The 1,103,688-nt window shown below is 38.7% G+C and overlaps 14 protein-coding genes and 3 long non-coding RNA genes across 59 annotated transcripts; 13 read left to right on the plus strand and 4 right to left on the minus strand.

The window, feature by feature from the left end:
* Positions 1–9,038: 9,038 nt before the first annotated feature.
* On the minus strand, positions 9,039–101,453 carry LOC117002548 (sarcolemma associated protein). Of its 23 annotated transcripts, none has more exons than XM_033071781.2 (23): positions 100,369–101,453; positions 69,527–69,674; positions 63,945–64,017; positions 63,098–63,134; positions 61,623–61,685; positions 60,527–60,622; positions 60,197–60,268; positions 59,394–59,534; positions 58,617–58,754; positions 57,233–57,401; positions 57,097–57,147; positions 56,529–56,579; positions 53,162–53,224; positions 47,582–47,638; positions 44,136–44,219; positions 43,813–43,872; positions 39,597–39,719; positions 38,972–39,046; positions 34,848–35,168; positions 33,906–34,023; positions 33,420–33,591; positions 31,882–32,016; positions 9,039–15,581 (listed from the first exon to the last, which is right to left on the minus strand). In XM_033071781.2, exons 1-23 carry the CDS (start codon positions 100,564–100,566, stop codon positions 15,501–15,503), a joined length of 2,526 nt encoding a protein of 841 aa, XP_032927672.1. In that variant the 5' UTR covers positions 100,567–101,453; the 3' UTR covers positions 9,039–15,500. The 23 variants fall into 23 exon arrangements, with proteins under 23 accessions (XP_032927672.1, XP_032927670.1, XP_032927673.1 ...); XM_033071779.2 differs by lacking the exon at positions 9,039–15,581 and adding an exon at positions 25,388–27,324 and having other exon boundaries at positions 100,369–101,452; XM_033071780.2 differs by lacking the exon at positions 9,039–15,581 and adding an exon at positions 28,342–28,431 and having other exon boundaries at positions 100,369–101,452.
* A 567-nt stretch (positions 101,454–102,020) lies between these two features.
* LOC117002388 lies at positions 102,021–106,201 on the plus strand. Its single transcript, XR_004419271.1, has 2 exons — positions 102,021–102,126; positions 102,676–106,201. It is a non-coding gene; the product is annotated as an uncharacterized LOC117002388 (long non-coding RNA).
* A 2,682-nt stretch (positions 106,202–108,883) lies between these two features.
* Positions 108,884–131,080, plus strand: DENND6A (DENN domain containing 6A). Of its 2 annotated transcripts, none has more exons than XM_033071429.2 (20): positions 108,884–109,084; positions 111,922–111,960; positions 112,066–112,108; positions 114,713–114,825; positions 115,798–115,878; positions 116,255–116,360; positions 117,467–117,546; positions 118,983–119,045; positions 119,659–119,714; positions 120,050–120,172; positions 120,764–120,859; positions 122,837–122,931; positions 124,664–124,729; positions 124,821–124,885; positions 125,523–125,612; positions 126,302–126,355; positions 126,433–126,542; positions 127,102–127,204; positions 128,654–128,728; positions 129,207–131,080. In XM_033071429.2, the coding sequence occupies exons 1-20, from the start codon at positions 108,884–108,886 to the stop codon at positions 129,336–129,338; spliced, it is 1,791 nt and encodes a 596-aa protein (XP_032927320.1). In that variant the 3' UTR covers positions 129,339–131,080. The 2 variants fall into 2 exon arrangements, with proteins under 2 accessions (XP_032927320.1, XP_032927321.1); XM_033071430.2 differs by lacking the exon at positions 108,884–109,084 and adding an exon at positions 109,227–109,271.
* Positions 131,081–132,648: 1,568 nt separating this feature from the next.
* Positions 132,649–143,599, plus strand: ARF4 (ADP ribosylation factor 4). Its single transcript, XM_033071876.2, has 6 exons — positions 132,649–132,936; positions 138,934–139,014; positions 139,498–139,607; positions 140,753–140,824; positions 141,335–141,460; positions 142,331–143,599. The coding sequence occupies exons 1-6, from the start codon at positions 132,870–132,872 to the stop codon at positions 142,415–142,417; spliced, it is 543 nt and encodes a 180-aa protein (XP_032927767.1). The 5' UTR covers positions 132,649–132,869; the 3' UTR covers positions 142,418–143,599.
* A 5,287-nt stretch (positions 143,600–148,886) lies between these two features.
* On the minus strand, positions 148,887–153,485 carry PDE12 (phosphodiesterase 12). Its single transcript, XM_033071971.1, has 3 exons — positions 152,247–153,485; positions 151,130–151,208; positions 148,887–150,459 (listed from the first exon to the last, which is right to left on the minus strand). Exons 1-3 carry the CDS (start codon positions 153,483–153,485, stop codon positions 150,017–150,019), a joined length of 1,761 nt encoding a protein of 586 aa, XP_032927862.1. The 3' UTR covers positions 148,887–150,016.
* Positions 153,486–154,048: 563 nt separating this feature from the next.
* DNAH12 (dynein axonemal heavy chain 12) lies at positions 154,049–214,278 on the plus strand. Its single transcript, XM_033071221.2, has 74 exons — positions 154,049–154,394; positions 155,098–155,261; positions 155,475–155,565; positions 155,828–155,854; positions 156,783–156,972; positions 157,799–157,877; positions 158,713–158,871; positions 159,549–159,744; positions 161,091–161,279; positions 162,086–162,236; positions 162,345–162,436; positions 162,695–162,873; positions 164,115–164,250; positions 165,002–165,127; positions 167,639–167,773; positions 168,622–168,815; positions 169,797–169,998; positions 170,533–170,718; positions 171,072–171,272; positions 172,312–172,506; positions 172,716–172,837; positions 172,961–173,243; positions 173,767–173,886; positions 174,269–174,425; positions 174,803–174,975; positions 176,254–176,406; positions 176,818–177,057; positions 177,534–177,779; positions 177,989–178,108; positions 178,834–178,943; positions 179,574–179,757; positions 180,485–180,625; positions 181,543–181,626; positions 181,710–181,898; positions 182,532–182,651; positions 183,426–183,614; positions 184,271–184,422; positions 185,120–185,258; positions 185,346–185,512; positions 186,562–186,817; positions 186,998–187,297; positions 187,997–188,175; positions 189,690–189,882; positions 189,971–190,132; positions 191,437–191,631; positions 192,420–192,553; positions 192,784–192,946; positions 193,372–193,452; positions 194,546–194,722; positions 195,089–195,220; positions 195,657–195,746; positions 196,734–196,874; positions 197,008–197,249; positions 197,592–197,739; positions 198,661–198,806; positions 199,198–199,412; positions 200,307–200,499; positions 201,333–201,525; positions 201,953–202,125; positions 202,616–202,756; positions 203,846–204,004; positions 204,962–205,106; positions 205,927–206,077; positions 206,329–206,582; positions 207,121–207,261; positions 207,994–208,131; positions 208,987–209,220; positions 209,594–209,779; positions 210,303–210,406; positions 211,431–211,635; positions 211,805–211,942; positions 212,416–212,507; positions 212,812–212,879; positions 213,725–214,278. The coding sequence occupies exons 2-74, from the start codon at positions 155,098–155,100 to the stop codon at positions 213,913–213,915; spliced, it is 11,841 nt and encodes a 3,946-aa protein (XP_032927112.1). The 5' UTR covers positions 154,049–154,394; the 3' UTR covers positions 213,916–214,278.
* A 352-nt stretch (positions 214,279–214,630) lies between these two features.
* On the plus strand, positions 214,631–225,055 carry ASB14 (ankyrin repeat and SOCS box containing 14). Of its 2 annotated transcripts, XM_033071223.2 has the most exons (9): positions 214,631–215,887; positions 216,415–216,470; positions 216,844–216,975; positions 217,072–217,230; positions 218,937–219,182; positions 219,846–220,017; positions 220,923–221,466; positions 222,672–222,825; positions 222,920–225,055. In XM_033071223.2, the coding sequence occupies exons 1-9, from the start codon at positions 215,760–215,762 to the stop codon at positions 223,111–223,113; spliced, it is 1,785 nt and encodes a 594-aa protein (XP_032927114.1). In that variant the 5' UTR covers positions 214,631–215,759; the 3' UTR covers positions 223,114–225,055. The 2 variants fall into 2 exon arrangements, with proteins under 2 accessions (XP_032927114.1, XP_032927115.1); XM_033071224.2 differs by lacking the exons at positions 214,631–215,887; positions 216,415–216,470; positions 216,844–216,975; positions 217,072–217,230 and having other exon boundaries at positions 219,099–219,182; positions 219,846–219,922.
* On the minus strand, positions 223,995–249,312 carry APPL1 (adaptor protein, phosphotyrosine interacting with PH domain and leucine zipper 1). Its single transcript, XM_033071222.2, has 22 exons — positions 249,200–249,312; positions 245,049–245,147; positions 244,467–244,526; positions 243,689–243,760; positions 242,834–242,921; positions 241,184–241,225; positions 240,440–240,498; positions 239,827–239,973; positions 238,526–238,608; positions 238,266–238,424; positions 237,341–237,529; positions 236,817–236,859; positions 236,130–236,186; positions 235,508–235,599; positions 234,756–234,938; positions 232,303–232,352; positions 231,746–231,920; positions 231,607–231,643; positions 230,138–230,284; positions 229,885–229,935; positions 229,443–229,532; positions 223,995–229,263 (listed from the first exon to the last, which is right to left on the minus strand). The coding sequence occupies exons 1-22, from the start codon at positions 249,251–249,253 to the stop codon at positions 229,114–229,116; spliced, it is 2,127 nt and encodes a 708-aa protein (XP_032927113.1). The 5' UTR covers positions 249,254–249,312; the 3' UTR covers positions 223,995–229,113.
* Positions 249,313–249,474: 162 nt separating this feature from the next.
* Positions 249,475–255,936, plus strand: HESX1 (HESX homeobox 1). Of its 2 annotated transcripts, none has more exons than XM_033071700.2 (6): positions 249,475–249,560; positions 251,321–251,422; positions 253,637–253,912; positions 254,020–254,225; positions 254,524–254,625; positions 255,573–255,775. In XM_033071700.2, exons 3-6 carry the CDS (start codon positions 253,699–253,701, stop codon positions 255,669–255,671), a joined length of 621 nt encoding a protein of 206 aa, XP_032927591.1. In that variant the 5' UTR covers positions 249,475–249,560; positions 251,321–251,422; positions 253,637–253,698; the 3' UTR covers positions 255,672–255,775. The 2 variants fall into 2 exon arrangements, with proteins under 2 accessions (XP_032927591.1, XP_032927588.1); XM_033071697.1 differs by having other exon boundaries at positions 249,476–249,560; positions 251,318–251,422; positions 255,573–255,936.
* Positions 255,937–268,387: 12,451 nt separating this feature from the next.
* Positions 268,388–311,000, plus strand: IL17RD (interleukin 17 receptor D). The gene is made up of 13 exons (XM_033072007.1): positions 268,388–268,514; positions 291,305–291,362; positions 294,548–294,673; positions 296,486–296,604; positions 297,265–297,385; positions 298,401–298,445; positions 298,540–298,691; positions 299,062–299,127; positions 299,990–300,044; positions 300,968–301,078; positions 302,726–302,910; positions 304,612–305,548; positions 307,766–311,000. The coding sequence occupies exons 1-13, from the start codon at positions 268,392–268,394 to the stop codon at positions 307,879–307,881; spliced, it is 2,214 nt and encodes a 737-aa protein (XP_032927898.1). The 5' UTR covers positions 268,388–268,391; the 3' UTR covers positions 307,882–311,000.
* A 4,411-nt stretch (positions 311,001–315,411) lies between these two features.
* ARHGEF3 (Rho guanine nucleotide exchange factor 3) lies at positions 315,412–425,554 on the plus strand. Its single transcript, XM_033071856.1, is given in 18 exon segments — positions 315,412–315,479; positions 315,481–315,572; positions 315,575–315,666; positions 315,669–315,743; positions 315,746–315,809; positions 315,812–315,944; positions 327,466–327,561; positions 350,595–350,661; positions 372,178–372,240; positions 410,098–410,205; positions 414,996–415,166; positions 416,898–416,960; positions 417,188–417,284; positions 417,382–417,458; positions 418,796–419,053; positions 419,219–419,389; positions 420,445–420,631; positions 422,887–425,554. Coding segments are annotated over 18 exon segments (2,223 nt in total). The 3' UTR covers positions 423,228–425,554.
* Positions 425,555–431,482: 5,928 nt separating this feature from the next.
* Positions 431,483–456,054, plus strand: TASOR (transcription activation suppressor). 2 transcript variants are annotated; one of them, XM_033071204.1, is made up of 23 exons: positions 431,483–431,976; positions 437,990–438,135; positions 439,142–439,234; positions 440,074–440,146; positions 441,143–441,234; positions 441,649–441,807; positions 442,831–442,958; positions 443,623–443,654; positions 444,281–444,386; positions 444,801–444,904; positions 445,015–445,118; positions 445,343–445,415; positions 445,551–445,625; positions 445,997–446,713; positions 448,259–448,689; positions 449,572–449,710; positions 450,562–451,487; positions 452,157–452,279; positions 452,852–453,011; positions 453,584–453,692; positions 453,846–454,024; positions 454,111–454,269; positions 454,911–456,054. In XM_033071204.1, exons 1-23 carry the CDS (start codon positions 431,586–431,588, stop codon positions 455,471–455,473), a joined length of 5,082 nt encoding a protein of 1,693 aa, XP_032927095.1. In that variant the 5' UTR covers positions 431,483–431,585; the 3' UTR covers positions 455,474–456,054. The 2 variants fall into 2 exon arrangements, with proteins under 2 accessions (XP_032927095.1, XP_032927096.1); XM_033071205.1 differs by having other exon boundaries at positions 454,633–455,460.
* Positions 456,055–457,068: 1,014 nt separating this feature from the next.
* On the minus strand, positions 457,069–476,429 carry CCDC66 (coiled-coil domain containing 66). 3 transcript variants are annotated; one of them, XM_033071209.2, is made up of 18 exons: positions 476,254–476,429; positions 474,656–474,678; positions 473,392–473,806; positions 472,473–472,608; positions 472,226–472,329; positions 471,272–471,390; positions 470,351–470,527; positions 469,450–469,581; positions 467,958–468,208; positions 467,503–467,587; positions 466,555–466,716; positions 465,000–465,147; positions 464,451–464,573; positions 463,470–463,948; positions 462,502–462,539; positions 462,019–462,251; positions 461,480–461,607; positions 457,069–457,471 (listed from the first exon to the last, which is right to left on the minus strand). In XM_033071209.2, exons 2-18 carry the CDS (start codon positions 474,659–474,661, stop codon positions 457,391–457,393), a joined length of 2,817 nt encoding a protein of 938 aa, XP_032927100.1. In that variant the 5' UTR covers positions 474,662–474,678; positions 476,254–476,429; the 3' UTR covers positions 457,069–457,390. The 3 variants fall into 3 exon arrangements, with proteins under 3 accessions (XP_032927100.1, XP_032927099.1, XP_032927098.1); XM_033071208.1 differs by having other exon boundaries at positions 464,451–464,531; positions 474,656–476,327; XM_033071207.2 differs by having other exon boundaries at positions 464,451–464,534; positions 474,656–476,327.
* Positions 476,430–479,522: 3,093 nt separating this feature from the next.
* Positions 479,523–484,435, plus strand: LOC117002682. The gene is made up of 3 exons (XR_004419335.1): positions 479,523–480,559; positions 482,736–482,816; positions 483,858–484,435. It is a non-coding gene; the product is annotated as an uncharacterized LOC117002682 (long non-coding RNA).
* Positions 484,436–485,615: 1,180 nt separating this feature from the next.
* On the plus strand, positions 485,616–493,609 carry LOC117002683. The gene is made up of 2 exons (XR_004419336.1): positions 485,616–485,669; positions 489,163–493,609. It is a non-coding gene; the product is annotated as an uncharacterized LOC117002683 (long non-coding RNA).
* Positions 493,610–498,409: 4,800 nt separating this feature from the next.
* On the plus strand, positions 498,410–912,045 carry ERC2 (ELKS/RAB6-interacting/CAST family member 2). 11 transcript variants are annotated; one of them, XR_004419293.2, is made up of 22 exons: positions 498,411–498,748; positions 511,407–512,202; positions 548,531–548,554; positions 549,160–549,576; positions 579,558–579,632; positions 587,037–587,192; positions 592,068–592,235; positions 616,834–617,001; positions 638,876–639,013; positions 643,647–643,787; positions 644,337–644,477; positions 647,898–647,933; positions 652,940–652,969; positions 653,831–654,024; positions 658,905–658,916; positions 670,252–670,387; positions 708,898–709,058; positions 774,848–774,995; positions 788,181–788,312; positions 802,297–802,362; positions 853,296–853,486; positions 909,057–912,045. XR_004419293.2 is itself a non-coding variant. In XM_033071602.2 (21 exons), the coding sequence occupies exons 2-20, from the start codon at positions 511,552–511,554 to the stop codon at positions 802,321–802,323; spliced, it is 2,955 nt and encodes a 984-aa protein (XP_032927493.1). In that variant the 5' UTR covers positions 498,410–498,748; positions 511,407–511,551; the 3' UTR covers positions 802,324–802,362; positions 909,057–912,045. The 11 variants fall into 11 exon arrangements, 1 of the variants encoding a protein (XP_032927493.1); XR_004419294.2 differs by lacking the exon at positions 658,905–658,916 and having other exon boundaries at positions 498,410–498,748; XR_004419295.2 differs by lacking the exon at positions 652,940–652,969 and having other exon boundaries at positions 498,410–498,748; positions 653,822–654,024.
* A 14,116-nt stretch (positions 912,046–926,161) lies between these two features.
* On the plus strand, positions 926,162–940,506 carry WNT5A (Wnt family member 5A). Of its 5 annotated transcripts, none has more exons than XM_033071941.2 (5): positions 926,162–926,632; positions 929,749–929,882; positions 931,014–931,279; positions 935,905–936,197; positions 937,671–940,506. In XM_033071941.2, the coding sequence occupies exons 1-5, from the start codon at positions 926,627–926,629 to the stop codon at positions 938,127–938,129; spliced, it is 1,158 nt and encodes a 385-aa protein (XP_032927832.1). In that variant the 5' UTR covers positions 926,162–926,626; the 3' UTR covers positions 938,130–940,506. The 5 variants fall into 5 exon arrangements, with proteins under 5 accessions (XP_032927832.1, XP_032927836.1, XP_032927834.1 ...); XM_033071945.1 differs by lacking the exon at positions 926,162–926,632 and adding an exon at positions 928,865–928,951; XM_033071943.1 differs by lacking the exon at positions 926,162–926,632 and adding an exon at positions 928,980–929,067.
* The last annotated feature ends 163,182 nt before the right edge of the window (positions 940,507–1,103,688 follow it).

A 1,103,688-nucleotide genomic window follows, 5' to 3' on the forward strand; every position in this document is an offset into this window, starting at 1 on the left:
CAGTGACAAAAGCCATAGCACCCAGCATGCCTTCCCAGCCATCCAAAGGGACAAATCACCAGGGAACCATGTGATGTCACCTACATCAGGTGCTGCCTGGCCCCAAGAGATGCTCCAGATCCCTCATGGCTCTTACTGAGCAGCCACAGGCTGTCTCTGGGGTGCCCTCAGGAGTGGGGCTCCCCCACTGCATTTCTACTAATGACTTTTCAGAGCTCCTTTCTTAATGTATCCCACGGCGTCCTTTCCCCCCTCTAGGATTATTGCTTCTCCTGACGGATTTTTGGCCAGTCAGCAGAGGGGTTCCTGGCTGTGCCAGCAGCCCTCAGGAAAGACTAGAGCTGAGGCAGGGGAACTCGTAAGCTGCACTCATTGCAAAGCACATTCCTGTGGGTTGTTGTTAAGAAGATAATAAAAATTGCTGTTTTCTTTCTCCCCACACGTTAGCATTTGGAAGAGTTCATACTTCCTACGAGTAACACTGACTTATTCTCCGTGACACGGAAGAATAAATCAAATGCAATTACCAGAAGACCGGCATTTCTGTAATCGAGAGCCTCATCTCTGGCCAGAAAGTACCTTGGGGGAATCGAGTTCTAGTGACTGGGAGGCCAGTGAAGAGCAATTTGAGCTTTTCTGACTGAAATGTGGTGATTGCACTTCCATTCGCCTGGGCAGAAACTACCATTTAGCAGCCTGGCAACCTCCTTCAAACATCATCCCAAGAGCATTTCATTTTAAAAAAAGACTCAATTTTTAAGGAAATATATCTTCTGATTTCTTTCTAAGGAAAAATGTAAAATGCCATAAGGGTTGAGGATATTCTTGCAGTGAAGGGAACAGAATACTACTTTGGTTTTATCTTTACAGGATTTTTTCTGCTTGTTTTTCTTTTAACAGTGTTAAGTAAGTCTTGCTTCTTCACCAGAAATTATGGCTTTTGATTTAGCCATGCTTTCTGAACAAGAGAATTATATTGTGTAAAATGATTACATTACAATGTAAAATATATAGAAATGCTTATGCATCCTTAGGTCAAACAATACCACTTTATTATGCAAAATAAACGTTCAGATTACTGACACTTTATCTTTGAACCAGAGAGTCGGCTATGGTTCAATAAACTGAAGATCTGAAGCGAGACAACCGAAGGGAGACAACTTAGCACAACAGGCTGTCGCTGATACTACTTAGAATCAGACCACATTGTTTTCAGTTCAAGGGGGAAAAAACCCCAATTTCCACTTATATAAAAATATTCCATTGTTTAAAACCAATAAAATGACATCAGCTGCTTTTTTTTTAGTATTTATTGGTAAATCTCTGACCATCATCAGAGGACACGATTAAATAATGCAGCTGTCATTCCTTCTTCATCAGGGAGAAATAAACTCACAGTGTCGTCCCTCGCTGCATGCAAGGGACTCCAAAACTATGCTTTTCCCAAACTTTCGGTATCTGCTGACTCGGTGTCCCAAACGGCGAGAAATCACAATTCCCCAGCCAGTGTCGGGACAAGCTCACTTTGAGCAACTCCTCTTCTGAAAGCAGAACAGGCTCAGCTGTCCGGGCTCTCCCCCCATCCCCGGACCCTCACTCGCTGCCCTGGCCCCGCAGCCCCAGCCCGGGGTCCCGGGCAGGTCCCACATTGCCCAGCCCCGCCGCCCCTCGCACCTACCGTCCGCTGCTCCTGCCGATGGATGGATGGATGGATGGACGGACGGAACTGCGGGCTGGGCTGCGAGCTGCTGCTGTCCCAGCAGCGGGAGGTCACCAGGCTGCTGCTCTGATCTTCAGTGCGCTTTCCATCTGAAAAGTTTAACTCCTTCACGCCCTGAAAGGCACCATATCAGCAGATGCTGCGGCACTGTGCTCATCCCCTGCCGGGGACTCTGGGCACAGCCTTGTTCCAGGCTGCCGAGAACAAGGACACGCACCTGAGACAAACCAGGATATGGGGGGTCGGCAGGGGCAGTTTTGCTCTGAGACTGGGGGGTGAATGTGATGCAAAGAAATCCTCGATGAGATATTTCTCTTAACAACGTACACGCCTAAGCCCTATTCTGAAGCCTCCTGGATTCCCACACATTCTTGTGGCTGCCAAATCCCTGCCGGGGACCCCAGGGGCTTACACTTGGGAAGGGAAGGGGAAAACCTTTGACAGCAATTCTTGCTCTGTCTCACCAAGCCCCTGGGAAATTGAAGGGGTGGAAATTTCTTCTGGCGGAGAGGAGATATCCAGATCTGAAAGGGCACACTGGGAAGGGGCCCCAGAAATTCCCAGCCCCATCCGTGCTGCCAGGAAACCCCAGTGAACCCTAGCCTGGCCATGCCCACTCCGGGCCACCCATGTCTCTACTTGCTTTGATCAGAGAGGGGTTCCTGGTGATGGAATTTTGTGGTCCAGCTCCAGACGCCTGTGCAAGAGCATGGGTAAGAAGTTGTCTCTGCTTTGCCCTCCCAGCCTACTGAATTTCCAGCTCTCTGCACACCAGCCCTAGACCCTGTATGTGGTACTACCAAAATGTATAGGACACAGTAGGGGCAGCCATCAGGAACTCCAACTGCTGCTTTTCCCAGCAAGATGTTTAAAATGGTTACGTGATGATGTCAACCCTGACCTCCATGTTCCTCTTGCACTCCTCTGCTGTGTGACTGTTGAGCAATGGAAACACTTTCTGGATTCAAGGCACTGAGTCCCATCCCCCATCCCTGGCTGTGGGCTCACTCTCACCCTCAGCCACCTCACTATCCTCTGCAGCCTGTTGGAAGTTTTAAGCTCCTGTCCCCTGCCTAGAAACTAAGCTAAATCTGTCTTCTTTAAACACCACTTGCTAGGCATAAAATCATGGCTCAGTACAAAAGCCCACTCTTGCTGCCACACACAGGCTCCCTTCTTGCCCAGCTTTGGTGGCACACACAGGACGGGGACAGGTGTGAACTTACCATCCTCCTCCAAAGGAGGACGTGCCAGGCAGGCAGGCTGCAGAACGTCACAGGAAAAGCCACACATGGCAGGGACAGGAGCATTTCATGGGGTCAGCAGGAAGGCAGCAGGTCAAAGCTGTGTTGGAGGTTTCTACCCAGGGTGTTGCAGTGCCCCAGGTGCATTGGCACTTGCCATGCTGAGCCCAGCTGCTGCCCACCCCTGCACAACCTCTGTGTCTTTTCCAGTGCACCAGCCCATGCACCCACAGGAACCCATAGGGGTTCTCATTACTAGCGCAAAATGCTCACAGCAAACAACCAACACAAGGCTCCTGTAACCCACGGCTCCGCTGCCAGCACGTCCCACCCTGCACCCTGTGGCTGGGCTTCACCTGTGAGCTCCCAGGCACAGGCTTTGCTGAGACCCTTAAGTCAATCCAGTGCATTTTAGCCCAATATAAATGACATGACCCTCAGCCGGTCCCTCCAGAGGGGCTGCACCTGACAGAGTCTCTTCCTGTCCCAAAGGTGGTTCCCAAAGGACCATCCTGCATACCACAGCCAGACCCCTTCAGCTCCCAGGCACTGTGAGTTATGCAAAAGTTTTGTCCCCAGTAACAGCAGCCTGAGTGAGGGAGAGGGAGGGGAGAGGTGCCCCCTTGCCCTTTGTCTGCAGAGCAGGAGGCTGTGGCTGCAGTGCTGTAATTCCAGGAGACACGTGGCATCTCTGAGGCTGCACCACTGATGGGGCACGAGATGGTGGCTGACACATAATCCCCATGCAGACACCCTTAAGGGGCTGCAGCAGCCTTTCATTCATTCCTGAGATCAGCAAAAACCAACATTAAAGATAATTTTCCAAACCTTGCTCTGGAGGGAGGACAGCTTTGGGGCTTTTGATTTCAGGTACGAAAAATGTAATTACGGATAATGATGCCTCTTGCTGTAACCTAAGCAAAAAACCTTTCTGTGTTTCATGGCTGGTCCCTGTGCCCTAAAGTAAAAGAGGGTTTCTGCTTTCATTACAAAACATATTTGTATTTCAATCTGTAAGGCCTTCTCATCTGGGAGCTCTCTAGTGGCCAGCAGTCTCTCCTGCATCTGGTGTTACTTAGCCAGCAATTTTTTTTTCTGTGTTGCCTAGAGGCCAGAAGTACTCCCCAAAAGGCAAAACACAGGTTAAAATTGTTTAGAGAACAAAACCCTGTTAGAACATTTTATTGGAGCCCGGGGAAATTACTTCTAAAATACATACACATAATATTAGCAGCAATAATAGAGTTTTTAAAAGTTCACTGTAAAAATAATGATGTTTCAGATGGGAGCCAGCATTTCAAACCCATCTGCATGGAGATGACATCAGACACACAGCTTATATTTCCACTTTTGGTGGTGTGAAAGAAAATACACTGCTACACGTACTTACCTTGAGCTGGTGTGTTTGCTTAACTTGGACAGTTTGGTTGGGCTTAACTGCTTGAACTCAGAAAGCTTCACTTTCACAGAAAGCAAAACCTGGTGTTTTTTCCCCACTTACAGGCTTCTCAGCTTGTATCAAAACCACCCTTCTCAATCCTCACTGGGTTCTGCCACTATGACACTTAAATCCACTCTTCTACTTAAATTATTATGAGGTGACAAATCAAGGACGTGGTGAATGCCAGACCTGTTGCACAGACATCTCACCGTGTTACACTGCAGATGTTTGGGCTCACCTGGCTGACATCAACCTTCCACCTCCCCCGACAGCTCAGGAGGGGTGGCAGTGCCAGGGTGGGCACTGCGGAGCCGCACCCTGCCCTCCCCTGGGGCAAGGCAGCTCCAGCACTCCAGCAGTGTCAGGTAGGCAGCTGCATTAAACGCTGGCGACTTCCCAGCTGAAAATAGAGAGGGTGGGTTATTCCAGGCGCATCTCTTGTGAGCAGGAGCCAGGTCTCATTTCTCACTGCCCGTGAGCTGGAGCCCAGTGTCCTGCGGGCAGTTGTGGGGACAGTTCAGGGAGGTGCAGTCCCCGCTGGTTTAGACCCTGCCTAGGATGCACATTATACATTGCTTTTAACTAGGGATACTTGCCACTGATGGCATTTTCTGCTGGCAATGGAAACTCCTGAGGTTTCCACATCATCTTAAAAAAAGGGCAAAAATTCTAAGTGATAAGAACAGAACAATGAAATCTGAGTAAACAGCACTAATGGATGTTTCCTAATTCCTTAAGCTCCCTCCTATGTTTATAAATGAAAGAGAAACATCCAGAGGTTTCTAGTATGAGATCTCATTTCTTTTTTAATCAGAAATGCCTTGAATACTTCTTAGTTTCTGTTTTCAGATGTTGCCTTCTCACAGAAATGACCACCTAAAGCATTAATCTTTTTTATTAAAAATACATATTTTCATTTTATAATTACATTGGGATTTCATTCTTGTTCCAATTCTATGCTTTCTTTTTTTTTGACATCGATACAAGCATTTTTCTAAACTTAAAGAAACTCTTCTCAGAGGGGGATGGAGATATGAAATATTTTTAAGATGTAGTTTTCTTTGATTTCCAAAGAATTTGATTCCAGTGCTAGAAAGCTGAAGAAAATAATCCCAGTGAGAAGAATAACCAAGAGCCAGGTTTTCCCTAAGGCTCCAAGACCCTTTCAAGTTGGTCTGAAAACCTCATTGTTAATCAAAATAATTGCATGAGAACCAATCAGGAAATCCTGAAACATTCAGAATGAAACCTTGTCATTACAAATTCACCATCATGGCTAAAAAACAGATTATCTCTGTCAAAAGCTGTGGGAAAGTTTGCTTTGTAGCAGTAGGGGCAGAAGTAAATATTTGCCCAATCTATTTTGTTTATCCTAAAAACACATATACATGTACAGAGTTTCAATTAAACACTATTTTCTTTTTCCCCATGTGTACATCATTTGAACTGCCCATGTGAGGAGCTTTTAAAGCATCTCTCCCAGGAGTCAGGGAGATGGCTCCGTGCCAGAGCCTTACTCAGACCATTACGCCATGGCAGCGCAGGTCGGATTGCTTTGAATTTTAAGCCTCATTTCTTTGGCCTCACCTCTGAGTCCACTTAAACATAGCTGGCCTCTTGCTGTAATTTAAAGCAATCTAAAGCAGATGCACAAAGTGCCACTGAAAACATCTCCACAGACGTGTTGGTTTTGCTGGTAAATGCCACAACTTGCCAAGGTGATCATGGGGAGCAGGTGCAGGAGGAAGGGGTTCAGGTGTGGGTGAATCTGTTTCACCAACATGCACATTCCCCAAGTTACTGTATTCAAACCACTCAAGAAATTGCATGTTTCCTTGAGGAAGAGTGCTGCTGGGGATGTCTGAGCTGGTGGAAGAGCTTGAGGGGACACTGGGACAGACCACAAGTTCAAAACAGCTGTTTTACTGCTCATGAGCCCCTCTTGTACCTACCCCAGAACCCTCCATGCTGACACCACTTTTGCAGGGACATGGTCAGAAATACAGATGTGAAATATCTCTGGTCAGGGTTGTCCTTTGCAACAGCTGTTTGTAAAATTAGTTTCAAAACACTTTGTTTTAAAAATTAGGTCCAAACTTATAAACATACCATTTAAAAATGCAGTCATAAAAATTTTAAAAAGGCAAATAATAAAAGGAAAAAAATTCCAGCCAGTTGTTGAACCCTCTGAATCCTTTTTCCTCTGGCAACAGTGTTCAAATAGGTGAACAGGGAAGAAAAACAAAGGCTGGAGAAAAAACAAATGGTCACCACATTTGAAAACACCTGCTGGAAGTGACTGCAGCAAAAAATCATTCAGAACATTTTGGAAAATACCTGAATGATGCCCATAATCCACCTCTGCTGCTGAGGGGGCTTCGGGCACTGCACCCTGGGACCCCACTGGAGCATCCACTGGCATGCTGATCCCACTGGCATCACATGAAAGTGCAACAATCCTCTGTGAGGTATTAAGATAATTTCAAAGTCTCTTCTTGCATGAAACAACTCACAGCAGAACAAAAGTACGGCTTATTTTGTCCAGATTTAGCAAGTCTTAGATCTTTGTCATCTCAGGGGATCAGGGTCCTGGTGCTTCTCCCACCCAAGTCATTGGGAATGCTGCCACAGGCTCCAGACAGCAACCAGACCTTTTCCTACAGGCTGTTGAGCTGACACCTCTTCATTTCCCAGTGCCTGTGTCAGCAGTAGATTTACCTGAGCTGGAGCAGAGATTTACCAGGGCTGGACAGTCTCCAGCAGAGCAGTGGGACAGAGTCCAGCCTGCACAGGTCAGCGATGATGCTCAGTCATGATGGCTGCGGGTCCCTCTGAGCTCAGCCCCCAGACCTGCTGCTAAACAAACCTGTGCCAGGATCCCTGTGCTGCAGGATGAGCTGGAGGGGGCATCTGCATGTCCTCAGCCCTCCAGGCCTGAACCTGTGGTTGGAGCCATGGGTGAGCAGTGCAGGTGAGAGATGTGTCCTAGAAATGAAAAATCTGGCATTTTGGCCCTGCTCTACAGCTCTCCCTCCAGGTCCTTGCAGTGCAGTGAGGGGTTGTCTCACCCCAGAGTCCTGCAGCCAGGCCTGCACACAAATTTGCATGTAAGCACCACCCCTTCCAAGTGAGGAAGACAACTGGTTTGACACCATGCTCTATTTCAGAGTAAGACCTAGTTGCAGCTACAGGCTGGTTCCCTGCATGGCTGGATTTAATTTTCAACCCATTTCTGTCGGATGCAGCAACAAATGTTTGTAACATGATGGAAACAGAGACATCCCTTGTGCATCCCCTACCAGGACCATCACTTCTGGTGTCCTGAGGTTGTCCTGTATAGGACAGGAGCTGGACTCCATAAATCCCTTCCAGGTCATGATGTTCAATGATCCTATGACCAGAAGCACTTCCAACTGCCCACCCTTCTGTGCTGCAGTACCTCACTGCCATCACAGGTCACTGCTGGTGACCCATCTAAATCCAACCTCACCTCTGATGAACTCCACATACACGGGTCTGCCCCAGGTGAACAGGCAGAGCAGGCACTGCTGCCAAACAGGCACTTTTGTCATCCCAGCCCTTGGAAAAAATGGAGAAACCCAAAGCAAGTCAAGGACACCTTAAAAGAGGAACAGAAAACAATGGGGGGAGCAATGCTGGGAGGGAAAGAAGCCAAGGAGCAGGATTACAGCTGAATAACATGTGCAGTGTAATTAATCTCGATTAGTTTTTATTTTATAGCATTAGCAGCCCGCAGTGGCAGCGGGTCCCGCGGGTTCCCAGCCCGAGCAGGGCCGGATCCCGGGAGAGCTCCGGGAGCGCAGGAAGCGGGGCCGGTGACTCACGGCTGCGAGACTAATGAACCAATTCCGGCACTCCGGCCCTTTCCACGGCCCCTGCCATTCATCTTCGGGCTAAAAAGCGCGGCAGTCGCTCAAGAGGGAAGTTCCCAGCGAGCAGAAGGATTTGTGCCGGGAGCCGCCGGGGTTTTGGGGAGGGAAGGGAGGGGAGGGGAGGCTGCGTGCTCGGGCTGCGGCTCCTCGGGGATCTCGTCCTGCTGCCGGGCAGCTCACTAACACGGCTTTGTGCCCGTAAAAGGCTCCCCCTGGCATTTTTTGGCAGATTCCAATTTCTGCAATAGCAAGTTGCCCATCTGAAGTGCTCACAGCCATCCTCACCTTCCTCCCAGCCTCCCCCCAACTCAAACTCTGGAGAGTTGGGGATTTGCTTTCCCTGGGTTACAAATTGCTGCACGCTGTCCCACTACCAACAGGCACTACTCCTAAAGGGCCCAAACGCTAGATGTGCCTGGAGATTATTAGAGCTTTCCCAACTTCGAAAAAGTGAAGCACAGTTAAAAATTGTTTCTTTAAAACTCCTGAGACAGAAGAGCTGCAAATGCCACAAACAGCAGGAGAGCAGGGATGGTGCAGACAGGCTGTCCTGGAGAGCCATGCGCGACAGAATTTGATCTGCGCTCCCCTTTCCATCCAGGACAGTCTGTATTTAACATTGTATCATCATGTGGAAAACACCTAATAATTCCAGGGAGGCAGAGACCTGCAACCAGAGCCTTGGGGAATGGGACAACCACCGCAGTTGGGGACTGGGGGTCCAGTTACCACACAGCTACTTTACTCCATCCTTTGTCTTTATTTTATATTTGTATTTCTTCAATATAATAGAATACAACTTATTTTACATAATGTATACAAACTATATCACAGTGCTTTACAGAGCAAAGCATGAATTACATGGTGAAATCTGGGAGAAAATTGGTAATGTCCTCTGCTTTGGCAAGCCCCTTCTTTTCTCCCTATTCCAGACCTCCCAGGATACCCTCAATCTAGTGGGAAGCTCCCACCTGACTAATGACTGGCCCCAGGGCGAATTTGGCTCATCACCAGTGTGCTCTCCTCTCTCCAGAGCCCTGGCAGGGCTGGTATCCCAAACAGTTGTCACATTAAACCCCCTTGTTCTTATCTCCTGTTTCTCACAAGATGAGCAGCAGCTCTTTCTTTTAAGCAACATAATTACTCTCAAAGTAATTACTGGAAACTGAGGGAAACCCCCATCATTCTTTTCTCCCAGGATGAGCTGTTTTTTCCAGAACACATGGATGGCCCCAGATAAACCACTGGGTTTGGCAATGTTGTTTGCTGCATCTATGAAAGCAGTAAATCCATCACAACTCCACAGTACCAGAGCCAGCGTGGGATGCAGACCTGGCTCCTCCCACAGTCTCTTTGTAGCTGCTTTATGAACACAGCAAGGAAAAAGCACTCACAACCATCATTCACTGTATTACAGGATACTGTAAATTACACTGGATTGATGGCTGCCAGGTGTCTGAGACCTAGGAATGAGAGTACTCCCAATGGGAAATGGGAAGTCGTGGAAGCTGGGAGAGAGTGGGATTGTGGGCAACAGGAGCTGAGGGTCACACACACAACAGAGAAATGGCAAGGACAGACAGAGGGAGACTGACCTGAATGCCAGATGGAAAGTTTTCAGAGGGATCCCCGAAGTGATCCCTGTAGGAATCCTGAACACACCACACACCTCTGTGAATACACACACATAGCAACAGAAGGAAGGTGCTGGCTATGGCTTCCCTCAGGGCCTGAGCTACTGCAGAACATCACATTGTGAAACAGGGCACTGTTTTAACACATACTTTTAATGAGTAATAAGAATAATAAACCACCCATTTTCCATTCTCTAATCTAATGGAATAAATGTAGAAATTCCCAGCATTTGTACAACAATGTCATGTCCAGAATGATCAGGATCCCTTTCTGCAACAGTAAAATGGAACACACCCATGGAGAGCTGATGACAATGGGCAGAAAAAGAGCAAAGGCAGACACGTAGGAGTAAGTTTTCCTACAACACTTAAAATAGAAACATAGGTCAAATATACATTTGATGAGTAGGAAAAAGTGAACAAGAAACCAAAGTTTTCCTAACTTCAGAGTCCACTTCCTCTCCTAATCCCTTTAATACCAGAGCCACATCAATGAATCAGAATTTGACCTAAAAGCTTTGCAGCAGGAGAATTAGCCAAATGCTTGAATTAAATATTGCTTATAAAAATCTATTTCCTTAACAGCAAATTTTCCAACTGGGAAAAGAGTTTGAGGCCCACGTGCTTTCTAAGTTTGGAGAATTAGACACGTCTCTCTTAAATCCCATCCCTCATAATGTGGAAAAGATACAGCTTTACACATCAAATTATTTTCCAGGAGAAACTCGGCAGGATATTTACTTAAGCAGGAGGATTTTCTACATCTAAATGATTCTTGAACAACCTCTCCGTTTCTGAGCACACATCCTGTAGTCACTGAAACCACTTTGAGTATGACGGGACTCTGCTTGCCCTGGTGGCTGTTTGGCATTCCAGGATTTCCCCCTGACCAGGAGCTCGTGCATCTGCTGGGGCTGTCCTGGGCCCAGTGGCCAAAGGACAAACCCACCTTGGCTTGACTGCAAGGTCAAGTGCTACCGTGAGGTCACTCCAGCAGAAAAAAGAAATATCTCAGACTCTGCCCACATAACTGCACTTTTCAAGAAAGTCCCAGTAGAACCAGGCCAAAAAAACTCCATGTCCCTCTCAATTTTATAATGCCTTGATATGATGTAGTTCTAATCTCTGGAGCAGAGCAGCCATGGCTTGTGGAGCACACACGAATGAATCCTGTGCAATGGCCTCGCTTACTAAATAAACACACTGGCACAGGCAGGGGAACCACAGCCTACAAAGCTTTCCAGAAGTGAGTAAGACTTAGGGGATAGGACTGGGTCCTACCTGACTAACTTTGATTAAATCACTGGAGGGACACAAGCTTTTATCTCTACTCATCAAGTTTAGGCATGATGCACAAGTGAAAAAGATGGGAACTGTAATCTCAAACAGTAAAATAACAAAATGTTTATTAAATGAGTACTGAATGGTCCATGTGAAGCTTCTTTTCCAGAGAAGGATATGACTATGATTAAAAAACATTTAAAGCCTAAATAGGACTTTGGTTACTATGCTAAGGTCCTATTTTTATAGTGCATCAATCATCACTCTTGGCTCAGCTTTGAGCTGCAGCCATTTTTCAGACTATGGAAAGGAAGTTGTATCTTCCCAAGCAAGTGGAAGACCATCAGATTTAACTAACGATGGAAGCTTTGCCTGTGGGAAATATAATTCAAGTTTCCAAACTGGTGGCACAACTGGAATATCTAAGTAATGGTGTGAGTGTTTTCTTGGACTAGCTTTAAGATTACTACATAAAAGGAAACACTTTGATGTTCTGGCAAAAATCGGAACTGGTGGTTTTATATCCTGCTGGGCCTTTCAGAAGCCATGGGCATAGATTTAGAACAGCAATTAGGTCAAGCTTTTCTGTTGTTCCCAAGAAATGTAAAAACATTTTTTGAGAATTCTTCCTTAACAAGAGAGAAAGAGGAGGCAGCTCTCCCTGCATCACTCTTGGCTTTGTGTGCTCTGGGTCCCACTCCTACACACAGGCACACAGCAAACCTGGGGACTGGCAGCGAGCCCCTCGCTGGGTCTGTGCACACACACACAGACTCCTCCTGCCTCTCCTCACCCTGCCGTGCTCCAGCCACGGGAATGTGTCCTGGGAGCTTCTCTGGACTTCTGTCTGGGCCTCATGTTCTTGCCATGGTTCCAGGCAAGATGACAACACAGACCTTCCCAAACTCCCCCAGCACTGAAGGCACTCTATTCAACACTTTTCCTGCACACAAGATTCCTGCTTGCCATATCCCACTCCCTCCACAGAGGGGTTAAGACACATACAGCAAACTTCATCCACAAGTTATTTTGGTGAGTGAACAAGAGCCAGAGGGCAAGACACAATAAAAAGGGGCAAAATACCAAAAATCCAGCATGGCACCAGTTACCTTAGATTAGTCTTTTTGCTTTACTTCCCTTGCTTTAATTGGATCAGTATTTTTTAATGAAATATTTATCATGTCTTACCAATGAAAACACTACTCATTTTTTTGCAGCAAAGTAAGTGGCACCACAAAGCATAATTTCCTAGGATCTCATGCCCATGGCATGCTAAATCTCACTGATTCCTGTTCTAGGTGTGCAAACAGAGAAGGACACAGAAGATCCTAATAAATATCCACAAAACAGCTGTTCCTCAGAAAGTGCTATAAGTAGATATATGGAGCACTGAGATAGTCTGGCAAAAATAAATTGTATCCTAAGGCAGTGATGCTTCAAACATGTGCTGAAACCCATAAAAATAAGTTAAAGACTGTGTTGACAGACAGGATGAAGGAAAAATCTGTTTCTGGGATTAGTAGCTACAAAAGGTCTTCCAGATCCTGGAGTAATCATAGGATGAAATTTCCAGATGGCTCACCAGGATCTTAGTAAGACCAGGGAAGAAACACACATCCCTAAAGTTACCAGGCACAGCAAATCTTCTGGATAAATGGTATCTCAAGGATACTCCTGAGAATCGTCACAGGATGGTGGCACCCAAAATCTTCTCCAAAAGAAGATCAGCTTCTCCAAAACTGGTCCAAATCTCCTCACCTTCCTGGAAGCAGAGGAGTGAAAGCTGCTTCCTGCCCTGCATGTCAGCCAGGACACCAGCCCTTAGCCCTGGGCAGACCCACACCAGGGAGGGGCACACTGAGGACCTGTTTGGGGCACTGCTGTGATTTGGCCCCAGTGAGGAGCTGGTGCCTGTTTGTGAGATGCCCCAAACCATCTCACTTCTGCCCTGACACCAGCTGGGACCACCTGCTTTTATAAAGCTGTGGTTTTGAGAGGAGGGTGAAGACACTTGGTAAGCTCAGAACAAAGCACAAAGTGCCATCAGGGAGTTACCCCTCCCACAGGGAGCTGGGAAGATAGAACACCTTCAGATGTGATCTTCCTCAGGTTTAGGTGTGACACTCAGGCATCAGAGGAAGTGAAACCTGGCAGGAGCCACAAAAAGCAAGTTGGTGACTCCCCCACAGCAGCTCAGCAGCACTGGAGCCTCTCCCAGAGCCAGCCCAGGCTCCAGGAGTGCTCCCTCCACTCCAGCCTGGCAGCACTGCCAGGGGCAACAGCAAAAGGCAAATACCAGATGGGAGAATCAGGAATCTGACCCAAAGGTTTGCTGAGCCAGCCCTGGCTTAAAGCCAAGGAAAACTGGCACTAGCTACTTCACAAGGAAGGTTGGGGAAATGCTGTTCTGCCCCTGGTATAATTCAACATTTGCCTTCATTCACAGAGGAAACAATTCAGAGAGGACAGAGGTTCTCCAGTTTAGGACATGACTGGAGCACAGTGGGCCATGGCACCTCCCAATGGCCAAGAGCACTTAACCCCAGCCTGTGCCCAGGCATAAGGCCAAGTTTGAAAGCAAATTCACTGGAAACAATGACTAATGCTTGCTAAACACTTACTAATTTTTAAACAAACAAAGCAAGCAAGCAAGCAAGCAACCCAAAGAACTTTCAGCCTTCTGTCCCTGCCTGACCAGCACAGATGGAGTCACTTCCTGACAGCAAGAAGAGGCACAGAGACATGTCCCTGCAGCAAGGCAGGTGCTAGGAAATGGGGAGTTCTTGTCTACTTTGCTCATGGTAATTCACTATAGGAGCAATTCTTTTCAGTAAATATGGCATAGAAAATCCAGGTGAGGAGAAACCAGGGATTTCTCTCTCCAGCAGGCAGGTCCATGTGCTGCTGCATGTGTGCAGCTGGCACAGAGGTGGAGCCTGCTAATGTGCAACCATCCCCTTTGGAGAGAGTGACTTCCCATTCAGGTACAAAACAGATGCAGGAACCCAGCCTGGCCAGTGCTCTTGGCTGCTCACAGGATGTCTTTAAGGGCTGAATGAGAAGCTGTAGAGCAGATGTTCACCCTTGGCAGAGACTCAGCCATACTGTGGTGTATGGTTTTGCTTTCTCAGCTCTGGCCAGAAAGGATGCACATTTCCTCCACACTGTGTGGTGGAGAAGAGACTGAACCTGGCTGTGGTGGTATTTTCTAACAGACATCAGCAAAGCTCCCAGTAGGAAACAGAGTGCTTTACTGGCAGTTCAGCAATGCCCTGAACACCATGCCCTGGATGACTAACACTAAATTCTGGGAACAAGGCAGCCTTTACCATCACTGGATGGGTCAGGCATCACTTACAAAAGGCTTTTGGAGGAGTGCAAAAGCAGATTGCTGGAGAAAGCTGAAAGGGGACAAAAAAGCCAGCTCTGCTGCTCTTCCCACTCCCCAGCAGGCTGCAAGCACCAATCTTCAAACAGTTTAAAAGGAAAAAAAAAGTTGATTGATTTTTGCTAATACATTACAATTTGAACTGGAGTAAAGTCAGATTCACAGAACTTATCTGACTCAGGATACAGCACCTTTCTTAAATATACACACTTGAAGATGAATCACACTTGTCTCATAAGGACACTTCCTAAAATTTGCTCTCGTGTAACTGTTTAGGGCTCCCGTTCTGCAACAGAAGATGATGTCACTTTATGTTTACATAAATAAAGGCTGTGATGCTCAGATCAGATCTAGGAAACCAGTCTCTTTCCTTTTAAAGTTATTAACCACGTCTACTTTCTTACAAGGTTGAGGAGTATAAGAACTGGCCAGGGCATAAATAGAAGCACAGACAAAAAAAATGTGCAGAAGTGACCCAAATCACATACTTGACACCGATTTCTTTTGTTCTTAAAAAACTGGCCATGTTAAAAGTGATGTAGCGCTCATTGTTCTCACTCTGTCCACAGTAGGGAGATTAAACTTCTGCACAGGACAGTTGCAACTGAAAAATATTGCCATTACACTGAGCACAAATAGCTTTTTCTTGAACATTGAGCATGCACGTGGCCTCCCCTCTCCCCCCAGCTTACATTTTATGAGATTTTTGACAGTCAGAGAAAACTCTCCTTCCATATGTTCAGGATGTTAAGATTTCAACCTCCTTGCAGCAGAAAATAAAGTCATCTTCTTTGTAATGCCACAGCACTGAGCACACACAGAGCACTGAAACAGTAACGCATGAACTGATCTCTGCCATTGCGGAAAACTGCAGGGATCCGGAGCAGGTCTTGTTCCTGTCATGTCTGCAGATGCTCTGTTAAGGACTCCAGGGACATAGAGCAATTACTAGGGTTTGTTTCTGCTTTCCAGGAGCAGTTCTGTTTAGGAGAGAATAGAAAGGGATTATTTTTACCTTATAGCTTGGACTTACAGGGTGTGAACTGAATTTTTCTTCCCACAGAGACATCATGTAACAACTCTTCCAATGCCCTGTAATGGGGCTGTTCCTTCTCAGCAGTGCCCAAAAGCCCAAGGGCTAATGAGGGTGACGGGCAGGGCCCAATTAGCAGCACAGGCATAGGGACAGTTGCATTTAGGCCACACACTGAGTCAAAAAGGTTTTTTTCCTTTTGCTTTGGGGGCTTTGTTGGTTTGTGGTTTTTTTTTTTTTTTTGCTTTGAGTCTAGAAAGTTGACATCTGCTTCTGGTAAAATTAACAAACTATTTTATTTGTCTGTAAATGTAAATTGAAACAGTACTCAGAACTGCATTGTCTGGGTCTGCAGGATTGAAGGAAGTATTGATGAAGCATTTTCTACTGGCATGTGTATAGAGAAAAAAACATTCAAGTGAAGATAATTTTTTCCATATATATTATGTACATTATTATATACAAGTGAGAATTAGACAAAACAAAACTAGAACAAAGATTCTTTTAAGTTTTAAAAGGATCTTTGTCTCTCAGCCATAGGGATGGCTCAAGCCAAGCTCTGTGGATGAGGCAACACATGAGGCAACAGATGCATCAAAGGCATGTCACTCCTAGTACACAGTTCAGCCAAGGCAGGACTGACCACGCAGGGACTGGCACCAACACCACTCTTGCTACAGCAGAACACATGTTCCCAGCTCTTACCTTCTCCTGATGCAGCCAGGCTCAGGTGCACCCTCCACTGTGCCCTGCACAAGTCCTGGCTCTTGGGCCAGCAGAGCTGCTTTCACCAGGGGCTCTGCCCACCCTGCAGGGGCACTGTGCCCCCATGGTAGCTGCATTCTGCAACGTGATCTTCACCAAATCCTATCCCACCACGTTTCCAGCAGCTGTGACTGCCCAAGGACTTTGCTTCATGGACACCTTAGTGACCAGAAGGGCTTCTCCAGTTCAAATCCTCTGGTAGCTATGTTATTGTTCACCTGCTTAATGCTGCAAATACAGCTCCAGGTCACCTCCCTGCTGCAAAAAGCAGGAGAAATCTTCTGCATTCAGGGCAAGGGAAGCCCATAGACCTGGCTCTGATGTGGTGGTGAAGGTGCTGGCCCTGCAGGGGTGACAGGAAGCCTCAGGTCACAGCAGACCCACGGGTCAATGCCAGGAAGGGGATAAGAATGGAGCAGGCTTCCCAGGAGGTTCAGGCACAGGGCAGGAAGGCAGATATTGCCTGTGAGGCCCCTCTCTTGCACAGTGCATTAACATTAACAGCACCTTCCCTCTCACTGCTCCCAGGATCACACAGGGCAGCTCCCCCTGCCCTGGCAGCAGCTGGGGCTCTCCACCACCACGCTGGCTCAGGGAGGCAGGCAGCACACAGCAGAGGATGGGATGCTCTTTCAAGGCTGGAAGAGTAGAGTACTTTTTCCCTCTGTGGTAAAACCCAGGAACATCCTTCCCAGACCCATTTGACCCTTTCCTTCCTGATGTGCCCCCTATCCCATGCCTCTCCCTTCCTTGTGGGAACATTCCCCAAAACTCGCTGTTTTCTCCTTATTTCCTTCCTCTCAAGACACCTGGAATTTCCTCCTGCAGGCTCCTGCCACCCCTCATGGTGATTCAGGCCAGGTCAGGCTTCCCAGGCCACAGGTTTATTGTCCAGGAAACCAAAACAACCAAACATCCAGCATGGGGCTGCTGGGGCAACATGCTCGGAGACAGCACAGCTACCAGGGCCTTTATGTACTGAGAATGACAAATAATTTATTTCAGCAAAACTACCCTGACATATTTGAGGAAAAACAGAAGCAGCAACTATCAGCCAGGACACCCCCAAGAAGGCTGTAGGGGAAGTATTTTCCACCACAAAACATGTTTTGAAATGTGATTTGACATCTCAAGCTGTTAGTAGAAGCTCCGTGCTTAAACAAGTCAGTTTTGTAATGCAGCACAGAAACAAAAGAAAAAAATCCTCGCCAGCTTCAACGCCAGTTTAAAAGTCATTAGGAGGCAGCCAACATATTTGGGGAAGATTTTTAAACTCCCTCTTTCAAACTAAGATGCCTCCGCAGAGACCTGTGCACACAGTACACATCACAAATTGCAACTCCAGCCTCACCCTTCTAATGCACTGAATTTCAAAAGCTTAAAATACCCTCATCTAAATCTCTATCCCATTAAAACTGCATTGAGAAGCACAAAGCTTCATCCCACTAAAAGAGGATGTATAGATAAGTGAAGTTTCACATTCTGCTACACCAGCTTGTTTCTGCTGCATGATCATTAGATTCAGGAAAGCATGCAAACACAGTTTTGCTGGTCCATTGAATGTGCACTGTAAAACAGAAGTTGGATAAATACCTTTAATCACAGAGTATTCTGAGTTGGAAGGGACCCACAAGGGTCATTGAGTCCAACTCCTGAATGACCCATATAGGGATCAAACCCAGAACCCTGGTGTAACCAGCACCTGCTCTGACCAGCTGAGCTGATCTGTCCCAGAATCATTGCACAGTTTGGACTGAAAGGGACCTTAAAGAACATTTAATTTCAATCCCGTGCCATGGGCAGGGACACCTGCCATTAGACCAGGTTGCTCAAAGCCCCATCCAGCCTGGCCTCGAACACTTCCAGGGATGGGACATCCCAGTTTCTCTGGAAGGGCCAGAGCCTTACCACCCTCACAGGGAAGAATTTATTCCCAATATCCAACCTAAATCCACCTGTTAACAGATGGACTCCAGCTGAAAGGCAACCCCACAAGGCAGACCACAGCACACTGAGATGCAAGAGCCAGACCCTGATGGGCATTCACAGCCTCCCCAGATGGGTACTGCCAGCTGTTGGTTCAGCTCTCTCCCCCTCTGCACACTGCAGACACTGGAACCCACATCACAGCAAACCACAAACACAGGGCTCAGCCTGAGCTGCCTTTGGACAGGTGAGATACCTGCATGCACGACTTGGGCAGCCACAGGTTGTGAAAGCACTGGCCCCTCTCACCCTTCAAGGGGCATGTTTTTATGGCTTTTCAGCTTTCATTAGTGAGAAGCAGGAAGAGTGAAGTGGTGTCCCCAGGCAGTGTTAACAGGATGTGACTGCCCTGAGTCATCATCCTCTTTCTCCTGAAGCGCAGATGGCTGCTCACACCTGGATCACAAACACCTATGGCCACACTCATCAGGACAAACCCACTGCTTCCCAAGTTTGCACTTCAGAGGCTGCAGGAAGCAACCTTCACATTACACAGAACTTTATCTTTTCAGAGTATCTTCAAAACCAAAAGGACTGAAGAACTCCAAAATGTGCTCAAAATCTAAAGAATAATACAGCAATTTTCTGATTAAGTGTCTGAGCTAGCAGGGTCACACTGAGGTCTTACTTAAGTCCAAGAAATTAAAATATTAAGACACACAGCTGCAGAATATGACTAAATATGCAATTATTGTTCTCTATTTTACAATTGAAAACTCACCATGTTTGAATAGTCTCCAGTGAAATGTATTTCATGGGAACTGGAAACAATTTGCATTAAATGAACCAAATGAACACCACTGTTGAGTCCACGTGCACATCAGCAGAACTGAGGCGCTCAGCTGAGAATTATCTCTGCCAGTACTGTGGTTCTTCTTCCATCCTGACAAACTTTACAACAAAGGGTTCCCTGACACATTTCCCTGCCCATTTAAGGTAGTCATTCAGTAGCAGGGACATTTCACAGACTCACATTCCAAGCAGATGCAACATCCTACACATCTGACAAAGCAATTCCTTTCTCACCAAAGAAACATCTCAGAAGTGCTCATTCAGATGGAATTATTCCAGTATTTGTTTTTCAATTACTGGAAGAAACATCAGTGTGGGGTAAATAATTTTTTACCACTCTCTAGATTTCAAATGAGATACACCCAACACATTTTTTGGTATTTGTCTGCTAAGCATCCTTCTTAACAGGGATATAGATGTGCTAAGGTACACCCTCAGTCACTGCAAAGGCAATCATGTAAAATAATAATAGGGGAGCTTGTTAATAATTTATTTTTGGCTAGGACATAATTCTTCTAAAGAAGAATTGCAGTTCAGAGAAGTCTGCAGGGGAAGGATGTCCTATTGCTGCAACACGTAGCACAGCACACCAACACCTGGCCAACCCAAGGCTGGAAGTGCAATTAAAAAATGACTCTGAGGTTGCTGCGGGCTGTGTCTTTGCTTATGTGCCACTGCAATAATTACGAAGTGGGGAAAAAAAAGAGCAATAAATGTCTCTTACAATGGCCAGCTACATTTGGATTCCTGTCAGGTTCTGCAACAGAAAAACTGCCAGCCAGCTGTGCCTGCTACACTTACAACAGAAACACCAAATGCCTTGAATATCACACCTACTGAGCCTGGAATATTGACACTGAACCTTTAAAAACGAGCAGACTTTATCACCACCTTTAGCTGCAGCATTACTCAGAAATAAACTCATTTAGGGTTTAAGGAAGAGCACTCTGTACTGGTGTTGGGAGACAGGAGCTCAAGACAAATTTGTAACACACTAAGTGCTACCAGCAATGTCCCATGAACAGCAGCAGATCTATTTATCACGTTTTTAGATTCCCCCCACAACCATCTACTGCATCTGGAAGAATGTTTTAATGCTAACCCTTTCACTTTTTAAATTGAAAAACAGAAGAGACAAGTTACCTGGGTCTTACACCAGGACTTACTGCTGGCCTGGAGTGAATCCATGTATACTTAAGCTGCACCCTGGGGTGGGTCCAAACCACACAGTCTCCAAACAAGGAGGAGACTCTCCTTCCTCAAACTCGCTGAAAACTATGTGAGTGACTCATTGAATGTCCTTCTCTTGAGTCAGCACTGAAACAGAGCTCCAGAATTCTCTCTGATTTACAGTGGAGATAAAAGACTGTAGGAGTGTTGGTTGTCTTAAAGGACAGTCAGTGACTGATGCCCTGAGGATGTCTCACCACTAAACCCATTACACACACCGAGCCTGCATTCCTACCCCGTGCTCCAGCCCTTCTCTCCCTGGGTTCAGACCTGTTGGAGCCCAGCTTTACCACGTCACACAGAGGAGGGAAGGTCATGTGGCTGCTAATCCCATTGGTACAAGTAAGCAGGTAAATGGATTCCAACTTTGAAATCAGTTTAATCAATTCATTAATTAGTAACTTGTCTTCTATCGTAGTAAAGAGTGTAGCAGGTTCAGAAGTTGTGGAGTGTTGAAATTTGGAGTTAGGCTGAAGGAAAGACTATGTACAATACAAATCAGCTTTCTGTTGTGATGTAAATTTATTCTCATAATTTTTACCATTTATTCATCCCAAAAGACATATTGCATATTTGGAACATTTTTAAAGTATGAGCCACTGTATTCAAGACAAGAAGTAGTTTTGTCACATCAAAACTGATGACATACCCAATAAAATTATTTTCCAGAGCAAGAACTCCTTACAAGAAATATAAATAGAATATAAACTTCATAAATGATCTAGCATGAAAAGATTAAAATAGCAAATTCATTCCATACTGAAGGCAATACTTTACCATAGTGTGTGCAGGGTGTTTCTAAAAAAAAAAAAAAAAAAAAAATATCCATGTCCCAACAATGGGTACTGAAATAAATACAGGTAAGCTTTTGGTTACATTTTATTCCAGTAGAACAGAATGAATTGATTACTTCAGTCCTTTGTCTCAATTTACTGACTAATATGATCAGGTAATAAAACATTGCTTTTAGTTTAACCCAGGCTTTGGATTGTTCATCAGAATGATGAAGGGATGACACACTTTGGCAGCACATCAGCATTTTCAATATCACACCTGACATAACACAGAAATTACCTCTCCCTGCCAACATCTCCATTCCCACAGCTGAGAACCACTTACCCAAGAATCTCAATTACATCCCCACTCTCTCTCATGGCTGCTAAACACCAGTGACCACGTCCTGGTCCACCACATGCAAGCGCAATCCCAGAACAGCACGGACACACATCCACATCCCTCGGTGCTGAGACACAACCAGCTCTGGGAATGATGCTCACTGAGCACACTGAGAAATCCAGTCAAGTGAACAACCTCCAATTTGAAATGCTTGGAGAGGGAAGTGGCAGTAATGTGCAAACAACATGATAGGGCTGAGGGAAGAGAGTGAAATGTCTGATCCTCAGAAAGGACTGGCTTTGCTCCACTCTAAGATGCAAGCAAATCATAGAACAATCTATGGGAAGCGGTCAGCAAAAAATTCAAGAATGTAGAATAATTAGTACCGTCAAAGTATTTAGAAAATAAAATTCCCCTTTTCAAAGTTTCTTAAAAATGGGTTCTATTAGTGTTATTAAACCAAGACTTCCCTAAATCATGACATTCCAATAAAAGTGATGGTTACTCAACTATCACTGTTAACTAATAATGCAGGTTACAGAACAGCTGTCAGTTTGTAAAAACTAAGTGAAAGAATTATTCTATGAATATTTTCCCTATTGTGCTTTAGGGATCAGTTTTTCTCTCACTACTGTTCAAAAGTGTGTGATCAATAGTCTAGAATAAAGCTTCAGGATCATCCCTATAAAACCTGAAGAGAAAAAACCCCTTCAGTGCTGTGCTGAACAGTCATGGGACCAGGCTGCTGCTTGGACCTGCCGCCTACAGTGGTTTTTACCAAACAATATTGCAAATTCAGATACCACAGGGTGCACCTCATACTGGGGTGATGTGAGGAGTACAGTGATTTGATTGACAAAGTTAAAATCTAGAAGCTAGAAGTCAGTGAATCCCCCTAAAATAGATAATCAAACAAGAATACCAGAGCAGGATATAAAGCTTGTTGTCTATTCATATGATCCTAAGATCATATGAATGTAATGTAATAACTGTAAGGACATATTCTATTCTGGCATCTACTCTTCAAAAGAGAACATTAGGAAAATTAAAAATTGTTTAAAAAGCTGACAACAAAAACGAGAGGGATGAAGAAAAATTCAATCCATTCATATAAAGTAGGATTGGAAGGTATGATCATGCTATGTCAAATCCCTGGATCACAACAACATTTGCAGCAGAACAATCTCCATGAGAGATGTACTGGAGTTCAATTTTTGGAAGCCAAAATAAGATGAACTCGGACACAGGGTTGGGGATTGGTTTGGGGTTTTTTTTTGAGGGAACAGGAGTTGCTCATGTATATTACCTACAGAGGTGACAGATATTTTATCTGAAGTTCTTAAAGCAAGAAATATTTTTTCTAACAAATGCTGAACTTCTTGACATTCTCCTGTTGCTGAAATCACACAGAAGTTTTATGACTGTGATATCCAGATTAGTGATGAGTCCCCTTACCTTTACAAATGGGAACTTGAGCCTGTAATGTCCCTTCCCATCAAAACCTGTGTTTCAATTGCTGATTTACCTTCCACTGCTGGGAGTCAGACACTGGTTTAAGCAAGAATGGCTGCAGCCCCTCTCTTCCAGGCAGAAGAACTTGGCTCTGTTGGACAAACCTCTGCTCACTTTCAACAACTTGGTACACAGTAAAAACCCAGGAAAGCCAGAAAAGAATCCCCTATACTGCAGCCCAATTCCCCACCAGAGAAAAAAGAGGAATTCTGTATTCATAAGCATGTGCAAAGAGGGACTGGGATGAGCAAATCAGCTGGATGTGGGGAATTCAATGCAGCTGTTTGCAGGAAGCAATCATCCCTTCAAACAGACCCAGAGGTATATGCAAGAGAGAAGGAAAGAATATGGCTTCTAATTCTGTTATATGATCAGTTCCTATTATTAATGGAGACTCAAAATTTTGAGACAGTTGCTAACGAAACACTAATGATGGATGAACAGCCAGAGGGGAGAAAAAGGCCCCTGGTGAAACCTGGCCAGCCCCACTCGCAGAGCCAGTGCAAAGGACAGTGGCTTCCCAAAAGCCATAGTGGTGACCTGGTGTTTTAAAGCACTCAGATGCTGCTGGTGGAATGAATTTGGCAGTGGATTTGTCACGGAAAAAAGATTCAAGCTGAAGAAATGATTCTTGCAAGTGGCAGAACCCTATGGATTAAGGCAGGAGACATTCAAAATCTTACATAAAGCACACAGAAAACTGGAACAAGTAACATACTTCAGAAGACTTGGTTAGAAAAATAACTTAGGGATATACCCCAAAAATACATGCACAGGTGATTGATTACCTTTGCTTCAGCTATCAGTCATCTGATACTAATTCTCACTGTTTTATGAGAACTTTTGCAATATATTGTGCAGGCTCATAATTCTCCATTTAGCACCAAAAAATCCAGACATTCTGCAAAAAGGATGAGGCAAAGACTCTGGAAGAACGCATTTAATTCAGCTATAAGGAACAGGAAAATCACACTGTATTTTTCACATATTTATGTTTTTAAATAAAAGGCCTGCTATTGTAGTCCTCACATATGTAAATTCTTTTAGAATTTAAAGAAGATGCCGCACTCAAGACATCAGGACAAATCTGAAAAAGTGTTCAGATATGCTAAGGTTTATACTAAATCTTCCAAATTGAACTAGCAATTGATAAAACTACTCTCTGACCAACTTTGCTACTATGAGGAACCTTTTTCAAACCTCAAACTTCAGTGCAAGCTCAGAGCACTTGTTTTACAAGTGGAGCATCTCACACATGTGAAAAGCTGCTTGATGTAGTAACTCCAAGGCTTAGCTAATGAAGTCTGACAAGAGAAAGAACCTAAACATGAATGCAAAAGAGCACACATATTTACCATTAAAAAAAAAGCAATAAAACCCAGAAAGATTTGTGCAAGGAGTCCTTACAAAATAACTCCACTTGGTGTTTTAGTATAAAAGCACTGAAGAACAGCAGCCTCCCAGTTACCCAACCCTTCTCCAAAGGATTCTCACAACAGAAGAGTGAACTGTGCATTTTAGCTCATTCCTCATCATTTTGAGCATGCAAATGTCAAGAACCCCTGGAAAAGGCACTGTATTGGGGAACCACAGGTATACTTGTAAGCACAAACCCCCATGCAATGTGTACTATGCACCTGTGCGTATAAATATGGGTACATGCACGTAATGAAATTAGAAATGTTTCCCCTTTAATATGGCCATGTTGGGCCTCAAACTGCAGCTCTCTGATGCCCTAAAGATTTCTGAAAACAGAACATTTGTCTTTAATACAAGGGCAAAATTAAGCCCCGGGCAGAACTGGTGTGGTGCAGGGTTCCCCAGCTGCCCCCCCAGCAGGGAGGGACCCCCAGCCCCACCAGGCTCCATCTCCTGCTACCACCTCCACAGCTACCAGCAGGGAGGAGGGAAGGGAACCCACTGCAAAGGAAACAGTAGCTGAAAGAGGGACGAACAGGGAGTTTGAGAGGCTGGAAGGTGAGGAGGCAGCATCAGGTTCCCTTCCCCCAGCAGGGCTCTCCTCTATTGCCCAGGATCTGCAGGCACTGCTCCTCCATCTCACCATCCCTGCCATGGGCACATCCACCCTGCAGCTTGGAACACCTTCTCCTCCTCCATGGCAATGTGCTTCCATGACTCTCTCCTACCCCACTTTCTTCTGAAAATCATACAGAGGGACCAGCTAGACCAAAACTTAAAACCAACACAAATATGAAATAAAAGGTAAAAAAAGTCTTTTGTTCTTACTGGACATGCTGCAGACATTGTGCCTAGTAACTGTGGCAATATCTAGTGCAAAAGAAACTTAGCATGAATCTCTTGTTTTCAAATGACATTCAACTCAAACATGCATAGGGAGAGTAAAGTTATTTTATTAAATCATGCACATCACGTGTGTTAGTGCAAATAGTTTAATCTGTACTCCAGAAATTCTATTGTATTTTTATATCTTTACAAAATAGATTTAAAACAATTAATTACTTAAAAAAATGTAATTCTGAAGTTAAGCATTTCAGAACAATATTTGCAATAACCTATATACAAGAGGTACTAAGTACCACTGGCATACGAGTGTTCTGTGGTTGGGTGGCTTCCTGCAACTGAAAAGGATGAAAACGATGAAATGAATGAACTAAATGACAATAGTTACTTTCTACAAGTCACTTGTGGACTATTTTCTCCAACTAATAATCCTCCCATTAGCAAATCCCATGTAACTTGAGATAGAACCTTTAATTAAAGGACAATGACCCTTAAAACCTCACAAAGTAAATTATATACTAAATTTCTATTTAAATATTTAAACTATCTGTCGATTGCCATAACATTCTTTAAAGCCAATTGAATTGCTGAGATTACCTCCCTCTTGAAGTTTCCTGTAGTAGAGCCATTTTACTTTACCATTATTTAACATATTAAGTCTTCAATAAACTTTTTTGACAGAACTGTTGAGCTGAACAAGACAACTACTGTCTACATTTAATTCAGTACTAACTACAGTGATTCCCACCAAAAGTCAGCAAATAGCAATAGTTATAGTACTTAATTAAGGAAAATAAACTTTGTAATGGGGACCACTGCATCATACTTACAGCCATGTGATAAGGAGCCACAAAATGTTACTACCAAATTAAAATCATCTTCACCTGACAATACTTGATCAGGTATGATTCCAATTTGGTAGTATTTTATGTATCTAGATTTTTCTCAGCTGATCACAGACGTACTGTAGCAGTTCTCTTAATAAAGTTACGTCCACAAAAGCTTATTCTAAAGAGCTTCTCCAGCTCAAGTCAGAAAGTATCAAATGACTGAAAAAATAAACTGATACATGTGATACGTGAGAAGGTATTCATACTTTTAAAGAACGTATCTCTTTAAATATATGAAATTTAATAAATTACATTCAAACTAAAGTTAATGTAAGTTGAATCAATGTACTATGTCCATCAAATGACCAGGTACTTGCTCCCAGAAACACCTTAGTTCACTCAAAACACACATGCTTACACTCGCACACGCGCACACTAAATACTTTAGGCTGGTCTTCACCATCAGTATCTCTATCTCATTAAGGCTGGACATGAATTGTGTTTATTCCCAAAACCCATTTATAAAGCAATCCTTATGAAAGATAAATATGCTTCCTTCGAAAGGCGTGGTAAGAGAAGTTTTCTTAAGTCTTGTTCCCAACAGCTCAGTGACTAACAGCAAGTAAAATGATATACTAGTTTAAAAAAAAATAGATCATACTGAAAGGCACTGAGCACACTGCATCTGTTTCCCAAGTATCTGCAAGGTTACTTGGCTTGGATGTCCAAATCAGTATTTTCCTCTTAAAGTCTAGCAATCAGATTCTAAAGTCAGTGTCCACAACCCTAGCCATTATAAATAATTTGGTACCAAGAAGCCTGCTTTAGGCCACCGTTATAGTATCCAGAATCCCAACACACTAATTTAAAACTTGCATGAAGTTGTAAGCAAAAATATTGCTCACAGTATGATGAATCACAATTTTATTCCCTCTTTATAGACAGATACATTTTATACAATTTAAAGCAAATGACCCTACTGCTGTTCTCACGCAGAGCTGTGCTGTATTAAGAGGTAAAAAGGAAGAGAATTAATCTGTTTTCCCTCAGTATATGAATGTTGCCAGCTTCTAAAGGGAGGACGGTGTATGGATTCAACAACAGTTCTCATGGAGAAGCTCTGGTTAGGCCTGGGTACAGCACCACGGCTGTTACAGCAACCAAAGCTGCCATCACAGGCATCCAAGGCCATTGTCTCTGTGTGGAGAGAAAAAAGAAATCAATATCATATTTGCTCTAATTCATACTAATCAGTTTACCTCGTGGTTCCTGCAAGTCCTGAGTACCTGTTGATAGGCATCACTACAAAGTTACCCACGAGCCCTGCTGCAGGCTAGTCCTGGCTTGGAGCACCACAGAAAGCTCGTTCCTCTAGCACAGGCAGCTCCACAGCTCTTGGGGACTGAGGATCGTCTGCAGGACTTTGGGCAGCTCCGTATTTCCAGGTCTGCTACTGCACACACCTCGGAGAAATCTGCCACTGAACATGCCAAGGCTTGAGATGTTTAAAACATCACTCAAGCCAAGTCAAGGCTAGACAGAGGTTTATGCACATCTTTAACTTTTGACCATTTAAATCCAGATCTGTGACTTAGTTTGTAGCAGATCCTAACAACACCATTTTTAACAGACTGTCACAACATTGCATGACAACAATGGCATTTTAAGAGGAGGACACACTGAGAGACAAGAGAAAATGCAAGCTGAGAGTTCAGAATACAAACCAACCACCTATTTCTTGTCTTTTTTTTCCATCTTTCCATCAGCAATAGTGAGAAAAATTAAAGTGTTTAGAGCCAGAGAGGAATTTCTTAGTCCATAGATAGGAACCAAAGCTTGTTGAGTTTTATTATTAGAGGCAAACTCTTCATTTTTCAGTTAATGAAGTAATTAAGTTTTCTTACAAACCCTAGCATTGCAGCATGGTGCAAAAAGCAGCCCATTTGCTAAAGACAAACTGAGACCGAGTTAAAGAGGCACGTTCGAGCACCAGTTAGAACAAAATTAATTGTTAGAATTAAAGAAATCACAGAGATGTTAAATGATTAGTGGATTGCTCAGCTTGTCAGTGTCAACAGAATGGCATATTAAATGAAGGGTTTGCTTCAGGTAAAGAAATACCTGTGAGCATTTCACCATGCACTATTTGATACAGAAATGGCACAAACAGGTGAGAGGGACAAACATACATTGACTGAACAGTAGTGCTTGTACCTTTCGCTACCACAATGGGCCGTAACACCAATACAGGAAAGCCAGGATTAGGCCGATGAATACGGCTGGGACGGGTTGTAATATGGAAGGCTAAAGAAGGGAAGGGATATTAAAAATCACTTTGTGCTATAAATCAATCAGGTAAAGATGATTTAGAGAGGGGAAAATAAGTCAGTAAGTTTTGTTTTAATTGAAATGTATTAAAGACATCTAATACATTACAGCATTATCTAATCTGGTATACAAAGTTAGTACACCATTCTACTCAAATGAACAGGGATGTTTAAAAATAAAGGGAAGTAAGCAGAAAATGTTCCAAGAAACCTCTTGTCACAACTTGGAATTTAGCACTTGAAAACAATATGAATGTTAAAACTGATTTGCCTGTATCTTATTTATAGTTGGTTTTAGTTTTTCTAAGTAAGAGGAAATCCTATTTGGATTTCTTGAGACAGAGTCACAACAAATATTGGATTTTTCAGCTATTTCTTCATTCCTTACTAGTTAGCCTTTTCCATTTTCCATCACCAGCCTCCGGAAAAATCTTTTTCCTCCATTAGTGAATCAATTACAGCTATGTCCACAGGCAAACCCAGCAGTTCAGACATTTCCGTGAGATTGTAACATGACTGTACAATCCACACCCAGCTACTAAAAAGCAGAGAAGCACATTTCTATCAGAGATACCACAAAGCTCAGCATCTCTGCCAGGTCAGCAGCCTTGTGACCAAATGCAATTCCAAAAATTGATCAAATGCTGCAGTTGAGCCAAACCAGCAGCTGGCAGACTGCAGGGTTCATCCAGCTTATGGCCTCCTCAGAACCATCCACACTTTTTCTCAGCTATGTTCTATTCATGGAAGCTACTGCACATTCTCGATGGAACAGCCTCTATCTGTGGTATGTAAAATTAAAAGCAAAAATGGACCCAAATGCTTTTTAAGCTGTCCTTGGAAGACATCTGCTTTCGCTGTATCCTACTCTATATATTTGTGCACACACAAAGACACACAGAGGTTAAGGTCAAGCCATGCCAAATATTTTTAAATCTGTTTGTGCTGAAGCTACCTTGATTTCGTTCAGTCAGATAAATAAACAAATGATAAATTTGTGCTTAACTTTTCTAAAACATTGTGATTAGTAAGTAAAATCTCATCCTGTTATGAATTTGTAGGAATCACTTATTCATAGAACCTCCAATATGGTTCAAAAATATTAGAAGGTATTCTAGTCTTGTTCAATTAATTTTTTTTTCAATCAAGGCAAGTACTTAACAGAAAAATTGTGTAACTATTGAAGACTCTTCCATGCAAGATTATTTTTGTGTCACAGGTGCCACGAATCACAGTGCCACCTTCCCACAGAAAGCCTGTTGGCAGAAATAATCACAGCAGTGTTCAAAAAAGTGCCAGAGATTTAAATCAACCAGAGCAGCTGATGTTCTCAAACCATTCACATCATTAAATCTGTTGTGTAAAGCGCATCAGGAAGTAACCAGTGAGTACAAGCATGCAAACAAGTAGTACACCACACCACTAAGCATTTAAAAAATATAGCACTGCAATCTTTTGTAAAAGTGAAACTTAAATATTAAAACTTAATATTTAAATGATATCCCAAATGGAGTACAGAAGCATTGTCTTTTCTAAGATTTGATGGTTCACTGAACAAGTTAATAGATTTTTTTTGTAAGTTATACACATTCTTGGCAAATGAAACTAATGATAAATATCCGTCACATTCAATGAGATCACCTCCAAATTATTAGATTTCCCCCTCACAAACTTATCAATGTATAATAAATCTCCCTATTGTCAAGGAGCATTTAACTAGGTGCTTCAACAAAACTGTGCATCTTTTATTAGAATATGAGGGTATGCAAACTCAGACACACGTGGGCTGCAAAAAGGAACAAATCCCACAGTGGGAAGTCACTTTCTGTCCTCAGAAATGAAGTAGCAGATAATGATTCCAGCATAAGGGGGCAATGGTACTTGAAAAATTTGACCTTGGAACTCAGCCCAGTATCCATGATGTTTGAAACAATCCCCAAGATGGAAATGTTTTACATTACTGCCTGTGAGTAATGTTTGGTGAGCAGTGAGTTTGCCCTTATATGGAGGATGCTCTTCATCACACCCTGACCTCCGGGTTTCAACTGTCACAATTAACTCCTCTTTTGCAAGAAGATTTTGGCAACTGCTGTGGTTTCTGGTTTCATTTAAATACTCACCTCTAATTGTCCCTAAAACTTCCTTTTAGTTTTCCCACTTTGATCAGGTGTTCCAATTTCCTTGACAATATTTCAACCCTTTACTATTTCTCCTTTTCCACTGATCATTCTGATTCTACGGTTAATGTTTTTAACAGAGCAGAAAATCATACATTCACATTTCTTTATTTAGTGTGATCTCTTCTATTAAAATGGGGTGGAGTTTTAGTCTGGTTGTTTTTGACTTCTGCTTTAAGTAAGTCAAGTAAATCAGGATTATCTGAGCACTGCAGAACAACTCTAAACAAGAATCAGGTTTCAAGAGAATTATGAGATCATATTCCTGAAAATACGGCTGAAAAAAGTGAGAAAGGCTTTGAATTCTTTACATCTTTGACAGCTCCACGATGTTCAAGGTTTATATTCAAGAATTAATTATGGCAAGGATATTCACACAAACTTTAGGCAACCAGCAGTCAGCTGATTTAGAGGATGGGACCTGTAAAACTTCCTTGGTAGTCAGAGAAACAGTTTGCTGAAGTCTGTTACAGAGCATTCATTATCCTCCTGTTTTGTACTGTGCATTACAGGAGCTGCTCACCCTGCACTGGCTACAGAGGCAGCACAGGAAGACAAAACCAGCCCTCTCAGGGTAAGGGACCTAAACCAAGGCTATGACCACCTTATGATGCGTCTGCCACACCCTTAATGTTTGGAAGATTTCAGAATCTCATTAAAATAAAAAGTTGCCTCTAGCTGGGAACTCAGTTCTAATGATACAACCTCACAAATAAACTGAAAACCAGAAAACACTATTTTCATTAGTGAATAGAAAGGACAGTTCAACTGTACTGTTTAAAGCATGAGCCCATGAGAAATAACCATGGTTAAGAAGCATAAGCAAGAGTAAGGAGGGAACAACCATTGTAATAAATACTAATAAAATGAGAGCAGCTTGAAACGGTTTACTTAGTTCATTTGGATACAGGTTTGTCAGCTTTTACCCCTGTATCATTCTTTGAAATCAGAAATTTTTACTTAGTTCTGGTTCACTAGTATTTAAGCCACGTTTCCAAGAGGGCAGGTATCTAAGGACATACTTAAAACTGTCAAGCAACTGTAAATTTAACTTTCATGCGGAATTGTAACAGTGTAATGATCTGCAAATCTGCACAAGCAGGACCAGAATGGAATTTGGCATAATATGGTACACAGCTTTTGTTTTTTTAAAAGTCTCTCCTTTTCTATTTGACTCTTCCATACTCTCTCAATCAACAGGATTGCCAGTGTCATAACATGACTTCCCCACACATTTGGTACAGACTTACATTGTTTCCTTTTTCTTGTAGCAGCTTCAGGTTTTCTTTACATTGTTTGAGCTCTTCAGTCAGTGACTGGTTTTGTTGTTCAGCCACCTCATACTTGGCCTTCAGCTCGGAGAGCACAGTCTGTGTTCTTTCATACTAAAGACAAAGAGAGAACAATCTGTGGACCCCTGGACACCCAGCACATGCTGACATCTGCTTAGCACACAGCTCCCTTGTCTGTCATCTGCCTAGACTAACTTGCTTTGCATCAGTGCACTCTCTTCATAAAAGTAGGGTAGGATTTAGATTTCCATTTTTTCTAAATTTTTTGCCCAGTTTGGCAGGGCTGCGACTACTAAACCCAAGGAATTACAAAGTAAATGTAAAGCCTTAATTAATCTCTCATACCAATTTTTCATGATCATATTGGAAAGGACTGTAAAAACTACAAGGATGAAACAAGAAACTGAGGAACAAGCAGTCCTTTACATTTCAATAGTGGTCTTACATCTAGGTTGCAGTTTACATACCTACACCCCTCTAATAGGTGCAAAATTCAGCACTGTATGAAGTGAATCAAAACCTCTTCCCACACAGCAAACTGAAATGTAAGAGCAAGGTAGGCATTAAAGAAATATTATGCCTTGTTACTGTCATGCCATAATCTCAGTGTGGGTCAAGTACAAACAGTACTGGGTGAACGTGACATGCTCCTACAGCATGGGTAGTTTTTCCTTTTTAAACTCACATTCCATTTTTTCTGTTCCAGCAGTCCTTCTGACTGGGCTTAGGAAGGACAGAGCCAATGACTTTCAGTACTGGCCTTCACCACAAATTTCAAAGATGAGGCATCTTTACAAATACTCATCTGATTACAAAACAGATTAAGACAACTGGGATTTTCAGATTCTGAGAACTGTAAGGAATGTGACACGGATGAATTAACCACAGAGCAAACAAAAGGACTTCAAAAGAAACTAAGAGCAGCGACTGGGGCAACATTCAAAATGCTCATAGGAGGAAGCAAGTAAGTGTTGGAGACTATGGTCTTCTTCCAGACAGCCTTTAGAGGCCAGGCAGATGAAATACATGCCCAGAATGTTGGCTCTTCCTTATGCACTTACAAATCCACTAAGATAAAAGGAGATCTTTGTAAAGAATATGTAGCCCCATTGCCAAATAAAAACGTTCAAATCTAACAGGAAAGATTTGAGTGTACAAAAAAAAAAATTAACTTTGACTCATAACAGCTAAAGAAACTCTGGACTATGATGTTCAGAAAGATTCTGAATCATGATTTACCTGTCTGAACATTTTGGAAGTAACTTCACTACAGTAGTGCACCTAAGTAAAGTTTAGGAAGTTCTCAAAGAACATGTGTACTTACTAGAAGTCTTACTTTTTAGATTTGACTCCCAGTTTATATTTTTTTAGCTACCATTTAAACTGCTTGCAATAAACATATTAAAAAATCTTTACTAGAAAACTTTCCCTTTTCTTTTAGTTTAAAAATGTCATTGGGTCTTATATTCTTGCAAAATGGAAATATTTCATGTTACCTCTTTCTGAAAATCTTTTGCTTGACTCTCAGCTTCACTGAGTTGTGTTTTTAGACTGGCTGCATCCCGTTGATGTTTTTCTCTCAAAGATCCCATCTGATTTTCAAGTTCCTTTCGAGACATTTCAAGAACACTTATATCGCTGGTTAGTGCTAAACTCTGTTTCTGAGAGCTGAAAAACAAAATCCAATTGATTCCTTAAGCATTTCAAATTTACACAAACAGTCACTTTTCAGCCTTGACAGCTGAACACATCGTTTTTTATATGTAAATATCAGCTTAGAGCAATCACAGAAGTACAGACGTCATTATCTCCCTATACAGACTGCTGACACAAAAGGCTGGTCATGGTCTTGCCTTTAAACACATGTCCACAGCTAGCTGTGCATAGTTAACATTCAGTATCTCTCATGGGAAGAAAAACCACCACCACTAAAACTCTTCAGGCTGCTCTGATATCTCCTAGACAAACCATTGTGCCCTTACCTAGAAAGCTCCTTCTCTTGTCGCTGAAGTTCAGATGCAAGTGAAGTATTTTCCTGCCTCAGTTTAACACATTCAGCTTCCAGAGCAATCCACTCTGCCTTCAACTTTTCAAGTTCAGCTGAAAAGAAAAAGTTAATTCAATTAAGTAAAATTATTTCATTACTGCTTCAAGGAACACCTTGAATAAACGGAGGAAAGGTGGCATCAGTTGCAAATTTCAAATACACTAGTTTGTAATCATGTCACATGAATTCTCTCATGAGTACCAGTAAAACATTACACTATGTTCTAATGTTATGAGGTTTATGATCCAGTGCCAGGCAAGTCACTTTTTTCATTAAAGTTTTTTCTAAGGTACAGAGAAGTAGAAAACAGTCTTTTTATGGGTCAACTCTAGTAAGAGTTGGGTCAACTCTACTATACTCTAGTATACTAGAAAGAGTGGTAGAAAAGTATATTTGAAGAAAATAATTTCCAAGGCTTGAAAATAGCAAGAGAATCATTAGACACCATGCCTCCGTTACAAGGGAAAGAATGTTTAAAGAATAATCTTTGGTTAAGCTTTGGTAGAATTAAAATGTCAGAAGTTCCCACTTAATGGGCTTAAACTATAGGGAAGTTAGACAAGTCCTCTTGGAAATTCTTTGGCAGTATGAATCCCTCAAAGTGTAAAAGTTTTCAATCTTTTCTAAGTGGAATTAGACTTGGTTTATTGATATCAAAGAGTACCTAAGTTAATTTAGGCATAATTGACAGTAACTGTTTAATGAAGCATGCAAAACATCTTTTCTAACACCACAAGCCTGGGTATACACACAAACACACACACATGTGTGTATAATGACTAACGGGACAGACTAACAGTGATTTGAGTAAGTGGCATTCACCACAGAGAGCAGATCTCTGCTAGCCATGCTCTGTGACACCTTTCCAAACAAATACCTTTTAGGCGAGAGGCCTCCTCCTGCTGCTGCTGCTCACACTGCTGGCACTTGAGTTGATAGCTGGCTTTCAGATTGACAACCTCTTGTTCATAATCTGAGGCATCTTTCCTCCACCGTTCAAGCTCCGCTCGCACCGTCTGCAGCTCGGTTTGCAATGTAGAAATATCTGTGTCTCGTTCTGATGCTGCCTTTTCTGCTACTTTTTGAAGCGACAGAATCTCATTTTGAGCACTGACTAGTTCATTTCGAGTGCTTGAAATTTCATTCTCCTTTTCCTTGCGAAGAGTCTCAATTTCTTCTTGCAACCTTCGCAACTGAACTGGAAATCAGACATTCATGTTAATACGTTTTCAAACTGTATTTGCAAAAAACCTAAAAACCTTACCCCCCTTTCTCAACATGTTGATATTTAACAGGTCTAAAGAATGCAACTGAAAAAATGTATTTATCTTGTCAAATGCTGTACCCTTAAAGAGGCAAATATGTGGTCATGTAATACGGAGGGTCAAAAGAAACAAATATTTTGTCTGGACAAAGTTTTCTTACACAAGGTTGTGCTGTGTATGTGATACCAAAGCAACTTTCCAAAATCTGAAAACAAGATTTAGATCCAACATCACTCTAAGCAAAACAAGTATTAAGAGGACAAGGACACTGGGGCTTTCAGGGACAGGCTTTTAAGAGGAAAGCAAGAAAACTTCTGTCATACGCCAAACATTTGCAAGGTTACATTGGAAATGGTTCCCTGTTCAGCAGTTAGCTTGTGATGTCTATAAATATTTGAGACACAGAATAATTTCTACTCTGTTCTCAACATGCAGTAGAGGAAATACACATTATTTCTTCGCAAAAAGCATTTTTCAAAGCACAAGATGAATTTTAAATTGAAAGAGACAGCTGCACCATGTATACTGAGCTATAAGAAGGTCCTTTATCATTTACAGCTTACTGTAAATGTACAGCAGCCACACACAAGGCTACTTGACATTTCTGCATGAAGCAAACCTTATAAATTATTCCAATCTAAAACCCTTTCTTTACTAAAGACATCTCTCAGCACAATTTTTCATAAACACATATGCAAATGGAATCCAGTGCAAACAGTTAAAAAAACGTACAATACAGAGGGAAGGGAAGCATGAAAGAACAAAAGAACTACAGTTATAACACTGATGGGAGTAAAGTATTTAATTTGCTGCTGTTCTATTTCATTTCTTTAAACAAATATATTCCACTGATTTCAACATTCAAATAAGCAATTTTTAAATTAATGAAGAATTACTGTGAGAAGAAAAGGTAAAATTCTTAAGACCACTCAAAAAACTAATGTAAGATACAGCAGAGGGTCAGAATTATAGATTTAAAGTTGTACGTTTCAGAACCAGAGGGCAAAACAAGGACAGTGAAAAGCATGGGGAGGATAACCAAGGCTGAGTAGCCTTTCTAGGTTACTTGCATTTATTTTTGTCATCTCAATCCATTATAGAACATGACAGGAAGAATGTGAGTGAGCCTTGCTGTAAACTGATAGAGCATCAGAGCTAGTCAAAAGAGACTTGCACCTCCATGACAAATATACTTGATGTTTTTCAGTAGCTACATATGCAGAAATACAGAAATAATTCACACTGGCACAACCTAGAAACCTTGTTGATTTAACTTAGTTGATATGCAATGAAGAAGAAAAATTCACCTTTTTTGTGCCCTCCTCTAAATAGGCTCCAGCAAGACATTTATCTCATTAAATACACTAAAGAACCTACGAATTACCCAATTCTCCCCTTTGAAGGAAAAAGACAATGGGAAAAAATATGGTAGTTATTATACATTGTAATACCTAAAGAGCTATTATAGACAATAGTAAATTAATTGCATGGCAATTCCATGTAAGATGAAACAGTCTATCTGTTCCATAATAAAAACATTTGCAGCATGATGGATTTTGAAATATATACGAACAAAATGAGGCTTACTATGACCTCATTTGAAAATAATTTCTACAGGCTTATACCAATAAAAAGCAAATGAAGCAGTGGATGAGAAACAACCTGAAAGGCAACACATGATGCATCAACAACTGCCTTTCCATGTATCCTAATATCAGAAGCCTTGAACCTACCAAAATAATATCCACTAAAACACAAAGAACTACAACTTGCTAATACAGCAGGTGCCTGAGCAAAGGAATGCAAACCGTATCTTCCTGACAGTATTTTCTTCATCAAGCCAAGCTAAACTCCTGCTTCTTGGTGCAAAGAAATCTTTTTTTTATCCTGTGTATGTTGTTGATGAACAACTCTCCCTTCAGATGTTCATGCCTGAAAACAAGCAGAGTCTTGGACTGAAAATCCAAAGACACACACGAGTTCTAAGTTAAGTGCAGTTGTAGAAATAACTTACACAGGAAAGTGACTACTAGCAATATGGGAATGGTTTCTGAAGCTCTGGATATAATTTGAGAGGACAATTAAAAAGAAAACTTCCATTACATCTCTCATTTACGTAAGCCATTACCTCATCTAAGCTGAATGCTTTGTTTATTCCATTTTTTTAAAATAAGGAACAACAAGTGACTTGAGTTTCCTTGCTCTACCTATGTGTTCATCTAATGAACCTGACAGGTAGAGACACAACCTCAGTTGTTTCTCTTCTCTACCACAATCAAAGCCAAACAACACTGACTGGCTTAAAACATTGATTCCCTGAAAATACTTCTAGAAATGTTACTTCATGAAGCTGCCAGGTTTTTTTTTTCTCCTCTGTAGTTCACAGGGCCTGCCAAGGAAGAATCCTGAAAACTTTTCCCTAAGGGTGAGATGTGTCACACCCTAAAAGTTTGGGAAGCAGCAAAGCATACAGTGAACATCAGAACATTTTGAACTACAACAGAGAGAGGAGGAAACATTCTCAAGACCTCTCTTGAGAAGGATCCAGAAAACAAAAAAAGTACTGAATTGAGAAGAGGAATCCTACAATTAAGTTTGGCTCTGTCAAGTTCTTACTTTCATTCTCTCTTTTTTGGCGGAAAAAAATTTTCTTTGTGTGTAGAAATAACTACCAAATACTTTCTATTTTTGTTACAGCATTTACCACTTGGAGAATATTCTCTACTAGCGAGATAACACTGAAAATTAAATTGCTCCTCTCATTCTGAAGATGAGCATTCTTTACGCTTCTTTTTCTTACAAGAGCAATGGCAGAAAATGCAGATTCTTTGCTGACAGTCACATAAACCAGAGTTATTACAGAAGTTTTTCAGTGTAGCTAGTATATGACAAGTACCACATTATCCAAAAAACTATTGCCCAGAAAACAATTTCTAGGGCTATTTTGACTTCCTAACAAAGTTGGCACTGTCAGTCCACCTGCCTCTCTGCTCATCTGCCTTCCAGACAATTTTGGGTCCAAAGCAAATGATATGCTGACAAAGATCCCAAGGGATGAAGCTCCTGAGTTTTGTAACAATCAATGGCTGAGTAGCTCTTCAAACTAATGCTTGCTCTAAGGAAATCACAATGTAATATAACATTTTTTGACCTTAAGGCTGGACAGACTGACAGACTCTTGATCAATGAGCTCACTCGTGCATGGATGAGAAGTTAAAATGATACAGAACACGTGACTCAAGTTATGTAAATCATGGGATTACATCCTGTTGTACACATTTTTGAAAAGAGCATGATTGATTATATGAATTTTCAAAAAGGCATGGACAGGGTTTCTGTTGCAGCAACTTTACTGTATGCTCTGATGCTGGATGTGGATCTGGATGAAAAAATTCTTTAAGAGATCCTATAATAAAGCAAAGAGACTGAGTTGCACAAAAACACCTAAAGCTTCTGAGTGCTTTGAAGGTAGTCACAGTAAGAATTCCCAGATCATTAAAACTGAGAAAGACTAAAGGGAGGTGAAGAGGGAGATTACATCTTTTATATTTTCCAAGTTACTATTAGAACCATAGGAATTGAAAGGAAACATTCCACAACATTCAAAGATAGGGTGAAAGAAATCAGATTGAAAACATACACTCAACTAAACATTTTTCTTCATTAGTGTCTATGATGCCACAGTAACAGTCAAAACTATATAGTTTCCCTAAAGAGTGGGGGAAAAAATTCTTACCTTGCAGAGCATTTATTTGCTTGTTGGATTCTTCAACTTGCACCCGATATGCTTTTCTCTCTTCTTCCAAGAGAGCTACAAATAAAAGTGAAAAGTGCCCAAGAGTTTTTGTTAGTAACATGTATTTCACCTGCGTAATTAATTTTAGTCACAACCTCTCCTTAAATGAAAAGATTAAACAAACATATTACTTCAGGAAGTTATCAAAGGTAGTAACTGTGTAAGTAGTTTAATAGAAGTTAATACTAAGACATCATTCCATTATTGTGGTAGTATTACAATTAATTTGAAATTGATATAATCTGTTGCCTGACCTGAAAACTGGTGTGGGAGAAAGGAAGAAAAAAAGACCGTAAATATAACCTCTAAAGAACACTGAACAATATGCAATTAAACTGGACTACACTATTTCCTCTCAAGAACAGAGCTACATAGCTGATAGGATGATCTAACAAAGACCTACAGCTGAAGACATCCAATCACTTTCATTATCTGACTGAAATAAGGATGAAACAGAGTTCAAGTATGTATTCAATACTATGAAAACATGTTGGTTTATCTTGAACTACCTGCTATATACAATTGCAATGAATACCCTACAGAACCAAGTTGATCTGGGTCTCACCTTGAAGTTCAAAGCATTTTTGTTTACTTGTCCTAGCTAGCTCTTGGGCTTCAATCAGATCCTTGTGCAGTTGCTGAATTTCTTGCTTAGCCCCAGACTCTGATTGTGCACCCTGCAATTCATCTGATAAAAGAACATTTTCTTTGAATCATAAATTTGTACAACAGCTTAATTTGCACTACTATGTGATGATTGGCAACGTTTTACTCAAATCTTCCAATGTTAGTTAAACTCAAATTGGATTAGGCAAATATTAGCAAAAATATTAATATACTTTTTAAAGTGTAAAACATATGCAAACTTTAAAACATTCATTATACATAACATGCAATATGAAACAGAAATTAACAAGAAAGAATTAGAGAGTTTTAAAAAACACTGTATAAACTGGCAAGGAGTTCTGGGTTGACAAAACAAGGAACAACAAGCCTGAGACAATCCTTGACTGTGTTCACAACTTGTCTCTTTTTAAAGGAAGCTGCTCTAAGCCTGTCTCTGCACAGGCTCAGGCAAGAGCTGCTATTCCATGCTTCACTACTGCCACCCACCCACACATCCTCAGGCTCAACCTCCCAGCTCCCTCTGGAGACCAACAAAGACAGGAAAAAATTTAGGGACATTGCCTAAAAGAAAATTAAGAAAAAGAAGAAAATTCAAGCTTCCTTATTTCATTCAGTGGCCTTAGTGAACACTAAGATAAATATTGCACTTGATTTTTAAAAAAATTATATCTTAAAATATTAGGTATATCTTTAAACTCTAAATAAGACCATTTGCTCTTCCCCATAAGTTTTGTATTAGCCAAAATGCCTATTAAATGCCTCTCAGGCTTATAAGAGATTACTTGCAGCCACAGACAAATGAAATACTTTCACAGCTGAAGTTCTGGAGGAATTTAAAAGAGGAAAACTAAGTATTTGTTACTAAGAGCAGTGTCCTCTAATGGGCACACATTTAGAAATCAGATGCAGAACACTCCAGCCTGCATGCATCTGCAAAGCCAGGAACAGCAAACTCTCATTTACTAGATTTTCCTTAAGCAGTGTCTGTACACAAACTGATCTTCCAGTAGGCACAAACAGCACTAATAAACTCTATACAGAGAGAGATAAACTTGATATAAAGCTAGTTTGGTGAGCAAGGTAAAGGAAGGAAATTGGTGAAAGAATTCCAGCTGTGTATCATGGGAGCAAACAGATCAGAAAAGGTTACACAGTTACCTGGTCAATAAACCTCTCCAACTATAGACCACATGGATTTAAGATGAAGGCTTAGAAAAAATATTGCTTTGGTTTGCTGGACCTTTCATAAATAAGGTAAAAATAAAAAGAAACTATAACTTAGCTCACCATTATACTTTTGACATTCACATTTAGCTGTATAGGTTATCAATGAAGTAATTAATGATTTTTTTTCTTGTTCTCTTAATTAAGAAAATTATTTAGCAAATCATGCTAAAGTCTTCATACTACATGTCTCTAAGGGGCTGTTTTTCCTGCTCTCAGTAATGAACTGGTGGGTTTGAGCAGAGCTGAGAACATACATGTACTTTTAGACTTTTTCAGAACAAAATTATGAGAGCAGAAAGAACAGAGAGGACTACATATTTCATCCAAACACTTTGTTTTATGGTTTATTAGTTCTGAATCCAAGTTTCTCTTTACTGAACATGTTTTGTTCTTAGTTTCTCATGGAAAAAGATTTAGGGCAATTAGACTTTCAACCCTCCTTAATGAGACTTTTCAGAAGAAATGGATGAGGAAGTTGACAAATTATGCTCAAATCACGCCTGATAAAGAAGTAGTGTCCCAAATCCAACAACAGACACCCTAAATGAACTTTATGGTGGCATTGTTTTCCAGTCAATGAAAGCACACATCATAGAAGACAGTACTGCTTCAAAAGAGATGAGAGGCTCAATTTTAAGGGACAACAATCTGTTTAGCAAAGGCACAATCAAGATAAACTCTTTCCTACATCAACACAAAAGGGGAATTTCCATGTGCCTGATATGCTTGTAAATCAAAAGCCAAGAAATATAAGCATAAGAAAATAGTAGCTTCTGAAAATTAAATGTCTTGCACTTCAAAGCAAATATAATTTTTGTGTTAATTCTAGTTTTAAAGAGTACTTTTTCAAGTAGGATTGCCCTATAAAAAAAACCAACAAACTACTAAATATCATCATGCTTAGAATCAGTTCCCTTTAGATTTTTTTTTTGGCTTCATAAGATCCACATGAAAAAAACTGTATCTCATATTTAAAATAAAGTATCTGGTTATTCTGACATAAAACAATGGCTCCCAAACTTTCTGAGCCAACAGACCACTGCTGATTTTCAAAATTTCTTATGTAAATTACCACTATTCAGCAAACCCTCAGCTGAAAACATTTCCTACTAAGATTCCATGGATCAGTCTTGTAATTACTATGAAAACACAGGGATGTTGGTAAGAAGATTACCAAACTTCCAATGACATTTATTGCTCCTTTCCATCTGTTTAACATTTACCTGCCTCTTAGTTTGCAATAGGTAGTCACAAACAGTATTTAAACAGAAGTGCCCAGGGAACTGTAATGAATGGTTAATAAAGTAATTTACCTTGTGTGGGAAAAAACAAAGCCAACTAATCTGTCACAGCTTCCCCCCTTCCCCTCCTTGCCAGATTCTGACTTGTAGAAACTTGAATCAAATCCTGAATGCTCTCAAAAATTTTGATGGCAAGGGCTTGGAGGAAACTACAGTAATCAGAAGTCTCATAATTTTCTTGTTCTATTAATTTGTTTTGTGAATTTCAACAAGACCCTGTTTCTGCATTCCAAACAGCTGCCAGATCAAAAATGTCCTCACTCTTCCTTAATTATATGGCTGCATAACAAGTCCACTTGAAAATCTTTCTGAAGCAAATAAGATCCTTTTAAGGGCAGAATCAGGCACATGAAGTAGCCCTCTGAAAAAAAATCTCAAACAAAACTGTGGCTTTATATGCTCTTCACAAAAATTAAAAGGGCAAATGATTCATTGCACAGATATTTCTTAATGATTTAGTGAGAACAAAATAGGAATACCCATAAACAGCTTCAAGAGGAAGAAAGAAAAGTTGTTGCCAACCTCAGTTTTATAACCAAAAATAAGACCACTATAATCACTATAAACAGCATTATGAAGTTCTACCTTCTAGCATAGAAGGTCACTAAACATACTTGTTATTAGTTGCAGATATTAGAGCAAACCCCTAATGGAACATGTCCGGTATCTCAAACATTCCTTTCCAAACTGCTTTGCTGAACTGATGTCCACTGGGAAATATCAAACTCAATTTTATACATGTTGCCAAACAGCAAAAGCAATTTGTGCAATTTTTGGAAGCCTTTCCGTTATAAAATTAGGGAGTGTAAACAATTGCAGAGAAAAGCTCTTTTACAGGTCTCCTACGCTCCGTTATGGTTTCCTTCCTTTCTGAATCACAAAGAACTGTGACATTCTTTTACTTGTGATCCCCACAGGAGCATAATTTTACAGATCTTATCAAGTGTCCAATTGTTAAAGAAGCATAAAATGATTTTCAATAGGCTAAATGTAATAATTAATTAATATGCCAAAAAACTTCAGCAAATGAACATGTAACTATCAGCTTGCTAATTAAGTATATGCCTTCGATGTAAAACCAATAAAAATTTTACTTTTATAGCAATGAAGCTCAAAGCTAAGCCTCAATAATCATTCCAAATACAGTTATGACACAAACTTCCAATCTCAATTGTGTTAAAAAGAAAATCAAAAATCTTGTTTTGATTAATCCATCAGCTGCAATCTAACAGAAGCATTTCTGACAGTGATGGAAGCTATGCAAGTAAAATTTGACAATGCTTGAAAAATATCAGTGATGGAAGAATCCCTCCTCTCCACACTATAATCTTAAATGTGTGCTGACTCTACTTCTCAAGTCAAAGTTATAACATGTAAATTCCTAGAACAGGATTGGTGAGTACAGAGATTCCCTTTATACACAGATTATTTCTATAGCAACACTCAAAAGTGTGCTTTTATATCATCCAAAAGCGTCATGACTGATTTTTAACTCTTCCATACTGCATGATTAACATCTTTGAATTCCAGCATTCTATTTTAATGCACATTTCATAAAAACCAGTTAGATAAAAAGATTATGTATGCAGATAATGCATCTAAAGTTGCAAAAGTAAATTTGTTTACCTTTTAGAAGAGCTACTTTGACAATAGGTTCATTTAGATCTTGGTCATCCATTTGAGCATCTAAAAAAAAAACCGACACCCTTCAGAGAGCAGGCAGACTGCAGACAGTTCCCATACACACATTCTTTATACAGAGAGAACATTTCATATCCCTCTCCATTTACAAGAGTCAAATTATGAAGCCACAAAATAGACAATACTCAAGCTCAAAGCTTGTCTCTAACTCTGCATAATACACTCCATTCCTTTAAGAAAATGCTCATGATTACCTAGATTTAATTCAAACTAGTTAGAGGTTCCAGACATGTCAGTTAAACTCTTACCTGTAGTGTCGTCGCTGCTTTTTTCCTTGCTTGGGCTGAGGGTGTCGGACAAATCGTTCGATTCTTTGACTCGTGCTTGGTTCTCTGCAAGAGACAAGGAAAAGCAACTACAATCAATAAATGCTTTGTTCATAATTTCTCCTGTACAGCAAACTACTGCTAAATGTCAGTGGAAAACAACTTGGTTCAAGAAACAGTTAAAAACCTGCTGGGTGCTTATTTCTTTGCAAGTCTGGGCTAAAATGGATTCCGCATCCCTGGAGTCATTAACCCAGCCTAGCCTCTAATAAGGGATGCAATTGCCTCGTGCACAGCTTGAACTTGGGTTAATGCTGTGCTCCTGCCAGCTGGAACTGTGGAAAAGCTGATTCAATCAGCAAACAAATAAGAAAAGAAAACTAGAACAATGCAGATACTGTAGCAATTCAGAAAGAAACCGATGTTGAGAATAAAACTGGGTTTCAGTGTTTTGGACAAACAAAATAATAAGTCTTGTACACACTGCACTGTTCAAAAGAAGTGTGGTGTGAACCATTAAAGAATCACAGCAATATAAATTAATACACTAGTTTCCAGAAAGAATTTTCGGATTAAATTGTATTGAAAGAAGCAGTGTATGTCATTTCCACAAAAAAACTACCTTGTGTAATATCTGTTAATATATATTCAGCACTTTATTTCATGCAGCTTAGTGAAGCCACACAGTTGATTTTTTTTTTATTTGCTAGATTTTTTTGTTGTTTGGGATTTTTCCCCAGTTCTAGATTTTTAGTGGAGACCACATATTTTCAAAATAAGTGGATTTAATTACACCAGTGCATCTTCATCCCACACAGAATCACCTCTGACTCAAAGTCTAAATATCATATGTGACTGAAATACATTTTAAATTTTTTTTAAAATAACAATTATGGTTTAGTTTTGATGGGTCCATGAAAAAAAGACACACTATCTCTGGTGTGTGCTAACCCAGCAGGTCTGTTAGCAAGGAACTGCCACCAACATGCAGGTGAGGTTATGCAAAAGGAAACCTTGATTGGCTGCCTATTGAGAGCCTTGCTTTGACAGCACTGCTGCCCACCTGCAGATTAACAGAGGTCTCCTCTGAGACAAGTTCCAGGTAGAGATAATTTAAGAAAAGGGGTCAATACAGCATTCCCAACACACAGACTTCTACCATCCATGGAGAAAAGCACAGTGAACACAAATAACTTCAGCACATAGAAAAAATGGGCATGCAACAATGAAGTACCAGCACACAGGAAGAAAAGAAGCACATCAATAAATAAATTGTGTTATACAACAGGGTTAGCGTATGAAAATAAGTAAAAACCAAGGGAATTGTAAGACATCTTTTCAAATAAGAAGAGAATACACAGAACTAACTTCCCCCAAAACAAAGGAAGAAGAAACTGGAGACAACCTGTGCAGCTACATAAGGAAATCAACACGACAGAACACGGTCAGGTTAACAGAAAAAACCTCTGAAGTTTTCTTAATCTAACATGAAAAGTTGTCTATAACTCAGTGCTAGACTAACATCCACTTGTACATGAAACAGAAGGCAGCAAGTACAAACAAAGCGGCTGATGAAGAGCAAGACTCTTCCCATCCTAATGCAACCGAAATCACTGAAGAAGAAGGGGAAAAGCACCTGTACAGTTAAAGCACACTAGAGGTTCAGACCTGGCAGATATTCCAAACACAACTCCCATTTTAGCAGACTTCAAAATTCATAATGATTGCTGTAGTTAAAAACTTAATCTTTGGCAGAGGATGGTTCTTCGCTAAAAAAGAACCTTTCCTTTCTTATTTTTAGTAATAAGGTTTTTAAACTACTATCTAAAGGTGTTATGAATCAAAATATTTTACATTACCGTATAGAACCAAGCTCACAGAGTTGTCACCAAAACTGTAATAATTACTAAACCAAGTAACATGTTATTTTTTAAACTATTAAAAAAAGTATAACCTAAAAGCCTCACCCATGTCACTTTTGTTAGTGGCCGATCCAGAAGCACTAAGCTGAGCAAGGTCCATATCCAACTAACTTTACCATATCTGGGCATCCATGGAAATACTGCTTTCCTGCTCTGTGCAAAATGGGAGGAACAGTGCAAGTTCCAGCCACTGAATTAATTCTCTCTCCCACAGCACCCCCTTATATATTCCCCTCCCACCCACCCTTGGTACATCAGCTTTTTCCCCCCTCCTGTCCTCCCCCTCTCTGAAACAAGGCACAAAAGATGAGGCACCAGAGGAAAGATGCACCAGTTCTACAAGTAAAACAGCAGAAGACAGAAATTATTAGAAACCTACTTCCTATTCTGGAACCAGAGTCATAAGCACAAAACTCTTTCCTGTACTATATTATATCACAGCAGTTGTTCCTATTTCCCATAATAAAACTGAGCTGAATAAATATAGCCAAAGTGATAAAGTATATTAAAATGTGTTGACATCATTCTTGATGAGTTAGAATATATTACCAAACACTAAAAATAGCTCAGAGCTTTGCAATGGAAGGGGCATGCAAGTGTTACGTTACAGTTATTGTATGCATTCTTTTGCCAAATATGGCACCTTGTCTATAGCTTCCTCACATACAGAAAGGAGTTAAAGGTGCCATTCCATGCATTAAAGGAAGAGAAGATAAACTAAAATGTCTCAAACACTGGACCTTTTAACAAACAAATCTTTATTCAACACAACAACACTTTGTAGAAGGACAGAGGGTAAAGAACGGAGGTAGAATATCCAGACATCAATAAAAAGCTGCAAGAGAAGTGAGCCTGCAAGTCCAAACAATCTTACATTATTAGACACTTGAGAAATATTGACCTGCACACTTGCTAGCAATCCTGACCTTGGCATTGTAAGGTAAGGATGACTGTTCCTTGACTTAGCTCCTTTAATTTAACTTGGTTTATACATTAGAGAAAAGAGTTAGAGAGGTGCAGATATATTTTACTTGTAAAAGACACATTTAGGAGGTTAATATTTATTTTAAAGTTATGAGAGTGTAAGATAGAAAATAGTCAAATTAAAATACACTTTTATTTAAAATTTAAAATGACACCAAACATGATTTCTATGTGGTCTTATAACAAAACCAAAATCCCATTTAGAATTCATGCAGGCACTAAAGCTTGAATTGAATTTATAAAAATTACTTTCTTTAAAAAAATGCATATTCAAGTAAGAACTCAGTCAATATTGAGACTAGCACTTCATGCACTCAACCTTCAAAAATGGTTTCTATTACACCTTTTTAGCCTACAATAGTATTTGGAGTAGAGTTCAGCAAACAACTTCCCTCCCCTTTACTAAACTTCTCCTCAAATGCATATTCAATCAAAACTCAAACTGCTGGCTTAACACAGAACATGCACTGAGTGACAGAAAAAGCATGCTTCAAAAACAGTTAAATAATCCAGAAGTCTAACCTTTCAATAGCTTTGTTTCTTCCACTTTGGTTAGATGTCCTTCATCTATGATCTTGTCTGCCAAACAAAATAAGTGTTACTTTCCAAGCTCAAATTTTCCCTGCACGCATCTACGTAGAGTACATTCCATGACCAAATTAAAAGCTGGTAATATTACTTCCTACTCAGGCTTGAACAAAAACTTTATTCTGGCACTGAGTAATGAAACAGAGCACACAAGCCTACCAGAACTTTGTGATACAGTGCATAATTATTTCTCCTTATTAACTTACATAATGCTGCAGTTCGCTAATGAGTATTTCGGAAAATTAATTTTATGTACTTAAAAAACATCTAATCAGAAGCAACAAATAATTCACACATTTCTCAAGTTTAGTTACCAAAAGAGGAATTAGAAGAGCTGGTTGCATGTAATAGACATCCACCCAACACAGCAGAAATCTAGAAATGAACCACAGTAAAACAGCAATAGAGAAGTCCCCTCGACATCAACATGGCTTTTAACAGTGCCTGTGAAAGGCACACAGAAACTGCCTTCCTTTGTTTAAACCTTTCAAGAGAGCTGCACAAACCTCCAAAAAACTAGGAATGCATTACATTCAGGTTCATGAAAAATGGAGCTTTTATACAAAGTCTACTTTAGGGAAGTCTACTCATGTATGTGAGGTACACAAAAACCTTTGAAGTGGAATTTGAGACTCGATTGCTAACTTCATCCTAACTCCTGCTAGGACATGAAGGTAAACAAGAACACCAAGGGAAGAACAGGATTGGATTAATCAAAGACACAAAAAAAAACTACTGAAGAGTTTATTTCTTTTTGTAGATGAAATTTCATTATTTCTAATTGCTTAAGAAGCGATGCCAACAGAGAAGTATGGAGATCACATCCTTGATTTCTGTGGAGTAGATTTTGCAGTTTAGTCCATGTTGAAAGCTGTCAGCCCCTGAAACATCAGGCTTGAAGCTGCCCCTGCCTCCCCTCCATGCTCTCCCTGTCAGATCCCTGACAGGAAATGCAGTTTGCTGGATTCTTCATGTGCTGCCAACAGGTAACTGAGACACAGAGAAGGCAGAATGAACAGCACAAACAAGAGTTCAGACTAAAGATGCTGGTTGACAGTAAATCCTCTTCAAATTAAAAAAAACCAAACAAACAAACAACCAGCCAAACCAATTAACCAACCAAAAAACCCCCACAAAAAACTTCAGCCAGCATTTCCAGCTTCAAGTATCTCTGAAGATTAACTTGTCCCTCTACTCTCTGATAGTATGTTGCTATAACTGTGACAATCCAAGGGCAGATGCAGGACAAGATCTGCTAGGAGATATCTTTTACAATCCTAGACGGTAGACAAGCCTTCAGACAAAAAGCCCTGAAGTCTGAAGAAGGGTTTTCATGGCCAAAAGGTTGTCCTTCATTCTGCCCTCCCTCACACAGATAAACCAGTCTAAAAGAGATGTTCTCTCCACCTACTTTTATCTACAAATATTATCCTGCAGTAGTGTAACATTTTACTAATACTGCTTCAGAAACACATGGAACAGCACACTGGATTATCAGATCTGGCTTTAGGTCTCAAGTAACTGTAGGGGATCACTCATCATCCAAGTTCAGAACAGCCTCGAGTTCCTCAGAGCTCATGAGAATGACTGTGCCTAGACTGAGGAGGGAATCAAGTTACTGCAGCCACAAGTCAGGAGTTCAAGTGATAACATGAGTCCTCTTCCATTTTAAAACAAAATAAATCTAAACAAAAGTCTTTGTATATCATTATTCCAGGACTCAGCTGTAGCTGGAAGAGGGGTGGAAAGGAAGGCAGCAAGAAAAAAGTTGAGGAATTCTCCCTGTAGATCTGAATAAAACAGCTGAACACAAAAACATCTTTTGCTTCATTTGAAGGGGTAACACCTCAATCATGCTGGACTGCTAGCTTAAAATAAGCTTCTATAATCAGCTTATAGAGGAAAATTTAGCATTGTGAATTGATGGATCTTTTAGCTTACACAATTCAGTAACTGCTAAACCCTGAATAATCGCAATACAAAACAGAAACTACCCTTCTTGAAACAGATGTTTTCCAAACTGAAACTTCTGCAGCATTTCTTTACACTCCATTTCCATGACTAAAAGAAACTGCAGGCATGGTTTTTTTTGTTGTTTTTTAATTTCCATGGTGGCTTGTCTGTTTTCTTGTGTCCATTACCGATTTCACCATTTGTACAAAGGTATCTCCTTGGCACTGTTTCTTCAGCCAAGACCCTGAACAGCAGCACAGATGAGCCTCTGCCCAGCCTCACCCAAAGCTGGCACAGCCAGTGCTCAGCACTTGGTGACTGACACCTCTGCTAACTTTCAGAACAAGAATGTTTCAAGAATGTGTTTCAAGAATGCTACCGCTAATATATGGTATAAGCCAACAAAAACCAGTTTATTTCAGCATGCTGGTATTTAGGTAATACACAGAAAACTGGATGTTGGTATCACCAAACTCCATAGAATCTTATTCTTAACTGTTACCACCCAAGTCACTAAAAATGGTAGCATCCAGACAACAGTGAGAAAGAAAAGCCAGAGATGTCTTCTTTAGAACACCTCTTCATAAACCTGATTTGTTTAAAAATCAATTAGTGTTTTCCTTGAATCAATACATGCAATTTTGCTACCAAAATACAAATTAGGGTGAGGATCCTAGCTTTAATTTCTGGCACAAAAGAACTTTGGCTTTCATGTTGTCCAGTCCCTACTTAGCAGAAAGCAAAGAGGTACCTATAACTAATGTTTTTACTGACACAATGTGCTGCGAAGTTAAGTTTTCAGTTTGTCCTTAAGATAATTCATATTTCCTTTTGCAGCCTAAAGCCAGGTTCCCTTTAGGTTTTCAGGCATTTCCTGTCTTTTCAATTTAATAAATCCATTTCAGATTTAGGTTGCCTATCACTATGTGCAATATAATAACTAAGATCTGCTAATATTACAATTATCACTTAAGTAACATGGCCCCTCTAAATTTGTATTTTGGCATCAAAATAGTCTTTGAAGTAGGTAAGGTTTGAAAATCAATAAAAAAAACCTGTCCCTCAAGGCACAAATTTTCAACCATCTGAAAAAAGTGATACTAAACAGTTTTAATTTACTTGATATCTGCAGGTCAAAGGAAAAGTCAAAAATTATTCAATCCATCCCAAAACTACTATTAATAAATTCACAAAAATCGGCTTGGTGAAAAGAAAGAAGTTGACTTGCATTTAACATTAAATGCAAAAATCACAAAGTAAGGGAAAAAATAAGGACACAAATAAAGAAGGGTTAGACTGGAGTGAAAGACAGGAAGCTAGCAGGGTAACAAATCTCACTTTGATCTATACATCATCACATTTTTACCAATAATGTAGATCATGTACTGATCAAAAAGAAGCACCATGACTTCTGCTCTTGATATCACTGATTTTGACCAGTGTTTACTAAAAAAAAAAGGCCATGGAATGAGCAACAAGTGAACTGGATGTAATGATCATAAAGTAAGAGACTTCCCAGATCATTCAGAGCCAGATTTCATAACACTTCACAGATGTTAGAGATCAGGACACATTACTGGATGATATTGTGAGTGCACTGTGCTTAAAAATGAAAATAATTACATAAGATCTTTAAAAATCTACAGAAGCTGGATTTTACAAACTGTCTGGTTTCTGGGATTTTTATTATATCATTATTGCTTAAGTAACAAACCTGCTCCTCTGTCAGTACTTAAACCTCTGGGTGAAACCCCAACATACTACCACATGATGAACTATATATTCTTGCTCTGTATTGCCAGTCTTTATGATATTGTTCTACACTATTTGCTGTGTGCCTTAAAACTTGACTTCCTGATAATCACTGGAACTGTAATTTTTCTCCCCAAGAGTTGCCAACTCTTGATGCCACACAGAGCAAAGAACAGGAGTAGGACTGAAGGGTAGCATTTACATATGAAAGGAAAAGAATAGATCCTACAGCTTGCAGTTTTTAAGCTCGTGATATTGTGAGGCCTAAATATATTTGAATATGGAAAAGGTAAATTTTTGGTCCAAGAAAAAAATAACAGTCAATGATTTGGATTTTTTTTCTTGATGTGAGAGTAAAAATTTAGACTGTCACAAAAAATGCAAAACACTGAACTCCTTTGAAATCATTCATTCCTTGAAAAGTGAAGCAGTGGAGGCCTTGCAGTTTTCAATGTCTTGAGAAAGGGTAAGCATAAATCCACCGATCTTAATTTTACTCTTAGAACATTTTACTAGATCCCATTGATCACTTTTCCTTCTCAACAGTGACAGGACTGGTCACATTTAGCTTGCAGAAGTGATACTAACCTAAGTTTTGCAAAAATAAATTAAGCTAACATTCAAACAATGAAAACAAGCAACCAATTTGTATTTGAACATCACACAGTGTGCTCTTCATGTTCTAGAAGAAAAAAGTTTACTCAAGTTTTTAACTTCATTTTTATGCACTGAAAAAAGAAGATTCATACAAGATCTTCGCAAAATTTAGAATTATTTTAAACTGCAGCCCAACAGACAACAGCTACCAGTCATTAATTTTTAATAAGCATTTTTCAAATAGAAGTTTAAATTTTCTTAGACAAACATCAGCAGCATCACGTCATTTGGTTTATGGCACCGCAATCTGGATCACAAGCAGTAAAATCAAAGTCTGCTACACTTCCTCATGAAAGTTTGAGAGGAAAGAGTCCAATGGGCATCATGTCAAAAATGCTCCTGTCTTATTTCTGCTTCTAAATGCTTCTCTGCTCAATTTTAGGTACATCATTTCTATAAACTCTGAAGTAAAAAAAAAAAAAAAAAAAAAGTAGGCTTTCTTGAAGTTTAATAGCACTTTGCTTCTCTGCATTCTTATGATATTTTTCTTTCAGTAGGCAGAAAGTATTAACATCTTCAGTTTTTCCTTAATATAGATGTGCAGACAGTGCTGTTTCATTACTCATTTTCAAAAGCATTTGCTTTGAAAAACACGTTTCACATTCCAGAATAACACATCTATCTAAAGACTGGTATTGCAATTCTCTGCTTTTTTTAAAAACAGTCTCTTGTATTTCCATATACAAACTATGGACTTGTTTTCCCTTCTGTTCTTTTGTTACAACTAATTTGGAGAATGTGTAAGGCCATTAATTACCAGATAAATTATAGATATGTGAAAAGGGACCTCATTCTCTAGCCTTCTGCTGCCTGTGATGTTTGATTAAAATGACAGGTTTCAACTTAGCTTGTAACAGGTGAAGAATTACACTCAGTTTTCAACACCATGTGGCAATACCACCACCCTTTTGTTGGTCAGGGCACAAAAATGGATGAACTCTGAAGACAATGTGACCATCACTTTGCAAGAGCAAAGATACCCTGTTACTGCTTCTACCACACATCTGCTTAACACCACAGTGCCACAACTCTACACTTAGAAAATTTCTGCTACTACGGAAATATTAAATAGTAGTGACAAATTCTGGTTTCATCCACCTTTTCTGTGTTTTCTGTTGTTTTTAAAGCAAATGTGAACACTCTTGTACTCACTCTGACATTCTATGAACTGATGAATAAAAGTGCAGTCCCCTCCACTCTTTGAAAGAAAGTGCTCTAGTAGAGAAAGAAACACTTCAGTTTACATCTTCTTATCATTTTCAAATTGATGCAACAAAAAATTTGAAAGGCATATTAACAATATTTGTCAGTGTATTCACAATGGACTTTTGAATCAAATCTCAGTTAATATGCAAGCAGACAAGACAAAATTGAAATGATGTCTGAGTGATACTAGGAAATAGATTACGCTTCTAAACTGATCAGAAGAAAGGACTTCAGCTGCATTTTCAAAAGAAACATGTTTTTAACCTATATTCTTCAGCATTTTTATTAGCTTCAAACAGGTATTTTCAAAGTTTTTCATTAATCTTCATGTTGATTCTTTATATCTAACACTCTATTTTAAAAGTGCTGTTAAACATATGCCTATACTTTTAAAACTGTTTCACTTTGAAAAGACAGTTCTGCAGCAGAGTTCCTAAAACTGGGCTCCATTCCCAGGTTTACTCAAGTCCTTGTTCAGCTCCCAGCTCCATCACAATCCTGAATCTCTTTGAGGTGCAAGCATTTCCTTTCTGAAGAACCTCAAAAATCCTTCAACCAAGAGTCCAGCAGTGGGAAAAGGTTGCCATTAGTACAAACCTGCATAACATGGTACATTCTAACCAAATTGTTCAATCATTAGCTCTGACATCAGAAGCTCAACTGCAATACTAAGCTTTGCTATATTTCAAAGTTACTCTAAAAAGTAAACTTTTTTTTAGCCCATAAGGACAGAGCTTTTAAAAAACAGCACCATGGCTGTAAAATTAATTTTCTATATTTAAACTCCCATTTTTTTTCTTTTCATTTTTACCTGGTCATCTAAGTGACTATACACAAATTTCTTGTATCTTTCTTTATGTAATATATGGCTCACAAAATTTAAAAATGAAAGCCAGGTGTAGTGCAACACACTGAGAAAAATAGCACTTTTTGAAACAACTTAGTTCTACAGAATTTTTATCAGGGGCTTACTGTACAAACAAGTTCCTCTTTTCTGCACCAGGTTTTCTGTATGTCCAATCTGCTACAGCCACAGAAAAAGTAATGTAAAACTATTTTTCTTGTCATGGTCAGGTAGTGTGCCTGTGCACACACTTTCAGAGAAAGAGAGACAAAAGGAATTTTTTAAAGCATACTGATTTTACATGGGTTTTACAGTTTTCCTCTTTCATTATCAAAGTTGCTCAATCCACATTATATACCCCAAATTCTTAGCTCTTCTAAAATAATGCAAAACTACACAGGAAAAAAAAACCCAAAAAAGTCCAAACATGCCACCAAAAAACCAAAAAGCAAACAAAAACCTCCCCAAAACAAAAACAACAACCCAAAAGCAAACCTCCCAAAAAAAACCCCCACAAGAAGCCCAGCAGGAACTGCTTCCTGCTGCTTTTATGAGAACAAAATCCAAAATTTGGCAGAGTAAATAACTGCCCATCTGTCATCCAAGGGCTACCTAAGAGACTGGAAGATGCAAAAAGGCACAGACTGTCATGAAGAGAACACAAGGTAGCAAGCTGTAAAATGCCAGAGAGATGGGGATGGGTCAGGTATGGCAGAGATGCAGAAAAATGTACTATGACAGAATAATGAAAAACTACACTAAAATATAGACCAATGAAATAGCATGGTATGTTCATGACAAAAAAGGTGATAGATTGTATAATCACACAGAAAGAGAACTTGAATGAACAGTTACATGTTGTATGTACTCAAAGTAAAATAACCTGGCACACAGCTTCCTAAAACTTCCAGGTTTAAGCACAAGTTCCACTATTACTCACAGGATGGAAGAATCTACCTTGTCATGCATCAATTCAGATGGCACTGACTCTTGTACAACTCAAAATAAATCCCAAAGGGATTGTGTCTTCACCTTTCACCAAAAAAGTGAGTTTCAGTGATATAATGAGATTTGTTAAAATCACAGAATGATTTTTAAATGGGCAATTTTAAAGTCTGGACTTGTAAAAGGTATCAGTATTTTAAAATCTCACATGACGTTCCTACCAACAATTTAAAAACAAACAAAAATGTTTCTTTAAGAAAAGTCAAATCTAGTATGATGGTAAAAATTTTTCCTCTATAAAATTTGTATTTGAATTTAGAGCTCAACAGTTTTTACCAAATGTTTCAAATTAGTTCAAGTTTAAAAAAGAAGAAAGCAGATCTACCATTCTATTAAATATCTAATTAATATACAAATATCTAAAATTACTCACCAGCAAGATGGATCAATCTATACAAAAATAAAATCTCATGGCAGTGAAGAGAAGTGGGAACAAACATTGAATGTCCTGCTTGCTAACCTCAGTATGCACCACAGCTAAGTGCCTAAAATGTAAGACACTTAGGAGCAACCAGTACTCTTAGTTTAGGGCAGGTTTTGGTACAGTTCCTGTAGGTGTTTAAAAGATCTCTCCTCCTGCTCCCAATCAGGACCAGCCATGAGGTTATGTCATGATTAACTTTTGATTTTGCTATTGCTCTCCTTAGTTAAGAACCTCTTAATCTACAAATATGCATATGAAGCATTAAAATTTTGTTTCAAAAATATAAATACAGGAATCCTTAAATACTGTGAATATTGGTTAAAACCATGAGTTCTCTATATATGTCCCCAAACCTTCAAAACACCATTCTTCAGATTGTAGAAGCAAGCTACATCAAGGAAAAAAGTTAACATGAGAAGATAAATCTATCTCAGCCAATTAAACAATTTGGAATTGTAACTTGGTATATGTGATATTGGACAATTTCACTCAAAAAACTTTAAGACACATGAGTTAAAATATTTGGTTTTAACAGGCCTTTAAAAAACCCTATCACTTAGTTCAATCTGTATTAATTCCTGTTTCACATCAAGATACTCCTGAATTTTAAAATGTTAGTTTCCACTGTTTATAAATTTTATATACTCACATTTTTCATATTAAGCTATTAAAACAAACCAGGTTTTGCTGACTTTTCTCAGCATACCCCACTTTACTAGAAATACACTGCATGTCTATGTCTTGCAAGGGAAAATTAAAAGAAAAAATAAGCAATGAGTTCTCCACTTTCTTGTGCCACAACCCTGCAAACAAAAAAAAACCCAACAAAAACAGACAACCTCCAAGTGGTTTTGCTGTATTTTACAGAACTTTTAAAAAACACTGTGACTGGAAGTAAAACCAAAAAAAAATGCTGGCCAGGAGTGGACAAATGAATTTGTAAAGAGAAAAAATTCCACGCAAAACTTCAGAGAACATTTTGAATTTGTTCATTTTCAAACATCAGCCATAAAACAAAAGGTAGCCTTCAGATACACTACCTTTCTCTGTGCTCCCATTAATTTTAGGTATGAAGTCGTCAACTTGTATGCCTAGGATTAAGAAAGGGCATTATTTTTGGAATCAAGAAAAATGGTTTGGGTTTTGTTTCTTTATAAACACAGCATTTTGAAATGCACCTGGCCGTCCATACCACCTCCTCACAAGTACCTGATCAGACAAACCAAGTTTGATGTGCTTCCTACTACAGATCATGTTGCCGTTTGTTCAAACGCCTAAGAGGTTATTAACTCCAAAGAATTCATGCTTATTACATACATACACAAGAATATATATTTATATAAAATATTTTAAATCCAGCTCAAAGGCGCCTCCAAGGCTCGGGCCGGAGCGAACACCCGCAGCAGCAGCGCCCTCTGCCGGCCCTGCCCCGACACGCACCCACCAGTCCGGGAGCGCTCCCTGCCGGGCTAACCGGGACCAGGACTGGAGCCAGGACCGGAGCCAGGACTCTTCTGCCACACACCGAGATCGCAACATTATCACAGCCAAAGTAACGGAACAGCAAACCAGAAAACCAGCTCGAAATAAGAAATGGATCATACCTACCTAAGCTGTTGTGTTCTTTAAGAGTTTTCTCTTGAAGGTGTTCTAACCGTACTGCAAACAGAAGTCCAAGAAAAAGGTATTTCACAGATTAAAAGAAAAACAAATAATCCAAGCTTTTTCCCCGCTATTGACTAACCTTGTAAAGCAGTCAGTCGCTCATTGGTGAAGTCATTATCAGCCTGCAAAGCTTCTATTTTTGCCTGAAGCTCTTGCTCTCTTTCTTCCATTTCATCTATTTTATGCTGCAATTCCTTTTTCTCAGCCAGCCCTTTTTGTTGGATTTCTTCTTGTCTTCCTTCTGCTACCTGCTCAAAAAGATTTTGAAAAATCCCCCAAAAATCAAAATTAACATGTGGAAGAATAGATCTTCTTCATTTTTATGTAACTAAATGTACATAAGTAACTTTCTTTGATAATCAGATAAAGAAAATAAAAAAAAAAGCAAAATCTATTACCTTTACACAAATTCTACTTCAAGTAGACTGCAAAATCTCAGAATACCTTAGCTTTTTGACTGAGCAACATAAATTTCACAGTAACAGTAAAGGGCCCTAGAACTAAGAAATGCCCAAATTCTCCAACATCTCAATTCAACCAAAACCCAAGAACCCTTCTGAACTGAATGTACACTGCACAGACCACGTTGATTCAAAGTCACACTTGTTTCCTTGCTGGATCTCAAGAACTTGGGTAATAAGTTTTAGTTTTGATCCTTCTGGGTAATCTCATTATCACCAGTGATCCACCCATTACTGGGAAACCAACTGCCTTAAGACCATCAATTTAACATTATAATTTGGAAAGAAAAATTTCTCTGAGGTAGTGAACTAGGAACCTATGTTCCAATTCCAGTATTTATCCAGGATAAATGCAAAAACTGTCTCAGGTCTCCAGAGATAACACCACCATCTTCCTCCTCCACAACTCCTACTTATCTTGATTGGAGGCTCTCAGAGAACAGGTTTTATGATAAAGTGACTATTCTGTTCTCCAGCATAAAGTACCTTAAATATTCATATACTTAGATATTTAGTTTGATAACAAACTTGATAGCAAGATGGAAGATGAGCCATATTATTACAATATGGACTATTAATGTTTGTTGTAACTGCACAAAGAGGCAACATGAAATGGAAATTTATTTCTAATTCTAGTTTTTATTCCACTTATCTTTCTGATGATTACCTTGAAAGCTATTAGTCTTGGACATATCCAGGACTAATCCATAACTGGATATGATGTTTTATACTACACATCATTTTATACTATAATATACTTCAGCCCCAAAAATATGGTAACTTTCAAAGTGAATGAAGAGGCAACCTTTTTAGGAAGGAACTCAACTGATGACAGTTTCAACTACATCAAAACTGAGCTTAGAGAATATGTAGATAATATGCATCTTTCTATTGTTAACTGCTGTTTAACCAGTTTCTTTTTTTATTTGCTGTATTAGAAATTAAACTGTATTTGTTCCATTTATCACAGTTATATTTTAAGTCAGATTAAATTGCCATTACCTTTAGCTTGTCAGAAAGATCTTTAATTTCATTTACAGCTCCATTGTACTTATTAGCTAATTCCCTTAATTCTTCCTGAGTCCGCTCATTCATTTCTTTCAGATGTGTACATTCATCTTCTGTATTACTTAAACTCCGCTGTAAGACAGAATTATTATGCAATAAATAATAACAACAGACAATAAACTACCAAACACTGTAGATGATCTACTTTTTTCAAGCAGTATTTATGCACAGGATGCCAGTTAGTCTTGTGAGACTTCTTGACCAAAGGACTACAGCAAATAATGATAAAGGAAAAGAAAATAGAAAAATGCAAGATATTTATGGGGGCAGAAATCTTGCTTCAAAAGAGTGCCTAACACTTTAACTGTGAAAGCTCATTCTAAAAGATCCTTTTTGAAGCATACTTTGTACAAGTGGTTAAGTGTATGCTCCCATAAATGCTGCAGTTTAAACAAGGTCTTACAGCATTTTTTTTTAAATGCGTGCATGTTATTTTCCCTGTGTATGTGCCACACACAGTAACTTCTGTAAGACAGCATCATGAATTAGGAAAGGGAGGGAGAAAAGGGAAGAGCTGAAAGAATAGTTTCTCATTAATGGTTTAACAATTTAGTCCTGTCCAGTAGGAGAAATAAACACTACTACTTAATATCCTACAAGTGTAGGAGCACAACACATACTGACACATTACAGCAACAAAGCAGGGATCTAAACAGAACTAATTACAACTATTCCAGCACTTCCAGAGGACCAGGCATGAAACTTCAGTACCTCCACTTCAGACAATTTTCTGACCACTTCAATTTTCTCCTGAAGGACCCGCCTCAGGGACTCTTTGGCTGTTGTTTCATAGTTGTGTTTGTCTTCCTGTAATGCTATAAGCTCTTTTCGTATACTGTCTTCTGTTTGATTCTGCACATGCAAAACAATTCAAGAACAGAATAATTACTGTTTTGCTCATTAAATAAATTAGATTGTGAGAAAACCTGTTCTATTAAAAAATGTTTAACAATTTCCGATAGAGGAGAAAATGTTATGCACAAATCAGTGATCAAAGATTCTTGATATGACTGGGTATAAAAAGTTACTTTTTGAAGTGTATGTATGGCAGCACACATTCAGTGGTGAGTTTTGATCCCAGGAAAATTACGGTGCTTTTTTTGCTAAGACAACATCAAGCCCAGGGAACATAGAACTGGACAAACCAGATCCCAGAACAAAGACCTTAAACAGAACCTGCAGAAAAAGTTCTTATAATACAGGTAGTTGAGAGAAAATAGAAACAAAATAAAAATTAAAATCCAAGGCAGGCATAGTGGCCTAAACAACAACAAGGGTAGCACATACTCTAAGTATCAGATAGGACATGGGCAATGAAAACAGCAGCCAGTTATTGAGATGCCTTGAAATACAGAGCAGGTGTACAGTTTTTGTTCTACTCACATTATCAAAGCTGCATAACCTCATTTTGCAAAGTTTACGTTCCAAATGCTTTCCCACTAGCTGCTTTCAAAACACTTGAAAAGAGTTGCCTTTCAGATTTCCTAATATTTGACTTTATGTGAACTACTTACCTTTGAACAAGCCTGTAATTGATTTCCCATAACCTCTAGTCTTGATAGCAGCCTGTCTTCATCTATTAAAGCCTAGAAGAAAAAAAGAATCACCTTAAAATTACTACACACTTAATGTAGTGCCAGTAGAGTTCTGCTTTAGACCTGAATTTTGTTGGAGTACTTACTGCTAATACCTATTTCAAAGGTACATAACCATTAAATTCATTAAACATTTTAGAGCATCTCCATAAAGTTTTTATTATTTCTGCTGCTTTCTCCCTCATTAACAGCTAAAATTTCTATGGCAGTGCATAGTTCAGTCCATAAGGAAAGGAAGCCTGCACATACCTGCCAACTAGTATCTGAAGCCTCTTGTGTGACAGCAAGTAATCGCTGAAGGGTTGCCAGCTTCTGTTCCAACATTTGTTCCCGATGTAAGGCTTCCTGTGAAGAGAGCATGGCACCAGTCAGTTCAGCTAGAACAACTCAGGAAATCAGGAGCAACAGAAGAGATCCCAAAATACAATAAAAAAAAGGAAATGTGAGTAGAAAACACTGTTGACTTGTTCAAAACCATAATAAGCCCATTCCATTTTATCCATCTACAAATTTATTTGGATAGTTTAATTAGAAAATGCTGTCCTACAACCTCAGGTTCCTAAACCCTTCATTTTTCATGCTATGTTGCATATGCTGAGAACACACTCTTATTCTTCCTGACTTAAAGACACTTTGTCTTGTCAATAATTTAAGTAACAAAACTGTAGACACCAAAAGACAGCTTGGCAGCTTCCATGCAATGAGTTGTTTGTCCTCAAATGAGGTCACAGAAGAGAAATGCCAAGCAAGAACTACTATTTTTGTTTGATTTTTGATTTATGAGAGGAAGATAGAAGAGCATTTTTGTTAACTCCAGGATATGGAGGGTGAACAGATTGGTGAGTGAATATGTATTTGGCTTCCAAAGAAAGAGCATCTGCATGAGCTCCTTCCTGCTATGTCAGCAAATACATATAAAGATAGTATCTATCTCAAAAGTCTTGATGTGAACAAATAAAAATTGCCATTATCACATAAAACCAGGCAGTAGAACTTATACACAGTAAAACCTAGATAGAATTCACCAGCAAAAAAGCTTTCATTTTTTCCCCAGAAAGCTGATTTTATCACTTTAGTAAACTAAAGATTTTACTTTTATCTATTAGCACAGAGTTTAATGTGCTGGCATTGAGAAGTCTTATTTTGTGACATGAAATCTTGGGAAAAGCACACCTATTAAACTGACACAGAAGCAGGCACAGAAAGGCTGGTGACGCCAGTGAGGAAGAGGAGCTCTCAGCACCCTCCCTTCCTTTGTAGTTTCCAATAGATACAAGCCACAGGATAAGATTTGTTTTGAACAAAAATACTCAGCCAAACTAAATGCCCTTAAAAGAAAACTTACTTGTAGATACTGTGAAAGCTGAAACAATTCCTGAGAATACATACTGGGAGTGTTAGCAGCAACCTGAAAAAGAAGATAAGTAAGAATCAGAATGGTTTTGGATTTTTCATTATATACAAATAATGCAAAATTCACTTAAATCTAGTCACAAAGGGAAACTTCAGATTATCCAGTAATAGCATTTTGCTTCATTTCTTGTTCTGTTACTATTTATGCTTTTTTTAATCATAGAACTTCCAAGCTCAGGGCTTGGGCCCCACTGTGTTTCTGCACAAGTTGTTGAACCACCAATACAACAAGATTAAAGCTTTTGGTACAGTTGAGACTAAACTGACAAAAAAGAAACAAGGGGCACAAAGGCAAAGCCATTAAATTAAGGACAAACACAAATTGTGGGCTTCCAACGCAGTATCATCACACATATTACGATTGCATGCTTCCTGCTGACCTACAAGTGATCATCATCATCTCCCTTTATAAGTATCTATTTCAGAATTAAGTATTATCTTTGAAAATAACAAACTGTTCTTCACTTGGAGAGAAGTGGGGGGTTGTTCTGTGGGTTTAGTTTATTTTAGCCAATCTATTTATTTATTAATTCTTGTAGGCTTCCTACACTGAAATAATTTTTAACTATTTTCCCACAGTTACATTTGTAGTCCCTCCTCAGGATTTCTACCCTAGCCCTGGATCCAAGCCACACATATAGTCTTGAAATCTCAAACACGGTCTCTAAACTCCTCAAGCTGCTGGTTTCACAAATAAGTTTTCAGAGTTTCTTGAAATTTTGTTCTTTGAGGATAAAACTCCAATTTGAACCTATTTGAGTTAATCCTTCATTTCAGAGACTAGAAAATAATCAATTCCTAATCACTTTTCTCAAAAGAATATCTATTAACAGCTTTTGTACAAGTCTCCCACATTACCAAAACTGAGTTTAAGAATTACACTTAACAATACTGACTCCATGACTCTACAGTGAGCAACTCTGGCTACACAAGAGAGGCAGAGAGGTTTGGTCTCAGCCTTCCTTGGGACCACAACAGCGCTTTCCAGACTGTGCAGAGCAGCTTCTCCTCCACAGGAAATGTGATACAAAGAAAACAGACCTCATCCTCACACCAAATCATGAGCTATTCTTGGGTCCCACAGAACATCAAGTATTAAATCAGGCAAGATCTGTTATTCTGTCAACTTGTACCTGGAAATTAGCCATCTTGACACCAATGGTTTTGTTCCAATGCTGTGTTTCAGGTGCCACAATATAAAAAGTCAACTTACCTTCAAATATACACCATAATACTGCATTACTCCTCTACCTTAAATGTCACTCAAAATATTAAACCAGATAAAAACTGCCAGTGGACAGTTACTGAATGTTACTGAACAGAATTCATTATTTTTTTTATCTTTATAACAATTCTGAAAACAGCATGTGTCTGAATAAGGCATAGACCAGCAAACTACTGAATTACCTTGTCAACAGGACTTGGTAATGGAGCATGGATAACACTAAAAAAAAAAGTGGACACAAAATAAATGTTGTACTTGACATTTTCATCAAAACTAAAAGTATAACACCATACATTTTTACTATTTCTTATTTGGACATTAAATTATATGGAAAATCTTCTATAGTAATTTACTTTTACATATTTTCCCACAAGCAAGCAAGATACCCTAAAATTTTACACAAGTAGTTCTGAATACTAATGATAAAAGAATATTTAAATAAGCACTAAACCCCACAAAATTGTTGATAATAAAAGATGACTAAAATTATGCCATTTGTGGTTAGCACTCAGTGCAAACAAAATGTTAAAGTTTTTGTTTTCTACTACTCTCGGAAAATTTCTCAAAAATGGGCATATACACAGAAAACACTGTCAATATTAATCTGAGTTTCCATTAGTTTCAATTCAGTCAAGTCTATGTGCATTTAAAAGAGTCAAAATAATAATCACAAATAAACAAAGAGGGCAGGAGAATCTGCTTATTTGCTTTCTTTTTCTCTATATACTTCTGTTTCCAACATCCATTTCAGCAGAGTAAACCATGGTCAAAAAAGTCCGACTACATATTAATTTTTTTTCTTCTTTTAGAGAACTTCTTTATTCTTCATAGTTGTCTTAATTACTAAAAACAACAAGCAATTGGGTTTTTTTTTTTCTCATAATGCCTGCAAAAGATCCATGCACTCAGTTACTCTCTTTGCAGGATCACAGGAAAATAAACTGCTCCCATGATAATTTGACATAATATCCATCCAATCCTCATGATACAGTAGCTGAATTTTGGTACAAAATTGGTACACATTCTTACTCTGATCGCAATCGAGCTTCCATTCCATCTGGAAGGAACAGTTTGATTGTGGAGACTATACATCCATGGGTAACTGAAAAGAAACAAATACTAAGTCATCATGATCCATTACTACTTAAAATTAAGTTCAGTGCTTAATGTTATAGTAACCAAGGAAGTTTTGAGACAAGCAAAGAGGAGGAGACATGAACACCTTCAAGCACCACGGGTCTGCCTTCTCAAACCTCCTCTGGAGAAAGGAAACTCCATCATTACAGACTTGGAGAGGTTATGCTGTGTACTCAGTCCTGCCTGTGCAGCAGCTCCAGTTCCAACTCTTCCATGTGCAGCAATACCTGAAACTTGTCTTTACTGCAAGTTAAAAAAGTGAATGTTTTGATGATAAAAATGAGTGAAGAGGAATGCATCTTACCTGCACCAGGTAACGGGAATGCAGAGATACAAACAAAATAATGAGCTCTTTTTGCCTTTTTGACAAGATTCTGACAAGCATATCCAGGGACTTAAAAGGTAACACATTAAATTTGTGCCACTTACACTTACTTCAAGATCTGGAACTTGCCAAGCGATAGAAAATGCAATATTTGATTCATACATCAAGTTCAAACTTTCTACACAATGTTCCAAAAAATGTTACAGCTACCATTTTCAAAGTCTTTGCAAACAGTCAAATTATGTGTGTCTTGGTTGATTTTTTTCCCCTGCATGGTTCTATGAATTGGGAAGTAAAAATTATTTCCAGATACACGGAAGGACAGCTGTACATTGTTCCCAAAGCACTGCCACAAGTGAGATACAAATGAGTGTGAGGTCACCTATCATGGACCACCATACCTCTAGCACCCATTAACATACAAACAGCTGCTCTTCTTTCTCAGTTATTAATATCAGTAAAACAGTTAATCTGGCTTTGAAAAAAAGGGCAATGGGCGTTTTAGGACACTGGTAATACTCCAGGGAAATAAGACAGGTCTTTAAGGAAGCTACCTCAATAGAATCTAAAAATACAGGAGAAATGATCCAACCAAGACAATCTGGTTTTAACCTTTATTTAGCAAATGCTTCGGAAATGTATTCTTCTGGCTAGAGCAGCTTGTTTTTTCAAGCTGACCTGGTAAAGTATTGAATTTACATGCCAGAGCAGAATAGATTAAACTGAAGGGTTTGGGGGTCTTGATTTGTAATGGAATAAATGCAGTTTGCAAAAACATTTTAAAATACATTAGCAATATTAGCTGTACCCTGTAATACAGAGCTTTCGTATTGTAAAATTCTTTCTTTAAGAGGAAATCAGTGATTTTAATACGAAAACATCAGCATATCTGACATTAAATATCAACAGACAGCTTTACCTTTGGGTCACATATCAGGTAGGTCTGCTGTAAGATTACATAATTCTGAAGTTTTTCTGTCAACAGCTAGACTGAAAAATCTCCTAAAATCTGCAGGAGCTTTATTTCTGCCCAAATGAAGATATAATGGGCATCTAGAAAAAGGTCTCAAATAGTGACTGGGAAAAGGTACCAAGCATTTTGACAAACTTATACAATTAAAATAGTAAGAAAGGAAACAATGTCCAAACTGCAGTACGACCTTTAGCCACCAGTTCATTGAAATTGGAAAAATAAGGAGAAAACCCGAGGTAAAGCAACATAGAAAACACAAACACAGTACTGACTGCACGGAACAGCAGCAACGGTTTAAATTCAGGTCTATAGAATTTGTTTAGAGGAATTAACAAGACAAGGCAGTAAAGCAAGCCCTGGTTTGCCCACGGAGCCGAGGCACCCCCAGTCCCCGCAGCTCACCCCGCTCTCCATCGCACTCACCTCGGACCGCCGCTCCCGCGCGGCATGGCGCGCCGCCGCCGCCAGGGGGCGCCCCAGCGCCTGCCACCGCGCCCGCCGGGCCCGCCCCGCCCGCGCGCGCCCCGGAGCGGGAACGGCCGCGCCACAGAGCCCGCTCCGGCCATGGTGACAAACAACAGGCCCACAGCCCCTGCTGCCTCCATGGTGTCCAACAACCGCCCCACAGCCCCTGCTGCCTCCATGGTGTCAAACAACCGCCCCACAGAGCCCGCTCCGGCCATGGTGTCAAACAACCGCCCCACAGAGCCCGCTCCGGCCATGGTGTCAAACAACCGCCCCACAGAGCCCGCTCCGGCCATGGTGTCAAACAACCGCCCCACAGAGCCCGCTCCGGCCATGGTGACAAACAACAGCCCCGCAGAGCCCGCTCCGGCCATGGTGTCAAATAGCCACCCCACAGCCCCTTCTCCCTCCACAGCCCCTGCTCTCTCCATGGTGTCAAACAGCTGCCCCAGAGCCCCTGCTGCCTCCATGGTGTCAAACATCTGCCTCACATTCACAGCTCTCTCCACAGAGTAAAACCCTGCTCCTGTCCCACACTTGAGCCACAAACTTGCTGGTCCCCTCCAAAACACAGAGCTGCCCCACATCTCACAGCTCCAAAACCCCTGAGACCTGCCCTGAGCCCCGACAGGTTCTGCTGCACTAGAACACAATGGGAACACAAAAATCATTTCTGTTTGTCTCAGTTTTGGCTTCCTAGACAAACAATTTGCCAATGATGATCTCGTTTCTATTTTCACTCATTAATGTGGTATCCAGCCCTGAGGAGCCCTCCACATCCCTCGGGGATCTGTGCACTGCCCTACAGCACACACTGGGCTCCCCACTTGCATGACCTCCCTCAAACATGCCATGACAGAACAGATGTATGAGAGACTCTAAACCTGACTGGAAAAAAATGCATAAACTGCTCTTGAACTAAATTATGTTGGTATTCTTTGACCTTGCTTTGCAATGCTGCTGCTCCTTTCCATACAGAGCAGTATCACCAGTTATCTTGGAAAGCCCTGGCATGAGCAGGAAATTTAGAAAGTGCTAAAAGAATATAAACCATTGTAATTGGAAAAAGAAGTAGAAAGAAGAGAAGAGCACAGTAAGATGTTAATAGGTAAGTATCGTATTAAGGAGGGGAAATGGCTAGGCCCTGTGCTTGTCAGTAATACAGCAAGTGGACAAATAAGGAAGCAGGAGGGATGCAAACACTTCTCCAGGACCTGTTACTGACTCTGACTCAGTAATTGGTGCTCATACCTGATAACCTGAAAAATCACATACTGAACATGCCACTATTTTAATGAGCCAAATCCAGATCACATTTGCAAGCAAATTACTTACTAAAACACAGCCTGAACAATAAAATAAATATATTCTAGCAATACCGACAAAATTCAGAATTTACATAGGCAAATAGACTCGTTCTGTCGTCATTACCTTATAATTACACACAGTAGATTGCTGAAATGACTTGTGCAAGTAAGGTATTATGTAAATACCAGAGTGCAAAGTGCTTTTAAAGAGAATCACCAATTTAAAAACTACTTTCCTGTTTCATGACTGGTTTAGATTAACAGTAACATCTAAGACTACTGAAAGGAACTGGTGAAAACCCCATGTTTATATGCATTCCAACAGCATTCATAGGCAAACACCTCGTGATGATACAATCTTCATTCTCTGCTTGGGGGAGCAGGGAGGGAGGAAAGCAAACTTGTATCCTCTTTCTCATTAGCGACCTCAACATATTCATGAGCAACCCGAGCACGGCTTCCATGTCCAAAGCCAGAGAAAAGGACAAGGAAGAGTGCATAATCTGATCACTCATTACACAAATGCCAGGTCACAAGCATTTGTGTAATGTATCGTGCTTTGTGAAACTAACATAAAACCACAGCTAATAACTACTACTGGCAAAAGTTCATGGCAAGAATTTGCTTACTATGAACTTTGCGCAAATGTTTCCATGAACTAACTGCAATGTGCTGATAAAAACTAGTCAAATCCAATTTTTCTTCCAAGTAAATGCTAGAATAAAATTTGTTTTAGTCTAAATACACTTGAAGAAATTCAGCTTCTCTTAGCAAGGACAGCATCTCATCAAATGAACAGTTCCAAGTTCATTATGTGGTGCAGTGTATTCCTTTGATTTCTTTCATGTATACTGCTAGTATTCATAAATGTTTGCAATTACTTCACAAGGAAACATTTTAAATAACTCCCAGGCAATTTCAGCTAGGCATCCTGGAGTTGAATCTTTGCAAGATCATTTCTGAGAAGAGTAAAAGAAGTGATGAGACCTCCACCACAGTAAATCATCCAAAAATCCTAAAGCTTCAAAAACTCTCCATGACAAAGTACCATCACCACCATTACTAAACAGTGTTTTCTTTAAAGACAATCATTAACCTTCCTCAGATACTTCAGTTCTGAGAATTACAACACTGTCTGGCTAAAAACAAAATTCATGATTAACAGAGCAGGTGCCATCATGTTTTGCTCACTTCATGCACTTGAAGAAATTCTCCAGTTGTACTATGATTTGGTTTGTTGGGCTTCAGAGGGATTGGTTTGCAAGAGGTTTGTTTTGATGGACATTTCATTTATTTGCTTGTTTTAAAGAACTTTATCATCAGCCTTCCAATTTAATATTATTCTTTCATTCTTCTCTAATAACACTTCTCTTTAAAGGTAAGCTCTATAAAGGTCTTGTTCAGAAAAGTAGTAAAGGGGTAATGGCAGTTGACATTTTATTGCCAAATCTGTGTAGTACTGAGTAGGTAGGATTCTACAGAAAGCAGCAGACCCATTAGGGAACTTTAAAAAGTCTTGACAAAACTGATTACAATCTGATAATCCCCATACAGACCAGTCTCCAGAAAGATAAAGAAATGGTTCCTGAACTACTATACAATTTCAAAAGAAAAGAGAGAGGCTGCGTTTTAATTAATACAGATACAGAGTTATTGCCATAATACAAGATCTCCTGAGCATGCATACCAGGAAGAAGACAGCAAGAAAAACCAAACAAAAAGGTTATCATCTCATTTGTCAGCTAGCAACTTTTTTCTATTCTCATTTTAAAGTACCTGCAGAAATCAAAATGAGTAGTCATCACAGAAATAGTGGGTATTCTGAAAGAATTAAGCTGGCCTGTTTCAAACCTACAATGACTACTTGATCAAGAAATTCAGGTTCATACCTCTGCCACACTATTAGCTTTGAACCTTAGGGTTCAAAGGGCTTGAAAGAAAGGTAATTGTAATAATAAAATCCAAACACAAAAAGCCCAACACAGTACACACACACATGCTTGTGTTGCACTTTTTAAATTGCTGTGGGTCAATTTAAGTAAGGCAATAGACGAACATGTGGCCCCAGCTGAGCCTCCTTTTCCAGACCTACACTTCCCCTGCATACAGTAGCAGCCACGCAGCCAGGGAAGAAGGCAGGCTATGGAAACAACCCAGAACAGTCCATCTGGGCGCGTAGGGGTAGAAACAGAGTCTGTGTTTTCAACAGACAAGTTTCTTGATCAGGTACCACATGGGCACAGGGCTCACTGCCAGCACAAAGGAGGGAAGAAATAACAAAAATCAAAACAAAACTATTTTCTTACAATGGGAATGTCATTTAGTTTTAAATACTGGATTGCAACAAGATGTTCAAAATAAATATACTTGAAAAGAAACAAAAAAAAAAGTTCCATACCCTTACCTTTCCGCGTGTTCTCCGTCACATCTACACCAAACTGGATGATGTCACCTGACATAATTTCACATGGTGGGCTTTCCTCAGATCCTCTACTCAGTCTCTGACTATTAATGAAGGTACCATTACTACTTTTAGTGTCTTGAAGATAGAACTGTAAAAAACAAACAAAACGAACCGTAAAATATCTGGGAAAAGTAAGACAAGAAATAGAAGCACAAGTAAAATTTTATTTATATAAAATTCATTTCTAGAAGATAACAAATGTATCAAACTCTAAACACCCTCATTAAGATGAAACACCTTCCCATTATCAAGAAGTATTTGTATTTGATTTGGAGCTAACATATGATTGAATTCTAGCACATACACTATGTAAAGAATTGGTACAAAGTGTACCAGAACTACTGCTTGTAGTAGAGGATCATGTCATTAGCCACAACACCTTTTGTCACACACATGTAACAATTCATATTTAAGTTGGTCAATACACAAAAAATTCTAACTGCTCATACACTTAAGGTAACAGTATTGCATGACAAACACGCTGCAGGGAAGGCTACTGAAGGCACAAGGAAAACCTCTGGCAGAAGACTGAATCCAGAAATTGCAATTAAAGACCATGGTGAAACTGAAAGGAAATCAGGATGCTTTTACTTCTCAGCAACATTAGTTTACATCATTAACTTAATTTCAAGAACTTGTGTAAATACTCCTCTGTAGAGCTGATTAAACATTAATAGCAACTTACTGAATCTGAAACTGCTTTTATGACACAAGACTTGTAGCGAAAACTGCTGCATCTAAGAGATTACAAATGAATCACTAGCAGAAGACCAGAGAGACTGGCTAACAACCTGAGCAGTGACAGCATGAAAGAGGGGACCAGAATGTTACTGACAGCCAGGTGTAACTACTGGAATGAGTCAATCTCACTCCTCGAAGATAACAAGAGCTACTACAGGAACCTGCTGGAATGGCAGAAATCACTGGCTTCCTGCACTCATAAAGAATCTCATCGAGTCCTAAAGCAGGCGTAAAGATGGAGGAAAAGATGTTGTGTTCAGAGAACTGAACGTATTCCCATTTTTTCTTACAAAAGCAATTGACCTTTGTGTTTTACCAGCATTCCATGCAAAATTTCCCATGCTTTTAATTGCCTCTATTATCCCATGCCTCAAAAAACCTCATACATAGCTCAAAACCATAGTGTTGAGGGGAAAGATGGGTTTTGAATGGAGTGAGAGCACAGCACCAGGGCTCCTCAGATCTTCTACTGGAAAATGACTCCAAGTGTATGATACGGATCTTATATGGCCTAACACAGTGGCCCTAAGCACAGAGCTGGAATTCCATTGTGTCCAGCACACAGGACTCAGTAATCAAGGGGAATGTCAGCACAGGAAAGCTCAGGTAGGTGTTTGAAATTAAATGCAGTATGTGAAAAGAATGAAATGCAGTATGCGAAAAACTTCCCTCCCCACAACAGATACGCCTTAAATCTTCAATTGAAGGAAAAGAAAACAGTAATCAGTCATAAGGTGATATAGATGAAGGTAAACATAAATTATGGATAGTTCAAGAAATTATGACTACATTGACTGTATTAATAATCAAATGTACTCTAAATAATACCCTCCATGGTATGGAAGGGTACCTATTAACATACTAGTATATAATATAGTTTTTGTAAGTTATATGCTTAAAAGCCAATCAAATTAATTAGCTTGTTAATTTAATAGTCTGAAAGTACCGAACCCTCTCATGGTTCAGTGCAGAGGTAATTATTCCTTGCTTCCTGTTTGTTTTGAATTAGTTTTCTTCTTAATTTGAAAATTCTTATGTTACAAAAAAGTGAGTCACAGGCAAGGAGAAACAAACATGCTTCTGCTTATTTGCTCTTCCCCACCCTTTTCTTCTCTCTGCATATCTGCCTCTTATCCCTCCCAACATTTTGATCAATCATTGCCCCTTGTAACCACATTTTTGCAGCATCTGCAAATGGGAGTCAGACAAGACAGCACAAGGAAATGCAGGACAGTGACCACATAAGAACTGCAACTGAACATCAGCCATACAAAACTTGTATCAGCAAACACAAAATTCAAACTGCAAAAGGATATTTATAAACAAATGTCCGCAGAAAATACACATTACATTTAATATTATGTAACCGATGTCCACTTAAGTGCATACTACTGAATTGTATCACATAAATTTTAGAAAAGTGATGCTCTTCAAGTCTTTTCACTCTGTTTGTAAATACTCTTCTTCCTGCATCTAGTAAAGCAGCAATACCAGCCACATGTTAATAGCTCATGTCTAAGGAAGGGAAAACACACTGCCTTCAAATTTTGCTATAAAGGATTCAGTTATCTTCAACGTAGCCATTCCCTAGGAGCCCACTGAGCCAGTTCTTTTCAGGAAATTCAGATGTTACTTCCATGCCGGTTTTCACCAGTTCAAATGATCTTTCTTGAAAGTCAATCTCTCCATCCTTTTGTATAGTTACTAAAGCTATCTTCAGGAAATAAAATCAAGTGCAAGCTCTGAAACAAATGTGTCTATAGATTAACTAGTACTTGTGGTAGTATTCTGATTTTTCATGTACTATTTAATTATGTGGTAAGCACAGTGGGTTCTCTGATTCCCAAACCAACATATTTTACACAGCAGCTGTGTAAGACAGCACCTTCTGTGAACCAGCACCATTTGTCCTTCCTGCTCCCAGCACAGCCCGAGCTCAGGCAGCAGTGCCAGCTCACAGAGCAGCCATGAATCCTGCCCTTCCCAGCTCTCACTGCCAAGCTGTGCCACTACCTTGTCATTTGGACTGGCTCAGGTGCTTGTTTAGTCACTGCAAACCAGTTTCGAGCTGATGTAAGGTAAACGAGGAGGCGCTTAAGCCAGTGCTGCCAGAAAAAATGGCAGCATATACTTGGCCTAATTATACTTGTTTTCGTAATTCATTCTCCAGAGCAAAGTTTTGTACCTCATATTAACTCCAAGTCCAATCTAAAGCAGAGAGCAGCTCACACACGTTCAAAACAACCTCGGCTTTTGAGGACTGTTAAAGTATTACCACATCCTTAATTCAAGGCATAGCTGTATATATTGCTCCAGTGCTGGTTTCCCCTCCTTTCTTAAAAAATACCAAGGTAACACACAAAGTATTCAAGAAACTTACACTCCATTATCATAACAGCTCAGACAAAAAAAAAAAAATCCTAGCCTGCATTTCTTCTTTAGTAATTTATTGTTCATATTCCCTCCCACCTACATGCCATCAATAAGATCAGTTAACTGCAGACACCTTACCAAACTGTTTCCACAAAATTTGAGGAAGATATTACTCTAAAGTAAAACTTGCAGTTCATCAGTACGCACAAACTTCTCCAGTACAGTCCATCTTCCTTAGAAACTCTATTATAGGAGTTTCAAAAAACTACAGATTTTTGTTTCTCTGTTTTGCAAGGAATTATGTACTTATTTCACAAATTTAGTATTTATAATATTTGAAGTTATTGTTCAGTTTTGCAAATGGAACAAATGTACCTGCTCTACTCTGACCTACGGTGTATAAAAATCACATTCCTTCTTCTAGGTCAATGTCTCAGAAGAGCATCAACAACCTGCTAAATCAGTTCATGTGTTATTGTCACGCACTTAGATACCACTATGATTTTCCCCCTATAAAAAGTTCCTAGTATTTTCTTATTAGAGAAATAGAAGATTCTTCTATAGTGATCCCAAACCACAATACATCAAAATTAGGCACATAAAGTATGTTAATTCTAACTGATGTTAGGAAGTTGCAAATTGCCATGCTCCAGGAAGACAGATTTAACCTAACGTATGGAATGTAGGTTATCTGTTGTCCTCAAAGTAATAAAACCAACTAGCAATAACAAACCCATTCTGTTTAATGATCACTATTGTAACATCTTCCAGGAGGCAGGTTGAAGAGAACTCCTTAATTAGCCTGACAAGTGAGAAAACCATGAAGTGTTTTCTTTCCCAAGCCATATGCAGGCCTGACACAGGATGAGACACTTCTGAAGGATCTCACAGAAGACAAAATATGGGCTCAAAGACATACAGAAAATCTTGAAAAGAAAGTAGCAGACTTCTTCAGTGATTTGAATACCTGGATTTAATTACAGAAGAACTACAGGAAGAAAGAAGTGACCAGCTTTTCAATACTAATATTTGCTATTACTATGTACAGCCATCCTTTGCCATTTTAACAGCACATTACTGCTACTCCATCTAACCCAGCTTGAAACTGCAATTCAGGGCAATTATTCTGAGAATTACACTGAGGAGAATTGCTGGAAAACTGAGGCAGTTTGTCCACAGAGATGAGAGATTAAGTATGTGAAGGGGAACAACTTCTACTTCAAAAAATGCAGGAAGAAGAAACCATCACATAATCAAACCTATCTCAGCCTCATTCCATAGCTGAATTAATAATTAAGTATCAAAATGTAGGCTATTGCCTTTTACACAAAGTAAAAAATTTCTATATTTTATTTATTAAATAAATTTTCACTGCCTAAACAACTAATGTAGAAAAAGAACCCCAACTTCAGAATCTCCTAGTTGACCATTCTTTTTTCTCACTTCTTATTTCCTTTATGAAAGAAGTACACACAACTCCCATGAGCTTCAGGGTCCTGTTACACCTTTGTGGCTTTAGCTTGAACCAGAAAGATTTAAATTATTTTGTCAAATTATGAACTATAACCAGTAAGGAGATGGCAGCTTCATTTCTGCCATGGTTAGTGCTACAAAGAGGCGGCAGGGCTGCTGCCAGAGCAGTTAAATCATAAAATGTTGCAGTTAATGATGAAAGATTCTTCCCCTACTCACACTAAATCACTAACAATTAATGCAGGCATTATAAATGCACCCCCTGAGTACTAAAGCTAATACTCAAAAGCAGCAAATTTCTAGGGATCTAGAAATTGGAATACTTGCCCTGGAGTAATATTTCACTAAGCAGTAATGCTTCTGAGTTCATTTACTCATTGCATGCTGAGAATTCTACCAGGAAACAAAGTACACTGTGCACAAGTCCAACTGTGCAAAGCCAAAGGCTTTAAAACAATATATACCAGGGTCAAATCAACATGGTCAACATTTGTCACACTGGGGATATAAATGATTTTCTCTCACATTGTTACAAAATTTTTTTATCTCATTTGAAGTCGTAACACTGACAATCTTTACATTTTGGTAGTAGCACTCTGCTAGCAGTACACTGTGCAAACCATACTGAATCCCAGGTCAGTCCTTAGGTTGTGAGATAGAGAAGTTCAAATGCTAAATTATCTCCAGAGCCAATTGATTGAGTTGCTCATTCTGGTCTGCTTAGACAGATCCTAAATTCCTTTCCTCTCACTTGCCTAACTCCACCCACCTATCAAGGAAGTAGAAGTATTTGTCTCCATAAGCAAGCCTAATTCACAGGGTGGAGTACCTCAAGCAAAATTGCTTTTCTATTTAGTTTTCTTTCTTAAACACATAGATCTTATTTATTTAGTAAGCTCTTTGCTTACTAAACCCCTGCTCCTTCAACTCCGAAACAAAACTAGTCCATTAGTTTTTGAGTTCTTATGAAAATTCCTTTTAAAAATTATTCTAACTACCCCAGGCAGGCACGCACTATGAAACTAAAAGCAACCAGCTGTGTAGAAAGGGAATTTCCAGTCAGATTGAACTGAGTGAAGGAGTGGCAGTTGGCTTCTCAGGGACTGTAAGTATTGGGTTTCTTAAGTGAAACAAAACTTGCTAGTAGTTTTCAGTAACTTTTCTAAAAAATAATAAACTTTACCAGTTTTTCTATGCAGTAATAATACTAAAAAATAAGGATAAAAAAATTAACATTCTTTGATATAGCACTGGACAAACAAAGTCACTGTGTTTTTAACTCAAAGTGTAAGCCTAATGTAAATCCAGCTACACTGATGAGAAAAGGTTAAAATCTTCAGCTATCCCCAGGAATCCAGTGCTATCCTTCCAAACTTGCCAGTAGTTGAAAGGGGTAGAGGGGAAAGGAGACAGCAGGGAATATGCTCTTCTGCTGACCAAGTTGTTCCTATATCTGTTTACACCTTGAGGGTTTGTTGTCTGTACTGCCAGGACAACCCTGCTGGTTGCTCATACCTGTTGTCAAGCAAAATAAACTGTGCCAGTAAAAGCAGCTTTGTGCCAGCATAACTGAGCCTGGGTATAAACACAGTTTGGCCTTTTCAGATGTATTATTTGAGGTGCTATAAAATATTAATCCCTGTGTTCCTTGCCATGTCCTGGTTGTTCAAGTGCTTTGAAGTTCACTATAGGCCTAACTTTGTGTGAGTGGTCAGCAGACCTTGCCTGAAAAGGACACAGGGACTATGAGAGGGGAAGATGGATGGATTTGTGGGGAGGAAGAAGAAGCAGCACCTTAGGTAGGCAGAAAGACAACACCCAGCACTGAGACACCAACAGATTAACTGTGCATAAAATGTGTTTGGCTTCAAACTGAGTTGCTCTAGTCCCTTCCTCAAGAGCAAAATGTCACCTTTGTCAACAGAACAAAGCAAACACATTCAAGTTGTACCCGTGAACATTTCAGCACAGACTTTCTGTGACATATGACTTTGCAATGCTTATTTTAACTGCTGAGTTTTACAGCTCCACTTACATCTATCAGAACTTTAAATTCTGGCACATTAAAATCCTTAACAAAAAACACAAAAAAGTATGTTTGCAGACTTAATACCATCTCCTATGTGTTGTGCCCATTTAAGCATTGCATTTACTTTCTAAATCACTATTCAAACCACACATTTGCTTACTCCTCTGAAGGTGAAAAGCTCAGGACTCAGGGTTACTATTAGTCAATAGCTCTAGATTATTCTTCAAGTAGTTATAGATAATCAACATCCAAAAATTCAGAAAGAGGATATCAGACCTTTATTTTACAATGATTTTTGATTTGTATTAGAAAGTGGTCTTTATTAACAGAAAGGCTACTAAAAATGTTAAGCAATTCTTTCTAATCATTCACTTTTACAACTAGCTACATGGAGCTTAAAAATGCTATTTAAATGGTTTGAGCTATTTTTATTAAATATAATTCTCAAGCAGTATTGTTGCATTTTTCCAAGTAATGAATACTTCAGAGAATGACACAAGATGGCTAAAAGTTTAAGACCTCAAACTATATCACAATCCAAGTTCTCTAGTTTAAAGCAAAAGCAAAAACTCATGTTCACAATTCAAAATTTCTGCATGTACAGGATAATGAGGAGAAAAATCTCTACTGTTGTGTCCAAAAGTTTGTGTGATTATGTACTGCTGCCTTCAATTTTAACCCATAGCCTCCCACAGCTTCCACAGTCACTACACCATTTCAGACTGGTTTCTTCAACTCTCATGTGGTAATGGACAAAAGGAATGAGGCAGCTGGACCAGGATGGTGGTGGGTTGTCTGCTCCTTAGCCACCAAAGAAAGCAGCAAAATTGGTTGGAAGGCAGGGACAGCTGAAAACCCAGTGCAGTTTCAGAACTACTACCACTTTCAGTTTGCTTAACTTGGTTGGTATGTAACGATGACCTGAGCTAAAAATGAGCAAACTTTACAAGCTGATTCCAAAGGCACACACTCACACCTCCCACAGCAGCAGCATCAGTCAAGAACAGAATGGCAGAGAGCAGGCTGCATTTATAGTGTCAACCACCTGACTTCTGTCAATTGTAGTATGTCAGAATAAGTACATAAATTACATAAATACTTATAAGTACAGTTCACCACCAGAATCTGAAGTTCTGAGTATTAGGAGACAATTGTCTCAAGCTGAATTAAGAAAATTAAGGAAACCATGACCTATATCATCCTTGCTTTCATAAAAGACATGTTTTTTCATCAAATGTAGTTCTGGGTTTCCTCAGTCTAAGAGAAACATGAAGCCCCTGGAACAGGTCCAGCAGAGGTTACAAGGAGGATTAAGGGAGTGGAGTCTCTCTTATGAGGACAGGTTGAGGGAGTTGGGACTGTGCTGCCTCAAGAAGGGACAACTGAGAAGGGAACCAATGACAGACACCAATGTCTATCAGTATCTGCTGTCAGAGGATAGAGCTGGGCTCCAATCTGTGGTAGCAAGCAATGGGACATGAGAAAACAGGCAGAAACTGGTGCCCAGGAAGTTCCACCTGAATATGAGGAAGAAGTTCTTTACTCTGCAGTAACTGCACACTGGAACAGGTTGCCCAGAGAGGTTGTGGAGTCTCCTTCACTGGAGATATTCCAGAACCATCTGGACACAATCCTGTGCCACAAGGTCTCAGATGACCCTGCTTGATCAGGGAGACTGGGCCAGATGACCCACTGTGGTCCCTTCCAATCTGAACCACGTGAAAATGTAAGTAAGTAAACAAATTGCATTACAATTCCTGAATCCCTCAATATCAGTCAGTGCAAAACTGTATGAACATCACTAACAAGTCATGGTCCCTACCATGCTGTAAGGCCTCCTCAAAATTCTACAGTAAGAACACTCTGGTAGAAGATTCATGATGAAGGATGTGAGCAGAAGCAATCCCAGGCACAATACAAAATATTCGTTCCTCTCCTAAATAAAATTTTCTGCAGGAAACACAAGGTGTGGAAGGAAGTGACTGCAAAAGGTAGAAGTTGCTCATGTACCTGAGTGCCAATCTATCCCTAGATTATTCAAATAATCCAAAAAGGCATTCACTGTCAAAAGAAGAATGACAAGATAGATACTCACCAAAAACTTCAAGATTAAATGTTTTACCACAAAATGTGACACCACCATACAAAAATAGATCCCTCTCTACACATCAGTGTCACTAGTTTTGATGCAAAAGCTATTTTTAAAAAGAAGAGATGTAGAGGAAGAGTTCTAATTTACAAGTAATTTGGTTTATATATAGCTGACTGACTTGCTACAGTGAGACATCTGTCACCATAGTTACTAATTACTACTCTTCACAGTGTCTCTTTTACCTAACATTTGTCCTCACAGTTCACAAAAATTTCTGAGTATCAGCCTTCTGCTACAAGTGCTGGATGGTTTCAGGATAACTAGAAGAATTTTATATTTATTCTCTTCTCAGCAGAATGAAAGTCTGTCCCTTCATATACATCATGCTTTAAAACTTTTGTACATGAATCACAAAAGAGATGAAGGATATTAACACTTTCAAAAAAGATGCAAGTCCATTCTGAATATAGACAAAGCACCAAAGTTTCCTACAAAAAAGTTACCCAACTCAGTACTAGTTATATACAGTATTCTTTGGGAAACTGAGTGAAAATTCTCAAGTGCTACTTTAATTCCATCCTGAAAATGCTGAGAGAATTTTAAGGCACATCATTGCTTTAACTGCAAAGCTGAAATACACCAACAATAAAGTACAATCAACAGAAAGCTTCCCAAGAAATGATTACTCACATCATCCCAAAATGCTCAAACTGACTCATTAGAATACTAAAACAACATAGATTTATTTTGTCTTACTGCTGCTATAGATGACAGTATCTTACATAAATCCAGAGACTTCACAAGAACTTTTTCTGCTCCATATTAAAACACTGACTTGTGCAATGTACTCCTAAAAACAGTAAAAAGTAGATAAAACCAGGTTTTTAGAAGGATATTGTAGTTCTTGCAAAGAAGTTTTTTGCTTTATTTCATTCAAGAGCTCAGCCTCTTGTAACACAAGACATTTGAACAGCTACATATCATATCACTGTGACACCAGTGATTACTTTGTATAATTTATCTCAACTTCTATCACCACATCAGACATGGACCCTGGGGAAAACATATGGCCAAGGTGACTTCCCGAGGTTTCACTTAATGCTACTGTGTTCTCTACATTAATCAATTACAGAAATAACCTGCAACTTAATGCAGCATTAAAATACAGAAATAAAACACCCTAATAGGCCATTACCCAAAAATCCAGGCCTCTTCAGGCTAATTACCTCTAAGTACAAAATATTACTGAAATACTCATCAATCCTGATGCCCTTATGGGAGTACTTTCCTACAAAACTAGACTGAAAGCTAAACACTACGATTTACTCTAATAAAGGCAATTAAAGTTTGCAACATGGCACACTCAAACTCTGCAATAAGTGAACTTGCTCTCAACATGTACAAATTCCTAAAGACTGTATTTGTAGGACACATGCATCCAGATAAAATTAGCTCTGCAAAGAGCAGGTACTCATACACAATCTTAATTTCTTTTCAAATACATGTTTCATACATGTTTCTAAAGGTTTGTAATGTATTTTTTCAATTTACTCTCACCTTTAGGAGGCAAAAGCACTCAAATATTCTGCACTAGTAAAGACCACTAAGACTATTCAGAAAACAAAAATTTTAATTCTTAAATTCACATTCATAAAATGGTTAAACTTGATAGCCCACATTCTTTAGCCAACCTAATGAAGCACAAGACCAAAATAAAGAATGGTTTTGTCTCTGATTACTGCAATGTAAAGTATGACAAAGAGGGAGGCTTGTCATGTTTGGACAGAGCTTTACCCTAATTTAAGAGCAGAGGTAAGGAATAAATCTCTCCTGGTCTTTAGATTTTAACTGACCTTATTAGAATCTTCCATAAACAAAACTAAAATCTCTCTAACACCCACTAAAGAAACCAAATTAATTGTTTTTATGGTAAAACATTGAAGAATAACCAGAAATTACAGAAAAAGCAATCTTGAAATACTATCAGCATCTGTCAGTAAATACTCAGAATGAGAAATACAACACCAACATTATCCATTGTTTCTCCTTTCTCAAAAATCTTGAGCTAATGAGGTCACTAAATAACTAGCAAAAAATTAATTGAAAGGGGAAATTTCCTTAAGAAAATTGCACTATTCAACTTCCATCAGCAAAGAATTACATTTTCATTTGCAAGCAAATTGGAGAAAACCCACAACAGAAGCCAGGATTACCAGATACTCTGCCAGAAGAGATGAACTACTTATACCAAAGCAGGTTAGAAGGCAGCTCCTTAGTTTATCAGGAAACTCCAACTTCCCAACGTAACCCCAGACATTTCAAGGCAGGTGCAGAACTGCAAAAGCTTCTTAATTGTCTTGCTACTCACTGCTAAGTTACTATATTAGTTAATCTTTACATCAAATCTCCTGTACTCCTGGCACAGAAGAATCTCTTCTCTCAGGCTGACTTTTCAACTGCTTAGAGAGTAAAGGGAGTTGTTGAAACTATTTCAAGCTATTTCTCATTTCTACTCGCTCCACACAAGGCGCTGTGTTTACCTACTATCATTAGTTCCATACCGCTGCTGGTTTATGGCACAGAAAACTCCCAGCGATCACACACTCAGATAAAGACAGACCACATCAGATTTCACAGACACCTCCAAATGCAATGCAGCAGTGGTTCGGTATTCTCTCTCTATATGTAAAATCTCTCAAAATAGCCTGAAAAATTTAGGAAAGTTTCTCCCTTTTATTAAGGGACATATTCCATCTGAAAGGACTTGTCTAATATCACTACAGTATTTTTTTTTAAACAAACATCTGCAGACAGCCCCGTTGATTCACCTCTCCTTTCCACAAAGCAATGTTTGCTTGCTTTCTGCCACCATCTGCTCCTGAACTATGAATTCACAGAGCACAAGTGTCACAAGGAAAATAATATTCAGCACATTGCTAAACTACAGCTAAAATGCCTATGGTGAGAATAAACTTAAAGCTACTGCGATATAAATTCAAGGCAGACAATAAAGATGCAGAAGTACAAGTCCTAACTGAAGGGAACTGCCTTAGTACAAATAGCACTGCACTAATTTTAATCATGTCAAACAAGGTATTTTTGTAAGAGGTCCAAACCACAAATATTACCCAAATAGAGTGTAGTGAGAACTCACTACACAGTTCCTCATACTGAAAACAACAGGTCACCAGAACAATACACTCTTTACTTTTACAAAGGCTTTTTTGCATCAGGGACAGACCAAAACTTGAAAAAAATTATTACTAAATTTAATTTATTTTCATTCTGTGTTTTGAACTTCAGCATTCCACGCAGAGAGCAAATGCAATTAACTGGAAACCAAACACCTAAAGAGATGGGTGCGGCTCCATCCAAAGATGGAAAATTCATTTTCCAGCACAGAGGAGAAATCTGACAATTGGGATTTCAATATTTGTACTCAAGGCTCGGCCAAGCCATACCTCCAACAAAGTGAGAGCAAAAATACCCCGGGAGGAGGCTGTAGTTATTTGCAAAGAATTCCTGGATCAGGACTTTCAAAGCAAGTAGTAATTACACACTGATATTCAGAACAAAGGCAGATTTATTCTGGTGCTCCTCTGAGATCAACAATTTCACAATAAAGAAAAAGATTATTTCTTTTAAATTTAAGAAATCCACACATGGAGATAGGTCAGCCAGCAATGGGAGAGAATATATGAACTGATTTTTGATAGGCAATCTTACAGAATATTGATCAGTCATTTCTTTAGATGTGTCCTACTGGCTTCAAAATAAGGGTAGCCTTCTCAAAGTTCATGTCAGAACCACCCCAGCAGAGTAATGGGCAGAGGGCAGATAAGGTGTTCAAGGATCTGGTAATTACACTACCAAACATGGTGACTCATGATTCATACATCTTAGTCAAGGGCAAAAATCACATACAAGGTACATTGGATTTACAGATTAGAGAGGTTGCTAATATGGCAAAACCAGCCAAGGTACAGCTTTCCACACAGACAGACACAGCTATTTTCCATCAGAGTCATCAAGGATGTTACACTGGTAACACCTGTGCCCATAGATATGTTAGACAAGCTAAAAATAAAAAACAACACACACACAAAACAACAGATAACCCAAATCTCCATCTCTTAGTCAATGGAAATGCACCCAGAACACATAAGTGCCAATCTGCCAGTGGGCATTAGGAGCAGGGGAACTGCAAAGTGCTGCTGGCAATCCCACACCCTTTCAGCTGAAAAGCCTGAGGGAGTGGTTGTCCACACCCCTGAAAAGTCATTATCAAGCTTCACAATTTTTTGTACTAATCGTGCCATATTTTCCCCTAGAACACAGACAAAAAATTTCAAAGTACAAAAAGAACGTCTTTCTTCTTGCATCAGAGGTTCTAGATTGTCAGTACAAGGAGAAATAGCCTCCCTCGATGATTTAATTCTTTCAACCACCGTAAGATCTTTTTTCCAAGTCCCTTCCCTAAGAATGAAAATGCCTTTTCTGTTCCCTATTTAAAGTTGAGCTGCAGCCACTAGAGGGCAAGGCCACAATGCACAACACACTGTCTGGGCTGGGTAATGCAAAACCAATGCCACAAAACATAGCAGAAACTACAGCTGAAGACTGTTTATACTAGGAAGATTTGGTTGTTCAAGGCTTTTTTTAATATTGAATTTTCCATTAATTATAGGACTATACCCACATATTCTGTGAGCTACCTAAAATATTAATTCCATCTTTACAGTCTAAAACCTCTCAGACAAGCTACTTCTACACTTGAACATCCACATTAACAATTCTCATGCTTCTCAAATTTTAAAATTAGGTTTCTCAACTTCAGCGTCCCTGGATACTGAAATTATGCAAGTTACTGGTATTTTACCCAGAATAAGTAAGCATAGGTAAAAACCAGAATGCTGCCAAAGGCTTTTCCCACTAAATATAAAAATTGAACTTCCTAATCAGTGGTAAAAAGTATCTAGCTAGAAACTGGCCATATGCTGCAAAAGAACCAGAATTAACATGCAGATTTTTTGTGTCTAGCCAGCATTTTCAAAAATTGCTATTCTGAGAACACTTAAACTTTTTCTGTACAAAGATAGCCCTTTGCTGAAATGTATTCTTGACACTTAATATATTAAATTCTGCTACAATTCATTATCTATGTTTTTAGAAGAACAGAAAACAAGGTCCAGAAACTAAAGCAAACTAAAGGAGAATGAGTCATTTACTAACAGAAAAAAACCCCAACTGACAGAAGGACATACACTAGAAGCTCAAAACAAAAACATTTAAAGAATTATTTCAAAATCTATAGTCCAAACAAAACATGGAAGAAAGTTCAGCAAGCTTGTCATTAAAAATGATGACACTTAATAACAGTGGCAATGCACTGGTACTGTGCATGAAATCAGTCCCATCTACACTGGCTCATCTACTCCATGGAAAAAAAACATCTGTACTATGTATCACCAAAACAGATGAGCCCTCAAATTAAGTTCACATAACATTCAAACTGCACTCCCAGTACAAACACAGCCTTCCCACAAAAAACATGTCTGCTGTTAAGTAATAAGCTTTGACATACCAAGAGGTTTGTCATCCAAGCTTAAATTTAATACAGCTGTAGACAAGATTACACTTTGATTAAAGGAGAATCAGCAAGACTTTTACACTACCTATAATTAGTCTACTATTCGTACAAAGTTTTAATAAACTTTAATTAGAATTAGATGCTATCCAAAGCTTGTTTCAAAGGAAAATAGGTTGGGCCACTGGCAATTGGCAGCATTAGGAGCAACATGGTTAAACACAAGTTTGAGAAACATGTGAGTCCCTACTTCTTTCAAATTTTTTGGAAAAAGATTTTCTTCTACAGTCAAGTAGTATACTTAAGTCTTAAGCAAATACTAGACATACCAAACACAGTACATGATGCAGGTTGGTAGAAGGTTTCATTGAATTATTACAGCTTTCAACTATTTCATAAAAGAAAAAAAAATTTAAATCCCGAACAACTCTGTGACAGTTTTGTTAGATGAATTTAAGTGTTTACCAGAGAAAACACTTGAAAACTTTGCCCAGCCAGCCTTAAAACAATTAAGATGTTATTGTTATAATAGAAACAGAATGTGAAATCTGTATATAGATCAGTAACAGCTCTCCTGATTGCTTATACACAAATTCATGTGAATATCTACTGAAGTTACAAAATCTAAGAGATACAGGAAACAAGTAAAGGGCAAGGCCCTCTCACATGAAAGTACCTTTCCACATAGCTCTGGTGAGTAGGCAGGAATTAGTCTGCCTACCACAGACTTAGAAGTAAGCTAGTCCTTCTACTTGATCTTAAAATTACCTCCTGACAGTAGCTCCTCGGGGCTGAGGAAGCAGCTGTATTTCAGACATTCTTAGCTGACAGACTGCAGCAGGAAAGCACCGTGAGCACAACCTCAAACCTTTACAGATCTCTTGGCTTCGCTTTCCTTGACTGCACTCAATCTCCCATCTAGGTTTCCAGGGAACTGTCAGGAGTCAGCTCTCTGCTTTCTTCTCTCTGTATTTCAAACAGTTCTCATCCCACCAAGTTCCCCCATTCACACCAGGTCTATGCTGGCAGCAGTAACATTTCACAGAAATTAATGAAATACCCTGTGCAGTCCACAGCTGCTGTGCTCTCCCTAACATCCGCTTCAAGAGTTGCACCACAGGACACCTCCAGCTTTCTCCCTGTTTATATGTTCTGGTTTCTTTTGGAAAGACAAAACCCTCAGAAACACGTGGTGGAATTGAGTGTAGACCAGTCCCCTCCCAGCACGCAACAGCAACACGTGCAAAGCACACAAGGGACTGGAAAAACATCACGGAGTGTCCTGTACTCTTTCAACATTCAACAAGGTACCTTAAAAACAAAGGGGTGCTAAACTTCTGAGTTTAAAGTATATTATTTAATTCTTAACAAGATCTCACGGGACAAACAAAGTGCACTTTTAGTACATTTATTTCAGGGCTTGCTTCTCTGTCTCTAAAAATTAGTTCAAGTCAGATAAAATAAACATGTGCTCTTAATAAAGGTGCCTCATTTACCTTGTTACATTATACTTTTCACACTTAATTCAAAACTGGACAACTTGAGTAGCTTATCTACCTTCTGACTGCACAAACTGGATGGACTTGCCAACTTCCAGACTCAGCAGCTGAGTGTCTCCAGCCTTCCAATACCATCCACTCATCCAGTGCCAAGCAGAACTAATGCAAAGCACGACACACTATCATCAACCACCACCCAGCAGCTCTCTGCCACCTGTTTCTCAACCTCAGTGTTTCTTAACAGGCACATCAGGAACGTTGATGTTTTCTTCACTTCCCTTTGAAAGATCTAGCTTGAAAACTTGAATACCAGAAACAGCAAAGTAGTAAACAAAATTGTGTAAACCATATCAACAGTTCGGAATAACAAAACAGAAAAATCCCAAGAGAACTCACACAGCTATTATTCTAAAAGAAAACAAAGTAAGCATGTAAAATCAACTGAAGTTAAGTCTTTATTCCTAACTATTCTATGAATACCTAAGCATTTCGAATAAACTAATTTTCAAATATAATTTTTTAAATTTCAGAAGGTCCTTCTAGATTTTATCAGTCACTCATGTATACAATAACCAATGTGCAAATTATTAATGCATTTGTCACATATTACTTTAAGAGAAAATGAATAATCATTTAGAGAAAGTAAGTCACTTGACAGTAATATTCCACAATAAATTACAATAGAAGTATTCTTGCCGTAGACTTTTTGATAGAATGCAAAACATTTACTTCTTTGCCAGTTAGACAAGAAAAATTCCAAAACTTCATGCAGGATCAGCTAACACTTTTCATTCTCTCATTCCTCTCTTTCTAAAAGCTTACCAGCTGTGTGTGATTGACCAAGATTTTGGTCAGTGACCCTGAAAAAAGTGTCTAGGGTGAGTCAGTGAGTCCACTGGAACCTCAACATCACTTGAACTGCAATACGTTACTGGTCATCCTCTCTCAGATTTATGTGCTGCATTACAACTAAAAATTCAATGCATATTGAAAGGGTTCAGTCCCTAAGCAATGAAAAAAAAACCACCAACAAGAAAAAACTCAAACAGAAATAAAATTTCAAAAAGCAAAAAAGCCAAAACAAACAAAAATCCACCAAGAAGACAGTCACAAAGTCTCTTTAGTCAACCATATAATGAACTTAAGAGAAAACCAATTGCCATTAATTTTAAAAGAAAACTACTAGAGCTTTTGCATTCTTCAGAAGTTATCATTGTCAGTTCTAGGATAAAAACATTTATCTAAGTATCAACCAAAATGCAAACTGAATTAGTAGATTTCACGAAGCAACATATTCATAACTATATTAAGTATTATACAAACTATTTTAGCTATGACAGAAGCACATAAAGGACAAGTATTTCCACACTGCTATTTCAACTTAAACCAAAACCACTAGTGAACTCTAACAGGGAATGCTCTCATTAGCAAGTCACAATTAAAAACAGGTGAAGTGCTCAACAGCAAGTGTCTGAAATGTGGCAGAGAGACAGCACACTCCTCACTATGAATAGTCTTACATAAAGAGCTGAAACTATTTTTCCTAAAATCTTTCATGGAAGATGACCCATTTTCCAAGTACATGACTAGTTCAATAAAAATATCTGTCTGCTCTGGCAATACTTTACTTCAGTACAAATACAGCTCCTTACAACTGCAATTCCTGCACTGCTCATAACAATGGCTCTTTTCAACATGCCAAGAATATTTTAATAGAACCTGAGCAATTAAGCTGAGAGAAGTAAGCATTTTTTAAAATTAAATCCTGTAACAACATAACACAGAAAAAGGTCAATAAAAAGTTTTGTTACCTTAAATGATAATTGTAATGTTTATGATCATTTTTCAATAGCGCAGAACTCTGCTCTTTAAAGATCTGTGCTTAAAGGTACAAGTACATTTAAAAAGGAGAAGTAGCAATACATGTTTCCTGTTGGTTTTTTTTTTTTGTTTTTTTTTTAAAAGGGCAACTTGCAATCCAGAGTGTGCAATTGTGACTTCAATTGCTATTCAGTTTCAATATTCCCTTCTGCATCACTGGATCCACTTGTAACACTGATCCCCTTGTCTCCATCCCAGGCAAGCTCCCTGGAATCTTCAGTGCTCTTCTCACCCAATTGTTTGTACTCAGTACAGCCTCAGTGCTGGTATGAAGTTCACCTCAATAGTTCTCCAAACTGGCTATACAGATGTGCTACCTGCCCTCACACATCTGGGTACCTGAAGGCGACATTCCATGGCTACCAGGCTCAAACCAGAGAACAGCTGATTGTTTGTATTTAGAAAGAATGAGAAGCAGAAAAGTTTCTTCCAGCCTTTCATTGCACTCCCCTTTCCCCTGATTTTCCTCTCTTTAGTCCCTAAATCAACTTATGGCTGCTCCATCACCATACATACTCAAAGCCACTTGGACATGAGAGGAAGGCAAGGTGCACAAAGCCGGAATTTTACCACTGTTTATACATTGCAGAAAGAGACAGTACCAAGAGGAAGGCTACAGTTGGGATTACTGATTACTGGGATTACAGTGGGGACGCATTGTGAAAAAGAGGTAACTCTTTAAAATCTGCAAATCTTTTCATGCCAAAGACTGGAAGAAAGACAGCACCAACATTACAGAGGACAGACAAGGAAGCTGAAGTCTATTTGTTTTAAGAGTGGCCCAAGTGTGAGAATTAACATGAGAAGAATAGGATGGACTGGTTATGCAGAACAGCTCCCCTGGCATTTAACAACTGGTTTAGAAATATTCTGTGCACCCATAACCTTTTCTACCAGAGAGTTGTTCTTATTTCTTCCGTTTTGTCAAATACCTTCCTAAGAATCAGTATTTTGCAGAAACATTTAATATTACACCTTCTCAACTAGAAAAAATAAAGGGAAATTTAATTCCAACCTGAAGTATCACATTTTCTAATGGTAATACACATACATTAAAAATAAAAGGAAGTTATTACCTAGCAATTGACAAAAACACAATACAGAGAGGAACTCCCTGCTAAAGAGGCTTTAGACCTGGAGAAGATCAATTAATTGAAACAAGAACACACTACTCCATGCTGGGGTTCACTGTGCTTTTTTGCTGCCTATTCCATTTCACTCTTCCTGTTCAATTAGGCTACTGCCCTAATGGTAACAAGAGCATCATGCTCTAAGTAAGTGTTACCACCAACATTTTCAGAAACATGTAGGTTCAGTGACCTTGGATTTTCAAAAGTACATTTTCACTGCACAATGTAAGCTGGCAAGATTTTGTTCTATGCTATTTGCTTCAGTTGTTCTGTCAAAGGCACTAGAAAGTACAGAGGAACACAATTTGATAGTGTAGAAAGTACCTTTTAAATTGGAACAAAATCCTGTAAAAGAATAGAACTGAAAAGCAAGAGGTCTCTCTGAACTGCAGTTCTGAATTTTGCAGCAAATAACAAAGATTCTGTATTCCACCACAGTCTTCAACATGCAATTTCTCATTAGCACTACGGGAAGATAAAAGCTATGCAGGCTTTGTGCTATGGGACATCTTTAACAGCTCCAACCAAGCAGAAAAATACCTGTGAACACATTTATAAAGAACAGTCATCCATGCCTCTTCTCCAGAATCTAACATTCTAATATTTGTTATTTAAATGATAATGTTCTCAAAACTTGTAAGTTTGGTTCATACACTGCCAGCATGTTAAACAAATACGTAAATTATCATAATTCAGACATTTAAATGATAATACCCTTACTATGCCTCAAGTGTAGGCAGGTATCTAAGTGTTTTACACTGTAAACAAGCCACATTTAACTGAATTTACCACTTGTGATTATATAAAATAAATATACAAGACATTCCTCTCATCATAATCCTTCTTCAAGCAAGGTCATAGAGCTCTTTCCAAAGGCTTGTTTATCAAAGCAGATAAACTTTCTCCTCTCTCTTTTAAGATGCCAGCAAACAACACTCATACTTCAAAGGCTGCATTAAAAAGGCAAGTGTAGCTCATACTCTTTCAAATACAATACATGAGGGAAAAAAGGAGCTCACCTCCACCAGCCTAAGCCTACACAGCCTATGGGTAACCCAAAAGAATCCTGCAAAGATGGCCCTCAGACCTGCTCATGGACCTACTGATAAAAGTGCACTCCTGACAGCTGTTTGAGAAAACCTAGTGTACCTAACATCTATCTGATTTTATAGTGATTTATTGTTGGTGTGCTTTTCTTCCACTGAAATGGGACATTTCATCAAGAATTGTTAAAAGCACTTACAGAAATTCTTCTGCTTGGAATATAATAATAATAACAACTACTACTATCACTACTATGCTAGTACTTAATGAGCACAATGGAGTTAAAAAATACCAACAAAGTAACAATGATGGGGGGAAAAAACCCCAAACAACTGGAAGATGCCCCATCCCTGGAACTGCTCAAGGCCACATTGGATGGCACTCTGAGCAACCCGGTCTGTGGGAGGTGTCCCTGCCCACAGCAAGGGTGTTGGAATTAGATGATCTTTAAGGTCCTTTCCAACCCAAACCATTCTGTGATTCTCTGATCAGTAGCAGGTTGGCCCTGTCCATTCACTGTATCATCTCTAGCTTTATGGAAAGGAAACCCCAGAGCAGGAGTTATATGGGTCCAAAGTAACAAAAAACACTGAGCTGAATTTTTTATATTTGACTCAGTACACTCCCTAAAATCCTTTTCCATGTCCTAGCAATTATACTGTCACTGCCAATATTAAAATGAAAAAATTGGCTCCTTGCTATGTTACAAAAGATTTGTTTTTCTTGTGACTTTTTTTTACATTATTTGTAAATTCAAGCAGAACTTTCCAAAAGTCACAGCTTATTTTCAGATAGAAGAGACTGTACCTAGAAAGCTGATCTGCCTCAAATGCAAATTTTGAAATAAAAATGCATGTTGACTGTGTCTGTAAACACAGCTAAACCTCAAGGCTAAAACATTTTCTGTCCATATATGATCACAAATTCACATTTTTAAATCCTGTCTCTATAATTGTCCCATGAAAAAGAACACTTGAGACACCTCAACATAAATGTAGCAGTTGAAAAAAAATTACCTCTTCCAAATGTCTACAAGTATAACCAAACACTCATTATTTCTTAAATCCTTCGATTGTGAAGTTTTGGCCTGGACAAGACAGAATTGTCTGCATTGAGCTTTGCTCACCTGTATAATAACTGTCTGAAGCAATATTGAAAGCAGAATGGTTTAACATACTTTCTAGATTTGAGGCATAACACCAGCAAGCAGATCCAGTCACTGAAATAATGTTACAAGATTATAGGTACCCTAACATTAGACTCAAAACTACATTTTCATAAAAGGATATAAGGATGTTACAAAGCAATTATTTACACAACAGCAATTATAAAAGAAGATGCATATAGCAAGTTTAAACCATAACACACATCAAAGAGAGTACAAGTTACAGATCTCAAAATAAATAGTAGTCATGAAGATCCTTTAGTATTAGTTTATAAAACTCAGATCATCATCTAAAATTGATCCAGCAAGACTTATCCTGGGAAGGCTCAGCACTAAGCTGCGTGGGAAAGGAAGGAAGGAAAATGAGCACACTTACATTTGATAACCAGGGGAGACCAAAAAAATCCCTCTTACCTGCACATCTGCATATAAAATTGTTCAACTGCAGGCACATTTACACTGCCTGTGAAGCAGGCAAAATGCCAGAACAGAGTGACCTCAGGAGCCCCCAGGAATGCAGTCTGGATGTCCCAGAGTGGCTCAGAGAAAGGACAATGGTGTTGGTGCCGTGTTCTGCCTACCTAACCCTTCCCAAGCCCACTTCTGGGGTCAGGGAAGGTCAATCTGCAGCTAAAGTGTAGATCTGCATTAAATTGATCAGGAAGCAATATGCTGCAACAGGATGGGTGTACAATCTGTGCTGATCTCAGTCAGTGAGGCAGTGTGTACAGAGATTCAAAATCAAAACACGCATTTTGAAAGGAAGGTCGTCCTTGTGTGCTGATGCAATGCATTTGTTCAAGTACAAAAACCTCCAGAAATATTTTTTGTCTGTTTATGTGGAAGTTAGAAATTATCTAAACACAGCACACAAACTTTTAACTTTCTAATTAAGAGTCATTCATAAATGTAACCAAAGATCAGAATGACGCCACAGGTAAAGAGCATTCAACTAGATTTACAACATTCACATGCCTTTCTGTGTTATAGGTAACATATTACTAATATAAATAGCAGCCTATCACTTCTTTCCTTAATTACACAGGAAGGGCTCTGTTCACAGACCAAAGCACTGGTCTTCACTGTCACTGACAATATCTAAATACCTACCAAAGCTCTGCTTAAGCAGTGCAACCAGCAGCTTTACCTAATGTCAAATAGCTACAGAGACTGCAAAAACAAATATACCCTTCCACAACAATTTGTATTCCTGGTTTTCTCTTACAAGTACTGGAATATGCAATCTATGAAAAGTCCTCAAAGAGGAAGACCAAAAAGAAAAAATTTCCCCTCTGAGCTCTAAAACAGGAAGTAGTGGTTGGCAGCTACAAGTGAAAGTGTTAAATTATTTCCACCCTTATGGAATTAGAAGTGGAACTAGCAACATTCTTATGAGTGCTTCTTTTCCTCCAGAAATTCTTTTAAAATTTACCTGACACGTTTTGGTGGCAATTTTAAGTTACACTATAGAAGAAGTACTCCAAGTAATCACAATACTAAATTCCAACTATACATACATACACTGGAAGGTAGAAACATAACTTAAAACAGCAACACAGGCTAATCTTCCAGGTAATATGCCTGACACTGACCTCAGAATCCCTACCAGGAAATACGCTTAATTCTGCACACAAAATCCTCCACCAAGTCCACGAGCAACCTCAACCTGCTGTGGACCAGCATATTGGACTGGACAACACCAAGCTTAGTTATCCTCCACCAGTTCATCCATGCCATAGGATTTCCTGTCCTTGTTCACAGTATTGTAACTTCCCTCAAAGTAGATACCACTCTCATTACTTAATGATCTAAAGTTCTGGAATCCATAGAAACAAAAAAAAAATTTCAAACTTATTCTTTGCCCCTTAAAAGTATGTGTTAATATTGACATAACCTTAAAAATCCTCTGGCATCCAGCAAGAGGAATCCCTGTAATGTAAGAAAACAAGGAGTTACCTACAGAGATCACTTGGCTGCAGAATGGATTCTTTCACTATCAGATAAAAAAACAAAGCTTAATTTCTTAATAACAGTGTTCAAAACATGAAGAATTACAAAAAATTCATTATGCCTCCTGAAAGCTTTCAAATTCTTCAAGCACCTGGAAACAGTAGATATAAGTGCAAGACCCAGTAAGGCCAGAATAAAATCACAAGTAATACTACAGAAACTGATTTGCAATTCTATTGCCTGTAATTTCTGGCATAACTATCACAGTTAACAAGGAAAAAAAGAAAGAGAATGACAGTTAATTGTGCCATGAGTTACTGGGAAAGGTCACCAGGATATTAAAAGGCAAAAAAAGGCAGGCAAGGCTAAATGTTCAGCTTTGCAGAACCAAGAGATCTGGCTTCTAACCTATATAATTAAGCATTAATTATGGGGTGGGGTTTAAAAAGTAAAAAAACCACTTAGGGAACATTGATACTATGGCAAAGACTAAATTTTAGACAAATCAGAGTTTAAATTTCATCTCATACAACTTCTAAAAAAGGAAGAACTTTGGAAAAGTTCCATTTAAGAGCAAAAACTCCCATATCAGATAAGACTAATGACATATGCAGATAGCAGCAGTCAGTACCAAATGTCTTCAGAAGAACTTGCTGTACCAATATCTATCTGGCCCAATGCAGAGCTTTTCATCCTGCATTTGAAAAATAATATTTCTATTCCTTCCTTTAAAAAGGGTATTGCTCAATACATGGTTACAAGCACCCATAACTTTTCTATCTTAAGTTCTTGCATTTATTTTATTTTTATGGAAGAAATACTACAAGTGTAATTATGAGAATATGAGAATTATGGGCACTAAACTTAATTCTTAGGTTTCTATTCAATACTCTCTTAACACAACAGCAAAATATCACCCTTCTGTTCTTACACAGTTTTTGTATGTTTTCTGTATTGAAGAGTTGCTGTAATAAATATTTTCAAAACATTTGAATTATCATTTGAAAACTAAAACTAAACAAGATATTTCTACTGGGAAAAAACTTACTTTAACAGTAGCACAATACTGTCAGTAATTTTTGTACTTAGTTACAAGTCTCCTATTTTACACTATCAGAACATTTGCAATTGAGCCCATCTCACTGTCAATTCTTTGGTCTTTCCAACAGTTGGTTAATGTTGTTTTCTAACTTAAAAGTTCTATGAATAGCATCTATTTCCCTTAACTACACATCACAGTTCAACTGTCAATAATGTAATGTTCCTTAGTTCTGCAAAGATCTTATAAATTGCTCATGCCCTAAACTACCCTTGACCAATCCCTGTACTTTTTATGTTTATCTTTTACAAAAGTAAAAAAAAATTTAAAAAAACAAAAAAACGCCAAAATAAAACAAAAGGTCAAACTCCTGCTAGCATTTTCTGTGTTTTTCCACTCAACTACAGTGTTACTACAGGATTTTGGACTTTCTATTATAAGCCTGCTGGAAATTCATCATTTATTTATACTTTCTCAAGACTGAAATAAACTCTAAGGCTTTGCTCAATTACACACAAGTCTGGTACAACACAACAGGAAAATTGTATCCAATTAATTGTCTGGCTCCAGCACCATGATTTTCCTTTTCAAGGAGGAAACTGTTCTGGGTCTCTGGCAGAGAGATATGTCTTCTTGTAAGATGATTCAGTCCAACCCATCTCTCTGCCTGATGTTCCTACTCCTAGAGCAGACTGAAAAAATACTTGCCTAAATTCAACAAAAATGTGACAATGCTTAGCCTTCTTCCAACAATTCTGCCACAAGCAGAAACGTTTCTGGAAAGACAGACAAGTTGGGAATATTAATGCATGGCCACAGCAAGATCTAACAAAATTCAGAGCTCTTGGATAATCCAAACTCTCAGCAAGTGAGCAACATTAACAGGAAGCAAGTATTGATGTGATTCAAAAGAAAATCCAGAGACAACAAATAGTCATATAATTTAGCAGCAGTAGACTGTAAAATTGCTAGCTATAGGGAGGGAGACAGCATTCTCCCTTCCTTTTCACTGTCCTGGTTCCACACTTGCTTATCTATTAAAAGAAATGACAAAACCCAAAACACAACAAAACAGCTGAGTATGTATCGATGCATTTTGCAGAATTCTAGCTGGATCAGACTCAAATCAACATAACCAAAGTAGCACAGTGACACAGACACTCCTCACCCACATGGCCCTTTACAGCATACATAAATTTACATAAATTCAATTACTTTCATTAGATAAATAAGGAAATGAAGCGGTCACATTTACTAAGAAAAATGAGAAGATAAAGACAAATCAAAGTATTTTTCCAGTGCCATGTAAATCCACCAGCAAACAATCCCTAGATTGCCCAACTAAGATATAAAAAAGTAAAAATCAGGAACATTTTTATATAATCAAAGTGTAGGGAAGCATTTATAAGCCTGGGACCAGAAGCAAACCCAAACCATCCCATAAGAGATCGAAGGAAAACACATTTATTGGCCTTCATTCCACTTAAGTAACCTGATTCATTTGAGGTTTGTAAAAATTCATTGCAAATACAAAAGGGATTTTTGTTTGTTTTTAAAGCCTAATCAATGTGTTGGTGTTCCTGGCTCAGGATAGATGCAGCATGACTGCAATGGATCAGTTCCAAGAATTACAGTATTAACTCTGCAGCAGTGGCTCTAGATGGTATCTCTGCAGGGAAATCCTTGTCAGCACTGACTTACCTCTACTATAAATGGCTGCCTGCACCTCTACACTGGCTCCCAAAACTATGATGCCCAAGTTTGTCTAAAGCAAGAGCTCCCTACCCCACACATGATCATATCAGTAAAAAATTGGATGGTTCATTCAGGGTGAAAAGCACTTACATAAAGTTATTAACAGGTGTATGTAAGGGCTGCCTGGCATCACCCTCTTACCAGAAGCACCTAAGCACTGCAGTTTCACCTTAGTGCATTACAACAAATCCCAGGTCAGTCCCCCAAGGCACTTGGAAGATAGTGTCTCCACTGCAAATTGTAAGCGTACAGCAACATCAAGAGCACTGAAAAATAAAACATCTGTTCATCTCTCAGACAACAATCCTAACAGAAAGTTGAAAAGATGTAAGAGGAAAAAAATAAATAACAGACATGGTATCTATCAAAATAAGTGCTACTGATACATGGGAAACTAAACATCCTTTACATAGATCAACACTTAAAAGGCCAGAGTATTACCCAGGAGTCTCTACTGGAAGCAGCAGGAAAATCTCCCAGCAAAACCCTGCAATTCCAAATACCATTTTTCATATCCCTTAGTTTTTTAAGATAAATTTACCAAAATACTTCTGAACAAACAGAACATCCAAAGAAAATGTTCTGTGCTTTCCTGAAACATGCCAAGTTCTTGATATCCACAAAACATTTTATGTAATGTTAACTATTTCCTCTTTACTAATTTTGTTTGCTTTCTTTCACATCAATTTATTTTCATCCATAGTACAATACAGCAAAAAACATAATCTCTCAATTCCTGTTTCTCAATGTATTTCTTGCATTAGTGGTCCAAAATTAGATGAGGTATGCTAGACAGGGTCTAATAAACTGCAAGGGTCTCCTCCTTTCCAAGAGCAGCCTCTATGCTTTTCCTGAGGCTCCTGTCTGCCCGTTCACTCAGCACAGCCAGGTCCCTGTGGACAAAAACCCTACCCTTGAGCAGATCAACTCACCCCCAGCACTTCAACACTCAAATCTGGTGTCATCCCAAACAGGACCAGAGAAAACTTCACTGTGTCCTTCAGAGCACGTTAAACTGGCTGTACCTCTGGGCTGGTTGCTTTGAGTTGTTGGGGTTTGGTAAGATGGGTTTGGTTTGGGGGTTTTCTTCTTGGATTTTTAGTTGGTTCTTTTGGGGTTTGGTTTTTGAGGGTTTTATTATGGGAAGTGGAATCTGTTTTGTGTTTGTTTTCTTTAAGCATTTTGCAGTATTTTTATCTCACATATTTTAAGTCTAGAAGCCACAATGCACAACTTTAATGGACTTCATTTACTATTACAGGAACTATGGATTTCAATATACTAGTTAGCATTTCTGTCACCAAAATATGAATGTCCCCAATTCAATTTGCACCCACTTGGAATTAAATTAAAACTATAGCATTAGCTACCATTAACACCGCAACTTTTGCCCACACTTTTTTTCCCAGTTATTAAAATCACCGATTCTTTGGAGTGTTTTTTATCAAAGAAAATATTTTATTTTTCACAGTTTCTCATAGCCTTTGGTAAACTGTGGCAATGAACTCCCTATAAAAGGAATTATAATAGCAACTCACAACAATCTCAGGCACCGAATAAGTCCAGATTTTGAAAACCTGGATATCTGTTCGGAAGCTTCAGGTTTCTACCAAAAGCTTCGACAACATCTGTCAAAAACATTTCAGCCTGGAAGTCACATACAAATTCTCAAAGGTCTTCCACTTGCTTATTTTTAGAAATGTAAACAAAACCCAAAAAAACAAGTTTAAGATTATTACAGTTACACAATTTTTAAGAGTTTCTTCTCATAGGCAGTGATTTGAGCTGAACAAACACATTTAGATTTTCTGAACTATAGCCCACTTTTTCTTTTACTTTGATTCACACGTTTTGGAACACTCTATGCTCAGCACAACATCATCTTCCTACATATCTAGTGAGTCACTTTTTCAGGCACCTCTAAAAAAACCCAGATTCATTAACTTGCAACTACTAAAAAAAATAAAATCAAAATGAATTCTAATTACAATATTCTAGAGTTATCACTGCATGAAAAATTCACTAGTTAACTAGGAGTTATTACGCTGTATCTCTATAAACACAGGCAGGATTGCACTGGTTGTGTATAAAAATATTACTATGCACAGAAAAAGTACAGATAATCACACCACCACCTCCTTCCACCTTTATCATACACATATTTAGGCTTACATACTATGTTTAAAATATTTTAAAGAGCAAATCCAACTTTAAGTACCTTCTTTTAATTGCTACATATTGGTAATCTTAAAAACTCGTTCTATTTTCATCCTTAATAAGGCTGGTGTTACACAGACATTATCTCCTGGGCAAATAACTTTTTCTATGCATAATTAAAGTGTCTTTATACAAAGTAAACATTTATGTCTTTCAACGAAGTAACATGTTATCTTCAGCTTAGTCTACTTATAGCAACATATTTCAGTTTATACTTTCCTGTGCCTTAGGAAAAAACTTCTGTACTACTTTCCCTGGCACAGCTTACTGATGCTCCCTGTCCTCAGGATCTACCCCTATTTACAGATAATACTGACAAAATTGTTTACAGACTATGTAGTAAACAGGATCACTCACATGATTGACTAAACAAAATAAAACTCCAAGCCCTCAAAAAAAAAAAAAAAAAGTACTAGAATGTAACTGAAAGGCAGCTCAAGAGGCAGCACAGAGACTGGACTGAGTGACTGGTAATGCCTGAAATTGATATTGCCAAAGTCCACATCTTATGAAGCTGTAGTTCCAGATCATTCATTAACTATTTTGAAATGTCTGAAGGTTTTTCTCAATATTAAATTAGCATTTGAATATCTTTTATCTTTCAAAAAACCCAGAATCTATAAACGTCCTATATATAAGCTTCTAAGAAATGTTTACAAATACTCTGACAAAGAGAATTTGCGCAGGTTTAAATATAGGTCATTGATAGGATAATGACAATTTCCTAAATGAGATGTGCTTATTAGCAGTTATGTAAACAATGATAATAGATGCTCCCGCATGCAAATGTTCTGGTATAGCTTTATGGTTTTGTTTGTACTTTGAAAGTACCACAAAATTTTTTTAAGTAGCTCTTGTGATTCAAGATCAAGCCTGTATTTATCAGTATCTTCTACCTGCCTTTTCACAGCAGCATTTGATACCTATTATCTCTAATGGTGTGTTTCCCCCTCTCTGCCAACTCTCACAATTTACCATTTGGATACTCAACCAGATGAAAAGCCAGCTCATATAACCAACAACAAGCACAGAATCTGAAATTCTCCACACTGCTATACTCATGCTTTAAACCTTTTACAACACCACATCTACCATGCAATAGGAGTGGATTCCAGGACATGATCCCAAACTCATTCTTTAGTTGTTTACCATGGCTACAGATGCCCACCTTGGCAATTTTCATCAGAATTCTGTCAAATTTTCACATGATGCTATCTCAAGAACTATCAAATATAATCCTCTTTCTTACTGCTATTACTAAGTTGCTACTTTAAAATAGGTAAATGAGTAAGCACATTAGAGAAGTCAAAGCTAACTAAAACTTAAAAACAAACAAAAAGCCCATACTGATGGTTTTTGAAGCTTGTCTATCAGTTAGCAGACTGCTCAGACTTGCTCAACACTCAATGTTTTGTCAAATGAACCATCTTGAATATGACAATTTGTAACCATAATAGAGCACATGGGGGTATTAAAATCTTATTAAGTCATAAGAAATGTTGATAAAAAGCTATATGCATAATACTTTCTAATTCAAAAACAGCACAATAAATTGGAACATTTTACTTACTTTGTTGTGTCAAACAAGAAAGGTTAAAGACTAAACTTAAAGAATTTCAAGCACTTAAGTTTTATAGAATCCAAGAATGCACATCACACACTCAATAGAGCCAAAGCAAGATGGTTAATGAAACATTTAATACAGATAGCAGTTTGCACAATTACCTGCAGGTAACTTGAAAGCCATGCCATAATCCAGCCTTAAGAAATTAAATGCTTGTCTTGTCCCATCATGTCCAAGTATTGCATAACATAGGATAGTTAACAATGGAAGGTTTAAGAACTTTGACTGCCTTGTACTGCTCCTCATGCTGTGTCATACTACAGAAAAAAATCTGCCTGAATTACAGACCATATTATTCTTAAAATCCAGAGCTACACTGACTGCATTTCATAGAAGGACTTGGTGTGAAGCTAAAAACCAGCTGATGTAGAACATGTTAAGTTCTAGACCTTAACATGGATATATCTGGAAAAAAAATTACAGTGCTGAGCAACTGTAGCCTGCCCTTTGTTAATTTTTCGCTGGATATTTAAAATTAACTTGACATTCATTAAGTAAAACAACTTTACTTGTCCCAGTTCAATCCCTAGTGGACAAAACATGCACTACAGGACCCGTCAATTTTGCTTAACAAGACTGCCAGACTTGTGAGGGGAGCAGTTAAGAACACAGGTTGTATTTTAAAGCCATTTTCGCTAACAATGAGACTATATCATGAATGCCACCCATTACACTCCTATTGCCAGTAATAAACCTTCTATTGGAACCAAACAAAATACTCCACAAAATTTCAAAAGCACAAGTAGGAAGAGTGCCAAACAAGCACAGTATCTTTTTAAAACCAATTTTTCAACGCTCCTCATGACCAATTTTCATACATCAATAAAGCAGTAATTTCTCTGCACGCGAAAAAATACTATTACACCACTGTATTGATACAATGTCCTTTCACATTTGAATGACTCACCTCAGAATCACCTACTTCCAGTAATAAATAAGACACATGCAAGCCTTTCAGTACTCTAAGCATTTTCAAGTGGTAATTTTATATACTTTTCATAAGATTCAAAGTTTCTGCTCAGTAAGAAATTACCAACTTACCTGGAAAGTTACCACTTTAAAACAAACCTTACTCCTGCCCTACACAACCACATCTATTACAGCGAACCCAGAGTGATGCGCAATCTACAGGGACTCGCTAAAACAAATGTGCAGTTTCAGTGTTTTTAAATAAACACCTTACCTTGCCTGTCTTGTGATCAAACCAGACAAGAGCATGGTTCCTGGACAGCACCTTGCAGTCAAACGTGGCATTGTTCTGGGCTGGCCGGCAGCGAGCCACGGAGCGGCCGATCTTGACAGGCTCGTCCAGGTAGACATGACGCTCCTGAAACGGATGGGAGTTCGGGCGGCAAGTGAAGATGGCCAAGGCTGAAGGCATCGAGGACAGATTGTGGTTGCCACACCAACCAGATATGAAGAGAGCCTCTTCTGATGCAGACTGTCCTCCACAATTTTTAAAACACCTCCACAGCAACTTAAAGCAGGGCAAATATTATCGTTTGAGAGGCCTAACAACTCATTGTTTCAGTGTGTAAACTAATTCTGGCAATAATCCAGTGAAAAAATCCCATTATGTCTTTTAATAATATCAGCAGTGGCCCAAAATAAGTCTAAAACGTACAACTTTCAATTCATCCTCCTCTGGAAGAATAGGAATAAGCATCTGATTCCTTCAGAGAGAAGCAAAGGCCCCGTGAAAGAAGGATACAATGTCTTAAATCCAAGTAGATGAGTCATACAAGTACTTTTGTTTGTAACCTCAACTGCCTTCTTTCCCCCCCCACCTTCCGTAAACAACACTGACCAAAAGTCTGACCAATGCAACATGGAAGCAAGGAAGGTTTAGGGAAGGGGAATGAAGGAGGAAGATCAGCGTCCTCTCACACACGGAACAGATCAGGAACTGGAAGGTGAATACAAAGCCCTCGCTCCACAACAGAGACCTATTGGTTCACCCAGCAATCCGCATTTCACCATCTTCGTGTGTTAAACCCCAGTAGAATAGGTGGTCCTCGATTTACGACGGAGCGCGAGAGCTACACTGTTTTTCTCCCCTACACCAGATAGAGCTGAACTGGTCTACAGCTTCTGGGAGCCGCTCAGATAAGGAACTTGATAAGGCATGGAGAGGCTCCCAACTCGCCTTCTCCCAGGGACAAACCAACGCGTGGGAAGGGCTCCTGGGGCCGGCCTGCGAGGTGCCCTGACAGGTCGCTCCCCGGCGGTGGCTCCGGCTGGCGGCGGGCTCGGTGCGCGTCCCTCGGCGGCGGCTCCGCAGGGGCGGCCAGCGGGGAAGGGGCTGCCCCGGCAAGTGCCCGCCAGGAGCCCCCGGCGCGGGGCGCGGCGGCGGCGGCTCCGCTCAGCCCCTCCGCAGGTGGCTGCGCATGAGGCGGGCCCGCTGCGCACCCCCGCGCTCTCCGCCCGCCCAGCGCGGCTCCGCTGCCCCGGCGGCGGGAGAGGCCTGGCGGCCGGGCCCGGGCGCTCCCGCTCGGTCGCTCTGCCGCTCTGCCGCTCAGGCGGCCACCAGCCGCGGGAAGTTTCCTCCAACCTGCGGGGCCCAAAACAAACCGGGTCAGGCGCGTCCCTCAACGCGTCCCCCCGCGTCTCCTCGGCCCCGCGGGCGGCACGGGGTGCGCCCCGCTCCCCCTTACCTTGCGCGCAGCCGCCGCCATAGCGCCTGGAGCCCTTCCCGGTGTGGCCGCGGCGGCGGGGCCGGGGCAGGGCGGGGCCGGGGACGGGCAGCGTGCGCACCGGCGGGCCTCGCGCATGCGCCGTGCGCACGGTGAGGCTGCGGCACGGGCCGGCCCCGCCCCGCTCCGGGCGCGCGGGGAGGGGGCGGCCGGAGAGGCCGTGAGGGGAGAGGGGCGAGGGGCTGGCTGCTGCTCCTCCTCCTGCAAGGGCACGGCTGGGACGTGTTAGCACGGGGCAGGTCGCTGAGGTGAGTGAGCCCCGGCCCCGTGCCCTTGTTTGCCCTCGCTGTTTTCCGCTCTAGGAGGGAGGGGGCGAGCGGGGCCGTCAGTCCTTATAAATAAGAGCGAGGGAATGGCCTGAAACTGTGTTAGGGGAGGTTTAAGTTGGATTTCAGGAGAAGACTTTTTCACCCAGAGGGTGGTCGAGCACTGGAATAGGCTTCCCAGAGAAGTGGTCCTGGCCCCGAGACTGCCAGTTCAGTTGGACACCGCTCTCAGGCACACGCTGGGATTGCCGGGGCACCCTGTGCAGGCCCTGCAGTTGGACTCGATGATCTGATTCCAACTCACAATATTCTGTGGTTCTGTGAAAGTCCGGAGCTCAGCTGGGATGGCACACATTCTCAGCAGAGCTTGCATGAGAAACTGCAGGAGTCTCCTGAACATCCTCCTGCTTTCCCTGTGCACGTCTGTCTGGTCGTTTTATACGCCACATTAAAAACCTAGGAGCCGCAGTGTGGTTTGATGTGTCCTGGGGCCGGAGCAATGCTGGCCATGTCTGCCGTGTCTTGTTGCAGGCTGGCAGCTGGACCAGGGGGACTCTTGGAGCAGCGGCTGCAGGGGCAGGAGTGAGGTGGGGTCACTGGTGCTGTGTCTCCTTTCACTACACCGTGGAGCATCATCCAAGGTCATATTTTTGCCTGTTTTCTAAAAGCCGAGGAAAGGTCACTTGTCAAGGTCATATGGTAGGCTGGTGCCGAACGAGTCTCTCCAGTTCAAATACATTTTTAATTCCGTCATTCCCTGTAAAGCAAACAAATGGAAATTGTTGCTATAAGATAGATGTTGGGGTCATGCCAGCACTATAATTACCTTGTGACAGGGTGTTAGGATTAGGGATATGGGAGCTGGCAGCCCTGGAGGACAGGAGTGGAGCTGGGCCAGGCACTTCAGCAGCTGATGAGGGGAAAAGCAGCGATCAAGGTAAGGCAGAGCAGTGTATGAGACAAAGCATGACTGGTGCGTCCTTAGTTGTAACACAGTAAAATCTCAGGGCTGTCTTCATTTTTTTTCCCTTTCTTTTTGACTGCGCTGTGATTTGGGGAAGGGAGGTTGATTTCTAACAGACTAGTTTTCTTCCAACAATCCAGTGAGAAAAATACAGCAAAACCAAGCTGTAGCATTTGTGTTTGAAACAGAGAAATGAAATCCAAGATTAAAGACAAGTCTGATTTTGTGAAGACAAAAACAAACAACTCATAGGTGGAATGTTTAGAACTGCTTGTCTGTAGTTTTAATTCTCCTGGCAGGGAAAAAAAATATCTGGCACATCACTTCATGGCTTTCATCAGCTTATGAGATTGCATTACTCTGATAAATATAATTTGCTTTTAATAATTTTTTTAATAAGTGGCAATTCAGTGTGGCTGTTGTTAACAGCACACAAGGTACCATAACTAATCAAAGCGAGAAGGAAAGGTATAAAATGAAAATGTAGAAAGTGAGAATAAATTTAGGGAATGAGTTGCAAAAGTAGAAATAATTGAGAGCACTTTGGAATTTCAAAGTGTAAAAAATGGGGAAAAAGGGTACTACAGGTGTTGGATGAGAGCACTTTTTATATTTTTGTGCGCAGTTTAATGGAGGAAGAGATCTAAAATTAGAGATGAAAAAGATCCAGTTAATGGAAAAATTGCCATCTATAGGGCCTAAGGGAATCAGGTAAAATGATAAACTGAGCAGTGGATACTTTTTTCTGATGTTCTAAGTATTTATAATAACATAATAATAAGTGTGTAATTTAAACTGTAAGCCACTGGCATATTATGTTTTCTTGAACCCTTCTCCATTCCCTGGAGAAATCCCACTCTGACAGTCCCATGGGGAAGCCATGGTATGTGCCAGCTGCCTTTCTAGTTCTCTTTGGCACTGCTGAATGGCTCATGTAACAACTGTGCTGTACCCACCGCTCATCGAGGACATCAATTCGACCCTTCCTTCTCTGCATGAGTGCCAGCTCTCAGTGGAGCTGCGTGGGTGTAGTTATCCCTCAGGCTTTTTAACTCCTATTTCAAATTGCCTGATGAGTTCAGAAGTTATCAGGGGCAGAGTCATAGGTTGAGATGAAAATACAGAAAGCAGCTGCATTCTGAAATGAGGATACCATTTTTGTATGGGTATTTGATGAGGTGTCTGCTGCTTACCAAAAAGTGTTTATCCCAGAAGTGTGGAAAGCAACAGGTGGATGAGGAGTTCTGCGTGAAGTGCTCACTGCTGTGCTGTGCACAGAGGAGGAGGAGGAGAAAGAGGAGGAGGGAGGAAGTGTCAGCTCCTGCTTCGTTTCTGCGAACGCTGTCACACGCTGAAACACGCAGAGCTCCTCGCAGCCATGTTAGGTAAGGGCAGCAGAAGCCAACTGTGTCCATCCTTTTTCTGGGCAGGAAGTCCATGAGGATATTATAATAGCCATCATAGCTGAGGGCAGAAAGAGCCCACTCCAGGCCATATTGGATAAGGGAAAAAGGAGCAGGGGACTGTTACTGTCACATTTGTCCCCTAAAGAGCTGGTGGCTGTTTCAGGAGATGAAATGCAGCTGAGATAGTTCATGTGCATACCTGAAAAACATCTGGATTTTGGCTTGAGTGTGTCAAAGTCTTAAAGATTGGATGAAAAATGAGATCTTTTGCTGAAGGAAGCCTATCATGAATTCTGAACTGTAACTGACTCAGAAAGAAAAACACAGAGCAGCATTATAGGCAACTCAGTGCCAGATTTCTGACTACTGTGCAATGGTCATCTAAAAGCTTCCAAAATAATTAATATATTTCACTGTGCTTCCAGTGCAGAGGTATGAACCAGTTGCTTAGTGGGAGATGCTGATTCCAGAGCAATTGTTACACTTGAAATGACTGAGGCATGCTGTATTGCAAAAATTCAATTTCTAGTGTAAAATTTAAGATGCAAACTGAAAATGAAAGCAGAATAAACAGGTAAGGAGAAAGTTGGAGATGCAGTTTTCTACTGAGTTTTCATCCCTGAAACTCGTTCATCAACAATTTATCCAATCAGTTTTGTACTGATTTTCAGAAATACAACCAATTTCTTGTATAATAGCCATACCACCTTTCAAATATGGCAGTCTAAGAAGGCATTTACTGCTCTGTAGAGCAGCAAGGAAACGTAAACCAAGGTTTGAACTGTTACTTGCATCCTTATTTATCTTTTGCAAAACAAACTTGCTTCAGAAGTAGCTTCTAAAACATTCTGAACCAAGCTGTCAAAAAGTAAGGAAGTCTTTCAGAGAAGTTTTCTCCAGTGTTAAAAGATTGATTCTAATTATCACCTCAGATTTAGTGAAGGGGTTACACTTTTTTATTTTAGTACTATTATTGTTCTTTAGTTTCAGTCTTATTTTCTGTTCGTGATCTTCTAACTCTCTGACTGGTTATGTAAAGAACAATTGCATTATCTTTCAGCATTAATTTTGAAGGAATAAGCAACTCTACCAGTTTAATCCTCTCTTGTCAAGTAGGTTCTCCATTTATTCCGTTTTCTTTCAGATCCTTCCCTGCACCTATTTCTGGTTTGCATTAAAAAAAGATACTTGTATCCAGTGTACAAATGAGTGTCTTACAACATAACATTTACATTAATGTAATATATGTAATAATCATATATTGAATGTACTATTCAATTTACATTATGTAATAAATATGAATGTTTTATACAGTTATTTAGAAGATATTATTTATTATGTGCCATATATCCTATCTGTGTATATATACAATGTACATTGCATAGTCTGTTGATAATACATGTATTTGCTATATATACATTATTATAATTAACATGCATACCATGAATACATGTTATGCTAATATATAGCTGATTTTACATGCAGTGTTTTTTCATTTCAAATTAAATCAGGAAAGTTGAAATAACTGACATTTTCACTGCTTTATCATTTTAGCCAACTCTTGTTTGCTTTTCTATTAATATATCAAGTTTCCAGTCAGTATTAATATTGACTTTTTGAAATGGTTGATGTTTTCTGTGGCTGTTTGAAAAATGGAAATGATGCTTTAACAATAATTATGACTTTTTTATGTGTGTGCTTATTTTTTTAATTTATTAGATCAAATATAATTTTCAAATACAAATAAAATACTGCTTTAAACTGAAATCTCAAAGCGGGGGATGGAGGGGAGGATGAGATGAGCAGATGATGTTTATGCAGTTCTTTGGTGTTACTCTGTGGATGTGAGCAGTCTGCACAGTCACTCCCTGCTGAAGCTGATGGAACCTGGCCAGCCAGCAGCCAACACAACATTTGCTGCTACCTGATAGAAACCATCCTGCTGAGAGATGCAGGACAGAGCCGTGGAGATCACAGCTGTGGGAGCAAGATAGAGCATGGAAGAAAGCAAGGCAGGCTCATCACTGAGCAGTTGGGGATCTTTAGAACCCAGCTGTCCCACATGGGCATTTTCTTGTTTTTATTCCTGCAACTGATATCACAGGGCATGCTTTTTCTAGAAGTCTTTCTTGTCCAAACCCTTCCAGATATTAACAGATGGCTGTATTTCTGCAAAACAAGGCAGGGTTCCTGGAGATTAGTAAGGACACATTCCATATGCAGAGCCCTAGTGTTTTATGGGGCTTTATTGCAAGTTGTAGAAAAATGCTCTCAGTAGCTTCCCAGCTCTGAAGTCTTTTGTCCTGCATTGATACTTCTTGTGGAAGAACACAGTCTCAGATGTTTCTAAATGTTACAATACATGCAGAGATACTTTCCTTTCTCAACTGAAGAAGATAATCACATTTTATCAAAACTAAAATGTGTTTAAAATGACCTAGGTGAAAATCTTTCTGAAACAGTGTTTCCCTAGTTATTGGGAACATCTCCAGTAGGTAAGAATCCTTTCTTCTGTAGTTTATCAGAGATTGTGTGTCTATTCTCTTAACTTTCTCTTACTGAAAGATTATTTGTTAAGCATCCAGTGGAATCAATTTACTGTTTAATAAAATGAGCAGAGCATATCATTCTTACTAAGCACTTTATTACTGTAATTTCACATAGATACACATATACTTTTAATTCCCATGAAAACTTAAAAATAGGGACCAGCAAAAACTAGAAGGACATGTGTGATGATAATAGCTAGAAATTTTGGTTTGCCCATGACACCAAGAATATAAACAAGGAAAGGCTTATAAAAAGCAGACATGGAATATTTTCTTAAACCAAGTGATAAAAGCTTTTGGCCCAGCCATTTCAGTTCTTAAATGGAATCAGCAAATTAAATTCCACTGAGTTGAATTGTGCTGAGTTGAACTTGATAAAGCTCAGTCTTAGTCATGTCTTTTTTTTAGAGAGTAATCTTTTACAGAATTCAGGAGTTAACTGCTTGAAAAATCTGTGAGTCTTGCGTGGTATCACTGTAAAATACTGGAGCAGCTGGAGACAGCAAGAACCTTCCCACAGAGCCCTGCCCGAGGCTGCACACTGCAGAACCCCACTCCTATCTCAGTTTCTATCTAACATTCACTTTGTTACTGATGGTTTATGATAACTGAAGGCTGCTGTATCTCAAATTATTACCACGATAATTTTGCGTGTTATAATTTTGCCTGAGTTATGTTTGTTCATCTTTTGTCTAGAAAATTACTCCAATGATCAAAGCATACTTTAATTTCTAGTAGTTTGCTTTTGATAGATAAACAAATGTTGTTAATGGCCCTTAAGGAAACAGTGTGTCTAAGGAGTCATACATTTTGTTTTAAGTATGTAAAGATGTATTCTCTTGGTTTTAATATTTACAACTCCTCTTCTGGAGACAAAATAGCATGTAGTGAGTCAGGTAGCAGCCCATCTGTACCTACTGCTGCTGGTGAAGCTGTTCTAGTAGTAGTCAACAAAAATCTAGTATGAATAATTAAAACAGGTCAGGAGTTTGGGGGATGCATGCATAATATATATATATTATTTTGTTTTTAATTAAGTAGCTATTTAGCACTTTTAACTCTACAAAATGTTTCATAATGCAATATAAATAGCTGTTGGACTGTGCTAAAAGAATATTTGAAAGCTCTTACATTATTAAAGAGCTTGGGCTTTGGCTAAGGCACGAAAAGAGGGTTTAAGAGATTTGGATGCTTTTTTTATTATCCCAGTTTCCTGTGAGGGTGAAGCTGTCCAGCCATCAGCCAGAGGGGCTTTTCCGTCTCTCTCCTGTGCCATGCTCAGCGCTGCACAGGATGGAAACACGCCTGGTAATTACTCTGCGGCCGCATCGGCCCGCAGCAGGTGCTGTCACTGACCTGTCAAAGAGGAAAAGAAAGCTGAGTGATCCGCTGCCTGCAGAGCGCCCTGCTAAGCACCGCCGGGGCGGGCTCGCCGGGGCCGGTGCGGTGTGTGCAGCCCCGGCAGAGGAGCCGCTTTCCCGGCCCGCCCAGCCCCGCCCGCCCGGTGTCCCCGGGGCCGGATGCGGTGTGCGCAGCCCCGGCAGAGGAGCCGCTTTGCCGGCCCGCCCAGCCCCGCCCGCCCGGTACCCTCTGGAGGGACCGGGCCGGGCCGACAGCACCGCATCGCGGCGCTTCCCCGGCGGGCCGCGGGGGGGCGCTCCCTCCCTGCCGGCGGTACCCACCCCCCCGCGCTCCCCGCAGGATTGGTTTGGCCTCCCCTCGGTGCCCGCCTGGCCCCGCCCACTCGGTGCGGCTCCGGGGGGAGCGGGCGGAGCCACGCGAGTCACCTGACTCCGCGCGGCGGGGCCGGGGTCGGGGCCATGTCGCGGCGGGAGCGGGGCCCGGAGCCGGGACCAGGGCCGGAGCCGGGCGGTGCCGAGGCGGCTGCGGAGGATGCGGAGCCTGCGGAACCAGAGAGTCCCGACCAGTGCCTGTCGCTGCTGCCCTGGGACCGCTTCTCAGCCTGGCTGCACTGCGTGTGCGTGGTGGGCTTCGACCTGGAGCTGGGCCAGGCCGTGGAGGTACGTGCGGCGGCGGGCGGGGGCAGCGCTCGCTTGCGGGCTGCGGCGGGGCCCCGCCGGAATCGGGCGCTTCCTCTGGCCCCGGTGTTGCACAGAGGCGGGGGAAGCTCGGCCGTGCTTGAGGAAGCGTGGTTGTGCGGAGCTCCAGAGCGGGTCGATGCCGTGGGGAACCGGCTCGGCTGTCCGGGTGAGGCTGGTGGGTTTTAGGCAGCTCTTCTCATGGTGCTGCTTGTGCTGTCACTGGGCACTTTTAATTGGTTTGCATCGCGTCCCGGGATGTGCATGAAGTACATCGTTGGCTTTCTTTGTATACGAATAGTGCTGATTCCTCTGGCATCTAGGTGTTTAAAAGTGTTATACTAAGGAGAATATGCCTAATCTTCCTAATTAACAGCGTTTTCTAGGTGGCTGAGGTGTGCTATAGGTTTGAAGCGTTTTCCCTCTGCACAAGCTGGATGCAGTGTCACAGCTACAGCTGCGACTCCCAGCTGTGCCCTCTGTGCAACAGGCAGGGACAGCTGTGGCACTGCTTTGGGAATGCAGGGACAGGGACAGCTGTGGCACTGCTTTGGGAATGCAGGGACAGGGACAGCTGTGGCACTGCTTTGGGAGTGCAGAGACAGCTGTGGCACTGCTTTGGGAATGCAGGGACAGGGACAGCTGTGGCACTGCTTTGGGAATGCAGGGACAGGGACAGCTGTGGCACTGCTTTGGGAGTGCAGAGACAGCTGTGGCACTGCTTTGGGAATGCAGGGACAGGGACAGCTGTGGCACTGCTTTGGGAGTGCAGGGACAGGGTCAGCTGTGGCATTGCTTTGGGAGTGCAGGGAGAGGGACAGCTGTGGCACTGCTTTGGGAGTGCAGGGACAGCTGTAGCACTGCTTTGGGAGTGCAGGGACAGGGACAGCTGTGGCACTGCTTTGGGAGTGCAGGGATAGGAGCAGCTGTGGCACTACTGTGGCACGGGCAGCTCACAGTGCTGGGAAATGGAGAGAATTACCATTCACATCAGTTTCACATCCTGTTTCACCCTGTTCATGTGACTGTGCAGCAAACTCTTGGTCTGCAGGGAGTGTCTTTTTCTTTCTCTTGGCTTAAAGGGGTGCCAGCATACGTGCGTGGCAGGCTGGTCTCAAATTCAACCAATCCTGCTATTCTAATATGTAAAACACGTAACTGTTTGCCACAGCAAAATGCAGATAAAACCCCAGCATACTGTGCTAATTATTTGAGTTCTCTTCCCTTGATATTATAGAGTGGTGTTAACAACAAAGACAAGTGTTTCTGTATAACCTGTGACTCAGGCAGCTGTTGTGGCTGAGGGAAGCACAGCCTCTGTCCTGAATGCAGACTCCTCAGTTGACAGTCATGTTAATTTTACTGGGTGTGTGAAATGAGACTTTAAATGTCTACAGAGCTAAGCCCTGCTATTTTTTGTTTTTTTTTTCCAGCATGTAGCTGCAGGAAGAATAATTAGCTTCAGTTTATACAGGAATTCTGGGAAGAAACACCTGCTAGTGAGGAGAACGTGTATGAATTCAAGTCTGTATGCCAATCTTCTGACTAAATGTGGATAATTTCAGCATCATTCAGCTACTGAAAGAGTTACATTTAGTGTACAGCTGCTTAGCATAAGATAGCACAGGAAAGTATTAGGAGTTGAAAAGAGATGGTGATGGGTTTACTGCTTGCAGGATGCAGGTGTTCCACTCGTGTCTGCTTTCAGCTTCAGTTGCACTAATAATTTCTTTAACAGTTGGGCATCATTTGATAGGAAACTGAGGGGGAAAATCACTGGGGATTTTATGGCTGAAGGACAGAAAGGTGTTCAGTCAGACATCAGCCAGTGGGTGTATTTGTTGTTTTCTATAGAGAAGGATAGTGTTATCTTTTTAGGAGATAAATTTACTTACATTTAGTAGAACAAGATTAAATGAGATAATGGGATGTTAGTTATATGGTAAGATGAGGACTCTGCATGAAGCTACTGTTCCTGCATTGAACTTCTGCTCTTCAACTAGGTCCCATCTTTGGAAGCCCTGAAATCTTCTTTAAAACATAATCTTAGAATTTATGTCAAATTTCCTCTGCTTATAAGCTAACCACCCATTTCAGGAGTTTTGGAGAGGGCTGTTTTGAGGGCCTTTTTAGGTGAAATTTAGATGTCTGAGGTTTGTCCTCTTTCCTGTTTCTTCTATTGCCACTTGCTTGCATAATCACATCCTTTTTGTACATCCTTTTTTTTTTTTGTACATCCTTTTTTTTTTTTTAATAGTGGTTTTATTATGCATCTTATGTTGCGTTGCATCGTTTTTGTTTTCTGTGTTGTGAAAACTTATTACGTGATCTGGTTTTTTTTCTGCAAGTACAAAAAGCCATGACTTAGAGTTTATTCCTTGAGCTTTCACAGTTGTCATTAGGGACTAATGTTCATCCTCCAAGAGCTGGTAATTGCAAGAGTTGAGACAATCATGTGTGTTTGCTTTAAATGTAATAATCTACTGCATTTTGCATGTACAAGTTAAATCTGAAGGATGTAATCTTGCTCTCCTTTGAGACCTTTTGCACCAAAAATCTCAAGTACTCTGAATATACCTTCTTTAATGAACGTATGTGGTCTCTGTCTGGCATCCAAAATACCTTGTAAACATGGGTGATCAAGAAAGCTTAAAAGTATATGAAGATAGGAACTGAGACATAATATTAATGGCTTACAATTGAAAATATTCTAAAGCTAGGAAGGTATTTGAGGGTTGTATTGTTAACATATTTGATGGAAACTTATTGCTTATACCCAACTTATTTTCAAATAAAATAATACTGTTTTTTTCCTGTAGGTGATATATCCTCCACATTCCAAACTCACAGATAAAGAGGTAAGTCATAGTTGCTATATATAATTTGGTTTTAGTTTAGGAAATGTATAAATATATTATATCTCAGGAAATATAACAGCTCTCTTTTTTTTCCTTACCCTTTAGAAAACCAATATTTGCTATTTGTCTTTTCCAGATTCTAATTCGGGTAAGTGCTTTCTTCACTCTGTAGCTGTCTATTGTTGAACTAAACTGTGTTAAAAAAGAATTTGACAGGATGTATTCTGGGCTTTAGATCAAATATGTATTTATATATCTTAATTATTATTGCAATACAGAAATGTTGCAGCTGAGGTTAAATATAAAACTGCAACTCTCTGCATTGCAGTAAGGTCTGAGGATTCTGCTCTGGTTTATGTAATTGTGTAGGACCTTCCAGATGACATTTGTGCAGACATTTCAGAATACTTGGCAAGTAAAGAATGAACATCTTAATCTTGCTCTTTGAACAAAATAATAGTATTGTCACTGTAGAGAGGAGAGTAGGCACAGAATTTGAAGGATTTAACAAAGCAAATGGAAGTATATGGAACCTTCTTGTCATAAAGGACTAAATGCATATTTTCTAAGTCCATAACAGTGAAACTGACTTTTAAATTGAAAAGCATTTAGAAAGAACAGCTGTGAAGGGAAAACCTCAGCTGTCTTCTCCATTCTTGCTGTGCCTGTATCTGTGTGTGGTTTGTTAAATTATTCTTGAATCTAAACTTCTGCGCTTCTGCTGCCAAAGAGAAATTGGGACATGTGGCTGATGGGTTGGACCACCTGCAAAAAGAAATGGCAGAAGTTCAGATACTTATTTTCACAATTATTTTTATACAAAAGTAAAAGCATGCAGGACCAGCATTGTGCTTGTAACTGCACTGACTCTGTGCTTTTGGATGTTCTGCAGTATGACAGCTTGGATGGAGGGTAATGCAGATGTGTGCTTGTAATGTGTGTGGGCTCTCTCTTATGTAATTTTACAAAGTACTTTGGCTAGTTTTTCTCCTTTGTCTAAGTGTCACTAAAATTAAGATATCTTTTCTGTTCTTGCTATTCTGTGTGTAAATAGAGGCACAGTTTCTTTCTGATACTGAAATTCGATTTAACTGTATCTTCTGATTACTCTCATTGTTAATGGCTGTAATTGTCTTCAGTCTTCAAAAGGTATCTTGGAGGCACAAAATCATGTATTGGGAACAAAGGTTGCTTTCTTAAAAATATTTGGTGTATTTTTTCAAATAAGAGTGTAGTAAAGTTGCTCCAGGCAGAGTAGGTATATGTGAGGAGATTTTACTATCAGCAGGGAAAACTTCCACTTTTTTGTTTTTTATAATGTCCCTATTAAGAACTGTTGGTTCTTGATCATTCTTGGTAGGCTTAAGTTTCAAATGATGTACAGGGAATAACCTATGTAAAACCTGCCTTCCACAAGGCTGGAAGTGAATCCCATCTGTTAGGATTTATTTTTTCATCATAGGCCCTAGCATAAAAAGAAAAGCTTTATGTAATATAGCAGTGAAGAAAGTTAGCTTACATCCATCCCAGGTTTTCATGGCTCAAAAGGTTAATTCAACTTTTTTCTCTTATTACTACAAAGAGATATTATTTCAGTTCTTGTAGCTGTGAATTTAGAGGAGAAGATTGATTTAATCAGCTACTAGATCACAACACTTGTTATGGTTTCAAATAATGCTTTTGCCTTCTCTGCATGGATAGTTAAAGAAAGAATAGACAATCTTTTCTGGAAGAGCTTATTAAATAAGAAGACATCATATTCTGAATGATATTTCAACATAACAATGATTAAGGGTAATTTAGGTCTTCTATGTGTAGTTTTTTATAATAGTTCCTGAGGATTATTTTCCTTTGGATGAACGGAATGAGCTTTGGAAAGTTGAAGCAAAAATTTAGTGCTGTGTTATTGGCATGTGCTGTGTTTTTTCTTAAAATGGCATCTGTATTGCTGAGCACTTGTTCTCTGCTTGGATTGAATGGTCCCATCACACCATGTTTTGCTACTTTTGGTTTTGTCTTGGTGCATTGAGGGTTTGACTGCAGCTTCAAGGGGTTCTGAGACTCAGCTCTGGTGATGTCAGTGTTACTCTGACTGAGGGGTTGGGCTGTCTGTGCTTGTAGCAACAGAATGTGTGTGACTGAAAGAGAAAAGGAAATGGAGCTTTGACGTCTGGTGAAACCGTTCCCTGGAGAATTAGTTACATTTTTCTTTAAGGAATTTGTTTTGATAGAAATGAAGGAAAACTTCACTCCTTGGGGATATTACTGAAGTCCTATTCAATTGCACTCAGTTTTCAGCAATTAGCTTTGCAGCTTTCAAAATTATGAATCCTAAGTGGAGTTACAGATCAACATAATGCACTCCTACAGTGTGACTTCTGTATGGTGTCAAAAAAAGAGGCAAGGTGCAGCCATGTGGCAGAGGAATGATGTAGCTAAGATGATCAAAGCAATGCAGGCCTGCCAATGAAATGGGTAATGCCAGTAGGAGAACAGCCATTTGAGCTGTTTGAGGACCTGGTAGTTACTGTGATGCAGTGACTTTTTCTTCCTTCTTGCAGACAGTATATTTACTGTTGCCAAAGATGCCAAATTTTTCACTTATAAAATTATAAATACATAAATGTTCACAAGAGAAATGCAAGATAAATTAATCAAAACTCTGATGCACCTTTGTAAGTAAGGGCTCATGTTAAACAAGGCTCAAACTCAGAATACTGTCTGTTTCTCGTTTGTCTCTTCCCCCATGTAGGTTGTCTTGGGGACACACAATTCTGTTTTAGATTCCGACGGTCTCCTGGAAGGAAAGTCTCATTGTGTTGTTTTCTGGACCAATTGGATAGAGATCTACCAGTTTACTTAAAGGTTGGAAATGAGAGAAAATGAAGTTAAATTTCTTTTGGGTAATTTTAATTTGTGGGTCTTCACCTTTAAATATAACATTTGAAAAGAAAAATCTCTGAACTGGATGTTCTGGAAGTCAAAACTCATGTTGTAGCATGTTACTAGAAGAAGAAGAGGAAGTAGTTTCATTAACTGTCCTTTGTTTTATTAGTATGGATTTTGGATTACAAGGAATCAAATTGAAGCCCAGATCTGTTTCATTATTGATTATAAACCTATAGAGCAAATTATAAGAACCATTACTGTTGTGGAAATATGAAGTGCTTTATAACTTCATTAAAAAAATTCCAAATATTTTGTACTGTCTCAGTTTCCGCTCTTCACTTTTTGAAGATGGAACAGTTACCTAAAAGAGATAGTGGCCAAAAGTTGTTCTCATCATGTCCATAAGGGAGTATTGAGGTCTCTGGGAGCCTGATTCTCAAACTCAATTTAGTTCTGTTTATGTGGCAAATTCCTGCTTGCAGGAAGGATGAAGCTGATGTCTTGTCTTTGAAATGTGAGAGCCTACTTCCTTAATATTCCAAGAATCTTTTGTAAAACTAATACATTGAAAGACTAGGTTTTATCTCTTCAAGTCAGGGCTTTGAGGCTTTTAACTGCGAAAATCTTTTTAGTGCTACTTTGCAGAATTATAAAGTTGATTTATTGCTCGAGAAATTATTTCTGTTTTTGGTTTCACAGTGCCTCAGGAGAATGTAGATAGAAAATTAGTAAAGCTAGAAAGCACAGCTGTTTCCCCGTGCTGATGTTTTCTCTTTGAAGTGCTTACGAAAAAAGATAATGCTAATAAACACAGTAATCCTTCTAGTTTATTGTATCTAATCAACTTTGGAGCTCACAGGGGAATAGGCTTTTAAACTTTATGTTGAATACTTCAAAAAGGAGGGCAGTAACAGGTGATTGTATTGAATTTTTTCCTTTCTTTTGCAGAAAGATTCAGCATATTACTATGGCTATGTGTATTTCAGACAAGTTCGAGACAAATCCTTAAAAAGAGGCTATTTCCAGAAGGTAATTTCAGTTCTTTTAAGGAACTACTAATTTGGAAATTAATTATTTTTCAGTGACTCAGAGGAACAGGAAAACTTGTCTTGCTCTCTAACTGAATTAGTTGTTAATTTGTAGTAAATTGGTCAAATTTTGCATCAGCTATGCTATGTTCCAGCTCTGCTGTCAGAAGAGACAGTTTTGTGTCTGTGTTTAAAAACAAAAAGTTGGGAAGTTTTGGGAGTAGTTTGTAGTACAAATTCATAGTTTGCCTGTAGTCAGATGTGTGGTTGGCTTGCATGTGTGAGAAAAGTCCCACTTGGTGTTGCCTGACACTAACAGGTGCAGTAGAACTGAGGGAGTGTTGAACTCAAATGTGTTCTGTTGCTCTTCATTCCAGTCGCTGGTCCTCATCAGCAAGCTGCCTTATGTCCATCTCTTTCGTACCATGCTTAAGCAAATAGCACCAGAATATTTTGAAAAAAGTGAAGCTTTCCTGGAAGCAGGTAAAGGTCCTATAATGTTAGACTCTTAAACTACCACATACTTATTCTGGAGAAATAAACTGCCCTGTCATGTTCTAGTTTGTGGTTTTGTCATCTTGCAGAGTAGAGGGTTGAAATTTTAGCAAACTGGCTTGACTTCTAGATTATTGAATAGAGGGAATTGAGTTCTGGATCTTCCCTGGGAGAGTTTGAGGTCCCTCCTGAAGCACTTCTAGGTTTGTGTGTGTTTCAGAACCAGCTGTTGAGCACAAGGAGCTGATGGCAATCCTTAGTTTGCACTCTTCACCACCCAAGTCCTTTTGGGCAGTCTGACAACTTTTGCTAAGCAGCTGTACAAATGCCATCTTACTTGAGGTTTGGTTTTTTTGCATGTGTGATTTGTTTGTTTTTTGACCAAATGGAAAAAGTGACAGAGTTGCACTGGTAACAGGTGCCTCAGCCTTACTGGCAGAGCTGAAAGAGCTGCAGAAAGACAAATAGAAAAGTTACTTAGTCTTTGCCTGGAAGAGTTCTGTTTTGGGTACTGTGCCTGCCCCATACAACTTTCACGTTTTTGTGTTTTCACTGAGCAACGATTTATGTAAACCATGAAAGAATTGCATTTTTCAATCACCCATTTTCTTGAGAAGTTGTGTTACGAGCAAAAGAAGCTTTGCAGAAACTATGAGAATTATGTATTATATTCATAATGGTTTACAAGAAAATGCTGGAAAGCTTTCTAGCCAAGCTACAAACCAGCCTTTTCCGTAACTGCTGGTGTTCATTGGTTCTGCAGTAGCCAGTATGTGTAAATGGAGGCATTATTTTCAAATTGTTTTAGTGTATACTTTGATGGTTTCTCAGATAAAATTTCTTCAACTAGTTTTAAGTTTCATTGCTACAAAAAATGGAAGACCAGAGAACATTCTTTTCTTGAAATGAAAATGTTTATAGTTCTAATGGAATAATACATAATGTCTAAAAGGCTGTAAAACTTGATTAGTGTGATCGAGAGACAGGTAGAACTGCTGTGGACTATTGGCACTAATTTGAAGTTGCAGTGTGCACAAAGGTGACTCTGTGATCATGGTTTATAGCTTGCAGAAACTGTTGTATTTTTCTTTCAGTTTGTAGTGACATTGATCACTGGCCACCACCAGTTCCAGGGAAAGTTCTGCAGTTGCCTATTATGGGTCTTATAATGAAGGTAAGGACTCCTGCACTTGTTCTTCTCTGAGGATGTTTTCCCCGCTTTTTACTGTACAGTTCCTCACTGCCTTGTGCCTTGTTTTTGTTGTCTTATTCTTCCAAACAGGACTAGATGTTTACAGCACTCAAGAGTGAAGGTCTGGGAGATCTTGATTAGGTGCTTGATTGAGGGAAGGAGGGGAGGATCTTTTATGGTGCTTAGGTTAATATTTAATTTTAGTAGCTACAAAAAAGTGACGTTTCAATACAACTACTAGTTGCAGAGTCTGTATTATCCCTCTGGAATTTGCATTCTAGGAGACTTTAGTACCAATTATGTCTGTCAAATCAAACATAAAGTAGCACTTGAAAATACTGAGAATGAAATTCCAGTCAAGCCAATTAAATATATTGATGAAAATCATTCTCATTCCTGGAAGTTGACAAGTAAAGATCTTTTTTGTCCTGCACACCAGAAATAATTGTTTGTGCTGTTTATATTTTTCAATATGCTATTTATATTTTTCAAAATGCTATTAAAGAAGTTGTAAGTAGTGCTTAGGGAAGAACTGTAAAGTTTAAACAGTGGTTAAGAACTGGGCCTCTGGGAGTTGTATCACTTTGATAATCCATATGAAATGCAATTAAATGGATTTGGCAAAATCGGAGGTTACAGCCAGAAGTACCCACTCAGCAGGTACTGTCAAGTTTATGGAAAGACGTGTGCATCATCAGGGAGAGAAAGAGGGTTGTGAAGCTATTCTAAAAGCAGAAATTTAATAAAATGGTGCTGGGTGATAAGGAGTGTCAGATGTGTCTTGTTTGGGTATTGTCTGCATTTATCTCATCAATAAGTCTTAACCATGAAAACTGAAATTGCATTACTAAACTGAGTAAAGCCATAATTACTGCCCAGTGATATTGTCCCTGGGTTTTTTACACTGCTTGGGCAATTTTAAGTGTTGTGTGTAAATCACATTCATTTGTGCATACCAGCTTCTAGGATGATTAAATTTCTAGTACTCAAGACTTAGAGATGCAAACTGTGAAGGCAGAGAAGTATACTTATGTTCAGACTATTTGGATTATGCCTCACTTGCCAGAATATCTTGATGTTTTAGGAGAGAATTTTTTCTAAAAGTAATTCTGGACCATCTTAAACCCCCAAGACCTTATTTCAGATCATTCTTTCCAACATTTAGAGATATTTTAACTGAAATTACAGTAACAGTTTTGACTTACTTTACCGATAGTCTCTTTTTAAGCTGAAGTATTATTTTCATATTCTATTATTCACAGCAATTTGAAATAATGTAGGTGGAAGTTTTGTAGAGTAAATAAGCATCATGCTGCAGTATATCCTCTCAAAGGATTATAGATTGTCTCTGAGTAAATATGTGAAGTCTCTGCTGGATTCAATACAAGGGAAAATAAATCTTTCTTTTTCTTTCCAAGTTGCGGATTCCAACATATCGTGACAAGCCTGGAACAACACCGATAGTACAGAATATGCACCAGGTAGTGATTAGATACTGATATTGTATATAGCTTCCAACAGAGCTAGAGATCTGCTTCTTTAAACTTGTTAGAAAAGGTTGGTAGCAAACCATCATACACTGTGATAATAGTGAAATCCACAATCTTTGAAACTTTGAATGGAACAGTCCAGATTTGGATTATTCATAGGAAGGCTATTCTAACCCAGTTACCCTGAGCAGGGAGAGATATTCCAGGTCCTGGAAGAAGATAGCTGGCTGACAAAATTAGTGACCTGAACATCCTTTTAATGTTTGGATATCTGGGGTTTTTTTGAGGTTGAATCCAGAATTGAAAGTCTCAAGCCATAGAAGATGTTTATAAAACAAATTTGTCTGTGTCTTCATGTGCAGTTATTCAAAACAGCTTCAGTATTTTCTTTATTTTCTGGACTGAAAGCCACTTGTCTGTAGGTGTGGGGGGTGTATCATCTCCACACAAAGATAGTTGTGGAGATAATGTACTATATACTACAGCAGTACATAAATTATTAGACTATATACTGTCTACTGTCTGTAAGCATTTAAGGGAAACCATTTCATTTAATACCTAGGTGTTCTGATGACTAAAAACCAAGCATTGCGATGTCTTTTAGGCAGATGCTCAGATCTCCATGGCTTTACCGACTGTTCATGAAGTAGATCTTTTCAGGTAGGAGTTTGGACTGATTAGTTGTGAACTCACACGTGTTTTTTGATTTATGAAAGTTCCTTAACATGTCTCATGGCTTGTAAGCTAACATTTATCAGTGTTGGTTTTAATGTTCTTTTTCTGTAAAGTTTGCTAAAACACAGTTGGGACAATATACAGGCTGAAACTGCAATAAATAAGCAAGTTCATTAAATGCTCCATTTTCGAAAAGTATTTTATATTTTTCAAATTACTGTTAAAATACTATCACAAACTTTTTTTAATGCCTTTATTAACCAGAAGAGATATGCATTTTATTATGTCAAATGTATTAAAACACCTCAATCTGGTTTTAGGTGTTTCTGTCCAGTGTTCTTTCACATTCAGATGCTTTGGGAGCTGGTGCTACTGGGAGAACCACTTGTTGTGATGGCACCATCACCAGCAGAGTCTTCAGAAACTGTGTTGGCCCTTGTTAGGTAAATGTAGTAGAGCTTTCTAACTAGGATTGAGGGGGTCAGTGTAAGATTCCAGCTGAGTGGACATTCATTTGATCCAAGTGTGACAAAACATGACAAATTTTAGATTCCTTGTGTTGGTGCCTTGGGTTTTAGCTTTTATATTTTTCAGAATCTCTGCTGCTTAGTGTGTAACTCTGAAACTTCATATTAGGTGTTAGTAAGTTCACTTCACAGGGTAGTTAGACAAAACAATCCCTTTCTAGCTAGAGAATCAAGGACAACCGGTACCCAAAAAGCAGAAACAATGGGGAGGGAAAGGGAGAAAGCCAGGGGGCTGAGACTTCATAGCCTGGGGCTATGGTTGGATAATTGACCCCAATATGCAGATGAACCAAAACTTATAAAAGAGTAAAAACTCTTTAGGGATCCATCTTGGGTTTGATTTGTGTGTAGCCCCAGCCAGGCTCTTGCACTGTCCAGGGTGTATCCTTTCCTGTTTTATTCCTCTGTCTAGTCTCTGTTCCGGGTCAGTCTTTCCAGGCAACAGTGTCTTTCATGAAAGTTTGCACTGAATACATAAACCAAGCTTATCCTTCTTGTACCTTGCAGCTGTATTTCACCACTGAAGTACTGCAGTGATTTCAGGCCATACTTCACCATCCATGACAGTGAATTCAAAGAATACACAACTCGCACACAAGCCCCGTAAGTAAATTGAACTCTCTGGAGAAGATGTTGCATAAATTTGTATTAAAATACTCTTTATAACTATTCTGGATTTCTGTCATTAGAGAAGTAGGTCTAGACTTTTTGGTTTTGGTAAGATTTATCTTGCAGAGTGCAGTAATTAGCTGATTTAAGTTTTCATTCCAGTTAGATAGAACAAAGTTACAAAGCAATGCCATAATTAAACTAGGTTTGAGTTTCATAGGATACTTCTCTACAGAATAAGTCAAACAGCAAGTGTGAAACCATGCAAAGTTCTTGCTTTTCCATAAGGGTTTGTCTGTGCAACAAGAGTAGCTCCTTGGGAAATTCTGCGGTAATTGATTTAATTTTTAATTAACTGCTAAAGAAAGTGACTTGTAGAATTCAACATCCATACAGCTATTTTGTAAAGCTAAGTCAGCTGGTGTCCTAGTTAAGATGATTTAAAAATAAAATATCTCTTCATTACATTTCTTAGATTATTAATGTAAATAAGTCCAAAATTAAGCTCATGTTTTCAAGGGTGTGAATGTCCAAAATCAGTGATGTTTGAAACTGCTGTAAGGACACATTTTTCCTCCTTTGTTTTTTTAAAATCCTAATCTTATTTTGAGAGCATACACCTCCAGTACTTCTTAATATATGTATTATCTAAATGCAGCTTGGGAATGGAGTGCATGTGTTAGATTTACTGATCTTTTAACAGATAAATGTCTTCTAATGTCCGAACAGGCAGAGGTTGTTGATTTGGGTTTTTTATTTGCTTTGTTGTGTTTTTTACTGTAGCTTTCCTCTCGAGGGATGTACTGCCAGACATAGAGCAGTGGAGAAACACAAACATAGGCAACTGTGTTCCATGGGAATGGCTATGTAGTATGTAATTTAGTTTCTAGAAATAATTCCAGGAAGAATTTGGTTAAACTTTAGTAACCCATGTTTCAAAATTCCATTCACTCCTCTGTAGCAAAATAGAAAGGTTGGTCAATATGTGGATTATATTTGAAATAGAGCTGAAATTGCCCTGACTTAGGGAAAACAAGAAGTTGGAATGATTGGAAATATGTTTTTAAAACCATGGCTTGAAGAAGGTGAAGAATCCAAATGCTGCAGATTCTCTGTATTTTATTATCTTTAGTAAGAGGGGAGCAAGGGAACTTACGGGTAGTGTACTGAAAGTGTTGCATTTTGGGATTTTTAAGACCAGTCTAACAAAATGATGATAACCTATTTTTAAGATAGCAGTTTCAGTGAGGCTTATTGCTATATTCCTTAGCTGATGTTCGACTGTAAAATGGATGACAACCACTGTATTGAAAAACATGTTCATATCTCATCCTATCAGTGCTGTAAGTCCCATGCTGTAGCAGCAGCACTGTGCTCTTGCTGCCTTTTGTTCCCTTTGTGCCCCTGTGCACCCCCCAAGCCAGATGCCAAGCACAGAGCAGGCAGAAAAATCCGGCAGTGTGTGAGCTGGGGTACAGTGCTCTTAATGTGCTTGTGCTGCATCACTTGATAACTGCTGCTTAAAGCAAGTGGGATATTAAGTGTCTCGTTTTCTTAATGACATTCACATTCAAGTACTGTTATAATCAAACCTTGAAAAGTAGCAATTTGTTTTTCAAATATGGGTCAGATTCCCACTCATAAAAAAAACCCAAACAACAAACCAACACATCACAAAACCCCAACAGCAGCTACTGAGCTCTTCTCACCAAGTGGGCAGAATTTAGCCAAGTCTAAGCAGATTACTTCATTTTTATTCTTCACTGTTGTTTGTACTTTAAGATGCCTCTGTCTTATTTTCTAAAACATTGAAACTTTGCTAAACATTTGCGCTCTCATGTGCAATTTAAAATGTAACTTTTAAATACCAAAGGAAAATAATTTCAAGTTAAGAATTTAAGTTGACCTTTTGTATTTGTTGAGGCAGAAGCTCTTGATGTCATATTTTAAGCACTGCTATTACTTTTCTAGGCCATCTGTTATTCTAGGGGTGACAAATCCCTTTTTTGCTAAAACACTTCAGCACTGGCCTCACATTATCCGAATTGGAGATATCAAACTTCCAGGTAAAATAAAAGTATTTTCTACAATCCTATGCAAAGGGATCTAACTGTGTGCTTATTTATGTACAAACATATTTAATTATGTTCCATTTAGTTTAATGCTAACTAAATGTTCATGGTTGTAAATCTGTCAAGTGAAATTAGAATCTTGACTGCTCTGTCTTGTCTTTTTCAAATCTAGTGTCTTAAATGCACATGGTAGTAATACTCATTAGTAATAATGTTGTGCCTTTCAGAGAGTCCTGATTTTGTATCTCTACCAATAAGATATTAAAATAAGACATACTATATTACTGATGTTAATTTTAGTGAGTAGAATACAATAAATCGGTCGCAGCCAGCACAGAATATAGGACCCATGTGAAAGCTACATTTGAATGTTACAGTAATCCATGTGAAAGCTACATTTTAATGTTACAGTAATCTAAAAAGTTGTTGACAGTATTTTGATAATATATTTCTAATCTGGCAATATTCCAGTAATTATTAATTGTTCAGTCTGGATGATTTCCTTACATGATTGAGTAGAATTTTCATGTAATGTTTGGATAATGTGTCAATTGCCACTGCTCTAATTATTGTATGAAATTCCTGAATGTAGCTGTTTGCTGCTACAGGTTCACTAAGCTGTTTTGACAGTGGGAAGGCATAAACATTGCAATTAAGATAAAACACCATTAAATTAATTTTTGTAGAAGAAGTTAATTTTAACTTCTGAGTACAGTGAATTAATTAGGACTACATACGGTGTTGAGTATAATTAGGCAAGGTTTTGCTTTCCTTTAAAGTGCCATGTCTGTCTATGGTCAGAATACCTGTGGGGGCTTAGGGTAGTGTGGGGAAGAGTTACTTTGTTGCTGTATAGCTAATGTTTGGAAAGTGGAAAGTGGAATCTTAAATTCTGAAAAGTCATTTAAACAGGTGGCCTTCAAATCTGATATGCAGTTTCAAGTATGAAATTCTAGTTTTGATGTAGCTATGGGAAATGCTTAGGAAGTTGTAGAGATCTATCTGTCTGACCTGTTTTTAAAAATTTATATTTTGTTTCTTTAGGAACAAAGAGAGGGTTCTGATTATTTTTGTTGGGTTTTTCTTTCTTTGTTTTTCCCATACCCTGCAGTTCCAAAAGCAATTTAACTGTTACTGAGTATCCAAATAGATTTAGAAGGTTCTGCTAAGGCTGCAAGACTGTGAACAGGATTTAGGGTCTTCTAGTTGGAGTAGGATAAATTGGAAAACAAAACAAAAGCCCTTAGTATGGCCTATGAAAAAAGAGACTTAAATTCATTTTCTTACAACATTTAATCCTTGGCTACTATTTTATTTTCTTCTACACAATTTTTAGTTATGCCAAGGTACCAAAGATTTGTTCCCAAAAGCATTTCTACTAAGGAGAGCAAGGAAAATAGAATAAAAATATGAAATTAAGAAAACAGTTATTCTTTGCTATATATCTGTATGTTACTTGGCTGCTTAGATTCAAAAGCTCATCTTTTGGCTGGTCTTGTTTGTGAGGTTTTTTGGTTCACTTTTTGCTTGTTTGGGTTTTTATTAGTTTTCAGGTTGTTTGTTTTTTTTCAACAAGGAATACTTATATGAAGTGAAAAGTCTATTTGCTCTTATCATGTGTTTGCTGAGTGTTTCTGGATATATATTTGGATTCTTGTCAATGTTTCTAATGTTTCTTACAATATTAGATAGTCTTCAAGTAAGGTGGCTTTATATGTTTTCACAGGTGAAGTTCCAAAGCAGGTGAAAGTGAAAAAACTGAAGAACCTAAAAACTTTGGACTCCAAACCTGGTAATAACTTCAGAGTTAAATGGACAGTGTTTTAATTTTAAAAGGCATACCTCGTTTCTCCTTTTGGCTATATGCTGCCTTTTTTCTTTAGGTGTTTATACCTCTTACAAGCCATACTTGAACAAAGATGAAGAAATCGTTAAGCAGTTGCAAAAGGTAATGGTGTAGATCACTTCTTAATGGCAGCTGGTTTGTGTATTTTGTGTACTGTTCTACAATGGTTTCATACAAAGCTGCACTTTGTGCAATCCAAATAAAACTGGATTCTGGTTTCTTTGCCCCATTCATAACAAAATAGTTGTATATGCACCCTCATTATAGAAGGGCTGCTGCCTTGTTAGCAGCTTCTATAACCATACGAATGGTGGACCTCAATAAGTTAGCTTAATAATTTAGAGAATTAAAGGTATTTTATCTGTTAATCTGTTGAGGTTTTCCATCCTCTGCCACCCCCACTCTGATCTCTTTGGTCTAAAAGTTTCACACATGAGGTGTGTAAGAATCAGCTTCCAGATTTTAACTGATTTGCAAACACTTCTTTATAGAAACATTTCTTTCTTAAGTTTCTTTACATGGAAAAAAAATCAGTAATTGCAAAGACAAATATCTGTACAAAAGAACTTGATGCTATTGCTTTCCTTCCCTGGTTCAGGGTAGGAAGTGCTGTGTGTGGGCACATGGTAAATGAATACAGATTCATAATAAATATTCATAAAAAGTAAACCCACCACAACTCCCTACATACTTTGGAGTAACAGACTGACTGTGTTTTGTTGTTTTGGGTTTTTTTAAGGGAGTACAACAGAAACGCCCTACAGAAGCACAGAGTGTGATACTTCGGCGCTATTTCTTGGAATTGACGGAAAGTTTCATTATTCCATTGGTGAGTTCTTAGACTAATGGGGTTTTTACACAAGTAATGAGGAGCAGTTTTTCTGGAGTTACCCAAAGTCCAGTAGCTCTCCAGTGTACCCCTGGAATCAAGCCTGAGGCCAGCACTGGGCCCAGGTGTTGAGGCACAGCTGCCTCCTGCTGTCACACCTGACACTTGGTCCCACTCCCTGTGCCTCGGACCCCTTGGGGCTCTGGCCATGCCTGTGCCAAGCCTTGCTAGAGCAGAGATGGCCACAGCTCAGACACTCTTCTGTCTGAGGTTAGTTCTAACTAATGTTTGGGTAAGGGACTCTGAAAATCTCTTCCAAACACTTGATACAAAGTGTGATTACTGTTTGGAATCACGCAGGGTACCAAGGTACCTGTGGACTGTTTGCAAAGAAAAGAGAGCATGTTTACCAGTGGCTTAAGTTCAGGATATAGATATTCTATGTGTGCATTTGCTTCCTGTCCTTTGCCTCGTGTCCTTCTTGAACTTTACTGGCTTAAAGTTCTGGGGTTGGGAAGTACAGTCTGTATAAGATAAGCTCCTTCTTGTCTTCTCATGTGGCACAACCCCACCCTGTACCAACACTGGGAGAGAAAATGCTGTGGTCACAAGCAATAAGTAAACACACATGTGGACTGCGTATCTTTCATACTGGTTATGCAAACAACCTTTCCTTTTCCTTTCCCCAGGAACGTTATGTGGCAAGCCTAATGCCTTTGCAGAAATGCATATCACCCTGGAAGGTAAGGAAGTATAATTTGAATGAGCTGGAAATTGGTAATTAGAGAAATTAAGGTCTGCTATTTTTTTATTCCCGTAGAGTCCACCACAGCTGAGGCAGTTTTGCCAAGATGACTTCATGAAAACATTGGAAAAAGCAGGACCACAGCTCACCTCAGGTTTAAAAGGAGATTGGATAGGACTTTACAGGTAATTTCTTTCATCAGCATAAAAAATTTTATGAATTAAAACAGATCAGTAATATTAATGATTTTTTTTCTGTGGAAACTTAGAATCAGGATTGATTTGAAGAAAACTTTCTTTTAGAATATATGCTTTAATAGAAATTGATAGTGCTAAGCATACTTTACTTGCTTAAATCTCTTTCTCTGCTAATGTTACAGGTTTTTGTAGATCAGTATTTTTTGTGGTTTGTGGGTTTTTTCTGGTTCTAGTTTGATTCCTCCTTCCAATCAAACATGAAAATTAGGCTATTTCAAACTGAGCCTTGATTTCCTTTTTCCTAAAATTCCCTAAATTTATTGTGTTTCAGACACTTGTTCTTTACGTTTTTTTCTCAATCCTTGTTTTAATTAATAGAAAAACCTGTTAATCTCTACTTAGGAATATTAAATCTTTTAGAAAGTATATAGAGAAAGGGTTCTAATATCTTACTCAATCTCATATATAATTACCTGTGATGATGTAGAAAACACTTACTAAATTTTACTTAAATTATAAAGTGTATTTTTCTTTGGTGTTTTACCAGGCATTTTTTGAAATCACCAAACTTTGATGGTTGGTTTAGGAGCCGGCAGAAAGAAATGACACAGAAGTTAGAGGCCCTTCATTTAGAAGCACTCTGTAATGAGGTTAGAAAAATGTATGCTTACAATTATATTTATCATCTTGTAATAAAAATACATTCTCCCACAAGTCAGTTGTACTCCTGTTTTCATAGGTCCTGTGTGAAATTGTTGCCAGTTTTGTGAATCCTGATCTAGAAAAACATGATTTTGGTAAACAAGTACAAGCTAGAACTAACACAGCAAGAGAACAATATAAAGTACAGTTCACTTGTCATAACAACTATCATCGTTTGTAAAACGTACCTTTAGTACTTTTTGTTTTGTTGTGTATTTTAAAATAGAGTACACACACACACACACCCCTCCAAGAAAAGCTTTTCCCTCTTACTTGACAATCTTACTCTATTTAGCTTCCATCCTTGGCATCCTTGACAACATATTTTCAGTTACGATATAGTTAGTGGCTTTAAAGGTAAAAATTCAGTGAATTTGACATTCTAATTGACAGCTAATTCGATATATTTAGTAAATAAGCCTACAACTGATCCATAGTAATGAAAAGCTTAGAAGCAAGGTCTGTTTATTGCCACATCACTATTCTGATGTTGTAAGATCTGTTCCTTAATTAAGAAGCTGAAGTAGGTATCAATATAATTTGAGTTGGACCAACTGATAGAGAAAGGAATTGCAAGAGGAGAACATGTTGTACAGCCAGAGAGGGAATAATAAGAACAAAACCAAAGTAAGGCAACACCACAGCTTTAAAACAAACAAAATTGTTCTGGTTATTTCTCAAAAGCCATTTGTTTTTATCATTTGCCTTGTCAATTCCTAGACAGTACAAATGTAGCAAATCCAAACAGATTATTCAAATAGAGCAGACCAATTTGCAGGTCAGTTATACAACTTAGACTCTATCCAACTGTATTTGACATTAACTTAAAAGGAAATGTGTTACAAATTTATTACCGATTCTGCTCCTTTATTTTTTTCCTTTTGATCTACAAAAGATACGTTTCTTTGTACATGAACAAATTTCTTTCACAGGTGAGTCAAAAGGGGGTAGGGGAGCAGAACTTCCATAAGAAAATTCACTTGGCTGTATCTTTCTGGTTATCAGCTGTGATCTCCTTTAATGCCCTAGAAACAGTAAACACTGCCCTGAACTACTTTAATACTGCATTGTGCTGGCAGTTCTAATCATTCACTGCCATTTGGCATTGTAGATCTCTTTCTCAAACTAAGCCTGTTTGGCAGGATTTTTTCCTCCTTAATTTATTTGTATTGTGTTTGTGTGCAAGTTTGCTGTTATGTGAAGTACTGAGCAAACGTGCAAATAAAGCAGATTTTGCAGTTTACAGTAAAGATAGTGCATTAATAAAATCAGGTTAGCAAATGGCATAAGAATAAGTAAAATATCTATTCTGAATATTAGGTATAGATTAAGACCTCTTTTAAAAATTTCATATGTAACCAGAAATAATTCAATGCCTAATTTTTTTTTTATTTTAGAACTTAGTTTTCTGGAGTCAGAAGCATACTGAGGTAGAAACAGTGGATCTTGTCTTAAAGTTAAAAAATAAACTGGTAAGTAACTGAATTGAATGTGACTTAGCTACATGAAAGCATTATATAGTTGGTTTTGCAAGTATGTAAAGGAACATATGCTTCATGATCTGGGTAGTTTAAAGAGTCAGTCATTCATTCAGGCTTTAAAAACAAAAACAGTCAATTTCAGCCATGCCTGAAAAGTTATTTGGCTTCCCACTGTCATCTGGCTGTGCTGGAAGCATTGTATTGCTGGGGTTTTTTTTAATTAGTTTGAACTCTTTCACTGATCTGAATCCTCAGGGAAGAAGAAAACCAAATTTTGTTGTCATTTCTGAAAGTCCAAATCAGTGTTGTTCTCACTGTTGTGTCGTTGCTGAGGAAACCTGCTGTTGTCCAAATTCCTACTCAGTCAGCAAATGGGAAATTAATTTTCCAGATTTTCTAGTACATGACTGATATTTCATAAGGTAAATTGCATTTTTAGTACAAACCATGTTTTCTGGTACCTTTGCAGTTGCAGGCTGACAGAGAACATCTTCCTGTGAAAACTGACACACTGAAAAAGCTGCAGACACACATCAATGATATCATACTGGCACTGCCAGATGACTTACAGGACATCTTGCTCAAAACTGGCACAACATGATTTCTACTGGGCTTTTTTGGTGCCAAAAACCAAAAGGCAAGTAGTCTCACAGAAGACAGTGGCTTACCAAGATTGGAACAGAGCTCTAAACCAGTACATTAACACTACAAATGGACTGTACTAATAGTGTAGCTCACTACATAATTTTCACTGTTTTTTCCTCTTCAATACCAATGCAACTAAAGGGATTATTGTGTCTAATACTTTTTGAAATAAGTGCTCTTAAAGAATAACCTGTGGGCACATGAAGCTGTGCCACAGTATAGGACTACAGTGCAGTGCTGGCATTGCAGAATGTTTTCCAATTGGTGCTGCTAAACCAGTCCTACTCAGGGGTAGGCAATATTGATCCTGTACTGTCCTGTTGATGTAGTATCTGATTCTTTTCCTTTGTTTTTTACTTGTAGTTTTTAGCTAGTGGTAAGTCCAACTGACATATTGGTGATTTGGCCAGAATGCCTTATATTTAAGGTATTTTTCTGGTAAATCACAGCTTTTAAAACTGTTTCAGGAACAACTGAAATTATCAGATCCATTCTTAACTTTTTGCATTTCTCCTTCTTACTATCTTTACAAAATGATACTGATTTAGCATCTTTAAAGAAGAGAAGGCAGCTGACAAAAATTTCCTGAAGAGAAGTCTCTTCCACCCACTATCAGTTATCAGGGTGCTCTTATATGCCTTAAAGTAATAATATACTAATTTGTGGTTTTAAACTGCTGATATCCAGGATTTCAACTGGATCACTCATATAAATGTAAGCATGCAGTGTTCATCACAGGAAATAAACACTGTGGTGTTCTGATAGGGACTTGAAAATCGGTGATTTTAATACAGTTAGCTGATACAGTCTGTTTCAGTTGGAGATCATACCAGTCAGCTCCTGTTATAATTTTAAACTTTATTATTTTTAGCTTACCCAGTCAAGTGTTTGAGGAGGTGATGAGGCTGGAGAGAGGAAATGCTGGCTTCAGCTGAAAAAAGCCTCTGGACAGGTCAGACTAGCAAAAAAAATGGTTGTAGCATAAAATTAGGCTCAGTATGTGCATACAGCAGATATGCATAAAGACTAATTTCCTCTTGCATATTAAGCAACAAGAATGGGATGTTGTATCTTCTTGAACAAGTTTCAGTGGTATATAAGAACTCAGCTGCTCCACATGCGGTGTTGTACTTTGACCAGTTTCAAGTAGAGTAAACATAATGCTATAGTGTACACACAGCATATACTTTTATATGTCAAGTGGATCACAGTTATTAAAAAAAAAACCCAACCACTCTGCTTTTAAGTGCTTGGATAGAATTTTTTTAAATCTTATGACATAATCCTGCTATAAGAATATGCTTTTGTATAACAAATATTTCATACCATCTTTCTAAAAATGTCTTATTTAGATACAAAGTGTCACAACAGTATTTTTATGAAAATAATGTATTTTAATACTGTTATGTTTTGTATACAATTACTCATGACCAAAAGTTTAATGTATCTATTATGTTACTGAAACTATACCACTTCAGCATTAATTGCTAACTTGCAAATTTTTTTTTGCACGCCCTGATGAAAAGCATTTCTAATCCAGAAATTGTTAAGTGGCCATTCATATCCTAAATTATCTTAACTATTTAACATGGAGCACTGTTGTTTCTTGGAACCATGTAAACTGGTAACAACTATGCTAACTAGCACATGACTGCAAAAATGTATTTTTTTAAACAAAAATAAAGTGTTTGATTTTTATTTTTTTCCTTTGGAAGTTATGTGACTTAGATGATGGGTGTGTTTGGTTTGCTTGGTTTTTCCCCTCTCTGTGTAAGCAAAGCTGTTCAGCTTGTGAAGATTGCTGCTTGATGAAGCTGCAGCCCTGAGCTGACCAGAAGTGTGATGGAGTGCTATTGTATTTTGATTGTGCATCATGATTGGAATGACAGAGCTACAGGATCCTCAGCAAAGCAAATGCCAGGGCCTGGATTCTAAAGCAAGTGTTTGTTAGATTGTACTCAAAGAACTGAAATAGTGAAAGTTGTCAATTAACAACCCAGATACACTAAGAATAGACCAGCTTTGAGATCCAGAAAGTAACTACCCTCCAGCATAGGGAAGCTTAACTTTCCTAGCCTCAAAAAAGAAGTGTAAATACTGAATGCTCTGAACAGAAGATAGGTAAATACTGGAAACCTAGAACTGGACTCCTTAGATTACTGCTTCCTGATAGTTTTCATGGTTGACCAGGATCATATTAACATCTTAGGCACAAACTAGATTTAAGGTATGATTTATGTATTTTATAAAAATACAACTTTGTCTTAATTTACACCAGGTTTTAGGTTTAGAAGAACATAATTTAGAATTAGAATAAGGTTTTCAACATGATACCTACGAACTGTTGTGGATGCCCTATCCCTGGAAGTGTTCAAGGTGGGGGTGGACAGGGCATTGAGTACCTAGTCTAGTGGAAGGTCCTTGTCCATGGCAGGGGGATGGAATGAGATGATCCAACCCTTCCACTGCCCAAACCGTTTTGTGAATCTATGAACAGAACAGCCACAATTGTCTGGCTTAGCAGTCAGATGTTAGGATCTGGTTCAGGACTACCATAATAAAGGTAATTAACAATATTTTTCTTGAGTAAAGGGTGAGTAAATACCTTCTGTTAATAGAACGTTGACCCCAGCTGGTTCAGTTTTACTCTGCTATTATGTCCCTGTGCCTGGTGCTCCCTGCCCAGAGAGCGAGAGCTGTGCTGCAGCTCGGGGCCTCTGGGGAGGGTCAGGGCGGGGTGAGAACATAGCCCTGCTGTGACCGGCTGCCTAATAATTACTGTAGTACTGGATATATATTATATATATATAATTAATAGTAGTACAGTAATATGTTACAATGCTGCCTTTTGCTTTGTTTCAGTTTGGTTTTTAGAGGGTTGGCGGGGGTTGTTTTGGGGGCTTTTTGATTAAGTGTCCTTGCCGCTGTTGGGGTGCATTTTCAGGATCGGTTTCACCAGTCTCTCCCTGCGTGCCGGGAGCCGGAGCTGTTTCCATCCCCCGCCCGCCCGGCGGCTGCGAGCGGAGCGTTACCGGGGCTGCCACCTGTCCCCGCGGCCAGGGCGGGGCCCGCGCGCCCGGCGTGCACCGCGCGACCCGGAAGCTGCGCGGGGCGGGTGGGCGCGCCCGCCTACATCCCCCGGCGTGCCCCGCGGCGGCGGCAAATGAGCGCGGGGCGCAGAGCTGCGCAGCGCATCCCGGGAGCCGTAGTCCCCGCCTCGCCGGGGCCGTGTGGCGGAGGGCGGTGCCGCGGCCGAGGGATGTGGCGAGCGTGACGTGATCGTGTCCGCGTTGGAGCCGGGGCGGCCGCGGCGAGCGTGACGTGGCAGAGACCGAGCGAGGTCCCCGGTCACAGAGCACCCGCCGCCGCCGCCGGGCTCCCCTCGCTCGCGGAGGGATCCGTGCGCGCACACCGGCCGGGCCGCGCTCCCTCCCGCCCTCCTTCCCTCAGCGCTCCCCCGCCGCCGCCCAGCGCCGCCGAAGCCGCCATGGGCCTCACCATCTCCTCGCTCTTCTCGCGCCTCTTCGGCAAGAAGCAGATGCGCATCCTTATGGGTGAGGAGCACCGCGGAGCCCGGACCGGCCGGGGCCGTGCAGCCGAGTCCCGCCGGACGGGGGAGGGGAGGCCGCGGGCCGGGCCGCGGGTCACGGCGGGGGAATAGCCCAGTCCCGGGCTGCGGACACCGCGCCGTGTCCGTCCCATAGGCTGGGGGGGGCGTTGGGAGGGCGGCGGGGAGGGGAGGGGGTGCGGATCGGGCTGTATTTGCCCTTTCTTTTCTCCCGCCGTGTGCCCGTTCCCCTCCCTGCCTCGCCCGCCGCCCCCCGGTCCCGCCGGGCACGGCGAGGCCGAGCCCCATTCCCGCACCTTCGCCGGGCCGCGGCGGAACAAAGATGGAATTGCGGCCGGGCAGGGCCGGTGTCCCCGGGCGAGCGAGCCCCGCGCCCCGGCCGTGCCCTCCTGCCCCGGCACTGCGGCTCCGCGAGCAGGATGTGACAAAGCCTGGTGTGTGCAACACCAGGGGCGTAAGAACTGCCGTATAATGGCCGATTTTCGGCAGCTGTAGGGAGCTATAGTGTCTGTATCCTGGCTCTTGTGAAAGGGCGTTTCGGTATAGCCTCTCTGGGCATTAGTTTTGTGCCTCGTGTACAAGCCGATAAAACCCTCTAGGCAGCTCTTACCGTGCTTGCTCAGTCTTACTGTGTCGTTCTCCACCTCCCCCCCACCCATCCCCAATAATTATTTGTTTTTAATATCCATTTATTTTGAAGTTATCTGTTCCCTTGATACGGACAGTGTAGGAGTTGAAGCCAGTGGTTCTTGAAGATTCTCACTTTCAGATTATAGTTCAAAAGGTCAAAGCCAGCACATACTGCCTTGGTATTTCCTCCTCCGCTTTGAGTTCTTCCCTGCCTTCTTCCACCCACTTACCCACCCCTGCAAGCTTTATGTACAAACAGTTCTTCGCCTCTAAATTTTTCTCAGATTCTGTTACCAAAGTGAATGGAATTTGGTTCATGGCCGTTGGCTGTAGTAGCTTGTCCTAAGGAACTAAATAAAATGCTCATTTGGGTATAGCCAGCAAGGGGAGTGGGTTCTAACTGTGAAACGTCTTGGCACACACCTATCCCTAATGCTGCCTAGATATGCACAGCAGACACAGTAGTGAAGCTTTTTAAAATTATAGTCTCTCAGGTTCTCCCTGTATTCTGTGGTGGCAAAGTTCTTTATTGCATACCCAGTAATTTTTATTGTGTCTTATCTGTTTGAAATTAGAGACACTCATCCGTTTCAAAATAATCAGAGTGCATAATTTTCATCTTCAAGACAACTTAGTACATGTGTTGGTTTCAAGGGGGTGATTTGGTTGTCTCCCTAACAGCCAGACTCTTCATATGACTCTTAATGAATGAAGTCAAGTCTTCAAGTGAGTTTGACTGTAGGATGTAGGATGAAACAGTGTCTGTGGTATTTGTAGTTCTGTTACTTTTTGCAAAGTACTGAAAACAGGAAAGTGATGTCATCCAGATCAAAACTGCTTGCAAGGCTCTTCACTGGTAGGAAATCAGGTCATATTTAGGTTACAGGTATTTAGGTTACATATTTAGGCTTTGGAAGGTGCACTTTCTAGCAGTTAGCTCAAATGAGTTTATATTTCTTAACAAATTTTAAGACTTGTATTAAAATGCAGGGCTGGATCAGGGCACAGGATAGCAATGTATTTTTTAGGTACTATAGGAGAGTAGAACTTGGGGTTTGTTGTGGTGAGAGTGTGTTATGGGACACAAACTGGATGTTTAGAAACAGAATGTTGCATTGAATGTGACATAATTGGTGTATAACTGTAACACTAAAATTAATCTCTTCTTAGCATTCTACATCGTATATCAGCACTTTGAGGAGAGATGTCTGAATGAATACTGGGTTAGAATTAGAACTTTTCCTCAGGGTTATAATGTTTAGTGTATGGCTTAAAATTGGGGCTGTACAAGCCTAGACATTTAAATTTCCGTATGTAGAACATCAATTAAGAAATAACTTTATGGGGTAAAGTACTTAGGGGAAAAATATGATGTGAATTTATATCTACAGATAGTTAATTTATAATTCTTCCTTGTCACAGCTTTCTTCTGTTTCTGCAGACTTGAAGATAAATTATAATTAATTTAGCTCCTAAAACAGACTTTGTGTTATTGAGTTCTGCAGAATTTAAGTATTTCTCATCAGGGACCATTACCAACAGCACTCACTTCTTTTTTGTGTTCTCAAATTCCATTTATGGTAAGAAGTGGCTATTTAATGTTATACTGTTACTGAAACTTTGTTTTTTGAAAATACAAACTTGTGTAAGTAAGTATTTTTCAAAGATATTCGGCTACTATTTGGAAGAAATGCATGAAAAGAAGATTCACAGATTTTCTTTATAAATTGGCATAACATAAGGGAAAAGAAAGAACTGTGGGATAGGACTGAATGTCTGAAAGTCATATTAGGTGACTGGGGCATTAAGAGCAGAAACACTGAGTCCTAACCCTACATGTGAAACTACTCTGTGAATCTCTTCACTGATGTTTTTTGTCCTTGAAAAAAAGATACCATTTCACTGTGCACTTTTCAGTGTCATAATTTGGTGTTCTGTGTCTTGGTGTAGTTGTGCGAGTGTTAAGTGACATATTAACTACTCAGGAGCTTCAAATGCTGAGGTAATTATTTAATACATTGGGTGGAAAATGTCAGATTCTTTGGGAATTGTGTCGCTGTAACAGATAATAGTCATTTAGCTGTTTTTTATTTGGGCAGGTGTTGTTTTAGACAACTCTTGGTTTGCATACTGTTGGCTTTCTGTAGTTTTTTTGCAATTATGTGCTGTGATAACAGAGGCAACTTGATATTCAGCCACCAGTGATCAGAGTAGGAAGTTAATGAAGGATGTGATGTGTGAGGAATGATGTTTCTAGGGACAAGTGAACTAGAAGCTTGAGATTTAGAAACACAACTGACAGACTGTGAATAAAACACTCTTTACGAGGAGTAAAGGGCTTAGAACCACAGTGATTTTAGCAGAGCCTGAAAGCACTGTAGATCTTTTTTCTTCAGCTAGAGGAAGAGGGTGTTTGATTCAGTTTAAAGGTGAATAGTTGCAAGTACAGGTCTGTGCTTCCCATTTGTACTTTATTGTCATCTTGGTGCTTTGCAGTACAGTTGCTTAACCTTATACCCTTCATTGAGTCTCTTACATCTTGGTCTTGACAATGGTCAGTCAGACAGTAGAATCAGTGAACATGTAGAATTGGAGATTCACTTTGGGGATTTCAGATGTGGCTTTTGATCTTGGTGAAGTTTGTGGTGTGGCAGCAGCTCATAGGTTTACATCTAGTGTTCCAGTTCAAATGTAAACACGTGTATTCTTGGATCTCTAAAAGCAATAGTTACACTTCCTACCAGCTCAAAAGATTAAATGTGATTTAGTGCTCTGAAATTTTTTTAAAGGGTGGTAAATTGCAAATTGGAGTAAGAAATATGAATGGAGGCTATGCTTTTCATTACTTGCTTCTTTAGATTTCATAACATTTGCAGTTTGGCCAGAAGAGGCAGTTTTTGCAAATAGGTTCACAGGGGTTTGCATAAGGTCCTTCCCTCAGTTAAGCTTCTGCCTCAAGTGTGAGGAGGAAAACACGTACCCATGCAAAAGTGCAAAGTCCAACAGCTTAATCAAGAGTTGTGGGTAAGAGTGGATTTAAGCAAAGTCTGGGCTTTGTGTGCTCACATAGGCACTGTAACCTTCTACCAGCACCTCTGAGGTGCACAAGTGTAGAGCAGGTAACTGGGGCAATATTTTTGTAATATAAAAAGTAGTTTGAAAATCTTGACTAGTTTCTAATTTCTTAACTCTGAGTCATGTCTTCAAATGGATCTTGATACCCTGTGTACATTCTTTGGAATAAGATTAGCTTTTTTTTAATCTGTGTTAGTATAACCCTCAGATACACTCAAACAGTTTGTGTAGACAATGGCATCTTTCTTACAGTGTTAATTTTAACAGCTCTTGTTATATTGATAATGTAATTTTTTTGGTGGGGAGCAATAAGAGAAGAGTTTTTAGTAGTTGTAACTCTAATTGGTTCACTAAATTATCTTACTATTTACTGGGAAAAACCCTATCATACATGTACAGGCATTGTATGTTCTTATGAAGATCTATGCATCCAGCAAGTGCTCACTTGAGGCTGAGTTGTGTGAAAATAGTGTTGGGCTTCAAGCATTGGGCTGTTAAAAACCCTGATTTTCAGCACAGGTGGAGTTTTTGAGGGTTCTGAAGTCAGCTTAGAGGGTTTTGTAAGGTGACCTGACACTTAACTGGTGTGGGGAAAATTGTGGCATTTACAGGTTTCATGACTTGAAGGTTCTTGTGTGACTTCTGCTGCACTGTGACTTTCTTTGTTGATGCTTGTTTGTGGTTCTTGAAGGAGACCAACACTTAAATAATAGCAAACTCAAACCCCTTAAATTTAATTTTGAGCGTTTTGGGAGTGAAGGAGCTTTGGTTTTGATGGTAGATTGCCACCCCACCTCCTTTCTTTCATGCTGGCATGACATTAAGAATTAAAGAAACTTTTTTTTCCCTATTACATGCAATGACATTACCAAAGAAACTGCATTGGTATGTTTAATCCTGTTCACATTATTAGCATATAGGACAATTATAGATACAGTTCTTTAAATTAGTTTGCTGCAACAGCAGTTTGTGTCTTGACAAGAAGGAGGTTTTTCAAGAGTTTGGTTTCATTCTGAAGGAGCAGGTAACTTTGAATCCTGTGGTTTTTTGCAGTGCTGAGGAAACAGTTGTATTATTCATAGGCAAGTCACCAAACCACTTAAAACTTAATATATTGCAGTTGCAGAGTAGGAAGTTAACTCAGAATGCTTAAGAATGTGTGTTATTCTCATAAAATGAGGATAGCATTTGGTTTCTTGCGAAAGTATTAATTAATTCATTTGATAGGGTTTTTTTTTTTTTGCTTAGGCAAAATGTTACTGGTGAAAAATAGACGTTTTGTGCTGTGGTGTTTAGTACCTGCCGCTTATGGAAGTGCCTGTGTGCTAGGTGCTGAGTTCTAATTTAAAGAATTCCATTTTGAGATACATTTATGTGCTCTAAAGTGCTTAACAATAAGCAGTTTCACAAACAGTTTTAGAAAATTACAGCGTATGCTTGCAGTGTTGGTGATATGTCTAAAAAATGTCTTTTAGGCTTCATTTTATTTCTGAAGGATCCCATTTTTACTACATAGCTTACATTGAAAAACAGCAAGCTTAAGCTTTGTTTTAGAAACAGAAGAGCAAATTTAAGAAGGTGTTCTGTAATAACCAACAGTCATTAGGAGGAGACTCCTAATGGAAGCATCCTAGTGGATCTTACTGTGTGGAAATGACATCCTGAAGAAGACCCACAACCCTTGTAGTATATGTGAAGGGATGATGAGAGATTCATGGTGTATGTGCTTTTGTCAGTGCTAAAGAAATGTTTTAGCCAAGGGAGGAGAGGCTGGAATAAGGGACAAGAAGTATCTTCCATGTATAGTGCCAGCTTCAGTTGGTCCACGTGTCTGAAGCTGAGCTTTGCAGGAGGTTTGAGTAAGTGAGGCCTTCCCCAGCTTAGTGAAATAACAAATGTGTTACCAGTTAGAAACTGTGTGCTGCTTGTAGATTGTTGCTTTTTAAATCTTCCTGATTTACACAGAAGAGACTTGCAGTGTGAATGATAAAGCTTAATTAACACAAATACTAAGGAAGATTACTGGAAGCTTGTGACCCTGTAGGTTGTGAATGGCAGTGTCTTAGTGAGCTTGTTTTCTTCATGACTTGTTCTTTCTCACTGCTGGTAGAGGAGATGGGGAAAAACATACAGTGGTTTATCAGCAATGAGTTGAGAGTGCTTAAAAAGCTTTTCTCAGTAAAAAATCCCTAGTATTCTGCATGTAAAATGTCATGTTTTTAAATTAGCAGGTTGCAGTTCAGTTTGTGAACTAAAGCAAATTTTCTCTTCCTTCTAGTTGGTTTGGATGCTGCTGGTAAGACAACCATTCTTTATAAACTGAAACTAGGAGAAATTGTCACCACAATTCCCACTATTGGTAAGTTCACCAGTTCTTACATCTTTATTCTTGTTATTCTAAATGTGACAGACCTCTGAAGGGTGCAGGGATTTTCTATATTTGTGGTTAGAACAAGAATCAAGACAAAGATGAACTGTCTGGTACTGCCATAGCATAACTCAGACCAAAGAGACATCCAGACCAGAATCCAGCTACTGTCTGTGGCCAGTAGCAGATGCTCAGGAGGACAGGAACCAAATCAGTAGCACCACTTCCCCCACACACCAGGAGCCTCACAGTTCATGGCTGAAAGATTTGCTCAGCCACTTGGACTTGGATTTAAGTGATTCATGGTTTTTCCCCCCTTCAGTCAATTTTCTTCCTGATTTACCAGTTCAGTATTGATAAGCCATTTTATACATGCTTGGGAGAAGTGTCCCTTAGGAAGTATCTAACATGATTAGAATTATGTTTTAACACTAGAATTAACTATTTGTAATTACTAAACTCCTTCATTTTTAGGTTTTAATGTGGAGACGGTAGAATATAAAAACATTTGCTTCACAGTTTGGGATGTTGGTGGTCAAGATAAAATTAGACCCCTTTGGAGGCATTATTTCCAAAACACACAGGTAAGAGTGCTCATATGGCGATAGTTAAAGACCTACTTTGGAAAGCCTATTTTGTGTTTTGTAGAGTCCATATGGAAAGTTCTTTTCTTTCTTTCAGAAAGGCTCTGCACTACTTCCTGCAGCTTCTGAGGGTACCCAGATTTTATTCTAGTTGAAGCTAGTTTGTTTCCCTGAAGGCGTCAAACCTAGTTGTGAGTGTAGCCTCTCAGGGATCAAGTCCTTTGGGATCTACCAGTGTTCTGTAATGTGCCAGAGCAACTGGTTTGTTGTGAGGACCTCTTAAAATATACAGCTTGTACTACGCTAAATCAATGTTTTTAATAAGCTGAGCATCTAAAATATGGTAAAATCTTGTTACCAGTTGATTGAAAAGTGGCAGCTTCACACTGACGTGACTGCAGTCAGTTTTTGGGACATAAATGTGATACCTTTGGTTCACAAGTAGTGAGGTAACTTTTCTTATTAGTATCAGAAAACTTCTGGACTGAGTTTGTTTGTGATTTTTTTTGTGTTGAATAAAGAATTGTTTCCATATTTGTGTGCAACATGATGCATATGATTGGTGCAGAAAAATACAAAGGTCTGGATTGACAAAAGGGACCTTGCACCACCATACTGTTGGGAATAGAGTAATACTTAATTTCAGTTCCTTATTACTGTCCTGTTACTAAATACTTCTAAAAGATACTTCTCTTTCCTTGAAGAGAAGGATAAAAGCAAAGTTTTCAGATTGAAAGGTTAAGATTAAATTGTGTCAGAAGAACACTTGGATAGCTGAGATGCCATTAGAAGTTTGATACAAATTTTTTTTTTAACAAATTCAGGTATTACTTTAAGGGTGTGGGGTTTTTCAGTGAAATATGAGATGGTGAAGCACTTGTGATTTTCAATACAGTGAGTGAAAGGGGAGGGGAAGGGTTAGTTTATGTAATTTTGCTGCCTTTTTTCCCCCTAACTTTATTTTGAAATTGAGACTTAGGTAGTTGTTCAGACACACATAATGCATTGTTTAAACAGAAATTTCTATTAAATTTGTCCCCTTTCTTAGGTAAGCAATCACAATATTCAATATGAGTATTTGGGTGGTTTTAAAATAGTGCTGCACATTTACAGTGGCTTTTTCAATTCTACTTAACTTTCTACAGGGCCTCATTTTTGTGGTAGACAGCAATGACAGAGAGAGAATCCAGGAAGCAGCAGAAGAGCTGCAGAAAATGGTAAATATCAATATCTTCTGAAATATCATTGTTAGACTGACTTAGACTATTTTTGAATGTTTGTCAGGCTCCCTAAGAAATTTAGGATTTAAAAGTTTTAGGGAGTCTGTACGGTGCATGTTGAATTCATCAGGTAATTCTCGGTCACATAGTATTCCGAGTTGTAATTTCCACTCCACAGAGAACTAATAATGAGTCAGAACCTTTCATTCATGAAACCTTGATAGAAATGCAGCAAAAAAAGAATTTTGGGAGAACAGATTGGTGCTAGAGAATATTTCATTAGCAAGGTGCCCATAAATTTAAACTTTTCAAATTGAAAGGCTTCCTTAATTGCAGGAGTTCTGTTGTATACTAGTTAAATTTCACTCAATACTTGTTAGTGACTTCAGGAGCAAGAATGAAAATGTTTACAACCCTTCAATCAGTATTTTGATTTTTTTAGTGCTTGTTGTAGTAACTGACTGACTTAACTGAGGCCATTTAATAACATGCCTGTTTTTTTGTTAGCTTCAGGAGGATGAGCTGCGAGATGCAGTGCTGCTTCTGTTCGCAAACAAACAGGATCTGCCAAATGCCATGGCAATCAGTGAAATGACAGATAAACTAGGCCTTCAGTCTCTGCGTAACAGAACTGTAAGTGCTCAGCTTTCTGACTGATAACTCTTCTCCCTGTCTTATATATCATAAAGTTCCTTTAAGGGAAAGGGTGTTTTTTATCTCTTTCTGTAGAAAGATGTACACACCTGCTGTTAAACTTTATAGTGCATAATTCAGGTCCTTGTTCAAAATGAGTGATTTAGAAATATAATCCAGTTCATTCAGCTTTTAGAGGTGTTTCATTTATCACCTTTTTCTGAAAACATTCAAACACTCCAGCATGTCATTGAAATACAGACATCCAGCATTTCACAAAGTATGTGATGTGTTTTCCTGTTTTCTCAGTATTCTGGGAGAACAAATGCATTCTGCATTCCCACCTCCAGGAGGAAATTACGTAGCTTCTGAAGCATTAGATTCTATCTGCTGAAGCTTTAGGGACACAGGTTTGCTTCACATTAACCTTCCCACCTTTTGTAATCTGAGTGTCTGTGTTGACACACTAAGATCCTGACCATAGAAGCAGTTTCAGAGGTCTATTCATGTAGATAATTCCATATTCACTTCCTGAAGAGCAGTCTTTTAGAGACAGGAAGTAGTTTTCAGCATGTAAACCAAATATAAATTCTGTATTTGTTTCTTGATCCCTTAAACTATGTTGTGGCCTTTACTAGGCTGACACTTGAGTTTCTGGATAGTGTCTGAACCTCCTCTACACTACATGTACTAATGAAAAATTTTAAAAATACCATTTGTTCAGTCTTGACTCTACTGCACAATAGAGCATTTGAAGAACACTGTTATAACACGCAGTGTTATAACACACTAAAGAGTGTCACATACTATCTTAACTTAGCTTGCATTTTGTCAGTATTGAAATTTAATTTTTGTGTTCTGCATTAACAGTGGTATGTCCAGGCTACCTGTGCTACGCAAGGAACTGGTCTGTATGAGGGACTTGACTGGCTGTCAAATGAACTCTCAAAACGCTAATTCCAACTGGATGACTCTTTCACCAGGGACATGTTTGATATAAGTGGTCTAGGCTTGTTACAACAAAATTAGTTTGCATCTTGGTTATTACAGTATCTGGAACTGATATTTGGGCAGGATATTACAGCGTTTCAACTTGTTTCGTTGCCAATTATTGTTTACCGAGCTACATGTTGCAAAGGTAGCAATATGCTTGGGTAAAAATCTCCTTAACTTGGAAAAAAGTGTATCTTCTGATTTTATTCCCCTTGTTAGCCTAAATGCCTGAATATAGTTATTGTGACATCTTTAAGATCTGTTTTGAATACTCTTTGAGCCCCAATAAATTAATGTTTTAATTTTTTTTCTCCCTGCTACTCTTAGTTTACTGATGCCCTGTTTCATTCCTCAGACAGTCTGCTGATTTAAAAATGTAGCATTCCGTATATATTTATTTCTCTCCCTTGCCAAAAAGATTTCCTAATACTGCTTGTTCCAAGCCAAGGAAATACTCTAAAACACTATACAAATCTACTGCACTGAGGAACATTTTATTAATCCTTGGGTTCTGTCAGCCCAACTTGCCTTTGTGTGAATTGGATTTGATGGGTAGAATAGTTCTGTGCTGGTTGCGAAGAGCTCATGTTGAGGTTGTTTTTAATATTCAGCAGATTGTCTTCCTTTATATTGTATCTTTTTTTTTTATGTTGCATGTTGCTTTTTGGTATCAGCCTGACTATTTTTGCCCAGTGTATAATAGTTCTGCTGAAGTTTTACTGTTTGTTGGTGAACATATCTTCATAAGGAAATTTTGGAAAATTCATCAAACTCAATGGATTAGTTTCTTCATAACCCACTTGGAATTATTCCTAATAAAATGATAAAATGTATAGTTCTGTGTATGCTCTTCTTGATTCCTGAAATATTTGAATGCAAATTATCACTTATTCTTTCACCATATACTGAGCTTTCCTACAGCTTGAATATGAACACCAGTCTCAGATTTTCACTTGTTTGGAGCTGTGTAGAGTGGGACATGGAAGGGAGGCAACCAAGTTGTATACAGTGCAGTAGAGTAGCTGTCATCGGGGCTTACTTAATTCTGTAATGTCTTTTGAAGTTGTAAATCTAAAATTCTTTCAAGATGTCCAGATATGAAAATACTAACAGTTAAAAATTGTAATAAAACAAATTTGAACTGCCTGGAAAGCATGCATGTCTGTTTAATAGTTTCATCTACATGTCAAAACCTACATGGGTCCCAGCAGGAGAGTTACACATTCTGTTGATGGCTAGCTGGGAAGGTAACCTGGGTGATTTTATGGGGATGTAGCAAATATTATAATAATGCTGATAATTGCCCCCAAAAATCATCTCTAATACAACTGCTACTGTCTGTTCTCAGTTCTGTCCCCTTACACCTTTGTAGTTCAAAAGGCATAAATTAGTATGTGTTTTGAGGTTGCTACTAAGGTAGTTTAGAATCTATTTTTCTCTTGCCTGTCTGCTGTATAAAAGCACATACTGCTCGATCCTCCATTTAAAATGTGCTGTCCTATTGATTGGATGTCTTTAGGAGCCCAAAGCACGATTCTCATGCAGTTTCAGGCTAAGTGCTTCTTATTTTCCACCCAGGTCTGGTTACCCTTGTGACAAGAAATCCCAGTGACAAGGTCTGGTAAATTCAAGCTAGTTTTGGTTCAGAACACGTTCCTGGGCATCTTCTGCTGTAAGTGAGGTTTAAGTTCTTAGGGGGTGCTGTTACTGTGAGCTAAGCAGGGAACATTCCAGAGTTTTTGAATATAGTCCTTAAATGTCTTCAATGTGTAACAGAAACCCAGGAGACAGTGTAAGGTGAGAATGGTTTTGCCTGAGCCTTTAATGAATTGCTGATTACTTATTAATCAAAGCTGATACACCCATGCATTTGATCAGTAGCTGTTTATGTGCACATTTCTAGCAATGCAGTTCCTTAAATTAAACCTTAAAAGGTACACCTTGTTCAGAAGAGACAGCTTGTCCCTAATACAAGTTGGTTTTTGTAGTCCCAGTAGGTTAAAATAAACAATGCTTGTTACACAATTAGAGGCAGTCTTTAAATGAAACAGTAGATATTTAAATTAGGCTTTTTACCATGAAGGAAACATTCTGCTTGGTAGAGATTTAATTATTTAAATGAATAAGTGTTCAGGTTTAGGTGAGGTCTGTTAATCCACTGTGCTTTTCAGTTGCAGCATCTGTATACAAAGCTCATATTTCAGAGTTATCATGTTTGGGTTTTTGCATCAGTAGGTGTAATTCTGCCATAAAATGAATAATTTCTCAAAGTCAGAGAGTAATGAAGATCTTGAGCCTCATTGAAGAGTGATGGGGTCTGCATGAGGGTTGAGGCTACAGTTTGCACTGACATGCAGAAGGACAAAGTCAATGTTGTCTGTCAGTAACAATGTAACATACAGCCCTCTTCCTCACAGGAAGATGAATTTCCCATGAACATGCCATTTTCTCAAGTCTGCTAAGAGTTTAGGTACTAACATGGTTTGTCATTTCCCTATCAGAAGTCCAATACCTGAACCGAGCTGCTGTCCCTGAAGTTCAAAATCTTGAACATGCATGAGACTGCTAAAAATGTGTTCCTCATTCACTGTAGTGATAGGAAATCCTGAGTTCCAATGGCTGAAATTTGTATACATTAACTTCTATATTTAAACAAATAGGTAAGTTCTACTGCACTGGGGAGTTAACCAAGTGATATTTGTGTACAGGAGGCTTTATTTCATGTGTCAGATGGCCAGCTTAACTATAGAGAGCAAAATATTGAAAAATGAGTGGATTTTCTTTTACTTGACCATGGTGACACAATTTATTTCTCAAATATCAAGTACCTGCATGATTCTTTTTTTTTTCGTTGCTTACAAATTGCACAACGGGTTGTGTAAAACATTAGGTTTTGCCAGTAATGAAAATTCAGAGCCCAGTTATTAGTCACTTGTTAGTCTATGAAATCCTTCTACAAAGATCTGAACAAAGGCAGTTTGAGTGCAATAAGATGAAACTTTGCACATCACCAAGGGTCTTTCCCACTCTTTTCAAGAATGGACACTTAAGAAATTACATTCCATATGCTGCCATTGGATTTATGAATAAAGCTGAGCTGCCTAAACTGAAATATTTAAGGCCTTTCCTCTTACTGAGTCGGAAGACTTGAAACAATTTTCTTTCTGTTCCAAGAATACGAGAAACAAGGCTACTATGCAATTGATTTGACATGTTGAAAGCTCTGATGCCTCAGCATGCTGGATATTTTTCTCCTTTGTTTTTTCATACAATTTTTTTCCTCCCTTTTCTTCATCCTTCTCTCAATCATATTTGGCATCCTTGCTTCTTTATATCATCATACAGAGGTACTTAATGCTTGAATTATACCTTTCAAAAATAGCAATGACACAAGAGATGTGTGAGAATTCAAGTAATGTCACAGGAGGAGAAGAGACCCCTTTGTCTGGTGCAGATATGGTCAGGGGAAAGAATAATACGAGTTGCAAGTTGCCAGACCAGTCTGAAGGATCTGGCAGAACTTGGTAGATTTTGTATGTATCAAATACACAGGTAAATATTTCACAATACCCAGAGCCTAAAAATGAGCCAAGTCTGATGCCTCCAGAAGGTGAGTGTTCTGAGTGCCTTTAGTTCTGTAATATTCTTGTGAGTGATGAGCTTGTCCACAGCAGGAGCCACTGTGAAAGAAGAAACTTCTCCCTCCTGAGACAGCAGCCAGGCATGAGGCAGCACTGTCTCTCTTAAGTTTAATGAAGCAGAGATGGGAAATTCAAGTAGAAGACAGATTATCCTTAACAGGTGGTCTGGGAAAGTAGAGTAACAAAAACAAAGAAATCCCACACACATTTACAAAAATGCAAAAAAAATCCTACCCAGCTTTTTGTTGTGAAGGACATGGAGCTTTCCAGTTGCTGGATGAGGAACAATTACAGGTGAGTTTAGGTTTATGAAATGAAATGGAGACAAGTTGAATGGGACTTGTACAAATGTAGGTTCTGGATGTGATTTAGAGATGGAGAATTAATTGCTGGGCAAGGTCCAGAGGTGGAGGGGGAGCCAAAATGGGACTCAAAATCAACATGTGTGCAGTAGGAAGCACCATCTGGTACCTTACACAGATGCAAATACAGCTTGGGAGCATGGGGGCTCTGGGCCAAAGGTATACCTAAGGGTTCTTTTACCCGAAAAAACTCAGGTGTTTTTTGAACTGTACCTTTCCTGATCTAGACCTTAGTGCTGCATTCTCATTCCAGACATGCAAAAGGTTCCTGACACATTGCTGCTATGAGCAGTCAGCCTCTGCTGCTGCAGTTTCCTAATTAAACGGAGGATACTGAGTCTGGAGATCCCCCAACATCAGCTCACGGGGCTGAATTTCTCCTAAACATAGTCAAGGATTATCTGCCACGTGCAAAGGCCTGTTGCAGTGATTTGTTTGTCCTCACCACTTGCTTCCTGCAGATTCCAGCTTCCCTGTGCACTCCCTCTCCCCGGTCCGCAGGGAGCCAGAGGCAGCAGCCCAAGTGCCAGCATAGCAAGCAGGAGGGAGCTGCTGTTTCTCGGAAGGGAGGCAGAGCACCAGGCAAGTTTGTTCTCTGAGCAGCTCCATCTTCTGGTTCCAGAAACAAGTTACAGATTTTTAACGTTTTGGGTTTGAAAAAGACAAAGTAACCCAGTTGTAATGGATTGGTACTTAAAAATGAGGAAAAGAAAGTTCTTTGAGTTGTAAGGGTGGCTCAGCCTACGTAAGTAATACAACTTTACTTCCAAACTTCACAATTTGATCTTACTGTTCTAAGTGACTGAGACATTTCTCTTGCCAGCCCACAAGCCTGCATTACTCAGTGGAGTTTGGTTTCTTCCCCCTCATTTTTTTTTCAGAGCTGGCAATTTGTAGGCCTCTATTTCTGACTCAGCTGTAACACAGTCATTTTCAGTGTTGTCCCTGGTGTTGATACTGAATTTTTTTCTTGAACAGATATTCCAATTAGTTTTTCTGCCCTTTAAGATGCTATATGCAAATGTTACATCTTCAGGTATGTGTTTCCCCATTTACTAAATTAGTAAAAATTGTTTGCCCAGATAGGGGGTTTACAGCTTTCATTCCATTTGCAAGATTTTCTCCTCACACCTGTATCTTTAAGTTAAGAATCAGCGGTACTTTTATTATTAATTTTGCAGTCTAGGAGAGTACAGACATCAACTCATCCAAGACTGAATTACATGTTATTTCTTAATTAGACTACCAAAAATCTAGTCAAAGATTCACCCAAATTATTTAGGGTCCAATTTTTCAGGCAGAGTCTATCACTAGTGCAGTGATCTACCATTCTTCATTGCCACTTTTATTGCCACATTGCATTTTGCTTCCCTTTTGTATCCAAAGGTGCTTAGCTACCATATGGCTTAGCTAGAGTGCTGACTTAACAAAACCAGAAATGTGAGGGTTTGCATATAGCCTGGAGAAGCTGTTGGAATAAATGAGCACCATTTCATTGAGGTCTTATGTTTTGAGGTGGATCTGCTGGAGCAGGTTAAGGTCTTGCTTCAAGCTTTTATCACCTCTTTCCACCCACCTCCAAGCCTGTATCTGTTTTTTGAGCACAAATGGCTTTAAGGTGACTAAGTTCAGGACATAGAGATCCACAAAAATGGTAATACAAGCAAGAGAACTAAAGGCCCTGTGTTTTTAACAGGATCACGTCCCTGTTTTAGTTTGGTGTGGCATGAACAGAAATAAGGAGACAACTCACAGGTGGTAGAGCAGATCAGGTAAGAGAATTTGGTATAAGAGGGAAGGTTAACTGCCTATGTTGCTGAAAAGAAGCTGCTTTCAAAGGACATTTACATGAGCTCTTTAGTAACACAGGCTTCTACAGACTCAGAAGAGTGGAATTTGTCCGTTTCCCTTTATCTGTGGGCAGAGTTGGTAATGAAATACTGGATGGTTCATGAGATTTGTCTTCTCACATGATGCTGTTTGAGACACATTTGGAGATTTATGGGCCTGTATCTTCTCAGCCTTGTATGATCTCTGAAGGTAAACCTCCCTTGAGGGCTTTGCTACTGCAGCTGCCAGCATCATGTTAGATGCCCAGACACTACAGCAGCAAAACACAGTACTAACTGCACTGGAAATAACAGAAAAGAGCAGGTATGTAAAGGTTCTGCACACCACAGCCCTTCACAGCATATCAAGTACTATGGCAAGAGACAGCACCAGCAACCCTCAGAAATATCCCACCTGAAAGTGGCTTCCTGGTTTGAGTAGTGTTTAAAGAGTTGAGTGAATCCCAGGTACAGCTACAGAGCATCAGAATCAGGGGAGTGAGCAGGTGTGCAAGTAGACAGTACACAGCTTTTATCAACCCAGGCAGACTTGTTCTGCCATGAAAGACACCAGTAACTAGAAAAAAACCCAAAACTGACAGACAATTGATACATAGAGTTTTATTAGGTGAAAGAGGACGATCTAATGAATGGTTTCCAAATGCTTTTTGTTTTGTATGGACTAAAGATGCAGGGCAAGGAGCTTGTTAAATGACTCAACCCACTCCAACACATTCAGTGAGGGTATGGGTAAAATACACTTCCCTGCATCCTACAAAATAGGGAAAACTGTACCTAAAAACACTTAAAAATTCAGGCTGTCTTTGTATGCAAGAGAGGAACAAAATACAGCCATTGTGATAAAGGTTTGCAAGTCACTTGTGTTTCTTTGAAAAGATTTAGGCACAGATAACTAATGCACCACACTGTTCTGTATCTCCCCCCACCTGAAAACAGATGATATTGATAAATATCCCTCCCATCCAAAGCTGGCTGTCCTAAACTCCAGTATCTTTTGCTGCTGATGACTCAAACCAGGAGCATATGTTCAAAGCAGATGCTGTTTCTTCAGGTAGTCCAATTTCACAAGGTGTTAACATCCTCATTACTCATGGGCAGACAGATTGCTTCCAAATTAATTACAGCTTGAATTTAACATGGTTGACTATTGACAGAAAAGCTATTCACTGATAATTAAGAACATCTTCTCAGAAGTTGGTAGGTACAAGTACATTGTTCATACAACTTACTAGAAGTTGTGCTGCAGTAATGTTAAGTGAATAAGACAATTTACAAACTTAAATTCTCATTACATTAATTCAAATGGAGTCAGCTGAATCCATTTGGGTTTGGGTTCTGTGTTTATTTCTGAATTAAACAGGGTTCAACTTGTACAGTCTTACAAATACTTTTAAATTCCCATTTTTTAAACAAAATAACTTTTAATCCTTTAAAAATGCCACTAAAAAGGTATATGATAATCCAATTTTCAAAACCCTGTCTTCAATATATCTTTTCCCATTAGCATATAAAAAAGGGGGAAATTGTCATGCAAATATTCTGTGTTTGTGACAATATTCAGTAGAGCCATTAAACATATCAACTCTTCATTAATCATTTTGGCTTTCCTTTTGGTAGCATACGAGTCAAGGTCTAACCTCAGTTCCTCAGCAGTACATTAAATTCAATTTCTTGTTCGAAAACCTCCAAAAGCACCATGCCAGAACTAGTCTATTTCCACTTCAAGTCACATATTAGTGCTATATGATCAGAAGGATGTGAAACACTTGGCAAAGCCTGATGGGTTGTTATTTCTTCATGACTTGGCAATGGGATAACTTGTTCAACCTCTAGAGCATTTCTGTCAATGAAAATGTAGTCCAGACATCCATGAAACCCACCGACATAGTTTGTATAAGCAGGTTCTCCACAAGCACTTAGCAGTTTGAAAGGATGGCTTAGAGACATACTGCACCTTTCTTCCTCCCCATTAGAGACCCAGTCCTCGTGATCTTCAGCAATGCCACCACTGCTGATGAAACTGTAAGTTCCTGATGAGGGTGTGCTATTAAAATCTCCACAGAATATGACTGGGATATTGGGATACAAGTCACAGGCTACATGCTTGATGTGAGACATGGCTACAGCAATTTGGATCAGACGGATGTTCCCACCTAAGGACATAAAGAATTATTTCAAATAATGCAAAACAGGGATACTCATTTAAGCATATATAGCTCTGAAACAGCAATCCTGAATTTTAGAATAGTTTTCATTAATGAAGAAACCTTTATAGTTTGTGACTATGAAAGTTTTTTAGTGACTTAAACTCACCCATGCAAGAATTCTGAAGCTTTAACACCCATATACAGCAGTTTTCCATTTCATGGCAACCATCTTAATATTCCCCAAAAGGCACAGAACCAAAAGAAAACTAGCTGAGAAGAGAAGAATCTCTCTTAACAGTTTCTGCAGCCCAATCTGGTTGCCCTCCTGGCAGTACCCTGGAAATGCTCCATGTTCAACAGGCCTGGGAAAACACAAGCACACACAAAGCCTGCCCTCTCTATTTTATGGCCTGCTTTTTGGGTGAATTATGTGTAATGTGACTTGCCTTACTTTCAGCTGGATTCTACTGACTCCCAGGCACACTAGAAAAATAAATATATAAATGGACCTAGGAATCTGGCTTGATTTCATCTAGATAAGGAGTAAGGCAGGAAACCCTCAGTTCCACAAGAAAAGGCTATAGCTGCAAAAGAATGGTGGGAAATCTATTCCCAATGAAGAGGAAAAACCTTTCAAAACCCAGTTACCCTACATGCAAGAATGTGCCAAAATTACCTTTGGGGTGCCAGTATAGGTGGGTGTTTGCTACACAAAGCTTCCTGGAAGGATCAGTTGTAGACTGAAGTACTGAAACCTTTAAGAGAAAAAGCAGCCTTTGTTCAAGTCTTAAATAGAGAGGTTATATATTTTAAAATGCATTATTTAGCTTATGCCTTTGTGGAAATCCAGTTCAATGAATCTGATGCTTATAACCCAATAAACTCAATTTAGGAGTTGTACTTTTCATTAATCTTCCTTAGAAGGTCTGGGTATCAGCCAAAATACTACCACTACATCATTTAACAAACATTCTTTTGAATATGTCTGGTTTGGCCATATTTCTCCACAAGATAGAGTTCAGGTTGTACCATTCTGAAATACTTTTATTTATTCACTCTCTGCAACAGAGCTGGAGCTGCATCTCTGTTTTTAGCAAGCAAATGTAGCATTCCATAATTGTTAAATTGAACAAAAATTTGGAGATTATTTCTGTTATCACGGAAATCCTGTTAGTCCTACTCAGTTCAAGAGCAGGAAGCTTTCACCAGTGTTTCTGCAATTCCTGACACAGCCTTCTACCTTACACACTTGTACTTGCACAACAGCTCCATGGGCAGACTTCTGACATCAGGAAGCTCACACACCTGTCCAACCTTATTTGTCTCCCTCCTGTCACTTGCTAAAAGAGGTATTATAAAGCATACTCAACTCACTTAATTAAAATTGATTTATAAGATGTAAGTTTTATAAAATATATTCTGACATATAAAAGTAAGTAGTGAAAAACTGGCTACCAATACCACCAGCCAGGAATCACTACTTGGCCCAGAATCTCAACAGCTGTAATTTAAAAGCAAAATAATATTGCCTATTATAGTAAATCAAATTTTGGTAATTCCATATATGCAATTCAGTAAGATCTTAATGTTTTGTTCTTGTTCTTAAGTTGATCTTCTGCTCTATCCATACCCCAGCTAACAGAGAACATAGTTCCATGTTTCACTCTTAATCCCCTCACCTCCCTTCTGCTTCTTGAGGCTCAACAACGCTGGCCCGGCTGCACCTGGAGACAGTGCGAGGAGAAAGGGGAAAAAAAGAGGGGAAAGAGAAGAAGGCATGTGAAAGCTGGTACCTGCAGCACAGATGATCTCTGCAGCACCTTCTCCTGCACCAGGGGGTACTTGGCCAGCTGCTCACACAGCTCCTTGTGCAGCGGCTCTGACAGCAGGGCTTCGCTGAAAGCGATATCGTGCTGGCTGAGGAGACTGAACTTGTCCCTGCGATAGAAAGTGGCCAGGCCTTCGTGCTGCTTCTCCTTAATCTTGAACAGCCCCTCCAGTCCAAAAGCATCTAGCGCCGGGGCCAAGCTGTCCAGGAAGACAGATTTATCCACCTCTTGCAAGCAGATGAGGTCGGCGCTGTAGCCCGCCAGCTCCTTCTTGAGCAGGTTCTGGCGGTAGTCGATCTCCAGGGCGTAGGGAGCGCAGTAGGGGTAGAGCACAGTGCGGGAGAACTCCGTCTGCGCGTACGTGTCGGCCAGGATGTTGTAGGAGACGGCGCGCACGGAGCCGTGGCCGCAAACCTTCTTGGTGTACAGGTGCCGGGAGTCGAAGGTGCAGGCGCCGGGCCCGGCCTCCACGGGGCCGCTGCTTTCTACCTCGTGGGCCGGGCCGTAGCGCTGCTCCCCGTCCCCGGGCGTGCAGCGCAGCTTCAGCCGCAGCCCCACCAGCGCGTTGGACGGCGTGAACACGCGCTCGGCCACCGCCGTCTCCACCCAGGCCTCCCCAGCCGCCTCCCCGCCGCCCGCGGGGCGCTGCTCGCGGAACCAGCGGAACAGGCAGTGCTGCGGCGCGGCGAACTCGGCGCTCACCTTGGGGCACACGGGGAAGCCGGCGAGGAGCGAGCGCGGCAGGCGGAGCTCGGTGAGCGCGGGCGGGTTGCGTTCCACGCGGTACCGCGCTTCCCCGATGTGCAGCACGGCGCCGTCCTGCCAGGCAGCCGCGTTCGGCACCTCCTCCGCCACCGCCGCTCCGTCGCGGGAGAACAGCCGCACGTCCGGCACCGCCGCCTCGCCCTCCGCGCCGCCCTCCGCCCGCGCCTTCTTGCTCTTCTTGCCCGCCTTGCCGTGGCCCTTAGCGGCGTTGGTGGCGATGCGCGCCAGCGCCCGCCCCAGCGGCTCCGCCTGGTCGCGCTGCATGTGCCGAGCACTGCCGTCGGGCAGCACGAACCGCAGGCTCAGCTTGGGCTCGGACGGCACGCACCGCACCACGGCGCGCTCCATGGTGGCGGGCGGGCGGCCGCCACCGCCGTGTGGAGGTGCGGCGGAGGAGCCGCGGAGGCTCCGGAGGGCGGAGCGGAGCCGACGCCACATGGACCCGGCAGCGCTGCGGCTTCCGCGGGGCGCGGCCGGAACCGCCGGGCGGGGCGGGGCTGCGCCGTCACCGGGCGCGACGGGGCGGGGCAACGGGCGGGGCGGGGCTGGCGTCACGTCAGCGCGCGCGCTCCAACGGGCGTGCTGCGGGAGAGGCGGGGAGGGGGCGGGCGCGCGCCGCTGGCCGTGAGGCAGCGCCACCTCCCGGTGCCCCGTGCCCCGCTCCGGGCTGTGCTCTCGCTCCGGACTGTGCTCGCTCCGGTGCTCTTGCTCCGGTGCCCGCGCCCCTCGCCCTGCCGTTAACCCGCCGGCACGGTGTGAGTCAGGCCCACCGGAGAAGCAGCGGGTTCCGTTCCCTCAGCAGCGAAACCCCCTCCCCTCAGCGCAGCTTCCTGGCCAACAGCTGTGCGCGGCGCGCGCTGCTCTCCCTCATAACGGCCCGGTGCAAATTGCTGATGGATAAATCGTTTAACGTCAAGGGTTTGTGTTGTGTGCGTGAGAAAACATTTCATGTCTGGGTTGAGACGTCACGCTGAATAATCCCGGGCAGGGAGAGCCACGCTAGGAAGGTGCCCAGGACTTTGGAAAACACACAAAATTCCCTCCCGCTGCTCTTGCCATCCCTGCGTGTGGGGCTCTGCCCACACAGACACGAAATCAGGGTTTCAAACCTCTTTTGTCAAGTGTGGGCGAGTGTGTAGTAAATCCGTGGAGTTCCTTAAAATTTCCATTTATAGTTGTGCAAAAAGCAGAAGCCCAGCAACAGCCACCTGATGCTTGAGGGCATTATATTTACAATTTTTCAAGCATTCTTGCTGTGATCTGCTTGGTACAGGCAGAGGCTGGAGCAGGGGGACTTTCTGACTCTCTCGGGTTGTACCAACCCTGTGGCAGACCGGGCCGGTCAAGGTAAGGTTTTATTATTTTTTTTTTCTTTTTTCCACTGCTCTGGGCCGGGGAGAGCCCCGCCCTCAGCTCCGGGGTAACCGCGCGGTTGTCCCGAGCCGGGCCCCGCGCTGGGCGAGCTGAGGGCGAGGGGCTGAGGGGCGCCGGCAAAAGGCGCTGCTGGCCCGGCCGCCCGTAACTGAGCTCGGTGTCCTTTGGTGCATCCACCACCGCCCAATGTGGTGCCTTTTTAGGACGTACCACTGATTTAGGAGGTGGCTTTGGCTTTCTGCTCCCCTGTGGGAAGCTGTTGAAGTGCAGTGGTGAGTTTGTGCATCATGTTTCCAGGCAACCCGACCATCAGTCTTTCGAATAGCTCTACTCAGGCGATTAAGCAGCTATAGAAGGGTGGTCTTTTAGTTGAGCCATAGCCCAGTCACAGAACACAAATTTGTTAGGTATTTTTTCCTTTCTTCCTTTTTTTTTTTTTTTTTTTTCCTAACGGCAAGCTCTGGATGTACGTGCTCTCCCTAGAACTTCTTTGCCATTTTATCATATAAACTGTTCTCTTCTTTGAAAGCTCAACTGTCATACCTAAGCTGTGTCATACCTAAACTGAGGTGACTTCATTTTAAGCCTTATGTCCTTTCAACTTAATAGATGCATGTGTTAAACTCCTTTCTGGATGGGATTGTGTTCTTGAATTCTGGTTTTGTTATGGTTTTAGATGGAGCACTCAGATGAAGCAACTTCCAGTAAACGGACTTTGAGAACTTTGTTTCGTCCTGCTGCTTTACCTCCACCAGTGATATCTGAAACTTCACCATCACAGAAGAAATTATTGGCATACCACAGAAACAAGGAGCAGCAAGAGATAATTAACAAGTTACTGTGAGTTTCACACAGTTCAAGACATGTTGAAATTCAAGTGAAAAAGACATTCGACAGTAACGGTGTTTGTTTAATATAATTATAGTGAGATTTAGTAGTGATCAAGGAGTTGGTAATGATGAAAAAAGAGGTTTCATCAATTTAAATGTTAGCATTATTTTTACTATATTATTTGTAGTTTTTCTGCACTTCTGATGCTGTGGTTTACTTTAGAATTGATCGAGCTCTTGAAGTCTATTACATAACCATGGAAGAAACAGATAAGAGAGATGCTGCACCTCCTATCACAGAACTGCATTCCACTGTGAGAAAGTATTTCTTTATTAAGTCTTGCTCATTAAGTTCTTTGTTATTAGGACATGTATTTTCCTTCTTAGAATTTACTTCAAGATACTTACTTTGCTCTCAGTAATTCATAAATATATTTATATACTCAGGTAATCCAATTGAAATGTATACCTGTATATCTACAGAAAGTCTTTGTTTAGGAATAATATTTACTAAATTTTATATTTCCAGTGTTTTTGTTCTTCATATATAACAATTTTCCGTTTCTTTTTATACAGATGGATGATAAAGAAGACCAACTAAGAGTGAGTTAAATTCTTACATTTGCTTTTTTTTGGACTAGAGAGTGAATGGCCCCTATTCAGAGAAGCTGAGTTTGTCATGCAGAATTATTGTTACTAAACAGAGAAAGTAGTCTTGGTGGGGGAAAATTGAATAGGAGCAAAATAGGAATCTGGTTTTGTGGTCCTGTAGAGGGAAAGTATTTTTCTGTTTTAAAAAGTGTGCCTATCAGTAATTAATTTACTTTGGAAAAAGCCTAACAGGCTTCATAATTTTTTCAGCTGAGGTCATAGATTGTACCTTAGCCTGTAGGAAAAGTTGTCTTTGACATTGTTCCCTTAGTTTGAAGAACATGCACTAAACTTCAAATTTGTGTATAGCTTTTAAAGTAAGACTTCATCTCTGGGAGCCAGTTGAAACTCAAATTAGTATTGAAATAGTTATATTAAGTAGCCTAAGGTAGCATCACTTTTGCCTGGCTATTTTTAGGTAAACTCATTCTGTAGACGGTAGAGATTTTATAATAAAACTGTCAATCACAAGCAGAAATACCTTTCTTTTTGGCCAAGACCCAGTCCTTTTATGCAGGATGTTTGTCCACACTTTTTGACAGATAAATGTTTGTCCAAAGAATAATAATCTTAACCTTGAAGTATTTTATTGTTAGCCACAAACTTCAGCAGAGAACCAAGGAAAATGTCACACTGACAAGTACAATATTTTATATTTAAACATTAAGACAGAAAGACCATGTCATCAACCACAGAGCAGCTTTTAGGGTATTAGTCAGTGAATACTGAAAATATTAGATTAAATACCCTGCCCTTGAGGAAATTAAGAAATTTATTTTGAAATTAAGAAATTATGAATAAAAAGAGACTTTTGCCAAGCCTAACACAAAAATACATACATAGGTAGTTATTAGACCTCTGAAAAATCTTGTCCTTTCAGGCAGACTACCTCTTTTTGAAGAAATGTGTGCAGAGTAATCCAATGATTCCCCTCCAGCAGCAGTGGCTGAGGTCCATGCTTGCCATGGTGCCACAGCCACTTATGGAGGGCAAAGAGAGAGAGCTGCTCACTGAAGAACTTTTAAAGGAGGTAGTAAGAGATTATGAAACAAGCATGAAAAGATGTGTGTGTAAGTACTACAAATTACTCAGCACTTACATTAATGTTAGTATATATATTATAAGATCCATATTCTGCTGAAAATAATTTTTCTGGTTTGTTCTTTCAGCCAGGTGGGATCTTTGTAATTAACTAATTAACTACTGATTTAGCTTCTCCTGCCTCATCAAATATGTGTAGGCCATAATGTTTAAGGCAAAATTTGCTTTCTTAAATTTGAAACAGTAAAAAGTTAACCAGCTCAAAGTACAGTTCAAGCAGAGATAAAGACAGCTGCAGACCTCATGTCAAAAAGGTTGATTGCTGATGATGTTATCTCATTATGTCTTTAACCTATTTAGTTAATTTGAAGCAAGAATGTATTGCTGTTTACTGTTAAAGAAAGGAGAAACTTTTAATGTACTAGTCATTCTTTCTCCCTTGTCAGGAACAGCAGTTTTTTAAAGCTGTTGATTCACAAATGCATTCATGAGTTTTCTCATGGTGCTTTTGTTGAATGAGGATGCTCACAATAAAAATAGGCAAAGATAATTACTGTTTTCAGATATCACCCGTACAGCTCACTTAAATTTTAAAACCTTTTGAAAAGAATAATGAACTGGAATTTTGGAAGTGCTTTCCCTTGAAATCATGTATTAATTTATTTACATTATTTACATTTGTAATAACTAGAGTCTGAAATTGAGCCCAGTTTTGCTAATATTTTAGTGAATGACTGATCTTTTTAAAAATGTAGATTAAAAAGTAAACAATTGGACTAACTTATTTGTAATGTCATCAATGGCATTGAGTATGGCCTAATTTTCTTCTAATGTTCATGCATCTTTTTTTCTTAGTGAGAAGAGTTCTTATTAAACCAGACATAAGAGAACTTGATGCCTTGGAAGACGAGGCACCTTTGCCTTCATTACCTCTGTGAGTGGATTAAGTAGCAAATAACCCACTGCCAAAACAGCTGAGTTGCACGAAGGGCCATCTCTGTTGAGCTGTGTGGACAGAGTCGCAGCACAAGATTAATTCTGGAGCCCCTTACTGGCACATTTTTAAATCTCTAGAGAATCTTGCATTTCAACATCCTTGAGTGCTATACAAAGTTTTAGCACTGACAGTGTTTTACTACTGTTGTTGCAGTTACGTAGAGCAGCACTCATGAGCATGAATTAAACCTGGCTCTGAGTGCCCAGGCACTAAAGTCACAGTGCAACTGCTTCTGGAATGAACTGTGTGTGCATGGAGTAGTTTTCTGGCAGATAGCAGCATTGTACCATGCTTTGACATCTCCATGTAGTGCCAAGGTTTTATGTGATTTGGGTTTTGAGATGAAACCTTGAGACTGAAGGCAAGTCTATTATGCCCTCCCACCATGGAGTATGAGTTCAGGTAGATAGAATAGAAATACTCAAATTGCATGATTTGCTGATGCATCAGAGTGTGTGCTATCAAAATCTATTGATAAATACTTCCTAATGGTAATTGGTGAAGTTACAAGTTTACATTGAATGGGCTGCTGTAAAAGGAGGTGATCTTAAAATACCATGGAGAATAAAGCATGTTTTATCAGAGTATCTTTATGACTTCCACGGCATGGTAGTAAGAACATGTGTGGCATTTAATAACTGTTCACACTAGAAAACAATCTTTTGAATATTACCTTTTATATATAAGTACTTTATTCAAGTAGTGCTTGAGCTCTTAATATTTGTTTGTTTATTTGTTTTGGTTGGTTTTTTTAATGGTTTTTCTTTTTTAGAGGCCTGGATTTTTCTTGTACGTGGAGTAACAGTTATATCAAAGCAAAAAAACGAATTACTTCCGCATTATGTATTCTTCACCCCACAATGAAAACTCTGCTGGATTTTGGTTATACAGCATTCTTTAACTTTCTTGTAGTAGATTTCTCTGGTTCCAGGTAAAGTCTGTTCTGCTGGATTATTGACCCATATAGATTTTCAAAACTGGCAAAGATGAGCTTGTTCAGTTCTATTATTTATCATAGAAAATTTCTTTGATGCACCCTTTTAATGTACTGTGATTAAGTTACTCTGTGTTATGACATGACTTTTCTTCTTTCTGTTACATATTTTATTGTTGTTATTAAGTTGTTGGTAATATCAGACCTTTTTATTTAAATTTTACCTTTAATTCTGTAAATTTCTCCCCATTATTCACTTATTCTTAATGCTTAATTCCCATAGAAATCTGTTTAAAGCAGTATTTGAAAAATCAACTTCTAGCAGTATTATCATCTGTAGGGAATTCTATGCTAACCCTGAAGATCAGACTTCTTGCTGGTTTTTACCAGTAGAATATTCTGTTTAATCTTGGAACTTTAAATTTTCATAGTTTTCAAAAAGAAAATTTTCAAAATATTTTTCCTCGTTATGTTTTCTGGAAATTTTTCTATAAATCCTGGAGTTTGAGGCAGGCTTTTTCTTTCCTTTTAGTCTACTGAAGCAATGCATAAGTTCCCACTGTTCTTTCTGCCAAAGACTGGATTTGCAATACAAAAGTTTCTATTGTTGCCTTACTCCATGTTTGGTTCATTTAAATTTTGTTTGCAAAGTTGCCTGTAACTTTCTTTTCTAGATTGAAAGGACCAGTTGACTATAAATCTTTTAAAACTGATGCAACTCTAAGCTGTTCCAGAGCAGAAAATGAGATAATGAGTACATGGTACCAAAGAGTTTTTGGTCTCTTTAGTCAGCCAGAGGCCTTGGATGGTGTCAAGTTGGATCAACTTGAGTCTTTTTGTAACTGTGTGGCTGTGCTTATATCTAATCAGGTAAATATCTTTCTTCCCTGTGATAAACTTAATGGGATTAAAACATTACTTGCTTTGTAGAAAAATAGTGGGACAGTAGTCTAATCAAATAATAGTACAGTAATTTCACGATTATAAGCCGCACCATTTTGATTAAAATTTTGGTCCGAACCCAAAGTGTGGCTTATAATCAGGTGCAGCTTATATATGGACAAAGAACGAAAAGTTGCTGTTTTAATTTGGAGGACAGGTGTCTGCTGAGAAAGGCAGGAACTTCTCTTTGAAATGGAGAATGTAAACCCCCTCCCTCCAAATTATTACAATTTTGAAATCAAGGGACTTTCAGGCAAAAATGTGGGAATTAGGAATAACAGTTATTTTCTAGGGAAATTAAAATAGAAATACAGTACTACAAAGAAACAAACTGCAAACCCTGACACAGTCAGAGTACAACCTGACACCCTGTCAGGCAGGGTGTTGGCAGCAGTCCCATTAAATGGTGGCTGCATCCTCCTGCAGTGACAGATGTGGCTCAGCTGGAGCAGTGCTCCTGTACAAGGTGCAGTTTCCCTCTGGAGCTCCAGTGGTGATGTGGAGATATCCGGTTTTCCTTTGGAGTCCAGTGGAGAAAGGGGCTCCCTTAGTGTCCCAAAACCTCTGTTTTTATCTTGGTAAGAAATGTTGGGCTCTTCCCCCTGGCTGGAGCAACTTCCAATGGGATGCAGTAATTTTATCAGTCACACAGTGGGACTCAATGGCCATTGACAGAAAATGACGCCCTGGAGGAAGGATGGGTTGTGAAAAGATAAAGAACAATGCCCTGCCTGGTTTCAGTGGATGGCCCATTAGCAGAATATCTGCCATTGAGATAAGGATCACTGCCCCCACCCTCAACAGATGGTGATGGAACAGATACCTTTCATCACACTCTGTATTGTAATGTGCGGCTTATAATCAGGTGCGGCTTATGTATGGACAAAGAATGAAAAGTTACTGACACCCGGAAGTGCGGCTTATAGTCAGTGTGGCTTATAATTGTGAAATTACTGTAATTGGAAAAAAAAATAGAGGAAAATGCTTTTAAGTTATTTCATTTCTACATACATGTATTTGTAATAGGCTCACTTTTGTTGCAAAAATAAATGCATGGATTTTACTGAACTGTTTACTTGTTATTAGTTTTTATTATTTAAGAGTTGGGACTAATAACCACTGGAGTTATTAGAAAAATTTACACTGCTTCAGTTATCCATCAATTGAGCTGCAAGTACAAAAATGAATGAAAATCCTGCCTGGCTTAACTGGATGAATGGAAAATAGGTGGGGCCTTTTTTATGTCAACTAGTAGGTGATCTATTATTCCTTAGGTGAAGGAATTACTGCAAAGAACGACTGAAGCTTTTGTGAAACTTTTTGATCCTGAAGACAGAAGTCGTCTGCCTTTATTTAAGATGGACTTGACTCTTGATGAAAATAGAATGGAGTTTTTTCCAAGCTTACAAGACTTAGAAGAAACAATTTTGTTTGTAGTAGATTGTATAGGACAGACTCTTCAGGTGTGCTTTTGTCTTTATTTGAATTTGTAATTGTTAAGATGTTCAGTATGTGAAAATACCTGTGATTTAGGGGTCTGACTACCCTGGAAATAGGATCAGAATGCAACTTTTGTTTATTTTCCACAATCATTCTACAGGTCACATCATGAATTTTGATGCTCAGCAGCACTCTAGGCTCTGAAGTAACTTTGTAATTCCTTGTATATAAAAAATTGGTGCACCTGCTATTGATTGCTTTTGTCTGCTCTTTGGATCTGCAATTATAATAATAACATTTTTAATTATATGTATGATGATTTACAATAAATTTGCATTGAAGTTAAGACCTCCAGTGAAAGACAAGGAAAATTAGAGCTGATATTCCTTCTCTTTCTAAGAGAAAGAAAATACTTAAATCTCTAAAAACTAATATATACAACATCAAAAGATTGATGTCTTGGGAACCTGTCTATGTCCAGGGAAGAGAGCCTTTCTGGGGGCTTTAGATGTGAACTGAGTATTGGTCACTAGTCACATGTGATGGTACTTTCTGAGAGGTGTTTTGGGGTTGGTTTTCTGTATTTGCATATATGATATTTAATTTTATGCAAGGTTGGATAATTTTTTTTCCTTTACATATTTCCTGATCAACTTTTTGCTTTGGGAAAAGTCATTCTATGTGTGTATAAAGCATGTGAACTTGGTCATGGTTAGGGTCTCATACTTTTGTGATAGTGTCTTCTGCAGATTGCAACTTACTTTTAAAGTATATGTATCCTTGCACTGCTTTTTAAAATGTAAATAATCAACACTTGCACTACTCTTAGAATGTACAAACAGTACATGCTTGGCTAACGGGAGGCACTGAAACTGTGGATACTGAGCTTCCTGCTCACACTGCGCAATGGGCCAAATCCATGCTGCAAAAATCTATCACAGAGAACTTGGAAGGCCCAAAGGAACATTTTAAAGGCTATGGTAAGTGATAGAAGAGTGTGTAAATAGCTGTGTCTCCTATGTGTAATAAGTAACTTCTGTGTGACATATGCATTTTAGTAATATAAATACGTTGTAATTGAATTGTAGTTGAAAGGTATGGCTGGCTTGTAGATGGAACTGCAGAGGAACGGATAAACAGATTTGAAGCAGAACAACCCAGTTTTGATGAATACACTACTGTAAGTTTTAATTCTACACTTCATAAATAATTTTTACTATACATACAGCAATAATGAAAAGGTAACAGAGAATAACAGGTGCTTAACCTTTAGCTAAAAATATATGGACTACCTACAATGTAACTGATTTTTTTCCTCTAAAAATTTATGGTAAATAGAAGAAAATATTACTTATTTTCTTCTATGTCTAATACTTACTCATGTAGCCAAGTATTTAAACAACAACTCTGAAGTGTAAAGTCTGATGTTTTTCTGAAGTTGATAGGTGAATTTTTCACTGTCAAGAAGGAAATCATGAGTTTACCAGAGGTGATTTATTTCCCTATGGTCTGTTTGAATTGTGAGGATTTAAAGCAAAGTTTGGCTAATTGTGCAAACAACTTTGCAAAAATGCTAATGGAGAAAATATTTACAGATTTCAGAAAGGAAAATGAAAGGTAAGTAGAATTTTTTCTACTTGTGAATGCTCTATGTGTTAAATGCATAGTAGAAACATGTAGATGAAATGCAAATATACCATACTTTGTTTATTGAAAGTTCTTGGCTTACTAATGATATAATGCACTTTACACCTGTTGTATTTTTCTCCTGGTTTAGAACATACTAGTATAGATTTGGATAATGGAGGAGCTAAAAGATCAAAGATCTTTATTACTGTTCTGGATTTTTAAGTGTGAGTTACAGTATTACTGCCCTGTCAAAGAAAAGGCTAGTTAGACTCTTATTACCTGATAAGTACCTCAATAGGGCTGCTCTCAAGCCATTCCTCCCTATTTGTGTTTGTTCTGGGTGTTACTCCATCCTGGGCGCAGAATCTGGCATTTCAACTCATTTTCTTCCATCCCTTTAATCACAGTCAAATGTTTAATTCTACAAGGTGTCCCATCCTTCAATGGAGTTAGCAGCACTTCACAGTTGTGTGATGAGCAAACTTGCTGATGGTGCATTCAGCTCTTGCATCCAAATCATTGAGAAATACATTGAACAGAACTAGCCCAGAAGTGAATCCTGAGGAACACTGCTGCTAACAGTCACGAGCCATTTGTAAAGAGTTTGCTACAACCCTTTGAGCTCTGCACTTCACCATTTCTTCACCCAGCACATCATAAACATACTCATCCCACACCTGAATAACTCATCTAGAAGGATTCTGTGAAGAATAGTATCAAAAGCCTTATTAAAACTGACAAAAACTCTTTACCACCTTCCCTTTATTCTCTACATGGGTGAACTTACAGGATATCAATTTAGTTAAACAGGACATTAATTTGCAGGTATGGATTAAATAATGAGGAAAGTCCTACTATATTTTTTAGTTAACATGAACAATTATGGCCAAGTTTTATAGTGATTCCATATTGCCAGTGACAGAATATTTACTAGGGAAGTGCTTATGTAATGATAGTTTGAAAGTTGTTTTTGTAACAAGAGGTTACTAAAACATTTATTTCAGAAGAATACCCCAAAATCCAAACAAAGCAATTATTGCAAGTCAGAAACCAATATTTGTCCTGACTGACTTGGTCATATTGCTCTTCTAGTTTCATAAATAATGCAATTTGTAAGGGGAGAATACTTAAGGAAGTAATTTGAATTTTTAATTACATTAAAGCTGAGCTTGAAGCCAATCAAACAAAAATCTTTAAATGTTGGTATTTTATGTAAAATAAAACTATAGGATATGCAGTGAATTTGAAGCCATTAAGGAATGTGCATTAAAAGTTCCCGAGTCAACAGAAGAAATGGTAGAAATAATAGATTACATAAAGAGAGTCAAAACCAAAGATTTTCCGGACCTGGTGCAAAGGAGCAAGGTAAAAGACTATCCTTTAATTCTTGATCTTTTATTAGATATGCTGGCCTATACAAATAGAGAATTCATTAGAGTGCAGACTTTTTTCTGACAGTGTGAATAAACTCAGTGTTACTTTAGACAGAATTGGGAAGCCCAACTTTTTCTTTGCTATATGCCTTTGCTTCTTGTTCCCATTCCTGTGTGTTCTGCAATCTGTGAGGAAATGCAACTTTTAATAAATCAGTTTATTGTTTGTGCCTGGAGACTTCAGGACTGCTTGAAGATCTATTTGTGAAAGTGTAACAGACAAGTATAAAGAACATTTTATGTGTAAAAGCAGTCAACAGACTTTGAACACATGAGAAACAACTTACTCTTTGAGCAGAATATAGGTGATGTTACATTAGGAGTAGTTTGTATGTGTGTGAATATCTATCAGATATTTTGTTATGGTAATAGGTCTATAAATAGAACATTTTATGTTTATATCTGCAGAAATTCTATTTTGTATATTTTCAATAACATTAGGATTTCTGTATATGGATTCACAGAACACAGGAATCATTTAGAGAACAAAGCTTATGATCAGGGCAGGGATTTGAAAAATGTTACACATATTTTTTGACTGTTAATATTCAATTGGCTGAGGGAACTCTGAATTCTGAAAAGTTCACGAAATGTAGATTTTTGTCTTTGTAGATAATATTGTCCTACCCTATATTTTAAACAGACCTATCATACCTGAAGTTTTGTGAAATCTCTCTTTGTAGGAGTGCTCTCGGCAAATGAGTTACTTGATAGATATTTTTCCATTTACTCCTGAAGACATGAAACTAAATACTACAACAATATTATGGCCAAAGAAGATTACCCTCATTTTTAAAGAGCATGATAGTGTAAGAACATTTTCTTAGTTTATGGTATATTTTGGCTTGTTAGACTTCTCACTTTACTTGAGCTATTTTTTTCCTCAGCCGGCAAAATGTATATACATATATAACGTGAACCATACTAATTTAGACATAATTGAAAAACATATTTCCAGATTTTTGTAACAAAAGTGGGCTTTTTGTAGCTAAGTTTTAAAACTGTCACTGTAACTTAAAAGCTTCAGCAAATCTTATTATCCTAATATGGTTGTGGTCAGTACTAGGTAATACATAGACAAATGAAAATTCACTGCACTCCTCTTGTCTAGTACTGAAAATATAACTGTCAGGCCCTTAAAAAGACTGAGTGACTGAACAGGAAGTACAGTAGTTTCACGAATACAAGCCGCACGGATTATAAGCCGCACCCCCGGTGCCTCGACAATGTTGCTGTCTTTGTCAATAGATAAGCCGCACCCCGAATATTAGCCGCACTTTCGTTCGTGCGCAGCTTTCACAAATTGGCCAATTAGTAACAGGATCGCGGCATAGCGGGCTTTACTGGCTCGGGGCGGGGCCAGGCAGGCTCGGCCCGCTCATGGTTGCCGACGAGGTCGGGTAGCCCAGCTCAGCGCCACGGCTCGGCGGGGCTGGCCGGGTGGTGCTGCCGCCGCCGCCGGGCTCGCTGGCCCCCCTCTCCCGTCAGCACCGCCCCGCTGCCGCGTTCCCTAGCCCCGCCCGCGGGCTCGCCGGCCGCGGCGCGGCGCGTTCCCCAGCCCCGCCGGTGGGCTCGCCGGCCGCGGCGCGGCGCGTTCCCCAGCCCCGCCGGCGGGCTCGCCGGCCGCGGCGCGTTCCCTAGCCCCGCCGGCGGGCTCGCCGGCCGCGGCGCGCCGCGTTCCCTAGCCCCGCCGGCGGGCTCGCCGGCCGCGGCGCGCCGCGTTCCCTAGCCCCGCCGCCGGGCTCGCCGGCCGCCCCCTCCCGTCTGCACCGCCGCCGCGTTTCCTCGCCCTGGCCGGCACTGCAGGCCCCCGCACCGCCGGGCTCCCCCACGCTGCTGGCCCCGATTCTGCTGGGCTTCCCCCGCTGCCAGGCAGCCCCACCCGCCGGCCTTCCTGCTTCTGCCATGCTCCCCTGCACTGCTAGCCCCAGTTCTCCCGGGCTCCCCTGCCCTGCTGGCTCAGGCTCTGCCGCCCTCCCTGCCCCGCCCTGCTGGCTCAGGCTCAGCCGCCCGCCCCCCACACTGCTGGCCCCGCCTCTGCCAGGCTTTCCCACCTCAGCCGGGGCCGGCCGGGCTCCAGCTTGGCTTGGGGCTGCCGCGGGCTCTCACTTCCGTGTTGGCAGCTTTTAGAATTTTGTTAATAGATTAGCCGCCCCGGAATATTAGCCGCACTTCCGGGTTTCCACCAAAATTTTGGTCAAATTGGTGCGGCTTGTATTCGTGAAATTACTGTAATTTAGTTTAACTGGTATCAGTAAAAGAACAGTGGGAACAATGTTTTCTTAGCAATCATTAATAGAAAATATGCAACATCTCATTTTCTCTGTGTGACTGTAGATTACTTTTCTTCCACCATCTGTATTCGTTTTGCTTAGCGTGCTTTTTCTCTGTCTATGACACAGTAAGTCAAGCCTTTTAGTGTTCTTGCCTCTCTGTAGTAATTTAGAATAGATTTAATAAGATCTTCTAAAATTTTTGTAGAATTAATATTTAACATTTGTTAAAAATCTGTTTCTTTTAAATATTACAAGTAAGGATTTCTCCTTTACTAAGTTTTGTTTAGATACTAAGGTGTAGTAAATATACCTCTGACTGAAAAGAAACCCAGCTTGAGAGACTATGACTATAAAATACTTCGTTTGCATGTTATCCTCATGCAAACCAAGTTTTCTTTTAATCCCAAAAATAAATCAGTAAAATTAATTTTCTACTTCTATGCAGAGAGTCCATGATGCTTATTCTAACTCCTTTTCATGAAAATGGTTGTACAGAGTAAATCCCACTACTTAGTGGGAATCCCTCAACAGTGGGACTCTGTAGCTGGCTGTCAAGTGACTTGCATTGTACTAGAGGTGGAGACAAGTTTTGCATTAAGTTTTCATGAATCTGTATATTTGCATTCTCAGAAATGAGTCTGTTCTTATTCTAATGCAAAAGGAAAAGATTTTTTCCTCCTTTGGTGAAATTCTGTTTGTCTGCTTCACAAATTTTGCATGGCAGTAGGTGTCCTTGTCTTAGGAGATCTCTCTCTTGATTTTTGTTGATTTTTTTTTTTTTGTTTGGTACCTTAAAACAAACCCTTGAGTGTGCAGACCCAGTGCTTTAAGGTGGTCTTATGTTCTAGAATTTCCACCTTTTACAACCACAGGTACATGTGGGATAACATTAGTTTTCAACAACTTGTAGGTGTCCTTTTTGGCAGTAAAATACTGAATCCAAAAAATACTGTTTAGATAGTACTATGTATGCTAATCATTGAAAGAACTTACAACCACCTTTGCACTGCTTTTTTGACATGAAACAAATTAATTATTTTGTAGCTGATCGAACAGTCTAAAGCTGAAAGAGAGCAAGAAGTGCAACAGAAGTATAATAACCTGCATGTTGAATTGGACAGGCTATATGATTCTGTGACAGAATTAGAAGAATACTCACAGCTGGATTGCATGCAACAGGTTTGATTAATAGTATAAAATCAGTAGAAATGTTTAATGTGTTTAATACACAGGAATCATGGGGAAAAATTGTAATTAAAAGTAATCAATTTAAAACATGTATTATCCTCTCGCCACAGTGAACAAGCTCGGTCCGCCTCCCATTTTTGTTTTTCCTTGGCAATTGACATTTTATTTAGAGGAAAGTTTGCTATAAAGTTGTGCTTGAATTAGCTGATAGGTAACAATAATAACAGTTCAGAATGAGTGTTTGCACCCACGAAAATCATTTGTTCGTTTTCCCTTTTCACCTCAAATCAATTAATGCAAAACCAGCATAGGTAGCAATTTGATATTTTTTTCATACAAACCTCAAAACTTCATTGTTATGATAGTGAAGAGCAGGCCACTGACTCCAAAACTTTGTGAATTTCTAGCAGTATTTTTTCGTTTTCAGAGCATATATTGTGCTTTAATTGGAGGATATTGCATAGTAAGAAATGTTGATTTTTTTAAAAAGCAAAACACCTCAAAATATGAAACAGAAATCCTAAACTAATAAACTCCAGTTACCAATATGATATGCCACGTACATAAAAAAGTGAGTGCCTGCCTCCTGGAACAGTGAATTTTAAAGCACAAACATTTTGAAAATACTTTAAAGTTCAGTAATGATAAGCAATTTTAGTTTTCATAACGTTCATCTGGATTCTTCACAGTTTGTGAACTCATCAATAAGCAGACAAGTTTTTAAGTCTTGTTTTCTAAAATTTTAATGTGAAAGCTTATATTTTGATCTCTTATTTTGATAGCTCTTTTGATAGCTTTTAATTTGGTTTTCTCAAGAACATACTATTATTTGATTTCAGTATGTGACTGACGTGAGGAATTTACAGAAAGCGATACAGGACACTGATGAAACACTAGCTGCTCTTAATAACGAAGAGACTCTGCTCGGGTGGAAACCAAGTGAATTCCCAGTCCTCAACAACTTAAAAACTGGGATAGAACCATTCCAGAAACTCTTTAATCTTATACTGAAATGGCAGCGAACAGAAAAAAGGTAATTCAGCTCTAAATGCTGTAGGAGGAAGAGTGAGAAAAATGTTTGTCCTGGTCTTATTCACGTCAGATATAGAATGTGGATTGGTTTTCTTGTTAACGTGTGTTACTAGTAAGCAAAGTAAAAGGCTAATATAACATATGTATGGGGCATGCTGTTTTAAATTCAGCTAGTAAAAATGTTCATTTGTTTTTATTTTTAAAATGTAATTGTGGAATCATTTGCCTTCCTAAGCTGAAAGGGACCTATAAAGATCTCGAAGTCCAAGTCCTGGTGTTGCACAGGACAGTCCCAAGAATCACACCACATGCCTGAGAGCACGGGAGGATGTATCAGACTGGGTTCTAATTGTATTGGTCATGCTGGTGGAGCCTGTAATAAGACAAGCTCTGTGAAAGAAATGTATTAAGAAGAAAAATTGTGTATGAGTCATTTTGTGTTCCAGAAAAGGAAGAAGTTCAACTAAAGAGCTCATCATCTGTATGTAGCCAAAACTGGTTTTAACCTAGCAGATGTCCAAAATGGTGGGTTCAAATGATTGTGTTTTTGTCTGGTGATTAGATCATACCACAGAAAATTGTACTCTGTGTATAAATTAAGAGAGATTTTTGTAATTTCATGCCTTCTTCAGAAGTTACAATGTGCTATGGCTGGAAATGTGGGGGTTTTGAAAATACAAGATGAAATGTGTTTTTAAATGTTGTATGTTGGTCTCTGTCTAGAGTTTAACTTAAATATTTGTCCATTCATGCAGTTACTCTTTCAGTATGTGACTGACTTAAGAGAATTACACAAATACACAGAAGAAAGTGGTTGAGCCACTTGTAGTTGGGCATTAGGATTTTGCAAAGAATAACAATAATATGGAAGAAGAGCTTTACTTTAATTTAAATAGTGATTCATGTGTTGCAAAACAAAGTGATAATTATTTGTGGGCTATATTTGTTATTCTGCTTTGTAACCTTATGGGTTTTTTTTCAGATGGATGGATGGGACCTTTTTGGAACTGGATGGGGAAAGCATGGAGGCTGAGATTGATGAATTTTACAGAGAGATGTACAAACTGTTAAGACTCTTCCAACAAAAGCAGAAAAAAGCCCTAACAGTGCGACAGAAAGGTGTAATGGGTAATCCAACTCTTACAATGTGCTCTTCAGTTCTGGATCAAATTAAAGAATTTAAGGTGAGAAAACTTGAGGACTATTGATATCTGATACTGAGGGACAAATGCTAAATTCAGGGCTCAGTATATGTAGATGGCACAGTGTCAGATACAGAGAGACGGTTCTAAATCCTGATTTCAAGGTTGTACTATTCCATTCATTTTAATAAAATTGGATTTTAAATTTCGTTCCATAGTTTTTTGGAATTGTAATGAGTGAACACATACAGGAGAAAAGTCATTTTTGAATGCAGAAAAACATTTAAGAATGTATTTGGGAATTTTGAAATGGGACTCTGTTATGTTAATAGAAGCAAAATTTAGCATCACTAAAAAATTATGCTTAATAATTTTTTATATTTCTTTCTTCAGTAGTTGATATAATTATCTAGAAATTAAATGGATAACTTAATGGAACCATCTATACTTTTTGGAGAAGATTTTCATGTCTTCAGCTACTGTAGAAGAATTTTAAATTCACATGAAAAATTACTGAAAAATTAAGAAATAATGTAAATTATGATATTTGCCTTATAAATGTATTTTCTGAATTAGGAACATATTCCCACTGTGACTGTCTTCTGTAACCCTGGCATGCGAGAACGTCACTGGCAGCAGATGTCAGCTATAGTAGGACATGATATAACACCAGATGCTGGAACTACCTTGAGAAAAGTTTTAAAGCAGAATCTATCCTCTTACTTGGAACAGTTTTCAACAATAAGTGTAGCTGCAAGCAAGGTGAGCACAGAGATTTGATAGTGACAAATACGACATCAGGTCTCTTAGTGAATACTTTTATGACTCATTAGCATTATTTGTCTTTGCCACCAAACCTCTTCTGTTGCATAATAGCACTTTGGCCCATTATATGTTAATAATGAGTGTAAGCATTTCTATCTCATGTGACATCAGTATTTCGCAAGTGTGCTGCTTTCAGTGTGCAGGAAAAGGATATGCTGAGGAAATATAATAAGTAGTTAATTTGTGCTAGGGCAAAATAGTTTATTCAGTTAGATATGATTATATATTGAATTAGAGAGTTGGAAAAAAACAATTCAGTGACTAGACCAAGCTATTTTCTTTTTAAATAGGAATTTTCCTTGGAGAAAGCAATGCGTACCATGATGGACACCTGGGATTCAATTTCCTTCAACACAAATGTGTATCGTGAGACTGGTGTTCATATTCTGTCTTCAGTGGATGATATTCAGGCTCTTCTTGATGATCAGATTATGAAAACTCAGACAATGAGAGGATCACCTTTCATTAAACCATTTGACAGCGAAATAAGGGTACAATGAATACCTTTTCAACCCTTTTTGTTTGTAGGATAACTGTGGTGCAATAGTATACTGATTGTATTACGGCTTTATTATTTGAATTGTTAATGAAATGCTTTCATTTTTCAGCAAGAATCTTTTGAGTTTGTAAGAGTTACCTTATTTCTGTTTTGGAATTCTCTCTTCCATTTAGATTCAAATGCAACCAAGAGACATGATTACTTTTTCTTGTATTTTGGAAAATCACTATTTCCATTTGCCTTGCTTCTTAATAATTGGAAATAATGTTTCTCTTATTGCTAATAAGAACATTTATTTATTTATTGAGTTTTGAACTCAAATTTTGAACTACAGTATTTTCCTCAGAGAAAAGAAACAACTTGATGGCTGGGAGAATATTTTTTAATCAGGCCTCAGAACAATGATGGCAGTACTTTATACCTGATTTTGAATTTCAGGGCTAGTTGTGTTAACACCTGGGTATTGGCAGGAGAGAAGCTGGTGGAATTGCTTTGCAGTTATCCTCCCTAGTTCCTTGTTGGTTTATGTGGGAAATGCTCAGGCTCAAGCAGGCTCAGTGAACATACAGTTTACAGGCAACCTGCTCCAGTGGTATCTGCTATTGTCCTTAGGAACAGGATGCTGGACTTGTTGGATCTCTCCTATGAGCTGAGGTGGCTTTTCTGGTATTGTGTCCCTGCTGCCATTCTGCTACAAGAACCTTTGCTGTGGGGAGATGAAACAGAATTTATCGCTGGTAGCCTCCTGGCTATTGCTTAACAATTAAGTTGTTAAAAGTTCATAGCACTAAAGTGATAAATGCATTTTGGAAAATTTATTTCCAAGTAAGTAAAAATTTCTGAGCTTCTTCGGCCATTTTTATATGTGGAAGAACTTATACTCCTAAATATTTTTCTTTCATTTTGTTTATGGTAGACATTTTTCTCTTTGGGAACTGGAATACTGCAATGTCTGCCTTTACTGAATTTGTTGTCTCTAATACTATTTGCTTGGAAATGTCAAGTTTAACATTACTTAAACTTTTATTAAGGAATGGGAAAGCCGCTTGATTCAAATTCAGGAGAATATTGATGAGTGGCTGAAAGTGCAGGTACAGTGGCTGTATTTGGAACCCATCTTTTCTTCTGAGGATATTATGCAACAGATGCCAGAAGAGGGGCGGCAGTTTCAGATAGTGGATAGACTGTGGAGAGAAGTTATGGAGTTTTGTGCCGAAGACCCGAAGGTAAGGGAGATATCCATTACTAACAGGAACTTCTCTTGCCATTTTTTTGGATGGAGGGAATGCTTAGTTTTCAGAATATGTACAGTGAACTACAATTTCAGTTCCCTAGGCTTTCTAGAAACAAAGTAATTTTGTTCCTTATTTGATTAATTTCTACTGTTTTGAATCCTCATTCATAGCTGACAGTTTGCACACGTTTGTTGTTACAGGTTCTTGCTGCTACTTCCTTTCCAGGATTAAAAGAGAAGCTTCAGACTTGTAATGAGCTTCTTGACAAAATCATGAAAGGGCTTAATGCTTACCTTGAAAAGAAACGTCTCTTCTTTCCCCGGTATGGTGAGCTTTGGTTATTTAAAACCCGCAGATTCTGAATAGGGCTTTTTTTGCTGTGAATAAGATCAGTCTTAATAACAGCTTGATAATACAGTTGTATTTTTTTGCCTAATTTTTTTAGCTTCTTTTTCTTGTCTAATGATGAAATGTTGGAGATCCTGTCAGAGACCAAGGATCCTCTTAGAGTTCAACCTCATTTGAAGAAGTGTTTTGAAGGCATTGCTAAGCTGGACTTCCTTCGCAATTTGGATATTAAAGGAATGTATAGTTCTGAAGGCGAGCGTGTGCAACTGATTTCAAACATTTCTACTTCTGAAGCTCGAGGTGCAGTGGAGAAGTGGTTAATTCAAGTAGAAGATATTATGCTGAAGACTGTACATGATGTAATTGCCAGATCAAGAGCGGTATGGGATTTGTGATAATTTAAGAACCGAAGCGCCTGCCTTTCTTTTATGTCTTTCTCTTGGCTTTCTAAAATTCTTCCTCAACACAGGAGTTGATGAAGTTGTGTGGTCAGGACCAAGTTAACATGACTTGTATTTACAGACCAGTAATATACATTGGAGTTTAGTTTGAATAAGATGCAAGTAATTTTCCTATGACACTGAATATAAATTCGTCTGAAAGTTTCACAGTAGTACTATTTTACAGGATTTATCACCTGATGTAATAGTTCAGGTTTCTTATGAATTAGAAATAGAACACTTGTAATATGCTTGCTTCCTTCTGAAAGAAAATCATTAGACAGAAAAGGTTTCTTTAAACGTAAGGGGAAAAGAGCATTTAAAACTCCATTTGGACATTGCAAATAGGAAAACAGTATTCTTTTGCAAGGAATGTTAATAGGATTACATTATAAGCTTCCATATTACACTGTGATATATGTTCCCAGACACTATGTTTGTATGATGTACATAACTCTTTCAGGCATATCTAGAGACTGAGAGAAAGCGCTGGGTTCTGGAGTGGCCTGGCCAAGTAGTGTTGTGTGTGTCTCAAATGTACTGGACAAGTGAGGTACATGAAGCTCTTCACCATGGACCCAAGGTACTGTGTCGTGCATAATAAAAAAAAAAAAATCTTAGTGTTTCATGTCAGCTGATGTGTTTTGCTTAATCAAACAGTTTTTTGCATTTAAAATAAAATTTGAAAAATGATTAGCATGTGTGTTTGACATGAATTAATGTACATGAATTTATGTACAGTGATTTGTACCTTTTGTTCAAATACTTGAATATTTTTTTAGAGCAACCATAGCTTTGTAACATAAATTCCTAACTGTGGATAAGAGAGAAGTTGATGCAAAACCCTGAAAATATAAGAGTAGCTTAATAAGCATCCTCTGTTAAGATACCTAGTCAACATTAAGAGTTCTGGAACCTTTGAAGCCGTGATATAACCAGTGTCCAAATTTCCTTTTGTCTCCTAGGGCTTAAAGGATTATTATGATACACTTCAGCTTCAACTTAATGATATTGTAGAGCTGGTAAGAGGAAAACTGTCAAAACAAACCAGGATTACACTGGGTGCCTTGGTTACTATTGATGTTCATGCTAGAGATGTCATCAAGGAAATGATTGGAAGTGGTAATTCTATTTGAAGACATTTTTCTTAACACATAGTTAATGAAAAATCATTAACCAATCAGATTTTACTGCCTAAAACAATACAGTACTAAGATGAGTTTGTGAGTACAGTATTTTCATGACCATAAGGCACACCAGATAATAAGGCACACCTCCAGGAGTCAGCAAATTTCACAGCTTTGTACATTATATAAGGCGCACTTCCAGGTTCAGACCAAAATTTCAGTCAAAAGGGTGCACCTTACAGTCGTGAAATTACTGTATTTGGCTCAAGCATCAGCATTAGTAATTTCAAAGCTGTTTTAAATTTAATCATAATACAAAATCCAGCTATCTACAACATCTCTTATGATTGCTGTCAACTCTTTGTTTGCCAGGTGTGCAGAGTGAAACAGACTTTCAGTGGCTCGCACAGCTGCGCTATTATTGGCAGAATGAGAATGTTCGCGTGTGCATCATTAACTGCAATGTGAAATATGCCTACGAGTACCTCGGGAACTCCCCACGCCTGGTGATCACTCCTCTCACAGACAGGTGTTACCGCACCCTGGTATGAGCTGCCTCACATTGCATTTACTGTGCTGTGCTATTGCTTGCACCCTTCAGTGCAGCCATCCTTTTAGGGCTTACGGTTTTTGTCAGACTGCTATTTCTGCTAGAATGAGGTTTGTAATTTTTGCAGAACATTAAACATGAAAATCACTCATAACAGCAAATCTGGATAGCCCAGCCACCTGACTGATATATTAGTGTGTTCTGTTGTGGTTGTGGTTTTTTAAAGCACACAGGAAAAACAGACAATACTTGATTACTGTACAGATTATGAGAACGCAGAGTGCTTTTCTGGTGTTCTGTGGCTGCTGAATTAATTGGAGAAGGATTCACTTGTGATCACACTGTTCCTAAGACTAGTATAAGTTTGACAATTTTTTAGTATCCCTGCTCTTGGCAGAGGTGTTTATTATTGTACTGGTTTATCCTCAGCTAACCTGGCAACTGAAAGTTAGCAAAGTCATCTCAGATACAGCTTTTATCATTATCAGTTACTGCAGTTTCTTTGCTGGAGTACAATTTCAAGTTTTGCTAGGCACCCATGGTGTGGCTGTACCTGATGCTTGGTATCTGTTTGTCAGAACATCAAAGTGCACTGATCTGAGAGGGTGATGCAGCTGGTAATCTGTTTCAGTTTTAGGCTCACAAACCTGGAATCAGAGCCTGGCATTCTGGCAAATAGAAGTCTTGTCCTTTGCCCAGGTTCTTAATAAATTATTCCCAGAACTTTTCAGTCCATACAGATATGGCTCTGTATCTGTGGATTGGACTGTTTGTTTAAAGTCTGCAGCTTTTTTGTTTTCAGTCAGATTTCCTCCTACTTTAATGGAATATTGGAGAGAATATGGAGTGGTCAATGGAAGGCACATGAAAGGGGGATGGTGTGGGAAAGAAGAAGAAGAGGAAAAAAGTATATTAATGGACAAAGAGAGAGAGAAAAGAATAGCAACAAGTAACTGCAACAAATTAAACTTGAAAGGTGTATCTATAAATGAGAACTGAAAGATTTGGTATAATGAAGTTTGAGTAACCAATAATGGTCATGATGATAATGAAACTAAACCCTCTGTTAGGGTCAAAATGAAATTCTCTTGCACATTTTTCCCAGCTGGAAGTACATTCCAGATTCTTTTTAATTAGTAAAACCATACCTTTTATGTTAGATAAAATAAGTGTATGAAACTATCAAGTGCAATTTAATTTTACCATTTTCATTCAGAAGAATTTCATATGAATGAAATACAAATAATTTCTGTAAACTATTTCTGTACTTTAGATTGGAGCCTTTTATTTAAACCTTGGTGGTGCCCCAGAGGGTCCAGCAGGAACAGGTAAAACAGAGACCACCAAAGATTTGGCTAAAGCTCTCGCTGTTCAGTGTGTTGTCTTTAACTGCTCTGATGGCCTTGATTACCTGGCAATGGGAAAGGTAAATAGAAAAGAAATATACGTTGTATTTTATTTTTAGCATGAAAATTGGAGGATCCCTATTTTGCAGACACAAATAACGGTGGCACCTGTGGTCTGCTACCCTTGCATGCTGTTCTCTTCATGTTTCATTTCTGTGTTTTATAAAAACCTATTAGGTTGTTAATTAAAACATAAAAGAAACAAGAGTTTATGGGATTGAGATCTGATTTAGCTTGCTTTTGATTTAAAAACTTTGTTCATCAATAAATCACTGAAGTTTAGACCAGTGATCTATGGTCTAAAGAGGTTTAAGCATTATTATTGTAATTGTAATTTCTAAATCTAATTAAACTTCCAACTTTATTGTCTTGTTTTCTTTTGAATTTAAGGCTCTGTTAGCAACATTGTTGGTTTCTTTCTTCATTTGCAGTTTTTCAAGGGTTTGGCTTCATCAGGTGCCTGGACATGTTTTGATGAATTCAATCGCATTGAACTGGAAGTGCTGTCTGTAGTGGCACAGCAGATCCTTTGCATCCAAAGAGCCATACAAATAAAGCTAGAAACATTTATTTTTGAAGGAACTGAGCTGAAGCTTAATCCCAACTGTTTTATAGCAATTACTATGAATCCAGGTTATGCAGGACGTTCTGAACTTCCAGATAATCTGAAGGTAAAATAATGGGCTAGATGGGTCTGTGACCTATTTTGGCCAGATGTGCTGTTCCCATGAGGAGGCTTTGCCAACTGAAAGCAGAGATGGTGGAGCATGAGGAGCACAACAACTGCACATTGCTGAAAGAAAGGAAGTGCACCTGCTATGGACCACTTTTTCCTTTCTTACTGCTGGATGTATCTGTGCAAGGGACATACTGCATTCTTGCATTCTTGAGACAGTGCTGAGGGAACAGAACTGGGGGGGACAGTGTCTTTTCTGCATTGCATTGTATGTTAAGATGCATATTTGTGGTAGCTCTCTTAGGTTAACTTCCTAGGCAGTCATAAGCTGCAAATATTGAAAATTCTAAATCTGTTGATAATTCTATCTAAAAATTGATAGTTTTATGGTGGGTTGAATACTGTAAAAGTTCAGAATTGCTTTCCATTCCTAATGAATGTTTAAAGCTATTTTTTGGGTATGTATTTCAGGTTCTTTTCCGAACGGTAGCCATGATGGTTCCAAACTATGCTCTGATAGCTGAAATTTCCCTCTATTCATATGGATTTTTGAATGCTAAGTCACTGTCAGTGAAGATAGTCATGACCTACAGGCTTTGTTCAGAACAGCTTTCCTCTCAGTATCACTATGACTATGGCATGCGGGCAGTCAAAGCTGTGCTGGTGGCTGCAGGGAATCTAAAGTTAAAATTTCCCACAGAAGATGAAGATATATTGGTGAGTTCCTGAGGGAATATTTTCATAGATAAAATACAATGCTGCATTTTCCAGGGCTGTGCTGATGATTGCACAGTTGGGCTTAATTTCTTATCAAAGGCCCCATTTAATGAATTCATCTTTGTTATATACTAGGTTATTTTAACTGCTGAACACCTTATGCTCTGTCTCTTAATGAGAACGCTAAAATGCGTGTTTTTTTCTTCTAGCTTCTTAGATCAATTAAAGATGTGAATGAGCCCAAATTTTTGTCACATGATATACCTCTGTTCATGGGTATAACCAGTGATTTATTTCCTGGAATCAAGCTTCCTGAGGCAGACTACAATGTAAGTACTCTTCTGATTTTTCTTTGGTCATGACCACTGTTGATTGTTTTGTGGTGATTTGGTTTTTAATCAGGTGCAATTAATGCAGTGACGTATTTCAAGATAAGCAAAATTGCTGAAGGCTTGCAATTAAACTTTTTAGCAAAGGGGATTCTTTTATGTGTTCTGAATGTAGTCCACATCTGAGTTGCCTAACATTCAGAAGGGTTGTGCATTACAGATTGGGAATTGACCTGCACATTTACCAAGTTTTAGGCTTTATGTTTTCTTTCCTAATTTTGGGACATAATTAAGTGACATTAAGGTTTGTGCTTGTATTTTATTTTTGGCAACACTTGAAGCAATCTTTGTAGGAGAATGTTTGCAAAGGATGAGTATGTTGGAAAAACCAAACTGGATTAGCTTTTAAGTTTTCAGTAAATAGTACAATCTTGAAAAAAGTGCATAGTTGCATAGTTCCATAGTTCTGAAGCCCGCTGCTGGTTTCCTGAGGGTGATTTGCCTTCTCCTCAAGATAAAAAAATCGTACTTAAATACTATTCTGACACATGAAGTACAGAAGTGGGAATTTTTTCCTCCAGGAAGTTTGCTATATTCTGGCTAATACTGTTTCAGTTATTAATTAATTTGAAACCATTTCTGATGAGTATAAATTCTTCTATTGTCGTGCAGAACAGTAATTTAAATTGTAGCAAGAATAAGATTATGATTTGTTTTGATTTTAGGATTTTCTGGAATGTTGCAATGAATGTTGCACTCAACATAATGTCCAACCGGTACAAACTTTTGTGCAGAAAATTATACAGACATATGAAATGATGATTGTTAGACATGGGTAAGTTCTTATCACTACACTATCTGTTGTAATTCTGACTTGTACTGTGGCATTTCTTTATATGAAGTTATAGAAGGTTTTGAGGGTGGCATAATATTCCTCTTTGTTCCAGTCAGTTTTGGAACAGTTGATTACCGATACTGCTTTTGCATGTTCCAGAATTCTTGTGATTTATGTCTGAGGAATTGTACTCTTCCTGATATCAGAAGCACTTGCATATGATTTCAGGTTCTGTTATCATTATGTTGAAAACTTAAGATGGTAAAAGCTTATTTGTATTAAAATATTAGTTGTCAGATCTGTGCCATTTTATTCTTAGCTTTTATTACAGAATAGCAACCGTGTGGAGGAAATATATACAATATGACATTAGCCATATGATGGTTAATATTCAGCTCATTAATTACTATTCTCCATAAGATTGTGCAATCAGTTTGCATGTGCAAATAAACTGGGTTGTGGAAAAGAATTTTTTTTATATTCAAAGAAAATTCACTTGCTTCACTTTTTGAAAATCAGGTGAAAATTAACTTTAAGCATATGTTTGAAACTACTGCCCCTCATGTGATCTGTAAAAGTCAAAATTATAAGGCAGATTTATTAATAGCAGTATTTTTTCCCATCTAACAGCTTCATGCTGGTGGGGGAGCCATTTTCTGGGAAGACCAAAGTTCTGCATGTGCTGGCAGATACGCTGTCTCTTATGAAAAAACGTGGTTATGGTGAAGAAGAAAAAGTGATTTATAGAACTGTGAATCCAAAATCAATCACTATGGGCCAGCTTTTTGGGCAGTTTGATCTGATATCCCATGAGGTAATGTATGTTTAAAAAATAATGTTTCCTGTATATTATGTTTCTGTTATTATGGATAGTAAACTCTTGAATTCATAATTTTATGACTTTAAACACAGATGAGAAGACAATTGTAAATTTGACTTTAACTAACACTTTTGTGGCCTGTTTTTAATCAGGATATAAAATACTATGTGTATATGCAGTTATATAGGTTTAAATATGCAAAAAAAAAAAAGCAATACCGTTTTGAAGGTCACTGACCTCTTCAAGTTGCATCCATGATAGGAAATCATAGCAAACATAATTGTATTAATTTTTCCATCTGTTCCTAACTAGCATAATCGAAGTAATGCAAAAACTCTCTAGAAAAATCTATGAACTTATAGGCTCCCAAGTGTGAAACAGGTTTGAGGAAGGAATGATACGAAGTAGTAAATGTGAAATAGTGCAACTTAGGGTGACTCTGGAGAGAAACAGATGAAAGACAGGGAAGAAACACATGTAAGTTTCAGTAAATTAAATTCCTGGTCTTTTTTGTATTTTTTCAAGTGCTTTTTTTTCTTTAATTTACTGTTTTAAGACACTCAGTGCAGCTCCAAAGTTACTTGCTGCTCTCTGCAGCACAAGAGGAGAACAGTTAAAAGTGAGGGATAATGGAAAGCAAAGGGAAGGGTTTCTGTGGCTGGCAGCTCAGGCTGTGCTGTGTTCTTTGTCTCACTCCCCATGGCCACGTCCTCCCCATCAGTGGACAGACGGGGTTGTTGCTACGACCTTCAGGGAATTTGCGTTGTCCGAGACCCCCGAGCGCAAGTGGGTCATCTTCGATGGCCCCATCGATACCCTGTGGATAGAGAGCATGAACACGGTTCTGGATGACAACAAAAAGGTACCAGTCAGGGGAAAAAATGCCTGAATAAAATTGTGACCTTTTGAAAATATTCTTCTACATATAAAACCACAAGTACAAACTGCAGTGCCTGACTTTTGAAAAGAGCAAGTGCAAGATGATGCTGGTGACAAGTTGTGAGCTTTTTTTTTTTTTGGTGCATTTTGATTGGTTTGGTTTTTTGGTTGGTTTGTTTGTTTGTATTGGAATTATAATCACAATATTAACTCATTGCTGAAAACATGAATTATGTAGTATTTCCTTAATGCTATAATGTAGTTTTTGAACATAAATAATTGATGTTTAAATGTCAGAAATTACAATTAATTATGTATGATAAGCTCCATTATTTCTAAGACTACACAAACTTAGACACTTAATATTTCAAGACAATCCCAAGACACAAAGGGTTGCATTTTTAAAATAATGACTTCTGAAGTCAAAATTGTAAAACCGCTTTTGTAAATGGGTCCTATTTATCTCAAAGCAAATATAAAAATTAGAGACAATACGTGAACTTTTAAGTTCTGGATGATAATGTGTCAAAATATTCAAACTGGACTTTCTTTAGTACAAAAGGATAGTGTGTCTCCAGCTGGAATGATTCAGTATTAGCAGCAAAAGCCGCAGATATCTTTTGTCGTCTTGCTGTCTTTTCTTTGTCCTGTCTTATGCAAGATCAATTGTAATGAACCTACTGGTAGGTTACTATGGAGTACTATGTTTTAAGTCAAGAATTTAACTAAAGCTTGATAAGAATCTATTGCTACAAGTGGTTAAGCATTTTATGTAATTGCCCTTACCTTTGCTTTTATTTGGCTTTGCCAATTTTCATATAGAACTCCCCTGTGATAAGAAGTGTAATTTAATACTAATTTTTTTTTTCTGATCTTGCATATTATTTTTTCTCTTTCAAGCTTTGTTTGATGAGTGGGGAAGTCATCCAAATGTCCCCTCAGATGACTCTTATTTTTGAAACGATGGACCTTTCTCAGGCATCAGTAAGTTTTGTATTTAATGAAGGTATTAAACAAAATTCAGTCTATTAAATGCACAAAGAAATGAGTTTACAATTTTTCCTTAGCCTGCTACGGTCAGTCGTTGTGGCATGATTTATTTGGAACCTTCTCAACTGGGCTGGAGACCAATTGTTACCTCTTGGCTGACTAAACTGCCTGAACCTCTGAACTCAGAGGAACATCAAGATCTTCTGCAGGGACTTTTTAATTGGTTGGTGCCACCAGCATTAAGAGTCCGTCAGAAACAGTGCAAGGTATTTTTTTGTCATTTTTTCCTGCAGTAGTTAGTGGCCATTTCAAATCTGTTACCCTTGGTGATTGTTCTCTCATGACAAGCATAGATAGAATGAATTTGGGGCTCCTAGGACCAGTTTGAAGAGTTAAAATAAAAATGTCAGCTAAGGCTTGAAATTTGATCATAGATTTCCTCTTCTTATTTTCAAAAGTAAAGTAAGTATTTAAAACACTGATTAAAAATTCTTCCCAAGAGATTTTTTTGTACATTTTTTCTTTAAAGATGTCATGTTGTATAAGGAAGTATTTTTTAAGTTTTAGGGGAAATGTGTACTTCCTTGCAAGCTCAGTGTGACAGTGCTTAGAATTTTGCTCGTGCTTTGCTGTAGTTACTTCTGTGGGTTTGGTTTGGTTTAGGGTGCTTCATTGTAGTGTTTCACATGGTAGCCATGAACATGGTTAACAAGCTAAAAGTCTTGACATTTCCATGCCTGAGGATGGCAAATGATATTTTGAGTAAAAGTCAGTATAAACCTTGCCTCCTAGTATGTGTTCATAATTAGGTAGTGATCTAATTGTTTCAGTATTTTGTCTCCTAAAGATAAATTTACAGGACACATAAAGTATAACATCCAACCTTTTGACTCTCTTAGGAACTGGTGCCTACAGGTGAGATCAATGTTGTAGTAGCTCTCACACGGATTTTTGAAATGTTGATCTGTCCAGCTGTGCAAGAAGATCCCACCAACAAAAGCCTCCGTGCCTGGATTATGGTTGGTTTTTTAACATGGAATGAAATATATATATTTTTTTCTATATGCTAGTTTTCTAAACAGTTTTACTAATCCAAATAACTCTAGTTTGTGAATAAGAGACATGTGAAACAATTTTACTACCTCCTTGCTCTCTCTCCCCATACTCTGGAAGTACCCAGATGAAGTGGAATTCTTACAAGTGACAAATATGATTTAAAATTTTACTCTTTTTCCAATTAAATGGGATAGTGTTTTACTAAATGCTTTTTAATTAACCAAGAAGTTAGCTAAAGCAAAGGGTCTTCTTTCTCTTAAAGGAAATAAATATTCATGCAACACTGATTGTCTCTATGTCTGAGCAAAATCTCTATGTAAGAGGATTTTCTGACAGTTATATTAGTTGGATCCTCTGTCTGACCTTATATTATTATTCTTAGGAAAAACTGAAGAAAATAGAATATGAAAGTAGTTATTTAAAATTAAATTAGAGAATTCCTAGATCTTGGTTTGTCATTAGAACTCTTCTCAGGCTTTGTCATGTGACGTACTGCTATATGTAGTGGCCTTTATTTTTTGTTTTCTCTCTCTCTCTTTTTCTGTCCTTGAGTAAGATTGTGTGCTCTGTCTACAGTCAGATTTCTAAATCTTTTTAGGCTAGGGATATTCAAGGGCAATTGCTGACATCTCTCTACTTAACAATGTTTTTTAGAATTATGTTTGTTAATCAGACTGTACAATGTTCATGTAATGTGACAATTTATGAGACAGTTACTATGTTTTTTCCCTTTGCAGGGATGTTTTACTTTTGCCACAATCTGGTCCATTGGTGGAACTTGTGATGGTGACAGCAGGACAATTTTTGATAATTTCTTGAGGGAAACTTTGTCTGGGAAATCTGAAACAAATCCTTTACCAGAGAATTTGGGCAAGTGGGAGTGTCCCTTAGAAGAGAAAGGCTTGGTTTATGACTATGTGTATGAGGTAAGATTGGCTTCTGCATCAACTGAATAGATTCTTACAGCCCTAAGAGAAGGAAAGTGCAACCAGCTGGATATTTTAACTTTACAAAGCCTGTTGCATGTTTTAGGTTGTTGGTTGGATTAAATCCCACAATACATTTTTCATTTCTTTTTCAAATACCAGTGTACTAACCAATTTTTTAATAAGATACTAAGGTGTACATTTAATTTATATTCCTAATATGGCCACTGTTTCTTTATTTTGTAAGCCAAGCTTTGTTGACAGATTCAAATCTGCTTTTGTATAGAAGGAATAATGTGAACTGTTCAGAAGGAAAGCAGAATATTAAGCCCATAGGTAGTTTGTGTTACAATTTTCATATATAGTGCCTATTAGACTTCTTTCTTCTCTTGTTTTTTTGTTGTGGTTTTCTGTGTATGTGGGTTTTTTGTTTGCTTTCACTGAACAAAGTTTTTAAGAAAAGAAAGGAGTCTAAGTTTACATATGTACTTTAATTCTTAATTAGTGAGGCAAAGCAAACTAAATGTGTAAACTTTTGAAGTATCAAATATTAATTCATTTATTAAAATCCATTACTTTAATTTTTAAGTGAAGTAGTAGAGAAAACCCTTCATATGTATAACACCCTTCTGTTCTACATGTGTGTTTCTTCCTAGCTCAAAGGCAAAGTAGGTTGGATTCACTGGAATGAATTTATTGAACCAATTAGTTACAGTGATAAAAATGTGAAGATTCAAGATATTATAGTCCCAACTATGGATACAGTTCGCTATACCTATTTGCTAGACCTGTTCATTACCCATGGAAAGTAAGTTGCTTCACTACAAATTTCTGAAGTGAAATTTGATCATAGGTAGAAATATCTCTTATTCTTTCCTTTGAGTTCATTGTTTTTATCAAACCCTCAGCTTATTTGACCTTTTAAAACAGACATTTGATACAAAAAAACTTGCCCAGAAGTTTTAGTTTTTTTGTGAAACCTTATTACAGTCTTAACTTTAGTATTTGCAGTCTGATGGTGCTCTTAGGAGAGCCCAAAAATTGTTGCACCCTCTTTCTACTTTGGCAATTAAATACCTATTTTAGGATTTTTTTTTGAGTAATCCTATCAAAACTAGTTGTATTAGCCATGGTATGATCATGTAAGAGAATGAAATACAACTAGCCTCAGGTTCCAAGGCTGAAAGCTTTATGGAGTTTGAATTAATGAAAAACTATCAGAAGAAATTTAACTCCCCAGTGTGTTCATATACTCCAACACCAGTAGAACGAGGGAATGAAAAATGTTTATTTCTCTTCCTATTTTCTTGATGGTGGAAGCAAACTAAAATTATAAGAGGGTTTAATTAATGCCTTAGATCAGTTTTGTTTCTTCTTTAGGCAAGTAATGTTTTTAGAGGTAGAAGAAGAAGGGCAAGTTAGTAAAACCTTTGACTTCTAGCTGCTTTTAGTTTACAATGTTAGGTTTCTGCAGTCTGTGTGCCTTGTTTTTTTTCTTTGTGAAGACCACTTCTTCTAGTGGGACCAACAGGAACTGGGAAATCTGTGTATGTCAAGGACAAGTTAATGAACAACTTGGAAAAGGAGCGCTACTTCCCCTTCTTCATTAATTTTTCGGCTCGAACCAGTGCCAATCAGACTCAGGTTAGTAGAACAGATAATTTTGATCTCAGGGAGATTGTGGGCATGAGTATGTAATCTGTGTTCTGAATGATCCTGTTGGCATTGCAGAACATTATCATGGCCAGGCTGGACAAGAGGCGCAAAGGAGTTTTTGGCCCTCCAATGGGAAAAAAGTGCATTATTTTTGTAGATGATATGAATATGCCAGCTTTGGAGAAGTATGGAGCACAGCCTCCTATAGAACTTCTAAGACAGTTCTTTGACCATGGATTTTGGTAATTATTTGGAATTATTTTAATGCTGTGTTTGCTGTTACACTTATTTATTCCCTTGAATTTTATTTTAAAAACTTTTTTGAAGTGGTTTGTAAATGTTAAGGTACATTTAATTTATATAAAAATGCATTATTTAAAGTTGAAGCAACATGTATCTTATTCTTTAAGGACTTCTCAGTTTGGGAAATTCATGATCAAATTAATTTTGAGTGTTTTAGAATGTTCTATTGCTGAACTTCGACAGAGTTAGTATACATTAAATAAAATTATTCATTTATGACTTTATTATTTAAATTTTATTTTCCAGTGCAGTTTCTTGTTCTTTTTCTTTCTCTTCCTCCTCAGAGTGAGTTGGCAGTTTTCTGTACATATCTATATATGTGCAGTTATATAAAACTTCTGATTTTATTTCTTATGTTGGTTTCCCTTATTACCCATGTTTCTATTAGTCGCTAATTTTTTTTTAACAAGATCTCAAAATGTTTTTTTAAATTCACAGTGAAATCAGATCTGATAATAGGCATGAAATAAAATAAATTCCAAGTCTTCCCTGCTTTCGAGGTTTTTGGCTTTGCTTCTATTGGAAGATTGGAACAGGTGTTTTCCTGAGTCTGGATCATTCTGTGATTCCAGACTCTCCTCAAGTACAGCGATTTTTGTGATTCCAGGCACTGCTCAAATATCTGTTGTTCTTGAATAGAGATAATAATATATCTTGACAAGTTACAGTTTTAATACTCAAAATTTCATGTTGGGTTTTACAGAATGCAATTTAAACAAATAATCTTTCTTTCGGGCCCGAAAATGACATGTAGAGATTAACTGGTACACAATTAAAGGACTAGTTGGTTTTTTTGGTTTTTTTTAGGGAAGAGGGGTTGTTTGTTTTTAAAAAGATAAAATGTATAGATATATTTATTACATAATACCTACTATGTTTTTATATATTTTAAAATACTTTTGTTATGTGTGCAAAGAGTGGTCTGTCATATAGATGTTGTAATGTGTTCTATCTGTATTTAAGTGTCACATGGCATTTCATTTTGAAGGTATGATTTTAAGGACACCTCTAAAATCACCCTTGTTGATGTCCAGTTACTGGCTGCTATGGGGCCTCCAGGGGGTGGGAGGAATCCCGTCACCCCTCGGTTCCTGAGACACTTCAACATTTGCACCATCAACTCTTTCAGTGATGAAACAATGATCCGCATCTTCTCTACTGTAGTAGCTCTTTACCTAAGGATTAATGAGTTTTCTCTTGAATTCTACACAACTGGAAATCAAATTGTCACTGCCACTTTAGAGGTAAGAGGCAAATACCTTACTGGAAGTTTCCTTCAATTTGTTCCTTTGGCTCTACAATAATGTAGTGTAGAAAGTTGTATATTTTTTTTTGAGAAATAACATTTTAGAAGGCATTTAGGAATGATGATAATTATACAGTCAGTCTTACTTTTTAATTTTGTTCTCTGTTGTTATCTGAAGGTTTATAAGGAAGCCATCAAAAACCTTTTGCCCACACCAACCAAATCTCATTATACCTTCAACCTGCGTGACTTTTCCCGGGTTATCCATGGCTGTTTGCTCATTAAGAAAAGTGCAGTTGAAAACAAGCATGTGATGATTCGGCTGTTTGTACACGAGGTGTTTCGTGTCTTCTATGACCGCCTGGTGGAAGATGAGGACAGAGCCTGGTTGTTCAATCTAGTGAAAGAAATTGTGAGAGAACATTTCAAAGAAGCGTTTGATAAAGTCTTTGCACACCTGAAGGAAGGAAAATCACCTGTGAGTATCATGTTTAACCTGTTGCAAAATAGTTTTATTGCAAAATTTAAGACACGAATGTTAATATAGGTGAAATTTTGATTCAAATGCACATGAAAGCTTGAGTTGAATTTGGCAAAATGTCTTCATGAGGAAAAAATGTGAAAATGAAAATTGTTTAGGAGGATTTAACTGTTGTACATAAGCATCCTTTTTTAAAAATATTACATTTAAAATGTGAGTAGCCTTACTGCGTTTCCTTAAAAGAAATTTGTACATCTGCATCCTGTGGTTGTTATTAAAATTTAGCATCCCAAATTCTGTATAGTTGTGTTATATTTTATGCCTTGTCTTCCTTTTTTGTTGTTTTTTTTATGGTGTTTGTAATTTCTTTCATGTATAGAAGAAATAACTTTGTGGTCTTAGTTGTTCATTTCATAATATACATATGTATGAATTTGGTGTAATCTGAAGGTCATGATTATAAGACTGTTAGTGACTATTTGAGCCAATTGTTTTCCAAGAACAAATTAAGAATAAGTTCAATGTAGGAAACATAATTTTGAGAGGGTTGTTGTCTGTGGGTCAAAATATTTGGAGTGCTTATTCTTGTGTCTGGGGTATTTGTCTAAATTCTCCTTTATTTTCTAAAATTCCAATGAGGAATACATTCATTAAATATTAAACTTGACTTCATAATTTGTCAACTATTTGCCATAGGTAACAGAAGAAAACATGAGAAGTTTGTGTTTTGGTGACTACATGGTTCCAGAACTTGAGGGAGATGAAAGACTTTATGTTGAGGTTCCGAGTATTGAGGAGTTCAGTGATATTGTGGAGCAGTGTCTGGATGAATATAATCAAACCCAGAAAACAAGAATGAACCTTGTTGTTTTCAGGTGCTTATGATCTGTTGTATAAAGAGCTTTAAGCAGTAGTTAGTAATTCAGTATATTCAATTTTTTGGACTGTGGTTTTTTGTATGTCTCCTCCCTTTTATGCATCCTTAAAAGGGTTGGTGGTGTTACACCATGTTGAATGGAAGTAAACCGATTTTCCCTTATACTTCTCTTTTTCCTATCTGGAAGTAAATAATGAGAAGCTTTTCTCCTAAGGGGTTTTGAATATTTTCCTTAGTAGTTTTGGAAATGTGCACTGGATCAGGTAGGTACTGTACTTCTCCTTGGCCTCTGTCACTGGATGTCACTGGAGTTTCATTCCCCAAGGACAAGCACCCCGAGAGGAAGATGTTCACCATCATAGCTGTCTGTCTGCTCTGCTGTTATGTAGCACAGCCATGCACCCAGCTGGTGCTGCAGCTAATCCTGTAAAATTTTAGGTTCTGCAGGCCCTTGATCATGCAGAGCTACAACTGAGAGAGATTAGGAGGTCAAACTCTTTCCTCCTCCCTACTGCTAGAGATTACCACCTCTTCATATTTGCCAGGGTGACTTGACACGTAGATACTTTGTGAAGGTGATTAGGGTTACTTTACACAGTTCTAATAGCAGCTTATTTTAGTCTGGGTCATTTTGCCAAACTGGATTTCGGAGTGCCTGTATGTATAGCTAGGCTCTCAGTTTGAAGAGCTGGCAGCCTCTGATCAGTGTAGAAGCAATATTGCAGTGACCTCACTGTACAGCAGCCAGGAGAGCACATTTGACTGTAACCTTAGAGTTCAATCTCATGGATAACATCTGAATTTGTTTCTTTCATTTTTCTAATCAGTAAAAATAAACAAAAATTTATCTTTCTTGAAATGTTTGAAAGTTTTTTTGAGACTACTTACAGTGACTGCTTGGCATGCTTTAATTACCCCATGCCCTGTGCTTAAGCAGGTGATCTCCTATAAGCCTTGCTTCATATTCTGAGACAAATCATACCTGAGTTTTAACAAGGACTCTCAGTGATGTGCAGATACTGCTTCTGAGGATGTTCCAATGTCAATTCCACATATAAGTTATAAAACACTGTCAGCAGTAGAGAAAAGGGGGATGTTTGTTGATATAAACCATGTCTCCCAGTGATTGCTTTAAAAAGATACTTAAATTGCTATTCTTCAAGAAAGTTAAAATTGGTAATACTGCTGTTATTTTGAAGTAAAGAATTAATGTATTTCTTTTCCTTTAACACATTTATCCTTATAGTGCTCCTGTTCTTACCTCTCCATGTTCTTTCTAGCAATTTGTAGTAATTTAGCTAAATACTGATGTTAATATAATAGATGACTTTTAAGTTTTGCCTTATTTTGTGGTTCATGCCCACTCTTCCTTCCTCTTCCTCTCTACCCCACCCCAGCTTGCATTCAGGAATTTGTTTTGGAGATGCTCCTCCTTGATTTCTCACAGATTTATAGGTGCATAGATGTACATGTATTCCTGCTCTTCTGCTAATGAGCACGTTCCCAATGCAGGTACATGCTGGAACATTTGTCTCGGTTAAGCCGCATTCTGAAGCAGTCGGGGGGGAATGCTCTGCTGGTCGGAATGGGAGGAAGCGGGCGGCAGTCTCTGACCCGCCTGGCAGCCTTCATGGCAAGAATGTGTGTCTTTCAACCAGAGATTTCTAAGACCTATGGTACAAATGAGTGGAGAGAAGATCTGAAAGTGAGTGTTAATAACCTGTCTACATTTTGACTTAATTTTGAGGAAGGGTGTTTTGGAATGTACAATTTTAACTGTCTTGCTTTTTCAGAGACTTCTGAGAAGTGCAGGTGTTAAAGGCTTGAAAACTGTGTTTCTGATCACAGACACACAAATTAAAGAAGAAAGCTTTTTAGAAGATATTGACAGTGTCCTCAACACAGGGGAGGTTCCCAATATTTTTGCAGCAGATGAAAAACAAGAAATCCTAGAGGTATCTTTAGAAGCTCTCTTTAATTTTGCCTCCCTTTTAATCTACTTGGTCAGTTCAGTGTGAAATGTGGCTTTTGGACATTTGCACTTAATTCTGTGACTTCTTTTTGAGACCTTTGATAAATCAGCTTAGTAAACTTATGAAGTAGTTCATGCCAACTATATGCTTTAATTTTGACCTAGCACTCTGCTCACAAACGCATTATGTTGTGCATGTGGAGATCTTGTGTTGTTCACAATTACTGTGTGACCATATTCATTTTTGTAGTGTATTGTGTAGGACAAGATTGTGATTCATAATGTTTTCATTGATCAGTGAAGTGCAAAGATGTGACATTTTTATTGGAACACATGGCCTGCCTTTGTCAATAGACTCCTACTGTCTGGGGCTGTAGGGCATTGTCAGATAGAATTTCATATTCAGACATAAGGTGGGCAAAGGTGCTGCATGAATTTAGGTTCAGAAGTAGAGATGCAATGTATTCAGGCAAAAAACCAAAATTAACTAAATTCAGACTTGGATTTTCACAATAGCAGTCCCAATTTGGGAGGAAGAGGCATCAATATTTGCATACATCAAGTTGGAAACTTAATGTTAGCAAACAATATTTGGAACTGTATACCGCGCTGTCTTCCTATCTCAGTGATGTTTTTACTAAATTAACTTGGTGTGCTTCTAATTGACTTTCAAAGTGGTTCTTAGTATACACACAAAAGTTTATTGCAATATCTGTAACACTTGATAGGTGTTACTACTGGTTTTTCTTGCACTTAAGTTATGGAGCATGTTGATACCTGGATTCATGTATCTTTCAAAGAAGTTAGATTATAATTCTTGTAATATTGTTCTATTACTATTTCATTCTTGCTAGGTGTAGCACGACAATATTAAAATAATATGACTCTTTTCCAGTTTTGCAGTTTGTGTGAATGTATTCATTGGGTGTATGCTGGAACTAGGTAACTATCCACAATGTTCCAGCTGGAGCAAAGTTGGTTTTTACTCATTTAAATCTGTTCCCTCCAAAGAATTCTTCTTTTACTCTATTGTCATAATCTTCTCTCAGTTGCTCAGAGCAGCAGATGATCATTTCTGGAATGAGTTTTCAGGGTCAGAGATAAGTAGTGCAATCCTGTTCTCAGACAGTATTTACTACTTGCTCTGGTTTTCTACTTTATTTTGCCTATTTCCACTAAAAAGATTAATTTCCTGGTGATGCTACCATTAATAGGATTGCTATAGGACTTCAGATGTGCTTAATGAGAATTTATGTTACATTTTTTATGGTATGTATTATTCCTAAGGGTGTTCGTGCAGCAGTTCAGGCTGGTAATAAAGGTGAAGAACTCAGTCCCTTGGCCTTGTATGCACTTTTTGTGAACTTGTGCAAAGAAAATCTCCATATTGTGGTGGCATTCAGCCCGATTGGAGATGCTTTCCGCAATCGTCTGAGACAGTTTCCTTCACTCATCAACTGCTGTACTATTGATTGGTTCCAGGTATGGGAAAATATGTATATTATTTCCTAAAAAAACTACTTAGGTTCTATAACACTCTATTTCTAAGCGGCATCAGATTTTCTTCTGTATTCCTTGTAGAAGTACTCCCTGTTTTTCAAAATTCTAAAATTGCATAAGCCTTTTCTGTAATGTTTTGGGACTTCTTTGGTGTGTGATCTCAACAGTTCTACATCTAAATAAAGTTAAATTTTGTTGCTACACATTTCTGAAGTATGAGTAGTCTTAGTTTGATGATGGCAATTTTAATTTTATTACATAATGTGTATGTTTTAAAGGACTAGAGAAATCATTTCACTGTGACTGTAAAATGGTCTTACTTGTGGCTGCCTATTACATCCATTGTAGCAATGACTAGCAAATACAAATCCTGTTGTTCATCAGTAGATCTTTTATCGCAGAATAAAACTTGGAGAAACAGTATTGATGTAAGCAGTATTGCTCTCAATAAAGCCCAGTTAACTCTGTAGCTTGGCCCAGTGCTGATGTCAGTTTTTCTGCCAAAGGATGAACAGATGCAGTACATTTTGGATGGAGTGTTAATGTGTATCTTTGAGCTAGAAGATCAACCAGGAGCTGCCAGAAAAGATTGCATAGGTAGTGACCTTGCTGCCTGAGCTAACCAACCGTTTTATTAGCTCATTATTCTTGAGACACAGCTGGGACTAGTGTATCATTCTGGTAATTTGAATGGTAAAAACTGATTTTTACATTTGAAGATTGACAACAGTTGAATTTTACAAATTCTTTCCTCTTGATTTCTCCCTCAGCCATGGCCTGAAGATGCCCTCGAACGTGTGGCTAGTAAATTCTTAGAAACACTTCAACTCTCAGACACTGAGCGTCAAGGAGTTGTGCCCATCTGTAAATACTTTCATACTTCAGTTTTGTCACTCTCTGAAAGGTCAGTCTGTGGCTTTTGCAAACAATCATAAGGTATTGCGTGATTGAGTTTCAGTGCTACTCATTTATATGTTAAAAGTTAAGACAACTATTTGCCTTCATAATAATTATATAAAATTGTTGAAATTGTTATTGCTTATCCGTTACATAACTTTGCTAATGATAAACTAAAAAAGAATATCAAAAAGTAAATTAAAATTTAAAGTTTTTTTTTTTTTACTTTTTGAATAGGTTTTTACGAAGTCTGGGACGCTATAATTATGTTACTCCTACTTCTTATCTTGAGCTTATTGCTGCATTTCAGAGACTCCTTACTGAGAAAAGAGACAGTGTAATGAAAACCAAGAAGAAATATGTGAATGGGCTAGATAAATTAGCTTTTGCTGAGTCACAGGTCAGTTACAACAAATATGGAAGTGAAAATAGAAAATATTTGTCAAATGCAGGTCTTTTTCTGGAGAAGTCAGTCAAAATTGGTACTTCAAATTTTATTTAGCTCAATCTTCAACAGTAAAACTAGCAAATGCTTTTTGCCTTTTCTTTCCTACAATCGCAGAACTTGTGCTAGAGCCCCACATCTCTAAGCATATGTTGTTAAGTAGTATATGAACAGAACTGTCATGACTGTGAACATAGTTCTTAAAATTAGACATTGTACATAGGAGATAAAAAGAAATCTTGGAAATATTTTGATAGAAGGATCTAAGCATTGTTTCAATCAGTAATTTAGTCAATAGGTAAAATCTAGGTCTTAAAGAAATTGTTGGAAATTGTGCTTGACCCTTGTGGATCCCACCTGATTCTTTTGTATATGCATAGGTTGGTAGGATGAAAGAGGAATTAATTGAGCTGCAGCCCAAACTGGAACAGGCTAAAGTGGAAAATGCAAGCATGATGAAGGTAGATATGCAAATATAGGTTTGTGGCTTTTAATGTTACCATGTGTCTTCATTAATGTTGGACTTTCAGAAAGTAAGAGTTTAATTGAGGTTTTTGAGCTCACTTCTTGTTTAAAAATGTTTCCAGTATTCTAGAACAGAAAGAAAATTTCATTCTTTATATAAAATACATTCTCTGGATATACAGTTGTTGCCTAAGTTCTATGCTGAAGGATGTTAGAGGAACTTTCATGCTAATAGTGATTAAATCAGATTTCCCGAGTTGATTCACAAACATTGTGAAAACCTCAAATAGTTTTTTCATATGACTAGGTATGACTAAACACACAGGAATAGTTTTACAGTCTGTCTTTGCATACACAGAGATTATACGCTTGATTTATCCAAGGATCCTAAACCCTAAAGCTCCTATTTAGAAACTAAATAGGATTCTAAAGATGTTAATTTCATGGGAATTTAGTGATTTAGAATCAAAAATCTCGAGTGGTTTGAAAATTCCAGTATATGAAAATGCATGCATACTTATCTAGTATGTGACTGTTGCATCACAAAAAAAGCATTATTTAATTGACATATTATGCACTTGTTTCTGATTCCTGCAGAGGACAAAAAGCTTTTTACAGATACAGTGGTATTTCTTCTACCTCTAAGAAAACTCAATGTCACTCCCTTAGACCTGCAGAGGGGGTTGGATAAAGGCTTGACTTATCTCTGAAAAGAAAATAAATTTCAATAGTCAATGTTACAGACTGTGAAGCTAAAACTCCCTGTTAAAGCTCATCCATTTTAGTTACAGCATGATGTACAAACATGAGGAGCTTCTTGTCTCCTGAACTTCAAACATATTTTGAATAGCTGTTGTTGAGAATAATCTGATATCATGCAGTTTATCTACTGTTAAAACTCCATGATGGTGTTGCAATATGCTAAGAAATTATTCCCTTAACGTAAATTGAATTAATGTTAACATAATAAAAAACTTCAATGTTCACTTTATATTTTACAGTATTCCATAAATTCTGTAGTAGGTAATTTCAGTTTATTTGATCATTCGTGGTACAATATAAATAAAGCACACTCATGGCCTTTCCTAGATTATAGAAGTAGAATCTGCCGAAGTAGAAGAAAAAAGAAAAATTGTAAAAGTGGATGAAGAAATAGCTACAGCAAAAGCTGATGAGGCTCAGGCACTGAAAAATGAATGTGAGAGTGACCTGGCAGAGGCATTACCTGTCATGGAGGCTGCAATTGCTGCTCTTGACACTTTGAAGGCAAGCTGATCTAAATTTCAGGATTTGAAAGTGTTATTTAACTCTCTAAAACAAAATAGGAATTTAGAAGAATGTGAGATATCTTAGATGACACAGTAGTTTATCAAAAATATTCTGACCTGGAATATTTAAAATGTAATTTTATTTAATTATTAGTTAACAGTTTATTAGCATTTATTTAATTTTTATTTTCTCTGCATAGAGGTTATTGGTAGATATTGTTAATTGTTATGGTAACATTGTGTCATCCCTTCTTAAAGTCCTGTATTACCTCTATTTGTAATGGTGTTATAATTCTTCTTTTTTCTATCAGTTTATTTATTGAGTACTGAGAAAGGCATATTACTAAATTTTTTTTTGTTTTAGCCTTCTGATATAGCAGTTGTCAAAACAATGAAAAATCCTCCATCTGGTGTCAAACTTGTCATGGCTGCTGTCTGTGTCATAAGAGAAAAAAAACCTGAAAGAATTCCAGATCCTTCAGGATCTGGAGGCAAGGTAAAATGGTAGACAATAGTAATAAAAGTAGTAATTAAAAATGTAATTCATGTTCTTTTCAACTTATCCAATAAACAAGACAAACCAAGGTCCATTAAAAGTAGGCAAGTACTTATAGCCTCTACCCAGGATTTTACTGAAAACTTTCAGAATTCCTTATTTTCTAAATTTTCTAATGCACCAGATTTAATTGGCTTTACACATTTCTTGGGAATAGATAATACATAAGTTCCCTGAGACACTGTTTACTTTTTGGCTTAAAGTATGATTGGAAGGAAATGTTTGATGTGACAGATTTTATGCTTTGTTGGCATCACAAGGATATACCGGGTTATCAGCATTAAATATTCATGAGCTTTAATTAAATTAGGTTTGTAATTTTTTGTATGTGTATTTTTTTAAAGCCTGAAAAGGTATTTCCTACTGTGTTTTGTAGATTTTGGATTATTGGACTGCAAGCCAGAAAATGCTTGGCAACATTAATTTCTTAAAGGATTTGAAAGCCTGTTCCGAGAAACCTATTCCAGTAAGGCTTTTTCAGTAATTTTTGTTATGTTGACACTTTCTTTCAGGGAAAAAAATGAAATTAGAAAATACTTTATTGGAGACATGATTTTTCCAAATCGATCAGTTTCTTCTGAGCCTGTGTCCTTTTAGCCTCATTTCACATACTCTGTTTTGGGAGTTGATAAGGGTTTTTTGGTGTAACCAATGGATATTTGATCCATGTCCAGCTTTCCCATGACTTTTTGTTTTGCTAGTTTTACTAGATCAACTATTCAGCATTATAAACTTCTTTTTATAATTGACTGCCCATTTCTACTTTTCTTAACATCTTTTTCTAATTGTATTATTTTGATTAAATGAATTAATGAACGAATGACAGAATGGGTGATATTTTGTTGGTTATACTGGCAGTTATACAATAAATGCAGAAATGTACTAGCTGTATAACCTTTCAAATATGATAATTTCTCCCAAAGGTCTTGCTATCCAAGAGTGTGATACTTGCCCTTTGCTACATTAATTGGAAATTGAATGTGCTTTGTCCTTTATAGAATATGCTTTGCCCTTTATGAAACTGATCCCCAAAAGTAGGCACAAGCAATTATATTTTGTATTACATTAGGAGAAATGCATTTTTGTAATTATCCCCAAAACTGTGTATTGAGAAAAAGGTAGCAAATAATGGAATTGGTGTGTTTTACACAAAGGGCAATGTAAATTAAGGCTTCTATGTGACTGTAGTGCTCCTAGCATTTATGGAGCTGCCACATGGAAGATGCAACAAATGCATGAGTAGAACGGATAAGGACAGGATTAGAATGAAAACAGGAAAAGACTATGAAACATGATAGGAAGATCAAAACAATCACATGAGCAGTGATTTCTACAACAATTAATACAGAATAGTTCTTTTTTATTTCGTTGTGTAGAGAAATGGCAATGAATCTGTGCAATTTTGAAGTGTCGGCCATGAGATCTGATGAGTTCTAATGCTTTTGTTATCCAGGAAGCTGTAATGCAAAAGATTCGGACTGAGTACCTGACTAATCCAGAGTTTGATCCACAAGTGGTGGCTAAAGCTTCCTCAGCAGCAGAGGGTTTGTGCAAATGGATTAAGGGAATGGAAGTCTTTCACAGGGTATCGAAGGTGAGGTTTTGATCCTTGCCCCTTGGTGCTGTGGGATCTTCCTTTGCTCCGTGTATTCACCCTGGGTTTGCAGTTAATAATAAAGTAACAAAAACTTACCAAAAGCATTTGTGTATTGGTTGTAATTCAATAGGAGATTGAACCCAAAAAAGAACGTTTAAAAGTGGCAGAGGAGTCCTTGGCAATCACAATGGAACTGTTGAATCAGAAGAGAGGAGAACTTGCGGCTGTTGAAGGCCGTTTGGCTGCTTTGGAGAAAACCTTTGCTGAAAAGACAGAAGAAAAGGCTCGTTTAGAATTCCAGGTTGATCTGTGTGCTAAAAAACTGGAACGAGCAGAGAAGTTGATTGGAGGCCTTGGTGGAGAAAAAACAAGGTCAGGTTCAAGTTCAACTGTCAGATTAAAACAGCCACTGTAGAAATAGAACTTGAAATAAAACCCTTGAAAACTTTTAATGCTGTATTTTTATCTGAGGACTGTAACATTAAAGAATGTCTTACACCTTGAAATATTTCTAATTGTTTGTAACATAAAAATATAGGGAGCAACACTGGGAGAATTGTAGAGGAAGTCTCTTCAAAATGAGAATAGAATACATTAATGAAGTTTTCATATTTTTTACCTATTCATACCTGAGATGAACAAAACTAAGTTGATTTTTAACATCAATATCATTAATATGGAGGCTTCACCATGACTTTTTTCTGCTTGTCATAGATGGAATCAGGCTGCATGCGATCTTCAAGAGGAATATGATAATCTGACAGGAGATACTTTAATATCAGCTGGTGTAATAGCATATCTGGGAGCTTTTACTGCTGGATTTCGACAAGAATGTACCAAAGACTGGAGTAAACTCTGCGAGGTTAGAAGGTTATCTTAGAGTTAAACTAATGGTTTGGCTTTTTGAGGCTACTGCAAAAGGCTTCAAAAATCCATTGTAATTTATTTTATGTTAGTCTAGTAAACCTCATGGGTAAACCAATGGGATCAGTTCTGCTGATCCAATACTTTGTAGATTTGAATTTAACTAAATCAGTGAATTTACTCCATACTTAAGCTTTACTCCACAATAGCATATCAGAAACTAGAGACCATCATTGATTTTGTAAGGCTTGATTGTTACTGAAGTAAAATCTCATGTTTTCTATATTTTGCCTTTAAATGAAAGAATTAAATTTAAAATGCAGTTATGTGTAATGTAAAACATTCTAGAACTTACACCATCAAATATTTGTATGTTAATTGGATGGTTGATTTTGTGGTTTACAAAGGGACACTTCCAACAAACTTATATGAATGCCGTAATTAATAAATCAAGTGATTTGGAATAACTTTAAAATGCCTTAAACAGTAACAAATCAGCACTATATTGCTGTACTGAGTTAATGAAAGATATAATTAGGTATTTCCAGCTGTGTATGAATTTCTTAAGTCATAACTTTATGTAACAAACCTCCTACATTATGAATGTACCAAAAATCTGACAAATCTTACAAAATACGAAGAGAGTAAATATAAAAAATATAAAGATATACAAATATACAAAATATAAATAAATATACAAAATATAAAAGAGAGTATATTTAGTGGGGAAATGTAGTTAATTATTGAAATTATAGTTTTATTTTCCCCAGGAGTTTTACTTGTACGTTACCTATTTCAGTCTCTTAAACCAAAATGCATGTTGTCATTTTTGGATTGAAGTGGCATTTAATAAAGGTCTGAAGAAACACAGAATAATGAAAAGTGTTTATTTTGTTGGTTTTTTCCCTCCCTCTTTCAGGAGAAAGAAATCCCTTGTTCTGAGACTTTCTCTTTGAGCAAGAATCTTGGTGACCCAGTGAAAATAAGAGCCTGGAATATTGCTGGTTTGCCAACTGATGTATTTTCTATAGACAATGGGGTCATTGTTGACAATTCAAGACGTTGGTAGGTGACAGAAACGTTTAATTTTCAGATCCAAACAAGTTCCTACTTTTAAAAAAAGAGTATATCTGGAAACAATGGAGCTTCTGCAGAGCAATGTAATTGAAAAAAGGAGTGGAATCTTTGTATTCCACTGGGGAGGTGGAACAATATTTCACAAGAATTCTGCATTCTGGTTATTTTATGAAAAATGTTAAAAATCGTTTGCAACTTTTAAAGCTATTTCTATTACTTTTCAAATTATCTCAAAACACTTGTGCATCCATTATTCACTGATACCTTAAAATAATGTCATTAAATTCTATCACTTCTTCTTGAGAGTCTGATACAGAAAATAGTTTAAAAATTTGAAAAATGTCTGCAAGCACCGAGGAAAGTGTCCTGTGTTTTCTAGGCCATTAATGATTGATCCTCAAGGTCAAGCAAATAAATGGATCAAGAATTTTGAGAAGGACAACCGTCTGAATGTTATCAAGATCAGTGACACAGATTATATGAGAACTGTGGAGAACTGCATTCAGTTTGGGACTCCCCTGCTGCTAGAAAATGTTGGAGAAGAACTAGACCCATCTCTTGAACCTTTGCTGCTTAAACAGACATTTAAACAAGGTACAGCGGAATTAGTTTAGAACCCTGAAGGAGAGAACATTAATGTTCAGTTTCTAATCTCTGGCATCACCTGATGTTTTTCATATTGCTCTCTTCTTGCCTTAATTCTGCCTCTGGTAAGAGAGGGGTAATTGCACACCAGCCTGAAGTTTTACTTTTTAATAAATGTCATTCCTGCCTATCATGATAACAGTTTCATGTGAAAGCCTTCACATATAGGAGACTAAAGAAATTCTGTGAAGGAAACAATGTCAATGAAATTGTTTTGCTTGTTCCTTTTCATATGTTTTAGTTTTATAATAATATTTGCTAAATTTTACAGAAATCAAGATACACTGTCAAGGCATTTTGCTTAAGGCACAGTTTACACTGTACTTAGCAAATAGCTTTGAATTTGGTTTCAACTTCTCCTTCTGTTAGATGACAGAAAGAAAAATATGCTTTCCTTCCTTCTTACCTAGTTTGTCTTTACTGGTTTTCATGTCCAGAATTAAAAAACAAAAGGAAAGTAAAGCTCAAACACTTTTTTTTTTTACTTTGTGGTTTCCTCTTTCAGACAAGTAATTCAAGGAAAGAGTAGTGTGTAAGAAGACAATATTTGGGAATAATTCCACAGCTCTCTGTTGCCATCTCTAGTTCTTTTGTATGCAAATTGGAAGTACAGTAGTAATTGAATTGACTTGATTTCATGTGCTAAGAGTGAAAAGTTGCCCTATTGAAGTCTGTGAGAATTTTTCAGACTATCAGATATATTTACGTATTCATTTTATCTTCTCAGAAAATTTATCTTTGATTAGAAGTTTGCTTTTTTTTTTTTTTTGAATGATAGAAGTATTTTTTATGTGAATAAATGGAGTAGATATATTTTCTTAATGTTTCTCTTTTAAACTTTAGGAGGTATGGAGTGTATCAGGCTTGGTGAGAACATTATTGAGTATTCCAGTGATTTCAAGTTTTTTATTACCACAAAACTAAGAAATCCACACTATTTGCCTGAACTTGCTACAAAAGTTTTATTACTCAATTTTATGATAACACCAGAGGGACTTGAAGACCAGCTGCTAGGTATTGTTGTAGCAGAAGAAAGGTAGGTCTCTATGATTAACAGCCATTAAAGATTTTTATGGCATAATTCCAGGGAAATGAGAAATTAATTTATTGTATAGAAAAGTGGATGTTGCATGGTGTAAATGTTGCCCAGTATCAGCTTCAAATTAAAATGTCATTATTTAAAAGATTTATTAGGCAAGTGTTAGGGGTAAGTATCCACAAGTTAATTGAAATAGCAGGTGTGAATACATTGTTTTTTCATGGCAATTTTTTCCTGGAATATTCCTTGAATGCTAGAAAGCTATGTAAATATTATTTGAAGTTTAAATCATTACTGTTATGTTTTCAGTGTGACTGAACTACCAGAAAAAGGTGCAGAACTAAGAGGATTTCATTTAAATTTTGTATAATTTAAATGTGAAGTCCCTCTGAAATTGATTATGGATCATATCTGATACCACATTCAGAGAAGTGGTATCTGGGCTGGACAGACATGTCTGTGCAGTTGGGGTAAACTGTTTGCTAATGGAAGTGTTTCCAGCTGTAAAGTGGCTCTGCATATCACATGGTGGGGTTTTTTTTCAGGCAGCAGGGATGCAATAAAGGAAAAGCAGGATGAACTGCCATTTGTAAAATGCTTGGATGTTAAAGATTAGACCATCATTTCCACATAATGAGTTGAGGTCATGCAAAGAAATTTGTACTCACCAGTATAAATAGATGATAAACAGCAAAAACCTGCTTAAACTGGAACGAATAATCACAAATAACTTCCTGTAGGAAGAGGGAGTAATTTTCATGGGCTTCTTTTGCAGCCAGTGCGAAATGAGCATTGACTAATTTTTGAGTTTTTGTGGTTTTCTTCATTAGGCCAGATTTAGAAGAGGAAAGAAATGCTCTCATTGTTCAGTCAGCAGCCAATAAAAAGAATCTACAAGAAATTGAGAAGAAAATTTTAGAAACTTTAGAGTCATCTGAAGGTGATATTCTGGAAGATGAGACTGCCATCCAGGTCTTGGATTCTGCCAAAGTCATGGCTAATGAGATCACAAGAAAACAGCAGGTAAGGAGCATCTATGTGTGCTTTCTTCAGTAGTACTGAGAAATTAGATGTCAAAATTTGCAGCCAGCAGGAGGTCTCTGATTTGGATGCATAGCACAAGGAGCAAATTCTATACTTGTGAAATGGGAAGAAAAATAAAATTGGATCTGTTCTAGAATCTTCACTGGTAGTTTATTCAGTCTTTAAAATGTTTTGAAGTATGTCTATCTGTAGTGCAGGTAAGTAGATCGGGCAGTACTGAGGTAGAGCCAAGTGCTCATTTTACCTACTGGGGTGGTGCCTGCCGGAGCAGAGGAGTTGCTTACTCTGGTGTTACAGTGCTGTATGGAACCATTTAGGAAGTGTTATTAAGTAGCAGTATTTTTGTAGAATGTGAAGAGTATTAGACTATGAGAAGCTGTTGTTTCTCCCTGGCGTGGATGTGCAGATTGCAGAGAAGACGGAGCTGAAGATCGCGGAGTCGCGGGAGGCGTACCGGCCTGTGGCACAGCACTCGGCCGTGCTGTTCTTCAGCATCGCTGACCTGGCCAATATTGACCCCATGTACCAGTACTCCCTCAGCTGGTTTGTCAACCTCTACATCAGCTCCATTCATGACAGGTAAACAGGGCCTGTCTGCAGAAAAGAAGGGTGTTTCATTCTCTTCTTATAAATAGTTTTCTCCATTTGGAAATAATTTACCTCCTTAAATTCAGACTTTTGAAGGAAAATAGGATTCATTAATTAATTAATTGCTCTTTTTAGTTATTGTTAAATTATGAACTGTTGGCTTGTGCTATATTTAAGAATTTTTAAAATGTTACTTAGTGTGAAGTCAGGTTCTGAAATAGGCTCCGTTTTGAAGACTCAGTGCCACCACTTAACTGTGGCAAATTGATTTCAGCTTATTATTTTGCTTGGGACTTCAAAAAGTGCTGCATTCTTTTAAAAAGACAGGGAGTATACTAGAAATTTTGGGGGAACTGATACCTAAGTCCCTTGTAGAGCCTGTAGATCTAATATAAATCCTCCAATAATAGATGAGTTTTCTTAACGGATTGTCTATGTTATTGAATTTGAAGTCTCACTTTATCACTTCTTTTCTTTTTAGCAATAAATCCAAAATTTTGAAGAAGCGACTTCAGTATCTAAATGACCACTTCACCTACAATCTGTACTGCCAAGTCTGTCGTTCACTGTTTGAAACAGACAAACTGCTCTTCTCGTTTTTGCTGTGCTGTAATCTGCTCATGTAAGCTCATTTTTATGAAGTCTCTGACTAATAGAAACTAATGATTTTATCATGGAAACAAGTACTGATGAGAGAGAATGTTCTTGTGCACATTGATAATTATGCCTTTGGAGTAAGGTCATGAATACTTTGGGCTTTCTAAGATGTGTAATATTAACCAATGGAAGAGTACGTGAGTGCATGTATCACTACTACAGGACACGTTACGAAAAAAAAGTGTGCCCATTAGTCAATGCTTTTGTCAATGATAAATCTATCTTTAAAGGATCTGGGTAGTGTTGCATAGCATCCTTATGTCTAAAACAATTGTATTTATTTAAGAAAACATTTTAGAATGAAAACTTAAGCAGTAATGTGTAATGCCAACAGCTTCTAGTTTTTTGTCTTTTTTTTTTTCTCTGTCTGCTACTCTTTTGCATAACATCCTGAGATCTCAGATGCAGTCTTTTCCTTTCCACCAACTTTTTAGTTTTATCTTCCTAATTTTGCGTGATACATCATGAAAGGAATAATATGTTCAAAATTGTGCAACCATAATGTGCGTACTTAATTAATTAATGGATGGGCCAATTTGTAAGGGTACTGTAATTGCAGAACACATTATTTTCTGCAAAGCCTGTAAAAATCAGGAATAATTGCACTTAAAAAATATTATATGTATATCTATATATAAATATATATCGGTATTAGGAATGAGTTCTTCACCAGAAACTTTGTCAAACCCTGGTGCAGGCTGCTCAGGGCAGTGGTGGAGTCACCACCCCTGCAGGTGTGTAAAAACTGTGTAGATGTGGCACTGAGGGACATGGGTTAGTTATAGCTTGACAATGCTGGGTTAATGGTTGGACTTGATCTCAAAGGTCTTTTTCAACCTAAACGATTAATTGATTCTAAGACTCACCTCTTGAAACCCTTACTTTAGTCTTAATCAGACATTTTTATCATGCAGTTTTTTAATAATATAGCTGATCTCCGCTCTTACTGCAGTAGAAGCATTCTTAATGGGCAGTGAAGTGTAATTAATTTAAAACTACTGTTTATATTAACGAAATTTTATCTCAATTACTGATTTTATTTTTTTTTATATAGGGCTAATAATGAAATAGAACATCAAGAGTTTATGTTCTTACTAACTGGAGGTGTGGGCCTCAAGAATGAGCACAAGAATCCAGATCCATCTTGGCTATCAGATAAGAGCTGGGATGAATTATGTCGTGCAAGTGAATTCCCAGCTCTGAGAAGACTGAGGTATGGTAAAATACTGATGTGAATTGGCCTGAATTGGTTTTCTGGACCAATATATATGTAACAAGCTGAAAGAAATGTTTGCTGTGTTTTCCATATCAGTGCTAGAATGCAAGTGGGATGAAACCAGCCCCCTTTTTTCATTATGTTTGCTTCACTTACTCCTATCAGTCAGATCACTAATTATAATATTATTTAATAAAAGTATTTTTTCTAAATTATTTGAGGCAGTGCCTAAATAAACTTTTCTTTTGAAATATCTTCATGGTAGAGAAACAGTGTTGTAAGGGTTCAGTGTAAGCCAGAGATGGTACATGTAGCTGAATTCCACTGCAGTTCTGGGGAAGGAGTTTTTCTAGTAAACTCCTGAATTCAGTACAGTTTCACCCTGGGTTTAAATAGAATTTAACATCAAGTTCTGGAGACAGCATAGCTGTATGAGACTTCCATAAGTTAGCTGACTGATTGCAAATATTTAGAGCATCTGTATCTGAGTTCAGTAACACTGCTTTCTTAGAAGTTCTTTGAGGTTGTTTTGTGTTTCAGCCCCTTTGGAGTTTTAGTGATGATGAGACCCCATTGCCAAGGACATACTCTGCATGTTGTGTGAAGGAAAATAATTTTTGTTCCCTAGTTGAATTTCCTGGTAATTTTCTTCAGTCAAAGTGTGCTGTTTCCCTGAAATAGCGGAGGCAGAAAATTCACCCAGACCTATGAAGGTCCAAGCAGCACTGGCTGGAGGAACAGACAGAATTTATTGTCAAGGTAGAACCTTTCAGGTGGAGCCTCTCCTCAGCAGCATGGTGGAATGATACTTTTCACCTTTCAGCATGGAGAAGCTCAACTATGGGATTATTTTCTGATGTAGATAAGAAGTGTGACAATATAATGTAATTTGCCTTTGATAAACGTAAGAAAAAGACTCCAAGTATTCATAGTACTTGTGTTTTCTTTCTCTAGGATTCATGTCTCTGCAAATATAGGTGAATGGCAAAAAATGTACGATAGCAAAGAGCCCCACAACTTCCCATTACCAGATGAGTGGAATAATACATTATCTGAATTACAGAAGATGATCGTTCTTCGGTGCTTAAGACCAGACAAGGTAAAATGATCTGTTATGGCATGTTTGCAGACTGTGCCATACCTTGTAGCATAGTTTGCCCTTCCTGTTCCAGTAATTAATCTGTTCTTCATCATATTTATTAAGAAAGTAAATGCTGTTTTTATTTTTCAAGTGACCAATATAAACACCACAAGCATCAGCCGAAATCTTTCTTTCTGATGTGATTTAATGAATCTTTTGGAGGATTCTCATTGTTCTAGCTCTCTTGAAGTATTTTTTCATGGAGTATTTTTTCCTGGTGCACTCAATATACCTGAGAACAGGTTATCTAATACCATGTGCTTTCATGCAAATGACTGTAAAGGCAAAAAGAAATAAATTGTGTTGATTTGAATGACCAAGATGAACTTTCAAGAAATTCTGCCTTTGGTGCACTTAACAAATTGTATTACATATTCTTTAGGAGCTATCAGTGTTAGAATTTTAGGCACATTGCATTTACTCCCTTGAATTAATTAAAAATAATTACATTAATATTTCCTATGGGAGAATGTGCTTGCCTCCACATCAGGAAAAGCCTGAAACAAAGTCTTAATGTTATTTAATATTATTTATATGAGCTATGTTATTCTGTATTTTCTAAAAACATTATTATTCCTCTTGTAAGGAAAATTTAAGGAGGAAGGTATCAAAAAGAGGTGAAACCTCTGCTTCTGGATTATTCTGCAAGACTGGTCTCAAATCTCTGCAAATCAGAGACGTTTCTGCAGGCTTGGGAATTTGGCATGAAGACAGTGTCAGATGTGCAGTTATGTCTGTGTTAATGGTTTGTATTTGCTTTTTTTTTTTTTTTTACCAGATTGGTCCAGCTATAACAATATTTGTTACTGAGAAACTGGGGAAGAAATTTGTAGAGCCACCACCATTTGATCTAGCAAAAAGTTACTTAGACTCAACTGCTACAGTCCCTTTAATATTTGTGCTATCTCCAGGAGCAGATCCTATGTCTAGTAAGTATACACAGAAAGTGAAAATAGGGACCTCAAATTCCCCTTCAATACACAGGGAGGATTATTTTGCACTTTCTGCAAGTAGATTTGAGTGTATTATGTCAGACTGGTGGAATTCTGTGCCCTTTCAAAATGGGAATTTGTATGTACATGTAAGCAAAATAATAATGGAAGTTTTTAAATTTTATTTTTTTCCTGACATAACCTCTTTTTAATGTATGAGTGCTAAAATCTTATGCTTTCTGTTCAAGGCCTCCTCAAATTGGCAAATGACAGAGAGATGGTAGGAGATAAGTTTCAGTCCATCTCATTAGGACAAGGACAAGGACCAATAGCTACAAAAATGATTCAAACAGGAATGGAAGAAGGAACATGGGTTTGTTTACAAAATTGTCATTTAGCTGTCTCCTGGATGCCAATGCTGGAAAAAATATGTGAGGAGCTTGACAGTGAAAAATGTCACCCAGAATTCAGACTTTGGCTTACAAGTTACCCTTCACCAAAGGTATATGCATGGTACCAATAATCTCTGTCTAGGGAAAGGGAAAGTTGATGGCATTTTTAGGGGATTTTTGTATACCTGAATGGACTGATAATACAAAACTTCTCTGAAATCCAATGAAGCTTTGAAGAAATAATTTAACAAAGAAAGGACATTTAAAAATAATTATAAACATTAATTATTGAACTTCTTTTCTAATATTTTGATACTGTGATGTGCAATATTTTGTGTATTGCTCAATGGAATAACAATCTGTAAGCATATATGATTAAGAAGGTTTTTTTGGCTCTCACATAAATTCAAAAATTTATTGATTGTGAAGTGTTGAATACCAAGAGAATGTTTTAAAATACAGGTTTGTTATGTACAGCAGAGTCTTAGTTTCTTGATGCCTTGGAGAATTTTTTATAAGCTGTTGCCCTTTAAAATATAATTTCTTGCAGATAGTTGTTTATGTAAAAAAACCAGAATAATAGTATATTGTTAATATAGGATCTGTTCCACTCTTTCTGAATGCCCTTTTGCTCTTTTTTTTTTCTAGTTTCCAGTAACCATTCTGCAGAATGGAGTGAAGATGACAAATGAACCTCCTACTGGTCTCCGTTTAAACCTACTTCAGTCATTTCTTTCTGATCCTATTTCTGATCCTGAATTCTTTGCTGGATGCCCTGGAAAGGAGCTGGTAATGTGCCTATCCCTTGAGTGAATAATTATAAGCTAAAATTTTTACTGTGGTTGTGATTTTAGGTTTTGCAGTGATAAATATCATTAGTTAGGAATTACCTCTGCCAGGTAATTTTGTGTAGCAATATTTTAAATGGTTTCTTAGGCTTTATTAAATCACTTACCTGCTACACACACATAGTTAACAGTGTACATGGACTCTGAACATTGATTAGAAGGGCATGTCTGTCATTACTGAGATGATAAGCACTAAGGAGACTTTCTCTTGCTACCAGGGACCAAATACTGCAGTGCCCATAAATCTTATTGATACCTGGTGAACAATTTAGCTAATTATTAGCTGTGAGGGAAGTGAAAAACAGTGGGATCAGAGATATGAGTTATCAATATACATAGGCGTGACTGCACCTAAGGACTTGCTTTAAAAATACATTTGTATCTTTTCTAATGAACCTTAAAAATAAATATCTGGTGCTATTGGAATTATGAAGTCAGTTGCCCTATACATTAAAGAATATCATGGTACTTGAGGAACTGGCTAAATGTGCTTGCATATGGGGCACTGTGTGTGTACTTGTTCCCAAGCCAAAAACCACAAGGTACTTAGTGGTGGCTTGGATTTATACCTGAGTGGGAAGTGATAATCCAAGGCTGCTCACTACACAAGTTACTCACTACCATGAGCTTATAGGCTAGTTAATAATACATTTTTCTTTTGTTTTTCTCAAAGATATGGGAGAAACTACTGTTTGGAGTTTGTTTCTTCCATGCTCTTGTTCAGGAGAGAAGGAAGTTTGGGCCCCTTGGTTGGAATATACCCTATGGATTTAATGAATCTGACTTGAGAATCAGTATCAGACAACTGCAGGTAAAATCACTGATTACCTCCTAAACTCTGATGTTGCAAAGCTCAGCTGGGAGTCACAAGGAGCAATACACTGAAGTTACCTCAAATGTTCATAGATATTCAGGACTTCAGCTGTAAAGGCAAGGAATGTCAATCATGTTATAAATACTTTCGAAATTACAAATTATATAAAAAGTTCAGATTTCTACAGACATATGGAATGTAATGAATATATATGTGTATTATAAAAGTTAAATTTATTATGTACAAGAGCTCACTGTTTAAGTAGCACATATCAATGACCTATTAGGGTGGTTAGTAGGAGGAATTTTTTTACATGTGTCTTGGTAGTTAACAAAACCTCAGATTATTCTCCTTCCCCAAGAGGAGACAGTGAACAGTACTTGACCTTGAACCTTTTATAGGCACTCTGTAGGAAAGTCAGGAGAGTTAAAACTGAATTACAGAAATTGAGGCTGAAGATTAGAAAAAGTTACCAAGAAATTAATGAATGTGATTGGAGGAAGATTAAAAGATAAATAAAGTGAAACACATTTTTATTTCTGGTGCAGGAAAGTGTCCATCTTCAAAGTCTGAACTGGATAAACCATCCACTGGTGAATAATTCAGGAATTACTTGGATTATTAAGTAATTTTGGTATTTGTAAGAGTCTCTTACTTTTAACTTGTCTTGATTTTAAACAATAATTTTTACCTGAAAATAAGATTTCAAAATTTGGATTTCCAGCACCAAGGAAGAAAACTCCATAAGCTGCAGTTCACCCATGCTGTGGCTTCCAGCCTTTTATCTGTTAGGTCATGCTGTTGTTTAGCAGATACTGCAAGTCTCTAGAGTTGCTCTTCTTTCTGTTTCAGTTATTCATCAATGAGTACAACCATGTTCCTTTTGAAGCTGTCTCTTACCTGACTGGTGAGTGTAACTATGGAGGTCGAGTGACAGATGACTGGGACAGACGTTTGCTGCTGACAATGCTTGATGACTTCTATAACCCAGATATAATTGAAAATCCTCGGTACACTTTCTCTCCCAGTGGCAACTACTATGCTCCACCCAAAGGCACATATGAGGAATACATTGAGTTTATTAAGGTAAAAAGTAGCAACAAGATTTTGCACTGTTACACTGATGTGCTAAGAAAGCAATGCTTCAAGGTTTAAAGAGGTAGTTTTACAGCACAGTTCCTTGTGTGCTCTGTTTTTTGCCTGGTGTCCTTGTATGATCCTTGTCATGATTTCAAATATTTTGGAGAGGGAATTAGTGAGTAGATAGGAGGATGTGTAGCATAGATAATTGATTGCATTCCTTGGAAATTACTTTCTGTATGAGAGGTGGTGGCTCTATCAGCAGTAATTGTGTCTGCAGTTGAAGTCAGTGATAGTTTTTCATTCAACTTCTTAAAGAAACCTTGGGTCAGATTCCTCCTGCTTCATGTCACCCAAACATTTTTTTATTTTATCCTAGAATCTTCCCTTTACTCAGCACCCAGAGGTATTTGGCTTGCATGAAAATGTGGATATTGCAAAAGATCTTCAGCAAACTAAGACCATCTTTGAATCTCTGCTTTTAACACAAGGAGGAGGCACTCAGGGAACTTCTGGGGGTGGTGACAGCACTCTTTATGCAATTGCAGATGATATTCTCAGCAAGGTATTGTATTATACAAATGACTTCAATTTATCTTTTTACAAAGCAGAATTTCTTTAACTAGAATCTTCACTGTAAAGTAGATTTCATGTTGAAAGAAAAGCATTCTGAAAGGAGTTTAGTGAAATGTGAAAGTAAGAATTTGTGTGGCTGTAACAGACCACAACTATATTTCAGTTGAAAGAAATTTTATTAAACAGGCAGAAGACAGGAGAAAGAGAGAAAACAGAGCAAACAGAATGTGAAAGAACATTTGATTAATTCACATGAACAAATTTTAAATTAATAAATAGAAGCATATTCATAACTTTTCATTATATTAAAAATGTTAGGTGTTTTTCAAGAAAATTAACATTCAAATCCCTCAAATTTTTGTTTAGATTGAACTACTGAATCCTGTATTGTTGAGATACTAATCAGAACGTTTAGTGATTTCTATTGCCCTGCAAATTTTCACATTTGCATACCTTTAATGTATAATCATAGTGATATATGGAATTATTTCCAAATGTGTTGTCCTTTACAGCTTCCAAAGGATTTTGACATTGAAAGTTGCCTAATTAAATATCCTGTGAGATATGAAGAAAGTATGAACACTGTGCTTGTGCAAGAAATGGAAAGATTTAACCAGTAAGAATGTTCTAATTTATTAAATTTACCAGAAATCATTCCATTTGCAGAAAAATATTTCTTGCAAATCATATTCTGCAAGCTCTATGTTGTGTGAAATGTTTTTTTTCTTCCCTTCTAATTGCCTGCAGTGATATCTGCAGTCCTAACACCCTTGCTTCTTGTGGAGGGTCAGAGTGTAGGATAGATGCAGGAAAAATGAAGTGGCAAAATTAAGTGAAAGAGAAAAGAAGGGAATATGAGGAAGTACTGGGAAAAGAGAATGCAAGCTGTATTTTTTTTTTTAACTTCCCTTTCCATTTTGCCATCTTTACCTTCATTGTATTTTATTTTCCTCATATTTCTGACCTGTAAAGGAGTTAGAGACTCTACATACACAGTTATAGTTTATGAAATGTTTTCTGTTATGGAGATATTTTTGTTTGTTTCTTAATTTTCTCATGTGCTTCTGTTTGCTTTTTTTTTTTAAACTGCATTTATTTTTCTCTTTGGGTCCTCAATCTCCTTTTTGACTTTTTCCTAATTTTCTTTCTTATTTTCACCTGCCTCTCCATTCCTTCTTTCTGGTTTTTCTCTGTCCTCCTTCTTTCCTATTTGTCTCTTTTTATCTCCTGCTTAATTTTCTCCCAAGTGCTCTCTGGCCTTAAGTCTCCAGGTTATCATTACTGTACACCCTAGCCACCTCTTTTTTCGCAATCTAAACCTTTTTCCTTCATCTAGTATATAGTGACTACATTTGGAGTTCCAAATTTGCCCTCCTGCCAAACAATTCAGGATATCAGAGATAACAAAATAATTTATTACTGCTCCTAGTCTTAAATAAATCTGCACTAATGCACAAATGCATGACTTTACAGATGTGGTTTACTGTGCAGATATCTATACGGATTTAAAAAGCTATAAAAGTTCTATAGATGCCTCCATAATCCACTTATTTTGCTTTTTTTCCAGTGACATAGTCATGTTTAACAAATCATGCAGAATGTGTGAAAATTGTTTTTTGGTTTTGTTTTTTTAATTCTAGTTTAATCCGAACTATTCGCATTACTCTAATTAACCTGAAGAAAGCCATTAAAGGACTGGTTGTTATGGATGCTGCCCTGGAGGCTCTGTCTGGCAGTCTCCTTGTTGGAAAAGTTCCTGAGAAGTGGGCAGAGCATTCATACCCAAGTCTAAAACCATTGGGGAGCTATATTGTGGATTTGCTAGCAAGGCTGAAGTTTTTACAGGTAATGTACAAGGGGCAGTGCTGCCAGTTGTTCAGTCCACTTTCCCATATAATTTGTGTTTATTGGGAAAGAAGTGAAAGGCTTTGTTTAGATTTTCTGAGTACAATTATGTAGAAAATAGAGAGTATGGGATTCCTAATTGTTCACTGTACTGCTTTCCTCTCTCCAGGACTGGTATGAATTAGGGAAGCCTGCTGTTTTTTGGCTGTCAGGATTCTATTTTACTCAAGCTTTCCTAACTGGAGCCATGCAAAACTATGCTAGGAAGCACAGGATCCCTATTGACCTTCTAGGATATGAATTTGAGGTATGGATAAACTATAAATTAGTATTTTATTAATCTGAGTCCTGATGTTGTGGTGAGATGTAGTAAATAAATCCTAACTGGAAGATTCATTTTGCAACTGACTGCAGTCTGAAGATACATATTTGATAAGACTGGCAGGCTAAATAACCTCTGTAGAAGTGGTATTCTCAAAGTGATTAAAAGTAATTCTCTCACTGGACCTAGAACTCCACTCAAGAAAACATCTTATCCAGTGTATATTTTTCTGTGTGATTAAAGGCTCATTTTATAACCTACAGCAAAGATAATGAGCAAACCCAGAGAACAGCAGAGAAGTCTGCTGTCTCTACAGATATGTATAAAAATAGCATTGAAAGGAAGGGTTACTGTATTACACTCAGTTTGGTTTGCTCTGAAAATTGGCAGTTGGCATAGTAACTCAAAAAGCGAAGAGCTGTGAGAGTTTAATGACTTGCAACACTTCTTTCCTGCAGGTTATTCCTCAGGATACTGCTGATACTGCTCCAGAGGACGGTGTTTACATCCATGGATTATTTTTAGATGGAGCTCGCTGGGACAGGACCAAGTCAGTAGCCAAGTGTTTTACTGTGCTTCTGGAAAGCTTTTTGTAGTGCTCAAACAAGACTGGTTTAAATTATTTAAGTGATACTTTTCATATTATTGAAATAACACACCAAATTAAGTACTCTTTCATGCATGGAAAATGGGGGGAAAAAACCGATCAGACAAGCAAGTAGCAACCAAAAAACCCACCCAGCCCACCACACCCCTGAAACCACAATTACTTTGCATATGTGGCACTGTGTGTGCACTTGTTCCCAAGATAAAAACCCTTTCTCCAAAAAAAAAAAATCCCTTTCTCTTTCCAGGGGAATGTTAACTGAGCAGTATCCCAAAGTGCTCTTTGATGCCATGCCGATCATTTGGATAAAGCCTAGTGAGTATGATTTCTCCTGATGTGTGAGCTGTTCAACAAGAAATTGAAACAGTGGTTTCCTTTTTTTACTGAAGATCACTGGGGAGAATTTTGACTGACTTACAGAGGCTGTTTTACCTTATGTGATTTAGCAGGGTTTGCTCAGGTTATTTTAAGCTCTGTGATAGCTGTCTTTCCTACTAGTAAGTTAATTTTCACAAGTTTTATTTTCTTTGATTGAGAGGAGTAAATCCCTGTTTTTATTTATGTACAAAATCAGGACTCAGTACTGCAACTGCTGCAACTTAAGTGTTAGCAATAGGCAATATTAAAATTTACCACTTTTTCTGCTTGTACCTTTTCTTGAGGTTGGATGAATTTGTTCATACCTGCATGATTTTATGCTTTGCACAAGTTCCGTGCAAGCAGTTGGGGCATACAAAGAGTTCCTGCAGAGTTCTGTTCTTGGATCTCAAATGATTTGAATTGCAATTAGGTTCTCTGACAACCAGACCAGAATTCTTGTAGAGCTGTGAAAAACTCATGGATAAGCTATGTATTAACTAGGTAACTATTCAAATTTTAATGTGTCTTTGAGTATTACAAAGCTGGTAGAATCACAGGAAGGCATCAAGTCCTGAAAATAAATTTAGCTAAATTAGTTGGATTTAAGAACAAAACAAACCACACAAGAAAACACAACAAGAAGCAGCTGGATAGTTTTATTCTGTTGCTCAGAAAAAAAATTTTGTATATTTATTGACCTTTAAAGATATTACTGTAAATACTTTACATATACATGTAGATTATGTTTCTACTAATAGATCTGCTGAATGTAATGCATTATTTTGGGGTTTTTTTTGAAGCTGTAAAATCAGACATAAAGAAGTCTTCTGCCTATGTTTGCCCCCTGTACAAGACAAGCGAGCGCAAAGGGGTCCTGTCCACCACTGGGCATTCCACAAACTTCGTCATCGCTTTGAGGCTCAACACAGACCAGCCAGTCCAGCACTGGATCAAGAGAGGTGTAGCCTTGCTGTGCCAGCTGGATGACTGACTGCAGACAGCTCACATACAGACTTCACAACATCTTGTTCTCTTTGCTGGCTTACAGAGGAAGTGGGATTTAGTGTATAAAAGAAACATCTGGAGGTTTCTGTGTTGTAAGAAGGCATACAAATACTTTCTCACCCCCAGGCTTTTATATTAAGTGTGTATTATTAATATGACCATCTTTACAATCTGTAAGCAGTACAACTAGGATTTTAGCCCTTGGTGATATTATTAAAATGTGGACATCTTTTTTGTGCATTAGTTGAATATCACAAAATGTATTTTCATGGGAAATGAAAGTAGTCTGCGCTTTGAGAGAAACATTACAGGTAATAAACTTGATTCTGCACTTTTGTTTTCTTTAAAAATAATATAAAAACATTACTCAAGCATTTTTTCTACATCTCCTCTAGCAAAGAACTGTTTCCACCTTGCATTCGGATACAGGCATAATCTGTTCTGTGTATGGATCCCTCTATGAAGTACAGTAGGACTAACTGAAGCACATAAAGGTCTCACTCCATCCTACCATCACTATTACAACTGGGCATCTGTATCTCTCCTTTCCCTGCTTATTGGGTGTTGAACCAGTGTCTGTCTTTCTGAAACTGCTTTTCTCTTTAAAAATTCTATTTTTCAATTGCTTTTCTATTTATATTAATGAGAATTATGATGAAGCAATCAGGAACAAGTAATAATTTTAATAGATGTTTTACTTGATTATTTGCTTGGTTTTGTTTACTTTTATTGTTTCAGTTTTTGGGTTTTTTTTCTGCTGTCTTACTCTTAAGCAAGCTCCTAAAACCACCTTCAGTTTGCTCTCCTAGGACTAGCACTACAGAATTTCCTTGTTATAATGTTACACTTACTGTTATAGTTCTGAAATTCTTATTCCCAAAATCAGAAGTATTTTTACAAGGAAACTGGGCTTATAATTCCTTCTGTTGTTGGCACCACTTATCAGGTTAGATTATTAAACATAACTGACGTGTGTGAGAGAAACGTGGAGAAAGTCCCAGAGGATCTTATGATCGGGTATTTATAGTGAGCTATTAATGGACATGGGCTCTGCAGAGATTATTTACAATCCTGAAAATGTCACTTTCAGCTTAATAATCACTTCTTCAAAGGCTGAGATTTTTCCCTCTTCCAGAAGGTGAGGAAACCCAGTATATTTTCCAAATTTTATAGGAAAATTAGTAGTATTTTTAGGAGAGAAAGTAGTCTAGACATAAAATATTTATGTACTCACTGAGCCATGGTAGAATCAACTACTAACAGTTTCATGCTGTGTATGTTGCTAATATATTTCTCTTTTTTGCTACATATGCAGTTACAGAGCAAGGCTTTGCAATCTCACATTAGGTGGATCAGGTAACAAATTAAATTATGCAGATTTGCTGTGAATTACTGCTGCCCAACTTTAAGATGTTTCTAGAATTATTCCAAGCTTTGTAGCTGGCATGTTGACAACTTCCTTAAATTTCCTGTGCTCATTCATTGTGCAAAGTTATTTATTAGCTTTCAGTTTTATTTATTAATTTTATTTTACCGTGCCCTATAGTTTTGTTTTGTTTTTTCAGGCTATCTTTCTTGAAAGACAGAAGTAGGAGTTTTGATAAGGTGAAACAGATGAGAATTTTGAGCCTAACAGAACATCTGAGAACTTGAATATGCCAAGAACAGCATGACTGCTTAAGCATATAACAGTGTAGTCATTTATTTTGATACTGACACAGTGATTGCTATTTTTATTACTCCAGATCTAACCTGAAGATTTAACGTGTCTGCTTCTAATTAAAAAGCAGTGTTTCCCTACAGAAGTGATCCATGTTGTGCTGATTTGCCATGAATAATTCTGTGTATATGATTGATGGTGATTCTGATGAGGAGATCTCTACCCAGCGAGCTATTCAGGAAAGCTTACAAGATAGGCATAAATTTGAAACAAGTGGCAGTGCAACAGAGGTTGAAAGGTAATAAGTTATTATTTCTATTTTGTGTGTTTTCCTGGCATTATTGTAAGCATTTAGTAGACCTTATTTTCCTTTGTAACTCCATATGTTGTATTGTGCTGACCTTGTCTCATGGATACTGGAAAGCACTGGTAGCTCACTTGTTCTGAATTCTCCCTGAAAAAGTATATGTGTTTTCTGGAAAATATGAAATGTATGAAACTTTCAGGTGATGTTTTACATCAATAGGTAAATGAGTATAAAGCTTTGTGAGGAAGATCAGTAGATGATGTAAAAGTAGATTGGTATGGGAGGTTCCCTTCATTTTAGCATTTAATTGTTGGCCTTTGTGTGAAGAATTCAGTATTTAGTGTCAGGGAAAGACCAACAAAAAAAGTGTTTCAATGTGTTAAACCCTCACAAAACTAGTGTAACTTAAGAGAACTTTAACATATTGTCTAAATTAGAGTATTTAAAGTAAGATATAATTATATCCTTAGCTTCACATGAATTTTTATTTCTCTCTTATTCTTGTTCTGTTTATGCAGTTTGCAGTATACCACAAGTAAAGAACATGGGCAGATCATTGCAGCAATTCGGACAGTTAAGTGCAAATCCACCACACTAAGCCTACACCCCTGGGAATGGCTGAGCAATGCCTACGTTTTAGGGGTTTAGTCACCTGATTTAAGTGCAGCTTTTCTTTGTATAATCTTGGGAGAAGTAAGGAAACTAAAAACAAGACATCCAAAAGCTAACTTATTAGATGGGATCATGGAAATGGGATGGGTTCAAGTGTCATCCCTTTCAGAAATTCCAGTTCTTCATCTCCTAACTAAAAGTAGGGGAGAACTCCCAGCCTTTCTTTTAAAATGGGCAAGATACACTGGTGGGATAAACAGCATTCAACGTATTCGTTGCCTGAATTTTGTCTTATGATGAATAATGGGATATGTGTCTGTGTTAAAATATCACAGGCCAAGAGGAGGCCTTGAAGAAGCTGGTGAGGCACAGTTCTGCTTTTGAAGAAGCAGATCAGCAAGGCTGGCTTCCTGTGCATGAAGCTGCAGCACAGCTAAATAAGAACATCCTTGAAATAACTTTAAAAGGTACAAAGTCCTTCTAGTTTTCCACCAAAAAGTTTTCCAAAGTAAAGTTTGATGAATCGTTCAACTTCAAACATGTTCTGTTTTTCTGTATTTCAGCCTCCCGTGACATTACGTGGGAACAATCCACCCTGGAAGGGGAAACACCTCTCTTGGTGGCAGTAAGAAATTGTTTTGTGGACAATGTCCAGTTTCTCCTGCTCAATGGCTGCAATCCCAATATTAAAAATGAAGAGGGAGATTCTCCTTTAGTTATAGGTGAATACTGTTTTTAGGGGTGGAGAGATGAGGGAATGAGGTGAGGATATAGTTATATATTTTAGGTTTCAATGTTACATATTTGACTTCAATGCCTAAAATATTTTGCTATAAGAAGAAAAAAAAAATCAATCTGAGCACTGAATGTGTCTGTCCCTGTCTGTTTTTGTCAGATGATAATTAGCTTTCTCCATAAAGTGCAGAATGTCATCCTCTGCTTTCCTTGGCATCATTTCTGCAGTGGTGCCAGGCAGTGAGTCCTTCTGCTTCTTCATGCTATTACTGCCCTTCATGTCTTCAGGCATAGAACTTTGACATTTTCTGCCCACATGATATCTCCTTCATTGCATCAGCCTTTTTCTCCAAAACCCATAGTAATTGGTTTTAATTATCCAAAATTATAGCAAATCAACCTGATTTATCTGCAGTATGTAGAGTGCTAAGCAGTGTTTGTCCCTATTTAGACATTGCCAGCATAAATCCAGGGATGACAAATGAAGAAGACAGGCTGACATTCTGAGTTCACTTCTCTTTAATATTTTGTAATTTAGGAATAAGGTCCCATACCTGCTAGAGTCCTAGTATAGTCTCATACCCACATTCTTTGTGTGAATGTCGCTTTAATTTGGTCATGCACAAGAACTGCAATTCATGATATCTAAAGAACTGTATTTTGCCAAAATGTTTTTTAAAAGTGTTCTGTGTTCATTTCCTTTGCTTCCCTCAGTCTGGGCTATGATGCCTTCATTCTTACTGAATCCTACACAAAAAAGGGAAAGTGTCTTCTCATTATCTAAATTCTAACGGAGCATTCTTGAGTTTCTTGGATGATCGCATACATTGGAAGGGTGGATTCTTTTTCCAAGCTATTGTTAAAGGAGGAGATAAAGGCTTACTGATCACGTGTAGGACCCTCAGTCCATCCTTGTAAAATGCCTGCAGCTTCAAGTCAGGGCTATCTGCTTAAAAAAATGTATGGAACTCCTAGATACTTTTGAAGTGCACTACAATAAAATGCACCATCCCCCAAGAAGGGGATGCATTTATTTGAAGTAGCTGTGTAGGTTACTGCAGACACACAGTTTCTGTCACAGAATGCTGTCACTGGTGTTTAAGCAGCTGTGGTGCATGGAGCTGCTCAGCATAATCTGTCGGGCTGAAGGACACTCACTATGCTGCACAGCCTGGCAGATCAAAGAGAGAGGGAGGGAAGGGTGTTGCCTGATCATTCCATCCACTGGAGCTAATGCAAATTTCTGTTTTAAGATCCTTGCTGACTTAAGAGTTCAGGCTAATTAAACTAAGAAGGCATATGAAAGAGTCATTATAACCTTTGTTTCATATTGTGGCAATGCTCGTGGAGATTAAACGGAGTTCTGGTGGCAGCTCCTGAACACCAAGACCTTGGGTGTGGTCTCCATCTAGTGGCAAAGAAAGCTGTGTTCTGTTCCATTACCAAATCCAACAAAGAGGGAAAAAAAAATCTACAGAAGAGATTACTACGAAATTATTCATTTATACTTACTGCTGTCCTGGAAGCAAAGAACAGATCTGTTGATGAGTTAAACCTTTCCGTGTAGGGTGACATTTCTCACTGCATAAATAGCACTGCCAGGAACAGCTTTCCTGGGCTGTAACAGCAGCCATGGTGCACAGAATAGCCTGGAATAAGAATCCTGCCTGATGCTTTGCTTGTTGTCCTACAGCAATTAAACTGGATTCCTATGACATCGCCTCCTTGTTGCTGCGATGTGGTGCCAGAGTGAATTTGCGTTGTGTCCATGAGAGAACTGCTCTGCATGAGGCAGCCAGACTGGGCAGGAAGGATCTGGTGCAGCTTCTCCTGGATGCTGGAGCAGATCCTGACCCCCGCAGTGGATATGGGCTCACACCTTTAGCACTGGCTGCACAGATGGGACATACAGAAATTATGGAGCTCTTACTGCAAAAAGGTGAGACTTTATTATATAGGACTTTATAGGAAGAGAAGGCTTCAAATATGCCTTCAAGAACAGCAGAAGTAACTCACCTTACTAGAGAAAATTAAATGCCATCTTCACTGGGGTTTTTTGTGGTATAGTGAAGGCCTGATAAATATAAATTTGTATAATATTAATATATTAATAATATTTTTATTTATTAACATATTTTTTAATAATATAATTACTTTTTAAAAATAGTCTGTTCTCATGTGGACAAGTCACCCTAGGGTACACTTGACAAGATATTTATTGTGGGGAATTTTACATGATAGTTCAGCAACACTGGAACTGGATTGCATGAACTATTTGTATACTGGGTGCTCTCATATTTACAGTTACACCTGCCTGGACTTGGTAAAGTAAAATAATTGAAATGCATTGTTTGTAAAGCAATTGTGCTGGTGCAGTTTTAAGAACAATTCTTACTGTGTTTAAAGCAATTTGGACCTTCTTGTTCCCAGGATTACATAAACACATCTAAAATCAAGGATCCAACATGAAGATTTATGCCCACAGTGGTTCTGTTTGGTGGAAGATAGAATTAAAATACCATATCACTGGGGGGTTGGAGATATTAATTACGGCTGGATATTTACAGTGACTACTGTGAAAATCTTTGCTGCTTCTCTGCAGGTGCAGATGTTCTTTCACAGGCAAAGGATTGTGCTTCTATATTGTTTGAAGCAGCAGGAGGAGGAAATCCAGATTCTGTGAGTCTTTTACTAGAATATGGGGCTGATGCCAATGTACCAAAGCACTCGGGTCATTTGCCAATCCACAGAGCTGCATATAGAGGACACTTTCTGTGAGTTAATATACTTAAAATTTAAATAATAGTGACACCAGAAATATTAATTTCACTAATTTTACCTTATTCAAATCAGGCAGAAAATCTGTAGTTTTGTACAAGGAATTATTTTTGACTATATAAATATGTATGTTCTCTGTCTGAATATAAGAGACCAGTCAGGATAACACCTTCATGATTTTAGGAGGTATATCTTAATCCCTATGGTATTTCCCCATTTGTCCTAAGTAGTAACACTGTTCAGTCTGATGCTGAGGTTCTTGGGACGTTGTCACTCTCTTTGGGTCAATGTGTCATCTCCCCCATCACAGAAATGTGAATGGTGAATATACTAAATAGACAAATAGAGTATAAGGGCTATCCCTGTATTAAAGAGAGTAAGACTACTGGAAGATATTTATTCTGAAATCACAACAAACAAATGAGAAACAAGCACCTGAGTATTCTTAATTTATGTATTAATATTTTCTGTGTATTAATTTTTATATTTAAACTAAGATGTATATATTGCATTATAGATTATATGTATTCATGTTATAGTACATATTTTGTTAATTCCCTGATCCCCATAGGTTAAGCAATGGCACTGTGCTTTCAACATTCAGGAATAATTTCTATTGGGAAGGAATCATTAATTCCTATAGCAAGGAATGGGTTGTTCATGAATAATACTATAATATAATAATATTTTATGTGTAGTAGGTGGAAAGTCAGTATCCATTGCTGGCTAACAGTTTCATTGTTAGCAATTCAAGTCAATGCATGCCATGGTACTGATTTGGTATATTAAGACTATTCTGATAGCCATGGTGAATTCTGAAGCCCAACAACACAGAGAAATTCAAAGATAGGTGAACCAAAATGTTTAAGATTCTGAGATGCTTCTGTTTTTAATTTTTCAGAGCTCTAAAATATTTAGTTCCAGTGACTGATTTTGCTGCTATTAAGGAAAGTGGCATAAGTCCAGTTCACTCAGCAGCAGCAGGAGCACATCCTCAGTGCCTTGAGTTTCTCCTCCAGTCGGGTTTTGATGCCAATTTTATGCTGGCTCAGAGAGTTCGCAAAGGCTACGACGACCACCGGAAATCAGCCCTGTACTTCGCTGTTTCCAACGGGGATATCTGCTCGGTACAGCTGCTGCTGAACGCCGGAGCCCTGACTAACCAGGATCCCATCAACTGCCTCCAGATAGCCTTGAGGATGGGCAACTACGAGTTAATGAATCTGCTGCTCCGCCACGGCGCCAACGTCAACTACTTCTGCCGCGTGAACACCACGCACTTCCCCTCAGCTCTGCAGTACGCCCTCAAGGACGAGGTCATGCTGAGGATGCTGCTGAACTACGGCTACGACGTGCAGCGCTGCTTCGACTGCCCACTGGGCAGCGGGGCCCACACCCAGTACGTGACCGACGGCTGGACCTCCACCGTTATCAAAGACACCATGGTAAGTGTCACACGGCTTCGGGTGCTGTCCTGCTACCAGTCCTAAAACTACAGTAATTTCACGATTACAAGCCGCACCTGATTATAAGCCACAGGTCCGGGTGTTGGCAATGTTTAGGTCTTGGTCCATATATAAGCCGCACCCGATTATAAGCTGCACTTTTGTTCGCAGAGAGGATGCTTGCACAACTTTCATAAAGTTGCCAATTAGTAACAGAATTGCAGGATCGCGGAGTTTACTGGCTTGGCTCGGGGCCATGTGGGCTTGGATAGGCCCCGCCGGCGCCCCACCAGGGCTGCGTGGGCTCGGATCAGGGCCACGCAGGCTTAGATTGGCCCTGCTTTTCCCCTGCCGGGGCCAGGCGGGCTCCGGCTTGGCTCGGGGCCGTGCGGGCTTGCACTTCTGGGTTCGGACCAAAATTTTAGTCAAAATGGTGTGGCTTATAATGGTGAAATTACTGTAAATTGAAAGGGGCTTAACGCACTGCCAGAAAAAGTAGCTTTGAAGACAATTTACACATAAAGAGAGGAGTAGACAAGCCTTTAAAATTAAATAGAGGTTGTTAAAAAGCCTGGTTCATGACAGCAAATGATTGTAAACAGTAATTTTGAATTGTGAAAATATAGCTGATGACGTGCTATTGATCAGTATGGAACTGGCTCTCAGTATGGAAGGGCAGTGCTGTCCATGCTGTGAAGGCACAGATTTGCAGGCTGGCTCTCTGCATTGTCCTGTACCAGAACACCAAGACTGGAAGCTGTTGAAAGGACCCCTGGAGCTGGTAGGATAAGCACTGAGCAGAAATTAGGAAACCTGAAGAACTTCCTGGAGACACTCATCAGTGTCATTGTTTCACAGTTTGTAAAGTCCATTTGAACCTAATAAATCCTTCTTTAACCTAAAGATAAGGAGATGATGCATGCACTGGGCTGGTGGATTTCCCTATTAAGCACCTGAGACACAAGTGTAAACTCCACTTAGAGGGGGAGCCCTTCTTTTTAAGCACCAAGTCCCCAAAATACACAGCTGCTTAAGTTTATGTTTGGATCTAGTACAAAATAACCATCTGTCAGATTTTTAGATTGTACTAGTGAGGCTTAGGCAAGCTGTGGCAACCTCTAAAACCCTGCTTCAGTAAGTTAATTGTTCTTATCCTCAGAGACAGAAGTAATTTACTGCAGTATTGAATGTTTTGTTTCTCTCAGTTCTGTGAAGTGATAACCTTGTCCTGGCTGAAGCACGTGTCTGGGAAAGTAGTGCGAATCATGTTGGATTACGTCGATCATGTTAAGATTTGCTGGAAGCTCGAAGCAGTTCTCAAAGAACAGGAACTCTGGCCAGACATCCATTACATTTTATGTAAGTATCTGTTTACATTTTTAATGAAAACAAGCTGGTTTGGCATTGGGGACTTTTTGGTTGGTGGCATTTAAATTTTGCTTCTCCTTTCTAGCAAATCCTCGCCCTCTGAAGCACCTTTGCCGTCTGAGGATCCGGGCATGCATGGGACGGCTGCGTCTCCGCTGTCCTGTCTTCATGACCTTCCTTCCACTGCCAAACTGCTTAAAAGACTACATCCTGTACAAGGAATATGATCTTTATGGACAGGAGAACTTCACAGGGATTTACAACCTCAACTGTGCATAAGTATTAGTCCTGTACTTTGAAGGGAATGTAATGTGGATAAGACTGTTACGCTTCTTTCTTTTGGGATTTTCTCTCCTCTGTGTATTAAGGAATGCCAGTGCTCTTCCCTCAGCCCCTGAAGAAAATGGCAAGTACCCCAAAAAGTAAGTATTGGTGATCCCATTCTAAGGATCTCCTGGACTATGACCTATCTGGACATTATTCCAACAGTATTTTTAAATGCCTAGTGTGACGAGTTAAGGAAGTATAAAATACAAGGCTGCAGGCCTTGTGTTATGGTCAGGGTAAAGCCTGACATATCTGATACCACTACCCCCATTCCAGGGTTAAACTCAGGGTTTAGTTAAAGGTCAGGGATTTGATTAAAACCAGGAAGGGATGTAATTTTTTCTTGTACTTCTTCCCTTCTCTTGACAATAAGTAGTTCTTATTTGTGAAGTCCTACAGTGACGTTCTGGAGAGCAGCTTAAGTAATTCTTCTCTTTACCCAATAAAGCAATCCCCCATTCTAGACAATGAAATGGGATCAAGCTTGAGAAACCTCTGCTTATCACAGCAGGTAATGTGACATACCAATGTTTCAAGCAGGTGGCACTGCTGAAAGCTGTGTTAGTTCTGCAGCTCCTTCTCAGGTACTTGGATGTCTCATCCACCATGAACTTGGACTATTCTCTCTAGTACTGGGTTTTCCTTACACAGTGGTGTCCAAAGCCATGCTTGCAATTTTTGGAGTTTCTCTCTATAGAGGTGGAGCTTAAACTTTTGGAACCTTGTCATTTTAGGAAGTCTACAGCAGTCTTAGACCTACAGCATGCCTGATCCCACTAAAAATACTGCAAATATCAGTTCCTATTTTAGAAGAAAAGAACTTCATCAACACATTTGGCATTAGTAGTATTTATTCCTTCATAATCAAGTAAGCATAGATGTTTTTTACTAGTTATACATGCATCTTTATCACAGAAGTTACATAATTCAAAAATCTGCTTTTCCCCAGAAAAATCTACAAACCTTATAAAATACAAATTTAACCATAATGTGGTTATGGCCCATGGTTTTTTACATGGTGTTTATCCCATAACTAACTCAGCCTGTGAAGATATGTCCAGTGCCCATGGTAGTGGTTGTGCTGGTAGAGCCTCTGCACCCAGTTTGTTTTGCAGAGCCCTCACTGCCCCATCTCCCTGCACCACCATGGGCCCTGCCCAGCCAGCTGCCACAGCTCCTGCTCACCTTCTGATTGTTGCAAAAATAAGTTTAGAGCATTCCCAAGTGTAACAACTTCCTCTGAGGTTATCTGGCTCATACTATAAAAATTAAGAGAACTGAGCTACACTTGACAATGGAGGGTTATACCTGTGTGTCAGAAATGGAAGGGAATACATCCTGTAACCAATAATGGTACTTCCTGAAAGTCAGTGTGATGAAGAATGCAGGAAGCTTTTGCATCAATACAAGTCCCACTTAGAAAGTTACTGTAATTAAGCTTTTATTTAAAATATAAAATGCTGACTGGAGCCCTGCACAATAGGGTTACTATCCATGTTTCCAAGATTAAGACACAACAATTAGAGTTGACATAAATATGCCATTGGTTGTTCTTAATACAGCTATTCAGAGAAAATGTGCAAGTCAGTCTCAAACACTGCAAAAATCACTTACACTTCACCAGAACAGGACCAATCCAGAACACCATCATAAGAATTTGACCACTGCACTCTTATAAAAATGACCAGAAAGATTGTACAAAATCCTCGGCTTGCAATATAAACTTCATTAGGAATACAAGTGCATTCACAATGATACACTGACTTACTTGTGTCATGACAACTTAGATACCACAGTGGCAGGGAAAAAAATGTCAACTTAGTGCTTACTTAAAACAAAAAGCCTTGGGGACTAATTACCTGGCAAGAATTTCTGCATTATAGAGCAAGAGAAAGAATATAAAGTATCAGCTTTTGCTGTTACACTAGACAATATCTCTACTAAATTCACTAAGCAGTGGCAGTTTTCTTTCTCTAGGTGAACTACTTCCTAAATAAGAGACTATATTGTAGCATAGTTTTCACCATTGGCTTGTCCGAAATGCTGTGCAACTAATTAATCAGAATTTACCTCTGTTTTAAGCATAGACAGAATTTACCTTAAACAGTCAAGTTTATTTCTTTATATCCATGTACATCAATTACAGCTTCAAAAATTGCATCAGCTGTTTCACAATTTTCAGCTCTGGGTTTACATCCATGTACAGAGAAAATCTGACAGCCCTCTAGAAGGGGAATGTTTCTTAACTCTGAAATATTACTTTACTGTTAGACAGTAAATTGTCTTGATACAATTTCAAACTCAAACAGATTAAGGAAGTAAGACTGTGACATGCACTGACTTTTCACCACCTGATCATATCCAGTTAGATATGTTTAAGTAGTACATAACTTTGACCTTGTCCTCATGCCATTACATACATAAAGAATGTATGTAGCTTGAAACAGCTGACAGCAAGACTGGCTTGGTCTGTAGATCTGCACAGTGTAACAAGCTTCATATCCTCTTACTTAAGGGATAAAAGTTTGGCAGTAATTATGAAGCTGCAATTAGCAACATAACAAGTTAGTCCTGAACAACACTGCCAATTCAGTACCTACATTAAGTCACTTGAAAATCATGGACTTGAAAGAATATTTTCAGGAGTGACTGAAGTCATAGTAGACACACATGAAGCAAATTATAGATTGAAAGATCAGTTTGTGAATAGAAGGCAATAGGAAATAATAAATGAATTTATTTAATATCCTGTAAATTAGGAAAGGAAACCATCCAGTATTTTAGTTACAATAATAAAATACTCCAGTGGTAAAATCCTACCACAGCAGTTCCCAGCAGACCATGAGGTGTTCCCACTAAAAGTTATATACTCTCAAGGAAAATATCAAGCATCATTCTGATATTTTTTTTAACACAGCTGTTTTCTAGTGAAGTAGTTCTAAACCTTATAGGAAAAAAGGTACCAAATAGCTTTTCCTTTTGGGAAGAAGGGCATGGAGAAAACCTCAGCAGCTGTTTTTGCCTTGAGATAGTTCTAATTACAACCTGTGTGATCCTGCCTAGGCAAAGCTCAGTAATTCTCACCCCTGCTAACACAATCACCATTCCTGACTTCCCCAGCTCTGCTGACATGCTCTTTACTCTTGCAGCTTTCATCATCATCGTCCCACATGCTTGCTCATTTTACACTAATGAAACTCCCCTGAATAAGCAAACAAACAACCCCTACCTTTCATTCATGTATATCAAACTTCTAGTGGTTAAGATGTGAGAATCATCCAAAGTAAGTAAAATGTAATTCCTACTCTGTTTTAGAGAACTATATGTAATGGCATAAATGGAAAGTCTGAAAAGCAAATGGAATAATTACATTATTTATTGCTAAATTAAAAAAAAAATCCCATTTGACAGTAAATTCACCTGCCAACTTTATTAGCCTTTCCTCCTCATCTCTGCAGGTTTATAGCTACATGAGTAATGGTAGTTTTTGAGAAAAATACAGTAATTCCATTTTCTGACATTTCTTCAATAAGGCTAATGCAAAACAGGCTCCACATCAGAACTGCTTTTTCGCAAGAGTGCTTGTCTATTATCTGTCCTCCCTCTAGAGCCTGAGCTACTCAGGTCCAGTGCTTAACACAATCAGTCCTTCTCTGACAAGCTGAGGACTGGATTCTAGACACAGAGATCACTGGGTTCAGAGGCTCCCTGTGCTGTTTCCAAACTGCTTCATCCTCAGTAAATACTTGAGATAGATACAAGACATAGTAACTTTGACCTACCCTGTGATATGATTTGATAGAAAACAAGTATCAGTAAAGAAAAACAAACAAACACAAACAAACAAACATGAACTGGAATAATTTGCACAACAAACTGCCTTGCCACTCTCTTGTAAGCCTTGATTTAAGCACAAAAAGGGAAAAAAAATGGATTTGGTGCCTCTCTGTACATTTTTGTTGACAGTAATAAAAACAGTCTCTTAAAAATGGGAACTGAGAATGGAAGCCTAGATATGAAATTAAGATGCCACTGTCTTTTAAAAGAAGCCTCATGTTGGTGTGGTCCATCTGGCACTGCCAGCCAAATCCAGCCACAGGGCAATACTGTGTGACTTAACTGGGCAACAGCAAAAGCAGATCTTTCTACAAGTGCCTGGCTACTCTGGGGATGAAAAACACACTGGAACAGGACCTGGTAACTAATTCAGGAAGAGAACCTGGTGGCTTTCTGTTCCTCAGCCTCTCCCACTCCTTTTCAAGGCAGAGCCCTTTGGTGGCTGCTCAAGCTCCTGCCCAGGCTCTGGTGCAACCTCTGCCCAGAGCTTCTGCAGCTCCAGCTACCTCTGCTCCTGCCCAGGGCTGCAAGGGCAGGCACTGCTGCCCTTCTCTCCTGCGACAGGAGCTGAGGCCACCAACTCCTGCACACAAAGTCACATGTCCAGCACCAAGGGCAGGAGGAGGTTGCCAGCTTTGGCCAATGTAGGGCACTCCCATGAGTTAGAAGAGCCCTCTGTGCATACAGCCATCCAGAAGACATGACCTGAGATTCCTCACTTACTTTATCAGCACTGAGCAACTCCAGCTACAAAGGGCTGGACCACCACCAGCTGCTGAGGAGATACTCTGAAATTGCTTCCATTCCTGAACACCAGAAATGCCCTGCAATGATCTGTAAATCACTCATAATTGTTATATTATAACTTGGAATATAAGTATATTCTTTTCTCTCTACCTATCCTCTTATTTTCATGCCACTATTAGAGACCTATCTTCTGTTTTCTCTGGATTTTAATATTTATAGTCATTAGTGCAAAAATAAATATTTCTCCTCAAACAAGATTTCTCTTCTGGATCAAAAGGTGAATGCACATCTAATACTATACAAAATAAATATTACACAGGGTATGGAATATGGAGTGCAGATTACAAGCTGTAAACAGACACCACTTTGAAAAATGCTTTCCAGAATTGACTCTAGGATGTAGGATTAGTGTCATCTCTTACTTCAGAACTGGTAAATTCTGTTCACAAAATCATAGAAGAGCCTCAACTGATTTTCAGTAGATCTAGTGTACTAGCAGCAAGGCATTTACATATGCAGAAGATTTTTCATATGATGGAATTCAAGATGTTCCTGCAACTCTAAGCATGTTTTATAAAAATGAACTCAAAGGTTTATAGCTTTTTATTCCAAGTACTGAGCAAAAACCAAGAACGTGGCACTTGTGCTACAAGGCTATATACATTACTCTTATAATTTGAGATTATGCAGTAAAGTTCAACTGCATCTCACCAGTGCTTATCTAGGTCTGACAGTATCTTTTTCTCCTGCTGAAAGAAGATTTTGGTGTTGTATTCACAAAAAAAAGAAAAAAAATTGGGACAGTATCATACCGTGCAAAATGAAACAAAAAAGATCTTTTGTTTAGAACTATTGCACATCTCAGTGATGTTAATGGGGATCCTTCTTTCTAAATCTAAGAACAGGTATGTGCAACAAACTGGGTAAAGATTAGCACTGTCTTATTTGGACATCCACTTTTGTTTGCAGCAAGGTGTTCTCCATACTGCAGTTTAAAAAACAAATTTCAGTGGTACTGTGGAAAGCCAATGAGTTTTCAGTTTTGCTTCCAAAGCAGTCAATTGCACAGAGTTATGTGGGGAAAACCCCCACATTTTTTTACATACTGCAGAGAAGCCTTGAGAAAACATAAGTTTGTAATAAACATGGTAGCATCACAATGCTTCATCTGGCATACAAGAGAAATTATACTGACAGGAAATGGAAATCACTTAACTGAGAAAGAAGAATCAAGGTGGAATAGGGTCTATATATTGTGAAGTCTTTTCTGTAATGTGACAGACCCTCCACCTACATTTCACCTCTTGTAGAACTTGTGCCATTTCACCAGATAGATTCATGATTCCAATTTTAATGAAGCAGGCCACGTTAGGCTTCAGATTCTCTCTTCTTCTTTCCATCTTCTCCTAAATCACTGTCTTCTGACTGGCTGCTGCTAAGGACTACAAACTGTCCTTCTGTGCTGCTCTGGTTGGATCTGCTGGAAGCTGCTATCAACCGGCTCTGCTCCTCCAAGTCCTAATTTGGCAAGGGGGATGGGAAATCAGAAAAAGAGTATTACCCACAAAGCCATCTGCAATGGACACAGGACACCATTGTTATTCTAAATGATCTCTCAATACTATCAGCTTTGGACAAAACTGCAAAAGAAAGTAAGTAGAAAAAACCTAATATTAAGAAATAATGATAAAAGGTACCTTCTCAATTTGCTTTTGTTTATTCAGTTCTTTTTGCTGTTTCTCTTTGACTCTATCTATTTCTTTCTGCTTTTCTGAGGCTTTTCGATCCTAAAGGGCAAAAATGTAAAGAAGTCAGTAACAATAGCATGAGATGTTTGAGACACTACTGATTGATATGAACTTGCTCAAGACTGTGACATCACTGTTTTGATTATTTTGCTTTTAAAGGACTGGTATGGTTGTTAAAAGTAGCAAAATGAATCCTATATTGAATATTGTTCTACAGTAGGTATTGCTCAGTCTTTTCATTTGAATTTAAATTCTAGGAAAAAAATCCCTTAAAATACACAACAGCATTGCTACATCTAGAAGCATCTTGCAGAATACAATCTATTACACATATTAAGTGTACCCCCTTCCTTCTACACCCAAGCATCCTTTGCCCCAAAAAGATTCTTACCAGTTCTGCATGAAAAGCTATCTGTTTGGCCAGTCCAACAGAGTCACAAATCTAAATGTAAAACAGATAGGAAATTATGAAAAAGACCTTTAAATTTAAGCCAGCATCCCAAATTAGATACAACAGCATATTAAAGCATTGGCAGGCACTTAAAATGACAGGTTTAACTTTTTCAGTACATAAAAAATGCCTTAGAGAGCTTGACTTGGAATCCATATTCACAACTGATACAAGTCACAACCATCACCAATACCTTTTCCCCTTCATTATTTGATTCAAATATGTAGCAGATGGAAGTCTGGCGGCTCTCCACTCTCCCTCCTGAGGTTCTAAGCACAAATCCAAACAGGCGCTTATTCTCCTGGTGTGTAGCATACAGCACTACATTGGGCAAAGGAAACTGCCAAAAGGATCAGATACGGAGAGATTAAAACTGATTCCAAATACTTGCCACACGAGGTTTCAATACACTGCACATTAATTAATGCATAAACACAGCACAAGAAGTTACCTGACCAATGGAATTACAAAACACAGATTAGACAGCAAGGACAAAATGATTTCAAAGACAAGCAAATGTCAAAAAACACACTCCATGTAAGAAAAAGGGGCCACATTTGCAGTGTCAGTCAGTCATCTTTCTAAAAGTGGACACACCCCTGCTTTATTTTGTTTTAATCATTCATTACAGTTCAATTTGTGACTAAGCTTTCAATATTTAGTTCCATGTAAAGGCACTGCTTCTCAAAAACCTTCACTGCAATTAGCTCAGCTCTCCTAATTATATAAGCAAGAAAAAAAATCCCAACCCATACAAATCACATACCCTCATTAGTTTGTTACAAGAAAACTGTTTTGCATTCTTATTCCTAAAAGAGGCTGGATTTCCAAATCTTTTTAAGACTCATCAAACAATAAACTTAAAAATTCTGAGAGTCCCTACCACAGCTGCTATAAACTGACAGGATGAGTTTTCCCTAGGATTAGATGTTTGCATTTAGCATATGGGACACACCCTCAGTTGATGCACCTCACCTGTAAAAGGTGACAGCTTTGGAGCATTAACTTAATGTCAAACTTTAAATATCCAGATATTTTTCCATGCTCAAGATTTTCTTTTATTAAAAGGAAAGCAATTCAGAGCCTCCAAAACCCAATGTTTTAAAAAACACAGAAAAATTAAGTGACAGACCATAAACTGTGCATAAAAAGGGCAAAAGTTTTGAAATATGAAGAATAAAGACTGCTATTACTAAAGAATTAAATTGGTCTTATTTGATAGACTAACAAGATCTTTATAAAAAATGCACTTGAAAGGAGTAAGTAACACAAGAAATTAAACCAGAAACCATTCAATACCCTTAAGGCAATTATGCATTAAAAACAGAACCCCAAAACAAAACAGAGAAACCCAAAAGCAAACAAACCCTCTTGGACTTCAGAACTAATGTGACTCCATCACTAATGTTGTCTCTTTGCTATTTTACCCTCTCAGATCACAGGGGTAAGGGAGTCTCAAAAGCCAATTTCACCTATTGAAATCACTCTCCTAAACCTGATTTGCAAGTGTTTCTAAATGTCTGCACTGGTCTCCTCATAGCACTGGAAATTTGGCTGGAATCCTCATGCTATCAGGGATTTTTGCTATCATCTAATAATAATATTTTTAAAGTAAAAGAATTACATTGCTGTGTATTTATCTTAAAATGGAAAATTACTTACTCGTAGTCTTGTAACTTGTGTCTGTGGATCAATTAACCTAAAAATTTGTTTTTAAAGACAAACCAGAAAGTAAATTTTACCAAAGTGAAAGAAGATAATTCTGTAAATAAACATCAGTAGAAGTCAGAAGCAGACTTACTTTAAACAGTCACAAGTGACTAACAAGTGTGATTCTGTCATCCTGAAAACGTTATGGATGGCACGAGCTGCGAGTATTTGACGCATTGTTTCATAAACAACATCTGGGCTTTCATCAGACTTCACTTCCATAGAGCCAAGAAATCTTACAATAAATAACTGATGAAGAATTGAATCTAAGAAAAAAGAAAAGTATTGAAAAAAAACAAACTCCATTTTGGAATTTACATTCAAAATCAAAGGTTTACTGCAGTCAGGAAAACTTCAGACTCTTCCTAACTTGGAAAGAGATTGCTCCTACTTTAGCAATTAGAGGTGCAGTTAGTACGCAGCACATCATAAATCTTTTCATTTGTTTAATAAATAACCAAAGATGCAATGAATCATTTTTACAGCAGATTTTCAGACAGATTTAATTTGACTTATCAAATACCTTGCAATGTAATTAAGCATTTTAAAACTGGCGTCAAATTAGAAGAGAGAAGCTAGAAATGAAAACAGAACTATAATTGGCAGAAATTATTTTCATTTTACACTGAAATTAAACTTTTGTTTTACCTTCTGTTTCAGGTTTTGAGCCTCCAGATTCACCAAAAGGATTTGTGCGTCTATTAAGAAATGAAAACATTAAACAGGAGTCAGATTTTGGGAACCATTCATGGGTAGTGCAGCACTCTCATGCTGTGTCAAATACCAACATGTAATGAGTTCACAAACTTGTAATCTGGAGGAATAATGTATCATGAATCATAAGGAGAAGCAGTTTTATCAGGAGTGAGACATAACTTGCTGTATTTGAGGACCCACATTATGGGGAAAACACCAGATATTATTGTCCTATTGCTGCCACAGAAAGTTTCGCTCACATTTTGTTCTTTTTTTATATTTGAATTAAGCCCCCAAAAAATCTTTGGTAATGTTTGAAAAGGTGTAGTTTTAGGGGATGAAATTTCACAGAGCAGCTTCAGGAAGCACAGCCAAAAACCAGCCCCTTTCAGTACTCCATAGGAGCACCCACTTCTCATCACTGTCAAGGTGTTGAATTACTTACTCAAGAGAAGCCCTGGGTTTGTTTCAAATGCAGCTTTTTCAAAACATCACTGGGGTTTTACTCCTAGAGGGTCAAGAGAAATGTGGCTATTTCTGGCTCTCAGAGACAATTACTATCAGTTACAGAGAAAAGTGAAAATACTCTAGGCTTCCAAGTCTGCCTTTTTCAAAATCAGTAAAGAAATGAGCACAGGAAATGGGGATACTTTATTTAAAACTGTAGAGGAAATTACCTGTTCTCTTTGGCTGATTGGTAGCTGAAAAGCTATTGGCAAGGGTTCAATATAGTTCAAATTAGGTTTTTTTATGGGATTAATGAAAGTGTCACCTCGAGAATTACTGTTCTAAAAACAAATTTCAGAACTATGAGAAAAAAAATTGTTCAGTCATACATACTGACTGCCAGTTTATTTTATCAATTATCAGAAATGTTTCAACTAAATGATGTCTGGTTTAAAGTAATAAAATTTTTCTAAATTGAAGCCAAGATGGCATTGCTACCATGTTTAGATAACATGGACTCAATCAAGAACCATCCCATTAAATGCTGACCTGTGTAATTAGAGTAAAAGCAAATTCTTTCCACTGGCATCTTCTATTGCTCAGAACTTTTCTTGTCATTTAATATTAAACTGGAACAGTAAATGCAAACATCTCACAGATCTCTCAAAAGGCAAAAATAAAATTTAAATATATGCCATCAGTATCAGAAACCAAGAAAAGTGCTTATTTTTTAATAACAAACATGTTACCTATCTGTACAAACACTGCAGTTCTTCGTTGAAGGTGATGTTTAATTGAAAATACTGAGCTCAACTCTGTAACTTCTGCTATGAAAATTATTATTTTCTAGTCTAGAATTAAAACTGATGACATCACAGAATATTCTAGGTTGGAAGGGACCCCCAAGGATCGAGTCCAACTCTCCAGTGAATAGCCCATAAAGGGACTGAATCCACAGCTTTGGTGTTATTGGCACCCTGCTCTGACCAACTGGGCTAGACCTGGCTACCACAGGAATTCAGCTAAGTCTTAAAACTTTCCACTTCCTGCAATACAGTTCAAGTGTATTTTAAATCAGTGTATTCTGAAGGATCTAGTTGGCCACCTGCTTATCCTGCTATACCAAACAACAACAAAAAGAAAATTGTTGAAAAAAGAAAAAAAAGAACTGTGTATATATAATTTCAACTCTTACATCTGTGAGATGCAATTCAAAATTCAAATATTTTCCTAGAGGCGGGGGATATAACACATTTTTGTGACAAGAGTCACTTAAATTAGTTTTCATCTCTTTGGCTGTTTTTGTTGTTCTTAAGAGCAGCTAGATCTGCAACTACATTTTCTTAATATCTGAGTTCTATAGATATAGCTCTAGAAATGCAGTGATGGTTTACATCTCCCACTCAAATATAATAACAAGTAGGAGAAAATGTTTTTATGTTTTGGATGAACTCTTAGATGATTTAACTTGTCTGTATGTGAAATTACTCTAGAAGCCTAGACCATTTTCACTCACCTTTCAGCTTAAGAGGAGTGTCATCGTATGCCATCATCACCTGGAGTTAGGGCTACCAAATTTCTCTTGAGTTTCCAAGAGGAAATAACCCAAGCTGCTGGGTGAGCAAGCAATAGGAAAGGAAAATACTTTGTGAAACCAAAAGTTTAAAATAAATCAATAAATAAAAGCATAGGCTATTAAAACAAGAAAAGCTGCTGCAAAATAGAAAACTACACCTTGACTCTAGTGATGTAACTAAGCCTTTTTTTTTAAATTCCATTTAACAGTTTAACAAATTGTTTTGCTTCACTGGCCACTGCAAAATTTGTGACATCAGTCAGGGAAAAGGCTACGTGTGTGCTGGAGCTGCATCTTAAATGTGGTCTTCTTGTTTGTTTTTTTTAATTAGTGGCATTAACTTCAGGGATTTTTTTTTTTTCCTTTTCTCTGCATTTCCTACCTGCCCGATTGCCCTGATGATTTTGCTTGGCCAGGCAGATCTTCACTGACTGGAGATATTATGTCAAATTGGATGGGAGTATCAGGGGCAACAAGGGAATCCAAGGAAAGTGCTGAGAGAGCTGTTGAGTCAGATCCCAGTGACCCTGTGCTGCTGGTACGAGCTGCAGGAGGACGAGATTGTCTACAACAAAACCAAAATGGCAAAGTTAGGCTATGTGAATTCAGGTTGGTTGATAATGCATTAAACCATAGGGGACACAAATACAATATTCCAGAACTTAGATGTAAAACAAAACAAAAACTAAAAACCTGAAGATTGGGGTATAGCAAACAAATCTATGCACCTACTCAAATTTAAGTTAAAGTTACTGCTTCCATTAATAATTGCATCAGATTGTATTGACATCAATATATAACCACATAATAAGTATAATACAATCTGAGGTCTTCTTCCAGGAGGTTGGACACATGAAGAAAAATCTCATTATGAAATCATACAACAAAACAGATATGATGAAACCAACCAGAGTGTCCACCAGCTGGCATTGGGATTACTTGTAACAATGGATGCTCAACAGTGCTTCAGCAGTGAAAGGTGTGTTCAGGAAATTTTCCTCTGGTTTAGCAAAGATTTAGTTCTGATCACAGAAAGCTCTGTAGGTTTGTTAGGCTTTTTTTTCCCCTTGGAACCTTAGCCAGGATTTTCTTTTTATATGTGCACCTCAAATGGCCTCTGGTTGCTTCACTTACACAGCTGGCCTCATGCTCTCGTGCCTCTGCTGAAAGGAAGGAGAAGGGGTGACAGCCTCCAGAGCTGACTGGTTCACACGGGCAGCAATTTCCTGCAGCAGAGATGGGGAAAAAATTACTGAAAACATTTCTCTCAAACTTTCAGGTTTCATTTATATGCAATTGGGAGATGTTATAAACTCAACCCTTAATGAGAATCTTGCATTCTTAAATTTTTGACAACATGCCTGCAGCATTTTCTTCTAACTTTTCTTCAAACACATATCCTGATGTTAACTTTCTCAATTTAAATGAACACGTTGGCCTTACAAAACTGCCCATGTTAATAAATGGCAGCAATAGACAAAAACTCCAATGATAACTCTGGCAAAATAAGCAAATGTAGCCAGGAAAATCAAAAGAAAAATCTCATTCAAGAAATGCAGCCCTCAGCTGTGAACTATAACCCATGAAGACACACTTGATATATAGATACATGATCGGTTATAAAACAGCTTTTATTGGGCCAATTCCCCTAATTTATTAAGCAAAAATCATTATCCAAGTTTGTATCAAGATGAATTTACTCTATAAATATAAATGTTAGTATCTTACTGATAACTATAAATTTTAGTAAAGTTACCTCTGGGTTTTCACTTAGATATATCTGCTTAGAGATGTTGTTTATGGTGCATATCCACTGAAAAAGAGGAAGAAAAAATAAAAATTAATTTGCCAGGTTTTCTAAACAAATTTGATTGAATACCTGAGTTGCTAGTTTCAGCACTTTTTCTACTTTCTTTGTAAATTCAGGAAGCCAAATATTCTGCACACCCAGCTTGTCATTAAATTCACTGCCACCTGCCTACTGCACCTTGCTCTTTAAGATTATATGCACAAAAATTATTTTAGTCATACTAAAACTAATCTAAAGAAAGGTTAACTCACAAGTCTAAAGAATTTTTAGAAAACCTCATCAGTATTCTCTGTTCTTCCTTTATTCTGTGCTGCAGATTACATTGTTTCCTTAAGACATTATAAAAATTAAATTTGGTTTTTGTGGAATTTGCTCATTTCTTACATCTCCAAGCTAGAATCTGCTTTCTCTCTCTGCTCTGGTAAACCATTTGCTCCTGTTCCAGGCTTTTCAACTTTTATCTGAAGGAGGAAGCTAACAGGAACACTAAGATAAACAAGGTGTTACTAACAAAGGTAATTTATTAATAAGTAGAAACAGAAAAAATATGCAGTATCCAGCTATGGTTAGGAATGTATTCTTTCTGTGCAGCAGAAAATCACTAGGCTCCATGTACACCTCCTATAAGCTTACCTCTTCATAATCTTTTTTACTTTCTGCCTGTAAGATTGAAGACCTGAAAGAGGAAAATGCAAAACACAGTTTTGTGTATTTAAAATGCCTCACAAATAGTCAGCCAAGAAATTACATTTTCATATTTACATACTGAACAAGTTATGAAAGACTGAAGATTGTGTTTGTGCTGAGTGCACTCAACATTTAATTAGGATGGGGAAGAATCTATGCTTTCATTTCAACAGGAAACAGAAGAGCACCACAATTCTAATTGTGTCCATGTAATACTTAACTATTCACAAAATGCAATAATATGTCATTGTCAACTGATTATCATAGTCTTGTTCTGAAATACTACTCAGCTACATTCGAGTTTATAAACAAAAATCCAGTTAACACAATTAAAAGGATATCCCAAATTTTGCTTCTAAATGTGCACAAAATCTGTCAAGCTAACATCTGGCCAAAGGCAGACCATCTTTCTTTTTTTAATTAGTGAGTTCAGTATTTCTTACAAGAAACAGCAATGTAAGGCCACTCACTTTTTGCCATCAAAAGATGTTATCTGAAAACAATATCGTCTGTCCTCACAGTCCACAGCCATCACAGAGCAATTGTCTATGTCCATGACAAGTCCCCCAGCCACATCACCTCTTGCCTGGCTCATCAGATTTCCACCTTGAGTGAAGTAAAACTGTCTCTCCCAACTGGAAGACACCAGCCCTGTCTTACTAAAAGATAAAAAGAAATCCTCAGTTAGCCTCCCTATAATATTAGCTGCAATTGTGTTCTAATACAGAAATTCATGCCTCATACAGTAAGTAGTTTACTTAGACTGTTGCTGTAAAAGTAATCAACTATTTTTTTAATTCCTTGGAACTTATTATATAAATTACAGTAAAAAAATCTAAATGTTACCACTTATTTTTAACAGTTCTGAAAAACAGCTGTTGGACTTCCTTAGAGGCATAGCTCCCTCCTGTGGACGAAGAGCCACTGCTGCATAGAATCCAGAAGCTCTTTCCAAGGGTATTTTGGTTAACTGTGCTTTGCCTTGTTTAGATCAAAATGATGATGTTTTATTAGTAACTTGAATCCCAAAGATTTAACAGTCACTTCCAGAACAATCCTGATAGATGCAATGTTGTTATTTCCCAGTTAGGATACAGAGAAATTACACTCTCAAACCTTTTTATTTTTTAAACTGTGAAAATTCAGGCAAAATTAGACAAATCAGAATAATTATACTTTGTACCTGAATGACATTTTGTCAGTGTAATAATGAATTTAATACTAATTAGGTGAAGAAGTCCAAAGAAACAAACAGAATAGCTCTTACATAATTTATTCAACTAAATTTATATAAAATCAGCATAGCTAACATCTAAAAAAACCCCTTCAGCTTATTTGGCTTTCCTTTCCCAAAATTAAATACTCTGGAATTTTTAAATAACAAGTTACTCTTACTTTCTTGCATTGAGATAGCCAGCTTTCCGTGTTAGATTCCTATGAGCAGGAAATTTTGTAGGATCAGGATCAGGCAAATACAGTGGATCACTGGCTACTTCCAAGTCTTCTATAGTTTGTTGCATGTTTTCTACTTCACAATCCATTTCCCTGCGAACACTAAGATAAAAAATGTGCTATTAATAAAGATAATTTATTAATATGTAGAATTAGAAAAAATAATCTTGGTCAAATTTCAAAATTCAATTAAGCCAACTTACTTCTGTACACTTGTGCCAATATTGGTCAAAAATTCTTCCAGTTGCTCAGTAAGATTTTCTGAACCCATTTTAAAAAAGCTTATCTTTAAAAAAAAATAGGAGGAAAAGGGAGAATTTAGTCATTAGTAAAACACTAACAATTAACAGATGAAGTCATAGGAAGTTAAAGTTTCTCAGAGAAATCTCTTCTCATCCCTCTTTCCCACCAAAGCCTCTCACAAAAAGCAGCAGGATGTGTGTTTGTGGCTGCAGGTGAAGGCTGTTGCTGGCACTGCAATGGGATTTGTGATCAGGTCATAACAGAGCTGCCTGGGGGAAATGCAGAAACACACAGGAACTGCCCTGGAAAAGCTCCCAAGGTCTCTCTGTCCTCCTTTAAGCCCAGCATTCTGCTAACTGTTCTTTTGGGGGGGTTATTTGGGGCTCATAGGAGAGGATGATTTGTCCAGGGCCATCCACAGGGAACCAGCAATATGGATTTTAAGCACAGGGTGCTCCATAATGGACCAGAAAATCTGTCACAGCTAAATTGAGATTAGCTGTGAGAAATCTCAGAACAGGAAGCCCCGGGACACGGCCCTGCCCTTCCGTTTCTTAGATTCAGCAAAAAGCTCCACCTAAGCAACAGGTTACACTTACTTTACTGCACAAAACATGCAGAACTTGGCTCTTACATACAAGCTGCAAAGTTTCAAAAGAAAGCAAGAGTTCTTGCCTTTGGAAAGCTTTCAGACAGTGTGCAGAAGTTACTTTCTACTCAGGTCACTGCAGCAGTGCCAGATGCTGGAAAGCTTGACTTGCAAAAAAACCCAAAGCCCATGCTTAATGACATACTTCCAAAAATACAAATTAAGTCTGTCCAAATAACTTTATGATGTTGTATTTTCTGTTGCACCCGTCCTCAAGTAAACCAATCATGAACTTATTAAGCAAAACCAAACCAGAATGTTTTTTAGCATTCTGGCTCTTCCACAGCCTTAACTGAAAACAGTATTTATGTGGCTTTTGATGGTCATCTCATTTCAGAGTAGTTGCCATAGCAATGAGTTTAACTATCCCCATGTTACTTGCTGAGAAGGTTCACTTGATTCCTGCAGTGAGTGGGCAATCAGTGGTGCTAACTGATGATGCTGTCAGGGCAGCAGCTGCAGAAACTCAAAGAAGTGGATGGGTGGGGTCTTGTTCTCAATTTCTTTCCTTAGACTACAGAAGAGGGCTTGCAATGCTTTTCAGTACATCAACCCTTATTAAGTACTTTTATATCTTCTTTCAGACCTACAGCTTTCAGAATCTGAAATTACCTGAGCTTGCATGTATCCTAGCAAGGGTTCCAGCAGAGAAATTTTCTTTTTGTACTGGAGAGTATTTAATGCACAGAAATAATGCATCATAGTCTGATGCTGTTTTTTCCTTGAAGTATATACATCTTCTGTGACTTCAGCCTTGATCTGAAGAGACACAGACAAGGGGAGGGGAAAAAAGGATGTGCTTGAGACTTGGCATTGATCACATGCCCTTTGGACAGCATTATTGCCAGCATGGAAAAACCCACAGAACAGTCATGTTCTACCCTCTATCACCAGCTGCTACATATTTTACTTTGCAATTCTGCTTCTCTAATTTAAACATGAGATATGTGAAAAACAAATACAGCTTTCTTTTTTACCTGGAAAGTGTGTTATTTCTTCACAAAAACAAACTGAATATGGAATCACAATATTATTCCTAAAGCATTATCAGTGTTACAAGACAAGCATGTATTGGAGAAACCTGCTCTTCAGTCTAGACTGCTAAAACATAAACTATCAAATGTCACACAGAATCTGCCATACACTGTGTTCCATCATAAACATATATAAGATGTAAATTATTTCTTCTCTAAAAATCTTTATATTAAGATTTTGTTTTACAAACCTTTTCATTTTCCTTTCTTTTTGACAACCGACTGTATCTGGTAATGGCAGCATCATGGTCTAAGCAATCAAGAGAAAATTTAAGATTATTTTCATAAATCAATGACTTATGAAACAGAGCAGAAAACCTTTTAAATCACAATGCTACACACAGCTGAATGCAAAGTTCTGTCATATTAACACCTTGAGGAATTGGTCTTGTCTGTTTACAATCTGTTCATTGCAACAATAATTGGGCTGAAGAAAAATTCTAAGGAGATGCAAATATTGCCAAATTGCTATAAAATCCCTAAACATCAAGTATTTTTCAAAGAAGAATGTCCATCAAGTAGAGAACTCTTACGTTATGAAAACTTGTATCTAATCTTTTTTGCTTCTATAGCAAAAAATTCATTTTAGGAAGGTAAATTTTTTTTATTGATCTTGGTCCTGACTTTAGGAAGCAAGCTAGCACCTTGCTCTTTTTGTAATTTTGGTGGCATAATCATACATTATTTAATGATCATATATACACTTAAAGTGTTGTAAAGATACCCTTTCAATTTCCCTTAATGCTTCAGCATAAAAAGCAGGGATTTACAAGTGAACCAGGGAAAGTTGAGTGCCTAAGTCTCACTCAGAATAATAATGCCTTAATTAGTTACTTTAAGCCTACAGGCTTAACTCCACTAGTTAAGTACAAATAGTAATCTACAATAATACTGTTGTCCTGTAATATTGATAAGATTAAGTACTTTACACTTACCATTGCTTGCAATTTGGAAAACTTCTTTTAGAGTTAATATCTCTAAAAAAACAACACATCACAATTTAAATAAGTTGTTATTAATGTAACAGTCATATATTACACTTCCTCATGTAATGTTTCACTACTGAGCAACTGAAGGTAACACCTTGTAGCATAATGAGCTACCAGCACAGGCACTACACGGCTCCTGCCTGGGTCTGAGGATCAATAAAAAAACCCCAAAAAAACCAAAACAAAAAACCCCCAAAACCCACAAAAAACAACAACAAAACCAAACAAACAAACAAAAAAATAAAAACAAAAAACCCCAAACAACAAAACAGTACTATAGTACTGTAAGGAGGAATTTCTTTCTGAAAGTCTTTGAAAGTCATCATCAATACAAATATCACATGTAGTTCCAATCTAGGTTCTGGTTTGAGCTGGGGAGATGGAAGCACAGGAGATGGGAAGTATCAAAGCCCAGAACACACTGGGACTTCTAGCAATTATCAACTGAGTTCCAGCTGGTTATTGTCTCACTGTGTCAGGAACTGGAACCGGCACAACACCTTACACCTGTTCTGATCTTGGTTGTGGTTTGTGCCATATTACAATACAAACCAGTAGAGAGCCATGGGCAACTTTATGGTAAAGCAAATACAAGAAAACTGTCCTGTGAAGTCCATGAAGAGTGTAGGGTCATTACAACCTACAACAGCTGGTGGCTAAATCTTCCAGTGAGAAAATTTAATTTGTGATTATTGCCTCAGGGATGCCTCTTCAGTGAATACTAACAGGAGATTTTTCAGGTCCTCAGAAGTACTATCAGCCTTGGGATAGTACTTTGTTCAAAAAAACCCCCAAACAAACCATAATGTTTTCAACCCATAATTTTGCTGCAATCTATTGCCAAAGAAGTATTTTCCAAGATTCATGAAGAGTTATAAGACTTAGGAAAGAGTTGTAATTTTTATTTCATTTTAGACTTCAGATATTCATATCTTGGGTCTACCCACTCCAGAATGTTCACAATAGGGATATTCAAGTTACTTGGGGTTTAACTTTTGTAATTTCTACTTGGAAGCCCATTTGCCACAGCAGTCTGTAATGCATACGTGCTGTAATTACACATTAGATGTTATTTTAAACCAGGCACAATTATTACAGAAAATAAGAAGCTGGAAGCACCTTATGTCTGCACATAAGAAGCCACCTGTACTACCAGCAGGGTTGAATAACCCCATTGCTAAATCTTAATATAGTAAGTACTACAACTTTGGCACTTTGCCTTTGGAGCTTAGTCCAGCAATTATATTGATGTTAAGATCTGATATACAAATCTTTCCTGAAAATGCAAATTATCTGAAAATTATTACTTCCTAACATTTTCGAGTAGCTGCTAATTCTTCATCTTGAATAGAGGATAAGTGCTTCCCTAATAGAAGTAATATTTTTCTTGAAACAGTAATAATGTTAAGTTCAACTGTAATACTCTCATGAATAAAAATAACTTACTTTTCTTTTAAAATGGGGAGATACATACTTTTGAGAGCTGAAAAATAAGTGGTGTATTCTATTTAGTGAAACAAGAGCTATGAATATTAAATGCTATTTTTTTATTGTTGCTGCTGTTGATAAAAAACAGTATTTGGTCAAGTCCTCTACCTTTGAGATCCCTTTCTTTAAACTGGGTAATAGGAAACATCATTGCATCCGCAAGCTGAGTTGAAAGTACTGCATGGCAAGAGCTGAGCTGAAAAAGACAAAAGAAGAAAAATCTCAGGAAAGCAGTGCTGAGACCAAATCAAATCACAATAGGTAGATATCAATGTCACTCACAGATGACATGTACAACTCAAACACATTTTTGAATGTTCCTTTTTTTGCAGCTACTTCTTTCTAGGTTCCAGATCTCATCATCAGCTTTCTACAGAAAACCTTTAGAGTTTAGGTTTTTGTCTCAACTTTTCTAAGTTACTGGATCATGTCCAAAAACGGCCTCATTCATCCTGACTAGTCAGTTTATTTCTCCAGTTTCTCTCCAGCTACATCACAGCCCATCTTTCACAGCTCACAGAGATAGAACAAAATGTGATCCTCCTCCTAAAATGCTGTTTAAGTGAGGAGAGGGATCATGGCAAAAATCCTGATTCAGCTCTTAATGGTGCTCAGTTGTGTGTCCTATGAGGCAATGTCTGAGAGAGACAGCAGGAGGGCCCTCCGTCAGTCAGGTACCTGAAATTAGGCAATACAGATACCCTCAGGTACACAGTGCTAACTGCCACTGTGTAATGGTTTTGTAATTAAACCACATTTTTTCTCAGCAGTGTGTCCTCATTTTGCTGAATTCATTCTTTATCTTAAAGTTACATAACTTTAAATAGATGCTGCAATATACAATTAATTGTTACCTTGTTGACAAATGAATGCCATTTCTGTACTTCCTGGCTTAAAAAAGGAGTAATTAGGCAGTTGTAGTCTGTACCTGACAGCATTAGCAAAGCACATACAAGCACTTACCTCATCAATCACTTTTGCAAATTGCTGCAGAGTGGAAGTCATGACTTCATCATCTCCCCCGAGCGGAAAACGCTGAAAAGCCAAAAGGCAAAAAGAGTTATACTGTTTGCAGTGTTTATTGCCAGTGAGTATATCAGGTATTTCATTATTTTAAAATATTACATAATTAAGATACACTGAAGCAGTTCAACTCATTAGGTGGAAAAGGAGGATAGGGAGCAGCAGCCTCTTAGAAGAAGCAAATTTTTGTTTTTAACATTTTTAACCTCAGAAAAGGGAACCCAGCAGCAAAGCTACAAACAGAGAACCCTTCATAGTACAAGTTAGAAGGGAAGGAAAATATGGATTCCACAGTCAGTACTTTCAGAGATGGAATTATGCTCACAGAGTAAATTATGGTTGTCATTTGGAGATTGAAATGCATTCTGTTCTCTTTGTGACATTGATATTTAAGTACTTACAGGTAAACAGGTTTATAAAGTAAAAACAAAACAGCACTATTCCAAGCAATTCTCAAAAAAAACTAATCCCAAAGTAAAATATTTCAGAAGTTATTAATATTCTTCATGGTAAGAGGAACTTCATTCTGGTTTAGTTGGAAGAACTAGAATAAACACAGTAGATTCTTCTGGCAACAATCTGAACCACCAACCACAGCAGTTAATTTTATCTAGACCAAATCTAAATACATTCTACACTGTGCTCAGGGAGATAAAAGACTATGAAAATATACAGTCCTGACCCTGACCACACACAGATAACATGATTTATGCAGTACCTGTTTCTCATATTCCTTCAGAAGCTTTGATGTCAGATGAGTTGCTGCACTTAATTCATTCTGATAAAAAGAAACATGAAAATCAATAACAAGTCTAATAGTTGAAGTATATATAAATTAAAAATACAGTCATAATCTCAAATTTTTAGAAAAACATACAAAACAGATTCTGTTTCTGGCATAAAAGTGGAGCTATTTCTGGATGACTGAAACATGAATATATTGTGGGTAAAAAAATAACCTCCCACTTGATACAGACTATTATACACACTGAGATGATCTTAGTGTGTTCAACGTTTTAGAAACACTTGGGAAATACATTGGAGTTACTTGGAGAACAGATAACATCGTTTCACTTCCCATAAGAAATTCTGTTGCAAAAAGAATCACAAGGAGTTAGTCTTTACCACTTCCTAACATACAGAAAAACCAGCATTCATTCTTACTTTATTTCCCTTCTATGTTTAAAGCATATGGAAGTTAAAGAAAAGCATACTGCTCATCATAATGTCAAAAAAAGCAAGAAACATGAAATGTGCTTCCAAAGCTTTGTAATTCATTCAAGAATTTCATTAACACTACCTGAGCATCATATATTCTGTGCATGGCTTGAAACAACTGATTGATGTAATTGGATATTGCAGCAGCATCTTCTTCAAATACTCCCAGCAAAGAGCGGGTCTGTAACAGCCAAACAGCCAAAACATGAACATGACAAGTTAGAAGAGAAGAATTTAAATATAATGGAATTTGAGACTTAAATAGCATTATCTCAGGTTTCATTACTGAAAATTTTATAAACCTTCCAATATTGTTTAAAGGAATGCTACCTGTTGCATGCCAAAGAATGTTAAAAATATCCAAGCTCAGCCTCTCTCCAGGTTAATGTGTTTTCAGAAAGGAAAGGACCAAGGGAGATGGACAATTGTTAAATGTTGAAAATGTGGGCAGCTACTGGGCTATGGTACATCCCTAAGGAGTAGGGTAAAGACCACTGGTATTAAACAGCTTGCCAGGTACACACATTTCCTCTGCAGTGAGATCCAAATAAAGGCTGTGACTATCCCACACTGTCCAACCTGAACACAGGCAATTGCTGGTTGTGCTTGGACCTATAATTTACCCGTGGAATAAGCATCAATTCTGTGATCAAAAGGTTGAGGAACTATACCAAACCAAAACTAACAATACAACCTGTATCTGATTGTCCTCAACACAGATGTTTCTCACCACTGAAAGGGAGTGAAAAGATCTGTCCTTCAGTCCTTACCCCAGCTTGTCAGCCTGTCTGTTCTTTAGCTGGTGTCACCCACAAGCCTGAGGACTCCTGTGTCCAACTGCACTGCCTGCATCACTGATGGTGCTTAACAACATCCACCTCAAAAATCAACCTCTTACCACTGGCCGCCTATTAGACTAAAACACTGGGCTCCATCTGTAAGCCCAACTATCCAGCCAGTTTTTCCACTCAGGTCAGTCCATACCTCTCCCTTTTGGCCAGAAGAATGTTGCCAGACCGTGTCAGAGTCCTTGCATAAGTCAGGGTGACTGACATCCCCTGCTCTCCCTTCTGCCCAAAGGACTGACTCGATAAGAAGGCAGTCAGGTTGCTCAGGTGTAATTTGCCTGTAAGCTGAAATGAGATGCTGACTGCATGTTCTTGCACCCTTTTTGCACTTGGAAGCAAGGTTATTCCTCACCAGGAGGATTCTGAATGGCTTCCTTCCACCAAGAGAAAAATCTCAAGGGGGCAAAAGCAGAGGATGTACCAGTAACTCTGCACAGGCTACACTGGCTGTTCTTAAAACATTGCTTGGGATGCTTGGCTGCAGAAGCAGGAGCAACGCTTGCAAGAGCCACAAAGGAAGTACTCTAGCAATGTTTTAGCAAAAGGACTCTCCTTTGTTTCTAGGTTTACACTAAAATTAATGTCCAGACAGAAAACTCAAAGAATCATAAGCACATAATTGTTTTTTTCCCCAAACTATGATTATTAAACACTTGAAATTGGAAATTCTATTTTTCAGTCTTCCCTAGGCTGTCTTGGAAATACTGAAGTCTTTAGTCCATCTCCCCTTGAAGCATGAAGGTATTTTTCATCTATTTCTGATTTTTTGCTTTTAATGATAATCAGTACATATTAAACCAATACAAATTATATTATTTACAATTCTGTTGATGCAAAATTCCTTTATCTAAGTTGCATTAGATGCCTAGCTGTATCACAACTACTGTCATGCTATATAATGTCTAAAAGATATTTAAATATTAAAAATATAATCAAACCACTTAATCAACAACAAATAGCTTTAATGCTGGTTCTGGTTTATAAAACAAGTTGACAGAGGTGGAGGAGAACTCAAATCTTTGCCAGGTGTGGCAACATGTGTCATCCTAACAGCCTTGACTCTCCCATTAAAGCAGACATACACGCAAGAATGCAAAAGAAAAAATTACATGGTGCTATAACCATTGAATTATATAGTCATGACCTTTAAACCTGAACATAAATAAACCTGAGCTTGCCATTTTAAGGGAGCACTAAGTATGGTTTCTGGATTATACTTTAAAACTGAACATTTTCAAAAACTTTCTATGTTTTATTTTAAAAATGTCAGTTATTGATGTTTAGCTGTCAAAATAATATCATATGATACTGATGGAAAGAAATTAACCTGAAACTGTAAGTTATGGCAGACTTCTGCTTAGCAGAAAGTTAGAGGAATTGCTTACTTATGTTTCTAGTAAAATTCTGCATCATTTTGCACGTTCTTCAGGATTCTTTCTACCTGAGTTTGTGAGCAAGCAAATGGGAAAGGACCGGGGAGAGGCTGCATGAAGAAACCCCAGGTTAGAAGGCAGTGTTAAGCCTTCTGTGTCATCAGATGGAAGGCACTGCAAGTGACAGGAGACAGAGCCTGTGCCACCAGTCTCTTGGCTTTTTGTGCAAGGCTTTGGGAATGCAAATCACTGCGAGCAGAAACTCTCTAAATACACACTGAGCAGGTGTGCAATATATGTCCTAAGTTAATACGTAAATTGCTCTGTTTTGCATAGCAAAAGACCGGGTAAACTTGGAGCTTGGGTTAGGCCTGACAAGCACAGTGGTTAGATTTTTACCCTGTGACAACAGGAAATGAACGGGTTTGGACATTTCTGAGAAGCTTTTCCTTCCCTCAGACACAGAATAAGTTTGATACAACGTTTATGTATCTACAGTCAGCGTGTGAAACACGAATTCCGGTGCAGCACTAAACAACGACCCATGAGCTTTTCAATATTCCAGCATCAGTGTATCAAAGTCATGGCAATTCCTTCAAGCAACATTTCCACTGCACTGATAATGTAACAAATGGACCAACCTAACAGAAAACCGAGTCCTTACTACAGGACCTGGCTACCAGAGTTCTCGTGAAATATTAACCTGACTGAAAGAGGTAAAGACAATTTATTGGCAAGTCCAATTATTTAAGCATCCCAAATCGCGATGAATTAGGCTTTGCTGGTCTGTATCACAACCTCACATGGAAGATTCTAGAATTAAAATTACATTCCACTAAGTAACATTTTTTCATGTGTTTCCCAAATGTCCTCAGATGATCCTAAGTTCATGTTGCATTTGATATTTCCTATAAATACGAATAGTTCTGCCTTCCTTATTCTAAGAACAGACCTTCAAGAAATAATTTTAAAATCAGTATTATTATAAGACTTTAAAAATGCTTTCCTCTTCATGAGATGACAGCAGGTTTGGCCCCTGGACCAGAACTCACATTACAGGCCAGATCTCATCTCACATCCAGCATTTGAGCTATTTGGGGCACTGTCCTTTGGAAAACAATGATTACTTTTCTGCATGGCCTTCTCTTGCCTTTCTTAAGTAGCCCTTCCACTTGATATAGAATTGTTAAAATGACTGTCATTTTAGGCGCTAAATTTCCCTTTTTAGCAAGTAAAAGTTTCTTTTCCTATGACCAATGAATTAAAACTACCAATGCACATACTATTGCAATTAGGACATCCTGCTCACTACGTAGACCATGCATGAGAACAAGGATCTGAATTCGAAAGGCTGCCATAAAAGAAAATACACTGCAAACTTTTTATCCACATCTAAGAAGCACAGTTCAAGGACTTGCTGTTGCTGCTGGCAGCAAGAGAAACCAGAGCAATTGAATAATTTCCTACTTTAGAAAGAAACTCCAGTGCACTACAGAGCATCACTGACACAGATCAGCAGCAGCAAGGGAAGAACCGGAGCAAGGAGAGGCCTCCGGGCACCATGTGCCTCCGCATTAACCTCACCCAGCACCTGCCTTCCATACGGGTCTACCGAACCCCAATGCACCTTTGTGAAAAACAAAGAGGAACAATCCTTTTGAGAAGGCAACACGGGTTTCGTGGTCACGAGGTGTCCGAAGCCGAGCCCGGGTGCGAAGGCGGGGGTGGGGAGCAGGGAGCGGGGCCGGCACTGCCCTGACGGAGCTGCCGCAGCACCGGGCCCGGCCCGCGGCCCCGCAGCGCTCCCGAGCTCCGGCCGGGCGTTCGCAGGGCACGGCCGGGGCGGAAAGCCCAAGCCGAGACTGTCGGAGCCCCGCGGGGCCACGCAGGCAGCATCCCGCTCCCTTACGGCCACCGCCGCGGCTCTCCCGGGGCCGGGAGCGACAGGGAAGCAGCGCTGGGCCCGGCAGCAGGGGCTGGACCAGATACAGCCTCCGCCGGGGCTGTCTCACCTGCGGGCTGTCCTCCAGCGTCTCCTCGATGGGCAGTTTGTCAATGCCGGGCATGGCGGCGGCCGCGCTGAGCCTCCGCGGCTCCGGAGCTCCCCCGCGCCGGCCCGGCCGGACCCGACCCGCACCCACCCGCCCGCCGCGCGCCGGACGTCCCGCCCCCCGAGCCAGCCTCCCCATTGGCCCGCCCGCTCCCTCTGCCGCGCTGCCATTGGCCGGCGGGCCCGCCCGTTCGCGCGCAGGCGCGGGGGCTGAGGGCGGGGTCTGTGGCGCGGCCCCTCAGAGCGGAGGCTCCGACGGCGTCCGTGGAGCGGCTCCGTGTGGGGAGCGGAGCGGAGGCAGTCGGGGTCCTGTCCCTGCTGAGGTGACTGCCCAGCTCATGGGTGTCAAGCAAAGTGTCCTCCCAGCCCTGTCTGCCTGTGCTCCGGGGGTTGCTGTCCTCTCCTCACAATTACCGTGGGGGCCGCTCCACAGCGGGGGAGGCCTGTTGGGTCCCTGCCGCTATGGAGCATCTTTGGCACTCTTCCCATGTTATGTGGAGCATCGCTTTTGGCAAGTCTCCTCTTATCCCTTCCATGTGGAGGCCACTCACTTTTGTTGTGCTTGCAGTGAGAGGACAAGGGGCCATAAACTGAGACAGGAGAGATTAGATATTAGAAGATAGTATCTCTGTTCTGTTAGACTGATTAAGTGTGGTGCTATAGGTTGGTGGCAAATTTAGAATGCTTAGAACTACTGTGAGGGCTCACTGGAGTCAAAACAGATCGGTGGTTGGACTTGTGAACTGGTTCAGCTCTGAAATGGCTTAGAATTGTAGAATCCCAAAGATTAGAGAAGACCTCTAAGATCAGTGAGCCTGTGTTGTGTTCACCACTAAACCATGTGCCCGAGTGCCACATCCTCACATCTTCTGAACGCTTCCAGGAGTGGTGATTGTCAGTGCCTGACCACCTTGTAAAGAAACTTTTCCCAATATCCAATCTAAATCTTTCCTGGCACAACTTGAGGCTGTTTCCTCATGTCCTGTCACTTGTTAACTGGGAGAAGAGTCTGGCCCCCACCTAGCTGCAATCTCCCCACCTCCTTACAGCTAGTTTTAGAGAGCAAGACTTGGTAGACTTGACGATATTTGCCTTTTTGGGACCAGATTAATTCAGTGTAAAGCCAGATTAGAAAGTATGTAAAGTTATTCAGCAGAGCAAATGATTAATGATTGTGCAATCTTGCTGTGGAGACCATTCTTTATGTTGTATCAGGTTATGATTTACCTTTAAAAACGGATTAAGGACAGGGCTGGTGTGTTAAATTGCAAACAAAGATTTTTGAGGTGGCTTTTTTTTGTTAGTTTGGGTTTTTTGTTGGGTGGTGATTTTGTTTTGTTTTGTTCTTTTATTGTTGCATTCTTTTGTTTTTCCCTGTAGGGAGTGGTGAAGACATTTCCAAGTTAATGCTGTTCAGTCAATTAATTTACCAGCTCAGCTGGTGACTCACCTGACTGAAACAAGTCACAGCACCTCTCCCTTCCCCTGTCAGTAAGGGTAATAATTCAGGGTTATCTTGCGAAGTATTTTAAAGACTAAGTCTTGTATGTGCAACCACATGACAGGACATTAACATTGGTTCATGACCTATAAATGTATGTGCTTTCTGGTTGTGAGACAGTTAACTTGTGACCAAGCTTTACAGCAATGTCCTGTAAAAAACTACTCTGTTTTGTACCGTAAGATCATTTTCCCGGTGGAATTCAGGAAGGTAGTAACTTTACCTGGATTGGATTTAGTTAGCTTTGTGTATTTGCAGCTGTAAGTGGCATCCAAAAGTTTTACTTGACCTACAAATTTGACTGCAACAAATGTGATAGTAATGAATTGAAGAATCCCTCTGCATCCTCTGCTGTGGTTTTAGTGTTATGCTGTTTTCAGCACTGTAGACCTTTTGTGAGTATGTGAGGTGTTTTTTGTTGCTTGGGCTTTTTGATTTGTGGGGTTGGTTTTTTACTTTGGTTTGGGGATTTTTGGGGGGGGTGTTGGTTTTTGTTTGTTTTGATTTTGTTGTTTTTCTCCAAAATATCTACTAAGAGGCCTTTAAAATGTGGGGAATTAACACTTGGCCCTTTGTCAGCAGGGAGAAGAGCAGTGAACAGATCTTTAGAGAATTCCAGATGTGTGCCCTTTTGGAGAGAACATTTTGCCTCTGCTGGAGGGTAGAAGAAGCTGTGTGGATAAGGTAGGCTTTATTTGCAGTGTGTCCCACTTTTTAGCACACTGTTTCTCATACTTTTACTAGTGGCAGCCTTGGATTAACTTTGAATTTACCTGCATTCACTCAATCTTCCTGTGTCAAAATAGTTTTTACTTCAACCAAGAAATAGCTAACTGCTTTTGTTTTGTGACAATTTGTGTTACCATTTTGAGGTATTCTTGTGTTAAAAAACCTGGGAATTTTGAACTTGGCTTTGAATATAACACTTGTTATTCATGTTAAAAACATATTTGAAAGAGAGCTTTATGCAACATGACTTCTGAGGTGGTGAAATACTGCTGGGTAAAGAGGTTGTGGGAAAAGTGAGGTGAAAATTTTTTGAGTGTGATAAGTAATCAAGAAAGATAACATATATCATTTATAGCTTTTTCTAAAAGCTGAAAAAAACTATTGCCCAGGCTCTAGTGGAAGTTGACCCAGCAGTGGAGTAGCAATGGGTGAGAAGAGCAAAAGGCAGCAAGAGTTGGAACTGGGGCTCAGACCAAAGCTCCCAAGAGCTCTGGGTGTGGTCTCCTGAGCTGGGGTAAACAGCCCTTGGAGTTTCCCAAATCTGAAGAACCAGAGCTTCTTCTACTAAAGAGATGAGCTCCACTGTCCCTGGGCAAAAACCAGTGGTGCAAAGTCTGAAAGGGAGATTAGTTTGCTGCCTCACCAAGTATGTGGTGCTGTAAGAGGATTGGATTTGCATATCCAAGGAGCAGTGAGTTTTCCTATTATTGATTACTTAGGATTCCCAGCTTAATGTTTGCTGTGTTGCTCTAATTGCCCCTACCAAGGTATTTAGTTAAAAGTCTACAGGTAATTTCAAATGGGTTGCAAGGTAGTATTGGCTAAAACAATGAAATACAGTTCTCAAGAGAAGGCTTCAGGTCTATAAATGGTGACTGGAGCTCATCTTGCAAGAGAACATTGCAGGTGGATGCATGCTGCTTCAAGATCTATTGATATGCGTGAGAAGTGTCCTTGGTAAGGTCACTTCTGGATTTGTCACTCTTTTAGTAGTTTAGTTTGACAACAATCTTACTGTACAACACAGAGTCAGGCCAGTAGGAGGGGTAACTTTTCCTTCTGATATTAAAATATTGTTTACATTTTTGCCTGTTGTTTTTGGACAAATCTTGATTTTATAGTGTCTCTGCAGAAATTCCTCCTTTTCTTGTCCTGAACCAAAAGCTGGGTTTGAGCATGTGATGTAAACTGCTGTGTGACTGACAGATGAACTTGAATATAAAAATTTTATAGTTGATTTTTCCTTTATAAGGGATGCAATCAGAATTCCATCAGATTTCGGACCCCATTACAAGGCCTTTATCTCCTTTCTTCCCATTACTCCATTTTTTTGTGATTCTAAGTGTTGGCTCTGTAGGATTTAAATATACTTCTGTTTGCTATAAACCTTCAAGGAGGGAGAGACATCTACAAGAAAAAGGATGCTTTTAAACCTGTAAATTTGAGTGTACTGCTTCTATTACTTGAATTTTTGCTTTTCTGTAGTGAAGAATTATCAGGAAATTTCACATCTGGTATGTTTCAAAAAGGCTGCAACAAAGTTATTTTAATAAGAAAAATGAATGCATGAATTATTTAAAATAGTTGGTGCAACTGTTCCTATTAACTAATCCAGGCACTTGGAAGGCAATTACACTGAGCTTTGACAACACTGCCAACCCACTGCACAGTGCCTTATGCCAAAAGCTATTGTTGTTTTATTGACCACGTTCACCATTACATATGCATATGAAAAAACAGAGGCATTTTCATCGGGATTACCCTAATAGCATTAAGAGATTATTTTTTAAATTTCCTTGGAAGGAAATTCACTTAAATGAGATTACTTATTACTTGACTGGTTTCCTATCATGCTTCTATGTTTAGGTAAGTGGAGTCCATTAGAGTATAAAGTTTTTTAAAAAACTGATTTTATACATTAATGATTTCAAATAAAAGAGAAGTACTATATTTGTGCACAGCTTCTTTTGAGAAAGTTAAGTCGATGCTCTGGTTAGGAGAGATAACACTTTTTGTCCCCCTTGGTGGCCCCCCTAGTGTCACCATTAGTTGCTAATTACTTGCAAACAAATAAACAATTAACTCCTCGTGCCTCTTGGTGGGAGAGTTTTCATTGACATGCTAAAACTTTCTAATAAAAGATTTTAATTAATGACGTTGCAAATCCAGCCCCCTTGTCAACATAGCTATAAGGAGGGCTTGTGGAGAAATGCAAGTCCAGTGCCCCTGCTATGCTGGCTGAGGGGGAAGGCATGGCTGGCCCCTCGCTGTGTGCTGCCACCACAGCGGCCTCTCCGGATCTGCACAAGGTGCCCGGCTTTGGAGAGAGTAAAACCACTCAGTGCTCGTTTTCAATCGAGAGTATATTGGGACTGGAGCAGAAAAAAGATGGCATTCCAGCTGGGAAACCTCACAGACCCTGGATGGATGCATGCACCAGCTTGGGTAAGTCAGCCTATTCCGTAACCTCTTAAGCTTTTACCTTTTAAAAATACTGGCATGTTTCTGCAGCAAATCAGTAAATTGAAGCTCTCCTTTCTTGCTCTTTCTAGTTTTAGGTGATGACAGTAATCCCCATCTGCAAATCCCTGTTGTTTGCTATGAAAATCCATTATTTCATGGTAGAAGTGATCCAGTGCAAGAGGAAAAAGTTTTGAAATGTGAAAAATATTTTTCAGTCACGGAAAGGCTGTCTTTCAAACGAGAATTGAGCTGGTACAGGGGTAGAAGACCAAGAACTGCATTCACTAGGAACCAGGTAGGACTTTCCTTAGCATTTAACAAATGAGTAACAATGAGTTCAGTGAAATGTTAGAAGAAACCTCTAACAGTTGGTAAATTCAGTGTAATGTACCACTACAGAGAGAAATGTAATCAGGAACTAGTGTAAATTAACAGGAATGTTGCTAATTTCAGTGTTTATGCATGGAATCAGAATTGTGCAAACACTGATCAGAAGTCTGTTGAACAAACTAAGCTGCTGTTTTATTTATTTTATATATTACTGCTATGAACATAGTGATAACTATTCAACAAGTGTGTTTTAATCTCCTCAGATTGAAGTCTTGGAAAATGTTTTTAAAATGAACTCCTACCCCGGCATTGATATTAGAGAAGAGTTAGCTCGCAAATTAGATTTAGATGAAGACAGGATCCAGGTAATTAAAATTTTATTTGAACTTTTCTTTAATTCCAGTTATATATATGCTCTGGTTATATACATAAGTAGTTTGATAGCAGCAATGAGAATGTTAATACTCTCAATTTAAATCAATGTATATACATGAAACATGCCTTCCATGATTTGTGAAATGGAAACCATTGCATTCCTTCTGAAATCTAAAGCCTTCCATAGCACTGATGAGGTATTAATCATTATAGTATTTCCACAATATCTGCTCTTTTAATCTCTAAATATTATGTACAGAACTTGATCATTTCCTTAAAATAATTTTTATATTTTGTTTGTCACCATATTTGAAAAATAAATTTGAAATAGGTGTGGACATAATTTCTGTGACTGCTTGCATATTTTGTGAGATTGCCAGCAGAGCACAGATGCGTTAAACCAGGGTTTGAACCTATGTCTTTTATCTGGCCAAAAGCAAAATCTGTTCAGGGATGTTAATTACTGATTTACAAGAGGTTCAGTGTGATAAGAAGCATACTGTAAACATGGGAATTGGGCTTCGCTTCATTGTTGATCAGGCTTTTATTGCAAGTATTATATTGGGCTTGATGGGAAACTTGATGCTGCAAACAGTTAAGCAGCTGAAGAAATAGCACCATAAGATATGTGTGGATTCCAGATGTTCAGGATCTGATTCTGTCCCTGAATTTATTGCCAGTTTTTATATTAATTACAGTGGAGCTATTTCACTTTCCAGGTAACCTGGGGATATTATTTTCTTTGTCTGTGGTGTTAAAATTACAGGTAACAGGTAGCTACATGCTGTCATCTGCAGATTTTAAATTTATATTGAAATTGCAAACTGCTGTCATCACACTAAATATTGTCATGCTGTTTGAATACTTCTAAGTTTTAAATATTATTCTGCTTCCACTGCTGTATTTTTGAAAAGCATCCCTTCTCTTTCCATTTTAGATCTGGTTCCAGAACCGTCGTGCAAAGCTGAAAAGATCACACAGAGAATCTCAGTTTCTAATGGTGAAAAATACTTTCACCTCCAACCTGCTAGAGTAGAAGGAAGGATGGCTTGCTGTTACAGTACTAGTACAGAAAATGAAGAATTATTCATAACCTGTATTAAGTAATGATATAGTAATTATGATTTTATGCCCAGATTTGAAAGTTTATTATAATTTTCATTCAAATAAACTGTACATACTTGAAGTATTATTATAATCTACTTTTTGTGGAAGAAGTGAGCTTTTCCTATATATTTGAGTAAGTATTTTCAGAGATTTTGATATATTTTTGCAGTTTAAAGCAAAACAAACCCTAGGTTGCACAAGAATTTCAGCTCCTATGAATTACTGCAGATGACTGGACAAAGCTTTATGGTTTTAGAAGAAGTCTGTTTCAAGTCTGAAATAAACCACATGCAAAATAGATTTTACTACTGGAAACAGTTCGTCACATTGGAGTTTAAGTAGCTTATTTATAAAGAATATGATGTTTTCATAAAGAACATAATTTTTAGGAAAAGGTGTTGCCAATCAAAGGACTGATATTCAACTGACTTCAATTTTAACAATTGCTCAGTTAAAAGAAGCTGACAATTATAATATTTTCATTTAATTGTAATTAATTTAGGTTATTCGACTATTTAATTCTTTAACTTGGTTATCTCCTCTCTAGTCAGTATGAGTGTTCCAGTTATGGAATTTGTGCTATTATCTTTTAATGACAGAATGTCATTTCATGGGATCAGATCAGTGGGGACCAGACCAGATATCCAGATCCTGCCATTAATTTTAGGATGTTGAATTCATTTTTATCAAACAGTACATGAAAATTAATTATCCTCATAATTGATATTGAGCCTGAAGTAAGGAGAGCCATATACAAAAGAAACCCACCCAACTCTTCATGGCCACAATGCAGAGAAACATTGTAAGTACAGGTTTATGCTGTTCCTTGTTCAGCAGAGCTCTGAGCACAGCCCTCAAGTGCTGGTGACCTTGAGTGAGGCTCCAGCCTGTGTTTGTGTTGCTAGACATAAACCCTACATTATCTAATGAACAATGTATTGCTCTTGCTTTCTTCATGCTTGTATCCATATCTGTTGTCCAATAGCATGAAAGGTAAGTTGAGAAAATGGGTGATAGAAAAAAAAATCATTTTATGTAGTCTCATACTAGGAAAAGCTAAAGGGAGGGATGATCTGACAGTCCTCACTTAGTATTTTGAATTATAGTTTGAGCTATAAGAGTTTAACTAAAAAACATTTCTATATTTTCTGAAAAATATCACTGAACAACTGTGTTACTTTAGAACTGGGTGACAGATATTGGCCCTTCCATGTTTTTGACTTCATTGGCTCATCGCCTTCACTTTTATGCAGAATCCTTAAAATCTTGAATTGTTTGACTTTGATCCTGGAAATTTTATTTTAATATGGAAATAACAAACTTTTATCTGATATTGAAACATTATTTTTTGTGCTTTATTGGATTTAGGAAATAACATTCCTGACTGAATTCTGTTGTATCCTGCATTCCAAAATACTTAGGAGAACCACAAGTAAAGCAGTTTAAATGGAGCCAGATCCATTAGGAATAGTTTTTAGAGAAACTGAAATCTCAGTTCAGATACCTGCCAAATCTGGTTAAGGCAAAGGCAGTATTGGGAATGCATTCTTTAATTTTGTTTTTCTTCACACCTCAAAACATGTATTGCCCATAGTTTAACCTTATTGCAGGTAATCTGAAACTATTGTCTAGTTTGCTTCTGGAAACAAAGTTTCCAACACAACAGATTAGACTAATCTGTATAGATTGATTGCTTAAGAACCTTACTCTATTATCTGGCAAGTACCTAAATACACCTAATGTCTGCTATAATGAAACTTGTCTCAAGTGATGGAAGTCTGACAGGGCAATTTAAGAGAAACAGTAGAATAGTAGCAGAATAATAATAGCACCAGTCCTGGTATCCTGCTCTCCATTAGCGAATGTTACCAGCAGGATCTTTAGTGTGAGGTGCTAGGAGTGTCTCGCACTGTGCTAAGGGGGAAAGAATTTAAAAACAGAGTTGCATTATTTGCTTCATTTGGCTTAGTTTGTTCTTCCCAGAGTAAAGGAATCAGGAAGTCAAAAAAGCACCTCTCACTTTACATTTATACCTACTTTGACCAGCATGGGTTTAAATTGTGCCCATCACTTTTTCAAATACAGCTGAATTTTTTTCCACCTTGAAAAGCATTAGTCTGGACTTCACAGGGTCCTTGTCCTGTCGTTGCTGGCAATGTGCAGGGCTCCCTTGGCAATGTATGTGACAGTTCTATTCCTGAGCAGGAGCAGCCCTGGGGGAGGCTGTCGGCAGAGGCCACCCTGAATGCTGGAATCCAGTCCTGCATGCTTTGCCTTGCAGTGTTTCTGTTTGTGTCTCTGCCCTTCAGAACACAGAAAAATCTCAGTCTTTTGTTCTAGTTCTGGCTTAAGCTCATGAAGCTGCAACCTTTGCTTCCAGCCATGTGTCCTTGCTGTGGCTCCAGTGATCATTTGACCCTTGGGATAAGCTGATAACGTTGACTAAGATGGTGAAAACTGTTCTAGCAAAGATCCCTCTCAATATGATCAAGCTGTCATTCACACAGTTTAGGCTTGATACTGGGCCTCTGACTGTAGTGGGGCCTAAATACTCTACTAGTGTTTTCCTGAGATAGGTTTACTACCTGTGACCCTAAATGGGATGCTGGGCTGCATAATAATTTGTTTTGAATTTATGTTCTTCTCTTAATTACTGTCTCCATATTAATTTTTTCTAACTATAAATTTCAGCAATGCCCAGTGTTGTCCAATAAAGCTGAGCTATGCCTATGGTCTGAAAGCAGATTGACAGTAATTTATACCAAATAGGCAATGCTCCCCAAGTTCTGTTGTGATGTTACTTGAAGCATACATAACAGCACTCTTTGAAGCTTCAATGTTAGCATCAAAAGCCCAGGTTTAAACAGCATTCATTGAATTGTCATTTAACTTCGAATTTGCAATTATTTAGTTTGGCAAGTCTGTGCTTATAAATAGCAAACCAGCACACCAGTAAACTACGTGTTATGATTTTTCTTTTTTTTGTGTGTGTATGCATCTATATTTTTCTACTTATTCAGTTTTATATTGGAAATACTTCTGAAGAGGTGAAACCTGTGAGTTTTATAGTTGTATGTAAGAAGATTAACACTGCTTAAAGTGTTATTAAAAGGAAATGTGGTTTTGAAAATAATCCAGCATTTTTTAGGCAACTAGATTTTAACAGAAACCTTGCATAAAAGCAGTGTAAAATAATTTGCAAATGCCTTCAGTTCATCTAACATGAAAATTAGCTAATCTTAAATGATTGAGATAAACTCTTAGGTTTAGCTAACAATCATAAAATCAAAGCTTCATAGAAATTGGTTGTAAACCAACTTTTTTTATTCCTAGGATTGATTTAGTTTTCCTATTAATTGTTAGGTTGATGATCTTCGTCCCTTTATTTTAAAGGACTTAATACGTATTTATATGGGAAATGTAAGGTATTTTATTTTCAAAAATACTTTGGAGCTATAGTGATTGAATTTAATTATTATTTCATGTCCTGTTATTCGTGTAATGGATTAATTTTGAATCAAAATCACATTCTGTTATTTTATATGAGCGATTTAGAATATCTTATGTATGTATTTGATAATGAAAGAGTAAAAAGCCAAAGTAATAATAATCATGATATGAGGGGAGTTGGGGCTGTTCAGCCTCTAAGGGGGCATAAGGATCCCACCTGATTGCTTCAAAAAGGGAGTTCTTGTGATCACAGTGGGCAATCGGGATTGTTGGTGGGGGAAAGGAATCCAGGGCTGCTGGAGAGCCTTTAGTTGTAGATTCTTTTGTGGGGGAATAGTGCCTGGACTTGTGTGACATAAGAGAAAAGGGCTATACAGGAAATATGGAAACCAGTCTGTCTATTTTGGGCACCCAAAGTTGATATTGGTGGGACCAGCAGTATTTTCAGAATTCCAGGAAGAGTGAAGTGTTGCTTTGCATGGCACACTGAAGTTTTGCTTTCTTAGATTGACAAGCAAGTTGGGAAATTAATCCTGTACTTGCTGAGTCTAGAAACAGCAATAATTTGGATTTCTTCTAATACCTGTTTTTTTTTGCAGGACACTGTTTATTAAGCAAGGAGGTATGAACATGATCAAAAATGTTTAAGGATATACTGGCTTTGGTGTAGCTAGGTGTAATTGCCAATGACTTTCATACCCCTGGATGTGTTTTATATTTGATCACATGGATCTGCTGTGGGACTGGTATTAGAGTGACACAATAAGTACTGCATTGCTTGTGCCTTTAAAAAGTAAAAAGAAAAAAAGAGAGTAAAAGGATAGATTTTGTGTGGTTTTATCCATGTTGTGAATCAGTGGGTGTAAAGTTCAGCATCCTGAGCAGACAGAATATGTTGTGGAATCTCACAGGTGCAAGTAGTGCTTTTGATATTAAATTTCAAGCAGAATCATCTGGCTTGGGGTGTTGTAAGGATGTGTATGTGTGACCAGTAAAACTGGTACAACACCTAGACTGAAAGGGAAGTAAGTATTCCTTCTTCCTGCATTTATATTCCAGGATTTTTTTCTTCTAGCTCCTAAACCTGATTTTCCTCTGCCACTAGGATGGCATGAGAACACCTTGAGTGTAGTCTGTTACTCTTTTCCTTAACCTTGTGCAATTTGGAGCTAAAAGGACAGATGTAGGCAGGTGGTATATGATAGTCCCCTTCATTAACAATTATCTATGTCATTAACCTTGTTATTAATCACTATAAAGTATTGGGACTTTGCAATTTTTAAACTGCTTATGTTTCAAACTCATTATCTCATTGTGACCTTTAAAAAAAAAATCCATAACCTTGCATCAACTCCATTATTGTACATTCTTTTTCTCTGATCCTTCCTTGCTCTTAGAACTGAGTTTTTATTTTACCAGTCCTTGACATTTTACTACTTCTAAGGTTTTAAGTGCCTGACCACAATTTCAAGATTCTTGTCTAAAGGGGAATTCTCTTGTCTGTACAACCAAATTATGTTTTATATATGAAATTAAAATGGAAAAATATATTTTAATGATAGATTTCATACTTTTCATCTTTAGAATTTTATTGTATGTATCATAGTAATACTTCAAAATATATTTGAATTCAATTTCTATGAATGATGCCATGTTAAGGAAATTAAGAAAAGAGCAGATAAAGTGTTCTGCACGATTTCTTTGGCTTTTCCATATGAAAACAGGCTTTAAAATCATAAATTCTGAGCAGTTTTAGTCTGCATTTGACCTGCCCAGAAAAGTGCTGGGCTGCTTCTGCCCTCTCGTGGCTGGATTTGGAACTGACAGCGCAGGAGCTCTGCGGATTTCATTGCGGGGGATGCCCGCAGGGGATTGACTGATCCTTCCAATTACACAACATTTGTCACCGAATTTATGTTCTGCACTTATACAAATGCTCCATGTCAGGCCTGATTTTCCAAAGCTCTGAGTTCTGAACATTGGACAGAACTTAGTGATGGGTGGGTGCTTAATATTTTTGAGACTCCTAACAGGCAACCTTTTAAAATCTTGCCTGTAAATGAATTTAGGCTGCTGTTGTGACTGTATGTCTGTAAGACTGCCCAGCATTGTCAGTTTATGGTAAGAGAATATTTTCACATTCCAGAAAGGAATTCTCAGGAAGAATTTCTTCACAGAAAGGGTTGTTAAACATTGGAACAGGCTGCCCAGGGAGATGCTGGAATTGCCATCCGTGGACATGCTCAAGAAACCACTGGATGTGGTATTTGGTGCAATGTCTGCTTCATAGTCAAAGGTTGGTCTCGGTCTTAGAGATCTTTTCTAAGCTAAATGATTCTGTGAAAGCTTTTGACAAATTTTTCTGCAGTTCTAAAATAACCCTACTCATTCTGGTGTAAAACTTAGAACGACTTCTGGTACAATATCTACTTATATAATTCGTCTGTAATAATGAATACAGTGTTGTCAATGCAAATATCTGCCAGGCAGAAACACTTACTGCCATCAGATTTTCATGTTTCATTGCTTCATCACATTAGAAGGTTAAGAAATGACTTTGTGCTGTTTAAATACTGTGCATTTCTTAACCATTCTTAGTGCTTTTCAAAGCATTCAGTCAGACCAAAATATTTAAAAATATTTAAAAATATGATAGTACCCATCCATCATGATTCAAATATTTGTAGGATTCTCTAACGTCAGAGTTGCATCTCATTGTGTGCTATGGGATGTGGCTATCTGACAATATTCCTGCAATTTGTTCTAATTCATTTTGGCAGAGAAAGGAAATCACAGGGAACCATTCTCAGGAGGCATTAGCACTGCCCTCAGAATGCTGAGACCTCTGAAAAATATAAGTTGGTTACAGGAAAATCTTTTCTTAGGTATGTTTTTGTTTAAATTAAAAAGACTGATCCAGTCTTTTCCTTCTTTCCTCTGTAAACACATGGTCCTGGGCAGTTAATTTTATCAAAATTTATGGTTTAGAAGGATTGGTATTTTAAGTGGTTGTTACTACTATTATCTAATTAGAAAGAAATAATATTAATCTATTGTAACTTACCATATTAACAAGCTATAACTTTCCATGGAGTCTTAACAAATCTTGTTCACTGCATTTCAGTCTGTTATTATCTGCATATTTATCTTACTCTTTCCAAAAATAAGCAGCTAACTCAATCCTGATATCCAACTGCTTCAAATTTGTGTTTTAAAATAATATGCCAGACTGGTTTTCCTAGCCCAATCACGTAGAATTACTGTGCATTCTTTCAAAAATCTATTGTAAAGTGTTTTAAAATCACACTGGAATATTTTGGGGAATATCTATCATATAAACAAAAAAACCCCCAATTTCCATATGCATCCAGCCTTTGTATTTTCTTTTGTTTGTGTATTTCCCTTTGTGGGAGTAGAATGAGGTGCTATTGACAAAGGGCTTTCCAGTTTTCTTCCACACTGGTTGCACAATAGTCAGACTTTTTAAAATTCTTCCAGTCATGTCTCTATTGTTCTGCAGTGGTATCTGTTACAAGTGTCTATGCATTTTAATTGCAAAAAATTTCAGAACATTTTCTTTAACCTTAATTACCCTTAGCTTTTGGCCTCAAATAACAAATGATGTCATCCCAAAGTGCTTGAGCAAATAGCTCTCCCTCAGTTAAATGGGAAAGGGTTTAAGGCAGGTTATGCTCAGTGAGGGGTCCCTTAGTGTGCTAGGATTAATTTTGCAGACATTGCCACAGGATGCTGTTGAATTGCACAATAGGCTGTTAAATCAGGTTAGGGTTGTTCTCCCTCCCCTGGATTTCCCTGCAGAAGGAAAATGACAGGCTGTCTGCATGGCAAGCATTGTGCTGCAGTAAGAAAGGCTTGAGAGTAGAATTAAATCTGGAAACTTTTGTAAAGACATTACTTCATTATAATTTCTGGCATTTATTCAAACTGCATTGTGAGGATCTTGGTTTGCATTTTTGATAGCTGTTCGAGATAAAATTTCTATATTGCAGAAATACATTATTTTAAAATGGAACATTACAAATTATTCACTTGGTGTTAAAAAATATAACATAGATAACTTTGGGGATACAGTTGTTAGTTCAGAATAATTTTAGTTCAACAGAATTTTTATTGAAAAATGACTCATCCGTGCAATTTTAAATTTTCTTTGCATCGTAAATCTATTTTTCTTTAAAAGTGCAGTTTCATATTACACTTAATCCAGTGTAACAGAAGACTGCTGCTGAAAGATGCAGTCCTGCCCTGCTCCCTCAGAATCAACATGTGGCCACAGGGTGAGTCACTTTGGTGTGCTTTTGGAGCAGAAAGGAGTGTGCTTGGTGGCACATCACTAAGTTGAATAATCTTAGAGAACCTCCTTAATTATATTCATGTGAATAAACAGATACAAAACTAAAGAGAAATACAGAAAGTTGACATTTGACTGCAAACATTTTCTTACAGTAGAAGAAGGAGGCCTCTATACAATATAAGGAGCTGTGAGGTCTGGGGAGGGGTAACATTATATGAAGATTTGCATCCATGGATCACTGACAAATTGTTAATTTGATGGTAATCAGAAGTAATTTTCATATAATAGCTGTTTGGTTTAGTTCAGTCATTTCCTTTTCACTGTAACATACTCCTACATCTGATGCTGACTTGAGCCTCTAGGAATATAGGATTTAAACTTCTCTGGTCATTAAGTGCAATTTCCTGTAGAAGAGATTAAGTCATCCAGAAAGGTCACAAGACCATTCACTCCCTTCTCTCTGAACTCTACAAGTCTCAAAACATCCCCAAATATCTGGAGACAGACTTGAGATTTTTGAGAAAAGTCTCAAACGTGACACTGTGACAAAAAAAGTGAGCAGGAGAGAAACATCCCTGCTGGAACACTCTGTGGGATTCTGGAAGGTCTGGCTTAGTCAACAGGGAGGACTGGATGCTCAGTTTCAGGACCTGTTGCAAAGCATCTGGATATAGAAATAGTGGCTGCCAGTGAAGTGGAATTCATGCATCTAATCCCACTTTCCCATCTGGACACAGCAGCAGCTACTCCAGAAGTGCCAATAAATGTGTGGCTGCAGCGGGAGGCAGCTGGCTGCCAGGACAGTCTGCTGGGTGCTCTTTGCCATCCTGAGAGAGATGCAGAAACTGGAGTGGAATTGCTCTGGAGGCTTGCACCCACTGGTACTATCTGGGTGACCTTAGCAAGTAGAGTATGTCTCTAAGAAAGCAGCAAATTAAAACCAAAGAATGCTACACACAGGGGCCTTGCCCTGTTTTACTGAGGTGCAGTCTTTCCTGACTCCAAATCTAATTATTGGTTTAGCCCTGAGCATGTGTGCAAGACATAAAAGCAGGAATCTTTATGACTTGGTGCTTAAGTTTCCCCATCTATAAAATGAGGCTGTTAATACAGATTTCTCAAAGAAAACTCTTTGTTTCATGAGTTTTTGTCACATTTCTCAAGGCATAATGATTTAACAGTTGCCTTGAACAAGATGGGTATTCATAACAATTGATAGATTTGATTCAAATTTCATTTCAATTTTATGGCTTGAGGCTGCTTTCTTATCAGTTGTTAACCTTTCACTTGAGCCTGGCCAAATCATTTGAAACTGTGGCATTGTTGTAGTACAGAATATTCCATGGAAATAGAACTTTTGTGACCCTGATACAGGTGGGAATTTTCATGCCCTTTCTGGGAATGTCCGCATCCATTTCACACTTGTTAGTTTTGTTCTTAAGGTTTGATCCTGGAAGATTCCTCTACTTTATGCTCGGTGCTCATCCCATAGATAAACCTTCCCCGTGGAACTGGGACAATTGCAAAAGATGTGATTTTTCTGTCTTCAGGTATGTGCCAGATGAAGTTTCAAAAGGGCCTCACATTGAGGGATTTCTGTACTGGGATCTCTTTTAGCGCATTGCCTGCTTGGTTCACAGCATCTCATCCTCATTTCCTAACAGTGGGCAGTGTGTGTCTGTAAAAGGAGTTATTGATTTATTGCAATATTGCAATAGTCATGATTGTCTGACTTAGCTGAATACTCTGCAAAATGCCCCAAATTGAGCTGTTGGAATGGTTTCTTTTGCAGTCAAGGTCAGTCTCTCTTGGAGAGAATTCACTGCTAGAAATGTGAACTATGGATGGAGCATAGAGCTTCCAAGTCCAAGAATTAATTTTTGCTGAGCAATAGAAAGATTTCATAGGGAATTTTTAAGCATATTGTCATAAATTTTTGGTACATGAGTTTTCATGTTTTCATAGGAATTGCTGAATTCTCATCCATCTGGGAACAGCTGCTCAGAAAGGGGAAAAAAAAGATTTTAGCTTTAAGCAAGAAGAGAGAGTGGCAACCAAAACCAGCTGTAGAATGCAGGATATTGATACCCATGACTTTTGGATATTATGCATTCTATACTACTCAGAAACAAGAGACTCTTGTAAAAGGACAAAAGAGCCCATAGACAAGCAGAGTCCCCACAGCCACTTTTGCCCTTCTATGAGCTTGCAGCAGTTGGAGACTCCAGTTAGAAGCATTAACTGCAGTCATTTGATTCCTGTCTCTCCACTACTGTTTTGTGGAAATTATTCTAAATGGATCCAAAGCAATGCAATACTTCTGTATTCAGCCAGTGCACTCACAGGTTCAATTGGACATGGTGGCAGTGTGGAGGAGTTGTTTTTCAGATGTGTCATTTTGTTATTAGGTTAGGCTGAACTGTTGGGAAGGAAGTATCAATCTGGTTTTGTCAGGTGGCATTTTTGCTTTGTGCTGCTAGGTTTGAGGTGTCAGTAAATATGACCAATCATTTTGCTGCTTTTTGGATACTGCCAGTGTAACCAGTGGCAGCTGTGAGTTCTTCAGTTATTCTGCTACCAAGGCATTGGCACTATTTGTTGTGTGTCTGTTTTTATTAAAAATATTATAGGCTAATGCATCAATAACTCAGATAATGGTAATTATGTCCTCACTTAAAAATTACAACTTCTCCAGCAATCTAGATCTCAATTAATAGAAAAAGCCAAACCGTTTTCCTCATGGTTTAGAAGATTTAATTGCAGATCAATGGCATTATGTTCAACAGGGAATCCTTGCTTGTCATAGGTAGTTACGGGAAGCAGAGGTGTTTAATGCCCTGTAAATGAACTGTACATACATCTTTCTTTCTTTAGTCATGATGCTGTGGTATTTTATGTCTTCTGTAATTCATTCAAACATAAAAGGACTAGTTATTTACAGTTTTTATGCAGCCTGACTCGGTTTAAAATAAAAATGCTCATATAGTTTTCAAGCCTGTTAGATCACTCCTGAGTAATGCAAGGAGAAAGTAAAGCAGTAATACCCAGACAGAAGTGTGTGGTGTGCAGTGAGAAAATGTGCTAAACTTCCATTCTGGCCTGGATGTACTTGAGCATCAAAAACATCTCATCATAAAATCAGCGGAATTCCACCTAGAGACTTAAAAGTACCTTTTTCAGAATTCCAGCCTGCAGGGGCAATGGAGATCAAAAGTAAGAACCTTTTGATCCCAGAGCTGCAAACAACTATGGCCTAATCTCAAACTTTTGCTTAAAAAAAAAAGTTTAATGTAAAAAAAGTAATTACTGTTCATGTCACAATGAAGGGCTATAGCCATCCTAAAGTCACAAACCTGTTTTCAAAGGTAACTGTGAGTGCCAGGGCTGTGATCCATCAACTTAAACAAGCAGTTTAAGAAAGCTTTATTGTATTATTTTCATCACTAGTCACAAAGGATGGAAAACCTATGATAGGTGTAAAACCAACAGTAGTTAAAAATTACCAGTTGGTCATGTTTCCTTTCAACTGATTGCCTTAGTGGTGGTTTTATATACTTATATATATAAGTATGTATATATACTTTATATACTTAATATTTTAATCCAAACTGTAATGTCTTTTATAAAATACTGATGTGTTTGTCTGTTCCATTAGGATGATTTATTTTGTCCAGGATCAATCACAGCAAACAGAATGTACTAAAAATGTTTTCAAAATAACTGGAGTTAAGTAATACATAAAAGTGATGTGTGACAAGGCCCTGGGCTGTCTCATCTAAAACTGAACTTAGGGCTACTTTGAGCAGAGGGTTAGCCTAGTGATCCCTGAGGTCTCTTCCAAGCTGAATCATCCTGTGCCTTCAGAGGAACCTTGGGCTGCTCTGTCTCTTGTATGGCTTTGAGGCAAAGGGCTGGAAGTCGATGTAACTTACTGGTATATTAGACCACCTTGCATTTGATATTTATCAGAAATGTAATTTATTTTATTTAAAAAAAACCTGTTTTCATCAAAGCATATAATATCAGAATTAATTCCAGTTGAAAAAGCTGAAATATTTATTGCCCCATATGACTTCCTTTGCATTTTTTGCAGTTGAAAATTTTATTATAGTATGTTCTTGCAGCTTGTCTTCCTTAGTTAGAGTAATTAAAGAGTAGCTGTGGGAGTTGGTGGTGTTTAGCCTGGAGAAAAGGAGGCTTAGAGTTGAACTTACCACCCTCTACAGCTACCTGAAAGGAGGTTGGAGACCCTGGGGTCTCTTCTCCCAGGCTTGAACAGGACAAGGAGATACAGACTTAAACTGTGCCAGGGGAGGTTGAGGTTGGACATTATGAGGAATTTCTTCACAGTAAGGGTGATTAGACTTCGGAATGGACTGCCCAGGGGGATGGAGGAATCACTGTCCCTTGAAAGTCTTTAAGGAAAGATTGGACATGGCACTTGATGATCCCAGCGTTGTTTTCCAACCTGATGATTCTGTGATTCTGTAATGCATGAAATCATGTCAAAGATCTATGACTGATCTTCCTTGCAGTGTACTGAGTGGATCAGGAATGTGGCACCGCACCGTGGAACGAAGATGGGAATTCGGCCAGGTGCTGGCTTTGACCCCCCTTTACTTGCAGGAAAGCAGCAGCAACAGCCCGCCGCTGTCCCGGGAAGGGAGCAAGGCAGCCGGAGGGGATTCCGCTCCCTCCCATTGTTGCCGTTTGCCAGGGCTGGAGCGGGGCGGGGGCGGCGGGGCCGGGGCTGGGGCGAACCCCCCGCCCCCGGGCCGGGCGCGCATGCACACACAGGCACACACAGGCACAGTCAGACACGGGGCAGAGGCTCAGAGCCGCACACCGGCACTGCCGGCCCTGCCCGCCGCGGGCTCGCTGCGGACCATGGCCCCGGGGCTGCAGCTCGGCCCCTCGCTCCTCGCCCTCGCCGCCTGTGCCGGCGCTGCCCGGCTCGCTGCCGGAGCAGCCGGCGGCAGGAGGGGCCCGGCCGAGGCGTGCGCAGGGAGGGTGAGTACAGCAGAGCCGAGCCGAGCCGAGCGAACGAGCCGGGCCAGCGGGAGATGCGCGGGTTCCGCGGGGCTCTGCAGCCGCTCCGGGCGTGCGGCAGGGAGGGACAGAGGGAGGGAGCGGCTGCCCTGGGGACACTTCTGCAACAAATAACTCTGCCCTGGGGCTCTGCATCTGGAAGTTAATTGCGGCCGGGAGAGAGGGTGGCATTTCCCGGCCAGGGATATTTATTGGTTTCTCGCCGAGGGGGGAGGCAGCTCGTAGCCGGCGAGTGTGAAGAAGTCACTCAACAGGTCCTTTACCAGCAGCGCTCTGCACTTCCCCGAGCCGACCTGCATAAAAGCGATCGCTGCGGCTTTGTTATTTTAATGATTCGAGGCCGGCTTGGGGTTTTAGCTCCGGGCCTGATCATTATACAGAGGATGTAGGAAATTTACGGGAGGGGGAAGAGGGGAGGAAGGTGATAAACGTTTTGTTACTGCTCCCTGCCTTTTGTTCCCAGTTCTGGTGTGTTTTACCGACAGACTTTTCTCGATTGCTTCTCGTATTCTTTCTAATTTTTTAAAAAATCGTACTTTTAGTAACTTTTGAGTTGTGTATTTTGGTTTGTTCCTTCCCTTTCTGCTGATGTCTGGTTACAGGTTTAGTTGAAGCGTGGTGATCCGGGAGCACTGGAGGGAACACAACTGACTTTCATTGATTTTGCTTTTTGTTAGACTGTCACTAAGGATTTTCTTGGTTTCAGATCAGGTCCTTTGAGAACGTTGCTGAAACACAGAGTTCAGAAGTTTGTAGGGCATAGTTTAGAAAGGCGAAAGCATCGGGAAATATGTGAAAGAAGAGTGTGTAAAAACCAACTTCAAACCCTGATAAAGGTTAAGATCTAAACCTTTGTGTTGGATGGAACAGTTACAGGTTTAGATTCCCCTATTAGGTCTTTTTAACAGAATTAGCAATAAAATATTTTGTCTCAGTACGTCTGTTGTGTGTTTCACCAGACGTGGGCAGGGTACTCCACAGGCTCATCACGCCACTGCATATTTGTGTCAAATTTTGCATCTTCTATTAAGTAAATTATCACTATTACAAGTCAGAGTGCTTGACTTGTAATGGACTTGAATTAAAGTATATTGACGTTTATAGAAATATGCAGATGCAGTTTGTTCTGGATTTGTTTTTTTACTTACATAATTAATGTCAATGTGTGTGTTAAACAGGAATCTACCACAATATAATTCTTTTTATTCAATCAGTATTCAATGATTTTGACTGACTTTTAGATCAGCAAAACGTACACTCTTTCCAATTAGCATAACTCCCCTTTGTCTTTATTGCTCACAGCTAATGTACCATTTTAACTTATGCAATATTTGTATGAGTTTCTGGTTTTATTGTATTTTCAGCTTCAAGTTCAGACTTCTCTAGCCAATTTATGAGATACCTTGTCTTATTGTGTAGTTGTAATTTTGTGGTCTGATTTTGTAATACCACCCTTGCAGATGATTGCCTCCGTAATGCAGGCAGGGCAGCATTTATTAGAGTAATGACTGCAGGATGGTCCCATTGTCTCAGTTTTGTGGTATTTATCTTGTGCTGCATGTAAGTTTTGAGTAGACTTGACATACTATTAAATGACTGATGGCCCCTCTAACACATTGTCTGCTCTGGAGCAGGGCTGCCTTTGAAGTAGTACTCTGTAGGAAGTAAAGAGACTATTTGCTCTATTAAAATTCCTTGGTATTTCCTCTGTTTAACCACAGGCCACTTCCCCTCTGCCGCTCTAAACACTGCAGGGACACTGACTGATTGAAAAGACACAAGCCCTAAGTAATTGTATCCTATTCAAATAGTTATTCTTATTGCAGGTTATTTATAAGTAGTCTCTAATTAATGTATGTTAAGGGCGTGAATAAATCTTAACATTTTATATAGAGAAAGTAAAAACCTCTACTTTGCATTAAATGAAGTGGTTGAATTGAGGTAATTCTCAAGGGCATAAATAATCTAAAAATATATAATTTAACTTTTTATTTCTCCTTAAACCATTAAAATGTAGCTAGCTGGGTTTGTATATGCATTTAGATACATGCACACTGGGTATTTTCTTCCACTAAAATTGTAAATGTGGGTTGCATTTCTCTATGGTGAATCTTTTTTTCATCATTTGTTATTTTTGGGAATCTGTGTTCCATTTTTCTCCATAGACACTGAGGTAATGCACATACATGCACAAGTAATGTACAAGTTTCTTTCACTGTGCAAAATACAGTTTTAAGTACCCTCAATATTTTGTAGCAGTAAAAAAGTGACTTAATGAGAATATATTACTGGACTATAGTTATAAGAATTTGATGGGGAAGTATTTGTTGACTTTATTCACAACTCCTGAAATTATTAATACCTAATGTTTTCAAAACTAAAAACTAAATCACATTCTAGATGTGATTTTTTGTTCGTTTTACAACCTCCATCACAAAATACATTTATAACCTGTATTATTCATCTTCTCTGGTAGTACACTGGCATTTGTCTTGCAAACTCTACGTGTATCTAGCAGGAAGGCAGTTAATACCAGGTCAAGTAACTTAATATTGCTGTGGCTAAGAATTATCAGATTTCAGTGGGTTCAGGATTGTAGAATTTGGATTGATTTTGCTTGATGTAGGATTCCTTTCATTGATGTTTAATAGAAATTTTGATGTATTCCAACACTTAATAATATTTCACATTAAAGTAGAATAATATTGCAAAGTAATTTTCCATATGGATGATCTTAGGACCTCATATGCATACCTTTATCCAGAAAAAAGGTCGTTCAGAGAAGGGCCTGTTTTAATCCAGAATAAGTGTGTCCACATGGGGAGCTATTCTGGAAAAATAGTCCCTGAAGTCTTCTCTGTGCACCTCATGGCTTGTTTATAGCCTGAGAAGACAGACCTGTGATATAAGGATGATTTGAATGTATTTCAGATTCATTTATTCGGTGTTAAACACAAGAGCAACTGCACTCTCAAGTTGTTTTGTAGATTCTGATGGGACTACACACATGAGTAATTTTTTTCATATGTTTAATTCCTCTGAAGTTCCTGGCACTGAACCATGTTCAGTATAAAGCTTAAATGTAATGTGGCTATGATGAGGAAGAATAAATAATCCAGCATTTTACCAGCCCTCCCCTCCTTGTCAGCAGAGTTGTACCTTCCTTTGCTCTGCTGAGCAAAGCTTCTCAGGCAGACTGGGGGGCTCTGTTCCCGTGCATTCTCCCTCAAACTCCCTGTGTCCCCTTCTATGCTCTTTATGTAAGGAACTTTCTAATTCCTTTCCACTTCAGAGCAGGGACACTGAAGCTTTCCTACTGTTCCACTTATTGGCAGCTCTGCCTGCCTCATTATTGCTTAGGCTCATGCTGCTCTGTCCCTACATTTATCTCCTCAAGCATACCAAAGTAGACTTGTGCTGCTCCACAGTTTGGAATCTGCCAGGCACAGAGCTAGGCCATACAGAAATATTTTTCCCAGCTATGGACATGTTTTGGCAACTTTATTTTGGAGGAAAAACACCCTGTAAAATGGTAAGAAATTACCAAAGTTGAAATTCCTCCCTTCTATTTTGTGTTTTTTTCCAACAGTTAAAAATCTCAGATTTTCACTTGCAGAGTATTTAAAAATTTTAGAAGGTACTAGGCAGAAGACAGACCTAAGATGGAGCATGGAGGAAGGTGTTAATGTTTTCCATCAGGGTGTACTTTAATCTACAGACAGTTCCAGGGCTGCTTTAAAGCTCTGCAGACCAGATGCCAGCAGTTCACTATCTGTCATTTTTTTTTGAATTTATAGAATCAGTAGATTGCTCTCCCTGGTATCCAGAACAATGTGATAGCATTTCAGAATTGATGAGATTTGTCACTTAAAGCTTCCCGAGTTCTGTGATTAGATACAATGCAACATGTTGAGTGCAAGGCTTTGCAAGCATGGTCAGTCATGCAGGCTGGCATCTGTATCCCTTTCCTTTAGCTTAGAGTTTGGCTTCAGGGTCCCTCCAGGGCTTGTTTTGGGCTTCTCTTTTGAATTTAATTTATTGAGTAATGCAGCAGAGAATGACACCCTATTCCTACTCTAGTGTCAAAAGGTGTTGCCTATTAAATGAATTTTTAAATGCACAAAGTAGCACAAATATGTTCATGTTTGAAGGTGCAGATGACTGTTTCCTCAGGAACTGTGAGGCTGTGCAGTTCAATGCTGTGGTTTTAGAATGAGCATTCAAATACATGACCTGGAGGAAAAAATATGGAAACATATGTTTATGTAATAGAAACGAACTCTCAGTATTAACAATGAAATGGTGCATTTCCAACAAAATTGTGTGTTTCCTTATGAGTTTCCCTGAAACTGGGCAATCTGAATATGATGGTAATTCATCAGCTGGTGACCTAACAGGGTTTCTGCATTGAAGTCACCTGGGACTGTTACAGATTTGATTGATTTCCTCTCTAAAGTATCCCTTACTTTAGATGCTGAACTCCACCCCCTGCCTTACTTCCCCTCAAAATCTGCTTTTGAGTAAGTACAAGTGAAGAAACTGCTGTATCAGACTTGTTAATTTAGAATCTTGAGACATTCATTTAAGAACAAGTTCTGCTTTAACAATACTTTATAGTCCACTAGTGAAAGGATGTTAAGCTGTCGTGATTAGATGATACTAGCTTTTTTTTAGTTAATTATTTGTTAATGTTTATAAAACATGGATGTTACTTAAAACTGCAACATTTAAAGGGTGTTTAATAAGGACCGGCTGTCTTTTCCAGCAGATCAGTCTAAAGATGATGAAACAAAGCTTTGATGTGAACTTGCCTGCTTAATTATGCTCAAAGGCTGAATTTTACCATAAATTTAGCATGTGTTTTTAGTAGCAAACAAGAGGCGTGTGAAGTATTACTGCAGAACTGTTAAGATGAATAACATTTTTAGTTTTTAAAGGTAAAAATTTATTCAAGTATATTGCTTTGATTTTATATTTACTGCTACCAGTATAATGAGGTGTATTTGAAATACATTTTTTCTAAAAGTTTAGGTTTGTGCTGATGTTCCTATAGCAGTTTTTCCATTGTTGTTTTTTTATATTTAAAAATTAGTATTATGTATTAATGCATCACACCTAGGAAAAACCACATAAAAGTAGTGTGAGTTACATAAATGCTTATTTTTATATCCTTATCTCTATATGAATTATAAAAAAGGATTGAATGAAAGCATAAGTTACATTAACCTAAAATAGTCTTAGGTCAGTATACTTAATTTTAGGTTATGGTAATGTGAGGCTATTTAAGGGTCAAAGTTTAAGTGCAGACTTGAAAAAGGATTTTACTCTTTCATGCATATATTATTTTATAATTATTTCACTGTCCTATTTGTCCTTCCAAGCTCTCCTGAAAAGGAGTGGCACATCCTGACACCCAATATTTCTATGTGATTTTATCATAAAAACTTGGACCAGATATATACTTAGTAGTAAATACTGCATATGCCAGTAATGGATAGGTTCATTGCAATATTCACACAGCAGAAACACAGACAACCAAACCGGAGTATAAATGTGTATTTTAACATGCTTCTCCTTGTTTCTCTTAGTAAATTGTACTGTCAGTGTCATGTCTGAGACACCATTTATGGATTTTAAAGGTACATTGTTCTACTGTCAACTCTCATCTCTGAATGGTAGAGTCCAAGAGTGTGAGGAAAATAAAGTGTGCAGGTTGGGATTTGTTCTCCCAAAGTTTGATTTGATTTTTAAAAATACTTAAAGCTTGGATTAGAGTTTTATCAGGCATCAGCACATGTTCCAGGAGATACTGTATTCCCTGAAATTCTTTCACTTGAAGGATGTTACAATATTATGTCACTATTGGCTTTGAAGAATTGTTCCAGATATTTTATTTTTATTAGTCTTCCTTGTGCTGTTATTCAGCAAGACAGTAAATCTGCTTTTGAGGCACATCAGTCATACTCCAATGAGCCCAAATAAATGTGAGAGGTAGCTTTGTCCTAGGAGATTCCATGCTACATCAGGTATCACACCTGAAAGCATAAACTCTGAGATGTGTGTTCTGGTTGATTGAGGAGAACCAGAGCTGTGTGTCCATGACTAATCTGAATCAAATTTGTACCTCCTGGTGCTCAGCACACAGAGGTGCCTGTGCAGTGCTGCCCTGTGTGCACCTGGTGCACCTTTTGAGTCTCTCCCAGGCCTCCTCCTCCTCCTCCTCCTCCTCCTCCTCCTCCATGCTGCAGAGCTCAGCAGTGCTGAGGGCACTGCAGGCTCTTGGAGAGCAGTGCTGCTGAAATCTTCTCTTCTCCAGCCTTTGTATTCAGAGGATCTCACAGAGAGGAAGCAGAGCTGGGTCTGTGCTGAGCCCTGGGCTCACAGGACAATGAGGGGCTCCTGAGGAGCTTGTGGAGTTCAAAGGGCTCCAGCTAAATGTGTGTACTGGGCCATGATGGCTGTGAAGGCTGGGTTTTACAGCTGGACAACATCAATCAGACCTTGAGGCTGCTGCCTGGAGGACATGATCTGCAGATCGGCTTGGAGCTGCACATTCTGGGCTTTAGGTTTCCAAATGATTGATCTGTAATGATCTCTCCATATGGTCCTTTATCTCACAAAATTGTGTGCAATAACCATTTCTATGCCCCCTGTTATAAGGCCCTGCTGGATTTTCCTCTTGGTTGGTGGGCAGACTTGGATTTTAATTTCTGACCTTGCCTATGTTCTTCACTCTTATATCAGTGGGAGTGACTAGGTATTTCTGATCTTACTTCTGACTACATTCAAATCCAACCAAGCAATCAATGACTTCCCTGACTTTTTTTGTATACGGCTGTGGGAAAATTCCTGGTTGGCTGGCTATGAATTAATGAAAATCCTTAGAATGCTTCACTAATGATAGCTCCTGTGGCTTTAAAAATGCTATTCCCTTTTTTAATTTGAGAGAGGTCACAGAGGTTTACAGAAACTAAGAAAAGAAAACATCTGGTTGTGCTCTGTAGATGACTGCTTTTGTGTGAAGAAAAGTTATGGCATCGCCTCAGCATCAAACACGTTCAAGGTGATCCTTTCTAAGAACCCTTTGCAAGAGCCCTCTTTGCTCAAACTGGGTTTTCTAATTAACTTTGCTTTGTATTTTCAAATGGAGGATTTTAGTTCTTCATGGGAATCCCAAACTCATTGTTGCTTAAAGTTCACCCTACCTTTATAAAATTTACTTTCCTGAGTTTTGTATTAAGAGCATAACAATATTTCCATATGTTTTCTAATATTTTCCTTTAAAAGCTATGGAACTCCAAGAGGAACATGCTGCTGGGTTGGATTGTGGTATTCATGAAAGGAAATCTGTTCTGTGTTTGCTTATCTATACTGAAGTTTCAGTTATTTGTATGTAAAATACTGAAGATTAATCTGATTTGTGAAAGTCTTCTTTTTAAAACTGAATTATGCAGACTGAAAGAATTTTATTCCCCCAAATAATGCAGGTTAAAATTATGTGTGAAGTTAATGTAACTCATAGAAAAGCATAATATGAGTATGTTCAGGTCCAAAGAGTTAATCTTCTAAATTATTTAAATTATAAGTTATCAGCTGCTCAGGTAAACATCTGTAATTCCAGGTGTGACTAGCCTGGAATCAGAAAGCATTAAAAAATGCAACTTTAGAAACCTACAATAATCACATATTCTTTTTATATTATACAGTGATTTAAGCAAACTCCAAGCAGGCCTCTGTCATCTGCTTGTGGAAACAACACCTCAATGTGTTTTCCTTTCAAACATGGAAAACTAAGGGATTTCTTTCTGGTTTTATTGGGCTATTTTGTTTAAAGAGCTAAAGCCCTGCTTATTAAAATCAGTGGCAGCACTTTGGCTTCTGTTTTGATGGTGTTTTCTTTCATTCTTCAGACGGCTTGATGCTGTGTCCACTGAGCTGCTGGGTGTGACTTCATTGAGCTGGGTAGTGCAAGCCTGTCCTGGCTGCTGCTTTGTGTCCGTGGGGATGTTACTGCTTGGTGATGGAGGTCCCAAATCCCCAGTGCACATCCCCTCCCCTGTGCATCCCATGTGGGGAGAGTTTGGGTGATGTCCTCAGCAGGGCAGTGTGCACAGAACCCCCCTGATGAGGAGCCAGGAGCTGAGCAGCAGGAGCAGGACTGGGGGCACAGCTGGCACACAGCTGGGCAGTGGCTGGCAGGGCAGTATCTGCTGCCTAGGCTTTGTTGATTATTGCTGTCTTCAGTCTCACTGAATGTTGCATTGGTGTGTCCTGGAACAATCCATGTGGTGTGTTCTTGTGGAGTGGGGACTGTGCTGTGAAGTTGTATCTTTGTTTATCCCACAGGAATAACTTCCTTGATTCCAACCTTAATGATTCTGTGATTTTTTAACCCCCTCAGATGAACCAGAGTAACTTTGGTTACAGCTGCCCAGTCACTGAAGAATTCCATCCTTTTCCTCTGTCTGAGCTATTAAGGTGCCAGTCTGTGTCTTGTCTCACAGCCCTTGTAAAGCCTTGCCTGCTCTGCTTCCTACTCCTGCAGTTTCTATGGGAATCAGTTTTATCTGCCTGTATGGGCTTGCCCTCAGTTGTAGGCAGTAGTAACAAAATGAGGATGGAAGTCAACTGGCAAATTGTGCAATTTTTGCTGAACATAGAGGGTGCTCTGTCTGGATGAGCTTTAAATGTGGTGTGGGAAGGGGCATTGCTCAACCACACACCTTCTTGGCCAAGTTTCCAAGCTTGGCCTTGAAGTTTGAGAGACACAGGGTATAAGTGGGTGATTTAAACTTCACTCTGTAAGTGTGAGCAGACCCTTAAAAGGAGTGGGATTCTGAAAAAGAATCGAGTGCCCTAACTCCTATTAACTTTCAATAGGATTTGTTCTCTTTTGTGACTTAGGGGTGTAGATATGTTTTATATTGATTCAGCAGTGAAGCTGGTTAGTGAAATTCTCACTTCCATCTGTTTCCTTCCACTTTGGTCTTTGCCCTTCCCTCCCCACCTGATTTAATGCGCCTATTTGTGAGCTGCAATATAAATCACATTTTTTTAAGCAGTTTGAATTGAAAGTATCTCTATTTTTTTTGTTTTGTTTGTTTTTTCCCCTTTTCACAACTGCAGTAAGTTCAATGGCATGGATAAAATGAGGTCCTCATGCATTTATGTTAAGTGTATGTTCAGAACTGGTGAACTATAGCATGGAGGCAGAGGAACTGGACAGGGGAGTCAGGAAATCCCCAGGCTAATTTTGTGTTTAAGCCCAGTGTTCCATGTAGCTATTCAGATGCTTTTAACATTCCCACCCTTAAGTTGTGTTAATTTTGATACTCTTAAAGGTATCTCATCAAAAGAGTTTGAGCTTAGTATAATGAACATATAAATTATTCAACATTTTTCATGGATTGTTTTTTAACAGTGAGTTTTTCACAAGCAAGAAGATGATAATGTTTCAGAAATCACTTCAGCATCTGTTGAAATGCAGCCAGCTCTGTGGTGGAATACAGAGCTCGTGGTAACGCTATCCAACCCTTCCTGCCAGGAAATGAAGAGTAGTGTGTTCATTTGTAACCCAAGGGGGGCACTTCACCATCCAGCCTAGAGTTTGTGAATGCAATTTGGTCATCTTACCACTGACATTACAGAAGGACCCAGTGGGTCTTATTAACTCTGTTTCTTATCTTCCTCTAAAGACAGCATCCCTTATTAATACAGTGTCTATGAGCAAATTTGTGTGGTTAGGGAGTACAGTTAAGGATTATTCCCCATTATAAGGAACTTTCATTTTGTTTACTCTGTCAAAATTTTATCTGAGATCTCCTGGTACTGTTCACAAAGCAAGTGTTAACAACCCCAAAAGGAGAAAAGGCCAGATGTACAGCCTGATCCTTCACTCATGAGAGAATATCTAGGGGTTTGCTCTTTCTGTTGTTTAATACAAGAAGTTTAGCTAAGATACTTTTCAAAGAACCACTAAAATGATCTGTTGCATAGTTACAACTCTACTTTATTGTTTAATTCTCTGCTTTGAGCAAATTATGTTGGTGGTTTAATAATTAGCTAAATTTACCTTCTGACAGGAGGACTAGGTTAAGTATGAAAAGAGTTAAAATAAGAAACAGAGAAAACAAACACCTAACTCAACCAGACCCTTAACAGGTGAAAAGTTATTTTTCCATGCTTCTTTAGAACATCAAAGGAAACAAAACCTTTATCTTTTATTCATTAGCTAGGAATAATGCAAGTTGGGATAGCTTAGGTTTCTCCTTATAGCTGCATTTGTAAGAGTAATTCACTAATCATGCCATTCACTTTTGGGGTTCTTTTTCATTAAAGACCACTGGCCGTGAAATGTCATGCAGAGGTTTGAAAATGGGACATTCAGCTCACTAAAGAATGAGCTGCAATGACAGAAGTTTCTTTTTATTACTTTCTGGCAGTAAATGTAGGAATCAAAGCCACAAATAAGTGATAGAATAACATCCAATGTCATCTAACAATGCTGGTAGCTGTGGATGATGATTGCTCAGTGTTTGCATTTGGTTTACAACTTTTAGTTATTGTTTGTTATATTCCATTTACCACTGAAGCTTCAGGATGCAAACTCCAGTAGTTTATCTGTGTGCTTGTCTGTGGCAAGCTGACTTGGATTTCTAGGTGTGATTCCTCCCTCTCCTCCCACTCCAGTTAGGTTTGACTGCAACAAAAAATATTTGTTTCCATGTTTATATTTTACAGTTATATCCAAGTAGTATTCCTGTTAAAATCTATAATTTCTACTAGAAGTGAAACTTGATGATCTTTGGATCTACTTCTCAATTCACTACAATAATGTGATTGTATTTTTTATGTTCCTGTTCAGTGTTTTAGGATTAACTATATACATGTTCAGTTTAATGTTGATAGAAAGAAGTCAAGTGAAAGTTTGTGAGAAACACAGATTCAATTAAATTTTTTAATCTGTGTATTTAAATGCTGTCTTAAAACTGACATTACATTCTGACTTCTTAAATAAGACGAATGCCAGAAGACAACTTGTTCATTTTCATTCTGTAAAGAGACTTCATTTCTTAGAAGTGACTACTTCCTGCAGAAAAAGATCAGTTAGTGTGCATGGATCTTTAAAATAAAAGGTTAAACAAATAGGGTAAATGCTTTTCCAGGCATTTTTAAATTCAGATGAAATTTTGTCATAATTCGATCAAAGTCACATAACCTGTGGCTCTGTTTTTGTTACACATGCTGATGGTCTGTGGATAACATTACATTTTTTCAGCATGAAACTGAACACTTCAAATCCCTAAAGCAGGCTCAAATTTATGGTTAATAAAAGAATATATTGTACTGGATGTCATCTGTTATATCACTCTGGGAACAGAAACTGGCAGTGAGTGGACAGGAAATATTTCCATTTCAAATCACTTCAGTCTATGGTCTAGGGTGAAAGTGTCTGATTTCAGGAAAATCACTGTGAATATCCATGTAATAGAAATATTTAAGAAGAGTATAAGCTTTTTCAAATATGTTTTTTTGCTTTATAGTATTTTATGGGCAGATACTGCTTATTAATGTTGCATATTTTCTTTATTTCAGTCTTGATCCCTTACCCTTTTCAGGGCAGGAGGAGTAGTAGAAATGTATTCAGGTACCTCTGTGTGCCAAGTAAGCAGCAATTTGATGAGTTGCTGTGCAGAACCAAACTGCTTCAAAGTCTCAGAGCTTTGTAATTGGTTGGGGTTTTAAGAGTTAAGAATTTTTAAGAGTTAAAAACTGCTTTGTGTTGGTTGGGTTCTTCCAACTCAATGCATTTCTTCAGGTTGTCTCCTCTTCAAGTGTATTATAAGGTGTGAAATGCATGGACTGTAACTTTATTAATGGAAACTTCAAGCAGTCAGGTTGAAATTTTTGTATGTTTTTCATGTGTTAAGTAGTACTTGCATAGCTCTATGTTTTTGAAGTATTTAAAGCATTTCAAATAATTACATTTTAAATGAACATGTTTGTCCAGGGAACATGAAAAACAGCAGAAAAAAAGATTTATATTTTTATCTTTATCATGTATGAACATCCTGAAATACTCAGCCATACATCAGGTAAATTATTTAAGTGTGTGGCATTTTTTCCAGCTTAGCAGGAACACGAAATAGGAAGCAGGCCTTAATAGAGTGAAGATTTATTACTTAATTTGGGCAGTTTTGCAAAGTTTTATTATCTGAGGTGTAGGCTAAAAATAATTAAGTAAATCTGTATGTAAAAACAAAGCACTTATACCTTTTGGGGACAAGAAAAGATTAAATCTGAGGATTCATTGTGGCACCTGTTAGTTATTACTGTGAATATCATTGAAGGGCATGAACTGAGAGCTGTCTCTAGTGTGCTGTGCTTACTTGAGCAGCTCATGTGCTTGATTGCAGGAATCTAAAAGGTTTTTTTTTAATTTCTGTGTTTTTATTATTTTCGTGAGATGGGTGAAATGACAGTTTCTGATACCCTCCTTTCAGGTTCCTCTGACTTGTAAGGGCAGTGTGGAATGAGTCTGGATCTTATTGGTGCTGCTTGTGTGGAAACCAGAAGTATTTCTTTAGTGCAGCACAGCAGGGGTGTTTTTCCTGAGGCTAAATTGACTTTGTACCTTTCCTGCATCTTGTCAGAGTAACCATGGCAGAACAGACCCATATGCCAAGCCTGCATTTGTACCTCAGACATTTGATTTTTAAGGTTCTTGTAATTTTTCCCATTGTATGATTTCCTATGATTGTTATTTATTAGTGAGTATTGAAATTTATAATTTCAAAAAAAATGATTTGAATGAAAAATTAAATGTTCTCAAGATACAGCTTTTCTTTGCCATGTTTTTTTTTGTTTGATTGATTTTGTTTGGTTTTTTTTTTTTTTTTTTTTTTTTTTGTATTTTTTTTTGGTCAGATAATTCAATTTTAACCAATAATGCAAGAACAAAGAGTGTCCCAAGGTTCTAGAAAAAGATTTAGAATGAAAATCTTGCAAGAGCTTTAACAGTAGTTAAGCAAATGGCACCAATGAAGTAATTTAAAGCCCAAGCAGTTTGTGGTACAGGTTGTGTCAGTGTTTTAGCAGATATCACATTTCATGTCAAGTGCTGTATTAATTAGTCTGAAAAGGGCAGTTGTGAACTGGCCATGTACCATGCAGATACCATGTGTAACCTTTGCTTTGGCCAACTTTCAAAAGCACTTAACATGAAATACTCAGGGAAAAATGGATCTCTTAAAGTGTTTAACCTGACCAAGTGTATTATAAATGGGTTATCCACAGGGTGTGATTTTCAGTAGTGGAAACTGAATGCAGTCAGACTGGAGTTTCAGTACCATTTCAAACCTTAAAGCTCTCTTTTCAATATTGTGTCTAAATTCCCTTTTATAGTAGTTAAACACTGCTTGGGACTTGATAGCACAGAATGCCTGAAGAGTTTGCCAGTACAGATATACTTAAAACACACATATTTCCCTGATTTTTTTTCCAGCAGTAAGATTCAGCAATACTTAATGCTTTTTGAATTCAAGTACTGAAGATAGATGAGCACACAGGAAACTTGGAATATAGTCTGTTTTCTCTTCATCATTTTTTTCATTGTGAGAAGCCTCAGCAATCCTGAAGGGAGAACCTATTCAGTGTGAAGGAGTGGTTGAACCACACACTGAACTTTATTCAAGGTTGGCAGTTCTCAGAAACATTCTCATGAATGTTTCCTCAGAAAACTGTGGTTTGGATGATTTTATTTTGTTGTGTTCAAATTCCTGATGTTGATTCTTTGGTGGAGCTTTTCCTACTTGCCTGTAAGTGGGGGAACTCCGGTTTGCCTGTAGAGATGGGAGGGTATAGTTGGAATATTTTATTATTATTTCTTTCAAGTGTCCTTCAGGTGAGCAAGAAGTGTTTGTGTAGCTTTGTGTATGTTTCTGACACTTCCAAATAGATTTTTTTGGCTGCAGATACGATGGCTGTACTCCGTAGAGGGCAACCAAGGGTGTAAAAATTCCTATGCAGCCAAAGCTTTAAATCTGCAGCCACCAAATGTATCTGCCTGTGTCTCTGAAGTTCAGCCATGTACATCAGTGCACAGCAAGCACTGGATCTTCTAATCCTCTCTGTTCAGTGTGTTACTGCTTCAGCTGTGGAGTAACTTTCATCTCCTCTGGACCTGGACTAGACAGAGGCTTTGAGAAGGAATTATTTCCTAAAAGTGCATAGTTCAGCAGTAAGAATCTCTCTTGGCAGAGATTTTGGGGAGGTGGGAGTAACAAAGTGTAGCAGCAGAAGAACCAAAGGCTGTGTGCAGCCCAGCTGAAGGAAAGGCAGCACAACTAAGGGTGGGTCTGCCTGCAGGGAGCAGCTTCTGCAGCTTGTCCATTAACTGGGGGCAGGGAAGAAAGGGAGCAGTACTTGATTTCTTCCTAGGATTTGTAGGGAAAGGTGACTGGTTTTATTAGCACAGTTGATGTACAAGAACTTTCACTTCTTAACCGAAAGTAATTTTAGTCATTGTGTTTGACACAATGGCCCCTCACTTTTTCTGGCTTGTTTTTTTCTGCTCATCCACAGTAAAAAAGTCTGGGACAGTCCTCATGCTGGTGTGTTCTGAAACTGCAGCAATCTGCCCCTCACTTCTGATAAACATGTGTATGGAATAAATACAGCACTTCTTGTGTCCCTCCTGATAGTGAACTTAGCTATTTCTTTTCATTGCTACTGAGTAGATGCCTATCGCATTTCAAATCCTGGCTTCTCATTGCCCAAGACTTTTTAAGTTCTGTAGCTCACAAGGATGGGAACTTTGGGAGTGTTATTTTAAGGAAAGTTGTTTTTTTCTTTCATCTCCTGTAAAAACAAATTTCATGTGAAGTATTAAAAACACTATTGGTGGAATGGTAAATGATTCTTTAAACCTAGAACATGGGGGTTTGGCAAGTAAATCATTGGTTATTCCTGGACTAGAACCATACTGCTTGTGAATTCAGTTTTAAACTCTCATGGATGAGTGTGTGTTTCTAAATAGTTGTGTGTTTCTAAATCCCTAAGAATAGGTTTTTGTGTCAAAAATAATTGTGTTATTTCAGAGGGAGGGATTAAGATGGAAGAATCCCAAATCCTATGTACTTTAAAAGTTTTATGGGTTCTGTGGCACTTTAATCAGTGCAGTTATTGCTAAATTACCTAGCCACCATATCCTCCTGAGCCAAGGCTTTGGTCTATTTATATGTTGGTCCTACAAAACCAATGTACATTAATATTCTTTGCAGTCATGGTCTCTTGTGAATATGTAGTGCTTTCTGTAATTGTGCCTGTATGTTTCATTCATGTAAGTAAGAACTAAAGAGAACTTTCTAAGAACATGAATTTCATATTTTCTGAGAACAAACTCTCAAAGAATTTCTGCACTTTGGCATTATATCGAGAAATGAAGAGTAAAAAACCCATCCTGAATTAGTCATAATTGTGAATTGTGCTCTGGCTGAAGCTTGAAACTGAACCTATGAAGTCAGTGCTAGTTACTTTTACAGATTTTCTATTCCTTTGGATGAAACCTGAAATCAAATGAAGATCTTATGCTAGGAGTTTCCAGATTGAAAGGTAGGAATCTGGCAGCAAAACGTTGTTAGGGAACCATTTATGGTTTTGGAAATAAACTGCTTTAGTTGTTTTCCAGGTGCCATTGCTTTTGCTCAGCTTTAAAGGCAAAGGCTTTCTTTTTGGATCTGTCTCACTTGGAAGTCTGTACTTGGAAGATTTAGAAGAAGCAGCAAACTTTTACGTGCATAAAATCTTGAAAGATACAATTCATAACTCTGAAGTATTTGTCTTTGCTTTCTTTTCTCCCCTGATGTTCTATCCTCTGAAAGCTACATAATTTCTTAATGTGATAAGCAAAATGAATGAATGTACATGTCTGTATATATGATATACATGTTAATATAAATCACATATACCCATTGATCTATTATGCTTCAGTCACTTCTTGAAGCCTTTTCTTGTTTTCTGTGTTTGAACATCTTTATGAGACGAAGACTGTGCCTCTCAGCTTATGTGCACAGTAAGTGCACAGTCAATAAAATGAATGAAAATAGATTGTTTAATTGTTTCATGAGTGGGCTAGTTTGGAAGTGTTTGGGCATAAGCTAAAATTCAGTGCTCATGCAATCATTCCAGTCAGTCTGAGGAACCTTGTGGGCTTGCTGAGGTTGTGGATAACTTCCTACCAGAAGAAAGATACTCTTTGAGAGGAACAGTCAACTTGTTGATTTGACAGTATGCTATGCAGTATACCTCCACTACAGTTTCATTAATTTCTTCTCCATTATTTCAGATATGTGTTATTCTGTTTGTTGTTTAGAGCACAAGTCAGTGTTTCTCAAACTAATTTGTTCTTGGGTCCCCCTGAAAGCAGCTTTACCATTTGTAGCCCCTTCCTTCCCAGTCCTAATCACTGCTCCTGCACCTGTCTTGGCATTGCTTTTTCTCCCCCTTCCCCAACACCTCGACTTTTCTCGGAATTCTCCTGCCAGGGGTCATGTCCCACAGTTAAGAGAATGCTGCTTTGGCTACAGACTTTTGGCTTTTGTCCAAATATCTTTAGACCAGCACATTTCAGTATTGTTTGTGGGAATGGACTGTGTTTGAAAATATTTATTCTGTTAACTTCTGGGGGCTTTTTGTTTGTTTTTAGAAAGCTTTTAATTTATCAAACATTATCTGCAAAATAATATTGGAAAAAATAAACTGTGTCAGTGCAAACAATAGAAAACTTCTTAGGCAAACTTTCAAATTGCATGAGAGAAATCAGAGCTGATACTGCCCATTCTGTGCATGCTTTGCTGCATTAAATTCCTGAGTTTGACTCAGAGATTTAAGATTTTCATGTAGGTGATGAACAGTGTAGATAAAACTTGCTTCCTTTGCTGTTAAGTTGTCCCCCTAAGAACTGCCTGCTCCTTAAAGAAACCAGTTCCCGTAATTTCAGTGAACAACTGGATGTGAAGAGTTGTGCTGTAAATACTTCAGAGTTACAATGGTTTCTCATTTCTCTGTCACACAGACTGGTGCCTTTTTAAAGTAGAAACTGAACCAGGCAGGAATGGGGCATAATGAAAAGGTATTTTGACCGGTTTGATTTGGTAGTTTTCTGTTTTCTTTTGTTGAGATGGGATATGCTATGGCTCATGCTCTTCAGCCTGTGTGTTTCACCTTAAAAATCCCCAAAGACCCCATGAAATGAGTATCCATGAATACCTTTCAGGACAACCTCCTTCCCTGGTGGGATTTAAGCCAGCAGCTGCTCAATTCAATATTTTTTCTTGATAGGAGGATGTTGAGAAAACCACGTCTAGTTAAAATGGCAGAAGGATTGTTCAGACAAAATGTAATTACAAAATGTAGGAAGTCAACCATAAAACCATGGATAATGTCATTGAGATGTAATGATCACAAAATGTCAGGACAATTCAAGGGGAGTATGAATTCCTTGTCTTTGGTTCAGAAAAATAAGTATTATATCATCTTCCAAGTAAATTTTATCTCACAGATTCTTACTTAAAATAGCTTTTTTTTGGTTATACCTGGATTATAGCTCACTTTGCAATATGATGTTATATAATTTAATATCTCACTCTGGGACTTCTATACAGTCCTGGTTTTGAATTTCTTACTTCTTAGAAGGTTTTGACTGTTGGTTAAATCAGTTAACACACTTTTTAAAAAAGGCTACTATGGATGCTTCACATGTGTTTCCAAGTCATAGGGCTGAAATTGGGGTAAAAAGCTGTGTTCTGGGAGATGGAGAAGGAATATGCTAAATGTGAACATGCCTGACAGTTTTAAAACAAAGGGATGATGCCTCTGCTCACCAGGCATCTGCTCCCTGAAAGGCTGAGCTGTGCTGAGAAAATCAAAGCTTCAGGAATGTTCCTGTCAAATGAGGGTTCTTCCAGATCAGAGGAAGGGCCTGATTGATCTACCAGACAATCTAAGGGACAGTTGTGCACACATAATGTGCTAACACTGGGAGATAAACCACTGAATTTTCACAAGCAACATGGAAGAGAAACTGGGATCTTTGTACATGACAGGCTGTTATTGATGTGTTAGGGAGGAACCAGCTCCTGTGACAGGATAATCAGGGATTTTGGGGCTCTCTCTACAAGAAAACTTGCTGGAGTGTGTCCAGAGATGGACAAGGAAGGTGGTGGAGGGGCTGGAGCACAAGTCTGATGAGGAGAAGCTGAGGGAACTGGGGGTGTTTAACCTTCCAAAAAGGAGGCCCAGGGGAGACCTTATCACTACAACACCTGAAAGGAGAGTGTAGCCAGGTGGGGATCAGTCTCTTCTCCCAGAGAACAAGTGACACAGGACCAGAGGAAACGGGCTGAAGTTATGCCAGGGAAGTTTTTGTTTGAGTATTAGGATAATTTCTGAGCCAAAAGAGTTGTCAGTCATTGGCCCAGGTCAGTGGTGGAGGCACATCCCTGGGGGCATTTGAAAGATGTGCAGCTGTGGCACTGAGTGACCCAGGCTAATGGTACCTTGGCAGTGCTGGGTTGGTGGCTAGACTCAATGATCTAAAAGTATTTTCCAGCCTAAATGTTTCTATTATTCTAAGATGTTCCTTCATGCTCAAAAGTGATGGTTTTCTTTCCCAGCCAATATATAATTTACAATGAAGTAAAAGCAGTGCTTTGCCTTTCATGTCTCAGGTCGAATTTGAGGTGCTCTGAAGACACCTTCAGCTCCTCTGCAGCTGAACTTGTGAGCAGTGGCTCTAGAGGTGAAGCAGTGAAGCACTAAATAGCCACCAACAAAGAACCAACCAAAATCTGTGAGCTTCTTGTAAATTGTGTTGCTTACATAAAAACAAATACAAAAGATGCCAGCTTAGGTTAAAACCAACCTAATTAGAAGAGTCTAGATTCCTCTTTAAAATATGAAATAGGCACCAAGAAGTCTGTTGCTCCATTAATTAATTTTAATTCACTTAAATTAAAACTTCTTCAGTGTCACTGAGATGTTTTTTAAAATGCTAGTCCCATAATTTGTGCATGTAGTGCAGGAATATATGTATATATATATATCTGTAGAGGTAAATCTGAACAAAATTCATGGTTGCAGTTGTCAGTCACATGAAGTTTGTAAGTAGTAACATCACAAGCCCATCCACCCAGGGCTTAGAATTCATTCTGCAGTCAATGGAGTACACACAATTTATATAGCAAACATCAATATGGATTATATATTTTTTTATATTCTCTTGAAAGCAATTAAAAATCAAGGCATCTAAATAATACAGATAATTCGTCATTTTACTGATGATTCTAGAAATAGAAAATGTTTTTACTTGGTTGAAAACATCAATAAAGCTTCAAAACAAGAAGAGCAGATGTCAAATACAAAGCCCTTGTTTTTCTGAGCAATGAGTATGATAAACATTGATTATTCATCTTGATGCTAAAGTTCAAAAACAATTGTCCCTTCAGTTTGCCTCCTGGGAGTGTGAAATTAGGACCATGTGTGCGTTGATGAACAACATATGAAAGATGAATCATGATTACTGTTTTGGTCTGCTGCACAAGGCTGTGCTTGAGGGGTAGTGATTTCCTACCTCCTCTACCAGATTGCTGTAATTAGTGCTAGCATCTCTCTCTGTTTCCCAGTATTTATGTTCAAGTGGCTGCCTGACAGTCACAGATATAAATTGGCCTTCTTGAATGAGTGTGTTTGCTCAACAGAGGAATGTTAGAGTGTATTTCAGTATTGTTTGGAATAAGGATTAGTTATGGAACTATTTTGAAATCACCCATCCATTTCTATCACCAATGCTATCTCTGGCAGGAATTGCCAGAGAGAAAAAATAGATGTTTCTTACAAATATGAAATATTTTATGTTCTATATCAAATACTATGTTCTATAAAGAACATAAAAACAAGAGGGAAAAGTTCAATAAAATCAAACAGAGTTTTCATTTCATCCAGTTGTATTTAGTTTATGACTCTGGCGGAAGACATTAGTTAAATTTAACTTCTCTTGGAGGGGCACAATTAGTTCCTGTAGTTACAAATTTCATTTTAGCTTTATTTCTGGGTGTGTTATCCTAACTTTGTTCCTTTCTGGCCTGGTAATGGGTGAAACAGTTGTCATAAGTGCATTTCATTACTATAAATGGGGGTTGGGTATAAGAAAAATATAAACAAAGAGGTTAACGTCATCTAATAGCCTTTGTCTTTTATTAATTTTTGTGCTCTTTCATGTTGAATGATGTATGTTTAAAATGAAATGCTTTGAACATCCAAATGAGCTGTTCATTCTTCGGGAGATGATGTGTATTGGTCTTATTTAGATCTGTGCTCACTTAGGATATCTGGGGATTTTAACCCTAATTATTCAGGCTGTTTGTATGGATTGAGGAACAGATCCACCATTGGTCTCTGTGATTTGAGGTGTGATATGTGATGGAGATCCTTCCTGGCTTGCTTGCCCAATATAGATGCAAGATTTGGATTTTAGCTTATGTTTTTTGTGGGGTTCTGTGCTTTGAGTTGACATAATGTGACATTTAATGTGGCTGATGCCTCCTCTGCTCCCCCAGCTTTTTGACAAATAAGGTTATTTGTAATTTAGTATGTGTGCATTTCAACTTTGGTTATCTATTCAAAGATCAGTGGTCTAGAGTTGTTCAGAAAAGATGTTTTGGCTGTTTTCTTTGCTTTTATTTCTTCTCAGTCCACATGTATAGAAGTATGTAGACCACAGGGATTTTGTAGGCAAAGGTCCAGGACACAAAACTTCCTTTCTAGTAAAGTTCAAAATAAATTAAACTCAACAAATGTTCCTGGTTAATTAATGATAGAATCACAGAGTGGTTTGGGTTGGAAGGAACCTTCAAGTTTATCTAATTCCAACCCCCTGCCATGGCAGGGACAATTAGCTAAGAATTCAGAGCCCTGAGGCCATAACATTGGTATTTATAGTTTTGAAGTAAGATACTCTCAACAAGTTCTCTTAGCTATTAGCTACCTAAATAGCACAATTGCTTTTAATTCAAAACCAAGGGAGTGCTTCCTGGAAGAATATATTTATAAACTCACAGCAAAGTACTTGAGGGATGCATACTACAGCTGAGCATAATGAAATTATCTGAGTAGCTTACATGTTTTAACTTACAACTAATATAGCAATCATTTAGTTCAATACTTTGGGGTGACCCTAATTCTCTCACTAATTATTGCAGCTTTTTTGTACCTTTTCTACACTTGGGAGCAAATTTTTGCCACTAGTAGGTCTTATGTGCTGCATAAGTTCAGCAGAGTTTGGCTTATGTCTTTGTTTCTAAATTATCAATGCTTGTGGTATATTTATTTATGCTTATACTGTTACATACTTTATGTCACCACAATCCCTGTAGAAATACAATTAAAGGAGAACTGTTGCTTTTTTATTTTAATAGAGCATATAAAAATCCTATCTAATAAATTAAAATACATGTGCTAGTTTTCTGTGGAGTTTGGTGAAATTTATATCTCCCAAAACTTCAGCTCTAGGACAAAAGGAAGACAAGTATCAATTGATTTGATAGTTAAACTCCCTTTATAAAAAGTCAGTAGTTGCTTTTTTGTGATTTTTTTAAATCAAATAAATCATGTCTTTGTTTTGCTGTAAGTTATATGATACTTAATAAAGATTAGATAAACAGAAAGTGAGTCAGACTAAAACAGCTATTTATAGAGAAATTACAACTCAGAAGAAAAACTCCTTCCTGTTTCAGGAAGCTTTTTTGTTTAACAGCTGGTTCAATGCCAAACTAAATCCAACTTAAACAATTAAAAGCCACCTAAGAAGAAAGTGAGATGACAAATTCAACTTGTAACAATACTATCAAAGTCTAAATTGCTTTCAACCTTTGGAAGTGTTTTAGTTCTTTTTTTAACTAGACAACTCCTACCTTGTTTTCCTTTGTACATACCTGGGTCTGTGGAGGGACCACAGGGAGTGCTCAGGAATGGTCCTGACAACATCTGATTGCTGCTGCAGGCTTTGTGTGCTGATGGTTTTTGCTGTTTGCATTGCAGCAGTGAACCCAGATACAATTCTTTTATAAATGGGTGGTATTTTTTTAAAGCTAATGGTAAATATGATGTATTTTGCCTTTCAGGGAATTATATTGTATCATAAGAATCAATATTCCAGTTTTCAGCTTTGTGTCTTGTGTGGGTGATGTTACATTTTGTGCTTCAAAACAATTTCAGTGCTTCAAAACAATTTCAGTGCTTCCTGAAGGGGAAAGTGTTGCATGTCTGAGGGCCAAAGTTCTTTTCTATAAGTAGAGAAGAGACACCAGACTCATCAGCCTGGATTTCTCCCTGGCAGAGCAATTCTCTGGTTGGTCTTCAGTTTGCAGTATCTGCCTTAATAGTATTTGATAAAAGAAAAGGATGTCTGAGGTAGCATAATGGGTTTCTGCAATGTCACTCTCTTGGAACTTCTGATACTCTTTTTCACAGCTGTGGAGCCTCTCCCTCTCCTCTCTTAAATCAAGGTATGTTTTTTGCACATACACAATTCACCTAGATGGCAGAAGTTGGGAATGTCACATCATTTTCTTCAAAAAAAAAAAGCTTCTATGATTCCCATCTACTGAGCAGATCATACTGCTTCAATCATAATCTCATGCCTTCATGCAAATACTACATTCAGACTTTCCTTTCTCTTTGTTTTTTCTCTACAGGGGCTGTCATCAGTCACAAAGAACAATGGACTATTCAACATCACCTTTAAATATGACAGTAAGTTGAAAATCTGCACTATATTCACAGCAATCAAGGATTCCATCACAGTTGTCAATATATAGCAACATGTCTCTAAGAGTGGCATGAGCTCTTCAATATTGACATAATTATCAAATCTAGAAATTTGTGTCTGCTGGATCTGGTAGATCATCTTCTGTGTCTCACTGATAATAAAACTCTCTAACAATTTGTAGTAGTTTCTCTTTCAGGTTGGCCAGTATTTGACTGGAACATTATAGAAAATTATTTTGTTCTGTGAAAAATATATTCACTGAAAGGTTCAGTATACATGAAGACATAGGAAAGGATTATTTTGAGCTTAATGCAGCTTTTCTCTGATGTGTAATTTTGGGTGAAAATGACATAATTTGTGTAGAAAATGTGTAGATTGTATTTTATACAGGTAACATATTTTAAAAAATTGTCTTTACAAGGATTAATATTGAATATGAATATTGAATAGCATCTTGTGATTTAGTTGAATCAGTGGGAACTTTTCATTAGCTCCAGTCTTCAAGGCCCAGGCCAATGGAGCACTGCTGTGTGTGTTAGCAGTGCAGATGGTTTCAGAGCTGTAGCAGATGTGTGTTCTGCAGCTAAACTGAGAACAAAGTAATCTCTGGCATAGTAACTGAGATAAACAGGTTGCAGCAATAACACTTCAGACCTCTTCAAACATCTGCTAAATGGCTTTATCTTATTGTTGGGGTGTGTTTTAGACGTTTTATCATCTTTCCTGTCTAGCTACCAAAGCAGGACTGCTACCTACATTAAGAATTTACCTTTATGTGGCCATCATCAGTATAAACTCAATGTACAGTCAAGACAAGGTCCTAATTTAGATCAAAATGATGTTTGTTTTAATGCCAGTGCAAGTCATAGGTGTTTTTTTTCTGCCTCTCCAAAGAAATTACCTCATATGCAGAATGTAGGTAAAGTTTCATCATTGAGAGCATGCATCAGGAAACGTAACAATAGTGATTTGTTTCATTCTGATCAGCCTTTTGTTCCCTGTTTTTATATTACCTGAATTTGCAATCCTTCACTGTGATATTTTTTTGGTTAATTTTTAAATCTAATTTGATCTTAATATTTTAAATTAGCAAATTTTAAGTGTGTCAGATTGTACAAGATGTAGGTGGTCACTACGAAAGAAGTATGATTTTTTCTTTTTATTTACATAAAGAAAATCAGGAAATGGTACCAATCAGAACAGAGATCCCCAAGTTTAGTTAACACAATGAGTCTGTTTAAATCCCAGTATGTGTCATGTTTTTTCCATTAATTCTGGCACTAGAAACTGTGTTTAAGCAATGAGAAGTATTAATTCACAATTCTACTGGCACTGTGTGCTTCCTGGGCAAAGGAGTTATTTGAGTTCTGCAGGACTAGGAAAAGAGTTTACTGATATGAAGACTAAAGAGCTCACATGGTATGGAAATATGTATTTGCCTTTAATAAACCAGCACAAAAGAGAATTTGGCTTGCTGGCTGTGGTTTAAAGGCTCTTATTTTGCCACACAACAGCTCTAGGAAAATGTTTAATGATGCTAAATTAGTTGGTTAAATTATTTATTCAGGTGAAAAAGAAATGTCTGTATTTTTTAGTATGTCACTTGTATTCAAGTAAAAGAAGTTATTTCCTAAAAAGTGTGATTTTTCCATGCTGTTTTCTTCCTAAAACTGTTGTTCTGTATAACTGTGAATCAGTGACTTGCAGTCAAACTTCAGGGGTTTGTCCTATATTCCATTTTGGCAAATTGTCATTTGACCATAAAATTCTAGTAACCAGGATCCAAAATCTTGGGCTTGCTATTAATTGGATCCAGACATAGCAAAAACCAGTTACTTCAAACTTTCCATTGAAAGAGATCCTCTCTCCTCCTAAGAGGAAGTTCATGCTGTCACTGAGTGCACTCATAGCAACTGAATTCTACAAACACTGGAGTCCCAACCAACCTCCCAGCTTTTGTAAAAGGCAGAGTTGTACAGTGTTACATTCTTATGTCTGTGACAGTTAATGAAAAGACCTCTTGCCATGGTTATTCAAAGTAAAAAGCTATTTTCTATGTCTCCTTTACAGTTAATAATTTTTCTTTCCTTGCCTTCAAGATCACACCTCTGAATTAAATTCAAATTTCCTGTACTGGCATATCGTGGCACTTGATTTTTCATGTTTCTTTTCTACAAGCTCTATATAGATGAGTATATAGCATATAAATGATCTCAGTTTTTTTTTGATTAATCATCAGTCAGTAATATACAATCTACTGATCATTTTCTGGATTTTGTTGGTTTCACTAGTTCAGAAATAGAATGTTTGTTTTTACACACCCATCTTCATGTATACTGTGCTCCAGAACTAGTGACTTCCCTGCCTGCTACTTCTCTTCCTGCCACAAAATATGAGCCTAAATATTGTAAAGCTTTAAAAGTTATAACATGTAGGGTTGTTTTCTTCATTTGAAAACAAAAAGACATTGTAAAGTTCAACAACAAACTCAGCAATCTTTTGTTTATATTTTGTTTTCTTAATTAAAGCTAAAGCTGTGGTGCTGTAGTTTTAGGGAATACACTGTATTTTGTGAGGATAGCAAGGCAAAGCCAGTCCTGAGTGACTCCAGAGGCACTGAAGTGGTCTGTAGGCATGTGGCTGCAGAATGGAAGGCAGAGAGGAGATGGATTTAAGCAGTAGGGTCTCTGTGGTCAGGATCAAGCAGTATTGTGGTTAAAAAGCCTTTCTTGAGCAGTTCTCAAGCTTCACGTGGTTTATTGTTCTCATATGTGCCTGATCATTCACCAGCATTCTCTTGCTTTGAGCACTGTACATGAACAAAATTAATGTCAGTCTTCATATTATTTTGAACAACTACAAGGAAAAAAAAAGGGATTTGGGAATCCCAGTACATGTGATGTGGTACAGGTTATACTGGTGGTATAAACTGGTAATATCCTTGGGAATCCTGTGAACTGTGGGTTGGCAGCCAGTAAAAGTGGTTGTGCTCAATGATTTGTGAGGTTTTGTGAGTTTTTGGGTCTTGAGACAAAAACTGCATCTAGATTTGCTGTGTAGTGCTTATGGAAAATAATGCACTGGTACTTTTACTCAGTCTTGAACACGTTAGGGAGTTTATGTCAGCTACAATGTTTTTATTGAAGTGTTTATTTGTCCATATTTTTAGACTGCACTCCTTACTTGAGTTCAGTGGGAAGACATGTGATTGGAGATGTGCAGAACATCACTATCAGTCAGTTTGCATGCCAGGAACAGGTGGCTGTGATGATCCTTTGGACAGCAAATACCATTGGTAAGTTCTGGAGGGAAATGGACTCATTGATCATGGGTTTGGTAATAACTTCCTGCTCATAGGTATCAAATAATTAAATTATGCTTGGAATCATTGATGCAAATTGCCTAAGAAGAAAGGAATTCTTAACACCTTTGCAAAGCTCCTATTTTTTCTGGCTTGTTTCAAAAACACCCTTAAAACTAGGATGTTCTCTGCAGCCATACTCTGCTTTCTTCTGTTCCAGTTTACTGAATTCCTGCTCTTCAGAACTGTGCAGCTGGTTTCATTTTCTGCCCTAAGGCTTTGGTGCATTTCAGTGGCATTGATTGTGTTTAGTTCCTGATAAACTTAAAGGTTCTTTAAGATGCAGTTTGTCTTACAGGTGGAAAACATCATCTAATCACAACTATACAAACTTTAATGTGTTTCCTTGCCAGGTCTGGTGATTAGGAGTATTCCTTAATTGCTTCAATGTCACTGGAAGTATCTTGTTGCCCACTAGAGCAGTAGTGTCCAAAACTGAGGATGTGCATAAATGCATATTGACTGATAAACTTATTTCTGGGCTTTAAAAGAATATGTGAAAATTCCTCTGAATTCTGCAGACCTGTGCAGTTGAAGGCATTTGGTAATCTTCAGCTGCAGGCTGGATGAATCAAACATCCATGGGAAACAAAGGCTGGTGTTCTTGTAATCAGCAGAGGTTAATCCTTTGGACAGTTTGAGGACAGAGCTGCTGCTCAGCCATCTCGGGTAACATGGAACTGGACACCTTCTCTTTCAGGGGCTTCCTGTAGGGACAAACAGTGCTTTTGTTCCACAGAATGCTAAGAACATAATTGGCAACACTTTATCTTCTACAAAATTAAAAAACATTAATCAAAACACACAATCCCGTGAAACTAGTAAACCAGAGGAGGTGGTGGAAAATGTGGAAATTATACATTTGGGATTTTATTTTTTGGATTGACAAGCATAGCATAAACTGAAATGAGTCCATTTTGATTTATGTAGATTGCAAAAGCTATGTCACTGATACATTGATCTGTAATGCTGTAGAAGAGATGCAATTAGATGGAGTAGTGAGAGTTCAAGAGCTGTGCAGTGCCTTTGATACCTGAGCCACAAAATTGTCACAGGGTAAAACTGGCATTTTCCTGGGTGTTCACATCCCTGTGACTCAGTTTAGTTATATCATGAAGTAATTCTGTGATGAGAACATTGTAAAGACACTGTGCTAACTTGTAGTAGAGTAACTTGAACAGAATGGGTGTAGTTCTGGCAGCAGTTATGAATAACTGGAACTATACACGCACTGGAATAAATTCCATTCCATTTAAGTCAAGTTTTCTGTTAGCCCTTACTGTACTACAGCTAAAGAAGTTGTTAACAATTGTTACCATTTTAATCTGGTAGTCTCATAGATGATGGTAAAATTTATAAAGGACTATTTCTATAATTTTCCAGCAAAAATATTATATTTGATTGTTAAAATGGAAATGTGTAATTACTATTTCTGAAGGTGAAGAAGGTACTGGTAACTTACATTGCAGTAGTAATCTGGAAGCCCCAGATGAGACGTGGGCCCCTCTGTTCCAAGCATTACACAAGTATACAGTGATTTTAGCCTTTGCCAAAGACTGAGTTCTAGATAGGCAAGATGGAATATGCAGAACTGACAGACAACAACAGGTATTAAATACAAACATATTTCATATAACTGATAAGCTTTATTTTTAGAGACAAATGAAATATATTCAAATTACATAAAATGCTACATTATGCATTTTGAAATATTAATCTTCTGTTTAAATTCCCTGCTGTTTGTAGGGATTGAGTACCTGAAGGGATTTCGAGTAATACTTGAGGAGTTAAAATCAGAGGGAAGACAATGCCAGCAGATGGTTTTAAAAGATCCAAAGCAACTCAGCCCCAGTTTTAAACGAACTGTAAGTGCTTTGCTTCAAAGAAAGTTTCAGTGTTGTTTGACTGTGTGAGTAGTCTTGAAAGTGTTTATCATCCTAGAATGGTTTGGGTCATTAAAGATCATCCAGTTCCAAGCCATCTGCCAAGGGCAGGGACACCTGCCGCTATCCCAGGTTGTTCCAAGCTGCATCCAAGCTGGTCTGGAGCACTTGGAGGGGTGTTCACAGCTCCCAGCTTCTCTGTGCAGCCTGTGCCAGGACCTCACTTCCTTCACACTGAACAATTTCTTCCCAGTATCTTATCTAACCCTACCCTCTTTCAGTTTGAAGCCATTCCTCCTTGTCCTATTGCTCCATGCCCTTGTGGAAAAGTTGATTGGTTCCCAAAAGTATTATTGGTGAAATTAATGATAGTTGTTGCTTTAGAGACAGATCTTGTTCCTTTTGATAGAAACTTTCCTGAAGTTGGGAACTGTCATTTTGGTGACTGGAGTATAGATGCACGTCTGTAATAGTCTACATCCAGCCATGAATTGAGATTCCTCATGTCAGTTTGGAATAGAGGGGTAGAGGAACGATTCTTAATTTCAGCCTTTGATTGCAAAATTGTGAGCTTGTTTTGAAAAATACTTTCAGCTGTGATAGTTGATTTTAAAAGATGTTGCAATCTTGTCTTTTTTGTAGGGAGTGGAGTCCCAGGCCTTTGTAAACTTGAAGTTTGAAACAGATTACTTTGTAAAGATTGTTCCTTTTCCTTCCATCAAAAATGAAAGTAATTATCACCCATTTTTCTTCCGAACTAGATGTAAGTATTGCATACAATATAATGTACCATATAATGCAGTCTTGTATTTTATATGGTATTGCATGTCCTCTCTTCAGTGGGCCTCCCCTTCATGTTTTGGTTCTCCCAACAAAGGAATGTCACGGATGATGATGTTGGATGACTCTGGGTTATGTAGTCACTGACACTGTTGTGGGAGGAAGATCTGGGTGTCAAGCAGAAAGAATTTGCATGCCATAGATAAATCTGTGGTGTGTGATCATAAGTGTCAGGCAACAACCAGAAGAAAAGTCTCAGGTAGGCCTGAGATTATCTCAGGTTTGCCTAGAGCAGGCTTGTTCCCATGGTTCTCAGTTAACTCGTGGAGATGGTTTGGTCCTCTCTGGACAGGGTGAAAAAGGGCAGGTTGTTTTTTGCTCTTGAGATTACAATTTAAAAGCAACTATCTAAAGACAGATGTAGAGGAGGACATCTAAAATTAGATAGCAGCAGATCAAGCTGAATTTCTCACAATTACTTAGCAATTCTCACTGGAGGTAGAGAGAAGAAATTTGAATAAGTTCTTAGTCCTTACACAGTGTGGTGAGAAACTGCAAGTACCCTTTGATGTGAACTGCTGATATTTGTCCTGCTAAGGGCTTTTTCCCCTGTAAAACTTGCTTAAGCTATTTTCAAGTCTGTCTGTTAATGCAGACCACTGTACCATTGGTGGTAGTGCTCAGCATACTTACTTGTTCTGAGTAAATTTATTCAAGACTAGTTTTAACTTCCTCTCCTGATGTGCTGTGCTTGGCATTATCCTTTTTGTCTCACTAAAAAATGTGATATTCAAATTAATGGATCTGTGTTTATCATATTAAGATGAGAAGGGACTTGAAATCATAACAAAGGAGTTAAATTTGCAAAATGTATTTAGTCCAGGCATATTAGAGTCAGGGAAATTATGAACTCCCTATTTCTGCCCTTGTTCTTTTCCTGTTTAAATAGCACAGCAGTTTGATACTGTATAATTAATAATTTTTCTGTATATTTGTAGCATGTGAATTGCTACTACAGCCAGAAAACCTTGTCTGCAAACCTTGTAAGTAAAATATAATATTTTTATATATTAATCTTTCAAAAAGTTACTGTACTTGAAGAGTCATTTTGTGATACATTAATATCTCCTCTGACAGACTGGAAGCCACGAAATGTGAATGTTACCCAGCAAGGTTTTAACATGCAAGTGTCCTTTGATCATGCACCTCACAATTTTGGATTTAGGTACTACTTTCTTCACTACAAACTGAAGCATGAAGGGCTGTTCAAGCAAAAGACCTGCAAACAGGTACGTGGCTCTTAAAAGCACAAAACCTATTAACATAAGGTATTCTAAGGTTTTCTAGAAACTTGAAAAACTTAGTATAAAATAGTATCAGTTTTAAAATTGTAAAGCTGTTTGGAACTATTAATGTAAATAACAATTGTGCTGTGATAGCACTCATCAGTCAGAAGCAGGCTTGAGGACTCCCTTGGACCTGGACAACACAAATTAGTTCTGAGGCAGACAATTGTGTAGGTGAATGGGCAGACTTAGTTTTGCTGGTTTAAGGTGTGGTAATGCAAGAGTGCACTGGCTGTTTCTAAATCAATGTGAATTCTTTATTAGGTTTTAAAAGTATGTGAATTGCTTGCAAAGTATTCTTTCTTTGATGCAGGAGCAGAACACAGACACTACAAGTTGTGTTCTTCAGAATGTGTCTCCAGGGGATTATATCATTGAGGTGAGATTTCTGAACAGTCTTTTGTATTCACCTAAGTGAATATGTTAATGGGAAAATGGAGTAAAATTCAAATATTTCAAACCACACTGGTAGAATTGAACTTGAGGTACCCCTACTGAAGTAACTTGGGCAAGTAAATTTTCTAGAATGATGCCTTTTCTGGGCTTACCTAGAAACAGAGGCCAGACAAAGTTAGAAGAATAAAAGTGGATACATTTAATGGAGAGCCTTCTGGTATATTATGGGCAGATGAAACTCCCCAGGGGTTTACACCCAAAATGGATGATGGTCATGAGTTTTTTCAGACAGATATAAATTTGGTCCATTTACATATCAGGAGTTAATCCTCCAATTACAGCTTCAGGGAATGAAGTCCTATTCCCCCAGTTTGCTCCTCCCCAATTCACTTTTGTTTATACTTTTCAGGGCCTGAGGCTGTAGGGTGTCCTTGAGTTACAGACCCAGAGGGATTGTTTTGTCTAACCAAAATGTGAAGATGGTTAACTAGCACTTTATATGGAGTTGAGAGTTGTGCACTAATGCAGCACAGGATTTGAAAAATACAAAAGATAAAATATTAAGGCATCAGGATGTTCTTGACCTGTCCATAGCTTTGCTTCCCCAAGTGTACAGCACTCTGATCTGTGACTTAAACTGAAGTTGTGAGCCTGCATAATTCCTGGACTTTGATTTTATTTTTTTTAATTGGAATTTTGTTACTTGGTCCATTTATATTATACTAGTTTGTGCTGCTCATTAGTTTTAACTATTTGAACAGTAACTTTCTTCACATTTGGTCATAAAAGCTGTTACAGTTATTTTCATATTGCAGAAAATAAAATTAATCTTTTATTTTTCCAAGCTGGTTGATGACACTAATACAACAAGGAAAACAATGCACTATGCACTAAAACCAGGTATGAATTCTATTTTTAAGCAATATACTATATTTACTGTATTAATTTAGATTCAGTTTTAATTATGTTGGAAATAAGTCTCTACTTGACCTTTTTCTGTTTACCATAATCTAGACTATTGAGATAATTGTGCTGTGTTTTTTTGACCTAATGAAAAAATGCTAGAGATGCACACTCGAGCATGCACATCTCTGTACATTTATATTTAGTGGAGTTTAGATCAATCCATCATTGGAAATCTTTGTGGGAAATTGGCTTTTGTTGTATATGTGGATATGAGGAATGATAACCTTAATTGCCTCTAACTGAGAGTGCAATGGTGTGGAGACAGTGTAAGGAAACTGTGGGAGCAGCCTAAACACATCCCGTGGGTCTTCCAGCCCTGGTACCAAAGTGAGCAGTCTGGAGAACCTGTCAGGTGAATGCTTCCCATGCCTATGGCTCAGACCTGTTTTTGAGAGCTAAACAGGGATTTCAGAGTGTAGCTGCAGCCTCAAAACAGCTACAGATGGAGGCAGTGGATACAATGCACTGACTCCTAATGCACATTGCTGAGGGTGATCTCTGCAAGAAGGCAATTCTTTCTAAGTGCCAAGTTCTGCACCCTGGAACCAAAACATGTCAGGTCAAATGACCACTGCACATCTCATCAAAATTATTTGCCCACAGGGCTGGTGTGAGTTACAGCTCTTGTTACTTGTGAGAGTCACTCTGATGCTGTGGCATTGGGGCAACCACCATAAAACCTAATTTGAAATGGAGCAGAGCACAGCACGATATTTGAGCCTACTGTATCTTCAGCAATTACCTGATAATAGAGTACTGCAGCAGTTCTGCATTCCCACTGTGAAGATTTGTTTAGATAATTGTAGTGCAGCTTATTTGCTGTGCTACATTTGCTAACCATTCTTTCTTTTTGCAAGTGCACTCCCCATGGGCTGGCCCAATTAGAGCCATTGCCATCACTGTCCCTTTGGTTGTCATCTCTGCTTTTGCCACACTTTTCACCGTGATGTGCCGCAAGAAACAGCAAGGTAAGAGGCTTCATTCAGAACAAAGTTCCATTGAAAAATAGGCTTTTGCAACCAAAGCAGTCTTAATTGGTTAACTGCAGGAATGTCTTTATCTGAAAAGCTTTCTTTTCTATTTCTCTGTCTTTCCTCCCCTCAGCTTTTTTTGTATTGAAACTTGTAGCAAATTCTTAATCAGTGTTTGATGATAACTGGTTGCCTAGACAGTATTGTGTCACAGATCAAGACTTCACTGTAGAAAGAACAAAAGCAATATTAGAAAATACTTTTTATTTCATGTTTCTTTTTCTTTAAGAAAGTACTACTTGACCATGTGGATTACAAACAGATTTGTAAATGGATATGTTTTAAGCATTCCCTTATTTTACTAAGAAATATCCAATTCATATTTATTTTAGATCAGAAGGAAAGTAAAGCCATGTGATGCCAATATAATTCACAGTGCTGTCTGGAATTATGTCTGTCTATACTATCTATAGCTGCTATTCCAGATTTGCTCACTTTCCTGGAAGTTGCCTTTACATGTTATTCTAAACCATCTTCCTAAATTTACTCTTAAGTCCTGCTTGCAGATGTTTTTAGATTCCATCCCTCCTTACTGACTTCTCCTCTGTATCCAGGAGCTGGCAAGCAGCACTTGATACTTTTAAATGTTAAAAATACCTTGCCTTTTTATATTGAATTTAGAGAATCATGTGGTTTCATGAATTATGGAAAAAGAGATTACTTCTCCAAACCTCACATATCTGTGTTATCCACCTGAATTTTGGCACTGAGATATACTGCAAGTGCTATATGCCAGCTGGGTTAAATCTTTTACCTACTGGTCTTCTGTAGTTATCCCTTTGCTCACAGCTAGCACAGTTCCAGCAAAAAACCCAGACAAATCACTGAGGATTTGTTCCAGAATAGTTATTCCTGATGAATTTTTCTGAATTGAATCCCTAGATGGATATTTGTATTTTGAAATACTCATACTTTATTCCAAATTAGCTTAATCAGCTGTAGAACTAGATTGAATTAGTCTGGCATAAGGCCAGACTTTCATGTTTCAGCATAAAAGCATCTATGCAAGGAAGGAAACACTAATAGCTATTTTGATTTAAATGAATCATATCTTAATTCAAATTAATGTCAGATTAATGTCCAAACATGGGTATGTATATACACACTAGAGAAATCTTGTATGAAATCCTGAAGGAGTCTGTGGACCTGGAGTTTAATATTCTTACCTGGCTTATGTTGTGGTTGGGTTTTTTTTAACAAGAGACTTTGTTAGACAGGAAACTCTTGAAGATGATCCATCTTCAGGCTTATAGCATTTGAACAGAGATTTCAAGACTGTTGAAGCTGAATAGAAGTGAAACAACCTCATTCTATCTATAAAATAAAGCTTCCTTGTTTTTTCTGAGTTGGACAGAAATTACTGCATATTTAACTTTGAGAGTGTATTCCACATGCAGCAGCTCTTACACTGGATAAATAGAGTGTGTGCAACTTTTCTTTTTCAGGGTGGAAAGGAGAGGAAAATTTTAGGAAAAAAACCCCAAACATTACTGTATGCATTGGTAAAAAACCTACAAAAGTAATAAAAACTCCAAAACAAAGTCAAGCTTTGTAATGTGAACTCTCTTTTCTCTTGCACTTTAGAAAATATATATTCCCATCTAGATGAGGAGAGCTCAGAATCTTCAGCATATGCTGCAGGTCTCCATGTGGAAAGACTTCGTCCCCGGCCAAAAGTGTTCATCTGCTATTCCAGTAAAGATTGCCAGAAACACATTAATGTCATCCAGTGCTTTGCTTATTTTCTTCAGGACTTTTGTGGCTGTGAGGTAAACTCAACATTTTATATGTAAACAACTTTTCCTTAATTGAAACAGCACTCCCAGAATTCTGTGCTTGAAAAGTAGATATTTCAGTCACCCCTCTCCACAGAGGTAACTGTTGTTATTTTTCTAAATATTGGCAGTATGAATTTTCTTTACTTGAGGGAATGAAGAGATCTTATCCAGTGTAAAAAAACCAAAACAACCTAAACCAACAGAATAGTGGAAGTTCATTATTTCAGGACTTTCATTCAGCCATGTTTAGCGTGCTTTGAATTATGTGCTTTTTCTGTTCAGTAGGTTGTACACATTTATAGGCAGCAGCCACAAAGAGGTATTGTTGTCTACCTGATAGAATTTAGTATTCCTGAAGTGTGTTTTGTATTGTAATTTAAAAGAAGTTGAATCTATCAAGACTTCTACTCATAGAGCAAAAACTGCATTATTAGGATTACTTGTTGACAGCATGTACTGAATTGATTTTTATTTTTTTGTTTCCCTTCTGTTCCATTAATACCTTAAAATCAGCAACTCTTTTTACTTTCTTGTTTTTGTTTGAAAGATATGAGACATTTGGATTGCTGCTTTGGATGAGCAGGCTTAGAATCTCACACTGCTGTCTGAAATAGAATCAATATGTGGTAAATGTTTCAGTTTTCAGCTGGAAAAAGGCAGGATAATTTCTGGTCTCTTTGTGCTGCATTTTTCCTCCCACCCCCGGGATATGAGTGGGATGAGCTGGAGCTGGGTTTCATTACAGCAACTCTGCTCTCTGCTGACCAAACACAGAAACACAGCCAAGGCCTCGTGTTTGGTGTGGATGGTCACAACTTTTTAATCTGTTTAAAACAGTTCAGGATCAATTATTTTATAAGTAACTTACTTGAAACCCCTTTTAAAGATGTACTTTAGTCCTTCACTGCTCCTCTTTGGAATAGTGTTGAGAGGAGCTCTTACTGCTCTAACCATGGAATATATGGTCTCAGTCATCAAAGAAGATTGTATAATTGGTTTTGATGTTGTTTATTATGCAAGTTTTTACATCTGTTTTTTCCTCTTATCCTACTACTCATTCCTCCTGTGAGATAAAGCATTGTGCCCCTCATCTTGGTGTACACAAGCATTTCAGGTCATGCAGAACGGCCAGAAAGCCTGACAAAGTAGAAAATAACTCCTAGGATAAACTTTTCAGAGCTTTCTCATCAGATAAAAGTGCTGCTGTTTTGCATCCTAACTGGAAGGTCTTGATATTATAGGCACTAATTATGTTTCTATCTAGATATGAAAATTCTTGGCATCACACTTCATCAATATGCAAGGATGATAAGTGAATGTGGCACTTAGGGGCACACTTTGGTGGCAGACTTGGCAGGGGTGGGTGAATGGTTGGACTTGACCTTAAAGGTCTTTTTCAATCTAAACAATCCTGTGATTCTGTTACTTCTGCTACATTCAGCACACTATGGACCCAGACATACAATGGTAAATTATCTGAGACAAGCACAATTGTTTATTGTGGATTGATGATACCAATTTGATTACATAAGTTAATTGTAATTTACTTGATTTAGCCACATTTTCTATGTTGTTTTTATTCCCCAAGAAATATTGCTGTGTATCAAATCCATAGTGCTTTTTTTTCAGGAGCCACTTGGGTTTATAATATATAAAACATAATACCAACCAGGTTTTTTCTTTCTTTTCTAGGTGGCTTTAGATTTGTGGGAAGATCTGAAAAACTGTAAAGAAAATCAGAAAGAGTGGCTTATTAAAAACATAAATGAGTCCCAGTTTATCATCATTGTGTGTTCCAAAGGAATGAAATACTTTGTTGAAAAAAAGACCTGGAAGCACAGAGGAGTAACCAAAGATGCAGGAAAAGGAGAACCCTTTCTCTTTGCTGTGTTCACTGTTGCAGAGAAGCTTCGTCAGGCAAAGCAGAATTCAGCTGAGCTCTGCAAGTTCATTGCAGTCTACTTTGATTACTCCTGTGAGGGAGACATCCCTGCTATTCTGGATCTAAGCACAAAATACAAGCTCATGGACCATCTCCCCCAGCTCTATTCACACTTACACTCCAGAGATCTTACTGTGCAGGATTCAGAGGTGTTTCCTGTTAACATTAGTAAAAGGAATTATTTCAGGAGCAAATCTGGGAGGTCCCTTTATGTTGCTATTTGCAATATGCATCAGTTCATTGATCAGGAACCAGATTGGTTTGAGAAACAATTTATTCCCTTCCCTCCACCTTCTTTACACTACTCGGAGCCTGTCATGGAAAAATTTGATTCAGGCTTGGTTTTAAATGACTTGGTGAATAAACAGGTGATGGATGGTGATTTTTACCTGAAAACAGATCTAAATATTTCAGTGGGGAATTCAGACTCTCACTGTATAATTCAGCACTTAAACCATGGAGAAGATGTAGAAACTCAGGACATTCAGGGTGGTGGCAGCTCTGTCCTTCAGCCATTGTTACATGTTGTTAAAGCTTCAAATCTGAAAGACATGCCTCGAGATTCTGGAATCTATGATTCATCTGTTCCTTCATCTGAATTATCTTTGCCATTAATGGAAGGACTCTTGACAGACCAAATGGAAACGTCTTCCATTACAGGAAGTGTTTCTTCATCTTCAGGTTTAGGTAAGATACTGAGGTGTTTCTAAACTTATATTCAGTTACTGTGGATATTTCTGCCATCTCAAAATAGGTAAGATAATATGTGAGCAGCCATATAGAAGGCTGCAGAGAATGGTAAACATTATATAAAGATGGTAAAACAGGTAGAATAACTTCAGAAAAATGAATCTTTTTCTAAACTTACAGTGCATGGAAGAAATCTTAGCTAGGTAGGATTTCACTAAAATTCTATTAATAAGTCACTGCTCATTAATTGACCTATTCTTGGAGAGATAGCTTCTTCCTTAAAGGGGCTCCTTGGCAGCTGGCATTTCAGCTGACAGCTGTACTGTAATCAAGAGGATAAAATGGGGAAGCATTCTCACAGACAGCCATAAATCTAAACCTGACATCCTATTTTGCTCCAGCACATACTGGAACCTTTAGGGGTATTGTCTGTACTGTGGTTAACTCAAGTTTCAGAATGACATCAGGCTTCTCACCAGATACAGGGCTGGGGAATGAACAAATGGGTTTCAGTGGAGTAATTTAAATGCTTGGAAGACACTCTCCAGAATAGATACCCAGCTCAGGCTGTATAAAAAAGCTGGTCTGACCTTACTAGTTTACAGGATATTGAACTGGCATCACAACTACCTCAGTGTGGAATGTTCCAGCAATTGTATTGATATGATAAAACTGCTCGTTGCTGAGCTTTTCCTTAAGCAGCTCCAACAGGTGAATATTGCATTTTGATGGTTGTGTACTTTTCTGCTTTATGGAATGAGTGTTGACAGTGCATTAACTAGACTATTCTTTTGGGTAAATGATTTTTTTATTCTTATTAAGATTATTTATAACTAATTTTGATGCCAGAATTATCTTGGAGGAAGAGAATACAAATGCTGATTCGCAGATATAGCACCTATATTTATCAGCTAGATAGTCTGTATGACTAAATAGTTAAAACCTGAAAATACTTCAGGTGAAAAAAATACAGATTTACTGAATTAATTAAGCCACAACTACTCTGTTTTCAAAATTAAAACTATATTTTTTAGTTTCCTACCATCCTCTTACTTAGCCTTTTCTCACATTTGTGGGAAAAATTACAGATGATCTCTGTAAAGGTTCTAGTGAAAGTAGGATGCTAGTTTGAAATGTATGGCCTCCCTGTAAGAATGCTTTGCCAGTGTCCCCCTCCTGATTCAATTTCTGAGCTGTCAGCTGGGTATCCCAGCTGCAAGGAGGCACTGGAAGAAAGAGGCAGTCTTTCCAGTAATTAATTCTCAAGTCACATACCCCCTAGTTAATATGCTTCAGCTGTAGAGGTTAAACATTAGAGCTCTTGCTGATAGAGTTGGATCTTAACACTGATGTTCCAATGTCTTAAGAAACCACAGTAATTTCTGCCATTTTCCCATTTACTGGCCTCTTCCTGGCTGAGTCTCCCCCAGACCTCCCTCACCCAAAGCACTCCTGATGAGGTACAGGGTACAGAGGAGACAGAATCTGGAAGTGAGCATCATCTGACTTTTAGAGTGCAAACTCATTAAATTTCTCTAGTGTCCCAGATATACAAGGCATTTATAGCCCTAATATTTATATGCATGCTAATGAGAGAGTAAATAGAATTTTTTAGATTTTATTCTTGTCCTGAGAGATAGACATGTTCAAATTACTGCTCTGAATTCAGTCTACATTTCAGATTTTTACTTATTTTACCTGTAACTTGATCAGAACAGATGTCAATGAAAATGTAAATAAATAAATAAATGTCATGCCTCTGACATTTAGCATCTCAAAAGAAGATATTTCCTTTTTTCCTTAAAGAACAGTTTGATATAATCTTTTGAATAAAAATCCTAAATCACATATTTTATAATCCTTTCTATCTTTCAGTGCAGTTCCTGAGCAGACTACTGGTCTGCAAAGTAAAGATTCTCAAAGAGATCATCATATTTAGCATCCTCAACTGGAGTTCAAACCAGTTTAATTTTGAGGAAGTACCAACAACCAAACCTTTACTAGGTCCATTCACTAATAAGGTCTTCCCTAAGAATTCCTGTCTGGGAAGAAAATCAGGATTTATCTCTAGATAATGTTTTGCTGAGCCTTAGGAGTGTATGACAAGGTGCAGAGGCATTTCATAAGTTTTCTTTGCATTGTTTTTGAAATGTTGATTGAGTACAAAAATCACTGTTTTGATTAATAAGCGTCATTTTTTTTTCCCTTTTCCAGGGGAAGAAGAACCTCCTGTAATGACTGCTACAAAGTTCTTAGTGCCTGGAATATGTAAAGCAGAACTTCATTGCCACATCCACACTGACGAACTGCAGGCAATTGCTCCTTTATAATACGTTACAAAGTTGTTGTGCATTGCCACTTTATCAACAGCCTCTGTTTGTGCTTAAACTACCACACTGTCTCAGCACCAAATCTACTTGAAGGAACAAACAGCCCCTGAAAAAGATCTGTTATTCCATTTTTTGTGGCCAGTAAACTTGAATCTGTTGGTCTTTTTATAAAAACTCTTTCATGATTTGAAAAATGTAGCATGGAAAAATAGAAGAGCATACATTTAAAATTAGTCCTGTTATAATTTAAATGTCATGATATTACACTGTTTACAGATGCCATAATCAAAATTTACTATTTTTTACTAGGAATAACTTTGCAACTGGACATAAGATAGCTTGGAACATTAAGTCTTAGTAAATTTTGTAGTCCAGCCTTTAGTTTTAAGTGCTGATGTACTTGATGGCAGGAGTGTTTTAGTGAATAAGAACAGGACTTTTTTCAGACGCAAGATAAAATGCCAAAGGTGAGATCAAGAAATTCTCCATCAGAAGAAATAATTTTCCTTTCAAAAGAAAATTATTTGAAAAGAAATTTCTTGGAGCTCTCTTCCTCAGTCTCCTTTTCCCAGCTGTTAATGTGTCTCAGTATTTAATTTCAGTACTTGTCTCCCCCTTCTGAATTACTGTCCCGACTCTCCTCCGCAGTCTGGCTGTGGTGACTCACAAACAGCCCCAGACTGAGGCTGAAGGATCAATCCCAAAATAGACAGAAATACAGATCCTCTATATTCTGAATGATACCATGGAAACAAAGTTTCCTATTTTCTTCCTGAAGGGCTAATATAAAGAATAAAGAGATGGGAGAAGGGAGACCATATTTTATATTGAAGATATTCTAGGTTTGTTCAACCATGGGAGGAGTATGGGGGACATGGTGCTACAAAACCTCCTGGGGTAAAACAAGCAGTTAACAGGCAGGAATACTTTGTCTTAAGCCAAGCAGTAAACAGAAACCAGTGAGTTATTTTGTAGTTTACACTACTTATCATCACTTAGTGATTGTGTACTGTCACTAGTGTTATATTAAGGAAAAATGCAAAAACTACCACTGGCCATGTTTATCTGCTGGCACAGAGCACACATGTCCTGTTTCCTGCAGTGACCAGGTGGGTGAATCTTCATCCAAAATGTCCATCCATCTTTTCTGAAGTTAAACACATCTATGTAACTGCAATTCCAGACACTGTTACAGTAAGCATGGGAACAGCAAATACTAAAGGACCTCTTACCAATGTGCCTTTGCTCATTCTGGTCACAGAGTCAAATTCTGTCTCATTTAACCTGTACTCACATTCCACTAGCAGGAGGTTACTTTAAAGAGAATTAAGGGAGAACTCAAATACCTCAAATATTCTCTTAGTTTTAATAGATGAGAATTAGACATTGTTAACTGTTACATTTTATTATCCATTTTAATAGCATGAAATAGAACTATTAAGTGATGATTTTGGCTGAGTAACTGTAAAGCTCACGGGTTGTTTTCTTGGGTTGTTTTTGTTTCGTTTTGGGTTTCTTTGTGTCAGTTTATATTTAATCATTGAAATTTCCAAATTTGAGATTGTTATCACAGATGGAGTAAGAAAGTGCTGTAACAATCATTTGTGCATAACTGTTAATGGCAGAACTCTGACATGCTTTGCAATTGTAATATGGAATTCTGTGATTATTTGGATCAGCATGTGTTGGGTCTGGAAGGCCTTGTCCGTTAATGAAATGTTCCTTATCCTCTCTGCTTTCTGAATTTCAAAGAAGACTACCTGGAAAACTTCAAAACTTGCAATATCCAAGTTCAGGTAATTTTACACACATAGTAAATCTTATGTGCCTTTGATGATTTTTTTAAGGCTGTGCCTTGGGCCTTATTGAAGGCAAAATTCTCTGTGTTTTTCCATTGCATGAAAGTCAGACTAGGCAGAATCATTTAGAGGTAAAAACTCCTCCACTAAATCCAGCTATGAGGGATATTGATTTGGTGCAATTCTTGTTATTTTGCTGGAGAAAGGATTTGGATTGAATAAGACAAGGCAGAAAGGTGACACAATCTGTGTGCTGAAGATCTGCTGTGCATAGAAATGCCAAAGCTGCACAACATGAGAAGGAAGAGGAGGAGGCAATTTCTTAGCAGTGAGCTGGTGAAGGTAATGCTGCTTTCATCAATGGCAAGTCCCAGCTTACTTACTGTTATTTAATGCTGGGCTTAACATTGGGAATATTTCCTTGTCCCATTAAATTCAGTGGCAGAGTTGGTATAATGAAATGAAATGAAGTTTTAATCTGAGCTCTAAGAAAGCTGAGTGTTGAAAAGGGATGAAGGCAGTTGCACAAAGAATCACTTGTCATTAGTGTTTTGGTTTTTTTTTAATTTGTTCAAAATTTGCTGTACAATCTTGCAAAACTTATTTGTTAATTATGAAAAGTCTATGCAGATGACAGTCAAATCTAGGCATGGGAGGGAAGAAAAATTCCTTTAATCCTTCTTATCTTAAGGTGGAAGCAGCATATTGTATTTACTCAGAAGAAAGACAATATAATTAAGTGAAAATGTAGATTAGGATGGCCCACACCTAAAGTTTACAAAAGTAAGAGAAATAATACTTATCTAACTTTAGTATAGCTTTTTTACAAAGCCACAGTTCTTAAAACAGTTAGATACTGTGTATATTGAGATGCTGGAAGGACATAGTACTGAATTGGCAAAAGTTCTTTATGCTGGGAATAGCAGCAAAAATCCTTGTAGAAATTATATTTTTAAAGATATGTTAACACACATACTAGAGGTCAGCTTACTACTGTTTTCAAGTGTTAATAAATTCTAAATATCATATTAATGGTGAAAGGTTCCCGTTAATTTCTGCTACACTCAAGTGTGTGGACATTGGAAATTTTATATTGTATTTTCTGGGAGAGTGAAAAAAAATTGGAAAGCTGAAGGCTCAAGATGTGAAAGCATGTTCAGCATTTTGAGTGAGGAGTACAGTTGCTGCCATAATTTGTACCTGTCCAGGGCCTCATCAACTGTTGGAAATAGAATGCACCTGACATTTGCAGAAATAATGTTTTATCATACTTTAATTTAGAAGTTAAATACCAAAATAAAATATTTTTGTTCCATTTCACTCATTGAGCTTTTCTTACACTATTAAAAAGAAATAGCTGAAAAGTGCAGTGGTTTTATCCTGCACACTTTGAGTGCAGTTCCACACAACACACAAGCAGCCAGACCTGCTAACTGCTGTTCATGCCCTAGAGCTCAGAGGGAAGCAGCTGGTTTGATGGGGCTTTAGTATAGTCAAGCAACTCTAAGGAATTTTAACTTCTGAAACTTCTGTATGGGATGGCCTGGTTTGGATTTGATTTTATTTTTTAATAAAATTGTGTTAATATGATTTTATGTAATCGTTTTCCTGTATCCTCCCTGAAGGTCTCCTAGTAGCAGTACATGGTGTTCTGCATGCCGAGTGAAACTATCCATGTCCACAAAACTGTAATAACCTGGCCTGGATTCATTTTGTCAAACAGGATGTGATAAATACTGAAGATTTATATGTGGATTTTTTTTTCATCCAGCTGATTTCAAAGCACTGTTCCAGTCAGTGAACCCTGCAAATTGTAATTTTAGGGTAAGCCTTGAAACCACTCTGATTCCTTATGTTGCTCAGGTGAATGAAGGGAACCTGGTTATATAATGCTAGATATAATAATTTATAATATAATAGACTTAATAGTTATAATAGCAAAAATCCATGCAAGAAGAAATCAGCATCTAAAGAATTTTCTTTATCAGGTAATAAAAAGATTTAAAGCTGTAACAGTCAAAAATCAACCTTTCTTCCAGACTCTCCAGGTGGAGTCACAGGCCTTGGCAATAGGTGGCAGATTGAAGTAGCTGAGTGAGTGGATGGAATGCTACCCTGTCAGGCTGTTGATTTAGTTGGAATTCTAACTATTTAGTTGCTACTGGTGTGCAAATAGATCTGCTTCAAGAGAGGCAGTCTTGTTGATTATACAAGTCAGGTAAGTTTGTTTCAGGGCAGTCCATCAATTTGGCATTTTTTCTCCACAGGGTAAGTGTGTGTCTGTGGTTTCACTTAATTCTAAACTCTCTGACACATCTACTTCTTGTGCAAATTCTGTATTAACCCTTTAACTGTAAATCAACATCAAATGGCTCACAAAACTTACTCTGAATTTTTGTAATATCCAGCCAGGTTTATGAGGAGATTTTACTCAACCTAAAATACTTTGTTATTGATAATCATGATGCATTTTCCTAGGAACACAACATTGCTTCCATTTCTTTGTTACATTTCTTAGTAGACATAAGACCCTGGATTATACCAAGGACTTGGGAAACTGATATAGTATTTTTTTCCATTTTAAACTAAATTAACCTTTAGAGGCTGTCTTTCATTGGAATATTGACTACTTCCAATAACTACAAACCAGGAGTTCTTAATTACCTTTGACACTACAGTAAAAATGCAGATCAAACCTAAAAACAGAAGTCATCTTCTTCATGGTTAAAAAAAAAAGGATTCTAACTCAATTAGAGAAGACCAAACTTGTCAAATTGAATGCCTTGTATAGTAAAAGGAAAAACTAAACACTTGGAGAATGGGCTTGTTTATTTATTTTTTACATTGTTGCCAAACTAAGTTTTGTTTTAAAGAAAAAAGTTCCCAGAAGGATTTTGCATTGAGGAAACCAGTGCCAGGAATATTTTCAGGGCAGCAAGTTACTGTTTGACAAAAAATAATTTCTGGTGCGAGCTGCAGAACTATAATCATGATATAAAAGTGTTTTTGGCAACATTCTTTAGGCCTTTCCAGAAGGCAGTGACCACACCCTTTTTAGTAATGCTTTATTTCTCAGGTGATTCAACCAATCTCAATGGGTCTGGTTATGAAATCAGATCCTAATGATGGGAGTGGAACATAGATCAGACAGTTTTTTGTTTATAAGTGACAACTAGTCACACACAGGCCATGAGCAAGTGTTACTGTCCTCATGTTACATGAGAACTGGGTAGGAACTAAATAAAGTATAAGGAAATAGATCACTTGGGAACAGAGGTGGGCTGGTGTCAGCTGAAGGCAGAAAAGGGATTCATGTCTTGTGCTTGAGCCATAATGGTGATTCTTTGAGCAGTCTGTGACCTGTCAGTGTGTTTGGATAGAGATTATTGTTGCAGCTTTGGCATTTTGCAGTAACTTGTGTAATGGAACCACAGGGCGCTGGTTCATGTCCCAGAGTTCTGCAGCAAATCATCTGCTGATGGAGCATGGTGGGGAGCAGAGAGTGGCACAGCAGGAACTGCAGGAGAAGGAAGTGTTGGATTTGGGGCAGATGTTAAGTGATGTTTCATTTCCTTTCCAGCATCCCCCAGAGACCTCTGAGGTGTGAGGTCCCTCGGGGCAGACTCTGCAGGGACCTGTTTCAGCCCCAGAGCACTCCTTGGTGCTGTTCCTCTGGAAGTGCATTGCTTGATGAGAACCTGGTTTGCAAGAATGACTCCTTTATAATTTTGATGAAAATCTAGAGCGATTTAATTGCTGTCAGTTACATCATACTTATTTCAAAATAATTAAAAGTGAGAATAGAATTAGACCTACTTGTCTTTAGCAATGTCTAACAGAGGGGATGTAGCCATAAAGCTGTGAGTCACCAACAGAAAGGAAACTGGCTGCTCTTTATTGCAGCTTTTGCAAACATGCCAAGGTGTGTTTAGGTGTTAGGAAGGAAGTCACCATCTCTTTGCTGGAGAGTTGGACAGTGCTCAGCTGCTGAGGGTGGAGTGGGAATGCCACTCCTGACAGTGAATCAGGAAAACAGGGCAGGATTTGTGTTTCTGAACTTCCCTCTCTTTGCTTAAACTGCCTTCAAACCTGAGAATACTGAAATGCCACTACATTTATTTGAGTATTCATATGTTTACCCTTGAATTTGCTTACTAAACATTTTTTAAAAGTATAACAGTCAGGTATCACTGTTTTTAAGATAATGTTTTGAACCAAAGTTACAATACATTTAACAGTTAAATTTTATATTTTGCATACTAAAGAAAATTCCGTGCTTGTTACGATTTTAAAATGCCAAATAAACAACAATTACAAATTACATTATATAATGGATAGTCTTTAAACCCAGGAAAAGCAAATTAGTAATTACTGAAAACTGTTCACTACTCCCTGGACAATGCTTTTAGTTGATGTGTTTGAATAGATTTCACTTTGTTATATAATTATAAATGTTACATCAACTATTGTTCATTCCCTGTGTGCATAAGTAAGTGGAAATTTTGTGGGCACACAGAATACTCTAAAAGTTAAAGGTCTCTAAACAGACCCTCTCTTTCCATTTCCTGATAATGAATATCAAATTGCTTTAAAATGGGTCTGGAACTGCTGCTTTCCATGAAAGATGAAGAAGTCCTGGGTAAAAAATGGACATGCACTTCCAGCCTGTGCATCCCTGCTTTTGTAACAGGCACTGCCAAAGCAGGGGGTGGGATGTTTGTTTTCCACTTACCTTGGCTGCAGCTATGACAAAGGCTCAGTGTTTCAGGAACCCATCAGAAGTTATCAGATTGAGCAGCCTCACACATTTCTCCCTTCTGCCAAGCTATATCCATGCTGCTGGGAGCTGAGGTTTTGCCCATAACCTAGTGTTGCTTAAATAAATCCCTGACTTTGCCATGGGGCTAGAGAAGTGCCAAGACCTCACACACCTGTGTAATTTATGTGAATTGCTACTTCAAGAGCAGAAAAAAATTCCTTCTGTAAACTACAATGTAAAACTATTATGGCATCTTCCAGTAAAACTATTATGGCTATTATCCAGTTGAATTGTCCCTACTTTAAAAATAATTCACCTCAAGAACCAGTTTCTTTAAATATGATTTTAATTCCAGAATGTTTTTATACAGTGTGGAGTTTAGAGATTACTTTAGTATTCCAGCCTGAAGAAATGACATGGAATTAGCTTTACTTAAAGCAAGGTTTGATGTCCATGTCTGTTCCATACCACTCCTATCCTCAGCAATTAGAAACAACTGAGAGATGAAATCTCCTTGCAAGATGTTGATTTAGAAAGTAAGGCCAAACTATAGTTAGTTATTCTGCTAGTGTTTCTGGTGTCTGGGCTACAAAATGTGATGACTTTCTTTATTATTGTTTTTCTGTTGGTTGTTTCTATTGTTATTTTATGTTGGCAAAGGCTACTACTGTGAGAGACCTACCACCCACATTTAATTTGGATTTGTATTTAAGTGATGTGTTAGTATTTATTATTATTATACTGACTTCGGTCACAGAAAATAAGATGATCTTTCCCAGCACAGTACAAACACAGACTAGAAACAGTCCCTCATCTAAAGTGCCCATCATCTATCTGCATCTTCACATCTGTACATTTTTCCAGGTCAGCAGGACTTTTGAGTGTATTTCCATATTACTGTTTTGTCCAAAACACACACGCCTGTTACCATCTGTACATTTCTTGTCACTATTTCCCCAAATTTTTAACCTAATGGGACCTCCTCCTGGTCGATTGCTGTTAGTCTCGTTTGAGACTCTGAGCATGGGGCGCTGTCCTTTGGCTCTCTGGTCGGTGCTGAGCTGTTCCCAGCCCTAGCCTGGTTCCTTCACCTTCCCCGGGCAGGGGCAGGGGCCGGCCGGGGCTGCCCAGGCAGTGCTGTGGGCCCGGGATGAGCCGAGCAGAGGGGACCCGGAGAGGAAGGGAAGGACAGGATACAGCCAGGAGCAGCTTGGAGCCGGGGAAGGGCGGAGAGCCGGGCGGGGCGGGCGGAGAGCCGGGCGGGGCGGGCGGAGAGGGGCGGGCGGCGGGGCGAGGCGAACACACCCGCAGCCTCCCACAGCCACAGCCACATCCCCTCCCTCCGCCTGCCCTGACAGCCGCCCGGAGCCCCGCACCGCCTCCCGCCCCTGCCGCCGGCTCCCCGTGCCCACCCTCCGTCCCTTCCTGCTGCCGCCGGACCGGGGCGGCCGCTCCGCCAGCTGCATGCCCGGAGCGGAGCGGGAGCGGGAGCAGGACGGCGCCAGGTGAGTGCTGCCCCTCGGGGCGGGCAGGTGGGCGCTGCCCAGGACAGGCTCGGCTTTGCAGCGGCAGTGGCGGAGCTGAGCGGGGCTGAGCTCCGCAGGGACCCGCCGCGCCTGACGGGACTCGGCACGGAGCGGTAGCGGCGGTGCCACGGCGGGTCGGGAGGGGATTCCCCCCGGCTCCTGCCGGGCGGAACGGGGCTCTTCTCCAGCTCCGCGCCCCGCTCCGCGCAGCCCCGCGCAGGGGAGGCCGCGGCTCCCGCTGCCCAGGCCGGTGCGGGACGCGCGGGCTCCGCTCGTGCCCCGTGAGGGGCCCTGAGGGGGCGGCGCCGGCGGGCGCTCGACCCGCTGCCTCTCGGGTGCCTTGACTAGTTTACGCTTTTGAAGAACTTGTAGCGTTTGTTTAGTGGCAAATCTTACCGGAGCCCCGGTTCGGAGGGCAGGGCCGCGGTGGGCGCAGCTGGCCGCCTCCTTTGAGCCCCGGGGGGCTGTCACGGGCCGGCTGTGCCGCCGCTGCTGTTTGCCTTGGCGGGGCCCGGAGCCGGCTCTCGGCCCTTCCCTCCGCCCGCACGGCCCCCGCCTCGGGGAACGAGGTGAGGGAGGTTCCGGCCGAAAGGAAAGTGCAAAAAAAACAAACAGGGAGCGCAGTGAGTTGCGTGTGGAGCGAGGCTCCGCAGCCCGCGGTGCGCTGGGTGGGAGCAGCGGAGCCGGCCCGGGCTCTGCGGCTCGCAGGTGAGCACACGGTGCGGGGTCAGTGCGCTGCCGCTCATCTCAGGGCGACAGCTGGGATCTACTGCCGAGCCATGGACGTACATGCAACAAAGTCAACTCTGGTAATTTTGTTTTAAAGTTAGTTTTTATATAGTTCTTAAATCTTATGATTTGTAGAAACGTTTATGTATGCCTTTTCCATATATACCTACATTTATCAATGCAATTTCTGGTTAAATGTTATCCTTTAGTACATTTTCATGGTTAAGGGGCAGAGGAAATTCCTTCATCCTCAAGCACTTGCTATGCAATTACTTTGGTTGCACACTTAGTTCTGTAGCAAGTTGTGAGATGAATATTGTAGCTGTGCAGAATTTGAGTTCAGAGTAGGAGAACCCATGGGGTTTGGAAACAAATGGAGGTAAGTGTTTATTGCAGAATTAGGTAGTAGAGTGTGTGAAACAGAGCTGCCCTGGTGAAGATGAAGTAAGGGAATTCACGGGTATATGAATTCAGTCCTTCTATTGAAGATTTTCACGTGTACGATGATACCTGTTCTCAGTACATATTTGTTAGGCAGATGCAGTAAATAGAACGTGCCGTTGTTTTGAACAGAGGTGCCATTCAGGTTCCGTGGGAGCGGTGTGTATGGCTCGCAGTGTGACACAGCCCCGTGACCCGTGCTGTAACACTCAGTATCATTCCCTGCACATTCTCGCAGACCTCCGCTCCCTTTTGAATAGCTCACTTCTTCTCAGCACTGGTTTAGTGTAGACAGTTGTTCTGGCGTGATTCCAAGTTGTGGGAGTCGTATGTGCACATAATTTGGAGGTGTATTATGTGGAGTTGCTTCCAGCAAGTGTCCAGTGAGACCACATGGCCTTAAACAAATCTGTTTTGTTTTGCTGCTCATGAATTGAAGTGGGTGATACCTGCTTCTGCTCGGGAGTTTGTGTAATACCTTCATGTTGACTCAGGAGCTTTTTCCTGTGTTAAAGAGCTCATGAGTGTTTCTATTTTCCTGTCTTAAATGTTTTGCATTAAGTGTTAAAGAATATTAACCTGACCTCTTAAATCTTGTTTATCCTGGAGTTTTATTAGTGTATTTTCAGTGGTTTAGGTTTTTGAACAATCTCCTTTGAGGAAAGTATTTTCTTGTGGCTTTTTTTTTTTTTTTAGGAGCATCTGCCTTCTGCTACAAATGCCATAATGAATGCGTTTGAAATCCTCTTGGAGTGCTTTGTGGGTGCTGTATTTCATTAAAGACAATAACATACACAGTTATACTCAGTGTATGAGTGAGAGCTGTGTTTGGAGAAATAATTTGTTGCTGTTTTCTTCCTGTGAAATATGGAGGGAAACTGGCTAGTGATGTGTTTGTGGAATACTGTTGTGTTTAACTCAACTAACTGCTTTAAGCGTCTTTGCTTTGTTACCAGAGTGTGCCTCTCAATTTGTGGGGGTGTGTTGTGGATTCCAGTTGTTCGGGTCATATGAAATCTGGAACTGACAAATGGCTGAGGTCTTGCATAAGTCTTTGAGACTATGTCACATTTCTGTAGTGTAGCAGCTAAAAAATTGGAAGATAAAGGGCTCGGTAAATACACTCCAGTAATGTGCGATTATCACGCACTTCGGGCTCTGCTTTGGACTCTAACAGCTATAAAATAACTATTCTGCAATAAATGGTTATTCAGAGCGTGGCTGCGGTGGTCTCCACCCCCAAATGTAACACGGGGGATGTGCAAACACGCACACCTTGTTCTGTCCCGTGCCAGCCGGGGCAGAACGTGCAGGGATGTGCTCAGGTACGAAATGGGGGCAATGATTAACCCGCAGGGGCTCGGGAGCAGCTGAAAGCGTTCCTGGCCCAAGGATCGGGCTGCTAATACCTGAACACAGGGGATGTGTACATTCATTTATTTCCTAATCGCGTGCTGGTGAGCGGCCTGAGGCGAGGCTGTGCCGTGCCCTGAGGAGCTCATTTGCAGCAATGAGTGTCTCACTGCTTGAAGGCATGGCCAGTAGTAAAATGGGGCAATTCCCTCCAAAAGATTGTTTAAACTGGACAAGAAGCAGAAGCTTTATGTTCTTGGCAGTGAAAGGGGGTTTTGTGTTAAATCGTTATATATACAATCAGAAATGTAACTAGAAAGGTGCCCCATGCTATTGTTTTTACATTTTCCCTTTCTGTAGAGCTAATTACTCTCACAGTCCTCTAGTTGCCCTCATAGCTCTGCAGGTGGAATCAATGTGTGGTACAACTTGCATTCAAAAAAGTTTATTGGCTTTTACACTACTGAAGCTTGCATAAACTTGGAAAGAATTATCTGGACTTGTGTGGTTTCTGTAGAACAAGAACAGCTACTCTGCTGGTATCATCTCTGAGATGTTTAAATTGTTAAAGAGAAGTGCATCTTTTTTTAGTTTATTTTAAACACTTCATCATTTCTTCTAAATTATTTTTCAATGTTGTACCCACTAGAAGATTATGTCCATTACATAATACAGTGTGTACTGTATTAGGAATCCTACTGTTTTAATTTTAAATAAAACGTGTGCTCATGTACTGTTCCTTCAGAAGGCTTTGTCTGCACTATCACCTATTTCCTGATGATGACAACCAGCTGTTTGGACAGAGTGTATTTTGGGGGTGACTGACTCCTTCTGCTTGTTATGGCCTTTACTTGGGAGAGGTTAAGGGCATGTGGGAATTGCAGCACCAGCACATGGTATGGATGCTGCAGTGATGGGATGTCCCAGGCCTGGCATCCCCCTGCAAACTGTGAGGCTCTTAGGTGAGGATGAGCCCTAAAATGCTTTACCTGTAGAAGTAGGTGCCTTCAAAATTAACATTTGTTGGTGCTCCATAGATAATTAATAGCCAAGGAAAAATCTTGCTCAAGTGAGTTGATTGTTGAAGGGGTGATCTTGCAGACTTTCCCATGTAGGCTGGATTCTGACTGTGCTTAGCAATTGCAGGTGAAAAGCTGTGAAGACTGAATTTTAGGGCAATACAACCCTTTGTCTGCCTTTCAATGTATTAAGTAACCAAGAATATAAAGGCAAGACAAACTTGACAAACTTCTATTAAGTGTATTAAACTGTGCATAAATCCTGAATGAAATAATCGTGGTTATTAAGACAGTATATTGAAAACATCATTTTAATTTTAGGCAGATAAAATTTTAACCTGCTACCATTTCTTGGCAGTGCTGATTCTGATAAAGGGAAAACTGTGTTGTGTTTGTCTCAACTGTGGTGGTATTTCTTTTGGTTTTCATTTGTTCTTAATGTATTTTTGTTGAGGACAAACCTCTTTATTATGAGGGAAGCAGGAATATGCTGAAAGGATGAGAAGAATAAGAAGGAAAGGGACAGCGGTTGCATTAGTTGTATACTGGGCATGCATGCTCAATCTCATTTTTCTTTTTTATTTGTTTTTTTTCTGAGTCTGCCTTCAGCATGAAAAAGATTTAATTTCAGTGTTAGTTTTAGAAAATAGATCTTTTTTGTTTAGTAAATTGTTCCTTACATTGACTTAGCTTTGCATAGCCCTTTCAATATTCTTTACAGAAACAGCAAAAAGATACTTCTGGAAATAATTTTCCTCTAGATAAAATCTAGATTTTAAAAAAGCATAGAAAAAATATTTGTGGTTTATTGTTGCAACTTTTGAGTAGATACTTAGTGCTTGCTTTCAAATACAGACATTTGAGGAGGATAGAGTTAAATAAATCTCAAGTTGCTGGTTGTATGAGTCACTAAATTGAGAACATAAATACTCATATTCTTTGGAAAGGACCTCTCAACATTGTTTTCCTGCACAGTGTCAATTGCAAAACACAATACAGTGTTTAGCTTAAAACCAGTTGTATTTGTATTTGAAATCACAGTTTACGATAAAAGTCAGATAATCTTTTGCATGTTAAACTGACCAAAGGCTACCATTAAGTCTCCAGTGAAAGCTGCATTATTATACTGTTGTGTTTTGTTTGCTTGCTTTGCTGAAAAGAAATAAAAACTTAGAAAGGGTTAAAGGGTAAAGAAATGGGCAGTGCTGGAGAAATCTCTCTGCATGCTGATAGAAGGGGCAGGTTGTTTTGTTTGCTGTCTGGTGCTGAAGCCAGAGACTTGAAATAGGAACATCTGGATCTTTTAGTCCAGGCAGAAACAGATTTGTCTCAGGATGACAAAAAAACTTCCTGATATCTATGTCTGTTGAATAGAGTGTAGTACTTAGTGTTCTCTGTATTCTGTTTAAACTGTGTATTTCATTTTGTGTGTATCTTCTGCATTCTAAACCTTCTCTTTAAAATGCTTCGTTGAAGTCCTTGCAAATGTTTCATAATGTTAAATTTTGTCCAAATCACATGAGAGGTTTGGTTGCATGTTTTAAGATACAAGAGTACTGAAGCCTTAAATTCTTTTTTTATTGATTTGGCAACCAACTACCATGCCTAAAAGCGACCACAAAGCTCACAAACATTCCTATTGTACCTGCACTGCTCAAGTTTGACTTGAAACCACTGGCAACTCCTGATAACTGCAGATTGGAGAGTGTGGATGAGTCCTTGCTCCTCTTTTCATGGCAGTGATGGACAGTATTATACAATATGCTGACATTCAAGACACACTAAACCAGCATTCTCAATCCTTTTTTGTTCTTTCTTGAGCAATAACCTGCTTAGGAAAATCAGTGTTTATATTTTGGGAGTAGAACGTGTGTATGTGCCTGCCTGTGATGTCCCTGATGTTGCTGTCTTACCACATAAATGTATTTAAATGGTTCTGAAAGCTGTCTGAGATGTAACCCTCTCCTCTCTTTGATGGGAAATTCTCCAGGAGCTTTCATTGATGGTAAGGTTTGATGGATTAAAATGTAATTGGTTGCCTTCCATTTCTTTCGGTATATTTTAGGGAAAAGAGCTAAGGCTCAGTTGACCAAAGTACTGGTTCTGTTCTCAGTGTTGATTGGGTTGTATTTCTCCAGCATGGAGCACTCTTTCATGTCAGTGCTCTGGCTTCGGCCTGGAATGAACTTTTATCTATTTATTTATTTCATAGTTGTCTTTAACCTTTTAATACACTTTGTGCTGAGAATAAATACAACATTCATGCTATCTGAGAACTAAATATTGTCTTTTCTGTATGCTGGATAGACTGCCTTACTGTCTATAGCAACTGTGTGTATGAGAGAGGGAGGCAAACTCAACACTTGCTGTGAAACAGGATCATGCCCTTACTTGAAAGCTGCTTCTGTCACCTTGAAGAGTCCTGACAGATTCACCAAAATCTGCAGCATCTGTGGCTCTTTGAACTGCTCCCTCCAAATATATCTTTGTATCTATGCTTCTGTAAAGTACCTATATAAAATTTAACTGCACTTCTGAAGAGGATAGAAGACATACATTTCTAATAGATGCCTTCAGAACAGGAATAAAAACTCTCAAAAATGGATGTTTGAAAAGGTTCTCAAAACATAATTCTTTAGAGCATCAGATGCATTTTTAAAGACTCCAAGAGGGTAAGTAATAATATGCCACATGTGTTCATTGAGGTCAAAATTTGAAATAACCATGGTCTATGTGAAACCAAATATGCTGCATGGATGACTTGGATTAAAGTAGTCATTAAAAGTCAGCACTGGTTGTTACTTTGAAATATTCTTCACGAGCTTCTTGAGTTTTCACCTGATTTCACTGAAGTACACTATAGTGATATAAAAATATTTTGCAATTGCCGTATCTGAGAGTCTTAGAAGAAACAATTTGAAGAAAAGATTGTTTTTAGAATTCGTTGTTATTCAGTTAAATAGTGAAGTTTGGTTTAAAGTTTAAATGTGCCCTTTAACTGTTTGCCTAAGGCGGCAGCTGGTTGGGAGCTGAGTGCTCTCGATATGGGAGATACTTGTGTTTGCTGACTTGGGGTGTGGAAACGTGGCTTTCAGAAAGTAGTGCAAGGGTGAATACATGTATGTTCCTTTACTTAGAAATAGCAGATTTCAGGCAGTAAGAAAATGGGAATGGCCTCTTTAGAGATGTTACACCTCACCTGCTAACTGGTCATCAGCTCTTCAGGCTTTGTGAGCATAAAGACATTTGCTTCAGAGAATGATGGTGGCTAACACATCTTTTTCTTTGCAGTAGATGCACGTTATTGCCCATTACATAGCTACTGCCTTCTTTTTCATTAAAAATAATAATAGTTTCTGCATTGAGGATTCTTAGAGTTCAGAAAAGATTTTTTCCCCTCATGATTTTCTTATCAACTAAGTATAACAAGATACTATTTCAACAATGCAAAGCATTTTAGTGAGGGAGAAGAAGTGTGGGAACATGTTTCATCAGAAGATATTAATTATTTTTGCTTTAACTGTAGTGAACAGCTGTTGAATGATATGTTATTTTTTTAACTACAGCTACTGTGACTATCTTGTCTAGAGATACAAATAGGGCGTGGAGGGAAAGGCAAAAAATATTTTTAGCCTGAGGATCAAAGTGTATCTACACTTAGTAACACAAGGGGAGGGGGGAAAAAAAAAGGCAGAGGAGAAAATGGGCTTTGTGTAGGGAATCAGTTTTAACAAGATTGGCTAATACTTCCCCCATTCTTCCAGGTATAAGTCAGGTTTGAGCCTGTGGGGTGTTGTGACTTCAGTACTTTTCTTGAACCGTCTCATATTTTTCTGTTCAAGCAATCCTGCGTAGTTGTTCTGTGCAGGTGTTTGGGGCTTGAGTGCTGTGCTATACTAGAGCCTTTCTCCCAGCTTTTTGTCCACTTAAGGGCAATTTTAAATCCCCGAATTAAATACAAATGAATAAAAGATACTTAAATATAACACTTGTCAGTATTTGAGCTAGTGGCTTACCACTGCTAGGCTTTTCTCTGCCATTATGAGGTGTAAGAATCTAAGGCGGTTGGGCTGACAAGGCTTCAGATAAACAGAGTTAATATTTTTAAAGGAAACCTAGAAGAGATATGAGAATTTTAGGGTTCATGTTTCCCTCTGAGGACTCTAGTGTTAAGCAACCTATACTTGATCATAGAAGACTAAGTATTCTGAATTTCAGATGTCATCAAAAGCAGTAAGGATGTTTCTTCAAGTTTCCTCGGTAAGACAGAGAGAGTAGTGCTAAACTTGGTTGCTATAAATAAACTGTCTGGTGTTGTTTCCCTATGTTTTGTTCTGCAGTTGCATTTTGCCCACTTCCTGCTGTTACAGCACAGCACGATCTCCAGGACAGCACCTAATTCTAGAGCATGTCCCTTATCTGGAACAGGCAAGGTTCAGTGTGCAGAGGCTGAGGAACAGAATGCATCTGAGCAGTCTCTTAAATTAATATTCATTGACTTGTCTTGGCATCTGGCTCCAAGTTATTAAGAGGGAAGATGATAGATTTATTTTCCTCCTTCAAGTTTCATCATGAACCCTGCCTATGCCGTAAAGTTCAAGTCCAAACAAGAGTTGGATGGTGATACAGAAAGAGGCACCTGTGAACAGCATTTTTTCTATGAACATTGTTCTTTTGCTTCTTGAGTTGCATTTTGTTTTCTAAGATGTTGCAGTAACTGGAGGCTGATTTCTGATGATAGTGGTAGTATTCTGATTGTGTGCATATATATTTTAAACATATGAAAAATTTTTCTTTGCTAGTTTTAGCTTTCATTTTGTGTGGCTCAATTCAAATATGAACAATATTTTTTTAGCGATTATAAGCCTTACAATTTTCTGTCTACAAAAAGGAAGAATTTTAGTTTTATTTTAGACCTACTGAAGCAGTATGTGTTCACTAATAAATATGTCCATAAAATATTCTAAATGCTTGAAAAAATAGATTTGCCTTGTAAATATTTATTTATTTATTTATTACCTTTAAAAAAATTTTATTCTCAAGAAAGGGTCTTAAGGGAACTCTGTGACACATATATAAGGAGAGAATCTACAGGCTGAGAATTTTTCTCTGAAATGACTTTCAAGTAAGAGAAGTAGTGGTAATATTTGGTATCCCTGGCTTTGTAAAGTGTTGACAGATTTCAATTTTCCGTCTACCATTTAGAAACTAGAAAACTTTTAGTGTTCTGACAAGGCCATAAAACTTGTCAGCATTGTGGGGATCAGCTGTTTAATTGCCTGTTGCTCCTGGTAGAGAGTGAACAAGGCCTGTGCAGACCTGTTGAGAGGCACAGTGTGACAGGAGTGTGTCCCCAGAGCTTGCCTGACTCACTGCTGCCCACCCTCCCAAGTGTGGCTGGGGACAGCTGCTGGCGGGCAGTGCTGCCACACCCTGACAGTGCCATCCATCACCACAGACTCACCAAGCAGTGAGGTTTGGGGGAAGCTGATGGAGGCAGCTCATACAGACTGAGACAGACAAAAGCCACTCAAGGTGCACGGTGTGCTGCTGCTGCTCTCAGATATCAGGCTGGGAGTGTGAGGGAGTTGAGGAGTTTGACAAGATGTATTCCTCTGAATTACTTTATGTGGTTTTCTTTTGCAGAGCATCTCAGAACAGAAATTAAGTTAATGCCATATTTAATTTATTTTCTGTTAGATCTGTGTCATTTATTTTCACCAATTGTTCATAGAAAAGAATAACACAGTAACTTTTTATCACTTCTGGCCTCTGCTTTTGCTCTAGTTTGAGTGTGGAAATCTCAGTGCACAGACATGTGTGGAGTGTTGGCTTGGATATTTCCAAGGGTGGGGAGGAGAGTGCTGAAAACAACTTGGGGTTTTTGCTTTTTTTTCACTCATGCATTGAACAGTTGTACTGCTCGAGTACCAGCTCACAAGAAAACAGTGGGAGTTGTACCTTCTTTTTTGCTGGAATGGCAACCTTGTGGTTTTGTAAATCAGAATCTTTGACCTTGCAACTTTGAGAGTTAATGAACTGCTTCTAACCTTGCCCTGGACCTTTGATCTTACTGGTACGGGTGACTTGTAAGAGGAGGTAAAACTCTTGTTGGCATAACTTGTGTGATCATTGAGGAATCTGGGCTTCCCCAGGTTAGGAAATTGCCTCCTCAAAAAGGGGCACTTTGCAGAAGATGTTAGGTGTGGATTCTTGCAATATTGCTTTAACATGTATTTAAGAAAAACTCTTTTCTTCCTGTGCTGTTACAGACTAGAGAGGCAAGTAATAATTAAGTTTTCAGCACATGTTGCTGCTGAGCCACTTTTAGAATTTAGAAGTTTTTTGTGTGGATTTGTTTGGTGGGGTTTTTGTATTGTTGATTTGGTTTGAGGTTTTTTGTTTTTTTCTTTTTTTTTTTTTTTCTTTGTGGCATTTTTGTTTCTTTTTTCTTACTTTTCATTCATACTTGAGAATCAGGAGTAAATTTGAGGTCAGGCACAGATCCAAAAAAAGTTCAGATGGCTGAGTGTCTGTCCCTGCCCTCACAGAGGTGAGGCTTTTGTTGTTTTTCAATTCAGAATAGTTTTTTGGATCCTTTAAACAAGATTTCAAGCCAGAAATAGACTTTTATCCCTTTCTATTATGTGGGATGTTTAAAAAATGCAAGATTAAGGATCTGTTCTTACAAATCCATTCTGTTTGCTCTGAAGGGTCAGTGCCACAGGCTCTTGCTCACAGCAAGGGGCAGGCAAAAACAAGACATTAATGTCAGTAAGGAACAAACTTTGGTGCTGGCCCTGGGACTTCTCCCTGATAAAGACAGCTTTGCCAGGACTGTTTATCCACTCTTGCAGGGGCAGACTCTTGAAACCAAGATGAACATTCTCTTCAGAGCATTTACTTTGTGCAGGTTGGCCTTATCTACCTGCCAGTGATGGGCTGTGTGCACTGTACTCAGCTTTTCATGCTGTCCCTGAAATCTGTCAAGATAGATTTTGACCCAGGTTTCACACAGGTTAAACCACCTTTTTAGTGGTTCTTTGTACCTGCTTAAAAACAGGAAGGGTTTTATTATCTTGACAAGCACAGCCTATTTTCTGGTTATATACTAGCAGGTATTAATTAATATACAGTTGAGTCTGATTTCTGTAAACCAGGTATCAAATCAAGTCGAATAAGATGACTGAGAACTAAAAAGATCCTCCTCCCATTAAAAAATTTGGAGTGGGTAGGGAAGCTATAGGACTCAGAAGTTTCAGGTTAACATTGTAGATCCTGTTATTAAAAAATTATTACTGTTTCATGGTGGAATTAACTTGCGTTATGTAGAGTCTTCATTTCTTCTTGCCATGCAAGTCATTGCCTGGAAACTTATTTGGCCATATGGACCTTTTGTAAGTGGTGTGACTTGGGAATTGCTATTGCAATTAGAACATGTCTGTGCTCTTTTAGAGAGGGACTTCAGCCATGAATTAACTGTTATTTTCTGCAAATTGGCAAAGTATGATCTCCAGTTATTAAAACATGCTGAAGAACTTCTGTAAATCTTTACATGTTAGAAATTGAATTTTTCTCCCCCATGTTGTGTGTGTGGATCATCCCACAGCAGTGCTGGCTGTGGCTGCTGCTCCAAATTAACAGAACTGCCATGATGCACAGCCCTGGATACAGGCTTGCTGACATCAACTCTCTTGGCATGTGTTCAGAAAAGTAAACAGAAGACAATCAGTGTTGGGTTTGGCATAACTAGCAACTCCATAAAACTGCCAAATCCTTCTCAGTGAATTCATCCAATTAATCACATTGATGTAGGACATTTACTTAAATGAGTAAAACATACTCTATTTGGTCTTTAAAAGTTCTTGTCTTAAAGTTTCCATCTTCTACTTAATTAGTAACCACAATTTTTACTTAAATCACATTTTTTCTTGTTTTTTGATGTTGCTCTTTTGTAGAAAAAAAATGAATTCTGAAAGCTCAGCCCTTACCATGAGTAGCCCTGCCATAATAAACCAGTGTGCCAGAGGAGGAATGGAACAAGAAAAAGCTTGGTAAGTTTTACTTCTAATTTTCTAAGAGGTTAGTAGACAGCAGTACTGGGAGATGTAGTTTGAAAATTAAGTAAAATAATTATTTATTATAACTGATTCATTAAGTCTGCATTATTTAACAGTAGAGAAGGGAAAAAATGAAATTTTTAATTTTGGTTTTGAGTTTTTAGCAGATGACACAGTACAGGGTGTCATGGGGGATGGGCTGTGGAAAAACTCCTTCAGTTCACTTCAGCAGTGCAGCAGTTGTGCTCAGGGAATCTTTCACATATGACAAATGTTTTAATCTCCCAATGCTGCTGCAGTGCTGGGCCATGCTGGGACCAGGACTTTGTGCTGTGAGGCTCCTGAGATTCCTGCCCTGGGAGATATTACCAAGTCAATAGTTTCTACTTTGTGTATAAGAAAAAAATTTACTCTGTGCTGGAGGAAAAAAGCAATTGCAATGTTAAATGGTAGATGTGGACAAATGCTTACACTTCTTAACAATTTTTTTGGTGAAAATTGCCATAGCCCATGCAATTTGTGTTTTCATGAAGGGAACAGGGTGTTGAAAAGGCTTTGAGACTATTCCACCTGGTTTAATGAGAGCCTTTTTTTTGAGAGCCTGCTGGTTTTTACTTGCTGTTGCTTGCTAGGGTTTTTTTCCATTATTTATTTATCGTGTGGCAAACAACCAGTAAATTCATGACTGGAAACATGACATCCATATGGACAAAAACCTACCTTACATTGTTTTTGTAGTCTGAGAAATGCTCTTGAAAAGCTAAAGATTTAAAGAAATATTAGCAAATTAATGTTCTGTCTCCTGTTGCATGCTTGTCAAGAAATCTAGATCTTTTTTTGGCTTTGGTTTTTTTGTAATATTAAATTAACAGCATCATACTGAAAGTAGTTTCTTTTAAACATTTCTTCTGGAACATTCTAACAAAATCTTTGCATGAAAGGGCAGGATGAGGAAAAGCTGTGGGCTTTCCTCCTGACTCACCAGTCTACTGAGGGGTGGGAAATTGAAACAAACACTTTTTTGTTTGATGTCTTTGCGGGTTTTTATATTGTGCTTGTGACATTGATCTGGAGACATTTTTGTTTAATATCTTTATCAATGATCTGCATGAGGGGATGGAGGGCAGCCTCAGCAGATTGCACTCCAAGTTAGATGAGAGTGTTGATCTGCTGGAGAGTGAGAGGGCTGTGCAGAGGGATCTGGACAGGCTGGGTCAGTGAGCTGAGACCAGTGGTGTGAGGTCCAACAAGGTAAAGGTGGATCCTGCCTTTGGGCCACAGCCCCCTGCATCTCCAGGCTGGGGGCAGAGTGGCTGGAAAGCTGCCCATTGGAAAAGGATCTGGGGATGTTGGTTGACAGCAGCTGAACATGAGCCAGCGTGTGCCCAGGTGGCCAAGAAGGCCAGTGGCATCCTGGCTGTGTCAGCAGCAGTGTGGCCAGCAGGACCAGGGCAGTGATTGTCCCTGTGTCCTGGGCACTGCTGAGGCCACAGCTCAAATCCTGGGTTCAGTTTTGGGCCCCTCACTGCACAAAAGACACTGAGGGGCTGCAGTGTGTCCAGAGAAGAGAACAGAGCTGGGGAAGGGGCTGGAGCACAAGGCTGATGAGGAGCAGCTGAGGGCATTGAGATTGTTTAACCTGGAGAAAAGGAGGCTCAGGGAGGACTTTATCAATAGCAGAGTGATGCATGTCTGGTTAGGTTTCTAAAATACTGTTTTTTTTGTTCTGGGGCTCTGTGAATACTACAGCTGAATGAACATTATTTTTCTCAGCCTCATAAAGGTCAATGGTGCAGTGCCTTACAACATTGTTCATTCATTGCTGTTTATTCATTGTCTGATTCTTGGAACTTATTTACATTCTGATGGTTCTGGTTTATTTTCATGAAAATGTGAATATCGGTATGGACTGATGTTAGTCATAGGAAGATTAGAAATGTCTATTGTTAAAAGTATACAGTGGCAGGGTAATGTATTCAATTAAGTTGAAAGGGTTCACAGAGAAAAGCCCTGAGCAAGACCTTATCTAGCATTTAAACATCACTTAAGATGCGTGTAAAAGGCTTTGATGTTGCATAAGGCCCCCTAGAAACAGAAGGGAGAGTAAATAATTGACTGAACCCCAGTTACCTTGTACAACCATTAACCAAATCTACCATTCTGGTTCAGTGTTTCACATCTGCATAGTTTGGTGCATCCACCAGATGAAAAAGTGATTGAATTTTCAAACTTGCAATGCTTCACTTGGTTCCGTTGCTTTTTTCCCTCCCAACATACATAAACAAGATTGCAGCAGCAGAAGAGTGCTGGTAGTAGCAGCAGTGTGAGTGCTGTGAATGTCTGATAACTGCAGGGTACCATGGCAGAATTCATGTGTGAACCAAATTAAGCTGCTCTTGATAAGCAGGAAGGTGGATGGTCATAACATCAGCAGTATCAGCTGTCTAGCTGGTGTGGAAGAGTGCTGAACAATAAAGGCTTGAGAGCCTTGAATTGGCAGATTTTCACTTTCTTAATGTTGAAAATTGCAAGAAAGAACTACAGATAAGGGAGCAAGTGGGAACTGTGTCAATTCATCCACACTTTCTGTGAAAGAAGCTGGCTGGCACATTATTTCTCAAAACAAATGTGCAGGAGGACTGGAAATTTTCCAGGTGTTGTTATTGTGTGTGGATTTTAAAACATGCTTCCTCTAGGCTGGAGGAAATCTTGCTAGTCACTCCTTCATCGTGCTACTTAGGATTAAGTCAGGAAGTATTTAATCCTTTTAAAACTAATAATTGAAATTTGGGTTCTGGATGTCTCATGACAGTGTTTTTGGTGCCTTGGCTTTCTATTTCTGTCTCCAAATACTCTGCCATGTTCCTTATGAAGTATGCAGTGTTCTGCTGTTTCTATGACAAAGTTTTCATCACTCTTAAACTAAATTTCTCTGAATACTGTCCATGTTATGAATAAAAAAAATCTATAAATTTAAAACTAGCCAAACAAGCACTGTTACATGTGGACTCCAGTGCATTCTGACTCTGTACATGATTTGGCTTAAACTGAGTTTGAGGACAGAAACTTCTTAAAATCTTTTGGTTTTTTCTCATTTTTGTTTTATGCTGTAACAGATTGTTTTTGTTTCAGCTTTCCTTTCTAATCTGAGACTGCTGACTTTGTGGGGAAGGGAAGCTATTGAAACTCCAGTCCACAGAGTGAGAAGGAAGACATGCTTAGATACTGAATTTAGATATTCCAAAAAGTAATTTGAAACCCAGCTCCATCATTGCATACATTGAAAGAGAACAGCTTACTGTCATATCTTAGCATGCACATGTCTGGAAGTTCTTTGATATAGAAAAGTAATTGTTCTGGAATATTGTACACCAGAATAATTTGTATTTGTATTTCATTTGTACAGATTTGTGTTATTTGGAGTACTTTTTTGGTGTGTTTTTTTGTTTTTTAAAAATAAGTTTATCTTTTTAAGAATGAAATAGAAATAACAGGGTCAACTGAGATTAAGACAATACTTGAACTGACATCCACGTGACTGAGGAAAAGCAACATAGGAAAGCAATGGTGAGCAGCTGAAAATCTGCATCTTCATTTAATGCAGAGCAATGAAGTTACCACATAGATCTTACCTTAATGCTTGTGTTTTTAATCACACAGCTCTTCTTCCTCAGTGAGGATCAGAACAGAGCTCAGTTGCTGCTTTCTGTACCTCAGGGACAGACAAGTGCACGAGATGACTCGTAGCTTGTGTGGGAAGTAAGGTTTCGTGACAGTAAATCATCATGACTCTGTTGCAGCTTTTGCCAGCTGCTAGTTGATGAAGGAAGAATTATGTGTCTGGAATTACAGTAAGAAGAGAAACAAGTTTCACAACTTTTCCCTGTTTCTCCTATATCCTTGTTTAATCAGTAGAAATGAGTCATCCTGAAGAACTGAATTAAACTGCATCTAATCAAGTGCAGTTTAACTGCAGATGTTTGATTACAAAAGGCACATACATGTTTGGGGAATACAAGGTTACAGTGTGTGCAAAAAGGAAGCCCTATAAATTATAGATTAACATTTCAGATAGCTGGATAAAATTAATCTTATCTTCACGAGGCCTTGAATTGGTTGCTTTCTAGTAATGTCTTATTACAAAGAGAGAACATGCTTTTCTTGAAAAACCAAAGAATATTCAGGATAGTTAGCATAAAATGACAATTATAACCAACTACATTTAATAAAGCAGATAAATATTTACTGTGTATATAGAAAACCGCTTCTATCTTACCTCACTTTCCTAGTTTATTTAAAGTACTTCTCTGTCCATAAAAGGAGTAGCAGAATTGAATATTGTTACAAGGGAATCACTTGCATTGGGACTTGCAGCCTGAGACCAGTCCCTTAAAGGAAGTGGATGAAGATCCAGGAGAGTGACGTAGGGCATGGAGAGGGTGACTCATGAGCACACCCACAAACACTGAGAGATGGCAGTGTGCTGAAATGGTTAAAGTAAGTGCACTCACCCACTGCTGACTTTGCCTCATGCACACATGAAATGAGCTTTGTAGCTGAAGAAAATATGCCCCAGAGGCAAGTACAAGTTTAAACATATGTTCAATCCTCATGTATTACAAAACTAAGTATGGATTGCATTTCCTTATCCTGGATGAGATCAAAACCCTCTTGATTCTGCCTTGGGAAGGAGAAGCGCTGGGGCTGCCCCCGGCCCGAGCCCACGAGGTGGCAGCCTTGCTTCGGGTGAGATGTGCCTGTTCCCTCTCTGCTCTGCTCCTTCCCACCCGCCCTTGCCTTTTTTCTGGGATCACAAGAAGACACAGCAGCAGAGCTGAATTACTAATTGCTTGTTTAAAAAACACCTTAGTAAGCTAAGGCTGCTTTTTTTGTTGTTGTTGTTGTTGTTTTTTTTTTTTTTTTTTTTTTTTAAGATCATTGCTCACTAGATTCCTGGATAAAACTGCAATCTGTGCATGTGATTACTTTGTCTCTGGGTCATACTGCAAAAAATTTTTACTGATAGTGTGCCGTCTTAAAACATTTGCTGCATACTTGGTTATGACTCCATTGGCTCTACCTGTTTTTTCAGTGTTACATGTCTTCATTATAGCTGTTAGCTGAGGGAGGGAATTACAACAAACATTTCTGAAATACATGGTTGCTTCCTGTTGAATGTCAAGAAATTTTTATCCAAGTAAAAGGTAATGACATCTTTAGCCTGCCCTCAATGGTATTTTGTTTATGAACATGTATTAGTGCATGGGATGATGACATAGCTTTTGTACTCTGAGAAATAAATTGTGCATATAGAGGGAGTGAAATACATTTCTTTATTAAATAGCTGAGGAATGTCTTAAAACTGAAACTTTTACTTACTTTGATGTAGGAAAGGACTGTAAAAATCTGTCAGTCCATATGTTTTTAAAAATATCTTCTTGTGTTCTTCCATATGAGATATCCGGTGAAATCTAAAAAGTAAGTTTACTGAAAAATGTCACTTTGGACTGTATGAGTAACTCTCTTGGCTGGGACAGGAATCACTGGTACTGAGAAGCTCAATCTATATAGCTTTAAATAAGGAACCTGACTTTCGCATTTTGGTATGTTAATTTTTTTTCACTTTCTTTCATTCCTTCCCACCCTGGAATTAAAGAAGTGCATGCTGTCAGGATGATAAATGACACAGGTGATTAGGCTTGGATCACCCATGTTAATAACTAATATTATGGAAGGAGACCTCACCATGCCTAGCTCAGGTTTTGGTCAGTTGTAAACTGAAATTATGATTATAGAGGATGAAAACATCTCCTTCAGTGCTGTCTTGCAAATATCAAGTAAATGACTTTGCATAGTGTAGAGCAAGAATGAAATTTGTCATCTTAGTTCTTATTCATGCTACAGAGCCTCATTTTCTCATTCAGATATGCAGCATCTTGATGTATTTTCCTTCTCTACTATCTTCTCAAAAAAAAAAAAAAAAAAAAAAAAAAACCCAAACAAAAAACCAAGAATTGCAGAAATAGTAAAAATTTCTTGTTTAAAAATATGAAACATGTTAGCAAGCCAAGTAAAGGAAAACACTGCCTTCCCTCCTTCATAGTTGTCATGGCTTAACCCCTAACTAATGACAATGATAATGTCACCAGAAGTTGGGAATAAAACTCTCTAGCACTGTAATTTCAGTGTTAGGGAGAGGCATTATTTTTATTTTAGGTGCTAAATGTGAGAAGGGATATTTCTGCCTAACCCACTAGCTAACACACTAATTTGAATCTATGTAGCTTATACATATTCATTACATTCCCCAAGACTCATACATACATGCTAAACATTCACACAAATTGTTTTGCATATTCAAACAGCTTCTTGGAGCTTATTTACATTAGAGTAGGCATCTTTAGAGGGTCTCTGGTGGTCATTTGGGGAACATTGCATTCCTCAAATTATCCTTTTTTGGTCACAGGCCTCCAAAAAAAATTTCTTTTCTTTGAATGCACCCCAGCAGTGGTCTGGCCAAGATGCAACTTCTTATCAGCATTGCTCAGGCCTGCGGTGTTTAGGGCTGCTGTAACCACTGGCACACATTTCTGCAGGACTAAGCACTGTCCTGCTTTAGTTAGAGCTAAAGGAATTCACAAGATTCAAACACTATTTGTTACAATGAAAGCTTTTCCCAGCAAGAGTAGTGATTGGAATGAAGGGGCAGAGAAACAAGCCATGCACAGGATGGTGGCTCACCCTGCACAGCCTTGGCCCCCTCAGCTCCCTCTTACGCTGGCCATGGCCTCCTGACTTAGGGAATATCGCTGTGGGCAGCACCACCCAGCTGCCCTGGCCATCTCCATCCCAGTTTCTTGTGCAGCTCCTCACTGGCTGAGCAGGGGACAGTGAGTGTGATTCTGCTAACCATTCTGAAACATCTTGATTCTCTGAGTTGGTGCATGTGTCTATATGAAGTGGGACTTTTTTTAAATGTAAAAACCCCCCAAGACCTAGTATGAAGTGGGACTTTTTTTAAATGTAAAAATCCCCCAAAACCCAGTGATCTACCACTGATAACCATCTGTTTCCTGTATGATTACCCTACTTCTCTTTCTAAAGATTCTTGTCCTTGGTCATAATTCCTTTTCACTAAGACTCCAGAATCTGCCCTTATAAGCAGGCTGTTATTACTTTATACATTTGTTCAGCATGTATTACAGTTTAGTTTCTAGCTAATACTCTAATGCTGATAGGAAGACTTTTTCTGTTCCCCAGCCCCACCCCCAAAAAAATAGCCCAAAAAAGTTCTTCGATATGCTTAGTTCAATTCACTGGCTGTAGAGGGAGCTGGTGATAGTTTTTAAGGAGCACAAATGGTGCTTCTTTGGGAATATTTATATATTGCAGTATTTGGAAACAAGATTAGAAACAGAAGGCTGATTTGTAATTTGATTTTTTTCTTAATGTGGGAGGGAAGACTGGAGGGTATGTGAACTGGTTACATTAACTGCGTTTTCCTGTGGGCCTGAAAATTTCAATAGGTAAGTGTTTTAAGAGAGTGATTTGAATATGAATCTTTCAAACTGAATACACTTTGTTCACAAGCAAATCTCTGGGACACAAAAGATAACTTTTCGGTATTAGGCTGTCATTCCATTTCCTTAAAACTGCACAAGGAAATTCCTTAGCAGACTCATTTCTTTTGATGTGGAAAGAGAAAACGGGTGTGAATAGGAATATTAAGCTCATTATGACCAGAAACTCACTAAAAATGTGACTAAAAACAACTTGCAAATATTTCAGAATATCCTCTTGTGTTAATTAGTGTGAAGAACTCATGTTTTTCTTTCCTGACTTTGAACTTAATTATTGTAAGAAGCATAAATTAAAAATTAACCTCATGTAGTGTCAGGAAGAGAGGTGATTTGTTGGCACTTTTTCTGTCATGTTTTGTACTCGGTGGTGAGGGCCAGAAGCTGACTTTATTTTATGGGCTGTCCAGTTAGCTATGTCTTCATTTTAATCAATGGATTCTATAATTATGTTTTTAAAAAGTGAATTGAATTGCTACTATGCTTCTGAGTGTGAAGAACATTTTGTTTCAAAGACTCGTTAATGGTTGCAAATTGCACTAAAAAGGAGGAGCTCTCAGTTTTTCTCTCTTGGGGTCTCCCCAGCCCCACTCTGCACAGAGCAGTAAGATAAACGAGGCTCTATTTTGAAAGCTATATAATGTGTTTCTATTCCACAGATTAAATGCAAGTGGTATGTGACTCCTTAAAAAAAGGAGAGAAGTTGCACTCAATTTTTACGAAACTGATGTCTCTGCAGTTTCATTAGATACATTCACTTCTGACACTTCATAATCCATTATTTATTACTACACCGAGCTAGATCTGGCAGGTTGTACCCGGGCATGCTTAGGCTTGTTTCCCTCCCTCTCAGATCTGCTGTTCTCTAACAGGGAAGTCAGACGAAGTCAAATACAAATCAGCAAGGGATTTGTATCAAAGTGCAGACAGGGAAAGTCATGATATGCTTTCATTGTATCTGCCCTGGCATATAGCACCTTCTCTGTCCCATCCATCAGACTTCATAAGTTTGGATTTTTTTTTTTCTTCCCCCGGATATTCTCCTTTATCTAAACTAGCAACTGACCTAAAGAACTCTTTCATCTTCTTCCCCTAATCTCCATACAGAGAAAGCAGGGGAGAAAAGATAGGATTTAGAGGGTTGAATTAGTTTATCATTAAACACTGACAGTTATTTGATGACCTACTGGTTTATTATTCCTAAAATAACAAAATGGTAATAAAGTCCTCCATCTCTGCTCCGATGTTTCCATTGTCCTGCTGGAGCAGGAGAGCAGCGAGGCCGCCAGGCTTTGGAATTGCTGCTGTTCACAGTAACTGTGCCCTGCTGAGGGTGCTCCTCACCTGCACCTACCCACCTTGGCTTGGTAACTTTATTAAATATGTCATGGTTTAATTCCATTTAAACCGTAACCAAAGTTCTGCCATGTATTGGTGTTTGTCTTTTGTTTTGAAGGACTTGATATTACAATAGTTGGTTTTGTGGTAGTTTTTTAGCATCTATATCAAGGAATTGAAAGGGTAAATTCTTTACACCAGAACCATTTCTTCATTTCCTCTCTGAAGGTTATATATGTCTGGTTTTGCTCCTTGTGCATGTATGTTGTGTGGGTACAGCTGTACTTTTCTGACCAGCAGTGTCCTTCAGGTCTGTAGGTGTGCTTTGCAGAGCTTCCTCTTGTCAGGTTCAGCATGTTTCTTTTGCAGCTCCTAAACAGCCTGTTTGCAAGAAGATAACTGTGAAATGTCCCCTGACTCTGTACACTTAATTTGGAAAAATTGTATGTGCTGATTTTGTAGTCATAAACAGAATAGTGATTTCTTATGTTCCTCTACCGATGTGTAATTTCATGTGACTGAAGCAGCTGTCCCTGTCTCCCTGAGGAACAGGCCACGAAGGTACAGCTGGTTGTTTTTCTCATAAAGGAGGATGGAATTATGATTTTCTCTTACCACGCTCCTGCCTCAGGCCTTTCGGCAACTGATTCCTACCTACAGAAACACATAATTGTTGCAAAGGGCAGGTGGGAAGATTGACCAAAGACTTGAGAACTGGTAAAAACTTGTTTTGGATTCCGAATCTCTGGCATCCTTATTTATAGGAAATGGTCTTTTGTTAAATCCCATCAAAGTTCCTGAGTATTATTTCCTTGCCAATTTCAAGTCAAACTATTTTAATTGGTGATTAAAATAATATTTTTTGCCCGGTAAGGAATCTGTGACTCTCTTGCCAAGATATTGGTAGTCCTCAAAACTGTCTCATCCATCACCAGGACACAGGATTTAGCATTTTGCCTCGGCTGGGTGAATAGATGAGGATAGTTTGTAGCCTGGTGAAGCAACAAGTGGTGTTTCCCTTGAGGAAATGCTGTTTTCTCAACCTAACCCAGCAGTTTAGAAATTGCTCAGGTAAACAACACTGTGGTGCTGCAGAGCAAGATTTGGGATCAGTGTGGATGCCGGCTGTCTTGCTTTGTTACAGATTTAATCAAGAGGAAATTTGAACAAAGCACGTGAGTTTCTTTTGTTTACAGTGCTAATTTGTGTAGGAAAACAAGCTCAGTTATTCAAGAGCCTGTATTTATTTAAATGTGAAATATCTAAAATTTCAGCTTCTTCACACAGTACTTCTTACTGTTTTGAGATTTCTGTAAGAACAAAAAGGTTTTTGTGTGAAGCTGTTGTAAAAATGTAGTTACACCCACTTTTTATTATGTGTTAATTGTCTATTAGGCTTTGTAATTGGTGTGCAAAGATTGACACTCCTGATACCAGAGCATGCTTACAATAAATGTCTGCTATGGTAATTTAATGCCTTAATGGCTTTTTAGCAATCAGTTACATCTCAAATGCACTATAGGGCAATTTTTTTTGTTAACTGTGCCTTTTGCTCACAGTAGAACTCAATTACAAGTGTACTGCAATTCTGTTTGCAGTTCACTAAAGCAAAGATGTAACTGCTTTGATCTGGTTTCCGTTTAAAGATAACTTGAAAATACTGTGATGCATATTTTCTGCAATTTTTTTGCAGTGCAATTGAGTTTAATGACCATCTTAAAGCTCTTGGTTTACATGTCAGAGACAGTGTTAAGGTTTGTCTTTGTGGATAAGATTTAATATTTGAGATTTTCACTTGCTAGTAAGTTTAAATATTTCTCTCTTGAGAAGATGCACCCCGGTTTTACGAACTTGGGCAAGAAATAATTTCATTTTTCCCCACATAGGGTGATTGATTCATTATAACTTTAAAGAACAGGCTTTTCCCCCTGTTCCATAGATTTACTTGAAGAATACAAGTTAGGACACATTTTGAGTTTCAAGATTCAACCAAGTAACCCTCCAAACTTTTATCTTTCTCCATAGGACATCAAGGGACATAACAGCTCAGAGTTCTGAAACCATTTTCTTTGCTTTTCAAAGGACCTCAGCAAGTGAGACTTGCAGAAAGGTGTGTGTGTGGTTTGGAGAGAGGCTGGTTTCCTCAGGAAATGACATGTGACTTTGCTCTTAGTCTTGCCAGCAACTTTTGAACTCATTGCCTAGTTTCGTTTTTCAGAAGATGTAAAAAATAGCAGAGCAAATGGACCTCAGTTGAACATAACAATGGTTGAGGTGAGAGGTCCCAGTTAGTACTGGTGTGGTGAGGGAGGCCCCCAGTGTGGCCATTCTCATCCTTGGTGAAGAACAGCAGCACAGGTGTTGCCCTGAGCTGCCCACAGCCCTGTCATGGCAGGGGTGACACAGGGGGTGAGTGCTGAGGTGTGGGACACGACCTGGGGGTTGCTGCCACTGGAGAACCTTCCTCAGCTGCCCCAGCACAGTCTGTCTGCAGCAGAGGTGGGGTTTGCTGTCACCACGTGTGCGCAGTGTTAAACCTCTGATCTCTGGTCGTGGCTGAGATCATGAGGTCACACCTCACCCCGTGCCATGCATTGGGTGCAAGTGCTGCTTCACCTCATTCTGTGCCACCTCGGCCTCATGGAAGTGAGAAAGCAGCTTTTACCTTCTATCCCCACTTCAGCTGGAGGTGGGGAGAGTGTCAGCTGATCTCTTCACCTCAGTTGTTCTTAAAACACTGTTTTTGATACATTTGGAAATATAAAATGCTGTCCTGAAAGCAGTGTTTTATTAATCATGAGATACAGTGTAAGTGATTGGAAAAAATGTAAGAGCTTGACTCCAGAAACGTACTTGACATATTTAAAAGGAGCAGGATCACTCACCTAGGCTACCAACAGTAGTTCTGGTATGCATGACCATAAAGGAAACATTAAATACTTTTGCATCATCACTGATCAAATCAACATCTGTTTGATTTCTTCCCCTGTGGTTTGACTCTTCAGCTGCTGTAGTGACTGGGGATATTGCCCTTATGTTCCAGTGCTTTCTGTATAGAGACTGAAATAGCCTGCTCCTTTGTGTTTGTGATTGGGGAGCTTTTCAGTTTTTGTAATGAAATATTACAGTGTGTGTCTCTATCAGCAAGAGTGAGAACAAACACAAATGTGCTCTAATTTAAAGGTGTGGCATTAAAAGCTTCAGAGGAAATGTAACAGAGGAGAGTGTCTAGGAAAAAAAACCCATGATGGAAATGAAGAGCTAAACCTGTGCACAGATGTGCAAGTGCTAATTTCCTCCATTGGTGGCTGATCACTGTTCTGCTTTACAGCAAAATCCCATTTCCTGCCTCACTTCTTGTGTTAATGCCTGGTTTTGCAGGCATTGTAATCAAGAAGGAAAAGAAACAGCATAAGAGTCTGAGTATGTTCCACAAAAATAATAAAAAATATATACTTATATATGCATCTTGGAAAAAAACTAGTTCCAGATATCTCCTACTGATAAATGCACTTTTTAAGGAATGTTCTTTGACCTGGGACAAAACATATAAACAATTTAAGAGCCATCACTGCTATAACGTTATTTTAAAATAAAAGATTGTGTACTTATAAGAAAATTATTTTAACAAGGTTTCCTGTATGCCCTTGTCTTGGGCTGAAATTAATGTAGTTAGGTTTTCTTATCTTTCAATATAAATACACTAACTTGTTGCTGGCAAAAGTAGATCTAAGTGAACATTTGCTGTCCTGAGTGGATATTTTGAATGGAGCTTTAATGGTACCACGGTTTCAACAGGTTTGACTCCATTGCATTCAGGGTTACCATAGTAATTACTATGGCAACAGTGATGCAGAAAATGTTCCTAGGGGAACCCAGCTGTGAATGATAACTAACTGAAAACATTTTGTTTTTGCATCTCAGGTTAAAAGTCCCTTCAGTGAAAGTATGGTGGGTTTGCTTAATAGGAAGTCATTCTCTTGCTTAAAAACCCACATATGTTCACAGGTGTCTGGTTTCAGAGCAGAAACACTTTTTCAATGCATTGCTGAAGTATCATCCCAAAGACCCATGAAATGTTAGAAACATTAGGTGTAAAATTTGGCACCAGCTTCAAATGTTTTATATTGCAAAGAAACTTCTTAAGCCAAATTTGTGGTATAAAATCTGCTTAGGAAATAAAACTTAGTTTTATCTTGAAGAATTATGTCAATCTTATATATATGACTTATACTGTTAATAAAAACTGCCTTGGTTGCCTTCTGACCTCACTGTGCAACAAAGGTCAGGATCATGCAAGTCACATGATTGAGGTCAGTATTTGTTGACTTCAGTGTCTATTTATAAATTACTTTCAAAAACTCTTCTGCTTTTTTCAGAAATAAATTTGTCAGCGCTAAAGAAAATGTCCTGAAACTGGTTGTTGTTAAATCTAGTTCTCCTTGTACTTGTAAACTAACCTTGTTTATATTTATTTCACTTTCATTCAGAACAAAGGAGAAACCAGTCTGGTGTTTATGATATGAATAAACTTTGAAACTTGAAAGCATTTCAGGGTTTGATTTGGTAGCTTCACTGTCATGGAGCTACAGAAAATACTTATGGTACTCAGGGGATTTGTGGCCGCAAGGAAAAGTTCTAATGAGTTATATTAAAAAAGGGAAACTAAATTAGTAAATACTTACAAGACTCTGGTAATTATTTTTGAGATCTACAAAAATATGTTAAAGCTGAATATGAATGAAGAGCACTTTGTTAAGTATAAGGGGAAAACAGTTTTCTAAGCCCTGAGGTCTGATAGTTGCTCTTAGTTATTTATGCAACTTAAAAGGAATTGCTGTGCAGATGGAAATGTGATGAAATGGAGGTGAAATCACTATTTATTTGAGCCCCTGTGGTGTACAATCTGCTAGTAATGCAGGTGAAAGTCCTACAAGCAAAAATGTCTCTGCAAATCTAAATGCTACGTATTTGATCTTGAGGACTTGTATCTATATATCACATACTGATACTGCATGCACTTCAGATGTTTCAGCTCTGAGTCTCTTAAATATTTTGTTGCATTTATTGTACTTACTGGTCTTGATAATCTAATAGATCATAAGTGTTCTCTCCCAGATTTTGTTGGATGCTTGTCTTTAAAACAACACTCAAAGGAAAAAGATAAAGTACTGTGATTTGGGATTTAAAAAAAAATTCTAAGTAAAATCTCTAGAAATGGCAAAAGGTTGAAAAAGTTGAAACTTTATCCATCAGGCTTGATGTAAATATTCAACTTCCCATGGAAGGTTTTGTTATTGATAATGTGATAAGGGCAAGAGGAAATGACCTCACGCTGCATCAAGGGAGGTTCAGGTTAGACATCAGGAGGAATTTTTTCACTGAAAGGGTGGTTGGGCATTGGAATGGGCTGCCCAGGCATGGGGTGGAGTCACCATCCCTGCAGGAGTTCAAGAAACAGCTGGATGTGACACTTAATGCTATGGTTTGGTTCACATGGTGCTGATCAGTGAAAGGTTGGACTTGATCTTGGAGGTATTTTGCAGCCTTAATGATTGTATTAGTCTATGAATTCCTGATATTCTCCCCACTTCTTAATATTCTGTTTTTTGTGTAACTGACAATGGTCAAAGTGTGGGACAATTTCTGTTGTCCATGTTTTAGTTATGCCATCATAAAATGCTTGTGTTCTGAGCAGGGCCCCAGGATGCTGCAGAATTTAATCTTTGGTGAGATTTTTATGTCCAAGTTATTGACCTGTATGTGACAAAGTAGCTAAGTGGAATTTGCCATGACAGCCTCCAATCCTTTTGCCATGCTGCAGGGCAGAACTAATGGAGGCAGAAAATTGTGGTATAACTGGACTTTTCAAGAGAGGTAGTTACTGCATGCTGAAGATAAGTTATGGGCATGGCTGTCCACTTGGCAAAGTTTAGTTTGTTAGCTCTGGTGGTGACAGGCCTGTTACAATCTCAAGATAAAGCATTCTGGTCTGTCTGCATACAGATTGCAGGAGTGGTTCTTGCCACTCAGTGTAAAGCCCTTCAAGCAAGAACAGTCTCAGTGAAACATGATGCTGAAAGTTAGTCCTTTATAACTGATCACATTTAATGAAAACAGATTTCCTTCCTTTTGTGACTGGCTTAGTGCCATATCCTTGAGAACAAGGTGTGAAAGTATCACACAGTTCTCTTGAAACAGTATGCAGGAGTGTTTTACTTTTCAACACAGAAAAGTCTCTAAATTGACTATAATGATCCTATGTAACGTCTTAGTTACAAATCTACATTTTTTTGCCTTTTCAGGTGAAATGCAAGCTGTAATACAGAAAAATATGAAGTTGCAAATGAAGGATAAGGAACCAGCAATAGAAAAGTTTTAAAATCCTGTATAGGATTGACTTGCCTCCAGATGTTACTTGGTTTAAATACTGTTGCCTATTACTGTTCAGTCCTTCTGATCTTCTGAATGCTTGTTAGTGAATCGCAGCTCCACAGGAACTCAAGTTTACCTTCAGAAAGAGCCACATGAGATGCAACCAAACAGAAAGGGCTTTAAGAACACACCCATTTCCTTTATGAAGAACACGATGTGATGGCACTTGAATGGATTTTGAGGGTCTTGGTAGGTTCTCTATGATAGAGATGAAAATACTGTTTGGGTGGATTTTGAACAGCTAAGAAATCCCTTGTTTGATTTCTCTGTGTGAAAGCCTTTTTTTTTTTTCTGTCTACCCAGCAAGTATCCAGTCTTGCTAACCTAAGTGGATTTCCCAGCCTTAGGTTCTAGTTAGAAAACAAAATGAAGAACTTGTTGTCTTTCCTTGAGCATGAGTGTTGTGAGGCTTTGGCCCTGAGGCTTGGCTTTTTCTGGCTCTGACGATGGGGGCAGTTAAGCCTTACCATCAGATCTTATTTTTTCATGGACCACAGCATCCTCTCTGGCTGTTGGGTGGAAATGAGCAAACATTTCTTTTGAGTGAGCAGTTGTTCTCCCTGTAAAGAATTCAGTCTCTGAGATGCACTAGTGGGGTGAGGTAATGGCTAAAAGTTAACAAGTGTTATTGCTGTTTTCTCTTCCGAATATAATTGAAACAATACAGGAATATTTTTAGGCTGCATAGTTAAAATAAGGCTGTGAATTATCTCTCTCAACCTTTTATAATATTTCTGAAACGATGATATTTTGTTATAGAAACATAATACAGGATTCTGTTCGCATCCTCCCCAGCATTAATGCAGCTGTACCTCTGTCAAACAGCAGAAAAATCTGGGCTGGCCAGAGTCAGGGATTTCTCTTTCAGATGTGACCAGAGTTCATGTATAACAATGGGGATACTTTTATAGTCCTGCATACTGATGGCATTTGTTGCAGCAACCTGCAATGATTAGAAATGAAGAAATAACTTATAGTTAAAGCTTTAAATCAAACTTGTTATTCTTCAGAAGGTGAAATGTTACATCATTTGTTATATCTGAGTTTTAGATTGAAAAGTGCTTCGGTTGACCTTCAGATTTTTTTTCATCTTTCATAAGGATGTTTTTAATTTTTTCAGAAAACCAATAAATACAGAAATGAAAAAAAACCCAAACATTTTGTACCTTCTTTGGGCTGTGCTAGTGATGGGATGTTTTATGGTAGGGTGCACTGATTGGCACTATAAATAAACATGTTGTGCAGAAGGCATGGGAAAAGAGTAGGTGTGTGACAGTTCACTGCTACGTGTACCTGCTTTGTCTCTAGAGCCACATTCACAGGGACTGGTTTTCTTTCTTAATGCATTTGTGCCAGTTCATGACAGTAGGACAGTAAAAGATTATGCTCACATTCAGGAAGGCAGCACAGCAGCTGAAAATCAGTCATCTGTTTACTCCTTGGTATTTTTGTTTTTCTCAAGATACAAAGTGTTCAGTCTTGCTCAGCTGAGTACCTCCCCACCCCCAGTTACCCTTTTGTGATGTGCTCCTGTCTGCAGGATGAGGCCCTGGCAAACCAAACACGCACCCAATCTTAGAGTTACTTTGCCTTTAGCAAGAAAAGCCCATCAAGTAAATTCTCTCTATGAACTTAAATATTTTCTGAGCAAAATTCTGTTGGGTTAGATTTACTTTACACTTCTGGAAAAAAATGGAATTTTCCACAGTCTCAGTATAGTGTCAAAATGCACAGGCCTAGGATAAAAGAGAAATAGTATTTGAGATTGCAAGTGGATGAGTCAATGGTTTTTGTTAAGTGGGTCAAAACATGAGCTTTTTTTCTGCTTTTAAAATCAATACCAAAGATACATTATTATTACCTGTGATTTAAATATCTGAGAAAATCAGTACTCAAAACTACTGTTCAAAGCTAAAATGCTCTTGCATTCACCAGGTAAACCACTTGGACATTTTTTGTGCGTGGAATTTTGCATCACAAGTATTCCAATGTGTTAAAATACATGTGCTTTTGTGACCTCTGTTTTAGTGTACATGTTTGGTAGACAGATGACATCACAAAGAACAGATCTGAGCAGCAAGTACTATTTAGTATTTAACAATATCTTTGTAAAATATTCATGGCTTAGTAACAACCTTTGTTTCTGCAGATTGAAAAGAATTTTTACTTAGCACAGTTTTTCTCCAAATGGTTTGAGCTTTCCTTTTATTATCTGAGTATTCATGTAGATTTGCAAAAGGGCTTTTATCTTTGAACGGATGTAGCAGCTGAATATTTTAAACAAAACATGCACAGTTTGGATATTCATATCTTAGAAATGCTCTTGTAGTCAGTGATTCTGTGTGCAGATAGAATGGAAGATCAGATGAAGATGTGAAAGTTGCATTAAGATAAACTGCCATAAACTGGTCACTTAACTCATCATGCTTCAAGGCAGATAAAACCTTGTTAGCAAATGTAATAGAAACTTTTCAACATTCAGTCTGTATTTTAGTTTTTAGATTCCTTTATACACTTTTACCTACCAATTGTCATTATATAACTAATCTACAGCTAAGTAAAGGTTGCAGAAAAATGCTCCACTGATTTATTATGAGGCATGTTCATTTAGTGTGTAAAAATGTTTTTATAATATGTGCATAGTGTGTGTGTGATGGAACCTAAACAGAAAACCCTGTTCATCTTAAGGACAAAAATATTTTATTTCCTAGGCTGCAAAATAGTGGTAGAAGCATCTTGGTCCAAGAAAGTGCCAGTGCACAGAGGGTATTATCAGTGTCAGAAGTTCCTGTAGTAGTTAAAGTTTTGTTTGGTAAAATCCTAAATTATTCTCATTGAACTGCAGGATCACTAGCAACTAGCAGGTAAGCAAGTCATTCCCTGGTAAAGGTTGCAAAGGGTCTAAGATAATTTGAAATACTAAGGTGTGAAGCTTCTATTTCCTGGCTTATCTTGCCAGTGCTGGAGCTGAAAGGTGAAATGGAGGATACACAGTTGGAACTTGCTGATGAGGAGGAGCAGTTTGGCACTCGGAGGGATGGGCTCACTGCTTAGTTTCTCCAGGGCTGGCCTCTCCAAGGGACAGGTCCCCACTTGTCCTTTCTTCCCAGTGGAGGGACTTGGTTTCAGTTTTCACTCCCAAGGTGAGCTTTCCATAGCAATCCCAAGCCAAGCTCAGCTGGAGGGTTTGGTGACCCCTCCCTCCCACGGTCTGAAGAGTTCCTTTACATCGCCACTTTTTATTCTTTCATTCGTGACACTGTGGTGCTTAGGAGAAAATGTTTTGGTGCTTTTTAGCAAAATGGAAAGAGATCCATGTGTAAGTAAGTCAAATGTTAGAAATTACATCTCTGAAACTCTTGTTGTAAGCAATTTTAGGGAGGAACTCCTCCTCTCTTTATCTCTGTGATCTCCCCATGGTCTAGTCTGTGATAACCTATTTGGTTATCCTTACAACAGTATCTGAGTAATGTATTTTAGATTTATGTGCCTCTGAAAGTCAGGTCTGCTCATTGCTTTTAATGCCTATTAATAATGCCTCTTTTTTTCTACAAGCTAATGTTTTATTTTGTTCTATCTGTTACCTACTTATGCCAATGATGTTTTTTATTATTGGACTTGTAAATTCTTTTTTTTTTTTACAAAACTAAGTGCATCTAATACACTCTTGGACCAGTATCCCTCCTACCAAAGTGTAATATCTGTTGGCTGTTTCAAAAATAGGATTCTTTGGTAGCTTTGTTTTAAAAATATCAATTAACTGTTTAGTATTTTAATAATTTTGTAACAGAGGCTGTTTCTTAATTAACTTATATCCTGCTGCCCTTCAGAAAGGATTTATCCAGTAAACAGGATGATCTGAAGTAACAGTACTAATGTGTTGGAGAAAAAAAAAAAGAGCAAAACAAAGCTGCAATACTTTGTTTCTTTTTCACTACAGTTCCATTGGTGTTGATAGTGTGAAGACCAAGTACAGTAATTTCACGAATACAAGCCGCACCAATTTGACTAAGATTTTGCTCCTAAACCGGAAATGCGGCTAATAATCAGGAGCGGCTAATACAACCTCAGAAGTGCCTGCCAGAGTGCTGAGCCGAGCAGCTGCAAAGTCGGCATTTTGCGATTGTTACAAATCGCTACTTTGTTGCACCGCGGGTGGAGCCTGGCTCCCTGCAGGCAGCACGGGGGGCGGGGAGAGAGGCGGGAGAGCTCTCTTTCCTCCTCTGCCACAGCCCAGGGGAGAGACGGGGGGGGGGGGGGCCCGGCGCCGCCATTGCCGCAGCCCGGGGAGGAGAGGGGGGACCCGGGCCGGCCCTACCGCGGCCCGGGGAGGAGGGGGGGGAAGCCGGCGCCGCCATTGCTGCGGCCCAGGGAGGGGGGGGGGGAAGCCGGCGCCGCCATTGCTGCGGCCCAGGGAGGGGGGGGGAAGCGCGCGCCGCCATTGCTGTGGCCTGGGGAGCCGACGGGAGCCCCGCGCAGCCATTGCTGTGGCTCGGGGAGCCGACGGGGTGCTTTGTCCCCGCCCGCCGCCGCTGCGGCAGGAGCGGGGAAACTCCGTCCCTGCCCGCCGCCGGCGCCACGGGCGCGGGAAAGCTCCGTCCCCGCCGGCCGCCGCTGCCGTAGGAGCAGGGGAAGCTCCGTCCCTGCCTGCCACCGCAGGGCAGCGCCGACCCGGGGTGACTGAGCCCAGTGGCAGCGGCGGCCGGCCCCGAGCTGCAGCACCGTGCTGGCCCACCTGGCCCCGTCAGCGGCCCCTAGCGGGCCGAGCCTGCACAGCCTTAGCTCAGCCAGTAAACCCCGCCCTCCCGCCGTTCTGTTAATAATTGCACGCGGGTCCTCGCTGCGAACGACAGAGCGGCTTATATTCGTGTGCGGCTTATCTATGGACAAAAACCAAAATATTTGCCAACACCCAGAGATGCGGCTTATAGTCAGTGCGGCTTGTATTCGTGAATTTACTGTACCTTGAAGATACTGAAGGACCAAACTGAAAACTAATTGCTTTTGATAGAACTGAATTTTGTCACTCGAGGTGCATTGGAGAATCAGAGCTTTTATGTTACTTCATTTTGGTTTAGGGGTGTTAAGCTGAAAAATGTTGGTTCAGAATGATGATCATAAACAATTTACAAATATGTTTAATCTAGATCATTGCTAGCTATGGGAACAGCAAGATTTCTGGAACAGTCTTTCAGGAAAATGGTGGGATAGTTCTTCTGCAGTTTTAATGTCTTGGTATGTTTGAGATGGGCTGTATGAAGTGCTTGCTTGTAAAGGGAAAGTTGACTTGAAACATTCACTGTGTTCCAGACTTCAAATGCCCCTGATAGAGTAGAAAATTGGGAAGTAATCATCAGGCCAGATGCATGAAAGTGAAAGTTTTTAAAGAAACTATTTAGGGTAGCACATGGGGTGCTAAATGAGTCTAATGCATCATTCTGGTTTTAGAAGAGTACTGCACACATTGGGTGGAAAAAACTATTTTTGAAGAATTTTGTTATACTCTTGTTGTATTAAATCAGGTCAGCAAGTCATGGAGGAACATACAGTGATCTCCCTATGTTTCCCTGCCTTTTTAGTAAACTCCATTAGACTGCTGCTTGTAAGACCCTTTAATAGCACCACAGTAGCATTAAAAAGAAGAGTTAGCACACCATTGTGAATGAAGGGGAGATTGATTCTCACCAAAATGAAGTAAGGCTCTTGATTGATAAGAGGGAAGAGGATACCTATTATGAAAACTGGCAAAATGTGAATTTGTTTGCTCTTTATAAAGACTGGCTGTTTTTGTGTAGTCTGGGTTGCTGTCAGTGAATGGCAAAGTTACAGATTGATGATAACAATTGCTTAGTCATCCTTCTTCTGCTGGATGGACTTCAGTTGAGTGTACATGGATGATACGACAAATTTATTGCTTATTACAGAGTTCTCAATTCTCATTGCAGAATGATTGTGGGGATAAATAACTTTTAATTACATCATTCATCTCCCTTGAAATATTGTCTAAACTGTCATAAAATATGTTTTACTGAAGTTGAAATGTCTTTTGCTTCCCCTACATTCATCTTAATTAGTATAGAACTACTGCAGTTCTTAAAGTGGGACAATACATACATGAACAGCATTAAAATATAAGATAAAAATGATGAAATGTAAGTTCAAACTTTTTTTTGTTTAAGTTACTAGGGAGCACAACTTTATAGAAAGCTCACACAACTTTCTCAAAAACCTGACTAGTTCCAGTATGAGATCATTGTGACTAAAAAGGTGCAAAACACCATTAGGACAATTGATAATCTGTGCAACTCGCTCTTGTTAATCAGATTTTTCTCTTTTTGTAATGCACTTACTATTGCAGTGAGACTTTTGGGTTAGAAATTCAATTCCAAAATATTTTCACTTGGAAACCTGTAGTAGGTGGGAGAGTCTTTAACACTAAAATCTGTCATGTGTGCTACCTTGTGCTCTTTAATGACTTTACCAATGCACTTCAATATTAGTATTTTTGCAGGCTGGTGCAGTGAAAAACTGAGAAGATTTGCATCTCAACCTTTTCTGTTACAAAAATTAATTGTAATTATTATAATTTTTTGCATTATGCTGGCATCTAAAATGTTTGCTGTGATCACAGTTCTATGATGTGTTTTAATGAACATGAAAATAAAAACGTGCATACACCAAATATTTTTCACCAAAAAAGAGAAGACAGAAAAAAAAGTGCTATCCTGACTCTAAGAAAAAAAATTTGGAATATGGTTTGTTGGAGTCCTTCAGGAACTATAAGCAGCAGGAAGAACTTCTGTGCTAGTTCAATGCTTTAAATTAAGTATTTCTCATGTTATTGTTGGATGGTGTGATTTGACAAGTAGCCATTTAATTTGCTATTCTTTACCAAGTTTTTGTGTTCCTGTTACTATTTGTGGTCGCTTCTCTAACGTGTCTAATTGCATGGTTGGGGTTGCAGCTTGCTCAGCACTTGGGTCCTGCTGCCAAACCATGTGTTGGTCTGGTCAGCTCCAGCAGGTCACCCCAGCTTTGATCTGACTTCATGTGTAAAATCTCAGCAATGTTTGCCTACCTTTGTCAACTAATTGAAGATCTTACTGGTGAAAAGCACTCATTAAGAGAGAAGTGGGCCATGTTATGGTTACTTTTCAGAAATAATTGTACTGTGTTAGTTATAGGGTAGGAGAAAGATTTTTTGGAAGGAGTAAGGACAGAAGTCAGCTTCCAGTTTTTAGTGTCACACGAGAGGCTGGCTGGCTGTAAGTTGCTTTTTGGAGCTTTGTGTAGCTCCACTGTCAGGATTAAAGACTCTGAAATGTCCCCTCCTGTCCAGCTGCACCATCTTGCATCATGTGGCATAATTGCAGCTTCATAGACTGGGTCAGGGTTGTCCCTGCTGAAAACCAGTGGGAGGAATAAGTTACTGTCAGACATCGAGTCAGGGCATCTCTGAAAGCTTGAGAGGCTGCCATGTCCCTTAGTGCTCAATCTGAATTAAAACATGTAACTGCACTGAAGACAGAAACCTGTCAGAGGTACAGCCAAGGAGGCCTAAGTGTCTTAGTACCTGAAGCATGTGTTTTTCTTTTCTCCCTCCATTGTCATTCTGTTACTGAGATAAAAGATATGGCAGCTGAAAATGTAAACACTTTTCTTTGTCTCATCTTGCAGGCCGAAACAGCAGCAACAGAATAATTTTTCCTTGTTTCCTTCCACCAAGGGCTGGAATTTCAGAGGGGTAAGTTCGTGTTGTTTTGTTAAGGGTATAAAATTCTGTCCTGTTGCATTCTGTTGCATGTAACTTTGTAGTTAAACCATGATCTATTGGGACTAAAATCATGGAACAATTAGACTTATATTTTGTACCCTCCTAAAAGGCTTTCTAAAAATGCCAGCTTTTAAAATTTTTTTAAATTTGATTAGTTTTATTGTTCTTAGGAGTGCAGGACATAATCACATTCTACATTAACCTACTTTGAATTAAGAAAAAAATTGGATGTGTTTTCATATCTGAAAATAAATAATAAAAACTGGACTGATACTGTTTTATTCTAATATAGATATTTGTAAAGTTATTGCAAGTTTGTGTATGTGAACTTTGCAGAAGTACAGTTAAATCATAACAAAAATTACATGTTTCTTACAAGATGGGAAGGAATAGGTTTTATTTCTATTTACCTGACTGAGTAAGGAAATATGGAAGTATGTGTGTTCCCACAGAAACTGACTGAAAGCATGAAAAAGCAATGCAGGTGACACTGAGAATCTTTATATTTGCTGGTGGTATCAGGAGCTTTTATTCTTGTCCTCTTCAGGTTTCAGACGTAGCTTCTTAGTCGGTTAATTTGTTCAGAGAATCTGCCATATTATCCCCTCTCTGTCCCATATGGTCTGTGAGCCCTTCTGCACCATTTGGTGTAAAACTGACTGTGATGGTGGTGTCGCAATGGCAGTGGTATCTTTGCCATGTATGTAAGCACTGGAGCCTGGGAGGAGTCCAAAAGAAGTCAATGCATGTTGTACCTAAGTCATACTAATCGTTTGGTTAAAGGAAAGGCTTTTCTGCCTTGCAAACTTCTTTTGGTATAATGAACACTGAATTACCATTACCTGTAATGTAGACTGACTTGTGCTTGGGAGACCATATACATTTGTTTTATCTGAGCTTCTTCCAACAAAATAGTTAAGTAGACAGACATTACTTAAATGCTTTGCTGAAAGAGTTATGGCATTGACAGATTTACTGTCTGTGAACAACACTGATCTGTGTTGTTCATAATATGGTAAACTTCATTAAAACAAAAAAAAATTTTTACTGATTTTCACATTCTAATTCAGTGTTTTAAATAGAGCATCCACTATTGTTTACTGTGAGCTTTTTATTGTCATTATTCTTGTGTTACACCAGGGATGAAGTTGTCAGTGACACTGAGTAAATAGTTCCTTCACAGCAGCATGGTCAAGAGTGTAAGCAAAATACCAACAACCTCTAAGCTGTAGATTAATAATACATTTGAGAGCCAGTTTAAAAATTAAATTGATTCTAGTGTTTCCCCCAGTTCTTTCCCAGCTATGCTGGAAAAGTAATTGAGGAGGAAGGTGGGTATGAAAATAGTGGGAAGAGTATTGTAGATGTGAGCTGTAGCTGAAGAAACAGTGATCCCAAGTTCAGAGCAGTAGCTCACTGAAGTCAAGACATAGGGCTGGTTTCATAGTGGCAGCATGAGGTCTGTGATCCTGTGTGGTGCAGGTGGAGTGAACTGTACACAAAAGATGGAAAACTGGGGAGTAAAATCCCTCAGAATCAAGGACCTGGAAGGAGATAGGAATAGTAGTGTTAGAGAAAACAGGCAACATATTAATGCATCTTCAAACTGCTTCCTTCACATGTAGAAATGAAGATCTGTTGCAGGTGTCTGCCACCTTATTTTTAAGGAAACTTTTGAGACAATAACACAGATGTCAAGTTCTACAGCTGTTATAATTCATACAGTGCATAGTAGGCAGTTGCAGTTAATTGTTTGACATAAATGTCTTCATCAAGGGAAGGACCTGTATGAGTTGTTCACTTGATCTGACTTGGTGCTGAAACCAACATAGCTGAGCACTGGAAAAGAGAGCTAAGTGTCTGTTGATACTTGCATTGTGTGAGCATTAACTTCATTTTGATGGATGGAAAAATTGTGTTATGAAAAGCCCAATGAGCAGACTTGAAGTCACATAGGTTTTCATAAAGATGGTGAAAGATAATAGGCTGGCTTTGATGTCCTTTCTCAGACAGGACTAAAACCTTACTGGCTGTAATAACTAGGTTAATGTTGACAGTGGAGTAAAGCCACAGCTGAGTATAACAAACACAACTCTGAAGCTGACTTGGTTTTTTTAACTTCTATTTCTATTATTACAGACTGTAACACAGGATCATTTCAACAGTCACAAAAAATAATAAAGTGATTAGCACAGGATTGCAACACTGTGTTCATCTGCCTGTCCTTGCTTTGCAGTCAGTTCACTCAGTTTAAATGTCTCTATAACATGCTGATGAAAGGAAACCTGGAACACGCACCAACATAAACCTCAGAGTAAGATAAGGAAGGCCCGGATGCTACACATTTACCAAAGAAACTCCTCTGCACTTCTTTTCCTTACTTACATTTATCAGAAGAAGCTGATCTCCATTTTGAGCAACTCTTTTGAGCTCCATGGTTAGAGATCACATTTAACTCTCTCAGTGGGGATTTTCATATATGATATAATGTTTGTCATTTTTAGGCAGTGGTAGCAGTGACTTCCAGAATTTTGGGCAGTGTTTAGATATCAGTGGGGAGAAAGGAGCTTCTCAATTTTTTTTTACTGAATAAATCAAACCTGGTTAAGATTAAATTTAGACTTAAAGTTACTGAGCAGCAAAATCTTTTTGCTATAAGTTCCTCCTGCACACACGGAAAGCAACAGGTTAATTTGGGTTTTGAAGAGATTTTTATAGTCAGGTGTCCAACAAATAGACTATTATAAAGGGAAAGTATTTATAGTGACAACTGTCATTCCAGAGGAAGAAACTCAGAACCTTTGAAGATAAGAATATCCCACACTGGAGGAAAGACCAGAACACAGGAGATTGTGTTAGATGTGGTACTTAAAATAGGAGAGGAATGAAGCAAAATCCTATCCTGGGTATAGGATTGGAGAAGGAAGGAGGGATAGTCAGGGTGGAGAAAGCAAAGAACTGTAAAAGAATTGTGGGTGAAAATGAATAAAATATGGAAATGGAGGAAAGCCAGTGAGTATAAAAGCAGAGACATGGAAGTACAAAGTGGAGGCAGAAATCTGTAGAGCACTGCAGCCTTATCAGCTGGGCCTTTGAAAGTGCTGGCCCTCAGATGATAAGATGATGTGGGTGTGGAACTTGGTAAAGAGAAGAAGCACAAATATCTGAAGGTTTAGGGCAGTTCAGAGTCAGGTCAGTAATGAATATAAACAAAATACTAGCACAGATATTAGTATTTATTTTATTTTTGCTTTATCTTCTGATTACCACTAACTCTCACTGTACTTCTCATCTCCATGCCACTCTTTCCATAAAAGCTTGATGTAGGCAAGTGGCTTTCCTCTGCATCACTGTTTGATGCTTATAAGTAAGAGAGAGCAGGTCAGTATGCTGCTCTGGGTGTCTGTGGAAATAATGTGTTATGTTGCTATGCAGCTTTGTTTCACAAAGCATTCCATCAAATGAGGATTACATTTGTTCAGTCATCCATACACAATTAGAAGATGTGAGGAGTAAAGCTTCTGTGGTTTTTCGGTAGTTATGATACAGTGTTGAGTTATATGCTTGTATGCTATTTTTTACCACACTAAGAGTAGTCAGTTTTATAAATAAGGAAGTTCTGAATTCAAGAAGAATAAGAATCTCTCTTGAGAGTTAGAGATTTCAGCTGCTTTATCTGTCTCCCTTCCTGCTCCCTTAAAAACACCCACTGTGTTTATGCCAGTAGGATAAAGTAGACTTAGATATGCAAATGGAAGTCTTCAAATTATTGTTTAAAAAAAAACAAGCTACATTTGCAGAAGTAGTGGTACACAGTGCTATGATGACACTGGAGGTAACTATGAAGAAACTGCCAGTCAATCAAAAGCAGTTGCCTGATTAGTGAAGAATATTGGGCTGTAGGCAGAACTGAAGAGGGTGCTGGTTTTATCTGCACTTGTCTCTGATATGCCTCTCCACTGTTCCACTGAGAGAGCATAATTTCCTGCATGCTTTAAGCAGACATCTGAACCATTATGATGGTTTCTTTATTTCCTCCCTACCACACACAATAAATTTGGCTGAAGATCTTCAGAGCTAAAAATAAACAGTGAAATCTAAACCAAAATTTTGTACTTGAAATAGTTTGAGGGATGTGTTTAGTGTGCAATTGCCTGAAGATTGAAGATAATTTATTGCAATGAGGCTTCTTCCTCTTCCTTCTTTCTTGTTTCCTTTCTAGTTTTGCAAAAGCATCTAACTGAGCTGCAGATGTGGTCACCTATGAGGAAGGCTGATCTAATTTATGAGAAATCTGTCACAAAAAAAGTGTTAAATATGCTGAAAGTCAATTTTAGACATGTAAGTGGTTTCTGTGCTAGTTTTGCTGCACACATGTTTGTGGGGGAAAAGGTGTCTGTCATGCCAAATGAGAAGGATTCCACACTTTTCAGACAGTATTTGGAAAACAATGTGTTTTTGTACAGACTGACACACTTCAGTTATCCCTTTCAGGATGCACAAATCTCAACAGGATAAAATTATCTGAGAGTGAAATTAAATTTTATCCTGGGTTTAAAATGATTAATAATTAATGAATTGAATAAATTATGTAATTATTTGCTACCATAGAAAGCACCTCTGTACCTCTTCAGGAATCTGTGTGGTTTTACTTTTTTTCTGTATTCACTGATAGTTGTTTGCCTAGGCAATGATGTAACCTCGAACAGAAACTTATTAGAAATGGTGTCACACAGGCCTATTTTCATCCTTGTTGAAACAAAGTTATGCACTACTGGCTCTGAATCAAATGTGCTTAAATACCATAATCTCTTGGTATGTCCAGTATGGTTGTAAATCACAAGGTATCATACACATTGAAAAAACACGTGTGGTTTTCTGTTAGTTCAATATACTCCTAAGCACAATTTAAGCAGCTTCCTCAGTGGAGGATGCTTATTTTGTCATTGACAGCATGTTTTTATAAGTGATTACTTTGTGTACTCACAGCATAGCTGGGAGTGGAATAATTGTACCTGTTGTGACACAGCAGTCAGGAGTCAATTCCTTCCTGTGCCATAGGAGACTCTGAGCAGGGGAGTCCAGCTGGGACCCCTGCTCCCCATGGCTGCTCTCCTCCCTTTGCAGAGTGTCCTATGTCTTCTAACCTGCAGCAGGTTAAAGATTGTGAGTACTTCATCCCTGACCCATCTTCTCCCCCTTTGTCTTTGAACAGAAGAATTCCATATTCCTTTTCTGCTTTCCAACAGATGATGAATTCCTGTGTGCCACTCACTCCTTTTAGATCTCTTCCTGTTTTCTCACAGTGGCTTCAAGCTCTTCTGTTTCAGAGTTTGTCTCAGCCCTTCTTTTACTGCCTGACTCTACTCAGACTTGCCTTTAGTCTGCCTCTGTGGAGGAGCTGTTGAGCTGCTGTCCAGCACTGACCTTTCCTGGGCTGGGATGGCCCTGATATCTGATATTACAAATGGTAAGAGGCAATTCTGTAAGTCCCTTCTTGCGGTTCTTTCTTGGGAGTGCTGCAGGAGCAGGGAAACTTTATTTCACATCATTGATAGCAGCAATATAAGGAGCATTAAAAATATCCTTCCACGACACAATTTCTGGTTCAGAAGACAGGAGCTTATAAATGGTAGCAACTATTCATGCTGGACATGGATTTTTGTTTTAAGGGTTGAGTTTGATGTCTCCCTGCTTAATCTATGGGCGGAGTTTTAAATGGTTTAGCTTGTTATTGGTTTTGGTTTTGAACGAACCATTGGAACTGTTGTTGGTTAGTCACAAGACTAATTTCTCTTGGAACAGCAAGGTTTATATTGGCAAACTAAATAGAGATGTTATCAGAAATTCATTGTGTGGCATTTGCGTAACTGGATAGCAGTCAATTCCATGTGCAGTTTCAAAACACATCAGAATCATTGTATTCCTAATGTATACACTGAATTCAGAAACAAATTCAGAGTGACCAGTTAGACAATTGTGAAGAATTAAAAAATGTATTATTCCAAAGCCATGTGCTGAGTCAGCATGGTTTAATCACCGTATCTTCTGCCCACAGTGTGTGATGCAAGATTAGTCATGTCACACTAGAATTTGAAATTCCAGCCAAACATGGTTTGTTGATATGTTGGTTCTTAGGCCTTTGATAAATGGCCATATTTCTTTGTAGGGTCAATGGGTACTGTAAGTTACAAGGTTCTCTGTAAACAGTAGTGTGGCAACAATCATGAATGTGCTGGAGTGACAGCTGTGAGTTGTTTATAAATCAGTTACAAAGGAGAGTGATGCTGGCTGGCCTGTAGACTTCAACATGCCAAGATTCCAATAGCTGGGGACTCAGGTATACAAATCTGTGCATGTTTTAGGAGCTATTACTGCTCATGCTACCTAGGGAGTGCTGTACTGCTTGGGAGTTTCCAGGGACTTCATTAACTCAGTTCAGTAACTTTCAGGGCTTTTACATGTGAAGTAATCTATGAGTTAAGTACACAGCCATTAAACTGTTCATGTAGTTTACAGAGGTGCTTCCAAGTTAATTGGAATTCCAAGTTAATTCCAAGGTAATTCCAAGTTAACATGGCAGTTATAGAAAATGCACTTTAGATTCTATGTTTCTTGGGGCAAGAATATTGAGGCCCTTATAGAGCACTTGGCTAAGGCATTCCTGAAAAGACCTCCACAGACTTGGACATCTGCAAGACTTTTCACTCATGACTTTAGTTGTAAAGGCTCAGTTATTCAATTAATACCCTGAAGTTTTCTGATAATGGAAATAGTGTGATATTTCCTATTTGCAAGGGTTTTGTATAATTTAATCTTTTCAAACAATGGAATTTAAAAAAAAAGTACTTCATACAGTCATCTGATACTGTTGTAGGGTTTTGTTTTATGGATCTTTGTATTAAGTTTATTTTTGCTCTGGGTGTGGTTTATTATTTATAGTAGAAATATTCTGTATATGCTATAAACCTTCCATGCCAGCTATTTTGCACATACAAACAATACTGAGCTAGAAGCAGCATGTGATAAAGCAGATCCAATTGTGATTCTCTTAGGCTAGGTTGGATGTTCTGTTTTAGAGCAGATTTCCTGTCTTTAATCATACATTGGGTGTTACCTTGTACTCCTGCTGTCATTTACTGTTCTTTTCTTTGTTCAGCAGCAGATGAACTTGACCCCTGTTCAGTTTAAATCAAACTCTGCCCATTTCTCTTTGTTTCCCCCCTCTCCACCAGTGGCTGCTCTTTGAGAACATGTGATATGAAATTACTATTTCCTATGACTTTATTTCAGAAACTTATAATGGTTAACTGAGTGATGCTCTTGTCCAGCTGAATTTGGTGCCACTCAGTCTGAGAAACCAACATTTTAGAAGCAATTTTGAGCAATACATTGGTATTTTATTAATGCTACACTTTCATATTAGCAATTTCATTTTCAGTTGTCTAGTGCAAATGAAGGGCTGCACACATGGGCTTGAACTGCTGTTGTGTTCGGTTGTGCTAGTTGTGGTGCTTGCAGGAGAACTTGGTGTTACTACAACAAAGATACATTATTAACATGACTTTTCATTTTCCCCAAATTGTTGTGATGGTCTGTTGTCTAATCTCTTAATGCTTGTACTGTGAAAACTCACTGATCTTCTAAGTTGATTGTAAGAGATTTCAGTTTGGTAGTGGTTAGGTATTATTATTTTAAACTGTGGATTAAATAATTAAAAAAAAAGTGAATGGATGGACTACACATTTGGAAAAGGTTTCAAAAGTATATCCAAAGACAGTTGGGAAATCCTCCATACTGGAGGTTTTATTCTAACATCTCCCTCTCCATTTCCAGTCCCTCTGCAGTTCCACAGGTTCTAATTTAGTTTGTCAAGTTGTACATTTGGCAGAAAGCTAAACAAAATCCTTTTAAGGACCAGGAGAGAAGGAAAACCTCCTGAAAAGTTCAGAACTTCTGAAACAGCTTATAAACAGTCCTGGAGCTGATGGGAAAAGCAAAGGAAGTTTGAGTTCTTGGCTGGAAGAAGCATTTTGAGTAAGTTTGTTGGTTTCTCCATGAGGACTCACATTCATTCTAAACACAGAGGTGCTTTCCAGATTTGGTCAAACATCTCAGTTGTAGAATGAATCCTAATAATTTCTAAACATAAGAACAAGATTCTTCTTGAGAGGTGATGCTGTGGTTAGAGCGTACTCAGCAGTTAAAAATTATGGCTATCTTTTAAAATGCGACACAAGTGCTTAACATGAACAATATGATGATGACTTCTATTTATTACAGTCTGGAAACAAATTTTGTTATTATAGTAGCAACCAGAAAATAAGGTCTCAGTTTTGCTGGATATTACATAAACATAGTAATAAACATTTTTTTTCTCCAAAGAATTTACAATCTAAGCATCTGTAAGAACATACTGTAACATTTCTTTACCAATACTAAATTAAATTTTAAAGTAAATTCAGATCTCTTGAGGCTCTTAAATTTCATTAATGATGACATTTTTGTAATTCCTGGGTTCTGTTATGTGTGTTGAAACGGGATATTCCATTCTAATGGAAGATGAATATAATGTGTTATATATACAGTCTATAAATTCAGTGTATATAATATGATCCTGACATGATTTGAAGTAATCTTCTTAGGATATGTAAAATGTACACTTAAAAATATTTATTATGTAGGTTTTGGTACAAAAATTGTACACAGGTTGTGTCTGTCTCTTTCTAGATTGTGGTTGCTTGTAAAGCTTTCCAGAGGGAGTTAAATTTAGCGTTCTTAAAACACTCATAACACACAATGAGAAAACAGTTTCAATCTATTTCTGTGTCAGCAGGCTCCCTGCTGAATTTGCAAAACTTAGTTCTTTTCCAAGCACTGTTTTCAGTTGTTCACAACCTTAATTATCCTCAGAAGTAGCAGTCAACAATCCCTGTGTCCTCCCAGACCCTTCCAGTCCAAAGCAGAGCTGTAGCCTTGTGCAGAGCTCAGGAAATGAGGGCAGTTGTACTGATCCTGAGGTTAGATTGTGTGTCCTGTTGCAAGGAGACTGGGAGGAGATGGGGGGGAGCTGCAGTGCTTCCTCAGCCTCCTCAGCTGGGCAGTGCCTGCTGCACTTTGGTGTCGCACTTGCTTCTGGGCTACTGAAGTCCTAGGAGCAAAAATAAAAACTGTTCTCTTCTGCATGCCTTCAGCAAATCATGGCAATCTTTTTCTGGGAAGCGTTATCTTAGAGTTACCCAGATCTTTATCTCTGGAAGAATACATGAGATACTATAAACTCTGTGGTTTGTACTATGGGAGATGGGATGGGCAAATTTGGATATCTTGCAGGGAATTTAATACCAGTGAGCATCTCTTCCAGCCTGTGGAAGGAGCCAGGTCAAACCTCACAGCACTTGGGATGTGTGTGTTCCTCTTAGTGCAGTAAAAATCCTGGTTGCAGCATAGGATACTGCCCTGGAAGAAGGATTTTTATGTATTTATTTTTCTGTTTGTAATATCTGTAATTTTAAGAACTCTAGAGAAGAAAGCAACGGTGAATCTGCTTAGGTAGCTTTGCTTGCATTTTACTGTGATTTTTGACACAGCAGCTGGAACCTGTGTGCTGTCTGAATAAAGACTTGTCATGTGCTGCTGGTTACAGACATTTGACAGGCTTCAGCCTTACGCCACCACAGTGCTTTGGGTGTTTTACAAGTGAGAATACTAAGGCAGGAAACTTTCAGAGACATAGTGTTGTCAGATTTATTTATTTTAATTAAAAAAAAGAAAAAGAATAGCTGGTGTTCATTCTTTCTTCTTGAAAACTGTAGTTACAGCAATATTTAATTCACTTTACTTGGAGCTTTGTGGATTTTTTGGCTGTTTATTTGATCTTGTGTTCGTGGTACTGTCTTGTTTCATTTTATGTTTTGTTGGACTGGGCAGATCTGCTGTAACTGCACAAGGACCAAAGGAGCACCTTTCATATATTTACATATTTAGAGTTTGTCAGTTCTGATTTCTGGACATCATTCTTGTGATGGAGTTGCTGTCTGGAATCTAGATAGGATGTTTTAGATTTCCTTCCTTGGTACTTGTGTGGCTGTCTACAGTATAAGTAAGTTCTAGCTGTACTTTCTTTCAGGTGGATGCCCTTGATGCTGCTGTCAACAAAGTGCAGAGTACCTTGGAGGTGATTCATGTGCAACTGCAGGGAAAAAACAGAATGTTTTCTTCCCTCAGACCTTAGAAAGGTTTTGCAATCCCATTAATTTCTGTTGATTGATAGAGGCAGAGGGCCAGATTATTTTAAATGTTGTTTATTAGATTGATGAGAGAAAACCTGACATAAAGCTGAAATCTGTGGTATTTGGCTTTAGGCTTCTTAAATTCTGATGGCTGCTGAGGCAGGTGGTTATAGGTGGCCTGAGGAGTAGTGCAAGTGCAAATATAAAGAAGCATAGCAAGTCTTTACATGTTGTGGTCTCCAGGAAGTGGAATACAGAAATCCACGTGTTACCAGGAAATCTAATTGAAAAATGCCTGCCTACCTAACTTCATCTTTGGTGCAATTAAAGAGCTATGGATATCATAACATTTATTGCACTCCTATATTTGATCCTGGGTCAGGTGTTACCAAATTCTGATAGCAGAGGATTAGGATTTTCTGTATGGGGTAAAAGATTATTTCAGAAATAATTTTAATCTAAGTTAGTAAAGAGAGACTAAAGAATACTTGTAAAATATTGCAGGCTTATATATAGAATTTATATGTATTCCCTTCAAAAAATATACTATATTCTGCTGGAAGGGTCTGAAAAGAAGGTGGCTAGGTTGAGTTTTACCTCACTTTTGGGCATGGAAGACAGGCCAGACAGTAGCATTCACCAAGAGCGATGTACTGCAGTAATTTTTAAAGTACTGGGCTAAAATGTCTGTTTTTCTCAGAGATCTTTCAGTCAGTATTTTCTGTTGTAGAGATATTGTGGCTCCTCTTCTCAAAGGAACTGGTTACTCACTGGTATCAGTTTCACCTTTTATCTTCTTCCAAGCTCAGCAGATTTTTTTTGTTCTGAAGAAACACTGCACCACCTCACTAAGGACTTGTTTTCTTTAAAGATGAAGTTAGAATTGCTGTTATCTTGCTACCCAAATTTAAATTTATCTTGCCAGTCTTGCCCACTGGAAGAATGCAGAATTCTGCTGATAGCAAAACCAGGTCTGTGTAGATCTGAGCAAGTCACAAAAGACTGAACAGGATAGGGGCAGATCAAGAATGAGGTGTAATTTTTTCTTTCTAGTTATATTGAACTATTAGGGATGAAATCAAGTCTGCACTTGTCCTTACATGCAAAATTGTCCTTCATTTCTACCATTATGCCTCTGTTAATTTAAGAACTCCTGCTTAACATATCCCATAACTTCTCAAATACTTAAAAAAAATCTGTGAAATAAATATTTGCAAGTTCTGCCCAGCATCTACCAGCTGTTTTGTTTGCTGAGACATCTGCTTTCGGACATAGTTGTCTGCCCTTGAGTTTAAAGCCCATTGCTGCTGTTGAAGAAGTGCACAGATGGGAGATGAGCTGTTTCAGTTACTGAGGCTCAAAATTCCCAAACACCTACCTGTTGTTTTAGAAACCTCTTAGTGATATCTTTACCCTCACCACACTGGTGCTATTCACTTATGAGCTGTTTGTCAAACACTTTTGTCTGTTTAAAATATTATTGTGAACCAGCATGTGAGAGAAAAGCCATGACAGACACAGCAGTACAGATCAGCTTCTGACACTTGCAGTGCTCTGCATGACAGGAAGCGAGAGCACACTGTGTGGCTGCCTGGGGAGGAGTTCCTGCTGAAAGCTGAAGGACAGACATAGGGACTCCTTTGTAGCAAAGACTTTGCAGTGTCACACTGAAAATTAAGAAACCTCCTAAAATCTGGGCACGATACAAAATAACTCATGGTGTGGTGCTGCTTATTTGTGCATCATCAGGTAAGCGTGAATCAGGATTGTGTAACTTTTTATTGCTTGTGTGTAAGTTGGAATTGCACAGGTACTCCTTCCAAGCATGCTAGGATCTAAGATTGGGTATTGATTGAACCAAAATGTTGCTTGGCAGGAATGTTTCCTTATGTAAGGAAGGAAATTTGCTAAAGGTTGAGGTAACGTACTCTGCTATTCCCAGTGGGATGGAGGATGGTTTAGTTTTCTCTCTGTACTTTTTGTTACTGCAGGGTGATGGGTTTAGCTCTTTGTTTCTGTTCATCTGTCATACCCATGAAAACATCTCTGCCTCAGTCTCCTAGCTTGAAAATGGGAATTTTAGCTGGATCTAGGGCTTAAAGGGGAATATTTGTAGCAATATGCATTGTTGTCTCCATTGTCAAAGTGAAAACTGTAACACACACATACAACTTACAGTGTATTTACACTGCAGAATGATTCTACTCTGCAGCATGTGGATGTGGTATCACCTGGAAAATTGAGTGTTGTTATGGACACTGCACTTTGGAGAGATGTGGACAGAAAAATAGCAAGGTTGATAATAACAGTAGAAGATACAACCTTTAAGGGAGGTTTAAAAGATTCAATTCATTTTGTGTATAGAAAAACAAGACAATGTAAGATGTGAGTATAGGTTGATCTCTGAGTGTGTGTGAACAATTGTGAAGTGGACACTTGTTCTTTGTATTTGCCAAGTGTAGCACAGGAGTAAATGGGTTTTTTCATAGCAAGGGAGATTCAGGTTAGAGATTTTGGGGATAAATGCCTCCCGATTGTCAGGTTCATCAAGAGTAAAAGTATAGAATTAGAATCTGTCATTTCAAACTGCTGTATAAAACTTTCCTGTCCTACATGTTGCAGTGGTTAGCATTTAGTATTTGGTTGTTCTTAATGATTTGTGTTGAGCTTTGATTTTGGACTGTTAGTATGTGAATAAGGGTAGGCCATTAGGGACACCAGTGAACAGATGTGATCTCAGATTTTGCAGCTCCAGCCCCAGTTTACAGCATCATTTCTTGGAAAAGCAGAGGGCATCCTCCCATTTAGGAATCCAAGTTATTTCAAAATATTTGTGTATCTCAAAACTGTGCTTTGAAGTTCTTAGAAATATGTGATCAAGGCAGGGGGCTGTAGAGTGAGGCAAATCAGGGATATGAAAACTTTATGGCTCTACAACACCTGGAAGGAGATATTAGCCAGGTGGGGGTTGGGCTCTTCTCCCAGGTGTAACAAGTGATAGGACAAGAGGAAGCAGCCTCAAGTTGTACCTGGGAAGGTTTAGATTGGATATTAAGGAAAATTTCTTCACTAAAGGCACTGTCAAGCACTGGAATGAGCTGCCTAGGTCAGTGGTGGAATCACCATCCCTGGAGGTGTTTAAAAGCCGTGCAGTTGTGGTACTGAGGGACATGAGTTAGGGGTAGCTTGGCAGCACTGGGTTAATGGTTGGACTTGGTGATCTTAGAGGGATTTTCCAGCCTAAGCGATTCTGTGACTTGAAGAGCCTGTGTGCCCTGCAAGTGCACAAAAACTTTAAGGATAGTGTTGGAGCATTAAAACACCCCAACTTTGATTATTCTTACTTTTGCAACCAATCCTATGCTAAACTCCCTCAGCACAAACATACAAGGCCAGGAGCTGAAAATTCATCACCTCAGCTTGTCGAAGACTAAGGAATCCAGGGATTGTTTGCATGCTGACTGGTTGTATTTCTCGGAGACATAAAGAACTGGATCTGACAGATCCCAGCTGAAAAGTGTTTGGATAAGAACAGAAGCTGAATCTAAATAGTATATGGACTCTTTTATATTGCATCTTCTTTTTTATTTATATACTAGGTGAGTTTAGAATCATTAGATATTGTGTTAATTAGAAGCATAAATTTATGTAGGAGCATTCAAATCTGGCTGAGAAAGGATTCTTGTGCAACAAAAAACTCCTCTGGAAAAGAAAGAAATCTAACTTATATAGCTGAATTTGGTTTGGACTTTGCTGTAAAATTTGCAAAACTTTCAGTGTATTTAATTGTTCTAGATTCCAGTTACTGGTCCTTTCCTCTGTCTTCCAAAAAGGGGAAGGAAGAAGGTTAAATAAAGACAGAGTAAATAGCAGTCCTCAAACAAAGCTGTGCTAATCCTTGTCCTTACAGCATCCCGTACATGCACACCCATTTCCTGTTGTTAATGTTAAACACATTGAATGTAACTTTCATTTCATTGTTCACTTCAGTGTTTCTTTTGCATTACATTGACTGGAAAATCTCCAATCCATCACAACAGGCAGTGCAGAAGCAGAGCCTGCTGGCTGTGACAGGGGAGGCTGCCAAGGAGCTGCCATTTTGGCCAGCAGGGATGTGATGACTCTTGGAAGTGCTTGAGAAGTGTGAAAGTCATCAGTGGCAGAGATGACCTCACCTCAATTGCAGTTTTTGCTGTGCTATAACAGAGCAGTCTGTTTTTTCATTTGTTTGCTTTCTTTGGAATATCAGGAAGATGCAAGTTCTGTTCCTAACACCAGAATCCAGGCTTCTGCCAGCTGAGTGAGTGCAAGGTGGGAAGATGGTCTGTCAGTTTTGTGTCCCAAGCTCCTCAGTGCAGTGGGGTCATCTCTGGCCATTTCTCCTTGAAAGCACTAATGTTCTTTATTTGTGTCACTTTGGAGAAGATGAAACCTGGAATGTCTCTGGTATTCCAAACAGTAGAGGGCAGTGGAAATACACATGGAAACCAGTTTTATTGTAACACCAAAGAAGTTTTGGTTACAAGTTCCTTTTGCCAACGTAACATAAAAATCTGAGATACTGGAATGCAGGGTAGCAGGTTCTGGACTTTGAAAAAAGAACAAAAATGTTAAATTCACTATTCTGAGATTATGTCTCAGAAAACATATATAGTGCATTATTCAGCTGAAAAAAGCATCATACTCTGGGGAAAACTTGTTTTAAGATGTTTTTATCTCCCTATGCCTCAAACTCTTGTCAGTGGTGCAGCCACAGAAGTGGGAGATGAGTAAGGAGGCTCACTGGTATTGGCAGGAAGGTGAGTGACAGGCTGTGGTAAAGCAAAGGAGGGCTGGCCTTTAAACATGGTGGAAGAGCCATCTCTTTCTGAAAAGGCTTGAACTCTAGTGAATGATTTGTCACTTTTTAAATGAAATTGTAATTGCTTGTCTCAGATCCAAGCTCTATATTCAACAGGAAATGCAGATATTTCTTGCTGAGGACTGCAGACAGAGCTGTTTGTGTGATTAATATGTCACATTCTCCTGCTATAGAGACTTTACAGAATTGTGCATTGTGTATATATATATATATATACGCATATATATATATATTTATTTTTTTTTTTGGTGTCATCTCTGCCTGTATTTCGTTTTAGATGCTTGAATGCCAATGTAACAGGAGTGTGATGTGATGGAAAGTGTGTAATCCTGTGTAAGGTTACCCTTTTTTTCAGTATCATTCTGGCTTGAAGCTGGGTAATGCAACACCACTGCTGTCTCTTCTAGTTCTCTTCTGAACTCTGCTGGGTGGGTTTATAGCCCATCACCTGTGGCAGGAAATGTTAAATTAGTGGTTGTTCAACTAACCTTATCAGAAGGTTTTTAATCTCTTGCCTAGTAATTAAACTGGATCCAAGGCATATTTCACTAGCTGAGTAATACCACCAGGTAAGAAAAGTGCTGAAGTTTTTAGACATTCCTCTTGTATTAACAAGACTAAACTGAAACGTTTTAACTTCTCTGTTTGCTGGCTGTGTCATCTGTTTAACTTTTGGGAACATTTTAAATTAACCAGGAGAATTGAAACATTGAAGCAGTCCAGTTTGTAGTTTTTTCCTCGTCCTAACCCTTCTTGCATTCCTCTTAACGTCTTTTGTCCTGTTTGTGCCTCATCATTGGACTCTGTCCTGAGACCTCCATACTCTGCTGTAACTAACTGGGAGCTTTATAATTTTGAGGGCATTTGGATGTGATTTGAAATAGAAGTAGTGAAAACTTGAAACAGATTTTATCACTCCGGAGCAACAGCAGATGGAATTTTTGGAGTCATGAAAAGAATAAATATGGTCTTAGCAAGTGGTGCTTCTCAGGGATTTTTAAAGAGAGATCAGTGTGTTGGTTGGATGGGTGTGGATGCACTGACAAATGCAAAGAAAAAAGAATGAGAATTGTGGTGCCTGATTATTCTTTTGAGCTTACCAGCTTCTGTACATGTTAGAGATGTAAGAATTAGAAGGGTGCTTAGAATTGCACATCTGTCTTTGAGTATACACATGTGAATGTTGCTGCTAAAAAATATTTGCATATAAAGAGAATTTATAAGCTAACCAGATTTAAAAAAAACCAACAAAGGTTGTATAAAAACAGTGTTATTAGAAATTCACATGGAAGTCTGGATTATTGTTGTGATTTTATGTCTTTCTGTAAAGAAATGATGTTGTGCTCCTGCCTTTTCTGAGCTGCTTCAACACTGGCTGTGATTCCTGGGGCATAAGGCCATCATCAGACTTTGGGTGGGAAGGTTCCTTGGAGATGTAGAGGTGTTCTCAGCTGGCTCAGGAGATACTGATTACTTTTTCAAATTAAAAGGAAAAAAAATAATGCAATATTGCTGCTTTTCATGCATACATAATCCACCCTCTGAGGTGTACGTTGAACCTGGCCTGTGATGTTTGACTTTTTATTAAGTATTTGATAAATTTTCTCCTGTCCTTCCACATTAATCCCTTTTGATTTTATTTTTGCTCTACCTGATCTCTTTATATTGTTTTTCTTCGGGTAGTTTTGGTTTTTAATTTAGTCTGACACAGATATTGTCCCTGATAACAGTGTACCATAGACTAGAGAGGAGCCTTTTTCTCAACAGTAAAAAGGATACAAAACTTTGTTAGCTAAATGGTATTCCCTTTTCTGTATTATTGCAAATTGCAAATGTGAATGTATATACACTTGTTATATGCATATATATATATTTTTATATGTTTGTGTATGTGTGTATATAGGCACTTCTACTTATTTACATTTATTTAAATCATATAACTCCATTATTTACCAAGTTAGGTTCTTCCAATTAACAGTATTGAAGTGTGTTCTGGTGTATGTTCTGAAAAGACTGTTTAAAAAAATATTTTCATATGTAAACAATCTGAAATACAGACTAATTGGATGGTTTCTAATTTGTCTTTGTTTTGGACTTTTTGTTTTGGGGGCATGGGGAAAGTCTGTTTCGTTAGAATGGATTTCTGTACGAAAAAAGGTCTCAAAGTTGTTCAGTGTTCAGTTCTGACATGAGTCTGACTAAGAAAGTCCAAGGGTATGATGTGCCTATGCAAACACATTATCTTGAACTGTTATTTATTTTGATACCAGTCTGTGTGCAGACACATTTCTAAGCATTTGGAATGGAGAGATGATTTAACAAAAGTCAGTAATTCTCTTGAAAAGCATTTCCTTCCCCATCACAGGATGGGTTTTGTCAAGCTATTTTTGTGCATCTTTGCATTTCATCTCCCAGGTGGTAACGTATAAATCTGTTGTATTGATAATTAAAACCCTGTGATGGAGACTATGTTAATCCAGCCTTCCTTATAACAATGTCTTATTGCTCTAATTCCTTTAATGAAAGCATTACTTTAATAGATAATTGGATATCTTACCTTCTCATCTCCTGGAGATAATTATGGAAAGCAACTCTTTCCTGCTATGGTAAGACCAGGAAGTCTCTTGTCTCTGTAACTGTGGATACAGGCACAGCCTTTTGGGCAACAATATCACAAACATTAGGATTCAAAATTAGGATGCAGCAAGCTTTTTCAGCCTAGAGGTTCAGGAGCAGGTAATGCACCTGTGTGGTCAGTCAGAAAACAGATACATTTCTGATCAGAACATGTTCTTGCTACAATTTTCATGCAGGTGTGTACCCATTTTTTAATGTCTCTAAATTCTGTGCAAAAAATAGAGTTATCGAAGTGTTCCAAGCTTTCCTGCTTTCCCAGCAAGGCAAACATTATCATAATATTTTTCAAAATGGTTTGATTCACGTACATACAGATTCTAATACAGAGAATCTCTGTGGTGAGATGGCATTTGTCCATTGCTCCTAGCCCAGTGTGGAGTTACCATGGTGTTCTGTACTCGGTGTGTCACACAATGCTGCAGTGGGACATTCTTATGTCAGAGTGTGCTGGGATGGGGAGGGAGCAGGGCTGCAGTGAGGACAGAGCCTGCCTTGCTGTGGGACACTGGCTGCTACACCAGGCTGAGCTTCTGGGCTGCTTTGTTGGGAGGTTTGTGTTGCTTCATGTGCCATATGAGTTAGAACATAAAATGAAGAGCAACAATCAAGGGGTGATTTTGTGGGATGTGGCAGATTTGGGGGTCAGTTGCATTGTGCTATGGCAGCTGAGACAGGACTTGTAACCCCTTTGGGAAAAGATCTTCACAAAGAGCAGGGATTAGTTTAATGAACACCTTATGCTCCCTGCACAATATCCACTGCAATCTTTGCTTCTAATCCACTTACTATAGGCAAAGAAATTTATCTGTGATCTGGCAGCTCAATTATTGGATTTTTTTTTTTGCCATGGATTTCTACCTCCCCCTTATACAATGGTAATAGCACTTGAAACTCTCAGAAATATTAAATAATTAATCTTGCTTGCAGTGGTTAATATTTAACAATTTCTGTATGAAATGACTGGTGTTGCATAGCCACTGAGGCTAACAGAGGACATAAGGAGTGTAATATTTGCAAGTTTCCAGATAACGTTCTTTTCAGTAGCTTTTATATTACATATGTATTACTTTTCCATAAGTGGAAGATCTAAAATAAAGTGAGGAATGGTCCTTTGATTAGCACAGTGTAGTATGAGGTAGAGCAAGAGATCCATTTTGTGGAGGCTGTCCCAGATTTAATCTATAATTGTTTTTCCTACACTTTACTCATCTCTTAATTTCTTTTGGTCTCTACATCAAAATTGATAGTGATCTGTTCCTCAGGAGTGTGTTGAAGTTTAGTTATATGACCAAAGAGGTTGCCTCTGAATAAAATGTATTTTAATTCCTGCTGACTCCATTTGGGCTGTGTTGTACCTGAATAGCCTTGCCATGGATGCTCATCCTCCTGGCCACTGCTTTGCCCATGATACCTCTGTGGTTTGGACCCAGACACCTGCTTTGAATGCAGCAGTTAGAAGCCCACACATAGTTGTGTAACTTTCCCTCTGCAGTAAAACAATGTCCTGCCTCATTCAAGTTCACTTTAATCCTGCAGCCTTGCCTAGTACAATTGTACTTCTTCTTATGTCATTTATGGTCTCAATCTGCTTTCATGGGAATTGGCCCGTGTTGGAACTGCCACCTTCTGTGTTAATCTGTAGCCATGTGACTGCAGTAAGAATCTTCTAACTGGTTGTTTAACAAAGGAGCTGCCTATTTGTTGTGTGTGTGGTCATTTGTCACACTTCATTAGCAGTGAAATCGAGCCTAAGATGTCAGGCTTAAAGCAGCACCATCCCAAGCTCTGGATGCAGTTGCATCCTGTCCATCCATGCGCTAGAAGCATCAGTTAATAGAGACTCAGGTGCACCAGACCCATGCACTACTTTAATTTATCCTTCTCTTGTAGAAATTCCAAATCCAAAAGCCCTTCCTTTTTAGTTAACCTGTGTCCACTGTGTAGGAGAGCTGGTACTTTTCAGTTTTAAAATTTCTTTTTGTGAAGTAAAGACTCGGTATAGACTTAAGTAGAATCAATATATGATTTTTTGAGTGTAACTAAAGGATGCATGCATTTGGGTCCCTAGAATGCTAATTAGGTTTGAAGAACAGTTGCAACATATTCACTAGAATCTTAAGAGATGTTACCCTCTGGGCAAAGTACTGACCTGACAGATCTCATCCCTGTTTTGCGTTTTTCACAGCAAATTCATGTTTGCTAGCCCTAGAATAGTAATTCAGATTAGTTTGTCCTGTGATGAAAAGATCAAACTTTACAAAAGACTGATACAGGATAAGCAAACATAGTATTATTTGAGGTATTTCTGTTCATAGCTCAGTGTGGTCTGGTCCAGAAATTTCTATGTTCTAGTCAGTCCTTTAACTTGTTGCTAATACTTCATACTGTAACAGTAAAGGGGATTTGGTTGTGCTTAGCCTGAGGGTGTAGAATTACTTTCCATAAAACACTTCTCACTGTGGTGATAGAACTCATGGTCCAGTTTCTGGATAATAATGATGTTAAAACACAGCTGTTGCTGACTTTGAAATTATTGTTTTAAAAAAGTATCAGAAGATATTTTCTGAAAAAAACCCCAAATTTGTATTTTAATGAGTCAAAGATCTGCTGAAAACTAGTGAGTAAACATAAAAGGTTTCAACACCAATTTAGTTTTAAAGGAGTATGAAATCAAAACTTCTGGATTTTGTGATAAATATTCCTTATCTTCTTTGATCAAAGAAAGAGTTCTCAGAATCCATGTGTTTGACCTAGTAGATTTGAAGTTGTTTCACTGGCTTCCCAAGAGCTGGGAGCATGGACACTGGGGATAGAGGGATACAATTCTTCCATGTTTGTTTTTTTTTAATAAAAGATACCTTAATTGTGTTCAGCTTCTGCCTTTCAGCTGAGCTTTGGGCATCCCATAAGCTGTGAACTCTGTATGGCATCTGTCTGGGGTTTTTGGTCTCTAAATTGCTCATCATTGACTTCTGTAGACTGGGAACTAAATCCCAGCTAAAATTAGCATGTCTACTTATCTCTGGTTGACTGTGGAAGAAAACACAGCTGGATAAATAAGAATCATGTATTCTGTGACTTCTTTTGTTTCCTGAATCTTCCTGGCCTGGTAGAAAATGCAGAGCTCGGTTAAATGACATTTCATACTTATTTGAAGTGCATGAAGGTTAATCTTGTGGTGAACCTGTGAAACAACATGAGGGAGGGCTTGCCATCTGCAAACCCAAAACCTGAATGTGGAGCAGAATGCAATCACTGACATGGAGAGTGAAACCCTAACATATGCTAATGTAATTCCTGCAGTACATTTCACCTTTTATCCTCACCTTTTATACTGACTGTCTGGGGATAGGACTTGATTGCTGAAGGTAGCCTTTGAAAAATCTGAAGTATAGGCTTTCAGCACAAAATATGAGTTTCTCTTCCTGACAGTCTCATTAGTCACAAAAGTTTGTATCAAATGCCAAAGTACAGTTTCCGGCATGGAATAATTACTTATGCTTTTAGTTGGAACTAAGTTTCTTAATTGAAGTGAACCTATCTGAGCAGAAAAGGAAGAGAATTTAATGCACTATGTGCCAACAGGTAGCTTTTCAACTTGTGAAAAGAGAGTTTATATTCACATACAGTAAATTAAATATATATACACATATATTTATGTGTATGACATCATGATGTGTACTTGTTTTGGGATCAAGTCAATGGCAGTTGGGACTGTTCATCAAAACTGAGCTTTCTTTTCATTTTGCTTTGTAGAAAAAGCGGAAAAAGAGTACTCAAGATGAAGACACAATCAGTATCTGCAGCCTGGATACAAGTGTGAGTAACTTAATTTCCTTTTTTGCCCTCCCTCTCTACCCCCTTAAACTAAAATATGGCTGTTAAGAGTATTCTGAAATAAGCCTGATCCATCTTCTCAGCTGTGTTGTTTTCATACATAACATGAATAGCTTGTTATGAAAAAAATGTGTGTTATATTACTGCTGTCATTTTCTGTATTAAACCTTTAAAAGAAAAATGAAGTCATAATAACAATAAAGCGTTGAATCTCTTATTAGTATATAATTAACATGATAAAAGGGCTTTGTGAATGCAGGATTTAAATACAGACCTTTTACACTGTTGAATGGGTGTATGAGAAATGCCATTTCAGTTGTCAGTGGTCGTTAATGCAAGCTGTAGGAACCAAACTCTCTGTTGATTATGGTGGATGTTGAATCAAAGTATTAATGAGGGTAATTATGCAGTAAACTGCAATGTGTGTTGTTTTTCCTGTAAACTTGTGACACAAAGATACACTTGAAGTTATCATTTCAAATCCATGGAACTAAAATAGAGGTAGGAAAATCTGCCATTCCTCCTGTTCAGCATTTTCATCAATATTAGCAGTATTCTATTTACAGCCAGCTGCTGAACCAGTTTTCCTTTTCTGCAGACTTCTCACATAGTACAGACAGAAAAAGTAATGGAAGAAAGGTGAATAAACAAAGCTTGTTTTAACAGTTTTATTTATTAGCAAGTGTCAAACCTAGTGCTGTGGTTTCTTTAATAATCAGATGTTAATTTTGGTTTGAAGTATACCTGTTCTTTGAAGCATTAATTACATTAAAGGGCTCACCTGCCTGCATGGCTGCAGACAAAGGCAAGCTCTTGCAGGCACTTAAATGAGCTGGGTAGAATCCAACACTATTCTGGAAATCATAAAGCCACAGTAGCCTGACCTTGTCTGTGAGCTAATGCTTTAATGTTAGTTCATCCCATCAGACCTTACGTTGGGCCCAACTTCAAAGGAATTTTTATTCCTTTAAAGGAGCTTTAAAGGAATTGTTGTTCTTTGGGGAAAATTGGAAATTGTTGACTATTATTATTTTGGACAAATTGATTGTTTTTGGATGCTTAACTCTGATCTGGGATGGAAAATGCTGTGTTTAACTACTTTTATGTTTCTGGAAAAGGTGTATTTTATTCTTCTATTAGTAAGACAATTAGGTAAAATTCCCTTGTGTAGAACCTTATACTGCTGTAGAATTACCTGGATGAATATACTTTCTCCTTTGGCTAATAGCTAGAGATTTAAATACTGCTTGAAGGGGAGTTTCTGCTGAGAGAAGAACCCCTGGAGGAGTGTGATCTAATGTGATCTTAGCTCTGAGTTTGCCCCACGGAAATGCAGACAGAGCTCTGAGCACAGTGAGGTTTGTGGTTTACTGATGAGCAATAGATACAGCAGCAATAATAGCAACGTCCTTCATTTGCAGTTATTAAATACCACTTACAATTTATAAAATATTACTTTTTTGGTGCTACTTTTCTTTGTAACCATTATTATTGCCAAGACAAACATGAATTGGAGAAGAGATAAAGTAATTTATCAACTAAATGTTGATCTGTAAGACAGCAACTAATAAAACTATTGAATTGGGATTTTCATTAAAAGGTTTGTAAATCCCTACTTTAGAGGGATCTTACCAATAAAATGAGTGAAGGGCTGTTAAGAAACGATTCCACTGTCATCAGTGCAGAACTTCACTGTTTAAATTAAATGCATGCTGGAGTCTGTACTGAAAAATAGAGGTGAGAAATGAATGGGTTTGAATCTTTCCTTACAGTGCTTCACAATCACTCAGATCAACAGGGTGTGGAATATCCCATAAGGAAATAAAGAGTATGCATTATATCTTGAAGAATGATCAGTTTATTTAAATGTACAATTTATATGAATACTAGTTGATTTATCTGTTTTTGCTTGAGATAACTTCAAGCCTGTCACACCTTTTTTCAGTTACCAGGAAGTGCTGATTGATTATTGCTGTACAGACTATATTGTCTCTTGTGTCTTTGAAACTTTCTTTGCCCTGAACTCTTCTACATTGCAATACTACAGGTTCCTGTTCAGCATGTGGTCCAAACTGTGCCCTCAGCACTGACAGGACTTGCTGTTAAGGCCAGTTTACCTCTGTGACAGGAGACTTAAACTGTCATGGTGACTGACTTGGAGAGGGTAGGTGCCTTTGATTAAGAAAATGAACCTGGCATGTGAATTCAGAGCAACACCCTCAGGTTTTTTAACTTCAGGTGATGGTTCAAGTGTGTCCATCAAAACTTGGTGCTGTTGACATTAAAACAAGTTGGGCAGGAAGAGTTTACATTTTCTCATGAGTTATGTTCCTGCCCATTAGGTCATCATCCCCTCAAGTAAAGGAGGATTATTACCTTTCTGGGCCTCCTGGACACAGTAAATAAACTTCTAGTTTTCCTTTCATGTCATATTTTCCTTATGATTAATGATTAAGACATGAGGATGCAACTGGACTGAATACCAAGTGTCTTGTGTGATTAGAAAATATTGGAGGGTCTTCTAATTGCACTGTGGAATGTGTAGCACAAAAGGGATGGCTGGAATCCAGCAGTCCATGATTGAATACTCACCTGTAGAGGCATTTTGTTCTCTGTGTGTGCTTAAATGCTATTTGTATTGAGTATAGATGTGTCTTTTTGTTTTTTGGGTTTTGATTTTAGAGATCCATAGTTGACATTATAGATAATTCAAGATTTCTGTTACAAGGCATAGAGTTGGCCCTTTCATTTTCATGTTTGTGATGGCATATTTCAAAAAGATGGAAAATGTCAAAAATAACCAGTTCATACCTCACAGAACCCAGCTGTGGTGGTGTTATGTAAGGTCACTTCTCCTTTCTCTCTTGTTCTCCACTCCTCACATACACATAACTTATTCCCAGAAATGGAGAGGGGGCTGAACAAAGAGGTGAGGAGAAGTACCTAGAATAATTAAAAGTTTGGAACAGCTTCTGATTTAGAAAAACAGTCAAACATACTGGAACTTTATATAATCTGAAATCAAATATCCTGGGAACAAATTGGCACATGATCAGTTCCATGAGAAGTGGTCTGTGTAAGGTTATTTCTTCTCTTGGGACTTTGGGCACAAAATAAAGCTGTTTGTGGGTTCCCACTAAAGCCAAAGTGATGCCAGTGGCACAATTCTGGCACAGGGTGTTGTGGATACCAGAGGTTTTGCAGGAGTTGCAACAACAAATAGGGTAAATTCATGGAAGAAATATCCATCAAGAGCTATTAGACTGAGTGAAGCCACCCATCTGAGGACACTCTTGAAGCTGCATATTTCTGAGTCTGGGAGAGCAAAGATGTGTCTGTCACTAGCTGTTTACTCTGCTTTCACACACTTCCTTGGACAGCTTTTTTTTCACCATTGCTAGGGAAATGGTGCTGGCCTGAGATCCATCCTTATCCTGTCATGGCCATTCTCAGGAGCCATTGATTAGCCCAATGCAGTACCTCTGTTTCTTCCAAGCAATGGCAGTTTTGAAATTAATGAGGGCTCTATGTTTAGAGTCTTTGGATTATACCATAATGTAAATAATTAAATGTTCAGGTTCCTTTGTCTAGCAACTCTCTCACGCCCTTGAAAAGATGTGCCAAATTGTTCATATGTATATCTTCAATGAATGTTTTTATTTTCCAGGCCTTAGTATATGAAAATTTGAATGTGTGTGTTCCCTATTATGAATTTAGATTTTCACTGGGATAACAATAGATCATTACATTTTTACAGATTATTAATCTCTCAAACCATGTAGTAAAATTGGTTATTTTTTATTGAGTATTGTATTTATTTAACAAATCAGTGTATTAGGCTTTCCTGTTCAGCACACTGTCTGGTTTGCATGAGATGAACGACTCCTGGTCTGTCAGTTCTCCAGCTCCCTGAGCTGCTGATGTGAAAAGCTCTTGGTGCATTTGCTCTGCACTGGTTCCACAGGCATCACCTCAGGGCTGTGCCTTGGTTTTGTGTTGGCAGTGGAAAGATCTGTACTGTCCAGTTTGTGTAAATGTGTCTGCTGGTCATCTTTGTCCAGGAGAGGGTGGGGGACTGACAAATAAAGAGGTTGTTAACTATTCAATGACTGGATTGCTTCATACCTTGGAAAGCAACGTCCATATGGGTCTCCTGCCAATTACATCATGATGTGTCTACAGTCCTTTTACAAAAATAGATTTAATTTTTTTTCCTATGACTGACCATTGCCAGACATACCTGTCTTTTCCAAGGGAATAAGTCATACTGACAGAATTTCCTTTCACAGGAAACACTGCTTGGAGCTTTGCTGACTCAGGACAAGGACTGGTAACCTAAGCATATTAAGTGATCTTTGTATTTGTTTAGTGATCTGCACTGGTGTTGATGCTTCAGGAGTTGATAAACTGGCTTATTAAACTGACTGGTTGGACTTGGCTCATTTTATTGCCAGCTTAAAGAAGTGGATTTGCAAATCTCCTCAATGTCAAATAGTTTGTGATAACTTGTGACAGATGTGGCCAGCAGACTGTGAGGGCTGAGTGCATGAACATACAAGGCCACAGCAGTTGGAAGTTTATTTAAAGGGAAATGTCTGCAATATCTCACATGGCTCTGTTCATGTTGGCCTCCACTGGGAGACTTAACTCAGTCAATGGACTTCAGTCTGTCCAGTTAACTCAGCCAGTGGTGCTCCATGCTTGTGCTCTTAAAATGGTGATAGCTTCTTGATCTGTGAGTGCATATTGACTTACAGACATTATGTAATTAATCTGGCTAACATGAACTTCAGATTTTATTGGTATCCCTTTAAGGGCTGGGGAACTGGGGCAGGTTAACTGAGCTTGAAAGATCATAGAGGGCAGTGTACTTTTTGTATTTAAAACACCCCCATCAGCTCTGCTCTGAATTCCCCCTGTTGCAGACATTCTCTCCTTATTTAAATTCTGAGCAGCTTCTGCATTATTTCTGGCTGTGCTTTTGCTTCTTGTTGCTGCTGTGACTTTTGCTCTTTCCTCATAACCCAACTTTGAAATGTGGTTCTTCATTCAGTGCAACCTTCTGATGAACCTGGTGCAGCACTGGAGGGTTGTGCTCCTTACTCAGGCACAGGCAGCTCGTTCATTAGCTGTATTCTATAGCTATTAGATATAGTTAATACATCACACTGAGAAAAGTCATGGTGAATACTGTTATCTGAGGATTATTGCATGGAGCACTCAGCAATGCATTTTTAATGGCCATTGTAAGAGGGGTAACTGCATAGTTGAAATCTTGTAATAGTGATGATACTGTGTGCCTCATATGTCTGAGTTCTATAAAATCATAAGGAACTCGGGAGATATCCAGAACAAAAAGCTGGCAAAGCCTAATACCAGACTAGGACTTTTCAGAATAAAATTGTGCCTGAGCAGAATTCCATCCAGAAAAAGAATCGGGACAGTGGTGTGCAGCTCTACTCTGCAATTGGTTGTATGCAGATTTGTTGTAAACTCGTGGAAGTTGCTGTTGTCATTATGTTGAGAAGGAACATACAACAAATACATGGTGAACAAGACATATAAAACAGTTTCATAAAGAAGTTAAAATTTCAAAAGAGCTATTTATTTTTGTTATATGGAACAGTTATCATTACTGAAAATTAAGCTCTGCCAAACAGTCACCATTGAGTGAACTGGAAATGTCTTATTGCTCATCTGTCTACTTGCAAGTTAATGAAATATGTGCCAGTATAAAATACAAACAAAAAGGTACCCAGACTTAAGCTACATTTGCATTCACTAGACCAGAGTTCATTAATTTTGATTGCTTTTAGTGCAAAGTGATCATTTATTATGTATTTAATAGTCAATATAACTGAAACATTATTTGACCTAATTAAACTTAATTATAAATTCAATTACATTTGATTGCTAAGGTATGGCAAGCTAGCTTTATAAGCTTAGGGAGGATTACTTCCACATCAGCTTATCAGAGTCAAGATAATTAAAATATATATTGTATCTGGGTCTTTTATTTCTATAAACTCTGCTCTGTGGCATGTTTGTAGTATAAAAGGTCTTCAGCTTGCCCAGAAAGATGTATACAATATGTTTGAATTATTCATGATCTTTGAATATTGCTATGCAGCAGGGTGGTCAGTGCTCATCTGGATTCAGACTTCATTATCCAGTGACTATTCTTAATCCATTATTAATCCCTCATATGATTGTCATAGACTACACTGTCTGCTGCTGGCATTTTTTGGAGTCATGTTCTGTGTCTCAAGGCTCTGTTTTGTTGTTCTCTTGCTGTTTCTCATTAGATAAGGCCTACAAATGCTCTACTGGAAAAATGTATACATTTCTGGTCAGGCTGCATTTTTCTCTCTCAGCATTGTAGTATGATCTCACAGTTCCTGTGTGGTTATGCAATTACTCTTCATTTACACGATCAACTTCTCAGAATTTGGCTAATTGTTCCAGTAAATCTCATGGATTATTTTGGTGAAGACAGCAAATGTGTGATGAGCTTTGATATTTTCAGTGTAAATCTGCCTGTACAAATATACCAAACCTTTGGAAACACACACTGAACATTCTTGAAACATACTTGGGAACCGAGGAAGAAAATATATCTCTTGTACATATTCACCCGGTTTCTAGAAATTGAAGCTGGTCTGTAGATACCATAAATAAAGTATGGTCATTAAAACTTTTGCATGGTTTAGCTCAAACTCTAACAGTATCTTACTGTGACTTGCTGGCACCTATCTGTCTGCTCCTATTTAAATTCTTATGCAAGGCATTGTTTGATACAGCATCATCAATTTCTTGTATATGCTGTTTCCTTCGTGTAGAGACTTTTTATTTGTACAATTCTTGACATTCTGTAGTTTCTGAGTGGGAAGTAAAGCCACAAAATGGTTTTGTAAGGGGACTTGTTGGTTTCCAGAAAATGGTTTTTCTTCAAATTCTTTTCTTCTTGCTGAGGCATGCTCTGCTACTGTTCTGAAACTGAAATATGTATAACTGTGGAGCAAGTAAAGTGTGATAAAACCACAAACCTGATGGTTTTCAGACACTGCAAAACTATCCCTTATACTTTTGCCATGGGGTTCAGGTTTTGATCAGATCTTAGGTTATGATAAAATCTTGGGAACTTTGGAAGATTTCTGATATAAATCTGGAAACAGGTTATATCAATTCTTAGATGAGGTGTATATTGGTGAGATGCCAATTTTTTTCTTCCCTTGGCTGTACCAAGAAAAGAAAAGGAGCTAAGGTTTTCCAAATCAGAAAAGTTTCATCAGAAACATCCACTCAGTCTGTGGACTTAGTTCCCAACAGCAGCAAATGACCTCAGTGAGAAATATATGAGATGAAAGATAACTTTATCCTCAGAAATATGAAGATTTTGTAATTCTTATGATATTTGCATGTAACACTGTTTATCTTTCTGATTTAGTCAAAAGTAGAGTACATAAGTCTATGTCTTATTTCAAAGAATTGCTTTGTATAGTAATAGCAGTGTAATTTATGATATTCTACCCTAACAGAAAATGGCAATTGAAGTTTGAATTCAGTTTAAATTACTTTTGGGTTACAGAAACAGGCTTGACATTTGCTCATTTTCCACATGGCAAATTGGGAGATTTGTGAACTGAAATTAGCTGGATCTTATTGGCAGCTATGAAGTTGGATATCTGTTAAGCAAGGATGTGATGGTTTGTTTGATGAAGATTTGCAGAGGAGGTTTTCGTAATAAAATTGAATAAAGTAATGAATTATTGTAATTTGGTTTATTTAGAGGTCAAAATAAAAACTGATATTAGTTCTATAGAGATAAATATTATATAATGCCATACGTTTTCTAAAATTAAGTTTTATACATAATTATTGGTAACTGTATTTTATATTGAATTTATTATATGGACTGTGCAGATAATTTGCAAGAAAAATTAAGGCATCATGTAAGCAATGTACTGTGTGTGACCTGGAGCCAGAGTTGAGGTTTTTCAAGTTATGTTAAGCTTGTGACTGAAGCAGTCTATCTGTATTTATTCTATGGAAGAGAAAGGATGGCCCATTCATCCTCAAATAATATCCACTGGGAGTGTTTGACATAGTCCAGTGCTTACTGAAGTCTCAAGTGGAAGCCAGGTCAGGATTACATTGAATTAGCATGGCTGTGCAGTTATAGTCCATAAATTTCTGCAATGCCAGCTGTATTTTAGTTGTACCTCTAGAAGTGACCAACCATAACAGGAAATTAAGTTTGTACATAAATACACCAGGATGCCTCTGTACATTATAGCATTAGGACAGGCCTTGTGGGGGCATTGTCCCATCCATCTCCTGGTGGTTGAATTAAATGATAATGAAATTACGCATTACACATAGTTTTGCATGGTCTTTTGTAGAAACTTCTACTACTCCTGCATGCAGTCCAGCCTAGAGCTTCTCTCTCTGCTGTTAACAGGGTTTCCTAGTCACAAACCAGTTTAAGGCACTGTCTTACACCACATGTGAGCATTCAGAGCAGTATTAAATCTCCTGAAGGGGGTCCTGTATTCTCCTTTTTTCTATAGCCAGGACCTACAGATAACCAGTTCTTTCAGACAATGCCTTTTCCTTAGGCAGGTCAGAGGAGGTATTTTTGTTTCAGGTAATATGAAGTTAAAGTAGTTTATCAATATATTGACTTTCATGAAATAATAGATAACATCTACCTCTGTCTTTTGAAGAAACCTCTTCTACTAGGCTTTGTGTTTTTTAAAACAAGCTGCGTCTTAGCAGGAAAATCATTATCAAATAATTTCTTCAGCAAGAGCTTAGCAACAAGAAAAACAAAGACAAGCTTATTGTTTAAAATTTTCTAGTAGGTACTTCCTAATTTTAGCTGGTGAAAGTATTTTTTTTTTAAAAAAAAAAGATAAGAAGTTTCACTCAGATATTTGTGGTTAGGTTACATGGTCATTTGGACTTGTTTTTATTCCCTCATGAGTGTTAGGTTTTCTGTGTACCCTTCAGTGGATCGCTGGACTTCTCTCTTGATCAGATCCTTACCTGAAAAATGCAACAAATATGTGTTTGTTTTCCTAACCTGCTTTGAGACCAAAGTGCAGAAATTCCTGGAGGAGTGTTCTGTACTGCCAGTGACTGCAGTTGGAAGGGTACATCCCAAAGCAGGCTGTCACCCAAGGTCTCTCCAGTGCACAACAGTGTGGGGAGACATAAGCAGGTGAATCTTATAACAGAGAAGTGTAACATGATTTGTCATAGAAGTTTCATACTTTTCTCTGGGGTAATCTTAGAATGCTGTGGTAATGCCACAATAATCCTAGAAAATTATCTCTGTGTAGCAGTGATTTTTAAAATTAATTTGGCAGCCTTTAGGTCCTCTTATCTTTTTGGGAAAATATTTTATTCTTTTTTCTATCATTCTGTAATTACTGTAAATCTGTAATCAGGACAGCTGAAGAGTATCTGCTTACAGCTGCTGGCTCTGTTATGCATCTGCACCCTGTTCCCTTTCCATGGTGTGGGAAGCAGCCAGGAGGGGAAAGCCCCCAGCAAATAAAAGGGATTCTAAATGCTCTAAGAATATTTTACAAAAAACCATAATATGTTATTTTTTACAAGTGTATGAATGTGTTTGTCAATAGAACATTAGCATGTCACCTCTACTGCTGATGAACAAAACTGCAGAAAAAGGAGAACTAAAACTTGCAGAGTAATACTCCTGGGGGTTAAGATTTACCCACTAACATACATTACATTTACACTAACATGGATTTAACACTGACGTACAGAAGTCTGAACCAAGAGTGTTTTGTAAAGTTGTCCCACCTGGATGAGGACAGAGCATCTCTAGTGGTAACTTATGAGATACTTACATTTATTTGGACTTCTTCATTTACATGATTAATATAAAAATTAGAAAAAAAAATTCTTGTTAGCCTGTAAGGTTCATTCATGCAATTCTGCATTTGCAGGATAAAATGTAAATCTGCTGCTATATTAGAAGACTTTTGATTTACTTCTTCTATACTCTCTTCTGTCTTATCTGCTACATCAGCCATTAGTTGGATTAAAAGGTCTGTTTTTTAATTGATCTGTTAATTATTAAGGCAATGTTTATAACAATCTAGCTGGTATTTTTTACCGCTGTTCTCAAATAAACCAGTGCTGAAAGGATTTGACTTTGTCTTGGGAAATGTTCAGACTTTCATCTACTATTCTTGTACATAAAATACATTATTTAAACTGTATATATTTGCTTTGTACTTGTGGTAGAGGTTGCTTTTTGAGTTTTGCTTGCCTCTCAGAGCTTAATCCCTTCATGGAGGAGGGATTCACTTGATTTATCTCAGTAATCTGGCTTCTTTAGTGAACATTTCATAGAATTGGAAACCAAACCACAATCCTTTTTAAAGTTCTCCTTCCTGGAATGTAGGCAGTTTAGCTGCCAGAGATATTCCTTTGTATTACTTAGAATTTTGTGCCAGGTTCTTTTAAAGATGCTTAGGTAGTGATGAATGCATTAATCTGCATAGAATTGTTAAAGGTGCTGAAGCATTAAATTTCCAAACTTGACTGTAGGTAACTTAATACATGTAAATATCTGTTGCTGTGTGCTTAGTGGTTCTACTCAATTTTAACTCACTGTGAGAATGTAATTGACTTTTGATTTGATTTTCTAAGAATGTAATTCAGAAGACAGCAACAGTCCACTCGTCTGGCTTTTCTTTAGCATATTGATTAAAAACACTATGAATTTTTGTGTATTTCTTCTTAAAACTTCTAATTTGAGATTTTTCCCTTCCAAATTACCTTACTCTACTGAATCATGTTTATAAAGAAATGTACATTTGTCATCCTTGTGTTCAGAACTAACTTGATCTTAATATATGCAGTGCACTTACCTGGTGAGGCATCAGGTAAGTGCTCAGATACAGCCTGAGTGACTTATCCACTTGATAAACAACACAAAGCATTATGGTGCTGTTGTGAATATTTATCCTGTATCATTTGCCTATTACTGAAATAAATTTCTAGTTTATGATGGTTTAGTTTTACAATTCTGTGGATAAACAACTGATTATTAAAGCTTTAAATAATACATATTACATAACATAAGAATGTGTTCCTGCTGGTGTAGCTGGTGGCTGTGTAGGGACCCTGGTAATTACAGACAGTGTCCAGAGCAAGCAGTGAATTACAATTCACCTGCTTAAGGCCAAAGTTCTAATTCTGTGGTTTTGCTTTTCAGTGTTTGAGGTGAGTTCTTCAATGAAATGTAAAGTCTGGCTATGTGTTATTTGACCTTTAATGAATCTTTCAAGAGATCTCAGTGGCTTTGTTGTAACTTTGAATTATGAGACAGGCAGTGGCAAGGTAGGATAGTTGGGGCTTAGATAAGCTTGTTCAAGATCTTTTGTGTTCTTGTCATAGCAGTTACTCTTCTGCAAAGGTTAGTGAAGACCTTTCAAAGTAAATGAAACTAATTGTACACTGCCAGACCTTCAATAATGAGCAAAACAATTGTAAGCCCTTAGCTGGAGGGAGGGAAGCTGGCAGTGAATTTCTTCTTCCTGTGAAATTAATGGAATTTCTTCCAGAAACTGTTGATTTCATCTGAGGAGTAGGAATCTAGATTGTGTGAAAATATTAACAAAGACAAGTTGCAAGTTGAAATAGGCACATGGTCTTATTTATTGCTTATAGGTATCTTTGTATCAGGTCTTTCATCTTCTAAATTAGATATTTTTTGTCTAATGTATATCTGTTGTTGGATCCAGAGGTGGTCAGGGATGTATATGTGATGGGATGTGAAGGATGAGACTTTGTAGGGGCAAACTGTGTGAACTGAGTTTGTCATGAGAGCAAAAGCATTCTTGGAGAGACTACACGAGTGTTTGTTATACTATTCACTAATTACCCATTAATTAAAGTTCTGGAAGTATTTATAGGTAGTACAGAGTAGTTGAAGTTTTTCTTACTTCTTCTGAAAGCTCCATAGCTGCTTCCTAATTAAGACAAAAGAGTCAACTTTGAGGAGTAAAGCTGAGAGTTGTCAGAGCATTATTGTATTGGAATATGCTGTTTACACTATGTTATTTATTGTATGCATTGTGTTATTTTTGGGAGATTTCTTGTTTTATGTTCTTGTGTTTCTTGCTTGTCAGTTGTGCTTCTTTTGTGGCTTTTTTTCTCTTGTACCATCACTTAGAATAGCACAGTGACTTCCTGCACTCTGGGTGAAATGTGCTCTGAATTCAAGCAGTTTGCATGTTTTGATGTTTGGAGATATTTTTGCTTTTAGACTAGCACCTCATCTGAATAAGCAGCTTTTTGTGCTCTTTTCTGTTCACATGAAGTTTTTAACACTTATGATAATGGTAATGAGCTTGGTGCTCATATCTATGTGGTATTGGCCAAGGAAGTGATGTGGAGGCTGGGTTTGACATTGCCTGAAGTTAAAAGTGGGTTTGTGGTTACAGAACATATTTCTCCTGAACGTCATGTATCACTTACCTATTCTCTGGTTTGGTTTTGTTGCTTATAAAATGCTGATGAGCTTATTTTTCTGTAGTGGTACTAAGAAAATTTATTCATCAAACTTAAAGGAATATGGAAATGTTAGTGAAATGGAAAGAACTATTCTTATATTCATTTATGATGTAATTGAGCTCGGTCTGGTAGCAGAATTTCAGGACCTGCTGTGGTTGAGACAGTCTTTTGATGGAGGATGCATAACTGTGGAATAAGCAAGTAAAAGCAGTGCCAGGAAGTACTTCAGTATAAATTTGTTAAAATCAGATTACTGCATGAAGTCAATGCAATGGTTTCCTGTCATGCAGTAAGAAGGAAAAAAAAAACCCCAAAACCAAAACGATAAGAGCCCTCAGAGCACAGCTAAGTGTGCTGACTGATCTCTGCCAGAATACTTTCTAGCCAGCACCTGTATCAAATTCTCACCTGAACTATTCTGCACATAGGCTTTAAAAATGTCATTTACAGAAGTTCCAAAATACACTGTCTGGTCTGAGACAGCTAATATTTGCTACCCAATTTTTGCCATTTTCATTTATCATTCCTCTACCCTGTTTTTTAAAATCCAGTGATTTTTCTAAATGGAATCTTGGGTCATGGGTAGAATTAGGTGCCTAACTGGTAGCTTTTGCCTAACTCTTCAGGAAGTTAAGATAGTTTGCCTCAGGAAAAATAATTTTACCTGTGGCATCCAGGCAGGGAGACTTTTTCTTTCCTGTGTCTGGGATATGACATGACATGATATAAATGAATGTTGCCTTCCATCAAATGAAATTCCTTGTTTCCAAAATAATTTTTTTAGCAGCAATAGTAAAGCTGTACTCTGATTTTTACTGTTATCATCTTTTAGTGGTTTTTATTTACATTAGCAGAAAATATACATAAGTTCAACATATTAATAATTTTTCATCCATTATTAAGCAACAATGTATCTCTTGCTGGATATATTTTCTCACATTTGTCACTTCTTACTGATCTTTAAAAATAACTTCCTCTTTATGGTATTCATTTAAGTAGGCCAAAAGCCCTCTACAAGTGAGAGATATGGATTAGGACATTTTATAAATTATTTCTCAAGATGAAACCGACCACAAAGTAAATACACAAGTGTTGGATGGATTTACTGGTAAAGCTCTCATCTTCTAGTTTCCTTTTAGTGACCTTAGTTTAAGAAGCAAAGAATTGGTGCGTTCAGCAGCATTCAGGGTTTTTTTGTAACCTGATGTGTGAGGTCATTCCAAAAGGAAAACCTATATGCAATTGGGAAAGGGAGAGTTGATCAAGTCTTTATAAAACAGTTGCCATGGTATATGTAGGAACAGCTACTCTGGTAATGAAACTGTGACAGGTTTCATTTTGCCTTGCATCACTTTCCACTTCTTAGTGGAAACTCCAAAAAATTGAGTTGGAATTTCCCATTGGGTAAAGAAAAAGGAAATGGAAGAAGGAACAAACTGTTAGTGTCAACATTAAAATCTTTTGTCTGTTAAAGGATCATCAGAAAAGCTAAAATGTTGAAGCTCTTCCATGTGGAAGCTTCGATCTGGAAAAAGTAGGTCTTACCCCTGGGGATTATAACAGCTAATGTAGGAACCCTTTATTGTTCTCAGATTACTGTCATTTCCTGATATGGAAACAGTTTAAGCCAGCCAAGCTTGCACTTGTGAGTTTGGAATGGCATTACCTGAAAACTGCTTCAATGGCTTCTTTCTCTTTGATAGAATTGATAACTGCTTGAACTGATGTTTATGTACAGCAGAACTGAATCAACAGCAACTCTGTGAAGCTGCAAATGGTTACAAGTTACCACTCTTAGGTTCTGGGAGGTATTTATGTAATGTAGCTGCAAATTTACAGAAATCATTTGTGCTGATTTGTTTAGGTACATCATTTATGAAGGAATCAGCTGCTGCTTTGCAAGTACTCTGTCAGGGCAGCTAAAGCAGAACCTAGTACTAAAAATGTAAAATCTGCTGTTACTTAACAACAAAAATAAATGGAAGGAAATGCTCCAAAAATAACACGGGATTTTTTTTCTCTATACCCCTCCAAAGATTATTCTTTAAAATACAGAAGTTAAATATGTGACTTCATCTGTGGGAAGGTGGCTTGTGCTGGGCACTAAGAGCTGAACAAGAAGAAAGGTTACAGAAATGACATTCCTGTCATGAGTGGATGAATCCAGGGAGTTGACACATTCCTGACCCTGGCTTTCCAGCTGAATTAGTAGTTGAAATGCTGATACAGTGCACTGAGAGGTTCCAGCTGAGACTACTTGGAACAGCCACACGAACCGTATGGCTTTAGACAGAATACTTAAAATAATTCTGAGACAAAAAAGGCTGGAAATGGCAAAGGCTATTGTTTATTAGGTAAGACTACTATTCTCACTGTACCTGCTTCAGGTAACAGCTTAGCAGCAGACTGAGACCCAGATGGTACCAGTGACTGCCAGAGGCACCATTGTGTCTTTGTTAATCGGCATTTGCCTTTCCTGTTTTACCTCTCCATGTTTTGTAGCAATAAAAGGGTATTAAAGCAAACAGCAGTGTTTTTCAATACTGCTTGCAGCGCTTAATTGTGTGCTGCATTCAAGTGTGTGCTGGTTCCACTTCATTAATTAATTCCAGGCTGCCAATTACAGGAGGCAGCTGAAATACAAACCTCTTCTCTGTGCTGACACCTCCCCTCCCCGTCAGGTGTGACAGCTAAAGCCCTGCTGGCTCCGTTCAACAGGAAGAAGTAACACTTTGGGATTTAATTAAGACAAGGTGTCTTTGAAGTTTCTTCCCCATCCTCCTCATCCTCCAGTTGTTTCCTGATGCATTTTTGGGGCCAACTTTAGCAAGTTTAGGAAGGAACAGGTTTGGAAAACAGATGCATGCTTCCTGAAAAGAACCATTAGAAACTTCCAGCCAGTTTCACAAACAAGACATAATCTCAACCTATAAGAACTGAATACAGTAAAGAAGAAACTGTGGTCATAGTTATTGAAATTCATTCACATTGAATTGGAAAAATATTCAACAAAATGATTGTATAAGAATCTTAAAAATTATGATCAAAGTATTATCCCTTTTTTTACTGCTGAGTACTGGAGGAGGATGTGTGGGGGAGTGAGTATTGAGTTTCATTCAATCCCATTATTTTATTTTCTTCTTTTTCCAATGTGAACTGTTCAGACACTTTGTGAGCATTGGTCACTCACAAACACAGCTGCTACAGTTAGTCTGAAAAAGTGGTCCTGGGATTAGGGATGGCAGACAACACTGTCTCGGAGATCACCTTAATGGTTCTTGTGGCCACATGGAAGAAAAAAATTATAAAAAATTCCTAATTACAAGCCTCAAGTTGTTGGTAAGCACACTACTTGCTTAATCTTGTTGTCCATGATCCCTAAAATTTGGGGATTACCAGTACAAAATCTGTAACTTTTCTTTGCAAAGAATGTCTGGTTCCTGAGCCACTTGCCTGCTAATTGTGCTGACAGAGATAAGTGTGCATGGGTATTTTGTGGTCAGAAGCAAAACTGGATTTGTGCTATATGTTTCTGTAAGGTTAGAGAGAGGGTGAGAAACACAGGACTGTATTTCTGATGTCATTTTTCAGCCTGTGATTTGGGGACATCATGTTGAGTTGAATAGGAAGTCATAGTGAAAGCTGCTCATCTCCTAACACCAGAGTTAGAATCAGGATTAAAGATTCCCCTCTTTCTATTTTCTCTTTTTTCAAGGGATATCTCTCTTTGCAGTAATTGGTTCATTGGGTTCATGTCTGTTACTGTTATTTTAGAAAATTTGCAGTATTTCACTCAAAACTGCTTTCTCATAATCTGGATAGAAATGTAAAAATTGGCTAACAGGATTTTTGATTGCCTTGGACCTTGCAGAGGATAGGGGCATATTATAATTCTGACAGAAATGTTGGGTCAGCAGATGACTGATTTAGACATTTGTACTGCTCAAATGCTGCAGATTTTGAGAGCAAGGCAAGGACTAAAAAAATCCAAACCTGTACACCATAAACAAAGCAACCTTCCCTCCTTGAGCCATTGTACATTGGGGTAATAATATCAGAATCAGAACTCTATTGTAGATACACTGTAGGTAAGTAAATGTATAACTCAGGACAGAAAAAAAGGTGCTAGTAGGGTAGGTAGCAATTGTAAAACAAGTGCAAAGCATTAGACTGTGCCTCCCATAAGATCTGTTGTCCAGTTATGGTATCTTTCCCATATGTGCAAGTAATACCAGACTGGTGATTTAGTTTCATAGAGATCAGGCAGGCTGGTCATGTTCAAAAAGGTCTTTGTAGCTTCTTATTTCAGCTGCTGGGCTTATTCATGTGATGTGGTTAATATATCCTGCAATGACACGTTTTAATGCACATCTGCTGTTAGATAGCACGTACTGAAACAAATGGCACTTCCTGAGCTAACAAAAGAGATGGATTCTTACTGTGGCAAAACTGCAATCATTTGGATAGATATCCTTTATTTTAATAAAAATACCAGATCTAGAGGAAGCAATTAGGAACAGAAGCAAGTAGTTTCTAAGTATTTGTACAAAAACAAATCCACCGAATTCCAGAGAACAGTATGTAATAACATACCTGTGTTTCTACTGCAGATATGAGGTGCATTCCAATCTTTATTGTACAGCTATGCTTTTATGAAATTGTCCTTTCAGCCTTTCAGTTTGGATTTATCAGTGCAATTGCTGGACATTTCATAGGACTTAACCCTTTTTCTTTGTGGCTTATCATTGCAGCTCCCTTGGGTAGTGTTGAATACTCAGTCTGTGCTCTCTTCCTGGGTCCTGTTTTGTTTTAGGGAGGAATGGAGGAGTGAATTCAAGGGGAGCTGGCAGAGCACACTGAGAACACCTGAACCATGTGTGACAATGTGCTTGAAGTACAACACAAGGATTAACATTTTTCCTTCTGCTTTATTGCAACGTGTTCACATGCCAGCAGTCTGTTCCACTTTTTTGTCCCGCTTGTTTGCTGCTTGCTTTATGCTTTTCATTATTTACCTATCATACCCAGAATAAGACAAGTATACAGGCAGTGAAATGTTATCATGTTTCTAATGGATAATTATTAATCAAAATAAAAATGAAGGTCCTGTATCCTGCAGCCTGGAAAAACATGGGCTTTACTCCAGCTGACAATTTTACTTCCCTTTTCCTCTTTCAACTTTTATAGGTGGCAAAATATTTTTGCTTCAGTCAAAATTAGCAGTTCTGGATGGTTCAAAGTTTTTCTGTTTTTTATTACAGAAAATGGTTCTTTGTTAAAGTGCTTGCAAGCCCATTTCCTGCAGCTAATTTCATTTCTTTCATCCTGAGAAGTTTTAGATAACCTTGTTCTCTTCTGCAGTAGCCTAGAACTCATACAAAAACTCATTTTGACAGATGAAAAGTGAAATAAGATTCCTTGGGAGGGATTTTGTTTTCTTAAAATGCAAGATCATTTCCATGTCTACTTAAACTGCTGCTTGTGTGCAGGATTGAAGGTCATGTTAAGGAAAAGGACTGTCTCTGGGAATTTCATTCTGGGTTGCTAGTGGGGTGTTCATGGTACGGAGCCTTCAACACTAAATTGGTTCTACCCATCAGTTATGGAATGCATATTGCCTCAGATACAAGAATTCATTTAATGTGACAATGCCTTCTCTTCTAAAATTCTTTTGCTGTGTTCTTGAATGACATCAAACTCACCTGAGAAGTTGGGCTTTTTATATACCTTGTATCTAATTTTGTATATTATTTGCCATTTTCCTAGGTAGTCACTTTGATTATTTTGTGCTCCTCTTTGCATTGCTCTAATGACTTCTATTGCGCATCAAACAGAAACTACAAAGGCTTTTGAAAGGATAGATAAATTATTTATCCCAATCCCACAAACCTGCCATTCAGACCTGTTTCTGTCTGGTCTAGAATAACAACCTTCATTCTCAACTTGATTTTATTTTTTTTTTTTATTTGTGTGCTTTTCTCCTGCTATACACCCCCATATTATCAGAAGAATCTTTCCCAAAAGTTGTATGTTGGTCAGAACAAACTTGCCAGCTGCTCTTGAGCTCCGAGAGCAGTGCCTTGCATTAAAAGTATATGGGTTCTCTGTTCTCCCACTATATTCTCTGTTTAACATGCATTCTTAGAACAAAGTAATTTTAGGGCTATGGTTGATATTTAAGTCTCCTCATGTTGTTCTATGGTCGTTTATATTAACACTTCACTATTTACTAGGGTAGGAGTTTTATTGAGTTCATGGTTTTGTGGGGATTTGAAGATACAGTATTTGAAATCCATGTAATTTAACACCAATGCCAATTATATAATAAAATCAGAATGTTTGCTAAAACATCTTGCTTTTGTGTTCAGTCAATTGCTATGTTTTCAAGATTATTAGATACGAGAACTATGTTCTGATGCAGTTTTGAGTTTTCTTAGCTTTTAAAGTAGTAAACAATATTTTCTCTGTGATGGTTGGAATTACTTTTTCATGTTTTTCCAACTATTGACTCCCTCTGCTATCTTGGGAACTAAATGAACTGTGACCATTAGTCACCTGTCCAAAATTCACAGTTGAACAAGAATGGAAACAGAACACTTGTGGTGTGTTGTGGTTGCAGATTTCATAATGAAGATCACATAAAAGCAGGATGAACTTGATCAGTGCCAGATAGTTTGTGGTTAACAACTTGATCAGAGAGGAGACAGCCTTCAGAAAATACAGCTGGCTTTTTAAAATCAGGAATATATTCAGGAAAATGGTTTCTTATTTATATTTCTGTATCAATTAAAACTTTTTATAGTAACTACTGTACCATGGGATGGGATTACATCATTATATTTACACTTGGGAAAACAGTTATTTTGTAACTTTAAAGAAAACCTTTTTTATTCCCGGCAATGGTTTCTCAATTCCCTAATCCTTGATAAAGGGATATGAAAACAAAGAAGTTCTGTCCTAGTGAAAGTTGTTGTCTGTTTGAAGATGTTATATCCCATTTCAGCTGTCCTGTAAAGATTAGTCACATTGTTACTTCATGCCACATCATCTTTAAGGGTGCAGGTCTGCAGTGCAGTTGAACTGGGAGTAGAGCAGTTCTATCAGTTATTGAAGCATTACCAGCTTTTGCAAGGACACTTCTTTTTGAAGTTATAACATTGTTTGCCTCCCTGCTCTTAGGGAGAGAATGTGGGTAACAGAAAGATGATTTCATTTCTTGTGTTCATTTTTGTCTGATGTGTTTGTACAGTAGGTCATGGCATACAGGAATTGAATAACATTTCTAAAGATATTCCACTGTAGTGGGCCATTATATTGTATTTTGCATAGCCACTGTAACAATGTGGATTGTGAGGCATTGAGTGATCCAAGGAATTGTGTTCAGGACCAAATGTGGAGGTTTTCTGCACTGGGTGGTCAGTCAGTATTGCAGTGTGGAAAAAAAGACCTCTCAGGTTCAAGGCTGCTTCACTGTAGTGGAGATCTCAGACTCTGTTTGTAAAGCACTTTGTAGTCTCACTGTGTTTCTTGACTTTCACCACTCTTTCCCATAGATGTCTTGTAATCTATGTCAAACAATTATTATTTGCTTAACTTTGGGTCTAGAAACACTGCTGGCACATCCTTGGCTATGGTCTAGAAAAGGGTACATGAGTTATAATTTTCATGCTTCTGATTTAATTTCCTAGATTTGTTAGACTTTCATAAGGCACCTCTAAACTTCTAGTGCCGCATGGTGATGTTAATTTGCAAATTTTTCTGCGAACTTCTGCAATTAATGTGTTGTGGGGGGCTGTGCTGGGTTAACAGCTGGATGTGATGATCTTAAAGGTCTTTTCCAACCTTAATTCTATTGCTCAGGAGAACATCAAATCAGTCTCAAGGTTTGTGTTCTAAATGTTTATTCAAGAAGCACAAATGTTCTAATATTAAGATAGTCAAATTGGCAAAAATGACTGACTAGATGAGTAACAGTGCACAGTTGTTATGGAAACTAATAGGTGGGTTTGTTTTTAAAAATAAATAAATAAGGCTTCTGATCCAAATCTCTCATCCAAAAAAATGAAATGACGGCAGTACTCTTTGGGTATGACTTCATGAAACAAGCTGAGCTGACAGTTTAGAACTACTAGGAGTGAAAAACCAGCATTTTCCCTGTCTGTCCTGTCCTTTTTTGTACCTGAGAGCCTTCTCACCATTTATCTTCAGTGAGTTCTGGTGCTTTTCTCATGCCACAGTAACTTGTTCAGCTTATGAAAACAGCAGACAAGAGATCTGGCAAAAGAAAGTAGTTTTGGACTGCTGGCTTACCTGTGTGAGGAGATGAATGTTAGAGTTGCAATGAGGTGACAGGGAAGGGCTACAGAGAGAGGGTACAGTGCCAGTGGAAGAGCAGGAAGAGAGGGAGCAAGAGGAATCTGAGTAGAGAGGAAAGTGAGGTTTATACTTTTATGAGTGGCAAATTGTCCATCTCGCCCATACAGTAAAATCTTATTCTTTGTCAGCACTTGGGACTCAGAGTGCAGCACAGAAAGCTGTGTCAATCTGAACACACAGAAATGTAAAATATGGTTTGAAGTTTGTATAGTTAGGTAAGAGGTGAATAGGAAAAGACAACTCAAAAGACCCAAGGCTGATGCTTTCTTGTTAGTTTTATTTCTGACCTGAAAAGGACCTCTGTAGCTGAAAGCTCTTCTTTTGTTGTTTGTTTGGGGTTTTTTGGGTCTTTTTTGCTTATTTGTGTTTGGAATTTTTTGTAGGCTTTGGTTTGGGTTTTGGTTTTTTTCCTTCCCCAGTTATGTAATTTGTCTAAAAAACCCTAGAAACCCCAAACTTTGCTTTATTTGTTGCACTTGGAGGGGATGGTTGCAAGAACAAACCAAATGGCATTTGGCCAGTATTGTCTCTCAGTTATGGAGAGGGCAAATTCTGGTTGCTTCTGAATAATACAGAATTTTCTTCTAGCTCTTATCTGGGCATACATACATATATAAGTAGAATATACATGCATACATACATGTATGTGATAAATTGCAAAGTACTATCCACTCTGAGGACTAATATTACAAAGTTACTCACATAATACAAATGTTATTGTACTAAAATGTAATCAAAACAAAAAATAGACCACTACTTTGATGTCTTGCTAAACATTTTATATTAGGGTTAATGATTTCTCATAAAGAAATTTGTTTCTTAATTTTCCAGTCAGCATAAGTGCTCTGGAGAGAAATTCCTGCTCCCCCACTGCCTGTAACTTTAAAGTATTTTAATTACATTTAATCTCATTTAAACGTCATACAAACATTTCCAGTAATTTCCTCTCCCTAGAATGCCTTTCACTGAAAAATTCAGGAAAGGATGCTCGACATTGGGTGATCAATTCACCCTGCACAGAATTTGAGCAGCTGTTTAAAATCCACATAGATAAATCAGTACTATCCACCCCACCTCCTCCTTTCTGCTCTCCCCAGGGAAGTGTACTCAGACAAACCCAACCAACTTCTTTGTTTATAAGTGTGACTCGTGGAGGATCATTTTAGCTAACCTCACTACACCCTGTGATTCCCTCATCGGGGACCACCAAGTGGTGTGCACTGCTGGGTGTGGTAGTGGGGTGGAGAAGTGTGAGCCCTTCCCATTGTCACCAGGCCAGCCATCCTTAGCACTGAGCTGTGGACCAGTCACCAAAACAATTTTTGTATATGAATTTGAGGCAGATTGAAAAATGTCATCCCTAGGGAAGCTCATGAAAGGAGTGCTTCTGCCTCAGTATGAAAGTGATGGTTACAAGGCATCCTTTAACTGTGCAGAATTTCCTGTGGTAATCAAAACTTACATGAGTTTAGCAAAATAAAAACAAAACAACTTGGCAGGTTGTTTGATCTGTTTCTCTTCCAGCTCAGAATTGTTCCACCAGTGACATTTGTATGAAGAAACACCGAGTTTGAAAGCCTGCAGCCTGCCTTACAACTGGATGTGTGTTTATACAATAAATCATTCTTGATGGTTGGTATGAGAATCATGGTTTGCCATCACTTTGACATGAGTGTACTTCAGGGTAGAGCTGGGGTTTTGAAATAGCCATCATTCATAGTGGAAGACAAGGGAGACTCCTGCTACTGACTGACAAAAATTAGGGGGAATAGTTCAGGGCATCTTGGCTGCAAATCCCAAAGCACAGCCCACAATAATAGTGAGGAAATGTAACTTCCTCCTTCTCATGTTCTTCTCGTGGTACTCCACACGTGGCACAAATAAGGATCATGTGAAAGATCTTCAGATGGAGAATCTAGACAGAATAGAAATTTGGGGTTCAATTTTGTGATGTCACGTGTTACACAGTTTCATTTTTCTGCACAGATTAGGATTCTACTTGGAAAAATTATAGCTGTGCTTTTTGAGAGCACATTTTTTATGATAATCACTTATTCTCTAATATTTTTATTGGAATTTCTCAGCACCAAAGTGTTTAATCAAGCAGTCTCTTCCTAATATTTATAACCTAGTAAATTGTAACTCATTACCATGTGAACAATCTGTTTGCAATGAGGAAATGCCAGTTTCTTGAATAGCTGGATAACTGCCTTATAAATGCCTTTTCTTTTTTTTAGCAGTTTATGTGATTTCTGGCTTCTCAGTCAGCACTGTCAGTGGTTCTGTATTCCATCTTCTGAAAAACTGCTTCAAAAGTTCTCTTTGGTTCCTTTGAATGTGGTTTCAGTGTTGGTGGTTGTTAGTTTGTTTTTCTGAAAGCAAAGTTTCCTAATGATTATCCTGAAGGGAGATACTGGAACATGTTGGTGAGAGTCTTTAGAGAAACTCAGTAGGTGCAGAATTGTGTGTATGTGCAGAATGAGCCTGGCTTTCACTGGTCATTTCAGAATAGGAGGAATAATAACTTTGCTCTGAGTATTGGCAAAATTGTATCTCTCCTAAGCAGTGGCTTCTGGCTTATTGGTTGGTTGGTTTGTTGTGAAACCACATACATGGTTTGATTTGGAAGGGACCTTAAAACTTATCTTGTTCCAACCCCCTGTCATGGCAGGGGATCCTTCCACTAGGTCAGGGTGGTGAGAGCCCCATCCAGCCTGGCCTTGGACACTTCCAGGGATGGGGCATCCATTGCTTCTCTGGGAACCTGTGCCAGAGTCTCACCACCCTCACAGTGAAAAGGTTTTTTCCCAATGTCTAAATCTACCTTTTTTCAATTTAAATGAAAGGAAAGGATGCATATATTATATGGGGGATATTCCATAAACTGCAAACTACTGAGTTTTTTTCCCTTGTAATGTGTATGCAATATTTCTACTTAAGACTTGTAAAGTTTGAACCTGAACACATCTCAAAGGGCTTTGCCGTTCTGACAGATGTTTTTGCAAGGTTTCTTCTGTGTTAAGTTTTGAATCTATGAAGAAATGAACCAAAGGCGTGGGTGTGAACACCATGACCACAGAACAGCTCTGTCAGTGGAGATCAATCCTCAACCAAGTCAGCAGTGGTAGGCACCTTTGAGCGGGGCTTTCCACACTTAACAAATTCCTTCCTTACTTCTCCCTGACAGGTAAGTAATTGTCTGACTAAATTCTATGTTGGACTAAATAAATTTTAAAGACCCTCCTACACCTCCCCCACTGAACTAAACCCACAAAAAATATGTTCCAGAAATGGCAAAACTGATTCACTGGCATGCTCTGCAACATAGTCACTACCATCATTTTATCTGAAATACTAGTTTATTTCTTGAAAGTACCTTACAATTCAGATTCACAAATTTTATAGTGTTAGTGTAGACTTGTAGTCTAAGTATAATTTTTTGAAAGACTGGACTCATTGGCTCCACACTTGCAAACTTCCATAGTGGAACACTGAAACCTTTGTTTCTCCAACTGTATAACTGGAGTTCTCTAGGGACTCTTTGAGCCACAAGTTTATGAACTGATGTTTGGCTCTGCCTGGGCCCATGTGCACATACACAATGCAGTGACTATTGGTGGGCAGTCACTGTGCAATCTAAATTCATGTAGAAACAAAATATAAATCACACTAAGTTTGTAAGAGTTTACAGAAGGGACTCCAAGTGCTTGATATGCAGTTCAGAAGGGATTCAATACCATGACTAAACTGTAATCATAATTCATTATTTATAAATGCCCATTCAGCTCTCTGAGTGTTGTTTACATTTGTTATTCCATCAGATAATACTATACTTATAAAGTCCAGTGCCATTCATCAATGAACTTTGGGTCCAAATTTCATTTCTAAAACTGTATTTACACTTTTCTGGTGCAGTAAACAAACATCCATGGAGCCTAATGAATCCTACTTTCCATGTCATTGAAGTCTATCTTGTAGGTGCAAGATCCTCTGAAATTTATTGACATGAAGGTCCTGCCTATTAACAGTCATATTCCACTTAGAACTAATTTTACTCGTGTTTCTCAAGAATGCTTTGTCAAGCTGAAATGCACTGGCCTGATTAATGGAGAAATGACAGAATCCCTTTCTTGGCATATTTATTTTGTGCATAAACCCAAGTTCATTATTTCAATCTCTAAACCAGTACACTCTTGCCCAGTGTGAAGTGCTCTTCGTGCCATGAAGCATGTTACAGGATTAGATTGCTTTGAGAACATGCCCTGAAGGTATTTTGTCTAAATGATTTAAGTGAACCTGATTTCTGAAATGGTGTTAACAAACACCCCCATAAACAAACATACACAGATGGTATTTGAAATCAAGGCTTCTTGGGTTGAATAGTTACACAGCAGCTGTGGTGTTCTCATGGAAGTTCTTGACCATTTTTTACAATTTGTATGTAGTGGTATTTTGATGTGCTTGAAATATGAGGAGAAACTACCCAACATTGTCTGGTTGTGCTCAGAACTGTGTCCTCTGAACATCACAAGGAAGAAGACTTGCAGAAGTGAGTGTACATTCATGTGACTGAAGTAACTGTTCATAGCTTCAGAAATCCTGAGCTAAGACTTGTATGTAGTCTTCAAACAAAATGCTACATTTTTAATTTTTTTTTTTTTAATAGAATTGCAAGGATTGATTTACAGTAACACCAAATATCCAGTGGTGGTGAGCAGTAGATGCTTATAGTAGAGTCCAAAACAGAAATAGCCTGTTATGGTATTCCCAAAATATTGCCTCAATAGTCAAGAACTTGTGTCTCAGATTGTTTCTTAGGAGCAGCATCTTGTGATAGATACTTCCACTGTGTATAATACAAAAGTTATATATGATATGAAGAATTAGCTCCTTTTTCTTTGCTCTGAATCTCCACCCTCTGGTTTAATCTGATGCACTATTTTTCCCTGTAGTTGAGTACAGTGAAAAATCATTCCATATTAGCTTTCTCTGTCAGTTGTGGTTTGTAGGTGCACTAATCACATCTGCTCTAATCTCTCTTTTCTGTATGTCCTACCTGCTTACCCATTATCTGCATGAGAGCTGTTCTATGCCTCTTGTCAACACTTTCAGTCAATCTTGTCTTGCCCTACTGTGATGAACATGAGGAAGCACAGAACACCCAATGTCACATTCTCTTCTAGAATCATTGCACATCTAGAAGTACTGATAACTGTTCTAGTGATTTTGCAGGAATTTCACGGTTGGAAAGCTAGTGAGGTTTTTGTTTTAAGGACAGACTACCATAAAATAGAGAGATGTGCATGACAGGCACAGGAGAGCATCTCTGTACTGCAGCTACTCCTGAAAAGGCCTAGCAGGGTAAGTGTGAGAACTTATTTTATATTTGGGATATTGGTGAAGTCAAAGGAAAGTGTCCAAATGAGGACTAGGTTTGCCATTTGACTGATCTTATTCTAAAGTCATCATTATCTGATTAACAGCCTTTAGAAAAATAGATGCTTGAAAAGCCACATCCATCACATGATCGCCCTTTAAAATCAGTAAATTTTTTCAAGGTCTGTGAAGTTATTGTTGGTTGGGCTGCTTCCTTGTGGATGAAAATATTCTTCCTTCCTCCCCCATCCAGCTACCTACTCAATTTCCTTTTCCTTGTCTCCCGTATTAGAGTCTCTGTCAGACTGATCCTGTGTTGCAAACAGGGCCCCTAATGCTTCCTCTGTCCTTTCAGGAAATTTTCACTGCCTTTGTTTTAAGGTGGCCATCAAATAGAATTTGCCTGGCTGCCCAGACCTGAAATGCCCTGTGAGACACCTTAGGCAGAGGTATTTTTCCACTTTCTCAGCTCCATGCAAGGAGAGGTGAGGGCAGGGGAGCAATTTAGCAACAGAAGTGGAACTTTAAAAACACAAGAAACAAACTTCAGCTTGCCAGAGAGGAAAAAAGCAGCAATTGGGTAGGTGGAAAAAAAAAAAAAAAAGAAAAAAAGAAGCGTGCTGGGGAGGGAGCAGAAGCAGTGCTGTGTGTTGTGGCACCATGACATCCGTGCCATGATGCAGATTGCCGCTCTGATCAGCGGGAGCACAGCACTGATGTGGGTGCTGGTCTGGAGCCCGGTCCGGGTTTGGGTCAGTGCCATTGGGGACCGCGGGCAGCGCTGCCCTCCTGTCGGACCCTCGGCTGCCACCACAGTCCCGCTGCGGGCAGTCACGGCTAACGCGTCCGTGCTGTTCGTGCTGCGGAGCGACACCGGGGACGCTCGGCGAGGCCGAGGGCAGCGACAGCGGGGCGGCTCCGGGGCTGTGGAGCCGAGGGGTGTGAGGGGCTCGGGCCCCGCCCAGCCCAGCCCGGCCCCCGGCCCAGCCCGGCCCGCCCCGGCCGTGCCGCTGCGCTGCCGCAGTTGGCGCCGGGCGGCCGCGGGATCCGGGCGCTCCGAGCCGCGGGCCGGGGCTGGGCTCAGCTCTGCTCGGCTCAGCTCAGTTCAGCTCGGCTCAGTTCAGCTCAGCTCAACCACAGCTGCCGGGGGCCGGGCACGGCCCCGCTGCCCGCCGAGCCCCCGCTCCGCCATGGTGGCCAAGGATTATCCCTTCTACCTGTCCGCCAAGAGAGCCAATTTCGCCTTGGAGGCGCAGACGGTGACCAGCCCGGCTAAAGAGACCGAGGTACTGCTAACACGGTTGCAACTTCATTTTTCTTTATTTTGTGTCCTATATTGCTTTGGATAAAAGTACGTGCTTTGAGAACAGGCTGCAGTGTATAGATACCCATTTTGTTTAGCCATCCTTTACTGCCTTCTCTAGGTATTCGCCTTTCTTTTGGAATAAAGCAAGAAGCAATCTAGATTTTTGTCATCTGTCGCTTTAGGAAAATGAATCTTTAAAATAGCTGATTGAGACGTACGTGTTTTACATAAGTAGCTTAAAGAGATTTAGTTGTGTTTTATTCCAGGACTAAGCATTACTTACAAACTGTTAAACTTAGGTAGGAACTGGAAGGGAATCAGTAAAACGGTGTCTTAGAGCATCAGCTTCAAGACGTCATTTACATTAATTGTCTTTTCTTCATCACAATAAACAAAAAATTAATTTGATGTACGCTTAACTGAAAATCCTCCCCTATCAGCAGATTGACTGCTCTATTTCGTAGAAAGCTTGGAAGCCTTTCAAATGACATTAAAAATCTTATTCACTAACTCAAATTCAGCAATGTTTGTGAAAAACTTCAATATTTGATACTTTAGGTTAATGTTGCTTTGTGTTTAGTAAAAAACCAGTGACATTAAGGATTCTGACTGTTCTGGAGGAAGAACATTTATTTGAAAGTTTTTATTACTTAAATATATAGTTTCTTTATTAATCTTGTTTGCTGAGTAACTTGAAGACAGCTTATTAAGTTGATTCCATTTAATACACTTCCATCAAAGATTAATTACCTCCCCACTTGAATAGGTCTAAAGTAAAAGTAACATAAGACCAGTGACCTTATTTAATCGTGATACTTAAGCTAAGAACTGACATGATGCTGCACTCTTGCTTTTCAGTGTACGTTTACATAAGAGGTGTAATTATTAAGGTTAAGGAAAGTGGAATTCTTTTCAGCTACATGTTTTTGAAAAATAACACCCTGAGTTTGTGTGTGTGTGTGTATGCATCTATGGAAAACACAAGCTGTTAGGTACTAAATGTTTTTCTCAAGGGTACTCCTTATATTGATGATTATGTTAATGAAACATGGTTTTAGCCTTTACTGCATGAAGGGATTTTTTTGTGAATTAATAGAATTGTCAGATCTGAAGAGCTGGAGTGTTGGTTGCTCTTTTACTGTTAGGAAGAGCAGCTTGATTATAATCAAATTCCAAAGAAAAACACTCAGTGAAAGCCAGGAGCGTGAGGAAGTATTGAGTAACAGATGTGATCAATCAAAATTACAACGTCCCAACAGCTTGTGTTTTATACGAATAAGAAAACGTACCCTTATGTTTTCGAGCTGTTTTCTGAGCATAGGATGGGATTCCAGAGTTTGAAAAGGAAACTTTTAAACATCCTGTCTTAGGAGGGTAAGACCACCCACCACTCCAAAAAATTGATTAAGAAAGCAGAAATAAAAGCTACTCTTTTTGAGAAAGGCATTATAAGGATTGGTGTATTGCAACCTGTTTCTCTGAAATCTGTACGGGGAAAAAAAATCCTTAAGCTCTAAAACATTAAGCTATTCTTTCAGTTTTTAGTATTTACAAGGGGAATTAAAGCTGTTGGGCGCCTTCTACCACAGCTGTGTGTTACTGCAGGAGAGCCCTCCCGTGCCCGGGCTGCCCGTTCTGTCTTTGCAAACGCCAGTTTCATTCCAGTTATTAACATGTGAAGGTTCTTTTTAATAATTAATTCTGCATAAATGTTGGTATGTTTGGATTAGAACAGAATTCTGCTGTATAGCTGTTTTGAGGAACAAGTCAGTGGCAGAAAAGAGAAGTGATGTTTTCTGCTTCTGGTTCTTTCTTTAAGCTATGCCAGCTCTCTTGGCATAAACTCTCTGTAAAGTTGCACAGTCACAAAACAATGACAAATGAAATTTCCAAAATATACCTAAACACTAAAATCCGGATTCTGATAAAAAGCTATTGTCCTAGCCCAAGTCCAGTTATCATAGTTCTTTTAAAATGCAGTTTAAGGGCAGCAAAACATTGCAGTACCTGAGATAATGTGGCAAGTACTATAAAGTCTTTACTTGCATCATTACATGCCCTACACAAAATCCTGTAGTACAATTCTAGGTATGGACTGTACAGAGGTGTTGGGCTCTTCCCGACTTTTTTGTAATTCAAAAATAGAAACAATTAGGGAAATTTGAAACTTGCTTACTGTAAGTTATAAAAAGCCCAATGAGAAATTCCATTTTCTGTGTTTCGGGTGTTAAAGCAACTCCCTTATCACCCTTTCTAAAGCCAACACCCAGACTGGGTGGGCAGCATTGAGAATGAGCATTCACAGCCCCAGGCTGAGGTTTAAAGGTGTGAATGTGAAGTCATGGGACGGAACTTGCCAGTTCCTCAGAGTGAGGATGTCCTGTCCTCCCACACAGGCTCCAGGACAGTACCTGGATTTAGGCTCTGAAAATTACAATGGGGGCACAGAATTCCTTTGCATCTGCAGTATGTTGTGTGTCTGCTTACAGCTCTTACAGTGCAGAATCTTGGTCTTGAAGTCAGGGCTGTTTACAGCCTGTCTTTTGTTGTCTCCTGCCATCCTCCCAGCACTGGTGTGCAGGAGCTCTGGGCTGCCTGGTGCTCGGGACTGAGTTTATTTGGCATGGGGAATGTGAAGGAGAACCCACCAGCCTCTAGGCCATGGCACATCATTAACAGGAGAACCAGGCGTGGAGCCAGAGGGAGAGGGGCCAAAAGATTATGAGATAAACTCCAAGTCATGAGTTTTCTTTGATCTTCCTAAATGTATGTATTTCATCTTAATGAAATATTAGCTAGTTGCAGTTTAGACATATTTCAGGTAAGTTCATGCGCTGTGTAGCTGGAAATGTGTCCAACCCCTGCACTTGGAATTACTGATCTGTTCTGTTTAATGGCAGTGTGAAACAAACAGCTTGTCTTTATTTTTCCATTCAGTAAATCACTGTATATCTGCTGGTTAATTGGCAGTACAGGTTAATATCCAGTCAGTTCCAGAATGGAAAAGGTCTTTCTTAGATTGCCAGAACAAGCAGCTTCTAATGAGAGGAAATGCAGAATTTAATCAACTCTACATTGGTTGTCTGGGTTTTTCAGGGTTTCTGTTGCTTGTGTTAATTCACCTCAGTGTGAGGTTTTTCTGTTAATTTGCCTTCATTTCCTAACTCCTGGTAGATGTATTGATTTCTGGGTATTGCAAACAAATGAACGATCAGTCAAGGTTGCTGGATGCCACTTGTCCTTATGCTGCTGACATTTGAGTAGTTCCGTCCTGCCTATGGCAAATGAAATCCGAGATCCCGAGGGTGGTGACCAACAAGGGCAACCTGTGTGCAGCAGGAGCCAGTCTTTGATTCACACATGGTGGGATAACATAGTGCAAACTTCACTGTTGTGTTTGACCAGGAATATTTCACCACTTCCCTAAATGGCTCTTCGTTGTAGCCCAGCTATCATTTCAGGTTCTTTTCTTTGTAATGCTGTGATTAAAACAAAATGTCTCTGGATTTTCCTTTGCTTGCTTGCTGGTTTTGAGGAGACTGACAGAGAAGGAGCAAATCTCTTCCTGCTGCCATCAGGGAGTGCAGGTGGTGCATGGGACCTTATGGATTTCAAGGAAAATCACCAATGCACACACTTTATTATATCAGCAAGTTGCCTTTGTGTCAATTTACTAAAATTGCTTAATAAATTCTCCTTGAGGTGCTGGCAGTTTTGGTAGTGGGGTGCCTCTCCCAGGTTTTAGTATGGACTTGTGGATGATTTAGTTATCTTTGTACAACACTGAAGTGTACATAGAACTGCCTTAGAGTCACCTACTTTGTTTTTCTTGACCATACTCCTCAGTTCTAGAAGAAACAATGTTCTATAATTTTCCAATTAGAATCTTTCTAAGATCCTATGAAGCAAAGGCAAATTCTCTGCTGTTTTAGTATAAAACCCCAGTCTTTTAGTGCCAAAATCAATTGAAAATGTTGTTCTGGTTTTAGACTTGCTTCACTCTGAAGGTACATAAAACTTGAGATGTTTGGTTTAATTTATTTTTAGGTTTAAGTGTTTGCTGTGTTAAGGACTGTTGTAACATAGTTTGGTTTTTTTTCTATTTTAACCTTTTTTGTTTTGTTTTTTGTTCTGCTGAAGGTTAAATACTGATAACATCCTGTGGAACAGAGCTTGAATGTGGGGGTTTTTATATTAAACTCCAAGTTTTGGGGACATTTATTAGAGCTGTTTAATCTGAGGCCAATTTAACTAGTAGCAGACTAACAAAAATAATATTGTTGGGCTTCCTGCCATGACAAATGTTGACTTACCCTTATAAAGTTGACTAAAAAATAATAACCTTTAAAGTATGGAAACCTTTAAGGTGTATGGAAATATAGCCAGTTACATGAAATCTGAAACACAGTGGTTCTGTTTGAGTTTACTGGCACTGCTTGTGAATTAGGTTTGAAACAAAGGTTACTGTACTGTTTCACTTTATAGTGTCTTCCATTTATTGCTCTTTAACACACTTGAGACTAATTTAAGTTGAAACATTTTTCCCTAATGAATGCTACCAGAGCACAGAATGAATGCATTGGATATCTGTTTGTCCTGATTCACATCAAAGAAGGAAAAAAGGTAGCCAGCATGTTTTTAATAAAATGTTAAGCAAGGTAGCTACCTTAAATCCAGAATTACTGTTTCAAATGTCTCAGAACTTGCTGAAGTCTAGTAAATTGAGATTCTTAAAGGTATTGGCAATTTCAGCCACTTTGTGTGTGGGTTGAGAGAAGGTCAGTTGGCCTTTGGAGGTTAAAGGTAAACAGGATAAGTTCTGCTATTCTAACATGCTAAGTTTCTGTACCAGTTTTCACATAGCTCTTATTTTCTGGGCTGGGTAAAAACCTCTGTAAGTTCCTCTTGTTGAGTTGCTTTTAAATACAATCAGAAAAATCAACACAATATCCTGGTCACAGTAGTGCAGACACAGGAATAATGGCCCCTGAGGGAAACATTTTCCCTTGTTTGTCGGATTCAGCACCAGGCCTCCAGCATGGAGGCTGTTGTTGAAGCTGCTGATAAGAGATGGGAGAGTCAGGTGGAAAAACAATCATAGCAGCAGTGAACATAATTTGCTCTTCGCTGGCAGGAAATCAGTGGCTAAGCCCTTGAGGGGGCACAGAGTGGAAGAATTTTGGAGTGAGGTACTGGAGCAAGTGAAGACCTTTTCTATGGCACCTAGACTGCTATTCAGCATGTGTTATCCAGGTCATTGGTTCTGATGTTCTTAGGGCAATATGGAGGGAATCTGGCCTCATTCTTTTTGTTTCCTTGCTTTCTGTTTGTTAGGAAATGAAAAGCAGTCTTTTGCTAGAGTAATTTATCGACCGAAGTGCGATAATTAAGTGTGGGTGGTCTTGAATGATAATGTATCAAAAACTGATTGATACAGTTAAATGGGTTTAACTCACTCTGCTTTTAACTTTGGGACTATTCCATTCTTTACATATACTAGTAAAAGAGGGGTTGTTTTAATTTGCTGATGAAGAGCACCAAAGTATTGCCTTCTTCCCCTAAATAGCTTCCTAGGAGCTTTCATATGTGTGGTGTGTTCTTGGATAAAATATAACCAATTATTAGGCGCCAGTTTCACTAATAGCATGAACTTAGTTGTCAATGCATTGCAGCTGAGTACCTAATTCTTCACAGGATCTTCTGCTGTGACACACTTCCATGGCTGTTTGAATGTTCAGCTTGCCCTGGGAGCAGGTGCTGTGTGCCAAGATTCAGGTTTTTAATCTGTGTTTGGGTCTGTGCGTCAAACCCAAAATGATGATACAAAAGTTACCTTTTCATCAGGATGTTGTGATTTTGAAAAGACCATATCACAGTTTATACAGCAAGATGTCACTCAGTTCTGCAAGGCAAAAAGACTTAAATTTTACTGAAAAGGGAGCTAGCAGCTGTTGGTCTTCTCAGTGTGGCTTCCCACTAATGCTGCAGTTAGAGCTGAATGCTACCTTTTCCTGCTGTCCACAGCAGAAGGGTCATTTTTTGAGAGTTATACATTAAAAGATAGAGCTTTCCTTGCTTACTAAGTAGTCTAAACCATTGGGTTAGGGTTTAATATATAGAAGATACTGGAGGTACAATTGTACCTGTACATAAAGAGTAAATTAGAATGAAGAAGCAATTGGAAGCACTGTGTCCTTCATGCCTAATTAGGAGCATGGCATCTTTGAAACTTCTTGTCTGATAGCTTCTCATCTTAAATTGGTGATAATCACTGATTATGCTATGGTGATTAGTTTTTCTTCCTATTAATTCTCTAGGAAAGTATATTAGAAAAATGTACTAAGAAGGACATAGATGTTTGACATGTCCATTGTCTGGTTTTCAGAACCATCCATGTTTTGGATATGGATTTGCCTCTTTTATCAGTTTGTTCAGAGTTTCAAGTTCTTTCTGAGGCTGCATGTGTTCAGGGTATTTGCAGCTTAATTTTTTTTCTCTGAATTCAAATGTTACCAAAGTAATCTTTGAGTTCAAATTTACAGCTCCCTCCAACAGCCATCTGCTCATTGTTCTAGCCTAGTCAGGTATTAATTTGACTTCACTTGACTGTTCAGCCTTTGAAGTTCCTGCACTCATGTTTTCCTCAGCTTAATTTAGCCTTATATCAAATTTAAAGCCCTGTCAGATTAATGTTACTTGTTCACATATACCAGTTCCACATTTTGGAAACTCTGCCAAACTGTAGTCTGGGTCTTTTTTTTGAAACTTACTTCCCGTATTGCTTTGGCAAGCCTTCATGACTCTGAAAATACAGTCTAACATGCAATAGTTTCAAAACTCTGAAGTAAGTTTTTTTAAAAAGTACCAATCATAATGGCTTTAAAAGGTCAGACAGCACATTGTAACTTCTGAATTTTTTGTCATAACTTGGCCCTGTTCCCCGTCTGGACAGGTGATGGTTGTTGCAAATGGATCCAGCCTCTAAATCCTCTCTCTTGATCCCCTCCGAGTTCCCTGAGCTGTGAGGGGGGAGGCAGGAGGAGAGCAGAGTGATGACTTTGGCAGCTCTGGTTCTTCTGGGGACACTCAGAGTGCAGACCTGGAGTCTGATGTTCATTCTGCCAGTGCAGTGTGACCTCACTGGAGCCTCCTCAAGCTGGGCAGACACAGCTGAACATTCGTACCTCAAAGGATTTTGTGGCTGTGGGACTTTTGGTTAACTGGAAAATGGGAGAGTTTTCAGAGACAAATTAGTGAAATAATGAACACATTGGACTAGTGTGCAAGTGCAGATTCTGGGTAAAGTAGAACAGTTCACGCAGTCTCCTCTTTCCATTTGTTTTGGTGGCTGTGACAAACACAGTCCTTGGTGAGAAAAACACCCACCTGCTCAGAAGTTGCCCTTGACTGTGGAATTTTACCCTGTCCAGATTGTTGGCCTCAGTAGTTTGTTCAGCTTTTCTGCAGTTCTGGTTAGGAGAGGTGACACAGCTTGAGAATGAGGGTGCTGATGAAAGGGAAGGCAGAGGCAGAATGGATGCAGACAGCACAGCAGGAATCCTGTGATCAAATGTGCAGCTGTTTCAGTAATACTGTCTGACAGTTTTGGAATTGCTCTGGTAGTGCTATATTTTCATTGTGCAGTCAAAGCCTTATTTGTACAAACGCCATTTTTCTACAGTAGAAAGGGTGACTCGGTGCTGACGACTTTTGTTATGAGGCTTCTCTGAATAAAATGACACCTGCAACACTAAGATTTGATGTGTTTCCACTTCCAGCTCAGTATCTTAACCTACCACTCAGTTTCTAATGAAGGGGAAAATAATGCTGGAAGTATTCAGAAAAGCTTTTCTCATACTTAAGAACTTATCATTAACAAGATTTTCTTTCAGAGCTCCTTGGTAAAGGTGTGAGGTCTCAGGCTTCTGAAGTTATCTGAAGTACAATAATGCTGATTTCTTTCCATAAAATTGAATTCTAAATTTGGCTGTGTATTTAACTGTTCAGAATTCTGGTCAGAATTTTCCATGTGAAATCAGAAAATGGTAGATTGCATGAGGAGTTGAAGGTGGAGTGCTGACACAGAAGGGGACTGCAGTTATCTGACCTGGCTTTGCCTGCTGGGAGAACAGCTGGCCTCTAGTGGCTCACAGCAAGAGGTTCCAAAAGATCTTAATGGTGTTTGGTTGTAACTGAAACTCTGCTTGAGTACATCTTTAAAATCAGTTTTTGTTTTCAGTGAGGTTTTGCAACATGAACATTAGTAAAAATTATACTGCCTTAGCTCTTTCCTCCTTGACATGAGTAGGGGCAATGGATACCAGAAGGGATGCAGGCATAAATAATTTCTATCAGTGCTAATCTTCCTCTCCCTATCTCCTGGAAAGTCCATGCAATGTTCATTTCCAGGTTTTAGTATTGGGCTGGGTACTGATGCCTGTGCCCTGTGCTGCTGAGGCAGAGCTGCTGGCACAAGCTGTGCTGCTGGCATGGCCCTGCCCAGCCAGGGCTCCTGTCCTGCACTGCAGTGCAGCACCATTCCTGACCATGGCCCTGCCTTGGGCTGTGCTCTGGGCACCAGCACTTGCAATAATCAGAAACCAGAAACACCTCATGCTTGTGCCCCCAGTTACAGAAGAATTGCACTGGAATCTCAAAGATTTTTCCTCTTTTTTTGGGAGTGGGGGAGGGGGTGGGATGCTGCTGCTGCTGGAGAGGAGTACGTGAGTGGTGCTGCAATGACGTAGAAAATGCTCAGTCTGAAAACTGCCTCAAAGACATGGTTGCTGAAAAGGAAGGGTTATGAAAGTGCACTGATGGAGATAAGGATTTAACTTGCTTTAGACTGCTATAGTTCTTTACTGCCAGGTGTCATGTGTGATGGAATACATTATTTTTGCTAGAGGGTTAAACACTCTGTCGCTCATCTCAGCTGGCTTTTTTGGATTTCCAGGTCTGCCTGCTGAGAAGTAAATTAAATATGTAGCTGCTTCTCACCTTTCCTCTGTTGCTGCACTAATGGAAGAGAATTTTTCTTGCCAGTAATGCAGATGGTGATCATTGCTGCTGAGATTTATTATTATTTGGTATCAAGAAGGATGACAAATCCGCATTATTTCCAGAAGGATTTATATTTCTGAAGAAAAGGATAATAGGCATGCTTCATTTTCTTAAAGCTATGTACAGACAATTGGAGGCATAGCAAACCTACACAAACTTTATAAGCACGGCTGCAAAAGAAAGATGAACTGCTTTAGAATGCCCTTGAAATATGGTGTTGGATGGGGTTTTTAACTTCACTTGGAAGGTTTGGCACTTTTTCTGTTGCCTTTTGCATGTGCTGTTCGAGATCCATTAAATGTCAGATGGAGGTTAGGAAGCCAAGGGTAACTGTTCTGTTTTTATGAATTTATAATCGCTTTTTTCTGTGTTATGATTTCTGTTAATTTTTTAAAAATATGTATCTGCAGGACAATTAGCATATTGTTTTGGTTATACATTACTTTGAGTGCTTTGTGCTGTTAAAATATATATGAAAAGAACAACATTGAATTGAGTGTTTGTGGTAGATTTTGTTTAATTTTCCTTTATATTCTATGTAAAAAATAAGTGTATGTAAGCATGTTATTAATGTGTTTGCCTGTATATGTGAGTATTTTCATAAGAACATGCATTTGAAGACAATAAGAGTTAGAGATTTCTGTCTAAATTATATATTATATAAAATTAATATAAAATTATAAAAATAATACTAAAATAGAAAATTAATTTAACAGAATAGAGTCACATGTTGACAGTGCCAGAAGCAAAGGCACAAACAGAATAGTTTATATTTGAAAGTATTCTTTTCAGTGAGAAGATTATCAGAACATGCATTAGCTGCAGAACACTACTGAAAATTTGTCTGGTAAGAATGAGTTAAAATAATAAAATAATTTCCTCTTTCTTTACCTCCTTTCCCCTGTTCCTGGCCATGCCAGCTTCTTCATCATTGTATTTTTCAGCTTTTTCCAGGACCTGTATGTACCAGCCAAGAGCAATCTGTCACTGTCAGCATTTGAAACTGCTTTTGTTTATTTACTGCCCTAATTATAGACCAGGTTTGCAAACACTCTTGCTACAAAAGCTTTCTTAGAAAAACCAGCAGAACTGTTAGCAGTGTTTATCTGATTATGCTCACGCTCCCCTGACTTGTTTTCCTCTCCCTCCTCTTCCCTGTGCTGCAGGAGCCCAGCAACAAACGGGTCAAGCCTCTTTCCAGAGTCACATCCCTGGCCAACCTCATCCCTCCGGTGCGAGCCACCCCTCTGAAGCGCTTCAGCCAGACCCTGCAGGTAATGGCAGCAATTTCTGCTGCGGCTCCTTCCAGCCTTCCTGGGAGCAGGGATGCACATGGACACCCTCTACCAAACTGGCTTAGGCACCTTGGCACCACAAGGTCATTCAGCTTAAAGCTCTCAACTCTCACCTCGAAAAAACCACTTCTCTATCCAGATAATGAATGTTTTTCACTTACTGGTAGGAAAACTATTGCACCTGTAGCATATAAAAATTGTTTACTGAAGGACTATGGTTGCTTTTAAAATTTGATGAAGAGAATATTCCATAATGCTTTCTCTTAATGTTGGTTGGTTTCTTTGAAAATGTTATTTATGGTATAGTTGGTCAGGTGGGACTGCTAAATTTCCTCCTGTAGAGTGAAATTTGGCTTTACCTAAACAAGACATAGTGAACAATCTGAAATTGCCAAGTCATTTTCCAAAGGTGATGATGAAAACTAATAAAGGGCAAACAAATTTTAAATCCAGTTTCTATGTTACAGATTAGGTGTGTAATACTGAACATACTTGGAGACTAATGAAACTTTAGTTTATAAAACATTTGTGCCTTCAGACCTAGAGATGGCAAAGCATTGGGGTGCTCAACTCCTAATTGCAGTGACAGCTGGGAGCTGCAGCACTGCTCCCTCTTTAAAAGAGTTTATGTAAGAAGTCATGTAAAAGATCTAAAGAAATTTATTTAACAAGCTTAATTTCTTCGAGAGAAACTGTAAAAGTAACTTGAATGTGTTAGAAATGTTCCTTAATCAAAATCACCTAAATTAGAGCTTTACTGAAGTCACCTGTTAAGGAAGAAAGAAATAAAACTTCAGAGTCTTTTGAGAAATAAAAAGTCATGGGAAAGAACTCCATTTTTCTGTAGCTGTAATTACCTAGAAAATGGATATTACAGGGTTTTCTGACATTGATTTTCCTGTCTTTGGTTCCTGTGATGTTGAAAGAGCAGCTTTGCACCCCCAGCCTGGCTCGGTGCAGGTGTGGTCTGCGTGACTGGAGCAGAGCTCCCCGTATCCCCTGGGCTCTGTGACTCTCCTGCAGAGTCTGCCTCCAGGGGAACCTGGCCCAACATCAGTTCCAGTTGTGAGGAGTGTGGAAAAGGATTTCACTTTTGGCTAAACTGCTGCTGAGTGGGTGCTTCCCCTTCCACAGCCTTAGGCAGCTGTTGCCTTATTTAGGTACCTGTGCTATTGTTCTGCAGTGAAAGCCCCTGGGGCTGCACAGTGCAGTGTCCAGAACAATATTGTGTTTAATAAAGTTGTTTCAGACTAACCAAAACAACTCTCCTTTCATGTATGCAGTAGCAGCTTCCCGAAATGAGAGCTTTATGGATGTATTTCAGGGTAAATTTTGTCAAAATAGGAGGGAAAATAGTGGCTTTGTTTTAAGTCCTACTGGTGCAGGCAGTAATTTTGCTCTGTTCGTACTGACCATAAGAATGTATTTAATTAGCAGATTAAACAGTGATGTTACTTATACCATCCCCTCTATGTGCTTGAAGGAGATGGGTTGAGAAATCAGCTTCTATGTTTTCTAGATCCTGCTGGTGATGTCCTAGCTGTAAATTGACTTCTTATCTGATTTCCTCAATAGCTACAGAGCAGGGACAAAAAAAGACTGACCTTGTGCTCAGGTGTCTCACTTGGCATTACTTAGAAACATTCTGGGAAGTACATACAGCTATTTCACTTTATTATGTTTTGACGTAGCTGTCACTGTATCTTGAGAACAGTGTAGGTTTCTTTTCATTGTGTGATCTCCTGTAAAAAAAAGAAAAAATTGTTAGTTTTCTTACTGGGTGAACTTTTATGTATCTTCATTGTTATTTCAGTCAAAACCCATGTTTCTTCTTGCATTGCTGCTAGATGTTCTGTGTCTGGAAAATGGAGAAAACTACTGTCATCATCACAACATGCAACAAACAACTTCTTCCCCTGAAAGAAAATGAAACAAAATTAACAGAACATCCATCTAAAAAAGACCACTCCAATAGCATCAGTAAAAGGAATTAGAAAATTCTGAGATTTTTTTATGGCATTTCAAACAAACCTTCTTAGACATTCTTCTAAATGGAAGATACATGTAAGAGTGGAAAAAAAATGCTTAATGTATATAATTTTCCTTACCTCTGTACATGTGACTTCCATTTTACATTAATGGACTTTCAGCATGCAGCATGAAGAGAAATATTTCTCTCTGGGATTTGTGTAGTATTTTAAAGATATATTCTTAGCAACTTTTCATGTTTTGCATATTTTATTGATTACAGAAGTATTTGATTTCTTTGCGTATACTTCACTTTATTCCAATTTTCCACTTATTTTCAATACTTTTTTCATAAGGATTCCAAGTAAAACTATTTGAAGTCTTTCAGGTTTTCTTTCTGGGCCTTTTTGTTTCTTTGTTTGCTTTTGTTATTGACTATTTGTAGTCATTCTGTTCCTGTCATGTAGGGCAGTGTATACCAGCTGACTAATAAAATGCTGTTAGCTTCATCTAACAGAGTGTCCTGCCAGCTACGCTCTGTGTAGCTGCAGGATGCCTAATGCTAGGCAGGTATTTTTACTTGTTAATCCACCTGGGAATCCAGTTTATTTCAGAGCTGTATTTTCAGTTTCCATCAAGCTAGACTAATGATTATGATGATGTGCCTGGTCTTACTCACAGCTGTGCAGTTTGGCTTAAAGCAGAAAATAGGATCAGAAAAAGAACTCCAGCTGATGCTGAAGAAAGAAATTGGAGTCTGGCTGGCTTCCTCTGCGACTTCAGTTCTCATTTTTCAGTGTGTCTTGAATTTAAGCAGGGAGTCCAAATTACTTTTATCTATCTTAGGACACCAAAAATTTCTAAAAATCTTCAAGAAGAAAATGTTTTTTATCATCAGTTCTGAATGCCAGGGCTTTGATCAGTAGTGGCCTTTGCCCAGTACATGAAGTTGTTTGCTTTACTGCAGCTCTAATTAAGGGTTGTTAATTGCATTAATTAACATTGGTAACACAGAGACCCTTCAAGAAACAGTCTTAAAACAACAAGGAAAATCTATTGCAACCAGAGAAATATGGTAAACAAAATGAGAGGTTGTGGATGGATTTTTCCCCAGCTCCTTTAGTTTTTGGAATTATATGAAAATTTTAATCATCCCACAGGGCCGTAATTTTTAAACAGTGTGTGGGATATGTTTTTTAAGGAAGCCAGAAACCAGGGAAATATTTTTAAAAGATTCTAGATGTAGAAATGCTCTTTTGACATTCCTGCAGTTCCTTCATGGGACTCAATCACATGACTGATTGTTTTTCCTTTTAATTTTTCCTTCTTGACAAGTACAAAGCAAAGATAGCATCAGAGTATCTTCAAACTTGTTTTTAGAAATTTTTGGCAAAACTTCAGTTAAGGGCTCTATTCCACTAATAAATAACCTCAGTCCTGTGTCCCTTATTAAGCAAGGTACACTTTGTGTGGCTAATGAAAAGGCTGATGTATTACAGAAATAAATTATACTTATTGTTTCTAGGTAGCAAGGATGCTAAACAAGCAGGATTTTGGGAAATTTGGTTAATTTTGAGTCTTTTTAGCATCTTTGTGCCCTTTCTGCCCAATGAGGACAGTTTAGGGCTGTGGAGAATTATATGGAGTGTTCTCCTGCAGCAGAGAGGAGCATTCTGTCAGTGCATATGAAAGGTCACTTTTCCTAAAACTCTGCCTAATTTCAGTTTAACAAGTCATTATAACAAGTGTAAATTAAGCATGTAATTTCACATGTGTTTCTGTATCTCCTTAACTCTTGAAGAAAGAGTAGCACCTGACTTGCAGAGTTTTGGAAGGCATGTATGTGTTTATTGTTGAGGTCTTTAACAATTCCAAGTACAACTCAGAATGGCTTCTGTGACAGGTTTTTTATTTATATCATGTCTTCTGATATGGTAAAAACATAGTATTTGTAGGCTCCGTTTGCATTTAATGAACTCTTATCTTCAGAGAAGAATTTCAAATATTGTCCTTTGTATATGCTGCTTTCAACCTGGAAATTGAGAGAATTTATTTTGTTTTAAATATTCTTACCCAAGGCAATTGAAAGATGATTTTGTTATGTAAGGCAGGTTTTAAATAACAATAAAAATGTAGAGTATTTCAACTATGTGAAATAGTTTAAGCATTTCAGAGGTATGACCTCAAAAAGGAGCCTCTCATTATAATGAAGCAAAAAAGAAACCTTTTCAAAATAGAATAGTAAGAGAATAAAGTATCCATCCTTAGCCTGGAATACTTCTAAGAGTTTACAGGCATTAGAACTCTCAAGTCTCTCCTAAAATTGAAATTGGCTGTATTGAAGTTTAGGACCAGACCACATAGTAGATAGAGATGCTGGTACACGCTGGTAGAGGGTCTGATATTTATATTAAATTTTTGGTGAAGCAGATGTGAAATGTATGAGTAATTCCTGTCTGTTCACTGAATTGAAAGTCTGTATTTGATCAGTTCTGTTAGTTCAGTGTGCTGCATTATCCCTGTAGTACACTCTTGGTGCTTGTTGTATGCGAATGCATTGTAGAAGTTTTGCACAGACAGAGTTCAGTGCAGGAATGGAGGCCCTGCCCTTCCAACAGCACGTGTTAAAATAATTTCTCTTACATTCCCAGTACTAAATGTTGCTCTGAAGTTCAAAGTAAAAACTAACGAGAGAACATTTGTTTGTTGTACTGAACTATGTATATGAATTCCTTAGCAATGGGAAAAGTGAGGGTGTAACGTGAAACTGTGGCAACACAAACCCTGTTGTCTCTTGCCAGCGCTCCATCAGTTTCCGCAGCGACAGTCGCCCCGACCTGTTCAGCCCACGGCCATGGTCTCGAAATGTGCCCCCTGCTAACACAAAGAGGAGAGACAGCAAACTGTGGAGTGAGACCTTTGATGTCTGTGTCAATCACATGCTTACATCCAAGGAAATCAAGCGGCAAGAGGTATAAATATAGATATGGATATTTTTTAATCGCAAATCTCATGTTCAAAATTTGCCTTTAAAGCGTAGAGTTGGGAATGCTCATAGGCATTGGGATAGCACTTGAAGAGGTCCTGCAATTAAAATGTGTCATCACCTCCACTAGAAGCAGAATTCCATCTCTAGTCTTTATGACTCAAGCCATTTTAGATTAATGTATTTGTAGAAACCAGCTCATTGTATTTCCTTAACAACCCTGAAGTTACTGAGATATGTTGGCTGCATGTGTGTACATGTTCTGACACTTTCTGTAGTCATGGTTGATATTTTGGTGTTGCATTTTGTTGCTCTGGTAGTGTGAGATGAGCACGCTGTGCCAGGAACAGGTGTTCATCAGGTGATACAGGCACACAAAAATGCAGCATCATTTCCCTTGTGGAAAAGACTGTCTTTGAGGAAGTTTCCAGTGCTAGAAAGATGACACACTGATCAAAAGATGTGTCTTCCAAAGCAAAAAAGAAGCGTGCTGGTGGCTTTAATGTGTCAGACAAGACAAAGTTTAAATAGTTCACATTATAGTCAACACATAGCTCCTTCAGAATCAAGGGATTTTTTTTTTCCTGAGGAAATTTCTAGCAGTATCAACAAAGCTTGTAACAATCTCCCTGAGAATATTTCAGGGACTGAGTCATAAATCAAACAACAGTAGTGTCAAGCATTTCTTGTGCAAATTTTAACATTGTACAGGAATTCATAGGAAATAAATTTGTAATTGAGAACTTCAAAGGCAGCTTACTGAAAAATAAACTGTAGAAATTGTTTGCACAGCATATAGCAGTCACTGCTGTCTGGGTGCAGGAGCCAGGATCCTTGGTACAACCCAGATAGGTGAGCTGTATCCCAGCAGGTTTAGCAGGAGGGTTCTGCTGTGTGTTTGTTCCCATCCTGTGTCCTTTGCTGGGACGAGCTGACCTGCTGCCCATGAGCTGCACCATGGCAAACCTGGCAGCAATGAGCTCCAGCCATCTGCTCCAGCTGGCCATGGGCTTCCAGAATTTATACTGGTTGAAAGCCTTGACTGTAAAGCAAGGAATTCTAGCCCAAAATATCTTTAACTCTTGCTGCTTAAGGAGGAAATTATGCAATAAGTTAATAACAATGGGAGTTTGATAAACCAGTGAATTGGGGTGGTGTTATTTTTAATCTGCCAGTTTTGAAGTCTCAAATGTGCTTTGAGAGGAGTAACTAACATCAGCCAACAGTTAACTAGAGCTCAGCCTTTGTAACAAAAAAATGAATTGGTACCAAAATAAAAGTGCTCAGTACCAAATAAATGCTTTAAGTAAAATCTGTGTCCTACTCAGTAGAATCCCCTGTAACTTCTGCCACTGTATGTGTTAAAATGGAGCACAACAAACTCCTGTGCAAGCAGTTGTATAAGTGGTTAAGGTACAGTCAAGTCAAAACACCTCAATGAAAGTAGTTTTCTACATCTGGGAACACATCCCTTTGGAAAAAAAATTCTTTGTCTATTTGGGAAAAGCTTTCAATCAACATTCTGGTATAACTGTTTTAAAAAACAATGCACTTGATTCTGTAGTTATACTGTAAGGCCTTACTTCATTTCTGTAGATTTGGCAGAGAAGTGCTGTTAGATGGTGTTAAGATAGCTGTTCAAAATATATCATCAACCCAGGAAGTGGAGCGTAGATTAAATAAAGATATTTTCTAATATTTGTGTCTGTTTTTACAGGCTATCTTTGAACTTTCCCAGGGAGAAGAAGACTTGATAGAAGATCTGAAATTGGCAAAAAAGGTATATTTAAAAAGCAAAACCAAAAACCAAACCACAACAAAGAGTACTAATTGGTTCATAACACATTTAAAACAATCCTTGTTTTTATAATTGCTAAGACAGTAAAAGAGGAAAAAATCCAAAGCATGTTTCAGTCTTCCCATTCTTTCTGAAACACTTAAGGGTGCACTAAATTCTGTAACTAATTTTTCAATGAACAAACCACAAATGTTTGGTTTTCTTTTCAGGCTTATCATGACCCAATGCTTAAGCTTTCCATAATGACAGAGCGAGAGTTGAACCAAATTTTTGGAACACTGGACTCTCTAATTCCTCTGCATGAAGGTAAAACTCAAATAGTCTTTTTCTGCATAATTATAGCACATAAATTTAAATTCAGGTTTATTAAAGTGAGGTTTCTCTTTTTCCTATTCACTTCTAGATCTTCTTAGGCGACTTCAAGAAGTCAGGAAACCTGATGGATCAACAGATCATGTTGGCCACATCCTCGTGGGTTGGGTAAGGCAGAGTTTATAATCAATTTTGGGATTTTAGTTTGAAGCTGTAATGTGGTTTTTCCCTCCTATAATGTGTCAAAAAGATATTATCAAAATACTTTTAAAGGTAAGACAGCTATTTAGAGACACAATAGAACATTTTTTCTTTTTAGGGATTTTCCATGAAAAGATTGAGACTGGGATATTTTTAAAAGCTTTTGCTATTCAGGAGTTGAGCATTTTAAATAAAAATCAAGAGCCAGACTAGAGTTTTTCTTATGTAGGTCCTTTAAGAATCTGCCCCTCTTCCTGCTCTGCTTTCCTTGGAAAGTCAGACAGGGACACAAGAGAGATGTTGCTGCCTCATGAAAGATAAAGTGGATAGGTTCACATTCCCTAGCATCCAACAGCATAAACACTGAAAACAGCTTTTGTTAGTTCTGTTGATAAAACTGTTCATGGTAATAAAAAAAAGTTATTTTTGGTTTTAGATATGTGAGAAGTACACTTTTAAGTAAGTGAAAGTAATGAAATTCAGCAGGGGAAAAAAAGGCTTGAAATTTTAGGAATTAAGTAATGATATTTAGCAGCTCTATATGAAAGTGTGACCTATGGTCAACAAGGGAAGTGTTATGTAATGTATATAATGCAAATTGTTAATGATAAATTATTTGTAAATGTCAAAATAATCTCTGTTTTCTTTGCATAAAGTAATTACTTTAAAATATAAAATATAATAAAATATATTTTCTGATGTGTGTTGATCATCAGTGAACTTGGTTCAAATATATTCAAGTCTAATTTCCTTTTTTCAAAGATTTTGCATACTTGGGTGTTAATACAACAGGTTTTATAAATGTATATATTGCTCTAATCAACACACAAGTTATTTTTTTCAGATTTATATATATATATATGCAGTTTTGTCATCTTAGTTTGGTCAAGGCTCCTGAGTGCGATATAGATGTTTGACTGTAGAAATTTGCTGATCTGAAAAAGGCCAGGTTTGGGAATGCTCATTTCTAGGCTTTTATTTCCATTCATAATTAAGGCCAGACTTCTGTGCTCAAGTGTTGTCTGCACTAAATAATGCTCAGTCTTAAGTAATTTATATTTATAATGCTTTGCAATAGTAACAGAGACCTGTAGGATCTGAGTGATGAACAAGTACTTCTAAATTGCTTAAATAAGATGGTCTGAGGACCCTTGTAAAAGTTACATTTGTTGGAGGCATTACATCAATAAGCTCTCCAGCTAAGAGAGTCTCAGCATGAATTCTGATGTCCTGAATCACATGAACCTTTCAGTGCAGGAAATCATGCTTTGCTTCAGCTACAGAATAATTAATTCTTTCCTCAGCTTCCATGCCTGAACTCCTATGACAGCTACTGCAGCAATCAAGTGGCAGCCAAGGCTTTACTGGATCACAAGAAACAGGATCACAGAGTACAGGATTTCCTGCAGCGCTGCTTGGAGTCTCCTTTCAGCCGCAAGCTGGACCTTTGGAATTTCCTCGACATCCCCAGAAGCCGCTTGGTGAAATACCCGCTGCTGCTCAGAGAAATTTTAAGGCACACACCAAATGATCACCCTGATCAACAGCATCTGGAAGAAGCTGTGAGTTATTGTTGGGTTTGGGGTCTTTTAGGAGATTATAGAAGTTTTACCTTTTTAGTGAATTAGAGGATGCTACATAAAATATAAAAAAGCAAATATTTATATCAACAGCTGAATATTGGACTCTGTAATTAAAATTCATGTGTTTTCATTGTGTTTCTGCAGATAAATATAATTCAGGGCATTGTGGCTGAAATCAACATAAAGACTGGTGAATCTGAATGCCAGTATTACAAAGAGAGACTTATTTATCTTGAAGAAGGCCAAAGGGATTCATTGATTGATAATTCACGTGCTGTGTGCTGTCATGGGGAACTGAAGAACAACAGGGGAGTGGTAAGAAATAAATATTTTGTCATAAATAACCTTGAAAGATATCTGCATTTTGCATGACAGCTGAGAGAGCTGCGAGCACACATAGAGAAACAGCACTCTCTAATATATAGGAAGTTGATAAATATTAATATATATAATGCTGATCTTTTTTGTTAGTAGTTAAGTATCTGTATAGGGAGATAGTAAGACTTATATGTATCTCTGTCTCTTATGGAGCCTAACATTATCCTGGATAAATTGTAAATCTGATCAATTTCAATACTTGCAGGAAAAAAACCCAAATTCCTGGTCTCAGAGATGTGATATTAACATCTATAAAGAACACACGAAATGTACCAACAAATTTTAAATTTGTCAAAGGCTGTGCTTATTCACAATGCTTTACTTGAATCTTTGTTGTGATCAAGGTTAATTTAATGACCAGAGAAATTTGTTACTTTGAATTCCAGTCTCTGGGACACTGCATTACTAATAAATTTCACCATCTGAGTTTTCAGTTAAAAAGCAAAAAAAGAAAAGAAAAAAAATATTATATTAGTAGAAGAGAACTTAGTCTTTCCTGGATTTTCCCCTTCAGTGTTAAATATAATTTTTATTCTATTTTATTCTATTCAACTTCTATTTTTCTTCTGTTCTATTATTTCTTTTATTTTACTTCTATTTAACTAGAACTTTTGAATGGACACAGAATGAAAGATTTTTTTTCATTACTGACACTGATGGAAGTATGACACGACAGTTATGGAAGTAGATTAAACTTAGGGCAAAATTTATTCTAAAAAGCAACAAAGAAAGCAGTGCATTTTTTCAGCTCTGGACCTGCTTGTTTATGCATACAGTGGAAGGGTCCTCTTTCACCACACACTTGAGAGGGAAAGATGAAACAGGTGCTGTTTCCTACTTCACCTGATGAAGGTCAGGCAGGTAGTTCAGTACCAAATTAGCAGGAAGAAGCTGGCCATTTTCATCTTTCCAGTGAACTTTCATTGTTCCATTTGGTTTAATGACGTTCCAAGAAAGGAATAATGCTGTATTATCTATGGATCTTTTAACAGAAGCTGCATGTCTTCCTCTTCGAAGAGGTGCTGGTGATCACTCGGGCCGTGACCCACAATGACCAGCTGTGCTACCAGCTGTACCGGCAGCCAATTCCCGTCAGGGAGCTGGTGCTGGAGGACCTGCAGGATGGAGAGGTGCGCCTGGGTGGATCCATCCGTGGAGCATTCAGCAACAATGAGAGAAGTATGACAACAACTCCTTGTATTTGCTCGTGTAGGGTCTTCATAACTTAAGATACCTGCCAATGTGACATCAGATTGTTCTCTCTAACATTGCCCATCCAACATACTGAATTTTGTTTCATGCTGGTTTTGATTTACCAAGATATGAGTATTGGTCTAATACCGATACTCTGACGGGCAAAAGACTCTCCAACATTTTAAAGTTAGAAAGTGTGTGTTTATTCAGCGCTGGGCAGCAGTGTGGGGTAGCCCCCTAATACACACTGCAAAATTACAGGTGGTCACAGAGTCCATTTATTGACAAAAGGTTTAAACAAATACATATTCATAATAGCAGCCCCTCCCATTCCCTGTTTCCTATGGTAATTAGCTTGAATGGCTATTAAGGATGCGTGGTTGGCTTCTTGAATTAAGTCTGGGGTCGTTTTTGTGGGGAGGGGTCTTAGAAGGACGAAGTAAGGTCAGTCTTCCTCGTCCTGATCTTTTCTATTAATGACAATACAAATGGCTTTTGGGGCAACTCCAGTTTTGCAAAGAATGAGTTTCTGGTTGCAATTGTTCGTGTTCTTTGGACCTAACTACAAGTTTCATCCTTTCCCATTGCAAGCACAGTTAAGCAAACATAAATTGACAGGCAATTAATTATTTTAGTTTCAGGTAACTATCTCAAGCCCAGTTTCTTTTAACTTTTAACTAAAATCCTAATTTCTTTAAGATTAGTGTTTCAGTTTATTATGTTCTAAGTTGTTTCTTTTTGATTCTTTCTCAAGGCTTACTATATTGATAATAGAATTTCTCCACACACCTTGTTATAAATGGATTCTTTGATTTGTCCAATTTATCAAACAAAATTAAATTCAGCACCAATGTTAAATTTTTAATAGCAGCAATTGTATATAAATTAATACAATCAAAGTGTATTAGATACATATATTTGAGTATATACAGAATTTTGGCAGTAAGTAATTCAGTACAATTGAGGTTTGGTTCATATAAAGTGTAAGCAATACTGACCAGGTTACATGGACTGGGTGTATGGGTAGGGCCCTTCCCTCTGCACCAAATTAACCAAGGTAAAAATCCCACTTATACACTGTATGCTAATACCTATTAGTAGAGAATCTTCTGGAAAGCTCCTCCTAGTTTCTATTCCTAAAATCTACATCACTGTGTTGTGTTGTGCATGCTCCACCAGTAGTTGGAGTGTCTCATCCTTTCAGGGCTCTTATTTCCGATGAAGGCTCTGGGTGTTCCTCGTGTTTGCTGTGTAACCTCGCAGGTAGCGCAAGCGCACTGAGCTTGGGGTTATGGAACTGAGCATGTTTTCCCATAACAAGCCTTATTCCAGTGTCCAGTGCCTGGAGACATCCCAATTTGGCCCAATTCAAGGCCAAGAGTTTTATTTCTAGCTGCTATCAGACCTACATCCTTTCTATCCCTACTCCCACTGAACATCTGGAGGATTCTGCTTTGTCCCTGTTTTTTTTCCCCTTTTTTCTCTGTAATAATTGAAACAGTTATCCTCTATTGATTATAAGCAACAATTTTGCTAATATGGTTACAGATTTAGTTAACACAAATCACATTTATAACAACCTGAATTGAGAAGTGAAGAGCATACACACTGTAGTGGCAAAACTGCAACATTATAAGCAAGTGTATTTTGAAATCTTCGCTTCAGCTGTTTTGCCTTTCCTTATACTGGAGACACTGATTGCTATTCCATAACACTTTAAGCTGGCAGATGCTGTAGTACTCAGGGTCAAGACTGCAGCTATTCATGGTTATCTCCTTCCAGTTAAGTATATTATGAAGATGCTTTTTCTATTACAAGGGTCCTTAAATCTCATCTGGTCAGAACTTCAGTGGGTTTTGTATGTATGCACTGTATTAGTGAAGTGAATGGAAGAGATGAAGCAGTCTTTGGCTGGTGCAAGGATGAAGGTTCCATAAGGTTCTGGAAATCCACTTTGCAGAGAAAGAGGAGGAGAGGCATTAAAGTGTGGGAGAAGCCTTAATCTTGGTGATTCACTTTAAGCTTTATGGATAGCTCATGCATGGCAAAACCAAAATTATTTAATCCAGCACTATGAAGTTACTAGAAGTGCTTATGGTGTTCTGTGAAGCAAGGAGATAGCCAGACTCTTCTCTTTGGTCTGACACGGTTGCAGATTCTGTTACTTAAAATATACTCTTTGATTATAAAATCCATTCAGCCAAAGCATTCAGGGGTTTGATATGTATTGTTTCTTTCAGTCAAAAACTTCTTTAGAGTCAGCTTCAAAAATGGATCCCAAAGCCAGACTCACTCTCTCCAAGCCAATGACTCCTTCAACAAGCAGCAGTGGCTGAACTGTATCCGGCAGGCCAAGGAGAAGGTTGCGTGTGCGGGCAGGGCTGGCGGGCTGGAAGCACATTTCCTTGTGTCACCCCATGGACGCAGAGTGGCCCAGGGAGAGGCTGCCCTGGAGCAGATGGAGCAGTCAGACTGTGAGTCAGACTGCAGCATGGACACCAGCGAGCTCAGTGCCGACTGCGAGCGCATGGAGCAGACGAACTCTTGTGACAGCCAAAAGCAAATAGAAACCAACGTCTGACAAAAACTTGGAGTTCATGGAAGAAAACCTGTCTCTTACCTGTACAGTATTTGCATTCCATACATGGAACCATTTGGAGAAGCACTTTTAGAATATTTTTTGTGACAATGTCAATGCAGTTCGTGTATTTGTTCCTGTGAGTGTCGTACTGTAACTGCCCATCTGTATAAGCTGGAATCTCCTGCAACTCATGCTCTGTGATTATATTCCATAAACACCCAAGGTGGATTAAAGAGGTACTTGACCAGTTATTCTCAATGTCCTGCTGTAAACAGAATCTCTAAACTACTGTTTCTATATGCATTACATAAATAACCTTTTCCTAATTTTTAATTACTTATTTGCCCTTTAAAGGGAGAGCTGAAGATGTGGACTTAATATGGAATTTCAGGATGGGTGTCAAGATAATAAGTTTTCTTAAAGGCATGTAAAGAAAAGATAGTTTCTTGGAACAAAAAAGAAAACTGTCTTGCAATAACCTATCCAAACTCCTGTGGTATTAAATCAACAAGAACTATAAACAGCGGGCCATGGAACCAGGGACTCTATAGGGATTTATTTATCAAAAGGAAGCACTGTCCTAAGATCCAGCAGTCAAACTAACTAAAAATCTGGAAATTTCAAATGATCAGCATAGTAAGATGGTGTATTATTCAAAGCATGCAATGCTAAAAATAATCAACTGAGAAAACCACAACCAAACCTTTACAGCCAGCACTGAATGAAATGAAATGCTGAGAATACTGGATGTTTGTAAATAAGCTGGTAATTTGCTTTCAGTGCCATATATATATATATATTATCCCAAACAGAATAAGAATGGAAAGGAGCTTTTGCTTGTGAATAGGCCCTCTTCAGCATTTTGCACTTCACTGACCTCCACTGTTGGTTTTAAGCACCACTAATGTTAAAACATTTAATTTTCTGTAAATGTCTGTTTACAATTACATGTAGTTGGTTTTTAAAACTAAGTGATGATTTTATATAAATGGTGCTCTACAAATACCCTGTGGGATTATGTAGAGAGAGTTTAAACAAAAAGGGAATTGTTTGTCCTTTAAGGGTGTATTACACCCTTTTTACTTTCCTCAAGTTTTGTTATAAAAATTTTTGTTGCATTTAATTTTGTACTGTAATTGGAAATGTCACTGTGTTTTCTGGTGGCTGATTTAACCTACTCATTATGATGAGAAGCAGATGAGTCACTTAAATGCAGTCTAAAACACACAGTTGAACATCCTGGAATCCCTGGGTAATATTTTACTTCTTACTGTAAGAAATAATGCCAGTGCTGTATGATATATTACAAATTTTAAATGAATCTTGGTATTACACAAGATAACCTGTGCAAAGTACTTGTAACAACAGAAGTAGAAAAACTGCTAAGTTATTGCCAAAAATATTTTTCTTGTGTTCTACAAGTTTACATAAAATTTACTAAGTATCTTACATATACATATGCTGATGTGCATTACAGAAATCAGTGTGACAAGATGATAAACAATATAAAACAAGGTATTTTTATTTTTTAAAAAAATTGCATTTTTACCCTATAGAACATATTTCTGTATTTATAGTTTAAAAAAAAAAGGCAATTTCTTTTCTTTTTCAGGCTTTGTAATTTATTTCAACTGCTTCATTTTTAGATCTGAATGAGTATACCAGTGAAGATGAAAGGCAAAATTTGCAGAAGAAAAGGCATAGGGAAATTGTTCAGTAAAAATGTTGAAAAAGAGCAAAAAGCATGTAAAATGTTCAGATAGAGAAGAAAGAATGAATGTGTGTATTGACTCTTTTTTTATTTTTTTAATAATGGCCTTAAAACTTTTCTGGAAGCATTTCAAATAAATTACATTAAACCATTTTGATTTTTATTTGGTTTGGTTGGTTGTGCAAGAAGACTACGAAAAGATTTAACGTAAGTGACCAAAGCTTGTATTTTGTTTCTTATGAACTGGCACATATTTGGGTCTAATTTGCTAAATGCACAGCAGTAACAGAAACAAGTCACTGCACTCAATTCACCATATTCCCCAAAGTTCTGTATTACAGTCTAAGTAAGTAAGTAGGTGGAACAAAAATTTACTGTCCTGTCATCAGTTTCTCTCTCATAATTCCTTGTGGGTCACAATTGAAATGATTAATTTTGGGGTATACAGCAGCTGCCAGCCAGCCAGGAGATCTCAGAAGATTAATTTACATGTGTTTACTATAATTTAGCCACCCACTCACTGTTCAGTATTCTGGAGTGCAAGTGTTTTGGCTGTGCTTTGTAGTCGACATGCACTTAGCTACTGATTGATCTAATAAATCCTAATGATGTTGCATTTTTCTCTTCAAATCATCCTAAGGATTAAACTTTCCAGTTAAGGAATACTGATATAATTCTGGATTTAGTAAGCTTGTTTTAGTTATAGCACTTTTAAAATGCCACTGCCTTTGAAAGGATGAACTTTTGATTGTGGGCAGGAGGGTGGTGGTGGAGGGGTGGCATGGGCTTGGACAATAAAATGTACCAAAAAGGATGGGTAAAATGTAAAATTATGAGTGTGAAGTAAAGAGGTAGAATCATATACACAAAAATGTTCCAGTGATTGTCACAGTTAGTACTTCTGGTGTCCAGAGGGGAGTCTGAGAGATTGCAGCAGTGAAGAGGCAAGAGGCAGTGCAAAGCCTGCGGTGTCAAGTGCTTCCAAGATCACCATGAGGAGAGGATGCAGACACTCTTCTAAACCCGAGGTACGAGCACTCTGGATCTCACAACTGGGGGAAAGGGTGAGCGATGAGGTGTCCTGCACTCAAGGATGTCACTGGTCTGAGGGGGCAGATCCATCCCTTTGTGGCAAATCTTAGCAGCCTGTTTGCTGTTCTGCTCCTGATAAGGAGAGTCAGTGTAGCTGTAGATTATGAATGACCTGATGGACCAGAAACAATAAAGGTAAAAGTAAAAATTGCCTTGACTGAGAAAGGAAGGTAAGCAAAGAGATTTGCCTTGGGCCTCTCTGAACTGTCTGGGTCCTCTGAGACTACAACACAAAATTGAACTGTCTGTGGCCTTTGTTTCCCTTGATTTGCTCTGCAGCACTGAAAAGAACAAAGCCAGGATGACGACTGGGAACCCGGAGGTCTGTAATGAGACACCAGGAGCAATGAGTTTGAGATCTGTGAAGCTCAGTGCCAAGAATCAGTTGCTAGAGTCTGGGTAAGTATAAGGCAAAAATTGCAGGGTAGAAAAAGTATTTCTCCTGTTTATCATGACCCACCTGAACCAGGGCTTCTGCCTTGGAATGCTTCTGTGACAGTGGGAACCAGGTCACTTGAAGTTTCACAGAATTTCTCGAATTTGAAAGCTGTATCAGAACTTTCAGGTAGCAGTTTGATGGATTGCAATTTTTGATAAAAGTGATGTTTCATGGTGACGCTGCCTGGAACTTGACCAAATCTTGATTCCCAGGATCTAACGGAGTCTGAAACCAAGTTCCACGTAGCTGTAAGATGATTTGTTTCCTTTTAAAGGGGGTTTCAGATCAAGAATGGGCAGCTCTTCCATATTTAATGCTTATTCATGAATACTGATTTTAAAATACTATAATATGTTCTACAGGTTGGTGCTGCCATCTCTTGGAAATAATAGTGTAGTTTCACAGCTGATTTGTTTACACAAAATTTTAAATATTTTAAGGTATTACATGTATTAATTATAAAATGAAAGTGTTAAAAAATACTATATTTCCAGTCTTTTACCTGAGAATCACATATTTGTTAAGAAAAAAAAAGTACTAGGTGAATTTCTGCTACTAATTCCTGGTTTTACAGAGCCAGGTCAAGACTAGTTCCCCATTTTGTCTCACCCTTTAATATCATAGGCATATTGTCTCCATGGCTGGTAAATGATAATAAAGCTTTTTCCAAGTGTGTAATAAAAAGGTTTTGTTTCTGAGTTATCCAAAGGTTTTCTTTGCGTGGTCTAGGAAGAAAGATTAATTATACAGTTCTATCATTGATCTCCTGGCACCTGAAATTTAGTAGGCACAAAATTAGCTCTTAAACTTTTGAAGAAATTAGATGTGTTTTGCATCATTAGAGTCATAAGGGAAAGTAAAATAGTAATTTGTGGTTATTTAAATTGTAACAGTATACTCAGATTGATTCATTTCAAATCTCTAGTTTAGTTTTCAAATTTTTAAATTTGCATTCATAAAAGGGTACTGAAGTTATGGCTGGAGGAAGCACCTGAGTTTGCTCCTTGAGCATGCAACCCTTCTTTGTGTCTTACTTTGTGGCTCTTAATCTGATCTAAATCTGTATTACTAATGTGTTAAAATCATCTGATTTCAGAGTCAAAGGGATCTGCAGCTGCTTTGGTAGAAAACCACTTGGTGCAAGCCTGGGAGTCACGGTCAAATGCTTGGCAAATACCAAAAACCACAGAAACCAGAAAGAGAGAGAATAAGGTGACGATTTTATAACCTTTCTTTTCACTTGAGGATACAAGTAACCTCTTCCTACTGTTATGAATGATATTCTATTTTTCCAATTTATCAAACAAGATTAAATTTAGCAGCATTTTTTTTTTTAATATCAACAATTGTATAAAAACGAATACAATCGAAGTATATTGGATACATATATTTGAGTATATGCAAAATATGGCAGTGAGTAATTTAGTGTAATTGAGGTTTGTATAAAGCTTAAGCAAAACTGACTGGGGGTGCAGGGAGAGGCCCTCCCTTCCTCACGTACCAAACAGTCAAGCCAAAAATCCCACTTATGTACTGTATGCTAATACATAATTATACAGAATCTTCTGGAAAGCTCCTCCTAGTTTCTATTGCTAAAATCTACATCACTGTGTTGTGTTGTGCATGCTCCACCAGTAGTTGGGGCCTCTCATCCTTTCAGGAGTCTCATTTCCCATGAAGGCTCTGGGTGTTCCTCGTGTTTGCTGTGTAACCTCGCAGGGAGCACAAGCGCACTGAGCTTGGGGTTATGGAACTAAGCATATGTTCCCACAATAAAACCTTATTCCAGTGTCCAGTGCCTGGAGTCATCCCAATTTGACCCATTCCATGGTCAAAACTTTTTATTTCTAGACACTGTTTATCAAACCTACATGCTTCTACTACTCCCACTGAACATCTGGAGGATTCCATCTGCTTTGTCTCACCATTTCCTTTTTTTGCTTTGTAACAATTATTTTCTATTGCTATGAGTACAATTTTGCTAATATAGTTACAATTTTGTTGGCACAAATCACACTTATCACACGATGGTGTTTTTTTGCTGAGCTGTTTTGTAAACTGGGATTCCTTGTACCTGTTTGATATCTTGGTGCAGTGATCTGGAATTGCTGGAGCATTTATCAATTGGTACCGAGTAATTTTTGTGACCATCTCTCCCAGACTTAGGTTAATTAATACAGAAAAATAATTCTGTTCAACTGCAAAGACATATCTTGTTAAAGCAAGTGATGAGGAAAATTTTGTATGCTGCTTAGTAAATAAGCAAGACTTCAGAGATTGTTTGGTTCAAACACCAATCAGCTGAACTGCTTGTGTACTGAGGACATGCACAGTCTGAAAGTGATTTTAACAGCTCTACCAATTCAAAATTGATAAAGCAATTTGACATGTTTGGAGATATATAATGGATAAACACAGCCTTAAATGGGACCAGATTGGTATTTCCATTTTTGTCTTGTATATGGAATTTCTATTTAAACAAGGTAAAACACAGCAAAATTATTTCAATAATATATCAATGCATCTGTAATATTCTCTTCATCAGCACTGAATCTTCACAGAGGCGGGACATCAGATTCTCAGGGAGAGAGTGTTAATTTACCCATAGCATTAACACTGCATTTGTGGGTTTATTACCTGTAGATAATGGAACACCATGTTTCAGTAGTTAGATAAATATTGGTTGTTATGTTTCTGTAATTTATGTAAATTATAGTTACAGATACTAATTACCCTGTTTAAGCTTGCTGAGTCCCCAAACACTTCTAAGAACTACTAATAATTATTAGCTTATCTTCTTTTAACACCCTGGAGGGTACCACTAGCACCAGGCCATTTGTGAGCTGATAGGTCATTTATATTTTCTGATTCACAGCTAATCTAAAAAGAGTTTAATAAAATAAAAGGGCCAGATTAAAATACCTGTTCCTTGCACACCTTGCAAGCATGAAAACTTCCAATTTTTAAGGTCAGTGTCTGCTTTCAAGGTGGCATATGAATAGCTACAGTTATGGGGATTGAAGGTAATTGGTGAAAGTGATGTCCTCAGTGGAATGAATGAATGAATAATGAATACATGCATCTGTTCAACAGTGACAGCACTAGTATACTTTTAACAAAGAAAACTAATGATGGGCTTCTTATAAATAAGAAAAGATCAAGCCAAATTAAGAATGATTGAAATAAGCTATTTTTATTTTGCGACTGAAATACAGTCCTCGATAGCCACAATCAAAAAGGACAACGCCGAGCCCGGGATGGGCGCTGGATGAACACACAATGATCCGAACTCCACCGCTTCGGATCCCCCTGTGTTCACCAATGTCCTCCCGGTCCTGCTTTTATACAGTTTTATTCTAGCCTGGAGCACAGGTCTTCCTTTCTTTTTGGGATTCGCATATACATGTAGCCTCCTTTCTCTGCCTTGGGCTGGACAAAACCATTTCTGGGAAGTGAGGAATTTTGATAAATGCAGATTTTGGCTTACAGGAACCAGGTATTGAGATGTAATTTTTCCTGACGACTCTTATTTTATCATCTTGATTATCTTGAGCAATACTTATCAAGTGTGGATGTTCCCTGGACTGTCTCTCAAAGAGCCATCTCTGCTGGAGCCATTTCTATTAACTTGCTAATTTAGGTTTTTTGGCTTTGTCGACAGCTGCAGTGTTGCAATTCTTGTGAGGCAATCCTTTTTCCTCCCACTGCAGCTTCTGTTCTAAAGTTTCCTTACTATTTTCTTTATTTATACAAACATGATTTATTCCACATAAATTACCAGCCAACACGAATTATTTTATAACATATATTACAGGTTTTTACTGTTTTGCTAATTACTTGTGAAACTAAAATCTGATACTTGAATTTCCTAGGCACTGCAAGAATGGTTATTTTCAGCAGGCACTGTTCATTTAAGTGCATTCCTGAGAACTGCAGATCTTTGCTTTATCTTTCACACTTTCACATCCCTCTTGCAGCAGAAGTTGTGAGCCTTACAGGGACGATGTATGTTGACCTTCTAGTCTCCAATATCGGTTATTTAGTGCTGTTCTAATTCACTATGCAGCTATGAAAGAACCCTGCTGAAGTAAATTAAGGGGGGGGGGGGTTTGCTTGCATTTCATAACCATAAGAATGTATTTTTATTCTTCAAAGGTGAAATGTTGTCATTTTGTCCAATGTCTTGAAAAAACCCCTTGAATCTGAGTAAGTAACCCTTTGAATCTGGCACTCAGTGCAGTGAACTTCTAGTTAGAGTAGGGAGCTCGCAGAGAAGGCTGTGCCAGCCCTGAGCCGGAGCGTTCCCGGACCCGAACCGCCAGGGCAGGCTCGTGCCCAAGGGAGGGTTCCCTGCGGGGAGAGCGCCGTGCCCGAGCGCCGTGCCCCGGCTGCAGGGCAGGAGCCGCGTGCCAGCCGCGGCCTTCCCGGGACAGCGGCTCCGCTCAGAGCAGCGCTCCGGCCCCGCTCACCTTCGCCCGCCCCCGGAGGAGGCGCCGCCGCTCGGCGGGAGCAGCTGATCCTCAGCGGTGCCCCCGGTGCGAAAGCAGCTGATCCCCAGCGGTGCCCTGGGGGCAGGAGCAAGCGGTCCCGAGCGGCGCCCGCGGGGGCGGGAGCAGCGGGTCCCGAGCGGTGCCCGGGGGCGGAGCAGTTGAACCCCAGCGGGTCCCGCGCGGTGCCTGGGGGAGGGAGCAGCTGATCCCCAGCGGTGCCCGGGAGCAGCGAGTCCCGGGTGAGGGAGCAGTTGAGCCCCAGCGGGTCCCGAGCGGTGCCCTGGGGGCGGGAGCAGTTGAGCCCCAGAGGGTCCCGGGTGAGGGAGCAGTTGAGCCCCAGCGGGTCCCGCGCGCGCCCGCCCCGCCCCATCGCGTGGGCACTGCCCGCGCCCCGGCCGCGCCCTTATTTATAACGTGTGCCGCGAGCGGATTGGCTGGGCCGGGCCACCCGCAGTCCCGCCCCCTGCCGCCGCCATGTTGTGTGGTGGGGCGGGGGCGGCCCGGGGGCTGCCGTGAGGCGGGCGGAGGGGGAGTCGAGGCGGCGCGGGCGCTGCTGCCGCTGGGCAGGGGCGCTGTGCTGGGGAGAAGAGAAGGCGCGGGCTGCCGGGCTCGCTTCTCCGGAGGGAATGGCGGATGCCGTGATCCGCAGTGGCGGCGAGAAGGAGCCGGAGCAGCATCAGCGGACGGAGAAGACCAGCGCGGGCGTCCTCGGAGTGGAGAGTAACAGAGCAGGAGCCGCTGAGGACAGCGCACAAAATGGCGGACGCTCTGAGAGCGGTAGCGCTGGGGAGGCGCTGCTGGTGGCTGCTGCTGCTGCAGAGGACACGGTCCCCACAAACCTCAGCATCAGTAGCAGCAGCCAGCGCAGGAGCAGCATCTCGACGGCAAATGAACAACAGCAGCAGCAGCCGCCCAGCCGTGTGCTCGGGGGGCCGCCCCCTCTCTCTAAGCCCCCAGAAGACCAGCAGCCTGTTAGGAGGAACTTTCAGATCCCCAGGAAGAGCAGAGAAAAGAAAGGTGGTTCCTTCCCTTCCCCTCCCTTTTCTACCTCGCTCCCTTCTCCATCCGATTCACCAGGCACTCAGACACCTCACACGGCTGCATGCAAACCCTGCGGTGTGGAGGAGGCTCTGCTGGGGAGCCGATTTTACTGTCAGGCTTCTACATTATTTCCCTACCCTTCCTCTTTCCTTTCTCACTTTTATTTTGTCACGAGGAGGAAACAAAACCAAAACAAAAACTCGGCTTGAATTTCTCTGCTTTAAAAGGAGGAGAAGCTGGAGGCGATCAGGGTTGGGCTTGAGTTGGTCTCAACTCTGCTTCTGGAGGTGCATTCGCATGTGGAGAGAAGATGTTTCTTTGGGACACCGACATCAGCGAAGACGTTTCGCTTTTCTCTTCCCCCTGACCTCCTCCTTGCAGGAGAGGGGTGTAATCCTGGTTAGGATAGACTGAACAAACACAGCAGAGTTGTCCTTCATTGATGATACATTGATGACTGTTCTTATCTGCTCAAAGTTCTTTGCAGGGAGGAAGGGAGCATCCCACGTTTCCCGTGTCTCACATTGGAAGCGTTCTGCTTCCAAGTGTCCAGGGTTTGGGTTTTTTTGTTTCTGAGTAATTCTTCCTCCAAAAGCTTATGGCATTTCTTGCTTTTCACAAGTCTCCACTGATTTCTGCTTGGTTTTGTTAAGTGAAGTTGAAGACATGTCTGATTTTCTCCCTGAAATTTATCTTAGTTCTTGCCCTTTTGCAATATGGAATCAGTAATTTAGTCCATATCACAAAAATACTTGTTTGAATAGGCTTCTTGTTCTTCAGAGAAGAGAGTAACATCTTAACTTCTTGAAATGCTTTCTTCTGTAAGGAAGAGACGAAGGTAGGTTTATTTCATTATCCAGTCTTTTCTCTCCAGTAATAGAATAATTCCTTTTAGCGTAATGACCCCTTTTTCTTCTCGGTCTTTCCCGTTGCCACCCCTCTCTGGGGTGGTTCAAGTCTGGCAGAGATTCATTGTAAAAAGAACTGGGTTGATTTGGAGAAAAACGTCTTTTATAATTCATCTGACAGAAAAATGCCTGGACATATCGTGGTGCCTCATGAGCAACTGAAGTGTCGTATGTCACACCCCAGTGTGGTTAAATGTGAAAGCCTTTAAATGTATTTCAGAAATGTTTAGTACTTAACCAACAATACTTGAAGTTCCTCTTTAGCATTTGGTTCCAATGTGAATGAAAACCTGAGAAATAACCTTTTCAGCTCATCTAATTCATTATTTGCCTATGCAGAGCCATCTGTGGTGTGCAGAAAGTTTTGGATTGTGTAGTTCAAACCTCAGGCTTCTGTGGCCTCTAAGGTAGAAGACGAAGCCATTCTTACTTCTAAAACTGACTTGCTAATGTCAAGGTCATTTGATCCATTCTTACTTTTTTTCCTTTCCGCCTGCAGAAAGGCTCTCAGGTATTTTGAGAATTCTGATGACTTAGAGCATGCAAAGCTCTCAAAGCAGACCATGCTCCATCCAGCCCATGGTGCCTGTGGGCTTACAGCTGCTGAGTGTTCTCACAGCATGGACTGCCAAACGTGCAGTTTGAGGACAACCAAATTGCTATTGGGATTTGTATTGTCATTTGAAAAATGATGCAATTCAGTCAGTTCTGGAACTGAACTGGAAGATCAGCACTGCATGGATCATCTGATGCTGCAGTGGCACATGCTTTCAGCACCTTTATTGCTAGTGCATAAATAGATCTTGTTAAATTGCAAAATAATCTGAATGTTACCAGTCCTTCTCAAAAAAGTTGGCTTGATTCAAAAGCCCAGCATGAAGTAGTGCACATGAAAGCTTCCTCCATTGTTCCTTGCCTTGGAATCTTTTTTCCTTGTTTTACTTTTTAAACCACCATTTCTGTCCTGGTCATACCATCCTGAGAGATAGCTGCTGCCTTGATTGTGACAGCGTAGCTGCTATCTCCAAAGTATGTGCAGGATGACTTTGGTAGAGATGTTTGAGTTTGTTTGCAGGTGGTTCTTCATGGTGGATTTAAAAATTTTTTCAAACACCGAAGTGTCTATCAGGAACAATTTTTGGTAGTGAAGCAATGAAAAATTGAATCTGGAATGCACAAATGTAAGAGAAAATTTAGGCTTTAGCTTCCAAAATGTAAGAGAAATATCCTAGGCGATTTAGGCTTTAACTGCTTACTTATCTTCAGAATTTATCTCCCTTCTTGGAGACTTAAGTAGGGACTGAAAGTCAACAGAAATCCTTTGTAATCTGGAGAAATGCATCTGGAGAAAAGATATCTCTTAAAAACAGCTGTGATCAGTTGGCAAAGAGAATACTTCTGATTTCCTTATTCTTTTTCCCAGCATAGGGATTCAGAAAACAAATGAAAGGTTGGCTGCCACGTTATTTTTTTTAAGGTGTGCCTGCATTTGTCTTCCTCCATAGAAGTCTCTTGAAGGTTTGTTTTCTTGGTGTTACGCTCTCTTGAGCAGCTTATCTTTCATTTCTCTTCAGGCTTGACCTGGCCTCTTCTAATTCAGTTGTCAGATCTTCAGAGGTTCCCAAGTTTACTTGAAACTGGAGAGGTCCTTGATAGGATTAGGAAAGCAAATTCTAAGGATAAAGCAGTGTAAGAGCACTTTTAATTTGCTGAACTATATGAGTGATCCCCTTACCAAAGGATAATTCCACCAGTGATGCCGACATTGCAGTCGGTGCTTTAAGGGGTTGCTTGTTGATTAAAACTGGATGTTTATTTCTGGAGTCTGTCAAAGTAGCAAATGACTGCTGTTTCTCAGGCCGAGTGGGGGAAAAAGGTCTTGCTTTTACCCTTGGAACTCTCAGCAACACTTGCATGAAGGTCCAGGCTGTCCCTTTTCTACATCATTTCACCGTGTCTTGTTTGTCTTCTAATTTTTCTTTTCTCTGGTAGAGGTATGCATCTGCTGTTTGCTACACACTATTTCTAGGTGGAGAACTCTGTCAGTCCCTGAACTTGATAATTATTTAGGCCTTTTGAGAGCGCAAGACATTTTGGGCTGAAAAAGTCCTAAAGGTAAAAATGTCACAGTTCATTAACACCACAGATTTTTCGTCTTAGTTTTAAAAAATGAAGACTGGAAAAAAAAAAAAAAAAGACTTAAAAGGGCGTTTCTCAGTGGAGTTTTTGTAGCAAGAGCAGTTCTGTGTGAAGAATGCTAGCGTTCTGCCAAATTAGCTGATAAGAAAATCAGTTATTTACTTACCTTCGCTTCAAACTTTGTTCAGGATTGCTCAAGGAGGATGGCTCTGCCTTCACATTGTGGCTTAAAGCAACCAAACCCAGTAACTCCAATCTCAGTTTTCTGAAGTTGAAGCATCATGTAGCTGTGAAAGAAAAGCAGAACCTCTCAGGCATGACATACATCCAAACATCCAGTCCAATCCCTGTCCCTTGACTAGTACTTGTTAGCTAAACTAAATTTCCACCTAAAAATAATTACACGTTTTAGTGCCCTGGGTAGAAGCTGAACAAACCCAGTATTTATTTACTTATTTTTACCTGTGCAGAACAAGTCAGCAAACCCTACAACAATTGACTTGTATTATAAGGATGCTGCAGGTTAGTCCTTACTTTAATTACTGTTTAATTAACACAGGGCAGTGAGGGTGCAGTGTACCCCCATCAGCTTTGTACAACAAGCCTGGAAGATATGTAAATGCACGTGGCTACTCTTTGAAGTGATGGAGGACTGGAGATGAGCTCAGTAATTGCCTGGGAGCACAGGCCTTGCCGAGTGCTGCAAGGTCTAGTTTAGTACTTCTCGGTTTTATTTTAGCTTTGTCTTGTTTCTGCACTCTTTCCTTGAAGTGAGGTACAGGCCCTGCTATGATGACATTAACCTTTTAGACAATCACTGTGCTTGAACACCACAGCTCAAGTGACAAACTGAGGCTACTCACCTCACTGAGGCAGTGTTTCATATTTTGACTGACCGCGTGAAGTCTGCAGTGCCTCTGGAAGAAGAAACTGCAACAGTCTTAAAAAAAAAGTTTATGTTTTCAATAATTTAATGATTAAGTAGGGCTTTTCCATAACTGTGTTGAGACCTAAGTGTATACTAGTTTATGCAGGTTCTCCCTACCAGGAGAATAGGGGGACTTGCTGGTTTTGGACAAGTCTGTCTCAGCTTGCTCCCCAGAGCTTTCCACAGAGCAGAAGATGTTTAAACACAAATAGGAACATGTTTGATAATATTTGTATTAAGACAGGATCTTGATTCATGTAATAATGTATCGCTTCCTAGATTTGCATCTGGGAAAGTGGGTGAGACATGATGTATGGTTTGTGATGGCTCTTTCTAGTTCAGCCTGCAGTGCTTTCCACTTGTTTGGGCTCCAAGTGGAAGTGAGAGGCTGATTTTTACTGAGCTTGTTTCCTGGGGAAGGGAGGGAGAAGGGATAAGATACAGTAAACACTGGTAAGAAAACAGGAAACTCAGTCAAGCAGCTGGCACACATAACCTTCTGCCTTAAGTGGTGCATTTTGAGGAGCTGGCAGCGTGTGAACACCAGATCTTTCTGACAGGGAGTTAGTGTTGTAAGGTGCGGGGAATGTTTGGGGCTGGGCTGGAGCAGGGGGTGCTTTCCCAGGGCTGTGTACCTGCAGCAGGCTCCTCTCTCCCCTCCCACCTCTCACATTTCTCTCTTCAGTACAAGAGCATTCAGGGCCAGTAATACTAAGCTGAGAATTGCATTCACACTCAATTCTGTCTCCTCCCATATTGCTGTCAGCTTTTTGAGAATGAAGGTGTAGTTACTAAAAAGGATGTTACATGAGTATGGTTTCTAAATCGCTTTCGTAAATTCCGCTTTTAGAAAGTCACTTTCTCGTTGGTGGTATTGGAATCCTTGTTTGAGGTCAGTTTGCAGATGTGGTGTTGCCTTCTGAAGCGTGCAGCTTTCAGTAAATAACAGAACAGTTTTTATTAGGAACATTTGTTTTATACTCAGGCTTAAGCAGTAAATCTTTTCTGCAAGTGAGGGAAATATTGCTACCTAAATCTACTGCCATATTATTTAATGAATTTGGAGAATATACTCTGAAGATCTAATTAAATTTAATTTGTTGTTAGAGTAATGTTTTGTGTGTTTGATTTTTGTTTGTGAGACTAGTACTATTGTTGTTCTTCCTAACTGTTGTGACAGTAAAAATCCTGCACTTTTGGTATGTGTTTTGGAAATTACTCTGAGGTTATTTTCCTGGCCACTACTCTCTCAAGATCTGCACTGCCATCCCCTGCTGGCTCACTCTGGGGTTGCTCCTCTGATCAGTTTGTCACCTCGGCACCCAAACAAGATAAGAAGCTCAGGGACATGACTGCTTCCCTGTGGGAACTCGGGCAAAGGTTTGCCCAGGAGGGAATTTGTACAACAGCACATGAAGGGCTTTCCTTTTAAAGCAGGTGTAGTAAGGGATAACATCATCAAGCAGGAGCACAGGCAGTGGGGTTTTTTAATAATAGGAACTGGTTTTCTGTAAATAGTATTGGATTTCTTCTTATTTAACTCAATTTGCCATAACCAAACAAACACAGAACCTCATAATAGTTCTGAAGTGAGGCCAAGCTATGAAACTCTTGTTGAGGTTTTTATTAGGACAATTTGTTCCTGCTTCTTAATTAAAAGAGTTAATTAGTAAAGTACAGTTCTGAAAATTTAATTACAGTGTTTTGCAGTACATATTAGATGCTTTTCAAGGGGTAAATTCAGGCTTGAGGTGCTTCCCTTACAAACTTCTGAGAACTAGTAGCTGTTCAATAGTAATATTAAAGAAACCATAAATGTGATATTTTAAAGATGCTATCATTCTAGGAAATTTTAAGATAAACTTTCTAAAGTCCATATTTGCCAAGTATTCTAGGTGTTTTGTATTTGAAATTGAATCACAAACCATTCATGCAGTAACTCAGTGAACTGGAGAAATGTTGATGTTTTCACATGTATATTGTTGCTAATTATTTTATTTCTTCTCTTTTATAGCACTCTTTCAGCCAGTACTTCCAGGTTCTCGAGAATTTGACGACATTTTGAAGATTCTGCATTCTTCCTACTTGGATCAAAGTTCAGTGTCCAATTTTAAATACAAGAGAGCCAGCTTAGTTCATAGTGAGCTGTTGGAAAAGGAAGTGAGTATATTTGTGGCTTCTGCTTCTCAGTAAGGTACTGGTCAAATGAAGTGCTTCTTCTCAATGTAGAGGCAGCCCTGGGGATTATTTTCAGTTAGGTGGTTGGTCTTTAATTGCAAACTCACATCTCCAGAAATGTAAGCAGCTGTTTTTCAGGCACGTTTATTACTGCATAGTTTTAAATTCTTGCTTGCCAGATATTCCAAGAAGACTAAAAGAAAAATTGTGTTTGGCACTGCTTAAGTCTGTGTGTTTTTAGCTTTCAAAAATTCTCTTAATTTTATTAAGGAAAATCTGGAAACATCTGGAAAGATGTTTTAATGTCTTCTTTACAAGGTTGATGTTTCCTGTGAACATTAAGATCAGCATATGTGCCTGATATAAGTTTCCACAATCTCTGTAGTTGTGTTGTTTTCCAAGAAGTACTTCAGCTGGAGTTGGTTACTGATCTAGTAAGTGGAGCACCTTGGTTGAAGCCCTTCTGTTGTGCCTTTTGTGGTGTCTCAAGTCCAACCTTGGCTTGCTCTCGTTGCTTTCAAATGAATTTTTCATTCCCAATGATAAAAAGCTTACATATGAAGTAATTGCTGAGAAATACTGGTAAAAGCCATCTGAGCAGCAGTGAGGTGCATCTGCAGAAATATTTGCACAGTGTGAGAGATCTGTCTCCTAGAAATAGAAAATGTCTTATTTCTGAAGTTTGAAAGATGATATGGAAGGCATTGGGCTGGATGGTTCTTGCCAGTTCTGCTGCAGAGATCAAGCTAAAGTGTTACTGCACAGGTTTGTTTGAAGAGTGTCTCTTAAAGAAACAAATACTTGCACAGATTTCCCCACAGGAACAATGTTTTTGAAATCTATAGCATCCAGTGATTTAATTTGGATTATCTTTTGATTATTTTTGTACACTTGCATCTACTAACATAGATGAGGCCTTAAAACATTGACACCTGACTGTGGCAGCAGCAGTGTGTGTAGCTGTGTTGAGGAATTTCTGTATGAACAGTTCACAGAGAAACGCAGAGAGCTGAAATTCGATGGGCGCCCGGAGAAGGAACTCTCGGAAAGTTACGCATTCCTCATGGTGGATCGGTGCCAGGTGAGCAGTGAAACGCTGCAGGGAAATGCTTTCTTCAGCAAGTAAGAGCTTTGGGGGCTTTGCTTTCTTCAGAGTGTTTTTATTGACACAGTCTTAAAGTTACTTTTGCAAAGTTCAGCACTGGAAGGTGTAGAAGGATGGGAAAGAGATCAATATGTCACCATTTAAATCTTCTGTTCCCTGCTACTTAAGGTACTCCATTTACATGTCCCTATCTTCTCTAGTTTAGGCTGTTTTGTAAATAAAATGATAGATTTTCTGGATGGCATGTGAGTTTTTATTGCATTTATTCTTGTTTTTTTCTTAACTGAGGAGAAATATTTTATGTTTTCATTGCATTTGGTGGGTTTTGGTGTTTTGTTTTTTGGGGTTTTTTTGTATCAACAAGGTTAACCTGTAATATTAGAAAATGGAATTGTCTACTGTCTCTTCTTTGATCATATATATTTAATGAAAGTGATGGAAAGGTGATTTCTGTGTTTTGTCTGCTGTTATAGAGTCAGGATTCCTTAAGCATGCAATCATTCGACAGGTATACTTCTGGTTTAAGTATTAAAATTTTCTGTATTGAAGGCAAATAATGTTCACAAACAGTGCTTAAGGTACAGGGAGACGACTGTTTTTGTAAGATACAGGTGAGTCTATGCAGCTGCTCCATATCATAGTTCAACTTGCACAGTTTAATAGTTTTATAGAGAATTCAGACTAGTCTTGCCTCTGTAAGAGTTGGAGTTGTGTTTAAATCTCAATTTAAGTTCTGTAATTGTAATTTCTCGCTGTTTGTTCTGTTCATATCCTGGCTTTCCTAACAGACTTGTTTAAAAAACTGTTCTCTTTAGATCCAGAGCATATGTGAAAGGGGGCTGCAGGTTGGCCACTCCAGAATCACAACTCTCGGCCACCCTTCCATGGGTAACTATCTTTAGATTATAAGTGCTGCTTATTCAGTAGCAGTTGACAGATAATGTGATGCAGTTGTGTGAACTTTCAGTCTTTTTTCTACCACTGACTGCAGCAATATCACAGCAAGATGTCTTTAGCAAAGGAAATGGACATCAGAACATTATTTCATAGCTCTGTTTTTGAGTAATTCAGTTAAATTCCCTAATTATCATTTTGGCTTTAAGTCAAACCAATATCCCATGTCTTTCCAGTAAACCTGGAGGGCCAAAGAGCTAATGCAATGTGTGGCTGGCTGCCTCTCTGTTTGTTTGTAGGTGTGTACACTCAGAGATACCTCGTGGACTCAGTAGCTCAGCTCAGTTTTGATGTAGATAGAACTAAAATTTTTGAATCCACAAATCCAAGAAGAGCATACATAAATTGGAGACTTAAAAGAGTCACAGGGTGTTAAAGAATTTTGAGAGTGCAAAACAATAAGTTCCTTTTGCAAAGCTTTTCAAATAGAAAATTAGGAACTGATTTGTTGTCCTGTGTGAGAGGAACATGGTGCAGAGGTATAATGAATATTAAAGGCAGAATATGAATGAATATGGACATGAAGATTGAAAGCAGAAATAGGTGCAAGGTGGAGAACAAGCAAAGCTTTATGAGCATATGATTTTTTTACTGGTTTAGCTGGTAAAGGGTCTGGAGCAATTTGCTAAGGCAAAATACAGACTGGGAATGAGAGGAACCTAAGCAAAATGGATGCTTTTCAGAGTATCTGAATTCAGTTACAGTTTTTTGGTCTGAGGTGGTCAGCCTGACCAACAAACTGTCTGACAACACAGTTTGAGGCCTTAAAATCTATGAAATGACTAAGTATGGAAAACCACAAAATTATTTTACCTTTGTGCTTGACTGTTGATTGTATCTATTGAGCTTTAATCCCATGTAATGCTTTTTAAACCTCTAATGATGTTTTAACATTCAGCATAATGTATTTTGGTTTGTTTTTATACTCAGGTGTATATATCTCCAAGTATGCTGATTTATTGCAGCCTAATCCTCTGGAACCTGGAGCAACTGGAGATGTGATTGTTTTTAAAGTAATAAAGGTAATTTTATCTTGCTATTCTTGAAGGATTACATTGCTTACTGATAATACACAGGTGATTTAAACCTAACTTTTAATTTGTGGAATCATCTGTGTGTAGAGAAACTGGACCTCTACTAGATTTAAAATCCATTGTTGATATTAAGCTTAAATGAAGCGTAATAAATTCTTATTAAAGGGAAAAATAAATTGGTTCATTTTTGTGGTTTTGTCTGTTTGTTTTGTGGTTTTTGTTGTTGTTGTTGTTTTTTGTTTTTTAAATTTTTTTTTTGTTAAAGTATGAAAATAATATACTTCTAGAAGTGGCTTTCTTAATGACCTGTTTTATTTTCTGTGCTCTTACTGTCTTTGGTACTTGGAACAATTTGCCAGTTTCCAGGAAAAAGCTCATGCTGAGAATTCTGCTTTATTACAGGGAAAAATGAAAAGCATATATGACCACATCGGTATGAAAGCAGTGGAATCCACTGTCAAGAGCGTGTTGGATCCCACCCCTAAGCACGAGTGTCATGTTTCAAAGAATGCAAATAAAGTCAGCTCCTTGTTGGCTTACCGTGCCTATGAAATCACTCAGGTAAAGCTGAGCCTTTGTTACTTCCTTGTGTGAAACCTCCATCAACAGAACTTCTGAAACAATGGAGGGAAAATCGCTGAAGGTACAACAAACCCTGAGCTTCCCTGTGAAGCTGCAGCAGGGTGTGTGTAGCAGCCTATGGGTGCCTGCATTAGAAATCCCAGCACAGCACAGCAGCCTCTCCTGTTGTCATTGTGTGATCCTGAACCTCAGGTGAAGTTCTCCCTCAGATTAGGGTGGAGTTGGAATAGGAAAGAATGGGAATGTAGATGGGACTGGAATGGAGGCTGGAAGAGAGAACTTAATGTGGGATGTTTGAAGTGTAAAAGTACAACAGGTTTGTGGTCATTAAGTGAGACTCCTGAAAGGCTAGGAAAGAATAGCACTTTTTTTGTTGTTTTTTTTTTTTTTCTTCTTATTTCCCTTTCCAGATTCTCAGGTTGGGAGAAAATAAGTTCCAAGCATTTCTCTTGCTCCAGGTGTTCTATATCTTACTGCAGTAATCTGTTGCAGTCAGATTATTCCACCAATAATTTTCTAGATTTCAGGCTTGTTACTGGAAAGCATTCTCTTCAGTATTAACAACTTCTTTTGTCTTTTGTAAATCACTGGGCTGGACCCTGAATCAGATTGCTAAGAAATTAATTTTTTTTTCATTACAAATTTGCCTTAATTAACATTTTATATTAGAATTTAGTGACTGAACTAAGGATAGACTCCAGAACTCATTGCAATATTTACTTTCCTCTGAATTTTTTTTTGTTTAATATTCTCTAACAAGGAATACTTCTAAGTAAATGTTGCATTTCAAGAATGTCTCGTTCTTGATTCGCTCCTGAAGTTCTGTTTACATCTAAGTCGTTGATAAATGAGGGAGAAGATAAAAAACCACCTTAATTGATCGTATTCTATAGTACATATGAGAAAAGCATTTAACAACTTCTTTATTTTTAATACCAGCTTTTAAAGAAATTGGCTGTTGCTCCAGACTTCTGATTTAACACTGTCACTTCTTTTTCCCAGTACTACTTTTATGAATATGGCTTTGATGAGATCAGGCTGAGACCAAGACATGTTTGTCCTTATGCTGTTGTTTCATTTACTTATAAAGATGATGTGGTGCAAGGACCAAAACATGTGCCCCCATCAAGGTAAGCTAGGAAATGAGTTTTGGAAAATCTCCATGTAGCATGAAGAATTCATAGTTCTTGGGAGTAGCTTAGGGTTGATTTAAATGAGCAGTGCTGAAATGAATGGATGTGTCACAGGGACTTAGCATAATAAATACTTCTAATGCAAAGCAAGAGGTGGCAAAATTGGTTTTATGCAGCAGGTTGGCCCCTGTGGGAAGCAGTTTTGCTGCTCTTCCCACCTACTTGCCTTTTGCCCGGGTGGAATCCACAAATAGTGGGGGGTTTTACCTAACTGAGCAAATTTGTGGGCATAAAAATGTTCACAGCATTATCTTGCTTGGTACTCTAAAATAATATTCTGTATATCTTGTCTCTAAACCCTTCACTGCTGTCTAACAGCTTCTGGAGAGAATATGTAGATGGCCAGTTGATCAGATCCACTGTGTGTGATACCTGTCCTGATAGGAAGATGTCCAGGTGTGGGGACTGTACTGTGAAATGCTAAAAGCAGTTATCAAGGTGTCTAAAATAGTGCAAGATGCTGCAGCAGTGATAGATTGAGGTTAGAGAGGGAATTACCAATCTTGCTATTTTGTTAGACTGATAAACTATGCTTAATATAAAATTCAGTGGCCAGAATTCTCTGTTTTAGCCTAGTCATTCTGTGTCTTCTTTTGTTTAGATCAAGCACCTTCCACACAGATAGAAGTACAGGTAAGAATGAATTCCATTTTTTGGTTTTCTGATACAAACAGTGATGGTTTTGATGTTTTTTCTCTGTAGTTTTATGTTTGACCAGTTTAGTGATGATGAGTGTATAGCTGAATTTTGTCCTGAACCATACTGGTTGCTGATACTGGATAAGCAAACAGACACCTTAATGTGTATCTTCTTTTGTTAGAAGGAACCACAGGGGAATTAGTTAGAGTGTAGTAAATGTAGAATGTAGTAAGAACTGATCTTCAGTTCCTGAATCTCCTGTTCAATGGCACTTCAAATAATATGGTTCTCTGTCATGCTTTGTTTTCAACCTCGTTCAAGCAAAATTAATGTGTATGAAGGTGATTGACAGTTAAGGAAAGAGGATGTAATTCCTCAGAAACTGGCATCAAAGGTGTGTTTATACTGACAGGTGTAGGTAACAAACTCCTTTACTCTGCTCAGAGCAGGTCAAAACATAACAGGGCTGATAACATCCTTTCTGTTACCTTTTAACATTATTGTCTGGTCTGGTATTGGTATGAATTTTTCCCTAAACTGGTTTTGGAGATTCAGCAGCCTCTTTCAGTCACAGCTGGCAAGTGGTTTCACTTAGTCTTCCTTTCTCCATCTTACTTTAGAGAAATCTAACATTACATTGTGGAGGGGACAGCTTTGGAATAAAGGCAAACTTGTGTGCCATGTTTCCCTAAAATCAGCAACACAATCTTTCCTTCCATGCAAGCTGTGAGTATTGCCATTTAGACAGTAAGTTTAAAATACTGCTCTATTAAAACTCTTTTGAGTAGAGACTGGTGAGTTTTGGATAAAGTCAGATGAAAATCTAGAACACTAAGTGCCTTAAATACATCAAACAAGACTCCAGTCGTGTGCCCATAACTTTCTTGAGTTCAGGTGCACAGCTGTCAGCATGTCTTCGCTGTTTGGTATTTTGTTGTTTGTGGGTTTGTTGGGGTTATTTTCCATTGAAGTGACACACTCTCCTCTGCAGGAATAAAATCCCCTGGCTCATGAGATAGTGCAAAGAAATTATTCTTAAGAGCTTGTATTTACTGGTTCTTATTTTGTCAGTGAGTGGAGGAATATAGAAGGTAAAAAAAGAGGTCTTTATTTTTTTCTCCTCCCCCCTATCTTCTCCAGTCCTGAGAAGCTTGAGGTTGAAAAAGTTGCAAACATTGATCAGTTGAAGAAAAAAATTTCACCAGAGGTGTTCTTGAAAGATACTTACGAAGGAAGAAAAGAAGGTAAATTGTTCTCACTTGATTTCTTTAAATTCAGATTTTTCAAGTTTTCTGAATTGCAATTTTGTTTCATTTTTTTCTTACCTTCTCTTTCTCCCCTTCTGTCATGTCAGCATTGAAGAGTGGCTTGTACTGTAGCCTGTATGAAGTTGTGGAGAAGTCCCGTTCTGGGAGTCACTTAGAGGGTTTACTTCAAAAACTAGAGAAAGAAAGACTTGTGAGTGCAACAGATTTGACTATTCCTGTTTTTAAAAATAATTTTACTAGTTAGTAGTTTGAGGCATAGAATAAGATCCACAATCTCACTGGAATTGCTTAGCTGGCATACTCTTACGTGTCAGGGCACTCCTCTGCCCAAGACAGAGTTATCTTACAGTCAGGAAGAGTATTCATACTGAGCAAATGTCTTTGAAGCAATTTGCTCTTTTTGCTTGAAAACAGGTCCTTGTGAAACCACTTGTGGACAAAGGATTTCTTTTTCTTCTTTCTCCTTGGCAAATGGTGTCCCCTTATGGTAAGTGTACTCTAGTTTTGTGTTTGAGTTGAGTGTGTTGTTTAGGTTTTTTTTACTGGGGGTGGGGTTTTGAGTACTAGATTGACTTTTGGTGGTCCTCTCCTTTTTAACTGTTTTTATTTTTTTGTGTTCTAGACCACCAGACTGGACGGTCCCGTGTGCTTCATGCAGTGTTTCTGTTTCCACAGCCTAGAGCCGTGATTAACTCAGGTAGGTTTTGTTCACTGTTGTGTACAGGTTTATTCAAACAGAGGTGATATTCTGTTGAAGATTTTGTAGTATTCACTCAGTGTGAACGAAGAATAACAGTTTGCATTGGTTATGGTCATGGTGTTGGTGTTAAGAAATATTTGTTTCTTCACAAAAGCAAATACCACACATTGTAGATTCATTTGTTCATATTTGAGAAAGTAAAACTTGAAATTTCTTGATATTGCTTCCCTGGCTTCTGAATTACTTCTTCATGGTCAATCCAAACTGTTTAATGCAGTATGTATTAATACAGAGTATTGCTAACTAGTCATTTATATGTAGCTTCATGGATTGATGTTAATTGTGGATTCCCTTTTCTCCTATGGCAGCACAAAGAAGTGTTCCATATGGAGCACAGAAAAATTCAACTCCCACGGTTTTGCACAAAAAGAAGGAAATCATTCCAGAACTCACTAAGTTGATCCAGTCTCTGCATTTTGCTATAATCCAGTGCCACAAAGACAATGGTGCAGATTTCAATGCTGTTGTGGAAAAATACATACACAAGTACTTCAAGAAACTCTACAATGGCCCTGGAAGAGGTAGTGAATTTGTATTGCATGAGTACTCAACACGGCTGGATGAAAAAAGATTTCTGCACCCTGCCCCAAGATACAAAGGCCACATTACTGGCTGCTTGCAGAACTATATTTTTAATTGTGAGGCCTATCAGCTCCCCGTTTCCAGAGCTAAGGAGCTGCTGGATAGAAATCGGAAGCCTCGGCGCTTCAGTGCCATCTCAGATTATGAAGCTACAGAAGACTACTCTGACTTTGCCAAGGCAAAATACAGGAGAAGAATCCACCCCAAATATGAAGCTGCTGCTGCTGCCAAACCAAAATTGCCTCCTGGAGAATATGATACTGAAAGACTCAAAGAACTTATTAGCTTGATCCAGTGTAGGAAGAAAAATGTAGGTGGAGATTCTGATTCTGAAGACCCCAGAATTAGAAGTGGTCTGAAAAGAAAACTGGAAGAACAATCTGAAAATTTGCAGAAGTACCTAAAACTGAGTGACTCTTCAGAGAATATTTGTCAATATGAAGGTAAGGAAATCTTTGTTTAGAATTCTTCTTTAAACATTGTAATTCAAAGCATATTTAACATTTAATCATTATAGATTATTTTTTTGCATGCTGTAGTAGTTTAATGCATGGTGGTTCATTTAAACATTGGCCTGAGAACTGTGAATAGATAAGGTTTAGTTTTTAAAGGTTTCCACTTTCTAGGAGAAAGTGTGAGAAATGAGGCCACTCTTTAAAAAAATTTAAGAGTTTTAGTAAAAGGTAATGAGGAACAATCAATGAAGTAAAAGTTACAGCAGGTGCTGGGTCTGTGGCCACAGCCAGACACACCCACTGATTGAGCTAGCAGTCCTTCATACCATTACAATTGCATTACTTCCTCAAATTTCTTGGCACCTTTTCTGGAGATGGTTGACCACAGTCTCACTCCGATTCTGCATCGTTGCAAATTCAATTCTGTCAGCAGTCTAGGGTGGTCTTCTGATGGGTCTGATGCCACTTTAGGCTTGGTATTTTCCCTGTCTGCTTGTGCTATCTTGAGTATACATTTTGCAGTAGTAATCATATCTTGTGATACATTTTTTTCAAGCCCACTTACATCTTGTAAATCCTTGCTTCCCCTTTTTACATTGCCCTTAAGCGATTACAAACTTTAATATACTTAAAAACAATTAAAGCTTATAATAATAATTTGCAAGCAACTTCAGTTAATAAAAGCAGATAAATTGTGGTGAAAGCCAACTACTACATAGTCTGTTTATAACACAAGGGGAATTTTCCTGGTAGTTGCTTTTGTTTTGCCTCTTTTAAAGAAGGCAGACTTTCAAAGAGTTTACTTCCTTGTGGAACTGTCCAAAGACTTTCTAATACAGTACACACAGACTTGATACTGTCTTTTGTAAGGTTTGACTTTGCTGTAATTCTTTATGTCCAGCACCCTATGTCATACCTAAGAAGTTTAGATTGAGGGGGAAAAGCACAGTTAAGTTTTGAAATAGCCAGTAATGTGTGTAGTGGGACAAAGGAAACAATAAGATTAGATTATTCTATACATGAAATTATCTACATCCAAACCTCAGAAGTATCACAGATACGTTCTGCCAGAAAAACCCTTTGATTTCTGTTTCCCTGACCCTTTGCTCAAGGCAATTATAGAGGCCTCCTGCAGAAGGGGGAAACAGGAGCAAGAGGAGGGGATTTCCAGTCACTCCTGTGTATGTGAATCACTGGAAGATGAAGTGACTGATACTAGTTGTCCTTAGTTGTCCCCTTGACAGGGGGCATGGCTGGCATGTAGGGGTGCAGGAGGCAAAGGATGGACTTTATAGCTGGGATTCCTTCTTGGAATTCTGTCAACCTCCAAACATCTTTTTACATTGATGATTAATGTAGAATATGTGATAAATGCACGTTGACATTTTTGTTAAAATACATGTGTGTACATACAAAGTGATGCTGAAGAGTGAGACTGTGGGTCTGTGGTGGATGTTTGTGGGGGAATCTGGTTTTGTTTGTATTTTAAGATTGATTAATGGATTCCTTTTCCTGTCCTCGCCCTGTTCTAAGGGGGCAGAACCTTGGATTCACCCCACTCTGTGCTCTCAATGAACTCTGACCATGGTGGCCACGAGGGTGACTTCAGGCAGGCGGATGTGTCCCACCCTGCTGCCGACACGGACGGGCTCATCAAGGTGCTGCTGGAGACGCTGGCCACCACGGGCCACTGGGACCCAGCCCTGCTGCAGTCTGTCGGTCAGGGACTAGGCACTGAGGAAATTGAAGAGGACATGAGACAAATTGAGTATGAATCCATTCCAGCTCAGGACAGAGGTGATCATGAGCTTCCTAACACTGCTCAGGCTGACAGTGTTACCTTCAAGGACCCGCAGAGCCCGGCCATGCTGGAGGTTGATGTGCCGGGCTTGCCCTACCCCACTGATCTCCATCTGCAGCTCCCACCCGACGAAGCAGCTCTTGAGCACACTCTACCTTTACAAGTAAGTGAAACTGCCAGGATGCTGACAGTGAAAGTACTGTTTTAACAAATGAGACTAAATGAAAAAAACATTTTTTTCTACAGAGGTAAACAGATATGCACTAACTTTTCTGCAAAGCTTTTCTATTTGGTGGGGACATAGATGGAAATTTTCTCCACTCTTAAGCATGTTTTTATTTTTTCTGTAATAAAAGAAGGAGCAGAGATGAAGAATTTTGAGCATTTCACTGCATGCTCAGCTCTTTGTGTGCCTCCTTGGTGCAGTGCTGTATGAGTTCCCTTGTGCTCAGGGGTCACAGTGACCCAGCTCTTTGCTCCAACTCATTACGTTACAAGAGCAGGGTATTGTAAGATAGCCTAAGGTAAGATTGTTCTGTGATCTCTGTTACTGGTACTTACACACAAAGCCCAGTTTCTGAGTCATAGAGCAAGAATGAGTTTGTCCTACCTGTAATCTCCACACTGTTTTGCTTCTACCCATCTGGAATGTGAGATGAAATTGGCTTGTTTAAGGGCCCAATACTAGTTGCAGGCATTGCCCCAGCAATGCCAACATCTCATGGCTTTAGTCAGGTATCAGGACAACAGCCTGCAAAGAGCAAGGGAGCAGCCAGTTCTCCCCTCCCTTCCTCTTTGTCACCCCCAGCTTCCATATTGTAAGGCTAGTGCCTTAGTAATTTCATGTGAAACCAAGGAAGTACCTCATGGAAATGTTTCCAAGTTTGACTGGACTAGATTGATGGCAGAATTGCCAGTGTGCTGGTGAACTCAGGTGTGTCCTTTCTGTCAGCTGCTCACAAAGAACTGCTTTTAATAAGTCACCGTTAAAAACTTAATAGTGAGCAAAACCAAAAGAAGTTGTTTTGAAATGTTTGTTTTTCAGGAAGCAAGCACTGAGAGTACCTTTGAAGACTACAGTTCCTGTCCTAGTGCATCTATAGAACACGGCTATCGCAGGCAACGTCCCAGCTCTAATAATGCAGGGGAAGTTGGAATGCACTGGAAACTTATCCCTATTACAGGTAAGATGGATTTTAATTCCTCTGTTCCTACAGATAGGGAATGAAAACATATTCTAAAGGTTTGTATCTGGATTCATAGATCCATTCTTGGATAACAAGCACAAGCAAGTTAGTACACAAGCACATGCATCTATAGCCTGTGCAGTTGTTTCTTGTATTTGATTAATGCAGAAATCTGCTGGATGAAAACAGATACTGGTGGAAAATATTGGTTTGGCTTCATATTGACGCAAATTAGAAATGTGAATGCTTTAAAAACAAACAAAACTATAGTTTTGAATATGGATGGTGAAGAAATTGAGCTGGGGTTATGAGGAGCTTTCAGCACTCCTTGCAGCACCACTGAAGCTGTGTCAGTAATCAATCAGACTGATATCCTCCCCTTTCAAGAAAAAGAACTTGTGTTTGCAATTGCAAGATCAGGTGCAGCTCGCAGTTCAACTCCCCAAAGTAATTTGTGTCTAAGCTTTTTAAAAGTGAGGATTTTAACCTAGTAGCAAATGAAAGTACTTGAATAATATGTTGCCCTGCTTGATTTCTAATTTAATTTTTAATTTGTAATGGAGGTATATCCTGTTGTGCTTGCTCTACATTATCTCTGGGAAAACAGCTTGTATTCTGCTTTTTCATCAGACTTGGACTGTGTTGTTTTACTGTCTTAGGAGCTATTAAATGTACTGTGCTTCTGTACCTCAGCAGTCTGTAACATTTTAGTATTGGGGTTTAAGTTGGTTGGTGGGGCAGGTATGACAGTAATGCTGTTTTCAGGCTGTGATTTGGAGGTTTTGTGTGTCAGCTGTGTGTGACTTTCAAACATGACATGATGATGATGATGAACTCTTCCTCTGTAGGTCTGAAATCACCAGAAGAGCCACTGGAGTACTTGCCACCAATGGATGCACTTCCTAATGACCCCCGGGTAGTAAATCGACAGAAAAGTTGTGATTACCAGCTGCCATGCTCTCCATGTTCAGACACACAGAAGGGGATGGCAGAGGATGGACATTACACAGGACAAGTGGAGAAACTTGAAGATCAGTATGAGCTAACAGATTACCCTTCAACAGCTAAGCATTCCATTAGTGCAGTAATAGAGACAACACTGTTAGAAGAATACAAGCTCTTTGCAAGAAAGATTCAAGAAATTTTGCAGCAAAAGAACATTGGTTATGTCAGTGGCATGTCCACACCAGTCCTTTCTACCCATGAGAGGCTAATGAAACTTTCTGAACACATCTGTTTGCAGGCGTCAGAGATTTCTGTCCAAGAATATATAGAGCGCCTGAGCGAGAAGCTGAACAGCGTCATTTTGGCTTCCTCATGCATGAGGCTGACTCCCCCAGTTTATTCCAGCCCTGAAGCACTGGAGGTGGGCAACACTGTCCCCAGGCCTGTGCCTGACACGCTGGCCGTGTGCAGGGACAGCGACACGGTGCCGTTCCCACAGCCGCTGTGCAATAACCTGGGGGAAGAGCTGCATTCTCAGGAGCTGCCTTCAGCAAGCCTTCCCCTAGGGAAGGAGAACACGGGGCATGGCAATGCTAAACCAGAGGAGCAGACTTCTTCTGGTGCTGATCTCATGGAACCACCAGAAAAGACTCAGAAATCCCCTGAGAACGTAAACATTTCAACTCAACCAGCTTTTTCTGTTTTTATAAGCCAGTTAAAACCTGAAGTATTTACCAGTTTGTTTAAAATTATGAAAGATCTACGGAAAAACACCGTCAAATTTTATATTCATGAAGAGGAAGAAAGTGTTCTCTGCAGAGAAATCAAGGTAAAGCTATTTCAATTCCACCTCTGTCTAGTGTCAGAACAGAGTATGTTTCAAATCCACTTATATGCAATTGGACTCACTTTCACTGTGAAAGTGAATTGTGAAAGTAGGCTGTCCTGTGCCATTTCTTCCTTGAGCTTTTGAGGTAGTCTTGCTTATATTTAGCTTTTACGTAAAGTCTTTTCCTTGGAGCTGGAAAACAGAACAGGCTGTAGGTTGGCCTTTTCTGAAGAGCCTGCCAGGGGGTGGCCTTACAGAAAAAAGGCAATAAGGAAAGAAATGTGGTAGCTACCATTTTAGAAAAAATGTATGAAACGTTATTCTGTGTGCCTTTGGGGTTTTTCCCTCTTACTCTCTAATTAATAGAGAGAAGTTGGAGAAATCACTGTGCTTCTGTACTTAAATGTGTAAGATGAAAGTTGTAAACTTCTGGTTTTCCTTGAAAATTCAGGCAATGTGTGTGATTTGATAGGAATGACTGACTGCCTGGCTACAACAGCTACTATGTGTTGCTGCATCCTTCTGATTAATGTATGGGAGAGGTAAAGAAGCCAGTCCCTCTGGGATTCACTGAAGTGGAAAACCTTCTTGCTGTGGGTGTCACCTGGGCATTGTTTTTACCAAACTACCTATTGACTTTTTCCTTGTCTCCTCTTTTTGTGGTGGCAGGAGTATCTTAGGAAGTTAGGCAATACAGAGTGCCATCCAGAGCAGTTCCTTAAAAGCAGAGCTGATTCAGATAAACTGTTGATCATCATCCAGAATGAAGACATTGCCAACCTCATCCATAAGGTATGTCCCACATAAGTAACTGTGCTACAGAAAGCTGTTGGCAATAGTGAGAGAGCTCATTTGGAGCAAGGCTGCTTCCTTCTAACAGCACAGCATTCAACAGTGCCCTATGTTTAGCTGCTGTTTGAAGAAACAAAATGGTTGTATAAAAATGGTCTTGTCCCAACATTTACCCGTAACTTCTTCCACCACCATGCACGTGCTAATGCATATTTATTGTTAGTACTAAAGCTGTACAGAGCCCTGAGTAATTGTGCTTCTGGTTCTGTGATGCTCTCGCAGCAGGTGAGGGCAGCTCCAGATGACCTATTTCTGACAGCTTAAGACCCTATGCTGGACAGAAAGTAAAATTATTCCAAATGCTCAACATGCATTTACCTCATTCCTGTAATGCTCCTGAGTGAGCACCTCCCCAGGCAAGAGAACAAACAGTAATTTTTTGAAAAAAAATTTTGAATTTTGAAATTTTGTTTTGAAGTTTGGTGCCTGGCATTAATACGTAGGAGAGTTCTGTAGTTCTTTTTCCTGTGTGACCTGTGGTTACACCTCTGATTTCAAATGTTTTTAAACAGATCCCTGGCCTGGTGACTCTGAAGAGGCTCTCCTGTGTCAGCTTTGCAGGGGTCGATAGTTTGGATGATGTGAAAAATCACACTTATAATGAGCTGTTTGTGTCTGGGGGTTTCATCGTGTCAGATGAATCTGTCCTTAACCCAGAGTCCATCACTACAGGTAGGTGTGATCCTTCTGGAAGCTTTAGAACTAAAATCCTGACATTTCAGTAGCTGAGAGGTCCTGTAGTCAGCACAGTGAAGGATCAGATCTTCCAATTTTTGTGATGTTCTTTGAGAACTTCAGCTAATTCTGTCTCCTCAGCCCAGTGACCTTGAAGAACACATGGAGAGTTTCTCTTCAGTTACTAATACATTGTGTTGTTGTCTGTGGAACCTTTTATTCCATACTACTCCATACATGCATAAACTATATATACTTTTTCTTTATTTGAAATTGAATAGTTAATGAAGTTACGTTTTTTTGAAATACTTTAGCAAGGCAAAGCATATATGCTATGGTCAGCTTTTAAATAGCACTGCTGGGCACCTGAGGTACAGAAAAGCAGCTCAGTTTTATGATACTGTTGTTGGCCAGTCTGCGTGGAAGAAAACTTGAAGTGAGTGGGTGCTGTTTGTAATTGTGTGACTGTACTGTGATGAAACCAGAAAACAGCTTTTTGTATACACTGAAGCAGTATTTTCAGTCTACATACCACAAAATTTAACTTTTATTCAATATCTCTGTAACAGATAAACTAAAACAGTTCCTGTCGTTTCTGGAGGAACTCAATACCCCAGATGGGAAATGGCAGTGGAAAGTCCACTGCAAAATACAAAAAAAGCTGAAAGAGCTGGGGAGGTAAGTGATGTTCTGTAATACCAGCTGTTAAAATGCTTCAGCTTTCATTATGCCCTCCAAAACACACTTGAAGAGAACTTATTCTTATGTTTGTCTTTTGACATTTAGACTGACCTTAAATTGTTTCTAACAGAGAGCTTTCCCTCACTGCAGGATGAATGCCAATGCCCTGAACCTGCTCACCCTTCTGAACACATATCAAAAGAAGCACTTGGTGGAGATTCTGTCTTACCATAACTGTGATTCTCAAACTCGAAATGCTCCAGAACTCGAGTGTCTCATCAGGCTTCAGGCTCAAAACATCCAGCAGAGACATGTTGTCTTCCTAACAGGTAAACCCCACATTTGTGATTACCTCTCCCCCTTTTTTCCTAATAGGTGCTAAATATTAATACAAGCCCTTCTTTTATGCATTCAGAAAAGAATCTTAAAGCACTCTCGAGTTATGTTGATAATGGCATAGTGGTTGCTGCTGTTGATGACTTCATGCATAACTTCCAAAGTCTCGTTGGGAATCACAACTCTGTTACTGAGCAGAACCACCTTTCTCCCTGCAGTGCTGGCCAAAGACAATCAGGTAATGTCAAACACACTTAAACTTTGCCTTCTAAACTGCATGTGTGGGGTGGAGGTCCTGGGACAGTGTGCCTTGACTCTGGTCAATGGCCGCTGCAGCTGGCAAGGAAAACCCAACTCTCAAGCTACTCTTTTTCTATTTGAAGTGATGAGGGAAAAGCAGTGGGGATGGAGCACCAAAGACCTTAAATGCAGAAATACAGGTTAGCATGTATTGGAGGCACGAGACAGGGCATGTTTTCAGGAAAAGGATAAGCTTGTCTCTACCTGCTTTATCTACTTAGAGTAGATAAACTGTACTGGGATGTCAGTAATTGTACTCCATGAATTGTCTGATCAAATACTCACTGCTGTGTAACTTTAGATGCTGTTTTGACATTGTCCCCTTTGGAGCTGGGAGTTGGGATTTCCCAGCACTAAGTATGAACACGGTGTGCAGAAGCTTTTAGCACGGAGTAACTGGACACTCCCACAGAGGGTTAAATGTGTGTGTTGAGTAAGTGAACACGAGTGGCTGAAGACCAAGACTTAAAGTGCTGGTGGACTGGCAGACCTGAAGTGTAACACTGTGAGTAATGTATTGCCTTTTTAACCAAAGTTTGTATTTCAATAGAATAGGACTTTCTCTCTCTTTTAATGTAGTTCTTGTAGAAAAGGATGAAAAGGATGAGGAAGACATGTCTCTGGATTCAGGGGATGAAATGTCAGAAATAGAAATCTGCAGTGATGCCTCTAAGTATGATACTCATGTGGAAGCTTTGCAGACAGAGGCCAAGGGCCCACATGGAGTAGATGCTAAAGAAAGCTGCTTATCAGTTACAGAGTTATCTCCTGAAGCACAAACTGGCCTTGTGGAAAAGACTTACAAAACTGACTTGGAAGAGAAACAGCCAATTACTCCAGTTTCTACCACATGCCCTGCTGAAGGAGAAAAACACAATGCAATTGAACAAACTCCTTTCAGTAGTTTCCAGGTTTATAGCAGACAATTAAACATGTCCCATCAATTCAGCCACTTTAATGTTCTCACTCATCAGACTTTTCTGGGAACAACATACCCAATATCTCCTGCAAATCAAAGCCAAGAAGGGAGCAATTATTTTCTATCTGCCTACAGTCAGAGCCTGGATACAGAAAAGTCATCATCACCTGGTGGCTGGGATAGCTGCTGTGATTCTTCCAGGCCATATTCAGAACAGAAATGAACTCTTAAAGTCTCCTTTTCTAAGTTGCTGTGGACTTCTCTGTTTCTAAAATGTTGGATTAACGATTTCTATTTTATTCTGGAACAAAATGTTTCTTGTTCTTGTTATCTCAGATGTTTTCATGTTCTATTTAAATTCCTGATGGCTTGTCCCTGTTGGAACCATCTGAAAATTTAAATAAATACATATATTTTTTAACGTTTACTGTACTTGAATTATCTTGTTTGTCGGCACTTTTAAGTTTCTACATTTGTATTTGACCTGTTACCTAGGCTTCAGTTTGAGGTCTGTTTAATGTAAAGCTGAATGTTTGCCTAAAATATGTGAAAGAGCCAGTTGTTTTCTTTTTTTAACTGCAAGAGTATCCAAGTCATGTTTCTTTACATAAATATTAAAATTAATGTATTTATTTGACATTGACACAAATTTTGTACAATGTTTTTACATAGCTCTAAAGCAGTGTACTTATTTTCATGAGTATATACTGGATTTTGGCTAAATACCTCAATTAGAGTAACCAATGGTGCAGTTCCATTACAAAAAATCCAATAAACTCTTAATGCACAAGGGGCTTGCTAACACATCGCTTTGTCTGTGGTTTTTACATTGTTTGCAAAGTGCTTGAGGAACAGCCAAGCTCGGTTTCATGCACAGCAATTGTCTGTGTTTCATTTGGTGCTCTGTGCCATTGCAGCACCATCAGTGTCCTGCCAGCTTTTATCTGGCCACTGTGATTACTGTGAGAAAAACAAACCTGGCTTTAATGACTGTAGGAGTTCAATTTGCATCAGAAAAACCTCAATCCTCTCCCACTTCAGCTTAATGATTCCTGGGGCTTTCAGGCTTTTTTTTTTTTTTAATTTTGTTTATTTGTTGTGTGAACTAGCACTGGGGTAAGTACAGTTTTATCTGTTTCTTAATCCTGTCTTGAATTTCACATCTGCTGAATTACCAACCTTTTCCCCCTCAGCGATTCTCTCATTTTGTTCATCGTCCTCTGCCTCAGGCTTCTGGAAGGCAGCAGGCACAGGGAGCAGCTGTGGAGGCTCCAGACGACCCTTGTTGCTGCACTGCTGGCTTTGCTGAGACTCCTGACTTGTGCTGCTCATCTTCAGGTTGTCCCAAGTCCTGTGTTTGGGGGATTTCCTGTTCGGAATTTGATTTCAGTGCTGTTCTCTGGGATGTGCTGTTTGGTACCAGGTGAGTGTTTGAAACTACTTAACTCTTAAGTTCAAAAAGTTAGTTGGAACAAAGATATTGGTTAAAAAGGGCAGTTTTTAAAAAACAAACAAAACCCATAGACTTTTGCCTAAAGTTGATTGTTTCCCTCTATAAACAGTGGATTGATATATTCAAGTGAAGAACCAGTACCAGACTGGTAGTGCAACACTTGTTACCCTGCCCCCAAACATGGCAAGTAATCTTTTCTGAAAAAAAGAACTAACTCCCTTTTGTCAGGGAATTGTACCAGATTGTGTGATGAACTGTGGTCTTACTTGAATTGATATTCAGTGTATAAGCCTAAGAGGTGGCTGAACATTGAAATACAAACAGTTTTGTATAGTTAAAAATACCAGCAAAGATGACTAAAGCCATTCAGAATACATCTTACTCTTTTTATTTATCAAAATTCACACACTGAGTTCTACAAAAACCCATGTAACAGTTTACTTCCCTATTTTTGGTGTTTTATATTAAATTGACACTTGTCTTCAGGTAGCATAAAAACCATTCTAAACAGACAAACCATGATGAGTTTAAAGTATCTCCAATATAAAAGGTAACATGACCCTGTAGTCTATCAAAATTCTCATAATTTAATTTTCATAAAAAAGCTAGAGGTGGTTCATAGTTAATTACAGTAGCAAAGTGCTGTGCATTTCCATTTTAAGAATTCAGAACATTCATATGCACCTCTCAAAACGGTGGCATGAAGTTCTCTTGAGCTACAATGGGAATCAGAGTGTTCTCCAACTCCTTCTGCTTCTGCAGGAGGCCCTGAAAGAAATGTAAATGTCAATGTTCATCTTCCTCACACAGCCTGAACTAGTGAAGTGTCATTGTTTCATAGTTAAAAACAACTTCCTTGTTAAGGCCAAATGATTTTTAAGTACAGAACTTCAGAAGAAACAGTACAGCCTCACAGACTGATGGGAGAGGGAACTTCTAGAGCAGCCTTCAAGTGGGACTGGAGTGGAAGCCAGGCCACTTTCCAGGGATGACCATGCAGAGGGAGAAAGGACTTTTCCACTGTATGAAATAGAACTTTCTCATCCCTTTGTCCACTGCCTCTGCATTTGCAGTATTGTAGTGATTTCTTGTATGGAGAGGAACCCAAAACCCTGGTGGGCATTGGCTTTTAGCCTTAACACAAACAATACAGAGCAGGGACAGCAGTGCCATTGGAACCAGGCCAGCCTCAGGCATGTTAGGGTTACATAGATTAACTGTCAGAAGGTTGAAGGTTCCTGCTATGTCAATGGTTCTTGTAAGTACTGATCATAGAGAAAACTTGTCACAAAAAAATCTCCTGGAGATACATCCTTGTCTATCAAGTCATACATGATAGAACGTGCACAAATTAAATGATATGCATATGAATGCATAAAAACATGCCAAGTATGTGCATAAATTAAGAATAAGTATTTTTACTGTAATTAACAGGATCATATATATTGATACATCTGCCCCCTTGCTCTCCTTTTAGACTTGTCAGAAATAATTTGGTACCATGGAAGTTTGCTTTTTAAAAAAGAAAAGTTTATTCTTTTTCTCAGAGTTACAAGGCCTTTCTCAAAGAGTTACAGGCTGCTGGCACAGCTTAGTTCAGACCTAATGCAAGGCAGCAGCTCCTACAGCAATTTAGACACAGATTTCTGGTGGCACCAAAGGAAAGTCAGCAAAGCAGCCTGTAAGAATCCACTCTGGCTCCTTCTAAGACAGCAGCTGCCTACTTTCAATCTCTTGATGCACTGCTTTCTAATTAGTCAACAGCATCTGCTTATTTCTATTAATGGGTTAGTGTTTTCAGTCTCTGTGTTAATAATTACTATTTTTACAGAGCATTTTTTGCATTTAGAAGCATGTCACAAAACCAAGTTGTAAAATAAACTGTCTTAAATAAACCTAGAGCTGAGGAACAAGTAACCCTGGGAGTTGGCAGTTCAGTGTTTATCACATGGGTTCCCAGGTACTGGGAAGGTGCTCAGCAATGGGAAATACTCACCAGGGAGCCTGGGGTGTTTCCTCACCCAGCCAGTGTCACCTGCAGCCCTTGGCAGCGCTGCTGCCTCAGGAACAATGGGGTGCTCTGGCAGTACTGACCTGGGGGTAAGGGGGGTGTGCTCCTCTTTCTTAAACTTTGGCCCTGCTTTTTCCCAAATAATTCACTTTGCTTGGCTTATTCACTGACCTTTGATTTCAGAAAGGAAAGTGAGTCTTTTGCTAGTTCCTATTCCTGCTGTGACCTGAGACATAGGAAGAGATTTCCTGTCTTGTAGCAAAGGCAGTGACAGACTCACCCTCCTTTTGCTCTGGGTCAGCCAGGCCCACTGTGCTCTTACTGCACCAGCCCAGCTGGATTTATCACTGGCTGTGTGGGGTTCAAAGACTAAAGACTGGTCAAAATTTTGTGACTATTATATGAATTCCTCCAGAGAAAACAATGGCTAAATATAGATATGTATGTATGTAGTCTGAAACTATCAATCCACTCTCTATATGTATATGTAATTGTTAAAGAGCAAGACTAGATTGTCTTCTGAAACAGAAAATACCTTTTTGTATTTCAGACAAAATCTTACACTATTCATACTTTCTCAGTGAAATAACTGATGCAAAACATGAGTTATCTGTACCTCAGGAGGAGTACACAATACTTAAGTATACAATATATACTGGAATGGAATAGCTCATGTCCTAAATGCCTTCTGCAGCTGGCAGGGAATTTAAAAAGGAGCCAAGATCCATTGAAAGACTAACCTTACTGTTACATTGTAGCCACTGCAAAATTGATCCTGGGTTCACGAAGCTTTCCAACTTTAATCTGTTTAAATAATCCTGGCTTTTGTATCCTCAGCAAGCACAAGGATCAGATTGCACCTTGAATCTGGCTTCACTTTTAAGCAAAATGCCACTGGCAAGTGAAGTGAAACACAGAGCAAGGACTTGTCTCAACAAGGTGAACCACTGCAGGCTGTGAATAGGACAAGGGCCATGGGGCTACTGCCAACTGTTACTGCCTCCCAAGGAGGGACCTAGCCCTGTGCTAGCAGTGATACCTGTAACTGCTTCCCAAACCAGGACCTGGCTCTGGCCAGCTCAAAGTCACCATGAGTGGAGAACTCCCAAAGTACCAGCAGAAAACAGCAAAGAGTTAAAGTCATAGGTTGTGCTAGAACAGATATGGAACTGAGTGTGAGCAGTGAAATAGGTGTGGGTGGCCTGTAAGTCTAACGTGGAGATCTCTGTGTCATTAAGGAAGATGCAGTTATTTGTTAGTTAGACTGGAATGGTGTGTTGTATTTGTAAGCTGAAGATAAAACCACAAGTTATGTAAGGCCCCAACTCCTGTGTCAGATTTGTACAAGTACAAAAGCTGGTGTGAAATGAGCAATAGAGAGATGTACAGATAGGGGTGCTGACCCCTGCATGCTCCTGGCACCAGTAAAGGTCTTGTCTTTACTGCTGTGGACTAGATTCCTTTGGATCAGAATCCAAAATACTTAAGAACTGTAGATACTTAACAAAAATGTTAATGAGCAGTGGGGAAGACCAAATCCAGTGAAACCAATGTGGAAGCTGTTAGAAACTGGCAGTTCTTGGGTCACAACTTCTCTTGATGACCTGGGGAGAGTCATGAGCCTTTTTCTGCACAAGGAATTTACCTCCTGCTGAAGCACTGTGTGTACATGGCAGTGTTTCTCTCTTTCTAAAGCTCAACAGGTAATCAGTAGCATCCACTACTGTTATTTTTGTTAAGCTTCACTGTCAGATTTTCTTCCCTTTATTTTTGATTATTTACGAAATTTTCCTCTCTCAAGGCAGAGAAAAATCCAGCTGCTAGTAGTAACGTACATTTAGTTTGGACCCATTTAAAAGCAAGGGAAGATACTGGTACATGTTTATTTTCAGTGTTCTTCACAATGAAAAGGAAAGCCTGAAGTAAATATTTTTTTTTGTCTTGCAGTCCTGTCAGGCCATTCAGAAGCATAAAAGAGAAGTGCTCATGTGCATGTCCAGACCTGTGGCTTCAGTGGCTGTGAGCCACACCTTGTTGCTAACAGGTGCAGTATCCAATTCACTCCGGCTATAATTACCTAGTGCCGTTACCAGCACCTGACTACAAAGAGAACAATGTATACAAACACACACAGGCTTTTATCTCAGGAGCTCAGGTGTCTGTGGCATTAAGCTAATTTTCATTTTCCTTTCAGAAAACCTGGCTGATTGACAAATCCTGAATTTTCTTTATACATGCTAACAAGTAGCAGCTGTCTTTGAAGGATTTTTTTAAGTGTTCACACTTCCAGTTTGCAAATTACAATATTTTTCCAGGCCTGACATGAGACCTCCCCACCAACCCCCAACCCCACCAACCTCACTGTTCTGTCCTGACCTGGGAATTGCAGAGAGGAAACCTCATTAACAGGGTTCTAGTGTTGGGTTGTGTCTGTTCTTTTGAATCTGATAGATTCCCTATAAACAACCCTAACCATGGAAACCTGGACACCAAACAAAGTAATTTCTTGGTTTCAAGTTTGCTTAGGTACTTCACTGTTCCATAGCTGAGTTAAGGACTACAGAGTCCACATTCTCTCTCTAAGGACTCTCCAAAACTATAAGCAACACATGAAAAACACTATTAGTAAAGTGGAACAAAAGTAGAGGACAGGGTCCAAAACATAAACCAAATTATGGGAATTGAATTAAAGATAATGATGTGATAATTTTTACTTCAGTATTTATATATACACATGCAGAGTTATCCAATAAATTTCTGCTTACCTGCCGTAATTTTGACAATCCTTCAAGAATTGCTTGTTGTCTCTCTCTGATTGTAACTACATCAGGATTTAGAAGAGGATCTCTAACGTGATCTGAGCTAAAAATCTGTCGTGGCATATGGTAAGAATCTAAAAGTAAATGTAAATCAGTTAATAAAAATCTTTATTTTCTTTTAATTTTGAAGCAGCAGATTTAGAAAGTTTGTGAACATCAGGGGTTGGTTGCTATCAGGATCATATTCTCTATTTTTAAATCAAACAACACTTAGATTCCTAAACCCCAATCTCTGTATACTAATACAAGGAAGTACAGTCATACTTCATGAAAGGCAAACAAACAACAAATTGATAATAGAATTTTTTGTTGATTTTCAGGTTTGTTATTTTTAATACTGAGCATAATTTGGTTTTCTGTGCACTGCTGTGACCTAGAGAGATCACTGCACAATTCAGTAAAAATCAAATAGGAAATGGCTAGAAGTGCAGCAGTGCCATGGAAATGACTGTAGCGTTTCTCCTGTCCCTGGAGTGTTTCAGTACCGTGGAGCTGCGGGTGCTGGCTCAGCGGTGCCTCGGGCTGAAGGCAGTAAACCTCCCGTGTGCGCACGTAGGGCACGAACTGCGCCGAGGGAGGTCTGCTCTGCTGGGACTCTGCCTGGCTGGCCTCTCCTCCACCGTGCTGCTCATGCACCACCAAATGAGAATTCTGGAGCTGTCTTTGTTGGACTTGCAGTAATCTGTTCCTAACTGCTGGAACAGGTGGTGATTCACATCTGTATGGAACAATTAAAGTTGCAGAAAGTCCAAACAATACTTCAGTAATGTGATTTTCTCAAATTACAGAGACCAAGAATCTTTGCATGACAGGCTTTTTGTTCATTTACTCTGCTTTTATACCTGGTGTATTTCTAATAGTAAACAATCAGATACATCCAGATTCTTTAAAAAAATCAGGAATTAAAAGCATGTGCATTTCAGTAATAATCTATTTCTACATTTCATTCATGCAAAAAACTGGCATACCTTTCTTCATTCAAGTGATTCTTATAAAATTTTTCTTCCTAGGAGAAAACCAAAAAAGTGAAAAGTCAACCAAAAAAATGTCAGTGTATTTATATTAAAAACTTTGATCTGTCAGAGGAAGTTTGTTCTGAAATTCCAAAAGGAGTGCTTGACCTAGGTTCAGGAGAAAGGTATTTATCAAAGATTTGCATTTAACAGACTTGCAGTGCCCATGAAATAAATCAACAAATAACAGGAGGATTTGCTCCATTTTTTCTGTCTTTGGCACTCTAAGCACTATCAAAAATATTATGTATAATTTTCCTATGTTCTTGGAACATAGGAATTTATAATCCTATCAATCCAAGGTATTAAAGGAAAGGTCCAGAGTTTTGCTATTTGAAGGTGTGAGAAAGTGAGGTGTGTATGCATACAGAAGAGTGAGCAAGGGAGAGGGTAAGAGAGAAGCCAAGAATATATTTGATATTACTTTCTTTAAAAGACTTCTTCCCAGCCACAAGCTCTACTGACATAATGCTTACTGCAAATGGAGAATGACTCCACTAAGACAATGGAGTACATCCTCAGTAATCCATATGCTTTGCAGAAATAACCATTGTTTTTTTGAGCAGGTACTACTCTACCTCATCTGTCAGCTCAACACAATGACTGGACAAAAAAAGCAAGTCAGTGATGTCATTGTGTCCTGCACACTGCCCGCAGTGTGTAACTCTCTGTTTACATAATAAATCAGTGTTAGTGAGGAAATAAAAAGGAATAACTTTTTGGAAGACTGAAATAACAGTAAAAACTCAGTCACAAAATCTGAATATGTTCTGCTCTTGACGAACAGAGAGCTGACATGAGGATGGGCAATAGGAGAATTTCAATGCTCCTGTTACAAAACTGAATTCCCACCCAGATAAAACTGTGAGGAACAAAAGTCTTAAAAGCACAGCATTGCTCTCAAAGGGCAGACAGTGACCCACCTTTCTGCCTCTGTGGCCCTTGCTCTTCACAGCTGTTTCTTCCCGAGGTGACAGGGACCTGGCTGAGTGTCCCCCCCTCCTGGCACTGAGCTGCCTGGGGCTGTTCCTCTCCACCAGCTGCAGCAGCTCCATTTGGCGGCGCACTTTGTTCTCCTCCCTCTGTTTCTGTAGTGGTTTAGGGTACCTTTCTGAGGCTGGAATGTATCTTTTCCCAGGCTTGTTTATGTTCCAGTCAGGTCTTTTGCTGTATTTTTCTAAAGATTTAATGTGTTTTTCTTTTCTTGCATATTGCTCATATACATCACTGTAAATACCACCAGTCTCTTTTCCTGAATGTTTATTTTTATCCATATACTGCATTTCCTTCTGGTATTTTTTGCTGTTAGAGGTTTCTTTATATTCTATGGAAATATCAGGTGATTCACAACCTGCAGTTCTTTCCTCAGCTGACTCAGTGTATGCTGAAGTATTAAAGCAATCTAAAAAAAAATAAATTGTATTTTAAGTCCAAGTCTGAGCTATTAAAATTGCTTGGTTGACTTTTGTATATGTATCAATCTACCATTACTTATTTTATTTAAAAAATGATTGCTACAGTCTTATAATGCTTTTTCTATTATTTTTTTTTCTGTGGAAGACAGGACCTGTAGAAGCAAACTCAGTAAGGAAGGGATAAAACACAAAAGACTGGAGAACCAAATCAACTTAATTAAAAAACGTGGACCTACATGGCTTGTGACCCTAAGTTGACACTGTGTTCCACACTATGGGATTTGTAACTGGTAAGTACTAACTGTACAGAAATACTATTTATTTAGAAGAATAAATAGTGATGAATAGAGGAATAAAGTGGTACACTGTGATACACCAACATGACTGTGTCTGTACAATATTTCTTTCTAGCTTTATTCCTTGTGAGTAGCAGTGTTTTGGCTCAGTTTCACAAGCAGGGTCCCTCAGTAACTCAGGTGGGCTCTGTACCTGTCTGCACAGCCATGTCCTTCCGAGGGGAAGCCTGCTGCTCAGGGGGACTCCTCACACCACCAGGGAGATCAGGACTTCCTGCTGAAATACCAGAATTACAGTTTTCAAACTCTGTATCACCTGAAAAGGGTAAAGTTGTTCCATTTAGTAACCTATTTCAATTTAAGCCATGCTACAGAGTTATCAAACTGTTGTGGTTTAGAGCTCAACACAATACTGAGAACTCTGGTCCAAATCCCAATAGTCTCCCTTTCCCCCTGGAAATCTGACAGCACTCAGGTCTGAATATTCCTGTGCATTCCTGCCAGCATCTTTGCATTTCTTCCTTTATGTAATACAGTATTTGAAACTTACTAAAACACAATACTCTCCATAAGAGTTAATGCTTATATTTGTTTGAAAGGTAAATAAACTGTAATGAAATTTGGTTTGTGATGCAAATGCACACAAGGAAACAAAAACCAAGAAAACCCATCCCAATCCCAGAAACAACTCACTTTCAACCACCAAAGGAATATGCAAACTGAGTGTGAGGCTTATACTTGCCACCACCAAGACTGTTGTGAAGTTCTGGAATGTCATGTGCCTTCTGAGCCAAGTCTGGAATGTGCTGCTCTTGTTTTGATCCCTGGGCTAATTCCTGAGCTTTCTCCATTGTCTGATAAAGCTCTTTGGCTTTAAGAGTTGCAAGTTCCTTGGGAAAAAAAAAAAAGAAAAAAAGGTAAATATGTGATTATTTATTTTGAGAATAAAGTCCATTTGATTATTTAATTGCCATGTAATCCTCAAGGTTTACATGCACTTTTATTTAGAGAATTTTTTTTCCAAAACAAAAACTAGCTCAGTAAGTACAATATGTAACCTGTAATTTCTATGATTCTATGTTCAGAACCTCTGCTGTACTAATTAAAGATCTTCAGTCTCAGCATTAAAAAGTGAGCATTTAGATCCTCCAAGATATCTGGATATTTATTTCCCTTCTAATAAATTCCTCTTTTTCTAGATGCCATCTGATGTCAGCCATCTGTGCCTTCCTGTAACATGTGGTTCAATGAAATGAGAGGAGCCCACCTTGCTCCTGCTTGCACAGGAAGGAGACAGTAAAAGCTCCCCAGCAAATGTCAGGGGTTACAGTTCCCTGACTCAGTGGGTTCAAGGTGCAGGAGACTGGGCCAAGGAAAATCTCATTTCCCAACTGTTATTAGCAGCTGATCCCACTCCCTCCTGCATTTGCAGTTGGAAAGAACAACTGATGCTGTCACATGTTTCAGAGGATGACTTTCCCCATGTTGAACCAGCCTGTTCAAGCATCTACAGGCAGATGCTACACATTTCCATCCAGAAAATGCAGAGACATCAGGAATCCACATTTCTGGAGACTTTGGAGAAGACTGTTTGTGCAATCACCTTGTCTTATGACACCATGGAATCTGCTACTGCTCCAAAAAGGAAGTAAACAGTAATAGCTCTACTGTGCTAAAATGAAGAATAAAACATCACACCAAGTGTTTAACCTTCCACAGAGGTTAAAGGAGAGACAGAAATGCAAAACCTGTGTTTACCAAAGGTCAAAATGCACCTTTGGTTTAACTTTTATATGAAAGCACAGTGTAAAGCTCAGCAACAGCTACGCAGGGGAAAGAGTGAAGACTTGAATGACTTTTAAAATGCCTTTTCCAGAATACATCCTAAGAAGTCTTCAATTCAAAGTACATTCACTCAGATGAACTTCATGGTACTGAAGCACCTTAAAAGCATCAAGTTACCAGTAAGTGGATCACATACTTTGAGGTATTTTTTAATTTTCAATTTGCATTTAAAAATGGATGTTTCTGCACTATTTAAAAATACATTTCTGTTTTTGCCAGTTCTTATAAATTTCTATTCCTGAAAAGACCCTTGTTCAAGAATCTGGCCTTATTCTTGTATGGTGTTGCATGTTTATTAATTAACAAAGCAGATTTTTGGTTTCAAATGTCTATATTTTGCATGGTTTTCATTTTCAAAATGACGAGCAAAATTTTGTAAGTGAAGAACAAGAACTATTTTCCTCAAAATCCAGTGTTATCACTATTTGCACTAAAGATAATGCAAACCCCACCTCCTTTTGTTTTTGTTTCAGCATTTCTTCTTCAAACTGTTTCTGCAGTTGTGCTTTTTCTCGTGCCAGGCGCAGTTCTTCCTGTTGCTCTTCCCATTTTCTCTGCTCTTCCTCCAGTTGTTTCTTCCTCCGTTTTTCTTCCACCTGAGCCATTATTACTTTCTGGCAGGATCAGAACAAAAAGGGTAAAGTAAAATATATAACATTAATGTATTGTAAGGTATTTATTTGTGGTTTTTTTGTATATAGTGTAGAATTGGATTTGGACAAGTGAAAAAAAACCATTGAAGACAATTTATTTCAAACACTCCTGGTTTAGTTTCTGGAAAACTACCAGCCCAATTGAGCAGTCTGAAATACTCAGATAGAAAAAAGGAGCTTTCTATGTTTTAGAAAATACTTTTTTTTTTCTTGTAAAGAGATGAAGGTCTGATTTTCACCTTATGCACATATGGTGCTCCAGCAGAGTAACAGTGTGACCAGAAGAGTGTCTACATTTATACTGAGGCTTCTTTATGCCTTGCTAGTGACACCAGCACACACACACATTGTTAGGGTGCCACAGAGGTTAGGTAAATGTCAGTAAAGTGGATAAAAAACTAAAGGTTCATGGAGTGGGAATCTGTAAATATCAGATTTCTCCTCCTTATAACAGTGGAGACTGAAGGAAAATGCACACAAACCTGCTAGAGCTCTAAAGACTGAGCTGTACATTTTTTGAGGCAGGAATTCAGTTACAGAAATGCAATAATCTTGTGCAAATATTGAAAGAGAATTGTAGAGTCTGAATAAAGGAAATACTGCCAAACAATGTACATGTCATCTAAAGCATAAAAGTCAAGTGCCTCCTTGGGTTTTGGTATTAAATCTCATGCTTTATTTATGAGACATTACCTTTCATCCTTCCTTCTTATTAAAAAAGTGTGAGGCTTTAAAAGCAAAATCTACCTGATGTTCCAACTGCTTCTGCCGCCTCCTGTCCCTCTCCTCGATCTGTGCAGGGTCCAGCAGAGCAGTCATGGAACGGAGGAAACTGTGAACAAAGGGACATGTCAATTTTTAATCATCAGAAAATAAACCTTAAGCCTTTCTTAATTAGAATCAATTAGATCTCATTTTCATATTGAGGTTTTTCTGTTGTGTTAATTATAAATTAATATATAAATTAAGTCACAGATTATGAAATCCTTTTCATCAAGGAACAAAGTAAGGTTATTTGCAGTAAATTTCATTAATAAAACAGTGGCAACACTTGTGTTTCACTTTCAATAGTGAAACAACAGGTATTTGGAAAAAAGCAAAAGTCAAATGAATGTAAAGGATTTTTTAATTGGTTTTAATTTCTGAGGAGGTACCAGAAGTTACTGGCTGGGAAAATAATTACCTTTACAAACCTCACTCACCTGACTCTTGGGCTTTGTTCCAAAGCATCATTTTTAGCAGCTTTTTCTGCAGTTCCCATCTGTAAGGGCGTGAGATTGCCTAAAGCTGCAGGTGACAAAGGGTGAATGAAAGCAGCCGGGTCCTTGGGCTCAGGTGGCAGGGAAAGACTTTCAGGCTTTCTGTGCATTCCATTTAAGGGGTGTTGTGCATTAGCATGAAAGTGGTTCTTAAAAGAATCAAAATGCATTTCCCATCTGTCATGCTCTTCTGCCTAAATGAGTATCAAGCAACAACAACAAAAAAAAAAGCAAAAAGCAAAAGCATTCAGTTTCACTGTTTTTATGAAGTGTGGTTAATAAAACACACAATACACATTGTGTACACCAGGAACATTTGAAAAGCTGCAATGCAGACAGCAGTTAATTAGTTAATTCCTCAAGTGAGAATGTCAGAGTTGAAACACATAATCACAGGATGATTACATGCAGGTGCTTTTATTGAAGAGCTCTGAGAATCAAGGGTACAAACCCAAATCTGACTCTGACATGGAATCGAGAGGGACATGTTATACCCTTTTTGTTATATAGCTATATATTAATTTTAAAACCCATATTGTTCTATTATATACATTGATCTTATCCAAGCCTGAATTCTTGTAATTTTCATCAGGTGCCCCAAATAGCCTTTCTCATGATTCTTGTTACAATTACATTGCTTCTCATGAATCTTATTACGAGTAAACAATAATTATATTCAATTAACAAACAATTATTACATTCAACAATCATATTATTTATTACATGATGATTATGCAGGTGCAGTTTCACATGATCTAATAAAGACAAAGCTCAACATTTGTTCCCAGGGCCTAGCTCCCTTTCCCAGGCCTACCAGACCCAACCTTTCTTTCCACCCCCTGAATCTATTGTATACAATTCCCATGATTTTAGAAACATTTTAACCCTATGCTATCAAGAAGACAAGTGTCTCAGTTACTTAAAACGCAAGTCAGATCACAAATTATAATGCTGTTCCATATCTGGTCAGCACAAACATATTGCTACTACATTTTCATGAAAAAAAAAAGGAAAAGGTCACTCCCTGGTGCCAACAGCCCTCCTTGCACAGCACAGGTACCCAATTAACAAACAGGTAGCTAATGAAGGTACTTTTCAAAACCACGTGTGTTTGGAATATTTTCCTTGGCACATCCTGGTCAGAAAATGAAGTAATCCCTGATTCTCTATCACTTCTAATATAGTGCTAGAGGGTTTTATTTTCTCCCTGATTTGCAGTGATGTTACCACTGTCTCCATCCCTGCAGCAAGCCCACCAGGCACTGAAATCCTGAACGGCCACTGGCTCAGTGTTCAGTTCATCCTAATGGTGAAAACCTGGACATGCTGCAGAAAATTCCATCTTTGTTGCCACTTCATTAACTACATTTTTTATTTCTTAAAACAGAAAGAAAGACTTCTCTTATTTCAAAAAGTCCCTCTAAACCACAGATACCTTTGATAAATTAAGTTTTTCTTCTATTTTTCGTAGTTTAGCTTCTTCCTTCTGCTTGTTCAACTCTTCAAGCCACTTCTTCTGTTGCTCCTGCTTCAAAGCACTAAAAGGTCGCTCCTGTGGCACAGCTTCCTGAAATAAGATAACTGCTCATTCTACATCAAATTAAGTATCTTGTCTAGCCACATAATAAAGACTTGGCAGAAAGCTCTGCCTTCAGTTGGTGAGCAAAACTGGGCCTTTCTTTAGCACATAAAACCATATAAGTTTGTAACTGTAGCAAGTGTCTGACTGCTAATAGATAATTTCTACTTGAACCATCTCACTCCAGAAAACCCTATTTACTTATATTATGAACAGAAATTTCTTTTTCTTCCTATGGTTCACTGCTCAGTCTGTGTTCCAGGGAGCTTCAGCACCACAATCTAATTAGCAGTGATCTGCCCCAAATTAAGGAGCTACCCTTATTTCTTCTGTTTCTGTGTCTTAATGGATCTCTGAATTACTTAACAAGCTCCAGTGGCACTGAGAACTTCCAGTGTCATCTGACAAAAAACTCTTCTTTAATCACTGCTTACCAACCATAACTTCAGATCTACTTCCTGAACCTTCTGCCATCAATAACTTTTAATTTATATAAGTTACCACTTCTCTATTTCTTCAACACATACTTAAAAATAATTACTATTGCATGTCACACCTTTAGTACTGTTCTTCACACCAGCCTTGAAGGAAGTGCTATCTTCAAAGCCTTGATATTTTGGTAAACATTCATTCTGACAAAGTTATTTATGCACAGCAAGAATGTCTAAGACATTCTTACAGTTTAAAAGAACTTCTTGAGACAAACACTTGTTAATAAATAAGTAAAAAAACCTCTGCATGTAATTTAAGATCTTACCCTGAAAGCCAGTGCTGTGCATCTGCCAGCTGGAAAGTCAGAACAACTGAAATCAGAAGAGTGCCCAGCTGGAGCTCTTGGAACATTCAGTGCAACTCCATCAGCCTCTGTGGCTAAAGCAGCTGTACAGGCAGAGTTCTCCTCAGTGCCATGAACTGAGTCAGTTGGAAACACTGTCTGCAAATAAAGGGACTATTCTGAGACTTATTTAGTTCACCTGTTTCATTTGTTAACAAAATGATACTTTAGAAGCCGCTGTTCATTAAAACCTCAGCCCAAACTATCTTTTATCCACTATTTATCAGTTACATAGATTGAAACAAATTTATGGCACAGTCAAAACTTTGCTAGGAATGCTGAATGTGCCACAAAAAAAAAGGTGCAATTTGCTTTTGCTGTAAGAAATTATAGCAGATAGAACCTTAACTTCTGTTTAACAGCAATAAATTTCACTGGAGAAGTCTCTTGTGAGTATAATGTATTTATCTAACACAGTGTTTTCAGAATGACAGCTTTTAAAAAAGCTAAAGTGATACTAGCTATGCTCATTACATAAGCAATCAAATATATGTGAGAGCTTATGAACAATCTGTATAATTATATAGACAGGAATTACATTGAGACTATTCCCCCAAACAGAACAAGAAAAGATTTACACTTTTTAGTCAGGAATCCAAATGGAGGGACAGGAGTGGGTGCTTCCTGCTATAAAGATCTTAAACTGAGAAGTTACAAACTGTAGCAACAAGTAAACGTGGACCAGGGAGCTGCAGCAATTCATGCCCTGAGAGGGCTTAAAGCACACCAAAATTGGACTCTAGAGGATTTGTACAGAAAAGACAATCTTCTATGCATTAGAAGTTAAATTGTTGTGCAACAGTGCTGTGAAAACTCGGCTCTTGTGTTTATTGACAGCCTTACCTGGTCTGGGTCAGGTGTTTCCACTTTATGGGTTTTATTAGTGCCAAGTTTTGCCCAGAAATAACCCACCTCTCCCTCCAAAGTTTCTTTCAGTTTCTTCTTCAGTGCTACCTGTTCATCTTAAACAAAACCAAACTCTAGTAAGAGTTCCTATTGGAAACATTTAGCAGTTAAAAAAAAGAAAAAGCAATGCATGTCTCCCCTGTCACTTGGGCTGTGAAATGGACACAAGAATTGTCACCAATCAGTCTGAACAGTCATGACCTTGCCCTTAAGAGCAAAGTGAGTGTCTGCCCAGGGATGCAGAGGTAAGTGGGAAATCTCTCTAAGACTAAAAACAACTTCCCAGGGAAAACCAATAGCCAAGTATATGAACTCTCTCCATTTTGTTACACCAGTCTTGAACACTTTAATATTATTAAAACCAATGGAGCTATAATGGAAGCTACTGACAATGCAGAATTAAACCTTGAAACCAAATTATCTAAATCCAAGTTCAAAACAAAACACAGCACTCCTCCATGTGAACCATAAAAAGCTTAATTTGTCAGAGGGAATTTACTACTGTATTAAACAGTTTTAGCTTCCTCCAGACACTCCCCTTGATTGGTGATGGGGCTGGACTGCAACCTCTCTCAAGTTCAAATTGCAATTTCAGACACTCATGCTTGTGGATTGGAGTTATGCTGTTCCCATTAAAAAACAAATGAATTTTTTAACGATAACTGTCAGAATGTGACAAAACTGCTGGCAAGGAACACATAAAATACAAAGCATAACAATACATTTATTTAGATAATATTTAATTGGCAAAAAAGTGTTTTAGAGACTTTTCAATTTGTAGCAACTGTATTGATATAAGAAAATGTAAAAGGGCACAAGGAATATCAAGTTTCTTGGCATTCTAAGTATAATAAAAATTGATCAAAAATGTATTTTATACAACATAAGTACCTAATTCCTTCTTCCATTGGGTCTTTTTAAATTCCAATAAGGCTTTCTCCCCTTCTCTTTCACCCAAGGTACTAAACAAGTCAGCAGGTTTCCATGAATCCTTTCTAGAGAAAAGGAAGGAGGGGGAAGATTTTAGAAGTAACTTTTAAATTAGTATTTATAAGCAATATTAATGTTATTAAGAACATATTATATGAACCTTTATTGGACACACAATTTTTGTACACCCTAACACAAATGTACCTACATAACTTTGTGTCCTGGCTGTGGCTGTGCTTCTTGTTTCCTGCCTGAATCAGAGTCTGCTTCAGCTGGAACTGGGGATACTTCACAATCTTTTTGGAGTGATGCTGTAACATTTTCCTCTGATGCCTCATTAGTAGCTGTGATAGAACATAAATACATAAATGTATATATAACCAGTAAACTAACTTCAGCTTTGAGTAAATACTTTGAGAGCAGCAGATTCCCACAATTTAACAAAAGTTTTGTTTTGTTTTCAGCCTGGCTCATATAGTTAAGGCACTTAAGTTAGACCTTCTTCACAGGGTATTTTTAAAATGCCAAACTTAGTGATCACTTATTCTTGGCTAAGGACTCAGAGTATGATACTCTAATTAACTGCAGGATGCCTTATGCTTGGTGCAAAAGCCCCTCCACAGATCCACCAACAGGAGGAAGGATACAATAAAGGAAGATAAGCACCAGTTCTTACACTTCTGAGTAGAACTGGGGAGAGGAAAAGAAAAATACATTCAGCACTAAGAGTCCAGTTAGGCAAAAAGACCCATGTTCATCTTTGGCCATAGGAAAAGGGCAGAACTGCTCGAGACAGAGAGGAAAGTCTGAACTCTTCACAAACCAGAAGGGCAGTGGTACAGAGCAGTTCTGTTTTTCCCCCCAGTGTAAAATGGGTCATATTTTGCATCACACAGGGATGACATTTCTTGCTGGTTTGCTCTTCAGAATACTGGAAATCGATCAAACAATCTTTTTTACTGTTATAGTTCTGAAATGCTTGGTTCCTCACAGTGTCACATCCACAATGGCAAATGCTTTTGTCTGAGACCACCCAACAAAGTGTAACATCTCTACAATGTGCAAATAAATTATTGACTCTTGCTCTGTTTCCAGGAAACAAATACATCCAATGGCTGATGTCTTACCTATTTCCTCTTGCCCTTCATGGGTATCAGAGATGCTCTTTCCTTCTTTAACAATCTTCAAAATCTCTTGAAGCTCTGCTTGTGTTAAACACACCAAACTTTTTAAGTCTTCAGCTGACACATGTGGGGCTTGAGGTTTGTGTTTAGCTTTTTTCACAAGACTAGGATCCTCTGAATCAGGATCTCTGTTTGTCTTATCTCTTTGGAAAATCAAAGAGTAACCTTTAGTTGTGGCTTCAGGTGAGGAATGTTTATTAACTTGCAGTTTTTCACCTTTTGTCATTGATAATCTTGATTCACTCCTTGGTTTTGTTAAACTTTCCTGCTTGATACAAGCATTTTGTGTTGGCCTCAAGATGAGCCCAGTGTGCTTCATTCTCAATGCCTGTTTAGGTGCTCTGGCTTTATTTCCCATCTGTTAAAGCAAAAAGATTTCACCATCTATTAAATAAGAAGAAAAAAATGTATTTGTAACAAATGAAAACAAGATTGAAGCAACAAGGAAAATAAGAGTAATTTTTCTTTTCTGTTCCATCAGTAGAAACCCTGTATAAACTAATGAAATATCTTTGTGAGTACCAGGAATACTTTTGGAAGAGGACACAGCACCTGAATTTGAGTATTTCAAAATGACAGTATGAATAACAATTTTATGTAGCATGACATTTAAAAGTATTAATAAGCATTAAATCTGCTTTACTTTGGTGTTTCTGAAGCCTGGCTCCAAATAGGTACATGTTTTCACCATGCAGCCAGCTGTACTTCAGTCTTGATTTTTCTACTCCGAACTAAAGATTTATCCTTTCCCAGGTCCTTGATGCAAACTTAATTACTTCCTGTGTATTGGGACATTTTTCTGCTTTTTGTCCTTCCCAAACCCACAGCATTCCAGTTTACTAAGAGACAGCCTGCATGACCAAACTTGAAATTAAACACACTTCAGATCTCTATTTTACCAGAATTCCTTTAAGGTCTCTGAAAGTTCTGATTTAGATGATTCCCTCTGCTGCTCTAACTTCTTGGTCAAGGAAACTAAAGCATTTTGAAAAGGTAAAAAAAAAAAAATCACAAAACTTTGAATTCATCCTTTTGAATAGCTATTATAAACCTGAGAAATAACAGAGTATTTCAAGTTAGAAGGGACTCATAAGCATATATTTATTTTTCATTAATATAACTGATTACAAGTATTGAAACAGTTCAATTCCTCAAATTTTCTGTTAACAAGTAATGAATTTGTGTGTTCTAAAAATTTTACACTTACCTTCATGGCAGGCTTTGATTTATCTTTTGGGAAACAAACACAAACATATGAAAGAAGTATTTAATAAGAACTTGCTCCTGAAAAACAATCTTGAGAAATTAGTAAAATGTTATATTCATCCAATTTTTGTATATCAGGGGGAAAGTACTTTTCCCATACCATCTGTCCTGATTATTTTACTTTTTTTTTACTTATTTCAGTATACATATTTCAGAAGTATGTTGGAAAAAATTAGATCTATTTCAATAACTATTTCCTATTAAAAAAAACCTGTATAGTTTAATGTACATCTGATCAAATTACTGTGCCAGTCTGACCTTCCCCTGCTATTCACTGTTTCTCAGAGAGCCCTGTGCCTTCTTTGGTTCCATGATGTTGTTTGTCTCCGTTACTCCCACACCTGTGTCCTAAATGACTGTTCAGTCTTTTAACTCATATCCTGGAGGATGCATAGAGGTGTAGAAGTCTCAAAAATAATAAGTAGCATGTTCAATATAATACTTCTGAATAAAGAATGTTCTAATATTAATAGAGGGAATGTGGTACTCAAGAAATCTTGTACACATAGCTATTTTCTTTGGGTTTTTTTCTGGGCAAGAGAGAAAAACTTTCCAGTAGCAGCTTAAGGTACTGCAGAATAATCCTACTTTAGTCCCTAAAAATGTTTCTCAGTGCAGAAACCAAAATTCAGAACAAATACAATTTGATGGAATTTTAAACAGCATTTAGTTCAAGGAAATGCTGTTAATATCAGTGTATAAACAAGGAAAAAACTGCTTGTTCAAGGCTGGTTCACATCCACCACAAAGCTTTGTCTTAGAATACTCTGGAACACAGACTGCCCCCACCCAGCCAAAGATGCTAAAGATGGTTGTAAAGAGCACTGGAATTCCTTCCTGGCTCAAAACACCACATAATGTCTCATTAGGCAGCTGTCTGGTAAATGCAGAAAATGAAATATAATTAAAACAGCATTTAATGGAGAATTTCTGTATCCTGCCTACGTACAACAGTTAGGGAAACTAGACTTGTACAGAAATGTGTATCTGACAAATCACAAAAATGGAATTTATTGCAGAGACATACGTCTGACAAATCACAGAAATAAATTTATTAACACTTAATTACCAACATAGGTTTTTCCAGTATGTCTCAGACAGTAGTAGTGAGATTTGGCCTAAATAACCTGCTTATTGAAAATTAAAAATGTTAATTGCAAATACTGAAGCGACTTTAAAAATGTGATTGTAATGTCATGCTGTGTAAATGAAGCAGTTACTAAGCCTCTTCCATCCTGGCATGTAACATGCTATAAAGTTACAGAAATGATCAAGTTATTCCAGTTGATACACAATAGCACTTAACTTTGTATTTTAATGACCAGCTAAGCAGTGGAGACTATTTGCCAGCTGTTCCCTGGCACAGAGTTCATTATCAACCTACTATTCAGTAGAGAGAGGTCTTGTAAATAACAATGCACAAACATTCTTCCTAATCTGAAAAATATTGCAGGAAAGCTGGGCTTTAGATCTCTTGGATGTTAGGTTTAACTTCAAGAAGCTTTAAAGATTACTTGAGATAAGTAATTTTTAAAATACCAGAAGAAGCCAAAATTAGCCTGGGCTTTCCATCCAGCACTGCAGTTTCAAGCTTCAGTCCATCACTGCAAAACGAGAGAGAGAGGAATCTGATATATTGAGTAATCTGTAACTGTAAGATTTTTGCATTCACAACAAGAACAATTGTACTCAATTTTAACACAGTGTTTACTGTTGTTTTAGACGCTCCTTGTTTTGAGAAGTTACTTAAAGCAAACAAATCAACACGTCTTGCAGAGGGTATAGTTTTACTGGTACTGAAAGAACTGGATTGGCATGTTGCAAAGCAGATCTTTAACACTGAAGGCGCCTCTCACACCGTTACACAGAGCAGTGCACCTCAGAATGTAACAATCCAAGATACAAACTGTCTGCTACACAAATCGCTAACCAGGTGTCCCGGAGCGCCAGCGCTGAGCCCGAAGCGGGGCTCTATTCTGGGAACAGCCTTTACTTGTGCTTCCACGAACAATTCACTTTGCCAGTGCAACAAGCGCTGTTTAAGCGTTTACGAGAAGATAAAAACGTGGCAGTGTGAAGTGCCCAACCGCTTTTTTCCTCCGTGCGCTGGGACAATCCAACGTGACGGTATGAGCTCAAAGTAATACTTTATCTTCATATTTCATTATAAAATCTTAACAACGAAAAAAGCCAGCGCAGTTCCAGCTGGCAGACAACTTTCTAAGGAGCACCTTAGGGTCACTTCATTGAGCGGAGCCGCCGGCGGGGCCCGCGGGACGCTGCCCTCGCTCCGCCGGACCGCGCTGTCCGAGCACCCCGCTGCCCCCGAGCACCCCGCTGCCCCCGGCCGGACCGCGCTGTGAGCACCCCAGAGCCCGTCCCGAGGCCCTCCCACGGCACGGGTCGCTAGCCTCCAGCTCCGCAGATCGCTCCCGTCCTGGCACGGGACCGACGCGTTCTGCGGGGCCGGGCCCGTCCCTCCCCGAGCAGCCGCACCCCGCGGGGAGCGCGTCCCGCTGCCCGCCCTGCCCCGTCCGCTCCGTACCCCAGGTTCATGGCGCTGCCCGGCGGCCACCGAGCCCCGCGGAGCCCCGCGCATCGCCCGCCCTCGGCGCCGCGCCCGCTGAAGGAGCCGCGCGCCGATTGGCTGCCCGCGGGGGGGCCTCCACCAATGGGCGCCCGCAGCACTGCGGGGCGGTGCGGCCGGGAGCGCCGGGAGATGGAGTCCCGAGGGGTGGAGTCCTGAGGGATGGAGTCCTCTGCATCCCCCTGGGCCAGGAGTGCTGGGGAAGGGATCCCGATGGAATCCCGCATATCCCCCGGGTCCAGAGCCCTGGGGATGAAATCCCGATGGAATCCCGCAAATCCCCCCGGGGCCAGAGCGCTGGGGATGAGCTCCCGCACACCATTGTCCCGGGGGATGGAGTCCCGAGGGATGGAGTCCCGCACATCCCCCGAGCCCGGAGCACTGGGGATGGGGTCTCGATGAATCCCGCACATCCCCCTGGGCCAGGAGCGCTGCAGATGGGGTTCCGCACACCCTCGTCCCGGGGATGGGGTCCCGCAGCCCCGCTGAGGGTGCGAAGCAATGGCCGGGCGATTATCCCCGGCTTCGAGGAGCTACGGAGGAAGGAGGGAAAGCGGGGGGACGAGGGGCGAGCGGAGGAGGGAGAGAAGTCGCCTGTGGGGAGGGTCTGAGCCGGCCACTGCGGGCGGAGGCTGCTCGCTCGCATTTTCTATTTATTTATTTATTTATTTATTTTCTGAAGTGGTGTGGGCAAAGCGGACAAGGTAGGAGAGGGGCGAGAGGATGAAGGTGGGGGACGGATTGGCGGTCTCGGGTGTCCCGGCACTGCGCGGGGAGCGGCGTCAGGAGAGGCAGAAAGCGGCAATGAAACTGGGCAGGGAGAGCGAGAGCGGAGGGCGCGGAGCTCCCCAGGGAGCCCCGGTAGGAGCCGGCCCGTCCCGTTCCGTTCCCCTGCAGCCGTGTCCCGGTACGGCAGGAGCTGTCCCGTTCCCCCGCTGCCGTGTCCCGGTAGGAGCTGTCCCGTTCCCCTGCTGCCGTGTCCCGGCAGGAGCTGTCCCGTTCCCCCGCTGCCGTGTCCCGGTAGGAGCTGTCCCGTTCCCCTGCTGCCGTGTCCCGGTAGGAGCTGTCCCGTTCCCTCGCAGCCGTGTCCCGGTAGGAGCTGTCCCGTTCCCCTGCTGCCGTGTCCCGGTAGGAGCTGTCCCGTTCCCCTGCAGCCGTGTCCCGGTACGGCAGGAGCTGTCCCGTTCCCCCGCTGCTGTGTCCCGCCGTGCTGCGCTGCCGTGGCTCTTTGTGCACTGCACTCCTCTGAGCTGGGCGATCCGGCCCTTGGCCATCGCCACCGCCTCGGTGGTTTCCCAGACCGCGCTCCAGGTGCTGGTGCGCATTCCTGGCTCGTTTGTGGTGCTTGTCAAACGTTTTGGGAGCTGTAGACTGAGCATTGCTGTTGTGTGGGTACACCTTCTGGAACAACAGGACCCTGCAAATTAAATTAATCTACGTTTTGCAAAGGAGGATTTGCTTGTGTTAAAGAACATAGTCAGATTCAATAAAATGCTTCAGAGCTCGTTATTATACTATTCATGACGGCATTTAGGCTTACTCTTAAGGCCAAATGCTTACTGAATTCCATTATTTCAAAGGAGGTTAAGACCTCAAGATCTGTCTGGAATAGTGTTGCTTCCAGATGTGGTTAATTTTGTCTTGCCAAAGGTGCCATAGGTAAAGGAGCAGATCCTCTGGTGTGCTCTCCAGCTGGCAGTAAGGGGAGTACTCCCTTGTGAGGTTGCAGAGGAAGCTAAGCAATAATAGAGAAATAGATAGTTGAGCTGGAGTTTATTGTGTGCACAAAATCTCTGAGCTGCTTTGCTTGTATTTCTATAAAACTATCACTCAGCAGACAAAATTATGACTTTTTTTCCCCTCCAAATACTGCTTTGCAGCTTATTGTTTGGTGCTTATCTATACATCAGCTAAGAAGTCTTTGAAACTTTCATTTAAGGACTAGAACATGGGACGAAAAGAAAAGAAAACCTGGAGTTTTTCTTAATAGTGCACTGCTTATGAAGTCCTGTGAAGCACAGAACACACAAGATGGGTGATAAAAGCAGTGAGATTTCATCCCCTGCTTCACAATGGGTTCCCTAAATTAATAGGTTCCTATTATACTTGCAGAATTTTAATTAATATAGCCAACCAGACCTGGCTCCTGCTTTTTGTCAGAAACAGCAGGTGGCAATATAATTTCAAGCATATTTTCAAAACTTTGTCATAGAGAAAATAATCTTATAAGGACTATATTGTAAATTATCATTGTTTTGTTAGGCAAGTGATATGTTCTTTCAAAAAGCTGATGGTACTTGGCTGGTGGTTTCAGAACTTGGGTAAAAAATGGTTGTTTGTAGACAAATCAAGACTTTACAAAACTTGTCCTACATATACGGAACTGCATCTTTCAAAACTGGCAAGTCTTTCAGGCATTCGATAGAAAATACTACAAAATAAAGCTACTTGGGCAAATAAGCAGATTGTAAATTGTCTAAGAGGACTTCCTACATGATAAAAAAATATTGATTCCATTACTGCACACTTGGCTTTATGTTATTATGAAGGCCAGATAACTTTTTAGCTTTCAAGCTGCCTTGGGAGTGTCATGTGTCATTCCCACATTAAGAGGCAGAAGTCTAAAAATATCTAAAGTCCCTTAACAGAGCTGCAGTTTCACAATGAGTCCCTATGGAATGTTTACATATTGGAGAAGGACTGCATCAAAGTACACACACTTATCAAAGATGGAAAGGAGAATACTCTGTCCCTCAGCAGGCCATTGACCTGCCTTGCACTGAGGGGACATTGTGCACTGATGCAGACAGTACAAATTTTAAGGCAGTCTATAAATTGACACATTTTCTTATATGGGCATGGAAATCTTACCTGCATGCTGAAATTTAAAATGTTTTTTGAAAACCAACAAAGGAGTCTTTGAAGATAAATCCTGTTCTGATACACATTTAAAAATACATCTGTTTTTTTCACCCTTCAATATTTATTTTTATTTTAAATCATTGGGACATTTCAAATTTAAGACAACTATTTTATTTAAAGACATAACATAGGGTGCATCAGGGAGTAAAACTCCAGCCTTAAGCTGGTTTTATCTTCCCTGTATCTTTTCACAAGACATGAAATTAATTGCCTCCAACTGATACATATTTTTGTATATATATTTGCAGAATCTACATATTATCACTGGACATTTTGGTATTTTGGACTGGATTATTTAGCCACACATTCCAATCTATGGATAATATATTCATGACAGTAAGTCTGATTGCATGGACTACATTCTAATTTGTCATGCTTCCATATTATAATTATCTATAATAGTTTTATTTACTGATTCTCTGCAGAATTTCATTTAGCTGTTAGAATCCAACATAAAGGGCAGCATAGGAGTTGAAATGAAATATCTGAAGAAATCTAAAGACTGTTTCCTTTTCTGTTTGTCCAAAAACATCTACAGTGCTTATGCCTTTAGAAAGGAGAATAGAGGAGACAATACTTGTTTCTACAATGCAGGAACTGTTACAGTGCTTGCAGGAAAAGCATTACCAGACTCTCTTTCATTTCCTGATAATCACCAGCATTGCTAAGTCCTTGATTTATCATTCTAGAGGACTGAATAAAAATGCTTTCAGGCTACATGCATCTCTCCTAAGGATCATGAAGCACTATATAAGCACTTTAATCACTCATTAATTTAAACTTTTTAGTAGCTCATGTAAGCAAGGTAAGAGGATGAGATTTCAGTGGGAGGTAGGTGCTATGACAGCCCCATCAGGGGTCTGTCTTGATCTCCAGACTCATAAATACCATTAATATCTGGTCCTAATTGACTTAAGAGAACAAGTCACATTGATTTTTCAATCACTTACTCATGAGAACCCCACTCAGGCTGTATTTGTTTTCTGGCTGGATAAATGGATTGGCACAATGATTAAATTCAACGTTGATAGTGATGCCTTGTGGAAGCTGGAACGATGGGGCTTTGGCCTGGAATTCAGTTTGCAGATGTATTTACAATGCAAATGCAGCTGAGTGTGTCCCCCAAGAATACATTTCTTTGGGGCTTGCATATGGAATGTAGCCAGATCTGTATTTGGCATTGTTGCTGCATGGGCAAGTGCTTTTTTAATAGTTAAATATGCTGCTAGTGTGGTTTGAGTCCATTAATTTCTGGTTTTTAACTTATTTTGGAGATCTTTTCAGAATAATGTGACCTTCATAGAAAGTGTATCCTTATACCCTACAGTGATGGGCAGAAATCATTATCCTTCCTCTTAATACTTGTATGTAGTTTCCCTACCCAGCCATTGCAGTGAGGTAGATCAGGACTGTCCTTAAAGTTTCAAATTCATATGTAGCTTTCTGGGCTTCTGGAGTTAAATGGAAACCTAAACAGCTTTGGCCTTGCTTCCAATACATTTTAGATAATGCAAATGGAAGTTTTTAGACTTGTTTGCTTGATTGCTTCCTGCAAAAGCAACATGATGAAGAGTAACTATCAACTGAATGCAATCAAATGCCAGCATGAGATGGTGTTAATCTTTAGCCAGCACACACTTGATGATTAATGGAATGAACATGTGATCCCTATGCCAAATAAACTGAGTGTTAAAATTAAAAAAAATTAAATCTTTCTTTAAAGAAAATAATTTGCTTTTTGGTACTCCTGGTGATACAGGACTGCATGTTTTGATTCTAAACTGTAATTCCAAACAGGGGCTTATGTGATGTCCATAAATTGCTCTTTATATCTGATATCATAGATTGCTACATACTGAGAAGTTTATAAACACTAGAATAATTCTAAAATATATTCCTCTGTAGCAGAGGAATTCAGTTTCTGAAACCTCCTTTGTGGCCAAAAAATGTACAGGCCATCCATAGTGTACTTTTGTTCTCAGTGTGGGGTTTTGCACATTTCCTTCCTTCATATAGATGGATTTAAATGATAGCTGTGCTTGAGATTGTGTGCATGGGCAGTGTGTTTGCATAACCTGTTCTGTGGAGTATTAATACTTTTATATTCTCAGATTCACAGTTTAGTCTCCCAAGAAGCACATAAGAAATGTAAAGGAAATGTGTTTTTACTGCATATGTGTTACTGAACAAATTAAACTGGGAGGAGAAACTCGGGAGTAAACAACCCAAATTTATGTAAATTGAAACCTGCTGCAGTCTTTTCCTTTTGTAGCCTGCAAGTCCATGGGTTTGATAGGCTGAGTCAGATCAATGGCTGGTAAAAATGGCTGTTGCTCCAGTGGAGTTACACCATATCAGAGCAAAAAACCTTAATTTCCACTTGAGATAAACCCTTCTATTAGCTGCTTGGGCTCTATAGCATTTGCCATAAGTATTTGTGAAATATTTGGTGTATTTGGGTATCTTATGCATGCCTAAGAATGGTAACCCTTGCTCTCACCTTTCTTTGTAGGAATTATTCAGAGATTACATAACTGGATCTTTCCCAAAAAGGCTTCTGACTTTTTAAAGTGTGCCTGCTTCAAAAGGACAGGTATAGTTGCTGCATGTCTGTTTGTGCACAGCATTTTCAAATTGCACATAACCATAGTCCTCTTCACAATCAATTCCTGTACTGTTTCTTCACATGGAAATTTTAACTGGGAAAAAAAGTCTCAAATTAATCACAAAAAATATTTCAACATTTATGTGACTAAAAAGGATTTCTATGTAGAGTTATGATAAAAGTGGTATAAGATGTAGAACTTACATATGGTAAGCCAAAAGGTTATCAAGAAAATAATGGATTGTGGTCTAAGTTAAGAACCTGAGGAGCTGCAGATTTTTACCAAGTTTTCTTTCTACATTCTTACTAGCAAAGAAACAAAACCTCATGGTTGTTTACTGTAATATGGAGTGACTGTCAAAACATGAAGTTGTCATATTCCTTACAAATATATTTCTCAACAAGTGTTGGGAAATAATACATTTTGCACCAAAATAGCAGTATGTTCTGGTAATGAGAGATTAGAGTGCTATTTATATAATGCTAATATGTAGTGTCAACTTTAATTTAAAAAAAAATTAAATTACAAATTATTAGCTTATTAAGTGGGGATTGGGTGAGTGTTCCTGTGAAATAATGTATCATTATTTTATTCCCCTAAAAATTTTTTTAATGTAGTTTATAATTAAACACTATAAAAGCAAGGATTACCACTGAACATTTCATTTTGTCAGGAAAGCATCTCCTGCAAAATACTTACAAATGAGTCTCTTCTGCAGCCTTGACTGAAATGCATTATGCAGAAATCTGACAACTGCTCAGTACAATTTGCAAGCTGCAGAGAATTCAAAATAGTCTTTGATGTCTAGGCAGAAATTCACTGTACAGCAGGGAGTTTAGGTCAGTTCTTTGCATTTTATCAGCCCATGTTGTGTTTAATTAAGACATGGCAAGCATCTCAGGATTAGCCTTTGACAGCTCAGAGTTTTTGCTCCAGGTTAATAAGCCCGATTTTTTTTTTTCCTTTCCCATTTTTCCCCTTCATAAAATTCCAATAGGCTGTCAAATCTTCTGCTACTTTCCTTGCAGGAGCCTTCTTTTGGATAGAGACATCAAATTGGCACTGGTGAGTTCTTCAGCTTCATGCATAGTAACTGGCCCATGTGAACTGATGAGATTTCACTACATAGCAGAAGCATTTAATGTTATAAAATTAATATCTGACAGCAGGTGTAAAATGAATGTCCAATATGACTGAAGAAACTGTCCTCACAAGAAATTAATCACTATGGATTGGAACATACACCAATGAAAGCTAAGTGAAAAACAAGAACATTAGCAAGAACAGCAGAAAATAACCAAATAATTGAACTAGTAATGATGTTTGTTTGTTATTGTTATCAAATATTAATGATTTTCATAAAACCAGGAGAAACTGTGGTAAATCAAATACTAATGAAGTAAAACTATATTATAGTTTAAAAATTAAGAATGTTGTCTTAAAGAGACCAAAGGAGTGGAGAAAAGGGAGAGAAAGTTAAGTCCTCTGCATACAAAAAATGGGTCAAGCCACTGAATTTTTCTGAGCAAGCACTTGATCAGGTCTTCCTTCTCTTCTTTATTCTGCTTCTGTATATATACACTTTTAAACTGCAACTTACCTTAAAATGTCCATGAATTAAAAACTCCTAAGATAAAAACAACTATATCCAATCAGTAAGAAACACTCATCAGATCATTATGCAGAGGATATTCTAGGAGAAAGCATTGAAACAATCAAACTTAAACCAGCTGCAGAAATAAAAAAAGAAAATTATAGCTTCGGCAAATTAATGCTAGTAATTTTATTTCCATCACTTTGTATTATATTGTTTGTCTTCTTGGGGTAAGATTTAACTTATTCAGTCTGAACCATTGTGATTGTTAGAACTTGGGCAAAGGGACTGCTCAGAAGAACCTGTGAGGGAAAGTAAAACCATGTGTTCACACTGTGATGGATCACATCTGAAAAGTGAAAGGTGTGTTCTGAGCTCCTGGGGCTTCTTGTGTTCAATTTTTAAAGCCAAATTTTCCAGGGATTTCAGGGTGAACTCAACACTGAGTTGCAGAGCTCCATGAGCTTGGGAAGTGAGGGCAGGTATAAAGGTGCTTATTTTTGTGCTGGAAATAAATGGAGCCCTGACAGGATATACAAACTTTTTTTTTCTTCAAAACAGAATGTTTTCAATACTTTTTTCAAATTTCTAACTGGGGGACAGGCAACTACAGAAATGCACTACTTTGGGTATCTTTGACTGCTAAATCATGCATGAAAAAGATAATCAAAACAGTTACTGCAGATTCACCTCTGAGTAGAAGAAATAATCACAGAAATTAATTTGGTTAAAAACCTTCAAATACACTGAATCCCCTTGCCTGTTAAATTTAACAATAAAAATGGATCTTAGAATTGGAAATATTTTGCTTTTATGCTTATGCCTTATTTTTAACCTCTCCAAACCTTAGGTATAGCTGAAACATAAAATACAGCATAATGGAGATTTAACAAAACAGAAAATAGTGACCTACACTAATGTAATGCTTTCTGTCATCTTTTGTATGAGTGTCCCATTTTGTCAAGTTTTCTAAGAAAGCTCTTTAACTGTAACTTGCTTCTTAAACCAAGGCTTGATCTTGGATATATTTCAAAATAATTTTAATACATCTCAACGAATGCTACTTGCTGAGTATTATCATTTTCATTAGTGCTTTAGAATTTCTGAGCATGTAAATTAATTTAGTTGTAGTCCTTATCAGTCTTTGAAGAGAGCGTTAATTATATCTGGCAATAATTGTTTTTCAGAAAATTGGGAAACCAGCCTGGATCTCTTGAAGGGTTTATGATTCAGTCCCACTTCATGAGTAAGCTTTGCCAACTGTTTTGTTTTTACAATGAAAGCTTTATATATGTGGGGGTGTGTGTACACACGCATACATATATTGGATATACATAAATATATGGAGTTCTTATAAGCATACTTCCCCAAAAATATAAGTGTTTACTGTATTTCTTTTCTGCTCATTCTGAAAGCTTCACACTGTTGAATTAGATAAGCTTGAATAGAAACAGATTGGGACACCAGTAATTCAGGATATTCTTTTTGAATAGGCAAAGGAGCTTTATTAAGAAAAGGAGATAAAACTGTTGTGCCATGGCTTTCAAAATTGTTCTGTGCTTCTGCAAAACAATTATTGCCAGATATAATTAACATTCTCTTCAAAGAAAAAACACTTATCTGGCTACTACAGGATGAGTCTGAATGTGGTGATGACAAGTGTGACATGGAACCATCAGGTTCTTACTGGAACTCAGGTCAGGCTGGAGTTCTTTCTGCAGGGGCTTTTCTTTGCTGCTGGAATGCAAGGGCATATCTGATAGTGCTGCTGTATTATATTCTGGAACAAATGAAATCTGCCAGCCATTATTCCAGTATCTACAAGTAATTGCTTCATACTTGCACAAATCCTTACTGGTTATAAAAAGTTACCAGTTTCTGAAAGGGAGTTCTGGGATGTTGTGTCTCACACAGGTTTTTAACTGAGTGTGCTTTCACAACATGGGTAATTCAGCAGCATACATTATTGGATCATAATCTTAAGGATGAGCTGAATTCTGTCACTCTTACGTACACTATGTTGAAAATAACTGGGGTTTAAAAGGATTATTGCCAGACCATGAACATTTCAGAAAAGGAATCTGCATCAGAAAAGCTGCAATGTAGAGGCTGCACACTGGCACAGTAATGACCATTTTTGTTTCTAACAGTGATTACAAATATTTTCCCTGAAATTATGGATGATTATTCTTAGCCAGTTGTATATTTTTGAATGCTTTTTGGCTTATATTTTGGGAGTTAAATTACAGAGCTAGATCTACTGTGTGCTACTACTATCCTGTCAGAAATGCCCAAATAGAATTTCCAAAGATAGCCTCTGATACTGCCCTATGGCCAGGAGCTCAAACACATTGATTGCTATTCCTGGAAAATTGGGATGTGACCACTTCCCTACCTTCTTCACTTTTCAATTTGCAAAAAAGACCAGTATAATCAAAATCTTCGATAAGATTTTTCTTCAAATATGTTAGATTATGCTCTAAGTGGCATCTCCCTTTCACAGCATGTACACTGCTCTTGTTTCCAGTAACACAGAAAAATGCAGTTTCATCTCATCTCTATGGCTACGTGGTGTTATGCAATGTGACTTTTGAAAAATTGTAATTTAATTTTTTTCAAGGTAAAGAAATCCTTTTGTTCAGTCTCAGGGAGAAGTAAAATACTGAAAATAATAGTATGAGAAAGGCTGCATGGTTCTTCAGGTGTATGATAAGTAATATTTCATAAATGATTTAAATGAGTGGCAAATTGAAGGACTGAAGCTTTGCATAAAAGCTTCTCTGAAAGGGATTCCTTACCCAGGCCTTGCTGTATGCACATCACCCTTGATAGCTGCAGTATAGAAGGGGTGGTTGTCTGAATGATCTCTCTCTTTCTGTATAAATATATGTAGAGAGAGATAATAGATAGAAGGGACCATTGCCTGTGTGTCTTTTTTTCACCTCTGTCTCTTTCCTTGAAAAAAGGGAGTTACTGTGTTCTCTTCTGCTAAGGAAACCAACAACATAGAACACTTGAAATCTTTTTGAATGACATTTGTATACCTGTGAAGTTTGAATATGCCAAATAACACCACCATGGGATTAAACTAAATTTTAAGGCCACTTGGGAGATCATAAAATGCTTACACATTGAACTCTTGGTTTGGTGATTGAAAAGAAGATGATGTCTGTGACAATTGGAACTTGGAGCAAAATTTTAAAAAGGGAGAAAAATAGGGGCAATGGGGCTGTTGACTGCCTAAAGGGCTGAAGCTGCTGAGCAATTTATGAGGAACTGATTTATGAGAGTTCCAAGCTCAAAATACATTCTACAGGTGCTTCAGAAACAGAGCTATTTCTGTCTTCTGATAAGTATGATATGGCAATGAAGACTTTCTGTTCACTCCTCCATCTGTGTTCTACACCCATCTGTTGTATTTTATCCCTGTTTAGATTGAAAATGTTCCTGATTTATGCAGTGTTTGTATTTACAAACTAAACAACCAATAGGCTGCATGTGACAGAAGCTGTGGGACCCGTGGATGACAGCCCTGGGCAGGAGGGCCCCTGTTACAAGAGGCCATTTTTGTTCCTGGAGCTGTTAAATTCTGGTCTGTAATGCTTATCACAGAATAACTAAGAAAAAGCACAGTTGCACTCTACTGTCCTTAGGACACACCACCTCTGAATAATAACAGATTGTCCAAAGGATGTCTGGAAACAACTGGGTGACTAGAATGGTAATATTTTCTGAAATATAACTCAGGCTTATCAATAAATAGATATATTTTCCTCTGATGACATAGCCAAATGTCTGTTATTGTATATAACATATAGATACTCTGTAGCCTTTGATGTCTTTAATTTGACACAAATGAAATCTTTAACTAAAATTACACAAGCATTTATTTTAGATTTAAAAATGCTATTTGATCTACTGTAAATTTATACAGTCAATTGTATGTCAGCACTTTATAGATAAGAATTGTTCCTTTTTCCTAGAGTGATATGTATTTAATATAAACAATAATTTGATATATGCTTACTCAAATTATGACTAACAGACAAGTTGAAACTGCAAATAAATAACTTGGGAAATGTAAAAATAGCTCAGAAGTATTCTTACTGTATTCCTATAAAATATGATTGCATCAGGAGAGCAGCAGAGGGAAGAGCATATAAAAATGAAAAATAATCTTTTGACAATTTATGGTTTTTTTGATAGCATCCTTTGAAAATCAGACCATGAAAAAAGCATGTCTTATGAAAAAGGGGGATAGAATGTTGAGAGACTCAGTAAAAGGAATGAATCCTTAGTTTATGTTTCTGCAATAAAAAGTAGCACTGATAGTTCTAGAACAGTGCTAGGAAGCAGGTAATCTGGTTTTTGAGTACAGGAACTGTGCAGCCTTAGGGATACTGGTCCACCTTGGGTTCTACTGTAACAAGAAAATAGCAATCTCAGGGATAATAATGTACCGTAAATTCCATCAAAACCTGCCTGCCAGGGGTGATTGGTGTAGGCATCATCATCCCTGTACTTGAGGTGCTGACCATTGCTGGACCTGGGCTAATAAAAAGCACTTCATCAGTAACTCAGTAGCTTTCATTTATTCTTCCTGTATCAAGTCTGTAACCACAGCCATAATTCCATTGCAACATGGAGTTTTTTTCCTCTACAAATAAAAATTCTAATGATTGCAGTGCTTTATTCTGATCTTTCCCTCACCTCACCTCTCTTATTCATATCTTCCTTAGGTTTTTTCCCTCTACTTGTGTGTGTCTTAGTCATTTCTACACTTCTGAAAGTGCTCTACATTCCAAGCTGATCTGCCAAAAGCATCTCTAAAATCCACGCTAATTATATGGATGGGTTTGGTGACCACAGCTTCAATTTCAAATGGCAATATGCAGATCTTGAGTATTTTCTGTTCTATATCAGAACTGTATGATTTTGGAATATCTCAATTTGAGCTTCAGTAGCATACAGGATTTGTCTTTTAATAACTTAGTGTAGGAGAACTGCAGTACCCCAGCCGTCTGCTTTATGCTGAACTCTCTGAAGCAGCCAATTTTGTCTTCCAGAACGTGGCTGCTGCACATGCTGGGTGCTGATTGCAAGTATTATCTTAAGATAATCACTTCTTAATATTTAAGAACACGACTCTTCTTTCAAAGGCATGCTTTTGGGCTTTTATACCCCTGCTGGTTTCATCTCACCAGGAGCTACCTGTCGAATCCTTCAGTTCCACAGCTGTCTTTGCTGCTGCATTGTGTTTATAAAAAAAATTGGAGGGAAGAAGAGGACTATTAAAAAAAAAAACCCTACAGCTTCTTAAGAAGCAAAGAAAGTAGCCTGGCAAGGAAAAGAGACCTGTGCCATAGTGCAACCAGAGTCTGAGAAGGGCCTGAAACCAAGATTCAAAGCCTTTGGGCACCCTAATCTGCTTTACAGAGAGCTCATGAAAATTGAATGCAGATAGCAGCCCTGCAAGAAAAAGTGTGACCAGAATATTTCTGCCAGGCATTTTTCCTTGCCTACCAACCTTTTGTGTTAGCAGGTATGACAGGAAAGTTCAGTAATGGGTGTGCTTTACAGGCATTATAAGAGGTCTTGGAGATCTGGGGGGTTTATGTGCTCACAACCTGAACTCACCTCACGCTCCTGAGTACCTGCTGCTGTACCAAACTAAATCCTTCATAAGCCTGATCTTCTTTCTTCACTTGTGTTCCTTATAATACACTATGAATCACCATAATCTCTGCTCTGTAACAACACCACAGAACTGCTATTTCACTCAATTAATATCATTGTAAACTATTATAAATTAAATAACTGTCAACTTCCAAAGTACTTCTCTAGTGATGCTCCCATGTTCCCGTATTTTCTTCTCATTGAAAATTAAAAAGTAGTTTAGATTACCTTTTATTTCTAAATTAACCCTTCTGTCTGTCAAGCACAGGCCATGGAAATTTTTAGGATCCTAAAATTGCAACTGAACCTTAACATCAAAACTGTGAATCCAATTAGCTGCATGAAAGAAGCAGACAAAATATTTCCAGTGAGATAAGGTTTGTGCACAGAGGTAATATGTTTTCTTAGACCTATTGCTGTAGCTGCAAAATATTTCTACTGATTTTAAAATGTACTCCTCTTTATAGCTGCCTGGTCAAGGTATTTAAAAAATGAATGCAGGAAATAAAAATATATATTTGAAAATTGAAAATACATTTAAATAAGGAGGAGAGAAATTTAAGTAAATGTAAATAAGATGCAGAGAAATGTTATTTAAAATACTGCTACTGTTACTTTTGCTTCCTGTTTTATCTCTGGTTCTTAATTAATGTTAAAGATGGTCATATATAGCTCTCACACAGCAGTAGCAGCACAGTCTGCTCAGAGATCAAGAAATCATGCTCTGTATTGTAGCCTGATCTTTCATGGTTTATACAAATCTTTTTAACTGAGCTATACTCAAGTGATTAATGCATTATCCTTCCCTTCACAGTGGCTGCTGCTGTAACATATGGTTTACCTTTTTTGTGCTATAAATATTTGCTTTCTGATTGCCCTGAAGATTTCAGAATACATTCAGCACTGCATGGCAAAATACTATTTTACCCAACATGAAATATTTTTTTGTTTAGAGTCAATAGTTCACTTGCATATAGGTGTTTGACATCCTGAGGGAGCAAAACATGGAAATAAGCTATATTTGTGAGGTTTTCCATTGCTTTTCTCTTACCTTCTCTGTGGCTGATAAATGTAGTGAAATTTTTGCATTGCATTGCTTCCTCTAGCTTGTAATTTAACCGAAGAGTTTTACCAATACTGCTATTTGTTTCTATTGCCTGACTTTTTCTGGTAGTTCTAAATCTGCTTCTCATCATTTCTGTATTGCTACAGCATAGATGATGGTTTAATTCTGCTTGTATTTCACATCTGCCAAAAGAATCCTCCATACCAATGTATAGACAGGAGCATATAGATTTCTTCAACCTTAAAAGTGAGTGAAGGATAGAGTAACAATTGTTGATAGGCTTCATTTTTCTTCCTGTTTATTCAGGTGTATAATTTTTCAGCTAATTCAAGTAAGTTTTCTTCTCAAGATTATGTCTAAATGGACAGAAAAATTATGGGGAAATTAAAGTTGCTATGGTGTATTTAATCCATAACCAGAACTGGTTGGAAACAAGCCCCCAAATTGTTTTTTATTTCTACCAAGCTTAAAGTTTGTCACTTTCCTGTTGTGTTTTCGCTTGCTTGTCATTTTTAAATTTGACTCTCCCAAAAAAGTCAACTAAACTGTGAGAAAGTTCACAAAAATGGACAAAGGAAATTAATAATAATCACACATGGATTTTTTTTTCTCTGAGCAATACTTTATCAAGTGTTAAAAAAAAAATCCTTGAATTTGCAAGAACTTTATTATGAGAGCCACCTTCTCCCTCATGGCACAGTTACACCTCAGGCACAGTCATGCTCACAAATTGCACATGCTGAGTTTTGCAGTCCACTAGAAATAGAAGTGCCAGACTGGCCAGGGAGGAATTCCTCTACTTTAGCAGCCATTTTGTACCCAGTTTTAGGGAAATGTTATATAATTCAAGCTGACAATTAAAAACATTCCTCCCTTTCTATTTTAACTTGTGAGCCTTCTCGTTTTTTCTATTATCTTAATAAGAAATTAAAAGTCATTAGTTGAATTTAGTGTCAACCTCCATTATTGGTATATATGTAACTTCTGTTACAATGTGTGATTGTGTTTCTGTCAATGAAGTCACAGATTGCTCTTAGCTAGAAAGATAATCAGCAAACTTTATGAGTGGAATAGCAATAACTTTATGAGTGGGACTGGAGCAACTAAGAAAGCAGAAACTCTCAGGGGAGGAATGCAAAAAAGACATTACTGAGTTGATTCCTGGACCTAAAGCCTCCCCTAAGGAAAGTGCTTCATCTGCAATCATCAGCACTGAATAGGCTTTCTTATAAGGCACATTTCAGGTTCTGAGGGGAGCTTATTTATTAGAGGCTTTTGTAGTCAGACAACCAATCAGAGAGAAGGAGTTTCACCTACAGTTACATCTCTGCTGGTAAATGAAACAGGTTCAGGCTACAGTTCTTGGCACAGGCACTGAACTGTTGGGTTGTTAGAACAATCATGTTTTGGACTGGACAAACTCCCTCTATCCCAGTTCTCAAGCATGTTCTGGAAGCTGGCATAGGTTTGTGCATATTCTCAACTAGAACTCTTCATGGGAATATGCTATTTTGGGAGTTGAGACAGTCCAGAGGCAGAAATCAAAATAATGCTGAGCCATTTCTTCTTTATAGCAGAAAGTTGTTCTATAAAAGTTTAATTACATGTGCTTACATTCACATAGTTTACAGGGCTGATTCTAAGTGATAAAAATAAAAGATAAAAAGACCATAATCTCTTTTTAGTCTTAGAATTGGTACAATAAGGGGACATAACCTCTTGAAATCAGATCTTAAGTAGTGACCGAGTTTTGCTCAAATGTGGAAGAAATTCTGATATTTCACAGTCAGGCTAGTAGATGATCAACATAGAAATATTGATAAAAGGGTGTTTTAAAGCCTATATTTAATCTTTCTTCAATTTTAAAGACCAGAACTTAAGTGAAGTAGTCAGAATTGCTTGTGCTATTTGTTATTCTGTGCCACAGCATTGACAGTCTCAATGACAAAGTGGATATTTAATGGTTATGAGGAGTAAAATGGGACAACAGAGTTAAGATTATTTCAGTGAAGATTATGGAGTATTATGGAGTGACAATGTCTGGTTACTGAAATGTCAGATTCCTTGTCTAGCCTTAGGCTGTACATGAAGCAAAACCTACATTAGTAAAGATAGAAATCTAATGTTCTTGTGTTCTCTAGGGTTTTTGGTTTGTTTTTTTTTTTTTTTTTTTTTGCATAGTACCTCAAAAGTTTTGGATGAACCACAAAAGCAGGAAAAGTGTTTTTTTCTTAAAGGCTCTGTGACTTTGCAGTGGAGAAGACTTTAAGACTGAGACAACATGAACCTTTGTATCATAGATTTTTTTACTGTGGAATTTGTGGACATTTTTTCATGTTTGCATGCATGGGAGTATTAGTATATGTATAAAAGCACCTATAAAATTATGTTGTAATTCTTTAAATTCATATACATCAAATAAATCCAACTGAATTCCACATAAATGTACTTTGTGTAATCCTGTGAAGTATTATAAAGTGGATATAATGTGTTACCTTCTCAAAACAGTCCAGAAATTGTCTTCAGTGTGTCTATACAGAGTAACAGATGGAAGACTATCAAGTTACCTTACTATAAACATAACAGTAGTGTGAAGCTCAAACCTGCTATGTAATGTCAGTTATTAGCTAATAACTAACTTTTGTGGGAGCTGAAGTTGCTGTCCATGGTCAGGTGTTTTGTATTTGTTATTCAGCTGGACACACAGCTCCTTAACAGGATCCACAACGAGCACAGAAGGAGGAAGCAGCTGAAGTTCGTTGTCAGTTTAGAAGAAGCCACACAAGGCTACTGGTTGTAATTATTTTGACATTGTTCCTGAATTTGGTTGATCTAATAGGGCCTCACTCACTGCAGAAATTTGGTTCTATTGGGGACTGCTGGTGGATAGAGTTTAGCTCCTCCACTCAGGTGGTTTTGTTCAGGTAGTATCTCAGGCTTCAGTACTCAGCTGTTTAAAATTGGAGGAGATTGTGCTGCCAATAAAAGGCTCCCTCACTTAATAACTGCCCTGCAGTTCTGCTGGGGATGAATAGTCCTGTGATGCTGGGTTTGCTGTAGACATTGAGATCTAAGCAGGGGAGATGTGTTTTCTGCAACTGGAGAATGGAGATGAGAACCTCAACTGCCTTCAGGTAAAGTGTGTTGTGTTGATTCTAAGTAAAATTTTAGTATCTGAATTTACTTTTCAGGAGTGAGGTTGGTATTTGAAAGCTCAATTCTTACTTAAAAGTGAGTTGGACTTTAGCTCTGATGTGCCTAAAGTGATTTAAAAACCCCAAACCAGGCTCTGAGAGTTTACTAGTCTGTGCTCATTTAGCAGCCTTTCTATTTGACAGTGTCTGTATATTTGTGTGTACAATGGGGGTAGCAGTAATACTGTGCTTCCAACTAGGAAAATAAAGGGCCTTTGATTAAATTGTAAGTGTTACACCTAATTCAAGATGTTTGAGCTGTATTTGCTATGTACTGTTAGAACTTCCTGGAGTTTTAATTTTCCTAAGAGATATTTTTAACTCTCTGAAATATGTTGTAGAGTTGGTGTAAAAGCCTATTAATAGTCTTATTTTGAGATGTGGAAGCTGGAGAACTTCTGTGAGATTGGTACTTTCACTATTAAGTTACTTTAGTATTTTTGCTCTATTTGTAACTACTAACAGCATCTGCCAGAGTAGCTTTATTTCTATCCTGAATAGATATATAGGCTGTGCAGTACAAATAAACTGTTATCTAATTACAAAAGAGTGTATTTTTCTTGTTTGTTTCTTCAGTATAATACACAATAATAAATTCCTTAATGGCCTCTTGTGTATTCAGGTATATTCAAGTAACACTTTTCCATCCTTTGGAAAGCATATGATCATGTAAATTAACAATCAATTATACTAACAATTTTTAAAACCACAATAGCAGATTTGGGTGATGTGTTATGAGGAAAGCAAAGCCAGAAGCTAACATGTAATGGAAACTGTTTTGTAATTCAATTTGACAGGTATTTGTAGGAGAATATATAAACTGGTAAAGAGGAAAGGACAGTCCATAAGTTAATGACTGATGAGTGCAGCACCTCTGCTGACTGGAGTGATAGGGCCTCATTCTGAAATCAAGAGAAATTGAATTTTATTTCAATTATTTTGTTTGCTTGGAACTTATTGTTTCTCTCAGGCCAAGTGCTTACTCAAAATCTGATCACCGTGTCACAGTAAAGGTAATATTTTTGGGTTTTTTAGTTCTGTAACCTTCAGTGTAAATCGAGTAGCACTAAGGAAGAACAGAGGAATAGCATGGGGCCAGGCTCAATGACTAAAACTGAAATACATTTTCCTGAGTTTTTTGAAGTACATACATGTAGTTGCTTGCTACAAGTCATACAGCAGGGACCGAGCTTCTATTTGTGTTTATTTTTAAAGAAATTAAGCACTAAATAATATCCATCTTCACCAAAACATGAAAGGGAGCTGGCTGCTGCTGAGGTCTTAATCCCATGGGTGAGAAGAACAAATTGGGAAGGATGAAGAGATGCACAGGAATTGAGGACAGTAATATAATATATGTTATTTTGAATTATTTATACTTAGAATAAGTAAACAGAATGGTTATAATAAGTATGTTGTAATGAGTATGTTTTATACTTTTCTGTTTCCTGAATCAGTATAGCATAGACAGAGGAAAATAAGACTGTATTTCATATTTACTTTACTTGGTAAGGGCCTTAACGTGGGCTAATTGAAATGAAAAAAAAAATTTGCCATTAATTTCAGTGGGGTTTCCAGAGCTCCTGATATATTGAATTTTTAAGGTAGACAACAAATAAACTGAAGTCTGCTAGCCAAAAATCTATTTGAAGATAGAAACTGTTGACAACTGCAAACATTAGACATACCATCACATGGCACCTTATAAATAGTGGTTTGAGTTTTACAACAGACTGCTTTCCTCAAAGAGTTGGCTGAAAGATATGTCTAGTAGTTATTGGGAACTTAGAATAAAAAGTGGTAATTTACTCATCTGATGTGGCTCTTCTTGTGCTTAATGGCACCAAGGGCAACACAGATGGTCCTGTGGTTAGGCTGAAATGAGAACTTTCATCAGCTATGAGGAAGTCAGCCTTAAGGACACAACTGTTATTATCCTACCCTTTGGATTTGGATTCCACCATGGTATTGAATGTAAGGAATGAATAGTATTGAAGGGTTTGGATTATGTGACCCTGAGGTTCTTTGCATGGATGTTGTTTCTACTAATACAATAAGTAGATTAGCTGCAGCATTCTGATTACTCTTTTCCCCTTCTCTTGAACTGCATGTTTTCCTAACAAGTCCTTTTGAGTATAATTTGGCCAAATGTGTTTTGTCCCAAAGCTCTCCAGTGGTTTTATCCATGGTGGATATATTCTGTTCTTTGGCACTGGTAATACTGACAGTCCCCTGCAGAGGTTCTGCTGCTCTGAGATGGGCTGTGATGGTCTCTGCTATAAAGTTTATTGAATAATAGCAAACCTAATTCATTGCAGTATTGTTGCAGTCTTATGGCAGCTCTCAGTCTTCTCACAGTGATTATTCCTTAGAAAGACGAATTCTATTCCTTCTTAGGCTGCTGGTCCTCTGTCAGGATGCTTTTGGCTTTTGCTGGCTATCACACGGCCCTCAGTCTTTGCCAGTGAATGAGTCACAAAAAAGATAAGGCAGAACCTGATGTTCCTTGTCTTTTCATATAGACAGGAACGGTGTGACATGTTGTTTAAAAAACTGTCAGCAGCTGACACAACTTAGAACAAAAGTCCTGTCATCATTAACAGTACTGAGACAGAATTGGATTTATCAGTATTGAGACAGGTCTGTAAGATATTCTTATTTCACACTGAATCCAAATTAAGGGCTAAGCTGAAAATGGACACTTCTTGTGCTCTGTAGCATTCAGTGTAGTGACCCACATTTTCTAGTGCTCATCTGCTTTCTTACAGATGCAGACTGGCTAACTCTTGAATACTTTTATCAGATCAAGTGAAATTATTTGTGTACAAAACCATTCCCTTCTTGTCAATTTCTCCAGGAACAGATTTTCTATGTCCATATTTTTCATGGTTTTGAAATTATTTGGACAGAAATGTCATCAAATAAGCATGCAGGCTTAAAAGCAATTGAAATTTGCATTTTAATAATGGTTATTCCATTACTTTGAGCTCAGCAAAAGTATTTGGCCTCTATTGCGATTATAACAAGGTAGATGGGTACTGTAAGAGTGTGCCCTTTTCTTGGGGAAATATAAAACTGTTATGCTTCTGCTGGGAATGGCATTCTAGCATCTCTAAATATTTGTGACAGCCAATTATTTCAACTGGCTTTGGCTAGTTCAGATACACCAATAAAGGCATTATGCCACTTTTAAATGTGATTGGTTGACATCAATTTGATTTGGCATAGTTTTTTAACAGTAATTCCATAGAAGTTGGTCTTCTCAATAATGTTTAATAGTGGCATTTATAGGTGCATATGTGAGCAAGAGAGAAATAGAGATTACATTAAAGCAACTACAGATCTGAAGTGGTTCTTGAAATCATTGTTACTGCCATGAGATCAAGAGGAGACAGTTAAAATACATCTGTAGAATTTTGTATAGGGTGAGATGTGAAGGTGCGTTGAAGCTGAAGACCAAGGTGATAATTTATAGTTGTATACACAAAGCAATTAAACTTAAAAATTGAGAGGGAAAAATAGAAGAGGAACAAGCCCTCTGTTCTTAAGAAGGGAAGCCAGTGATGTTTATAGTAGTTTCTCCCACTCCCACTGATCAAAAAAAAAAACCCAATAAAATGTCAAGAGTATTTTTTAAAGCAGTTTGCAGTTTTCTTACAAAAAAGGGTTTTAGGCTTCGCATAGCAGCTAATCTGTGGTTTTTTTTCCCCTTCATACTGCTTTTGAAAAAAATACAAATAAATATGGATGTCATCTTAATTTCTTTTACGCTTAAGCCAAAACACAGATTCAGATTTCTGGTTTTCTTCTGTTTATGTAAATGCACGCATATAGCACTGGATTTTTAGCCATCATTTTCTGAAGCACCTGCCTTTGGACATTTCTGGCCTTCGGTGAACAGGGGCGAGAAGGCAATTTATCCTCTGCATTTGCGCAGCCCTAGGTGTATTTTTAGGCTGTTTGACAGTGAGTAACACACCAGCCGCCGTTGCGCTGGGTGGGACTGGAAGGCGCGGGCTGGCGATGAATGGACAGCGGCGGGCGCTCGCAGGAATCACGGGCTGCGGTGCGTGTGCTGCTGCTGCTGCTGCCCCCGGCGGCTCCGAGCCGCGCCGCTGGAGCCCCGGCTCCTCGGGAATGCTGGGAATGTTGAGTCAGGGACTGGCAGCCCAGACAGCCGGGCTCGCAGCTCGCTGAGGGACGGAAAGACGAGGGACAGGGGCACACGAGCGTCCCCCGACCGCAGCAGGTTCCTCCTCTTCCCCCTCGCAGGTATTCCGCGGCTCCGGCTCTCCCTGCTGCTCCTTCCTCCGCGCAAGTGGGATGCCAGCTAAACGTGATGTTGTAAAACCCAAGTGAGGACGGAAGGCAGATGCAATGATTTGAAAGGTGAGAAGCTTAAATAAGATATGGCTGGGATGCATGACTGTAAATTTACTGTGATTAAGGAAATGCTGTATATTGCTTTTTAAGCTGTCTGGTTGCTGAATCTGGAGATGAATTTGCAGAATAGGCTTTTTATATTGCTTTGGAAATACAATGTAATAAATGGGACCAAGTGCATATCTTATTCTGGTAACAGAGTGCCTCTCCCTACAGAATCGTCAACCAGAAACCTCTCTTGCAATTTCTATTAAAAGCAGCCGTACAGCCGTAGGACTTTTTTTTTTGCCTAGTGTTTAAAAGTATTATTGTTAAAGTTTTCTAGAATAGAATTTATGAGCTTTGGAAATGCCTAGCTTTATACCTAAATAATGGATAATGTTTAGTGTTTTAAAAATCATGTCAGGAAAAAAGGTGAGATTTCTGTTCCCTTCTAGTGGCTGGCAAATGGAAACACGGTAACAGGATATTATTTTTCAGTTGTGTAGATAATGAATGCTTACTGGAATGCCTCATTTATGATGTGGTTTAATTTTTTTAAAATAAAAGATAATTTTAGGCTGGACGAGTGATGGATGTGATGCATGCGATGAAATCCATGCCTGTGCTCACCAAGGATACATACATATATTTCTGGGAGCACTACAGGAGTAATTTGATGGAGAAGGATTTTTTTTTTTTAGTGTGATTGATTTCTAGGCGGCTACCTGCTAAGCCTTGAGATGGATGGATGGGAATCTACTCCCTTAGCGGCGAATTGCTCTTTCCCTGGTGATGGACGCGCCGGCCGACCACTGGCATCGGCAGATACAGGCTGGCTGCACACGAGCGCGACCAATAAGTGCAGCCAAGGGGAGGGCAAATCCTACTCGCCAGGGTTAGTTTTCTGGCCGGCTTTCTAAATCAGTGGTTTCACTCAGTTATTGCCCATTCGGGATTTGTTTTTATTTCCATCCTCGTACCCCCAGCCCCACGTGCGTGCCCAGGGCGGCCGCCTCGGACGCGGCCCCTTCCCGGCAGCCGCGCCGGGCGCAGGCCCCGCTCCAGCTCCCCCCTCGGAGGGCGGGGAACGGAGGGAGGCTCCTCTCCATCAAGGCGCTTCGCCCCTGGCACTTGGTTTCCCCGTCGCCAAGCCGAGGACGGAGCCCATCTCCCGTGTCAGCCCCGCCGCCCTGCCCCGGGGGGAGATGGTGGCGATGCTCTGCCGCCCTCCTCCCTCCCTCCGTCCCTCCCTCCCTCGGGAATGGCAGAACTCCACAGCCCGGACTGGGGACGCGGGGCGAGCCCTGCTGCGGCCCTTCCCCAGGCCGGTCGGGGGGAGCACCGGGGTCTGTCGGTCTGTGCTCCAGGCTCCCCGCTCGGCAGCGAGGGCTGAGGGACCGGCCCGGTGCAGGCGGCCGTGTCGGGGCTGCGCGTCCCCGCGGGGACCCCGAACCAATCCCTCTGCCGGGGAATTTCCCTGCACTCTCCCCATGGCAGGGCGGGGGATGGCGAACGCTCCCAGCGCTCAGGTGAAGGAAGCACCAGCCATAAAACCCCAGCGGCCACAGAGCAGGCGAAGCTCCCTCAGCCTCGGTCCCCTCACGGCCGCATCTGGCCGAACTGTGCATTCCCCGTTCGTTCCTTTTCCCGAACTGCAGGAGGAAAAGGGCCCTGTGTTGTCAGGGTCTGTTTCTGCACACGCAGAGTGTACAGAGGTATATCCAGATCCCTTAAGGAATGTGTTTCTGGGGGAAAAGCTTTCTTGGTTTCTTGATGGAAGAAACTTACCGTCCAAGCCTTGGCTCCGTGGGTGACTGTGTTAGGGACTGTGTGTTAAAGTAACTCCACATTTCCTCAGTGCCTTAAAGGAAACATTTTTACTACTGTTATTTTTGTTTGAAAGCTCTGTGTAAAATGGCTTTCAAGGCATCAAGGTGAGTTAGCATTTTCACTTTTCCTAGAGGAAACTGGGAGGAAGGAGAGGCTTTCTGTCCGGTGAGTAAAAGGAACATAATTTCTTCTTCCAAAGGCTCACTGAGATAAGGGCAGTCCCCGGGGTTTATCGCTGTCTAGGTTGAAACCACACGTTTGAACTATGGAGAAACCATGGGCTGTGTTTTGTGAGCACACCCAGGGTGACAAGGGCCTTCCAGTTAAGAACTGAGAAATTTCTTGTTTAGTGTTTGGGTGCCTTATTATACTTATCCTTGCTCTTGTGGTTTGCCAGCATTTGGAGGGGACCCATTTTGCCACCTCTTATCCTGTGAGTGGTTCTTGAGTGCCTCTAACCTACTTATAGTCAAATTCTGGTGGATGTAGTGCGAGATCCATTGTCCATGCTGGTCCTTCCTGCTCTTCCTTGTCTACTCTGAAGGCTGTGGAAAGGTGAGGGCCATATTCTTAGTAGCCAGATACCAAAAGAACATGTTCAGCCATTGACATTTTAGAATGTCAAATATATGCGATACTTGGAGAATTATTTATTCACCATGTGTGTTTTTGTATAAGCATGCTCAAGGTGATAATTTTTCTTTTGCTTTAGAAAGATGATTGTTTCTGACCTTTGAAGGATGACTAAGAAAAAAGAGTGGGTTGTTCACCCCTCAAAGAGGGTGAGGCAACCAGCCTTTGTATCACTTCCAAAGACAACATATGTTCCCCCACCTGTATCTCTTAGGGTGTTTATTATATTTTTGTTCACTATGATGTGCTTATCATCTGTTTAAATTAGTTTTTAATGCCTGGGATAGATATATCTGGAGGATCTTAGTTAAATCCACCTAGGAAATATTGCTCTGATACTGATTTAAAAAAAAAGTTACCCCCATCTTATCTGTGACATTATATTTGTTTGGTTTAGGATTGTATTAAAGTATTTTTCTGATTTAAGTCTTAGTTTTTGAATAATCTTATATGTACTTAGCAATGATGAACTTGATTCAATGTATTTGTTTTGCAACACTAACACTAGCTTATATTTTCTGCTAAGTCCTGGCAAAAGGGTAGGAGCTATTTGAAAGTAAAATGACTTTAATTTCTTTTTGAGGGTCATAGTTGAAACTAAATTCTGAAAATGAACTGTGTAATGCTGCTTCTTCTGAATGATACTTTTACATTAAGAAAATACAAAGACACATCAGCAGAATCATCAGTCAAATGATTTTCTGGAGTATTTTTGTTTTAGTCACTTTTTGAAGATGTAAAGTATTTTATAGAGAAAGCCAATCTTTCACAGTTTTTCTGAGATCAAGTGTGATGGGTTTATGTTGGTTTGTTACTGTAGCACTTCTCTGCATAAGGCTCCATCACTGCTATACCACTTCTATTCATAGAAACTTGAAATTCCTTCATGATATTAGATTAAATTTAGACTTTGCAACGGACAGGTTACATGTTGTCCCTTTACTTTAAAATGAGAATAATGAGGGAGATATGTAGAGTTGAATTTCTGTGCTTTTAGGAAAGCAGAAGGAATATGTGTCTAAGAATTTGAGATGTATGTCAGAGTTTCAACTTCTGATAGGATGTGTGGGAGTCTTTAACATTTTGGATGTTTAGCAAAGCCAGAGCTTTTCTGTGAAAATTTTAGGTGAGATTTTTGAAAGGTGGTACTTGCTTTCCAGATTATCTTAAAAACTCCTCAGAGTTTTGGAGACTGGCATTCAGTGGAAATGTTTCAGACTGGCTACCATGTGGCTCCCTTAATGACCGATGTACTTTTTATTTGGTTAAAATACCCCATTTTCAGCAAATACTCTGATTTTTCTTTTAATACTTCCCACTGTCCTGCCCATTATCCTATTCCTCTAACTGAAGTCACTGTGCAGATGTAGAATCTAGCAGCTAAAGTGTACAAAAATTGAGAGATTTTTACAAGTTATTTGACTCTAAAATCTATCTAATCATGTGAGAAATGTCATAGGACATTGAATGGAGTAAAAGAATTGATGAAAGTGGTGTATATCTAAATATATATTGTATAGACACTTGTGGAAATGATGTGCTGTAGTTTCAGGAAGTGCTGTGGAACTGGGGTGGAAAGCCGCTAGAGAAAACATTGTTATAGTGATTGCTTAGTTGGATATAATGTGAAATTTATTTTGAAGGAAGTGAAAGAGATGTAACAAATGTCTGCCATTTCTGAATTTAGTCAAAAAGTGCATTTTGTGCAGAGCATTGGTAATGTGTGGGGCAGTTTCTGTCCCAGTGTCTGGGGTTACCATACAGGATGTGATGAAAGGTATCTGTTCTATCACCATCTGTTGAGGGTGGGGGCAGTGATCCTTATTTCTGTGGGAGATATTCTGCTAATGGGCCACCCATTGAAACCAGGCAGGGCATTGTTCTTTATCTTTTCACAACCCATCCTTCCTCCAGCCAGTCATTTTCTGCTCATGGCCATTGAGTCCCACTGTGGCACTGATAAAATTACTGCATCCCATTGGGAGTTGCTCCAGCCAGGGGGAAGAGCCCAACATTTCTTACCAAGATAAAAACAGAGGTTTTGGGACACTAAGGGAGCCCCTTTCTCCACTGGACTCCAAAGGAAAACCGGATTTCTCCACATCACCACTGGAGCTCCGGAGGGAAACTGCACCTTGTACAGGAGCACTGCTCCAACTGAGCCACATCTGTCACTGCAGGAGGATGCAGCCACCATGGGATGGGACTGCTGCCAACACCCTGCCTGACAGGGTGTCAGGTTGTACTCTGACTGTGTCAGGGTTTGGAGTTTGTTTCTTTGTAGTATTGTACTTCTATTTTAATTTCCCTAGAAAAGAACTGTTATTCCTAATTCCCATATCTTTGCCTGAGAGCTCCTTGATTTCAAAATTATAATAATTTGGAGGGAGGAGGTTTACATTCTCCATTTCAAACAGAGGCTCCTGCCTTTCTTAGCAGACACCTGTCCTCCAAACTAAGATACCCAGTGACTGAGATCACTTGGGATCCTGACTAACGGGACTTAATCTTCCCCTTGCATTGGAAGGCTTTCAGAGCACATCTTGGTCACTTCATTCCAATTTCTCATGGGGGTTTAATATGTTTGTACTTGTGGTTGCACTATTTGTTGTGTTTGGATTGTTTCATTGCAAGACTTGGAGGCCATAGTACTTGAATTCTCAGATATGTGTTGAGTCCTGTTAGAAATTTTGCTGCTGTATCTTCAGTTTTCAGTATTATCTAAATACTTTTCATGATCAGTAAAATTAATTTACTGGTAATCTGCTTAAATATATATTTCATTATCTCTCAGCATGTGCAGTGTCTGAATTATTAATTACTTCATAAAACAGATCAGGTTATTATTTCTGTGATAGTGAGGCTTTTGACTTAAACAATTTTCTGTAGTGCATTCTTTTCCTCAAAATATATTGCTGAAATACAGTTCTCACATCTTATGAACAATTTGAACAATTCAGATTAGTGGACAAATATGACCTGGTAAATAAAGCACAGTTCTTTTTGCACCCTTATGTCCAGTGATAGTAGAAAAAATGAGTACTCTCAGGGGTTTCTCTGGGAGACAGTTTGCTGTGTAAAGCAAGTTTATTTTTGATGGCTGAGTCTTGGCAGTCATGATGTACCTCAGCTTTCATTTATAGACCTCATTTGAAATCTGCTCAAACCATTTGTTTTTCCTTAAGGAAACAGTTACAATAACATCTGTCATCAACTTTAAGTGTTAAGTCAGATGTCTGTGAGGACTTTTAAGTTGCACTTGTGAACTGGTGTGATTGTGCTTAGCTGTGTGTGAGTCCAAAGGGGGCAGATTGGGCTGTGCTATGAAATTGTGAGCCAGCCACCAAGTGCTTGGGGAACTCTTCAACTTTTGGCAAATAAATAAATAAAAGGGCAATTCCTGAAGTGCAATGTCTTCTAATGGCTCCAGGATGCTGATTCTGTGATGAATTGAAAGCTAATCTGCTAAATCACTTGCATCACTTACAGAGCCTGTAAGTTCCTTGGACAGCTTTGATCTGATGTGGCTGAACCACAGCCAGGCTTTTTTTTTTTTGGCATGGAACTGAAACGTGCATGCTCTTGTATCTGAGCACAGAGAACAGAGGAGAGATGTTCTACAGGTTTTTAAATTGTGATGGTTTCAAAGCATGCTGAATGCATAAATATACTTCTTGTTTTGCAGTCTGAGTAGGCATATGGATATGTAGTCCTGCTAAATGTCCCAGTGTTTAAGTGTTCTAAGAAACTGCTGGCGGCTGCACAGATAGTCTTAATAGCTGAACCTGTGACTATTTTGTTGCCTTTTTAATGACAATGGAAGCTTTGTAGCAAAAAAAAAAGTAGCTTTCTTGCAAATATGTAACCCTGTGTTTAGTAACATTCATGAGAGTAACCTTAGTGGATGCAATTGAAAATACTCCATTGTGTGGGAGTGTCTCTGTTGGTTTCTAAACCATTAAGACTTATAAATGCATCTGAAAATTACAAGTATGACGTAATTGTAAATGACAATATTTTAAAGCATACTTAATGTGAAAACAGACAAATTTACTGGTCAAACTTCAAACTCAGTCAATTGCCTTTTACGCTATTTTCAGTTCTTAGGCTATTTTACTAAAACAAATGTAGTCTTTACTATATATTACTAACCTTTTGTTTCAAAGAATTGGTATAAAAGCTGACAGTATAGGAATGACAGAACAAGTCTTGTCTTTCAGATTTTTTTTTCTAGAAAATTTTTAGGTTTTCTTAAGTCATGCTTATTTTTAAGCTCTACCTTTCAAAGGATAATTCAGTCTATAATGGTTTCTGTAAATGGTTTAGTCGTTCAAGTTAGGTAAATGCTGACAAAAGCAAAGCATACCTTTGCTAATAATTACACACAACTTTCAAGTAATCCTGAAGAATGCTGTATACTTTGGCACTTTAATATTTTTCCCCAAAGGAGGCTATTTTAGTAAAAATTCAGGACATAGGATTGTTGTTGTTCTTTAATAGTTATTAAATGGAAAGTACTGTTTGCCTGTTTTACCATGTCCCTTAGAATAATCCTCCACAAAATACTGGAGTTTGTGAATGCAGACTTGTATTGATAAATGAGAGTTCTTAGTGAGAAGGAAATAAAAGGCAAGTGATTGCCAATTGCAGGATGGAAGGTGTGATGAATACAGACTGGGATGCAGAATTTAGCACAAAAGACACCTGCAAACCTGCAAGGACTGAAATGTTAGGAAATATTTCTCTGGAAATCCTAAAGCTTGCCAGGTCTTTGGAAATGTCTGTATCCTGGGAAGGTCATTGTGGTGCAGGGAAGTTGAGAACCAAAAAAACTGAAGAGGGACAAGCAGTGTTTTACAATTTGTGTTTCTGTCCCTTGTTGCTGGTGATTCACACCATCCACCCTCCTACCCATCAATAAAAAATAGAATCCCAATGTTAACAGTTGCAGAGAGCAGATGGGCAGCAAAACAATGACACAGTGAGTGTGGGACTGGGAGCTTCAGTCAGTTAAATCTGAGGTGTTTTACCCTGCACCTCTGAAACTCTTCACACCACTGTTGGTGCTTGTGCTTTGTACATTAAACAAAGAGTGACACTCAAGATCTCTGCTTCTATGGAGTGACTGTTACATCAGAAGGGACTAGATGGTGAGAAAGGTCCAGGACTGGCAGGTAACTTGCACAGACTGTACGTGGTTGTGTTTGCCCAGATTTAGCAGATAGGCTGCCCTATAGCTTTTTATAAAGATACAGTGTGTTCTCTGACATAACAATTAAAATTAGATGTGATGGTTCTGCCTTTGCTTGGCTATAGAAGCTTTTTTTTTTAAATGTTTCAATTTTCAGGCCTTTAATATTTTACACAACAACAGAAAAATAAAATGAAACAAATTTGGAGTTTCTCACCTCCCTGAAGCATCTTAGAAACCCCAGGAACACTTGTCACATGCAGGACTGCAGGAAAGAATTGTTTTAATGTTAGAGATAAATGGTTAAGAATTGGAGTTTGAGCAACAAAGGCACCTAACTTGAAAGCTAGAAAATAATGGAGGTGTCAACTGGTGGAGTTCAAATACTACTTATATTATTTAAAGCCTATTTCTAACTAGGATGATGCTTTTAAACAATTACAGTGTCTCAAATGTTGTAATAAAGAGTAAAATGCTTTGAAAGATATGCACCTCTCTTGAACACTAGGCTTGCTTTAAACCCATGAAGCTTGCATAAAAAAGTTAAAATGGTATTGTTGGCCCTTCACTTAAGTACATTTGAGAATAAGATAATTGACAATCCTGATAATGGTGTCAGAATTGCATGCTTTTAAAGAATTTTAATACGGCATTTTGAGCAAATATTTCAATTGGTGCAGTTTTCTGGTTGCATGACAAGTATTCATTGCTGTCACTGCACCTGACAGCATTAGAATGCCTGACAGCTTTATTTTCCCTATGTCATTAGATGCATATTGAGCAGCCACTCCTGCTTTTGCCTTCATATTTTCTTCTGTGTGAAAGAGAAATGAAAGGCAGGCAGGCCTGGTGAACTGTTGCTGTGAGGTGATAAATGCCAGCTCTTCCATTTAGCACTGATGGGAGTTCAGGGGCATGAACAGCTCTCAAATATTAAAACAAGCTTTGGAACTAACTTTATTTGCAACTACCTATGTGCAATTTTTACAACAAGCTACAAGAGAGGGAACAAATTAATGTCTGTTAACTAGTAAAAAGATATGTATTGTGCAGACTGCAATAAAATTTATATTTACATAAAAATGCCATGCAGGACACTGCAAGGAGTCTAAACGAAAATGTTGCTTTTCAAGTTGTCATGTATGCTTTGTTTTTCAAACTTGTGAGAAACAGTAGAGGAGTGGGAAGAAATTCTTTATTTTCCTTATTGGATTAAAAGAAAGGTGGGGGAGAAGTAACTTGGTCAGCTTGGTAAGGGGGAAAAGAGATTACTCTGTCCTTTTAATAGGAACAATGCTGTTCTTGTACTAGCTCCATATGAAGAGCATTGTATTTATATATATATATATGTTTATAAAAGAAGACATGCCAGGCTGCTCACGCAGATTAATGAAGAAAGGAAGGATATTCTACAACAGATTTGGGTTCTCTGTATCTGCGTTTGTATCAGCTGCCTTTTTTTTTGGATTTTGCATCAGCACAGATAGTAACAAACACGTGAAGAAGATAATTTTCTCTATGAGAATGTGCTGTGCCATTACAAAAGCAGTAGAAAATCTAGGTAAACCAAAAGGAAGTGCTAGAAATATTTCTGATTCTTAGCCACTTCTTTTAATACATATGTGCTCCAAGTCTTCTGTGTGCAGACATTTTGTTATGATGAGAGTATTTAAAACATGGTATCAAAATAAAGGAATCATTATTGTTTGCTAGGACATGTTTTTATGGATCAGATTTTTTTTTCCTTCCTTTTGTGGTGCCTCAAAGTGCAGTCCTGGCAGAGAAAACGCAGCTATAGTGTTCTACATCACCTCTTTTTATTTTCTACTTTGGTTCTTTTAGTTTATATGTAGGGAGCTGTATAGCACTTACCAGTTGTAGACAGTTTGAAATCAGATGGATAATTTCTGCACTTAACTGTCACCATATATTGTTTGGGGAGGTTAACTAAAGAAGAGATTTCCTTAAAGCTTTTGGTACTTCTACAAATGTTTGAGCTCTTGGCTCAATGTTAATATTGGCAAGTAGTTGTGCAAAGCTATTAAGTATTTGGCTGATACCCAAACTTCCTGCTGACTAGGTGATTCAGGCCACAGGAGGGGACACTAAAAGCCTAAATCATCCCTCAGCATGTAAGAGTGTGTAACCAGTGAAAATCAGAATTCACAGGGTGCTGTGTATACAGTATTTCAAGGAAACCCTGTAATTATGTTAAATGTGGAAGTAAGGATTTGAAAAATAACTTAAGTGAGATCTTCTAGTAGCATAATGTTGGAATCCTTTGCTCCAGTTGTCTATAAAAATAGAAAGCCAAAAGACAAATAAAATGAATTGTCAGACTTCAACCACGTGGATAATGTGAACCTATGACGCTGCTGCCTGCAGAGTGCAGGTGATCAGGTGGGGCAGGAATGTGGAAAATAAGGTGAGTTGAAGTAGGAACAGGCATCAGGAGGGACTTTGGCATGAGTGGTAGTGCCTGCCCTCCTGCCCCCAGCTGAGAATGCATGCTTAATTTTCTGGATCCTAGCAGATCCATATGAAATACAGCTTTGTTTGCAATGCAGAAATAATAAACTCATGATTATAGTGGTTAATTTTGCATCATGTACATTAAAAGCATTTCTTTAAAATAAAAAATATTGAGCCAAGCAGCTGAGCGTCTGGGGTTTATGTTTTTCTTTTTTTTTTTTCTGGTGCTGACTTGGATTTTAAAACTCAACTCTTTTAGGAAAGTGTGTGTAGTGGGTCTGCAGTCTCTCCCTACCAGAATGAATGAACCTGGGTGACATTTTTTCTCAGAGAAGGTTCTAGGGGGACATGACCTTTGTGACTCCTTTGTCCTGGCTACTGCAACACCTACAGCTTGGGTATTAGTATTCCTTTCTCCTGTCCAATTAAAATAGCAATATAAAATTGTCTTTCAAAATAGAATTCTCTCTCACCTGTCCACTCTAAGTTCAGCTAGAATGGCTCTGTCATCTGGTTCTGTGGGAAAATGGGATCTTTTTCTCCAGGGAGTAGATGATGATCTATGTGGCAATTGTTGAGATCCCGAGGCTGATATTGCTTCTTCATGTCTCCAACTGCTGATGTGTTGAGACACACAGTAAATCTTCCTGAAGCTAGGAAAGGGTCCATGTAAAGGCAGTAAAGTGCAGAAAATAAAGTATATGCTGTTCTCCTCTCTTTCATAAAGCAATGGTGTATGGCTTCTACTGTGTCTGAGATGTCACAGCCATAAAGGAAGGCCCCAGTTTTATCCTTAAGAAGTACACACATTTAAAAATCATATTTTCATGTGCTTGCCTTTTTCTGAGGTGTTGGCAGGAAACCCAGTCTGTACAGTTCAGGTTGCAGGAAGTAAAAAATTGCAAATGAAAATGGAGACACTAAGATTTTTTAAGTCAGGGTTTTCAGCTTTTGGTCTGAGAGCTGTCCTTAGTAGCCCATTCAAGTATGAAAATCAAGCATGTCATCAGTGTGTTTGTATTTACAACACAGAGGTCTCTGTTTTGATTAGAATACTTCTGGGGGAAAGTAAAAGAAATTGAAGGTAATAACACTTTGGTTGATAGTATTTTACTTTCTTCCTTTTGCTTTCAGAATTTTCACAAGCTTACAGAAGCTACAGTGTTCAATCAACATTTAAACATTATTAAAGAAGTTTAGTGGGAAGTTAGCCTCCCTTTGGATAAGGAATGAGGATCCTTTTTTCAGTAGAGCTCAGTGGTGAACAATGAAGTGCAAAGCAAGACAAGTGTTCTGATATAAGAACTTCCAAAACTTCACACAAGTTGAGAAAACAAAGACCACAAGTAATAAACTCTAAAAGTATCTAAAAAGGCATCTCAGGGGCATGAACAGAAGGCTAAGTAAGTTATTAAGTAACTCTAAGCAAGAAACATAAATTATTGATTTATCAGACTGTAAAAGGAAAAACAGTATGGAGATGATCTAAGAATATTCTGTACCTCTGCTTCTGAGAATCAACAAATTTATACTAAACCTCACCTCCTGGTTGTGTATCATATCAGCTGTATCTAAAAATATTTTATTGTGTGCAGTTTAAATTGACTCTGGCAGTTCCTGCTAGCAGTATTATTTTTTTCACCAGACCTGAGTGTAGTGTTTTTTGTGGGGTGTTTGTTTTGTTTGTGGGTTTTTTATTTTTTATTTTTTATTTTTATTGAGTGAGAGGGTGGGGTGGATTCTATCAGTTTAGAAGATTTGTTGTTGCTTTTGCCCAGGATCTGCCAGGAGCCTGTGGAAGGAATATCATCTTTAGCTCAGGTCTCATGGGAGATTTGTTTTTGAAGGCACTGTGGAACTATTTCAGGCAACTAGAAAGATACAGGGAAGGATTTCTCAGAGGGCTTGATGAGTTATTTGGCCAGAGGATGGCTGGCACTTGAGAATTAGGATAAGCAGTTGCATTTCCCCAATAATTATGATGAGATTTTTTTTTAGTTGATCAATGTGTTGAAGTTGAGACAGCAGGAAAGCTGCACAAGTTCTTGTAGTGGAACAAGCTGTGGGTCATGCCTTGAATGCTGCATGACAGCTGAAAAGAGGGACAGATGTGCACAATTTTGTTAAAATGCCAAAACTTGAAAAAATAAATCAACGAGATTCCTTTAGATATGTATGCCTTGGGAATTCTGGAGGTTTTGAGAGGGTAGTTCTTAATGTCAGCAATAAATATTTTTCTTTATATAAATTTCATATTGTTGGTCATTGAAGTCCCTTAACACACCAGCTGAGGTATTTTATTGGGCCCATGTTGTTCATTCCAACTTACTGTTTTCAAACTAAAGCTTGTTAAACTAAGGAAGAAATTGTTTGGTTTTTTAAATTGAAATTAGTTTGAAAATGCATTTTTAACTAATCATCTTAAATATAAAATGCATAGCAGATTTTTATTTTTCAGAGTTATTACTCTGGGAAGTTGGTTTTTCTGATATAGGGTGATTCCTTGTAAGCTTGTTTTCCAAAATGAAAACTTAATTTTAAAATTTTTTTTTTCAGATCTGTCTTTGGAGGAAAACCAGATTTTTGCTTACTTGGAAGAATGCGGTGAAACTGCCAGTATTTCTAGCCGGAATTGTAAATTTAATATTCAACTTTAGTGTTACTAGTTTCTTACTAAGTAGTACCTCAAAGTAGAAGAAAAATGTATGGAAGTGCAAGAACAATCAGCAACTTGGAAGGAAGTCCCTCCAGGTCGCCCCGCTTGCCCAGGTCCCCTCGCCTGGGCCACAGGCGAACTGGCAGCGGGGGAGGGACGGGGAAGACGTTGTCCATGGAGAACATCCAGTCCCTTAACGCCGCCTATGCAACATCTGGACCAATGTACCTGAGTGACCACGAGGGCGTGGCTTCTACTACTTTCCCAAAGGGCACAATGACTCTTGGAAGGGCTACAAATCGAGCTGTGTATGGTGGCAGAGTCACAGCCATGGGGAGCAGCCCCAATATTGCTTCTGCTGGACTGTCACACACAGATGTCCTTTCTTACACTGACCAGCACGGAGGGCTGACCACATCCTCGCACCACCACCACCACCAGGTTCCTTCCATGCTGAGACAGGTTAGAGATAGCACCATGTTAGATCTGCAGGCTCAGCTGAAGGATCTGCAGAGGGAGAATGACCTTCTCAGAAAAGAACTAGACATTAAGGACAGCAAGCTGGGGTCCTCTATGAACAGCATCAAAACTTTCTGGAGTCCTGAGCTAAAGAAAGAGAGAGTATTGAGGAAAGAAGAAGCAGCCAGAATGTCAGTTCTTAAAGAACAGATGAGAGTTTCCCATGAAGAAAATCAGGTAAGTAATTATGAAAGTATCTTTGTGTTGATTTCCAACCATGCACTTAATGTTTTGCTTTTGGTATTGTATCCAGTGCTGGCACAAGTTTGATATTTGCCACAATAATTCTATGTGTTTGTATATCTGCTTCTGATTGCTAAACTGCAGGAAAGAACACTAATAAGAATCCAAATATAATTAGGTTATAATTTCCTTCATGCAGCATTCCTTCACATTTTAGATGGAGAAAATAATCCTTTCTCTTATCTTTGAAACTTCCTCTAGGGTTTTCTGTGTTCTTTTTTTGCAACAACTGTTTAAATGTTGTCTTGGCAACATTTTCTGAAGAGGTAAACGAGCCACTTCTGAAAAAAGTATAAATAAACATCCAGAGGCATATTTTGTTGAAACTGTACAGTGATTTACCAGTTTTAAAGTTATAAAGGTAAATCCTCGTATTTGACTTTCTGTACTTTGTCTTTACAGAGCAAAGTGAAAGCTTTCAGTAACATTTCAGAGACCTGCATTATAGAAAACTAGTTTGTTTTAAATGTGTACAAATACTTCTATTCACAATTTAACATTTTCTTCCTGCAATTATAAAAAGATTCAAATATTTTAATCTGGATGGCTAAATCTGTAAAGTCAGACTTTGGGACTTTGCTGTATTAAATATACAGCTATGTATACAAAACTATATGAAACAGCAGCATAAACAGACCAAAAAATTTATCCTTTCTTCCTCCACACACTTTTTGGCTTCTGGTCTTATTTTAAAGCTGCTCCTTTTAAAACCATCTGTTAACTTTCCCCAGACAAAACCACATCCCTATGTTTCCTTCACTTCCAGATTCCAAATCTAAACTTCTTTGCTGGCAGGCAGCAACAACTGTGATTTTTAATTTACTTCCAAGTTTGTGATCAATTAGAGCTTCTCAGCAAACTTTCCACCTTTTAGGCATGTCATCAACCTAAAGATCTATAGAGCTGGCAAGGCTGTTACCAGCTACTTCAGTGACAAACTGACTGGGTTGTCATCAGGAATTCAGTCCAATGAATTAATTTATTACTTTCTTGTATAACTTCTCTATCCAGACTGACAATAATAGTTGCTGATTATTTATAGCAGATGCACTAGGATGCTGCTAGAACCAATATTACCAAAAAGATGCATAGTGGAGGTTCTGTTTTTGAAAAACTTTGTTGGTTAGATATTTTAATGATGGTAGTTGGTGTCACCTTAGGAAGAGAAATATTCTAATACACTCTCATGAATTTCTTACAGAAGTGTCACATTAATATCTTATACTGACATTTGGAATTTGAATCTTGTATTTAGGGACTGTCACATACCAATGAGCTTATGTTTTGGTTTTTTCCCCTAAAAGCTAGTTTTCCTTTCCTTGAGGGGAAAGTAAACCAGTAACTCAGTTAGGAGTTTGTTCATGTCATATCTTTTTGACAAATGCTCTTATTTTCCTGTTACATTGTTTTTGATAGGTTTGCTGTATTTTGCCCTGTGTGTGTTCTTACTCTATAATACAGAAACACAAAGACTGAGTAGCTCAGTGTCCAAACATTCACAGAAAAGGCTGAGTTTACAGTGGTATCCCCAGAGAGCAGTCCTTATGATCCAGCTGCTGTTTTGTTGTGCCCAATATCTCAGTGGACTTTAAGTTCAGCCAGTTCTTTTTGGACCTGTTTAAAGTGCCAGTGTCCATGGGCTCTTACAGCCCAACAGACCTGTGAGGGAACCACTGCTTTTCATCTGGTTTTGCACTAGACTTTGGCTGCTTTTGCTAGGCTTTCCTGTTCCTTGTACTGCAAGAAGCAATAAATAATTGATGCCTGGTGCCAGTCTCAGTGCTGCTTAGGACTTTACACTGCCATCATCACATCCCTCCCTCAGCTCTTTTCCAGACAGGAGACTCTTACCATGTGTGATAATTCCTTGTGAAACAGTAACATGATGTTTTTCAGACCTATTAAATGTCTGGGATTTTTTTTTTTTGAGGCAAGGAGGTCAAAACAGCTTGTGTTTTTGATAAGGTATAAAATGAGCTGTGTTGATGTTGTGTTTGTCCTTTTATTCTGTATGTCTCTCACAGAAATTCCCAACAATTTGTTCTTTCCATTTTTGGATGCCTTTATTTTTTGCTGCTACAGAGAACTAAGCTAATATCTTAACTGAAATTAAGAAAAACCCCTCACTATTAAGTCTAACTAGTTCAGATGCCAGCTTGTTATGCTTAAAGCTAGGATTACTTTCACTTGTGTGCCACTTTTATCTCCCTGAATTTCATCTGCCAACCTCTGACTATTTGCTTAGTCTTATAAAATTGTTCTTTGCATTTGATTGTTGTCTTTTACTGCTCTGAATAGCCAAACACCTTGAGGAAAATTAGTCATCTTATTGATCACCCAGATTTCTGGGTTACTCAGGAAGTGTCAGTCAGCACAGAGCCCAGCCACAGGTTTCAACAAAACTCCACAGAGACCTCCTGTTACTTTCAGGAGTCAACCATGTGTTTCTGCTATTTCCTGTCTTGTAGTCAAATATTTGTGTATAAAAGCACCCATCATCTTATCTAATTGCTGCTTACTTTTCTTGTAAGCATTTGGAGAGGAGCCTTTCTGAAGGAATGGCTTTGGAAGCCCAAGTTGGCTGTGTCAGCTTGTCACACTTATGCAGAGGGATATTGATTCTTTCAAGCAACTAATTTAAATTTGAATCATCAAGAAGCTGGAGTTTTAAAGAACAAAAAAGGTGATGTGCTCTATCACATCTATCTGAAGAGTGGTCAGTCTATCCTTGTGTGTCTGAGGTTTATTGCCTTATAAAACTTCCTTAAAAACTGAGTTGTTTCATACTGAAACACTAAAAAGTGTTTTCACATTGGCTGTCCATGATGACAGTGACCCTGCCTGGGTTCCCAGGTCTCCTAGCAAAGTTTGGGAACTCCCAGGAGACTGGAGAAGGGCACATCTGCCTGCCAAAAAAAAAATGAAATGACAGTGAATGAAATAAGTTTCATACTTTTATTGTGGTTTCTGAAAAAATATTGCAAACCTCAAAGAATTATTTGGAAGCTGTATTTTTCAAAGTCATTACCTATTTCTAAATGTAGTGGGGGGAATAAAAAAATACACTAATACCCAATGTGGATTTGTCAAAAATCATGTCCAAGAAGTCTGTTTCTTGGATGACAGGAGAACACACTTATGCATAATGGAAAAACAGTAGTAACATACTGACATTAAGCAAACTTTGTCTCAAGAGATTTCCCTTTAGTGAGTTGGTAGGAAGCATATGACAGGAAAGTGCTACTATGTGGAGAAATATTTGATTGGAAACCTGTGTCAAAGTGTAATCATCAGTGATTCATGGTGAAATTGGAAGATTTCCAGTAGAATCTGGTAGGGATGTGTCATGTGTTTGAGGCTTTCATCAGTGTCCTAAAGGATGGGTATGTGTTATGCATCCAGATAATGTCAGGATTGGGAAGGTTTAAAAAAACCCTGGGAAGTAGGACTATAAATGAAAAAAAAAAAAAAGCCAGATAAATTAGTTTGAAATAGTAGGATCTGTTTCAACAGGAAAACTGATAAAATTAAACCTTTTGGAAGCAGAAAGATATCCATGAGGACAGTAACTTGGATGCTCCTGTTTTTCTTTTGGAAGCTGTTTCATTTCTGAATATATGCTTTCTTGTAGTTTGATAGCACAGCTCACATTTAATTCTTTTTCCCTTCATATTCTTTGTGATATTTTCTCACAGCATAACTGGAATTGTGTTGATATACATAGGGGAAGGAAGTACTCTACATGTTTTTAACTATTTAAAGTGGTTCTTCATCTTGGAATAATTCATTTGCAATGTCTCAAACAGACTTTGCTTTTTTCCCCCTAGGTAGGTAGTTATTCCCTCTAATCTGGCTTGAATAGAAGATTCTAGTTGTGTGTAATGTATAGAAGAGTTAGTGTAGAAGGTTTCAGTAGAGAGCAGAAGGCCATGAGGTGGGAAGTGCTGGGAAGACACCAGACATTATTCAGCAATATTAACTTCCAAGGTTGTTGCCTGTCTGTCAGGAGGGAAACTAATTTGATTTGGACTAGCTGCTTCTAATACATTGTTTATCAGTTGATATGCTGCTTTTATGACATTGCAGAAAATCACTGACACTTTAAAAAAATGCATATTAAGCCCTGTTGCATAAAATAAAACCCCTTTTACCTGCTGAAAAATGTCATCGTTTAATACTACATAATTAATACAAAATGGACACTGTGTGCAATGAACAGTGGCTCTTTTTCAGTCATGGCATGACTATGTGTTGCTGCAAATAAATGGGTGAGCATGATCCTTTTTTCCCTTACAGAAAACCAGGTAATTTTAATTGACTTAATGTGTTCTTTGAAAACATATTATGAATCTTTTGAAGTTTTGTTTCTATCCTGATACTACAGGAATTTACTTCTGATTAATGAGATGGAGAGAGGATAAAAAGGATAGTCAGCAGTTCCTCTGAGGCTTAGAGTTTTGAATGCAAAAGTTTCTTGATATAGTTTCTCAGAATAACTTTTGTCCATCTGTAGCAATAACTCAGATGCTGAAATTAGCAGAATAGAGGTGCTAAAATAATCAGTAGAGAAGGGAATGTGTATTCATGAGCTCAGAACTGAGAGCAACTACTCAATTTTATTTCACATGTTCTTCATTTTCACTTTGATTCATGCCAAGTATCTAAATAGAAGAATAAAAGGAAATGTCCTAACAAATATTCTGAAAAGGTGCTTCCCTTATCTGTACTAATTACACTGTGTTCCTAATAAAGCATTTATTAGGTTAAGGTATACATTGTTAAAAAATATTTTTTAGCTCTTTTGTTTATGCTCTTTGATGTTCTTGCAAGTTCATTATGGTGGAATATGCAGGGGGTTGCCAGCCCTGGGTATTTAGTGTGAGATCATAGATAGGTGTTGCCTTCCTTAATGTGTCCAAGTATGCACTTGCTTACTGCTTGGAAAGGACTTTCATTGCTGAATACCAGATGTGGTCATACAAGGATTTTTTTTGAGTATAAAATCTATTCAGCCCATCTTAGTGTGTAAATGTGTGAAACAGCAGGGATTTTGAGCCTTATTGTGAATATTAATGAAGTACATGGGTGCAACTCAAAGCTAGGAACCTGAGGAATGGAAATCTTGTGCTTGTGGTTTACTATGCTACCTGAGGTATGTTTTCATATTATCTTAAAAAAAGAATTGGGTACCTTTTTCCTAAATGAGTCTCTTCAAGAAAAAAATATTTCCAATGTCAAATTTTAGTGTAGTGTTTACAACCAGTGCAAGCTTATTAAGGTGTTTTAGGATGATTCTGTAAAGTCAACGGGTTCATCACTTCCATTCACCTTTTCTGTTTTTCACTGTACTGTTGTTTCCTGCTTTCTTCAGCTTTAAAAAAAAAATTGTCTGGAGCTACACGCATATGTGTTGATTTTAACTTTATTTTGCATGTTTCCACTCTTTTCATTTAAACTCATGCACATTGATGGCAATTTAGGTAAGTGCAAAATATTTCTTCTTTACTTTGTGTATTAAATGCAACAAAGTGCTTAAGCTTTTAACCACACAGAACAGATCAAACAGTCATTACCTGAATAGGAAAGTAGAATGAAATAAGTGGGTTTTTTTATTATATTGAAAATAATAATTCTGTGAAGCAGGACTCCTCTGCTGAAGAGGGATGGTGTGTAGCAGAGGAGCAGTGAATAAACTGTGCCAGAAGGGTGTGTGGTGTCTTTTGTTGTTGCTGCTGATGAGGAGGAAAGGTTCCTGGCTCTGGTGGGGAATAGAATTTGATAAGGAGGGGGCCATGATACTACAGATAACCAAGGAAATTTTGAGGGAGTAATAACCTGAAAGTGCTTGAGGGCGAGTGAGGGAATGTAGTTACTTTTTTTTTTTAATTTTTTTTTTCCTCTCTCAAGAAGCTTGGTAAGTATTGAGCTAGAAAAAGGAATAATAGGAATGTGACTTTTGTAACTGGGCAAGAACTTGTTTGTTCTTGGCTGAAGCTTTTTGGTGGTATTCTGGTTTAGATACTAGTCTTCATATTTATGTTAAAGTAGAAACTAATAGTTTAAGCTGTATGAAAACTGTATCACAGGTTAGTGGTAAATTGGAAAGGATAGCGATAAGTTACACCCTTTTGGGCATTTTTGAGGTATAAGGAGATCTGAGCAAAGTAATTTTTGATTTTGTTCTGTTGCCCCCAGTATTTCAAAAAAGATAAGGACCATGAATTGTAGTGTTTAGAATGCACTGTGCATAGCTGTAACTGAAAGAGTACTATCTTATTTAGAACAAAAGATACTTTATTCATCATGTTAGGAAGTAAAAATTATTGAATATTGCAAAATGCCTACTTTAAATTCAGGATATAAGTCATTCTTGATTATCTGGTGTCAAAGTGCTGGTATGAAACTTCCTTTGCATCTTGAAGTTTTATAAAGAGTGTCAGTGAGTGTTCTTCATAAAGAGGAATAAACAAAGCCAGTAATATTTTGAGAAGGTGAATTGACTCTATAGCAGAAAGATCATTGCAATGAAAGGTGATGGGAACTGTGTGAGGCTCTGTGACTTGCAACAGTCAACTCACCAGCTTTGAATATACTCACATCCTTAACTAATATTTGGTTCATCCCAAAGCACTACAAAAGCTGCTGCTGTTTCTGGTGGATTTTTATCCTGTCATGGTGGTGATCATCAAACTGAAGTATGAGATGAGGAGTTTTCTGAAAGGCTATAGGCCTATTATTTATTTTTGAAAATATTTCAGCTGAATTTAGTGATTCCATCCTGTTTGTTAAACTTCCCTTGCAATTTGAGATGGATACTGAGTTCTCTGTTCCCCAATCTGATGTACTTTGCTCTGTTGTTCAGCAGTGATTGTTGTGTTGCTGTGTGGGTAAAACCCTTTAACTGAAGCCAGGATCCTGACAGGGTCTCAGAAAAGACTACTTTAGAAAAAATGCAAACATAGAAGAATATTAGTTGGGGTAAAACTGCCTTTAAGTTACTCTTGCTTTATTCTTGCAGCCCTACAGTCCTTCAGCACCTGCTGCATTATACTCCCTCCTGTCTTAAATTAGGGAAGTTCAGCTTCAGTTCTATCCTAGAAGGTACTTTATGCTGTCAGAATGACTTGAAATCAGGACTGTATATGAACCATTTTGAATTGGGTGGTATCGGATACATCACATTAATCATAAATAGCTTTGTAATGCAGGAATTTGCTTGGAAAGCAAGTTTTACAAAATACAAATAAGATCTCCTGGAGATGTTAATTAAACCTTTCATCTCATCAATAGTACAGTTTCTCACAGGTGTTGTAGATAATACATCAAACCTTATCCTTGGGGAATTTCTTTTCCACTGATGGTGATGGAGCCAGTAGTTTATGGAGTATTTTTTTTAAAGTATATTTTTATTTTGCTGTTGGGTTCTGTAAATTGGGTTCCTTCCTTGAGGTCTTAGACGTAATCTAAGCAAAATGCTGGAAATTACTTTTCAGAATTTTCTAACATCTGAAGAGGAAGAGAGAAAAGGAAGGGAAGTACTGAAAAAAAGAGTAATTTCTTTATCATTTTACCTTTTTAGTATTTAGATGTTTGCCTTCCTTCTGGTCCTTTGATCTTTTGCTTTCTGACAGTTGTCCCCAAATCATCTAACAGGGAATTGATGATGCCACATTCAATTAGCCTGCAATATGGAGCTCCTCCTCTGGGTTTTTTTTGAGAAACATGACCCTTTTGGCTGGGTTGCAAAGTATTATATTTACTTCTTTTATTATGTATATAATTTAAAGATAAACTTGCATGACACTTCCTAACCTTGTTTTCTGTTATGCCCCTGAACTGATAAGATGCATTTCAGATTGTGGTCAGGGTAAGGGCAACGTTGTGATGGTGACTTAACCTGTTGGTCACTGATTCAGTTCTGAGTTTTTGCATGTCTGGGGGTTAGGTTTGGTTAATGTCATGCAGGGTCAGGTTTGGGCTGTTCGTCATTTGCTCTGTTGAAGGCATCTGGCATTCCTGACTATGGAACTGTGTATTCTCTGGTGCCAGTGAATCCACTTGTTAAAGCTGTCAGCTGCAAGATAACAGTTGCTACTTGAGTATTTTGCTGGAATATCTGTCAGCTGAGTTGGTAAAGACTCTAGGATTCAGAAACCCTTGGTGTATTTTATAAAGGATAACTTTGATTCAAGTTGGATTGCTTGTGGCAGGAGCAAATAAGTCTTTTGAATCTACTAATTTTCAAGTTTGGCCTGTGGGGTGAGGAAAATACTTTTTGAATTTCCTTAAGCATCTGCCACAGGGTAGTTACTGCTTTTACTCTTGGGGTTGGAAGATAAAGCTAACACAACACATGTGAAGAGATTTCAGTCTTTGATACCCCCAAAGGAGAAGGAATAAATGATGGGTTTGCCAAAAGGAAAATCCTGAGGCAAATCAGTGAATATTTCAGTGTTAGAGACTTGGAGGATGCCAAGGTCCTATAAGGTCTGTATTTCAGTCTCATCTATAATTGAATGAGAGGGTGGGGTCTCGTCACATGGCTTTTCTGTGGAAGAAAAGCCAAAGGTCAGCAGAACCTGTGGGGGGAGTGTAACACATGGTGGGGAGCAGCAAACCCTAAAACAAGGCTTGCTTTTTAAACTCATTCAGGTTTCCACTTAATTGACTACTGCATTAATTGAATACAGTACAAGTCTCACTGCAAAAGCCTGTACTTAAATTGAGACAATCACAGGAAGAGGCAAGCAACTGTGCTTTGAAAATTAGAGCTTTTCTACCTTTTGATTTAAATTCTGTACATGGATGTATAGCTTTTGCAGTTTGTAGGTAGAAAGGCTGAAAGAATAGTCCTGGTAGTGTGAACTTGTGTGGCATTAACTTTCTGGTACCTGGTTACTGGTAAAGCATAATGGTCTTAACTAGTGCAGTGAAGGAATGCCTGAATATTATGGTACAGAATTTCCTCTGGATACTCTAGAAGGTGGAGGTGAACTTGTAGGTTATATTTAAATCATGATGCACCAAAGCATAAATAAAATGTTTCAATCCAAACTTGAAAAATCACTGTCTGCAATCAACATGTCTGTAATAAAAGCCTGCTGTTCTATTGCTGCGTATATGTAATTATGCACATGTGTACATTTAAAAAATTATGCATAGCTTGTGATAATCAGGCTGTTTTGCATTCAGTGGTTACTAAATTTCTCACCTGGGTGACAGAAACTAAGCTTTGTCTTGAGGGAAATCAAAATTCCCAATTACCCTTTATTTGGAAGCCAAAATTCTTTCCAGCTCATTCAGAAAATGACCTTCTTGTCGACACAGCTATCTGGGCTATGGAGTACGTGCTACCTATCAAAAAATTGAACTTTATAGCGAATTTGATGTTAACATGAATACATTAGGTACATATTATATTGTATTACCTGTTTTAATATATTTATAGTGAAAAATCCAAAATAAACCCACAACCTTTAATATTTTTGATAATTAACATTGTAATTCAAGTTACAATATACCACTGGAATGGTACTACAGTACTCTGGACATCTAAAGTTCTTCCTAAAAATTTGTTTTCAGAACCATATTGGGTTCTGGTGGTAAGTTTTGCTAGCAAGAGAGATTTGACATGATTTTTCATCATTGGGTAACAACCATTGCTTCCTACATCACCCTCTGATGGATAAAATTTATTTTATTATTATATTATTGCTACTTTAGTATATTTTAAGTATATTTACTTTTCTATTTATGACATGTAACTTGTACATTCTTAGTTTGGTTGAAATATGGGAATGAATGAGCTGCATAATTGTGTATAAGTGATCTGGTACTTTGCTTACACTTAGCAGTTATTTTTGTCTCCAGATTCTCTGGTGCAGTAAAGGAAAGGAGGAGAGAGCTAAGGAGTAGAAAACACAGAAGTTGCTTAAGAAAGCAAAACCAGGCATTCTTCATCCTGTTCAGGCAGCTCATCCCCTGAAGAGGGAGAACTGTCAGACTGAGAATTTGAGCAATTAGATAAGGACACTCATGATAGACTTTTCCACCTGAATGGACTGCACTGTCCTGGCTTCAGCACTGCAGAATTAATAAGCAGTGCCAGTCAGGCAAAACCCCAGAAAAGATATTTGTAAGTAACATTTTAAAGAGATTTTTTTCCTTAAAGACATATATAGATGTTACAACAAAACATGAATTGAAAGCCCCAGTGATTGTGTTAAATAGGGCAAGGGCATTATCCTTTCCAGGTCTTGTATAAAGCATTGCCTCACTGTGTAGAGAAGTGGTGCCTTGGTGGCTAATTATAGCACCAAATATTGGAGGAAAGATCATGCAAATTTACAAGAAAACATAATTATCTTTAGGAATATAGTTTTCATGCTTGTTTCAACTATAGGAGCTTTTTTTTATGTTACAGTGGTCTCAGAAGAAAGTGGTAACTTGATCCAGTTGGAAACTATATTTGAAAATTAAGTTTTGTTCCCAAGTTTTTCTAAGTGTTCACTTCCCAACTGTGTCCAGTTAAATTGTTTCCAAATATGTGAGGTAGAAACTAATCTTTGATATTCCAAAAGCTTAATTTGAGGATAATATGAGGATAAAATATATAAGAAAAAATTAGTGCCATATTTATTAACTTAAGTATTTGATGGCTAGTTTTGTATCCCAGTGTTGCATTATTAATATTTCAGCTATTTTAACACATATTAATGAAAACCCACTCAAAAAAAGTAGAGAAGTGGTGTGGATATAGGAAGACACCTTTGCCTCACATCAAATTGGCCCCGACTTCTACAGTTATTTTGTGTGGGTGCCTTTCCCCCCACCTTTCTTTCCATCCATCTTCTTTCTTTGCATTTACTGCACATACCTGCCGGTTCTGGAGACTGGCATTGTTGTACAACTGGCTGGATTATTTCAGTGTAACTTTTTCAGTCCCCTTGTAGGTTTTAGATAATGGAAAATTTGTAAAACTGAGCATTGTATTGCATGCATTTTTAAAACAAGTTCCCTTGTGTATGAAATTTGTCTTCATATTCTGAGGAAGGTTTACCCTTTATAGCACTGGGGCATTCTTTCACCAGTTGAACCATTAGGAATGGGTTATTCAGCTTGTAGAATTTAAGGACAGTGTTTCTATTATATTTCATATATTTCATTTATCTCAAGTTCTACTCTTTGAGTTGTGACTGTGTTTTAATATCCCAATCTGAAAGTTTGTGCTTTGACAAGTGTGTGTGGTTTAATGCCTCCTGACCTTTGCCAAATCATTCTTTTTCTGCAGAACTTTGGATATTAGCAGGAAAGGACACAGGGCACTTGAAAAATCATTTCTGTGCCAACCAGCAATTGCTCATGTTCTACTGTTTTTCCTAAGTTTTCAGTGTGGTGTTTAGGGTTTTTCAGATGCTTTGCACTTGCAGAGCTGCTTCATGAGAATGTTGGATACTGGTGATATTGTGACTGCAGTGAACAGCACAATTTGCCTTTGAATTACATTCTCTTTGACAGGTCAATAGTGCATTTTAGCTCTCTAATACACTGTTTGGTGTTTGCCCTGGACACTTTATTTTCAAGTGTCCATAAATATATTTAAACTCTGTGTCCATGTAATCTGAAAGGTTGGGGTTTTTTTTGTCTTAAGATCAATCTTTCCCTACTACTGTGGAAATATGTGGGGCTTTTTTGTGTTTGTTTTTCTAATCCTGGCTTAATAGTGTCTACAACATATTTCAGCCTTTAAGACCTATTTTCATCATGCATTTTTTTTAGAATTAAGTAATCATCTGTTTTAATAATAATCTCAACAGATGAGGAATTCTAAACAGAGCAGAAACAGTTTTTACCGCAAACACTATAGTAAATCTATTTTGCCGTGAATTTCCTTTCATTTTATTGATTAACTTTTTTTTTACCAGATGGTAGAAAATTCAGGAAAACACATAATGAGGCATGCTGCTGTTTTTGTTTTTTATTCAGCTTGCAAAAGGCTACTGGCAGGATTGTGTGTGATTAAGACGAATGAGTCAATTTGTATAAACTCCTTATTTATGCCATTTACACATCTTACACATTCAGTATTATCCCCTTCTCCGTTGTGCTGTTCAGATTTTTTCGTTCTCTTTGACTCCTACATGCAATAAAAAAGCAAGATGCCACCAACAGTCCAGAAGAGAGCTGTTACATAAATAACCATGGCTTCAGATGTTCCTTTCTGTAAAGCACTAACAAATGCAGTTATTAAAGACTCAAGACAGAATCATCAGCTTAACTTTTCTAGTATACCATTCTGAAACTGTGAGACCTGATGCTTTAACTGTGAAGCAAGAAAACACAAACAAAACCGCTAAGAAGTAGTTTCTTTTTCAGATTGAGGTGATTGTCTTTGGGTGTGAATTGCATTTCCTGTAGCTATTATAGGAGAATAGGGAAAGTGAATATTCTCCTGTCACCTGCAGAGGCAAGAAATGAACTTCAGATCAACACCTTTGCAACTGTCAGGTACTTAAAACTAGGACAGGCAATTAAACAGTACAATTAAAGAGAACTTCATAATTTAGGATGATTAACTTAAAAGGTTGTTTTTATAAAGTCACTTCCTTTTGCTTTTCTGTTGTGTTAGACAAAAGTTGGTTGGTTTTGGACCAATATGTGCCACAACTTCTGCTACTCTATAGGTAAAACATGGGATAAATTACAAGTTCAGGTTGTTTCAGAGAGGAGAGTTCCTATAATATCAAATATAGATGAATCTTTATTTCAAAAAAGATATTAATATTTTGAGTTTCAAGAAATTACACTGAGATGTTTACTTACCTTCTAGGAACACATGTAAAACAGCTGCAACAAGAAGGTAAGGACTTCGAGAGAACCCAGCAGTAGCTTTGATAATTTGCACAGTAAAGCTCAACAAATGCAGTAGTGCTTTACACAGTGTGCCAGGGTAGGGAACTGTACACACTCCTGCACTTGACAATTTCATTTACCAGGCTGCCAGATAAAAATCTGAAGGAAAAACAGAGGAAGTTGTGATAAATGCTAGAAAGAGTACCTAGACATGTGCACACTTGTTGTATTGCTATTTTAAAATTCTGCCTGTGCATGGCTGTGCTGTTAAACTTTACATTTTAAATTCATAATTCTTGTATATGAAGTAACTCTCCTGATCTGTCTCTGTTGATGATACAGCTTTTTCTTTTAATACCTTTCCATTTTCTGCTCTTTTTTTTTTGTGGATTCTTTTGCTTCTGCAGTTAACTTTTTTTATCTAGCTGTCTAGTATCTAAGTAATGAAATGAGTCTGAGCACAGTCTCATGATTTTGGTAGTGCTATTCTATTTTAGTTTTACACTTCCCTTTAAGCTGGGTAAAATCTGAATGACACAGCAAACAAGAGGCCTTAGCAATGTTTCCTGTTAAAATTGGAGAGTTCAGTTTTTTGTGCAAAATCTTTAAAATAATTTAGCTGTGCTAAGTATTTAAGGAAATGTTTTAGAAGTGTCAGTATTTGAGAAATAGATTGTGGAGGTTTAATTTTCAGAAACAAAAAACCCTGTACAGCAGCTAAAGGAGTTCATGCTCTGTCATGTCTGGGCATCTGGAAATACTCACTAGATAAATATGTTCTTTTTTGGATTTAGTCTCTTGGATCTAGTGTAAAACTTAATGTTCAGAAACCCTATTGGCAAAGGTTTCATAGCATCTAAGCATATGAATTTCATTCCTGCATTGCTTTTGAATATGGATCTCTACCATCAAATAACTTAATTTGCCTTCGTCAATCACAAAAAAGTATTTTTATACTTCGGTGACTGAGGCTTTGATTTTTCTGGTGTGAAATACCACATTCAGCTTTCCACCAGCTCAGACTGGTTCTCACTGTTTCAGTTGCATGGTTTCTTGCTTTGCTGCAAGAGATTTCATGATTAAATCTTACCAAAACAGAATCCAAGTCTGACCTTTCAGACCACTATAAATTTTACTAAATAAATGTTCTCATTAATCTTTTGCTAATATTATCCTGTATTGAAATTTACCTCTTCATGGTCATTGATTACTAAAATATAAACTGGGAGGTTTCATATCAGTAGGACATCAGAATAGTGATTATACATAAAGGGATACGGGAAAGGCTTTCTTTTTGGTGTATCAGATTCCTTACTGTGAATTTAACTTGTCTTCCCCCCCCTCATCTTGTAATTGTTGATCTGGAATCTGCAGAATAAGATTCTAAGTTGAGACTTAGATCTATTCTGTTATGCTCTTGATATACCTTGAAAAATTTTCAGGTATGTCTGAGCATAAGCAGCTTTTCCCTTGATAATAGAATTATTATTAATAAAAAATGCACAAATGTCTGAAATAGATGCTGGCCCATGGGTTGTGTCTAGCACATTGGCTGCCTTTTCACAGCCCTTGCAGCATCTCTGATAAGCCCCTGTTTTGTAAGCTGAAACATGGATCTGTTAAAGAATGAGTGACAATATTTGCAGGGGACCAATGTAATAAGATATTTCTTCTGACACTTCTCAGACCACCATAGAAGTATGGAAGCACTTCACAGAAGTCCATTTGTTGAAATCCAGTTTTACATGGACCCTTAGATATCTGTAGTGTTCTTTGCTGCCATTAGATGGTAGGAAGCCTTTGGCAATTCCAGCATCCTTCTTTGTGAAACTAAAAATATCTTGACACACAAAAGTATTTTCAAGACTGACTGCTGCTCCTGTACTGGGAAACTAGCAGTCTTAGGGGCATGAGTTTTTAAATTTTGCTTGGTTCCCCCCACCTTGTGTGGCATATCTTTTATTCCATAAACTGTTATGAGATGGAAAAGCATTTATTGAAACATCCAGTTTGGGCAAGAATGCTTAGTAGTATTTTTTAAAGTTGCATATTTTTTTCTGAGCACTTTGAATTAATGAACTAAAGCAAAATTTTAAGACTCAAACTATAACACTTTAGTATTTTCTACCTGGTAGTCTAACAGAAAAAGGACTAGAAACTTTGTTAGTTCACCTTCCGGACTGTGAGTACAGGAATAGAGCTTTATGCACAATAAGAATAAACTAACATAAATTTGAAACAGGAGAAACAGAAATTCTCTATTTGCATACAGTAGATCCATCAATAGCATAACTGAAAAACCTAGGATTCATTGAAGCACAACCAAAATGGTTTTTATAAAAACCCACCAAACACTTCTGGGGAGAATAACAAAGAGAAATTTCTTGGCCTGCTTCATAGCAGAGGCAGAAATAGTCAAGTATTCAAACAAGTGGCTTTTTTTGTGTGTTTTTTTCTTTTTTGTGTGTGTTAATGTTTTGTCAGTGCAGAAATAAGATAGTAAGTCATTAGAAGGGAGCAAAAATATAGCTGATATAAAAAGCCAACCAGAACTGCTTTTTTGGGGTTTGGTATGAACTCAAATGTTTTCCTGATGTCTTAGGTGCTGTCTTAAGTGCCACATGTACAGGTTGTATTTTTCCTTTGTTATCAGATATTACCAATTCAGTAGTCGGCTGAAATTGCTAAAATCATGTTGTATTGCTTCCTTAAGGTGGATTAGGTGGGAAGCAGTGCAGATTGTGGGTGAAATTCTGGTTACAAGTAAAGGTAGCACCACATCTCTGCACTAGAGCAGGGAGAGCCTGTGGTGAAGGAAAGAGGTTTGATCCTGAATGCCCAGTTTGTTCCTTCAGAGAGAGGCCAGGAAAGAATTGTTATCTTGATTAATGCCAACCTCAGGTGTGCTGGAGACACAGGCAAACTTTAGGCTCACCTCAGGGGAATATTAATTAGCACCAGCACACCTACTGTTCTGTCGTGAGAACTTAATTGCTTTTGCCCAGATGAGAACAGTGATTCATAAAACAGAATTTAATGACTGTATTAGAAAAATGGTTGTGAATAAGAACGTAAATTAATCCCTGGAGTAATTCCTTCTATAACATGAAATAGGGAATGTTTCTGCAAATTTAGCTTTATATCTTGCATACTAATTTGACTTTCTTTTTACAAAATATTAATTCCGTTTGATTTATTTTTTAACATGTACAAAACTGATTTCTTCCAACATATTAGAGCAATACTAGAACATTCATTTGAACATTTCATTAGGTGGAGAAAGAAGTGTGTATTTGATGGGTCAAGTCCCTTGGTCTCAACTAGTTTCTCTTGGGTGAGGTCATGTCTGCCACTAAGAAATTTTATCACCTGAATATTTGTCAGCTGCCAGCTCTGTGTGCTGTGGAGCACGTGGGTGTTTGGTGCTGTGGCTGGTGCCTCTGACTGCTGAGACACTGTGGTGGCCAAGGCTCTGGTGGAGGGTGAGTGCCCAGAGCTGGCAGCTGCTGCCAGCCCTGAGCCCCTGGAGCGTGTCCAGGCTGGTGCTGTACCAGCAGAGCAGTGTCAGCTCAGGGCTTGTGTCATCTGTCAAGGTGTTCACTGCAAGGACTGGATTTTGCCCGCAGAGTTTAGAGATACTCTGGGTATTGTGGAGGCATAGTAAAAAGAAGGCAGTAGCTTACAAAAAAAAATTGGCAGGATATGACCCATCTAAAAAAAAAAAAAGTATTAAGTTACTATTTTAAGGTTAATTAAAAAATGTTCATAACATGAATGCAGGAATGTTTGCTTTGAAAAATTTAATTGAGAAATGAAAGAGTTTCATTAGGTATGCTGTGCTATATTTTAGCTGCATGCCTATACTGTGCCCTGAATCAGTTTATATCCTCCTTACTGTGTGCTGAAGTTGGTGGCATGGTTGAGGAATTCCATGTCTGTCAGCACTGGATGAATGTATGGTGAGAGATGAGGGCTATGGCATAAAAATATTGGTGGAATTATAAATGGTGGTAATAAATATGGGAGTGAATAGAAAAATTAAGGGTATGATTTTTGATAGTTTCTGTATCTCTGGTAACTACTGCTTGTACTTTAATAGAGAAAAAAACCCAAATCTAATGGCAGGTAGGAGGGAAACTTCTGAGAACATCTGGAACATAGTCTTGATACATGAAGGTAGCAGGGGTATATGAAGACTCTGTTTTCTCCTTCCTTGAATTGGAGTGAATGTTACCCAAACAATGCCACTTTTGAGATAAGCAATGTATTTTCATCTATCTTTTCTTGAGATAGAGAAGAATGTTCTTTTTAAAATTAGTTTGTGCAAGCTTGTACTTAATGCTTTGAAGGGAGGTTGTGAAAAATGCCTGAGGAAATTGGGAGCAGATCTCGCTAAATTTAGCTATTGAATTCATGCTGTGAAATTCTTTTAAGGTCTCACAAAATCCCATTCTAAAGTAAAACATAAGTTTTGAAAAACTGATGCAATACACACTTTATAGCCTTACACTGCTATATTTTCATAGCTGTGAAGTGACCAGGAGAAAGACAGTTGATAATTGATTGTATTTTTAGTAATGCCCTGTTTACTTGCTATTAAAATACTGAGAAAGTATGACCTAACTCTCCTTTTGTGACTGAAAAATAAAACTTTCTGTAATATTATCTGTAAAAATCCAATTTTTGTTTCAGTTTTTGTTTCTAGAGCTCTCTTTGAAAGTTCTAGTGTACCTTTTCTACTGGAATCTTGAATCATCCTGTAGAAACAATTTTGTAGGAGTTTATATTTTCTGATTATAAACACAGATTCTTTATGTATCAAGCAATTTCCATACAGGGAGGAAGCATATTGATATTGTTATGTTGGTATGTGGGAATATAATAATATTTCAGTTTAGTGTAGCGCCAATGGCATATCTGGAAAACTTATTTTTGTCAACTGTCCAATTCAGAAAAGAATCCACTGGAAGCCATATGTTCTATTGAAATATGGAATATGATAGATGATCTCATGTCAGTGTTATCAGTTGGATCAGTGAATGTCTGAAAACCCTTTTCCTGCTTTGGATAATGCTGTATTTGTTTAATGTGTGCCTAAAACACCTTTCTTGATGAGAGTAATTTATTTTTTTTTTTCCTTTTTAAATATACACATGCCAACTTTTTATTAAAGTGCAATTATTTTGGTGGCTATGCACAAAGAACAGGGAAGAAACAGTAAGAGGCCCCTTGGTTAGAGCTGGAACAATTTATTAATTTATGGTATTTACAGCATACTGTGAAATGTGCAATAGGAGGAAACTGTTCAGGCTCTTTAATGGTGAAGTGGCTGGAGAGTTAAAAGCTCCTTTAGCCTCTACTTCACCATTTATGCCCTAATTCATAGATTCATCCATCCCTGTGACAAAATTGAAATGGAACCTTTTCAACTTCTGGTGCCAATTTTCAGTGTGCCAAATCCAACTACTTCCAATCCTTCGCTTTCCAGCAAAACTCCCATCTGCTTCACAAAGAAATGCGGAGGCTTGAAGTCCTGCAATTAAAACTGGCATTTCAGCAACAGTGCTGTATTATTTTTATTGAATGTTTATTTATTTAACAAAGTGGTATTCAGGTTTGCCAATCAGTGTCCCATTGTGAAGTGTGACATAAAGCCCACAGGAACAGACAGCTGCTAAGAAGTACTTGGTTTTTCTTGGACAGACTGGAGGCAAATCTTTGACAAATTAAGGTTTTTTTATTTTTGGTCATATTTATTGCTGCGTTTTTGATGCATTGCCAGTACCTTTAACTTCCAGTATCAAATTCACAAAAGATTGTTACTTTTTGGTTTCTCTGTTTTCCCCATATTGTCTCTTTTGAGAGAATTTATAGGCTATTCTGTATGCATGCAGGTATAAAAGAATTCTCTCCATAATGTTGTGCTCAAAATTATCTTCACTATTTGCCTGTTCTCTGCTTCTGTCTCACCTCCCCTGTTCTGCTTTTATTGCCCCTTTCTGGGTCCAGTTTTTCTACAGATTACCCATTCTTTGCTGCCAGACTTACTATTTCTCAGAGTTTCTATCTGAAAGTTCACCCTGAAGATAATACCTCTTGTCATCCCCTATTTCCCCCCCTTGTGCCTTTTGCTGGCTTGTGCCATGTTCCTGGTTTCATTTCTTCACCATTCTGTTCTGAGTGCTTTCTCCCAGTTCTTGTCCTGCTTTTTGCCTCACAGATGTTTCCACATGGCTGTTGTGCCTGAGGTTGCCTATTCAGTTGGAGAATATGTCTTTGTACAGATTGGAGTATTAGGTTTTGCTTAAATGAGTTTCAGCTCTTGTTTCTGCTGGTACTATCTCCTTTCCATTGCCATCATTTTATCTGTGAATTACAGTGTAGGAGTGTTTCTAAAACCAAACTTCTGGAAGTGAAGGAATGTAAAGTGTTTGGTAACGACTCCTGGTTTTTCTTGTGTTAGTTTTGCTATCTTTATATTCCACTGTACATTTGTATGAAGAGGGAAGGAGGGAGGAATATCATGTCCCTGGAGTGACAGCAGAGGTGGGCTGTGTTTCACATGCAGCTTAAAAATAATTATTATGGGCCAACAGAAGTGTGTTACTGAATGTTGAGAGACACAGTACGACAGCAGAAAGACAAAATATGAAACAGATGTACCATATGTTACTGTGCACTTGTTTTCTATAATAAAACCATGAGGCATGCAAGAATAAGTGTATCATAAAAAAGTGAATTTGATTTCTTTTTGCAGGGGTTGGGGAAAGCCCTGAATTTATATTTGGTTTTTTCAGAGGAACTGCCTTTAGGTCTGAGCATAGCTTTTACTGTATTAAATCACTGATGATGGGATTTTTTTGCACTTTTTTCAAGTTGGGAAGGCCTAAAATGGGTTCCAAATGCCCTAAAAAGTGGATATAAATATTATTTTTGCAAGAGGGAACAGACTTCTAGGTGAGGAATTCATCAAGTGTACATGTATCCCATACTAATACCTTCCCTAGATGTTCTTGGGGAAATAATGGGATTAAGAAGGAATATATGGCTTTTATGCAGTGGAGAGTGGATTGATGTGCTGAGATTTCCCTGCTGTTTCTGGCAGCCTCCAATTATTTTAACACAGCAAAGGGTAGAAAATGTGTGTGAATGTTACCTTTAAGGTTTGCATATAGAAATTACCTGAATTACAGAGTATATTTATTGCTAAAGTATTTTGTCACCTCCTACCTGTTAAAAAAAAAAATAGAAAAAATAGTGGTTTAGTACTTAATGCAAACTGATCCACTAGTGGGAAATTAGGCATTATGGATTCCTGTGGGAATTTCTGAGGTCTCTGAGTGTGCCTGAAAATAAGAATATTTGGTGAAGTCTTCAGGACATTTTTCCTGTAAAAGAAAGTCCCACAGTGTTTTTCTTCTTTACAGCCTCACAGATCCTAGAAAGCTCCACAGAAAAGATACTTTAGTCTTGAATTACTCTATAGCATTTAGCCCTTTGTCTTACAGAAATTGCAAATTAGAAACAGGTTAAATAATGTCAACGTAATGATTTTTCTTGTTCTTAGTTTTATCATCTGTCACACTCTCTTGTGAAACACCCACATTACTTTTATGCATGAATAAAGTGACTTGTTCAGTATGTGCCTCCCAGTTCCTTATATGCAAGGTATTGTACTTCTGTAACTTTTATTGAAATAATATCAAAAGAACTTCACTTAATGTTCATGCTGTAGCTGCAGGTGAATATCCCAGTGTGCACAGTGATCTTGAGGATCCTTCAGTGTGTAGCTTGAAGGAGAGAACTTCACTCTGAAATAAAATGAAATAGAAATCTTTGAAGCATGTGCAAAGTGCCTGTTAATAAGGGCTAGTAGGATTGGTGCCTCTATAACTCTATGAATTTCCTATATAACTAGGTTAAATTCTGTGAAATCTTGCATTTGAACAAGGGCACAAAACCTTATTCAGATAGGCAAAGCTTCATACCTATAAATGATCTGTGTTCTTTGTATTGTTTTCAATACAATTTTTCTGTATAACTTGATTCTATGCTAAAAGCAATAATTCAACTTTAGATTTTTGAGCATATGAAGTTTACATTATAGTATTATTGTAGGTGTTCTGTAGTACCTTTAGGTCAGAGAAAATTTTCATTGGTAGCAAGTAAAAGGGAGCTCATGTCTTTTGTTAAGAGCATTTATCAAAAAGTGGAGTTAAAGGTTCTATACTGAATAGGCTAAAATGTCATTTTCTGATGTGTATGTTTTAATGGAAAAAATGAGGCCATTATACAAAAGACATTAGGAGTTACAAGAGGTGCCTCGTTTGTTATCTAAGTAGGTCTGAATTTTGATGTGCTTAAAATATTTTCATTGTATGTGCTTTTTTATACATGCACACATTCCACTGTGTAGCTGCTGTGCTGATGGACAGAATAAAACAGGAAATAAAACCCCTCTACCTTTATAATAAGGATTTAATTTCTTATATTGGATGTGGACCAATTTTTGAGAACAACTGAGACTTCTGCTTTGGTCCTTGGTTTATTTTTTGGACTCTTGTGCTTTTTGATATGTACTGGGAGACTGCACACTTTTGTAGCCCAGGATGGGATGGCTTTGATTTTGTGCTAGTTCCTATTATCACCTAAGAGTGAGTTGGGTCTGTGCTTTCCCAGTTCATCAAAGGTTATTGGTATTTCAGTTGTTCCAGTTATTTAAACTGTTGCTTGCTAGGTAAGCAACTGAGAGCCATCATCTAGGAAGGTCATAGGGTTTTCTTCAATTTTTTTTTTTTTTGTAAGACATTCACTAAGTCATACCACTGCAGTCTTTTCTACAAAAGTACAGCACTCAGCTTGTTTGAACTTTGTTTAAACTCCACCTCTCCCTGTAAGTCTAGAAGATGAATTACTTGTGTAGACCTGCTTTGTATTCCAAACCCCTCCCTTAATAAGAGCAGAGTGATCACAGTCATAAATAATGACATCATCAATGAACAGTGACATCATCTAGGCAAATACATCAGCATCAGTCTGTGTTCCAGACATTCCTTCATCCTGGTTCTCTCAACCAGGAATCTGTCTCAAAATCAGGGGAAAAAGCGCCAGAAGGACACCTCCAGCTGGAGCCATGCCCACAGCAAACCTAAATTAATTGTTGGCAAGCCTAGAGCAAATACTCTTGTTCACAGGCAGGTTGTGGTAATTCACTTCACAAAAGCTGCTCAAACATGGGGAAGTTTTGGTCTCTCAAGAGGAGCTCCTGCTATCAAACACAGACATAATACCAAAACCACCACATAGATTCATGGCAGGATATTTTAGGAGACAATGCATTTGTGTTGAGTAAAGGCAACATTTTATTGGGGGGAAACAAGAGTGTTGAGGTGTGCCATCTGATCAGGACTCTTCTGACCTTTATAGAAAAAGCTTATCTAAGTGGGTGCCATTTACTTTGGAAAGCACTCAATATCCAAGACACCAGATATAGAGTACCAGAAATGGTTCTGTTTTACCATGTAAGTCTGAATTAAGAAAATAAAATCAAGTTCAGAGGGATGAAGACTGACAAAAAGGTTGTGAAGTTTAAAATCAAAAGTCTAAAAGTGCTTCCTTTTCCTGTAACTTGTAAGTAAGCACGTTTCTTTTGTATGTAATGAAAATTTTGATTTTACTGCTTCCCAGAGTAAGAACCAGGAAAACCATCAATGTGCTGAAAAGTCGAATTAGCTGAAGCTCTTGCAAATACTTGCATTATTTCTGCTGAAATGAAATTTTTATTCTGGCTCGTGGAAGTATGGTACATTTGGGTATTATTTATAACTGGCTACTGTGCATAGATTTATTTATTGAATGGTTTTGTCAGATACTTGCATTGAATCAGGCTTCAGGACAGAAAAATCTATCTGTGCATCAGTAATAACAGCCTCCTGGTGTTCTGTCTCACACAATTGAATTTAATACAATAAAAACTGCGAGCATACTTTATTTTGTAGGCAGGTATGTAGTTATCAGTCTTTTGCCATTGGGGTAACTTTTAGCAGTTTCATTTTGAAGAAACTTAGAAAAGCATTTAAGTATGTAATATAAAAATGAAGTTGCAAAATAAGTCTGAGTAGACATGCTTGATTACTAGAATTGATTCTGAAATTCTTGGTTAGACTTAGCACATGTAGCTAAAGAGAGGTCTTACACCAGGTCCCTGGTCTTTTGTCAGGCTACCCAAGTAAAAAATTATTGCACTCCTTGCCCTGAACTTACCAAGACTCTGCTATTTTCATTCTAAATATTATTAGGGAAAAAGGTGATAAAAGATTCTACAGAATAAAATAATAATGTAAGGTCTATTTGATTACAAAGGCAATTAAATATTTAATTTCCTTTGTTTTTCTGAAGTGCCTGGAGCCATTTTCTCTTCTATTTAGTGATAGTTAAAAATAAATGATCCAGCTGGCTTAAAGCTTTTCACTTGGCAGGTAAACAATATTACTCTCCAAGGAGGTCAGGATATTTTGCATTTCATCATTCCTGGAATTTGTTTTTTATGGTCCAGCTTGATTAAGCCTCCCGTGGCACTGGAAGAAAAGGAAGCACATTTCTTAGAGCAAGAAAATTGCTATTGACTAATTTGACATTTAGGACAATAAAATTTTAATTTCTTTTTGCTCCCTTTCTAGTACTACTTTTACTAAACACAATCCAGAATACTCACAGAACAGTTATTTAAAAATATGCATTGATTATTTAATTATTTGTCAATTATCTTGCTTGTGGTTTAAGCCCAGCTGACACCTGAACCCCACACACCCACTCCCCTGGGAGAGCACTGGAAGGGTGAAAGCCAGATACAAATGAAGAAATGAGGAGGAATATCTAAAGAAGTGAAGAGGTTTAAACTCATAGACAGTAAAGCATTGCAAGGAAAATGGGCCCCTTTAAACATTTTTCCTTGAGGGACGTTTTTCCTTCTCTTTGAAATTGAAGAGAACCAGCAGAGTCCTACAGTGATTGCAGCAACTCCTGTTACCCTTTCCAGAGGAATTTTTTGACCAGTGGATTATGTGGGTATCCCCCTCAATTTTTGTGTGAGAAATGCCTGAGGAACAGCAAGTTCTCCCCATGCAATTACAAGGAATTGGCACACATTACACTGGAACACGTTGGCAGCTTTGGTGAACTGAGAGATGAAAAGGAATATGTTTACATTTTATTGCTTTTTAGATATAAATGTGCACACAAGGAAAATATGTGGGGTTTGAAATGGACAGCCTTTATCTTTTAAAGTAATCAATAATAAAAAAAGTGCTTGAGAGTTTTTAAATTTTGGTTTGTCAATAAATATTCATTATGATGAAGGGAGGAAAATGGAATGGTTATTCACATTATCATATCCAGATACTTGATCCTTATTGAATATGGATAACACTCAGGATTTCTACAGCTTCTGTATATCAAAGGGAAAACAAATCCTCTAATGCTCTCTAAAAAGTATAATATGTTTTGCTAAGGTTTTTGGCAGTAGAAATGGCAGAGAGCTATTTTAAGATGCACTTTTCTATAGAGGATTTTTTACTCTAAGTTTCAGAGCACAAGTGGCCTAGACTACTTTCTCTTAATAGATAAAAGTCAATATCTAGGACTGAACTTGTGTTTCCAATACTGCTGAGAATATTAAAGAGAGGGTCAAAGTAATGGATGAATCATGGAGCTGATCAAGGTTATTCCAGTAAAAGACAGTTGGGACAGGTAAAAAAGCCCCAGTGAGTACCTTTGACATGACTTGAATAGATTGAATGTGCTGGGTTTTTCGTTAGACATGATAGCAAGTGGTTCATTATTCAACTGAATTTTGGATTAGGAGTTATATTAAATAAAAAGGATGAAATAGGCCTTTGAGCTAAGGTTCTCTAGTTCGCTGTTGTAATCGTCAATGAGGTCAGTATGTCGTGTTTGTGAGTACAATTACAGTTTTAATGCTGTAGTCTGTCTTTTTTTTTTGGTAGAATTAGGTAAGTGGTAATACAGAAGAATTGAAGCAGAAAGAGAAGGGAAAAAGTTTTAGAATTCGTATCCTGTGTTGTCTGAGATAATGGTTTAAGACTTGACAAAAGCAGTGTGTTCCTTTGACCACCTATTTGCTTCTCTCATCATGTAACATCACTGCATGAGATACAAAAAAATGATCATAGGAAAAAAATAAAGCCTATAATGCAGTTTTTACTACCACTATTCTGACAAGGAATAAAAGGTAGTGTAATGACTTTGAAGTTCCATTTTATTCTCATTTCTGCTATTTCTAATCTCTTTTCTGAACTCTATGATCACACTTTTTATGTCTAGTCCTCTTCTCCTCCATGTCTTTGAACACAGTCTGGCTATTATGTTTTTTGTCCCTATGCCTCATTGGTGACAGCTCCATACCACTGAATGTGGCATCATTCCTTGGAGAAAATGCCTTAAATGTGTAGAAATAACTTTTAATAAATGTGCCTGCAGTGGCTTCCTATTGTTGTTAGCAACTTTATCTTTTCCCTGTAAATTTGAAATAAGTAAATTCTCCTGTGATCATCAATCCACTTATTTCACCAGCAAGCTGATCTACAGGCTACAAGTAAGAATGTCTGTTCTGAAGCACTACAGCAGAGTGTTGTGTTTAGTGCTAATTTCTCTATGCATCTCTAACAAAATGTCTCTTGATTGGAGTGACGCTAATGTTTAATTAGCAGACTGTTCTGTTTCGCATATTTCGAGTGCAGGGTTTATACACAAACTTGACTTCTTGGGCTCATAGATTTCTGACTGTAAAGATGTTAGATAATATAGAAAAAACCCCTGCTTTCCCCCTCTTTTTTAGCTGAAAAATGAATGCAGTTTTCTTCCTAAGTAAAATACATTTAATGGCTTAAGATGCAGGCTTCCAAATCAATTTATAATATCTGATAGAGATTCTCATTTATGGTGGATTTTATCCTCTGTAAGAACTTCCTTTGCATGTGGCTTTCCCATCTGCTGAGTAGCATACAGGTTTGATCTGGAGGATTCTGGGGCAGATTTTACACCTCAAGGAGCATCTTGCATTACTATTTACCTCAAAGGTGATGTAAGTGCATTTGCTTCTTTGTAGATCGAGTGAGAAGGCAAACTGGAAATCATGGGAACTGTAGCATGTGAAATAGTAGAAAGCAGTTCCCCTGTGATTAATCCTTTGCTGCTACAAATGATCTCATCTGTACGGCATTAGAGTATTTCAGAACAGGATCTCTCCCAATTCTTAGTGTTTAGATGACCCTGAATTAGAGAACAGCAACTCAATATTTTATTACCTCTGGAAGCAGTGCAGTTGTTTGAAATAGCAACAATATTAATTTTTCTGTGCAATTAGAGTGTATGAAACTGTTCAAAAAAGTGGAATAGACCATTTCTGTTACTAGGAATGCAGTGTGAAAATATCACCTTGTAGAGTGATGATTCTCTTGTTAGAGGAAGAATCTCAGATGGAGGGGTTGGAATCAGCTCTTCTGGATTTGATGCAAGAATACTGACTGACAGCTGTAGCTGGGCTGAGAGAAGGCATTATGAAGCGTAGTTTTGAAATATGAGAAAACAAAGTAACAATTATGAAGATCATATTGCTTGTCACACCTGTCCTTCAGCGGTAGTGCTCTCATTGCAGTACAGGCTCTCAGACTTGGAGGGGGAGCACTTGTATTTTCCAACATCTTTGCTTTTAAGGATCAACAAGTAGAGGCCAGAGCAGGATGCTTTGTTTCCCTTAGCCCTTATATACAAATGTTTGTCCCATAACCTTTACATTGGAATTTATTACCTTTGATTATCTAATTTTTTAATATTGTCTTCAGTTTACCAGATTATTATTTAAGGACCTTGTGCTGTAAAAATGTGCTTTTTGCTAGAACTGTCCTAAAATTCTAGGATGGAATCTGAATGGTGTCCATCAATAGAATAATGTATCTTCCAAAAATTAGATGATATAATAACATGAATGTAGTCTGGTGTACTGAACCCAGGTAGTCTGGCTTCTGAGAGATTAACTGCAGCAATGTGGGAGTTATGAGCTTGCTAGTTAATTTTAAGTCTTTCATGAAAGTCAGAACACAAATTATAATTAGTGTGGTGCAACAGAACTGAGAAAACACAAATATTTTCCTGCTCTAGGAACAGCTGTCTCACTAAATAATGATTGTCACTGCAGTGTTTGAGCACCTCTATAGCAGAAACAGCAAAACTTGTGAATCTTTGCAACACCACAAAGTAAACATAATAAAAGTTCATGGAGTTTACTGAGTCAAATATAAGACACACCTGAGCATGAATTAAAAAGCAGAGAGATATAACATGATGTAACTTTTTACAAAGAAAAGAACCCATATGTTTTATTCCTTTATTGACAGAAACTGGCATTAGCTGAGCAGGATCCATGGTTTTTATAATCACATATGAAGAATGTAAGGTAGCAGTACTTAAAACTTGAAATCTGAAATACTTAAATGCTTAATTAAAAATCCAGTATTGTAAGTATTTTGTGCAGTATCAATTATTGGGTGGTATTTGGGAAGATGTACAGGTTTACCTCTGTTGTTTGTGGCTGGACTGTATGTCAGGGACTGTGAGGCACACGGGCTGTCCCCTATGGGGACCTGGGCTGTGTCCCACTGCCGGTGCTGGCAGCGCACACAGGGCTTGGCTTCAGCACCGCCCGAGCCCTGGCTCCCACCAGGGCAGGGAAACCACTTCTACATCACAAACACTCGGTTCTGTGTCACAGCTTGGAGCAAAGAGCCAAGGTTCACTTGGTTTCTGAAGTGCTGACTGTAGGTCAATGTATACATTGAATATATATATATATACACACACATGTATACATGTGCCGTATGTGTCTGTGTGTTCCCCCACTACAACTATTTAGCTATGATGGGGAAATGACAGTCTCTTTTAAAATACCTGATTGAGGCTGTTAATTGTATTTTTTCTATCCTGCCATTTCTAATCCGTTCGTAGTCCTATTTCTTTATGTTATGTATGTGGTTGTAGTGCACTTATTCATTTATGTTGTACATGTGGCTGTAGTTTTTTGGGTTTTCTGTGCTCGGTGAGGGTTTTCTGGCAGCTGGGGATTCAGTGCCACCTTGTGGGAACGCTCCATAGCTGCAGAGTTTTTATGGAGATGTCCTGGGTTCCTTTAGGCCCTGAAGGGACTCCTGCGAAATCTGACAAGAATAAATCCAGATTTAACAAAGTTCTCCCAACTTGTCAAAGCCTATATTTGTTAACTGCAGGGATTTTTTTGAGCCCTAATGATTTCTCCTTGCTGCATATCTGCATTTCTTCAGTAAACCAGGATGAAATGTCTTTCCAGATGGTCATCTTGCTTTGTGATGCATCATTTGTCACTGTTGGATCACACCGAACTCTGTTTTGAGTGGAACCACTGAAATCTCTGTATTGATTTTGTTTTTTTCGTTTTCCTTTAGCTGTATCAGAACACAGTTCTAAGGCTCCTTTTCAAACTGTTTCAATGGGAAATGATTATGTATTATGGTTAATCAACTCACAGTACTATTCCTACTAGTGAAAAAGAATTGAAAGCTGAAGAGGGCTCTTTTATGTATTTTGCTGATTAAAATAGACCAGGGAGAGGTTGAAATTGGAACTTGTGTTTCTGGCTTACTAAAAGCTGTGCTTGAAATTGTCATGTGAATAACTTACATTCATATGATTTTTCTAGTGGCTGCATTTAAAAAAATATAACTAGAAAGTTACCAAATGGAAAGGTGGCAAGGGTAAGAAGGTCAGCACAAATATTAAGATGTCCCCTTCCCACAGCTTTGAGTCATGCTCTGCATTTGTCTCTTCTGTCAATGGAGGTTTCCTGTATAGAAACTTCAAGCCCTCAGTTCAGACACAAATTAAACATCATGGTTTGCAATACAGTGCTGAGGTTTTAACTCTTTGAATTTTCCTCTTTTGTGTCTTTCAATATAGTGTAAAACAATCACCAAAATCTCCACTGGAGAGACTGGCAGGCTCTCTCAGTCTGTTGGAGTTCCCTGAATTGTTTCTTAGATATGATATATAAAATGTTCACTTTTACAGTGTGTTGAGTATTAAAGTCCTCTGAGAAAAAAGCACAAATTGTAGATTATGCAAATAGTTGTTTTATTTTTTTTAACATCATTCAGTGTTTTTGGCTTGCTGTTTACTGACAGTAGCAACTATTTCCATTCTGATGACTTTATGATTGGAAAAACTATTTGGATACCTCTATAGTTTTCCTTTATCTGCATTTCTTTGGTAGCTTCAGCAGAACCTGCACTTTGCCCACAGAAGTCCCCTTCCTCAGATTTTATTTCTTTAATGAAAGAAATGGGATATTTCATTGGAGGCAGACTACAAAATAGGAAAATAGAGCCCAGCTCAATTTTTTTTATCTGAGAAAAGGATTAATTTTATTTTCATTTTTTTTGTTCAAGGTAATAGTGAGTTCTCTGCCAGAAGCAGAAACTCTATAGCAACATTTCAAGTAGATAAAGGGAGGGTCTGAAGCTCAAATACCACAAGTTTTTCACTGTTTGAAATGTGACCTCGTTTGCTCTCAATGCTCTCCTTTTGTAAGCAATTTCTTGACTTTGTGCTTGAAAGAAATTCCTTTAAAGTACCCCGACCTCAGTTTTTGAGAAATAAGAAAGTAATAAACCTGTTTAGCATCCAAGATTTGTGCTATGCTATTATTTTGACTGAATCAGCAGGCTGCACAGTGCATTCTACTGTCCAAAAAGAGGAGAAAAGTACTTGCCAAATATTTGTTTTGCATATCAGGGCTTTTTTTTTAAAGCTGGCAATCAGAAAAAAAAATTCTTAGTTTTCTGTTCTTCTTAACTATAATTTGTACGATGGTTCACACTTAGCTGGTGTTACAGAACATAATCCCATGGACATGATAGTAAGGAGGCAAATATTCACAGATTTTTGAACAGGTGCATTTCAGTTGTACACGACCATGGAAGCAGCAGTAGAGCTCAGTTCCCTATGACAAATGAAGATCTTAATTCACATGCAATCCTGCTTCTAAATTAAATACTCCCATTATGTGCATTTTGTTTTAATTTCTTGGCTCACTGTGATCATCACTAAACCTAATTTATCCTCAGACCCTAAACCAGCAGTGAGGAACGCTGATCCTATGGCATTCTACTACTGTTTAAAAAAACTCCAAACAATTATGTAGTCCCTAGAGTTTTCTGAGAGAGAAAACTGCACTCCAATACATCAGCAATCTCTTCTGGAATCTCACAGGGTAGTGCTCAGTCTGTTGCTGGTCCCCTGGGGACATATGTGATTTCACTTTCAGGGGAGCTCTGCATTTTTTTTTTCTTTAAAAACCCCTAAAATATTCCCACAAAACAAAACCATGCTGTTAGCTTCTTCCAATATTTGATTAATCAATATCCACATTGATAACCAATGTGTAACCAATTTCATGGAATGAAAATGAACTAAAAGCCTGTAGCTTGGTGAGGCTGAGACAAATAATATTGTAATAGTTTTTCAGTCACTTTAGTTACCTGTTTGTTCCTTGCAGACTTGATGTGGTTCTTTCTGTACTGGGCATTGAATACACAATATCCCACTAATTATAACAAAGGAGGAATGTAATGCTATTTGATAAAAAGCTTTACATAGAACATCTCTATGCTGGGAAAAAATCTACTTTGTGTGTGGAGACTTGAACTTAGAGATCAGGGAGAAATTATTAAATTTTTTTAATTGTATTTCCTCCAATATTTTTTTCCCCATTTTGGAAGTAAAACAGAAACAAAATTTCAGTCTGTACTAAATATACAGTGCAGTATTTTGTTAGTGAACAAAACTTATTCAGTTTTAAGAATTTTTTCCACAATGTTTTGAGAGCTTTGTGTATGTCTGCAAATACCTTGTCTAAATAGAACAAATTGAAAACCCTTGATAATGTACTGTTACCTTCTGAAAGCTTGTGATTATTGCTTTAGGGGTATACTTACTGTGTTAAATCTTGCTTCATTGGAAAGCTTTAACAACAGGGAAGGCAATCTTGAAAACAAAGGCTTCCAGAAAATACCAGACAGTGCATCAGCAGAATTGAAACCTTACTGTTCCCTCTAGATAAAAGGCTGAGGAGATAACTGGAAATCTATTTCATGAGAAAAAGAGAACTAGGAACGATGTGCTCCTGTGCTTCTTGTTCTTCTTTTCATCTTGTATCTGTTTGTTACCAGTGGGGGTTGTGGGTGATGTCCCTGGGGGAGTGGAATTTTCTTTGGTGTTTGGACAATGCCTTGGGTGTTTTCTCACTTTGCTGGGGTTGTGCTGTGATGATGGGAAACTCAGACGATGTTTTTGTTCAGTGATTGCAGTTACTCCTGGGATTGGCTGTAGGACAGGGATTCTGCTCATCTTTTGTAAACAACAGGCAGTCAATATAAATCACAAGTATTGATTATGTAGAGCCAAGGCCATGAGGGATATTTTGTGTGGGGAGGGTAAAGGTTTGTCATCCCAAATGGTTTAAAAGCTTCCTTGGGGAATCTTAAGTGCTTCAGTCCTGAGAAAAAGGAGAAACTGTTTATTCAGGCAATAAAAGAGCATCAGAGGAGCTGGAGTTCATGAGGGAAATGAGGATTTCTCACAGTATATAGTTGTTTTACCTGTTGAGAACAGTTTTAAAATATGAATGCCTAAGAGTTATCTTTGAGTATCCAGGACTTTTAAACCATGCATTGTTCTTAGCTGTGTAGTTAATGTTGCAGACAGAAATATTGAGAAACAAATAATAATCTGCTTTTCTTAAACTGACATTGATTTCCAGGTCTTATTAAAAAGCACTTTGTGTTTTCTTCCTGTAAGTTTTAAGAAGAAATCTGCAAACAGATTCTTCCCCATATTTTCATATTAGTCAAAATATTTGCTACTGATGATTTTTCAGTCAACTAATATACTGTTTAGTGACTCTGGCACTACTAGCAGTATTTCTCCAAAGGGCAGAGGTGAAAAAAAGGAGGCCAGTCTTGTTATAGCAGCATAATTGGACTGCTTAAAAGTTGCCATGGTAAGGATCACCTAAATACAAACCCCTGCATTTTGCTGTGATACTGATGACAAACATCTTCTTTTTAATAACTAAAGAACTTGATTATTTTTTTCCCAACATGTAACTTTGTAGATTATTCCTCTCAAGTCTTTGACTTCTTATATTTCTCAGTTTCCCTTCCTCTTGACCTTCTTGTTCTTGTGATTACAGGCTACAAGATTTGGCTCATCAACATCTGTCAGTACAGCAAACAAAGGAATTGGGAAAGAAATATATGTACAAATTGTTGCTTAAGAAATAAGTGCAAAACGGCCCTGGAATTTGCAGTACTAAAACTTTCTAGCTTGTATGGGGATGCATTTTCATTCAATGACCTCATTGGAGTTATAGAGCAGCTTGGTGGCACTTGATTAGTAATGGAGGAGGAAGAGGAGGAAAGGTTTGAACAAGAAGCTGATGGAGGGGAGCTCCCTCATTGCAATGTTTGTATTCTGGAGCAACTGTACTGAAGCCCTGCTAGCCAGGAAGTGTCTGGGAATGGGCTGCTCATGGGACAGAGTCAGTCTGGTGTTTTCCTTTGCTTCTGTGCATGGCCTTTGCCTCTGTTTTGTTACGCTGCCTTTACCTTGACCCATGAGGTTCATTTCAGCTTATTCTCCTCCCACCCCCACGGGAGTGATAGGGTGGCTTGGAGGAGTCCTGGCCTCCAGCCAAGGTCAGCCCATCACATCTGTGTGAAGAAATGCAGATTTAAGTGGACGTGACAAGATTCCTTATTAAACTTGCAAAGCATGGTTGTAAGGGAAAGCTTTATGGAATTTGACAAGACACCAAATTTAAAGGCATAAAGAAAGAAAAAGTAAGGAAAGTCAGACAAGGATTCTTCCTTTTCAACTATGTGGTTATATCAGCAAACAGTGTTATGTAAAACCTCTCTCACATCTCCCTGTCGGAATTTTTAATGCTGAAGATGCATTGTGTGTGGTCAGAATCTCTTGTGATCCCTCACAAATTAGATCTGTCTTCTCCTTCCAACTCTTTCTGTCAGTCTTGTCTTACCCAGGCAAAATTCTAGTCCACTGATTTTCAGTGGAGTTTTTTGGATACCACATTTATGAATTGTAATAGGCAGATCAGGAAATGTATAAGAGAAGAAATTTTTTAATTTATGGTAATGAAGAAAGTATCTTCAATTCCTTTTCTTTTTTCCTTTACAGAAGAAAGTTGGGATTTGCATGTTTTCCTTTAACAATACTTAGTTATAAATATTTGCAAGTCTAATGCCCGTACTTATTTCAGTAGCACAACTAAATTTAACATACAAATTGATTTAGATGCAGTTCATAAGAAAGCTTTAAGTAGTCTGTTTCCTTTCAATGATAGAGCCTCATACTGTGAAGGATTAAAATGGAGCAGTGATAGATTATGGAATAAATAAGGAAGCTTGATTTTAGAGAATGAGGGTATAGTTGACAGTATAATTTGCTGTTCTATTTGTCAAGGTGTATTGTTCAGGCATAACTGTAGCTTTCTATAGCATACAATTGCACAGGAGGATTTTTTTGGCCCAATCTTCTGTATCATTTTATATTTGCCACTGCCAAGAGATTAGATTGTGTCAGCTGATGCAGCCTTGTCAATTCTCTATTTACTGGGCTGGGAAAGAAACAGAATCAGGAGCTAAAATTCAGTGTTCTGGGTTCTTGAATGTGTTCTTTGCTTTTGGCAGTGCAAAGTGTGATGGTGCAAAGCAGACAAGCTGTGTGCTTCTGTGAGTGGACCAACAATTTTAAATCAGTGAGTTTCCTTGTGAATTCATTCCTCTCCACTGTTCACCAAGTCTGTGGCTTTGGGATGCTCTGAAAATGTGTATGTGGCCCAAAGCACACTGTGGCAGGAGAGTTCTCAGGCAATTCTTTTGGGTGTAGTTAGTTGGCACAGACTAGAGGAACTTCCTTGCGTAGAATGTGACTTGAAGTCTGGGAAGAACCATCAGTTAATCTTCCTTTTATAGTTTTGTTTCAGTTTATGGGGTGAATCACAGTTCCATGGATTCCAGGGATTGCTTCTTGGAGCTGGGCTGTGGAGAAGGATTGACAAACTGGAGAGAACTTACTTAGCAAGAAATTGGCATGGAAATATTTCTGATCAACTGGTCCATTTTTAATAGAAATTATAAAAAATGTGATAGATCTTGCATGTTTTTTTTAAAAAATCCTGTAAAGTTCTATGTGTGTAAGGACAGCCATGTGACAGATATTCACAGCACTCCTACATTCCTTCCCCTGCAGTTAATTATACAATTTCTTTCCACCCTCACAACATTTGTTCTTTCCTTATCAAACTGCAGATACAAAAATCTGTGCCAGCAGAAGTCTAAATCTGGTCCACCATGTTCTAAGTCTTGAAGGTGTCCCAAAATGGATTTTTCATGTCAAAGTAGCAGTAGTCTGCCACAGTTGAGGCTGTTAGTTTTAACATAATCACAGAGAAGCAGCCAGAACTACTGTCATGCTTAGTGACACACGTGGGTCTGGGTAGAGCCTAAGGACAGCATGCACAGGCTGCTGGGGGCAGAAAAGGAGCTTGTCTCATTTATCTTAACCAGAATTGCTATTTGAGTTCTGATTTCTAATTCTTTTTATATTGATCCAACAATTTTTGGTTTCTATAGCTTGCATTCAGAAAGTTTGTGTGTTAGCAATGTGTATGTCAAGTTTGCTTTGTGGGTTAAAACATGATGTTTTAGAAGTAGTTTTCTTTTGCTCAGATTTTTATAGACATATTGACACTTGATATACAGAGACTACTTGATTTTGGAAAAACATTTATTTTTAAATAGGTTGTAGCATGAAGTAATAAATCTTGTCAGATTTAACATTAGGAGGATGTATCTTAAATCATTATTCAGATCAGGGAAAAATATTAGACTATTTCTGGGGTACTGGTAGTTAGTGAACATTGCTGTTGCTTAATTGTGGCATAGCAGTACAGAAAAGGTTTTTGGTCAGGTGTGAGAACAGTGAAATAATTTTGGAATCCAGAAGATGTAGTCAGTCTTGGGGTCACAAACAGTTGGCACATTAGTAGATTCAAGGTGGGGAAGTTTCTACATCTAAAGGAGTTTTAAGTTTGCTGGAGTTTTTAAGCTTATTATAGCTAATTAAAAAGATTATGAGATTAAGAAAATATAAGGATTGCCATTAAATTACTCTAAATTACTGGCCTACGTGTGTATGCTCTCAGCTGAGTATGTCCCTAATGAGATGCAGATATTAAGAGAATTAAGAGCTGGACATAGATTAAAGTAGTGCTTATTTAATGATAGAACAGATTCAAAGTCTCTAACTGAATTCTTCCACCGTCAGTACTTCTATTCTGTTTGAAACAACTGATAAAATACATTCTTTCAAAAGGTTGGTTTCTTAAGGTGAATTCAAAAAGTTGTTTTCTCAAGATTTTGAATTTTTCATTTAAATATTTGCTAAAACCTGACAGATTTACATATACTTGTTTAAAACATGAAGGTAGTATCAAATTAAATGAAGTTTTGTTGTCAGTTTGGTGTCTGTGTTGTTGCTGTGTTGGGTTTTTTTTGGTGTGATTTCTGTTGCTGTTCTTGTTTTTAGAATGTGGAATTGCAGAACATCAATTAAACCTAAAAGGTCTGATGACACACATTTAAGTCCCCTAATTCCTACAGTTCAATGTTTTCTGGTACAGACTGTGAGCCTGTTCAGGAGTTAATGTTTCTAAAAGCTCAGTATGCTGTGTAGGCTATGATTAGAGGGAAAAAATAAGAAGAAAAATTTGCAGATAAAGGATAAAGATATAATCTGAAATGAACACCATAAACTCATAGCAATTTAGGCTAATTATCTGTATTCAACCTTAACATGGGCAAAATCCATTTTGATTTTGATCTGTGTTGAGAAAGGAGCTGCAAGACATACCTCTGGAACAGTGACAGATCCCTGTACTCAGATGTAGTATAAATATTTTAGGACAAGTTATAGTGTTCTGAAAAACCTAGAAGTGTAAAAGAACATCAGTGTCCAATGGGCATGTTATAATTTACCATGGGACTGAATATTTAAAATATATTTTTCTTTGTTGCATCTATGGAGTAAAGTCTGTCTATAAGTTAATATATTTGAGTACTGTGAATTTGTTGTTGCCTTTCTGTATAAATCAATAAAATTATTTTTTTCTGTTGAAGATACTTTTTGTTGAATTCAGTTCTTTCTGTTGAATCTCCTTTGCTTGCATCTGACCTTTATTTATGTTGATTTGCTTCATTTTTTCGTTTACCATGCTGTTCAGTTTTTGGATGCCAGAAGAACAAAGGTTTGTCCACTATTTGCAGTAAATTTATTTTTCAAAATTCAGTATTGCTTATTGTGGGTTTTTTTGGTTTGCTTTTTAGAGATACAGTAATCCTGTTTACTAAACTTGTTCATAGCTTTAGCTTCCAAAATGAAAAAATGAAACCAACCAGTCCCAGCTCAGCCCCTCCCCGAAGTCCCCTTTAATTCTAGAGAGGGCTTTGATTGACTTTATAAACAGCAGTACTGTTGAGCAACATGAAGAGCAGATTTATCTGTGGTCTATGAAGTAATTTAGAAAACATGGAATACTGAGTCTTTGAGCTTTGTAGGCACACGTTGGTTGTTCTGATGGATGTCACTGCCCAGTGTTTACGTTTGTTACTGTTAATTTTATCTGTAGCTGACATTATTTTGTGTCTGTGTGTGTTGTCTTATTTTTCTTTCTAGCAGCACTTGAAAGATATCATTACAAATGTCACCTGCATCTGATATTTTATGAGGTCATTCAGTATACTTTCATTACTAATTCTAATGACTTTTTGTAATAGCATACAACAAAACTTTAATCAAATACTAATTCTGCATTCAGATCCTAAGCTAATTTATTTTTTTTCTTTATTGCAGCATCTGCAAATGACAATCCAGGCACTTCAAGATGAGCTTAGAACCCAGAGAGACCTTAACCATCTTCTCCAGCAGGAAAGTGGGAACCGAGGGGCTGAGCATTTTACCATTGAGCTCACAGAGGAGAATTTTCGAAGACTTCAGGCAGAACATGATAGACAAGCTAAAGAGCTCTTCCTGTTGAGAAAAACTCTAGAAGAAATGGAGCTTAGGATTGAAACACAAAAGCAAACACTAAATGCAAGAGATGAATCAATAAAAAAGCTTCTAGAGATGTTGCAGAGTAAAGGTTTGCCTTCTAAAGGAATGGAAGATGACAATGAGAGAACTCGAAGGATGGCAGAGGCTGAATCTCAGGTTAATCATTTAGAAGTGATTTTAGATCAGAAGGAGAAGGAAAACATGCATCTTAGAGAGGTAAATAGAAACATTTATTTGTTTAAAATATATATTTTTGTTAAAAATAGTCATGGAACTTGTTGCAATTTTAGAAATATTATTAGAGTATTGAAGTGTTTTCTTTTTGTGCTCTAATTTTTGGATGAAAAGGATAACATGCATTTGTTCTAAATCTGTAATAAGCACTTGGCAGGACTGTGTGATATTTAAAAGCAAGAACAAGAAAATATGGAAGAGAAATAGGTGTATTTGGGCTTATTGTCTCTGAAATGTTGCTTTGCAGAATTTCTTTATTCCTTCATTTTGACAAAATGATACCTGGCAAGTGAAGACTACACCTGGAGAGGGAAGTGACACCTGCTGCTGTTTTAGAGAGTCATGAGTGCATGCTACCTTTATGTTAGATTTTCATGCCTCTAGTGTTTTGGAAGAGTGTTTTAAAATCACTTGCCTCCCATATAAACAAAGGCTTCTGCCTATGTGAACTTCTAATGTATTGTCATGTGGGGATACTCCAACTTTTTACATAAATATAACTTAATGTCACATTAAAACACTGTGCTGCTGGCTGTGCTCTACTTTGAGAAAACCTAAATTTGATCCCAAGCCCACCTGCACCAACAGCCCACATCACTTGTAAGTGCATTTTTGGGACTGGATTTGGGGTGATTGGATTAGTACAACTGAAAGAAAATCTGGCCTGGTGTCAAACCCATCTGCCCCTTTAGATCCCAGCAGTGTTCTTATGTGACTGTGTCAGGCCAACAAGGCAGGGCCAGTTTTCCCCACAAAGACCCTGCTAAGGAGGGTGAAAATTTGCAGGGAGGTCGTGTACAACCTACACACAACAAGGGGAGTTAGGAGAAACACTTCTGTTTGCTTAGAACCTCAGCAGCAGTGTGATCACTAAAAACACCAATTTGCCTGACAGATCAAAGTGCAAATGAAATTAGTGTAAGAGCTTAAGAATTAGTGCTTGAGATTAAAAACAGCTATTTACATCTAGAGACTGTTGTCAAAATATTTTCTTTGCTAAGGACAAATTATTTTATATTTAGCTTATGTTCTTTTCTAACCTAGAATATATATTGAGGACTCAGTATTTTCTGCTGCCCATTTGAAGCTTAGAAAGTGGAAAATTTTGTGATACACTTCAGTGAACTTTTCCTGTGAAGGTGTGAATCCTGTCTTTTCACAGGCAGAATTTTAATTAAAACTGATATAATGCATTAATAGATTCTGAAAGGAGTTGAATAAGGAGCTAATGATACTGAATTTGTGATGAGGGAGGGTTGTGGAATAAATTCTATAAACCGGCACACAAGTTTCTGGGTTTAGATCTGCATACACTCTGTTTTCAAGGACAGGTGATTGATTGTATTTAATCTGTTCTATCAGTGTCAATTAAGTTTGTGAATCCCAATTTGCCTATATGAGAGACATGAGAAAATTTGAAGAAAATTTCTAATGAGAATGGTTATCAAGGAAAGTGAGAAATAGAACTAAAATTGAGCTTGAAAAATAGATAAAGTGTAGGCTTCCAAGTAAAGTCCAATTGGCATCCAATTTACTGATTAGTCTAAGGCATGCTGAAAGGAGATACTATTGCTACCTATAGACTGCACGTTTCTCCTGTATTTATACTGAATTAATTTGATGTTCCCCCCCAGTTGTGCTCAGGGACAGGGAAAAGTTGTTTTTCCCTCAGTTTATATGAGCATATAGAGGCTACCTTTTATCTGGAGTGCTGCAAGTAGAGAATGGATTTACTGCTTATGACATGCTGATATACCTTGGTAAGTGGTCAAGGTTTAAAATTTTAATGGATTTGTTGCCTGGAATGTGTCCCAGCCAGATTGGCAGGAACTGTCTAATGTTTTGGAGATTTTGGCTCACAATTTCCTTGTTTTTCTATGAATTCAGGGCTTTGGGTGCAGTCTCCCTCTCCAGTTTTCTGCTGCACATAGTATTTACAGGTTTTATTTTTATTTTCTTTTAAGTTTCTGCATATTTGAAGTTTGTTGTAGGGACCTTGTGTAGGCTGTAGGAACTCTTTAGAAGCAAAATGTTTTAGTAGGTGCCTGTTTGTTTATCCAGGACTCTGGGTTTTATTGTTCTGGTGGGCTCTTGGAAAATGTACTGAGGCTCAAATTTTTTCTTTTGCTCTCTTGTTATGGAAATTTGTCTGCATGCTTTGAAGTAACATCAGACATTATGTATAGTTTAAAAGTATTAAGTATTTGTTAGAAGTCCAAATAGATCAACCTTTGATCTTTATGTGTAGCTTGGTAAATCCTTGTTCTTCAGTGCTCATATGGATTTTTGTCTCTGCTTTTAGTATTCACCCTGCACAAAACAGGTTCTCAATATGATAAAAAGAGGTTACTGGGTTGAATCTTCTGCAGCAGTCTGCTCAGTGGATTGATGTATACTTCTTTTCCATAACTAGTGTTTGTAGGTGTTCATCCTAACTGTGTAAATCACCTGGCAGAGTTGCTGAACTGTTGTTTTTCCTCCTGAGAATGCTTTAAAAGTAAGCTAGAACTTGGATACATTTTAAATGAATTTCATTGATGAATTATTAAGTATTCACTCAAATGGTGTTAATCTTTCTGTACCTTTAACAAAATATTTGTCATTTTAGAACATCATCTAAGATATTGTGCTGTGTTTTTACAGGTTGGAGTATAGCTCAAGTGTTGAGTGTATTTCTGAGAAACTAGTATTGGGTCATGCGCAATGTTCTGTTTGATCAAATCCTGGATGACTGTTTCATCTCTTTAATTAGTTTTGCTATTTTATTTCTGCTGCTACACTTGAAATTGTTTGTGCTATGGGGAATTTCTTCATGGAGAGGGTTGTTAAATGCTGGAATGGACAACTAGGGGAAGTGATGGGATCACCATCCCTGAAGGTGTTCACAAAATGGGTGTGGCACTCTGCCATGGTCTGATTGACAGAGTGGAAATTTTCCAAGACTTTTGGACTTGATGATCTTGGACATCTTTTCCAACCTTAATGATTTGGTGATTCTGTGAAACAAGGATGATAAAATTTTGTGTAGCATCATATGAAATTATTCAACAAATAGGTTTTGTGTGTGTCAGTTTACCTTTACAATGATAGATTCTGCTGTAGTTTCCAGCAGAGAGTGCTGTCTGTGGAAAAAGGTTGACATGATGCAAATGAAGTTGAATATGGAAAAAATAAACTGAAGACTACTGAATTTATGCAGCTTCAACACTGCATTAAAATGTAATGTAGAGGTGGACTTTTCGTAAGTCCTTTGCTGTTGGTATTTAATTTCAAACTACTTTTGATCTGAATTTTTCAGTTTATGAAATTTAATTGTGTACCAACCTAGCTAGAGAAAGCTCAGGTCTTAAGTGTTTTTGCTGAGTTTTGGACCATATTTTCCCCTAATGCAACTGTAATTTTCTCTTTTATGCTTTCATTTCTTAGTGCTTTAAAACAATGCAAAGCTGGAATTTCTTTTGTTGGTTCATTTTGTTCATCTTTTAGATAACTCAACATGGTGGTGTAGAAAGCTATTAATAATCACTGGTGGGTAGTGTTTTACCAAACCAGAGAATTAAAGTACCATGTTGTGAGAGAAACTGAAGCAAGTGGTCTTGAAACATTGGGAATTAAGGACAACCTCTTCAACACACCCATATCTCAAATGAATGTCAGTTCTCTCTCCTTGAGCTGCCCCCCCCGAGCACTGATCCTACAAGGAATTACATAGTAAGGGGGGTGTTGTTACTCCACAGCTGCTTTTGTCTAGCTGGTAACTTTTTCAGAGTTTAACTAGGTAGAAGGGAATAACTTGTTGTTGGTAAACCTCTACCACCTCGTCAATTATTAATTTTCTGCCCATTTCACACAAGAGTGCACATTACCAAAAATAAATATACTACTGTTCTGATTGACTGGATAGCCAAGAATCAAACAAAAATTTCTTGGCTTTAGGCCATTGATTGCTTCTGCCCTTCCCCCACCCACCCTCATGAGCAGCCTCAGCAGAATTTCATAATTATGGCAGCCTTCAAAGATCTGGAATTTCTCCAGGCTTTAGATGGCATTTCTTAGAGAAAGTACAGGCAAGAGTAATGGAATTGGCTGGTGTACTAGAGGCAGAGAAATAACTCCAGAAAATAAACCAATCTTTTTTTTCTCCATTTGCTTTCATATTCTTAGGAGATGCAGACTAACTGTGATGTGTTGACTTTGTGACCCTCGAAGATTGTACCTTTCTGCAGTGTGCAATCCATGCATCTTAAAACTTTGGTTCACACAAGCAAACTTGTGATGACAGTTTTACTCAAGCTTTGTGTTTGAGGGCCTTAGAAATGGCAAATGTGAGGCCCATTATAGAGCAGGAAAGGGAGAATACAGCTGAAGTTGGAATCCTGCTCTTTTACAGGAACAGCAAAGAATGTCAGTGTCGGCAAGGTTCACTAAAATGTTGGGCAATAAGCTGTGCAAAAAATGGGGTTAGATTTCTTTCCCTGTAACAAGGAATTTAAAATCTAGGCCATAAGTTTTCACAGGGATAGCTGAATTCCCAGCTCGGAGAGAGTTATATTAAAGGTTTCCTTAGTTCCTGATTCACAAAGCAAGAGAGAACAAATGTGGCTCTGAGTTAATAGTGTGAGCATGTGTTTCTGCTCCAGTTTGGGAGATGTAGCCTCTTAAGAGAATATTGAGCTCTGTTTCATGCCTTCTGAGGATTTCTGCCCAGATTGCACTTGGTTTTCTATCACTGTTAGACTGAATCCTATGCTGTTAAGTAAATTCACTCAAGTATTTTTGTTAGTGTTTTCAAAGGTAGATGAAATTTATTGTTGTTTTCTGAAAAAAAAGTAGCTTTTGCTTTGATAAGGAAATTGATGTATCCTGGAGGGAACAAAGTGGTTTTTGCAAGTAGATTGAACAAGGAGGACATTCTTGGTCTGTTAGTGGTTGAAAATATGTCTTGATGCTATAATGTCATACTATAACTCTCTTCATGTTCAGAATTAAATATTGTGAAGATCACTAAATATACATTCCTGTCAGAAAACAACAACATGCCTGCCCTAAAGTTCTTAAATTGGTTATCACACGTCTCTTCTAGAATTTTAAATAAGCATTTGTTTCTCTATAACTTTGGGAGAACTGTAGGTAATATGGGGATTTTATCATGTGGAAATCTAGCACAGATGTTTGGTATTACTTTTTTTAAAACAGTGACCACACATTATTTACCCTAAGTACCATTAAGTATTTTTTTATTATTGCTATTAAAAACTTGCCTAAGGCAGAGTCCCACTAAGTCTCTAGTGAAGTCAAATGTTAAAATTCCAGCAAGTATTTTATTATATATACATACACCTATATTACACATGCCCTCTCTGTACAACATACAATTTCACTAAAACAAATTCTGAGATCATATAGGATTTTATATACACATTTTAACTCTTATCTTGAATGTATTTTTAAAATTATGTTGTTGCTCCTGGTTTAAAGTTACAGCTTTTTTTATATTTTGTAGAAAGAAGAACAACACATCTTTATAATAATTTAAAGTGTACTTCTAAACTTTCAAGGGTTTTTTAAAAACTGTGCTCTATCTTTGAACTCAGCTTGGTCAAATAACGAAGGCTGCTGATAGGATTTGAACTGCCATCATGAATTAGTTATTGCATGTTTTTAAAGTTATTAATGGAGCAAAGTTCCTTCTTCCACTGTGAACAGAACAGATGCCTTGCAGACTTTTGGTGTTTACTGTAAATGTCTTACACTGGAGCCAGTAGTAATTTACTAAGGAAATGCTTTATCGACACCAAACGTTTCTTCCCTGAATTGGTTACACAGATTAACAACCATTCTAGACTGAGCTTTTTTATTAGGTTCATTAGTACCTCTTTCCTTTTATTTATCCTGCCTCAACTCAAAATATTAATCTTATCATTTGCTATAAAGACAATTGCTTTTTATCAAAATATCAATAGTAATATGTGTTTTTAAGGTGACCCCTTAAGTATACAGAAGGACTCTGCAGTGTTGGCAGTGGCTGGAGACATGAGAAAGTAGACAGAGCCTGATTATGCTCTAGAGAACTGTTGTTATTTCTAACATAGCCCATTCAGATTTTGCTATGCCCTGTGATATTCTTGCCAGGGTGCTTGGTTGCAATAGTTTTTATAAGTCCATGAAGGATTGGAAAGCTTTGTTCGTTTAGAAATCATTTTAAAAGCAGGATTGACCTCCATGACACCACCACCAGTAGTCTGGAATCCCATATAGGAGAAACGTGTCAGTACGAAACTGCCATGTCTCAAAAGAGCAACTAAAAAAAATATTTTTGGAAGAGAGAAAAACCAGATCTATAAATAAGCTGTATTTCTGTACCTTTCCATGTGTGGAGGTGATCAGTATTGATCCTGCCAGCATTCCTGGAAAGTGCATTCTTTAGAAGGCAATCTGGGGGCTGGTTTGAATTCTTGTAATTCAAGTATTGTCCCCAGAAGTAAAATACTGTCTTTGCAAGGCTCTTTGCTCAGTTCACACATTTACTCAAGATTTTGGAGATAAACCACACTTAAATAGAGAAAAATGGTAAGTTTTGTTTTCTTTTATATTCCCTGGTCTGTAAATATGCTGCTACTCATTTCTGTGCCAATAATTTCATTATTCTATAATGTAATTAACTTTCTCTAGCTCCATCTTCCTGTCCTTTTCCATATTAATGACTCTAGCTTATGGAGGTGACTCACAGCTCTGACATGTTGATGAATTTTCTCAGAATCAGAACTGAATTTCCAGGGAAGGGAAGAGTTGTCCACCCTCGAATTCCAGTGTACACCTCTGTGATTGAGACCCTCTGTGTTGGCTGAGTTGAGACTCTGTCTTAGGAAACATTCAGCCTTTTACCTGGACTGGAAATCCATGTATTGTCACATGAGCTGGAGTTCCAGAAAACTGCAACAAGCCAATCTCCTGCCAGAGGCTACATCTATATACATACATATATATGAAAGACTCAGAAGAAGAAAATGCTTTTTTGTATTTAAAAACAACCTCCTTCACCCCCCAGTCTGATAAAAAAAGCTTTTCATTTGCTAATTTTTTCCTGGTACAAGTCTTAAACTCTGTGTAAGAAAATGAGTTTTGCCTTGGTATGTACTGGTTTGTTTTAGTAATAAAAGTGGAAGTTTTATGGTAGGTAGTGGAACACAGCTAATAATGTAAACCTTTTCTAAAGTTTCACCTAAAACTCAGCTTGATGAAGAAAAAGTGAAATGTTAAACTATTTAACAAAAGAATATTTCCGATTTAGTGAATAGACGATAATATTCTGATTTATAGGTGTAGTTATTGGCTTGTGAGACAATCCTGGTTGTTAATAGTTTGAGGCTGGTATTCCAACATGATTATAAGGCTCTCACTATACTGATGCACAAATACAGAATTTCATAATGGCTATAAATATATTTCATCTCCCTGTAAATATTTGGCTGAAATATGGGTGAATAACCTCAAGGTTCTCTGGAAGATGTATCCACCAAAAATGTGGATATGTTTGAAAACACTGAGGACACAATTCTGTGGCTTTTTTTTTTCTTAAGAGTCAGATGAGGTCAATGGGATTGACTGATTTAAGGGGAATAGGATTAGATTTGAGAGAATAAATGAATCCAGATTTGATTACTGCTTGGCTGCACAGTTGGAAGGATATAGTTTGCTGTGGATTTTCTGTAGGTGGAGCCAGTGTCTGCACCTGCTTGATTTATTTCCATTTGTCAGCACATCATCCTCTCTCTGAAACATAACCCTGTACAAAACAGAACAACCCAAATGTTTTAGTGCCATTTATGTCTAATGAGTATATTTAGAGTAGTTACTGGTTCTGTATGCTCTTCATTGCCCTGCTTTTCGTGCAATTTACTTGAATATATTCTTTCTAAATACACACTCTGTGTTCTCTCCTAGAGACCTGTGATAGCGGAAGATTTTTTATGTAGTAAAGTTCCATTGATATTACTAAAAAAAAGGAAAATATTATAATAATTGTCACAGAAATGCTTAGTCATCTGGTGGCTGTACTTGGTTACTGCAACAAGCTCTTAGTGGTGTTTCACTGACTTTGGTTCTGTATCCTCCATTAACAAAGTTCTTTGCTCTGCAATGTTGACTCATTCCTAGTGCCATTCAAACCAGTATTTTTTGGGAAAGACTTCCAAGTGGGGTTAGTAAAGGCCCATTTATTGAAGCAAATGAGCTTCACACACCTTTCTTCTTAAAATATGCATGTGGAGAATGCATTATTTTCATTTACTGATAGATAATTAGCATCTAGTTATCTATTTTTTGTAGTCACACTACTTTGATTGGATTTTGCTCTTGCACATTAATTTCCCTGAACATAAATTTATAAATAAAAGTTACGTTTTACATTTAGAACAATGAATATAAGCTAAATCATGTGAGTTTATTTTCTTTAGCTCATTAGTTGACTCAAAACTAAATATTGGAAAAAATATTTCTCTAATACATGATCTTTAGAAGGAATTTCTCAGTTCATGAAATCATTTCAGCAAGTTCCTGCAAATACTGAGTTAATTAAAATTCTACTTTTTCGTTATCTGCTGAATTTTTGCAAGGTTTATTGACCAAAGCAGTGGTCTTCAGATGCTGAGCAAGAAAATGCAGTGCATTGGTTACTAGGTACTTGAAAGTATGGGGAAAAATGAGGTCCTAAATAATTGCTAAAAATCAGCCAGTAGCTAACTTGAAGATTTGAATCCTTCACGTAGAGCATGAAGGCACTAGATGGCTCTCTTGAACGAGGATTGTGTTTCAGTCTTGTTTTCACAGACAGTCTCACCCTATTTGTTATTTTCCATTGCTCACTTTACAATGGTAGTCAATGCAAAGACAATTCCTCACAGATTTTAATTTAGTCTGATCTGAATGCACTTTAGAATGACTAAGTCTAAGAACCAAAGCAAGGAGGCTGAAAAGGATAGTGCAGCTTTCTACAGAAAATCAGGAATGCAGTCTGAAGGGATTAGTGGAATTTGGTCCCAATGTGTTAGTCAAGGATTGTAATTTGATTTACAAAAGTGAAAGAGCAAACTAAGGGGTCATTTTCCTCTTTGAATGGGTTGGAGTTTCACCATATCTGCTCTGATACTGCAGCTGCCAAAACACATTGGGGAACCAGCAGTGCTCGTTTCAAGTGTTAGAAAGTTTTTAGCAGTGCTGAATTGAACCACAGCCTCTCTCAGCTTGGGGCACCTGTGAGACACTGGGCACTCCCATGGCTCCAGAATTCCTTGTTTCAGTATCCGGGGGAAGAAGCTGCCATTCAAAAGAAGAGTGTTTCCACAGAGAAAGCACATTTGTCCGTGAAATCTTAAGACTCATGGACAATGTCATTGCTGATAAACTTTTCTGTCTCCAAATACAAGTAATTAAGCTTGTTGCTACTTGCTGTTTCATAAGTGATTGTGCAGGTGTCAGACACCCAATATGCTATCTGCTCAATTGTTCTCTTTGCTGTAATCTGTTAAATGTCTATATTGATGAAGAGTTACAGTTTCCTTGGGGAATCACTACTCTGATAATTCCCTAAGACATAGTATTCATTCTCTTTTATTTTTTGATGGTTTTAATTTTTTTTTAAACCTGAAATGAAAGATGCCTATGCAGGTTTCAATAGCTTGAGCAACATAATGACGAATGAACTTGTGGCGTAGAATTTTTATGATTTTGTAGTGCCTTTACACTTACATACCACAAACAACTTTTTCCCCTTGTAGAGCTTTCTCACAAAGGAAGGAGAATCTATATTCTATTTAAAAACATACCATTGTAGCAGAGGAGGAAGGATTTTTGTTGCAGATGTATTGTTATCCCAACAAAAACGTTGAGCTGTTTCAGAGCCTTGGTGGACTGAACACCTGCATGTTTCAGTCAGAACAATCAGTTTGTTCTCACTTGCTCTTGATCTGCCTGGAGAGAATAATTTTCAGCTCTCAACTTGCAAATGGCATAGTTTCACATAGGAGGACATGTGGCAGAGAAAAGATTTTGTGCTGATAACAAGTTTCAGAAACCATTATCAAAATAATGTTACCTTTCAGCCTCTCAACAGTATTGTGAGTGTTTACAGAGGTCTTGGCAGTGCTTACTCCCCATCTGCCTCATTAAGGCACAGCATGATTGGCCAGAAAAAGGAATTCTTACCAAGAGATTGGGAACAGACCAGCATAGGCCCCCAGGAAAAAAGTTCCTTTTAACACCAACTCAGATAATAGAATTTATCAAAACAATAGTGGGCTGCAGGATGGTAAGATGGAGCTTCTGGAAGGATTCCAAAATGGGGCTATTTTGATAATTTGTTTCCTCTGTCCTTCAGCAGGAGGAGTTTCTTGTCTCTATCACATGTATCTGGAAGCCAGGTGCCACGTGCAAAATTTTTATTTACTTTATTAACCATTTTTTCTGAGTGGCTTGCTTTCCAGTAAAGTAAAAAAAAATGTAATGGTTTAAACATCCATAAAACCTGAATGTTTTTTGTGTCTTATAGAAAAAATGGAATTAGAAATTTTCATAACAACTTCCCTTTTATTTCTTTGGAAACAAATTATGAATACATTACTAGCAGGCTGAGTATTCCCAGCATTTATGGTGGTTGAACTTCACAAGCGTCCTTCCATTCAATTTTGTGGAACTTTGGGTCTTATGTCAAATGTGTTTGAATATTGCTGATGATCCCTTCCTGCTGGAATCGTTGGGCAGAATAACAGTGATGAACTCCATAAAAAAGGGAAAGTATAGGCTGTGCAATTGTAAATGCTGCCAAACAGGGTTTGGAGCTGGTATGTGCATCATGATATTGGGATATTGTGAAATGCTTGCTAGTTATTTACAAAATGCTGACACTTTGTGCAGAAGCTCTCCTGGGAACAGGAGCAAAAGAGCTGGCTTAACATATTTAGTTTGCCAGCTCTAGGAGTTATGCACATTTTTTAAAAGAGATATTTACTACAGGAAGGTAAAATTTAGGCAATTTACAGTATGAAGGAATTTATGAAAAAAATTTGTCAGATTGAAATAGGTTTTTTACACAATTGGAATAATTGCATTTGCCATTATGACAGCTAAATTTATTTGACTGTGTTCCCTCCAGGTCAAAATGATGTATTGTAAACTTTGGCAGTCATTTCTGGTCTTTCACTGGACTGCTGCACCTTGAAGTTGCAGTGACTCACAGCTTTATGAAAGACCTGCAAGAATTCTCTTTCCACGAGAACATCCTCCCCTTCTTTTCAGAGTAGAGTTAAATATTCCACATCTAATATACTGAAGTTTTGTCTACCATCTCTGTTCCGTTTCACTTTGAAGGAGGAATTCAGCAGTAACAGTATCAGCCTGTATCAGGCTGAAACAATTGAGACTTTTCTGTAAGAGTTTTGGCTCACTTTGGTGTTTGCTGTGTCTCCTCATCAGGTGATTGTGATGCAGCCATACTCAAAATTTTTGCCCAAGACAAGTTTCAGAATTCGACGTTTCATCAGGTTATATGGCAACCTGTATTCCTTCTGAGACTCGTTGAAATAATGAGAAAACTTGGCACTCTAGATGTCAGAAAAGCCTTTTTGTTTGAAGGTTTGGAGCCCTTCTTCCTTGAACTGTTAGTCCTAAGGACAGCTTAAAAATTTTAAGGTCTCTCTGGATACCCTTGAATTACTGTTAAGTATCTCTCTGAATATATTCAAAACTTCTCTTTCCTGAAGTGTTACATAGTACTTGGGGTTCACTGGGAGGGAAAAACACCAGGACAGGCAGCTTGGAAAAAGTAAAGTTTACCAGCTTGTCTGTCCTGGGTTTCTCTGAGATGTTTTGACCCCTTCTGTATTCAACTGCACACCCCCTCCACTCTCACCTGTACTTGGGGCACAAGGATCAGCAGCAGCCATGCCTTGTTCTTCCCTCTCATGCTGGGAGTGCAGCCCTGCTGCAGGTGCAGGATAAGTGGCAGCTGTTTTAACTCTGTCCCAGGTGTGGAGCACAGCAGTAACTTTGTGTGGCTGCTGCCTCTCACACCTGCCTGGCTGCACAGCTTGGACCTGATTTCACAAACTCCTCAAAAAGCAATTACTTGAGAATGACAGCTGCATATCCATAAATACAAACAGTGTACACAAAATCCATGTCAAAGTACAGACTATGAATCTTTTCCAAGTGACTTTCCTGCTACATGAATATAGTATTCTATGTAAGTACCATACATATATAGCACCTTATGAAGTGATATTTGTGGTATTAATGGATATGTAAAATGTTTTGGGGGATGATTTGTATTAGTTCTCTTGCACGATGGGAATACTATGTGAAATGTCTAATGAAAAAGATGGATTATAAAGACAGTCAAATGTTATTTTTAAGATATTTCAGACAAGTATTTTATGTTTTCCTCCAGTGTAAATTCAGATTCGTGTTTACTACATCCATAAGTGTTTTCTAGATAATTCTGAGACAGATAACACCAGTGCTTCTGTCATGAACATTTCAAAATGCAAAAGTAACTTTTCTCTAGTGACACAATAAAATTTATATAAATGTTAGAAGAAAATGGTGAGGTTTTGAGTGTAGGAATCTAATTCTCTATAGAATACCTATTTTGTTTTCAGAAATAAAACGGAACTGTCTGTATTTTGCACTAATTCTGTCCTTTGCATGCCTTTAGAGTGCTGGATGTCTAAACTGTACCTCCCAACATTTAAGATTTGAAGCACTACACATCCTGATTCTTGGTGTAAAAATAAATTTAAAAATTGACACTTTCTGTGAAGGAGAGACAATACTTAGATCATGTTGTAACTGTGAAGTTTCTTACAGAGCACCTGGCAGTTTTGGAGATGTACTTCAGAAAATAGTTTTTCCAATGCTTTCTTGAGTGAACAGCCTATCAGAAGCTTACTAGGAAAAGGAAATGTCTTTAGAAGTTTTCATTGTATTCTCAGCTGTGTTAAAACAGCTTATTAAGAGTGGATTTATGTGTTCTGGTACCTGAACAAAGTAATTTGTGTTGGGATTGTTCAATGTGATGACAGAACTGGAAGTCATTATTACATTGCACTTGTATTTCCTTTTGCTGGCAAGTTCCTGAAGGACATGAGATTTTAGATGTTGTCTCACTCAGAGACAGTCTCACCTAAGCTGGAAACCAGCAAGATAAAAAAACCAGGAAATGACCTGTGAAGAACAAAGTTGTTTGGGATTTTTTTCAGGGACTGGTTGGGGAATTTCTTAAAAAGGAACTGAGTTAATGATTGATTGTGGAGGAAGGAGTGAAAATAATGAGGTGTCGTTAATTTTTAATAATTGTCAACACTACAGGTGATAACTGGAAGCAATATATTGCTTTGTCTCGAAAGCACATGTCAAAAACTGTTTTAGATGTCATTGTACCATAACAGCTGAGCCAAAATATAGTGTGCTTATATATGAATCTGTTAATTTTGTCTAATTTAATGCACTGAGACATCAAATCTAACTTTTTTGTTTGTTTTCTTGATTGGGGTTAAATGAGCAAGCAATTCTTTGACATTTTAGTGAAAGAAAGTCTGTCTTGCTCTAAGTGTTAAAATAGCACTGAATTAAAAGATAGTTTTAAACTGTTTTTTTAAATTAGTAGCTCATGGACTGTTACAGTATGGCTGTGATTTATTTATTTATTTTTTAGTGGACCATCTGTTCATTGTCTAATAGCAAGAAAACAGGAAAGGCAAAAATATCAGCAAGTAACTGAGTGAAGTAATACTGCAGCTTGGTGGGTGGCATGTGAAAAATACAAGTTCTTCACTGACTTTTAGACTGCATGTGAATTATCATAGCAGAAGAATAGCTTTGGAGCTAAGGAGTTAGTACTGAGGATATCTTTGGTGTTTATATTGGGCGGGTTTTTTCATGTCTGCCCTTTCTGTTTGATATAAAGATCAAAACTGAAACTCTGTATTATGTTTAAGACATTGTGTTAGAGACAATGATGGTTGTACAGTACTAATTCTGTAGGCCATTAGGCTGTAGTGTTGCTCTTTCATAACTCCTATTACTACAAGGCATTGTTTAGTTCATACATACCATGTTTAGGCAATAAACAAAAATCCAGAGCATGTGGAAAGTTCATTTTCTAGAGGTTTTGGAAAAATCTAATTATATGAGATAATGTGTTACGGTAATGCAAAAGTTTAAGTATAAAATACATTCACTTGTAACCTGAGCAGTGCCCAGACTGCTTTCTGTTAAATGTTTTCTGTTGGAAATTACTGGCATTAAAATCTCAGCAGTTTTTTCCTGATGAAGGCAAAACCCTTTGAGCAATGTTGTTTTCATGATTTTGCTTAAAGTCTTGACAAAATCTAATTTCATAACTTAGAATATTCAAGATGCTTTTTGTTTTTGTTTCTAGCCAGAGGAGTGGTTTGAGAAGTAGAAGTGAGATGTACCTGTTCCAGATTTTGCTTGGTTCTTTGAATAGGCTCTGCTGGAGTTTTAGGGTATTTGGAACTTAATAGGATATGATCTTAATTTCCTTAATGTTGAAGGACACTGAGCAAAAATTGAGAAATAAATTTTAGAAAATAAAGATGGCACAAGTTGTGTTCAGGGCGTGGACCATGGAAGTCTAGTGAACTTTATATATATTCATGTGAAAGTATAGCATTTGTGCTTAAAAATGTACAAAACTCTTTTAAACTGTAAAAACTGAGGGGAGAATTTTCTTTTTGCTGATTCAATATACCATGAGACTTCTAGTCCTCCAACTCTACTAAAATGGTAAATGCTTTTCCCATAGCATCTTGGGATTTTTCACAATTACAGGAAAGAAAACCCAGTAGCTTTCCAGCAGTTTGACAGAAGCTCTGCATTCATGGCAGTCTCAGGTTTCCCAGGTGGATATTTGAGGATGACCAGCCCTAGTGAAGGTAATCAGTACAAGTGTACTGAGCTGAGCCACTAGAGAATGGAAGGGCAGAACACACTCTGAACACCCTCATTAACTGAGTTCCAAGAGTAAGACTAAGAGTGTTCTGTAATTCAGATATATTTCAGTTTTGAGCAAACATTTCGCATCATAGTGCCGGCAATATTAGAGACTTCTGAACATGTGCAGAAAGGAAATGATGTTCCTTCCACTGATGCAATGAAGTTTTCATGTAAATATTTTATTCTGAGTATCTATGCTATATTTCAAATTGCAGTTAAATCTCTGAGAGACTGACTTTTGAGATATCCCACCTTCCAGCCATGAGAATATTCAGATCATTTGGTTTAGATTTGAGTTTCTCAGATTCTGAAGTCACAGGTCTTTGCATAGTGAGAGAAGCCCATGAGGTTAATTGTAGAAACTATAATAATTGGCTTGCTCTCCAGCTTTGCTGTGTTTTTTAGGCCTTACCCTGGGGCAAGGTCTCTTCTCACTCAGGCTTGAAAGTTCTGGTCTACTGTCACCTCAATCCATATTTCATGACCTTATAGAGCTAATCATACAATGGAAGTACTGACTCCACTTTTTCTTCACCTGGTATCTGCTGATAAAGTGAACTTTCACAATTCAGATGGGTATAGGTAAATAATGATTAACAGCCAATTATGGATATAAACATCTGTATTTAGGTGTTGGTAATTGAGCATGACAATGTTTAAACACTGTGCCTAGAATATTTGGTGTGCAAATATTGGAAACCCATGTGACTATCAGGAAAGACCCACCTCATAACTAAAGGCTGTTGAGTAATCTAATGTAAAAATAATTCATATTCATCTTAATTACTGAAAAAACTCCCATCCCAAACCAACACAACAGTCAACCCCCTGAGAAATGCATAAACAAAGCAGCAATGTGTCAAAAATTCTTTAATTCTAACCTTTGAAGTATTGTTTATTGTGAATAAATAATTCCAGAATAATTGTTTACAACCAGATAAGTTGTGATAACTGAGTCGAATTTCCAAGAACTGTTTTTAAAACTATTCTAACAGAACTTTGGTAGCATTAATATGCTCAAGAAAAGAGAGAAAGATACTAAGATTTAACTCCTCTTCCTATGGATAAGGCAGAGAACCAACAAGTGAAATTTTGAACCATACTCAAGTCTGGTTCCTGAGCAAGAAAACCCTCATTGACTTGACCATTTCTCATTTTGAGAGTCAGTCATTAATCATTGACTGTCATCTAATCCATGTTCACTAATCAATGTTCAAAAGAACCCCATAAAATGGTCCTTATTCTGTATATAGGGATTGTTCTGTATGCATACATCTGCAGGTGGGGAGAACATCAGGGTGTAGCAGAAGAACTAAAGGGGTGCCCTCAGGGTGGCCCATTCCTCCTGAGGAACCACACAAGTCCTACCAGCCTTTCTGTGGTAAGTTTGCTCCAGTGAATGAATTATTTGTCAGTCACACTCATATTTGTGTTTGTGATCACAGAGCTATTTGTGCATGTATCTGGGATTTTTTTTTTGTTTTCCATTATTTCAATTAAATTTACCTTATCATATTTAATTTCTTGGTTTACTTTTTATTTTAAGGGGTTGGATAGTGATAATTGCTACAGATCAATTTAAGGTTCTTTTTCCCTTTTGCTGTCTTGCAGATTCTCAACATCTGGTAGGAAATGCGTTGCATAGGAGCAAGGTCAGAAAAAGAAATTGATGGTCCCAATTTGAGAGACTAAATTGAAGCAGGTAATGATGCAGTTCTTTGGCTTGTAACTCTGCCCATTTGATACAAGGCCTTTATAGTAGCTGCTTCTTGGAATGCTACATGATAGATATTAATGAAGTAAAGTACAGAATGACAATTACTTTACATCATTGCTCTGCAAAATAAATTAAACCATCCTTGTACCATTCTTTCTCTTAGATCACCCTGTGATGAGCTCACCCTGTGTACCATCATTTCCTCACAGAGAACATGAAAAATAAGAGGATCCAGAAGAAGCCTGTGAAAAGAAGGATTACATTGCACTCATTTTTTTCTCTAAAAATGTCCTTATATTGTAAACTATTCTAAAGAAAATGTTGTCATCCAAATGCAATAAGACAAAGAACTTAAAATAAAAGTATATAAAATGTAGTTATTTTTAAGTATGTTTTTATTGCAATTGCAAAGAAACTTTGGCATTAGGTTTTTCATAGATTAATACACTTTCAAAACTGTGTTTACAGAGGTATGGGGTGGGGAGGACTTGAGCAGTGAAAGAGACAAGTCAAATAACAGATCTAAGGTAGAATGATGTTTTATTGTTGGCATGTTTGCTACCAAATGAAAACGTTACATCCATTTCCTTTTTATTGCCTCTAAATACAGTAAGTCCTCATACTCATGGTTATACTTAACAGACTTGCACATGATTTAATCTGCAATGACTTTGCTGTGGTGATGTCACTGACTGGAATTACACTCGTGCTGATGTAAATAAGGAAAAAGTCAAACCATTGGTTCACAGAGACCTGCTGAGACCCAAAGTTCAGCTCTGAAATCCAACTTTCTGAAAAAAGGCACAGAGCAATACCCAAACAGAAAATGAATAATGCCTGCAAAGGGAGCCTGTAGCATGCTGAGGTACTGACTATGGACCTGTTCCTGAAGATATTGCTGTTAGGTAGGAGTTGATGCCAAGAATTTTTGACGTTTGTGGGATAAGTCCATCAATTGGCAGGATATGTGCAGAAGTGATTTTGAAAATGGAGGCTGTGTGGTAAGACATAGGGCCTAGAAAATCTGCCTGACTCTATTGTGAGAGTCCATAGAGAGCTGTAAATAACCAGATAGTATTTAACCAAAAAGTAATGCAGTAAGTAAACTATGAAATAAATTGTTTCTGTAATATGTCAACAGAGTTATGTAGTTGGCAATTTTCCACTAGCTAACTTTTTATACTCTCTAGGTTTCAGTTCTTATTCCACACAGTTTCTCTCTTCTTTATACAGTTAACCTACCTCTTATAGTTTTTAACCCTTAAACTATTTGGAACTCCTTGTTTTGAATTATCTTGTGCCAAAATGTCTGTGTTTATAAGCTTTGTTATCTGATGTCAGTAGAGCTTGGGTAATGGTTATTATCAGCCTACTGCTATGTTTAAATTAAGGAAAATCTGCCAATTCATAGACTTACTGGGCAACTTAGCAGATTTTTTTTTTTTGTCATTTAGTGACAATTTGGTACATTCTGTATTTGTTGAGAGCTTCTGAGTGCAGTTTAAGCAGTGAATTAAAACTATGGAAGGCATATGAATGGCATGTACACCTAGACTGAAGATTTAGCATATTCAGTAAGTCCTGTGTGCTTAAACCAGTGACAGATTCAAGCTCCCTAGTGATTTACAGAAGGCCTGGATCAAATTCCTTACAGGGATGTTTGGGAAGGCATAGAAAATAAACTGCCACATATGAAAGAATTGTTAGGACTGACCTTGTCTAAGCCTATAAAAACTTTAAGAAAGAAATATGAAATAAATGTGAAATCAAACATTTCGGGTGGTGCTGAGGTTAAGAGTTGCTGCTCTGTAGTGTGAAGGGAGAGTGGAAAGAAAGGAATAGTTGGTATGAGTTACAGAATCCCTAATGAGAAGTGTCAACATTAACAGACGCCTAACTCCTAGCAGAAGTGTCAGAAGGGAAGTGTAAGAATTGATGGATGAGAGAACCATAAATATATTTAAGTGAGGGGTGATAGCTCATTGCAGCCCCAGTGCATAGAAATTTTCTGTTAACTTGATAATCAGTGAGTTAACAACATTAATATTTATGTTCTAATAACTGGACTAAGACTAAATGATGAAAGAAAGTTATTTAATCATCTAAAATATAGTAGTCTTTAAGGTGGAGACTTGGCAAGGAACTATTGAGTGAAATATTGTAGTTTTCACTTATTTAGCACTTTTTTCTCAGCTATTTCAGGGCTACATTATTAATATGTCTGTGAGATGTTTTTTGAGACTTATTTGTGAGTGAAACTCAGAGGTTGGTTCTCCTTTGTTATGCATATAAGAGTCCAGGTTCATCACACAGACTAAAGAAGTTTTCTCCATTTTCTTTGTGGAGTTTTAGGTCATAGAATATTCTGAAAATAATTAATTTGATGTAGACTTACCTGCAAGTTCTCATTATGCTAATTTTGTCAACAGTATATTGACTGTAAAGTGTTAATGCATTTGTTAAGCACTAAATAGAGATCAAGAATTTTTCAGATTTTCTTTTCTCTTTATGGTTAAGGATTCTTTAGCAACATAGTGTTTTTTAAAGAGAATTGCTCTTTAGAAGTGAAACTCTGCAAATCAAATCTCCATAGTAACACTAGATATGTCTGCCAACCTGTGCTGTTCCAAATTTCCTTATAAAACTGAAGGTAGTTTCACAGTTGTATAAAACCAATCTTTTTCATATAGTTAGAATGGAGAAGTAAACCAACACTTTTATTGGTAATTTTGCTTACATTATTGTGTATCCTTTCTCATTTGCATTGTTGTTATTTTATGTTTTTGTCATTTGTGGGGGGCAAAAAGTATCCTGAAGAGGAATTTCAGCTTGTAGTTATACTACAGAACATGTTTAGGGTAAGACAAACCTTGAAGAATTGGCTAATTGACTGAAATGACTTTAGCAAGAGTCTTCTAGCATGTTGAGAATGCTGTTTCTATTCTACATATCTCTGCTCACAAATGAGATAACTGACTTTTGCCTGTCGTGGGGATTATGAGCTAATTGAACCAAAATGGCATCAAAATAATTTCACTAGTTCAGAAGTATTTTCTTAAATAATGAGTTAGGCTTGTAAATCCAACTCGTGTAAATAAAAGGAATATATTGCAATGAATACTCCCCTGGAGAGCAGTGCAGTGTATCCCTGTGCTGCTCAAGGCCCTTCAGCTGAAGGGGAGCACTGCTGTGCTTTCCTGATCCTGGAAGGAGGCACCACTAAACTCCTGAAACTGTGGATCCTGATACTTCTGGCACACAAGGTGTCCCATGAGTTGTGTCTCACTGTCCTGATGAAGAAGCAGTTCTTGAATGGGACTGGTGGGGTTGTGCAATTGTTAGACTGGGTGGATGAGATAGGTCTGGGTGAAACACTAAATGTGTGTTCTGACCTTCCTTCCCACCTTAACATGAGAAGTAGATTTAATGGAGATCAAATGTTGTTGGAATGACAGAATGTGCCTGCTAACGCATGGGAAATGTCTGTATTTTTACACATAAAATGGATGTGCATTTGGCAGTTGCAAGTTTTTCATGGAAATGGTAGTGGTGTGCAGCCTGGCATAACTGTCCAGTGAGCAGAAAGGAAGAGGCTGTGGGCTGAATAAATTGGTGTTTCCTACATACAGTGGGAAGTTTTCCACTCTGATGATTAAAAATGACCATTATGTGAAATAGCAGCTAATATTGTGATATCTATACTTAACATTGTATGAAATGTGTACAGGTCTGTAAAGGTCCATGTAGATGTCTATTTAATAATGCTGCTGATAAATAGGTGCGAATCCTGCAAGGTGGGGGGAGTTTATGTATAGACATTTTTATTCTAGAAGTTCAAAAATACTTAAGTTGAAACTTTTGGCTGCTGTAACCCCTCAGCTTTTTACATATTCAGTGTATGAACCAGAGCTTGAAAAGGTTGATGGTGCCTTGTCTATGCATCCCATACTTGCCTTAGACTAAGTTAAGCTCTAATTTCAATGTACAAGAGAAAGGAGAAATGGTAAAGAGGAGAAAGTGCCTTCTTGGGTATGACTTGAGGTCCCTGCAGTACCTCTGGGCTGGCCATGAGCATTACATTGTCCTATGCTCCATATAAAAGAGAGAATGTGTTCTGAAAAAGAATAGTCTGGCTAAGAGAAAAAAACATTAAACCTTCTTCTTCATTAAGTTCACCTGAAACAAATTATTACTCTGAAAAGCCTTGAGCTGACTCTGCCTCTCTTTTGAAACAAGTGTGATAAAAGATGTTTATAATAGCAATGATTCCAAGTTTTAGAGCTTGGAAAGATACAGAAATCAGGTAATACATAGCATGTGATTTTTTTTTCTCAGTATATTCAGGCACCTTTATTTGTTGAAACTGTACCTGCTGTATTCAGGTCTTCTGCAATAGTGGCTCCAAAAGTTATTAAACCAAGCTCCATACCTATAATGAGGTAAGTTCAGTGCCTAAAAAAACCATAAAACATGGAAAGCATAGATAACAGTGGTTTGTTATTGCTGCCACTTCTGTTTGTAATGTGGTGTTTTTTTTAAATACATGTAATCATGTCTTCTGTACAGAATTTAGTATCCCATGTCAACATGCAGTTTTTCTCCATTTGCTGGTTTTCCAGTCTTAACCTATGCAAATATCATTACATGGATTTGCAAAGTTTCAAAAACTCTCTTTTGGTGTCTGTTTTTAATCATAACAGATAATAGCAGCAATTTTGGTCAAGATTCTTTTCACTTACATCTCTGGAGAAAACTAAGCATTTTGGATATATTTATAGTATCTATGCATTCAGCATTTATTTTGAGTACTGATGCACAGGGAAACAGTTTTTGAACTGTCCCTCAGCCCCTGGTCTATGGGTATTCATATAGATGCAGGAAAGATGAAGTCTGAAGTGTGTGAGGAAGTGGTCTTGTTCCTTATATTGCCCTGAGGTAAGGAAAATGAATAAAATATTTTCCCAGAATTTCTTCTTCCATTCTTAAAAAAAGTTGTCTGCGATGTGAAGTGTTGCTGTTTCAAAGAGACAACATGAGATGCTTTTCACTCTGCCATAATTTAAAACAGATAAGGATCTGTTGTATCTTTTATGCAGTGATAAAATATGTGTTGTGGTGGGATTTTTCCCCCCCCTTTTTTTTTCCTGGTCATATTTTCAGTTTAAGAGTGGGTTTGTCTGTTCTGATAAAAATGGAAGACTGGAAGATGCAATTTGAACAGATGGATTTGAGTTACCAAGCAACACTTAGTTTCCCAGGCAATGGAAAAAGAATTGGAGCAGGTGCTAAGTGGATTTTATTCCTTTTTCTTTTTTGAACAATTATTGTGAGCTTATGTATGAGCCTCACTTTAACAGACTTCTGACAAACTTCATAGAATGATAAATTTCCAATTAACTACCTTGGCCAGTTGTTTCCTATGTGACTTGAACAGTTCTTTTCTGTAGTAGTCATAGAACAGAGTTTGTGCAGCAAGGCTGTTGCAGAGGACATTGTTTGCTTCACTCCAATATTCCATTATACAATTAATATATTTTTCTGATTTTAATATGTTCTGAGTCAAATAAATGCTCTTAAATAGTCTCAAATATTAAGACATTACCCCCACCTCTTCGCTCTTGAGAAAGACTGACTGGGTTGGCAAATCTCAACGGATAGGCAGAGCTGCATTGAATTTAAATAACTTAAATTTAGTTTCTGGCAGATTTGAAAATAGGATTTTTTTTTTTTTTTTAAAAGTCTGTGTAAATGAATTCATTCCTTTCTTTTTTTAGTGAGATTGTGATGCGGTGAGTACTTCTGGCAAGCATAAATTTTAGCTTTAGGTTAAAAAACCATGCTATTTACAGTTTTTTTTAGAAAAGGCAAGCCAAAATGCCTACCTGCCAAAGCACGCCCATCACTGAAGTTGTGTGAAAAGTTGTCTGTGTCTTTAGGTTACTGCTCTCGTGTCCCTCTCTGTCCCACATTTGCATAACCTAACAGCTATATAGAACACTTGGGAATGCAGGGCTAATGTTTCCCTGAATATTTAGGAGAGATAGTTTTGTTAACTGAGAACTTTGACATTCTGTTACATGATGATATAATAACTGTGATCTTAGAAAATAATATCTAACTTTTGACCTGCCAGTGTCTCCAGCTCCATTTCTGCAGCGCTACTCTCAGTGCACTCGTCCATCACCCAGCCTGGTCTGATTCTGGGCTTTCCCCCACCCAGTGCAGGACCTTGCCCTTGAAGGTTCCCCAGAGCACGCTGCTGCAGCCTCACTGTCCCTCTCAGCCATCCCTTCCCTCAGTAATACCAGCAGCACTGCTCAGCCTGGTGTCACCTGCCCGCCTGCTGAGGCTCTGCTCAATCCCATTGATTGATGGTATTGGTCTCAGTGTGGGCCCCTGGTGAATGCCACAAAGGCTGTCACAAAACTTTATTTGCATTTTTAAAAAACTTGCTATACTACAGAGCTGATAAACTTACACACTTGAAGTCCTATTAACTCATGTTTGCTGGCTTTCCTAATTTAGTTTAAATACTAAATAGCCTAAGCCAGCAGTAATTTTAATGCATTAAGTAAACCCCACCCATATTTAGAAAAACACTTCCTGGAGAATTAAGGAACTGAAAATCAAACCCCTAAGTTATTTGAGCTAGTGATTTCACCAAGCCCACATTAAGGGAAAAGAGGCATGAAAAAGTAATAACAAAACAATAAGTCCATTAATAAGAGTGGACATTAGTAGATAAAACTGTGCTTTTTGAAATGCAAAAGTCCTGTCCTAATAATTTTGAAGTGTTACTGCAACATGGGGGTGGGCCAGCACTCCTCTGGGTTGGCTCAGACTGTTTACAGTGATTGATGTTTTGTAAATGTAAAGTTTATAAAAGGATTTCTAGCAGAAAAATGAACAGCATGTTTGAAGCTCTGTGCATGTTAACACCAGCTAACACATTCCTCAGTAACCTTAAGAGCTCTGTGCAGCAAGTGTGTGAAATATGTAACTTCTTCAAGTTGTTGAGTGTGACTCTGGTTTTGGCAGGGCTATTTTGCTGCCATTTGAGAACTAAGTTATTAATTTAATAACTGAAATTGTTTTTGCATCTGCAGTCAGGCTGAAGAGGAACACTGGTGCAGAGCAGAAATTAAACAAGTATTGCTTGGTGTGTGCATAGGTTTGAAGGTGGGGAAAGCACTAAACAGGATCTCACCCTTTGTATTTTTGTTTTTCTAGGACAGAACTCTTAGGTTTTAGCTTGTTTAAGGAAACTATCAGGAGGTTAGCTGTATGAGTATGGAAGAACTATTGGAAAACTGCTTTCCTCTGTTTAGATGAACTGGCCTATAGAAATACCACAAGCACGATGTGTTGGCGCTGCTGGTAACATCCTATCTCACAGTACTGTCCACACGATATAAATATGGTTTTGGTTTTTTATTATTTATGAAGAGTGGAGCTGGCACACAGCAGCATCTCTACTGTGGGTTCTGGATCTTGGGATTGTATTTGGTAATCTCTGCTGTGACTTTACCCTTTTAAGCTTTGCCTGAATGCTTTTGATGGCAGGAGCAAGGGAAGTCTATTCTTAGTTACACCCTAAGGTGGAATTCCATTATTACTCCATGGTTAGTGTTACACTTATTCTAAAACTGATGGCATATTGCATTCTTTTTCAGCCTTATTAAAAAGTTCTTTGTGTGCTCGGGCTTCTAAACGGGGAGGGAAGTAGTGGAAATAAGTCCTTAAAATAATGGATTTGTTGGATAAGGATTTTTTAAACACTATGGATTACACAAGGGATTTGTTACAATAAGGATTTTTCATTTTAAGAATTTGAAGATGTGATTTAAATAAAAGATAGTCTTTAAAAGAAGATCCCCACACCCAGAACCAAATAGCTAAAAATACTGGTTTATAACTCCCAACAATGTTTCATTAGTGTGTCCTACAGTAAATTAAGTGACTCTTTTTAGTGCACCTGAGTTACTAATAAATGACTATTTAAACATTTAGCTTTAAAAAAAGGCATATTTTTCCATGCAGTTTTATAGCTTTATATGCACCAAGAAGAGAAAGTTTTTTAGCCAAGATGTTTCTGGAGTATATTTGCTTTGCAGAAGTGTAAGCAGCAGTTGGAATGTCTGTTTTCTGATTCTAATTGACTACCCCTGAAAACAAATACATGGCCTTCCTTTACTGCAGACACTCAGCATTTTGGTATGTGTTCTTAAAGAAAATGGTGAAAAGTAAAAAACTGCTTATCATCAAAGTTTCTTTTTATTAAAATATGTGTAAAGCAGTAACTCTTTCCTTTTCCTAAATTTGGGGAAGTAATTTTGGTAAGAGGAAAAGAGATTAATGATACTGTGCAAAACAGAAATAGTCCCCTAGAAGTTTTATTTCTACAAAGAAAAGAAATAAATTTTCAAGAATTCTGGTAAAAGTGGAGTTTCAGTAGCTCCTTTCAGGAAACACTCTGTGTGCTTTCAATTACAAACTAAATTGTCCCACATGCATTTCAGGCTCCATATACAAATCGTGTTTTCACTTGAAACTTTTTGTATGTGGTGTCTTGCCAGAGGACAAACTTCCAATATGACAACGCACGTGGTTACTTAAGGTGTTTGTGACGTACAGGTCAAAGAAAAGCTGAGTTTCTTAATGCTTGGATTATTTTTCCTCATAGTCTGTCTCTAGGTATGTTAGTAAAACTTCATAAGCCGCTCTTAGATGCATGAATTCAGGAATAAATGGAAGTCTGACCATTGCAAAGAAGTACTTTGGCTCGTGATTCAATCTGGTGGTTTCAGCTGGTGTGAAAACTCCTCCTTTCTCCCTCATGCTCTTCTTTACATCTCCAGGGATGGTGTTAGACTCATTGTTCAAGAGCAGAGCTGAGACCGTTGAGATTATGGCTGGACTTGTCTGTTGTGATGCGCTATTGACCTTTGTTTTATCGTTTGGTGGTGGTCCCTGATTAACGCAATTTTTTTCATATTCATCAAAATTAATATCTGTTTATTTAAAAAGACAAAAGGAGAGAGAATGAGGCATGCCTCTGAGTGTTTTGCTGAACTATGAAAACTTAAATTTAAATACACCTAATTAAAAAAAAAATCTCTGCAGAACTTTTGTATCTATCAACTCCTCATATTTCCTCTATTTTTTTTTATTTCATGTACTTATATGCAGATTTTCATTTATTCAAGCTATAAAATTTGTTGGTATTTGACAAAAATTTCTTTGACAGGTTCTTCCAGAATTCAAATACCTATATTGGTGAATTTTTAAAAGAAAATTCATGGTAATAGGATTTTTAGAATCCTTTCCAATAACAGGGCTCCTTATTCCTGCACACTGGAGACAGACATGGGAATTTGGTGTTGTCAGTTTATGGCTTCCAGAAAGACAGAGTTTGATCAAGATTTCTTAAACCTACTTTCATTTAAATTACTGGGAGACTATTTTGGCTGGGGGTAGGTGTGAAGAGTTAGAAAACAGCAGGATAAGTCTGTATGTTAAGAATTAATTAATTCCTGTATGTTACCTTTTTCTAGTATTCTGGTTGAATTAAATTTGATCAGCGTTTCTAATGGTATTTTATTTTTGGCTAAAGAAACACTACTGCTTAGACACTTTAGGTAAGTGCTGTGTTTTTACTGAAATCATCGATGGAAATATTAAAATATTGCTGATCTAAATTTACAAGTTCAGACAAGCTGATCCTGTGGAGGAACTACCAAGGCTTTCTTTTCCAGGAGAATGGAATCAGTGTGCTTTGAGGTGTTGGAGAGAACCAGCAGCTCTTATGCCATTGCTTGCAGATTTGTACATTTTGTCTATGAAGGCAAAAAGCTGCATTTACTGACACAATGGTTTCTCATGCCAGTTTTTATGCTGCCTTCTTTCATAATTTTTCTTTCTTCTCCCAACGCAGACCCCTAGTTTCACACCATCTCTAAATTGCTATTTTTCTGAACACTTCCTTTCTAGAATTTTGTGTCATAATTTTAGTCAATTTTGTGTAAATAAAGGTAAAACCTTGATCATCAAATGAGAACAACAGAGTCACTGGTGTCTAGGGAACCTTAATAAAATATTTCAGAACCAGAGTAAAGAAAGCTCAGTTTGCAGCACCCTGATTTTCCTGCAACCAATGCATGAAGGGTCTTTAAATAAAGCTGGGATAAAAACCACAGTTTTATTTAGGTAATTAGTATTAGGTTCAGATTATGCTACACAGTGGGGATTTTCAGCACAAGTGAATAATGAGAAAATCTTGCAGTGTCTTATTTTCAATTTCTGAACAAAAGGGTAGAATTAATCTTCCACCAGCATTTTAAGATTGTAAATATGATCTGTCTCTTCTTTGGATTTTTTTTTTTTTTTGGTGTTTAAGTTAGTGGTAAGACTGTGTGCTTCTGAGTTACTTCTGAGGCCAATACAAGATGCTAACCTAATATTGTGGAAGGAGAAAGCAATGGCCAAGTTTGGATTGAGGCTCATTTTAGTCTGAAAGCAAGGACCATTAAAGTAAATTTAATTACCTACTGGTTTTGTGTGGGTGTGTTAATCACCTTGACAACTAAGCATCATTAGGAAACGAGGTGTGGGCATTTGGTTACACAGCATTATGATTAATTTGCATGTGCAAAGTGATTACTCAGAATTACTAATATTTGCAGGTGTCATATAGAGGGATATAAAGAAAATTTAATTTCATAAATGATTGAACCTCAGAGATTTTTAGTATAGACGTTGACTGTTGCAGAGATGATGAAAATAATTTTTTCATGGGTATAAGAATCAAGAACTCCCTTTAATACAGTTTAGGGTAAAAGAAACTATCCCTGGTAAGTTTTTGATTTTTTTCCCCCTCACATTTCCTTATTTGTCTCCCTGGGCTTTTTATTAAAAGAAATTGAAAACAAGAAATACACATCATTCCAGAAATGATGTAATGGATAAGAATCTGGTTTCCTTAGGCTATAAGGACTTTCTGAAATCTCTAGAATATCTTTTGCTTAGCTGTTCAGGCAAATTTGAAAGCCTCCAGATGACCTCAGACAGTAAAACAATCAGGGTAAGGTATCATGCACGTAAAGTGTATCTTTAAATTAGTACCCCAACAGTATATCCCTGAATCAGGTACCCCAGATGAAAAAGCACGTACATAGAACAACATAAATTCAAGAACTGAGCCTTGTGGGAGTCTCTGAACATTTGAATCTGATTGGAAGAAAACCCACACAAAATAATAAAGTGGGAGTCATTTTCTGATCTTCTCCAGAATCCTAAAGTCTGCTTCATTTTACCATCAGGGATAGAGAAGAAAAGCTTTTAAGTCAGCCAGCATCAGATTGATTCATAAAGCAAACAGGAAAAGCATTATGAGGCAAGGCTTCATGCTATGATAGACATCTCGGAATACGCATCTTTGGCAGTCTATACATCTTTGGCTAAGGGGGTGGAAACTCTGGTTTGTCTCCCTGGGCTATGTGTGGAATCCTGTTTATATTCCAGCTCAGTTTATATGGCCCTGGGGAGCAGAGTCTGGTCTTAGAATTAGCTGTAATTTTTGCTGATCTGATAGTGGCATGACTGGCCAACTATTCTTTTGTGGAACTGTATGACAAATTCATTACATACTCTTATTTTTTTAAACATTTATGCAGCGAAGGTACTTATTTTATCTAGGACAAACAGCTGGTGGTGATTGAGAGATTCCTTGCATAGGTGATTTGCAAAAATTTCTTGCTTTTTGTAGTAGGGAGAATCACATTTAAATTAAAAAAAAAAGGGAAAAAGGTCTAATCAGAGATACTATTTCATAAATGCAGAAAGAATTTTATAAATACCAAAGCATTTGAAAAATGCATAAAAGTAAAATTGTAAGTTCACTGTTACCTGTTAGCAGTGGTTTAAATGTATGCATATGTACCTGCAGTATATTTAATCTAAAAAAGGAAGTTCAGACTTAGTGTTAGGTATACTAATGTGTCTCAGTTATTTTAATACATTGGGCTGCACCTTTTTTTAAACCTATTTTATAAAGATGTTTATTAGCAGTAGGTTTTAGTTTAATATTTAGTCTTTGAGAACAGTTGTTTTTCAGTCATGGATAAGCAATATGTTTGTTGCTACACAGAAGAGGAAACTGATTGACAGTTTGTGATACAAAAAAATATGACTCTTAAGCTTGTGGATTATAAGGTAGGCATGACCTAGATGGATGACCTTGGCTCCTTGGCCTCAAGCATAAATGTCTTTTTCATGGCTACAAGGTTAGTTCAGGAATCTATGTGGAGCACTGCACAAGAAAGAACTGGGACATATAGACGTCAAGGATGGCACTCCTGTCTGTTAGGGCAGAAGGACTCCAAAGGAGTAGAAATGGGACTGTATCTCTCCTGTTTCAATTTATTTTATTAATAAACTTCTCAGATGGTTTATGGGAAGGGAATAAGCATCACCAAATTCTTAAATGAGTGTTTTGTCCCACCTTTACTACATCATTTCCAGGTAGTTATGTGAGTTTTTTATTGGGATATATCATACTGAAACACAACTCTGTTTCATGAGGCTGAGTGCTGCTGTCTTCATAATCTTGTGGGTTTTTTTAAAATACTGTTTTTATAAAGACCAGTATGTATTGGTGCTGTTAACTTTGTCTTAACTAGTGCAATCCATTTTTCTTTTGCCTGTGGATTTAGATGCATAAAAACCAGTATGAAAATGTGAAAACTGAAATGTAAATGCTACTGTAGCATGTGCTGTGTCAGCCCACTACATAATTATTATCCTTAAATGTCAAATTTGAATATAATGTGCTTAAATTGGTTATTTCAGACATTAGAGGAAAAATTAAGAAACCGCAGTAAAAGATTTAACACTCACCAGTGTTTGAATTAGTAACGCAATTGAATAAAGTTTGGGTGTTGAAGCAGCGACAGCAGCATTGTATCTGGACTAAGAAATTTCTTGCTGGGTTGTCACGCTTGACGTTAATTATTGATAAGGGGTTCAGAAATAGCGCATGTGCTGGCAGAGTTGACTGTAACATGAGAGAGGGAGTGCAGTGATGGCAGAGGGGTCACAGCCAGGGAAGCACCTGTAGCACTTGGAGTTACCTGCTTCTTGTCATCAGACTTTTATTTTGCTGCAATGAGTTCATGTGAGCAATTAAAATAATGGGAAGATGAGTCGTCAGGCTTATTTCTATCGTGTCCCTCCACAGGAATTGCACAGAAGAACCCAACTTCAGCCTGAGCCAGCCAAGACGAAGGCTCTGCAAACAGTCATCGAAATGAAGGTATGGGCTCTGCATGTTTCCCTGGTTGTTATTTTTACAGCATGAAGTTGTGTACTGGTGTGGCTGGAGGGAGTTAATTTTGCCCGTAGCAGCCAGTCTGGTGCTGTGTTTTGAATTTCAGACTGAAAACAGTGTTGATAACATGCTGATGTTGTAGCTATTGTCCAACAGAGTCAAAGCTTTCCCAGTTTCTCGCTCTGCTCCCACCCTGCAAGTAGGGTGGGGGTGGACAAGAGGCTGGGAGGGAGCACGGTAGGGCCAGCTGACCCAAATTCACCAAAGGGATAATCCATACTGTCATGTCATGCTCAGCAGCTGCAGGGAGGAGGTTCAGAGTCACAGCATGTGCATTCCCAAATAACTCTTGTGCCTGATGGAGCCCTGCTCTCCCTCCCCTGCCCATGGGCAGCAGTGCATGAATTCCATGTTGCTTTGCTTGTGTGCACAGCTTTGCTTTACATATTGCACTGGCTTTATCTCAAACAATGGCTTTTCCCACTTTTGCCTTCTGGTTCTCTCCCACTCCCACCCTCTGTCCCACTGAGGGGGAGAGAACAAGCAGCTGTGACACTCAGTTCCCCACCAGGCCTTGATTTATGACTTCTTAGTCATTGAATGCTTCTTTAGCACGTCAATTAATTTTGTTATGTCACTAGGAATAATTAATATTTATTTATCCTGATCTGTTTTCTAAATAAAATTGATTAAAAGAATCAACTGTAGCACTGCTGAATAATGAGAACAGCTTTTTAAAAAGACTAGGGTGTTTGTGTATGTGTATGCTTTAGGAGATCCAAAGCACATGGAATAAACTGGCTAACATAAAATGTTTTCCTCCTCAAACCTGAAAACCAGTTCTTCTGTTGGTTGTTATTAGGCTGTAATTTTACAGTCAACCCAAGGAAAATATTAGTTGCATCAGCAGATATGACAAAATGTGATGAAACAACTCTTAGTCCTGACTATAGTTCACTCTTTTTTGATATATAATACTGAAGTGCTGTGGCTTTTCCCTCCACAATAACAAAGAATAAAAATAGTAATTTAAAAAGTGAAAACTGATATTTTTGCATAATTCTATGAGTCTGTAATGTTCATCTTTAAGAGAAATATCATGAGACTTGAGATAATTTGTGAATTGGCAGTTCTGCCTGAAATTCATTAATGATGGTCTTTCATTTCAATCTTAGAAGGAAGTGCAAATTAAAGGCCTCATTTTGCCAGTGACTTCTGTTATGAGCAAATGAGTTCAGCATGTCTGAACATTGTGGTAAACACGCAGTTAAAACAACAGCAGGACTTTATAAATGCAGTATCTGTCTTTTCATAGATATTAATTAGTTTGAATTATATGAGTAACAATGAAGGTATGTTGATTACAGAATTCCATTTTTGGATGTATATTTGCTTTGGACATTAGTTCAGAAACCTTTGTATGAAATCTATGTTTTTGCAGTAACTCATTACTTTAAGTAAATAGGAAAGTAAGATACTGGCTGAGAAATTTGGTTTTTCTATCAATATTCAGAATTATAAATTTAAAAGTTCTGGGATACAAAAGCAGTATGTTAGAATAATACATAATCTTTCATGTGGGTTATATAACAATCTAAAGGACATGTTGAAATTAATTTTCAGTTCCTTTTCCTGTACCAAAAGTCTTTGAGAAGAACAGGGGTGGGAGGTACAGGACACATAAATGACATGTAATGGCTGTAGTTGCTCCTGACAGTGCCTGTTCCTGAAAACACTGAAGTGTTTTCTGTTTGATTCCCAGGAGAGGTGGGCGTGGTGCAGTGTTCCACTTTTAAAAAAATCTGATATTTAAAGTGAAGGCTTTCATCTGCTGTGAGTGAGGCTGCAATCCTGTTGCTGGAGTACTGATGCAAAGCTGCTTTTTGCCTCTGAGGCACCCAGTTCCTTCTGTCCCTATGAGCACACGCCCCTTTGGGCTTGCCCCTGTCTGAAGTGGACCTAATGTTGAAAAGAAAAAGGGACAAATGTACGATGTTGAAATCCACATGATTAACAGCAGTTTTCATTACAAGTTCCAGATTTGGAATGTTTTCAAGTAAATTTAAGTTGTCTTAATCCAGACAGCATTTGTTTTGAAAAAAAAATGCAGAACATTTGCTTTGAATGATGAAGCATTGAAAGAATTGTTTCCCTACAATGCAGAGGGCAGAAGGAGGGAGAGGATTAGCTGCAATATGGCAGTCTCAGGCCATCCACTCCCCCATGCAGAGACTCCAAGCAGTTTACATTTCTCTTCACCACACCCAGCCCCTTCCAGCCCCTCACCACTTCAGCTTTTGTCTGAGTGCCTTCCATGGCTCCCCCAGGCTCCGCCAGGATGCAACTTTCCCTCCTTCATAAATCCTTCTATTCTCTCTGTGGTTTTCTTCTGGCCCTTGCCACTGCTGAATTCTTTCTGTCCCTTTTCCCAGTCTGTATTCCTTTCATCCAGCCCAGTACACCCATTTCTCCTACCTGTCCTCTCTTGTGTTTATTTGTGCTAGATATCTTCTGCACTATTTGTCCTGTCCTATCATTTCTCTCTAAAGCTTTGCAGGTAATTGCTTATCCTTTCAGCAATTGCATTTCCTGCATAACTGCTGTCTTGTTGGCCAGTGTTTATCTCCTGTATATTCATGCAAAATAAAAAAAGGGCAAACAAAAAGATGAGAAATTCACATCCTATTCCTTGACTCCTGTTTTTCTTGCTTTATTTATTCTTTTCCAGATACCTATTGTCTTTTCAAATGCATTGCACAGGCCATTCTTTCCTAACTTTCTGGTTTTGCTTCATGGACACATTTGCTTCCAAATGTCCCATGTCTGTTGCTCTATTGTTTCTCACTACACTCTTTACTCAGTTCTCTTTTTTGCAACTGCCTTTATTCTCCAGAAGCCCTTTTTTCTTCTGGAAAGCAGAGTCACAAACCTAAGGGAGGGCAGGATGCTTCCTTCTCCCACATGCTCCTATTATTCCCTCAAACTAGTCTAGTTTTGATGCAGCGGTTGCTTTTAACTTTGTTACTGTGGATATATATGATTAAACTGCCTTTTTTCCATCATACCTCCTAAATCTTAGTCTGTTAAAGTATAAAATAAAAGTGGTACATGGAAATCCTTTCCTTTAATTGCAATTGCACTTATGCATGCTTCCTTGCATATTGTGTGCTGGCAAATGCCAGATATATTTGAATCTATTCTGAATATCAGGGATATTCAATGTTGATTAACACCTAGTAATATAATAAAAATTATTAAAAGGAAACACACTTTTCACTTGATTTTATGATAAGTACCCTGAATCAGGTCAAATCAGGTCAAAACTTGCTCATCTCTCTTGAGGCCCCACCTGGAGTGCTGCCTTCTGTTCTGGGCTCCCCTGGGCAAAAGGACAGGGACCTGTTGGAGCAAGTGCAGAGGAGAGGCACAGCAATGCTCAGAGGGCTGGAGCAGCTCTCCTGGTGCAGGAGAAATGGGGACAGACCTTTCAACAGGGCCTGTTGTGGTAGGACAAGGAACAGCAGGTTAAAACTGAAATAGGATAAATTTAGAATAGAATTTTATGTTGAGCATGGGGAGACCCTGGCACAGGTTGCCCAGAGAAGCTGTGGCTGTCCCTTCCCTGAAGCTGTTCCTGACCAGGCTGGATGGGGCTTGGAGCAGCCTGGGACAGTGGGAGGTGTCCCTGCCCATGGCAGGGTGTTGGGTTAGATGACCTTTAAAGGCTGATTCCAACCCAGCCATTACATGTTGCTATGGTCTAATTCTGTCATCACTTAAACAGGGATATTACTTGAGAGAGGAATTCAGAAATTGCTTGCAGGTATGGCCTAGAACTCATCTTAAGGATAGGATAGGGAAAAACATGTGGAGTCTAGCAGCTCTAAAGTCTCTCTAAATGTAAACTGTAAAGTAAATGAAAATATTTATGGTTTACCTTACTTGCAGAAAGAGCCATCTTTATGTATTGATCCAGCTGTGATATTTCAGGTATGGGTTTGGCTCTAGAGAAGAGTGTGTGTGTTTGCAGTGCAGCATACTCTATTGTTTTAAGATTGCATGAACTTTCACTTCCCTTATCTTCAAAGATAAATCTCAATATTCTCTACATTAAATTGACAAGGTAAAGATTCATACAGTAAGGGTAGTTGTGTATGGTCTGCTGACAGCCTGTGTACATATGTGTGTTTAAATTCAAGCTTTATTAAATGTGACGTTTCAAATATTTCCTTCTGATTACTTGTTGAATGTCCCACAAGCAAAATTTTGCGAACATAATTTAAATTTATTATGTATCTCAAATGATGAACAGTAGCTTTTCCTTTCAGAGTAAGATAGCTTGGAATGCTGAATTTCATAGGGTTGGACTTGATGATCTTTGTGAGTCCCAACTCAGAATATTCTGTGGTTATTTACAAATGTTTTGCCCTTTTCCTGCCCCTCAGTTTTCCAGAAATGCACTATAGAACTCTTGTAAGGGCTGATATGATTCATGAAACATCATTGTGGAAACTCACTTGTTAGTCTTTTTCCATTGTGAAATATTGTTTTCTTCAGCATCAGGACACATACTAATTTTTTTCACATTCCAAAAGAGGTGGGTTTCTGCTAGGTTCAGCCAGCAGAAACCTAAATAGCCCTAACCTCTCCCAGAATATCTATTCTAATAAAGGAGATAAGGAAGAAGTATTGGTTACTGCTGGAAGGAGGGGATAGATTAGGGTGAGTGCCCTGATCACTATCACAAATCCTGCTACATAATCTTATGTCTTTTAACAGAGTTAGAGGGCCTGATTGAAAAAATCTGAACAAATGCTGTATTGTTTTAGAACTCAGATGATGTTTATTAGTACCATTTAATACTAAGCTGCTTACTTAATATTATTGCAAAGGAATCTTCATTGTGATTCAACACAGACCTGTGTAGTTTTTAGAAGGTTGTTAATGGGGATAAGTCTTAGAGGTTTGGAGGAAATATTGCATCTATTCCCATTTCAGTTTCTGAAAGCTGGTCAGACCCTGTGCCCAACAAGACTGGTTGAAAGTTTTCCAATTGAAAATTTCTGTGGGAAAATACTGATTGAGCTGAATCAGAAGATTTTGTGGGAATGTGTCCAAGCTTTTGGCAAATGCAAAGCTACCTAAGTTTCTGTGATCCTGTAAGCCAGCCCTGCTCCCTTGTGGCTGTACCCACTGGGAGCTCTGGGATCTCTGTGGGATATTTCACCTACCAGGTTCCTCACTTTCCAGCAGTTGTCCAGGCAGGAAACCTGTAAGGTTTCATGGGCAAGCCAGAATGCCATGGGGAGCAATACCTTTGACTTGCACAAAATTTTTGAAATTTCTGTCTTCTGTTTCAATAAAAAGTTTAGTGACAATTTTCAAGACACAGGAAAACAGCTTTTACACATCTCTTATCGAAAATAAACTTTTCCTTGGAGATTTCAATTTTATGATGAAGTACAGAAAATGCATCTACAAGTTATTTTAGATATTTCTCATGAAGCTTAAATGTTATTCTCTGATGTATAAACCCTCCAAAGAGTGTAGTAGGCCGTGCTAGAAATTGTTTCTGCCATGTTATATTTGCAAACACGTAAAACACAAAGGCAGTACGAAAAGGCAGACTCTCACAGACTTAGCTGGGGAGATCTGATGAAGACTATTCCCAGATGTCATGTCACAACAGGTCATGTAAGTATTCATATATTTCATTGCAAAATCATTCCAAAGTGTAGTGAAGCTTAGGTTTTGCTTTTATCTTCAAAAATAAGAGGAAAATATTTCTGAAATGAAGTCTAATGGAGCAAGCTGAATTGATTATAGTGTCTACAAGATCTACAATTATTTTTGTGTTGTATTTAATTCTTGAGAGCTTTTAAATACTTCTGTATCTTTTCTTATAGTATTTTTGCCAGTTGTGCAACTTCTTTAAATGATAAGATTCAATGAGAATTCTTCCCATTTTTCATTCCATCTCAATATTTTACTTCCCTTTTTAGAATTGAAGTTAATTTTAAAATTAATATTTTTGGAATAAGAAAGTAATAATAGAAAAACTTCTCTCAGAGATTTATTGTTGACTATAAAGATAAAAGCAAAATTGTTAGAGGAATGGCAGTGGCCATCTAAATGACATTGCTCAGTCTTTAGCTTTCATTCTACATGGATTTATAACAGTGTTCTTCAGAAATAATCTGAGATTCTTTTTTACTCCAGTACCAAAAATTCAGATGCTTTTTGGAACTTCATCCAGACTGTCCTGTGTTCAATTGCTACACTTGCCTAGCTTTATTATGAAAGAAGTTATTACAGGAGTTGGGATTTTTGCTTCTTTTTAGACAATCTAAAGAAAGCAACAGAAACAAAGTTGTAGTGGTTCAAACTTAGCTTGTCCCTGTTAAAGGATCAATTCCATTTGTATTTTTTCCCAAATTAGCTGTCTTACTTAATAACCCGGTCTTAGTGAATCAGGTTGGTTTGTTTTGTGTGTTTTAAATTTCTTTTAGATTATTTAATTTTTTTATTTTTCTTTAATATTGATCTCAATGGAACTAGAACTTCATCCAGTCTCTGAATGGATGGTTGATCCTTTATGTTGTTGTAGAGATTTCCCAATGAGTAATTCTGGAATGTTCTTTCAAACAGAAAATTGTGACAAGTTTGTGTAATCACTTTTGTAATCTTTCTAACTCTCACAAAAGGGACTTGGCCAGTTTCCAAATGACTGGAAATAACAAAAAATACTCGACTGTTTTCCAGTGCAGTGCTGGCACACATGGCAGCCATTGGCTGGTATGTAGAAATTTTTAGTGGTTGTGGTTTTGTTTATCTTGAGACTCACAATAAAAAGTGCTAAATCCCCTCTTAGTGATGTGGCTAGATAGTCAAGGAAAAATATATGAGGACACAACCTTTCTCCCTCTTGGGGGCAGGCAGAATTCCAGAGAAACAGGGTCCCTGAGGCACACAATGAAGTGGCCTTTGCCCTGCAGAGACATGGACGGGTCTCTCTAGGCTAAACTTGGTGTTTGAGAGCTTGGAAGAATAGCCAGGCCTAGATGGTTACTAATGATAACAAGGTTTGGTATCATAGATATGTGGAAACATAGGGCATCTGCTCTTCTCCCTTCATTCCTGTGTAGGAATTCAATGGAATTTTTACCAGAATGTATTCTCTGCAGACTGTGCAACTATGGTGAAAGAGTGTGAATTCTGCATTTCTTTAAGCTAAAACTGATAGAATTATTCCTGGTTTGTGTGCATTCTCTATTTGTACCATCTATTTTTGCTGTCTCATTATTTGATATTCATTCAAGTACAGATATGCTTCTGTTACTCTTTAATATATGTCTCATAATTTTCAATACTCTCTATTTTGTGACTTAGGATACAAAAATAGCTTCACTTGAGCGCAATATAAGAGATCTTGAAGATGAAATACAGATGTTAAAGACAAATGGAGTTCTGAATACAGAAGACAGAGAAGAAGAAATCAAACAAATAGAAGTTTACAAGAGTCACTCAAAGTTCATGAAAAATAAGGTAAGATCTATTTATAAAGAGATTAGGGCTGTTTAATGGAAAGAAAAGTTTGACGCAACCATTTCCAATGCAAGAAGCTGAATGTCTCCTTTTGGTAAAATTCTGTTGTATAATAATCAGTAGACAGGAAGGAGTGAAACATTTTAGATAAATTAAAATGATTTGATTTTAGCTTTTGATGTAGTTTTGCAGAAAGGACTTTTGTTTCATAGATGATACCAAGTTGTACTCTGCTCACATTTTCAAGACTAGCAATTTAATGACTTTGTTCCTTTTAATTTCAAAATATTGTACTGTGTAATAGACTATTAGGAGTTGACCACAGGCAGGTAGTAAATATGTAGTGATGTGACACATTTCCTGGTTTCAAACTCACAAAACATTATTGCTTGTTTGTTGTTTGGGGATTTTTGCTACAGGAGAAATGAAAGTGTTAATGCCCATATGGAATTAATCCAGATTTATTAAGAAAAAATAATAATCAAAGAACATATTTATTCTGTTGGAAAAAAAGTAGCTCTTATGCTATTGAAAATTAGCTAGAGCTCCTAAATAGTATTATCATCAAGACAATAATTTTGCTAACCTAAGTGTCATTAATTTCAAAGCAGTTCTGTTTTAGTGACTTACAGCAAAACTCCCGTGCATGTCAGCAAATCTGTTGATATAAAAATAAGGTACAATGACTAGAATGTTAAGAATCTCCTTATTTTTGTGAGGCTATTGTTGTGAGGAAAAGCTTCAGTATATTTCTGTAACACAGAAAGCAGATGAATGAGAAGAGTATTAGGTATGCATTGTTTTGTCACAGCCTTCTGATCTTTGATAAATGCCACGTCTTGATGAAGCTTTGTTTTCTTTCATTAGTCTTTTTCTTCCACTTAAAATTAAGATTTGCAGCAAAAGATGTTATTTTTAACACTCATCTGAGAACTTACAAGGTGGAAAAGTATTTATGGAGCTGTCAGCAAGCAGATCTTGCTGTACCTGATTTGTTGAACCTGAGATCATTGATAAATTCTGAAAAACAGGATTGATGGCAAAGAACAGTACAGAAGTCTGCCGAGGTGCTTGAAGCTCTTAATAATTTTCATTTTTTCCTGAAGTATAACTTGTTTTCAATTTGTTATTCATTTAAATAAATGGGAAGTTTGAATGAATGAAGGCAAATACTGAACATTATTTATTTGAGTGAGTGGCAGAGAATATTTGGAAGTGTTTCTTTTCTTAACTATTTCTTAGTAATAGTCACAACTTCCAAATATATAGGCTTTAATTGTAACTTGCAGTTAAATAAAAGTTGTAAAAATGAGAAAGAAAACTTGCTCAGGTTTCTTTTTCTTGCCCACTTGATAAGACCTCTCCTTGCTTGGTTTTTGAAGGGAGAAAACTTGTCATTACTCACATAATACAGAAATTGTCAAAACAGGTCTTAAAGTTCATATGACCAAGAGATCTGCGCCTTCAAATATCTAACTGAGAATATGAATAAAAAAGCACAGGATAATGCATTCTTTTAATAATAATTCCTGCTTTGGAAGACTTCCTTCCCTTACTAGTCTTCGTCCTTTGTCAGCCACATATTTAAATGAGCACAGATGCGTTATTTTCAGGTTTGAGTTTGCACTTGGCATTTAAGTCCTTTGAGTATTAGAACTCTCATGTTATCCACTGGAATGGGTATGAAAATCTAGTGGTAGATCAGTACAATTTCAGCAAATTACCAGTAATATGAGTTTTAAGTATCAGTAAAGCAGTAATAAGGTGCTCTGTCATTAACGTCTGCATGCAAGAACTTTCCATACTGAATGAAGGAAGCATACAAGTTCTAGGAGATCCTCTAGGAAAAAATTAAAAACAAAACCAAAAAAACAAAACAGGGAAAGAATTACAGCTTTTTTTTTCTTTTTGTGTGAGTAGGCCTGGAAATTTAATAACCAGTTTAAAACCAGACCTTTACCAACATAAGTAGAATCTACTGATAGACTTGTAGTGTCTACTGTATGCAGGCAAATTATTCTTTTTCCTACTCCTTTTTATTTTCTTAAATCCTTCATGCATCCTATCAGCACAGTTATATTTAATGGTGTTATTTACTTAAAGATTTAGCCCATCAATTTTATTGTGCAATATTCCGAGGAAAAGCTCTGATTTTTTTCCCCCTTTGTTTTCTGGTTATTCTGCATATTGTCACATAAGAATTTGGTGTGTAAAAATAACAGAACACCCATAGTGATTTTCTGGAAATGGAAAATTAATGGGTTCTAAAGAACTGAAATTATGGAGGGTGACAGAATCGTAAATTGAGAAGGAAGAAAAAGGAATTAGGGCTTCAGGAATGGAGGTGAAGCAAGATCATATTGGGCAATGTTGAAAAAGTGGTGATAGGCAAATTGCACACATGAAATATGTTAGACAGTGGGAAGGTGAGGGTCTGAGGAAAACTTGGAGTTTTTTGATGCTACAGCACTTATATCCAGACTTGTAGGTTATCCTCATTTTAGACTTTATAAAGTGTAAAACTAGTTTTGTTGTATTATATGACATCATGAGGTTTAATTGAATTGTGATAGTTGGTTTTCCACGTCACTTTAGATACAGCAAAAATATTTGCATATCTGGTAGGGGCAACAATTTATTTCATGTCCTGTTTAATTAGTTTTTTTACACACTGAGATACTGCAGAACTTTAAAAAAGTGAATATAGCCATGCCTAAAATGTCTTAATATAAGTTTTATAGTTTTTTATTTTCCTCTTTATTTTCTGGCAACTTTAAAATGGAAATTTTAGTACTCCTTCACCATGATAAGTTATTTTTAAAAGACATCAGCATATTTATTCAACAGTCTTTGTGTGTTTCGTTCGTTTTAACTCTTAATCTTTTTTCTATTTGAGAGTTGTAACACATTTTTAAACTTCTGACAATTTGTAGATCTTGTAGCTAGAACTTTACACTAAACAGATTCCATTTCTAAAACACAAGAACACACCTGCAATGAAAGCAAAACCTTTTAAATTTTTTTTTTGTTATTTCTCAGGGTGTGGGTTGTGTCATGGAGAGAAGGGGGAAGAGTTTCTAGAAGAGATTAAGCATCTGTGATGTTCACATGCATCTCACATAAAGCCTGTGATGTAATTCACGTTGGCTGCAGTTCTATGTTTTGTCTTTGCATCTCATAGACAGATTTTCCCATTGTTCATTTTCTCTTGGTTGCCATCCTTGCTTACATGCTCTGGCAAGGGATGGAGGAAGGTGGTTTGCTTTCCAGAGAAAGCTTTCTCCAGCAGCTTTTAATTGCATTCTTTCCCCATGTCTGGTTTTCGTATGTTTCTTCTCTTATTTTGGTATTTTCTGACTTTAAAGGTGATTTTTTTTTTTTTTTTTTTTAGTGCCAGGGTAGATTCTTGATTTTATACAGTAGCTCATGGGTGACTATCTGAGCACCTTAAGCAACTATGCAGACATATTGGGATTTATAAAAAGAAATAACTAATAAAGATATTAAGACATGCGTACAGACTGCAGTTGGAAGAATCATTGTTTTAAAATTTAATTTTTAAATATGCATTTACAATGTAAAACAAAATAGAAGCATTTTGAACAGCAGTGACTACTTCCAGTACCATACAACACTGAATTTATGAAATGTTTCATTACATGGATCTTTGGAATGTGGTTGAGTAGGATCAACCCATGGATATTATTATTTTTTTCCCCTGGGAATTTTTGAGTCATCTTCCATCTACCACTTGTAGATTTCTTGCATCCCAAATGTCTGTAGGGACATGAAAAAGAGCTCTTCATATAAAGGAAGTGATTTCTCCGAGTTATGCAGATGCAGTGAGGCATTTTATTTCAAATAATCCTCATGAGGTGATGTATCTGGATTCATCTGGGGACCAGTGTTATACCACAAGAATTTAGGAGTAGTTATATGCCACCTAATTCACCATCCTTTCACCTATACACATAGTTCTGTGTATAGTTCAGTGCTTTGCTCTGATTCACATATTCTAAATCCACCACAATTTTGTGTTCTGTGGCTATTCTTCCCATTTATCATTGTGAAAAGAGGAGAGTAATCACAATTCCATGACATTTACTGATGAACCATAAATTCACTTAAATTCAGAAGGTCTGTCTTGGTATTGTGTTTCTGCTGTTTCCTCTGGGATAAACTTTTATAATCTCTCAACCTTTTCATTGTGTGGAAATTTTTATAATGTTTTCCCCAGACTTTTCTTAAGTTAGTCTTCTTGGCTTGGCTTGGCTTGGCTTTTCTACTACCTGAGAATTCCATGTGAACTGCCAGAGAGAAAAACAGGAGGTGGGGATGGTGGGCAGCAACACATTTGCAAAAAGAGGAGTAAGCTTGAAAGTCCATTTTCCTGTTTTTCTCTCCTTTCTAAGATGCCTGCTTTTTCTTTATCAAACTCCTAAAAATTCCTGATTCACTCTGGCCAATGATAAGTCACGGGAATGATGCTGTTGGAAGGGTTGAATTTATACTTTTATGAACACTTCTTTTCCTATACATTTTTGCTGTCATTCCAGACTTGCCTCACATGGGATACATGCCTTTGAACTTGAGTGAGGTCCGTGGTGAATTTATAGCCAAATCATCACATATAATCTTCAGGAGTTTCCTTTTAAGTTCTGCAGCAACAGGACATTCATTCTTAAGACACAGTGCATTAAATTGCAAGAAACACAATTGAAGGTGTGAGTGTGAGAATTCAGAACCTTAATTCTCTTCCAGAATTCACAGGTGTCTGATTTGTCATACTATGGACATTCACACCTTTCAGATATCCAGTGGAGCTATGGATTGCAGACAAAATTAATGACCTAACTTTTTTTTCCCCCACTGCAGATTGATCAACTGAAACAAGAACTCTCAAAGAAAGAATCAGAACTTCTTGCCTTACAAACTAAGCTTGAAACCCTTAGCAATCAGAATTCAGATTGCAAGCAACACATTGAAGTGCTTAAAGAGTCTCTTACTGCCAAAGAACAGAGAGCTGCCATACTTCAGACAGAGGTATTGTATCTCCTAATCATGAAATGCAATAGAAATATGGAGTTCATGGCCAGTATCAAAGTTTTGATGTGTTTGATTCAAGTCTGTGTGGCAGGAAAGTTGTTAAAGAATAATGAATAATTCAAAACAATTTAAATGCCAGTGTATTTGGTGTATATATAATTCTGGTACTACACCAGCTGTCATTCGAGAACATTTTTAGAAGTTTTGTGTTTGCCTTATAAGAAAATGTTTGTGTCTAATTCTCAAAGGGGGGAGTGGACCTTAATGACTTGATTGTGATATCATGACCTGTTTCCTCATTACATGACTGAGTGGCTCTTTCAGTTGCTCTGGTTGATGCTTCTTTTCTTTTGTGTATCTTCTTGATTTCTCTTCTGAAGTGTGAAGCTACTGATGAATTTATAAGGGATCTGTTGAAACCTGCATATTCTTAATCTCTGGTTATCTTTTTGAAGTGCAGTCAACATTTATTTTAAAATATGAATAATTCTTTAAAACAGACCAGTGTATTTATTATTTCTCTACAACATAAGACCATGAAAATATGAGTAATGAAATACTCATTTGAGATGGCTGTCACATTTAAGGGAATTTGTAAATCCAGTGTTTAAAATGTCCAATAACCATTTTCCTGATGTTTTTAAAGGTTCATAGGCTTGGAGAATACAACACTTGCTATTAAAACTTCCTGATTTTATTTTTAATCTGTTTGCTTCTTTCAGGAAACAGATACCTGTGGAATTTAGGCATACAGTGCAAATAGTTTCTATTCAGAGAAGTATACTATTTAAGTTATACAGGAATCTTATAGAATATTTCAAATGTCTGGCTAGCAAAACACTAGGAAAAAAATTGGCTTTAACTCATTGTTCTTGTGGAAGCAGAAAATAAATATTTCTAAGATTCTGATTATTTTTTTTGCTGTATGTCTTGTGCTCTGCATGCTGAGAAGACACAGATGAAATTTGGAAATTCCACCTTGTGTTTAATGGGCCAACCAGCATTTGTGTAGAATACAAAATAATAGTAACAGAACAGGGATAAAAACTCCAGCAATTTCAGTGATCTCCATCTAGCATTTGAGTAGGAAAGATGGTGTATTTAAAATCTGTTTTGCAAGGCTTGCATGACCTGTCGTACTGCTGAGGATGGTGATGAATTCCATTGGTTCTCCACTGATTTGACTTTCTAATCAGACTGGTTTGTATTCAGTGTTACAGTCTTAGGGCTCACTGATGGGCAGTGGTACAAAGAACTGAATTTCAGTGCTCCTGATGAAGGGCTGCTGGGATTCTGCAGTCCTGGTGGAGAAGCAATTGCCTTCTGACAGGTGTCTGATTCCTCTTCTCATTTTCTGCACAAGGCTGTTGAGCTTGAATTTTTTACATGATCAGGCCTGGACTGTGCTGTGGTAGCAATCCAGCAGGGCTTCCAGACACAGCAGGTCTGGTTCTCTGGGAATTGGGGAAACATTTTGGTTGCTTAGAGCAACTGCATCATCTATCTCCAGGCCTCAGGTCTTATCTAAAGGGAGGGCAATGGCTTCCAGCAGCAGATGGGAAAGCAGCTGCAGGGAGATGCAGGGAATGGCAGCCCTCCAGCAGGTGGAAGTCATTAAGGAAGGAATTCTGTACTGTACAAGCCATTGTTGCTGGTCATTCCCAGATGAGGAAAGCTAATAACATTTTGGCCTGCATTAAGCCACACTCCTTTCTTCCTACGTGTCTACATTGTCTATTTGTAGAATAGTTTTTGTACAATTTTGTGTCCTAAAACATGTTCATAACTTGCCTTGAAGTGCTTCTTTCTGGAGGTGAAAGCAACCATCAAAAGGCAGCTCTAATCCTGTGCTGAGTAAGGTATTCGGAGTTGCAATGTCAACTTCCTACCTAAATAGGATTACTTTGTAATCACCTTGTTGTAATTAAATTAGCATAGTAAATCCTGTAATAAAAGAAACCCTCCACAGGCTCTCAGTTATTTCATAAGAAGCCCTTTTATTATTATTTAGCTTAATGGCACTCTGCAGCTTATCTTCAGGTTTGCTGAAGCAGCTGTGTATGATGCAATGGGATGTGATTCACAGAGTCATGTAATGGCTGAGGTTGGAAGGGAGCTCTGGAGCTCATCTGGTCCAGCCCCCTGCTCGAGCAGGACCACCTAGAGCAGCTGTCCAGGGCCATATCCAGATGTCCCTTGACTGTCTCAAGGCAGGAGACTCTACAACCTCTTTGGGCCACATGGGTCAGTGTGAGTGTTTCCAATGTTCAGTGAGAACCCCCTGTGTTTCAGTCTGTGCCCACTGCATCTTTTCCTCTCACTGGGCACCACTGAAGGGTTTGGCTACATCTTCACAGCCTTCCTTCAGGTATTTATACACAGTGATAAGATGCCCCATTCCCTCTTCTAGGCTGAACAGTTGAGCTCTCTCAGGCTTTTGTCATATGAGAGATGCTCCAATGCTTTAATAACGCCCTTATTTAATCCTTTAATTTCGTTATGGCCTTTTGCTGGGCTCCAGTATGCCCAGAACTGGTCATGGTATCTCAGGTGTGGCCTGAGCAGTGACTGATAGAGGAGAAGGATCCCCTCCCTAAACCTTCTGGCAGCACCCTTCCTGCAGAGCCCAGGATGCTGTTGGTGTGTCCCTGCAGGGCCCCATTGCTGGTGTTCAGCATCGTTACCCCCAGGACCCCGAGGTCCTTTTCTGCAAAGCTGCTGTCCTGCTGAGTGAACTCCAGCACATGCAGGTGCTTGGAGTTGTTCCTCTCCTGGTTCAGGACTTTACATTTCCTTTCCCTGAACTCTGTGAGGGTGATGTCAGCATGTTTCTCCAGCTTGTCAAAATCTCTCTGAACAGCAGCACAACCCTCTGGTGTATCAGCTGCCCTTTCCATGTTTTTTCCACCAGCACACTTGCTAAGGCTGCACCCTACCCTATCATCCAGGTCATTAATGAAGACATGCAACAGGAATGGATACAGAATTAAGCCCTGGGATGCAGAACTTGTTCTGCTGGAGTGCCCTGACTCCACTTGATGGCCAGCCCTACATGGTTCTCACAAGCCAGGTGTGAAAGAGCATGAGGCTTAGAAGTAATATGTTGGTATTAATGACAGTATCCCTGGAAGTTCATTTGTATCACTCTATTTATTGGCAAATTCTACCTGTGCTTTTATTTGGTAGAAGGGAATTTTTTGGGTATAATTTCGTGTTTGGAATTTTCTCAATGTCTTAGCAAAATTAGCTCAGAAAATATTACTGCTTTAAAAGTGTAGTTTAAGTTTGAGCTCTGTTTTACAGTTGGTTTCAACAGTAAGAAATGAAGTGTAAGCAGAGTTATGATGATCATCCTGAAGAATACTGACTACTATTGAGGCATGACTAGCAGATTTAGGTGATTTACATGTTAGATCAGATCATCAGGAATAAGAGGGTACTTGAATTTTTTTTATGAGATTTTGGTCAGGTTTCAGGTGCAATGGGACTTTCTGACATAATGAGAGAAAAGTTAAAAACATTGGTGGACGAACCTAGAATCTAAACACAATGTTCTTTTTGTGTGGTGTCTCTGTTGTCCCAGTGATGTCAGTGTTTTGATTTAAATGTGTTTAGTTGACTTAAAAAGCTATCACTTGAAGTTTTTATTGACAGCTGAAACAAAAAGAAATAAACCCCATACAGCAGTAACTATCACGGTGGCCAGAGTTGGGAGGTCTGAAAATGGTTTACTGCCAGTAGGGAGAATGTTTGGAAGCAGTCCTTAGAAGGTTCACCACCTCTGCTACGTGCATTTCATTTTGTTCCATTTTAAAGGTTATATATGATAATAGTGCCAAACCATGCAAACTTTTCCTACCCTAATGTATGTACCCTTTGTTTTGATTATCTGTATATTAATGATGTGAAAACCCTGAGGTCAGATAAAAATGAGCCTATGTAAGGCTAGTCCAGCTACAGAAAACTGAAAATGTCACTGTGCTCCATAGAGAATTGTTGAAAGGGAGAATATGACACTTGATGAGGTTTTCCCTGCTGTGTGAAAAAGCTGTTAAAAGATGTTAATTTTTAAATGATACCTTGTAGTGTTACTGCAGAAGGAAATAAGTTAAAGAGTGAATCATCCTCTTTAATTATGTAAAAAGATTAAACACTGCCATTTGTATACTTTAAAAAGTGATAGACAGTACAGTTCGATTGTTTTTTGTGCATATTTGCAGTGACTGGCACTTAACTACTGCACTTACCATCAGGAAAAAAACTTATTATAAATTGATGCAAATAAATTCAACTCAGCTGGGTAGTTCAGTGGAGAAAAACATTCATTTTATAAGCATTTCTGACACAAACATCCTTTAGCACTTAGTGTATCATTGCGTTAGATAACACACCTGCAAACTGGGAGGTGTGCTGTTTGAAGGTTAATGAACTGTGAAACAAGTAAATGTCTACAAAGAAGTTTTGTAAATTGTGAGCATAGTCCTGTCAATAGAGAAAATGGATTAGAAAAATAGGTAGTCTGTACAGTAACTGAATACTGATGTGTTCAGCATACACATATTAATATAGAAAACCTAATAAAAATGAAGAGGAAGGGTAATTATAGTAGTTATTTATTGCAATCTGCTTTTTTGTTTAAGCAAATCTGTTTATAGAGAAGGGTTGTGAAATTATTGACTTCTTGGCAGTTCTTAGTTTGCATAAAGAGCAAATAAAAGCAGACAGCACAAAATACTTGGAACAAGACTAAAAAAGCTTTATTTTTCTTTCTATTACAATGTTGATATTTGATATTTCTTGAAATGTAAATCTGCTTTTAATTTTACAACAATAATGGTATAACTACGGTTATTTCACTCTCACATTTTTATTTTTCTCAGTTAGAGTTTTGCTTTGAAATTGTGTTTTTCTATTGTTTTGTGATTTTTCTTGTTTCAAATCGGTGTGGGCCAGATCTCTCAGTGTGGTCCGTTTGCTGTGCTGCCAGGGCATTGTTCTGGTGGGTGTGCTGTGCGTGCGAAGGGAGATCGCCCACGGCACAGAGCCCCGCTCCGGAGCTGCCCTTCGCGCTCTGTCCCTCTGCAGCTGCCACTGCCCTCTGGACAAAGGTTCCACGTTTCCAGTGCAGCTTTGTCTCAGGTGGAACGTGCCAGATATTCCAGTTTCTGTGCAGCATTTGTGTTTTGTAGGCTCTATGAGTGTTCGGAACAGGAGAGAGGAGCAGAGTGGGAGAGCAGTAAATTCGGAGTGAAGCTGGAAGAACACATAGGTTGGCAAAGTGTTGTATGTGAACAGAAGTAAACTGTGAAGCAAAGTGGGGGAGGGTTTTCATTTGTTGTTTTTTCTTTTGGTGTCTATCCACCTATTGGGTTCTGATTTCAGAATCCATCAAATGGCCTGGTCTGATTTCAGGGATCGGCTTTGAGCGGGAGGTTGCGCTTGTGACCTCCCGAGACCCATTCCAGTGACTTTATGGTGTTACACATGAAACTCTCTCAAATGCTTGGTGGGTATTAGACACACAACCCCTTCTCCCCCAGCTGAATCCATTCTTAATGATTGCTTTGAATATTCTTGCTTTCTTATGAGGATACCATTATTTTTACTTCAAAGAAATTGAAACATAATTTCCTGTGAGCAAGGTGACTGAAAGAATAGAGAGTTCCATTTGCAGGGCCTGTCCAGAGGCAGGAAAGTTAAAAAGAAAATGGGAAAGTAGAAAGAATGGGCTGTACATTGGGTGTATAAAAACTTTATGCAAACTATTTGGGACAAATAGTTTGATTAATGTTAGATTTATCTTACTGTCAAAACACTTCTCATTTTCATCTATTTTATTGAATTAAAGTGTAGTTCCCTCCTGCCCACCACCCCAGTTCTTAGTTTTATAGAAAATTACCTTGTTGCCATTGAAAACGATATTCAGTTAGACAGCTTTAATGTCTTTTATAACCAAGCAAAATTTACTCAGATAAGATAAGTCACTAGTGGATGGAAATGATTAGAAAAATATTAGTACTGTTAGCAACTAATTTAAGTGCTTTGCTCTAACTGGAGATGTTTGAAGAGGAACTTGGATAGGATTGCTTTAGAAATGATTCTTTGTATACCCTAACTACAGCCTAAATTAGGATTTTTCTAAAGGAGCCTAGTTATGATTGTGGTGTACTAGCATCACATACAAGAAATACAAGGAGAAATGCACTTCAAAACAGCATTGAAATTTCACCAGGTAGATGCAAACCCAAGGGGAACACAAAAATGTTGCAATGAGCAGAATAACTAGTAGATATAATAATAACCTGAATAATCTGAAACAGTTAATGATGTTTTGCACATATTGCTTTAGTGATGAAGTGCATGGAGAAGTTATTGAAGTAGTTTTCCTCAGCCTTCCTCAGTCTCTGATGAGGGAAAAAAACCATACAACAGAAGCAGAGTTTAAAATAGGAGTATGGTGCATTTGGAATGAAAAAGTTTCTGCAGCTCTGGTCATCCAGAAGTCTTTAGAGATGCTTATAGAAATAGACCTCATATGGCTTTTTGATTATTTTCTTGGTAGGATTCTGAATAATATTTTCCTTTATGGCTATGTGATGTGGGTTGTTTGCTTTCTTCCTTTCCCCCTTGTTTAACTTTTAGAAGGAAAGAACTTTCTGGTTCGTGGTATCACAGTGGACAATCAAAGTGTAAGGATCTAAGCTTCTGAAAGATTAGTGGTTTCAGAGGTAACCTGCTAATATTTAGAGAAGTGTTCAAATAAGATCAGCTCAGGCAAACAGAACTTATACACTTCATGTCCCAAGTGATAACATGATATAATTACATAATATTTTACATTTCTCTAGTTCTTTCTGCACTTAAAATCAAGTAATGCAGTCTGTTAAAATTTTTGAAAGATCTGTCATTGTTATAGGTAAAAAGTGTTTACAAATTGTCCCCTGCAAAAGTAACAGAAGCTGCATTTTCTCCTGAATAGTTAAATTATGTCATTATTTGTTATATTTTCAAGTAGCTGATGTGATAAACTTACGGGAATTCCAGTTTTGTGGCTTCCATTTTTGTTTTCTGTTAAAATCTAAGCTGCTCTTTCATGTCATTAATTGGATGAAATAGAAACCCAGACAGAGATGCACTAGTTGGTTTAGACAAAAAAAGAAATGTGGCAAAACCTTTTCTTTCTGAAGTAGATTTGGCACTTCTCAACTCTACCATGGGAAGTCATGGCAGTTAGGTTGTGTAGCCTTAGGGCTGTAGTAAATAAAAGTCCTCAGGACTGTTGGCTGGCACAGACATGTGGGAACAATCATCTTGGTTTCAAGTTGTTGCAGGGAGGAATTGCAGTTGTGCACCCAGAGCCGTGAAAACAGTGACCTGACACTTAAAAAGAAGCTGGGCTGAACAAGTACTGTGTGTGATAGCACCTAGTTAAAAAGTACTTTAATGTGCTTGGAGCAAAAAAAATTAAAGAGATGTAGTTATTGAGATGGCTCTGAATTGAATTAAAACACAAAATGCTCTCAAATGTAGGGTGCTAATTAACAGGTTGGACTTGACTAAGAAAAAGTGCTTGTAACAACGATATGAAATCATCCTTTGAAAAGTGTTCTTTTTATATCTTAATTAATGGCAGTAGTTAATAGTGTTAGTAAACTTTTCAGTTAGATAATTGTGCCACAGTTCTCCACTTGTTTGATTCTTTGATTCTTTCCTGTGATTTAAAAAAAAAAAGACATTATGACTTAGCTCTTCAAAGAAATCCTTCACTTTTGCCTTTCCTACAGGAACATGCACTTTCTCCTTGCTAACATTAGATTATTTCTATGCAATAAAATTCGTAATAGAGTAATGTTTTTAAAAGAAATAGCAGCATTAAGTGACATTAAATAACTTGAATCTGTTCAATTGCCTTTAGTTATTTTCTGTTCTATGAAATAAAAAGAAGAAAAGCTTTGAGTTGCTTCCTCTGTGCTTCTCCCTTGAATGTGCTTTGTCACACAGGATTAAGATTTCCAAGATTAATTTCTGTATTTTTGAGAAGGAATTGTGTGATGTAAAAAATGATGACAGTAAGTGATGCTGGTGTTGTTACAGACACCATATATGGGGGTTTTCTTGCTCTTTTACAATCCTACTTTTCCATCTGTGCTCATCCTACTAGCTGTGGTTGCTTAAAGGCTGCAAATGCATCCCAATGAACTTCCCCTGCAAATTCTTTGCCACAGATCTGTCTCTGTTTTTGAAGTTCTTGCTCCCAATAATGAGGAGTGTTTCTAGTTTTAGGGAAGAAACTCTGTAAGCTATAAAAAAACGAAAGCTTACAAAAGTGGAAAAAAATTGGTTTAAAAATGCGAACAAATATTTCTGATACATTTGAAGAAATAAGTTACAAAAGAAGAAAAGAGGATATTTTTGTCTTTTATTAAGAATAAATCTGCAGAAGAAAATGAGGCATTCTACAAAATGAGCACGAAATGAGTGAAAAAAACCATGAAATTGTAGAGGGGGGTGTAGAAGATGCTGTTACGTAAGAGCACTGGGGCAGGAACATCTGCTCATGTACAGAGCTGCTTCAACATCAGTGGAGTTCTGCTACTATTTGTGTTAGAAATGTGTCTAAGTATTGTAAAACTAAGACATAACATGATAAAATATGGGATTTACAAGTCAAGTATTTAGAGTTTTGAAAATATTTATACTTGTGTCAAACTGGATTGAGAAGCAGATCAGAAAATGGAATAAAATGGAGAATTATGCTTTGGTTTCTGTTACTGTAGGGTTCTTCTGGCTGCCTTGATAACATGAGAGGTCAGACTGTATATGTGGAGGCAGATCATTTTGTAATGTGTCGTGTTGATTCCTTCTCCCACCAACTAAATAATAATTTTCTTTTTAAAAAGGTTGATTTTGTAGATATTCATAATGGGCTTGTGAACCACTATTGCCTTTGCTGGATTCTCTTTTTCTTCTGTCTTTCAATGGAAGTAAGTTTGATATAAGCAAGGTGCATGTCAGGTACTGTAACCAGGGCTGAAATAGGCTGGAACAATTCTGCAAGTACTGCTTTTAGGAGGACTCATTTCATTTTCCTGTCCTTTTGCTTTTGTTTTTTAAATTCTTCCTAAGGTCAAACAAGCATAACAGCTGTTTCTTATCTATAAAGACTGCTTTCTTCCAGCTGCCCTGTGCTGTGAGATCAGGCACAAGATCAGTACAGGGTGGGAAAGACTGAGGAGTGTGTAAATAAAAACAGTTTAGGCTCACATTCACTGCATGTGTATTTTCTGTGTATGTTTAAACTGTTGAAGTTCCAAGAAAATACTTAAAATACTTTCCATTATTTAATTGCTTTTATACTGTATCACTTACTTATTGTTCTGAATGTTGTTGAGCAACACTAATTTGGATTCTGGAAAATACTGTAGTATTTACAAATACTTTAGAGTCTTCCTGTAAACTCTAATTGAAATTAAAATCAGTATATATTATATCTGCCTATTTCTATAGAGTCCTAATCTTTTAAATAAGTAATATTTCCCTGTTTCCCAAATATAGATATGGTTTGTGGTTGAAATTAAAACATTTTTATAGCAAGACCAGAGAAAGTGACTTTCTATTCCAAAATATTTAGTGTTTTTCACCAGTAAATTTGGAGGAACATTGCCATTGAAATAATACTCTGCATGGAGGACACAAATGTTGCCTTAAAACTTAGGAGAAATAATAAAATAAGAAATCTGTAGCAGTTCCTAACAACAGCAATAGGAATTGCTAAGATTCTTTGCTTTCTACAAGAAGTGTTCATGATGTCTGTGTGCCACATCCAGTGTAACAGAGGGGATCCTTTGCTCAGGGGCTTGCATGGCAGATGGATTACTGCTGGGGAGATTCCTACTGGAGGTCATCCTGCACCTTTACATTTAGATAAATAGCAAAATCATGTAAAAATTAGAGCCCTTACTGGGCAAGGCAGGAAACTGTAGAGGAAAGTGTGCTCAGGTATATTTGAACTCCAGATTGCACTTCACTGATTTTTACATCTCTGAAACATAACAGTGCACAGCTGTTAATGGATTCTCTGCTACACTGAATTTCCAACAGAACAGGTATTTTTGTGTCATGGTTCTACATTCTTTTCTGTCTTTGAATACCTATAATGAAATTTGCTTTATGACAGGAGCAATAAGGTTCCTGAGATGAGAATATGTGGGAATAAAAGATGGAAATCTTAATTCTCCTCAATACCTAGTCAATTCCACATTATTTACAATAAAGTAATCTCTTATTTTACTATTAAATTTTTTAGTCAAGTGTAAATTATTCAGTAAAAAAAATTCCATTTTTTTCATTAACAGGCACAGGTAATTACTAAGATATTTCATTGTGGACCTGTTTAATATTTCTGCATATGTGGTGTAAGAGAAAATTGGTTTCCTTTTACTAAACAATGTATTTATTTTTGTTTTAGGCCAGCTTTATCTTTCCATGACTCAGGTGCTGGTTGACCTTTCAGTAGAAGCATTGGTGTGGTTCCTTGTTTATTTTGAAATGTTGCCAGCAGCTGTGGGGAGGGGGAGGAGGGGAAGAGAAGTTACCTTTATTTTATCCCATTTTAGGATTTTATGCATGATTTCATAACATTGTGGTAAATACAATAGTACATATTTAATACAGCTTGTAGGTTTATGTTTGCAACAGACTGGAAACAATTGACAGTGCTTTTCTAAAGCATAACTAAAAACATAATGAAGTTTATCCTGCCAAGTGTCAGGCCACAAATAAAGACAGGCACATGTGTGGTCAACCTGCCCTCCATTTGTAGGAAAAGTGCCATTGGACCAAATCAGCTCATTTTAAATCAGGCAGGAAATCTTTGCCAGACCTCACCTAGACTCGTGTGCGTTGGTGACTCAGGGCTGTGCCCAGCCCTGCAGCTGAGCTGGCTTCTGAGCCAAACAAGAATCCAGGGCTCTCTGCACTGAGGTGCCAGTGGCCTCTGTTACCTTTTTCCCTTCCAGGGTGATTCTGTGTTCCAGCAGTCTGGCAGCAGGCTCCACTCTGCTTTGTGTCACAAATTTTGAAGCATGCTGTCATGTACCTAGTGAGACAATAAGCTTAAATGATGGACGTTTTTCCTGGACAAAGAATGCTTTCAGGAATTGTTCAAAATAGAGGAGAATGTTTTGCTCCCATGCATTATTATAAATGATCAATTTTGTATAATCAACATCAGCTTTTGTACTTCTCTAATTATGAAGCTAAATGAAAATGAATGACATGAGGGTGGGAGCAGGCACAAGTGTCTGGGAGGAATAGGGAGACCCTCTTTGAGGATCAGGTTTAGGGTTAAGACAAAGCCCATCTGGATTTGAATACAACAAGAAAGGTTTCTACAGGCACAGCAATAGCAGAAGATTAAGGAAAACTTGAGAATGGGAGGGGAGATCTGATCCTAAAGGAGATGGAGACAGTTTGGGTTCTAAATGCCTTGTTCACCTTGATCATTACTGGAAAGACCAACCTTCAGCAATCCCAGGTCTCTGAAACCACTACAGAAGTCCAGTGCCAGGTAAACTCATCCTTGATGAAGGAGGATCAGCTCAGGGGATATTTAAAGAAAGCAGACACATCTAAGTCCCTTGGCCTTCTGGAATGCACCTGCAAAGGCTGATGGCATTGTGTGAGTTCCCCTTGGAAAGTGATGGGAGCTGGGAGAGGTTTCTGACAGCTGGGAGAAAGCCAATGTCTTACAAAAGGCAAGAAGAGGGATCCAGGGAAATACATTGGTTACATTGATCCCTGGAAGGTCATAACAAAGAAGGAATAATCCTGGAAGCCATTTCCAGATATGACAGACAAGAAGGTCATTTGTACTAACTAGTGTAGGTTTATGAATTTATGAAGAAAAGCTCCATTTTTGATGGGTTGCTGATAGTCTGATTTGCAATCTGTTTCCTTACGTTTGTTGGATAATTCTTAATAATTTTTTGATATAGTATATATCTTTTGCAGTTACTGGCAAACTCTTTTTCAGTAATCCTTTCTGTAGTGGTTCTAATGGTTTTGAGGTTAGTAGAAGCCTTGAGAGATCATCTTTGTTCAACTTCATTGTGTAAAGGATGATAAAAGTTCAGGTACACAGTTAATTATTACAATTTACCTTATGAACCAAATTACAGGGTAGCTGGAACTCTGGGACCTTGTAACTCTGTGTTCTGTGTGCATTTCATACTCAATCCACCCAGTTGTTGTGTGCCCATGAGGAAATCCTCAGGGAGGGTTGGGCTGAGGTGCTTCACAGGGTGGTGTCAGGCCTGGTTAGAGGTTGTCTAGCCCAAACTTCTGATCTAAGTAGTTTTAGTTATTGCAGGTTGCTCAGGATGGCATCCAGCCAAGTTTTGGATACCTCAGGGGTGGATTTTCCATAACCTGATTAGACACCTGTTTCAGTAATTGACCAACCTTGTGGTAAAAAAAAAACCCAACAAAACAAAAACAAACCAAAAATATATTTTTGCTATGTCAGGGTGGAATTTCCATGTTCCACTTGTCTCATCCCTGCCTAGTGCTCCCTTGAGAAAAGTCTGGCCCTGCCTTCTCATGCCCTTCCACTCAGTAATAATTGGAGACAGCACTGAACTCTCTCTGTGGTGTTTTTGCCAGGGTGCACAGACCTGGTGTCAGTCTCTGCAGGTACACTCTGGGTCAGTTCCCAACATCCAGGTGGGACCTTCAGTGGACTCACACCAAGTCTAAGCTGAGCTCTGAGCATGTTCCAGAGACTGGCTCCCCATCCCCAAGGCATGTGCTGCCTGTTCCAGTTAGCTGGCTTTGTTTCCTGCTGGCTTAGCAGTTGTTGGGAGGAATTTTGTGTTCTGATGCATGACCAAAAGAAGCAATTCTAGAATAAGAGTTTGGAGTGGCAATGTGTTATTAATTCCAAGTTATTATTAGTCATCCATAAGTCCAAGAATTATTACCACTTGCTGTTCTAAGATAGAGTTTGATGAAAAGCTTATCTTAATATTTGATGTGTCATTTAACAGTTCAGTGTATTAAAAAAGCCACCAACATAGTAATCTGTCAATAAAAAGAGAACCTTTCTTATCCTTGTGACGAAAATCCTTGTGACAGATATAGGACAAATATAATTAGGAAATTACCTTATCTTTCTCCACAAAGATAGATGTATGACTTGAAGAAGGTGGTGTGTTTTTCGAGCCCTCTCTTGGTCAGTTGTAGGATTACTGGTGGATAGATTTTCTTGATGTTGTTGTATTTTTCTTGTTTGCTTCTGTTGGAATAGTGAGCAAGTGGTTTTGGTGAGCAGCTTCTCAAAAGGAACATGCAAAGAAGCTGTGGCAGCAGTTTATGTCGATCTGATAGCATCTGTCACCTGGTTTCACCTCTTCATGGAGGAGAAGGAGATCCAGGGCAGGGTGATGTGATTCTCTGCTTCCATCTCCAGTTACTGCACTGAACCCCATAATCATCTCAAAGGGAGCAGGAGCAAGGACATGGCATACTTTGAAGTTCAGGGCCTCTCTATTTATTTCATTATTTTTGAGCTGGCTGAAAAGTGTCTGCAGTCACATGCACGTGGGGGTTTGCCAAATGGGTAAGAATCAAACACAGATCTGTGATGTTGGATTTTGCCCATCTAGGAAAGAGTTCTTTCTTGGTTGTTATAGTTTCATAGGTTTAAAATGTAGTGGCAATCGTGCAAAATTTAAAAATATAAACTATCATCATTTAAAATGTCAAATGCAGCAGCTGAGAGAGAACTCAGGATGGCAGCTGTGATGTGTCATATTGATAAATCAAAAAAATAAATTCAAAACATATGATCTCAGTAATGTAATCCAGATTATGTATTAGAGGGTAACAGTTGTGCATTTTCAGTGCTAGAAGTTTACTTTGCCTTTGACCTCGTGCCTTGATGTGCAGTGAAGGTGCTGTAGTGGGATGAGCCACATTTGTGCTCAAGTGGTACTAGCAATTGAAGCTTCTATTCAAATGAAACATAGAAGTTCGATTTTTAGTGTAAAACTATAAATGTGCTTATTTCATAAGAATTATATTTACTTTTCTTTGTTGCGTAAGATGCAGAGGAGACTTTAAGGTATTGAAGTTTGAGTGTGGGGGAGGTACTTGGTGTGGTAAAGTCTTAGAGTGAGTGTGAGAGCATTTTTACACAAGTGATGAGAACCTCCTGGACATGATTGACTTAAATTAGCTTGATTGGTTTTTATCAATTGCAGCTGCACTATTTAGCATAAAAATGCAAAACATCCAAAAATCATTTGCCTTGCAGTGTAGTAGAAAGATGGTTTTAGTTAGTCTTTAAGATGTTTCAAATGTTTATTCTACACAGATTCTCTGAGAATGGATCCAGAACATATCCAGTTACAGAGAATTAGTAAAGATATTGTAAACGTTGAGAAAATTAATTAAGGAAAGTATGCTGCTTTATGGAGTGCATATTTTGGATTTTGGGTTTTTTTCTTTTCCTTTAACTGTGTTAGTAAGTTAAACAGTTCAAAGCTATTGTTGCAATGTCATAATCAGGCACCTGCCATTAAAAGCTGAAAGAGTCAGACTGGAACTTTTGTGTGATGTACAATTATCTGACTTGCTCTCTCAACCAGTGCCATGCTTGAGAGAAATCCTGAATAAATTTATTTCTAAATGAGACAAGAAAGTTTTAGACCAGTGGTAAGGCTTGCAACCCAGTGTTGAAAACTTGACCAGGGAAAGCCAGCTGCTGTTATTTAAAGGCTCTATTCTGTACATTGACTTTTGATATATGATGTACATTTTCCTTTTTGTAGAACTGGCAAAATCATGATCCTGCCTTTGTTTTAAAGTTTCTTCTTTTTCAGTGGTTTAATGATTTTTATAGCATGTGACCTTAAGGTTAATTAAGTGCATGTTTGTGTTCCTTGGATGCTTAATGTTATCTAACTCACAGGAAGAATATGAACATATAAAAATTGCATAATTTACTATTATTAATTGTAACCAGCAGTTGTGCTGAAAAAGAGCACTTACTCATATGTGAAATAAGAGATGATGCTAAAGAGTGAGGTTTATTATTCCTAGATTCTTTAGTCTTATGTGTTCCTAGGATAATGATGCCAATTTAGATCATTAGACAAGTACTTGGAATTAAGATGTAGAAAAGGGAAAACCATCCACTTAAGAGCATAATTAATGGTATAATTTCAGTGGCTGGAGAAATTAAATATTTATACATGTGTATATAAAATTTATAAATTTGTGCATATATCTAAGAAATCACGAGAAAGTGTGGAGACTGTTTTATTTTATCCTTATGCTACCAATTTCATACTTGGTTGGCATTCAAAGTCACATCTATATATATAACCCACTAAATAATTTTTGTAGTCCTCTGTTAGGTCTTGCAGTCCAGTACAGAGATGAACAAGGGTAGAAGGTTATATTTCTTTTTGCATAAATAATACAAAGGTTAAGGAAGTGTCAGTTACAGAAGCACCTAATTGTATCTGCACAAGTTTACAGGCAGCCTGGTGAGGTATTACTGGGATACAACATGCAGGAACAACAAAGGCTGACTTTGCTGTCCTGAATTTGGTTTTCAGGAATGATAGGCATAAACTCCCCTGTTTTTTATAGAGATAGAAGCCAAAGAGGCTAATACAGCTCTGTATTCAAGGATATGCGTTTGTAATGCAGTGTTAAGGTAGATGTAAATTTAATAAATTCATTAAATCTTACACAGTTGCTGTTATTTGCCAGCTACCTGCTCTTCACTTAGAAAACATCTTTACCAAAGGGGTACTTGGAAGTGAAATTCTTTAAGACAGCTTGGCAGCTGAAGAAAGAAGCATTAGGACTTCTTTCACGTCTTTTATAACTTACTGGTTTGAAAGGTGAGGGTTTTCTGAGGGCTTGGTTTTGGTTTATTTTGCTTTGCTTGAGAGATGGTATTGTGATACTCTTACATGTTGATAAATACAATTAACGTTGCATACTGCAGTACAGGATCCCATGTAGTTAATCTATGCTAAACATTACATTAAGATTCCTTTGGTGTGCTGGCATTGTCCTGTTTCTTGAAACGTATCTTTATTTTCTCAATCTTTTGAAGAGATTGAAAAAAGGAGCAGAATTTCACCCATGTGCAGAATTATCCATGTCTGGGAAAAAGATTACTTTCAGAATGCTTTCCAGGAAAAGAAAAACAGATGAGGAATAGTACTTTATTTATTTATTTACTTTTAGAATGTTCTTGAAGGGCAGATTTAGAAAGCTCCATGTTAATGTCAGCTGTCAGAGATTGGGGAATGAATTTGCATACTCAGGTTTCATTCCTATGACTAGTAAATCTGATTTGATGTAGCCTTTCCTTCTGTAGAGATTATTTATACCCTGATTCTTTTAGCAGTAATATTTGTTTATACATGAATATGCATATATGTGTGTGTATATATATGTATACATATATGTACTATTTATATATAGACTAAAAAGAATAAACTCAAAATGTTTATACTATATACACAAAAAAAGCATGTTAAGAATGATTAAATAGCAAATAAAAAAAACCAGAATTTTTCTTCCACGTTTTTTATAGCATGTTAGGGAAAAAATTTCGACCATTGTTTGTATCTTTATACTGAAGGATAACATTTGTTGAGAGGGTTGAAATCCTAGAAGATTCAATCCTAGAATTATTTCAAAGATCCTTTCAAGTCCAAAAAACTTCCAACAGACATATTTTGAACATAATAAATTGAAAATGCAGGATTTCTGGTGATATTTTTGGAACAAAATCCAATGTTTGCAGCTTCATTTGTAACAGGATTTAAAATTGAAGTTTACCACTCCCATTTCCAGACAGGGTAGCAAGCTTGAGCAATAGTAAAAATCCATTTGTGTCTAAAGTAAAAGCATTTGCTATGAAAGATTATTTCTCTATTGTAGAAAAAACCTTTTCTGTTTTAGAGAGCCACTGTGCATCCATTTTGGTTCTGAATTTGGCTAAAGCAGTATCTTTTTTTTATAAGATTGCTAGTCTTTAAACAACAAATATACATAATGTTTAATTTAGCTGACTCTTAGGAGGGCTTTCAGGTGTTTAAAGGGGGACATGCTTCAGTCCAAGAGGGCTAGAAGTGGTGAAATATTGGCTAACAGAGGAGAATGCAGATAGCAGGAAGAGGACAGACCCGGTTGGGGAAAAATATTGGTGAAACATCTCAAGTACTGATACTGCAATGAGACTTAGTTCATGTTTATGTGGTTCAGCTTGCCAGAATTTGGAAGCATATGCACCTGGAGACACAGAGATTGGAGTCACTGGTAATGATCCTGAATTCTGAAGTGAGAAAAATGTGTGAGATAGGGTAGTAAAAAATACAGGATTATGCCCCTCAGGACAAGAAAGTAGAACTTTAATAGTGTAAAGGTTTTAGGTAAAGGTAATAAGAGTGTGTTAGAGGATTGCTGTAAATCAGCAATAAAATGTGGCTGTAGAAAATCTGATACTAGAATGTATCAGGAGAGAGATTTCTGTTACAGAAATTGGGGAATATTTTTATGTACTCTCTGAGATCTTGTCTGAAATGCAATGATCCAGGTTCAAGAAAGATGAATTCCAGATAGATAGCAGAGATGAAGAGGAAGGTTAGGGGGATGATCAGGAAAATAAAATAACCTTCTTATGATGATAAAAAGGCTCAAATCTGTCATTGTATTGTGGTTTCATTTGCAGGAGTCAGCCTGTACATTTTGCAGCCAATACATTTTGCTTATCACTATTGTGAACTGGTGACATTGTTCTTTCTTTCAGCTATGATATATTGGCTAAAGAATAGCAATTTCCAATTCAAGGTTTTTAAACAGCTTTGATAGTTTACATGAGGTAATCTGACTGCACTCTAAAATACTTAAAAACAAAAATTGTTTTTGCCAAGGTGGAATTGTCAGTCTGTGCTCAGCATCTTGTAGCTTAAATGTTATTTGATGATTTGGTATTATTTAGATGTTACACTCTGGTGTTTCAATCATTTGAGTTTGTTTTGTGCAAGATGTAGAGGTTTCTTTCTCCTAGCCCCTTAATAAATGGAAGCTGTCTTTACATGAGAATTTTGTCAGTTTTCTCACATTTGCTTTTTTGAGGAAATGAAATGAAGGAAATGTTTCATTCTGAAAAAATTATTTGAAATGCCCATTTAAAATTTTCTTTTGTTTGCTCAGCTGAACTTCTGTTTCAAACTTTCAATTATGGGAAACTTTTCACAGGCTACCTGAGTAGGAGTACACTGCACTTTCCAGGGACATTGATGAGATTTTTTTACATATTCTTTACAATAATACTTACAGAGGTTCTTCTGGAGGATATCTGCTCTGTAGATGCTGCACATCATATTGCAGGTTGCCTTCCAACCAACTATTATACATTATAATAGCAGTTCCTTACTGTTTATCAGAAATCTTGAAAATACTTCACAAGTTTCAGTGGGACAACTATAATAATGGGATTAAGGATATTTCCTTGGCAGTTTCTGCAAGAGATCTTGCTCCTAAAGGTCTTTCCAGAAATTGCTCCTGCTGTGATTCTACACTTCATTAAACTGTTTTTTGTGCCTTTGAGGCATGGTGCTCCTCTGACTTCTCGTGTAAAACACTTCAAATATTTTAACATTTTAACAAATGTTTTCTTGTAGCTAAATAGTTCCCTCACTTCCCCACTGTTTGTTTCTTCATTATGATATATACTAATAGTTTTATTTCTCCAGCCTATTTTTCCTTTTAGCAGATAGTATACTGACTCAAGTGTATAAAAAAAGCCTCTGCAGGACTTAGAGGGTCTTGGAAATAAATTAAGAGATCTCTGGGTTCAAGACTGTTGTGAAGAGCCAGAGTTGGCCTGAGTTCAGCTCAGCTGAGGACACTCTATTCATTAGTCCCCATGTCTTGGCTGCTGCTGTTGGTTCATGGCTCTTTCTCTGAAAGCAGTTTTTGAGTTCTTTCACTGCTGATTTTTTTTCCTGAAAGCATCCTGTACATATTTGACAGTGTAAGACCATTTCTCTGATAGGGATTGTTTTCATATCTGACTTCACATGGCTTGTTTAGTGTCAAGACTGTGAGGAAAGCAGCACTTATCAGTTTTGCTTTATCTTGCTCAAGCAGATGCTATTCTGTCCTGAGAAACTTTGTCCCAGATGGAATATAATTGTGGTAAACTACTAAACCTATAGCTTCCAGATGAATAATAAATAAATGCAAGATCAGATCTTGACTTGTCTCTGTCTTGCTGCTAGATGATCTGGCAGGCTGGCTTCAGTAAAAGTATTGGCAAGGTAATCTCTGTTAGAAAGTTACAAACATAAATGTGCTTTTTGAAAATCACACATTCTCAGCTATGTCAACTTTTTTTAGTTACTGAATCCTACTAGTAGAAAAACAGAAAAACAATTCGTGCAAAAATTCAATTTTTACCATATATAAAATTAATTATATTTGCTGATTATTCTTTCATGAATTCTACACTTTTTTCTTCATGAAGCAGTTAAACACATTGGCTTGACTTTAAAAAGAACACTATGACCCTCTAATTAACTTTCTATTAATCTGTTAAAGTACAGTAAAATTTGAATGTTTTTGAAGACAGAAATTATAAAAGTTAAAAGCTTCCAAGATTGATAGTTTTGCAAATCGGTTTTAAGTATTTTGAATTTATAACTATCATTGTGTTGCTAAATAACATTGACTCTGGAATGACTGACTTCCTTTTGCAGTAATTCAAAAGTATTATGATAGCTATAGTTTTATAGTGAGCATAAAAATCAGTGAGGTAAATTCAATGAGGTAAGGTTAGTGTTGGAAGTTTTATTAACAAAACCTATAAGTATTAGCACATGAGTTACAGTTCCCATGTGTTTTCCAAAATTTGCTGGAACTAAACTGAGTATTAAATTCTGAACTTTGGACTAGTTGCTTCAAACCACTTAATTTTAGTGGTAAGAATGGGCAAAGATATAAATGTAAAAAATCAGGTGCAAAATTAAGGTGACTGCAGCTTCAAAATGTTCTGCCTTGAATTTTACAATATGATGAGGAGATAGTTTTCTTTATATTTTCTTATTTTAGAATAGGGTGGTGGTGTTAGTGTTTGTTTATTTTTTTGTTTGTTTGTTTTTGTGGCTCTGGAGAGTGTAGTTGGGATACATAATTTTCTTTCTATACTTGTAATTCAGTTCTCATATTTGCAGAAGGACCCATGTGGGAATATGCTCTTTGTACTAATAATTCAGTACTTCTGTATGGAAAACTGCTCTTTTATTCTTGGTTTAAATTGGTTTTTGTAGTAACAGCTTAGAATTTCCCCACATATATGTGTAAGCATAAACACAGGTACTAAGATCTTTAATAGAAATTTGGGGTTTTTTATTAACTGATGTTTTTCCTTGGAAGATGGCTGCATAATATACTAATAGAGCAGATAATACCCCAGAAAATGTGTAATGATCATGAGGAAGGGAGAATGATGGTGCAGAAGGGGAGGAGCTGGACTCCAGGGCACAGAGTGAATATTGGCTGCAGTGAGTGCTGAACAGGGGTGGCTCAGGAGGGGCATTAACAGGGAGTTACAGTTTTTTCTCATTACCCCAGCTGTGCTACTACAGCACACTTAACACTTCAGTAGGACCTTCAGGTTTAGTTCAGAAAAATACAGTCAAACATTTGCTTTAAATGTATCTATTTATGATGGTAAAGTAAATAATTCTTACCAGGGAAACGCAGTAGTCATCATGCTCCATGTTTTACTTCCCCATGGAGCTCCTTAGCATTAAACCACTTTCATAAATGATATATGTAATGTGGCATCTAAGTTAAACAGTGAGCAGTAAGGAACTTCAAGGAATAGACATCACTACTGAAGCTGATCATGAGTGGAGGGTGATGACATGAAGATTAATGAAGTTTGACTTTGAATTTGGCAATTTTTGCCACTTACGTGAACTCTTTTTTTCCAAAAGTATAACCCAATTCTGAAGCTTTTATGGTGTGTTCTGTATTTGCAGAGCAAGTGATGGAGTTTATTGTATTAAATAGTAGAAATAAGTAGCTGCTGAGGAAAAAGAAGTTAGACAAAATTAAAAAGCAATTTACTTGGAGAGAGGTCTTTGAAATACTTTATGTGTTAGCTATCAGATCTGGGTTTGCTTTATTTTTTTTGAAAATTATGGTATTCTTCAGACTACCAAGTTTTACTAGTAAATATACTGCCAGAGCTTGGGAGAAATAAGTGAAGGACTCTTAAAATTAGATAGTGTTGAGTGAAAATCCTAAGGGGGGGGTTTGTGTACAAGAAATCCTTATCCTACCAAATATATATGTCACACGTGCACACACACACACACACATATATATATATATCTGTTGCTGTAAAATGTCCAGAATTTAATTTCCTTTCAAGTAATTTTTAAAATGCCTGAGATGGAAAAGTAGTAGTAACAAAATGGCAGACATTGCTCATAGTGTGCTGGCATGCTCCATGTAGAATACTTCATTGTTGTGTTATTTTGGGAGATGTGATTTCACAGTACCTTTTTCAGGGACGAGGCAATTTCTTATATTGGCAAATTCACCCTGGCCAAAAATGAAGTAGTATATTTTGCTTCTGGTCATCCAGAAGATGGGGAGCTGATTTTACAGCACTTTGCTTTTCTACCATCTGGAGGTTCTTATTTGCCTTATGAAATGATGTCATACACAGTGCTGAACAGATAGTGAAAGGTTGCCTGCAGTTCAGGCTGAGATAATTTTGTTTCCTATTATGAGAAATGTAAAAGTCTTGGTTAATGATTACTAGAAGCAGAAAGATGACCTCAGGGAAGGAGAAAATGACTGACATAACTGATGTTCTCCTAAACCTCCACACTGCATTCCTGTGAGTAGCAAATCCAGCTGCACACCCAGGACCACACACAGCATGAGCTGTCTGTTCCCTCTTCCAGGCTGGCACTGGCTCAGAGTTCTGCCTCCACTTTCAGAATGGCTCCTTGCTGTGAATGTTAGTTTGGGGATGATCTACTTATTCCATTGAAATACTTCTTTTTGTAGGTGGATTTTTGAATTAAAATGCTCTGCTGTATCAGTCTCAAGACAAGGAGATATAGAAGCTAGATGTGTATTTGGCAGATTCTTTTCTGCCACCTAAGGCTGTGGTGGACATGCTGTGCTCTTTCCTTCCCAGCTCTTGCACTGTCCTTGTGTGAATTGGGGTTGATGGGATTGAGATTCTTTGGCTGTTTCTCAGTGCAGTTGAAGCTGCACTTTGGTCATGCTTTATAAAGACTTTATTTGAAGCTAAAGCAGGATTTGAGTCTGAGAAACTGGCGTGGACAGGAGCTCTGCTCCTGTTTCCCATGCAGTTTGGCACTCTGGGAATTCAGAGCCACTTGCTCACCCTCTCCACCCTCCTTGTGCTCCCAGGTTTTATTGCCTAAATTTTTCCCCGTTCCTGAGTTGAATCTAGAGAGCCATGCTGACAGGGTGTGGGAAGAAATTTGTGAAGAAGAGTGAGAATTGTCTGCTGAGCCCTTGGGGCAGGTACTGGATGGGTAGAGAAGAAAACATTACTGACTGTCAGCCAAGCAGGACAGAACTGCACCAGACCTGTGGAAGCTGCTGTGCTATCCCAGCCACGGGGGAATGGGGTCAGTGCTTTATTATCTGGGGATTAATCACCTCCAGCTCCCTTCTGCACCTGGCAGTGCCTGATGGGGAGAGCCCTTGTGGAGAGCCTGCTCCAAGTCCTGAGAGCTCCTCAGCTGCAGCTGAAAGGCCCAACAGAGATTTCTATGATTTGACATCAAGGGTTGCTTTCAGACATGAAATAAATAAGTTATTAAGTATAAAGAAGATGTGGTAATGAGGTTCAGATGAGGTATTTTTATTAAAAGAGGTCTGAAAGCTTACTGCTACTATTATTTCTTGTTTTCTAATTGAAAAAAGTAATCTTTGAATCCTTACTGCATACTGCTTACAAACTGAGAGATCCTATTAGTGTAATATTGTAAAAAGTGTCTTATAAAATAAATCCAATGGAATATAAATCTTTTTTCCAGTGTATAGAAAGGCAATGAGCCATTTTAAAAGCAGGAAGAACATGCATTTTGAGGTCCAATAGATCATCTAAATTGGTCCCAAACCAAGTTTTAGAGTGGTATTGAAAATACCTTTTCTTGGAATAAATTTAGTGTTACAAAACTCAGAATATGCATAAATATAGATTTGCTGATTGTTTTGCACTTTGATAATATTCTGATTAATTAGGGAACAAATTGGTTAATAGAGAAGACCCTTTCTGATATTCCATCTGCAGAAAACTTAAAAATGCTAAGCCTCCATTTATGCACTTTCAGTTTTTTCCATCTAGCATTTTATTATGAATTAACCTTCTGCATTTCTAGGAAAAATAAACTTTAAACTCTTGGTCTTTATTTTCTAAAATTTGTATATTTGAAATTTGGATTAGTTCTCCTGTAGATGGAGAATTATTCTAAATTGCCACCTCATACATTTTCAATGCAAACCTTGAGTTCTCAGTGTTGAACCTTGCAGCCAAAGAAAGTCTGTGAGTCCAGTTAATGTGAACACCTCCTTGTTCAGAGGTGCAGGAAAAACCTCTCTTCAAGGAAAACTGTCTCTGTAACAATAAATGGTTGCACTCCCTTTATCTTAGTTCTCTACTTTCCATGATGTTTATTAGCACTCACCAAATTTCATGGATATATGTTTTTCTTGTATTATTTTATTTACAAATAAGCTTTCAATAATATGAAGCTTACAGTGAAAAGAAAAAAAAAAAGTCTTGGTTTTCAAAAACTTAATATATGATGAAATATGTTCTTTACTCTCAAATATTCCCCACCTCCAGTATTAGATGTTGGGAGCTGCTCAGCAATTCATTTGTAGCTGCTTTTCTGAACCAGAATATGTAAAGAGTGGGACTGTTCCTGAGAGCACCAATACATGTCAGTATGTATCAGACCTTTGTAGTAATGATGGTTATAAAGCCAAACATATTATCTTTTTTTAATGAATTGAGATCTCTGCTATTTTATTACTGTTTTAATTGCATTAAGAGAATAACAATTTTTCATGCTTGAATTTTTACAGAGCAAGAAATGAGAAAATCATCATATGTCAAAATCATATGTCCTTACATATTCTGGTCTGTTGAAATTATTTTGAGTTTTTTTATTTTCTTCTTTTTAGTATAAAAAAACCCCCAAAATCCCCGCCAGTTATATGTGCAGAGCATTTTGCTTAGGGCAATCCTTGAATAGCCCTTATTTTGTTTGATGGGGATTTGTGCTTACTCCAGAGAAGTAGTCAGACCCATTTGGTAAGAGACTTGTGAAATAAAAACTGGAGAAAAGTGTAACAACTAAAACAATGCCTTAGAGTTCAGTTTGGAAAATTACATAGAAGACAAATAAAACATTTCTTAAGTGTCAATAAAAGAGTATTAGAAAAAAATATGCCAATGATCTATACTGAACCCTAAAAATGTTTGATTTGCTTCCTGTAGGTTGATGCCTTGCGGTTACGATTGGAAGAAAAAGAAACCTTTCTGAATAAAAAAACAAAACAACTTCAAGACCTCACAGAAGAGAAAGGAACCCTTGCTGGAGAAATTCGAGATATGAAAGACATGTTGGAAGTAAAAGAAAGAAAAATTAATGTCCTTCAGAAAAAGGTAAGATCACTGATGGAAGGATTTGTTGTACAACTTTTGAGGCACATTCAGAGGAAATACTTCTTTTTCTTAAAGTGTATTACTTTTAATATATTAAAAAAGATGCAGAGTCTGTAATAGTAAAATTCTCTAATATAAAATATCTTACTGTTGTCAGTGTGTACTGTATTTTTTATAGTATTATATAATGTATAATATATCAGAAAAATATTAGATGCTGCAGTTGGCACAAAATTATTGGAGTTAAAGGAAAGTACTGAAAATCATGATAAAACTTCTTATCCTTCAACATAAGGGATTCCAGTATCCTTATGAACACTGGTTACTCCTCTTCCCAAATAATGTAAAGAAAATGTGTGGGCCTGCTAAAGGGTTGGGATACTGTGCTTTTAGCCTGAAGGACTTTCTTTTCTGGGGGGAGAGGAGAGAATGAAGGAGCTGAAATTAAGTCAGTTATCTGCTTTCCCTGCGGTTTGAAGGCATTAAGAAGGGAAACTCCCTCCAAACAGCCAAATAATCTTATTTCTAATTTTCCACAAATTTAACTAACTGCATTTACTCTCTTTGGAAAAAGAATTCCATCATTACAGTTTCCACCTGGGGGAGTGGGGAGGGAATTTCCTACAGAGGCAGCTCTGCAAGGGTTCTGCATACAGTAGCAGAGTGTTCATTTCCACATTGTTATTCTCATACTCACAAAAATATTTATGCTGCCAGATGTGTACTGTTTGTGTCCTGGGTGTCACTCTTTAGCATGTAGAGATGCACTTGTGAGCATACAGAGAAACGGAGGAAAAGTTCCTGGCATCACCTATATTTTGCTCTTCCCCCTCTTTTTACATCCACTCGAAGAATGCCTACTCCTCCTTACTCCATGTAGTTCATGTTACTGTGGTTTTCCTCCAGGATTCATACAGGGTTCACATGGTCTAGTTGTGCTTCTGTCTGCAGTTGCTTAAGCACCAAATTTAAAAAGCCAAGTTCTTATTTTCCAGGAACTGAGAGGGCTGCTTTTTCAGGCCTGGGAAATAAGGCTTATCAAAGCTGGAATATAAGTAATCCACTTTAATCCTATTTCTGAATATTTGCCTTGATCTTGTAAAAGCAAACTTCAAGGATTTTATCCTAAATGCTAACTACTTTTGGACATTTCTTGAGCATTCTGAAGAATAGAATGCATTTTTTTTATTGTTTGCATTCTGAAAAAAAAACCCCAGATACCCAAACAAACCAACAATTTCAATTTTTCTTGTTCTTAGATCTTGAGGGTCAGTAAGAGGAATGTGCATTCAGTGGTGAAAAGTTTGTGACGAGTAACAATCACAGAGCTATCAGCACTATCTGTCATGGCTCTGTCCTCAGAAATATGCAGCATTAACACTTTTCCTGTTTTTAATAAATCACGGCCGTTTTATTGGGTGTGCAGATGGTCTTGCCTCTTTTGCACTTGTTTCTTAATAGACAATCATTCTCAAACTGCACTCTCTTCACTAGATCATGAAGTAAAATATGTCATAGCCTCATGAGCTCTAGTCTACAAAGAGAGAAATTGTGCTAACAGCTGGTGGAAAATTGGAGCTAGTACTGACCTGATTTTTTCAAAACTGGAAGTAGCGCTTCCAGTAGCATTTTCTATTTTGGAGGTTTTTATTTCCTTTCATTAGGGAATTTGTGAAGTTCAGTTTTTCTGTTATGGGCTAAATACTGGGTTTACTTAGAGAAGAATAAATTTTGATAATTACTTTAAAAGAGGGGAAAAAAATTAAATTTGCAGCACCTAAGTCATGTGTAGATTTGCTTCTCTGAAGCGTGGAACAATGACTGGGGCTCACAGAGGTTTACCCTGTGTTTACATACCCTCCCTCATCCAAGGTTGCTCTGCTCTGCTTGCTCTCCTGAAATACCTTCTGAAAATGAAGGGAGTCCTAGTTCTTCTTTGCAGATTCTATCTGGACATCAGGTTCTTCTGACTCTGTTATAATGCTTGCCTACCTTTTCTTCTTTCTACTCAGGACCAAATTTTATACCCTTGTATTTTTGGTTACTTTTGATATGAGACTTGTGAATAACCAGTTGTGTTTCTGCCTTCAGTTGTTGATGCAAGATAAATGGCTACATCTCTCTCCACTCAGCCTGAAGTACCTCACTCAGCCTAAAATAACATTTGTTTTAATGGTTGTATTCAAGTACCTGAAGAAGGAAGAATTTGTGTATAGTGCCTAAAAATATTTCTGTCAGTAATAACCTGAAAGTGAGTAGGAAGGAATATGTAACTTGGAAATATACAATTTCTAATCTGTATTCCTTTTCTTATATCCACTATCTGCTGTATGGGAAAAAAAATACAGAGGAGACAAAACCAAAGCCTGAAAAACTTCCCTTGGAAACTGGAGTAGTTCCTTCTCTTTTCTGGATAGCTGTCACACTGGGAGGGCAGGACAGGTTCTGTTGAGCAATTCCTACCAGAGGTGTGGAACAATCAAACCCAAAACAGCTGTGGTGAGGCCCATGGGTGCCATAGGAATGGACACAGGGCAACAAGATGCAGAAAAATTTATGGGCCAGATAAGGATCTGGTGGTGCATTCTCCTTCCATGCAGAGGGTTGGGTGTAATTTTTGACCAGATTGAAAAACTGCTGCACTATTCAGTCTAATTTGCAGGCTTAAGGGAGGCCCAGCACTGGAGCAGCATGTGTTTAGAGGATTTGGATCAAGGTAGATTGGCATGGAGTAATAATAAACTTATGTCAATGTCAGAGGTGCAATATTACTTAATATTTCTTTCTTTTAGAACCTTTGGCACCACTGTTCCATTTTAGTGCCAGTAAAGTTGGGTATGCTGTTTTAATAGCCTTGTTTAACCTGGCAAAGCTAGTCTTACACCTCATATCTGTCAGTTCAGCATGCAGAGGGGCAGACCTCAGAAATCTTTATGTATTTCTTACCAGAACGTTCCAGTTCTATGAATGTGGCCGAGTTTAGGCTGGAGGGCAAAAGTGCTGAGCTGGATGACGTCCCCTTGTTGCTCCCAGTTGTCACCTCTTGTACAGGAGGTAGAAGTGGAGTATTTTGTCCTCTAGGAATCTATAGATAGCTAAAAACTCCAGTTACATGCTCTGAGGTAGGAGTCTCAGTGATGAAAACAGTAGCTGTTGAGACAAGAACAGAGCACAGGATGTAGACCTGGATCATATTAGGACAACAGCGTGTGGAAATTCTTTTGTGGGCACTGTCATAAAAGTACACCGGCTAAAGGGGGCTAATATAATATTGTACCTTGACTTGCTACATAACTTTTAATGTAAAATGTTACAGTTTCCATCTTTAATAGTTTAAGCTTTGTGATTGATGAAGTGCTACATGACTAAGGGCCTTAACCTACCAGCTAATTAGAGTTTGTAGGAAATGTCATAAAGTCTTAGTTCTCATGTAATAATTGGAATCTGTACCAGGAGTGGCTGGACTATGCACTTTAGGTGATATTGTCCAGTTTGTGTTAAGTTGTGGTGCACAATTAGTGGGATGTATTGCTGTTGGCTGTCCTCTGAAAAAGAGGAAATGTGCATGCAGGCAGGTTAGGAGTGATGGAAATGAAGGAGTCCTGCTCTTGGGCTGAGAAATTTGCAGCAATATTATTGCTTGATGCAGGGTACAAGTAGAATGTGTAAGCATGTTGCTGATAGAAGATGACTTTGGATTTTTTTTCTTCCATTATTTAATCAGCTGAGAGCATGTTTTCATATTCCCAGGAAGGGATCAGGGCATGACAAAGGACATTTTTTATTAACTGTGTCAAATTCTGTCAGAACACTGTAAATAGGCTGTTATGTGAGCTGGCATTTTGCAATCACAAATCACAGATCTATTGTATTTCTGGAATCAGATGACAAATTCTGGATGAATTTTTCTGCAAAACAGGTCAATATTCTGACTGCGTGTTTAAACAAAATTAAAATTAGAAAGTCTTTCTGGTGTAGCATGAAAATTTTGATGTTACTAAGCTGCTATGGTGGCTATAAAGTTTTGTTTATTTAAGAATTGAATCTTTAATAGTAAATGTCCATTTTAAGAGTACAGTATTCAGTGTACTGTGAATTAGAAAACTGTACTTTGTTGGCTGCTTAGACTTGCAGCTTTGCCAAATCATGGTATGTTTTTCAGAACACTCTGAAAGTGAATTTGAACTAAATATAGTAAATTGTTCATCCAGGGTGGTGGTGTTACTGATCCCAATAAATTTTCAGAAAAATGTGTCCTTAAGGATTCTGCACAATGAAATACAGTTTTGGAACTGTTTGGTAAACATAAATTCCCCTTAAGCCTAACCAGAGCAGGTGTTGGGATGCTCTCAACCCTTACACAGAAAAACTGAGAACAATGCCATTCATATCAGAGGCAGGGATCATTTTCATTTTTCATTAGGTTGATTGCCCATTCTTTTGTAACACAATATGCTACTAAGTTTTTATAGTTTATGAAAGATCTCTAGAAATATGTGGCCTAATACACATTCACTTAGTGAAGCCAACCTGAATGTTCATCCAATCTACAACCATAGTTATGAGTCTAGGTAAATCCTTGCACATAGAAATTCAGGATCATTATAAACTTTTCCAACCTTTGCTTGAATGCATTGTCCTTTCCAATGAATTTGGGACCCACTAAGGCTAGAAGTTCAGAATTTTGTTGCTCTCCCCTCCTCTATTCTCCATGACCTGCTTGCTACTGCTGTTCTTTTCCAAGCCTACCTTTCCAAAGGAGTACAGATGAATTGCTTACTGGCCTATTAGAAAATAAGCATTTACCTTTGTAGGAGAAAATCATCAAACTCCTCAAATAGAGTTTCATGAGATTACAAAATTTAAAAACTTTTTTGTGATGCCAGTCCTGTAAACATGGTAATTTTTCAATATCAGGTGTACTGGAAATCATGGACTCTCAAGTAAGAAGAAATATTGACTGCACTTGTCTAAACTACAATAATAAGTTATTTTAGATCAAGTTATGCTGGGTGGTTTTGAGAGGATTCCACACACGATGAAGAGAATGGGATTACTGAACTCTCAGGTTGTTCACAGCATACACAAGTGCTCCTAGACAAAGTCTGCAGAGTGGGACTGAGCCTAATGAGGCACTTACATAAGGGTTTCACACTGCTGGTGTGACAACACTGCTGCTGGGGTGGAAGGGAACTGCCCTTCAGCTCTGAAATGTCAATACTAATTAACAAAGTTATCTTTAAATAAGATATTAAATTTTATTCATGCTGAGAAAACAGCCAACTCGCATGCTGGGAATTTTAAGCTGTGTGAAGAGTAATATTTTCTTTTTAATAGAGTTAGGGGAAATTTCTTTTGAAGTGTGAAGGAGCTCGGGTATGTGTAGTGTGGCTGGGCAAAAGGGACATAGAAGTTGTCTTATTTTGGAGGCTCAGTAAACCATAAAAGAATTATTTAGGGAAATTGATGACTATCTATATATCTGAAAAAGAATCAGGAAAAACCAGAGTTGTTTAGGAGAAAAATATTTTTCTTGGAAGAAATGAAATTTCTTTCCAGAAATTGTAATAGAAGTCTACTGGTTGGAATTAAAAATTATAAGGGAGAGTTTTAGAAGTGTAATTGAATAATTTTGCATAGAGAGGTATCCTGCTGTCATGACTCACTCAGAATTTTTAACTGCTTGCTGAGGGTGTATTCATGTGATTCCCTGCTCTTGGAACTGCAGCTTTGAGTGGCAGCCTGGCTATTTTCCTAGTATCTCAACATGACAGATTCAACTGTTTCTGTACCTGCCAGCAGTTTAGCACTGAATCCTTGACAACTCATTGAAATGACACAAAATCAGATCCCCCAAGAAGCAGTGCATGGAACAAAGTATTGCACAAGCCCAAAAGGCTTGTATGACTTACTACATGCTGTTTTCCTTGGAAACTCTTCCAGGGTCCATGCTCCATGTGAGTGATTTATGGCAGGGAGGAAGGAGGTTGGTGGCTTCTCACCTTCAGTGACTGACACAGACATTGATGAGGGGGATTCACAGGGATAGGAAGATCTCAAATCATAATTTTATGAAATGTTCTTTAGGAAAATAAATGAATCAGCTTGTTAATTATATGCAGTAACCCCCAGGAAAATACACTTTTAAATCTTAAGTGATTCAGAAATTATACACTTTATGTATGATTTCATCTGAGAGATTAATGTTTTATAGTCTGATGTGTGAAATATTTGGCAGTATAGTGACTGAATAACTTATAAATCAGGGTAAACCATCCTTGCCTAATCCTGAAATAAATAGATCCCACTGCCCTTGTTTGCCTACTTGCTAGGATAGGTACTTACACTTGATCTGCAGCTTTACCTAATGTATATCCAAGTTTGTTACATCTGGAAATGAAAAAGAAACATTTCCTACTGAATATAAAAAGTAAGCTTATGCATTATAAGCTGGGTTTTAGCAGTTTTGTAGTATATTAAACTCTACTCTTCTGTTGGCATCAAATCAACCCTAGTTTAGACACTGCTAGAACTCCTTGGTGTTGGCAGGGGTGCTTTCCTGGTGGTGTTCCATTGCTGTCCCTCTGACTGAGCACTGCGACTAGACACTCTAATACCTCAGTAAATTGGGTATTTAATCACATTTGGGAAAGCATCACCCTTCACCTTTGAGTGGAGCTGTTACTGGCTTTATGAAATCATGAAGTTCAAAGACTCAGGAGTATGCATGCAGATAAATTTAATGGTAACAATAAATGAGAATTGTTATCTTCATACTTCTCCCTTCCTATTATTGTTACCAGATGTGGCCGGAGCTAGTGGTGCCAATTTGGTCAGATTGCTTTGATAATTTTCTTGTTGCCAAGTAGTATGTATTTCTTGGTGGGAGAATCAGCAGTGGTATGTTTGAATATGAGTAGAATAAGTCCAACTTTAGAATGGAATCTGAATCTAATTCGCTTCCTTCTAACACACCTGACTTTAATTTTTAACGCCCAGCCAAGCACAGTGCTAAAGATCAAAGTGAAACAAAGAGAAGGGAGTAAAGCAATTCTTGGAAAGTAAAAAAGAAAAATGGCATAACATTGTGTAATCTTTCATATATGAAAGAAATATTTGGCTTATTTACCATTCACTTAAGACTAAATCTGCAGTAAATTTGCTAAAGGTAATTATGCCAGCAACCCCCCTCACTTATCAGGGAGAAAAATCTGGCCCACTATATTTATTGCCTAAGAGATGCCTTAATTTGACAGCAGAAATCTGCATTAATGTCCCCAGAAAGGCACAGAGTCCTCTATTGGTCTGTGCTTAACCCCATGCCAAAGTGACTGTACACCATGGGAACCTCTGCTCACTGCTCTCTGTGCAGCCTTCTGCTGATCTTGAGGGAGAAACTGCTAAAAGTCCACAGGAACCTGTCAAGTCTTCATCTTAAATCTTGTTGACAGACAGGATTGGGAAGATGTTAAAGCAAAATTTAAATTTTAGTGAAGTACCTGCTGTGTCCTAGCCCAAAATCATCATTCATTGTTGAGCCTGAGATTTTGTTGTGGCTGTCATGGGAACCAGAAATAGTTTGGTTTGAATGTTTATTTAATAAAAATCAAATCCATGACTTTTGAGATTGTTTGAATGTTGGGAGGATAGTAAACAGCCAATCAAATGGGAAGAAGTTCAAAGTATAGAATTAGAATATAGTAATAGAAAACAGGAGTTTACTAATATAGTTACAAAAGAGGTCACCCCTGTAAAATGTTCTTGAGAGCTTGTCTTGTGTTGAAATTACAATAATTAGAGTTACAATAATTTCATGTTTGACATTTTGTGTTCATCAGCTCTCACTGCCCACTTTAACTTTTACTGATTTCTATATACTGTCAATTTATGAAATGTAATATAATTTATCCTCTCTTGAAAGTTTTGGACTGCAACACCTTCTGTGAGTCCTTATAGGTCCTCTCCTGTGGAGAGGGGGAAGAAGATTCATCGTGGACAGGTAGCTCTGTTCTACCTCTGACTGTTGTGTAGCATTGAACTTATTATTCAATCCAAACTGTCAGTAGTATCTGCCATCTGAATGGGAGACACTGAAAATGGAGTTGTTGTCAGACTAATGTTGCTTCATGTGTTAAGTGATAATCAAGTTTTTTTGAAGAATTTTACAGTTAAAATTGAGTGCATGTTCTTGAAGAGAAAACCTGACAAAAATTAATTGGTAATAATTCTAATGTTTGCAGAAGTGCAGAGACTCTCATTGATATCTATCTATTGATACATTACACTCATCTCTGTAATGTATGGATACAGCCTGGAATACATTGATATAAACAGATCTCTAAAGGACTTCCAAGTGTTCCCAACGTCAAGCTCCTAACTCACCACTCCTGTGAGGGTTTTATCCAGTGTCTGTCAAACCCCACCATGCAGAGGGGCACACAGTTCAGGGAGGGAACATGAGGCTCAGTGGGAGAGAACTGCATCTGACAGTTGCTGAAACTTCTCATTGTCCAGCAAAGAAACATAAATCAGAGAGAAAAAAAAATTGACATATTTTGGTATAGTACGTCAGTGGCACTGACATTGCAGCAGCAGGTTATCTTCAAATGCATTTTCAGGACTTTCCTGTAATTGCCAAAGGGATAATGAGTGTTCTTCATAGATCCTTTCATCAAAGCTTTTACAATAAATTGAAGAAGCTGAAGGAAGCCAAATGGATAAGGATTTCTAAACGGATTAACAAATTGTAGGCATCAAAGTCCTAATGAAAAACTGATTCAGAGAGAAAAGTATTTCTGTCATAGGTGTACTTTATAAAAATGTTCCTTTATTTTTGTCTATTGATATTGTGTGATGGTATTAGAGTGAGGCTGAGTTTCACATACCAACCTGCTGGTTTTGAGGAGATACAAGATAAAGGAAATTCAGTCTTTTTTTATAAAGGACATTTTTCTTACCAAAAGCAAACTATGTTAAACACAAAACCATATCAGATTACAGATTACTTCCTATTCAGACATTTCCATAAGAGCATTGCTGTCTTACCTTTGCTGCTATAGAGAAACTAAACTGTTCAGCAGATGTTGATTAAAGACATCCAAGTTGCTGCGTTTAACATTTCAGTTGAAGTTTAGTGGTGCTTTGATAGTTTATATGTAGAAAGGCTGTGTCTGGCCTGCAGTAACTAATGGTGAAACTCAATATGTGCATTGTCTTTGGTGCAGCTAGAGTGAAAATATTAAATTACATCTCATAGTAACAAGAATCTGAGTTCTCTGATGAACATTTTGAACACTTCAACTCTTAGTGGGTCTAAACCTATGTACATTGACCATATGTTAATTTAGAATGATTTAGAAAAGGCATCTCTAAACAAGGGGGCAGGGATCTGTTATCCTTCTGCAAAAGCTTTTCTTTCATGTAAATGTATTCCACTGTCCCTCATATATGAATATAAATGGTTTCTGTAACCAAGGAGCTGAAAGGAAACTTTCCAGTAGGAAGAATATTGTTATTTCTGATTAATTACTGCCTAACCATTTCAGCTTTGCTGCTCTGGGGTTTTTTCCTACTTTTACCACTGGTACTTCAGGAAACTCATATAAAATGATACCATGTGAAACTGGATTCTCCATTACAATGTTTTAAATGTGATTTCTAAGACCAGAGTGTTCTTATAGTAGAAATCAACATAGCTGTATTAAATTCCCATATCCATTATTTTTAGTAGTGAGGGGACAGGGCTACTATTTTTTATTTTCAATGTAAAATTTTTTTGCTATTATAATTTTTTTTCATTTAAAATTAATTTCAATTTTTAGGGCATCCCTCCTCCCTTTTAAACCTTTCTGCCCCCTCATGCCTTAATTTGAGAATAAAGTAGTGTAAGGTTTAGTATTTTTCCTCTGTTGGTAATGTATTATATTTTTAAGTAGACTATTTTGTAAGAAAACTGAAAAATAAGATAATATGGGAAATCTCAAGAAAATTTGTGAGAGTGTGGAAAGAGATATGCAATTAAGGACTAAATAGGATTGAGCAGTTTTAAAGCACCATTCTTGCAATAATTTTCCTTTCAACTGTGAAATCTCTGATTTACAAGTTCTGTGCAATTAATTTATTGTTTCAAATTAGTAGCAGTACATTAATCAAAAGTTTCTCAGTTAATGAAAATATACTGGGACTTCTCTGTGTTCTGAAACAATCAAATTAAACTAACATTATCTGTTGAGTGAATTCCCTGTCTGTACTTTTGAAGACTTTGTACCAAATGTGTTTAATATTGTCACACAGTTCTGTGTTACAGGGGTGTTGTGAAACTGTTCATAAAAGGAGATATAAAATTATGACTATAATGTAATTTATGGCCAGGGCTTCTGACAAAAGTAGTTGTAGCATGCTGCAATTAGGCATTTGCTGCTTTTGGAATTGTGTGTGATCTGAGTTACACTGTCCTTTGGAACTGTGTGATGATGTTTGAATGTGCATTTATTTTGCTTTTGTCTAGACTCTTGTATCTTTTATAGCTTTGCATTGGAATCAAAACTAGAGGAGTTGTTTAAATGGGAAATGTCTTGAGTTTCAGATTCAAACCTTACAAAGCATGTTAAATATCTCTTTAAACTTTCCAGGAAAGGAAATAAAGGTATTTTTTTCTTTCACTCAGGCTGGTGATTTAAAGAGTAACCTTAAGCCATCAATAGAAATATACAGTGGTGTTAGTAAAAATAAAACAGATATTTTCAAAGTATTACAGTGCACATGTGCATAAACTAAAATATGAAAAATGGGCAAGAAAAACTGGGATACTGCAAATTTAGATAGAATTTAAATTTGGCGTCAATTCCTTAACTGGATTGCCTGCATTAAGTATATGGTATTTCAGTGGACCAGTGACTTTCTAGATTTGAAATATTTTATTATAAATCATAATTCTGGATTGAATGTGAAAAAATTAATCCAAGAGAGTAAGAATACAAGGGAAAAAATACTTTAGGAAATAATTTTTTTTTAAAAGTTGATAGAAGAGTTATCAAAAAGAATAAAAACAACTGCACTTAAGATAAGAGGGACTTACTTGGAGTGAGAAGGCAGACTTTTGTCTCAGATATAACTTTATTCACCATTTTAATTTAGAAAATATTCTTCAGTGTTTCAATTGGCGGAAAAAAGCCCCAACCACCTTTGAATGCAGATGAAGAAAAGAAGACGATGACCAGCCCCAAAAGAAATTTGGAATGTTAATGCCAGGAGGCTGAAGGCAATTATTAACACAGTTTTGAGAAGTATTTCAAATGGGATATGGTAGTGAAAATTGCCAATATTTTGTCTGCAGAAATAATGGGTAGTGGAGCAAAAGATGATAACTGCTCTCTAAATTACTTGTGTCATCCCACCTGAAAAACCATGTGTGATTTCAGACATCTCGTGGTCAGAAGAAAGATGGAAATGTGAAAGTGTCAGACAAAAAGAATGGTTAGAAACCTGTCAGGTTTGGGTATCTGTCTAAAGTCAGTAGAGCATAGTTTTTTATTTTAACATTCTGAAGGTATAAATATCACAAATGAGGATAAATTATTTTGGACAGTGTAAATCTTAGAAAATGAGTAGCATGAAATCAGATTGACAAGGTCATCTATTAAGTGATTGGATAGCCTTCAAATGGGAAAGGAAATTCAATTATCATAGGTTTTTCATTGCTGGGTAACATAGGCAGTCCTGGAAAGGATCTTAGGGTATTATACTATGTTCCACTGCCCACAAGCAGGATTTGAAGGAGATTCTTACAGTGAATGAAAACACTGCTTTTTCTCTAGGGATTAAGTCAGGCTTCGAGCCTTTCCACATCACAACCTGCTCAACCTTTTCACTTTGAAATGAAGCAGTTTGTAAGGTTTCTGCCTGTTATTCAGAACTCAAGGTTATGGCTCTTTTCTGTAATGGAAATCCTTTCTTCTGGATGTCTGTCTGTTTTCCTATCTTAATAATTTTCCTAAGGATATAAAATGACTATATTGCTCTTTAATAGCTCTATTTACTTTAATAACATGTTATAAAGTGAAATAATTTAAATTAAAGTAAGGTAATATACTTTTTAGTGTTTTTCTTGTAGTACTTTGGATATCCAAACTAAATCTGCTTTCAGAACAGACTGGTGATCTATTTCACAGCTTATGTTGTTTTTCCTTTTCTCTACATGTATTTCCCTTTAGATATTTCTGTATTTGAAAGCACAGCACACACCATACACCTTTTGTTACTCCCTGTTCTTGTCCAGCCTTTTGATTTCTCTGTTCATTGCTCTGGAAAACTTCCCAAGCTACTGTCGAGCTGGCTCCTACCCTCATTCTGCAGCCTCCTGAGGTGCCTATTCTTCCTCTGTTTCTTTTGTAGCTTCCTTTTTCAGTGTTCCCTGTTGCCCAACACTTGTCTGTACGACTTGTCAGCCTCCTCTCTCTTCTCACCATCTGTTAACTTTTTAATGAGATGTGCTGTAACTTTTCAATCTGGACAGAGGCCCCCAAGTCTTCCCAATTGATACAGACATAGTAGGAATGACAAGATACACGCTAAAAATCACATTCAGCTTTGATTATCTGTATTGAAAGTATAAGAAAGTAAAAGAATGCCAAAGCATAAGAATGCCAAATTCCCTCTGTGTGAATTTACATTATAGTATATTAAAATAGATGTACTTCTCTCACTGGCATATGACATAGTGTAATAGCTTTTCATGTGGTCTTCTTTAAAAATTTTTGTGTAAGCCAATGTAACCTGTTTTATAGGCATATACACCAAATAGTACAAAACTGGCCATGAGTAAAATATCACCAGATGTTTTCAAGCACCAGAAAGGTAGCATGGAGGAGAAAGGTATGATTTTTCATGGTTAACTTTGACAAGTAGTTTGGGTGCTTTCAATGTTCAAATTGGGCTAGACTTCAAAAAGATTTCAGTAATCAGCCTGTAACTCGTAAAATATTCTGAGATGTAGGTACCCAACCAACCCAGCTTGAAAATCTGGCCCTCATAGACACAGACAGACATTATGAGAAGCATTAGCTTAAGAATGAATGTTTGCCTCCTCTTGTCATAAATGGAAATGTGTGTTAGTCTATTTTGTATTTCTGTATTTACTATCTGGAAAATACCTATTCTGAATTGCATCACAATAAATAGATATAATGAGGGCAAAAGATTTTCAATGGATGTCTCACAATATTGTGAGTCCTTCTTAGAAGAGTCCAAGAGTCAAGCTGTTTTGTTCAGAGAATTTATTGGCCCCTGAGGAGAAGGAGACAGAGACTGAGTATTTCCAGATACACAAGTGGATATTATCAGCCCAGGCTTCTTTTGGCTAGCTTCCTGGTGAAGGTTAATTTTAGCATTAAGTTCCAGCTCTTTCTCAGCTGGAGTCTGGCAACAGAAGCCGATCTTTCAGTCCAGGAGCTCCTTTCTGTGTGACAGCTTTCTCCTCTCTTGGCTCCTTTGCCCACTGACCTGCTTTTATAGCCCTGTAAAAGTATCAACTGACTTGAGGGCAGAGCTCTTCCCTAAGCAGCCCTGGGGGAGTTTTCATCTGCTCTCTGTATGAAAACTCAGTGCACACCTCTTCTTTGGTAATGCTTGTTGATTCCTCTGAATCCTTCCTGTACCTGTGCCTTTGAGTCCTGTATTATGAGAGGATGTAGAATCTTAAAGTAAGTAAAAGTGGATGAACTATTTCCTTCAGTGACTGCACAATAAAACAAACATACATGCTTGCTTTGGAAGAAGAAGAAAAGATAGTTATCACTTTTGATCTCCAATTTTAGTTGCATTTGCTTCTATTTATTGATGCAATAGGATGTTCTCAATTTCTATGTGTACATGAAACAGTAGACAGATGTTTCCAATCATGGAATAAAGACAATTTTTAAAAAGTCACGTATAACAGGTACTGACCAGAGAATATTACTGCATATCCCAGTAAATGACATACATTTTCCTCTACTGATCAACAGTTCATAGATTCTTTTCCTTCTTTATGTATATGTTTTCCTCTCTCCAAAATTTTTTGGTGTATATATTTTATATTTAAGTAAACTTCAAGTCCTATTGGATTTAAAAAAAAATACTGTAATAATACTTTATGCTTCTGTACTACTGTTTTCCCTGAGATTTCTCTAATCCTCAGTTGAATAATTTAACAAACTGTATCATACAGAACAAATAATGACGTGGGAAATACTTGTGCATTAAGGGAGTAGATCTTTGGATTCTACCACAAACTTACTTGCTTTGCTTAGCATACTCTGGGAAAGTTTAATTGCTGTGTAACAGCTGTTCAGAAGCTTGATATCAATGTAAATTCCCTGTCTTCATTAATATAATTTTTTTTGTATTTGCAGCTTTATGACTATACTGTGGTGGATGTGTTGAGTAGACCATCAAATGGATGGATAGTGAGTGAACATATGGGACTAAACTGTTTATAGCAAGAGTGTCTGCTAGATCTTAAAATATTCCTTTATTCCTAAATTACTTACTCCTTAGGACAAAGATTTGTTGTAAGAAAATGTGACATTTTTAGTAAGATACAATATAAAAGCAACTCTTAGTGCTGTTCAGGGGGCAGAACCCCACAGTTGTGATTCTGCTGTCAGTGTTAATTACTTCATCACACTTCATCATTTTATACCTTTCTCTTCTTTTTGCCTGTTCTATTTTCTTCAATTTATTCCCTGAAAATTCCCATCTCCACATATCAGCATCTGTGTAAACTTGGGGTTTTTTGCCTTTTTTTACATACAGTAAATTCACGAATACAAGCCGCACTGACTATAAGCCGCATCTCTGGGTGTTGGCAAATATTTTGGTTTTTGTCCATAGATAAGCCGCACACGAATATAAGCCGCTCTGTCGTTCGCAGCGAGGACCCGCGTGCAGTTAGTAACAGAACCGCGGGAGGGCGGGGTTTACTGGCTGAGCTAAGGCTGTGCAGGCTCGGCCCGCTAGGGGCCGCTGACAGGGCCAGGTGGGCCAGCATGGTGCTGCAGCTCGGGGCCGGCCGCCGCTGCCCCTGGGCTCGGTCACCCCGGGTCGGCGCTGCCCTGCGGTGGCAGGCAGGGACGGAGCTTCCCCTGCTCCTACGGCAGCGGCGGCGGGCGGGGACGGAGCTTTCCCGCGCCCGTGGCGCCGGCGGCGGGCAGGGACGGAGTTTCCCCGCTCCTGCCGCGGCGGCGGCGGGCGGGGACAAAGCACCCCGTCGGCTCCCCGAGCCGCGGCAATGGCTGCGCGGGGCTCCTGTCGGCTCCCCGGGCCACAGCAATGGCGGCGCGCGCTTCCCCCCCCCTCCCCGGGCCGCAGCAATGGCGGCGCCGGCTTCCCCCCCCCCCCCGGGCCGCGGTAGGGGCGGCCCGGGTCCCCCCCCCACCGCCCCCGGCCGCGGTAGGGCCGGCCCGGGTCCCCCCTCTCCTCCCCGAGCTGCAGCAATGGCGGCGCCGGGCCCCCCCCCCGTCTCTCCCCTGGGCTGTGGCAGAGGAGGAAAGAGAGCTCTCCCGCCTCTCTCCCCACCCCCCGTTCTGCCTACACGGAGCCAGGCTCCACCCGCGGTGCAACAGAGTAGCGATTTGTAACAATCGCAAAATGCCGACTTTGCAGCTGCTCGGCTCAGCACTCTGGCAGGCACTTCTGAGGTTGTATTAGCCGCTCCTGATTATTAGCCGCATTTCCGGTTTAGGAGCAAAATCTTAGTCAAATTGGTGCGGCTTGTATTCGTGAAATTACTGTACTTTATATTTGGTTGCTACTACAGCTTTAGTGTTCAATTGATCACCAGTTAGAATCTGAAACCTTATTTTACCTAAACAGTGTAAACTAACATCCTCCTGGCCAAAAGCACTTGCTACTTCTTTAGAGAGAAATTGCATGTAAAAATCTGCTACTTCAAACAAAGGAAAAAGGAAGATGATGGTTCTGCATTGAATAAAATGGACACCATCATGTGATAATAAATGAATATATAGAATATAATAATTGAAATATATAGAATATAGATATAAAAATAATGATCAGCCATAAAATTAAGTTTTCAAACCCCAATATTAATCTGATCAGCTGTGTGATCCTAACAGCAAAAATATGAATTTAAAGAAGTAGAAAATGTGTTGTATTGAATTTCTGTAACTTTGGGGGGAAACAGTGCAAATCTACATGAGGAAAAATGCTCTGATTATGTTTCTTTTGTTCTGGTTTCCTATTCTGGTCTTATGTAGATTTCTGTTTTTTAAGCTTTTCAAGTAGAGCAAGATTCTGAAGGATTATTTTCTTCCTGCTGGGATGAGGTAGGGGAGGTGGCAGGGGGATGATTATCAGCTCATACCACTCTCTATTCCTTTGTCATCGGGCTGATGTGAGGCTGATGTCTGGAGCTGGCTCCATTTGCTCCTCTGTGACAGTCACTTGGCAGCACTGTGACCCTTTGGATTATCCTCCTGAAGCAGTTTGAGGTAAAAACCTTCAGACAGATCAATCACTTTGTGTGGAAACCTTGCAGACCTACTCAACTGGAGACTGCTTACAGACATGCACACAGCATAGCTATAGTTGGAGATGTTCTTTTACATAAACCAAAGGCCTATGCAACATTTATGAACTGCTTTAAAAATACCTTTAGTGTCTCTGATTTCCTAATTCAGTAGGATTGAGCCATATGCTTTGGGCCATCTAGGACCTCTGGTAATGAAGAAAGCCTTGTGGGGCAAAATAATATAAGAATATAGAGCTAAAAAGTACTATTGTACCATGATTACTGTTTTAATCTGAAGTAAATAAAATGCTGTATTACTTTATTACTTCAATTTGGAAAAGGTAGCAAGGCAGTAACAGGAAGGCAATATTTTAAATGGAGAACATATTGTGTAATAGGCAGTTATCAGGAAGAAGTGTTATTCTTTTGAGACATAATCAAGCACTTTAGTGGATATTGGATCTGCTTATGGAATCCAAGAGTATTTTATCATGTCATTATAAGCTTAACAAGCTTTTTTCCAGTTGTATTAGTCAAGCAAAAGATTAGTACAAATCTTACCATTTAATGAACATTCTCAACTGCAAGCAGCAACCCTCTATTTTATAATATTTTAAGGAGTTTTACATTATAGAAGAATTTTTTAAGATAACATCTATTTTAATTGTTTGAATCTAAAAGTATGTGATATTTTATGTTTGAAAAAATATTCCTAGTTAGCACTTGTCCATCTACCTTCTTAAAAGGAAGAAAAACAAAGTAAAAATTACTGGCACTGGTTGAGAAAGCACTTTTGGGGCAGTCTCGTACAAGTCCAAAACCAATCTGCAGTGTCAAACTGTTGAAGCAGAAACTGTCCCTCAATAGGCTCATTTTCATATTGGAAATTCTGCTTAAACTAAGAACTGCATTTGGGTTGCATTGTGATTCTAAGGAAGATTTCCCCTCTCAATCCATATACTGAAACTTCAAATAGCTGCTGTAAAGCCTGTTAATTTTCAATAAATTAAATAAATAAAAATCAGTAGTGCTCTCCAAAAACTATACTTCTATACTACTCAGGTAGTAATATTTTACAGTCATGGTGGGGTAATTTCATTTTTTCTGTCTATTTCATTACAAATTAAGCATGCACACATGTGGGGATGTCTGAAGACATCTGTTTTGCTGAGTCACTACCAAAGCTAGTTTCATGTTCTGGGATGTCCTGAGATATTTCTGAAAAGGATCATATGAGCCAGAACATTTACCATGAGTCTTACTAATAAAAATAAATTATGTGTAAGTGGCCATTTAGTTTTATGTTTGAACGATGCCTTTTTTTTCTGTTTTGATTAATAGCTACATTACTTTTGTCTTTTGTTATCTATGTCTATAAGGCAGAAGCTAAAGTCTGAAAATGAATACTAAGTTTTAAAGTAGTCTTAGATAATGCTCATGTTGGATGAATACTACTTTAAAATCCCTTTTTCTTGTAATGCCAGCACTTGTTCAATGTAGACCATAACAGTACTTGGAAAATCCTTTAGTAGGATTTACTTTCTTAACATAAAAAAAAAAAAATTTGTAAGTAATGCAAACGTTACATACAAAAGTTGTGTTTTCTCTCCTAGTTCTCAATTTTAAATTTATATCAAACTAAACTTATATAATTGATCTACTTCACTGGAATTGACATGGTCTGTGCTTCAATATGAAACAAATCTCAAACACTTCTGCTTATAGAAACTTAGAGCAAAATGAACTTTTGGAGTAAAAATCCCCATTGATACAAAATACTTTTTGTCTGAGTTATTTGAAACTCAAATACAGAGCAGAGAGGGAAATACTTGCAGCTAAATTTAAATATATGGCTTTATGGTTTCAGTAGCTAGGCCCAAGAAGTCTTAGGTAATTTCTCTCTTTCAGGTTCTTAAATTCTCTTCTACCTTAATGCACATCTCTGCAGGCAAATGGAACATTTTCTTTGATTATCTAATTTTCTTGCAAGTTCCATAGTACAGTACCTTAATTTTGACAATGAAAGGAATTTTGTTTTGAGAACTTGGGTTACTGGAGAATTGTAAAGCCTGTCTGCAGGTGAGATTTAATTTAATCCTTTGAGTATTTAATAAGCATTTCTGAGACTGTCGCCAAAAGGTGACAAGATTAGCACTTGAGATTTATTGACAGAATTCCTCATAGGAAAGACATTTATCTGTAAGGGTATTGTTTTAAAAGAAGGAATAAAGCCCCAGGTTAAGCCCTGGGAAGATACACACTTTCTGAAAAAGGGCAAGAGTAGAGCAGTTTCTTTTCATCCTGACACAGGGACACAGCAGTTTATAGAGGCAATAATTGGTGACAAAACTTCACAGTAACTAACTTCCTATCAGAAAAAAAATATAAGTACTTGAGGATTAAGAAAGTCTCAACAGTCCCTGCCATAAACTGAATTCAGGCACGCTCAAAAGTCATTATTCAATAATAGAATTGTATTCTTACATAAATGCTTGTACCCAAATATATATGTATGTTGGAGTATGACAGAGGTTATCACAGGGTTTGTTGTTCTCTCTGGATTTAAAAAACTCAGGAAGAGCTAAGTCATAGCTTGTGTTCCAAGATTTTAGCATGTGAGACCTCTCCATCTCTGTCTCCTGTAATCTTGTTGGGAGAACTCTGTGATTAAGTGGTCATAAAGTCCTGTCTACATCAGTAGGTCTTTGCTAATCCTGTGCCCATCCCAACAAACAAATAATCTGTGGTACTGATTCTACTTTTGCACACCCCAGTGTGGTCCTGTTCCCATCAAAGTATTTCCTTCAGGTTTATATAGCACAAATAGAAGAATAATTAGATCCTTTCCTAGTGTTTTATCTATGGAGTATGTATTGAGCAACTTATTTTGAAGCAGTTGTGATTCAATGGGGATGTTTTTAATTTGCTGCCTGTTCTCTTTTACCTCTGAGGAAAGAATTTTGTAAATGCTGAATAATTTTAGAACATGTTTTCTTGGTTAAGGGTTGGCTCATATTTTCAATTAGTTTTAAGAGGAAGGAAATAGTGTAAATGCTGTGGAATTCAGATAAGCACTGTGCATAGGAAATAAGTACTTTAATTTAGGGTGCCTAGAATTGGTAAGTCAAGCTGGTGATAGTAAAGGACCAGAACTTAACTGTGTTTCAAAGAACATGTAATCAATATTCACTCTCGTGTTTTGTTTCCCTTTTACTTGAGTATTTGTTTTGGTGAAGCTGAAATGTGCAATTGCTAAAGTATTCCACAGGGTGTCATGAGGTAGTTGTTGGAATCATTAATACTTGGATGAAGTAAAGAAAGAAACATAGTGTGCAGTCCTCTGAATTCCAGTTAATGTAATTTTAGATGTGACTAATACACATGCCATAAAATAAAAAGTTCTTAACTCATTAACACATGTATCATGTTTCTGTATCTGTATAAAATATACACACGAAGAAAAATATTGCAAGAGGTCATTCACAAGAGTAAGCTATTCTATGTCAGGTCTTCCCAAAAAGACCTTTCTACATATTCCTTAGTATTTTATAGTTTACACAGCAAGTGGAATCTTTGGCTCATAGCAGTAATTTGATATACCAAACTAAGTATATAAAAAAAGAAAAAGAAAAAAAAGGTACAAGACTTGTATTTGCCATACTATAATGAATGTCTAATTGAATTGTGCTCCTCCAAATTTACTTTCAAATTTTATTTTTATTTTAATTTTTATTAAATTTAAAATTTAATTTTTAAAACCCACTTTATACAGTGCACACAGCTGTACTGTGGATTTTATGACTTGTTAATTGTAGATATATATGATGTCAAAACTTCAGGATTTTTTCTCCCGCACTTGTATAATGTAGTAGGAGGAGAATTTTTACCAAGGTGTGCCCCAAATTAAAGTGTATTTGATTATGGTGGTATGTTCTTGCATATGGGGGTCAAAGTTTTATTGACATAACTGTTGACTTCTGCAGAGCTGCACATGCACTGAATTCAACTTCATATTTCTGAAGAAATCCTTAAAGTAACTGTAAAAGCTCCTGCTTCTGTTAAAATCTGAGTTACTTTAAATGGAAAGGTATTGGCTATGCGAAAAAAAAAAAAAAAGATTACATTGTATAATGAACAGGAAAACTGAATTCATTTCAGTGGCAAGAGTACGTGATCCAAAGTGAAAAATCACTGATGGAAGTAAGAATTTGAATATCTGTTGACAGTAATAATTTGTCTAATGTTGACATATTTAAAACCAGTTTTGAACAAATGCTACTTCATGGATTTTGGCATATTTTCTTATATTATCTAAAGTGGCATACTAAAATAACAGAGCAGTTAATTTTCTTGTTACTATTTATTTGTGTGAAGTCTTAAGTAACAAGTCTTGGGTTTGTGCCAGTTTGTGCATAATAGTGAGTGACACTGAGAGTGCAGGATGGAGGGAGAGGGATTCTTCTGCCAGACAATTAATGAAATTTTACACATCTGACATAACACACATCACCCCTGCATTCTGCCCAGAGGTCACAGTGCCTTGCAGCCCCAGAAGGGGATTGCCATGACAATCAGCACCTGAGGGCTTTTATTCACATTTGCTTCCAAAGTCCACATTGCTCTGTGGACAAGTTTTTGTGCAAAACTCTTGTGATTTAATTCTTCCTGATTTAATCACTATAAATCATGGCAGTGTGCTTATTGGTACTTTAGCAATATGGTCAAGTACTTTCTAGATGAGGAACCAGATTTATTTAAAGATGTTAAAATATCCAAAATAAAGTGACATAATTTAAATATTCGTGGAGGTGAAGAAAGTGAATGGAAGTGGTGTCCCTTGAGATTTTTTTTTGGTTGCTTGTGGGTTTGGCCTTTTTAGGAATGAACATCCTGATCTCTGCCCAGCTGAGTTTTCTTTACAGCAGGGCATCATGGAAGAAGAGATTTTTAGAGAGGCAGGTTATAATCTTTCTTCTTCCTCACTTTAAGGCTCACTTACTGCTTTGCCTCACTCTTTCTTTGTCCTTATTGAACTAGAATAATCTAAAGGCGTGATTCCAGGCATAGTTTGAATTACTGAGATAATGCAGTACCTTAAACTAGAGTGATTAATATCAGAGAATATTTAAATAATAAAATACCTGACTGCATTGAGGTTTTTCCTTTATTTTATTAGAAAATTGTATTTCTTCAGCAAAAGAAAACAGAATGGAAGGGTCTGAGGTTTAAAACTGCTGATGATATAGCAGTTACAAACCTGGCAGTACATTGAGGCATGTGTGTGATGTGTATGCACTCAGCACCCAAGTCCCTCTTGGAACGTTATGGCAAGGTTGATGGTTATTGTGATATTTTTATTTACAGATTGAAAATCTACAGGAGCAACTTAGGGACAAAGACAAACAACTAACGAACCTGAAAGACAGAGTGAAGTCGCTGCAGACAGATTCCAGTAACACAGACACTGCACTAGCCACCTTAGAGGAAGCTCTCTCAGAAAAGGTAATGTTTCCTCATGGAAAGCTTTGTGTGCTGCCCTTGTGGGTGAGGTGTGTGCAGAAAATGTCCTCCTGAGCTGGCCTGACAGCTCTCCCAAAGGCTATGGGCCTTGCCAGGGGAGCAGTGGTCCTGTTCTGCAGGAGGAGCAGGGAGTGACTGCCAGGGGTGACCTGGCCGGGATGTGGAGGGGAAGGAGTGATGTCCTTTGGATGCTCACGGCCCAGGACATGGGAACACACTGCCTTAGTCAATGAGATGAGTGCTTATTCACTGAAAGAACTGAAAGGCATTGGACACCTGACATAAACAATGTAGAGTTTTGGGCATTTTTCTGTCCTTGTGATCTTGGTTTTCCTGTTCTTTTGTCCCATGAGCAGGGGCCAAGAGCAAGTGGCTGTACCAGCTGTTACCTTGCCTTACTGTGAGCACTACTGGCTTCCTACACTTCATTTTTAAGGGGAACTGTTTCATAAAAAAATATTTGAGAATTCCTTTTTTTCCTTTACAAACTTTATGCCTTTAATTTGAAAATACCTAGGAGAAGGGATAAATCTGGACTGTTTAACTTAGTGGCAACATTCCTACCAGTTTCAGTGAGGTCAGGTTTCCTCTTTCAGTGGGTTTTGAATACGAGGTAATGCAAGTGAATTTATATGCCCAAAAAATTAGTACAAATATCCACATTTTGCAGCTCACAGATCTTAATATCTGCTACTTAAATGTGAACAGGTGAGTGTGACTAATTAAAGTAATATGTGCCATGCTGCAGTGTGTAATCCTATGAAGCTACTTATGACTGTGTATGACTTGAAACTGCCTCTGTGGTGTTGGCACTGACACACACAATGTTAATGTCACATTTTTTATTTCTTGTGTGTTTGATTGTTTTCCTAGAATTTGCTTGGTCAACAACAGTGAAAAAAGTTGTCATTAGTATTGATTCATGTGGATAAGTATTTACTTTTACAGTAAAATTACACATTTCTGTAATCTTTCACTGCAAATCTGGACACAGTGTTCCTCAATTTAATATTAATAAAAAATGACAGAAAGTACTTTTAAATCTGTTTTTTTCCTTGTAAACTATCTTTTCTGGATTAATCACTTTCCCAGAATGCCCCTAGAAACAGCTGAGGGGTTTTTAAAGCAGTGCTTTGGGAAGCAGAGTGACTGTCACAGTGACTTGCGTAGGAGTAGGAGGCAATCAACACTGCAGAGTTAGGATTCAGATCTGAGAGCATGAGACACAATGAGAAGGAAATTTCCAAGGTAAACACATCTCTTTATGATTTTGATTGTTTGTTGTACAGGGAAATCACTCTCAATTTCTCTTCCATTGTAAGTCCCTTGAAGGCCATACTTGGAAGGGCAGATTTTTCCAAGGCAGGTGTGATTCCTGGGATGTGCTTACACATTGAAAGAAGCCAGTAGCCATCTCCTAGAAATTCCAAATGGACAATTGTGCCTGGCTTTCTTCTGTCTTCTGGCAGCTAAATACTTTGACAGTGTATGTTTACACATTGCCTCATTCCTTTCTGTGTACAGCTTCCCAATTCATCCCAACTGCTCCCAGGAACTTCCTTATGCAGTAGCCTTCTAAAAACTACAAACTTTATAAATAATTATTACATATTTCCACTGAGAATACTGGTGGAAATATGGAATAGAGGTTTGTCCAAATGGAACAAAACAGGATCCCTTAATGAGTTTTTGTTAACAAGTGCATCAATATAAGTACTTTTATCAATTCAGTGTGTAATGCTGTTAAGAAAGGATGATGCTCTCATTTAAGAATACCTGATTTCCATTTTCATGGAAATGCATTGTTTGCATGCTTTGTTTTTATTTCTAGAAATTGCATCAGACCTTCTTGTCATCTATATAGTTTTTTGTTTATACTCTGAGATTAGACTGGTTTTTGCATTATATTAATTCTTCATCCATTCAGTAGTTTTTAGAATTTTAATTTAAAAATAATGAATAAAAGTCTTCAAGAGCATCATGGGACGCTTTTTAAAAATAGACATAAAATTTATTCATACCACTTTAGCTAACCACAATTTACTGCAATCTGATTGAATTGCTTTTCTTAGCTTCTATAAGAAAAACAAATTTAAAAAGATCATATTATATTAATTAACTATAAAGTTAACTATAAACTCAAATGTTTTCCTGCATTTTTCTTGAAAATACACAGATTAAGATTTTGGCTCTGAATTAGAAAACTTGTTTCCTCAGTCTTTATGAAAATAGGTATTTCCAAGTGTCTGTTTCTTGATTTCTTTCCTATTTAGTGATTAGGTGTCTTGGGAACACTAAATGGGAAATTAATATAGACATCATAGAACAATGTCAAATTTTCCTTCTTTTAATCTTAGTGTTTTTCTGATGGTACTGCTGGTGTGATATTTCCTCTTGTCAGGAATCAGAAACAAATCAACTTCAGTCACATTTGAGTTCATTTTAGAGCTAAGCTACAAGACATATTCATTCAACTATTTATCTCTAATTTTAGAGCCTCTCCTAAGCACTAAAAATTTATAACAACCATAAGGATTACATTGCAATTAAAAAAGACAAAAAGGAGTTTGAAAATCAGACTGTACTAAAGTGCTATCAGCTGCCTTGATGTTATAACAAGAAACTTTTCAAAGAATATCTCAGCTCTTGGACTGGCCCAAAGCAGCTCAAGAGGTTGCTTTCATGAAGCTGATATTTATAAAGTTGGTCCTACTGTAGCAGCATACAGCAGATAAGCAATGGAGTATGTCTGATAATGGAGCTATATGCTGGGGCAATTCAGTTCCTGCTTCTGTGATAAAGTGCAAATAGATTAGACCTGTGAGGTCCCAGATTAGTGCATAAGGAAAGCTGCCCAATGCAAACAAGACTGAAACAAGAACACATTGTTGGGATTTCTGCAAGTTAGCTGTTAATCAAGTAAAACATGGTATATTAGGGCCTTTTAACACGTTTTTGACATTTAGCCTTATGCAGCTGACAGATAAATTAGTCTTCTTTTGTGATTGACTGAGAAAAAATATACTGTTCATTAAAAAGATGAAATAGTGTTATGTTTAATTTGTTATAGATGAAAAAATCATTTGGGTAAATAAATCTTCAAGAAGGAATTGGTATTAAACTAATTCTGAATATAACCATGTGGAATCTGAATGTTTATGATTATTAAATTATTCTACTTTATGGAGGCCAATATCTTAATATTAATATTCAAGGTATTAAGAATTTATATTGTTTGTTATTAGGAATAAACTTGAAGTTATTTAGTGCCATAAGTTTGGATTGGAAGGATGTTAAAGATCATGACCTAGTTCCAACCCCCTTGCTGTGAGCAGGGACACCTTCATTAGACCAGGTTGTTACAGCCCTTGGACCTTCCTGGCCCTCCTCAGGACCTCTCCAGCAATGTGTCCTTGTTGTGGCCCCGGAGCTGGGGGCAGCTCTTCCCCAGGTGGGTGTCAGCAGGGCAGCAGAGTGCAGGCACCTCCCCGACCTGCTGGCCACGCTGCTTTGGATGCAGCCCAGGAACACAGGTGGTTTTCTGGGCTCTGAGTGCTCAGGGCTGAGTCCTGTTGAGCCTTTTGTTGCTGTACACAACCAAGTCCTCCTCCTCTGGGCTGCTCTGTCTGTTCTCTGAGAGCCTGGGATTGCCCTGACCCAGGAGCACGACCTAAATGATGATGCTGCTTCTACTGCCTAACACCACCCAAATGATTCCAGTGGTTCTGATACTCTGCTTAAAGACCTGCTTCCAACTGAAATGCAATTCTAGTGGTTATTTCATTGTACCTAAGTATTTCTCTCTGATAAGTGTTTGCATCCTTCAAGTATTTGATGAAATGTGATTTTGTAGAACATAATCAGAGCTTAACAAAACCATACTTACTGTGTCTGCTTTTTCCATTTTACCCTTTGAATTAATCACCCAATCAATGACGGGTGATTTTCAGCAAAACTTGAAATAGTTACTGGAAATCAGTAAAATGTGCAAAAACAGTGTTCAGTTTAAATGTCTGTAGAGTTACTGTTAATTAGACAGAGAAAAACCTTCCTCTGTGTTTCTTAATCTGTATCAGGGTAATTTTTCTGTGTCCAAGACAACTGCTTTTTAAACATCTCAAAATATAATACATGTAAACTACAAGTTACTGGTAGTTAGCAAGTGGCTAATTTCTGATTAGATCCGGAACCTTGACATATTATTGCAAGCACTGTAGAGTAATAACAAAACTGTAGTTGAGTTAACTAGTCATGGCCTGAGGAAGCTATTCATGGCTTGTTTTGAACTTTTATTCAAGACTTCAATCACTTATGAATACAAGAAATACATTATTGAAGTGAAGATCTTTCCACATCTATCACAAAACAAAACATATCAGTATAACTCTTTAATGAAGTTCCTGTACTGTTTTATTCTTATCAAGTATATAAAACTCGATCTTATGATTTTGAAATCTAGAGAAATCTTGCATTGCCTTTAATACTAATAACTCAATCGTCCTCTGCTTCTGGAGGATTTTTTTTAATAAGTACTACATAATGCAAACAAATTTAATTCTGTCTTTTCTTAAAATGATTCACAACTTTTTCGTTTTGCAATTCTTTCCCTTGTTAGGAGAGAATAATAGAGCGTCTGAAGGAGCAAAGGGATCGAGATGACAGAGAAAGACTTGAAGAAATTGAATCTTATAAAAAAGAAAATAAGGACCTGAAGGAGAAAGTTAATGCTTTACAAGCTGAACTGACAGAAAAAGAGGTCAGTCGTTTCTTAAAACCTCTGCTCTTCTATCTATGTCATTAGGATGAAAGAATGTGCATTGGGATTACTCTTGAGTTGTGTGAGGTACTGAAATTCTGCCGATTCAGTGTTCAGCTTCAGAACTGCTGCTTTCTTAAGCATTCTTCACAGTCCTTATTTGTACATAAAAGAAGGTTTTTACATAGTTTTTACATAGTTGTGCATAATAATCTCTACTTTGTCCTTTACTTAAGCTTCCACTAGGCTCAGATATTCCACTGCTGCTCCTGTTTTTGTTTGTCAGTTAGAGAAATAGTTTTCAGTGTGTTTGTACCTGCAGAATATGACACGAGCTCGTCTGTATTATGAATGTTTCTGTGTTTCACTGCATGCCAGCTCCTGTGGTTCCAGTTGTATGCACAAAATGGTGTCTTTTGCTATCAATGCTTATCTTTGAGTCAGCTCTTTCTGGGGGAGGGGGAACAGGATCCAAGTGATTGCTAAGTTGGCAATGAGTTAGTGTCCCAGTGACTAGGAATTAACTTTTTACTCTTGGTCGTTTTCCAGTCTAGTTTAATCGATCTCAAAGAACATGCATCTTCATTGGCATCAGCAGGGCTGAAAAGAGACTCCAAACTTAAGTCTTTAGAAATAGCCATAGAACAAAAGAAAGAAGAGTGTAGTAAGTTGGAAGCACAGTTGAAAAAGGTAAGTTCCATCTTAAAACAAACAATCAGCAAAACAAAAATCAGCATCCCATACCCTCATTTTGAAATGATGAGCTTTTTTACTCTGCTGGAGTAAATCTAGAATCTACCCATCTTATGCTGTTTGCTGATGCTTGCATCAAATACTGCTTTTTCTCAAGAGGTTTGTACCAAAGCCACTAGTGAGCCTCAGAAACTGTCCTGAGCACCTCTATGAGGGAATTCTGAGAAGCTGCAACAAATAGATGAACTGAGAGCAGGACATTGGAGGGAAAAGGGCAGAAAGAAATTATCAAACCAGCAATTTATATGTATGTGAATTAACACCGCTTTTAGAAGTAAATTGAAATGTTTGCAGGATGAGAAAAAAATTAAAGGCTTGTCCAAGAAATGCTGGCATTCCTAATCAAAAAAATCAGCTTCTCAAATGAAAACTCTAGCTAGGTTTTATTTTGATGTATTTTTGACTTTGTTGGTGAACACGTTTGCGCTAATTAAGCAAAATAATCAAAAGTTTATATCAGCTGGCAATTCAGTATTTCTATTCAGCAAGAAGTGGAAGCAAGCATTTAAAGGAAAACATACAAACCCTGTATTTTATTACATGGTTTTACTTAAATTGCTGCAATAAACTAGATTTTGCTTAAATGATTTGCAAGTGTTTTGATACCATTGTTTCTTTGACCTTTCTCTGTGTTGTTTGGTAATGTCTGCTCTCATTGTTCTCATTATGTATTTGATGGGGTCAGGCATTACGTTTGCCTTCTGCAATTCATGACTAAGTGTACATCAATCGTTTTATTATTTTTTTTGTTCTTAATATTGATTTAGTTTTTCATTTTCTGGCAAATAATATTTGTTCTGTGAATGTTATCACTGTTAGCATAATATTCTGACACTCTTTTTACCCAGGTTAAGTAGTATCCTGCTCAGTGACTAAGAATTGTTTCAATAGCCTGGCCTGTGAAGAAGGTGTTGCAAAGTATAAAGGATACCAGCGTGTAAACCTTATACTTATATTCTTTCTTAATTGAAAATGAGTATGTGCAATTAGGTGCCTGCATTAGATCTTTCGTTGAGAGGAAGGGAAGCTTTTTTTCCAATAAATACATACAAATGGAAACACAAATAATTTAAATGTCTGATACCTTAGAAACGCTTTTGATGGCAGAATTAGAATCTCCAAAGAAAAGGTTTCTCTGGAAGTCATTTAGTTTGCTTTAGTTTGTTAGAATATGTGTTTACTTGCTTTGCACTCCACTACAATAGATACTACATTACAATTTGAAATATCTTTTTTTCTTTATTTAAAAAATATAGTTAAAAAGAACCCTGGAAGCACAGATCACTTAAAAAACCCTCATGAAAATCCTCTTGAAGGACTTGAAATCCTAAGTCAATCGTTTATGATTGTACATATAAACACATCATACAGTCATGGAAAAACAAGCACTTACAAAAGTCACAGAGTGTCTGGGATGTCTTTTGTATAAAAAGGGAGCATGTTTCTTGTGTATAAATACAAACAGTTATTGAATGAAAGTTGAAAACATAATAGTTTTATTATATCATAAATACAGCATAAAGCCCCAATGGAAATTCACCCACCATTTTTAGGAGACCAGGTATTTCCACAATAAAATGTAGTTACAACCTTCTTTCTGGGCATGCTTAATTGAACAGAAACAGTGACTGTTAATGACAGTATACTCCAAACAGTCATTTTCAATTCACATTTTCTTTAATGAAATACTTTATGTTCAAACCTGTAAATACCCTGCGTTAAAAGTAATTGGTCCCCAGAAAAATTCCTGCCCCGTGTTCTCACTGCTCAGGAAAGTGAGTGAAACAGAACCCTGGGTCAGTCCTGCACATGTCTGGGTCAGAGGAGGAGGGGACAGCAGCAGGGTCATAAATGAACCCACGTGTCCCATGAGTGTGCTCACGTGTGAGCATCAACCCTGCAGCAGCAGAGGGGTCTGGCACACACAGTTTACATCTCTCCTTCAAAACACACTCCAAGGGCTTGTCTCCTTGAAAAAATTCCAAGTAGCTTACACAGTACTCCTCTCTAAAAATATCATAGAGGAGGTGCTTCGTTATGCTGCTGTACAATGATTATTGCTCAATGTTGATTTATAAGTTTTAACAAATTAAAGTAAAAAACATAAAGATAGCACTCTGTGCACACTTGCTGGGAGTTTGTTTTGCATGAGCACTAATGGTGCTAAGTGCTATGTCTGAAGGAAAATGTGCACAAGGGGCAAGAACAAACCAAAACTGTAAATAAAAACCACCAAAACAACTTCTAGAGTTTCTTCTCCACAGCTTTCTCAGCTTTCTGGTTTTTTTGGAGACAATCAGATTCATGTATTGATAATAAAGATGGATTTTATTGGATCTGATTAGATCAAAATATTTTTCAGTACCACATAACTGGATTTTTTGCAGTTTGGCATGAAAAAATATGCTGATTCTAAACCCATGATTTTACACACTAGGCACATTTCAGAAATAATGAAAAGGATATTTGTACAAAGCGATTATTTGTGTGACTGCTAAATTTTGGTATAAAAAGTAATGTTTCAAATAAGAGACATGCTTTGTTGAACATTTTGTGACAAATGTTAAGGATTGAAATTCATAAAAAATTTTAAAAGAAAAAATTCTAAATACCAGAGAATGGTCAATGCTTTTTTCCCAAAATTCCACAGATTTTTGTTGACTTACTTTGTATTGCTACTTATGAAAGAACAGCAGGAATTACCTAATAGGTAGCAAAGTGTTTTATATATATATGTGTGTATACATAATCTTTATTATCCACTCTAGAATTTCCTCCTTTTGTTGTTTTTCATTATCTTAGATTTACTTGCTTACTGACATATTTGCAGTTGCTAAAGTACTATTTGCCAAGCTGTACTGTTTGAAAGTCATTCTGCATAGAAAATTCAGTATTGTATTAAACAAAATGAAAGTAATAAATTTAATGATACTATTTAATTAATCTTTTATTATTACTGTCTTTGAAGCTTTGATGATAAATTGCAGCCTCAGCCAAAAGCACTTCTCGTGATTCATTGCTTGAGACCAGCACTTAATGTATCATCAAAAGTGGACACCTCTCTTTATTTCATGGGTTATTTAACTTGAGAAAGGGAAAGTAACACAAACCTTAAATTTCTTACTCCAGCTATTCTTTTTTAGGAGCCAAAGTCAACATTTATGTTTCCCCAGTGCCTCTCACTTTCACCAAGGAATGTTTAGAATCTTAAATTTCTACTTTTTTTTTTTACCTTTTTTTTTTTTTAAATGACGAGTTCTGTGCAAATGCACTGGTTTTGTTAAGCTAATGCTGTTTTCCTGGATCTTTCCTTCTTTTCCTGTCTGTGCTTCACTCCCTACCAACTTTGCAATGTAGCAAGCTGAGCAGTTGTTCAATCAGATGTACAATCCAGTAAGTTCATTTTTAAAATGCCCGCTGTAACATATGGAAGCATGAGGATCCATTCCCTTACTGTGTTGTGCTCTTCCTCTGTGGAGCTTTGCAGAACACTCCTGATGCTCACTATGCTGTATCCATTATATCCAAAGAAATGAACTTTGTGGACTTGAAGGCCATTTTAAGAATCTGAAATGTATTAAATAGGTACTTACTCTGTTTCTGAGAAAACAAACGTCCTTTAGGTCCTCAACTTCTCCATTAGAAAATGCATGAGATTTTTTTTTTTCCTTTTGCTTTGCTTTTTAATTCCTCCTTGTGCAGTACTTTATTTGATCCTTCAAACTTATGTAACTCCTAATTTATTCAGTTTATCTTGTGGCTGGGTTAATTAGATGAATAATGTCTAGGAAATGACTGGCAGTATTTTCAAAAGTCTGTATGACTAAAATAGATCAGTTCTACTCATGAAGAAGTGTATATATTTAGCATATATACATTAGGAACATGGAAACTTTGTATTTAAGTGAAGAAAATACTGAAAAATTATAGATGCAAAAGGCAGTTTTTTCAAAAGTACAGTATTACTTTGGCTTGTATAGTATTAATATTATCACCAATTCCTGCTTTAATTGCACAATCTCTTTTGACTCCTTTTTCAATTTGACGAAGAGCAGCAACAAGCATTTTCTCTGCAGAGAGGAGTTTCTATCTTTTTGACTGAGACTGTTACATTTTATATGCTGTGGGCATCACAGGCCAGAAAAATGATGTAAGAGCAGTTTAAAAGCTATAGTTTACATAGTAATCCTAGTCAGAATCACGATGTAATTGGGATAGATAGTGTAAATATAGACCAACTGGGTGTGTAGCTGAAGTAATGTGATACTACACTTAGCATTAGAGGAGGTATTTTCGTCACTGAAGTCAATGGGAGCTTTGCCACGAGTGTCCATGGACCAGGATTCCAGCTTTGGAGTCTATTATGGTTAGGTTTTGTAGTTCTAACAATGTCATTACACAAAATGTGCTGTATTTGCTTTTAAAGTTATTGATTACCTATGTTTAGAATTTCATCATAAATTGTAGCACAATAACATAAAAACTGATATTATCACCTCTGCCCTCCATGCTGGAGAAAGAGCTTGGCCCTTTCTATGATGAACCCTTTTTTCCTGTATCATCTTGGGTCACTTTTGTGGTAGTAATGTTTCTGCTCATACACTTGCACTGCTTCTGTGCGTGTCTTTTCAGACTGGAGTCTTTTTGCTGTTAGCTTTTAGCTTGATTTTCATAAATGCTGGCCAGTCATTAGCTCAATATTGGTGATTCTGCTGCATAGAATGCATTTGTTACTTCCTGATCTGTTTGTGTGCAGTATTCCAAAGTCAGTCCTTTTCTTAACTGTTTTTTCTGCCTTTATGTGGTTAATTTTCAAAAGGACAGCCTGTTGGAAGTTGTTAAACGATAGATGCAAGATCCTTTTCCTGTGGCACCAGGCAACAATTGAACAATTGTACCACACCCACAAGATGGTTTTTAAAAATAAACCTCTCCTGCTCACCTTTTTTTTCTCCTACGTATATGAGAAAAAGTTGTCAATAGAATTGGGCGTAGATTTCTTCATGCTTTAAGGATGAAGTTTTTGAAATACCCAATGAGATTTTGTACAAATTGATTATAAGAAATGATATTGTTGCCTTTGTGCTGTAATGAAAATATCATGCTGTGAATCTGGAGTTCAGGTGAACCTTTTTCTTAATATTAAAGACTAAATTTTCCAAGATCTTCTATCAGAGAAATGTCAGATTAAAATCTTAAGTACTTGCAGAATGCACTATAACTTAGAGCAGGCCCTAAAGTTCAGTGAAAACCTCCTGAGTTTTAAAGAGACAAGAAAATTCATGTGTCACCAATCTTTTTTTCCCCCCATTTATTCTTCAAAGTAATAAAATTTGAAGGATCTTACAAAGTAATATCTTGCATGTAAATTCTGCTGTTCTTTTTCTTTTTTTTTTTTTAATTTTAAGTACCCACTTGATTTCTGTGTATGTTTGTGTCTGAAGCTTTAAAAATGAAATACTTATCTATCCATCCATTTCTGTTATGCAGAATTATGCATGACTGTACCATAAGACTTTAATAGCCTAAATAATTCATGTTGCATGTCTGTGCCACATTGTTATGATGTTTCTGTAGGAAATTTGTGGTTTACATAAGGAAATGTTACTTTTCTTCTAAAGCATTTGCAGTGCTTGTGAAGCAAAGATCAGAACAGATATATAATTAATATAAAAATTCGAATGGTAGAGTGATATGCTATTTTTACTCAGTTGTAAAAATAACATGCAACATCACAGTCATGATATTGGGAGAAAGAAAATGCATCATAAAGTGAGTGGGATAGTTTGAAATTAACCTTATGTGCACGCACAAGGGTTATCATTTGCAGATAGAGATTTATGAAAGCTGAAAAATACACATGGACTAGTCCCTCTTACCCATAAAAGCCCCACAGGAACAGAAGATGTGTTTTCCAAGGTAACAGAGAACCTAGGGAGTAAACAGGGGACAGAAGTTACACAGAAAAAGGACAGACAGCAGAAATAGGCAGAGACTTTTTGATTCAGGTGATCACCATGCAGCTTCTGTCCAGAACTGATCCAGCAGTTCAGTCTGTGCCTAAAAACAACCAAAGAAATCTGCCCTGTCCTGCCAGGAGCAGGAGCAATAGCAACTGAGCTGCCTTTAACTCCTTTGGGCCTACTGTTTGACCTCAAAAGTCAAGTTCCATCTGTCAACAAATCACCTCTGATCTGTACACAACAAATTCAAAAAGGTGTCTAGTTCAGATCCAAACACATCTTTCAAAGCCATAAAATAAAATGGGGCCATATAAGTAATTCTATGCCTTTGTTCTGGATTGTGTTTTGCTCTTTTCTAGTATCAGCAGCTTTGTTTACAGTGTGAGGATTCCCTTAAAGGGAATTCCAGGTTAAAGTACCACCTGCAGAAAGGTCTTTGTAAAATTTTTTTTTTTTTCTTGCTCTGCCTTTTTAACTAAATATCCCTTACATCTTCATTTGGGTAATACCCTTGTAGAAATCTGGTTCCTGCCAATAGTCCAAAAAATATTCTCAAAGTGTTTTGAAAAGTAGAGGCAATTGGCTAAATTGGTGGTTTGCAATACTGGTGGGTGGTTGATTTTCTTTTTTTTTTTTTTTTAATTTTATTTTTAAAATAAGAGTAACCTTGTAGTAACTGAATGCTTACAATGATTTATATGTGACATTGGTTGGATGCTTAATCACATTTAATCATACCTTAGAAGTTTCACTTTATGTTGGGGAATTACAGTGACACAGTTTGTGCTGCAGAATTTTCCAAACATATCCCACAGATATGGGTACCAATGTGAGTACTTTGTGAGAAAACTGAAAATACTTTTGCAACTTAATTCTGATTTCCTTAGCATGCTGTTAAGCAAAGATGTAAAGGGCTAAACTGAGGAATATATCTATTAATTCAGGTGATGATTTGCTTATCAGCTGTGCAGTAGATAATTTTTTCAGTACATTTCTGAGCTGCTGTGTGACAGGAATACTCCACGATAGCAGAACATTTGGCACCTCTGCATTGGTGATGCTGTCATGTTCTGTTATGCATTTTGCTTGTAGAAGGTGCAATGTGGCAATGAAACATTAAAACAGACAGGCTTCTGTCTCTCATCTGCATTGCTTCTTGCCCTGGGATAAGAGAAGGGTAGAGCTACATGGGGAAAAAAGTTTGGGCTGAAGCTGAGACTTTATGCTAAAGTGAAGACTGGTTAGAGGAAGGAAGGTGGGTATTTTTCCTCTCTATGAAATGATGGAAGCAAGGCTGGTATGCAATTAATTGTGTACCAAAGTGAAGGGAAGGGACAGAAAGGTGACAGGGAGTTACATGAAACAGCAAGAGCCTTCAGAGAGGAACTGTGAAATCTGAATTTACCCTTGGGGGAGGAGGAGAAATCTGAAGAATAGGGAACATTATGCTTTTTGCCTTAGTTTCTTAGAATCTTGAATGTGGGAACTCGGTTGTATTTCTTTTTCCAGAGTGAATTTGCCTATGGAATTAATTTATTCCTTCCAAAATTACTTAATGACAAAAAATGTGTAATATTGTAATAGTGCTGGTAGACAATCACAGCATTTTCTCAGATAATTGGCCTTGAGTCTGAGTATTATATTGACTTCAAAAATTGCAAAGCCAGTGGAAAGTAAGTTTCTTGATACTATTAACAACTGGTGTAAAAAAATCTAAGTTTATTATTAAGGAAGATTATGAGCCTTAAAAGGAATCTGTTGCTGGCATCTCAGTCAAACCGTAAAATCAAGATACTCCTTGAACGTTACCTTGAAACAAGTTCTGGGTTTAAAAAGTCCTGTATCTGCATTGAATTCAGGACTGCAACATGTAACAAAACAGATTTTGAAGAACAAGGTCAGTAGGTTTATTAGGCTCCCCATGTCATTCCCTTGGCTTCTTTTGGTGATGAAATATTTCTTCTGAATAAAGACCTACGAGTAGGATAAATAGCACTTCAAATCTGCTATCTTTTTCTTATTATCCTCATGCTTAAATGATATGTTACATGCAAACCACCTAAGTTTCTTCCCTACTAATTTCAATTTTTTTGTTGTATTTATAGTAAACTCAGACTTGTTCTTTTTTTATACAGAAAATTGTAACCATTGCAAAGAATATGGACCTTCTAGTATCTGTAGTTTATATTAATTCTTTCCCAAACATGCATGCCTCATTTTGATCTGCATTTCTTTCATTGCTTGCTTGCATTGCCCATTCCCTGAAATTAAGAAGGATAAGTAAGTCCACATCTTCTCTGCATACTAAGATAGTTGGAGGACCTTCAGTTCTAAATACCATGAATTTCTGTAAAAATCCTGTATGTTATCTGAATTTTCTATGTTTAATGTGCACTGCCTTAAACTACTTGTTTTTTCCTTGCCTGCTCTTTCAAGATGCCAATTAGGAATAATGGGAAGCAAGGGGTAGGCTAAGCATTGCAGTGCATCGTTGTTTCCATCTGTCTGTGATTATTCCAGCCAGCAGTTTAAAGCACTGGTGCCAGGTCGTGCTCCCATTGAAGTTAATTGGGTTTTTGCCATTAGCTTTGATGGGAGTTGGACTGGGCTCTGCACTCTTGTTGTTTCCATTGCCTTCTCTCTTGTCTGTGAAACTGCCACCCATCCATGCATGTGTTTGCCAGGTTTGTGCTGTTTTCACCAATGGGCTTGTTCCTCTGATGTTTCAGGTTAAGTATTAATGATAAGATAAAAAGGATTATTGGGTAAGATGTCTGCTGAAAGCAGCTCCTTAGTTTATTGGTTTATCTTTTAAAATCACCTCTGCATCAAAAACAATTTCTTTCCATTAAATTATTTGTATCAAGCCACATTTGAGACATCTGGTGATACAGATACATATAATATGTATTTATGTATCTGGGTTTGTACATTTACACATGGACAAAGTGTGTGTGTTTATATATAGGGAAAGAGGACATGATTTTTTAAGAAATTGCCCATATATTCAAAACACACTGAGCTTAATGTCAGTTTAATTAATTACAAGGTGAGTTTTTTTTTTTTTTAAATTTGAAAAAGACCTTTAAAATGGGGTCACTTTGCTATGTAAAAATCCCTTGAAAATCCCCTCTCCTTTCAGGAGAATTTTACTACATAGATATTTTCATTTTGTTTTATAATGCATCTGTAGAAAAGCATCATCAGACAGGAATACCCAGAATCCTTTTTAATGAGAACTTGAACTCCGAGACTGCGGAAGTAAAGCTCTTAAAGTTATTTAAGTTATTGTCATCCTTATCTTTTTTTGAAATATTGATTCTGAAGGCTCATGAAGCTGAAGAGGAGGCACGGATGAATCCAGAATTTGCAGACAGAATGAAACAACTTGATAAAGAGGCATCGTACTATAGAGAAGAATGTGGCAAAGCCCAGGCTGAGGTTGACAGACTTCTAGAAATACTCAAGGAAGTAGAGAATGAGAAGAATGACAAAGATAAGAAAATTGCTGAGTTAGAAAGGTAATTTTTGTATTATTTCTCTTACATTGAGCAGCATTTTTGCTTACTTCAGCTTCATTTCAGAAGCAGAGAAATTAAAACCAAAGTATGTTTTTTAAGAGAATATTTGTTATGCTTTGTAAAAGAACAAAAAAGGGCTCGTTGAGAACTGCATCTCCTGTCAGCTGACTTTTGAAAAATTTAAGGTTTCAGTTTTTTAATACTCTTCATAAAACAAGCATATATAGGAAAAGTCATGTGCAATTCACAGGCACAACAGCCCCCCCAGAAAACTCTGTTGGGGACCTGTCTTTTAATGAATCAAACCTGCCCCAAAATGTTTCTTCAAGTGTGAACATCATCAGTCGTTCTCAGAGGTCCTGAAAAGTACTGGTAAGTATTTCTAACCCTTCTCATGACTATTTAATAACAGTTGTAACTATTTCTCAGTGTTCTTGTAGTCTTTGTTTGCTTCAAAAGAATATTTTCTGATGTTGACCAGGCAGTGACTGTCTTGTTTCTGGGAAGGTTGTAGAGGCTTTCCATAATGGAGAGAGGAAGCTTTTGGGATTTGTCTCATGCCCTTTGTAATTAAATAGATCTTGAAACCTTCTCCCATATGGTTTTCTGCTATTTATTTGATTGATCTGCTTTCTTTGTTCTCTTCCTTTAATTAGACACTCTTGCTTGAATGAAAGAAGGAATTCTGTGTTTTCAAATAATTTATATAATTGTTTGATTGTGATCAATTCTGATCACAGATTTGTTGATCTTATTCATCAGAAGAAAACACTTTCATGGTTCCAGAAAAAAAGTTTAAGTGATTTCATTTTTGTGATCACTGCTATAGTTCCAGTCAAGACAAAGCACCCATTAGGGAACATTACCATGGAAGAGAGGAACATGTCAGAAATGTTGGTTACTTTGGGAGGCAGAAAACAGCCAGCATGGAAAGAAAGATGTGTAGCGCAACTTTTATTGAGGATGACTTCTCAACTTTCACAGCTACCTGCTGCCAAAACTTGTTACTCTTTGCAGATGTGTGGTGTAGTTTGGTAATGGTTAAGTGTCATGAAAATAAAGACCTCAAATTCAAAGTGGGAGAAGATTTGTATTTAAAATAGAACTCATTATTTACATGAGGACAACTTCAGTTGTCTCTCTCACCACATCAGAGTTTAGAATACTCAAGTGTTTGCACCTATTTTGATGTGTAAAGGAAGTCCCAGAGCAAGTGAGTAATCAAGAGTGGTCACTTTGTGCATCATGTCTGTGAACTCTGCCTACAGTCTCCAAAATCCTAAAGCAGCTTATTGGAAAAGGCACCACAGAGCTTTGGTGTGGATGAGACAGTGCTGCCTTTTCCATGCAGTGGTGCAGGGGCAATTACAGACCCAGACTTGTAATGCAGCAACTCCAGGTGTGACCGCCAGGTGTAAACAGCAACTGATCCCCTCCTTGCACTGTAAAACTGAATTATTGTGTGACACCAGGCTCAACAGTAGGCACAGCAATCTCGTGTTCAGGAGGATAATCTTAAGACCTTTATTAGATAGCAATTATGAATGTGTTGAATGTTGGAATATTAAAATGACAAAATTAAAAGATGTTCATGATGAAGTACTGAAGCTTATGATCTCAGATTTCTGGGAATGTTAATTTGATTTAAATAGTTTATGTAAAACGAGATAAAGAATTGATGGAGAGCAGTAAATTCATTTGAATTGAGAATTATTGACAATTACAAAGATATAAGGAGCTAAGGGGTCCAGAGATACTGGTAGAGCATTGTCAGCACACAATCTGTTCTTACTGTCTGAGAATCCTGTAATGGGTGATGCAATGGAGAGAATTTTTGTATTAATTCTCTTTTCAATTTTGTTATACTCTTAGCAGTGGAGTTTTGAAACACCAATTTCTAGTCTGTTATTGTTGATGAGGGTGGTGACCCTGAAATAACTTTTCAGAAAATAATGTGGTGCTGCTGAGTGAGCAGAGACTTCTGAAGAGGATGTACTGTACTTAGAATGTGATGGAGTAAACTTTAGAATGTGTGGATAGTAAAGTTTACTGTGGACCTTTAGCATATATTTGACATTTCCTCAAACTTCAGATGCAAGGGCATCTCTGGGGTCCTGTAGGAAAATGAAAGTGATGTTAAAATGCATTTATTAATTCACAGCTTGCTGGGCTCCATGTTCATTGCTATGCCAACATCTTGACATTGCAAGATAATTGCAACAACATAAATTTCTGAGGAATTGATAACTTAGACTATTGCAAACCATGGTATCCTCACAATATTTATTATATTTATATATAAAGCCTTCAACATAACTAGGTGTGCTGTATAAATAAGTTTGAAAAGTAAAATGGTTGTAATAAAGCTATCATTTACAAATTCAAACAAAAATTAAAACAAGATGACAAATACTAATATTCTACTAGTCAGAAAGTGCTGACCCACGAAGTGTCAAATACTCAGGGATAGAAATATCTGCTTTAAGATATGGACAGTTAAATTTATAAGTGTGTGCTACTTGGCAGATGAACATTATTAATAATTATAAAGAAGATTTCATATGAATGGTAATTCTTTTGGTTTTAATGTGATTTTCTTGGCTCAGAAATGATCACACTCCTGAGTGTCATCACTTCAGATTAATATTATTGCTCATATAAAATCATGTTGGTCTGTTTCTTAAATTACTCTATATTAACTTTGTATTTTATAGTTTCTTATTACTACACAGGAGAAACTACTCCTTCTTCTATATTAAAGCTATTTGATAACTTTTATTACAATTTTCACAATTTATCTGCTTATAGTTTTAAAAAGTTTAAAATTAAATGCAAACTATTACATTTAATGTATAATGTGCTTTTTAAACTTAGCCTGCTGTTTTTCTTTGGTTTTCTTGATGAAGGAAATGTGGTTCAGCATTTTTTGGTTTTTATTTTTGTGGGTCTTTTTAATAATGTAAATGAAATTGGATAAGATAGAGACCAGCTCAAGCTTTAGTGCAAAGAACCTCACCAAGGAGAGGGAACTGCAGCTGGAACAGAACTGTCAGGATTGAGGGAGTATATTGTTTAAAGCTTTTATTAATGGTGTTAGAATGAAAAGTATATTTATGAAATGTGATAGAGTTTGAATCACAAAATGAAGTGGAATACAATGGCATAAAATGCATGTTTGTGAAGTTAGGACCAGTAAGGCTACCTGATATAAACTAAGGATAATCCTTGATGCAGTTCAGGAAAAGAAAGATTTGGTGAATTTGCTTATGACTGTGTCATTATGAGTCATCTAAATAATGAAACAGATATGTAAATAATGAGGAGTGAATCCTGATATGTCAGAATAAATATCTGCAGTAAGGATGGGGAGGTGTTAATGTCACCAGGTGCTGGCAAGGTTCTGTGTGGAACACTGCTGTGTACTTCTCATCAGTCATATGCCAGGAAGTTGAATTAAAACTGAAACAGGTGCAGAGAGGGCTGCTGAGAAAGAATGAAGTGCTCGTGACACAGCACCAGTGGTTTATTTCTGTAGGGATGCTTGTTCTGTATAAATATGTGAAGGGGTGAGCACTGCAGGGAAAGAAAAGTGATTTCAGTAAAAGAGCACTGGCACATAATACAATATAATTATCCATTGGTAAATTTAGACTGAAAAGAGATGGAAAATGGTGACAACATGGTGAAGATTGCAAAATCTTGGATCTACTTTTTTCCAGTTGTATGTGAGATACTCAGTCATTTGCTTGGCTAAGTGTAACTTCTCAGCAAAGACTGCAGCAATATGAAAGTCCATTAAAAATATTATTCTAGCCATGAGACAAACCTGTTTATTCTTAAACAAGAAGGGTTTTTTTGTTATCTACTTCTCATATGCAGTGGGTATATAACACTATAGATGTCTATACAAGATCTTGGGGTATTCAGACTACAATTAATCCATTCTGAATTGCTCTGGATCTGAATTCTCATGAAGGTAAGTCCACATAGCAGTGACAAGTCATTGCACAAGAGACAAAATATCAGCATGTGTGGAATAATTGCATTTTTCAAAAGTATTTTTATGGCTGTTAGATATGCTCCTGTTCCTAAGTGCACCAAATGCTGTGTGTCAGGGACAGATTTAGGGACTAATCTAGCTGGGTAGAGGTTGTTTTCGCCTTACTTATTTGAAAAGGATGTGTTAGGTATTTTTTTAACAAATAAAGTTTTAAAAAATCGGAGTATTTTCAGTGCTGAAGTATTAATTCTCTTCTTCAAATTGAATTAAAAATTTGTTGTTAGCATTGGAAGGGGCTGAATTTCCTGGATGGGGTGTCAAATCTTCATCTTTGATTATTAGCTACTATGCTTTGTGAACTTCTAAATATCTTTGAACAAGTTGCCAAATTGTTTAGCTGCTTTGAATTCCATTGGAAGACTTCATGAATGAGGGTCACCAGCCTATGACAGTTCAAATGAAAGATTTTGTGGCATATGATGAGATGTTTGTGTGGCAGCAAATGCTACCAATGTTAATCCAATTAATTTGTTTTATTTGGTGTGTATATGAATTTGGAATTTGGATGGGTATAAATATGTCTTTCCTCTGTCCACCAATGACAAGATGCCCTTTTGATTTAAAGTTTGTTTTCTTCAGTGCACGGGAAGGATGTAGAAATTTCTCTGCAGAAATTTCATTTTAGTTCTTGCTTTTCCTTCCCTTTTATTTTATTATTTTCTTTTTTTTTCTTTTTTTTTTTTTTTTAATAATCTGCCAATATAACATCTGCTTGTTATATTTTTAAAGAACTAATGTGTTCCTCCCTTTATTCTCTTTTGCTGTCTTCCTCCCTATCTGTTTTTCTCCAAACTGCTGCTTTCATCCCTACTCCAACCAGCTTGACTTCCAGGTCAGTATTTTCTGCTCTCCTACTTAATGCTCCTTCCACAATGAAGGTTTTCATTGATGCTTCATTTATTTGGTTGTTTTGATTCCACATTATTAACTTCTGTTTGCATTTTGTTGTTTTTATTCTGCTTGTCCCTATTGTGAAGTTTTTGGTCATTTCATTTCTAGACCAGAAACTTTCCAGTAAATGAATCTTTTTCTTGAACTATAAGAAAAAATGTTTATTAACAACATATTCAATCTGTATGTTGTTTTCTGTGATGATTTTTTTCTTCTTTCAGTTTTGCTTATGTTATCTTTGTTTAGGGAGTTCAACATGGGGAATAATTTTTTGTAGATAACCCAACCCAGCAGGTAATGAACAGTGACAATTGTATACAGAGAGACTTATACCTGAGATCAGAGACTTATTCACAGAATCACAGAATCACAAGGTTGGAAGAGACCTTTGAGATCATCGAGTCCAATCCAAATTCTTAACACTTTGCCATTGCCTCTTTTAGTGCTTACAACCAGAATATGAGCAGTTGCAGTGATTTGGAAACATTTAGCTGTTTTTGCTGGCCAGATTCTGGACCAGCACATACCTGTGAAGGAGTTGTCTCTGTGGTTTTTTGCTGTGTTTGTATGTAACCTCATCTAGCAGGTTTGTGTTTTAAATTCTTACAGGTTGTAGATTAGTTTAGCTGGCATTTGTCTTTGCACACTGTTTCTGAGTAAACTTTTCAAGTATTACATGTCTTTTGGTGCTTGCTGGAAGTAAAAATTGATCTGGCTGACATTTTTCTCTTAATAGACCTTAATGTTAATTTTCTTTCTCGGGCTTACGGGTGGCAGAAAATTGTAAGTTAACAAAGTTTTAAAACACATTTTTGATGTTTTTTCTTGAGAGAGTTTTTTGCCTCAACCTCAAAACTAAGCACGATTCACATTTCCCAGTTCAGACATGTCAGAGAAGTCTCTGACAGGGATGTCTTCAAACTGCAGAGCTGAAGATGGCTCATTGCAGTAAGATTGACAAGACTTTTTTCCCCCCAAAGTACTTTACTGCATGTCACAATCACAAGTTACTTTCCAGCTGAAAAGTTTTGTTTCTGAAATTTGAGGCTTATTGATTGCAGTAAAGAATTGGATGAACTCTAAATTTACTATCTACTTCAAGCACATTATGTGCTTGAAGGGATAGTTATAACACCCAGACTGTGAAAATACTTCAACAATTTATTTTCAGAATCTTTCTTCTAGAAGTAATTAAATGCATTTATTATGGAGTTGTCCATGATGAAATTATTGTCTGAATGTGACCACTTTGCATTTCTATCACAGAATACTCAACATTGATTGAAAATCTCTCTAGCTCAAGAGAGCCCAAAGAGAGGTATTATGCTATGTGCTTGTCATTATGGTTGATTTCACTGGAATTCGATGATTGGTATGCAGAAACATTTGTTCAGCAGTTGAAGGTGCAATTTCTGTTATGTTTTATTGACCTAAAAAACCGACTGACCTTGTTGAAGCAAACTGTCCTCATAACCCTGCCAACTTCCATCCCTAGAGTCCCAGATAAGTTGTAGAGTATGATTTAAATTTATTGTGGGAATTCAGTGAAGTGTTAAGTTTTCTCAGCTTGAATCTTCATTAAAGCCAGAACTTAATTTAAGAAACAGATCTATTAATTTCCATAATTCCTGCTGATCAGTATGTTCTCAACTGTCCTTTTTGTCATCCATACTCCTGTGAGGTTATGGTTAGAAAAATGCTGCATTTGCTTTATAACATGGTAGGCTATTGATACTGATGACAAACAAGAAAATCAAATAAATGGGCATAATAATCAAATACATTGCTCTCATGTGCACCTGCCTGTACAAGATAAAAATATTCTGAGTACAACCATCAGTACAGTGACATCCCCACACCTTCAGGTTACAGCAGGTTCTCCCCAAACTTTTTAACCTGCAGGTAAGGAGGAGATGGATATTTTTTCCATGTGAATTGTACTGACCAGAGCTAGGAAGTTTCCCACCAGCTCTGATGTTGACCTTCCTAATTGTTTCTGTGGGAGGCCAGAGCTCAGTGAGATGGGCAAGGGAAGGTTCAGTGGAGTTTTAAATTTAACCTACAAGCCGTCCACAGTTTTGTCAAATGTCAGGTTGATGGTTCCAAGGGCAGAGCGATATGTTGTTCAAAGATAACTTCCCTGGAGAAATTGAGATAGTGTACTACTGAAAACTGAGAGAATCTGTGATATACATTACTCTTCTGAGAGACTGGTTATTCTGAGTGAGAAACACAGTTGTCACGTTGGATAACAGGCAGATTGCTGACATGTCATTCTCTTTTAGTCTGTTTGCTAGATATGCAGAACCAATGCTTTAGCATTTAAACATTTTGAAAGAGATGACATTTTGAGATGAGATCATTTAGATTTTTCTGATTTTATGTGTGGTTTTAAACTTCTGTAAATTTCTTTTTATAAGAAATAGTAAGGTAGAAAGTTTATTTCTTTGGTATTCTACTGTAAGGGGGAAAAAAAGGAAAATATTATATTCCAGAATAAGCAGAAATCATAGCAATGAACAATAAAAAGCTACAAATAGGGCTCTGGAACAAGATGATGCATTGTTGTGCAATTTCATGCCACTCACTACTGAACTTGTCAGCCTTGTTCTGTACTTTCCCTTTCAGTTTGCTGAAAGCCATGCAAAGGTTAAAATATAAAGGAATTATTTAAATGAGGAAGGATATTTTGTAATTTCTCAGTGATTTGCTTTTTTTTGAGATTTGATTTGGAGGGTAAATACTTTATAAAGTAAATGACTATGCAGAATGAAATAGATATGAAGAAGAAAAAGCTCTACCTCACTAAAGGAAAAATATCAACTTTGGATTTGGTTGGATGTGACACCACAACTCTGTGTTGGGGAAGAGAGAACAGCAGGAACTGTTACTCTTCCCTGTCATGATTACTGGTTCAAGACATCAATATTTCTTATGCTTCTCCAGACCTGCTGCCTGCACTAGTTTTCCTCAGGGGCAAGATGCAGAGGGCAGATTTCGTTACCTCTTGACCCTGTGCATAAAGTAGCCCCAGAGCACGCCCTGAGCTCAGTGTGTCAGGATTCCCTGGGCTCGGTGGAGGGGTGTGGGAGTGAAGAATCATTGTGAGATAGCACAGCTTGCCCTCAAAAAGCTGTGACTGAAAAGAGACAGGGGCACTAAATTTAGGAATGGGGCTATTGGTGGAACCACTCCTTCCACTCATTGTTTGCTTTCACAGTGCAGGAGCAAGGTCCCTGGGCAATGTGACAGTGCTCTGATCTGAGTTTACAATAAGGACAAGTTTGTATGTCTAAACGAGAATCATACAAAGTGCACCTGATTTGTTTGGAGGTCTGAAGAAGTTACTGCAGAAGTATGGAAAGCTTGATTTATGTATTGGATGATAATGGCTGGATTGATCTTGAGACCTTCTAGGGTGAGCCAGGAATTGCAGTCAAAAGATTTGATCCAGAAGGAAATTGCAATGAAACGTGGAGTGCTGCAGAGGAGGTGTGATGCTGACTGCTGTCAGGCTGGGCTGCACAGGCTGTGGAGGATGCAGAGAAAAACTGCAAAGACTCTGGAGGTGGTGGAGCTTTTTTTTCTGTTCTTTTGTCTGTGTGGAGATGCTTTGTTAGTTTGGTATTTTGAAGAAAAAAGCTTTTCTGGGCTACAGTTGGGAGGACCTGATGGACCAGTAACAGAGCTGCAACTTCTTGGTTGCAAATTCCAGTTGCAGTCAAGCCAGTAACTGGATACAGTTATTGCTAATGGCCTCAATTAATGAAATAGCTGAGCAAGCAATTGCAATATTAAATTATTAAATCAGATCAAATATCCTTCTCATCTAGTGTGCTGTCATCAGCAGGGCTCCTTTTTTTTTGTTTTAAAGAAGAACATCAGAAGAAAATGCACGACAATCCTGGGTGTATGAGAGAGATGTGTGACAGATGAGTGTTCTGGTACGAATTTCACACATGTTCATGTGAAGTGTCATCCAGCAGGAATGTGCTGAGGAAGGCAGCAGTGCAGTGCTGGGGCTGGTTTCTGTGGTTGCAGTGCAGATCTGTGTTGAGACAAAGTGACATGAAGCACAGTTTGGAGCAGGATTCCAGTGCCTCTCTCATTCATGCATTATCCTCACGTGGATATTTCTAGCATCCCTCCAGGGCTTTGGAGGGAACTGTGTCAGACTAAACACTTCTTAAATAAAGATTTTGGAAAACTTCCCAGAGTGTGTGTTAGGTAAACCCTTCCTCCCACATTTTTGCCTTTGAGGTGAGAAATGTTTCAGTGACTTCTGTGACACTCGCTTTATTTCTACCAGGCAGAGTTCTCGGCTGTCCCAGGACAATAATATTGTTTTGTGCTGCATTTGGAGGCAAAATAATTGTCTCAGTGAAGAATTGTCATAACATGACTATTAAGAAACCTGAAGCCAGCCTTCAAGCAATTGAAATGATGAGGATTAAAAGGAGGGGAGTGTAAGGGGGTGGGAAGAAGGGTTTTTTTGAGACATTCTGGTCTCTGTGGTCTACAAGCATGCTCCTTTGGGTGAAACTGAAATAGTTATGTAACCTATCAGTAATAGGAGCTGGGAAAGTAGTGAAAACATTGAATATACTAAAATTAATTTATGTTAGCTGCTAATTCTGGACATGATGGTGTTTTTGCATTCAACTGGAAAATTAGGGATATAGGAATTAATTATTTTTAAAAAGATATTTTAAAATTAATATTACTCGGTTTGGTTGATTTTTTTGTCCCATATTTGTGTTTGTCTTTTTGTTTCAATTTCTTTCTATCAAAGAGATGTGGAGAGAACACAGAGGGGTCCCTCCGAGTTCTGATGAGCAGATGAGCTGTGATGTGGAGTTTGTCACAGCCTCAGCATCAGGTGAATGGCACAAAGAAGAGCAAGCATTCTTCTTTGGTCAGAGATAATATTAATTTCTTGGGATAGTATTTTCTGAGGCCTGTGGAAAATAGTGGCCTTTATTATCTAAAGTCAGTTTGGACAAGGTTAACCAGAGAGAATTACCTGTTTGCAAATTCTCTTGCTCAAATGGCACCAAAATTTTAGTCAGTTTTCACTTCTTTCCTGCATGAAGTTCTTAATATCCCATTAGCCTTCCTGGCAAAAGGGCAGATCCAGCCACAGGCTGGCAACATTTTCCTGTCTCTGCAGAGAGCATCCACTCCAGCTTGCTGTCTCATCCAAATGATAGACATGCTAAAGCAGCTGAACTACTTCCATTTATGCCACTGTAGATAGATTTTTTTTTAAGTTACAAGATCAAATAGCACAATTGTAAAAATGAAATTTTGTGGGGTTATAGATCATGTTGTCACACAGGTTAGAAGTTTAAGCAATTGTAAAGGGAGTTGAAGTTCTTGCTCCTGCTCCTTTTCAGTGGGAAGGACAGGGGAAAACATAGTTATTTTAAAGAGAAAAGGAAAAGAGAGGGAGTAAGGTCTGCTAGATTTCTGCTTTGGAATTACGAGGGCAAGAAGGGCAATGCTGAGACAGGATATACAGGATTTTTTTTCTATAGGATGGCAATATGTTAGTCAGATATGCAAAGAAAGTAATTCCTTAAGATTTGGGATGAAGTATTCCTCCAAAATGATGTGGCCTTTATGACAATAGACATTTTAAAATTTCTTGATTTTATTGGTTTGTTTTCTTTAGAATATGTTTTACAAAACCAAAGAGTACTTATTTATTTTTTATCTATTTGTCTCTTAAGAAGTTTTCATTCAAACCCCCATGCCTATGTAGAGGTCTGTATTAATCTGTGAGCTTTTTAAAGGGTCTTTGACTGTAGGAGTATTTCTACTTTTAATGTTTAAATTTGATAGACCATTAGTTTCTCAAAGGTTGGGATGGTGGCTTTTGTTTATTCATTTAAGGTATTTAATTTGGTATCTGTGATAATTGTGTTAGTTAACAAAAGAAAAATAAGAAAAACTAAGAATAAGGAGACAGCAGATTTTAGAAGATGTCTTGGACACTAATAATTCTTTAGGCTGTATGATCTCGATTGGGAAAAAAACCCAACGTGAAAGTTTTAAACGGAAATGACAGCACAGAAAGTCACTGCTTAGTTTTTTTATTACCATATTATAGAACTTACAGTGACTATAGTCTAGCTTATTAAATAAATTCAGCAGTCAAACTTCCTCTTAGAAAAAATTGCTTTTGTTCGAGATTTGTTTTCTTTATTGTATGACAAATTCAGCCTGTCACAGGTAGAGGTTTTATTATTATGACAATATCTATTTTCTACAAAAAATCAATCTCTGGCAGTAAGTGAATAAACAGTGTCCTTGCTTGTATCAGGAATGTGTCTGTCAGTACCCCTCTTAACTTCTCTTGTGGTGATTTTAGTTTCTTAGAGTCCTACTCAGCTTTGTTTCTCAGCTTTGTTTATAGATAGGTAGTAGCAAATGCATTTGCATTCCATGAAAATGCCAGAAACAATACTTAACTTGCTTATATCTTAATAAAATTCTTGCTTTTGGATTTCAATGAAATTAGACCTGAATTTTGAAGCATTACCCTTATGCTGGTTTAGTCATGACTCAGTGAAGCACCTGCATGGACTCTCATTCCTGAGACAGTGAGAACTGAACTCCTAGGAATATTTCTACTGAGTCTTACTGAAGTAATGTAATTTGGAATGGACATTCACATGGTTGGGATTTACAGGATCAGGTCTTCTGCATGACTAGCTACTGAGACCCAGAGTGCCTAGGAAAATGTTAAGATTTTTTTCATTGATCACATACATGAGTTCTTTGTAAAAGTGTGGACTATTTATAGAAGAGAGACAATAATTTCAAGCAATGATGATGGTAATATTCTACCCAGTGCCTGCCCAGAACATTGGGGGATGTTTGTTTATTTAAAATAAGTGTACTATATTGAATTTTAAAACATATTTTTGAGAATTTCTTATTTTATATAATTACTTGTTTTTAATACATTGTATTTCATAAAATAGATCTGGCTGGTTTGGGGTTGATTTTTTTTTTTTTTTTGCTTGTTTCCCTGAAAACATTCTTTGCACTCTGTTTTTTTGTCTTTTATTTGCTGAGGAACACAACTTCCTAGCACACTGGAGAATATTTTGATTGACTTGCAGACAGCTGGTCCCATTGCAATGCTGTTTAAAGTGATTAAAATTATTGCAGAGACATATTCCTTTAGAAAATGCTACAGATTTTACTCTTGGGAGTATTTTGCATGTCTGCATTTTTTGGATGCTTTGAAGGGAAAAAAAAACCTTTATGAAATAGAGTAAAGGCTATGCTAACATATAACACTTATTTTTTGCTGTCATTGCCAGCTTTGTGGCCAAGGTACCCAGGTGGCTAATTAAAACAGGGAATTTAATGAAATAGTGTGATTTTCTATAGCTATCAGAGATTAAAGCATTGGAGGTTAGACAACACACACTACTGTAAAATGGAATCTGAATGCTACTCATGTACATGGAGAAACTTAGTGTTTAATATTTGTCTTAAAAGTTGAACTGAAGGAATTAAATGTCCTATAGTTAGACTTGTGAGATCAATGTGTGTGCTACTGCAGGGCAAGAAAAAGCCCCAAACATTGTTTAGGTGTAGTCATTGCAGTTATGTTCATACCAGCAGGAACCAAGTGGAGCTACTGTTTTGCTGTTTATCTTTCTGCTGGTCCAGGGTCTGGGTCTCCATGGCACTGATATCTGTTTGCTACAAAGACATTTCAGTTAAAAGATTGAATAGAATAAAATAGAAATTAAATTAAATAGAATTAAATAGAAAAGTGCATTTGAGGTAAGGGCATCTTGCTGTTTGCTCAGGAAGATTGATGGGCTCTCAGTCCTTTGGACTGGATGTCATAAGAGATAAAGCTAAATTTTCTTTGAGAATGTTTTGTCTTTTCCTGTCTTGCATGGATCTGTGTATCTGAGTGTATCTAAATATTTCAGTTGTAGATGATGGTTCTTCAGCAGCAGAGAAGTCAGAGCTGCTGCAGTCTGTTGACTCCAGCACTGGCATTCTGAGAACACTTTTCTCAAAAAATTGTTGGATGCTGAGAAAAACAGAGGTGTAGGCATTGCTGTCATTAAGATACCTGATTTTAAGTCTAGTGCCCAGTTGAGGTGCAAATTAATTACTGTGGAGCATTCTGTGTATTGAGAAATTTAATAAAAAATTATCCCAGCTCAGAAAGATTCCGGAAGAGGCTGATTTTTGTGGAGTAGCTTATCCAAGGTGAATGAATATTCAGTTAAGAGCAATGGCTTAATCTTGGTAAAACAAATTACTAAATTTAATTTAATGAGTAGTAAGATAGCTTCTAGAGGAGTATGTTACTTTATATTATCTTCTTCTCTTCCTTAAGAGCGAGAGAACATCTAACATACTAAAATAATAAGATTTTATTTAGAATATTTTCTTTTTCTCATCGTTAATCTCTTCTTTATTAACTGCCAATATTATTGGTATCTAGTATGTATGTGGCATGGGGTTTTTGCTGGATAGTGCTTCTCTGGTATTGAATTATCAAAAGTTAAGAGATGCGTAGGATATCATCCTTTAATTTGTAATTCTGGAACAGAACAAAACTAATTTTCTTTTTAAAATATTTAAAACAATTTTTATTTTACGTTATTCAAGGTATGTTTATATTCTAACTCTGTTTTCAAGACAGTTTAGTTTCACTCTGAGTTCTTTTTTCTTCCTAAGCTGCTGATATTCTATAACAGTTGCTGACTGGCTTTAACCATAGGAACACAAACAAATGTAAATTTGTTATCTGAAAAACTGTCATCAATCCTGCTTTTTAATGGTTGGCCAAGATTAAGCATCTGTGCAGAGAGTTAGTCATCTAAGCTGCTTTTTTAGTCTGCTTTGTTTCTTAAATGTTTATGAGCTCAGAACATAATTTCCTTAAGCCAAGTGCAGTGTTGGCACCACTTCAGTGCATTGTGGACTTGAGTGCTTCAGAACTGGTTTGTAGCCTGGCTTTCCATTGCTGTGAAGTTTGTAAAATCACAAATGCAGCAGAGTGATGGGTTTTAACTAGCTTAGGATGACTGTAATGTCTGGCTCAGAGGTTAAAGAATTAACCTATAAGAGGATAAAAGTAATAAAATAATAAAATTAACCCTAAAAGAGAATAGATGCCTGACTTCAAAATGAACTATAACAGTGTGGAGAGGGAGAGAGTTGTGGATTTCATCTTCCTGCTCTGGGGCAATTACACTATGAGAAAATGCTACATTAGCAGAAAATTATTAACTTGTGATGGTAAAAGGAATTCTACTGACCAGAGCCCTGAAATATATACTGCAAGTTTTAAAGACATATGTTTTAAGCAGTAGTCTTTATTTTATTGTCTAATGAATTTTGTGGTCTTAGAGCTTTAAATTCAAGCAGTGTAGCAGAACAAATGAAATGAATTCCTCATGATAAAGAGTAATGTAGACTCAGCTGTGCATATCAGCATTGTTACTAGCAAACCATGGGGATATTTTAATCATATATCCTCTCTGGTCATGGCATATTATATTTTATGCTGATTGGGTACTGTTCCCAAATACTTTTCTATTTCTCATGCATAATTTTACTTATCCTAATCTATTTTATTCAAAAGCATTTTAGAAACAGAAGAACCACATGAAATCATACCAGAGCAAGCAACTCAAAAATTCTACTGGACCAAGGATTATGTTTGATATTTGCTATTAAAAAAAAACCCTAAAAAACTGGTGGGAAATACGTTTTTGTACTTATTTGCTACATTGAACTGTCCCAGTACTTTTAATGCAAGCCTAAAAGAAAACTCCTCAGCTAGGTTTTTAACTGTAGCATTTTCTTTTCATTTCCGTGGGTATGTAGCCAGTTGTGAATAAAGAGAGTCTACGAGAGAGCTTTCTTTTATTTCCTTCTCTTCAAGATTTTGCATATCACAGGCACCAGATGTTTTTCCTTTGCAGCTTTACCACATTCTACTTCTCAGTGTGGCATTAGGGAGAAGCTGAAATGGGAACTTGGTGAGGGAGGGTTGATGACAGAAGCAGCTAGCCTTGGCATAAAATGGAACTTCTTACAGAGATTAAATGCAAATTAATTTATTATTTACTCAACATGAGATTGGAAACCAATTTATGTTTTAACAGCACAAAACCATGTCGCAGCACAAAAATTTCTGCCAAATACATTGATAATGAAATGTGTTCTATAACTTTTTTCAATACTTCTGATGTGGAAGCAAAGGAGGGATTTTCAGTGATCCTTTTGGGCATTGAATAATATTCTCTTCATTTGCCACAATAGGATTAGTGAGTAGATCTCATTAGGAATTTGCACGTGACTTATTTTTTATAGATAAAAGGGAGTAAATTCCTCCAAGTTAAAGAAAGTCTGGAAAATAATATCTAGGAATTCAAGCAGGTAGGAAGTATTTCTGCAAAGATATGTTTTCATTACCTGACAGACAAAATTAGCTTACCTTCTTTCTTAGAAAGGTGTATGCTAAGTCTCAGAAATGCTTTTTGGTAACTTTATGAATAACCTCCACAATAAAAGATAATTAAAATTGAAACAATTTTTTTATTAATACAGTCTTAACAAAAGAAAAGATATAATGGTGGCAAAGATTGTTTCATTTCCTTAGGAAGGGCTCATAAATTTGTTTGTTGATCATCTTTTGTAGAGAGAGGTCCCATCATTAAATTATTAAAAATTATAGAAATGTTTTTGTCATGTACAAAACTATGTGTAAAGGCATCCTTTATTCTTCATGGCATATTTATGACCTGACCTTCTGCCCCATCACACTTTAATTCTCCTAAACACTGCATTTGTAGTCCAGGTTTTAAAAGATATAATTTCACAACATACATTAGTCATCACCTTCACCTTCTGCTTCCTTTGAAATGAATGCTACTTGAAGCACCTATTCAAATTGTTCCTGAATGCAGAGTGTGTAAGGATAATCTCCCTCTTTCAAATTTTTTTGCATAGAGCTCAGAATATGTATGCATTTTTGAGAGGAAATCATAAAAAGGGGGAAACCTTGTAAACCTAAATAAATTGCTTTGCCACTCTATAATTGAAAGCTGTTTTGATATACCACCTTGAAAACAAGATGAAATTTTGTTGTTACAACAGATGCTTGGAAAACTTGTGTCTGTTGGAGAATTGATGTCCTGTGTTGCAGTCACAAAATTAATCTCTATTGCACAAGAAGTGATTGCAGTCATTAACACTAATGGGTGTGTGTGTGCAATTCTTAGACATATGAAGGACCAAAACAAGAAGGTTGCCAACCTGAAGCACAATCAGCAGTTGGAGAAAAAGAAGAATGCACAGCTGCTGGAAGAAGTCCGTAGGCGAGAGGACAATATGACTGACAACTCTCAGCATTTACAAGTGAGTTTACTTTTCCATTTTTTTTAATCTTTCTAAGAAAATACACTTCTATTCTAGTGTGTGTATTCCAGGTTGTGTAATGAATCTGTTCCCACAAAGAGCTGATGGTCCCTCCTTTTCTACCAGAGGATGCACTGCTCACCTCAATTGTATCCGTGAAATATTTACTATTTAGGGTGAGAAAAAAAATAGAATTTGAACACCTCTGCACAGTTACTACATCAGCAACTGTTTACTTCTCAGAGTTGGGAAGAAAAGGTTCAAGTATATCTCTTCTATATTTCAGATAGACTTTGAGCCTTATTCCGGGAGAATTTCTACAGTTTGTAAGTCACTGAGTTTGGTGGTTGAGAAATGAATGTTCTTAAACTGATCTGTTTAAGTGATACATTGCATACCAGGGAACTTGTATTCAAGGCCACAAATTTGATGCTTGACTTAAAAAGTATTCTCTGAGATCTGATGGTGAAAAACCACGAAGAGAAGTGCTGATTTCTGTTGACAACATCAGTGTCTCCGTGCCCAGTGTTTATAGGCAATTTACAGTGCAAAATATCAATTTTGCCTTGATCTGGTTAATATAATATATTTCTGGAAAATTTCCAATGGATGGAATTTGACCCTCTCATGCTTCATATGGTTGTATTTCTCATGTGTTCCTATATGCAAAATGGAAAAATTAACACCACATCTCTCTTTAGGCTTGTGTTGGTGAAGCTTTATGTCAGAATCAAGTTCAGGAAATGATACATTATTTATGCATCTGTGCAGTATTACGTTTGCTTTACAGCTTGGTCATTACATACTGATTGCATCACCATGCATTCCACTGCACAGGATAGAGCAAGAAAAACTTGTGAAGGATTTGGTCTGGCAATATGATATATCAAAATTAAATTTCAGTGTTGAGCAGCTACTTGTAATTATAGTGCTTCAGTAAAGGGAATAAATTAGGCATATTTTTCAGTATTATTTTTGAAATCTATTACAGAGGGCTGATGATTAGAGAATAGAAGCCATTCTCAGGATGCTTGATGTGATTATTCTTGGAGGTTTCTACACATGAGATGAGATTGGGTCTAGCAAAAGGAGGTGGTGTGGCTGAATGGCTTGAATTTAGAAAGAAAATACCTGTCTGGTGTATAGCTCTGTTCCATTCACAAAGCATCTATACACTAAGAACAGTTTATGAAAACCAGCTAACCAAGAACAGCTATTTCTTGTTAATATACCTTAAAATGTCAAAATTTTAAATTATGTCCTTCAACATAATACTTTCAATAATATATATATTAGGTAATATATTAAATTCCCAGTAGCTGCAAGAACAGCAGGAGAATGGGAGCCTTGCTGGTCTGTGCTGCTGGATTGCAGGTAGGGATAATCCTGCCTTGTCTGCCATACAGGCAATCAGCTCTTGTTATCAGCTTGCTGCTATAAATGGTTGTTGTATTTCCTCTGTCAAAGATTTCCACATTTCCTTGGCTTATTTCTTCTCGAGCATTTCTTAATGCTGAAGAGTGACTGGAAACTTGAGGTTTCCCTGGGGTTGCAAGATTTTGTGAGGTTTTGTTGCTCTACAAAAACACTGTAGTGAGTCTCACAAATAAAGTGAATGCTCTGGAAGGTGACATGACTGGTATACATTTATTCAGCTGATAGGCAAGTATTTTTATTTAAAGTTTTTCACTTGTAAGTTGATTTGTATGGGTAAGGTAATTACAAATGCTTCGTGACAGCATCAAGTCTTGTTACATGAATCTGATAAGTAGGTGATTGACTTGTTGCAAACCCAAATAAATTCTAAAGCTCTCGTCAATTAGTCTTGGAATAGAAAGGAAATTTTTTTCATAATTTTTTTAAGAAAACCTTTCCGCCTTCATGGAGTTGTGTAAAAAGTAATGGTAGTTATCTAAGGATTAAATGAGGCAGCAATTTTGGGGAGACAAATGATATGACACACACAATATACTTTGAAAAAAAAATTCTAGGAGTACTGTGCATCTGCTAATTAAAAACAATATTAGCTGGTGTTTCAATAAATGTTTAATTAACATCATAGTAAACCATAGGAACCTTTTCTTGCTGTTCATAATAATTTCTGCTGCTTTTAGTGGAAACATCCTGCATGTATATGCATTTCTAACACACAGCGCTTGTGTCTACAGTGTATTTGTTACATTTGTGAATGATGTATTGAGCTGTTAGGGGAAAAGTGTATCCTAAAATTCTCTGGCCTGATGTAATGACTGTATTTGTTGGCTAGCTGTGATAAGCTGGCTGTTGGCTGGCTGTGATAAGCTCAGCTGAGAATTGAAGAGCAGTCAGACTGCTCAAATTACATTTACTGCAGCCAAGTCTCAGTCCCTTTTGCAGAAGTAGTGGAAAAGATGAAACAAGAGACTGAGCACAGTTGTCCAGGGGCTGCTCAGGGCAAACTGGGGCCATCAAGAGCTGCCCTTTGTGCACAGCTCCTGCAGGGGCTGAAGCTAAACCCATTCAGCTGCTCCTCTGCTTTCTGATGGCTGTGCAGAGGTTCAGGAGTCTGTAGGTTCTTGGAAGCTTCAATAGTGTGTGATAGCTCCTGAGGCTTGTGGCACCATGTATGCTGGTGACACTTTTCACAATCTTTTCAGGAAAAAGCCTCTCAAAGCTGGTTCATGTGCCAGTGTCTGTTCTTGCAGGGCAAGTTGGAGTCTCTGGTGGCCCCATCTCACAGCACTCCAGGGCCACTGCTGTGATGGAGAGTGCTCTGGCATGCCTGGGGAGGGAATTCACTTTGGTCTCCCTCAGCTATCACCTGTAATTGTGAGTGATGCTTCAGGTGTGGTTTTGGGGGGTTCTTTGGATCACTGTAAAATTGGAAACATCAGGGAACCAGATTAATTCTTGGGAATGAAGAGTAGTTGTGAGGTTTTGTGTTTTTTCCTAACACAAATCAAGGGCAGACTTGTGCAAATCTTGCCAGACATGATGGTCATATATTACACAAAGCATCCCAGCAGGAGAGCTGGACCTTGAACACTTTATCATGAAGTTTTTTGAGAGTGGTGTATCTAAAATGCCTTCATTTTTCTCTCTCTTTTTGTTCTGTCTTAAATTGATAAGCCTTTTTGAGAAACACTGAGCTAAGAAATGTACAGATATCATGTCATAGATTTGTGTGTAATCCTTCAAGTCTCTTTACAGGATCTTGAAACGTTAGAGATGTGAGACTTTTTTATTCCCTGAGATTAATTTTTCTTGATTCTTGTGTGGAACATGTTTCTTCCAGTAACACTGGTACCTCAGTAGAATTGGGAAAGGAAACGTTTGCATAAAATTGAGAACTGAATGCATTTGGTTTTAATTCTGATTTTCAAATCTGCTATAATAACAACAAAGTCTTTTTGTTTCTCTGAGTAAGCAATAAGAGGGTGCACTAATATTCCCATGTGTCCCATGATGTAGCTGCAAAGGGAATTGAATACACACTTTAGTCTGATTGTGCTTTTCATAGAACTAATGCATCAATAAGTGATCTACGTCTAGAAACTCTTCCTTGTGGAAATTTTATGCAAACTGTGCAATACATATGTGTCACCAAAAAAAGTGCAGGGATGAACCTGAAAAATACTTGAAGAGTAGAGTACCCTATTCTGCCCTGATCTGCAGCTTCTGGGTGTTTCCCCCTTTCTTCCAGTTCATCTGCTGGCAAAGTTTTTGACTCTCCTTATGTTTTAAATGTTTGGATAATTTGTCACACTTCTCTTTGAGGTAGCTTGGGTTTTCTTTGGCTGGAAATCCACATGAGGAAAAGAGATATTTCACTAGCAAAATTGTTTTTGAGTGAGACAATGTGTAGTTCTCATTGATTTCAAATATCATATACAGGCAGCTTGATCAATGCTTTATGCCTGCAGTACTGTGGAACAGATTGTGTACACATGTACATTTTCCAGGTGTAAATACCTCACTTTTTAAAGAGAGTTCAGCTTGTCAGTCATACTTTTTCATGAGAAGTAGTGAGGCAAGGCAAGAGTTCCAGTTTTCCAATAGCTCTGTACTGGCTGGAAATTTAGTCTTAGGTAATGATTAAAACATGATCAGGAGGAAGTCCTGTCAAGAGAGAAAAAAACCTGGCTAGTTAATATTGCTGCTTTGTGATTCTTGCCATGTGAATATCTGTGATATCTTAATCACTGAAAATAGCTCCCAAGAGGTTTCACAGCTAGTCAGTATGAATCCTTAACCCTGAATTTGTTTTTAATTTGTCACTGTGGGCTTTACCATATAAGTTTCAACTCCATAATAGCTCTAAAAATACAAAATGTACCCAAGACACTGCACATTGATGTATTTATATTTGTGTTTTATATAATAGCATGGCCTAAACAAGGGGTGTATCTGACATTACCATGAATTTGCTATGACTTCTCTTAATGCAGTGTATTTCCTACTGCATTGTCTCCAAAGCTTTGATGCTGTAATGTAAATAAAAAGAGGAAGCTAGGGAGTGAGATGAAGTCTTGCAAACAAAAATGACCAGAGCAGTGTAATCAGTTCAGAGCCAGAGGAAGCAGTCCTGACTGCTATGCAGACAGGCATTAGTGAATGGAGCTGACACAAGGCAGGAGAGAATTCATTGCATAAACACACAGCTTCATATTAGTAGTGCTGAAATTCATATGCAGTGACAGAACACAACCTCTTAAGAGATTAAAATCATGAGTTATTGTATTAAAAGTAAATTCTAATTGAAGCATCTGTCCCAAGGTGGACCTATACCTTTTTGAACAGCTTTAATAATTCTCTGGGTTCTGTATTTTTCTGTCTTTAAAAGGCTGGTAAGTTTTGTGGGTGGGAGGCAGAGGTAAAGTAGGGACTTTACCTATTTACACCACTCCTGTGGTTTCCATGATGTGCATGTGTGAATTTTAAATTGTGGTCTAGCTCTGATGTATAGAATTGCAGAATTACTCAGTACCTCTCATTCTGTTATGGGCAGAGTATCAGGGGAATGATCTCTCTTAATTTTCCTTTCTTAATAATATAAGCAATCAGAACTCACAGATGAGATATATTGTAGATAGACTTTTGAAATATGTTCAGAGGCAAGAGGAAGGATAAGATATGGTCTGCAATGCTTGTGAAGATCTTCCTTCTCCCTAAGATTTCTGCTGTCAGATATGGATATTTTGAAACAAAATCTATTTTTTTTCTAAGTCTGCATAAGAGTCAGCTCCACAAAGTCCTTCAGTCCTTGTGTAAGATGTTGGAGCCAGTTCAGGACAAATTCAGAAGGTGGGGTGAGGAACAGTGAGAAGCAAGTTCTCCCTTAAAAGTACCCATGGCCTTGTTTGGGGAAAATACAGAATAGAAATTAATTTCCATTATGGTTGTAATGAGTTAAAAACATAATTTTACTGAAGATTTTGTATGATTAAAGTAGAAGTGTAATGATGCATCTAACATTTAAGATTCAAGACTGTGATAGTCTTGTGTTATAGATGTTTTATTTACTATTGCAGCCCATACAGAAATAATTTTCAGCAAAAATTTTATTTCCAAAGTTTCACATTAAATTGTTTGATTTCTTTTATTTTTTTCCTGAATGGATATACTTGTTTAATCTGTTGCAAATACTTTTAAACAAATGAGTTAATTTCAAGTGCAAGTGAACAATTTTGGAAATATTTTTGACTAAGTTCTCTCTGTATTAGTCCATGAAATTAATGAACGAACATGTGAAGAAATGTGAAAATCAATATTTTATGGCAGTTTTCTCTAACATAATTCTCTTCATTTTAAACTAACATATGACATTATATGCTCTTATTGTATGTATGTTTCAAACTACAGTTTCTTGGAGTGGTTAAACTAAAGTTTGCTCAATTTGTAAGAAAATTAGTGTTCATGTACATTTCAGTTAGTTTCATCTTATAAAGCAAGAGTTATGTACAAGAAAATGGAGAGTACTTAACAAAGTGCACAATGAGAGCAGTAGTGATTGTTCATGGGTACTGCCTTCAGCATTTCTCTGCTTCTCTAATTGTGGGTGGGTTTTGCCAGGATAGAGTGTGGCAACTACAATCTCAAAAATGTTCAGCCTTCAGCAAAATGTATAGCATATTATAAGCTTCACACAATTCAGGGAGCTTTTTTTTCTCTTCTAAATATCTAGGAAAAATATCTTATTTTCAGGAAAAGTTATTTTTGTGGAGCTGAACATAAATTTTTAATAGATGTTTAACAAAAGTCTTTTCTGTACTCATTGATAATGAATCTATAAAAATGCCACAACTCTGAGTGAAGGCTGGGCAATAGAAAAAAAATGAATAAATCTGTGATGCTGTAGTGCAATGTATTAAAAAATTATTACCAGATTAGAAATTCATACTTGAAAATCTCAGGATAGTCCACTCAAACACATGTAAGACTATTGAAGACATAGTTAGTGTAGTTATCTTCAGATTTCCAACATAATATAAAAATAAATTCAGATTGTAAACGTGGATGGACAGTTAGGAATTTTGCTTCCTTGGTCTGTGGAAGTTCCTTATGCTGTGGATAAATTCCATATGTGTTGCTGAAACGTGTGTTGAACTTCAGCCAGTAGTTTAAGATTATGTTGAAGAAAATATTTCTAAAAGGTTTCAGATGAAGAAAGGTATTTTAGAATCTGCAGAGGGCAGGAAGGTTGATTGGTAGGTCTGAGGATCAATACCAGAAGTGGGTTTTTTGGGGGGATTTACTTTGACATTTGTTTTCATTGTGCAGTGTAATCCCCAGAAGCCAAAACCACTTCTGCTATAAAATGTCCCTGTAGACAATATGTGAAAATCTCACTTGCAGATCAATTTCTACTAGAATCAGAGCCTCTTAAGTTTTTTTTTTTTCTTTGTCATAATTGGTGAGTTGTCAGAAGTGGTGGGTTGACAGAAGTCCTGCAGTGTTCTGTGCTGTGTTGATCTAACCACATAGAATATGAAAAAAAAAAATGTAGTGAGCAAAGCAATATCAGCAAAACTGTTCTGTGCAGTTGTATCCCTTCTTTTGACTAGTACATTCCATTATAAGAGTAAGTATAAAGTAACGTAATTTTTATTCTTAGAAATATCACAATCTATTAATTTTGGGGATTTTATGCAAGAACACAGAATAATAGAATATTATGAATAATTTTAATACACTTTTTGTATTATTACAAGGACTTGTAGGCCATCCCATATCAGACAGTCCAAATACTGACTTTCTCATCTTTCTCAGTTTCTATAGTTAAGTCAGAAACTTAATGTTTTTCAGTATTGTTTATGTAATGCTAATTCCCTGGCTTTAGTTACCCAGGAATAAAAGCTGAACTTCCTGACTTGCAGTTATTTAGAAATCTGTGAACTGTAACTATTGACAAGCACTTTGTGTTTCAATTAAATCAGTTATTTCTACTATGTGCTTGAATATGTTAGTTGAAAAGGGCAAGGCACTGGAAGGGAATGTTGTTGTTGGAAAAAAAACCCTGCAACAATAGGAAACAGAAAAAATTTAATGTGATACAACTTTCTTTTCTCCCCCTCAAAACGTAATAACTCACACATGCAGGACTCCTGTAGTCTCCAGGGGGCAATTGCATTCACATGCATCAAAAGAAATAGTTCAGTTAAACCAACTCTCCCTACCCAGCAATAATTACCACAGGTTTACACTGAGATAAAGTTGCAAAAGGTTAGTCAGTAGGGCATCAGCAAATCAAGTTATATGTCAACTCTACATCAATAACCTCATTATATTAGATGTTAGTATTTCAGCACATGACTGTCCAATATAGCATTCCACATATAGCTCATTTTGAGCTTTTACATTGAGTTATAGCTCATCTAATATGTTACTAAATTATGTATTTAAACACTCTATATTACATAAATTACAATCAATGACAAAAGTAATGATTTAGATTGCAATTCTACAAAGTGAAATTGCAGTAAAATGTCTGACCTGATTTGTGTAACTGCCTTCAATATAAGATGAATATAAGATGTTTAACCCTGTAATATAAAATAAGTGTAATGGCAATCAGTATTAGTCTAGATTTTCCAATTTGGGCATTGCTTAAAAATGTTACCTATAGATTTTTTATTTTCAATTAAAGCAAATGAAAACTGTTTTCCTATATACAAAGAAGCAAAAAAAAGTAAATATGTTCCCAAAGTACAAGCAATTATCTAAATTCTGTGGAAACTCCCTCCATATACTTATAGCTTATCCACAGGCTATAACATTTTCGCTGAAAACTTGATAGGTTGGATGAAAATATAAAAAGGTTTTCAAAAACCTGCTTGTCATCTGCATCAAGCTCAGATTTCTACGTAGTTCCATGATTTGATTTTGTATTTACCTGGTAAGTAACCAGTGAGAGCTGCTGCTGCTTTTTGTCACTCTCCATAGATCATTTGGAAGTCTGTTACTAGTACATCTGGGCAGCAGCAGAAGTTCTGCTTGAGTAAGTCGAAGTAGAACGATTTTTGTTGGTTGTTAATAAGCCAGATTTATACTTCTCTCTCATATGAGCATTCTGTAATAGCCTTATATATTATTACTTACAGACTCCCTTGTGTACAGACTGCAAAGAGAAGGAGGGCGAAGCCTCTTCATATCATCTTGTCCTACCTTGGAAATTATTATCATTAATTGTAACCCCATCTTTGCTCTGAGAAGCTTTCGTGTGAGATGAAAAATCTCTCTCTCAGTAGTAAAATCCAGGGCCAAATTTCATTGTAAGGTAAAAAAAAAAATTAAAAATTAATTTTAAATTAAGAGCTTCCAAACTTGACAAAATATGCTTTACTAATAGATCTCAGAGTATCTTAAAGAATAGAATTGTAAGTAATATACTGAATGAAACTGAGGCATAAGAAATAAAGGTGTGTGCAGGATGTCCCAGGTTGATGGAACCATTAAAGAGCACAGATTTTGTCTAGCCAATATTCCTTTACTTGTCTGAACTGTTGACTCAGAATATTTTACTCATACTAAAAATGTTGCTAATGAGTTGTTACTGATTGAGGTACTTAGTGCAGGTGAGGTTGATATCGTTTTTGGTCCAGTGAGTGATCAAAAGTTTGTGTTTAGGACATGAAAGACAAGGGAAACCACAAACCATATTAAATATTTTGCAATTTAGCAGTCTCTTGATTCTCAGAGGATGGTGCACACGAAGAAATAGAAGAATACTGATATTTGCAGTTTAGAGGCAGCTGTCTTTTTAAGCGGAATTGTCGAGATAATCAGATAATGCAACAACAAACACTGAAGTGCAATAATTAAATTTTCTAGAATGCTATTTTTTCAAGTTACAGCAAGGGTGCTTAACAAGCATTTATTTGATTCATTACTTCTGTTTATATTTTTCCATTTCTCCTTTTCCTTGGGAAAGTAGCTTTCTGCATCTTCTACAAACACCTTGCAGAAAGCTTGACAGATTTGGGATATTGTTGAATACCAATGTTTTCACTAAATAAATTTATTAATACAATAAGAGCTTTTTTCTATGACACCTTTAATAATTGTAAATAGGGAAGAAATGAACTTCTTTTAAAATATTAGTCCAAAATATAGATGAACTATAAAAATATTAATTTTGAGTCTGAAAAATCACAACTATGCACAGAATAGACTATGCACAGATTTTTTTCATATTGCCTTTCAAAAAATACATTTTTAGTTATTGTTTGTATTTCTATGGTTTTTAGTGACATGAATTAGAAATGCTTTTCCAAATGCATTTGTTCTTTAGTGGAGTAAAGTTTTATTGAGCAATATTATTTGGCATCAGGTAGTTACGTTTCTTTTCACAGTTGCATATTGGCATAATGAAAGAAGCATTTTACACCTCCTCTTTAGCTGTCACATACCTTTGGCATATTGAGATCTACCATAATTTAGCCATCTAGAAGTTATGTCAGAGATAAAAGCCAGGTGTTTGTGATCCCCTCCTCCTCTTTGTTTTTTTAAACTTCAAAGGGACATTATAACAATGTGAACAGTGTGTCACATGAGTGCTAGAGTCTCTTCATTTTGAAGAAAGAATTTTGTTTTCCTGTGTATGGGGTGAATTCCTGGCTCTACTAAACTTAATGCAATTTTTGCCACAGCCTTGTCAGACAAAGATTTCTCACATGAAGAAAAAATAATTTGAAAAAACCCCGTACAGACAAAAAATAAACTTAAAAGGTCATTGGCAAAGCAGATCTCAAGTAAAAATGGAAACAGTCCATTGTCATTCATCATTTACATCTGATCTGTTGATGGGAATTGTAATTTGTGAGAAAGTCCTTTTGCAGTAAGGCTTGTCAAAATTGGCTTTTCTGTCTGGGTGTTCTTTTATAAGAACATTTGGCTGCCAAGTCCTAGCAAATATAATTATTTCTCTTAATACAGACATTAGAAAAGATTGTTCAGAGGTTGCTGTCTGGCTCTTGTGCTTTCAACATAGGCTTTGATCCTTGACACATGATGGCTTTGTTAACCTTTTTCTTATGAAACTGATAAACACAAAAATAATTAGTGTTATAAGTAGGATAACTAGTAACTTGAACTACTCCTTTATCTCTTTTTTTCCTCAGTGTGGAGTAAGTGCATCACAAGAGTACTAGAAATCTGTCATATAAAACATCACCCATAGCTTCCTGCATAGGGACCTCTGCTGTGAACACATTAACTGGATACCTGGGTGAAGGTATCCTAAATCCATTCTGGTGGATATCAATTGAAAGCTATCCTTATCTGGCTGACTTAAGCTAACGTGTATTGTTGGTGCTCTAAGATACTCTATCCCAATTTTCAATGGCAAATTGCATTATTTTCTTATCTGATTGATCTCTGGTGACCAGTGACTGGATGTGAGGGAATGGCCTGAGGTTGTCAGGGAAGGTTTAGGTTGGATAATAGGAAAAGTTTCTTCCTGGTTGGGAAGTGAACAGGGCAGTGGTCACAGCTGAGCTCTGCTCACCTCTGCCCAAGCAGTGGTAATGTAGGTGTAGGTTTACCTGCATTATATGCATTGTGTCCTTCATCTTACAGTTGGTTTGACCTACTTATTTCACACAGAAATCTAAAAAATGCAATTAAAAATAAGAATTCTTCAGTCTGTAAGGGAGAAGTGCTGAAAGGTAACGACTTTCTGGAGCCTCTGTACATCCTTTGCTCTGTCTCTACTCTTCATATTTTAACCAAGCAGAGCCTAACAAAAATATCCTGTACCATTGAGTTTTATCTCAGTTGGAAACATCACTCAAATACAAAACAAAGACCTCAAGATCAAAAGGGTGACGTTTTACATAAAACCACTGTTTTAATTTAAAATAGTTGAGTAGTAATAATTCAGTTAAAATATTTTAATTTCAGTATTACTATGAGGAATATTTTTTTTCCTTATCTTTTACAATGAAGAGTATCAGATTAGTATTGCTACATGAAGTTCTGAGAAGGGAGCAAGAAGTTTTAATGGATATTCAAGGAATCTCTTTGGTGCACATGTATTAAATTCTTCTCCACAGGTTTTATCACAGGTGCAGTGACCATTTGTTCATCTGTTCTCTAACCCAGACATAGATAAAAGAAGTATAAACATATGTTATCTAGCAAGGTTCTGAAGGTCCTGGTGTGTTTGATAGGGTTTGTGTTTTGTTTTGTCATCTGTTTTCTTAGTTCTTTTCCCCTCAAATTTATTGTTCCCCGAACTAGTTCTCAAGTATAAAACCGGTGGCCAGATGTTTCAAGTAGTGATTGAAAGCCAGTAAATCAGGCAGAATGAAACTGTAGCATTTGTGCTTTAAAGGAAAGTGTAATCAGTAATAAACTCAGTGAACTAGTAAATGTTTGTCAGAATGTTAGGATGCTGAAAAATAGCTCAGTATTTGCATGAAAATTTGAGATATTTAGCACTGAATATGTATTCCCAAGGGAAAAAAAGAGAACTTTTCCACTGTTAAAATTTAATTGAACAAAATCTAGTCCATAATATGAATATGACAGCTACAGTATGAATCCAGATTGAATTTTACAAATAATGTAGACTATTTCCATTAGTGTAGAAGTGTGTGTGTGTTTCTGGAAAGGATCTCTACTTCATAGGATTAATATTTGAAATATGAACCAATGGAAGTCTGCTTAAGAGAACATGCATTTTCTGAGACTTCTAGTCTTAGTCACATTCAGCATCCATATTGCTGTTACACATCAAAAGGTGTTTAAAAAAGACAGTCAAAGGAATAAAATCTTTACAGGCATCATGAAGGCTATTTAAAGAAAATTGTATTGGTTCAGAGGAAATGGATACCACCTATCATAAACTGCTTTAATAAGACCAAACGGAAACCAGCACAATTAAACAGCAGGGTAAAGGAAGCGATCAAAAAAAAAAAAAACCAAACCAAAAAACCCCAACTTTCTCAGAACTGAAATTTGTCTAGTTGAAAAAAACAGAATCATAAAACCTGGCAAGTAAAAAAAGCACAAATAGGCAGATCATGAAATGCATGAAGCACAATAAGGAATAAGTAATGAAATGCACTCAAACTGGTAGTTCTCAAATGTGTCAGAAGGTGGAACCCAGCCAGAGAATCTCTAGAGCCAAAGATAATCAAGGCATATAAAGAGTGCTTTCTGAAAATGGGGTCATGAAGTAAAAAAAATGGAAGGTATTTCTTGTTCTGGTGTTCACAGAAAAAGAACTTGGTTAGGTTCTGCTTCTAGAAGTCCTTTTTAGAGGTGATGTGTTGGAAGATGCACAACAGTTGCTGAAATTACCAATGCTGTCGTCATGGGATCTGAGGATGATTCAGGTTGAAAGGTACCAGCAAGTTCAAACTCTTGTTAAACATAGAGTGAGCTTGTAGTCAGGCCAAGTTCCTCTCTGTACCAAGCAGTTTTCATGCTTCTTGAAAATTAAAGGTGAAATATGTGAATTTCTAACTTGCCTAAGAACTGGAGGTTGACTAGTGTGACATTTCTTTCTAAAAAGAGTTTCATATAAATTTTGAAAAACTACCTCCACATGTGATATCATTATCAGGAAAGTCAAGAGAAATTGTTTTAAAAAAGTAGAATTAGTGGGCATTTCACCAACTAATTTACCAACATAGTATGTTGGTAAAGAAGCCAAGTGCTTTTCTGAAAAATTAAGTCACTCCTCAGAAGTTTCTGAGTCATTATATTTTTCAGAAGTCCCATAGGAATGTGTTTTGAGACTGTCATTTTTTTAAAATGCCTGAAGAAGAGGGGATAGTTTAAAGAAATAAAGCATCATCCACTTGAAGGATTACTTCTTTAGTTGTGCTTTCCTGCAAACTCAGGACACTCAATAGTATTTAAAAACAAACCCCATGTTAAAACAAAACAGGTTAAAACAAAAATGACAACTGTTACAGAATAAGAAAGCCATTATGATATGAAGCTATGTAATCATGGTACTAAATGTAGTACTGATGGCTAAATTTTAAATGTTACTGGGAAAAGTTTAGTGGAAAAGGTTGTGCACAACAGAAAAGAACATTTTGGCAAACTCAGGCTGATTTATGATGGTATGAGGAATTCTGTGGGTTTGCATGGTTTTGACCTTAAACCTGCAAAAATATGTTGGATTTGGCAATGTTTCACTTGGAGTTTTGGCTTTCTTCAAGCCCAGAAGTCAAAGAAACATTTGGGATGTGAACCAAAGCCAAAGAAAAGGTTTGGATGAACCATACATTCCTTTACAGCCAAGTTTCACACAGCTCTGATTTTCATTTTTCCCCTTTCTTTGTTTCTTCACGCTTTTTTCTTGAGCTGCTTTTCTGTTTCCGAGTCTTATTGGATAGGATTCTCTATTCCCAGTAAAAGCCTTTTTACTGTCCATGCATAAGGAGATGAGGAGGGATGACTCAGAAGGTTTTGTCTCTCATTTTTGTATTGCAGCAGAATTTGAACAAAAATGTTGCCCCTGAAATAAGGTGTCTTCATGTCCATTGTGGGAATATTTTTTAGTGGAAGGGATAACGTTAGACACTTCGCCTTCCTTGTGTGTGTTTCCGATTATGAAATGACATCATCGAGACATGCCAAACACTGAACAGTTTAAGAAAAGGATATAGTTTTGTTTCTTGCTATCACTTATTAACAAGTATCTCTTAAATCTGGTCATGTAAATACCACTTTCCCTGAAGACAGACATGCCTGTGCAGTAAATGGTGCATGTTCTGCATCTCATTTGGCTCTCGTGAAGCTGTGGGTGCGATCCATTCAAGCTGCTGATCTGAGAAGTGTCTCAAATCCATGGTCTTTATATGCACATCAGACACTACACATATGGTAAATGATAAACATACCATATGGGATTTGGGAAGTTAAGACTATCGAATTCCTATCCCATTATTTTTTCTTGCATTGTATGGTCAAATCAAAAACATATTATTCTTCCCATTATTAAAGGGTTATGTTTGTGGCCCCATTTATAAGGTTACAAGACTGATCACGCTTTAAGCTTTCCTTTGGCCTAGAAATTTTCCTGGTTACACTCAGGTTGTCATTTAAATAAAAGAAAAGAAAGGGAGTGGATAGTGTTTGTGAAGTTTGCAGAGTTCGGCCAATTTTTGAATTACAGTTTTGAAAACTTCACATGTAACCTTAGCCAAATATTACAGCTCAAAAAAGCTGAGCTTAAGGTTAATTTTGAAAACTTAGTTTTTCAGAATTTTATTGTGTGTATTGTGAAGGTGTTATCTGGAAAAAATAGTTTCAAACCTAACAGTATGGTGACTATATGTGCACTTTCACAATAGTTTTATTTTTGTGTTGGCTTTGTGGACTGCAACAACTTAGTATCCTCAGCTAAACTATCAAATGTTTATCTAAAAAATTATAAATTTTGTATGTCCTTCACTTACTTTCAGATGGCAAAATTATTTTCATCTTTAAAGAAGATTGAAATTAGTTACTCTGTTGAAGAGTTTCTCAAAACTGTATTTACTCTGTTGAAGAAACGTTAATTTACATTAGGTTTTTAATTCATTTTAGAACTCTGCTATTTCTTAGGCAAAAATTTGCCCTCAGTTCATTAAACAGAAATTAGAAAAGCAGCTTTACCACAGTAAACTATGGCAATAGGAACCTCTGGGTAATAGGAGAGAAATGAGAAAACAAAGCTCTTGGAAAAGCATGTCAGGAATCACAGGGCGGGGGAAAGAGATTTTGTTCTTTGTAATGCTACATAACGAACCTTGTGCTATTGGAAAGCAAGGTCTGTGTCCTGGATGCCTCAGAGTGCAGCTATTTTTGTGTTCCCTTCCTGTGGTAAGGCAATAGCTGAAACAGGTTAGGGGGAGAAACTCTTTCATGCTAAATGTCTGTGGTTAAAAACTCTGTAGTTTAGTGTAGACTTCCCCCCACCTGTTTTGTTGTTTTATTTTATTTGGAGGTGTGTGCAGAATGTCCCTGTAGGTTTCTGCTATAACCAAAATAAAAAAAGCTGGAAGTATGCTCCCTTTGATGTCTCACTCTCTTTTAAATTTTCTGGATTAGTTTTCCCTGGGAGATGCGTGCAATTTGTAAGCAGCAGGAATAAACTGGGTAAAGCTTTTACCTGTGGGATGTGCAGTTATTTCTTTCCATGCTACAGGTTTTTCTTCTAGAAGATGTCATGTTGATGCTGAGGAATGTGTGTAAAAGACTTGTATTCCACCCTTATTTCATGTTCTTTACAGCATCCTTTTCCCCAGGGACAGGCAGCAGGGAGAAAGTTCTGTCTGCTTGTGGCCTTTATGTAGATTCATAAATATGTGAAAGGCTTCTGCACACTTGCACTGACACTTTGGGTGTTTGGACAGTTTGGTCCTGTTAATAGACATTTCATCAGTGAGGGCACTCCCTGAAAACTGCCCAGGAAAAAAGAGTCAGACATGTAATGCTGTAGCCTTGGGGAAGTGGCATAAAAGTTTCTGGGGAGATGGAATACTAGAAATACATGGGAGTTATGTGAAATATCAGGCTATCAACATAGAGAATTGTAAAATTATTTATTTTTAAACTTACTGTAAAGAATGAAAATGTCTGTTTCTCTGGGAAGCAATAGTTAGGGCACCAATATAAACCTGCAGCTTTTGATGATGGACAGAATTCTGTGCAATGTACTTAGCTAAGAAAGTGAGCAGCTGAATAGAAGGCACAGAAATGACATTATGAATTCCCACTTCCTCTATCATGACCTGTTCTCATGAGTTGAGCTGGGATTGAAGAATATTGTGTGTAAGTTGTACATTTTCTCATTGTACTTATTAGTAAAAGCTAAAATAGTATACTAAATTGGAGATAGAGATTTGTCTGTAGGGTGGGTGAGACTGTGAAAAAGACCTGACTGGATTCCTTAATCTGAAAACATTTGAATCAAAACATTATACAGATGAGAGACACAAAACTTACACCTTGGAATATCAAAAGTGGGGAGGTTCAAGATGGGCTCTTGATTTTGTTTAGCAAATAGGAAATGACTCCATCTCTAGAGGTTCTCTGAATGAATCTGCTTTATCCATGGAACTGGCATATGAATCAATCTCATAATTTTAACTGGTTCTTTTCCTTGCCAGCCAGGGATTCAGATTATCCAGCTGTATTCCTACTGCAAAGCACTGTTATCAGTTGTGTAATGAAACTCGGCCATGAGAACTTTATTTGACCTATCCACTATATATGTGGCTCCAGATTCACAGTCAGGAGACCCATTTCACATTCAGCCAAAATGTGCCTTAGGTTAAAATAAAATAAACATGTATAAATCTTTTAAAGACAGTCAATTGAAACAAGGAAACTCTTATAACTAAAGAATTAAGAATCTCCTCTCTCAGTAAGCGTCTATTTGGACCTGAAGCTTAACTGAGCTATGTTTGAATCCATTGCAATTTTCCCTTTAAAATGAAAGGACACACTGATTTCATTGGTCCTTTAATTATGCAAAACAGAAACATCTAGGAAATATGTTAACATGAAAAATTACCTGGTGACAACAGAAGCACTAGTAAAACTGATCTAGAAGGAATAGTACTCTTATACAGCATTTTGGGGAAATCTGCACCAAGATAATTGTTGAGAATTTTTTCATAGCCTGTAAGAAAGGTAAAATTAATTTTTAGATGAAATTCAGGAAAACTATGGCTCTTAGAATGACCCTGAGACTGAAAACATGATCCATTTCTTTCTGCAGAACCCTAAAATTGTTGCTGGTTGAATGCAGAGAAATGATCAGGCAAGAGCTATAATTGTGAAAAGGAACTGGAATATGTAGGGAAGGTGTTCTTAGGCTGCAGAAGTGAAATGGGGGTGCTTGGTACTGCCCTGGCTCAGAATTTCTGGAGTTGTTCAATGCCCAGGTAATGTCTAAGTAAGGAGGATGTGCTTTAACTGCTCCATGGGTACATGAGTCTGTTGCTCAATCACTTCAGACTTAGGTAGTAGAAGGTTAATATAATAAATTTAAGACCCCTATTTTATAACCTTGATCATACTATCAGTTAGCACTATACTTTGTAAAACACTGTGGAAATATTTACGAAAATGTTTTAGAATGTCTGTGACTGCAGGAAAAAGCTTAAAATATTATGCTTGAATCTTTTTAAGAGTCTGTGAACTAAATTTGGTTTCCATAGAGCTTTTAAATTTTTTTTTTTCTTTAAACTTTTAAATCTGAACAAAAGCCTTAAATTTTTGTACCTGGAGAAGAATTTATATGATTTTCTCTGTTCTTCTCTCCCTGCACCCCCAACCATATCCTGAATATGAAAAAAACCTTCATGATGTAAATCACCAATTGCTTGTAAAATCCCAGAATAAACTCTAGACATCAAGGCCCACAATCAATCCAGCTGGTGTCTTACTTTCCAAGGAAAGAATCCAAAATGGCAGCTCAAATGACTCTGTTTCGTGAGTCATCTGAACTGTGGTACAGAGTCTTTTGAGAAAAATGGTTTCCTGAGATTTTCATACGATCATTACACTTCAGTAAGTAATAATGTATGTAATGATATGGTATATATACATTTTAAATTCCAGTGTTGTCAAGGAAAAATGTGCATTGCATTAGTGTAACATACTGTGATTTACAGTAGGGCACTTGTATGCACATTACTGAATACCAGAGGACCTGGTACAGTAAAGAGTATATGTCGGGTCTTATCTATGTACTCACAGCTGTATTTAAGCAGCTAATACACATTTCTATAAACAACTTGATTTATAGACAAAGCTGGCCACTGAGAAGTGAGGTTTTCCTGAAGGATAGGAGACATGTCATTCTTCAGGTTAGTGGGGAGATCAGGAATGTCCAGCTCCTGTGGTGCCTTTTGGTGTTCAGTACTAACCACTTTACTCTCCATATTGTGAGTCCTTTTAAATGTATGATACATTTTGTCCTTTCCTATTTTTTATTTTTTTTTTTCCATGAAGCTGCGGTGCTTTTTGTACTTTTATTCTCGTTACTATCATTAACTCTTTGGTAGACTTTCTTGATTTTTGGTAGAAACACAAAGGGATTTGGCTTTTACTTTTCTGTTTTGGAAACTTAGTTGATTAAGATCTATAACAATCTTGCCAAAAGTGTTTTCTTCACTCCGTGCAAAAATTGACTGAAAATTTTGTTCAGGATATGAATATTTTTCTAAGCACTTTTTACCCAGGGTGGTTTTGGGTTTGTTTGTGGTTTTTTTAATTTATAATTTTTTTTTTTAAACCTGATTCCATATAAGGTCATACATTACATTACTAAGGCTCTGAGCCTGGATTAGTGTAACCTGTGTCACAAACCTGAGTGGTTTTTAGGTATTTCCCCAGAATGACTCTCAAACTCCAAGCCATGCACAACAGTAGCTTTAATTAACATTTGGAGTTTTTGTGATTAGTCCCCACAGCTTTGTTCTGTAATTTTGCATAACTGCTACCTTCTGTGGGTATTACTATGATAAATATGCCTTCCTGATAAACTCAGAATGCGTTGGTTGCAGCAGTGTTTTCAGAGAAGGAATCAGCATAAGAACTGGATCAGATGCATCTACTTAATTCTTGTGTCCTAGTCAGTAGAAAAAAAATAAGTAAAATAATCCATGAATTGATGCATGAAAAATTAAGATTAGGCAGAGTGTTTTCTCATCAGTATCCTGTCTCAGGTTTACCAGTGGGTAGCTGTAGGGACCTTTTGAGCTGGAATTAGCACACATATTGTCATGTTTAGAAGCCAAAAGACTTATAATCAATAAAGCATTTAAAACTTTTGGGCATTCATTTTGGGGGCTAAGAACCACCCCAGATCCTTGAGGTGTGCAATGCAAAATGTCATATTAAGAGTTTGCCTTTTATGTGGTTTTTAAGCCTGTTGCCTAGTAATGTCCTTAGGTGCCCATAATTCTTCAGCTGTGAGAAACAGTGAACAATAGTTCCCAGTTCTCCTTTTCCACTGCATTTATAGTCTCTTGATTCTTTTTCAGTAGTGCATTTTCCAAGGTGAAAAGTCCTTCTTGAAAGGCTGCCTTTCCTCATTGCAGATGACTGTGTTTGCCTTTCTTAACTGGGAGAGTAGATTTTTCTAAAATTTTTCCGGGTCTGGAATGTTTTGTCCAGTGATTATTTTGTGCATTTTGCACTAGGAAATAAGATAAACAGGCTTTATATACATTTTAAATTAAATTTCATTAAAAACAAGTCCAGAAGGGATGAGACATCTTTTAGTGCATCCATAGTACTGAATGAGTATCAATTATCCCACTGTTGTTTCTGTGATGTTTGTCTTGGTTTTACTGACATATATAGTAACTTTGTTTATTATTCACAGTCCACAGGTATGAAAAAAAATTTCTCTGTTCTTACCTTAGTCTCTTTTTCTGTAATTTCAGGCAGTTATTTCTTGTCTTATTCACACTGGACGTAATAAATTCATAATAACTTCCCTCATCCTTTATGATGGCCTGTAAGTGCAAATGCATACCATATTCCTTTCTTTTCTTGAAGCTGATTCTTTCAGTCTTACCATAGAAATTTTGTTTTCTAGTTTTCCTATTATCCTTATTGCTTTTCTTTGTAGTCTTTCCAGTTTGTTCACACCTTTGAGTGGGTAAAATTTGATCCAGTTCTCCTGCTGAGATCTTGTCAGAGCCAAAGAAAACAGAAAGATTACTACTAAATATACATCTCTCCATCGTGTGTTTTGTGCATCAACATGACACTGTTGACTTGTCACCTTAGTGTCTCTTGATCCTTTTCTGTAGTAGAAAAAGACAACTTCTTAATCAGTTTTTAGTCTTCCTGGATTTGTGGAGTTGATCAATTCTGCTGAAGTGAATGAACTTGCTTTTCTCCCCATTAAATAGCATATTTTTTCCCCTGTTTAGTTCTATCTTTAAGATCTCTTTGTTTTTTTTTCTTACTGCAACTTTGTAGTCTTAGTATTTGGGGCTATTTGGGAACTGAATATCCTATGGTCCTGCAAAATTCCATTATTTTTAACAACTTTCTCTTTTAGCAGTGAACTGTTAGTGGCTCACCACAGCTTCCAAACAAGGTTGGCATCCATGCTAGGTGGCTTTCTTTTGGCTTATGTTTTTCTTCAATTTGGTTATGTGAATATCTTTAAATTTGTTACCAGATATGACTGCTACTTTTGTTCCTCAATAAAGCCATTTTCTCCATCATATGAAAAAATTAATTTTATATGGATTCCTGGAAACTCCATATTAATTCTTCTAGGTGTCTGAAAAGAGTCTGAAGCAGACTTGTTTCAGTAAGTTTCAGAATCAAAAGTGACTTATCCATAATTCTCCAGTCTTACTTTTTTTTTTTTAAAGATCAAAATTATACTTTTCATTCCCTGGTGTTTTAGTATCACAGTTGTTCTCCAAGAGTTCTCAAAAACACTTTTGTTTTCAACAACTCTGAGATTTGATCAGTCATTTCTACTCCTAGGGCAAAGTTGCCCGTAGTTAGTATGAAAACATCCCAATGTTAATTGTACTATTGGATCAGTGCTACCCTTGGCTAAAGAATGATGTAAGAGACCCTTTTGGTGGTCTTGGCATTAATACACTTTCAGATGTGCCAAAGAGAGGAAGTATAGCTTTCAGTAAGTATAGCTCTTTCAGTATAGCTTTGGTCATTTTGTTTGTGAGTTTATTTGCAACATTCTTTTTAAAGTTTTCAAATGAAAGGGATAATGCTGTCTCATCCAGTAAAAAATAATTGGACATGAAAAGGCATTAGGATAGTGGAGAATCCATTTCATAATTATGATAGTTAACGATCCCAGTGGGGCTTGAAATCTACCAGCATCCAGTAACTTTAGCACAGACAGGTGGTAAAAGATGGGGGAAATATAGTTGTAGCCTCAGGCAGATACTCAGCTCATGCAGCTGTTTCATGCATTCTGGCAACATGACTCAGTTAAAATCAAATAACATTCCTTATGCCAATATTTCTTACCTGCATATGAAACCAGTTGTCTTTCATTTTGCAAAAACATGATAATTCAAAGAGCATTAAAAAATGTACTGTTTCTCACACAGAATTTATATCTTGCAGCTGCACACTAATCCAAGTGAAATGGAGTAGAGTTTCACTTTATCAGCCAATCATAACTTTAAACTGTTTTTACAATTCATCGTACAGTTTTTAAAGCCAGATTTTAGTCTGTATATGAAAAATAGTCTACTTGATGTATGAAACCATAGATTAGTCAATATGTATTTAAAGAAGTACTTCAGTAATAGCAGAAGAATGACTTCAGAGAATTTACGGACTAAACTCTGAATTATTCATGTGGAATGTAAGTGTTATGCCACCAGTACATTTAGGTCTATGTGTGAGAGGAGTAGCTGAAAAATACAGTTAATTACCTAAAATAATATCTGATCCTGGTATTCTTTTACAGCTGTCATATCAAGGCTATTTGTCTATATCAGAGAATCACAGTGTCATTTAGATTGGACAAGACCTCTAAGATCACTGTTTACCCAGCCCTGCCAGGGCCATCTTAACCCATGTCCCTCAGTGCCACAGCTGCATGGTTTCAAACCCCTTCAGGGAGGGTGACTCCACCACTGCACTGGGCAGCCCATTCCACTGCTTGACAGTACTTTTGGTGAAGAATTTTTTTTGAATATCCAGTCTAAACCTCTCCTGGTTTCCTCTTGTCCTGCCACTTGTTAACTGCAAGGAGAGACCAACCCCACCTGGCTGTATCTTCCTTTCAGGTGTTGTGGAGCCATGAGGTCCCCTCTGAGTCTCCTTTTCTCCAGGCTGAACACCCCAGCCACTCCCAAGGAGCCCTGTGCTCCAGCCCTTCCCCAGCTCTGTTCCCTTCTCTGGACACACTGCAGCCCCTCAGTGTCTTTTGTGCAGTGGGGGGCCCAAAACTGAACCCAGGATTTGAGCTGTGGCCTCAGCAGTGCCCAGGACACAGGGACAATCACTGCCCTGGTCCTGCTGGCCACACTGCTGCTGACACAGCCAGGATGCCACTGGCCTGCTTGGCCACCTGGGCACACGCTGGCTCATGTTCAGCTGCTGTCAACCAACATCCCCAGATCCTTTTCCAATGGGCAGCTTTCCAGCCACTCTGCCCCCAGCCTGGAGATGCAGGGGGCTGTGGCCCAAAGGCAGGATCCACCTTTACCTTGTTGGACCTCACACCACTGGTCTCAGCTCACTGACCCAGCCTGTCCAGATCCCTCTGCACAGCCCTCTCACTCTCCAGCAGATCAACACTCCCATCTAACTTGGAGTCATCTGCAAATTTACTGAGGGTGCCCTCCATCCCCTCACTGTGTTCATTGGTGGAACTGGCACAAATATGGAGCCTTGGGGAATGCCACTTGTGGCCCTGATCCCTTAACCAGCCATCTCCTGGCTTGCCCCTTTATTTCTGAGAGAAGTTATGCACTAGGTATTAGTCAGAGTAGATGTGTTGTGTCTGGCTGTTGCTGAACCTGTTCACTATTTCCTTAGGGTAATTGAAAACAATGAACAAGCAACTAAATTTCTGCTTGTGACTGCAAGTGCCATGTAAATATGGTAGATTATTTTTGTTCTCACGAGGCACTGCTGAAAATTGAATTACGCCTCTATTAAAAAAAAGTCATGAAATGATTCCCATGACTTCTTTAATTCCCTCTTAGGGATTATTAAAGAACTATTCTTTATATTAGGAAATAAGGGGAAAAATCATCATAATGTACATAGTCAGCACTCCTCACACACCAATGGTCAGGTTGTGGCTAAGAGTCTATGGCACAGATTTGGGACTGGACTATATATCCAGAGAAATGTTTCATACTTCATCTCTTCTGTCTGAAAGTGTCAGGACACTTCTAAGATATTGATTTGACCTTATTTTCCTTGGGTTAGGTTTGTGTTTTAATAAGAATAAAAGGAAGAAAAAATTTTTCTTTCACACCCATATTATTTTAACATACTTTTAGTTCTTCTTCAGCAATCTTATTACTCCATACAGGCTCAGATAAATTTGTTTTAATATGTGTAAAGGGTTTTATCTGTTCTTAGAGGTTTATGGTGCTTAGTCAAGTGGTTGTACAATTCAAATTACAGCAGTGACTGTAGTGATCTCCATTTACACAACACATTTAAATATACTCAGACTGAGGTATGCCCTCATGTACCAATTCATTAACACACTCTAAGTATGACTTAGAAAAGACAGCTTCCAGGAATAAAAAACTATTCAAGTTTTACATCTACTCCATGCTTTAAAATTCTTTTTCCTGTAATGATAATACATTTATTGTCATACATGTAATATGATGTGATACATTCTCTAATTGAAAATTAGAAAATGATACATTTTCTAATCGATACGTGTTCTAGTTGATGCTAATTAACATTTTTGCTGTTATCAAAGGTGTTATTCACCTTTTTTGGGGCATGAAAAACATCTTTCCTGTTTCAATTTTGTTTTTTTATAAGTAACTTCCTGCTACAACAATATTTTCTGGAAAAAAGTCAAGGATACCTAAATACCTCAAACAGGTTTTACAAGTTAACAATTCTGCAGTAATTAGTCTTCAGGCTACCTCTGGCTCCATGGATTTAAAGCTATCAGAGTTTACTGTTTTGTGAAAAATATGTTTTACTTTGTTTGGACATGCTTGTCATAAGTTTCTCAGTATATCATTATGCTTTAAAACCTCCCACTGGCAGCGTCTGGAAGGAAAAAATATAGTGTAAACTATAGAGGACCTAATGGCAGCTTCCTGCCTATGTTCATTCTTGAGTCAACAACGCTCGTTTTTGTTTTTGCTTTTGTGAAAATATGTCACAATCTAGTCTTTCATATGAGTTAGCTATTTTTTTTAGCAGCCTAGTAGAGCATATATCCGTATCTTCTACTTTCCCCTATTTTTTCTCCATTTCATTCTGTGGTATCTGTGTTTCTGGTCATGCCACCAGTGAGTGCACACATAAATTATACACCTAAAAACACTCATCACTAGAAAATTTATTGCTTCTAATATCTTTCTCATGAACAGTTGTGTTTATTTCTGAGTTGACTTCTCTGGTAAAGACAGCAATGCGCTGAGCTTTGGTTCAGTTCTTTGTTTTTTCAAGACTTTCATTTTAGATATTACAGTGTATATGGGACCTTGTGGGCTTTTAGCCATGAGCCTGTGCTGGGAATAGGAAAATGGTTTTAGTTTATAATTACAATGCTGAGTAAAAATAATAGCATATTTCTATCCTTATTAACTCTGCTACTTCTGTCCTGCTGAAGCAATGGGCAGTACATGTGAGAATATATCCTCCTGACAGAGCATATAATTGGCATTTTATTCTTTTTCCCTTTGAAATGCTATTCAGAGAAGGCAGGGAGCAAGGTGGAAGGTTGCTATCCTTTTAGATAAGGAACTTGAATCTTCTTTCCTATGTTTAGGAAACCTATGTTATTTGGTTTGGGAAATCTTTTATCTTCTGGGCCAACCTGTGGCAGCTTCATTACTAACTCTGCTTAATTAAAGTGAAGGAGAGACATACAAAAAACACTGTCTTTGAAAAGTAGATGCTCTTTTCTCTTTCTTCAAAAAACAAACCAAAGCAAACTTCCTTAAGCATTCTTTGCCAGTATTTTGGCTTTTTGACTATGAAATACTAGCTGATTTGTAGTACTAGAATAACATAGTCAATAGCAGCTATTATTTATATTATCTCATGTTAGTGTGCATTTATAGCAGTGAGGGTTACTCTTTTATGATGGCTAATTTTCCCTGCTCTGGAGTTGGAATGTTGTATAACATTACATCAAGTACCACGACAGATTAAAGTTTATTCATAATGCAATACAGTAGGATAGCACTTATTCAAACAACTTGTGTCACACCCCATTTATCCGAGGGACTCAGGGCTTGGCGTTATGAGGAGCCACTGTTGGACAGGAAGACATTGTGCAGCAGGGAAGTTTGGATAACCAGGATCGTACTGTGATTATTTAGGCTTTTTGTTGACCAAATCCATTATATGTAGAAAGGATATATATCTTTTTTGTTCATTTATAGAGACCCTCTGTAAGATTATGCTATGAATTTACAGAACAGATGTTGTATTATAAACCATTACTTTTGATCTTGTCATGAACAGTAGATTTTAGATAAGTGGCACCAGCACAAAAAGAGATCTCAGACTGAAAAAACCAGCTTAGAACAAAAGAACTGCTGATCTTTACTTTTGAAAGATAATTTTATTTACTCATTTTGAAGAGTGTTTCTTAAAAGAATAAAGAAGAAAACACTGAAGTATTAAGTGCCAAGCTCTCTTCCTAGGTAAGAAAATATTCAAAGGACATGTTATATTTATGCAACATTATTTTTCTCGCTATTCTTTATACCAATAAAGATCAAGAAAAATCCAAAATCTTTCCTAAAAAAACCCTGCAGTTGTCTAAACTGTGTTGCCTAAATGAATGAGAATTGTTGAAAGTTCTTATAGCTCTCTTTCTGTGGAGCTTCTGCTTTGTAGGTGTTTCCTGTGGAATTCATCTTAGAGAGGGGAAGGAATTTAGATGTCATTTATGTGCATATGTGTGTGCTCACTGAAGTGATTTTGAAGCTCTTATGTATGCACCAAGAAACTGGAGAAATTAGATATTTGGAAATGGAAATTGGTGGTCTTCCAAGAAATATTGGATCTAAAAGTGCTAAATCCTTTAATAAATAAACCTTGATTCAGACTGGAATGTCTTGGCTTGATCTTAAAGGTGATATTATGAAGGCCTTCTAGCTGTTGACTAGCCTCAAAGATAATTATCTACACATTCCAATCTTGTTCTGCCATCAGCAGTATCTGATGCCTAAATGGAACAAATGTTATTTCCACTAGAAATATATTGTATTTAGACTATCCTCACTCCCAAACATTTAAAAAATATTTGTATCTGATTGGAAACGCATAAAATAAATAACTGCATGACCTGCTTCTAACAGTCCTGTGTGCTTAATTTCAGCCATTGTTTTCTAACGGTTTTCTAACTGAAACTATGTTGTGAGCACACAGTTGTGTTGTTTGGGTTACTACTTTTGTTGGCCTGTAGCTGAAAGAATAAACTTTTCTTTGCTGCATATTTTGGAGACAGTATTTCTTAAAACACGTCAATACAATTTGAGGGCCTGAATAGCCCATCTGAAATGGAATATCTGCAGTATTAAGCATCTTGAAATGGAAAGAAAAGCTTTTCTGCCTTAAAAAATGACATTTTAGTTAATACTGATTAGCTGCTGATTTAATCCATGATAAATCTAAGAATCTTTTGGGTTTGTGTTCTAGGTTCTGCTTGCACAAGTGAAATATAAATGTGATTCCTTTAAGGACTGCTAGGTGTAGCAGAGACCTCTGCAATAAAGTTTTTCTGTAGGACAAAGGCCTGTACAAAGTTGGAAAAGAAAGGAAGCATTAGTTTATAAATACAGTTTAAATATTTATGTTTGCAAACACACTCTGATATAGTTTTAATGTATCCTTACTTGTGGGGTTGTGTGTTCCATGGATAAAGACTCTAGATCTTAAAAAAATCCTTCAAATGCACAACTTGATGTGTGTGTAGCATCTCTGTTCTCCAAAATCAAGCCTGCCTTTGGAAGAGAGAGAAGTAAAAATAACAAAATATGTGTCCCCATGAGAGTTATTACACAGAATATAAGCAGTGACAAGTGAGTTAGTTTACAGGCAAGGTCAAGTTCTCATCAAGGCCGATTTAATCCTCCCATCTGTAACTTTTGTAAGTCCTGCCACTTAACTTGTGGTCTGAATTCCCATATATTTTCCTCAAAACCGAGTGAATAATATCAACTTGTAGATCTGCATGTTTTCTGTTTATACTCTCCTGAATGTTGCCTCGTGTGGGAAGAGACTTGAGAGACTTAAAAAGAAAACAAAACTTTTAGGTGAGGATTAAAAGGCAATTTATGTTAGTTAAAGAATCTGTGACTACTTTTCATTTTCTCCTCTGGTGAAAAATACCATTATTATCATCATACTTTTCTAATATATTTTGCCTACAAAAATACATAACTGTACAAAACTTATATTTTTATATAAACCTAACTTATAAAGCTCATTACTTTGATATCTAAATAATGCCCATACAAAAGAGTTACAATAGTAAAACCTTTAGTAAATTGCACAGAGGAATTATTATGGTTCAGGCCAAAGCTTTAGAGTATAATTTCTCTTGGGTTTCTTCTTATTAACGGATTCATAATTTATCTGTTCAGAAAATTTCTTCATAAACAGAATTCCTGCATCTTATGAGACTGCTTTTCATAAGGCTTCCCTTTGTAAGTAATGTAAAGTGCAATTTAGGAAGCACAAATGCTCAACCTAAATACTGATAACTGCTCTTCACTATTTAGCACGTGACAAAAATTGCTTGTAACCACTGAGTGAGAAAAGCTGCCTTACCCAAGGTTTTGAACATATAACCCACTGACAGGCTGAGCATTAACTGCTTCATGAGAGGTGGGAGATCAATGAACTTCCACGGGGAAGATCTGTTAGAATATTTCCACATTCAGAGAGCGAAGTACCGTTTTCTGCTGCCGCTTTCTAGCATTTTCTTGTAACTGGTAGATCCTATGGAAGAGCCCAGTAATAAGGTTGAAGGGTGGTACAAATATAATTTTCTGTTTCCCTTTTTCAGTCTAGCAAAACAAAATCTATCACTGAGTGGAAATGCATTTGGCTGGTGTATCATTAGCTATGAGACAAACAAAAAGTTTAGTTTCTACAACACTGAGTTGCAGTATTCGCATTTTTACACTTATTCCAAATTCTTACAAACTGATGTGACAGAATTGAAATATTTGTTTTCTTTGTAGATGAAACAAAGGTTTACAGTGCCAGTTCTTTTACTTCACTGGGATATACCACTGAATTTTGTTTTGATTTAGTAATAGACAGTGTGGCTTTGTTGGTAGGAAAAGTGCAAGTTCTGTAATTCAGCATCTTTGTTTTTCCCAAAAATGTGAACTACTTCTCAATTTCCCAAAGAGACGGAGATGAACTTTTCAGGAGCTAACCTGGTATAAAACCATTGTTCTGAAGTCTTTTAATTCCTTTTCATTCAAATAGTTATTGAGAAAAAAAGTTCAGTTTTAGAAGAATGGTATTTCTTGGGCGACCTCTTACACTCCTCGACCTGATTTTCTCCTCCCACCTCTGCAATCACAGCAAACCATTCATACAGAGTTTCTTTTCTGCCTAATGTGTGTGTGTAGAATTGTGCACATTCTGTCTCTGCACCTTTGCAGCACTGGTGTGGCTGTGCAGTTTTGTGCAATGACCTGTTCAGGTGCTGCACATTTTCCTGCTGAGCTCCTGTGGCTGCAGCGCCCTGGAGGTGTCGAAGGGCTCTGCTTCTGCCCTTGGCTCTCGCCCAGTGCTGGCAGTGCTGCTTCCAGGAGCAGCTGAGCCTGTGCCACCACCTCCCATCTGCCTCCCCTTTCACACAAGTTCTGTTTTCTGGGGCTGCTGTTGAATTCAGCTCAGCATCCTGCCCCTCGAGCCCTGCTTCTTCCACCCACTGGGGATTTCTGTCTGTCTGGGGAAGGTACTGTGACCAACACTGATGCACCCAGTGAGGTTATTCCTGTGCACGAGCTCTGGGGACAGGGAGCAGTTTCATGGACAGGGAATTACATTTGAGCAAGATTTCTCTTTAGTGCTCTGAAAATTTGACATGCTGATTGTGAACTGCCTTCATGGAGGAATTCCTGTTGACAAATTCTGCGTTGATATTTTTGCTCCATCCTGTGATTGCTCCTAGCTTATCATGTGTTAATAATGGAGTCCAGTTGTCAGACATTTTGTTGTCCCCCTCAGGCCTCCCTGATGTCCCATGGGTTGCCCTACCCTGGACAGCCTCATAAGCACTTCAGTTCTGTTCCTGTTGACTGGGCTCTTCCTGAAGTGACTCTCCAAAGCTGTTTTTAATTGCTTGATTTTTAATTATTATATTACCCTGTTAGTAAACTTGTGTTGCTTGTGTTCTTTCAATTAAATTAGTCAACTGTTTGTAGTTCTGCTCCATGTGTTCTCCAGTACTTTCCTTATAGCTCTGAATAAATTTGAGTCAGGTTGTAAGTATCAACTGCATGTATTAAAATTTTTCTTATTAAGAGTGATCTGTAATTGGGTGTGCCAGAGCTAAAACTTGGCTCTTTCATGACAGACTCTTCTTAAAGTTATTGATATATTTGATATTGCACTTTATACAAAATGAGATAATTTTAGTTTTTAAGGAGATAGCATGGCCATGCCACTGACTTCTTTATGTGTGCCAAGCCAATAAAATATGACACAAATAATTTTATAGCAAAAATATCCTAGGATTAAGTAAACAAGGCAATATTATCTGTATTAAGAGAAGAGCACAGATGTGTCTTCCTTGGGCATTCAGTACTCACATGAACTGTTAAGTCACAGAATTTTTAAAGATGGCATGAAATTTTTATTGACACAGAAACTTATCTTCCAATCAGTTATATGAATCTTTATATTGCTGCCTAATAATATTATTTGTTGATATTCATTGTGTCAAACCTTGTTAGGATATTGTTTTTTCTCAGATTCTTCACATAAAATTATCCAAGTATTTTCATACAATAACATTTTCACTTTAATAAGTCTTACTTGCTATTTAACAATATGTAAGCACAATCCAGGGTGTGGAAAACCTCTTACTTACATAAACTACTTCTTTGCAGTAGGGCTTTATGCCCACCATGTGAATCCCTGCTGTGTTTGGATACATTCTAAGGAAGCATTTCTAACTTTAATAATATATTGGGATTATAGATTAAAAGCAGTGGGGAAATAGCTTTGTGCACTGTAACCTAACAAGCGTGCTGAGAATCAGCTTTTGGCAAGAAAACTCCCAGTTTGCCCTCTCTCCCAGAAGCTGACCTGGTGGATGAAATAGTAGATGTGTGCATGATTCTAGGCATGCCTTCTCCAAAGATCAACATTTGTACACACTTTAGTCACCTTTTATACGCAGTGCTATTGACATTAACCAGGGCGGCCTCTCTGACAGCGCTGGGCTTTAACACCAGCTAAAGAGCTGCTCTGCTCTGCCTGCATGGTTTATCTGAAAGGACTCAACACCAAAATCACACAGCCTAATTGTTTTCAGCCCATAAGGGTTCTCTTCCAGATACAATATCCTGTAGGACAATTGAGTGTCCTACTGAAATCAGCATATGTTCGATAGTCAACTCAATTTACTTTACTTTTATTCTTCTGAAAATATTAGATTGAGCTCTGTAATTTATCAATACATTATATCAAATTTGCTTTCACTTGCATAACTGTAAAACACTTTTCATGCTACCTTTGTAATTAGGTTTGGACAATATCAAACAAGTGTAAGAGCATAGCTAAGGCTACCAGCTGATTAAAAAGATAACAGACTTGCTCAGATTATGCTCAATGGAAAAGGGGAGAAAATTAGCAAGACATGTCAATGAAATAACTAATTAAAAAAAAAAAAAAAAAAGGATGCTTGCTTTTTTTAAATTCTCTTAAGAAATGGGCTTGCTAAGGTGCTTGGTCTTGTTTCCATCACAGTGCATATCTTGGTGACTGAGTTGAATGGGGCCAAGTGTGAATTAGGCCTTGTCAGCATAAAATTTCCTTGGAAAAATAACATTTTTGACTGCTTCTTGCAGCACTTTAATACTGTATCTTTACTGACGTGGTCTAGGGGCTGGTTTTTATTTTTTATTTTTAAATGTATTTAGCCTTGAAGTATCCGAATGTGATGTTATTTACTTTATCAAACATATAATAGTGTTTTGCTATGGATGAAAGAGGTTCTGTTTGGGACACATTACAGCTGCATCTGAGAGGAGTACTCTGTTCTCTTGCCCATCCTTTTCAGTTTTCCTGGAGGTCACATTCACGTTTTGTCAGTGGGTTGTCATACAGTGTATTTCAGCTGAAGCTGAGTGACAACCCTGTAACTGGGGGCCAGTTGTGTTTTATAGGATTAAGTGTTTAAATAGATGACAGCATTCCTGGGACTGCAGAGGAAACATCATTTTTGTTTGTACTTGAGAACACCTTTTATTTTCACCTGTCTAGGAACATGACCCTCAAGCACAGAGTTAACTGTTATTTAGATCATAATTTTGTTTGATTTGATTTAAAAAAAGGTGTTTTTTTTAGTTATTGGCTTGGTTTGGCTTTTTAAACTGATTGTTACTGATTATGATCAGGATTTTCCAAAATTATGTAATTATGATTTTCAGTTATAGGTGGAATCACTATATTAGTTGGAAAACCAAATCACAGATAATGAATCCAAGAATGATAATGTTGTGGTCCTATATTTTATTGAATTACTGAGGCTTAGAATAAGATGATCAATGTTCTAACTTCCAGTACCAAAAAAGTGAACCTCTTGAATACAGTTCCCAGAACTTTCTTGCAAAGTCTTAACTTAATAAAGACCACAGCATTAGTAATCCTTTCATTTAGGATATCTACTTATTTTAGCTATGGGAATCCACTAAATTCCAGAATAATTCTATGTAGAGATGGACATATGTCTCTGTCATAACACTGTGCTTATGTAAATTAACATTACTGGGGACCTCCATGTGGCAGCCAGCAAGGAAATACTAAGGAAACTGAAGAACCTTCTCTCCCTGACTGTGGTCCCTGCAGGTCTGGATGGGAAATGTGTGCCCTCTCTGTGCTGTGTCTCCTCTTTATCTGAATGAAACAAACCACAATTACAACCCTAAAATATTCTTAACATAGCTCCTAGCAGGAGGATTAAAATACAGTAGTTTCACGAATACAAGCCGCACGGATTATAAGCCGCACCCCCGGTGCCTCGACAATGTTGCTGTCTTTGTCAATAGATAAGCTGCACCCCGAATATTAGCCGCACTTTCGTTCGTCGCGAGAATCCGTGTGCAGCTTTCACAAATTGGCCAATTAGTAACAGGATCGCGGCATAGCGGGCTTTACTGGCTCGGGGCGGGGCCAGGCAGGCTCGGCCCGCTCATGGTTGCCGATGGGGCCGGGTGGCCCAGCTCAGCGCCACGGCTCGGCGGGGCTGGCCGGGTGGTGCTGCCGCCGCCGCCGGGCTCGCTGGCCCCCCTCTCCCGTCAGCACCGCCCCGCTGCCGCGTTCGCTCGCCCGGCTGGCAGGGCTGCCGCCGCCGCCGCTGCCGGGCTCGCCCCGCGCCGCGTTCGCCCCGCGCCGCACCGTGTGTTCGCTCGCCCCACGCCGCTTTCGCTCACGCCGCGCCTCGCTCGCCCCGCCGGCAGGGCTGTTGCCGCCGCTGCCAGGCTCGCCGGCCGCCCCCTCCCGTCTGCACCGCCGCCGCGTTTCCTCGCCCTGACCGGCACTGCAGGCCCCCGCACCGCCGGGCTCCCCCACGCTGCTGGCCCCGATTCTGCTGGGCTTCCCCCGCTGCCAGGCAGCCCCACCCGTCGGCCTTCCTGCTTCTGCCATGCTCCCCTGCACTGCTAGCCCCAGTTCTCCCAGGCTCCCCCGCCCTGCTGGCTCAGGCTCTGCCGCCCCCCCTGCCCCGCCCTGCTGGCTCAGGCTCTGCCGCCCACACCCACACTGCTGGCCCCGCCTCTGCCAGGCTTTCCCACCTCTGCCGGGGCCGGCCGGGCTCCAGCTTGGCTTGGGGCTGCCGCGGGCTCTCACTTCCGTGTTGGCAGCTTTTAGAATTTTGTTAATGTATTAGCCGCCCCGGAATATTGGCCGCACTTGCGGGTTTCCACCAAAATTTTGGTCAAATTGGTGCGGCTTGTATTCGTGAAATTACTGTACTTTAAATCTCACTTTTGGTAATGAAGTAATCTCAGTGAGGTTTTTTATGTCAAATTTTGCAGTATGGCATCCCATTTAATAATTGTGCTGTTGTGTTCCTAGGGACATGGCCCTTCCCTGGGGACTGCTGCTTCAGTGCTTCTGGTGCTTTGTGTTGAACTGCCACTGCATTGCTGGCAGGTGTCACTGGGCCCTGTGTGTCTAATTTTTTAAGAGTTGAAAAATCCACCTTTAATTTATAAATACTGCTTAATATTCTGTCAAATCCTTCCCTTATGATGTTTATTTTAAAGCTTTTATGCATTCTAGAGTGTGGTAAGTTTTCTCTTCTCTGACAATTTCCAAAGTTGTGAGACACAACATGTGTCTAATTTCTTTGTTTGGAAAGGTTTGGGAGCATCAGCCTCCTAACTGCACTGGTTTTGTTAAACCTGTTTCCTGGGTTTAAGAACTGTGATGGAACTCAGAGGTGAGGAATTTGTCTATGGGTGACAAATGGGATGGGAAGAGAGTAGAGGGGAGGGTGACATAGAGTTTATTTCCATATCTTGCAAAGCTCAGGATGACACTTTGCTATGTCTGTTTGCTTTTGTGAAAAACACCTTTGTAATGAAACTGTCGAGGCAGTTACACACTGGAGAAATTGGCACTAGAAACAGGAAGAAACAAGGCATTCACAAACCATATTGCAGGGCAGCACTGGCAATTTTAAAAGCAGTAGGTCCCCAGGACTGGTGCTGGCCCTCCTGTAGGTGTTTAATTGAATTAGCCAGGAGACAAAGTGGCTCCTGCATGGGCAGCAGCTGCTGGCACAGGATCCTGGCACACCTGGCACTCACCTTCACTGGGGGAGGTACAGCTAATGCCAAAGGCTCAGCTCTCCAGAGCTCGTAGGAGGATATTTGGTGTGGAAAAATTCTGGCTTTTATCTGTTGTCCCTCATCTCTGTAAATGTGTTTTCTATGCCCTCTTAGTTCAGTGATAGAATAAATTTGTAGAAAAGCCACAAAGAGAAAGTTGGAGGATTATAGTCTTTCCTTTTTTACAAACTCATGCTTAATCTTGGGGGAAAACCCCTGAATATTATTTTTATTAAATTAATCTTCACAGAGCTGGAGATAACTGAAATTTATGTAGTGTGTAACTTGGAGCAGAGAAAAAAAGGCATTTCCTTAGGAAATGGGAAAAAAACCCTTTTCAAAACAACTGGATGGATTATTACACTGAATGACTTATTATCAAAATGCATCCAGCTTTATTGAATGAATGTAATTGCTTGTTAAACTTTAAAAAAAATGTAATGGTTAATATTTTAATATTAAAGTTAGAGATTCTCTAAATAGATGGATTTCTTTATTTCCTTTTTACTATGTAAAATTCATAAATGATCTGTGTGCTAACACAAGATTAGGTTTTAAAATAAAATAGGTATGAAACTCTTGTATAGCTACTGGTACTTGAAAAAGTCAGGGAAATCCAAAACTCTTGTATTTATCACCAATATTGTTGCCAAAATGAAGTGCCAACCCTTTAAAGGTAGCTGTACTAACCATACTAACCTTGACTGCTGGAATGCTGCCAGCTCTTTGTCATCCTGCAGAAATATATATTATGCTTGAACTGAGAAAACATGCAATTGTCCCTCCCCCTCTTCATTCCCACAAACTGGAACAGTATTGTGCTAGCCTGAGCTGTACTGAGCCGAATCCAATCTGGAATTAAGAATGCTCCAGGGCATTTTTAATAAACTGTCATTCATTTGAACTCTAACCTCCTTTAATTTGCAGAATCTGGTAGCACAGATGTATTCTTCAGCCACATTCATTTCTTTTCCTTTTCCTATCTTGGTGTGAAACACTGCTGATAGCACTTAAAAATGTGAAGCTGCAGAACAAGTAGAAAGTGTTCCTTGAAAATAGGCTCAAAACTAAGAAACAATTACTGTAGTTTAGTTTGCTGGGTTTCTGCCATTCTGAAATGTAAACTTAATTCTAGTGCTGATTTTAATAAAATACTTAAAGTGCCAAAGTCAGTTAAGCTCTTTCTGAATGTATGAAAAAAAGGCTTTTATTACAAAATGTGAAGGATAAAATGAGGCCATTGTCTTGCAAAAGGGAAGAAAACCCAGCTAATAACATATTCAGGGCATAGAATACTCCTGAGCTAAGTGCATTCACTGAGGTTCTCACCATAAACTCTTTCAAAACTTGTATTCCTGGGAATTCAAAAAGTGCAGGGTTTGTGATTAGGAGCATTGACACTGAGGGACAGGGCTGGAAAGAGGGAGCAGCTTCCAGGTGGGAACTGCCCCCAGGGCCTCTGCCCCTGCCAGGTGATGCTGCTGGGCTGGGGCAGCGATTACCCAAAACCAGGTTTGTCATCTTTAATATTGCCTTCAGTGGTTAATTTTCCATTGTAGCACATCTGCTACAGCTATACAATTAACATGGTGAGAGGATTGTTTGTGCAACTTCAACATTCATGCGTTTACATTTAATAGGAATTGATTAAAAAACAACAAAGTTGATTTAAAAAAAACAGGTTTTTTTTGTGCACATCCCTGCCTGTTGAATTCGGCTGTAGGTGTTGGTAGGACAGTTAACTAGGGAAATGTGCAACCATGAACTTGGGTCACATTCAAAAAATGAAGGAAGAGCTAGCTGGCAAATACTGTGTTGAAAGTGTAAATGAAAATAAAACTTTCAAGTCGACAAGTGTTAACGATTTGTGGTTTGAAAAAGTTTTCATATTTAAGTTTTAAAAGTTCTTTTCCCTTCTGTTTTAATCTTTGATCTCTTTTGTCTGGTAATGTAAGAGTATGTTATTAATAGACATTTACAAACCCTCAGCTTTGTTTTCCACAAGTCTTTAATTCTCTTAAATGTTTTGAAATATAAATTATGTGATATGAACTTGAGTGAGGATTCAATCATCAGGTTGGGTACCAAACTGAGAACATGGAAAGGGAGCACAATGATGCCAAAATATACAGAAGTGCAAAAATTCTGCTTTTTTGCATTCTCATCTGCCCTACAAATCTGCAAGTAGGGAGTGTCTTGGTATTTAAAGATACTGTCTCAAAGCTGGTGTCTGTGTGAATTAATGATGTGTCATTTCTGATCCTTACTGCAGTTTCCATTAAGATATGTTTTCTGGAATTAAGTGATAGAGTGGATGCACATCAGAAACTAGATGTAGTTTTTAAAAGGTATGAGGAAAAGCCTAAGAAATAACCCAGAAAACAGAAGTATCATATGTTTTAGTAGTTGAGTCGTCGTTGGAGACAGCATGGGTTTATGTTCTTGCACTAAAGCAGAAGATGAAGTACCTGGTGCTATATTAGAAATTGAATCTGTTTTTAAAGAAATATGATCTGACTCTCTCCTTCTGGCCTGTTAATTCTTTTTTAAATGAGATTTAAGTGTAAATCCAGCTTATTTATTTATTTATTTCCCTCAAGTATATTTTCTCTTTGCTGCTTTTACTAAGAACATTCACTAGACAGTCATTTTACAAAGGTATCTCAAGCCATCATCTTTCTTCATGGTTTCTTCAGTGGAATTTTGCATCTGCAGAGACTCATGAGTTGCACTCCTTGCTATTTCATTGATATCATCATTACACTGCTTTTACTTTGAGTGGAAGGTTGAACATCAGTAGTTTCAATACTGTTGGTAATTCTGATCTGCATTCATGAAATACAGTTCTAATGCACTGCAGGGTATCAGACACGTTCTAGTATTTCATTGACCTTATTAGAGTGTCTATGTAGATGGTGTGGAAGCAGTAACCAGTGTATCATTGGCAAACAGGCTGTGAGTCCTCATTACAATTCCTGACAACTCTAATATTTATTTGTATTATGTATTGAACTTTTTATATAGAAGCCCGAGTATATTGGAATTGAAACAAAAATGCGGCTTATAATCACTGACTGCCTGCTAGGAGACTTTAGAGAGCAGCACTTAAGCATGAGCTTGGGAGAAGTAGCACACTGATGATATGTGCACTATGCAATTTGGTCAGACTTTTCAATTCACAGCAAAAGTGAATTCTTTTCAATGCTTTGCATAACATGGATGAATGGAATATATCATCTTTCCATTTTATTTTATTTCATTTAGAAGTTCTTCCTGAAGTGTTTTCTAGTTTATAAAATAAAAATATTTGGACAAAGGAGACAAGAAGGAACATACAGGAAATAGAACATTTCATTATTCAAATCATTGTGTCTTACTAAAAAAAAAAAAAAAAAATCTATTTCACTTTATGTGATCTGTATCATTTGAAGAGGGGGAAATCCCACTGGCATGCTGGTTACTGGAGGCCATTCACAAAAAATGATTCACCCCACAAGTAAAGCTTCTGCTGCCAGACAGGTGTCATTGTATAGTCTCCATTCTTTAGTGTGTACTTCAAATTTCTCCATGCTAAGGAAAGAGTGGGATCACCACAACTTTCCTACACTTCATGCTTCAGAGATTCTCACATTTATCAGGAGGAAAATAACTTGACTGTTATTAGAGCAGTTACAGATCTTTAAAGTTCAGGATGATAGAATAATTCCATTAGAAGGGACCACTAGAGGAAATGTACTATAAACACCTGCTCAAAGCAGGAATAACTTGGATCAGATTCTCCAGGCTTCATTCAATCAAAATCTTGGACTCAAGGACTGGAGATTTTTCAAATTTCCCTGGGTTACTTGTTTTGCACAGGTGTGTGTTTTTAATGAAAAATGTTGGCTTTTCATGAATACTGTTATATTAAAACATACATCTATAGCTGCATTTAAAATTTCTGAAGTTACTTCTATGGTGAGTTACCACCACCCTGAATTTAAATAATACAAATGGTGCAGGACATATTTATAAATGGTATCTGTATGTGGCAGTGGCCCAGGTTAAATAGGTTTTCTGGTGCTCTGTGTTAGTTCTATTTTGTATAAATATTGTTTATCACTAATGGATTGGTGGAGACTTTCAGTGTTTTGGTTTTTTTCGGTTTTGAAACACTGCTGTTAGTTTTTAAAACAGTTATGATAGGAAGAGATTTGAACAGCCATTTACAGAAAATAATTCCTTTAGTGTGTTCCCCCCGCCCCCACCCCGTATTTATATGGATTTAATATTTTCTTGTTGTAAAGAATATGGAGTTTAAAATGTCCTCTCTCTTAGGTAGAAGAGCTGATGAATGCACTGGAAAAGACTCGACAAGAATTAGATTCTACCAAAGCCCGTCTTGCCTCAACACAGCAGTCCTTGGCTGAAAAAGAAGCACACCTGGCTAACCTGAGAATAGAGCGAAGGAAACAGCTTGAAGAAATTCTAGAAATGAAGTAAGTACCTTGATTTCTTTAATTTCTAGGGGGAAAAAAGGAAATTCTTTTGCTGTAGGAGAAGGTTTTGATGGGTTTCTTTTGGTGTTGTTTTTTATTTTTTTTTCTGTATATATTTAAGTCTGAATCCAAGGACTTCTACTAGTTTTAAAACACTTAAATTCCTTTAAAAGCACAGAAGTGCAAAAATCTTCATTTTAGAAGTACTAAACATTTTTTTATGTTGTTCCTTGTTACATGCAAATAAAAGTATCAGCACTGTATAACTTCTGTGAGAAACTGAGAATCTAAAGTCCCATCTCTCAGTGGGAATGCAATGCTGGAATCTCTGCCAGTGTCACATTCAAAGGGAGGGAGTTGTTAACTTTCTGTTGATGGTGCAAAGCTTATTGCTTTGAATTGGTTAAAAACACCCCCAAACTAACAAAGTCATTTTTGCATGCACTTTATCTGTGTATATGTGTTCAGAATGAAGAAGGAAGAGAGATATATAATTTAAATCTAACTTCCTCTACACAAAGTAAATATCTGTAATTATGGGGCATTAAAGCTCTGGTGTGATCTCTAAAATTGGCAAAAAAGGGTGAACCTGCTATGACTTGGCTAGGCTGGCAATTGTGTAGTTAACATTCAACGAAGAAAATTCACAGTTGTAATTTTGGAACAGTTTTTTTGAGGGAGGAAGGCATATATAACTTCAGGTCAGGTGTTATGGTTATCCTTGCATTTTACAGGAAGGGAAATAATCAGAAAAAATGGCTTTCATAATATTATTGTAAATAAGACAAAGTGGAAATGGAGTCACATACTTAGCAGGGTTTTGTAAAAGTGGATTTTAAGATGTCTGCCATGTAATACACGTGCAGAAATATTGTAATGGAAGCACAAAGGTTTCCAGGGATATCTAAAGAATTTCTGGGTTTGGCTTTAATGAGGTCTATATCCATACAGAAAAATGGAATCATATATGAATTAGAATAGTATGTTACATTATGTTCTATAATAGAGGCATTTTAAAAGTTTGGGGTTTTAAAAATTTTCTTTTCTATGTACATATTATTTGTCCTAATAATAAATCAGCTGCTCAGTGCCAGTCAGCTATTTTCTGTATAATGCTTTGGTCTGTTTCCTCAAGTACCATTTTTTTGTCCTAATCATAAGATTTTTATTTATTTTTAAAATTATAATTAACAATTGCTGAAAAAATAGAGGACAAATCTTTAATTCTGTTAATGTGACTTAAAATTTGATACATTAAACCTCACAGAACAATCTGGAAAATGAGGTTGGCAAAAACTGGTGAGGTAGAAGTAATTTTGACAAAAGCTATTCTATTTTATGAATGAAGGGCTGGGTGAGTGGTATTAGAGGTGAAAGACCCAGTAGCAAAGATCCTAGTTAGGAATAGTGTGGAATTTGAAATGAGATATAAACATATAGAGTTTCAGTATAAATTTTAAAACTAAAATGATAGAATTAGCAACCTGGTCCAGTGGCAGGGTTCCTCCCATGGCAGGGATATGGGAAAAAGAGGATCTTCAGGGTCTCTTCAAACCCAAACCATTTTATGATTCTGTTCATAAATGTATTTTAGAAACAATTCAGATATTTCATTACAGTTGTGAAATTTTTACAGTTGCTCACTGGAATAAGTGAAGCAAACTTTATTAAACTGCTGCGTTATGACAGAATATACTCGATACTGTTTTTTAAAAAATGAACAAGATATTCTCACAGACAGATTTTAGATGCTAGGACCTAGACATCTGCAGACAGAATAATGATAATTCTATGTTGTAATAATATAATAAAAAATTGTGTCTTATCTCTGGCAATTTATTAATTGGAAGCACTGACCATAATTTCTATTTATCATTTAAAAAATTCAATATTGAGTGATTACTGATTTTTGCTACAAGTTTCCAGTTAAATAGGCATGAAGTGTGTGTTTAAGAATGTTCATGATGATTTCCTATGCCTATATTATGTTCAAGTTCCAACCATAACTCTGCATTCTAGGCCCATCTGGCCGTCATTGTCAAGATCCATCTTAATTTACTGGCCACAATCAGTTGTCAGTTTTAGATAAGTTTTTCAATTGTCATTTCTTGTTCCCGTATAAATATGGTTATTTGTGGAAGTTTAGAATATAAATGGATATCAGCCTAGTCTGGTTGGTCTTTTTGAACTGGAAACAAGGTAAGTACCCATTAAATGAAAGTTAGTTTGATAAAATCAACTGTTTCTTAATTTGACGCCAATTTGTGAAAAAATCAGGTTGTTTTAAAGTATGAGTTTGAAGAAGAAGTTGCATTTGCATGTTAATTTCTGAATATGTGATTCTTTTCCCAAAATGTCTATTAAAAATATTACTATATTAGTTCTGGAGGAAATATTTTTGTTATGGTCGTATTATTTTAGCAGTGCACACATAACTCATACTGACATTAATGGAAGTTATGCATACATGTTAACAGTAAAATGCAGCATGTGTTCAAATCCATCATTTTGTCTAATTGTCTTGTTGCTTTGTGCTCTTTCTGTCTCTGAGCATAAAACAAAAAATCAATGCACCCTTTTTTTTTAGTAAGTGATACTTCAAAAAAATCTCTATTGCATAGTGTGACAGAAGCCATGGTAATGCTTTTTTAAAAATGTATTTATCATCCATAGAAGTATTTCAGTTGGCCTGAGCTTTAAATATGGCAGTTAGAAATATATCCTATGACTGCTTTTTCCAGACATTGTTTTTGTTTTCTGAGAGTCCACAAGTAGGAGCACAACCTCCTGAGAGCTTCACAAGGCTTGCCTAGAAAAGCTTATTCATTTTGTAACATGAAGAGCTTGAGGGTAGGAGAAGTTTCAGCACTGTGATGTGGTGGAGATTTGTCAGATGTTTCAGAAATGCCATATTTGTTCAGCATACTTTCATGACCACAATGCTTTCATACAGATCTCCTTTCCTATGTGGTGGTTCCTTCCAAAACTCATAAACCTGCTTGTAACAAAATTAGGTAGCTGTATAGATAGACGAATGAGTATTTATATAATATTAAAATTGCCTTATATATATATGTATGTGAAATAAATGCCTGCCCTCATGGAAAGTGGGTTTTGCTCCATGGGACAGATCATCTTTTTAGAAATGGTCAAAATTATTTTCCCTTTGGAAGATATAAAGTTTGACCTGGAAAGCCAAAAGTCATAAAAGAAAGTCTAATGGCATGTGGTGGAAAAGATATAAAAATGATTGTCACTCTTTTTTTAAGTTCAGGTTTTAAACTATATGCATTTTATCTTCAACTGCAACCTCTAAAGTTAAAAAGGAAACACAAAACTCCAAAGCTCCCCCCGAACTTTACTATCAAAATTTAGTGTATTCTTGGTTGAAAATCTTTAAGCTAATTTTCCGTGATGTTTACTTATTGTTTAAATACAAAGTTAGGAAATATTTCATTGTGGTTTTGCATTAGTTTGATGATCTTTCAGTGGCTCAGTTACATGTGGCAAACACTGCACTTGTGGCCGTGTGATTAATCCCCCAAAAGACTGGACTTCATGTTTTGACCTGAAGATCTGACAAGTCTTAATTTTTGAGATTTAGTTGTTAATTACTGAGTGTTTCCTCTGTTAGCTCAGCATACTCACTGCTCTGAAGGTTTCAGAATTCTTGCCAAGAGTTTGAAAGGCAATTTCCTTGCCTTTAATAGAGTTCATGCCATCACCTGTGGGTATTGCTAAATCAGTTTTGTTGTAATTGACTGTGCCCTGAAATTCACTGCAAATTTCCAGAAGAAAATATATTTTCCCTTATGTGAAATAAATCAGACGATTAGTAATGAAGCATTAAAGATCTCGTAAGAAAAACCCAGCTACTAGTTATTTTATTCACTAACAAAAATAGAACAATACTGTGCTGTCCAAAAAATATATTTTGAACTTGATTTTGCAGTAAACTTTCTTATAGCAGCAGTATAAAATTAAGCATCCCTTCCTTTGTTTAAGTATGGTCACCATTTTTTCACTGAAAATAATAAAAGAGTATTGCTTATTTTTGTTTTTCAGCAGATTTATTAATTTCACAGCACCTGTGTACAGTCAGGAATGAAATAATTGTGGAAAGAAGGGGATAAAATGTTTTTTTTCACCAAGCATTTAGTCCAGCAGCTGCCACTCTGTGCAGAAGTGCTGACCACACATTGCCCTTCTCCTGCTGGGTCAGTGGCTCAGCTGCTCTGCCAGCCAAGGACAGGACACTTGGATTTGCCACTAGATGCCAGTCTTGGGTGCAAGACCAGCTTGGAGTATGAGCAGCTCCACGGGTGAGGAGGAAGCTTGTCCTGTTGGGAGGAGAATGTGCTCTGTCCCTGCTCTGACTGCCCTCCTGCCTTGGAGAGCAAGAGCTTCAGGCATGGAAAAGCATACAAATGGCTTCCAGTGGACTTTGCAGGATATTGCAGGGATGAAGAAGGTCTTTGAATGGGTTCTGGAAGTCAGGGGTCACAGCCTAAGGGAAAGACTGTGGAAAATGTAAAACTAAAGGGTCAGAATTTGTACAGAAGTCAAAATGCTTTATGAAGTACTAGTGGCAGAAGTAGAAGAAAGTTTACTATTCATCTGGTTTTCTGCAGACATACCCCTTTTTCCATCTATAAATTTTACTGGGATGGAAGTTGGGGATTTCACATCTGTGTAGCAGCTCAGCAGGAGTTTGAGCTCTGACAAGAACTGTTGGATGTGCAGAGAATCTATCTAGCTGTGTTTCCAGCAGCTGGACAAATCAGCTCCTGTCCCTGCCTTCCATTATCCTATTACTATTTCCATCCATCACCATCTGTAACTGACACCTGGGGAGGGAACTCAACATGTTTGCCTTTATTTATGTCCTAATTGCCCAACCCTAAGAGGTTCTGACACCCACAGGAGAGTGGTTTCTTCCTCATTGCTGTGGATACAGCAACAGTGAAAAGTGCTTCTGAAATCTCAGTGTGAGTAGTAAATCCAGTGCATCTGGAATGTTTCAGAGTAATTATGTATGCAATTCACCTGTTCAGGGCAAGCACAGGCCAGAGGCATGACACTCATTGACGGGAAAATTCCTGATGAAATTGCAGGGACTCTACTTGCATGTAGTCATGAAGTTAATTTCCTTTTTTTTGGTTCTTCCATAGAGAATGAAGGACAAGGAAAGGAGCATAGCAAGATAGGAGAAACTGGCAAAGTGATTTAGGGCTGGAACTCCACTTTGAAATGTGTGGAACTCACTTAAAACCACTTAAAAGGATGTTTTCCCTACAGACCCACCTGCTTTCTGTGTTACAGCCAGGCAGAGCTTTCCCCTGTGCCCATCTTTTCCCAAAGGAAAGCAGGAAAGGAGATAATTCATTCTCTTCCCTACACTGGAAACTGAGATGTTTCACTAAAAGGTGTGGGCAAGGTTGCTTAGTTTATGCTCCTTTTTAAATGCTGGTATATTCTAAAACCAGCCAGTATCTTCCTTGGAATAATTCTCATTCTGTGGAATGAGCAGTAGTGGGTTCATGACATTAAATGAGTCTCTTTGAAGTTTAAGCAAGCACAGAAAGAGTCAGATTTCTTATATTATTAATATAGAAGGAAGAATATTTTTTCTACTTTTCCAGCTGTATTTCAGCTTATATTTGGAGAAGGATATCTATGATAATTTCTCTAATGTGAATTCTTTACCATGTCTTTTACTCAATCCTTTAGATAACAGAATGTGTATCAATAGCTGTAAAGTGTATAAATGGTGTATAAATAACTATAGAAAAAATAATTTTCAGGAAGAAGTTTACTATTTTTTCATAATTTTATTAGAAAGATTATTTTGACTTGTTTCAGCTGTGGAAATGTATACTATAAACATGTTCAGATAGCAAGTTGATTGTCTCAAAAATTGTACCATTTCAAATGCAGAACACTAGACTGTTTTCTAGTAACCTGTGGACTGCTTCAATTTAATTGTAGGATTCATGCTGAGAGTGTAGAGAGTCATATCCCAAGTTAAATACAAACAAAACAGCAGGATGTTGATACAACTGTGACTTCCATAGGAAGTAGTTAGAATGGTAATGTGGTCCCCTAACTTGGGTGGAAAGTCTCTTGTGACTGTTTTTGCCCCACAGACCTGTAACACAGCATGCCTTGACTAACATTTTTGACACCAACTTGCAAACACCATAAAGATTAGAGAAGGCCAAATGAAGGCTTTGTTCTCTGGAACAGAAGCTTTCTTGACTAAAATGAAAAGATGTTTTTCTTTTGTAAACAAAGAAGGGGCTCTAAGCAATAAAATGTTTCTCTCTGTGAGAATAGAATGAGTGAGCTTTTAACTTGTCAGTGTTTCTCTTAAAGATGTATGAGTGTCACCAAGTTCCTACTTATTTGAGGATGTTCAGATTAAAGGATAGCATACTTTCATTTTGTTCTATAAGATTCATAATGTTTGAAATTTCATCATCATGGGAAACAAATTTCTTAATTTTGTTCTTTTTAAGGTCATAATTTAGTTTCAAAATAGGTTGTCACCTGCTATTGAAGGTTGGTAAGATCAGTTTAGGATTTCTACAAACTATGAATGAGAGGGTGGGTTTTGGCCACTTTTCTAAGTCTTTCCAGGGAGACAATGTCTTTCTGTTATGGAAAGGTAGCAGTGCTTGTGTCACAGGGCATTGTCTGGAGGCAAACCAGGAGTTCAAATGTATTCCAGACAATGCATACTATGGTTATAATAATCAGCATACTTTTCTGGGCCAGAAAACAAGTCTGGCTTGATTTCTTCATTTCAGAAGGATTTTATCTCTAGTTGTACAAGTGATCTTTCAGGTTCCTTTGATCCACATGATTCGAGGCACCTGCCAGGCAGAAAGAGAATTTGGTGGTCACTCCCAGTCTATACCCTAGGAGTGCACTTTGCTTTCCAGTTTTGTGGCCATTGTTCTTTACCCATTCTGGTACCTAGCCTCAATAGAAAAATTACAGTCAGTGCTCCAGCAAACATTTCGTGTTGGAAATTCTACAGTACTTTTCAGGGATTTAGTGCTTTCTCCAGGAGCTGAATGGTGAAGAGATCAAGGGGATCCTGCAGCTGCTTTATGAGGAAGACACTTAAAAGACTTCAGACTCTGGGGAGGGTTAGGCAGGGGGAGGATATGTTTGAAGTTTGAAGAAGCAGAAAGGAAGGCATAAACTCAGTGTAGAGTTTGGCCAGATCTCCCAGCATGAGTATCAGGTACTTGCTGAAGTTAATCAGTGGTCGATTAGAAGGGGAGAAGTGCTGCTTTGGGGAGTGGCTGGTGACCTTGTGGAACTTGCTTCCAGAGAGACATCAGCTGATTCCAAAAGGGGTTGACAAATTCATAGACAAGGGCTGGCTCTTGATGGATTTCTTTATACTCTTTGGCTGTTGTTCTTGACCCATGTTCCTAAAATTTATTTTCTATCTGCAGTATCACGTCTTCCCTCCCATATTGCTCACTTTGACTGAAACACATATAGTGATGATTTCTAACCCCTTTTTAATTTTTTTTTTTTAAGATCTGGTTATATTAAGTTCACTGATAGAATATACTTTGAATGGCCTTTTATGTCTTCTGTTGCCATATCGTGTATAAGTGGATTTACAAGATGATGTAAGTGACAAAATGATTGGTTTAAAGTGCAGGTTATAAGTGAGATATGACAGTTACATGACATTCTCTAGTGATTTAACCACTCAGAAGACAGGCAGGATTAACAGTGTTTCAGGTTTACAGGTGTTTCAAACAGCTTGAAGGATGTGGAGATGCAGAGTAGTCTAGCCTTTTGTAATGTGAATGAGAATTTGAAGAAACAATTGCAGTTGAAAATAATTACCTTTACTTCCTCCATTATTTCCTTTTCCTTTTAAGTCAATTTCTTTAAATTAAATGCTTTTCAGTTTTTTATATGTAAGTATGTTAGGGATTAAAATTTTCTGAAGAAGCTTGTTATTTTTATCTGAATTTAAATTACTGAGCAGTTTAGAAATCTTAACTTCTAGATAAAGAAGACAAAGTGAATATGCTATCTACTAAGTATTAAACACTTTTTGTCTGGTTTCTATTGCACAACATCTTTATTTGCAATGTTAGAAAATATGAGGAATAGAAAAGATCGTACCCTTCAATTAGTGATCTTGACAAAGCTGTATATACTTTGTTTTAAACTTACCTTAAATACACTTTTCTTAGGTCAAAAATTAATGATGGTGAAAATTATTAGATAGGATGGCATTAGTTTTGAAGTTCAGCCAGCATGAGAATGTAGAGGCCTCCACCTCTGATAATACACTCAAAAGAGCAAATGGCTCAAAAGTCAGAAAGGAAGGAGTAGGAGGCTGAAAGTTTAAAAAAAAAAAAAAAAAAAAGAAAAAGTTAGGCTTCTGTTTCATGGATTTTTTTAAAGCTGACTGAATTATGCCCTTGTCTACTGAAACCCTCTTAGTGTAATTCCCATTGGCCTCTGTGACACCTAGGGCAGCACTGATCAACTGCAGGCTCCCATATCCCTAACCTTGGCCAGCTCAATATGATGCTAGCAGATGTTTCTGCATTTTAAACTTCAAAATATGATGGGTCAGGGTTTTTGTTTTGTTTTGTTTTTTTTTTTCCTTTTTCAAGTGGCAAATCTTGCATACTTGAGATGCAGGCCATGTAATTCTATGATAGGAATTATGAGCTGAAGGTGTCCCCAGTGGGATAATGCTGAACTTAATGTAAACTCAGATCTTTGAAGATGGAGAACCAAAAAAAATTTAAAGTTTTGGATCATTTAAATGAAACTGGTGGATTATTCTTTAATATTGTATAAAAATCCAAAATATAAAATATGCCTAGAAATGCATATTTTCTGTTAAAAGGAAAAGATCTTATAAAGTCAGTTCAGATTCAGAAGCTATCAAACAGGAGCAGTTTTAGCAGCACAAGGGAAAGGTTTGATTAGCTTTCTCTGCCCATTACTCCTAAGGTGCTGCAAAGTAAATCCACTGCTGCCTTCTTCCTGTGCTTCCTGAGTCCTCTCCATGCTCCTAGGAAAACAAGTACTTCTCTCTGTGCTGTGGAAAACCACATCTAAATTCCCATTCCTTATGTACCCCTTATGTATTCCTTATGTATCCTTATGTATTCCTTATTTCATGAAGTCAGGTGCAAGGTGTAAGGTGCTTGAAGTTTTGTGCTCTCTTGTCCAAGAGGTTTATTGATAGTTCTCTAATGAGCCTTCTCTTGTGCTTTGTGAGGTGTGAGTTCACAGAGCAGCCCTTCTGCCTGTAAGGCCATAAGTAACATTTACTCTTTTATTTAACTCATATAGTGACACCTGTAAAAATTTATCCTCCTAGAGGTCTGTACCTGTGTCTTGAAATGAGTAAAAATATTTGTGTTTTGGAGGAAGAGACACACTTGTGGTGGTGGTGTTTGTGCCTCCCACTGCACCCTGTCTAGATTACTGATTGTGACCCCGACAAGACTGATCCATCCCCTTTATTAGTACAGTGCCAGGTATAATGGGTTTCCATCCATCATAAATACAATGAACAAGATAATAGTAAAACCATACATGACATTATGACTGTCAAACCTATCTGAACAATGTGAATGCAGAAACATTTCAGCAAAAAGAGAATTTTTCAAAAAGGATTGGTAAAATATGGCATAGCACAGAAATATGCTAAAGCACTACCTTCTCAAGGAACAGCACCTCTCTTTTCAATGCTGTGTTGCTGTTAGCAGAGACTCACAGATCATGAATTATGTGATAACAGTGGAAATCAGGATGAGCTCATCTCAATTTTCTCTGACTGTGAACAAAGCTGGCTAAATCTATGCTGTTGTGCAGTGTACCAAGGTATCTCAGCACAGAAAACCTCTATTTGAGAAAGTGCATTATATAAGTCCGTGCTAAGTCCTATGGTCAAGCTGTTTTGTTCAGCATAAACATCACCTTAAAAGGATGCCTTGGATGACTTCCTTAGGGTGAAGTGGCTTCAACTGAGTAGACAAACTTTTTCAAGGTTGCACAAAAGCTGGGTGACAATGCAAACTTACACAGAATATCTTTAGTGAAAATTTTATGGTTGCTGGTAAAGAGAAATGTGACTTTTGTAGAGGAGCTTGCATGATTTTAGTAGGAGTGTTATGCTTATTGTGTTACATTTTAGTACTGAAAGTTTTATTGGGGGATGCTAGGGAAAGGTTTGGGGTTTTTTTCCCCCTCATATTTAATAATTTTCTCAAAACCCATACAGTTTCAGTTTTGTAAATGTGCAGATACTGAAGGGGAAACAGTGATTTATTGGCTTAGATTAGAAATGTAAAACACTTTTTTGTGGTTAAACTCTTCCCAGTTTCTAACCACTCCTACCTCAAACATGTAGTTTATCATTGTTGCATTCAGCTCTGACCAAAATTAGGCCACACAGGACTCTGATGATGACCATATTGCTAAAATCATTCTAGTTATGATGGATTATTCTGCTCTGCTTCCCAGCAAACTTCTTGCATAGTTTGAAAACCAGCTTTCATGATTTTTGTCTTCTAGGTGTGACAGTGAAATGTAGATTGGTCTAACAGAGACAGTCATTAAAATATTCTATTTTGCTCTTTTTTATTTATTGCCTTTATTATGGTCAGGGGACAGAGATAGGTACTGGGTAGAAAATGTCAGAAAAGGGGGTTTTTGTGTGAGGGGGCTTCATGGTAGTTGTGATCACCTGTCTGCATGTTATGGCAAACTTCTTCCCAGAGGCTGGTTAAGTGCAGTTGATGAGAGAGCTTTTAAACTAAAAGGAACATTAACCCCCACTCTAAAAACCCCAAAGTATAAAATTCTGTCATTTTGTTAACTTGTGAATACTGTTTATGAGCTGGACAACTTTATCCAGCTCTTGCATGACTACCTTGAGAAGTTTCTGTGTGGTCAGTAAACAGAAGTTCAGCAATTGATGTCTGTGAGGTTCAGAGCAGGAGCTGCTGTTGGGAATAGTGTGAAATTCAGCAGCAAAAGGGAGGGATTATTATGTAACACCTAAAGAGTAGAAGCCCAAGAAGGGGTAGATCATCGCCTTACATCCAACAACCTGATACCTTCTTAGCAGAGTGGAAAACGCTCTGACATTCAGGAGCTTCAAAGAAAAGACTTTTCCCCTAATGAAAAATGATTAAATTTGCAGCAGGCATGAAACAAACTTGACTGCTTTCCAGTTTTCTTTGGGTGCCCATTACCCTCTGTGCCCACCTGATTATTTTGTCAACTGCTGCCAGAAAACTGCTGAAATGAAACCAGTGTTCCTGCTTCTTGTGTGTGTGCATCCCACCCAGGCACCCACTGCTCTCTTATCAAAGTACTGCAAGGATCCAATCGGGAAGGAAATTTATATACAGGATTTTCACAATTCTATTAAGAAATAGAATTTGTAATCTTTTCTCTCAGAATAATCTCCCTTCAACACTTCAATGCTGTGATGTTTTGTTTAGTCTAATATAGGGGTTTTTTTTGGTAGTATCTAGTCTAAAAATGAATCTAATTAACAGATGAGTTTAGGAAATCCCTCTTGTAATTTAGCAACTAAATGAATAGGGGATATCAGTATCTGACAACCAAGTTCCACTTAAGGCTAATGTAACTATTACCTCATTAGTGCAAGTTTCCACTTTTCAAATAAAACCCTTATTGAATTTAAATATGTATTTGATGAAGGACTAGCTGAACTTAGGTGAAATTTGCTTTGTGGAATTCCGCTGCCTTTATTGATACTGACTAGCTTTATAAATGTTTATCTTAATTACGTTTTATTGTGATTAAAAAAGATTGCAGATACTCTGCCATTTTTGTAAAGTGAGCTGTTGGAGCTTTTTTTGTTCAGGAGGAGGGAAGGGTATGGAGAATAGTGCAGCTCCAGAGAGGAGGCCCCTCGCAGGCCATATGAATCCACTTACATGTAAATTGCTTGTCTATATGAATTAAGGTGAAGGTTATGAAAGAACTGCATTTCTGTGTTTATTGTAGGATTTTTGACAGTCTCTTTCCTCTTTCAAGTAAATTTGGCTTAAGTCCACAGTCAGTACAGTTTTAAGTAAACTCCTCTTTTGTTACATTAACAAGGTTATAACATCACTGAGGCAGATTTCCAGCTGCATGAATTGAGGCCTGAGCATGCAGACTGAGGGGATAATTAAAACCTTAGGGTGGGTGAGTTAAACTACCAGCTAAAATTGGATAAAAGGCTAATTGTCCATAGCCACATAGTGCATGTTTCTAAATATCTGTGAAATAAAGAGAAATATTCCTGGTCTTTTTTAAATGCTCAGATTCAGATTATATTTTAGGGCATAACAAAAATCAAGAGAAAGTAAATAGAAAGCCAAAGAATTATTTCCCAGGTATTATTTTATTTTTGTTATTAGTTGAAAAACAGAATCCTTTTGAAGACTTCAGTGATTTTCTGACTTTCTTTACAGCTCAGGAAGCATTTTTGTGTAGGAAGTATGAACCTCACTGTGTGATACAGTATATCAGAACGGACTGGTCGGTGCTTTGTCAAAATTTGTCATATCTCTTTTTCCTTCCTCCTTTTTTTCATTACTGAGAGTGGAGTTACATACCTTTGGTGACCCTCAAGAAGATGACATAGAGTCAGGCAAGATGATACATTACCACAAAGTTAAAAAAACAGAATGGGTTGTAATGGCAGCTTGTAGTGAGCTAAATGAATTGTGAAGGCCCATTTGTTATTCATTAGGAGAAGCAGAGCAGATACTGTTCTGCCTTCATAGGGAGCCTTTAAACTTCAGGTCATTTTACACTGGTACCCTTGTGGCAGGGACAGCATTTAATACATTTTTAACAGCTTTTACATTTCCATGCTTTGCAGCAGTGCTTGTTGAATCATTTCTCTAATGAAGGTGTTTTAGAGTAGTTTAGAGTTACTTTGGGGGAAAAACAGGGAAAAAAAAAGAAATAACTGAGTTGATGAAGTGACTTTATATACTAAAGAGCTAAGCAGGCAGAGCTGTTGCTCCAAAGTAATGCATGCTGATCCCCCTGCTGCAGAAGCACAGCCCTGGGGAACTGTGTTTTTCTGTTGTTGTTGATTTTGTTTGGGGAGGGCTGTTTTTCAAAATGTAAGTAGAATTAAAGTTGTTTTTTTCACAGTGGTCATTCCTCTGGGGAAGGAAGGTCTGAAGAAAAAAATGTAGGCATATTTTTGAGCTATTTCTGAGTTGCTCAGGAGTCTGATGGAGAACGTTCAACATTTTGGCATTTTTTTGGGAAATTGTGCATAATGTCTGTCATAACCCTTGATGTGGGCATCTAAGGAACCCATTATAAAATGAACTTGGAGTGGAGGGTAGAATTTTACTGATCAAAATAAATGTTGATTATTTCATTGCCTCCCAAATGGGTCAGTGGTGTTCTGGAAAGCAAAAGCAGAAAGGTAGGTACCAATATCAAACACTCTGAGAATGATTTTTTCAAAAGTGCTGAACAATTCTAAAATTTTCTTAACTTTAAGAATGATATGTAACTCTAAAGAAAGGTTTAATAAACCCAACTAAAGGAAGTAATCATTTCATGACCTCACATTTTATTTTAGGTGATAGCCTTTCATATTTACCATCTTCAAATTATGTTGTGAGAGCCAAATTGCAGTGACTTTATTCCTGTTCAAAGTATTAGAACACAAATGGTGTACTGAATTTTAAGAATTGTTTACAAATAAACTTAAGTAAGAAAATACTAACTTAAATGTAAGAATTTTTTTCCTGAAACCAGTCCATCCTTTATTTTCTTTAGATTAGCAGCATTCATTCTTTGCTTCATTGCAGATGATTTTCACTGCAGTTTTAAAATTGATTTATTGAATGATAAACTGGGCATTGGTGTGAATTAATTTTTTTTTCCAATCTAAATACATGTAATTAATGGTCGTCATACAGCATTGCCTGAAACTGTTTATTTCATATTTATGATATCTTACAACTTTATTTTCATGGTTTTAACTTATTTGTCAGAAATGCAATATAAAGAACATCCCTGTAAAAGGAGGGTTCCAGTATTAACTACCTAAGACACTTGGATGTTGTCCCTTTAGCCCAGAGCTTCTCCTAAGTTGAGGATTTTACTCTCCCCAGTTCTGAAGCTACTTCTGGTGCAGTCCTGACTCAAACACCTCTTGGGCTGCCTTTGCTTGGGCATCTTGTTAGCATCTTCACATGGAATTTGTAGCAGCTGTGATCAGTAAAACATGAGGCAGCCAAAATAATTCCTGTGTGCCTCCAGAACGTTCTCTGCCACGTGTGTCATTAGGATGGTCCCTGTGACAGTGCTGTGCCAACTGGAGCTTCCCTAGAACAATTCCAGATGTTTATTCTGCCACTGGAAAGCGATACGTTCAGTCACATGGTTTGACTCTGGCAAAAGTTCCAGAGTTTGAACAGGTTAAAAAGCCACAACAAACCAAAGCAAATGGAGCAATAATAGTCTCTTGAACACTGGCACACATCACACACTTCACAGTAATGATTGTTGAAACAAGTAGAGACACTAGGAGGAGAAAAATCTTTTTTAGACAGGATGTTCATATTAACATCCTGTTATGGTAAATCTGCTGAGACCTTCAAATTAAATTACAGTAAATTCACGAATACAAGCCGCACTGAGTATAAGCCGCATCACTGGGTGTTGGCAAACATTTTGGTTTTTGTCCATAGATAAGCCGCACCCGAATATAAGCCGCTTTGTCGTTCGCAGCGAGGACCCGCGTGCAATTAGTAACAGAACCGCGGGAGGGCGGGGTTTACTGGCTGAGCTAAGGCTGTGCAGGCTCGGCCCGCTAGGGGCCGCTGACGGGGCCAGGTGGCCCAGCCCGGTGCTGCCGCTCGGGGCCGGCCGCCGCTGCCACTGGGCTCGGTCACCCCGGGTCGGCACTGCCCTGCGGTGGCAGGCACGGACGGAGCTTCCCCCGCTCCTACGGCAGCGGCGGCGGGCGGGGAGGGAGCTTTCCCGCGCCCGTGGCGCCGGCGGCGGGCAGGGACGGAGTTTCCCCGCTCCTGCCGCGGCAGCGGCGGGCGGGGACAAAGCACCCTGTCGGCTCCCCGAGCCGCGGCAATGGCTGCGCGGGGCTCCCGTCGGCTCCCCGGGCCGCAGCAATGGCGGCGCGGGCTTCCCCCCCCCCTCCCCGGGCCGCGGTAGGGGCGGCCCGGGTCCCCCCTCTCCTCCCTGGGCCGCGGCAATGGCGGCGCGCCCCCCCGTCTCTCCCCTGGGCTGTGGCAGAGGAGGAAAGAGAGCTCTCCCGCCTCTCTCCCCGCCCCCCGTGCTGCCTACAGGGAGCCAGGCTCCACCCACAGTGCAACAAAGTAGCGATTTGTAACAATCGCAAAATGCCGACTTTGCAGCTGCTCGGCTCAGCACTCTGGCAGGCACTTCTGAGGTTGTATTAGCCGCTCCTGATTATTAGCCGCATTTCCGGTTTAGGAGCAAAATCTTAGTCAAATTGGTGCGGCTTGTATTCGTGAAATTACTGTAATATTCTCTAAAGGTACTAAATTTGTCTCAGCTGATCTGCAGTTATCTTTGAGTTTGCCTTCTATAAGTAGTCTAAGAAGAGTTTGCTTGTAGAAGTGTTCACTGACCCACCAAATTTTTGCTTGTTTTAAATAGTGGTCACTGTACATGTGCATCACTGACTGAAATTTGATTATAAAAGTTTTCTACCCAGTCTCTGGGAAGACATGTAAAAACCCCAGACACAGGTGAAAGGCAGGCTGACTTTTATAAGAAACAGCTTTTTTCCTACCCTGCATTTTTTAAAAGTAGCTGAGTTTTGAGATAGAAGTGTACCTATGGTGGCTTGTTTTCTTTGATCCCATGCAAGTCAGCCCTAGGAGTGATCCAGTGCATCCGGGCTGTCTGACAGCTTTACCTCTTGTTCAGAATAAAGTGGCTCCTTTTGCTGTGGCACAGAAGAGATGTGGTGTGGTAGGATTTGTGGGAATCTGCTAATGGTTAGGGCTTTGCAGTGTGCCTGCTTCCACCTAGGATGGCTGACTCTAAGTCTGTGCAAATAATCAAATTTGACTGAACAGTTATTAGGTATTACAAAAATATATTGAAAAACACGTTGAAAGGCTAGATACATGGTAATCCACAGGCAAATTCTAGCAGTGGTTGTGGGTTTTTTCTGTGTTATTCTGTTATCATAAAGCGAGCAGGCAGTTGCTTTAAAGAAAGTGTAAGGAAAATAGCCTGATTTGGAATACTCAGCATTGTGGTAAATGTGGCAAGACTATGAGAGGAAAAAAAATCTTCATTTATATCCCTTCAGGTTACTAAACCTCAGACTGATAAGAACAGTGGCAGATTAATTGACCACCAGGCAAAAAGATTCATGTTGAGAGCAGATATCTTGCCTCATGAAGGAATGAACTGATTTCTGTACCAAGTGATTCTTTTGACACTGACCATTGTGGTTGGAGCATGTTTTGTAGATGAGAGAGAACATAAATTCTTCTGTGTAGAATCTACATGAAAACAAGGTAAATGCATACAGAGACTGTTTAATGTGTTCTAATCCCAGTGCTGCTACACCACTTGTTTCTGAATCAGTTGAACCACAAAGCAGTCAGGTTGGGATCTCCAAAAAAAAACCAACAAAAAAGCAGGCATTGGTAATACGGAGTGTAGTATCAGTCCTGTGTTTGTATAGGTAGGAGTTTTTGCTGGCTCAAGGGGAAGAACAGCAGGTTCCAGGGCCCTACTTGCCAAATCTATGGAAAGCCCTGGAAAACTCTCTAATTCCCTAAGTTAAAGAAGCAGTACTGGGACAAGAGCTGAGCTCAAATGAGCTGCACAATCATATTGTATTCACAGTCATACTGTATATTCTTTCTGAAATGTTGATGTACTGGTAGTAACAGTCAAAAGTCAGTTGTTAAAGTCAAAGTCAAGAAAATGAAGGTGAAGACATTAATTTATTAAGATGTATAAGAGGGAAAAGCTTTGGAAAAAAAAGAAGGAAGCACTCTCCTGTGAGAAAAAAGTATTTGTCTCAAATCTGGTACGAGCTAATTTTTCCTCCATTGGAGGAGAGGGGAATTGTCTATGAAGCTTCGAGGCCCTGGAGGGTTTAAGCTGTATGACCTTCAGAGATTTTGGCAGTGACTGGCCCCCTCAGAGTCACAGCTGGGACAGTCTGGGGGTAGCAAAGCATGTTTTCTTTGGGAAATAATAGAGGTACCAGCTGTTGTTAGGAGCCATCACGTCAGTAACATGGTGAATAAACATGGTAGATAACTGTTGCCTTAAAATTCCTGGTATTAGGGATGACTTTTTTTTAGATTTTTTTTTTCCACCAGTGGAAGCAAGTGATCTGATCTTCAGCTAGTTTATAACTAGAGTTTAGATTTTGTAATACAACAAAACAGGCTGACATTTCAATGGGGAAAAGCTCCTGGTTAAATGAAGTGAGCTGCAAGAAGCAATAGTCTTGACACAGTTGGGCAGAGACAGATGTGCAGATGAATAACTGGAATTAATGGCAGGCACCTTTAGAGGGCTGGTTAATCTGCCAGGAGAGAGTCTGTCTCTTTTCTACCCACTAGTACATCAGCTCATAAAAATTACAAATGAGCTCAATAGCAGCAAGAGCCTTAAGATCTGCTTCCTCATTAGTGAAACTTCAGAGAAGCATTTCCTATAGCTCTGTATCTTTTTCTACCTTTTAAGCATAGTTGTTAGTCAGAAGTATAAAGACCGAGTTCTTGAGGCAGGGGAAGAGAGAGTAGTAGAATGAATCAATAAAAAGAAGAATTTATATTGAATTATTTTGATAAACAGTATATTTGAGGGTTTTAATTATGAAAAAATATTAATATGATTGATAAATGGTTTTTGTATGCTGGAGATGGACTGTCTTGTATGGTTTATATTTTTGTTCATGTTGTAGCTCATTAAGAGCAGCAGTATTAGTAAATCATATGATATCGTGGGCATTCTGATCTGTTGGGTAGGGTAGCAAATTATCCTGTTATGCACAGCTAGGGCCTAACCTAAGGAGAGGTGATCCAAGGATGTCTTTTCCTGACAGCATGGAAGAGTTCATGAACTGTAAGTTGTGTGTATAATGTTGAAAGAAAAACAAAGTTTGCCAGTTGAGGTGGGAGGAAATGCCATTTCCAGAAGCTGAAAATAGAAAAAGGAGTAGAGAAGGCTGAGGAAAAAAAATCCACCAATATTCAGTTTTAGAATGATTCTTTTTCCTGTAGTTGTGGAAAAGCTGGGAAAAAAAAAAAAAAAAAAGAGATCAACAAGTAGAAAGAAGAGGTCAGTGGTCAAGAGGTACATTAGGGGTTGTTCAATTGTAGTGATAACTGGAACTGATAAAGTTATCTAAGGGGGTTTCTAGCACTGAAAAACCCCAGAGGATGTAAACAACTTTGTTCCCTCTGTCTTCCTTCTGAAATTGCCCAGTGAAAGCTAGAGCTTGCTTCAAGCACTCTCTCACAATTTATCTTCTCTTTGACCTTTTGTTTGCATATGCTGCCTAATATATAGCAATTACCTCAAAGCTATTTGTAGTCATCATTTAGGATCATGTGGCTGGTTATGTGAACTGCTGTTTTTGAAAAGTAGGAATAAAAATTGTTCCAGGCAAAACAACCAAAAAGCAGAATTGTAAAACTGGTTGCACATATGTTTAGTGTAATGAAATTTATGCCTGACTCTTTCCTTAATGCTACATAATAGATCATGATGATCTTATTTCTGTACAATGTAATCTTCTGTGTGTTTGGGTTATCTGTTCCACTGTTGTTCAAATTGATTTGGGTGCTTCTTTCTCTCCTTTTCTCCTCTCCCACATAATGACTAATCGTGTGGGCTTCCATGTTTCTGTATTTCTTTTAATGATCTAGTTTAGGCTTATCAGCACCTCTTATGAAGGTTTTCATGTACTTTCCCAAATTGACCTACTCTATCCCTTCACAAGTTTTGTGTCATTTATCCACAGCCATATCTAGAGGAAAGGGTCTCCAAGATCCAGATGAAAGATCCAGATGACACCAACAATAGAGAGCAATGATGCACTCTTGGCATTATTACAGTGATGTACTGATTTGTAAACCTGTATGATTCACTTCTGAATTTTGTTCATTCAGTTTTACAAGATCTTTGTCAATTTTTCTGTGCCTGTCTACATCTATAAAACACGTATATGCACACACATTTTGCATTTGTCAGTGATGTGAAAGACCCTTTAACCTCCTTCTGCTGACTAATAGGCTCAGGAATTACTGCTTTTAAAAGCACTTATTGACCTGATGGAGTCAGGAAAATCACATGCTTCTAAAATGCAAGGTTTTCTATGTCAGTGATATTATTCATTAGCAAAATTGTTCATTTATCTAAATTTATCCTTAGCCTATGCCTAAGTACTTCCTATAGGTCTGTAATTACCAGCTGACATGCCAGTTCCATGCAGATAGAGTGTCAAGAGATTCAAAAGCTTTGCTCCCTCTAGGGAGCCTCAGAGACCAAGAAACATGTTAGCCATTTGGAACAAAAGTATAATTTCACAAACTTTACAACATTTATGGAATTACTTAAATTATTCCTATTTAAGGACAAAAGCATTTGTGTTTCCTTACCTACCTTTTCTACACAACAAATATGTTGGCTGCCAGTTTCATACAGGCTTTTTTTAATGTTTGACACAGTAGGGATGGTCTGCACTTTCTCAATCATCTGCTGTATTTGCATAACCTTGCAGAGTTAATGGCTGCCATTCTGACAAATTAAGCTGGTTTCCTATGTCTTTAATGGATTAAGTCCTCTTGGGCAAGTTACACTTTATTTTAATGCATAAATAGGGTTTTCTAATTGTTGTAAATAAGATATTCATTTGTTTAATTCTATTGTCTTTTGACTTGTGTACTAAAAAACATATATGAAGAATGCTAAACAAATATGGAACAAAACAAGTTATTTATCTATATAAAGATAGAATTAAAGATTATCAGTGCATGATAGAAGAAAAAATCGAGTTATGCTTTAATTACTGTCAAATATTTGAAAACATTTTGGCTTTGAGGGTATTCATACTCCTTAAGCTTTGATTTCAGTAGAATCTTAGTTCCTGATTCCTGAAAATTGTGTAATTTGCACTGTGTGCTCCAAGTGTAGCAGCAACATTGCAACACATGGTCCATATGATAAACCAGTTCCCTGACAGCTGCAATATACATTGGAGTTGTCAATGTGTGTGAACAGGTTGGAGACAAAATATCAGAATGGAATGCTAATGTCACAAATTCCTGAAAATGTCATGTTTTGCAGGTAAGGTTGTGTTTAAAAATAGCAGTCTGGGGGAATTGAACAGCACTGAATCTGAGGCAACATCACCTACCTATTTATAGAGCAGTATTTTTACAATTCATAATATATGATCTATAATGGACATGTTCTTGAAGCATCCTGGTGTGGTAGAGGGATGGTGCTTCTGCAGTTTTTACTCTACAGATAACTGGAGGCATAAAGCTACTTCTTTCCATGTAAATTAGACTTTTTACTGGAGTTTTTTGCAGTGTGAGCATTAGGCAATACACTAATTTCAAACTACTTCAGACTGTGCATTTCCTACTTTGCTGCATTTCTTCAGAAATGCATCTGAGTGCTGGGAGTACAAATATGCATCTCTGTTCATCACACTGCCATTCATTTAGATAAATGAGACTTTCTCAACGCCACAAAATCCGTGATATGATGCTCGGATTAGAACTGCCTTGTAACTGGAATGGTGCATTTAGCCACGTAGTAGAGCTAAGAGCAGAGGAATTGAATTGTTCCTGCCTACCAGACCTTCATTCAATTCATTAGACCACACATACACTGCACTGATTTTTTTTTTTTTTTTTGTTACATGTCATATCTCTGGCAGCGTTCTGAAATGCTTCATGTTTTGTGTTGCACAGGCTTATAAGCTAATTCTTCTGTGTAAGCAAATCTGAAAATTCTGTTTCTTCTGTCTAAGTCCTAAGCATGAGATCTCTCCATGGACTTTAGAGTAAAACAATGCTGTTTGTGAGATATGACATAACAACAAAATATTAAACAGGAGCTTAATTCTCCCCATCCTCCTCGGGACCATGACAGTGGGGCTCCTACTGGGAAATACAATGATCTATTATTAAAATGACAGCCCCACCTAGGGAGACAGCAGCCCAATTCAAAGGACAGAGCCAAAAGCGCCTCCACTACCACCAGCAGCAATTGGGATCAGCTGGTGCACTAACAATCCCTGGATTTAAACATCTGGTGGCAGGGCTTTCTCAGTGGAGGTCTGTTGGCTGTGGAATTCTCTTACACAGACACATACATGGTTTAACAAAGCCAAAGTTTTTTTATCCTCAGGGTACAGTGTCAGGCGATTTCCTTTCCCAGGCAGCAGCATTTGCTGATGGTTCCACTGGCATCCAGAATTGTCCTGCAGGGATGCAAGCCAGTCTTGCCAGAGGAGGAGCTGCTCCCCAGGGTCAGTCCTTCACCAGCTCCCCACAGCTAGCAGAGCCCTTGAGGGAGTGCAGTGTTGGAATAGCTCTTATTCTTCCATGGGAATTTTCATTTTTGCACGTTATCTCAGTTTTACATAGGGGCTGCACACAGCTGGGAACTAGGAAATCAGGATGTATGTGCCCTATGTTCAACTGCCCAGTTTCCCAGGTGCTTCTTTAATTAATCTCCCCAAAGTGGAAAACTTCATTTTTGTTTTGCAGATATGGTTCTGAAATGCTTTTTCCTGTCTGTATCACACCCATAAAATATGTTTTTGTTAAAGACAACATTTCAAAAGCGCTTGAGGTTATTGTGAAAAAATAACCAAGCAACTACAAGCAGCCAGTTGCAGTGGCAAAGAGAAGACAGTAAATTTATCTTGCAGCTTTGGCCTGTTGTCAAACCTCATGGAGGAGGATTGCTGTTCTCCTAGGTTGTCTCCAGACACTTTTTTCCTAAAAGTTGAGTGTTTCTTTTAGGATCAGGTGAAAGCTGCAATTACCATCATTTATTTGCTACTATTGTACATATTTCAATTTATGATCTCCTAAATCAAACATAACATGACTTATTTCACGTCATGGTTTATTTCAGGGTGTTAGGAAATTAAGACCACACAGAGGAAACAGTACTCAACACAGAACTGTGAATGAAGAAAACTGTGATGGAGGAATTAATGCATATCCATGGGGTTATGATGTAGCATGACAGAGGAGTGTAACACAGTACTAAGTGCTGTACTGTAGATACAAAGCAGGACAATTCCTCCTTGCTGCCCCCAAATCTTCTACTTTGCTAAGTAAACATAAGAAAGAAGTTTAGCTGAAGAAGATAAAATATGTGTACTGACTTTTGAGTGGTTTTCAACCACCTTTTAGCTGCTTATCTACATGATGAAAATTCATTGTGAAGCCTGTGATAAGGAGATGCTGCTACTCTTAAAATGTCAGTAATACTTGAAGTGTAACTATAGTCTGGAATGGTGCGTTGCATTAGCTTTCACTGTGAAAATACAAAAGGAAAAGCTTAGGTGAGGAAAGTTAGAGATGTCTTCTGTGCTTTTTTAACCTTGGTTTGAAGACTGTGGTAGAAAGTACATTCAAGTAACTTTTCCATATCTCTTAGCCGGTTATGAATGGGAATGACAGAGGCCAGAACACCAATACATTTACATACAATCCCTTGAAATGATGATTAATATAGATGTATTAATTTCAGCAAGTCAGTTAAAAAGTAACCTGTTTTTAACTAGTTGTGTAGTTTTATGTTTAGTTTCTTTAATTACTTTTATGTACTTCATGTAGCTAAGTTTACACACATTCTTCTCAATATAACTGCTACTTCATACAGAAATAAATAAATATGCTTTTATATGTTAGTGTAGAGGGAAATATATTTAATTGTACTGGCGAATATATGTTGTGATGTTTGTGGAAGATAAATACTTGAAAGGCACAAGTGTATGCTCTTCATTTAGATTTTAAAACTTTGTTTTACTTTTAGACTAGACTGGTCATTACTACTATTTTTAGTTCTCTTTTGCCTTTTTTTAAACTCAATTCTGTAGTTTTGAACAAAAATCAGTGCAGAGCAAGGCAAAATTCAACATGGTTGTGTATTTATTGTATAGAAGAAAGACATTTCTTTATGTGAAAAATTATGTTGATTGTTTTGGGTATTTGAGATAACACTGTGTTTAATTCTGAAATAAAAGATGTCCAGGCTTTAAAAGGGGGATAGAAATTAGTTTTATGAACTTCCACTAAAAGCCCTTATTGAATACATGCAAGTAAAAAAAAAAAAAAAAATGCAAATAGCAGGACCCAAAATATTCTTGAAATCATATTAGGAAACTTAACTAATACCCACTCTTATATAAAATAAACACCAAGCTTCACCACCTTCCCTCAGGCATAGTTAAGAAGTATTGGAATGTTGTTCCAAAATGGCACGTGTCTTTGCAGTTCTAATATCATCATTATCCAATAGATGCTATCCCACAAGTGGGAAAACAAAAATGTATTCCAGAGCCTTTTCTGCTGTCTACATGTGTGGTAAAAAATTTCCATGCACCACATGTCTCTTCACTATATCTATATGGTGTCTGCCAAAATAAATATTTTATTCCATTTATTTTCAGTTGGTATTGCACAGGTCCTTCTAAGATTAAACAGTCAAAGGTCAAATAAGTTGAGATGAACTATAGTTTTAAAATAGTTGTACTGCTCATAATTGTGTGTATAGAGGTTTTTAGATATATACACATATACGTACATACATCTATAGATACACAGACATATTTGATTAAAAGCTGAGGATGTTTGCTCAGCAGAGAAGCAAAACCATCATTATCTGATTGTACATGGAATCCAGTGGCTGCTAATCAAACCCGGGGCTGCATCTGGTTAAACATACTTGGCATGGACCTGTTACAATTAGAGGTTTTGCCATGTCAAGGGAATCTTTCACTCAAAGCAGCGACCCATATTGTACTGAACAAACACATGAGTTTTTAATTGAGAACAATAGCTTAACAAACCACTTCCCAGGACCACTGAAAGAAAAAAAATGTGCCTGTGGCAATTCTGGCACTGAATTGTGTTTATTTGAATCCATTTATTCCAAGCCAGGGTTCAATATACCAAGCAAATAATAAAAAAAATTAAAGTCAACATGGAAAACAGAGTTAAAGTGAGAAAAATATAGCATGCTGAAATGTAATGCTAATCTGTAATTGAAATACTTATGATTTAGCAGATCTGTGTGTATATACTTGTGCCCTCTACTCTCATAACTTTTAAACTTGAAGATCTGCACTTAAATTATTTTGTTTCATATGTGTATGAATTTCACAATGTATATAGTTGTGATGTAGTATGTATTTACATTATAAAGTGAGCATTGAATATGGCTTTTGTTATATAGAATTTATGCTACATCTGTATTTCACAAAACAACTTGGTATAAATTATTGTATATTTAGAAATAGCTGGAAATGGTAACAAGAGCATAATAAACAGTGAAGAACAAAATGCTTAGTTTGGGGGGTTAGGTGTTACATACACTAGCCAGTGCCCCAAATTTTTAACTAGTACATGTGGTACTCTAAATTCAATAATATCTAAAGTGTGAGTATATTTCTAAAGATATTAGTTAGCCCAAGGTAAATGACTGAAAAAGAATAGCAAAAACTTGACACAGTATTTATGATACTGGAATAAAGATTAGGATATTTTAGTTCTATTCTCTGTTTTTCTACTGCTTTCTCAAGATTTTGAAGTCACAGTTTAATAACAATTATTCAACCTGAGGTTTCCAGTGGAAAAATATTTTCATCTTCTGATTGTATGCAGCTGTAAGTAAAGTTGGGTACTCAGAAAAGGAGGCCACCAGATTAGTAGAGACTTTTACAGGTTCTAATCCTGATTTTTAAGGTTTATCATCTTGATAGTTGCTCTTAAAGCATTATTTTTTGTCCACTCTGCCATCGTGTTGGATAAGTTTCTGAGTCATGACTGGAACAAACCAACTTCATACCAGGGACACAAAGGTAAAAGGAGAAAGCAGGGAGTGAAGGGAAAAGGTAACTTGGATTGGAAAAGGTGTGTGCTCTAGTCCTGTGGACACAGCTCAGTTTAACTCTGTGATACAGTCTGGGAAATGTTAGTGGGGGTTCCACATGTGTCATAAAAATGCTGAGGGCAGTTCTGCAAAAGATGGAAACCCTGTGAGCGTGGCCAGTAAATCTGTAGTAGTAAAGAAGCAGAATCTGAGTTCACTGTTCTGGAAATGCAATGTAAAGTTTGCAAAGGAGGATGTGTGCATAGAGGACATGGGGTACCTGGAGCTGTGTGAGCTACTGACTCAGGGAGAACATGCTTAGGAAGTTCTGCCAGTAGGAAACTGATTGTGGCAGGGATGCATAATCCTAAAATTTTTGTTTTGAGCAGGAATTTGAGGCCATTTTACCTGGAAGCAGCATAACCCAATCTTGCTGCAGTTCTTTATTAAACTTGGAATTTTTCTTTCAGAGACACTAAATGCAGTTTTAGGGCAGTTATGAAGAGATCAATCATGTTAGTAAGTATGAATTCTGTGGAAGCTTGCTCTTGTGGTTGTTTTTTTCAGAAAGCATATTGCTTCTGGTAGACCCTATTCCATATCAGATACTGTCTGACTGCATGGCTGCTGTGCCCTGGCATCCAGGAGGACAAACTGCACTCTGGGGAGCATGAAACACAGTATAAACAGGTGTTTAAAGGAGAGTATTACCCATTATTCACCATTGGGGTGTGACCTCACCTGGAGTACTGTGAGCAGCTCTGGGACCCACCATTTGAGAGGGACATGAAGGTGTTGGAATGCATCTAGAGGAGGGCAGCAAAGCTGATGAGAGGGCTGGATGGTTTGTCCTGTGAGGACAGCCTAAGGACTTTTCCAGTTTGGAGAAAAGGAGACTGAGGGGCAAACTCATGGCTCTCTACAGCTTCCTGAGGCAGGGAATTGAGGAGGGAGGTGCTGATCTCTTCTCTCTGGGATCTGGTGATAGGGTGTATCATGGGAATAGCTCAAAGCTGCACCAGGGGATGTTTAGACTGGACATTGGGAAGCATCTTTTAGAGAGGTGGTCAGTGCATTCCTGGCAGTGTTTAAGGGGTGCTTGGACAATGCCCTTAACATGCACTCACTTTTCATCAGGCTGATGGAGTACATGGTCACTGTAGGTCCCTCCCAGCTGAACTCTTCTATACAGGAAGCATTTCTATCCCCCTGCAGGTAATTTAAAATTGGAAGGAACACCCTGTTTTATGGTCAGCTGGCATGATGGAAATGCAGTTATTCACACTTCAGCCTTTTTGCACTGCTGGGCTCCAACACTGCACAGATCTTTAAGCATTTAGAGCTATGGTGCTTTGCTAAAACAAGACTAAAATGGTTTCCTAATCAAGGAAAACTGCTTTCTTGTATCATAATCAGAATGCATGTGTTTGTGATTTTGTATCAAAAGTGCAGTTTCATCTCATTATTTTTGGTAATATTATGTAACTTCTGTGTTGGGATCATTTTAATGGTGCTGCTGATGTTTACATTGGACTCTACTGCAAATAGTGTTGCTTAAGCTTTGTGTTGGGTGATTGACAATGAAAGATTCTTGAACTAGGAGTGTGGGATTTTTGTCCTGTGGGCACATGACACCTCAGCAACATGGAAAGAGTAACCTAAGAAGTAAATTACTTGACTGGATGTTGAAAATTCAGTATTGTTTTATTCTTCTATGTAATACTGATGGTAAGATAACCCCAAAGCATGAATTCATTCAAGTGATACAAAGTTTGTGCAATCCTTCTGCTTGCAGGCTGTCACAGTAAGTCACTGCAGCTTAGAATTTTCTTACTGATTTCCTGAAGACTTATTTCATCACTGGAATCTCCTCCTGGCCATAGCACAGTGTTTTCAGTACTGTTTCTTTTGTATATTTGTCCCAGAATAAATTTCAACTTGTTGACAACACAGCCTTGTACTAACAGAGTAGTAGAACTGAAATATTATTATGATAAAACTGCCAAAATGGAGTAGAGGGATGCACTGACTGATTTTTTTTTCTTAGAGATGGCTTATCTTATCCACGTTGGGGTTTTGTTTATTTTGAATGTAGCTTGTTTTTAAGAAATACTCAATGGATTTAATTTTAAACTTTGTACTGTAATCTCAGTGGATGGAGTAAAAATGCTGGTAAATTTTCCATGATTGATTTAACTGTCCTGTGTGTCTTACCTTCCATTCATACACCCTGTTCTGGCAGCTGCTGAATCTGGGTGTGGAGTTGTCTCCTCAAGTTCAGCACTGCATGTTTATACACTGCTAGTGGTAGTGTCCTTTGTACTTACGTTTGCTTTCTGTCCTAGTTCTGTCACAATGATCTAAGTTATATTAAACTATTTAATGATGTTGAATAATTTTCCTAAACCAGATCTTTTGATACAAGCAGGTTTTGTTGTTTCACTATGAAATCTGAGAAGATGGGATGGGGATGTTCCCTCACATGATACTTATGGGAAGTTGTGCAGTTAATATCTAAAAAATGGAAGTGGGGCAGCTCCATTTTGCAACTCTTCAGTGATGTGGCAGGTGAGGCTACTGGTGAAAGTTAGCAGAAAATAGGGATTAGTTTGCAATATGTGAGTCTGCCTGTGCTCCTGTGAATGTTTGAAATGAAGTTATGGTTACAGTTACAAAAGCATGAGCTGACAAACCCCTGTATTTACTATTTATTTACACTGACTACTCTGCTAATAAGAAGTGTGGGCAACCGTCGGCAGCACAGGTGGACTCATTTCATCTTTTCCTCCTGTACACAGAAGAGTATTAGAGGATTGTTAGGATTTTGGATAGATTAGCAGGAGGAAGGAGTCACACACTAGGTAGGGGAGCAATTGATAATTTTTAGATCATTATTCATTTGCAGGAAAACTTTGAGCCAGAGTAGTCTTCCCTGATCCACAGGATATGACTTCCTCATTTACTGTAACCAGCTGTCTTTCTTGTTTCTTTTGGCATCATCACAAAAGACTCATGTTTTTTCAAATAGCACTTCCTTGCTCCATCCACATTCTCCTAACTTACTAACATGCAATAAATACGAAAGCACCTCCCTCTGGTTTCCTAATGGCAGCTTTGTCAATGCAAGTTAGTGCAAGCCGAAGTGAGCCAGGGTGCTTTGAATTGATTCTTCATACCTCAGTGAATATCAGTCTGTGTAGCTGAGATAAAATTATGTAACTGTTATATCCAATTACAAGGAAATTTTTCTTCTTTCAAATGATTGTTGGTTCATAGGTCACTAGCCACTTTAGGCAGCATTAGCATGTGAATTGTAAGCCATTCAAATTCTAAGAAAGAGGGGTTTCAAAGCATCAATAAGAAACTTAGCATCCTTGAAAACTGCAGTTTGGAAATTATTTTTAATTTTTCAGGCAGGATGGTATCTCTAGTAAAATTACAGTGCATGTCAATTGATAATATATGGTGAAATGTGTGGAGAAATTTCGTTGTAGTCTTGTTACTTCAGTGTGCACAGATGAGCTTTTCCTTGGGCTGTTGAGAGTGGGTCATTCATCACATCTTCTAATGGAAGTCATATGTTGTGGAAATGTACTCTAGCTATTCCTGTCTGGGAGAAATAAATATCCACTGAAAGGTACAGTTATCATTTGGAGATAACAGAATATAAAGGAACTTTCAGTCATTCTGGAAGGAGTCATAGGCTTTGCTCTTTATTCTGAGAATAAATTTTGTAGAGTCCTTCCAACTGCATTAATTAAAATTCATCAGAAGTTGATAAAGGAAGAACTGATGAAGGAAGATTCATGGTGATACATAAGCATTAGAATCCCTGACACTTTTTAATGTCATCATTTAATGGTACATCATAAAGAGAGCTGTAAACTTCATACTAGAAAAGCAAGAAGAGTTAATGTATTTTTGTGCATGTAATGCACAACAGCGAATCGTGTTTTATTTTAAAAGAGATTTCAATTCTGCTGTGATGGATTCCACAGTATTCCTTGTGTTAAGAAAACCCCCCAACCAAACAAACAGTTTTAGGTACTTTAGGTACTGTAATGTAATCTAGAAAGTTCAATAGGAACAAAAGCATAAGTGACTTTTATTTAATGCCATGTAAAGGTAATTATTTAATCTTGGTAAAAAAAAAATCTTAAATACATATTAATGGATAGTTTTTTTTAAAAAAATATTTCTTGTCTTCTTGTGAACTGTATTAGTTTTAAAATGAAGGTTTTCCTTAAGCTGAGAAAAAATAAGTTTCTGCCTCAGTTAGCAGTATGTTGTGCACTGTACAGTTAGATGACCTAGAATGTGAGACCTAATGGAACATAGCTGGAGGTTATGGTTAAACTCACTTTTATTATAGCCATTTTATACACTGTTAGGATGATTTAATTAGCTAATAAGCAAAGGAAGTTATTTCAACCCTCATCTGTTAAGGGGTTGAAAGAATCTGATGGTCCATATGGCTGCATTTAAGCTTCCTGTTGTGTTTTTTTTTCACAGTTCAGATATCTTCTTTGTATTAATCTGGGGGATCAAATAAGCCAGACATGCCTTAACTGGCACCAACAACAAAGACAAACGCCTTGTAGCTGTGAGACCTCATGAAAGCCAGACTTTGGTCTCTTTGACCTTTTTAATACCATTTACACGTGTACAGAGTCTATTAGTGACATTTTTCCTAATGTGGAATTACTCACCTTTGAGCTTAGGATAAACTGAGAACTAAAGATTAGATATTTCATATGACACAAAGTAGATGATGTTTTATTGAATGCATGATGCTTACAGAATATTTAAGGAAATAAACTATTGTAGAATATGCATGGTTCCTGTTTCTTTTGGAATTTTATTTCACTTAAGATAATCACTAAAAATAACTTACTATAATGGATAAATAGCTCTATAAAGCAATCTTCCATCCAGGAAATGACTCATTACATGTAATTTTCAAGTTCAAGAAGAGACTGAGGTCTATCCTATAACAATACAAATAGTGGGTCTACCACACAATCTGAATTCCAGCACATTTAGTAGTCTAAATAATCACTATTCAGCTAAGTAATGAGTTACTAAAAAAAAGTGGAAGTGATATGCCTGTAGATTTGGTACTCAAAGAGGAAGTTGGTTACCTTGACATCTGTTCCCTGGAAGAACAAATAGTCTTTCAGTTACTTTTACAGCTTGGCACACTACTAAAATTCAGTTGTCTAACATTTTGGATAAATATTTATGAAAGGTGCCCTGCAGAGTTTCATTGCGAATTAAGAAATATTGGCAGTTCAACTGATGTAAATCTGCAGAGGACCAGAGACATTTCTTTTGATCTCTGTCTTACTAAGACCCTGTAAAAATGACCAGAACCTGATAGCACAGTCTCATCTCATGGAGACTGATCTGCTGAAGAAATCCTGTGGGACATGGTTTTACTGGAGGGCAGTCACAGGTCCTGGTCAGTAGATACAGGTCTCTGCTTTGCATTTATTCCATAAAACTTTGGAATTGCTTAGGGGAAATACATTTCTTCTAAGAAATTAATTTATTCCCTGGAAAGTTTTGATAAACCATGATATCTCAGCATAGCACTGCAGCCAGCAGGTTTCTTACTGTCCGCTTATAATATTTTAAAATACTTTACACAAGTAAATAAAGGTCTGTATTTTGCCTTTCATAGCTGTGTATCCATAAAACAGAAGCAGTTAGTTTTGCTGTAGTATGATCTATAACTGTTCTTTAAAACCTGTGTAAGCTAGTGGAGAAGTCTATGTTGACCTGTGTTTGGCAGTTGAGAAATCAACATTTCTTTGTTCTGACATTCTCTGTCTGACTTGAGAAACCTCAGTGTTTGCAGTGTATCTTGTAGTTACATTAGGAACACAGGCAGGAAAAGTCAAGCTGCATGAGTCCCACTCAAGTGGGAATAAAGTAATGCCCCGAGTTCTCTGTTACAATTTTGTATGTGAAAGGCATATCCTGTTACATCTATTGAACATTGTTCAGACAAATTTTGTTATCCAATCCTTGCCCATTGTCTCATTTATTAAGTTGTGCTGTTGTGAACAAAACCATGGGAATCCTTGCTTCCACTGCTGAAGTGTACTGACTGACATGTCTTAGTGATCTCAAGGGTAATCCTTAATCGTAGCATTGCAATAATACAGGATGGAGGTCAAATGGAGTGATGACCTGCAATTTTTCAGCAGCAGAAAGCTAATACAAGCTTGCTGCAATGGAAAATGAGTTGTGAAGTGCGAGCAAATTCAGCAAGAGGCAGGAATCAAAATTATTTTGGTAAAAGTGTCAGTGTGTGTGAACACATTTTACTAATCAAATAAGCTTTCATATCTCTATCTACAGAATTGTTTTGCAGTTTGTCTAGTGATGGGAGGAAGGGGTTTCTTTCTTCTCAAAACAAGATTTTTTTTTGTTTCACTCCCTCAGTCATTGTAGCAGAAAGAAAGGTAGTGCTTAGGTTCTCAAAGAAGGGTACTGATTTAATTTTAACTGATAGGTTGTGGTTGAGTCCACATGCTTCATCTGCCTGGAAAATGTAACCTGGTGACTGGCAGTCAGTCTCTCTTTATACATTTGCAATAATGATCTGGAAAGAGAAAAGAAATATCACTCTGTTTGTGGAACACCTGGATTCCAATCCTTGTATTGGTGACTTTAATAAAAAAAACCCCACAAAATATTTAACTTCAATCCCACAGCTACTCTAATTGTTTTAATTTAATGATTTTTTTTCCCCTTTGGATTGATTTGCTGTCAGTTTTTGTCCAAGTTTCTTTCTACTAGACTAAGATATTGGTAAAACAGGGACACTGAGGTGCTGAGTTCAATTTCTGATACAAGGTGTTGCCTCTGATCAGCACAGAAATGGCATTTGAGTGTGTTGCTTTTATGGTTTTGTGATTTTGTCACTGAACTGCACTTTTGTGTTGAACTCTGCCTTTAATGCAAAAAGAGAATTTAGTCCTATTGCTGGAAACCCCTCTGTTTTAGGAGTCTGTAAATGCACACAAACCTGCAGCCCCAAATTCCTGAGGACACACTGGATTTCCTGTGCTCTTTTCTAAACTTTTAATTGAGGAAAAAAGCATACCATGTTCAATAATAGTGATCTCCCTCAGAGTTCAGCACAAAGCCTTAGCTGCAATCTTAAGAACATCAACAGATATTCAGGGTTGACATATGTATGGTTTGGGTCTGTGGTATGTTGTGTGTTTGTGGGGGGAAGCATGAGGTTGTAATTAAGGTTTTACATTGTACTGTGTGGAAAGATTAATGTGTTTGTCTGTAATGTGTTTCTTCATCACTGGGGGACAGGGGAAGTTCTTAATAATGATGACAAGCCTGTCTCTGAAAATATGCCATTTGGGCACTGGCATGAAATTAAGTATTGTCCCATAATTTGTCATATCCTGGGTTTGCCTTGTGAGTGATGCATTTATCCATCTTTTTTTTTTTCTTTCAACATGGTATTTTTATTAAGAAATTTGACACTAAAGAAAAGGAAGACTAGTACTTCTATTCTTTCAGTTTCAATTCTTGTAACTGAAATTTATAATGGAATATTAATTTTAAGAGTGTGTGAATAAGAGGAATCCTTTTTGAGAAGCTGGATGAGAAACTGCTCCTTATATCCCAAATCTCAAATGTTAAAAATGGAAAAAAACATGAAAATATTTAATTTTTTTTATAAATCCTTTAATTTAATTTATATATTTGTCATCCTAAACAACTGTGCTTGACTTTGTGCTCATGGGCAGCACTCTGAAAAACAGGCTGGAAGAAATATGGAAAAATGCAAAGCATTTCATGACTAAATTTCAATGCCACTGCTGTTCAGTTTAAATGGGTGGAACACCTGAAGTACTTCTGTCACACAATAATTAATTGAGGAGGCAAGAATTGTATAAAAAAATTTGCTTAATGAGACTTTTAGGTTTATGACTAAAGATATTTAGATTTATTTAGGAAGTGGAGTAAATGTTGGAAAAAGGTAGCTAGTGGAACATGTCCCTGTCATTGGCAGGGTTGTAGCAAGATGGTCTTTAAGGTCTATTCCAACCCAAACCATTCTATGGTTCTTTCATAAGTCTGTGATTTTAGAATGTTAGAAAATGAGAGAAGAAAAAGATTAGGATGAGTAAATTCTTGGGGATTTGTATGAAAATACCAATGATATAGCTGGAATGATACCAGTGGTATAACTGGAGGAAATACTGGAGAGAGAAAAGGGTCAGTATGGAGATGCTGAAAAACAGGAGGGTAAGTATGAAAGACCAGCACTGTTTCTATATAAGTGCTTATTTTAATGTAAAACCAGTTTTTTTCACCTCAGGGCTGCTTTGTAAGTAACAATCATCTTTTTCCATCAGTGCTCTGGAGGGATGCAGTGGCATTTTACCAGTTAAGTACTTGTGGAAGAGTTTCACTACAGGGTCTTAACACAGTTTTCAACTCCGAGTCACCAGTAAAGAGCCATATGTGAGGTCACTGTTTCTCATGTGATACTATTGTTATGATTTAAAAACAGTGTCATTTTATTTCCTTTATATACGTGGCCTATGAAGATTGAGGAATTGTCACAGCCAGTGCCAAATTCTCCATCCCACAGAGAAAGGATTTGTGGTGTGAGCACCTGAGCTGAGCCCTGAGTGTTGGCTGGACAGCAGGAGCTGAACTGCTCAGGAGTCACAGCCCTGGCTTGGATTTGGGGGATGAGAGTAAAGTAGACATTGCGTCTTCTCTCTTCCCCCGACTGTCTTTCTCCTTCTTACTGAATTCTGCTGTGCCTTCATGGGCTCCCAACGCCTTGGAAGCCTCCTCACACTCTGCATGATGTATTTATACTGTGCCCTCTGGAGATGAAGGGGTCTCCTTTTCCTAAGGATGTTTATGTTTCAGCTGGCAGTGTGCAGAAGGATGGATGCCTGGGAAAGGCAATGATAAGGGAAAAAGCCTTTGCTGACAATTGTAGTGCAATGACATAAAGCCATGTATGTAGGAATGTGGCAGTGAGAGCAGGGCACAAATAATTTAGCAATAAATTTCTGTGTTTAATTATACACAGATTCAGACCACATTTTTTTCTTCCCAGGCATGCCTATCATGGGAGAGATAGCACTGCAGAGGCTTAAAAAAAAAAGGAGGAAGTTTCTCATGAGTTTTGCTGAATTAGTGGGTGAACAATGCTTTGATACACCAGACCTCTCTCTAAGTAAGAAATATTGCAATAAGTTATAAACTTAGTTCAGCTCTGAATTATGCATTGTGTACTTAGGCTATGCTAGACCTGTAGTATGTTTATCTGTTGACTTCCACTAAGATTTAGAGTCTATTTTGACTTAATAACTTGCTTTATTTTGTTTGACATATATTTTATGTCTTCCATGTGCATGGATACATAAGATACACAATCGTGGGTGAGGGTCTTGAGAGAAAGTACAGCACTTTAAGTGCTAATAATAGTGGTTGTTACACAAAAAATAACACATTCCTGTTTTTTTCTGATGTCTTGTCACCCTTTAACTGGCATAGAACCCTTAATAAATGGTAAGAAGAAGGAAATAAAGCTGTCTATAATGCTTTTATTATACTTGGCAAGTCCACAACATAAAAACCCATAAATAAATAAAAATTCAAAATACGTCTCCTATTCTGCTGGCATACAACTGTGTCCAGTGAAAAAATCATTCTACAGAGTGTACTGATGATTGGCATCCTATTCTACACACAGTTTTTCTTTTTGTTACTAAGAAAGATTAGCAAACAACTGTATGAGCATATGGACTTTTCTTAATTTTAGATATGATTTATGATACAATGCAGATTAAATTGTATTTATTTGGAAATTGTAAGAATAGATATGTTTTAGAAACCAAAAAGTTTTCAGCAGTTTGATCTTTGTTGTTAAATAGAGAAAGATTAAAGCTAAACTACTGTGTCTAGAAATTCTTGTACATTATTTCTGCCTTTTAGCTTTTCCACATTTGGCTTCCTTTTACTTCATAGTTTTAAAGGAAGTCAAGGGCAAACTGCTGTTTTTATGGACCCCTCATGTTTCAGAGCAGAGCTGAAGCTAATCATTGCTTTCTTTGAGATGTATATACGAAGATTAAATTTTTAAAAAAATTGGACTTTTAGTGGAGGAAGTATAATCCTCAGGGTTTATTAACGTTTTAACTGAGGTGACAGGGCAATCCTTGCCATTTTGTCAAAGATGATAGAGGAATAAACAAAAAGAAAGAACATTCCAGAAAAAAGTCCAAAACAAGGAAGCAATCTGTCCAAAGACAACTTTCACTTCAGTGGAGTTCATAGGGGAAATTGGGAAACTTGCATTGCCTTGCTTTAGTTCTGCTTTTCTGACATGTTGTGCCCCTCCAGAAGTGCTGGTAAAAAGCAGTGCTGAGAGTCTGTGTGGGGAAGTTGATTTTAGTGATACTGTGGCCTTGGCTGCTTGGTATATTTGAGGATTTGGCTGCAGCTCTGAATGTGGGACTGTGTGTGGAACTGGGGGAGAGGACTGGAGGTCTGTTTGTCCACCTGGTTGCTTTTTGTTAAGTCCATGGGCATCAAAAAACAGAACTTGAAAACAGTGCTGTGCCTTTTGGGGCCATCCATCCAAGGTCCATTGAATGTTATGAAGTAAATATCATAAAATGTTTTATTCTGCAGAATGAATTTCATTCTGTACAGAACAGACCTTCTGCTGTGGGTTGAAATTTGCTAATATGGACAGTAGCAAGAAAAAGAGCTTACAGGTAGGTGGCTCTGTAGGATGAGGTTTTTTAAATTAAGGTGATTGGCATCATAATGAATAATTCAGACCAATCATCTCCTGAGAAACTTTGGTTCATGCATTCTGGTGTAGAAGACATATGTGAGTGATTTTTACGAAAACTGACTCAATTTTAATGGAAAGCTGTTAGGTTAGCAGGAATGCAGTGTTGGAAACACACTGATTAACTGAGGATGATCTCCCTGTTCTATAGAGCAATGTGAGTTTGATTTCTAGGAATTGTAGAAACTGCAGCAGCACATCAGCATCTGAAGCAATTAACCTTGTCAGGTCTTGTTAGCTGGGATGCAGCTCTGAGCAATGGAGCTGGAGTCCTTATATTTGGAGTTACTTCACTTGTGCTGTGCCAGGGCTGCACACAAACCCTTTGAGCCAGCAAACCTAATGTGAGGCAAGATAGATCTCACTGCTGTTCTTGCCTTTGCCTAATTTTTAACTGCATTACCTGTATCTGGGTTTACAGAGCCAATTTCACCATTACATTGCTGTGTTTATCATATTGCCTGACACTGTCACTTTTGAAAGGCTAAGGAAAAGCACATCTGGAGAATACACTATTAAAACACAGCTATTTGTGGAGATTTTTGCAATGGAAATATCATTTATCTTCCTATGCAGTCATTTCAAGATCAAGCTGAGGGCAATGTTCCGGGCAATGTAATATGATTATACTTTCCCTGGGAGCTGGACAATATATCCTTTTTGAAAAATGATTATATATTGATGACTGAAAAGGAAAACTTGACAAACTGCAGTGGAAATAACATCCCCCTTGAGAAAGTTTGTTTAATAAAATTATGACATTCTAGTATAAATTCACTATTGCACTTTTTCCAAATTTTTTGATCCCAGAAAAAATTCTGTGATCAAAATGAGACTGAGGTTTTGAAAGTAGGAAGTCTTCCTTTCCTGATATAAAACCATGGCTTTTGTGATTTCAGGATTTTGTCCAATATTTTTAACTTTGAACTGCTGTTTCTTCAATTAAAAATAATAATCCAGGTATAGCATTCATTAGGTATTCATTTAAAAACTGAAAAAAAATATTCTGTTAATGCACTCCTGAGTAGAGCTCTATTAGTTTTTTATTCTCCCTTTGTGTTACATTCCTCTAAAAAAAGGAATGAGGGATGAAAGTGCTTAAGAAATAAGTTGTAAGTAAATACCTTTTTTTAAAATTAATTTTAACACAGTCAACATGATTAACATTTAACATGATCCACCCCTGTCAATATTTGATTTTTAGAATGCAAATACTTTCCCTGATTTTTGTCATGTATACATTTGTAACCACTGCCAGAATCAAAACCTCTGGCTGTTCCAAAATAAGAGGTGGAAACTTCATTATTAATACAGAAAATTCTGTTTAATATGTCTCTGAGAAGAAAAGCAAAATTCAGAGTTGCTTCATCTGCCAGCTGAGGAAGCTGTGAAATCTGTCTTGAAGGTGATGTAAAAATTGCAACTGCTCAAACACAGTCTTTCCATACAGAGATTTTTAAGAGGAAAGGCCTTTTCCTAGGTGAACAGGGACATTATTTATTGACAATATATGTCTGCACAGTGAGGGATAATAAATCTACATAGAAAAGCAGCCACAAAGAATTTTACTATTACAGTTGGTGTCCTGGGCCAGATTAATCCCTGTTTTTTTTCTGGTAGATCAGTAGGATGGCACTAGGGATTCATTTATCGCTTATAAAAACACCCATTCCTCAACTGTAACTCCCAAAGCCATCACCTTCTCTTGTATCAGGATATACCAAATGTTGTGCATCTATGTATATGTATGCTGATTTTACGTGCCTTTTGGCAAAAGTTACCATAACATACCATTGCTCATTCCAGATGTTGTAAAAAATAAAATGCTTAAGCTAGAATTGTAAACAGAGAAGAACTTGCACTTTGGATGTTTGCATCCCTTGGTGTGTGAATGCCTTGCATTGCAATCACTCCTTCTGTATTGGGGTTTGTGAAAGCCAGATTTTCTAAGTTCTCCAAGTAAGATAAAGTTTGTGCAGTTGCATAAAGTTTAGTGCTAAGGTCTGGTGTTTCTGGTCTTGCTGTATGAGGAGCCAACACTGACTTCTGATGGGTGAAAGCTGTCTGAGTCACAGGACCACATATAAGCATGAAAAGATTGCTGTCTAAATTACTCAGTCTCTTTGTGCAAATTTTTACTCAGAATATTTAGAATTTAGGAGGAGGAATAAAGGTGTGTTTCCTCAGCCAAAAAAAAAAATTAATTAAGTGGCATAGTATCTCTATTTTATATACATATATCACCCAAGTGTGTTTACTTTAAAATGTCCTGACATCAGTGTAGGTAACTCATGTGATGTTCCTAATGGGACTCTTGTTAGGTAGGCAAGAGTTGATCTAGAAAGAGACAAGGAGATTTGAAGAATTGTGTATATATCTACAAAATTAAGAAACAGATCTTCAGTATTTTCTAAAATTACAGGGTCAATGATGAAAATCTTTTCATGACATGATCTGGAAGTATTATCAGCACTAACTTCTGTGATTCATACCTTGGGTCACCTATGACAAGCAAGTTCCTATAGGAGATCTATCAGTAGATATAAAAGAAAGCTTTGTTAATGTAGGTAGCCTTCTTTTCTTTCCTCTGGAGCAGGAGTGTCTTCATTACTCAAACTCCCAGAAATGTTTGCTAGAAAAGGTGCAAACAAGGTGTATCACTGTGTTGAAAGCCCATGAGTTTCCTGCTTCCCTGATGGTGAAGATTTGTGATGTAATTAGCAATGTGTTCTCTTTGCCATGGATTGGTTACTACTTACCAGGCTGTATTTTTCATAAATTCTGTTGAGTTACTATCTATATCTTTAAATATTTGAATACTTTTTCTCCCCCCTAAAAAATTGTAAAGTATTTTTCATATTTTTTATCTCAGTAACTTTACCCAAGTGATTTGTAGAACCTAGAAGAGAGACAAGAGGCACATAATTATTTCATGCCTGGTCTCTAACTGTACTGGGCTGTTAGTACTGGGCGTGTTAGATCTGGACTGGTCAGTGCTAGACATGAAAATGTGAAGCTGTGGAGAGATGGCTCTCTTCTGGAGAGATTGTTAAGAATGTTGTGAGCAGGTAAGGACATCAAAGGTGTGTGACAATATTCAGTCATTGTGTCCACAGGCACACAGCAGCTCTTTTTCATATTGTACATGAGAACTGTTCATGTTTCTCTGAAAGCCCTGCCCTGCTTGCAGTTAGCAAAGATTCATTACCCCCACTCCAGCATTCCATGTCTGCACAGCACGAGGTGCTGACTTATCTTCCTGTTCTCATCATCTACCTTCAAAAGTGCCTAATGCATTGCCTGTTGACAATAATTGTAGCTTAGATTTCTTTTGCATATGTTGGCAAGGATATAAGAACACAGAAGTATAAAACTATATCATCTTATATAATGTCATATTCTTCAAATAGCATTCACTTATGCAGCAAATTGGAGATGAGAGATGTTATGAATCTTTTTGTGGAATTATTTTTATGATTGCAGCATGGGGAGATAGTATGTGAATTTCTAAAATTTCTCTGGTATCTACAAATTTCCTTGTGGTGTGTTAAGATATTAATGATGAAACTGCCTTAAGTGTTAGTTCACACGGGATCACTTCAAGATACATATGTTAATAAGAGTAGTCTATCACACAGACAGCTTGGAGGAGGTTATTGAAATTCAAAGTACTTATAGGCCAGTTAGTCAAATTTGTCTCCCAAAAGTGGTGAGCTGCAGCTAAATAGTAGATCTTACTACCATGCATCAAAATTATCTCTCAAATTTTATGTCACAGTTCTTTATTACTTAGCACAGTAGTGAGGAATTTATAAATAAAAAGACTCTGAATCATGATTCTAGATCTTTTAAATTAAGGAATAACCACCCTCTAATATTTAAAAGGGAGAAAATTGAGATAGAAAACAAATTTTTTGTTAGTTCACTTTTTTTTTTTTGTTCTCTGTCTGTGTTTTGCAAAGTTCAGCAGTCGAGCATGACTTAAAAAACAGTAAAGTTCCCTTAGGGACACTTTGGGGATTAGAGACATTCTGTAGTAGAAAATGTAAACATGATAGAGCAAAGAGCAAGGTCATGCAGAGCGCTGTCTGTTAGCAGAAGATCTTAAAATTGATTCACTGCTTCTCTATAAATTCTCTCTGCAGAGAAATACTGATCTCTGACACATAGACTGGGTGATCATTCTTGCAGGAAGGTTTTGCATAAAGTACAGTTGCTTAAGAAAACTGGAAAGATGGCACTTTCAAATAACCATTTGTGTTATACCAGTCTAGAATTAATGGTCTTAGTGTAAAGGCTTGTTAGACTTAAAAACTATTAAAATAAAGTGAATTACTGTAACCTAAAGAAGTTTCTAAAGGTGCTAGGATTATAGATTTATATTGTGCTTTAAAGAAGGACATAAAGTGAAGCCCAGGTGAGGACCAGTGCAGTATAACTGATCTAAGGTACCAATAAATCCCAAACTCCTTGAACTCAATTTTTGGCCAGAACATCAAAAGGTACCATTTATTTACGTAATATAAAATTGTTTTTCTTTAGGTGTATTGCTTTTTAGAGAAGTCAGGCATCATCAGTGTTAAGTGTGTGTGTTCATCACCTGTTGCAAATCATTATCACCATGAGTTTAGTTTGGAGCAATATTTCTCTTACAGTCTGCCCAGACAAGTCACTGACTCTTAATGGGTCTGAATTAACATCCTCTATGGAAAAGGCACAAGTGCCATGTCTGCTGCCAATATTAAGGTTTGCCCCTGGAAGTAGGGAGGATTACAAAGGATTTTAATTTTCTAAGGTATCCTTTTCTCAACCTGCTGCATCATTCCATTTTTTTGACCACCAAGCTTGCTTTTGTTCTTCTAAAGAGTCTGGTATTTTTTTTTAAATATACTTTTTAGTCAGGGTACAGAACAGAGTTATCAGGATGCTAAAACAGCTGATAGCTGTTCTTATCTAAAGATTAAATAAGATTCTGAGGAATATGAAGGTGACATCCATTTGTGACCCTTTACCAACTCCTACAACCACAAATGGATGGGAATTAAGGGAGGATCTTACCAGTAGGAATCTTGCTGTTCCTTACTAGCAAATCACTTAAGCACTTACTCAGCTGAAGCATGTGGGTAGTTCTATTGAATCCCCATCTGGTTTGCTTGTGAGAAAGCATACACTGAAATGCTTTAGTGCAGGAGCAGACCACTCTGTGGCTTTCAGGACTTGACCCTAGTAGTCAAGAAAAAAGTTCTCAAAGGGGTTCTGTAGACTTGGGGTGTAATCCCTGATGTGAGTGCAGGTTTTTGCCTGCACCTTTGTGCCCCCTGACTGAATGAACTCCCTGAGTCACTTGTTCCTGTTAAGGCTGCTATGTATGTGTGTATCTCTTTTATAGTGTTTCTCACTTTCCTTATAAACTGTATCTTCAGTAATCTGAAAAATTTCTGTTCCTCATTGTAACTCAGTGACACTGTATGGAAAATTTTCATTGTTTTCTAAGCAATGACCATGGGGGGGATTTCATTAGGGGTGAAGGGAAGATCATATTTAGCTGGTGTATTTCAAATATACTATACAAGGAAATAATCATAACCCAGAAATTCTAGAATAGGGAAATGACAGAAATTCTGGGTAGAGGTTGAAAATCTGGATAGGAAAATTATTTTGGCAGTTTTGGTCATGGTGAAAAACCCCTGATTAGTGCAAAGTAATTTTTATAGTTCTTAAGTTTTAAATGAACCTCTTCATTCTGTTGCAGTTGTATGATGTTTCATTTCTTTCTGTTAGAATTACTGATTTTAAAATGCTCATTTAAAGTAGAACAGTTGTTAGTCTAACTTTTGTAATAAAGACTGCACTTTATCTAGTGCAATTTTGCTTTATCACAGTTGTTCTCCATTATTAATGGATAATGTCTATGGGTAAGAAGGGGAAGGCCAACAAGGCTGAAATTCTACTGGCAGTGTTATCATCCACCCAGCCAGGAAGAGGAGGTGGACAACTTATTCTGTATGCAGCTGGAGAATGTTTCAGGAACAGCAACCCTTGTTCTTGTAGGTGACTTGAACCTGTCTGCTGGGAACTTAATACAGCAGAAAGAGGCAGTCCAGGAAGTTCTTAGAGTGTGTGGATTATAACTTTTTATTGCAGCTGGTGAGTGAGCCCACCAGGGGAAGGACTTTGTTAGACCTGTTGTTTGCAAATAGAGATGGGCTGGTGGGAGATGTGGTGGTTGGGGGCTGCTTGAGACACACTGATCATAAAATTATAGAATTCTCGATATTTGGTGGAATCAGGAGGAACATCAATAAGACTTTTACATTGGAATTCTGGAGGGCAGACTTTAGGAGACTTATTCAGAGAGTTCCTTGGGAAGCAGCCCTTAAAAACAAAGGAGTTCAGGGAAGGTGGGAGTGCTTCAAAGCAGAGATCTTGAGGGCACAGGAACAAACTGTCCCTGTGTGCCGAAAGGTGAGTCGACGAGGCAAACGTCCAGCCTGGATGGGCAAGGAGGTTTTGACGGAACTTAGGAATAAACAGAGGATGTATCATCTTTGGGTGGAGGGTCAGGTCTCTCAGGGAGTATTTAAGGGATCTGCTAGGGCATGCAGGAAAAAAAATTCGAGAGGCCAAAGCTCAGTTCAAACTTAATTTGGCAGCTTTTGTAAAGTATAGTAAGAAATGTTTTTACAAATATATTAATGGCGGAAGGAAGGGTAAGACCAACCTTTGTTCTCTATTGGATGAGGGAGAGAACTTAGTACCTGCAGATGAGGAGAAGGCAGAGGTGCTTAATGCCTTCTTTGCCTCAGTCTTTAGTGGGAAGACAGCTTGTCCTCAGGACAGCTGGGTTGGTCCTCTGCAGACAGACCTGGAACGTTTGGATGGATGGGCAGAGTCCAGTGGGATGAGGTTTAATAATTCCCAAGTGCAGAGTCCTGCATTTTGGCCACAATAACCCCCTGCAGCATTACAGGCTGGGAGGGTGTGGCTGGACAGTGCCCAGACAGAAAGGGACCTGGGGGTGCTGGTCAGCAGCTGACTGAACATGAGCCAGCAGTGAGCCCTGGTGGCCAAGGAGGCCAATGGATCAGGAATGGTGTGGCCAGCAGGAGCAGGGAGGTCATTCTTCCCTGTACTGGGCACTGGTGAGGCCACACCTCGAGTGCTGTGTCCAGTTCTGTCCCCTCAGTTCAGGGAGGATGTTGAGACACTTGAGCATGTCCAGAGGAGGCAGCGAGGCTGGGGAGGGGCTGAGGGAGCTGGGGCTGTTTGTCCTGGAGAAAAGGAGACTCAGGGGTGACCTTATCACTCTACAGCTCCCTGAAAGGTGGCTGTGCTCAGGTGGGGTTGGGCTCTGGCTCCAGGCAGCAACTGGCAGAATGAGAAAACACAGTCTTAAGTTGCACTGAGGGAAAATTAGGTTGGATACTAGGAGAAAGTTTTTTACTGAAAGAATGATAAAGTATTGGAATGGTCTTCCCAGGGAGGTGTTGGAGTCACCATCCCTGGATGTGTTTTATTAAAGACTGGATGTGGCACTTGGTGCTGTGGTTTAGTTGAGGTGTTAGGACTTGGGTTGGACTCGTTGATCTTGGAGGCCTCTTCCAACCTGGTGATTCTGTGATTAAAGTAGAATATACAAATATATACTTTGTTGCTGCATTATACATTATTAATGTATAGCTCAGAATCAATAGATCTGAAAAAAAGGTACTCTATATAAAGCAAACCTATATATAAAGCTTTGAAGGTGAACAGCTATTTTTAGAGCATTTGGCAAAATGTAGGTATTTTATATGGGTAAGAGTAAAGAGCGTACTGCCATCTTACATGCATGAGATCAGTAAAATGGAATTATTTTGGATGATTTTGCAGTGCAGATTAATTAGCTGCATACAAGTTGTGCAATTACAATTTTAATAGCGTGATCAGCTTTGGAAAAAAAGAAAGAAGCTGGATTCTGGATGTCATTGGGGAAAGAATCTGGAGAACATAATTATAAATGGGTGAAGAAAATGCCTGATGCTCTTTTCCATTTATCCTAATCTTCTCTTTTCCCTGTTATCTAAACCCTGTTTGTCTGAGACATGCACTTGGTCCCATTGGCACTAAGCAAAATGAATTTTTTTCCTTTTCACTGCTTGCTTAAGTAACAGGACTGGGTGTCTCCTGAACTCACTTTTGCTCTGTGCTTCAGTCTCCTTCCCTTGTAAGTCATTCCATATGTTTATTGTAGGTGTCAAATTGTTCAAACTGTTATTTCTAGATTGTTTTATTTAAGATTTATTTTTAAACTGGCAAATACAAATTTAGTGAGCCTGCCTCTGGGTGGACCAGTGTTGACACCCTGTGGCTAACTAGATTAAATCACAGAGGAGTATTTAGTTGGGGTATCCTGAGGGAAATCTCCCAGGCTTTAGCCACTGCTTGAATACAGTAGTCTCATAACTGTGTACTGACTGCACAGCAGGCTTCTGCTCTCATTTCCTTGAGGGAATATGTGAAAATAGTACAAAAATATATTGAATAACAACTGACTTTTATGACTTCTTCTCCTTATCCTGATTCAGTACTTTTTAACTGCTTCTATGCTAAGGGAAGAGCTGGATGCCAAGTGTGCCAAAGCATTATGTGATATGTGTCTTTCAAACAGTCATAAAATCAGTGTTCTATTTATTGGCCATGCCAAACATTCAATTACAAAATCTGTAAGTCTATTTTATTGCTGTTGTGAACATGGCCTTTCTCTGTAATTTATTTTATATTGGAGTGTCTGTCTACACTAAATGCAGTTCTTCAACCTTAAAGTAGAAAATTCAGAGCAGCACCACTGAATGCAGAGACTAATTTTCTGGGAGTAAGGTGTGCTTTAACACTGATAAAAATACGGATTTTTAATAAGATACATTTGATTTTTACTGTGGATTTAAGAAATAATGTGAAAATATAAAACCTTGGTATTATTTTTTGTTATTTAGCTGTGTAATGATGGCTTAAAAAGTTTGGTACCACTCAAAGTATTTTTTAATTATTCTTTAAGGAAATGCCACAAGTGAAGCCAAGGAATAAAGGAAACCTCAGAATAATTTCACCATTTATGAAGTCAAAGGCTGGGTTTTTGCAAGTAGTTAGTATGTACATTGAGTAGTCATGAATAGGAGTCATACCCTCTTCAGAGTGATGGTCCTTACAGCGTAACCTCATGGGCTGCTTCACATCAAGATGTGCAGTTTTTTCTCGCCTTCCTTTATCCCTATTCCTCTCTTCCCTGCTGCCTCCAGACACTCACATTTCCATTGGGAGTACAGTAATTTCACGACTATAAGGCGCACCCTTTTGACTTAAATTTTCCCTCGAACCCGGAAGTGCGCCTTATAGTCTGGTGTGCCTTATCTGATGGACAAAGTTGCGAAATTTGCCAAACTGGAAGTGTGAGCTGTGAGCCGTGGGGGGAGCCAGCAGTGCCATGGCATCCAACTGGAGGCGGGCCCAGGATCCCGTGGCACCACCCCTGCCGGGTTGAGGCGGGGCCTTGGCCAGCAACCGCACGGGGGGAGCTGGGGGTGGAGCCTCACTGCAAAAAAAAAGTGCGCCTTATAGACCGGTGCGCCTTATCTGATCTACAAAGTTGCGAATTTTGCCGACTCCCGGGGGGTGTGCCTTATAGTCCCGTGCGCCTTATGGTCGTGAAATTACTGTACTCTCACACCAGGTCTCTCAAGCTGCCCAGCACAAAGGAAGGGAAAGGGGGAATCTTCCAAGGGAGCAGGTGCCAAGCTATTTAAGACCAAAATGGAACTTCCAGTTTCACCCAGACGTTGGCAGACAGCCAGTGCAGGTCACAGACTATTGGTGTAAAGATCTTTTTCTCAAATAGATGATTTGCTAAACAGTTTGCTGCTTCTGCATTAGCTCAGAGCTGCCCTTGCATCAACCCTGGAGTCACCTCATGTTGAGCACATCACAGTAATTTGCCCAAGAGGGCACTTTAGACTGAATTCTTACCTGACTTCATACTTTCTTACAGTGCCAACCATCCCCGGGTATATGGTATCTAAATCAGAACAGTTATATTTGATGTTGGACTGGCACCATTGTGAGCTGCTTGCTCTCTATAACACCAGCTAGAGACCTTCCCCTATCCTTAAACTGTATGGCAGCCCTTTTGGAACATTGCATCCACTGACACTACATGACTTGTGTTATCCATTAAGAATAATCAATAGATCTGTTAAAGCTTCTGTGATTTCAATTTTTTTATGCTCTAAAGAAGCACTGAAAAAATCAGTATTCTTGGGTTAACTGAGGAGTTTTGTGGCAGATTGTTTTTGGAAAACAGCTGTAGTTGAGCCTTTTTTCCTCCCTATCTCTCCATGGGTAATTCACTGCACCAGTCCTAGAGGTAAAGTTATTTTAATATGGTCTTTTTGATATTTCTCCTTTCATTTTAACCTGAAGGCTGGTCAGAAAGCTGCCTCTTCATAGTGCTCTGTGGGTCTCTGCCACCCCCCAAAAGATTCTTCCACTTTAAATAATACCACAATCCAAAAGGCTCTGTCACTTCAAATTTATGCAACCCTTTCTGCTTTTGCTGTACTGAAGATTTTTCTTTTGGTTTTGAGGGAGAACAGGTCTGCCTTGTGAGCTTTCCACCCTATCTCCCTTTAACCTCTCAAATCTCTTTGCCTCGTTTCAAGTTTCATTACTTATACTTTGACCAGCTTTACTTGTTGCCAGTTTTAGACTTTTGCATTCCAGTTATTATATTCTCTTGGGAATAAAAGCTTGGTGTGCTATAAATTTACTTTTCTTTTACAAGAAACAGAATATAGTTCTTTGGAAGTTAATCTATTGTCCCCATTCATCTGATAACCTCTGGGCTGTTTTTTTTCTTTGAGAAAGTGAGTGAAAACATATTTTAATGTTCTTCTAACAAAGTATTTTGGTATAAGAAATCAAAGTATATGGATTTACTGTATGTTAATATAGTCTTACATGCAAGGATCTCGAAGACATAGCATTTAGAAATTTTTAGACAATGAACAACAAATTTAACCAAAACACAGAGTGGATTCTGTTTAATTTTTTTTTTTTTTCATTTACCATGGGAAAATGTATTTCTTTTCTCTTTAAGTGCTTTACTCTTCATAATCCTCCATAAAACTTGAAAATGTCAGTCATCTAGATAATTGAAAACATATAATAAATGTAATAGTTATATAGTTGTTAAATTAACTACCGAGTACACTTAAAGACAAAAGTTTATAGCAAAAAAGTTTTTTACCCAAGTATTTTATGCTTCTAATTATGGATTAAGGAAAAAAAATAGATTTTACAGTTAGTAAGGTTAAAATATTCTCTTCTGTTTAGTCTTTCATCTTCAGTTTTGAGAAGATGAACTACTATGTTTATCATACTTATTTTGACCTTAACCTTTTTTTAATGAAAGAGTCTTAAAATGTCCCAGCTGGCATGTCTCCCACTGTTGTGAAAAAAAAAAAAGAAGAAGAAAGAAAACTTTGAGTAGCTCTTCCTGTGCAGTAGTTGTAGCAGGCTGAATAAAACCATATAATGTATTAAGCAGAGAGTCAGTAATCTGTTATTTGGAGATGGAATTTGAGACATGTCTTGCCCCTACTTTGTTATGAAACCTATAAAGAAACACTGTAGAGAAAAAAAAAGGCATAAAACATATTAGTAAATATGCAAAACCATTAAAATATGCTTTATTTTTATAATTTTGCACCAATAAATACGATCCTAGCAATCATCATAACATCTTTATAATTTTAATGTAAGGTAGTTTGACTCAGTGCAAGGTTTATGTACCAGACCATTAAGTTTGAACTAGGACATTCCCCGTGTTTTTAGTGGAATTTACAAAATGTGTAGCAGCTGGAAATCTGACTCAAGGAACATTATGCAAACCTCTGTACAATGCCCACCAAAGCACGCTGAAATTACAGGTGAGAATTAGCTCTGGGAATATGTTCTTTTATGAGGATCGAAAAGGGCATCACTTCACATAAATCAGAAGATTCTGCATTGGTGCAAAAGTAATGAAATGCAAGGATTATCTTTCTTTTTTAATTAGTTTGTGATTTTTTTTCAGAAGTGGGTCTTGAATCAAATTGAAAGGAGATGAGGTGTAGTTATCTTGCTGTCTGTATCAGATGTCTGTTAGTGAATATTGGCTGAGAGAGCTTCTGAATGGAGAACACCTTGCTCCAGATCACTTCCAGACACGTGGGAACCAGTGTGAGGCTTCCCAAATAACAGCAGCATTTGGTCAGGGTCAAAGATGAGAAAAATTCAGTGCCTTGAGTCTTATTCTAGTGATGAACATTCTGTTCTGGTACTCAGAACCTGAAATGTATTCTTTTACTTCTTGGCAGTTCCTGCAATTCTAGGAAAGTAAATAACACTTTTTCCTTTGGAACAGAGGGGGAATCAAGCAGACATACCCTGTAGCTTATGAATAAAGTTTAGGAGTAAAAGTTTTAGTAGCTCCTTATAGGAGTACTTTCCATAAAATCTGTTAGTAACTACACGCTCTAGCTGTGTGTAAAACCTCTGTATGTTGCTGATTATGTTGTATGCAAAATTAGAATTTTATCTATATAAAAAGTGCTCTTAGAGTACTAGAAAGAGTGTCCTTCCAGACTCCATTGAAATTATCCATGCTTGATAAGGTATCACTGCTAATTAGTGCAGTATAAAGCTCTTGAAAGCCACACATCAGCAAATGCATGCCCTTGTGCATTGATGTAGCATGTTGGTGTAACAAGGACTTTACTCAAAGTGTTCAAAATCTGTGGGAAATGCCTCTGGATTATTTGTGATATATGTATTTCAGAGGTTCAGCTCTAGTATCTCAGCTTTTCTGACCTTTCCTTCAAAGCCTAAATATGGGAAAAGGTAAAAATGTTTTTTTTTAAACAGGACTGAAGTCCTAGAATTCATATGTCATGCTTGAAGTTGTGTGCAGCTGTGGCAATGGCCTGGAAGGAGCTGGGACTTTGGTCAGTCTCATGTTATCAGCCTGTTTTAGCTGATTGGAGCAGAGGGACAAAGGGTTGTGAGCAGGAGAGAATTCAAGACTTGTACCTCAGCTAGTTTATGATTCTTGGTAAATTCATAAATGTTGGAGTAAGATTGACGAATTTGTTCTTCATGAATGATCTGAGGTAATTACAGGTTACTATTCCAGATACCTATGTTTTGTTTACAAGCCTATCAAGTAGCAGTGTTTTAATCCAGTGTCTTCTAGGTAAGAAAGAAGTAAATGAATGAGGTATAACTATCTAAAAAGTATTTGCTTGAAAGCTGTCAATGTCCTGGTAACTTGAAAAAAATGCCCTCATTGAATTCTAAAAAAATGCACCATATTTAAGCATTAGATTCTTATTATCATATTAGTAGATATCCTAATTTGTTTTTCTCTTTGTGGTACTATTGTGTGAGGGATAGGCAGTGGTAAGGTGATGTTTAAAAGCATGATTATGGTGGCATTATGTAACAATCACTTTTCAACACGGTTATAGTGTTTCAATTTGCAAATTTTACATACTTGAAAAAAAAATCAGTTCTGCAAGCTACAAACTTTTAAAGACTTTAAATCTGCCAAATTATAGCCACTTACTTTTGCCTGACATATTTTCAACTTAGACCCACATAGGAGCTGCCAAACTTGTTTCTTTTCATTACCTGTTCTATGTCTGGCTCAAAGTTTAGATTTTAGAAAATGGAAAAAAGCTGTTTGTGGAATCACAAGGCTCTTGAGCTCTTAGTTTCCTCTTAGTATCAACGTTTATTTATTTAGGTTTGGGCTGGGTTTCAAAAGATTGAAATTGGAAACAGAGAAGGTGACTCTGAATACCATTTATCTGTATGTAAGCGAACATTCAATGTACATTTAATTTAAAAAATTGCTGTTTCCTACAAGAGGGAGATATTTTTCACATTGTTAAAACATTTTTAGAGGTCACTAGGTGGTCATGTCACCAGCAGGGAGTTTTTGTTTGGCAGGCTGCATTAGCAGTTAGTAACAAATGCCTCCCATGATTCTGCGTTCAAAAGGAGTTGCTTTGCAAGTAACAAATACTTACAACCTGAGAACTGAAGTATAAAAAGTAGTGACAGGGGAAAATGTTTGGAAATGTAAAACAGCATCTTTAGTGGCCAAATTGGAGTGTTTAGGGAGTTGAAGATTACATATCTACTTTATACTTGAGCTTGGAGTTTACAGAAGCAATAATATTTCCACTACTGGAGTTGTGAGTCTCATCATTTCTAAGGAACTGTAAATTTGCAGCTTACAGAAGTCCTTGCTTTGGGCTGTAATTAACTCTCAATATAATTGTCATCACAGCTTTCACACTAGTTTTAAATTTTGTTTCCTTATGTGGATTTGCATATTTTATGAATGCCTATAAATATTATGACTTAATTTTCCTCAGATAAAAAATGTTTTAAAAATTAGAAAGAAATAAAATTGAACAACACCAAATGTATACAGAAAGTTTGGCCAATTCTACACCAGGAATGAATGGCAGACATGTTTGAGACACTCTTTTTAATCTCTTACTTTGTTGTCTTTCTGGATTGAGATATGGTGTGTAAACATTTGCTAGTAGGAGTACAATGGAAATAGTATTTGGAAACTAGAAGTGCTGAGAGTTGAACTGAAAATATCAATTTTTCATATGTGTAATACAATTAATTTTTAAACAAATTAGTAGCTGGAACAGCTAAGGATTTCTTCCCTTAAATAGAGGGGTCACTTTTCCTCAATGAATGTAATTGAGACATTCTGGTTATTCAGGTGGTTATTTAGGCCCTTGTCATCCCACCATGCAAAAGCAATCAGGGAAGGACTCTAGAAGAAGATAATGCCAATGGTGATGCTAATCTGCAACAGCTGCTTGATTTAGGACTGCATTGATTCACACCTAAGCTCTGACCCTGGCACCTCTGCTGTTGTATTGCCAAAATCTCCAGAGTCCTTTAGTCTTTATGCACTCAGATGTCCTTGACAGGCTGGTGGTATTTTTCATTTAAACTGACCATGTCCAGAGTGAGAACCTGCTGGTAGGAGAGGATGTGTGCTTGGACACCCTGCCTTCCCAGTTCCACACGAGGTACACCTTCTGTGGAGAGTCTGCAAGGGAAGGACAAAGCCAGAACTGGGATGAATTGGACATGTGGCCTTTTCGTTTGGCACCACAAAACACATCTTTGCTTAAAACAGAGCTTTGTACTTCTCCAAGAGCATCTCTTGTTGATGGACAGTGCTGAAAGTCTGCGAATGGATATTCTCTGAAGGATGGCAGGATGAGATCTGCAAGTAATCCCATCAACTCACCTTTATGCTCAACTTCCACAGGAAGGAAACTCTAAAATATATGAGATAGAAGAGAGTTGCTGTGCCCTCTGATCCTGTGACCTTGTTAAAACCAGGCCCCCAATCTGGATGAGCTGAAGAATAATGTGCGCCAGCTGTGCAGGCTGCATGGAGCACGGGGAACCGAGAATCTTTGACAAAAAAAGGTGCTTGGAAAGGCACTTCAGGCCAATTGATACCACATGGTGACCTTATGAGGACTAGAGTCCTTGGGGTCCCTTTTCAGAATTAGACTTGGACCAAATCTAGCAGCTGGATTTTTTTTCCTCTGGAAGGTTGCTGTGGTTTAGTTAGCTATACTATTGCTTGTCTGTATTGAATAGAAAAAGCCATGCCTGGAATTCTCAATATCTCTATTTTATTATACTCAGAAGACACATTCTGATAATTTTTTCTGGGGATTCCTGGCAGGAGCAACATGAAACTTAATCCTTACCTCAAGTTCTGCAGTACTAGAGTAGCTCGTGCATTACTGTGGTTAGGGCTCTTGAAGATGCAGGAGAGCATTTTCACAGGTCCATGGGCCAGTGATAGATCAAACAAGGAGCAAAGGACTTGTGTTTCTCATGTGTGAGTGTTGCTCTAAAACCTGCCAGCAAGCTCTCCTGTTCTGTTTCAGTGTGGACATTCTGCTCAGGTGACCTGCTCTGGCCCTGAGAGAGATGGTTACATTCATTATTGGGATATAATCACACAACTCTGGAAGCAGTGACTTTGTGCTGGATACTGGCACAGTCTGTGGCTAAAGAGATTTACTTAAAATGTTTTCTTGATTAGGATTTCCTAAACTGTGGTCTTAACTGGTTGGAATAAACAACAGTAAACCCAGTCCAAGAGTTTTATAGCACTTACTAGGTTTCTCAACACTTCAGTTTCTGTGCAAAAAGGATCTGTGAAATATATTGAATGTTTATCAATAACTTCATTTTCCTGTAATCAATTAGGCTGAAGTTACAGGGGTTTTTAAGAATATGTATGCATATATTTTGCTATGTATGTTAGGAAATAATTTGGTGGGTTTGTAATTGTATATTAAAGAACAGTAGTTCACCTTGAAGGTGACAATTAAAAATTGATCTGTGAGTCATTAAATGTTGGGAAATGTTGTTTGTTCTTTTGGTAGCTTGTCTCCTCTTCTGCAGCAGCTGAGGTTTTTCTGCTGGTATATATTCATTTAAGGTGATTTGTGTTAGATGGATGTTAAGAAAATGAATGCTATGGCTTTTTGACTAGCAACTTTTATCAACATCTTCAGCAAATTGCCAGTGAGGTGCAATAGTCCTTTTCAGTAATCATTTCTTTGTGGACAAAGAAATAGTTCCTGAGTCTCTGTTCTGTTACTTGAAAAACTGAGGTCTCTCTCAACAATCAAAACATATTCTTGGGTCCTTGGAGGAATTTAAGGGGTTTCTGTAAAGGAGTCGGGGACACAATTGGGGTTCTGTCCATCTCTCAGTTAGAATTGGTCATTTTTAAACACAATCTTAAACTTTGGGGTTTGTTTTCAGCAGATTTTGACTGTGCTCTGATTTATTCATTGTACTGCATTATGATTGCTGATTTAGTTACAGATAATGACAGAAGCTTAATGATAAGGCACTAGAGAGAGTCAGCTGCTCTGATAAGCTCTGCCAGGTCGGTTTTAGGTTTATGCAGTTTGTCCATCAGTTGTCTGCGTGTCAGCTGGCTGGAACTGGGGATGCTGGGGTGCATGGGGCAGAGATTTCAAGCCAGTCACCTTCCTGGCTAAGTGACAGTGCTGGCACAGCTGCAGGGTGTGGAGGAGCTGTTGGTGCTGAGATCAAGTGGAAGTGGCAGCAGTATCTGCTAGGACAGAAGACAGGTGGGAACAGTGTGGGGTTGTGAGTGAGCAGGGGGCTGTGTTGGACCACTCAGTGGGACATTACTCCTTAGGAGGTTTTCAGATGCAAAGAAGTTGGCAACTAGTGACATTGATTACAGTCAAATGGAAAGAACTAAAAAAATAATCTCCATTTAGTATTCCACCCATCAAAAATTCACTGGCTAACACCAGGATTTGATTATAACCAGTAAGAGTAATTCTACCTGTTGTAAAAACAGCTATTGAGGAAATACCTATTAGCAGTTCCTCCTTTTGTTATATTGTGCATGTCTTATTCACTGAATTGATTACAGAGTAATAAAAATTATTTTCTTTATTATATGAGTACCTGAGACAGCGTTTTCTTAGAAAACATTTTGGAGGTATTGTCAACACATGGAACTGTTGATTTGCTGATTTGCTTTTCACTTAGGTAGTCAGCACTGATATGATGAGTTCCTTGTTCAGCTCTCTTGCTTTGAGCCACTCTGCTTCCTGTAAATGTGAATATGCCAGCCTTTATAAATATCATATGGACTCTGTTCCTCCCAAACAATTGTAGCTGTTAGTAATTGTTCATTAAATAGTAACTTCTACTAATGCTCAGAAGCATGGAAGTAATTTGGGGAGAAACATACTTTGTTCCTTTGTACTTTGTACAATACCAATCTCTGCCTTAAGGATAAACTGAAGTCAACCTTAACTGTAGAACCATGAGCAGTGTTCAAAAGGCAGTATTAAAAGTAGTAGAACAACCAAGCCAACTATGTTTTTGCCAGGTTTTTAATACCTGAATGTAGTTTTAAATGTTTTAAATATTTTATTTATTAGATTTTTACATGGTGTTTCTTACCTTTAAAAATACCTCAATTATTTGTTAACTAAAACTTTGTTTGCTGTTGTTAAATCACAGGGTTTTGTAATCAATACATTAATTCCTTTCTCTTTTTTTGGAAAAAATAAGGCAGACACAGGTAAAATTACTTTGTGCTCGATCCTGACATGAATTTTTAGTATTTTGGTTAATTCTCTAGTCCAGGAAGGATTATGCTGCATTCTCTCTTTGAGCATCTCTTTTGGCAAGTTTTTGGTTACTTTCTTATTTGGGGAAGTATTGCTGTAGCCAGCTAGCACGATTCTCATATGCTTTAAAGTATTGTCTAGAATATTTCACATCATTTTGTATTCTGAGACTGTGCATTTTCTGTTGTACTGGAGCACACACTCAGCAGCAGAGGTACCTGCAGAGCTGAGTTGTAGTGACTGAGGAGGTCCCTTTTGTGCAACAGGAAAAAAAAAATCCTACACCTACTATTGTATCTAGGCTTTGATTTGGTTACTTCTGACTTCTTAGAGCAGCTGAGGTGCCATTATTTCCTCCCACCTGTACTGAATCTCTGCTCACAGCAGAAATTAGCAGCTGCTGTTTCATTTCTCATAGCAATGGCACTTGTATTAGCATTCCTCCTTCTAGTGACAGCTCATGTGAAAATGGATCACATTATTTGTGTGAGTCACGAGGCCACCCGGATAGCAATTCCAGCCAGCATTTTCCATAGCAACTACTTCTTAGGCTGATTCTGCCACAATTCTTTCCAGATGTGCTGTTGATTCAGGTAATGTTCAAAATCCTGCTCAGAAATATTTTTCTTTATTGTTGTCTTGGATTCTAGAGCTCATCCATGGTTGCAGTAAGTAAGTGTACAACTTTGTACATTGCTTAAAAAAAAAATCAACCATGGTCATGAAGAGGCCCCAGAACATGTCCTCTACTTGATTCTAAAGAGGGTTTGTGTTTTGGGTTTTTTTTAATTGCTGATTTTGGGTATTTTTCCAAAAGTACTATTGATTTTTGTTAGATGCACAGTCCATGTCTTATGTTTTGGAAGGAATTTATAGATTTTTGTACCATAGCTGCTGTAGAAATGTAGCAATCTTTATTAACTCAAATGTTCTTGCACACATACCTCTTGTAGTCCCATCCCAGGGGAAACCTGATTTTGCTATCTGATGTGTGTTTAGTAGCTGCTTCTGGAAGTCCCAATACCCTCTTTTCCCAAGAAGATTAATCTAAATTATTTTAACATATAATGAGAATACCTGACTAGACCAGTTAATTTCTGACACGGACATGGCTGATAGCTGAGAAGGAAGTGTTGTAACAGGGGAAAGAGATGATAACTAAAATATTGACAAGAAAGAAAAACCAGTTTGATTGACCTACCCAACAGCAAGAGCCATATAATTTTAAAAATTCTAGTTCACTGATTTTAATAATTTTGAAAGTATCATCTAGTACTGATTTTCAGTAACCAGTGAGTGTAGTCTTATGGATTAAGTAATTTTATTATCCACTTTTGTAGTAGAATTTGAGCTGACTTGATCTTAGCACAAAAGTAATCCTTTTTCCTGGAATAAAGGTCCTTCAGTTTAGGAAGTTTTGCTAAAGACTGCCAGAAATATTATTGAAATCAATAGGGACTTCATGTGTTAGGTTGGTGTGATGTGTAAGGAGTTGGTTTACCAAGACTAAACATGCTACAATTCATTGTGGAGCTATTTTAAGATATCTCAGTTCTGTTTTTTCTGCTGGGATGACTCCTTATTGCCACTCCAACATCCATCCTGTGGGCTCCAAACCTGACCAGATATGGTTTGTACCTCTTTAGTCTGCTCTGAGAAAGCACAAAGTGTCTTTGCTGTGAGCCAGCGTGGGTTATGGTAGAGCTCCCAGACTCTACACATGCATTTTCTAAAATGTTTCCTTAGTCAGAAACAGATTTTGAAACAGTTAACCCACCAAAGAAGATCAATGAGGAAACTCTTTACACAAAGTTGAATCATGTGAGGTCTTCATGCTTCTGGCAATGCTTGTGAATAGCTCCATTAGCAGGGAAGTCATATAATTAACTAGCATCATGTGGTATCCTATCTCTTTCATTCCCAATCTTTTAAGATACTAATTAGAGAAATATTTGTGCTGCTGCCTAATTTCCTCTCTCCTTATAAATAAAATATCGTGCTCCTACTCCAGGGTTTCATGGTCTTTACTGATACTTTTCTATTTTATAGTATTAATTTCTTATGCTGTATCTTGAGAGTGGAGTATTTTATTAAAAATGAAGGTTGGGTTTTTTTCCACTGAGATAAAGTAATGGTGGCAGGGTTTTAATAAATATTCTCTGATAAAATGTTCTTAGGCAATTAGGTCTTTAGACATCCTATACCTAAAGGAATTGTGGCCCGCTAGTGAGAGAAGAAATAAAATAACTTATCTTCTCTATTCAGGTGTTTACTTTTTTTTTTTTAATATTAGCTCCAATGATTATTGGTGTTGATACTTGGTTTTCTGTAGCTTATTCTGGTAGTTTCAGATATAATGGAATTGCCAGAAATTATATGTTAAAGTTTCTTCTATGTCTAGCAATACCTTATCAACCCAGCAAATATAGCAAAACCATAATTGTACAAAATGAAAATGTTGAGGTGTAATAATTGGTAGAATTTTCTGTATCAATCAAATTAAGCTTTTTTTTTTAAACTTTTAACACACACTCATGATGTAGAAATAAGTGATGAATCTCATAATGTTAATAAAGGTAATGATATTTCTGACTTCACAGATCTAAATTTAAATAGTTAAAATATGAAAATAGCAACTTTCTTGGGGGTAGTGTGTCAGGGGTTGTTTGTCCAAACATCTGAGGGGTTTCTTGGTGTCAGGTTCACATCCAGAGTGTATCTGACATGTATTTGTGACTGGTGGAATTTATATATTTAAATGGCACTGGTTTGCACTGCTCTGATGCCCCATTTAGTGAGTGAGCATTTAAACTGTGCCCTCAGATCAGTTGGCAAATATGAATTATGCACTGCAAGAGAGTGCATTCTGCTAATTCTGTAGGTGCCCAGGCAGTTTTATTTTTCAAAATTGGCTTCTAATGCACTGGAAAGCACAAGGCATAAATTCTAATATATTAATACTGATTTCTATATTTTGTTTCAAAATGGAGCCAGTTCATGCCATATTTTCAAGTTCAGTGTGATCCTAAATTGGATTTTATGTTTGTTGTTCAAAGGGCAACTCTTTGTAGCATTGTGAAAATTAGAAGGAAACCTTAAGTTACTTCTTTTGAAACCAGATTAATATTTCTTAAATTTCCAGTGGAAAGGAAAGAAACAGAGTTTTGAATATTTTTGTTTGTGTGGATAATTTTCTTCATCAGCGTTTACTAAAAGTTGGAAAAAGCCCCACTTATTCTTTAGTATAACCATCTATTTTGTAACAAATTGTTATTTGGAATATATTGTCAACTCAATATCAAGGACAGATTACAGTTAACAAAAGTTAAAAAACAAAGGTTTTTTAATGTTGCATTTCTGCATCTCAGTTTTATGTCTTTGACTTAAATATTTTGAATTCTCTGCAAATTCATTAAAACCATAATAACTCTTAATAGTAACATTTTTTCCAAGTTTAAACCTCCATTTGGCAGTTCAAAAACATTACCAAGAACTATATTCTAAAGATCAAACCATTCCTCCTCCAAAGCACTTTTATCTTTGTCTTCTATAAACAAAAAAAGTGGCGTTGAAGGATGAGTGGGCTGACAATGACAGATTACCTGGAGTTTTGTTTTCCTGTTTAACTTAGGTGGACCCAGTGCAGTGCCATGTTGTGCTGTAACACAATCCCTTGTGCTCAGATCCCATTGTTCTTCCCAGCAATCCCCACTCCTGCTCTTTGGGCTGTGGCATTAAGCAGGCAGAGGTATTTTATCCAAGTGTTGGTGTTATTCCTGTGGAGAATCAAACAAAGCCAAATGAGCAACAGGAGTCAGTTCCAGGGAAAAGCTGCAGAACTGAGGAGTAATTGTCATCTAATTCCTACTGCTGTGCTTTGCAGGACTCTGAGTTATTTTTTCTTCATTTCTCACACACTCTGAAGGTTGTTACATCTACTCCTGTGTGAGCAACGCTGCCTACTTGAATGAAATGATAATGCAATGGTTATGGAAGCATGATCTATGAAACCGTGATGTAATTGCTTTCACAATGTCTTTTATGGGGCATCTGTTTTACTTATCTGTCATTTCTGAAACATCAGTTATCAAGACATCAGAAGTACAATCTTATAGGGCTTGAAAAAGTTCCAAGAATTCAAAGGGCAGTTGAGTGGGTATTTCTTACTTGAAAACTATCCCAAAAGATGGGCATGAAGTTCTTTCTTTACCTTTTTAATCTGGATTAGTTTTGTTTCCTTAACAAAGGACCCACATGCACATTTCAAATATCTGTTAAGGAGGAAAAAGTGAATAATTTGGAATTGCCAATGTCAAGGCAATGTGGGAGATGTAAGTAGAGGTGTGATTATGGCAGTAATGACCTGTGGCTCTGGGGAGGTAGATTGGAGGGAAAGAACAGATGGGTAAGGAAGCTGCTTTGTCAAGAAACTCCTCTGAGATTATTAAAAATCAGATTCTCTCTTTTGCTTCCTTCCTTTTACTCTGAAATTTCACATTAGGAACAGCTGAATCTTCCCTTTTCTCCTTGATTTTAGTCTAATCTACATCTAATAGAAATCTAATGCGGGTGTAATACAGAGACTATTTGTTGTCTGTCTCACATAGTGTGAGCATTGATATTCATCCTCAGAGCTGCTTCCAGCAGAAGACTTGATCAGATGGAAAAATCAAGATTTGGTATTTGGATAATGTGAGGAAAAGTGCTTGGTGGGTTGGAGTGTGGAGTGGGGTATGTAAGAGCAGGTCTCACACGAAGTGGAGCAGCCCTTTCTTGGTGTGGCTGTAGAGATTCAATAATTGTCTGTGTTTGCTGTTAAGGGAACCAGGACAGCCCAAAGTGCCATTTCATGCTGTCTTTGCTTCTGAAAGTATTTTCAAGGGGTTTGTTCTTTGAATACAGTGCAAGATAATTGTTCACTTTAAAGGAGTAATCTATAAATGTGCTTTTGTCCAGCAATTGGGGAGATAAATTTTCTGTCAGAAAAAGCTGTAAAATACCAATAATATTCTGAAGTTTATTTTCTAAGATGCATGCACATCCATAATGGATTAACAGCATGTTTTAACAAACCATTTATTTGCTTTAGGAGTGACAGAGAGAAGCTGTTTCAAACAGGATCTCTCATCACCGTCTATCTCTAGTCACCTCCTACTGAACTTAAGGTTGAATACCGGGGGTCACAAGGGAAAGAAAACAATAATTAAAGTGAAAAAGTTGATGGAACTGGGTTTTTTTTTGTCCTTCAGTATGATTAGCATGCAAGAAGCTGGCTGAGTACTGTGCTGTATATCATTAGTTCAAACATTTCTGGCTTGATTTAGCTTTAATAGTGACTTTTAAAATTGCATTTCTGTATTTTGTGGAGAACAGCTTAAATAGTAAAGGCAGTAAAAGTTCTCATTAGAAGGTCTTATTTCTATAAATCTTAATCTTGAAATTCTGCTAGGTTACAATAGGACTGTTTCTGAGAACTCACCCTACCTCCCAAAAAGTTGTCATGGGTTCTTTTATTAAAGCTCAAAAAATTATTCTTAGACTAACAGAGGTGGGGAGTAAGGCAGGAGTGTTTACAGAGCTCACTTCTAAATTGACTGTGATAAGTGGCAATGCAATGTATTATGATTAGAGGTTTCTGGGAGACTCTTTAAGAAGGTTAACTGCAAGGCAGCTCTCAAAAGAAAGCATTTATCTTAGTGGTCATCCTTCAGTGTTTTATACTACTGAGATTTTTTTGTGGGTGGTTAGAACCATTTTTTTGTGTTTTATTAGCTGTATCTTGAATACCTCCTACTAGCTGAATGACAGTTTAGGGTTATTAAATCTGTTCTTAGTACATTTTTTTATCCTTAGTTAATCTTGACTAAATATATGCTAGTGAGCAACCCTTTTTTCTCAGTTGTTGCCCATATTTGTTAAAGAAATTATTCCATTTGACATTTGTTTAGGCTGAAGTTTGATAAAATACTGTATACAATATACTTTTTCAGTTTGGCATTCAACAGAGACTTTCATGGATTTATTTCTTCTTGCATTATCTTATCTTCCCTTCTAGTATGCTAAGACTTCCTTTTCATATTAAGTAATTTTTTCACTCCAGGACAGATGCTTTCACAAATGCAAACTCTGTGTGTGTGTATGGCTAGAGATCCATAAGATTGCATTTTTCAGGTGTTACATAATATTTATAACTGAGTTACTTTGCTATCATCTGCTTTCTCTAATCCTATGTAAGGTATTTTTTTTTAATTCAGATTTTTCTTTGACATTGCTTCCAGTGATGTTAGTAAAAGATTTATATAATTTTATACTTTCTGTTTGTTTAAAAGCTATCTCTATTATCAGATTAATAATTGATCATTCCTCCAAGGAAAGGAATCTTTTTATTTGACTGTCACAGAGGAATGGCCTTTGTCATTACACCTTGGTTAGATACTGGGAGGAAAAAATTTGCTGCTTTCTTCTGCAATTTATGGACATTGCTTCTTGTTCTGAGTGCCATGGATTTAGAAAAAAGAAGTTCTATTTCAATTTGATGTAGCATTTTTGGTTCTTGTTATCATGTTGTCACTCATAGACTATTTATTGCAGTTTTTCCCAGGGTTTTTTCATCAGTCATTTCTCTGCCTTTCCCCACATTTTTCAGAGAATGCTGAATTCAGTATTGCAGCTTTGTGTAGATGAAAAGTCACTTCTGCCTTGCGATCTATTTTTGTTTTTACTTCTTCATATGGCACTCTCCTTATTCACAACAGACCATCACATGGAGTTTCTCCTTACTTCTGTAGCATCATTGGTTTGTAAAGACCAATTTTATTCCTGTCTTCGTGGCACATGAAAATCCTCCCGATCTGAAGCCTTGTTGAAATGTAACAGGTAGATTTTCTAGCCCATCATTCGTTAGTTAATGCAAACATTATACAAACTGGAATTTTGGATAGAACAGAACTTGTGGAAATTAATGAATTCCTGACCCTCAGAGTGGGATGGCTGCAGTTGGAGGAGGAGAAATTTCATTTCATAAGTTTTGCTTTTCCAGGGAAAAGTTTTCCCTTCTCTCCTTGCAATAAGCAGCATATTATAATGGAAGATAGATAAGCTGGGAATCCTAAGAATTACCTTATGCAGGTGAAAGAAAAATGTATAGAATAATTAACAATTTGAAGCATTTGCTGTTAGGTTTAATATGTATTTTTTAACTTGAGAATTTACTTTTACTGTGAAAAGTTAGAATGATGGGTTTTTTTGGTGTTAAAAATGCTACCATGTTATTTGTATAACAGATTAGTTTGCCAAAAAAAGAGAGGAAAAACTACTAATAACAAAAGGGATTACTCTTTATAAATATTACTGTTAAAGAATGTCATTTAATCCACTGATCTAATAAATTATTTTAAAATTTATTTTATTGCTATAATTTATTAAACAATAAGGAGACATTTTGGCTGCAAATAGTGATAACATCTCTGTAGAACTGTATTTGGATAGTCATTTTTTTCCCTGACACAGTAGATAATTAGGAATTATAAATTATGCTTACACTCTTAGACACGTTAGCTGAGAGTGTATCAGGCTGTATGTTGTTCTTGGTGCCAATTCAGATCTTAATTTTCAAAAATTCTTGCACTTAAACTGATGATGAGTTTCATTTTATAGCAGCAAGGTAGAAGTGTATGACTTACCTGAGAGATTTAGGTAAAAACCTTGCCACCAGTTTACACTTTTGAATGAAGTTACCTCATGTTTGTAGGTGAGAAAATCATTATTGTCAGCCACTTTGCTGGCTTCTTAACCTTGTTCCTAGTGGCCACATAATCTCATTTCAAATGTTTGCTGCAAAAACAATCATATTAACTTTTTAGTAAGGTCACTGGATAAATAAAATAAATTGCTTCTGTCTGTGAGGTTTTGTACTTCCATAGGAAACTTGAAGTATCATGACAGGCTGGCACAACAACTTTCACAGGTGTGGGTAAGCTAGTGTGTAGTATGTAATAAATAGATATAATAATGTAGAAATTCTGACCTGTCCTGAGAGGCAGCTTCATAAATGCTTGGATCTCTTCATTTCCAGTGCTTCACAAGTGTGGGCAAGGTCTTTTCAACCTCTGTCTCCAGGGACTTGGTGGGGGCTGGATCCTGGGCCATGCAGGAGTAGAGGAGGATAGGGCTTTCCTCAGGTGCTCTGCATCTTTATTTTGTACTCTAAAAAGCAATGATAAAATCTGTTGGGCTTCTCTGTCTTCCCTCTGTACAGAAGTAGTTAATGAACAAAAATTAAAGCAACCAACATATCATTTGGTGGAATATACAGCCCAGCTGTGCCAACCTCTTGTTAACCTGGATGCCTGGTTAAATGCCACTTATATTTGAGGTTGTTGCTGTTCAGATGATCCATGTTAATAAACATGGGTAATTTCCTGGCCCATCCAGGACTGTGTCTGTGCAGACAGTGCTGTGCCCACACTGGGCAGGCTGTGTGAGCCAACCCCAGTCTGGAAGGCATCAGCACATTGTGTGGCACCGTGCCTGAGCTGAATCACCTTGTCTCTCAGATAAGTGAGGCTTTGCAGCTGACTCACATTTGGATGGCTCCAAGAGTGCTGGCTGGCAGTGTGAGTTTGCATTTGATGTGTTCATCCTTGCACATGGCTGGGGAAGCCCTTCCTCAGAAATCCCCTCCCTCGTATCGCGCAGTCATGGGTTTAAGGTTTCCCAGCTCCACTTAATTTAACTGTAAAGATAAGATTTAAAAAACATGTTGGCAATAATTTTGGGGGGGCGGGGGGGGGGGCAGTTCAAGTATGTGTGCTGTGGGTTTGATTCAAATCTTGGAGTGTCTCAGTGGACCACTTGTGGTGTCATTTGACAGCATTTATTTCACACGGCTATGAACCATCATTTCCTGGAAGTGCTTGATATGAGTCATTATTTCCTGGAATAAAGTGGTTGGTTACATATTTTCCCAAGCATTTTCCCAAGATAGGAAAATCCCCATCAGCTGAGAAAATACATGCCAAGGTCTGCGAAATTTTGCGGGTTTGGGGCTGCAGAATCCAGAGTGCAAATTTTTCAAAGCTTGTTGACTGGCTTTCCTCTTTCTTGAAAGGTTTCACCTCATCTGTTACTTTAAAGTGGAGTGGAGAATGTTGCACAGCTGAACAGTTATGATCACAAGAATGTGTGATCATTTTGGCTGGCAATGCAAAAAATATGGATGTGACTGAATCCTATTATCAGATGTTGAAATGATACCAAATAATTCAGTAGTTCTGACTCTTCTTCCTCACCAGTCAGGTTTGTGTTTTACTGCCAATTTAGAGGCAGTGACATGATCTAAATTTTAGAGAATTAAAATTTCAGTATAGATTCATGTAGTTTTCAGCCTTTAATTTAAACCTTTTATTCAATTTTTGGCTTTTTACAGCTGTAATATGTGTTAAATAACTATATATCATTAAAAAACTCATGGGGGACAAGTATTTACTGTGGAATTTGAGATCAGACATACTATATTGGGGCTGGCTGGCATGGAATTAACCTACACAGCCTAAGAATGAACCTAAATATATTCTGGAACCTTGGAAATCCTGAGATAGAGATTTCTTTAACATGCTTACAATGAAAATAGGTAGGTTTCTGATGGTGGTATTAATGTTTATCTTCAGGTATTATAACTGGAACATTGCTACACTTCTAACTAACTTTTCTCCAAGGCCAGGCTGGACAGGGCTTGGAGCAGCCTGGGGTAGTGGGAGGTGTCCTGCCCATGGTGGGGCGGCACTGGGTGGGCTTTAAGGTCCCTCCCAACCCAAACCATTCCATGATTTTATGATAAATTGCTTGCTTTCTGCAAGTTCAGAGGAAATTCACAGAGTAGCAAATTACTTTTTCCTATTTTGGCGCATTTAAAAATAATATTTTAATGAAAATGTTATGGAATAGGTACTTGAGCACAACATGTAAACAAACTGGAAGTCTTACAAATTACTACACAGAAATTTTTAGTGCATTATTATGAGGTTTATAGAAAAACAACATACCTATATTTCATTTCAAATTAGCATTATGGATATGCAACGCCTCTGATATTTTTTGTTTAATATTGGTTATTTAAAATAATTCATAGCTATAATTTAAATTAAGACTGTTGGAGACTTATGACATTCTCTTTTAAACATCATTTAACTGAGATTTGAATGAACAAGACAGAATAATAAATGAGACTATTAAAGTGTATGAATAAAATGCAACTGTTTATCTAAAATTGATCCATGTCGCATAACTTTGACTAAAATAAATGGGTTGTTTTTCTTTGACTCCATCAGAAATATTGTCCTATAAATATTTATATTAATACATTAGGAACTTTGAAATAAAAGTGAACTAACTTTCTTGACATTTTTGCTGGCAAGCAAAGGACTGTGAGAATTCCAAACTTTTAACTCACCTTGACTGTATGAAGTTCATGAGCCATATTCTTACATTTATTAGCAGTTGGAGCCTAAGGTTAATTTATGATCCATTTATCCATGTTTATTTTTTAATGATTGATCTTATATAGTTCTGGGAAAAGGCACAGGCTATAACATATTCTTTTCTAAAGGAATTAGGTATTTTGTGCTCTTTTTGGCTGATAAGTCATAGTCTGTCACTGAATACATTGCAGAAGGTGAATATATTTATTTTATTTATGAAATCAAAGGACAGATCATGTCCTTGCCAGAGCATGAGCTTTTTAGGGTATAAGACACTGCAAGAACTGTGCTTTCAACTGCATATTGTAAAAGATTGCCTTTGTCTTATGTCCTCACAAACTATTTGTGATGTGCCCCTGAGAGTGTCTGTGTTATCCAATGTGTATCTGAGTGCTGTAAGATTCTGTTTGTGCTCTAAAATTGAGGGGTCAAGATTGCAAAGGAAATGATTTCTCATGAAAAATCAGATCAAAAATGTTGTAGTTTACTTTTAGAAATATATTTTTGTGCTCACACAGTGAATAATAATTAATCCATAGGAAAACATGTAAGTAAATATTAGGGAGATATCCAGAGTTTCTGCACTGAAGACCCTAGGGTACCAAGTAAACAGGATAATATAAAAATTAGTTTTATCTATATCATCTTGCTTTCTGTTATTCAATCTCTATGATCTGCATAAGTCAAAAGAGATTTGTGTAAGGTATTCTAGAATTTGGGAAAGTGAATTGCAAAAAAAAAAGATTTTTAAAAGCAAGAAATTTCACAGAGCTATTCTTAAATATCATACTGGTGTAAAATAGACTGAGATAAATGGTTGATGAAGCAAATAATGAAAAGTCTATAAAGAGAAATGTTTGGCTAATTGCTTTATTTCATGATTTGGCTAGACCTGACAATGTTTGCTATTTGGGATGATCAGAAGGTAGGTGATTGTTCTCCTAGTGATTGAAAGAAACATCTCACATAGTGTGTATAGTCGTTTATATTCTGTTTTAATGAGAATGTAACAATTCTAATTTTATTTTCTTTTTTCAGACAGGAAGCTTTGCTTGCTGCAATTAGTGAAAAAGATGCAAATATTGCCTTGCTTGAGCTGTCTGCTTCAAAGAAAAAGAAGACTCAAGATGAAGTAATGGCTCTTAAAAGAGAGAAGGACAGATTAGTACATCAGTTAAAACAGCAGGTGGGGAGACATTACTTTTCATACTTTCTTGGCAACAGAAGACTGGCACTATTTTCATATGTACTGATTTATGCTGATGTCCTTTTGGAAGTGCTCAAGGCAGATCTGACACATGACAGCAGTTGCACAAAGTAGATGTGTTCCATTAAAGTGTTTATTGCTTCTCTGGAGTTGTTAAGAATAAGCTGCACTTTTGCTTGGCTCATATGTAGTCGATATATTTTGTTTTCCCTCTTCATATACTTTCCAACCTTCTTAATTCTGAGAGAGGACAGCAGATGCTCTTTGAATAAGGCAAGATCTGTCCATTCTGTTGACTCTTTTTAACCTCCTCTTGTTCAGTATTTGCCTATCTGTTGTAAAATAATTGTGTTTTCAGAAAGCTTCAGGCTTTCTGAGAGGTTAGCTGGAAATTGCAATTATCCTTAAAATTAATTCTCAAATGGTTAAAAATCACTGTGTCTTCAACACTATAAGTCAATAGAGGTTTAAATAAGAACCACATAGTTAAAAACCCTCTAGAAACAGTTATTATCACATATGTTCTGACCATTATGCAGTTGTGTCTCAGGTCAGTCAGCTGCCCAGAAGACATTTCACCAAAATTTATGTCATAATTAGGCAGATATGCTTCATGCTCTTTATTACTTCATCCCACTGAGCTGCAGTAGAGCAGATAATGTTGGGTTCCAAATAATTTTGGGGATTTTTGTTTTGCTTTGGACAAGAGAGGGTACCTGTTTTCTTTTTTAGATATCTTCTCTTTTTACCTTCATCTTAGGTTATTGAAGAGTAAATTAATACACCCCTTTGCCATGTTCCATGATACCTACCTACCATGGATATTTAAATAATGTTCATCAGAGAACTGGGCAACTCTTTTGTTGTTGTGCTTGCTTTGTTTTGGTGTTGTGCCCTTAAGCTATTGCTGGAAAGTGTTCAAAACATTGATAACTTTCTTCAGACAGAGAGCAAAAGCAGCAGAAAAGGATTGCTAGAGAAGCATTTTGTTGGATAACTTCAGTTAGAATTGTAACCAAATACTTCAAATACCTCCATTATTTATAGCGATAAAGATCTTCAGTAAAGCTATTTAACTAGATTAAATTGATGCCAAAATAATCTCCCTGTTATCTCAGACACCACAAAAAAAGAGTCACCAGGAACAGGAATGTGGTTTAATTAGGTCACCCCTTTATTACACTTAAGAATTATCTGATAATAGAGGTTGTAGGCTTCACTCATACTTCTTTAATCCCTCTGTGGAGAACCAGTGTCAGCCCCCAAAGGTTTCTCATGTGCACCCACCACAAGGTTGCTCTGATTTGCTGGCAGGGGGCAGTGGCAGCTTCTCCCTGTGTCATCCATCCCCCAGCTCCTGTTTCCCTGAGATGCTGCCTCTTGAGCTCTTTCTGAGTCACAGAAGCTGCAGCATCACTTGTTCTCTTCTGGTCTTATTTGTCCCATCTTCCATTTCCTCAGCTGTCACACTGCTGAAAGAGAGAATTCAAAAATGCCCAACTTCTCCAGCCTAATGTGATCATCAAAGGAGAAATATTTATAAATATTGGAAGATGAATCACTAGATAATGCTAAATATTAACATAAAGCCCTAAATTCATCCCTGTTTTATACTGTAAGAGAAATTTTTGCTTTGAGAGGCAAAACAGCACATTGGTCCATGATAAAAAATATATATATTCCTCTCATATATATCCACATTTTCTGTCTCCTTTGTGAATGTTAAACACATTGTAAACTCCTATTAAGACATTGATTTTAAGGTAATTTGTCACAACATTTAACACTGCAAAAGAAAAAGAGACATCTTAGAGAAATGAAATATCCTGACTTGGCAGAAAATGACAATATTTATGATTTATTTTAATAAAACTACAGATAGACATATCCCATCTTAAAGATTAAAATGTTATTTATATGAATGAGTTGAACCATCTTTTTATGAATTGTGACTGTGTGAGTTTAAGTAAAAGTTCTGTTATTTTTAAGCTGGAAGAGAATTGTTTTTATGTCAAAACCTTAATAACCTATAAAATTATTTGTATCACAGTATTTAATTGTAATGATTTAAATACAATTTTGCAGCTGCAATCTGTCAGTTAAATATTTGTTGTTTAGTGCTTAAATAATTGTGAAGCACAGTAATACACTCCCAGCAAAACAAAACCACTGGAATTGCTTGGATTCATACACCAAATGCTGTATTTTGAGAGCTGTAGAACTTTGTAGTCAACTTTAAAAAAACCTCTCAGAAATACAGCATTAAACAAAATTACCATGTGGGCTTGGCTGAGTGATTATGTAATGTGGATAATCTCCCTGGCCAAGATTCCTTTTGAGAATTATGAGAAGGTATTTTTAGATAAATTTGTACAGTGATGCAATCCTTCATGAAATAATTAGCTAAAAAGTCCATTTTTAGAACATCTCAAGAGATTTTGGAAGAGCAGAAGACACTGCTATGTTACTGGTTCATCCTGAACTTGGATACTGCAAGAAAATTTCCCAGTTGTCTCTTTTCACTCTTAGGATATATTGCCAAAAATGTAAGTGCAGTTGGCCAAAATGCAAGGTCTCCTAACTCCTTGAGAGCATTTTATTTTTCTTCTCAAAACATGAAATTAGAAACCTTTGCAGTGCTTTCAGGACTGCAGGTGTACAGAATACTCTGGCCAGAGGCAAAGCTGGTGTTTGGCAGAGTTCTCAGTTTTTTAGTTCACTGCTCTATATTTCATCACATCAACATATTGCTAATGCAACAAAAAGGGTGAGAAACAATCAAGGAATTTAAAAAATGTGTGTAATCACACTTCCTCAGCAAACTAACAACTAGCAATATTTTCTCCTGTATACAATACACAGAATTATTTCTTACTAATTACCCTGTAAGTATTTTAAAAAGCTCTTTCAGCAGCAAATGAATAAAGTGGAATTGTAGGACAGCGTGTTGCATTCCATATACTGTTCTAATGAAGTACTTCAGAAATCTTGCTGCTGTTCTATTATGGTGGTGACATCAAACATTCAAGAATAACAGAATACCGCAAATTGCATTTTTCCTGATACATAATTCAGCTTTATTGCACTGTGTATTTTATGATATTGAAAGTGTTTATATTACTGTATGAGAAAAAGAATATGATTAGAAGTTGTTGTGATTGTTCTGGCAACTCAAAACATTGTTGAAGCACTGTGAATTAATTAATTGCATTTAAGCTCTCTATATGTTTAACAAGTGTGGGAGCAAAAAAGTCATGCAATGATTTTTTAAAGTGTAGACATTGTCATCTGTAGCACTTGTGAACAGCAAGCAACTCTAATATTGGTTCCTAATCACTGTTGCTTTGGTTTCTGATGCTGTACTAACTTAATCTTTCTGATTGCCTTGAATTTCACAGGTATGAATATTATAGGATCACATTATTTTATTATTCATCGTTGTTGTTACTGTACTGTTGTTGTTATTGTATTGCTGCTGTGTTGCTTACATAGATCTGCTTCAGAAAGACATTTAGGTGCAGCAGTTGAATCCAAGTATTACTGCACAGGGAGTAGAATGCCATGTAAGAAACCATTCATATGGATACTGCAGATATCATTGACCACTCTAGCTTCTCTTTTACCTCTTCAGTTTATGGTTTACTATTACTCATAATATTGGTCTTGTTCAAGCTTTAAGCACCTAATTTTGAACAAAGGAGAAGTCTGAGACCCTTAAGTTCTAGTTTTATTTTTGTTGCACTTATGCTACACAGTGTAAGTATGCACTTAGCTTTGTTTATTTTGGACAGGTAAGAATAGATGTCCAGTAACTTCATAATCAACCTGGTTATTTTTTCCTTAAAAGTTCTCAGAAAATGTAGTAAAATGACTTTTACTCTCTGATTTTAAATGTGGCTGTTCAGATCCCATTTATGCCAATACAAGGCATTCAGTGGCCTTACTATCTTAAAAATCTTTTTAGTTTATACTATTCCTATTAATTAGAAATATTCTAAAGTAATATTTCTGCATGTCTTAACATTGGGGTTTATTCTCCTGATTTTCAACCTGAATTTTGAATCTGTGTTTTTGAGCATGGTCATGACAGTCCTTGCAATTGAATTACATCTCAGGTTTGCCCCGTGCAGATTCCTGTGGGGTGAAAGTGCAGAGTGCCACTTTCCCTGCAGCTTAACACAGGAAGGGCACGAGTAGGAAAGGCAGGAGTGACTGTAGCTTTGCCTGAACAACTTAGTTGATTCAAAAGACATTCTGTGTTGGAAAAATACTCAAAATGTTGGCAGTGCTCTCATAACACTTTTCACATATTCTCAGTAAGATTTGACAATTTATGTTATAAAATTTGATGGGCTCGGGTCATAGCTGGATATGGCATCACTTTTTCCTCCTTATGCTCTCAGGAATCCACAGTCTTTTGCATGGTATTTTTACACAAACCTTTTCCAGTGAGAGGGGCTTCTTTTGCCTATAGCAGTGTGCCCCTGAAAACAGCACATAAAGCTTGGTACATAAGTCCTTTCCTGCTTTAAAATCTGCTTCTGTTTGTTCTCTGTTCAGTGGTTTGGTTCCTGAAGGATCTGTGTCCCAACTTAAGCCTGGTCATGGCTCAAGGCAGCCTTTTTTCACTGGTGATAATCTGGTTTTGAACTTTTCCTAGAACTTTGTTCAGGCAAATGGTTTAACTTCACTGAGACTGAAAATCTTAAATGGAAAAAGTAGGTAATGCAGATATAAAATAATGTCTATATTAATACTGGAACTTTTGTAGTTCTGGACCTGTCTTGCTTGGTAGGTGAAAATGGACTATTAAGTATCTCAAATAAGAATAGTGAATATCTCCATTATAACAATCTGAACTCCTAGGCCAAAATTATTTTTCTCCATGTGACATATTTTAAACAAATCCTTATGTTCTACTGCAACGTACCCCATGATAATAATACTAAATATAGTTTAACACTTGATCTCAAATGTAGTGCTAAGTAGTGAGCTATTAAAAAAAATACTGTGAAAACTGGGTGTCAGATATTTCTGATGCTGTAATTGTGGATAAAACTGGAAATTTTTACAATCCAGCATCAAAAAGAAATTGGCAATATATAAGGTGTCTCTGTTAAGTGTAACAAGACAGCAGTTTGATGTTATCTCCATTTCAATCCATGTTTCAATATACTACCCATGTATTGAAATATATGTTTTATTTAGCAATTTTTGTTGCATACAATGGAAGAAATTTCAACTTAAGCTATATTTTGTACATGATACAAATGGGACACCTGGGCTTGGTATTGAAATTGTAAAAATTACAGCTGAAACTCACTATTCAGACTTTAAAGTGGGTGAGAAATGACCAGTGCTGCTAACCACAGATTTGCAGATTTTCTAAGGTCTTATTTAGGTGTTGAAGTTTCTGATTCATGTCTGGTTTTAAATAATTATAATGGGGAAGTATCTTTTTAATGAGTTATTTCCTGTTGTAAAAAGGAAAAAAGAGAACCTTCCTTCTTCCGTTGCTTGTCTGTTTTTAGTAGGACCTGGCCTGAGATGTCCTCAGGCAGCTACAGTTTCAGAGCTTTAATTATGCTTTTTAACCCACTTCTTTGTGTCTATGTTCTTACATACTTCTATGTAATTACCCAGTTTAGTAGTAGGACTGAGACAAATACCTTTAGCATGACTTGAGCCTATACATTACTGAGTATGCTGTATTATTACAAGATATTTCCTGCGCTTCAAGCCATACTTTGAATTCACAGAGCTTTAAAAGACTTCAAAACCACAAATTCTAAATGCAGGGAAATGCACAAAAATAGTCAGACAAGCCACGTTCAATTCAACATAGCTTTGTTTAATCACAAGTGTCAGAAAAGTTGAAGTTTGGCCTCAGTACTTTAGATAAGTGTCTGCTTGGCACTTGGAAGTGCTGCCTGTCTCCATCTGCCAAGTGTCCAATATCCCAGCTGGGGTTTGGGAGGCTGTTGTCCTTCAGTTTGTGAAGAGGGAGGCTTACTCTGAGCTGTAACTTCTTTCAGGGTAAGTCAGTCACATTTTGTAATCTTGCAAAGCAGCAGGTGTAATGGTTGTCCACACCAGTTAAATAGTACTCTAATTAAAAAAGAACCTGAAGTGTTTGTAAAGCTTCTCATGTTCAGCACTAAATTACCAGACCTTTAGTCTTTGAAAAGAATTACATAGAAGCTACTGTGCACTGCTGCAGAGGAGTCAGAGTATTAATTTTTTGTATTTTGTATTTTCCCTGGCAGGAATGTTGGATTTAATGAAAACTTGGAAAATAGTCAGTGCCTTTTCTTAATCCCTATTTTCTGTCCTGTGCAGGCAGACAGGGCCTGAACATGAACTGCTCTGGGTTACATGTTGCAGATGATAGGAATTCTAAGATTTAAATGTAAAAACACCATGTTAATTAAGTTTAGTATATAACTAAATATAGATGTAAAAAGAAAAATAAGTGTATTTTCTCAGCATGAAAACTTGACTGTGTTCCTTACATCATATGGAACAGTCTTATCATTAATGAGGTAAAACCTAAGAAGAGTTAAATGCAGAGTAGCCAAGCTTTTCTGCAGTAAGCTATCATGCACACTCTGAGCCTGCATGCATCCTGTCTCTCACACTTTCCAAGACAAGTCATACACTATAACAGGAAAAGCAAAACATGCTTATTAGCCATTTGGAATTTTAACAGGGAAAAAATTGTGTTCTTCAATGGAGGCAGGAAACAAAGCAGCAAAACCCATGTTAAAATGTAGTTAAGAGTAAGAATATAAGAACAGATTACATTACAGGGATGTTATAAAAAGAAAATGCATAATTAAAGCACTCAGTAAAACATAACACCGCCCATAGTGATGCATTCCAACACCCGTACGGTTATGATTACCATACTTATTTAGCATTTGCAGTTGCTGGTTAGTTAACATACTGCAATGTTTTTGTTATCTTTCACTTACTGATGAGTGCTTGCAAACTTAAGAGTCTTACCCTCATTTTTTTTTCCGTTGGAGTTTATTGATGTCTGAAACCTCCCCGCATGAGCAACAAAGAAGCCTGAATTGAATATTATTGCATATTTACACTCATTGAAGACAAGAGTATAATTTATTTTGGAAATAATTAGCATGATGTTGTCAGTATTGTGCTGTTAAAAGTGGCCTAAATAATTAGCAAAAAGTAATACAATCTCTGAAGGTCTGATGAAGTCCACTTCTTCCATGCTCTAATACTGGCAAAAGATCCTTCAAAGCAAAAACTGCTTAACAGATCCTCTGGCTTGTGGAAAAACAACACTTCTGTCAAAGCCATACTCGGTGGGTGTGTTTTAACAATTTGTCTCATTTAATTGTGTGGATTCAAGAGTGCTACCAATAAAAATGGAGCAGTCTCAAGGTTTAGCTTTCTAGCAATAGCTTTGGAATTTTCTTTTTTCTTCTACAGCTGGATAGTTAGCGCCCCAAAGTATATCAAGAAGTTTTTACAAAAGTTTAGACCGAAATATTGCAAAGGAATCTCTCCTAAATATCTTTCCTAGATGGCAAATTAACTATCTTTCCTAGATAGCAAGTTAATCTCCCTCTGGCTTACTTTCACATCACTTGTGCAGGATGCAGGCATCTCTGCAGGCATGAGATGCTAAAAGCAGGTGGAACAATGACAGTGAGGTTGAACATGGTTTTTTAGAGGCTCCAAGGCTGAAACTTGAACTTGTTATTTTTGATCTCAGAAAAATATTTAACTATCATAAGACAACAGAATTAGAATAAAGGAAATTTTGCTATAAAGGGTTTAAAAATAGAAAAGGATTAGTGAACTTTTTAAAGTTCTGGAAATACAGGCTTTACACAGTATTTAATTTTAGTTTTTTTTGTAGCTTGTTATGATTCTTGTTGTCAGAAGTCACCATAAAGGTTACTTAGAAGCATGGGATTCTGTGGTGCCTTCTGAAATGCCTTTTGTAGCTGCTTTCCAAGATTGTGTTCCTCTGTTACACAATCAGGTAGTATACATTTTTTATTATAATCTTTTTTTTGTGTTTTTTTAATAAGAAAATGCACTGATTTTAAAAAGTCATGATTTTGTGCAAACTTTTATAGTGCCTTAAAAAATTGTGAGTGGCAAGTGTAAATTCTTGAACTTTAGGCATTTGAGGTCAAGTACAGCATTTGCTGTCCAGCATTTAATGAACTGTAACTTGCTAAATAGCAAACCCCCTATAAATTGTATTCCATGGCAGTCAGTAACATCTGAGTTGTGCAGCAGTAGAAATAGTCAGAAATTCTTCTCTTGTCTTCAGACGACAACAGTTTTTAAAGAATGTACAAAAATATTGTTCTAATGTGAAAACTGATTTTATTTGGAGAGAGGAAGGCTAGAGCTGGCTTAATTAGCAAACATTTTGTTAACCCTCTGTTAATGCAACTCAGGCCTGAAGCACTGGATTCATACAGGGAAACCAATTGCAGTTTCACATGCTTTCATTAAATCTAGGTTCATTCCAATAAGTTCATGCAGCTTCTGGATAAGCTTGGAGAACCCTGTCATCTGAAGAATGCAATTTTTTAGATCATTGACTTTTTCTGTTTTCTAAAATATTGTCTCAGGAGATAAAAAGCTCAGATGAAATCACCTGTTATTAAAAATCATGAAGACTAAAACTAAATGCCTACCACATGAAGTTTCCACACTTTTTTTTTGTGGAAATATTAGAATGCTTATTTTCAAACAGTGAGATTGTGAGAAAAAGAGTTTCTGTGTCATTGAAGACAAGAAAAGACCATTGCAGAATCAAACCTAGAATGTGGGTCCCTAGATTTCAAATTTTGTGCTTTAAGAATTAGACCCCTGGATAGCTCCAGGACATCTTGCAGGCCTTATATCTGCCTCCTTTCTACAGGGAGAAATCCTACCCTATTGAAAGTGAATATTCTAGAAATATTTCAAATTCCATTAAATGAAGAGAGATTGAGAAGAAAATCCAAAGGAAAGTAATAGCTATTGAATTGTATTACACCTATATCCCAGAGCAACAAATCTTACTATTTTTCCTCATTTGAACCTCATTCATGAGAATTTTGTTGTTAACTTGATCCAGATGACAGATGAAAGCATAGTTCCCTATTGCCACCTTGCTAAAATATTTTGTAAAAGACAGTTTTAATATTACAGTTTTACAGTTACAGATTGCTGTTAAGCTATTTAGTCTGTTACCAGTCAATCAAAGACTTTCATTTCACTTTGGTATATCCTTGCTTAAACTCAACAGACTTTTAGGAGGACAAGAAATATCTGTCAGTTTTCTTACAGTGCTAGGTCATAAATTCTTTGGTAAATGGGTTAAAAATTCAGTTACACATACCATTCATGACCTTGACAGCTTAGCAAATAGTGATATTGAATGATCAAAGACAACTGTTTCAAGCCCTAAGGGTTAATATACCTGTGCAAGTAGATCTAAGCTGCTTTTAATTCCTCAATCATTCCTTTATTTCAAAATGGACCCAGTAATTTTTGAATCTAGTCAATAAATTAAGAGCAGAAAAAATCATCACTCTTTAGGCTAGAACTAATAAGGCCCTACATGATCTTTAGGAGATAGAGTTAATTAATTGTTGCATTTTACAAGTTAATGTGTTCTTATTTTCTAGTATAAATCTGAATTGAAACATGTTTCTTCTCAGGTGTGGGCCTGTTGTTCTCTAGACATTTTCAAAAAGAACATTGGCATAACAATTTTTTGGTGATATCTGTGGCTATGTAAATTTTGTTAAACTTCCTTCTCAGGTTTGAGAGGAGAATGTGAATAAAAGTTTGACCTTGCAATATAACTATTTCAGATAAGGTGTGACTTGTGCAGAGTAATCAGTGGTACACGTGAGATATTACACAGTTTGAATGCATGTGTGACCACCACTCTAATTTTCATTAATTGTATGTTTCAAGATTTGATTTCTTGGCCATCTAGAAAAGCCATAGTGAGTAATGTGCTGTGCTTTCTAAAGAAATGTAAGAAAAGGTGTTGAGTGTCCTTGAGTAGGAACTTTCCAGGCATGCTGCAGATGTTGCAGGAAATGGTGGCATTGCCAGGTCACTGCGTGGTTTTCCCCTCTCAGGCAGCACTGAAGTCCCTGAATGTGTTGAGCTGGCACCCAGACCATGAGGATTTTCCTCTGACTGATAAACCAGAGTCCCAACACGTACACACCTTTCTGTGTGTGCCTGGATGTAGGTGTAGGGGTGTGAAGCCCTGGGGTCCTGATCAAATTCCAATGTGGTTAATTAATTCCTTCCTCAAATACAAATAGAGTTGGCATTTCAAAGCCTGCTAAATATCAGAAGCTAGCAAAGGGAGAAACAGAAGTAATGTTACAGATTTTTATTTAGAAGGATGTGAAAGGATTGTATTGTTCCTCAGGATAGCTTTACTTTTGTTCTTCTCCAGAAATCCTCCCACTTGTCCTCCTCAAAATCTTGCTTTTAAAAGTTTGAAATCATAAGGTGTTTGTGCTTGTTAAGTCAAAGCTAAGCATATGTGGAATGTATGGTTCAGTGTGGTACTAGCAGTAGCTAAAGCAAACAGAACATCAAAATTATATTTGCTATCATTTCAATAGCTAACAAATGAAAACAAAAAGCTTTAAAAAGTATTATTTTGCCAGTAAGTTGCATAATTTTAAGAAATTAATGACAGTTACATGTTATGTCGAAATTTAGATGATTTGATGGTTACTTGAAAAAGAAATTGTCATTTCATATTTCTTGTATATTTTGCTCCCAGAACAGGCCCACTAAAGGAAGGCTACTAGAGCATTCCCATTACTTTGTGCACATTTTACTGCAATCTGGCATGCAAAAGGAAGAAACATTAGAAGTAGTTTATTTATATTGCAGCACCAAATTAGAAAGATGACATCATTCATTTACAGTTCTTATCCCATGACACGCCTAATCCCCAACACCTCATTACAGAGGACACTTTTAGGATTGCATATCTCATCTTGTTTAACTTTTGCATTCTTTATGGAATATAGTTGAAAGGTAGGAAATTTAAGGCTGTTCATTGATAAGAAAATAAACTAATAAAATTTTAGGAGCTTCCCCAAAGAGGCAGGGTTTGACAGTGTTTATAGTAAGTGGCTGATTATTTGTCTATTAATTCTCCATCTTCTCCCCTCTTTTGTTCACAAGGTCTTCCTCTTTGAATCTAAAGACAAACAGACCAACTATGATTCAGACTGAGATGATCTTTTCAGCAAAATCAGTAGAAAGTCACAACTGAAATTCATACAGGTGTTTGCTTCTATCTTCATATTTGGAAGGGAGAAAATGAAGTATTTCCAACTGTGCAAATCCTTGTCACTCTATAACATACTGAGAAAATGCTCCTTACAGTGCTATGGAGAAGCTCAGGAAGTCTGACAGTGCATATCTGACCTGTGATTTTTCCTCTGTCTTTTTGTTGTGGATGCCTTGAGGGTTTGGTTGGGTTAGTTGGTTGTTTTTACTTAAACTGAGTACAGCTCCCCTCCTGTAAAGCAGTTTTCTGTGATCCTCTATTGAACATCATCTGAAGTGCTTGAGAAACATTGTGACAACTGAAAAAAAGTAATTGCTGAAAAGGCATGTCAGGATTTCTTAGGATTCTGTGGCTGTTTTCCTTGCATTAGACTTTGCTATGCTTGAAATGTTATGTAATACGAATATTTAGTTTGCTTGTTTTTTTTCAAATCCCTTTTCAACTTTAGCAAAAAGCATTAAAGTTGGGGAATTGAATAGTAATCTCTGAGTTTTACATTTTCAATTAAAATATACTTGCCAGTGAAATTTTCCAAACAGAGAGTTTGATATAAGATTGTTGTAGAAGAAAAATCAAATTACAGCAGTTGTGGAACTAAATTTACCACACACTAACTATGAGACATGAGTTATCTCATGGGCACTTTGCATTGGAAGGCAGTTAGACCAGTTAATATGGGAACACACTGAACAAATGAGTTGTGTTCAAATTCATCTGCCTGTATTGGTCCTTTGGAACTCAATAATCTGGGCAAAGTCGTGGGGAATGTGTTTAGCTTCCATCCTCAATGGGGTTACCAGGAATCCTGCTGCCTTGGAGAATGACATCAAGTGAGTTAGGTCTTTCCTTCAGACATCTGTGTGGTATTAATTGTATATGCCTCTAACTGATTGATTGTTTTAATTTTGGAAGAGATCTTTGGGAGTTGACAGCATTTTTTTCTGGGTTTTGTTAGTGAAAAATTAATTAAAACTTGATTGCAGTTTAACAGGTTTGCCTGAGAGAGCCTTAAGTCCTGATACCATGAACAAAATAATGACTGTATCCATTGGTAGTAAGATATTTTTGGTGTTATGAGCAAGGTTTTAATTATTCAAGTCTATGTATTTCATGGTATGGAATAATTGTAATAGTGATAGAGCTGCAATGTATCTTGTTAACCCATGGTGACATAGATTTTATTATCTATACACAGCTGTAGCTGAAGTGTTGATCTCTTTTTCATGATCTGTATCTTTGACTTACTTCCATTCAGTAACATGTCAAGTTCCATAATCTTTATTTCTGTAAGTGCCCGTGTCTCAATCACTTAGTTTTCTGATTTGTTTTACTTATTGTTTAGCAGGGTGATCCTGGTGTACAATTAAAATAAATTACCCAAAATAGAACTTTTAAAACAACTATTCATGATTGTTACTGACATGCCTTGGTAGCTAACTGTAAGTGTTTGAAGTACACTCAATACTTCTTTCAGTGATATTTAAAAAGTTAATTGCTAAGACATAATGTTAGACTAGAAAAATTAGGAAACAGCTCTAAAATAATATATTTAGAAAAACTGGATGTCTTTTGCCCTTCAAACACATCATCCATCCTCGTTTACTTTTCTGACTTCTTCATGTCGTCCTATGGATGTGAAAGCTGAAACAGAGGATGTATTCACATACTTTATTTCTCAGTTTCTCTTTCCTTTTCTTTGTGAGCTAGCAGTCTGGATTTCTACTCTTAGATCCTTCAGCTCAAAAAAAAAAACTTCTGAAAAACCCCCAGAGCCAAGATCTTCCTAAAACACTGTCAGCATAATACATTCCAAGACATAACACAATTGTCTTGCTTTGCATGTTGAACAGACCCAGAACAGGATGAAGCTGATGGCAGATAACTATGATGATGACCATCACCACTACCACCACCATCACCACCACCACCACCATCGCTCTCCTGGGAGGACACAGCACAACCACAGACCCTCTCCAGATCAGGTTGGTCACCTCTTTCTTCACCCTCAGTTTCATAACTTTGTCATTTTGCTTTTTCAGAATAAAAGAAATTTTCCGAAGAACTAATAAGCAATGATGCATTCTTTGAACTGAAACAAATAGTTCTGGTATTTATGTCCATCCTGAAATAGTTTGAATTTCTGGCTTTTTGTCTGGTGCCTTATTTTTCTGGAGTAGAAAAATAGTCTGTAGAACGAAGTAACTCATTTTCAAATGAAGGAGCTTGAGGAAAAATTTAACATTGCTTTCATATGAAAAATCATTTTTTGATACTCAAATAGGTTATAAGTTCATAATGTCTGGGTAGAAATAAAAGGGAAAAACAGGGATGAAAATATAATGGGGACGCATGATACACTATTTAATTGGGAGAAAGGAGCTAAGAGGCAAATTACATTGTTTTACTGAGTGACCAATGGAATTGTGTTAGAGTCAGGAACAGGTAAGAATGAGAAAACATGATTTCTTGGGTACTAACACAAAGGAAAAAAAACCAAAAACACAAGCCACAAACCTGAACAGCATAATACATAATCCTTTGAATTCTTGGAACCTGTTAAGAACAACTTTTTTCTGTCAGAAAGAGGAGAAGGGAATTAAGGACTTGCTGTCTTGGTTTGGTTCTGTTTCTGATTAACAAAGTTGGCCGAGTTTATAAAAGAAGGAAAAATTGTATGGAAATTTCTGTAAAATAAAAAAAAAGTTTTGGCTTTATGCAAGGAACGGAATGAAAAAAAAACCCAGAATGAAGGCAAGAGATGTGAAAAAACGAGTATTAACCACAGTGTTACTGAAACCCAGACACCGTTTTCAACTCATTTAAGAAACCTGAACCTGTGAAAAAAAATTGAGGCACAAGACAATGTAAAAGAGCTAACATTTTGTCAAGTGCTTTTCAATGCATGGTAACAGCTTATTCAGGGAAGAGGATGGATAAGAAGCATAGTGAAAATCAGTATCAAAACATATTCAAGAATATTGAGATGTTACATGAATTTTGGAAATAGGTGCATGATTAAAGATAAAACACATAAAATAGTATCTACTTTACTAGTATTTACTAGCACTTATACTCTCAGCTTTTTTCTTAGGTGATGGCTTTGGGCCATTCTCTAGAAAAGAATGCAGTTCTAGCATACTCATCCTATATTTAGTCTGCTTGAATTTGCCAAGGAAAATTATGTCAAGTAAATCTAATTTCCTTTGATAGGGTAACTGGTTTTGTGGTAAAGCAGAAAGTGATGGCTTTCAATTCATTAGGTGTTTAACACTGTTAATGCAAATAAATACATATTTTTTAAATTTAATGAATAACTAATATAAAATGAATTGCAATAATAAAAGCTGTAATTTAAAAATTATTTTTAATTTAAATAATTATGAGATTGCCATGAGATGGGTGTGCCACAAATAGACAAATTTGCCATTGTTCATTTTCAGAGAGGAGGGCCAGTTACAGCAGGGTTCCAAAGAGGTCTGTCCTTTATCTGAATCTGTGGAGTATTTTTTTAGAGATCATTTCAGTGGTGAAACAGAAATAGCATTAATATTGTTGGTCATTAATTGAGCTGTAAGAAACTCCAAGCACAGTAGGAGCAGTCAAACTGCTCAATAAGCTGCTCCAGTCCTGAAAAACTGGACAGAGTCTAGAATAAGTAATTTGAAATTTGGCAAAGACAAGTCCACTTACAGGGGAGAAGTCACATGTGCTGATGAGGTAATAGCATGGGGAAAGGAATCTAAATTGCACAGTAGAATACCATTGCAATGAAGCTGGATCTAATTCTGGGCTAGATATAACGCTGGAGGAGAAGCAGGAAGCAATTACTCTGTTCCTTCGAGCACTGGTGAGAGCTCATCTGAAAAGCTGTTTACAGTTTTGATCTCCATGCTTTAGGGAACATAGACAAAGTATGAAGGGACAAAAGGAGAGCAACAAGAATGATAGAAGTTTTAGAGAACATGACCTGTGGGGAAGGCTTAAAGAACATGGTTTGTTTAGTCTAGAAAGTACCAAAGGGGAGACATAAGTCTTCTAATACATAAAATGTTGTTGTAAAGAAGACGATGATCAATTGTATTGCAGTGCCCAATGGAGAAAGGGTAGGAGCAGTGAATTTAATTTTGCCAAAAATAACTAGGTTAGTTGTTAAAAAGAAGACTTTTTCACTATGAGTCTAATGAATCTGTAAGTGGAAACAAAATGTGGGCATTCTTTCATATGCATGTAATGGAAGGTCCTTTATTGGAGGTTTCTAAGACCAGGTTAAATGAATACAGCTTTATTTCATCTTGTCTTGGACTCAGAATAGGTATTCTCCTGAAGTGCTGTCATCCCAAAATTTCCACAGACTGTGAACAATGGGTTAGCCCAGGATATGTTTACTTGTAAAGGAAGCAAACAGGAGATTCATAGCAAAATCCTTGCTGAAGTAGTCTTTGAGAACAGCACAGTCATGGGTAATCATGAGTGAACTCTAGGCATTGCTTTATCTCACATTTTTAAATTAAGGATTTTGGTTTGTTTCTTTACTTTTTGTGTTGTTATTTACCCCTCTTTACAGCATTTGTTTGTGCAGCAATTTGATTGCTGTGTGCCATAGAAACCTGTGTTTCCCATTCAATATTACACACAGATTCTAGATATGTGACTATCCTCCAATGTGGTTTGAAAGCACAGAATAAACTGGGAAAATAATAAACCTGCAAATCATCAGAGGGCATTTTTAGTTTTTTAAGGATATGAAGAAGTTTTGCCTGTTGTAGCATAAATACCATTTAATTTGGTGAATGCTAAGGAGAGATTTTGAAAAGTTTCTCCCAACTTCTTGAGAGGCAGAGACAGTTGAACAGTGTTGATTTGAAACATTCCTCATTTCTATAGATAATACTGGGTTTTCTAATCTGCATGCTACATTTATATAGAGAAATGCATGTTGTGAAAGTATCTACATGGGCACTGGAGTACATGTTTGTAACAGAAAATAAGACATAATATCTGTCCCCTCTGTAAAGAGAAAGCTGTACCAGCAGGTTCTTGGAAGACCTTGGAAGATGTGCGTCCTGTTTAACATAGACACAATTTTTATGAGAAGCTTTCCTCTTCAGGTATTGACATTTTTTTAATGATTTTTTTTTTTTTTTATAACTCTTACCTGGTTTCCTATTCTGCCATGGGCAGCATGTGGCAGAATGACTCCAGACTTAGTGAAGGGTAAGATCTCTGACTTCTCTTGAAGGAGCTAGTTGAGCACCTTTTTGCAGGTACAGTGGATGTGTTTAGGTCTTCTGGCTGCTGCTAGGGAACTAAGGCGAATTTCAGCCACTTTTTGCCTTTATTCCCTCTTCTTTTTCTCTCTAGGGAAAGGCATAGATGGGTGACTTTTTTTTGCCATCCTTGTCTGGACCTAAGTCTGGTCAAATTGTAAGGAAACTTCATAAACAGTAGGAAGACTCCAAACCTTATCTGCTCACACACATGGTCTTGGTGCAGTTGGTCATGATGTGATCCTTGGTTATGTTGGTGCATGTGATTTTTATTTGACATAAATAAATTTCTGGGGATTGAGTGCTGCCATTTCAATAACATATATTAACCACTTTTGACTAGTCTTTAAAAAAACAGGAAAAAAAGATAATTTTGCAGCTTTGCACAAAAACTTAAATTTATTCTCTTCAGTTTTGGCTTGAGAGTTGGCAATCTTTCTTAATTTCCACCTGGAAACATTTTGGCAGTCAGTGTGTATCCTGAAGTGTGGTTGTAATACTCCTAGAATGAAAATGAGCTTAATAAGCATTTTTTGCTCTAGCTTCAGTTTCCAGGGAGCTGTAGTATGGAGCCCCTTGTAGAGTGCATTACAGTAATCTAATATGGATTGTTGCATCCAGGAGCTCTCTGGAACAAAAAAACCCATAGCTAAATAAATCTGAACTTATAGATTTAGCAGCTATCTTGCCCCACAGCACAGACTTTCTCCCAGACCCTACTGTCCATCTCCCTGCCTCTTGTGTCTCTCACCTCTACATCCTTTCTGGTTTTCCTTCAAACCTTTTTGTCTTGGCCTCAGCTGCCCACATGATCTTTCAGTTTTCTGCCTTTTATGGAAAATGTTTTGAAGGAGGTGCTTGTGTCACACCTGTGACAGTGTGCTCTTGAACCAAATGGCAAAAGTTGTTAGGAATCAGCACATTTGTGTTCCCTGCCACAGCTGCCTCACTGACAGCCCTCCTGGTGCCAGGTGTACCCTTTCAGTTTGGGAACAGTCCCGTGAGCTACCAGCCAACAGAGAATTCTGCCCTGCTAACCACAGCTCTGCTCATTTGTGACATCTCCTTCCCTTTGTTCTCCAATCTCAGGAGCTGCTCAGTCCCTCCCTGTTTGTTTCCTGCTCTGAGTTTGAGGCTCTGGTCACCCATGTTCACTTACTGTTCATTTCTGTTTCATTTTTCACTCCCTGCTCAAAGTCCTTACAGTCCTCAACTTACTGGCATGTGTGAGCTGAACTCCAGGAAGGTCTCCACATAATGAATAGCAATCTTTGGTTATTACCCAGGACTTCTTCAGCTTCATGAGAACAGTAACATGTGGATGAAGGTTGTAAGTTCAAGATTCTGCTTATGGACTACTTAGTAAAAAACTGTAATTGCTTATTAAATTAAAAGTGGCATCTCTACATGAAAAAAGGAGTGTAGGTAATCTGACATGCATATGTCTCAGCTATACTTCAGTTAGTCTGATGGCATTCTTAATAGGAAATGAGGGTATTTGAGAGGTCATGGGGAAGAATTTGATTCTGCATTAACACCATGTAAGACTGGAGGTATAATATCTGAAGAATTTTCATACTTTTGATTTTATTGCCAGTCCTTATGATTATAACAACTATCAAATCTTCTTACTTCCCATAGTACTGGAGATTTTTAAAGCAATAAAATGTACAGCGTTCTTAATCTCCTAAGAGTTTCCTGAATACCTGAGTTTTAGTGGATTCAAAGCTGAATGCTTTACTCTGTGGTCACCAGGGCTACAAATATATTTTAATTTTGTTTTATGAGAGATTATGTGCTCATAGAAAAGAATCTGATTTTTAGAAAAACGTGAATATCATAGGGCGTGCTTTAGGAACTGGCTGCTTTCCAAAAAGTCAACCCTATTCTTAGAAGCTATAATTGAGGATGGAATGTCACATGGTGCCTAAGCATGTAAAAAGATGTCCTTTTACATCTTTTAATCCTGTCTGACTACATAGAGATTTTTTTTTCTTACTTAAAACATTTTTGATGGCCCTTCGACAAGATTTAGTGTTTAGAAGTAATTTGTTACAAACTCACCAAGTTTTCTGTTCCTCTGAGATCTCAGCAAGGAGGCCTAAAAGGCAGTTCAAGGTTTCTGAACTATCCTCTTATCTAAAGGAAAAGTCCTCCTTGTCAGGACAGCGATGGGCAGGGTGTATCTCTGGAGCTTCCCTTCCTGCCACTCTGCACTCACAAAGACAGCTGCTCCAGAATGAGCCTGGAACTGGATCACTCTTAAATGTACCTCATTTTAAACAGGCTTTGGCAAAGTGTGCTGGTGAACTCCAGCATCTGAGAAAAGAAATCACATGCAGTGATGCGTGAAACTTGACAACAAACTGACTGTCACCAAGTAGGTGTAGGCCACTAAAAACGAACTTTTTGAAGAAGACCATGTGCTCTGAAAAAAAAAAAAAGCGTTTATTGATTTGTAAAGTGGTGACTGGTCTTGGCAACGGGTCTTTATTCATCAGCTGGAACTGCTAAATATCCTCGGAGTTGCTGAAAGATGATATGTGAAAAACTGAACAGGTCAGATGGGATTTTGTCTGAGGTGGATGACTTGGAAATCGGAACCACAGGACAGTCCAACAATGATTATTATTTTAGTGTCTGGATCCTGATCTACAAATCACTGTATTGATCCATACGTAATTTTAGGGGAAGGGAGAGTATTCTACTTTGTGTGTTTTGGCAGTCCTGGTTGTTAACATAATGCCTTAGATTCTGTGGCCACCCTGGAAAATTGCCAACCTCAAACTCCTGAACAGGCTTAGGGAATTACAAAACTGATATTTTTGCTTAAAAAAAACCAACACAAAACCAAACAATAAAACTTAAAAGCCATAAAAATATAAACCAAAACAGATTATTTTAGCTAATGCAAATAACCATGGTTATTTGAAAAGCATAAAATTTTTCAAATTTCTTTAGACTGTGAGTAGAAAGTTCAGTCAGAGCAAAAGTTTAGTACCTGTAAAAATTAAATATCTTGTTTGGGAGTTTTCTGCATTGTTGAAACTTTATATTTTAGCTCTTCATGAAAAAAGAAGAAAAAAGAATAGAAGGAGAAAACCAATTGCATTGTCCTATACAAAACAAGTGATATGATATAGCTGCCTAATGCACTACATTGGAATTATTGCCCTTCCTCGCTGACCCAGATTTTGTTTGATATTCTGTGTGTTTCTTTATCTTGTATGTTTACACATTGTTTTTGGGCAGGTGTGAGCTTGCTCTTGTCTGTTCCCCAACTGGATGTGAACTCGTTCTGCTGGTGCCTCAAGCTGCAGGGCAGCACGCAATTGCATTAGCACCGAGCTGAGCCGGCACTAAGCTCATCGGAGTCACATGGATTTATTTAATTTAGGAATTTGGGCAGGGCAAGGTTTGCTTGTCAGTGCATTCAGTATAAACAATCCCAGACATATCCACTGTAAATAACTAGTATTATACTGAATTAGTGTTTTGAGAACTCAGAAATGCAGTGCAAATTAGTCATATAAATGCTTTCAAATTTTTAATCTTTGCTCTAATTTTTCATCTTTGCTACACATATTATTCTTCTGGAACAAAGAACTTGTGATTCATATCACACATTGTTCAGACTTGTTGAACTGAATGCAATAAAATCCTTTTTGTATCATGGTCACCTTTAAAATGCCAATTTTCCAATTAATTTGTATGCAGTTATCATAGCTATATTGTTTATTATAAACAGCTACTGAATGGCAAATACTTCTCTTCTAATGAGGAAGTAATTTCTGTCTCAGCATTTCTCAAAACTCAGTGTTATCATGTGCTTTTTTCAGTAGAAAATTTTGCCTACTTCGGACATCTATCTAGGTATTTCTGTCTACTTTATCCTAAAAAGCAAACTGAAATGGCCTTCCACAGAGGCTTGCCCACATTTTGAGGTTTGGCTTCAAACCTAAGGGTCGTTGTGAGTTACATTGTACTTGTGATGAAAGAAAAGAAAGAGCCTTGAAGTTGGGAAGAGTATCTCTGAATTTGAATTTATCTTTCAGGAATACTCTGGTCCTTGATTTTGATTTGCTGCCATTTTGCAGTTACAAACATTGTGAGCTATTCCAGATTTCTCACCTGAAAGTAAAAGCCAATAGAAATTTGGAATATTTATAATGCTTTTGTTATTCCTACCTCTTAATTGCAATTATATTGTAACCAGGTTACTTTTCAAACATCTTTTAGTGATATTAAATTTTTAATTTACAAAAAGATCAGCTAAACTGAAGCTGTATTAAAAACAAGAAGTAGGAAATAGGTTTAGCTGTCTTTGATACTCCAGGAAAAGGATTTTGCACATTGAAAAGTTATACCTCTCCTTTGCTTACAGAAATGAATTTATTTTATATTTTGAGGTTTAATGAATGTGATATAAATGTATACAGACTGAACAGTGTGTATATTTATATATATCTATATTTATATGTTAGCTTTCCAGTCTTTTCCACATATGGAAGAATTTTTTGAGATCATGTTTAGCTACAGAAATCTCTCCCCTTCATTTCCCCTGAATGTGTGTGTTATAATATACAACACTTATATAGAGGTTTACATTTATCTTACATTTCTTAGTAGAAAAATTATCTGCCACCATCATAGTCTAAAATAGGTCTTTAGACCAACTGAGAGAGCCAAAAATGCATTTCTGGGAGACAGTAACTTGATAACAAAAGTTGCATATCTGGCACTGGTTACTTAAGTGAGATAACATGTCACAGGCTTTCACTACAAAGGGGACCATAAATTTTTGCATTGCAAATCTGATTTCACGGACCACTTCTTGTAAGAAGCATTGAGTTTCCACTTCATCTAGTGATAAAACTTCAGAATGCATGAGTATCTGGTGAAACATCTTATTCATGTTAACGCTAGTCTGGGTGCTGCAAATGGTCAGAAACAACCTTTCACTTTCCCCCATGGGCGTATTTGTGATTGATTTTAACCCAACTATATACAAACAGAACAAATGGTGAGATGGGACTTAAGGCCATTTTCATAACTGGGTGATGCATGGTCACTTGTGACCCCTTCTGTTATGGATAACTTTGAAAACAGATCTCTGACATAAATACATATTGCTGAAGCAATTTTTAAGATTTATTCAGCTTTTTGAATATACAAATGAAACATAAAATAAAGACCTTTTAAAGCTCTATGCCCTAAACATTTAAATGAATCCCCTGTTAGTCTTTCCACTTTTTAGCTACAGGCTCAGGTCTTCAAATCATTCATGCACAGAACTCTTCTTAGTCAATTGTTCTGTGCATGGAGAGTTTGTGTGATTGCTCCTAGAAACTGAGCAGCAGATGAAAGTCTCTCTAAGCTCTGAAAGATTCTGATTTTTAGACTAAGTTCTTGATTCTAAAGAAATGCCATTGCTTAGCAGGTAGATTTCTTTGTAGAAAGAGGAAATTAGTATTTGTAAATGTAAGTATTTGCTGTAAGTAGGACAATTTCACAGTTCAGAGCCAGCAGTTACACATTTAATGACCCATTAGTAGCCGTAGATAATAAGGAGAGCAGTGTAAATCAGTCATCAGAAAGTTAGCAGCAGAGATGAGCAGGTTATCACTAGATTTATTTAACCCAAGTTAAGACATTAATTCTGAGCATGCAGCACATGAAAGGGAAATGTGATGAGCCTTGTCAGGAAGGGCCTCCTATTGTGGGAAGAGAGCCAGAAAAGCTCAACTCATCAAGTTTTTAATGTTGCCTGTATTGCGAAAGCTAAAAGGAGATCAGGACTTGTTATGTTTCTAAAGAATAGATTTTATAAAGGTACTTGCATGCCACAGGAGTGCGGGGGATTTACTGTAACCCAATTTTATACACATACTTTCATGAGGTGGCCACATAGCAACGAAGACTTTTGCAGTCTTTGAGTTCACCTCCATTAGGGTTTTAGTCCTGATCAAGAATGCAGATTTGAATCAAATCCTCCTGGTCATTCCCACCTCTTACATATGGTTCACATCCAGATGTGGTGTTGGACTGAGCACCCCAGGTTCCTGTTTCATTCAACTTAAATGGAAGATACATTCCAGGAGGTCCTCCAACACTGTGAAATTGCTGAAGGGAGTGCAGTTTTGGGTGAAATTAATTCAGAATACTGCCCAAGACAGGTGTATTTTACAGAGGCAGCTCTCAGGACCATTGTAGTGGCTGTGGATCTGTTGCTGTTGGAGCACTCTACTAAATATTTATTGCCTTCTGCAGCTACTCCATGCTCACCAGTAATCAAGAATATGCTACATGCAGAATGGCTGTGACTGAGCTGACAATTTCTGGCATCTGATTATTAAAATTGTGTAGATAGATCTAATAGTGTAGACCATGATTAGAGTTGTCCTTTGTTTCTAGGCCCTGGTACCTGAAGGCCCCTGTCTCAAATTTACTGCTGAGAGCATTAATGGCTGAGAAATGTGCCTGCAAAGTTGCACTGAGATATATCCCAATAACAAAACAGAAAGTGTCTCTATACGACTTTTCTACATCTGTGTGGAGTGTTTTCCAGGCACTATTTTTTAAGTTCCTAATTTTGATACTTTGAAGACATATATGAGGTTTTTTGGCAATTGGATCAGAGCAGTAAATCACTTTTAGTGACAGCAGATACTTCTTTTTAAGATAGAAACAACTGTGGTAAATAGCAACACAGAAATTAAAAAAAAAAAAAAAAAGAGCTAGCAAAAGTCTGAAATTAAATCAGTGATTTGTAAAAGGCCTTAATAGGATTTGAGATTATTTCACTTTACTATAAATACAGGTCTGAATTAGATACTGGGATGTCTGTCCTAAAAATTCAAGGCATTCAGTATTTGAAACACTCTGAATTGATTACAATTTAATAACAAGTGTGTATACTAATTTCTCAAGTCAAATGGTCTCTCTCAAATTTTGGGTTTTTTCCTGTTTTGCTTGTCAGTAACTGAGATTTTGCTTTGCAGTTTTTGTCATTGAATTGCTATTCTTGACCTTATAAACCAATGAAAGATCCAAGTTTAAAAAGCAGTTAATGTACACAAACATTAATGAAAAATTGCTTGATTGTAGTTTATTGTTTGAAAGAGCCATAGATTAATGATTCTGTAGGATACACACTGATATGAAAAACTAAGCATACTTCTGGAATCCTCTGTTCCAATATTAATAAATGATAAGGCAGAACTGCGGCTTTTATTTTGCTACACCGTGTGTCAAGGATGCAAAACTAAGTAGTGAATTTAATTTGTCTCAGAACTTCAGTGAAGAATTCTGTATTTCCTCCATTATCTGTTTGCACTGAGGCACCAAATCTTAGCTTCTTGATACAATACTTTATTTATGGAACCTATAAAAATTACAGTCCTGATTCTTATGTGCTTTTTATTCAGTGCTTTTGGGTACTTGTTCCTATCCATACAGAAAAATTTGTAACTGTAAGTTAGGATTTACATCAGTTGAGACTGGTTTTGGGATTGCTCTTAGTATTAAAAGTCAAAAATACAGTGATATTATTGTTTGGATTTTTTGGTTTCTAAAATTATTTTTATTCAATTTTATGTCAAAAGGGAACACTGTGCTTAATTTTATGAAATTGCAAATCAAAAAATTGGAATATATGTAACAAACTTTTTTGTGTACAGGATAAGATGGATCATGGCACACATTCTCATTGAAACAGATGAGAGGAAAAATTATGGAAGATGATTTTTATTAATTGTAGATGTTGACGATTAAGTGGACTGTGATCATAATCTGGACTACTCAAAAATTTCTTCATCAAATCTATAATAAATTAGTGTGAATATAATTAACTATATCTTTTATAAAGTGTCTAATACTTGATATGAAATCTTCAAATCATCCAGAAGTGACGAGTTACTGGAAAATATATCCTGCATTTGCAGTGTAACTTCATCCTCTGAATCTCTCTCTGGATGTTTTTTACAGAGAAAAGATCTGTCTCCTTTTCCCTATGTCAGTTAATAATGATCAGAAAATCTTCTAATGTTTTCTGAGGGATCATTAAGGTTGAGTCTCGGTTCTCACTGCCAAGTTTATTTTTCAATAATTTTCTAGCTGTTTCCTGATCTGGTTACAGTCTTTCAAATATTCACAAGAGTGTGACATGAGCACCAGATGTGTAATTCTCCTAATGGTCTTACGCTACTGTAGGGAGACACAGCAAAAATTCTGAGTTTTCTTTTTCTGCCTTATCTGTCTTGATAAATCCAACACTGTACCATGTGTTCATTTCCACCATGACCTGTAAAGACCTTTTTGATGTCCTTGATTTCAGAAGCAGTTCCCTTTCTTCTAAGCCTGCCCTATGTTTTCCAATTAAGATCATGGATTCATGATTTCAGGCATATGTGTATGTGTCTGATAACATTTATTCAGATATTCCAGATCTGTTCACTTTTCCAGGAAGACTTTGTCAGGCTTTTCTTTCAGATGCTGTGAATATGGAGCAAGTTTGGGATGAGATAGTTATGCATGGGTCCTCTTCCTTCTCCAGCAAACATTCATTCACTGTAGAGCTAATTGTTCTGACTGTGTGTCGTGGGGCACATAATCAAATACCTTACAGAAATCTCAGCATATTATTTCAAAGCACCTTATCAAGGAGAGTCTCTCTGTAATTGAAAAAGATAGAAAGTTACTTTGACGGGACTGATGCTCAATAAATCCATGTTGATTGACGTTAACTGAGCTCTAGCTTTTAATTTTTTGCTTTTTGTTCAGTGTCAAACTATATTTATCTTTAATTTCTCATAAAATTCTTTTTTTTTTGAAAATATTTGATTTTTAAACTCTTCTAGAATTCTGCACAAATAATTTAAATTACAAAAGAACATTTGCCTGTTTGAAGAATTGCAATACTCTAAAGACCAACCAGCTGTGTGTGGTTAGGGGAGGAGTCTCTTGGAAACCTGTTGCACTGTCCATTCTGATTTCTTGCTGTTTTTAAGGATATCACCAAAGATTAACCTAACACATTATGTTAGTGAAATAGGATCAAACTACTCAGTGGAAAAAAATTCCCTCATTCTTTTTTCAACCTTTACCCTGACAAAAACTCTTGTCAGCTTGAAAGTCAGTTCCATTAGCATTCATGGTCCTGACCAGGAGTGGCTCCTGCAGAATTCAGAGGGAATAAATCGTGTTTTCAGTGAGGAAAACCCAGCTCATTGGGAGTTTTACAGAACCTGTCCCTTTCTTTCAAAAATAAATAGGATATTCAGTCCTTATTCTGTCTTTACTTTGTGGTGTATTTGTGTGGACCTTACAACTCAGATGTGTTCCAAGTTAACTTTAAAAAATTTACCCACGTTTCTTCTGTGTTAAATGATAGCTAAGTTTATAGTGGACTGTCAGATTTCTTTACTTAATTCAGCAACATGCAAGACATCTATCTTAACATCTGGTTTTTAATAACAACTGACATCTGGGAGCTCTTTTTTATTCCAAGAATGGGTTAGGAACAGTAGTGATACTGGCAGTGTATATTTTCAGGCTAAAATTCCTGTCTATTTCAATCATAATTAATTACCATTCTTTTTTTTTTTACATTTTTAGATTTAATTAAGTGCCAGCAATATGTTACACCAGCTAATTTTCAAGGTTTTGAAATTATAGAATGTGGCTTTTAAATGTTTCTAAAATATTAATGGGTGAATTTTCAGGATAACTAAAATGATATTATTTTATTGGATTTTGAAAGGCTGAGTTAAATGAAAAGTACTGTGCTGTTCACCTCTAGAAGCTGAGTATCACATTGTTGGGAACAGTAGAACTGTATCTAGACATAGCTGTGCACATGCACATCTCTGTAGTATAAACCGTCATTATGAAATTGCAATCTTAGCATATCTGGGGAAGAACATTTCAATCTCCTTTAGTTCATGTTTATTTTTAAAATTTTATTAAAATTAATCTTTATTATTAACTTCAGGTTTATAATAAATGTGAAGAAAGGGTTTATGCTTTCATCTTATCTACCACAAATTAATCCCTTTTAAAAACAAATTAAATAAATTGTTATGAATTTTTGTATTTGTCATTGTTATTTATCCCTTGAAAAACTCGAAATTAATAAACCTAGTGGTTCAAAACTGGAAAAAAGGGGAAGAACTATTTAATAGCATCAAAAAATGTGCAGTGTTTAACATCTGTTGAAAAGATAAATTTAATTGATAGCATATTGGAAAAGTGTACTTTTACTTTGCTAATAATTTTTTGGGGTATTCAGCACTTTTATATCTTCTAACCAAATGTAAGACAATTTAATTAATTTTTTTTCTTACTTAAAGTTTTGACCTTTTCATTGCTGTCAATGTTGGTTTGAATTGCGTGCAATTAAAAAATAGATAATCTTTTAATATTTAATCTTATAATCATCTTCCTACACACTCTTTTAACTGGAGGGAAAAAATTCTACATCACTGTTGTTGTTTTTCTGGTTGCTATAGATGCAAATTCTTGTATATGGAACACAAGGTTGCTCAGTTGTGTTCACTGGCTTACATTAAAAAAAAAAAGTCATGTTGTTAACAGCCAAGAAAATTGTATTTTATATGCACCAAAGTAACTAACCTTTCTTTCTTTCTTTCTTTGCAATGCCAACACCTTCTCTGTGCATCTCCCCCCGTCTGGCACACAGGATGATGAGGAGGGTATATGGGCATAGCCGTTCCTGTAAACCAAAGTTCCAGTTTTGTTTTGAGGGGTGAGAAACTCTCTTTTCTCTCTTTTTCAAGCTGCAGTGTAATTGTTATGTTTGCTTTTACACTGCATGGAGCTGTGTGTTTCTTGACAAGTGTGTTTGTGAATGCTGTAAGGATGTTTCCTCATATGCAGTGGAAAATGAGAAACTGTGTCTAATGGTTTAATGGTCTAGGTGGTTTAGTTTTTATCAGAACTAATTGTGGCTAAAGGTGTAGGTGGGTACAGAACATTTAAAGACATCTATTTGTATCTGTCTAAACAATTTTCTTTTTTTCAGTAGGTAAGTTCTTTAAACTGGTATTAATTTGCTGTATCATCTCTATAATCCTTGTATGAACACAGTAATATATTTAATATCTTTGCAGAATGTGTATGAAAGTTTGATACTTAAATTTTGCCACAGATGAAGCATATGCAGTTTTACTGTAATAGAATTTATGATATGCATGGAAAAACATGAGACTACGTCTTAAGCTGAAATGTTTTAGTGAAATTTTAAAACAAGTAGCAGATGTTTAATGAGGGAAGTGTAATCTCTCTGTGCAATGCATGCTCTTTCCCTGAAATATTATCATGGAGTAACACCCATACAATAATTTGCTTGTGATAGTCAAGAGTACAAAGTGCAGCTTGTACTGTTTGTCTCCCAAAAGATGAGTAAATTCTGTATTGTCATGGTGTGTCAGGTATTGCTTGATGTATATCCACTTGTCTGGGGCTTGCCTTTGAAATTTGTGGCTCAACATCCCCGTGATCTCAGCACTGCTGAAGACACCAGGCTTTGGTGGATTGCTTGTAGAAAATGTTCCTCTCTACTTTTATGCAGGAACAATTTTATTTACTACAGTGAACCTGTTCAGAGGAGCAAAATCTACTAACATAGCAAAGATTAATGTCTTATTAAAGCTTCCACACATTATATTGCTTTTGGCATTTTACCATTCTACCTCTCACACTCTGCTGATTTTCAGAACAAGGGGTATGGCTGAGGGAAATCAAATCTCTCAGTCAACTGAGTGCATATTAAAACACAACATTAATAAAATTAAATTGGGTGTATATCCATCTTATTTGGAAAAGCTTTTATGTGTTTGTTTTGTTACTACAAACATCTACCAAAAGCTAATTGTGAACATGAAGAAAACAAGAGACCCAATGAGAATGAACATGAGGAATATATTTTATGTTGGAGAGGAAAACAGAATAGAAACAATTTAATTTTAAAAGTATTTTAACTGCAAGAATGTGGGTTTCTAGAAAAAAAAATCTTCACCTTACTATTTTATACTTTGTATATTTATCATAATTTGTAGTTATATAGTTTAAGTTATTTAAATTATGAATGCATTTTCATTGCAACCCTTGCAAACAAACAGACTCAAAACCACATTTGATTTAGTTTAAGAAAACTTGTGCATAAATAATACAATGATTTTGAAAGCTGGCTGACAAGAGACTGATGGCATATTTATTTAGCATTTATTAAAGCAGTGTAAAGTAGATTATGTGCTTTTGAATTGTAGTTGATTTTTCTTGAGGATTTTTTCCCTACCAAAGAAAAAAGTGTCTGGTATCCCAAAACATTTCACTTCTGATCTTGTTTTGTTCCAAGACCAGTTGTTATGATTGATTTATGCAATCAAAGCTTTTGCAGAGGCCATGAGGTGGGACTCTGCTTCAGTACAGATCGTGCAGGTCCTCTAAGTATGTTTAAAATGTAGTTAATTAAAAATGAGTGAAGTTCCTTTAAACTTTACCACTTCAGCGCTCAACTACTACACAGGAGTGACATGAAATATTGGTGGAGATTCAGCGTGGCAGGATGAGAAAATGTTGTGAGGTTATAGAGAGCTGTTGGAGTTATTTACTCATTAAGGAACTGGCAAGGTGCTCAGGGAAATCTCACTGGCCAGCCCATTTAGAAACAGGATCTCTCCCCCCTCCTCACCCCTACAGAGGAAAAAAAAAGAAAATCATGAGGTGATGATAAGTTTTAAGAATTAAGCCTATATAGCAATCTGTCAGGGGTAACTGAAGCCATGTGACCCTCAGAAAATGTTCAGTGGCACAGCTGAGCAGGGCAGGTAGAACACAAGTGTTTGTTTTCCCTTTTCATCCCAGCCACTGCAGTGCAGCAGACACTGGAAAATCAGTTTAGACTTTGCCACAAGCTGTCCATGAGAGTGTCAGAGATCTCACAAAACCTGTTTGTACAGTATTTTGTTTGTACAGTACTGCAGACTTGGTTCTGTGTCAGAAGTGAAGTAGATGGGATGTTTGAAAAGATGCTGAAGAATGTTTGGATAAATTTATTGTGTGTTCCATCCTCAGAACAGAGTTACCTTCACACATGAAACAAAGAGTGACTGCAGCCCGTGGCTGGCAGCAGCTGATGTGCTTTTGAAAATAGGATCATAAAGCTTGACTGCTAAATTTGGGTTTAGGAGCAGCCCATAATGTCTGTAAATTTAAAATTTGGCCTTAGTAGACAGTGTGTAGGCATTCCTCAGAAGGCATCAGTGCTGTTCAGTAAAAAACTCCTTCAAAACAGAAATTGTCTGCAACGTGGATGGAAGAATAATGCCCAGGCAAATATTCACTGTTCAAACTATTGGATGTGTTTCATATGCTTCAGGGAGGAGGAGGCTGTTTTAAAACAAATGTGGTGCCTAGATTTGTCTGTGCTGAGATGTGGTGAGCAGTTCTCTTTCAAGATGTGCTTGCTAACAGCAGTACAAAGCACAACAAAATTTGGTCATGTTGCTATATAAGGATATGCTTAAAGACATTAACTATTAGCTATTGTTCTGCTTTTTGTTTTCATTATTTCAAGTTATGACTTTTGTAAATCATTTATTTTTCTTTTTGTTTGGCCTGTTTTGGAAAAAACATGCTAACTTTGAAATGAGCATCAGTAGCATGCAAGGCAGGGAAAAATAAGGAGCATGACAGTTTGCAGTGTTCATTTTAATTTTCTCATTGAATACCAGCTCTATGCTTAATTAGATAAATGGGTGTTGCTACATTGACAGGAGCCCAAAGGCGTTTTGGATTTGTGCATTTTTAGGCATGATTGTTGTTTTACTGTAACTTAGTTTGTACTAAACAAAAGGAAGAAGCTCCCAAGCAATGTTTCTTTTCCAAACCATGGACAGATTTGTGACTAGTCTTGATTCCTGTTAAAATACTTTTATTCTTAATGGAAGACATTTATAGCTTTTATTGGGACATTTTAAATTAGTTAAAAAGTTACCTTTCTTTTCTTCTTACAGATTTCATTATTAGTGCTAGTATTTTTAGGTATTAATTGCTCACTGCTGAAGACAGAGGGTTTTCATTAAAGGTAGGAATTTGTTTAGCTGTATGTATTTGGTTATTTTTTATTAATTATATGCTGGCAATATGTCAATCACTTGACATGGAAGTTAAGGCAGGAAGTTGAAACCCTGGGCCTGTTAAACTCCATGAAAGCCCTGTTATTTATTTCAGTACTATTCAGTTTTCACTCAGAGCATGTTCTTCTTTTTGATTGTTCTATTCATAGCAGAAAATCACCTGTGCATATACACAAATGTATTCTCAAAATTATTTGCATGAACTAGATGTTCTTTGACAGGCATTTATCTCATCTTAAACATTCCATTTATGAGGCACCAAATCACCCTGATGTGTAGCTGTAGAAATGAATTATATAAATTCAGTAATTTTTTGTCTCTCACTTGTATTTTAGCTGTGTGAGTCAGGCCATTCTGCCTGAACTTTGGCTTCAGCTTTTTCACTGAAGGTGCAGAAGGTGTACAAAAAAAAGAGAAAATGCAGCTGATGAACTGAAATTTAAAGCTTTTGATATAGTCTGTCTGAAGGCAGCAATCACAAGGCCCACTGTCATCATCAGCTCTTTTATAATCTTCCAGAGTAAAAATAAATAACATACCAGAGCAGTTTTAAGCACTGTAGAAAGTGAGAAAAAGCTGTATGTGTTTTCACAGCTTTCATTTTTGTTTTGAAATGCTATACTTGCTGTAAACTGATTTCACATTAGTAATAAAATAATCTAGCTGTTGTTTAAAATCTGAAGCTAAGGTGACATCTTGGAAAAAAATAGCAAAAATCCACTCTAAAGATATGAATTCAGTGATGAATTGCATTGTGTTGATTTCAATTCTACAAATCATCATGTGAACGTGGGAAATCACTATTATTTTATTTGCCTTGAAAATTGTTTCAAAGAGTTGTTAGTGATGAATATTAAGGTGTGTGAATGTGCCTGCAGATCATTCTGATTGGAAGGTCCTGGTTTGGAAGCAAAAGTACCTCTGATCTAATCAAAGGTCCTATGACAAACTTTTGAATGTAAGATTTTACAATTGAACACTAAAAGATGAAAAAGCCCAATTTCGAATAAACTAGATTTATATAAATTGTTCTGGGAAGTTCATAAAAAATAGAAGAGAACATGTTCATCAAATGATGGGAAATGTACACCTAATTAAAATAATTTATTTTGGATATTCTATTAGTTAGAATACTACAATGCCACTTTGAAAATAAGAAAAAAAATAAGAAAACCTCCCTGTGCTTACCTACTTAACATCAATGAAATACCAGTTGTCATTGCATTTGTCTCTTGGTTTTCTCAAGGAAAACCTCTGAGAGGTGATGACTGCTGCCAGAGATAGTCAGTCCCAGCAGGCACAAGCCTGCAGCCGGTTTGGAGTCACATCCACACTCCCTGTTTTGCTTTCTGCTGTTGTGGCACTGGTTTTATATGGAAGCAGGTTTTCAGATCACACACCTCCAATAATGGAAGCATCTTCAGAGAGTGGTGCCTAGGCTGAGCTGAGGGAGGTGTAGGTGCAGAGAAACAAATAAAAGTGTTTGGCTGTTCCAGCAGGCACCTTGCATATTTTCCTTTTTCTGACAGAGTAAAGGTGTTGGGCAGGATAGGTTTGCCTTGAGTATGAGCCTCTAATCAGTGGCTGAAGCATGGTAATTTATAAATAATTCTACAACAGAGAGTAAAAACACAGGAATCTAAGAAAAATACCAGTTCGTGTGTTTTAATTAAGTTCATTATTTGCATCTTGAGATTGTTTTGACAATATTAAGCTATACTTTTGCTCTAGCAGTAAATACTAATGTAATGAATTAGAAATAGATAAGAAATGCCTGTTAATATTTCTGATTTCACTATACTGTCCCACTCTAATCTGTTTTGGCATCAATATTCTTATTTGTGAAAAAAATATTTTGGGTATATTGCTCATTTCCAGTGGTGATGGAGTGTCCCTGCATATCAGAAATAGCAGAGCCTTGCTGTTTTAGCTTCTTCCTGTTTTGATATTTTCTTTACAGACCAGTAACCAGTGAAGATGTGTACAGGCTGATTTTCCAGAAGAGCTGTGATGATTTCATTGATTCCCCCCTGAAGCCTTTTGGCACATCTGGCTGGCCAGACCATGAGCTCTTCTTCAGCTTGGCTCTGAGTTCCACCAAAGTCAGCCAAGCTGGTTAAACAGTTTCTGTAGTAGTTTTACTTGAAACCAGAACTTTTAAACTAATACTACAAAGAGCATTACTGTGGGGTTTGAAGGGGTCATAGTCTCACAGGGAGAGGGATGAGAAGCTGGATTCCTCCCACAGCACACCTGAATGGATGAGGGAATCTGTCCCCAGCCCAGGAGGTGCACCTGTGCCAGCTGAGGACGTTATTGCCACCCACCATTATCACTTGCTGCTGTGTTTCTGCTGAGACTCTCACCCCCCAGATCCATCAGCAGAAATCAATCCCTCACCAACGTCCAGGCAGCTGAGCCAGGTTACACGGGCAGTGGTGAGTGCCCATTCAGCAGGAGAGCCTGTCTGTCCTTGCCTGTGGGGATAAGGGAGCAGGAGGAGCAGTGACAACACCCAGCTGGTGGCACTAACATCTTCAACTGGAAAACCTTAGCCTGGAAGAGAATTATGTCCAAAAATCTAAAACAAAATGACCCTTCCTGAAATCCCTTTATCTTCAAAGGCTATAGCACCAATTTAGGTAATCAGGTTATTAAAATAATTTAAATTTATCCAGTGCAGTTTTCTTGTTTAACTAATCAGAATCAGAAACTCTTTGTTCATTTTGCAGATAGACATATTTCTACCAGATGCAAGCATGGAGATCAGTAATAAATGATATTTTCCATGGAGCTATATTTTTGGAGAGTAAATCTGTGTCACGTTTTAGGAAAGAAAATTCTTCTAAATATTTTTTTTTTGGATGGGATTTTTTGATAGATCTTCCAAGAAGCTTTTTCTGAGCCAGTTATATTAATGATATGATTAATTTTGTCACACATGGTTCTAGGACCTTGAAATTAGGTGTTAAATCTCAAACAAAGCTGGAAGCTTACAAATGGCTCCTGTTCCCAGTGTGACTGTGGCCTAAATCTGAATTTGCTGGAGCCATCAAAGCAGCACAGTCACACTCCTTGTGCTGTGTCTTACATCTGCTGACCTGGCCGGCTTGTGAGCTCCTCATGAGGATTCATTTTAGCTCTAAGAATATGGTGAGAGTCAAATGTAAACACTGAGGTAAGTCTTTAATGATTTAGGGATTCTGTTAGCTAGGATGATTTTGATTATGGCAGCTAGAGGCTTTGGGTCTGACTCTGGCTCTGCAGACCAATAGGAATTTATACCTGTGTAAGTAATAACAGATTCCAACACTCTGATTGAATTGTGTCCAAGCCTTTTGCATTGAAAGTGCTTTAAGATTGCCTTTATGTTTTTTTAAAGTAATTGAGTATTATATCCTTACCTAAATTAATTGCAGGGAAAAAAAATGATACATGTTTCTTGCCTTCAATGTTATGCTGCTGAAAGAAGTGTTTTTACCAAGTTTCTAAATTCTCTTGCGTGCCTTACTCTATGTTGTAGTTGTGATATAAATCTGTGGTTAGAGTTAATGAAAACATAACTCCTGATCCACCCTATTTAATTTATCCACACTCATACTATGTCTGAGATTGACAAAATTGTTGAGAAATTCCTGAAGCACTCATTTGTAAAATATTTATGAATGACAGGACATCAAAAAAAAAACAACCTTGTAAAACTGCTTGAAATTTGCTTACTGCTTTTCTTCACCAGATTTCTTAACCAAACTTCTTTACCACATTCAGCTTTTAACCCATCTATTACACAATTCATCTTCTAAAAGATCTTATTCTCCATTTGTAAATTTGCTTAATTTCTAAAGTCAGTGGCAGAAACTCTAATAAGAAACTGTTGTATTGTTAAGTGCTTTATAATTGAAATTATAATTGAGCTATTTTATTAGCAGTGTTGCAAATCTCGTTACCTTGAGGCTTATAATCTATTTCCATTGTGTAATTAATAGGTAGAAGCATATTTAGAACTAGAATGACTTTTCATTTTTAGGAAAACAAATAATCCTCAAAAATATCTGCTAGTAATAATGGTTCTTAGAAGTGAACCTGTCCACCAAAAAAGCCTGCAATTGATTGCAAGCAAGAGTGCAGAGTGCTGATTACACTTTTTTTAAAAAAAATTCTCTTTTACTTAGTTTTCTAATTTTTAATTAGAAAAAGTGGAGACAACTTGTTCAAAAATTGCAGCGTCCAAGGATAGCTTTTCTTTTGGTTTTGTGGGAAAGAGAGGTCTTAGTATGAAAACTACTGAACTTGTATGTGAATCCTCTACAGATGCAGTCTTATTACTTGAAGGAAGTTTGAAAAGATTTATCTGAAAGTGATCCTTCAGAAGAAAAATACCTGGTCATTCCCTCTTAAGAGCAGTGTAGCTCCAAAAATATGCTTTAAATAACTGAGTGAGAAAACCCTACCTGGGTTACAGAAAAAAGGTACAGTACAGAGAAGAAACCATGAACTCTCTGGCTATATTTGACTGCTGTTAGCACCAAGACAAAATGAGTACTGTCAACTGTGCTTACAGCAATGAGCTGTTTTTCCTTGAGGAGTGATAGGTTTAAATGTACTGATTCTCTCCTTGAGTCTGTCTGTCAAACTTTGATCTGATGCTGAAGTGTTCAAAAGCTTCATGCATTGCAGGGTTTCAGCAAACTTGATCTTACAGGTTTAACTGAAATATTGTTTCCATTTTGAAGTCTGTCATATGGGTGTACCACAAAGAGTGTTTGGTTTTAGCCCTGATGCCTTGAGTGGTGGTATGCAGCCAGTAACAGAACACTTGGAATAAAGAAAAATCCTGAAATGAATCCCTCCAGCTATGGGCCAGTTGAGAGTGAGAGAGACAGGATGTAAAGTAAAACCAGTGTGTCTCCCTTTGATCAAAGGATAGATTCCCCACCACCACCCAGCAGGTGATTAACACATAAGCACATTCTCCCCTGAATGGGTGGAGGGACAAAGCTGAGTATCTGCTTAGCACCCATAAAGCAAACTCCAGTTAATAACTGATGTGAAAAGTATTTAAAATGCTGTCCTTGTGCATTCAGTCTCATGGTTTTATGTGATCTGATGCATGTGAGTGCAACTAAATTGTCTTAGAATAGGAACTTCTCTAAAGGAAGAATTGCTAAGCACCTTATGAAATTGCATTTTTATTTGCAGAGAAAAAGCTCTTTCCACATGTAAGTGGTTACATATTTTTCATTTGTGTGTGTTTTTTTATACTTGGAAAAATGCATTAATAGTGAACTGCACCATGAATTTGGAGTATGGTGCAAGAGCCCTGCAGGGTGTGGTGGTACATGGTTTTAGACATAAAAGCTGCTCAGAAACAGACTTGACCAGCTGCGAGATCTGAAAGCCACAGACTGTTTTTACTCCAGAATTAATGACAGTGGGTGTTTCAATTTTTTTTCTGAAACTATAATAGCGGGTTTAGAATTTTTTTTTTTTCCCTCATGGTTTCATCATATTTTATTTATTAAGTACCAAATACATGTTTGTTGAAGAGGAAGAATGTAGCATATGAAGCTTCCACTGTCCTGGAGGATTTACAACACAGCAGCACATTGATGTCAGTAAACCCTGTCATTGTCCTTTTGAGGACAAGATTTCACACCAGAACTTTTGGAGAGAATGTCAGCTATGCTGTTCTCATTTTCATTATTTTAACTCTCTTTGCAGTATAAATCAGAATGCAGTGACCAAAATCCAAATAAAACACATCTTTGGTGTATTCTACTCCAGTTATGATAGAAAAATCTCATCAATGAGGCTTTTTAATAAGTGGCCTCACTTGAATTGTCTGATGGAACATCATCTTAAGAAAAAATGTATTAAGAATTAATTGTAGTATAGATTTTTTTGGTACAAGAAAATAAAAACAACTGTCTTACCTAGCAGGATCTACCACATATCATCATTCAGAGACCACTCAGCTAATTTTGAAGCCCAGTATATTTTTTTCATAATTTTATCATGTGAGATCAAATGCAGGTATGCATATGACACAGATGGCTTTTTACTAGGATCCTGCAAACACTAATTAAAGTATTTCTTCTGTTGCACAAGAACTCTTACATTCTTTTAATACAATGATAGAATTTTTGAAATAGAGATTTATTGCCAGATTCTAAATTAACATGGAATATATAAATCTAAAATAAAAAAAGATGCAAATACTAAAAAATAAAAAAAAAGTGTGGATGTGGCAGTCTATAAAATAAAGCTCCCAAATTCATGAAAGCTGTACTGGTTATTGGCTTTGTTGCCAGACTGCATTGTGGTTGGTCCAAATTGTTTGCCTTGCTATTGGTATTATAATGCAATTTTAGCAAGACTTCGATATAAGAAAAATATTGTTTTCAGCAGCCACTTCTCCTTAGATCAAGAGCAATAGTTGGAATATAAAACCTCCAAATCTGCAGGAGAGATGTTTGACAATGTAATTTAGTAAGATGGAATAACATTGGTTTAAAATGTTATTTACATGTTGTTTTTCTACATTCTTCCCAGAAGTGGTGGGTAGAGTGTGCAGAGTTTGCAGGAACAGTTTACTCTCTTGTCAAGTGTTCCCAAGACTGATGGTCGGTGTAGTTTTTAAATGATGACAGATAAAGGCTCTGTGGCAAGGTACAAACAAGTGCTGAGCATCAGAAAGACTCATTCTGTGTCTTTGGGGCCCTTTTTTAATAGCAGAACTGCTTTCTTCTTCACTGCCTAGTTTTATGCTGTTTCTTGATTTTAGCTGTTTTGTGACACGCTGCTCAAAGCCATGTCACGACAGAGCGGTGACAAAGCATCTCCAATCCCTGAGCACTGCCAATCCCAGCCTGGCTGTCCCGGGGCTGGATTCTTGTTTGCATTTCCTTTGCAGAAGCCTGCGGTTGTTATTGCACCTGCTGGTGCTCGGTGGCACTGACCTCTCACCTGAGCACGCTCAGGTGCTCTTTTCCAACAGGCACTCTGGCATCCAGCCCGCTTCAATTAGCTCCATTTGTCATGTACTCCTATCTGCCAGCAAGCAAACTGGGCAAAAAGAGGTCAAAGGAGGGATTTTTCAAATGTAAATGTTTCCTGCAAGCTGCTGTTGAAACTTAGACGTGTCATTCAAAGTGCATGTTGCTGCCTGCCCGCTGCTCAGCAATCTAATTGTCTTTCACAAGAGATTGCTTTTCTCAGGGTCTTTGCAAGTGCTGTCTGAGGTTGTTGCATGCATATTCCTCTTGCCAAGTATTGTTGCAGGCAATAAATAAATCACTATATTTAGAGCATATTTCACCCAGATGGTGCTTTGAAATACTGAATGAAAATGGAGGGGGGAAAAAAGAGGTTTTAAACCACAAACAGGAAGTATCCAAGTATCTTGTTACAGCTGGTGCTTTTTAAATATGGGGTGCATTCAAATTTATATTACAATATGATATTAAATCTGCATTTGAATTAAAAAAAAAATGTCCCCTTTTATGGTTTGGGGGTTTTTGCTTGATTTTGATGTTTGACTTTTTGGTTTATTTTCCTAGTTTAGGGCCTAGGGCCACCTATGAAAAACAGTAAGATGTAGTTTCTGGTAGCAGATGATCTTTTAAAACCTAGTGGTAATTAATGTCCTGCAGAATTGTGTGGATTCTTCAAAATTACTAAATGTTTCAATGCCTATGACAACAGTACAGCTTGTATAAGGTAGTGGTGCTTGAATTAAAATTGCAGGACCTGCAGGAAGACACTGCTATTCCCAGGAACTGAAATGAAGCATGATGAGGTGGCAGATAATATTCTTCCTGCCTTGTAGAATAATAATTTCTTTTTGGTTTTGCCACTCTTATAAAGGAACTGAAACTTCATCAAAAAACTATACAGTTGTACTTGGATCAAGATTTAGCAATTTTGGCTAAATAATATGCTGGCTTTCTTCTGCTGCTTTTTCATTCCCACTACCAGTAGTGAGGAGGAGAGATTTGGCTTGGTGAGAAGGAAGAGATTGGTTGTGAAGTTGGGAATTGGCTTTCTGGGATGCAGATTGAGGAAAGGAGCCCTCTCCAAGCCCGTGATTGTTGTGTGATTAATGCTAGACCTGCAGTCCTGAGTGTGCTTTCAGCAGGGGAAGCAGGAAGGAGCTGCAGAGCTGGCTCACTTTTAGCACTAGGGCAGGGCACAGTTTGTATTGGCAGGGGTGAACTCCTGAGATGGAGTGAAAAGGTGAATGGCAAAACAGGTAATTTGGGTTATGGCCAGTGAGAGGGGGAGGTAAGCTGTGTGCTAAGAGCTTTAGGGGTAGAATTGGGATATGAGGAGAACAAAAGACTGAGAGAAAAATTGTCGTAATTTCTTTCAACTCTTTAAGCTATTTTTGGTGGATTTTCTCCATCATTCTTTTGAATTCCTTTTGTTTCCATTTTCTCCTATTTTCCTTTTCTCATGTTTTTTCCCTCTTGTCTTTGGGATAATCTCACTTGAAAGTACAATTTATTTACTGCAGCTTTGCTATAGTTCATAATCTGCATTCCTACCCCAGGTTCAACTTGTTTTCCCCCAGTTAAAATCATGGCTACTGCAACCTTAGGTATCCAGTTACTAACTTGAGGAAATATATGTAAAATAGACAATCTGCCTTTTGCTTCCTTGTTTCATAATTTAACTTTTGTAATAGTTTGTTTTAATTAATTTGGTAAGATTCCCCAAATAGTCAAATTGCCACAATTTGTAATTTACTTTTGCAGGTATGTAAAAAGAGCAGCACACAGCTGAAACCTCAAAGCAGGAAAGGAGAGGGAGGTGATGTCTAGAGCACAAAGGAGGAGGTGGTTTTTCCTTCTGCCTTTGTTTTTGTCTGTGTTGTGCTAAAGCAGCTTTTGTTTTGGGGATTACTTCAGCCTATGAATGTGAAAGCTCCTTTAGAAAACTGACTTTCAGAATAGAAAACAGTTGTTTTATTCATTGTTAAAAGTAATAACTAACATATAAACTATCTGCTACTCTAGGTGAGGCACTACACAGAAATTTTAATGCAAAATAAACTGCCTGGGATTTGGGATGGATGGAGGTGTACTATACACAGCCCAAACACAAACCTTCTGAAAGGCTCTTCCAATTGAGTTTGACAATTTATATTGATTTCATTGCTACAATAAAGCATGGCAAAAACCATGTAGGCAGTAAGAAATAGTAATAATAGGCACAATGAGTTAAACTATCTTCAATCATTCAGAGACCAGAGCATAGAAAAAAAGGTAGCTGAAGGACAGGTCAAAATTTCAGTAAAAAAATCCACAACAAACTATTAAACCAATAGTATAGTAACTGATATTATTTGTTTCAGATGCTTTTATTTGCTGTTATGAGCTACCAATATCACATGAGCAATGAGAACTTTTCTTCTTTCATTGTGGGTTTTTGTCAATTCTTGCAAAAGCTCTACTCCATTTAGGAAAGACTAAGAAATTGTTCTTTTGTTCTCCACATCTAACTGAAACTATACTGGAAAAAACATCTTACCTAATTTTTCTTGTCAGATGTCTAAATTCAGTAAGATAACCAGGCTGCATTTAGGTTTTGAATTTGTTTTTTTTAAGAATTGTCGATTAACGGATGGAGAATTCTGACATATATAATGGATTTAGAAACATAGGTAGATATAGAACATAAAATATAACATATAATAAGATTAGAGATTCACTTTTATTACTTGATGAGTTTTTGAATTAAACCCCTCAACTTTTTGAGGTTAGTAATACCCTGTCTTCTGTTTTCCACTTGGTAGAATAAAGAATTTGAAAGGTCTTCACAGAATTTAACAAATTCTAAATAATTTTCAGGAGCTAAGGAGTAATCAGGAATGGTGCAGGAAGTTGTAAAGGAGATAAAGTAAATTACTTTTTCCCTCAGTGTGGATGGAGCATCATTGACACTCTGCTTTTCATTTCCAAGAGCCAGGGCCTTGTCTGCTGGACTCCTCACTCTACAGAGAAGTCAAGGGCTGCTTCTTGGCAGACTTTCAAGTGCACTCCAAATGTGATTTGGTCATAAGAATCCATCTTTCTGTTTCCCTCCAAACAAGCAGATGCATCTTAATTTCTGTTTGTCTGTTTTCCTGTAGAACATACAGAAGAGATTTTTAGAAAAAATCTGTGGATATAGAGTGCACAGTATAAATTTACTCCTGTGAAATCAGGAATGACTCAAAACTTTGGGTGTGTGGTAAAGAAAGAATTTTGGATTCTTATTGCCAATTTCCAAGGCAACTGCTGAAATGAGTCTTGAACACTTGTTCTCACTTTAGCAATTTCTGGCAGAGACAACATTATATTGTATAGGACAGCTTGTATGATATCCAAAGCAGGACAAAAATTTGGAAACAATGGAAGAATTTGGCACTTACTAATCTGTAGGGTGTGCACATAGTTTAAATAACTTTACGATGTGAAATCTCTGTGCTTGCAGTCAGTAATCAAAAGCTTTACAGGTTTAGCAGAAAGAATTCCATTTTAAAACAAAATTAACATGTCATAAAAAAAATCTCAACATGCAACTGGGTTCCAGTATGATGCAGTGCACCAAGGCTTACATGTCCAAATCCTTTTTTGTGCCCTTTACTGAACAAAGGCCAGTACAAAAGTGCAGATTGAAAAAAATAAGTCAAATGTAAGTTAATCATCAATATATTTGGTGCACATAATTTTATATCTGTATCTGAAAATATTGATTTCCTTAAATTACTATGACATGTACATTTACATTTATTACAATGTTGTTTTTACAAACTGTCACTGACAGCAGATGAAGGGATCTCATGCTTATGTAAGAACCTATATACTCTTTTGATAGCTGCTTTTTTGCCTTTTGGCATGTACTAAATTTCCCTTTTCTTCTGATTTTCTTAGAATTGTGCACTATTTGCATTACTGTGGTGTAAGAGCTGTATGATGGTAAAGAACATGACCAAAGTGCCTGTACACCATCAAAGAATTCCCAATGCTCAAAAACTGTGAGTGGGTTTGATTCACCAAATTTAAGCTGTCTTTATGTCCCAGCAGAAATCAGCTCTACCAGATTCCAGATCAGGTCTGTAGTGTTTTCCCAAGGGTTTGCCACTTAGTAAAAAGGCAGCTTGTTGTGCAGAAGCCTTGAAAGTATAAACTCAGCTATTTTGGTTTTGTGGTTAGGACAGTGCTGTTTATTGAGTTTCCAGGTAGGAATCTGGTAGGTTATCTAGCACTCAATAAATTACAATATGGCCATTGAGCTAAAAAAACCCCAAGATACCTGCAGTGTCATCACTGGAAATTAATCAACTGGTCAATCTGCTTATTTAAAACAATATTTCAAAAATTGCGAGGTGCCCTCTGGCATGACTTTCATGGTTCTATAAGAGCATATTTGCATTTGCTTCCTATTTACAACAACTTCAAAGAAAACTCATTAATTGCCTGGATGTATATGCTATGTTTTGTTGGTTTATTTTATGTTTCCAAGCACACTCTAGGCCCAAGCTGTAAATATATTATACTAATTAGATTAGCAATTTCCTAATTATTTTGTTTTCTGAAAGCTTGAAAATTTATGATGTGTTGAAAAATAAATGTATCAAGATTTGAGTTTGAAAGAATGCATGTCATGGTTCTTTGGTCATTAAGATATATTTTTAATGGGCTATTTTATTATCCTGACATATTCAAGGAAGTCCAGATCTAAATTCCTTTGGCCAGTTGGCTTGACTTGACTCTTCTTTCAGGGACTGAGCAGTGGTGCCAATTTTTTTTTATCCATCCTTATTTACACAGAGTGACTGGGAGCTTTCAGAGTCAATCATTCCAATCACTCATACCTGAGCTGAACCCACATGAATGCAAATCCATCTGGCATGTGCCCATCCCGTTGAATTTGCATTTTGAGCTCTATGGGCTGCATGTTTCTTGCAGGCATAGCCAAACAGTGTTTATTATTTTGTGAGACCAGCTTGACCAGTAGCATCCTCTGTGAGGCAGGGGAAGAAGGGACTTATAAAGGACACACTGAGGAGCAATGCCCCAGCTGCTGTTCCCCCAGGGTTCAGCAGAACATGTGTGAGCTGGAATTGCTGCTGAATGTCCCTTTGGCTGCCTGTGTGATGAGGCAGAGCACACCAGCCTTCCCTCCCAAAGAATCCAGTTGTTCATATGGGCAGGAAGTTTTACTTACCAAAGTGGTTAGCAACTGGCAAAGTGAGCACATCCAGGTCTGAGGTGTTCCTCACACACATTTCTTCATGGGAATTTCTCGTGTTAGCAAAGGTACAGTGTGCAGCCTGCTCAATATTCTGTTTTATTTATTGAGGCAAAGAAACAACTGTATGAGGAAGGTCAATATGCAGTAAAAGTTATTTTAGGTTGAAGGTCGATATGTTGGTCCTTGTGGTTTGTTGTTTAAATCTTTAGAGATTTTATGTATTAGCAGTTATTTCCTGGAAGTTATAGGAATGATGTGAAATCCTGCAAGGATTTTCACTTTTCCTTTTTGCTGTCTTCCTCTGAGAGGAGAATGGTACTCAACCTCCTAAAATTAATTCACTCGTTAGCTGTAAATTTTATAAAACTTCAGAGGATTTAAATATTTTGCATGTATTAAAGAAAATGTGTGACTATGTTTTAAAAAGTACACAGATCTCATTCATATTAAAAAAACAGTAAAATTAGATCAATTGAAGTGTTATGTTTATGAAACATTCACTTTCTTCTCATCTGCACCAAATAAAAAAACTACAGATGATCCTTGTTAAAGGTAGCAGGTCCAAGGAATTCCCTCCTTTCTCCTGGATATGATGTCTCAATGCACTGTCCTACTATTAAAGGTAATGGTGGGACAATAATTTCCACTACTGCATTTGGTCTAGAACATCATTTTTACTGAAACTAGTAGGGTTTAAATATTTTTCCTAAGGAGAAATGTTTCTCCAAATGATTCACTGAACAGTAGAATTAATTTCTACACCTATTTAAAAGCCCCAAAACTCACAAAACAGTTTTCAGTCAAAATAAAGAAACACTGAATAGCATTATAATAGTTTATTTAAAATATAATTTTTTGCTAATATAATTGTCAATATTAGGACACACCATGCTTTGTCTTAAAGGTATTTGATGGGGCACTGATGGATTTAGTAGTTCAGTGATCATTCTGCCAGGCTGGCTGCTGACAGACTGTCCCTGTGGTTATCTGGAGATCAAGGTGCAGCAGCTGGAGAGCAAGGTCTTGGATCTGAGCAGTCCTTCTGGAAAAGGGAGCACAAGGCTTTGAAAGAATGTTCCAGACACCTCCATCCCTTCACCTCAGTCGCAAGCTTTGCTGTATGTGAAGTTTAAGGGCAGATGAGTTATTTCCACAACAGAGGAAAAGCTTCCACAAAGGCTGCAGTGTTAGCAGGTTTTAAGGCTGGCTCCATGTTCTGCTATCACTGTTTTCTCAGGAGGATGACAGCAGCTGTTCTTTGATTGAAACATGAAGAAAGATGTGCTGAAGTCAGATAAGCATCACTGCTAAAGCAGCTTTAGCTCCCAATTTGCTGGTCTTTGTAACATGGCTACTAATAAGGGACACTTAATACAAAGCTCAGTTTTGCACTTGATTTAAATTAAAATCTTAAAAGTCACATACATCTCAAGAAACTTTTCTTCACACAGATCTGCTTCTTGAGACAAAATACACCCATGTCATTGTAAAATACAAGGAATGGAAAAAGAGGACCTCATCTGATCCTTGATAGTAGTTCTGTAGGATTTTTTCTTGTCATTCCTTATGATTATAATTTGCCTTTTTGATAATTTATTGGTCCTTTTCTCTTTTTATTTTTGGTATTTGAAGTGATTTGTGGTTGCCAGCGTGTTTATCTCCATTTCCAAAGCTGCCCTTGTAGGACCACATTCAGCAGCAGATTAATTCTCAAATACCTTGGTTCAGTTTTCACAGTTGCTGCCAAGGAGCCCTTCTTGCCCAGACCACTTTGTACTTTGTGATACTTGTAATTAACAGTTACTTATAGCAAATTTGCTTCTGTATTCTCCACAGTGGGAATTAAACCTTACTGAGATAAAATAGTAATGAAGATAAGGAACATGAAAATTTACAGGAAACGTTCTGTCTCTTAATTTTAAATGCTTTGAAGTAGAGTGGACAAATAATCTCTTGGTGATATGGCCCCCCAAGTGCTCTGGCAGATGCTGAAGATTTTTAGGGTATAAGTAGGACTGAAGAAAGGTCAGATCTGGTTTCTTCTGATCTCATTTGATTTTTGATTACGTACAATGATGAATGGCATTCTTTTAAAAATGGAGTACTGCTTCTAGTGCCTGCTTAAATCCACTGGATGTCATTTGAATTGCATTAAGAATAAATGGGCCTGGTAAGGTGAATTTCCATATAATACATCAGGTGAGAAACTAATCTGCCAGCTTTTTAGTGACTTCAAAAAATAAGTATCATTGCCAAACTTTCTTGCTCTGACATTGAACTGGTAAATTTTTCAGTTCACCTCTAGACCAGATTTTGCTGCATTAGAAATTGTGTTTCAACTTTAATTCAACTCATGTCAAAACATTTTCAAAATAACAAAACTTTGTATTCAGTAGCAGTCAAAGTTAAAAGGAAACCAATAAGCTTCTTTTCAGTAGGGTTTAATTTTCTCCCCATGATGATCTGTTTCTAATCTTTGTATTGCAATTAAAATAAGAAATATGCAACTTTTTGGTATTTTAAATTTGCAGTATGCTCAAGAATGTGAGTAGCTGCACAGAGTAAACAACAAATCTGAAGCAAGCATTCTACTCTGGGCTCTTCCTTCTGCTCCTTTCTAGGGCTCCCAGAGCCTGTTATCATTAAACAACTTTTATTATGCAGAGACTTTAAGGGGAATGAAAAGATGGAGTGAACTAGACCCCCATAGTGGGAAAATCCTGAATTGTTTACAGGAAAGCAAAGAATTTACAATAAAATTGAATGAAATAAAGAAATTATGCTTTATTTTAAATCCTTTAAAATTTTAATAAGACTCTAGTTCATTTTTGAGAAGCTCCAGTGTCACTTCCAACCAATTAGCCCCATGAGAAGCAATTAGAACAACAAAATTTTTATACTCCTTTTTCCCTTCTACATTGTTTTTGAGAAGACTGACTCTAAAGTATTTAGGCATAGCTACCCTCACTGTATCCATTATCACTCTTTCTTTTCTCTTATGTATTAGTGAATGTAAACCAAGACATTTTTAGCCTCCCTGGTTTTCATTCACTTTTTCAAACAAAGTGGTAGTGACTAAACAGCTCTATCAGCCTCTCAAGGAGGCCAATTTAACCATTGGCAACTTGCCATAAACATAAAAATACTATTTATTTATTTACCAGGTGGGGAGCTAAGATGGAGCAAGTGCCCCTTTTTGTTTTCTTAAACAAAAATTAAATTTGAATTAGTTTGAATCTTCTTCAATAAGAAACAATTCTCTTTCAAAATTTAATGTTAAATAATAGCAATAATTAAAAATGTTGAAAGGCGATTGCTAGGTTAAGTACCTCAGTCCATTGTATGGTGGAAAGAAGGTCTCAAGTTTTTAAATTACACTGTATTTCTATCCAAGGGTGTCTTGGTGGAGGGCAAATTTGGGAACTTCCATAGGGGTCCCTTTCGAAAGCAGATTCAAGTGGCCCCTCCTCCAGCTGGTTTGGGAAAAGATTTCCTTGGAGAGAAGTGGAAAAACCCTCTTTATTCAACAAACAAAGTACTCACCAGCATAAAAAAAGAATGATATTGAACAATAAAAGCTCTCCCTGTTCTGAGGAGATGGCACATTCAGAGCCCTTGCTGTGGGTGCGGCTCGGTCTCGGTGCCTGCGCTGGGACACAGGTGGGAGCTCCCGCTGCTCTCTGGGCCTGCAGGCCACTGCAGGGCTGATCATTTCCAAGAAAAAGCAAAACCACACTCCAGGGAACTCCTCTGCCCCAGCTAGCTAAAAAAAGCTAACTAAAAAGCAAAGGAGAGCTCTCTCCTGCTCTCTGTCCATGCTGCAGACAGCCCAGACAAGACATGGATGCAGGGAGCAAGGGCAGTTTGTGCACACAAACTGTGCATTCCTCTTCTCCCCTTGGCTCTCAGAACCCGTCCCAAAGGTGCAGAACTTAGCATGAGCACAAACAGAACAGACAATTGGGAGTACAGGCATCATCAAGTCACCCTAGGATGAAGTGAGTAAAAAACCCCTTTTTTCTTTATTTCATATTTTAGTGTAAAAAGCAATCCACATTATCATTGATAGCATTCACACTTTGTTTTAAGAAATGTCTGTTTTGTTTGCTATTTCCAAAGCTGGGTCAGTGCTAGAATTGAAGGTTGAATTTTCATTTTGAAGTTTTGTGCATGTAGATTTACCACCAAGTTAATACCCATGCCTCTGCTTTGCTCCTACGAGTCACCCTAGTCTCGAAAGGCTCCATTTTCAAGTCCTTGTTGCATTTATGGCTGGGTAGCATTTTCTGGTGGGACTTTGCTTCATGGGGATAAAGTAATCCGTCTCAATTTCTGCAAATAGCTTGCAAAAATCCCCACCTGATTTCTCAATCCAGCCCATCAACTGCATACTTGGATTGACACCTGGTAATCATTTTGTCATACTGTGAATTTAAAAACTGACACCTCAGTTGGTCTCTGGTTTTTATTTTCTAAGCTGTAAATAACAGTGGTTCTTTTTTAAAATAAATATTCTCAGTAGCATTGATATCACATTCATTTGCTTTCCCTCTATTTGCTTTTTCCCTGGTCGAAAATATGTGTCTTAAACTATGAAAATAAAAGTCCATGGAATCAAAAAGGCATATGTTCATTCTAGGAGGATCATCTATGATGTTCATCTTTTAGCATAAATTTTAAGCAGTATGGTGCTTCCTTTGAAACACAAATCAGGGATTTTTGATGATTTAACAAAGTGCACAGTATGGAGGAGTGACTGATAAAAAACTTAAAAGCAGATGTGCGTCAGAATACAAGAAACCTTATGTATCATGGATAAGTTGTAACAGGGACCCTTAGAGAAAAGTGATACCCTGTTGATTTTAGGGTTTAGAGAAAGCATGCTGCTGGATTTTATTTGGGAATTGATACAGCTGCACAAACTGCAGACTGTGAATTGCTCCCTATTCTGTTGGAATAAGTGAGACATCTTTAAGTATTACCTGGAGCCCAGGTAGCCTCTGCCATGGGGAACTGCTCTATTCCCACAGGATCAATCTCAATGGAATGGAGCTGAGTGTGTTCCTTGGAGAAAAGAAAGATGCTTACTGTGTGCTTTATCGTACTGTTTAAAATAATGACCACAAAAAAATTCCCCCTAGATGGACTGATTGACAAAAATTTGTTCTTCCAGCAATTTACTGATTTCTGTCTTCTTATTGGATCAGGAATTTATGTAATTCTCAAGGTTGATGCTCACAAACTGTGATTCCATAATTAATGCAGAATTTAAAGGATTTCATGCCTATGGAGACAGTATTTTGTGACAGTAGAGACACAAGTTGTCCTGAGATGTTCATCAGATTGCAAAGCTCTGCTGCTTCTGGTGGTCAAGCATTGAGCTGTAGGTTAATACCTTCATAAAAGCAAGGTATTGCCTTATTTTGCATAAGGTAATATGTAATATGTGGGCCATTGGCTCAGAGTGCAAGCTGAGGTTGGTATTTTGTGCTAGAAGAAGGCATAGATAGTTTTGGGGGGGGGGGGGGGGAATTGTTTCTGAGGGATTAGAGCTCCATGCTTATATACCTATGGCAGCCCATGCCCTGATAGGAAATTTCCAAATTGCTTCTAGAGGTTACTACATCTGTACTGTGCTGATCACAAGAGTCACAGACAAAGAGAAAAGTTTGATGCTTCCTAGTGAGTCAAAAAATGCTGCCTGTGTAGGTTAGGTGATGGTCAAGCAGCACCAGGGGTGCACAGTGCTGTAAAGGATGCCTGGGATGAGAGGGGCACTGCCTGGTTACTGCTCTTCTGGTGTGGCCAGGGAGAACTCTAGCCAGCTCCTTTTCATGCCAGCATGTTGCTTTACTCATGGTGAAACCATGATGATAACATTGCTTCTGACAAAAGAATATGTTAGGTGGTTTGCTGTCATATTGGGTGTGTCACCATTTTCAGGTTGTCTTCCGATCACCACATTTTTCATGAAAGTATTGCTCTTCAGGGTTAAATCTAGCCAGACAGTAACTTTCTTGATATTCTGCTTCTTATAAATCTGCATTCTATTTTTTGCTGGAGTCAGTATATTTTATTTTTTTTTTCCTAAACTATTCAATCACATTGATAGTTTTATTTAACTTTTGTTGATTTTACCCAAAATGACGTGTGGCTTGAAGGGTCTTGGTTCGTGTGTACTTGGTTTAAAGGGTGGGTGGATACCCGTCTGGATGACAGATGTTACAAAGATAAACTACTGTCATACACCCTAATATTGTTTCTGAAGATGATTAATCAAGTGATTAGCACAGCTGTCAGAATCAGCTTATATTTAGTTCCTCTAGAAAGCCTTTTTTTAGCCACTGACTTGTCATTCTTTAATTCTTAACTGGTAACCTCTCCTGTTCCTGTGGGGAGACAACAGAGATCTCTGCTTCCCAGGAGGTATTTTTTGAGGGTAGTTTTTGAAGCATAAATTATTTCCCTTTAAAGAACAGTAATGAGAAAAATGTCAGTGCAAAGGATTTTCTAAAGTAAGATTTGAAAAAATTAATTACAGAAGACATAATGAAATAATATTTTTGGGTGTATTGAGGTGGAGATCTATTTTCTTGGAAATACTTGTTTTTTAGTGATTAAATATACGGTTGGCTATTTGGTTGATTTATGCTGTTTCATGTGGAACTTTAACAAGCCTGCATTAAAAAAAGCTGATGACTGGATTCCTGATTTGAAGTTTGTCTTGGAAATATAATGTTTTCTGTATTTCTGTCAATAATTACTTGGACATATGTTCAGTGCTAATGCACATAGGTGATTGTTGTATTTTCAGATATGTATTTGTTAACTTAAAAGAAAAATTATCACAATTTAAAGACAATGGAACTCTTGGTATCTTGTTTTAGTGGTTAAACGTTGGGTGCTTGTTCTGGAGGAAGGATATGAATGGAAGTAGATTTTTAGAGAAAACTAAACAGGAATTTGTGAAAGAAATCGGATTTTTTATTTACTTTATGCAATGCATTTTGTCTCTTGAGTTTCTATGCAGGCATGAAAATGTGAAAGGTTTAACAGAGTCTAAGAGAAGCTTTGGAAAATGAATGAATCCCTCTTCTAATAACAGATTATAGAGGTGGTTTAATCTTACACTGTGAGTGAGTGTTCTCCTGGCAGGTTCTCATGTGGACAGATTAGACATCCATCTGAGACACTGTTATCATTGATTCCTGCCCTTGGAAGAATGCAGGCTTTTACTCATTTCAGAGATGATTCCAAGTGCTTGCTGAGATTACATCTTGCATGTGAATTTTAGCTGGGATTATGTTACCTGGGAGTGACAATTTTTAACAGGCATGGTTCAGGTGGTGCTGCAGGAAAGGAGGAGCTCTGCTCAAGGGGAAAAGCTGACATACACACATATAGAAAGCAGTTCCAGGAGTTCCTCAGGTAATGTTCTTGAACAGTGCAGGTGTACATAGAGAGTAATATAAAAAAAAATTGCTGCTGATCTGTGTTCTCAGAGAACAGGCACTTGTGTATAAACCACCCTCATCTACGGGCACTTCACAACCAAGTGGCAGCTCAGGTCACTTTTAAAGGCATGTTCATTGATGGACAAAGGGGAATAAATGTTTCCTGAGCCAAACTTGATTAATGGTCTGGAGTGCTGTGGCACTCAGCCTTGTTCTGACAGATTTCATGGATAAATCAAAATTTTACGTAAAACTCAGCAATTAATATTTTGTATAAATTTCCACTATATGTTAGCATAAATAGATTTTTACTTAAGGTGACATTCCTGCTTGAAGCAGAGCTGACTTCAAAGTTAGATTAGGCTTGTTTGGACAGAGGTATTTTACTAAGAACTCAGAGTATATGGTCAGTGAAATTTATAGACACATATAGACAAGTAGTACAGAAATGGGAATACTTTCTGCATTTGTCTCTCTGCCTTTCATGCCAGCAAAGGTAGAGCAAAGATTCAGAGGTTATAATAAAGTACCAGATGTAACTGAAAGGTCTTTGCTGGCTTCACAAGTTAAATTCAAATGAGTCTTCTCAGCAGGAGAACTTGGGGCTTGGATCAAAGGAACTTTAGTTCATCAGCAGTCAGTCAGGAACAGGGAATTTAAGAATCACTCTTACCTGTATATCTAGCATATCTACACATCATTAAATGCCCTTTTTCTATGTGAGATGGAGCTGCTGTGAAGGGAATTTTGCACATAACTTCCTGGTGACACCATGAGTGCTAATACATTTTGAGATTTGAATTTATTAGAGAAGTCAGAAGAACCCTATGAATGATCCTCTTTTCTCTATTTGCAAACCCTGAATTTTGTATTCTGTCCTTGATTTTTCCCTTTAGATTTCTTTTAATTATAATAGTGTACTGGCCAACTCTATAGTGCTGCTTAGTGTCTGTTAAGACCTCAGATCATAGATGAGAGTAATTAATTCAATGTTATCCAGCCACAAGGCTGCCATTAGGCTATAGTAATTTTGCAGTAATTATTAACTGGAATCTGTTACCAAAAGAAGAGCTTACATTCCTTTATCAATAGCCTTGTCCATTTTCCTACCCTCATAACAAAGAAATCAGAGGAACTTGCAAACTTCTCTAATATTTTACAGGAGAGTAAGACATTCTAATTAATCTTAGTTTGTTATTTTATAGCCATGTGATATGAATAATCAAAAAATACCTCTCAGAAAGCAGCAATTATGTATGCAAAAGGAGAGACAGAAGAGTGCATAGGGGAAGTACAAAATATGAAAGCTGGTCTAAGTGTACTGGTGCTTCTGTGAAGGATGCTCCTGCCCTTTCCTTGACTCCTGGCTTCTTTTTGCCATTATTAGTACTCATGCTCAGCCTGCAGATCTGGCTGAACACCAACCCTTACCAAAAAAAAAAAAAAAAATAGATTGCTCTGTTGAATCAGTGAGTTTTATCCAGCTCACCAGCTGCCAAAAGTATATTGAAGCCAAAAAAGGTCAATGATTGGAAGTGCAGTGTGTGCCTGGGAGGCTCAGGGAGAGGGGGCATAGGAAGGCAGGATGTCCACTTTTAGCAGAAGAGCAGATAAACTGAAGGCAATTACAAAACTATGTCCACTGGCATCCTGTGAAATATCCAGAGTTACTGCATGTTGGTGCTGCTTTAGGAAGATGCTGCTAAAACAAACAAAAAATAGTCCAAGGAGTTTGGACTTCTGATGTGTTCAACTGATCAGGGGATTTTGTTTCCTCTAAACAGTTCACTAACATGAGCTCTGGATTTTACCTACATAACCCATTCTTTAAAGGTCAAATACAAATTCACCCTGTCATGTCTTTACCAATTCAGAATAACAAAAATGGATTTTTCCCATCACTGCCAGCTGTAAATCGTTCAGACTAGTCCTTCTTTGGATAGATTTCAGTTGTCATTTCTTATATATAGCACTTGAAAAATTATTTCTAACCAGCAGTTGAACTTCAGTAACAAAGTGCCTATTCATTAGACATGATATTTCCTGGATATCAGAAGGGTATCTGCAATAGCCTTTTATCAAAGAAAAGATAAGATTCCTCCTTTCCCTGTGACTGAGCCAACCCCAGCAAGGAGCAAAAAGGGGAGTTCTGTAAGAGAGTTTTGTATCCTGTTCCAGGTAGTTAAGTCAATTGCTTTTCAGTTGGCATTAATAAAACTTTTCTTTCAGTGACAGATTAATCCCTGGCAACAGATGCCTTTATGTAGAAATGCATTAAATATTTTAACGTTTAAATATATTAAAGATGCTTACACTTGAACTAGGATTGGATTTAAATATCCATTATTCACAGAGAAAGTTTTCTGTTTGTCACAATCATAAATATGTACAGACTTTTCAGGGAAAACTGAGCAAAACAGCAAGTGAAGTCAAAGTAGAGGGAAATAGAATTAGTTCTACATAATGGGCCATTCCAATTGTAGAAAAGAGCATTTGGAACTTAAACAAGCAAAAAATATATAAATAAGTGACAGCCATTGGTGTGCTGTAATTTATATTCCAAAAGATGACCTACACTTTAAAGCCTTGGTCCTGCAGAACTCAGTACAAGCAATAGAAGTCACAGCAAACTCCCTAGCTTGCCATGACAATCCTTTAACATGGAAGAGAAAAACATACCTGAGATGATAAAAACTGAGAAGTGCTTCATTACAACACTGAATTTTATAGGTCTTCCAAATAACAAAAAATATTTTAGGAAAAAATGCAGCTTACACATATTTCTTTATTTACTGATCCTTTTATCTTAATATGACAGAATTTAGTCTGATGTTAGAGGTTTAAAAATAGTCTTGAAAATTGCAGTTAAATTGCTTTTCTTAGATGTGTGAAACCAACATTCAGCTCATGGTATTTGGCAAGTCTGTAGGCATGAATTTTGCATGAGATTATTTCATGTGTTCTTACAAGAGAATGACCAAATGGTTGTTGTGGTTTTCTTTTGAAGTGGTTTGGTTTAGTCATTGTTTGCTTACTAATGAATCTTTCCCCAGTGCTTATATTAAAATAATTTATGTATGTTGCATGTATGAATAACTGTTTTTAACAGGGACCGTCTGTAAGAAATGCAACAGAGACAAAATTTTTCAGGGGAGAAAAAAGATCCCAATCTAGAAGGTCAGCAGAATGTAGTGACTTTCATCCCAGCCCAGCGTTGCCAGGAGAGGAGGAGGCAGGTTCTGCTCAGCAGGGACAGTGGCCAGCAGGAGCAGGGCAGGATTCACAGGTAGCTTTTGTGCCTGTCAGTGCAGTGTGTGCCCAGCCACAGCAAATGCACTCACAAAGCATCTTCTGTGTCTTCAATCACACCATGTATTTTCCCATTTTTTCTTTGCTATTCAAGCTGTTTAAAGATTCTGTAATATTTTCAAGATAAAAATCAATCTATATCTACCTTGCAAATACCTCTTTGTGAATGGATTCTAGTTAAGTTTGGATAGAGTCTTATCTGTGTTGACTTAAATCTCATTTTTTATCCTTAAGATGTCCCTCATGACAGTTTATATTTCTAGTCACCATGTACATCCACCTCCAATCAGTGTGTAAATAACACTCTTCATTGCCTCTGAATGTAGTAACAGTGCAAAGATGTCTTAAGTAGCATAAGTGGGTTTAATCATAATATTGGGAGATAGCAGAGGAAGAACTTTCAGAAATGTGTTACAGTGCAGATGTAGGGATGGTATTCACTCACATTTTCTTTCACATTTCTATTTGCAAAGTGCAGTCAGCACAAATTCTACTTCACTGTTGTTGGGCGATCAAAAATTAAATGCTGCTTCATTTTTTTTCTCCCCCTCGATTTTCCACTGTGTCTTTTAAAATATTCAACCCTACTGTAATTATACTGAAATTTATTTAGTACACTATTTTCATTATTTGGATGAGAAAACCTGCAAATTTGAGTTAGTCTACCATAGCTGCTTTATCACAGAGCCATGGAATGGTTTGGGTTGGAAGGGACCCTCAAAGGTCTTGGACAGGGATGCCATCTCCCCTCTACCAACATTGAATTACAATGTGGTCATTTTCCAAGCCCCAGGATTCCTTTTGGGGGGGGTGATTTTAGTAAACAAATAACCTTGCACATTATTTCATATTGTTTTATTGTTGTTACTTCTGTATAGTTTCTTATAGTGCTCCCTAGACATTAATTCTTTTGTTGCTAATATCACTTGCCTTTCATTAATTCAATTTCACCAGTGACAGACAGGGTAGAAAAGAGAAATAAATGGAAAGGAGAATCACTTCAAGGATAGGTCAATTTTTAGGCGTTGGTCTTAAAAAAAACCCAAACCCACAACAAAACAACAAAACCATCATGCTATAATTCTGTGAAGACATTACAGTCTATTAAGTTAACAGTGTAAATGTTTATTTAATGAATAGTTTTTTTAAAACTTGTCACTGACCCAGTGTGATAAATAACCAAGGCTGGATTAATTTAAAAACTCTATCCAGCCATAAGCCACAGGTCATAAGAAGTTTATGTGAAGAATGCAAAGCTGTAGTCTCAGGCACTTGCAGTGTGGAGCTTACAAGCTGCAGGATCTTGCTCTTACAAAGTTTGACTGGATTTTGTCATATACAAAACTGAGGAGTGCTCCAGAAGCATTAACATCAGCACTTTAGTTGGGATTGTGTTGCATGTGCCAAAATGTCTTCCTGTTTCCAACATTTTTCCTCGTTTAATTTGGCAGTGGGAAGACACACAGTGCCCACGGTATAGCTGTGACTGGCCAGAGATGAAATCAGGAGAAAGAAGTGGTTGGCCTTCCACTAATGTTTGAATTGCAGCTGGTGTGATTAAATTGAGTTTAAAACTACTGTTCTAAACCAAGAACTTGCTCTGTAGTATAGAGTGAGTCTGGCTCTGTCTGCTGGGAACATCCCTGGAATGTGCCTGGGAGGGAATGAATGTTCTCTGTCTCCTGGAGGGCTGCTGGAATGGGCAATATCTTGGAGCACTTAGACCAGTGCCACTCCTGAGCTTTGGAGAACCTTCCTGCAGTCGTTCTTTAAAGACAAAGTGCACTGGGTTTGTGTATCTCAATCCAAGTTTCACAAGCACAAAATCTCTTTATTCTCAGCTGAAAAGTCCCTTGTCTGGTCTGACTCCAGTTGTGCAGTAGTATGTGTGTGTAAAGGCAGATATATTCTGTGCAGAAATAGGGTGGTGCAAGCATACAGTAGCATTCTAAAGGAGTGCAAACTTTAATTTTTTTCAGTGATAATGTCTACTGAGTCCTTACATATTATGTATTGTCTTTCTCACAGTCATACTTGATGGGGAATTTGGAAGACAGGGTGCTTGGAATATGAATTCCTTCAAATCCTCTCTTAAAGAGCAAATTGAAGAAGATTATCTGCCAGTTTTCTCTCCACCCCCCAAAATTGATTTATTTATGGGAAAACAAACACGTCAGTGTTCCACTGTGGACTGTATCACCACTTGATGTTTTATGTGCCTCAATTGTTGTGTTTTCAGATTGCAAGCCCCAAGGGGCAGGGACCATGTCTTCTTTTGTTTGCACAGCACTGAGCCTACTGTCACCACTCCATAAATAAGAAGTAATTATAGTGTAATGCACCCATGTATTTTGAAAGCTTGGATCTGCTCCTGTTGAAATCCAAGGAAATTTTTCCCCTCTTACTTCAGGGACAAAGGATAACATACTGTATTAACTAGCGGATTTTTTTACACTGGGGGAGAGTGTTTATGTGAGGAAAATGGACTCAAAAACTATAATGCATCCTTTTGATTATGTTAAATGAATATATAGGAGCTGTTGTGAATTACAAATACGGTTTCGAAAGATGATAACCAGTTTTCCAATGCTAACGACTTAGCTTATTAATGCGATAGTAAAATAAGAAATAGAACTGCTCCCAACTATGGAAAATTGTAATTAGAATGGAAAATTCCATCATTCTACTCAGTAGACACAAAGGCTTTTCTGAGTGCAAGGAGTGCAGAGAATGCTAGAACAAGAATGAGAAAGCTGTTTTGAGCTACCATGTAATCTGAAAGGCACACCATTTTTTTAATATATGTGAAACATACTTTAATGCAGAGACCTTGTGTGTTAAGGTTCTGCCTGAAGTGAAGTTTTACGGCCAATTTATAAGGTCTTGCAAACAGGAGTTTACAGTGGAAACAGTGACTCTTACCTTAATTGTAGCAATGTCAATAGCATTGCTGTAATGAGCATCTGGCTACATTCCATCTGTTGACCACACCAATGGGTTTTGTGCATCATAAAAGAAGTGTTTCCCCTCCATATTTGATTTTCCACATGTCAATCCCTCCTACATGCTGCAGTCCTCTCAGTTTATTGGAATCCCAACATGTGAGCTGTGTGAGATGGGTTTCTCCCATACAGAGACAGCCCAGCCCATGCAAGCCCCACGTTTTTTCAGCTGCCTGAGCTGCCCCTGGCACTTCCCCTCTGCCATCTAAGCCCAGTGCATGAACTTGGCTGGTGGTGCTGTCAGTGGTATGCAGCAAATTGGGTTATGGATTTGGAGAGAAGCAGCAGCACCATGCAGTAAATGCATGAGCTCTTGCAGCAGGAGAGCATGAGATGAGGTCAAAAGAAGGAATTTCATGTTTAGCACATAAGACTTGGCAGATATGGTGACTGGGATGTGCTTGGGGGCTGCTTACATGAGCATTTGTCCAAAACAAAAAACATTACAAAAATAAAATTGCATCATTTTAAAGTAATGCTTTTCAGTTCTAAGTCACCTCATTACTTCTTTAATCAAAATAATAATTGAATACATGTTCCTACTAAACTAGGTAAATAATTTGGAATAAAATGTATTTCATATGAAATACAAATCTTTTTGTATGAAACCCCAGATGTGCTTGTAAGGTTTCACAGCAATCCAAACAGCTGATTTTCTTCTTCAAAGGTATGTTCTGCTGTTACTTCAACTTCTGAGGGGTGATCTTTTCCAATATCAATGGTTCTTTCATCTCCCCCAAGGTGAGATGCTGTGAATACCCAAGCTGTTTAATGCAATGGCTCACTTTTAAGGTGTTCATGTTTGGGGCCTGGTACACTTATTCTAGGAGCAGAGACAGTTTGTAGTGACCTGCCTCTCTTACAGGCCTGTATCTGTGTCCTAATGTACACAACTTGGTTTCCTGGGCACAGGAGAGACAAAGAAGTGCTGTAACTACTTGGTGTCCTTGATTCCTGGTTTTGTCAGCATTCAATCCCCATGGCTTAGCAGATCACACCATCAGTTTCTCTCATATTTCTTCAAGGTGAGGGGAAGCTCTGTACAAATCTATAAATTCACCACCATGTCTCCCTTTAAATCCCTAATAATTATCCTTGAAGGGTATTCCCTTCTGTCTGACAGAAGAGGGTCAAGTGATGAGCAAAGCTGATAAACACTCTTTCAGATCAGGGCTGTATCTTCCTATTTATCTCACCTTTATTTGTTTCTTTATAATTTTATCTGAAGTTGTAAAAATTTGGACAAAAGGGACTGAAGTCCTTGAATGGATAATAGGTACAATTTTAATATAAATGACATTCTGAATGTTATGAGCTCTGTGATTTTGAATTTCCACTTTCAGTAAATATCAGGGCATCACAAATCTGGAGATATGCACTCAGGGAAGTTTATTGAAAGCAGTTCTATAAGTTAACAGTTCTTGGTCATTCTTGTGCAGATCTTTTCTTGAGGGAGAGAGAGGGTAGGGGAAATTTTACCCCACGATTTCTTAGGATTGTGACAGTCTTCAGAGAGCTGGGAAAGCTGTATCCTCACTCTTACAGCTGCATTCTCTTGCTCTGAAGCATGTGATTTCCTACCTTCCTTTAAAAGTTTCAATTATTGTGCTTCTGGCTGCATGGGACAAATAGAAACATCATCTGAATATCGAATATCTCTTCCAGAGCCCATCAGCCATCATTACCCAAGATACTTTTTTTTTTCTTTTTTTGTATGCATGTGTAACAATAATAGTCTTTCAAAAACTGTAAATTGCAGGGGGTCACTTAGTTTTGCTGTTTAGGCTTTTTGTCTCTGAGGGAGGGTTTTTTACTTGTTCATTGGAGTCTGCATTTTGTATGTTGTAGGCACCCTAAATGTTTGCTCACAACAGAAGCTAAGTCAGTCCTTATCTAATAAATCGTAGAAGGACTACCAATTTTTGAGATGTCAGAGAAGTACTATAATCACAGCTGTCCTTTTTACAGACAGGTGAATAATTTCCCAATGAAAGATGAGGACTCAGGAAAGGATCATTGAAACAAGAGGCTGAGCTTGGTCAGTTGAGGTTCCCAGTTCAGTGAGGTCCCTTGGCTTTGCTCTGTGCCCGCAGGTGTTCACTGTGCAGTCCTAGCTGAGCCATAAGTGTGTAGTTAAATTGCTGAGCATGTTGTTTAGTCCTGGATCATTTTGTGCCTCCTCTAAGCGATGTCTCCCACATCACTTAGGAGTGATTAGAATTTAGGAGTAGAATTAATTTTCTTTTTCAATTTGTATGTGCCTGCCCATAACTGCTGACAATGGCACTGAAAGTAAAGGGGCTAACCAGGCAAGTGCAGGGCATTGAGAAAGTTCATGAAAGAGTTCCACAGATCTTGGCTGATAATTTTCTTTGTAAACCAATCTGTGATTGTTGCTTTTGCTTTTGCCCTACATTTAGAAATAATAATTGATAAAAAGATATTCCAATGATCAAAAGCAGAATAGGAAAAAAGGGCATATATCTAATGTGCATCATATTGATTTATAAGATGTTTCATATGTTTAGAGAGAATTTAAAAACAGGATGTTGTTGTGTATAGTGGCTTTCATTTCCCTTGTTCTAAACATTTCCATGGTATTGTATTTGAGATATTTGGGTTCTTACTGTAACATACCTCATTCAAGTGTTGTTTGCTACCTGAACATCTCAGGTATACCAGTTCAAAGTTGGGTTATTTATTTATTTGCTTATTTTCCTTGATGTATTCAGAAAAGATAAGAATCCAAAGAATCAAAGACTTAGATGCTTATTTTCATAGCCAAAGGTTTTGGAATCTTTAAGGATGTATCTCTTGGAACAACAATAAAGAAATTTAATTTTATTGAAGCCAAAATATTTTTCAAATGTTGGTAATTAAATTGAATCCATAAAAAGGCTGGGATATTAATAACAAGGGTGGATACTTCAATATTAGGAGAGATGGCAGATTTCAAGATTCATGATAAGGAATGTGGTTTAAAACTGCCATAGTCATACCTTTAATCTACAAACTGTCAAGCCCTGCAGAACCAGGGCATGCCAGTGGGCTTTTTGTACTTCACTGTATTATAACAGAGGAAGCCACAGGGGTAGGAGACTTTTTCCAGTGATTTTTTGCAAAGTGAGAGCAGGAACAGAGAATGTGGAAATCAGAAATACACTCTTGCAGGAAGCAGAATTTAAAGGAGTCTGATGAGTGAAGGAAGAGTATAAATCAGACAAAACTATCAGTCATGTCTGTAGAAGAAAATGGGGGATGAAATGCTCAGAAGCACTCACAACATTCACAGACTGAAAATTGTAAATAGCCACTTAGGATGACTGGAAAACTGCAGTGGAACTGATTGCAGCATGCATTTCACACACACACAAAATTAATGGGGCAGATAAGAGAAATCTGCAGCTGGAGAGAATTGAACATCAAAAAATTGTGGATTCTGTAATTCTGAAACTTTCCCTTAAGATACACTGCTCCAACTATACAAAAAGTTCTGGATCTGTTGGAGGAATCACTTGAAGACACGTTGCATGTTATGCATGATGTCATGGGGTTCTTTATCAGTTGTTTTCTTGTGACTTTTACCATGAGGGGAATTACACAGGGCAGAGGACCTGGAGAATTTTGCTATAAAGAATGATTGATTGAACTTGCTCACATTGCTGTCCTCCAGGATTAAGACTTTTCTCTGGAAGCTCATGCACAAATGCATACCCAACACATTTTACACACCTGTTCATAGTTTTTATTACCCAGCATAAGAGCATTGTGATCAATTCTACACTTGTGGGTAGCTTTAATTTCACTTAAAATTAGCAGGAGGTCTGAGAATGTTCATAACACCATATTTAGATGACTGCTGCAGTCCCTTTCTTGTCTTAACAATTATAAACCTGAGAGCAAAATAGACTGTGTGTGTGTGAAACGGAGCAAGAGGAGTGAGGAGAGAGCTCCATTGCCCAGGTACAGCTTTGGAGGGGGAGGCAGACAGGGCAGTGTCTGACAGGGCAGTGTCTGACAGGGCAGTGTCCTCCCAAAGGAAAGGGAGCAGAGGTGGAGCCCAGCAGCCCCAGTTTGATCTGGTCTTGGACACTTGGTGTGTAGGATAAGGGACCTGCACAGGCATGACCGTGGAGAAAGTGATTGAAGGGCAGCCTTCTTCTCTCCAGGTAGATCTCTGCACAAGTTTGGGAGCATAATTTCTATCCCAGAATTAAAAAATAGTTGAATGCATTCCTAGTCAGTAGGAGATCAGTTTGTGGAATGAAGGGGCTTTGGTGGTGTAATATTTCAGCTGGGCTCTACCAGTGCTGAGGAGGTAATTACCACTGGTACTGTTTTCCAGGGTGACAACAGAGGGGGTCCAAAATGCTTTTTCTGTCTGATAATGTGCTTAACTAGCTTTCAATGAAGTTGCACATCATGGTTCATCGCCCTTGAATTTTTTTGAGGACCCTAAGTGACTGGTTTAGTGACTAGCAGCAATGTATCAGTGCAGATCAGCAGCAGATAATTTAGTCTGATCTTGTTTGATTTTATGGGTCTCCTAAAAACTTTGTTTCCACATACCAGCAGCTTAACAGACAGACATATGATTTCAAGCTGCTAAACTTCAAGGCTTGTTGTAGAAGGGGCAAGAATGCATGGTGGAGGAAAAAAGGGTGGAATTAATGCTGGGAAAGAATTTGACTCTGGCTTATACTCTGGTGCCTTTCATTTTTAGACACACTGAATATTATGCATTTCTGCATCTGTTTGTGGTAGAAAAAGGCAGAAATTAGATGACTAAATTTTAATAAATAAAAATGTTTTCATATGTATATGGTTTTCCATGGTACTCTAAAAGGAAAGGAAAAAGTTTTTACAATTCTAAATATAACTCAATATCTACAGGGATTCTTGAAGCTGGTATTTAAAAGTCACCTTTATAGAAATAAGGATGTATCTTTCAAATGCTTAATAAATACAGAATATCAGTGGACTTAGCTGGGCTTCCAGACTGTGTTGACCTTAAGGTGTAACTAAATGGATTAAAATGTAGTTTGGAATTTTTACCTTTGAAATGAGAAAACTCAAGGCTTTTGTGTTCTTACTTCATTCATACATTTAGAAAAACTCTTGTGCCTAAGTACTTTACAAAAAAGGGAGCACAAGGAAGATAAAACATGTTTGTATTTTCATGAAATGTCTTTGTCCTAAGAAATAAGGTGATACACTGGCTGAGTTCAACAGACATTATCCACAACTTTAGTTCGGTCAGCAAATAAATCTGATTTTTAAATATCTTATATTTTAATCTTAAAATTTTATGCTTAAAAATGACATTTATCTTTCAAATGTCTCTAATTCCCGTCACCACTTCTACTTACTTGTTTTTCTCTTATGGCAAGAATTCACATTCAATATAGTAAACAATAGCATTACTTTAATTTTAGGCAGGATTAATTTGAATCAAATTTAATGGTGGTGTGTGTGTGTAGAAGGAGCCAAAATACTGTAACAGAGATCTGTCTGGTATTAACCAGGGATTGCAGGGTCTCACTTTTATGTGCCTAAGAGCTTGATGTATTTATGGAGTGTAGGATAGTGGATAGTTTCCCTCTAGTTTTTTTACAGTTTGACAAGGTATTACTGGTACGAGCAGGTATTTCCTATATGCAGAGTAGGAAATACTGCTAATACAGTTAATAACCCACCTAACAGAGGAAAAAAAATGAAAAGGAAATGCTTTAAGGGCCCTCATGGTACACTGTAGTATTAAACTCATGGCAGCCTATGGCCTCCAAATAAAATCTTACAATTTGGCTGTGATGTCACTGGTCAATTGACTGTGGAGCAGTACTGATAGTGATATCACACCTATGAAAACTGGAATTCCTCCAGCTGGGTTTGGAGGTGTGATCTCCAATCCATCAATGGCAGCTGAGAGTCAACCATTACCTTTTACATCAAACCATAAAAGCAGGTTTTACCTTCTCTGCTGAAGCGTGAGGGTGTTGTGCAGGCAGCCCATTCTTTTTAGGTGCCATGTGTATAATTTATGCTTTATGTTCCTCTGTGAGCACTTTGATTGCATCTTCAATCATAATCAGTATTTGGTGTTAATTGCTGCTACTTATTTGTTCTCTTTCCAATAATTTTAAGCTTCACAAAATAAATTGTAAGGAGGAGAAATTATATTTTCATTTTGAAATTAAATTATGAAGACCTGTGCATGAATTATTTGGAATTTATTTATTTATTTGTATTGATCTGGTCTGTGACAAACTGTGTCCCTAATTTCACCATGGACACTAATATAGTTCAAAATATTAAAAGAAAAATCATTGTTATGATAGATTTAAATATATTTAATGAGCTGGCAGTGCTGTAGCCTGAAAGTGTTATATATTTGTTTTTATTCTATTGAATATATGGATGCAATAATTTTTATTTCTATCATTCTTAGGAAGAAGAATATCTAAATTGTGTAAATACATCACAACTTAAACCAATATGGGAAAATATAGAAATATATATATAAATATATAAAAAACTAAGTCAGTTAAATTTGTAAATGAGAATTTTAACTATATTTATTATTGTTCTGCTGAGTTTTAATAGAGTTTTTCAGCTACTTTAACATCATATTAAACAAGATTTTCCACATTTTTTTTTTATTTTGTAATTGCAGCACTTCAGAATTTTCTTTCTGACAGCAAGAAGAAATTAAATAAATCATTACATTAAAGCAGTAGTATGGGGTTTATTTATCTGCATTCTGTATTCCCAGTAACAGTTCTGCCTAGTTATCCTTTCTTCTTTTAAAGGTTGTCTGACCTTTCCCATAAAGAACTCCTTTCCTTTAGCTGATAATTTTATAAAATTACTTGGGACACTTGCCAAGTGAGGTATCTGTCTGAAGAGTTGATCCTCTGCACAAATGGTTCCAGGTGCTTAGCTGGAAAGTCTCAGCTATTTCCAACACAGAGAATAAAGAAAGAAAAAAAAAAAAAAAAAAGAAAAAAAAAACCAACCAAACAAAGCAACACACTTGTAAATAATATTTGTTTAAAAAGATTTATTGCTTCAACACGGTATTAATTTCATAGATATATTTTCTGTAGTCCAAGAAAATGTTTGTTAAATTTGGTTACTGTAGAAGAATTGTGCTTTCTGTGAGATTCTTAGGGAATTCATCTGCATAGGAAAGAAAGGATAAGTCAGCTATGGGGTGAGCTAGAGCTGAAGTACCTGTGCAAACAGGTGGGAATAATGGTTGGGGCTTCAGGAGAAAGGAGGAAGCTGCTAAATGCTGCAGGAGAGGGTGGGGAGATGGGAATTGGAGGAAAAAAATGATTGAAGGTGGAGGGAATATTGGAACTGACAGAGCAAAATCCCTCATGGTAGAGACTGGAGAGTCTGGAGAGATGAGGATAGATGCAAGTGGACCAAGCAGTGGACACTGCCAGTCAGGTAAATGGATGCAATAATGTCACAATAAAGGATGCCCTAGAAAAGCCTGAATAAATCATTGTTAGACCATGGATCAACCACCTTGGCTAGCTGGTCATAGGCTGATATTCCTTCTGGGCACTGAGCGAGGCAGGAGTCCTGGGAAAAGAAAAATAGGCAGAATTAAGGGCTGTATCATAACTAATGTCAAATAAGGTTCAAAATTCAAGCTGAAGAGATATCTTAGTTCTGGAACTTTTTGCATTTTGCTTGTTTTGACTCATAAGCTGATAATGTTGTTGTGCCATTACAATATTTTCTGTGTGTGGAGAACTTGTGAAGTAGATTGTATGCAAGATAAACTATGATGAATGTCTAGGCTTTAATTGTATCATGCAGTTAACATTAAGGTAGATAGAGGAAAGAAAGTAAGATCAGCTTCTCAGTATCTTTTTAATCAGTAAAATATTTATTTCTTCATCCCTGCAAGAGTTTAAATATATAGCAAAAGATCTGCTAATTAACAAAAGCTGTAATTTGTTTCATCTTCAATATGTATACCTGTATCAGTCATCTTGTAATATTTTAAATAATTGTTTTGTAATCAATTGCACTGTTCTGCTAAGACACTGTTTCTTTGAGTGAGCTGCATGGCCTGACAGCTTTTACAACAGAACCTAAATGTGTCAGCATTGGCAAATAGTTCTGACTTTTTTTTTTTAATCTACAACATAAAATCTTGAACTCGGAAAAGCAAAGTAAATAAAACAAATAGGCCAAAAGAGACAGCTGTGTGCTTTTGTGAGGAGAAACAGTAACAGAGGATAAATCAGAAAGCTGAGGATGACATGCTGCAAATAAACCTCAGTACATATGACAGTTCTCTGTTTAGGATTTTCTCATAAAAGTTCAAGGTATAAAAACTAAAAGGTGGGATAGATTACTGCCAGAATATCTGACTTTTCCTGCAGGCAACTTTTTGAGGCAATGGAAGTATTTAGTTTATCTAAATATGTAGAATTTATTGTCCAAGAAGACAAGGTCCATGCATGAGCAGTGTTTACAAAACAATGGATGTCAGACTCCACGATGGGGTTTTTATTTGACAGAATCTGCTCAGTGAGGTAGTACATGGAATAAACATGATGGAATGGAAGGGAATTCAAGAATCTTTTTTTTTTTGAGTCTGGTGCAGAAGTCTGAAATCTGTAGTAACCAGGAACCACAGCTTCTCTTCTGGAAAGTTAGAGAGTATTTGGTTATTCAGAAAACTGATGCCAAGGTGCTTGCCCTTGATTTGGGAATTCTGTGTGTTCACATAGGACATTATTTTCATGTCATCAGTGCAGCATTTTGCACTAAAAGAGAAGAGATATAAAGTGTAATACACTGCCAGCTATTTCATACATCTGCAAGTTCTGTTTGTACAGTTGGTTTTTTGGTTTTATTTTTCTGAATAATGAGATGAGCATTTTTTCCTAATGTAAGAAACCAAAGGTTTATCTTAACCATCAACTAAATTCTGGGATTAAAATCAGAAAATGTGTCTCTCTGGATTTCAGCAGAGGTTGACAAAATCTTAAGCAATGTTTTCCTCTTCACATTACCATTGTCACAGGCTCTGGAGGACCTGTTATTAAGACAAAAGCTATGTACATCTGTCTAAATCTTGTATTGTTAAAACCTGAAGTTCTTCTTGCCATATGATTCTTTTCAAAATTCTATGCAGATTAGATGCTGCTTAAACACTGTGTGCAGTACCACCTGGAAATATTGTTAAGTGCAATCAATGAGGGGAAAATCATCAGTGATGGTTACTTTGAATTCTGTAGAAATAATTAATTACTGATTTTTAAACTGGATTTTAAAAAAATCTATGTTTCTAAGGGGTTTTTTCCCATTAGTAGATATATATGGATTTAAACATAAAGATATGTTTAAATAAGGCTTTTAGTGTAAGAATAAAAAAATTAATGCCGCCTAAAAAAGCTTCAAAGTCAGTCTGTCAGGTTCTTTATGGCAATGAAGCTCTCACATTATCTTTTTAATGTTGAAATCAGTTCAAGTCACTGAAATTTCTTTAATGAACTTTAGGGCACATCTTCAAAGAAACCTGCAATTGAACCTGTGGAAAGGCCAATGCCTTTGAACTGTGGAAAAGAAGTTTATCCTAGATTAGCTTGATCTTTTAGTTTACTCTGCCTTCTAATCTAGTAAGAAAGATCTAAGCTTTAAAAATACCCCTGAACTGCAGTGACAACCTAAAAGTAGTGTCTTGTTAGGGAGAAATTCATTGCTTCCCTTAGCTATTGGCATTTTAAATTTAGAAGTTTGGCAAAGTTGTTTATTTTGTACTGTGAACACGACCACTCTGGGTCTCCCTAAACACTACATTTTCTTCATTTAAGAGATGTTTATTTGTTTCTTTGTTTATTTCTTTCACTAGTTACTACCTTATAAATTGGAAATTTAACTTCATTTTTGTTTTCATTCTCCCTCTAACATTTCAGTGTACTTCCATCTGGTTCAGTCTTTCATCACTCAAGTGTGGAACAATGTACCTTCAAATGTGAAAGAAATAACAAAATCTGGAACAAATTACAAAGTGATGGAGAGGGGAAATGCAGAGCTGTATGGAAATAAGTGCATTAATGCATAGGTTCTGATGCACATGAATCTGTTTTGAAAGACACTTTATTTTTAGTTTGAACTTCTGCTTTAAAATTTTACTGTAATGTGACATAACATTTGCTTGGGTGAATACTTGAGGAACTTTCAGTGGTAACAGTATTCTTTTTGATAGAAATTCCATTGGATTTCAGATTTTGTACTCTTTCCAGGTTACAATAAGAAAAACATGGAAGAGATTTTTAATAGAAAAGACCAACACTCAGTGGTTTGCAGCTGGCAATCTCAATGACTCTAGTGCTGCTTTTGTTTTATTAAATGGAACAGGTCAATTCACTATCAGAGCTGACTGTGTTCCTTCTCTGGCAAAAGTAAAAATACAGGTCTAACAAAAAAATAAATTAAATGACCAATAGTTTCTTCTTTTCAATCATTCTGTGAAATGACTTTTAACAACTGCCTCATTTTGGGGAATCAAGGAGGACAAGGATAGTTATCACTCAGCTGGGAAGGGAAAATGCACCTTTTGTCTACAGCACTGGCTTCCAGAAGTGACCTTATTCAATGTCTACTTTTAATTATAGATTAAGAAGCATTTACACTATGAAGAAAGTGCAGAAAGGCAGAATTAGGTAGGAAATCTTGTACAGTTGAAAGAAATCATGTTTATAAAACTGGATTTTTTAAAAGGAAAATATTGAAGGGAATAATATAAAATATAAAAAATTTGAGGGAACAGAGAAGAAATGAAAATTATGTTTATCCAGCTTATAAATTATGCTATATTGTCCTGTATTATATTTTTTTTAAAGTTAATTCCTTGACCTTTTAAGGTCAATGGGATTTTCACCACTGGCTTGATTGGTACAATTTCACCCTTCATCTGTGAGAAGCAGTTTCTGATTTTTATTACTATTTCAAAATGGTATCTTTCCTTTTCTTCTCTCACTCCAGTTTCCTAAGGATTTATAATCTTTTGCATCAAAAGGAAAATTTTTTCCTGGTACATACTGTACACTTGAAATCAAGTACCAGGCAAAAAGCTGGCTGACCTAATGGGCTGATTCCAGCAGAGCAGACGTTTTGAATCTGGACTTCTTAGTTATTGAGGGTACAGGATTTTGAATGCTTTTATCCTTTTATTGGTGAATGCACTAAAGTGCATGCAGACAGAGAATGTTAAATTGGCAGTCAGATAAACTTGTTAAAGCAGTGGGAGTTTTTCCTTTCTTTCTACGTGACTTTATCATCACAGTGGAGTTAAAAGGCAATTAGCCCTTCAGCTCTTTTCTGGCCAGTTTATTGGCATTTTACACACAACTGTTGAATAGACAGTGCCGTATTAAAAATTCCAATGAAGCTGGCCTGGGGATAACAGACTCTAAATTTCTGGTTAATGTAGGTTTCCTTGAGAGGAACTATTGCCAAAAAGCTCGGCTGAAATTATCTAAAAACAGTACCTATGCTGCATGTTGATGGAAAATTGTAGTAGTCTTGCTACATGCTGTGTTACATTTCCAGGGAAATATTTTTATAAAGAGTGTTTGATGAAAAAGTTTATTCCTTTAGTAATAACAGGCTACCCACTGTGTTACTTTAGGCAATGAACATGGTGAGTAGAACGAGACATTTTCATCATCAGAACAACAATCATACTTGCTTTGCATTTCTGTAATTTTCGTCTGAGGTCATTAAAACACTTTAAAAACAGGAATTACTTATTTTTTTCATTATATGAGAAGGTGGGAAATAGATTATTATGTCAAAGTTTTGACCAAATGTAAGCCAAATTTGTTTTGTTTTGGTTCTGTTTGTTTTGGGTTTTTTTCTGTTTAGGTTTTTTTTGTTGTTATTTCAGTGGGTTTAGATTTGTTAGGTATCAACGTGGGTTTTTTTCTCATTTCAGGGTAAATAGAAAATCAAACGTCTTTTGCAGTTCTTGCACCCCAAAGTATTAAGAACCAAAACCTGAATGTAATATTTTTCATGACTGAGGAGAATGAAGTATAAACACAAGACATATAAGCTCACTACTGGACAGTAAATTGGATTTTTCATTCCATTTTGGTTCTAATCTCATCTTACCAAAGAAAATAGAAAGTTTTTGATAGACGTGACTGAGACTATTATTGCATCCTAATGATGCATTCATTGCTTCTATTAATAAATTTATTTAGCTGAATTTTGTAGCTTATTTTAATTTACTGATGTTAGATCATGAGAAATCTATTGAGGTCTGTGAGTGTGATTGAGAGCCAGGGGGTAAAAACAAAGAGTAGATCTGTTTTTTAAGCTGACCATCTGCATTGCTCACACTGCTCCAAGCTGCACTGGGGAATCAGCAAAAAGGCTCCTTAGAAGTCCAGCTGATTTTTGGATCTCTTTCAAAGTAGGGAAGGAAAGCTGGTAGGTTTCAAGAATCAGAAATCTTATTTTCACTGTGTTTGGTTTGCATGACAACTCCAGAGAGCACTCAGATTTTGTTCAGAGAGCAAGTGATGGTTTTATGCTCCAGTGTGCCTTAACAATAAACAAAGCAAATCACAGTGCCTTCATTTGCTCAGGTATCTGTGTCAGAATGTCTTTCAGTGCACAGCACTGATTTGAAGTGATCCCCAATAGCAGCAGGTCTATTTAAAATGGTGTGTACATGTATTTGAACTCTGTTAAAAACTCAAACTTTGCTTCTGATACTCACAAGCTGTCATTGAAGTAATCTGTAACTTTTGTCTTTTAATACAGTAAATACATATTGCAAGACAACACAATGGTTTCATTAAATGGGTAGTAACGTTTAAATTGAAAGTCTGGAAGTTGGAAAGTGCCAGATTTAAATTAGCTGATATCATTAATTTTTTTAGGTATCCTTTTGGTTGCATGTTGCAGACTTTTCAGTTCCACAGCCATTTCCTGCCTTTTCTGTAGCACCTCACCTCTGTTCCACGCCTGCTCCCAATTGCACTGACTCCATTCTTGAGCTGCATTTTAAATGGGACAGTGACTGGGAGAGACAAGCAGTTGGGCAACTGAGCCCTATCCATGCTCTTGCTTCAGATTTCTTATGTGCTAAAAAACTGTGTAGCCCAAAATACAGGTATGATGTGAACTTCTATTTAATTCAGTCAGGGGCTGTCTGAGATACAGAGAGCACCCTCAGCAACTTCAGAGTGACAAAACCTCTGCCATGACGACAGGAGGAGTGTCTGCTCATCAGGAGCAAAACCAGGCTGAGGCAGGAGTGGTTCTGAGCTTTAGGCCACCTCTGACAGTCTTCTGCTGCCAGGAAAAAAGCAATTTTTTCACATCTACTTAGAGAGGAAAATACAAAATACAATTTTATTTTATAGCGATGTGTTGAATATAACATCTTGAAGTCTATGCAACTGTTTTTAAAATTGAGAAGGACTATAAAAACTGAAGAACTTTACACAAGTAACCCTAATACATCAGAGCAAATGAGGAAGACATCTGCAACAAAGACTTTTGAAACTGTGCCCAGTGTCTGTGCACCATCTTTTCCCACACAGATAATAATGCTCTTCTCCTATCACAAAGAAGAAAGTGCATTGTTAGTGCTCTAGGGAGATGCAGATATGGTGATGAGCAGCACAGGGAAGTCCTGGGAGCAAACAGCACTATAGCTTCAGGGAGATGCTTTGTAAAAGCAGAATTTTAAGAACTTGGGCAGTGCTGAAAGCAACTGAATTGTGTAAGGAACATTTGTCCTGTGGACAGAGTGACACAGAGCCTGGAGTGAAAAATAATGTGTGATCATTAGTTAGAAAGAGCCATAATTTATAGACACCAGGGGGCAGAATTAAGGTTGCAAGGACACCTATAAACCTGGCATTCCCAAGCAGAGGGCTATTTATGTTCAAATTCAAGCACACTTTTAAGTTTAAATATTTGAATGGTATAGAATTTGTTGCAAACAACGTTTTGTTTGTGGAAACAAAAACATTTAAATGCAGTTGGAAGAGAAGTGTGATTATTCGTTTGTTACAAATGTGAATTTAACTAAAAGCTAATTTAAATTAGTTTCAGCTAATGTCCAACACTTTATTGTTTGGGCATAAATTAGTCCAGCTTTCTAAAGGAAAAACATCAAACAAATCCATTCTTGAGGTTAGGCCTCTTTTTCTTACTTTCTGAACTGCAGAAAACACTGTAGATAACTGCAGCTTTTTATTTCCAACCTGACCTTCCACGTTCTGAAACTAATTTGCCATACTGCTTCTCAAAGTCTGCTCAAGGACTTCCTTTAGCAGAGTAATGTGGTTCTTATTAAGCACATCCTATAAGACCCAGGAGGATTGCATGCAAAGAAAATAAGACGGAAACACAAATGAATTTCCATCCTCCAGTCAGATATATGATATTGATGACCAGGATGCATATGAAGGATATTGAAAAGGAGACAAAGAAAAAGAATTAAAGCAAATGTCTGACAAATTGGCTGTCTTCAGATGCAAGGATGACAAGTGGTCTGTGCAGCTCAGCGGAGGACACGGAGGCATCAAGCCAAATTGTTATGTAGTCAACAAGTCTCTTTGAATCACATGGTTATGTGTAACCTCTCTTTTAAATAAGGCCTCAATTTAAATTACATCATCATGAAAGACTTAAAAGCCATGAAGTTCTATGTGTAAGCTGATCATTTTGCTTAACTCCAAATGTTGCTTTTCAGAGTTACGAATTTTACACTTTTACAGGAATAATGAGATATTCTGTTAAAGTGGAACTTCTTTCAGGTATTATTTCCCTAATTTTTAAGTAGATGCCCCAAATACAAATAATTGTGAAAACAGGAGCTTTAACTTCAAATCAGTTTCCTCCTTAATTTATTTTTCAGCAAGGTGACAAAATAATTTCATGCTAGCATAATTTGATGGAAAAATGCACTGAAATAGCTTCAGTGTACTATAATCTCTATAACTTGTGATGTTCTCATTCCAATGTAGCTAAATATAGATTTCAGAGGTTTTACAAGGTTAATGAGGAATCTTTACCCTCTTTACACATCTCAGTGCAAGTGTAATTTAGTGAATTGCCTCCAGAATTATCACTACTTTTTAATTTCATTCTTCGACAAGACGCAGAATTTGGGTAATCAGAATTGCAATATGATTTTCCTATTAAACTGTTTTAAATCTGATATTTTCACCATGACTAATCCATGAAATTTGTCAACTTTGTCTGTGATTTACACAAGCTCTATTTATAAAGAGAACTTGTTTGAGTCCTAAGGCATGGAATATTATTTCCCAGCATGCTTTTAGTGACTTTTTACTAACAAGTATAAACAAAATGTGCTCATTGACTATATTATTATTTCAAGATCAGGAGGTAAAACATGAGGAATGTTGAAGAGTATATTCCCTGCAGCAGTGTATATTAGTCTTAAGCCATTAAGAAGAAAATAGCCTATCATATCAGAGTTGGTAAGGATGGTTGTGATCATGAAGTTTACCTAAAATAATTGGATAACTTGCTTGTAGATTAAAAACATATGTGATTCTTGTATGTCTTTATGCTGAGGCTTTAGAATTAATTGCTGTCAGCATAAACCAGACCAAACAAAAATAGATTTGCATCAATTCTTTGTAATGGGGGAAAAAGAAAGGCTTGAATGACAGTGAAGATAATTTTGTTTTGTATTTGAGGGGAAATGGCTACACAATGTTCACATACAGGAGTGCCATTTACTATATATGGAAAAGAATAAAGATCCTTTATGTAAATGTAATAACAGGCAAGTAATACCTTCAAAGGAAAGAAAAAGTCTCTTGGGTACAGAAAGTTCGTCTGCTCCAGCTGTCCTCTCTCACTTGTTGGGGGAAGACATTTGGGGAAAGGCCAAAACACAGATATTCACAAAGCATCCAGTTTTTAGCTCAGCACAATGTCTTAATCTTTGACTGAGCTGCTCTGCTCTGTACCAAGCTGTAGATGTGCAGCACAGCCATGCATGCAGAGAGGTCCCAGTGCAGTGGGATGAGAACAGGAGCAGTCTGGGCTGCAGCCACAGCTCTGCAGCTCAGGGAGAAGCAGCATCGCCTCCTCTCCCAGCTGAGAGGGGCTGGAGCAGGAACTGCTGGGTGCTGTGGCTGTCTCCACATCATTTCAAATTCCTGATTACATGGTTTTCTGAAAGATCTGCGCAAATCACACACGTTGGGCTGACAGATGGCCAGGTTGTTCCAAGATCTGTAGGCTGGAGCCAGAGAGCACAAGCTCGGCCTCTCTGCAGTCTGGTTTTTCTCCAGCAGAAATGGCTGCAGATTATGTACAGTAATTTCACGACTATAAGGCACACCCTTTTGACTAAAATTTTCCCTCGAACCCGGAAGTGCGCCTTATAGTCCGGTGCGCCATATCTGATGTACAAAGCGGCAAAATTTGCCAAACCGGAAGTGTGAGCTGAGAGCCGTGGGGGGAGCCGGAAGTGCCACAGCAGCCGGCTGGGGGCGGGCCCGGAGGCCCGCGGCACTGCCCCTGCCGGGTGGAGGCGGGCCAGGGGGCCCGAGGCACCGCCCCTCTCCGGTCCAGGCAGTCCTGGGGCCCCATGGCTGCCGGGTGAATGTGGGCTAGGGAGGCCGCGGCGCCCGCCTTCCCGGGTCCAGGCAGTCTCGGGAGCCCATGGCTGCCAGGTGAATGTGGGCTAGGGGGGCCGCGGCACCCCCATTCCCGGGTGGAAGTAGTCCCGGGAGCCTACGGCTGCCAGATGAAGGTGGGCTAGGGGGTCGGCGGCAACCCCGCTCCTGGGTCCAGGCAGTCCCGGGGAGCCATGGCTTCCGCGTGAATGCGGGCTAGGGGCGCCGCGGCACCCCCCTTCCCAGGTGGAAGCAGTCCCAGGGGCCCATGGCTGCCGGGTCCAGGGTGGCTCGGTGGCTCGCGGCACCGCCCCTACCGGGTGGAGGCGGCCCCGGGGGCCAATGGCTGCCGGGTGGAGGCAGGGCCTCGGCCAGCAACCCCACGGGGTGAGCTGGGGGCGGGGCCTCACTGCAAAAAAAAAGTGCGCCTTATAGTTGTGAAATTACTGTACATGTCCCTTGAGTTATCAAAATACAGACATCCTCTCGTGGTCCCTGTGGTGTGAAATTCCCCCTTTGTGGTCAGGTCATAGGAGAGCTCCTGGCCACGAGGAGAAAGGTCAGGAATAAACACAGTGTCCTCAGGTGTCTTCTGCCAGTGCCGTGGTGTTCTTATGTGATTGCCCAGGCCATGGCAGGAGTTCTGTGCCCTGGTGCTTCTGCTGGGCTTTCTCTCTGTCCTGCTTCCTTAATCACTGTAGCTCATGTTCTCAAAGGCCCAACTTCTCTTAATCTCATTTCTGAATGAAAACAGTCAACTGCCAAAATTCTTATTTCAGTGTCCTAACAGTCCAGGGGAAGTTTGATTTCTACTCCAGGCTGGAATCTGACCTCAGAATTACAATTTATTTCAGACTTGCAAAAGTATTTAGCCCAAAAGGATATTTTGTGGAGAACAGAGAAGAACTTGGGGTAGACAGATGAATGTTTTACACTTCCCTACCTAAAAAGAAATTAAATAAATTTTCTTTTAATTGCTCATAACATAAAATGGAAAATAACTGGAATCTCAGCCTTTTAGAAGATATTTTTAAAATAGTGGAAGTGAAAAATAGGTACTTAGAATTAAAGTCTGATTTAATATAATACCATAAAATTTAGAAACCAAAGTGATTTATTGATCATCTTACTTTAGTATCTCAATGTCTCCTTACAAATGCAACTGTTCCCTTCAGAGCCTCAAAATTTGTCTAATACTGTTGATATATGCAATTTATGAATAACCAGTGGGGCTACATGGATTTTGTTATTCTTTCTGGATATCCTAGATATTTGGAACTAATATTTTTATGTGTATTATCCTAATGTAAACAGAATTGCTTGGGATACACTTGAAGCTGCATCAAACTACGAAAGCTCTTTGTTTAATCTGTTTACTGAATAATTGAACAAAGACTCCTGTATTTTCTACATTTAGGCTTTTAAAATTATTATCTTTATGTTTTAAAGAATTCTGCTCTATGTGGTTAACGTGACGTGTTTGTATAAGAAAAAACGCTCTCCTGTGTAAATGAGGTCTACAGAATCTGCTTAAATATTTGTTGCTTATGAAAGTTCTACAGCGAGGCCTTTTCCTCAGGCATACATTTATCAGCTGAAATCTCGATTGTTTTGCCTGTATTATGTCACTCACGTCTGGCAAGAACAGCATCCTGCTGTTTGTGAAGCTGACCTCCTGCTGCTGCTTAGCCACTTGTAGGATTCTATCCCAATTCCTCTAATCCACTCTGTTTCAATAGCACCATATTTGGGCTCCTTCACAGATTCTTTTGCTGCTCTGTTTGGGATGCTCTATGAGCTGAATTAGAATTTTAATGTTCCGTTCAAAACAGAAGGAACCTTTTTTGTTAAATGAGAATATAAGGAATAATCTCCTCCAGTCCCTTGGACAGAATCTCTACACATGCTCTGTATTATTTTCCTTCAAACTTTTGTCCAGAAGTTTGGGGCACTATTTCAATATATTGGTTTACTTTGTGTAAAACAGATCCAATTTGAGGTTTTATGTTGCAATAAGGCCTGCTACCATCCTAAATTGTTTCTTTCCTGTTGTAACTCCTCATTCAGAGTTCACTGCTCCTTGTTTCCATTATGTCAAGGGTTTACTGAAATCTTTTCAAGCTCCTTGTGCAAGTCAGGCCTAATTAAAGCAGAGAACTGAAAGGACTCCAAAAATGGTGTTAAAAACGACACCAAAGCACAAAGTGCACTGTAGGTATTTTTGCCAACCTTTCAAGAAGTCAGGAAAGATTTTCATATGTTTTTCCTGTATCTATTTTCTGAACCCCACATGAAACAAGATTTAGACAAAACAACTTAAGGCTTGTTTGGTATATGTAAGTATGTATGCATATATATATATGGAGTATATGTATAGATATATATAGGGAGTATTTATATATATGTGGTCTGTCCCTTCACACCTCAGCCTATTAACTTTACTGGATCTATTTGTGGTCAATATAGCAATCGACAAAAACAGGATAGCAGAACATGATCCTTTTCAATGTAGAGCTCCCGGGGCTTTAAGAATTATTCTTTAGAGAACAGGATTTAGTTTACTGAAGAATAAACATGTGGTTAAATGATGATGCTAATTTTAATCTTTGAACAAGTTCTTTGGGCACAATGTAATGTGTGAGTCTCTCCTGTACAGTTTGAGAAACCTTCAGTGCAGTATATAGAGTTTACCTAAGCATTTAAAGAGAAAAATTATATTATTGAGGTGAAACATATTTCAACAATTTCATCAAGTGTCTCTCACTTGTACCAAACTTCCCTCTCTGAAAAATTAATTTTAGAGCATGTACCATGTTTACTTCAGCTGCAACTTTCTGCAGTCCAAAGTTCCCTCTCAGCTGGATCATCATCATCATCAGAAGCCACTTGGTGCCAAGACCTGCTGAGAATCCCTGTGAAGGGATCAGGGATGCGGATGGAAACTGGAAAAGACAACAGCGACAGCAATTTGATATAATGATAAACTTTACAGCTAGAAATGGAACAGAGAAGATAATGAAGAAAACAGGGGGGAAGAAAGACCTCAGAAGAGGAGGTGAAACAGGGATAGAGGCAGTGAAGTATGGGAGGAAGCAGAGGAAACAATACTGAAAAAAGAAGTGGAACAAAGAAAACATATTATTTGGTCTCCTTTCTTGCATTTAGCAAGTAATGTCTATATATGATTTGTTCACAAATGTGTTAACATTTCTTATGGTGGCAACATAGAAGAAGGATGTTTAACAGCTTTTATCAAGGGATTTGATCTATGGACTCCAAAATGAAGAGGTTTGTGATTCCTCCATGCAGTATCAGTGTGAAGACTTGAGGTTCTACTGCTCCTTCTCTGTTTGTACTTTAAAATTAATTGAAAGCCTCATTGTTTTGTTTAAACTGTGAAAGCTTCCAAGGTCAATGAGTGAGGTAATTGACCTGCCTGTTGTAGGACAAAAATATGTATGTTAAATTGCATAATTAGTTTTAATTACATAATTATGGTGTTTAATATAGGGGGGGTCAAAGGTTACTATTACATTTAGAAGTCATGGCAAGAAACACAAAAATAAGCAACATAGTTTAATTCTGTGTTTCTTTGGGTTTTAAAAAAAGGGGTCCACTGTGATCTATCCTTGACCTTGGATATTTGATGATTATAGCAAATAATATATTGCTGTTACCCTTTTTGAAACCATAGAGACACCTTTGTAAATGACTAAGGGACTTTACCAAAGACTTCATTTAGGTTCAGAGTACACAAAAGTTAATCAGCAGTGGGAACTCAACTGACAGCAATTTAATCTGATTGGGTAAGGTAATTACATGATTACCAAGAGTGTTTATATATGGACAAGGATATTTTTATTGGAAAAAATCCTAATTGCTTTCTTACTGAGAAGAGAAAAAAACAAACAAATTTGTTGTCGCAGGTTAAGAGGACATCCTTCGTTCCTTGAAATAGCTGCTTTTCATATTTCAGTGTCAAAATGAACACATAATTCTTTGCAAATTTGTGCTGGGATTATGTTAGGAGGTCCTCTGTTTCTGAACTTGAAATAATGCCATCAATATCTTGTTTCATTTAAGCAGCTCATTGCTTATACATCAATTGTATGATAGCCTAAAGATGTCATGATGCTTGTAATTAATTATCTCTTTTACTGTGTGTAAACACTGTTGCTTAAATACAAGTTGATTTCACCAAACTTAAAGCTAAAGATCCATTATACTAATGGATATTTCTGGGAAGGAGGGCAGTATTTGTTTTTCCATGATGGTAAAAAAAAACAAACCAGAAGGCACCATGTAAAAGATAGGTAGATAAAAGATGGTGTTCCTAAATGCTGGAAGAAAAGGTATCATTCAAGTTCTCTGAATGGTCCTTTAGAAAATGTTCTTTCATTCTATTGACATAGAAGGGAGTGTTGGGAGATGTATCTTCATTAACAAACATTAACGAAGAGCACTGCAGAGTATAATCCATTTGGATGATAAATATTGGCTTGCTCCAAAACTTGTTTAAGGAATGGGCTGGGCCTGGCCCTGGCACTTTGTAGGGCTATGTCTAAAGCTAGATGCCAAAAAAAAAAAAAAATTAACACTTAAAAGAGTAACTTCATACCACAGCAGTAACTTTTGAGCACATTCTGCCAGTGGAAATGGGATGCAATCCTCTCAAGACTGACTTCTAAGGAATTGAAAAGTTAATGAACTATAGGTTAAACAAGAAATACATGAATTTTTGAAATTAAATATAAAATTATGGAAAGAAATTCTGTGATATATTCCATGTTATAAAAATTACATGTTCTCCCTTTTGCTAATTTTTCCCTTATAAGTGCTTTAGAAAATATTACAATTTTGAATTGTTTTTCTAAACCAGATGATCCAGTCACTGTTGGAGGCACATAGCCACGGCAAAATCTCATGCTGTACATTGATCACCTGTCCAACCTTTGCCTAGAGTGTGATCCCCAGTTCCTTCAAGAGATCCATCTTTACCTGTCTATAAAGAAGAAGAGGAGGAGGGAGACATCTGGGATATTCAAGTATCAAAGTTTAACACCAGAGCAGGTCGAATCTTGATTTATATTATTCTCTATATGTGTTGCTAGTTTTGACTTGGGTATTTGGCTGGAGATGTTTTCAGTGATTGTGTAGTATGGGTGGAAGTTGCTCCAGTGTTAAAGCGTTTTCGTTCGGACTGCTCGCTTGCTGAAACTGCACATGCATTTTTCAGAGTTCTGTGGTGTGAAATTGAACCCAAAGTCACTCTGCTGTTGAGGAAGCTGGCTAATACTGAGCATGCCTGGAGTCTGTACCATGTGCTGACCACAGAGACCGAGATGTGGCAGCTTGTTTAAAACTGTTCAGCCCACTCTAGCTGGACCATTCTGTATTTAGCACACAACCAAATCCAGGTCCCCCGCCAGTGTGATCGTGTTTGTTCACTTGTTCAACTTTCTTCTTACTGCTCCTCTTCCCTTTGCAAGAGGATTTTGATATCCCCCAAAAGCCAAGGTTTCATTTACTGTCCTAAGGACTGCCCCTTCAGGAGTGTAGCACAGCCCACACACAAACCTGGAATATGTCCAACTTGTTCTTTGAGCAGAATGTGAACCCCTGACCTCCTGGGCCTCCGGCAAGAGTGCTGCCTACTGAGCCACCAATACCCAGGCCATCAATAAGTTTTAAATGCCAGTTGCAGACTTCACAGAGATAATGACTTCAGTGTGTAAAGGTTTTGTTGTGGAGGCTGCAGTCTCACACATGGCGTGACAGAGTAAATATGCTAAAACCATAGAGAGCCCTTGCATAACTCGCCTTGATATAACAGTTTTTGTAATATGTTTCAAGGCATGGAATATTATTTAAAGGGACCCTGTTATGTAGGCTTAGGCCCAAAATGAAGCTATTATGAAAAGAATGTTTAGCAAAACCAGAAATATGTCCATGAAATTGTTGGAGTGGGAATTTCAGGGTAACCTTGCTTGGATTTAAAGTTGCCTGCATGACATTGCACTGTTGTGCTAGGGAATGAGAACCAGCAAATGAAAATACTGTTAAGTGAGAATCAGAAACTGGGCAGAATAAAGATGTTAGAAGGCTATTACTATTGTTATAACTTCTTTAAAATCTTACCTCATCCTGAGAAAGATGAGATGAAAAAATAAATTCCAATTTAGTGATTCAAAGCAGCATTATTGACACAGGTAAAACCATGTATTTGCATTTTAATAGTATTTTTAATGTGATCACAAGTAAGTTATTGTATTTTAAGTAAGTTCTTGTATTTATTCAAGGTAAACGAATATGAAACAAGTTTCAGGTTTTGGAAAATTACAGTTTTATTGATGTTTCCTATTTAAAATTTAACATTAAAAGAATTCAAGAGATATGTTGATGTTTGCAAACAAAGTGTTATTTATAGACTTGGATCAGGAAGGAAAACATGGCCAGATCCAAGCTAAGGCTTAGATTGTTGAAAGGCTGTTAGATAAATTGCATGAACCTTCTGTGGAGCACAGGCCAGGAACCCAGGACTCCTTTTCCCAGCTGAGTGCCCAAATCACTAGGCTACAGACTCTTGCTCCCTCTTGTGTTCTTTCTCCTGCCCAATGAATCTTGAATTATTTTCTGTACAATGAAAGAGCTTCAGTGGTAGAACTTTGATATCTCCCTCTCCCCGCCCCAGCATTCACTGCAGCCTGTAGCCAGCTGATGGGAACGTTCTGCCAAAAGACATTCCTGGGTCCAGGGCTGAAGAAGGAAGGGGAACAGGGGATTTGGCTGCTGCCAGGCTGGGAAGGACTGGTGCTCATGTGCTGGTTCAGAAAGAAATAGCAGCTGAAGAATTTTGTAGGGAGCCCACCTGGTTGGTGTTTGTGAGGCTGGCTTTGAGAGCACCTGGGGGGTCAAACTCCTCAGATCAGCTGTGCAGCTCCCCACAGCACTGGGCATCAGCTGAGCTGGGAGATGGAGCACCCTGTAAACTCTGGCCATGCACAGAGATGCTGCTTCTGGGTCTGACCTGCTTTGCCATCAAAACCTTCACTGCCACCAGGGGCACCTCCAGGGTGAGGTAGGGGCCTCCAGGATCACCATTTTGGCTGCACGTGCTTAAATACTTCTCGTGACTCATTTTGAATTCCTACATTTTTAGACTTTTAATTAGTTTAACAGCTCTTAACAGAACTGAGAGGTTTTATGAACCTGTTTTTCAAACAAAAGCTAAGTTTTAAAGAGTGTGTTATAATAAGGCAAGATGACAGGAAGAATTTGTGGCTCAAAAGTGCATCAACAGTGAAGAAGTAGAGACTAACATAGTGTGTTTTGAAGCTTAAAAAGTGAAATTGCTTTCAACATGTTAATACTGTTCATGCAGTGCTGTAGAGCAGTGTGTATTAGATCTGAACTTAGGAATAGCCAACTAAATTGATTGCATTGCAATTATAAAACAAAAGTTTGTCAAAATTACTGACTTAATTCCTAGGCTCTTTTTTTGTCCCATATGTATGTTTTTATGAAGTCCTGCAGTGCAGGCCTTTATTCACGCAAATGTATTTATCTGCCTCAATGGGATTATTCTGGTGAATAAGTTAATGTTGAAGATAACTAGGATGAGTGTGTTTGTTTTGTTTTTTTTACTAGAAATGCTAATTTTGAAAATGACATCTGTGCATTATTTTTAGTCTGAAGACCTACATATAGTATAAAATTGCAACTGTAGATTTCCTTGGTAGTTTTTCTATGATTGTTTCTACCTGTTTAAAACACTGGCGGAATAATGGGATTCATTACACATTCCTTTCCTGGCAGGAGATGTATCACCTGGTTTGGTATCCAAATGGGGACTATTCCTGCTTTGTAATGTGGAGGTGGGAATAGAAACTTTTATTCACGACAGGTGGTTGATTTTAAAGACAAGTCTTTTTCTGTCTTGCTAGTGTCTATTTGCATTGCAAGGGAACTTTTTTATGAGTAGGAGAACACTCAGAAGCGGGAAGGATGCAGTCTCTACCCAGTTGTTCATGGTTTAGCTGCAGTTCCTTTATGGTTCCACACACAGGACTTTCCCTGTCCCATAATCTGGCTTTAATGTCTCTCCTTTCCCGTTGAACAGAAGTTAAATTGATAAAGACTGTAATCATATTAATGATTCTGTGTGCATTGGTGTAGGGAGCTGCTTAGCACAGTGTTGACTTAATTGTTTGAAGTGGGTGTGTGTTGGTGTGTTAAAGGGGGTCTTCAGATACCACTGTTATGAATATGGGATAAATAGCTAAAAAATGCACTCTAGTAACCCATGTGGTGACAGAGAAAGGTAGAGAGGACTGGATGAAAGCCAGAATGGGAAAATTGAGAAGGAAGGGGGAGGAAAAACATTGCTGCAGAAAGCTGTGAGTTGGTGGAGTGGTAAACTTGGGAGGTCAGTAGAGGCCTTAAAAAAAGAATAAATTTTGTATAACTGTGGATAAACTATATTACATGACTTTGGATAGTTTCAATCAGTGTAATTTGGGAAGCCCTGCATAAGGCAGTTACAATAATTAAAAGCTGTGATCAATAAACATCTTGATGGAGGCAGTAGTCAAATGCAAGATCAGCTATTGGAGAACAAGCTAAGAAAAACAGACTTGTGGTTCAAATCACATGAAAATTACTATTTCATTTGGGAACAGCATACTTCCAAATATTATAGATTGGAAGGGTAAATCACTGTAAATATGACTCATATGTTAGTGAAAGCCCCCATTAAAGATCTTATCCTCCCAGCTATAAAAATAGTCAACTTCATTGTCAGTTAGGAAAAAAAAGTAGTGTGAATGCTGTTGTGTTTTCCTTGATCAATTTTACACAAAAACATTTCAATTTTATTACATATTTTATTGTTTTTATTTTATAGGAGAGGTTGTTTTGTGTATGATTAGTAACAATGATTCCTCAGCCTTAAATCACTTGATATCTTGAGGAGGAAAGGATTACATGATATGGTCTTGCTGTCCTCTTTTTAGTGTTGCCACAAAGGAAAAAGATTGTTTACAAGTGTCTGAAATTTGTTGCATCTGCTCTTGGAAATACTAAATCTAATAGGGATTTTTCCAAGTTAACAGAGTTTTTGACAGAAATTGCTGCTTTTGAACCTGAAACCTCTCTTGTGTGAAGGGTAGTTTAAAAAAAAATTCCTTTAGAAGGCTTTAATTTCAGATAGCAAATAAATAATTTATTGGAAATGGAACTGCTCAAAAAGAAACCTTGAGAGAAATCTGCATTACAATACCTAGAGCCTAATAGTTAGGGCATTATCCTTTAAGACATGCGACTTTGGTTCAATTTCCTTTTCTGAATCCAGCTGAATAGAGACTTAAATCCAGCTGAATATCTAATGCATCCAAGGCAACTGTCTTTACCACTGGACTATTGTCTGTAATAGGTTGGGTATCTCTGCTTTTGTGAAAATTGTGAAAGGATTTGTCCTAATACTAACAAGACCTTTCTGAAATCTCCAGAATTCTTATAGGCTGGGAAAGAACCTTTGTGCTTAGCTTTATTCATAACCCCCAGGCTGTGAAGAAATGCCTGTAATAATCATTATTTTATATATTCATACCAGGCAACATTTGTTAATCTGGACTCTAAACTAAATCTCAGTCTCAGACTCCATACAGAACTGTATTTCCATGCCTCTGGTTATTCCTGTCAGCTGTCTTGGGCTTTTCTGTTATTCCTGTGTCCATTCTTGTAATATTCAACCAAATCTGCCTAAAAGTAGACTTGGGTTATAACAATGAATTTAATGCCATTTTTCAATATAGTCTTTTGTATTTGCACACTCAACTTTATTATGATAAGTTAACTCTATGATCTCTGCTGAGGATACTCCTGGTTGAAATATCCACTTAATGAAAAAAAAAAGATCCAAAACACGTTGAAAGTAATTGGATGGTGGCTAGGACATTGTTTTGGAATCTGCAGTCATGATGTATTCTATGAAACCAGAGGAATCAGGACTGGTTGGTGGCCTGTCAGAGTGTAGGTATTCTTTTGAGATTACCAGAAGGGATCAGTTACCTTGGTAATGTGTCCAGCAATATTTATTGTGTCTATTTCTTTACACAGGCTAACAAACATTCATCATGTGGGAATGTTGGTCATGATTAACTTGAGCTGAATTTAAATTGATGACCTAAGGTTAAAGTCTCTGTATCCCATTACCTCTCCCTTGGGCTGTCCAGTCTCCCTACAAGTGGGTTTAACACCACTTTTAGTCTCGGTGCCTTTGGAGGAAGAACACTCTTTAGAAGTGCTGATCTGACAAATACCATGGATGTCCTGTTAAAAAAAACCCCAAACCAAATCAGTCTGACTTTTGCAGTTTGTCAATACTTGCTGAAGAAGGTCTTGAACAAGTATTGAGATGCTGGACTAATAACTTCAGCAGCCTGTTAGATAGCTTTAATCTGGTCATATGGGAACATAATGCAGTGTAGCAGCCCAGCGAAACATGAAACTCTGAGAACAGCTGAATAAATTTAAACACATTTTTGAACATTCTAACCTTTGTCATCAAAGTCTGATAATATAGAAGAAAAACTAATAACACTTGCTTTTGGTTTTGTTATTTTGTACAGTAGTTGAGAGGACAACATTTCTTGTGGCTGCTGACTTGAAAGCAGTGACAATTTCTAGCACTATATTTTGCCCCATATGAAGTTTATTCTTTCTCACTCATTAAGGAATGAATCTGGTTTCTGTTTTATTCAATACTGTATATACATCTCACCCATAAATATTTAAACTGAGTAAATATAGAATCTTAAAGATGGAATATGCTTTCATTCTAAACTGGTGGCTGTGGGGGAAGGTAAAAATATTTTATTCAAAGACCAGTGGTTCCTTTGGTTGAAGAAAAAAAAAAAGTGTTTTGTGCTTGCTGTAGGGCAGTGAACTTTTTACCAGATTATACCTTTATTGTTATAAAGTTCAGACTATAAAGGATCTATAGGAAAGGGTTTGCAGATACTTCAAAAACACATGGCTGGTATTCAGCCTCTCTATCTGGGGCTAATTTAATTCTTCTTCTCCATTCAAAGTGCCTCTCTCCTGTCTACAAATGCAGAACAGATTCCCGGGTAATTTTCTTGCTTGGAAGTACCGTCATTTTATTCCTAACTGGGAATAGCATGAAATGGAAATACATTTATGACTCTACTTAAAAACAAACACCAAAGAAAATAAAAGCAGGGATAATATGAAAGATAGTTCCATAACAAATTGATGCAGAAAAATGCAGAAATTTGAAGCACGTTGAAAAAAGCACATTTTCGCTGGGAAGATTTCCTTTAGCAAACTGATTTTTTGAAATGGTGTAATGTGGCATACCTAGAGTAGTCAATAAATTGTGGGTAAACTGGTAATGCCAATTCATGGCTTTAATTTGATCCAGCAAACAAAGTCCAATACATGTTCTTAAGATACAGTGAAGAGGGCTGCAAAATTAGAGTTTTATTAAACCAAATACAATGAACAGTGGACAGTTGTGCTTTAGATTATTATGACTGTGTGACTCCTGTGTGCATTACCCACTCTTCTTTCATATGTATTGTACAGTCAGAAGTGCTGAGGGATACTGGAGGGTACATCCTGAGTCCTGCTGAGATCTTCTTGAAAAAAGTCATGCTCTTTGTCATGTTTGGGAGTCTGAGGTTCAAGCTGTTGCTTGTGTAGGTGGCAAAGGGGCTGAACCAGCCTCTTCCATAAAGTCTGAATCCTTTTGTGGGTCATACCTTGTTGAAAGGTAAAATGAGCTTTGATTATAAAAGGTGACAAAGAAAGTTACAAATGTAGGATTTGTGTTTGTAAGGCAAAATCAGACCGAGCCTCAAAAGAGAAATGTAAAGTAGATAATATTTTATTATGCATTATAAATACATAATTAACTGAATACATGAATCTCCTTTGGTGATTTTGATGCGGTGACAGAATTGATTTTAAAGGGTAGAAAAAAATCCACCCTTTAATTTATTTTTATGTGGACCAAGTACCTGAAATGAACAAGTAGGAAGGACTGGTTTCCTATATTTAGTATTGCTTCTAATTTATGTTTTTCCCATGTGAAACAGGGACAGGAGGGTAAGAACAGTATTTTCAACATGATTCAGTGCCTCTTGTTGACCTTTTAATGTTAAGCCTATGTTTATGGAGCACAAAGGCAAAAGTTTCATTGATTTCTAAAAGAAAGATTGGGATATGTTAGTTTTGCCTACTGTAATTAGCATAATAAAGACTTTTTTGATGTAGAGTTTTTTAAACAGCTTGGTTTGGAGCTGCCCTGTCAAGGTCTGCTGGTTGAAGTGTTACAGTAATGAATCCTCAATTCAAAGATGATTTCTTAGGAGTGTGGCTTTGTTCTCCTGTGCAGACTGACAGATACAGGGAGGACAAAACCTTTTTTTGGTCTTAGATCAATACTGTCATGAACATGCAAATACTTGTGTATGTTACCACAGCTCCCATAGAAGCACCATTCACATGTTGGGTTTTTTCTCCCACTTTGATTATCTATACTGGCCCACAAATTCAGTCTGTGTTGGCACAGAGCCCTGGAAAATCAAGGCAGACAGAAACTGTCCTGTCATGCCTCTCTGTGCTTTTATTTTCCAACTCTTCAAACTGTCCTTCTGCTCAAATTCTCCACTTTAGCTTTGTGGTTACTCTAAGTACTTCATTTTACTAAATTTGTTAAGTGAATCTAGACTTCTGAGTTCCAAGTACCATTTTCACATGAACATAAACTTTTTTTTTCTCTTTGTGGGCATCTTAACTCTGCTGTGCAGAATGAAGTACAGTCCCTTTCTCTGTAGTTGTAATATACTTCATCAGTTTCCAAAAGACAATAACTTACTTTATTCCCATTTTATAAGGATTAATTATACTCAGAAAAAGCTCTCAAATAGCAAACAGAAAAGGAAACCAGATGTTGCAGAGTTATTTAACCAGTGTTATTTGCAGACAAATATTTAAGCTATGTGATTTAATTTTTTGTGGAAAACCTTTAGAAGCTGGCTAGTGACTGAATAAAATATCCACAGTGTATGTGAAAACATATTTTACCTGATAGTATCATTTTTTTCACCTAACTATTGCAGGTAAATACTTTTTCAGTTCTTGGCAACAAATTTGCAAAAGTATTTGATTAGAACAGGAACAATCCCCAAGGCATATTGTGTATAGAGTCATAATTTATAAATAGGCTTTTGTTGCATAAAGCACAGTTGTGCATTTCCAACAGCTTCAGTTTTCTGTGCACTATTGAAATGGAGTAGTGATAAACCTTTGTGCAAATTTGTTTTTCTTATAGATGCAGAATCAAATTCATCATCTGAACACAAATATTTATCTGTGTTTCAATGAGACCAAACTTCACTTCTAGAAATGGTGTTTGCAACATTATGAGGGCAATTGCTCTTACAGCAATGTACAGACATTTAAAGGCGTATTTTAAAGCTGGCATATGTTCCTAAAACTGATCTGTTTTAGCTAATTTTCATGTTGTTTAGTACCTGTAAGATTTGTAAGACATTGTTCTGAAATATAGAAGCTTCCTGTTCTAGACTTTATAGGCCAAACAAGAATATCACTTTCCATTGTCTTTTCCATTTCTGCACTCTTGGCATCCAAGAAATCCTGAACTGTGATATCTCTCCAATTTTGTCTTCCAGTTTTCCTCTTGAGTACCAAGAGCTTTTCATCTGCCAACCACTCCTGTCAAAGACAATCTGCCTCATGTCAATAAGAGAAATTTTCTAAATGAAAAATGTTGCAATATTCCAGTTACTAATATCTCATATGCCTCATATTCAACTTTGTCTTCCTAATTCAAGGAAGCACCTTATCCTTATTTTCCCAGATTTGCTCTCTTAAAATTTTGTATTCAGGATTTCAATATCTCCTTTCTTAGAGCCTCCAGTGACTCTTCATGCTCTGATCTCCTGTCCCTCTACAGCCTTTTCCAGTTGCAATATTCCTTCCATGGTTTCAGGCTGATTTGATTTCTTTTCAATCCTATCTCTTTTCCCTTCTTTCCACATTAGTAACTGCAGGCTCTTCAAACCCTCTTTTTCCAAACTTGAAACTTCACTTTCCCAGGTTACATCATTTCTCCTGCCTTTCCAGCCTTTTCCTATTGATCTTCAGTGGCCACAACTTCTGCCACAGTTGTGTTGCAGAAACTTCCTCTGTTCTCTTCTGACCTTACAATTTCCTGTTATTTGGTCTGTGCAAGAGCTCAACTGGATGGACTTTGCAGTGAACATAATCAGAAGAAAGAAAGCATGTATTTTCTGTCATCAGAGATGGCAATAATCTGTTCCTATTTTTAAAATACCATTTCCTGTTTATGGAAACCCATTATTGCTGACAGGTTATTGCAAAGAGGCATCATTCTTAAATATGCATCCATTTTTAAGAAGTTTCTGCTTTTTTTTTTTACTCTATGCAAGATTGTTTTGCTTTATGTAACTATTTCCCTTGTCTAAATGTACTTTTCAGGATGTGATGATAAATGTTTAATGGTTCTTGTAAAACTCTTACATTGTCAGTCTCAAAGTTTAGTGAAACACCAATGTTTTCATTGATCCCAGCACTGAAGAATGTCCAGCTTTCATCACAACAGGGTTGTTTAGTTCTGTAAAAGTCTAAATGCTCTGCCCTTGGGAGGTATCTCACTGTCACCTGCTCCTAAATTGAAAATTATGTGTTCAAAGTTTTGGGGGGGAAGGGTTTTAAGGATCTTTTTCTTTAGCAGATATCTTTGATGTGGGACAAAATCCCTTCAATGTGAAATAAATCAAAGGCTGAGAAACTATTAAACAACCCTTTAGTATAAATATATCCAGTTCTAGATAAAAAAAATGTTCCATCCTGCCCTCATTCTTTCTTTATTCAAGATGTGTAGATTTTCAGACAAGCAGTTCTATTGGCTATATCATGAGCTTCTAATCACTAGCACTTTTGTTGATGAATAAAATGTAGTGCTAGATAAATTTATTTAGAACACATTCTCAGTAAAAATATTAAGGAACATTTATCTTGAACAAGAGGTATAACCATCAAAGTCAGAAAGTTAATGTCATTCAACATAAAATATTATCAAAGAGCTCAATGTTTATCATCTTTCCTAAACAATTAACAGAATCAATTTAACTCAATGTCAGAAAACCCTTAAAACTGTGTAGTGCAAATACAGCCTTGATTTACTTGTGCATAAATAAGAACTCTTGTCATATTCACCAAGGTGCATTTGGCTTATGCCTAAACAAGAACTTCTTTTTAATAATGCCCTGTTTATCTTTAAGAAACATAAGATGTAGGGCCAAATCAGATTTTGTTCAAAAGGAATGAAGGAATGCATAAATAAATGTATTAGTACCTAGTTGAATGATATTGTTTTGCATTCTGTAGAATTTTTTTTTTTAATAATGGTTGAGAATATTAGCAGGTAAGCTGTTCCAGAAGATATGGCTCCTTAAGATGAAAAAGGAGGCAAATATTACAGGACTAGGAAAAAATTTTGCAGTGAACAAGTGACAGAAAGGAGGAAAGAGATGTTGAAGTGTTTAAAATTTATTTTTGTAGTCCTTGTACAACCAAGACACCCCAAAATAAAAAAACCTACAGAAAGCTCATGCAAGCCTGAGGTGCATTGTAACTGAAATCTTAATCTATACATCTTCAAATAGAAAATATCTTGGAATATTCTGCCTAGAAACCTATGGAATAATAAGAGTTTGTCATCTGGGCTCAGAGTTTTCCCATTGGTGCAGACCACTTATTTTTCTGTCTTCCTAATCTGATGGTGGTCTGTCCATTTGGTTGGAGAGCATTTGTCTTTTTAGAAACAACCTGTAGCAATTTTTCTACTTCTTTTCTTCCCCCACATTCTTTTCACTTCTGGCACTATAAGTACTTCATTGCTTAGACTTTTTTTTAAAACAAGAGGTAATTCTGTTGTCAGCAGATGCTGCCCTGCTGGCACAGGGCTGTGCATTACTGGTGGCCTTTTTATGCAGCACCTGACATCTAAATCTTGGGCGTCTCTTCCTGATACTAGAAAAATGCCAATTAAAGAGGTGATGATTGGGGAAGACCTAATTAACAGAGGTCTTATCGTGGAACTAAGATACACACACTATAGATTTATCTTTCTACCTTCCCTCCCCTTCAGATTGCAGACACAGATATAAAAATTAAATTGTCACAAGGTGCAAAGTGATTTAGAGAGTCATTTGTGTGTCCAGGCTAAGAGTATCCATGGGTACTTTGTAATTCTGGAGAGAATTGAAGGGCATTCTTACCTCCTAGCTAACAGAGCTGCTGTGAATCCATGTCTTCTAACATGAGGTATAAGGGATTTTTTACCTTAGTCTTCATCAAATATTTGCTACAGGGCTCAGCAATGAGAAAGTAGCAGAAAAATATATCTATCTTATCCCATGTTCAAAATACTGGTCAGATAACGAGCAAAGTTTAACTTGGTATTTTCTTTATATATTATGAATTTGTAAAATGGAGAAGAGTGAAGAAAAGAATTAATGCTAAAATGTACGTGGCATCTATTCCTGTTAGTACTGTGGACTACTAGCAGGTCTCAGATCATTTTGTGCCAGTTGCTTTTTAAACAAAACAGGTGTCTGCCCAGCCCACTCACAGACCTAGCAGTCATTGCCTTACATAGGATACAAAAATATGTATTTATCTGTGATCCTGGCAGTGTAAAGCCATGGGTTGGAGTATGCAGATGAGGGCTGTGTGTTTGTGTGTGCAGTGAGCAGGGCTGGTGCTGGTGTGTGTACACAAACATGTTCATTTGTGTACACATACCAACTCAACAAGCGTCGACAGCGCCATGCAAAGAGCTGTCGGAACTCGTTTCCAGTTCCAGTCCTGTTTACAGCCTCTGGGCACTATTTTAATGTAAATAACAAATGGGGGGAAGGTGGAGGCTAAGATTTCCACCATGGTTCCTTATTTAGGGCATTTTTCACGCTGCTTTATGATATGGGAAATTTGTTCCTGTGATGGACAGCACTGGACAGGACATGGCTGACGTGCCAGCTTCCAGTTTGACAACTGTTGTTTGATTGAATGGGGCTTTCTAGAAATCTAATCCAAAGCTTGCCCTGTAGTGATTTTTGTCAGATATTCAGATTTCCTAGTATTTAATATATTTTCTTTCCTAGTTAATTTTAACTGTTTATTTATATATTTTATTTTAAATTTTTTTCCCCAGTTTTTGCTTTCTGTCATTTATGCAAGTCAGAACTTCAGCACCTCCCCTTATCCTCATATTGAGAGATTTACTATTTCTGTAGAGGACTTAGAGTCCATTTTATACATATACACCCATATAGGAATTTCTCTGATCACTGAAGCCTTGCATCTTCCAGACAACATTAAACTCCTCACGACCTGACATATAAAATCAAAATGTGCAATTTCATGCAAAATTTTCAGTAATGAATATTTATTCAATACAGAGCATACAGAAATGTTTCATCAGTCAGACTTAAGCATTTTAACTTGCATATATTAAATAAAGTAGTTAATAAAAAGTGAATCTTGATGATACCCAAAAGAGGGTCCATTTTATATGACCTTCTCCTCCTCTGTACATAAAATTTGATAGAAGCCTATTACAAGATTCAAGGGGTTGCACACCTTTTAATAAAGGAATATGAATGGAAATTAAAAGAGCTCTCTAGAGTACCTGTTTCATCAATTAGACTTTATCTACAATTAAAAACTTGATGTATAATTGTTACTTAATGTTTATAAATGCATTTGATACATAATGCCTATGCATGAAATGCATTTATATGTATTTAACATTGAGTCTACATATTTAATATTGAGTCTACATTTAATTTAAGATTCAGGAGTAATATAGAGTATAGTAATAATTTTTTCTTTCAACCAGAAAAAAATGTAAGTTGAAGTTGGCTGAGGTTGCCAAATTCCTTCCTTACACTTACTTATTTATTAAATCCATTCACAACATGATTTAAGAATATAATAATTAGAAAATAAAAAATAGCATTGGCAACTTTAAATTTGTATGAGACCAGGAATCATTTATTGAAGCAGTGAAACAATGCCAATCACAGAGCCATCTAAATCCTTCCCTGCTTTTGTGTCATTCACAAGGAAAATACTTATTATCTGTTTTCAATTTCTAGTCTGCATTCCTGCTCTATACCCTCAGTTTGGATATGGAAGGTCTGGAAATATCCAATGGTAAATCTAAAGTTTCTTGAAGCTTACAGATAAATTTTTTAATTTCTCATAAATCAGTTAGTAATTATTATTATTACAGCATGAAACTAAGCAATAAGAGAATATCTGAATTATAAAATACAGGAAATTAACTGGTACATGAGTTGCATTCTTTCTTTCTGGGTAGAAGGGCATAGCATGACTATCAAAGGTCAGTCATGTGTGACTCCCAACAAGCACTCTGCCAAAAGCCACAGCTCTGCTGTGCTGTGGGATGGAGCTGCTGAACAGGTACTGTGAGCAAAGGACGTTCCTTCCAAAGCTTTTCACTTAGCACTACCACAGGAGATGTTGTTAATAACACAAACAGCTGCACAAGCATTCTTGGATGCCATAATTAAACTGATCAATCTGCAGTGACAGATATCTGTGATGAAGGGATCTGCCATTAGAGGATTTTTATCTTTAGTGATCATCTCTATATCTATAGTGTCTGGCTGAAGAATAAAGCTCCATGATTAAAATCTACTTGGCATTTTTTATGAAAGTAAAAAGAGTTATATTTTGTTTTAGTACTTTGTTAGGAAATACTTTCAAACAGCAAAATTGGTAGTTTTCCCTACTTTTTTGTAAACTGAATAGTTTTACAGCAAAAATCTTTGACCAGCATTAGTTTTGTCATCACCAATTCATGCAGCAAGTGTAAAGATATAGAACAAGCTTCTTTTGAAGAAAAATTACTGCTGTGTATATGATGTAAGTAATTACTGGAAAAATCACTGAATTCTTAGTGTTATGGCTTGGATAGGAGTGTGATTTCTTTTATCTCCACAACTCAACTTTCATTTTAATGGACAGAAAATTATCTAAAGCAAGAACCATGTCCATTATTATAAATTCTTTGCATTATTGCCAGGTAATTTTCAGATGTCAGCTAGATTTCCCAAGAATGGAAGTATGGACACAAACTATACTGTTTTGGGCAGAATTTTGGGAGCACAGGGGGCTGTGTTCAGTGTATGCAAGTTTGTGCTTCCACTGGGCACTCTGGAAGTTCTTTCCTTGAGCAGTATTGAACTGCAGATCAGAGGGTCCCGTTCATATCTCGTGTCCTGGAAGTTGTCCAGCCTCCCAACAGACACTCATAAATTTGAGGAGTCTGTTCTGATTCTGACACCAGTTGGAAGCTGCAGTAGCAGATGAGAGCTTGGACTGGCTCATGGGGAAATAATGCATGCAATGGACAAACACATGAGTTTGAGATGATCTTAGTTAACCAATTAAGGAAGTGTTCCTTACTCAGGATTGCCCACAGTGATGAGGGATTTTCCACAGTAAGGATGACTGCTTTGGCTAATGGGTTCAACCAATAATAATATCTGGATTTGGGCTGTTTGGATTTTTTTCTTGGTTAGGAGTTTCTTCTCTTGCTAAGGTGATTAGCAATTAATTCTGCTGAAATAACAACTGTAGTAAATGGCTATAGAATTGTGAACAAAACTTTAATTTAACAAGTGTTTATATCTAGATTGTGGACCATACAGATTTATTCTTTTCCTAATTGATGTATAAAGTAGATGGGTGGAAGAACAGAGAAGGGATTTTATTTTAAAATTTCCTTATTATATTTAATGATAAATCAGTGCTGCATTTGGAGAGGGTTTTTTGAGCACTTTGAGGGAGAATTGCTTTCAACCCATGTTTCTTATTGTCATGGATCAATGTGCCTGTATTTTACAAATCTTTCTTCATTGGTGGTCATTACAAACTATTTTCACTTTCTTCTTGTTATGATATGTAACAAATTAGGAAAGTAAATGCTTTAGGCTAGATGGAAATCTGTAATAAGTCATCATGTGTACATCATAAATGCTGTGATCGTGGTTCAGAAACCCTGTGGAAATTCTGGCCTGAAATATTTTGGGAAATGTTTCCAAAACCTGCTGTGCTCTTTTCTTCTTCCAGATTAATGGTTTCTCTCAAAATGCAGGTTAACTTTCTACTTATTTTTTCCAGTTCTATACTAAACTAGTGGTGTACTTCAAAATTCACTGTGCATGAAAGCAAAGCTTTCATTAATTATTTGTATAAAAAGATAACCAACAACTAAGCCATGAGATTGCAAATGCCATAGTGTCATTCCTGTTTCCAAAACCAGTCCCCCATACCCAAGGTGCCAGTTTCAGAGAACCTAACACGAGGTGCAAGCTGCAGAGCCCAGGGGAGCAGCACTGCAGGGCTCCCTCCAGCTTTTGTCCCTGCAGCCTGGGGCCCTGGAGGTGCCAGCTCTGGGTGCTCACCCTTGGTCCCTTCTGTGCTGTCCCTGGCCAGGGGAGCTGCCACTCCCTGGGCTCTGCCTGTGCAGCTGACAGCCCCTTTCTCCAGCTCTGTTTCCCAGCATTATCAGCCCCACTGGAGTGCAGGATTCTTCCAGGCTCCCTGCTCAGGAGGAGCTGGACATTTGCTGGAGATGCCTTTTGCCCATGGAGCAGCAGCAGCAGGAAAATGCAAATTGCTCTTTCCATTCCAGGACCCCTGGGTGTGAGGCAGGGCAGGAAAGCATCACCAGTGTGGGATGGAAAGCTAATCATCAAGTGTGCCTGTGCTTCTGAGAGACTGCTCTGTAAGCAGTGTGACATCTTGCTGGGGCTGTTAGGATGCTTGTGACATTGTGTAAGGCAAGAGCTCTGTGTGGTGACACCATGACTGCAATGTTGTACCTCAGCACTGACTGCCTGCACAAGTGCCTCTGTGTGTGTGTGTGCCTTTCAAACTCTTGTACAAAAGTGCCTGGGCTCACAGGTAAGACAGAAATCTGCTTCCTTCTCCTAGGATTCAGTATTTGTTGCTAGTTTGGGCCTCAGTGTCTTCCAGTGTATAAAAATTATCTTTATATGGGGATAATTAGGAACATTGTTGAAAAGCTGAAATTTGTTTCCAGAAAAAAATTTTGAAGGATGTTATTCAGTGTGCAAATTCAGGTCAGACTTGCTGAGCAGACACAGACTTTCTTTGAAAAAAAGAGTTTTAAAAAAGTTTTAAACATTTGTTTTGTTCTATAGATGAGCCAAGTTAAGATAAATTCATAGACAAACATAAGAGGTTTTTTTCCACAGTGTCAAAGCTCGTGTGCACAAACCAGAGTATACATCTGCATTTTTTTTCTTTTAGAATATTAAGTTCTTTTACAACTTTACTGCATGTTTGTATGCATTTACATACATTTCATATACATATGGTCTGTCATTTAATTCTCTGCTGCGTCATTACACAGGAATGCCAAAGCTGATTCTAATTGTTCAGCAAACTCAAGGAATTTAGGGAGGTTGCCCAGAAATTCAACGTTTCTTAAATAAAATACACATGTATTTTAAACCTTTTAACAGACACGTTCTGTGCCATACCCCCTTTACTAATATTAAAATAAGGCTTATCAGCACAAGCTGCATAAGGTTTTGCTGCTGGAGCCAAATCCTGGGATCAGCATCCAGGCCACGAGCCTGCAATCAGTTACACTTATGTTGAACTTCATGCACATTTGTCATTCTTTTGAAATCAGCAGGATTATTCACCTCCATAAGACAAGTATGTGTGGAACTGATTCTGTGAGCAGACCCTCCATTTTTACTGGCTTTGTTATGAATCTGAGAGCAAAAAAAAAAAAACCAACAAAAAACACCCCAATCTGCATTAGGAGCAGAGAATTCAGCTCCTAGGGATCACACTGTGACAAAACTGTGGCACTCAGGCTGCTGGTGTCAGTGAAGGAGAAAAGGATCATGCCTGGCCAGTGCTGGGAGGCGTGTTCTGGGGAGAAAAGAGATTATGAGAACAAGAGAGCAGAAAGTTTTTCCCATTGGCTCCCTGGCTGAGCTGAACCTTTTGAGCTCCTGTGAAAAATCACAACCACATCACAAAATGGTAGGAATGGTAGGAAAACAGTACAAGTGTAGAAGGAAGGGGATTTTTGGTTTGTAAGTTCAGAACATCTGTATCTAGTAAATATTTTGATCCCAGTGTTTCCCAAGCAGTTTAATTGAACCTGCAGAAGGATATTTTTGGCTCATCCTAAATGATAATATTAATATAATGTAGGAAACATTTTATCTTCCCTAGACACTTATTTTTTACATCACTTCTGGAAGTGCTGTATGCATTTTTCAGAGTCATGTGTAGTAGTTATAGAATCTTTTGTTATCTGTGCCAATAGTTAGCAATTAAATTTTAAAAGTATGATATTAATGATCTGATTTGCTTTGATCCTTGAGGAATTTTTGTTTGCATATTTGGGATTGAGTCTTTTCATAGTAACGGGCATGCCCTCCCTTCACTGCCCAAATAAAGTGCAATAGCAGCTCTGAGGAGTTTGGACCGGCTAAATGAAATTTTGTTGTGTTGGATGAACGTAACTGCTGCAGGTAATTAACGCTTCTCATTTTGAAGAAGGAGTTCAAGCACTTGAGGGAATTTGGAACGACATTTTATGTTTTATTCCAACTAGTAATGTAGAAAGGAAATGAAATAAGACTAATTTTATTTTCCATTTTTGCTGTCTCTCCTCTCTCTCTGTTCTTTCTCTTGTTGAAAAACTATTGTCATTTATGTCATTAAAACACAGAATTATTGCCCCCAGACTTTCAGTGAACCACAGCTGTTGACCTTTTTTGTCAAAAGCTTTGAATACAAAGCTACATTGGGAACATTTGTAGCCTGTGGACCATGACAGTACTGTAGACTTCTCTCCTGTGTAACAGAAGAGAGTGCCAGAGGGTGTGCTCACATAGTGACTACATTATTTTCTGGCAATTGTGGTAAAGATTTCCTTGCTTTGGGTTTTTCTGCCTCCTCTCAAGTGTACAGTCATCCTTCAAACCTATTATACCACCTTCTGAATGCTGTGGCTTTGTCCCTTAGGCTACATAATCCATTGTGTAAAATGTTTACCAGTCCTGTACAGATATTAAATTAAGCATTGCAGCTTAACATGAAGTGTGTAGATACTTGAAACTGGATTAAAAAGACGTCTTGATTTCCTTGCTGTGTAATAGTATATTACACTAAATGGGAGAGTTAAAAATTTACCTTTTATAGTACAAAAAGTGCTAATTTTCAGTGAAGACTTATGAATATTAAAGTAAAAAATAGTGAATACTAAGCATGTGAAAAATTCAAGATGTCTTCACTTGAAATATGCCATAAACTATTTTATTTTTCTGGTGAATAAAATAAGCACTTGTGAGCAGTGCACACCAGCTGCTGCATCTGTAGGGAAACCAAGTTACTTTCCCACAGAATATGCTGTGTATTTCATTCTTACAGTATTTTATTTTGACAGGTAATCTTCATTCTTCTGCAAATGGAGACAAAATTTAGAGGATAAGTAAAAAGCAAAGGCAATATTCACTGTGTTTCACAGTTTCTGTGAATTTAAGTAGAGCCATATTTTTATTGACAAATATGAGCACATGTAAAGCTCTCATAAATACATAGTCTATACAAAGCATGAAATGTCAAGTTTGGACCTAAATTTTTCCTTCTCTGTGCAGCTGATATTGCCTCAGTCTTTCTCTTGTGAGTGTATGTGGGAAGCAGAAGGGTTGGTAGTGGAAGGGAATTCTGCTTTTTTTCTTGGGCTAATTTTCTCAGTGAAACTTGATCTGTCCTGGTTACATTTATGAGACTTTGTGAACAGAGAAGGAGCAATGTGATGTGAATGCAAAAATCATGCATTTTCAGTACAATTCATTAGATTTCACTGCAACTTATATACAAAAAAAAACCCAAACCCAAACCAAATCCTTTCACAACTGAGGTTTCCAAGCATTACCATAATTGTAAGCATACACTTATTCTAAATAGTCTTCCCTTAGAGAATAAACAGGTACATTTTTTTTGAATCCACAGTCAAGTCCACTTAGAGGTGCAAGGAACAGAAATTGTACTTGCAATTCAACTGGTATTTTGAAATTATTCTGGCAGAAAAGAGGCTGCCTTTCAGAAAACTGTTTTCCATACACTTCCCCCTCCCATCCCCCCTTTTCTATAATAGGACAATACACTTCTTTCAACCCAGCCTCAAAGTTCTTGAATATCCTGAAAATCAAAATCAGGATTAATGCTGGAAATGTATGCATGTATCCCAGAAAGTTTAACCTGTGACCCACAGGCTTCTGGTCACCCCATATCCCAGGAAACAATGCTGGGCACATCAGGCCACTGTGATTAAACAGCAATGCAGGCTCCTCTGCCTTAGGTAAAACCTAAGAACTGCAGCAAGGTCCAAAGGACCTTGCAGCAAAAAGGGTGAAGAGCAGCAACAGGCACTGAAGACATGGTTTTTATCCATGTCTTTATTTCATTCAATAACCTCTTCTAAATTTACAGCAATTTTACTGGAAGACCTGAGTGTTTGCAATGTCTACAGCTATTTATAATTAGAATGCCTGTTCTACTCTTATACTGGAGTAGTTAGGAAGATAAATGACATCAAATTCCTCAAGGGTGTGTGATGGGATGTGGATCTCTGGCTGGGGATGCTCTTCAAAGTCCAGGGATGAGCGTCATGGGAAAAGGGAGTAGGAGCATCAGGACATTGGCTCCTGAGACTAATTCTGAATAAAGCACTTATGTTGAGTCAGATTTATGTCAGTATTTGAGCAGAAAAAGTACATTGTTTCCACTCAAATCCATCATCTTTTCCTAATTTAATAGACTGTTATACTAATAAGAGGTACAAATTTATTTTCTTTTGATAGCTGACATAGTATATAAATTTTATTTTCATTGTAATTGCAGGGAGAATGGCACAAACCCCACTGTAGGAAAGGAATAAAATGTTAGTTGTATATACGAATTTACCTGTAGATTCTTTGTAATACACTAGGACACAAAGGGAGAGTATATTCTGTCATTAACATCATCCTGTCATCCTGCAAAACTAAAGCTGTAAACAATTATAATATGTAAAAATTAACATGAGGATTTGTTATTGGACAGCATGGCAGTGGAAATAGGTATGGACTAAGAGGTTAAAGCAGTATGTTAAATAATGCAAGAGGAAACACACAAAGAGCTGAGAACTGCAATTTAAAGTAACTGGGATCTAGGAAGTAGAGGCCAAATTCAACCAGGATCTGGGGATGTGAGAGTACTATACCTTTCATATTGGTATTTTATATTCATATTGTTAAGGTAATTAACATTAATCTCTAGAAAACCAAAAAACCTGAAATTAATACAAAGGCCCTATTTGCTCCCTTGTGTGTTTTGAAAACAGAAGTTTAAACACAAGGGTAACCTGTTAACATAAATGGTTTTTGGTTTTTTTCTTTAACCCAAAAAAGTCCTGTTCAACACACTCATTTTTGGCCGTTATTTCATTCAAAGTCCTGATAATATGAAAGGGATAAGTGTCTTCCTGAGCTAAGCTGTCAGGGATCCTTCCATCACTACCTGTTGCCTGAGGCTGCTTTGTCCCAGCCAGGTTGTCCTTTGCTTGTCATCCTGACATAAAAATTGCCTTCCTCCAACTCTTTTGACAGGGATTTTTTAAAAACTGCTGTCTGAAAACACAGGATGGCCAGGATAGCCAGTCTTCCTCCTCTCTGAGCTTCTTTCCTGTGGCTCTCTCTTATGTCACAATTTTCTTCTGTTTTTTTAATAAATATTAATTATCTCCTACTGCCACTTGTTTCTATGGATGGCTTTCTGTGACCCAAAAGTGCCTGCAAAAGACCTGGGTGGATTATAACTGCACTGGGCATGACCTTACTTTGGGGAAGAACTCAGAAGTCCCAGAATACAGGTCAGAAAAAAGGCTGAATTGCTGAGTCCTGCAAAGGTGGGGATTCCTGTGCAGAGCAGGGTATGGCAAACATGGGAGAACTTGGAATGGAGAGGGCAGAGTAGGAAAAGGTGTGAGAGAAGAGCAATCCAGAGTTTAAGGTTTCTGTGGGTGCATGAGATGGGAGAGTAACTCCTGCTCTGGTCACCCCAGTACATTCATTGCTTGGCTGTGCATTTCATCTCCTGAATCTTTTCAAGGTGATCTCTATCACCTTATTAAGTACTTTTTTTATTTTCCTAAGAAAAAGAATCTCTGTATCCAGAAAGGGAAAAAATGCCTTACTGCTATTACTAAAGTTTGTGGGAGGAACAAACTTATTACAGCATTGTTTTTGAAACACGGGTTAAATTTTTGAGGTCATATTTGGGATGTTAAACACTGACAAATATCCCAACTCAGATGTGCCTCTCCACTTTGCACTCAGTGTTCTCTTTTGTATCAAAATTGAGCTTTATCAGGGAATTATTGTGTTGTGTTACTTCGTTACTGTGCTAATATTAGAAGAACATCAAGGCAAAAGAATTTTTTAGAGGCAAATTAGAAGAGACTGTAAATCTCAAGACAATGGTCAATCTTTAATGACGATATTTTAATAATAAAAATAAGAAAATAATTCTTTCTGGAAGAAATAGGAAACAAGCAGGAATTAACTGGAAGTATTACTCCCCATGCAATATTCTTGGAAAACAAAAAAAAATTATGAAAACAAAATAATTATTTGTCATGTCATAAACTAGATTCATAGGCTGAGATATTTTTGAATTCTTGACAAAGTTGAAATCAGTATATATATGTATTGCCAAAATAAAACACAAGGATGACAGATTCATAACACAAGCAAAAGAACATTTTTTGAGCACATTAGATGCAAAAACATTGGAAACTATTCATCTGATTTAATTGTAATCTTTTGCCAAAAACATTAACACATTACCTTTGAAGAGTAATTGGTATAAAGAATATCCTCAAAGAGGAGCATTTCCACGTGCCTAGGCTTTATTTTGCCCTCATTAAACTTCATTCTGAGTTGACTATTTCCTGTCTATAGCATAAGGATTATTCTTGTTCTGCAAACATCTTAACCTATTAGTTTTGTCACATTATGTTCTGTGATGCCTTTTCCTGATGTAAATCAGTTAATGACAAAGGGAATGCTTAAGCCCTTTGCTGGTTTCAGGTTTGCCTTTCTCCTTTGTTTCAGCAGGCAGGTTGGAAGTTCATTCTGGTCAGCCTGTTCTGCAGGTGACATGGGCACATTTGTGAGCATTAATTGCTTTCAGGCTGAATAGGAATATGTACAGTACAACTGAAGTTCAACACAACCATGAATTAAGGACTGATGAGTGCTAAGAATGGAAGGAACCTTGGGCAGTACTGTCATCTACGTTACATTTAGTCCCAGCTTTGACTGAAGGACTCACTTAAGGAAATCCTGGTAGTTTAGCATCATATTTATGCATTTCTGTGTGACCCTGGCTTGCAGTCTTTCTCTGCAACTTTGAATTGATACTTTTTTTGACTTAGTTATATGTGGATCATGAGGAATCCTTGATCATTAGATGCTCAAACTGGATAAAATCAAGGCTTGTTGTTTTTATCAATTTGTATCATAGTCAAGTGAACTGATGCCATTTTCTATAAAGTGGATTTATTTCCTCATGAGCTCAAGATCAACCAGATCCTTAGAAGTCAAGATGATGTCACAAAATGGAAGATATATTAAAAATAAAGTCTAGACTTACTATCTCTCTCTCTTCCCTCTCCCTCCCCTCAACATGCTCTTTTCCCCACCCACATTATCTCATGAACTTTGCTTCTCACCATAAATTTGTCTGATACTGACATTTCCAAGATAGTAAGTCTAGACTTCTGGAAACTCTGGAGACAAATGAAAAAGTCATCGAGGTGGTTCTTAAGTGTCTTGGGCAGTGTTCCCAAGGCACCTTTGAACAATCAGTGCTGCTTTCCCATTTCCACCCCACTGTTAGAGGTCTTCTCCATTAGCTTCTGCCCAAAGCAGACCCTGTGGAGCAGCCAAAGCCTGTGACAGGGATTTTGTGGGTATGTGATCCACTAGGACATTTCCTTAACTTCTCATGGCCTCTATGACCACAAAAATTCTTAAGGATTTGATCAGTCACTAGCAGCAGATGTTAGACACTCTCTGCACACGATGTACAACCTCTGCTGTGAAAGCAGCTTTACCTGTTGTTATGTGGGGGACCTGAATTTGATGTGTTTGGGCACTCTTGTGCAACCATAATGAATGCTTTGCTGGTACTTAGCAGGATTTTATTTGGGGTTTAGTTTACTTGTTTCACTGCAGCTTGTACAGTTCTGACAAAGCCAAAGGAGCAGAATTGCATGAGAGATCTATTTTGGTGAGACAGGAGCCCAAGGGCCACGAGAAGGGGTCAGGCTGCCTGCAGGCACACAACGTGCAGCATTAAAAATATCTCCCTTGTTAATGTCTTTTTTCACTTGCTGTTAACGAGCCTTGGACAGATAGAGCTTTGAGGGATGTCATATGTTTTTTTACAAGAAGAGTTTTGTCTCACAATTAGTGTGTTTGAAAGTTATAGCAGAGGATCTCAAAGCCTTGGCTAGGTTCCCCTTTTTTCACAGATATTATATGGATTTGTGATTAAATAATGTCTAGAGATTAATATTCCAAGAGGTCAGTTCTTCCTGGTATCAGGTGTTCTCTGCCAGCTAAAGAATTTGATTTTCGAGACACGAAGGAACACTGCACACCACAGATCTCTAAGTGTGGGAGATGTCACATTTCCTTTTATGAGCTGGAATTGATTATATAAATAACAGTTAACATAATAACTCTTTGGATGGATATTTCCATCCATTCTGTAAACTGCTAATTGCTAATGACTGTGTGTTTAGAAATATAAAATTGGGTAATATAATGATTTCTTATATCAAAACCTACCAGCTCAAATGCTTTAACAAAATTTTCAACTCTACTGTGCTTTTTTTTCCCCCTGCTGTTATGAGTGTCAAGTCCATATTGCCTATATTACACATAGTAGACTTGAGTATATTTATAAAGATGTTTCAGAGGTGTGTTTGAGTGTCTGTAATGCAGTCACTGGTGCACAGAGATTTGGTTTATAGAGATTTGGTTCAGAAGTGCCTGACTTTGCACAGCCTGCTGCAGTACCATCAGCAAAGCCCTGCTCACTTACATTTCCCTGATGTTGGACTTGTTTTTACTTCTACTCAGCACTGAGGAACCTGTGCCAGAGCTTGGACCCATCTGTGTGTGTTATTCTGGATGCACCAGTTCCTCTTGGATCTGCTCTGCCCATGTGTTCCTTTGACCTTTCTGGGGAAGTTGATGGATATATTTTTAAGTGTCTGCAAGTGAATTGTAATATATGCTAAAATTATATATTTTTGCAATATTTCTGCCAAAATGAACTACAGTGGATGGCTTGTGTCCACATTACTTAGGAATGTGCATGCTCATAAAATTTTACACCGGACACTTGACATTTTGCCAACATTCATTTGCTATCACATCACCATCACTTCCTACTTCAAACCTGTTGGTACCAAGTGCAAGTACAAGCAGAGCTGTGCAGTGCCTAGGACATGGTGCATTCAGAGGGGAAGGGGAGATGAAGGCACAGAGTCTGTGTGAAGATCTATACAATCAGCATAGCAATCTTTCAGTTTTGTTCATCCTGCCTTAGGCAACTGAATGAGATGGGTACAAAAAACCAAAAAAAATCAATAATGGTATTTCTGGTATTTACATTCTAAGAGCTTATATCTCATTAAGTTAAGAAAAAATTTTTGCCAATAACAAGTGAGACCTTCATTAGTATGCACATAAGCTGTAGTCCAGGAAATTACAGGTCAGAGGTGTCTCTATTGTCAGAAAAATACAATGAAAAGACCTGTTTTCACGATTCTTTTATTTAAAACATTATTTCTTCCTTCAAATAAAATTATAGCTAGAGAATGAAAAGGAATGTTGTCAAGGTAAACTGTGTAGCTCCTATTTGTAACTAATATTTTGGGATTCTGCAACAGAAGACATTACCAAAATCTGTATTGATTTTAACACTTAGTTCGGTTGAAAATTTTCATTTCATTGTGGCAATTACCTAAGCTGGTGTTTTTGTTCATAGTTCTGTTGCATTCAGGTTCACAGCACAGGCTAGGGGCACGCAATGCAAAATCATTTCAATTAATATTTATGTTATTTTGGAGCTTTGAAGGCATTTCTGCTCTAGTTCATTACGAAAAGTCTTTTTAATTTTTTTTCAAAACGTATGAAGTTATTACTGTTGGACCTGATCTCAATATGCCACATGGGAAATCTGCCATACACCTACACATTCATACCAACAAAGATTGTACATCCACAGGGGCCTTCAGCTGGCAGATGGGCTTTTCTGGAAATGTGCATCCTTGTTGTCAAGATGACATTTAAAGGAGATGGACTTATAAGCCCTTAATAGCAAGGTATTCTCAGTTGGAGGGGGTATTTTAGAAAGAAAAAATGGGATTCTGAGAGGAAAGCATATGAAGTTAGGAGGAGAAAAAAAAGTTTCTCTTAGTTTGCAATGAAAGGAAAATATAGAGATAAATATAAGAGGGAATATAAGAAATATAAGAGGGAATAAAAGAGGAGTGAATGATCCCCAGAGCTTCTGATGATTCTTCAGTTGTCCAACTTTTTGTACTTTACCTGAACCATCTAGACTTTTATACTGATTTTCTATATTACATCTGTATGAGTTCATGCTACAAGAAACAGAAATACTTGAAAGAAAATGAATAAACAAGTCTGGTATTTATTAGCAAAAGAAAACAAAGGACTAAAGCAAAATTAATCCCCTTTGTAACCATATAAAGTTGAGAGGCACAGCGTTATGAGACAAACAGCAGAACAATTACATCTGAAGTCTGTAATAAGATTTACAGCATTATATTTGAAGTAGCTTAAAACCATATTTATGAATGTTTTGCATTTTATATGAATCTTATGAAAAGATATCATTTTCCCAAGGTTTCTGTACTTTAGGAGTAAAACCTGTAGAAAAGGATAACTTGCTGCACTACAGTCAGTTCAAAATTTCCTTAGAACCCTGTTGTTACTGGGCTTTGCTACTGAATTGCATTTATTTTGTGCCATGCAGTCACTGTCTGCTTAAAAGATAAATGTCTGATGTTGTGTGAGACAGTCCCCATTTCATACACAGTGTTCTGTTGCTGTCCCACCTCTGAAACAGAAATGCTTCTTACAGTGTCTAGGGCATTCAAATATTTGAGTAATAGGCACGTGAGATAGAACTGGTTGAATGCTGGAAAAAGGGATTGTAACAAAACCAACTATATTGTTCTTTTTCTTCTGAAACTCATGATAAATTTCCTGTAGCATCTTTTTTGGCAGCTTTTTTCCCCACCTAGCTTTTGGAAGGCACAGACCTCACCCCTCTTCATGGGTTGTTCCTGTGGTAAATGGGCTGTGGACAAACTAGCAAATGCCCTTTACTGCCACAGAGTTTGAGGGATTCCCTCTGATTTTCTTATTTAAAAACTGCAACAGAATTCTATTCAGGATTGAGGATAGCAGGGCTAAAATTCAGGTTTTGTTAGGATTTGGCACACTCCAACAGGGAGGCTGTGAGTCCTGTAAAGCTCCTACAGCCTGAAGCCAGCCCTAGGTCTTGACCAGGAATTATGCAAGTGCAGTGGAGATTTTCTTTCTTCCATGTCTTTGTAAATAAATAAAATCCCCATGGGCTATTCTGAGAATGAGACAAATTCGAGTTAAATACCAACTGCATTATGTGTTTTAATATATGGGTGGGTAACAGTAAATATTATGTAACTATTAAATTTTGGACAAAAAAGCAATGCCTTGCTATCCCCTTGTTAGGCCCTCATTCCCTGGGGTACTGAACACTCATTTTCTGTAGTAATAACTCAACCCATTAATTTCACCAAGTGATTGCATCAGATAATACATTTTAGTTTGTGTAGTTTAAAACTAGTAATCCCAAGAGATTAATAAGGATAGAAAAGTAACTAGAATTAGTCAAATTTCACAAAAAGAAAAGATTACCATGGAACTATTTCTATTCTTGTTGTCAATCTATCAAAGGCAGACAAGGCAGAATTTAACCCTGAGTGGTGTAGCAACAATTCAGGATTTCAAAACTTCCCAGTTTCCAGAAATTCTGCTTTGCAATGGTGACTGTACAAAACAGAATGAAGATGAATGCCCAGTGCATTAATTCCATGCTCTTGGCATCTTAAAACAAGTGCAGTTAAAAATATAAAATAATATCAGATACAATGCATGAAAATCCAGATGGGGCATTGATAAATTGATTTGAACCGGTCACTTAACATGTAGTTCATCCACAAAGAATTTCTGATGATGGATCTCTTGGACTTCCATTTTGAGAAAAGCAATGCTGATTAGTAGAGATCCAAGACAATTTTTTCTGACTTTTCACTTTATACAATATAGTTTTGTTTAGCCAGAATAAATTTGCATACCTATCTTTGAAGTAAAGTGTTGACTCTCTGTCTTCCAGAGATCTTTAATCTTGTTCTAAACAGAAAGTTAATTGTACTCTGATCTTACTGGGAATGCAGCATTCAGGGTCAATTTTTGGCCACATAGAAATATGGACAATTGAAGTTAAAAATTATATGTATCAGTTCACCCATTCCATCTTCCTACTCCCTAAGCAACAACTTCTGCTGTCATGTTCCCAAAGCTATTAATTTTGCAGAACATCTCACCTGCAGACAGATTTTTTTAGCAAGACTGGAATTAAAAACATAAAATAAGGATTTTTGTCTTGCAGCTAGGCCTGGGTTTTTAGCTGGAGTGGGTTCTGAGTGACTAATTGATGGTGATTCAAGGATCTGCATTTCTGTAGGTGGAGCATCCCTGCAGGGAGCACGGCGCTGTATCCCAGCAGTGGGTGAGCCATGGCTGTGCTGCAGAGGTGGAACAGCCCGTGTCACCCCTGTCCTTGACGCTGTTCAGGCTCTATTTGTCTTATCTGCTCAGAACGCTTTTCACTCTGCTCGTACAGCTACTTATTATACAAATTTATGATAACCATGGAGCTGCAGGCCTCTCCTCCCTTTGGCAGAAATGTTCTGTTCATCTGGTGTCCCAGCGCAGGGTGAGGATGGGGAAAGGCCCACGCTGGCACCGACACACATTGCGCTTTTGACTTCAAGATAAATGAAAAGCAAACAAACATGTCTTTGTCTGACGAGTTTTGTCTTGGGCACACCCACCAATCCCTCATCAGCCAAGATAAATTGCTTCAGAGGGAGGACTTCCATGTTCACAGAAGGAATGCAGAAATTCTTTCTATTTTGTACATTCTTGGCGTCTTTCCTTTGTTATCAATTTCACGTCCTCTTTGTGTTTTGAAGCTCTGCTTGGGAAAAGACGTTATAAATATTAAAGCTCTGCACAAATTCTTAAGGATGATTTGGGATTTTTTTTTTTTGGGCTTAAATATTTTTTGTTTCTGCTATTTTTAGCTCAAAGCTCTCCTTCCTCAACCAAGCTGTGTATTTTTAGCTCATCCAAATAGTTGAAAATGTTGTTATTCATTAGAGAGATTACTTTTGGCTTTCTTCTTTTCCAATTCTGTTATTGTGTTATCAGCACTGAGAAACACACATTTAAAGCAGATTTTACAAATATTATATGAAAGGTAAAGAATTTATATTTTGAAAGTACTTTAATGAATCCCTTACCATAAACAGCAAGGGTTTTTAAGTACTGGAATGTATGTCTTAAGTTGGACTTCATGAAGAAACATCCTAAGACTTTGTTCATTGTTGCATAGGACTTTGTAATTAAAACTTTTAATATGATCAGCCTGTGCTTGATATGGTTTCTATATTACTGTAGACAATGCAAATATGTTTCTGGCATGACTTGAAGTAGATGAGAATTTCCATTTTCCCCTCTCATAAACATTTACAGGAGTTATTGACACCTAAAAGGTCAGGATTTAAACATTTAACTATGGGCAAATACATATATTGAACCTCTAGCTCTGGACCCTTTTTTTTAGTTCACATCCCTTTTTGCACTGTTCTAGGGAAAAAAAAAGTTACCTGGAACTTTTCCACATAAACTTCTCCACAATTCCTGTATTTTCTTTGCTAGGTTTGTAAATAAATAGACCATTTTCCCTCATGTGTGGGCAATGTACATCTCCCTCTGTCGTTTCCCAGTCACCTGAAGCTCCATAGGGGAACAGTGGGAAAGGATATGGAGTGAGTAATAAAAGGAACAGTCCAAGTGCAAAGCAAAAGAAAAAAGAGACCTTTCTGTAATTGGGAGGTCCATAAATTACTGTAGCCCTGGGGTCAAATATTTGTGTGTGGAATTGCTGGACCATTTAAGCAGCTACTCATTAAAACCATGTAAGTACTCCAACAATCAAGCTATCCTTTTACACTGATAGTGGTACCTGCTCCCAAGGAGGGAAAGCAAATGCACATTGATAAGGATACCCTAAGGTAGATTCCCACAATCACAGCCCTTCTCCACACAAATATTTCCTTAAAGGCATGCTGGCAGGTAACCTTGCAGATTTTCAGCCAGGCATCTGTATCCTGATGCTAGGATCTGCTCTAACACTAATGGGGAACAGCCTACAAGAAATACAGAAACTTTCCCTGCTGGTTGCTCCGTTTTTGATGTTTTATCCTGTAGTGCAGCAGGAGCAGTGAGGTTTGCTACATGAAGAGAGCAGCAAACATCCCAGGGGATCCTCCAGAGCCACAAAGCATCCTCAGGGTGATGGGAGCTCCTGCACAGCCTCTGCACTTCCCTCTTCCAGTTTCTCAGGCACAGGGAGGAGGGAAAGGATTTGCTCAGCAATGGTAGTTTGCTCACAGTTTAATTAATCCTCAACTGTGCTCACTTTTTGGCAGCCTTCCAGTGGAGTTCAGCAGAGATGGTGGATATCACTCGTGCCTGTACCTGCCCTCTTCCTCTTCCAGAGCTGGGGAATTGCTGGGCAGGCTCAGAGGCAGCAGTGCCACCCCTCAGTGTGCCCTGGCACAGAGGGTCCCTCAGGTGTGCTGCTGCTGCCTTTGTTTAACACTGGGCTAACCCCTGCTCTTCTTCTAATGCAGTCTTCCCTCTTCAATCCCCTGGGGTGTTTTAGCTCTTCTCTCTTTCACCATCTCTTTATTGAAATGCAGTTTTTCGATTTTCCCTGTGCTTTTCCCTTCCAGTTTTCAATTGTAACTGTTATGTTCAGCTGCTGTTTTGTTCTTTCTTCTGATCCTTTCACCACCCTGCTGAGGTGAGGTCCCTCATTCTTCAGCCCCATGTGATGTGAGTGGGTGAGCAGGGAGCAGATGACAGAATTAATTTGCAGGTGTCTCCCTCCTTTTGCTTTTGACATCCTGTCATTTGCCATGTCCTTATGTCTAGGGGGTTATTTGTCAGTGTTGTGCAATCCTTTTCTAGGTTAGCATTGAGCAATCTTAATTATTTCACAGACAATCTTTACATAAGGAGGTATTTGTTGAGGAAAAAGACTTTCAAATGTATTTCCTTTAAAAACAGTTGAATACAGTAAAATGAAAAAGGCAGGGAAGTAGTGGCATAATTTTATGGCTTGTCTGCAGCTTCTCTAAGCCATGAGAATGGAGTAGTTTGTAACAGAACAAAAATGTACAACTTGAAAAAGTGAAGATAATAACAGCAAGGTACTGCTGTGTGTTCCTTTTTAATCTTAGGAGATGACATATGAAAGGTTTGGTCTCCTGTGCACACAGCTGCCTCCTGGTGAGGTGGGGCATGTCTGTTTGCAGAACTGCAGGGTGGCTGACTTATATGTGAACTTCTTCTTTGCACTCTCATTTGTTTACAAAAACTGGGAGGATTTACTGCGTGTATTAAGTGTGCACTTAAATATCATCATATTTATTTAATTGCTGTTTGATTTCCTTTTCAAGATTTTTGTGAACTTTTTATTATTTGTTGGGATTTATTTTTTTTTAATTCTGTTGGGTAATCTACCAAAAATTCATTGTTCTTAATCATTGATATTCTACCCTCACTTTGGAAGAAGAATGCAAATAAAAATGTCCAAGACTGTAGGTCCTGTGAAAGCTCCTTCATCTTTGAGCACTATGGATATTACTTCCTTAGAATACTTCAGTTATGCCTAGCCTTAAGGGAAATCATCTTTCTCTTTCTTGTCATTATTTCAAACATTTCTGAGAATGACAAGTGGGCTTAGGTGAGCAGAGTACACATTTGGGGAATGGAGGGAAGAATTAGAAATTTAAATGACATGAGCACCAATATTCCTTTTTATGGCCTTCATGCTATATGTTGTTGTATGATTATGAAGAGCAGGCATTGCTAACAAGTCATTAGAAGGAGACTCCATTTTCTTTAACTGTGGCCTTAAATGCATTAAGTTTTTAGTAGAATAAATGTATGCACATCTGTGATGTAATAGCTAAAGGAAATAACAGCTGGAAACAAATTTGTAATTCTTCAGTGCTCACTCTGAAGATAGCTGGTTTTTATGTTCAGTGTTACAGTTCATATCTGGCAGGGAAATAAGAATCCAAAGTGAATTATAAAAACCAGAAATATGTCTTGAATTTTTTTTAAGCTTTCAGGCTCCATGCTGAAACTCTTGCTGTAAATTATGAATAACATCTAGAATTTAATATGTTTGCAGGCCACATTTTAAGACCAAATAGATTGATGATAATTTATTCTTCATAAATTACATAAATGTTCAGATTACTTTCACTGGTTGCATGTTCCCAGTGACTTTAGTGGGAATTATTGGTACTATGATTCTTTGAAAACCAGGGCAAAGACAATGTTGTGAAATGCTTTTTGTGGGGTGGTTTGCAGACAGATGTGCAAAATTCAGTTCTGACACAACCAGAAATCTCCAGGAAGCTCCAGCGTCTCCCAGCATCTTTGTGGGAAGATGGTCTCTTCTCTACAAATCTCTTTCCAAGAATTCCAGATTGTTTAAATTGTATTTCACATCATGTGAGGCTTTTACAACAAACCTGACATCCTTTCTGTGACATTGAAAATGTCGTAACACGCTTGTGCTGGTGCTTGCTTTGCTTTTTAAACTAGCTGTCTGATAAATCACCCTTTTAATATTAACCTGAAGATGGGCCAAGCAAAGCTGAGCAGGCTGAGTTCACTCTGGGATGGGACAGAGCATTTGACCTGCTGGGGAGGGTGACAGACTGAGTGCTTAAGCCAACCTGTCTAATAAGGACATCTGTCACAGAAGGCTCTTTTACATGCTCTATTTATAATGTCGTGTTGCCATTTTATTGTGCCTTTAACAGCTATGCAAGGGTGATTAAAAACAGTCCCTAAGTTTCCTGTGTCACTTTTCACTCATCATCACTGCTCTGAATGGTAACAGTTTAAACCTTTCCATGCCCCTTAGCTAATGTCTGCTAAGAACACAACACTGGCCTCTTTCTTTTTATTGCAAACTTCATGAATCCGTATTATTAATTTTTCATTGTCAAGCTTATGGGAGCGATCCAAGTCTGGAAATTTAAATAACAATTAATCTTCCTTGTTTTCTGGTCTTTGAATTCGTCTGTGCAAAACTCTACTTGACACAGCATTACTCTAGAATTAGTTTCAGTGCCTTTGCCTAGCAACACAAATACGTTTTACACTTTCCAGGTTTCTCCTGTTAACTTCTCAGGCTGACTGTTGTTCCCGGCCCATCTTTGTTTGCTATTTATTTGTTGCTGGTGTCATGGCTCTGCACAGGCTCCCTGGGCTGGATGCTCCCCAGGCTCTGTCTGTCAGTCCCAGCAGGCTGGGGCAGTGCTGGCTCCTTCTGCTGCCCCTGAGCAGAGCCCAGCTCTGCCTTTGCCCCGGCCCTTCCCTCCCAGTGCCCTCTGCTCAGACCATTGCCAGGGTCTGCAGCATCCCTATCTCCTGCAACAACCTCCTGCTTCCACAAAACTCAAATATTTGCACTGTTCTTCTTCAGGCTCAGATGGGAGCTTTCGCACTGAGCTTTTGACATTGCACAGAATACACTGAATGCAGAATACAGAAATATCTCTGTGTCCTTGCATCACTTTCTCCCTGTGTTAGGGGCTCAGCTTTCAGAGGGGGCACGGTCCCTCTTGGGAGCTTTCCTTGCTGCCAGCCAGCTCCCCTTCACCTTTGCCATTCCAGTAAGGAGGGTTTGTTCTTTGGCCCAAAGCCTGTGCCTTTGTTCACCCTTCTCCTGCTTTTTGCATCATCTGTCTTCTTGACCCACCCTGTCGTGGATTTAAAAACAGTGTTTAATGCTGTGCTCCCTTCGGATTGCCCCAGGAGGGTGGTTCTGCCTTCTCAGGCAATCCTTAGCAAACTCACTGCCCAGCTCAGCACATTCTTGGAGTGTTAGCAACTTCTTTGCTTGTTCTGTAGTTTCTGTGGAACAGAGGTGCCAGAGGACAGTGTCCTCATCAGATTTACTTGGGGTGTGGAATGGAGGGGAAAGAGTGAGGACTGAGGGCCCAGCACAGGTTTGTCACTGCCTGTCTGCTGGGAGCTGCCACTGGTGTTGTTGCTGGTAGCACCTGTGCTGTGTGTCCCTTCCCCAGGCACTGGCTGTGCACCCAGGGGCTGTGTGCTGCCCGGGCAGGGAGGCAGCACTGCAGAGCCTGGCTGGCTGTGTGGGACAGCTGCTCCAGCCAGCACACAGCCTGACTCAGAAGGGAGAAAAGCAGCAGCAGGTAAATCAGTGCTGGTGCTCAGTTAGAGCCCTACAGCCACACCCCAGATTTGTCATTTCAGAGCTGCCACCAGCACATTCTGCTCCCAGCTGATGCCAGAGGTGCTGGGAGCCCTGAGCTGCACTTCCCTGACTGGGTCTCCTCTTGCTGGTCACTGCCCCAGAGGTGTCACCCACCCCAGCCCCTCTCACACAGGATTTCAACAGGGACAATGGGACAAAGCTGTGAGCAGAGCCTGTGCTGAGCTGCCTGCTCATGGTGGCCCTCAGTGTTTATATTTGCTTGAGAGTCAATCTCTTTCAGGAACAGAAATGAAATGTTACTGTAGAACATCCTGAGTGTGTGTGGGGGTGTGTGGTTTTGGTGGTTTTGCATAATATATGTGATTCTCAGTTTTGTTGATTTTTAACAGGGTGCTGTGTATATTACACATGTGAGGTTACCTGTTTGTTCTTTCTGTGCACAAAAAGAAAGCATTTGACTGGAGGTTGCTTTTCAGTGCACATGCCTCTGCTACACACACATTCATGAATAAGTTACAGTCTGTATTGGGAAATATATTGTGAATATAATTGGCTTGGTGAAATGAAACATTTACAATGAGTAATAGAAAGATACTAAAGAATTATTTTAAAAAAAAATTAAAAGCAGGAAAGGACATGACCTTCTTATGTTAGTGATGGTTCTTGTTATTACAGGAATGAGAGGCTTAATTCCTGGAAGTGCTAGAGTTTTTTTTGTTGGCTGAATGTGTCCTTCATAGTAGTCTGTTTGTCATCCCAACCTTTTTCTGAAAATGGAATTCAGGTTTGTGGCCAAAAACTGAATATTTTTTACTTTGTATTGAGGTTATGTAACAGATGGCGAGTTAAAATGTGCTCGGTGCTTCGAAATTATTTGATGAATCATAAAACTGAATAACACTTTTTTGCTTAGATTATGTTTTGATTCTATCTAGGGATGAGTAAACTGTTAAATTAGAGAAAACTCTATCTGAAATATAAAGCACGTATTTGAATCACGAAAATCTGTTGGGATTTTTATTAATTCATTTGCCTGTGGCTGGTCTTGTAGTAAGAAGTACTTGAGATCACCAGAGAAAAATGTGCAATTTCTGAAATGTTTAAAGAATAGCTATAGTTTGGTCAACATTGAAACTGCAAACAAAACCTTCAAGTTCTCTGAGAGTTCAACTGTTCTGTTTTAACTGGAACCAACATAAAGTATCTCTCTTTAAAAGTGCTGTTTTCTTGTATATTTGGAATCAGTGGGAGCCAGATTCCTTTGGAAATACTTTAGAGGGTCTACTGGGAAATTAGGTGTCCAGTTCATGGAACGTCTGTCCCTAATGCTGGTGTGATGGACAAACTTAAAAGGCACAAGTCCAGTGTGGGAAGCTGCACACCATGGACATATGCAGCTCCTGCTGGCACCATCCATCATTTCCTTGGATGTCCCAGAAGGTGCCCTTGGGTGCTCGTGCACCTCTGTTGGATGTAGGATAAGGTCACTGACGTTAATTAGATCTCAGCAATGCACATTTGCTCCAAACACTCCCTGGCCATAGTTCAGTCTGGCCCCTTTTAAGAAGCAAGGCTAATCACAATATTCTTCTTGGGCTGGGAGGCAAAAAGAGCAGCTCTTTTGGAGTTAGCACACATGGAGTGATTTGTGAGGTCTGAGCAGGTCTCAGTGCCCACAGAACAATCCAGGGCAGGACAGGTCTCTGAACAGGTCTGACAAAGGCGTTGGCCACTGGCCAGCTCTTGAGTTCAGCTTAAGGATTTTCATTCAGAACAAACTCCATTTATCCAGGCCTAAGAGAAAACCTCCATTATCATACCTCAGTCTGGATATATTTTTAAGGCAACGTACACATTGCTATGGAAGAAAGCAGGAAACGCAGAACACTTCTATCTCGCAAGTACACAAAAGTATATTATATATACAAAGAATACACACTTTTGAAAGGGCTCTTAGGCCTGCTTGTGATGTTTACATAGAGACTTAGGATTGCCATTCTAAGTGTATTGGCAAAATTTGCCTGAAAAAGAGATGCCATCCCCTGACTATTTATTTTTTAAAGTTATATTTTCACTCCATCTAGTAGCTCAAAGCTTGTTTTTCTACAAATTGCTCTATTCTCAAAGATGATAGGTAGATGTTAGAGTTGCAGCTTTTCTTCTTGGTATTCCATGTGTGTCTCTATTTGCATTCTCTCAGCTCATGTTTTCTCAGATGCAGAAAATTATGTAATTAGTTGTGGGGTCTCATACCATCGTTTCAGAGATGTTTCCCATTTAAATTAAAGGCCTGTTCTTCTACCCAATCAGTAATTGTCTAGATCTTTTAAGATCTCCTTCAGCTTGATTTAATTGTTAAACATTAATTTAGTGGGAAAAAGGCTTCAAAGGGGAAAAAAAGAACTGCTGGAGGGGCAAAATATTAATAGCTGCTTAAAAGCAAAACAGTAATTCTTCCCTTTCTAAGCTTGCAGCCCTTCAGGCCTAGTGGAAAAGAAACAATTGACTGTATTACAGGATTATATAGGTTTCATTGACTTAAAATGAACTGAAAGCAGCTGTAGGGAGATTTACCTCAAGTCTTTATTATTAGCCATATGAGGCAGAAAGAAAAACAATGTTTTGTTTGAGTCAGAAAATACAATTTTCAATGGTGGTTTAGAAAAGGTTAGATAAAGAGAGCATTGCTTTTCAATAGAGAAAAGGTGAATAGAAAAATTCTGTTTTGCCAGCATTATATACCATATGAAAGACTTCAACCAGCAGAAAAAGAGTCTATCTTATACTTGTAGGGTCTTTGTTTTGTTTCATTTCTGATGGATAATCTTGGAGTTTAGTGCACTTGATATCTCTTTTACTTACTAATGACTGTAGTACTTCACTCCTTTGAATACTTCTACCATGCAAATGGAGATAAAGATCAAAAAAGTGCTGCTTTTTTACAAAGAAAATCCTTCTAAAGTCTGCCTCTCATTGAAAAATACATTGGTACAGATTTCCCTCTAAGTTTTCTCTCTTTGGTTGTTAAAAATTCTAATTAAGAAAAAACTGAAGAGTTTTTAGAGAAAAAAGTTGAGAATGCAAAGTCAGAATCTATTCTAAAGATCCAGAATATTTCCCTACTGGGAAATATTTAAAATACTTAGGATTACTTTACCTACCATAGACTTTTTTTTAACCATACATGTAATTAAAATGTAGCTAACAGTACTTTTTCTATAAACTGTCTATACTTAGTTTCTTCTGCAATTCAGGATGTTGCTTTAACTCCAGTGATGTGCTGAGAGTGGGAGCTGCTCCCTCTCAGATGGAAGTGCCCTGATGTGCTCCTGTGTTGGGGGATAAGGAATCTGTAACCATACACAACATCAATAAAAACTGACACCTGATATCAGTAACAGTATACTCCTTTATCAGAAAATACAAAACTTGCTGTTGTATTGGGATTTTTGATACAGATTTCTTATTTCTTAAAACTTACCTTTGTCCAAGGTCACATGTGTTTTGTTAGGTGGTGGTACTGAAGAGATTCTGAAATACTTAACAGGCTTTTTCTTCCTCTGGGTTGCTCAAGTGAAGTGCTTTTATATAAATGTATCCACAGCAGTATTCATTGTGATGCAGGATGGAATAATGCAGTTTTGAACATGATGTTAGCAGTGCATTATATTATATATTGGCATTGCAGCAGCAACATTCAGTAGAGCTGAACTTGATTTAGAGACATAAAAAATAAGTACAAAAAATAAAATCTATGGCCATTGAAGAAAAGCTGGAATTAAATTCTCACTGATATCGAAAAATATTTTCTTAACTTACAGACCAGCCACTCTTTAGCTGCTATTTTTGACTGGAGCAAAAATGAAGTGTTCTGGTATAAGGATGAACAACTTTGTGTAGCTGTGAGTGGTTATGCACCCACTTACCCATAAAGTTCCTTCTTCAAAGGAAAGTCTACAAAGAAAGCTGTGGCTGATTCTGTCTGCAGCAATGTACCTTTGAAGTGTATATTGCTGCATCTGGTATTCTGTGCATGCAGAGGTGGAGTTTTCCCATGTTTCACAGTTGTTTTACACTCTCATATTCAATTAATATTTGTATGCCATTGTGTTATTTCTCAAACTCTTTTCAGTAGGACAGTGTATTTTTCAAGTATTAGAAATGGGAACTTTTGAAGCTGCAGCACTGTTGTTTTAAATGTCTGGTTTGATTCTGGCATATTTATGGGAGAAATTCTCTTAGCTCTAACACCCATGGAAACAACATGGCACTGAAATACCATTTTTTTTCTCTTCAATTCATGGAAATGTTTGGGTCAGAAGAGACCTTAAAGTTCATCCAGTTCCAGCCCCTGCCATGGGCAAGGACACCTTCCACTAGACCAGTAGCTCAATGCCCCATCCAACCTGGCCTTGAACACTTCCAGGGATGAGGTGTCCTTCTAATTCTTATACAAATCCTTCAGTAAAGGGTTAGCTTTCCAAAGCTGCACAGCAGCTACTAAAAACCTGGCTTCAAACTGGTGGGCCTCGGTTTTGGATCTTAAGTTAGGGAGAGACTGAATACTTTGTGAAAGTAAAACATTGAACTTTTTTTTTCAAATTTGCCATCCAGATCCACTATTTATGTTTTTAAAAGGTAAGCCATGGTTCCTTATTAGCCTGAATTCAGATAATGCTGTTTATAAACTTAAAGAAACTGAAAATGATGTAATAATGCAGAAGAAAGTGTAGAATTTACATTCTGCATTGATTTTTAATTTGAAAGGGACTTTTCCAGGTTTAGTAGCAGCATTTTTGGATTTTATAGTTGAGAAAAATCTTGACAGATATTAAGGAACTTGCCCAAGGTCTCAGCAGGAGCCACTGACACAATCAGAGCTGAACACTGAACTCCTGTCTTGTTCAGAACATTTAGGTCAAGGGCTGGAAGGGTACACTTGCTCTGGTGTTTGGAGCAGTTCCATCCTGGAATCTCACCCCATTTGCTTCTCCAGCAAGAAATCCCAATCTTCCTTATCTCCTGTAATTTCCAGTAGGATCCTCCTCCCTTGTGCTATCAGCACACTCCTTATTATCAATGTTTCTTCTAACAAGAAGTCCAAGTACCTGATACTGTTTGTGTGTGCAGGAAGTTGGTGTTTCATTCCGGTTGATGGTTTTCATGCTCCAAAGTATTCACTTCTAATTGAGACCTCCAAAAGATAAGAGTTCAGCAAGGATTTGATATATTTGTTGTAGAGGTGTTGTCAGACTGGCTAAGTCCCATCCTAAACACTGGTGGGGCTGGGGAGAATGGATCCAAGTGAGCTGAAACAGCCCTGCATGGTTTGCACAGCTACATGTGTAATTGCTGAATATGCTTGTACAGTGCTGGGATTGTATATCTGATGCACTCTCAGTTACCTGTCCATCTGCTATTCTGCTGAAGAGAACAGAAATATTGAACAAAATGAAATGTCACCAACAGCCATTGTATTTCATGCTCACAAAAACAAAGCTCACCTGGGTGTATTGTGAATTTGGGTTTGTGCTCCTGACAAAGGAGATGCTGCTGGTAGGACAGGAGTAACCTCCCTTCTGGGAAGTGACTTCTGAGTATTTGTGTGTAGGATGTACAGAATGTTCAGCTTCCTTGGGCAATGTTCTCTGTTCAGAACTGTGAGGGACACGTTCATTGTGCTTTAGTGATCAACAGCAGTTATGAATTATTGAAAGTTAACATGCCTGCCAGGCATTTCAGGGCAGTAACCTGTAACAAGAAGAGGCACATTTCCCTAAATGAATACATTTTCATTCAGAGGGTTATTCACTTAGCCAGCATTAAATGTAATCCTCTTTGAATCTCATGGCCACCTCCTACTCTATTCCTGTCAGTTTTCATCTCCTGCAAAATCATGAGTCCAGCGTTCAAAAGAATAATAGTTTGGTTAATTCACTGTGTAGCTTTCTGTAAGAAATACAAGAGGAATTTTATAGAATTAGTGCAAAATAGCTCAAGCTAAGTGGCTCCAATATTTACACCATAATTGTTCTCTTCTTCTTTTTAATTTTCTCTCTCCTCTCTCCTCTCCCTTTTTCCTTTATTTAAATTTTCTTTCTTTCTTTCTTTTTCTTTTTTTTTTTTTTTAAGATGGAAAGGTGTTTGTCTCTAATACAGCATCATCACCTCTTTTTGTGCTGATTTCATTGTCAGACAAGGCAGATAACACTGCTGGCCACTGCGATTTGCTGCACACCAGCTTTGCAGAATATAATGGAGTGGGACAGTATTCTTTTTGATGTGGTTAATCTCTGTTGTACTTGTGGCTCTCCTGAAAACTGCACTGTGTCAGAGAGTCTTTTGTAGCCAATGGTGACAGGAAGATCAACAGAGAGAGGTTGCTCCATTAACCTCTGAAGTAATGAAGTTGCATTGCAGGCAGTCAACACTCACACTGCCAATTTATTATCATTTAAGAGGAAGTGAAACTACTTCAAGCCACTCTAGTGTCCACATTTTGATAAATACCCAGAGTGCTAATGTTCTAATGCTAACAATCAGCCTTGAAGGGACCTCTAATGGTGTAGGAAGCTGTGGCTGCGTCTTCTTGCTCTTGCAGAATGACCTTCACAGGATCAGCACCAAGGAAACGGGCCAAGTCCATTTGCTTCCATACTGAATATGCAGGTGTTGTTTGCTGCTAGTGCCTCCTGTATCTTTCCATGTGGGAAGGCTGAAAGCAGATAAATTATTTGATAACAAATTTGTGTAAACTTTGAAGGGTACTGAGTTAAGATCTCCAGGTTTGCTTTTATTTAATTCTTGTTTCCCAGGTGATGCACATTGTTAAGGGGATTACTTTCCATCTTAGAAACGGACATTGCCGGAATCTTGGGAACACGTGTACACTTTCAATTTGTTAAAATCTTGCAGGATTGTCTGACCTTATAAGAGTTTTGTGATCAATAGTTAAATCCTGTGAGAACAGCTTTCTGAGGAAGCAATAACACCAGTCTCCCCCACCTCAGCAGTAAAACAGGCTTGTAAAAGAAAACATTGCAAAGCTGGCATGACCATACCCCCATTCTTCCCCAGTTCTGCTCCTAGGCATGCTCTTTGGCACATATTTTTTCCTGCTAAGGGCAGTGTAATTTACATGTCTGGCTTTCCATAAGTAGTGAAAACACTTTTTATATATAAAATATCCAGGTGGTTTCATAGCCATATCATACATTCCTTTTCTCCCAGGGTGACATAAGTAGTTATTTATCCACGGTATTTGAGACACAGAACCAAGGTGGTCAGCTAAGTGCAGTATGTTGCTGCTGATTCCTTGCAGGATTTCTGATGTGTTTGTGTTTGTGCTGTGGGCCCAGTTTTGGCTGCAGATGGGGCTCTGAGTGTTTGCTTCCTGGGACTACTTGATGTATCTCGACTGAAATAATTTGGAAGACTCTTTTAGTGTCTGGGAAGAGAAAGAACTCAGCACAGGGAATGTTACCTGCATTGTGTGAAAGAACATCATTTATGAAGAGAATACTCAGCCATGGCCTTGTGCCCATGGTGTGTGATCTGTTTCCTTGCTCTCCTGCCCATAGCCTGCATCCTGCTCTCCCCCTGAACTGCAGCTCCTGCTGCTGCCAAGCAGATCCCCTGCCTTGCTTCCTTCCTCCTGCCTCTGCCTAAGGAAGGAGGCTGCAGCTCCTTGCTGGGGCTGTCCCAGCTGCAGCAATGACTCTTCCCTGCTCACACATCCAGTGAGCTCTGCTGAGGGCCAGAGCAGTGGCTGCAGGGTTTGGAAAAGCTCCCTGTGCTCGGCTGCCTGCCAGAGCCTGGGACAGACCTGGTGCCAGGGCGAGGACCACAAGCATCTCCCACATGTGCCACAAAGCTGCCTCCAGCAGTGCAGCCTGCAAAGCTCCACGGCTTTTTCTTGCACTCCCTCCCTCCCCCTGCCATGACACATTTTTGTCTGTACTGAGACAACAGGTGTCTCAAAATTGTCCCTTTTGTTTTTAGGCAGACAGGTTTGGGAAGGGCCCCCTGCCAGGCTGGAGCACAAGGTCACCTTTGAGCATCCGACTCACACACAGTTGTTGGCTTTTTCAGCTGCTCAGGGCTGGGAGCTCTGCCCTGGCTGCCACAGGGGTGGACCTGGAGAGAAACCCAGAAACTGCTGCTGGGGCAGCACTGCAAGGGTTATGGACCTCAACAGCGCTGCAGGGAAATGTCAGGGGCACTGGGGGACAGGATGGGGACAGGATGGGGAACTCTGCCACTCCACAGCCCGTGCTGCTGCAGGGTCTGCAAGGACACCTGACAGAGGGATGGGAAAAGCTGTCCAGAATTCCACAGCAATGCTAAAACCAAGGAGACACGGGCAATCCTCTGTGGGCAGCTCTGCCCTCTCAAACCCTTCCTTACCAGCATTCACAAAACACACTAAAGGTGTTTGGGAGAGAGGAGAGAGATGGAGTCTGTGCTGTTGGGAATTGCAGAAAGATGTTCTTGGCACCACTATCAGATTTTTAGGTAGTGAAGATGTTTTCATTCAACACAGAATTAGTTTATATGTTGTATCTGTTTTCAAAAAGGTGGGATGAGATTAGGAAATTGTGAATTATAAATTGTAACTCTACAATTCGTTATTAGTTTGCATCTGAGTTTTTATGTGATTTAAATATACAGCTCACTGTTCTTAGCTTCCCTTCTATGTTCAGCCAAAGCGAACTACCGAAGAATATGAAATATATTATTTTATTGGCACTGAATCACAAATGAGTCAGTGAACTTTTTTGCACTCACAACTAAAATTGGATTCTAACTTCCAAAAATTTATGACAATTGCTCCTTCTTGTGGCTTGAATGTTGACATATAATTAATTTAGGATTTCTTCCTGAGATTTCCTGTCTAGGTTTGTACCTGTCACAAAAATATCCTTGGAAGTTTATCTAACAGCTGGAACACCACGAGAGTCGATTGAAATTTAGCAGAGATTTACTGGGGCCAACAGTAAGTGCTCTGAACAGGATGGCATAAATATGCAGAAAGAGCTCTTTTATTTCAGCTGTTTTCAAGGGTCCCAGTACAGGCTGATAGTGGTGTAATGCTGAAAAATGCTGACACTGTGTCAGCCAGCAGCACCAGCACAGCAAAGATTCCACAAGCATGGCTTGGCACTTTGTTGAGTTATGCACAGAATGGAGCTGTGTCTGTTGCCTTCCCTCCATCCCAGCTGCCCTGCAGGTTTCAGCTCATTCTTTCAAGAAACCAGGTATATTTAATGGGAATTTCCCACAAAATGGCTTGGAAATCTTTTCTATTGTTCTGCAGGACTGAAGGAATTCTGAAAATGCAAAATCTAGGTTACAGTGACTTAAGGGACTGGGCAGATGGAATTACCCTTAGATAAATGTAAAATGAAGCATATGGGAGAAAAGCAACCTAAACTCTAAGACTGCATAGCAATTATCAGGATATAATGTTAGCTATTATTCTTTAGGTTGGAGATGTTGGAATTCCTGTGCACTGTCCTCTGAAAACTTACCTTTATTTGCAGCAATAATAAAAAAGGGAAAATAAAAAGTTACTTAAACACATGGCCATTTTTAACCTCTGTTCAAGGCTTGCCCACATCTTTGCTATTCTACCCATTTATGATAAGCCACTGAGAAAGAACAGAGAGCACAACAAAGGCTAAAGGACAAAAAAGGAGGTTTTAAATTGTTTCTATGTAAAGAGAAGCTACTGCAATAAAAATATGACATTTGGAAAAAATAGAAATATGAGACATCTCTAAATCATTAATAATCTGAGGGGGGTGAAGATGAATTGAGTGGTAGATTTTGCTGCAGTATGGACACTCAGTGAAATGGGCTGGCATTGGTTCTGGATAGAACACAAGCAATGATGATTTGGATATCATGGAGCTGTTGGCCTGGCTTGCCATGCCAACTGCAGAGACCTCGAGGATGAATGAAACTGGAGCTGTGCTCAGTGATTTGTGGCTGGTATTGGCCTCTGAGGATCATTAAGTGCCATGTTCTGGGTTTAGCAGGAGCCCTGAGCTCTCGGGGCCACGTGCATTGCAGGGAGCCTGGAGGGTTCATCCCCTCTTTCCTTCTGCAGAGGGATGTGGAAGGTGTGAATTGTTCCACACTTGAAAATTTGGTGGAAGACAGATAAATTAGAAATTATTGTTGGAACAAGCTGCATTTTCTACAATGAACCTACAAAATATTTTCTGATCATTACTATGGTAATGCCTGATTAGGAAGGTGCATACCTTGGGGAAGTAAAAATAAGATTTAATGAAATGAAAGATCCCCAAGTGTTCTATGGGGGAAAAAAAATCTGCAAAGGACACAGGTGACCCTCCTCCTTCTTTGCTCCTTTTTCACACCCCCTGTTTGTGAACTTGTGACTTGCATGAGAAATTACTGTTTGTTTGTTGGTTTTGTTTGTTTGTTTGCTTGTTTGTTTTTTCCTTATTGCACGATTAACCATTGAGCTCTACCAAAAAGCTGTTCCTGGCTTAAACAATGAGCTTTGATGATAAAAGAATTGATAAATTACAGTTGGGGTATATTCTAAAATAAAACCTTGTACAAAAGAACATGTAGCTTAAATTAATAAAAAGTTAGCTTGATTTGATCTCTGGAAATGTTTGTAAAAACAAGATTTCCTCACAAAAAATGCAGTGAAACTGCATTCTTTGACTTAATCCTCACATTTTCCTAATACAACATGCTGCATTCAGATATGAAATAATAATCCAGCTGCACTTTTTTTTTGCTGAATTCCCCACATCTTTTTGTTCAAATCCAGTGTTCTTTATGCTGCACAGGCGACAGTGTCTCCTTTCCAGACTGTAAAAATATTAATGTAGAGGTGTACCTAGAAATGGTGACCTATATATTATATCTTTAAATTCCTATAGAAAATGAGGCAAGATATGCAAGTGTGAGAAAAGAAAAATACAGAAAATTAGAATTAAATGGGCTAGATAATTTTGTTTGCATTTAGAATATTTAATGAGAAATTAGGATATGTTGTCAAATACGGTTTTATCTTCTTGAATTAGAGAGTTGATAAAAAAGTTTCTGGAAAGTAGCACTAGAACTATCTTGCCTTTCTTCTAGTTGTTTCAGTGGGAAAGATTTTTTTGTAAGTACCTGTTTAGTTGCTGCTCTCCCTAAAATTAGTGGAGGGATGAAAAATGTTTGTACTGCCATCATTATTTTTATTTTCCAAGTTGTTTCCGTTAATTAAGTTCAACTCTGGGCTTTACCTTTTCCTCAGTGGTGTTTGTAACATTTGAGCATGCACATCAAAAGTATCTTCTGGGTTTTGTTTTGCTGTTTCTAATTAGGAAATTACTGTCCTCAAAACTGCTTTTTGTGAACTGCTGTTATGTTTTATCTTGTCACAGAGCTGCAAGATGCAGGGAAAGCAGAGGGTGATGGTGTCACCATTGCCAGCTCTTGTCCAATGCCACCACTCAGCACTGAGTTGGGCACAGGTTGGCAACAGAGCCTGACAGAGGGGAAATTTAAAATGGAATTTTAAAAAGTGGGGAGAAATAAAGTTTAAACAAGAATAGAGAGAGAAGTCAGACAAGGTCTGTGCACACCTGAAATGGGAGACTGAGAAGAGAAAGAAAACAGGCACAGAGAAATAGGCCTTCACTAGAAAAAAAGCACTACTCAGTGTAAATTGTACTTAGCAATTAATTGTGGTGATTATTCTTGCTCATTGATTTCCTTGTCTTGTCCTGCTAAACATTTTGATTGCTATGCATCAATTTTTTATATAATAGTATCAAGTAGAAAATATCACCATTGTAGTTTTATATGATTTCATAAAGAAGTTCATGTTTTTAGTTGTGCATGTTTACCTGCCATTTGACACTTGTGTGGATGGTTTCAGTATCTTTGGAAATCTTGCAGTCTAAGCCTCTGATCTCTCCAACTCTTACCCACATATATGTTTTTGGGTGTACAGTGATTATAAAGGTGGTGTTTGAAGATTGGAAGGGAGCAAAATTTTGCTTACTGCTATTTTATCATTTCCCTTTATGTAATACTCATTATCATTGGAATGCTGATAAGTGTGGGTCCTCAGTCTGCATGGAACTATGTATGTGTGCCTTTAGCTAAATCAAAGCCTCCAAGGTCCATTCAGGATAGACTCTTAAGCTTTCTCTTAATATTAAGTGAATTTTTAAGTCTCACATAGGGTAAAAATTTAAAAATTAAAACATATGCTTGTATGTTATACAGTACTGGCCCCTAAGTCTTCCCTATCATGCACTGAGAAATGCGTGGGCAGAGCCATAATTGTGGAGAAGCTCATAATATTGGGGCCTAAATTATAAAAATTATTGCATAATTAGACCACACAAGTTAGATTTCAAAATGCTGCGTGTTACTTGGATGGGTATTTAAAAAGTAAGTAGCTGTCGAGCGTGTATGGTCCTGTTCCCAGTGCCACACACAGTCATTGTAATGCTTTAGCAGCTTGAAGGGCTTTAAATGCACCCAGCATTGGTCTTCAAACAGACCAAACCTACTAACACTTGCCTTAGCTGTATTTCTTTCTTCTTAACATTAGAAGATGCAACTGTAGCATCAGACACCATTTTTATAAGCAGTTTCATATCATGAGCTGTGTAAAATCCAAAACATATATTTAGGATAATTTGGAGGGGAAGAAGGTAAGAGTGTATCTCATGTATTGTAAAACAGGCTTTTTGTGTACAATAGAACTCTGCCTATACTTTGGTACATTGATTTATTTTATGTTGTTATTATTAATACAATAAGCATACCTCACAATGCCTTTACAATCAGTATTTAGATACACCTGACAGAATATTTTTGGTGAGTACTGGGTTATTAACTAGCAGAACGAACTAAGGAAAGGGCATGTTAATGGTTTATGTAAATTATGAAGTACAGGTGGGACATACAGCTGTTGGTACAAATATTCAGATCCACAGAGCAATACTCTGAAGCTCTTTAGTTTATTCTCAGCTTTAGAAAATGAGAAATCTGAGGTGATTGGGAGGAAAAAGCCATGAGATGCATTTTTATTAAATTTCTTTTTATTGCTTGGTTAAGGGAAAAAATAACCCCAGCAAAATTTCAATAACTTACTGGAGTCATGTGCCTGAAGGACACCATGCTATGTCCAGCATTTCTAAGATGACTTTTCTGCCCTGGCCAAGGATCCACCCTTTTCCTAAAGGCAGAAATAGGCACACACATAAAGCACCTCAAAGCTGCACTCAGCCCTCACCACCTCTCTCTGCCTGACTCCATCCAGCCTTTGGGTGCATCAAAAGGAGGAGTACAGCCCTTGTGTGCCTCCTCACTGGCTGGGATGCTTTTGGATTAAACTTCCTCTCCACAACCACCAAATTTATTAGTATTTACTCTGGTACAACATCTAGTAACCAATATGCTTCCAACAACAGTGTGGTAGCAGCCACAGTAACTAGAGTTCTCCAAGCACAACAGACAGCCAATTTTAGCTATTAAATATTGACTGACTCTGGTAGGATGCATGAGGTAAAACCCAAATCATACACCCTACAACCAGACAAATATGTACGAGATTTTAAGAATTTCCTTCTAGTCACAAATTATCAGCAAATCTCAAAAGATGGCAGGAAAAAACCCCACCTCCTACAAATTCTAGAAATTTCCCTTGTCCAGAGAAAAGCCACAGCTCTGACCTTGCTTGGCTCAGGCAAACTTTTAAGAACAGAAAAGAAATGCTCCTTCATCACTGGTGGCCAAGGAAAGAATGTGCTTTGCCCCTGACATAATTTTCATCCCTCCAAAAGGAGTGGCCAGTCATTTCTGTGGGTCAGCAGGATGGAGCTCAGGGAGACCTCAGCTCTGCTGCCTGAGCAAAAACCCCTGGAAAAACAGGGGACAGCACCAGGGAAATGCCTGTGCTGCAGACACAAAGAACAAAAGATTGCCAAACCCTCCCCTCCTTCAGCTGTGACCTGTTTTTATCCCTCTGCACATTTCACCTCTTACATAAGCTTTGGCTCAGCTGGGGAGGAGGGCAGAGGCAGCACGTAACAGGCTCGAGGGAGAGACAAATGTTTCAGATGCACAAGTGTTCAGCCAGCTCATCCTTTGCTCCATATCTACAGCCTGGCAGCTCTTGGCAGAGGTGAATCTGCAGGGACTCATAAAACCTGGGACCATGACACAGCTTGGAGAGGCAAACAGAGCCCTCAGAGCTGAGGGACCATGAGCATCCTCATCAGTGTGCAATAGAAACCTTCACTGTTCCCTAGAAGTGTGATACTCAAGGAGATAGGAAGGTGTACTCTTCTGCATATTAGGGTTTAGAGCTTAAATCTACCCCTCATTATGTCTGTAAGACCTCCTTTCATTAATTCAATTAATCTTTCTTGTCCCTTTCACAACCCAGTTTTTAAAATCTGAATTAAATGTATATTTTATCTTAAAGAAATGGGGGTGAAAAAGTACAGGGGGGAGTTAATATTTAAATAAGTGGATGCTCATAAGTCAAACCTAACCCAGTGGAGATTTTGTTTTTTCCTGGTTTCATTTTGCAGTGAATTTCTAGTAACAAACATATCTGTCTCCAGTGAAATTTTTCTCTTTTAAGAGAAAACAGCATCTTGAGGTTTCCTGTCTCTTTTTTTTTCTTAATTAAACAAAACATGCAGCAAGTTGCAATTAAATTTCAGTTAACAAAGTGCAAAAATACACCCACCCTCCATCTGCCAAAAATAAATAGTTTGAAAAGTAATTTCACATCCCTGACAATGACGACTGTGTTTATGACATACTTCTGGTGCCATATTCCACTCTCCTATCGCTGCCAGCTTGCATCCAGTATTTAGAAATAAACCAGAAACACATTGAACTTGCTGAACTAGATGTTGCCACACTGCAGCTCTAATGGGCTTAGTGACCACAACCTACAGGGGCCAGAATGTGTCAACAGCAAAAGGGCCAATCTCAATCACTGTCTGTGCTTTTACAAAGTTGTTACATGTTTAATTCTTTGCAGCTTAGTTCTCCTGCTGTTTTGGCTGCTCCAAACCAAGGCTCATATATTGCAGCAGCCCTCTCTACCTCGTATAATGCCACAAAGGTCCCAGCAGGAGACCTTTCAGTGGAGCAGACAAGCCACAGGCGAGGGCAAACAGGGCATCACAACTTCCTAATAAGATGACTTATTAGATTGGGGGCTTGACACAGCGTTTATTTAACCACTTCTTTTCCCAGGCAGCAGGCGCTGTGTGCGCTCTGTGCGCTCTCTGTGTGCGCTGTGAGCTCTGTGCGCACTCTTTGCTTTGTGCGGTGTGCGCGCTGTGCGCTCGGTGCGCGCTGTGTGGATTGTGTGTGCTCTATCCGCGCTGTTTGCGCTGTGTCTCCGCGGGCGCGCTCCGGGCGCGCTGCGCTGCAGGAGCTCCGCGCTCGGACCCGTCTGCCCCATGTGCGGCCGCAGGGTAGCCGCTCCGTGCGGGCCGGCGGGGCGCGGGTTAAGCGGGGCTCGGGTTAAACGGGGCTCAGGGCCGGCAGGACTCGGGTTAAGCGGGGCTCGGGGCCGGCAGGGCGCGGGTTAAGCGCGGCTCAGGCTGGCAGGGCGCGGGTTAAGCAGGGCTCAGGCTGGCAGGGCGCGGGTTAAGCGCGGCTCAGGCCGGCAGGGCGCGGGTTAAGCGCGGCTCGGGTTAAGCGCGGCTCAGGCCGGCAGGGCGCGGGTTAAGCGCGGCTCAGGCCGGCAGGGCGCGGGTTAAGCGCGGCTCAGCCCCGCGTTTCCTGCCCGCACTTGCCGTGGCCCGAGGCGGTGCCGGAGCCGGGCGAGCCGCGCCGGGCCAGGTGGCGGGCAGGCACACCGTGTTATTAGGCAGCACCGAGCGCGAAACCTTGATCTTCGAAAAAAAAAACTTTAAAAAGGCCCCTAATTAATCCCGCGCATGAGAATAAATAGCATTCCACATCAGCCCGGATGGAAAAGGCACCTTCCCATTTCGCCAAGTGATCCCTTCTATCCACGGCTTTGGGAGCGTCGCTGTTTGTGGCACTTAAACGCAAGAATTCTTCTTTTCTTGCCACGTCAATTGGATTTAAATAACAACAAGCACAAGAAGGGACAATGGTCTCGATGTGCTCTATCTTTAGAGAGCCATAAACGCCCTGACAAAGAGCCCCGTGCGCTGCGCGCTCCCCGTGCGGCTCCGAGCAATCCATGGAAACTCTTCCATCAGCTTCACCCAGCTCAGCCCATTGCTAAGTCCTGCTCTGGAGCCTCCTTAACATTCCCTCTTTTTAATTCTGTGTCCAAGTGACAGATTGAAGCATACGTACTGAGTTTTCTCATATTTCTGAAGAGCTTTGATTCGGACTGAACTTGTTTTATGAAAAGAAAAGGATTCTAAGAAAAAAATAGCTGTCTTTTAACTCATATAGCACTTGTCTAATTTTGATTTATAAACATTCCCAGCAGAGAAGGCATCCTTGTCCAAATAGTCTCAAGGTTCATAAACTTCATCTAATTTTATGATATAATTGTACAGTAGTTTCAAGGACTCTTACTGTCTAGAGGGCTTGAATCCATTTGATTTTATTCATCCCAATGGTATCTGCTTTTATCCCTAACTAAGATTAACAATTCTGGCATTATAGCAATATGGAAAGTTCATCACATTCGTGCAATGATTCTACCACCAGCTGCAGATCCTTCTGAAGTTTACTGTGTAATGAATTTAAAACATAAATAGCAACAAATGGGATAAATAATTTCTTTGCCAGAATTGGAGCAAAGTTAATTCTGTCTTTATAAATAAGTTTTTTATGCTGGTGGGTTTTTTTGTGAACCTTTCAGTATTCAATTAAATCACACAGTTTCTCAATCTTTCTTTTGAATATGTTTTACTTATGTATTTATAATTTAAAACATTTTTTAAGTAGCTATAAATCACTGGAAAAAAAAAGAGAAAAATGGTTTTAGCTTCACAATGCAGATAAGATATTTTCTAACATCTAAGAAATAGACTTCAGAGTTGCTTATTCAATATCAAGAGTTATCATTACCAGGGATATTTCACATTGTTATAGAAGAGGGATTTGTTATTGGGATGTTGTAAACTAGGACTGAGCTCTTTATTTTCTGAAATTTTATTTCCCTTTGCTGAGGTGAACCTGAATGTTGTCAGATAGTTGCAGATCTCCCAGGTAACATTTCCTTAAGTGGAGTTTTTAAGAATGACTAAAATTTGTTCTCCTCCAAGCAGGGTGTTTACTTTCTCTGTCCAGTGTTCTCCAGATAATGTGCAGTGCTGCACTTACCTTTTGGATCAAGAAACTTCCTTGACCATTACTTTAACCCATGGGCTTTATCGATTTGAGATGTAAAATAATTGTACGGCAAAACTTTGGTTATTATAACTAGATCTAAACAAGAAGGACTAACATCAGTTTTGACAACAAACAAAACCAGTTTTTGTTCTATCAGTTATGTTTAAGAGATTCCAATTTCAAACCAAACACAACTTGTGGTTATTCTGTCAGATATTTATATAGCCACTGGGGCGCCATAGTTATGCACCGCATACATCATTGTATTTTTAAAATGTACTTAATGAACATTTTTTCTTTTCTGGTAACTACTTCATTGCCTTAAATGAATGCATTCCAATAGAATTTGTAACAAATGAGCACTTTGTGTTTGCATTAATGCCAAACACGTTTAACAAATTTTTAACAAGGAACACTGGCAAAAAGCCAAACTCCTAGAGGGACACTGAAGGAATGCTATAAATTTAAACTAGATTTTACCTTTTCACTCTGCTCAACAAGTGTCTTAGGTGTCTTTGGCATCTCAGCATTGAAAATTTTCTACGTAGGTTGGATACAAATTTGTGCCTTAATTGTTTTTCTTCTTGGCCCTTCTCACAAGAGATTTCCATGTCGATATAACAGGCTTTAACAGGTTACTGTATTCTTTAGAAAGTGAGAGGTGGGTTTTCTTTCTCTCAAGAGTTAGGCCAGGAGGAAGTAGCAAAACCAGTATTTATTGTTGGGGCTGTAATGACAGGGAGGTTCAAACAGCACATATCATGCCATTGTCACATCCTGTGGTTAAGGACCTGTGCAGGGGCGAGCACTCCGGCAGATCTGTGCTGCCCAGCTTTGTGCTTGTGCTGAGTTGCAAACGTCTGGGCTGTGATTGTGTTTGCAACTGCACTTCAGGGGCAGGGGAAGGCAGCCCACAGTGCTCCTGCTGGCCCCAGCTCTGAGCTCACACAGAAGCCACGAACAGATTTTTGGCTGGATCAAACTTCTGGGGGGTTTTTCAGTTGTTAAGTTATGCCCACATGGTACATGTCAGTACAGACCTTGGGAATCACCTACTCTGTAATACATGTTCATATTAAAAGTGTTACAAGTAGCTCCACAAACCACATGCTTGCTCTTTACTTGTAACTTAATATATTAATTTAATTTTTACTGTGTTATTTCAGTTTTAATCAAATGCAGGAACTGAAAAATAATAATACTTAGCACTCATCCAAGACTCTTAAGGCACATTACAAACATTAAGCCCTGCAAATTCCTGTGAGGAGCCTGATGTTATGCCTGCTGTAGCAAAGAGCAAGTTTAGCACAGAAAAATGATACGACTTTTTCCTTGGTCCCACAGTAGGCTGGTGGCAGGGACAGAATTTAGGGTGTCAGGGCTTTGTCTTAGTTAATAGAGTCATTCTTTAATGGTTTTGCACAACGGTAAAAATTGAGAATACTTTTTTTCTCCTTCCTATAATTTGCATTATGTTTTTGCAAGAGGCACAGGCAAATCCCAGGACATCACTTGAGAAAGACTTTATGAGTTATAGCCTTATCCCAGTCTAGTTACTTGTTTGCAGAAAATGAAATAATTTCCCATCATTTGTTGGTACTCTCACTGCAGAAATGATGAATGAGTCTGGAGAAGGAAACTGAGGAATTCATCCTGACAGCTTTTCCAAGGATGTCACATTATGGTCCAGAGAGCAGAAATAGCCCTCACAGGTTTCATTAATGATATCCTTCTCTACTAACATTTGGTCAGATACCAGTTCCCTGCAATAAAGTGTCTATTCCCTCCCTTTCTTACTCACTAATTACCATATCAGCGTTGGCCTTTTATGTAGGTTCCATGTGTAACAGGTTAGGAGAGGGCAATTTAAGCCTATGTGAATGGGTATCTGTTTTTGTATCTGGGTGCTTGTTGCAAACATTTGGAAAGCATATGGAGCATAATGGACATTAACCCAGATGTCAAAAATAGCCTGCATTTTACTACTGTTATTAAACAGTTTCCCCTTTAACCCCTTTGTGTTTACCCACCCTCTCCAGCTTGTTTCTGCAAATCACTGCTGAGAGGAAAGGATTGGAGGTAAAAAGTACTAATCAGGCAGGTGTCTTTATCCAAAGGAAAAACAATCTGAACAAATATTTGTGGGCTACTACACTTTTATATCTTCACATCCTTCTGCTGTTTTCATTGACTGGTATCTAATGGACTGACAGAGGTGGCAAACTCATAAGACATTAATTTCAGCTGGAGCACTGCTGAATTCAGGCCCAATGCACGTTACCAATCTTTATTTCTGTTTTAGAGGTTCAGTGACTTTTACCAAGTACAGCATTGAAGAAACAAATATAAATTTAATTTACTCAACCTCGGTTGGTTTTTGACAGCAATATCCTTTTATATATTTATTTGACTTACTTGAGAAATACTTTGCATTTCCTACCTGTGGTGAACAAGTTTTTGTTACACTTCCAATACATATATGGTTTCCTGATGAATGAGTGGGTTGATTAAGTGGGTGAGGTTTATTTGGGGGCTTTCATTCTGTAGTAAAACCCCAATGAAAATCTGAGGAGCAGGCTGGAGAGGGCGTGCATTTTGTACTTTGCTGCTCTTCCTCAGATTGGACACTTTATTCTGGGTACTTATTTTTTCTGAGCACAGAAGTGTTCATTGCAAAGGAACTTCAGCTTGTAAAATAGCAACTGCATTGAAGATTTGCTGTGATTACGTTGTAGTTTAAAATACCTAGGCTTTATTGTGCTGCAGTTTCTGGAATGTGCTCTCCTCATTAATTTATAGCTGTGCTTCCTCTGCCTCAGTATCTCTTTGAATGATTAAGAAATTCTCAGCACACAAAGAATGGGAGCTATGCACAGCTCACCAAACGTAATGCGCGCGCTGACTTACAGTTTTCATAAAAAGTTTGCAGCGATTTTATGTGCCAGAACTAGTAACATGATCTACTTTAGGAACTCCCTGGCTTTCCAGCTCTGCAGAAGTCATTTTTAGACTGTTCAAGGGCCAGATCCAAAACTTGTTAAAATCGGTGGGAACCTTTCCACATTTCAGTGGGCTTTGGATTAGTCCCTAAGTGTTTTAACCAGGAGAATTGTACCAACCTCTCACTGCAAAAGTAGAACTATTCATCTGTGTTTGTGTGCTACAAACTGTTATGTGTGCTTTCTAGCAAGATGTGAACTTGAAAATAGGGGGTTAAAATAATATGATACTTTATTCTGTAAACAGTGTTTCACTTTACTCACAGAATAATTTATCTGATAAATATTGGATTCTGAAATTTTAAAGGGGGATTTTAGTTAAGTAGTTCTGTTTGAAAACATACAGTTTTAAGCTGTATCAAAAACGCCAAGCATTGTATGACAAATTCTTTTTCATAAAATTGGATGTTTTGGAAACTTTTGAGGTTACATAAATGGAAGGGCAATAATGGAGAATCCCATACATAATGCATTTCAAATTTTCTAGAAACAAAGTCACTGGATAAATGAACAACTGCCCTATAAATTTAATTCCATTTAATTCCTCCCACTCATCTGATAAACAGATAATGTGAATAAGTCCAATTCACCGCTCTGTGCTTAGGAATACTGTGCTGTTTGCTTGCAGCACAACTGAAGTAACAATAAAAATCATTGAGGCCTCGCTCTGTAGTCACAATCAGTCTCATCCAAAGCTGGTGGAAGGCAGGAGGATCCTTCCCCTGGCTGAGCTGTGCTGACACCCCCCTCTTGCAGTCCCCTGGGTTTCAGCAGTGCCAGGCACAGCACCTGTGATTGGTGGGTGTGTGGCTGAAAACCTCCTAACACATTGCTGTGTGTTCTAACTTCTGCAAATCTGAGCTTCTTGTATCCATAAAACCTTTCTCCACTGTTCTGCAAATTAAAGTGAACTTAAAGTGCTTAAAATATGACAGGAAAACGGTGCTTCAATTTTGGAAGGCTGGTAGAGGTATTACACATTCCCACCTGCCACGGAACTGAGTGGAAATAAACTAATGATTCCCTTGGTTCCACACAGAAAAATATTTAATTTATTAAGAGCATTTCCTTTTCAAAGTTACTGTGCTTACAGACAAGATGAGAAAACCCACAGTTTACAGAATCACAAGTGCAACAGAATTTGACATCTTAGGAATTTAAAATATTTCCCATTTAGGGGGAATAGTGTCATACAAATCAGCAATAAAACTAATTGCCACCCTATGAATGTAAGTGGGTTCAAATTGAATTTAAATGCCTTACTTAATCCTCAGGCCCTAGAAAAGCATTATCTCCACTCACATACATGAGAATCTTGATTAGATGCTAACTAAGATGTTCTGGACGCTTCAGTCATGTTGTTAATTGGAATATTTTTTCCCTTGTTACAGTTGTCAGAGGAACTAGTGAAAAAGGAAGAAAAAACTGTAGCACTGGAAGGTAAAATGATAATCTATTGCATTGGATCTCCAAACATGACCATGATATCCTGGAGAAGATCACAGATGCAGAAAATGAATGCTAAGGTTGATATCTAATGAAATGCTGCATTAATTAGCATTTTCTCCATTATTTCTTGTAGTCTATTGTGAAATTAGATACTTTGGAAAATAATGAAGGAGACTCAAGCAGAAATTATAAGAGCTTCATTTCTGTCTTTAATGGGTCTTGTGAGTTACTCTGTTTTTATAAAGAAACCATCTGTTCAGAATATAGTTGTTTCATGAAATTCAGTTAAACAGGTAATTTAGCTAATTTTTGGTAAATTAATATTGATTTTAATAAGTAATTCAGATTCCCTTAGATGTGGTATCTGCATTTGCTGATTTTACCTAGTCTATTCTAAAGTATCACTTCTATTGCACTAGATTATCAAAGAGGTATTAGTAAAATGCTATATAAGGGTGTTGGCATTAACTTTACCCCCAGTTAGACACAGGCTTTTCCAAAAAATAAAACCAAGCCTTTACCCTCCTCTGTTTTCTTTTATCTACTGATAAAATAATATAAATTAAAAACAAACCAAAACCAAATATTGATACTATAACTGGTATTAAGCTCTGGGCCAGGTTGGAAATGAAATCAATTTTTGGTACTAATAACTGATGACAAAGCTTAGTTTTATGAAAATATGGTGTGTGTCTCTGACAATGCATAGGACATCTAATTTGAACATAAATATATGATTATATACAAGATGTATCTATTCCTGGATGGTAAAAGCTTGAGGTGTATATAAATACATATGTGTGTATATATGGACATGTACACGAGGATGTATCAACCTTTTACCATCCAAATGCATACATGTTTTCAACAATGAAAGCTGGGACTCTTAAAGAAACAAACAAAAACAAAACAAAAGATTGCTGTATATGCACTAGGTCTCCTGTACATGTGGAACTGTTTGTTATTGTTCTCTACTTTGAAAAACAGTCTCCAAACATGGACCCCAATGAATCTTAGATGTTAAAGAAAATACCAATGAACAAACAGCACTTGAAGGCTGTTTGAGTCAACAAAATGTGTCTAGTAAAATAAATTTAAAGCACATGCAAGGAAAAATAAAAATGTGAAGTTGTTTCATTCAGTGAGACTCTTCACTGACAGTCAGATCTCTACCACTCCTCAAGGAGAGAGAGGTTCCTTCTGACTCCACAAACATTTTCAGTCAGTCTGGCAAACATGTGCAAATGTTTGGCTGTTTTGTTGAGGTATCTTTTTGTCCATGGAAGAAATGCTTCCATGCTGATGGCAGTGGAAATAGAATATCTGCATTTTTAAAGGACAAACAATAAATTTAAGCATGGGTGGCCTTAATCCTTAGTAGTTTTTCTTTGCTGCTGTTAAAAAAAAAAAGAAAAAAAAAAAAAGAAAAAAAAAGAAATTAATGGATACTCCTAAAGTCTTGCACTGAATTTAGAAAATTTTTTTTTGAACCTGTGGTGCAATTAACCCTAAACATCCTACATGAGCCATACATAGTAATCCCCTTAAAATGATTGTCTAGAGATGATGTTTTATTTCTTTGTACCATGATTCTCGGTGCAATCAAAGAGCAATTTATCTGAGCAGGAGTCCTGCTGGATGTTACTCTCCTCAGTAAATAGAATAAAATGTATAGAATTAGCATAGCGTAGAAAATCTCAATTTCATTCATGTTTAAAAAGTTTGTCCTTTAACTATCAATGGCATTTTAGATCTTTGTTTTTGAAACAGCAAAGCTTTTGGGAGTATATTTAGCACATATGACAAATGTTGCACTTGGAAACTCAGACAACAAAACTGGTTTCTCATGACAAATTTGTTGTCGCAGTAGGGGACAATCTGTGTCTCTTACAATCAGGTCTTTACCTTAACTCTGCAACCGAATACTTGAAGTAGGATTTAAACTAGGGGGAAATAGGGTCACAGATACAAAGCTGTATAGTTAGATATTTATATGTATGTGCCAATTTTGTCACAGATATTATTTTAGGGGCATTTTTGCTCCACTCATGTTGGTATGAGTATTGATCTAAACTTTTATCAGGGCTTAAAAGTTAGCCCCTTAAGAGGAAAATTTTGTCTAACATTGAGTTTTTCTTTCTTGCTTTGTTTTGTTGGTTTTTTTTTTCCTTCTTCTTTTCATTTCATGTGATATTTATGATGTTTGGAGAAAATCTTTTCATATCCTAAAATAGAATCTCGGGGTTTACAATAAACACTGTGATGTTGGGAAATATTTTATTTGAGCAATGTTTGGTAGATTTTTTTTTCCCCTCCCCTCTGAGTGTAATGAAGCAAACCAACTTTTGCTTAACATTTAAGATAATGGTTATTATTTTAATGTGAGATCAGTCTTGTACTGCACAGTCTTTCTTTCATTTAAATGTACAGTATGAATTTTGTATTTAATGAATTTTGTGTATCCAGTATGCACGTACCTGCACATTGACTTTCATTTGAAAGTGGGTTTCAATTTACTTTTTAAACAGTGTTTATGACAAGACCTCAGATGTGTTGACACAAATTATATCCGCAATGTTTCTTTTGTGTGCGTAGGGTGACGTTTGAATGTGATGTTCTGCAGCAATGGGTCAGTATCCCCTATTTACCTTAGATCCTCATTTGATAGTGCTTCTTGTAATAATTTTTTCAAGTGAGTGGCATGTTCTGGATTGTGATATTGATATATGGTTAAGGACATTGATATGAAACTAAGGAATTCCTAGAAATTACCAGTGGGCATGTATTAGACAGTCATTGTAATTTAATGTCTTGTAGAAGTGTAAAGTACCAAGGTATTTAGAGTTCATAACATTGTTATCATGTGTATGGGAAGTATTTAGTGTTGATCAGCTTGTTTATTTTCATCAAATAAACTTTTTCTTTCTGAAATCAGTGTTGTGTCATTAAAAGCAGGTTTAATGACTGTAGGAAAATGTGTGAGAGATGTTTTCCACATGGTAAATCTATCACACTCCTTATTTCTCTAATTGCTACCATTCAAAGTAATTTATCTTCCTGTTGTTACTATCACATAAACTGTTTAAAAAAGCATAAAAAAGAAAATGTCTCCTAGGCCCCACTCCCAGAAATACTTACAGGCAACTTTACTGAAGTGAGGAACCATTTTCTGGATTGGGCTCTTAGAGAGCAATATGCTTTTGAGTGGGTTTCTAAAACATAATATTCTTGTGTGACCCTGTGTAATTGCATAGAAAATTACATTTTGTTTATGTACTTTACTGACCAAAAGCCATAAGGTGTGAAATTCTCTGCACAGTCAGCTCCTTTTTCAGCTGCCTGGTAAGTGGTTCCCCGTTTCCATTATGTTCACTTTTTTTAGAAAAGGAACTTTTGTTGACCAGGAATTTCTTACCTCATAGAACTCCCTGGACCAGCTCAGGGCACATGCAGCAGGAGAATAAAAGGTAAGTAAGTATGCATTTTACTTAGCTTGTTTAAAACCACACAGTCTCTTCGTTTTAAGCTCTGTTTCTTTACCTATAAATTCGTTTTCTTCGTAAGAGAGTACTATGCACTAACATAGGATATTAAGTTTCATTTTAAACTACAGCTAAATATACATTTATTGTGTATTCCACTTATGCCTCCTTAGCTTTGAGCTGCCATGGTACAAATTGAATAGCTGTAGCTTGTCTTCTTTCCAGACCTGCACAATCATTTGGAGCAGCTTGTTCTGTGTCCTGTTGGTGTCTGTATCAGGGGGCTGCCCATCCCACTGGAGACACATTTTTGATTCTGTTTTCAGTATTGATCACTTCCTGCTTTAAAGGCAGCTCCTGCTTCCCCACCTGGGGACAGGGACTGCGTGCCAACGTGACTTACAGGAGCTGGAGAGGACCACAGCGGATTTGGGGAAACTGTCAAAGCCCTTAATGCCTATTTTCAACAAGTATCTTTCCTCTGTAAAAAGCAGCTGTGAGGGCCCCAGGGGAAGGGCAGGACTAGCCTGTTTGTGTCTGTGGCTGCTGCAGAGGTGGGGAGCTCCCCAGAGGGCAACTCTGGGTGCAGGAACATCTCCACTAATGTTGAAGTTTGAGTTCATGCAGTCAAGAGCTCCTCCAGCTCTGAGAGAGCTTGGTTAAGGATCAAGCTCTTCTGAGCTTGAGGTTTCCTCCTCAGAGAGGCTGTTTGTTCACTCCAAACTTGAGCCAGAGTAGTTCAAGGTTTGAGCAGAGGGGGATGCTCAGGGGATGAAGCTGTGTCAGCTTGCATTTCAAGCCAACACATCAGTTAAGACACGTTCTGAGAGTCCCAAACAGCTCCATGCCAGCACAGTTGGATAAAGCTGAACTCCTCCTGCATCCCAGGCTGTTCACATTGTGCTCAAGGTCCAGCATTTGTTCCTGGAAGAGCCTCACTAACCAGCACACACTGGGTCCTGCCCCATGCAGAAACCTGTCAGGAAGTACAGAACAGAGCGGTGAAGAAGGGTGCGTGTCACCTGTTGATATTTCTTCTCCAAACCACAAAACTTTTAATAACCAAAGTATTAAATCACTCTAAATAAAGCCAAGTCAGCTCTAAATAAGTAATACATTTCCCATTATGAAGTCAGTGGGAGCTCTGCACATAGCCAGGGCATGATTTGACCCACAGATGAAAAGTACTGCTGATGAAGGGCTGCTGTGCAGATTTTCCTCCTGTGAGATTACAGTGATGTTATTTCATGCTCATAACTTTCCAAACAAGATAACTCTTTTTCAAATGCACCTTTTCAAACAAGAGGCAACCTCTGCCTGCATCACGAATAGCCCAGGGCACATTGTTTCAGTTCTGTATGAGGCTGGAGGCACTGGTGCCCACCCTTGATGATGCAGTTGCAGAATCAAGGGCTAATTTTGTTTGGGTTTGCATTCCTTCCAGTCTTTGCTCTTGAAAATTACTCTTTCTTCAGGATGAGACTGCCCTAACCCCAAATCTCCACAGATGCAGGGGAAAAGCAGGCACGATGCCAGTGCATCCTAAAGACAATGCACTGTATCCCTTTGAAACGTGCACTTGAATTTGTGTTGCAGACAGTTGTCTATTCCCAGCAAGCTGCAAGTCTCAGGACAAAGAGAAGAGCTTTGAACTCACCCAGTCTCAGATGGAGGCGAGTGTCCAGCTTTCAGAAGGTTGTGCTTTTGGTGCTCACCCCAGCAAGGCCAGGAGACAGCAGATGTTCTGGCAGCTGCAGCTGCCGTGCACTCGGGGAGCTGGGGCTGGAGGAGAGCAGCCAAGCTCCCTCCAGATGGAGCACACAGGGAAGAGGCGAGTGGGAGGCTGCACAAGGAAGTTTGATAGCTCCAGATAGCAATGGGCTGATGATATGTGGCTCCAGAGCACCTAACCAGCTTCTCAGAGGCTGCACAAGAGAAATCAGCAGCAGTCCCCAGCTAACCTGGTTCAGGGAGAAGCCTTCTTGCCGTGGGAAAATCGATGGGAGGAAATATCTGTGCAGAACACATGATAATGGAGCATGGTAACTACTTTTTATTTGAATGTAATTTGGACAAATGCATTACTCATAAGTGAATTATCCAGGGCTTGCCAAATATGTGGTTAAACAGTTATTATAGCAAATTACACCATCATCTAAACACCTCTGTTTTGGCTCTCAGTTGTCTCCTTTTGCAATGAGGTAGTTTTTTTCTTCTTGATTATTTTGTCTAATATTGCTGCCTTTACTGTTTTGGTTACCATAGAAATAAATAATGAGGCAAACAACAACATGCATACAAGTGAATAAGAACATTTTCTGAATCTCACGAGTAGAACACCCTTGTTAATGAGGACCTCGATGGTTGCATAGTTCTTAACATAGTTCTCATGTCTATTGATTCGTGTCCTCATATGCATTTTATTATGGGCTTTATATTTCATTTTAAACTTCCAAAAATAAAGAAAAACAGCTGAAGTACATTTTTTTTTAAATGGCCAGATTTTGGTTAGAGGTTAACAAAGGCCAAAAGAGAACACAGATCTGCCCCCAAGCTCTTGAAGTTTTGTTTTGTTTTAATAAAAAGATCCTTATTACAATGCACAAAGGGTCACAAAAATGCAGCCATTACAGACCAGGCCTATTCCTTGTACAGCTCTGCTGCCCTCTGCACCTTCTCCAGGCTTAGATCAGCCAAATGTGTGAAGGCAGGGCTGTTGGCAGTCATGATAAGCGTGTGCATTAAGGGGCTAATCCAAACTCCACTGAAGTGAAATGAAAAACCATTGATTACAATTAAATTCTGATTGTAACCCACTTTCTTCTTTCTGAAGCAAATGTGTACATTTACAGGAGCATGGGGCCAAACTGTTTCTTGTATCTATCAAAATTCCAGCTAAATGTAAGTCAGATGAACAAGCTGCCTGTTTTTTTGAATGCTTTGTGATAAGAAAATAGATCTTAGATCTCATTACTGAAGTTCATTTACAGTGTATTTTTTCTATAGTTGTCCTGACTTACTTAGGCCAGCACTCAACTCCTACCAACTCTTAACACAACCTTTCATTGTGGTGTCTTTACATTATGATCACTTATCTCACTGAATTTGTTACAGTTTAATAAATATCATTCAGTCCATTGGTTACTTTGCTATTGCTAAAGGTAAGTCTGCTATTGCCTGGAGGAGTAAAATGCTTTTTTTTTAAGATGTCTGTTTTCTAAAACAAATTAAATTCTGAGCAATCTTGCAGCTGGGGTTACTACAGGAGAAAGAAGAGGCAAAACCCCCCACCATAATTATTAACTGCCAGGACTGTCCATGTAGCCAGTTTCTAGAGGATTTGTTCCAATTCTGGTGCCATTCACCGTGTCAGAGTTGTTCTCTCTGAAGTTAAACAACCAGTCTCCGTATCTGAGAGCTGAAGGTTGTAAATCTCCCTTGTGAATGTTGCCCATGACAGGGAAGGAAAGACTTGCATAATTACCACTTGTACTTCCTCAGAGAACATGAGCTCAAGTCTAAAGCAAGGAGTTTGGTCAATAAAACATCAGAGTCTGAAAACTACAGGAAAAGACCTGTCCAGCTCACATGATAAGAATATTTTTCTTTCTTTAAAGAAAATTAATATTTCAGAGGAAGCCTCTTCCTCAGACCTGATTATTTTACATATATTCTTAATTTTTCTTCAAGGTTACCTTCAGTTAATGCAATTTGTAGCTAAATTAACTGAAATGTCTTACAATCTTCCTTCTCTGTGAAGCATAGCAGACTGGATATAGTTACTCAGCAAAAATACAGAGAACCACTTACTAAGCTGACTATAAATATTATATTCAGCAGTGTCTGTGAAACAGGTTACAAGTTTAAAATCAGGAAGCAGGAGCAGCACCTTGTTCCCACGCTACTGAAATCAGAAGGAATTACTCCCAGTCCTTCTCCAGTGGGTGAGGGATATCAGTGCTTGGTATTTGGGGCTATAATTGGTCAGACAGCTTATAGAAGAATACAAGTACTCATGTGAGCAAATTTTTACAGGATTTAAGTCTGAAATCAATTATAAATGCATGTGGGTTAATGTGAATGCTCGTGGTCATAGTGGTACCTTTTCACAGCAATCCTTGTCCACATCTGTTCTCTGAGTAGGTCACAGGGAGAGATTTGGGTTAAAATGTTCATGCATTGCTGCTCTTCTCCACTGCTTTCTCTACTTCCTGCTCTGCTTTGCACATTTTTTAGCTCTAAATTCTCTCACACAGAAGTTCCATATGCAGTCTTTGAAAGGAACCCTGTGATTCTTCAGTGCTTTGCCATCTTCTCTGGGGCTGCAGAGAGAGCTGAGCGTGAGGCAGGAGGCACCTAAGGTAAGACTGACTGAAATTAAGCACTTGCTTCAGACTTGGATTACCCATGTGTCCTGTGCAGTATGAAACACCCTCCTCCCTTTGATTGCTGTGGGATTTGAATATAATCAGCATCTGGCACAACAGAGACTGAAATACAATAAAAAATTACAAAACTTTCTTGATATATATTACATTGCCATCATCAATGTCCCAAGGAATCAGGCAAACCAGGAAATATGAAAATTCGTTGTTTAGAAATGTTTTTTTCAGAATTCACTTGCCTAGTTTGGCTCAATTATCTATCCCTCTCAATTCTGAAATAGCAAATACAAATTGTGATGAATGCAGATTCGGTAAACTCTGAGGAACTTAGAGAGAAACTTAGAGAAAGAAACTTAGAGAAACAAACTAAGAGAGAAATTGCATTGGAGGGGTATATTCTGCAACTGGTTTGGTCTTGCCACCAGAGCAGGTTTGGAGAAGAATTTATATTACTTACCAACACAGATACTAAACTGCAGCCTGAAAATAAAATAAATGTATTTGAATTGAGTAATTTATATGAAAGGAATGGTGCCTTGATGTGTGACAGCCCAGTACTTCCAGGAAGGTCAAGCAGAGGAATGATGCAGATTTAAAAAAAAATCAGATGTTTTTATTTTTCTAAATTTCTTCCTATTTGCATACTCATTTCAAAGCTGCTGCCTTAGACTGTGTTATAAACAAAATGGCAATTGAAGAGATAGTTTTGATGTGATGCACATCCTACTTGCACCACAGGAATGAAGATGAAAAGGATACATCTTCTGAATGCCACATCTTAGTACAGTTTTGTAATTATGCTACACAGACAATATTAACAATTCTTATTAAATACAGGATATCATCTTGAAATGAATACCAGACTTTTAGGAAGGGCTTTGTTACAAACATTTCAAAAATCTGATTTTACTTTGAGTTAGCTTTCAAAATCCAGTCCAGATATATGTAAAGAATATAGAACGTAAATATATTTTCTAAAGTACTACAGTATGTGAAATTTATAAATTGTTACATGCTTTCCTTTCCTAATGCAGCTGTGTGAAGCTTAGTCTCAGATCAGATAGAATCTTTTAGATAAATCATTTATGACTAGATGACTTCTTATCCAAAAGTCAAATATGTGATCATTTACAGAGGTCACTGGTTGTATTCTGCTCTGTGTTCCATAATCAGCTGAAATAAACCCCAAAAGTCCCTCCTGAATGTGTGCTCACAGGGTCACAGTATAATAAAATACTGCTCAAATTGTGTTTCAGACAAGGAATGCTTTCCCCAAAAGTGCTCTGGTCTCAGGGACAGGACTGTCAATATGCATTGCAGTGCAAATGGCAAGTATAAAGTCCAGCATTTGGAAGGGGAGTGCCCTGCCCACTTAGTGGCAAAAAGCCCTGCTGTGACACACATTTAACTATTTAAGTGACTTTTACAATGTATATTCTATACTCTTTTTACAGAGGCAAGCTGGGACTTAAAACTAAGGAACCTTTTTGAAACAGAGGAAAAGTACAAAGAAAATACTGAAAATCTTGGGAATATTTTCTGAACAAATACAAGCTGATAATGCGGGGTAGTGAAGAAATGCTATCAGATTCTATGGAAATATCCTCAGAACATCCTGAAGTTCACTACAAGCAGCAGTGTAATCAGTACATCCACCTCTGTAAACTCCCCTGTATGCTTCAGATAATCTGGATGGAAGTGTTTTATGAAAATGTTGGCAAAACAACTGACTAAATAAGGAAAAAATGCAAAATTGGCAACCTGTAATAAAGACTATTAGATAAACTGAAGTGCTATGACTATTATCAAGCAATTAAGTGGCTACTCCTGTAGCTGTTCCTTTGCTTGGCTGCTTTGTTGAAAGTGATATCATGGAGTCACCACTCTGCTTTGAATTATAGGTTATTACTGGCTGGGTGGAAGAAATGGCTGCCACCAGGACAGGTGCCAGCAAGGCAGGGCTGGCAATTACCATCACACTTGGCACTAATGAGTACCTGTCACGCTCTCCCAGAAGCAAAAATACAGCTACTTGATGGAAATGCTTGCAGTGCTCTGTACCATTACAAAGGACTGAAGATCATCTTCCCTCCCTGTGGGACTGTCAGCCCAGGAGCTGCTCAGATGCTGTTTCTCTGCCTTTGGATGAAGAAGCAGAACAAGAGGAGTCACACACACACAGAGATGCTATGGATTTTGACACCAGGACCTAGAGGAGCTGGAGGGCAGTGAAGGCCTCACCCATCCACTGTGCTGCCAGGTCGTGCCTGGAAGGACAATGCACTTCTCACCACTGTGGTCCTTGGTTCTTCCAAGATTATACCATAAACATATCTAGTAAGGTCACACCTCAAAAACTGACACTCTACAGGCTCTAAAGAGAAGAAGAGAGTAAGAGGTGGCTCATAACAAACCAATTTCCATTTTTCCAAGGTACTGATTTGAGCAGGAGAACCAAGTACCATGTGCCCTCTTCACCAGTTCTGTACAGAATCTTAACACATATTCCTCAGCCTGGTCCCATGTCTCTGCTGTCAGTGTATCCTTGTGTTCTTCACTGTGGGCAAACATTCACACTGCTATTTTCAAAAGTCTTCAAATTTTTTACTTTAATTGAGGAAAATAATATACAGCTAAAATCATGAAAAAAAAAGATAATAATATCACCAGAACCACAAGTCACAAGGTTTGTCTGATCAAATACTTAAAATGAAGAGCTCAAAAGTCATCTTAACTTTAAATATCTTCTAAAATGAGTTTTAAATAATGCCATATTCTAAATAAACTGGAAGAATCAAGGTCAATTGACAGACTACTATGGAGCTTGGAAGGGTTAATTTTATCAGATGGTTTGCTCATGGTGCCTAGATTAATAGCTATCTTCAGAATGATATTGGCTTTAGTAGTCATGGACAAATATACATTGGCTTAGCTGTTATGACATATCTTTAGTCCTAAGGAAATGATGAATTAGCTAAGTACTCTTTAAGATAAGTGTCATATAGGGGCTAACCAAGATCCCTTCTCTCACTCTTAAACACACTTTACTGATGACATGTGTGTGTACATATCCTAAAGAAATCCTTGGAAATATTTCAGGTGAGAGCTTCAAACAACATCCACCTACATTCCTCCTTGAGCTATGTGGAATCTGAGGATCTAATATTGCTACAATTATAAACTCCAGCCTAATCTTCTAATCTTCTTGGAGCTAAGGAGTGCTATTCAGGAGCGGGTGTGGCCCCAGGCAGCCACACATGGTTGTGACCACATCAGGAGTGGGTGTCAGACTGGTCCATGCCTATAGGAAGGGGCTATGGAGCCCTTTCCTCTCTTCTCATTCTTCCCAGTTCGTGGTCTGCTCCTTTGCTGTCAATAAAATCTCCTGAGAATCCTGTTAGCTGCAGTTCATGAGTGCAGCACAGCGATCACACCAACACCATGAAAATATGCCAGAAAAATGGGATTTAAAAGCCTGCTAAGGTAGGAGTCACGCCTCCTAAGGTGCAAGGGGGTGTGTTCAAAGAGCAGGGACCCCAGAGTGATCCCTCACCTCTACAGCTGCTGCTGGGCTGCTCCTCCAGCCCTCTGCAGCTGCACTTGGGAACTGAAGCACAGCCCCTGTGTGGAGAGCAGGACAGGCTGTTCCACAGGAGGGATGCAGAGGGGCTGTGGGACAGGGCCCTGTGCTCTCCTGGTCCCACTGTGTCCCATGCTGACCCCTGTGCAGCCATGGCCTTCCTTGTGCCACCTCTGCTGCGGCTGTCTGAGGAGCCAGGACACCTCTCTGGGCTGGAGTCAGTGGGACAAACTCCCTGCCTGGTCACCTCTGGAAAATGAAGGCTCTGTATTGCCTTTGTGTGTGTGTTGGGAGAGTTATGTTCAGGGCACTCAGAAGAAACATGTAAGAGCCCTCCAGAGTTTATGGGAGGTGCCTTTGGCCTCAGTGAAAGAAGGAACTGGTAGCATTAGGAGAGGGTAAGTACTCTGTTGTTAAGGAGTGGTGGTGGGATTGTTTATTTTTCCTCCCATAAACGTTTTTTTTTAAGGTCCTAATGGAAACAAAGCAAAGTATTATTCCTCTAAAAGCACTATTCTTTAAGTAAACCAGACTCACTACTTGAAACATTCCAATGACATATGGTGGCAGCAGGGGCATGGCCGAGATGTGGACGGGCGAGGTATCACCGAGATAAAGACCCACACACAGAGACAAAGGCACGAGGTGTGAGGAGAGGGACACGTGCCCCGGGGAGAGGCAGGACAGGAGAGAAAACACCACATTCTTCTAGGGGTGTAAATTTATCCCTTTGATAGTTACCTTCAACAACCTTACTATTGCACAGATCGAGTGTAAAAATGTCAGAACCCTCCCACAGTGTCCCTAACCGGAGGTCCAGACAGTTTTCCCACGTCCTGTTGGCTGCAGGGAGTCTTTGAACTCCTTGAACACTTTCAGACAGCTTCCCTGCCATCAGCACCTGCAGCTCAGTTCACTGAGTGCCAGAGCCAGGGCAGGGCACAAGCTGCTGCCCATGGCACCAGCCTTCCAGAGCAGCAGGCACTGCTGTGGGGCACCAAAGCACAGCCCTCCCTGCTCTTGTGAGAGGGCATTTTTACCATCTTCCACCTGGCTGAGCTCATGGCAGTGGAGCCCCATGCTGCAATAGACGTTCTTCCAGTTGGCATCCTGGTTCAGTAGTTTTTAGTTACTTCTGCTATTTTTTTTTATTTTTATTTTTGTAAATTATTTTCTCATCTCTTTATTTTCCTCCATGACCCAGCACATGTCTTGTACCTGGGCTGTGCTTTCTGCAGTTACACTGAGGTTTAAAGAAACCACCTGTGTTTAGCACATGAAAAATGAGTCCACAGCTGTCTTTCTCCAACTTGTAGTGCAGACAAATGGGGGCTGTTTGCTATGCAGTTCATTACTAGTAATAATAAATTGGTATAGTTATCATCAATTTAAATGTAAAGTGTTGGATTTTTTTTTCTACAGGCTTTGCAGGTTTGGAGATTGGCGTATTCACCTGGATTTGTTACACTTCATTACCCTGTAAACTTTCCTCTTTTGCCTGCTGCCTCTTATTTGCATTTCACAGCATCCAAAATATGTCTTCATCTGGTAAAGATGAATGCTAATCTAGACTCTTATTTCCTCCTCTCTAGTGGTTTATTGTTATTTATTGCTGCTCATCATATGCTGGCGTCTTTCAACATCATGAATTTGGGATTTGAGAGATGGGAAAGGAACAGGGTGGGGGTACATCCATACATGGACACACATCTATACTTTCTTCTTTGTCTTCTAGACTCTTGCCAAAGTCTGTTCAGAATTTAGGCAAGCTAGAAATACAGAATTACTGTCTAAAAAGAGAGTTTCCCATGCTATTTCTTGCCTCTACTGGATGAGGATTAGGAAAATAACACTTATTGCAAGATTTGGCATAAAGTTATCATCTTTGGCATTTCTTTTGTAGTTTAGCCATCTTTTGGATGACAGGGTGGTCTGTAGAAAAAAAAGGAACAGCATGTTTTGGGAAAGAAAGCAGCCTTAGGAAAGTACATACGTGATTTTGAGGCAGTTACATCTAAATCCCTAGGAGCTTAAAATTAAGTCATCCCTGGAGTAGATGGTCTGGTGGGCAGAGTGCAGGTTACGTGTTCAAAGTGATGTGACATCTTTGCTCTGTCAAATGAGCATTATGGTACAACCCTCACCTAAAAAAGCAGATTCACTGTAATAATACCAAAGCAGCTGCACATGGGCTGTGCCTTCACAATGGTTCAGTGTGAGATCTATCATAATTCCTACATTATATACTCCAATTCCATAATGAGCTAAAAAGACATAGAGCAAAACACCTCCTTTCCTTGACAGTTCTGTTTCCCAAACAGGTTCCTCATGACGAAAACCCTGCCATTGGCCAAGGTGGAGAGATGTAAATCACACAGCACCACACATTCCAATGAACACAGGCGTGCAAGGTTTTTATGTGACCACCCCTTTGTTAAAATGCATTACCCTGCAGAAAAATGGCAGAAACACGTCGAAAAGACCAGAAATCATTTACTTCTGCCCTACAGAGAATTGCAGAGCTGTAGAAGACCTAAATCTCTAAAATACTGCAGTGCTGTTTTTTGAGGTTCTGCTGTTTGGGCACTCAATGATATGATCACACTTCTTATGACATTACTCTGAGAATATTTTTTTTCTCCAGAAAACACTTCGATGTCGGCAGTAAAGCCAGACAGGTCAACTGTTTGATTACCTTTAGAGCTCCATCACTAACAAAGCTGGAAAACAAAACCTTGGGCAGCACGAATGCCTGTAACGTTGTCCATACTTCTCCCTCCTGCCCCCTCTAGCTTCACCCAGCTGTTTTAAATAGTGAGGAGAAATTAAAATTCTTAAAGCCTTGCAGGATGTTTGGATTTCTGCCCTTTATTTCCACTTATATGCGCCATAGCTTGAAAATTTGCCCGTGATTTATAAATTCCCTCTCAGTTCTCTTTTTAAAAGCAGCAACTAGGAATCCCGGCAAAGAAAACGATGTGGTGCTGGCTTCGCCCTTTGCCAAGCTGCCGCTCACAGCCCTGCCCGTGAGGATCGTCCCGGGCTTGGCGTTTTCTTGTGCCCGATGACATTATGCAATTACACGATGATAAACATCATTTGGGAATACAAATGCGAGAGGTAAACAGCTCGGGGCTCTTTATTAGTTTATTCCAGGCGATCTTTCTTGTTTTACTGCCCGGCTCCTCCCCCTTTTACAGTTTTCTGCTATTCTTTACTAATTCTAGTGATTTGAGAAATGACCTTTAACCTACGCAGTTTGCAGACTCCTAAAGGGGATAATTGAAATGCCACAGTAAACCAAAGGCAATAAAATATTATTTACTAGGCATAAAACTAAGGTTGGTCTTCTTAAAGAAACGAACAGCCCCCTTATTCCTTCCCCCTCCCCGGACCTGGTGCTGCACCTAATTTATAAATTCCTCACCAGGCGTCCCGAGGAATGAACAGCAGCCCGGGCTGTGCGGATTCCTAACGGAAAAGCTCTTTGGATGTCAGAGAGTAAAGAAACCTGCCGGGAGCGATGCTGTCAGGTGTCACAGAGCCCCGGGCTGGTCCCTGTGCCCCGTGGGCTCCGAGCCCCGGCGGGTCCCGTTCAGCGCGGCTCCTCCGGGGGCTCGGGGCGAGCGGAGCCCGGGGTGGGGGCGGTGGCTATCGGGGCCTGGCGGGGGTGCCTGGCCCGTTCTGTCCCCCCGTGTGCCGCCGGGGGCTGCGCTTACCTGTCGGGCATTGCCCCGGCGGGGCGGACAGCCAAGGCTCGGCAGCAGGTGGGCAGCGCAGGGCTCGGGCCGGCCGGCATGTGCCTTCTGCCCCATCGGCCTCCTGAAGGGATTTTGTTCGCGCTGGAACGGCTTTGAAGGAGTGAATGCATTTATTGATAGCTCTCGCAGCCTGGTTGGATTTCCCAGGGCTGCTTCGATAATGCGTCCCCTCCCCCGCATCCCCTGGTGGACCCGCAGTTGCAGACGGATCCAGGGGAAATGTGCGGAGTTACGGCGGGGCTGGAGGAACGCTCCCATTTCCTGTGCTTGGGTGCGCACGGGACGGGAGAGGTGCAATAAAAACCCGAGGGCTGCAGAGGGGAAAGAGCGGGGAGGTGGCAAAGGGTCCGCGAAGTCTCTCTCTCTCCCCACGTAGCTCTCATTGGGTCTTTCTCGATTTAACCCAAACAGTTTTGTCAACAACTTGCCAAATTTACAGCGCCAAAAAGCCGCTGCAGAAGGGGGAACACGAGCCGTCGAGCTCGCCCCGTCCCCCTTTTGGCAGGCGGCACACGGGGGCCTCGGAGCATGCGACAAGCAGGAATTGTCACCGAGCCGCCGGCAGGAATGCTGGGGCATCCCTCGGCGCGGCCATGTGCGCCGCACATTGTGTGCACATGTGTGCGAGGGGGAGCGCCCGGGGCCGGCCCGGCACAGCCCGCGGATGTGTGTGTGTGTGTGTGTGCCGGGGTGTGCGTGTGTGTGTACGGCTGTAGATGGGTGTATGCGTGTGTAGATGGGTCTGTACGGGTGTACATGGGATGTAGATGTGTGCATACGGGTCCTCATGTCTGTACATGAGTGCATACGGATGTACATGGACGCACAGGGTGTACATCGGTGTAGACGTGTGCATACGGTGTCCGTGTGCCCCCATCCCGGCCCGGCATGAGCAGCCGCCGGTGCTGGAGGGGCCGTGCACCCCCGCACGCACCCCGCCGGCCGGGATGGCGCACGGGGCAGTGCTTTGCAGGAAGAATTTGCCCTCACGGGGCCTCACGGCGAGTTTGACCAGCAAGAAGGGCCCGGTGATGCGGGATGGGATGGGATGGGATGGGGAAGCGGACTGAAGCGGACGGACGCGGAGCGAAGGCGCTCGCCGCCCGCCCCGGGGCCGCGCGGGTCCCGCTCGCTGCCGTACAGCTTTAAAATCCAGCCCCGTCTGCAATAGGCCGGCCCTGGGCGCATGCGCTGCCGAGAAAGTTTTCCAGCTGCCGTTGGCTCTCTTAACTTTTTTTCTTTTCCTTTTTTTTTTTTTTTTTTTTCCTCTTTCGCAGTTTTAAGCAGCGGGGTGAAGAGGAGCGAGAGAGACGCGGGGGGAGCGGGGCCGGCTGCAGCGGGCGGGGGCAGAGCCCCGCGGAGGAAGGGTCGGCTGCCGCGACGCCGCCTGCCCCGGCTTGCTCTGCTCTCCTCTCCCGGCTGCTCTCCCGCGTATCCCGCTCCCCGGCGCTGGGCGCCTCTGGCACCGATGGATTGGGGGAGCCGCAGCTCCTGAAGCCCGGACTGCTCCCCTCCCCCTGCCCCTGCTCGCCTTGCAGGATCAGTCGCCCCGTAAGACAGGCACACGCGTGCACAGCCCCCCTCCCCCTTCCCGCTTGTGCAGAAAGTTCTTTTTCTGTTTGGGCTTTTTCTTCTCAGTGTAAAATGGAGGGAGCCGGCCCCGGGATGGCTCTGCAGCGGCGGACCCCCGGCTCTGCACCGCGCAGCCTTTGAGCAAGTGAAGGGGGGCGGGCAGGGGGAGCCCTGCACCCGCTCGGCTCCATCGTCCCCCTCTGGCCGAGCTGCGGAGGGGGCGGTCGGCGGCCCGAGCGCCGGCGGAGCCGGGTGGGAGCGCGGGGAGCCCCGCGGCGGCACCACCTGGGCTGGTGGGACGGATCGTCGCCCGCGGCGCTTTCGCTGCCGCTTGTGAAGATTTTTATTTGCTTCCGCACAATCACGCCCACGGGCGCTGTGTGCGTGTGTTGGGTTGGCTTTTTTTTTTTTTTGGCTTTTTTTTGGCTTTTTTTTTTTTTTACCTCCTTCTTCTGCTGGTGGAAAGCCCTAATTACTGCGATTGCTGATGGACCTTGGAAAGAAGGCTGCACTGGTGCCCCGCTCCGCAGTCGGACACGCTCGGTTTGCGCCGGACAGGGCGGCCGCTCGCCCGCCGCCCCCCGCCAGCTCCGCGGGCCCCCGCGCTCCCCCGGCAGCGGCTCGGGACGATACCGCCCGGCTCCCGCGAGCCAGGATTTTACTTTGGTCTCGCCGTTTCTCCTCCTGCTCCGCTTGGATTACTTGGCTGCTCCCGCTGGGCGATCCCGCGCGATGGAGGTGAGTCCGCCGGGGCGCGGGGGCTCCGCGCCGCGGGGGCCGGGGCGCGCAGGGTGGGCTGCGCTCGGCGGGGCGCGGGGCCCGGCAGCGGGGCGGCCTCTGCTCCGCTCCTCGGCTGCCGCCGGGCGCTCCCACCTCTCCGCTCTCACCCAGCGCGGAGAGAGAGTCTGCTCCCCACTTGGGAAAAGCTCTCGTGTTTTCTGGTTTTCCTTCTCCTTTTAAATTTCCCCCCGAAGAGAAGCTGCCCGCCGCAGGGACACTTGCTGGGCTCGCTCTGCCCGCCGCGTCCCGGTGCATCTTTCTGGCAGCGGTTCCTAACGCGAGTTTAAAGACATCTTTCCAAACTTCCCAAACTTTCCCGAGGAGGATCGCTATGGAGGAGCCCAACGTCGGCGCTAATGGTGGCCTGTACCTTTAAGGAAAACTGGCTGGGGGCCAGCGGAGGACCCGGAGTCAGCCCCCACCCCCCCTCCATTTAATTTTATTCTCAGTTTCTGGAGATTATCACTCTGCATCTGCAGCGGGTCCCGCCTGGGTCAGCGCGGAGGAGCGCGGCTCCTCGGGGTCCCCTTGGCGCTGCGAGGACTCCATGTTGGAAAGGCTGTTGGCTTTTTGTTGTTTGTTTGTTTTTAATTGTCAATTGTATGGTAAATGGGCTGCGCTCGGAGGGTCACGGGGAGTTCAGCGAGACCGAGGAGCGAGGCTGTCCCCGGGCGCCCAGGGAAGGACACGATGTGCCTTCACTCCCGGGAAAACAACCCCTCTGCGCCTCCGCTGGGGAGAGCTGGGCCGGGACCCGAGCAGTGCCTTTCCCTGCGAACGTGAGACGTGGGCTCGCTGCTCCAAATGGCTGTGAAGGCGCAGCGGGGAGCGGGGGGCGGCCGGGGGGTCCCCGCGGAGCCGCTGCGCCTCCCGCGGTTTACAGCCCCCCGGAGCCGGGCTCTGGATGCCGCCTGCCCGCTGCTAGTGCTCCTAGAAAACCAGATGCCTTCGCAGGCTTTCCAGACACCCCGTGTAAAACAGGATCAGAGGCGATCCCGCGGTGCAGGATCTGTAAAAGCCTCTCTTTTCATCTCGGCAAGGAGCGCGGGCTCCGCATGGGGTGCGTTAAATACCAAAACCCAATCTCCGCGGCCCTACAAAGTTGAACACGGTGCCTCACACTCCGATCTCCAGTGCTCCGTGCTGCTGGGCAGTCTGCTTTTTTTTTTTTTTTTCTTTTCTCTCTCTCTCTCTATTTTTTCTTTTACTGTTTTTTACTGTTGGCTTTTTTTTTTTTTTTGGTGTTGTTTCTGGTGGCACGTTGTCAGCTGCTGCGTGCAGCAGGGCCGTGCCCTCCCTGTGCCCCGGGCGCAGGTGCCTGCTCCGGCGCGCTGCTGGGCGCAGTGTCCGCAGCCGAGGATGGCAGCGGGCCGGGCCCGTCGGAGCTGCCGTCGGAAGGGCCGAGCCGCCGGCCGAGGCCGCCCCCTGTTGGGAGCGGGCCGCCAGCGCTGCCGGGGCGCCGCCACCGGCCCGGGGCTCCGGAGCTGCGGCCGAGCTCGGGGGGCACCCGGGCCCTGGCAGTGCCCTTTGACTCTGCCGAGCGATTCCTGCAGGGGGGCAGCGCCCCGTCCCGCGCTGTCCCGGGCAGCTCGGCGTGCCCGGGCTCAGTGCTGGGCCGGGCGGCTGCACAGCTGCCGCTCCCGAGTGGGCACCGGCGGCTCCCAGCTCCTCGGGGCTCGGGCGCTTTGTTACTGTCATTATTTCCAGGAGTAGCAGATGAAAGGAGAGCGCGTTGTGCGCTGTTGGGTGTCGCGCTTGCCTCGCGTACACCTCGCTCTGCCTCGTCCCCTCTCTGTGCGCCCTCGGCGTTCGCACCTTGGCCAGGCTGAGCCCCTGTGGGGCTCCTTCTGCTGCAGGAGCCCGGCCCCCATTTACCCACCCCCAGCAGTGGGTTTGGGGGGCTCATCTGTCCCGGGCAGGGCATGTTTCAGCCGCATGGCCGGAGGCTGCAGCCCCGGAGCAGTGTCGGGGAGCGGCGCATGGGGGTCCCCAGGCTGCGGCAGCTTCAGCTGCCCCGCGTGTGCCCGGCGGGTTCCGTGCCCGGCCCCGCTGCCAGCGCTCCGCTCCTCCCGGCCCTTCCCAAACAGAAATAAATTAGAATTAAGAACACCTTCAATTCAGCGTTAAGGGCCTTTGGAGAATGAATAGGGAATAGGGAGCCCCCAAGTGTCGGAATGACCCTTTTTTTTTCTTCTTTTTTTTTTTTTTTTTCCTCTTCCGAGGGGAGGGGAAATAAACCCCGGGAATGGCTCTGGGGAGCGAGTGAGAGAGTCCCGTGTGAGGACCAGACGGGGATCGCGGGACCTGTCGGGGGAAGCGTTTGACTTCCAAGACGGCAGCCCGGTTGTTGCAGGGTCCGGGTCGGGACGCGGAGCTGCTCCTTGTGGCTCCTGGTACCTCCCCGGGCCGGTCCCGGCCTGGGGCTGCCGTCGGGGCAGTCAGCGCGGTGGCAGCGCGGAGCTCGGCGATCGCGGCGGGCGGGACCCCCAGGCTGCGCCGAGATGTTTTAGGGGACAGCGGGGAGGAGCGGCCGCATCATCCCCGGGCGGGAGCCCCGGGCCCCCGCGGCACCGACCCCTCGGGCACCGCTCCCCTCCCTCTCGGGCTCGCTTTGCAAACCTGAAGCCGCCTTTAGCCAGCCGTGAGCCTCTCGTGTCCCCGGCGCGGGCAGCGATGGGGTAAAGCCCGGCCCGGGACCCGCGGGTGGCTGTAGCCCCGGGGCAGCGGGGATGGGTCCCGTGTGCGGAGCAGCTGTTGCGCCTGGTGCCGTGCCGTGCCGTGCCGTGCCGGGCGGGCGGGGTGCGGAGCGGCGGGGCCGCGGCAGAGGGACGGGCGGGCGCCCCGGGAAGGCGGTGTCCGGGAGGGGTGGGGGTGCGGGTGCGGGGGTGGGTTCTGCCCGGTGCAGCGGGAGCTGCGACGTGCCTGTGTCTGGCACCAGAGCCTCGGCGGGGAGAAGGGCCGGCGAGTCAGAGTCAAGTTAAAAGGGGCCCGGAGACTTCCGTTGTTTAAACTTGAATGCTCGAAAATGGTCTGAGAAGCAATAAACAATCTGATCTTTTTTCTCCCCCCTCTAGAAATCCAGTGCAGTATTAATCCACGGAGGTGCTGTGGGGACAGTTGGCAGTACAATGGCTTCTCAGTACCTCGTAGTGGCTCTGGCCGTTTTCTCCTCTTTTACCCAGGTTGTAATAGAAGCCAGCTCTTGGTGGTAAGCATCTCGTATCGACTTGGTTTTGAAAGGGGGTGTCAAGATTTGCTTGCTTCGATGTCTCTGTGCTTCTTCTGTACTTTGTTTCTGCGGGAGTGCGGCAGGAGCGAGGCAGCAGGGCAGAAGTGTGCTGCTTGCAATATGTTGTGTAGGAAAAGGAGCGGGTCTGTCGAATGAGGGTAAATGGTCAACATCTCGTCTTGCAAAATACAGTTTTTAGAATGCTGTCTGGTGGATTCTCTATGAATTTTAAACTTCTATAATTGTTTTCTCTTTTAAAAGAGACATTTCTACTCCCTTACGTTAGATGTTTTGCATGTACAAGAGAAAATGCTGATTTGCAAAGAAAAACTTAAAGTTTCAGTTTGAAGTTTTCTGTAACTGCAATGTTTACAAATATATTTTGTTACAAAGGGGTACATTTAAATTCCTGCTTTGGCAAATTATCTGTATAGTGTACGATGTTGAGAGTTCTTGAATTAGGTGTTTCTCTGCTCTTTCCAGTGATGCCTTTTGGATTAATAGCCACTTTTTAATTGAAATGTATCATGTGAAGAGCACTTTAAGAATTAAGAAAACAAAGTTGATTTTGTTTAGAACGAATATACTTGCTTGTATGTTTCTGTGTTGTCATTTGGAAGAAGCTAGAAGTAGGCTGTAGCAAGTTTGTAACTTCTGACTTGCTAAGGGTTTCCCTATTTGTTTGTAATAGATCAGATTGAAAAACCCAGACTGAAATCTAAAATCTGTGTTAAGACAAATTGAGATTTGGAGACCTTTTTTCATTTTTGTTTTATTTATTTTCCTGGCCTTGCAATTGTATGGAGCTTCTGTTATTTTTACTGTGTCAATTTAAGCTGGTATAAGGCTGCCTAGATGCAAGTCTTCCAAGTCTGTGTCATATTCAGTCTCTAATGTATGGTGATAACCACATGGGTGGAAACTGGTAACTTCTGTCCTGTTCTTAAAACAAAAGTTTCGTATTTAAGTGTCTGGGGTTTTTCCTCACTTGTTAACAAAAACAGTTGTATGCTCATGTATAAGATACAGTTCTGCCTGGGATTGATTTTTTAAAAAATTTATTTTATTTTGAAGTCTTCCATTTATTAATGCAAATCTTTCTTTGTGCAGGTCTTTAGGGATGAACCCCATGAACCCCATGAACCCTGTTCAGATGTCAGAGGTGTATATTATAGGAGCCCAGCCACTATGTAGCCAGCTAGCAGGGCTTTCCCAAGGACAGAAGAAACTCTGCCAATTGTATCAGGACCATATGCAGTTCATTGGAGAGGGTGCAAAGACGGGCATTAAGGAGTGCCAATATCAATTCAGACACAGAAGATGGAATTGCAGCACTGTGGACAACAACTCTGTTTTTGGCAGAGTCATGCAGATAGGTAGGAAGCAACATCTTTATGATTAAGCTCTTGTCTAAGGATATGTATGGCACACACTGTTCTGCACTTGAATCTCTTGCCAGGTTCTTACTGAGTACTGTATACAATCAAGTGTTTCTAAAAGTTGGCAAAGGAGTTGGATTATTTTTAGCTGGAGGTGATTTCCCACCACTGTCCAGCCATATGTCTTGGAAAACAAAGTAGGAATATATATTTGCATATGGGAATAAGGGAGAAAGGAAAATGAGGCCCTGAAATCTCTTTTTTAGAAAACCTGAGACAAAACGAAGGCAACCTACAAAAATTAAAACCATCAGCGTCTTGTAAAATTAAAGATGTCCATGTCTAGTTCCAAAGTTAGCAGCTGGATAATAAATTGTTCTTGGTCCAGAGGTTAACTGAGAATTGCTGCTCTGTCTATTAGTGTTTATAGGCAATTCCTCCTTGCTTATTTCCAGATACAGTCTTCTTTTTTTCCTCTTTTTAAGGAAAACAAATTTACTTTAAATTACTGTAGCAGGGTAATTTTTATGAGATCAGTTCTATGATGGTCAAATATGTGATTGTCTTTGTAACTGCCCTTTGATGAAATCACATCACTGGTAAGAGACAGATTCTTGTTTAACATTTTAGCACAATTCGATGGACACCCAGCCTATCAGATCCTCTTAGAAATGGCCTTCTCCAGTGCTCCTGTGCTGCCTGCCTTTCCTGGCATTTAAGGACCTCACAGTATTTTAGTCATTGGCAGAATTTTAACCAATGCTGTTGAACGGGTCCATGGTGAAACCTTCATCTGACTTTCTTGTCAGATTGCTGATTTTGTGTAATCAACTGAAAACCACCTATTTTTCTGGGTGACACTTGTGATCTCTTAAGCTGTGAGCGGTACACTGGCAAACACAGCACTGCTTTTTAGTTGGAGTTGTAAAGTAAAGCTTTTATGGCAGCGATTTTCTGTCCTGCTTTAGAAAAAGAAAAGGTTCTAAAATCGATCTCAGCCGAGGTTTGTCTGTAAATGGGCTGACTCCAGTTAAAGTTGAAGGAATACATCAATTCACATTTGGTCTCAGTTTTTGTTAAAAGTTTTCATTTGGAGATTGTCAGACAAATAGAAGAAAATCTATTGCATGAAAGTACTGAATTGGAACATTTGATTTTAGATAAATGACCTTCCCTAGGCTTTTTAAAGCACAGTATTAACCCTCCAGAGAGAGAGGTTTTTTAACTTACCCAAGCAAAAGTCTAAAAACATGAAAGCAAGCTCCTTCTGTACACCTCTCTGTTCTAGTAATCTAACAAATGTCAGAAAATTAATCAGTTTAAAATTTAACCCTTCATCCTTCAGCCCTTATTTATTATCCAATCAAGTGAAAATTAGCTCAGGGTGTGAAGGGGTGTACAGGATGGGGCCTGTGATTTGTGGTGTCTGTCTCTGGAATCGATGTTTCTGCCCTCCCCAGGTATGACAGATCTATTTAAAGGTGGTTCCTTTCAAGTTAAATAACTTTGCCGCACCCTTTTGCTGGATGTGACTGTATTAGCTGATGTCTACACAGCAATTCATCATGTAATTAAGCCACTTATTCTAATTGCAGATGGAAGCAAGGTTAATAGGCATATTCAGGAGTTAGAGCACGAAGAGTGTATTCACTGAGAGCAAGGAGGGAGGTGGAACAGTTGTGCTTTTTCACGCTGGCCCTCAGTAATGACCAGTTGGTGTTCCTGTGCATGGAAGGAAAAGTGGACACTTTCAGAGCCTGATTCCGTTGACTTCAGCCTGCCATGCCCTGTGTGGTGGCAGTGGGATACCCCTTGCTGCAGCAGTGCAGGGGCAGGCTCTGAGTGCACATTGTTTGGAGGTTTTGCCACGTGCCCTTGGTTGCGCCCCAGAGAGTTCCCGGGCACGGCACTGCCCGCCGGCCCCGTGTGTCAATGGACAGCCTTTCTTCAGGGTTTACCCTGCAGTTAGCTAAAGCTGTACAAATAAACCTGCCCTTGGGTTTGGAAACTGGCTCTGTGGCTTATTGAACTGTAAAGTTTTAGGGCCTGTGTCGTGCACTGCTCTCCTTGGGTGCTGGTTCCCAGGTCGGGCACGGTGCTCGCTGCCGTGTCCTGGCTTTGTGGCCAGCCCTGTGCAGGCTGCACGTGGGCTTTGCACACACAGCTAAGTGCTAACAGGAAACAAAATCACTGCATCCTCCCCCTGCAGCTCCCTGTGGTTGGGGTCCAGTTTATTCTGCCTTCAGCCTGATGTTGAATGCTGTTAAAATGCAAGACAAAGAACATTTTGTATCTTATGTTCAGGTATTAAAAAAAAAAAAAGTTTCTGTTCTTGCAGACTTACTCAGATCAAGTGTAAAGCTCAGTGCCTTGCTCTGTGGGTGGCTTCCTACAGTGTGTGTATATTGAACAGTTCCATTTCTATGTTTTATATATATGGGAGAGAGGGGACTCGAACGTGTTTGGAATGTGTGTTTGCTTGCCATGGCTACAAAAGAGAGAAATCCTGGACTGTGGGAAAAGACAGATATGTTTGACAGTGAAGGAAAGCACAGTTGTGCCTAAAGACTGAAAAAAAAGGAAAAAAAAAAAGAAATCTCAGAGTAACTCATCTGTGTGAAACAATCACTCTTAATGTGTTCCTGGGGTTGATGACTTGAGGCAGTGTTGGCTTGAAGTGTACTTCAGCAGCTGATGCTATTTTATAATTTGCCTAAATGTTCAAGGAGGGAACTTGCAGGGCAGCTCTCCTTCCTGTACCCAAGCCTTCCCTTCTCCTTCCCACTAAGAGTAAGTTCTTTAAAATTTGTTCCAGAGTAATAATGAAAACTAGTCAAAAATAGTCAGCTTTATGAGTTGAAATCCCGCAAAAAGCAGCAGAGTTAACCATGTGGAAGCATGAGCTAACTAAACATGAAAAAGAACAAAAATGGAACGGAAGAGGCAAGTCCTGTGGTCCAAAGCAGACCATGTTTCTTTCCTCTCAATATAGTGGAAATTTTGCTTAAGGAATTAATCCAAAAATGTGTGTTACAGAGCAAACGGGAACATTAAAATCTGTATGAGGTTCCCCCTGCTATAGTTTGCAGTAGATGCAAGGTCTAAGTCACCACATCAAGCCAATGTTTTTTTAGCTGAAAATGCTACTCCTGTAACCCTTTATACCCACAATTCATGTGGATACTTCCAAGAACAGGTGTCTGTGAGTACAGATCATTTTAAGGTAGCAAAGTGCTTTGGATCTTCCTTAAGTCTCATCTTTCCTAACATAAGATTTCTGATTTTCCCCATTTAAACCCAGCCTCGATTACTAAAATTAATCCAGTGGATGACAGCTGTTGTATTAACAAAGCTGCTCTGATCATGGTGTCATCGTGATGTTAAATATGAACCAGACTTCAAATTATTTATGTTTCAGAAGTGCTTGAAAGCTCCTATTAGATTTGACCTGTCATGATGCATCTCGCACAAGGAGATTCGCCTAAAAATGTTGCAGTCTAAATATACATGACTTGCCCAAAAATGTGGCCTCTTAAAGTCGTAATTTTTCAAAGGCCATGATGTTCCCTAAGTAAAATCACGTAAAATCAAGATTAAAAGTTAGCTTGATCTATTGATTAGACTGAAGATTAGGAATAAAACTTAAATCATATAAACAGAAAAAAAATATTTAGTCTATTCTCAGTCATTCTGAGAATCTTGGAAAAGACCCATTGGGATGTCTCTTAAGGAGAAAAACAAACTTCAAGTATTGCTCTCTAGTGGAAGTTTTGTGCTTGTTTATCTGCAAGCTTTGCTAGCTGTACTCAGAACTTGTGGCACCCTTGGAAAAGTGGTGGGGGAAGTCAGACTTTAATGAGAAGGGATCAGGTACTGTCAATAGGATGGTATGTGGCCATGTCTTACATTAGGGGTATTGTAACTTTTTCTTAATGAAAGTTGGGAACTTGAGGTTTTCCATTTCCATTTAAGGGCACCAGATGCAGGAGAAAACCTTCAAGGCCACCTTGTGCCAAGGGTTTTTCCTTCCCTGTAATTTGTAAAAATTATTGTCCGTGGGCTCCTTTGCCATATTCGCGAGAGCTGGAGTGGTGGATAATAACCAGCACAGGTTGTTGTTAGTTTTAAATAGTCTCCTCCAGAAGTGTCTGGCTAATGTGTAGGGTGGAAAGCTGTGTGTTGTTCTGCTGCGTGTTTCTTTCGATACCAGGAGACTTTGTAAAACGCTTGAACTTTAAATAAATTGGAATAAGTGGGTGAAGAGCATCAATCACGTTTGAGAAGTAGTAATTTAAGAACCGGACTTTTAAAGGTTGTATTTAACATCTCTTTCTTCTGAAGGACGGGGAGCCTGTTGCCCGTCCCTCCCCATGCAGGCATGGCTGCTTTGGCCCAGCATGAATGAGAAGTGATTTCTGCTCTTGACAAACTGTGTGTGTGCTCGAGTGGCTTGGGTTCGCTTGGTTCTTTCAGTGAGGGTGTTTTGGGCGGTGTGATTCAGGGTTACTCTACCCTCTACTGTGCGGGTGAGCTGGGTGGCTCTGGAGAGCCTTTGTCCTCCTGGCCCATGGGAGGATGGAGCAGTCAGTGGCTGTCCCCTAACCCCGCTTGTGTCTCTGCAGGCAGCCGGGAGACGGCGTTCACCTACGCGGTGAGCGCGGCCGGCGTGGTCAACGCCATGAGCCGCGCGTGCCGCGAGGGCGAGCTGTCCTCGTGCGGCTGCAGCCGCGCCGCGCGCCCCAAGGACCTGCCCCGGGACTGGCTGTGGGGCGGCTGCGGGGACAACATCGAGTACGGATATCGCTTCGCCAAGGAGTTTGTGGACGCGCGGGAGCGCGAGCGCGTGTACCAGCGAGGCTCCTACGAGAGCGCCCGCATCATGATGAACCTGCACAACAACGAGGCCGGCAGGAGGGTGAGTGTCTGTGCAGCAGCGCGTCCCTCCACGCTCCTCCTCACCCCTTCCTTTTGGGAAATGTGTGCTTCAGTGGCCACCATGGCCTTTGTTTTGATGCACAAAACGAGAAAAAGGCAAATACAGGGTGTGGGTGGGTGGGGAGTGCCTGAGCTGGTGTTGGTTGTCTGGCAGCCCTGTTGCTTTCCTCATGGGGGACCAAAGCGTGTTGTGTTTCCCTCTGTATTGTTTCATGAAAAGTGCCCTACTCGCTGTGGATTCTCTGTAGAATAGGATTTTATTAGTTGGTATTTCCAACCAGGGCAGTGTGTGTTGGAAGGAAAAGGGCTTCCCAGGCTGGAATTGTGCCACGGGATTGTTCTGACTTTGTTTCTTTGCCTGGTCTAAGGGTATGTGAAAAGCTTCTCTATGCTATTAGGAAACATGGTCTTCTGTGGTTGAACATGTCTTCATGGTTTCTTTAATCTCAAAAATGCTTTAAATGAATGGGTGTAAACTTTTTTTTAATAGTCTGAATATGAAGAGCCAAAATCATTATTTTCCTAGAGCTTGAAGTGCCAGCAATAGTCGGCTGAGACTTTACACTTGTGTTCTAAGGTGAAGAAGGATGAAAGATAATTGAAAATTAATAATATTTAAATGTAAGAGGAGGGTGTCTGAAAGCAATGGACAGGCCAATTACTATTAGCAAGAAGAAAAATGACACTTTCACAGTTGCTTACGGAGACTCGAGGAGTTTTTTCCTTCCTCAGCCTCATCTCTGCAGTGCCATTTGGCACCATTAAGACTCTGTAACTGCTGGGTGGAAGCTGTCTACAGTATCATCTAATGTGTCAGACCCCAGGATTTTTGGGGCAGTGTCAACACTGACTCTTATTTTATTTGTACAGGGCAAATGAGTGAGGTTTCCCTGCCAAAGCTTTGTAAAGAGGATATTGCTATGCAGCTCTGACTCCCACCCATAGGTGTTTGGGGGTTTCTGCTTGGATGAAGTCTCTCTTCCAGAGCAGTATTTGGGATAGGAGGAGAATGCCGAGCCAAGAGTAGACAATCAGCTGCAGCTGAGCCAGGAACAAGAGGAATCTTAACTCTTTCCCTAATTGCAGCCTCAAGCAGAGATCAATAGGGAGAGTAACTCAGATAGAAAATAAGGAGATGTTTTACATTTCTCAATGAAACAGCAAAATCCTTTGCTGGCGTGAGAACGAATTCCTAAAATTTGAGCGCAGCCTGAGTGATGCTGTCTGAGTGTGTGCTGTTGAGGCTGTCTCCCTTGTGGGGAGAGGCTGGTGAGACTGTCTCCTCCTCCTGGCTCTTTGGGGTGCTGGGTGTGTCAGCTGTCCTTCCCTCGGTGTCAGAGGAGGGCAGAGGATGCTCGGGTAGGACAGGGGGCAGGAGATGAGGGGTGTAAATGCTGTCACAGCCATGCTGGTCTTTCATGGTGGTTTTTCCTTCTGTCCCTGACTCCTGCAGACGGTGTACAACCTGGCTGATGTGGCCTGCAAGTGCCACGGCGTCTCCGGCTCGTGCAGCCTGAAGACGTGCTGGCTGCAGCTGGCCGATTTCCGCAAGGTGGGCGATGCCCTGAAGGAGAAGTACGACAGCGCCGCCGCCATGAAGCTCAACAGCCGGGGGAAGCTGGTGCAGGTGAACAGCCGCTTCAACGCCCCCACCATCCACGACCTGGTGTACATCGACCCCAGCCCCGACTACTGCGTGCGCAACGAGAGCACCGGCTCGCTGGGCACCCAGGGCCGCCTGTGCAACAAGACCTCGGAGGGCATGGACGGCTGTGAACTCATGTGCTGCGGCCGGGGCTACGACCAGTTCAAGACGGTGCAGCGAGAGCGCTGCCACTGCAAGTTCCACTGGTGCTGCTACGTGAAATGCAAGTTGTGCACAGAGATCGTGGACCAGTTTGTGTGCAAATAGGGCACGGACGAGGTGGGAGGAGCTGCAGCCGCCTGCCAGCAAGGGGTGCAGGCCCCTCTCCCTTTCTGCAGGACTATCTCCACTTTATTTATAGAGTCCAACGAGTTTTCGTCTTCTTTTAAGAAAAAAAAAAAAAGAAAATAAAAAAAAGGGCGGGGAAGGAAAGAGAAAAAGAAAGAAAAAAAGAAAAATATAAAGGTTGCAAAGAGAAGTGCCTGGAAACCCTCTCTGCGTCCATCCCAGAACTGTGTGAGGCTTATATTTTTGGCAATAATGGAGGAGAATCTGAGAATATTTATTTTACAAAGTTAAAAAAAAAATTGACTTTTCTTACAAACCATAGAGTAGTTTGAGGGGAAAATCTGACATATGCTAATTTAGATCCATGGAACGTAATATGTGCAGTAGGCAGAGCAACCATGTAATGTGCTTGGGATGTTAGAACAATCCTTATGGATGTGAGGAACACACAGACCTGTCCATGACTTTTAGGTTCAGACACTAGAAGTTGCTAGAATAGGGTGTATAAAGCTGTTCAGTGCATGTAGGGCTCTGTAAGTAAGGGGTATGTTCATCACAAGGTGCGGTGTCAGCTGCCCACCGAGGGTCACAGAGGCAAAGAGCAAAGGATCAGAAAGGCTTCAACTGCGCTATCCCCAAGTCACCGGGGCTGGTTCCAGAACCGAGCAAGACAGGAGAAAAAAACCCAGAAAAAAAAAAATCCAATCTGCCTTGGTGAATAATAAAGATGTTCTTCAAGGCAGAGCTTGGCCTCATCAGCCAAGTGTGACGTTGGAGTGTCTCGTGTGCGGAGCAGCCCTGCCCTGCTCGGGTGTGGAGCAGCCCGGGGCAGGCTGCCCGGAGCACTGCAGCTGGGCAATGCTTACAAACAGCTCTGCTTTCCCAGCCTGGAAAGCCCACGGAAAGGAGAGTTCCCCAAATCTGAAAATGCCTTAAAATGGTGTAATAGCTGGCTGGCTTTCAAAACACAGCTTGACAAATAAGTCCTCTAATTTTATGTGAGAAAATAAATCATTAGATATCCGCTCTTGGAGTGATTGATTTTTATTTTTTTTCGCAGATTTTGGGAACGCTTTCACTCAAGGAGACAATAGTTTCATATTTTAATAACATTAACTGACTATTATAGTTCAATGAAACGTTGCAGCAATACCAAATTTATCATCCTATGTCTTTAATACACATGCTTTCGATAATATATTGCAGATATACACTACAACTGTTCAGACTATACTCGAGCAGTTACATATATATGGGAGAACTGTGGTCTCTGGTGTCTGATACTTCAAAGCTTTTTGTACATATATATTTTAATGATTTAGAAAATAATAAAACATCTAAATTAAAGGGGCAGTTCATCCCTTATTTTCTTTTTCAGATCTCTTCAGGTGTTTAGATTGATTCTAAGCTTTTGGTGGGTTTTTATTTTTAATTTTTTTTTAAAGAACTTTTAACATTCAGAAAATTTAAGGATAATCACAAAGATGTAAGCCTCTTCCCAATTTCAGGACTTCCTTGGGTGGTTGGTAGAGGCAGCACCCTGCACTTGAATTGATACCAGTCTGGAGATCGCTTCTATTCCACTCTCACATGAAGGGCATTATTGATTATTGCTGAAAGGAGACACCTTCCAACTCCAAAATGTGCTGCATTCGGCCCTTGCTTTCCAGTTTTTGAACAGAGAACTGTTGTTTGTCAAACAATATGTGTTCCCCCCATGCTGTGTAGTTACACAGGATTTCAACTTTGGTTCAGATGCCACTTTCCAATTCAGTCTCATCCTACAAGTTAAAGAAAATGGTTTTGCAGATACCAAGTGAGGAAAACCTTTCACTTTAGCCTAGTTGTACTAAAGCCTTGACTTTTCACAAGCCTTTAAGCTGTACCATTAAATTCATCTTGATCATTTATCAGCTTCTTAATGGCGCTTTATTGCTCTTAATTTATTGTACAAGGACATATTTACCCCTCATCTTCAGATGTTTGCAAAGAATATCTTTAAAGTAAGAGAAATAAATAAAGCACTAATTCATTGAATATGTCACTTTGGTTTTTATTGTACAAAAACCATGATCTTTTTTTCATTTGCTGAATCACCTCATGTTCCTCATGTTTTAGTGACTTCTGTCTGAGCAGAATTGAATCTCATGATCCTAGCTATTAAAACCCTATTTAATGTAAAATATTTTACTTGTCATTCAGATATGTAAATCTTCTATGTCCTTTCCTCTGTTCTGTACATTTAATGTACATATTTCTGTCTTGTGTGATTTGTATATTTCACTGGTTAAAAAAAAAGAAAGGATTATGCCATAATTGAAGATAGACTATAAAAATAAAACTTTGGTTGTATATTGGGAAGTGGTTTTAATTATCTTTCAGAGGAGGGTTTGTTAAGACAATGAGTGGAGTTGATTTTTAAATTTACTACATGGTAAAACAGGGAAGTGTTTGTTGGCCAAACATACAAAGTACATTTTGAAGTTTTATTTCAATATTAAGAAGACTTACAGATGTAACTACTTCTTAAGTAGAAGGGGAAAAATCCCTCAATTCAAAAAACACACCAGAAAACCACTCAGAGCCCCCTGTGACTCTGAGCTAGGAAGCATTTTAGAGATGGGTAACTACTAAATTGCCAGTGGACAGGGACCTGGGCTGTCACCTGTGTGCTCAGGGCTCCAAGGGCTGCCTGCAGGGATTTTGGGGCAGCAGGATTCTGCTGTGAGCAAGGGTTTCCAACAGGAGAAGCCCCTGATGCTGGGTTTGTGTGCCCTGGGTGTGTGGGGTGGTTCCTGGAGCTGCAAGGTGGGAGCTCACCAGAAGCTGAGTACAAATGAAGGGAGCAATCCTGAAAAAAAACCAGCAAGGCAAAGTGCAATGAAGGATGAATGAAGTATTCGTGTTAAGGAGGTAAAGCAGAAAACAAAAATTAATATGAACCCCAAGCTTTCTGTTCTGAGACTGGCTTCTCTTTGAACTGATTTATTCAGTCATGATTTGGGTTTTTTTTTTTTGCTATAGGTAACTTGATGAATTAGTAGCCTTTCTTTACCTCCCTTCTCTTTTTCCTTTTTTTTTTTTTTTTCCTCAAGGATAACCTTCTAACATATCGAAACTCCTTCTGGCTGCCAAGAATGTATTATCCCACAAACCAGTAGACCAACATCATGTGTTTAAAATAGCGATTCTGGGCAAATGCAACGTTCTGTGGTCCTATTACTGACATCTGGTTCAGTTTTCCTCCACTTGTATATTGACCAGTATTCTTTATTGCAAAAACACAGCCCCTATTTAGGAAAGTCAGCAATTTTTTTTGACTGGATTGTATTCAAGCTCTTCCCAATAACAGAAAAGTTACCAAAAAACTTCTTTATTGCCAGCAGTAAATAATCTGTATTCAAAATAGTCATTATGGGCTCAGATACAAGAGAGTTGTTTTTAATTTGCACCAAAGTTTATCTGTTTAATTTTGTTGAAAATGCTGTTTCAGAATCTTGGTTTTTTAGTATTAAATTCAAATGTTTGTGTTTGGTTATGTCTTTGCCAGTGCTCTGATCCACTCTGTTTTTGCAAAGTACCAAACCCCTCTCTCAGGTGTTACCAGGAAGTGCACCAGAGATAAGAAACTTGCAGAGAATGGCAGCTTCAAGTCAGGTAGTGCATGCAGGATGCAAGTTAAAATCCTTCCTTTTCTGAAGGATTTGTTGGATAGAACGATAGAAAGATGATACAAAACTTGTAGAAATTGATACTGAAGCTCACAGAAAGGCTGCTTTCCTTTGGATAAGAAGTTTTGAGGAATAATATCTAAACATTAGGATATTCATTGGTCAATCAGAAAAAATGTCTAGTTTTTTCCTACTGGACTATATGCTAGAAGAAACTGAGAACAACGAGAAAAAATGAAGGTCTCTTTAACATACAGGTAAGTATTAATGTAAAGCTTATGTATATACTTGCTGACTGTGGTAGTCTTAAAACTGTTTATCTATTATTGAAGTCAGTTTGAAAGGCAGGCCAGATCTGTTCTTTTGCTTTTCAAATTATGTTTAAAATCCTCAATGGCGGGGGTGAAAAACAAAAATCTTTCTTCTCCACTCCAGACTCTGGTATGTCTGTTTATGTTGCAGTGGGATAAAGGATCCACGTAGGAGCACAGTGAGAGGTTTGTACATGAAATGTTGTTTTCTTTAAAGGTGTGATTAAAAAATCCATTCTGTCTCATGCTCTGCTCCTATATGAGATTGCGTGTGTGCATTTGTATATACTGTGCTGGTATTTTCCAATTGTGTTGGCCAAATTCTGCTTTTAGTTATGGTTAGGCATCTCTCCTGACTCTGGTGGTGTCATATGAGCCTGACATTTTTCGACCAGACGTGAAGGCCCCCCTGCTCAAAGAGAATGCATATGAAATATATCAGCCTTTCTTCTGCTGGCTGGTTGTTTAAACATGGGTAACTGAATTATTGTGAAACAAATTCTGGGGCTGCAGCTGCAAAAGCAGTAATACGGTATATTCCTAGTGATGTTTCTACGCCATACCTCCTAATTTCCCAGTTGATTTCCAGTGCAGACAGAAAGTCTAGAATGCATGTGGTATGTTCCTCATCATATATTTTATAAATGTAAAATAATGATTTGTCAATTACAGTTTCTATTACAGAGATAAAATGAGATATTCCGGCTCTCCTGGTTTGTTGACAGCCTTACCTTTGGCTGTGTGGAGCGCTGCTGGCTCGGAGCAGCGGGAGGTGAAGCTGCTTTAGGGAACATCCCTGGGGGCCAGGCTGTGCACTGTGGATGTTGGTGCACTGATTGCTTTTGTAGCCAGTGTTGGTTTACCTTGTGTTGTCTTTCCCAGCAGTCCTGCTTTCTCAAATGGTAATTGAACAGCAGCAGTCAAAATACTGTGCTGACGGAGAACCTCTGGCCACTCCGTGGGCAGTTATTCAAACACTTTCTGAACCGGTTTGACCCATTGCTGATTTATTCCAGATCCATTGCAAGGAATTTTAAAAATGCAAACTCCAGTGTAGAGTTCATAGCATGGCTCACAGTTCTTTTTTGGTTTTGTTCTGTCTTCATAAGGCACTCCATACCAACCATCCATCTTTTTTAAAGTTTTGTGTTTGTTTTTTTAAAAGCAATTATCTTGAACACCCTGAGCAAAGGATATGGTCCCCTCAATAAAAGGTGATAATTTCTGTGCCATTCTTGCAATGAGTCCCAGACCTCAGTGACAGGTTCCATGGCAAGAACCACTTCCAGAAACCACCCATCCCTCAGGGTTTCCTCCTGCTTCTCTCGGGCAGTTGTTAGCAGCTGCAGCTTGTCAGTATTAAAAGCATTGCCTGCTGCTTTCTGCTGCTGCTTTCTGCCTCTTCTTTTGCCCACTCAAGCAAGCCTATCTCCTGGTAAGTTTTCCTGGTTTTTTTTCATACAGAAAATTGCGACTTTACATGGCTTTTCTCAAGTATGGGCTGGGATTTACTCCCCATGACTATTGATCTCAGAAGAGCTAATGCTTAGTAGGCAAATAGTGCTAGGGCTTCTCAAGTATCTCTTTGCTTTGTAAATCAGCAGCCTTGGAGGAGTGAAGGGTAATCCCTGAGCAAACTTGAACTGGTCATTACCTGGGCCAGGGAGGCTGAGGTCATTAATGCTATAAAATACTGTTCAGATGTGATTTTGTGCTTTTCTTTGGGCAAAAGGATTCACAGCATGAAAAAGAAAGTTGTTACTTAGTGAGATGTGAACCAGTAATGCTTGAAGAAAATGGGGAAGAGACCAATTTATGGAGTGCAAATTCCTTGACTTTGTTAGCAGTCTCCATTGGTGTTGATTTGCCATTCATATAAAATTGGGAATATGTGTGTTTCTGCATATATGTTTTCTGGATCAAAAAAATTCCCTTGATATTTTCATCTTGCATAGTACATCTGTGGGTAAAGGGCCTGTAAGTAAATCAAGTTTGAGGATTTAAAGAACTAGAAGTAAAACCATCACCTAAGAAACAGCTCCAAAAAACCCACTATGGAGGAAGATAGTGCAAGATGCAGCAAACAAATGCTTTGTTTTAAGGGTTATTGTTGCTATAGCTGTCAAACAGGCAAATGGTTGCAAGTGTCAAGGACAGCATGTCCATTTTAAGCCACAGTGCCAGTTGATTTATATATGTACAAGTAGGCAAAATCCAATGACAGGAGTCTGGGAGCAATTCCTTGGTAGTTAATGTGCATTATATGGAATGCTTGTGCCTTATGACCTCTGGCAATCCCCAGTAAGCATGATGACATGCTTGTACTTGCAAATAGGTGATAAGATTTTTCTAAAAAGTTTGTGAAAGTGTGACAATTTACATTGAATTATATATATGGATTTTTTTTTTCTACAGTCTTCTAGTATATATGGGAATCTGAATAGCTGATAAAAATACTGAGTGAGGGTGAATGTCTTGGCATAAGCAGCAGCTGCACACAGCCTAGGGAATGGAGGTGGGAGTTTATTCCTCCTGGTGTTGTCTCTTGAAAAGAGCCAGTGTTGATCCTGCATGGCAGATGCTTTGGAAGAGAAAGACAGTAGGACTTCATGAATGAAGGACATAATTCATTCATAGCAACTACAAGGTCTGATGTACTTGTGCTGCCTTTACCATGTCATTTGCATGCAATATATGTTTCTAGATGAGCATGTCAAAGTCTAAGATCTTTGCTCAAACGTAAGAGTTTTATTACAGCAGATTAAAAGCAGAATAAGCTCTAATGAAGCCAGATGTAACAGGAACTGAATATGTCCCTTGTTCTTACATTCTAGTGGATTTTGTTGTTACCTTGTTACGATTCAAACCTTGTCTTCAGGATTTGGCTGACTGAAATGATAGATTAGTCATTGTGGGGGATTTTATGGATAATACATCACAATCTTTTTTTTTTCCTTCTTCTTCTTTTTTTTTAAGGGATGATCGATGCCTTTCCTGGAGGGTATTTTTATCATAGAATCTGCTTTAATTTGTAATATATTTTCTGATCCTCACTGTGGTTAGAGAATATGTGGAAACATCTATGCCTTGTGTAGACTCTGTCATCTCTCATGTCTTCTTGTCCTCCTTGGTGGTGTATATTTTGAATACTTTAGGTTACTATGGCTTTACTTTTTTAAAGTCTGAGTCTTGAAAGTAGAGATCTTGCCAGACCCCTGGCTTGTGGACCTTACTGTAGAAGATTTGTTGCCAAGTTTAGTGGAACCACATAGCATAAATAAGAGTGGCAAAATTTAAATGTTTATGTGAGGAGCCAGCTTGACTGTACATTTTAAAAATCTAGAAAATTAGATGTTTTCTTTGTCTATTCTCATGAAGAACTAAAGACATCCATCCTCCATGCCCAGGTGAACTTCTGGAAGGAATAAAAGACCAGTGTCAAATGGTAGCCAACTCTTTCCCTCTACGTCATGATCCTAATGTACTTTCATTATACTTTGAGATCCTAAGGCTATGTTGATCTGCTACATGATTATATAATGCTCCAGGACACCTGTGTAAATAGCAAACAGAGAGGCTTTTTATAGATACTAGATCTTAGATAAGTTACTCTAAGAAGTAATATAGGATCCCAGCTGTAACCCCCTGCTATACATACCATGTATTTTTGGTTGGTTGTTTATTATAAGAAGTACAGAAGCTGCTCCTTGTAACATAATTTTTGTAAGGCTTGCATGTGTAAATATTAAATTTGCAAATATTAAATGGAGAAGCATTAGAGAAACCACTAAATGAATAACTTCACATTCCTCATTCCTTGCTCTGATGCCGATTTCCTTAAATGTTGCTCCACTAACATTCAAATCTGTGTGCTGTTTCAGCCTCAGAGAGGAACTATGCAATCCCTGAGCCCTGGCCCTCTCGGGGTGCAGATCTCAACCAGAGATCTTTAATGGTAACAGATGTTTGCTGGAATCCTCCTCAGGGCGCTGATGTTCTGGGTCAGGAGCTTGTGGTGTTAATCAAAGCACCCTGTCCATCAGTGCAGGCTCAGGACCCAGCCCTCCACCGGGGCTGTGTTTGCCCAGGAGCTGATTCTGCTCTAGGAGCCCACAGGGAGAAAATCAGTAGGAGTTCTCCTCCCTCAGCTCCATCCCATGGTAGGACTATCCTGGTGCAATTAACCTGGCTTGTGTTAATGACGCTAGACTAGGATCTGACACAGTGAGTTTTATTAATTTTTTTAAAATAAATAAACAATCTTGGGAGAAGCAAACTTGCTTCAGTGGTCCCTGCAGGTACAATTCTGGACTGCTGACAAATCACAGTCCTCAGATTCCTGAAAAAAGTGTCCCTAAAATCTGGAACTACAGCAGTGAGCAAACTGTTGTTTACCAGCGTTTATAGAGGGAGGTTGTTTTACATTATCGCTTTTTAATGATTTACTAGGGCACCTTTTAGAAATGAATCACGGTTTTCCTTCTGAAAATAGGGTGAGGAAAACTGAGGCAAGAATACAAAAATGAGGATGTGGCAATGCTGGCACCATCCTGTTCCTATTTGCAGTGCTAGCAGAGGGCTCTGACCATCTAGCTGTAATTAATAGCTGGTGTGTGGCTTGCAGCTGACTGACCCATGGATTCCCAGGGACTCAAGGGTTCCTTATCCAACCATTTCTTGCAATACAGTGAAAGGAAAATAAGTCATGTAGGACACTGCAATCAACAAGAAAGTGCAAGGTAAATTCAGTGGCATTGATGACATTTCTGTTATAAATAAGCTGTGTACTAAGTCTTTTAGATTCCAGCTGCTTTGAATTGTTGTGTGCATTTCTTAAACCATCCATAAGTAAACTAGTTATGATCTCATTCTTACCCAGGCTAACGCTGGTGATGATATGCCTTTTACATTGTAGGGAAAAATGGGCAATAATATCAAAAGTGCTTCGTTAGGATACATATGCAGCATGGCTTACAGGACTTAAATTGCCAGACCCATCAACATATTAGAGTAACTAACAATATGCCACGATTAATTGATCCAAGAAGATTTTTTAGCGATTGTTAATTTTTTCCCCCAGTTCTCAGAAGGATTTGTCATGTTGGTGTTTATTAATTTAGCATTTGATCTGAAAAAAATTCCCCGAACTTCAAAGTTCAGCCTGTTCTTTAGGAGCAATCCAAAAATATGTTTCTTCAGGCCCCAGGCATTTCTGAAGTAGCTGAAGTTAAACAAAAAACATTTCTCTCAAACTCTGCAAATGTTCTAAAAGCTTTAAAGTGGCTCCTCGCAGGGAGCCGGAGCAGAGAGGGAACCCCTGGGTTATTTTTGTTGCTGTGCAGTGGCACGGGGCTTCCTGGCGGAAAGCTCCAGAATTATCGCTTTTCTGTGTGTTTGTGTATGTTTTTCCTTCCTCTTTTCACCTCTGTCACTGAGCTCCTCTCTACCCTGAGCCTCGATCCCCTGTTGAGAAAGTCTGGAGAAGGTAAGGGTTAGATCATCCTTCCAGCAAGGATAAACTGAATTCATGTCTGAATGGGAAGATGACTCACATCACATCACATGTGATTTTTTCCTAAGCTCCATGTTGGAAGGGATGAAAAATGGCTTTCTTTCCTTGAGGAGCTGTACCACCAGACTGGGGCCTGATGGAAGTGTTTCGATTTCATAAATTGTGTTTTTGCTTTGCAGTAGAACATCCTTGGGATGTCTGCATCTTGCTGGTTCCCTTAGCTGGTACAGCAGCATCCCTGAGGTTATGAGTGCTGTTGAGAGCCCTTCACTGGAGTCATTTTGGTGTGGCCTTAATTCATTTTCCCGAGCAAAGACTGGTATTCACATAAGATGACAACATGGCTAATCTGCTTTAAGAGCAGGCTCTGAACATATAGAGGCATTTCTAAGGGAATTGCTTCATTACTCTGAGGAGGCCCAACCCATGCTAGTAATTCTGCATCCAGTTTGGTTAACACTGGTGTTTGCTTAAAGGTTTTCCATTTACAGTTCTCTTCTGGAAATTTCTGCCCAGTGCGTCCCGCCTTGTGAGGAGCCCTTTCAGTTCAGTTCAGTTTTAAGTGAGCAAAAGCACTTTTCAGGACTTGGTTGTCATGAAATGTGTCTCGCAGTGGGGAGTCACATTAACTTCTCCCAGACAATTGCATTATATGTTAAAATATGTGCTGTAGCCCTTACATCATACGATAGCTAGTTGTGCCACGTCACAGGCAGGAGTTTGACATATGTTGCAAAATAAAAGTTGCCAGTCATGGACACTATTTTGGATGTTTTCATCTCCAGCAGTGCTGACATGATCTCTACCAGCAAATTGTCTCCTGCTGAGAGCATAACACAAACACCGCCAACACCCTGATTCCAGATGTGCTACGTGGCATGGAACCAGTGACAAATGATGCTATTTCCATCTCCTATGGTCATGGACAGAAAAGAGGGCACCTTGATATCCCAAAACATACCCCCAAACCTTTGGTCTCGGCGTTAAGGGATGGGGTTTGTTTTCTGTCAGCAGGCACCTGCTTTATGGCAGATGTGGCCTTGCTGGGACCCAGGGTGTGACCTGTGCTCTCATGCCTCAAAAACACCCTGCACAGCCCCTGAAACTGTGTGCTCAGTGGCTTTGGCTGTGTGAGCTGCTGCCTTGGTCCTGTAGGATGTGAAACACCATGCCTTAGCTGTAGAGCTGACTTAATCAGCCCTGCTGCCCAGGATAAGAATTTTGGTCCTTGGAAAGTAGTGAACAAAGTGGCACATCCTGAATGCTATTACTAGTGCACTCTTGAGCTCTATCCTTTTTATGTCTTTTGGAGATCACTCTTGAAATGGTGACCAAGCTGAGGTAGTGTGGCCACAGCCCTTTCCTTGAGCTCTCACTGAAGTACAAGCAAATATAATGGAGGCTGTAGTAGTGACTGCAGGTTGGGGCATTCAGTCTCTCTGTTCATATATTGCTATAGAAAAACTCTGCTGTGGCGTTAATACCTTTGTCTTATGCTCCCAAGAGAAGTAAATGACCTTTATTTTGATTTTCTATGGAAGAAACAGCAGTGCTGTTTTACTTTGTGGCATTTGAATTGGCTTTTCAGAGCTTATTTGGCTGCCTGCTGCTTTTGAGAGAGGCAGGAGAGCCAATCAGGTTTCGTACGGTGAATATTTTGCAGTAGTAAGATACAGGTAATTAGAAGGGAAAATATTTAAAATAGTTGTATGTCTTAATGTCAGTTCAGTTCTCTTTTCTTTTTCTTAGTCATTAATCATTATAAGTGGATATATGTCAGAGTTTATAGTTAGATTCAGCTCTTACTGTGTTTCTCATTTCTTGATAAGTTTTGTGTTCTGTAGCTCTATGAAAAAAAATCAATCTGCTTTGTGTTTTGTTCTCATGGTGTAAGAAAGTGTCTTGTGGCAATAGGTAGTTGAATTTCCAGTCTGTTTTTCTCTGGGACATTGAAATAAAACACTGGATAATGCATTAATAATGATTCTTTATGTGCTATGGATGCCAGTGTGAAAGAATGGACAAGGCTTTCACATCAGAAAATTTTTGATAATGTGGCTACAAACCAGCCATCCAGTTATAAATTGGATCTCCTTTGGGCTCAGCAGATGAAACTGCAAAGAGGAAAACGCAATAGAGCAAAATATATTAGAACAGACCAAGAAGGTTGCAGGTTATGAGTAGCTTAATCAGGAAATCGCACTGTGCAGGCTTTTTTCCCTTTTCCCACTGTTGGTACCAAAGGAGCAGAAGACTCTTTCCCAGGGAGAGAAATTTGCTGTCATTGGGCAAATACTTCAGAAAAAGCCCAGGGGATGTCACCTCTCAAACTTTCTTTTCTTGGTTATTTCGTTGTGAAAAGATGTTAATGGCAGTATAAACCTGAGGGAAGCTGGAGGGCAGCTGGGAGGTTTGAGCCCTCAGGCTGGCACTTGCTCCCAGGTTGTGTTCCCTGGTTGCTCACCATGTGCACGGTGTCCCAGAGCCAACCCAATTCCTCACCACACATGAATGTTCTGGCACCAAGGGCGGAGAGATGAGCGAATCCACAAGATTGCTAAGACATGGCTTTGTAGCTGAAGTGAAATCTTGCCAGTTGTCTGGAAAAAATGTCACAGTGGGTAGGCTGTAATGCAACTGTATTTTTACCTACTTCTCTGATTTTTTTTTAGAAATGTGATTTCAGAACAAAGTATTTACTAGAACTCAAGCTGGCTTCATGGCAATGTCGTCTTTGTCTCTGCATGGTATTCCACCCATGGTTTACTAAGTGGTGCAGTCTTGATTTTTCTCTACATCACAAGTCTAATGGGTGAATGGTGATAAGTTTGTAGCTTTGGAGAGATTTTCTTGGCAGTTTCAGTCTATATTTCTGACAGGAAATCATTTTCTCCCTTGAGTTATGATTGCTGGGTTACATGAGTGCAGTCTAACCACTGCTCAACTGCTGTTTGTCTGCTGTCTTTCTGGTCTTAGAGAAGGCCAAACTGCCCCAATGTGAAACATAAAATTAGATGAATGCTGCAGGAAGGGAATAACAACATCATCTTCTGTGATCTTCTGCGACTTTATTTTACCACTTCTTATCTGAAAAGCATCTTCAATTCCACTTGGAGTCAAGAATTAAATTTGTTTAGAGAGAGTTCTTCCCATATATGGAAAACAAATGGAACTGGCTCCATTTGTGTGGGTTTTGTTTTTTTTTTTTATTGGAAGATCACTGTGTGCTGCTACAGATGTTTGCAAATGAACAAACTAGAGTAATATGTGGACCTCATCTTAGATCTACAGAAATCTGCCCTGTAGCGTGGCCTGTGTCATTTGGCTAATCCTTGTGTAGTCCACATCAAATGAGTAGTCAAGGCTATAAACCTTGTATTTGGAGGAGTTTGCAAAGTTGGGGAGAGGAGCAATGGAAGAGGGACAACTGGAGGGAATCATGAACTAAAAGTAGTAGAAGTCTCGCCTAACCAGGGCCAGACACAAAGCAGAACTCCACTTCCATCCTTCTTCCCAGTACTGAGCAATGAAAATCTTCATGGCACTGGTGTGAGTAATGGCTGAAGAATGGGAGGGAAGAGGGGCTCAGCCCAGCCCTGCTCAAGAGCAGCTCTGTCACTGCCTTCTGCAGCTCCTCACCACACAAAGCTGCAGCTGTCAACTGCGATGCTCTATTGAACTTGCTAACGCAATTGTAAAGATCATCTTGAAGTAATTTGATTTTTGTCTTCATAAAGTCACGCAAGTGTTGCTGATTTGTGTACTTGCTGTGTTTATTTTTGTTGCAAGTTCAGTTCTAGTCCATTTAATTAGGAGGCCAGAGGGTCATCTCCCCTCGGTCTGTGCCAAGCCATCAGCAGTTCCCCCACGAGGTGCAGTTGGCTTCAGCAGTGGGCACAAGCTGTGCCCTTCCTGAGAGGGTGCTGGAGGGGATGGGTGACAACCAGAGCCCCCAGGCACCAGTGCCAGTGTCCCTGCCCAGCCCCTCTGGGCACTGCTGGCAGTGGCCAGGAGAGAATAAATCCCCATTTCATGGTTCCTGCTGTCACCTGGGAGATGTAAGACCATGCTAATGCAAACAAATCTTGTTAATTCTCATGAAACACATGCAGTTACTGCCCTGTTAACAGCACAGCATTAATTAACTGAGTGGTGCTTGGATTAGGTACTTATTTAATTTCCCTAACTCGTGTTCATAACCCATAGCAACACAGAACATGATGTGCTCCAGAAAAGCTGCGAAGGAGAGCTGAAGCATGTCTTGTAGGTTTTCTTTCTTTGAGGAAACAAATTAGACACTGGTGCAGTGGTGTCTGATCCCTGTCCCTAATCATTTTGAAGTCCTGCCCAGTGATGCAGCCTGCGTTTTCCCTGGGAATAGAAGAGGTCAGCAGGCTGAGGGAATTTAATACAAGAGATCTGGACTATACCTCTAACTCTTCCAGCTAACGTGCCTCTTAAAGGCTGCCAGTCTCAGGTTTCTGTGTGAACAGAGAGGATGGATGATATAAAGTGGGGTAGAAGGGAAAGAAACACACAGAAGGCTGAGTCAGAGTATTAAAGGTAACCATTAATAACCATCTTATAACTAATTGTTTCTGGCTCAAATACAAGCAACACAAGCTGCAGTCATCTTTGCTGTTCTTGAGTTAGGCTTGCCTTTGCTTGGGAGCATTTTACTTAACAAAGTAGGTGGGTTGTTTTTTATGAAATGAAAAATGCCTCTGTAAAACACTGTTCTGACATGGAAATAATTACTAAATGCTTTCATGACACTGCAATTTTCTTTAATTATAAAAATTTTCATGATAATAGTATGTTAATGTGGGTTTTACAAGAATTCAGAGTTTTCAAAACTCCATAGGAGACCATCAGGTCATAGAGACGGAGTTCCTCAGACAGTTAAGGGAAGTTCACAGCACAAGCCAGGGAATGGGGTCAGTACTCAGAATAACATGATTGTAGCAGGGCAGTGCTTCACTAAGGATGGTTAGGAGAAACGGGGAAATTAAACTGGACACAGAGAATAGGACCTGCCCTGTGCTGCCCTCCCCAAGGCTTTGGCAGCTGTGAGCTGCTGCGTGGGGCTTGCTCAGCTGGCTCAGCAGCTCAATGCCCTGTGGTGCAGAAGGCAAAGCTCCCCCAGCCCTGCTGACCTGGTTTGGGGAAAGGACTCCTAGAGTCTAAGACTCCAGGATTATTATAATAAAGAGATAATAATCCTAAGAGATTATTACTTTTGCTGCCTCAAAACACATCCTTGTCCTCTCTGGCTCTTGGACATACAGGAGAGAGGCTGGAGAGAAGTTACTTCAAACCTGTATGGGTGACTGGCTAAATCCCTAATGGCTGAATTAATCTAAGCACGGGTCTCCAGGAGTCTGGAGTCCGTAGGCACTGTCAGCAATGCTGTTTGTATTAAAAAAAGAGAGTACATGGCAGTGGCACAGGCATGCCAGGGCTGCAAGGGGAGGATGTGGAGCAAGGACAGGGCTGTACAATGGGGCTCTGCTTCAGAAGGCTCCCAAGCCTTGGAAGCAAACCTGCTGCACCACCCTGGACTGAGGGTGCCTGGGGGAAAGTGTGTGTCTGCAGTTCATTTTAGACTATGTATCTGTAAGGCTGGAAAGTCTCCACCAGAAGATTACAATTTTCCATATGTTAGTAGCTAAAAGCATCAGTGAAGACACCTCTCGGCTGCTCCCTGACTCCCATGCCAATGAGTGAGCAACTGGTTTAGTGTGGTAAGAAAATGATGAGATCAAATATGCAGAGTCCACCACATTGTCCTAAAAGATATCTGTGAGAAAATGCCAGAGGTTGCACTATAAATACAAACACTTTGAGGAGTGCTACAGAAGTTTTTTCTTGTGGACAGTGACTAACTTCATAGAAAGCATAGTAACATATGAGCCTCTCAATTTAATCAAAATTCTTTCTTAAGCTGTTGTCTACAAGAAGTCTCAGTTTCTGAGTTGAATCAATACCAATTTATTTTGCTACAGTGACAACTCACTCTATGTGGAAGTTTTACTTTAGTGATTATTCATTTATTGGCAATCCGAGTGCATTGAATAAACTGTAAAACCAGTACCATTAAATAAGTAATATAAATCAGAGATAAAAATACTTTTTCTGAATTGGGGTGTGTCCACCACACACCTTGTTGGCATATTGCTGATTTCTTGCCACTGGTACATTTGCGTCCTTCACTAACGAAATACGTCAGGATTACTTTTTTTTCCCCCACCCCAATTTTAAATTTTATTTTTTTAACAGCTGTGGATTGGGATTGGCTTTAGGACCTGGTAGGATGCTGTTGCAAATTCTGTCATTCCCTTGAGCCTGATCTTGCTGTTGGCAAATGCACTCGAGTTGGCAGTGTTTCACGGGAAGAGAGAGAAATCTGGTCTTTCTCAAAAGATAGTTACCTATGAATGATGTGGATGTTGTTAAATATTTCTGTGCTGCTACATATCAGGTTTAAAAGAAAACCTTTACAACCCCTTTTTTTATCACTGAATTTGAACAAGATACAATCTATGGACCGAGCAGTGTGAATAGGACCCTGCCTACTTGTATATGCTTTTAAAGAGCACAAAGGCTCGTACCAACGCGGATAAGAATTATTTTATGCACAATGCCTTTTCAGTCTGACTTCTGTTATACAGAGGTATTTGAACTCACAGGGTACTAAGAGAAAACACATGGTCAGCTGAAACATGAGAGAGCCTTTTAAGCAGCGTGTCTTTCAAGTCTGCAGCCATTCCCTGTTGGCCTGGGAGCCGCCAGCTCCCAGCGAGGGCGAGGCCAGCCCTCCATCCTTCTGGGAAGCCACCACAGCTGGCCCAGTGGGCTACTGGAGCACAGCCCTTCTGGGCCAGGGGCAAATGACAGCTTGAGCAAGTGGTGGCCTTCCAAAAGCGTCATCTTTGTGAAGGGGTGGGACTGATCACCTCAGCTTTTGATAGCGTTGCTGCAAGAGAAATGTCCTGGCTGAATTCCAGATTAATTAAGGTGGAAGGGGAAGAGCTGATGGCTCTGTGTGTCTCCCACCTGGTTTCTGCTTTCTTTGGTAGAAAGAGCCAGTGAAGGGAACATATTTTCTTTCCCCATGTAGAAGCCTCAGTTTAGGGTGGAGGTGCTTTTCTTTGACTTCATGGGACACTTTGATGGTGTGCCAAGCATAAAAAAACAGGAGACACTATTTTCCTACTACACTGTATGTCTTAGATGTGATGAGAAAAAATGATTTTCTTAAATTGCATGGGATGTTTGTGGGATTTGATCCCTGGGTAATAGCATGTGGTTTTAGGGCTCTGCATGTCTCATTAGTTTTACATAACCTCCTGCTCTTTCGTGGTACCACATCCCCCAAATTCTTCATCCTTCTCCCACTTACGTTCCTATGCCTTGTGCTGTCACCACCCACCTCCTCTGTTTGCAGGAACATCTTCCCATTTCTGTAGTAAACAGACCTCTACTTTTCTTTCTTCAGGAACTGTGTTTATAATAAATACTTCCTTTAAGACTTTTGTCTTGGATCTGTAAAAACTTGATGCTAAGCTTTCAAGAATCTAGTGGTTATCTGTTATGTACTATTCTGTCAGCACTCTTAAAGACCTAAAAATATTTTATTAATGTAGAGCAACAACACAATTCAGTAACAGTGTCTACCCAACAAAGACCAGAGCATGTTACAGGATTTTTGGGACACAATGTCCCAGTCACAGTACATTTCGTGGTGTGGTCAATCTATACTTTCCTTAGGGAAGGAAATAAATGTGAGCTATGTACTGTACAGAGCTGAGCATGTTGCTTGTACTGGATAAATTGCTAAACAATATAACTGCTTCTCCAGCACTAATGATCAGAGCCATCCCTAATTATGTTAGTGCCTTGGGCAAAGAATTTGGGTAGCGTTGCTACTCCAGCTCCAAAGACCACACTGTCCCCATCCTGCTGTGGCCAGGGCTGCAGTGATACCAGCACACCTCACTGCAAGCTGCAGGAGGCACTGACAGGTAGAGAGGGTCCTGTTGAGGGCAGAAAGATGTTTTAGCCCTAATTTTGAAGTGATTACATCTGAGCATAAGAAATCGCTTTGTTTCCACTTCACTTAGCAAAACGCAATCAATTCCATATTTTCTGTGAAACAATACTCTAGATGACATCACAAAACCAGCCTGATGCCTGCAGTCCTGGGCAGATTTGGTTGGAGACACATTTTCCATGTAGCCATTTTGTGCAGCCTCAGGACAGAACCAAAATTCCCAGCTCTTTTGAAGGCTCAGAATAAATAACTTTAAATTTCTCCCATTGAATTTCGACATGTTTCTTTTATTGCAGAACTTGGATTTTCATGCCCTTATTTGAATTGTACATTAAAATCTGTTACTTGCCAGCATCCCACCCACATGTAGTACTATGTCTCATGGAAGTCATCACTTAGCTGGAAATGTGTGCACCATATGCATGCTCTCAACTCCAAAAGTAGCACCCAAGGGTTTTTTAAACTCAGCCCATAATCTACAGACACTGTAAGAAAAATATAAAAGATAAAAGAGAATATTTTAAGATGCTATAAAATCTTTTAGAAACTATTTTAAACCTCTCTCTGTTATAAGGAATCTGAGGAACATTTATTTTTCTCCTCAAACAGGAGAAAAGATAGGAGAGTGTCCAAAAACTTTTGCAAGTATTTTTATTGCCTTGCAGGAATAGGAAATGGGAAGCTTGGAGGGAGCAGGGGGAATCTTGTTTGTTTTCCCAGATTGAGATATCTTAAAGTTTGGAATCCCTATGAATAATATATATACAATGACATACTTCTGGTTGGGCAATGTTAAAATACAGATGGTGTGGAAGCTCCTAGTTGCACACTGATATCATAACTAAGCCTTTTGAAAGAATACTGCACATAATGATGATACCTCTGTAGCAGCTGCAGCTGTTCTTGCTTAACAGAGAAGGGTTTCCTTGTCACACATAACATTTCTGCAGATCAGTCCCCTGCTTTGGGACCTTTGCTGTCCTTTGACAGAGAGGAAGGGAAGCTGTCCTAGAAAAATGACCTTGCTAGTCTGACAGTGTGAGTAAGATGGGAGTCTGTTATTATTTTTTAAAATGACTTAAATATTACAAAAAAGACTAAGGACGTTTCTAAAATGACTTCAGAAACAAGCAGAGGCAATATGGGTATCAAATGTCAGCATTGTGGACAGTTCTGGTTGGGTAACATTTTATATCCTGTTGGCTCAGTTCTGTATGACTACGCAGGGTAAAAGGCAAGGGAAAGTCAGGCAAGTAGTGTTAAACAAAGTTCACTTTATTTTGATAGCTGGGTGTGCATCTTTTGTTTGAAGCAAGAGATCAAAACGTGATGCCATCGCTGCATCAACCTGTTCCAACTCTTTTTTTGCTACTTAAAAAAATCCCAAAACAAACCCACAATAATAAAAAGAAATTAAAAAAGGAGGAATGCACTCCAGGAGATGGAGGGAACTTGGGTCAGTGCTAAAAAAAAGCACATTTTAGTAACTAATGGTCTCAGTAGTAGCTGGTGCCAGCCCTACTGATGACGTGGGCTCAGTTTGCTGCTCACAGCTCGTGCTCTGGAGAGGATCCTGCTCTTTACTGAAAGAGTTTTCTCTCCTCATTTTAGCTCTCACAGTCACTGTATTTGTTTATGTGCTTTTGCTGTTCCAGGCAATAGCTCATTATTTAATCAGGAAACCTTTTTTTCATTTTTTTTGGTTTTGTTTTGTTTATTTGTTTAAGGGCACACTCGCATATGTCATTCATCAGCTTGAAACAGAGGAGAGGCAGTCTCTCCTTTTTTTAAGTTTCATAAATGATTTTGGTGACTCTTTCACAACCCTGCAGGTGACAGTCACCTGCACACTCAGTAACTCAGCCAGTTTTCAAGTAATAGTTTCTAGGAAATTGTTAATTAAATCCCCCAAATGACCAGACCTTGTCTGAGACTTCTTTTTATACAAAAAACCCACCCCACGGACAGCTATTACAATTAAATTATTACATACATTAAAATATAGCCAAATGTTCTTTAAAGCTCAACACACATGCAAGTGCAGACATTCAGATCCTAGGCTGAGGGTTCAGAAGAATTTGTTCTTACAAGCAGATTGCTCCATAGCTGCTTGCTGTAGCTCCCACACATCTCCTCCTGCTCTGGTACCCATTACTGGCAGACACAGCACAGGGAAGAAACTGGGAAGGGCAGGGACTCCTGTCCTGGTTTCACTGGGATTGAGTCAGCTTTGTTCCTAGTACTACTGCTGTGCAGTGCTTAGGGTAAGAGTAATGCTGATACCACACTGCTGTTTGCAGTTCTTTCTGAGCAGTGTTTGTACCAGTCAGGCACTGCTCGGTTTCTCCTCTGTGACAATGCATAGACTGGGTGGGGACACAGCAGGGACAGCTGGTCCCAACTGGCCAAAGGGACATTCCAGGCCATATGGCCCTGTGTTCAGTGTCTCACAGGATCACTTAGGTGGGGAAAGACCTTTAATGTCATCGAGTGCAGCCATTAGCCCAGCACTGCCCAGGCCAAGTCCCTGTGTGCCACATCCACACATCTTTTAAATCTCTCCAGGGGTGGCAACTCCACTGGAACTTCAAGCCAGTTCCAGTGTTTGAAAAGCCTTTTGGGGAAGAAATAATCCAATTAGAAATATCAAATTAGGGGATTAAACATCTCCTGTGGCAACCTGAGGCCATTTCCTCTCATCCTGGTTCTGGTCACTGGGGAGAAGGACTGACCCCTTGCTACAAGCTCCTTTCAGGTCCCTGGGCCAGAGCAGGGCAGGGAGGTGACAGGCTCAGCCACTCCTCTGCCTCTGCTGTGTCCCTCTGCCCAGGTGCCATCAGCCCTGTCTGGGCTGGCTCAGGGGACACTCAGCACTTCAGGGATACAGCCCTTTCCCTCTGCAATTTATCCTGCTGCAAGGATCAGTGGAGACTGAGAGATGTTTTGTTGTCTCTGGAGAACCCAAGGACCCCAAAAGATTGGCTAAAGTTTCTCCAATGACTGATTAAGCTACCTCCTGGGTGCCTTTATACCAGAGGAACATCACAAATGCACTCCTAATAACTCTCAGGAACTGATAAAACACTTTGAATTTAAAAAAAATCCCCAATGTATTTTTCTTATTAGACAGATGGATGCTTTTTATGAGCTCTATGCTGAAATGCTGATTTTTGAAATGCCTACTACAGAAGTTACTGTTTGCTCCATTGACAGTTCTTATGTTTGGTGTCAGCATGAGAGCTTTTTGTCCACTTTGTCTCTGAAATTGTAGCTGGCTTGTATCTGGAAATGCAGACAGGAACCAGTAGTTCGCTTGTCTAGTTCTGCCTTTAGTGTATTATTGAAATGGTAGTGGTGTTAAATTTAAATTAGGTCAGATTCTGAGACCTTCATGTGAAGAAGAAAGCAGTGTGTGTGCAGCAGGGACAGCAGAGCCAGAACAAGAGCCAGCAGCTCCCAGCAGGCCAGGGAACATCCCTGCTCCTCGGTGCCTCGTGGGGAGCCTGAGCTCTGCACAGCTCCCACAGCAGGGACAGGGAGCCCTGCTTCCCAGGACTGCTGACACCAAGGTCTCTCTTTCTGCTGATCTAAAAAACACTGAAAGGAGCAGGAGGAGAAATCATAAAGGCTTATTTAAATATATTCTATTAACACTATTTATTACAAAATTTAGCATGTATCTTTCTTATGTAAATAAATTCTTGAAGTGTATATTCTAGTTTCCCTGTAATAATTTTCCTTATTTAGAAGGAAATATGATTTGCACTCAATTTATGGAGCTTGCTTAAGCATTTTTAAATTGAAATGTACTTGATCTTCCAAGCAATCCATAGAGGCTTCTTTGCCATGATGTTATTACCAGCTGTCCACATTTTATGGGCATTTTGCTCTATCTCATTAGAGGAAATCCTGAGGGTGCACTCTGTGGAATTTTGTGTATTGACCCAAGTGTTTTGATTTTCTCTTTTCTGGTGAACTTTACATTAATTTGTAGAATTGATGTGGTCTTGGACTACATAAACATTTGATATTGGCCAGAGACATTTGTGACATGAGGAGCATGCTGTCCTTTCTGCTGGTTTCATGATGTGAGCCCTACAAGTCACTGCAGCTCCTGCTGGGCTCAGGCTCAGATACAGCTGAGCTGGGCCAGGCTTGGAAGAACCCAGTCAACAGAGGGGTGCACAAATGGGGTAGAGATGTCAGTCTCTGCTCATTCCTGCTTTGGGGCTTGGTTTAGCTTCTCTGAACTATACCAAGTGTCCCTCCCAGTGACTGCAGGGAGCGTTTCAGCAGCTGAGAAACCCTTTACACAAGTAGGTGCTGCTTTGTGGAACAAAACAAAGACAGGGGCTCACAAGTGTTGTAAGAGGAATCTGGTACCAGCACAGCACACCCTGAGCATCTGGATACAGAGTCCCCTCAAGCCCTGATGCAGAAGTGAAGGGTAAATCCTGGCTCTTAGCTCAGCACTGACCCCATCCCACTTCCTGAGCAGCAGAGGATGTGAAATATCTGTCCGAGTCCATGCCATGGCTGTTGTGCCTGGGCACCACTTCTGGGCACCAGTTCTTGTGGAGACATGGGACATCAGAGAGTCTATGGAAACATGCTTGGTTCTTGGGTAATGCTTTTAGAAAGCAGCACAGTTGTAGAGGAGTGAAAGATTTGATGTCTGTTCAAGCTACTGTGGAGAAATACTTAATTACAAATGATTTAATTAAAATACTGGAATTTGAAGGAAATGTGTGATATAATGTATCAAATGATATATGTCATCCTTGGGGAAAATTTCTTAAGCATTTAAGTTTAGACACTTACTGCACTGCTTTATTTTAATAAAATAAATTATACTTTTCCCATGTAACACACTACACTGGATTTGAAGCACTGTGCTCCTTTTGGCATCCCCTGATTTGTGCACTGCTTTTCTCAGCAGAGAATTAGCCTGATTGAGAAGCAGAGTTCATGCCCTTGTGTGTTCCTCTTCTATTGAAACTGCTTTATATTTTTAACACTTTATTTATTCCTACCTTATTTACATAATTGGAATTTTTCAGTAATATTTTTATTGCAGAAAGAAAGTGAGAAATTGAATGTTTTGGCCAAATTAGCCTACTTCATGTTACTTTGGCTGGCATGTTAATTTTCTCAGTTTGATCTGAAATAGCAATTACATCATGATGAAAGTGTAGCACAGGTTTTGTCTATACATTGCACATGTTTATTAGCAACTTTGGGGTGTGTGGGTTAAATATTACTTTCACTTGATTTATTATTTGTGGCACTGCTCTTTTTTGACTGTGTATGCATATATGTATATGCATATAAACACACATATGTTATATAAAAGATGGCAGTGTGTGGTAGTAAATACATTTCTTGGCATGAACGTGGAATGTCAGCAGTAGTCATGAGTAGCAAATTTAATTCTTGCCAAGCTAACATAAGAAGATAAGCAAATATTTAATGTTATATATGGTTGTTTTATGGGCTCCAATCTGCACACGTGTTCTCTTTATACTGCTTTTGTTGGAGAGAGATATTTAAAAATCTGATTTAAAATTTTGTGTCTCCAGGGAAAGCTTCCACCCAATGACCAGTCTTTTTCCTGAGCAAATCCTTTCTGTTAGTGATGGGAATCAGCTCAGCTGAGGACAAAAAAATAATAGGGACTGGGTTTTTTTGCTGTTTGCTTGGGTAACATCAAAGTCCAAGCCTGTAAATACTTCTGCATGTATTTAGCTTTGGTACTTTGAGTACTCTTAATGATTCAAATGAAATTCCTCATGGCAGAATAGTTAATCATGGGAATAAATGTTTGCAGGTTTGAGTCCCAAGGGTGTTTTTGCTCTTCAGCTGCATCATTTCAGCATTTTGGTATTCTCCTGTAACTCCCACACGTGGGAGTGCTATGCACTGATCAGGTTATACCATATCTTACAAAGCCATAGCAAAATACATCAGTGTGTTTTCTTCTGACTGTTGTTGGTCTAAATACTCCTTTACTGACTGCTTTAAAACATTGGTTAAATGTGCAGGGGAATGGTAGAAACCCTAACCAAAACCTGCAAGGTGAGGACATTCATAGGAGGAGAATGAAATGAAACATTACCAGGATGGAGTGGCTGGTTTGATTCTTTATTTTTAAAGCCTTATTTAACTCCACTGCACTGTTATATAAATCTTTAGGGGAAAATGTTAATGCTGATTTAATATGCATTTAGTAATCAGAATTTTGCAAGCCATTTGTGGTGTTTGGGTTGACAGGACCCAGCTGGAGAATTTACAGGTGAGCTGAATGCAAATATTTAATCCTGGTTCATCTAAAGATGGTCTGTTAAAACCCAAAATGAAATATGGATAAAAATTGTAACATTTCCTCCCTTAAGTGTATCAAATAATGTACTCTTAATTTAGATACTTGCATTTCAAAATAATTTTTCTAGATTTAACTAGTGCTCTAGGGAAGTGCTTATGTTTTCCTTGCAGTGTGTTGCCCTGTGAGTGGGTTTGTGCGTCGTGGTGGTAGCCCAGTGCTGGAGCAAATGGGCTGCCATTCCAAATCACCTTTTAAGTGCTTTTTAATATCTCTAGGAGATGAAGGGAAAAATAGGGGTATTGAGATTTTCATCCTGATTCACAGTACTGTATTTACAAAGAATTTATGAAATTCAGGTTAATATTGAGTTTGTTTCATCAGCTATTTATTTGGAAAATTGCTGAGAAATGTTGCACATTCCCTTTGGTTTATTTTAAATAGACAGATTTGCTTTGAAAGAGGTTTTAATCTTTATCACATCTGTGGTGGATTTACTACACTTCCTGTAAAACATTTTGTAAGGTAATGAATATAACATTAGCAAAGCCTACCTTTTGTGTGTCAGTCAACATGACTTGATTTTTTCTACCTCTTATTCCATTAGATTTTTTTGGTTGGTTTTTTTCTCCTAAAATTATTTACACTTAAATGCATTTTAAAACATAATCTAGATGAGACATATTTTAAGTGAGCCATCAAAGGTACTTTGATAGTAATAGAAATTATAATATTTGTTAAATTTTCATTCAAGCATACATTTAACTTTCTAGATATTTTTAATCAAAGAAAAGAAAAACAGATACCTGCATTATTACCTTAGTTTAAAGTAGCCTTGTACTTTTTATTTTGCCTATGTTTGTATCTTGACTTTCATTTCTATTTTATAAAAGCAAATAAGAATGCTTCATATGCAAATAAAATTGCATAGCATATATTTTCTTAAATATTCCATTTATCTGGATAGTTTTTAAGGGAGAGTGCAGAATATATATTCTTTTTTGCAGTTCTTCATACTAGAGTGAAATATTGCTCTTTTGCACTTGTCCAGAGCTGTGGTGACCTGAGTTTTCTGCCATTAGTTTTCCATCTGGAAATTCAATCCACCTTCCCAAGGGCTGCCTCTTCCCCCACTGAGCAGCTCTGAAAGGTGCTGGTGGGGGGAACTGGCCGTCTTCCTGTTGCTGCAGAATGGCATGCTGTGATTTAAATAATCCATCCTTGAAACTTGGACCTTTCCTTCTTGGTAATAGATTATTCCTAAATGAACTTTAATAAGAGAGCTGGCAGGTAGTTAACAGCAGCAAAGGCAATCATTCTGAGTGTGTGTCAGAGCCATAAAACTTAGGAAAGTAAAATATAATGAGGTTTTTTGTCTTATCTGCAAGGTGAAAAGGATAGGAATATAAATGAATGGATTTGAGGACCTCATGGAATACTGTTTATTTCTTTGATAAATATTACAGCTTGTGCCACATGCCAGTGGAGCAGTCATTTTTTTCTGGACATTTAAGCAGCTGTTTCATTTGTAAGCCTGAGCTCAGATTTAGCTATTGCTGCTGAACCTGGTACCTCTCCCACTTCCAGTGCTTAGCAAGTGTGACTCCAGCTCCAGAACTATTTACTTTGCATGTTTACTGACAAACTTCTGCTGGTTTTTTTTTCTTTTCCTTGTGCCAAGCATCACCTTCATCTGAAAATGCAAAATGTCATCATGATATGACCAAAACCCCGCTGCCTTCAGTGGGACTTGTTTGTACCTGCCTGTACTCAGGGTTAGACCCTGACATGGCCTTTCCATGGTGGAGGGGAGGCAAGTGCTGACCTGGGACAGGCAGGGGATGAGCCCTGGCCTGGGCTTTCTGGGGGAAAGCTCCTCTTCCCCTGCCAGAGCAGCAGCTTTGGGTCTGCCACAGCCAGGTGTGAACAGTCCAGATGGTTCCCTAACCCAGACACCTGACAAACTCCCTGAAACTGCACCAGCAAACCCAGAATTTTTGGCCAGTGACGCTGCAGTGGCAGTAAGTTACTGCTGTGTAAGTTCTGCAAAGCTCTGCCTGGAGCTTGGCTCATTCTTGTACAAAGATTTCACAGAGGGTGTTTTGGGTTGACTTTTTCTTGGGACTTGGAGTAATGTGGGAGTGAAGACAAGATGCCTCAAACAGGGCAGTGACAAATGCAAAAAGAAACAGTGAAAAATGAGAAGACAAGGATCTTAGGGAAAAATCATAATAAACATTACATACAGGCTGCCCACTTATGCCAGCTCAGCTTTCGGGGTGTTTTTCTAGACTCAGTTAATATATAGCACAGGTTTCCCTTCAGTTAGGAAAAACATTAAAAATATATTAATCATCCTTAAACAAAAAAACATGTGTTTGAATGACAGGGGAAAATCATGCAACATCAAAGTAGATGTTTCTGAATTTTGAACACTCTTTCCATACCTTCCTCCTGAAGTAATTCCTAAAATTTAAAAAACATCTCTGCCATCCTGAGACCTGGCACTGGTGCCTATGGACCACTGTGCTGGCACCAGGGCAGCTGAGCTCCAGGTTTAGGGGATGGATCTGGTGCCTTGGGCGTTTGCAAGATGATGCCCCCTCTGTAGCTAAATAATTCCACTTCAGCCCAGAATCCTTGAGGACTGTCTTCTCTCACAGCAGATGAAATGGAGTAGCTGTGCTTTCAGAATGGAGCAGCAGCAGTATGACCTTTAGCTTGCCTTTAATGTGGGGAGTTGTTTGTCATCCACTGCAGCAGCATTCGGTGACAGAAGGGACAGGAATGCGGCGGGGAATGGGATCAAACCTATTCGCATGCAACTTGTGGGTATCTAAACAAGCTGAATTGGGGCTGTAAATGCAGAGCAGTTGCTCTATGCACCAAAACTGCTCTTGTTCACCAGGCACTGAGAGGTCTCTGTTTATGCAACATTAAAGCACATCAGGATTAGAAACCCAGTGCTTTTAGCACTGTAATAGAGGTGAGTGGTCCCTATTCCCACAAGCTGCCTTGCTAAGGCTTTGCACGGTGCCTCTGTTAACTGCAACACCCAGACTTAGGCTTAAACATGCATTTTATCTGGCCTCTATTCAGGAACCATGGGGGCAATTTAAACAGCTGCTTCACTGAGGTCCATGAGCCAGAGACACTGAAGATGGGTCCCACTGAACTCGGTCCCAATTGTGTGGTCAGGGCAAAGAGAGGGGAAGAAACAGCAAACTGGAAAGAAAAAGGAAAGGATTTTGGAATAGAAATTTGTGCCTATTAACTCTCAGATGCAACTCAATAGGTGTCAGAATAAAAACCTTAAATTTAAGAATACTCCATAGATATTGCCCTTGGGACAATGGGCAGGTTGATATCAGAGGAGCAAGAGTGCAAAAGAAAACAGATTTTGAGAATTTCTTCTCACTTTGATTATTATAATCTGGTTGCCAAATTTGTCTGAAAGAAATATTTTCAGAAAAGGACTTCAGAGCTAATTCTAGGTGAATACTTGTCTTGACTGAAATGAGAAATTAGTGTGTGTAATGAACAACTAGGTGCTGTGTTCAGCAAGAAGGAGAGTCAGTTTTATAAAACATCAGAGCACGTAAATGAGGCTATTGGGGCTCACTTGTCTCTACTGGAGCTTTCACCCATGCATGAATCACAGCAGCCCCTGGAGACTCTCACCCCATCCCAAAGGTAACAGGCTACCCCACGGCAGCTTCTTGACAATTTATGAGCAATTGTTAGAGAAGACAAGGTCAAGAAGCCATATTTCATCCTGGTAGCAGAAGTGATGAGAGATGGGGGGGTTAATTCCGAGCCTTGAGCCACCTTTGAGATAGTCCAATCTCTGGGAGCTTCCCATTGGTGTGGAAGGGCCCCCTGTGCTGGGCAACCAGCTCCTACAGACTATAGTGCTTTCTGCATGGTGCTCCTCTGGCACAGATCAAAGCACCCAGTGCTCCCCCAGAACTACAGGTCCTCAGGCCACTGTGCAGAGCAAACATCCCTTTTCCCTGTTTTGGTTTTCTCAGGCACACAGAACTATTCTTAGAAATCCTGTTTCTGGCCTCATTATCTGCTTTGTCTATCTTGTATTGTAGCACTTTATTTTCCTTGAACAACATCTTAAAAGTGCCAACATATCCAGCACAGCTAGTTTGCAGACCAGCAAACTTGTTTCCAGCACCTTCTAATCTCTTAGAGAAAGACTTGCTTGATTTTCTGTAGCAGAGCCAGTCTGTGAGGAGTCTGCTCTTTCATGGATCAAACCCTGCTCTGAAGCACCAGTGGTTCCACATCTAACATACCCATCTGCCTCACAGGACTTGCAAGAATGGATACAATTCCATTTACTGCCAGACTGCTGAGGTGGTGCTGGAAGTTTGTTTTTAAACATGATGAAAACAGAAGTCCTGGTCTCCCCTTTGTCCAGCATCACCTCAGCAATCAGAAATTTCCAAAAGGGTGCAGCCAAGCAGTGACTGCATGGTCTGACTTTCTCTCTCTTCCATGTTAGCTGATGGGGACGAAGAAATGACTCTTGGGCCTGTGTTTTTTAAAGTGTAACAGATAAAAAGGAACTAGTACATTTATGGAGAATTAGTCCTTTGGGGACTGTTAAAGCCCAGGTGCAGGTGAAGCTCCCAGCTCTGGACGTCCTTGTGACTGGAAGTTCAGAGGGCAAATGTTGGAGGGGATGACACTGACACTTGTCTTTAGGTGTATTCTAGATTGAGATGAACCTTCTCCTTGGCTGCCAGGGCTGCTGTCAGAGGCACCACAGACCTGGGTGAACCTTTGATCTGATGCAGTACTGACAACCTTGTATGCAAAGCTTGGGTCATGTCTTCTTAAGGAAGTGAGCAAGTTTCTGTTGCAAACTTAGAGCAGCCACTCTCACAATTTAAAATGCACATCCCTGCTTACCATATTTCTGGTTGTAGAAGACCTCTGGGACTGGAGAGCACCAGGAGCTCAAAATCTGTGCTGTGGGGTATACTGCAAGCAATTATGGGTCTAAAAATTCCAGTAATGCATCCAGTATCTACTGCTCCTCTCACCTTGTTCAGCCCCTGAAGAAAAAGACAAATGCTCTTTTCTTTCTATGCTAATTGGACTGAGGAAGAAGATAGCTGGTAAAACCTACTGATAAGATTTAGACAGAGGTGCCAACAATTCCCAAGAAGATGTGGAACATAAAATGTAAAGCTTTTCCCAGAAGAGCAATTTCTAACCACACTGTTAATTCTGCAAGACAAATGCAAGAGCAGTACTTACTGTTTACTCTGTCAAATAAACTTCAAACGCAGTGCAGACCTCCTTTACTCCCAGGCATAGACAGGGACATTGCTGTGATGTCAAACTTGTCCACCACTGCTCCAGCATGTTTTACTTTCTAATTTGTGGGTTCTCATTTGTTATGCAGTTTCCCTGTTCCCATACCTTCCACACAGCACATTGCTAATGAGCTCCTTTTCCCTGAAGCTAGGTATTGATAAATGCTGGGCAGGCAGCAGACTGCCCTTTATAGAGAAGTTTCCTCCCAGTAAAAGCTGTAATGACAGCAGATGCAGTGTGGAATCAAATGGGATCAATATGTTCTGCTCAGACTGAAGACAGTTAGGCTTACTCTGAGCAAAGCAGAGGTGAATTCCAAAAGAGATGTTCCAGGTCTCATATAATGGGGATTATGAGACCACTGAGCCATATAAGATATTTTAAAGCCTATTCAGCAAGCTTGCTGGCAAGCCTGATGCATAATCAGGTATCAAATGGCCAGTGGTGTGGAGTCCATCCTGATAACTTCCTTGTATACTGTGATACTGAATGCAGGAGCATCCACAAGAGCTTTGGAGAGTGCTACAGGCACTGCCCTCTGCCCACCCTGCCTATGAGGGCATTGCCTTTCCTGTGGTACTCCTCTCAAAATCAGAAACTGCCACAAATGGCTCATTTTCCATGAGTGATGGGGCTTTGAAAGGAAGATATAAAAAAAGTTAATGGAAGCAGGGGGATGTTTCTGAGTCAGCTGGCCATGTAAATTTTGAGTGGGGCTTCCCAAACATAACTTCCAATATTTGAGTTAAGTGAATTAACAAGGAGCTATTGAAGCAATGAGCAATGAGCACTGGATATTTGGCTGCCACGATGTGGTTTTGATCATAGGCACATTGGAAGGACTGTACAAATTTCCTTTCTTTACTTAAAGTCTTAAAGTACCTAATTTGTGTTTTGGGGTTTTTTTCAAACTTATGAGATAAAATACAACTTCCCTATTTTTGGTATTGATTTTTACTCATTCTCTCAATACTCTTTTCCTGTGATGTGATCTAATTTTGTCTGCTTTCCTGATGGTAAATGAAAACATCTTGGGAATGCAATATGGGCACAGGCACAAACTTTAAAAGCAAGGAGTGATCAAAGACAGTGCTGGCTAACCACTGAACGGCTTCTAATTAGCTTTCAGCTATCTTTATAGAGAGCAAACTGAATGATAAGGAGTAATTATTCATACATAGGCCACATAATTTAGACAAATAACTTGTAAAACACTGCAATCAACCTGCATTGCGATCTCTTTTTTAATTAGGATTCATATTTGGGATTGGTGGGAGGATCCTTCTGGTTTAAAAGTGGGGAAAGATGTAAGCTATAGGAATTAGAGAGGAAAAAGCATAATAATTCACCTGCTTATCTCAATTAATGTGAGCCAAATGTGGCATTCTTGCCTTACTGCATCATTGCAAAGAACTAACCTTGCCTCAGTGCAGCTTGAAGATCTTTCCCTATCTCAAAGGAGGCACACAAAACATTCAGGATGGTTTCTCTCTGTGTCACATTACGTGAAGCAAGTGTTGCACAGTTAATTTGTTCTCAGCATATATTATGAAAGCCACTGGACCTCCAATTTCAGTGTAGAATTTTTCTGCACCTGGCATCTCCTTTCCCAGGATAGTGACATAGATTTGTTGGGTGGTACTTTATTTGTTTCTTTCTTTCTGAGGTTTTAAACATTTCTGGGTCCTCCCTGATACTTGCACTTCCCAATCAATGTGTCATACATGTTTAGTTAATGTGCTGTTTGCTTCCACTTAGAGATACTAATAAAGATGATAAATAAAATTGGTTCTAGTATTTATCCAGCAATCACTTGCTCTTTGCCCTTATAAAGACATTTATGACAACACACTCTATCCATTGCATTTTTTCTCTCACTTAATATTCTGCTGCTATATTGGTCTTGGCTGTTTCTAATAGAATCTTCCCTAAATTATAATCAAGAGCCTGATATTCAGAATCTGGACTTTTGTATATAATTGGATTTTAAAAAATCTAATTGAATTTATGTCATTTGGATTTTTCAGCTTGTGTAAAGCAATGTAACAATTTCTCCACTCGCAGCCTTGGTTGCTGCTGATTACTGTGCGTCATGGCAAGGCCCTTCATTATCTATTTTGGCTGATTACTTCATTGCTTCCTAAAGGTAGATTTATTGCAGCATTCTTGCATGCATCTTTCCCTCCCTTTCAATGATTAGCCATACCTTTGCTTTCCTGCTCCTCCCACAGCTTGTTGCCAATTCCCGCTCTGCTTAATCTTTGGAAATTACTCAGTTGTTACTCATAATTCAACTGATACTGAAATATTTTGTTTCTCTTTAGCAAATATCAATTCTCAATACTAATACATCATGCTTGGAAAAAGACCAATACCATATTAAGGACCTATTAATGTGCTAAAGTGAAATGAATCTCAGAAAGGAATTATTAATTCCAAATTCTAATGAGAGCAGTTAATTTGGTTTCTTAAAATGGTCAGATTCAGCTTAGCATTCAATTATGGATACAGAATCAATCTTCTATTTATGATGTTCCTGAGAACACACACTGCTAGCAAATTTTTTAAAAGATTTTTTATCAGTACAATCCCACTTTTTAAAGGCTCTTCATGAATGCAATATGATGAAAAATCATGGGAAAACAGAGTAGTGTTTGAGGATGCGAGTATGGTTTGGATGAACAGTGCAAATACTTGTAGTGCAGGCTGGGTTTTCACTATGTTCAGGGAACCGGGGACTTTACATAAACTCCAACTTGCACAGAATGTGGCTGCCAGGTTTTTTATGAAAAGGAGATGACAGGAGCACATTCGATTTATTTTGAAAATGTATTGGCTGCCAGTCAAATACCATACTGGTTTTGAAATTGCTTTCCTTGTTTGTAAGGTGCTACAGAGCCCCAGCCTATCTCTTTGACAGTCTTTGTCCTCACATTCCCGGTCAATCTCTGTGATTTACTCAGTTCCAAGAGTCCTCTAAAGACCAAGGACTTTAATTTCTTACTGACAGTTTCTTCTCCACAAGTTAAGATTGTCCCTGATTTTTCTGCAGCCCTGATGGGGATTTCCCTGAGCCAGTGGAGCAGTGGCTGTGAGCTGGAGCTGGGCACACTGCTCAGTGCCTTGTTGAATTCCTCTCTCTGTCTGACATTGTCTGCAGCTGTTCTGCACTGCACAGAGTACGAGAAGAATCAGACTTTTGCTTGTTTAAAAGTTAAATACAAAGTGGTAACTTCTTTTTCCTGTTTAGCTTTTCTGATGCATTGATTAAACTTAAAAAAACCCAAACAAAACAAAACAAAAAACCTGAACAAAACTCTAACCCAAAACCATCAGAAAAAGACCCAAAACCGCTGAGGGTTAGATTTTTTGTGCCAGTCATTGTGCAATATTTTCATGACAGCTGGTAGAAACACATTTTTTTGTCCCATGTCAGACTTCATCTGATTTTTTCTTTCAATTATTATGCAGGAAATCTTTACAATTTATGACAGGTTTTTATTCTGAAAAAAATTAATGTCAGATACGCTTGTGAGTTTGTTTCTCCACCACATTTTTTTCTGCTTGTATTCTTTTCTGCTTTTTTTCCTTTGCCTGTACTTTGTATAAAGCTCTCTAGTCATGATTTTACATGTCAAAAATGCCTTTTTTTCCCTTCCCACTCACACATATTGAGAAACATTCCAAACTTTTGATAAATTAGAGTGGTAATGTTGTAATGCTCCACATTTTACCATGTTTCTTCAGCTTTGGAAACATTTGAGCTCTTTGGAGTGTGCAGCTCTTAGCATGACAGTGACATCAGGGGAGAGGGGAAGAAGGAGAGAAAAAAAAGAGCAAGAATATTGGCTCCTTTCTCAAGGACATAAGGACATGCATCTATATATCAGCTTTTTCTTTTTCTTTTTTTTCTTTTTTTTTCATGAAGAAACTTTTCTCTGAAAAGACAAACTCACCTTGCTTTCTCCACTAAACAGGTGGTAGATGGGACTGGAAATTTTTGGTTTATTTTTACAACCACTTCGTTTATTTTCTCCAAGTCACTTAAGAACTTGATTTATTCTTTTTTTTTTCCTTTCCCCACAAGGGTATCATCTTTCCTGCTGTTGTTTAATGTTTTACAGTTTAATTAAGTTCATTCCATAATTTAAAAACCACAAATAGGCATTTTTTCCAACTCAAATAAGATGGTAGCTTAGGATCAAATAAGCCACTGCCTGTGCCACCCACTGCCACCCATGACTGTGACCTGAAACCTCTCCACCTGCAGTGTCCCAGCTGCTGAGCGATGCCTCTGTTGGCTCTTGTTTTCCAGGGTTTTGGACTTGGGAAAAGATTTTTTGAAGACATGGATATACAACAATACCAGCTTAAAAACTCCCAAAACTTAAAAAAGGAGGTCATTACTGGCCAAGCCTTTTATAGGCAGGTACTAGGCAGAGAGAAAATGAGTTATTTACAATTGGGCAACCAATTAAGTACGTGGGAAAGTAAAAATAAGTGCCCGCTGTGTATTCTTGCCGTTTGCATGTAGAACGTAGTTGTACAAAAGTAATAATAATGAATCCCTGCTTTCCTTTTTGCCTGACCACTAAAAATGCTTTTTCTCCCCGGGGAGACAGACCAAGATACTTAGCCAAGGGTGTGTTTTATTTCTCTCAGTACTTCTGCTGCTCTTTTTTCTGAAACCGATGTGGTGTATACTCATAATTTTTTATAAAGCACAAAATAAGAATAAACATAGCTGTGCATAGTTACAGTTCTGCAAAACCAGGTTCCCTTCCAAGAGCTTCTGTTCCCTTTGCTCCTGCTTTTATTTTTTAATTTTTCTTGGATAGATGATCCTACCTTTATTCTTCTTTCTACCTTGCACAGTAAAGTTTCTGTCCAGCCCTGTTTTGTTTAAGATGTGTGCATGAATTCCATACTGGTGCTAAAGAGTAAATTAATGGTGCTGACTTCTTTACAAGACCATGTCAATACCTCTTGTTTCATGTTGGCAATATCCCTTCCATGTTACATTTACTCCTTCACTGAGGAGCAGTGATTTTGCTGATTTACTAAGCTTGGTGATGTGCACAAATGAAGGGAAAGATGAGATACTGCAAAATATTTCTACTTGTGGTCTAACTAGAATATTCAGAACAAGCAGAATTTTTGTTGCAGATATGTTTATTTGGTTGAAAATTAGGAATAGTTTGCCTTTGTGTCTTGCAACACTTGCAACAAGTGGAATGGGTCAGGGGGAATTATCTGAAATAAATCTGTCTTTGGGAAATATCTAGATGAAAAGCAAGTGAATGAACTGATGTCCTGCATTAGCAAGTCTTCATATTATCTTTTATGTTTGTCAAGTGCTTACAATTTTTCCTCAGATTTACTCTTTGAATCCTGAATTGTCTTCAATCCACCTCAACAATTACATGCCTGGCAGTATCCCAAAGACAGCAGCAATCTCTCCCATGGTGGGATGCCAGGATAAGAAAACAATAAAAAAACAAACATGCAAAGAAAGTATTACTATCTTTCTTAATGTATGCTTTTTGCAAGCAAGGAACAGGGGAAAAAGCCTTATTTGCAACAGGGGAAAAAGCCTTATAAAATACTACTCAAATGCTTTTGCTCCCTTTTTGGGTTGCTTAATACATAATAATGATCCTCTTCTGTACAAGCTTCCTTTGATATTCAGATTCATCGAAATGAACTGCTCCTGTCTCAGAAAGAAAAGCTGTAGTACCAGATGGGAATGAATAAACACAAATATATCCAACAAAGGCAGTCCTGAACTTGATGTAAAGTTTACTAGCAACAAGTAGAAAGAACATAAATACAATGTACTATAAATCAGTATAACTATAGAAACACCATTAGAGGGAGCTCTGTTACTTAGGCCAATAGTTTCAATCTGACAGACTGGTAATCAAGCTGCAGATTTGATTAAAAAATAAAATAACTTCAGCTCTAAGCACGGCCATCAAAAGAGCACTCTGAATGTGGGTATGTTTCTTGCTGAAAGAGCACATTGGTGTCAGGCTGCTCCATATAATAGCATCTGTAGAAGCCCTAAAACTGATAGATCTTTTCATTTTCCTTATTCTCCCCTCTGTCTTCCTCAACGTACTGAGACATTGGCTTGAAAGTAATTATGCTTTAGTCTTTCAAATGTACTGTTTGTCCACTTTTATTTTTTTTCTGCATAATCCAGATGTATGTGTGTAGTAACTGAGCATAGGAAACTGTGCGGCCTGGAACAGGAAAATTTATTGTATAATGTTATCTCTACAGAATGCAGAGTTGAAAGGAAATAAAAATGTATCTTAGAATTAGCTAATGATGAAATGTAGAAATAGTATAAAAGAAGTGAGAAAATCACTCTTCTCTTACTAAGTATCTACTTTAGAGGGCATGAGGTATAATTCTGTAATTACTGTTGCATTTTTTACATTGCTTTTTTTTTTTTTTCCTTTTCTGAGTCTTATAAATACTTCACATAGTTTATTAATTAGTTAAATTCTAGTCACTGAAAAATTATTCTGTTTGTTTCTTACCAGCAGTAGATTTGATTAGATTTCCCCACCTTTGATCTACGTAGTACATATTGCTTGTTCTTGAAGGGGGCTTTTGGATGTCAGTTTGCCTCCTTCCTCATCCAGTGATGCTTAAACCAAAGACTGCAGAAGGGGAGAATTCTAAAATAACTTCCATTTTAATTTATTTTTAAAAATTACCCAGCAGAGAAAAGGGACTTAACTTGGGTCACTACCAAAGAACAGGTTGCAGTGAGCGTTAATCTCTTGCTACAGATAACAGCGTGTCCATGCAGCAGTTCAGTGTCAGGCACAAATTCTCAGCAAAGCTTTGCTGGCTCTGCTGTTGACAGAACAACTGCTATCTCACAGGGAGGTTGCTTATGAAGATACCCTGTGATGGGATCATTCTCAATGTTTTAAATTCTTGATCCTAGAAAGCCAATCTATTTCATCTGTCTAAAAGCAGAAGACAGGAGAAACAAGTAAACACAGAAAAGGAAAACTGGGCTCTGCTTCCTGCATCCAAGTGCAAAGAGAGGAGCTCCCTTGTTAGTGTGCAGAGCCAAGGCAGTGGTGCTGGGCTGGGCTGGGGCACAAGGCAGTGCCTAGCACAGCTCCCAGCACAGCTCCCATCCCAGCCCAGCCCAGCTCTGCTGCACAGCCAGGCATCGCTGCCTGCTGCTGTTGGGCTGGGGCAGAGCTCCCTGCCCTCCTGGGGACCCTGTGCTGAGCCACATCCCAAACCAGGACATCCACTGCATTTGAGCGCTTGATATGAATAAGTGAGCCGGTTTATAACATGATGTAGTCCCTGACTAGTTGCCACAACTGTAATATTCCTTGAGTTCCTGAATAAACACGGAGTGACTGAAGAACACCAGCCATATCCGAGCAAACAGCCATTAGCACTGGGGTTCTTTTCCTCCTCTTGTGTGGCCTCTCTCCTTACACTTGTGGTAGCTTGTCAGCACTTTCTTTAAAGGTAACACAAAGCCCCCTGAACCTCCCAAACAATGAAAAATGAATTACCATAATGTATAATAAATAAGAATCGCCTCTTAAATCAGTCAGTGGCTTTGTTAAAGGGGTCCCAGAGCCTTTTGCGTTTCCAAAGCTGCTGTGAAGAGAATTAGGCTATGCTATCCTCAGGAAAGATGGCTGGGGCAGTGGGAAAGGGGATTTCTTCTTTTTTTTTTTTTTTTTTTTTTTTTTTTTTTTTTTTTTTTTTTTTTTTTTTTTTTTTTTTTATTGTGAGAAGCCAGAACAGCAACGTTCAGGGGAATGAGTTGCAGTGACCAACTCAGGGACTCAGGAATTACAATCAAAGCTGTGAAATAAGTTTTAATAATAAAAAGTGGTGTTTAAAATTAATTATCTAGATAACCTGGTGGCAACATGCTAACACCTTGGCTCACACTGTGGAGTGCCTAACCCAGGAATGTGTATTTCCACTGAAACGAAGCCCTTTGCTCTGTTTTTTTTTTTTTCTTCTTTTTTTTTTTTCTTCTTTTTTTTTTCTTTTTTTTTCCTTTTTTGGTGCCCTCCCAAAAATCTATCTCTGAAGCCAGATCCCGTACAATGGTAAGATAGCCAAGATCTGGTCCTTACGAGAAACTGAAATATTTCTTCCTGAAAGTCGAAGGAGACATGAAATCTGAGCGCTGACAAATGTGGGCAATATTTGGGAAAATGTTGAACGAGAATAAGAAATTAGCTAAGAACACTGTTATTTACTTTGCCTGAATTTCCTCACCCTCCCTGGCAAATCTTTTTTTGCATCAGAAGAGAATCTGGGCAATTTGACACTTCAGTCACTAAAGGCAACTAAAGCAGAATACCAGAGGCAGTGCTTTCCTGCATTTATTGTGGAGGAGCACTGATTGCAGGCAATTGTATTGATCCATTCAACCACCCGTTTCACTGCATTGGAAAATGAATTAATTTTGACAGGCTCTGGCAAGAACTCATTAGTCTGTAGCTTAATGCTTAATAAACTGTCATCTCCCCTTTAACAGTGTAATACCAATTGCCAGACAGCCTGGGGATGCAGGGAAATCTGAGGACTTCAGTTTTATCAGAAATTAGATAAATAAAATACTGAATGATATGGGAGTGAACGAACAGAAATGCATACATAAAATACAAGCAGACAACCTACATGCAAAATGGAAAGAAAAATTCTCAAAAACCAGAAAAATAGAGAGGGATATTGGAATTTAAATCTTTATCAGAAATTTTGCTGTGACAAAAGCATGAGCCACTGTTTAAAGGTCTTGAAACATAATTTCAAAATTTTGTAAAGTCAGGTTATTCCTTGGTGGTTTCAATGTTATAATTTCCTGTACTCTAGATTAATAGTGTTTAAATCTTCTTATCATGTTAATTTGCAAGATTTTGTGAAGGTGAGGAAAAAAGAAACCTACATAGAAAAAGCCATACATGTGATATTCTGTTTTGGTAAATGATTGATTGTCTTCTTTGTCTTCCTCTATCTGGTTTCAGATGCTGAGATCAACCATTGCTTTGAACAATAAAAAGGATTTTCTCAGGCTGTGGTAAATGTTTTAAATATAGAATGATCTTTTTAATAATTTTTTGTTGTGTTTTCAGATGTGATTATAAGATATTGTATTTTACATGTTTTCCCAACAAAGCTCTTGACTTTAAAGTAAAGTGCCATCTGGGGAAAAAAAAAAAGGGAAATGCACTGTGTAAAATTGATAATCCCACTTCTGTATCTCTGGTATTTACTCTGCCAGATGTTCTGGCCTTTCTGTGTCTACTCTTTGTGAAGGTTTACTCTGGGTAAAAGTATAGGAAAGATGTCCATAGGTGGTGCTTGAAAAAGTCCTGCTCAAACATGTGGGAAACAGTGTGAAATGGATTACTGTTGCTATATCAGGGTTTTTTTTTTCTTTTTGCTCTTATTCCAACTCGTCATCAAGCTGTTGTCCAATTCTCTCACTTGCAAGTAAAATTAATTTCCTTCATGATTTATGAAAGAAGACAGCTTGATGAAATCACTTGAGGATCCTAGTGACTCTTCCAGCAAGCAGAATGAAATGGCAGTCCCATTTCTAATGTAGCTAAGCCAGGTCTTCTGCCTCTTTATGTGGCAGGGACCTTGCAGCTGTCCCAAGACAGGAAATGTAGGGGAGCATAACCCAGCCTCCAAATGCTTCTTCCCTTCCCATCTTCTTCAAAAGAGTTTGGACCTCCTGAAATTGCTGACCTGGGACAGATTACAGAGAAAAGCAGTAGCATATCTCAGTGGTGTTTCCTACATGCAGTGTGGTGAGACTAGAGAGAGTTAATGTCTGAAGCAACATTTATCTGTGGGATAGCATGGATTGTCTGTGCTAGAAAAGATTTGGCAGTTTGCTATTCTGGCAAACTTTCCTAGTGTAGCCACAGCTTATACTGGCAAGCGAGTGTTTTGTCTGTATGTAGTTTATACCAGTTCCCTGAATTAAATGTGCTATACTGGCAGACTCCTTCCCCCTCCCACCCACACACAGCAGCATCTACTTTGGCATTCAGTACACAGCAGCAGTTTTGACTATAGATGTATTAGTGTAAGAAAAATCACACTCCTTGGTAAAAAGAGGGCTGAAACTGTGGAAATGTTGGGTAGGAATCTGACTTTGCACTGTAGATATATGGGAGAGTTGCAATCCTGTGTATTTGGTAAAATGATTTTCCAGTGCCACTGGTCCAAGAATTGTACCTGCACTGGTTTGCTGCTACGCTTTCCAGGTGGAGAGCCTGGAGGCATTTCTTCTCAGGGGTTGCACAAGACTGGGGGGTGAGAAACTACAGCCATTGATCAGTTTGCTCTTACAAATAACCCTCTTTTCCCTTACAAAAACCCCCCTCTTTTCCTGAGGGGATGTCGAGTTTGAAATGCTGATGGCACAGAAGCCCTTGTCTCTGTTATCTCATTTTATGGTTCTCTTTGAAGGGGAGAATTTCCCTGCCTGTGGCTGAGATAACAGAGAGATGCTAAGTGGTGGGATTTTTCACAGCACTTGACCATATGCAATAAAAGGTCAATTTGGACACACATCCCAGTGAACTTGGAAACATCAGAGTTTTGCTGGTTTAATGTGGAAATCAAAGTGTTTCAATAGCTCTCCCAGCAGAGCTATTACCTCCTAATTGCTTTTTTCTTCATTTGCCCCCCACCTCTTAAAAGCACAATGCCTTACTACTTACTTTTAAGTTTAAAAAACTGTAAATGGGTGGACTGGGATTGATTCTTGCCTGTCTCTAACAGGAGAACAAGGGCTCACAGGTGAGGGACTGTGGGGACCAAGGCCCAAAACCCCAAATTCTTCTTGAGATGAGCAGATACTCTGGGCTGAGAATATTTCAGGTGTCAGGCTTTCACATGGGCTCCAGCCAGGCTGGAGAACCACTCATGAGAGAGACCCTATGGGAGTTAGGGAACAAACCACAGTGGGGCTGAGAATCGGTGGAGCTGAAAAGGGAGACTGGAAGAATGGTCGCAGGACTGGAGTATTGAACACCCTTCCTTTTTTTGTTTTTTTTGGTGGGGGAGTGTGAAGGGGGGTTGATTGTTTTGTTCTGTTGTGTTCTGTTTTGTTTTTTAGTGTTATTTCCCTGTGCTGGCTGAGAGATTGCTGTGGGCTGGAGATGGTTAGATCACCCCAGTGTGGCTGTTCTTATGCTCCTGTGTATATGGGGTTAAATCTGCACAGAATTCAAATTTTTAGAGACAGAATATATCCATCTCATAATGTTCTTACCATTAAGCAGTAGTTTATTTTTTGCAGAAACACTCAGAAACTAAGGTTCCTATCCAGGTACCTCCTTGATAAAGAATGTTTGGCACAGTTAAAATTTTCAGGTTTTGAGTAATATATTGTTAGGAACTGAAGATAGCAGCACACAATAAATTCTTTTTTGGTTTTGGCTGGGCACCTAAAGCCATCTGACTGAGCCTGGAAGGAAGTTTGGCATTGCTACTATTTAGGAGATTGGCTAATGCAAGGACTTGGAATATGAAAACCAAATCAGAAGAAATATTTCATTTTCATAAGGTGGTCCCTAGGCTCAGTCCTGCAGCCTTGCTCATGCAAAACCAACTCTTCATGCAGCTTATTCATATTATGGGGAAGATCTCATGATTGGGCCATTTGTTAGGATCAAGAGCATTTCTCCAGCTGTTTGGGCCCCTGGCATGTCCTTCCTCACTGGGCTGTTTCTGCCTGTTGAAGTCACAACAAATTGGTCAGCACAGAGGTGCAGAAGGCTCAGGTTTGCTCAAGGGCCATGGGGAAAGCACGGACATGGCTCTCCCAAAATCCTCCCAGCCCTGGTGCATGGACAACCTCCTGCTCTGGGCTGTCCTGTGCCAGGCTGGTGCCAGCAGCCCAGCTTTTGCCAGATTCACCCTCCTGTTTCCATTCCATTGTTTTATTAATAGTTATTTCTAACGCCGCCACTTTCCCTTGTCCTGCCTTCTCCTCCTGGTTTGTGTTCGCTCAGTCTCAAATGGGACAGTGCCAGTGTGGGGCCAGCCACGGTGCTGGGCTGGGGGTGGCAGGGTCTCAGGGACCCCAGGTGACACCAGTGAGGACAGCTCTTGGCTCGATGCTTCCTGGCCATGGGAAGGGAGCGGTGCCAGGGACTTGCAAGGCTTTTGTGGCCATGAAACCCCTTGGAGCACAGCCCTGGCTGTGCACACGCTGTGGGGAGTGCAGCACCTTTAAAGCCCTTTCAGACATCAGGCAGGACATTGGGACGGGTGGGGGGCAGCTGATCCCACATGGACTCCACATTGTCCCGGGTTTGTGCTCGTGGTGCCGCGTGGGCCGGCAGCCAGGGCTGTGGGCTCGGCGCAGGCCTGGCCTGTGGGCTCAGTGCAGGCCCGGCCCGGCCCGGCGGCCATGTCAGGGCCCTGTGGCCGGGCAGCGCTGGGGCTGTGGGGAAACACAATCCGCTTTCCATCTCGTCAGCACAAATTGTATCACTTCTGCTCCCTGCGCCTCTAACTGTGCGGTTTGCCTTAGTTTGGAAGATACCTTGCCCTCAGCAAGTAAATAAACGCCAACTAAAATAAAAAGGAAGCACAAAGCAATAATGAGGCTGCCACGCGCCGGCTGTCGGAGCCTCTGGAGGCTGCACTGGGGGAGCAGTGTAAGGGCTGGAGTCTCTTTTAGATCCCTTCAATCTTCAAACTGCTTGCAAATTTACCTAAAGATTTGAAAACTTTGTGATAGTTTTACTTCTTAGCTCCCTTACCTTGTTTAGGGATTCCTACCCCGTTAATTTGAAAATGGATGTATCATAGAGAGAAATACACCTTTCTACTGAAGGGCAGAATAGCTGTTGGCAGAAATTTCTCACAAGCATGGGTTTTTTTTCCTAAACAATGTATTATTCCTAAAATAAGCTGAAGAAAATAAGAAATGCATTTTTTTTTTTTTTTTAAGCACAGAGTTAAAACCTTAAGTCCTGAGCAAACAGAGATTTCACTATAAATGGAAAGAGCCTAGAAATAACTTTAAAGGGCCTTTATGTGTGAAGGACGTAGACTTCACATTAGCCACACCAACTACACACTTGTAAGCAGAAAAGAATTATGTAGCACATTGCTTACCTCTGTTTGAATAATTTCCTTCATATGTTTTCCCATCAAGATGGTGCTAGGTTAAACACTTAATTTATTTTTGCTGTATACTCTTGTTTTCTCTGATGCCTCATGCCAAACTGCTGTGGTAAAAAGAAGTCAAATATATTAAAGATGTATATTTTAATTAAAAATATTAGAAGAAACATATTAGTATTACTTTTTTTATTAACTGCAGATTGTTGGCTGACTAGGCAGCAAAATTATTTATTTGGACGACATATGTTATGCTATGGAATAATACTACGAGTAGGACATTGTGTTTGATTAGTGGTTCTCTTGGCAAATTTCTTCACTTCTGCTGTGTTGTGGGAGCACTGGGGAGATTCTCTCATGGTGCAAACTGGCAGTGCCCTACCAACACTGATCCTGAAGTCACAGTGACCAACAGGACCACATTTGGCGTGAGCAGAAAGAAATCAGTTGTGATGAACTAATTTAGGGCTGTTATCTCTAAAATGGTCAGTAGAAAATAAGGCAATGACACACTGCACGTGCCAGCTTTTTTCTAGGGTTGAACTAAGAGCTTAATTCTGTAAAAATTGTTTTTCTTTTGACTTTTTAATAGCTTAATTGACTAAACCAGGCAAGGAAAGTAATGAGTGGTCACAATAGTATCAGAGAGACTTATAATAGAGGAGGTACAGATACAACCTAGGCTATTTTTATCGTTTTCTTCCCTTCTTCCTCATCTTTATCAGTGTGTTCTAAGTAAACCTGACATATTTATATATGTGAAACAGATGCAAAATGAAGCAGTTTTGTCTTCAGTTATGACCATGTTTTTTCAATCATGGACATGATTTATGGAAATGTTCTTTGCTGTAAAAAATTTCTTTTAAAATCCAAACCACATTAATTATAAATCTAACATTCAATTTCTTTTGATACTTTGGGGAGTGTGGGGAAGTAAATTTTTAATGCAAATAAACAGTTTCTTTAAAAAATCAGTATTCATTAAATGTTGAGATGAAACCAGCACAACACTTCTCGGTGAAACTACTAGAGAATTCAATTAGATGTTGAGAAAATTAGCTCTCTTTTTGCAATAATATTCTATGTTTCAGATTTATATCTGCTATGGTATATTTGGCACCCCTGGGGCCAACCAAACTGTGAAAAGCTGTTGATGTTGGCTTCTTGGCTGGTCAACCCCTTCAGGCTTGGACTCAGTTAACTGTGGAATAAACTCTAAACATTTCAGAGTTCAGAAGAACTGTGCAGAGGTGTAGGAACTGCCTGAGACTGAGCTATATCTCCAGTAAAGACCAGGAGAATTTGTAAGATCAGCAACTGGAGAGAATTTTTTAATTCTGGGCAGGACCAAACTATATAATATCTCCAACACTGCCAACTAAGATGACTTCTTCACATCTCTTACAAGGCTCAGGGTTTTTCTTCACACCTCAGTCCTTGGAGCATATACAAATCAAAGTTAAGCAGTGAATTTCTAGACCTTGTGATTACAAACAGAAGCCTGGAAATGTTAACCCTGGAGGCTGAACACCCAGAAAGCAAATAAAACAGTCATATTTTTCTTAAATCTCACATTAAAAGTGTTCTCCTGATTTTGGGGGTCTCATTCATAACTTCTGGGTGTGTAGATCTGGTTATACCAGAAAGTTAATTCAGCTTTATAGAATTAAACCCTCCCGACAAAAGATCTCTGTGGTGCTCTGGTGGGCTGTGATGAGCTGCTACTTCTCTCCTCTGCCTATTTCTATCTGCTATTAAAAGACTGCTGAAAACACTTGATGTGTTTTGACTCATGAGCAACTGCCATGCCTTGAGCAGCATTGTGGGAGTTCAATTCACATGCTCATCTTCTCCCTATCCATTCAGTTGACTACAGGATATTCTCTCAATCTTTCTTTCATACAGTGAAGTACTTTAATGTATCCATGTAAAGATAATTTCCAATGCCTGCATTATTACATTAAAACTTTTCTTTACAATGGAAAAAGAAGTGTCTTTTTGCTGAATATTTCAAGAGTAGGAAGTGGCAGGGAGAGCTGCTGGAAAAGCTGGGAGAATAGCTTGTGTTTAAACTAGCTTTTATGAAAGTTATTTCCCCAGATAGCTGGGCTTTGTTGGAGATTGGATCTGCAAATTACAGCTTCTGTGTAGCTGAAAGCTGTGATAGCCACTGAAGTGCTGGGGAGGACAAGGGAGGTTTGGAGTCTGTGGAAGGAAGGAAGCTGCGAGTCCTGATGTCTGTGTAAAACAAAAGCAGCATTACAGAGTCTACAATTGAACCCCCAATAAACCAATTTTGAAAACCCCAGCTTCCCCTATCCCCCTCCTCACTGTCTCCCTTTGACAGGAACAGGAGGTGCATCTTCCCAGGAGTGTAAAGATGTCTGGTCTGGAAAACATGAAAGAAGAAAGCCTGTATGTTTATTTTGCACGCCATAGATTTTAGGGCCAGAAAGCATTTTCTTTTTTTTCTAATTAGAAGATAATATCTTGTTAAAAAGTATATGAGGCTTCAAAGAGGAAAAAAAACAAACCAAATCCTCCTCTTGACCTGTAATACAGTTTGAAAAGCTGCAACAATTCATTGAAGTTTACTGTGATAACTTGATTTTGGCCTCAGTCTTGAAGACTTGGGTATTTTGGGAGTTGCAGGAATCTTGAATCTCCCTGGTAAGCTGTGAGAGGAGAAGTATGAGAGCATGGTGCAATGCTGACAGGGTGGAATGCAGCATTCCTGCACATCGGCAGTGTCAAAGAGTGGAGTTTATCGCTGCTGTTTTGTTCTCCTCCATCAGTAAACACAATCTCTCCACTCCCTGAAGTGAAATCAAACCGCTGTAAAGAAACTCGTGAGTAACCAGGGTAAAATTTCCACTGAATTAATCATATATCTGGTCCAAAATATTTTAGATATAAACAAAAGAGGATAGAATAAGATCAGCCAGGCACATAAACATTTCCAAAGTGGTTGTTTTCCAGATAGTTTTTGAGCCACAACTGGCAAAAAACAGGGTGGTTGCACAAAGCTAGCTTTGAAAGAAATGGATTGTCATCAGTTTACACCAGCTGAGGATACGATCCTGCATATTTCCTGACTGTGCAATGGTTATAGATACGTTTGAAATATATCCAAAGGTCCTTGGAAAATATTTTTCCATCTGAAGAAAAAAGGGCAAGAACATATCGAAAAAATTTTAATAGATATTCTAATGAAAATCATCCTACTAGTTTTAAATAAAAGGAAGAAGCTTTAAATCTACATCCAGTGTCCTTATCTGGATTTCCATATATGTATGAGAACAATAATTTGTATGACAGTTTTCATATTCTTCTTTGATAACATAGTAAAAATAGGAAGGACAAGTACTAATAAATCAGATCAAAACCAGAGCTGTTGAAGAAACTAAAGTCACAGTAATATGGGAGAGACTAGAACTCCAGACATCTCAGATGTGGTTCAAAATCTTTATGATATACAGTGTGAAATGTGGGGAGGCAGCAGTGCACACAGCAAGAGGCAAAGTGGATGGCAAGATACAGTGGAGTAGGTCAACAGTGAAATTTCTAAATCCTAAATTGGGGTGCATGAGCAAGCTATGAAATGCTGAAAAATATCTCTCTACATCTAAAAATCAGTATGCAGACTTTGGGAAGTTTGAGCCATATTGTTGCACAATACCATTTTCTATTGTTGCGTGAAACGAGCCCAGGCTGAAGTCCTAAAGTTGTTCATGCTTCACACACAGACACCTGACATCTATTAAAATCATAAACTTCACCTAAGAGGCTAGGAATGTCACTTATTGCTTTCCTACAGTACCTGGAGGAAGAAACTGCATTTAATATGTTAGATTGAGAAGTTTTTCCTCAAGGCACATATTAAATACTGGTAGTATGCAAACTGTATTCCTATTTATGGAGACATTTGTGAGAGTGGCTACAGTCTGTAGTTCCAACAAAGTCTTTGTCTGACATAGTTCCTATAAAGGCTTTCCCTGACACAAGAGTATAAAGTCTTTTTGGTGAAAGCCAGTCATCATCTGAACTTTCGGTGGAGGGAACATATTGAATGTTATAGAGTTATTTTTCATGTAAGTGACCCTGAAAGAGGACATTAGCATGTGAGAATGGCTGTATTTTTCTTGCCAGGGCATACGCCATTTTTTATATCATATGCATTCTACTCATGGTCCAGCAGGCCAGATAGCAGCTGGTTCTTGGGAAGTGCAATTTGTGGTCAAAGTAAGAAATCAGCGACAGCATCTTTTGGATTAAGCACATTTTGAAAGAGTCTGAACAGTAGCAAATGATGGTTTCTCGTTTGTTACTGAAGCCTTGGAAGTTCAGGTGAGATGATAAGGGTGAACGAAAAAAGTACTTCAACATCAGTTCTCTGTCCTAGATAGCCTCATCCCTAGATTTTTTGAAGTGGCACATCTTGTACTGACAAATTGTGAAAAATTCCAAACCAAGTCATTTTTCACAGTGTTTCTCTAGCCTAGTAAAATATTTTTGCTGATGGAGAGTACAAGTGCTCCTTGAATGACCTCTGTAACCTGCTGATACAAGTGCTGGATACCAAACCCAAGTCCTTGCGTGGCCTTGGTTCAGAGCCAGGACCTACAAGGCAGTCTTCTGCACGTCTGGCACGCATCCTTAGCTACCAGACTATTTGTTATTTCTGGATGTGTCCCTGATTTTCATTTTCTAGCTGTCCTGCTTTGTATTAACTAACTCTTCACTAGGCAGGGAGGAAAGCAACAGGAGTTGGACAGTCCAACCCTCGATTTTGTCACTCCCTTGGTACATTATCTAGAGAAACTCCTAAACACTGGTTTATGAAGTTCGTGATAGCAAAACTGTAAAGCTCCAGCTGCCAAAATCAGGAATTTGTCTTCTCTCTGTTAACTTCAAAACACTCTCTTGCAGACACAGGACTGAACAGCTTTGTGTATTTTAGCCCCCAGCTGTTTCCTCTTGGCAGTGATGGTATTCCTTGCTTCCTGCTGAAGGTTGTCCATATTATATAAATATATATGTTGGGGAGCAAGTCCTTATATGCCACTATCAGAAGTTAGTCCAGATTGATTGTCCACTTCCTTGTGGCAATGGGAGAGGGTGGTGATGGATTTTTAAACCAGTCTTGGAGCCCAGACTTTGTCCTGTCTCTGAGTAGTTAGGCAATTATCCTGAGCTGTTTTTGCCAGCTTTGTACTTCAAAAGGTAACACTTTGAAGTTTCATTAATTCTTGTTTCATAAGATCATAGCTCATAAATGCATGCTTAATTAGTTCCTGCTTTGTGAGCTGATGCTTTGCACATTTAAAAATTCGAACTTCTTTTTTTTTTTTGTATGACAACTAGCAAGTCAGTTAAATTTGATATTATGCATTTTGTCAGTTCCCATGGTGTAACAGTTGGTGTAATCTGCAATTTTATTACAAATCCATGAACTTTTAAAATGTTCCTTCTAGCTGGTGCTATGTTCATGTCCTTTGGGCAAAACAAAACCCTAGAGTGTGGTAAATAACAAGCATTTGAGTAAACGTAATGTGCTTGAGGGAGCTGATGCAGTTTTCTGTGCTGGTGTTAAAGACAACTCTGCCAAGTTGTAGTCAGCTCCATAGGGCCAGCAGGCTGTCTCTGGAGGTGAGGGCTGGAGGACAGGAGTGGCTGCCTCTGGGGTGGGACACCCTTTCAGCAGGAAGCACAGAACGTGCCAGCTGGAGTCTGCTCAGCCAGGAGAGCTGCCTGGGAACAGGATGTTGTGTGCAGCCCTTGTCCTCAGTCCGAGCAGAGCAGAAGGCACCGATCACAAATCACTCTCCTTGTATTTATTTTCACAAAAGACACGGCCTGGCTTGCTCATATAAGTACTGATAAAAAGGTTGAGGCTGCAAGTTATGCTTTAAATGACTGGTGTTGATACTTATATATGGAATGATTCATTTTTTTAGAGGAGCTGAGGACTGTCCTTAAGTTTACAAGAGACCTCAGCAGCAGGTGGGAGCAGACAGCAGGTGAAGATTCATATCTCCCTGCAGAGGCCAGAGCTGTCAGCAGAGCTTGTTGAACATTAGCACCAAATGAGTATTCTATGCAAATAGCACTAGTGCTTCCACCAAGGCTTAAGTCATATATCTGGCACAGTACCTGCAGATGACAATGACTTGTTTATTTTATTAGATCATTGCTACTTTCCCAAACTCAAATAAATTATTCATTTCTGAAGAATGTCAACAGCTAATGAGTGCTTGAACAGTTCACAAATGCTCAGTGCTCTCTGGAGGGTTGGATCTGTTATTGCTGCAAACTGGTACATTTATTCATGTTTATAACTTATACAAATGAGGGCTATTTCTGCATCTTTCACTTTTGTAATGCTTTTCCTTTGAGCTGGCAAGGGTAAAGAATATACCAATTAGCATGGCCAATGATAAACTAAGTCATATAAACTCTAAAATTGTTTACTATATTTTTCAAGGAAGAGAAGTAATTACAGTCCAGACTGGGTCTGTACTTTGGATGGCAAGATCACTGCAAGATTGCCTTGTTCATGTCTAAAATTTGGATAATGGATGAATTAGAATAAATCAGACAAGAACATTCAGAAAAGATTGTAGATACTATTTAGTTTTGTATTTTCACTTAGTTTCTTCTATGCTAATTGGACTGTGAGTGTTATTTCACCAGATTACTTCCAATTATGTTTGTTTGGATAGCAAATTATCTTTCTGAAGGAAATATTTGCTTTTATGTTGAAACATTTGAACTGTGAAAACTATGCATGGGGTTTTTTTTCTCACTAATAAGGTGAATTTGCCAGGTCTTCAAAGTGGTTAAAATTACCTAATAAGCAGATGAGAACCGAGATAATATTTTTGAAGTTATGAAGCAGTTGTCAGAGCAGAGAAACCATCACAAATTTTTCAGCAGTTCTTCTAGAGGAGTACACAAATGTGAGATTCTGCTCTCTTAAAGGCATAATAATTACACATTTCTGTATTTGTTTCCAGTCAATTTCCAGAGACAAGTATCATAGTTTTTACTTGGGAGAGGGAAAGCCTAAATCAAAGTAGAAGACCTGAAATTTGCCAGCAGCTTGCTGTGAATTAGCAGAGCTAGAAGCAGGATTTATATTTCCCATATATGTTTCATATTATGAGAAAGCCAAGCAGTATCAAACTGTACACACCTCTTTGAGTAATGTGTTCTTTCAAAGAACTCAAATGCCAACTGAAGTGTGAAACAGGAGCTTTACAGGACAAGTGTTGTCCTTTCCTTTCTAAAGATATTAGGTCTGTACAGAAGCAATGGATTTATGCTGCCCTACTCCAAACCACAACAGTCAAGAGACAGCACAGTGACAATTTCACACAGAGATGTGATTTATCATTCCTTTTACATCACCATTACCAAGGCCACAGATGATGGAATGAAAAAATTATCCACACATGCCTTTATACTGTCCCTCTGCCAGGTCGTAGCCAAGGTCTGGCTCTGTCTAGTTCAACTTGACTGCAAACACAGTCCTGACAGTGGCCAGGCATGGCAAGGCATGTTTGCTCACATTCACTGAGCTGTGGATGAGCTTGTTTTTTTACCACTGCATTTGCAAATGTAAATTAGTCACGTTCCAGAAGTCAGAATTTAATTCAAGGCAGAAAAAGAGATCTCTGTCTGTTTGAAACACAAGCTTTTATTAATCACTAATATTGTACCTAAATATGAATAGTGTTTAGAAACTAAGTAAAATTCTTCAATGTTCATCATGAGGACAGAAATTAATCCCTATTTCATGTATCATACAGAATTTCTGCTTTTTGAGTTCAGCCATTGTTCTTTAAATTTACAACCATATACAAAATGCTTGTGTGAAGCCCTTGTGAAAGAAGAACCAAAAAAAAAAAGAAAGAAATGTTAAAAAAATATATATATTCCCCTAACAAAGCAATTTAGTTAGATTATGTTCTTGAATTTTCAGGAACTATCTGCATTAAATACCATTTCAGTTGTATTTACTTCTCTAGTAATGAAATAATTTTTCCAACATATATATTAAGCAAAACAAATATTTTAAGTGTTCCTTTCCTCCTTAACCAAGACCTCTCGTATATAAGACACTACTGTCAGCACAGGCTCACAAATTAGGGGGGTTTGATAGGAAAACTGATAAAAGTTCCAAAACTGAGAAAGATTGCTAAGGTCAGTGTAGTCAAAGACTGAAGTTTTAATGACTTTTTATCTGCTATCTGTTAAAAACTGGATTGTTTAAGTTCTCCCTTAAGAATCTTTCCCTGAAAAGCACTTCTAAGACAAGTACAGGTAAATTGGACAGCTTCATCATTTTGTCAAGGTTGTATTCAGTAGTAGTTTCAGCAAGGGTTTTGTGTATTGTACATGGTATTGAACTAGAAATACTATTGGTGTTTTCTCTGATATGGCTAAAGAGTTGTGAGGCAATGAAGAACATCCAGACTTGTGCATGTGGAAGACAATGGTTTTATTCCTCTCTCTTCTTCAAGGTATATTGAAATGGGTATATGGTAGGCTAAAGAAGATGTATAGCTGAAACATGAATCCAGTTCTTTCCTGTGCCCGTGGCAGAGCCACATTTCAGCCATCACAGCCCAGTTTTTATGAAGAATTGTTTTGCACTGGCAGGAGCAGATGGTGTAGGAGATATTCAGAGTGCCACCCTTGGAGAGTTGCACTGGTTAATGTAGAAGGTGCTGAGAGCAGCTCCCTGCAGGAGAGACCTAAGTGCCAAGGTCTGGCTGAGGGCTTGCTTAGGCAGCCAGGTCAGCAGTGTGGGAGATCTCCAGGAACAGCATAGCAATCAATGTGCCCAGCATCTGCTGCCTTTCTGTGAATTCATGACAAACCATAATGCAAAACTGAAAACCAAAAAGATGACACAGATGTGCTGGGTGAGGCTCCCACCACACGGGCTGACAGCTGCCCAGACAGTCTCCAAGTAAAGCAATTAGACAAACAGGCAAGGTTTCCAGAGAAGCTATATTTAGTTTAAAAATCTAGATTATTGTCTCCAGTCACTGTATTGATGATCCATATTTTGTCCTGATCACTAGTCTTGTGGAAGAAATACAACAAATCTGTGGATCAATGCATGTTACTTCAGTCTTTGTTGCACTTCAGCAGGTGTACATGCAATTTTTTTGAAATTAATTTTTCACAGAGGAGTAAAGAAGAAATATTAAGAGTGGCTCATCCCTTTTGTAACAGGAAAGGTGGTCAGTGGCTTCAGAGTCTTGTACTGAAAAGATTTTGTAGTGTTGACTTCACTCTTCACAAGTGATAGAGGGAGACCTGGACATCAGTTTACTGTTGGATAAAATGCCAAACCAAAGAAAGCCTTATATCCTCTCTTGCCAGCGGCAAAATGTGTATTGGAGGAAATTCTGTCTCAGGGCCTTAGCTCGTGTGTGGCTGCATTGATGTGAGCAATGAAAATGTTACAGGAGCCCTGGTTTAATTGAGCTCTGTCTTCCTACTGCTTGAGCACTGCCTTACTGGCAGTAATAACAAATTTTGAATGTTAATAATGTTGAGGAAGGAGGAATATCTAAATATTAAGTGGCTACTTGAGACACTATTTTAGTTAAGAATTATTTTAGAAAGAACAGATGTCCCCCCCCCCCCCAAAAAAATGTATCTCTCTCAATTGAGGTGTTAAGAGGATTAAGGATTAAATAAGCACAAGATCAGAGGCTAGACTAGGGCCAAAATAAACAAATCTATTTAGTCAGGTATAATAAGAGGAGATCAGAAGAAATGAGAGGAATTAGAAGACAGTAATGAAGAAGGTGACTTGCAGAGAATATTCAAGATACAGAGGTCACAGACAGAGTTTCTAAACCACAAACCAGAATTATTAAATTGAAAACATATGACATGCAGAAAAACAGGCCATGATAGCCAGATGGTAAAATTCTGTGAAGAACTGTCTGAGGATAAAAAAGCCCTGTTAAATAATATTGTTTCGACAGGTGGCAGAGAACCATGACATGAAGAACTGAAACAAAGTTTGCAGTCAAAAATTCAAGAACAGACTAGTACTAGGTACCTTGCCTAGTCAGGGTGCTACATTTTTCCCAGATTGAATGTCAGTACTAGAGATTACTTGTTCCACGTAGGAACATGGAAGACTTTGTATTAATAATCATTCCATTACCAAGAGAAAATAGTGGGAAGATTTGTATAACAACAAACATCTTTCTATTATCCTCTGGGATCAAAATCAACACTGGAAACTTTTAGAAAAGGTTTTCAGAGATGTCAGTGCTCCCCAAAATGAGGGGTCTTTTTCCCCACAGAATAATGATTAACTTTTTACAGTGAATTGATCTCAGAGACAGTTTCTAACATTTCACACAAATTTATGATATTTGTCCATCTCTTCACAACCAGTGGGCTGCCCATTTTCCAGAAAGTGTCTACAAGACAAAATGTTATCCTCACTAAATTCCATCACCATGAAAACAGAATTCCACATCATATGCAACCCAAAGCAGCATGTGTCAAAAGAGAGCTCTGCTCTTGTCACTCCTTACATTGTTTACCATGGTCTTTCAAACTCTGTACCACACATCCATGTTTCAGCACTTTTTATTTTGTTGCTCACTTCCCCGTTAGCATTGAAACAGTCACCAGTTAGGCTGTCTTTAGGGACCTGAGTGCTTTAAATTATAGGTCCCGAAATATTTTGCTGTAGCTAAGACCTCAGTTTAATTGAATTCCTGCATGAGTATATTTGTAACTGAGACATATAAATATCTCTAAACACCTAAATACCCTAAACCCCTGACTATCTGCTTCTGAACAGGGCAAGATCTGATCTAATAGAAAAGGGACTACTTACATTGAGTGGGGCTGAGTGAGTGCTGAGGAAGTTAAGACAGGAGTTAAGGAGAAGTCCTTCTACCATTTGCTCAGATTTCAGATTAATTCAGCTAAACTGAGTGTAAGTACCTTAAAGTGTGCATTGCCCCATGTTCCAGATGAGCACTGTGCTGGGGGTGGTGGGGTTGTTGCCATTCCTTCCTTGCAGAGAGGTGAGACAGGGACAGCTGGTCCATGGGGATGGGGGCTCAGTCAGAGCCTGAGTCCTGCTGCAGTGGCAGGAAGGCGGGATTGGGAGAGACTCGGAGAGGCGGGTGGTCCAGGCACCAAAGAGCAGGAATCACTGCAGACATCCAAAGATAACTATCTGACTTGTGGGGCAGAGCCCAAAGATACCAGGATTAACTAACTTAAAAGCAAAAGACTTAGCCAGACAAAGATTGTATATAATCCAATGTATACATAAACGCCTCTTACGGTGCCCAACCAGTGAGCCAAAGTGCTTGGAAGTGACTTCTTAGTGGGAAACCACGATATCTAATGGTTCTGAGAGATGGGTTAGAAGGCATGGTGTCTAGTTTCTTGCTTGTGAAACTTCTCGAGCCGTTTTGAACTCATATTTTTAGCTCAAGTAGAACTGAATTTCAGTGAATCGTGGAGTAAAGGCCTTGTTCCCCTGCACTGTGGGGTTATCCAGCAGCATGAGGGAAGCAGACGAGGGATGGGAAGGATCTATGCAACCATAGGTAATTGTGAAATACATATGCAGTTGGTGTCTGGGGTCACCAACTATGGTGATGCATAAATTCAATTTCTTGTTAATTATGCAGCATGTTAGATGATACAGTTAAAAACAGATCTGCTTTGTGAGATGTGCATTATTTTCTACTTCACCAGATGAGGAAAGAAAAGCCCATCTCCTTATAAATGTGAGAAACTAAACAGCAATGAAGGATGTACTGGATGGTGGACTTTTTTTTCTTTTTTTCCCTCAGACAATTATTATTTGGATTCAACTTCTCTGCCAAGTTAAAGGCTTATTTATTTTTTCAATTGCCAAAAAGCACTACTTTGGTAATTTCACAGGTGCTTGTACCACTTCATGTCCCAGGCAGACTTGTCATAAGAATTTTCAGATCATAACTGTGAGAATTTGCTGTTTTAATCTACACTGCTGCCCTTTGCTAAGGAATACCCCACAAGCACTGAACACATACCATTTTATTATCTACAGCAAGATTATGTCTGTAAGAAGATACTGTATGCAATAAAAATCCAGGGAATCGGGATCTTTTTGGTGCTACATTATATGCTAATTAATTACTTCTAACGCTTGGCACAAAACAAGAAGAAAATGTTGAAATCAGCATATCTGATTTGTAGCAATCCAAATATGTAACTAATATTACCACAATATTATGGTTCAAGCAAGGCAGGGGGAAAATAAATTCATAGCTGAACCACTTTAGGGGGAAAAAAATTTGATTTTAATATACCACCCACAAGGAAGCCAGAAGCCATGTTTGCTGTTGTTAAAAAAAAAAAACAAACAAAACCTCCCAATACATACTCACCCTTTTTGGTGCTGTGGATCAGATCCAAGGAATAACGTCATATTATCACACTGAGTGAGTGAAATCATGTTAGCAAGTGTTTTTATCTGAGTGTTGGTGACACCTAACAGATATTCCCCAGGGCACTGGCAGGTCACAGATTCATTAGAGTAGATGCTTTCCTGAAAAACTGTGATTCTTAACCATCTGTAGAAAAATTAGTTTTGCTAATCTTTCTGCTGATGAGCCATTCAGACACTGGGTCCTGTGAGTGCAGCTATAACTCACTAATTGTGATGTAGGAATAAAGCATCGCAAACCATGGGAGAAGCAAAGAGAGGAGACCAAGGGGCAGGAAGCAGGGAAGCCTGTAATGAGAATCCAAATGGGTAAAATAGCACTAGAAGAGCATCCACAAAGGAAGAGAAAGGAAAGGAAAAACAAAAAATAGTTACTGATTCCAGTTGATCCTGTGATGGAGTCTGTGTTGTCTTTCTCTACTCTCTGTTCTTTGTAAGGGTAATTGCAGTTTTCAGATAGAGTTGTGGTTTCATGGTGCATCCTGACACTCAGCTGTAATCCCAGGACATTTCTAAGAAATTGCACAAGCCCCCAAACAGTCTCACAGTAGTGCTTGTTGGCAGAGGAAAGGACCAGTGATGGTATTTCTGTCAGGAGAAATGCATGGAGTCTGAGCACTGGATTTGACAGCTGTGCTGGGGATGGCAGCTGTCATCCTGCTGCAGACACAGGCTGAGCAGCAACAGAGAGGAGAAGGGAAAGCTTGAGAAGTTGCTGTCTGGCAGGTAAACACGTGCTGTGGGCATTTATGTAAAGAGCTGTGTTCAACCTTCCCTTCACTACACTTGGATGCACTCTCACATCACGTGTGTACGAGCTCTTGTCTCTGCTCAGATGTAAACTCTCTGGCAGAACATTTAAAATGGATGTCTTTTTGAACTTAATGGAGCTGCCTCCATACTTCAGACTGAGCTGGCAGGATTGGAGGCCTGATGGTGTGACAAATAGCAAAGGACCCCTGAAGGGCTGGGAGGCCAGATTCCAGCTCTCATCAGATGGCACCTCATTGCTGCACAGACACAGCGCAGGGCTTGCACTAATTCTCTAATTTCTCCAGCACAGCTTATGTCTCCTGCTGTCCCCAAAAATAAAATTATTAAAAAAAAAAAGAGAGGAGAAAACAATAGCAAAGCATGTCTCGTACTGTGTTTGGGAAGTGCCAAGCAGCTTGTGGAGGCTGCTGCTGCAAAAAGCGAGCAAATGACAGTGATGTGAAGTTAATGAGGATCAGGACAGTTGGCGGTGGAGGTTTCTGGGCTGCAGGAAGGAGGGGGGCTCTCAGGAGGTCCCGATAAGCATTAGCAGTTTGGGATGCTCAGCCAAAACTTCTGTGGTTTGCCTGTTAGTACTGAATTTCTTTTTTGTTCAGCCGTTACTTTATACTGTGCGGTCTGGCCAGCAGTTGTACAACAGCATTTAAAATATACAACATGCTGTGAGACAGAATGCAGCTACCTTGTCAAGGATGCCAGCATTAAATTACAAAGAGGCCAGTATGTTCCATATACGGGATATGGCCATTTTGCCTGGAAAAGTCCAGATAGCCAACCTCTGTTATTGTTCAGTTTAGGATGCAGCAGCTGCCTTGAGCGGAGTAAGGGAGGGGGAGGAAGGGAAAGGAAAAGGAGGTGGATGATCCCAGTTGGGTCCATGAGAAGTCTGGCCAGGGAGAGAGATGTGCTTGGTAATCTTTCTTTGAATTAATAAAATGGAAAGAAAAGTAGTTGTATAATGCCTCCACAGTGCTCATCCCAGGAAAGTGCAAGGATTGTTTGCAGGGTGCATATAGCAGAGACTGTGATTATGCTTTTGGAAGTGAAACAGTGAAGGAACTCTACCTGTGGGTTTGGCTTTCTGTCCTTTTTTTAAAATTTGCTGAAATTGGTTTCTTCTTTAACATTATTGGCTTTTAAAGAAAATATATAGAGTAGGACATTTGAACAGCAAAACTGCTGTGACATATCATAATCCATGGTGCTCTTTTTGTAGTAGTTAATTCTGCATTAGTGAAAATAAGTTCCATACTCTTAAAGGAGGTGGAACTGAAGTTACCCCAGAAGCTGTGTGAGAATTACAGAGAAAATCTTAAAACGATCTTGTAGAGAAAGAATAAAAAAGACACCAGATTAACTTTGAACTTGGGAGTCTCCCACACTGCAAATCAAGTGCATTGTCATACAAAGCACAGGTGTACACCACATGTACAGGTTAAAATCTAGTCCCAAGTGCTGTGATGACAGTTCTGTGTTCATAATGTATACATCCAAAACTGTACTTGCATGTCTGCTATAAATCCAGGTAGGACAGGTATAGAGGAATTTCTTCCTGAGTTACAATATTGTAAATGCAGCTTTGCTCTATTGGTATCAAAGAAACTATTCACACGTGAATTTGTGATAGAGTTTTTCTTTTCTTTGGGATAATAGTTTTGTAGACACCAATAAGTAAATACTTATGTATCTGTCCCACTTATAGACATAGAGAAAATTATCTTTTCTGTGTTCTGATAAGAGCAGAGGGAATTCTCTGCAGGAGCAAGTCTGATACATGCTGTGGTAAGGATATAAAAGGGCTGAAAACCCCTTGGAGGTTTCACAGCTTTCTAATTGACATAATGCAGCGTAAATGGAAGAGATGAGTTAAAATAGACTGGGAATTTGAAGAAAAAAACAACATAAAGCTGTTTATCTGACATTGACAAAATAAAAATCAATTTGCATCAGAAACATGCAGAAAGTAATTTTTCCCACCCAATACCACAGTAGATGTTTTAGCAAATTTTTTGTTTCTAGCACAGAAGTTGAAAGTAGTAAATGTTTTAGGTAGTGATGAAAAATCAGTGAGATTTTTTGATTGCAATTTTTCAGAAACAAAATAGCAGTTTGAGCTCTGTGACCCTGTTTAGCAGGGCCCATATAAAGCTTGGCACAGGATCAAACTTTATGGGCAGAAGCCTTTAGAGGATGTGTGGCATAAGGACTGAACCCTCAAAAAAAAGTCTGCTGCCTGTGTTTTTGAGATCCACCACCTTGGGTAGTGAAAAGAAAGGGGAAAATTTGCAGAAGGAGAAAAGATGTTATGCAAACTCTATAAATGAGTCACTTTGTTGGTTTTGTTCATAGCGTGCACCTAGAAGCCCTGAGTCAGCTCCAGCACTAGGCACTATATTCCACACATAAGAAATAAGGAGATTGCCGTCATCAGGCTCATACTGGCTGGGAGAGGTTTGCCAAACTGTTCTGCCATAAGAATGCACTTGTTGGCCAGACTGGGAAACAAGAGAGAATTTCATAAAGAACCCAACAGAAGTTTTGCATCAGCTTTGGTTTCTTCAGGCACCAATAATACCAGAACAGAAAATAAAAAAAATAAAAAGAGAAAGATAGTGACTATTGTGTTTTAATCATCTTTGGAATTAATTAAAATACATAAAAGTGTTAGCAATGAGCTGTGTCAGCTTTGCTAAAAGGCTGATCAATATTTACATAATTCATTCATCCTGCTGAGTGAGAAGCTGGCAGTCAGAATAGCATCACTTATGCATAATACTACTGCAACAGGAAAAGGAAAATATTTTCTACATCCTGAATCAGTTATTTAAGGCCTCTCTACCTCCTTGGGAGTATGACAGAATCGATCAGCCAAGCTGAACAGCACTGGCATTGCAAACATTTATTCATACCATCTGGTACAGAGTCAACTCCAAGTAACAAAGGATTTTATTTTCCCACAAAGGCTGAAGGTTACATAAATGTTACCCACATTCTTGTGGCATCCCAACATGTTATTCTCACGTGCTGCAGGGAGATTGACAATTCCCAGACCAGAACACGACAGACAGCCACGAAGATTCCTGCAGCACAATTGCTTACTAATACCACTAAATGTGGTATTTTAGACCCCTTGAAGAGCCCTTATTGCACAGATAATATACATGGCCTGACATGACAGGGAACACCTCCAGTGGTTAAATCCAAGGGTAGTGGTGTAGGATTTTTTACTGATATGGAATGACCACTAACTTGAACTCACTTATGGTTCTATTTCATTCAGCTGCTCATAAATTAGCTTGGCATCCTGAACTCATGAAAGTAAATACATATTTGATGCTTCACCAATGCATAGTCAGTCACACTTGCTGCTTTTTTTTCTAAATATTCAGATGCCCACATGAAACTTGTTAACCTTCATCATAGCTATAAATATCCTCCAAATGAATTTAAATACTTAAATGTTTTGTAAAGGGTTCTGCAAAAAGAAAGGTTTCAGAAATACAGACAATCCTTCAGAGGTTTTAATGATGTGGGGGCAATGTGTAAAGAAAATGTGTTTTCATAACTTCCCTTCCAGAATCTTGTGTACTTTATTTACAGCCTTACTATTAAGGCATTTATATAAAACAGTTTCAGACTTTTAGGGCACAAGGACACACTGGGATCTGAAATGTGGCCCATTTTCTCACTTTCTGCTGGTCTCTCCCCGTGCATGAGGTGGTTTGATGCCCCAGCTCCTCCAGCAACTCCCACTCCACGCAAGGGGCTGTGTCCTGCAGACACAAAGCTGCCAGGGAAATTTTATATATGAGTATTTAGAAAAGTAGATCTATTCAGAATTGCCTTTCCCCTGAAAGAAGCATTAAAGGAAAATAAAAATAAAAACAAGAGTAGAAGGGAATTCACATACTCTTTGGGAGAGAACACACAGGTAGAAAACATTTTTAAAGAGGAATTGTATGTGTTTTACATAAAAAATGGAAGATCTGTTTATCTGATGTGCAGTTCATTCTTCTGTTTTCATGTTGCTTTATTCAGAATGTATTTTTCATGTACAATTTATCTCATGCTTGTTTTTTCCTGAGATGTGTGAGACATTCTGAATCTCTAAATGAACAGCTACAAACACAATGTTATGTTGGTTGCTCTGCTTTGATGGAGCAGGTTTCCAACTGCAAAGTCTATAGGATCATTATGGTAAAGGGCATGCTAATCTCTAGTTCTAAAGATTAATCAAGGGTGTAACATATACCACTGATTTTTATTTCCACTAATTAAAAACTATCCTCAATTCCTTTATGAAGCCACTGAGATCACTTCTGAGTAAAGAGAAAATGGAAAAATCAGAATGAGATAGTAAAAACTTTCCAACAATCGTTTAAAGCTCTTCCTTTTAAACATGAGCTGGGGCCATACACGAGAGGCTGGGTTTAGAAGCTGCTATGGTAATTTCCATTCTGAAACATCAGACCAAGATCAGCTCTTGCTGGATTCAGATGAAGAAAGATCTATCCCTTTTGAAAAAACTATTAATGCCTCAATTAGGTGAGAGTGTTGAGTGTTACCTCTTCGAAAGCAAATTAGGAAGTCCCAAACACTGACACTGTCAGAAGCTGCAAGGTCTTCTGGAGGAAGAAATCACTGTTTGCATTCTCTGGTTATTTCTTTTCCTTAGTCAGGCAAAACACTGCTAGGCATATGTCTCACCCACAAGCAGGAGCATGTTTGAAAGTCTGGATTTCATAATGGCCTGCAGCTTTCTAGGTAAATCCTGAATGGCACGGGGCACTCTGTGGTCAGGGCAAAGAAGACTTTATATTTTCTTTTGTAACAATTTTATCTCAATATAAAACCTCCGACTGTCTCTTGAACATTGCAATATTTAGTCAGTTAAACAAGGCAAAAAGCTGGCAAAAAAAGATCTAATTTATCCTTGTCTGACTGATTCCCAGTCACCTAAGAAAAGAAGCTGTCAAACAGAAAGCCAAATCCTGCAGCACCTACACCACAGAAGAAAGCAATGGGAATGTTCTCTGGGAGATCAAATAAGGACTAGAGTGTTTGATTTCTACAGCAAGAATACTGCACAATTTCCAGATGTTTATGACTTTGAAGAAAAACTGGTTTAGAGATAAGGATCTCAGAAGAGCTCACACTGAGTGCTGAGTGCTGTGCATATGAGACGGGCTATACTTCAACTTCTGATCCATATAATAAAGAAGACTTTCATTTAAGGCACCAGACAAGACTGTCTGTTGGTCATGTGATTCAGAAGTGTCTTAATGGCATCCTTTCAGACTTCTGCTAAGCTAAAATAAAAAAAAAAAAAAAAAAGAGACCTATAAAGCCCCAGCCCTTTCTACTGCTATTATGAGACAGCTTGGTCAAAATGTTAACATTCTTACCATGTTCCCAGCTTGACTATGCCAGGGTCCTACCAGCACAACACTTCACAAAAGAATATATTTGGTTCATATTTGTGTATTGAATGAGTGGAAGAAACAGTGTTCTGGTGATTTAACTCATTTTCTTGAGATGCCATAAATAGATTAAGGTGTCCGGGTATGAACGAAGAGCTTTGGTGAGAGAATCATTGCTACTTTCAGTGTTTTTATTGCCATCAAAGAAGGGTAAGGAGTTTGCAGGATTGGGATAAGAACAGGAAACAAGAACATGTTTCAAAACAAAATCAACTTCCTTTGTGTAAACAGAAGTAATTTTACCCAAACAGTCAAAACCAGGAAATCAATAATTTATTCCTTAGACTATAATGGCTGTTTCTTGTAATTCTTATTTGCCATTTAGATGAAAAGTAGGAATATCCTATTTCCTTGGTACATGAGGTCTAAACCAGAGGCATCTCCCTTCCTAGGTAGAGGGTTCAGAGGCAACACTGGAAATGCACTGGAGGACCTGATTTTTCAGAATATTTTAATTTTATGTCTAGAGTTTGATAAAATCAGTTAATTATGAAGAAATCTTTTATCATTTCTCAATCTCATTGACCTTAAATCCTGAAGTTTAACAAGAAAACAGCAGTTCAAATAGTTGGACATTTGGAAAAAAACCTGCTAATCAGATAGAGATCACTATCAGAGTTAAACTAAACCAATTCATAAACTTGTGTTTAAGTACCATGAAATGTAGTCCTTAAAATAGACCCACAAAATAGACTTTAGGATGGATCTTTTCTTCTCCTAGCAATGGAAAGTCTGTTAGGGCAGTGAGAGCAGCCTCCTAGTGAGACCATGTCCTAATTCACCAGCTTTGCAAGTGCCAGGGACTAAGAAACTACTGCAAGACAACCTGTGGCATGTTGAGTTTTTAATCTGATTCATTGACCAGACTATACAGTTAATATTTTAAAATATTTTGCTATTCTGTCCCTGTAAATCTATAGTTTAAAACAGGTATGTCCTTATTCAAATCTTCTGTAAGAAAGAGACTCTGATGTTAAACATTTGTCTCACTGCTAGCTTTAAAAATTGCTCATCTTTAATATAGTTACCACGATCTGCACAATTCATCTTTTTACAACAGGAGTTCATCTTTTTTTCTTTCTCCAGAAAATATGCAAAAACAGGTGGCTATATTTCCTGAGAAAAATCTATTTGAAATGTTTACCTGTTTTAAGGGACACTTAGGAATCGGAAATGATCTCAAGAAAACCTTTTTATTAAATTAACTTTTAGTAATATTTTTTCTTTTCACTTGTAGTTTTAAATATCCTCAAAATATAGATTTTATGCATTGTATGTCTGTGCTATTTATGTATTATTTTCAGATTAGGAACAAAAAATCCAAGTAACAGTTGTGAAATACAACATGCGGTATTTGTTTTTCAAGTAGTTTGCTCAGTGGTTGCAGTTGACATGCCAAAATACATGTTTATGTGGCTTAATTTAATTTCATAATTATTGTAAACTACTGATACTGTAAACACAGCACAACATCTGAAAGGACTTCAGTGGACATTGTGGAAAAATACTGTCCAATCTATTTTAAAAGTGTGAAAAAAAAGTCTCATAATTTCCGAAGTATTTTCTTGGGTTGTTGTCTTGTTAGTTTGGAAAGGGGTTTTTTGGGGATTTTTTTTGTGGTTTTCACTTAAAGATTCTGGATTGCAATTTTTGGAATAGTGAAAGAGAGGTTTGGTCAATGAAAGAATAAAATCTTTTGAATCCATATTCCTAGATGAAATCATAGTTTTACAAAGAGCCCTTTTTCCTAGTGAAGTTCACAAATTAGATTTTGTTACTGGTAATGTTCCCATTTTTGGCAAACTGGAGTTTTATGAGCATTTTTGGCCGAGAAGCCCTGTAAATCTGAAATAGCTTTGCCCTCCATGCGTCCAACCATGAAATGACACAAAATATTGACAGAAATGAGCCCCTTTTCCATGAGAGCTCCCTGGCAGGTGGGTGGCACGGCAGGTCCCCGGCAGCCTGGATGAAACAGGATTCTGCACAGCTCCTGCACACAGCTCCCAGAGCTCCCAGAGCTCCCACAGCTCCCAGCCACGCGGATTTTGTTGGGATTTGAAGGCATTTAACACCTTGGGGTCAGCCAGCCCTGGGGGCTCGGATCACCCAGCCTGTGGGGACCAGGAGGTTCATGGTTGAACTCTGTGATCTTGGAGGTCTTTTCCAACCTAAATGATTCTGTGACTCCAGGCTCTTGCTTCCCAGCCAACTCTGAGCAGTGCTTCTACTACCTGACACAGCCATTTTTACCTCTTGAGCCTCTTTGTGATTTATGAATTTAGACACACTTTTAAGCCTCAGAATGGAGGGATGGATGGACATGATCCAGCTGGGGTTCAAGCTGTACTCCTTTTATTCTGTCACAACCCCACTCTCTGTGATTTTACTGGGGTGTTTAAGCACACCATGCCACACTATGACCACGGGACTTTCCTCCCTTCGATTACAAATAACAAACTATTGAACAGCTGGGATGTTTTTTGATTCATTTTACTCTCATGAAGAAACAAATGATGGGCTCTAAACCAGGAAATTCCCACAGTGATTTTTAGAACCAAAGACCCAGTGGATGAGGTGGGAGGAAGGGAAGGTGAAAGGGAGATGAAAATTTGTTTAATCTTCTTTATCTGGGGAGATGCTACAAATGTGGACATGCATTTCTATGTAGCAAATTTGAAAGTGTTGTGTAACTCATATTCAAAATAGTAATTGAAATGTATTGTGTTTATTATGTTCCCATATGTTTGCAATCAAGGTATGTCTCTATTGGATGGGAAGCAAAAAACTATAATTTGCTGCTTAGCATCAGAGCTGTTGCACATTCATTTAAATCGCTTTATTTATCTTCTTCCCCATAAAGAACCTTCCATACTGTAAATTTATTGAATGGTTAATGGTCCAAAAGTATGGGGTTCATTACAAAATGAAGTATTTATTGCAGTGTTAATTAAATAAAAGCATTGTAATCTTTCCAAATTGAACAATTATGCTCATTTGAACATTTTAAACAGAAAATCTTTTATGTACTAATTGAGTTGCGTAATGAAAAGCACGTGTAATGGAAATTTTAATCAAAACAAATACTGAAATAATTTGAACACTTTTTACAATATAAAAGGTCTACCTCAGTTTTTATTAGAAATATTATAACAGCCAGATTAGTTTCAGAACTCATGACCTTTGAGTGCGGTATATTATTTCTGAGCTGATAGGCCACCCTCACATACCAGTTGGCTAACCCCTTAAACATCAAAGTTACTGCTTGGCTACCAGCCCCAAACCATGACAGGCTGGCTGCGAGCCCGAGCCCTGACAGGCTGGCGCAGGGCCCGCAGCGGGGCTGACAGCGAGGGGCGGATGAGCGGGGCTGGCAGCGCCAGCGCAGGCAGAGCGCGGGGCAGGGATGGCTGCAGGGAGGGATGGGTGGGTGCATGGATGGATGGATGGGTGCATGGATGGATGGCACCTCGCCCTCCACAGCCTGCTCACACCCAATTCTTTATTTACTCACCCGATTCCGCCCAGCCAACCTGGAATATCTGCAGCTGCAATTAGATTTCAAACAGCTCAGCCACTTCGCGTCTTGTTCCACGTTCCAGGCTATTCTTCGGCTTGGCTCTGTTTCCTGTTCTGAACTCGTGCTGGCTTTGTTTTATCATTTGCAGACAAAAGCTGAATAATGTGTGTTCATTTGTGAGTATGAAGAAAATTCCTGAAAGATGAACTTGCATGCCACAGACTTGCAGCTGAATGTTTTCTGATCACAGGAATACACATAACCCAGCCTCTTTTACTGGGAGTTTGCTTGTTTGTATATTCAATTCCCATTTAACAACATTAAATTGAGGAAAAGGAAAGGGGCTCTTTAGATCTTTTTCTCTGCCTGATGCAGTTGCACTGTAAGGGGAGTGGTCCATTAGCTGACAAGAAGACTTTGTTGGGGTTACTGGGAGATTTAAGGATAAATCTCCAGAAAAAAAATACCATGTAATTAAAAGGTATCATCTTAAAGCTGACAGCATATTGATGAAAATACTTCGGAAGCAAATTCCTACTCGGTTCATCCTTAAAGTGAACAATTTTTATTGGAATATAAAATAGTAATCCCTTAAAATGACTGAACATATAGCTTTCTGTAATAAAATTGACCTAATTCTATACAAAAAAAATGAAGTTTTATTAAGTTAAGAGGCTATATTTTAGATCTAAACCTCAACAAACACCATGGACATGAAATATATGCCTAGCAAGGGATTTTAATGGAGATAAAATAGTATCTAAAATGTAAAATCTTCAGAAGTGGTGAACTCCCCTGTGCTGGGGATGATTTTTGCCTAGTGTGCACTGACTCTACAGGACAAAGCAGGTTATTCCTTCACTCTGATTCATCCCAGGAGAGCCTATCAGCATTAACAATCTCTTCTGTTACACCTTCTGTCTTTGGAGCTCTCGAGTGGCAGGCTGAATGTTGCCATGGATGGGCATTCACATGATACTGGTGAGGGTGAGTGATTGCCAGCAAGTTCTGGCTCTGATATTTCTAGATCACTGCTAATGGGATGTGACAAACCCCAGGGAAGAGTCAGCTAGGGCAGCCTTTCATATTTCAAAAGCTATTTTCATCCCTTCTCCCAGGAAGTCTGAATGAAGTAGGAGAGGAACCTCTCACAGTGAAAACTTGTTCTTATTTTTCTTCTATTAGTTTGGAGTGGATGTTCTGCTGTTCAGAGCAGAGCCAGTGCAAGCTGGAGGGAATCTGGCTGCAGACTTTCTCAAGTTATCCCATCACAATCTAGCAAGGTAGATGAGAAAAAAATCCCACAAATGAGGAACAAATATGCAGAACAATATATATGCAGATCACAAAGCCTACCAGTATGCATAGGAATGATTAATGCCATGACCAAGGATAGTGTTGAAAATCTGACCATGTTGTTATTTATTATCTATAGCCTTTACCACCTAAACCACTGCAGAACAGATTCTTCTTTCCTGGGTAGTAGAGAGAAAACATTTCCAGCCAAAAGAGATTTGACTGCTTAAAAATGCAGGTGACTCAAACTAAAATGACTTCACAATACAGTTTAAGTTAATATCCAGACTTTACTTCCTAACTAAGACATCTAAGTTTCACTTAAGAAAATGGAGAGAGGGGAGTTTGTTGCCTTTTTTTTTTTTTCTAAATAAAGTAGGGAAACCATTTTCAGTCTTATTGTAACCATCTGTGGGAAACACCAAGACGAATGAACTCAAGATAAAGGAGCAGCAGACAAAACATCACTGTGTGCACCCACCAAAAAGCTCGTTTGAGAGTTCAGCAGCTGATGGTTCATTCCAGGGCACTGGGATAGGGAGAATCCTGCAGCCCTAAGGCAGAGCTGTGGGGAGGGGAAAGGGGGTAAAGGGGGCAAAGCATGACCACAGAGAACTGGAATTTTTTGCTGCTGAGGGCCTGCCAGGCATAGAGATGAGGGTTTTGCTTCTGAAGAAGTTTTTCCTTCCCTCCACAGGCTCTGACCCTCTTGTGGGACACCCACCTGACACAGTGCAGGTGTCCTAATCAGAAAGAGAACAGAAAGAGTAATTTTTTGCCTGTAAATTAAAATATTAACTCTTACACTGCTAATAACTGCTACAAGAAGGATTGGGAGCTGCATTCCATGGCCTGTTGATGAGCTGTGGCAGCAGCTCCCACAGCGGAGACCTGCACAGGGCTTGCTGCCTGCTCCCCTTGCCCCCACCCCACTGAGTGTCCCCACTGAGTCCCACCAGCTCCCTCTGCCTGACCATCAGGCTGGCACTGGGCTTGACTTGCTGGGACATTCCCTCCTGTCCTTCCATGGCTGTTCACAAGCACAGCAGTGTTTTATGGAGGATGAAGAGATGGCCCTGGAATTCCTAATCCCTGCTCTTTACTGGCTCTGGAGGAAGGGAGTGGGATAATGTGGGGAAGCAAGCATCTTATCTGCTAAAATGTTCCTAAACCTGGTGGGGTCTGGGAGCAGAGACTTTACTCATTGCTGTAAGCAGAGCTCTATTCAAGAACAGAGACAGAAATCTCCCCCCAAAAGCCAAAGTCCAGCAAGATACAGGAAGGAGGAATAAGGGTTACAACTTTTATCTCAAACATATTAGTAGGTGTTGAAGGAAACTCAAATTCACCTACTACCAGGGGTTATTTCAGGATTATGAAAAAGTGACATAAAGAAGGGCTGTTTCTCCTGCAATTGCCTCAAATTAATCATTTTAATCTTATTTTTACATGATGTCTCATGTTACTTGGGATTTGGAGGTAAATCTCCCAATTGTTCCTGCTAGCCAGTGTGTTTCCAGAGCACAAATTCCTGGGAGGTGTGCTCCAAGCCACCTCCTGGGCTGCTGCCATTGCTGTGAGCCCAGACCACAGTGTCCTGGAGCTCAATCCCTTTTGCCCCAGAGGAGCAGGCAGTGTTGCTGTGGGGCACAGAGGGTGGCACCCACAGTGTCTGCCCTGCTCCTTGCTGCCCCAGTGAATGTGCCCAAGGGTTGGGCTCACTCCTGCTGAGCCTGCCCTCAGGCAGATGTGCCCAAACCTTGGAGCAGGGGAGGGAGCAGAGCATCCTTCCTGCCTTTTATAACACAGGGTGTTAATTTTGGATATCATCTGGGGTCCTGCCATAGAATTGTTGCTTGAATTCTACCCACCTACCCTCCCTAATAAGAACCCTCCCTTGTAAGTATTTTGTTTCAAATATATTAAACCAAAACCAGAGTGTCAGCTCTCCACTGGTGCCACTACAATTTCTAGGTTTTACCAATTTAATTGGAGTTAAATTAATCCAGTTCACTGAAATCATCTCAGATGATTGGAGCATGCTGCTGATGACCCCAAGGCTGTGGCTTTGTATGGGCCATTTGCTTAGGGAGTTGGACTCAATGCCTATTGTGGGTCCCATCCAAATCAGACTATTCTGTGATTCTTTAATTTCCAGTCTCAATCAGGTTTAAGAACTCCTATGCTGAGCTATGCACAGGTTGAAAAACCAGGTCATATCTTAGAGACCCCCTTTCTTAAGGACATGAAATGTGAGTTAAAGAGGAAGCAGACTGTCTTAGCAGAAGGGACCTGAGTAGGGGTTTGACATATGGGTGGCAGAATAAATATCCTACTTTGCTAAAGCCTTCTAATATGATTTTTTAAAAATCAATCAGCTTGGTATCACTCATTAAAGACATTTAGCTGTTATTTCTCCTTCATTTCGGTGAGAGACAGGCGCTCTTGAAAATCCAAGTCACACTTGTGCATATTTAGGTAATCAGTTATGTCTAAAAAAACATATTAACATTAAATGGAGAAAATATCTTCATCACAAAGAAATTTGAGGTCAAAAAAGGCTAGAAGACAGTAAGATCTTTTGTTATTGCAATAATGTGAATCAGCCTTAAATACCTAAAATGGACCAGAGGGACAGGGGTCCTGATAGCTGACTGTTAATCATTGGAGTGGTCAAAATGGGCCAAATTCTACAGCCATTACTCAGGCAAAACCCCTGTGAAAAATCAGCGTAAGGTTTGCCAGGGTAAAGATTTGGACTTACAGTGGGTGATTGCTTAGTCTTTTATCATTTGTTAGATCAGCAAACTCCTCTCAGCATGCAGCGTGCACATAGGATATAATTCAGACCACCTACAGAACAGCTTGTCTGATTCCTAACTGCAAGCCATTAAAAACTAGAATGTAAATATGATATTTGAGCCAGTAGTGCCATCAACATAGCGTGGATTTCTGCTCTGAAATCAGAGGCATCTCTTGCCTGACTGGATTTCACAACCACTGTTTGTTTATGAATTGTCTTCTTGAGGCTGTGAAGATAAAAAGACCCTGAGTTGGTAACACACTCCTGATTTAAGGACTATAATTAGATTAGAATATAGCTTGGCTTTGGTTTAGTTGCAAAAGCACAGAGAGGGAGAAATTTTTCTCACCTTGATGCTGCTTTACATATGGAGCAATTCCCTGATTCAGCTCCTTGGCTGTGCAGGAGCTGGCCCACAGTGCCCTACAGGAAAGGTAACTTTTAATTAGTGCTAGAACAGGCCTTCAGGAGCTAAATAAACTTTGAGCCCCGATTCTCTCAGGAGCCATAGCATGCACGCCAGACCTTCAGAGCTGATCTGAGTGACAGAAGCATAACAAAAACCACTTCAGGAGCTGGGGGAAGCGAATCTGCAGGGATCTGGAGTGACCCATGTGTGAGGGCACAGGGAGGTGACAGGAGCCAGGACTGGGAGCCAGGGTGGGAATGAGAGCCCTGTGTGAGCAGCACCCTCTGCCAGCACTGCCCTGCTGCTCTCATCCCCTGTGGATACTGTGCACGCTGTTCTTACGGTGCTCTTGGTAATTGCAGAGTCACAGCCATTCCTAGGGGATGGAATTTCAGTGGTGTTTATATTTCCATGTGAAAACCACGGATATGATGACTTAGTCATTTATGTAACATTAGGGGATGGATGAAGATGGGAATCCTGGCCTCTTTCCATCCTTAAACATGTCTTATGTTTGTAACATTATACCACATTTCTTTGGATGTATTTTTGCTGCATTGATGAATTTGTGATTAACGGGGTTTTATTGTAAAAATTCTGTACACAACGAAGAGTTACATGCAATTATATGTGCAGAAACAAAGAAAAAAATCTTTGGGTCGGAGTGCACAACTCTAATTTGGCCACATTGCTGGTTATTCTCAACCCAATTGGGCAGTTTTTCTTTCAAAAACAAAGTAATTAAATGGCAGTAATGATACTATTGCATGCAGACCAAGAGACATAGGGTGGCTTATTAATGAGAACGACAAAGAACAGTGGAATTAAATGTATCCCTGGTGTAACACAGTTGCTAAAAATCAACATTACCACTGGGACTAATTTGGTCTAAAATGGATTGTTTCCCAAGGCTGCTGCTATGTGAAAACTTCTTATCTTTGAGAAAAAGGGAACAGTGACCTCACTTTACATTTGCCTTCTTTTTCACTTGGCTTTTTCCACTGGTTTCAGCGTGGTTGTACAGGTGAAAATGAGGACAGAATTTGATCCAACCATGTAAATAGGTACCAAAATTTAATGTCCTGCTGAGAAAAGAGAATACGTTGAATTTCCCACTTTTTAAATGGTTGCAAACAACATGGTTATAACATATTAATGTGTGTAACTTAAATATATCCAGAGGCAGTGCTGAACTGGTGAATTGCAACCAGGAAACTCCATGTTATCTGAAGAATAATGAATTTCTAGAAGCTTCAGTTGTACCTCACAAGATGAAATCACAAGTCACAGTTTTTAAAGTGACCTTTCTTTCAGATTTCAGAGAAAGATCCAGATGAGTCAGTGTTCCCCTGCTTATGGTCAGGACTCAAACTCTGTAGTTACAGGGTAACTGAAGACTCAGAGATGCCCCTGTGTTTGGAGCATGTTGTTAAACTAATAGTGAAATACTCACTGAGCAGGTTGTTAAAAGTGATTATCAATTATAAGCTTGCTAAATTCAACCTGTTCTGCTTGCAGAAATGTTGCTGTAATCAAGGTATAATCCAGAAGTCACTGTCTCTGTCTAAATAATTTCAGTTCTAGACAGAAAAGCAGTTCTGGGGGTTCAGAATGCAAGCACTCCATGTTGATAAATCTTTATGCATGTGTGATACAGGAAAAACAAATTCAGAAAGGAAATCTAATTCAGGTTTAAATTTCTAAGAAGTAATTGTAGGCAACAGTGAATTAAAAAAAAATATTAAATTATGAAGCATAGGTTGATGGCTTCCACTTAACAATTTTAAAGCTAAATTTAAGCATGGGAGGATTAATATAGAACAATAACACTGCACCCTCCTGAAGGCCAGAGGTTGAGAAAGAATAATACATCAATGTTATAACCAAGATATAATACTCTATACCCTTTTTTTTTTTTTTTTTGTGCAGAATAACATGTTTTTCTTGGATAGAAGAATTTTGTGTCAGCTCTTAGCCATTTACAGTTTCTTCTGGCATCCAGACTTGGGAAGCTAACATTTATCTGGTTGGGCTATTAGCACCTTACAGCCCAGTCTGAAACTTTCTTTAGTCCCTCTACTAAATAAATTTAACAGAGCCTAGGAATCATAGTTTTCTCTTTACAGATGCCCTTTAACCTCTGTGACTGTTCCTAGCTATATATTTATTTACATAAAACACAGTACTTCTGTGAAACACTAGACTGCCTACCTCTACAATCATTTCCTGCTGTGGGGGGGGAAATCCCCCCCAGTCTTGTCAATATGCTTCAGTTTTCATTTGCCTCCATGTAATCATCCTCTGTGATTTAAAGGGTGGGAATATGTTGATCTTCATTACATCACTGTTTTACAGGAATGATAGTGTATACACAGCCAGCTTTGGGGGCATGGATTGGAATCAAGTTAATTTTATTCTGAAAGGAATTTAGTGAGCACTGAACAGCTTGATTTACAACATATCTTAGCTGGATCCTAATAATAGTGGGGATGGGGTTTTAGAGAGGCTAGAACTGCAGCTGGTTTGGCTGGCTATTGAGCTATGTTACAGGTTTTTTTTCTTCAGTGTAAAATTTACTTTGAAAGTGTCTTGTATGGGATCAGCACAGCAGAACTTGTTTTGGGTTTGCATGGTGCAGCTTTGGCAGCCAGACCCAACACAGGCTTTTAATGGATGCCACCACCCCAACCCACACTAAAATCCAAGTAAGAAATTTGTCAAAATCCAGCAACCCTTCCTAGCAGGCCAGGAGTCATGTGTCCCTTCTTCAAGACTGCTTAGGGGTTAGAAAAGTGTCTGAAATAAGGATCAGCTTTGAATGAAATGTTCACAAACAGCTTGGTGTTCTTGCTGCTTTCACTGCAGCTTGCTCAGAGTGAATCTCCACGTGCAAGGGGCTCCAGGGAAGGGCAGGGACCCCCCAGTTCTCCTCTGAGGTGGAAGGGGTGTCCCTGGGACAGGCACATTCCCCTGGCCAGGGAAGGGAGGCAGCTGTGCCTTCCAGTGCCTGCTTGCCCTGTGCTGGTGCCCAGTGAATCCACCCACACCCATCTGCTCCCATGCAGCATCCCAGTGCCGCTCAGTGCCGAGCTGGGGGCTGAGACAGAGCATCCACAACATTCTGGTTTGAATTCCAGAGTGCCTCTCTCTTCTCTTTAAGGAAATGCAATCCCATAGGTAATTATTTCACTGCTGAAGGATGGCTTTCCAGGCATGGTACCTTCCCTTTTACAAAATCTATGTCTGCTTTATCTAAACCACCAGAAATCATAATAACTACCCTCCTCCCCACCGCCTTTTTTTTTTTTACACATAAATTTGCTATCATTCCTTCTCATACTTGAATGTTCTCCCACCTGTCCTCAATTTAATCCATGAATGTAAGCACATAAATCTTTGTGACATTTTGGCAGAGAGTACCTATTTTCAGATGACTCCTTTAGGAAACTCTGAATCCAGGTGTTTGTTTTTTGCATAAAGTGTTGCAAAAGGGGAATTTTAATGTGACCATACAACCAAAAAACTGGTTGCATTTGAAATTCTGTAAAAGGGTGGATTAGATGCAGGTAAATTATGTGTGTCTTTTCCACACCCTGAGTTATATATTCTGAGAGCTATATGATAATTACTGCACCATCTGCAGAGAGAAATACGGAATTTTACTGCTATAAGCATGTGATTACACAAACTTTGTTATGTGTAAAGAACATGCATTGGATATTTAAAAGTCCTTTATCACATTTGACACATAGGGATGAAAAGTGGAATGCTGCTCACAAAATATTTTTTGGGATGAGGTGAAAAAAGGGAAAAAAAAAGTGAAAAAGAGCTGAAACAGTTGGCTATTTTTCTTTGGCCAGATGGTTTCCAAACAAAGATCAGAATTCTATTTGAAAGTCTGATCATAAGGTCTGGACCGAATAGTTTTGATGTAAGGACTGCAAGGCCTGAAGTTTGAAATCCTTTTACCTTTAGTTACTGTGGGGCCTATAGGAACCCCACTTTTTTAAGGTTGTATGATGAATTAAAATAGAGGTGTTCACTCATTCTACCAGGTACTGAACAGGGAACACTCTTCCTATTTATTAAGTGCTGTTCTTCGGCTCTCGGGAAGAAAAATTCTTGCTCTTTTAAGATTGTTCAGATTTGTGACCAGACTGAAGATTCCCCTCCACAGTTAATTGATTAAAAAAAATTCCTTTGTACCTAACCACATGTGTATGGATCTCTTAAAAAGAAAATACATAATAATCCTTTGTTTTTAAGGTGAGGATAAATCCACAATCCAGTGTTTTTTACTGTTCTCCCAAAGGCGAGATGAGCAGCTACTGGTGCTTTGGTTATTGACAGGATGAATAACTGACTTGGAAAAACTTGGAAAAGCAGGATGGGGGAACAAAACACCACCTCCAAAAAAAGTCAAACAGCAAACACCAAGAAACTCTGTCACGGAATCAGGTGACTTTTTTCCCCTCTGATATAAAATCTTAGCACAGCCCTCCCCCTTCTGTACAAAAGCCATGTGGAAGCAGATCCCCATCTCTCCCACACCTTTTTCTCTGGAGGCAGCAAGGAGGGAAGGACCACACAGGACAGTGGTTACTCTATCTGCCTGAGCTCACTCCCCTGGCAGCCAGGCCGATGGGCTGGAGATAAGGGCAGCACAGCACTAAGAGCGTTCATTGTTCCAGCACTGATATTCCCTACCAGACACAGACCATTTTCCCCCGCTGTTAAATCCTGTAATCACTTATATTTTGCAGAACAACAAAAAAACCTTTCTCTAATGGACTAATCCTGTAGAAAGGCTTTGTTTGCTCTGAATCCATCCTTTGCTATGGGGCCGCAGTCTCTTTTCCAGTTAATTCGGAGCTCTTGGTGTGGGTGGGCAGCGCTCCCGAGGGGCAGCACAGGAGAGGAGTGGAGCTGTGCCCCCATCCTCATCCTCATCCTCATCCTCATCCTCATCCTCATCCTCATCCTCATCCGTCCTCTCACTGCCCTGTTTGGGCTGGGATGGCGCTGGTAGCCAGGAGAAGAGCCTGCTCTAAGGAGGCTGGATGCAGGGATTGTGGCCATAGATGCAAGAATTGTGCCCATGGATGCAGGGATTGTGCCCATGGATGCAGGGATTGTGCCCATGGATGCAGGAATCATGCTGATGGATGAAGGGATTGTGCTGATGGATGCAGGGATGGTGCCCATGGATGCAGGGGTCAGGCCCATGGATGCAGGGATTGTTCTGATGGATGCAGGGATTGTATCCATGAATGCAGGGATTGTTCTGATGGATGCAGGGATTGTGCCCATGGATGCAGGAATCGTGCTGATGGATGCAGGGATTGTGCTGATGGATGCAGGGATCGTATCCATGAATGCAGGGATTGTTCTGATGGATGCAGGGATGGTGCCCATGGATGCAGGGGTCAGGCCCATGGATGCAGGGATCGTACCCATGAATGCAGGGATTGTTCTGATAGATGCAGGGATTGTTCTGATAGATGCAGGGATTGTTCTGATGGATGCAGGGATTGTTCTGATGGATGCAGGAATTGTTCTGATGGATGAACGGATGGTGCCCATGGATGCAGGGAGCACCAGCACAAGCCCACAGGGTTTGCAGGGCAGGGAGAGGCTGTGTTGGGGGGCTCAGGTGGGTGCCCAATGTCCCTTCCTACATCTTTATGGTTCATTCCTGTATAACACCCCTAAAAGTGAACAAAACCAGCCCCTCCCACTCTGTTCCCTCACTGCGCCTTTACGGAGAGAGAAAACGGAGATTTGGATGGACCTGCAGGGCTGGCTGCTCCTGCTGCTCTTTTGGCATCATCAGAACAATCCCTTTAAAATCCCAACTTCCCATGAACTTACCCATTCTGATCCGAATTTCGGGTGCAGGGATTCCCGCTGGCCACCTTAATCTCGTGCCTGGGCAAAGGATTCTTTTCATGCTGATGGCACAAAGGATTTGTGGCAAGTTTTGCACAGCATGAGCAAATGAACCAATCTTCTGTTTGCACCCAGGAGGAGAGTTTGCTTTCTTTTTTTCTTTCTTTCTTTCTTTCTTGAGTATTCAGTTCATAGTGACTTGTTCCTTTTACTCATGCAATGTATCCCAGGGTAGAGAGGGAGTTTCCTGCCAAAAATTGAAGCATATTCTACTTTTGTGGAGGAAATACCATTAGTGTTCAGAAATAGCATTTTACATTTGCTCTAGAAATACAGAACACTTTACAGAGAAACATTATTCTGCTGATAAAACCAATTAATGAGATGAAGTTATGCCCTAGCTTCAGTGGGAGTTGTCCATGTACATCTGAGGGCAGATTATTTCCTGAAGGCTTGTGTTGCACACTTCTGTGCTCCTGAATACCAGTCCCAGCTGCAGCAGATATTCCCAAATAAAAGTTAAAGGTAGTTGTTGCTATCTAAAGTAAATAGAAATTGAACAAGAGGTATTAATATTAATCTCTAAACCAGAACAGGAGTAACAAAAAGACTGGTTGATATTTTGATGTCTAAAATGAATTGTCTTCTAGGGGACTTAGTCAAAAGTCTCCTAAGTACCTGAGCAATGGCATTTTCAAATCTCCCACCAGCAGCACTGTCTACATCTATCAGGCAGCAAAGTAAGCATAGAGACTCTTTTCTTCGTTTTTTTATTTTTAAACTTTGATCCCATGACACTGAAGATATGGAGAACTGTGGGGTTTTGATGTTAAAGATGGAATGATTGAAATCATACAGGTTGCAGTGTCAAGTTCCACTTTTTCTTAGTAGAAGTGTCAGAAAATTCATGGGGTCTGGGCCTAGTCTGAGCATTTTCTTAGTGAATATCCTGCTGATTCCTTCTATGCTTTCACTGGAAAGACTCTTTTATAAGCAATGCTAAAATGCTAATTGGCAAGGGAGAAAATACAAACTATTTTATTCTTTATCAATTATTCAAAACTTCAGAATTTCTTAATAGGAGACACAGTTTGAACAAATATATTTGTATTCTACCTAGTACTTAGCAGCTCCAGCATTTATTTGCCCTAAAAAGGATGAAAATTGGTTTTTTAAGATCCTAGGACTGCACAATATTCACAGCCTGTTCCAGCATAAAACTTCACATCTAAAATGCAGTTCCATATTTTTAAGTTATTTAGTAACTTGAACAGTAGTAGTGGCAAGACTTGATCGAGGTATAAAGCAAGCAATCACAAGAGTATAGTCAGTATTTCTCATACCAAGAGAAAATTACCATGGTAATTAAATTTGCTTCTGTGTTGTTTTGCAGCTGTATTTTTGCTAATCTAATAATCTTGGAAGGTTATAATTACTTGTCTTTTAAGATGCACCTGCTATCTGACATGGTGTGGCAAGCACAACCAATATTTGGTTTATTATAATCAGTGCCTGTGGAGTCATTCTGGGGTGCAAAGCACAAAGAATCAGCCCTGAGGTCAGCAGGGCTTTGAGAACAACTCACTCTTGTGTCTCCTGCCATCATCAGGATTGATTCCTGTCTTCAGTCATCAGTTCAGCAGGCAAACAACTTTTTTGCAGGCGAAGGAACTTTTTCTGCATGTCTCCTGACTTTGCATTTTTGTTTACACCAATGACAGCTAGGGCAGTGTGCTGTCTGGTGAAGAAGCAAATGTTGTGTATTCAGTGTAGTCTTTGTGTATTTGCTGCACATATATTCTCACAGTAGATTTTTAGGAAAAAAGAATTGGGTCAGCTGTCCCTTTACTCAAACTGATGCTGCAGTCTCATGCATTTACTGAATCAGTAAACCTCAGTGAGCATACCAGGGAGAAAGGACTGGTTGTGAGTGGTTGTTGGGGAAAAAAATCTGCTTTTCAGCCCCAGAATATCCGTGGATTAGAGAGAGATTATTCCATTTGAGATCAGTGAAAATGATTTTATGTATTTTATGACTGAAAAAGCAAGTGAGAGGGCAGGGGGGGATGCCCAGTCCTGTTGATTTCCCAGCAAGTGTCTGTGCTCACACCTTTTCAGACTCACACAGTCTGTGTTTTTTCCATCCCAAGCATGATGGGATCCACCATTTCTCTTGGGTTGATGGGGATAAATAATAGATGAACTTCCACTGCTCTGCAATGAGCAATGCTGCATTAAAATGACCTCTAAGCTGAGGTGGATGAAGTTTTTATAGAGTTTGTTTTACCAAAAAAAAAAAAAAAAAAAAAAAAAAAAAAAAAAAAAAAAAAAAAAATCATGTCAATAAAAGTTAGTCAGAAGTGATCCCACTCAAAACAGAACCAAACCTCTGAACACTTCAGCTGGAATGGAACTTGTCTGGCCCCAAGAAAGAATTTTATCCAACTTAATTCTTGCTTATTTTGGGGTAGATGAAAATTCAGTCCTAACATCTGTTCATTCCAATAATTTTCCTGTTTTTCCAGTAAACTCTCTGCCCAGTTCTGCTTTGCAAATTTTTAACATTCTTCAGAGATGTAAAAAAACCCCAATCACTCAGCCAACCAACAATAGCAAACCCCAGGGTTAATTGCCTGGTTGTCCAGTCCTGCACCATAAACAGGCACTGAAAGGAGGTGTTACCACATACAGACCTCACCTGTGAGCCTGGCTTGAGCCAGGAGTGCTGGACTGCACGTCCAGTCCTGAGCACATACCCCTTCAAAAGCTGGTTCTGCTCTCCTGGACAGCAGCAGAGCTCAGCTGGCAGGTCCTGTGTCCTGTCTGCAGGTGTGTGGTCCTGTCCCTGTGCCTGCAATGAACAGCACAGGTAGAAAAGCAGCTGATGAACATCACAGAGGAGCAAAATTCCAGTGTCAGATATGTCTGGGATTGATGCAGCTGAAGCTTTTTTCAGATTTATAACCATGTACACTATAGGTACCACAGGGATGAAAGTTGATAGCTCAGGTATTGATAATCATAGAACGTTTGGGTTGGAAGGGACTGGAAAGATCATCTGGTTAAAAAAAGATCTCATTTCTTTCTCTGTGTTTCTGCCACATTCAGGCTTCACTGTAGGAGGGAAAAGCTCTGAATTTCTAAGGTGCATTTTGGGAATTAAAATGCCAACAGCATCATATATGGTGTTATAGCCATTAATGCTGTATAAATAAATATCCAAAAATGCTTTTTTAGATTCTGCCTTGTCTATTACTGAAACCAAAGGCACTTGTGCTTCCAAAATGCTCCTCAGAGAATTGCTTTGCATTTACAGAGACTTTCAGATTGGCAGGTAGCCACTGGACAGCTTACTGAAAGTCACTGAAAGCTGAAAGCAATGCAAGGCTTCAACATGGAAGCAGTTTCACAGATATTACAGGGCCAACTCAGATTTCACTTACAGAGGAGTATGATAACAATAGAAATACATTTCATTAGGAAATAAATATATAATTTCAAAAAGATCTTATTACTGCTTTTTATACATAATATAATACTTCCAAATGAAAACAATCCTAAAAAAAAAAAAAAATCCCAACAATTCTGCTAGCTGTTGAGTAAAGCTCTTGTGAGAAGGACAGTCAGGGAACAAATACCTGGCTATGGGATTTGGTTTTGAAGATGTTCAGGCTGAAGGTTTAAACTACAACAAGTAATTTTTTGGCTCACAGATTTTTTAAAAATATCCATTCTATTTGTCAAAAATTACTTGCCTTTTCTTTAAAATATTGTTTTGCTTTTTGAATAGCACACCAGCAATTCACTGTAAGGGTTCCCTATTCAAATGTCAGAAGCCTTGGTGTGGTTGGCTTCTGCAGCAATTCGGCAACGTTTCAGTTTGCTAATGGGTGATTTATGTAATCCAATGAATTGCAAATTGCAAGCACAACAATGGAGAATTAGTGCTATCTTTGAAAGTCTGACTCATCCTTGTAGGCCTCAAGTTCTCCAAGTCTCCAGTGGTGACAATGGCATGCAGCACAGTGGATGCTTTTAAACTGAGCTGCCTTGGGGATTATGGATTGAGACGATGTCTTTGGTGAGAACTGTAGGGAGAGCTCTGCTGAGCTGTAGCCACTGCAGATGACTTTTGTTCGAGATGCAGCTTTAAATTCAGCCCAGGTTGCTTCTTCATGGCAGCTGTGTTCTGTCCTACAGGCTCTTGATTTTTTCTTAGAGCATCGAAGTTGCTTGCCGCTTCTGCTGGGCTTTAGCAGGACAAGGTGTGTGTTTGCTGTTTTTATTAAAGCAAAGGAGCCAGGGATGTGTGATCAAGAGCCCCACGGGAGGTGTGTGCCCACAGCTCTCACTGCAGAGCCCTGCCAGCTCTGTGCCCCTCCCTGGCACAGCCCCCTGAGAGGATCCCCAGTGCCCTGCCCTGGCACTGGGACACCACACATGGTCCCAGCTGCCCTCCCTCTCCTCCTGGCACCCCACTTCATTTTCCATGCAGCCCTCAGCACAGGATGGCTCATCAGTCTGTAAGCAGAGGTGATGTAGCTGGAAATCACCTAAATCCTCAAACCAATATTTAAATTCACTTGGTTAGTTCAAGCAGGGAAGCAGGCAAGATGTGGCTTTGAGAGCAGCAGCTGCCCAGCAGTAAATCTTGCAAGAGAAATTAAATCATGCTGGACCATGCTGGAGCACGAATTTCCAAGGATACTCATTATTATTCAGGCTTTAAAAAGATATTTTATAACTATAATTGATCTTCTGCTGAAGCACATGAGGGATGGTGTGGGCTGGCAGTTGAGAATGTGGCAGGATGTAGGGAAGCAGATGAAAAAGGGGAACTTTCACCAGCTAGGCTGAAGTATTGCTAATTTTACCTCTAGTTCTTAGAGAAAATGTGTCCATGTCAATAAAGGCAGTGGACCAAACAGGACTCTATTGGCATATTGCAATGCAGAGGATCAAAAGTACAAACAATGCACTTGAGAAATAACTCTCCTACAGCTGATGAGGCAGGTTCAGTATTGGGATAGCTGGGGGGAGGATTTGGTGGCCTAAACAGGGGATAAAAACTTCTTATGTACAGATGTGCCTGCATCCCTGATCCTCAGCTATTGCATGGTCCAGTCCCAGAGGTGTGTTCAGAACCCCTGCCCAAAGCTGCAGAGGCCAGGCCATGGCAGAATTCCTGGCAAGCCCTTTCTGTAACTCTGTGGTTCAGCTCTATGATGGGACTTGCTGTGACTGTATCAGACTAAGCACACCAGATTTGCTTTGTCACCAGCATTTTTTGCAGGGAAGGCTGTATGCTAGGCTGCCTTTTGGCAGGGTGCAGGGAGAACAGCTGTACAGCCTATAATTAATTCCATAATTGCTCTAATCTAGACCAAAACTGAGACAAAACTTAGATGGAAACACGGTGCTGGCAGGGCTGTGACCAGATCTCTGTGGAGCCAGGAAATGTTAATGGAAATAGGCTCAGCAATGAGAAGGAGCTTAGCAGACCTGAAGCTCGACGTTAGAAGTGCAAAGGAGCCTTTTGAAAGTTAGATTTCCAAAATGCAGCTATGATTAGTTTCACTGAAAAAATTAGCAAATGCTCCACACTGCCTGAAGAAGTGGCATTTTTACAGTGTGGGTTATCAGCATTATTCAAAGCAAATGTGGCAAAAGCTCCTTGCAATGAGCAGAATATGTAGCTGATAGTGAGCTGAAGACCTTGAGCTCAACTATCCAAATGAATACCCTTGGCTTAGCTCTGCCAGTTTTCGTACCAGATTCTTTAAATAACTGCATACATAAAGAAACTAACATTCTTTCTCAATGCCTTTGGGTATCCACCTTTGATTTTAATTTTCTGCCTCATAGAAAATGCTGTTTGTATATTACAGTGGTGAAACATCATCAAAATATCTTTACATGATACATAAAAAGGAAACCATATAGCAGAACAGAGCAAACTGTCAGTGACCGCAGTACCAACTGTACAGCCTTTCATTGCAGTGCTACTTGCCAGTAAAGATGCCTTGCATGTATAATTGCAAGTTTCTAAATCTATTACTGGCTTTCACAGGGAATTACTATAGAAATGATCCACAACATTTTTCTGTATTTCATTTGCAGCAGCTTCACACGCTTTGCCCTTTCTCTTTGCTGTGAAATTGGAGGAAACTCTTGGTCTCCCACTGAGAAAAATGAAGGCACTCATACCCTGGAACTGAACAGGGATATTTGTACTGACACCTTCAACAGACTCATTAAAGTGCTGTTTCTGAACAAGTGCTTGGCAGGAAAAAAGGTATATTTGGCCACTATATCATTCATATATATATATATACATATATATATATGTAATATATAAATTCTCTACAAGTGCTTAAATGTACATATTTGCAGTCCCTCCCTATTGCTCACAGCCAGGTGTGCAGGGCTGAGCATTTCAGCCATTTCAGTGGCTGCTGGTTACTGTGGAAAGAGTAGGGCAGAAGTGTAGTCAGGATGGTTGAGGTGTTGGAAAATTTCTGCCTACAGGGTGAAGGTGAGTATTTACTCTGAGTGTCTGTCCTGTTTCATTGATGCTCTTCCCCCATGTCAATTGTACAGATGAGCACAGATTCCATCTTTGCATGCCCTAATCCATGAAGCATTGTTAGTTCATTATCTGGTGGACTAATGAACAACAGACTTCTAGTTTTTTTTCACTGCTGCTTCATACTAATACTATGTTTCCCAGAAGTGAGCCACTTTATTCTAAACTAGAGTTCTGGAATTTATTATTTTTTCTCCTTGTTTCTGATGACTGCAACTATTTTTCATAGGCAGCCCCACTTCTTTAGTTTATGCCAGCTATGGAAAAAGGATAATGGGGGGGAAAATAAATCACATATATGACAATGGTAATAGCTGGCATGAATGTCCTTTTCCAAAGCACTGCATTTAGCTCTTTAATTTTTTTGCAAAGTGCAGACATAATAGTTTATTGGAGCAGGTCACAGGAAAATTGCCTGTCTACTAAAAGAGGGGAGGCACCACAGAGCAGACATGTGAGTAGCACAACGAGTACTACTGCTGCTGGAACACGGCGGAGCAAACATGGTACTGCTGTCTGTGCTTTGCTAAACCAGGACCTGAGCCCTTCCTGCGCCCCAGGAACTGCACACCAAAAGTTTTGGTCCTCAACTTCTACTCTTTTTGTACCCTTTTCTATTTAAAGAGGTCTTTTACCAATGGAAATATAATGGTTTTGTACTTTGCATGGGCTACCCAGGAGAGGGCAAACATGCCCCCATTTGCTTTCAGCACTGGGGGATGAGACAATTCCCCTGGGGATGGGACAATTCCCCTGGGGATGGGACAATTCCCCTGGGGATGGGACAGTTCCCCTGGGGATGGGACAATTCCCCTGGGGATGGGACAATTCCCCTGGGGATGGGACAGTTTCTCTGGGGATGGGACAATTCCCCTGGGGATGGGACACCTCAACTGCCCTGAGCTCAGTGCCCTGGGCCCAGGGAGGGGCAGGAGGAGGGGGTGACATCAGCTTCACACCCCAGGGAGGGCTGCACTGCCAGGACCAGATACCCCCTGTGCTGTCCCCTCTGCAGGGGCTGAGCATCATCCAGCACCTCCTCCAGAACACCTCTGTAACCCAGCAAAGGCTGTTTAACTGAGCTAGCAGCAGTCACTCACTGCAAGGATGTGTAAAATTTAATATTGAAAATTTGTTATCACACTTGATTTTATTTCTTCATTTGTTAGATACAGTATGAACTACCTGTTCTGCAGTGTTTTATTTTTTCAATTCAATTTTTTATTTGGATGTATGATTTGGGCTGAATAAATGTTTGCATTTCCCTTGCATTTACTATCAGCTGCTTTTGGAGTAGTTAATTTAAAATAAACTAGTAAAAGTAAAATTTCATTAATTACATAATTAATGACATTAATGACAAATAATTAACTAAGGACACTCTTATATTTAGATTCATGTCTGCCTGCATCTAAAGCAAACCCCATTTATTTAGAGTTGTGCACCAGTGCAAATCCTGAGAGACCACAGCTTTAATTTTGGCTGATACTGGCACAGAGCACAAAGCTGGAATCACATCCTTGTGCCTCCCATGGGGTTCACCATCCCAAAGGGAGGGAACAGAGTGAGCATCCAGTCCTGAGAGTCTTCCACAGGAAGATTCCCATCACACCTGTGAGAGAATTAAACTGAAGAAGTCAACTGCATGGTTTACATTTATATTGATTTTTTTTTTACTAAGGAAAGCACTGGGCAGATATCTATAAAACATGTCTAGGTTTAATCTAGTTGGCCACTGGATGTCACTGATGGCCTCAGAAATACAATGGTAGCATGAAAAAAAAATACATGAACAGATATTAAAAGCAAATCCTGTATGTCATCCACAAATTTGAAAGGGAAATTAACAGTGTCTCAGCAGCTTTGAAAGATGCCACTATTGCAATTTTTAGGTTCTCAGTGAAAATGTGTGCAAAACTGTCTCACTCTGGTGAGAATATTTCTTCATGTAGTAACAGAACACCCACAATTTTCATAAACTGAAGCAGAACCTCATTATGGTCTCAGACAACCAAACTCATGAGAGATACATTGCACTTGAAACTCACCCAGGTTAAGGTCAAGCTTTTGGGAGAGTTTAAAGTGAATGAAGTATTTTCTTCTGATCTAGTTCTCTTCTTCCCCTTTAAGTCTCCTGCACATCTTCCCCTGTATATCCCCTTTAACCCAAAATGGGAACTGCTGATCTGTCAGAAAGGAAGCACGTCTGAGCAATTGCTGAGCCAGCCTGAGGCTAGAAGTACCAAAGGTCTGGTTTTGTTGGTGTGGGAGTTTGGATAGCTCAGAAAACCCTCTGGCTTTTGGGTGCTCACCCGCACCGAAAGGAAATCCTGCATTTGGGGACATTTGGCAGCTGTCACTACCTACAGCTAATGTACCCTCGGCTGGTAGGACAGAAAATTGCCTTTGTTTTGGTAGATGAGAGTATGATGGTGTCTAATGTCTTCATTCTCTGGGGTGGGAAGAAGAATTGCCCACTAAACCAAGCTCAGACTTGTGCTCTCTACAGTGGTTTCCCAATTGCTAAACATCTACTGGGCCTGTTGGTAACTAAAACACTTTTCTGGAAAGAGCTGACATGATTGTTATTTCCCTGCAGTTTCCTGGGATAAAAGTTAAATGAGGTTGCACAAGACTGAGAACTGACTAACTTCTCTTGGAGTGCCTTAGCAAAAACAAGTGACAACTGGTAATTGAGACTAATTGAAAAAAAAGGTCATGAAACATCTGAACACATCCAGTGTTGGCCAAGTTATTTTCAGAAGACAGCACAGCCATAGGCTGAGCTGAGTTCCTAGAAGTACTAGAAAGACAAGGCTCCTGAGTGCACTCTGAAGAGCTGGAAGGCTGCTGAAACCAAAAATTCAGGGGTTAATTTTCATACTAAGCTCACATTTAGAAAAACATGAAACAGATGTTCATATCAAAATCTGGTATTTTTCCGTAAGAGCCTAACATGAGAAAGAAGTGAAGTTAAAGCATGCATGCTAATAGCTCCTTTCAAATAGTTTAGTCTTTTTCAGATGCATAGATGTTCAGAAAATCTCAGTCTAAGCAATTCTGGGTAACGTAAAAAAAGTCTCTGCTGGCTTAAGCTAGGAGTGACTGCTTTATCTCAACAGGAAAGAACTTTCCTCTCGGGGTCCTCTGTCTCACCATCGAGTTTTGTGTTAAATTGACTTATTAATTGGTGTGTACATATGTCTATATGTAAGGATAACACATGGCAAGCAGGCAGCGTGCACAGGGAGATATGGCCATGCTGAGCCTGCTCCCAGAAAGAACAATCCAAACTGTAGCTGGAGAGGGCCTTTGCCAGGCCCCTGGGTGATCAAAGCTGCAGCAATAGTCAGACATGACACCATGAATGAGAAATGTAGCACAAATAGCACAGAATCAGTGCTGTATTGTACTTAGCATTTTTCCAGCAGTTTGCTGTATTAGTGCTTCGGCCATCTGACACCTGGGCAGCCCCTGGATCACGACAGGCTCTGCAGCTGCTCTGTTTGCTGCAGCTCACCAGACTCTGGATGCAGAGTCACACTGCCCGTGTGAATCCCTGTCTGTTTGTCCAGCTGACTTCCAGATAGACACTGGAGCAGATTACAGCTGCTATTTTTGTAAATCTAGATAAAAGTAGAAAAAAATGCATGATTATTTTGGGGACATTTGGCTAAATAGTCAGCTTCACTGACACTAGCAGCTTTGTGAATGATACTGAAGATACAGCTTGTACAGGCATGTTTTTGTCAGTCTGCTCAGAACAGCTCCAGTTTAATCTAACTACACTTCAGCACTTCCACTGCCTGCAATTCCTTATCCAGAACATTTTTACCAGCTGTGTTGACTGGCTCTTTCAGAGATTCTTGACATTTTGTCTCAAGGCCATGCAGATTAACTCCATGAAGGACTTTCATGTTAAAAACCCCAAAAGGCAGAGGCTGATCAGAGATCCAGCAAGAGCTACACTGTGCTTCTGATGCCACTGATAGCAAAGGGATCATGGCATACACAGCTCAGGTTTCTGTCCCTGCCCCTCCACAGACTGGCCAGTTTTTGGTACCCTCTTATGGACCTTTTCTAGTTCCACTATTTTTGTAATGTAGGGCACCAAGATTACACCCAGTATTTAAAATGTACACACAGGGTAGTTCTCAGTTTTGTTTTTCTTTTCTAACAATTTCCTCATTCCTCTGGCTTGCTGTGAACTGGTGTTCTCCCAAACACATCTGTTCTGGCCCCAGATCTCAAACCCTGGGAGTGCTGGTAAGTACCTCACTGTCCTCCCTTTGCTCTGTGTGGGACTGTGTGCTCATTGCCATACAATTCTGTAAATGCTTTTATTTTTCATAACCTGGCATCAGCAGCAAGTGTTGCCAGCTCATTTGTTGTCCCCTTTCCAGTTTTGGTTGTTGCACAGCCAATTTTCATTAGTTAGGGCCTTTAACAGTCTCTGGCATTTTGCTCAGGAACTGCAGGAGGTTTTAGGAGTAAAAAGCCTGTCAGACTTCAGTTGATCTCTCTGGCACGATGATTATGTGGTCCAGAGTAGGATCAGTGAACCATTCAGGATACCTTATGTGAGAAGCAGGGAAATGCCCCTGTCTATCCTAAAACACCACAGCAGCTGAGAGGTGAAATGGGGGTGGAAAGGAGAACACTTTCCCGTGGTTATGAAGCCCTTGTGTTTATAAGTGACTCAGTCTGAATAACCTAACTCAAGATGCTCCAAGAGCTGTGCCAGGACATACCTTGATAAGTCACAGAGACACCTGTACAAAATTCCTGGCATTGGGTTGTGGCAGGAGCAGCCCTGGAAACGTGCAGCTCAGGTCAGGCTTGCTGCAGAGGTGTAATCCCAGTTGGAAGGAGAAAAAGGAAAGCAGTGAGGGCATTTGTTAATCCAGTGAAAGATTGGTGCAGCAAGCAGTGAAGTGACAGGATGTGTGCACATAGAGGCTGGAAAAATTGTGATAGCTGGACAACAGGGAAGGAGAAGGGGGCAGGTATAGTCTTTGGAGTGATTAGGCTGGCTTTGAGAACAGCTTCATTCATTTTATACTATAAATTGATATTGCTAATCTAGGACTAAAGCACATCTCACATGCTTTGCTATGGAACTTGAGGCTGAAGCAACTAGATAGGTATTCATAAAGCAGGTTTTTCCTACTGAAGAGAAGAAAAAAAGCCAAATCATCTGATATTCTCTGACATTGGCTAATGATTATATTAATAATAATTAGTGATTATTAATCTTATGGAGAACTGTCCAAAAATAGCTGAGCTTTGAAAGAGTAAAACCAAGTGCAAGAAACACCACAATGGTGTTGGGACAGCCATGGATCTGGCTGGAGCACCTCTGTTTGTCCCTTGGCTTTCTCCCATTGCTATTCCTAATATCCTGAATCAAGTATCAGGCCAGGGCTTTAATCTACATAAGACTAATCATCATCATCATCATCATCATCATCATCATCATCATCATCGTGTTATAAGTTCCAGTCCTGGATTTAGGCCAGACTTCCACTACAAGCTACAGTATCAGCTGATGAGTATTATCCCTTGTTGTGTCAGCAGAAGTCCCTGCTGTGGACTTAGTTATGACAAAACTCTGTATTCACCAGGGCAGCTTATTTCCCCATATTACGCAGCAGAAGTTCATTTTTGCCAGAATAAACAAGTCTGTGCCAAGAGCTAGGACAGTGCTTCAGAAAGAGCTGCTCTGGGAGCTGCACTCTGCTGTGGCCCAGGTTTAGGCACAGGGAGACTGGGGGATTCTCCCCCAGCACAGATAAGAGCACAAACCGTAAGTTCAGACAGTGAGAGACTGGGAAATGTCCCAATTCCTAACATTACTGTCTCCTAGCCTTAGCAGCAATGAGCTATTGGCAACTTGAGACAAGCTGCCTCATGCAGAGGAGCTACAGGCCAAGGGAAGCTAACTATTTCTGTCGTGTTTAATTTGACCACTTAAACAGTTAATCCCTTTGCAATGTCATTTTTTGGCATAGATACCACATCTGTCTGTTTCTGAAAAGATCTCCTTACTACTACAGCTTTTTAATATATGAAACAGTTTGCATCAGATTACAGCCTCGGCAGTAGCAGACACTGTCTGTAGGCACCCACACAGACAGACACACGGACATGTGCACCCAGAGACTGCACAGCTCCTCTGAGCATCTCTGCTGGCTCCTGAACCTCCTGCTTCTCTGGTTTTCCCTCTCTGTTCCCCATCAGAAACAAAACAGAACACGCCCCACACAAGTTGTATTCCTGTGTGCTAAGGCTTTATGTACAAAATCCAAGGTGTAACAGATTACCTTTGATATTTTATATTTGCACAGCTTTTTTGCCTTGTTTCACTGCCTGTGCTGCTGCCCTGTTAAAGTGTGTTTGCCACAGGCTCTGCTTTGCTCTGAACCCATCCTTACTTGCAGATATTGCACACATGGAGAGAGACCAGGGAGGCACCATGAAGGTGAGCGAGGGGCTGGAGCACCTCTCATATGAAGGACTGAGGAATGTCATCAATAGTAAATTATCATTGATGTACCATCAGTAAACCTCTGCAGGGTAGGTTAAAGAAGACACAGGCAGGGTTTTGTCGGTGGTGCCCAGTGACAGGACAGGCAGTGGACACAACCTGAACACAGAAGGGTCTGGCAGAACACCAGGAAACTTCTCCTGTGAGTTTCACCAAGCACAGGCTGGACAGAGAAGTTGTGGAATCTCCATCCTTTGAGGAATTCCAAAGCCATCTGGACATGGTTTGAGGTAACTGACCCTCAGTTGTCCTGCCCCATCAGGGGGATTGTGTGGAATGGCCTCCACAGTCCCAACCTCAACCATTCTGGGATTCCTGAAATAGGATAGTGGCCAGTTCTTGCATGAAGTTCAACTTTAAGAAATGAGTTTTTCTCATTTTGTAGGAAGTTTGTGACAACTGCAGTGCACACTGGAATAATTTAAATTTTTGATGCAACAGACACTGGATAGAAAGTCTATTATAAAATTATTTTCATGATTAATATCAACATGCACAACCCTGATGCTGAAGAAGCAGCATCTGTGACTGGAAAAACAGCGGTGGATTTCTCTTCTATGATTTCTCTATTTATTCCTTCATGAAAGTGATGAAAAGTCAGCTGTTTTTCCACGTGTGAGAAGATCTTGCACAGAGGACTTGTCTAAGAACATGCATGTGGTGTTTTTACAGCAAAAATAATGTTGTTTTGCAATATAGTATATAGTATAGTATATAGTATTTTTTATTAGGGCTGAGAGAATTTTAAAAAACAGCTCAGAAGACACATGTGTGTCTTTTTTCTCCCTTCTTTTCTAAAGAGTTTAACTTAATTTTCATCCATCCGGAAATAAGAACAGAAAAAGAAAGGGAAAGGGACAACAATGTAGACAAAGAGGGGAATGAAAATTGAGCATAATTTAAATAGGAAAACTGAGTTTCCCCTGCACCTTGGATTTATTGTGAAAAGATTTGTCTTTCCAAAAAAATGATTTTTTTTTTAAAAGTACATAGAAGTAATGGGCCATGGGAAGGTTATGGAGTAACAGAGTAGGTAGAGTTGTTTGAAAAGACATTTAATTTAGAGCTTGCCAGATACCCTTCTGGCAACTTAGTATTAAGGTTTTTATATACTGTGGGGTGTATCTTGTTCCCTGGGTCAAATTTGGGTGCATTCTTTTGGTGGAATGCATTCTGGGGCAGCTGAGACACATTATTCTCTGGCTATGTCTTGTGAAAGTAAAAGAAGCAGGCGAAAAAAGATGTTTTGAGATAAAATCTGAATGGAGATACTGGGTTTTAGACAGCAAGTAGAGAAACTTGCTTTCAAGGGTTAGAGAAGAAAACTTAAAACAAGAGAAAATCTGCAAGGGAGAAAAAAATTATTATATTGTTAATAAACGGTTATTAAAACCAAAAAGAGTTATTAAACTTACACCAGTTGATTCACTTTCTAAATGAACACATGTAAAATTTTTGTTATATTTCATGTCCCCAACTGCAGTAGCACATTATTTATTTACAGTAAATTCACGAATACAAGCCGCACTGACTATAAGCCGCATCTCTGGGTGTTGGCAAATATTTCGGTTTTTGTCCATAGATAAGCCGCACACGAATATAAGCCGCTCTGTCGTTCGCAGCAAGGACCTGCGTGCAATTAGTAACAGAACCGCGGGAGGGCGGGGTTTACTGGCTGAGCTAAGGCTGTGCAGGCTCGGCCCGCTAGGGGCCGCTGACGGGGCCAGGTGGCCCAGCCCGGCGCTGCCGCTCGGGGCCGGCCGCCGCTGCCACTGGGCTCGGTCACCCCGGGTCGGCGCTGCCCCGCGGTGGCAGGCAGGGACGGAGCTTCCCCCGCTCCTACGGCAGCGGTGGCGGGCGGGGACGGAGCTTTCCCGCGCCCGTGGCGCGGGCGGCGGGCGCGGACAAAGCACCCCGCCTCCTCCCCGAGCCGCGGCAATGACGGCGCGGCCCCCCCGCGTCCTCCCCGAGCCGCGGCAATGGCGGCGCCCCCCCCCCCCTCCTCCCCTGGGCTGTGGCAGAGGAGGAGAGAGAGCTCTCCCGCCTCTCTCCCCGCCCCCCGTGCTGCCTGCAGGGAGACAGGGCAACACGGTAACACTGTAACAATTGCGAAATGCCGGCTTTTACTGGCCGGTGCTTGGCTCGGCACTCTGGCTGGCACGTCTGGGGTTGTAAATGTCAGAAAATTATTAATATATTAGCCGCACCCGACTATTAGCCGCACTTCCGGGTTTCCACCAAAATTTTTGTCAAATTGCTGCGGCTTGTATTCGTGAAATTACTGTATATGTATCTTATATATGAGTTATATTTGACATATCATTCACTGGTCTGTCTTGATTCATTGTTTGGGGTCTAGTAAGTAAAAGAGAAATTCTTTACAAATTAACGTCAGTTATTTTATTCTAGACTTCTTAATATGTTAGCTGTGCATTCTGATTCTAGTCACTCAATGGTTTCTATTAAACACTGAATGAAAACCCTCTAGGAAAGCTATTTAGAAATGCATGACTTATTCAGTGTGAAGTATCTGAACATGATTGATTAAAAAAATTTACAGGCTAAAGAAAACTTTAGACTAAGGAAGAATTTTAAAATAATTTCATCTCTGAGCATACAGTGACAAAAATCATTGGATTTTCTGACAAATCGTTGGATGTCAGTGAAAATACTTATATGTAAAACTTAGTCTTTATTACACATTTGTTTCATAAATTAGAAAAAAGATCTAAGATAAATGTTCAGCTCATCTGGTTTGTAACAGAAACCATGACTATGGTGGATAGGTACAAAGATGAGCTCATTCAAGAATTCTTCTGAAATGATAATTTATCATCTAGGTAATTTTAAAGGTTCTTCATGTCATTGCAAGGGTGGCAGATACAGGCTTTTAAAAAATTACTTTTTGTAATCCCCTGGTAAATTTGTGCTTAAAAAGAAGATTTCACTAATGAAGACTTCCCATCTTGTAAACATTGGGTAAAGTTTTTCAATGTAGAAGTCTGTACTGAAATGTACATTAGAAAATTGTCTCTTCTTCCACTAAACACGGATGACTTCCAGTATCGTTAGCAATTGTTCCTGAGAAGATTCTGTTTTGGATTATATTATATATACAATGGGAATTTATTTGAGGTTTCCCAAGTTTACTAGTTCCATTCCCATGAGCTAACAGACAGTAGATCAAGTGCTTTCCAGTCAAGTATTCCCATGGCAAATATCCACCAGTGTCCCTTTCATCTGATGCAATGGCATGGTGCCCATTCTTCTGCTTCATCACTCTCTTTGAGAGCTGCAGTGTTCCAGGAAAGGGCCAGATCATGGATGAGACTGTGCGGGAGACATTAAGCCTAATCTTCAAAACCTTATGGTTCTGTTTCAGGTTTTGCTGACCACTGGAAACAATTACAGCACAGACAACACATGGTAATGTCTGACAGCTTCTTCAGCCCCTTTGCACTCAATCACTTGGTGAGTCTTTAGGGTTTTGATTATTGCAATCACAGTCCAAAGCCTGTGTTTGCATCAATATCCTGGAAATGAGCAAGAACCATGCAACAGGTGGCCAAGGTGACTGTCACTAGACACATATCAAACAGGTAAAATAGACTGTTAAACAGACATTTTCTTACTTCTGTGTTATGCCAAGAAATCCATTAACAGCCACTGGCACCTACTCATCAGCATTTTTTGTGCTTGCCAGTGCTGAAAGCTCGTAGCCTTCATGATGGTTATAGTTATCACATCTTTAGAAGCACAACTTGTAAAGTCTACTTGCTCCTGGGAAAAAAATTCATAATCTTGACTTTCACCTAACAGTTTTCAAAACAAGATCTGGGCACCCATAGAAAGCAGAAAAATAGATGGGTTTGGTGACTTTTTATGCAGTACTTCCAACAGACACCATACTGTTAATTCTAGAGAAGCAGAATCTGTGCAGAAGATGCATTCACCAGTAAGCAAGAGTTGGGTACAGGAACATGCAAAACGCCAAGAGAAAGGCTCATCTGTTCAGGGAATTCAGGAGCTTCTGAAGGATGGTTTGAAGATGAAAGTTGAAAGGCTGTGGAAGTGAGAGACAAGAGAACTGAGCAGTATGAGAGGATTGAGGAAACCCAACTAGGCAGGAAACCAAAGCTGATGAAGAGACAAAAACTTACAAGCAATTTTTTAGAGGAGAAAGAAAAATTATAAATTAGGAGGACAGCATTTATTTCCCAGATTGATCGGAAACTACAAATTGGATGTTCTACCTCATAGAAGTGGACACTGAAAGTGTGACAATGAAGTGTGCTGCTGTTGGCACAGCTCAGGAATAAAGCTTGTGAGGGTGGGTACTTACTGCCTTTAGCTGCCTTTTTTCAATGGAAAAGACAAAAATCCCAGATCTTCAGATCTTCGGGGAGATGTTTCTTCATTTTTCTCAATGAAAAAGGGTAAGAAAACAATAGCAGCATTTGAATATGGAGGAATAGAGCTGATTTTTAAAGCTGAGTACACAGTGAGCAGATATAACAATTCTACCTGAAATAAGATATAGAGAAGACTTGTAACTGCTTTCACAAGTCACAATCTGTATGTTCTTTTTCCATGATGTTTCTCATGTCTTGGGTATTGGGGATTTTACATCTTGTGAGACTGGCAGGATAGAATTAAGTGAGATCAGCAATGTGGTAGCTAAACAGGATAAATCCTGAACAGAAGAGACCTCTCCAAATTAATTAAAAGGGGTAGTTGTAAAAGTATACAAAGTGCACCTTTTAAAGGTTTGGCCTCTGTTTAGTTTTTTTAATGAAAAAATCTAAAATGTCACTGCTGGCTGTGACTTTTGCAAGCATCTTTGTTCTAAAATGGCATGAAATTCAAAGAAAACTCAGATATTCTGCAGTTTTTATTGATGCCTCTGCTTTAGGCTTTGACCCATATATATTTCATGCAACAGTTCTGTCCCACTCTAATTGACATATAAGAAGGCAAAGGAAAAGAAACATTAAAACCCCTGAATTTCTTAAATTATAAAAAAATATTGGATTTCATTGGCACTTTTTGTTGAAAGGTAGTTTGGTTTTCATGTTTCCTGTATCAAAGAAAATTTCTTCGGATGCACTTTAAAAGAATTAGTCTAATCAGACTGTATTGTGTACCTTTGATCTGGTGTGCCTGTGTCTGCCTTCTTGAAATGTCTCATACATAGAGATCTTTTGATGATTTGAGAGTTTTACTTGAAATAACAAATATATACAGCTAAATAAATGTGAAACCCATGCTCTTTGAGCATGGACATTGACTGAGACAAAGAAAAGTTCTGGCTTGTTTGTAAATAGTATTTCCAGAAGGATTCAGAAAACCAGCACCTTGCTATAACTTGCCCAAGCCTCTCCTTATATTATTGTTTTATGAAAGGAGTAGAATTTTGCACCCAGTCTCTGAGCACCCCTTTCTGTGAAAGGTTCTATGTACTCCTATTAAACTCAGCAGAGGCACTGGTTTAATGTATAATTCTGCACAAAAATGAAGTAACAAGAATAAAACAAGATTGGCCAAACTCTGTAAGTAATATATTTCTTTTGAATTGTGAATGACAATCCATTCTTGGCTCAAGATAATATAAATACACATTCCTCAGAGGAGAGATGAAGGATTGATGTGGATTTTTCAAGGGTTTTTTTGCAAAGAGGACACCTTGTTGAAAATGGACGACATAAATTACAGTGGGTAGCTGTGCATTCTATTTCTATAACTTAAATTCATGAACAATGACTGCTGTTTGTAGGAGAAACAAGATGGCAGGTCTTCAGGCACTGAATTCATACACTGTTTATAATTACTTACACACAGCAGTTATTGACCTGCTGCTGTATCTCTTTTCTCTTGAGTTTACCCTAACCAGCACTGCACCTTCCCCAAGCTCTGACCCACACCCAGGCATCTCTCTGCTTTAGAAATGGGGATTTTCAGTCCCCCTGCTGAAGGCTTTGGGGCCAATGTTCCTCTTGCACTGGCCCAGTTGCTTTGGTGTGTTTTATGTCTATAATTTCAGAGTGTTCAACCAGTTATGGCACAGTTATTTTATAATTCAGATGGGGTAAGAAATGTAATGAGAAATGCATAGTCAGAATTTGCTTGAACATCTTTAATTGCTGTCATTTCTTTATTTCTCTTGGAAGTTCTTTGCATTTAGAAAGCCAAGGTGCTTCCTCTTCTGTTCCTTGGTAAGCTTCCCCTTCAGAGCCTGGCATGACTCCTTTACTTTGAGGCTTTTCTTCCTGCTTCGCTTTTTGTCTCCTGTCATACTGCTCTCTCTGTTTCTCTTCCTTTTTCTTTTTCTTTTTTTTTTTTTTTAATGGTGAGAGATTCTTTCATTTTGAACTGCCTCAGCCTCTCTGTGAAAGGATCAAAGCTTCACACTTTGCTCCTCTGCCTCCCCTCACTTTCTTTCCACCCTTCTGCTCTTTCAGAGTTCAGAGATGAAAAAATTGTTTTGTCCAAAGTGGAGCAAACTCTTTGCATAAGGAAATTCTCTTCAAATGGATGATTAACAAAGTTGAAGGGCTCTCAAGTATTAATCCTATGCCAAGCATCAGAATTTCTTCTGTCACCACCTTTAGGTTTTAATTCAAAGTAAAAACAAATACAAATGAGACACTAATAAAGTCCTAGTCTCTGAGAGGAACATTTGATCTGACATGAATATAATATGAAACCAAGTGCTGAAATTATACATGGAAAGACACACTGAATCATAAGGCATGTGACAGTTTTAAGCCCTGTGAATCTTTTCACCTGCATGTCTCCTGCATGTTTGTACATCATTTACTGCCTTTTTTCCTCTGGAGAATGAAAGTGGGATAGCATGTTTCACCAAAATGGGATCTTGAAAGAACACATAATTGCATTTATATGGGTTTTCCAGTAAGAATTCAGACATTCCTTGGCTAATAAACTTATTTACCACAAGTGGTAATGTGCAGGTGTGCATTCTTAAACAAGCAAACATCAGTCTAAAATGAGTTACACAAAACCTGTGAATACAAGATGAATCTTGCATACTGTGAACTTTCGTATTGCTTTCTTTTATTGTTCTTTGTATCTTCTTGAGTGGAAAGAAACTTAATTAAAATCATAAAGAAGCATTGCAACAAAGCAAGCTCATTCCAGTGGCCCTTTTGCCACCTTAGTGTGCCTGAGATGAAAGGTTCTCCAAGATGATGTGATACTCAACCTTATTTGTGGTTGTTTGTCTTCCATACCCAAACTGTCTTGCCATTTGTATTTCTGTTTGATATCCTTTTTTCTGGATGTCATCTGACTGCAGACTAAAGCCAAGTCCTGCATTCACCTGGCTCAATCACCACCCCATGAGAAACCCAGAGATGACAAAGAAGAGGCCACACTGCAGCAAGGATGCAGGGAGGGTGGCAGGTTCCCACAGCCCCACTCTCCCTTGCTTTGTCTCAGAATGTCTCTCCTGGCCAGACCAGCTGCAATCCATTTTCAGTCATGCTTTGCCCTGTCCCACCCTGCACAGGGCAGCTCAGCTTCATGAAACCTCTTCACCCAATCAAGCACACCTGGTATCCCTAGGGTGGGACTAGACTGACCCACATGGCCCTGCACCCCTGGAACCCTCCTGGAACCCTCCTGGAACCTCTGAAAGGCACAGTGAGCTCTGTTCTGCCACATTTTCTCATCTGGCAGGGCTTGCCTCCACCCTGATGTCCCAACCTCACCCAAACGTGTGTGAACACAGATGTGAGGTCAGGAGGACCCAGAGCACTCTGGAAAGGTGGGGGGTCCCTGCAGGTCCCAGCACAAAGCTGTGTCTCCACTCCTCACTCCCAGGGCAGCTCCAGTGGGCAGAACAAAGGCAGAGCTCGCAGGTGGCAGCATCTTCCACTTGTAATTCCATTTTCTGTTTAAGAACATGTAACATCCTGAGTTAATAGCATGCACAAAAGTCAACAGGAAGGAAACTAATGGATAAACTCACCACTGAGGCCAGTAAACAATCCCAAATGTAGGTCTGCTTCCAGCCCCCACGCTGAATCCATCTTGGCTTTCTCCAGCACCAGTGGGAGATCTCACAAATGTTAAGGAAAATGAGGGGTAGGTTTTAAATGCTTGTGTGAGATTTCAGTTCCCTGGAACCTGTTTATCTAAACCAAAGCAAACATTATCTTCAGTGACTTGTGCTTGGGACTTATTTCCCATGCACACCACAGATTAGTAAAGCTTGGTTTTGGATTTGTTGACATTTAATAAAAGCTAGACACTCCAGGGGAAAATAAATAGTTTTTGTTCTGTAGCCATAGCTGGATTTCCTTTCTGTTGGAATCTTAGCTGGGTGCTCATAGCATTTATATTCAATTAGAATCAAACACAGCCAGGAAAATTGGAATCAAGACACAGGTTTGTATCTAGACATGGAGATCATCATTCCATCATATTCTCACATGCATGAGGAGAAGAAAATATATTAATATTAATTTTACTCATATTAAAGTCTTTAGGAAATCTGGCAAAACTACAGATTTGCATGAGTAATCAGAACAGTCATTTGGAGGTTTAGAAATTGAATCATTGACTTAATCCATATGTTTTAGCTCAGATGCTTGTTCTGAGATGAAAATAGAGCAGTTTTAAGGAAGTCAACTGTAAAAAAATATAGATATGTTAAACTTTGGACTGTCTAATAATAAAATATGAAACTGAATAGGTCTACCAGCAACATTTGAAAGACAAGGTATTTACTGTGAGGTTAAGCTAATGCTATTGTCTTGGACTTTTATCATGCATTTCATAAAATATGGCATAACCCTTGGGATCTAATTCTCCAGTATTATTGGTGGGAGAGTATCTACTTGCTGGCATCACCACTCTACCTGTATTTGTATTCAGCATGTAAGGCCTTAGGAAAATGACACTTAAGAAGGCTGTAATACCCATTAACAAGTCCTTCCACAGCTTCAAGTCTGGCCAAACAGAAGTGTTAAAACACATTTTCACCTAAGAGCATTCCTATTGATCACTTAAATGGCATCAGGAGGCATAAGGCAGGAAATGAAATTATTCTACACTACGCCTTTGACAGTAAGCAATTTATGGGCATTTAATACAATTGATACATACATGCATGCACATATAGAAACTTCTCATATTTAGTGCAAATTTTGGAAACACCAGATAGAAAACATCTTCCCTTTTAAGTGATTTACAAGGTTCATGTACCAAATAATCATTAAAGTATGTGTGTTAAACTGAAAGTGTATGTTACACTTCTCTTGAACTACAGAGTTCCTAGTGTTCTTGCTTTATCAAAACTTGAGAACTTTTCTCAGATTTGTGTTCTATTTTAATCATAAGCTTTTTTCATTTCCATTATCCTGTGATCTGCTGCAAACAACCAAGTCTGCTTACTGCTGCTAAAATAGGCTGCTCTTACATGAAAGGCCAGTGCTGGTAGTGAACTGGAAATGAAAGGTTTGTTCCAGTAATAAGAAAACCTTTTTCTTAGAACTACTTTTTTCTACTGTCTCATAGTGATGGAAAGATCAAACGCTATTTAAAACACAGTAGTTCTATACTTCAGCAACAAAATGCTTCTTTATAATGTGCAACCAAAAAAAAAACCCAAAACAACTCTGTTGTTCAACAGCCTCTCTGAAAATTATTTGGCTTCTTCTCTCATCTCTGTGCATAATGAACTCCAAATCTGTGCCTTATTTCTTTGTAACTGCACATGTAGCCTCCCCCACACGTGTTCCCACCATCAGGCATTGAAGTCCCAGGCTAATAGCAGATCCATGGTGCTAGTACATGTTTCCCTGGGATTTGGAAAAAGCCTTTAAATAGATTTTTATTGGTTTGAAAGAACAAGGTTATTTTGTGTTAATAATGGGCATGCATTAGGCTTTAGATAATTGCTTTATGTAACTTAAAGTTTTGCCTTTCAGCTAAATAAACACTGTATGTGTTCACAGGTGTATTGTCCTCCAGGGCATTCTGCTTTTCAGGGTGGCAGCTGCTGCCAAGGTGTTGCTGATACAGCTCTGTGTATAATTTATTGGAAACAGGTGCTGGCTTATGATGAAGATAGACAGGAAACTAAAGCAGACAACATGTTTAACCACCATTAAAAAAGTTCAGGTTCAGAAAGACAATGTGTCTGAGATGTTTGGTTGATGTTGCCAGCGTCTCAGTGAGAGTTTGCAAGCTCCCAGCGATCCCATGAGGAACAGATTGTGCAGAGTGCAGGAGTTGCACTCTAACGAGCAGTGCATGCGATGGCGCCAGCGCTCGCTGATTGCACAAACCCGCCATGTGTAACTCACAAACACTGGGGAATGTGTTCCCAGGCTGGTGCTAAAATTACTTTGAAATGAGGTTCATACCTGGCTCTCAGGATGGGGATGCTGTGTGGGATAACACTGGTGTGGGCACAGGGACATTTGGGCCATTGCAGGATTCTGAAATCTTTTCTCCCACACTTCACTGTGTGAGGACTGTAACAAATGACTGGGAAGCACAAGTACATTAGTGGAAGCCAAAGTGGAAATTTGATTCAAATTCACAGAGAAAGGACTCTCCAGAGGAGAGCTCCCCTGCCAGCAGTAGCTGACCCCAGTGCTCTGCAGGCAGAGGGGTGGGGATGGGGGAGCCTCAGCCATCAGCACAACACAGGGAGGGAGCAGCAGAGCACAGAATAGATCCAGCACACATGGGAATAGGTGAAAGCCTTCCTTTGGCCCAGTGGGCTTTGGATTAGATCCCAGGAGAGAAATGAACTTCTTTATTTTCTGTGGCCAAGTTAAACCATTAAAATTATTTAAATGTTGATTTTTTTTTTCTCCCCTCATCTTACTTCCCTTTGCTTTTATTGTAGCTTTAAATATTTTTTTTTAAATAAGGAACTTTCAATAGGAGTTCATGAGGATGTTTATTCATGGACAGCAGTTTGCATACTTTAGCATGTAATCTCCAGTTTAATCTCTAGTCTCTATAAGATACATATGTAGTAAATATGCATACTAAATATTTTTAAAAGAAGTTGTTAAAGTGTGTGCACAGTTCTTAAACCTCAAACCTTAAATATCTCAGTGATTTACATTTAAAAAAATACCCAAAGGCATCAGACCACATTATGGACTAATAGCCTGCCAAATTTCATTTTTTTGGAAATGTTTGAGTTACAATATATGAGTGTAAAAAGGCAACTGAAACAACAAAATTTGGTTGAGAAAATATTGACCCCAGGCTGAGACCTTGTACGCCAAAAATGTTGACAAAACTTTATACCAACCCTAGCAGGCATGTCATGTTTAATACTGGCAGTATATGGAAAAAAGTTTGGCAATTTAATGCTTGTAATAATTTGAAAAACTTTTATGCAGTGGGTAGAAGCTTTTACATTACCATTCCTAATTTATACCAGCCTTCCTTTTCTTTCCCAAAGAATAAATGAACTACAGTAGTGGGGACAGAGGGGCTTGCAGATAAATCCCCCAAACATATAAACCAATGAAGCCATTTGCTGTACCCCACCCAAACCCACATACCTGGCTTGGAGTGACCACCCCTTCCATCTGATGGATAATTCCATTTTCATGCCATTTACATTTCTGGATTATTTTTTCACATAATTTTTTTCATAGGAAAGCAAATAGTTGAAATGAAAATAAATCTGTTTAAAGGAATATATGTAGAAAATCTTTATTTATATTGAAACGTCTTCAAATAAATATTCCGTTAACAAACTCCTACAAAGAATGATAATGTTTCATACTTTACCAAGTGATGAAATACAATGCCAGAAAACAAGTGGAAAAATTTGATGATTGATTATTAGACTCCTTAAGCAAATAAATGTGCATAAGTTAATGATAGTTTCTTGTGATGGGAGTTTCAGTGCATCAGTGCTCTGCAAAAATATAAATGAATGGCAGGACTCAACCAACTCTCCACCCTAATGCTTTGCATTTTAGAGGTCTGCTCTCTACCACCGAGTTAACTTGAGCAATGTGGTGGTTTGAGCTCCCACAGTTACAGACAGATCAGCGCCTGAGCTCACTCTGAGTGTGGTGTGGATCAGGGTGGACAATGCCCCCCAAGGCTGGGCTGAGCTCACACCTCGTGTGCTCAGCAGGGAGGGATTGGGAGGGAGCTGTGTCATGACCACATGTGAGCAAGTTATGCCCCAGTGATTACACAATGACTAAAAAGGCCCCTGCTTGATTACTAAACAAACAAAACCCAACAAGCCTCACAGGATCAACACTGTGGCAGCTGAGAAGGGGCAGCACAGCCTTTTTCCCAGGGCTGGCTTCAGTCATTTCAAAACACATATTCCCACTTACACACCCAAGTTATGTTTTAGATAGATACTGGAAACAATTACAAAAAGGATAATGCAGCCACTAAATATTTCATTGAAGCCAATGGCTGTTCTAGGACACCTAAAACCCCACTTGGTGTGGGCTGGGCACATCTGCTGACCTTGATCCTGCTGCTTCCAAACCAAAACTAATTAGCAGGAATATCTTCCAAGGTTGTGGAAGCCCAGCTTGCAGTCCATCATGACTCAAACCATGAAGGGAACTTGTTAACCTTGTCTGCCAGGACTGCTCATCCTTCATCTGAAACGGTCTGGGAGGTGCAGCAGGGGGTTGGAGGCACAGCCCACACTGATGACCCCTCCTCACACCTCCCTGGGGTTCTGAGGCTCTGCTGGGATCATACTCTGATGGAATTGCTGGGCTGGGTTGGGTGGATGCCAGGTGGCCTCCCTGCTTCTTGGTGTTTCATGATGGGTGACTTTTTCATGATGGTTGAAAATTGCTCATTTGAGTGAGCAAGTACAAACCAATTAATGACTGATATTCACTTCTCAGCCATCTCAGGAGACATCCATGAAGATTTTGGTAACTCTTCTTTCAAAGTGGAATCCCTGGATGATGCCATTTTCCAGTGTTGTTGGACTTGAAAGTTTTGCATGAGGTATTTTATTTAGCATCAGGTTAGATGCATTATATAAAAAATATGAAGTAATCAAAGTGAAAACAGAGTACTTTAGTTCTGACAAAGTGAACTAATTCTGTGAACATGGGTTAGATTGTTTTTCTCTGACAATTTTCTTCATTGAATATTTGGAAATTTTGGAGCTTTATTCCAGTTTGGATCAAAGCCATATTTCAAGACCCTGCATGACATGGATGTCCTGTGTTTGACAGGGCTCTAATTTTCATCTTTTTCTGCTGTGAATGGGAAAAACCCAAAGGGTAAACAATGGTTTCCCTGCTCCTCTCACTGAGCCTTTTCAAAAGTGAGCTCCACTCAAGTGATAACTGCAGTAAACTTGTGCTTTATACCAATCATTCATATTTTCATATCCAATAAATGAAACCTTCATGGTCCCTGCACCCTTCTCATGCCACTGGCATGTAAAATCCAAAATTTACTCATCTTCAGTCCCAAGAGAATGACTGAAGGCAGTTATTTTTTCCTTCCATCTCCTTTGTTAAACAGGAAAGGTGTACGTATAACATACAAAAATTCAGAAATGGTGAATCAATAGGTATAAAAGGTATCACTGGGGCTATATGAAGGTGCAAAAGGTCCTTTGGACAGGGACAGAGGAGTGTGGCAGAAATACTAAAATAATGATTTGGGTTGTCTGGCTGGAAATGTGCAACGTCTTTCTCTTCCTCAGACCTGGTGGAATTCATGCAAATGTCACAAAGCTTGACTGAATAGTGGGAAAATAGTTATGCCTGGAAATGAATGGAAAAGTCAGTCACCCCCAGTGGTGCACTGAAAACCTGACAGCAGACAAAGAACAGGCTCTGGGTGACACAAAGCAAGAGGTATGGACTTCAGACATTACTGAATAACACATGTTTATCTTAGAGATCATTCTTAATTTGCCTGCTTTGAAGTCTTTTGTGCCATTTGCTGCCCTGCACTGCCATGGGAGCCAGGAGCATCTCTCAGAAGCATGGGAGGCTTTTTGTGATTTCTGAAGCACAGGGAGAGCTGCTCCATGTAGTGGTTAAGGCTGTGAAGCAGAAAAATGGTAATGAACTAAGGAGCAGCAGACAAAGAATAACAAACAGCATCTTGTCTCCCTTCAGAGGCACTGGAGACACAAAGGGATCTTTAATAATGCAGAAAAAAATTCTGCATCACCTCACCTGTAAATGTTGACATTGCCATTTTCCTTCAGGCAGTTCAGGACCCTGAGAGGTGATTGCTTCTCTTTTGTGGTTGAGATTTGCACAAGAAGTGCTTCAAAATCTTCTGCTGCATTTGTTAGTCAATTCAGGAAAGGGATCTTGGATTCTGAGGAACAAAAGCAGAGGAGAAACGTCATTAAAAGATGCATTTCTATTTACAATTCTGATCACTTCTTATATTTATGTATTTTAAAAATTAAGGCTTGTGGAAAGGAAAATATGTGGTTTTGTCCATCATGACAAAAATACTGAAATCCACCAATTACCCTCATACCTTTCAGTGGCCATGGAGATCATAAAATGCTGCCTCTCTATTTCAACAGCAACAAGGCATTTTGCACTGGGCATGAGGGATGACTATTTGCTTCTGGATCTGTATGTACACAGTGACCAGGTACATGTTTGCAACTGCTCATTTGCCCCAATATGTCTGCAATGTGGAACTCGTGAATTATGCATATCACTGGTGCCAGCAGTCTTAAAAAGTGATTAAAATTCTACATGTCTCTAGAAATTTATCTGTCCCTAGAAGACCTGCAGAAGAGGCTTAAATTTAAAGAAGATTTCAGGAGATCAGATCTACTGGATTAAATGATTCTGCACCAAATTCAGTGACCGCATAAACAACACAAATCTTTTCTGAAGGCAGTGGCCATTATTCCACAGCTCAGTTTACTTCTCAGTGCTTAAGGTGCTTGAAGAGGAATTCACATTTATACAAACTATTGTTCCTTTTAATTTCAATGTCATACTTTTATGGGCACACAAAAAACATCCTAATGCCTATTTGGAAAAATCTGGTCTTTTGCATTATAATCAAAACAAATTTAAAAAAAAAAGGCAATGAATTTTTATCTGTTTAGGATGGGGTTAAATGAATATTTTACAAGTCTGACACAATCCTCCTAACAATTTTCCTAGAACTCCCTCTCTGGCATTCTACATTACAAATATAGAAATGGCTTAAATTTTTGGTACATACCAAACTCAGTTTAGAGCGAAGATAGGAGATGCCATTCCATAGGGCCCAGTCCATCTCACCCATACAGAAATTACAGTGTGCTCTCCAAAAGTGCTAACTTCTCTAGAAGTCAAAACCATCAGACTTTTGGGTGGTCAATCCTGATTAACATATTATGTTTGAAGCACTTATGAGAATTACAAAATGGAATAATTTGTTAGAAATGGGACAAAATAAATTGTCTAATTCTTCATCTGCTCTGTATAGCATGGGAGTGGATGGAAAGCTCTATATCATCCCCCTTGACATCATGCCAAGTGAGTTTATCTTATGTTATTTTTTTTATTATCCTACTTTCTTGGTAAAAGTTGGGTCATCTTTACCAAAAGAGAGGGCAGCAGAGAATGGGAGGAGGTGACTGATTCATGATTCACCCACTTTTCAGGTAGATTTACCTCTTTCTGATTCCATCACAATGGATTTGTGAATTATTTACTCTGCTTTCTTGTTCAAGTAGGAACAGTACAAGCAGGTCTATGTCCATGGTTTGTAGCAAATAAAGCACAACTCCAAGCAACAAGGCCTTGATGCTTTGAATCCAAGAATAGAGGGTAGCAAAAGGGCCCAGGGGGGCAGTGCTGATGGTTGGAGCTTTGGCATTTCTGACACAAACATCACCAGCACATCAGGCACTTGCAGCCATCTCACACTGAGCCCATGGCCAGGGAGTTCAGAGCTGCACCCACTGCCTTGGGCTCTCAGTGGCTCAGGGTGATCCACAGCTCTGCATTTCTGCTGACTGTAAAGCTAAATTCTTGTCCTTATTATTGAATAGGACATTTCTTGGAAGAAAATAATTATTCAGTGTTCAGAAGAGGTCTCTCCTGCCTGAAAACTTACTTTTGGGCAGAGTCCTCTGAGGTGGTAAAAGATGCTTGAAAACTCCTCTCTGAGTTCTCAGCTGGAGGCACACTGGGTTCTTCCTGGCTGATTTGAAAATAGCAAAGAGAGACCAACCTGAAATTACACCACAGGAAAAAAATTCTCTAGGGACTATTTTGCTGAAAGATCCATTTCAAAATACTGCAAATCCTGGCTGTGTCCCATCACTCTCCAAAAGCTCAAAAGAGCAGATGTCCTGAAGTGGCTAAAGCAGCACGATGACTCCCCTGCACCACAGGATCACCAGATGTCCTCTGCAGGCAGCCTAAAGATTGCTGGGCCAGAGGAAAGAGCTGGGGATCTGGCACAGCTTTAGAAATTATTTCCCTCCTAAGTGTATCCTGTGGTTTTTTTCTTTTCTCCAAAAAACAGAGTTGTTTGAAAATAAAGGCTTTAAAATATCCAGGCAGAGACGGGTGTGTGGCCTCTTTATTTCAACAATCCCCATGGCTGGTTGTTCTACAATGCCAACAAAGTTGGTCCCTAAGCTGGAAGGATCCAGTTTTCTCTTGGCTGCCTGGCCCAAATGCCATTAATTCCAGTTAAAAGTGCAAAGATAAAGGAGGACAGCACCTCTAAGCAACACAGAACTGAAGAAACGAGTGTGGGGAACAAGTCTCAAAGGAATTCCAAAGTGTAAAGGAGTTGAGACAAAGAGACCAGAAGATGATGCCTTGTGGGCAGTGCAAGAGGGTGAAGAAACATCATTCCTGACACTTGTTACTCCAAAAGCTCCAGGAGCCCCTGCTGTACCTGGGTGGTTGGGTCTGGACCTTTCTGTCTCTGCTGCCCAGCCTGGGCTGGCCCAGGTCTGCACACACCTGGTGGGGATCAGCTCAGCCCTCCTCTTCCCACACACTGTCCTGTCACATCCAACTTCAGCACAAGTCAAACATCATGTCTGAAGTGTTGAAAAGAAAAGCAACCCATGCAAATAATGAAAGCCATAAAACTGTGACTGATAAGACAAAAAAAAATCAAAATTAGATTTGATGGTTCACAATGAAGTTCCCAAAGTCCTGACTGCTGACAGAAAACAGTACCCACCCATCTTCTCCCATCTTTATTTGGAATGGATTTGACAATTAGGGATGATATCCTTTTGTCAAAACAAGCCTTCTGTTAAGTATTTTACAGGCACTCTAGGGATTCTGGCAAAGGCCTCACTTTTTGTACAGTTTATATGGAGTAGAAATTTCCATTTTATCAAATGATGCTATAAAGTGAGATGAAAAAAAAATTACTCTTGAATTTTCTTTTGGTTTCCTGATTCAGTAAAATAATAAATCTTCACATAGGATAAAGGAAATGTAAACAGAGAGAAATGCTTGAAAATCAAGCTCAATGCTAGAAAACAGTTCTAAATATAAATATCGTTAAATACATGTCTATATACAAGCTTTTTTTAAAACAAAGGTATAAAAATCACATTTACATACATTGCTATCTGCAAGATTCAAGCACGTCTCACAACAAGTCCAGGAACACATGCAATACTGAAAGAGGAAAAAGCTGAAGCATGAAAGTGCCCAGGGCTCCCATCAGACCTGCATTCCAGGGACACAAACCCAGCACACACAGCTTTAGAACTCTGGAGAGGAAACCTGGTTATGGCAGAAAAAGCACAGGCAGTGTGATGCAGGTCACCTCCCTTGATGTTTTCTGAAGCCCAGGTGCACACTGTGCTTTGGCAGTGCCAAGGGGCATTGTTTTCCAGCCAGTATTCTTCCACAACACCCATTTCCTCAGAAACATTGGGAAATGGCCCTTGCTGTGGAGCACAACAGCCCTCAAACTTTGATATTAAAAAAAGTGATTTTCATGAAAGCAGAAAATTCCAGTTGTCTTGACCCAAAGTACCCAATGACACCAAAGGAACAGTCACCTCCACCTTATAAGTGGTGCAGAAATTGTGTGGCTGGTCCTGTCAAAAGGGGAGCATGAGTAGACCTGAAATCTTTATAGTGGATCAGAGTAATCAATTTTTCACTAAATTAAAACTGTAATTACAGACTCCTTTTGCATTTTTTTTGACCAGAAGGTTCTTCTAAATCTAGTTCTGATGCACGAGATCATCACAGGAACAGTACAAATGGCAATAATATTTTTTTAAAGACAGCATTTTCTTTATGTAATAACAGGGCAACATGTGTAATAACTTCAGTTCTGCATAAGATATTGAGGAGGTCAAAGCAATCCTTTTTCCTCTCTGTGTGTGGCTAGGCATGTGAATGAAAGAAAAACTTCCAGCAGAGTCAGTCTTTTTTCCTTTACTTTATTTGATCCACCCAAGAAGGAATATGGAAGAAAAAGGTGTTAACATAGTTGTCACTTTGAAATGTTCCAGAGTTTTAATTAAGGTCCGAAGACTGGCAAAATTTGTCAAACTTCCCCTTTGAAAAAGAGGTGGGTTTAAGCTTCAAGAACGTTTCCCTGGGTTGTTAACAGAGTTCTTACCTTAGCTGTGCTAAGCAGTGAGGTAGGATGAGGTGTGCTCCACCTCCTTTTGAAGTGGATGGAAAGACTCTCATGGTCCTCAGAGGGCTTTGGCTCAAACTTATAATTCTAAATTTAGGCTCACTTGTAATTGTCCTCCTTCCTCCAGCAACTGCTCCATAACTTTTTCTATTTGTTTGTTTTTGTAATCAGAGGAGACAGAAAGAACTATTATATCCCTCCTTATGTTATTCATGCTTATTCCAGAAAAAATACTTTTTTACCACCTTTTGGTATGCGCATTAGAAGAATGAGAAAAAGATCAGAGGCAAACAAAAGCTGAAGTAAAGCTGCAGATGGCACTCAGTAGCTGATGCAAAAGCAGAAGAAATACTCTGAGACAAAACAGATGAAAGAGAGCAGAGATGATGTAATAAAGAAAAATAGGTCAAAATTCAGGATGTCATTTCCTTGGTTAGAGCATTATTGAAGTAAACAGCTTTGCAAAACCAGGGTCAGGATCTGACTAAGAGTGAGACTAGCCCACTTGATGGTTAGTCTAGCCCTAAACTTTGTCTTCTGAGAGGTTTTAAAGACTGACCTCTCTTGGTTTTGTCCATCCCTATTCAGCAGTAAGCATTGAGCCAACAGATCAGGAATTGGTGAACTCTGCAGGATCTAGTGGGAAAAATTTTGTAGAAATGGCTGCTATTCCTGGAGTTTTCCTTTCTTAACAAATGTTCTCTTTTAAGAATAATGCTTGAAAAAACCTGGTGTCTTAAGAGACAAGCTGGGCTTGTGTTTTCCCTTGATGCAACTTTAAAGGTGAGATCTGCATTCCCCAGTGCAGGACAGGAGCTCAGTCCAGGTGGGGAACATGACCTGGCAGCTCAAAGCTGCAGGGGGAGGCTTCAGTGCTTGGCTGCACTTGCACCACCATGGCCAGTGCTCTGTGAAACAGCTCCATGGGCTTGGTGTGTACAGGAGGGCAGAGAGCCCCAGTGCCTGGAGATTCCACAGATAAACCCTCATTGTCTACAAAGGAAAAGCCTTTGGCATCCTAGATAATATTTGAGATTAATTAACAGTTTGTTTAATGAAGCTGCAGCCAGACATCTTTAATCCAAACACTTTTGTAGAGCTCATTTATATGCAGAGCTTTGGGCAATTAACAGAAGTACTGCTCCATAATAAGAAAACAAAACTCATTTATGAAATAATATACATGTATAAATACATGAAAACAAAGAATAATATAGATATAACAAAAAAATAACTGTACAAGCCAGAAAACTTTGACAAGATCTCCTGGACACTTAAAAAGCACAATAAACATCTGTTTTATTTCTGAATGCCAAACCTTAAAAAAACCACTCTCTTGTTAAAAGTCCAGCTCCTCATTTTAATTAAATTACCAGGTGTTTATAAAATATAATTCTCTTGTGAAACTGCAGTAAACAGGAGAGATCCAAACCCCCATAAATTGAGAATGCAGGTTTCAGCTGTCAGGATGTCACTGGGAAGATTCAAGCTGCTCTGTTGGTGTGCATGGGTGCAGTGACAGATGTATACTGACCATTTGAAGCAAAGTGAATGAGTTTAGAAGAACAAGTAGAATTGCTAAACAACTCATGTTTAAACACAGGAAAATAAATGGACAATGGAAAAGGAAAAAAGAAAAAGAGGAGTTTCAGTGGAGGGTATCTTATTTTATTGTTCTTATTATGTCTTTACTGGAACACACTAGAATAAATGCTCTGGGCTGTAAAATAACACCATTCAGCACAGAATGGATTAAATTCAGTCAGAACATCTTTTCTGAGCCTTTGATTACATATGAGCAATGTTTGTGATTATGTCTCCCTTTTTTGGCAGAAAACACCATACATATACATTTATCAAATTAAACAATGCTACTAGACATTAGTAAAGTAGGAAATATAGATATGACAAAGAAATCTAGGAAAATACATGTTGCTAAGAAAAATAGGAAGTTTCTTCTGCAGTATATTGTCTCCCTTGTAATTCATCAAGATGGTATGAAGAGATTACAAGAATTGTTTAAAACAACAGTGTTATTAATGCTATAGATAAGACAGAAAAAAAATATATTTTAACAGACACTACTGTTTAGTATTTGAGGACAAAAAAGATGATAAAATCAATGGCCCAAAGATAATGAACTGCCTTGCATGACATTGTCTGAAGAGTCACTGTTAAGATCCTTCTATTAGAGATGAATATTTTTATATCAAAGAGTCTATGCACTATAAATCCAAAGGTTTTTAGGGAACAGTATAAATATGCAGTGCTGCCAGAAGCCAGAGTAAGGAAAAGAAGGATCACAGTAATTACAGGTCAGTTATTCTGGCATCAGCCCTAAGCAAAATAATGGAAAAGCTGATAAGGGCTTCAATTAGTATAAAATTAAAGGATGACAGTATAATTGGTGCCAGTCAAGATGGCTACAGGGAAAAGTAAGTCTTGCCAAACATTTTGATGAACAACTACACAGGTGTAAGACTTGCATAAGACATTTGGCCCTCTCCCTCTGTGCAGCCTGATTAAAGGACTGGCACTGAGAGAAGCAGGTTATGGGCAGAGGGCATTACCAGCAGGAAGAAGCACGTTCAGCTTGCTGCCTGACACTGCTCCTGTGTGCAGCCAGGCTGAGCAGTGCCAGGCAGACACAGCAAAGGAGACCAGCAGCATTCTGCCATCAGCGGGGAAACAGCAACAGGAAACCCTGAAAGCTGTGGCAAAGCCCCCCTAACTTCAATAACCAGGTTTTTCAAGCTTGTAAACAACCCAAACCTAGGAAAATTCTGCAGAGCTTTAAGCAGAACATGTATTATGAGATATATATTTATAAAATCTGGATGGAGAGCAGAATGTCCAAAAATTTGAGGTTCAATCCAGAGTAATGGACAGGTTCAATTCCATTGCAGAGACAGCATCTGGAGGATTTGTGGCAAAATATATAGACTGATTCCTGAAAGTTGCAGCAGGAGAACTGAATCACAGTGCATTCCAAGCCCTGCTAAACAACCAAGTCTAGTCCCAACAGATTTTGTGTACGTTCATCACAACACAGATGCTTTCATGTCTCGAGTCTCTTGGGAACACCATGTGTTTTGTCTGTTTTGTTTCTTAATGATTTGCAAACTTTTAAAACTTGGCTGTGTTGCTACTTTGCTTGTGGGTTCAAGAAAAGACAAGAATCCATAAACCTTTGATCCACATGCTACAAATGTACTAGAAAAAAAAAAAAGAGAAGAAAAGAGAACACCGTGCTGTCAACAGGAAGATGTAAGGGTTGGTTTGTATGAATGGGGATAATTAGTTGAAATGTGATATGGAAATTGTTTTGGTTTTTTCTTTCTGGAAATATACATATTTGTGAGAAGAGTTTTTATGCAAAGTGTTTTAGAGAATATTTTATATCAAATGAAATCTCAAAGATACTTTTTCTGGTCTCACCACAAAACAAAGAAAGGACGTTGAGTTTCATACTTAGCTGCAGAAAAGAGAATTGTCATTTATGTTTTTATTAGCTATAGATTTAGTGATCTAAAAGATTATTAGATCTCTTTACAAGTACATTTTTAAGTATCACATTTCAGTAAGTATGGCTTAAGAGTTTTGTACATCTCACTTTAAGGAGCTCACCCTACTAACAAGAGAAAAAGAAAATATACTTTCAGGGACTTCTCTACCTTGCTAGAGAAGTTATCCAGCAGAACATGCTGCTGTGGGACAGAGAGCTGCTCACCTGGCTGGTGCAGCTCAGAGGCAGTGAGTGACTGTCTGGGGATGGTGATCTCCCTTCTCCTCAGTGAGTTTAATCCTGAATAACAGCTGGGCTCCTGGTCCAAGCCAATTGTCTTGGCTCCCTCTATAGTCCAGGAAAGAAATAGGTACTTTTGAAGGCGACTGATCCCAAGAATGCTCTAGAAGGAGCCTTGGTGAGCAGCTTAGCCTGGAGCTCAAACCTCCGACAGCCAGCACCAGGTGAGGTGAATTATATTGAGTGCTACCACTGATACATGTATTTAAAGCCAAAATACAACTGTGCCCATGAATTTAGCCACATGGGTCAGGTTTCAAAAATCCAGATAAGCACTGGAGATTTGACTCAGGCTTTATAAATATCCATTTCATATTTGAGTCAAATGTAGCTATAAAATGAAATGTGAGAACCTTATATATATTTGAGAGGAGTGTTATGAAAATCACTAGCTAAGAGGGCAGAAGGAGGCAGGGGGGCTTTACAGCTTTCCCTTGGCTCAAGGGAGGCATGGACCAAGCTTGCATTTTGCCTCCAGCCCTCTCCAAGAAAATGGGAGGATGGTTGTTCACAGTTTTTCAGCTTTGGCCCAGGGTCTGTGCAAGCTGAGATTCAAAAGTCATTGTGGTAATTGCTGTAACTACAAAGTTAATGCATGCAACGTTAATTTTGTTCACAGAGTTGTGCCAGTAATGGCACCATCCATCATTTTCTGTTAAAACAGGAACAGGTGTTAATCTCCACTCAGCAATGGCTGAAATGTGAGTGAGCAATAAGCAAAGTGCCAAAAAAAGAAAAAACACTGTCAAAGCTCTCTGTCACAGAAAAACAATTTCTAGCAATATCTCTGTAATTGGACTCAACTAAAGAGTGAAAAATGATTTGACTTTTCAGTGACAGGGCTTGTTAATGAACCCAATTTTTCTCTTCCACCTTGATTAGCTTTCTGTAGGAAGATCCATTTTAGCTCTGTACAATGTAGCTTAGGGTACTAGACACCCAGCTGCTGTAATCTTGTCAGTACTCCCACTTGCAGAAAAGTAATTTTTTTTTCTTAGGCTGCTAAACTATTACCAGGTTGTCAAACATAATGGAAAACAGCACAGAACAGAATTTAAATAGAACTTCAACAACTATGTTGGTATTTTTCTAGTTTTAACAGCAACCTTATAAGATTTTTAAATGCTTTGCACATCCTGTCCTCTCAGGCATAAATCTATGCTCCCAGGGTTCTGGATATTCCCAGATTCCCTTGGTACTACAGTGTTGGGTTGCTCAGTTCCATGCAATGCCACTTTCCAGAGCAAGAGCATAGCCAAAAACCTCCAAGGACTGCCTGTGCAAATGGGTTCATCCAGTAGCACTCAATTTATCAACAGGGCTCATTTCTAAGCAGGTAGAAAGCATTTCAATAATCAATCAGAGCAGTTTTAATTACACTCTGTATTTGAGACACTTCCAAAGGCCATGCCAGGGGCAGCTGCATGGGCTGGCCCAAGTAAAGGAGTGTTTGTGCTCACACATGCAGTGCTCACACCTTTGCCACCACAGGCAGGTCTGAACCCTTCCTGAGGAAAAGCAGCCCAAGATCCCGACTGTGTCTGTCCTATGGCACAGACTGCAACAGCATTTGGCAAAGAATAATGTCATTTGGGAAATGTGAGAAAGAAAAAAGGAAGTGTTAGATGGAAATACATGTTTGGAACAAAGGTGAGCTAATAACTAAACCAAAGTTCTCTGGATTTGCACCAATGCTTAACTGGTGCTGCCCAGGGAGAGTCTTCAGCACTGGGGATACAGGCTGATATTTTATCAGCAATGAACCTAGTGATATGCAAAATGTATGTTCTGCATGATTCAAAGACTGAGACTTGTGTGTGGTGAGAAATAAAGCCAGCTTTGCCATCCAGCTAAGGGCAGGCTCTGTGTGCAGTTACCCTGCTGGGTTCCAGGGAAGCAGGAACAGGTGGCAGGTCTGAGCTTCACACATTTCACTGGATTTGGGATCAGCTGCAGGGAGGATGAGGATTTGGGTAATGGATCTGCCTCACTTGAAAATTCAGGCTTTGAAAAAGAACAGCAGATAAGCAGCATGCCCAGAATATTTAGCAGGAAATTAAATATTTTCAAAAAGAGTGAAAAAAGGGCATAGGTTATGTCTCTCATATGAGTATAATCAGATTTTGTAAATATTCCTTCACTTGTCCAGCTGATCCTTACAAATTATTCAGTGAGTGAAGGCTTTTCCAAGTGATTTATTTTGGTTTTTATAAATTACTAATTTATTTTTCAAAAGAACTCTGAATTAAAAAATCAACACACATCTTTCATTTGTCATGCATTTAATTTGAAATCTGAAGTTAGTACTGGAGATTTCAAAAGGAGAACTAAAAAATAAAGTTTTTCATTTTGTTTGAGAAAATAATGAAATGCAAAACCTATAAATCTCAGAAATGGCCTTGGTGCTGACAAACAGACAAACCCCAGGAAACTTAAATGCAAATTTCACATTTCTTGTCAAGAAAAGAAACCTGAAAGAAAAGATAAGAAGAAGAGGTCATTGTCCATTTTCTCCTAATTCTCTTTAAATATAAATGCCCATTTGCCAGGTAGTAGAAGGGAACATAATATGCTACCACTCTAAATGCACCCTTCAAAATTACTGTTAGTAAAATGTTTTAAAATGCCTTAAACTTTAACTCTGTATTTTACAATTTGCATGTTTTTGTATGTCTTTCAGCTGCTGAATTTATTCTTCCAATTATTGGTTGTTTTTTTTTTTTTTAAATAATAGCCTTCTATGCACAGGTAGATTAAATAAGAAATTGTGTGTGGACTGTGAGCTCCCATTACATAAAATGTTCTATCCCTCTGGCTTGAGATAACTTCCATTTCTACTCTGCTTCAGTAATTAGTTTTCCTGAATATATTGCATATCATTGCAGAAATTTGTGGGGAGCATTTGTGTATGAAACACAGAGAACACAAACAGAGCATTCTAGGATTGACAGAACTACACAGACTAATGCAAAAACCCAACACTACAGTAATTTTTTTTAAGATTATGAGGCTTTTTGACTCCTGTGTGTTTCAATGCTGTCTTTGTTTTGTACTGCTTTTCAAGTCATCTTTAAACTACAAAGAATTAGACGTAAATTGCGTATTTCTTTAGGCTGTTGTGGGTAGTTCTAATCCAACAGCTACAACAGTACTGACTATCCTTTACATGGTCTTAGGACACAAATGCAATTTTAGCTCATCTTCCCTGTTACAATTTGCAGGTCTGGTGAACCTGAAGTTTTCAAAATTAACAATAACATTCACTACATTATACTCTGATTAATTATCAAATGCACATATTCCAGGCTTAAAAACCTTTTTTTTCATTTTAATTGCGATCACTGCCGTGTTTTTTGAGTTTTTTTTGTCAGAGTGAATTTTAAAACTTGGGCTGGCAGCAGCCTGGTGCCACTGGCTGGTTGTGGCAGCCTGTGAGAGCTCAGCTGCCCATGGGGAGGAATGGGCTGTGGAGCCCCAGATGGAAACTTGGCCATAAGTTAACATTGTAAAAAAGAAATCAATAAAGTGTGAGAGAATTGCAGGGCCTTTAGTGATAAGGAGAAGGTCACTAGATATGAAAATCTGGGGTGAGAAACAGAGTAATATTGAGAACCCTTATTGATAAAAGTCATTTATGTTCAAAAAAATCACCTTGTGGATGATGAGCCCATAGAAATCCATAGTAGCTCTTCTATGTGGGGCCTGGACTTTATCTGCAACAGCCAGGAATACCCTACAGCAAATATTTTCATCTGTGAAGACAGAAGAGGGAAAAAACAATTTAAGTATTCCTAGCATACAGAGTGAATGGATTAATGACATTATATTATTCAGAATATAATTAAATCCTGGAGTTTATTTTTAAAAATAGTGCAACCATGTGTTTATATGTGGAGCTAAGGCACTTCTTCCCTTTTTCTCTTATTTTAAACATTGCATGATGACATCAGCTAGCGCTGCATCACTTCTCAGGGATTTTGTGCAGAATCTTAGTGTTTACACTAACAACGTAATTCAAGAATGTATATTATGTAAATCCTTGAATCTCCTAGGGTCTAGGAATGAAATGCAATGCTAATTTGATTTAGTAATTTGTTCTCTCTCCCCAGAAACACACAATTACTGCTTTTGAAAGACTTTTTTCTTTTTCCATCACGCTAGGACTAAATTGAAAACTGAGTCGGCAGCAAAGCCCGGGCTGGGAACACAGAAGAGCTCTGCTACTCAGGCTCTTACAGCCAGAACTGGGAACACAGAAGAGCTCTGCTACTCAGGCTCTTACAGCCAGAACTGGGAACACAGAAGAGCTCTGCTACTCAGGCTCTTACAGCCAGAACACAGAGTGCAGGGAGATTTATTTCTCAAAACGGAATGTTCATTATCTCTCTCTCTTTTTTTTTTTTTTTTTTTAAGCAAGAAATGGAACAGAATAAGTCTTCTTGAAATTCCATAATAGCAATCTGAAGGTGAAATGTGAGCTGAAAATAACGTGCCTCTCTGTGTGTGTCTAGAAGAGAGAGGCCTTGTAGCTCTGTGCGTGTCTGTCTGCAGGAGGGAAGGAGGGAGTTGTGTGTCTGTGTACAGTAGTGTAGAAATAGTTCATCAAATGAGTGGTTTCCTGTCCTCATCTGTAGATTTTCTTTCTTCCATGAAAGGAAATGGAGATAATTGATCTGACTTCCATCAGCACATAAAAGAGATTGTCGGCAATTTGTTTTCTGAAGGGCTGCTTAAATACATGGTGATGTGGCGAGCAGGAGGGATCACCCACGAACTCTGCAGCAGCCCCAGATGCCTGGTGGGCACACCCAGAGGACCAGTACATTCCCTCATTTGCAAAGTATGACTTTCCTCTCTTTCTCTCTCTCTTTCCCCCTCTTTCCTCTCCTTTAAGGATACACGGTGTCCCTCAGGTTCTGCAGTCTGGGTTTGATTAAATAATTATAAACTTCAAGCAGCAGATCTATCATTTACATTCCTGAACATGCCAACATGTGCCTTTTGTGGGGATGCCAACCAATACCAAAGCTTCAGTCATTATTGTCATTGAAAATACAGTGGTTCAATGTTTGTGCTATTTCCTGGATTTTGGCAATATAATGTTGCCCAGCAATTTGCTGTTAGTGCCAACAACACTAAAGAACTTCATAATAAATCCTTTCTATATTTACTCAGTCCACCACTGTGTCACTGAAATTAGCATTTTACGATCTTATGCTCCAAGGAACCTATTTTCTCTCTTTTAACTCCATGCTATTATGAATCCCAACAGAAAATCCTTCAAAGCATGGTTTGCTTCAGCTTTTCTGTATAAGGATTGCTGTCAGTCATGTTTGTTTTCTGAAAAGATGGAGAGCTTGCAGCTTCATGCTACATGATGACAAAGATAAACCAAACTAACAAGACAGAGTGTTTAATTTAGAGCTATTGCAGAAATTGCTTTAAAATGTCAGATGTCTTCATGCAGCCTTAGGTGAAGAAGACAAAATTAACAGAAGATACCAAAAATATAACAGGACTAGATCTTTCCCTGAGGTCCAGATGAGCCAGCTCTGCTCATGTGAGTGACAGAGAGTGAAGACAGAGGGTTTGACTTCTCTGAATGAAAACATCATGGTAATGGAAGAAAACAATAACCAGTGCAGGGGCCTTAGCAAAGGAGGGTTCTCAGGGATACTCCAGCCAAGGCTTCATTGAAACCGTGGGACCAGTGGGGCTGAAATATTGTTGTAACTGGGTAATTCAGCCTTTTGCTTACAATGGTGTGGGAGAGAATAACACAGTGCCTTTTGCACTGAAATCCTCAGAGGGACTTCCCTGAGAACCCTGAGCTTGGGATCCTGTCTAGGTGGTCACCATGGGACAAATTCCACTCATTTGTTTGGTCCAAGCAAAAGAGCAAAAAAGGGCTGAGGGGAAAATGAGAAGCAAGGATTTTCTGGGAAAAGGAAGACCAGGTCTGGTCAGAAAAGAGAGAGAGAGCAGAGGGTGATAGTCTTTGCCTTTGCAGTGAGAAAAATGAAAGCAATGCCTTCTGGAAAGAGATGGATGACTGGAGAAGAGGAGGCTTGGGAAGAGGCACACCAAGTGAATCACTGCAGCTGTATTTTTGTCACTGGAACAGAGAGAGGCTGGAATTTTTTGACTAATGGGAAGCCCATCATTGCTATCCTCTCGTAACCCTGAAAAGCTTGAAAGATTTTGCTGCACATTCTGTCATGTAGCAAATTCACCAGAAAACCCCTCATGGCCCAGCATGGGTTATTTTGGAAACGTGCACGTGTGGTGCATGGTCACAAGGCTGGGGAGGAAAGTGCTCTGTAATCTCAGCCCTGGTGGCCAAGGCGGCTCCCACAGCCCCGACTGATGTGGGTGCACACCAGCTGAGCTACAAGCTCCCACAGCACAACCCCTCCTTAGAGAATCCATGGCAGGAGCCACTTAACCCTCCAGTCCCTGGACTCACAGGATCTGCTCGAGTTCCACTAATCACAGGACATTTCCAATAACAAGGATACCTCACTGCATGGCAGAAAGAGAGTGTCTAACAAACAAAAAGGGTTATTTGGCTCAGCAGCCCCTCTGTCCCCTTGCCTGGGGTGAGTGCCAGGGCTGCAGTGGCACAGCAGGACACGCTCACTGCCCCAGCAAAGGGAGCTCTGGGAGCTCAGCAAGGGCAGCAGGGGATTCCAAGAGGCTGCTGAGGCTGAGACTCGGGTCAGACGGAGAGAAATTTTGTAAGCAGCTTGCTTGCAGGCATAGTCTATGTTTTGCTCCCTGTGAAGCAGGATACAAAGGAGTTTCTTGCAGTGAGATGGACACTCTGCACTGAGCCACCTGTTAATCTGCTGTTTGTTAAGTGTAGTAAGGGGAGAGGCCATTTCCTTACAGAGAGAAATATTTCAGCTGGCTGAGTTGTTAAGACAGCACCCTACCTTCTTCCCTGTTTGAGAGTTTTGTCTTATTTGTGTAGCAGTAGTAGTTTTATAACTTTGGTTTAAGGCACCCAAGGTGTTGGAAGGGTGTGTAATAAACACAGAAAGCAAAAATGTTCTTGCCATGCCGCTTGCACAGCTGGCTGGCTGTGTGGCTCTATATGCCAGATGTCACACATGCATTAGGTGAAAAGATGGGACCAGGTATACAAAAGTGCCTAATTTCTGCCTCTGCCAGGTCCTCTTCCCATGGTAGAGGCATTCAAACTTCCAGAAACTCTGGGAACCGAGCTTATAAATCAGTAAAACAAAAATAAAAAGAATCCAGAGGTAACTGAAACCACTCTGTTTTCTCATTTCTGTTTTTTCTACTTCAGATGCGCTGTTCAAATTCTTTCCTGGGTTAAATCTGTTGAGCTCAGTGTGTCACTGCTAAAATTTACATGGAAAGACATTTCTTTTACTGCTATAAAACACATCAGTCTCTGGAGCACAGAAATCTCTTGTGGCCACACTGTTGTGGCTGAGTTGTGTCATCTCCCTCCCGTTGGCACTGGGGACACAGGTACTGAAATTTGGGACATGGGGACGGGAGGTGGGACTGGCTGGCACTCTGGTTAGAGGGAGCCTGGTGAATGGGCTGGGGCAATTTCCAGCCTGTTGGGGTGAGTCCCCTGCATGAGTTTGCACATTTTATGAGTTTAAACAGCCAGACTGAGCCCTAATTCTGTAGGCTTGTGGTGTGACCAGAAACCACCTCCTTTTCTGCTTCTGATTTTCCTCAGTAGTAAGGAAAACTGAGTTACAAGAACAATATTTCACCAACAATTTCTTCTAAAACTATTCTAATAAAAACATCCTGAAACTAGTATTCATCTACTTCCTTTTTGAAGATTTTTATTTTTGTTCTGAGTTTTAAGGTGGTTGTTTAAATAAATGGTTTTAATCTCAAATTAAAGGGCACAGAAAAGAGCAAAAATTATTACTGAAAACAACAACAAAAAAAACTTTTGCCATCTAACTTATGATCAAATTACTACTCAATTAGTTACTGAAGTTACAGTAGTCCCTTTAATTTGTTACTAATGACAGAGAAAACATCTATAAAGTAGGTTCTGGGCTTGTTAAAAGCTGAATATAAGCAACTAGAAAAATAAAAATGTATGGAGACTTTTCATATCCTCTGAGATCCCAAGGAATACAGCAGATACCAACATTGTTTTAATTTATTTTGTCTGCTTCCATCTGCGTGCCCTGCACTGTTGGCTCGAAGGTCACTTCTCTACTGATGTTTTCACTTACAGGACCTAATTTGTTTCACAAACCACTACTGCAAAGATGAGAGAAAGGTCTTTGAAATGATATGAAATCCCTGTGATACGAGTGTGGCAGTGACTATTCTCACACTGTCACCACTGGGAGGTAATTTCCTCAGGATGGTTTTGGCCATTGATCCTGGACTGAAATCTTAGGTAGAGTGGCAACAATACAGGTTGAATTGTACCAAAAGATCCTTGTTAACAGTGTGCAAATGCACTTTCAAATGATGCTGTCCTTCCATCACCTTTGACAGTACTCAATCATTCCTGTACACAAGCAAAGCAACATTAAAGAGGACATTTTTCCCAGTGTCTGGCAGGAGTCTGCTTGACATAGGAATTACTTCTGCCATGATCATTAAATATCTGTTGTTGCAAGCAAAAAATTGCATTGTGCAAACCAAATACAAGCCCTTTTGATCCCTTAGAGTTCCAAATTCATATATTCACGCTTCAAGAAAGAACTGTAAAAAATCTGGTTTGCTGGGTGGGTGGGTCTTTGCTGGCTCAGTGTCAGATCATACCTTTGGGATTCTGCCATGTTTACTGATTTTTTCAATCAGGTAAAGAGAAGAAAAATTGTGTGGAAAGGAGAGCAAAGGGCATCCTACAAAATAAAATCCCTTCTATAATTTACTTTCTTTAAAAAGACAAGTATATGTCTTAAAGAAGACAAGAGCAAGGGAGCAGTAAGTGAAATAGAGCCCAAAACATTACTGATTAAAAACATCACACTCAGTCTCAGAGCTATTTGAGGCTTCAGCCCTCTGATGGATGCAGTATGCAGTATATGAGGGGATAGGTGGAGAAAAAAAATACATTTTATATTGCAATTCACTGATTTATATGAGAACATCTCTTTTACCACTTTGGGCCATATTTTCATTGATTCACCCTAAATCTTAGTTTTACATCTTTATCTTTCAGCTGTGCCAGTGAATGCACCAGGAGAGATTACAGATGTGCCACTGTGTACACTCAATCCTCTTTCAGGCATGCAATGAAGTGGTAGGTGTGGATTCTCTCACCATGGGGTCCTGGAAAGCATTTTATTCTGGTCCACCAAATGGGAGAGTCTGCTGTCTACAAGTACTTGTAATGACTTGGTGTTGGTACTTGCTGCACACTTTATCAAGGGCTTTCTAAGCTGTTCCTGCATTTTTGAGATTATTCTTCTAAGATCTACTGTTTTAACAGACCTGATTATTTTGAGGACTCTAAGAACTCTAAGGTTGAAGCAGTACATCAGCTCTTACGGACACTGAGACTGCAGCAATACGTGCCTTGCACAGGAGAGCCAGGAGAGTATTTATTTGGACTGTAGTTGTTTCTCAATAACTACCAGAAAACACAAGTAAAGTAAAAGACTTACAATAAACTTTAGTAAGAAAGCAATTGATGACTCTTTTTGCCAAAGACCTATCCCTTCACGATGGCAGAGAGCTGTCTGAATGCACAGTCAGGATTTTTGCAGAAATGGCTTGCATAGCATGTCGCAAAAGAGTTCTTTGTGAAACAAAGTTCCCAAACCTGCAGCACGGAAGGAAAAAATCTCCCTAATTCTCAGGCATTTGTGGGAAGCAGGGTGATTCCTGGAGGGGCCTGCAGGTGATGAGGGAAGCAGCACCTGCCCGTGGGATGCAGGGCACATTGCGGCAAGAGGAGCCAGCACTGACCCTGCACCATCCAGCTCAGGAGAGGGAGCACGGCTCTCCAGCAGGCAGGGCTGGAACAGTGTGTTCCAGTAATTTGGGATGACAGGGGAGACATTGCAGGTTATTACAGCTAGCATACATTGGAGCTTTGTTTTGTCTAACTCCAGCGATATTCTGGGGCTCGGCACTCTCACCCCAAAGTCTGGGAGGAAGTGTGGGGGGAGAAGGAAAGGTAGCAAGGAAGAACAAAACCACTACTATATTCACACTGGCCCAACACAGAGACCAGGCCACATTTGGGACTGATTTACAAAACTATTTGGCAGCATCTGTGGAAAAATGGAAGATCAAATGATACCTTTCTCTAATCTAGGTGATTTCTGCAAGTTAAATATGAGGCATCCCAATCAGCCACAGTGATAGCCACTCTGCTGTGGAGCTCAGATTGTCTCCATTTGATGTGTGTGCATACATCCATATCTAATACTGATCAGCTGGGCCCCAAAAAAGGTCCTTATCAGTAGGCCCTCAAAAATGTTGCAGTGGGGATGGCAATCCTGTCTAGAATAACGTGAGCCTGTAGCACTGTGGCCATTTTAGTTACTGACAGAGGCCCGTTCGTGGCAGTGGAGTGAAACCATTCTCCCCATAAGGAAAAATAATGGGGTTAAAATAGGGACATCAGCCTTGACACCTGAGTTAGAGGTAAAGCATCATTAAGGTCTTCTGCAGGACTGAGCAGAAGAACATCAAGAAAGAGACAACTCCCCAAGATCATTCCTCAAAGACCATTCCTGCCTCATGTTGTGACAACTTCCAGTAAGTGAATATTCTCAAAGACAATTGTTCTGATATGAAAAGGACACAGAACAGAGAGGTATTGCTGTCCAATATGGGACAGAGCTGTAGCCTGTGTGTTTTTATTAGAGCTGAGAGTTTAAGAAAAGAGCCCTGTAATGTGCATGTCCCCCTGGTGAGTTTATGCATGCTCCCACAGCTCTAATAAAAACATACGATGAAGGTAAATTAGGGCAGACGACTGCTCCTGTCAACACTGAGCAAACAGCATCTTTACGGTTTATGTGTGACTTAGAATCCAAGAATGCAGACTTTGTTTTTCATTGATGGGCTTGTTAAAGAAAATTCTTTGATAGTTCCAGAGGAAAAAGAAATTATATAGAAATGTGAAGAGATTAAAGCAAAGAAAGAACCTTGACATCAGACAGGAGCTTGTTTGATTAGGTCACTCTATAGACGAGAAATAATTAAAAATAAAGAAGACAGATGGAGGATGTCAGGTGCTTAAAACAACATCTCGAGTCTACCCGTGCTAGGCTCATGTGAGCCAAGACTTCAGGCTTCACAGATGTCAAACGTGTCTCTTGGCTGAGGGTCCCAGCAGGATGAGGAGAGGCACCAGAGTTTGGTGTGGGCAGAATGGAGCTTGCACAAGCCTGAGCGCAGCGAGGAACATTTGCTGCTGTTAACAAGCAGAGAAGGAGCTTTACCCCTGTTCTGGGGCAGGCAGACAAGCTTGTCTCCAGCCTGGTTCCCTTTTGCTCCTCACCTGCTGCTGGTTGCTCAGCCTGCCTGTGCATTAATGAAGTGGTTATTTGCCTTAAGGAGCAACTTGCTGGGCTCCCAGGGGAGCTGCTCCCGCCTGCCTGGTGGCTGCGGTGCCGGTGCCAGCAGCTGGGCAGGTGCTGGCAGATCAAAAAGAAAAACTCCCACAGAGCTTCTGGGGATTTCCTCACTAATATGCTGATACATACATTAGCTGACTGACTGACACTGCCTAAATATTTGTCCTTTACTGCTATGTTTGGCCGTGATTTTACAGCAACTTTGGTGGTTTGTGATTTAGCCCACTTTATGCATGAGCTGCTTTGACTTTTGCGTGCTGTCCATCTGCTAACCACCACTGCAGGATTACAGGGGTTGACATCAGGCCATTTCACCTGAGCTTTCTCTTTCTCAGTGAGAAACAAATGAGTTTTCACCTCCCACCTGAGTGCTGCAGCCAGTAACAGAACATTAATGGACTTTGACAGAAACGGAGGAAGTCTGCACTCATATTTACCTTGCACAACACTATATATCAGTCCAAAAGCAGGAGGGAGTTTTCAGTGTCTGCACATCTCTCCAGAAGGTATTTGCATGTTTGCTAAATTCCTATTGAACAGGGAAGCCTGGAATAAAATAAGCTACTGTTTCCCAGCCAGCACCAGGCTCAGACACAGCCAGAGATGAAGGCTGCTCCATAAAAAGACCAAGACAGAGCAACACTGTTGGAGGAAAACAAAACAAAAATATTTGTCTTTTCACTGTAGTCACTCAAACACCTGATGTTTAACCAGGAAAGGCACACAGGTACCATGACTGTTCAGGTGATTCTGGAAATACACGTAATTTAAGTATCTTCCCCAATCTCCATTTGTCCTCCTACACAAAATGAAACCAGTGACTTCCTTTTTTTTAAGTAAGCTCAATTGGATCATGAATGGTGTTTAACTGGAGTGATGAATACAGATGGTTTAGGAATTCAATTATATTTAAGTTCTTCTCTAATAAAGCTAGAACAGCTGGTTGCCAGATCCTCAGAGTGCTTCAACTTTGTCAGGAGCATCCAGCATATTTTAAAACCATCTCTTGACCCTACAGAGGAGGTCAATGTTTCTCCTGGCAGCCCACTAGTTATTTTTTAAGTGTCTTGATTTTTTTTCTGTGGCGTAATGCAATTTTACTCATTATCACTACAGATGTCAGACCAAGACTAGCAAGATTACAGCAGTAGCTGGAGCATATGGTTGAGTCATATGAATAATAATCATAAATCCTTTTTGACATTGGCCCATTATTACATCCTGATCATGTCCCCTTGGAATCTCTTGTTTGGTGTAATGTTTAAGTCATTATAAGGTATCTGTGGAGGTCTAGATTTATAGAGCTCTCTATTGGAGAAACACAGTATTAGCAGTATGTTTATACAAACATAAAACACACGAATATTATATACCCATATATCTGCATGTAGTGTTTATGGAGACGTACAGGAGAAGCAATTAACGACTGGCAGTCACTAAAAGAAAGGATTCTGATGACATCTTGAAATTGCAGTGTAAGTCAGGATGACAGAGATGTTGCCTGAACTGGCTGCTAAAAGAGAAAGCAAAGTGTATGTGTACAAAGAAAAGCAGCCTCTTTCACCCCCCACCCCAGATGTAAGAGGGATACCCTAAAACTGAGACTTTTTAATTAGCAAATAACCAGTCTTCCCCGAGGTACCATTAATGGCCAGTACAAACTTGCAGGCTAAATACAACACAAATGTGTCAAGTGAGCATCATCAGTGGCACCACTGACTTCAACATGTTGGAAATTACTTCACTTTTGGTGAAGGCCATTTCCCCAGTTAGGGCAGATTTCTTTTTGCCAATGCCCTCCACGAATCTGTCCCTCTGTATTTGAAAGCCCTGGCAGCTGAGCCTGCCTCAGGGGTGTTGGGGTGATGCACAGCCTGCCTAGGGAGCTGCTCCCTCTCTGCTCCTTACACTCTCTCCCTCCCCTTTTGCCCCGCTCTTTTTGCTCTTCTGTTTCTAAAGAAGGGGAATATTTACAGGAAATTCATATTTCCCCAGAGCTATTCACCCTTGTTGTACAGTGGGAAGACTTCCCCTTTTTTCACCTATGTCTCTGTGCTGAGTGTAGCAGCAGGCAGCTGGAGCATGGTTTATTTTAGCTGCCCTCAAACACACATTACACCAAGTTTTTCTGCAGACTGGCAGTTTTCTCCAGCAGTGCTAAACCCCAACATGAGCTGCCTGTGCCCAGCACCACCTGCAGCCATCCTGCCAGCCCAGGGGAAGGACAGCTCTGGCTGGATCTCCTCTGCAGAGAGACTGATGAGATGTGGCCTCACAAGTGGGAGAGGGAGCCTACATCTTGATTTGAGAGGGTTTTAGTTGGAAAGGACCCCATTTTTGTTTCAAGTAAAAAAATGATAAACAGAATAAAATTCATCTAAACATGAAAATACAATAAAAGTCAGTTTCCAGGTCTGACCATCGGTCCTGACCTCGACTGGAAGAGAAACCAACTTGGTACAGCTGTGGCCATTAAACATAACATGGCAAAGACCTGAAAGCTTAAAATTATTCAACACATTTCTGTTGAAAAAGCAGCCTTGCTCTTGAATTAAGAGTAGGGTATTGTGGGTTTTTTCTTTTGTTGTCTTCTCTTTTTTTTAGGCATTTGCCAATTAACAGGGCTTTTGGAAGTGTTTCCTACTTGAAGAAAAGAAGCAGATTGCAATACAGAGAAGTTATCCAAGAGGATACTCTAGACAGATGCACCAGAGATGACATCTGCCTTGTCATCAGCAAAAATGATACAGAGCATATTGCAAAGTTATTCAGCAATTTCCAAAGAATCCTCTTTAATGCACAATAAGAAACAGATCTTGGTTGTCTTTTCATGGATGTCAGACTTAAATAAAAACACAGAACACACTTGCAAGCATTGGTGTGAAAGGGGACTTTCAAGTACAGGTCTATTAACTGAAACATTCTGCTATAAGATATCAAAAGACTGCCTATTTGCCACAAACTGCACAAAGTTATACTCATTTTTCTTAGTGGCAGTAAGTGGTTTTAATGCAAGTAATGGAATTTAAAACCAGAAAGTCCTTATTACAATTCAGAGTGCCCTTTGTCCTTTGATAATGAGCACCATATTAATGTCTTGAAGAAAACCCAAAACCTTAAAACAGGGTATGTTGTTTCAGCATTTAGAACTAAGTGACCAAAACTTTACTACTGAAAGTTGATTGCATCTCATTGCACATAGAAAAAAATCTAAAACCAAGTTCCAAAATCTTAGTTATGCCAGCAGTAAGAGCAGAATTAAGATGGACAAACACACAAATTAGAAAAATATGCCAAAAAGTGATAACCTTTGTAAATAAAAAAATCATGCGTGATATTTGGTAGAAATATATTATATTTGCTGGAAAGGAAAGGGAAAGGAAAGGGAAAGGAAAGGGAAAGGAAAGGGAAAGGAAAGGGAAAGGAAAGGGAAAGGAAAGGGAAAGGAAAGGGAAAGGAAAGGGAAAGGAAAGGGAAAGGAAAGGGAAAGGAAAGGGAAAGGAAAGGGAAAGGAAAGGGAAAGGAAAGGGAAAGGAAAGGGAAAGGAAAGGGAAAGGAAAGGGAAAGGAAAGGGAAAGGAAAGGGAAAGGAAAGGGAAAGGAAAGGGAAAGGAAAGGGAAAGGAAAGGGAAAGGAACTGTAATGCCTGAAATGCATCCAAGGGGTACTAGGACCAAATGTGTTCCAATTTTAATTGTTCTCACCATAAAACTTATGGTAAAAAATGAAAGCAAAATCTTAAAAATAAAAAAATATTTCAACTACAAATGTTTTTTGGCATGGGTAAAATTGATTATCATAGTAAAATAGGGCAGTATTTATTTATACAGCAAGCATGGAGTTCAAAACCTAAAAACTCTTGTACCTAAAAAGTAACACAAAGGTTTAAAGCATATTTCCCAAGTAAACAAGCTCTGTAATGCAGAAAAAAATAAAGGTAATAAATTTTACTCCCCACCAAATCAATGGATAAAATGGATAAAAATGGATAAAATCCTGATATCAGAAATGTCAGTTAAATTATATCTCTATTTGCAATCTATTTCTCTCAGATATGCCTGGTCCTTCTCTCTCTCTCTGCCTGTTGTTAATGTTGGTTTCTGGCAGGTCAGCAGAAGTCCCTGGTGTACCAAACCTGGCAGGACACATAGCAGCTGTGATCACTTTGCCTCCTTGGCACGGAAGGAAATGTACTGCACAAACAACATGGAAAGGAGGAATGAACCTGAATTCCACAGGGCTCCTCAGAAGCCTTTGCACTATTTTCAAGGCATCCACAAAAGATAATGAAGTGGAGAAGGCTTTGAACTTAGAGGAAGCCCAAAGGTTTCAGAGTGGTTGTGACTCACCGAATTCTCCAGCCAAACTTGGTTGAGTTCTGGGCCCCCTGACCCTCCCGACATTGCTCTGCTCGGGATCATCCTCACACACCCAGCACTGTGGAGTTCCTCCTGGTGGTGTAAAGTGCTGTCAGGTGTGGTTAAGACACACCCACTCTGAATGAAGGGAAAGAAAATGGTTTTAATCAGCAAAGTCCTTCTCCTTAATTAAAAATGAACAGACCATATTTACTATATAATCAGTTTGTTATTACTGACATAACACAAACTGGTGAGCAACCAAACTGGCTGATAACAGCAAAAACATTGTTAAATTATCAGTTAAAGGTTGAGAACACCTTTTAAAAGAGTACAATAAAGATGCTGGGCAAAAAAGTCCTTTTGCCCCCAGAATTTTTGTTTTGTGCAAAATGTGAAAAATTCTGTGATCAGAATGAGTTAGCATTTGTTATGAATCTGGCCTTTTGAATATGAAGCATTAAAAAACCTGGAAACTGTGAGTACTGATTAGCTTAAGAAATGGAAAATGTGAATAGTGAGCAACTCAAAATGGTTTCAGATGAAAAGTCTGAGGTAGAATAATTCATGAAAGTATATTCTCCTTTATTTTGTCTACTTCACTTATGAATCAGGCAAGTAAAAGGCTATTCAGTCCACCCATTTCCAGATCATTGCAGTGCTGCATCTTTTCACCAAGGAGGAAAAGTTCCCTTCACTCTAGTTTTTACTGCTCTCCTGATTGAATTAATCCCCAAAGCTTCCATTGCCCAAGAAGCTGTCAGCCAAAGGCTGCCAGAGGTGCACAGAGGGATTGGAATGGAAATCCCACTGTAGCACACAAAACTGCCTTGCAGGGAGTCTTGCCACAGTCTTTGCCACTGTTTTCTAAAGAACCAAAGTTGCTAAGGAGAAACTGAGTGATTTGGGGAACAAAATTCCATTTAATTGTGGTGAAATCTCATTTGAATGCCCCCTGGATCGTACTGAAGTTTCCCATCAGCAATACCCTGCTGTGGAGGATGACAGAGTTATGGAGAATAAATGTCCAGTTCCCTCAGGTTATGTGTGTGACACTGGAATGAACTCAGAGGAGGCTGCTGAGGCAAAAACACACACAGACATGGGAAAAAAAAAATCTGGCCTGGGAAGTGGAAGCTCACCTGGTGCCCTCTGGGCTGGTCAGGTTGTTCCACCAAAGAGCACAAGCTGCATCAGAGCTGGATTGAAGCCTTGCACATCTCCAGCCCCATGGAGGAGAGCACTGACAGAGGTGCAAAGGCAAGGACCCAGTGGAAGAGCAGGAGCACAGGCTGGAGAGCAGCTCCCCTGGCCCAGGGTGATGCTGGGGACACCTGCCTGCCCCACGAGGGCAGTGTCCAAGCAGCAGAAAGGTCTCCTGCCCCTGGAATGCTGTGCCCCTGCAGGCAGGTACTGCTGTGCTTGGAGGACATTCTTTCCAGTCACTACAACCAGTTGCTGCCATGGCTGTCAGAAGGAATAGTGCTTGAGGTTAACCTTTTCCATAAAAGTGAACAGTAAATTATGGGTGACAATCTGGAAAAAAAAATGGACATGTGAGGAAGGAGCAGGAAGCCACGTTGTTACATCAGCTGTAACCCCAGCAACGAGGAGAGAATTGGATGCAGATTGCCATTAATGACCAAAGCTCTTATGTATTTAACAAAATGATATTTAGTGGAAGATAACATTCTTCTACCACCATCTGGATTGCTGAAAATAATGTGTAAATCTCTGAAGATTTACAATTAAGAGATAAAGCAATGTTTATGGGTGTCTGTGAATTAAAGTGTCTTTGATTCTCCTCGCAATATGATGCCATCCTGCCTTGACAAGGTTTTTAAGTGGTTGTATAATTTTCAGTATTATTCTTAATGGAGGATGAGTACGAGCTCCCTGAAGAGATTATAGTTTGTATAAGCAATGGACAATAATAGTGCCTGTAGGAACTAACATTTCTTTATAAGCAGTTGAAATATTTATTGCTAATCAGCTCTATATAGCTTTATAGTAACTTGAAAGACAAGTACAGACACCAGTAAGGGTAAGAGACAGCTTTCTTGTCATCAGCAAAATGATATACAGCAAACTATTGGATAATTCAACTAGAAATGCTCAGAGATCACCTTTACAAAATATGAAACAGAACCCTGAGTCTTTCTTTGATGTTAAGGTTTTACAGAGCAACAATAATGTGCTCTGGATGAAGAGGGACATTGCTTTGATAAAATATATGATATTCAGTCTTACATACCTTTTCAGCCTTGGAACACTGCATTCTCTTTACAAGACTACTTTTTTTAGTGCTACAGACACTTCAGAAGAGCAAAAATGTGATGCATAATAAAGCTGTGACACACAGAAGAGTAGTAAAAGGCTAGTCCATATTTCCTGGCCCCAGCCAACTGACAGGGTTAAAAAGGTTAATACCCTGACACAGGACACCAGCAGCTACTGTTATATGGGGAAATCTTTTATTTTTTATGTTACTTGTCATAAGTAAAGGAAGAGAATATCTTAAAGCTCTTTAACTCAAGCCAAACATCTTCAAACAAACAACTTTGAAAAATTCAGATCTGATGGAATTTTCATTTATTTTCCTGTGTGGTTTAAAGCCCAGTGCTGGTTGAAAACAATCTTCTAAAGCAGCTATAAGATATGATTGTATGTTTTACATGACAGTACTATGATATAGTGCTGTCTTTTAATGAAATTTTAGCTAGTGGATTTGTTTTCATGCATATGACTGCTTTCATAGTCACTTTTCTCCTTTCAAATTAAAAAAAAGGTCAAGAAATTTTAAAAATTGTTAAAATGTTCAGATTGAAATTTAAAATATAGAATTAAAATAAATATTTATATTTATAATCCTAATGTCTGTTTAATTCAATGGGATTCTAGTGCATAAATAATGTCAAAAATCTTGAGGGGATTTCACATTTATCTATTTGTGAATACTCAAAATCAGCAAGTAGCTTTTTAACTTCTTATTTCAATATTATATACTAGTAACTTTGCATAGACTTTGAAAAGTCCTAGTTAGTGGGATTTGCCCTTTGCATGGAATATTCAGTGAAATTGTCACTGGAAGTTATGAGCATTTGGCTTCAGAGACATAGCATTTACAAGGATTCCTTTTCAAAGAGAAATTCCAGCCATTGGTCTGGTAATGATATAGTCTTTATCTCCAAAAAACAGACTAAGAATATTTATGCTTGAGGAAAAGACCTGCCTGTGTAAAAGAATGTTCAGTTTTTCTGTATTCACATTTATAGGATATTTTGCAAGACACACTGGAATATTTTATTGGAGCTGGAAATAGAGCCATCAGAGCTGAACTTGCTTAACCCGTCCTCACTGCAAAAACATCATTTATTATTATACCTGTCCAGAGAATTCAACCCAGGGCTTTTAAAAATGTTGTTTGCTTGTTTTTCATTTGGGAGTTTTATTTGCTTTTGCTTTGTTTTTTAACCATTCTTAAAGCATCTGCATTATCGGAAGGAAAACATTCACGTTTTGACAGTATTTTACAGAAGGCATTTTAAACTTCTAATTCAGGTCCCTGTTTACAAGGGAAAACCTTTGCTCTCATATGCTAAGGTGATGTGGATTTCTAATGTGTGTTCTTGCACCTATTTTACATTTAGTTGCAAACCTTCATGTTATGCAGAGACCCTGCTGTGTGAGTAACAACACGTTGTGCCATACACAGGTCTGGGGTGATGCCTGCCAGGCTGCTCTGCAGCTCCCTGTGCGTCCTCTAACCCTGGCAGATCATGACAGGGAGGGGAATTTATCACTCATGAGATATATTGCTTCTTTCCCCAATAATAGAGAAATAATGGCCAATCATTACTGCATCCTTAATCACGTTTCCATAAAGGATGGGGAGAAAAATCTCCAAGGAGTAGAATTATGAAGAATCCAAAAGAATCCAAAGAATTGCAAAGTTGTCGTGGTGGAAGACAAAATAAGGGTTGGTGAGCTCCCAGGCTTGGCAGGGGCAGGAGGGTCAGGGGGACTGTGGGGTGAGGGAGGGATTGGGATGAGGGCTGGGACTGGGGTGAGGGCTGGGATCCTGCTGGGATGGGATGGGGTGAGAGTTGGGATCCTGCTGGGATGGGATTGGGGTGAGAGTTGGGATCCTGCTGGGATGGGATTGGGGTGAGGGCTGGGATCCTGCTGGAATGGGATTGGGGTGAGAGTTGGGATCCTGCTGGGGTGGGATTGGGGTGAGAGTTGGGATCCTGCTGGGATGGGATTGGGGTGAGGGCTGGGATCCTGCTGGGGTGGGATTGGGGTGAGGGCTGGGATCCTGCTGGGATGGGATTGGGGTGAGGACTGGGATCCTGCTGGGGTGGGATTGGGGTGAGGGCTGGGATCCTGCTGGGATGGGATTGGGGTGAGGGCTGGGATCCTGCTGGAATGGGATTGGGGTGAGGGCTGGGATCCTGCTGGGATGGGATTGGGGTGAGGGCTGGGATCCTGCTGGGGTAGGATTGGGGTGAGGACTGGGATCCTGCTGGGATGGGATTGGGGTGAGGGCTGGGATCCTGCTGGAATGGGATTGGGGTGAGGGCTGGGATCCTGCTGGGGTGGGATTGGGGTGAGGACTGGGATCCTGCTGGGAGTGGGACCAGCAGGATGAGCTGTTCCCAGAGCCAGGCTGGCCCTCAGGGAGGGGAGCCCTGTTTGCACAGCACTTTATCTCAGTTAAGAAATCTGCCAAATTCAAGATCTCAGGGTCCATGGCAAAGATAATCCCCAGACCAAATAAGCGAGCACGGCTAATTGAGATCTGACAATGCAGCGTTATTCACTTCAAGTATAAATTATAAACATCGTGTATTTATTCTGACTTGTACCTTCAGCACAGTTCAAGATATTGAGATCCTGGGAGCAGCTTCTGTGTGACTGAGCTAACTGGAGTGCAGTCCTTGTTAATGATGCGGAAACCAACCTGAACAAAAATCAAGAACTGCTTAAGCTTTAAGCTGACACTCCAGCCAAGCCAAATATTTTCAGCTATACGTAGCTACATCGCTGCTCTGATTATTTTTATTTTTTTCCAATGCTATGTCTTTCTAGATCTACAGATCACCCAGCTCTCAGGCCAGTTCCCATTTTATGAGTGGAGGGGAAAGAGTAGGTTACGTAGGAAGGTGTTTATCTGTTGTGCTCTCTGCCAGACACTTGGTTTCTTTTCCTGCTGCTGTTGATATTTGATTAATTTTTACCTGCTTCTCTTCAATCTAATTTTAAAGTCACAGAGATGATAAATCTGAGATTGGATGGTTTCAGTACGGAAAAGTACAGAATTAATTTTTCTAAAGTTCATTTATTTTTTATGGTAGTCATTCAAGAAAACTGTATTTCAAATAACAGGCTGTTTTTATAAAATGCAATTTTGGTTTTTTTACTAGATGAAAGCAAGGAAGTACACAAAGCACATTTTCTTAAATGTAAGCATCAGTAAATATTAACCAAAAACTAGATCTAACAAATACTACTCACTGTCTCCTCCAGTATCATAAGTTCATGGGGACCCTGACCCTATTTCCCAGGACAATAAATTTTGCTTCTCTTGGGACTGAGGGACCCTATTTATCTAAAACTGTTATAAATGGGAGAAGAAATGGTGCTTCTGCAGCCTTGCAAGCATGATCTTGATTTGTGTGGAGAGGATGACAACAAACCCCTCTTCCAAAGAGAGATTTTAGGTGTTTCATCTACCTGTTTTTGTTCAGTCTCTTTAACCCTAAGTGATCAAAACAGAGAATTAGGTATATGGGAAGTGGAATACTCCAGGCCTGGTGGGAAAGCCAAACCTTCTGCATTACTAGAAGAGGACTGTAAAAGTAGAAAGCTGTAAAAAGGGTTTAAAAGCTGGCTTCCCCCTGCTTGCTGAAGTTTGGCACAGAAAAGCCAGGAGTGGAAGAGAGATCTTTTAAAAACTATTTTTCATTTGATATCAGTTTAAAATAGTCCCTGTAAATTTTTAGTAAATTTTATTCAGATGAAAATCCCTAGCTCGTTACCAATGCCTTTGGAATTAGTCACTGTCACATCAAATTAGGAAAGGAAGGTGAGATGGAGACTTACCCCATGCAGCTTGTGGGAGCAGAACTGGCATGAGGAGCTCCATAGTTTGGAGACTAAGGAGCCAATTCCAGAAACTGAATTTTTACTATGTCAAAGTGATCCTGTGTGTATGTATTTAAGAGTCAGGGAAGCCAAAGCAAGCAAATTGAAGAGTTAATGCAAAGGCAGACCTAAAGCAAGCAGCAATGTACCATTACAGCTATCCAGGCTCCCTGCAGATTATTGCCACACAGAGAAATTACTCCTTGTGGTTTCCTGACATGTTCTTTAGTGCATGATCAGGCTCCAAATGACTCTGGCCACATGATGTCAAAAGCAAACCTTCTAAAACACACTGTGACCTGCAAAAGGCTCTTGCTCCCCAAGGACCCCCCCCAGCCTCGTGCATGCCTGGTGCACATGGGGAAATAGCAGCCCTTACACGACCTGCAGAGGCAGGGGCTCCCTCAGGCTTCCATCACACACCATCCCTCTCCAGGCTTCCATCACACACCATCCCTCTCCAGGCTTCCATCACACACCATCCCTCTCCAGGCTTCCATCACACACCATCCCTCTCCAGGCTTCCTTGTCTTGGAGGTCCTGGGCCCTGCACAGGCTGCTGTGAGCCCAGCTCCTGCTGCTTGCAGGGAGGAAGAAGAAAGATTACCCAGGGTGGTGATGTGTGCTTCTTCTCCTCCTGCTCCCAGTATTCCTGGCATCCTCAGCAATACATCACACTGTTATTTAATAGAGTGGGGAAGAATGCTTTTACAATTTTACCTCATCAGAAGGGTTTCATATTGGTCTTTGTTGTTTTATGCAGGACTTACAGTGAAGAGCTGTGGGAGACAAGATGTCAGAGAAGTGCAGGAGGAGCCCTCACCTTGCCAGCAGGTCGAACTGAGCCTCTCCTGGGGCTGCTGGCAGGTGTGGCCAGCCACCCCCCTCCCAGATTCTCATTCCAGAGCACCTGGGGAATGCCCTTGCTGGTCTCCCTGCCTTGTGTGCCCACTGGGACATCTCAGCTCCCAGGCACTGCTGGAAGAAGAGGGGGCATTCCAAAATTAATGAATTTGACTTGCAATACTTTCCTCTTCCTTTCTGTGATAGATCTTCCCTTAGGGGCATATTTTGATCATACTTGCATTAGGAGGACATGAGAATGTAGTGCAGAAAAAGTAGAAAAGTACAGAGGTTGGGTGTCCTGGTTTGGAGGACAGGTGTCTGCTAAGAAAGGCAGGAGCCTCTGTTTGAAATGGAGAATATAAACCCCCTCCCTCCAAATTATTATAATTTTGAAATCAAGGGGCTCTCAGCCAAAGATATGGGAATTAGGAATAACAGTTCTTTACTAAGAAAATTAAAATAGAAATACAGTACTACAAAGAAACAAACTGCAAACCCTGACACAGTCAGAGTACAACCTGACACCCTGTCAGGCAGGGTGTTGGCAGCAGTCCCATTCCATGGTGGCTGCATCCTCCTGCAGTGACAGATGTGGCTCAGTTGGAGCAGTGCTCCTGTACAAGGTGCAGTTTCCCTCCGGAGCTCCAGGGGTGATGTGGAGAAATCCGGTTTCCCTCTGGAGTCCAGTGGAGAAAGGGGCTCCCTTAGTGTCCCAAATCCTCTGTTTTTATCTTGGTGAGAAATGTTGGGCTCTTCCCCCTGGCTGGAGCAACTTCCAATGGGATGCAGTAATTTTATCAGTCCCACAGTGGGGCTCAATGGCCATTAGCAGACAATGACTCTCTGGAGGAAGGATGGGTTGTGAAAAGATAAAGAACAATGCCCTGCCTGGTTTCAATGGATGGCCCATTAGCAGAATATCTGCCATTGAGATCAGGATCACTGCCCCCACCCTCAACAGATGGTGATAGAATAGATATCTTTGGTCACATCCTGTATTGCAACCCAAGACATTGGGATATTGTTGGCTCTTTCTGGTTCCACTCCCTCAACAGGTTCCCTGCAGAAGGGCCTTGGTACTGTGCTCTCTGGGGTAGAGCTTTTTAAAGCAAGATTCTGGTATTTACCCATGTTCCAATACTGAGGTCATTGCACAAATCCACATGTCAGATATAAAAAGCAAAAAAGGAGAAAAAACCCAAAACATTTGGTTTCAGAGCTTCACAGGCTCCATGTTTAACTTGCAGGATTCTAAGTGTTCACTTTTTAATGGATCTTTAATAAAAGTGCAAATTGCCTCTTGAAGGGGCAGATACTTCAGTGCTCAGAATATTTCCAGCCAGGGCCATTCTGCCTGGGAGGAGGGAGGAACCTGGACAAACCTTGCAGTGGTACAAAATAAGAAAGAAAGACAAGGAAGGAGAGTGCATAAATATATCATCTCTAATATGCTGGGGTTGTTACAAGAAATATCATATTAAAGATATAGAAAACATTGTGCTGTTATTCAATTGTTATTTTATATATAGATACACACACACACAATATTACTAATTTTTTACATTAAATTATTCTGGATTAGGTATTTATGTACTTCACTTGTTACTGTCCAGTTAAAATGAGATGGAAATTAATCCTGCAGAATAGAATCACCATGTAAAATAAAATTTTATGGCTTCACTTGTATTAATGTTACTACAGAAACTAACCAAAGCCAAAGGCTCCTGACACAACACTCACATAACTGCTACAAGAGTGGAAAAGAAATGTCATCCTAGAATGCTGTTATTTTCCTTGCCAGCTTTAAGCCCTGAGTTTTGTGGGCTGGTAATATTCAAATGTGTTATTTCTTTTTAATTATCATGCCAAGAATAATGTTTTTTCCCTGATAGAACATACTCTTGCCCAGGGAAGGAAGAACTCTTTGTTACATGTATATTTACTTTCTCACACACAGTGAAGACATTTAAGCTCAGCAAAATTCCTAGGAAAGTGCTTCAGAGGACATGCATTTAGAAATCTAGTTTGCTTTGTGGTTTTTACTGTGGATGGACACACATCAGTGAAAGAATAAAGCATATTATAAAAGTCCTACCTGAAAAATACAAATAAATGGTTCAAAACACAGCTCCATACCAGCTTCTGTGAAGAAAATTAACTCTACCCCAGCCCAAACCAGAACATAAACAAAATTCAGGGGAAGTTTAAAGAGGATTAAATGCAAATTCCTCTAGAAATGAAGCTTGCCTGTATCAGAACTTAAAAAACAGATCAAAATCAAATCAAATCAAATCAAATCAAATCAAAACTAGACTTTGGCTAGTTATTTCTTATGGATATTTCAAATGACAGTCACAGCTCCTCTGGTTAACAAATTATTTCCAATTTAACTTCAGCACTTTTTACAAAAACATTTATTTAAAAATCCCCTCTTAGCTCTGTGAAAGTACAACCCACCTCAGGGACTGCTGAAAAGCTCCTGGCAATGGGCAGTGTTTCACACTTGTGGGTGATAATTACTGTCCACCTGACCCCCGTGTTATCAATCCCTCCCCAGATTAGAGAGCCTCTAATTCAGATGCTATTAGCCAGACACAGATTTGCAGTGCAAATATTTTGCCTAGAAAATATTTACAGTCTTTTTCCTTCTTACCACTATGCCCACTATTATTAATTAATATTAATAATTTCTAAATATCTTCTGTGAAAATTTGAAGAAAGTACCTGGCTGCAAACACCAAAATAAACCAACATACTTATTCAAATCCTTTCTCATGGGGTATTCACCTTGCTTTATTTAAAGAGTGTGCTGGGATTAAAATGGACTTTGAGCAAAGCACTGCCTGTTGGAGACTGGAGAATATTCCATTCAGCAGAGATGCCCCTGGGAGACAGGAGCAGAGGCCAGGGGTGATCTGTGGTCTGCAATGCCAGGTGCAGGAAAGCTTTGGAAGAGTCCCCAGTCCCTCCCTGTGCCTGCAGCATCTCCAGGAGCAGCAGAGGACGAGGGCAGGATCCAGCCCTGCCTGGGCAGCTCCTGCAGGGCTGTCCTGGGGCACCCCAGCCCCTGCCCAGGTGATTTCCAGGGCTCCTGCTGCTCCCTGCACTGCACACAAGGGTGATAACTTCTCCCCAGGCTGGGCTCTGCTGGGTGCTGAATGCTCCTGCACACCAATTTCCTTCCCCAAAGCCCCTCTCTGTCTTATGGCCTCCCCCTCCTTGAGCTCATTTTAGAACTTAGAATAAGATAAAGTTTTAAGCGATCTTTTTTGGTTGTTTTTTTTTCTTTGGGTTTTTTTCAGGCTCGGTCAACTCTGAAATGGGTAGGAGTTAAGCATTTTTGATTCTAATAAAATTTGAAAACAACACATCTTCCAGAGTACCCACAAAAATAAGCAGGAATTAGGTTTTGGAATTCTTTAAATATTTAAATTCTTTAAAATTCTTTTCATAACCTTACACATTTCAGCAATGATCCAAAAGAACTAGAACAAACAAGTGGCAATATAACACTACAATGTCGTATAAAAACATAGATTAATAGGAGGAAACTATGGGCTGCTCCATCTGAGATTGAGTGGGGAAGTCTTTGGAACTATTTTAAGTGACTCCAGCTTTTTTATTTATGGGAAGTACTTGAATGTTGACATTGAAAGCAAGTTTTGCAAATTCTCAAATACAGAATCTACAAGAACAGTAAATAAAGGAAAATGCTGTGAGATTAGAATCAACAACAAATCCCCCAAACTTTTGATCTTTAACATAAAATGACTAATGGATGAGAAAGTGAATTTCAGTTTAGATAACAAGAGCCAGCTCTTCGGATCAAATAAATGCACCAAAGAAAAACCAGAGCCTGTTTCTAGCCTGTGAGAAACAACAATAAAACTCTACTGACTGCAAAGGAAAAGAAATGAACCCCTTGAAGTAGACAGCTGCAGAAAAGCAAAAGCCCTTCAGACAATGAAAAAAAAGTCCATAATTTGACTCATTGCTGTCAGAATGCAGAGAATTGAGAGAAATGGGAACTGACAATATTGCCTGCAGAAAAATCACAAGTGTTCTAATGGGGCTTAAGTAGCAAGAGCAGAGTCACTTCCTAAACTGCCAAAAAGATATTCAATATAAACAATTCAATCACTCACTGAAATATTCAGTCAATCCATGCTGCAGTTCTAAAACTTAACAGTGAATTCAAAGGTTGTTACACTCTGGAGCAGAGTGTTTATGTTAATCACATGGATAGTTATTTGCACCTTCCTTAGCTCTGCTTTAATTTTCAAAGCAATGTTTTTTTCCCAAGAAGATAATCCTTAATTACATTCTGCCTTTGTTCATGGTATCTCTGTTACCAAACCCAACATGAACTTATGGATTTTTAAAGCCAGAAAGAGCCATTACAACACAGACCATATTTTTCCAGCAGTGGTTCATGCCTCTGGAGCTCCATTTTGCAGATTCAACCTAAACTTGTCTTTTAGAAAGTTATCCAGATTTGAACTCATAATGGTAGAAAACCTACCACATGCTTTGGTGTGTTTCAAATGCCAATTGTTACAATTCCATGCTTTTTGAAAAAAAATATTTATAAATAATAAAAATACCTGTCTTTATATTCTTGGATCTAAGACAGGGTTTATTGGCAGCAAGAGCACCTCTTCCTATTAGCGTGCTAAACATGAGGTTACAGGTCTGAGAAACTTCTTCACAGAGATAAATGAACACCTGAGAAAACACAGGCTTGTTAAAAAATGAAGGTGCATGGCTCTACTATGTGGCCCTGTGCCAACAATATGAAAAAGCAACTCCCAGCACCTGCACGTGCATGTACAGGTTTTGATTTTAGCAGATAAGTCAGGGTGCATGCCACCTATTAAAGTGCTGGAGAAAAGCTTTGATCCCATTGACATCTTCTGTATGTGTGTGCTTGTGTGTGTAGCTGTACCTATTATATATATTGAAAGGTATTTTAATTATTCATGTAGGAGCCTTTTTTAGATGCCATTTTGTTTCCTCCAGGTTTTTGTGTTTATCACTCAGTGATACCTGGGATGACTGAGAAGTTGAGCAAGAGGGAAGGCCCATGTTTTGTAATTTTATATGCTTTATTGAGCAAAGCACCTGGAATGAAATACTGCCTCTGTCAAAATCAGTGCCAAAACCTCCACCCATTTCAGCAAGGCCAGAATTTCAGGCCCAAGTCAAAAGGTCATCTCAGGTGCTGAAAAGTAAACATCTGCTTCAGCAGGAAAGAAAGTTCCCTCATTGTTGGCTCAGATGCACAGACAAGACAAGGCAAGACACAGCAGATGAGGCCAAAAGCAGGGTGAAGGTTTATGTGCCACTCTTCAAAACATGACTGCCATGAGCAGTGTGGTTATATCAGAATCCCTGGAAGATGGCTTTGGAAATATGGAGATTGTTGTTAATGGAGGGAGGTGTCCCCTGCCCCTCTGACCCCCCAGGCCCTGCCCTGCTGCAGCCTGGCCCTTGGCTGTCCCTGACCCGGGCTGGACTGGCCAGAGGCTCCCAGGGACTGACTCCTCTGGCACTGGGGCACATTATGCAGAGTCTTTTCCTATTTTACCTTCCCTTCTGTGCTGAGAAGATTGGGGGCAGGGGGAAGGCTCAGTTTCTGAAGCCTCCTCTGTCTCAAAGCCTGGCTGCACCATTTGGTGGTTGGAGTGCTGGCATTCCTGGCCACTGTGCCCCAGGAACCAGCCGAGCTCGTTCCTGCCACTGTGCCCTCTGAGACCTTTCCTTGCCTCCTCCTGCTGCCTGCCTGCAGCCTGCTCAGGATCAGAACAGTCATTTACCTGGGAACAGCTCAGACAAACACCCAGCCAGCAGAAGGACATGGCAAAACTGAAACTTAAAAATTCTCTCAGGCAATCTGCTTTATTTCTCTGCTATTTAGACATCAGTCTACTGCACTAAATTTCTAAAAGCTTCAGTCATTTAATTTTTAAATGTCTCAAGCAGGAAGGCTTCCACAGTGCTATTTCACACTCTCAGCTCTTATTCCTTGTTCCAGAAGTGCTAATGCAGTTGCTCAGTGTCAAGCAATCTGCCAGAAAAGCAGAGAAAACAGAATTCCTTGCCAGGGAAGCTTTAACACAGAGTAAGAAGGAGAAATATTTTCTTCTTAGGGGTGTGATATTTTTTTGATTTCCTGTAGCTAATTGCAGGTGTTAGCACACTGTACCCACAGGTAGATACAGAAAAGGCAAGAAATACTTTTTACTGCACATCCTACTGCTTCAGGTGCTGAGGCTGTGATGCAGACAGTGAACAAGGAAGCATTTGCTTCTCTTTGTGAATTTATTCTTTCATGGCTGATAAACTCCCAACTGTTAGAGTGGGAACAGCCCTGATGAGGAAGCCCCTTTGGATGGTCTCTGACCTACTCCCCTTGATGTGAACAGGCAGCAGGGATGGTTTCCCCCCATTCTTACCTCCTGAGTTGTGTTTTGCACAGGTACTCCAGTGCACAGAACACAGGTGCTTTGGGAAAGGGAACATGACATTTTGGCTGCTATCCTTCCCCCCGTCCTTCCCCTGCCCAATGGGTGCCTAGTGATGCAGCTTCAAAAGAGAAACTTTGGTTCTCCTTTCCAGGGACATTGGACTCTGGATGGAAGTGAAGATAACCAACTTCAAACAGTAGTACAAGGGCTCAACTCAGCAACAGAAAATAGATACACATTTTATCCTTAAAGATTCTTGACTCTTTTCAAGAAGTTCTTCAAGTTAGTTTTCCTCCCTTTGCCTTGCTGCACGATGCTTTCTCATCAGGCACCTCCACCAAAATTTCATTTCTAAGAAGAGTATAATTTCATGGATGCATATACATTCCTTGTGATACTGAAGCAATGCTGTTAAGGAGAAGGACACAATTAAAGCACACTTATCAGCCTTGATTGCAGAAAGACTTGGTGCAATATTTTGTCAGGAAATAGAAGACAAACTGCTAAATTATGTTATTCACTCTGTACAATTGTCCTAATCTAATTTACATGTTAGCAGTGGTTATAAATATGTATCTTTAAAACTGGAAGAAAGATCCATGGAAATAAAACACATTTAAATCAAATGAAGTTCATTTTGACCTAATTAAATTCAGTCAAAATATCCAGATTATATTCAGTAGATTCCAACCTGATTAAAAATCAGAACGGGGAACTAGGAACTAAGAACTAGTAGGAATTTCATTTCTAGGGTCACACTTTGACCATCTCTAAATGGTCTCTGTACCTCTGTAGTTCTGAGTTTCAAGAAAGGCTCTCTTGTCTGAAACTGGTTAGAGCTCCTGTCCTGTTCCAGTTGAAGGTTGACTTTCCCTGCACACAAGAACCATATAGGTCCCATTCCAGACCTATCAAATGTATTTGTGTATAATTGGAGCAAAATGGTGCATTTCAGAGTTGGGATGTTAGACTTGAAATATCTCAGTACACAAGTTCCTGCTTTTGTTGTTCTGAACTAGTATCGTTTCTAAAACCAGAAATTCAAGGTACATGGAAACCAAAGGAACAAACTCTTTTGTCTCTTTCTCCATTTAAAGATTCTCCAATATTCTTCAGCCATTTCTTTCTACAATTTCTTTAACTATCACTTAAAAGAATTGATTTTGCCACTCTTAAAGGACATTTCTTATAATCCATTAAGTGTGTTTATTTCTGTTTGGATAAAATACAGTAGTTTCCTGTTAAGTTTCCTCTCCTAATTTCCTAGGATGTGCATTATGTCATCTTGGTTTTGTGAATTTGACGGTGGGAAAATTTTGTCTAGGTCAATTTTATTATCCTTCTGCATGAGGAAAAGTATCAATTAGATAACCAAAACCTTTCCCTAGTGAGAATAACTTTATTTTCCTCAGCCACTGCTAATTACATAAATGTTTCTGTTTTGCAAGTGCCAAGGGTTTTAACATTTGATACAGAGATTTAGATCTCCTCACAAAGCCATGTGGAAAAACTGGGTTTGTAGATAGCAGCAAGAACATCAAAACTCAATTAAGCAGCACACAATTCTTTGGCAACAACCAGTAACTCCTAAACCAGAATTGCTAACTTTCACTGTCTTGAATTTCACAGAAATATCACAAAGAGATTCTTGAGGTAAACCAAATTAAGCTATGATTGTATTGTAGTTTGAAAAGTAACTAATTAATTGGCAACAGAGGTTACCACGTTTATTGCCTCTCTGTAGCTTCCAGATTAAATTCGTGGAGTCAATGAGATTTACAGCAAGTTTTCAAAGTTTGCTGCAGTTTTTCTCTGTGGATGTAAGGCTCTAGGTTTGATACAATTCTTATCATTACCAATAGATATAAATCTAAGAAAATTAACAAATGTGCCAAAGGAAAAAGGACAATTCCATGATCCATATTTGCAGTAAGCAAAGCACCATTCAGCATCACTTTGAGGAAGACAAGGGAATTGGGAGAAAGAGAGCTTGAAGAATTGGAAAGAGAAATACAGGATGAATTTTTTTAATCTAAAAGGATTTTTCTCTTCCACTGGCCAGCTGAAAAGAGAATCCAGATTATATGTTTGGCATCCTGTGCCATCAGCAATTATGATGTTTGCCCCAGTGTCCTGGCTGTGTTTAAGCACATCTTGCATGGAGGGATGCATTCTCCTCCAGTACTTTCAAAGCTCATGGGATATGAGCTGGTACAAAAGCTGTGTAGATGCATTAACCTGGCACTGATCCCAGGCTCATCAACCCTGCTGTTTGCACTTCCCAAGTGGGTTGAATTTATACTAATATGCTGCAGAAAGACACTGCTAGCAGAAGTATTTGCTGAGGCAGCTCCAGAAATGACCACTGGCCATTGAAGATTAATGATGTACTCACAAGTATTTCCAGCAGCACTTGCAGAGGAAATGCCACGCTCACACACCCTCCAAAAAGGATGGACTGTGTAACCTCCATGTCATGGATTGTGCAACTTTAACTATGACCAAACTGAGAAATCATGTGCATATTTATTTTAAATATATTTTATCAGATCAGCTGTCCAGGAAGTTAATGACACAGCATTGTTTGTGATGTAACTTCATCTACTCTGTCTGGGATAACAGCAACAAGAAGAGTTAAAAGACAGGAGGATGTCAGAACCATGAACATGTCCTTACTCACTGACTGTACAAAATTGTTCTGTTCTTGGATTCTCTCTGTGTCTAGCCTGGAGCTGAATTCTTTCTGGAGATCACTACTATGCAATCATCATTTTCTGATGTGGGACTCACTCACTATTGACATATTCCTTTCTCTTTGATAGGTGCACATGTATTACCATGTTTATTTTATCTGCCATGGGTATTGGTTTCATCTACCATAACACATCCATGGACTATAGTCAGCTGATTTATTGCCTCTTTTCTAACTTGCTTTGACTATGGTTAAAGGGTTTTCACTCATCCAAATATTTCCTTGCTTTTCTGAGGCTCCCCATTATACTTGTGAAATGTTTGCAATGTCCACGTGCTCTCAGATGGGCTTTAAAGTAGAATAGACACAGCCACTTTGCAGGCTGCATGTATTTTCCCCAAGTTAAGCAACAGTCAGTGTAGAATTACAATTCTTTTAAAGCTTTTGTAGTGTACAAATAGTGCACTGGGGGAACACAAAGCTCCCCATTCACATTTATGACCATTTCTGTGTCATTTCTCACTTACCAGGGCACTTCTTGGTGCATTTTGACAAGCTCTGTGGATTTAAGCATTTTTTAAAAATTCACTCATCTGCAAAGCAGCAGTTTATCTCTTATTTTCATTCTCTCAATTTGAATTTTCATTAATCTCTCTCATTTTTCTAGGTTAATGCTTATATTCAGAGGCACAAATACCAGGGTTTTTTGATGAGTTAAATAGTCTCACTGCATGACAGATTTGTTTGATGAAAGTCACCTTCCTTCCTGCCCATGCAATACTTTTCCATATTCAGGAAGCATTTTTAAGAGGAGACAGCATTGAGGTAATTCTGCCCCTGCTTAAATCCCGTGACACCCATATCCGAAACTTAATACATGTAGAGCTGAAAATAAGAGCTCTTTAAAAGCCTTGGAGTTAGGAATTACACACAGGCAGCATTTAGCTTTTTTCTTGACATTTTGTCCTCCTAGCAGATGCAGCAAACAATTCTCTTTACTCTGAGCAATGAAGTGAATGATACAGCACAGCAAGTATGTGTCACACTTTTTCATCCTTTTTTTTTTTTTTGGTGAGAAAACAGACAGTAACTCTGACATATATGAATAGAAAGCTTTAATTTTGACCTGTATAGACAATAGTCTGCCAGATAGTTGAGATACAAATATCAAGGAAGGATGAAAAAAGACAGATACACACAAAATCCTGGCTCCTTCAATTCCCATTGAAGCCAATGGGAATTTTGCCATTGATTTGAATGGAGCCAGGATTTCATTGCAAAAGCATTGTTCAGCTGTAAAAGTTGTCACTGTTAGGTCTGTACACCCTCATGTATTCAGTCCCAAATTCCTGATGAAAAGATTTGTAATTTTTCATATTGCCCAAATATTTTTTTTAACAGCTGACCCTTTCTCTTAAACACAACCTTTTTCTCCAAGACAAGTATTGAATGCTTTTGTTGATTTTAATATGACTTTTAGCAACTTTCCCACATTCCACAAAAACCTACTTGAGCTATTTGCTTCCACTAAATTCCTCTCCTGTGAACAGTACTGAGGCTGACTCAAAGTAATGCAGAACCTTGCTGAACTGTGGCACTTGCTGGATTCTTGAGAGCAGCAATACTTTATCATCCTCTTTTGTTCTTGGCAATATATGTAGATAAAGTACTTATCTACCACTGTTATCTTTATTATGCCAAACACCCTAGTTGCAGACATGAGGGTAGATGACAGGGGAACTTTTATGTGGCTGTCTCATTGAGGAATCTTCTGATCTATATGGTCAGTGCATCTGCCTGCCCTCATGACTGATTTTTGGAGAGGTAGTGATGTGATTCAAAGAGGAAAAAGAAAAGAAAGAGGGCAAATTATGCATATTATAAAATATTCAATGATGGGACTAACAATAACAAACATAATGTGGCTGACACAAACCATTATAAGAGTTCACATAAGAAAATGCTGTTATGTTGTTTAAGACCACATATTATCTGCTAAAAATAAATATATCAACCAAACCAAGCAAAAATAACTTTATACAAAATAGTAGGCATACAAGCAGAATATTAGTAGAGTGGCAGTGAAGAGAGCTTGGCCCTGGGTAGAAGCTGAAGGTCAGAGTGCCCTCACCTTTGGCAGCCACTGCTCTCCCTGCAGGGTGGGGGCCTTCAGAAGGTTTCCCTTTACAGGAAAATTCTCCTCCACAACAAGATTTATATAAAAATGCTACTGATATGGCCCACTCGGTACTGAGCCAAACAGCAGCAAAGTGGCAACACGAAATGAGGAAGAAAAGAAACATCTTTGGTGCCTGTTCCCTGCAGGCAGGGTGGGAATGGTGGCTGTTACAGCTGCAGCAGCCAGCACTGAGGCAGCAGCCAGGCTCTGTCTGATGCACCCAGGGGAGATTTGGGGGTGCTCCACCCCAGCACCTTCAACCAAACCCAACAGCAGCACTCAGCTTTTGGCCCTGGCTGCATTTCCAGGATCTGTGCTGTGATGTGCTGTACCTTGACACCAGCTCCTGCTGAAGATGAGGAGCAGCTCTTTACAGATGTCAGACAGCTGCTGGACCCACCAGGTCCCATCTACTGCAGTGAGGAGAAAGGATCAGGGGCTCCTCCCTCTGCTCTGGCACCTGGGGGATGCAGTGACTGCTCAGCCTGATGCTCTGGCTGGAAGTCAAGGGTGGTTTTGCCAGTGAGGCAACCAAAGGGAAACCTTTGGAAAGATGCATCCTATGTATTTCTAAAGGAAACCTATCCTCAGAGCAAGTCACATGAGTTTAATAAATATAGTTGACACTTCCACTGAAAATCTTCCAGTGATCTGGTCCCTGATGGGAGTCACACTGCAGCTACACCTACAGCTGTCAGATTTGACACATGAAATCAAGTTAAAGTGCTTCAAATTAAATGTGAGGAGAAAAAGCATAAAAATTAAACACAACTGGTTTAGAATCAAATGGCTACTTTGTAGTTCTTGACCCTTTTATTTATAGTAAATATTTGTCTTGCCTTGGAGTAATTTTTATTTTGAATGTCTGTAATTAATGACATGGTTCATTAGTTGCAGGGAAGCTAATGCAGCTCTGATATACAGTAGTTCACATAATTGTGGGAGGCAACCCATTCCACATGCTTTCAAATTGAATTTCAAAATATTTTCCTAATAGTTCTCAAATAGAAATATTTCTAAGTGTAAATTGAAATTTGCCTATATCCAAGGAATATTAGCAGAACATAGTTTAAGCATAACATGCCAAAAAGTATTATTTTTGGCTCTAACATAATTGCTATCACATGTTGTTGCTGTTTTACATACTTTATTCCTTTTTGCCTTAACTTCTGTTATTTTGTATGGCACAGATATTACCTGAGGATGACTTTGCATAACAAGATGTAGGTGCATACTAGGGACTGGAACTTTAGTTTTCTTGTTTCAAGCTGAAACAAATAAATGAAGCAGTTAAATAAACTAACCTAACCTCTTACACTTAGCAGAAATATTTTGACATGGCATTTTAAAAATCAATTTACATAGGAAAATAAAGCACAAGATCTAGAATAAGGCTGAATCTGGAAAAAATGACCACAGTGAATACTCCTATAAACTTCAGTTTATGTAGAGATATTTGACTTTATTTTATTTCAGCACTTTTCGCCCCTTACCTCTAAGATCTTCAGAAGGCTGTTAACTTGGAATTTGTATCCCCATGGCTGTGTGGGTCTTTACTTACTTTTTGGATAAATAAGTTAAGCATTTTTCACCATATAAAACTCTTCATATGTATTCCCACTCTTCCCAGGCAATGGAAGATCCTCAATATTTCTGTGGCAAAACCAAAATGCAGCTAAGAAATCCCAACAGTGAAACAGGATCAGGAGATTATTCCTGCTCTGTCCTGCAGTTATTTAATGGGGTACCTGGGGGAGAGTAGAGATGTGATAGTTTAAAATGTGTATTATTTACATATATTTAGTCTAAATAACATTATATTTAATCATGTTACTTAGATTTAATCATATTGATGTGCTGTTAGTGGTTACCACTGGGTACACAGGTAAAAGAGGGACTTGTTATGCATTTTCTTTAAAGAAACAGCTTTAATTCTTCCAGAATATACTTCCAAGTACTAAAAGTATCTTTAGCAACTGAATCTCCTCTCCAAAAGGTCTTTTCTCAATATTAGAAGTGTGATAAAAGTTACTGCTATTATTATTTCTTTAAATATTCATTTCTGTTAAACAAGGAGATTAAAAAGACAGTCCCCAGATTAAAGATTAGTGGGTGCTTTGATAAACCAGAGAATTTTTTAAGGAAATGAATACTCTGAATACTCAAAGCTGTACAAATTGCCTGGGATTTGCCATTTGTGCCATAAAGGAGGATGTTAATTGCATTTACTGGTTAACACTCCCACATGTTACCCCTGCATCAGCCAAGCCATGAAAAGCATAATTCACATGACATATTCAGGTGTTACTTTGCCCAATTGTAAAATTTTGAAGTTCCCAGAATAACATCCAAAATCAATGTAATCTGAAAAAGCCAGTTTGAAATGCAGTTAGTTGTAGTTCTTGTCAGTATGTGTAAATCAGGTGGGTTTGAAGCAAAACGATTCTGATTGCATCACTTGAAACAATCCGATATATTGGTTATGAAATCCTGCATATAAAATTTAAGGGTTCCATGTTGACTTAGTCTGGACCTCCTACACAGCTTGTAAACCACAGCCTTTTCTCCTTTTCCACATAGTTTCAGGGCAATCCATCAATCTCTTCTATTATGTTATTGCAATTTGTAATTCAAACAGAGGAAGTGCAGTTTATTCATGAGGAGCTCTGGCAAGTAACATCCACAGATATATTTTACACCACAGTTTTTTTTTCAGAAACTCTTTTAAAGTGTAACAGAAGCCCTGAGAGCCAAGAGAGCTGTTTTGTGTGCCCTCACATTGGCACTTGCTGAGGACCAAATCTGCACCTGCTGATGTGAGCCCCAGTTTCTTGGTGGGCTCCACCTGAGGCTGTGGGGGCAGCCCTGCTCTGTGTGACCCTCTAGGGATGAGGGGACTGGGGAGCCCCAGCAAACCCTGGAGCTGCTGTGGGTGACCTTTGGGCTGTGAGGAGCTCTGCAGGTACAGACTTTGTCCTGCTCAGCAAGTGGCTTCCTAATGCAGATGCAGTGTGTGCTTTCCAGGCATAAATGATGAAGTTTTACTGATTACCAGTGGTGATGTTTCCAGAAAATCACCTATTTTATCTTCTACATGGCTTGGTAGATGGAGTACTGGATTCAGTAGGAGACTTCTTTTGTTGCCATTACAATGGAATTGATTTACCAGGAAACACTTCTAGGTATCCTAAACACTACTATCTATCAAAAATAATACGACTAATAAAACATATTCCACCCCCCAGTGGAGATGGAAATACAATATTTACAATGAAGGACAGACAAGCATAGCTGGATTATGCCTAATTCACCATGATTTGCAGTAGCAAAAAACCCACTTTTGATATCAGAAATACAAGTTGTTCTACTTAAGTCAGTTTGGTTTAGACTGGGACTTTTATTCCTCAGAAGGGGAGTGCTAAATTAAGGTGTTTCCTGACTTGTTTGTACCAAAGGGGTTCCACTGCTACTCATGTTTGGGCAGTGCTCAAGTTAATAAAGTTTTGTCCTTGGCTGCCATATAAGTAGATTCAATGGTTACCACTGAAAATACCACTATAAATCCACAGATAGTTCATAAGTACTAACAGGGAGTTCTACCTTAAAGTCATGTATAAAATAATATCAGAAGCTCAGTGAGAGCATTGGTAAACTAATGGGAAAAGAGAGATATTTTTATTTTTCTAATGGAAGTCACTCTGCAGAACATCCAAAAAGTTGTCTTCTTCTTATCCATATTTATGAAGGAAATTCTCCATTTTAAACTTCCTGGTAAAATCCAACCATTTGAGCTAATTTCAATTTCAAAATGGATTAGGCCTGAAAACTCAGCTGGCTGCACCAAGAGAAGAGACTTCCTTGTATTTCCTCCACACCCCCACAGTTTTGGACATATTGAGCATAAAGCAAGGCAGGCAGACAGTCATATTTACTTATAGCAGAGACATTGCCAAGTTTGTAGAACAACCTTTATCAAAAGTTTTTTTGTCCGTTATATTTCTCTTCCAGATATATTTTGAATTTGCATTTCTTTTCATATTCCCTTAGATACTCTGTTGATTTTTCTGTTTTGGCAACACAGTCTATCATTATATCTTGCTTTAAAATGTGTTGAGTGATTAGAGAGGAGTCAGGGCAAAAATAGCAACAGCTGTGACTGCCTGTGCCTGACCGAAAATACCCAACCATGCACGTCCCCAGGCACATCCAGCCTGTGTTCCTCTGGACTTAGTCTCACCAAAATGCTGTACTACAATGAAAATGGGGCATTAGACAAATTAGGTCTCCCATCTCTCTTTATTCATTTCTCTTGGGGCAAAGAAAAGTGTCTTTACTTACCCCAGGTAAAATGCAGGTCACAGGTTCAGGTCCTTCTCCTTTCTCTTTCTCTAAGCCTCTATTGTCAATTAAAAAGATAAAAGAAATTTAAATGCTCTTTTAGCTAACTTTATCTGTATCTTATGTACTTCCTCACAGCTTATGCATCTGCCACCCTTCTTCTTGTTTTTCTCTTTAAGAGCAGAGAGGATCCATTTCAGATTTTTGGCAGAGTGACCCATCATCTAGAGACCTCCTCTCACTCTTATACCCTCATCACAATAGTTAATAAATTAATAAACAGCAGCAGTCTGCACTCCAGTGATTGGTTGAAGGACAAGTCACTAAACCACCACCATCACCCCTAAAAAACACCCAAAAAAAAGAAACAACAACAAAAAAAACCAACCAGTAGAGCTTTACTATGAGGCTTAAGGGGAATTTATTTCACACACGCCTAAGTTATCAGTCATAGCTTCATTCCCATCCTCATGCCCCAAATCTATTAGCTATTCTCTTTTTAAATGTATTTTTTGATTAAGTTTGTTTTATTCATCATTTGTGTCCCTTTCTCATAATGGAATTCCTGTCATGGTCTGTCTACAGATTTTCAGGATAAAAGCAAACCAACTACCATATTTTCTTGTGGACAAAGCTTTGTGTCCTGGCCAAAAGCCATTTAGAGAAGGAATACATCAGCTGGAGGCCTTCCTCTCCAGTCTAGATGAGAAATTGCTCCTCATGTTGTCTTTCATCTTTTAAATACGTTCTGATCTGATCTGAGCAGCTGTCTATGTGAGATTTATTCCTCTGCTTGCTCACTGATGTTCTTGTCTATGCTAATCAGTCTTCCTTTGTATGTCTTGAGCATTATCTTCTTAATCAAGTTTATTTTCAGGTCCCATTTCTTGGCCTTCATGGTCTAGTTCCGCAATTAATTCTTGTAGATAGAGTTTTTAGACCAACATGATATCTGACAATCTGATTTACTTATTTTTTTTTTAATCTTTAAGTGTTCATTTCCTTCATTCTAGACATTGCTTTGACAAAAATGCCACGGAATATCTGCAAACAGCTTTAAAACAGTAGAATTACATAATTCTATTTCTCTCTCCCTGTAAATGCACACACATGCACATGTATAAATAAGCCTACACAATTTAAACATGTGATGGATGTTTCACATTACTGTGCTTCCTGGAGACACAAAGGAGTGTAACATTTTTATGTGCTGTAGCTTTCCAAATCTCTGACTTTTGAGTTTTTCTCCAGCCAAAGAGCCATGTTCATGCAGTTCATGAATGCCATGCAGAATAATAGTTAGGTCTTTACTGGTGCTCCAGTAACTCATTAATCATTTGTCTATTATCTGTTACAAAGCGCCCACAACAAAAGCCCGTCTGTTTTCATTGTTTAACCAAGTCACCACAGTGTGGCAATTCCTGCAGGAACTATCTTTTCACATTTCATTTCTGAAGGGACCCAGCCCTCCCAAGATTAACAGTTTCTTGTCCAAGGCATCACTGAAACCATTTGGTGTCCACCACAATTTCCAGCATTAGGGATCCTTCCTGCCTGGGTGATGCTCCTGCTACATCTTTGGAATTACAGAAACTGTCTGTGATGATCACACAAGGAAAGTCACCAAGACACCAAAGGGAGTCCCCAGAGCCACAGGCAATGACTTCACTCGACTGCCCAAATAACCATTCCTTCCTGTGGCTAATGCAAAGCTGAAAGGATTTCAAGGAATCAAGATTTTGCCTTGTTTCAGTATACTTCCAGAGAAATTTTTCCCTCTTGTATTCTTCTTCTCTACCTCCTCTCTCCCAGGCAAAACCCATGAGGGATTTTAGGCAGGGGGGAGGATGGGGAAAGTTCCAGAGCAGCTAACTCAGCCCACCCATGCCTCAGCTCCACACCAAGGAGATCTCCTGCAGTGTGATCCAAGATTTTCCTACCAAAGAGATGCAGGCTGTAGCATGGTAATCTTACACCTTCTACCTACAGTGCTGAATCCTTGCAGCCAAAATTTCCAGTTTCTGAGGACAGGTATTCCCTGCTAAGCATGTCTCCCTGACATACAGGCTCACTGACCAGCTTCCCTCAGGCCAACATTTACTGCTTTCTCCATAATTCTGTCTTCATTCAAGCACTCAGCCTCTTTTCCCAGATGCTTTAATTCAATGGGAATTGGGAGGAAAATTTGTCTCCACACCCAGGATCCACCAATAACCCTCAAACCATTTCAATTTTATTACCTAATCCCGATTATTGAGTGTTTTGACACTTACCAGTAGTAAGTGGTTTGCTAGGATTTTGGTCTAACCACAAGGCCCAAATAATGCACCAGGCCTTGGACTGGAAATGAGCTTCTTTCTTGACTAAAGTTCTGGCTACTGCCACTAATGCTTGTCACTCCCCTGACAAAAATGTGCATGTTGTCAAAAATCCCCAGCTTCCAGCAGAAAGCGTGCAAGTTACTGGTTTTAGAGAGTTCAGAACTACATGCTGCTATAACAGAGACCTCCAAAGTATCTTAAAAAAAAGTGAACAGGCTCTTTAAAAGCCAAGTGGCAGCTACAAGCCAAACACAGTGGGTGGCTTTCACCTATCCTGCTCTAATACCTCAGCAGGATTTATGGCAGATTCCCTTTATGGCTGCAGCTCAAGGTGCTGTTCCTCACTTCCACAGTCTGGGAGCTGTGTGCTTTGACATTACCAGCCTGCCTTTCCCTTTGATCTGGGATTCTACATCAGGCAGGGCACACAAATCACAGGGGTGTCTGTCTGAGCAGATTAGCTGAAAGCACACCCTGCACCAGCACTCTGCACTCACTGGAACCCAGAGCACGATGGCCAGAGCCTGGCCCATGCCCACACCGTTCCCTGGGAGGAAAGCAGAGTGTCAGAGACAGTGGTGGAAAAGGAGACTTGGTTTGCCTCCTCTGAACAGCACAGGGCAGACAGATGTTAATGCTGACATCCCCTGTATTTTATTGTGGGCTGCTTTGATAGCGTTCAATTACACACATGTGAAAAATAAATAAAACCACATAAGCACATGACTTTTACAGCTCCAGTCAGTGTGTGTCAGCTCCCTTGTTTATTTTTTTTTTTTAGTTGAAGATGCTTAGGCACTTAATAGTTTGAGACAGAAAGAGGTTCCTCTGTTGGCTTGTGTTCAGGCTCATTTGTATTCAAATCCACATTTTGGAACAAAGAACCCAAAACGAGCCCATATTGAAGTCAGAGGATACTTGAGTGGCTGAGTGTGGCTCTGGAACACATTGTGCAAGGAGCCTCAGAGCTGGGCTTGTGCAGCTCTGCCCTGCCAGGGGGTAAAGCCCCTTGCTAAGCTCGGCTCTGCTCCAGGAGACATTTATGCATGTGCTGAATTTTTAGCAAAAAAGCTCTTCTACCAAAGCTGATGGAGCTGTGCAAGAATCTGGGCAAACCTAGTTTAGTGCTGTTGGATCAGGGCCACTGACTGCTACACTGCACTATGACAGGGAAAACTTATTGAACAGAGACAGCATTTTCTCTCAGGAAAATGTCTCATTCCTCATCTGCTTTTCCCAGTGTTAACAATCAGGCAGATCTGAATTATATTTCCCTATTGAAACATGATGCTATTTATATACACTTCAAACTTTATGTAGCTTTGCAGTTCTCAAGTAAGAAAAAATAAAAGAACAGGTAGTCAACAAAAGATAGCATTTTCCATCATAATAAACATTTTTTTCATTAAATTCAGAACTACACTCTTTAAGTAGAACAGAAACAGCTTGTTTTTTTTCTTAATGTTAGTTCAAAGCATATTTGGATTTTAATATTTTTTTCAGAAGATAATGTTGGTTTGTTCCCCTCAAGGAAAAAAATATTTTCCATGGAAAGCAAAAGGTTACAACAAAACCATACTAAATTTTTTTATCCAAAAATGTTAACCACATCTTAATACAATTTAACAGCTACCCATATTGTTGCACAACTGCCATCACTTCTTTCTGTGGCATGAAGTCTTTCCTCAAATCTATTGTGTCTTTTATCTGTAATGTGCATAAATTATTTTTTAAGCAGTAATGCATTGTGGCAATTGCTAAACTACAAGCATGTTTAATATGCCGTGACATTTAAAAAGACTACAATTGCTTCTTAGAGAGGTACTGGAATTGTTTTTTTCAGAACTAAACTGGACATAAAAAGCCAAAGTGTACAGTGTATTATACATAATTGGCCAATCATCAAAATGACCAAGAAAGTTCAGGACTCAGCCCTTGTGTTACACTCAGCAAAGGAAGTGGCATACATTAACTGAACTTCTGTATTTTATTTTCATTTCAAACCATATTACCAGAGCTGTAAGGGCTTGGGAAAAAAACAGCCTGGCAGTGCACACTTCTCTAAGGAGCTCTTCAAGCTGCTGAGCCTTGGGAGAACTTCATTAGAGCCCCTTGCTTGTGCTTTTACACAGGTCTCCAGCTTGGGTTTAACAAGTCCTGTCTCCCTGTGCCAAGTTCTTCAACAGGCATTTTTAAATGAACAGTTTAAAACATAATAATTGAACGTTATATAGCACATCTCATCCCAAGGGATCCTGAAGCACTTTAAAAAGCTATCAGGCTAACTCTATACCATCTCACAGCAGCCAAATTTCTCCTACTTTCTGCTTTCCTTCCCTTTGCAAAGGCAGTGGGATTGGGCTCTGTTTTAGTGAGGGAAGATGGAAGCATGAGAAGGGAGCAGAGCTGGTGGCAGGAGAATGACCCTGAGCATCCCTGCAGAGCTCACAGGGCAGGCACAGCACCCCAGATCCTGCCTGCAGAGCTCACAGGGAGGGCACTGCACCCCAAATCCTGCCTGCAGAGCTCACAGGGCAGGCACAGCACCCCAGATCCTGCCTGCAGAGCTCACAGGGAGGGCACTGCACCCCAAATCCTGCCTGCAGAGCTCACAGGGCAGGCACAGCACCCCAGATCCTGCCTGCAGAGCTCACAGGGCAGGCACAGCACCCCAGATCCAGCCTGCAGAGCTCACAGGGCAGGCACAGCACCCCAGATCCTGCCTGCAGGAGTGCCCAGGGCAGGCACAGCACCCCAAATCCTGCAGGGACAGCACCCAAATCCTCCCTGCAGAGCTCACAGGCAGGCACAGCACCCCAGATCCTGCCTGCAGGAGTGCCCAGGCAGGCACTGCTCACTGCAGGGCTGAGGGTGCAGGACAGAGCTCAGTTAAAGCTTTGCATCACTCCCAGCACTCATCAATGCACCCTTCTCTCTGAAGCAGCACAAGGTGTGCCTGGGTCTGTTCCCAGCTCCAGATTTTATCTACAAGCATTGCTGCACTTTCTATCTGGTTTCCCCAACTCAGTACTTGCTGTCTGCAGCACTAGCTGAAATGGGACTCAAAGTCCTTCACTTCTGAATGTGTTCAGTAATTTAGGAGATTTATTCACTATTTGGGTCTCCCTATAGACAGCAAAGCTCTATGGATATTTGATGCTACTTTCAGTGGCCAAAATCTAGTGTTAGAAAATCAGGATTAGAGTTCCAAAAATATCCAAGCCCTCTAGCAATTTTTCCTTGCTTAGTACAATGTTTGTTCCTGAACAGAGATTGATTTGTTACTATGAAAAAATCAAAGTGTGTTTCCCATAACAGCTAGCTCTCTAAGTGTATATAATTTATATATACAGTTTATCAAACTATTCTATGTACAATTAAAATATAAACAATTCCAAGGGCAAAGGTTATCAGTGCATCTGACAGTATGTATTTAAATATTTACAGAAATTGTCACAAAGAATGAGAACTTACCCAGAATCTTTCTGTACCTTCTAAACTACCCAGACAAGATTTAAATATTCACATCCTTCCTTAACAACCAGGGATTAGGTCTGTGGTAAACTCCCCCACCTTCCAAACTTCACACAGCTCCAATTACCATCATAACACAGAACATCTAAAATTAATAGAAAAGGATGTATTTTGCAAAATGCCCTGAAGATCAGTCAGCACCCTGAGGCTTTTCTAGGAAGGGATGAAATAAGGAAGGGTTTATAGACACCTGTCTCCCCTCTTTGGAGTGAAAGGGGATGGTTTTGCCCATTTTACTACAAAAGTATGACACTGGAAAGTCATTCTAGCATACAGGATTGTCCAAAGCTGTTTGGATCTTTCTAAATCAAGCTTAGTGTCCTTTTAAATTCAGTCTGGAGTTAATAGCTGTAGATTACAAAGCAGCAGGGCCTTGTGCTATTGTGCCAGCATCTGTTAACGAGGAGACATCCTTCTTTATCAGCCTGTTCTGCTGGAGCTCTGGCCTAATCAAAGCTGCCCTGCAGCCACCTTATCTGGAAGAGTCAAAGGCTCCTGCTCCACATCAGACACAATTAAGCTCTTTGCTGGGCACAAATCTGACCCAAAAAAGCCTTTTCTAAAAAGGTGGGGAAACACCAGGTTGGCAATATCATCTCTTTCCCCTCCAAACCTCCACTTCCCCCAGTTCAATCCACAGCTACATTTTCATTTAGATTAGGAAAACCTTGCAGCCTGTAAAGTTCTCCCTCTGACCTCAGATTTACCCACACTGAACCAGGCACAGCTGCTGCTGGCTCAACTGGATATGGTGCTGTTTTAGAGCAGGGTGGCATCAGCTTAGTGCAAACCTTTCAGACTCTACTTCCTAATTCAGGGCTTCACCACGCTGGGAAATCCAGCATAGCTATAGTGGCTTCATTATAACTGCTGTAATTGGGATATAAATGCAACTCTCTATTTCTACATTCATGTAAGGACTATGAGTGCTTATCTCTGGTTTAGTTTATGTCACTATGAAAGTTGTGTGAGGAGAAAAAGATATCTCTACCTTATACTAAATATATCCAAAAGGGCAGTTAATACTGGCCAGGCTGAACTGATCTAATTACACCAGAACAAGCAAGCCAAGGAGTGTTCTAGCCCTGCCCAGCAGACTCAGGTGCAGGTTAACAGGGTAAAAAGCAGAAGGAAGCTCCTGGAGTCCCACCTGGCAGTCAGCTTGGTGAGGAAATGTCCTTCAGATTTACTGAGGTTGTGCAGCAGGAGATGATGACTGAGAATGCAGATGATGTTTAAAATTACAACGGGTGATACAGCTAGCACCAGCCACAAATACTTTGAGTTGCCAAAATGATACTTGTGCAGAGTGCCAGCTTTCAATCAGAATTGAGCAAGAGCTCTGCTCAGTCCTGAGTGAAGCAGCAGCACTTGAGAGAGCTGCCCAGCACTGGCTCAGGGCAGGGAACCGTGCCAGCTGCTCCCTGGGGACACTCAGGTAGAAATGGGAGCTTATAGGGCTTACTTAGGAAGCAGCTCTAATATTTGACTTCCTCAAATTAGGAAGCATCTGCAGTGTGAACCTGGCCTCTCTAATATTTGTTTCTTTCACTAATAATTTCCTGATGTTTCATACCCTTCTGTCCTGACAGGACCCTCCAGGTGCAATTAGTGTTGCTTTCATTTCAGCAGAGGTGCACAGAAACTGGAGTCTTTTTGAATTCATCGAATACTGAAAAACTTATAAAACTATTCATTCAAGTTTTTAAAGAAACATGTTTAAGCTAACATTTCACTGGGCAGTATCTATTATTTTTCTCAAGAGAAAAATAATCAGAAATAATTGCTATATTTTCAAGAGAATTTTGAAGAATATACATTTCTGTTTATAACAAAATGATAAAGCAAGCAACATGCAATACCTTAGAAGCCTTTCAAAATAAAGGAAAAAAAAATATTATTTGCTGTCAAATAGCTAGCTTAAACTCTGGAGGTTTCACTGTATTCCACTGGATCAAATAGATCTTACCTGATAGAGAAATGCCTTCTACAGACAGAAAATTAGCCAGACTATATTTTCTCAGCAATGAGCTTTCTGAATCACTTTAAAAATTGTGTTCAAAAGCCATTTACTTACATTTGCATGAGTCCAGTTGCTCTTGATTGCTAAAATTTAAGAATTCCAACTTAAAGCAAATTAATTTCAACCAGACAGAAACCAATTCCACCTGGAACAGGGATACAGGGCCCATGTCATGGGTGAAGATAGAATGACATACTGTTAACTTTGGAAATCCAGGAAATAATCTCCTGAAAACTCAGGAAGATTTACGCCTTTCTAATCCAATCATAACTCACTTCTACAAAACATGGAATGAAATCCACAGAGAATCATCCAAGGAAATTCTTTGAGCAGACATATGGGGAAATTCCTCAGTAAAGGTAAAAGGTCATTTATTAACCTGAGACAACTGAATAAAAAAGAAGAATAATGATGTTCTCCAATCCTTTTAAGAACTGTCAGTTTCTGAGAGCAGTATGGGTGAAAAAGGGTGAAACCACAGCAGCAGCACAGATACACAGCATTTCTTCTTCCATTGTGTGAACCAAGAGGTTAAATTCACTGCAGTGGAAGAAGTTAGCACAGGGCTGCAGATATTAACAACAGCCAAGAGGGTAACACATGATTTAAAACCCTGCTAAAAACCCCCAACCCCTAAGTTGCAGAAGCCCAGAAATGATGAGGTTCCAGTCACCAGTGGCCACTTCAAACACACAATGCTTGCAGTGGATCACAGAATCAGACCCATATGTACTTTTATTTCCTGCTCAGATTGCTCTAAGTAGGTGTCCTTTCCAATCCAGTTTCCAGCAAACTCCAGAGAAACAGAAGGAAAAACAGCATTTTGTAAAGTCAAGCCTCAAGATAAAACCAATGTCTTTTCTCTCCCTGAAACTAAAGGAAAGATGAATTGACAGATAAAGTACTAGACTCTACATTGCATTCAAGAAGATAATTTAAAAGTGCAGCATGGAATTCAATTACTTTAGATTGGCCCTGCCAAGGCACTTCAAGTAGGGCACAAATGCTAAAGCGCACATTATGTAATGCATAAACAGGACCTGAAGCTAATGCTCCCCAACAAATCCTTGAAAAACACCAAGTGAAAGCAAAGAGAACTGAAAACAAATGCTGTCATTTGAGGCACCTCAATAGATTTTCTTTTCTAATTCTACCCCCAGCCCATACATTAGACACTTCAGAGGCAGTAGGGAGCATAGATGGAATGAAGAGCAGGGAGCAAAGCATGGATAGAGGGAATGCTGTCACACTCTTCAAATTCATCAGGAGACAGGATTTACATTCTCTGTTGAAGACTGAACCAGGGGAGTCAGAAGAGTTATGTTGTCACTTGAGAAGCCAGCTTGAAATATATGTGGCCCATAATATTCCATGAGTTATGGCACTCCAGTGCATGGGTATAGGCTGGGTTAAGAGGGTGTAATCAGAACCAGAAAGTAAGGATGTGCTTGGATGACATGCTGCTTATCAATACCTGCATGAGGAAAATAATACTCTTTACAACATAACTATTTCCCAGAACTATAGCATCTACAAACACATATACACACACCCCTTATAGCAGTGCTAACCTGATCCTTCTGCTTCTAATGGCAGCAGAATATGTGAAAACTCCAAAAAGATTCACTGAGCTCTCTTTCTTCTTCTGTATGATACTGGGGTTTGGTGGTTTGTTGGGTGTTTCAGGACTGTTTTACAAAACTCATGGAAAAAAGTGAGTAGGAATAGAAACACAAAATGGAAGGATTTAAAAGGACCTAGAGCCCTATAAGCAGAAAAGATCCATCATGATAAAACTATGGAGAAGAAACAGATGTGGAGTCCAGTAGTCTCTGAAGACTGGAACAAAGAATGATAGATCAATTTTATATCCATTTGCTTTCTCTTTCCTTCTTCATGAATACTGTGATTGTGCTTCTTCAGTGATTATTCAGCCATTAAAAAAAATCCAAAACCTGATCTACTGATATGTTAAAACATTGTCTGTTTGATAAGCGCCTGTTTTTTCATTTATATGAGTTGCAAATGTCTTCCAGAAGACAGTGCTGGTAATAGAAATTTATGTTTCTAGAAGTTCAGTAACAAATGGGCCAAGAGGCTTTCTGGGAGTATTTTGCAATGTTTCACAGTTACTTACTTATGTTAAGGCTTTAAGATTAGTTTAATACTCTCTTCTTCCAGAAAGCAGGCTTTTCAGGATGTTACACTTTGGGCTTACAGACACAATTCAAGAATTCTCCCTTTGAGAGAAAATGTGACTTCTGATAAGATGAGAAATGTACATACTTTAAGAGCTATTTTTCAAATCAGCTTCTTTACTTATAGCACTGACTTTAAAATAACAGATACTTTAGATGAAGGACTTTGTATACACCAGCTAAAATTCGCTAAAGATATGGAAAAGATACCTACACCCATAATGCTGTTATTTCCATCCAAAAGTGGGTAAGACTCTACCAGCACTTGTGAGATAAGGTGATTTTACACTTGGTTTCTAGTTCTGTATTGATTTAGATGATCTTCTCTCAGGACACTGCAGTTTAATAGGCTGAACATGCAGCTGATAGGTGAAATTCTTTGGAGCCATACCTTCACATTGTTTGCACACAGCTGACTGAAACCTGAGCTGCTCAGTTTTATTTGATCAATGTAGCAGTTCTGGGGCAAAGTATTTACAGCCCAGTCAGGTCAAGCACCAGACCACTCTTACTTCCTGATTGAACCACAAATGCAGAATCTCACAGGAGCCACATCTTGAGCTCTCTGCATTTTCATCTCCCAAGCTGTAAAAAGAGGACAATATGGTAGAAGAATTCCAGAGGAAAACTCTGTTGAATCAAGACCAAGCCAAGCTCAGTGGATAACTTGTCTTTTTGTTTTCCCATTTTGCAGACTGTATTTGGAATCAGCTTCCTGCCCTGTTCCCTTGTGTTCAGCTTTCATTCTGTGCTGTCCTTGCTGGTGCTCACTCTAACAGCAGATGTGGCTCCTGAGCAGCTGCCCTGTCACACACACAAGCACGCCCCAAGCTGCCTCTTCTGCAACAGTTCCAAGGCACTGACTGCAATAATGTCTGTTCTATCTTTTTTTCATAAAAACTGCTGTATACTGAAGCCACAAAAATGTCCAAAAAATTCCATTTCACTCTCTAAAACATAAAAAGCTGAATCTTGTATGCCCTCCCTGCTCATAGCCAGCTTTACCAGTAGGACTACATGAAAGGAAGAATATTTCCAAGAATGTGGCATGAATATTTCTATTGATAGCTACAACAGAACAGGGGGGGAAATGTGTCAGTCTTCCCTTTCAAGAGGCCATAATCTTTCCTCTGTGCCTGCCACGCTACAAGAGATTTTTCTTCTTGTGTAAGACTGAGGCAAAAGCTCAGGGAAAGGCAGGGAAAGCAGTACAAAATATAGAAGGGGGTTTCCTGTTTGTTTTACTCAGAGTATTTCATTTTTTTGAATTAGGGTATCCTCCACTAATCTTAGATCTCTCAGATGCCAATGAAGATAGGGTTGCTGTATTTGGAAAGGAATGGGCAGGACAAATTTCCAGGTTTTCTGCCATGAATATCAGAACGATAAAGCCTTCTTCTCTCAAGTGAAACAGTTAAGAAATTCATGGCTTATCCTAATCTGAAACAGCATTGCCTAGAGGTCCCAAAAGCAGGGCTGAAAATATGCAACAATCTTGGTGTATTAGAAGTTGTAGATCATTTACATGCTTGGCAAGGCAGTTTAAGATCATTGTTTACTGTTAAGAAGTTCTCAAGTGTTTATTGAAAAATTTGTTAAATGTGAAACTCTTAAGTATCTTCTATTAGAAAAAATCCTCCAAGATAGACAGATGCAAATACATAATGACTGCCATATGTCAAAAGGATTTCATGGTTAAAAACCGGACTCAAACAATGCCCCTCTGAGTTCTCATAAACCCAAGTTTTTAAAGCTATTTTCTTTTAAATAAAATCTGGAGGTCTGCTGCCAAGAAAACTTTTATCAGTGGAAAATAAAAATTCTCGACCTTTCTGTATCTTGCAAAATATTTATCTTCCTGCAGAGATCTCTGTTTATATCATTACTAGTGGACCTAAAGGATATTAACTAGATATCCCTTATTGAGCCCATACTTGTATGAATTCAAGTCTATCACATTAACTCCAGGTTTTAAGCAGAATTCAAAATAGTTTTTGTTTACTGTTTCTCCAGAGGACAGATTTCCTGGGAGTTCTTGGAATTCTCTGGGTTTGAAAGACTGAAGAAGAGAGAGCAGTCTCCATTAGAATCTTTATGACCAGGTTTCATGTCCTACTTTTTAAAGTCTGTTAGAGATAATGGAATTACAAATTAATTGTTGCTCTGGTTTGTTTTTGATGCTTAGAAACTAGCAATGTAATAGATTACTTTTTCCCATTAATTATTTTACTCACATCTGTAGACATTAAACAGATGTACCTAAACAGCTTCATTAACTATTAACAGATAAAAAATATTGTCAGAAACTTGGGATTCTCTCTCAACTATTGCACATATTACAGTAATGTCTCAGAGGAAGTATTAGAATATCCAGGAATGTAGCTGACTGCTTCTAAATTAATTCTCCCCCCACATACACCCCCAAACAACATGGGCAAATGAAAAATAATATTTCATTTTCCCAGTTAAACCCAACTGGCCAACGCCAAATGAATAACAAAAAAAACAACCAAAACGATTTTGTGTTTCCTCTTTCAGGAATCATCTGCACATTTGCATGTGTGCCCCAAGCATTCTCAGTTTGTTCAGCTATCCCAGCTAGTCCCGACTAGCTTCCTCTATTAAACATTTAGCACTCTGCCTAAGACATTTAAATAGCTGATTCAAAACACTTCTCACCATGAACTGAAATCTGATCTTCCCTTTCTCCTGGAAGTGAAATACCCAGCATGTTAAAGCTGCAAACTAAATCCTAACATAGTCAAACAAACCCAGCATTAACCACTTGAACTTCTGGTGTTAAGGTTCAAATCTGACTCAGAATTGTCAAGTGTAACCTTTTCTTACCAGGCTGCTTTAAACACATAGAAGTGCAGTTCAAGACCACATCTGGAATGAAAAAAACTGCTTTCCAGCTTGATCTTACAGAGGCCCTACTAGCTGTCAACTCCTTATAATCCCCTGATAAAAGAATTCAAGTAGGAGATAACCAAATTCTGCACTACTTGAATGAACTAGAGTTAAACTCTTCCCAAGGATCTTGGATTTTACGGCACTGTAACATGACTGGAAGTTTAGCCTCAATTCCATTTAAAGGTAACAAAGGACTTGCAATTAATGAGGAAAATATCGCAGGGAACACAGTTGTTTTCATGTCACTTACTGTGATATCACATTGCTTTCTTTTCCATACTATTCCACGCTATTTTATCAATTTTGTGTGAATTACCTAAAAATTTCTAAGGAGTCAACACACCCCATTTGCTGCCAGAAACTGTTAGCAGCAGAGCAGGGAACAAACGTGAGCTTTTGACACCTGGTGAGGTGTCAGAGAGTAGTGTGACACAAACACAATTACCTGGTTATTCCTGCCACAGTGATGAGCAATCAAATCTCCTAAAACTGTTGGAAAGGAAATTGTCTAAAGGTTTTAGTCTTTCCTCACTTGGATGGCTGGATCAATCCACAGTTTGACTGGCTACTCTTAATTAAAACACCACGAGATTTAGGAGAAAATAATCAAAAATGTCTAAGGCAAGAACAATCAGTGAGTCCTTCCTAAATTAACAGTGTACTTTGAAATTCTTCAAACCATCTGCTAGGCAGAACTATGGACTTCAAAAATAATTTAGTGAAGTGCAAACAATAAAATATCATTTGCTGAGCTACCCACAGTTACCATGGGAAGAAGGGAAAAAGTCTGGAAGAGTTGGAGACATATCCTTCCACTCAGAGCATCACAAGAACAGACTCTGAGTTTTTATATCTAAGTTCCAAAAACTGTTCTTGGGAAGAAACATAGGACTGAATATTGAAGAGGACAGAAATCCTCCCAAGGAAATACAGCAAGAATATTATTATATTGGAAGAAATATGATCTGAGCTTTAGGGTTAAAGGCTAAAGACAAGAGAGAAGAAAATTGTCTTGTGAGTGGATTGTGATAAACTCCAGTGAGACCTTCTGGACTCTGTACATGGGAACCATTTCTCTCTCAGGACATACATGGGAGCTGAGCCTGTCACAGGGAATATGTGGTTCTACACCAGATAAATAACAAGGCAGAGAAATACATGGGGAAGGATTTGAAAAGTAGAAAAAACCTGCATATTATTGGGAGTATCTGAGGCAGTTCAGGGAAAAGAATAATCAAATAGGAAAATCAAATATAAATATTTTCCACGGGTGAAAGGTTTTGATGCACTCCTCTGCAGAAAACTTTCCAGTTGTGAGTGCCTATTTACATTAAATCTGTACGAGCTGGAATTGCTGAGGCACAGCAAGTCCCAAGATATAAAAGTCCTTGGAGGCTATAAAGGGCTCAGGAAACACATGGAAATAACTGGAGGCTTCCAGCCACAAACCTTCTGAGCCAAACTTCTCTTTTGCCTTGTGAACTCCAAGGGCTAAACAGGCCAGTGCCTTGTTCTGGGGCTGCTGCTATCAGAAGAAAACTGAAACAGCCTCTTGAAGCCATTTAGGCAATGAAACAATTACTGCTGCTTTTAATATCTTCTTGCCCTGGGCAGCCACCTGTGTCGCCGGACACACATACTGCAGAGCTGGCCCTGGCAGCAAAACACAGTGGGTCAGGCAGTCTCAGTGTCACAAAAACAATGAGAGGAGATAGCACAGCTGTGGAAACCTGCCTGAGGCTCTCTGGCTTGCATGATTTTAGAGGAGTGTTTGCAGCACTGACAGTTATGGACAGTTTTCCCACACACAACTATTAGAAAATGGTGTGTCCATGGCCAGCCCTGAGCCCCCAGACAGTTTTTACTTTATCAAGATTAAAGGAAGAGGAGGCAGCTGGGGCTAATAAGTTGCAAATCAATGCCATTAGCAAAGAGAGTAAAGAAGAAAAAAGATCCAAGCCCTGCAAAAGCTAAAGCTTTTAGCTCTGCCTCTTGCTGTGCAGAAAATGATTGTACAGTTGCCCCAGTTCTCCTTGGATTTGTCCTCAGATTCAGGGAGATAAAAGATACAGAATATGTCTGACTTTCCTGTGTATTAAAATATATTTAGCTCACACATATGCAGCTGTATGTACACACATGACACACATTTGTTTTGCTATTTACTGCAATCAGAGCTTGCATAATAATTTTAGTATTAAAGAGGAATAGCATCTCGGATTAGTGAGGTAATGGAATTAATTCCATGACCTTCTATGACCTATTCCATAACCTTCTGTGCCACAGGCTATTGAACGGCAGCAGGGACCCACTTCATGGCATGGCACCTTCACACCTTCAGAGCTGAAGACACAGAGACCAGCAAACTCCAACACAGTCAGGAACAGCAGTAGCATGAGATCAGCTTTTCTGGAAATCTGTCTCAGCCAGACCCTGTCAGAGAGCTCTGTCCCATGAAACTCGGAGCCACCATTTGTGTGCTCAGCCCAGGCTGTTCTGCTGCAGCATTCCCTCTGGAGTGTGACTGTCACACTCACCCTGGTCACACACACCCTGCAGTCCCTCGGCCTTGTGTCCATTTTTCCTGACTGGCTTTATCAACCTGGATTCACACTGCACCTGAAACTTCTAAGGAATAGATAGAAAATTAAAATATAGCTTCAATAGGAGAAATGGCAACTCATAAAAATGCTTTTACACTTAGCAGTTGACTTGGATCACTCTGTTTCATACAGTGACTTGTTTGGGTACACCCATGCGTTCTGCCTTCATAACTTTGCCTTACTGTGTGAAAATGAACTGTCACATTTCTCTGAGTAATATTCATTTACATACCCATAATTTAATTCTTTCTCAATATTAATTTAGACTGTCATCCTTTAATCTCTCTTTTCACTCCCTGGTTCCTTTGCAATTAAAAAACCACCCACCTCTTTCAAAAATGAACAATGAATGACTATTATAGATTTTCACCTAGCTTCTGTAGAAATAAACTTTCTCCACTAATGTATTTCCTTTCTTGTAAGCAATGATGATTAACACATCAGACAGTTGCATGCAGAGCTTTTCAATAGCTCTAATGAGAAAGATGCTTTTTGCTCACTTTCTGCTAACAAGGAAAATCACCTGCATTGTATTGGCTATAACCATTAAATATCATTACAAAAGAATGAAATCAGACATGAGGCTGCAATGTTGTGAATTCTGGAAACTCAGAAGGAGAATCAGAAATCTATAAAGTACTGCCATTAAATTTTTGTGAAAATTATGGATGGTAAGGGGGAAGGGAACTCAGAGAAAAAGCAAGCAAAGAACAGCAGGATGTCCATGTCAGCCCAAGTGGAGAAAATGCCTTGAGTTCCCAATTTACTTAGCAAACACAGCATGTCACTA

The sequence above is a fragment of the Catharus ustulatus genome, chromosome 13 (assembly GCF_009819885.2).
Source record: "Catharus ustulatus isolate bCatUst1 chromosome 13, bCatUst1.pri.v2, whole genome shotgun sequence".
Classification (NCBI taxonomy): Eukaryota; Metazoa; Chordata; class Aves; order Passeriformes; family Turdidae; genus Catharus; species Catharus ustulatus.

Coding starts and splice junctions, on each gene's coding strand:
- LOC117002548 (XM_033071779.2), bottom strand. CDS start 100,566: ATGCCTTCAGCCTTGGCCATCTTCACTTGCCGCCCGAACTCCCATCCG. Junction 44,220..47,581: donor AGAAACAAAGCTATTGAAAG/GTTAGACTTCTG, acceptor TGTCTCTTGCAG/AGAACCAAGCACGAGTCAAA. Junction 35,169..38,971: donor GCAAATAAATGCTCTGCAAG/GTAAGAATTTTT, acceptor TCTGATTTCCAG/TTCAGTTGCGAAGGTTGCAA.
- ARF4 (XM_033071876.2), top strand. CDS start 132,870: ATGGGCCTCACCATCTCCTCGCTCTTCTCGCGCCTCTTCGGCAAGAAG. Junction 132,937..138,933: donor GCAGATGCGCATCCTTATGG/GTGAGGAGCACC, acceptor TCTTCCTTCTAG/TTGGTTTGGATGCTGCTGGT. Junction 141,461..142,330: donor AGTCTCTGCGTAACAGAACT/GTAAGTGCTCAG, acceptor CTGCATTAACAG/TGGTATGTCCAGGCTACCTG.
- TASOR (XM_033071204.1), top strand. CDS start 431,586: ATGGCGGATGCCGTGATCCGCAGTGGCGGCGAGAAGGAGCCGGAGCAG. Junction 451,488..452,156: donor TTCTCTGCAGAGAAATCAAG/GTAAAGCTATTT, acceptor TTGTGGTGGCAG/GAGTATCTTAGGAAGTTAGG. Junction 453,693..453,845: donor AAGCTGAAAGAGCTGGGGAG/GTAAGTGATGTT, acceptor CCCTCACTGCAG/GATGAATGCCAATGCCCTGA.
- ASB14 (XM_033071223.2), top strand. CDS start 215,760: ATGAATAATTCTGTGTATATGATTGATGGTGATTCTGATGAGGAGATC. Junction 217,231..218,936: donor AGATTCTCCTTTAGTTATAG/GTGAATACTGTT, acceptor GTTGTCCTACAG/CAATTAAACTGGATTCCTAT. Junction 220,018..220,922: donor GCATATAGAGGACACTTTCT/GTGAGTTAATAT, acceptor TTAATTTTTCAG/AGCTCTAAAATATTTAGTTC.
- CCDC66 (XM_033071209.2), bottom strand. Junction 469,582..470,350: donor GCACAGCACTGGCTTTCAGG/GTAAGATCTTAA, acceptor ATCTTATTTCAG/GAAGCTGTGCCACAGGAGCG. Junction 468,209..469,449: donor AAAAACTTAATTTATCAAAG/GTATCTGTGGTT, acceptor ATACTCATTTAG/GCAGAAGAGCATGACAGATG.
- WNT5A (XM_033071941.2), top strand. Junction 929,883..931,013: donor ATAGAAGCCAGCTCTTGGTG/GTAAGCATCTCG, acceptor TTCTTTGTGCAG/GTCTTTAGGGATGAACCCCA. Junction 936,198..937,670: donor ACAACGAGGCCGGCAGGAGG/GTGAGTGTCTGT, acceptor TGACTCCTGCAG/ACGGTGTACAACCTGGCTGA.
- APPL1 (XM_033071222.2), bottom strand. CDS start 249,253: ATGCCCGGCATTGACAAACTGCCCATCGAGGAGACGCTGGAGGACAGC. Junction 236,860..237,340: donor ACATCTTTTGATGGCAAAAA/GTGAGTGGCCTT, acceptor TTCCTCTTTCAG/GTCTTCAATCTTACAGGCAG. Junction 230,285..231,606: donor CACAAGTTACAAGACTACGA/GTAAGTAATTTT, acceptor TCCTTTTGGCAG/TTTCCTTTGCCCAATGTAGT.
- HESX1 (XM_033071700.2), top strand. CDS start 253,699: ATGCTGGCTGAGGGGGAAGGCATGGCTGGCCCCTCGCTGTGTGCTGCC. Junction 253,913..254,019: donor GGATGCATGCACCAGCTTGG/GTAAGTCAGCCT, acceptor TGCTCTTTCTAG/TTTTAGGTGATGACAGTAAT. Junction 254,226..254,523: donor CTGCATTCACTAGGAACCAG/GTAGGACTTTCC, acceptor TAATCTCCTCAG/ATTGAAGTCTTGGAAAATGT.
- IL17RD (XM_033072007.1), top strand. CDS start 268,392: ATGGCCCCGGGGCTGCAGCTCGGCCCCTCGCTCCTCGCCCTCGCCGCC. Junction 299,128..299,989: donor CAGGGGATTATATCATTGAG/GTGAGATTTCTG, acceptor TATTTTTCCAAG/CTGGTTGATGACACTAATAC. Junction 302,911..304,611: donor AGGACTTTTGTGGCTGTGAG/GTAAACTCAACA, acceptor TTTCTTTTCTAG/GTGGCTTTAGATTTGTGGGA.
- DENND6A (XM_033071429.2), top strand. CDS start 108,884: ATGTCGCGGCGGGAGCGGGGCCCGGAGCCGGGACCAGGGCCGGAGCCG. Junction 120,860..122,836: donor ACAACTCGCACACAAGCCCC/GTAAGTAAATTG, acceptor TTACTTTTCTAG/GCCATCTGTTATTCTAGGGG. Junction 122,932..124,663: donor TGGAGATATCAAACTTCCAG/GTAAAATAAAAG, acceptor ATGTTTTCACAG/GTGAAGTTCCAAAGCAGGTG.
- ERC2 (XM_033071602.2), top strand. CDS start 511,552: ATGTATGGAAGTGCAAGAACAATCAGCAACTTGGAAGGAAGTCCCTCC. Junction 617,002..638,875: donor TTAATGTCCTTCAGAAAAAG/GTAAGATCACTG, acceptor TTTTATTTACAG/ATTGAAAATCTACAGGAGCA. Junction 647,934..652,939: donor TCAATCAGATGTACAATCCA/GTAAGTTCATTT, acceptor TGCTCTTTCAAG/ATGCCAATTAGGAATAATGG.
- PDE12 (XM_033071971.1), bottom strand. CDS start 153,485: ATGTGGCGTCGGCTCCGCTCCGCCCTCCGGAGCCTCCGCGGCTCCTCC. Junction 151,209..152,246: donor AGAGATCATCTGTGCTGCAG/GTACCAGCTTTC, acceptor TTTCTCTTAAAG/GTTTCAGTACTTCAGTCTAC. Junction 150,460..151,129: donor CCTATACTGGCACCCCAAAG/GTAATTTTGGCA, acceptor TTATGTCCTTAG/GTGGGAACATCCGTCTGATC.
- DNAH12 (XM_033071221.2), top strand. CDS start 155,098: ATGGAGCACTCAGATGAAGCAACTTCCAGTAAACGGACTTTGAGAACT. Junction 172,838..172,960: donor AAACGTCTCTTCTTTCCCCG/GTATGGTGAGCT, acceptor TAATTTTTTTAG/CTTCTTTTTCTTGTCTAATG. Junction 177,780..177,988: donor CAGAAGATGAAGATATATTG/GTGAGTTCCTGA, acceptor TTTTTCTTCTAG/CTTCTTAGATCAATTAAAGA.